Here is an 887,038-nt window from a genome sequence, read left to right as displayed (position 1 = left end):
GGGCTTCTTTTAAACTATGTAACAATGAGGTTGGTACTTTTAGTGTGTATTGTACAAAGATAAGCATAGACTGTTAAGGAACAATCAAGAGAGGACAGAGAAGCGACAGCCAGAGGTTGAGAGGGGCCAGAAAAAGTAAAAGCAAGCGTAGATCCACCACCACTTTGTAACAGGATGGTTCTTATCACAACCCTGTGTCAAAAAGAGTAATTTGGTTTAAAATGTTTATATAACATTTATAATGTTAAAAGAAAGCAGGAGGGGGGGTCAATAAAAATTTTGGTGCCTAAAAAAGAAAAAAAATAACTTTAAGAATGAAAGAAAGCGTGTACTGGTTATAATTTTTAGAGCACAATTATTTTACAAAGTGTTTACTGAAAACATTGCTTTTTGTCAATTGCTTATTGTGATTTCAGGGTTTTTTTCTTTTTTCTTTTTTTGTTGTTTGTTGTTGTTTTGAAACGGGGTCTTGTTCTGCTGCCCATGCTAGAGCGCAATGGCACAATCATGGGTTACTTGACCCATGGGCCTTGTCCTCCTGGGCTCAAGCAATCCTCCTGCCTCAGCCTCCTGAGTAGCTGGGACTACAAGCTCATGCCACCAGGCCTGGCTAATTTTTAAATTCTTCTGTAGAGATGAGGTCTCCCTATGTTGCCCAGGCTGGTCTGATTTCAGTTTTGTAAATTTATAGAAATATTAGTCAGGAAAACCTAATCACTTTAGTTATTATGCCAGAAAATCTGCATTTAAACTTATTTCTGCCCCAGAATGCATTCTGCTAAAAATGGACTTTCCTAATTATTGTTGGTTATCTCAGATCTCCCACTAATATATTTTGTGCAGCTGCTCATCAAGTTGCACAGATTTCCAAAAGGAATTAGCAGTCTTAACAACTTTGCCACTGCATTAGCTACATCAATAGCATCTTTTGTGGGTGTTTTTCTTATCTTTTGCTTTAGCAAATGTGTTATTGTTTTAGTATCATTTGGTATGGGTAACAATCTGGAATCTACATCTAAAACATGTACGTTTCTTGTTTTTTTTAAAGACCAAACATAAACCATTAATTATAATAAGAAATGCCTGAAGAAATTTATTTATATTTATTTATTTATTTATTTATTTATTTATTTATTTATTTATTTATTTTTGAGACAGAATCTCACTGTCAACCAGGCTGGAGTGCAGTGGCGCATTCTTGGCTCACTGCAACCTCTGTCTCCTGGGTTCAAGTGCTTCTCCTGCCTCAGCTTCCGGAGTAGCTGGGATTAGAGGCATGTGCCACTACGCCCAGCTAATTTTTGTATTTTTAGTAGAGACAGGGTTTCACCATATTGACCAGGTTGGTCACAAACTCCTGGCCTCAAGTGATCCGCCTGCCTTAGCCTTCCAAAGTGCTGGGATCACAGGCATGAGTCACTGCACCTGGCCCTAAAAACATATTTTTTCTGATTTTGGGAAGCAACAGATACTCTGATTATTGAAAGTAGCTTCTTTCTCACTTGAAGTCATGATCTTCTCATTCTACTCTATTTTTCTTTCCTTCCTTCATTTTTCCTCCCTCTTCCACACTTCCTTTCTTTCTTCTTTCCTTCATTTTATCCTCTTTTCCTATTTTCTTCCTTTCTTTTTCTCTTTTTTGAAAGAAAAAAGAAGAAAAAATAATTGCCTTACAAGGAGGCAATCACTGAATCCTAATCTGTTAAGGGTTGTTAACAGCTTCTAGTAAAACACAGGGGCTATTTAGTTGCAACATGTAGCTTCATGTATATTTGAGATAAAGAATACTGGACATTCCATTGACTTCAATACCAGATTTATGACTAGGTAACTGTAAATTACTGAACATTCCAACCCTTGTTGAGAGACCATAGATCAACCTGTTGGACCTCAGGAGAATTGAGTAATGGCAATACTTAGTTTGAATTCTACACACGTGGTAAGATGGTGTATACACGCTCTTCACTGTGCAAAAAGGAGAAGTCCATAATCTGTCTTGATAGCCTCATTATAGTTAGAGGACAAAACAGGAAGTGCCATTGTTAAAGGGCAGAAACATAAAAGTTATGTTCTTAAAAACACCTTGAACCTTCCTCCCCATGATATTTTGCATGCAGGAACTTTGGGTGGGACCATATGGCTTCCTGCATTTTCTTCAATCAAAGTGGTAAAGTTTGTTTTTGTTTTAAAATACAGTTTAAAGGAAAGATACTTAGCCATTTCAGAAGAGAACAACATTCAGTTCCTTTTAGATTTTTATGAGCATATGTGATCATTTGTCATATGTGGCTAAAAAATGACCAGTACTGATGAAGTGCTATTTTATTTTTAGAGATATGCCTCAGTACACTTTCCCAAAATAATAAAAAAAAAATCTCTGCTTCCTTCCAGGAAAGTTTTGTCCATGGCTAAATGTGGGTGCATATACTTTCATGACAAAGACTATCTTTTCATCCAAACATACTGATGATGAGAAGCTTGAGTGCTATGGTCTCTGAAACTGGCAAAGTAAAATTCCATTTCCTCGGTTCTTTGTGCACAAATACCAATATGTCATTTTTATAATACTTGTTGGCTTGAAGTGATATTTTAAATAAAGACAAAAATGTCATAAATCTGAAAAATGAAGGGAAAGTCAGGAAAGAAATCATATATTAAATAGGTATCTTGGTCTTTTTTTTTTTTATACTTTAAGTTTTAGGGTACATGTGCACAACATGCAGGTTAGTTACATATGTATACGGTATCTTGGTCTTTAAACATTTATTTCTAACCGTCCAGATTTCTCATAGCCCATGTCTGAAGGTAAACAAATATTCTAGGATGAAACTAATCATTCAGGCTGGGCCCAGGGGCTCAGGCCTGTGATCCCAGCACTTTTGGGAGGCCAAGGCAGGAGGATCCCTTGAGCCCAGGAGTTTGAGACCAACCTGGGCAACATAGTGAGACCCCCATTCTTAAAAAAAAAAATTAGACAGATGTGATAGCACATGCCTGTTGTCTAAGCTATTCAGGAGGCTGAGGTGGGAGAACTGCTTGAGTCCAGGAGCTTGAGCCCAGGAATAACCAGGTTTTTCTAATATATTGAGGAAACATTTTTAGCCAAAATGCTTAATTAGAAGTTAATTTTGAGGGATGGGCAGGGTGAAAAAAAATTTAATTGAATTTAAAAATTTTTAAAAACTTAAAAAAATAGAAATCTTTTTTTATTGGTAAGCTGTCATCATACTACAAACAGCTTAATGCAGTAACAAAGTAAAAGACATAAAGGACCAGGAAATTAAGATAAAACACTTCTCTACACATACTTAGATCCAGTCAAGTACTTGACCAAGGACACCTTTTTTTGTATCTTTCTTTTTTTTAAATATATAATTTATGGCCAGGCGCGGTGGCTCACGCTTGTAATTCCAGCACTTTGGGAGGCTGAGGCGGGCAGATCATGAAGTCAGGAGATCAAGACCATGGTGAAACCCCGTCTCTACTAAAAATACAAAAAAATTAGCCAGGCGTGGTGGCGGGCGCCTGTAGTCCCAGCTACCTGGAGAGGATGAGGCAGGAGAATGGCGTGAACCCGGGAGGCGGAGGTTGCAGTGAGCTGAGATTGTGCCACTGCACTCCAGCCTGGGCGACAAAGCGAGACTCCGTCTCAAAAAAATAAAAATAATAATAATAATAAATAAAAATAAAATAAAATAAAATAAATATATAATTTCTTTATTTTTATTTTATTTTATTTTTTTAAGTTCCAAGGTACCTGTGCAGGATGTGCAGGTTTGTTACACAGGTAAACATGTGCCATGGTGGTTTGCTGTACCTAGCAACCCATCACCTAGGTATTAGGCCCAGCATGCATTAGCTCTTTCCCTAATGCTCTCCCCCACCCCACCTATGTATCTTTCTTTGTGGCCTTAAATACATTTGAGTTTCTTATTTCTTACATAATGATGTCTGTATACCGAAAATAAAACTTTTTCTGACTTATCTATTGTAGATTACAGTATGACTGGCTTTAATGAAAAATAGGCATTTTGCAGAACTATTAAACCGGTCTAAGAATAGATGATATTGTACTGAATCTCCTAATCTAGCAATCCATTCAAACGCTTTTTGTTTTTTTTCTACCATCAAAGCGTGGAAGAGGTAATGGCCTAGGACCAGAATGGGGGTCTTTCATCTGTCATGTTTTATTGTAACAGATTTACTTGAAATTACGTTTCTCACCTGCAGAAACTAAGAGAAAGAGCAAGAATCAGCAGAGTAGAAGGGGGAAAGGGGACAATCAGAGCATCTCAGTGTTTTAGAGTTTGATGTGATCACTGGGCATTTAGGTTAGCCTTTTGCCTTTTCTCTCTCCAAGATTGTGGTGCTTCTGTCCAATTTTTGTTTTACAAGATGAGTTGGAAATTTAATGGATTTTATGTATGCAGCTGGAATTTTGAAACAGAAAATTAAAAGGGAGCTGCATTGGCCTGAAGGATCAAAGTTCTATTAAAAAAAAAGTGGGTTTCTTATATGAAAAAGCTTTAAAAACTAGTATTTTAAAAACATTTTACAGTTTACAAAGCACTTTTCTATAAAATTATTTCATTTGAACATACAATGAGGGAGGTCCAGGGTTATAGCATGAGTTACTGTTAGAGCTGTGACCATAAACCATGCATCTTTTTTGCTTTGTTCTTTTTTTGAGACAGGATCTCGCTATGTTGCCCACACTGGTTTCAAACTCCTGGACTCAAGCAATCCTCCTGTCTCGGCCTCCTAAAGTGCTGGGATTGCAGGTGTGAGCCACCACACCCGGCCTGCATCTTGTTTCCTTTTCTAAGACTCTTTGCATTACATATCTCCCTCTTTCATTCCCCCTTGCTCCTTCTTTCATGAATGATTCTGATAGTTACTTTATGGATGCTTAACATAAAAGACTAAAGGCTTTTTGAGGGCACATTTGGTATCCTACTTATCTTTGCATCTCTGGTATTGAACAGATCCAAAGCTGGTGTTTGGTTAATGTTTTTGAATGGACAAATGAATGAAATTAAAATAAAAAGGCAAATTAAAAAAGAGAAACAATTTTTCAGATTTTAAAATAAGTAAATGAAAACAGCAGATCAATATTATAGTTTTTATATAACTTCAGAATGTCAAATGCTGTATTAGCTGCTATGCATTTATCTACCATATCTATCTATCTATCTATCTATCTATCTATCTATCTATCTATCTGTCATTTATCTTGTTAGCTTCATTCCAAATAATTAATTTTATCATCCATTGTTATTTACAAATTCTCAGGTCACTAAGTCATAATTATAACTTGGGAAAATGTGTCCTATTTTATTGATAGCACAGAAATTAGAATTTATTCTTCAGCACCATAAGGTTTATGGGAACACAACAAATAAAAATGGTCACAATTATTTGTCATGTCTGGAAAAGTACAAGACTGTGACTACTAATTCATAACACATTTATATCAGTTTTACTTACTTATGGCTATTATATTTCCTTTGTGAATTTCACAGGTTTATGAAAGCATTAACTGATCTTTTTATATTACTCTATCTTCATGGCTTATCCACAGCTTGATTTCAACTGGCCATGCTTAGATAAAGCAAATTTCCATATATATTTTTTTCTACCTTCATGCCTAGGTAGAGATCCTAGATATGTTGAGCTTTATTTTATTTCTGCAAATGTAAGTAAACATTTGTACATGTGACTTGGAGGAAAATTAGAGGAAGAATTTATTTATTGTTCATTTAAGACTGATAATTATTGGGTTCATGTACTAGGAAGTTATACTAAGAAAAAGACTCTCAAAGAAGACACAAATTTTACAAAGCCATACTCATAAAACATATAAAGATGATGACATATCCAGGATCAGATTTAGATCCTCTAGATCCATCCCAAAGAAGAAAATACCAAAAAATAGCCCAAGCTGTAACTTTACCAATTTAGTTACTGCTGTCAAGAAACATTGCACAATGCCATCTAGTGACGAGTAACCAATGTATGATTAATCACATAGAAATGACTGGATGAGGAGGGGGAAATTCCCAGGATTTTATATGTAAGAGGGAAAGTCCTTCTGAGAGAATTAAAATGGATAGAGATTAGTTTTATTTCTCCAGGTACACTTAGTGCATGACAATTTATCACCGATCTGAAGCTTGGTAGTTTTTATTTTGAAATACTGTATTGCCACCTACCTCTGAATCTGCAGCTCTACCTCCTTCTGCAGCTGCCCTTCATTATTCCGTCCACAGCTGAACTCAGAACTGTGAGTGTTCTCCAAGCCGCAGCCCCCCATCTAATGACAGGTGGTGGAGGTGGAGCACTTTAGAAACCAGTCTCAACAAATTAAAAAAAAAAAAGGACTTCAAAAAAGGGAACCAAGTTGATTCTTAAAACAATCTGTGCCACATTAAAAATAATAACAATAAATAAACTTGGAAGTTCAAAGAGTAAAACTAAAACAGGGACTAAAGGAAATCATCTTTGTTTTTTGCAGCCAATGACTGTGCAGACCTGATGCTGTCTTGTTCTTGTACCAAATTCTCCTTGAAAATACCAGAGACCTCTCTCTGAATGGCCATAACATTATACCCTAAGGGAAATAATTTTCTCCAACATTTCTCATCTTTTGTAAACAGATGGCATATATATATTTAATATATATATTTATAGATATATTTATAGATATTTATATATATTTATAGATATATTTATATATATATTTAAAGAGAAAGAGAAATACCAACAGTCTGCCAACTGTGGAATTCTTATAGTCCGATAGTTTCTTTTTGGTTATTTTTTCACAACTAAATTAACTAGTGTTGCTGCCATAGATACATTTAAGAAAATCAGACACTTTGCTGCTTTTACATATATCTGTCTGAAACTCAGCAGGAATATTTCAGTTGCCTTAGAAAAATATCCAGTTAACAAACTTTGTGAAGTGAAAAGAAAACCTTATCAAAATCTCCAGCTTCAAGTACATTTAGTTGTTTTCTTTTTATTGTTGCTTACATGCTGTGATTGGAGCACAATATGTGGAAATTGCATAACCATTATTTCCACAAATCAAAGCTATTGAGACATGGGAAGGCCATGTGGAGCTGCTGCATGAAATGTTGGTTAAAAAAATTCCACTCTGCCTTTATATCTAAAGTCTTCCCTTCTTTCAGGTATCAATGGTTTCTTCAGTCGTAAGCATCACTAGGTTGTGTTTCGTTTGTTTAACTGCTTTTAAAATCAGAATTAGCCATAGGTCAAATAACATTTTTTGAAAAACATTTTCTCTATGTGTCTTATATTTTTCCTTAGTTCTACTTTGTTTTGTTATTTTTAATATTTTGGGGGTAATCTAGGCAAAGAGCTCTTAATTCTTAATGCATTAGAACCATCAAGAAACATTCAGTGCAATTTCCATGTCTCAGGGGAAAGTTTTGGTGTCCTCACCTCGATCCATTCCCAGGTTTATGGGGACTAGGGAGAATCCTTTCACTATTATTTTACATTTTAAAATATACCTAATCAAGTGCAGTGCAGTGCAGTGGTGTATGCCTGTGGTCCCAGCTGCTCGGGAAGCTCAGGAGAGAGCATCACTGGAACCCAGGAGTTTCAGTCCAGCCTGGGCAACACAGCAAGATCCCATCTCTAAAAAAAGAAAAGAAAGAAAAGAAAACAGTGGCCAGTCAGATGGCTATGTAGGTCAAAGACAGCCTGACTGAATCATATGAGAGGGAAGAAAAACACTTGTCATTCCTAGCTTTCTGTGTTCCTCTTTTGTTCCAGCAGAGCTTTGGTTGTACTACTCTAATACCCATACAACACTGCTTTCCTTAGAGCCACAGCTACTGCTGAGAACTCAAAAACTTCTTCCTTTCCGGTGAACACGTCTAGACTTGGGCTGGGGATGGGATGAAGATCTCTAACACCTTCCTGGAAATCAAGAAGTGCAAATAGGTAATTTTCCCTTTTTTTTTTTGAGATGGAGTCTCACTCTGTCGCCCAGGCTGGAGTGCAGTGGTGCAATCCGGCTCACTGCAATTCTCCCTGCTTCAGCCTCCTGAGTAGCTGGGATTACAGGTGCCCGCCACCACACCCAGCTATTTTTTTTAGTTTTAGTAGAGACGGGGTTTCACCGCATTGGGCAGGCTGGTCTCGAACCCCTCACCTCAGGTAGATCCGCCTGCCTCGTCCTCCCAAAGTGCTGAGATTACAGGTGTGAGCCACCGTGCCCAGCCTGGTAATTTTCTTAAGAGAGAAATAATGCTTTGTTTTGAGATGTTCTGCTGGGGTATTCTGGTAGCTCTTTCAGTGCTTAAACTCATTCCGAGTCTGCACAAATGGCATAATATTTAGCTGTGCTTTGACACTCTTCAGCACCTGGAATATAATGAGCATAAATATCTTTTTAGGTTTCTAGATCAAAGATTGTTTTCTTCTATAATGTTTCTCCTCAAAGAAGTGTTTCACTGTTCTGTAAAGTAAATTTCAGAGATTATAAGGCCAAAATAGCGATTATAGCAAAAGTCTATGATCAGTTACATTGTCTAATTTTGAATTACAGTGGCAGCTTTTCTTTTATCTTTAAATTTGGTGCCATTTCTTCCTATCATTTCCACCCCTGGGATTTTTCTGGTTAGAGATGTATATAATTGCCTTTCTGCCCACATTCCCTTCTAAAAGAATCTGTTCCCCTGCTGAACAGATGGGCCTAGTCATCTATGTTTATATCATATGACCCTACTCCCTGGTTATGATGATTGGACCAGGGTGGGGAGACCTACTCTGAGAGTCGATCCATAGGTTAGGCCAAGCCAACTAGATGATATTGTTTGAAAAAATTTCACTGAGACACAAAAGTCATAGTTAAGTGATGAGAATTGGAGTTGTCGGGTCACAGGTATTTAGTGTGAGACCTCTATGGCAAGCTTCAGCTACATGAACATTAAATTATGAGGGAACCCAAAGTAAAATCCTTACATGTGGAGCCAGCCTACAAGAGCAACCTAGAATAGACATGCAGAGAGAAGCAGTAGCAAGAGCTTACACTGACATTTGTAAAATCCCTTCTCACCATCCAGAGCCTTTTCTACTTTAAACAAACAGTATGTTTTTGAGCATGGCTTGGGCTGGATTGCCCACCTCCAGAGAACCTGTTTGTCTTACACTAATCAGCATTATTACATCATTCTGTCCATGTGACTGATTCAGAGTAGGCATGTGAACCATTAATGGACAATAAAGGAGACAGTTGCTGGAGTTTTGTTTGTTTTTTTTTTTTTGTTTTTGAGACTGGGTTTCGCTCTGTCATCCAGGCTGACGGGCAATGGCGGGATCATGGCTCAGTGCAGTTTCGATCTCCTGGGCTCAAGTGGTCCTCCCACCTCAGCCTCCCAAGAAGTTGGGACCACAGGAGGGGGCCACCATACCCGGCTAATTTTTTTGATGTTTTGTAGATATAGGGTCTCCCTATGTTGCCCAGGTTGGTCTCTAACTCCTGAGCTCAAGTGTTCTGCCCACTTCAGCCTCCCAAAGTGCTAGGGTGAAAGGCCTGAGTCACCACTGCCAGCCAATTGCTGAAGTTTTTGGAAAAGAAAATTCTTGTCTGATCCATGGGAGTTGCTTCAAAGGTACTCTCTGCTTTTGTAGATATGAACTAGGAAGCATGTAACTGTGGTTGCTTCTGACTACACTAGAAGACGCAGCCTAAGACGAAAACTGCTTCACAGGAGATAGAGTGCAGCAGTGGAAAGAAAGCAGGTCTTTATTGACATTATGGGACTACTGGTTTTGTTAAAATCTGCCCAGTTTTTGGTTCGTCAGTCACATCGGCCAATACATTCCCTTGGTTGTTTAAGTTGTTTGATTGGATTTCCTTTTACTTGTAACTGAACTCTTAAATTTGAGTGAGATTAATGATTTTCTAGGTCTTAGGAGACAAAGCAATCCCTTGAATTTCCTGGCTCCCTAAGTAGAACAGTCGTTAGTACCATCTTGTCCATTGTGTTTTGCTTGGTTCTGTACCACCTAGCAGAATGCCTAGGACACATTAGTTGCATCACCGAAATTTATTAAGTGATAAGTTCCCTCCTCTTGAACTCTCTCAGTAATATGATCAGCATACAATCTTCGAAAGTAGTGGATTTCAGGGAGACCTCTGACTTTCAGGTTGTGTGATGTGCTCTTGGAGAAGATGAAAGACAACTATTAATGAAATGAAAGTGATTAAGGAAGAAGCCAATCAACTTCATCAAGGCTGGGAAAAATAAACTGATAGTGCTATGCAAACAGACATCATACCATATTTTTCCTTATTATATATTTTGTATAGTTATCCTCATTCCTACCTTAATGAAACTGTGTCCTCTACATTTAGAATGCAGATAGATTTAAGAAAAAAAAAAAGATTATATTTTCCCATAGTCAAAATTAAGGTATGTATCTGGGACTTTGGTACATTACCTCACATAATCCTGACAATCCTGACTGGTGGGTATCATTAGTTCTATCATACAGATGAGGAAATTGAGGAAGAGACATTAATTAACTTGTTCAAGTTAGTAAGTAATGAGAGTTGAGATTGAAGTTAAAAGGTCTACTATTACTTTATGATAATTCCAAATACAATTAATTTATGACCTCTCTGGTCTTGCTAGGTCTGAAGCTCTTGCTGAAAGGATATCATAGCACGCATAGACTATCTCTGGTGACAGTGGTTTCCTCCAAAGATGCTAACTGGGTGACTAGGAGTGGGAGACATTTATTTTTCACTGTTCAGTGTTTTGTACCTTTTGACATTTGAACTATATGCTTATATTACTTTATCCAAAATATACATATTTAGAAAAAAATTATATCATGGAAATTTTATCTGATAAAACAATAGGCCTGTAATAGATGATTTTGAGATCCCTTCTAGTGCTAAATGTATTTCATTGTGTGAGTCTATAAAAAGGTCTCCCAGTTTTAGAGAATACAAAGATTTCTGCACTGAATGTTCTCCCAAACCACTGAAATTGCCTAAAAGGATCTTTAAAAAGGTTATCTATCTGTCTATCTATCTATCTATCTATCTATCTATCTATCTATCTATCTAGCTATCTATCTATTTTTTTTTTTTTGAGAGTCTCGCTTCGTCGCCCAGGCTGGGGTGCAGTGGTGAGATCTCGGCTCACTGCAAGCTCCGCCTCCCAGGTTCATGCCATTCTCCTGCCTCAGCCTCCCGAGTAGCTAGGACTACAGGCGCCCGCCACCACACCCAGCTAATTTTTTGTATGTTTAGTAGAGACGGGGTTTCACCATGTTAGCCAGGATGGTCTCAATCTCCTGACCTTGTGATCCGCCCGCCTCGGCCTCCCAAAGTACTGGGATTACAGGATTGAGCCACCGAGCCCGGCCAAAGGTCATCTATATTGTTGTCAGTATGAGTGGCTTAAAAAAAAAAGATCAGATCGATTAAATTTTGGAAATTAAGCTTTAGATTCAGATTAGGCCAAATGTCTCTGGGGCCCAATAAAACCTAAAGGGACCTGCCAGCATTTTCACTTGAAAGGACAACTTGGTTGTGATTAACACCAAACTACCAAAGGAATGGAGAGAGGAGCAGTTAAGAGTTCAGCAATTAATCACTCAAGATGTCTTCCATGGGTATGGACAAGCTGAAGGGAAGCAAGCTTTGCACATTTTATTTTCTCAGGAACACAGCAGGCATCTTGTAAAATCACTAGGATAGGCCCCATAACCAAAACAAAGGAGGATAAAGACAATTCATGTACATAAGCACTGGCAATTTGCCTTTGTTCTCTAATGACAAACCCTACAGGAGACAGGAACCCGCTGGAGTCTGACCTTGCCTCTTCCTAGTGAGGACAGCTTAGTATGTGCATGTGTGTGTTTAAAGCAACTGCTTCACATGTAGGATATCTTTCAAGTGTCGGAGATACCAATTGTATGTGATCTTAAGAAGCTTTTTCATCAAACATGGCATAATTTTTCAGTACAGCTACTTGAGTGTGCATATTTATGAGTAGCTTGAAACAATAAAAACAATGAAAAACCTTTTAATGCACTGAAATTAGCACAAATATGAGCTATGTAGCTAAGCTCCATTGTTCATAGCATTGAAGATAGTCACATCTAATTTTGCTGCTATAGAAAGCAAATCAGTTCTGCTAACTGAAGCCCACGATATTTTGCACATTATTTTTTTGAATTTCTTCGGTCTATTTTAGTGTTTGAAATGCTAAAAACTTCTGTCCCAGCATTCTTTCTGGAAAAAAGTCTGTATACTGTCTTTTGAGCTCTGCTACTAGTTCACAAGTCACTCTTGACTGAAGTTATAAAGCAAGAGAGGGGATTTTATTTATGGGATTTTGTATTATTTTTTTCTATTCACTATAGTGCATTTCCTCCTCCCAGGCCACAGGATTCTGCTGCAAATTCTAACAGGAGGAGGCAATGGCAGCCCTTACTAAAACCGCAGAACTACAGGAAGAGGATCCCTGAGTGGGATTCCTGTGTGAAAGGCATTTTCACCTTTTTGTGTATCTTCAGAATCTTAACTTTCATGAGAGAAGAATAGAAATGCAACAATGGAACAATCCACTGTATACACGTAGCTGACAATTTAATAAACTTGAAGGAAATGCTACAGAGTCCTGTCAATGTCTTTCTTGGTCCACATGCGGCTTCTGTAGGAGATCTTCTATGTGTCAGGCCAGAAATTCCATGCAACCAGTCCTAGATTTCCCAATGGTGGTGCTGAATGGAGCGTTTCACTTGGTGTCATTGTCAGACAGTTCTGCCAAGTTTGTTATTAGGCCTCACGTGGCCTATGTAACAGGTTTTCCCCTACATCTTGTCTAACCAACCTAGCAAAACTTTCAGTTCATCCCCTTCTATTCCAATCTGATCAAAGCTTGAGAGTGTCTCATGAAATTTTATAGGTTTAGTTGTCTCATTTAAATTACCACCATGAAAATCTCCTGGATCTTAAAATTAATGTAAACTTTAATCTACAATGTGATTTCTTCCCCACCTGTGGCCTGATTTTTATTTTTTTTTATTTTTTATTTTTATTTTTATTTTTATTTATTTATTTATTTTTTTATTGATAATTCTTGGGTGTTTCTCACAGAGGGGGATTTGGCAGGGTCATGGGACAATAGTGGAGGGAAGGTCAGCAGATAAACAAGTGAACAAAGGTCTCTGGTTTTCCTAGGCAGAGGACCCTGCGGCCTTCCGCAGTGTTTGTGTCCCTGGTTACTTGAGATTAGGGATTGGTGATGACTCTTAACGAGCATGCTGCCTTCAAGCATCTGTTTAACAAAGCACATCTTGCACTGCCCTTAATCCATTTAACCCTGAGTGGACACAGCACATGTTTCAGAGAGCACAGGGTTGGGGGTAAGGTCACAGATCAACAGGATCCCAAGGCAGAGGAATTTTTCTTAGTGCAGAACAAAATGAAAAGTCTCCCATGTCTACTTCCTTCCACACAGACACGGCAACCATCCGATCTCTCAATCTTTTCCCCACCTTTCCCGCCTTTCTATTCCACAAAGCCGCCATTGTCATCCTGGCCCGTTCTCAATGAGCTACTGGGCACACCTCCCAGAAGGGGCGGTGGCCGGGCAGAGGGGCTCCTCACTTCCCAGTAGGGGCGGCCGGGCAGAGGTGCCCCTCACCTCCCGGACGGGGCGGCTGGCCGGGCAGGGGGGCTGACCCCCCCCACCTCCCTCCCGGACGGGGCGGCTGGCCGGGCGGGGGGCTGAACCCCCCACCTCCCTCCCGGACGGGGCAGCTGGCCGGGCAGAGGGGCTCCTCACTTCCCAGTAGGGGCGGCCGGGCAGAGGCGCCCCTCACCTCCCGGACGGGGCGGCTGGCCGGGCGGGGGGGCTGACCCCCCCACCTCCCTCCCGGACGGGCGGCTGGCGGGCGGGGGGCTGACCCCCCCACCTCCTTCCCGGACGGGCGGCTGGCGGGCAGAGGGGCTCCTCACTTCCCAGTAGGGGCGGCTGGGCAGAGGCGCCCCTCACCTCCCGGACGGGGTGGCTGGCCGGGCAGGGGGGCTGACCCCCCCACCTCCCTCCCGGACGGGGCGGCTGGCGGGCGGGGGGCTGACCGCCCCACCTCCCTCCCGGACGGGGCGGCTGGCCGGGCGGGGGGGCTGACCCCCCACCTCCCTCCCGGATGGGGCGGCTGGCCGGGCGGGGGCTGACCCCCCCCCCACCTCCCTCCCGGACGGGGTGGCTGCCGGGCGGAGACGCTCCTCACTTCCCAGATGGGGTGGCTGCTGGGCGGAGAGGCTCCTCACTTCTCAGACGGGGCAGCTGCCGGGCGGAGGGGCTCCTCACTTCTCAGACGGGGCGGCCGGGCAGAGACTCTCTTCACCTCCCAGACGGGGTCTCGGCCGGGCAGAGGCGCTCCTCACATCCCAGATGGGGCGGCGGGGCAGAGGCGCTCCCCACATCTCAGACGATGGGCGGCCGGGCAGAGACGCTCCTCACTTCCTAGATGTGATGGCGGCTGGGAAGAGGCGCTCCTCACTTCCTAGATGGGATGGCGGCCGGGCGGAGACGCTCCTCACTTTCCAGACTGGGCAGCCAGGCAGAGGGGCTCCTCACATCCCAGACGATGGGCGGCCAGGCAGAGACACTCCTCACTTCCCAGACGGGGTGGCGGCCGGGCAGAGGCTGCAATCTCGGCACTTTGGGAGGCCAAGGCAGGCGGCTGGGAGGTGTAGGTTGTAGTGAGCCGAGATCACGCCACTGCACTCCAGCCTGGGCACCATTGAGCACTGAGTGAACGAGACTCCGTCTGCAATCCCGGCACCTCGGGAGGCCGAGGTTGGCGGATCACTCGCGGTTAGGGGCTGGAGACCGGCCCGGCCAACACAGCGAAACCCCGTCTCCACCAAAACCAATCAGGCGTGGCGGTGCGTGCCTGCAATCGCAGGCATTCGGCAGACTGAGGCAGGAGAATCAGGCAGGGAGGTTGCAGTGAGCCGAGATGGCAGCAGTACAGTCCAGCTTCGGCTCCGCATGAGAGGGAGACCATGGGGAGACGGAGACGGGAGACGGGAGACGGGAGACGGGAGACGGGAGACAGAGGGAGAGGGAGAGGGAGAGGGAGAGGCTGATTTTTAGTTCCTTTGTAATTGTTTAATTGAAGATGGTAAAATCCTTTGAGAAAAGTAGTTCACAACCTTCCCTTTTGCCTCTGGAGACCTCTGCTCCATTTTGCTTGTTATAGTTTTATAAAAGCATTGAGACTTTCCTTAATGAAGAGAACTCAGAGAGCCTCTGTCATGAACTTTGCTGAACTCAAATCAGAAGGCCAGAACATATAAAACTGATTAATTCATGAAGACCCTTAAGGGAAATTCTTAACAGTCTGTGGCTCAAGCTCTATGTTATTTTGAAATACAGATGAAAATGCCAACCTTAAAGGGGTGCTTTATGATTAATGAGATAATGTGTATAATACGTTCTGAGTTCCTAGAGCAATCGTCTAATATAAGGGAGCTATTATTATTTATTATTACCATCCAGATACTGGGACTATATATTTCCCAAGGACAAAATAAAATATAGGACAGATTGAAAAATTCGAGATTATCAGTAAGCTCTAGGGAAACTAGCATATGGTGGGTATCCTTTGATAAATATGCTAAATATGTATTTACATGATAAACTGACTAGTGAAATTAGATAGATGCCTTTGAGAGTTATCACCAGAATTCAGCAAGTCCTTTGGTACACTGACAAGTGGAGGAGAATTCTACAGGCAGTAGATGGGTTCTTGCCAGTATTTGGAATACGCCCCTTCTCTTACTGTAGCTGGAAGCAACGATTAAGAAAAGAACCAGTGAATAAAAGATAGGCTCTTTTATTCACTGTCAGTGGGAGTGAAACTTGGCAACTCTTTAAGAAGCCAATTTAACAATACCTATCAAAACTGCAAACCATATGCCCTTTGACCCAACAATTCTGTAACTAGTAATTTACCTTACGGATATACTTATATTGCAGCATTGTTTGTAATAGCAAAAATTAGAAACCACCCAAATGTTTGTTAATAAGAGAATGATTTCATAACTTGTAAACACATTCAATTCTATATTATGCAATAAAAAAGAATGAAGAAAATTTTTATTTGCAGATATAAAAAGAAACCCAAGATATGTTTTTCTTTTCTTTTTTTCTTTTTTTTGAAATGGAGTCTCGCTCTGTCGCCCAAGCTGGAGTGCAGTGGTGCAATCTTGGTTCACTGCAACCCCTGCCTCCTGGGTTCAAGTGATTCTCCTGCCTCAGCCTCCAGAGTAGCTGGGACTCAGGCTCATGCCACCACGCCTGGCTAATTTTTGTATTTTTAGTATAGACGGGGTTTTACCATGTTGGCCAGGCTGGTCTCAAACTCCTGACCTCAAGTGATCCGCCCACCTTGACCTCACCAAAGTACTGGGATTATAGGCATGAGCCACCGCGCCCGGCCCCCAAGATATGTTTTTCAACAAGATGTAAAGCTATGGTATGGTATGACTGCACTTGTGTGAATGAGACAAAGGAAAGGTGTATTACCTGGGATGTATGCAAAATATTTTTATGTGTATATATACCAAACAACTATTAACTATGGTTAATTCTGAGGAGCGAGTGTTATGAAAAATAAAAAGGAAAACCATTTTTCTTTTAATACTTTAAAAAACCATATATATTACTTTAATTTTAAAAACAACTTATACTTTTTTTGTTTTTCTTTATAATGGTAATCAAAAAAATTTTTTTTTTAAAGAAAGAAGGAATTCTCTTTTCCTTCTACTGCAGCTTAGAAGGCATCTTGAAAAGCTATTGCTATTTGGCAGCTCACACTGTGGCCATTATTCCCTTGACAGAAGCACCTTTGGACACCCATGGGGTTCCAGAAATCCCATCGTTATGCTGGAGTGATTAGATCAGAACCACTGGGTTTGCGTCTAAAACACCTGTGAGGTAAACCGCTCTTATTCTCTAAGCCAGTGTGAGAGTGGAGGGATAAAATGGTAATTACTTTCCACTCTCATCGCCAGTAATTTTGTTTAAAAAACCTGTTTGCCTTAAATTCACCTAAAAAAATACTCGTGACTATGTAATTGAGGTCACAAATCTTCATTTCTAATTGTTATAAATTTATTAAAGACTATAAATGTTGTCTCTCTCATAAAACACCTGTTCTTTCCATAATTAACAATTTCCACTTGAGCATATACATTTAAAGTAATACTGTTACAACAAGAATATGAAAACCTGGCCGGGTATGGTAGCTCATGCTTGTAATACCCCGCACTTTGGGAGGCTGAGACGGGCGGATCACCTAAGGTCATGATTTGAGAACATCCTGGCCAACATGGTGAAACCCTGTCTCTACAAAAAATACAAAAAATTAGCCAGGTGTGGTGGTGGGTGCCTGTAATCCCAGCTACTCGGGAGACTGAGGCAGGAGAATCGCTTGAACCTGGGAGGCCGAGGTTGCAGTGAGCTGAGATTGTGCCATTGCACTCCAGTCGGGGCAACAAGAGCAAAACTCTGTCTCAAAAAAAGAAAACCTAACAGGTATTATTTCCTGTGATAGCCTTTCTTATTTGAAAGTCAGCATGTAATATATATTTGTGAAAAAGCACTTACTATAAAAAAAGGATGAAATGTACAATTATGAAGGAATCCTACACTTAAATTTGTTACAATAAATGCATCATACAAAAACATTTTCAGGTTTTTCATTTTAAAGGAATATAAAACTAGTTGCTAGAAAGAATCACAGTACAGTCATGTTGAACACACGCTATGCAAGTATGTAATTATGAATCATAGTTAGAAAATAAGTCATTTACGAGAACAGTAAGCTGATTTTTATCATTAACTGAATCTTCATTTTGAGTTCTTACACAACATCCAAGTGTTAGGGAGGAGAAATAATTCTCAAACTATTTCTCTCCTGACGTATGCTCAAATTGAAACAACATCTTTTGCTAAGGCTGAACCCAGTACCTTACATGTGTCATTTAAACCCTCTCAGGGAAGTTTTAGGATGGCTGTGCAAAACCACTGCGATGTAACTGAAGGAGCAAAATCTTCACGTCTGCACTTTGACCTACCTGGGCTGGCCTTGAGACCACCTGATATAATCCATGTGTGAAATCATTCTCCTGCTTTAGTATATAAGGCTGTGTGACACTTACCACCATGGATCAGAATTACTTTATTTTTCGGCTGGGCGAGGTGGCTCACGCCAGCAATCCCAGCACTTTGGGAGGCTGAGGCTGGCGGATCACTTGAGGTCAGGAGTTGAAGACCAGCCTGGCCAACATGGTGAAACCCCATCTCTACTAAAATATAAAAATTAGCCAGGCGTGGTGGCGGGTGCCTGTAATCCCAGTCACTCGGGTGGCTGAGGCAGAAGAATCACTTGAACCCCGGGAGGCGGAGGTTGCAGTGAGTGGAGATCACGCCACTGCACTCCAGCCTGGGTGACAGAGTGAGACTCCGTCTCAAAAACAAACAAACAAACAAACAAAGAATTACTTTATCTTTTATGCTTTTTTTTTTTTTTTTTTTTTTTTTAATAGAGACAGTGTCTGTGTTGCCCACGCTGGTCTGGAACTCCTGGGCTCAAGCAATCCTCCCGCCTCGCCTCCCCAAGTGCTAGAATTACAGGTGTGAGCCCCATGCCCAGCCTATTTTTTAATGTTTTAAAAATATATATATATAATGACCAGCATGATTTTCTTCATATTGCTGACAGAGGAGAGCAAAGTAAGTTGACTCTAAACAACAGGGGTTTGAACTGCGCAGGCTTGCTTATACGCGGATTCTTTTCAACCAAATGCTGATGGAAAACAGCATTGGTGGGATAGGAACCCTGTGTGTATGGAGGGCCAGCATTTCACATTCACAGCTTGGGCAGGGTCAACTGCAAGACTTGTGTATGTGCGGATTTGACGTTGTGCGGGGGCGGGGGGGGCGGAGGGGCCGGGGAGGTGTGGGGGGCGGGGGAGGTGTGGGGGCGGGGGATGGGGGGATGGGGAGGGGCGGGGGGCCCTAGGGGGTGGGGAGAGGCGGGGTGGGGAGCGGGTGGGGGGTGGCGGTGGGTGGAGAGGGCGGGGGAAGTGGGGGGAGGGGGGCGGGGGGGTGCGCGGTGTCCTGGGACTCATCCCTGTTACCCGCCTACCCTAAGGCCACGCACACCCAGGGACTGCTAGAATTCAATGAAGCAGGAGTTCTCAACACACGGTCACCCGTGAGCGTGTTACAGCTAATTCTTGGACCACATTCTAGACCTACGGAGTCAGAAATAGTGTGGGGCTCAGCAATCTGTATTTTAACAATCCTTAAAGCTTGAGAAACACTTCTGTTTAGGAATACTTTAAGTGTGGGACTAAGTACCATGAAATATCTTGCCTTGCTTTTGTGTTATCTCTGATCTTATAATGAAAGTATATTTACTCAATATATTTACACACTTCTGAGTGATTATTTTGAAAAGTCAGCTTCCTAGGCTGCTTGCATCAGAATCACATGGAAGATGTGTTAGAATCCAGATTCCCTGATCTCTCTGAAAGCAGGGCCTGGAAATCGGCATGTGAAACACATATCCTAACACATTTTCACATACACAGATGTTCCCGCTCCAGCGCTGTGGAGTTATTGAGACAGGTTCTTATTCTATCTTCTTATATTTTTGTTTTGGCATTTTCTTATTGTCTCTGCTGTTTCTCTGCCATCATCACTGTTATCCTTGGGAAAGAGCAGGCGATGTTGACTGATAGTGGTGGAACTGGGGAAGGTGATAATACAAGTAATACAATTTTTGCGAATTTGTTTTATCTACTTAAAACGGCTCTCTCCAGACCAATTTGCATGAAAAACAGGAAGCTGACTAAATTGAAAGAAAATGCTAAATCTTCAGGTTGCACCTTCATATCAAGAAAAATTCTATTAGGTACACACACAAGTAGGTAAAAACAGCAGGAGGCTAGTGAGGAGGTTGTGCAGTGGCCTCCCACACCTCCCACACATCTGCTTCTGCTTTTGTGCTGTACTCTCGGAGAGCTCCTACTGACCCAAATACCAATCCGGTGGACTCTTAATGTCTTTTTTTTTTTTTTTTTTTTTTTTTTTTTGAGACAGGGTGTCACTCTGTTGCCCAGGCTGGAGTGCAGTGGCCAGATCTCCGCTCACTGCAACCTCCACCTCCTGGGTTTAAGCAGTTCTCGTGCCTCAGCTTCCCGAGTAGCTGGGATTACAGGCACACTCCACCATGCCTGGCTAATTTTTGTACTTTTAGTAGAGTCAGGGCTTCACCATGTTGGCCAGGCTGGTCTTGAACTCCTGACCTCAAGTGATTTGCCTGCCTTGCCTCTCAAAGTTCTGGGATTACAGGCGTGAGCCACCGCACCCAGCAAGATCCAACTTTTGAACCAACACTTCATCTTGAGATTCTTACATTCCTTGCTGGTTTTAATTTCTTTCGTCCTTTAGCACCTTTCCAGCCTTTCTTATAGCCCCCTTCTCTTTGTCCACTGCTTGTATACTGCTTTTCATTGCGCTTTTTTCCTTGGCTGTCTTTCTCACCAATCTTTTTCTGTCTCTGCCTCTCTCTTTTCCCATGTCCCCATTTTCTCTCTTCACAGATTATTGAATATTTACTATGGGTCAGGCACACTTCTAAGTACATTACATAAAATAACTCAGTTAATTTTCACAACCTCATAATTGCAGGAACTGAAACAGAGAAGTTAATTTGCCTAAGATCACATGGCTAGCTAGTAATGGAGCTATGATCCAGACGCTAGCATTTTGGCTCCAGAGCCTATGCTCTTAATCATTACATACCTTCTTTTCTTAGTCTACAAGCCCATTTGACTGAGCTTATCCATTTTTTTTTTTTAGCTTCAACTTCTAACTATAAGCTCATTTGATATCTCTAATTCCAATCATGCCTGTCATCTGAGTTCGTCATCCCTGATGCTCACTGGACAACTTTACTAGTATTTCCCCATAGGGTATTAAACAGTTGATATTCCCACAACTGAACTCACTGTCTTTCTTGCCTTTAGCTTACAGTGTCTCCATTCTCCTTGTCACCAATGCAAGAAAACTGGGAGCCATCCTACAGTTATTTTGTCCAGTGTACTCTACCTCCTGATCATTTTTGTTTCATTTCTGTTCCTTTCTCTTCTTCCCTTCTGCCACCACAACTACACTTTGGGATTATAGTAAATATTTTTCTCATTCTTTTGAGCAAAGGATTAGTTTTTACCTTATGATATTGTGAGTCTTAACTGATGAGGTTCTCTTCTTTGAATTACCTACTCTGATGCATGGAGTCACATGTGAAAGCTACCTATTAAAAAAAAACTATAGAAACCTGGCTGGATATGGTGGCTCACACCTGTAATCCTAGCACTTTGGGAGGCTGAGGTGGGCAGACCACTTGAGCTCAGGAGTTTAAAACCAGCCTGAGCAACATGGCAAAACCCAGTCTCTACAAAAAAAAAAAAAAAAAAAAAAAAAATTAGCTGGGCTTCGTGTCGCACACCTATAGTCTCAGAAACTTACTTGGGAGGCTGAGGTGGCAGGAACGCTTGAGCTCGGGAGGTCAAGGCTGCAGTGAGCTGAGATCTTGCCACTGCACTCCAGCCTGGGCGACTGAGTGAGACCCTGTCTCAAAAACAAGAAAAAAAAAATAGAAACGTATGCAATAATTTTCTGAACAAAGTTCTCTCTTGCTACTATCGTATTCCCTTAGGCTCATTTTAAAAAACTTGCTTTCAATTCTATTTTATATTACTCTACCCACAATAAACTACTTGCAGTTCCCTCAAATTTGCCAATGTGTGTGTGAGTGTGTATGTGTGTGTACATACCTGGACCATTGCCCATGCTGGAATGCCCTTTCTCGCCTCGCCTACTTGACAAATATCTATATTTTCCAAATCTCAATTCAAGATCATTTTATTCTTGAAATTATTAATGATACCTAACTTATGCCACCTCAATATGCCACGTACACTTTTTAATTTTTAACACCTATTGCCCTGATTTGCTTAAATATTTCTGTCCCTTCTGAAGTGTAATTTCTGTGAGATCAGAGACTGTATCTCATCTTTCCATTTTCAGTGGCCTAATAAAGCTGCATCTTTAGAAGTGGCTCATGGAATGATTCTACAAATAATAACTGTCATCCTTATGGAGCAGGTACCAGATGACAATAAACAGGCCAAACTGCAATGACATCTCAGCAAAGCCCACATATACCACTTATATATTTGGGAGATTTTCATAGTTTTGAAATGCTTTTGAATCTTTTTAAAGCCCTGTTTCTCTGCAATAGTAATAATAATAAAAAAAAAACTCTCAAAACAAGTATGCGTTACATGCTGGTTCCAAGAAGGAGGGAAGCTGGGGCAAACCACATCCTGCTTTCAAAGGAACCAACAAAGACCATGAGTAAAGCATGAGCTGAGGCTGATGAAGTGCACCTGTCCTGTGACAGTTCATGAGCAGTCAGCCTCTCATGAAAGTGGCAAGTTCTCTGTATTTTTACATAGCCAAGTCAGGCATTTCTAGGCTCATCTGTGGGACGAGGACACAATAGAGCAGGAAATGGCTTTGATGCTCCCAGTTTTAGTTTCCTAGGGCTGCTGTAACAAGACACCACAAACTGGGTTGCTTAAACATCTGTATTTGTTTCACGGTTGTGGAGGCTGGGAGTCTAAAATCAGCGTTGGTAGGGTTGGTTCCTTTTGGAGGCCCTAAGGGAGAAACTGACCTGGGCCGCTCCCCTAGCTTCTGGTGCTTGCTGACATTTTTGGCATTGCTTGGCTTGCAGCTGCAACCCTCCAATCTCTGTCTCCATCATCAAATGGCCCTGTCTCTGTGTATGTCTAAATTTTCCCCTTGTTTAAACTTTTAATTTTAGGTTTGTGGGGTACATGGGAAGGTTTGTTACATAGGTAAACCAATGTCATGGGAGTTTGTTGTATGCATTATTTTATCATCCAAGTGTTAGGCCAAGTACCCAATAGTTACCTTTTCTGCTTCTTTCCCTCCTGATGCCCTCCCCACTTAAGTAGGTCCCAGTGTCTTTTGTTTCCTTCTTTGTGTTCGTAGTTCTTATCATTTAGCTCCTACTTATAAGTGAGAACATATTGTATTTGGTTTTCTGTTCCTCCATTAGTTTGCTAAGGATAATAGTCTCCAGCTCCATCCATGTTCCCGCAAAAGACATGATCTTGTTCTTTTTTTATAGCTGCATAGTATTCCCTGGTATATAAGTATCACATTCTCTTTATCCAATCTGTCATTGATGGTCATTTGGGTTGATTCTATATCTTTGCTATTGTGAATAGTGCTGCAATAAACATTTGCATGTGTGTGTCTTTATGGTAGAATGATTTATATTCTTCTGGATATATATGGGATTGCTGGGTAGAATGGTAGTTCTGCTTTTAGCTCTTTGAGGAATTGCCATGCTGCTTTTCACAAGGGTTGAACGAATTTACACTCCTACCAGTAGTGTATACTGATTGTCAGAATGTTCATACCTCTTTCCGTAAATATACTCTAATGCAGTATAACCTCATCTTAACTTGATTATATCACCGAGGCTCTTATTTGTTTCCAAATAAGGTCCCATTTGTAGGTTTTAGGGGTTCAGACTTGAGCAAATCTTTTTGGGGATACTGTTCAACCCACAATGCCCCACCACACTTTAAATCTCCTTGGACCACAAGGTCAGCATATAGGCTTTTCCACTGCTTTGTTGGAGGTGGTGGTGAGAGTGGCAAAAGGTGACCATGACCTGAGAATCTTGGGGTTCTGGGTCATGAGTCATCTCCCCATCTACCTGCTTTTAGATGGATGAGGCTAAAAAGCATTATTTATTTACTTTTATTGTTTAAGGTTTCTGAAAATATATTTGAAGTAAACACATATTTTGAATGTAATAATTTAAATTATTCTAAATCATATGTTTGCTATATAAAGCATTAGAATCAAAAGTTTATATCCTTTTTAGTTTTTTTTGTTTCTTTTCTTTTCATTTTTTTTTTTTTTTTTAGAGATGGTTTCTTGCTATATTGCCAAGGCTGGTCTCAAACTCCTGAACTCAAGTGATCCTCCTGCCTTTGTCTCCTAAGTAGCTGAGATTACAGGTGTGAGCCTCCATGCTTGCCTCCTTTTTAGATTTTTAAATTATTTATTTATTTATTTAGTAGAGATGGGATTTCACTATGTTGGCCAGGCTGGTCTCAAACTCCTGACCTCAAGTGATCTGCCCGCCTTGGCCTCCCAAAGTGCTGGAATTACAGTCATGAGCCACTACACCTGGCCTGATTTTTAAAGAATTTAAATGATGTCTCAAATAATTTAACCACTAGAAAATTAAATCAATGTGCCAAAAATCATATTTCAAAAAATAATAAAAATAAAGGAGAAAATGCAATAGATAAACTGAAGAATTAGAAAATAATAGAGCAAGAGGGCTCTTAAAGATTTTTGTTTAGGTCAATAAATCCTGCCTTCCTCAGTGTGTAAAGTGAGACCCATTTAAACATTTTTTTCCAAAGTTACCCAGCTAATTAGTGGGCACAATTTAGACTATATTTCAAGTTTTTTTTTTTTTTTTAGATGGAGTTTTGTTCTTGTTGCCTAGGCTGGAGTGCAATGGTGAGATCTCAGCTCACTGCAACCTCTGCCTCCTGGGTTCAAGTGATTCCCTTGCCTCAGCCTGCCAAGTAGCTGGGATTACAGGCGCACATCACCATGCCCGGTTAATTTTTTGTATTTTTAGTAGAGACGGGGTTTCACCATGGCCCGGCTGGTCTTGAGCTCCTGACCTCAGGTGATCCGCCTACCTTGGACTCTCAGAGTGCTGGGATTACAGGTGTGAGCCACTGTGCCCGGCCTATGTTTCAAGTTTTTAAACTTCTATGTTGTTATTCTTTTCACTATATCACAGTACATTTTGGTCTTTACTATTAGACATTCTGATGGATCATGTCAAGGTTTTTTCTTTTTGCTTTTCTTAGAGAAAGTCAACTTGCAAAAGGAATAGGTTCTGAATTTCCTGGTGTGTATTTAGGTTAGTAGGTAGGATTAAGCATACATTTTATTGGAGGGGCATGATGGCTCACACCTGTGATCCCAGCACTTTGGGAAGCTGAGGTGGGCAGATCACGAGATCAAGAGATTGAGACCATCATGGCCAACATGGTGAAACCCCATCTCTACTAAAAATACAAAAATTAGTTAGGCATGGTGGTGCGCGCTGTAGTCCCAGCTACTCGGGAGGCTGAAGCAGGAGAATCACTTGAACCCGGGAGGTGGAGGTTGTAGTGAGTGGAGATCATGTCACTGCACTCCAGCCTGGTGACAGAAAAAGACTCCGCCTCAGAAAAAAAAACAACAAAAAAAGTAAGACTTCCTGATAATAAAAGAAGGTGTTATTAATAATTATGTTAGGTCAACAGGTATAAATTGGGAAGGCTTTGGGCAAACAGTCAAAAGTAGCACCCTATAAGTCAATGTCATAATGAATAAAAATGCTTCTGGGTTGTCCTTACGTTGTTTATTTGTAAATATTTTGAATATGTATGTCAATTTTACTGCATTATATAACCTAACAATCCAAAAATAGGCTTTTTAATGATCGTCTTCTGGAAAATCCTGTAATTCCTTTGAGAATGGAAGGAAAGAAAGCTCCAAATTCCTGATTGAGAGTAATTGATTTATTAAATAGGTGTTTATTGCTTACTAAATATCAGGCATTGTTCTAGGAGGTTGAGATGTGGTAATAAAGAAACAGACAAAAACCTCTATGTTTCTGAGGCTTAGATTTCAGTAATGAAACAAAGGTGATCTTACTGACCTATACAGTTAGTAAGATTTGGGTTTTGCATCGCTTTTTTCAATAATGCTGATAGAGGAATTACTGAAGCATCCTCATTCTTAGGCCAAACCAGATTCCTTGCTGACCTGTGCCATGTATTATAAAGCAGTAGATTGAGATGTGATTAGGGATACAACTGAGGTCATAGCAGAGATAGTTTTTGTGTGTGTATCTCAGCAATGTGGAAACTATGCCTATGGCCTTGAACTCTCTAGTCCTATAGTCTGATCCAGTGAGCTGATGAGTTTACAACAAAGTAAATTCATTTGTTTAGCCCAAGGGAAACATTTGCCAATTTTACAGTTGGATAATTCCTTTAAAAAATACATTAGTAGTTATTTCAGTATTAAGATTTCCCATAAATTAAATCTGTGTAGATTTCCAGCTGAGTTAGAATTTTACCAAAATGATAGAATTCTACTAATTACTATGTTAAGTAAATCCTCATCCTCTCTGTAAATAGCATAGGTGGTAATTTACCCTTCTGTAGATGTATAAATTAAGCCACCAGGAGGTTAAGTAATTTGCTCAAGGCCACAGTGTGTGGTAGGTTAGAAATTGAATTTAAAAGCCTTGATGCCTAATTTTTTTTACATCAGATAATTTCTTTCCCACATTTAGATGTATAAATTAACTGATGTCTATACATAAAAAACTTCATCTATAAATAGTAGGCAATATTTGTAATAATTCATCTACCTAATTATCATAACATTGATATTGATGTAATATTAACAGTGCTGTGGTTCATCCCAGGAAGAGCTATTGAATGACTATTTTATCTTAATGATTTTCAAGAACAGCAGACCTCAGGGAGATGGACGAGTTTTAGGTCAAGAAACATTTACATTCCGAAACTTATTCAGGCATTTCAGCTTGTAAGAAAAAATTTAATTGAATTTTTCTTGTTAAGTTTTATTCTCCTCTTAGGCCTACTCTAGGCAAGAGTGTCCTGTGAGTGGCTTTTCTGGGCTATGCAGAATGCCTGGTAGTCTACTTTCTGACACTTGATGAGGTCTCAAGATTTGGGAGTTAGGTATATGAAACAAGTTTTCGCTCTTCTGTATTTTTTATTTTTATTTTTTTGAGACGGAGTTTTGCTCTTGTTTCCCAGGCTGGGGTGCAATGGTGCAATCTCTGCTCACTGCAACCTCCGCCTCCCAGGTTCAAACGATTCTCCTGCCTCAGCCTCCCCAGTAGCTGGGATTACAGGCACATGCCACCATGCCCCGCTAATTTTGTATTTTTAGTGGAGACGGGGTTTCTTCATGTTGGTCAGGCTGGTCTCGAACTCCCGACCTCAGGTGATCCGCCTGCTGCAGCCTCAAAAAGTGCTGGTTTACGCCTCTAATCTCAGCACTTGGGGATGCCAAGGAGGGTGGATAGCTTGAGTCAGGAGTTCGAGACCAGCCTGGTCAACATGGCAAAACCCTGTCTCTACAAAAAATACAAAAATTAGCTAGGCATGGTGGCCTGCACCTGTAGTCCCAGCTACTCTGGAGGCTGATGGGGAGGATCACTTGCGCCCAGGATGTCGAGGCTGCAGTGAGCTGTGATCATGCCACCACGCTCCAGCTTGCATGACACAGCGAGACTGTCTCAAAAAAGAAAAAAAGAAGTTGTGATTTATATATTATTTGTACTCAGATATCCTTAAACTCATTTGTCTTTTATTACAAACATTCGGGTGAGTAGTCAGAAGAAAATTATTATTATTATTATTAATATTTTTTTGAGACAGAGTCTCGCTCTGTTGCCTAGGCTGGGGTGCAGTGGGCCCATCTCGGCTCACTGCAAGCTCCGCCTCCTGGATTCATGCCATTCTTCTGCCTCAGCCTCCTGAGTAGCTGGGACTACAAGCGCCCGCCACCATGCCGGGCTAATTTTTGTATTTCGTATTTTTTTAAATTTTGTATTTTTAGTAGAGATGGGGTTCCTTCATGTTCTCCAGCCTAAATCATGACTTGTAAATAATAAGTTTGCAATGATTTTTCTTGAGACCATAGGCCCAGAATAGCAGTGTGTAAATATAATATCTCAGACCAAACAAAAAAGTTCCAAACACCAAACAAAGCAAAACTCACACAGGCACGATTTATTCCACATACAGGCATACCTCATTTTATTTCATTTCACTTTATTGTGCCTTTTTTTTTTCCTGTTTGACACGGAATCTTGCTCTGTCACCCACGCTGTAGTGTAGTGGTTTGATCTTGGCTTACTGTAACCTCCACCTCCTGGGTTCAAGCGATTCTACTGCCTCAGCCTCCCAAGCAGCTGGGATTACAGGCCTGTGCCACCAGGCCCAGCTAATTTTTGTATTTTTAGTAGACACGGTGTTTCACCATGTTAGCCAGGCTAGTCTCGAACTCCTGACCTCAGATGATCCACCTGCCTCAGCCTCCCAAAGTGCTGGGATTACAGGCGTGAGCCACCGCGCCTGGCTTGTGCCTTGTATTTTTTACAAATTGGAGGTTTGTGGCAACCTTGAGCTGAGTATATTGGCAAAGTATATTGAAAGTATACAAGGCAAAGTATATTGAAAATCTTCTGGCAAAGTATATTGAAAATCTTCTGGGAAGCATTCACCATTCTAGATGCCATTTAGAGCGTTAGTGATTCACAGGAGAACATCAACATTAACAGGAGTTTGGTTGGATAGGAGGAGGTTGGATTCCAACTCTCATGAATGACTTTGAAGGTTTCAAGATTCAGTGGAGGAAGTAGGCACCATTTTCCCAACAGTATACGCTCACTTTGCATTTCTATGTCAAATTTTGGTAATTCTTGCAATACATCAAATTTTTTCATTATTACTATATCTGTTATAGTGATCTTTGATCAGTGCTCTTTTGTGTTACTATTGTAATTGTTTTGGTACATCAGGAACCACACCCATATATGAGGGTAAGCTTAATCAATAAGTCTTGTAGGTGTTCTGACTGCTCCACTGACTGGCCTTTTCCTTCCACTCTCTCTTTAGGCCTCCTCATTCTCTGTGACACAACAATGTTGAAATTAGACCAGTTATAGCCGGGTGCAGTGGCTCACACCTATAATCCCAGCACTTTGGGAGGCCGAAGCAGGTGGATCACTTGACATCAGGAGTTTGAGACCAGCCTGGCCAACATGGTGAAACCCTGTCTGTACTAAAAATAAAAAAACTAGTTGGGCATGGTGGCATGCACATAGTTCCAGCTATTCAGGAGGCTGAGGCAGGAGAATCGCTTGAACCCGGTAGGTGCAGGTTGCAGTGAGCTGAGATCCCGCCCCTCCACTCCAGCCTGGGTGATGGGAGTGAGACTCCATCTCAAAAAAAAAAAAAAAAAAAGAAAAAAGAAAAAAAAAAGAAAAGAAAAGAAAAAAGAAATTAGGCCAGTTAGTAATCCTATGATGGCCTCTAAGTGTTCAAGTACAAGGAAGAGTCATTCATCTTTGACTTTAAATCAAAAGCTAGAAATGTTTAAGGGTGGTGAGGAAGGCATGCCAAAAGTCAAGACAGGCCAAAAGCTAGACTTCTTGCTCCAAACAGTTAGCCAAGTTGTAAATTCAAAGGAGAAGTTCTTGAAGGAAATTAAAAGTGAAACTCCAGTGAACATATGAACGATAAGAAAGTCAAATAGCCTTATTGCTGACATGGAGAAAGTTTTAGTGGTCTTGACAGAAGATCAGCCACAACATTCTCTTAAGCCAAAGCCTAGTCCAGAGCAAGTGTCTCTCCTCAATTCTATGAAAGCTGAGAGAGGTAAAGAAGCTGAGAAAAAAAATGTTTGAAGTTAGTAGAGGTTGGTCCGTGAGGTTTAGGGAAAGAAACCATCTCCATAACATAAAAGTACAAGATGAGGCTGGGTGCGGTGGCTCACACCTGTAATCGCAGCACTTTGGGAGGCCGAGGTGGGCAGATCACCTGAGGTCAGGAGTTTGAGACTAGCCTGGCCAACATGGTGAAACCCCATCTCTACTAAAAATACAAAAATTAGCTGGATGTGGTGGCAGCCACCTGTAGTCCCAGCTACTCAGGAGGCTGAGTCTGGAGAATCGCTTGAACCTGGGAGATGGAGGTTGCAGTGAGCTGAGTGCACCATGCACTCCAGCCTGGGTTGCAGAGCAAGACTCCGTCTCAAAAAAAAAAAAAAAAAAAAGGTGAAGCAGCAGCAAGTGCCAAAGTAGAAGATGCACTAAGTTATCCAGAAGATCTAATTAAGATCAGTAATGGAAGTGGCTACACTAAACAACAGATTTTCAATGGCGACAGAACAGCCTTCTGTTGAAAGAAGATGGTGTCTGGGACTTTCATAACTAGACAGGAGTCAATGTCTGTCTTCAAAGTGTCAAAGGATAGGCTAACTTTCCTGTTAGGGTCTATTGCAGCTGGTGACTTTGAGTTGAAGACAATGCTCATTTGTCACTTTGAAAATTCTAAGCCCCTTAAGAATTATGCTAAATCAACTCTGCCTGTGCTCTATAAATGGATGACAGCACTTCTGTTTACAGCATGGTTTACTAAATATTTTAAGCCCAGTGATGAGATCTACTGCTCAGAAAAAAAGATTCCTTTCAAAATATTACTGCTTATTGATAATGCACCTGGTCACCCAAAAGGTCTGATGGAGATGTGCAGGACGACAAATGTTGTTTTCATGCATTCATTCTGCAGCCCATGGATCAAGAAGTAATTTCGACTTTCAAGTCTTACTCTTGAAGAAATACATTTTGTAAGACTATAGCTGCCATAGATGGTGACTCTTCTAATGGATCTGGGCAAAGTATATTGAAAACCTTCTGGGAAGGATTCACCATTCTAGATGCGATTAAGAGCATTGGTGATTAACGGGAGAATATCAACATTAACAGGAGTTTGGAAGAAGTTGATTCCCATCCCCATGAATGACTTCGAAGGTTTCAAGATTCAGTGAAGGAAGTAACTGTAGATGTGGTGGAAATAGCAAGAGAACTAGAATTATAAGTGGAGCCTGAAGACGGGACTGAATTGTTGCAATCTCATGATAAAACTTGAGCAAATCAAGAGCTGCTTCTTATGGATGAGCAAAGCAAGTGGTCTCTTGAGATAAAATCTATTCCTGGTGAAGATGTTGTGAACATTGTTGAGATGATGACAAAGGATTTAGAATAACCCATAAACTTAATTGATAAAGCAGCAGCAGGGTTTGAGAGGATTGAATCCAGTTTTGAAAGAAATTCTACTGAGACTAAAATGCTGTCAAACAGCATCGCATGCTACAGAGAAGTCTTTCATGAAAGGAAGAATCAATCTATGTGACAAACTTCATTATTGTCTTACTATGATTAGGTTGTCTTACAGCCACCCCAACCTTCAGCAACCACTGCTGACCATGTTGATCGGTCAGCAGCCATCAACATCAAGGCAAGACACTCCACCAGCAAAAGATGATGACTTGCTGAAGGCTCAGATGTTTCTTAGCATTTTTTAGCCATAATGTATTTTAAAATTAAGGTTTCTACTTTTTTTTTTAAAATACATAATGCTCTTGTACTCCGAATAGAACTGAAGTCCCACTGCTAAATTTGACTGGCTTAAAAAAATACACTACAGTATAGTGTAAACATAAATTTTATATACAGTGGGAAACCAAAATATTGTATGACTCCCTTTACTATAATATTCATTTTATTGGGGTAGTCTGGAACCAAACCGACAAGATCTCTGTATAATTTATTTGTATAGGAGAGAAAAACACACATTTGGAGTTCACATTGCTCAATATATTTCTCTAAACAAAATTCTGTCCAGTTGAAAACTTATTAGCCTTTTAAGAGAGTCTTGTTCTGCAGTTGATCCATACTCACAAATTTCATTGAATTCTTTGTAAAATCTGCACAAAAAATTACTAGAATCAGAATCTTAGAAATTATGCATATCTAAAGTAAATTTAATTTTTGGAGGGTGTTCATTTGGAAAGATCAGGGAGATTAAAGGAGAAAAATTATTACATACAAGAGGAAATAATCTTACTTTCTGGGTGAACTATTTTTCTGCATGATCAATTTCTCTTTTTAGGAGTTTGGCTAAAATGAATTATGAATTTTAGGCTTTAAGTAATATCCAGTTTGCTTTCAAATATCTCTCTCACACGCACACATATGCAGAGCACACTTTTAATTTTCAAGTCTTTATTAATGATTCCAACGCATGCAAGATATGAAAATATTTAGAAAAGGCTAGTAGAATATATGTTGTTTATTTTATGAACTACAGTAAGGCAGTTCATTAGCAAAATGTAAAAGCAAATAGAATACTATGAGACAAATGGGTCACCTTGGTACATCTAGAGAATTCTAAGAGGACAGAGTTAAATTTATCTGAATCTACTTTGTAATTGAAAAGTGTTATAATGCAATAAGAAAATATATCAACAAGTTGTAATTTCTCCTACCTTAAAAACAGCAAAAACAATAAAAAAAAAAAAAAAACCCAAAACCTCTCTTGACCCTATATTGATCCTGGTTTTTTTGTTCTCAATCTTCTTTGCTGGTTCTTTCCATTCTTTGTGACCTCTGAATATTGGTATGTTTTGTGGGCTCTTCTTTTCTCTAATTACACTTACTCCTTAGATGACCTCATCCAATACCATGATTTTAAATACACTCTATATGCTGACGGCTCCCAAATTTATATTTCCAGCCCAGCCCTCTCCCCTGAACTCTAGACTCATATATCCAACCTCTTACTGACAGTGCCACTTTTGTGTCTATCAACAGGTCCTGGTATTCCTCTCCATGCCCTCCCACCCCCAACTGCTTCCAGCCCCAAATCTGCTCCTCTTACAGTTTTTTCAATCTAAGTAAAAGGAAATTTTATTCTTCCAATTGCTTGAGTCATAAACCATGGTGTCATTTTGATTCTTGCCTCACAACCCACATTTAATCTATCAGTTAATTTTGTGGGCTCTACCATCAAAATATATCCATCCAGAGTGCAACCATTTTTCTCCTCCTTCACCTCTACTATGCAGATGCAGTCTGCTATTCTTTCTCTCCTGAATGAATGTAGTAGCTTTGCACTGGTCTCTACCTTAGTGCTAGTCTACTGAAGGTTCTTCGCAACCCAACAGGTAGAGAAATTCTTTTAAAATGAAACTCTGATGGATTGCAACATGCCTCTGTTTAAAACTTTTCAGTGACTTCTGTCTCAGAGTAAAAGCCAAGGTTCTTACAATGGCCCACAAGGCACTCTATGTGTGTCTCCCGGCCCCGCTCTGTCCTATGTCTTATAACTTCCTTCAAGTCTGCCATATTGGCTTCTTTTTGATAGAGACAGGAGGCAGGAGGGCAGGGTCCCTGGCGAGGGCTCCAACCTCAAGCCTGAACCCATGGCCCTAAATGAAAACAGGATACCTGTTTTTGTGCCCAACTGTTGCCTTTTGGCCTGCCATGCCCCTCTATCCCATACCCATATAAACTCCAAACCCTAGGCTCCACGAGCAGATGAGCAGAGGAGCAGAAGAGCAGCAGAGTGGCAGACTGGTGCAGCAGAGAAGGAGAGAATAGAAGGAGCATCTGAACACTGAGAGGAATTCAGCTGGGGATGCTCGAAGAGGAGATTGGCTGTAGGAAGGCTGAACTCCAGGGGAAGATCATTCTCCTATTCCATCCCCTTTCCAGCTCCCCATCCATCCCACTTAGAGCCACCTCCACCACTCAGTAAAATCCCCACATTCACCATTCCTCAAGTCCGTGTGACCTGATTCTGGACAAGGGCTCTGGTACCAAAAGTGTAAGGCATAAAAGGCTGCCACCCTAACTCTCCACTGAGCTGGTTTAAACACTCAGCTGTCTGTGGATGGCAGTGGCTAAAAGAGCATTAATTGTAACACACCCCTAAACGTTACTGTGAGGCCAGAGCCCAAAAGAGCTTGCCCTGGCTCCTGCACCTGGCCATCTGTGTGCTCCCTCTCCTATAAGAAAGCAAACAAGCCACACCCCTGTTGCAAGTCCCAAGCCATTTTCCTTTCTCCTTCCTGCCTGCCTTCCCTCCCTCCATCCCTCTTCCTTCTTCCTTTCCTTTCCTCTTTCTTCAGGATAGGAATGCTCTTGCCTCAGAGCTTTAGCAATAGCTGTTCCTTCTCCTGGAAGATCTACTTGGATTGTTTCTTTACTTCCTGCAGGTTTTACTCATGTGATAATGTATCTGTGAGCCCCCAACCTTCTCTGTCTTATCCTGCTTTATTTATTTATTTATTTATTTATTGACACAGTTTCACTCTGTCACTCAGGCTGGAGTGCAGTGATGTGATCTTGGCTCTCTGCAACCTCTGCCTCCCGGGTTCAAGCGATTCTTGTTCCTAACCTTCCCGAGTAGCTGGGATTACAGGCATGCACCACCACGCCTGGCTAATTTTTGTATTTTTAGTAGAGACGCGGTTTCACCACGTTAGCCAGGCTAGTCTTGAACTCCTGAGCTCAAGTGACATACTTGCCTCGGCCTCCCAAAGTGCTGGGATTGAGAGGTGACAGCCTGCTGGCAGCTCTCGCTCGCTCTCGGTGCCTCCTCGCCCTTGGCGCCCACTCTGGCCGCGCTTGAGGAGCCCTTCAGCCCGCTGCTGCACTGTGGGAGCTCCTTTCTGGGCTGGCCAAGGCCGGAGCCGGCTCCCTCAGCTTGCGGGGAGGTGTGGAGGGAGAGGCGCGGGAGGCAACCGGGGCTGCGCACTGTGCTTGCAGGCCAGCGCCAGCTCCGGGTGGGCGTGGGCTCGGCGGGCCCGCACTAGGCGCGGCCGGCGGGGCTCCCCGGTCAGTTCGGGCTTTAGCACCTGGGTCAGCAGCTGCTGCGCTCGATTTCTCGCCGGCCTTAGCTGCCTCCTCGCGGGGCAGGGCTGGGGACCTGCAGCCCGTCATGCCTGAGCCTCCCCCAACCCCCGCGTGCCGTGGGCTCCTGCCGGGCAGGAGCCTCCCCGACCAAGCGCCACCCCCTGCTCCAGGGCGCCCCGTCCCATCAACCGCCCAAGAGCTGAGGAGTGCGGGCCCATGGCAGCGCGGGACTGGCAGGCAGCTCCACCTGCGGCCCCAGTGTGAGATCCACTGGGTGAAGCCAGCTGGGCTCCTGAGTCTAGTGGGGACTTGGAGAACCTTTATCTCTAGCTGAGGGATTGTAAATACACCAATCGGCACTCTGTATCTAGCTCAAGGTTTGTAAACACACCAATCAGCACCCTGTGTCTAGCTCAGGGTTTGTAAATACACCAATCCACACTCTGTATCTAGCTAATCTAGTGGGGAGGTGGAGAACTTTTGTGTCTAGCTCAGGGATTGTAAACACACCAATTAGCACCCTGTCAAAATGGACCAATCAGCTCTCTGTAAAACAGACCAATCGGCTCTCTATATAATGGACCAATCAGCAGGATGTGGGTGGGGCCAGATAAGAGAATAAATGCCGGCTGCCCGAGCCAGCGGGGTTACTCCCTGTGGTCGTCTTCCACGTTGTGGAAGGTTTGTTGTTTCGCTTCTTGCAATAAATCTTGCTACTGCTTGCCGTTTGGGTTCAGGCTGCTTTTATGAGCTGTAACACTCACTGCAAAGGTGTGCAGCTTCACTGCTGAAGCCGTTGAGACCACGAATCCACCGGGTGGAACGAACAACTCCAGACGTGCCACCTTAAGAGTTGTAACACTCACCTCGAACGTCTGCAGCTTCACTCCTGAAGCCAGCAAGACCACGAACCCACCAGAAGGAAGAAACTCCGAACATATCCTAAAGTCAGAAGGAACAAATTCCGTATACGCTGCCTTTAAGAACTGTTAACACTCACCGTGAGGCTCCGCGGCTTCATTCTTGAAGTCAGTGGGACCAAGAACCCGCCAATTCCGGACCCAGGATTACAGGTGTGAGCCACTGCACTGTTTAATTTTTTATTATAGTGCTGTAGTGAGCCAAAATGCCGCAACAGTACTCCAGCCTGGGCAACAGAGTGAGACTTGGTCTCAAAAACAACAAAAAGTCAATTATGGTCAATTATAGTTTTACTTAACCAACTTTCTTTTATTTTTAAATTTTTATTTACTTATTTATTTGTGATAACGTCACGCTCTATTGCCCAGGCTGGAATGCCACAGTGTGATCATGGCTTACTGCAGCCTTGATCTCCCAGGCTCAAGTGATCCTCCCACCTCAGCTTCCTCAGTAGCTGGGACGGTAGGTGCTTGCCACTATGCCTGACTTACTTTTTTATTTTTGTTTTTGTAGAAGCAGGAGTCTTCCTATGTTGCCCAGGCTGGTCTCAAACTCTTGGGCTTGAGGAATTCTCTTGCCTCAGTTTCACAAAGTCCTGGGATTACAGGCTTGAGTCACCACACCCAGCCTTAACCAAATTTGATGATATTCTGGCCAGTTCAGAATTGCCTTCTGCAGCGTTCAAAAAACAAACAAAACTTGTAATTTGAATCACAACGATTTATTCAGTGAACTAAGAAGCATAGCTTTTTCTGTTATTGAATTTATGGACTGTTCACTCTTAAGAAGGAAGGCCAGCAGCACTGTATAAGAAAGATTTATCTAAGTTTTTTTTTTTTTCTTTTTTTTTTGAGATGGAGTCTTGCTCTGTTGCCTAGGCTGGAGTGTAATGGCGTGATCTCGGTTCACTGCAACCTCCGTCTCCCAGGTTCAAGCGATTCTCCTGCCTCCACCTGCCGAGTACCTGGGATTACAGGCCTGTGCCACCACGTTTGGCTAATTTTTGTATTTTTAGTAGAGATGGTGTTTCACCATGTTGCCCAGGCTGGTCTCGAACTCCTGACCTCAAGTTATCTTCCTGCCTTAGCATCCCAAAGTGCTGGGATTACAGGCGTGAGCCTCTGTGCCCAGCCCCTCTAAATTTTTCTTTTTTTCTTTCCTTTTTTTTTTTTTTTTTTTTTTTTGAGATGGAGTTTTGTTCTTGTTGTCTAGGCTGGAGTGCAATGGCGCGATCTCTGCTCATCGAAACCTCCGCCTCCTGGGTTCAAGTGATTCTCTTGCCTCAGCTTCTCGGGTAGCTGGGATTACAGGCATGCACCACCACACCCGGCTAATTTTGTATTTTTAGTAGAGATGGGGTTTCTCCATGTTGGTCAGGCTGGTCTTGAACTCCCGACCTCAGGTGATCCACCCGCCTCGGCCTCCCAAAGTGCTGGGATTATAGGTGTGAGCCACTGTGCCTGGCCTAAATTTTTCTACACTAAAATGTATAGCAATTTTAATGAACTAGTGTCATTATTGATAGAGACTAAAAATCCAATTAGTTAATCTGCTTGCCAATTTGGGTCATTGCCAAGAACTATTTCTAAATTTGATTGCATTGATTCAATAGACTTTCCTAGGTATTGAGATAAAAGGTTGGTAAAGAAAGCTAACAAACGTTTTTTTAAAAAGTATTGGGAAAAATGAAATAGTGTATCTCTCTACTTGCTTGTTATCACCATTTGTATGCTTCAAATCAAATCCAGAAACCTATATAAAAATATGAAAAGATATAAAAACACCAAGACACTGTTTTATGTACTTTCCCTCACACTCATTTTTTGCTTACACTCTTATTGCTGCTGCTGTTCTTCCAGTTAATGTGTAACTTAGTGTTGTTTTTTGAGATAAAAAAGTTTACATGATATGATTCACTTCCTTCTCTGTATATCCCATACTCCTGTAGTACACTTAACGAATCTTACTGCCTCTTGTTTTTTGCCTTTAAAATACTCATCACCAGATTATGAGCTCCTTGGCAGGGCCCATGACTAACCCTTTCTTTGTATCCCCAGTGCATAGTGTAGTACTGGTACGTGCTAGGAACTTTATAAACATTTGTTGAAATAAATTGATTTGGCCTATCTGCTGTAGTAACAGCAGGAGGGTAATCACCTGCTACTTTATTGTTTCTGGTATGGCATCTATTAATTAGCTGCTGAGTTGAGTTTTTCTAGTTAAATAGCTTTCCATGGAAAATAGGCATAATAATAGTTTCTTTTTCTTTCCAACTTTTATTTTAGGTTCAGGAGTACATGTGCAGGTTTGTTACATTTCATGGGCATTTGGTGTACTGATAATTTTGTCACCTAGGTAATCAGCATAGTACCCAATGGATAGTTTTTTTTTCTCCCCTCCCCTCCCCCTCCCCTCCCATCCCCCCCACCCCCCTTTTTTTATTCAGACATAGTTTCTCTTTTGTTGCCCAGGCTGGAGTGCAATGGCGCAATCTTGGCTCACTGCAACCTTCGCCTCCCAGGTTCAAGTGATTCTACTGCCTCAGCCTCCCGCGTAGCTGGGATTATAGGCACCCACTACCATGCCCTGCTAATTTTTGTATTTTTGGTAGAGCCAGGGTTTCACCATGTTGGCCAGGCTGGTGTCAAACTCCTGACCTCAGGTAATCCATCTGCCTCGGCCTCCGAAAGTGCTGGGATCATAGGTGTGAGCCGCTGCGCCGGCCCCAGTGGGTAGTTTTTCAAACCTTACCTTTCTCCCACCATCCACCCTCAAGTAGGCCCTGGTGTCTATTCTTCTCTTCTTTGTGTCTATGTATACTCAATGTTAATAATAGTTTCTTACTTGTAGAATTATGATGAGGAATAAATGGAATAATATATGTAAAGTGTTTTGTAAAGTACAAAGTAAACATTCAGTTTTTGGTTGGCTATTACTCTAGCTGCTACTTTTATTATTGTTCTTATTATTAATCATTTTGATTTGGTTTTGGTAACCAATGCACTATTTCAGATGAAAAGCCTAAGCATAATGGACTGTTTGAGTCCCCCCCAAATCCATACATCGGAATCCTAACCCCTAATGTGATGGTATTGGGAGGTGGAGCCTTTGGGAGGGAATTAGGTCCTAAGAGTAGAGCCCTCATGAATGGGATTAGTGCCCTTATAAGAAGAAACATGAGGGAGATGATTTCTTTCTTGGCCAGGTAAAGATACAACAAGAATACCGTCTTCGGCAAACCAGAAAGAGAGCTCTCAGCAAACACTGAATCTGCTGGTGCCTTGATCTTTAACTTCCAAGCTTGCAGAACTGCTAGAAGTAAATGTTTGTTGTTCAAACCACCCCATCAATGCTGTTTTAGCAGCCTGAACTAAGACAGAAATTGGTAGTGGGAGTAAGGTGCTGATGTAACAATTACCTAGAAATGGGGAAGTGGCTTTGAAGTTGGGTAATGGGTGGAGGCTGGAAAAGTTTTGAGGTGCATGCTGGATAAAGCCAATATTGCTATGAAGAGATTTTAAAGGTGATCTGGTGAGAGCTCAAAAAAAGAGGAGTGCTGTAGAGAAAGTTTTCATCTTATTAGACAACAATCAATCATGTACAGAGTGTTGGTGGAAATATGGACATTAAGGGCAATTCTTATACGGTCTCAGAATGGGAAAACATGTTATTGTACAATGGAGAAAAGACTATCCGTGTTATAAATTGGCAAATAACTTGGCTGAATTGTGTTCATGTTCTAGCGTTTTGTGGAAGGTAGAACTTGCAAGTGAATGTTGAAGGAGCAGCTAGCAAGAAGAGAGAAATAAAGAGAAGATAAAATTGTTAAGCAAAAAGGAGGCAGAGCTTAAGGATTTGGAAAATTCTCAGCCTGTCTACATTACAAAAAATGAGAAAGTGTGATGGGAAGGGAAGAGTGGGGTGTGGAGGAGCCACCATTTGATATGGAGATCAGCATGGGTATGAACCATGGATCTAATCAACCACCCCAACAGAAACACTAACAGTCTTTTTTTCTTTTATTTTTACAGATGTACTTTCTGCTTTTGAAACACTGACAGTTTTTATTTTTAAAATTAAAAGAAATTTTTTAGTCTTAAGGCATTATAGCCAGTTGTAGAAAAATAAGGGTTTGTATACCTCTTCTTTTCATGATCAAGGAAGACCGAAAATAATTTTCAAATATAGAAGGCTACCCTTCTCCAAAGTAGACCTAGAGCATGAGTGACTGTGAGTGTTTTCCTCTCTTTTCTCTAGCAAGAGAGTGGCAGAAAATTGCTTTGGTCTCTCTTAAGAAAGTAACTGACCTCTGAATCACTGAAGATAGCTCCCTGAGCAATGTGGGTAACAGGTTCACTGGAAACACTAAGGTTAGCCACACTTGGGTACAGATGTAGAGGGCAGGTGGCAATGTTGTGGATAAGGAGATGTAATCAGAAACACCTTATTTGGGCCAAGCATGGTGGCTCACGCCTGTAATTCTAGTACTTTGGGAGGCTGAGACGGGTGGATCACTTGAGGTCAGGAGTTCGAGACCAGCTTGGCCAACATGGAGAAACCACGTCTCTACTAAAAATACAAAAGTTAGCTGGGTGTGGTGGCACGTGCCTGTAATCCCAGCTATTCGGGAAGCTGAGGCAGGAGAATCACTTGAACTTGGGAGGCAGAGGTTGCAGTGAGCAGAGATCACAGCCCTGTACTCCAGCCTAGGAGACAGTGAGACTGTGTCTCCAAAAAAAAAAAAAAAGAAACACCTTATTTGGAAGATGGTAAAGTAATAGCTGCCTGGTTCCTGGTGGACTGTTATTCTGGGTCTTCAAGTAACAATTCAGTGCTCTTGAAAAATGGAGACCTTGTTGGGAGAGCATGGGCACCTGGTTTAAAAGGACTGAGCTCTAAGTTTTGTAATCTAGGAGTACCACTCCTGGCCTTGGCTGAGTTTGCATGGAAGTTGAATGATGGAAGGAGCACAGTGACCCTTGCTGTAATATAGATAAATAAGCATCATCACAGAATGTGATGTTAGAAGGAAAAAATCATTTCTATAAATTGAAAGATAAACAGTTTAAAAGCATAATGAAGGAGAGTTGAAACCGTAAGTAAGGCAAAATCCATAGGACGTAAATGAATGCCTTTTAATTGAATCTTTTGTGATAGCTTTAAAATTTTTTTATTGTAGTAAAATATACATAACATAAACTTTACCATCTTAGCCACTCTTAAATATGCAATTAGTGGCATTAAGTGTATTGACAATGTTTGTAACTATTATTACTATCAATTTCCAGAACTTTTTCATCATCCCTAATAAAAACTCTGTATCCATTAAATAATAAATCCCCATGCCCTTCTCCTCCCAAGCCCTGGTACACTTGTATTCTACTTTCCATCTCTATAATTTTGTCTATTTTATGTATCTCGTAAAAGTGGAATCATAAAATATTTGTCCTCTTCTGTCTGGCTTATTTTACTTAGGATAGTGTTGACAAAGTTCATTCATGTTATAGCATGTATCAGAATTCCAGTCCTTTTTAAGGCTGAATAATATTCCATTGTATATATATATACCATATTTGGTTTATCCATTCTTCTGTTGATGGACATTTGGGTTGTTTCCACCTTTTGGGTATTGTGAATAGAACTATTATAAACATTGGTGTGCAAGTATGATACCATTTTATCTTTTTTTTTTGGCTGATGAATTCCCTATAACTTGTTTTGTTATTTTATTGTTTTTTATAGCTTTGTAGGGCGTATACTTCTCTCTCTCTCTTTTTTTTTTAATTGAGGCAGGGTCTCACTCTGTTGCTCAGGATGGAGTGGAATGGTATGATTATGACTCACTACAGCTTCAAACTTCTGGGGTCAGGGAATTCTCCCACCTCAGCCTCCCCAGCAGCTGGGACTACAGACATGCACCACCACACCTGGTAAACTTTTTTTACTTATTGTAGAGATGGGATCTCACCATGTTGCCCAGACTGGTCTTGAACTTCTGGACTTAAGCGATCATCCCCTCCTTGGCCTCCCAAAATGCTGGGATTACAGGCGTGAGCCACTGTGTCTGGCCAGGCTTATACTTCTTTAGCTTATTACAGTTTAACTTCAAGTGATATTATAGGACTTCATGTATAGTACAATAAATTTATAACAGTAGACTTCCTTTTCTCCCTTGCCTGCATTTATGCTGTTAGTATTATGCATTTCACCTTTACATATATTATAAACCCCCAAACACATTGTTACTACTGTTGGGTAAACAGTCAACTATCTTTTAATAGATGTAAATAAGAAAAAATACTTTATGTATTTACTCATGTGTATTGGTCAGAGTTCTCCAAAGAAACAGAGCCAGTAGGGTATAGTAAATATGTTTATTATGAGAAATTGGCTCCGATGATTATGGAGGCTAAGAAGTCCCACAGTCTGCCATCCACGAGTTGGGAGACCGCGGAAAGCAGTGGTGTAATTCAGTCCAAGTCCAAAGGCCTGAGAACCAAGGGACCTGGTGTTGTAAATCCCAATCTGAGTGCTAGGGAAGATGGGATGAGATGTCTCAGTTCAACCAGACAGGCAGGAAGCAAAAGGGGTGAATTTTCCTTTCTGCCACACTTTATTCCATTTAGGCTCCTAACAGATTGGATGAGGCCCATCCACACTGGGAGGGCAATCTACTTTACTGAGTCCGCTGATTCAAATGTAATCTCATTCAGAAACACCCTCACAAACACATCCAGGAATAATGTTTAATCTGGGCACCTCATGGCCACTAAGTTGGCACATAAAATTAACAATCATGCCATGTATTACCATTTTTGGTTCTCTTCATTTATTTGTGCAGATTAAAATTTTCATATAGGGTATTTTTCTTCTGCCTGAAGAATTTCTTTAACATTTTTTGTAGTATGGATTTGCTGGTGATGAACTCTTTCAGCTTCGTATGTCCAAAAATGTCCTGGCCAGGCACGGTGGTTCACGCCTGTAATCCCACCCAGCACTTTAGGAGTCCAAGGCAGAGAGTTGTTTGAGCTCAGGAGTTCAAGAACAGCCTGGGCAACAGAGTGAGACTTCATCTCAAGGAAAAAAGAAAAAAAGGAAAAAAATTCTTATAAAGACATTTTTACTGAGAGTAGAATTCTAGCTTTTTTCTTTCAGCACTTTAAAAATGTTGTTCCACTGTTTTCTGGATTGCATTATTACTGAAGTTAAATCTAATGTCATCCTTATCGTTGTTTCTCTGTATATAATGTCTTTTTCCTTCTGGTTGCATTTAAGATTTTCACTTTATCACTGATTTTGAGCAGTTTGATTATTGTGTGCCTTAGTGTAGTTTTCTTCATGTCTCTTCCTTTTTTTTTTGATAGGGTCTTGCTCTGTCTCCCAGGCTGGAGTACAGTGGTGCGTTCACAGCTCACTGCAGATTCAATCTACTGGGCTCAAGAGATCCTCCTGCCTCAGCCTCCCAAGCAGCTGGGACTACAAGTATGAGCCACTGCACCTGGCTTCTTCATGTTTCTTGTACGCTTTGAGTTTTGTTGAGTTTCTTGTGTCTATCCTTTCATCAAATTTGAAACAATTTTAGTCATTATTTCCTGTAATATTTTTTCTCACATCCTCCTTTCAGGGACTCCAATTGCATGTCTTTTGTTCTAGGATGCAGTTAAATTACTTGAAAAGCATTTACTTCTTTTAAGTCTGTTTTTAAAGCTTTTTTGGTGGTACCAGTATAGTGTTTAGTCTACATCTACTTATTCCCTACTACTGAGGTAAGACTAACTAATGAGTAGACTTTTTTACCCAAAGCCCCACAAATTACGAAGTTAAGTCAATCTGGATGGGAAAATAGGCTATTTCTGGCCTTGTGTGAGTGCTAAAACACTGTTTCCTTTAATCCTCTTGGGTGGTTTTTTTCCTGGCCACAGGTAACTGCCTCAAATGCCTACAATGATTAATACTCTGCTAAATACTTAAGGGAGACCCTTTACAAATCTCTGGAATTCTATCTCTGCTCAGCCCTCTTTTCTCTGGTACTCGGTCTTGCAAATTCCAGCTGCCTTGGGTCTTCTTGGACTTTCAGCTCTGTCTCCTCAATCTGGGTCATTCACTGGGCTCTGCTTGGATATCTCCTCTTAGTGTCATGGCCTGGAAACTCTGCAAAGCAGTAAGTTGCACCTGTCATAGGGTTCACCTCATTTGTTTACTATCTCACAGGGATCACTTTGGTTTGTTGCCTGATGCTAGTATCTTGAGAGCTGTTGTTTAATATATTTTATCTGTTTTTCTTTTTGTTGTTTCACCCAGGGGGGTTTGCGCCCCCTTAGTCCATCTGTACTGGAAGAAGAAATTCCAGGTTAGTGCCTTAAAAAAATATGTCAATGGGAGAAGAGGCGATAATGCTAGTGGTGCTAGAATGATAGAAATGCCGTTTGCTAGAAAGTTGTTTAATTATGGCTGTAAAATAGTATTTTTGCCTACAGTAAACAGCCTGATGAAGTGAACAGAATATGAACCTTGTAGTTGGTGGCTTGAATTTCAGCTCTGTCACTTAGTAGCTGCCAGACTTTGAACAAGTTACTTCATCTTTGAGTCCTGGTTTCTTTATCTATAGATATAAAAATGAGAAATATGAATATCTGACTCATGGTGTTATGGTAAGATTAGATAAGATGGTATATACAAATTGCCTGCTACAGTGTTTGGCATAGTATTCCCTAAACAAAAGTTAATTCCTTTCTTCTTTTTATTTATTTCTGTATTTATCATCACAGCTCACTGCAGCCTCAACCTCCCGGGCCCACGCGATCCTTTCTCCTCAGTCTTCCAAGTAGCTGGGATTACAGGCATGCGCCACCACGCCTGGCTAATTTTTGTATTTTTTGTAGAGATGGGGTTTTGCCGTGTTGCTCAGGCTGGACTGAAACTCCTGAGCACAAACAGTTCACCAACCTTGGCTCCCCGAAATGTTGGAATTACAGGCATGAGCCTCCCTACCCTGCCATAAATTAATTCCTGTCTTTAATAGCCTCTCTTGTTCTCCATTTTCTCTATTTCTTCTACAAGATAATTCTGCATGTTTTCTATCATTGAATTTTATACAGTCTGGGAGAAAAGCAATAAGCCTTATTATAAATTTCTTCAGGATACAGGACATAGAGTTTTCCTTCCTTTCTTTTTTATTTCTTCATACATCAAACACCTGTTATATAAAAGAGAATGTGCTGCAAACTAAGGAATAAAAATATGCATGATAGGGTCCTTGCTCTCCAAGAGCTGACAAACAAGCAAGTAAGATGGGCATGTAACCCAACGTATAAGATGGCACTATAGAAACACCATGTCTCTTTGCAAAAGAGAAAGCTGATGGCTTGCTGGCTGACAGATAAAAGCACCATGTCTGTATCCAGTCTGTCTTCAGCTTCTTTTGTTGTTTACTTCTTCAATATCTGATTTATTTCAAGGCTGAGGCTCTGATCCAGCTGACCCTGTCGCTGCAGAAACCATTTGATTCTTGCTACTTAGTGTGTTCAAAAGTCACTTTGTGGTAGACAGTATTCTTAATGAGCTGACAAAGCTGAGGCCAGAGTTCCCCGAGTCATGGCACCTCATCTGGGGGACTCTTTGCCTCTGGACATGAAGTGATTACCTAAGGCACTGACTTTAGGAAAAGATGAAAGGCATCTCTTTATAAGCCTTCCTTGATCTTGACACTGAAGGCCTAAATGGCATTCTCATCAAGCATTTACTAACTCATCACCAGCCAATCAATAGGAATTTGGCAGAAGGGAAGAAAGGACACAATTCTTCAGGCAGGGAATTAAAACTAGCATAGTTAAAGAATGACAGTCTTTCAGTGGAAAGAGTGCAGGACTGGAAATGAGGAGACGAAAGTTTCAATCTAATCTTTTTATGTAAAATGGCATTAGACAACTATCTTGGAGTTTTAAAATTCTAGGCTCTGACTGTGGAAACAATTAAGTACTGTAGTGCTATGCATATTAGTAAGAAAACCCAGAAAAAATATATGATCATTTATGTGATTTTTAAAGGTTTTATTTCTGCAGTGTAGCTTTAAATTTATTTATTTCAGACTAAACAAAATGCAATTTTTCTTCTGACTAAAGAACACAATTGTTTCTTTAAATGCCTTGTTAGTAGAAATAGAAGAGAAAGTGCTTACAAACCAGAGAGGAAGTGGCACCACATGGCCAGACTGACTATCGCTAGCCCCATCGGAGTGTGGGTGACTCTGGTTGTGGGTGTGTCTCTTTCGGTCTTACATCCTAACAGAGGAAATTGCTCCACTTGCTGAAGACCTGGGGTTCTTTCAGATCTTCCGGGGTGGGTACAAAGATCAATTTGACCCTGCACATCTCTACACTATGACTTTGGATATGAGGTCCTCAAGGGCGAGAACTTTGCACTAAATACATACATGTTAAATGAGTGCTGGGCACTCAAAACCTACCTGTTTCTAAGAGACAGCTTAGCATAATGGCTAGGCACATGGGCTTTGAAGTCAGATTCCTGCTCTGCCACTAACCAAGTATGTAAGTTAATTAACCCCTCAGTGTTTCAGTTTTCTCATCTGTAAAATGGGAATCACAGTTACCTCATTAAGTTGATATGAGAACTACATGAGGTAATACAAGTCGAGACCTGACACAAGGCTGAGGAAACACTCATTAAGCCCGAGCAATATAGGTGGAGCTAGGGTAGAGCAAATGACAATAACCATCAGTAACTTAATCGTGCAGGAAGAACAGATATTGTTCTCATTGCATAAATGAGGAATCTGAGATTCAAGGAGCTTAAGTAACTTGCCCAGGCCATACAGCTAGGAAGGGAATGGAACCAATTCTAGATTTCATGGTTTTAGACCCCTGAGTCGGTCTAGTGCTGTCTCCACAATGAATTGCCTCAGATGAATAGAGGTGGTGACTTGTCCAGTGGGCCAAATCTGACCCTGGAACATGGGGGTAGTCTCACCTCCCAGATGTTCCAGGCCAAATGGTATATGCCATGTTTAAACTAGGGACTGCCTAGAGCTTTCTGTGATAGGAAAGTGGAAAATTGATATTTCTGGGAGTTCTTGATATTTCTGGGAGTTCTTCATAGCATCCAGTGCTTAGATGCCTTCAAAAACTTCCATTTTCAAATTATAACTGACATTCATTTTCTAAACAGGAGAGACCTCCTGACAGTATGTATCCCTTATCTGATCTGCCCAACATTTGCTTAGAGAAGTGACAGACACTGACCTTTTAGTCCTCGTTGCATATAGCCATAAGGATAATCTTTATGACTTTAAAAAAAGATGGTCAATTCCAATTGAAGCAGACATTATATCAGATGATTTACATACTTACCTAATTTATCATTATAACATTCTGCAGAGATATAATTTATCTCCATTTTATGTTTTTTCCCAAGGTTATACGTTTTGTAAGGGAAGTAGAATGTGAACCTATGACTTCTTCAAAGAAGCTTCTTCCAAGTTCCTTCTCTGAGTATATGACACTGCCTTGCTCTTAACAAACAAACAAACAGATACTTCATTCCATTTCATTCATCAAAATTCAACTAAAAAATTACCTACTGATGTGTTACTCTATGCCCAGCCCAGTGGTACAGTTCTAAGCATCTTAAAACCTTGTTATGGAGTCTTAATATCTTTATGTTTTAGCTTGTGCCATTTTAGGGAAAGTTATAATTTACATTGTTCAGAGCTACTCCCTGGCATATCTTCAAGACTTAATAAAGATTTTGTGGAGGTGGGAAGATGGAAAGATAAAAAAACAATCAAGGCCAAAGAAAGACCTCCATGCATAAGATCATTGGCTCTGTATAAATGGAATAAAAAGCATGAGATGGCCTGTATTTTATTAGGATAACACACTTGAGGTAATATCAAGTTCTAAGCCAAAACCTTACAGTGTAACTTTTAGAAATTCTTGTATCACTGCGAAGTAATTTAGGACCAGAGCAGGGGTGGCTAAATACAGCCTGCAGGCCAGATTAAGCCCACAGGGATATTTTGTCCACACTCAGCTCCCACTGAGAACAAGCAACAACCTTCAGCTGTGGGCGGACGCTGACTCACAGACTGTGTTGCTACTCAGAGCCTTGCCAGCACCAACTAGCTCCAGAGAGATGGGATAGGGCAGTGTCAATCTGGCCTCCAAGGCCCTTTCTGGCTATTATCCCCTGGGACTTGATGATTCAGTACTGCCACAGATCCTGGATTTGTTGGCTAAGCACACCCATGGAGAGAGGCATGGGAGAATGGAAAGGTAGCTGTAGCAGAGAGAGGAGAGTAGCAGTGGTGCCTTAGAGGATGCTTCCTCTTCCTTTGCAGGATTTCAGTCTCATGAGAGTGACCCTTCTGTGTGTCGATGAGTCGCCAGGGAGGGGTTTGCGAATGCTGGGTACAAGTTTACCTGCTGACTGCTGCCCCTTTCAGCAACCTGTTGCCAGTCATTTGTTAGGAACCACTGTGATCTCTTGTAGCTGAATCAGACACCCACAAGAGACCACAGATACGCCTTGCTCTGCCACGTAGTGGGAAAGAATGTCTCTCTTCTATTTTGAGTTACACTTAGATTTTTTGCTCGTGGACTCTTTCCCCCCTGTGACTTAGACATGAAAACTTGTGGAGCTGGCATGGGGACAAAGCAGACATGACATTGGACTCAGAGACACCACTCTCCTCTAGTGGCCAAATCTTTGTGTCTGACTTCTTGTTCTGATAGGATGAGCTATTTTCCTTTCTTCTTTTCTTTTCTTTTTTGTATTTTTTGCTTTCAGCCAACTCACAGCAGGATGAATTCTTTTCTAAGGGACTCATGGTTGTTCACACAAAATGACCTGTGGATAACCAAGCTACTAGCTTGCCAGGCATATCTATATTTGTTGGAACCTCGGGAGTGGGCACAATTTAACACAAATGGAAATTTGAATACACAAGTTATTAATGAAATGTCAAATCTACCCTTTACTGTCCTTGACTCTATAAGATGTAAATAATTAGAATTCTAAGATTTGCCTGTAATCTGGGAAATTTATTTTAGAAAAATCTCTCTGAATATGACATAACATGGAGTCAAATGTCAAGGGAGAGAAAAAAATGGCATAGATGATATGGGAAGAATGGTAGGATAAAACATTTCAAAGAAATATTTTTAACCCCTTCTGGCTTAAGAGGAAAATTACATTTTTGCAAAATAGTCACAACATGATGCACTGATATTTTGTAAATAAACTGTAACTTTAAATTTAGTTTTAGAAAAACCAGTGTGGACAACAGAAAACTTCGACTTATATAAAACTATAAAAGAATGTTATACTATGTTAAACTATAAAAGAAAACCAATTGTAATACAGTATGGAGAAGACTACATACCTAATTGTATCAGTCTCTTTTCACTTTCATTTTCAAGGTTATCACCCTTCAGTGAAGATAAACACTACTAAAAGCTTGTCAGCTCTTTTTGAGACAGGATAAAGGATTTGTTTCTTTGCCTGTCTCAAGGAGATAGATGTGGACTTCAGTGTCCTTCTATAAAGCAGTCGAAGAGCCTAAACAAGATGAAGTGGCAGCATGTTGATGGAGTATATTCGAAGGTGACAAGCAGCCTTGCAGACAGTTCTGCAAACAAGACTTCAGAGAGCTCTTACGATAGGAAAAAAAAAAAGTGCCCTTCCAAGGTTAGAAGTTAGGAATGCATTGTGCCTTTAAGAAGGCCAGCCCACAGATGAGGACGTGGAGTTTTCTTTTGCCTGAAGGGCATTTTCTTTTTAAAAATGATAGACATATCCTAAACATTAATTTAGAGTTTTCAGAGAATGAAATAGGCTTCAGAATTTTTTTTTTAAAGATTAGAATCGGAGAGTTCTTTTACAGGAAATACCACAATTTACAATTTCTTTGGCAAAGTGTGAACTGGGTAGCTCTTTGAACATTAGAGATGGTTAGAGCTGTGAAAGTTTTAAGATATTATCTGGTCCAATTGCTTCTTTTAAGAGAATAGAAAGGTGAGACCCAGAGAGTGTTAAATAACTTGGAGTAAAAGGTAAAAGGGATAGTGTGTAGGCAGGACCAGACTAATATTTTTATTTCTGGTCTTGTAAGTTTCATTGAATCATTCTGTGCAATACTGAATATACACTATGTCATGCAAAATTACAGAACTCTGTGTGTGTGTGTGTGTGTGTGTGTGTGTATGTGTGTGTGAGATAGAGAGACAGAGAGAAAGAGAGAGAGACTAATCAATAAGCCTGTTTGGCTACCATGTAGTGGCTGCCATTTTTTCCTTCTGTTTGGGCTCCCCGATGGGTAGTACTTTTGTGGGACATTCTCTCCTAAAAACACATGGCCACCATTTTCTCTATATACTTCATTGGAGCCCTCAAGGTGCTAATAGTGTCCTGTGAACTGGGGGAAATTACCTCTACACTTCTGCTCCTTTTTGTCTTAAACTCTGTTTGAATGCTCTATGGGTAGACTTTTAACATTTTTTTATAATGTAAAGTTTTTGGTATTAGCTGTCATGGAGCATAAGACTAATTTGATTTCCTCCCACTCTTCTATTACTGTAATTTCCATGGCTCAGTGGCTTCTGGCATCCATACAATGGACAGTTGGCAGGAATTAGAGTGACGTGGGGGACTGCTTGTTGCTTACTGCTTGAGTAACTTTTATTATTTCCAGTGGGTGCAAAAGAAATCAAAGGGCTATAGCTATATATGCATTTTTTTCCTTGGGTAAATTTGGGCCTCTAGGGGAGTCAAGAGTCTTGGCAAGAAATCTATCTTGACTGGCCAGCGATTGATACAAGAGTGGGTTAGGGAAAAAACCTGTGCTATTCTCTTCACTTCTCCTGCCATGTGATCCTGAGCAAGCAACTTAATTCCTTAAAAATGTACTTTTGTCATTTGTGATACAGGAATGATAAGAGTAGCTCCCTCAAAGGTCTGTTTTGGATAAAAAAAGACTGCATTAAGACATCTTGTATCACACTGCCTCAATAAACATTGTTATCAGTGTTCCCTACTATTCCTTTCAGCAGGCAAAAAGACTGGCAAGGATTAGGGGTTGCAGGGAAAATATTTGCAAATAACATACAATAAAAAACTTAAATCCAGAATGTATAGAGAACTCTTACAAAAATAAGAAAACAAATGGCCCAGTTCAAAAATGGGCAAAGATTTAAGTAGACACATCATCGAAGAAGGTATGAAAATGGCAAATAAAGATGCTCATTAATCACTGGGAAATGCAAATTTAAATGCAGTGAGATAGCACTACATACCAAGTAGAAAGGCAATAATCAAAAAGACGTAATATCAAGTGTTGTGAAGGATGTGGAGGAACTTGAACTTTCTTCAGTGCTGGAGGGAATGTAAAATGTGAACTGGAAGGCAATTTGGCAGTTTCTTAAAAGTCAAAAATATAGTTTCCTAGAATCCACCCAAAAGAAATGAAAATATAAGTCCACAAATTCTTGTATGTAAAGATTCATAGCTATATTATTCAAAATAGCCAAATAAGAAGTGTTAAAAAAATCTAAATGTCCCTTAATTCATGAATGGATAAACAAAATGTGATATATCCATTTTGCTGAATTCTACTGAGCAATAAAAAGGAATAAATTATTAATACATGCAGCAACATGGATGAATCTCAAAAACATTATGCAAAGTGAAAGGAGCCAAGCACAAGAACTACATGTGTTAAGATTCCATTTATATGAAATTTCTACAGAAAGCAAAACTATTGCCCAGAAAAGCAGATCAATAGTTATGTAGGTATGGGTATTGTAGTTGGGACTGATGGCAGATGGGCACAGAGAAACTTTCTGTGGTGACAGAAGTGTTGTAAAACTGAACTGTGGTGGTAGATGCACAAGTGTACACATTTATTAAAATTCATTGAACTGTATACAGAAAATGGATACATTTTATAATATGTAAATGGTACCCAAATAAAACTGTTAAAATATATTTGAACAGGGGATACAATGGTCACTGGTTGACTTTTAGCTTCCTAGTATGCCTTTCACTGTTATTTTGGTAATAGCAGTGTAATCTTTTCCTCATTGACGAAAGCCAAGGGAAGGGCGGTTAGTACTCTCTGTTTGGAAGAAGGGAAAATCTTACTTCAAACTTTCTTAAGAAATAAAGAAGAGGATTAAGTTGTTGGCAGTATTTCAAGCCTTCCGTGGGGGAATAAGGGAAGTCCCACTGGCTATGATTGGTCTACCTTGGGTCCTGCGCCTTTCCTTGAACCACCCATGGTTTCTAGGGAAATATGGTTTAAATGACTGGTCAAGAGTAAGTCACGTGCCACTTTTGGCAACTTCACCAGAAACTGACCAACTTTGGGTTTTCTTTCTTTGGAGAGAGGTTGAGTCCTTTGTCAATTTTATTGGCAATACTTACAAAATGTTGGATAGGGACATTTTGGATCTATAATGTAAAGAAGGATGATGTATGAGGATATCAGGAAGCCAAAGGGCTGGACCAGGGTGGACGTTCCTTGTTTTCAGCTGCCTAACATCCATTCCAACTTTTGGTATTGCCAAATTTCTTTTTTCAAGGAATAGCCTCTCTCCATTTTGAAAAATGGGGTGAGGTGGGGCATATGATTGCAGTTAAATTAATCAGATGCTTGTTCCATTAACATGAAACCTGAGTAGATTACAGACAAGACTAAAATTAATTTGAACAAATTCATTCAAGGGAGGGTGTATCCTGGTGACTCCTGGAGCTCCTTTGGATCTGTTGTTCAACATTCCCATCAGTTCACTATTGCAAATATTTCTAACAAATTTACCTAAACAAGACAGACTTAATGAACAAATAACAGGCATTATTAAACTAGCAATTCTTTTGTTAACAATATGAACAAAATAGATAATTGATGAATTTGTATGTTGGGAACTCCACTTTGGTATTTATTTATTTAGAGACGGAATCTCACTCTGTCACCCAGGCTGGAGTGCAGTGGCACGGTCTCGGCTCACTGCAACCTCTGCCTCCTGGGTTCAAGCAATTCTCTGCCTCAGCCTCCCAAGTAGCTGGAATTACAGGCACCCGCCACCACGCCTGGCTAATTTTTTGTATTTTAATAGAGATGGGGTTTCACTATCTTGGCCAGGCTGGTCTTGAACTCCTGACTTTGTGATCCACCCGCCTCGGCCTCTCAAAGTGCTGGGATTACAGGCGTGAGCCACCACACCTGGCCCTGGTTTTTAGTTCTCTACCACATTTGTGTTTGTCATTCATGAGCATATGTGAAAATGTATACCTGCATGAAGATGCATTTATCATAGGTAAGGAGTGTGAATTTCAAGACAGTAAAGGGTGATAGTGAGAGTATCAGCCTGCAGTGTGAACCCTTTATACAATCTATATATTGTGAGGCTAGAAACACGGCTTGGAAGTGTAGTTTTAAAGAATATGATTTCTAGAGATATGGAAGCAGAATAATAATAATAATAATTCGTTCTTTGAAAAATGAAAAGTTAGATATGTGAGTTTTACTTTATTTTTTTTTATTATTATTATACTTCAAGTTTTAGGGTACATGTGTACAATGTGCAGGTTAGTTACATATGTATACATGTGGCATGCTGGTGTGCTGCACCCATTAACTCGTCATTTAGCATTAGGTATATCTCCTAATGCTATCCCTCCCCCCTCCCCCCACCCCGCAACAGTCCTCAGAGTGTGATGTTCCCCTTCCTGTGTCCATGTGTTCTCATTGTTCAATTCCCATCTATGAGTGAGAACATGCGGTGTTTGGTTTTTTGTCATTGCGATAGTTTACTGAGAATGATGATTTCCAATTTCATCCATGTCCCTACAAAGGACATCAACTCATCATTTTTTATGGCTGCATAGTATTCCATGGAGTATATGTGCCACATTTTCTTAATCCGGTCTATCATTGTCGGACATTTGGGTTGCTTCCAAGTCTTTGCTATTGTGAATAGTGCTGCAATAAACATATGTGTGCATGTGTTTTTATAGCAGCATGATTTATAGTCCTTTGGGTGTATACCCAGTAATGGGATGGCTGGGTCAAGTGGTATTTCTAGTTCTAGATCCCTGAGGAATCGCCACACTGACTTCCACAATGGTTGAACTAGTTTACAGTCCCACCAACAGTGTAAAAGTGTTCCTATTTCTGCACATCCTCTCCAGCACCTGTTGTTTCCTGACTTTTTAATGATTGCCATTCTAACTGGTGTGAGATGGTATCTCATTGTGGTTTTGATTTGCATTTCTCTGATGGCCAGTGATGATGAGCATTTTTTCATGTGTCTTTTGGCTGCATAAATGTCTTCTTTTGAGAAGTGTCTGTTCATATCCTTTGCCCACTTTTTGATGGGGTTGTTTGTTTTTTTCTTGTAAATTTGTTTGAGTTCATTGTAGATTCTGGATATTAGCCCTTTGTCAGATGAGTAGGTTGCAAAAATTTTCTCCCATTTTGTAGGTTGCCTGTTCACTCTGATGGTAGTTTCTTTTGCTGTGCAGAAGCTCTTTAGTTTAATTAGATCCCATTTGTCAATTTTGGCTTTTGTTGCCATTGCTTTTGGTGTTTTAGACATGAAGTCCTTGCCCATGCCTATGTCCTGAATGGTATTGCCTAGGTTTTCTTCTAGGGTTTTTATGGTTTTAGGTCTAACATGTAAGTCTTTAATACGTCTTGAATTAATTTTTGTATAAGGTGTAAGGAAGGGATCCAGTTACAGCTTTCTACATATGGCTAGCCAGTTGTCCCAGCACCATTTATTAAATAGGGAATCCTTTGCCCATTGCTTGTTTTTCTCAGGTTTGTCAAAGATCAGATAGTTGTAGATATGCGGCGTTATGTACCAGTCCCATGCTGTTTTGGTTACTGTAGCCTTGTAGTATAGTTTGAAGTCAGGTAGTGTGATGCCTCCAGCTTTGTTCTTTTGGCTTAGGATTGACTTGGAGATGCGGGCTCTTTTTTGGTTCCATATGAACTTTAAAGTAGTTTTTTCCAATTCTGTGAAGAACGTCATTGGTAGCTTGATGGGGATGGCATTGAATCTATAAATTACCTTGGGCAGTATGGCCATTTTCACGATATTGATTCTTCCTACCCATGAGCAGGGAATGTTCTTCCATTTGTTTGTATCCTCTTTTATTTCATTGAGCAGTGGTTTGTAGTTCTCCTTGAAGAGGTCCTTCACATCCCTTGTAAGTTGGATTCCTAGGTATTTTATTCTCTTTGAAGCAATTGTGAATGGGAGTTCACTCATGATTTGGCTCTCTGTCTGTTATTGGTGTATAAGAATGCTTGTGATTTTTGTACATTGATTTTGTATCCTGAGACTTTGCTGAAGTTGCTTATCAGCTTAAGGAGATTTTGGGCTGAGACAATGGGGTTTTCTAGACATACAATCATGTCATCTGCAAACAGGGACAATTTGACTTCCTCTTTTCCTAGTTGAATACCCTTTATTTCCTTCTCCTGCCTAATTGCTGTGGCCAGAATTTCCAACACTATGTTGAATAGGAGTGGTGAGAAAGGGCATCCCTGTCTTGTGCCAGGTTTCAAAGGGAATGCTTCCAGTTTTTGCCCATTCAGTATGATATTGGCTGTGGGTTTGTCATAGATAGCTCTTATTATTTTTAGATACATCACATCAATACCTAATTTATTGAGAGTTTTTAGCATGAAGGTTGTTGAATTTTGTCAAAGGCCTTTTCTGCATCTATTGAGATAATCATGTGGTTTTTGTCTTTGGTTCTGTTTATATGCTGGATTACATTTATTGATTTGCGTATATTGAACCAGCCTTGCATCCCAGGGATGAAGCCCACTTGATCATGGTGGATAAGCTTTTTGATGTGCTGCTGGATTTGGTTTGCCAGTATTTTATTGAGGATTTTTGCATCAATGTTCATCAAGGATATTGGTCTAAAATTCTCTTTTTTGGTTGTGTCTCTGCCCGGCTTTGGTATCAGGATGATGCCGGCCTCATAAAATGAGTTAGGGAGCATTCCTTCTTCTTCTATTGATTGGAATAGTTTCAGAAGGAATGGTACCAGTTCCTCCTTGTACCTCTGGTGGAATTAGGCTGTGAATCCATCTGGTCCTGGACTCTTTTTGGTTGGTAAGCTATTGATTATTGCCACAATTTCAGAGCCTGTTATTGGTCTATTCAGAGATTCAACTTTTTCCTCGTTTAGTCTTGGGAGGATGTATGTGTTGAGGAATTTATCCATTTCTTCTAGATTTTCTAGTTTATTTGCATAGAGGTGTTTGTAGTATTCTCTGATGGTAGTTTGTATTTCTGTGGGATCGGTGGTGATATCCCCTTTATCATTTTTTATTGTGTCTATTTGATTCTTCTCTCTTCTTTATTAGTCTTGCTAGCGGTCTATCAGTTTTTTTGATCCTTTCAAAAAACCAGCTCCTGGATTCATTAATTTTTTGAAGTGTTTTTTTTGTCTCTATTTCCTTCAGTTCTGCTCTGATTTTAGTTATTTCTTGCCTTCTGCTAGCTTTTGAAGGTGTTTGCTCTTGCTTTTCTAGTTCTTTTGATTGTGATGTTAGGGTGTCAATGTTGGATCTTTCCTCCTTTCTCTTGTGGGCATTTAGTGCTATAAATTTCCCTCTACACACTGCTTTGAATGTGGCCCAGAGATTCTGGTATGTTGTGTCTTTGTTCTTGTTGGTTTCAAAGAACATCTTTATTTCTGGCTTCATTTTGTTATGTACCCTGTAGTCATTCAGGAGCAGGTTGTTGAGTTTCCATGTAGTTGAACAGTTTTGAGTGAGTTTCTTAATCCTAAGTTCTAGTTTGATTGCACTGTGGTCTGAGAGACAGTTTGTTATAATTTCTGTTCTTTAACATTTGCTGAGGAGAGCTTTGCTTCCAAGTATGTGGTCAATTTTGGAATAGGTGTGGTGTGGTGCTGAAAAGAATGTATATTCTGTTGATTTGGGGTGGAGAGTTCTGTAGATGTCTATTAGGTCCACTTGGTGCAGAGCTGAGTTCAATTCCTGGGTATCCTTGTGAACTTTCTGTCTCGTTGATCTGTCTAATGTTGACAGTGGGGTGTTAAAGTCTCCCATTATTATTGTGTGGGAATCTAAGTCTCTTTGTAGGTCACTCAGGACTTGCTTTATGAATCTGGGTCCTCCTGTATTGGGTGCATATATATTTAGGACAGTTAGCTCTTCTTGTTGAATTGATCCCTTTACCATTATGTAATGGCCTTCTTTGTCTCTTTTGATCTTTGTTGGTTTAAAGTCTGTTTTATCAGAGACTAGGATTGCAACCCCTGCCTTTTTTTGTTTTCCATTTGCTTGGTAGATCTTCCTCCTTTTATTTTGAGCCTATGTGTGTGTCTGCACGTGAGATGGGTTTCCTGAATACAGCACACTGATGGGTCTTGACTCTTTATCCAATTTGCCAGTCTGTGTCTTTTAATTGGAGCATTTAGTCCATTTACAGTTAAAATTAATATTGTTATGTGTGAATTTGATCCTGTTGTTATGATGTTAGCTGGTTATTTTCCTCGTTAGTTGATGCAGTTTCTTCCTAGTCTCGATGGTCTTTACATTTTGGCATGATTTTGCAGCGGCTGGTACTGGTTGTTCCTTTCCATGTTTAGTGCTTCCTTCAGGAGCTCTTTTAGGGCAGGCCTGGTGGTGACAACATCTCTCAGCATTTGCTTGTCTGTAAAGTATTTTATTTCTCCTTCACTTATGAAGCTTAGTTTGGCTGGATATGAAATTCTGGGTTGAAAATTCTTTTCTTTAAGAACGTTCAATATTGGCCTCCACTCTCTTCTGGCTTGTAGAGTTTCTGCCGAGAGATCTGCTGTTAGTCTGATGGGCTTCCCTTTGTGGGTAACCCGACCTTTCTCTCTGGCTGCCCTTAACATTTTTTCCTTCATTTCAACTTTGGTGAATCTGTTAATTATGTGTCTTGGAGTTGCTCTTCTCGAGGAGTATCTTTGTGGCGTTCTCTGTATTTCCTGAATCTGAATGTTGGCCTGCCTTGCTAGATTGGGGAAGTTCTCCTGGAAATATCCTGCAGAGTGTTTTCCAACTTGGTTCCATTCTCCCTGTCACTTTCAGGTACACCAATCAGACGTAGATTTGGTCTTTTCACATAGTCCCATATTTCTTGGAGGCTTTGTTTCTTTTTATTCTTTTTTCTCTAAACTTCCTTTCTCTCTTCATTTCATTCATTTCATCTTCCATCACTGATACCCTTTCTTCCAGTTGATCGCATCGGCTCCTGAGGCTTCTGCATTCTTCACGTAGTTCTCGAGCCTTGGCTTTCAGCTCCATCAGCTCCTTTAAGCACTTCTCTGTATTGGTTATTCTAGTTACACATTCGTCTAAATTTTTTTCAAAGTTTTCAACTTCTTTGCCTTTGGTTTGAATTTCCTCCTGCAGCTCGAAGTAGTTTGATCATCTGAAGCCTTCTCTCAACTCGTGAAAGTCATTCTCCGTCCAGCTTTGTTCCGTTGCTGGTGAGGAACTGCGTTCCTTTGGAGGAGGAAAGGCGCTCTGCTTTTTAGAGTTTCCAGTTTTTCTGCTCTGTTTTTTCCCCATCTTTGTGGTTTTATCTACTTTTGATCTTTGATGATGGTGATGTACAGATGGGTTTTTGGTGTGGATGTCCTTTGTGTTTGTTAGTTTTCCTTCTAACAGACAGGACCCTCAGCTGCAGGTCTGTTGGAGTTTGCTAGAGGTCCACTCCGGACCCTGTTTGCCTGGGTATCAGCAGTGGTGTCTGCAGAACCGTGGATTTACGTGATCCGCGAATGCTGCTGTCTGATTGTTCCTCTGGAAGTTTTGTCTCAGAGGAGTACCCGGCCGTGTGAGGTGTCAGTCTGCCCCTACTGGGCTGTGCCTCCCAATTAGGCTGCTCGGGGGTCACAGGTCAGGGACCCACTTGAGGAGGCAGTCTGCCGGTTCTCAGATCTCCAGCTGCATGCTGGGAGAACCACTGCTCTCTTTAAAGCTGTCTGACAGGGACATGTAAGTCTGCAGAGGTTACTGCTGTCTTTTTGTTTGTCTGTGCCCTGCCCCCAGAGGTGGAGCCTACAGAGGCAGGCAGGCCTCCTCAAGCTGTGGTGGGCTCCACTCAGTTCGAGCTTCCCTGCTGCTTTGTTTACCTAAGCGAGCCTGGGCAATGGCGGGCGCCCCTCCCCCAGCCTTGCTGCCGCCTTGCAGTTTGATCTCAGACTGCTGTGCTAGCAATCATCGAGACTCCATGGGCGTAGGACTCTGAGCCAGGTGTGGGATATAATCTCCTGGTAGGCAGTTTCCTGAGCCTGTTGGAAAAGCGCAGTATTCGGGTGGGAGTGGCCCGATTTTCCAGGTGCTGTCTGTCACCCCTTTCCTTGACCAGGAAAGGGAACTCCCTGACCCCTTGCGCTTCCCGAGGGAGGCAATGCCTCGCCCTGCTTTGGCTGGTGCACAGTGTGCTGCATCCACTGTCCTGCACCCACTGTCTGGCACTCCCTAGTGAGATGAACCCGGTACCTCAGATGGAAATGCAGAAATCACCTGTCTTCTGAGTCGCTTACGCTGGGAGCTGTAGACCGGAGCTGTTCCTATTCGACCATCTTGGCTCCTCCACCGTGAGTTTTACTTTAAATGGACCTAAAAGAACTCTGTTGATTCAAGCACTATGTTGTTGTTTTTCTTTGATGATAAAGAAAACTATGCAAACAGAATATGCCCGCCCTTGGACTTAAAGCAAAAAACTTGCCTTCTAACAGATCAGTTTGTGACAGCCTCTCAAGTAAGACTAAAACTTGGTTCTGCTTAACAGTAATTGGCAGATTCCTGGGATGTGTTTCCCAGCCATTCATTGTTAAAAGAAACAGACTGTCCTGCTCCATCCTGTTTCATTAGCCAATTAAGATGTCAACCTTTGGGTTGTCAAAATCATTAAACATATTTGGGTAATTATGAGAGGACAGAGAGCATGACTGGCATAGAAGAGAAACGATGGTTCAGAAATTGAACTTAGCTTTCTTCAGACATAACAAAACTTAAAATTAATTAAAATTTTTGTTATTGGTTTTACCATCTATAAAAATTTGGAATATATTTTTAAAAAGGTGATCCTTTTATTTCCCTGTTTCCTTTTTGTTCAAGATGAAAAACAAGCATAAAATGAAAGTGTCCCTGACAATTTCGAAATCTAAGAACAAACTGGAATTTTGTGTATACATGTGCAATATGCAATGCCTAGTTCTCTGTGGTGGGGGAATGGAGATATTTGCTGATTTTCTTCTTACCAGATGTGAGGATCTTGAAGGTGGGCCTGAAGGTGGGCTTGAAGATGGCAGAGCTCAGAGGCTTATGATGGACCACTGCTTTTTATGTTAATAAAATATCATTAATGTATTTTTCATATCGTACTTACTAATTTTAAAGTCATTTCTATTCTGTCATCACTGCTAGGATTATGAACAGTAGATTTGCATTTGGAACTGGAAAGGCCAATGGAATCCTGGAGTTGGAATAGTAATTTCATTTTAAACCACAGTCATTAGTTACCCACGTATTGTTTGAAGATGTCTGTCATATGATTATTTAAGGACATTTAAAAACATATCTGAATAACTTAAATGGAGTTATATGTGTCAGTATCAATAACTTTTAACTACTTTCTTTTCTAGACTAGCATATACCCATTATACATTAAAAATGTGAAATATTTAGGTTTCCTTATTAGAGTGGAGAGGTGAATACTAATTCTCAGATGTGTTTTGTGATAAGGTGGCACTCCTTCTTAAGCATTGCCATCAATCTTAAGCCGGGAAATTCACCTCTAGAAAGCGTCAAATCACTGGCTCCAAATCAAATTCTAGCAAGTATTCCCCATGTAATCAGCTGTCATCCTCAGTGACAAGGAGGAGACAGTGCTCTGCTTTCACTTTATTCCTACTTGAGAGCCCCAGCTTGAGAGTCTGGATAAGGCTCAAGGACGGAATGGGGAGTCTGTCTTCTATAAATAAAGAGAATAAAATTGCTGCTTTTTTCCTCTCCTTCCTCACCGCTACCTTGTCTGTCCCCCAGCGCATTCTTATTTCTCCCCAATGTCAATGAAGTTTGGTAGAAAGTTGTCTCTCATCTTAGTGTGCTATCTTACTTCGCTCAGCCTTATTTTCATCCTCTCTTCATTCATTGACTTATCCAGGAGCTTCATCTCTTTACAGAAAGGAGTGGGTACACGGGCAGTTCTCTTGGGAATTCTGATTCATTCACCATCTTGAACCACCTTTCTGTTGGGTTGTTGGATGTGACCATAGATGCTGGTCACATGCTTCTTAGCTCCCCATGTAATGAAACTTAACACAGGGCCAAGCAGATTTCCCAGACAAGGCTTTTATTTTGGGGCTTGTGCTCAAGGGCAAGGGAGACAGTGGAGGTGAGGTATGAGGATCCTCAAGCTGGCTCCCCAAAAAGCTAGTAGAGACTTTTTAATCAGACAAAGCATGGGGAATTGACACAGGGGTAAGGTATGCAGGCTGGGCTGGGAGAAGCATGTGGGGGTTAGGGTATGCAGGTCCATATGTCTGGTCCCGATGGTTATCTTGAGTAATGGGCCACCTGGTGGTCTGGCCAGCGGCAAAAAGGCTGCTTACAAATCATTCTTTCCCAAGGTTTGACATTCTGCACTTTGGTTTGATATTTAGGTTTCCTAAGGCCAGTTCCTGGAATTCTTTAAGTAAAAGGCATAGGTAAACATTATGAGAGCACAGGAGAGTGGCTATTTTCTTTATATGACTAAAGCCTTAGGGTTAGCATGTGTAACGTCAGCGAGGTGGTGATGTGGATTTTGTGATCAGCAGGAATGTATGAAAGAATGTTCCACCAGCGGGGGTGGTGGGGTGGGGAGCTGAAGCCAAGCCCTGACCTTACTCTGTCTCATGCCCTTTCTATACTTGGTATATTTGTATATTTGCTGTCTGTTTTTTTTTTTTTTTTTTGAAAGCGGCTACTCTCAATTCCCTAGATTGACTATGTTCTCTTTTTTTTTTGTTTTTTTTTTTTTGAGTCAGAGTCTTGCTGTGTCGCCCAGGCTGGAGTGCAGTGGCACGATTTCAGCTCACTGCAACCTCCACCTCCTGGGTTCAAGCAATTCTCCTGCCTCAGCCTCCTGAGTAGCTGGGATTACAGGCTTGCATCACCACACCCAGCTAATTTTTTTTTATTTTATATTTTTGGTAGAGACGGGGTTTCACGATGTTGGCCAGGCTGGTCTCGAACTCCTGATCTCAAGTGATCCTCCCGCCTTGGCCTCTGAAACAGAGAAATACATAACCATAATTTATGGGTAGTGTATTATAAACCAAAAAGTATCTGAGACAGATCTTAATCAATTTACTTACGTTTTTGAGACAGGTTCTTGCTCTGCCACTCAGTCTGGAGTGCAGCGGTACAATCTCAGTTTACTGCAACCTCTGCTTCCTGGGCTTAAGTGATTCTCCCACCTCAGCCTCCCGAGTAGCTGGGACTACAGGTGTGCGCCACCACATGTTCTCAGATAATTTTTCAATTTTTTGTAGAGAAGAGGTCTCCCTATATTGCCTAGGCTTGTCTCAAACTCCTGGGCTCATGCAGTTCTCCTGCATCAGCCTTCCAAAGGGCTGGAATTACAGGCATGGAATTACACCATGCCTGGCCTTCATTCACTTTAAAGGTTTATTTTGCCAGGGCTAAGGACTGGCTGTGACACAGCCTTTGGAGGTCCTGAGAACATGTGCCCAAGGTGGTCAGGATATACCTTGTTTTTTATACATTTTCAGGAGACGTAAGACATCAATCAATGTATGTAAAATGTACATTGGGTTTTGTGGAAAGGCAAGACAACTTGAGTTGGGGGCTTCCAGGTCACAGGTGGATCCAAAGATTTTCTGATTGGCAATTGGTTGAAAAAATTTATCTAAAGACCTGAAGTCAATAAAAGGGAGTGTCTGGGTTAGGATAAGGAGTTGCGGAGTCAAAGTTTCTTTTTTTTTTTGAGACGGAGTCTCACTCTGTCACCCAGGCTGGAGTGCAGTGGTGTGATCTTGACCCACTGCAACCTCTGCCTCTTGATTTCAAGTGATTCTCCTGCCTCAGCCTCCTGAGCAGCTGGGATTACAGGCGCCTGCCACCATGCCCAGCTAATTTTTTTTATTTTTAGTAGAGACAGGGTTTCACCGTGTTGGGCAGGCTGGTCTCGAACTCCTGACCTCAGGTGATCCATCCACCTTGGCCTCCCAAAGTACTGGGATTACAGGCGTGAGCCACCGCGCCTGGCCTAATTTCTCCATTTCTTTATGGAACATTATACATCTGATTTAACATAACGATGTGATAATTTTAATTATCTATTTCCTTTTTCTCTTTTGGCACCTGTCATTCTATCCTCATAACAACCTTGTTCCAATTCTTTTAAAATTCCCCACCTTCCCTTAGTATGTGTTGACTTCATTTTTGGAATAAAGTTTGTCTAAAGCTGCTTTAACTTGTTTAACTTTTGTGGGAGTCTGGCACTGAGTTTAACAAGTACATTTGGAGGAACCTTTTGGATGTCATTTTAGGAGTGTTGGGAAGAGCTTATTCTTCCTGTGCACCCTCTCATTCCAACCCATTTCTCTCTGATTTGATTGTTAATATTTGCAATTTTATCCTTTGAATTTGCTTCCTCTGATATTAAAATACAGACACTCCTGCGAACAATCAGTTACTCACGCTTGATTGTGAATGAGGCTCAGAGGGTGGGATTTGATAAGGGGGTAGGGATAAGAGCAAGAGAGTTCTGGAAGCTGGTACAGGTGTTGTTGTCAGGCTATTTATGGAAAGACTGCTAAATACATAGTCTGGTCTGCTACTCACTACCTGTAAACTTGTTGGAGTCACTTAACACTCTTGAACCTCAAGTATCACATATGAAATATGGGATAATCATGCTTGCCTGGTTTACCTAACAGGATTATTTGAAGGCCCAAATGAGAATATATGTGCAGCAAAAAGTTTGTAAACTCTGATGTGCTATGCAAAGTAAAGATACCAAAGGGCTTGAAGAAAGGGAAAAAGAAATGTGGCCAAGGCAATGTCTACTTACGTTATAACTAAGGTGGATTCTGGTGCCACTCTATGATCATACTCAGAATTATGACAGTTCAGATGACCAGGAGTCATATGTCACCTTCTATATATCGTTGCATTAAAGTAAGCCACTTCCAGCCCGGCCAACACAGTGAGATCGCATCTCTACAAAAAAATAAGAAAAACCTAACTGGGCATAGTGGCACTTGCCTGTGGTCCCAGCTACTTGGGAGGCTGAGATGGGAGGATTGCTTGAGCCGGGGAGGTTGAGGCTACAGTGAGCCTTGATCCTGATTGCGCCACTGCACTCCAGCCTGGGCAAAAGAGTGAGACCATGTCTCAAAAAAGGAAGCCACTTTTCTTTTCTCTTTACTTTTCTTCTCCAGGAGAATCCATGCCAGCCTAGCTGCTGTCCCTGAGTGGCAGCATAGGGAGCTGTAGGGGCAGGGCCTCTGCCCCTTCCTAGGGAAGATAGGAGAGGATGGCTACCTATGTACAGCTGATCCTTTGCCTTCAAGGTTTACCTTTGTCTGAAACCTTCTCTCTTTTTTGAACAGGGTCTCTGTTGCTCAGGCTGGAGTGCAGTGCCTTGATTACAGTTCACTGCAGCCACGATCTCCTGGGCTCAAGTGATTCTCCCACCTTAGCCTCCTGAGTAGCTGGTACTACAGGTGTGCACCACGATGGCTGGCTATTTTATTTTTTTACTTTTAGTAGAGATGAGATAGCAGTATGTTGGGCTCCAACTCTTGAGCTCAAGTGATCCTCCTGTCTTGGCCTCCCAGTGTTGGGATTATCAACCTGAGCCACTGTACCCAGCCTGAAACATACCCTTCAGCAGGAGAAAATTATGTAGCTCTGTGGGGAACAGCTATTCTCTAGGAATAGGCTTCTTCAAGATCAGAATTGTTAAAGTAGTGTAGCAAAAGGAAAGATATTTCAGAGAATGTCCTAATAGCTCAGATGAGGATGCCATCATTTAAATATGACCAGACTCTACATGTATTAGTTGTTCTTTCTTTTGTTCAAGAAGGACATTAAGCACCAATAAATAAATAAATTCCTGCTATCACATGTCCAGGATAACCAAATGGAGCTGTACATGTGTAATAGGCAGGAAAATGGACCCCAAAGATGTATATACCTTAATTTTTGGAACCTGTGAAAATTCTTTGCAAATGTAATTAGAATAGGGAAATTATACTGGATTATCCATGTGGGCCCAATCTAATCACATGAGTGGTTAAAAGCAGAGATTTTCTGTGGCCAGAGGCAGCAGAGAGATGCAGCAGAAAAAGAAGTCAGAGAGACTATAAGTAGGAGAAGAATTTGACATGTCATTGCTGGCTCTGAGATACAAGAGGCCATTAGCAAGGAAGAGATACAGACCTTTCAGAGCTGAAGGGTGGTCCCTAGCTGATACCCAACACAGAAATAAGGAGCTACAATCCCAAGGAAATGAATTCTGCCAGTAACCTGAGTGGGCCTAGAAAGAGTCTTTCCACAGCCTCTTGATAAGAGTCCAGAGGGCTGACACCTTGATTTTGGCTTTGTGATACTGTGTCCGGAATTGGTGGGTTCTTGGTCTCACTGACTTCAAGAACAAAGCCATGGACCCTTGCCGTGAGTTTTACAGTTCTTAAAGGTGGCGTGTCTGGAGTTTGTTCCTTCTGATGTTCGGATGTGTTTGGAGTTTCTTCCTTCTGGTGGGTTTGTGGTCTCGCTGGCTCAGGAGTGAAGCTGCAGACCTTCGCGGTGAGTGTTGCAGCTCTTAAAGCAGCGCGTCTGGAGTTGTTCGTTCCTCCTGGTGGGGGTCGTGGTCTCGCTGGCTTCAGGAGTGAAGCTGCAGACCTTCGCGGTAAGTGTTACAGCTCATAAAGGCAGTGTGGACCCAAAGAGTGAGCAGTAGCAAGATTTATTGCAATGAACAAAGCTTCCACAGTGTGGAAGTGGAAGGGGACCCCAGCCGGTTGTCACTGCTGGCTCTGGCAGCCTGTTTTTATTCTCTTATCTGGCCCCACCCACATCCTGCTGATTGGTCCATTTTACAGAGAGCCGATTGGTCTGTTTTAGAGCTGATTGGTCCGTTTTGACAGGGTGCTGATTGGTGCATTTACAAACCTTGAGTTAGACAGGAAAGTTCTCCACCTCCCCACTAGATTAGCTAGATACAGAGTGTCCATTGGTATATTTACAAACCCTGAGCTAGACACAGAGTGCTGATTGGTGCATTTACAAACCTTGAGCTAGATACAGAGTGCCGATTGGTGCATTCACAATCCCTTAGCTAGACATAAAGATTCTCCAGGTCCCCAGCAGATTAGCTAGTCACAGAGGGCTGATTGGTGCATCCACAAACCCTGAGCTAGACACAGAGTGCTGATTGGTGTATTTACAATCCCTCAGCTAGATATAAAGGTCTCCAAGTCCCCACTAGACTCAGGAGCTCAGCTGGCTTCACCCAGTGGATCTCGCACCAGGCCGCAGGTGGAGCTGCCTGCCAGTCCCCTGCCCTGCACCTGCACTCCTCAGCCCTTGGGCGGTTGATGGGACTGGGCGCCTTGGAGCAGGGAGTGGCGCTGGTTGGGGAGGCTCGGGCTGCACAGGAGCCCACAGGAGGAGGGGAGGCTCAGGCATGGCAGGCTGCAGGTCTGGAGCCCTGCAGGGCGGCAGCTAAGGCCCAGCAAGAAGTCGAGCACAGCAGCTGCTGGCCCAGGTGCTAAGCCCGTCGCTACCGGGGCTTGTAGGCAGGCCGGCGGCTCCGAGTGCTGGGCTGCCGAGTCCACGCCCACCCGGAACTCGCGCTGGCCTGCAAGCGCCCCGCGCAGCCCCAGTTGCCGCCCCCGCCTCTCCTTCCACACCTCCCCGCAAGCTGAGGGAGCTGGCTCCGGCCTTGGCCAGCCTGAAAGGGGCTCCCATAGTGCAGCGGTGGGCTGAAGGGCTCCTCAAGCGCAGCCAGAGTGGGCGCCAAGGCCCAGGAGGCACGGAGAGCGAGCGAGGGCTGCCAGGGCTGCCAGCATGCTGTCACCTCTCAATATTAGGAGCAGAGAAGCCAGCTCAGCCAACCTGGCATTCTGATCTATAGAAACTGAGAGGTAAGACATTTTTGTTGTTTCATGCCACTAAGTTTGTGGTAAGCTGTTATGATGGGCAGTAGAAAATATGGCTGGGCGTGGTGGCTCACGCCTGTAATCCCAGCACTTTGGGAGGCCAAGGTGGGCAGATCACCTGAGGTCGGGAGTTCGAAACCAGCCTGACCAACACGGAGAAACCCCGTCTCTACTAAAAATACAAAATTAGCTGGGTGTGGTGGCACATGCCTGTGATCCCAGCTACTGGGGAGGCTGAGGCAGGAGAGTCGCTTAAACCCAGGGGGCGGAGGTTTCGATGAGCTGAGATCATGCCATTGCACTCCCGCCTGGGCAACAAGAGCGAAACTCCATCTCAAAGAAAAAAAAAAAAAAGAAAATTAACACACTATGTGAGAGGCGGCTGGACAGCAAATAGCTGTTTCGAAGAACCACCTTTATAATTTTCCATTTAGCCTCTATATTTGAATATTTTTTTCTGATAACATTATGTGAACATGTAGTAACATGACTCTTTAAATCAGCAGGGACCTCAGTTTCATTTACTTTAGACCAGGGCATGACTGCCTTTATTTTTTATTCCCCTGATGCTCCTCAAGGTGAATTTTGTGCACAGCTCTTTGTCTCTATATATAACTTAAAAAAACCCCAAAATATTACATACGTTCAGTATATGTGCTATTATTAAGTATATAGCTTGATGAAGTTTTCATGTGTAAATACCTGAGAACCACCACCCAGATTGAGATATAGAATATTTTCATCACTTTAGTGGATGCTCCTGCAAGCTTAATGCCTGTTTCTAGTCAATACTTGCCGCATTCAGAGTCATCCACTCTTCTGACTTACACCATCATTGATTAGTCGTGTCTGTTGTTGAAATTCATGTAAATGGAATCATGCAGTGTGCACTTTTATGTCTGGCTTCCTTCACTCAACACACTGTTCTTGAAATTCACTCATGGTGTATAAACAGCTCATTCCTTTTAAAGCACTGTATAGCATTCTATTGTATGCCTAAACCTATATTTGTTTATTCAGTCTCTCACTGATGGTTATTTGGGTTGTTTCCAGTCTTGAACCTTAATGAGTACAGCTGCCGTGTGCTTTCTTGTACATGTCTTTTGGTGGACACGTATACACATTTCTCATGGGTACATCCTTATGAGTGGAATCTCTGGGTCTGCTCATAGGGTAGATTAATCTATATTTTAAGTCAGATTATTCCAAACACGTAATTCAAAATTGGTGAATTATGTTTAGCCATTTTTATGTTATATATTATTATTATTGTTAAAAAAAGTTTTTGGAACACTTCATCAGTTTGCGTGTCATCCTTGCTCAGGGGCCATGCTAATCTTCTCTGTATTGTTCCAATTTTAGTATATATGTTGCCAAAGGGAGCACTTCATATGATATATTATTGATAGAAATAATTAAAAAAAATTTTTTTTGAGACAGAGTCTCACTCTGTTGCCCAGGCTGGAGTTCAGTGGTGTGATCTCGGCTCACCACAACTTCCGCCCCGTGGGTTCAAGCGATTCTCTTGTCTCAGCCCCCGAGTAGCTGGGATTACACAGGTGTGCTAATTTTTTGTATTTTTAGTAGAGATGGGGTTTCGTCATGTTGGCCAGGCTGGTCTCAACCTCCTGACTCAGGTGATCCTCCCGCCTTGGCCTCCGAAAGTGCTGGGATTATGGGCGTGAGCCACCACACCCAGCTGAAATAATTTTATTTATACAAATAAGCTAAGAAACTATAAACCTATAGATATCATAATATAGGTATGTTGTCTGCATGTAAGTGGAGCTCTATTCTTTTGAAAAAGAGCACCCAGTCAGAAAAGCCATTTATGATTTAAAACAAGGCAGCTATAGGAAAGTTTGATTTCTCAGAACTTAAAAAGCCATACTAAAGGTGATCCTGCGTTTCCCTGTGTTATATTTAGCTACTCAACGTAGTAAAGACCATACTTCCCGTTTCATGACCTTTCTTTATCACTGGATGTCGTTCTCAGCATGAGGAGGCACAGCATGAGCATTCATGATTACACCAAAGCAGCGACTTTCCCTTCCTTATCTCTGAGTACCCAGGAACCCAAAACTCTGTTTGCGAAGAGGCTTATAAGTGCCCTGGCCATTGAAAAAGAGGGGTTGCTTCTACATTGAGCAGTTCGAATGGGCCTCTGAAAAGTCTTGCAGCACAATTGACAGGCAACACATGGGCGGCTGATGGCCACACTGTAGTTACAAGATGGCAGTCAGTGTGGTTCTCCATCATCCAGGTGATGCGAGGTGCTCCCTCACTTGTTCTTCTCCAGGCCTTGGCCTGGCTCCCAAGCACTGGCCATCCCCCCAGTATTCTTTGGGCTCTCAGTATTAGTTCTGCAACTTCTCATGGGACCCACCAGGACCAGACCATTTTCTCTTGCCCCACACCTCTCACCTTCTCTATTTTCTTTATAATTCTTCTGTTATCATAGATACTATGGGTGTTAATTCCCTTAAACCTTCCCTTTTGATTATTTGACAACATTCAGGAGTCAAAAGTAAACATTGCTTTTCCTTCTCAAGGCAGTGTGGGTGACTCTGTTGACTCGGGGAACAGTGTGTGAAGGGGAAGAAAACATACATATTGTTATTTCAATTATGGCATGTATTAGGATTCTCCAGAGACATTGAATCAATAGCATGTGTATACATTATATAAGAATTGGTGCATACAATTAATGGAGGCTGGCAAGTCCAAAATCTTCAGTGTGGGCCAGAAGACTTTAGACCCAGAAGAGCTGATGGTGCATTTCCATCCCAAGACAGTCTGCTAGAATTTCTTTCTTGAGGGGGTGGCCAATCATTTCGTTCTTCTTAGGCTTTCAACTGATTGAATGAGGCCCACTCACATTACAGAAGGCAATCTGCTTTACTCAAAGTTTACTGATTTAAATGTTAATCTCATCCAAAAATACCCTCCAAATTGACACATACAATTAACCATCACACGTCATTACACTCATGATCTCCAGGAGCACACCATGGCTAAATTGGCATCTATCTAGTGCAAGATTTCTCATTTTATGGGAAAGACAATGCATTGTGGATTAAGATGATGTAGATTTGAATCCCAGTGATCTTGGAATTTGAATCTCAGTTGTGTCATTTGGAAAAACCTTTAACTTCAGTCATCACAGAGCTGCAGTTCTCAACTGGGGCAATTTGTCCTTCCGCCTATGTCCCCAGAAGACATTTGATAACATCTGAAAACATTTTTGGTTGTTACAACCAGGGTGAGGGTGGGAGGAGTTGTTAATGTCATCTCTGGTGGGCACAACTCAGGGATACTAACCATCCTATGATGCACACAACAGCCCCCCACAACAAACAATCACCAGGCCCCAAATATCCGTAGTGTTGAGGTTGTGAAACCTTGCACTAGAGGTAAACAGACAATGCTAGGATATCAAAAACTAGACATGAGTGGAACATGGGAGGGTTGTCAGGCAAGAAAACCGATAAAATGGTGCTCAAATTTAAAAAGCAAATGTGTGAACACCTGATCTTATAGTTTTTGCCAGTTTCTAAATAGAATAGTGGGAAGGTGATATTTTAAGTTGGGAAATGCATTATTGGAGGCTACGCTATGATTTGGGGAAAAGAGAGCGGACCTCAGGTTAGCAGGAACATAAACGTGTTAGTATTTTACTGAATTTCCCCCTTGTGTCATTGGCTCACAGGATTTCACAAAGGTTTGAAGGTCTGGGATGGAATGGTGAAGGTGACATCACTGTGAGCAAGTGTGGGTCAAATGAGGGGGATGAACTGTGGCTAAGAAACTTAAGAGAATATTTTTGTAAGAAGATGTAAAAGGATAAATACAATATGACTTACCAAATGCCTTTAAGTAATAGATTACTATTTTGTTAGCTCATACTTTATTCTGGCAGTCTGTTTACCCATATGCACAGTCTCCTGAATGTGATTTAAATGTTAAGTCCTAATTACAAAACTCTAATTCAAAACAATTTTAAGTAAGGCTGTTGAAAATTAATGTGAATGCAAATCATGAAGTCACTCTCATTAGGGAAATACGCATTAATTTTAATTTTGGGCCTCTCTGAACTAATATCAAATAGAATTACATAAAAAATAAAAATGGCCAGAACTTTTGAGAGATTATATTCTGCAACTAAAGTTATCCAGGAATGTGTAACAGCTACGTAATCTCTTTATAAAAAATTTTGAAATAATTTAACGATATATAGATTATTAGGGACCTTCTAAACTTTTAGAACTGATTTTGTTGGCTTCATTAGCTCCTGCCTTGTTTTAACAGGCTTTCTTTGTATATATTGAATTATTGGAGTCAACTAAGTTGGTTAGTATGCTGTGAGGGTCACTACACATGCCCTTTTGTTTAAATTAATCAGCCTCTGCAAAGAAGAAAGACAATTTAATTTTACCAACTGAATCCAGGAGAAAAATGAATACATCAAAGCAAGTGTGAAATTCTTCCCAGTTAGCATGCACAGAGAATGTAGCTAATAATAACCTCGAGTTTTCTGTCAAGCCGGTCAATATATCTCTTTATCCATTATAATCAATATTGTAGCATTCATTCATTCATTATTCATTCACTTACCATTTATTGAAACCTTAAATTTGTGCTCAGTCAGTGCACTGTGAATGGGTATAAAGAGACAACTAAGAATCTGATCATTGTCTGGTGGGAGAGACTGACGTTACAAAGTGCAATGGTACATGCATTCTGTGAGACAGAAATTCATGGAGGAGAACTGGAAGAGATTCACCTGGATAGGTAGCCTGGGGCATAAAGAGTAGGCCTAGGAAGCCCTAAGGACATTAGGATTTATTTTGAGAGATGATGGTTGCTTTGTTAGGGTGACAGCAGGGTGGTGATGAAGAGAGGTCTTAATCTAAATATATTTTAAAGGTGGAGCTAACAAATTTTGTGGCATGAAATCAAAGAGAACATTTTAGATAGGCTTTAAAGATTTTGGAGCCAAGCACAATGACTCATGCCTGTAATCCCAGAACTCAGGGAGGCCAAGGTAGGTGGATGACTTGAATTCAGGAGTTCGAAACCAGCCTGGGCAACCTGACAAAACCCTGTCTTTACAAAAAATACTAAAATTAGCTGGGCATGGTGGCATGTGCCTGTAGTCCCAGGTACTTGGGAGTGTGAGGTGGGAGGATCACCTGAGCCCGAGGAGGTTGAGGCTGCAGTGAGACATGATCGCACCACTGCACTCCAGCCTGAGTGACAGAGTGAGACCCTGACTCCAAAAAGAAAAAAGAAAAAAAAAAGATATTGGCAAGAGCAACTAGGTTGGTGGTGTTATTTACCGAGACTGAGAAGAATTGGCATGATCTAAGTGTGACATGATAATTAGATATCCAAGTGGAGATTGAAAGAGATAGTTGGGGTAAATAAGCTTGGAATTCGGGGGACAGTCTGAATTGGGAATATACATTTGAGTATCCCAAGCATTGAGATGATATTTAAAGCCATAAAACTGGGATAATCCCCTCATTCAGCAAAGTGATGTGTAGAGACTGGGAAGATGAGGAGCCAGCAAGGAGGGCTGAGACCATTAGGGCAGGAGGAGAATCTCAAGAGGGTGTGCTATTCAGGACACCAGACACTTGAGACAGTGTCCAAGGAGGAAGTGATGGACTGTGTCAAAGGCTTGTGACAGATTTAGCAATATGTGGACTAAGTCTGGCAATGTCGATGTCACTGCACCCTTGATAAAAGCATCTTTGGTTGGAGGGTTGGGATAAAAGCCTGATTAAAGTAGGCTCAAGAGAGAATGGAAGGTGAGGAAATGGTGAAAGCATATACAATTAACTTTTTGAAGACATTTGCCTGAAAAAGGAGAGAGGCATGAGGCAGTAGCTGGAAGACTGGAAGTAGCTGGAGAAGAATTTGGGGTTGAGATTTTTCTTTTTGTAAAGAATGGAGACATCTCTGGCTGTTTGCATGCTAACGGAAACAATACAGTGGAGAAAGAAAAAGTAATGGTGCAGAACAGAAGGGGGCATTGTCTAGAGAGAGGTCCTTGAGAAGATGGGATCCATTGCACAGATGGAGAAGCTGGCCTTGAAGCACGAATAGTTCACCCACTGGAACATGAGCAAAAGCAGAGGTGATGGTGTGTGTGCAAACTGGCTAGCATATTAGGTGGTGGGAACATGTTTTAGCATACGTAAGCATAGGCAAATGCAGCAGAATCCTTTTCTCCCTCCTTGGTGAGTTGTATATTTTTTCCTGAAAGCATTGAGTGTTCTCAATCCTGGTTACACTTTAGAACCCCGTGGAAAGCTCTTAAAAAATACTGATTCCTGGGGCCTGTTCCCATAGTTAATTGGTCTGGATACTAATACTAAAAAAAAAAAAAAATCTCTCCAGTGGTTCATTTAGAACCACTAAGTTAGATGGTTTATGTAATATTTTATGTTTAGTGAATGACTAGAAAATCAGATAATTGTTTGTTATGACGGTATCAGTACTGTAAGAAACAGGACTAATATTTCAGGAAAGTGAGCTTATGTGGCAGCAGATTGAGTTCTCCAGAAATCAGTCACCAAGACTGAGATTAGCATGTAGGAAGTTTACTGTGGCAAGAAGGGAAAGGATGCAGGATTGAGCTGGAAGAGAAGTCAAGTGGCAAAGCAGGCCCTGTGATAGCCTCTGCAGACTCCATGGAGAAACTTGGAACTAAAGATGCTCTGTCAGTGTGGCTCTGCATGGGGTTGAAATGACCCAGCCTCCATGTATCAGTCATTGGATGTAGACCTTCTTGAGAAGGGCATTGACCTAGACAAGGAGGCTCTTCGCAGCTGTGCCTGACCCTGAAGGACCTGACAGCTGAAAAAGCTGGGGCAAAAAGGCCTTCCTTGGCTCCAGCCTGACAGTGTCTACTACATTGGTTAATGTTGCAGGTCCACATAGCAGATTCTAGTCTATGAGGCAGGTTAGCTGAAAAATGAACCTCCTCCATGAGTCCTGGAAGGCTCACCAAGAGTTATTTTATTTTATTTTTTTGAGAAACACATGTTTACCAGTTTATGAGTCAGTACTACTATTTTTTGAAAATGTTTGCTACACAAATACACAAACAGTCCACATATCTGATCAACTTTCTTCTAGAACTACAGCCAAAGGAAGATTAGTCTGTAAACATGTGATCACTGGTATGCTTGGCTCGACTTCCTGCAGTGTATTCTCTGATAATACAGAAGTAGTGATACTGTATGGAAGTTTTAGATAATTTTCCTGTCAGTTTACATTTTAATCATATAATAACAGAAAATTATAAAGACAATTGGGAATGAAACCACCTTTGCAAAAATTATAACTGAGGAAATTACAGCAGGAAACTGTCAAACAGAGAAATTTGACATGGCTGACTCCATCTTGTCTGTAGCTCACATGTTGGCTATCTTTGCTCATTCCTGGGCGTGGGCAGAGCTAACTTTGGAAGAAATTAAGTTTATAGTTTAAACAATAGCCCTTCCCCCAAATTAAACTGTTCTTGTAAAACTATTGAAAGGCTACCAAGTTAGGATGAGAGGAGCTTGAATTCTAAATAATTACCAGCCATTATTCTGGAAGTCATAAGATTTGCAACTTCCCCAATTACTCTTGAAGATAACGTGACTATTGTAGAACCTAAAATTGGCCTTTGAGATGTCTTTTCAGGTTTTTGCATTTCTGACAATGGGATGTCCCCACTGGGACCTGACAACCAGTCCTGTGGCCCCCACCCAGGAGCTGAGTCAGCATAAAAGGACAGCTTCAACTCCCTATCAGTTCATCTCTAAGCCAACCAATCTGTGCTCTTGAGTCACTGGCCTGCTACCCACCAAATTATCCTTAAAAACTCCAGTTCCCGAATTCTCTGGGAGACTGATTTGAGTAATAATAAAACTCCAGTCTCTCACACAGCCAGCTCTTCATGAATTAAACTCTTTCTCTATTGCAAGTCCCTTGTCTTGATAAATTGGCCCTGTCTAGGCAGTAGGCAAGGAGAACCCATTGGGCGGTTTCAGGAACATAGAGCAGTGGACAAAAATAGGATGCTTAAAGCCAATGTAAATATTCATGGTAATAAGGAAAGTTTAGAGCAATCTGACCCTGGCATTGGCACTGGCAACAAAGAAGGTGGGAGCACCACGACAAACACAGCTAGAAAATGCACAGAAAAACCAAATTAAAAGAGATTAGATTAAGAGAGATATATAGGAGATGTTTGTTTAAAATATGGAGCTTGCGATTGAGGAGATGTAAATGAATCTACAACATGATGCCTCTTGTAGCCATTATCTTTGCAATGATATTAAAAAAAACCAGACACATTTCAAAGGAGAAAAATCACAAGAAATCTTGCAGCAAAATAGAAGAACATTGTAGATAGAGACAATGCTATCAAAAGCACAGTTCCTACGCAAAGGAAAAATTGCTTGTTGGTCTTTTCAAGGTTAAATAAACTAGAGGTCTTGCTTCTTGCTATGAAGCTTTGAAAAGCTTACTTTGAATGCAGACTCTATCTTAGGAAAAAGGAGGAGGGAAAGAAAAATGCCCTCATAGGAAGGTATATTTTGAATTGACTGAATATTTCTGTGAGAGAGTGTTTTAAGCAAGAAAATGTGAATTAGGTTTAATCAGCAAATTTAAATGCACGTTGCTCTTCCTCCATCAGTGAAATTGGGTCTCATAAAGTGGTTTAATTTAATTATAGAAAATAAAGAACATGGCCTTATTGAACTCTTCTGTGAAGACCATATTAATTTTTTCATGTTACAAATGTATTATTTATCTTATTGAAAAAGAATGATTCTTTTTTTTTTTTTTTTTGAGATGGAGTTTCGTTCTTGTGGCCCAGGCCTGAGTGCAATGGTGCGATCTCAGTTCACCGCAACCTCCGCCTCCTGGGTTCAAGCAATTCTCCTGCCTCAGCCTCCCCAGTAGCTGGGATTACAGGCATGCACCACCACGCCCGGCTAATTTTTTATTTTTAGTAGAGACGGGGTTTCTCCATGTTGGTCAGGCTGGTCTTGAACTCCCGACCTCAGGTGATCTGCCTGCCTCGGCCTTCCAAAGTGCTGGGATTACAGGAGTGAGCCACTGCACCTGTCCGAAAAAGAATGATTCTTAAATGAGTTTAGCATATATTTTTTATGTGATGAAAATTGTATTTACAATAAAATAAAGAACATCAGCCATCTTTATACACTGGAAAAATGATTTAATAAATCTTTCCTTTGAAAGTAAAACACATTGTATCATTGATCATAAGAAACCAGAGATTTTACTCCTCTATAAACTGGTACAGGTTAAATTTATCCACCAGCAAATACCTAAAACTATTTTTCACTCATCAACACTTTTGGCAACATTCTGACAATTATTATTCTGACACAGTTGTTAAAGTTAAAAAAAAAAACAAACCCGAAACCATTGCCATTATAACCCCATACTTAGGTGAATCTCAGTTCTCAAAATATGACACTCATACCCAGAAGGGAAATTGATTAAGTATAAAACCTGATGTATGTTTCAGCAGCCGCAGCAATCATTCATTTTACTGAACTTTCTCAAATTGTTAGTGGTTAGTTTCATTAGTGGTATCATTAGTGCAATAGCTTCTCACCTGTTGATCAGTGAAGGACATAGGAAATTTTTGTTCTTTTATCTGATGGCAAGATATTTTAAACCTTTATATCTTAAGAGAAATTTGGTTATGTCAGGTAGAGGATGGCAAAATTTACACATATTTTAAAGATAAAAAGAACATTAAATTAATTTCCAACTTGTCCAGTTTTTAAGTTAAACTTCTGGACTTAGTAGTATGCTCTCCAGTCTCAACTGTTAGTTGTATTTTGACAGGGAAGTTTGAGAAACAGCGATGTGGTTGCATGGGAGACAAAATTTCATCTTTATCTCCTAAGAGTTTTTGTCTGGGCCTGAGAATTAAATTGACGTAAGACATAAGCAGGAGAAAAACATACATAATTATGTGTTTTACATGACATGGGAGCCCTCATAAGGAAATGAATACCCAAAGAAGTGGCAAAACCTAAATGCTTATATAGTAGGTTGAACAAAGACTAAACTGTGTGGGAAGGCTAAAGGAAGATGAAATCTTGAACGAGGTCTGGCTGTACAGAATTCTCTTGGCCTCAACTCATCCTTGATAAGAATGTTACTTTCCTTCTGGTATAGGGAGGCCATCTTTCACATAGCAATTTCATCTTCTGCTCTTTAGAGAAAGAAGAAGGTCAGAGTTCTTCTTGTATCTGCTTCTTTTCAAGTGCCTCGAGCTCAAAAGAATCCTTATGCCAAGGTGGTATATTTTGTGGTGGCATATTCTGCCACCTCTCATTCTCAAATGGGATCTAGGAGAAATTTTTAAGCAGGGCAGCAGAGTTGTTTTGGGGACTATTAATTTGATGGTCATGAGGTTGTGCTGTGAAATATGGTAACCACTAGCCATACATGGCTATTTAAATTAAAATTCATTAAAACGACATGAAATTAAAAATTGAGTTACTTGGTTACTATAGCCATATTTCGTGTAATATGGCTTCATATTACACAAATAGCTTCATAGCTAGATGTGGTGACTGCATTGGATAGCATTTCCATCATCACAGGAAGTTCTAATGGACAACACTAATATAGAGGGTCAATTGGAGGGAGGAGAAACTAGTAACTAGTAGAAGGAAAAACAATGAAGAATTTATTAATGTAGGCCAGGCCCAGTGGCTGATGCCAATAATCCCAGCACTTTGGGAGGCCGAAACGGGCAGATCACTTGAGGTCAAGAATTTGAGACCAGCCTGGCCAATATGACGAAACCCGTCTCTACTAAAAATACAAAAATTAGCCAGGTGTGGTAGCTCCCGCATGCCTGTAGTCCCAGCTACTCGGGAGGCTGATGTGGGAGAATCGCTTGAACCTGGGAGGCAGAGGTTGTGGTGAGCTGAGATCTGGCCACTGCACTCCAGCCTGGGTGACAGAGCAAGACTCCATCTCAAAAAAAAAAAAAAAAAAAAAAAGTGAATTTATTAATGGCAGAGAGTATTCTTGAGACAAACATTTACACGCCATTATGCTTTTTTTCTTTTTCTTTTGTTTTGTTTTTGTTTTTGTTTTTGTTGTGAGACAGAGTCTCGCTCTGTCGCCAGGCTGGAGTGCAGTGGCGATCTTGGCTCACTGCAGCCTCCAACTCCCGGGTTCAAGCGATTCTCCTGCCTCAGCCTCCCGAGTAGCTGGAATTACAGGTGTGTGCCACCACGCCCAGCTAATTTTTGTATTTTTAATAGAGACGGATTTTCACCATGTTGGCCAGGATGGTCTTGATCTCCTGACCTCGTGATCTGCCTGCCTCGGCCTCCCAAAGTGCTGGGATTACAGGCGTGAGCCACCGTGCCTGGCCTGCTTTTTATTTTTGAGACAGAGTCTTGCTCTGTCACCCAAGTTGGAGTGCAGTGGTGTGATCTTCGCTCACTGCAGCCTCTGCCTCCCGGGTTCAAGTGATTCTCTTGCTTCAGCCTCCTGAGTAGTGGGGATTACAGGCATGTGCCACCACGCCCAGCTTATTTTTTGTATTTTTTTGGTAGAGATGGAGTTTCTCCATGTTGTCCAGGCTGGTCTAAACTCCTGGCCTCAAGTGATCCAGCCGCCTTGGCCTCCCAAAGTGCTGGGATTACAGGTGTGAACCACTGCGCCCGGCCACTGTTAGCCTTTTTTTACTCAATTCCTTTTGCATGTTGTTTTTTTCCTTTTTAACAATCATAGTTTGTAAGGAAGAAAAAAAATGAGAAAGCAATTTACTAAAAAATATTGTAGTTTAGACTTTAAAACATATTTTGTTATAATTACAGAATGTCAGTGGTAGAAATGACCTTCCGTGTCTTCGTGTCTAACCACCCACTTGACTGAATCCACTTTAATTAGTCATTCAGTTTATGGTTGAACACCCTAGGAGGTGAGAGCCCATGGTTTCCTGAGATACAAGATTTTACCTTGGTAGACTGTCTAGGTCGAGTCTGTTCTAAAGTGACGGATCCAGTCTTCTTGAAAGCTCAGAGCAAGAAGTCATGAGTACTGGCTGCCAGTCAGGGAAGAAACGGAGCCAGAGTCCGAAGGAACCCTGCTTTTTGGTCCAAGGTTCCAACCCTAAGAACACAGGCAGTCTCTGTCCTCTCTGTTTTCAACCTCACCTTTAAACAGAAAAAAAAGAGCATGGGCAAGGACTCACAGGCTAAAACTGATATGGGTTAATACGCTTTGAAATATTTAAAGTGCTGTACACGTAGAAGTTTTTATTATTACACAGCCATGGGGAATTGTAGTGACAAAATGAAGTCCAGGAAAGCTGACATTATGGTAGTGGAAACCCTTAGGGAGCTTAAGGTTATTGTTTCAGCAGGGCTGGCTTATAAAAGAAACTTGTTAAAGAATAAGACATAAGGTTATATGGGGTTATCAGAACATGTGTACATAAAGATGAATATATTCCTGGCCTAGGGGCTCAGAAAAAGGCACCTCCTTAAATATACGTCTTATTACTGGCTCAGGTGAGAACTTGAAAAATCCAGGTATATAATGCATTATAAAAAGTCTTGAGACAAGTAGACTTGGAGAATGAAACACTGCTATAAAACAAAATCCTAACATTTCTATTCAGCTTTCCATAAAGGGAAAAAGAACAAAAAGTTCATTTTCCACAGGTAAAGGCAATGACTAAGCTGACAGAATTTGTATTTTAATGAATAAAAATTTACCGAGGTGCTTGATTATATTATCCCATAAAAAATTTAGAAACAAATGTCTACAAATCCTGAACTTTGCTCTCTTTTTGTTGAGATGAAGGGAAGAAAAACTGCTGGTTTTCAAATTGGGACTAACACTGTGACAAAAAAAGGTATATGAAATTAAAGTACATTGTTAGAATTTGCCTATGCAGTTTGCTTTGGTTTTTGAAACTGTCCTCATTTATGAAACAATAATAATATATGTATAATCTCCTGGGTGCAGTGAAGACATTAAAATAAAGTAGAATTGCAGGTGATTTCCTTCAAATGTTTAAAATCTTTCTCTTATGAAAAAGGGACTGGTCTTCCAAAGCCCTCGCTCTTTATCTAACAAGCTGCTCTATGTCTACTGTTAGACACTCACTTTTCTTGACCTCAGGTTTCTCATCCATAAAATTCAGGATTTGGCTAGGTAAGCTCTGAAATGCCAATTTCACAGCAATAACTGTTTAATCCTTTACGAAGTCCATTTACTTATCTTTATTTTTCAGATCATAGTTAATTTTTACAAAATTCTGTTAGATATTATTCTTACACCATTTTACAGGTCTGACTTTGAGAGTGGGCAAGTCACATATTCTATTTCACAGCTTGTGCAGGAGACAAAGCCAGGACTTGGTTCACGCCCACGACACCACTGACCGTGTGCTTTCTCAGCACCGAATCACCTGTGTATCACCTGTGTGGCAAGACCTATGATTAACGAAAACAAATTTCTCAACCTGTTAGCGGTCACAGAGCATAGCTGGAGAAAGTAGCTCTCAAATACTATTTTTCATGTCTTTTATTTCTTAAAGGGCCACAGTAAGGCAAAATAAAGGCAAATTTTCTGTTTCAAATGGTAGTAATGATGTGAGTAGCTCAGCCGAGCTTGTCTAAAAATCCTTTGATCATTCAACTTTGTGTGCCATCAGTTTGCTTTTATTAAACTCTTTTTTTTTAATTTTGAGATAATTGTAGATGTACAGGCAGTTGTAAGAAATAATACACAGAAATTCCATGTACCCTTCATCCAGTTTCCTCTATTGTAATTCCTACATTACTGTGATACAAAAGCACAAACAAGAAACTGATGTGGAGACGACCCATTCACATTCAGATTTTACCAGCTTTCCATGCACTTACTTGTGGGTGTGTGTGTATTTTGTCTATGTATTTTGCCCTATGCAATTTATGACCTGGGTACATTCATGTGACGACCACCACAGTCAAGATACAGAAGAATTCCATTGCAAGGAACCCTCATGCTATCCTTGCATAGCCACCTAACTTCAATTCTTGGCAGCCACTAATTTGCTTTCCATTATTTTGTCATGTCAAGAATGTAATACAAATGGGATTATATAGTATGTAACCTTTTAAGATGGACTTTTAGATGGGCTTTTTCTTCACTCAGCATAATTTTCTTGAGATCTATCTAAGTTGATTAGTGTATCAATTCCTTTCCATTACTGCGTAGTAGTCTATGGCTTGATGAACCACAATCTGTTTAACTGCTCATGCATGGAAAGACATTTGGATGGCTTCCAGTTTTTGTCTATTATGAACAAAGCTGCTATGAATATTCATGTACAGGGTTTGTGTGAACGTAAATGTTCATTTCTCTGGGATAAATGTCCAAGAGTGCAATTTGTGGTTCATATGGTAAGTGCATCTTTAGTTTTGTAAGAGACTGCCATACTCTTTTCCAGGATGATTGTATCATTTTACAGTCCCATCAGCAATGCACGAGTGGTCCAGTTTCTCAGTATTTTTGCCGGAATCTAGGGCCTTGTCTAGGGAAGACCCTCTAGTCTACAAACTGGGTAAGGAAGGGAGCCGCTGACTGCTCAGCTGCACTCATCTGGAATTTAGCCTCTGCAACATGGATCTGGAGAAAGGATGAGAAATGATGGTGGACTGCCCCTCCTGGGGAGATAAAGGGAGAAGGATTCCCGTGTTCTTGGCTGTACCCATCCAAAGTGAAATTTTTTTTCACTGAGGTAGGAGGGGGAGGGTGAGAGTGGGCTGTAGTTCACATGTCACAGACTCAAAGAGGTAGTTTTTTTTTTTTTTGGTAATTTTACTAGTTATGGTTTTTCTTTGTGGAGTAGGTCTGCAGAGGCCTTCAAGCCCTTCATTTCTGAAAGTGGAACCTAGTACTGTTGAGTTGGAGAATTTTAAATATATTTGATATTACAAGTCCTTTGTCAGAGATGTGAGATGTGATTTACAAATATTTTTTCCTAGTCTGCTGCTTGTCTTTTCATATTCTTAACAGAGACTTTCACCAAGCAAAAAATTTTAATTTTGAACCGGCTCAATTTATTTATTTATTTATTTAATAGATTGTGTTGTTAGTATCAAATCTAAGAACTCTTCATTTAGCTTATGGTCCTGAATATTTTCTCCTGTATTTTTCTTAAAATTTTGATAGTTTTACTTTTACATTTAAATGTATGATCATTTTGAGTTGATTTTTGTGTAAGTTATGAAGATTAGGTTGAGGATTTTTTTTTTTATTTTTTTTGCCTATAAATGTCTAATTGCTCCAGCACTATTTGTTGAAAGGGCTATTCTTTCTCCATTGATGGCTTTTGCATCTTAAAAAAAAAAACAGTCAGACATATTTGTGTGGGCCTATTTCTAGGTTTTCTGTTCTGTGGATCTACGCACTTATCCCTCCACTAACACCACATTATTTTGATTACTGTAGCTATACAGGAAGCTGTAATATTGGGTGGAGCGATTCCTGTCATTTTACTCTTCTTTTGCAAAATTATTTCGGCTTCTTGTGCCCATAAGCCTGTCTGTATCTATGAAACACCTTGTTGGGATTTTGTTAGGAATTACATTAAAGCTATAGATCAATTTGGGGAGAATGGACATCTTTACTATGTCAATCCACTTTTGAATTAATGGAACATTCCATTCATTTTTGCTGTTTTTACGAATATAAGTAAAGAATACAAATAAAGTAAAGAAGCTTTCCATCTAATTCATAGTAAAAATACATTGGTATCAATTTACTTACTTAAAAAAGTAAGAGTATTTTTTTTCTCCCGAAATCTTTGGGTTGATTTAATTTTCTACATTAATGTTTACAAGCAGAACTTTTGTTTCTATATAGACACAGCCATGGATAATCATAACAACTGTGACTCTACCTCCTTCAAATAAATGCTTGAATTCAATTTCCCCGCCAATGCCTGGTAGTAAAGGCTAAGTTAGCTAAATAGGAGTAGTTGGCCATACAATAACTAAACATTCTTCTGAGTAAAGAAAAGTCTGGAACGCAGATTACTTAGCCAAATGACTCATGGATTGTGGCCCTCCAGAGAAAACTGAGAGCACATTAAACCTTCTAAAGCTCTTTGGGATGGGAAAAAGTGTTGCTAAAAAAGGATTTTTACTATATCCTCCCTTTTAAACAGGGTTCAAATTGGAAAGCGCTTATCTCAGTGTACCATTTTGTTTTGCTAGTTATTATTATTTCCAGCTCTATTAGGTGAGTGATCTCACACAGAGAAGGGAAAATTGAGCTTTTCTGGCTGGGCACTATTACTCTGCCCAGCTGAAAGCTGCTATGCTGGACAGCATCTTTTCTGTAGCTACATTTGTAGGCCACAGGAACTGTGGATAGTTATGTATTCAGTTGTTACAGTCATCTATTTATTTGTCTTAAGAATAAAAACAAATCTTCCAATTGACCTTAATTTTTTTGCAGCTGCAGTTTTAAAGAATTATAGTATCTTTTTATATTAAGAACTTTTTTATAAGCCAGTAAAAATAGAAATTTGATTCACAAAGTTTTTTCTTTCTAGAACAATTTACTGGCATTTATTTCTCTTAGAGACTGGGATAGAAGAAGAAATGCAGATGATTAAAACTCAGGCAGTAGATCCCTTGCTTTAAACCAGAGCCAAGAAACTTTCTAACTATATATTTATACTGCTTCCAGTTTTAGAAGGCTGGTCGTCTTTATTGAAGGCAAGTCAATGTGGAAAGCTCTATTGTTGTGTGTTCAAATACTATATTATAACCCTGTATTTGTTTTTCTTCTGTAAATTCATACAACACTTTGCAGTTATTTCTTAGTTCATATACTTTTGGTGCCATGTGACAGAAAACTCAACTCAGTGTATTGACCCAAGTAACATAAAAATCAAGGTGTAGACATAGCTGGATAGTTCATTCCATCTCTTGTCTCTGCTTTTAATTGTGTTGGCTAACTTTTTAAGTAGGCTTCCCCCTGGTGGCCCACTGAATTTTCCTCTCCTGTTGACTCTTGTGAGTTGGACTTCTGAGTCCTGCAATTAGTGTTAATTGGGTCATGTATTTATCCACAAACCATTTACTGTGGAGAGGGCTAGTCTATTCCCCTGTTAACCAGGCTAGGGTCAGAGGTTATTTTCCTGTCTATTCCCCAGTTAACAAGTCTAGGGTCAGAGGCAATTTTCCAATCTGAACCTTGCCATTTGAGCCAAGAGCTTTGGAAGACTACATAGATATGCACAGTTTGGAAAATATGTAGGGGTAGAGAGAATGCAGTTGTAGACAGCATTTTTGCATTTCTGGTTATAATCAGGGCACTTTTCTTTGTTCAGAAATTTCTCTTCATTATAAATTACTCTGTTATTCTGTTATAGCAGCATGAAACTAACTAAGAGCTACGAAGTCATTCTGTATCTGAGGACAGTTTCAGCTCCATCCAAGGACTTAGCCTCAAGATGTGGAAAAAGTTAGTGATTTAGAGTTGTGTATGTCTGGAGAGGAACTGAGGGTTACTAAGCAGGCAAAAATCAACAGCCGTTCACTACGACAGGTTTTTTTTTTTTTTTTTTTTTTTGAGACAGTCTTGCTTTCGCCCAGGCTGGAGTTCAGTGGCGCGATCTCGGCTCACTGCATGCTCTGCCTCCCAGGTTCACGCCATTCTCTTGCCTCAGCCTCCCGAGTAGCTGGGACTACAGGTGCCCACCACCATGCCTGGCTAATTTTTTGTATTTTTAGTAGAGACGGGGTTTCACCGTGTTAGCCCGGATGGTCTTGATCTCCTGACCTCGTGATCCACCTGCCTTGGCCTCCCAAAGTGCTGGGATTACAGGCGTGGGCCACCGCGCCCAGCTACAACAGGTTCTAAAGAGCTGTTCATTAAAGAAACAACTGGAAAATAAACAAAACAAGTTTATGTTTGTTACTATGGTTTGAATGTGTCTGCAAGTTGATGAGTAAGAAACTTGATCACAAATTCAATGGTGTTAGGAGGTGGGACGTAATGGATGGTGTTAGGATCATGGGGTCTCTGCACTCATGAATGGATTAATGCCATTCTCACATGAGTGGATTCCTTATAAAAGGATGAGTTCAGCCCCTCTTGCTCTCTCTTGCCTTCTCTTTGCCCTTCAGCCCGGGTGACACAGTAAGAAATACCTCATCAGATGCTGGTGCCCTGATCTTAGACTTCCCTACCTCCAGAACTGTGAGAAATAAATTTCTCTTCCTTATAAATTACTCAGTCTGTGATACTCTGTTATAGCAGCATGAAACTAAGACCCTTGTAAATCAACAAAAACAGGGAAAATGGTAAATAATCCCTTATAAACAAAACCTTTTTATGAAAGTGTTTAATAAAATAGTAAATGTTCATCAGTGGCTTCTTGTTTTTGGGTCTTGATCTGTTTACATATAAATTTAGGCGGCTGATTAAATAGTTTCTTAGGTGTCTCAGGTTTAACATTCTGTCATTCCACCATTAGCAGTCCTCACTCCTGTTGAGTATAATGTGTCTCTCTAAGCCTTAAAGGCTGCAGTGTGATGAAGGTGAAGATGCTGCATCTGGGAATTCCAGTAGCTTTAAGTAATTGCCATTTGAGCCAAGAGCTTTGGAAGACTATATAGATATGCACAATTTGGAAAATATATAGGAGTAGGGAGAGTACGGTTTTAGACAGCATTTTGCATTTCTGGTTACAATCAGGGCACAAAGTGATAAGACGAAAGTTACCATACACTCATTTAAAAAATCACTGGTTATTTTTCCAGACTTTTCTTTGTTCAGAGAAATATTTAATTATTGTATTGCCAACCGCCATTCTCTGGGATTGGCTGGTAAATTTTGAGGTGATAGAAGCCAATTTTAACTTTAGCCTTGTGATTTGTGAACATTTTCTTTTTCTTATTTTTTTTAAAGCCAAACTGCTCATTCATCTATTTGACACATATAGTGAAACGTGTACTATGAGGAATGCACTGTTTAAGAAAATAAAGTGGTAAAAAAATTTTTTTGCCCTAATGGGGCTTACACTATCCTAAGGAAGATAAGCAAATATATAATATGAGTCTGAGACTATTAAGTGCTGTGATAAAAAATGAAGTGGGGCAATTGATTGTGTCTGGAGTGCTATTTTGTAGCCACCAGAGAAGACCTCTTCCTCTAAGAAGGTTGCATTAGAGCAGAGATGGAGATTAAGTGAGGAAGCCAGCCATGTCTCCTCTTAGAGGAGGGCTTTCCAGATAGAGAAATCAGCAGGGGCAGAGGATTTGAAGTAGGCACATGCTTGAAATGTTTGAAAAATTACAGGGAGGCCAAAGTGGCTGGAGCAGAGTGAGTGGGGTGGGGAGGTGGGGTAGACTGGCTGGGAATGGACCAGAGAAGCAGCCAGGGGCCAGATCATGCAGGTCTGGGTAAGGACTTAGAATTTTTTTTCAAAGTGTGATGGGAAACCTTGGAGAGTTTTGATATGAAAAGCCACAAGATCTAGTTTTCATTGTAAAGACTCTCCTGGGCTGCTGCTTGGAGAGCCTTCTTTAAGGGGAGCAGAGCAGAAGCAGCTGGGAAGCCTTTGGTTGAGGCTCCCTCTGCTCCCAGCAAGGAGCTCCTTCATGGGGACAGCTCCCAGGAGAGCAGCCTGCCCCTGGACATCCTTGGATCCCCACTCTGAGCTACTGTGACCAGAGCAGAAATTATCTGCTCTCACTGTGGAGCTGGGACAACTGCGTTTCTATCCCCTACCTGGAGGAATGGATGTGCTTAACTACTAAAAAGCACCACACACATGGTGGAAGGATGCTGTGGTGAATTTCGTTCTGTTGGTTGTATAATCTGGGCTGGGATCAAAACCACCACTTACAAGATTGTTCCTCTGGGGACATTATTTCCAAGTTCAAATCAACTGACTTAAGAATGTGTTGCATACTAAGAATTAATTTTGGTAATTGGAGAACTGACTCTTCTTCTTATGAAGAGTTGGGAACATTATCCTAAGGAAGATCATTAACACATTAAGGATTAATAACACCTACTGAACAACATTGACATAAAAAAATTAAGGGTTTTTTTTTTGAGAGAGAAAGTTATATGAATGACTAGAAATACAGGTGAAATCAAATTAATGTCTGAAAAATTTTCCTCTTCGAAACTAAATAGAATATTTCAAGAAAAGTAGTTCTATGGGGAAAATTCTTACAGTAACCTTACAATTAAGTATAAAGGCTTTGGCTAGTCTCTTTTGAATGATCTCTGCTTCTCTCAACTAGTATGGGTAAATGGTATTGTATAATATGACACTTGTTCAATATTGAACATCATTCTGTTGGGGGTGTGTGTGGGTGGACATACATTCGCCAGTGTTCAATGATTTTTAGCAATTTTATATAGTGTCTCAGATGTTAAGATGTTAAGTTCGTGTAAGTGTTGTTCCTGAAGCACTATGCATGTAATAATAAATATATTGAACAGTATTTATATGTACTTTATTTGAGACAACAATTTAGTGGTAATTATTTCTTGTACTTTGTTAAATTACAAATGGAAGGTCTTCTTTATTATCATTGTTGTCTGGACCAAATCTTGCAAAATGGTTCACAGACTGTGATGTTAACATTGAACCAAAATTTTACTAAATGCTCTGCATTCTACAAGGCTTACCTCTGTGATGTGGAAAAAAGTCCCAGTGGGACATAATATGTTTTTAATTAAATCTTGTAGATTACTCAGCTCGATGGTTCTTACTTGGATAATACCAAAGAGATTATACCAGTATCTTTGCAGCTATAAAAATGTAAAGCTGACGGCTAAATTTCCTAGAGAGATCCTGTTTGCTTTTTCAAGACCAGTGAGGAGACTTCAACATATAATTCCATCTTTTTTATTACATAAAAATTTGAGTTGAGCTGGAACTGAATGACTTGTTTGTTTTTGTAATTATTTGAAAGGAGAAAATGACTAGTGAAGGAAAAATAAGTGAAGAAAATAAGCTTCAGCCAGACTGTAGAATGTCTGTATCCACAAGCACAGAAATCACTCTTCCCTCTCTAACTTCTCTTTTTCTGTCAGTAAAAAGTGACTCTTGACTGTCAAATTTCATTAATTAAAAAAAAAAATCCCATGAAGTTGGATTGAAGTAGCCTAAAGGTAGTGGAGAAATACTGATATTCAGTCTAAATGTGTCCGGAATTTATTCCTTCCGACGGGTTCTTGGTCTCACTGACTTCAAGAATGAAGCTGCAGACCCTCACAGTGAGTGTTACAGTTCTTAAAGATGGTGTGTCCGGAGTTTGTTCCTTCAGATGTTCAGATGTGTCTGGAGTTTCTTCCTTCCGGTGGGTTCATGGTCTTGCTGACTTCAGGAGTGAAGCCACAGACCTTCGCAGTGAGTGTTACAGCTCTTAAAGGTGGCACACCCGGAGTTCTTTATTCTTCTCGGTGGGTTCATGGTCTTGCTGACTTCAGGAATGAAGACGCAGACCCTCGTGGTGAGTGTTACAGCTCATAAAGGTAGTGCGGGCCCAAAGAGTGAGCAGCAGCAAGATTTATTGTGAAGTGCGAAATAACAAAGCTTCCACAGCATGGAAGGGGACCCCAGCGGGTTGCCACTGCTGGCTGGAGTGACCAGCTTTTATTCCCTTATTTGCCCCTGCCCACATCCTGCTGATTGATCCATTTTACAGAGAGCTGATTCGTCAGTTTTACAGAGTGCTGATTGGTGTGTTTACAATCCTTTAGCTAGACACAGAGCGCTGATTGGAGCGTTTTTACAGAGTGTTGATAGGTGCATTTACAATCCTTTAGCTAGACACAGAGCGGTGATTAGTGCGTTTTTACAGAGTGCTGATGGGTGTATTTACAATCATCTAGCCAGACAGAAAAGTTCTCCAAGTTCCCACTCAACCCAGGAAGTCCAGCTGGCTTCACCTCTCATAAAGGCTTCTGATACTGAAAGAGAACACACATGTTGTTCCCACATGAAAGTAACTGCTTTACTTAATTTCCCAGAGGAGCATTTATAGGGGCAGAAGAAATTTTTGACCTGTTCAGGAAATCTATAATATCTGCCTACCTATTTTGTAATAACTGGGCTGGACCAGGTATCAGCTGACTGATCTGATACGGAAGTCAGCCTGTGTACCACACCAATCTAATTAAAACCATTGGCTTGCATGTCTATGCAGTCTGTAATAGAGGAGACAACAGTCTCCTTACAGGGGTAAACCCAATTTGAATAAAAATCAATTTTACTTGACTTTTTCAGCTGTTTTGTTGTTTGGAAGTACTTGCAGCATGTATTTTTATCTTCTTTTGCTTATTTTTTACCTGTATAGTGGTTGGCTAAAATTTTTGCTAGCTCTCCTGAAAAATAGAGCCAAATGTTACAGAGTCTGTAACAACATATTTCATCATGAGAAATGCATTCTTGTTGACTTGGTTTGACTACTTTTTCCTGGGCTGCGGAGACAGAGATAAAGTTAACCACCTGGGCTGAGTGTTTGTGTGGTCCCTTCTTTCTTTCCCTCCTCAATTATGGTTTTTAATGAGTGGATTCTAAAAACTTTTTTGATGTTCTTAATCCATCCATCCTCTTTTCCTAGTACTATTAAATACATTAAGTATTTTTTTTTTTAAACAGAACTTATCTTATATCTGGATGATATTTTAGTGCATCTTGGAATCTATCCCAGGTATGTGCCTGGGCAGAAAGACATCAAGGCTTGAGCATCAGTAAAAGTAATAATATATTTTCAGAATACAAAGATTTTAGATTACAGAAACTTAATAGTATCATGTAGTTTATTTTATTCTAACAAGGCCCTCTGGCACAGTATTTGGGGGGCGTTAATTTTGAGGACAGATCACCCCAGAAGCTGTTATTTACAAACAGTGAGGACTTGGACAAAGGACTTAATTTCTCTAAGCTTTAGCTAAAATAATATTAATTGTCTTGTATTCTTGAAAGAATTAAAGAGCTGATATATGCAAAGCATTTACCATCATCTCTAGCACTTAGTGACGTTCAATAAATTATATATTTTTAGCAACGATGCAAGTTGGAATAATCCAATAATGACCAACCTTCAGCAAATTCTGCCCATAATATAGTAATAACATGGGTCCTAGGAAGCAGATTCTAAAATGAGACTTAAGAATTGGTTTACCATCACTGTTGGTAGTTGGAGCACTAATAGAGCCTGGCATGAATTTTCATTGTAATTTTTAAAACTTTCATGAGTGATAAAAAGTAATCGAATACTGCTGAAAAGAAAAACACTGGCAGGTATGACAGGTCAGGTGTTTGAGAGGTTCAGGTGAAATCATAATTTATAGACTATTGAATGAGATGGCTCTCCCTGGGGTGGATCAATGCATTACAGGAAAAGAATAAAAAGGGAAGGATGATTTTTTACCATTATAAGGTGAAGGGTAAAACCAGAGGGCCTCTTTGGAAGCATAAACTCTAATTTACTGCCAGAGGTCAGAAGAGGCTGAAGATTAAACTCAGGGCTTAATTATAGTTGTGTCAGAGCTCCAAAGAAAGTTGAATTTTCAATCATGGTAGGTCCATTTACAGAATCCACAGCCCTGTTTGTAAAGGAGTGCGATTACTGACAGGAACATCTGGGTCAATACACTTGAAAATCTAAAATTCTTATGTTTTCCTAAACCTTTGACTTTCTCCTTCTTTTAGACATTGTAGAGAGGTGTGGTTGCTTATAGACAATGTAGAGAGAGGTTTCTTCCTTGCAAAAAAAGTGTCTACACCAACCCCCCCATCCCCTCCAGAATATACCCTTACCTTCCTTCCTATATTTCCTGACAAATAGCAAGGGGTCAAATTACAACATGAAATGTCTGGGGAAGTGCTGAGCCTGGTAAGCAAGCAAAGGGATGGAAGGAGTTGCAGGACCTAGCAAACATACACTAGCAGGGACTGAAGAGTCTATACGGGACTGGATTCTAAGGGTGCTGATTCAAAAGAGAAAGTTGAATAAGGGAGAGTTTACTGATAGGAGATCACTGTATCATGATACAGGGTTTAACACTGAAAAGACCTTAAGAGATGGTGAAATAGCATTCTGCGTTGGAGCTTAGAAACTTGGAAAATGTTATGGTCCACATTGCAAAAAAGTAAAAATGCCATAACTTCCACAGAAAAAACAATCAGAAAGCTCAGAGAATTTTAGAATGGATATACTATGTAAGGCTAGACCACCCACCAGCTGACTATGTTCTGTGGAGTGGACAGAATTTACTTGTCAAAGTACTAAGGGGATTTTGGATTCTGCTTAGCATATAAAAAGCTGAAAAGGGCCAGGTGTGGTGGCTCACACCTGTAATCCTAGCACTTTGGGATGTTGAGGTGGGCGGATTGCTTGAGCCCAGGACTTCAAGACCAGCCTGGGCAGCATAGTGAGACCTCGTCCCTACTAAAAACACAAAAATTAGCCTGGTGTGGTGGCACGTGACTGTAGTCCCAGATACCCAGAAGGCTGAGGTGGGAGGATCATCTGAGCCCCAGAGGTTGAGACTGCAGTGAGCTGTGATCATGCCACCGTACTCAGCCTGGGCGACAGGGTGAGACCCTGTCGAAAACAAAACATAACAAAACAAAAACTTGAAAAGAGCATGCTTCCACCCTTATAACAACAACCACCACCACAACAACCACACAACAGTTGATAATTTTCTAAAATTAATGACAGACACTAAAGCAAAGATTCAATTAAACACCAAAACCAAAGAATACCAAGCATGATTAAAATCACACATGCACGCACACACACACACACACACGCATCTCTAGGCATATCATATTCAATCTGCTGGAAGTAGTCTGACAAAGAGGAAGTCTTGAAAACAGTCAAAGAAAAAAAGACAAATTACATAGGGAAGAACAAATACAATAAATCACAATTCTTATCTAGAAAATATGCAAAACAAAAAAAACCCAATGGGGTGACATCTTTAACTTGCTGGAAGAAAAAAAAAAAGAAACTATTAGCCATAGTGATGTGAACTGCAGTAATCAGAATGGCTAGCTTTGTTTTGAGTTCAGTGGTGGCACTCCTCTGTAGGCCAGGGCTGACAGTAGAAGATATTATAGAAGTGGGATCATGAAGAGTAAAGAGCATGAAATAATCCTGAAATAACGGAAGTCAGGTCGTGCACTTAACTATCAGAAGCAAGGTGAATACAATTGTTGTAACAATCAAAGGTCAGAGTGGAAGCCAAGCATGTCTGACCCAGAGTGAGCTGTGGAGATAGAGTATGATGTTCCCAAGGGCAAAACAGATGGGTAGTCAACAATGGTATTTTACAATCTATACAACCAAAAGAAATCAAGTATTAATGATTAGGAAGCTAAGAGCAGCCACTGCAATTTAATGTCATAATCTTTTGTTCAGTTGACAGACCTGAGCCAGTTCTTAGATCCAGAACCCATTGACTGAAAGGAGGTCAAATTCTTAGGAAGAAGTATCCTGCAATATAGCACATATAAGGAGTAACACTTTCATCATTCCTTACTCAAAGGGACCTATGACCATTTACTTGGATAATCATATATTTTGGAAAGGGGAGTACTCAAATATTTTGTTAATTGTTGGAAATAGGGTCTAAGCTGACATTGTTCCCTGGGGACTCAAAACATCATCCTGTCTGCTTGTTACAGTAGGACTGTGTGTGTATGTGAGGGTTAGGCAGAATAATGGCCCCTTAAAGCTGTCCTAGTGTCTAGAACCTATGAATATGTTAGTTTACATCCTAACATATGTTAGGTCACATATCCTTTTTCTACAAGGATAACGTCCAACTGAAAGTAGAGGAGACGAGGATTTCCAAGATGTGACTGTGTCTTTGCAAACCAACCCTAACAATGACTCCTTGTTTATTGTCAAGCATTGATTCTGCTGGAGGTGGCTCCTGTCGGCATTGGGTTCTTTCAGGGATACCTCTTTGGAAAGCTTATGACAATGGCAGTTCTAAAGAGTCCTGCTATTTTTCATCTTATCAAGCAGCTGACAGTTGTCTCTGCCATATTTGGGCAGAGCTCTCCACCACACTTGGGCAGAGCTCTCCACCGCACTTTGGCAGAACTATCTGAGTAGCTCATCACTTCTCTCATATTACTTGGCAAAGCCCCTGCTGATTCCATTAGAAGTTTTGATGCATCACAGCTCAGTAAGTAACATGTTTCTAAAGATCCAGGGATTGCATTAAGGGAACAGGCCTTTTGATATCTTTACTGAATTTTTATTCACTCAGATCTACTTTTCTCTTATGTTCCCTAAGAAGTTCTAATGAAAGTGTCAATCAGAGATGTGCTACACAATATGACAGTGTTAGCCACATATGGCTATTTATGTTTGAATTATTTGAAATAAAATAAAAATTTGTTTACTCAGTTGGCACTAGTCACATTTCACATGCTCAGTAGTCACAAGTATGTAGTCATTATCATATTTGATGGTGCAGATATGGAACATTTCCATCATTGGAGAAAGCACTATTGGACAGCATTATTAGAGCTTGTGGGCCTCTCTAGTAAGTATCTAGTTGACTGGTTAGATGTCTTAAATTCTTCATTACATGTATTTTCCTTCCCCATCACAAGAGGGCAATGAGTGGTATACACAAAGAGAACTTCAATAGACACTCTAGTTTCCCCAAATTTCCCAGGAATAGGTTTAATAATTACTCTGGGTTATAAATTGAGACAGCAACAATACAGTTACAAAGTTTTTACACTATGGCATCCATTAATTTTTTTTTTTTTTTTTTTTTTTTGATATGGAGTCTCACTCTGTCACCCAGGCTGGACTGCAGTGGTGCGATCTTGGCTCATAGCAACCTCCGCCTTCCGGGTTCAAGTGATTCTTCTACCTCAGTCTACCGAGTAGCTGGGACTACAGGTGCTGCCACCACGCCAGGCTAATATTTGTATTTTTAGTAGAGACTGAGTTTCACCATGTTGGCCAGGCTGGTCTCGAATTCCTGACCTCTTGTAATCCACCTGCCTCTGCCTCCCAAAGTGCTGGGATTACAGGGCCATTAAAAATTAATAGTTAGCATTTTTTTGCTCATAAACTATATGCCAGATACTTGACATGCAGTATTTTTCATGGCATCATGAATTGGATAGTATCCCCATTTTGCAAACAAGGCAACTAAGGCTCAGAAAGTAAGAATAGACTCCCCAAGATCATATACATTCTAAGTGGCTCTTTCTAATTCTGAAGACCATGCTTTAGGTCACACTGTGCTGTAATGACTTAGTTGTAGAAAAGCAATGGGCAATAAATGTCATTTGGTTAACATAACCTGAAATTCTACTGCAGGCGATTTCTATTTCTCTGTCATTTCTCCTGTTTTGATACTTCATGTTTTCTTTCCTCAATGTCTTGGAAAGTACTTCCAGAAGGCAAAATTTATACAGATTTTAATCTTTGTGGGATGAAGCACTCATTTATTTATAGTCTTACAGAATGTTATCGATACTTTTTTTCTGTTCCATGTAGTATTGTTTTTTTTCCCCCTTTCAGTTTAAAATACAGGCATGCACTTAAATATTTCTAATAACATGTGGTAAGGGCTGGGTCTCTGCAGATCTAAGATCCTCCTGTACCAAAATACAGATCAATGTGATGGCTTGTGATAATAAGGCTGCTCCTCACTCCCAGAGGAATTGTCAAATCCTTGTGTTTGTTGAAGCTTTGTGTTCCAACTTAACTATCCCTGACAATCTGTTTCTTACCTGTTTTAAGATGCTGCAGAATTCTTTAAAAACAAGATGGATTTTGTTTCTAATAACCATAATTATTTTTAAAAAGTGCCTTTGTGATGAGTTGCCTATCATGTGCCTGGTGAACTGAACTTTAAATGACCTTTTTGCCCTTATTATTGCAGCCGTTGCCTTCCAATTTTATATATAAAATATGAAGGAAAGGGAATTTAAAATAGAATTTATTGAGGTACACACAGCTTCAGCAGCTGCTGTTACAAGGGTATCATCAAATACCAACACTGACAAAAACCCATGGGGTCTATTTTCCAATTCAATCTTGAAGGAAATTTACAATAGTGAGTGTCTATGGCAGTTGAGGTTGGGTAAGATTTAGATGACTCATTTCCCTTATCTAATGAATTCAGGCCCTGCAAACTTTGCAAAAGCTTTAAACTGACAAAGCACCAAGAGAGTTGATGTGAAATTGAAAGACAGCTGGCATGGACTCAGAGCCTCTTGAGTTTAGCTCAGAAAGCTGCAAACCTGTACAGCTGCACAACTGTCAGGATAAAGATTCCAGCATAAAGATAGTCAAAATATTGCTACAGATGAAGAACTTTATGTCTAAAGCCTCTATTCCACAAAGAAGAGTCATTTTAAATAAAGAATGCACATGGCATTTTTACATTTATCTTCATTTTGCTAAGATAAAATAGATGAGAATGTTTCAATCTCCAACAACTTAGGTTAAAAAATTCAATTAAATATGAAAAATAGTTTTAAAATTTTTAAATGATCAAATCATTTTCCTGGAAGTAAAACAACTTTGATGTGGTTTTCCTTTTCAGGCTGTCTCTTTCCGATTCCTCGGTTTTGACAAGTCATAAGGATAATATAACACTTTGTTTTATTATGTGGTGAGAAACTCTTCAGAATGTTTCTGGGTAAGAGCACACTTAAATCATTAGGTGGGGAAACAAAGCTTGCTAGGTTTGGTGTTTTCAGGCAATAAATGATATCATCAATTATAATTTGTATACCCTTTTTTTAAGCAGAAACAAAACCCAAGTCAAATGGCATTTATGGCACAATTGACATTTTACTTATGGGAAGATAACTCAACATTAAAGGTATAGTTCGCTGAACAGTGATTACAAGGCTTATTGTATTAATGAGAACTAAAAAGTTCGACTACATATTCAAAGGATCCCCATGGCCTTTTATATTGCCCATCACAAAATCCTTTTCAAGCAATTTAAATTGTATCATGATTGGCTATTGGTATTTGAGAAATGGCATTAAACTCAGGCAAATAGTGAAATTCCACTGTATAGAATGGTATCTGTAAAATAAAATATAAATGCAAAACTGAAAAAATAGGAGATAAAATCACATGATTTTTACAATGACAGTATGTTGTTTAAAATGCAGAAAAAAATATGCATGAGTAGTTCCAAATCTTTATTTTATTCTAGGTGTTTTATGTCTTCTTAGACTGTTAGATCTAAAAAACTCCCTTTTCAATCCTACTATGTATAATGAGACTAAATCATAAACTATGTTTAATGCATTTTAAATTCATATGCAACTTGTCAGCACCTCCATTTAAAAATGATTTTACTTTTCATAATTTTATGACCACTTGGCTATAATATAAAATGCTAAATATATCAGTGTATGAAAACAAATTGAACTTGTAGACTGTGGACTCCTGTACATTACTCAAGATTTAGGTGAAACGCATGTAAAGCTTTTTCTGGCCTTGACTAGAAAGAAGAGGAGAGCCAAAAAACAAAGAGGAGAGTCAGTCTCTTCTTCTTTGTTTTTTCATTTCTGTACTAAAATTTACTATAGTACTTTTCATTTATTTTATTTTTATTTTTTAATTTCTTTTTGAGACACAATTTTGGTCTGTCGCCCAGGTTAGAGTATAGTGTTGTGATCACGGCTCACTGCAGCCTTGACCTCCCAGCCACGTGATCCTCCCACCTTAGCCTCCCAAGTAGCTAGGACTACAGGCATGCCACCACACCCTGCTAATTAATTTTTATTTTTGTAGAGATGGGATCTTACTATGTTGCCCAGGCTGATCTTGAACTCCTGGGCTCAAGTGATCCTCTTACCTTGGCCCCTAAAGTGCTGGGATTACATGTGTGGGACACTTTGCCTGGCCTACTATAGTACTTTTTAAAGTGTTTTGAAATTACTGTATATGTGCCTTCTTCCCTGTAAGAATGAATGACCCTGTTGACATCATAAATGAGGTCTTATTCTTCTCTTTAGATCCAGCAATTCAATGATGGCATCAAAGACTGGTTCTTTCACCTTTTGCTCTGCCATCCACCCTTATATCATCCTGAGGTTGGTTCTTGTAGTCATAGGATCATTGCCCATTTCCTATAGCATTTAAGCTGTATTTATTCTCACTTAAGCCTTCTGGGAGAGAAAGAGAGTGTTTTTCTACAATCATGGAACAATAGTACTTCTGTTCAGTCTGATGTACAATTGACCCTTGAACAACACAGGTTCGAACTGCTTGAATTCATTTATACTTGAATTTCCTCCCCAGTCTGCCACCTCTGAGACAGCAAGACAGATCCCTTCCCTTTCTATTTTCCCATCAGCCTACTCAACATGAAGATGATGAGGACGAAGAGCTTTATGATGATCCACTTACACTTAATGTGTAGTAGATGTATTTTTTCTTCTCTATGATTTTTAAAAATAACAGTTTCTTAGTATTATTGGCAAGGCTTCTGGTCAGCAGTAGACTGTTAGCAGTTATGTTTTTGGGAAGACAAAAGTACTATGCAGATTTCTGTCTGTGTGTAGGGTTGATGCTTCTAACTTCCATGTTGTTTCAGGGTCAACTGTAATAGTTTAGGTCCAACTCTGGACCAGTAACTGTCACCAGGAGAATGTCCTGTGCTGATTGGCCTAGGTCACAGTTCCTTAATCAATCTTGGGCAAGGGAGACATATTGTATTTGCTTAGACTCATCAGGGCCCTTCTCTGCAGATGGAATCAGTTCCTCAAGCTGCAATGAAACTTTATTGAAAAGGTGGTGAAATAGATGTTGGCCCTCACCTGTAATGTCTACTACGTAGAATTTTAGTATGCAGTATTTCTCAGGCTTATTGGGTTGAGCATGAACATTTATAGAAATTCTTCAAAGGAGCTTTTTGTTCTTAGGGTAGATAGCTTAGGAAATGCTGACCTGTAAGATTAAGTTAAAATTCCTTATTATAGCATAAAAAGCATTTTTGATATGGCCCTGAGTCTAGCTACTAGTTCTGTAGTCACTTCAAAGTCATGCTCTAGCAATAGCACATTTATTGCCTTTCCTATATCTCTCCATGTTTCCTACTATTTCAAGGCCTTTATTATTTGTTTTCTTGGTTGGCAAGTCTTTTCCACTCTGATTACCTTTTCATCTTTCAAAGTCAATCAAACATCCATCTCCTAAGAAGCCGTTCCTTCTATATACTATTTCAGCATCATGTACGTAATTCTTTTATTGCTTCCCATATAAAATTACAATTATATATTACAAGGCTTCTAAATTTTGAGTGACTGGAAGGGGGGGAGCACCTATGTCTTATTCATCTTTCCAGCCCCAGAATTTGGCAGAAGATTATTGTTAAATGTCTGCTCCATTGAATGGTGCCTTTAGTATGTTTTTGAAAATATTAGATCAGTACTACATTTTTATACTTTTATTCATGCCCAGAAGTATTAAATGTTTTAGTAATTAACTGCAAAATCTTTATCTTGTGGCTTGAATAGTAGTTCCTAAATCAACCTCAGAATCTGAGCTGTACAATTTTTCAAATTTATTTTTTCTGCCTAATTCATGCTGCCTAATTTCCAAGCTCAAAATCATAAATTAGATGTAGACTTTCTGATCAGGTAGTATTTGCAAAAGTTTAGCTAAAATAGGCAAAATTGAGAATGAATTTTTATAAGAAATGTCTGCACAGTTGAAGTATCATTATTATTATTATTTTGGTAGGATAGGGGTCCCACTATTTTGCCCAGGCTGATTTTGGACTCCTGGGCTCAAGTGATCCTCCCGCCTTGGCCTCAAAAAGAGCTGGGATTACAGGCATAATTCACTGTGCTCAGCCCAGATTACAGCTTTAAATCCTTCTTGGGATCACACATCCAAGAGTCCTGAACATATTTTCATAGAAAACAGTCCACGGTCCTAGAGCCTGTATTGTAATACAGTGTAAGGTGAGACAATGTCAAGGCATGATTTCAAAATGTAAGTTTTGAACTTTTATTCTTAAAGTGCACAAATATCTGTTTCTTTAGATTATAAAAGTTCAAAAGTACATTCAGGAGCTACTTAAAATATTCATGCTAACTTGCAAATATAGGAGAATCTGCAGGTCACTGTTTTTTTTTCTTGTTTTTAGTTTTTTATTTAATTTTAAATAGAGATGAGGTCTCACCATGTTGCCCAGGTTGGTCTTGAACTCCTGAGCTCAAGTGTTCCTTTTGCCTCTGCCTCCCAAAGTGCTAGGATTACAGGCCAGGCATGAGCCACTGCGCCCGGTCAGTAACTGTTTTTTAGTGTGTCAAAAACTTTTACTTAGGTTAATTGTAGTTTTAATAAACATTTTAAAAAGTTCACCAGGCCTTTTATATAAAGTCATTGCTAAGTGAAATGCAAGTTTTAAAAACTTTCTCTCCAAAAATACGTAGAGTATGTATTATACTGTGATATGAGCTTACTTAAAGAGGATGTTTATTTATTTATTTATTTATTTATTTATTTACTTACTTATGCAACCCAACATCCATTTCTCCTTCTCCTCTTAAACACTTCTCAATTTCTCTTTCTCACATTACAAGCAACCTTGGTCAAAGGGTTCTCAACTCTTCTAGGTGAGTAACCAAGGTAGGCTAATCAGATTTTTCCTAGACTTAATTTAGATGGAAAAGCAGTTAAAGTGGATTTACCCAATGATAGTGTCCAGGCAGAATGCCCATTAGTTCTTGCTACCTAGATTGCTAGAGATATTCTGCTCCTGTCCTTTCTGGCTATTTTATTCTTTGAGCTCCACCATATTCTTCCTGTAAATTCTCTTTCTGCTTAAGTTAGGTAGAGTCAGTTTCTGTTAGGTACAAAGAACCCTGACTATTACGGTAGTCAAGGTCATTTTACCTTTGGTTTGTTTTCAGCCACATTTTCAAACTGTATCTTTGTCAACTTTATTCTTTTTGCTTCATTTGAATTTTACTGTTTCTCATATGGGAAAAATGCCATGAATTAAGTAAGCATGATTCTTTTTATTAGATGCCAAATGAAGTCAGGTTTTAAAAGCTGAGTCTTGTCATGTTCAATCACTTTTCTGTAGCTCTTTCCACCTACAACAAACACAATCTGCCCGTTAAGATGTGCTTTAGCCATCTCTTTGCAAATTGTGTAAATGTTTTTGGAAGAGAGTTTCATTCCTCATTGTTGAGCTAATTTTCTCACAGTTTAGAAATGTCTTTATAGGAGTGAGCTTTCCAAAATTAGGGTATCTATTTCTTGTGTTTCAGCAGAAAAACACAATAAAAGAGATATGTTTGCCTGATACATGCTCATTCTGAGAGAATTGCAATCTATTCTTACTGATATCTTTTTGGGAAACTTGGATCTGCAGGAAACAAAGTTTTATCTTATTTTGGGATGTAGACAACTGTTTAGAACCATGAATAAAGGAAAAAAGTATAATTGTATATCTCCTACAACTTTTAAAACATATTGCAAGGGCTTGAGCTCTATCATAGTGAAAGAAAAATGAACATTTTTATAAAAATGAACATTTATTTAGATGAAGGTTAAAAGACAGAAATGCTGTTCTGAGTGAAATGTCTATAATAATTGAACTTTTGAGCCACAGGGGCAAGTCGGTACTTCACCAGGTACTCTCCAAAAATCTTTTTGTAGGCTTTAAAATACAAATGCCTTTAGAATGTCAAACTTATATTTCTTCAAACGAAAGAAAATCCTTCTGGAATATTAAATGGGCTTATAAAGAAGAGTTTTGGCTAAAAGGAGATCAAATATTTTATCAAAAGTTCGGTTCATCATTGCGAGAGAAAAGATCATGGAATAGCTGCTTAAGATTACAAAGGAGCCGTGATAGCTTCTGTTAATGATAGTGCATAGCCAATTTTGTCTTTGTACTTGCTTTATAAGAGTTCTCACCATTGGTTTTCTTTTGTACTTTTCTTTTTTGGTGATTATAGAACTTGATTATTATGGGTTTGAAAATTGTAGAGGTTTTTCCATATTACATCTAACTTTGTGAGGTAAGATTACCCACTGATGTTAAAAGAAGGCAAATGAAATGGCAAGATTTATAATATACATATGTGAAGTAATATTTTTTTCTTTCTTTCTTGGGAAATGTTGGAAGAACAGGGTTGAGGGATGCCTGGAGGAAAATGCTGAGGTGGAGTGTAATAGTTTCCTGGGGCTGCTGTAACAAGCAGAAATTTACTCCGTAAACTTAGCGTCTTAAACAACAGAAATGTATTGTCTCACAGTTCTGGAGGCTACAACTCTGCAATGGAGGTGCAGTCAGGGTTGATTCCTTCTGAGGGGTGTGATGGAAGAATTTGTTCCAGGCTATTCTCGTTGGCTTGTAGATTGCCAACTTCTCCCTGTGTCTCCACATGGCATTCTCCTTTGGTGTGTCTGTCTTCAAATTTCTCCTTTTCATGAGGACATCAACCATACTGGATTAGGACTCACTATATTGACCTCATTTTAACTTGATTACCTCTGCAAAGGTAATCCTCTCTTCAAATAAAGCCACATTCTGAGATGTTGGGGGTTAGGACTTCAACCTATAACGAGAGGCAAAGAGATGCTTAAGGGGAAGAGCACAAGTCAGTTTTCACATAGGGCAGGAGAGGGAGAAAGGGTAATTTCTGTATGTACTTTTTTTTTTTTGGTGAATCTAGGCAATAAGGGGCTTGCTGCTGAGTTTTTTTCTTGTGGCCTTTTGACTTTGCTCCTATTAAGAATTAGAAATACTTTTTATCTTTCTTGATTTATGCACTATGGAAGTTTGTCACTATTTCTGTACTAATTCCATAATCATAGAATAGAAATAGATCCTGTTAATTTCTTTTGTGTTAAGTCTTCAGTGAGAAATATGAAAAGCACTATACATTTGAATAATCTATATCTACTGAGAATTCTCTTCCATTGACCTTTGTTCTTTTTTTCCATCTCATTCCACAATTAGCCTTTTGGACTAAGTTTAGTCCAGCATTCTTGCTTGAGTTTGTTCTTTGTAACCACCTGGAGAATTATCAAAATGTGGTTTCCTTAGTGAGAAAAGTAGAAAACCCTCTTGTCTTCTGCTTATATTAATAGCTGCTGCTTTTGTATGTGTGTTGTTAACATTGGATAGTGGCTCTGATTAAAAGTCAAGGAAACATGGACTCACTGTGACAGCTGCAGGGAAGGAGGGTACAGAGGATGTTCCACTTACCTGCTGCATGCCCAGTAGTTCCAAGATGATGTCTTTCTTCTCCGAGGTTGCTGCTTTGGATTTTATTTTAGCGATACGTATGACTTGCTGCAATTCTAGCCAACATCTTTCTTGGCTATATTATTGGTTTAGTTTGTAGCCAACAGGTTATTTGTACAACAAATAGTCCCTTTTTAAAGTTACTAAATGAGATTCACCCATTTTCATGGTCATTTAAATGTAAACGATTATTTACTGAGTATCTGCTGCATGCATGCTAGGTATTGTGCTAACGATGAGCAAAACACCGAACCTGTCCCTCAAGAAGCTCACTCAGGTTCACAAGGTGAGACAAATCCAAACACAATAGTAGCAAAATGTGATAAGGACTGTATTAGCCCGCTCTCACACTGCCATAAAGAAATACTCAAGACTCAGTAATTTATAAAAGAATTTAATTGACTCAGTTCCATGTGTCTGGGAAAGCCTCAGGAAACTTACACTCATGGCACAAGGGGAAGCAAAGACGTCCTTTTTCACAAGGTGGCAGGAGAGAGAAGAATGAGTGGTGAAGGGGGAAGAGCACCTTATAAAACCACCAGATCTCATGAGAATTCACTCACTATCATGAGAACAGCATGGGGGAAACTGCCCCCATGATCCAATCACCTCCCACTGGATCTCTCCCTAGACATGTGGGGATTACAATTCGAGATGAGATTTGGATGGGGACACAGAGCCAAACCATATCAAGGAGTATTAGAAGGACACACACTGGACTCTAAAGGAGCAGACTCCTCAGTAAGGTCTTGAATCATGAGTTGCAAGTTATCAGTTCTTGGTCAGAATTTGAGAAGGTTAAGTGAGGGAAAGGCTTTTAAGTGGGATAAGTGTAGGCAAAGGCCCCAAAATATGAAGACAAACGTGCCAGAGGAGAAAAAGGACAGCAAGGCTGGGAACTGGGTATCACCATAGAAAGTGGTAGGTAGACAGGGATCAGATAATGAAGAGCTCCCTGAACATTGTTGGATTTAGAAGTAGAAGACCTGGAACACTGCCTAAACTCTGCTCCTGAGTAAGGATGTGACCTTGGGTAAGTCACTGAAAAACACCTGGTCCTTAGCTTTTCTTTTTTGAGACAGAGTCTCGTTCTGTCGCCCAGGCTGGAGTGCAGTGGCATGATCTCGGCTCACTGCAAGCTCTGCCTCCCGGGTTCACGCCATTCTCCTGCCTCAGCCTCCCGAGTAGCTGGGACTACGGGCGCCCGCCACTATGCCCGGCTAATATTTTTTGTATTTTTAGTAGAGACGGGGTTTCACTGTGTTAGCCAGGATGGTCTCGATCTCCTGATCTCGTGATCCGCCCGCTTTGGCCTCCCAAAGTGCTAGGATTACAGGCATGAGCCACCACGCCCAGACAGCTTTTCTGTTTATAAGATGAGGATGCTGGCTCTTGCTTCTCTTCTGCCTTTCCAAGTCCAATCACTGTATAATGATGAACATGTTGGTACATGGCCTAACCCCATTTTCCCTCTTGCCTAATTTTTTGCACCACCCGTTTTTCTGTGGAGCTTCCTGTGAATCTCTGTTGCTTTTGGAAGCCTTTCCTCTCTACGTTTTCTGTCATACCTGGGTGCTTCTGCTCAGGTTGTTTCTCTTGCTTGGAGTGTCTTTGTCTTTTTTTCTTTTTTTGCTTGTCAGACTTCTACTTAGTCTTTACTTCAGACATTATGTTCCCACAAATGCGATCACTGAGATTTGAGGCCAGATGAAATTTTCCTCTTCCTCTGAAGAACTGACCATATTATAAGCTGTGAGTAGCAAGAGAGCACAGTTATGTTGTATTCATCTTTGTATTCTCAGTGACTACATAAATGCCTTATTCACAGAAGGCATTCAGGAAATAAATGTTGAAGTGAACTGACCTGAGAGGCCAGGGGGAAGCATGGGAGGCTGAAGGAACACCAAGAGATGCACTGCACTGTAATCTTGCAACATAAGAGACCTATGTTGCTGGGTCTGGCCTGAGGAGCTTCCAAGCCCAGCTCTTCTATAGCTGGAATAAGAACCTCATCAGGACAGCAAAAGAAACCATCAACAGAGTAAGCAAACAACCTACAGAATGGGATAAAATATTTGCAAGCTATGAATTTGAAGGTCTAATATCCAGAATCTATAAGGAACATAATTCAATGAACAAAAACCAAATGAGCCCATTAAAAAGTGAGCAAAAGACATAAACAGGCACTTCTTAAAAGAAGACATGCACATAGCCAACAAACACGAAAAAATGCTCAACATGACTAATCATCAGAAAAATGCAAATCAAAACCACAATGAGATACTATCTTACACCAGTCAGAATGGTTATTATTGAAAAGTCAAAAAAGAACAGATGCTGTCTAGGCTGTAGAGAAAAGAGAACACTTACACACTGTTGGTAGGAATGTAATAACTTAGTTCAGCCACTCTGGAAAGTAATTTGGAGATTTCTCAAAGAACTTAAAACAGAATTACCATTCAAGCCAGCAATCCCATTACTGGGTATTTACCCAAAGGAAAATAAATTGTATGTATGTTCATCACAGCATTATTCACAATAGCAAAGACATGAAGTCAACCTAGGTGCCCATCAACAGTGGATTGGATAAAGAAAATGTGGTACATATACACTATGGAATACTACACAGCCATAAAAAAGAAAAAAATCATGTCTTTTGCAGCAAGATCAAAGCAGTTAAAGATCATTATCCCAAGCAAATTAATGTAAAAACAGAAAACTAAATACCGCATGTTCTTACTTACAAGTGGGAGCTAAACATTGGGTATACATAGACATAAGGATGGGAACAACTGGAGACTACTAGAGTGATGAGAGGGAGAGGAGGGCAAGAGCTGAAAAACTACCTATTGTGTACTATGCTCACTGCCTGGGTGACAAGATCATTTGTACCCGAAACCTCAGCATCGTGCAATCTACTCATGTAACAAACCTGCACATGTACTCCTGAATCTAAAATAAAAGTTGAAATTTTAAAAAAGAGAAAGAAAGCAAGGTGCCACCGCCTGAGACTCATGCCTGTAATCTCAGTGCTTTGGGAGCCTGAGGCCAGTGGATCACTTGAGCCCAGGAAATAGAGATGAGCTTGGGCAAGATGGTGAAACCCTGTTTCTACCAAAAAAAATAAAAAAAAATTAAAAAAAGAATTAGCTTGGTGTGGTGGCTCATACCTGTAGTCCCAGCTGTTCTGCAGGCTGAGGTGGGAGGATTGCCTGAGCTTGGGATGGGGAGGTTGCAGTTAGCTGTGATTTTGCCACGGCACTCAGCCTGTGCAAAAGAGCGAGACCCTGTCCCCCACCCAAAATAAATAAATAAATAAGAAAAAAAGAGAAGCTTAGCAGGGGTTTTCAATGAGGCTGCATTGACCCTCCAGAAACTGCTGGAAAGGTTTTGAAGAGAAGAATCAGGGAAGAGAATGGAGGGGGAACCCACAGGGTGAAGAGCAGTGAAGAGGAGTGGGTTTTGTGGGACTAGTACACCAAAGAGAGCACTCCAGCTCTAAGAATGACAGCAGTCACTTTGTGTATGTGTTTCAGAGCCATATGTATGCATTGGTAAACTTCTACTATGAGAGAAAAGCAGTATGGCTTTTTGTTCTTTATACTTCTTTTAACTGCTCCCCTAAACTTCATATTTTTTTTTTAGCCAAACCTATTTCTCCTGCTTCCAGAAGAGAGAAGGAGGATTCTCTTTTCGTTGTTCTGGTGGAGGGGGAGTAGAGAGAGATGTTAGAATGTGCATGGGCGCCATTTTGACTATTATGCCTCTTCCAACAGGAGTATTTACTAAAGGCATGGCCAGGCAAAAGATGCCAAGGGGCAAGTTCATGTCTAGAGGACAGATTGAGTACACCATATCTGAAATGCTTGGGATGAGAAGCGCTTCAAATTTCAGATTTTTTCAAATTTTAGAACATTTGCATATATATAATGGGATATTATGAGGATGGGACCCAAGTTTAAACTTAAAATTTATGTATGTTTTATATATACCTTACACACATAGCCTGAAGGTAATATTATGCAGACTTTTTAATTATTTTATGCATGAAACAAAGTTTGTGTACACTAAACCATCAGAAAGCAAAAGTGTTACTATCTCATGTGAGTGTTCTATAAGTTTTGGATTTTGGAGGATTTCAGATTTCAGATATTCAGATTAGGGATGCTCAATCTGTAATACCTTTAAAAAATATTAACCTGTATTTTATTACTATATTTCCCCTCATTTTTCTTTTCCTCCAATTAAGCTGGTAGTTGCTGGGTACGTGTTATCTCAGGGGAGGGATATGACAGGGCAATTCACAGCAATAATGGGAGTCTTCTCTGATGTTGTTTCAAAAAAACCTCAGCTTCACAGTGGGGAAGGGAGTCTCAGAATAAGCAAATTTTCATGAAGTCTGAAATTTTCTTCAAGAAATATCCTTCCCAGAGTGGAGAACAATTCTCCTGGAAATGGAGAGACAGGAAAGAAAAACAGAGCTATTGTGGGTCCTGGAATGCAGGGCCCTTCACCCTGTTCTCTGGCAGTGCTGCTGGAAAACGTCACCTTAGAGGGGTTAGGGGCGTCTCCTTGGCAGATGGAGCCGCAGGCAGCTACGGCAAAGATTCTAGTGTCAAAACAGGGCTCAGAGGAACAGAAAGACACTGACCTGGACATTATATGAGCTAGGACAATGGATATCTCAGTGACACCAGTTTGCACTGACAGCTGAGAACTTGGCGGTTCTCTTCCAGTGCTTTGAAAGATCTCAGAACTGGGTGACACAACCTATGGAAGAGGTAGTACAAAGAAAAGACTGAAATTAAAATTCTCCTTCCCCATGGCAGTCTCAGGGAATAGAGATCTTCAGTGTCAAAAATTAATTATAAGGGCTGGGCGCAGTGGCTCACGCCTGTAATCCTAGCACTTTGGCAGGCCGAGGCGGGTAGATCACTTGAGGTCAGGAGTTTGAGACCAGCCTGGCTAACGTGGTGAAACCCTGTCTCTACTAAAAATACAAAAATTAGCCAGGCATGGTGGTGCGTGCCTGTAGTCCCAGCTACTCAGGAGGCTGAGGCAGGAGAATTGCTTGAACCCAGGAAGGAGAGGTTGAGTGAGCTGAGATTGCACCACTGCACTCCAGTCTGGGTGACAGAGTAAGACTCAGTCTCAAAAAAAAAAAAAAAAAAAATTAAACTTAATTATAAAAAACAGAAAAGAAGGTCTTTAGTCCACCTAAGTGTTTCATGTCCTCTCAAAGTTTGAAGTTATAAGCAGCAATGTGCTTGAGCTGGCTGACACTGGCTCATGAGAACCCATCGTTAAATTTTCAGGTATTTTGTTAGCTGACTATAAAACACAGCCATTATGAAAAATCAAATAATATCAAGTATGATTAAATACATTATGTTAAAAACAAAATAATAAACACTTCAAACTGATGTCTGTTTCTCTACATTTTACTATTATCTATACTATTAATACATCTTTTGTATATGTGAGGCATGATGGAAATCCTATAAAGTGATGTTTTACTGCACATCTCTTCCCAAGTCTTTTTTCGGTGACATCACAAAGGTAGCCTGAAATCAGCATGGCTGGAGTGTTTACACCTGGGAATTGGCAAATGCTACAAATGAGAAATTTTCTTTCTTTCTTTTCTTCTTTCTTTCCTTCTCTACTTTCCCCCTTCCTTCTCTCTTTCCTTATCCTCCCTTTCTCCCTTCTTCCTTCCCTCCCACTCTCCTCCCTCTTTCCCTTTGGAAGACTTCTGATAAAGGTTTTAGCAGCATACTAATGAGTACAAAGAATAACAATAATGAAACAAAAAGCTAAGTACAAACTGGAAGTAGGAGGGTTAGAAACAAAAAGGGAATAGGTTCAAGGGAATGACTGAGGAGTACGATTTAGCACTGCGACTGTATATGGTACTGACGGGATTTTACTGAGGCATATAGGGTAGCTAAACAGGACCAACTGACATTCACCCGCATTCTAAAGAATTTATTTCAGACAATCCACAACTGCTGTGGATGAAGTTAGAAACAGATAAGCAGATCAGTTGAACAAGAATGATTTAATGCAATGTGACGGAAGCTAGAGAATTACTTTATGTCCAGTGAGTGTGTGGGCTGAGGGTGCCTGTGGTTCTGTCCCCACTCTGCCGCTGCTGCCTTGGGTCTTGCTTCCTTAGCTTCCTTTCTAGTCTTGCCTTTTTTGCTTTGTGCTTTATATCTAGTCTTGCCTTTTTGCTCTTGTTGTTGAGTGTTCTTATGACTTTATTTTCCTGTCCTTCTGTTTTTTTCTTTGCTGTACTATTTAATTTTTCTGCGAGTTTTCTGTTTTCTAGATTTTCTTTGACCTTTTCGTGCATAGACTTCTCTAATCTCTATGTTATTGCTCTACCTGTTTTCATGATCTGTTACCTTTAAGTACTTTGAAGCCCTGTCCAAAGTGTCACTTCGTAGCAGTGTGCTCTTAATCAAGTTAACTTCTTGGGGCCTCAGTTTTCTCTTTTGTAAAATGGGAAGATTTTATCTCCTTCATAGTGCTTTTTGTAGATTTAAATGATATAATGTATATAAAGTACTTAGTAAAATTCCTGACATCTAAAATAAAAAACATTACCTACTGTTTTAAAAATGTTAATCCAATCCTGGCTAACACAGTGAAACCCCGTCTCTACTAAAAATACAAAAAAAATTAGCCAGGCATGGTGGCAGGCGCCTGTAGTCCCAGCTACTCGGGAGGCTGAGGCAGGAGAATGGCGTGAACCTGGAAGGCGGAGCTTGCAGTGAGGAGTTGAGATCACGCCACTACACTTCAGCCTGGGCGACAGAGTGAGACTGTCTCAAAAAAAAAAAAAAAAAAATTGTTAATCCAAACCGAATTGGTTACCTACAGGTTGAGTGTCTCTTATTCAAAAATACTTAGGATGGAAAGTGTTTCAGATTTCTGATTTTCTTGGATTTGAGGGCTCTCCTCCTGTATTAGCATCCATGCTAAACTCTTTATCAGTGGATGCAAACTCAAATGCATATAGGGCCTAGGCAGAACAGGAAGGAAGTGGTCTAGGCTGGGAAATACAAAGATGGTGGTAAATCAAAGAGTTTATTATTTGTTGGAAGGTGGCAGCCACTTCTTAACATGGGCCAATTAATAAATGTTAATTTTTCAGGAAATAAGTGAAAATTGGTAACTTTATGAGCAGTTTTATTGAGGTAAAAAAGGGTGGCTTATTATTGGAAGATAGCACTTCAAATAAATGGTCTATTGTCTGTATTTGGCCTGTTGTCCACTGGTTTGAAAACTCTTCAGGACATATTTATTGAGCTGTTGTTGAGCAGCTGGTTTCTTATTTATCAGCAGGAAATCCTGGCTTGCACATATGACATTGCTGATTTTCTAGTAAGAGTATATTTGGATGAAAATCCTTTTGTTCCTCATATAACTCCCCCTAACAAATAAATTAGAATCAACCTTCATGTGGGGAGACCTCCCAGTGGAATACGAGAAGTAACAAGTGACCTAATTGTGCTGCAATTGAGTGATATAACCCCAGTGAAGGCGGTGGGGAAGAGAAAAACTAACCCAAGTAATTATGGGAAACAGCATTTTGGCTGTATATCGGAGATTAAACAAATAGAACTGTGCATAAATACTGTATTATAGTTACTGAGTTTTTTTTCTCACAGGGTATGGGGCAGCAATTTTGAAACTGATGTGTGTATAAGGATTGAGCAAATAAGTAAATATGTCGTAGATAATGAGAGCCAGGTTTCTCATTGTCAGAGAAAGAAGTTTCAAATAAAGAAAGGGGAAGGCTAGAGTGAACCTTGAAGTGTTGGATTAGAATGGAAGCATAAGTATTGTGGGAGACAGATGAATGCTCACCCCACTCAAAATATACATGTCCTAATTTCCAGAACCCATGAGTGTGTTATGTTACATGGCAAGGGGGAATTAAAGTTGCAGGTGGAATTGAGATTGCTGATCAGCTCACTTTAAAATCGAGATTCTTTTCAATGAGCTGTGTGGGTCCAATATAATCATAAAACTCATTATAAGTGAAAGAGGGACGTAGGAGAGTCAGTGTCAGAGTGACGCAATGTGAGAAAGACTTAATCAGCCATTGCTGGCTTTAAAGATAGAGAGGGACAAGCAGCCAAATTTAAGAAGCTCCGAACCAAAGGCCAGAGCTGAAACAATTTGGGGAACAAAGTAAATAATTATAGTGATGGATTATAACACATAAAATAAATATTCATGAGTCCATACTGATTTAAATAATTGAATAAATTAATGAAGGAGAAAGGAAAAACACTTCCTTATAGAAGAAATCAAATTAATGAAGTAAAAGTGTGAGAAAAATAAAATAATAACCATTGGGTATACACTGCAGTAGTAATTGTTATAGGCAAGATTCATTGTTGGAAACTAAAATTCATGGGCAAAAGTTTGATGAGAAATGGAATATTTGCATAATTTAAAACTATCTCCCTCCAGCTATTTATTAGTTATAAAAGGAAAATAGTGACTGTTCAGTGAAGAATTCTGGTTACCATCAACCCAAATAAGACCTATTGGTACCATGTTCCTGGCCACCATCACCATGATGTCCTGAGAAGGGTACAACCTCACTTCTATGGTGTTCCTGTCAGGAGTGCCTAATGTCAATTGAATCACGAGAAAACATCACTCAAACTGAGAGCCAGCCTACAAAGTAGCTGTCCAGTACTTTTCAGAGATGTAAAGGTCATGAAAAACAAGAAAAGACTCAGGAAGTATCACAGAGTGAAGGAGTCTAAGGAGGCTGGGCAACCAAATGCAATGTGGGCTTCTGTATTGCTCTGGACCAGGAAAGGGACATCAGAGAAAAAGGTGGTGAAGTTAGTATGAGGTCTGTAGTTGATAGTATTGTACGAATGTTCCTTTCCTGGTTTTGTAAGATGTTAACAGAGGAAGCTGCATGAAGGATGTTCAAGAACTCTCTGTTCTATTTCTGTAACTTTTCTGTTATTTCTAAAATTACTGTAAGACAAAAAGTTAAAAAAAAAGGAGTACCATGAAAGCAGTGCAGAAGAAAGTGTTAAAGGGCTCCACAGAGTGGACAGTTCATTCAGAAGGATTTCATGGCAGAGGTGGTGTATGAGTCTGTTTGGTCTTCCAAAACAAAATACCACAGACTGGGTGGCTTAAAAAACAGAAACTTATTTCTTACAGTTCTGGAGCCTGGAAGCCCAAGATCAGGGTGCCAGCAGATTTGGTTTCTTTGTGAGCCTCTTTCTGTGGCTTGTGCTGTGGCTGCCTCCTCACTGTGTCCTCATATGGCCAGTCCTCTGTGCATGCACACTTCTAGTGTCTCTTCCTCTTACACAGACATTAGCTATATTGGATAAGGGACCAACACTTATGACATTATTTAACCTTAATTACTTCTTTAAAGGCTCTGTTTCCAAATATAGTCACACTGGAGATTAGGGCTTCAGCAGATGAATTTCAGGGGGACACGATTCAGTCCATAACAGGAGGCAATTATGGAAACTCTCGAAGAATAGACATCAGCAATGTCAGAGGGGACAATCAGTGATTTAGGGACTAACAAGTGGCTTGGTTTCATAGGAATGTTGAGAGTGTGTGGAGGAGCTGAGGTAGACAAGTCTAGTCAGGGAAAGTGTGTGTGCACACGGCAATCCTAGCCATATTCCTGGGATTTTGAATTCATCAGGCTGGCAAAGAGGAGCTATTGAGAACAGTTAGGAGGTGACTGTAGTAGTGTCAGTGAAAATAACAGAGACCTGAATGAAGGTAATGAACAACAGAAAGAAAAATAACAACAAGAACCAGAAGAGAAGATTTGATTATAAGAGGCACTACATGAAGACTTGACACTGTTACTAAATGGAGAGTTAATGGGTGGTTCCCATGTAGAGTGTTCAGAGACATGCTGAGTTGACACGTTGTTTCAGTGAAAGCTTTCGGAAATGTAAATTTAAAGATTGGGGTTTTTAGAAATGTGAATGTAAAGATTGCAGAGAGGTTGGGGCTAGACATTTAGTTTTGGGAGTCTTCAACATAGAGATGATAGTAGGAACATATGAGTAGATCTAATATTATCAGAGGTAAGTATCTGGCAAGTGTTGTGTCCTTACTGGCCAGATGTATTAGGTGTTTTGAAACAAGTGTCATTTATGCTTCAGAGACATTACAGTAGATTAGGTTTGAGGAAAGACCACTGAATTTGGCAAATTTGCAGTCACCCATCATTAATGACCCTTGAAGATGTTTTAAAAATAAGCATGGTAAAAAAAATGGAGACAGCAACCAGTCTAAACCCATCCTCCTCCACTCCCAACCCACGTGGGTGATAAATAGGTAGCCAGAGACATGGTGCCTTTTCAAATGCTAGCACTGTTGATAATGCAAGTCTTCATTTGACAATACTCAGTGATTTCATTTAAAACACCAGCACTGGCCTTTTACAGTGGCCCATAGCATCCCCTGAATTCATTTGATTCCTGTAGCTCATGATAATTGCTGAGAGAAAGAGCACTTTGAGTCACTCGGTTGTATAAGAGCAGTATGTTTGATGACTTTTTCATCTCATAAAACAAGGCTAAATTTTTCCTTACAGTTGGAAAAAGCTTTAGATTGGAATAAACCTGACCTCAGGCTCCAAGTTTATAGGTCCAATTTATTCCCTCTGTAAATTCATGGGGCAGCTCTATGTGAATTTCACAGGGTGTGAAATCTTATTTTGGTCAGGTGTTCATGTCTTTTCATGTAATTAAGCAATTATTTTCAAATGGAATAAAAATTGTAGAAAGCTTTGAAAAATGTTAGTAAAAATAGCACTACACTCTATTGATGTTGAGTCTTAATTTTAGTTGTTCAAAGAGTATTTATCAGTTGAAGATACGGCAAATATTAGCATTTCTACTTTGTAGACAGAGAAATTATGTGATGCACTGGAAGTGCTACTGAAAGTCAAAAGTGGGAGATTCTTGACTAGAGCTTTTATTATCTGTTTCTGTTCTCTATTTATATCTGTTTCTCTGTTCTCCATTAGTACCTTCTTCTCCTTTTCATCTTTGCTATACAAATAAATCCATGTAAGTATTCTGGAGAAATGGTATTGAAAAAGTGGTGGTTAAATTCTTAAATATTTTTGAAACTGCTGTTTGAGAGTGGTGATTGTTGCTATGGGTTACCAGCTTGCTGTGTTATCAGCCAATTACTGACTCTTTCTATAATACATTCTGTATCTCGCAGCCACATTCCATTAGCCTACTCAAAACTCTACCAGCGTAAACATATAACCTAAGTAAAAACAACATTTTTGTAACACAGATACAGCTTGAAGATAAGTGTCCATTCTGCCCTTTCAAGGAGCCTCATATATATATATATATTCTGCAGTTTCCACTAAGGGAATAGACTGCTTGTGTAATGGTCAGTTCACCAGGTGAAAACAAAGGAGAACCTAACCCTCCAGGTGCTCACTCTAATCCACTCAATCAAGGTTCAAGAAAATCAGTTTTCCAGACCTTGTGAAGTGTCAGGTTTTTTAAGGCAGAGAGGATGTACCCATCTATTATTAACTCAGTGGATTTAAATAGACAGGAAGTTCCAATTGATTGTATGAAATGATGCTAGTGCACCATTGTCAATAGAGAATAGGGTACACATACTTTTCAGGTATTTAACTGGGATTAAAAAGCGTATGAACATGGACCAGACCAATTCCTTCCATCTGAGGAACAATGATCATCATCTTGGGCTCATTTGAAGGAACTCAAATCTCATAAGGTGACATTCCCAAATTAGACTGGTAGAGAAAGAGGGAAAGTGTCCAGTGAGATGAGCACAATTCCTTCAAGGAGAGCTAGAATGTAAATGATAAGAGGGCAGGGTAGACATCAGGCACCATTCCCCTGACTCCAGCTACAAATACTTATATGTGACAGGAAACATAAAAAAAGAAACTAAAAGGACATAATCATGCTTAAGAGACATGTTTCATGAACTACAAAGAGAACATAATTGTGAAATATTGAGAGACGCTAAAGCTGTGGAACTCTTAGGAGTTTGTGTCAGGTACAGGAAGAACAAAACTTTACAGAAGATAGAGCACTAGAGCCAGGGATATCACTTGAAATTAAGGGCTACATGGCTCTTTCCTATGAAGGAGGCTATAAAGAGTTATTAATGACAGTTGCCTAGAGCTATATTAAATTGGGGCAGAGGCAGGAGGATCTGGATTAGCTTAAAGGCAAGATCTGAGAAAAACTATGCATTCATTATTACCACAAGGCAGGACCCCTATGCCCCTAACAAAAGTTTCTGAACTGGTTTCCCACCATTGAATAGTAGGTTATGCAGATGGGTTCACAAAACTGCTAAATTGGAAAGAATGGGTGGACTGGAGACAGGGAGAACACTTCCCACTAAAAACGAATCTGCAAACCAAATTATAAAACACATCAAGACTCTAAATTGGCTGGGCCCGGTGGCTCACTCCTGTAATCCCAGCACTTTGGGAGACCAAGGTGGGTAGATCACTTAAGGTCAGGAGTTCGAGACTAGCCTGGCCAACATATTGAAACCCCATCTCTACTAAAAACACAAAAATTAGCTGGGCGTGGTGGCGGACACCTGTAATCCCAGCTACTTGGGAGACTGAGGCAGAAGAATCGCTTGAACCCAGGAGGCGGAGGTTGCAGTGAGCCGAGATTGTGCCACTGCATTCCTTCCTGGGTGACAGAGGGAGATTCCATCTCGAAGAAAAAAAAAAAGATAGAATAAATTGGAAGATAGTATTGATGACTTTATCCAGAACACTATATAGAGAATAATGCATGGTAAATAGATAGGAATTTACCCAGCACACTATATGGAGAAAAGAGAGGTGAATATTAAAGATGTGAAAGAACAGGTAAGAGCAAGAGAAAGAACAGTTAAGAGCACCATATCATCAGACTGATCTGTTCTAATTTATGTTTAGTAGTCATCTAGGATAATTTTAAAAATTAGATTTGAAGAGATGACTCTGATAATTTTCTAGAAATAGAGAAAGCTATCCAGGTTGTTCTAACAGGTTCTAACACTGAAGCTAAGGGCTATTAATTTAGCTAGACAGAAAAGAGCTGAGTTCTTAGAATAAAAATACATGTGCAATGACTAGGTGATAAAAATACATTTAAACTTAGAGATATATAGTAAAAATGGAGAGTAACAATTATAAATAGAAAATGTTGACATAAGTGGAGAGAAAAGACAGATTACTGCCAAAGGAATGGTGATTAAACTGACAATAGACTTCTGTTACTAATAAAAGCCAGAAGACAAGGAGAATAATATTCTTAAAGTACTAGAGCAAAAGTATCATCCAAAATTGAGGGCAAAATAAATCATTTTTAAAAACACTATGTTAGTTTACCACCCACAAATTTTTCTGAAAGGACTACTAAAGGATGTGCTTCAATAAGGACAAAAATTAACCTAGGAAGAGTGAGAGAAAAATACAATGTGAACTGGTTGTTCTGGTTACTAAGAAAATATCTGTTAAAAATCAGAATTATATTACACAAGTTGAGTTTCTTTTGGGGCTAGTTATTATTCAGCTGGATTCATTTGTAAATTAGCTATCTAAGAAAGCTCCACTTTGTCTGCTAATTCAGAATGTCTTTCAGAAAACTCCGAGCCTCCAGTAATACTTCTTTCAACTCCAATAGCTTTTTAATCCTGCAATTAATTGGAAAAATCCATTTAAAAGCAGTTTATTGATTCTTGCTGATATTATCTGCTAAGATTGTACATAGTGAATTTTTAATTAGCATTGAAGTAACTGAAAAAATTAGGCATATTGCAATCCTGTTGATGACAAGTTTATAGTTCTCAATATTGGAAATAATTATAATTGGTTTGAAAGTAGAAACATAGTCACACACATGGAAGCAAGCACACACCCACACAGTAGAACAGTGGAAGTGAGAGTTATTTCAGGAAAGAGCTGATGGGTATATAAAGTAAGGAGAAGTCTACCAAGGTAGAGAATAGGACAAGCAATTGATGCAGGGTTTAGTTAGATCTAGTGTATGGATCACAAAGCTAGTTTTAGGGCAATGGAAAACAAAGTCATTGGCTCCATAACATGGTGTCAAGATATCAAAAAGCCTTCAGACAACAGAGTCTAAGGATTAAGTTGAGATAAACCAATATTTGTTGAGCACTTCCTGTGATGCTGAGGAGGAATTCAATCATAAGCAAGATAAAGGCCATGGTCTCTAAGGGCAGTCATTTTAGTGGGAAGACAGACATACATAAATCATTTTATAAGACATGCTAAAATCGTGGTCAAGTAAGATGCTAAGAGAATAAGAGAAAGGAGAATTACATTCTAATTAGGGGTGATTAGGAAAGTGTTTTAGCTGATTGGCTTAAATTGGATCTTAAAGATTGGGTAAGGATCTATCAGGCAATGGCAATGGGCATTCTAAGCAAGGATATATAGGTAAGGTACACGAGAAAAATAAAGTTGAAAATCCAGCTGACAGTTTTTCTAGATAAGCCTTCCTATTTACTTTCCTCCCAGGACAAGACTCATCTTTGTGAGGACTTCACCAAGTTCCCAGAAAAGAGCAAACAGGTAGAACTGAACAGAGGAGAAAGTGAAATGACAAAGAGGAGTGCAATTCTTGAAAGAAGGAACACAAACAGAGAAAAATATATATATGTGTATACATACACAAACATATATGTATATACATCTATATTGTGTATATGTATAGATGGTTAAATTTGAACCAAGGGCCAAAGAAAGATTCAAGGAAGTGAGCGAGCTGACTATGCAAACATCTGAGGTGAGGGGGGAACATTCCAGATAGAGAGCAGACTGAAGTACAATACATATATAACACATATATAATACATATGTATAGATGTATTATATGTATTATATATGTATATAATATTCTTCTGTGTTTTGCAAATGTTCATAAGTGACATCATATTGTATATACCATTCTGCAACTTGTTTTTTCACTCAGCTTTCCTTTTGTGACCTATATAGCTATGTATAGATCTGGTTCATTCATTTAACCTTTCGGCTTATCTATGTTTCTACTGATGGATCTTTAGATTCTATTCATTTTTCAGTATGAGAAATAATACTACTGTAAATATCCTCCTCCTTGCCTCCTTGTGCACATGTGCAAAAATTTTAAAGCCTCAATTTTTGGCTTAAAAAGGTGAGATGATAAAACACACACACACACACACACACACACACACACACACACAACAGAACAAAACAAAACAAAAACCCCAGAAAAACAAAGGCAACAACAAATAATTGCTCTGGAAAACGTGAAGATTATGCAAGAAAAACTGGCTGAAAGTGTTTCATATATATACTAATGACTATTTAAACATTTTCTTATTCATACTCCATGCTTTTCCTTTTCCACCTTCTTAGTTTTAGTCTTATAAACTCTTTCTCCAATGCCAGGCCACTAGTCTCCTAACATAGTGTTTGCATTGCTCTGAGTATACTTTTAAGTGTGGGACACAGACTGATCAATATACTCTCTGGATTTGACCAACTACATAGATGGGCCAAAATATCAACTTCCTGGTGTGGGATATTACATTTTAATATTATAGCCATTTTGGCAGCCACTCCCAGTGTTGACTCAAATTGTATTTAAAAAAATCAGCTAAAAACCCAAGAGTCTTTGATACATCCTGTTAAGCTATATCTTTGCTATATTATAGTTATAGTTTAAAAAAAAAAGCTCAATTGGGATACTTTACATTTATGCACATTAAATTTTATCTAAATCCGTTTGGTCTGTTTTGATTTTGATTTTGACTGTCTTATTCAACATATACATTATTCCTGTTTTCCAAAACAAACTCCTTTTGTTCAGTTTTTCTGTTTCCACTTAGGGACAAACATGAAAGGAGACGATACATCTTGTTTCCTTCATTCTTCCCACCTTGGAGCCTTTACTTCAGTTCTGCTCTCTATCTGGAATGTTCCCCCCTCACCTCAGATGTTTGCATAGTCAGCTCGCTCACTTCCTTGAAGCTTTCTTTGGCCCTTGGTTCAAATTTAATCATCTCAATGAGGTGGCCTTCCCTGACCACCTGTTTGCTTCTGCATCCCTCATCTTCTGCCAATATTTCCTTCTGCTCCCCATTTTATTTCACAGCACTTAACACAATTTAACACACCATATATTATATTTTATTTATTATGATTAATGTCTCTCTATCCCCGTGCTCTATCTGGATAGAGATATTTGTTTTGTTCACTGATAAATCCCAAGATCCTAGCACAGTGCTGAGTGCATGTAGGCAATCAATAAATTGAATCACATGAATACATTTTAGGCTAGTTATTGACTGTGATACATTAATGTAGAAGCTTCTTAAGTTGTATTGATAGTACAAACGCCTCTTGAATTTCCACAATTTATTGATCTTCAGTTTTTGGTATTTTGTTCATTTTTTCACAAATATTTTAGAGAGAAGCTGAGAATGGTTGAATTGGGTAATGTTAGATGCCATTTTATACCAGGTATGTTAGGTAGTCTTTAAATGTGATAAATCACTAACCAAAACACTGACAAAAATGTTGATCAGAAGAGGCTAAAAAGAGACCCCTGAGGTATAGCTCCTGAAAACTCCCTGAATCATTTCTCATCAGTCTTTGATACCATCACTTATCCAGTTGGTATTCACCTAATAGAACCATCATTCATCCCATATTTCTCTCTGTGAGCCATAAAGACATAATGATTAAAGCTGGTAAATACCCTGCTGGATGCCAGACCAATTACAATAACAATAAATGATAATGTTTATTAAGCACTTACTATGTGCTGGGCACTGTGCTAAGTTTATTATGTACCATGCTTTATTTAATGAATTCATAACACTTTTATTCCTTTTTAACAATGAGTTAGGTCATAAAGCTAGTAAGCAACAGAGTGAGTATTTGTCCTGGATGGTCTAACTCCAGGGTCTAATCCCTGACTCTATTATACTGGCTTACCAAATGATGCATTTCATTTGTGGATGTCTCTGGCTTACCACCCTGATTATTCTGATATCAAATATTTTTTGGAAAGCCTGTTATGTTTCAAGACATGTAGTGGGAAGAGGGAATCAAATAAGAATGTGATCTGAATCCTCCTTTTAAGGGCTAAAAAAGGAAATTTAGGATTCTAGAGAACACTACATGAATCATATACCTATCTTCTACAGTTATTTTTAATTTGGGGGATGGGGAATAGTGTTGTCCTTTCCTTTATATCAATGACACTTAGTTCCAAAAACCTGTTGGTGGCCAATAAGGACAAAAATCCAGAATAAATACAATTCTCCCCAGTAGTTTCTAAAAAGTAGAAACTGGGGACACTTTCTTGACTGAACCTGCTTATTTATAAATCCACATAAATGTCAATTGTTTGAACCATGAGAATAGCTGTGCTTAAACAGGTACCCCTGACCTGCTGCCAATGTGCCGTCTTTGATCTTGTGCGTCTTTTACTAAGTTCTCATGTGATCTCATCTCACTGCCCTTTAACTGAAAGCAATTTTCATGTTTTATATTTAATCCTTTTAAGGCACGAAGCCAGGTGGTGAATTAATTACTTTTGTAGGTTGAGAAAATATCCCAACTTAGTTGTTACATTCAGCTGAAGTTGGAAGGCTATATTGATATTGATACCATTTATGTTTTCATTTCATTAAAAATATGTTTAAAAAGTAGAGCAGTATGCTTTGGTGCCTGATTATAAATGTTTCTAGGTAAAAATTGCTTTAATCACTGATAAAACCATGAAGGGCTATTTTTGGTTATAAGTCAGTTTCTTTTGGAGTAGATGACTAATTTCCTTGGAGGTGATATGGTTATGAGGCTTTTGTTGATTGGAGGTAGAAAAGTCTAGTTTGAAATGTGTAGAATTTATAAAGAAGGTTACAAGACACAGTGAACAATCTGGAGAGAATACTATGACAATAGATAGCATTTCCTGGAGAGGGAGAGATGGAAGAGTTAAGAGAGCTCTGAATTTGAACTCAGGACACACAGTTCTAAATCTTTTTTCTAGCAGTTACTTGAAATGTTACCTTGGGTAAACTCTTAACATTGCTGAATTTTAGTCTCTTTGCAAGTAAAAAGGGAATTATTATACTTTTTAAAAGAGTTATTTCAGGATCTACTAAAATAAAGTTAATAAATTGTAATATTTAAAAATGCATAAAATTACTTGATTTTAAAGAAAACCTGCAATATATAAGACGGCAGACAGTTTGAAACATGCTACAGATATCTGAGTCTGCTACACTCAAAATACATGACAAATTATTGTGGTTCTTGATGTAACAAATACTATCACTGCAGTTAGAGAAGAGATGAGTGTTGCTACCCTATTTTACAAATGAAGAAATTGTATTTTAAATGATCTACACCTCATCCTTTGGAAAGAGGCAGAGAACGCTGTTTTCTGACAAACACCCTTCCTATGAGTTCCTGTTCAATAGCAAGCAATATAGTAATAGAACGAAAGTCCTCTTTTAAATCAAGTGGAATACATCTTCCTTGAATGATTGAATGCAAACCTTGACTATGTAAGCATTTTCAGAAGAAGGTCATTGTCTATGGAATTAATTTTCATTCTTGGCTCAACTATGCCTGCTGGCCATCAGAGCTTGCTGAAAATCCCATCTGTTTAGTTAGGGACTGGCCTGATTGACGGAGAAAGATTGATAGGATTAGAAGATAAATCTCTGTACCTAGGAATAAATTATTTAAGTGTTCTTTAGTTCTAGGTAGAAACTAAGTCTCTCTAGACATGTAATGTAAAGCAGGAAGTGAAAGCTTTTATCTGAATATAGCTAAATAATGAAAGCCCTTGTGTATGCCACACATAATAGATGCTCAATGGACTTTGTTAATTTTGTGAATTAAAAAACTTTTCCTTTCTTGAGTAATCCAGATTGTTCTTAATAGCTACAGGTCTCATATACACTAAGTGTTAACTCCGCCATGTTTTTTTTACTCTATCTCCACGTTTCTACCAGCCAAGAAGCTTTAGCTAAGCCTTGTTTTGTGTAATTTTATTCCAAAAAATTTATATATAATGTGTAGATCAAATAGATGCTGAAACAAATTATTCCCCATTATCCCCAAGCCCATTCTCTGAGAGTTTTCAGAGTATAAGAATGTATCATTGGTCCATATATAAATGCATTTCTTATCTCACATTGCTAATGTATTTAACACATCTTTTCTGAATTACGGTTAGAACGTGATTCCAGGACATAAAGCCAGTAGTGAGAGCAAATTCTAGTGTGTAAGTCCAAGAAAGCTGAGTTCAACTTAAAATCTGGCATGAAAGGAATCCATATTTTAAATTATAAACATTCTAAAATTTAAAAATATATACCAAAAAGCAAAACATTTAAAAAATGCATAAAAGTACTTGTTTTAAAGAAAACCTATAATATATAAGATTGACAATTTGAATTTCATTTCTATCAAAAATCTATGAAACAATTGCAGCAAACTATCCTGTGTTTGGTCTTCTCTTTCTAACATATCAACATCATGTACCAAAAAGTAATTAATACAGTAAAAATTTAACAAGCAATTATTGGTGACCTGTGGAAGTAAAGAATCTTGGCCGGGCATGGTGACTCACGCCTGTAATCCTAGCACTTTGGGAGGCTGGGGTGGGCGGATCACGAGGTCTGGAGTTCGAGACCATCCTGGCCAACATGGTGAAACCCTATCTCCACTAAAAATACAAAAAAAAAAAAAAAATGAGCTCGATGTGGTGGCATGCACCTGCAGTACCAGCTACTTGGGAGGCTGAGGCAGGAGAATTGCTTGAACTGTGGAGGGAGGTTGCAGTGAGCCGAGATTGTGCCACAGCCTGGCCACAGAGTGAGACTCCGTCTCAAAAAAAGAAAAAAAAAATAGAATCTTGGCTGAGTGCAGTGGCTTATGTTTGTAATCTCAGAACTTTGGGAGTCCAAGGTAGGAAGATCATCTGAGCCCAGGAGTTCAAGATCAGTCTGTATAACATAGGGAAACCCTGTTTTGCTACGTATTGAGGAAAAAGGGCAATGACCTAAGTCCTATGTTAACAGAGGCCATCAGTCTAATAATAGAGATTAGACATGAGGATAATCTAAATATGAGGTAAAAGGTAATAAGTGGCCGGGCACGGTGGCTCACGCCTGTAATCCCAGCACTTTGGGAGGCTGAGGCGGGTGGATCACGAGGTCAGGAGTTTGAGACCAGTCTGTTCAACATAGTGAAACCCTGTTTCTACTAAAAATACAAAAGTTAGCCAGGTATGGTGGTGTGCACCTGTAGTCCCAGCTACTCGGGAGGCTGAGGCAGGAGAATCGCTTGAACCCGCGAGGCGGAGTTTGTGGTGAGCTGAGAGCGCGCCACTGCACTCCAGCCTGGGCAACAGAGCAAGACTGTCTCAAAAAAAAAAAAAAAAAGGTGATAGGTATACAAATACAGTATTTTTGAAGATCAAGGGAAGGTGGGATATTATTTTTTTCTTACATGGAGGGAGAAGAGAAAGGGAAGATTAAAGATCTTGATGGAGGAGTTATCGTTTGTGTTCACCCACCAAGAATCAAACAGTAGAGTAGGAAAGGCAAATCATATCTCATTGCCTAATGTACTGCTCCCCTACCCATCAATCACAATGAAACTTGCTCCTTTCCCTTGCAAGCCAATCTTCTTTGTATTTCCCCCAATCTGCTGTGCTCTGCCACCTCTGTGCTATGCCACGGGCTTTTCTTTTCCTGAAATATCCGTTGTCCTTTATATTTCTTGTCAACTCCCACCCTTCCTTCATGACTATCTAGAGACTCAGTCTTCTTCTCCTTCTCCAGTGTCTCAAAAGTTTAGTCACTGCTTCCTCTGTACCTTTATACATTTTGTGCATTCTCTATTATAATAGTCATCACTCTGTTTTGCCATCTATTTTTCAAGTCTATTGGGAGTTTTAAGAAACATGACATATTTGTATAAAAATTGCTTATCACAAAGTCTGGTATGGGGAAAATAATACATGTAAGTTGAGTGAATGAATGGAAGAATAAATAAGGTGTGTATTTCATTGTGGTTTAACATTTAAAAAAATTTTCACTAAGCAATAATAATTATATATATTTATGGGATACAATGTGATATTTTGATATATGTAGTTTTAATTTGCATTTCCCTGATGACTCATAATATTGAATGTCTTTATATATACCTATTTATAGATCTGTTTCTTGGTTAAGTGTCTGTTAAAATTTTGCCAATTTAAACATTTTTGTTTGAGCCAGGCACTATGGCTCATGCCTGTAATCCCGGCACTTTGGGATGCCGAGGCGGGCAGATCAACTGAGGTCAGGAGTTCGAGACCAGCCTGGCCAACATGGTGAAACCCCATCTCTACTAAAAATACAAAAATTAGTCAGGCATGGTGGTGCACGCCTGTAATCCCAGCTACTCTGGAGGCTGAGGCAGGAGAATTGCTTGAACCCAGGAGGCGGAGGTTGCAGTGAGCTGAGATTGCGCCACTGCATTCCAGCCTGGGCAACAGCGAGACTCCGTTTCCAAAAAAAAAAAAAAAAAAATTGTTTAATTTGGTTGAATGGATTGTTTGTGTTTTTCTGGTTTCTTGGGATTTTGATTTATTTGTGGTAATTGATTATATGGCACCCATGTTTATTAACTTTCTTATTTCCCAGAGGTGGAAGATGGTTAAATATGGCCCAAAATTTCTTCCACCCTAGAAAGTGACAATGCTACTCACCCAATCAAGAGAGGTAGAGTCTATTTCTTCATCTCCTTGAATTTGTGGTGGCCTTGTGATTTGCTTTGGCCAATAGAATATGTGACTTCCAAGCCAAGGCATCAAGAGGTCTCACCTCTACTGATTTCATCCTTTTGAATCTAGCTGTCATATGAAGTCAGACTTATGAAGCAGCCCAGTTCTACTTCCTGGAAGATAGAGAGATAGGCTCAGCCATCCTAGCTGAGATGTCAGAAGACCCACCCAGTCAACTCACAGAATTGTGATAATAAATGGTGGTTGTTTGAAGGCACTTTTAGGTGATTTGTTTAGGTGAGTTTTTAGGTGATTTGTCACAAAGCAATAGATGACTTTTTGAGCACTTTTTATGCCTTGAAGACATTTGTGACTGTTTCAAAGAATACTATGTTCTTTGTACCACTATATATGGTGCAAACTGTTGCATTAGGTTGCAATAGATGCATTAGGATTGAAATACACTGAAGAGTGTATTTCATTGGATTGGGGTTAGGCAAAACTAACGTTTAAAGCATTTGATACTTTTGAAAAACAGAGACCAAGTGGAAGCACAACCGTATCTTATGACCAGTGTTGTCTGCACTACTTACAACACAAAATGTAACTAGGGAGAAAAATAATACAATTTTTATGATTTCAGGTAGCATAAAGTTAATTCTCAGGATCTATGCTCTAACCTCATCATAAAGTAGCATTTAGGGAATCTTCTAGTACATGGAAAAAGTGAAAAAATTAACAGTTTGCACCATATATATAGTGGTACAAAGAACATAGTATTCTTTGAAACAGTCACAAATGTTCTCAAAGCTCAAAAAGTGCTCATATGCCAAATAAATAAAAATTTTAAAGCCTGGAATGTTCTGATAAATGTTAATGTTTCTTTGTGCAATCTAGAAAATTTATTGAGTAAATTTGCAGACAATATAAATGAATATGCTATCCTTGGGAGAAAAAAGTTTTGAGAGTGTTAGGTACACAGTAGACCCTCAAGTGTTTGTTCATTGGATGAGCTGTTCCTTTACTCTGTTGCCTTTCTTCGTCTGCTAAGCTCCACCTCATTTTAAAATTCTACATTAAGAAAATGAGAAATGTTACTAAAAACATTTGTTTATTGGCAAATATGCAGAACTCCATAACCACTATGCATTTAAAACCTTTATCCAGGCAGACGGCCCCCTGTGAATTAGCTAGATAATAGAGGTACTCCAAATAACATCTGCAGAAACTCATTTAGCACAAAATTATATTTCCACTCACTAGACAATTAGAACATAGTGCATGCAGGGAGGAGGGGGGAGGAAATTATCTATCAAGAATATCTCAAGGCAGTTGGCAAATGTCCGGGTTTTAGATGAACCTAGTTACTGTTCTGTTCTAAGCATTACAAAAGTAATTTTCTTCCTGAAATTGAAAATTAATGTAATGTTCCTGAAGGGAAACATTGAATAATAATCAAGTCAAGGCAAAAGGCACTTGATTCCCTTCCATGACCTTAGTCCTAATACATTAGTAACCCTGCGGCTCTACTCTTAACTAGATTGTGGTTCAGAGACTAAATCAGGAAAGTATGAAGTTCTGCGGCTCTCTTTGCCCCATTTCTTTTGATAATGAGTGTTAAGCTGATAGATATTGCTAGAAAGTATAGTAAACCTTTTTGTCTCAAATTTTTTTTTTTAAAAATCAAGATTTTGGTCTAATAACATCACTCTATATTAAAAGAAAAAATCATTTTAATGAGTTATGTCAAGATCAAATTCTGGTTAATATATACCTATTTAATAGATCATAATTAGATATATAAAACTGAGAGAATACATGTTAACATTTAATAAGAACATTGTTTTGCAATAAAATACTATGCCAATAGCAAAGGAAACAATTATAAATAAATTTGCTGGGCACAGTGGCTCAGGCCTGTAACCCCAGCACTTTGAGAGGCCTAGGTGGGCCAATCGCTTGATCCCACAAGTTCAAGACCAGCCTAGGCAAGATGGCGAAACCCCATTTCTACAAAAAATACAAAAATTAGCTAGGAGTGGTGGTGCGTTACCTGTGGTCCCAGCTACTCGGGAAGCTGAGGTGGGAGGACCTCTTGAGTCCAGGAGGTAGAGGTTGCAGTGAGTGGCAATTGTGCTACTACACTCCAGCCTGGGCCAGAGGGAGACCCTGTCTCAGTCAATCAATCAAACAATCAATTTATTAGATGCCCAGAAAATTCAATTCCATTATTATAAAACCATTAAATAAAGGTAGAACTTAATTGCAATCTTATTACAAATTCTAATAATTTCTTGCTGTGAAAAAAACTCTACAACCATTCAAAATGACTAAATAATATTTTACACAGTTGTAACAAGAAAAGTGAATATGCTTAAACAGTAGATATCTTAATAATTATAGATTTTTTCTTTATTATATTTTAAGTTCTGTGGAACTCCATATATTTAACACAATTATGAAATCTTGAAATCATTTCTTCCAAAGCATTCCCGACAAATAGTCTTCCCACTTGAAATTATTTTCAAAGATGGACAAGGAGTTAATTCCACACAGGACATGACACTTGACTGTTTGACAATTTTAATTTGTACTAAATTTTCTTACCAGGAATCCTGGTTCTGCCTGACAGTGTAGATTCCTTACACAACTTAGTCCTTTAAATATTTGTCAGTAACTATTATAGCATGAGCAAATTTGTCTTTCAGAAAGTTCTCTTTGGCTTCAGGGTGAAATAAACTGAAAGAGACAAAGACCAAGGAAGTTAGGAAAGGAACTAGACTGACAAAATATAAGAAAGGGAAAAAAGTAACAACTTCTGGCTTCACATTTCCAAACTGTCAATTTTATTCCATTTATAAATTCTATGTGTAGTTGAGATAGTAATTAAATTGGCTAACCATTTGGGAAACAACTTTTTTTAATTTTAATTTTTTTTTTTTGAGATGGAGTCTTGCTCTGTTACCCAGGCTGGAGTGCAGTGGCGCCATCTCGGCTCACTGCAAGCTCCGCCTCCCAGGTTCACGCCATTCTCCTGCCTCAGCCTCCCGAGTAGCTGGGACCATAGGCGCCTGCCACCACGCCCGGCTAATTTTTTGTATTTTTAGTAGAGATGGGGTTTCACCGTGTTAGCCAGGAGGGAAACAACTTTTAAGTTAAATTCCTACTACACACAAAATACACGAAAATTAACTCGAGATGATTTAAAGATTTAAGAATAAAAATAAAACCATTAAAGTAATAGAAAAATTACAGAATTTTTTTTTAATTTTGGGTGGAAAAACCTATTTTTAGCATTACATAAAAATAAAAAATATAAGAAAAGATTTTTAAATGTAATCATTTAGCAAGTATAAGTCTGTGCCCAAACTTGAGTATACAGGTAATAGAACTTTATTTCCTTTAAATTAATCCAATTCTAACCTTATTATAGTTGATACTCTTCCCTAACATTGCACTGAAATTAGAGAGACGTGGTAGCTAGAAAATTAGATGGGTTGGGAGGTGGAGTGGGGAGGCATGATGGGAGGCAAATATCAGTGCTCTTAATTTCCAGGGAATTTCTCACATTGCCATCCTCAATATCGAAGTCCACGGATGGTCTTTAAGTCAGGTTGCTCTCTCTATGGCTTCTGTGTCACATGGGGACATAGGGAACCAGCCTCCTTTGCCCGAGTGCTTAACATATCCCTTCTGGGATCCTGCCACCTCACCAGAGAGCTGCCAGAGGCAGCTCTGAAACCAGCTCCTCTGAAAAGCTCCTTATAGGGATGGGAAAGCCCCCACACTACCTCCTGTTTCTCTACTCCACTTCTTCTCCCCCACCTGTCTTTCCCTTTTCCTGTTATTATGAACTTTGATGGTGCATTTTAAAATACCCAAATTATTTAAAATTGCAAAAACTGTTAACATTTCCCTCAAGGGCAAGGAGGGCTTGGTCTTCCAGCTCTCTTTGGAAAAAATATTTGAAGAAATAAAACTAAAACGTTAGCATTCCATACTAAATAATGTTAGTATTCACATCATAACTACAGAAAAATTTCAACCTTCTGTGTAAAAACAATCGTGTCAAAAAAATATTGAAAGTGAAAAAAATACCACGGGAAATTACCACAAGCTATATAAATCTGTATGATAAACAGAGGAAGAGTTTCTACAAATAAAAAAGCAAAAGACAGTGTCTCATGGAAAAGTTGACAAAGAGTATAGACAAGCAATTTAGGGGAAGAAATAGAAATTATCATTAAATGGGAAAAGTTTCTTATCCTCATTAGAAATTAAAAAATGTAGACCAAAATAACTTATCAAATCAGTCATATTGGCTTTTTATATTATTTTTTAAATAATTTTTTATTTTAATTGAGCCAGATAAATACAGTTTCAGGTGTTTACTAGGGTCACTATTTATTTATTTGTTTAGAGATGAGGTCTCACTCTGTCTCCTAGGCTGTAGAGCAATGGCATGATCATAGCTCACTGCAGCCTCAAGTTCCTGGGCTCCAGTGATCCTCCCATCTCAGCCTCCCAAAGTGCTGGGACTACAGGTGTGTGCCCCCATGCCTAAGTTTTGTTATTTTCTTGGAGAGACAATGTCTCACTATGTTGCCCAGACTGGTCTCGAACTCTTGAGCTCAAGCAATCCACCTGCCTCAGCCTCCCAAGTGCTAGGATTACAGGCATAAGCCACTGTGCCCTGCTGGCTTTTTTTATTTTTAAGTGTGAGACCCAATATTCAGGCCTGGAACTAGAGTAACACAAATTACTTGCCTCCAGCACAAAATTTAGTAAGGGGCCAAAAAACTCAGTAACCGGGATGAATAAGATTTTGATGCAAATTAATGCAAAAGATCCATAATGAACAAAGTATCAGTCCTGCACTTATATGAGCTTAATTCTGGCCCTGCAAATACTGGTTAGTATCAGGAGAAATAAACACTCATATACACTGTGAATGACCTATTAATTAGTTGGCAGTTTGGCAATATACATTTACTATGGAGATATATATAGCCCTTGATGTAAAAATTTCATTTTTGAGTATATATAAATGTTCATTTAAACACTGTTTAAAAGAGAAAAACATTGAAAAGAATGAAAAACAATCTTTGAAATAAATTGTCATAGCCATTCACCAGAATGATATTGAACAATTAAAAGTGATGTAGATATATATGTTTTTACATAGAAACTTGAGCCGATACTATGTAAATACTTGGAACAATCTACTTTCATTCTTTGTAAATGAAGTAGTAACGAAAAAGTTTTGTGTTATACACTCACACAGATATATCTGTATGTCTATCTTCTATCTATCTGAATGTAAATTTAGAAAGATGAACCCGAAAGTGTTAACTGTGGTTATCCTTGAGAAGGTAGAATTTTGGGTCATTTTTTCTGATAACTGCAGTTATTTCCATCAAATAGAGGAAGGAGAGAGAACTCATCTGAGAGACTTTCCATCAAAGGAATAGTTATAATATCAAAATGCCCAATCATGAAAAAAAAAATCTAAAAGCTGTTAAGCTCATTTTTTCCTCTTAGAAGATGGCATGCAAAAGAATCTAATAGGGACCTATAGCTCTTTTAGTCTCTGGGACTTTTCCCTAAGTCCCCTTTCCTTTTGTTTTGAACAAATATATATACATTCCTGGGAGAAGTAATAAAGGAAAAAAAATATATGTATACAAGTTCTGGATTTCACTTCACTTTACCCTGGGATGCCCCAATTCTGAATTAAGCAGTGGATCTATTATGATTATGGTAACTCACATTTATAGCTAAGCATTCCTTCCTGTTAATCCTTCAACCACATTTGGGAACAGGAAAGAAAGAAAAAACCAACACTGTGTACTAAAGCCTTGGGCAAAGTCTAGTGTAAAAGATGCCAAAAGAGAAAACTTTAAGAAAATGCTGAACAATTCCAAACTCTACAAAATGTAAAGGCATGAGGACTAAAACTAGATTGTTGAATTGGGAAGCTGGAGATCACTGGGCACTTTCCAGGGTACATGTGGATGTAAAATGCTGGGAGTTGTCATGAAAGGATGCTGTGAAAAACAAGAACATGGGCTAAGAACATGCTAAGAATCTTTTAAAGTGTAATGTGAGAACTGGTGAGAAAAAAAAGGACTTACAAGATAGAAAAAAGCTATGAGCATGTATTAATAAAAAGCTAACAGGAAGGAAGAAATTGGTATATTACAATGCAATTAAATATAAGAAAAATAGTCCTGGGAAATGTAGGACCGACTAGGCTCTACATTGAAATGTTAAATGTGTGTACAAATCACCTGGGAATCTTTCTAATATCCACATTTTAACTCCTAGGTCCAGCATGGGCTTTGAGAGTCTGCAATGGGAACTAGCTCCCAGATAAGCCTGATGTTTCTGCTCTTCAGGCCATGCTTGGAGAGGCAACGAGCCAGACAGCACTGAGCCTTAGAAGAAAAGGAGGCCAGGCACGGTGGCTCACGCTTGTAATCCCAGCACTTTGGGAGGCCAAGGTGGGCGGATCACGAGGTGAAGAGATTGAGACTATCCTGGCCAACATGGTGAAACCCCCGTCTCTACTAAAAATACAAAAACATTAGCCGGGAGTGGTGGCATGTGCCTGTAGTCCCAGCTACTTGGGAAGCTGAGGCTGGAGAATCTCTTGAACCCGGGAGATGGAGCTTGCAGTGAGCCGAGATGGAGCCACTGCACTCCAGCCTGGCGAAAGAGTGAGACTCCATCTCAAAAAAAAAAAAAAAAAAAAAAGAGAAAAGAAAAGACCTCTGTCCCTGAGACTAAATTAGGGAAAGGGACGTGATAGGTCTAGAAACCAAAACTGAGAAGAGATCAGAGAGGAAGTTTATGCCAAAGGACTCTTAGCTCCTTCATGAAATAGGAGTGAGCTCATTTGTTGAGAATGAGTGTGAAGCATTAAGGACTTGGAAACAGTGGGGAAGTTTTGGATGAACTGTTGTAAGATGCTTGTTAGGAGATCAAGAAGAGACGAACTGCTTTTTTTGGTGAGATGCGTTAATAACATAATTAAACCATGGAATGAAGTGTAGCCATTAGGAAAAGGAAGTAAAGATGATTTTCCCCAATTAAAATTAATGAGATAAATTTCACCTGCGGTAGCCACAATGCGCTTACTAATGACTACCTTAGAAGCCTCAGGAATGCAGTTCACTCCATCACCTACACATTTGAAGCAGCCTACCCCAAATCTAATTCAGTTGTCTAAATCTTTTCTACTTACCCAGTATTCTGCGTGAATAACATAAAAAATACAGCTTCTATCTGTAATCAGGCTGCCCAGAAACAAAAACCATATGGAAAAGTGAGAGCTTCCAGATTGTTTAATATATGGGCAAAGAGCAGTTTTCAATTTATCCAAGTTAATTTTTCCCCAAGCCATCATCCTAGTTGGCATCCACCCAGGACCCTAGGTCGACATTAATCCTTCAGCAGCAGCAAATGGCTTGAGAATCCCTAATGACCTGAAGTTCTCCTGGTGTCAGCTTGGCTCAGCTGCACCTCATCTGAAAAACAACTTCCCCTCTCATCATCTGCACAGCCTCCAATGCTCCAAATTGAGGACTCGCTCTCAGATGTTGCCTTGGAATTTGGTTGTAAGTGTGGAATGAACATTGTTAGAAAATGAACCTCTCTTATGTGTTATTCTGCTCATTAAAAATGGAATAGCAAAAAGAGAAAATAAATGCAGAAATTCGTCAAAAGGAGTCCCTTGACTGCCTCCAATATTCACGGGGTTCGCTATTGAAATATGAAAAGACAAATGTGGAAGAGCAGAATATGAACAGACCTGAGACACAGGCTGAGGGCAGAATCATAGCCTTGCCGGTCTCCCCTGACCGGTTATAACAGCGACTGCAGCTTCTCAAGTTTAATAATTTTACGTTATGATCACTCCTTCATTATTAATAATGTTATGTAATATGAATTTCCCTGCCTTTTTCAACTTCTGATAATTTCTACCCAACTAATTCCCAAAACTCTGCTGTATTCCTCAGCAAGTCTTATCTGAAGCTGTTTTCCTCTTCACTAAATTATCCCAGCTGTTCATTTCTCATCACCCATCATCCCTCTCTCATGGTTATTTACATATCTTATCTCCCATATTAAACTCTGAGCTTCTCAAAGACCAAATTCAGAGCATCCTTGTTTTATATCCTCCATAACATCTAATTTTATTTCTAAAGTTTTTACCTATATGAATGTTGTTTATAAAAAAATCCAATTAGAGACTGACACAGAGCTAAAATAAATGGTAATTATAAAAACATGTTTCCACTTCAATTCTGGAATTCAGTTAAGTACAATCAAGGATACCACCTCAAGTTTTCCCTATATGTATATGTGTGTGTGTGTGTGTGTGTGTGTGTGTGTGTATATATTTTTTTTTTTTTTTGAGGTGGAGTCTCGCTCTGTCACATAGGCTGGAGTGCTGTGGTGCAATCTTGGCTCACTGCAACCTCTGCTTCCTGGGTTCAAGCAATTCTCCTGAGTCAGCCTCTCAAGTAGCTGGGATTACATGTGTGCACCAACATGCCCAGCTAATTTTTGTATTTTTGGTAGAGACGGGGTTTCACCATGTTGGCCAGGCTGGTCTCGAACTCCTGACCTCAGGTGATCCATCCACCTTGGCCTCTCAAAGTGCTGGGATTACAGGCCTGAGCCGCCACTCTCGGCCAGGTTTCCCTATATTCATCCGTATCTTTACTTCTAATTGCAGAGTATATGATATGAATTCCAAAAGATCTTTGCAAGAAGGCTAATCAGACTTACATAATATGCTTTTGATGACTTAGACTTTGCACCCATAAACCACAATGAAGTGCATTAAACTTCATAGCAAAAATTTCCCCCACATCCTTAAATTACAGAGAACAGAGGGAAAAGGTAAAAGTTGTAAATTTAAGGATAAGAATGTGAAGAAAAAAATCCAGGTTTTAAAAGTTCTCTATTCAGCAAAAACATTTAGTAAATTTCAACAAATGTGAATACTATTTTGAATTTTACATATATCACATGGAAAATTACTTTTTAAATGTGGAATTGACATGACAGTTTGTGGTTAGACTATGGTAATCTCTTTTGCTAGGAAATTCTAGAATAATTCATATAATTTGCTATCAGCAGCTTTCTAGTTTAACAAACCCAGTAAAATTTTAAAAACAACTGCAAGCTTTTCTGCACAGAATCACCTTACCACTCTAATATATCAATAGTGGTATTTTTTTAAAAAGGAAAAAAAATGGCAGTTGTCATTCTTTTATCACACTGCTTAAAATATTGCTGTCTAATCTCAAAAATTTTGTCTTACTCTTTATGAATCAGGTCTAGTTTCTTTTCAACAACTATAATGGTTTTTTCAGTGTATTAAAATGTTGCTGCTTTATAATAAGTAACACTTAAACTGAAACACACTATAGCCCCTTTCCTTGAGACAAAATAATTTAAAAAAGTAATGTAATTGGCATGACACTTTCTAAATAAAACATATTAAATAAGGCTCACAATGTGCAGTTTTTAATATGTGACATGTATTAGTCTGTTTTCACACTGCTAATAAAGAAATACCCGAGACTGGGTAATTTATAAAGGAAAGAGGTTTAATTGACTCACAGTTGCACGTGGCTGAGGAGGCCTAAACTTGCAATCATGATAGATGATGAAGAGGAAGCAAGGACCTTCTTCACATGGTGGCAGAAGAGAGAAGGGCAAGTAGGGGAAATACTACATGCTTATAAAAGCATCAGTTCTCGTGAGAACTCACTCACTATCATGAGAAAAGCCTGGGGGAACCGCCCTCATGATCCAATCACCTCCCTTCCTTGACACGTGGGGATTACATCTCAGGGATAAAGGAAGCCCCCAATAATTATCTGCTAAATGCCAAAAACAAGGACGTTTATTTTACATGATATGGTGAATAGAACATAGCAGGACTTATGAGACAGTCAACTGGCAATTGTAGAATAATTTAGTATATCTGTCTTCAACCAGAATGACCAAAAGAACATTTGCTGACTTCTGATTCTTATGTGGAATTACTATGTAATGTACAAATTTTCTAACCCCAACATGTGATATATTCTTTGGTTCATAAACACTTGAGAGAAGAAAAAAAATCAAATTATTCTAAATGCTGTAGTTAGTACTTTCCTCCATTGTTTTCAATCATTTAGTCTAAATTAACTTGGCGTGACTAAGGGAATTAGTCTAAGATTGTGATAACCAGACAAGGTTGTTATGACCCAAATCTAACTGAAATATTCTAATTATTACTTGAATAAAGTCAAGTGAATTTTTTAAAGTAATCTGGAATGACAGTCTTTTTTTTTTTTTTTGAGACAGAGTCTTGCTCTGTTGCCCAGGCTGGACTGCAGTGGCATGATTATAGCTCACTGCAGCCTCGATCTTCTGGGCTTAAGCAATTCTGCCTTAGCCTCCCAAAGTGCTGGGATTACGGGCATGAGGCACCACGCCCAGCTGGAATGGCAGTCTTAACTATGTTAGCAGAAAGAGAGTAGAATTCGTCCTTTCCAAATTACTTTCTGGTCTGTGATCATGGAGACTTTGAACTAAGCAAGAGGTAATATAATCTATGCCTTTGCCAAAAGCATCACTGCTTTTATCTACTTAGGTGAATCATGCTTGGGGACATTAAAAAATCATCAATAGGATCATTGTCTTGAAACAATGGGCAAACAGAATTATCCTTTGTAGCAACTGTAAATACCAACTTAAAATGCCATAAAAAGGATCTGGTCTGCTTTTCTTTTCATCTCCAACAATATCCGGGAAGGAGATTTCAAAATGGAAATCCTTCTATTTTTGTTTGCACAGCCTGCACAGGCATTTGCTCCCACAGATGTTCCACATTTACACACAGGAAAGGAGCATGTCTGAAACCCACCTCCGCTGTTACAAAATGATGACGATACTCAGTAGCATTTCTTCTTCCATAGAAGTTTTATTAAATGGTTTAAGATATTCATCCTCTATGACCATTGGGACTGTCTGTCCTAGAATTACATTTTGGTGGGCCTCGTCACCTCTCTACCCCTCTAGGACAATAGTGGACTGCTTGGTGTCAGAAAAGTGCTAAATATATGAATATATTTTCTAGCTTATATGAATATGAATATATTTTCTAGCTTAACATCTCTAAAGGATGCTAATAATGGTCTTAAAGAGACTTAAGCATCAATTAAAATAAAATGCAATTATTTTACTGCCAGCTTATGTATCCAAAAATGGTTGTGCTTTATAAAATAGTAATGTTCAGGCATGACAAAACTATTTCTAACTGTACATTCATTTCATTGTTTAGTACTTAGTGGAGGAAAAAAGTTAATTGAAATATGAAAAATGTGTAGTAAGGAATTATAGTGATTTACCAAATAATGTTGACTCCAGTCACTTTTACAACTAGAATTTGCTGAAACACCTAGCAATTATTTATACATAGTAAAAAATTGTTGGGTTGGCTAATCAATAAAACATTCAGCTCTTCCAGAAGCATTTTTTTAAACACCAAGCAAAAAAAGAAAAGCCTGTGAACACGACTGCACTGAATTTTATTTCCACTGAATAAAAAAAAATCCCATTAGATGTTTAACTTTAAACTTTTATTGACTCTAACATTGTCACCAGAATCCATATAAAATCAGTATTTTTCTACCTATGGGCCCCTGCAGAGAGGAAGATCCTTTTTCCTTGCTTGGAAGTACTTGTAGGGCTTAAATAAATGGCCCAAATTATACCTTGTTCATTAACACCGTTACCAACTGAACTGTTACTAAATGAATAGTGGATTTAACCATACCCTATAAACAGCAATGTGTAAGAGCACCTAAATAGCAATTTAAATGCATCCGTTTCTGGAAAAGGAATTCTTAAATGATTTGGTTTATATCGAATATTGTGGTTTACCTGATTCAGCATCTCCCCATTATCATGTTTGTGTTCACTGCCATTTTCATGACTAGTTTTCCCTTGTATATCATTTTATTTGAAAAAGAAGAAAAGCACAAATCTTATTTTATATTATGATGATCACTATTAGAACTTTATAGGCATGAATAATATTTTTCAATTGACAAAGGAAAAAATTCTTTAGGTATCTAAATAGGATAGCTGTATTCTGCCTGAGTTAAACAACACATGTTAAATCTATAAAAAATTGAATAAAGCTTGGAAAAAATTCAGGAAAGAAAAGATATTATTTAAGGGACATTTTACTAGTAACTTTTCAATGATTTTTATTGTTATTTTTGATGTTCCCTCAGTAGGGGAACACCATTAGCCATATTTTAAAAAGGAATGAAGGCTGGATGTTTATGTTTGCATCAAGAGTGAGTTAGTGACTAATGATTTAACCATCAAATCCCTCTCATGAAAGTTCGACTGTTGCTGTTTCTCTGAACTGTCCAGTACCTTATCTAGTGTTACAAATGAGAACATCAGGATATCCACAGACTGCTTATTCTATTCTTCCTTTCCTCCATTGCATCTACCCCTTAGGACACTGCATTTTCTCAAATATTGCTGGAATATTTCTAAGATTTATCTCTTTCCATTTAAGTCCTACCAGGAACTTTCCAACTCTTCCTTTGTAGTTTCCATGACCTTTCTTCCACTATGTGACCGCAAGTTAAGAATATCTATACCTCACTCCAGCAACTAACGACTCTCAGCCTCCTTACAGAAAGATGTTACACTTGATTGATATTATTATTTCTCAGGACGGCTTTATCATAGGAAGAAAGAATTTGAGAGTATTTTTTTTCTTTTTTTAAAAAAATTTTTCTTTAAGTTCTGGGATACATGTGCAGAGCATGCAGGTTCGTTACATAGATATACATGTGCCCTGGTGGTTTGCTGCATCTGTCAACCTGTCATCTAGGTTTTAAGCCATGCATGCATTAGGTATTTGTCCTAATGCCCTCCCTCCCCCTGCCCCCAACCTGAGAGTAATTTTAAGAAAAAAGTTGATACTGATTTTGGAAACCCAGTTGGCAAGGAGAGTATGGAGCTGACTGTACATGAAGTACTTGAACTGGATTATCCATATACAAAGTAGGGTAGTAAGTATATTGGGGAGGGTGCGGGGGGAGGAGGATAAAAAAGGAAATAGAGAGGAGATAGGTGTGAGAAAACAGTAGCGGTAAAAGAATAAAAATAGTGTCTATTTCCAGAAAAGATCTTTCCTGAAAGTCATATGGAGCTGAGTGAGGCAGAAGCTATTATTGCCCAAGTCCATGAGGTCTGTCAGCCTTGGAGATGAAGACCCTTTTACTGCTAGAGCCCAATCAACAGATATTGGTAAAAGTACATATACTTTAAAAGAGTCATCTATTCTCTGCATATTTTAAGTCTATTTCTTACCCTTTTCCTTACTTCAATGATACCTATTTTTGGATCTGAGTTCTTCAAGGGTAAGAAATACATCTGTTATGCTTTATTGGCACAGCACCTCGCCCAGTAAATGAGGATGTTAAATAAATATTATTGAAAGGGAGAAAATGGAAGAGGAACAGTAAAGATTGATTAATCTAACCTTTTGACCTATTTCTTCTCTTGATAAACCTTTCATTTATGAGACTAAGTGTTAACATACTAGTTTATCTTATAAAAAATTTTGAAACTGATTGAATACACATAGGAATATTTTAGTCCTCCCCAACCCCAGATACTGCATGTTGCAATTGAAGGACAGATATTTTAAGTGAATCTCTCACCTAATGGAAAACTATAATTCTGAATGACTTTGACAAGCTGAAAAAAATAAGTACGCTGAGCTCTCTGGGGATAAATGAAGAAGAATTTGCTTTGTGAAGAAAAAAAAAGCTTTCAGAAGGGAATGCAAAAAAGTTAGTTCTACACAGATATCCGTTAAATGTTTGTGTTTCACTGAAGGAAATCAGAAAATTATACCATCTAGAGACAACAAATATATTCTAGTCCAATTCCTATGACCTACATGTAAGCAAACCAGGATAAAGATAAATTAGATGACTTACACAATACAAAACAGCTAATAAATTGGAACGAGGGGAGTAGATGCTACATTTCCTGACTCCAAAACCAATACTCACAAGAGGGAGTGATAAAATGATAAAGACATTTTAATAATAAACAGTGGAACGTGTCCAATTTGGATCTCAACAATTTTTAAAAGACATGAAAAAGTGAGGATAACTTGGCAAGAACCCATAACAAAGTAACTGACTAAAGATTTGGGAATTGGAGTTTATAAAGGAAGTTTCAAGAATCATGATTATTAAGGCTTCAGGAGAAACTTAATTACCAACTTCAGGTATATGAAGTTATCATATAGAGAATGGCAATCAGACAAGTCTCTTCATCAAAATCAGAAATAGAGAACAATTTATGACACCTACTAGTTAAGTATAAGGTGGTTTTCTGTCTAGTTATGTGAAAGTTGATTGTTTTGGCGTTACAAAATTCTATTAAAAATGTTGAACAGAAAAAAAGACCCTAAAATTGATGATATTAGATCATTAATGACATTACTTTTTTTTGGATTATTTATTTTTTATTGATACAAATATTTGTACATATTTATAGAATACATGTGATGATTTTTTTTCCCCTGAGACAGGATCTCACTCTGTCACCCAGGCTGGAGTGCAGTGGCATGATCTTGGCTCACTATAGCCTTGACCTTCTTGGGCTCAAGAGATCCTCCTGCCTCAACCTCCTGAGTAGCTTGGACTATAGGCACACACCATCATGCCTGCTAGTTCTTGTATCTTTTTGTAGAGACAAGGTCTTGCTCTGTTGCCCAGGTTGGTCTCAAACTCCTGGGCTTGGTGATCCTCCCACCTTGACCTCCCAAAGTGCTGGGATTACAGGTGTGAACCACCATGCTTGGCCATAATTTGTTACATGCATATTGTGTAATGATCAAATCAGGGTATTTGGGGTATCCATCACTTTGAGTATTAATAATTTCTATGTGTTGGGAACATTTCAAGTCCCCTCTTCTAGCTAATAGCTAATACAATACATTGTTGTTAACTATAGTCACCCTACTCTGCTATTGAACATTAGAACTTATTCCTTCTAATTGTATGCTCGTTATTTATTAACCAACCTTCTGTTATCTCTTCTTTGTCTCTTTCTACTGTTTTTGACATAAAGTCTGTTTTATCTGATTGTATGATTTGGCTCTGTGTCCCCACCCACTTCTCACCTTGAATTGTAATCTCCATAATCCCCATTTGTCAAGGGTGGGACCAGGTGGAGGTAATTGGATCATGGGGGCAGTTTCCCTAATGCTGTTCTTGTGATAGTGAGTTAGTTCTTACGAGATCTGATGGTTTTATAAGCATCTGGCATTTGCTTTGCTTGCACTCACTCCATTCTGCTGCCCTGTGAACAAGGTATCTGCTTCTCCTTTGCCTTCTACTATGACTGTAAGTTTCCTGAGGTCTCCCCAGCAATGTGGAACCATGAGTCAATTAAACCTCTTTCCTATATAAATTACTCAGTCTTGGGTATTTCTTCATAGCAGTGTGAGAACGGACTAATACATCTTATATAAACATAGCTACTCCTGCTTACTTTTGGTTTTCATTTGTATGAAATATCTTTTTCTGTCCCTGTATTTTCAGTCTATGTGTGTCTTTACAGGTGAGATGTTTCTTGTAGGCAGCATACAGTTGAGTCATATTTTTAAAAATTCATTTAGACAGTCTATATCTTTTAAGTAGAAAGTTTAATCTGTTTAGATTCAAGGTTGATATTGTTATATGAGAGCTTATTCCTGTCATTTTACTAAGTGATTTCTGGCTGTTTTGTATATCCTTTGTTCCTGTCTTTCTCTCTTATTATTTATCATAGTGGCTTGGTGATTTTCTGTATTGGGGATGTTTGTGTCCTTTCTTTTTCTTATTTCTGTATCTGCTGTACCAGTGGGTTTTATACTTTCAAGTGTTTGCATGATGGTAGATATCACCCTTTTTTTTTTTTTCAGACATAGGGCTCCACTAAGCATTTCTTGAAGGACTGATATGGGGTGATGAATTTCTTCAGCTTTTGCTTGTCTTGGAAAGACTTTATTTCTTCTTTATTTATGAAGGATAATGTTGCTGGGTATACTATCTGTGACAGTCTGGTTTGGTTTTTTTTTTCCAGCACTTTGAATATATTAATCCATTCTCTTGTGTCCTGTAAGATTTCTGCTGAGAAATGCCCTGTTAGTGTGATGGGAGGTCCCGCGTAAGTAACGACACACTTTTCTCTTGTTGTTTTTAGAATTCTCTATATGTCTTTTACTTTTGACAATTTAACTATAATGTACCATGGAGGAGATCTTTTTGAATTGTATTTAATTGGAGATCTCTGAGCTTCCCCTACCTGGATGTCTAAATCTCTTGCTAAACTTGGGTAGTTTTCAGCTATTATTTTGTTAAATAGATTTTCTGTCCCTTTTGTTTTCTCTTTGCCTTGTGAGACATTGAAAATTCAAATATTTGCCTGTTTTATGGTGTCTCCCGTTTTTCATGTAGGCTTTGTTCATTCTTTTTAATTCTTTATTTTTAAGTTCTTTATTTCTGTCTGGCTTATTTCAAAAGACCATCTTTAAATTCTGTTTTTTTTTTCTTCTGCTTGATCTAATCTATTATTGAAGCTTTCAAATGTATTTTGTATTTCATTTAATAAATTATGCAGTTCTAGAATTTCTTTTTTTTTTCTTCTGCTTGATCTAGTCTATTACTGAAGCTTTCAAATGTATTTTGTATTTCATTCTAGTTTGGTTTTTTTTTTAATGATATCTATTTCTTGGGTAAATTTCTCATTCATATCATGAATTGTTTTACTGATTTTTTTGTATGGTTTTTCTGTATTCTCTTATATTTCATTTAGCTTCTTTAGTATCATTATTGTGAATTCTTTTTCCAGGATTTTGTACATGTCTTTTATGATAATTACTGTGTTTTTTTGGAGGTGTCATATTTCCTTGCTTTTTCATGTATCCGCATATCTGGTATTACAGTTGTTTCTTCTAACCTGTTGAATTTGCTTTCTTAGGAGAAAACTTTTTTCTGAAGATGTATCTATGGTGTTGGTTGGGTACAGCACTTTGGCCTTGATTCTGGGTGTGTGCAGTAGTGTAGTCTCTGCATGATTTCTTCAACGTCAGTGGTGTCTGTGATTTCCCTAGTGGCTTATGGCGTGGTTATTAGTGGAGGCAGTGGTGAAGTTTTGCTGGGAATGGAAATGCTAGGTGGACCTATCTTTGAGCCCTAATGGTGGCAGCTGTAGGCCAAGTGTACTTGTCCTTGGGCCCCAAGGCAGTGTACATGGCACTGGTGTTAGCAGGTCCAGGCAGGCCAATTCTTAGGCCTCTAGGCAGCTTGCTCAGGTGCTGGAAGTGGCAGCAGTGGGCTGGCCAGGTGGGCATGTTTTCAGTCCTGTGGGCAGTTGGCATGGCGTGGGTGATGGTAGTAGCATTGGCAGGACAACACTCTGGCTTCTAAGTGGTTTGTGCTGGTGTTGGTGGTGGCTGCAATAGGTTTGACAGGCCAGTTTCCAGGCTCACAGGCGGTACATGTGGGTGGGTGCCAACTGTGGTTGTAGTGGCAAGTTGGGTAGGCCAGACCTCAGGCCCCTGGGATAAATGCTCAGGTGCCAATGGTGGTGGACTGGGCTGGGCAGCCTCCAGGCCTCCAGACAGCAATCCTATGCACTGGGGCACAGGGGATAGAGCCAGACTGGATGGACCTGTCCTCAAATCCCATAGTGGTGCATGCAGGCTCTGGCTGTGGTAGGCCGGGGTTGGGTGATCCCTAAGCCCTCAGTGGAGTGCTTTGGTTGGGTGTGGCAGTGGCTGTGCTTCAGCCTGCTACTTGGGAGGATGGGGTTGCTTTCAGTGGCAGCAGCCATACAGGTAGCTGGGGAGTGCCGTCTTTGCTAGCACTTTGGCCTTGGTAGCAGCAGCCCACAGTGGTGGCAGCTGAGGGTGTGAGAGTTTGTGTTCAGGTCTGTGAAAATGCACAGCAACTTTGCTGCTGGCGGGAGTGGGGTCTTTGTCAATGACTTGTGTTTCAGCCCTAATACAGCAGTGCTAGTGGGTGGGATATGTCAATGTGGCTCCAAGGATGTGAACAGGCAGGGGCTGTTGGGCCCCTGGGCAGGAAGCAGTCTGGTGGGGACTGGGCTGTCAATATGGCACCTTTCTGTAGTTGCTTAGGACTGGGCATGGGGTGGGACCCAGTGTGAGCCTCCTCTCTGGAGCAATGCAGTTGCTCGGTCTCCAGGCGGCTCTCTATACAGTCTCAGGGCCTGTGTGGGCTGAGGGGGTCTCCTATGGCTAGGATTACAGGAGTTCACGGTGGGGATGTGAACTTCAGGGTGTATTTCGCTTACCCTTTCTCTGCATTCGGGAGCCCCTCCAGGCTCCCAGCTGATCCTGGCGGAGAAGGCTGCCTCACTTTCCTCTCCTTCCTTGCTTAGATGTTTCCTGTCACTTTTCTGTTGAATTTCAGTGTTCTCTCTTAGATGATCTATTTGAAGTGTGATTATCTGCTTGCTATTTCGGTTCTTCTTTGTGGAGGAGGTGAGTACCAGATGCCTTCAGTTAGCCATCTGGAAGCCCCTCCAAATTTTTTGAATTATTGTTTGTCTGATGCCAATTCTGGATTTTCAAAAAATAATCTTTGATTAATTTACCTGTGGTTTAATGTGAAATGTGTATGGTTTTTGTCCTCGTTTCCTGATATAGACCTTCTAAACCCTTGTTGTTTTTTGAGTGATAAGAGTGACAGGAGCATCTTTTGTTATAATATTTGGTTCTTGTACAAAGTTCCTAAAACTCTTAGAATTTCCTGAGTAATAAAAGTGTCTTTTGTTTCAAGACCTTTTGGTCACACCTGAGTTTATCCTAATGAGGTGACTTAGGGTGGGGAAAGGAGGGAGAGAGCCAAAGATAAAGCTCTATAAAAATTCTTGGATGAGATTTGAGGAGCTTCTGGATAATTGAACATGTGGAGGTTCCTAGAAGGTAGCATGCCCAGAGAAGGCATGGAAGCTGCACACCCCTTCCCACATGCCTTGCCCAGTGCATCTCTTCCATCTGCTGTTCACCTGTTTCCTTTGTAATATTCTTTTTTTTTGAAAGAGCAAAGCAACAAAAGCAGAGATTTGTTGAAAATGAAAGCGCACGCCACAGGGTGGAAGTGGGTCCAAGCAAGTGGCTCAAGGGCCAAGTTACAGAGTTTCCTGGGGCTTAAATACCCTCTAGAGGTTTCCACTGGTTACTTGGTGTACGCCCTACATAAATGAAAAGGGTGAAGTTACAAAGTCATTTATTCGGTGTACGCCCTATGTAAAAGGAGAGGGTATTTCCTGTCATAGCTGAAGTGTTTCCATTTGATTTGGTTCTGGGAAGTCCTCAGGCTCCCTGCCTCCAAGTCCTGTTCTCCTGCCTCATTTCCTCCCTGAAAGACGGGATTCCAGTAAATCTTTATGGCAGGTGGAGAGACTGATGGTCTTTCTTCCGTAACTGCTTCATGCTGGCTTGGGGTGTAGTCCCTACATACTGGGGATCATGGAACATTTGTCCTGCTCTGTCTTGTGGAGGAAGGGTAGCTCCTTGATGGCCAGGGGTGGTGTCTCCACCTGGTACTGGCTGGAACCCTTGTAGCATGTCCTGAAGCTTGATGATCTCTAGGTGAGAGGAAATGAATTTGGTTAAAAGATTTTATGGGAACCTCACAGGGTGGATACCTATGCTGTGAGGAATGTTTGTTATAGAGATTTGAGGAAGAAAAACAAAACCTGGTCTGTGGTCTGTTCTAGGATCTATGTGTTTCCTTAAAGTCTTAGCACGAGGGACTCCATTTTGGTTTGGTTTGGTCTGTTGGGTCCCAGCTCATGAGCTCAGTCCAAAACAATGGCCTCCCATAATTTTGTTTAAAAAAACTTCCCTTTTGGTCAGGTTCTCATTTAGGTAAGAGTGTGACCAAAACTTAGAGCCTTTGTGCTACTCTCAGTTACCATGATTTTGGATTTCTGGTCTCAGCACGTCATTCATTGGTTATGGTGTCCTCATGGTCACACCTTTCTTTCATCTCTTGTCATTCAGTTGAAGAGAGACCATTTGACATTCTGGAGATGGCTGCATGGAAGCACTTAAAACCTTTGAGAGAATACATATACCAGGGAGACTATTATAATGCCTGTTAGGAAGATAACACCAAGTTTGGAGTATTCTTCTTACCCAGGATCCGCATAAACCAAACCACCTGAAATCAAATAGATCAAAGAGTGAGCAGATGCCAATCCCTGCTCCTCTGCTGTGTTTCTTAGGAACCTGGTTGGACTTGGACCTGATGGGTTGGGGCATCATCTGTCAAATGCTGCTGCAGAGGCTTTTCCCGCATCTGCACCTCCGCTGGGTGCAGGAGCTGGGTTGAAAGGCCGCCCATGGTCAGGTTGGCCACCTGCTTCATGAGGTTGAACTGCTTCTTCATGGCAGCGGCAGCGGCAACCCGCGGGGCTCCACCCGGCAGGCAGGGCTACACCCAGAGGGCTCCTACCGGGCTTCACAGCTGAAGTGACCTGCGGCGGCTACCTCTTTTTTTTTTTTTTCCTTGGACGGATCTTGCTCCGTCGCCCAGGCTGGATTGCAATGCACGATCTCGGTTCACTGCAACCTCAGCCTCCCGGGTTCAAGCGATTGAGTAGCCTCCTGAGTAGCTGGGACTACAGGCGTGCACCATCACGCCTGGCTAATTTTTGTATTTTTAGTAGAGACAGGGTTTCACCATGTTGGTCAGGCTGGTCTCGAATGCCCGACCTCAGGTGATCCGCCCGCCTCGGCCACCCAAAGTGCTGGGATTACAGGCGTGAGCTACCACACCTGGCCTGTAATATTCTTTATAATAGACTAGTAAATGTAAATAAAGTATTTCCCTGGGTTCTGAGCCACTCTTGCAAATTAATCAAGCCCTGAGGAGGGGGTTGTGAGAACCCAGTGGTCATTCAGAAGCATAGGTAACAACCTGGGGCTTTCAACTGACATCTGAAGTGGGCATAATCTTGTGGGACTGAGCTCGCAACCTTCAGGATTTGACATCATCTCCAGGTAGGTAGTGTCAGAATGGAATTAAAGGACAGCCAGATGGTGTCTGCTGGAGAGTCTACTGCAGGATTGATTGTTTTCTCACACAGTGTGTGTGAGAAAGAAATCCCATACATCTGGAGCCAGAAGTGTTGTATTGAGTGTGTGAGTAGTGAGTACAGAGTAGGAAAAATAGCTTTTTGATTTTTCTTCTATTTCTACAATATCTAGAAATTATAGTGTCTAAATGATAGTGTATTTTGCTTTGGGAAAAGTGAATATTTTCCTGTAAGGGTATAATAAAAAATATGTGAGGATCTTATTGGCCCCTCCCCAAGGCCTATCATACACCCAGCTAGGTGCAATGTCTTATATTAGCCATTTTTTAATTTCAGAAATTAAAACCCCATAGGAAGAGAAAACATATCACTCTCTAGAGAGGCAATATAGCGTAGTGGTCAAGAATGTAGATGGGAACAAAGACCCCTGTAGAACCTAGGACAAAGACCAAATATATTACAGATTAAGCCCCAGGTATATTAATCAAAGATGATTTTTGAAAATCCAGAATTGGATTAGAATTACAATAGAACCCAAGAAGAAACAATATTCTGTTTGGGTTCTATTCCCAGCTCTTTTACTTACAAGCTCTGCAAACATGAACAAGTTATTCATTTCTCTCTGTGCCACAGACAGTTGTAAAATACGGGTAGTATTGGTAACTACATCCTATAGTTATGATGATTAAATGATTAAATAATTTAAAAATCATCAGGCACTTTGAACAGTTCTTGGCATACAGGTGCCCATTTATGGAAAAATTCCAGTGTATGGAAAATCCTATTCACAAAATTAAATACTCAATATACCCCGAAAATATATCAATAAAAAATTGTGGGAAAAAATTTAAATGATCATATTTATCATCCTAAATGCCTAAAAGAATGAAACTACTCTGAAATGTTTCAGTGCATACACCTGAAAGTTGTAAAGCCTTCAAATATGAAGAAAATCATGCAGATATTTGAAACTTTCAAAGTTTTATTTAATACTGAACCCATATAATGCCCAGCCTGGAAAATCTGTCCATGATCTCAGGACTTCTCATCCTCCATAATTGCATGAGCCAATTCCTTTTATAACTTATAACTTACACATACAACGTACATACAATATATATAGTTTGAAAATCTATCTATCTATCTATCTATCTATCTATCTATCTATCTATCTATCTATCTATCATCTGATCTCCTATTGGTCTGTTTCTTTGGAGAACCCTGGCTAATACAATAGATAAAATACTAAGTGTTGGCAAAGATAGATAGCAAATAAATTTTTATACATTGGTTAGCATAAAATAGCACAACTGCTTTGGAAAATAATTTGGCAGTTATTTATGAAGTTAAACATACCCTTAACATATGACCTAGCAATTCTAATCCTCAGTATTTATCCAAGATAAATGAAAATATATATTCACCAAAAGATTTGTACACAAATATTCATAGTTGCATTATTCATAATAGCCCCAAATTAGAAACAACCACAATTTTTATCAATAGGTGAATAGATAAAAAAATTTGTGATATATCCCTATAATAGAATATTGCTCAGTAATGAAAAGAAGTAAACTGCACAAGAAGCCAGGCACAGAAGTGCTACTTATGCATATAGTATAGTTGAAGAAGGACTGACTGGGAAGTGTGCTGGTTACATAAGAGTATACATTGTCAAAATTCATCAGACTGTACACTTAAAATATTTGGAATTTTATTTTATGTGTATTATAAATGAATAAAGTTGATTTAAAAAGAAAAAAATCTAGGTAAAGTTCTGAATTTTATAACATTATCACATGCCAATTTATCGCTTTAATTTTTATTTTAGGGAAGATTCATATTATCAATGCTGGAAACTAATTCCTAGTTCTGATATTTCTGCCTCTAGTAATGAGAAATTGTGTCAAATTAATATGGAAAAATTCTTTCTTAAATGCCTTTTTGTATTACATGTCAAAGCAATGATATTTATTGTGCCATAATTGAGGTTTCAATTGTACCACATATAGAAAAAACAATTCCTGCTTATACCATCAATTCTAATAACAATTTAAAAGTTTGCTAATACACACAGACATCGTGAGCTATTCTTATTGATGTAAAGGCTAAATAGCAGTTATGCCAAAAATTATATGTCAAAGGTTTTAAATTAGTCTCATTTTCTAAGAGGTACATGTCTAGGTTTATATAATTTAGTAAAAAAAAAAAAGTCTCTAAGAAAATATTTTATGAATTTTTCCAAAGCAAAATTGAACAATCAAGAAGGAGTAAATTGTGTGAACAATAACAATTTTGTGAGTCCCTGTATTAGTCTCTTCTCACACTGCTATAAAGATACTACCCAGGACTAGGTAACTTATAAAAGAAAGAGATTTAATTGACTCACAGTTCCACATGGCTGGGGAGGCCTCAGAAAACTTAGGATCAGGGCGGAAGGGGAAGGGGAAGGGGAAGCAGGCACCTTCTTCACAGGGCAGCAGGAGAGAGAAAGAATGCAGGGGAAACTCCCAGACAATTATCAAACAAACAGGTCTTGTGGGAACTCACTCACTAACTTGAGAACAGCAAGGAGGAAATCCACCCACATTGTCCAGTCACCTCCCAAAAGGTACTTCCTGTGACATGGGGGAATTACAATTTAAGGTAAGATTTGGGTGGGGATACAGAGACAAACCATATCATTCCCCCAAAGGGGAAATATGTGATCAGAAAATACTCTCCAACTATAGAAGGAATAAAAAGTGACCAAAGAAAAATTCTTGATACTCTAACAGACATCTGTGTTTTTCAGATGTTTTTCTTTAAGCATTTATACTTAGTAAAAAATATATTTTATCCTGACACATACATACTTGTATATAAATAAATATCCAACTCATACATACATATATATGAATAACAGAAGCAAGTTTCATGAATCAAGCTTTTCCCCTTGCACAATACATGATATGGTTTGGCTGTGTCCCCACACAAATCTCATTTTGAATTCCCACATGTTTTGGGAGGGACCCAGTGGGAAATAATTGAATCATGGGGTCAGGTCTTTCCTGTGTTGTTCTAGTGATAGTGAATAAGTCTCATGATACCTGCTGGCTTTAAAAATGAGAGTTTCCCTGCATAAGCTCTCTCTTTGCCTGCTGCCATCCATGTAAGATGTGACTTTGTCCTCCTTGCCTTCTGCCATCCATGTAAGATGTGACTTTGTCCTCCTTGCCTTCTGCCATGATTGTGAGGCTTCCCCAGTCACGTGGAACCTCTTTCTTTTGTAAATTAAACCTCTTTCTTTTGTAAATTGCCCAGTCTGGGGTATGTGTTTATTAGCAGCGTGAAAATGGACTAATACAATGCACTCTGGTATTTTCTATTTCATTAAAGTAAAAATGCGGGTTGGACTGCAGTTTGATAAACACTGGTCTAGTTTATGAAAGATTATTTGTAATTTCTCCAGAAGGTGAACCAGAGGAAAAAGCAAAAAGGAAAAAAGACATTCTAGAAGGTAATTAATAAATCACTGGGCCCTAGAATTGATGTCAGGGAATGTTCCAAGCATCTTTAGAAGAGTGATTGACAACTATTTGTCTAGGATGACTTTTAATTATACACTTATCCACAAATGCTAGATGGACCAAATGACCTTTTGATTTACTTGCAGTTCCAAAAACATTATAAAACTTCTATTTATTTAGTAATTCATGATAAGTGGCTAATTCTGATTTTTAGTTATTTCCTAGTGATTACATTCATAGTTGATTTTGTTTTTGTTGTTTTGTTTTTGTTTCAGGATCTCATCTGCTCTTAAATTTATTTATTTTATCTTGATGATATACTTTATAAAACTATCATAAATATCTACTTTTCAAAAACATTTTAGAACACTCTTACGAATTCTGTTAAAGCAAAAGGTACATATATTGGTTATTAATGTTAAAAGGTAAAAAGAACATAGGTTTTTTATCTGAATGAGTATACATATTTTGCTCAACAAATAAAAATGCATTAGAAGGCAAAATCTAATTTTTATCTAAATTATTGATGTTTAAGAATATTTTGACCGTATCCTGCCTATGTATATCTTTACTTTTTTATGTTATGATACTTTTAGTGCACTTAGTATCCTTGCCTATAAATTGATTATTAACTTCTTGGGAACCATTAACAACCAATTTCATATTCTAAACCATCCTTTTGTGAAAACATTGTTTAATGAGCTACTCATGACTTTTCCCAGTAGTGTATTATTGTCTTTTGATAAAACAAATTTTCAGAAAATAATATCCCTGACTCACTTCCTATTTGGACATGAATTTGTTATTAGAAAGTAATAGTCTTTTTGGTTCAATGCTAATAGTTGTTTAAATAATTTCATGAATCAGAGCATGTGTAGTAAATTTGATCTGTTTTACTTGGCCATAAAATTGATGAGGATTAAATACAAGGGCATTCAAAACAAGTGAGGGTTCCTCTCATAAAACTAAAGTGACAACTCAAAGAATAGCTCAGTCCTCCACATTAATCATGCAGAGTGAGATGGTGATAATCATTGTGTCCTATGACCGTTTTAGAGGTGAAACTGGGACAGTCAAAGTCAGGTGGCAAATGTTCTGGATCAGCTGGAAAATGTGCATTATCATTTTCAAGTACATTGTTGTTCAGGTTCCTTCCTGGGAAAAATATTAGTTCTATTTTTTCCTCCATGTTTAAAGAAAAGACTATAAATGAGTGATTTGATTTTTTTCCCTAAGTAACCCTAACTCTTCAGTTTCATCTCAAGATAGAAATAGTTGAAATATAGCAAGAAAATCTATTTCAAGGCTACTGTAAAGGTAGGTGAATTTGTATCTCCATATACTAAGTTAAAAAAAAATGAATAGAAAAGCTGGGAGCAGTGGCTCACATCTGTAATCCCTGCACTTTGGGAGGCTGAGGTAGGCAGATCACCTGAGGTCAGGAGTTCGAGACCAACCTGACCAACATGGGGAAACCCCGTCTCTACTAAAAAAATACAAAAAAGTATCTGGACGTGGTGGTGCACGCCTATAGTCCCAGCTACTGGGGAGGCTGGGCCAGAAGAATCACTTGAACCCAGGAAGTGGAGGTTGCAGTGAGCTGAGATTGAGCCACTGCACTCCAGCCTGTGTGACAGAGCAAGACTCTGTCTCAAAAAAAAAAAAAAAAAATGAGTAGAAAGACTTGTTCTTAAAACATAAAGGCTAAACAGATAGCACATCAAAGAAGATAAACAGATGACAAATAAGCATATGAAAAGATACTCAGTATCAAATGTCATTAAAGAATTGCAAATTAAAATGAGATACCACTACACACCTATTAGAATGACTAAAATCCAAAACTCTGACAACAGCAAATGCTGGTGAGGATGTGAGCAGTAGAAACTCTCATTCGTTGGTGGGAATGCAAAATGGTGCAGCAGATTTTGAATACTATTTGGCAGTTACTAATCTAAACATACTCTTATCATATGATCCAGCAATTGCCCTTTTTGGCATTTACCCAAATTATTTAAAAACTTATCTCTACACCAAAACCTGTGTATTAGTTTGGTCTCACATTCTTATAAGGAACTACCTGAGACTGGGACATTTATAAAGAAAAGAGGTTTAATTGACTCACAGTTCTGCAGGCTGTACAGGAAACATGGCTGGGGAGGCATCAGGAAACTTACGGTCATGATGGAAGGCAAGGGGAAGCAGGCATGTTCTTCCAAGGCAGCAGAAGAGACAGAGAATGCAAAGGAAACTGCCAGACACTTATTAGACAACCAAGTCTCATGAGAACTCACTCACCATCACAAGAACACCAAGGGGGAGGTTTACCCCAGTTATCCAGTAACCTCCCACTAGGCCTTTCCCCGAACATTGGGGTTTACAATTCAACATGAGATTCCGGTGGGGACACAAATTCAAACAATATCAACCTGCATGTGATGTCTATAGCAGAATTATTCATAATTGCCAAAAATTGGAAGCAACCAAGATGTCTTTTAATAGGTGGATGGATAAATAAACTGTAGTACATCCAGTCAAGGGAACATTACTTAGTGTTAAAAAGAAATGAGCTATCAAATCATAAAAAGACGTGGAAGAAACTTAAATGCATATTACTAAGTGAAAGAAGTCAATCTGAAAGGCTACATGTTGTATGATTTTGACTATATGACATTTTAGAAAAGGCAGAACTATAGAGTCAGTAAAAAAAAATGTCAGTGGTTGCTGGGAGTTAGTGGTGAGAGAGGGATGAATAGGTGGCAGAGCACAGAAGATTTTTAAGATAGCAAAACTATCCTGTGTGAAAATACAGTGGTGGATACATGTCATTATACATTCATCAAAACTGATAGAATGTACAGCTCCAAGAGTGAGACTTAATGTAAACTACGGTCTCTGGGTAACAATGATGTGTCAGTGTAAGTTTATTGATTGTAACAAAATATGAGTTGTTGATAGTGGGTGAGGCTACGCATGTATTGGGGCAGGAAATATATGGGAAATCTCTGTAAATTCTGCTTTATTTTGCTGTGAACTTAACATTACTTCAAAAATAAAGTCTGCTAAAAAACACAAAGGAACCACACAGAATTATTTTAGCAATTTAAAAAAAAAGTGATTTGAAGATCTAGAGTTGAATGCTGGCCTGACTGGGAAGTATTGAGGTTTGGAACCCTCCAGAAGTCTTCATTCTTTGTATGTTGAAGGGGTTCTTGATGTATATCAATAAATGGAGGTGCATAGTCCTGTAACTAACAAAGAATGTGTGTGGGTTTGACTGATCGAATGTCCATAAACAGATTTGCTTCAAATATCTCATATATGGAATTATTTATTCCCTTTCTCTCCATGTGACCTCCCTTGCCTTATAACATACACAGAGCCCTGCACTGGGTTGCCCATAGACTGTCCCTATCTTGGGACAGTTTGAACACAATCTGATAGACTGTTATGAGTCAAGGAAGGTTACCCTACACTTACTCCAGGAGCAGCCAACTCCTCCTTTGTTAAATAGATATGTATTACATACATATTTAATAAATAGACACCAAATTCATACACATTTAACTGGCTCTAGCCTTTAAAGAGAGAATTAGAAAAATTTTTCAAGGAGCTTCCAGGGACCAGGGCCAATGTGAAACTGTGACTGTGCCTGGGACATCTTTCCTGGGTTGGCCTGATAGGTTTGGTCTGTCTGCTACCAATAGGAGTCTTAGAAATACTGGCTATGTATATGCATCCCTTTTTTCAGATAGTTAAAAATAAGAAAAGCAGATACAAGTAAAAAGCCAACAAATTAATATTAAGGGTGAATTAAAGGATGTTATGTAATTGACTTTGTTGTTAGAAAAAAAAGCTCCTTAGCATGTTAGTAATGGCAAATCAATAAAGTTACCTTGGAATAACAGTGACATGTTTGCATATACATACAAATATTAATACTCTTTCACAGAGGAACAGGGTATTAATTTATGGAAATATGATGTTAATTCTGGTTTAAAATGAGTAAAATGTTATTCTATAAGAAGCAAGTTTATGTAGCGGAGTTGAAATTTACATGCAATGTACATGGTCAATGAAAGTTTTCCTTCTTTTCTTTTCTTTTTTTTTTTTTTTGAGACAGAGTCTCACTCTGTCACCCAGGCTGGAGTGCAGTGGCGCAATCTCGGCTAACTGCAAACTCTGCTTCCCGGGTTCATGCCATTCTCCTGCCTGAGCCTCCCGAGTACCTGGGACTACAGGTGCCTGCCACCACGCCTGGCTAATTTTTTGTATTTTTAGTAGAGATGGGGTTTCACTGTGTTAGCCAGGATGGTCTCGATCTCCTGACCTCGTGATCCACCTGCCTCAGCCTCCCAAAGTGCTGGGATTACAGGCGTGAGCCACTGCACCCATCCGAAAGTTATCCTTATTTTCTAAAGACCCCAAACTTTATGATGGGGGAGAGGAATGAACTTAATCTTGACAAATAAAGGTAGATTTGAATTTGATATGGTCTATTGTACATTTAGGATTCACCCAGTGTATTTTATGTAATAGTCAATTCAAAGTACAAATTTTATATGAGGGCTATTATTCTTCTGTCTCCAGGTCCCCCTTCCCATGAAGGGTTGCTCAGTGAGAAACTGATGTGACCTCGCAGTGAAGGGCTAGGAGTGGGAGACTGGCATATGAGCTGTTGTTAGTGTCTTCCCTATTTTTGTGGTATGCTTAATCTGTGCTAGTCGTTGGGTGTTGTGAACAGGCGTCCTCTTTGGTGTGACTTGCTATTTTCAAAGTCATTTGGGTAGATGCTGCTGAAATCCATCAAGGCTGCCATTTACTTTGGTCATGAAGTTTCTGTATTCTGAATTGTGAAGCCTCCTCCTGACTTCTAGTCTCAGATGGTCCACTGTTCTCTCCATATCTCCTAGTCCTCTATCTAGGAATTCCTGGGCCTCCTGCATGGCATTTTCATGCCGTGTGGGCTCAAGGGGACATTTTAGACTTATTTACTGTATTAGTCAGGGTCTCTTTAGAAAAACAGAATCAATAGGATGTGAGTATATATTTAAAAATATTATTTTCAAGGAATTGGCTCACATGACACAGGGATTGGCAAGTGTAAAATCTCTAAGGGAAGCCAGCAATCTGGAGACCCAAGGAAGAGCTGATGTTGTAGGTCACAAGTCCAAAGGCAGTCTGAAAGCAGAATTCCTTCCTTTTTAGGGGCCCCCAGTCTCTTAAGGCCTTCAACTAATTTGGTGAGGCCCATCCATATTACTGAAGGTAATCTGCTTTACTCAGTTTACTGATTTAAATGTTAATCATGCCCGCAAAATAACTTCACAGCAATATCTACACTGGTGTTGTAGCAAACAACTGGCCACCATAGCTTAGCCAAGTTGACACCTAATAACCATCATATCTAGAGTAGTTTACATCCATCAGGTTTTGCTACCCTACTGCTGCCTTGCTGTGCTGGACAGGTTTGGGTGAGTATAACACATGTTGGATGCTGTCATACTCTCTCTGAAACCTCTCTATGGCTGTATTAAAATTATTATACTTGTATACTTGTTCCTTTTGGATGAGACTCTAGGAATCAGAGAAAATAGATTCTTCTTCTAGAACCTGAATAACCCTTGCATTATCTTGTCCTCTCTGAATCCTTCTTATTCTTACTATTTTAGATTTATTTTCTCTTCATGGTAGAAACTTCCTTTACCATACATACATATGTTAGACAGGGTTTCACCCTGTCAGCCAGGCTGCAGTGCAGTTGTGCAATCATAGCTCAATGCAATCCCCCCAGGCTCAGGTGATCCTTCCCCCTCAGCCTCCTGAGCCAGGGCTACAAGCACGGGCCACCAGGCCCAAATATTTTTTTATTTCTATTTTATTTTATTGTAAAGAGGAGGTTTCGTCATGTTTCCCAGGATGGTCTCAAACTCCTGAACTCAAATGATCCACCCACCTCAGCCTCCCAAAGTGCTAAAATTATAGGTGTGAGCCAATGTGCCCAGCCTACGCTATGTTTTTCGTTATTTCTACACCATAACTCTTTAATTTGATTCAGCCAGGCTTGGCTCTTAATATGTAAAGGAATAGTTTTGAAATGTAGAAAAGTCCTTTCTTAACAAAGCCTAAGAGGAAATTGGGCTTTACTTTTTTACTTTGTGATTCAAAAGCCGCATATGTTGACTCTGTATTTATGCTATAAAAATTCCAATTCTTCTTTGAACAATGGATTAAAAGAGAGAAAGATAACACACAATGAAGTTAGCAGAAAACAAAAACAACAACATCACTCTAATCTCTTTAAAAATACATTTTCCCTGTTATACAATAATTACACACTAGGTTCTGTAAGATTCAAGATAGTTTTATAGAATAATTGGGAAAATATTGCAAGAGGATAAATGCCAATATAAACTCAGGAACAAATAATATAAACAGTAGTTCAGAGGAGAAAGCCATTTAAAAAACACACACTAGGCCAGGCGTGGTGGCTCACATCTGTAATCACAGCACTTTGGGAGGCCGAGGGGGCAAATCATGAGGTCAGGAGATCGAGACCATCCTGGCCAACATGGTGAAACCCTGTCTCTACTAAAAATACAAAAATTAGCTGGGCGTGGTGGCACGCCTGTAGTCCCAGCTACTCGGGAGGCTGAGGCAGGAGAAGCACTTGAACTTGGGAGGCGGGGGTTGCAGTGAGCTGAGATCATGCCACTGCACTCTAGCCTGGTGACAGAGCGAGACTCTGTCTCAAAAACAAAACAAACAACAAAAAATCCCCACAAAAACACACACTCTATTTCCTACCTGCTTACAAAAAGATAAAACCATGAGTAATTTTTGGCTTTAGCCCTCTGAGGGAGCTGAGCCTTAAGAGAATCTCCTAGGTTCTCAGTTCTATTCAATTCCCCTATGGCTTCTTTTTCACTATGTATGGGTCTGTCCTGACTTCAGGCTTCCCAATGCTGATATTTTTATACACTGTGTCCTAAACAGATACTTGACAGCTTTTGGTAGTCTGAGAATGTGATAATGCACATCCATTTTGAATCAGAATGATAACTCTTTTAGGGTCCATTACTTAACCATAAAATAAAACTAGAGGGTCTTTCACATTTACTTTCTTTCTCTAATAATGCAAAGGAGAAAGCAACCTGAATAATAAAATAATTCTTGCAAAAATTTCATATTGCTTTTTAATTCTAATATGGTACATACAATAAGATACTAATCTAATATCTATTTAATCAATATTTTTGGAAACTTTATTTATAATCTTTAATGCAATTTTTACAATCGGTATAATTTCTCTTTCCTGTAAATAAATAAATATTTATTATTTACAAATAAATATATACTTATATATTTAAATATATTATTAATATATATTTATATATTTAAATATATTATTAATATATATTTATATATTTAAATATATTTATTATTTAAATGTTTACATATATTTATTATTTTTATATATGTAAATATATTTATTTACTTGTAGGAGCTAGAGATTATACCCTGATTATTTATATACATATACATATGTGTGTATATATATATATGTGTGTGTATATATATATATATATATATATATATACACACACACACACATATATATAAAATCTAGATTTCTTCTTCAACCAAGTAAACCTCAATATTATATTGTTATTCTTCTTTGTATCTCCCATAGTTTTGAGGACAGGTCGGCATGTAGGAAGATGCTCAATGAATCCTTTTTGGAATTAATCGTGTAGACAAAAGTGTGCTACTTGGTATCGTGAGCAAATATTCCACATCTTTCCTTTTTCTTCAACACTGAATTCTTTCAACATTGTTTATCTTATCCAGATTGACTAGCTAGTAAGGAATATGGAATGTGGGGAAAAGTGTGAAATCTGCAGTTTATAGCAATTTGTGTGATTTAGAAATTTTGAATAGGTGGCAAAGTCCCTTTTCATATTTAAAAATTATGGACTAAGAACTTGTCATGCAATCAACAAATTATAAAAATGGAGCATACAGAAGTAAAAGTGCTGACTCAATGTATGAAACTAACCTAACATTTATCAAATTTTAAGCAGCATTGCGATATTGAGATATACATTAAGTAACTTTAAATAGTCTTTTAAAAAACTGTTCTAGTGAGTTTTGAACAGCCAGGTTAAGCATTTGTGGGACAGTGGGTAGAAAAGATGACCTTGAGGAAAGTGAGTCAGAGATACACTTTTCTTTCATAAGTAGGTAGAAGTACTCTTTTGTTGTTCTGTCCAGTGACTTGATGGTCAGTTAGCTCTACAGCTTTTCCAGGTGATCTCATGGCTTGTAGGAGGTGAGAAGTAGCTCTCTTTCAGAAAGGCCAGTGATATCTCCTAAATGAGTCTATTAAAGTGCTATAATTCCATATATTCAGCAGCACCAGAGCCTGAGTATTTAGATTCTTTCTTCCTACAAAAGAGAGTAGTTATCACAACAGGAATGATAAAGCTGTAGTGTTAATACGGCCAACAACATAATAGCAGAGATTCGTCTGTTGGTTCTCTAATAATTTTTCAGCCTGAACACTGCCCAACTTCTCTTTATCTCCTGCTGATGTTGTTCTTGCCCTGAAGCCCACCATTCATTATACTGCTCTTTCTTTTTCTCACTGAGGCATCCCATTACTGCTTGTTTTCATCAGTAAGATTCTTCTGAAAAATTACAAGGAAAGGTAGCCAGTGACATTTATGGCTTGTTGGCATGCATTTTTATCTACTTTAAGAGTCATGTCAAGAAATACTGTGTACGAGGGTAATCCTAAATAACTGCTCAGACACAGTATGATTTCTGAAAACAACAACAACAACAATAACTACTATTACTACTCCTCTTACTGCTAATCGCCATAGAGACAGAAAATAATATTTTGGACAAACACACCTCCACTTGGCTGATTTCTTGACATCCTAACACCCTTTCAATTTCCAGAAAATCCTCTTTTGTGAGAAGGTAGGGTGATCAAAAATGTCACTCAGGAAATGCAATTAATGATTTTTCTGCCTCAGCAGCTTTAAGATTACCCACCAGCCCGAACTTGTTTCCTCAGCATATTTTACAAGCTTTTCGGCTTCTCTTGACCAATCCATAATTTTATAGTGTTGAAATCTATATGATAGGTTAGTCCTAAATGAGTTTACTTAAGACAATCTTATTTTGCTTCTGATGCTTTCCCGAAGTTATCTCCTTATGGATACACATCCATCACATTTTTTACTGCAATACTTCCTATGAAATTACAGCCCTCGGCACATAGCTTCAGGTTGGTTCTGATCAGTGCACTAAAACTGTAAAAAAGATACTGAAAAAAAAAATGCATAGAGTTCACAGTCTTCCTTTCATATAAACATAATAGGATGAAATTACCTGTAGGGTCATTTTTATTCTGTATTCTCCCACTGTGTCAAATTCAGCTGTATTGGACATGGAAGGCTAAAGGTATGAAATGGTGGCCATTTTTCTAAAAGCCATTTCTCTGAGCATCTCAGCCGTAGTCTCCAAGGTATATAGCGATCCTTTTCTGTTGAAAGGTCATTTCTTTTCCTTTTTTCATCCAATATCCTTACTGGTCATTTATTTGTTTGACAATTCCAGAAAGTAGGGATAAAAGGTCCATATGCTTTAACGTATTAAGTAAATAATACCTGCTATCTTATTATATATATGTGTGCATCTGTATATACTGATATACATATACATGGAATACACTTGTATACATTAAAAGCTTAAAAGTACTTATCTCCATTCATATAATTCTCACAACAAATGGGGTGGTTATTATTTAAATTTTACAGTGGCTAAAACTGAGGATCAAGAAGGTTAAGCAAGTTACCCATAGTTGTGAAGCCAGGTGTTTTGGTACCTTGCCTGGTACTTTTTTCCCCCCAACAAAATCACTTTAATTCTGAGCATTAGGATAACCTACTTATTTTAAAATAGAAGCTGTAGATGATAATTATGGAAATTCATAAATGTACTTGGAATGGAACTTAGTTTTAGCCATGAATATATGTAAAATAATTTGTTTGTCAAGTCTTCTTCAGAAAATTGAGATTAGAGGAGATGGAGAAAAACAATAGGTAAGTTTTTATGTAAGAGAGGAGGTCCAGGAGTGCTTGGGTCTAGGGAAACTTGGGACAGAAAGTCACATAGGAAGAATGTGGAATTCGAGAGTTGGTCTGGGAGGAATGACGAAGGATGCTACAAAGCAAAAGAAGATGTTCCAAGAGAAGAGTGAAAATGTTGAAGGCAGATTTTTCCCCATACCTTATTCTGGTAAGAGACATTTCTTTGCTATACTTATAGGGAATTCATTATTTTTTCAAAAGTAGCACTGATATCTATAACTTAAAATGCCACTTATTATATAACCATAATCTAAAACAATCAAATGATCATGTTTAAGCACCATATGTTTAAAAATACTCATTAAAATTAATTTCTGTTCAAAGTCTGAAAGTTTCTAAAACATAAATTTATTTAACTGGTCAGCCATAATTTATAAAATATATTTAAAATTTCATATTAATATTATAAATATAGATTGTTATAGTAAACTTTTCTCTCCACTAGCCCCTACAGATAATGTAGAATTCAGTGCTTTCAGCTTTTTAAGATGCTATTTAGAGTAGAAAATTCATTATGGCCATTTCTCTGCTGAGGGCATAGTCACGATTTCTAAAAAGACTTTCCAATACCAGTTAATGTGACTTTAGTTTAAGTTCTAAGGGTCAGGGAATTAGAAAAAAATCTAATAATTATAAATCAGTTTCCACGGTTTCTTGTTTCCTTTTTGGAGACATGATCACCCCTTTCAGTGAGAAATGTGACTTCATCAAAACAAGAAGAAAATAGAAGTGCTCATATTTAACTTTTCAATATTAGAAGAGTACAAAAATTAGTATACCAGAAAAGTACAGGTAATGCATCTGAAATAAAATAAAGTGAAATTGTCTCTTAAATAGGAAGACAAATATCATTGGGTAAGCAGAAATATCCAAGTTATTTTAAAGAGTTTTCAAAATGCATTTTCTAAGGCTGACATAGTGCCACTGTAATTAGAAACAGGTGCATATAAATTAGAAAGGAGAGAAGACTAATTGTTACTAATGAAGTTTTTAAAGTAAAAACTTTACTTAATGAAATGCATAATTAAGCATTAATGGCCAAAAGACGGAAATCTTCTTTCACTTGGGTTAGATTTTGGTTTAAGGTGAAGCCTAATTTGTTATTAATGCTAAAAGTGTTTCTGCTTCTATATGTTTACAAAAGCAAGCAAAACAACTGACATAATTTTATGATGTGGATTTTGATATGCCTTGAAAAAGGCAATGATTTCCTGATTTGACAGTAGTAGAGGGAAATAATGAGAACATTAAACCCAGGATATAGTGTTGGACCCCACTTACAGGATTCTTATAAGCAAAGAGGACATCTCTTCATCCTAGAGCAATAAAATCCTATTCTTATGGGTTCAAATCTTTTTGGGTAGTTCAGACATCAATCCTCACAGTGATTCTTAACTTTAATTTCATATTGAATTCCTGGAGAGTTTAAAAAGTTTCCATGCTCAGACTCCATCCCAGACAAATTAATCCAACTGTGCATTTGTAGGAATGGGTTGGCACCCAGGCTTGAGTAATTTTTCAAAGCCCCAAGAGGTACTGAGTCTTGGAAAGGCCATATGTAGAGTTTTCTAATGCATAATATAATACTGTTTGCCTTTCTCTTTGCTAGGTAATCCTTTGCCCACCTTCCCCCTCAGAGTTATTTATCCTTCACAGACTAACCCAGCTGCCACTTAGTTGGGAAGCTTTCTCAATAATTAATCACTTGAACTTCTGTGTGTTGACTCTACTGTAGTTTGAAAACATTTATTGTTGTCCTTAGCACACTCTTTCAGAATTTTCCAATTATGTCTCTTTTCAACTCTTTAAAACTAAATAAATAAATTTAGAAAAGTTAAATTCAGGGCAGCAAATTCAGCTTTGTATTCCCAATGGCTAGCAGAGTACTTGACCCACAAGAGGTGCCCAATGTATCCAATATACGTTTGTTGAATTGTTTGATTGCACATCCTTGATGTATTCTACCTCAGTGACAAGTTTATTTGATATATTCTTGTGATGTGTATATATATTTGTGTGTGTATGTAGGTATATAATGCACACACACACATTTTCATGGAATTTGCACACGTGAATTTAAACTTATGCCGTTTCTGTATTGGCAGAGGTAATGGAGATGTGCATTGAAAGAAGTAAATTGTTTGACTCAAAATGTTTTATTTTTCAAATTTGTGTTATATAGTTCTTAGCATCATCAAAGCTTATAAGGAAGGTTTAGTGCTACCTTAAACCAATAATTTACTGCCAATAATTTAATATCAAAGGAGAAATATTAACTACAGATTTCTGCTTCATTTTAAAAAAAGTACTTCATTTTTTCCACTGTGGACGTATACATTTTCATGTGAGAGTCAGCCATTTTTGTGCTTGAGAGATGTGTGTTTCCAGAAAAGTACAGAGTTAACTTTAAAACCTTCAAGGGAAATTGGAATCATAAGCTAAAACAACAAACAAACAAATGAAAGAACCCTTCAGAAATAATAAACTACTGGCCAGGCTTGGTGGCTCATGCCTGTAATCCCAGCACTTTGGGAGGCCGAGGCAGGTGGATCACGAGGTCAAGAGATGGAGACCATCCTGGCCAGCATGGTGAAACCCTGTCTCTACTAAAAAAACAAAAATTAGCTGGGTGTGGTGGTGTGTACCTGTAGTCCCAGCTAGCTGCTCGGGAGGCTAAGGCAAGTGAATCACTTGAACCGGGGAGGCAGAGGTTGCAGTGAGCCCAGATCAGCTGCCATTGCACTCCACTCCAGCCTGGGTGACAGAGCGAGACAGTCTCAAAAAAAAAAAAAAAAAAAAGAAAAGAAAAGCAAAAGAAAAAAAAATAAGCTATTTGTGAAATGATTAGAAAATTATTTTTAAATTTATTTTTAAAAAATAGCTTCCTGGAATAGGAGAAAGGCACATCCATAAAATAGGGTAGGTTTCTAAAAACCTTTGGAGTAATCTCCAAGATACAAGATGCAGAAAATGTGTATTGTAGGTTTATTCTTATGCAAGAAGTGTTAGCATGTGTGTGTTAACAATGTGTGTGTGTGTATATTGCTAATATTTTCTTTTTTCTTTTTTTTGAGATGCAGTTTCGCTCTTGTCACCCAGGCTGGAGTGCAATGGCACCATCTCGGCTCACTGCAACCTCTGCCTCCTGGATTCAAGCGATTCTCCTGCCTCAGCCTCCCGAGTAGCTGGGATTACAGGTGGCTGACACTACGCCTGGCTAATTTTTGTATTTTTAGTAGAGACTGGGTTTCGCCATGTTGGCCAGGCTGGTCTCCAACTCCTGACCTCAGGTGATCTGCCCATCTCAGACTCCGAAAGTACTAGGATTAGCAGGCGTGAGCCACTGTGCCTGGCTGCTAATAGGTTCAAAAAGAAATAAGGCAAGGATAAGCCAAAAAGTAATAAAAATGTTGATCTTTAGGGATAGGGAGAGAACAGAGGAGACAGGATAATGATGGAGGTTAGACCTTTATTAAAGTGCTTTGTTTTATGGTTTGGGTTTAGGAACTATATATTAAGTAATTAAAAAATAATGTTAATTAGAAAAACAACAAAGCAATCTGTAAAATACAAAACAAACTAATGAACCTAAGTCTAGATCACAGAGAACTATACAAAGAAGAATAATTTCAAGTGATTTTTAAAATGAAGTATTTTGACTTTACATCACTAGTGAGATCTATTGTCAAGACAAAGGGAAGCACAGAGAAATATTGAATGGTATTCAATGATATTGAGGTTAGTAATGATGACATTGCTTTATAAAAACTATTATTAGTAGATACATAAATAAGTAGGTGATAAAGATAAAACACCTTTGATTGTAACACTTTTTAGATAAAGATAAGACAAATAAGTGGGAACAAGCAAATGTCAGGAGCCGTAATATTCAGAGAAAAGAAAAAATATAAAATCAAGGAAGTTAAGAAAAAATCCTGTAATTATTAATTCAAATTAGAGATGCATAAATTTACATATTTTTCTCTATCTGAAAATATGTTTTCTAGATTTGTCTACTGAAAAGTGCTAGAAGCAATGACCACACACTCAAAATGGCTACTCTAGAACTCACGTAAAGGCTTTTAAATGCCATTTCCTACCAAAAGGAACAAGCCTCTTTAGAGAAATGGCTGATTGCAGGTTGGGGCAGGGATTGGACAAGATGAGCCTGGGACATCTTGACAGAACAGATAAAGAGAAAGCTATCCAAGCATATGACTATCATTTTAAACTTACACAAGAGCCAGCCTGAAGGGCTCACACTGGCCGAAGGGAGGGCAAGAGAATAATGACTGCAGTGAATGCAGTGAAACACTTCATGACATCCAAAACAAAAGCAAATAAATATAAAAGTTAAAACACAAAACCTATTGAACACCTTTGGAGGTAGCTAGGACATCAACTCATTTATTTGAAAGCTCATAAAAGAAAAGATTCAGACATTTATTCTGTCTTTTCTGTATGGATAGAATTTCAAGGTACCTAATAATTTGTGAGATAATTTTTTGTTTATAGAAAAATTGCTATCAAATGCAGAGAGAATGCTAAATATTACCATTTTGCAAGTGCTAATAAAATAATGAATTGAGGCAACAATCACAAATGGCTGCTAGAATCATTACATAAAAGGGTGATGGGGAAATTGATAATGGGTCACCCTTAATCTCATCATAAGTGTGGAAATTGAGGCATGTGACTTCCTGAAGTAAAAAAAAATGAGCACTTTCATCCATGAAGTATTCTTGCCAAAAGAGAAAAATTAATTAGTGTAATAAACCTCAATCAATATGGCTTTTATTTCTAACTCCAACTTGTAGGAAATAGAGAAGAAAGAGGAACATATTAAACACCATTATTAGGATTCAATTAGCTATATACAGAATAGAAAAACATCTATAGATGAATGACCCAGTTTCTTCAACAAAGAGCTTTAAAAAAATAAAGGGAGGAAGGAATTTTATAGATTAAAAAAATACCTTAAGAGATTCGTCAACCAATTGGATCCTGATTCCTGATTTGTACCAAAAAATTCAAAAAGGCATTTTTCTGGTAACTGAACATGGGCTGGTTATTTGTTGATAATAAGAAATTATTATAAATTTTGATGTATGTGGTAATGATCTTGTGATACATTTTAAATTGTGTGTGTGTGTGTGTGTGTGTGTGTGTGTGTGTGTGTGTGTGTGACCAGGCTGGAGTGCAGGGCGCCATCACGGCTCACTGTAGCCTCGACCACCCAGGCTTAAGCGATCCTCCCACCTCAACCCCCTGAGGAGTTGGGACTACAGGCATATGTCACCATGTCTGACTAATTTTTAAAGTTTTTGTAGAGACAGGGTCTCCCTATGTTGCCCAAGCTGGTCTCAAACTCCTGGGCTCAAGTGATCCTCCTGCTTTGGCCTCCCAAAGTGAAATTACAGGTATGAGCCACCACGCCCCTCCCTGAAAATTCTTTTTAGATAGAGATACCTACTGAGGTATTCATGTGTAAAATGATATGCTTTCTTGAATTTGCTTTAAAATATCTTAGCAATAAAAGGCAAAGGAATAAATTAGAACAGTAGAATGTTAATAATTGTTGGAAATGGTTGGCTGATATATACATGAGTTAATAAGACAATTTCCCTACTTTTTTTAATGTTTGAAATTTTCCATAATGAAAAGTTAAGATACGTAACACTCAGCATTATCAATGTGCATACTGTATAAAAAGATCAGAAATCTGTTTTAGACCAAAAGGAATAGGCCATTTAGCAATATAATATCTTCTATTGTCTATTTTGACCCTAATGTCATAGCAAAAACTTTTTTTAATTGAAAAACTAAAATATTTCAATTGAGGAATTATTATTACACAATTATTTTATTAACTATGAGAAAAGGAAATGAATTGAGTATTTAAAAAAATTGTTTAGTTACTTTTTTGAGATGAGGTCTCTCTGTCGCCCAGGCTAGAGTGCAGTGGCACCATCATTATAAACAATGTCTTGTTTATAATTTTGGGCAAATTATTTCTCTATTAGCCAGGACACACTTGAGAAATATTTTTTTCTGGTAGTAATTTGAAGTGCTCCATTATCCCATTCTTGTCTCTTTTGCATATGTAAACTGCTGCTGATGTCCATGCATACAGCTTGTTGCCCTGGAAGAATGAAACTAATTGGAAATAATAGGACTCAAAGAGGCCATTTTGGATTTACTATGGTTGATCCTTACTCAAATCTAAGCCAAATGTCCATATGTACTTGAAATCCCCAAATTATATAATTTTCCCATTACCCAATTATAGAGCTTGAAGAATTCTCAAAGGATGAATGAAAACATTTAAAAACCATTAGATATTATATTGAGGAAGGGACAATTTTGTTGTAAGACTTTACAAGTCTTCCAAAATCATTAAGTTTTAAGAAACAACTTCCAGGTTCTGGGGGAGGATGGTGTCTCCAACTTATTAAAAAATATTATCAGTTTGGTTGACATAAAATGTAACAATTTTGCAGAATAAAGCTTGATAATACATTAATAAGAATTTGAAGCACGACAATTTTATTTCTAATTGTGAATATCACAAATGTGCTTTGCAAACACCTGGTTGGGTTGCAACTAAGAATGTTTGTGATAGTTAACAAAATGTGATGACCAATTACATAGCCGATAGGTGTCTCCAGGGTGTTTCATAGTTAAAACATCCTTTCAATTACTTTCAGTTTTTGAGAGTATAGTAAAAAAATGATATATATTTGAAATTAACCACATCAAAAAAAAATATTAAGGGTGACCTGGAGGAGTTTATAGGTAAGTGCCCTTCTCATAGCCTAACTGTTAGATTGTGGTATCTCACTTTTAAATAATGTTTATTTTCAGTGTAAGGTATAAAAAGGCATATACAGAACTTTCTGACCATTTTTCTTTTTCTTTTTTTTTTTTTTTTGAGACAGAGTCTCCCTCTGTTGCCCAGGCTGGAGTGCACTGGTGTGATCTTGGCTCACTGCAACCTCCGCCTCCTGGGGTCAAGTGATTCTCCTACCTCAGCCTCCCGAGCAGCTGGGATTACAGGCACACGCCACCATGCCTGGCTAATTTTTGTATTTTTAGTAGAGACGGGGTTTCACCATGCTGGCCAGGCTGGTCTGGAACTCCTGACCTCGGGTAATCCACCCACCTCGGCCTCCCAGAGTGCTGGGATTACAGGTGTGAGCCACCGCGGCTGGCCCATTTCTCTTATTTTGGACAAATATAAGTGGGATTTCTCCAAGTAGTTGGAGTTTAATCTACACATTTTTATCTTCTATAGAATATAGTAAAGCAGGCAGGGCATGGTGGCTCATGCCTGCAATCCTAGCACTTTGGGAGGCCAAAGCGGGTGGATCACTTGAGCTGAAGAGTTTGAGACCAGCCTGGCCAACATGGTGAAACCCTGTTTCTATTAAAAACACAAAAATTAGCTGGGCGTGCTGGTACATGCCTGTAATCTCAGCTACTTGGGAGGCTAAGGCAGGAGAATCACTTGAACCCGGGAGGCGGAGGTTGCAGTGAGATGAGATCGCACCACTGTACTCCAGCCTGGGTGACAGAGAGAGACTCTATCCGCCCCCCACCAAAAAAAGAATATTGTAAAGCAATTTAATTTTAGTCATCTCTAAAATATAGCTACCTCTTGAATTTTTTTAAAATTATACTTAAAGTTCTAGGGTACGTGTGCACAACGTGCAGGTTTGTTACATATGTATACGTGTGCCATGTTGGTGTGCTGCACCCATTAACTTGTCACTTACATTAGGTATATCTCCTAATGCTATCCCTCCCCCCTCCCCCCATACCTCTTGGATTTTAAATAATTAGAAACAATGAAAAACAATTCCTTATCTAATTTTCCCTTACTTTTGAACTACTGCAAATGTCAACTCATTATTGATTATCTAAAGTAGCCCCAAAGTATCTACATATCACAGATCATTTAAAAAATTTATCTTTAATTTTTGTGTGTATATAGCAGATGTATATATTTATAGTGCATGTGGGATATTTTGATACAGGCATAGGATTTGTAATAATCACTTCAGGATAAATGAGGTAACCATTGCCTTAAGCATTTATACTTTGTGTTACAAACAATATAATTATACTCTTTTAGCTATTTAAAAATGTACAATTTAATTATTATTGACTATAGTCACCTTGTTGTGCTATCAAATACTAGATCTTATTCATTCAATTTTTTTATACCCATTAGCTGTCCCCCCACTGCCCCCCATGATGGTTACCATTCCCAGTCTGTGGTAACCATCATTCTACTTTCTATCTCCGTGAGTTCAATTGTTTTAATTTTTAACTTCCACAAATAAGTGAGACCATGTGAAGCTTGTCTTTCTGTGCCTGGCTTACTTCATTCAGCATAATACCCCTCAGTTCCATTCATGTTGTTGCAAATGACAGGATCTCATTAATTTTTATGGCTGAAATAACCATAAAAATGTGTATATGTACCACATTTTCTTTATCCATTTGTCTGCTGATGGACACTTGGGTTGCTTCCAAATTTTGGCTATTGTGAATAGTGCTGCAATAAACATGCGAATGCAGATATCTCTTCAGTATACTGATTTCCTTTCATATGGGTACATTTCTAGCAGTGAGATTGCTGGATCATATGGTAGCTCTATTTTTAGTTTAGCTCGAGGCTCTAGGGCTCTACAATCAGCAGGTGGTGAGGCCAGCCAGGCTTGTATCCTTCTGTTAAGGGTGGCATGTTCCCCTGGGCCCTAGGTGGGTTCAGAGATGCTGTCTGGTAGCCAGGTCTGGAGTCGGAAACCTTAGAAACATATATTGTGATCTATTCTACTGCAGCTGAGCTGGTGCCAAAACCAGAAGACAAAGTCCTTCCTACTCTTTCCTCCCCTTTCCCCAGGCAGAGGAGTCTCTCCCTGTGTCCACCACCACTGCAGGCCCATGGGGAGTACTGCCAGGGTACCACCAGTTTTCACTTAAGGCCCAAAGGCTCTTTCAGCAGCTTGCGGTGAGTGCTGCCAAACCTGGGATTCACTCTTTAGGGCAGTGGGCTCCCTTCTGGCCCAGGGTAGGTCCTGAGATGCCATCCAAGAGTCAAGACCTGGAGTTGGGGACCCCAAGAACCCACTTGGTGCTCTTTTCCACGGTGGCTAAGCTGGTATGTAAGCTCAAGACAAAGTCCCCTTTACTCTTCTCTCTGCTTTTCTTGGGCACAAGGGGTCTCTCCTTGTAGGCATCACAACAGTAAATGTGCTGAGTCACACCTGAAGCCAGTACATCTCAGAGTCTCATTAAAGGCCCGTTGCATGTGTTAATACCTGGTAATACTACCTGGTTACTGCTGCTGATTATTTAGGGCTAATAACTCTTTAGTTAGCAGGTGATGAATCCTGCCAGGCCTGGGTCCTTCCCTTCAATGCAGCAGGTTCCCTTCTGGCCCAGGGTGGGTCTAGAAATGTTCCCTGGGAGCAGGACCTGAAATGGGGTCCTCAGGACTCTGCCCAGTGCCCTATCTTACCATGGCTGAGCTGGCATCCAAGTTGCAAGACAAAGTCCTTTTTCCTTTTTCCTCTTCTCTCCTCGCGTGGAAGGAAGCTTCTTTTGAAGCTGTGAGCTGCACTGCGTGGAGTTGGGGGAGGGGTGGCATATGCACTCCCTTAGCCTCCCTGGCTGATGTCTCACTAGGTCATCTGCCCCCGCAAGTCCATCGGCTCCAAACCCAGTACAGCACTATGAATTGCATAGGAGTTGTAGTCCTTGTGGTCTAGACAGCCTTTGAAGTTTATTTAGATCTCCAGAGCCCTTTAGCCCATGGTGGTGAGGCTTGCTAAAACTCAAGTTCCAACTGCTGGGCTGGGTGATTTCCGTCTGGCTTGGGTCGGTCTCAATGCTTGCTCCATGGACACCAGCTGAGTTCTGTCCAGTGTTGGCAGCACTGCCTTCCAATGCAGTCCCACGATTGCTGTGCTCTTCCTCCCCCAAATGCAGATTCTCTCTCTGCACCACATGACTGCTGCTGGCAGACTGGCAATTCAAGACTGTCTTTCTTACGCTCTTAAAGTGCCTCTTACAGCGATATAAAGTTAAAACCAGGTACTATGATTGCTCACCTGATTTTTGGTTCTCATGAAGGTGCTTTTTTGGTGTAGATAGTTGTTAAATTTGGTGTTTGTGTGGGGAGGATGGTTGGTGGATGCTTCCATTCAGCATCCACCAATGCCGAATAGATCTTGCTCTGCCCACTTCATATCATAGATTTTAAGGAGGGCTTGTGGAAAATATACAAGTTTTGAGTTGATTCTCCGTAGTTAAAATTACCCAGCTCTATAGGGTGATTATTGTAGGCCTGACCCTAGAAGGCCAAGTGATGATGCTGTAGATGTAAGAAATTGGGAACCAGTATGTTTGAGTACTCACTCTATACAAGGAATTTCCAGCAGTATCTATTTCATATGATCTTTAAAATAACACTGTGAGATAGATATTAGTACTCCTAGTTTTGACTTTACATAAGTAGAAATGGAAACTTGAGAGATTAAGTACTTTCTTGAATTTTATGCAGCTAACAAGAAGGGGAGTTTATAGCTTAACTCTGATTTGAAAACTGGTATCTCCTCAACTGTATCAAGTTACTTGCATGCCCATTGACACTGTGCTTTCTACTTTGCCCATGGTCAATACTCACAGTCTCTTTTTCTCATCCCAGTTTTCTAAATGTAATACTGTTAGGCAGAATGTTCATATAACTCTCATATAAGATATATGGTACTTTGTGATATTTGTAGTCAGCTAAAGATATTTGATTTAGTAGGCAGGTATTTTTCATAGTATGGGACTTTTACCATTCCTTTATTTTGTTATGATTGGGGTTTCTTTCCCTATTTTGATTCATTATTTTTATTTTAAATACCCAGGCTATTCAATACTCTTGGTTCATCAAATTCTTAATAATCTACATTATATGTTAGTTCAAATGTTTTTCAATGAGTGAACATAGTTTTCCAAATAATGTAAAATATCAAGAACAACATGCTGACAGTCTTCCTCTCATCCTCCACCCCTGAAAGAAAACAATGCTTCAGTTCATACATAGGATTGTTTTGTAGGAGATTACTGTTTTATCTGAGAACAAAATAATGAATGAGGAGACAATAAAGGAATGTATCTTTTAATGGCTAACTCCCTTATCAATGCCCGACTCCTCATAGCCTAGAGCATATAAATATACTTAGTTGAATAATTTCTAAGTAAGTTAAGCACTACCATGTACCAAGTGATTGTTCAAGCCACTTGGAAAAGGCAGAAAGAGGTCAAGTGATTTCTAGTGATTGCTTCATAAATAATATGATATCTAGATTGATATTTTAAATTTTAGATTGCTAGAGTATTTGCAATTTTTAATACAATTTATCATGGTCTACTAAGGGGAAAAAGAATAACACTTTTCACTTTAAAGGCATTAGTGCCTTTTCAGAAATATAAATGTCTCATATTTATTATAGTATGGTTTTGATATCCTTCAAAGGAGTTAGGTTGTGCAGGGATTTTCCCAGGATCAAGAAATATAGCTAAAGTGAGTTCTATGTTTTTATTTATTTATTTATTTATTTATTTTTGGGACAGAGTCTCAGCCTGTTGCTAGGCTGGAGTGCAGTGGTGCGATTTGGCTCACTGCATGCTCCGCCTCCTGGGTTCACGACATTCTTCTGCCTCAGTCTCCCGAGTAGCTGGGACTACAGGCGCCTGCCACCACGTTTGGCTAATTTTTTGTATTTTTACTAGAGACCGGGTTTCACTGTGTTAGCTAGAATGGTCTCGATCTGCAGACCTCGTGATCTGCCTGCCTCGGCCTCCCAAAGTGCTGGGATTGCAGGCGTGAGCCACCGCACCCGGCCGGTGAGTTCTAAATAGCCAATGCAGTCATTTGCTTTTCATGGGTCTGATTACTCACTGACCAAACTGAGTCACCCTGATACACTGATAATTTTTGTGGGTTCCAAAATTGTTCCTCTGCTATAAACGTAAACCACTGCAATTACTTTACAACTGAATTCCTTTGGACCCTTAAGGCTAATTAATTTCACTCTGCTTCTCAACTCTGTTGTCCTTGGCTGCCATTCTCAGTTTCTATTTTCTCACAGACTTTAAATATTGCACTGCCTTGCCCTTCCTCTCCTCCTGGCACATCCTCTTCCTTTTCCAACCTTTTCTCCTGAGACTTGTGGAACCTTGTCCTAGTAAACAGATTTCCTTGAATTTTGCTTATACATATAATCCAGAAAATAACTTTTAGGTCTTCTAAATACTTCTAGAATCAGGCCTACTATAATCAGTTAGCCTAATAACTGGTGTCTTGACTTCCTCCACTCCTAGTGAATACTAAATACTAAATTTTAAGCTTTTTACAGCCTTATGTTAATAACATAATTTCGCTAAATAAAAGTCTCCATGGGCTACACAATAATTTCCAAATTCTATGGGATGTGCCATGTTTATCTCCTCTTAAATTCTCTCATTCTACATGCATTGCCTAGTAAAGTCATTTCAGATCATGTTTGCTAACACTGTTTCCTTGCATTAGAATATAATTCTCCACTTTCCTTAATTTGGAAACTCTAACATTATTTAAGAGCCATTGAAAATTTAACCTTCTTCAAGAAGCCTTCTCAATACAACTAATTTGAACCAGACATTCTTTCGTTTGTTCTTTTATTGTATTTGTACTCTTATATATGGTCTGTTTTGTGTTATATTTGAAATATACCTGTATTTATTATCCAACTGGTTGCAAGATTTTTAAAAAAAGGGACTTTCCAAGTCATCTTTGAACTCTTGGAATGACAGTTCAGAGGCTGAATCACAGCAGGTATCAAGGATATTTTGCCTAAGAAAGGGAACAGAGAAACACTGAAAAGCACCCAACAGAGGTTATGGTGAAGACAACCAGTGATATCTAAATACAGGCATAGAGTATGTATAAGACTCCTGGGAACTAGAACTGAGAAGACATTAGAAACACAGCGTTTTCATCTGCTTCTCCCTCAGGGGATGCATGGCCTATCCCATTTCTATCTCATATTCTCTCTGTCAGAGCAGTTCCTCTAAATCTGGTGACACAAATGCCCACACTGTTCTAGGATGGACTGTACATGATCTAGGTCTTTCAGCTTTCATCACTATTGAGCAACTTTCTGTAGTCTCTTAGTTCAAATAGGCCAGCAGGGGATTCATAAAGCTTCCATTTTTGAGCCAGGCCATAATTTGTTATAGGTTACAGGGCAAGCTAAGGATCGGCTTAAGCCAGGTATACCCTAGTCTAAACACTTTGCAAAGACAGGAAGGGGGTGGCAGCCGATAAGGTACAAAACATAAACATTAGTGTTGGAGGGACTGTTGGAGGGACTGACGGTTCCGAAGACTAAAAAATACTTAGCATAGTAGGTCTTCTGTAAATATTTATTGAATTGAATTGATCTAAAACGCTAATATGAACAAGATTTGGTTCAATTCTTACGACAATTAGTTTTTTCTCCTCAAAGAGTATGCTTAGAATAAGATCCTTCATTAAGTACTTATCCACTCCAAGCTAATTACACTATTTAATCAGCTTCTATTTATAAAATCAATTTGTTCACACAGTTTTGTGATTGCATACTAAATACATGTAGATTTGTGAACAACAGTTCTTTAAAATGGCACATAATTTGATGTTTTAAGCTCTATATTTTAAAAATGCAATTTTTGTCTAGAATTTTCTTCTGAAGATCATTGTTGGGTTGAAAAATATGAACACAAAAGGTCTTTTACTGCTTCCTGTTATCTGAGTGTTGGTTATATTATACTTTTGTGCTTAGATTTAGAGAAATATTATGGGATTTCCACACCCAGAGAAGCTTTGCTGTCAGGAAAAGAAAAGTAATAATAATAATATGATATAATATAATATAATAATAAGAGTACTTGTATTTCCAAATCAGTTGTGAAGGTTGGGTAAAATAATATTTGTCTGAAACATAGGAGGTATTCAACAAAGGGCATTATTTTCAAACACATAGCTATCAGATCAGTTTCCCTAAACTACTGCTTTCTTCGTTTTTCTCTCTCGAGGTCCTCTTCTGGTTCTCATGTTTTCTAATTGATTTCTTGCTAAATCCTCCATTTAAGTTGTTCCATCCCCCTTATTTTATCCTTCCAAGACATTCCAGTCTACTTCTGTGGCTTTGCTGTTTATTTTCTTTTCCCCGCTAATTTCTTAACTTTTATAAATTCTTTACTTGTTCAAAAGTTAGTTCAAATCCTACCATTTTCAGGAGAGATAGTCCTGAAATTTGAAATCAAGTCCTTGGATTTGAATCCTTACTTACAGGCTATGTGACCTTGAACAAGTTGTGTAATCTCATTTTACACATCTGTGAAATGGGGATAAGAAATTTGTTACTATAGAATCTCTTACAAGCACCCTTGTCCACAGGGATATTTCTCTTTCTGATTAATTTCACTTTGTCTGTACATGTAATGGAACAGACCTTATTTTCTTTTTCTTGAAAAACATGGTACTTTATGTTCTTCTTTTCTTGTCTTTATGCTGGTCCTGTCTCTTATGAAAACTTTGGCTCTATATTTTTAAAGAACATATTTAGATAGAAATGTTCTGCATTTTTAAAAGACTAGATTTTAAGAGTCGTAGTTACCAGTGGCCAGGTGACTGTTATATAGTGGTTAATGAGGCTTAATTAAATTGCAGGACTTAGAAAATTGTTCCCATTCTGTGATCAAGTATCCTTAAGGCAGTCATGACCCCAGAAAGGCATTATTCTGTTTCAGGGCAAGTCCACCTTGCATAACTGCTATGCTCTCCTCTTTCAGTTTGGTTTCAGGAAAACACTGGGAGGAAAGAGACCAAAAGGAGCCTTTGCTCCCACGGTTGTAGCATGCATTATTTGCCTGGACAATTAGGGTCTAAGTGCTGTCATTAGAGAAATTAAAGGCCGCTATAATCCTTCTAGTTTAGGCATCTGCTGCCTCTGGGAGTGGTGAGGCAGGCTGCTGAAGACAGTGGTGTTGCAGGCTTCTAAGTGTCTTTTGAGACAGGGAGACCATGACCGCTTTATTTAAGTAATAGCAACTGGAACAAAGACAATTTAGGCTGCAGAGAACACCATGAAAGTGTGTGCATTACTGTGGATATGAAATCTTGATGTTTATCACAGAGTTGTTGTTCTGTTACAGTTAATGATTCTTTCATAGGAATAAAGAGTTTTTTTTTCTTTTTCAGAGTAGAATATTGATTGTCCTATATCCCATTTTCTTGAAGAGATTCTGGCTTCTAATATATGTTCCTAAAAAAAAATTTATCGTCTAGTAGTGATGTCTTCATGTTTCACCCAGCTGTCTCATAGGCATGACTAAGCATCTATTTCATCACCTGGCTCTGGATGCCTCCTCTCTTTACCATTTGTGAAAGGCATTTGCTGATTCCTTTTGATATACCTGAAGTATTGATGCTAGAGAAATCACTTCCAATATAACAGCATCGTTTGCAGATTTTCACTTCTGTGCTGCCTCAAGATTATGGTCAGTGAGCGAAAGGAAAGAAACATTGGCTAAGCAGTCAGGCAGGGGCTTCCCTTGACCACCCTCTACTCCACTTATTGTGGATCCTTTTCCAGGTGTTATTAATATTTGGGGCTACTTGTTCCCATGATCTCTTCACTCATCCCTCTGCCCAGCTTTAAGAGCAGGTAGACAAGAGGTAGATCACAGTATAAAACTATTTGTGCTTAAGATTTAGTTGAGTAAATTATATAATCTACGTAAAGATAAGCATTTCCAAATTCTGACCTCCAGAACATATAAGAACTGGAGTTTAAACTGACACTGTACTTAGAGCTAAAGACCTAGTGTGCGAGTGGGTTTGAATACCCTTCCTGCTGAGGCTGAACTCTGGAGTAGCTGGGTGGCCTTGACTGCTGCTGCAGTTTTGAAATTGTAACCGTATTTAACCTAGTGTAGGTCCACAGTGCAGTGAAATCGTTTAGGATGAGAATGAGGCAGTTGCTTGAATGCCGTATTTTCTATTTTCTGATTGTGAAAGTTTATCTTTCTTTTGTTTGAGAAAGAGTCTTACTCTCTCGCCCAGGCTGGAGTGTAGTGAGATCTCTGCTCACTGCAATGTCTCCTGGGCTCAAGCGATCCTCCCACCTCAGCCTTCCAAATAGCTGGGACTACAGGTGTATGCCACTACACCCAGCTAATTTTTGTGTTTTTTGTAAAGACAGGGTTTCACCCTGTTGCCCAGGCTGGTCTCGAACTCCTGGGCTCGAGAGATTCGCCCACCTCGGCCTCCCAAAGTGCTAGGATTACAGGGATGAGTCATCGTGCGTGGCCTGAAAGTATATCTTTCTTTGTAACATATAGGTGGTTTCCTAGATATCTTTTGAATGATAGCCTGTTAGCTGACCACAAATGTTAAACTCTAATGAATTCATGTTATCCAAAGTTGTCTTAAAAACAGTGAAGTGAGAAAAAAATTAGAAAAATCATTTCATAAAAATTATGACAAATGTTCTGGGCCAGAGAAAATATTTGGACTTCAGATATATGGCAACTGGGTTATAAATTTTTTTTCTGGCTTTAATCCATGTACACATAGTTAAGAAAATAAAATTAATTTCAGAGCCAACCTTTGAATTTAAAATTTATCTTCTCCTTAGCCTTATCTTCGCCTCATCCAAATTATAACAAAACTTTATACTACTTTAAGTAGTAGAATGTTCAAATGGTTGGTAAACAAGACTCTGGATTATATGAAAACAGAAGGAAGAAAAGGTGAAATATATTTAAAGGTTAAATTCTTGGAATAACTCTCTTTTGATTTGGCAATTCTGATGTAATGAGTACCAAAAATGAGTCTGATTCAGGTACTCTGAAAATTAATTTTCAAGAAAACTGGATTGAGAGCATATTATACACTTTAATGCTACTTAATTAATATTTGCCTCATATTGTGCTGTTATTGCAGTTATATAGCCCATGACACTGATCATAATAATGATAATAATAAATAATAATAATGGGTCCTTCAATAAATATTTACTGAACACTTATTATTTTCTAGATAGTGTTCTAGGTGTTAGGAATACAGCAGTAAAGAAAAACACAAGCTCTGGCTCTCAAGGGGTTTACCTGTGACAGAAAATAAACAAAATAGAGAAACAAATCAGTAAGTAATATGTCAGAAGCTGACAAGTTTAGGTAGAAAAGCTAAGTGAGTGGAAATAGGGCATTGCTCTGTGACATTGAAAGAGAGTAGGAAGGGACATGGTATTTATTGAGTTTGCTGTATTTGTCAGGTGTTTTGTTTATTTTTTCTTGTTAACCCTCAGAACTCAGAGGTGCATTTGTTTATATATGCCAAAACTAAGACCCATACAGATGAAATGATTTGCCCAAGGTCTCAGAAATAGCAACTGTTCAAGTCAGAATCAAACTCAGGTCTTACTAACTCTGCTCTACCATACAGTTTTTCTTACCTTCCCCATGATCCAGGTATTTAATGAGTGAATTTTTTTTATTAGCACTTTTCAATACACAAAGTATATTTCTATTCACACTCGGATTTAATTTTTGTAATATCTTAATGAAATAGGTGGTAGCATCAGCCTGACCCCTCAGAGGGATAAAATGATTTCCCCAAGTTAGAAAGTGGCATATCCACAAGTCTTTGACTCCAAAGCCTTTGCCCTTTCTATAAGCTAGAGGCCAAGCTAGAGGAGATATACCTTGGTGTTCAGAAGAATGGCCTCTTGAGCTGAAAGACTGGCATTTGAATCCCAGTTCCAAAACTTCATAGCTTTTTGGCCTTGAGATTTTAAAAACTCTAAGCTTCAGTTTTCTCCTATGTAAAATGAGAGTAACAATAATGTTTAACCTATGAGAATGAGTCAACACATCTAAAGCACTTACAACAGTTCCTGGAGCATAGTCAGTGGTACACAAAAATTAGATGTTAATATAATGTTGGAGAGATGAAACTAACATAATTGTCATATGTGCTTCCATATAATTTTAAAATGATGTGGTTTGGCAATAATTACAGCAGAAGTTCAGGCAATTGGGATGACCTACACAGGCACATGAACTTCTAGTTCCCAGGAGTCTTTTCAAAGGCCCCTATGGATATCTCCTTCCCAGCTTTTCCTTGTAAGCTTTTTGATTAGTCTATTGTTTGTCTCAAATCTTTTAAATAAAATTAATCTTTAGTTAGACAAATACAGGTTGTATATTTTTACGGTATACAACACAGGGTCTTGAAATATGTATACATTGTGGAATGACTAATTCAAAATAATGAACATATGCATTACCTCACATTTTGTGTGTGTGTGGTGAGAATACTTAAAATCTACTCTCAGCAATTTTCGAGTATGCAATAGATTTTTAATAACTATAGTCATTGTAGTATTGTACAATAGATCTCTTTGAAATAATTCCTCCTAACTGAAGTTCTGAATCCTTTGGCCAACATCTCCCCAATCTCTATCCTCAGTCGCCCCCTGCAGCCCCTAATAACCACCACTCTAATCTCTGCTTCTATAAATTTGACTTTTAGATTTCATATAGAAGTGAGATCATTTGTCTTTCTGTGCTTGGCTTATTTCCCTTGGCATAATGTCCTCCAGGTTAACCCATGTTGTCACAAATGAGAGGACTTCCTTCACTGTGGATATACACACATTTAAAAAATCTATCCATTTGTTGATTGATACTTAGGTTGATATATTGGCTGTTGTGAATAATGTTGCATTGAACATGGGAGTGCAGATATCTCTTTGACATACTGATTTTTATTTCCTTTGGATATATGCCCAGTAATGGGATAGCTGGATCATAGGGTAGTTCTATTTTTAGTTTTTTGAGGAAACTCTATACTGTTTTCATAATGGGCATACATACTAATTTACATTCCCATCAACAGTGTACAAAGTTTCCTTTTCTCTACATCCTCTCCACCACTTGTTATTTCTGATTTTATTTTTTGATAATAGCCATTCTAACAGACGAGAAGTGATAGCTCATTGTGGTGTTAAACTCCATGTCCACCCCAGTAGACCAAGGCTCCAGGCTTAACCCCATGGACCCAGGCATGTGGCCTTCCAACTTGCTGACCCAAGTACCAGGCAAGCCTGCCTGAAGGATCTAGCAGCAAACCTGTTCACTGACCATACCAGATGGCCAGCCCAGAATTTCTGGATGGACTGACTGGGAAAGGACTTTCCCCGATGAAGCCAGTCTTTAAATATTAAAATAAATGCCTACTTCTTCAAATGGGCAGCACCAAAGCATGCCTGCAAGGATCAGAAATGTGGTGTCAAAGGAACAAAATAACCAACCTTAAAGAAATGAATATTTGTAAACTTCCTGACAAAGAATTCAAAACAATCATCTTTAGAAAGCTCAATGTGCTACAAGGGAATACAGATAGACAACTACATAAAATCAGGAAAACAATACATGAACCAAATGAGAATTTCAATAAAGAGATATAAACTATAAAAAGAACCAAACATAAGTTCTGGAGCTAAAGAACACAACTATTGGGCCAGGTATGGTGGCTGACACCTGTAATCCCAGCACTTTGGGAGGCTGAGGTGGTTGGATCACTCGAGTCTAGGAGTTTGAGACCAGCCTGGGCAACGTGGTGAAACCAAGTCTCCACAAAAAATTAAAATGAAAATTAGCCAGGCGTGGTAGCTCACACCTGTGTTTCCAGCTATTCAGGAGGCTGAGGTGGGAGGATTGCTTGAGCCCAGGAAATCAAGGCTGCAGTGAGCTGTGATTGCACCACTGCACTCTAGCCTGGTGACAGAGCTGGACCCTGTCTCAGAAAAAAAAAAAAAAAAAACACAGTTATTAAACTGAAAAATTTCACAGAGAATTTCAACAGCAAACTCCGTCAAACAGAAGAATCAGTGAACTTGAAGATAGGTCATTTGAGGCCAGGTGTAGTGGCTCATGCCTGTAATCCCAGCACTTTGGGAGGCTGAAGTGGGTGGATTGCTTGAGTCCAGGAGTTCAAGACCAGCTTGTGCAACATGCTGAAACTCCTTCTCTAAAAAACAAACAAACAAAAAAATTAGCTGGCCATGGTGGTGTGTACCTGTGGTGGCGTGTGTTTGCGGTCCCACTTACCCTGCCAGCTGAGGTGGGAGGATCACTTGAACGCAGGAGGCTGAGGCTACAGTCAGCTGAGATGGCACCATTGCACTCTAGCCAGGATGACCCAGTGAGACCCTGTCTCAAAACAAACAAACAAACACACAAACAAGATAGGTCATTTGAAACTGCCCAGTCAGAGGAACAAAAAGAAAAAAAGAATGGGGTAAAGAAAACTTACAGGAATTAAAGTACATCATTAAGTCCCAACTCTTATTCAATATCTCAGGCAGCTGCAATGTTGAACAATTGTCTGTGCTTATTTTTGACAAACGTTCCTGGGGAAAAGGCTGTTTGCACAAGATGAGCTCTGAGTCAGGTCAGGTCAAATAAAGCTTGTGAGTGAGATCTTCTAGAGATTCACTAGATACGTCAAATAATGCCCATTCTCTGAGAATGGAACTTTGAAAGAGCTGTGACCCGTTCTGCCCCTTCCATTGGCTTCCAGGCTATTGGTTTTTACCATGGTTGTTTGCTGTTGGTTTTTAAGGCTATTACAGAGTGAAAGAGAAAGAAGTGGAAATAGAACAAATTAAAATGTCACAAAGATCTCTCTTTTTACTGTGATTTAACATTTTTTTTTCCCAGTAAGTGCACCCTGAATTGCTGTAAAACTTTAATTTTCAGAGTTATAAAAAAGTTGATTCTGATCTTTTTTTAGCATTTTCATTACTTTTTTGGAAAAAAGAATTTTTGGCAGTTATTCACCATTTAGTGGACTCACTGATAATATTTAATTAAATAATGTAATTGCAATAATGCTATGGAAGTAAACTGCAGGCTTTGGATAAACATGTGATATAATGGATGGGAACATATATGCACATGCTTATGTGAGAGTCTTACAGACTTTGAGCACTCAACATTCCATGGGTAGATCAGTGTGCTTTAGAAAGGGATTAGGGAGGTCTTTTTGTGAGTGGCTAAGTGGCTATGCATCAAGAAATCATCTGTCGTACACACTTATAACTAAAATGTGATATAGTGAATTTACTTTCTAAGTGCAAATAATCTCTGAGTTTATTGAATAATTCTTAAGTAGGAGATCAGTAGAACATATTCTATTAGCTTTTCAAGGGGTCATAATATTTTGGGTTCTGTATTTTTAAAGTACGGAGGCATGGCAGGTTCTGCATTCAATTTGTAACACAAACTGAGCCTAGAAAAGTTATGAACACTTTAAAAACACTGGAAATAGCACCTTTGTCAAAACTAAATTGACTGTTTTATGAGTCTGTTCTCACGATGCTATAAGGACATATGCAAGACTGGGTAATTTATAAAGGAAGGAGGTTTAATTGGCTTACTGTTCAGCATAGCTGGGGAGGCCTTAGGAAACTTACAATCATTGTGGAAGGGGAAGCAAACACATCCTTCTTCACATGGTGGTAAGGGAGAGAAGAAGTGCTGAGCAAAAGGGGGAAAAGCCCCTTATAAAATCACCAGACATGAGAACTCACTCACTATCACAAGAACAGTATGAGGGTAACTGCCCCCATGATTAAATTACCTCCCACCTCGTCCCTCCCACAACCTGTGGGAATTATGGGAACTACAATTCAATATGAGATTTGGGTGGGGACATAGCAAAACCCTATCAACTATATACATAAAGGTTTATTTTTGGACTCTCAATTTTGCTCCATTTATCTATATATGTCTATCTTATGCCAATATCGCACTGTCTTAATGACTATAACTTTGTAGTAAGTTTTGAAATTGGAAAGTGAAATATCTCCAACTTTGTTCTTTTTCTAAATTATTTTGGCTATTCTAGCTTTGCATTGCCATGTAAATTTTAGGATCTGATTTTCAATTGCTACAAAAATGACCATTGGAATTTTGATAAGGTTGCATTGAATCTATAGATCAATCTGGGGGAAAATTACAATGTTAACAATAGTGAGTTTTCCAATCCATAAACATGAAGTGTCTCTCCATTTGTTTAGATATTTATTTTCTCCTCAGCAAAGTGTTATACTTTCCATGTATGAGTATTATACTTCTTTCATCAAATATATTCCCAAGTGTTTTATTCTTTTTGTATGCTATTGTGAATGGAATGGTATTCTTAATTTCAATTTCAGATTATTTACTGGTCATATATACAGCTTAGTAGATCTCCTTTATTTTTGATGCCTATCAAAGAAATTTATGTGAGAACAGGGCCCTGGGTGATTTAAAGTGCTGCTGTAAATTCTTAAGGTGATAATAAACCTCTCATGGATAAAACCATATCTTATTCATCAGAATATACCTGAAACCCTTAGCATAGGTCTTGCATATAATGGGAACTTATCATTTTATTATTGAATAAACATATGAATTTTGGAACATTATTTTTTCAGTCTAAAACTATTGACTCACATTCGTCAGTTACCTCGATGGAATCTTGATCTGTGTAAGTAATGTGAGTTAAAGATTCATTATAAGCTCTTATCAAGTTAGGAGTTAAAAGTTTTATCATGGATGATAATTAACATTTTATGAAATTACATATTAGCATTAGGGGTTTTGTGACAAATGTTTTTGTTTTATAACATAAACACTTAAAGAAATTTGATAGATGGTAATTGTTTAAGCAAGAGTATACTTGTTGATTTAAAATGTTTCCGGAAATCTAGGTTATAAACTTAGAGGTGTTGCGAAAAGAAAATCTGATGTACCAGTTATTCAGCACACCTAAGTAGCAGTTCCTGAGTTTCTGCTACTGTCTTCACTTATCTCCACCTCATAATACAGAATTTGGGGGCATTTTGAAATTTCAGGGCACAGTAAACCTTAAACTGTCATACTGGATGGCCTTGCCAAAATGTTTACCTCTGTGAACAAGAAAGCTTTTTCTCATACAATGGAACTTAACAACATTTGTAGGATGCATGAGGAAACTTTTTCCATGAGTTGAATAGTGTTTTTTTTGGTAGGACCATCACTTGAGACTACTAACCATGTATGACAGAGCTCATATAAGATCAGTGTCAGTCCCAGTTTACATCTGTAGTACCCATGTCTGTCTGATTGATCATTTGTCCTCGATTTTTGTTTTTTAAAGGCAGTAACTATGTTATTAATATTTACCTCAAAGAAAGCAGGAATGGGTTTGAACATCCTGTTTTGTACTTTCAGCTTTTGCCATGGTCCCTTGCAGATGCTTGTGCAGTGACCAGGGTTCTCATTAAGGTGTATGATAAATAAATTTGAAAAGCAGCAATAACCTGACCCTTTTGGAGGCAATGTATCTGATGCCTTCCATTCAAGAATGGTAGGGAGGGTCCTTGTTGATAAAACAGATCATACAAGCATATGAAATTAGGGACAGCTCACTCCTTCTGGTCTCAGGTGATGGTCGGAAGTGGCCTCTTGAAGTAACAGCCTATTGAGCTATGGCCCATGCTGTGAAATTCATGAAGGCATCACCAATTGCTGGAGTCAGAGGGAAATGGGAATTTTAGCTTAGATGCTCTGTACAGAGAACAGAGGCTGAGCTGCCCTGCACCAGAGAATATCTAGAGATCTGATTGCTCTCCCTACAGTGGTATTGTCACTTATCATAAGTTATAAATCTAAAACTATTTTTACATTTTTAGTATTTGGTAACACTTTTAAATTTTTAATAACTCTCAAAACATCAAAAGTGCATTAAGACGTCAGATTAAGTAGTGCAATTTTTGACTCTTACAGATAATTAATACAAAATATTTGTGGACATTTACCACCCAATGGTGGGCAGGGGGAGCGCATGCTGAAACAATATTAGCATCTGCCTCAAAAATGAATCGTTATTTTAAGAAGATTATGTCTGAAGACCACAATTTAATAGGTAAGTCTGCAGAATGTGTCTACGTACACCACTGTGGAAAGCACAACACTTTATTTATACCAAATAACTACTCTTCTATATTAGTTTTGCTCCTTTTTGATTCTGTTTTCTAGTATACCTATGAAACAATACTGATTGTATATGTGTCAGCTCCATTAGCAGCACTTTGCAATCAGTTAAATGATAACAATTTTTAAAATAGTCTGCCATCAGATACTTAAAATAGAAAATTGTTTGTTTATTCCTATAATGGTTTGATATTTTCATCCAATTCATAGAAGTTAAAGAAAAACGTGGAAGTTCATTTTGTCAAAGCTGAAGCAACTGGCATTAACTATGAATGTTATCAAAAATCCAGTTAAAACAGTTAACACTGTTGATAAAATCATTTGTTTTTCATGGTAATATGCATATATATTTTGGTGGAGCACAGGGTTGTGGTAAAAGCAATGTTCTCATTAAATTAAAACTTGTACTCTGGGATTGGTTGTGATGCAATATTCTATACAATAGGAGCTGAAATTCTACCATTCAAAGTAGAAGTTGTAGTTATAAGAATTTACAAATATTTTAATATATAATTAGGAAACCACATTTTTTGTGATATAGCTAAGTTTTAATTTTAAAAAGTACTGTGGCATGATGGCATGTATTTCTTACTGTCTATTATCAAATGAATTTTAGGAATGTTTAAATCTGAAGAATTTCTTTGTAAATCATCTTAAGTCTAACTGTAATGGTAAAGAAATTTAAACAAGTGCTAAGTTTTTATTGCATTTTCATCAAATTAAGTTGAAAAATTTAATCAATGTAGTAATAAACATAGCTTCCAAAATCTCAGCATTTGAAACTTGTAACAAAGTATAATTACTGCAAAACCTTATGACATTGAACTTTTTCCAGTGACACAACTGAACAAATTAATTTATGATCTCAAATGTAGTATAAGATTTAAATTTGAAATTCTATAGCTGCATATTGCAGTATCATGACTTGTGAGAAGAATCTTTTGATGGAGCTTCTATTTTTAATTAGATAAATTTATGTTTTATGCCAGAATGGAACGAAACTGAGAAGGACTATAATTTTGCAGCATTCAAGTTTGGCAAAGCATTAAAAAGATTCATAAAGAGAGATGACTTATTTGATAAGATTTGTCTTGTAAAAATATTTGTTGAAGAAAAGGCCTTTGAAAAGCACTTTGTGAGGCAAAAGACAGTGCCTGTGAAAATGTTTGGATTTAAATAATCACTAGTACAGAAATTATCATTGATAATATTCTCTGTTTAGCAGAAATTACACTGAGTTTATCAAGCATCTTGGCACCTATCCAGAGAATTCTGTATTTAAAACCTGTGGTCTACAGAGAAGTATCCATTGCAGATGTCAATAATTTTCCAAAATACTGAAGAAAATGCAGGCAGTTTTATGAAACAAAAAAAAAAATTATACAGAAAAATGAAGTCTTCAGAAAAACACCAGGATATAGTATTAGGGAAAAATATTATTTTAAAAATGATGAAAATGATGATAATTTTTCTGCTTTTGTTATTTGTTAGTGTTCACATATTTAATATGAGTTTTAAAAAATGGTTATTTAGTCATTTATTTGTTCTAGAGATGGGTCTAATTCTGTTGCCCAGGCTGGAGTGTAGTGGCTGGAGTGCGTAGCTCACTGCATGTAGCCTAAACTCCTGGGCTCAAGCAATCCTCCTAAGTAGCTGGGACCACAGGCCTGTGCCACCATGCCCTGCTAATATGAGTTTTTAAAATTGTGTTTAGTATACATGAACATGGTTATTTTCAGTTTTTTAGAGAATTTTTTTAAAAAAGTAGTAGTTGGATAGTACTATTTAAATAGTCTAACAATATAATGCAAATAATTTGTTGATCAATAATCTTTCAAAAAAATCAGGTAATTTTAATTACTTTTAATGCCTTCTTTCTCTTCATGAGTTCCAGCTTGGATGAGTAATTGGCCTACATATAAGGGATATGATAGCAAAAGATCTTTGTCTTGAGATTCATCCTGGACCAACTGTACTCAGCACCCAAGTAGCTTCTATCAGTTCTGTGCCTGACTTGGCACATTTTGTTTGCTTCCCATTCTCTGTTAGCCTGTGCTACACTGATTTCCTTGACAATTTCTCCCTCAGAAATCCCATGGGTATAGCCTGATGTTTGAGTCCTTTCCAAGTGTGCTTTGGTTCCAGAATTTTTGAGTTGTGTACTAGGTAGTGTTGTTGATTGCCAGTCTTTAGTTTTCATCATTATCATCTTTTAAATTTGTTCATGTTTTATCCCCACCCTCCCAAAAGAATGTATTAGATGTTTCAAAGATTCTTCCCTTAGTGTTTAATTCATTTCTACTTTACTCAGATTAACCTAAAGCAGATAACCTGATATTCAGGTCAATGTTCTACAAATAGAACTACTTGCTTGCATTTTAATTTGTTAATTATTTGTAATAATGAATTAAGTATTATATTTTTCTGCCCATCCTAATTCTAGGAAAATCTCTTTATATAAACAACTATTCGTTAGATTCAGCAAGGCCACTGTTGTATCAGGAAATTTAATTAACGTGAGTTTGTCATCCTTCTGGAATACCAAGGAAGTTTCTGTCTATTAAGGCATTCTGCTAAAAATATTGCCAGCTGCAATTATGATAAAATTCATCCCTGGAAATCAATTTTTGTTTGTGATTATTTCATGATTTATAACCCTTTCTGTAAAAATTATACCTTCCTTGTTGATGATATGCAGCCACTGCTTTTGTAAAAAACCAAAACTAATTATAAGGCAAAAACTTCAAAATATATTCCAAGTGTTACTTTAATCCTTATAAATATGCCATGAATAGCTCATATAAAAGATCATAGCTTTTTTGTAACCCATATGTTGTAAAATACTGCTGATGGGATATCACAGTAAATAACAACATTTTTCACTCAACAAATGATCAAGGAAAATTTTTTTCACACTGCTTGGATTAGCTATACTTTACTGTTGTAACTTAAGATACTCAAGTATACTGACAGAACTTACCAAAATTCCAGGCTGTGTGCATGTGACTTAGTATACTTATACCACAGTAATATCATGTCACTTTGTGGGCCTTGGAGAGAGTAAGGAGGGTACCACATGGGAAAGGTTTATATGACACTTTGGGTTTAATATTTCTATACTAGTAGTGTCCAAGATGATTTATTCTTCTCTCATCTAACTGTCTGTTGACATGACAGTCTCCTTGGAGAGGTTGGAGATACTGGTTTCCATTGCTTAGAGCACAGTTTTCCCCTTTGGCTTGAGATTCCTAAGTGCTGCATTTGAAACTATCCTTACAATGATACTAACAGCAAATGAAACTTTGTAGACTGTGTGTGCTATATAAACTCAACATAAAAGCTTCAACTTGCTTGTTACAAAGGTGCTAGATAATAGAATCACTTTAGATATTTCCTCACTAAATAAGGTAGCATTTGTGTTCTGGTTACTCCTATTGCATTTGTATCCTAATGTATAATCCAAGAACAAATCAATTTGATGTCCAAGGTAGGGAAAACCAACCCTTTGGATATTGTACTTTTGGGCTTGTCCAAATAAAAAACAACTGTCTAAGGGGTGCTTTATAAACATTTGTTATGTTGTACCTAGAGTTGTTGCCATTTTCCAGTGTATTGTTTGTTAATAGGGCCTTAAGTGCCTTTGGGCTTCCATCATCCTTTTGGTTCATATGTCAGATAATTCTACCTCAAAAGAAAATCCAGTTAACTTAAATAAACACAATGGAATTTTGGGAGTCTGACACTTAAAACCAACATGGTGATGCAACTCTAAAATCTGATGATTTGCTTATCTTTTGTGTGTTCATTTTGTTGCCTTAGGGTGTAGAAACATCAAGAAGAGGGACTGGAAAAATAACTTTTTTAAGTCACAGCTACCCTTTCCTAGGAGATATAAAAGCTGAATGTTGTGGGGCTTCATCACAGTTGATGCCAATCAACCGAAGCTAATAAATGTCCATGAACTTAGTGTAATTCCAGTATGCCAGAACCCTAGTAAGCCTAAATGAAGCCTCTTTCCTGACAAATGAGCAATGAAACATTTTTCCCCCACTGACTAAAGATTTCATTTTATTAAAAAAATACTAACATGTCATAAACTTATCTTTGTGTATATGTGTGTATGAGTTTTAACTCTTCTATAGATGTGTGTAATTACCATTATAATCAGTACACAGAACAAATCCATTGCTCCCCAAAATTTCTTCTTGCTGACCTTTTGCAGTCAAATACTGTCCTTATCCCTAATCCTTGTTGACCACTAGTCTTTTTTCTGTTTCCATATTTTTGTTTTTTCTTGGATGTTGTGTATATGAAATCATATTGTTTACAGCCTTTGAAACTGGCTTCTTTCACATAACACGCTTTATTACCCATTCACTTATTGAAGGATATATTTTTCCCTTTCCCCTTCCTTTCCTGTTTTTGGAGGTTATGAATAAGGCTGCCATAAATATTCCCCTTCCCTTTCCTTTCCTGTTTTTGGAGGTTATGAATAAAACTGCCATAACTATTCATGTATTGGTTTATGTATGAAATACATTTTTATTTCTTGTATGAAATGTGAGATTTCTGTGTCATGTGATAGGTGTATGTTTAATTTTTTAAGAAACTGTCAAATGATTTCCCAAAACATTTGTACCACTTTGTATCCTCTCCTGGCCCCAGCAATGTATAAGAGTTCTATTTACTCTGCATCCTTGACAGCACTTGGTATTTGTAGTTTTTTGAATTTGAGTTACTCAAATTGATTTGCAGTGATATCATATTATGGTTTTAATTTGAATTTTTCTGAAGACCGATGATGTTGAGCATATTATCATGTGTTTATTTTCCATTTGTATATTTGCTTTAGTAAAATGTTGCTTTAAATCTTTTGCCTAATTTCTAAAAACCGGGCTCTTATTACTGAATTTTAAGAGTTTTTTAAAAAACATGTAAATTCTGAATACAAGCCCTTTGTGGGAATTGGGGTTTGTTTTAACAGACTGTTTACAAATAATATGTATTTATTTGATTCTATACAGAGTAATTTTTAATACTTAACTAGCATAAACACCATGAACTCCTCTTTTCTAGTAATTACTCTGACTTTTTTCCTTCAGTCAAGTGCTCAGTAACTTTTTTTCATTGGCCTATGTTCTCTTCTCTGGCAAGTTAGTAGATTTGGAATTTAACAACAACAACAAATCTGGCAGCCTTTTTATTTTTTTCATTGTTTGACAGAATGAATCCTGACTGTCATCTCCCAAACAGGCTGCCTTGGACACGCTGCTTAATCTCCCAGAGTTTCAATTTACATCACTATAAAATAAAATGCCTCTTAAAATTTTTGTAAAGATTAAATAAGGTAAGGTCTATAAAGTGCTTAATTAGGGCCTGGTACATATTGGAAGTTCAATAAATATCTCTCCTGTATCAATAATATTAGTTGTGGCTGCTCTCATATACTTTAACCACATATTTAGTCTTGCAGGTTAATGAATGCATAGGAAACACAGTTTAGAAAAACAGTTAATCTGACAGAAAAATCAGATGTTCAATAATGGAGGTATTTCAGATTTCTAGTATTCTCTGCCAGATATTATAGTTCTGTGACTAGCTATTTAGGAAGTCAGGAAATTGGCCTCAGTCTCTGATGGACAACTGCATAATGTACTTCCTTAGTAAACTCAATTAGAGCTATAGCTATGGATGGGGAGAGGCCAAAAATAGTGATTATAGCTTGTGAAAGCATTAGCAGTCCAATAATTGTATAATGAAGAGCAAGCGAGTACTTCCACAATTACGGGAGAAACATAAAGTGCTTAGTTAAATAGTTATTTGGTGTTAATCAAAGATTGTTTTTCTGGCAGTAAATTACTAGTCGTGATTTTATTTACCCTGAATAACTAAATTATCTTAGATTTTCCTAATATAAATGTAAAAATTTTAAGAATTTTTTTTTGTCTTTTAAATGTATTCTTTTTTAAAGCATCCAAGTCTATCATTTAACTTTGGAAGACAGTGCAAAGGGGGATAAACTTTAGAAAAATAGTAAATTCATGCCAGGGAAAAAGCCTCCTGTGGCCAGTTCCAAGATTCATCCTTCATAGGTCATTTGTGAGAAAAAGAGAAAAGAGAGCAATTGAGAAAGAGAGAGCGAGAGAGAGAGATGGTTAATCATTGTTGGGCTATATCAGTGGTTTCCAAACTTTATTACACATTGGACCCATCTAGGAGAGAAGCTTTAAAAGATATTGGATATTGATACCTGGCTTCTATCCCTGTACATTCTGATTTAATTAGTATGGGGTTTTGATCTGGATGTTGAGAATTAGAAAACCTTCCTGGGTGATTCTTATGTGCAGTAAAATTAGAAGTCACTGGATTAGATATAAATGAAAGAAAAAGTTTGGTTAAGGGTCACTCTTGACTGACAGCTGTGTGGGAAGGAAATGGTGTCCCATAACAAGATTTTTATTAAACTTCACAAGAAATTTGCTTAAGCATTTTGCCAGAAATGTTAATTTCTTCCCCAAAGGAAGAAAGGTTGGCTTTCGTACCAGGTGTGAGACAGTTTTTCTCCTTCAGAGGAAATTGCACTGGAGTAGGAATTAAGCAGCTTGATTCTTGACCTGTCTCTGGTTCTTACCTGCCTCACTCACTAGCTGAGTTACACTGGGAACTTTCTAACCTCACTAGTCTTCAATTTACTCATCAGTAAGTGATAATATAAGACTAGGTAAATTTTATAATATTTTCTGGCTCTGAAATCCTAGCCTGCTTCCAGTGTGACAAGATTTACAAATGTTTTACCAGCTAGTCACTAATTTTATGGATCTTGAGGATGTCTTTCAACATGGGATAAAAGCCATATCAGCCCACCATTGCCCAGAACTTTGGAAGTATAGAAGCAGATGGATTTGTTTTGACCATGACACAGAGGACTATCTGATGGCCCACCATAGCCAAGAAAAGAAACATTTAATGAACACTCCATATTCCTTCTCTGCAATAAATATATCCTCCTGGATGAGGAGGGAATGGAATGCTGATGGGTTTCTGAGACTCCTTCCTTGTAAACCATTTCGAGTTCTCTGGAATCTGGGTTTAGTACAAGTAAAAAATGAAAAGTAAAAAGCCCCACAGTTAGGGTTTGTAGAGGGAGTATGGATTTTCTAAATATTGAAAGCTTCCATTAGTATACTGAAAGCTAGATCTGGTGGGCTTGAATGTTGTTTGTATAAGTCAGGAATAATGGAAATTTTCTGCCATGCAGGAAGGGAGGATAGTTTTCTCCTTGTAAGTCTGATGGAATGAGGAGAGGGAAAGTGAGTGAGACAAAAATGTCAGGTTCAGAGGATGGTGGGTGTGGATAATATGCATCTGGAAGAAACTTCACAATGGACTTTGGAGCTACGTCTAACATAATAAGGATGAACTAGTGCAGTGCTGGTGGAAAGGGGTGGGTAGTTAGTATGCACATATAAGCAGCAAAATATTGCTTTACAAACTAAAAATTTATATTGAAGTTATTATTATTAAAGTGATTTTATTGTAAGAATCTTTTGCAAGCTACTTATTTCACTTGTTATATTTTTTGAAATATATACAGATTGATAAATGTAGTACTTTTCATTTATTATAAGTGCTATTCATTATTCCAGTGAATGACCACACCACAATTTATTAATTTTTTGTCCAGTAAATGGGCATTTAAAAAGCATACTGTTTTGTTTTTTTTTTTCATTTACAAACAGTGATGCAGAACATGTCTTTGTTAATCTCACATGTTCTCAGGTGTTTATCAAGTGAAGGTCAACTGCTCTACTCACAATGACCTTATCTACCTAATTTTCACCTAGATTCCAGTATTCACCTTCTTCCGTTCCCCTTTCTTGCTAGAAGTGATAACAGCCTCTGCTACCCCTAGTCCTCGGTTAGTGTTTATCTCTTATAGTTCCCTTTATATCCATAAATTTATAAAGAGTTCTTTTGTAAAAGGGGTTGGGACAGATTCAGGGTGTTGCTTCCAGCAAAGTTTGCTTTTGTTTGTGCTATGCATCCAGCCTACACCACTTTAGAGTTAATTTCTTAAATCAGAGACTCCTAGGCCATGTGGTAATGTACATTCAAATTTCAAATTTATGTATGCACAGACCTGGTGTTAAAAATTCTCAGAGGAGATAATTTTCTACCCAGAGCCCATACAAAACAAATGACTTATGTATTTCCCATTGCTAATGGGTAGATCTATTTTTATTCCACCCTTTCACTGAAGGTGTAGGCTTCTAGCATCCAAGCACCACATTTGTCAATGTGTGCATGTGTGCGTGCATGTTTTTGTGAGTGTTTTTGGTGTCTTGTGGGAGGGAGGGATGGTAGTCCCAGTTCTAAATTTCAGCTTCTCTCAAAACAAAGACCTTTTGTTCTTTACCCTTGTGGTCATGACGATCCATGTGTCTACATTTACAAGGATTGGCAGAACTCCCCAGACAGCCACACTGACAACTCATATAACACAATTGTAGTTTTTCCTTTTCTTTTCTGGTCCCAAAGCATTTGTCTTATTTTCTTGTGAATGCATCATCTATGCTTTTCAGATAATGTTTCTTATATTTTACCAAGTGTTTTAAGTCATTTTGGGGGCCATTTTTCTGGTTGTTGTGTGAGCACATCTTCCATTTCACTAGGTATTACCAAAATTGCTTTCCAAGTAAGTAGTAGTACCAATTTGCCCTCCCACATGTTGTTCCATGCCCTCACTAACAATTGATAATGAAGAGGTGAATTAAAAAAGACTCAATCATAAAGTATTGTCAGATATAAAAAATTGTCAGATAAGTTAATATTATCATAAATGGTATCTCACTGTTTGTTAATGTGTGTTTCCCTAATTATAAGAGATATTGGCCATCTTTATATATATATATATATATACTAAGACTAAAAGGTATACTATAGTTTTCTACTGAGGGAATTGTTTTTTCACATTCTTTGTTCATTCCTGCCCTTTCCTAATTGGGCTTTTGGTCTTTTTTTGATTAGTTTGTGGATTTTAAAAATATATATCCTGGTGTGACTCCTTTGTGGTTTATTTGGGTTACAAATATTTTCTTCCCAACTTGTGGCTTATTTTTCTACTTTATGTATGGTAGGTAGATTTCATTTTACTACTTTACTTGTGGAGTTTATTTCATTGTTTTATTCCTAAGTATCTTAAATTGTTCATCTTTAGAGCCTTGCAAATCACCACTGATCTTTGCAAAAAATAATTTTGCTCTGGTACTAATTATTAAAATATATTATTAACCTCAGATTGTATAATCTATACTCTTTGTTTTTAGATAATGCTCTTTCTGTTCATCTTTTGAAATTATAAGTTGTTACACACAAATATTTCCGTATTTCAATGATTCTATTAAATACATGGTGCAAGGCTTATTCTCAGAGGCAGTTTGTATGACAAATTTAGCAGTAAAATTTGGTATACTTTCAATAATGACCCTATATATGTGCTTCCCTGAATAGAATGCTATAAGAAAAATAACAAAAGTTAAGCAAGAAGATCATGGTTGAATTATAATTTATTATGATTATTGCTAATAATTAACAATAGTAAAAATTATACATGACACATTCATTTTTATTAATATAAATAACAAAGTAGAAATGAAGAAAATTTAGAAAATAGAGAAAAGTAGAAAAACATTATTCATAATCTTATTGTATTAGTTCATTTTCACGCTGCTGATGAAGATATACCTGAAACTGGGAACAAAAAAAATGTTTAATTGGACTTACAGCTCCATTTGGCTGGGGAGGCCTCAGAATCATGGCAGGAGGTGAAAGGCTCTTCTTACATGGCTGTGGCAAGAGAAAATGAGGAAGAAGCAAAAGCAGAAATCCCTGATAATCCCATCAGATCTCATGAGACTTATTAACTATCATGAGAATAGCATGGAACGACCAGTCCCCATAATTCAATTACATCCCCTTGGGTCCCTCCCACAACACATGGGAATTCTGGGAGATACAATTCAAGTTGAGATTTGGTGGGGACATAGCCAAACCATATCATTCTGCTCCTGACCTCCAAATCTCATGTCCTCACATTTCAAAAACCAATCATGGCTTCCCAACAGTCCCCCAAAGTCTTAACTCATTTTAGCGTTAACCCAAAAACCCACAGTCCAAAGTCTCATCTGAGACAAGGCAAGTCCCTTCCGCCTATGAGCCTGTAAAATTAAAAGCAAACTAGTTACTTCCTAGATACAATGAGGGTACAGGTATTGGGTAAATACAGCCATTTCAAATGGGAGAAATTAGCCAAAACAAAAAGGGGTTACAGGGCCCATGCAAATTTGAAATCCAGGGGGGCAGTCAAATTTTAAAGCTCCAAAATGATCTCCTTTGACTCCAGGTCTCACAATCAGATCACACTGATGCAGGAGGTGGGTTCCCATGGTCTTGAGCAGCTCTGCCCCTGTGCCTTTGCAAGGTACAGACTTCCTTCAGGCTGCTTTCACCGGCTGGTATTGAGTGTCTGTGGCTTTTTTAGGTGCACGGTGCAAACCGTGGGTGTATCTACTGTTTTGGGTTCTGGAGGACAGTGGCCCTCTTCTCACAGCTCCATTAGATAATGCCCCAGTAGGGACTCTATGTGGGGGCTCCCACCCCACATTTCCCTTCCTCACTGCCCTAGCAGAGGTTCTTCATGAGGGCCTCACCCCTGTAGCAAACTTTTGCCTGCGCACCCAGGCATTTCTATAAATTGTCTGAAATCTAGGCGGAGGTTTCCAAACCTCAATTCTTGACTTCTGTGTACTCCCAGGCTCGATACCACATGGAAGCTGCCGAGTCTTGGGGCTTGTACTCTCTGAAGCCACAGGCTGAGCTCTATGTTGGCTCCTTTCAGCCATGGCTGGAATGACTGGGACACAGGGCACCAAGTCCCTAGGCTGCACACAGCATAGGACCCTGGGCCAGGCCCACAAAACCACTTTTTCTCCCTGGCCTCTTGGGCCTGTGATGGGAGGGACTGCCTTGAATGTCTGTGACATGGCCTAGAGACATTTTCCCCATGGTCTTGGGGATTAACATTAGGCTCCTTGCTATTATGCAAATTTCTGCAGCTGGCTTGAATTTCTGCCCAGCAAATGGGATTTTTTTTTTTTTTTTTGCATAACCAGGCTGCAAATTTTCTGAACTTTTCTGTTCTGCTTTCTTATAAAACTTGATGCCTTTAACAACCCAAGACACTTCTTGAATGCTTTGCTGCTTAGAAATTTCTTCCATGAGAAACCCTAAATCATCTTTCTCAAGTTCAAAGTTCCACAAATCTCTAGGGCATGGACAAAATGTCACCAGTCCCTTTGCTAAAACATAACAAGAGTCACCTTTACTCCAGTTCCCAACAAGTTCCTCATCTCCATCTGACACCACCTCAACCTGAATTTTATTGTTCATATCACTATCAGCATTTTGGGCAAAGCCATTCAACAAGTCTCCAGGAAGTTCCAAACTTTCCCACATTTTCCTGTCTTCTTCTGAACCTTCAAACTGTTCCAACCTCTGCCTGTTACCCAGTTCCTAAGTCACTTCCACATTTTCGGGTATCTTTTCAGCAATACCCCATTCCCGGTACCAATTTACTGTATTAGTTCGTTTTCATGCTGCTGATAAAGACATACCCAAAACTGGGAACAAAAAGGTTTAAATGGACTTACACTTCTACATGGCTGGGGAGGCCTCAGAATCATGGCAGGAGGCGAAAGGCTCTTCTTACATGGGCGCAGCAAGAGAAAATGAGCAAGAAGTGAAAGCAGAAACCCCTGATAAACCCATTAGATCTCATGAGACTTATTAACTATCATGAGAATAACATGGGAAAGACCTGCCCCCATGATTCAATTACCTCCCCCTAGGTCCCTCCCACAACACATAGGAATTCTGGGAGATAAATTCAAGTTGACATTTGGAAGGGGACATAGCAGCCAAACCATATTACTTATCTTCTGAACACAATCAGTATTAAAGTTTTGATGTTTTCCTCTTAGCTTTCCTTTATATGCATAAAGTTCCTCCAACGCAGATATAATGAATCTATACACAATCTTGCATTCTGATCTTTTACTTAATTGTATAAGTATTTATTCATATTATGACATAATATATTTCTTACTTTAGGAAAGACTTGAAGCAGTTTAAGCAATAATTCAAGATAAAACATTTAAAGATAAAGAGGAAGGGCTAATCTGATAGAAGTAGGTTCTCTCTGGCATCTGTCAGACAGGTTATAGCATTAGGACTATGAATTTTCATTTAACATTTCTCTCAGCTATGTTGAGATGGGTAGCTTGTGGGTATTATTATTTATTTGACAAATGAGAACATTCTTACTAATATAGAAAACAATGGGCATGTGTTGTTAAACACAGTATTTTTCATGAAATTAAACTTAATGTAGAAATTTATTATACATGGGAGTATAGCTAGGGTGACCATATACTTTATTTTCTGAACCAGGGCACTTTTGACAGTATATAGAAGCTCTCTGTTATTAATTACTGGAGCAGGCTGGGTAGGGGAGCTCACTCTTGTAATCCCAGCTCTTTGGGAGGCTCAGATGAGAGGATCTCCTGAGGCCCAGAGTTTGAGACCAAACTGAGCCGCATAATGAGATCTCATCTCTACAAAAAAGAGAAAAAAGAAAAATCAGATGTGGTGGCACAGACCTGTAGTCCTAGCTACTCAGGAGGTTAAGGCAGGAGGATCACTTGAGCCCAGGAAGTTGATGCTGTGATAACCATGATTGTGCCACTGCACTCTAGCCTGGGTGACAGAGTGAGACTTTGTCTCAAAAAACAAACAAACAAAAAACAAAAAAAACCCCACAAAAAAACCCCAAAAATTGGGACAGTAGGACAGCAGAAATAAGCTAGGATTGTGCTGGTGAGGCCGGAATATATGTTATATGGCTGACATGGCTTTGCTGTTCAGACCTCAATCCTTAAACTCTCTTACACAGCTGTGCATTTTTTTCACGTGGTTCCTTTTTACATAAATAACGTGCAAATATGACAACATAATCTGACATTGCTGAAAAATGGAAGATTTACCAAAAGATCTGTCTTTTGTGTTGGGTACTAATGGGTTCAAATACAATCACTCTTCCAGGTCATTAATCTATATACTTAAATACATTTATGATGACTCGAAGATAGAGTTGACTCTATAGTATTGGTTTCAATGTTTTCTAGTCTTTGAAAATATATTTCTTCTGTTACGTTATGGATTTTTTTTATTATAGATTTGATAGATACTGTTAGCTGCTCCTAACATTGTCTTCTTACCTATTATCGAACTCTTAATCTTTAACTAAGTATAGTGCTACCTGAAATACATACATATCTTATTATATTGCTCATTGCTTTGCAGTACTTTGCAAACACTGTGCTTTTTACAAATTGAAGGTTTGTGGCAGCTCTGCTTTGAACGAGTCTGTCGTTTATTTTTCCAACAGCATGTGCTCACATTGTGCCTCTGTGTCACGTTTTGGTAATTTCTTGCAATATTTCAAAATTGTTTATTATTATTATTGTTGTTGTTGTTACATCTGTTATGATGAACTGTTATCAGTGATCTTTGATGTTACCACTGTAATTGTTTTGGTGCACCTTAATTAAGACAGCAACTTAATTGATAAATGTTGTGTGTGTTCTGACTACTCTACTGATTGATTGTTCTCCCATCTCTCTCCCATCTCCCTGGACCTCCTATTCCCTGAAACAAAACAATATTGAAATTAAGCCAATTAATAACCTAAAATGGTCTCTAAGTGTTCGAGTGAAAGGAAGAGTTACATGTGTCTCACTTTAAATCAAAAGCTAGAAATGATTAAGCTTAGTGAGGAAGAAGAAGATAAACTCAGGCTAAAACTAGCTGGCCTACAAGTATAGATGAAAAGAAACACAATTCTGCCAAGGAAGGCTGTGTTTTCAAGCCCTTTAAAAAGACCTTTCATTAGGAGTTCTGTGCCAGAAGCTGTGTAGCAGCAAAAATTAGATTTAGATATTGCCTTCCATTGGCTTTAAGGCACATACCTTTAAGAGAAATGAGGGGAAGAGTTATTTTATGAGGCCAGTAACTGCAAGAGTAAATGTCTAGACTTAAAATATATTTCTAGATAAGATTTTTGGGGTGGGTCATATGCATAGGAAATTGATGTGAAAGAAGTAGATTAAAATTTTACTAAAATTTCAAAGAATTTCTTGCCAAAGTAGCAAGGACTCTGATGAAAATGGGAACACAACATACCAAAACCTATGGGTTGAAGCAAAAGCGGTTCTGAGAGGGAGATTTCTAGCAATAAATACCTATATCAGAAAAAGAGAAAGATCTTAAATAAACAACCCAATATTATACCTCAATGAACTAGAAAAAGAAGAACAATGTAAGCCCAAATTTAGCAGAAGGCAGGAAATAAAGATCAGAGCAGAAATAAATGCAATAGAGATTAGAAACACAATACAAAAATAAATGGAAGCAAGAGTGGGTTTTTTGAAAAAATAAAATTGACAAACTCTTAGTTAGATTAACTACAAAAAGAGAGAAGACTCAAATAAATAAGGTCAGAAATGAAAGATGAGACATTACAACTGATATTACAGAAGTACAAATGATCATAGAAGATTATTGATATGGTTTGGATCTGTGTTTCCACCCAACTCTTATGTTGAATTGTAATCCCCAATGTTAGAGGTGGGGCCTGGCGGGAGGTGATTAGATCATGGGGGTGCATTTCTGATGAATGGTTTAGTACCATCGCCTTGGTACTGGCCTCATGATAGGGAGTGAGTTCTTGCAAGATCTGGTTGTTTAACAGTGTGTGGCACCTCCCCACTCTTGCTTCCTTGCTCCTGCTTTCGCTGTGTGATGTGCCTGCTCCCGCTTCACCTTCCATCATAATTGAAACTTCCTGGGGCCTGTCCAGAAGCAGATACTGCAATGTTTCCTGTACAGCCTACAGAACCATGAACTAATTAAACATTTTTTTCTTAATAAATTACCCAATTTCAGGTATTTCTTCTTCTTCTTCTTTTTTCTCATAAAACTTATGACTCAAAGGTATTTCTTTATAGGAATGCAAGAATGGCCTAATTACTATGAACAATTATATGTCAACAAATTGGATACCCTAGAGAAATGGATAAATTCTTAGACACATAGAACCTACTAACACTGAATCAAGAAGAAATAGAAAATAAGAACAGACCAATGATGAGTGAGGAGATTGAATCAATAATTTAAAAAGTCTCCCATCAAAAAAGCAAACAAACCCAGGACCAGATGCCTTTATGGCAAAATTCTACCAAACATTTAAAGAAGAACTAATATCAGGCTTTCTCAAACTCTTTGAAAACATTGAAGAGAACCAGTATACTTTTGACTCTTCTTTGAGGCCAGCATTACCTTGTTACCAAAGTCAGGCAAGGACATTACAAGAAAAGAAAATTACAAGTCAATATCCCTGATGAACATAGATAGAAAAGTTCACAGCAAAATACAACCAAACTGAATTCAACAGCACATTAAAAGAATTATACACTTTGATGAAATGGGGTTTACCCCAGGGATGCAAGTATAATTCAATATACACAAATCTATAAATGTGATACACCACATTAAAAGAGTGAAAGGCAAATATCATAGGATCATCTCTCTAGATGCAGAAAAAAGCATTTGACACAATTCTACATCCTCAACACTCTCCACAAATTAAATATAGAAGAAATATACCCCAACACAATAAAGGCCATATATAACAAGTTCATAGCTTACATTATGAAAAGTTGAAAGCTTTTACTCTAAGATAAGGAACAAAACAAGGCTGTCCATTTCCACCAGTTCTATTAAATAAAACACTGAAGGTCCTTGCCAGAGCAATTAGTTAAGAAAAAGAAAAGGCATCTAGGCCAGGTGCGGTGGCTTACGCCTCTAATCCCAGCACTTTGGGAAGCTGAGGCAGGCAGATCACAAGGTCAGGAGATCGAGACCATCCTAGGTAACACGGTGAAACCCCGTCTCTACTAAAAATACAAAAAAATTAGCCAGGTGTGGTGGTGGGCACCTGTAGTCCCAGCTACTCAGGAGGCTGAGGCAGGAGATACCTGGGAGATGGAGCTTGCAGTGAGCTGAGATCGAGCCACTGCACTCCAGCCTGGGTAACAGAGTGAGACTCCGTCTCAAAAAAAAAAAAAATTTAATCAAGGAGGTAATGGTCTGTACACTAAAACAATGAACATTCGTTATTTTATTATTTTATTTTATTTTTTATTTTTTGAGATGGGGTCTTGCTCTGTCACCCAGGCTGGAGTGCAATGGCATGATCATGGCTCACTGCAGCCTTGACCTCCTGGGCTCAAGTGATCCTCCCATCTCAGCCTCCTGAGTAGCTAGGACTATAGGAATGCACCACTATTCCAGGCTAATTTTTTAAAAGATTATTTGTAGAGATGAAATCTTACTATGTTGTCCAGGCTGGTCTTGACTCCTGGGCTCAAGTTACCTTCCTACCTTGGCCTCCAAAAGTACTGGGATTATAGGCATGATCCACCGCAACTGGACTGTTATTTATTTATTTATTTTTTAGTAATGTATTTAGTATTGAATGTTTTCCCAACTGAAAGTACCCAAAAGTGAGGTTCCTGAGTTTACTTGACATCTAATGCCACCAACTCTTCACCAAAAGCAAGAATCAGAAAAGCATCTATCACTTACCTGGCAGTGTAGTAAGTAACTTCCTTGTTAAACTGTCTGGAAGCACCTGATTGTGTTCTCTGAGGGAATCTTTCTTCTTCCTTATCTACCTGTGTTCGTGACCTCTGACCTCGCCTGCTCAGAGGTACTTCCTTGCTCATTTTCCTCTGTGACCACATCTGAGATGCACATCACAAGCATCCCCTGCTTGGGGGAGCTGCACAGCCTTGGGAGTGTGCTTTGTTCTGTTTCAGATGGTTGTGGAGGGAACAGGAAGTTGCACAGGCTCATCACAAGTGGTTGAAAAGGCTTGTACAAGAAATAATTCTTGTTTCTTTTTCTTTTCTTTTTATTGACAATTTATAATCATATATAATTCTGTGGTACACAGTGATGTTATGATGTATGTATACAGTGTAAAGTGATTGAACCAACTAATTAACATTTCAGTTACCTTAAATACTTATTATTTATTCCTTCTGTCTAACTGTAACTTTCTACTCTTTGATCAACATCTCTCCATTCTGCCTAACCCCCAGCCTCTGGTGACCAACCATTCTACTCTCCACTTACATGAGTTTGATTATTTTAGATTCCACATAAAAGTGAAAACATGCAATTGTTGTCTTTCTGTGCTTGGCTTATTTGACTTGACATAATGTCCTCTGAGTTCATCCATGTTGTTGCCAATGACATAATTTCTTTTTTTTTTAAAGGCTGACTAGTATTCCATTGTGTATGTGTTTCTTTATGTTTGTGTATGTGTGTGTAATACATTTTCTTTATCCATTCATCCATTGATAAACACTTAGGTTAATTTTGTAACCTGACTATTGTAAATAATGCTGCAGGATATGGGAGTGCAGATATCTCTTTAAAATATTGATATCAAGTTTTTAGGGTATATACCCAGAAGTGGTACTGGATCACATGGTAATTCTGTTTTTAGTTTTTGCAGGACCTCCATACAGTTTTCCATGACTGTACTAGTTAACATTCTCTTAATATTGTACAGCGTTCCCTTTTCTCCACATCCTCACTGACACTTGTTATCTTTCATATTTTTGACAATTGTCATTCTACAGGTATTAGATGGTAGCTCATTATGGTTTTAATGTGCATTTCCCTAGTGATCAGTGATGTTCATCTTTGTTATTGTGATGTTCTTGGCACTTTCATTGAAAATCAATTGACCAAAACAAACAATCCCATCAAACAGTGGGCTAAGGACATGAATAGACAATTCTTGAAAGAAGATATACAAATGGCCAACAAACATAGGAAAAAATGCTCAACATCACTAATCATCAGGGAAATGCAAATCAAAACCTCAATGCCATACCACCTTACTCTTGCAAGAATGGCCACAATCACAAAATAAAAAAACAGTAGATATTGGCGTGGATGCGGTGAACAGGGAACACTTCTACACTGCTGGTGGGAATGTAAACTAGGACAGCCACTATGGAAAACAGTGTGGAGATTTCTTAAAGAACTAAAAGTAGAACTACCATTTGATCTAGCAATCCCACCTCTGAATATCTACCCGGAGGAAAAGAAGTCATTATACGAAAAAGATACTTGCACATGCATGTTTATAGCAGCACAGTTCGCAATTGCAAAATTGTGGAACCAACCTAAATGCCCATCAATTGACGAGTGGGTAAAGAAACTGTGATATATTTATACAATGGAATACTACTCAGCCATGGTTAGGAATGATTTAATGGCAGTTGCAGCAACCTGGATGAGATTGGAGACTGTTATACTAAGTAACACAGGAATGGTATGTTCTCATTGATATGAGGGAGCTAAGCTGTGAGGACACAAAGGCATAAGAATGATACATTGGACTTTGGGGACTTAGGGGGAAAGGGTGGGAAGGGAGTGAGGGATAGAAGACTAAAAATAGGGTGCAGTGTATACTACTCGGGTGATGGGTGCACCAAAATCTCACAAATCACTGCTAAAGAACTTACTCATGTAACAAAATACCACCTGTACCTAAATAACTTATGGAAAAGTTTTTAAAAATCAATTGACCATAAGTGTGTGGGCTTCTTTCTGAGTTCTCTACTCTGTTCCATTGGTCAGTGTTTCTATTTTTATGCCAATACTATGTATAAACAAAGGATTTTTTCAAAAAATGTCAATCACTGTAACTTTCAAATATAGGTTGAAGTCAGGTAGTGTAATGTCTTCAGCTTTTTTTTTTCCTCAAGATTGTCTTGGTTTGTTTTTTATGGTTCCATATGAATTTTTAAATTGTTTTTTCCTGTTTATGTGAAAAATGACATTGAAATTTTAGTAAGGATTACATGGTTCAGTCACCTAGAGATTATCTGCATCTCACAGATAAGATTATTTTCTGGGGCTGCTTTCTGGAAATGAAAGCAGTCTATGGTGGGCTCTTCCATCCCCTGTCAGGTGAATAAACTCAAAGGATATGTGAACCTCTTCTTCACAACAAAAGAAGACAAACATTGTAGTAGATGAGGCATAACACTGTTTGCCTTTGCAAAATTACAAGATGGGCTTTTCCTAATCATAAGAAACCAATTTTCCAATGTCAGTCTTACAAGGAGTGGAAGTTTCTCACTTTCAAAGGTCACCATGGCTAAGTGATCTTTTTAGAAACCATCTCTAAGACAGGCTTACATAAATCTTTTTCAGATATATAGTCATAAAAAGACCATATTTAACCCTAAGTTGAAAACATAGACCATTGTATTAGTCCATTCTCACACTGCTATAAAGATACTACCTGAGATTGGTTAATTTATAAACAAAGGAGGTTTAATTGACTCACAGTTCCGCATGGCTGGGGAGGCCTCAGAAAACTTACAGTTATGGCAGAAGGTGAAGGGGAAGCAAGGACCTTCTTCATAAGGCGGCAGGAGAGAGTGTGAGTGAGAATGAAGAACTGCCACACTCTAATATCAGCTCTCATGGGAACTCACTCAATATCACAAGAACAGCATGGGGAAACCACCCCTATGATCCGATCACCTCCCACCTGGTCCCTCTCCTGATACATAGGGATTACAGTTTGAGATGAGATTTGGGTAGGGACACAGAGCCAAACCATATCCATCTTGTATTCCAGAACATACAATTATGAAACAACATGAAAAAAATTTTAAAGATTTTTTTCAAAAAATTTCAAGTACATTTATTATTTTATTTTTGCCTTTGTGTATCAACTGAATCATAAAATAAAGCCTCATAATTTTCTAAAGGAGATGAGCACCTCCCTGAACAGGATCCAATTTGAAGAAACGGACATCTAGCATTCTTATTAAACATGTATTAACACGAGGAGCCAAGATGGCCGAATAGGAACAGCTCCAGTCTACAGCTCCCAGCCTGAGCGACACAGAAGACGGGTGATTTCTGCATTTCCATCTGAAGTACCAGGTTCATCTCACTAGGGAGTGCCAGATAGTGGGCGCAGGTCAGTGGGTGCGCGCACCGTGCGCGAGCCGAAGCAGGGCGAGGCATTGCCTCACTCGGGAAGCGCAAGGGGTCAGGGAGTTCCCTTTCCTAATCAAAGAAAGGGGTGATGGACGGCACCTGGAAAATCGGGTCACTCCCACCCGAATACTGCGCTTTTCCGACGGGCTTAAAAAACGGCGCACCACGAGATTATATCCTGCACCTGGCTCTGAGGGTCCTACCCCAGGGAGTCTCACTGATTGCTAGCACAGCAGTCTGAGATCAAACTGCAAGGCGGCAGCGAGGCTGGGGGAGGGGCGCCCGCCATTGCCCAAGCTTGCTTAGGTAAACAAAGCAGCCAGGAAGCTCGAACTGGGTGGAGCCCACCACAGCTCAAGGAGGCCTGCCTGCCTCTCTAGGCTCCACCTCTGGGGGCAGGGCACAGACAAACAAAAAGACAGCAATAACCTTTGCAGATTTAAATGTCCCTGTCTGACAGCTTTGAAGAGAGCAGTGGTTCTCCCAGTACGCAGCTGGAGATCTGAGAACGGGCAGACTGCCTCCTCAAATGGGTCCCTGACGCATGACCCCCGAGCAGCCTAACTGGGAGGCACCCTCCAGCAGGGGCAGACTGACACCTCACACTGCAGGGTACTCCAACAGACCTGCAGCTGAGGGTCCTGTCTGTTAGAAGGAAAACTAACAAATAGAAAGGACATCCACACCAAAAACCCATCTATACATCACCATCATCAAAGACCAAAAGTAGATAAAACCACAAAGATGGGGAAAAAACAGAACAGAAAAACTGGAAACTCTAAAAATCAGAGCGCCTCTCCTCCTCCAAAGGAATGTAGTTCCTCACCAGCAACGGAACAAAGCTGGATGGAGAAGGACTTTGACGAGCTGAGAGGAGAAGGCTTCAGACGACCAAATTACTCTGAGCTACGGGAGGACATTCAAACCAAAGGCAAAGAAGTTGAAAACTTTGAAAAAAATTTAGAAGAATGTATAACTAGAATAACCAATACAGAGAAGTGCTTAAAGGAGCTGATGGAACTGAAAACCAAGGCTCGAGAACTACGTGAAGAATGCAGAAGCCTCAGGAGCCGATGCGATCAACTGGAAGAAAGGGTATCAGCAATGGAAGATGAAATGAATGAAATGAAGTGAGAAGGAAAGTTTAGAGAAAAAAGAATAAAAAGAAACGAGCAAAGCCTCCAAGAAATATGGGACTATGTGAAAAGACCAAATCTACATCTGATTGATGTACCTGAAAGTGATGGGGAGAATGGAACCAAGTTGGAAAACACTCTGCAGGATATCATCCAGGAGAATTTCCCCAATCTAGCAAGGCAGGCCAACGTTCAGATTCAGGAAATACAGAGAACGCCACAAAGATACTCCTCGAGAAGAGCAACTCCAAGACACATAATTGTCAGATTCACCAAAGTTGAAATGAAGGAAAAAATGTTAAGGGCAGCCAGAGAGAAAGGTCAGGTTACCCTCAAAGGGAAGCCCATCAGACTAACAGCAGATCTCTCGGCAGAAACCCTACAAGCCAGAAGAGAGTGGGGGCCAATATTGAACATTCTTAAAGAAAAGAATTTTCAACCCAGAATTTCATATACAGCCAAACTAAGCTTCATAAGTGAAGGAGAGATAAAATACTTTACAGACAAGGAAATGCTGAGAGATTTGGTCACCACCAGGCCTGCCCTAAAAGAGCTCCTGAAGGAAGCGCTAAACATGGAAAGGAACAACCAGTACCAGCCGCTGCAAAATCATGCCAAAATGTAAAGACCATCGAGACTAGGAAGAAACTGCATCAACTAACGAGCAAAATAACCAGCTAACATCATAATGACAGGATCAAATTCACACATAACACTATTAACTTTAAATGTAAATGGACTAAATGCTCCAATTAAAAGACACAGACTGGCAAATTGGATAAAGAGTCAAGACCCATCAGTGTGCTGTATTCAGGAAACCCATCTCACGTGCAGACACACACATAGGCTCAAAATAAAAGGATGGAGGAAGATCTACCAAGCAAATGGAAAACAAAAAAAGGCAGGGGTTGCAATCCTAGTCTCTGATAAAACAGACTTCAAACCAACAAAGATCAAAAGAGACAAAGAAGGCCATTACATAATGGTAAAGGGATCAATTCAACAAGAAGAGCTAACTATCCTAAATATATATGCACCCAATACAGGAGCACCCAGATTCATAAAGCAAGTCCTGAGTGACCTACAAAGAGACTTAGACTCCCACACATTAATAATGGGAGACTTTAACACCCCACTGTCAACATTAGACAGATCAACGAGACAAAAAGTCAACAAGGATACCCAGGAATTGAACTCAGCTCTGCACCAAGTGGACCTAATAGACATCTACAGAACTCTCCACCCCAAATCAACAGAATATACATTCTTTTCAGCACCACACCACACCTATTCCAAAATTGACCACATACTTGGAAGCAAAGCTCTCCTCAGCAAATGTAAAAGAACAGAAATTATAACAAACTATCTCTCAGACCACAGTGCAATCAAACTAGAACTCAGGATTAAGAATCTCACTCAAAACTGCTCGACTACATGGGAACTGAACAACCTGCTCCTGAATGACTACTGGGTACATAACGAAATGAAGGCAGAAATAAAGATGTTCTTTGAAACCAATGAGAACAAAGACACAACATACCAGAATCTCTGGGACGCATTCAAAGCAGTGTGTAGAGGGAAATTTATAGCACTAAATGCCCACAAGAGAAAGCAGGAAGGATCCAAAATTGACACCCTAACATCACAATTAAAATAACTAGAAAAGCAAGAGCAAACACATTCAAAAGCTAGCAGAAGGCAAGAAATAACTAAAATCAGAGCAGAACTAAAGGAAATAGAGACACAAAAAACCCTTCAAAAAGTTAATGAATCCAGGAGCTGGTTTTTTGAAAGGATCAACAAAATTGATAGACCGCTAGCAAGACTAATAAAGAAAAAAAGAGAGAAGAATCAAATAGACGCAATAAAAAAATGATAAAGGGGACATCACCACCGATCCCACAGAAATACAAACTACCATCAAAGAATAATATAAACACCTCTACGCAAATAAACTAGAAAATCTAGAAGAAATGGATAAATTCCTTGACACATACACTCTCCCAAGACTAAACCAGGAAGAAGTTGAATCTCTGAATAGACCAATAACAGGATCTGAAATTGTGGCAATAATCAATAGCTTACCAACCAAAAAGAGTCCAGGACCAGATGGATTCACAGCCGAATTCTACCAGAGGTACAAGGAGGAACTGGTACCATTCCTTCTGAAACTATTCCAATCAATAGAAAAAGAAGGAATGCCCCCTAACTCATTTTATGAGGCCAGCATCATCCTGATAGCAAAGCCGGGCAGAGGCACAACCAAAAAAGAGAATTTTAGACCAATATCCTTGATGAACATTGATGCAAAAATCCTCAATAAAATACTGGCAAACCAAATCCAGCAGCACATCAAAAAGCTTACCCACCATGATCAAGTGGGCTTCATCCCTGGGATGCAAGGCTGGTTCAATATACGCAAATCAATAAATGTAATCCAGCATATAAACAGAGCCAAAGACAAAAACCACATGATTATCTCAATAGATGCAGAAAAGGCCTTTGACAAAATTCAACAACCTTTCATGCTAAAAACTCTCAATAAATTAGGTATTAATGGGACATATTTCAAAATAATAAGAGCTATCTATGACAAACCCACAGCCAATATCATACTGAATGGGCAAAAACTGGAAGCATTCCCTTTGAAAACTGGCACAAGACAGGGATGCCCTCTCTCACCACTCGTATTCAACATAGTGTTGGAAGTTCTGGCCAGGGCAATTAGGCAGGAGAAGGAAATAAAGGGTATTCAATTAGGAAAAGAGGAAGTCAAATTGTCCCTGTTTGCAGATGACATGATTGTATATCTAGAAAACCCCATTGTCTCAGCCCAAAATCTCCTTAAGCTGATAAGCAACTTCAGCAAAGTCTCAGGATACAAAATCAATGTGCAAAAATCACAAGCATTCCTATACACCAGCAAGAGACAAACAGAGAGCCAAATCATGAGTGAACTCCCATAAACAATTGCTTCAAAGAGAATGAAATACCTAGGAATCCAACTTACAAGGGATGTGAAGGTCCTCTTCAAGGAGAACTACAAACCACTGCTCAAGGAAATAAAAGAGGATACAAACAAATGGAAGAACATTCCATGCTCATGGGTAGGAAGAATCAATATCGTGAAAATGGCCATACTGCCCAAGGTAATTTATAGATTCAATGCCTTCCCCATGAAGCTACCAATGCCTTTCTTCACAGAATTGGAAAAAACTACTTGAAAGTTCATATGGAACCAAAAAAGAGCCCGCATCACCAAGTCAATCCTAAGCCATAAGAACAAAGCTGGAGGCATCACACTACCTGACTTCAAACTATACTACAAGGCTACAGTAACCAAAACAGCATGGTACTGGTACCAAAACAGAGATATAGATCAATGGAACAGAACAGAGCCCTCAGAAATAACGCCGCATATCTACAACTATCTGATCTTTGACAAACCTGACAAAAACAAGCAATGGGGAAAGGATTCCCTATTTAATAAATGGTGCTGGGAAAACTGGCTAGCCATATGTAGAAAGCTGAAACTGGATCCCTTCCTTACGTATACAAAAATCAATTCAAGATGGATTAAAGACTTAAATGTTAGACCTAAAACCATAAAAACCCTAGAAGAAAACCTAGGCATTACCATTCAGGACATAGGCATGGGCAAGGACTTCATGTCTAAAACACCAAACGCAATGGCAACAAAAGACAAAATTGACAAATGGGATCTAATTAAACTAAAGAGCTTCTGCACAGCAAAAGGAACTACCATCAGAGTGAACAGGCAACCTACAAAATGGGAGAAAATTTTCACCACCTACTCATCTGACAAAGGGCTAATATCCAGAATCTACAATGAACCCAAACAAATTTACAAGAAAAAAACAAACAACGCCATCAAAAAGTGGGCGAAGGATATGAACAGACACTTCTCAAAAGAAGACATTTATGCAGCCAGAAAACACATGAAAAAATGCTCACCATCACTGGCCATCAGAGAAATGCAAATCAAAACCACAATGAGATACCATCTCACACCAGTTAGAATGGCAATCATTCAAAAGCCAGGAAACAACAGGTGCTGGAGAGGATGTGGAGAAATAGGAACACTTTTACACTGTTGGTGGGACTGTAAACTAGTTCAACCATTGTGGAAGTGAGTGTGGCGATTCCTCAGGGATCTAGAACTAGAAATACCATTTGACCCAGCCATCCCATTACTGGGTATATACCCAAAGGATTATAAATCATGCTGCTATGAAGACACATGCACATGTATGTTTATTGCGGCATTATTCACAATAGCAAAGACTTGGAACCAACCCAAATGTCCCACAATGATAGATTGGATTAAGAAAATGTGGCACATATACACCATGGAATACTATGCAGCCATAAAAAATGATGAGTTGGTGTCCTTTGTAGGGACATGGATGAAATTGGAAACCATCATTCTCAGTAAACTATCGCAAGAATAAAAAACCAAACACTGCATATTCTCACTCATAGGTGGGAATTGAACAATGAGATCACATGGACACAGGAAGGGGAACATCACACTTTGGGGACTGTTGTGGGGTGGGGGGAGGGGGGAGGGATAGCATTGGGAGATATACCTAATGCTAGATGACGAGTTAGTGGGTGCAGTACACCAGCATGTCACATGTATATGTATGTAACTAACCTGCACAATGTGCACATGTACCCTAAAACTTAAAGTATAACAATAAAGATAAATAAATAAAAAAAACAAGAAAATAAACAGGTATTAATACGTTATTATTTCACCCAGATTAAATTGCTAGGAAAATGTTTTAGCATGCTCCCAGGAGAATATTTTGATTAGCTGCTAATACAGAAGGTATCAAAGAGTACTCAAAATATCTATAAGAAATGCAAAGAATCTTTTTCTACTCACATTCCCACCCCCATCAAATAACCATCAAGTTGTAACTTTCCACCTAATCCATGAGGCTTTGCACAGTGAATTAAATGAGAAAAGTCTACTAGATTTTAGTGGTGATGTTGTTAAAGCATGCATAACTGACACAGCAGAGTTTTTCCAATTTTTTATTCTCAAATTGCAACAGGGCACCATTGAAGACAATGGAAGATTTAATGAAACCAGTATTTATATTGTTATTTGAATGTTACTGAGTCATTGAAATTTCTGTTTCTGAAAGTATACACAAACACACACACGCTGTTTTAATTGTAGGAAGGAATTTCCATAATATTAAGAAAATGCAGCAGACTTTTAATAAGGGAAGGCTTATTTGTTTCTTTTCTTGAGGATATTGATCAGACCAGGAATGTATACATCTCTACCATCCAAGAACTTAAGAGTCCTGTGTGGCGATAAGATGCAGACACACAACAGAAATTACAGACAGCATGCATATATCTGTACTGCAGACAGGATTGCAGTAATCAAAGAAATTGATACATGTGTGTTTTTAAGTAAAGGAAGAAAACTGCATATTGATATTTAGCATATAAGTTTAATGTTTACAAATGAATTTGGATAGGGTAAAGTTGAAAGAGAGTAAACAATAGTTATGCCAAATATACTCAAGGAGTAGAATTAAAGGACAGAAAGCTAATGCAATTTTAAACATGTAATTATGTAATAGCCTCCATTAGGAAATATTGGATCCTCTTCAGGGAGGTGGTCATCTCCTTTACAAAACTCTGAGTTTCTAGGCTTTGTATTATAATTCAGTTCATCCTCAGAAAATAAAGTGAAATATAAATGTACTTGAAAATTTTTTGAAAAAATTATTTAAAAGTTTTGTACATGTTGTTTCATAATTATATGTTCTGGAATACATGGTGTCTTTTTTCAACGTAGGGTTTAATATGGTCTTTTTATGACTATAAACTATATCTGAAAAAGATTTATCTGAGCCTGTCTTAGAGGTGGTTTCTAAAATGACCACTTAGCCATGGTGACCTTTGAAAGTGAGAAACTTCCACTCCTTGTAAGACTGACATTGGAAAATTGGTTTCTTATGATTAGGAAAAGCCCATCTTGTAATTTTGCACAGGCAAACAGCATTATGCCTCATCTACTATAACATTTATCTTCTTTTATTATGGAGAAAGGGTACACATATCCTTTGAGCTTATTCACCTGACTGGGGATGGAAGAGCCCACTACAGACTGCTTTCATTTCCAGAAAGCAGCCCTAGAAAAGAATCTTATTTGCGACATGTCGATAATCTCTAGGTGGCTGAACTATGTTGTCCTGAAAGCGTCACAGTCAGAAGTAGTCCCTAGGGAGTTAATCTCCAGCTTGAAAGATTCAAGATGAGTTGAAAACAATAAAAGCATAACCCTTAAATCTTCTAATAAAAATAGTTTTAGTAAGGGTTGACTGGAACTGCTCAGATCAATAAGAAAGGCATTATATGATACTTAGTTTTGTTTTCTGTAATAATTTGACTTTTATAGTTGTCAGTATTGTTATTATATTTAGCCATATTAACAAAGTGTCTATTTTGATTTATTAACCATCACTGTGTAGGAAAAAGGCCCTGGTTTCTCTCTCTTAATAGCTTCCTTGAGAAGCTTATCATTTTATAAATAATTCAACCAGCATTGCTCCTTTGGAGGTAACATATACTATTTGCGGGTAAAATGTATGAGTAAATACATAATTCTTTGTGGACCAAATTTCAAAACCTGATTCCTTAAAATTGTTAAAATGGGCCAACGATAGTACCTGAGATTCAACAGCATTTCTTGACAGTTTCTTCATCAGTTTGATCTTCGCCTTTACAGATGTCCTCACAGGTATGCTGAGACAATCAAACAAGTAATTTGTTTTGATTACATTAAAAATCCCAAAGGCCTAAAGAAGGTCTTTACCCTGGAAAGAACTGAAATTCGCCACACCACACTCAGCCACTCATGCAGCCTTATGCATCCCCTAAGAGTTTGCAGTTCTCAGCCCCAGTTACGTAACAGATCAACTGGAGACCTTTAAAAAAATACCAATACTGGGACTGGCCTAGAAAAATTCTGAAAGAATTAGTCTGGGGTGAGATCTAAAAGTGAATATTCTTAAAAAGCTGCTCAGAGATTCTAGTCTGTAGCTAGAATGATAACCACTCCACTATAGCCATGGCATATTACTCAGTGTGTCCAGGGAAGCTGATATTAGTATATTCTGATTATAACAATATAAAACACAGAATCCACATTTATTAGATCAAGCAGAACTTCCTGGTTGTGTGTGTTGGCAGGAGGTTGTGTGTGTTCACAGAAGATTGTGTGTGTGTTCTTCTTTTATAATACTTAATGCTTAACCTTGGTACAACTCTGTTTCATTCTCTGGGTACAGCAAATGAACAACTTTATCACATTTATCAGGAATAAATTGATAATGTATTTTACAGATAATCACTAATTTTCATATCCCTATAAAGTACCAACAGGAGAAAAACAACGCCATGGAATGAATGAGCCATGCCTTCAAACAGTGCTTCTGGAGCTATTGATATGATGGTTGCACACGCTACCTTGCTTTGGCAAGGTTATCTTAATCAGGGCTCCCTCTGATTCTTTATGTAACTTATTCTGTAACAGCTGTGGAGAACACTTTTATAATGTCTAATGTTTATGACCTAGCAGAACTTCTTTCAAGAAAGCTGCTGAGGGCATATGCCCACAAATCTAATGCAAAGGCTGAATGCTGTTCGTAACATGAAAGGAGACCATGTTACTATTCTGCATAAAAATTCTCTGGTAGTTCCTGCCTTCAAGTTACTTACGCTATAAAACCATTTATTGCCTGGCTCTTCTTACCTGGCCAACTTTAATGTCCCGCCATTCTCCCCACTCCCATCCTCTCCCTCCACACATGTAAGGCTGAAGTAGAGAAAATGAATGCTCACTTCCTAGGATGCTGTAAATATTAAACCAGAATTCCCAAAAAATACTTAGTACAGTGCTTAGAATGTAATAACACAAGATTAAACACACACAGAAATAAATGACAATAACAACAACAAAAATATTTCTGTGTCCTCATAGAGCAGTTGCCTGCTTCTTACTTTACCTTTCAGTAGCATCATTTGCATATATCTATCATAAGCTTTATCTAATTACATTAAAATCAGTGGTTTGCCAATCAGCTTAACAGCATAGGTCTCAATGCACAATAGGCATGTAATTAATTTTTCATGAAATCAAATGCCTCTGATTTAAAAATTTCAAGAAGTGTTAGATTTTTGCTCAGCCATCTATTCTCTCACATGCTTAGATCCTCAAATATTAATTTAATGAATGAGTGAATCAATGAATGGTTCCCTTTATAATCAGGAACTGGTAGAAACTATGAATGCAGTTCATACAGTGATGCCAACTGGCCCATAGATGATTCAAAACTTTGAGCCTTGGCTTTCTATTACCCTCTCATAGGATTAATTTCTAACTACATCCAAAACTACCTCAGAAAAATTTGAAGACTGAAGCATCCCTATAATGGTTCTTAGTGGTGTTGTCAGAGTTCAAATGAACCAGAGTGACTCCATCTTGAATAGGGGCTGGGTAAAATAAGGATGAGACCTGATGGGCTGCGTTCCCAGGAGGTTAGGCATTCTCAATCACAGGATGAGCTAGGAGGTCAACAGGACTGGTATCACAAGATACAGGTCATAAAGACCCTGCTGATAAAACAGGATGCAGTAAAGAAGCCAGCCAAAACCCACCAAAACCAAGATGGTGTGGAAAGTGACCTCTGGTCATCCTCGCTGCTTGTTATATGGTAATTATAATACATTAGCATGCTAAAAGACACTCCCACCAGTGCCATGACAGTTTACAAATGCCATAGCCACCTCGGGAAGTTACCCTATACGGTCTAAAAAGGGGAAGGAACCCTCAGTTCCAGGAAATACCTACCCCTTTCCTAGAAAACTTATAATCCACCCCATATTTAGCATATGATAAGAAAACTTATAATCCACCCAATATTTAGCAGATGATAAGAAATAACCATAAAAATAGCTAACCAGCAGCCCTGGGGGCTGCTCTGTCTATGGAGTAGCCACCCTTCTATTTACTTTCTTAATAAACTTGCTTTCACTTTGCTCTGTGAACTCACCGTGAATTCTTTCTTGCATGAGATCCAAGAACTCTCTCTTGGGGTCTGGATTAGGCCTCCTTTCCAATAACACTGTAGTTGAAATTCAGTTCCTGAAATCTATTTCATTGAAAAGGAATAAATTATCAAGGCACATCTGTTTTGAATTTTCTCTTTTAAGAGTGTAAGTAGGGCCAATAGTGTACGTAGGTCAGCATTGAATGCAGATACCAGTGGTTGATATTATAGATTTCTCGGGCATAACTGTTAGTTTTCCTTTCATAATGATAGACATGTTAGAGGATGGTTACTCACTCACATTGCATTTTCAAAGTCCAGCTTAGCAAATTAGAATAAATTATTATCTTCAGCTGAGTTGGCTGTGGGCAACTTGTGTGCATCTAGCCAACCCTCTGAGAGCCTGGTCCTCCCTCCCTCCCTCCCTCCCTTCCTTCCTTCCTAGTTACTTGTTTGTCTGTCTTTAGTTTTAGATTCTTAGATTGTCAACTTCAGGAGGGTAAGAAACATACATATATATTGCTCTCCATTTTATCTTTGCTAGGCAGAAATTGAATACTAGTTTATTCTGAATGGGGATATGTTCTGGTTCTAGATGTGCAGCTTAGAAGGACATTCTTTTTCTTCCCACTGAATGCTTTACATTAAGACACAGAGCTGTAGAATAAAGGTAATAATCAACCCTGGCCCGAAAGGGAGTTAGTTGCTGGTTACAGTTGACACTTCAGTGTCAACTGCTGGATACAGTTGACATTGTTTGGCCTCTGCTGATGAAGGAGAGACGAAGATAAGAATGTTCTGAGAATATACAGGTCCACAAAAATACTGGTCTAATCTTGTTTGGTTAGGAAAAAAAATAACCAGTTGAGTCTGTGGTTGCTTCATGGGCCTAGCTGGGTGTAATCCTGACTTTTATTGTTGAGTGGTTGGGCACTTAGGTGCCAGGTCACCTGGGTAACCACAGCTAATACTCTGTACTCTATGATCACAGTGAAGGTCTTCCAGAAGCTAGGCTGCCCAGTAAAAGAAAACCAAACCATTAATTTTTAAAAATACCAGGTTTAAAACTAAACACACATTTGGATTTCAAATATAGCACTGGCATCTGAATGTACCCTGCTGTATATATTCAAGTTGCACCAGCCTACTTTATGTCAATATAGATATCTATATCAGTATCTAGTAAGCAACCACTTTGGGGGAGAGCCCGAGACTGAAGAATGTTTTATTTTAAAAGGGTATTTCCTTTGGTAGTTTTTACACCCCCTAAAAGGAGTGTATTCCAGGGACTTTTATCAAAACAAAATTTAAAAAGTCATTGTTGAATGCATGCATGCATACATGCATGAATAAATGCAGTTACACCTAGGAATTGCGAACAAGGAAATTAATACCACTGGATTCAAAAGTCAAAGAACCTCGGTTCTAGACCCACAGTTATCCTCAATTAGTTATGTAATATATGTAAATAATTTACCTCTCAGTCTTAGTTTCATCAACTGTAAGATATCTTAATAATTTCTTCCATATGTACCTCAGAGGCTTCTTTTTTCAGAATTAATAAACTGCTAATGATGAAATTTTAAACTCATGAAATGATATCGAGATAAAAGGTATTAATGAAGAAGACTTTCAGCTGGGCATGCTGGCTCACTCCTGTAATTCCAGCACTTTGGGAGGCTGAGGTGGGTGGATCACTTCAAGTCAGGAGTTCGAGACCAGCCTGGTCGACATGGTGAAACCCCATCGCTACCAAAATACAGAAATGAGTCAGGTGTGGTGGCAGGCACCTCTAATCCCAGCTACTTGGGAGGCTGAGGCATGAGAATCATTTAAACTGGGAGGTGGAGGTTGCAGTGAACCAGTGAGCTGAGATCATACCATTGCACTCCAGCCTGGGTGACACAGTGAGATTCCATCTCAAAAAAAAAAAAAAAAAAAAAAGAAGACTTTCAAGTATTCCCTTTCTTTACTTAGAGATCATTTTTACTTGTTTGTTTCTTGGCAAAGGATCCCTGGAAACTACTTTTAATTGGTTGTTCATGCTGTACCTCTCATAAAGTGAACCAAATATTTTATTTCTGTATTATTTCATTTACATTAAACAATGAAGCAAAAGTAGATAAAATGCATTTTATAATCATAAAATGGGCTCAGATATCAGAAATTTTAGAAAAGATTCAAGTACTTCAAAATTCATTAGATTTTTTCCGGATGTCATTAGATACCTACAGAAATGCACATTACATAGAAATAGGTACATACATAGAAATGTATTTGCATAATGTTATGATGACAGTGGAGGAACAGGGACCAACACCTTTTTCATAATTGTATTTCAATGGACACATTACTAGAAATCACATGCCCAATGTAGCAGAAACAAATTGTTCTGTAATATCTATCTGTATCTTTTTCTTTCTTAATTTTTAGCTAAACACATAGGCACTTAAAGACTGCATTTCCTGGCATCCCTTGAAGCTAGGTCCAGAATAGATGTGATAATCGCTGCAGGAGCATCTTATGCTGGGAATGGTAGAGCAAGAATACAGGCATCTGAGTCCCTGGCCATCCCTGGACCTGTCACTTATATACAAAAGAGAAATAAACTTTATCTTGGAGTGTCTGGCACTCATAGCTAAACTTAATTCTAATGAATACTTCCAATCCTGTGGATGTGAATTAGTAACGTAAAAAAAAGTTTTGAAACCAGTAGGGAAATATGGAGATACTATTATCACTTCCACCAATGTCCTTTCATTTTTCCTTTAATATGATGATATGTTTTGGGTTGATCTTCTGGCAATTTAAATGGGTTCCCTTGATGGGGTTAAGAGGTATATCGGTAGTGGAGAAGGATTAGTGTTTTGAATGAATGGGGCAATTTCAAATGAAACAAAAGATTTTGATTTGGGTAGTTACCAATCTCTTCTTCCAGCCATGTTTCCTCTTGGGTGCTGGGCTTTGGCCAGTTCCTACGGGTCTCGATGGAATGTCAGGCTTGTCCTCGACCTGTCCTCAGGCTGCAGTAGGTGGATGGAAGTGAGGGCAATTAGTGAGAAAGTCCAAATGTAGAATTAAAATTGAAAATCAGATAGACTGGCAGAAGAGACAATACAAAGGGACTAAGCAGAGAGACAAAATCCAGTTACAAAACAGTAGGCAGAAACAGGGAATAACAGCTAAAAGCAAAAGCATTTTGATGGAGGTGGGAGGTGGGGCCTGCAGTGTCTTTGAGCCCTGGAATGCAGTTGCCACACTTTTTTTTAGGACAGTCGTGCATAGATTCAGCCATGGGTGGGTGGTTGCCAAATTAGTTTGAACTGACAAATATGCTGGGACCCCCTTAGGAGAGAAAGTGAAGAAATAAGGACTGAGGAGAAGTGGGGGCTGGCCTCTGAGTGAGTCCTACTATGTGCCATTTTATGGTAATCAAAGGAGCATCATTGGTTCCTTGATGGAATCCAGAGCTGAATCCGCAGAGAAGTCATCTGGTGGTTGGCACAGTAGTGGGAGAACTCATTGGTCAGAGATGGAGTCAGGAGGCTGATGTGAGCCTGGAAGTTGGCACATGTACAGTACAACCTTAAGCTTTCGTTGGGCATAGGGGAAATAAGATCAAATTCCCAGGAGAGAGAAAAGAGGGTATAAGAGGGTGGGGCGTTAGAGCCCACCATGCTGGCTGAAGTCCCAGAAGGCAACTGCAATGCTAGGAAGTGATATTGAACAGAAGTTTAAAGTTTTGATACCAGTGTCTGAGAGATGAGTGGCCTCCATATCAGGATGGATCTACTGAGGCTCTATATTAGTCTATTTTCACACTGCTAATAAAGACATACCTGAGACTGGGTAATTTATGAATCACAGTTCCACATGGCTGGAGAAGCCTCACAATCATGGTAGAAGGTGAAGGAGGAGCAAAGGCACGTCTTACAAGGCAGCAGGCAAGAGAACGTGTGCAGGGGAACTGCCTTTTATAAAACCATCAAATGTCATGAGACTTACTCACTTTCACAAGAACAACACAGGAAAAACCTGCCCCCATGATTCAATTACCTCCCACTCGATCCCTCCCATGATACATGGGGATTATGGGAGCTACAATTAAAGATGTGATTTGGGTGGAGACACAGCCAAACCATATCAGGCTCCATGAATTCCTCTCACAGTAACATGAAACCAGGGCTCAGAAGCCCAGTCCAGCTCAGGCTGGAGCCCAATCTACCAATAGAAGGCATCTATTATGTCTGCAGAGACTTCTGTGGGAGAAGGATAGCAGGAAGAGGACATCTCTCCTTTCCATTCTCAGACCAGAGTCCACACTCATACTTTGTCAGAAGAGAATGACCATTACAGAGTCAGAAGGCAGAGTCAGTAACTGTTAACTGGCAGCAGTAAGATCAACAAAACACTGGCTTTATTATTCAGAATTCTTTCCTGTAATAATATTTGGTTTATTAAAAATTTACCTACGTTTCCAATATCCCAAATAATTTATATTGGGTTATATAAGACAAAAATGAAATTGTACTTTGATTAACAAACTAGTCCACAGGCTGTGTAGAAACTACCACCCACAATTATGAACAATGATTATTCATTCCCCAAACATTAGTCATCCACATTCAAAGGGTTAGCTTCAGCAAACAGAAGCTTACTTTATTATTATTTTTAAATCTTACGTTCTTGGAATGCTCAAGGCTTTCTCCAGTAATTAAAAATAAAGCATTAAAAAGATCTTAAATTAACAATTTTGTTAAAGGAAAAATGAGCTAAGAGATTCAACTGTATTATTCAAAGGATATAAGTAGCAAATATTCTTCTGAAGTGCATATAAAAAACACATTCAGCACCTTTGATTAAGTCACATGGTATCGACAATAACTTTTAACTTGTCTTTCTTCAAAGTTTAAAAAAGAATTAGAAAAATATTTAATCTATTCAGCTCTTTTTGTCTTGTGCCAAAACATATCTTGGAATTTCAGGGAGTCAAGCTAGCTGAATAAAAAGAAAAGATCAAAGGCAATGTTTAAAATTTTTGTAGGAAACACAAAGAGGAAATTTAAATAATATCCAAAATAAACAAAGTGGAAACTTTGTATGACACAACAGCACAGGCAGTAACCACTGAATCCTGCTGGAACTGTGTGTAACCAACTGTGTATAACCAAATATTCAAGTATAAATGATCTCATTCATACCTGAATACTTACATGATTAAATGAGATCATTTATACTTGAGTGTACATACTGCTGGAACTGTTTGTATATTGAAGTATAAATGAGATCTGAACTGTTCCCATAGGTATTCAGCACATCTCTGGGCACTCACAACGCTTTTTTTTTCTGTTCCTACAGAGCTTTCAGTGACAAACTTTAGTATGTTGAAATGTTTGGGGCCTGTCTTCTTGTCTAGAAATTAAGTGACACTGCACCATGCCACCTTGGACATTGTGAAATCTAGGTTGGGGATAGTAGGAGGTGTCATTTATTGTTAAGACATATCTCACCCTAGGACACCATTTTTCTACGGTACTCAGGAACAGGTAGTTCTGTCTTCCTTTGGAATAGCCAACTGAATTAGGTACATGTTGGCTGAGCTATGTTTATGATATATAATTTGTCAACATCAGATGACTTTTTTTTAGGGAAATTAAGCATGTTTGGTCGGGTGTTTATCTGAACTCATCTAATACTGCTAAGGAGTTTGTATTTCTGTTATAACACTCATTTATTCTGCTCTGCATTATATTTAGTTGTCTACATATATTATACCTTCAACTAGATGTTAAACTAATTAGAGGTGAGCATCTGCATAATTCAAATTTGCATTCTCCATGGTTGGAGGTGTGATTCTTTCAGCTTTGCTAGTCCCAGAAATGGAAACTTCATAGGCTGGCATTCAGGAAGGGTTGCAGAGGCTGGGCTGGCAGTACTAGCAGTGGCAGAGCCTGTTGACTGGAGTAGGGGAAGGGATGGATGCAGCCCGAAGAAAAGTGAGAATCATATTCAAGAAAATGATCCAAAAGCTTGTCCTTTCTATCATCAGGTTTGAAGGCAATGAGTGTGAAACTCTAGTCAAGAGCCGAAGCAAGAGGTCTGGAGTGTAGGCTAAGGTCATAATCCTTATGGGGCATATGTTCCATATGGGGCAATGTTCATAGTTAAAATGGGTAAAAAAGCAAAGATGTTCAAAATTGTTGAGTATTGTGTCAAAGGAGTCAATTGACCAATTTAAAGGTGCAGGGTTAGACCAGCCAAGGTTTGTTACTTATTGTAGACACATAAGAATTTCTTTTGAACAAATCAAAGTGTAATAGTTAATTGTATATTCCACAAAGAGTGATGATAAAGCAGCCTCACTGTCAACTCTAGGCTCTTGACAGAGTGAAACACTAATAATTTGATAAATGTGCTTTTCATCAGGAGAGAGGCTCTTTTGAGTAATATTCAGCCTACAAGTTGCTCTCATCATCATACCCAAAATCAAGTTCATAAAAATTTCCTGTATTGTGAAGAGAAAATATTTGTCAAGGGTAGCCTAAGTATAAATATTTTATGGAACATATATTGTAGGGGAGCTACTTCTTCTGAAATTACCCACATGTATGCAGTCATATGATGAATTGCTTTTTCTAAAGATGGCCTCCTGGCTGGGTGCAGTGGATCACACCTGTAATCCCAGCACTTTGGGAGGCCGAAGTGGACAGATCACCTGAGGCCAGGAATCCGAGGCCAACTTGGCCAACGTGGCAAAACCCCGACTTTACTGAAAATACAAGAATTAGCCAAGTGTGGTGGTGCATGCCTGTAATCTCAGCTACTTGGAAGGCTGAGGCATGAGAATCACTTAAACCTGGAAGGTGGAGGTTGCAGTGAGCTGAGATCATGCCACTGCACTACTGCAGACTGGGTGACAGGGTGAGATTCCATTTCAAAAAAAAAAAAAAAAAAAGAATAAAGATGGCTTCTACAACATATCCCATCTCAAATGCAATTTCTATACTGTGAGGTTGACAATTATGTCATCAGTTGGTAGAGTCTATGTCCCCTTGCTCTGAGCTGGGAAGACCTTTGAAACTGAGTTAACCAAAATAGTGTGGCTGAATGATGTCTATGTGGCTTCAGAGGCAAGGTCATAAAAATGCCATGCACATTGTCCTCTTGGAACATGCATTCTCAGAAGTCAGCTATCATGCTGTGAGGAAGCTAATTAGCCACAGCAAGGACCATATATAAGTGTTCTGTCCAATAGTTACAGCTAAGTCCCATCTAAACAACAGCCATCATCAACTGCTGGATGTGTGAGTGAATGAGCCACTGGATGATGCCAACCCTAGCCAAGTCATCCCCAGCCTTCTTGCCATCCCAGCTGGCAGCATGTGAGGTAGGGTTGATCCCTGCTCACATTTCATATTTGCAAGCAAAACTCATGATTTTTGTTTTAATCTTCTAAATTTGGAGTGGTTTGTCATTTGGCAGTAGGTTACTAGAGCAAGTCACAAATAAAAACAAGTGTAATTTGCATTATAGAAAGATCACCTTGATAAAGACATTTAGTCCAAGGACATTTTCAAGAACTTGGTCTCATTTTTTTTTCTATTCTCTTACCAAGGAAGCAAATTCATCATACAAGTATAACACTTTTTCATATTTGATGAATGTTGGCTTCAAAATTTAAAAAATTATTAGCAAAAATTTACAGTTACAATGCAAAATGTATTTTAAAATGACTGGTGAATTTTAAAAAGTATTTTTTTCTTCTGAGGGTCATTGAACATATTGCATTGATAATCAAACAAACAAAATCTTAGGCAGAACTTTTTCCTAATACTTTACATGGGCAGTAACAAGATGCTGTCCCTAGACACTATTTTTTCCCAGAAATATAATTTGCTAATGTAGAAATGTCAGAACAAAGTGACTATTAGAAATGGCAGCTCATAATCCAATGCAGCACTAATTTGAGTATTTTAAAAGCATAATTATGTATTCAAAGGAAATCTCCAGTTTTCTGTGAATGTCTTCCATATCAAGGAAAGTTAACATTTCCATTATAATATCTTGGGTTAAAATAAAGGAAGCATTTAACATTTATGTTTTAATTGAGTTAAATGCCTAAGCCTTCAGTGATATTGCATCTAATTTGCCAGGGAAAATAAAAATATCTTCAGATGAAAGAAGTGCTAATAAGGCTTGCTTAAAATTCCTGAAATAATCAAGCATTGTTGTGCATTTAAGAAATTACTCTTTAAAAATCTAAAAGATTATCCATTTCATTTTTACTAAGATGACAACTGAAAATGACTGCAAGCTTCTAAAAAGAGGCATGATAATCAAAATGACACTTGAGAAAGATGATTAATAGTGCTGCATGTGTGAAACATACGAGCTGTGATTCTCAAGAAATGGAGTTGGAGGGGGAGGGTGCAGGACATACACACACTTTCTGCTCCCCAGAGAATCAGAAGCATTTCTCCCACATCTTCCCTTGATAACTTTCTCAACCTCCAAGGGAGAACCAATGGAACAGTAGGAAATTCTGGGAATTCAAAAGAGTTGGGCCAGGTTGTGGGAAGAGAAACTGGAAGAGAGAACAAAGAAATACAGATTATGAAAAAAGATTTGGCAGAATGTACTTCTTATTTGGATGTGATGAATGTAATGTGGATTTTAGGTTAAAAGCTCAAGGAAAATAGTGATATGGAGAAAATGGGGTATAAAAATGAGAGAAGAAGAAAAATTATGGTGAGCCACTTATTTTAAAAAATAGCCTTTTATATCTTAGCAATGATTTGTATAGGCTTTAAGGATTGATTTGGTGAACAGCAGTTGACATTTTGCTATTTCAATGAAGCCTGGTTCATTTTCATATGCTGGGAAGATCAACATAATTTCTAAATAGATTTTTTATGTTGCATTTTGCTATTTAAATGTGACAGAATGAGTCATTTTCCATTGAAATATAAAATGTTAGTTTGGAGCACAATAAATAATATTTTAGGCATTGCTAATTTATTCTTGTTAATGTTCTTTTTACATTAGTAAGTTCATCAGTTTTTAAATGCTATTTAAATGCTTTAAAAAAATTCTATGAACACTTTGATAAGACATATTTTCTTTGGAATGTAGCTATTGACTGTACCACAATTTGCTCTTGGACCTCGTTTGCTATACATCCTGTCTTGACCTTCTCAGTTCTTCCAGGTTTCTAACCCTCCATTCACAGTCTCGCAAATCTCCTCATCTTTCTGTTTCCCTCTTCGATCAGTCTTTACACATCCATAATCCCCAACAACTGAGCAACAACCACACTATGATTGCTTGGGTAAACACTGTAGGTAGTGTTGCAAAGAATATATTTCCTCAATATTTTCTTTTGGTGTAAAGAACATAGTCTGTCTCTGTTGACCCTATTAACTTCAATTTTTGGTAATGTTTCTAATTCAAATCAAGTCTGAAGTTCATAAATACCTTTTGCAGCCTAGACAAACAGGCATAGTCAAGGCACTGCAACAAATAATATAGAAACCTTAAATAAGCTTTTTCACCTAGATCCCTGCTTTACTGCTTTGAGTGTTTTAAAACCCAACCTTCAGAGAGGGTGCGATGTGGTTAGACACTGTTTAACTTTGCTACCAATCAATGTTTTATTCTTAAGGAAGTCTATCGCCAAAGAAATGCTGAGTCTTTAAATGTCAAAACATTCTCCTTTTTGAAAGAACAGTTTCTTTTGTGTGCAAAAGGTCTTCCTCCGACTCACTCAGTGTGTTCTCCTTAGCATTAAAAAATAAACAGAAGCGACATATCCTTAAAATAACTATCTGAACTCAGTCACCTGTGCCTCCCAAAGCTCTCTAAATGAATGAACTGTCAAACATCACACAGAGGTGGGAATTAAAACTGCTGAACTTAAGGTGTTAGAGACCATACAGTGCTTCTTCAGGGCAGCATGTTGGCTAGAGTTCACACAGACGCTGCATCTATGTTTTTCGCAGTGTATTAAAACATTCCCTTTGAATAACACCAGCTCTATGCTACATTACTTAACCTCTGGGAGATTTGAAGGCTCCAGACTATCATCCAATTAGAGCTGACACTCTTCTAGTTAGCTACTGTATTTAGAAGAACCAATACAAAGGGGAATTTAAGAAAAAGACATGTTGCTTCGACTGGAAAAATGAACAAAGATCATGCCTTTGTGGAATTGTGAGCATTTACTAATGAAGCATTTTAGTTTCCTGCAGTGTTTACTTATTAATTGCTTAGAAGCTATAATGCTGGCTTCCATACTGCCTGTTTAACTTACTGTAACAGAGATGTCGACGTCCCTCTATTCCCTGCTTCCCTCAAAGGATAGCCTTTAAAATACATCTTGGTTGCAATTTAAAAATTACTCTTAATGTCTCCTCCTTGCAAAGTTTTCTTCCATGGTCTTTAGGGTTATAGCCAGTAATGACCAGAGGAACCAACGCCCTTTGTCTCTGAGGGATCCCCAAAATAAATGCAGTGGAATGCTCCTTTCTCTTTCTCCCTTTCTCTGACCATCTTTTACCTTGATTTGACTAATACTCTAGATGAAGATTCTATATGCGAAGTTAGGGCATTCTCAGAAGGAAATGACAATAGAGGTGAGAGTTCTACCTTCCTTGGACTCTCCTTTTACACTGGCTCTTCAAGTAACTGCATAAATCTGTCTCTTGGGAGCTCTCCAGTCTTCCCACAGCAGTGGGAAGCAGCAGGATCTTCAGTTTTAAGGAAGACCTTCCACTTCAGCTGGATTAAAGTTGATGGTCACCTCTGCTGCCTCACAGGCTCTGGACATATAATGGGCTCTATTTCATGAGGAAGGGTGGAGGTGGCTTCTCCAATTCCTGTGCATGCTTCCTGTGGCCCTGCTAGTGTCCTTGGCTGGTGGTTTAGCTAAATAAGCACACCTCTCCAAGAGAAAACTGTGTTGTTGGCCGATTTGGGGACAATGTAGCCTATCCGATGGCGAGGAGAGATTTCTGCTCTGTAGGATCTGCCTCGCCCTGGACCTCTGGGGACAATGGACCCACTTAATTGGTCTGAGATTCACTGGACTCTTTCCAGCCCTAAGACACAGTGATATCCCTTGAGCACAACACTTTTTAAATGGATATTTTCTTTGTTACCCAGGGAACATCTTCTGAGCTGACTAAATTCTTTTAATTGAGTCTGATGAGATAGAGAAGAAAATGCTTGCTTATTTCATCTGCTGCATTTCTTTCTTTCTGTTCTTGAACTCTCAACATCTACCCTGGACTGATGGGTACTTGTCGTCTCCCAAACATATTCAATTTCCACCTTTATAAATTGCATGTACCTTCCTACTAACCTGTGTTCCGTATCCAAATCAATGCACAGATAGGTTCCCTCTTCCTTAGACGATCTTCCCCTCCTCATGCCCATCATGGTCTCATTCTTCCCTCATGTTGTCACTCAGCACAAATTGTCTCTGCTATTCTTTGGCATTCATTTTCTCTTAGTCTGTTCAGGCTGCAATAACAAAGTATCACAGACTGCATGGCTTAAACAACAGAAATTTATTTTCTCACAGTTCTGGAGGCCCAAAGTCCCAGATCCGGTTTTTTCAGGGCTCGGTTTCTGATGAGGGCTGTTTTCCTAGCTTACAGATGGCCACCTTCTCACTGTGTCCTCACATGCCTTTCCTCTGAGTACATGTGGAGAGAGAAAGGGAGGGAGAGAGAAAGGGCGGGAGAAAGAGAGAGCAAGCAAGCACATGAGAGTGCCCTTTCTGGTATCTCTTCTTATAAGGGCACTAATCCTATAGGATAAGGGCCTGATCCTCATGGTCTCATTTAATCTTAAATACTTAATGACCCTTTCTCCATATGGAGCCATAATGGGAATAAAGCCTTCAACATATGAATTTTGGGGGGACAGAAATCTTCAGACCATAATACACTTCATTTTGCCTTGTGTTTATATATATTTATATAATCTCTCTCTCTATATAGATATACATATAAATATGTGTATGTGTGTATAAATCTTTGTTCAGCTTTTTGGTTTGCTTTTGCTTTTGTCTTTAGAGACAGGGTCTTGCTATGTTGCCTAGACTGGACTTGAACACCTGGGCCTAAGCTATCTTCCTGAGTAGCTGGGACAACAGGTGTGCGCCACCATGCCTGGCCTGTATAAATCTTTTATCAAAGAATTGTAAGCTCTTATAAACGTGTCCTACATATTCTTATACTTTGCATTTTGTTGGTACTGAATTAATATTTTTTGAGTGACAAAATATATTCAGGTACGAGCCATTCACAATTCTAGTTTCCACATTCACTTTCTAGTATACATTATTTAATTTTAAAAATTTCCACTTTCAAGGCTGCTTAAAAATTTTAGAGGACTCTTTAGGGAAAAAAAAGTACTGTTGCTGGAAAATCTTTCTGACAGCAAGGACCATGTAAACACAAACTAATGTGAATTTCCAATTTAATATGGCAGACCTCAAAGCTTTTGGGATTTCTAGTTAAACTCTCAAATATATGGCTGCTTACCTAAACTTGAAACCTTGAAAATGTCAACAGTGTTCTCTTTTGCAAAGCAGATACATTTTTGTTCACATTCGTATGAGCTATTTAAAGAATGTCTTAGATAAGATCATTTGCTAACTTTTAATTTTTTTCTTATAACCATGGGCTGCAGTATCTTTAGCAGAAAAATGCTTCTTTGTATATGCTTTGTATTGTTGATATTATATGCCAGATCACATGTTTAGCTTTTATTTTTTGCTACATCTTGTAATGTTTAAATATAGCAATACCATAGGTATTGGAAGACTAAAAAATATTGAATGGAAGACATAATACAGTGTTTGTATTGGCACTAAGTGAACACATAGCATATTAAATTTATGCTACAGTAAAATCTCAAAGAGCACTTTCCCAAACTATTTTCAAGTGTTTACCACTTATTTTTCAGTGATCACAAATTTTACTCCCTAATTTTCATGTAGCATCTAGCTCTTCAGAAACCAATTTCTCTTGCCTTTCACATGAGTTTTGCCCAATTTAAGTACACTTCATTTAAAGATGTTTGTTTTGTTTTGTTTTTGTCACCCAGGCTGGAGTGCAATGGCATCATCTCAGCTCCCAACCTCCCATACTCAAGTGATCTCCCTTCCTCAGCCTCCCGAGTAGCTGGAACGACAGGCTCATGCCACCACACCTGGCTAATTTTTCTATTTTTTTTATAGAGACTGGGTCTCACTATGTTGCCCTGGTTGGTCTCAAACTTCTGGCCTCAAGTGATCCTCCTGCCTTGGCCTCCCAAAGTACTGGGATTACAGGTGTGAGCTACCATGCCCAACCTTCATTTAAAGATTTTGTTTTGAAAGGAAAGATTGTCATTAAAAATATATTGGACTGTTTACTTATTTATTATACTTTAAGTTCTGGAATACATGTGCAGAACATGCAGGTTTGTTACATAGGTATACATGTGCCATGGTGGTATGCTGCACCCATCAATATGTCATCTAGGTTTTAAGCCCCACATGCATTAGGTATTTGTCCTAATGCTGTCCATCCCTTGGCCCCCCACCCCCTGACAGGCCCTGGTATGTGATGTTCCCCTCCCTGTGTCCATGTGTTCTCATTGTTCAACTCCCACTTGTGAGTGAGAACATGCGGTATTTGGTTTTCTGTTCCTGTGTTTGCTGAGAATGATGGTTTCTAGCTTCATCCATGTCCCTGGAAAGGACATGAACTCATTCTTTTTATGGCTGCATAGTATTCCATGGTTATACTGGCCTTTTCGTATAAAGACGCTGTCTGCAAATACTGATTATAATACTGCAAACAAAAGAAAGAATAAAAATGACATAGACGATTGCTCTTGAAACTCTTTTTTTTTTTTTTTTTTTTGAGATGGAGTCTCACTCTGTCACCCAGGCTGGAGTGCAGTGGTACGATCTTGGTTCACTGCAAGCTCCGCCTACTGGGTTCAAGCCATTCTTGTGCCTCAGCCTCCTGAGTAGCTGGGACTACAGGCAACAGCCACCATGCCCGGCTAATTTTTTGTATTTTTAGTGAGATGGGGTTTCACCGTGTTAGCCAGGATGGTCTCGATCTCCTGACCTCGTGATTCGCCTGCCTTGGCCTCCCAAAGTGCCGGGATTACAGGCATGAGCCACTGCGTGTGGCCTCTTTAAACTCTTATTTGTAGAATTTTTAAATCTCAGGAAGAAAAATATTTTGGGTAATATATTATGTCAAGCCTAAATTAATTGAATGAATTAGCTAACTGAATTCTTAGCTTAAGCAAAGCTCTGGTGACTCCATTTTCTTCTTTCTTTTTAAAATTTGTGTTGTGTATTTATAGGAAAACAATTTATGGACATTCTAGAACTTTTTAAAAGAGGCTATGCTGTTTGTTGTTATGTATTTTTGGCCTTTCACTTTTTAGAGGAACCATATCTCACAAGGGGTGTATGAATCTGCTGGCAGAATTAATATTAGCACTATTCCATGAATTCAGATTTGTTTCAATAGAGATGGCATTGTTTAATTCTTGTTTCTATTTGTCAACAATTACTAACATTAAATTTTTTTTATATTTTACTACATGAAGAAAGTTGATAGTCAATGGACATACGTGGTGTAAATGTCAGAAAATGAGGATCAAAATTTTCTGTTAATAGATATATCTGTAATGTATTTAATGCTGCAATTTTGTGCACATTATTGCTATTGATTTCTTTAAAATAGAGAGTTAAGATTACAAGCTACTCAGTATGTAAAGACTGAGAGTAAAAAAGACAGATATAAATGTCACTATGACCATGAGATATTGAGCATGGAATCCTAATTACTGGGCTTGATGAGGGAAATAAATCTGATGGAGTAAAAAAGTAATTATTATAAAACTGTTGATAATATAGGTAAATGACTTGTCCCTAAAATTAAAAAGTCAAACCTAGTTAATTATATGTTAGCTAATAAAAACGGCAGTGATAAGGTTTATAGATTGGTGAAAAATTAATGAACTCGTTAATGAATTTTCTGGTAAATTCTAGAAGTCAGAAGTAACTTAAGAAGTCTGAAAATGTTTAGGAGAGATTAGATTTACTAAGATATAAAATAATGCTAGAAATAGTGCAACTGTATTTTCAATACAGGAGAACTTTAAATCTGTCTTTTAGGTTGTATTGCATGGTTTAAAATAGTCTAGCACAACGTAGCATTTAATTAATACTACTGCATTAATTAATATTAAAATTAGGCACCATATAAGAACAAAGGTAGTGTGGATGTGTGTGTCGTGGCTCTGACTGATACTGTCAGCATTTCAAAGTGGTCAACTATTGTTTTCTGTACATTTACAACTTTCTCTAATCAGGTTATTTGTACTTTTATTTAGTTGTTCGAAGCATAAATCCACCAAATGTACACACTTCAGCACCTCTAAAAGTTCATTTTTTTCTCCTGAAATGTCTCATATTCCTAACTTATATTTCTATTCCCTTTTTCTAATGTAGTTAAAATATCCATCAGTGCAGTTGAATTCTCGCAAGAGGTGATTTTCTGGCTATAATTTACAATAAGATCTGGTTTAAGTTCCCCAGTCTATGTCGATATTTTGGGACTGAAAATGGAGAGGATGCTTACCTTGTTTTATTCATTTTTAGCTCTAAAAGTTTCCTAGGTAAGTCTCTTGTGGTCCAGAAATTTAATGCACAACCACACACACACACACACACACACACACACGGTTTTTCACTGTCCTAACAGTAACTATCCAATCTCCTTTTGGATATCATTGTCAGAAAAATAAAAGTGTTGTCAGGAAAATGCAAGTGTTCATAACCTGAACATGTGTCTTCTAATCCACCAAATGCTACTGTTTTTTAGTCATTGTCTTTATAGGTGATTACATAAAGGTGTAAACATCCAATTTCTGCAAATAAAATTCTAACAAATTTCAACACGTGATTGCAAATTTCACAACCACCTCTGAAGTCTGTGGAAAGTGATAGTATTTGAAAACTGCTGTAATCACGTGCAAAGCTGTTGATAAATGAGGATGTTGGATGCGTTAACAGTTGAAGGGAAAAGTGGCAATCATGATGACTAGACAGGTTTTTCAAAAGACAATGATTTGAATTTCAAAGGATTAAGAGACGCCCTTTGGGAAAATGGATGGATCCTTAAGTAATTTTGCAAGAAAACAACCGTTTTGTATAATTCTGCTGTGAAAGTCTAGCTTGAGGGGAAAACATACTATACAATTTTTGTGTGAAAAATTTCAAAAAATAAAAAGTAATGATGGGCTCATTTATTTTTGCAAATCTTAAGAATTGGTACATGGTTGCAAATACAACCTCCATTTCATTAAATAGAAGATAAAACTAAAAAATTTTTAAAATGTTTTTCAAAGTGAAGTCCCATTCATACATTTTCTTTTCATATAATATATAATTATACCCTGAGTTTTAAGTGAGTTTGGTTAAGTACCTTTCCCTTGGACACTGAGATAACTGAATAACGAGAACCTATATATGTGAGCTTGTAGGTGTGTGTGTGTGTGAAGGCAAGTCTCATTCATACATTTTTTTCATATATATATATATATAAATATATATATAAAATTTTGCACTTTTTTTTTTTTTGATGGAGTCTCTGTCCCCTGGGCTGGAGTGCAGTGGTGTGATCTCGGCTCACTGCAACCTCTGCCTCCCAGGTTCAAGTGATTCTCCTGCCTCAGCCTCCTAAGTAGCTGGGATTACAGGTGCCTACTGCCACACCCAGATAATTTTTTGTATTTTTAGTAGAGATGGGGTTTCACTATGTTGACCAGGCTGGTCTCAGACTCCTGACCTCGTGATCCACCCACATCAACCTCCCAAAGTGCTGGGATTACAGGCATGAGCCACTGCACCCGGCCTGCCATGGTTTTAAGTGAGCTTAATTAAGTGCCTTTCCCCGGACACTGTGATTAACTGAATAATGAGAACCCTATATATGCGAGCCTGTGTGTGTGTGTGTGTGTGTGTGTGTGTGTGTGTGTGTGTGTGTGATGTCCCATTCATACATTTTTTCATATATATATATATATATATATATATATATATATATATATATATATAATTTTGCCCTGGTGATTAATCAACTAACTAGAACCCTATATATGTGAGCCAGTGGGTGTATGTGTGTGTGCATGTGTATTCATGTGTGTGCATAGGTATGCACATTAATTTCAATGCTTAGAGGAATTTTTAAATTTAGAATTTTATGAAGGCAATACAGGAATATGTTAAAAATGAGTGGGGCAGCTTCAATAATATGAAAAATAATAATGTTTACAACCTAAATAGACTATATGATACATATCTAATAATAGGTTTCGATATTCATTTCCAGTTTGCCCGTTATTTGATCTACCTTGTCTTATCTGAATTGTGAGTCTTTCTTTGTTTTTAGAACTTTATTATTGATCTCAGAATTCCTAGTTATTTAACATAACTCAACATTTATGTGGAGTAAGTATGATTCTCTCGTCTGAGTATGTATGTGTGTTTGTGTGAGTGTGTAGCAATGTAGGTTAAACCCATTATTTAAAAAAACAATAATTTCTTGATTTGTCTGAGCAGTAAAGAATCTGCCAGTGCCTAGACACTTTATTACTAATCTTTTTATAACCATAGATGAGGATGACTATTCAATCACTTTCATATAAAAAGCATGCATTCATTACATTTGAATATCATTTTAAAATTCTTGATTTTTAATGCATTTCTCTTTAAAATAATAGAAAATTTCAGAAGCTACGGAGGTAATAACAAACTATAGTATTGCCACCTAGTAAGAAGCACTAATAACACTGTAGTTTATTAGGATGTTTTCTTCTAGTCTTTTTGCTGGGTCACAGAATGCTGAAAGAATGTTTTTATCATTGTTATCTTGCATTGTTATCTTGGAGTTGTTTCTAAAATCCCAAAACCGATCAACCAAGCATATAACCAAATATCCAAACTAACAACAAACAAACTGACAAAACACACAGGTAGCATGCCCATCCATACTCTAAAGACAGCCTCAGGAAGCATCGGTTGTATCTTCATGAGGTTATTAATAGGTGGAAGAACTGGCCTGTCTTCCTTCATGCTCACCCTTTCCCTACTCTGTATGAGTACTATACTCAAGGGACTCATATAAGCTTTTAGAAATGTGAGCTGTCATTTGGAGCAGGAGAACATCATGTGTAGCAGGCTTCCAATAGAATACCTTCTAAACATTGGGATGCCACTAGAAAATGGGAGGTAGGACTCTTATTCTTCAGTTGGATGTTTATGCTCCAGACTTAAATGACCTGCGCTCTATGCCTTTATGGAGTGGGGATAGGGAGAGAAGTCAATGGTGGGTGGGAGAGAGATAAAGCTGTTTTCCACAACAAAGGTGTGCCTTTTTCTTTTTCTTTTCTTTTCTTTTTTCTTTTTTTTTGAGATGGTATCTTGGACAAATCCTATAGCTTCCCAGTCACCTTTCAGTGTTAAATATTTCCTTCTAGTCTATGGGAGACTAGATATAGGGTTCTCATTATTAATGAGACATATAGGGTTCTCATTATTCAATTAATCACAGTGTCCTGGGTGCTCTGTCACCCAGGCTGGAGCACGGTGGTGCAATCTTCGCTCTCTGCAACCTTTGCCTTCGGGGTATAAGTGATTCTCCTGCATCAGCCTTCTGAGTAGCTGGGATTACAGGCACCTTCCACTACGCCAGGCTAGTTTTTGTATTTTTAGTAGAGACAGACTTTCATCATGTTGGCCAGGCTGGTCTCGAACTCCTAACCTCAGGTGATCTGCCCTCCTTGGCCTCCTAAATTGCTGGGATTACAGGTGTGAGCCACCTTGCCCAGCCAGATATGCCCTTTTCTAGAGAGCCAAGGGAACATCAAGGAAGGTATCTGGGCTTCAGTAGTCTGTTCCACATCTCAGTTGAGAGAACTGGCCTTTGGAAAGGGGACACCAGCAGAGTTTCGGGTTCATGCTAGAGTTGGAAGTGGAGTGGCATGGGGTTAAGAAGCAGCTAAGCTGACATGAATTCTCATGACAGTAAACTATTTAGTGAGGGGGTTCCCTCAGGGCCTGCTGAGAACCTGTTTTAGCTAGGAGAGGCTAGATTGGCTCCAGTTAGTAGTACACCTTTGGTCTATTTCTGGAGTTTTTCTTCCTACCCATTCCTGGAAGCGCTAGAAGGAAAAGAGCAAATGAGAGAGGAAGAATGATGGAGGGTCTGCTGGTCCCCATTCCAGATTCTCTCCAGCTGGGGGAAAGGCCAAGATCAGCACAGAAATGAATGTGAGATTTTTTTTTTTTTTTTTTTTTTTGAGACGGAGTCTCGCTCTGTCGCCCAGGCTGGAGTGCAGTGGCACAATCTCAGCTCACTGCAAGCTCCGCCTCCCGGGTTCACGCCATTCTCCTGCCTCAGCCTCCCGAGTAGTTGGGACTACAGGCGCCCGCCACCATGCCCGGCTAATTTTTTGTATTTTTAGTAGAGACGGGCTTTCACCATGTTAGCCAGGATGGTCTCGATCTCCTGACCTCGTGATCCGCCCGCCTTGGTCTCCCAAAGTGAATGTGGGATTTTAAACTCCAGTAGACTAGAAGGAAATTTTTAACACTGAAAGGTGACTGGGAAGCTATAGGATTTGTCCAAGATATCATTAAAGAATGGGAAAAGGAAATTCCATAGAGCAGTTTGAAGGCAGAGAATGGAGGAAAAGAAAACCACATCATCCTTCTGTCCCGCTGAATTCAAACACTGTTCAGTAGGCCACTTTCATGTGCACATAAAAAGCTGAGGTTCCACTGTGTATTTCACAGTTTTGCTTTGCTTTTCAAAATTTAGCTGTGGTATCAAAATTTTTCTCATATTATTAAAACTCTCACTCTCTATTATCTATGTGTGTTTATGTTTGAGGTGGTTAGAAGATGTAGCACAGACTCACACAGAGAGAAATAATCTTGTTCATTTTGCTGCTGGTTCTCAACAGAAAACTTGATCTCCTACTCCAATCCTGAATTTAGGTCTTAAGGGAGAAGATGGAGTGTGTGTGTGTGTGTGTGTGTGTGTGTGTGTGTGTGTTCCTTCCTAGCTGTCCTAGTATCTTTCATGCTATCACACTAAAATAAGATGATTAATTTGCATGAAGTAAAAGGAATTAAACAGAATTTTAAAAGACAATATGGTCTGTTTTATAGCTGTGCCACACTACCTTTAACTAGGTAGTTAAAGATATTCCCCCAATTTTACTATTTTAAATAAAGCTGTGTATAAATATCTTTGTGTAGAAACATTTTCTTCATTTGGTATCAATCCCAGAAATTGCAACTAGAATAGGTAGAACACATGTTTAAAATGCCTGTTATATACAAACAAGCATTCTCTTAGAACAGTTGGGTATAAAAGAAAATCAAGAAAACAACAAAAATCATGTTAAATACCATCAGCCAAAGAAAAGGCATTACTCCTATTTTCTTCCAATACTTTACCTATGCTTAAGTTCTTGTAAGAGCAAGGTCATGATGTATAGCATAATTTGCACCTACTTGTGCCAATTAATAATATATCAAGAGAATTTTCCTATATTCAATTATTTTTTGAAAATTCTATTATGAAGACTAGTATTTTACTGAATTGATAGACAAAAATTTAGTTCTCTTTTATCGTGGCTATTTAGATTATTTATTTATTGATTGATTGATTTTTGAGATGGATTCTTGCTCTGTTGCTCAGGCTGGAGTGCAGTGGTGCCATCTCGGCTCACTGCAACCTCTGCCTCCCGGGTTTAAGCGATTCTCCTGCCTCAGCCTCCTGAGTAGTTGGGATTACAGGCAAGTGCCACCACACCTGGCTAATTTTTGCATTTTTAGTAGAGGTGGAGGTTTCACCATGTTGGGCAGGCTGGTCTCGAACTCCTGATCTCATGATCCGCCTGCCTCCACCTCCCAAAGTGCTGGGATTAACAAGCGTGAGCTACCACACCCAGCCTAGATTATTTAAATTGTTTTGAGATTATCATGCTAAATTGAACATCCATGAAGGTTAAGTCTTTTACATAGGCTTATAATTTTTTTCTTAAACTGTATTCCTAAAAATGGGACTCTTGAGTCAAAGGTCAGGAATATTTTGCTAAAATTGCTTTCAGAAAGTTAGTCCAATTTTTCAGTTCTAGCAGTAATTTTTGAGAGAGGCATATATTTATATTCCTGTCAATACCCCATTTGGTGTTAAGAATTACCATGAAAATTTTTGCAAGTTTCATAAAGAAAACTGATATTTTGATTTTGACTTATTTGATTATTAATGAGGTTGAACTTTTCATTGAATGTTTATTAGCCATTTGTGTTTCCTTTTGTGTGTTCTCTGTTCTTACTTTATGCTCATTTAGCTATTTGATGCATTTGCATTTTAAAAGAGGAACTCATTAACACAAATCTCTAATTAGTAAGCTTATGTAGGATATACTTCCTAAGCAGAGGAGGATTGTTTTTGGCTTTTGTCTGTCCTTTAAAAAAATATATTCTATAAAAAAAATTAACCATCAGCTGGGTATAAGAAACTGTGCACTGTGGGAAATAAAATGAAAAAGAAAAACAAAAAACAGTAACTGTTTCTGGCCCTCAAGGAGGAAGCAATTGTATGGCTTGATTTAAGCATGTTGCTTCTAAAAGCTCACTGATTTCTGATTAAGAAATTACAAAAGTTAATTGTTGTTAAAGAAAATATGGACAATAGCAAGGGAATAATTACTCATAATTCTGTAACATTAAGTGCATCATTTTTATACTTCATGTACAGCCTTTAATTTTCTATGCATTTTCACATAGTTGTAATCACACTCGACATACTACTTTGTGTCTTGATCTTTGTACTTAATATTATAGCTTAACCCAGTCTTTTGGTAGTAGATGTCTTTATTCTAATGGCTGAATCTCTCTACAATTTACCTAATCATACTCATATTTTTGGGGCATTTACATTTTCCTTTGTTAGTACAATTCCTTTAGGTCTGTTCTGTATTTTTGACAACTTTTTTTTTCATTTAATGGTCCATCATGGGCATAATGCTCAACTATTTGGATTTTAAATATACAAATGAATTAGAAAAAGGTAACTAGAAAGCTTTAAAGACTAACAAAGAGTGATTTTTGGGAAACTATGCCTTTTTTTGTGGGCAGTAATTTTTGGGGTGGTTTTCTGTGTACCCCAGATCATAGACTACATTACTTCCTACTTGTATTGCATTGGAAAGAGCACCCCGCTTAGTTACAGAAGAACTGCTTTATACCTCACTGTGTGATCTGGGACAAATTATGCTTTCAGAGTCTACGTTTTGTCATTTATAATGTATGACTTCTAAAACTTGCATCACACAATGTCGTTATGAGGATTAAATAAAATATCATACAATACCCACTGAAGTGTATGCTCCAAATGGGTTCAAGTTAATGTTAGATTCTTCTCTTCCCCCTTTAATCCTTTCTTTTCATTCTGGCTATTTGGGAAGAAAACTACAGTTTGAGTTGGCCTGAGGAGTTGGATTTTTCATTTCTCTTTTTCATATTCTTGTCAGAATAAGCTCTTAATCATGTCTGTGCCTTAATTCTTCTTGAAACCTCTAAAAATATAGTAATTACTGATTTTCTATCAGTTTACTTGAAGATGGTGTGTGAATATAATTTGGGTTCAAAGGAATCTTTTCTGTATTTTTTCAGTTGACTGTGGCATTGCTGGACTATCTCAGGCAGAGCCACAAATCCAAGTCACAGCTTATGAATCTGTTGCTTTCCATGAAACCAGGCATCATCCCTCCTTTGTACATCTAATAGACTTTATTCTTTCTAATTGTGTTCTTGAAACTTGTCTTTCACGTATTTTGCTCACCAAGGGATTAAGATTTTTGACACAACCAGAAGATAATTACTCAATATATTTTCTCCTAGTTTCATAATCATGTAATGCAAGTCACATTGTAGGAGGGTGTTATGGACTGAATATTTGTGTACTCCCAAAATTCCTACGTTAAAGTTCTAACACCTGATATGGAGGTGAGGCCTTTGGAAGGTAACTAGGTTTAGCTGAGGTCATGATGATGGGATCCTTATGATGGGGTTAGTACCCTTACAAAAAGAGAAAGACACAGAGATCTCCTCATAAGCGTGCACTGATGAAAGGACATGTGAGCACATAGCAAGAAGGCAGCTATCCTGCAAGCCAGGAAGAGAGCCCTCACCAGGAACCAGATCTGCCAGCACGTTCATCTTGAACTTTCTAGCTTCCAGAACTGTGATAAGTAAATATCTGTTGTTTAAGCTACATGGTAATGGTATTTTGTACAGGACCCTGATCTAACTAAAACAGAGAGTAGAATGAGATTCTAAAAATGTACCTACACACAATGCTTTTCATTCTCATGTGAGAAATGGTACCTGTGCCTTCCTTATTGAATACATAAAGGCGTCAATGAAATAAGATGGGAAATCTCTGTTATAAAAAACTGCTTTCTGGCTGGGCACTGTGGCTCACACCTGTAATCCCAGCGCTTTGGGAGGCCGAGGCGGGTGGATCACCTGAGGTCAGGAGTTCGAGACCAGCCTGGCCTACATGGCGAAACCCCATCTCTACTAAAATACAAAAATTAGCCGGGAGTGGTGGCGGGCACCTGTAATCCCAACTACTTGGGAAGTTAAGGCAGGAGAATCGCTTGAACCTGGGAGGCGGAGGTTGCACTGAGCGAAGATCATGCCACTGCCCTCCAGCCTGAGCGACAGAGTGAGACTCTGTTTCAAAAAACAAACAAAAACAAACAAACAAAAACGCTTTCTGTTTTAGAACTCAAAGGGAGGCAGAATTTTCCTTTTATCTGCAGTAAATATGTCCTTTACTATACAGCATGTATTTTACTGTGCATACCGTAACGTCCACAGTTTGCCCATGAGCAGAATGAGGGAACATTATGTACATATATTTCAAAACAAAAGTCATGTCTCCCAGGCTATTTTGGAACAAATGACATAAAATTTGCTTTTTAAAACGGAAAAGTATGTTTCAGTATAGTTATCGTGCAGCATGTACAGTATATATTTTCTTGTTTTAGTGCATTAGTATTATGATAGGGGATGAAGAAGAAACTTAATGAGTTCTATTGAGTTACCCACGTTTAATGTGGGTAGGGTTGGGTGGGGAGAAGAAAGGCAGAGGTATAGGGAGAGAGCAGAGCCTTGATTGTGCTCCAGAGTTGGGCTCACTTAAAATCCCATCTCTATCCTCAACTACCTGCTTGATCTTGGGCAAACTATTTAAATTCTCTAAGCCTTAGTTTCCTTATCTATAAAATGGGGATAATGATAATATCCTCTCTATGCAGTTGCTGTGAAGGTAAAATTACTTTGGTGGAGTGCCACATAGTAAGGGTTCCTGTGGTGAAATTTCATCATCTAAATCATCTAAATCAGCTATGAGTAAGTCTCTGAGTATAATCTATCTGGGGCACCATGAAACTCAAGAAGAAGCAAGTTATTTGCTTTCAGAACACACTGAAGGGACAGGCATGAGATATGAGTTACAGACATTCAGTGGCTCTCAGCTCTACCCTCTGGGTTTCGTGCTCCATGCTTGGCGTTGTCTTTCTATTTTCATGAAGGTAGCACGTGTTTGCAGCTGAGTAGTTTTCAGTATGTTTTTTGCCTGCAGAGTTTGGCAGGGAGTGGTATCAGTCTGAGAGCCTTCTTTCATTTTGTACTCTCTCTTTTAGTGCAAACTTGCGTGTTTCTGCCGGTATAAAAATCTCAAGAACCTGATAACATTTTGATTTTAGCCCAGTGAGACCCATGTCAGACTTCTAACCTGCAGAACTGTAAGATAATAAATTTGTATTGTAAACCACTATGCTTGTGGTAATTTATTGCAGCAGCAATAGAAAACTATTAAAATTGGACTTAGCAATATGGAGGTCATTGTTGATATCGATAAAAGATGTCTCAGGGAAATAATGAGAAATGCAATGCTATAGAAGGGATATGAAAGAGGAAGTGAGAAGACCAGTTGGAAACAGTACACATAAACCACACTTGAGTTTTTTCCACATACTTCATACTTTCTTACCTCTTGGTCTTCAGTCATTGTCTTCTTTGGCTGGCTTGTCCTTTGTCTTATCCTAATTCCACACCGTTCTTGTGATTAATTCCTATCTTTAGGTCTTCCCTGACTCTGTTAATTTGGGTAAGTGCTTTCCCTTTTGGGTTCCTGTCACCTGAATGGTTACTACGTTGTATGAGATGTGCTATTTCTTCACTAAACTCCCTTGTATGCTTAGCACTTAGCAAAGTGCTTAACTGTAGTAGACCTCAATAAGTGTTCATTGAATTAATAATTATTTTGAAGGCCAGGCGCGGTGGCTCACACCTGTAGTCCCAGCACTTTGGGAGGCCAAGGTGGGTGGATCACAAGGTCAAGAGTTCAAGACCAGCCTGGCCAAGATGGTGAAACACCGTCTCTACTAAAAATACAAAAATTAGCCGGGCACTGTGGCAGGCACCTGTAATCCCGACTACTCGGGAGGCTGAGGTCGGAGAATCGCTTGAACCTGGGGGGCAGAGGTTGCAGTGAGCTGAGATTGTGCCACTGCACTCCAGCCTGGGCGACAAAGTGAGACTTGGTCTCAAAAAAAAAAAATTAATTTGAGGATTCTTGTATATCGATACATTAATTATAAAGTGTCCCTTACCCTATGAAACTTTATTATTTTTATTCTTTAGGTATTCTTTAGTTAGGCTTCTATTCAAATATTTGGTAAGATAAGCAAAAGATTAACCAATGGAATAAATAGCCATCAAGTGTCAATCAAATTAGAGATTTGGCACACTAAATCTATTTACTTAGGTGAAAGCTCTTTTCTAGAGAAATATTTGTAGATGATTATCCTAAGTTTTAAACGTAAATTTCCAAATAAGTCTTAGGTTGTAGCTTCCCATGGAAAGAAAAAACAACATACTTATGAAACTGAATATGAAGCTATTTAAATTTCAGGAAAGAGGATGCTAGGAAATTCTGTAAACATTTGAGAGCTTAAATGCACCTGCATTGAAAGCTTAAACACACGGAGACATAAGAACTAGAAACTTAAACCAATTACAACAACAAGGAAGCAAAACTTACTCAAATAAACAGAAAAAAATGATTTAGGGTTTAAGGTGCCATAGAATTTTACTTCCTTGAAGCTAATTTACTTTTAAACTTTCTTACTTGTTCCTACAAATTCTCTCTACTTCTCAACAATCCACCCCTTTCAATAGACAAAATTTCCTGTGACTTCATAAACCACATTGTTCAGTTAATTTTTTTCTGGCCTCTCACCGTGCACCAATTCCCGCATTTTGTCATTTTATAATCTGATAGGCACTGGAATTTGCTTTGAGTAAGCAGCACCATCTTACATAACTGGAAGTCTTTTATCTTGCAGCTACATCTATCTGAAATAATCTGGAACAAGGAAGAAAAGTTTGTGAGGAGTCAGGACCCTATCACAAAGATAAGACCCTATGACTCATAGAATTTACTCTTTGGAGAATCCGGCAGGCCCTCACTTAGAAACTGCTTACATTGACGCAAGTGCATTTATCAATACATCCTTAGGACATTAATGAATGATGCCTTAAGACAATAACTAGTATTTATGATGTGATGATCTTGAGGCAGATGTACAAGTTAATGTGTGTTCTATAAATTAGAATAAACTAGAACAAGAAGTGGGCTGTTCATCACTGGATGAGTTCTATCCAAAATGGATGAAATAGGAAAAGTTTCAGCACTTAGGAAATGAGTTTTATTAGTTTACAAAATAAATGTTTATGGAACATAACATTTCCTAATACAGTAGAATATGTTTTTCAATTCAGTCATCAGTGGTACCTCGTGATTTTAAATGTACTGTACTTTAAAAATTAAATCTGTTTGTAGAACAGGTTGGAGATAACTAAACAAACCCTAGGGCATCACAGGACCTCTTGGGGCCTACTTGCTGCAATGGTAGAAAGAGAAGGTCTGGCTGATGAGTCACAATTAACCCAATTGGTTCTGAATTCAAACTGTTACTCTGCCAGTAATGAGTTGCATGTACTTCATCAAACTACTTACCTAATCTTTGCCTCAGTTTCCTCATTTGTGAAAAGAGGATAATAAATATAGCCACCTCTTAGTGTGGGGCACAAAGTAAAGCACAAATAATCTTGGTTTGTTTGAGTGTTATTAACTTCAGAAATACATCTATTGGAGGCATGGTGAGAAATCAGAGAGAATTACAAAATCTTAACATTGGAAACGAACTTAAGCAGTGAGGAGAACTTAGAAACTGTCTAGTGCAACTTTCACCCAATGGACGGATCTCTTCCCAGATTTTCTGATAGTCATTTAACATCTTCATGGAAAATTCAAGGGAAGGAGCTATTTTAGGAGTCCTTCTTTCTTTTGTGGCATGGCTCTGCCTAATTCATCTATTAGCCCTAGTTTGCCTTTTAGAGAAATAGAGAGTAAAAATACCCACCCTTTGTTGAGTGTAAACTATGTTCCATATAATGTACTATACACCTTAGAGATATCATTGTTAATTTTTACAATAGTGCTATAGAATTGATAATCTTAGCTCTATTTTGTAGATTTAAAAAGTTGAGGCATTGAAGGCCAGTGATCTTTTCTGATATCATACAGTTAATATGTTTAAAAATGGTGAGATATTCTTACCAGTAATAGCCCTTTAAAATATCTGAAAATATGTGTTAGTTTTCTGTAAGCTCTCTTTTCTACAGCAAGCAATTTCTTTAGCTATTCCTTATATGGTATGAGGACTGTATGTATTTCCTCTCTGCCATCCTTCCATGAATATTTAAAAATTTCTTAATATTGCTCTTAAGTATAGCACCCAGGGATGAATACTCTTTTCCAGATAGATATTGCCTATCCTGATTTAGATATTACTCTATTATTCAGCCTAAGACAATTTTTCTGCAGCTGTGTAGCAAAATATTGACTGATGTTCAACTAGAGATCAACTAAAGCCTCTAGTTCTCCCCTTCCCCCCCTCAATAAAAATGCTGTCATGCCTGGCCTCTCCTGTCTTGTACACATGCAGGGCATTTGTTTGTCTTTTAATTATAGCATGTGTGTTAATTTTATTTCATGGGTTTCATCTTGGTGTTCTGCCTTGTCAAGATCATTGTGAATCTAAATTCTGTCATCTGACATATTAGCTCTGCCTTTCAACTTAGTGTTATTTGTGAATTTGATAACCATGCTTTCTATATCTCCATCCAGGATGTTGACAAAAGTATTAAACAGGAAAGGGTAAAGATACAATCCAGCAGCCTGATACAAGTGACATTATAGTTAATAATGCTCCACCTGAATGAGTAATGGCCTTGCATTAAAAAACTACAGCTTTGTTTGTATAGTATTTAATAGTTTCAAAGCCTTCTAGTTATCATATAATACATTATTATGATCTAATCCACTCTGATTGGGTGGATAGAGAAATTAGATTTTAAGGGTAGCAATAAGGGCCGGCTGTGTTCTGAGATTTTGGGAGCACTACAGAGTCTGTCTCTTCCCCAAGTTCCTCCTCATTCAGTTCATTGCCATGATGAATTTAAAGGAACTTTATTCTTGTGGTTTAAGTAAAATGTGAGTTTTGAATACTCTTAAAGTGCCATACTTTTGGGAAACCCCTTTGGGTCCCCTCCCATTGTATGCGAGCTCTGTTTTCACTTATTAAATCTTGCAGCTGCACACTTTTCTGGTCCGTGTTTGTTCCTGCTCGAGCTGAGCTTTCACTCACTGTCCACCACTGCTGTTTGCCGCCGTCGCATACCCGCCATTGACTTCCACCCCTCCGGATCTGGCAGGGTGTCTGCTGCATTTCTGATCCAGCGAGGCACCCATTGCCGCTTCCGTTTGGGCTAGAGGCTTGCCATTGTTCCTGCACGGCTAAGTGCAGGAATTTGTCCTAATCAAGCTGAACACTAGTCACTGGGTTCCACGGTTCTCTTCTGTGACCCACGGCTTCTAATAGAGCTATAACATTAACCGCATGGACCAAGGTTCCATTCCTTGGATTCCGTGAGGCCAAGAACCCCAGATCAGAGAACAAAAGGCTTGCTTCCATCTTGGGAGTGGCCGCCACCATCTTGTGAGCTCTAAGAACAAAGACCCACCTGTAACATTTGGTGGCAACCGTATGGTGATTCTCCAAAGCGGTGAGTAATATTGGACCACTTTGGCTTGCTATTCTGTCCTATCCTTCCTTAGAGTTGGAGGAAAATACTGGGCACCTGTTGGCCAGTTAAAAACGATTAGTGTGGCTGCCGGACTTAAGACTCAGGTGTGAGGCTTCCTGGGGAAAGGCTTTCTAACAACCCCCAACCCTTCTGGGTTGAGAGCATTGGTCTGCCTGGAAGCAGCTTCCACTTTCACAGTTTCCTGGGGGAAGCCAAGGGCTGACTAGAGGCAGAAAGCTGTTGTCCCGAACTCCTGGCATTGGCTGGTTGAGATCATGGCGCAGCCAGAAGTCTCTACTCATCAGTTGCCCATGTGTGCACCCCTACCTCTCCTTCTGACCCATACCTCCTGGGTCCTGACCACAACTTTCTTGAAAGTGTAGCCCCCAAGTTCTCCTTACCTCTGATTCTACTTTCTCTGATCCCTGACTCCTAGATACTAATGCTTCAGACTTTCACTTCCTCTCCTAAGTATTAGAGCAAGTGGTATCTTCAAAGGGATCCAAGGAAGCTCTATGTGGTGTCCTTAGGCAACTAGGCTATGAACCCAGGGAGTCTTGTCCCTGGTGCCCCTCCCAATTTAGGTATATAGCTCTTGACATGGACAGTTATGTGGGACCCATTCCTCACCACCCTTGCCAGGGCCCCAAGTTCTATTCTGAGCTGTGGCCCCAAGTTTGTAAATGGCTATGAGGATTGCTCTCCCATTGTGTAAGATGCTCTCCTCCCCCAATTGCTACCCTGCTTACCCCTCTGCAATACAATCTCCAAGCCTTGGCTTCTTGGCCAGGACCTTAGAACTGATAACCCAGTACTTTAACAAACGGAACTAGGTCTATGACAACATGATAGATCAGGATGAAAGTGAATTGAGTAAATTAAAGGGAGATGCATATTCCTATAGTGGCAAATGGGGGCAATGAGCGAACATCCTTCTGCTGTGTTCCCAAAATCCATCTACAAAAAGAGAGAGAGGAAAGAGAGAAAGAAAAGAGGGAAAAAGGGAAAAGAGAGAGGGGAAAGAGAGAGAGAAAAAGAGAGAGAGGAAAGAAAGAGGAAAAGAGGGAGTCAAAGAAAGAGGAGAGAGAGGGGAGAGAGAGGGGAAAGAGAGAGAGAGGAAAGAGAGAGAGGGGAAAGAGAAAGGCAGAGACAGAAAGAGAGAGATAAAAGTAGTAAAGAAAAAAACAGTGCACCCTATTCCTTTAAAAGCCAGGGTAAATTTAAAACCTACAATTGATAATTGAACATCTTCTCTGTGACCCTGTAACACTCCAATACCACCTTGTTGTCAGTATAAACAAGGGCATAGCCCAAAAGCACTGAGGACACTGACAATCAGTAGCCTTCCTATCAAAAATCCTTAACCCAGTAACCCACGGATGGCCCAAATGCATTTAATCTGTAGAGGCAACTGCTTTGCTAGCAGAAGAAAGTAGAAAAATAACTTTTAGAGGAAACCTCATTGTGAGCACACCTCAGAACTATCCTAAGTAAAAAAAGCAGAAAGGTAGCTTACTAACTCAAAAATCTTAAAGTATGGGGCTATTCCGTTAGAAAAAGATGACTTAACATTAACCACTGAAAATTTCCTTAACCTGGCAGATTTCCTAACAGGGGATTTAAATCTTAACTACCATACAAAAGTCCGACCAGACCTAGGAGAAACTCCCTTCAGGACAGGATGATAGATGGTTCCTCCTGGGTGATTGAAAAAAAAAACAAAAAACCACAATGGGTATTCAGTAACTGATAGGGAAACTCTTATAGAAGCAGTTAGGAAAATTGCCTAATAATTGGTCTGTTCAAAGGTACAAGCTGTTTGCACTCAGCCAAGCCTTAAAATACTTACAGAATCAAGAAACTCTATCTCAATCCTGACTCAAAAGGTTACCTACACCCCCTCTGAAACAAATTTGCATAAGAATTGTTGTTTATGGGAATGCATCTTGATGGGGCAGCTGGGTTGTTATGAAATACTCAGGAACCCAGCCCAGCTCTAGAACTCACCCCTGAGCACAAAGGCAATGTTAGGCATGGTGGTAAAGGACCACTAGAATCCAGCAGCCCAGACCCCTTTCTTTGTGGTCAAGAAAGGCGGGAAAACAGGTGTAGGACTGCTACATCGGTGAGCGTAACTAATCCGATAAGCAGAGGTCCATGGGTGGTTATGCACCCTGGAAAGGAATAAGCATTAGGACCATCAAGGATGCTCTATGACTAATGCTCATTGGAAAATGACTAGGGCTGCTGGCATCCATATGTTCTTTTTTCAGATGGGAAACGTTCCCCGCAAGGAAAAACTCCACTAAGATGTATTCTGGAGAATTTGGCCCAGTCAGAGTGTATGTACCTTTTACCCTGTCAGACTTGAAGCAAACTAAAATAGACCTAGGTAAATTCTCAGATAACTCTGATGACTATATTGGTGTTTTACAAGGGTTAGGACAATCCTTTGATCTGACATGGAGAGATACAATGTTACTGCTAGATCAGACACTAACCCCAAATGAGAGAAGTGCCACCATAACTGTAGCCCAAGAGTTTGGCGATCTCTGGTATCTCAGTCAGGTCAATAATAGGATGACAACAGAAGAAGGAGAGCAATTCCTCACAAGCCAGCAGGCAGTTCCTAGTGTAGACTCTCACTGCGACACAGAATCAGAACATGGATATTGGTGCCACAGACATTTGCTAACTTGCGTGCTAGAAGGACTAAGGAAAACTAGGAAGAAGCCTATAAATTATTCAATGATGTCCACTGTAACACAGGGAAAGGAAGAAAATCCTACTGCTTTTCTGGAGAGACTAAGGGAGGCATTGAGGAAGCGTATCTCTCTGTCACCTGACTCTACTGAAGGTCAACTAATCTTAAAGGATAAGTTTATCACTCAGTCAGTTGCAGACATTAGAAAAAACTTCAAAAGTCCACCTTAGGCCCGCAGCAAAACTTAGAAACCCTATTGAACTTGGCAACCTTGGTTTTATATAATAGAGATCAGGAGGAGCAGGCAGAACGGGACAAATGGGATAAAAGAAAAAAGGCCACCGCTTTAGTCATGGCCCTCAGGCAAGTGGACTTTGGAGGCTCTGGAAAAGGGAAAGGCTGGGCAAATCAAACGCTTAATAGGGCTTGCTTCCAGTGCGGTCTACAAGGACACTTTAAAAAAGATTGTCTGAATAGAAATAAGCCGCCCCCTCGTCCATGCCCCTTATGTTAAGGGAATCACTGGAAGGCCCACTGCCCCAGGGGACGAAGGTCCTCTGAGTCAGAAGCCACTAACTAGATGATCCAGCAGCAGGACTGAGGGTGCCCGGGGCAAGCGCCAGCCCATGCCATCACCCTCACAGAGCCCCGGGTATGCTTGACCATTGAGGGCCAAGACGCTAACTGTCTCCTGGACACTGGCGCAGCCTTCTCAGTCTTACTCTCTTGTTCCAGACAACTGTCCTCCAGATCTGTCACTATCCGAGGGGTCCTAGGACAGGCAGTCATTAGATACTTCTCCCAGCCACTACTTGTGACTGGGGAACTTTACTCTTTTCTTATGCCTTTCTAATTATGCCTGAAAGCCCCACTCCTTTGTTAGGGAGAGACATCCTAGCAAAACCAGGGGCCATTATACACTAGAATTAGGAGAAGGAAAAAGGGTAAATATATATACAGACTCTAAGTATGCTTACCTAGTCCTCCATGCCCACGCAGCAATATGGAGAGAAAGGGAATTCCTAACTTCTGAGGGAACTCCTATCAAACATCAGGAAGCCATTAAGAGATTGTTATTGGCTGTACAGAAACCTGAAGAGATGGGGTCATCAGAAAGGAAAACAAAGGGAAATAGAAGGGAACCGGCAAGTGGATATTGAAGCCAAAAGAGCCACAAGGCGGGACCCTCTGTTAGAAAAGCTTATAGAAAGACCCCTAGTATGGGGTAATCCCCTCCAGGAAACCAAGCCCCAGTACTCAGCCGAAGAAATAGAATGGGGACCCTCACAAGGACATAGTTTCCTCCCCTCAGGATGGCTAGCCACCAAAGAAGGAAAAATACTTTTGCCTGCAGCTAACCAGTGGAAATTACTTAAAATCCTTCACCAAACCTTTTACTCAGACATTGATAGCACCCATCAGATGGTCAAATCATTTACTGGGCCAAGCCTTTGCAAAACTATCAAGGGCCTGTGAAGTGTGCCAAAGAAATAATCCCCTACACTTCAGGCCATACATTTCAATCCCTGTATCTTTAACCTCCTTGTTAAGTTTGTCTCTTCCAGAATCAAACTGTAAAACTACAAATCGTTCTTCAAATGGAGCCCCAGATGCAGCCCATGACTAAGATCTACCGTGGACTGCTGGACTGGCCTGCTAGCCCATGCTCCAATGTTCATGACATCGAAGGCACCTCTCCAGAGGAAATCTCAACTGCATGACCCCTATTACACCCCAATTCAGCAGGAAGCAGTTAGAGCGGTCGTCAGGCAACCTCCCCAACAGTACTTGGGTTTTCCTGTTGAGAAGGGGAACTGAGAGACAGGACTAGCTGGATTTCCTAGGTCGACTAAGAATTCCTAAGCCTAGCTGGGGAAGGTGACAGCACCTACCTTTAAACATGGGGCTTGTAACTCAGCTCACACCTGACCAATCAGGTAGTAAAGAGGGCTCACTAAAATACCAGTTAGACTAAAAGCAGGAGGTAAAGAAATAGTCAAATCATGTATCGCCTGAGAGCACAGGGGGAGGGACAATGATCGGGATATAAACCCAAGCATTTGAACTGGCGGTGGAAACCCCCTTTGGGTCTCCTCCCATTGTATGGGAGCTCTGTTTTCACTCTATGAAATCTTGCAGCTGCCAAAAAAAAAAAAAAAAAAAGCCATACTTTTGTGTTTTTTCACTATAGCATTTATCACTATATAATGTATCTTATTATCTTGTTTATATTTTGTCACACTAGAATGTAAGCTCCATAAAGCAGGAATTTTTTCCCCTGTTTTTCTCACTGCTATTTCCATAGTAGATGTTTGTGGTAAATACTAAAAAAATATGAATACATAATTGAAAAGCTTAATTCTTAATTAAGATTGAAATCCTGCATGGTAAATTTTTATCAAGTTGGCTCCATCAAGGCATGAATGTCTGTGAACCAAATGTGAGCTCTCTGCTACTGATGTCTGCCTTCCTCCCTTGTGTTCTGTGTTAACCTCTGATGCAGGTTGTAGGAAGCTGGTAATACCTCCACGTTCTCCAAGTTTTCTTACACTTTCTCCATATGGCTGAGGTCTTCAGATTGCTCTCCATTCTAGACCCAATTTAAGTTTTTATTCCAATGGCCATTCTTGCCCTTCAGCTTTTCTGAAATGAAAAACACTTTGCCTTGAGATAGAAGTCCCAGATGCTGAATGCACACCTGCAGTTCCCATTATTGCTTATGTAGATTCTTCACTGCTCAGACTCCTTAATAGGAACTTGCACCTCTTTCACTTGGTATCTCAATGTGCTGTATGACTGTTGCTTCACTGCAGATCCATTAAGCTCTCAGGCCAAAATGAAGCACTAGGCTCATTTAACTGATGAAGCCCTTGTTCCTCTCATTTCTATCTCATATTCTTCTGCAATGATTCTAAGGTATTTCAGACAGGGACAAACAGGGAGGGAACATGAGGTTGCTGATACCTGGAAGATGAGACTCCTAAGAACAAGCATTGCCTACCAGCTGATTTTTTTGCACAGAAGGCCTCCACTTACATGATTAGGAAATAAAATACATACAAAAATACCCAAAGAACTTTTTTCTGCCTTATGTTGGAGAAAGAAGTGACCTAATTATTGTTTTCAACTACATGACGGACTGTGTCCATCTGTTTTTCTCCTCCACCAGGAATAGAACTAGAGGAAACAGGCTTAATCTGTAGCCTGAGCTTTGTAGTTTAAACATAAAGGAGAATTTCCTGACAGTGAGTAGTGGATTATAGAATTTGTTTCTTATAAGATTTAGATTTCCATCTGGCTGGGGTATGTTTGATGCAGTTGTCTCCAAAATTGGTGGAGGTGGGTGTATATGTAGGTTAAATGACTCCTCAAAGATTCTTATTCTTAAGCATTTATGATTAACTTTTTGAAAAAAGTCTTACAAATGACTTCATGCTGTCCTAATATTTTTAATGTAGGATAATGTGAATTTTAATTTATTGGAGGAGTGTATTTAAAAATAACTTCAAAAATGAATGTTCAGACACTTTTAGAGTGTAGAAGGGCATATCTTTGAATTTTGAAAAGATTGAACATGGTTTACTAAATGTATTTCTGGGCTTGCCCTAGTTGAAGCTGCTGTTTAGTTATGTTTTGTATTTCTAAAATTAAGCGAATTTGGAAAGAATTTTTTTCATGTGAAAGCTTTGATTTTGGGCAATATTGATAGTTGCAAACTTAATGCCCATCATCTTTGCCCAAAAGTTTAAAGAAAAGCTTTCTGATAATTATAGTTACTCAACAAGTCAAATGATAGATAATGGTAATAGAAATAAAAGCAATCCACTGACTGAATTATACAATATGATTCTTTGAAAAGTGATATAGTTAGAGAATAACTGAAGTAGAAATACAATAAAATAGATAAGAAGAAAGATAGATTCAAAGTGACCTCTGGGTTAGTTTAGAAATCTGTATAAATATCGAAGTATTGAAATTCTGCTAAACTCACACTTGGGACTTGCATGAAACTATTCATTCAAAAACAAGTGCAAAATGTTAAAAATGTGAACCTCTTAATCTTGATAAAAGATGTTAAATGCAAAAGACTGATAATTAAAGAAGAGGCTTTTTGATAATAGGTTGAATACTAATAACCACATTAAAATCTCCACCAAGTATTCTGTGTATCTTTCAAGACAGAAGATGTCTGCTATATTTACTTTCTTGATTGTATTTGAAATTAATTTGTACAAGTACAAATGAAAAAACAGTGATTTAATTCATGGCATCAACCATGTTTTAATGATTCAGTTAGCAAATCTTGAAAGAATACAAAAATTATGCTAAAGGGACTAGGTCAAATGCTGGTATTTGTATAATAATTTAGAAAATATAATTTAATCTTCAGGTCAGGCAGTTCTTTCTTAAATATACAAAGCAATGCATGGGGTCTTTAGACACATCTAAAACAGGTACATTGTAAGGATTTTACTGGGCTGACATTTCCCCTTCTGCCTAGCTTTGTTTTAAAAAGGAAAGGGATTCAGAAATCTCAGTTTGGGCACATAGAATAAATTATCTTCCTAAGGAATTGAAATTAAAGTGTGAGAAATCTAGTATGTAAATGTAAAAGAGTGCCTCCAAGAATTTCACAATTCCAGGAAGCACTGGTGCGATGCAGGTAGAATCCACAGTTCATATTTGACTAAAGTTCATGTTACTGTGGGAGCTGTATTACTTTTGCTCTTTTTCTGACAATCTTCTGCCTATTTACCGAGTCTGCCTCTGTATCATTCCTCAGATCCCAATATGATTATATTTAGCCCATGTTTTACTTTATTCAATATGATAGGGTTTTATTCAATATCTTGGTTAGATCTACACATTTTTACCATAACCCTTTTCATTTTCATTAAAAGTAACTAATTGCTAAGATCAGGCACATCCTTTTGGAATAGGAAACTTTGGATTTGTTGAGATTAGAAAAATGTAGGAATAGAACTGTAGATGGTCCTCCATCATGTGTTTGAAAATGAAATGAATGATTTGAGTGAGATACACTGAGAAATCATTCTCTATCATTAAACAATAATCTTATTAGGTTGTATTTAAATATGTTCACAAAGGTAGATTTTAGCTAAAAAAAAAAAAAGGGACCCCTATAAGAAGAAGAAGGAGCTTTAAAAGTAAACCTGTTAGTTACGAGATCCACACTTGTAATTCTTAAAATTAAAGAAAACTGAGGATTTTTACCTACAGGCATACTGCTAGTCATCCACCTTGCAAAATGTATTTTTCTCCTATTCCTGGGACATGTTCACACAACTAAAACATTACCAGGTTCTTTTGCTGTGAGTGCCATGTGACAAAGTTCCTTGGCAGGAAATGTATGGGCAGAAGATGTGTGCAACTCTGTTCTCACTCACTTACTTGCTCTGAGCTCACTCCTTTTCCATGTCCTGTAGCTGGAACATGGACATGCTCAAGATCCAACGTGACTGTGGGATGAGAACTATGCCCCAGGGTGTGGTAGAGCACCAGGGTAAAAGGAACATGGCCCCTTGGTAACTGAAAGGAGTGGAGCTACTCTCCCAAGCTGGCCACTCACCTTGGGAGGTGTCTGAGAGATCAATGCTTACTTCTTTAACTCATTGTTTTCAGGGGTTTCTTTAATACAGAAGCCTATCTATACTCTAACCTATTATATTTTTATAAACAAACATTTCCAACCAAGAAAAAAATATTAGGGTGAGATGTTGAATAGTTTTGATAAGATGAGAATTAATAAGAAAGGCTTTAAGGTATCTTCCTTTTTATGTTCTTATCTCTTTACCACTTCTTCACTCCTTTAGCTCCCCTCTCAGACTTTACCCACCCCATTTGTTTCCCCAGACTGGCTATACAAATTATGGAAACAGACTTTATTGCCCTTTCTGGTTGGGTTTGACCAATAAGAAGTCATGGCAAGCTGTCAGAAGTAGGTGAATGAGGTCAAGGAATTTACTTCCCTGGCTTCCTCTGTGTAAGGGTGCCCAGGGCTGTTTTTATTACTCTAACTGAATATAACTGCTTCTTTCAAAGTAGCCTCTCCTACATAATTCTCTCCTCTTTTGTAGTAACTGCTTCCTCTTTTTGTCCCTTTGATGTTAATAAACCTTGGTTACAGAATCATCTTTTATGGCTCTCCTCACTCTGTTGATACCTTTATAAATAGTCACTATGTAATTATCTTGAGTGTTAAGATAACTCTCTGTGAATTATCTTCAGTGTTCCATCTGTTTCCTGTTGGGAACCTGACTAAAACACTGTTTGTGCATCATTCTTTAAAGTAAAATGCTATTTGAATGGTAGAAAATAGTTTATGATCAGCTTGAAATTATTTTTATGAAGTCATTATGATCATTGAATGGAAATTAGAGGGAAAGTGTGTAATTTATGTTCTAGGTAACTATGCATATATAACCACAATTATTTTATAGTGAAATCTTGACCTAGAGTCAAGTTTTCTTATATCCATAGAAGAAGCTCACTTAAATTACAGAAAAATGGCTTGGGAAAAACCAACCAAACACAAAAACAAGACTTTTAGAGAAGAGTGTGAAATTAGTTGATTTTCAGAAGTGACAGCTCATGACCCTTCATGGCTCAGGGAGGCTGGCAATAGAAACAGTATCCTCAGGAAACTGGTTGTATATCCTGGTTCTCAAATGCTACCTGGTTCTCAAATGCTATGGAACAAGAAATAATTTGTGCAGGGGGCTTTATCAACCATTAACATAGTCAATATTCTTTCTGTTTTAGTTTGCTGAGAATGATGGTTTCCAACTTCATCCATGTCCTGCAAAGGACATGAATTCATCCTTTTTAATGGCTGCATAGTATTCCATGGTGTATATGTGCCATATTTTCTTTATCCAGTATATCATTGATGGGCATTTGTGTTGGTTCCAAGTCTTTGCTATTGTGAATAGTGCTGCAATATACATACATGTGCATGTGTCTTTATAGTAGAATGATTGATTTCCTTTGGGTATATACCCAGTAATGAGATTGCTGGGTCAAATGGTATTTCTGGTTCTAGATCCTTGAGTAATTGCCACACTGTCTTCCACAATGGCTGAACTATTTACACTCCCACCAACAGTGTAAAAGCGTTCCTATTTCTCCACATCCTCTCCAGCATCTGTTGTTTTTAAAGATTGCCATTCTAACTGGCATGAGATGGTATCTCATTGTGGTTTTGATTTGCATTTCTGTAATGACCAGTGATGAGCTTTTTTTCATGTGTTTGTTGGCTGCTTAAATGTCTTCTTTTGAGAAGTGTCTGTTCATATCCTTTGCCCACTTTTTGATGGGGTTGTTTGTTTTTTTCTTGTAAATTTGTTTAAGTTCCTTGTAGATTCTGGATATTAGCCCTTTGTCAGATGGATAGATTGCAAAATTTTTCTCCCATTCTGTAGGTTGCCTATTCACTCTGATGATTGTTTCTTTTGCTGTGCAGAAGCTCTTTAGTTTAATTGGACCCCGTTTGTCAATTTTGGCTTCCGTTGCCATTGCTTTTGGTGTTTTAGTCATGAAGTCTTTTCCCATGCCTATGTTCTGAATGGTATTGCCTACGTTTTCTTCTAGGGTTTTTATGGTTTTAGGTCTTATGTTTAAGTCTTTAATCCATCTTGAGTTAATTTTTGTATAAAGCACAAGGAAGGGGCCCAGTTTCAGTTTTCTGCCTATGGCTAGCCAGTTTTCCCAACACCATTTATTAAATAGGGAATCCTTTCCCCATTGGTTGTTTTTGTCAGATTTGTTAAGATTCTTTCATTTTGAAATTGCAAAAACCCAATTAAACAAGGTTTACCAAGACGGTAATTTTTTTCCTATATAATTAGAAAGTCAAAGACATCATGGGTCAAGATTTTTTTTTTTTCTGATTTCTTGGCTTTAGTTTGTTCTATGCATTAACTTTATTCTTTGGCAGGCCTTTTCTGTATGTTTGGAAAGGAGGCTGCTGACAGTCTTAACTAAATATATGTATTTATAACCTAAACTCCATGGGAGTAGAGCCTTTATCAAATATGTGGAATTCAGGTAAAGAAATGCTAGAGAGAAATTTATAGCCATGAATAAATGTAACAAAAAGAATAAAGTATGAACATCCATGAGCTAAGATGACATGTCAAAAAATTAGAAAAAGGACATCAAGAATAACCAAAGAAAGTGGAAAAAAGAAAATAATAAAATAAATTAATAAAATAGGAACCAAATGTAAGTTGATTTTTTTAGAAAGATTAATAAAATTGTTGTAATAATCTTTTGACTGCAAACGAAAAAGTAGATACATAGTCAGGTTTCTTTATTGTCAAAAAATTAGATTTTTAAATTAAGTATTAATATCTCATATCCACGAAAATTAACAATAAAAATTATAAAAAAGTATTTATATCGCTTTTAGTGTCTTCATAAGAATAACAACTCCTTTAGGTGTTTTGGAGATACTCAGACTTAACTGCAAAGGTGGTAATTCTGAACTCAAATTAATATCCCAACAAAATAAAAATCTTTTTTTTTTCTATAACACACACACGCTGCATGGATTAATTATGGATGGCTTTCTCAGAACAAAAATAGGTTACTAGTACCACAAGAAGTGGCAAATGGTGGATCACAAAATCAATCAAAGTTTACTGCATAGTCTTCTTTATAGAGATTTTCTATTTTGCACTGACTTAAGGACTTACCGTTTTTTAAAAACTTGAAGATAAAAGGAAAAACATAAAGTAAGAGATTTTTAAAAATTGCCATTGTACCAGGGGCTTCCTAGAAGTCTACTCCTCAGAACAGTGACGTGGAAAGGCCTTTCGGAAGAATCACCTTCTCATGTCCCTTTGTTACTTGACAATAAAAGGGATCCAAGATGTTCCTTACACCAAATTCCAATTAATAGAGAATGATGCCGCAGTAAAAGCATGACGTAGAGTATGAAGACTTAGAAGATTTTCACTGGATCAGTGTAACTCTGGAGGGTGTTAAAAATTGATCTCTTTCATGGTCCCAACAATGTATTTAACATAATTCCACTTTCATATGCTTAAGGTAAAGGGAGAGTAGAACAAATTAGAGTCTCAAAGCTTCAGTTCTCTTTCTCTATGATAACTATTGAAGAAAGGCATAGGAGGAATTTTAAAGGGACGCCTCTTTGCCAGCATTGAATTCTGTGAAATAAAGCAATTCAGTGACCTGGTTAATTCTGTTGCCCTAAAAAACTCTCGTATTAGTTTCCCCCATTTTCTAATATGCAAAATATTTCTGAAATAAGAAGCTGTAGGTCCTGTTCTTTACTTAGAGAAGAGATATTTGCCAAAGATAAAGTACTTGACTTTGCTTTTCTTTGGTGATTTTTTTTCATTCAATAACTTTTGGCATAGGGTACCCCATCACATCAAAAACTCTATAGTTTAAAACTCATTAAGAACAGGTTTAAGAATTTTGAATTTATTTATTACTAGTTATTTCAAGGTGAATACAAAAGAGGTAAACTTATTCTATTTTCTACTCAAACTGTCTGAAAAACACTATTTTAAACTTTTCTGCAGTTTAAAATAAGGGAGATGGCTTAGTTTTTTGGATATATGAGGGATTATCACACATATGGACATATTTCTAACATATTTCCAGGAGACAAGCTATAGAACATAAAAAGTCTGGTGGATAACCAAGAAATGAAGCAGAAGATGTGAAGATGAAACTGTGTACAGATTTCTATTTTTACCCTGCATGAAAACTGGACACATGTGGGAGCCAATTTTATAGAGATTAATAGAGTAGGGCAGCTAACTTTGAGCTGCCCAGGATGGGATTATTAGTGATTTAGTGAAAGAAAACATGTGCATAAACAACAGATAAATGCACTTGAAAACAAAGTGAAAGGTTCAAAATGGTTTCTGGAAAAGAATTTTTTCAGGAAACATCTGGAAAAATATGAAAAAGTTTACCCCCCAATTTACATAAGCTTCAAGAGAGAAATAAAGGCAATGTTGAGAGTAGTTGAGCTGGGGAGGAGAGAAGAAATGCCTAACAGTTCTGTGAACCCAAGATTTAGATAATTACAGTATGTTAAGAGTTTTTTAAGAGGTTTCCTTTTTTAAGAGTTTTTTAAGAGGTTTCCTTTGAGGGAGCAAGTACATAAAGTACCAATGAACATTCTTTCACAATTTGTTTTGAGTCTTTTAGAAAAAAAGATAGAAGGCAGAGTTTTGATATAGCTTTTTTTTAAACAATGAAAAATGGGAGAACTTCATAGCTTTTCATTACTTTACATGGTTCTTGGCTTAATTGATCTCTCATTTTATTTCTAGGATTTAAAGAAAGCAAACATGACCAGCACAAAAATAGATCGCCATTTTTCCATTTAGAAGTTACTCACAGAAAGGAAGAGAAAAGGAGCCTTACTTACTTATTTTGATCTCTAGTGAAGAAATTAGATGATATTTTTCCATAAGAGGTCATATCCTACTATGTTATGCATGTATTATAATGATTTCCTCCCAGGATGATCCCAGAATTAACAACAATTATGCTGCTTTTCCTCAACACGTAAATTTATTTCGTATACTGCTTAAGGTAGTAAGAACTGTGTGGAAGGTTATTTTAGATACCTTATCCAGGGCTGGTAGTTAAGTGATTTTTACCTCATTCCTTCAAATTTCAGAAAGTGGATGAAGAGTAATCAAGTCCTTTAAATTCACTGAAGAGTGCTTTCTCTCAAGTAGGTAGGAATTGGTAAATTATTTATATAAGTCAAATGAAGCCTTGCAGTCCTGTACTAAAACACTATTTAGTGGGAATAGAATGTAGGAAGCTCTAGAAAATCAATTTGCCACAGTACTCTTATTTGAAAACCAGCCCCATGCTAAGACTGTACAGTTATGTGAGACTTAACCCCCAGTCCCTTCATTCAATACAGTACCTCTCTTTTGGAAGCCAGGAGAGGGCTTCCTACAGAAAAAGAGCTCAATTTTGGTCTTAAGAATTTGTATTTGAATAAATGAATTAAAATTATCTACAACCAATCCCTGCTCAGTCTAGTATTTCACATAATAGCTTTAGTTTTCTTTTTTTTCATTTCTGATGTAGTATATTTTAGCACACATTACATAAAAAATAAAACCATATATCTTCTGCTTTCTCTGCCCCCCTTTTTGGTAGTTATGGCTTCCCATGGTTAAATGGCAATTAGGAATTAGGGAAGGTGATAGAATTAATGTAGGCAGGTTTTATTCTCCACCTGGCTTTAATATAGATCAAATAAGATGAATGTCCAGCCATTAGAAAGCAATTAAAAACCATTGCCTCACACACGAATTTTTGTCCTTGTTTTTCCATATATATCACCAAGAACCCTTCACTTTCCCCCTCTTTCTTGTCTATATCTTAACTAAATCTCTTCCCAAATGCTGAGTATAAAGAGTTTCTTATTTACTCCCATATGTTGACTTGAAAATCCCTTTAGGTAGATAGTTCTGGTGCTTTCTGAGGAAGAGTTGAGAGAAGATATTGAGGAAAAGATCACAAAATCACATGTTCTGGTCTTCACTAGATGATTGACAGCCATCAGTCATTTGTGTGGCTACCATGTCTACCCAAACCAATCAGAGTTCCACTGGTGGTTATTTTGTGTTTTTGGATCTTATCATTCCATCTTTCCCAAACCTTTAAATAGCTTTTAATATTAAAACAAACAATAAACAGATTTTTAAGTGTAAAAACTTAGGGTATCATTATAGTCTCTTACGTCATATTCTAATACATGTAATGCATCTATACCTTCAATATATTCTTGTTTTTGCTTTCAAGAGTGAGTTGAGAGTCATCAGAATTGATTGGCATCTATTCTATTAATGGTTAAGGCCAAACTTAGAGAAATTTGGGGAATTAGGCATACTTGATCTTTGGTGCCCCTCCATCCAGTTCTGATTTTAACTAGTCCTTTTTCTTATCTTAGTACTCTTTCTCGGTACTCAGTACAGTCTTCTCAGAGGCCAAGTCTTAGCTCCCATACTTCCACAAATACTGCTGTTTTTCTTCAACAGTATTTCTGGAAGTTCTTTAAATCATTCCAGACTTTATCTTCCTTTTGTCATCAAAGTTTTCCTCACCTCTATACTAATATTTTGCAGCTCTATCAAGTTGCTGGCAAATCTAATCAACAAATGGAAACCAAAATGATAATGGCTGAAATAAAAAATAGTGTATATTTTGACCTAAAGGAGTTAGCATTTTGTATATTTCAGGCTTGTGTCAGAGCCAATGAGAAATATATTTTTCAATGAGATTTCTGTTAGAGATAATCAGGTCATATCCATTTTCAAATGAACAACAGATAGGGCAAAAATGCCTTGACAACAGCCCAAGATGTACCTGATGATCTTTACTTCATTGGCCTTCATATATTTCTTGATAGCCCTCTCTCTCACTACTGATTTTATTCTCTCATTGCCTTGGAAGCTTCAAAACTGTCTTTGTTCATTTTGTGTTCCCATAAGAGAATGCCCGAGAGTGGGCAATTTAGAAAGAAAAGGAGTTCATTTGGCTCATGATTCTGGAGCCTGGGAAGTCCAAAGCTGGGCAGCCTGTCTGGTGAGGGTCTCATGTGAATTAAACTCATGGCAGAAAGTGGAAGGAGAAGCAAGTGCATGCAAAAAGAGGCTGGGCTTTTTTAAAATAGAAACCTACTCTTGTGGATTAGTCTCTGGGGACTAATCCAGTCTCCGGAGAGCAAAAACTCACTCACTACTGCAAGAATGGCATCAAGCCACCCAGAAGGGCAGCACTCATGACCCAAAAGCTTCCTATTAGAGCCTACTTCCCACATATTCCATCCCCCAACATTGCCATACTGGAAATTAAGTTTCCAAAATGAGTTTTGGGGACACTGAAAGCAAACTAAAAGCTCCTGCATATTATAATCAGGACATCATGAGTGGCATTCTGTGGGAAATATTTTCCCTCCATTTTGAGTGTGCTTATGCTACATCAGTGACATTCCTAATCTTCTTCAGAGCTGAAATGTAATATTGCATGGACAGAATTTACTGTTGTAATTAGACCAGATCAGGATGACATGGATTAATGGATAGCCTTAATAAAATAGTTTTTAATTCTTCACTGATAATTTTAAATGTAAGTTTTCTACCTAAGGCCATGAATAGATCAGAAACTTAAATCTGTTTAATATTTTCATGTAGCGTTTCTCATTATGTCTAAGTTAAAAAGGGCATTAAAAATATGCTACTTGAGGGAGAGACTAAAAAACAACTGTACAGAAAGAACTGTGCTTGATTTTGTATCTTGAATTTTAAACTAAGGTAGCTTCTTATGAGAACAATCCAGAGAGTTATTATGATTTTAGCATTGAGAAGACTATTAATGTGAAAATTGCTTTATTATCATTTTGACCTTATTACAACATTTAGGTTCACGGTAGACCACCTATTAAGTGATTTTTCACCTTTGAGAACAGAGGCATAGGTAAAATTGTTTTTATTAACATAAAGTTCATATTATATTAATTTGCTGTATAAGCATTCATAATACACAAAGGCTGACTAGTTCTTGATGTCAAAGGAATTGTAGTTACAATGCTCCACGGAAAAGGAAACCCTGAACATTGTTACTCACATCTTCTGTGATTTTTTTTTTTTTTTTTTTTTTTGCTATAATGCAGTGAATGAATTTCAGCCATCATTTACTGAAATCTGTTGCCTGGGGGCTTAGAACATTCTTTATATTTAGCAAGCAGGAAAACTAAAATCGTGGCATATGAATAATGAAACAGACATATGTACTCCCTCTGGTGAAGTGGAAATAAATACTGTACACCTTTACAAATATTAGTTTATTTGTCCATTTTACTTCTATCCATAGGATTATTTTGCATTCTTTTTCAATGAAAATGACTAGAAAGTGTTCACAGTTGATAAATACATTTTCAGAAATACTAAGGCTTATATTGCATTAGTAAAATATTTTTGTTCTTTATAATTTTATATAGTTTTTAAATTAAAAAAGCATATAATAGGTGGTAAGTGCTAATGATGGTAATCAGGCATCTGGAGCGGAGGAATAGTTAAAATTAAAGCTTCCTTTCCTACTCAGAAAGTGACCTAGAAACGGCTTTCAGTGCCTTAGGATATTTGGCCTTGCCAGCCTTAGGGAGGGTTGAGAGGTGCAGGTTGTCTCTGAAGTTTGTCTTTATGTTCTATTAACAAGTCTCAACCTCGAGGCTGTGTCTGATTTATGGGCTTGGCTTGGTTCCACCCCTCACAGAGGTGGACTAGGGAAGCAAAGGCAGCAGCCAGGCTATCCGTCACCCAGAAGCTAACTGTAACCAGCTGATTTAGATTCTCTGCCTTGCTTGCTTTTCCTGAACTGTTCTTCATTATCATGATTCTGGTGCTCACATTATCTGAGACGGCAGGCTTTCCAATATTTTTATTTAATTTTTTTCAGTTTGTACCTCTTCTGACTGGGGTAGTTTACTTGATAGTGTTTAAATTCAGTTTTTTTGGAATACTGTGATTATGACTTTATGAATATATTAGGGATAAACATGCTTCTGTATAGTCTTCTTAATATTTAAATGTTTGAAGATAAGGGATGAATTTGGAAACTGAATTTCTCTCTCAGGTTTATTTATTCTTATTGTCAATTGTTAGCTACTCAGGAATGGCTTTAAGCCAGAGCAGTTAATTCTTTTCTTACCTTGGTGAAAGTGGGATCCAAGACTTTCAAGAGTCAGCTGAAAGGGTGATGCTGCACATTCTATCACTGGAGAGGGGAGAAAGCAGCCTTTTAAACTATTCCTGCACTCAACAGTTTAGTTATCATTATTTTATTGAGAAGAATAACCAGAGCTTAGCCACACTCAAATATAAAAGTACTACTGGCTATGTGTTAAGTGTGTTAGTACATTATTTCATTTAATGCTTTAATTTCATTATTTCATTATTCCCATTTTTACATGTGGGGGTTCTGAAGCTCAGAAAGGGTCATTTATCTGCCAAAAAGTCACATAGCTTGTAAGCAGTAGAACCAATACTTGGGCCTCATGGACTCTGTAATGCATGCTCTCAACTACTGTGGTGATTAATAATAGCGCCCAAAGACAAAAATAAAGGAGTTAAAGCATTGTATCATTTTTTTCATGAGTTGTTCTAGCTCCATTACACAATGACTGTTTTAGAAACTGATCAGAAAATATGCCCTTAAATGATTCTAAAAATCCTTTTTTAAATTACATTTTAACTCTCAACTTGGAGAATATATAATAATCACTGGTGTTTTACAGTTACCAACGATGAGGCAGCAGTTGTGGTGATTATGAATTATTGCCTTAACCAATTTATTTTGCTGTATTTTTCTTTTTATATACGCAATAGACTAATATGTTAAAAAAGATCTCTGTCAAAGTAAGACTAAATGGCTCTTAGAATAAATGTAAACTATTTTTAAATTATGGGAAAGCAACTTGTCACAATTTAATTGTCAGTGATTTTCTCCTATTGGAACATAAAATAGTGTGTTTAATAACACTTTAGATTCAATAAAGTACAATATGCATTATGCCCATACAATGTCCATGCAAATCTATTAAGTAAAAAAGCACCAGTGCGACATTTCTCATTGTGCCTACTACATTGTAAATTTCTTGCCAACTGGATCATCTTTATATCCCAATATCACCCAGTGTAGTGCATGCAAGTGACAGATACTGAATAAATCTCTGTTGAATGAAACATGTAATGAGACTGATTTTCTTATATTCCCAGAAAGAGAAATTTAAAACAAGAGTTCCAAAAATATTTTACCAAGTGTCAGCATCATTATAATTATTGTAGAACTTCCTGTGATAATGACCTTGCTCAAAATATCATGCTAATTTTAATGTATTTATCATAAGGAGCAATGGCCTCCTAGAAAGAGCACAGTTTAGGAAGTTAGAAGATTTTAATTTTGATCTTGGCACCACCTTCCTATGACATCTTAGGTAAGTCATTTAACCACATCCTGAACTATAAGGATAATAATTAACAGCTCTCACAGCTATTGTACATGGTCAAAGTCATTGTGACTGTAAGTGAAATTATAAATGCAAAATCATTCTGAAAGCTTTAGAAAATGCTCACAAATATAATGCATTATTATAAATAAAATTGTCTTGATTTAGAGAGCTTGAAGTTTCCAACAGAGCTAATCAGAACCAAGGGACCCCAGCTTGTTACGATTATCATTAGGACAGGACTGGTCTAGTCATTTTCTTCTTGGCACTGTTCTTGGCAGGGTAGATGCTCAGTACATGTTTGTTTAATGAGGGGATACATGAATACAGAAGCAGAACTAATAACTGTAATAGATTTAGAGGACTATCTATGGACTTTATTTTCACAAAATTGCACAGTCCTTTGAAAAGGAAGTTGGGATAATGAGAATACCTTATTTCCCCTCAATGTGGAGCTGGGATTAAATGTCAGCATTGCTGGGATTATGCAATACATACTAAAAAAAATTACCCTTTTGCCCCTGATCTGATATTCTTGAAATATCTGGACAGAAACAACATTTTGTATAATAAAAAAAGTTTTGTCTGGAAACTGCAGGTTTCCATACCAGTAGTCACTATGTAGCTAATAAGATTTGGAAATTGGATTCTTATTAATACAGTTATGCTCCACATAATGACATTTCAGTCAACAATAGACCACATATCTGTTGGTGGTCCTACAGATTATAATGGAGCTGAAAAATTCCTATCACCTAGTCATGTCATAGGCATCATAATGTCATGGTGAAATGCATTACTCACATGTTTGCGGTAATGGTGGTATAAACAAATTTACTGTGCTGCCAGTCATATAAAATATAGCATATAGAATTGTGTATAGTACATAATACTTGACAATGTTAGTAAGCAACTATGTTACTGGTTTATGTATTTACTGTACTATACTTTTATTGTTAGAGTGTACTCCTTCTACTTATAAAAAATTTAACTGTAAAACAGCCTCAGACAGGTTCTTCAGGAAGTATTCCAGAGGAAGGCACTGTTATCATAGGAGATGATATAACAGCTCCATGCCTGCTATTGCTCCTGAAGACCTTCCACTGGGACAAGACATGGAGGGGAAAGACAGTGATGTTCATGATCCTTAGGTTAATATGTGTGTTTGTGTCTTAATTTTTAACAGAAATTTTTACAAAGTAAGTAAAAATAAAAACTTTTAAAAATAGAAAAAGCTTATAGAATAAGAATATAAAGAAAAAATACTTTTGTGTAGCTATACAATATGTGTGTAAGCTAAGTGTTATTACAAGAGTCAAAAAGTAAAAAAAAAATTGAAAAGTTTGTAAACAGTTCCAGTAAGCCAAGGTTAATTTATTATTGAAGAAAGAAAGAATTTAAAATAAATTTAGTGTAGCCTAAGCATACAGTGTTTCTAAAGCCTGTAGTTGTGTACACGAATGTCCTAGGGCTCACATTCCATTACTAACACATTCCGTTCCTCACTAACCATTCACTCATTGACTCACGCAGGGCACCTCCCAATCCTGCAAACTCCATTCATGGTAAGTGCCCTATAGAGGTGTGCTTTATAAAAAAACCTTTTATACTTTATTTTCTGTACCTTTACTGTTTAGATATTTTTAAATACAGAAGCACTTACCATTGTGTTACAATTGCCTTCTGTACAGTAACATACTGTTCAGGTTTGTAGCTTAGGAGCAATAGGCTATACCACATGGCCTAGGTGTGTAGCATACTATAGTATCCAGGTTTGTATAAATACACGCTATGATGTTCCCACAAAGATAAAATTGCTTAATGATGAATTTCTCAGAATGTATCCCCATTGTTAAGCAATGCATGACTGTCCTTTTTACAAATACTGCAGATAGAACTTTCATGTTTAAAAAATGTATCATAGCAAATTTGCTCATCAATCTAGCAAAATGTGCTTTTTTACTGAGATATAACTTGAACATTGAAATTAAATGTTTTAAATCATGTGAGTAATCCTGTCTCTCTTAAGAATGTCAGCACAATTAACAAAGGTAAAGTATATTTTTTCTGAAGGAAAATAGAATTGATTTATGAATATCATGCTGCCGCTTGGTGGCACTCTTTACTCATTTAAAGCAACTGTGACACCCAGAGAAAAAATGTGTTGGTAATAAAGCAAAGTGACAATCCAGGGAGAATTTCAATAGTCTAATTTTAGACATAGCATTCAGGTGTTTTGGTATTCTGATAGCTTGGATCAGGTGGTTTCTAGAGCTTGCCAGTGCACTGGAGGTCTAAGGGATGTCACTCAGGTTATGAAATGTATCAGGTTTGCATATAATGATATTTTTACTCTCCAAAATTTGGCATATTCGATTTACCTCTTTGATTTTCTTTTGTCTCCATTTTGGAGGACATGGTTTTTAAAGCCTGACGAGTGTATAGAGAGAAAATACATAATGAGTTATTTTCCATAACTTGGAAATAAGAAATAACTTGGATCAGTAAAAATTCTACAAAGTAATCTATAACAACCTTTTGATTGCTAGGTGGCTGAGCCTTATTTACAAATGAGATTTAGAAAAAGGTAAGGAACAGCTGTCATGAGCCAATTTATTCATTGAAGAGCATTTTTTAGGAAGTACAAATTGGGGTAAATGCACACATATAATGCCGAGTGGAGCAGGGTTGTTAAATCAGTCTGAATGCAAAATGTTAATAATGGCATCCTGGCCAACTGTCACTTTTTCACATGACCAGCCACCATTCCAAAGGTTTAATTTGACATCAATCATTTTAATAGAACATTAGAAAAGAAATTATATTAGAATATTGTCAGTGGGATATATGGGACTAGAATTTCCAACTCAGTCTATCTTGTTCTTGCTATGTATAAAAATACTCAATACTAACCATTTTTCAGCATTTGGAGTAGGAGGTAGAAAACATTAAAGACCCATGCCTATCTTCATTACAATCACAGAGTCTGGGCAACAGTCCCAGCCTCCAGCATAAAGAAGCTCCCAGAGTGTAGCGCATTAGTGAGTATAGTTCACCTTTATCAGCTGTGGCATCAATCACATTCTGATTAGTTATATTGGGTCCCCACCTAAGCCACTCAATTATGAAAATCTGTCCAAGGCAGAACTAGCACGCCATTGCATTTGAAATCCACTCAGACAATCACATCGATGCTAAGATTCTATGTCTCTCATTTTAGCAGACAAATTTCATTGAGAAGCAGCCACATATGTTTTGGACATGGTTTCTCCAAGTATACTCTGAGAACAAATGTGTTTCCAAAATACCCAGATGATGGTTAAAATGCAGATTTCTTGGCCCTTCTAAAGAATGGGAGTTAGCATAGAGCATCACCATTTTCAGGAAACTCTCTGAGTGATTCTCATGCTTACTACAGTTTGAGAACTACTGTTTGGTGAGGAACAACTCCTGTGACTATGTAAACATCAGACATAATTTCTTGACCATGCAGTATGTGTTTGCCACTGTTCATCTTAACAGTGAGTATGTTTCTAATTTTAGTAACTCTTTCAAGTTCTTTGGAACAAGGGTCTTGGATTTAAAACTATGGTGTATATCAAATATCACAGAACTAGAGTAGCTTAGAATTAAACTACGGAGGAATATTCTGATTGAATTTTTGATTTACCAGAAGTATACTGTTTTCACAAAATATCCAGGGATAATCGTTAGAGATGGTGCTTTCCCAGGAAAACTAACATTTGTTGATTATCTACTCTGCGGCAGATTCTTTATATTGCAATATTCCAATTACTCCAAAATGGTCTTATTTGATTTCCTGTTTATCTATTACATGAAATGATGTGAACATGTCATCATTTGAAGCTGGTAAAGGTTAATAGGGATTTCTTGCTCACTGTTAATCAGGTTCTCTCAGGGACATTTGAGTTATTATTGTTAAGATACACTTTGAAGGCTCTTAAGGATCTCTGCACCATTTTTAGCTGTCTTTTTTTATTTTGAAAATCTTGTATCATATGTATTTTTAGATACTTTTACAGTCCTTGCTTTTATCTTATCTTTCATTCTGAGCTCACAGTAACTTATGGCTTTGAGCCAAAATGTTCAATCATATACTTCCTTTTTAGAGTTTCTACCATGATATTTCTCAGCTAGTGTAGAAGTTTATGTCACTTAATGGGCATGCTTTGTATGCTGAATATGCTCAAATAGTCAAAAGGCACACATAATTGTGAATAGCAGAATCCAATTTTAAGTCTTATTTCATATTCCTATATTTCTAGGAGGATATCTTACTGCAATGTGACGTTTAACAAGAATAATTATCCCTTCAACTTCTGGATCACCGTGAGGGTTCATAATAAAACTCCTGGCTCCCCAGAAAGGCAACTGGGAAATCACGCAAATCAGACTTAAAGGCTCCTATTTGATTCTTACAAGAAATTAATTCCACAAGCACCATTGTATAGTGTGAGCAGAAAGAGCATTTCTAGGTTCCATCAACATTCTGTTCTGTACCCTCAACCTATTGACATGAAAGCCATGTTTCTAATAATTGAGACTGTTTGCTTCTATCATCTTTCTTTGAGACTTGCATACTGATGGTAGTTGGGAAATAATAGCTTCCATTATTTCAACTCTTGCCTGCTAATGAGAATCTGAAAATGATTTGAGACTAATTCCAACAAGGTCTCTCAAAATTATCTACTCTGGTGGCTGTAGTAAATAGTAAATATAATCTATTAATTGTTGAATTTCAGAATTGAAATGGGCTGTAGCAATCATGTTGCTTAAATCTTTTATTTTACAGAAAAGGAAACAGGTGTTAAAAAATTTATTTCACTGTAAAACCAAATTTGCAGCTTTACATAATAAAATGCTAATAATTTAAACTGCATAGGAATGAATAAAACTTGAACATTCAGGTTTATACTTGAAGGATGAAAAGTCTAAATCTGCCTTCCATTTTGTTTTATTGTCTTTTGATTTCTTTCTATAATTATTTATACTTAATCCACATTTCTTAAAATGAGATATTGATAAAAGCCCTAGTTTTCTCCAGTTGTTTTCATGTCAGAGAACAAATTCCAGGGGACAATATGCATTATTTTGATGATCGTAAATGGCATCACTTAATAGTATCCACCACAACTCACAATAATAATTCTCACAGATTTTCTTTTGTATATTCTGCTTTTCCTTGCCTTGGACTGAGAGCATTTGATTTTGAAGAGCTGACTGCTTATAAAGTTTACCTGTTTATGACACTCTGGCTGTGCTCTTGGTGCTTCTAACAGTCCCTGAAAGAGCAGGCAGATAAATTAACTTAACAGTGAGCCTGCATTGATTCCCTGGTGTGGCTTCATTGAGCTGTGCCCTGCAAAGGGCTGAGCTGGGTGTACAACAGGGATAAGGACATGTACAATGTGTGAGGGGGAGCTCACCAGTTGGTATCCCTTGTATTTTAGCCTATGATGTGTGGCATACACCATCATGCTGTGATTTTCATTTCTTTCCTTTGCCTTTCCATGTCTGGCCTCCCATACACCCTTGTCATTTTCTTCTTCACTGTGTCTTTTGTATGTGTCTCTCTTCAATAAAATATTCTACTCTGAAAGAATATGAGAGCTCATCCTGTCCCACTGCATGCCTATTACAAGAATCACTTCTATTGCATTATTGGTCAATACTCTGATTTGTACTTGCATATTTCTAGTACCAAATAATTCACTACTTTTCCAGGAATTTTATTACTGGGAAACTCTAATTATTAGAAAATATTTCATTCATAGTGTCGTGAAAATCCTTTCCTCTACAGTGGTTATCCTTTGGTTTTGTTTTCAGAAAGTATTCAAAATAAGAATGATTCCTGCTTTACATGGTAACTCATCATCAAACATTTAGGGTCAGCCGTTATGGCCCAACCGAAGCCCCACCCCCAGTCAATACACACACACACACACACACACACACACACACACCCCCGCGCTTCTTATGGCCCAACCGAAGCCCCACCCCCAGTCAATACACACACACACACACACACACACACACACACACACACACACCCCCGTGCTTCTTCAGGCCAGACATCCCAATTCTTCAGGTAGCAGTAGTTTATGGACTGCTTGTCAACTTGTTTACTTCTTGTGTCTTTGTCACAATATAGCAACTTCTGTCTAAAAATAATATGCAGAATTGAACACAATAATTTTCCTTGATCTAGAGATTATATTTCTATTAAAGTCCAAGTCGAAGTTTGCACTTGTTTGCTTGTTTTAGTGGCAGTCATATGCTCTGAGCCCGTCTTGGTCTTAGGGTGAACCACCCACCTACCCACCTCTCCTTCATAGAACTTCTTGAATATGCATTTCTCCATTGTGTACTCTTGCAATTCGTTTATTGAACATCACATTTGTAATTGTTTATGTCACTATTTTCAGTCTTTCACTCTGAAAACTTAATTCTGTTAATCAGCATAGTAGTTTGTCTCAGTTTTGTGTAATGTGAAATTTCGAAAAGAATATCTTCACTCAAGTAGAACAGGAGGTCTTGAAGGATGATGCCTGCAACTCAGTCACAGAGAATTCTCTTGGGGTTGAGCAACCACAACTCTACAGAACTGTATTGTCATCAGATCCACATCTGATGTTATAATGACTTGTCAAATCCCTTGTCAAGATTCTCTGTTTCTTTTACCAATCTTATAATTTACAGCTGCTCTCTGTTTCTGGCTCCTTATTTCATTCACAGTTTGCTGTACCATAGTTATATATGGTCTTGCTGGGCTTAGGCACTTTCTCATCTCTGTTCTCTAGAGATATTGGAACTGCTTCCTTAAATGCTATTTTTTAGCAAGTCATTGAATCAGGGCCACAAAATTATATTTTACAATTGTGTTGGCATAAAGTTAATTTTTTAACCTGGAAGTTAGTTTTTTCTTTGCATTATAAAAGAAATTTAATTTTTGTGGGCCTCAGCATTGTGTCTACTGTACTTTAACGGATAAGCCAAACCCACAATGTCATCTAACCAGCATGTGCACCAGTATCTAACACGATAGTTCATTACTTGTTCTTCCCTAGTCCATTTTTCTGTTTCCATGACTGTACTGAACTCTGGCTCCTATATTTTAGATGGCTTACATACTAATTCCTCTGATCATCAATCTCACTTCTTTCACATTTCATGGCACGTTATATACCAGCTGTTTACTTAGTAGTTGCTCAATATATACTTAGACAATTTATTTCTTTGTGTTAAATATTAAAAAAATTCATTTTGATATTTAATTTAGAATTAAGGATTTATTATGGTCATTAGCAGTTAATAAGGATTACACTGTGACACTATTATCAATTCATAAGTATCTGAGGAAACTTATCACTGATTAAAATAATTTTAATTTTTTTATGATTCACATGAACTGTATCAATAAAAAAATGTGAAAAACATTGAAAGTTAAAAAGTAGAAAACCTGGCCGGGTGCGGTGGCTCACGCCTGTAATCCCAGCACTTTGGGAGGCCGAGGCAGGCGGATCACGAGGTCAGGAGATGGAGACCATCCTGGCTAACATGGTGAAACCCCATCTCTACTAAAAATACAAAAAAAAAAAAAAAGTAGAAAACATAAATCACTTAGACTTTTATCACGGAAGGAAGAAAATTGGATTGATTTTGTTGTATTTTTTTCTAGATATTTCATACATAAACTTATTGATACGGTTTGGATCTGCGTCCTCACCCAAATCTCATGTCGAATTGGAATTCCCAGTGTTGGAGGAAAGGCCTGGTAGAACGCAATGGGATCATGGGAGTGAAGTTCTCATGAGTGGTTTAGAGCCATCCCTTTGGTGCTATTCTCATGATAGAGTTCTTACACCATCTGGTTGTTTAAAAGTGAGTAGCACCTCCCCTCCTCCCTTTCCTCTTGCTCTGGGGTAAGGAAGTGAAATGCTGGCTTCCTCTTTGCCTTCTGCCATGATTAAAAGTTTCCTGAGGCCTCTTTAGAAGCTGTCATGCTTCCTGTACAGCCTGCAGAACCATGGGCCAATTAAAATACTTTTCTTTATAAATTATCCAGTCTCAGGTATTTATTTATGGTAGTGTAAGAACAGACTAACACACTTATTTATACTTTAAATAAAATTAAAATCATTCTGCTATACTCCTTTGTAGCCTACATTTTTCACTTAGCATTATTCCGAAGACATTTGCCCACTTAGCGTTCTTTTTCACTTAGTGTTATTCTGAAGACATTTGTCATTCATTATTCTACAAGGCTATGATTTTAATGACTAAATTATGAAATTATGTCTGTTATGATATACCATAGTTTATTTAATCTCTCATCTATTTTGGGAATATTTAAGTTGTTTCCAATTTTTAGGGGGTTTAAGTCAGGTCTAACAAATTTATTTATTTTACATTTGTTATTCTTTAATTGCTGCAGAAAAATTCAGGAACTTCACAGGTGGTGGTAATAGGGAAGTCATCTTCAACAAAATTCCTCTTTTTAAAAAATGTTTAAATGTAGACTTTTAAAATTAAAATGTTTTTATTTGAATTAAAGAAACGATGCAAAGGCAAATGTAAACTAGAAGCAGTTTCAAAAATTTTCATAAATTTAAATCTTATAAAAATATTACAATAGTAATATTTTGTTGGTGAAAGTCTATTTGCTTATAGTGAATGAACTGGCTTATCAACATGGATCTAGTTTTTCTAGTTCCAATACTGCAGAAGCTGTTTATTGCTTTGTGTGCTTTATCTAACAAATGTTGCTTTAAAAAACAAACAAAAAAAGGTAAAATTACAAGATATATCGAGTCTGAAAGTGCAGTGTGGGAAATCTATTAGGCATTGTCTACTATTTGAAGAAGAAAGATGGATTGACAAAAGCTATTAAAAACTGGAATTAATGCATATTTTATGAACTCTGCAACATTAAGGGGAAGATCAAACTTAAAGGTGGCCATTTCAGGCTTTACATAGCCCTTTATAATTTTATTTTCATCTCTTCGAGTAACGTGGGTGTAATGCCAGCAGACCAGTTATGTTCCAGAGATGAAATAACTATCTTCAGCAGCTTGGCAATCAAGGATCTATTGTCTAAAAATCTTCCTGGTGTTTGTAATGTAAAATTGCCAAAGCATCTGCTTTTTTATCCTAGCAGAGCTCAGATGGTTCACAATGTCCACAGGCCCACATACCGTCTCTGACCTTCTGCCATAGTGCTCAAAAGATGTTTTACACTGATGTGCAAAGTGCTCTTTCCCATAAAAATGTTACAGCCATGAATAAAGGTAAAAGAGCTGCAAATATAATTATATGAATGAATTAATCTATATGCTGATTTATACTACAGGAAAATAAAAACAGCAATGTTTTACCACATAATGTGAACATAATTTTGTTTCTTTTTAATGCGTTCAGACACCAGTCATATCTATCTTATCTATGTATCAGCATTTACAGAATGCAACTGTTGTTAAATTACTTTTTCCACTCATAAATCAGCCTTGTGAACTTTTCCTCAAGGATACAACCTGTGAAGAAATTGTTAGATGGAATATAGAATTGGAGCTATAAGAACAAAGAGATAATAATGTGGCTACAAAGAATAATGAATGTGTAGATTTTGGATGTTGCTTCTAATTTCACTTCAAAAGGTTGTTACAGCAAAGTGGTATAGTCACACACCAAAAATGTGCACAGTAAATACAGGATGGGGATGAATTAGTGGTACTTTAGGAATGGGTTGAGGTGGGTTTTAGGAAACAGCAATTTGAATATAAATTAATGATGCTGTATTGATATAGAAACATTTCATTTGACACATGGCCAAGTGCTATTCAATTTTAAAAGGACAATAATAATAGCAGTTGTAACATCAATAGCCTGTATATCTCAGCTAGACAGTTTGCATGCATTATATCACATCCTTACAAAAAGGATGCAAAGTGCCTTTATTATTTAAAAATTAAAATGAGTGAGAAACTGAGGCTGGCAGCAGGGGAGGTAGGTGGTGGAGAGGTGGTAGGTGGTGGTGATGATCTCTTGCTAAGTGATCATTGGCAGAGCTGAGATCTGAACTGACATCTCTCTAATTCCAAAGACTGCATTCTTTCCAACACACTATGTAATAACTGGGCAACCATATTTCTGCTGTGGTTGGTATTGAATAGACTCTGGAGGCTGTTGTCTACATCTGATAACCTCTGTAATTTTTTGGATTTGTTTCCCAACTGTAAAATAAGTTCTTAATCACCCACAACATTTTCTATTCTCTCATGATTAACTTGGCATGCTTGATTATGACAGGTTCTTGCTAGCAAACAATTTTGGCATTGTTCAGGGTCTGTCAAACCTGTAGCAAACACAAACGGATGCCCAGAGGGTAATCTCTGAGTTTGTGGAACACCCTCTAGTCAAAATTCTGCAGCCCATATCATTGAAAGAATAATTGTTTGGGTATTTAGTATATATCCTAAGCTAGCTTCTGGAGAGTTATTATTACTAAATACACAATTTCCTATTCCTGGATCATACTTCATGGAGTCGTCCCATAAGGAGCAACTTCCTCACATATCTATGCTTGTAAATTCGTATATATGTACACACACAGATATATGTATTACCTTATGTGTATGTATATATATAGTGTGTGTGTGTGTGTGAGAGAGAGAGAGAGACAGAGAGAGAGAGAGACTTCAGATTCATGGGTCATATTTTCAATCATTATTTGCCCGTCCCTTATAAACAGCAATTATGGCCTTTTAAACCCCAGGTAGAGTTTCTCTGGAAGATTTCAGCCTCCATAGCCTCCATAGATCCCCCAAAGTGGATTTTTTTCTATGATCTGTGCCTATATTTCAGTCTGACTATCCCAATCATTTTCTCCAAATTTGGTGAAATTCCTCTTAGTTATTTTCACGTGGTAAGTAAAAATACTGAAATTTGATTTTTTATTTAAATGGATTGTAACCTTTGGCAAGTTGGTTACCTTTATCATTAGATTTGTAATATAAAAACTGGGGAAAGAGGTAGAATCCACCATTGTAGATTTTTTTGAGGATTAAAGTTAAAATATGCATGCAAGTTGCCTTGCTGAGTGCTCAGCTATATTAAACAGTCAATAAATGTTAATAATTATTGGCATATGGAAGCATGAAGTCCCTTTACCTTAACTTGTTTCATTGTTTAATTTGGTATAGATTATGCCAGAGTACAGTGTTTACAAGAAAAGAGAGTAAAGGCTATACTAGAAAGGAGAAGAGACAAGACAATGGGAGTAAAGGAGAGGGGGAGCAAAAGGCAGAGAGAAGAGAAGGGGAGCGAAAGGAGGAGAGGAAAGAGGGAAGCAAGAGGGAAGAGGAGGAAAAGGAGGAGGGGAATAAGGAAGAGGGGGAAGAGAAGGGGAGGAAGACGAGGAGGAGGAGGAGAGTGTGCACTTTGGATACAGAGGGAAATGGATGCAGGCTTCAGGCAAATATGAGATGGAGGAGAGAGGCTATGGGTTACATTGGTTTCCATTTCCTTCTTTTTCTCAAAATTTAACTGATTGTAAACTCTTTGAAAAAGGTTTATCCATATTTTTTCCCAAGGTAGAATTTCCTTGTGGTTAGCATAGGACTAAAATGGAAAAGGGGAGGAGAAAGAGTGAGGATATTGGCAGGGTAGCTCTCTTTCTCTGGTCCTACATGCTTATTTTCTGTTTTCTTTATTCTTGAACTACCTGCTTTGCAGTCGAGGAAACTGGGAAGGTAAGCACATTGGTTCTCTTTCATTCCCAGTCCCTGTTGGTCACAGAGGCCATTAAGACTTAAGAGAAGTTACATGCACACAACCTTTCTCCTATCCAATCTTAGTCCTATCCCATTACTTTCTCATTCCAAGTTTTTAATTTTGGTGGTGCAAGGGTTATGATATTTGGTTTTCGGAAAAACTGGGAGATTTACAGTGGGTCAGGAAAAAGGAGAAATCATTGACTTGTGATTTAGCAAGTGAGAAGAGTTCTTAAAAAGGAAAACCTTTGATTGCTTTCTTATTAAATATACTGACTGTTCCAATGGATAGAACCTAAAGAAAATATTTATTGTGCTGACTTCTTTATGGGAAAACTGGTTGCTACTAAACCGTAAAAGTCCCGTAATTATACGCTATCTTTCGATCCAGAGATCTTCAACATACATAACTTTATCTGTCTTGATCTATTGCTTGGAAGATTTTATTTTCACAACCTGTACTGATCCATCTTATTATAAGTGATTACATTGGACTACTTAAATCCCAGTGGATTACATCCTCATAAAATGGTATATAATCAGTTTGATGAAGCACAACCAGTATGTCACTGTATAATAGGTTACATCTTACATATTGGAAGCTGGACTACTAAAAATAAATTTCACTCTTTTTGTCATCTTTGTTTGTGAGTCAACAAGCTGTAAAAATTCCTGTGTACTTTGTTAAAGCCTTATGTAACTTCTGCAAATATATATCTTTATTATTTTAGTAAACATTTAACCTGTGTTTTTAAAATAAAATTATTTAAAAGATTAGGGTTATCAGTGTGGGAGTTCTGTCAGGCTGGTGAGAAAAAATTTACGATGAAGTTGTAGGATATAAACACAAATCTTCTTGGAAGGCCGGAAGGTTTTTGAAAAGTCTCAGGATAGGGTTATGTCTGAAAGCAGCCTAATCTTTACCTTGAGTAAATAACTTAGAGTAGATACATAGGAATGTAGAGGAGTTTATCTAAATAACTTGTTTACTCATGTGGTCCTAAAACTAACCTTTGATCATTCGCAGGCAGGATGGCTCTGCAGGGGGTGGGGTGGGGATGGCGGTGGCGTGTTGGAGGGGGGGAGATGACCAGGTTGATTACCTTCTAATGGTGTTGACTCAAAGCCTTTATCATTTAATGTGTGCTGAATAGATGCCGGCAGGGCCAGCTAGTCGGGCCATGGCTGCAACTCCTTGCAGCACTCTCCTTGGAACCTGTAAGTGGCCCAGACCGTCAGCTGGACTGAGAAGCATAATATCTGTGTCAGTGTATGTTATTCATCCATAGTTGGGTCAGGGTCTGCGGGACAGACCCCTGCATATCAGCTAAGAAAATTGTCTGCTTTGTTTTTTGTTTTAAGAATTTAGGATTATATTTGTAGGTTCTTTTTTGAAATTGTATTTTTAATTTTTGTGGGTACATAGTAGGTGTATATATTTCAAAGGGGTACATGAGGTGCTTTCATACAGACATGCAATGCACAATAAACACATCATGCAGAATGGGTATATCCATCACCTCAAACATTGTAATTTCTTCAAATTAAAGATATGACATCTCAGAGTTCATCCAGTCTCCTGGTCCAAGGCTCATTCCTAGTGACTTGTTATTATGAGATTTTTTTTGAATCCAGATTTTTTTCTTTGTTTCTGGGATCTTTAAAAAATGACATTTACATGCAATTAAGTCTCATCCTCTGCAAAATGTTGTCACTGTAGCTCCAGCTGAGGTTGACTGGAACAAACTATTTTACAATAGTACATGTGATGCTGTGCCAGAAAGTCAGCTTAGAACATGATGCATAACATTGCTTTCAGCAAAAGTTTTATTGCCAGTTCCAGTAATAATTGGTACACACGAAGATGCAAAATTAGATAGTTACTGTTCAATTTGAACTGCTTTGAGCTCCTAAAAAACTACCTCATAAATGTACAAAAATGGAGAATTTTACCCCTTAGCTTGTGAGACAAAAAACGAAAGACCAACTTATATCTGTAGCAGGCAAACCCACATTATGTTTAACCTCAAAGAGACATAAGAATCCTTATTGACAACAGCTCATATGGTGACTTTGTTGTCTCTGTCTTCATATATGTAATTTTCCCCAAGATTTTTAGAGTAAACCCAACCAAGTCAGAATGCATACACAATGTAATTAACAAACTCCACCTGTGTATTGAACATATGTTAATATTGTGAATTTACTGATTTCATCCTCATAAAGTAGTTTAATACACAGCAGGATTTTGAATTCTTATTGTCACCTTAGAGCTACTATTAAAGTAAATGGGAGTTGTGATCTCATGCCACACCATTGTGATGTTGACTGTGTAGACAGGGAAAAACAGTGCAATGACAAGAGCAAAACTTATGGTATCTTATATCTTACAAGTAATCTTATTCCAATAACACTACAGGCATGTGTTTTATGTTTGATTTTTCCTCCTTTTGGAAATATTTAAAATAGTTTTGAATCTTGAATGTTGCTTATTTAAATCTAGATTGATTTACTTTGCTTATGTGCCAGTGTATTAATTTTTCTTCATAGCATTATTGAATTTCCCCCAAATAGTGGCTGTGCAGATGGTATTTTCACATTTCTTTTCTGTATTATAATATGCCTTGAAAATTATAAAGCAAAATACATGTTTGGTAAGCTATAGAATATTTTTGTTTAAATTCCTTTTCATAGAGCTCATGCTTGTGATCTGTGATTTTAACCAGCTGGTTTATGTTTCAGATTTATGGTCACAAACAGATAACTCCTGTTTTCTGACCAATAATGTAACCATAAGTGCCATCACTTCTGATATTGATCTCTTGAGATCTTTTAAAGCAGCTTTCTGAAATGAAGAGTCATCAGAAGTTAAAAACATGCTGCTTCTATTCCTACTACAAATCAAGTCTTCAGAAGCTGAAGCCTGAACTAGAAACCAGATTTCTCTTTTTCTTGATGTCTTTGAGTTAGAGAGAACAAAGGATAAGTAAAGACAAGAGAGGAATCTGAGTCAGCAAGAGAGAGACAGGGATCACTACACAATACCAATGTGCTTCAGAAGTGTTAATAAGCACCTCTGTATTGACAATTAAAGTATAGAGGGGCAAAAGGAGTTGGTTTTAAATGCATGAGCAGTAGTAGATGTAGGACATTGACATTTTAATTTCCCAGTGGTTCTTTGATGGGTCTATACTATGTGAACCATCATGAAAATTTAATCTCTATGTAGAACTGATGGGAGTTAAAAAATCAATAGTAGTAACAATAATACTATTATTAATAAAATAATAAAATAATTATTTAGGGACTTATTTTTCAGAGATTAAGACAATTGCTTTACATATCTTTTCTAACAAATGATCTGCATAATAATCCCTGGTGGTAGCTACTATTGTGTAAGTTTTGCAGAGCAGAAAACTGAAATACAGGGAAGATAAATAACAACTAACAAAAAGCAAGTACCTCAGGTCAGAGCTTGGTTTTAATCCCAGAAAGTCTGACTACAAAAGCCTCAGTGGTCAACATTGCACTTGATTGCCTTTGTGTCTAAAGGACTGGGAGCAGAGCAGAATGTCTGGTCATTTCCAGCATCTTAAAAGTGAATTCTAGCCCAGGTGCCAAAGCCAGGACTTTGTCTACTGAGAAACAATCCACTTCGCTGTTGCTTGTGTAGACCTCATCTTACCCTTCTCTCTAACTTTTATATTTCCATCCTTTTCCATTTTAATTTCTGGTATTCTTTCATCTAAAATAATAGCATAGGATTATACCTTAGATGCTACCTAATGTCTTTCCATATGCATTGATATTGGGTAACAATTGTCAAAGAGAAGTAGAGAATTGTGGCAATGCTCTGAAGTTTCTCAAGGGGAAAATTTCAAGGATGATCATTCAACTAATTGTTAAAAATTGTTTTATTTAAGGTTGAACTGATCAGGTTTTTTATTTTTACTATGTATATGCAATAGTTAGGTCTCTGAAGCAAAAATAATATATAGGTGATTTGGATAACTATCGGCACAATTCAGCCAATTGCTTTCCTTTTCCCATTCTTCAGACATCCAGAAGGTACTGGCCTCACTCATCACTACTGTTTTCTCATCTCTTTCACACTTTTTTAACTTCATATTATTTCTTCACTGACTTTACTTGAGATTTATTTCTGAATACATGCACTTAAATGAAATATTTTTATATTCAATTTTATTGAAAATTGTATACACTTCTCATTTTATTTGTAAGAGGGCTCAGTGGCAATTATAGTCACACTGTGTTCGTTCTCACACTGCCGCAAAGAACTACCTGAGACTAGGTAATTTATAAAGAAAATTGGTTTAATTGACTCACCGTTCCACAGGCTGTACAGGAGGCATGGCTGGGGAGGCCTCAGGAAACTTACAATCATGGCAGAAGGGCAAGGGGAAAGCAAACATGTCTTCACATGGTGGCAGCAGAGAGACAGTGAGCAAAGGGGAAAATGCTCTTTCAAACAACCAGCTCTTGTGAGGACTCACTATCACGAGAACAGCAAGGGGGAACTCTGCTCCGGTGATCCAGTCACCTCCCGCCAGGTATTTCCCCCAACACTGGGGATTATAATTCAACATGAGATTTGGGTGTGGACACAGAGCCAAACCATATCACAATGGTAACAGTTTTTTCTATGTATTTAATAAAACCTACCTTTTGGAAACCATGAGGAGAAAAGTTATTCGTTTTCCAAATACTTAGGATAGAATGCATTTAAAGAGATGGAACCATTTAAGGTAGAATTTTAGGTTTTAATTAAGGCTCACAGAGTGGAGATACTTTCACATCTAAAACCTTTAAAGATATTTTTATTATGTGACACCTTCTTTTAGAGATACAGACCACTTGAAATGCTGACATAAAGAACATTTGAAAATTTCAGAAGAGCACAAAGGAGAAAGTAAACCTCACCCGTATCTCCTTGGTCCTCAATCTCACCCTTCAAAGAAAACTTGCTGATATATATTTTTGTTGTATAGTCTTCCAGCCTTTTTCTTATGTAAGAAAGAACTATAAGAAAAAATATATATGCATAAGAAAAATAATATTATAAACTATGGTTTTTATATATTTTTTCTCATTTGAATATATTAAAATATTTTCTTACATTGAATATTCTTCTATAATAGGATTCTTAACCTTTTTTGTAACAGGGGTTGCTCTCGCAGTCTGTTGAAGCCTATTATTACGGGTTGAATTATGATTCCCCCAAGAAGATATTTTAGAGTCCTAATCTCCATCATCTCAGAATGTGCCCTTATTTGGAGATATGATCTTTCTGGAGATAAAAGCTAAATTGAGGTCATTAGGATGGGCTCTAATCCATTATACTAGTGTCTTTACAAAAAGGGGAAGTTTGGAGACAGACACACATACAAATGATGATACCAGGTGAAGGTAAGGTACAGACAGAGATCAGAATGGTAATAGAGATTAGAATGATGCTTCTGTAAGCCAGGGAGTACTAAATATTGCTAGAAAACCACAAGAAGCCAGAGAAGAGGCACAGGGCAGATTTTTTCCTCCCAGCTCTCAGATGGAACCAATCTTGCTGACACTGTGATCTAAGGTTTCTAGTCTCCAGACCTGGGAGATAAATTTCTGTCATTTAAGCCACCCGGTTTGTGATACTTTGTTATGGCAGCCCTAAAAACTAATATGCTCATGGGCCCCCTTCTTAGAGTAATGTTTTTAAACTTACAAAAAATACCTAAGATTAAAACAATTATATTAAAATATAAACATTTTGTGACATCATAACAATTAACTTCTTTTTTTTTTTTGAGACGAAGTCTCCCTCTTGTCACCCAGGCTGGAGTGCAATGGTGCAATCTTGGCTCACTGCAACCTCTGCCTCCCGGGTTCAAGTGATTCTCCTGCCTCAGCCTCCCGAGTAGCTGGGATTACAGGCACCTGCCACCACACCCAGCTAATGTTTGTATTTTTAGTAGAAATGGGGTTTCACCATGTTGGTCAGGCTGATCTCGAACTCCTGACCTCAGGCGACCTGCCCACCTTGGCCTCCCACAGTGCTGGGATTATAGGCATGAGCCACTGCGCCTGGCCACAATTAACATTTTATTATCTATGATTATCTATAATCTCCTAATAGGTCTAATAACCACCAATTCAAAATAGTAATGGTTATATGTGTTATCTGTGAAAACGATAATGTGATACAAAAATACCTGTTATTTCTAATGCTGACTATGTCACAAGTGCTGCTACTACAAATGTGGCTTGTTTTCCATTCATATTTGAAATTTTAGCTAAGGGTTCGTGAAAATAAGGATGTCAGTATTTTTTTCTTTTCATTCAAGTTCAGGGACCCCAGGTGAAGAAGATCCATTCTATAATATGATACTTTAAAATGGTTTTATACTATAACATCATTGATTATAGGATTCACTGCTAGCGAATAGAAGACACTCAATGAAAAGATAACAAATTTATCAGTTTCAACTCTAAAATGATGGGTCAGAGGAATCAAATCATGCATACTACAAGACTTCCCACTGTAAAACGCATTATCTTCAGCCTAGATATCCCCGTCTTTCCTGACCTATGCCAGGTATTTTCAAATAGAGGGGCTGCTGTAATTTTCAACACTTTTACTAAGCCATGCTGTGGGGGCAAAGTTGACAGGGCAAGCCTAATGCAGCCATGACTATTAGTACCTTATCACACAAGAGTTTTAGTTGTTTGTCATCTGCTGGGCTATTTCCCAGCACTTGTGTTCTGAATTTCTCTTTTGATCCCATTGGCTAGTGCCAGATCTCCCAGGGACACGCTCTTCATGTAAAGCAGCAGGCTAGCTCTCCCCAAGGCACCCAATATTTTTTGTGTTGGTGATGGGATAATCTTCTTATGCAAAAGCATCCTAAGCAAGCACCCAGTTTTTTCCCTCATGGCCCCATTTTATGCTCCCCTAGTCTAAATTAATAAATAATTACTGGTTACAACCTTAGCTTAAGTAAGTTTGCCTGTATAACCCATGGGCTGTCACTCATCTTTGTCCTTCTTGTTAGTGGCTAGAAAGGAAACCAAGGAGTAGGGCCTGAGTTTAATGCTAAGTACCATCTTGGGTAGTCCTCAAGGAATTAGAGAGAGTGCTTACATAAAAAGAAAACCCTATAGATTATTGTAACATTCACAGATTGTCCTGCAAAGGCCTGTCACATAGGCCAGTGACATGCAGGTTGTTCATATTTCAGGACGAGCTGTAGTTACTTCAAGGCAAATCAGCAAGTTATTCCCCAGCAGGAACTCAATGCTAAGTGAATAAATCTTTAAACTTGGAATAGTTTTGCTTCAGTTTTTACTCTGCCTGTCCAATCCCATCTGAGCTGTCTTTCTGCTCTATTGTATCTGGCAAAAATCTAATAGTGAGATAGATTTTGTGAGCATGTCCCCACTGGGGTGTACACTGTAAAAATTATCTAGAAAACAACTAAATAATAAAAGGTGCCACACATTTTTCAAATGTTCTTTTGAATTTTTCTGAAATATCTCATTCCCCACAATATATCAATGATTATTTTATAAAAGTGATTAAACATAAATAATTTGAATCACATTTTTGAAATTAAAACCTTTCTTCTTAACATTTGCCAGATTCTTGGAACACTCCTAGGAAGGCCCCTGTGAAGCAGCTTTTGAAATCAATGGGGTGTCCTGAAAACCAGAGAAATCTGCCCAGGAATAAAACAAAATGAGAGTAAAACAAAAAATACATTTATCAAAATCTTCAAAAGTTCTTTTTAGAAATAGATTTTCCAAAGGTCTGTTAGATGCTACAGACCTCAAAACATTTAAGGATCCAATTGTGATATTCAATAGTTTTTATAACTTGATTTGATTTCTAGAACATTTATTTCTCAGTAGACAAATTGGAAACGTATGTAGGAGAGCCATAAATGGGGCAATTATTGTTGGTCCTGATCTTTCCCGGACAAATGTGGAGATTAGTTTAAAAAGGAAGGTGAAGATTTATATACCTTTTATTTTTAACAAGTTCTGTCATGTTGGAATTATTTAATCTTCCTTGCATACAATTTATGGATGGAGGAGTGAATTTGTTAATATAGAACATATTTCCTGACTTTATAACTGGGCTATATATTTTCTTGCCTGCATACTGTAGGCAACCTTAGTCATTTTTATGTGCTTTCTTGAGAAAAATCTTCAACAAGCATAAATGAGTCACCCAGTATTATATTTTTGTGCTCAAGATTGTACATATTCTCTTATCTGGTCTAATGTCTATATTGTTAATGTCTACAAGGTACTAATACATACGCTTTATAATCTCTTGGACAATTGAGTGCTTTATCTTCTGATACACCAGGATTAAACTCTAGGTATTATCCAGCTAAAAGCCCTCCTGCTATTCTGTGATGCAAACACAAACCAAGTATATTGATCTTCCTGACAAGTCTAGATGTTGGTTCAGATACTAATGGATGTGAATATAATCCTTCCTCCAAGAGTTTATTCATTCGCCATATGAAATAATGCATTTTCCAGAGTTTTAAGGCAGTGCAGTTTATTTTTTAAAACAATGCTCCGATTCATTGTATCGTAATTTTCTGTTGCAGATTATCTAGGGTTGCTAACCAGAAATAAAAATTTGTGCTTGCATTTCTTTAATTCATGGCGTTTTGACTCATTGATTCTCTATGTTTTAGTTGGAATAAAATATTTTTTGGAGAAGAAATCATAAAATGGCATGTACGGTCGATTAAAATAATTAAACATATCATACTGTTTAATTAATTGACAATACTTTTTTTAGGGTAAGAGCAGTAAAACGTAGCATAGGAACAATTTAATTAGCATTAGGGAACACGGACCATCGAATGCAAACAGTGTTTGCGGTGTTAGGCTGAGGGGAGCCATACAGTGTCTGTGGCTAAATGGAGTAATGTTTGCTTTTGGTTTAATGTTTTGGAACATCATACCTTCATAGAATTTTATGAGTTGGTGTACAGGCAGAACTCACAGTATGGCATCATGTGGACATAGAGAATATGTGCATGCATGAACAGTGAGATTTTCACATTAAGAAGACATTTCTTCCACAACCAAAATGCTCTTACCTCGGGAGTAGGATATGATGAGTGACTTCCCAGCTTCAGCAACTCAGCACACACAGCAGTCTGCAGCAGAAACCAAAGGGTGTAATAAGCAAATAATGCAAATTACCACAGGCTGAATAAATTCTACCATTGCCCATGATTAGTAAAGGATTCTGCTCATTTTGCAAAGGGCTCTGTAGATTAAATTCCAACTCAGAAATGTACAGCTTGATCAGTAAAGTTTGTAAATGACTTTGCAGATGAGGGATGCCATTCAATAGTGAAGATACACTTCAATTGCTAGAGCATTTACAAAACTCCACAGCTGAGATGTGCTGCAGCCTGGAAGCTGGTGACTGGATCTGTTTCAAGTTAAAGGGAATCAGAAGAGTACAGTCTAGAAGGACAGTATATTATATATACAGTGAATGTCTTAATTATTAAATTCTGAAAGTCAATTAGCAAAGTAGGCAACCAACTGACAGTTACAGTATGAGACTAAATGAAGAAATTTGAGCTTTATCGGTAGTGATGCTGACATTGGGTCATCCAGTATATCTAGAATTTACCCTAGATCACAGTCATCCTTTCCTAGGGGGTGCTATATTCACAAGTTAAAAGGACATATAGGAGGAAAGTTACATTTTGTCCTTAGCTGGTCTTGGGTCCTCAATGACAGTATAGAGAACTCTAGTTAGTTGTGGCCACGTTTTTCCTCAATCAGTTAGGTTTAATAGCTACATATGGAAACAGGCCATGGGTGGGTAAGGCCTGCTCACTTGCAAATTGCTCAAAACTAATATTCAGATTTTATTATTGAGCTATGCATAGACATAAATCAAATGAAGGTAGAGGGGAGGGAACTGGGGAATCAAGAAGAGGAGTGGGAAAGAGGAAGGGAACATGAGGGAGAGAATGAAAGAGGCAGAGAGAGAGAGGGAGGAGAGACACAGAGAGGCATAGCTGGTCTTTGCAAATGTACCTTCATTGTTTTAGTGCTATTGGATAGAGAGAAGAAGAAAGGAGTGTCTGAAAATGTCAGCATATGGCTTTGATTGCAGAAAAAGTCACCTACAAATATCACCCTTTTAATACAGAGCCTCCATGTCCTCTTGCACATGTGTGCAATGTGTGTCTGGACATAAGACCGAAGAGATTTTGACTTCCACCCCTAGCGTTTCCTTTGAATTACTGACTTGCATATGAAATTGTCTACCAGCAGCCACACTGGAGGTTGCACCAGTTCCCAAAATACAACACATTTGAAGATTCTTGATTTTCCCCTCTACATTTTCATTCCATTAACACTACCCACTTTAATAGTTTTTCCCCTTTTAGTAATCTACCTCCATCATCCACTCAGTTGCTCAAGCCAGAAATATAAGTGTCATCCTTGATCTCTCCCTTTCTCTTATACCCCTCATCCAATCTATCAGTTCAGCCTATTCAGTCTTTCTCCCAAACATGTCTCCAACATAACCAGCTTTATTTGCTAACTTTTTTTTCTGTCTTAGTCCATATAGACCGCTATAATAAAAATACCATAGACTGGTGGCCTAGAAACAATACAAAAATTTTCTTACAGTTCTGAAGAGTGGGAAGTCCAAGATCAAGGCATTGGCAAATTTGGTGTCTGATCAGGGCCCCCTCCTGGATTACTGACTGTTGTCTTCTTGCTGTGTCTTCACATGATGGAAAGGGCAGGGGAGCTCTCTGGGATCTCTTTTATAAGAATACTTATTTCATTCATGAGGACTCCTTGTGATCAAATCACCAAAGTCCCCATCTGCAATACCATCACACTGGGGAATAGGTTTTAACATGTGAATTTGAGGGGGCACAAATATTCGTTCCATAGCACCTTTTTTAGGTCAGCATCCTCTCCCATTATGAATAGTGCAACACCTTCCTATATTTATTCTTTGTCCTTTCCAATCCAGTCTTTAGGATTAAAGAACTTTTTAGGTTATGAAAAGACCATGCCAGCCTTGCTCCCTCTTCCTCTTGCTTACTGTGCTCCTGACATTTTGGGTTGCTTTTACTTCTTCAACTATACCAAGTTCTTCTCAGGCTCAGAGACTTTGCCCATGTATTTTCTCTCTCACTCCTGCATCTCTCATGACTGACACCACTGAATCCTCTGGTCTCAATCTACATGTTACCTTTTCAAAAATGTAGTCCTTACTATTCTACCTAAAATAGGTCCTCAACTTCCATTCCCATTGTGTTTATTTTCTCAGCAACTTCTTTTTTCTTTTTCGTATCACAACTGCTAATTGTTTGATTTACTACTCCAAAGTGATTTTCTGAAACTTGTAAACTATATTAGAATATTTGGTGACTTGGAGTCAGTCACAGGTAATGTTGCCCTCTTAAGACCCACTCTTCCCTCATCAGCTGTCTAGATCTCATATAGTTAGGTCTATCTTTTGAAAACCAATTTTATTATCCATCTCGCATCAAGCCCTCCCTATTCCATTTACCAATAGAGACTCTCAGATGTCCATTGGAACATCAACTTAAATGAAGGCGCTAAAGTTTTATTGATTAATAGATCATAAGTAAAGTATAGTTTGCAGGGGATGTGATTAGGGAATGGGTCTCAATTAGATTCTTTTTTATCACACATGTAAGTGACATTTGTTATCCTGGGAAGTATTGGAACAAATAAGTAAAGATCCAATGACTAATAAAACTATTATAAATTAAACTATATTTTATGCATGTCAAAAAGCAATGTTTTTGATGCAAGATTACATACATTCCTGGAAAGGAATCTATTACTGTGGTCAGCATCGCAGAGTGGCTGAATTTCTCATAACTAGTCATTATTGCACCCATTTGTAGTGATACACATACCAAAAGGCCACATATTTACTGAATTGCCTACTGAATGCTTTTACACAAATAATCTAAGACTGAAAAATGCAAACTGGAGATAATAGACAACACTGGGGATCAGAAAAATGTTAACCTTAAAACTACATGCCTAGTTGAAGAGTTCATATATCCCCTTCCCCTTCCCCTTCCCCTTCCCTTCCCTTGCAATCAAAAAAACGTTAACCTTAAAACTACATACCTAGTTGAAAAGTTCATGTAACCTTTCCTTTTCTTTTCTTTTCCTTTCCTTTCCTTCCCTTTCCTTTCCTTTCCTTTCCTTTCCTTTCCTTCCCTTTCCCTTCCTTCCCTTTCCCTTTCCCTTTCTCTTTTCCTTTTCCTTTCCTTTCCCTTTTCCTTTCTCCCTCTCTGTTTTGGCTTTGGAAAGGTGTGGTCACTGGAGAGAGCAACCATAGTCTAGGAAATGATTTCCAATATTCTTTTTCTTGTTGTTTTGATCTGTGTGCCAATATTTAATTAGTTTATTATGAATGGCCATGGTTATGGTGTTTTCCAGACTTCGATATTTCTTTCTTTTTTTAAATTTTTTTAATTTAAAAATAATAAATTGTAATTTATTTTAAGTTCCAGGGTACATGTGCAGGATGTGCAGGTTTGTTACATAGGTAAACGTGTGCCATGGTGATTTGTTGCACCTATCAACCCATCACCTAGGTATTAAGCCCAGCACGCATTAGCTATTTTTCCTGATGCTCTCCCTTCCCTTGCCCACCCCAACCCTGACAGGCCCCAGTGTGTGTTGTTCCTCTCCATGTGTCTTTGTGTTCACATTGTTCAGCTCCTACTTATAAATGAGAACATGTGGTGTTTGGTTTTCTGTTCCTGTGTTAGTTTGCTGAGGATAATGGTTTCCAGCTCCATCCATGTCCCTGCAAAGAACATGATCTCATTCCTTTTTATGGCTGCAGAGTATTTCATGGTGTATATGTACCACATTTTCTTTATTCAGTCTATCAATAATGGGCATTTGGGTTGATTCCATGTCTTTGCTATTGGGAATAGTACTGCAATCAACATACACATGCATGTATCTTTATAATAGAATGATTTTTACCCCTTTGGGTATATATCCAGTATGAGATTGCTGGGTCAAATGGTATTTCTGGTTCTAGATCTTTGAGGAATTGCCTCACTCTGTTCCACAATGATTGAACTAATTTACATTCCCACCAACAGTGTAAAAGTTTTCCTATTTCTCCATAGCCTTGCCAGCATCTGTTGTTTCTTGACTTTTTAATAATTGTCATTCTGATGCGTGAGATGGTATCTCAATGTGGTTTTGATTTGCATTTCTGTAATGATCAGTGATGTTGAACTTCTTTTTCATATAATTGTTGGTCACATAAATGTCTTCTTTTGAGGCATGTGTCTGTTCATGTTCTTTGCCCACTTTTTAATGGGGCTGTTTTTTTTTCTTGTAAATTTGTTCAAGTTCCTTGTAGATTCTAATTATTAGATCTTTGTCAGATGGATAGATTGCAAAAAATTTTCTTCCATTCTGTAGGTTGTTTGTTTGTTCTGATGATAGTTTCTTTTGCAGAGCTCCTTAGTTTAGTTACATCCCATTTGTCCATTTTTTAAAAAATTATTACACTTTAAATTCTGGGGTATATGTGCAGAATGTGCAGGTTTGTTACATAGGTATACATGTGCCATGGTGGTTTGTTGCACCCATCAATCTGTCATCTGCATTAGGTATTTCTCCTAAAGCTATCCCTCCCCCTACCCCATGCCCCCCAACAGGCCCTGGTGTGTATGGCCCCCTTTCTGTTTTACTTTTGACGTTTTCATCATGAAATCTTTGCCTGTGCCTATGAGCTGAATGGTATTGCCTAGATTTTTTTCTAGGGTTTTTATAGTTTTGGGTTTTACATTTAAGTCTTTAATCAATTTTGAGTCAATTTTTGTATAAACTGTAAGGAAAGTGTCTAGTTTCAATTTTCTGCATATGGCTAGCCAGTTCTCCTGGCACCATTTATTAAATAGGGAATCCTTTCCCCATTGCTTGTTTTTGTCAGGTTTGTCAAAGATCAGATGGTTGTAGATGTGTGGTCTTATTTCTGAGTTCTCTAATCTGTTCCATTGGTCTGAGTGTCTGTTTTTGTACCACTACCATGCTGTTTTGGTTACTGCAGTCTTGCAGTATAGTTTAAAGTTGGGCTGTGTGATGTCTCCAGTATTGTTCTTTTTGCTTAAGCTTGTCTTCATTATTCAGACTCTTTTTTGATTCCATATGAATTTTAAAATAGTTTTTTTTTTCTAATTCTATGAAGAATGTCAATGGTAGTTTAATGGAAATAGCATTGAATCTATAAATTACTTTGGGCAGTGCGTCCATTTTCACAATATTGATTCTTCCTATCCATAAGAATGAAATGTTTTTCTATTTGTTTGTGTCCTCTCTGATTTCCCTGAGCAGTAGTTTGTAGTTCTCCTTGAAGAGATTCTTCACTTCTCTTGTTAGCTGTATTCCCAGGTATTTTATTCTCCTTGTAGCAATTGTGAATGGGAGATCATTCATGATTTGGCTCTCTGCTTGTCTTTTGTTGGTGTATAGGAATGCTTGTAATTTTTGCACATTGATTTTATCCTGAGACTTTGCTGAAGTTGCTTATCAGCTTGAGAAGCTTTTGGGCTGAGACAATGGGGTTTTCTTTCTTCTTCTTCTTTTTTTTGAGACTGAGCGTTGCTCTGTTGTCCAGGCTGGAGTGCAGTGGCATGATCTCAGCTTACTGCAACCTCTGCCTCCCGGGTTCAAGCAATTCTCGTGCCTCAGCCTCCCGAGTAGCTGGGATTACAGGCATCTGCCACCACGCCCGGCTAATTTTTGTATTTTCAGTAAAGACAGGGTTTCACTATGTTGGCCAGACTGGTCTTGAACTCCTGTCCTCAGGTGATCCACCTGCCTTGGCCTCCCGAAGTGCTGGGATTACAGGTGTGAGCCACCACATCCAGCTGCAGGTTTTCTAGATATAGGATCATGTCATCTGCAAACAGAGACAATTTGACTTCCTTTCTTCCTCTCTGAATACCCTTTTGTTTCTTTCCCTTGCCTGATTGCCCTGGCCAGAACTTCTAATACTATCTTGAATAGGAGTGGTGAGAGAGGGCATCCTTGTCTTGTGCCGGTTTTCAAGGGGAATGCTCCCAGGTTTTGCCCATTCTCTATGATATTGGCTGTGGATTTGTCATAAATATCTCTTATTATTTTGAGATACATTCCATCAATACCTAGTTTATTGAGAGTTTTTAGCATGAAGGGCTGCTGAATTTTTTCAAAGGCCTTTTCTGCACCTATTGAGATAATCGTGTGGTTTTTGTCTTTAGTTCTGTTTATGCGATGAATTATGTTTAATGATTTGCTTATGTTGAAGTAGTCTTGCATCCTGGGGATGATGCCGACTTGATCATGGTGGATAAGCTTTTTGGTCTGCTGCTGGATTCGGTTTGCTAGTATTTTATTGAGATTTTTGCATCGACGTCCATCAGGAATATTGGCCTGAAGTTTTCTTTTTTTTGTTGTATCTCTGCCAGGTTCTGGTATGAGGATGATGATGGCCTCATAAAATGAGTTAAGGAGGAGACCCTTCTTTTCAATTGTTTGGAATAGTTTCAGGAGAAATGGTGCCAGCTATATGTCTGGTTCCAGCTGTACATCTGTATATCTGGTCCTGGGCTTTTTTTGGTTGGTAGGCTATTTATTACTGCCTCAATTTCAGAACTTGTTATTGGTCTATTCAGGGATTCAGCTTCTTCCTGGTTCAGTCTTGGGAAAGTGTATGTACCCAAGAATTTATCCATTTCTTCTAGATTTTCTAGTTTATATGCATTAAGTTGTTTATAGTATTCTCGGATGGTTGTTTGTATTTCTGTGGGTTCAGTGGTGATATCCCCTTTATCATTTTTGTATTCTGTCTATTTGATTCTTCTCTCTTTTCTTCTATATTAGTCTAGCTAGTGGTCTATCTATTTGATTTTTTTTTTTTTCAAAAAACCAACTCCTGGATTCATTGATTTTTTTTTTGAAGGGGTTTTCATGTCTCTATCTCCTTCAGTTCCACTACGATCTTGGTTATTTCTTGTCTTCTGCTAGCTTTAGGGTTTGTTTGCTCTTGGTTCTCTAGTTCTTTCAGTTGTGGTGTTAGGATGTCAATTTCAAATCTTTCTAGCTTTTTGATGTGGGAATTTAGTGCTATCAATTTCCCTCAACACAGCTTTAGGTGCATCCCAGAGATTCTGATACGTTGCTTCTTTGTTCCCATTCAAATAACTTCTTGACTTCTGCCTTAATTTCATTATTTACCTAGGAGTCATTCAGGAGATTGTTCAATTTCCATGTAGTTGTGTGGTTTTGAATGAGTTTCTTAATCTTGAGTTCTAATTTGATTGCACTGTAGTCTGAGAGACGGTTTGTTATCATTTCAGTTCTTTCGCATTTACTGAGGAGTGTTTTACTTCTAATTATGTGATCGATTTTAGAGTAAGTGCCATGTGGCACTCAGAAGAATGTATATTCTATTGTTTATGGGTGGAGAGTTTTGCAGATATCTATCAGGTCCACTTGATCCAGAGCTGTGTTCAAGTCCTGAATATCTTTCTTAATTTTTTTGTCTCCATGATCTGACTAATATTGACAGTAGGGTGTTAAAGTCTCCTACTATTATTGTGTGGGAGTCTAAGTCTCTTTGTAGGTCTCTAAGAAATTGTTTTATGAACCTAGGTTCTCTTGCATTGAGTATATATATATTCAGGATAGTTAGCACTTCTTGTTGAATTGACTCCTTTACCATTATGTAATGCCCTTTGTCTGTTTGATATTTGTTGGTTTATTGTTATGTGTGAATTTGATCCTGTCATCATGATGCTAGCTGGTTATTTTGCAGGCTTGTCAATGTAGTTGCTTCATAGTGTCATTGGTCTGTGTACTTCAGTGTGTTTTTGTAGTGGTTGATAATAGTTTTCCTTTCCAAATTTAGTGCTTCCTCAGGAGCTCTTGTAAGACAGGCCTGATGGTAATGAATTCCTTCAGCATTTGATTGTCTGAAAACCATTTTATTTCTCCTTCAGTTACGAAGCTTAGTTTGGCCCAATATGAAATTTTGGGATGGAAATTCTTCTCTTTAAGAATGTTGAATATTGGCCCCCAATCTCTTCTGGCTTTAGGGTTTCCACTGAGAAACCCTGAAGTCTTATGGGTGTTCCTTTGTAGCTTATTTGGCCTTTCTCTCTGGCTGCCCTTAACATTTTTCCTTAATTTTCACCTTGGAGAATCTGGCGATTATGTGTCTTGAGGGTGATCTTCTCATGAAGTATCTTACTGGGGTTCTCTGGATTTCCTGAATTTGGATGTTGGCCTGTCTTGCTAGGTTGGGGAAGTTCTACTGGATGATACCCTGAAGTATGTTTTCCAACTTGGTTCCGTTCTCCCTGTCTCTTTCAGGTACCCCAATCAGTTATAGGTTTGGTCTTTTTACATAATCCCATAGTACTTGAAGCTTTTGTTCTTTTCATTCCTTTTTCCTCTAATCTTGTCTGCCTGTCTTATTTCAGAAAGATAGTCTTCAAGCTCTGAGATTCTTTCCTTTCTTGATCTATTCGGCTATTGATACTTGTGGTTGCATTGTGAAGTTCTCGTGTTGGGTTTTTCAGCTCCATCAGGTCATTTATGTTCCTTTTTAAACTGGTTATTGTGGTTAACAACTCCTATAATATTTTATTATGGTTCTTATCTTCTTTGCATTGGGTTAGAACATACTCCTTTAGCTCAGTGAAGTTCATTATTACTCACTTTCTGAAGCCTACTTTTGTCAGTTCATCCATCTCTGCCTCCACCCTGTTCTGTGCCCTTGCTGGAGAGGTGTTGCTATAATTTGGAGAAGAGGAACTCTGGATTTTTGAGTTTTCAGCATTTTGTGTTGATTCTTTCTTATATTTGTAAGCTTATCTGCCTTCAGTCTTTGAAGCTGCTGACCTTTAGATGGGTTTTTTGTGTGGGGTCTTTTTTGTTGATGTTGTTGTTGTTGCTTTCTGTTTGTTTGCTTTTCTTTTAACAGGCAGGCCCCTCTTCTGTAGGGCTGCTGTGGTTTGCTGGGGGTCCACTCCAGACCCTATTTTCCTGGCTCCCTCCCGCACCTGGAGGTATCACTAGTGGAGGCTGCAGAACAGCAAATATGGCTGTCTTTTCCTTCCTCTAAGGGTTACTGACCTTGTGACCTTGTGGTAGTGGGAATGGTCCTGTATAAGGTGTCTGGTGACCCCTTTTCTGGGGGTCTTACCCATTCAGGAGGCATGGGATCAGGGATCCACTTAACGAAGCACTCTGGCTGCCCTTTGGCAGAGCAGTGTGCTGCACTGGGGAAAGCCCCCTCATCCGTACTGCCCAGACTCTTCAGAGCTAGTGGGCAGGAAGGACTAAATCTGCTGAGCTCTTGAAATGGAGGCGACCCCTCCCCCCAGGGGCTCCATCACAGGGAGATCAGAGTTCTGTCTGTAAATCCTTGTCTATAATTGCTGAAATTCCTGCAGGGAGGCCCTGCTTGGTGAGGAGGAATGGATCCAGGTCCCACTTGAAGAAGCAGTCTTGTCACAATCTTCCACAATCACTGTGTTGCACTGTGAGGAATTCCTCCTGCTCCAAACCACCCAGTCTCCTTAGCGCTGGTAGGGGAAAATGGCAGACTGGAGCCATAGTGGTGGTGGCCGCTCCTCTTCCCCAAGGACTCGGTCGTCTTAGGCAGCCTCCAGCCTGCTGCCATTTGCTGCAATCTGAGTGGCTTCCAAGCATCTGCACAGCTCTGTGCTTGGGACCCAAGGCCCTAGTGGCATGGGCTTATGAGAGGATATCCTGATGGGTTGTACAGATCTATGGGAAAAGTGTGGTTTCTTGGGTGAAGTAGCACAATCACTCACCACCTCCCTTGGCTGAGCTCCCCTTGCCCTGTGTGGCTCCTAGGTGGGCTGTTGCTTCACCCTGCTTTTCCTTGCTCTCCATGGGTCGTGCCAACCACCTAGTCAGTCCCAGAGATAACCTGGATACCTCAGCTGAAGGTGCAGTATTCACTCGCCATTTTCATTCTTCTTAGTTGGAGCTGCAGAGCGCAGCTACTTCTAGTTGGCCATCTTGGCCCTTCCCTCCTATTTATTTCTTTATTAGAGTTACAAGTAAAACAAAAATCTATAGTAAAAAGAATTTATTATGGGTGGGTTGAAGCCTATTAAGATAAAGTAAAGCAGAATTTTAGACAATTGTAATGCCATAACACCAGGCATGAAAACTATTTGTGTTTGATTTTAAAAGCTGCTTTTATTTATTTAAAGTAATTATTGAACAACTATTGAGTGCCTGGCATTGCATCAGGCATTGGGCATATAATAACTAAGAAGACTTTTTTTAAAACTATATAGTCTATGGGTAGAAGACATAAAATAGAAAAACAAACATGTCAGGAGATAATAAGTGTTTTAAAAACAAATGAGTAAGCAAATAAAATAGGCTAAGGATAGACCAGAGGGATGTGTATGTGTAATAATTTTTTTTAAAGAAAATGATGACATTGAAACAGAAATATAAAGGAAGTAGGAAAACATGCCAAAAAGAGAAAATAGCATAAGCAATAGCTCTGGAGCACACTAAGAAAGCCAGAAAAAGGATAGATGGTGCCATAGGAATGAGATGAGGCCAACATGATAGTGAAGGGCTAGACCATGATCAAAGACCTTTGATGTAACCTAGTAGTATATGAGAAGGCACTGAAAAGTTTTGAGAACAGTGGTTACATGTTATAACATGAAATGATTTATGTTTAAGGAGCACACATACACAAATATATTTTCCATCATAAGTAGGGGTATGACAATCACTTTGCTGGAATCAAAGATTTAAAACAGATGTTTAAAAACTCCAAATAGAGTTTATTACTTACTAGAGATCTGTCTTCCTAAAATCTTCAGATAAAATATATCATTAAAAAACCTTATCTGTCACACTGTAGTATACACTAGTGCTAGAGGCAGAGGATATTAAAATTACCATTCTCACAGAATGGTTTCAACTCTTATTGGAATGATCTTTCTAATGATTCTAGTAGAATAAGATTTTAGAAAAAATTCTGATTACTAGATTATTTTCTTGATGAAAATAATATGAAAGTTTTCACTTTCCATTTTAGAGACTACATATTAAAGTATTGGTGGTGAAAACATTACCTTTTTAGATTGAGGTTAGAATGACTTTTTTATGGAGGACACTTTTATGGGCCTTTTAGGTATTTAGGTATTTGGCCTGATGGCAATACTCAAAATTGCCTACTTTACACAGTAAAACTACTATTTTAAGGCTTACTCCATCTACATACTTTTATAAGTTGGTCATAGTTAAATGATTTCTTATTCTGTAAGGTTTTCTTTTTATTATTTTTAATTGACACATTATTTACTCTTCAAAAATCCGTTCTTAAAAAAGAAGTCCACTTTAGATGTGACATTATGTTAACACATAACTGATTCAATAATGGGAGGAAAAAAGGAAAGTCAAAGTAGTTTTGATGTCTTTGCCTTTGAAATACTATAATAAATTCAAGACTGAGGATTGAGGGTGGCAATCAGAAATTATGTGAACTCTTTTAAGCAGAGTTATGTTTCACTGACACAATCCAACAGGCTAGGTAATAGAGAAAATTCATAATAACTAATTGCTGCTATATCAGTTTTAATATCCATACTCATTTTGAGAACTTGATATAGCTCAACTCTCAAGGGTATACCTGTAATTATGCTTTTGAGGTGTTCAAGTCCTTTATCACAGAAAGACATTTGAACTCTAACGTGAGAAGGTTAATTATTTAGAATACCCTTGAAAACATTCTCTGGTATGAGTGGATTACATGAAGACAGCTTGAAGTGACTACGGAAGTCCCAAGAAAGATAAATGTGAAAATCAGTGATTTGTCTATGCTGAGTCTCAGAAGGCTGCTTTTAGAATATTAATGATATTAGCTGCTAATCCTGTTTTCAGAAACTGTTTAAAAATGTTACTTCTCTAACAATACGTAACTCTGGAGGATTGTGAATTTTGTATTTCCTGACTTTTCTAATGGGATTAATTCATAGAAATTCATTTGGTGATAAATAAATCCAACTTTCCTGCCATGGATGTCTCTTTGTAGTCTTCAATGTGTAAGTCCATGATTTTGAGACTTTTAGATAATAATAACAAGGGGCTGTTATTAGTCTAAATTACTAATTAGAACACTTTTAGATATGAACTGTCCTCCATATTTGAGAGTCTCATGAAAGAAAAAACTTATATAACTTTGTAAGCATAAATTAAAGAAATCTGAGGTTTCAATAGCCTACTTCCTTGCCCACACATCTGATGTCCCAAAAATATTTATGGACTGGATATCCTAGGGTTAAGGAAATGCACTGTTAAAACCTTATTCATATTTTTTTCTTCTTAAATGTAAGCTTTCTTTCTTCATTAAAAATGAGAAATTTCTCCTAAAAATACAAAATTTGCTTTTTTTTATTCTATGTAATGACACTGAAGCCTATTATTTTTCTCCTTATCCATCCTAGGTTTTAATTTTTCTTTGTCTTCAGTGTTATCAATGGTCTCAGCAAAAGCCATTCTTTCTCCTTTTCAGGCCCCCTTCTCCATGGAGCTGTAGTTCTCCCAGGATCACCATTTTGGCAGAGATTGTAACTCACAACTCAACTTGGCCCAGTCTCGGTAGCAGAATGCACAACACCGTTCAGTTGGATATCTTACACTATATATTACATTCTCACAGAATCTTAAGAAGATTTGAACAACCAGGGAGGTGCTAGGGATCTCTGAAACTGACTGAATATGTGGATCTTCCCTTTATCACATTGGAATTAACATAATCTTGTTCCATTGTCACCTGGTTTCTGTGACTGTCGGTAAAAGCTACAAATTCCTGGGAAAGAGAATTTGATTGGTTAGTTTGGGTCCGTTGGTCACTGCCGGCTAATTATCTGTGGCTTTACATGGGGTCTTTTAAAAGGGTTAGATATCCATTCCTGTGGATCAGGGGCATTTCACCAAGAAGGGAGAAATGATAACAAGTCAGGCAGTCAGTTTAGGAGTGTCTGTTACAGTCATAGCTTGCTTCTGCCTTTGATAAAGAACATAGAGGTGGGCGCCGTGGCTCACGCCTGTAATCCCAGCACTTTGGGAGGCCGAGGCAGGCAGATCATGAGGTCAGGAGATCGAGACCATCCTGGCTAACACAGTGAAACCCTGTCTCTAGTTAAAAAAAAAAAAAAAAAAAAAAAAAAAAAAATTAGCCGGGCATGGTGGCGGGTGCCTGTAGTCCCAGCAGCTATCTGGGAGGCTGAGGCAGGAGAATGGTATGAACCCAGGAGGTGGAACTTGCAGTGAGCCGAGAGCACGCCACTGCACTGCAGCCTGGGCAACCGAGCGAGACTCTGTCTCAAAAAAAAAAGAACATAGAATACCTCAGCCTAGAGCTCCTCACCCATAGTGATAGTATTTATTACATCTCACAATACATGTTTACCTCTATGCCATGCCTTGCTATTCTATATGACCATTGATGTATTTAGGATACAGAGGGGTTTCCTGGAATCTAAACATACTCCACATGGTACCTTCTTCTCTTTCAGTGTTCTTCATGTCTTAGGTTTTCTCTTGTTATTACTATATGATCACGTATGCTTCTTCTGCTTAATTAATTAATTGAACACATATTCATTTAATGTATGATGACCACTGGGCTAGGAGCTAGGGAGGTCTATTATGGGACTACTAATGCTGTTCAGTACAAAGTACCTTTTTCTTCTGTTGGTTTAATACTTCTTTTTCTGTTCTTTACATAAGATCTCAAATGCTAATTAAATGCAAGCAGTGTTATGCATTTTACCCAGACTTCATGCATAACATCTTACCTATTCCTCTGAGTCTTGTAGACCAGATATTTCTATTCTTATGTAGAAAGGTAAGCTGAAACTCTGGAAAGTTAAGTTCTTTATTTGGGTTTTTGTTGCTACTAAGTAGCAGATTTAGGACTGGAGTGAATGTCTGACAGTGTACCCAGTAGTAATTTAATATTGCAGATTGTGATTTTTATTCTTCTCCATCTTTACTGTTGAAAGGCCCACTAGCATCAAGTACATTCAAGATATGAGAGTATAAAATAAAGGATTACAGTAAATTTTTGCCAAGTGTATTCTACACCTATAAATCTAAAAACCTGTCGCCAAACAATTTAGAAATAGATAATATAGAGTCAATAATTTGGTTGTGTACTGAAATACTGTCTTAACCTAACAAAAATTTCTTAGGTTTACCTTTGCTGAATAATTGGAAAAAAATAGAATAATTTAAAATCTGACTCTAAATTTGCTGATGATTAATAGATATAAAACCACGATCCTTTGTCACTAGAGAAAATTTTTATAATGCGAATTTGCTGGTGATGAAAGACCATTACTTGTACCAATTACCAAGTTCTTAAATCATTGCATTCCATGAAATACTTAGAATCCAAGCATGATTGCTGAATCAAATCCTAGTTGAAAGAAAGCTATATGTATAAACATAAAAAGTTATTTTTTCATCAAAATATTGAAGTTGTTATGATGAAGGGTGACAAAATAATTTTTGAACAAAAATATCTGAGTCAGTGTGTAAATGTTATCAAATAACATTTGAATCAGCAATATTTATTAAATATCTCCTATGTGACTGACGTGATATTACGTAAGTGGAAAGATAAAAAGAAATGAATAAAACAAATAAAAATAAAATTTCATGAAGTACCCTTTAAGAACTTTGATAATTTGATTTAGTGAATTGTGCATTGAAAGGCTTATCTTTTTTACAATTTTCCTACAAAATTCCATATATAATTTGAGATATCTCAGTCATTTTTATAATTTGAAAATTGTGGATAACATATCACTGGGAGTAATTCTTAAAAACTTACTGCTGTTTCTACAGTAAGAACATTAGGAGACTTACTGAGCTAAATATAACATGAGAACTTTCCATCCCTTCTGCTTTATATACTCTCCCACCTTTTCTGCTCTTCCTCTAGGCCACCACCTAGTACTCTCGCTTTCTTTTTTTTTGAGACGGAGTCTCACTCTGTTGCCTAGGCTGGAGTGTAGTGGCGCTATTTCGGCTCACTATAACCTCTGCCTCCCGGGTTCAAGCGATTCTCCTGTCTCAGCCTCCTGAGTAGCTGGGATTACAAGTGCGTGCCGCCATGCCCAGCTAATTTTTGTATTTTTGGTAGAGACGGGGTTTTACCATGTTGTTCAGGCTGGTCTCGAACTCCTGACCTCATGATCCGCCTGCCTTGGCCTCCCAAAGTGCTGGGATTACAGGCGTGAGCCATTGCACCCGGCCTACTCTCACTTTCTAGTCTTCATTCTGTGCCTCAGCATTTCTGGATTTAACAACTTTGAGACATTCAAAATTCATTCATTTATTTATTTAAACTAATATTTTAAAGAATCAATTATATACTAGGCACCGTCTATAGTAAGTCTGAGGCAGCAGTTGAAGGTAAAGAAGATGGTGAGATTTTATTAAATTATAGGCAGTGAAAATGGGTAGAAGCGGATGGAATTAAACTGTTTGGAAGCCATCATTATCCTTTCTTGGTGATCAGTGGGTGTTGGGAGGCATCTCTCTCCCAAAGCTTGGTTTGAGAATTGAACATATTAGTTGTTCAATAAATTTTTATTCTATGAGTCTGAATTGATTTTTAATAAAAACATTAAAAATTGTATTAGTATTCATGTTCCAAGCTGCCTTATGAAGACGAGCATATTTTGAGATGCACTCAGTTTTCCTATTGTTTTTCCATCATTATGAGATTTATACAAAATATGTTCAACATAAACCTTTAAAATACACTTACAAGGAAGCAGAACAGACTTGTCAACAACTAAATAGGTTGTCAAATAAATCTGTACAATGTCAGATAAAAGTTACAAGTGTCGAATACAAAATTTCAATGAGTGTTAAGGCTCCATTTTTAAACAACCTGAAACAAATGTCTTTTCAAAGCATTCTTCTGCCAATAACTATTATTACTGAGGTGGGATAATTTTACCTTTAGTAGCATTACTGCCACATAATTTAGGACAGCCCACTTCACTACAGATGTTCTTCAGACAGGCAGATGGGGACTTCACGGACCATTTGCCCTTCTTCCCAGGGGCAAGTGTCAATCTGGAGGAGATATGAAATCCTGCCATTTAGTACCAGGTCAAAACACTCACATGATCTGAACCTATATTTCAGTTGTTACCATGAGGTAGAAACTTTTATCTTGACCTTACCATGTAAACAAAACACTCCTCATGAGACAAGATGGTGTCTCACAGTAAATTGTATATAAATGTGTATACTTCTCTTGTTTTCCTTCTTTTCATTCCGTGGCTGGTTTTTTAATGAAGTATTCCAGACACCCAAAATGCCTAGAGAATACTATAATCAATACTTTCAAAAGCACTGTGCAGCTTGAAAATAAAACTTGAAAGGGACAATTGAAGAACTCTGTGTGGCTCTTTTAGATCACATCTTCTCTATTGCCACCAAAGGTAGTCTCTGTTTGAATTTTGTATTTCTTGTCCTCATGCATTTCTTTTTACTTTTACTACATGTATATGAAATAAAAGCTTTGTTTGGCAGGTTTTAAATCTTAAATAAATAGTATACTGGTTATTCAATGATCGTCTCTCCACTTCACTCTCATTCTCCTACACTCTGTTGTACGATGCTGGGACTGAGACTCTACAAGCCACAGTTTTGCTTTGCCAGATGATTCCTAACTAGGCTTTACCAATAGAGACATTAGAGGGAGGCTGGAAGGTTAAAGAAAGAAGGGAATTGTTTTTTGTTTGCTTCCTGTTCCTCGTTTGTTTCTTTTTCTTGTTAGTGAACCTTAGCTTGGCAGCTCTCCTTTGCCCCAGTAGCAACAGTTTCTTCTATTAGCAGTGGCTGGATCCAGTTTGCAGTTTTTACACTTCTAGAACCAGCCTTATTGCTACCTCCTTAGATGCTAGGCACTAGCCTTCAGCACTCCTCATCTCAGGATCTGGATCTTAATTTCATAGGATCCTTTCTGATTTGCAGACAACTGGAGTAGTTAATTAGGCCTCCTCCTCTGAGGTCTGATTTTCAGTATCTTTTGATGAGTAGACGTTTTAATTTTGAATATACTCAAATGTATAAACTTTGTCAACCTAATTAACAACAGAGAGTCTCTCTAATGGAAAATGATACTTATTCAGGATTAGGGCATTGCAATGGGAATATGTGTGCCATAGTAAACTATGGGTGTATTTAGGAAAGTAAAGGAAGACAGATGTTAAAGAAAAAATGAAGAGAATTACACAATTGTGTTGAGATAATTATCCTTGGCCTCAAGGATTAATAACAAGGATGCCATCAGTCTGGGATTGGACAGCCATTTGCTGGGCAGATGTTTCCACAGAAGTAGTTTTCTATGTAAGGTTGTGATTGCCTTTGTGCAATCAGAGTCTTTTGTGGTAGTTTTTGTTATGAGGCATTCATGTATGAGAATCTTCTCTTCATGGCCTTCCTTGGCTCTATTTGTCAGAGCTTTTTAATTTTTTTTATCATAAGTATTCCATTTTGATTCCAAAAACCTTCACATTTTCTTCTTTTGATTGAGGTCTTTTTTTCTGAAAGCATTGATGATCAATCATCCTGTAGTTGGAGTTTTGAGTATTACACAGTGCCAAGATGGATGTGTCCCAGGTTGCCGGTCTGGTCCTATGTTGGAGGGAGTGATAGCCAAATAGAAGTTGGTATCAAAACCCTTTTAGCCACATTTGAGCAACAAGGGAAGGTTGAAGGGAGTGACTGTCAGGCTAAGTCAACCTGGAGTCAATTATTAAGCTTAGTTTCATCTGTTTTATAGTATTTTGCTATCATCTCAATGTACTGGGCCATCATTATTCTGTTAAGATTTATACTTCTGTAAAAATTTAAAAAGAAGCAAAATTTAAAAAATATAAAGTAAAATTAATGGTAATATGACAATCCCAGTTTGCATAATAGTTTGGAGCCATGAACCTAGGCTTAAAGGCAACCAAATGAATAAATCAAATGACCATTATCCTGTCAAGTAAAAAGAAGTAGGCATTAAAAGTGATAAGGGTCTCATTATATTGTGGAGTCTTGTTCTAATGCCTTGGGCAAAGCTGTCTACAGCATGAAAATGTTAACTTCTTATCCTGGTTTGTAGCTGGAATGTTTCTTGTTATGGTATTGGATGGCTTGGTGAACTTTTTGTATGGCCCCTACATCAGGCATGAGATTTGTTCCTTAATATTAATCTAGTTTCAGCTTATAGGGCTTTAGGAAGACAGCAGTACCTGTTTTTAGAATTCTGTGGAAGAATGTTGGATTTAAGGAATGTAGAATAATTTAGAATCTAGTCTAGTCTATAGGTAGATAATAAGAACTTAAAAAAATTCACAGAACTACAGTCTAATAACAGATGTGTTTTAGCTTTTCTTTAGAAATGTAACTTTTTATTTCTACATCGATCACATAGGAATCTCAGATTTAAAAACCTCTTGGGGTTATGAAGCCAAACCAAGGCAGAGTTTAGATTTTTCCTGTAGACTTAAGATTCCTGAACCTGACAGGAAGTAATAATTTTTACTCCCTCACTGTAAGGCTGGGAACCCTTGAAACCAGCCATTTTATGCACATTCTCAAATACAATATTCCAGTTGAAGCCATGGTAATAAAAACAATGTTTTCAATTTTATCCTGTGATAAATAGGGAACAAATTTTTATTGATCTTATATGCAAATAATTACATTGCTGTAAAAATAGAAGTACTCATGAATAGTTTTTGAATTTTGTAGGGGTCAGGTAGGGAGAAAAAATGTTTTAACCTTTGTTCAAAAAATATACTTTACTAAATTGTTTTAAACAATAAATAGCTTAAAAGAAAAAAATTATCATCAATCTGGAAAACAGTAAATAATGTTTTATTTTTACTTTTTAATTTAACTTTTAAGTTTGGGGTACATATGCAGGTTTATTGTATAGGTAAACTTATGTAATGAGGGTTTGTTGTACAGATTATTTTATTACTTAGGTATTGATCCTAGTACCCATTAATTATTTTTCCTGATCCTCTCCCTCCTCCGAATCTTCACCCTCAGATAGACCCCAGTGTGTGTTTTTCCCCTCTATGTGTTCGTGTGTTACCATCATTTAGCTCCCACTTATTAGTAAGAACATGTGGTGCTTGGTTTTCTGTTCTTGCTTTTGTTTGCTAAGGATAATGGCCTCGAACTCCATCCATGTTCCTGCAAAGAACACGATCTCATTTTTATGGCTGTGCAGTATTCCATGGTGTATATGTACTACACCTCCTTTATCCAGTCTACCATTTGTTAAATCAAGTTTAGCCTAAAACTGCCTCCTTACATATTTTAAGTTTGGCATAAAGGTTTTTCTTTACATTGTGATCTACAACTAGTGGAAGTGTAAACAGACCATAGCCTACACTTGTGCCAATTACCAAGTTTTGGCCAATCAAATGTAGTCAACTGTTAGAACTGTGTTCAAATAAGGTAAATGCTGAGTTGTAAGCAATCCAGCTGTCTCTGTACCTCATTTCCATTTTCCATAAGTCACTTTCCTTTTTCTGTCCATAAATCTTCCACCACGTGGCTGGACTGGAGTCTCTGAGCCTACTCTGGCTGGGAAGGCTGCCCAATTCAGGAATCATTCATTGCTCAATTAAACTGCTTTAAATTTAATTTGGCTAAAGATTTTCTTTTATCACATTGATGATGGGCATTTAGGTTGATTTATGTCTTTGCTATTGTGAATAGTACTGCAATGAACATATGTGTGCATGTGTCTGTATAATATACTGAATTATATTCCTTTGGGTATATACCCTGTAATGAGATTGCTGGGTTCAATGGTAGTTCTGTGTTTAGGTCTTTGATGAATCACCACACTGTCTTCCACAATGACTGAACTAATTTACACTCCCACCAACAGTGTATAAGTGTTTCTTTTTCTCCACAATCTTGCCAGCATCTGTTATTTTTTGACTTTTTAATAATAGCCATTCTGACTGGTGAGAGATGGCATCTCATTGTGGTTTTGATTTGCCTTTCTCTAATGATTATAATGTTGAGCTTGTTTTCACATGCTTGTTGGCTGCATGTATGTCTTTTTTTGAAAAGTGTCTGTGCATGTCGTTTGCCCACTTTTTAATGAGGTTGTTAGTTTTTTCTTGTAAATTTAAGTTCCTTATAGTTGCTGGATAGTATATCATTGTCAGATGCATAGTTGGCAAAAATTTTCTCCCATTCTGTAGGTTTTCTGTTGACTCTGCTGATAGTTTCTTTTGCTGTGCAGAAGCTCTTTAGTTTAATTAGATCCTTCACATAATGATGGTTAAAAATCTATTGGAATTTATAATCAGCAATCGAGAAGAAAATTTGTATCAGTGTATTTTTAATATCAAAGCTCAATCTTTAGAAAGACTCATAAATAACACCCTTTTAATTATAGCCAACTTGATCACACACAAAATTCCTTTTACAAATTCATCCTTCAAAATCTTATATGACCTGCATAACCTTTGATGACAAGCTTAGACTTTCTCATTTCTCCTATATTTTCTCCTTCCTAAATAACCAGTCCTTTTACGTTAGGACAAAAATTTACTGCATTTTTTATAGAAAATCTTTCTTACCAAAAATACACCTCTGTACCTGTAACTTTCTTCACATCTCTCTCCTACTTACTGGTTCCTTTTTTTTTTTTTAACTAGTTTCTTTTTATCTTGTTTCTATTTTTTTCTAAATACATATTTTAAAATAACTTGTAAATAACCTGCAAATTAGACAAAAGTATTTTTCTCAATAAAAAACAAATTGTTATAATTTTTATGATCAAAAACACTTTTTCGGTATACTTTGTACACAATTCTATATGTTACTTAGAATTTTAACTCCTGGTAACCTAATTTTCAGTTAACACCTAGAAAGCAAGACATTTTGAGCTGTCTGTCACATAACAGTACTTTCTAGATGAGAATAATATTATAATTTTTAGAAACATTTAACAGAACATATTTTTTATGTGTATTAATAGACCCAAATATATTTCGTGTTTCTATGAAATATAAGGAGCCAACATGAAATTACATTTATGCTCAGCAATTTGTTTCATTTAAAAAAATTTATTTGGAAATGACTCAAACATTTAATGAGTACCTACCATAGCTCACTGTAGCCTCAAACTCCTGGGTTTGATCAGTTCTTCTGCCTCAGCCTCCCAAGTAGTTGGGACTACAGGTATGTGCCACCATGCCCCAACTAATTAATTTTTTTTTAAGAGATGGTGTCTTGCTATGTTGCCCAGGCTGGTGTAAATGGTTTCTTTCTAAAGTTATATTTTCTGTTTGTTGTTTACAATAGGAATATAATTGACTTTAGTATACTTATATCTGACATACTTGTTGAACTCATTCATTTAAATGATTTATAGAGTTCTTTTCTACATTTCTTATAGAGGTCATCATTACCTTCAAATTTTGTTTTTTATTTCTAATCATTATACAGTCATGCATCTCATAATGTCCAGTGTGATGGTTAATATTGGGTGTCAACTTGATTGGATTGAAGGATGCAAAGTTCCTGGGTGTGTCTGTGAGGGTGTTGCCAAAGGAGATTAACATTTCAGTCAGTGGACTGGGAGAGAGGCAGGCCCACCCTCAATCTGTGTGGGCTCCATCTAATCAGCTGCCAGCATGGCTAGGATAACAGCAGGCAGAGGAAAGTGGAAGGGTTAGACTTGCTGAGTCTTCCAGGCTTCATCTTTCTCCTGGGCTGGATGCTTCCTGCCCCGAACATCGGACTCCAAGTTCTTCAGCTTTTGGACTCTTGGACTTACACCAGTGGTTTGCCAGGGGATCTCAGGCCTTTGGCCACAGACTGAAGGCTGTACTGTCAGCTTCCGTACTTTTGAGGTTTTGGGACTTGGACTGGCTTCCTCGTTCCTTAGCTTGCAGATGGCCTATCGTGGGACTTCACTTTGTGACATGTGAGTCAATAATCCTCCATAAATCTCCCTTCATAGATAAATCTATGCTATTAGTCCTGTCCCTCTAGAGGACCCTGACGAATACATCCAGGATATGCTCAAAGAAATTTGTTGTTAGGCAATTTTGTCCATGTGTGAACATCATAGCTTGTACTTATGTAAACCTAGTTTAGCCGATTACACACCTAGGCTATATGCTGTAGCATGTTGCTCCTAGACCACAACGTGTACAGCATGTTACCGTACTGTAGGCAATTGTAATATAATGGTAATATTTGTGTATTAAAACATTTAAACATAGAAAATGTATGGTAAAAATATGGTATAGAAGATAAAAAATGGTACACCTGTATAGGGAGGGCACTTACCATGAATGGGGCTTATAGGACCAAATGTTGTTCCAGGTGATCCATGAGTGAGCAGTGAGTGAATATAAAGTCCTAGGTCTTTACTGTACACTACTGTGGACTTTATAAACAGTGTACACTTAACGTTATACTAAATTTATAGAAAATATTTTTATTCAATAATAAATTAAACAGCTAACTATAACTTTTTACTTTATATAATTTTTAATATTTCTAACCTTTTGACTCTTTTGTAATAACAGTTTAAACACAAACATATTGTACAGCTATATAAAAATATTTTCTTTATATTCTTATTCTACAACCTTTTTATTTTTAAGATTTTCAATTTATTTTATTTTTGAAATATTTTTTGTTGAACACTAAGACACAAAAACACACATTAACTTAGGCCTACACAGGGTCAGGATCATTAATATCACTATCTTCCACCTCCACGTCTTGTCCCACTGGTAGATCTTCAGGGGAAACAGCAGGCATTGGAGCTGTCATTTTCTATGATAAAAACGCTTTCTTCTGGCATACTTCCCTAAAGATCTGCCTGAGGTTGTTTTTCAGTTAACTTTAAAAAATAATAAGTAGAAAGAGTACCCTGTAAAAGTTAGTTTAGTAAATATATAAACCAGTAATATAGTCACTTACTATTATCACTATCAAGTATTACCTACTGAACATAATTGTATGTGCTATAATTTTATTTGACTGGCAGGGCATTAGGTGTGTTTACACCGGCATCACCATAGACACATGAGTAGTGCATTACACTATGGCACTATAATGCCTTACAGCATTACTAAGTGATAGGAATTTTTCATTATAATGTTATGGGACCATTGTGGTGTATATGATTTGTTTCTGATTGAAACATTGTTATCTGGTGCATGACTATAAAGTATTTTACTTTTTTTTTTTTTAACTCATTGAACTAGGACCACCTTCTGTACCACATTGAATAATCAATGACGGGGGTTAACATTCAGTATGAGTTTTCCCTTGTGTAATTGGTAGATATTCTTTTTCAGGGAAGAAAATATCCTTCTATTCATAGTTTACTGAAAGATTTATTCACGTGGCATGAATGGGTATTCAGTTTTATAGAATGCTTTGTCTATATACGTGGAGATTATAACCATAGAAGAAGCAGGACTAGATAAAGTGTGATAAAAACAACTTTAATTTCATCTCTCTCCTTTGACTTCATACCTGCTTAATGCCCTAGTTCTTTTCCAGATTCTTGGATGAAGTGTAATGTAGACAGGCATTTCCTGTCACTACTAGTTTTAAAAAGTGGAAGTAAAAGGTGGGGGATTAGAGGAGGAGCCTTCAGTCTCTTCTAAGCCCAGATACAGTCTCATTTTAGTAGTGAAACCATCTATGTGCGGCTAATCTGAAATCCAAACTTTTCCAGCCCAGTTTTTTTTCCCAATTCCCAGAGTTTTCTCCCATTTGGTTTTGTTTTTGGAATAGAAGCTTAAAGTAGGGCAAGGAGCATGGTCAGCTTTGTTCCTTGGAACTCAGCCTCCTTCGCTGGTCACTAGCTGTTGTAAACCCTCCAAAGTCAGGTCTAGAAGAAAGAGATTTCGGTGAAAAAGAGAATAGGTTTAAATAGCTAGTATTCTCTTGCTCTCGTGTTAGAAATTTGTGGGCTTGACAGACATTCAAACCTGCTTTTTTCCCTAGTGATTATTTCTGGGATATCCAGAAATTTTCCCTGTTGGAACATAACTCCAGTTCCTATGTCATAGGCTATATCACCTTCAATTTGACATTTATGACTCTGACTCTCCGTTTTTGTTTTCAGGAGTCTATTTCTCTGTTTGGTTAGAGTCCCACTTATGACAATTTCATACCGGTTCCACCCACTTTTAAGTCAGCCCAGCCTATCTGTGCTCTGCTGCTTTGGATCTATAGCTAAAACTTCTCATGTTTATGTTTTCCAGGTATGTTTAAGAAACTCATTCTCTGTGTGTTCCAAACCCCAAGAGCACATGTATCAAGCAGTTCCCTTGAATTTCATCTCCCTTAACTTGAAGCACCCTCTCTCTGCTTTCCCTAGCAGTTGTCAGGAAGAAGTGCACAGCGCTCCAACAACTCTCTGTAAAGAAATCTCTACAAATCTTTCCAACCAGCTGTTCAACTCTTCAGCTACCTTTTGTATATCCCTATAGTAGCTTATAGCTAAGGTTCTCCTGGTAGGTTTTGTACCATTTCTTCTGCAAATTTTAGTTTTCTACCATTTTTCCCTGCAAATTCTGCGCAAGTGGATTAGATATAATGTGCAATTATATGGGACATACTCTTGTGTTCCTGTCTTTTGTGGCTTCTGCAAAACAGAAGTGTCCCATTTTAACATGCACCTGTAAAATGATCCAGTGTTTAAAAAAATTTGTGAATGTAGTGAATTGAATAAATAAATTTTCTAGCGTTAACAATTCTTGCATTTCATCCATGTTTATAGGAGATTATTCAGAAAATATTATTATCTATACTTAACTGAATGGAATCAGGCTAATTGTCATTCCTTTGCATGCCATCTGTCCCTTCTCTCTGGCTGCTTTATTATCTTCTTTTTGCCTTTGGTACTCTATATTTTCACTATGATTTTTTCAAATGTGGTTTTCTGTTTGGGAGCTATTTGAGGATTTATGCTCGTTGTCAATTCAGGAAAAATTTATTCATCATTTCTTTCAAACTTGCTTCTTTCTCATCTGTCCACTATCTTCTGAAATTCCAATGAAAAATATATACATTAATCTATCCTTTGTATCTCTTTATCTCGCCTTTATTTCTTTTTCTTTCTTTGTCTTCTTAGCTAATTTATTTAAATCTATTTTTCTGTTCATGAATAATCTTTTCAGATATCCTTTAACTTGCCATTTTATATATTATTGGTATTTTCTATTTAAAATTTTATATTATTTGTTTCAGTTAAAAATCTGTCCACTTGTTTCAGGCAGTTCATGTTTTATGAATTTTTGAATTCAACCTTTTATTCTTTCAAAAATTTAAAGCATACTTATGTTATATTCTGATACATTAGTCAGAATTCTCCAGAGAGAGCCAACAGGAGACAGAGAGATGGATGGATAGATAGATGGACAGATAGACAGACAAAAGGGTGTTTATTAGGGGAATTGGCTCACTTGATTATGGAGGTTGAGAAGTATTTCCATAGGCTATCTGCAAACTGGAGAACCAGAGAAGCTGGTAGCATGGCTCACGTCCAAGTTTGAAAGCCTCAGAACCAGGGAACCTGATAGTGTAACTCTCAGTTTGAGGCTGAAAAACTGAGAACCTGGGGGACTGCTGGCAGGTCCTAGAGTCCGAAGGCCCATGATTCTGGAGTACTGATATCCAAGGCTAAAGAAGGATTTTTCAGCTTCAGGAGGTAGAGAGAGAAAGTGAGTTTGCCTTTCTTCTGCCTTTTTGTTCTACGGAGGCCCTCAGTCAAATGCATGGTGCCCACCCACATTGATTTTCAGCAGATCTTTCTTACTCAGTACACTGATTCAAATGCTAATGTTTCTGGAAACGATCTCACAGATGTACCCATAAATAATGCTTTACCTACTACCTGGGTATCCCTTAATTTGGTTGAATTCATAACTGAAATTAACCATCGCATCTGCATTTTTTCATTCCAAGCATTAGAATCCCAGTGAATTGACTTCAGTCCCAACTGAAATCATTGGGAATATAATTTGCTTTTTATTATCCGCTTTTGTTCATAATTGCTTGTTTCTTCATATGTTGTAGTTGTAATAGTTTTGACTTGGGACCAATGTTTGCAATGTTTTTATTATTATTATTTTTTATCAGTACTAACTGTGTTTGTCCTATTTTGATGATATATCCGAGGAGTACTCTCAACTAGGGAAAACTTAGTTAATTTCTTAGCTAGGGATTTTCTGAACAATGTTAGCAACATAAGTTTGAATCCTAAGCCCTTATAGCACAGTTCTGTGGCTGAGAATTTTCAGGGTAGACTTTTCTTTTCAACTTATCTAGAGCACTGTCCATTTTTATTTAGTTGGATTGGGCTAGGCTTTACTATAGTACAAACCCCAAATGCTCATTAACTTAGTGCAACAAATGCTAATTTATTATTCGTGCTAAGCCCCATATGGGTCAGGGTGGAAGCTATCCTTCACATGGTGACTGAGGAACCCAGGTTCCTTCTATCTTGTAGCGCCACCATGTCAGTACATGGCTTCTGAATTTGTGTGTCAGGGAAGGTATTCAGACTATAATATCGTCAGTTATAGAAATCATGCAGACTTCTTTAACTAGTATAGTTCTTTATTTTTGATCAGTTAATGGTGTTTGAAGCTCAAGAAAAACATTAAGTTTTCTATGCTTGCCAAGCACAAGGACTGTTGTTACTGAAAGATTTATTATACACTGCTGTAAAATGTGTGTGTGTATATACATATACATATACACATATATATGGGTTCAAAATTTCTATGTTAAAAATATACATATATAGGTTCAAAAATTTCTGTGTTTAAATCTATATATATATATTTGTGTGTATATAAACTGTGAATATCTGTATACACACATACACACACACTCACAGAATAATATAAAAAATACTCAATGTTTTCTAACATAGAAAATGTGAGAACATAAAAACTCTCTAAAAGTAGGATTGGTGTAGAACTAGAAAGTTTCATTTTTTGACTAATCATTTATTTTGAATAAAATTTTAATTAAAGCATCAGATTGAAGTGCTATGATTAGTCATAAAGTTGGTCCTTTTCATAGGTCAAGATGCCTTAATATGTATCCTATAATCCTATGGCTGTTCTTTTGTCTTTTTATCTAATCTATTGCTGAACCCCCTGACACTTTTCCTTTATAATGGCTATCAGCATTACCTCTTTTTCTACTGTTACAGTGTTGATTGAGACTATACTCCTGTCTGGTTTGAATAACAGCAGTCTCCTCCAGTAATCCATAGCTTTTCAATTATCCTTTCCACTGGCTCTAAACTTATCTTCCCATTTCATTGCTTTTATCTTAGTTTCCATGTTTAAATCAAGGACATCATAAACTATATCACCTTCCTAGTCCAGATTTTGTTTCTCATACAGGATAAAATAATTATTTTCTGAATAAAATTCAAGTAAGAATTAGATGAAGTTAATTTGAGTTTTAAATTATCAGCTAAAATAACTACATTCTTCTCCTTTGTAATTAAAAAATAATGATAATTCTCAAGAGTAATAGGATACTGAATTCCTTTAGTCAAAGCTTGGGTATAGCATGGATAGGTGAAAGGGTCTGTGAAATCCCTGTGTACCTCCAACAAGTAAATTAGTTTCATTAAACTAGAAATAGACCAGTGTGGTTGAAAAAAGTGCAAGTCAAGGGACTAATTGTAGCTTGTTGAAAAGCTGCCGTTCTTTAATTCCATATATATTTTAGAAAAAAATTAGCTTTTTAATAAATAGTTACAAAGGAGAAAATAGAATTTGCAAGTTAGATATCATTTACAGTATATATCAAGGGCAATAAAATATCAGTAAGATAAATTAAAAATGATTTCTGCCCTTTCACAGAAATATTCTTCAAAAGATTCATCGATATGCTTTGGCATCAGTGCTGACCATCCACTCACTCCTGATCTTCTGGCAACTTTGATTTCTCTCTCCTGTTACTCTAATGAAGTCTCTCTGTTGTCACTAGTGAACAAATGGTCACATTTAATTTTTTTCTCTTTAGTCCATATCTGCCTGGACATTTCTGAAATATAACACTGTTGAACATGTTTACCTTCCTTTGCTCCACAACCTCAGCTCCTCTGTGGTGATCTTTTTGAAAACACACACACACACACACACACACACACACACTTTAAAAGTTGAATATATGTTAGACTTTTTTACTCTTTTCATCCCCTAAATGAAAGTATTAATCAAGATTTATTTTAGCCCATTGACTTTCTCTTTACATATTCTTCCTCAAATGGTTCCTTCACCCTCACAGTTTCAAGTAACCTCATTCTTATGCTTTTAATTTTAGGGTATCTTGGGCTGTGTTAGAACTAGTTGACTGAACACTGCCTACAGCTCTTTAAATTCTGGGTTCTGTAGGCTTTAAAATTTTCCATTATGGGAAAACCAAAGGAAATCACTAGGTGGAAAATTAATTTTCTGGAATATAGCAGCAGTGACTCTCAAGGCTGGATGAAATGAAGCTGTAGACTTCATGCAGTCTCAGTTGAGAGCATCTTAATTCTCTCTGGAGATTCTTAACCTCTCCATGATGGCCAATGAGGAAAAGTAATTTATGTAAGTCTGGAGACCCCATCTGAGTGAATCTAGTTGCACTGAAAGAAAGTGATTTACTTTTTTTATGTCTTTCTTTTTTCATTTGTATTATTTCTGCAGTCTTTTCTTCACCTCCCTTTCCAGGTCACTAAAAATACCAGTTGTGAATAGCTTTGCTTAGATTCGTTGCTACAGTGAAATTTTCGGAGACCTTAAATTTTATTTTGAAGCTTCTGGCTCTGCTCTGAGAAGACGATCATGAAATGGCTTTCTTTCTCTTTTTAGTATGTCCTTAAACTGAAAATTTTTTTAAAAAATTGGTGGGGGTGAATAATTAGTTTATAAAATAGCTGTGTCAGCTACTGTGTAAACTTACAATTTTCCACCAGTGTTTGGAAACATTTACGTTTGTGTAGCAGTTCATAGCTCTGTAGCCAAGTTTATGTAACCATAAATAGAATTGGAGAGAAAAAATTTAGAGGGAAGAAACTAGAACTACCCAAGGGAATTAAAGGATTAACATAGCAGATCTCGAACCCATTGTCTTGCTGAGTTGGATTGGGGAATGTGTCACCCTTAGAAAAATAGAAGGCAGGTTACCTGGTCTAATCTACTTAAAACATGCTAATGTAAGACATCCTGGCAAAGCTCATGATATTTATTACACTAGCAGAAGTTCTTATCTGTGGAATGCCTTACGAGGATGTACTTAATTATTTAAGATTGTTTATAGTAAACAAACCTATGGATTTATGTGGAGAGCTTGCTGCAAATTGTCGTATAAACTATGCAACTGTCTGATGTAATCTGCTGTGTATTAGCTTCCTTACTGCTTATCTTTTTGAAATGAACAAAATTTGATAGTGTGGAAGATATCTGATTTGTGTATGTTTTATTTGACAATTTGAATTTTTTTTGTGTATAAATGCAGCTCCAGTATATGTAGCACGTAACACTAGTTTTGAAAAAGATAGGTCTAGGTTATGGCATTTAGATTTGTGTTACTTAACTTTTACAACCTCAAGTTTTCCTAATCTTTATAAAGAGAGAACAGACTTGTTCTGAGAGTTTTGCTGGTATTAAATGGTGTACAGGAAGAAAAATTTCACCTCCATCCTCTTAAGGTCTGAGCTGGGTCTGAGGATGAAATTGACATAACATAGATTAACAGGAGAAAAGCATGATACAAACTTTTCTTTTTTTTTTGGGGAGGGGAACAGGACCCCTTATAAGGAATTTAAGACCCAGGGTAGTAGTTAAGTCAGTTACTTATTTACTGCATTGAACAAAGAGTAGCAAGTTGTGAAGAAGTGTCTACCTTATGTGGGGAGGCTTAAAAGATGAGTTACTTTTCACAAGGTCTGTATAAGAATTCTTTTTGGCTCCATTCCAAGATGGCCAAATAGGAACAGCTCCAGTCTGCAGCTCCCAACGTGATCGACACAGAAGATGGGCGATTTCTGCATTTCCAACTGAAGTATCTGGTTCATCTCACTGGGACTGGTTGGACAGTGGGTGCAGCCCATGGAGGGCGAGCTGAAGCAGGGTGTAGTGTCGCCTCACCTGGGAAGCACAAGGGGTCGGGGGATTTCCCTTTCCTAGCCAAGGGAAGCTGTGACAGACTCTACCTAGAAAAACACTCCTACCCAAATACCGCACTTTTCCCAAGGTCTTAGCAACTGGCAGACAGGGAGATTCTCTCCCATGCCTGGCTCGGTGGGTCCCACACCCACAGAGCCGTGCTCACTGCTAGTGGAGCAGTCTGAGATTGAACTTTGAGGCAGCAGCCTGGCTGGGGGAGGGGCGTCAGACATTGCTGAGGTTTGAGTAGGTAAACAAAGCTGCCGGGAAGCTTGAACTGGGCAGAACCCACCACAGCTCAGCAAGGCCTACTACCCCTATAGACTCCATCTCTGTGGGCAGGGCATAGCTGAACAAAATGCAGCAGACAACTTCTGCAGACTTAAACGTCCCTGTCTCACAGCTCTGAGGAGAGCAGTGGTTAGCACGGCATTTGAGGTCTGAGAATGGACAGACAGCCTCCTCAAGTGGGTCCCTTACCACCGTGTAGCCTAACTGGGAGACACCTCCCAGTAGGGGCCGACAGACACCTCACCTAGGTGGTTGCCCCTCTGGGACGAAGCTTCCAGAGGAAGGATCATTCAGCATTAGTTGCTGTTCTGCAATATTTGCTGTTCTGCAGCCTCCGCTGGTGATATCCAGGCAAACAGGGTCTGGGGTGGACCTCCAGCAAACTCCAACAGACCTGCAGCTGAGGGACATGACTGTTAGAAGGAAAACTAACAGACAGAAAGGAATAACATCAACATCAACAAATAGGACATCCACAACAAAACTCCATTTGTAGGTCACCATCATCAAAGACCAAAGGTAGATAAAACAACAAAGATGGGGAGAAACCAGAGCAGAAAAGCTGAAAATTCTAAGAACGATAGCACCTCTTCTCCCCTAAAGGATTGCAGCTCCTTGCTAGCAATGAAACAAAGCTGGACAGAGAATGACTTTGACAAGTTGACAGAAGTAGGCTTCAGAAGGCCAGTAATAACAAACTTCTCTGAGCTAAAGGACCATGTTTTAACCCATTGCAAGGAGGCTAAAAACCATGAAAAACGTTAGATGAATGGCTAACTAGAATAAACAGTGTAGAGAAGACCTTAAATGGCGTGATGGAGCTGAAAACCACAGCACGAGAACTTCGTGATATATGCACAAGATTCATTAGCCGGTTCGATCAAGTGGAAGAAAGGGTATCAGTGACTGAAGATCAAATTAATGAAATAAAGTGAGAAGACAAGGTTGGAGAATAAAGAATAAAAAGAAATGAACAAAGCCTCCAAGAAATATGGGACTATGTGAAAAGACAAAAATCTACATTTGATTGGTGAACAGGAAAGTGACAGGGAGAATGGAATCAAGTTGGAAAAAAACTCTTCAGGAAATTAACCAGGAGAACTTCTTCAACCTAGCAAAGCAGGCCAACATTCAAATTCAGGAAATACAGAGAACACCACAAAGATACCCCTCTAGAAGAGCAACCCCAAGACACATGATTGTCAGATTCACCAAGATTGAAAAGAAGGAAAAAATGTTTAAGGCAGCCAGAGAGAAAGGCTGGGTTACCCACAAAGGGAAGCCCCTCAGACTAACAGCTGATCTACAAGCCAGAAGAGAGTGGGGGCCAATATTCAACACTCTTAAAGAAAAGAGTTTTCAACCCAGAATTTCATATCCAGCCAAACTAAGCTTCATGAGTGAAGGAGAAATAAAATACGTTACAGACAAGCAAAGGCTGAGAGATGTTGTCACTACCAGGCCTGCCCTAAAAGAGCTCCTGAAGGAAGTACTAAACATGGAAAAGAACAACTGGTACCAGCCACTGCAAAAACATGACAAATTGTAAAGACCATCAAGGCTAGGAAGGAACCGCATCAACTAACAAGCAAAATAACCAGCTAACATCATAATGACAGGATCAAATTCACACATAACAATACTAACCTTACATGTAAATGGGCTAAATGCTCCAATTAAAAGGCACAGACTGGCAAATTGGATAAAGAGTCAAGACCCATCAGTGTGCTGTATTCAGCACGTGCAGAGACACACATAGGCTCAAAATAAAGGGATGGAGGAAGATCTACCAAGAAAATGGAAGACAAAAAAAGGCAGGGGTTGCAATCCTAGTCTCTGATAAAACAGACTTTAAACCAACAAAGATCAAAAGAGACAAAGAAGACCATTACATAATCGTAAAGGGATCAATTCAACAAGAAGAACTAACTATCCTAAATATATATGCACCCAATACAGCAGCATCCAGATTCATAAAGCAAGTCCTTAGTGACCTAAAAAGAGACTTAGACTCCTACACAATAATAATGGGAGACTTTAACACCCCACTGTCAACATTAGACAGATCAACGAGACAGAAAGTTAACAAGGATATCCAGGAATTGAACTCAGCTCTGCACCAAGCAGATCTAATAGACATCTACAGAACTCTCCACCCCAAATCAACAGAATATACATTTTTTTCAGCACCACACCACACCTATTCCAAAATTGACCACATACTTGGAAGTAAAGCACTCCTCAGCAAATGTAAAAGAACAGAAATTATAACAAACTGTCTCTCAGACCACAGTGCAATCAAACTAGAACTCAGGATTAAGAATCTCACTCAAAACCGCTAAACTACATGGAAACTGAACAACCTGCTCCTGAATGACTACTGGGTACATAACGAAATGAAGGCAGAAATAAAGATGTTCTTTGAAACCAATGAGAAAAAAGACACAACATACCAGAATCTCTGGGACACATTCAAAGCAGTGCATAGAGGGAAATTTATAGCACTAAATGCCCACAAGAGAAAGCAGGAATGATCTAAAATTGACACCCTAACATCACAATTAAAAGAACTAGAGAAGCAAGAGCAAACACATTCAAAAGCTAGCAGAAGGCAAGAAATAACTAAGATCAGAGCAGAACTGAAGGAAATAGAGACTCAAAAAACCCTTCAAAAAATCAATGAATCCAGGAACTGGTTTTTTGAAAAGATCAACAAAATTGATAGACAGCTAGCAAGACTAGTAAAGAAGAAAAGAGAGAAGAATCAAATAGACGCAATAAAAAATAACAGAGGGGATATCACCACCAATCCCACAGAAATACAATCTACCATCAGAGAATACTATAAACACCTCTATGCAAATAAACTAGAAAATCTAGAAGAAAAGGATAAATTCCTCGACACATACACCCTCCCAAGACTAAAACAGGAAGAAGTTGAATCTCTGAATAGACCAATACCAGGCTCTGAAATTGAGGCAATAATTAATAGCTTACCAACCAAAAAAAGTCCAGGACCAGATGGATTCACAGCCGGATTCTACCAGAGGTACAGGAGGAGCTGGTATCATTCCTTCTGAAACTATTCCAATCAATAGAAGAAGAGGGAATTCTCCCCAACTCATTTTATGAGACCAGCATCATAAAAAAGCCTGGCAGAGACACAACAAAAAAAGAGAATTTTAGACCAATATCCCTGATGAACATCGATGCAAAAATCCTCAATAAAATACTGGCAAACCAAATCCAGCGGCACATCAAAAAGCTTATCCACCAAGATGAAGTGGGCTTCATCCCTGGGATGCAAGACTGGTTCAACATACCCAAATCTATAAACGTAATCCATCGCATAAACAGAACCAATGACAGAAACCATGTGACTATCTCGATAGATACAGAAAAGGCCTTTGACAAAATTGAACAGCCCTTCATGCTAACAACTCTTAATAAACTAGGTATTGATGGAACATATCTCAAAATAATAAGAGCTATTCATGTCAAACCCACAGCCAATATAATACTGAATGGGCAAAAACTGGAAGCATTCCCTTTGAAAACTGGCCCAAGACGGGGATGCCCTCTCTCACCACTCCTATTCAACATAGTGTTGGAAGTTCTGGCCAGGGCAATCAGGCAAGAGAAAGAAATAAAGGGTATTCAATTAGGAAAAGAGGAAGTCAAATTGTCCCTGTTTGCAGATGATATGATTGTATATTTAGAAAACCCTGTCGTCTCAGCCCCAAATTTCCTTAAGCTGATAAGCAACTTTAGCAAAGTCTCAGGATACAACATCACTGTGCAAAAATCATAAGCATTTTATACACTAATAACGGACAAACAGCCAAATCATGAGTGAACTCCCGTTCGCAATTGCTACAAAGAGAATAAAATACCTAGGAATCCAACTTACAAGGGAAGTGAAGGACCTCTTCAAGGAGAACTACCAACCACTGCTCAATAAAATAAAAGAGGACACAAACAAATGGAAGAACCTTGCATGCTCATAGATAGGAAGAATCAATATCGTGAAAATGGCCATACTGCCCAAGGTAATTTATAGATTCAATGCCATCCCCATCAAGCTACCAATGACTTTCTTCATAGAATTGGAAAAAACTACTTTAAAGTTCATATGGAACCAAAAAAGAGCCCGCATTGCCAAGACAATCCTAACCAAAAAGAACAAAGCTGGAGGCATCACGCTACCTGACTTCAACTATACTACCTAAAGCCATAAAAACCCTAGAAGAAAACCTAGGCAGTACCATTCAGGGTATAGGGATGGGGAAAGGCTTCATGACTAAAACACCAAAAGCAATGGCAACATAAGCCAAAATAGACAAATAGGATCTAATTAAACTAAAGAGCTTCTTCATGGCAAAAGAAACTACCATCAGAGTGAACAGGCAACCTACAGAATGGGAGAAAATTTTTGCAATCTACCCATCTGACAATGGGCTAATATCTAGAATCTACAAAGAACTCAAACAAATTTACAAGAAAACAAACAACCCCATCAAAAAGTGGGCAAAGGACACTTCTCAAAGACACTTCTCAAAAGAAGACATCTATGCAGCCAACAGACAGATGAAAAAATGCTCACCATCACCGGTCATCAGAGAAATGGAAATCAAAACCACAACGAGATAGCATCTCATGCCAGTTAGAATGGCGATCATTGGAACATCACACTCTGGGGCCTGTTGTGGAGTTGGGGGAGGGGGGAGAGATAACATTGGGACATATACCTAATGCTAGATGACGAGTCAGTGGGTGCAGCGCACCAGCATGGCACGTGTATACATATGTAACTAACTTGCACATTGTGCACATGTACCCTAAAACTTAAAGTATAATAAAAAAAAAAAGAAAAAAAAAGTCAGGAAACAACAGATGCTAGAGAGGATGTGGAGAAATAGGAATGCTTTTACACTGTTGGTGGGAGTGTCAATTAGTTCAACCATTGTGGAAGACAGTGTGGAGATTCCTCAAGGATCTAGAACTAGAAAAACCATTTGACCCAGTGACCCCATTACTGGGTATATACCCAAAGGATTATAAATCATGCTACTATAAAGACACACGCACATGTATGTTTACTGTGGCTCTATACACAATAGCAAAGACTTGGAACCAACTCAAATGTCCATCAGTCATAGACTGGATTAAGAAAATGTGGCACATACACACAATGGAATACTACGCAGCCATAAAAAAAGGATGAGTTCATGTCCTTTTGTAGGGACATGGATGAGGCTGGAAATCATCACTCTGAGCAAACTATCACAAGGACAGAAAACCAAATACCACATGTTCTCCCTCCTAGGTGGGAATTGAACAATGAGAACATTTGGACACAGGGCAGCGAACATCACACACCTGAGCCTGTCAGGGGGTGGGGGGCTGGGGAAGGGATAGCATTAGGAGAAATACCTAATGTAAATGATGAGTTGATGGGTGCAGCAAACCAACATGGCACATGTATACCTATGTATCAAACCTGCACATTGTGCACATGTAACCTAGAGCTTAAAGTATAATAATATTAATAGAATTCTTTTGGTTTTGACTTCTTATCTTTGCATCTGTCTAGTGTAGGGAGGGCATCGTTCACATGGGTATTTTTTCTGCCTTTAAGAAACAGCATGAAGGTCAAAGAGATCTTTTTGCTCCTGCTGTTATTTCTAAGTGCCTTTAACTCAAATAGTTAATACGGAAGAGTGATATATTTTTAACTCCTTTATTCCCCTGTCTGAAACTTCCTAAATGTTTCACACATTAAAACCTGACTTGGTGGCTATGGAGAAAAGAATTGGGTTAGTGGCTCAGTAGCAAGAGATCTGCAAAGGGAGAAAAAAATATAAATGGAAGCAAGCAGAAAAGAACACACTTAAGTATATATTCCAGTATCTTACTTAATCAGTTTCTTAGTAATGAGAATACTTTAGTCCAGTTAAGAAGTTGTGTCTCATTTTAGGAGGTGATGTTGTAAGTGGACTTCCATCTAAGTTATGTCTTTATATGACGTGAGAACAAGAGGTATTTCTAAGGCAAAGAAAAGAAAACAAAAATTAATGGTTGGAAAAATTATAAATTCATCCAATTTTTAAATCTGGGGTAATCAGTTGAAAAAGTTTCTAAATATTGGGTTTGAAGTATCTTTAGTTTGGATGTCTTTAAGTCATGCCTGAGTGTTCCATAGGGAAATAGGCTTGAAGATTGTTCATATATAAGCTGTTGTGATTTTTCTGAAGTCTATATGGAATTGTCCAACTTTAGTTTGCAAGGCTACAAAAAAGTGAAATTTTAGCTTTTAGTAATTTCAGGTCAGAAATATGAGAGAAAAAGCTGGTGTGGTGGCATGTGCCAGTAGTCCCAGCTACCCAAGAGGCAGACGTCGGGGGATCACTTGAGCCCAGGAGTTTGAGATCAGCCTGGCCAACATAGCCAGACCCCATCTAAAAAAGAGAGAAAGAATGAAAAACAAGGTGAAAGAAAAATTAGAAATGCTAATTATTGATGAAATTATTTTAGCCTGCAGATAAATCAGGCAAGTATTTTAAAAATCACAGAAGCAAGGAACCTAAAAGTCAAAACATATGGGTTTTTAAAACTGTTTTTAGCTGGGCAGGTAGCTCACACCTGTAATCCCAGCACTCTGGGAGGCCAAGGTGGGTGGATCACCTGAGGTCAGGAATTTGAGACCGGCCTTGCCAACATGGTGAAACCCCGTCTCTACTAAAAATACAAAAATTAGCCGGGCATGGTGGCGGGTGCCTGTAATCACAGCTACTTGGGAGTCTGAGACAGGAGAATCACTTGAACCTGAGAGGCGGAAGTTGCAGTGAGCTGAAATCGTGCCATTGCACTCCAGTCTGGGCAACAGAGTAAGACTGTGTCTCCAGAAAGAAAACAAAACAAAACTTTGTTTTTTATTGATATGTTTGACATACATCAATAAATTTATTCATTTTACATGTTATTCTCAGGTTGAATTTATACTTTTACAATCTTAAATATACATAAGCTTTTTGATTAGTAAATTCAGGTAGAAGTTGTATGTCTGCATTATATTTAATGTTGTTAACTTTGAAGACGTGCCTGTTTCAATTAAACCAACGACTTAAACTAGATTTTTTATTTACCAAAGGTTATACCAGATTATGTGAACTTGAAAAACTTTTAGGTTAGTTCCTATTTTTCTGAAAAAATGGTTAATTTCTATAAGTGCTTACTTTCTTCTTTTAAGTCAAATCTTCCTATAGGTACCGATGAGAGTGCTCTAAAAAAACCAAAAAACAAACATCAAAACTTTTAGATGCAAAAGTCCAAATCTCCAGAAGTATACCTACTTTGTGACTCAAACCCGATAAGCCCTTTTTATGGCTGGAAACCAATAAGCCTTTTGTGGCTTAACCATGGATGCCAGAAGTGTGTCCCTAGGGGTGCAAAAGATGCTGTTCCCCTCAAGATTCAAACGCTGTCTTAATGATAGCCTCAGAAACTGAGTACCTTCACTGTTAACAAGGCAATGGGGTTGAGACAATTAAGACAAACACCAAGGATTGCTGGTATGGTCAGGCAAAAAGACATTGCGTTTTGGGCTGTAGTCTGCTGGCAAGCCACCTAATGCAAGCCCGTACCCGCCGAAGTGGTATAAACCAGAGAGAATATTTTCACTGGTCACAAAGCCAAGCTCTCAAGATGAAAGGAGAATTTCTTTTTTTAAAAAAAAATTTTATTATTATTATACTTTAAGTTTTAGGGTACATGTGCACAATGTGCAGGTTTGTTACATATGTATACATGTGCCATGTTGGTGTGCTGCACCCATTAACTCATCATTTAGCATTAGGTATATCTCCTAATGCTATCCCTTCCCCCTCCCTCCACCCCACAACAGTCCCGGGTGTGTGATGTTCCCCTTCCTGTGTCCACGTGTTTTCGTTGTTCAATTCCCACCAGTGAGTGAGAACATGTGGTGTTTGGTTTTTTGTCCTTGCGATAGTTTGCTGAGAATGATGGTTTCCAGCTTCATCCATGTCCCTACAAAGGACATGAACTCATCATTTTTTATGGCTGCATAGTATTCCATGGAGTATATGTGCCGCATTTTCTTAATCCAGTCTATCGTTGTTGGACATTTGGGTTGGTTCCAAGTCTTTGCTATTGTGAATAGTGCCGCAATAAACATACGTGTGCATGTGTCTTCATAGCAGCATGATTTATAATCCTTTGGGTATATACCCAGTAATGGGATGGCTGGGTCAAATGGTATTTCTAGTTCTAGATCCCTGAGGAATCGCCACACTGACTTCCACAATGGTTGAACTAGTTTACAGTCCCACCAACAGTGTAAAAGTGTTCCTATTTCTCCACATCCTCTCCAGCACCTGTTGTTTCCTGACTTTTTAATGATTGCCATTCTAACTGGTGTGAGATGGTATCTCATTGTGGTTTTGATTTGCATTTCTCTGATGGCCAGTGATGATGAGCATTTTTTCATGTGTTTTTTGGCTGCATAAATGTCTTCTTTTGAGAACTGTCTGTTCATATCCTTCGCCCACTTTTTGATGGGATTGTTTGTTTTTTTTTCTTGTAAATTTGTTGGAGTTCATTGTAGATTCTGGATATTAGCCCTTTGTCAGATGAGTAGGTTGTGAAAATTTTCTCCCATTTTGTAGGTTGCCTGTTCACTCTGATGGTAGTTTCTTTTGCTGTGCAGAAGCTCTTTAGTTTAATTAGGTCCCATTTGTCAATTTTGGCTTTTGTTGCCATTGCTTTTGGTGTTTTAGACATGAAGTCCTTGCCCATGCCTATGTCCTGAATGGTATTGCCTAGGTTTTCTTCTAGGGTTTTTATGGTTTTAGGTCTAACATGTAAGTCTTCTATTATGTGGTTCCTCCTTATAACAAATCACATAACAAGACAGAGACAAAAGAACAAGCACTATTCCTGGAAGGCTGTAGGTAAATAATTTGTGAGTACCCAGAACAAAATTCACTAGAGAGTCCACATTTCAAATAATCAATTCTTATAAATGTTTTTGTCCTTCCAATCCAAATTTGGAAAAGAATGAACAAAGAAACATTTTATACTTTCCTCTGAACTGGCCACTATATAAGAGATCCAGGAGAGCCGATGCTGGTAAGAATTCCTACCTATTGCAGACTTTTGTCAGCCTTCTCAGGATCCCATCTGCAGGCTTCAAAGCAGGGGGATATACCAGCCTTTTAGGGTCCTATCTGAGTTGCCACAAAACTCAGGAGCGGAAAAGTTCCACCTTCATTCTCTTAGGGTCTCAGCTAAGTTTGGGAATTAAAACATCGTAACATAGATTAACAGGAGAAAAGCATAGTACAAGTTTTACATGGCATGGGAGCCCTCATAAAAATATGAAAACCCAAAAAAGAAGACTCAATTACTTACATACTAATTGGACATGGAGTAGTAAGTTGTGAAAAAGCAACTAGATTGTGGAGATACTTATAAGGTAAGAGTTATTTTTCACAAAGTCTATTCAAAATTCTGTTTCAATTTATTGTCCTTGAGGATAAGTATGTTGTATCTTTCTAGTATAGGAGGGCATCTTTCATATGGGAATTTCATCTTCTGCTTTTAAGAAACAGCATAAAGGTCAGATTGATTCTTTTGCATTTGATTTTTTTAAGTGCCTTTAACCTAAATACTTAATATGGTAGAGTGATATATTTTAAACTCTTTCAATGGCAAACTTGTTAAATCACCTGTCACAGCAATTGGCACTGTCAATTTCAATTAGATGGCAAACTTCTCGAAGTCTAGGACTCTGATATATAATTCTTTATGTCCTACACACCTATTACTGTACCAATAAATAATGGCTCCTCAATAAATATTTATAGAATGAATGAACATGTTAGGTGACAAAAATAAGATGGTAAGTGACAAATCATGGTGTTGTTTTTCTTTTAAAAGGTAACCTATCTGATGATAGATACATATTTTAAGCATGATTACATTTAGTATAAGGGAGCTTCATGGGGGAAACTGCTAAATGTGCACCTATATATGTTTCCCTTTTTTTTTTTTTTAAGAAATAAAGTTATAGTTAGGCATTTGCCCACCAGCTGGAGACTGTTTCCAAGCTCTCTCTTTCCTGCAATATGGTTATGTGACTAAGTTATTTTCAGTGGAACTGGAGCAGAAATAACCTATGTTACTTTTGGGACTGTGTTTTAAAGCATTGGAGGTACACAACCACACTTGCCTTCTTGTTAGCTGGACATGGATATACCTGAAGCCCAGCTTTGACAATGCAGGTAAGAACCATAACCACGAGATGGAAGAGAAACGTGATAAAAGTCACTTGGATGATGAATGACTTAAGAGAATGGAGCAACTGCCTGCCAATCTTGGAACAGAATTTGAATGAGAAGTAGGAAACTACTTCTTCTACTCAATTTTGGGTTTCCTCCTTATAGCAACTTAACTTTTAAAATTGTAGTATAAGTAGGAAAAGGTAAACAAATGAAAAGCTCTAAATTATGATGTTTTGGTTGATAAGGAGATCTGATTCATTTGCAAGTTTAAGAGTAACACTGGAGAAAAAGGCTTAAAAGGATGCATTTATGATTTTATTTTTTAGTCTTCTTTTAAGTTATTTAAATATTTAAAGTACCATGTCTATTTTAGGAATTGTTTTACATTTAACTCTAATTAACAATAAAATCTCAAAGAGATACAAAGTTTTATTATCTGCTCATTACATTTAAGATACTTTCATCATCTTTAAAAATGATGTTGTATTTACAGTAGTGAATTTATACCCGATAGATTTTAAGTTCCCAAAAGAGTTTAAAGAGAGCAGTTTTTATTGCATAAGATTTTCCCTTACTTTGTCTGCTCTTTAACGTTTGAATAAGTCTTCTCTTTTAAGAGTATGGATGCTCTTGAACTTATGATGAGGTTAAAATGTCCTGATGAACCCATTGTAAGTTGAAAATATTATAAGTCAAAAATGCATTTAATACACCTAGCCTACCAAACATCATAGCTTAGCCTAGCTTACCTTAAACGTGCTGAGGAGCACTTACATAAGCCTACAGTTGGGCAAAATCATCTGGCAACACAGTCCACTGTAGACTATCAGTTGTTAACACTAGTGATTTTGTGGTTGACTGGGAGCTATGGCTGGCTGCTGCTGTCCAGCATTGTGATAGATTATTATACAGCATATTGCTAGCCCCAGAAAAGATCAAAATTCTAATTAGACGCACGATTTCCACTGAATGCATTATTGCCTTTGCACCATTGTATAATAAAAAAATCCTGTCCGACCATTATAAGTTGGGGATCATCTGTATATGAATTCTGTTGCTTTTGTGTTACAAAATTCATTGCATTACCATTTCAATGAAAATTTTTATCTTTTGGCTGTGCTCAATTTACATGTAAATATTTTTAGTCAGACTTTCAGGGGAGCATTTTGTTTTCTTTATCCAAATTCTTCTTCATGCTACACTTCCACTTAGGTCATATGTGAACTAAGAAGATTTTCTTTTTCCTTTTCTTTTTTTTTCTTTTTCTTTTCTTTTCTTTCTTTCTTTATTTTTTTCACTCCATCGGCCAGGTTGGAGTGCAATGGCATGGTCATGGCTCACTACAGCCTCCACGTGGCCTCACCTCCTCCCAACCCATAGGGCTCAAGAGATCCTCTCACCTCAGCCTCCAGGGAAGCTAGGACTGAAGGTGTGTGCCAGCATGCCCAGCTTTTTTTTTTTTTTTTTTTTTTTGTATTTTTTTGGAGGCAGGGTATAACCATGTTGCCTAGGCTAGATATCTAAAATGTAAGAAACATGGACCACATCATTTCATAGATGGTTGCTATAGGAAACAAATGTTTGAGGTGTGGCTAGGTTTTAGTTTTAGGCAAAAAATAAATTATAGTAGTTTCTTATAAATAAATAGGAAATAATTTCTAGGTTAAATACCCATTTTATAAATCCTCATAGAATTGTGTATAAACTTGTAGCATCTGTCAAGAATACCATTTTACCTTTCATTGGTCTGATTATTTGAGTAATGTCTTCCTTCCTCTTCCAACTTTGTTCAGGAAGACACTGTGCCTGTTTTTGGTATTGCTCTAAATCCAATTCCTAGCACAGTATCTGACTTTATAAGTTTGCAATTAATATTTGAAAGTTAAAGAAGCACATGAAATTGATTAAAGCTGTACTATCAATGCATACCTGGTATAACAAATTGATGCTATACTTTTCTCACACCAGAAAACTTTTTTCCTTTCTTTTAATTTATTTTGAAATATGTAAATTCCAGTTAGACACAATAGAAGCACAATAAAACATTTACCTATATACATAAAAATGATTATATTATTTAGATACCTAGATGTATAATTTAACATAAAATATCAAGATTAAAAATACAAAATTTGCACAGTAATTCTATATAAGGAAAAAATAAAGAATATAGTGGCAAAAGCAAGATTTATGGTATATCAGAATGCTCAAATCTTGACAAAATATTTTTATATTTTAAAAGTATTATTAAATATAATAAAATATTGAATATAGTATTAAAGATGAAGAATTATGTACTGTCCAATGTTATCTAGGATTCAAAGAAATCAGAGCTCTATATTGTTTTTCTGAGTAATATATATGTGTTATATTTGGTTATATATAAGTCTTAAAAATGTGAATATAATAATAAGCATTTTAAATCTTAGGAATTTATTTTAATAAAACAATAATTACTTGTAAAATGGAAACAATTTAAATATTCAAGAATATAAATAATTAATTCTTTGATGAAAAATAACTAACTCAAAGTACATTTTAAACTTTTTTATCCAAATAGGTAACAAGTAATATGAAATAATTAGATGTGGCAATTTGCGATTCCAGTTTATTTAGGTTAATCACTATAATTGCTTGTGGATACTAACTGGTGGATTTCATTGGTGCTGTTTGTTGGTATACCATCCTGGTAGCTTTGAATTAGAATAATATTGACTCACTTTAAAACAAGAAGAGCAATAATGATTTACTCTTTCCATTTTATATGGCCCTTTCAGGAAGAACAATTTCATAGGCTGATAGAAACAGAAAATAGAAGAAATGCTAAATGACAAGTTAATGGGTGCAGCACACCAACATGGCACATGTATACATATGTAACAAACCTGCATGTTGTGCACATGTATCCTAAAACTTAAAGTATAATAATAATAATAAAAGAATAAAATAAAATCTGTAACCATAAAAAAAAAGATGTGCCATACTAACTGAGAAAAAAAAAAAAAAGAAAATAGAAGAAATGGTCCTATTTGAAAAGAGAGAAGGTAGAGGCATATTTTGCTGCATAATTCATTTTAATAACAAGAGGATTACAAACTAAAGGAAATAATTATTAGATCATATTACTAAAAGTCTTCGTTTTCCACTGAAATAGCTGAAATAACTTTAGGTGGGTCTTGTGAAAAACAGTGCTATGTGTTACTACAGATTTGGAAATGCGACTGGATTTAAAATCATATTTGGAATAATAAGACTGAAGACAGCAGAGGTCAAGTGTTAACTAGATTTGCAGGGGTTCACAAAGACCTCAGATCTGGATGGGTGTCTGTATTAGTTCATTTTCGCACTGCTATAAAGACACTACACCTGAGACTGGGTAATTTATGAAGGAAAGAGGTTTGATTGACTCACGCTTCCACATGGCTGGGGAGGCCTCAGGAAACTTAACAGTCATGGTGGAAGGGGAAGCAGGCACATCTTACGTGGTGGCAGGCGAGAGGGAAGAGAAAGCTAAGAGAGAAGAGCCCCTTATGAAACCATCAGATCTCATGAGAACTTACTCACTATCATTAGAACAGCATGGGAGAAACCACCCCCATGATCCAATCACCTCCCTCCCGCAATACCTGGGGATTACAGATCTCTCCCTTGACACATGGGGATTACAATTCAAGATGGGTTTTGGGAGGGGACACAGAGCCAATCCACATCAGTGTCATTCTTTGGAAAGATTTTATTTTTTTAATTGAAGGTCACTCAATTTTCCAGGTAACTCATTTCAAGAATTTACCATTATTTAATTATATTTACAAATAAAACAATTTAAATATAAATTTAACTCAACTCCACAAATAAACAGATCATTCAAAAGAAAGCCTTATCTTTTGGGAAGAAATAATTGCCCTCCATAAAAGTGTTCTTTTTTTTCCTCAAACTTGAAACTACTACAACTTTTGTTTTGACAGGGTGTACATTATGAAGTTTCTTTTTTTAGCTTAAACTAGTTTTCTTTTATTTTTTTACTTATGAAAGGGACCATTTAATTTTTTAGGACAAATTTTATTTTTTTAAACTTTCAAATACAAGATTATGTATTGCATTTATATATTGCTTTAGGAGTAGAAGGCCCCCACTGAGCCTTATAGCCTTAGGTATACTAGAAAATTCTGTACCAATCAGAGAAATACAATAGTGTCCTTAACAGATCACATTACAATCATTGAGTCTGTATCATGCAGAATAATAATCATTTATATGATTTGTGAGAGAGCAGAGCCTTGAGTCTTTTAAAATCATTTCCTTTCTTTCTTCACCATCTTTTCTTCTAGAGTCAATTAGTACTTTTGCTCGACAGGGTATTAAGGAGGGAAATTTTTTTCTAAGATTCTTCAACTGGTTTGGCCGCTAACATGACATTCTGCCTTTTAAAATTAATTAATTATTATTTTAAAAATTCATGGTGTGTTTGTTGTGCAGTCAGATATAGGGTTTTTATCTGTTAAGTAATACTGAACATGAAAGATTTTGTTAGAGCAAAGGTCAAAGTGGCTAGGCAAATGTTATCTTCAAGTTGCATCTACAATTTTCTGTGTTTCAACTTTCATTTTTTAAAGAATATGTTACTGTCTTTGTAAAACACATTACAAAGGCATTAAAATGCATTACAAAGAGTTCACACTTCACAGAAAAAAAAATTTCTCCATCCAGAAATAACAATTGAGTTCACATTAAGTAATTATAATTTCAGATTTTTTTTCATGCATTGTAACAAAAAATGCTGGATAGAAATAATAGTTTTATAAAAAATGAGATTTTATTGTTAACCAAATACTGTTTAACAATAAGATATGTCAATTTTAATTTTACTTGAATTTAGCACAAGAAAAAGAAACATACAAACTAAAGGAGTAGGTGAGCTTGTTTTCCATCATATGGATTATTAGTTTCTAAAAGATCTATTTTTAAGTTAAGAAAAAAATTATAAAAAACATTAAGAATGCATTACTGTCTTGTCAAATTTTATACCATTGATATATTTTTGAAATGTAATTCTCTCATTTGTTTAGTTTTAGTTTTATATTCATATATAGTCAGTGTTATTTTCTTGAATTCTTTAATGTCTGGGAACATCTATGTTCTAGGGGGACAATTTAGCTGGGTCTAAAATTCTTGGCTCATATTTTAATCACCACAGAAATTTGTGAACATTTTTGTTGTATTATTTTTTGGACTTGAACGTTATTTGTAGTATTCTGAGCCCAGCTTAATTTTTTACTCTTAATTGACTCTTTATTTTCTTCCTACTTCAATGTCTCAGGAAATATTTCTTGTTATAGAAATTCAGTATGACTGAAAAGATCTTTTAAAAATCCCTGCTGATTATTTTACATTAGTTTTTCCTTCCATATACTGCCATATGCTTCTATTGGAAGATTTAAATTTTTCTTTATTTAAGGAAGAAGTTTTAAAATTATGTATTTAAATGCTTTTTCTGCTCTGAGTTCAATATTGCAGGAAGGCTAAATATTTTTTATTGAATCATCATTGTCTCTGTCACTCAGTTGATGATCATTTTTCTAGTTTTTTTGGTCTCTCTGTCATTTTCCTCTTCATTTACTATGAACAGATACTTTCAATTTTATTGTATGCCATTTACTTAACTGACTTGTACTCAAACAGCCTACCAGATTAACTGATAGTCTATATATACCGAGTTTGCTTCATAGTTGTTTTGAAATTTTTGTTCATCATTAGATATTTTATCAATGATTTAAAAAGTGAGGAACTAATCTGTAGACTCACACCAGAAAAAAAATCTATAACCCTACAATAACATATAGGTAAGTAAATGCACATTTGTATGTGTTAAAATAAAAAATTTTAATGTATGTATATCATAAACTATTCCCACACTCCTGAAAAACATCAAATTAAACTGTGTGTATCCTTAATGAATTTTCTTCTTTAGTTCAATATTATGTTTATGGGATTCCTTCATATTGATGAATGTAGGTAAAGTTTCTTTTCATTGTTTTATAGAGTTCCATTGAAACACTGTTTATCTATTAGCTTGTTGTTCCTTCAGCAAGCTTGTTTTATGTATTCTCTTCAGTTCTCCTGAGTCACAGTTTATTGGTGCTTATGTGATTTTTCTTCCTCATCTGTTTTTCTCCTTGCCTGGAGATACCAAAGTGAGGATCTCTGTTTATCTTGCTCTACTAAGAACATGTGGTGATAGAGAGGAATTTTAATGTTTGATAGCTTTTCTTTGCTTTTCTGCAGAGTAAAAACCCATATTTAATATATTTTTCTCCAATGAATGTAAGAAAGGAGTATGGGTATTGTATTAATCAGGATTCTTAAACTTTTCTTCATTTATTTTCTTTCCTTAGTACCAATTTAGGGTTGGTAAGGTGGGAACAGAGTTAGGAGTAGACTTGTATATTCAGTCTGTGTCATAAAGTTTGCCCATTTTTTTTTAACCACGGATACCTTATATTTGCTGTTTTGTCTTTGTAAAATGAACAATGAACTTCATTACGTTGTGAGAGGAGATTCTCAATCAAGTTTTATTTTGCCCCCTGTAGGAGGATATTTTCCCTTGAATATTTCTTATTATGTGACAAATTCCTGATTACCTTTGTTACTACTTGTGTTAGTCCATTTTGCATTGCTAAATACCCTGAGGCTAGGTAATTTATAAAGAAAAGTTTATTTGGCTTACAATTTTGTAGGCTGTACAAGAAGCATGACATCAGCATCTGCTTCTGGTGAGGCCTCAGACAGTGTTTGCTCATGGAAGAACACTAAGGGGAGCCAGTGGATCAGATGACAAGAGAGGGAGCATGTGAGACGGGAGGAGGTGCCGGGCTCTTTTTAACAATCCAATCTCATGGTATGTAACAGGGTGAAAACTCGCTCAGCACCACCAGATGACACCAAACCATTCATGAGGGATCTGCCCCCATGACCCAAACACCTCCCACCAGACCCCACCTCCAATGCTGGGGATCATATTTCAACATGAGATTTGGAGGGGACAAATATTCAAACCATATTACAACATATATTTGAAATCCATATTTTTATTATTTATTTAATCATGATCTAAACATCAAATTGACTATCGGAGTGTTCCTGTGAACCTTCTGTTATTAGCTGTAGTGGAAAAGAGCTATAATCATATAATCTTTTAGTTAAGAACATATCTTTAAAACTTCCAAATGACAGTTTTCACCATATTCATTAACCTTAATTTAAGATTCATGCTCTATCTAAATGTTTTGCAATAAGAACCCATAATAATAGTTATTCAGTGCTTGCTATGTGTCTGGAAATGTGCTTTGTTGGTTTTGTGCCTCATTTTAATTAATTCTCATATAAATTTTAAGGACAACCCCTAATGTACAGATTAGAAAACTGAAGTTTAGAGAGAGCAGAGAGGTGACTGTCATATGTGACTTGAAATCAAGTCTGGCTACTTAGATTGAGCTCATGACTATGCTGTGTCATCTCTTTCAGATTCAACTTCAAAGATTAGCCACTTAATAAGTTTGATTTTTATGCAAGTCAAGCAGTATGAAGTATTTTAGAGTGAAGAAATGTAATCATTACTTTGGATTTTCTTCATGGTGTGTTAAGTAGTAAATGGCCCAGATCTTGCCTTCACTGATGCATTTACAATAGTCATTTCCTATGATGCTGAGTCACTTTCCTTGGTTGGGAGGCCCCACTCTGAATTTCATCCTGGCTTCCCACTGCCTCCCTGTCTAGTAGAGACTAAGAATTTTTTGAATTTTTTCTTCTGCTAAGTGTCTTCTTTATTCTCTGTTCCCATTACCTGGCCCTGCCAGTCTCAATTTCAAGAAAGAAATTTTCTTTCTGTATTTCCTTTCTCTCTCTAATTCCACAGTGGTGACCTTCAGACTGTCTCTTTCTTGTGCCATATTGATTTTACAGAAAACTCTAAGAAATAACAAATGAAGCCTAGCGTTCTGTGTTTTTCCTACCAATTTCCCAGCTTTTATAGCCTCCACTGTGATTTCTTGAACCTTATGTCTGTATCTTTAGGTATGGGCAATCATTGAATCAAATATTTCATTGTCATGTAGTAAGATTCTCCATGTTCTTGCCTGGATGGTGTGGTGCCAATTTAATTCTGTCCTACTTTCTGTATTCATCCAATTCCACATTTTAGGGCCTATACTTAACAGCCTCCTCCCTTTAAATATATAATTTGGTAATACTCAAGGTTTTTAATTTCAAGTGATAAAAACAACTCTGCCTAATTTAAGCAAAAAGGGAGTTTGTTAAAGAAGACTATGTACCTCAAAGAATCTCCAGAAGGGCTTGATTGTCATTCCACTGAACTGATCTCATGAAGACACTATTGCTGACATATGTCTCAAGATATCAGTATTGTCTCTGAAAACTCAATTTAACTATCCAGTTTCTATTGCTTCCATCACCAGAATAAATTATGCATCTTACAAGCTTTTGTTTGAAAATCTGTGGTGATTATATTGGGGGGCAGGGGCAAATGTTCTTGTATGTTACCTCTCAAAAGTAGTCTGTTCTCTTTAGTAAGTATATCCTGTAAAATGGAAGCCAGAAGATAAAGCTACATGAGAATTATTTCAAGTGTTTGTCTACATGTCAATAATATCATGGGGATGCATCACATATGTAACTTGAGATTACTTGTTTCTTAAATCCACTTGCATCCTTCATGGACTTTCAGCTTCAAACAAAGGAGGAGGTTTCTGCCAGAAAATAGCTCCACTTTACGGGAATCTGTTAATATTGTAGAAAGATAATATTATTCTTTTATTCTCACCTACGTATAAGGTACCAAGGTAAATTTATCTTCCCTTTATTATCCATTTATAGGTTTATGTTCCATCAACAATCATTTCCTCATATTCCCATTTTATTTTCAACCAGACTTCCCTCTGTAGGTAATATTAGCAGATTCAGAAGGAGGACTGACCTATATAACCAGCCAGCAATGTGAGTCTGACCAGCACTTTCCCCTTCATTCGTTTCCAGTCATAGGGAGTAGTGTTTCATAAGTAAAAACTTAAAATGACTATCTTGTCCACTGAGTAGGACAGAGATAGTAATTGTTAATCCCAGATTAGGCATGGAAAGAGAAACTACTTAATAATTGATCCTTACTTTGGAACTCATAAATATAATTCAGGTCCTGGCACTACAGAATCAATTAAAGAAAAAGAAAAAAATTTAGAAATAGGTAAGATGTTTCAATAAATTTCTATGTTTTCCCCATATTTTCCCCTATATTCCAGTGTTATTTCAACTATCTATCCAATAATAATTCCACTTTCATGTATATTAAATATAACAAACATTCATTTGATCTTGCAATTCATTCCTTCAGTGCATTATCATCCCCCAATTTAGTAAACACATTTAAAAAATTGTGACAAAAAGCGCAAAACATGAGAACACCCTCAAAAATTTTAAGTGTACAATAGGGTATTATTAATGACAAGCACCATGTTGTACAGTAGATCTCTAAAAGTTTTTTGTCTTGCATAACTGAAACTGTGTAGCTGTTGAGAAGCAACTTTTCATTTTTCGCTCCTCCTATCCCATGGCAACCACCCTTCTACTTTCTGCTTCTGTGAGTTTGACCACTTTAGATACTTCATATAAGAGGAATCACACAGTCATTTGTCCTTTGGTGACTGAATATTTCACTTAGCATAATATTTTTAAGGCTCATTCATGCTATCATATGTGATAATAGTTTCTTTTTTGCTAAAGCTGAATAAAATTTTGTTGTGTGTATATACCACATTTTATTTATCCATTCATCTGTTGACTGATACTTATTGATTTCTTTCACATCTTGGCTATTATGAGTAATGCCACAATGAACATGAGAGTGGAAATATGTCTTTGAGATCCTGATTCCAATCTTTCTGAATAAATACCCAGAAATGAGATTGCTGGTTCATGTGGTATTTCTATTTATAAATTGTTGAGGAAGCTTCATACTGTTTTCCATAGCTGTTATGCCATTTCACATTCCAACAGTGCACAAGGATTCCAGTTTCTCCCTTTCCACGCCAACACTTATTATTATTTTTTTGAAAATGCCCATTGTAATGTGTGAAATGATATCTCACTGTGGTTTGTTTTTGCATTTCCTTGATGATTAGTGATGTTGAGCATCTTTTCATATGCCTCTTGTCCATTTGTATGTCTTCTTTGGAGAAATGTCTGTCTATTCAAGACCTTTGCTCATTTTTTTAATTGGGTTATTTGGCTTTTTGCTATTAAATTAGGAGTTTCTTATATATTGGGTTTTATTCTCTTATCAGATAAGGGGTTTACAACTATTTTTTCCTATCCCATAGGTTGCTTTTTCACTTTGTTGCTTGTTTCCTTTGCTGTGCAGAAGCTTTTCAGTTTGAGGTGGTCTCAAGTTTGGGACCATACTACAAACGCCTATGCTTTTGGTGTCATAGCCAAGAAATTATTGCCAAGACCAGTGTCATAAAGCTTGTATTCTATATTTTCTTTCAGGAGTGTCACAGTTTCAAGTCTTATGTTTAAGTCTTTAATTCATTTTGATTTGATTTTTCTCTATAGTGCAAGGTAAGGGTCCAGTTTCATTCTTTTGCATGTGTATATCCAGTTCCCCCAACACCATTATCCTTGAGTTATCCTTTCCTTGTGTGTATTCATGGCATTTTTGTGGAAGATCGGTTGACTGCATTAGTGTGGGTTCATTTCTGGGCTCTCTATTCTGTTCTGTTGTTCTAGATGACTCTTTTATGCCAGGAACACCCTGTGTAGTGACTGTGTTTTGTAATATGTTTTGAAGTCAGAAACCATGATGCCTCAAGGTTTGCTCTTCTTTCCTACAGTTATTTTGGCTATTCAGGGTTTTTTTCTGGTTCCACGTGGAATTTAGAATTCTTTCTTCTATTTTTCTAAAATGCCACTGGGATTTTGGTAGGGATTGCATTGAACCTGTGTATTTCTTTGGTTAGTACAGACACTAACAGTATTCAGTCTTCTGATCATTGAACATGGATGTCTTTTCATTCATTTGTGTCTACTTTTATCAATGTTTTATAGTTATTTTATTTTTTAATTGACACAATAGCTGTACATATTTTGGGGATACATGTGATAATTTTATACATTCATATAATTTGTTAAAATCAAATCAGTGTAATTGCAATATCTATCACATTAAATAATTGTCCTTGTAGTTTTCAGTATACAAGTATTTTACTTCCTTTGTTAAGTTTACTCCTACGTATTTTATTCTTTTTGATGATATTGTAAATTGGGTTTTTTTTTCCTCAATTTCCTTTTTGGATTTTTGTTGTTGGTTTATAGAAATACAACTGATTTTTGTATCCTGTCAATTTTCTAAATTCATTTATTAGTTCTAACAATCTTCTTTTGTGTGTGGAATCTTTAGGGTTTTCTGCATGTAAGATCATATTATCTGTGAACAGAGGTAATTTTCTTTCTTTCTTTCTTTCTTATGTGGATGCCTTTTATTTCCTTTTCTTGCCTAATTGCTCTGGCTAGGACTACCAGCACTATGTTGAATAGAAGTGGTGAGAGTGGGTATTTTTGCCTTGTTTCTGACTTTACAAAAAAACTTTCAGTTTCTCACTATTGATTATGATGTTAGCTATGGACTTTCATATATGGTTTTTATTATGTTGAGTTGGTATCCTTCTATTCCTAATTTGTTGAGTTATCTTTGTTGTAAAAGGTATTGACTTTTGTTAATTGCTTGTTCTGCGTGTATTGAGATGATCATGTGATTTTTGTCCTTTGTTCTGTTAATGTGATGTATCACATTGATTAATTTGCATATATTCAACCATCTTTGCATTCCAGGGATAAATTTTTTGTCTTAATTTATGATTTTTTAAATGTGCTATTGAATTCAATTTGATAGTATTTTGTTGAAGATTTTTGCATCTATATTCATCAGGGATATTGGCTTATAATTTTTATTTTCTTCTAATATTTTCATCTGGCTTTCGTCTCAGAGTAATCTCTACCTCATAAAATGAGTTAGAAAACTTTCCCTCCTCTTCAACTTTTTTGGAATAGTTTGAGGACAATAATGTTAGTTCCTTAAATATTGGGTAGAATTCACCACTAAGACATTTTGGACCTGGGCTTTTCTTTGTTGGGAGGTTTTTGATTACTGATTAAATACTCTTACTAGCTAGAGGTCTGTTCACATTTTCTCTTTTTTCATGCTACAGTCTTAGTAGGATGTATATGTAAATGGAAAAGGAATTTTTCCATTTCTTCTAGGTTATCTAATTCTTTGGCATCTAATTGTGCATAGTAGTCTCCTATGACCAATTTTATATTTCTGTGGCACAAGCTGTAACATCTCCTCTTTCATTTCTGATTTTATTTGTTTGAGTCTTCTCTATTTTTTTAGTCTAGCTAAAGGTTTGTCAATGTTGTTGATCTTTTAAAAATCAACTCCTCATTTCATTGATTTTTTTCTATTGTTTTCCATTCTATTTCTTTTGTAACTAATCAAATTGAATTATATATATTTTTTCAAGGCCTCTAATAATGTTACAGGCATTGATTCATTAATCATTTTTGCTCTAAACTGTATTATTTCCTTTCTTATGCTTACTCTGGACTTTGTTCTTTCTGAGATGTAATGTTAAGTTTTTTTTTGAGATCATTCTTATTTTATTTTTATTTTTGAGAGAGGGTCTCACTCTTTCTCTGAGGCTAGAGTGCAGTGGCATGATCATTGCTGATCATTGCTCACTACAGCCTTGACCTACTGGGCTCAATGATCTTCTCACCTCAGTCTCCTGAGTAGCTGGGGCTACAGGTGCATGCTACCACACCTGGCTAATTTTTGTATTTCTTGTAGAGATGAGGTCCTGCTATGTTGCCTATGCTGGTCTCGAACTCCTTGGGTTCAAGATGTCTGCTTGCCTCAGCCTCCCAAAGTGTTGAGATTACAGGTGTGAGCCACTGCATCCAGCCAAGATCTTTCTTATTTTTATTTTTTATTTCCATAGGTTTTGGGGGAAAAAGTGGTGTTCGGTTACATGAATATGTTCTTTAGTGGTGATTTCTGATATTTTGGTGGACCTAGCTCCCTAGTAGTATACAGGGTACCCAATTTGTAGTCTTTTATCCCTCACCCCCCTTCCATGCTTTCATCTGAGTCCCCAAAGTCTATTGCATTATTCTTATGCCTTTGCATTCTCATAGCTTAACTCCCACTTGTAAGTGAGAACATATGATGTTTGGTTTCCCATTCCTGAGTTACTTCATTTAGAGTAATGGTCTCCAATTCCATTCAGGTTGCTGTAAATGCCATTATTTTGTTCCTTTTTATGTCTGAGTAGTATTCCATGGTATACAGATACCACAATTTCTTTATCCACTCTTTGACTGATGGGCTTTTGGGTTGGTTCCATATTTTTTCAATTGTGAATTGTGCTGCTGTACACATTGTGTGCAATGTGTGTGCAAATATCTTTTTTTGTATAATGACTTCTTTTTATCTGGGTAGATATCCAGTAGTCAAATTGATGGATCAAAGGGTAGTTCTACTTTTAGATCTTTTCTTTTTTAAAAAATATTTTTTATTTCAATAGGTTTTTAGGGAGCAGATGGTGGTTGGCTCATGTAAGTTGGCTTCCTTTCTCAGGAGGGAGGCTCATGGTCTGGGGCAAGTTCTCCGCTCTGGTCACTGGTTGCCTGGAAATAGACCACTACTTTTAGTTATTTAAGGAATCTCCACAATTTTCCATAGTGGTTGTACTAGTTTACCTTCCCCGTCGGCAGTGTAAAAGTGTTCCCTTTTCACCACATACATGCCAGCATCTATTATTTTTTGATTTTTTGGATTGTGGCCATTCTTGCAGGAGTAAGGTGGTATTACATTGTGGTTTTGATTTGCATTTTCATTTCCCTGAGAGTTAGTGATGTTGAGCATTTTTCCATATGTTTGTTGGCCATTTGTATATCTTCTTTTAAGAATTATCTTTTCGTGTCCTTAGCCCACTTTTTTGATGGAATCATTTGTTTTTTTCTTGCTAATTTTTTGAGTTTCTTGTAGATTCTGGATATCTTTGTCAGATATATAGATTGTTAGTTCTTTGTCAGATGTATAGATTGTGAAGATTTTTTCCCACTCTGTGGGTTGTCTGTTTACTCTACTCATTGTTTCTTTTGCTGTGCAGAAGCTTTTTAGATTAATTAAGTCCCATTTGTTTATCTTTGTTTTTGTTGCATTTGCTTTTGGGTTCTTGGTCATGAAATCCTTGCCTAAGCCAATGTCTAGAAGGGTTTTTTTTCCGATGCAATCTTCTAGAATTTTTATGGTTTCAGGTCTTAGATGTAAGTACTTGATCCATCTTGAGTAGATTTCTGTATAAGGTCAGAGATGAGGATATAGTTTTATTTCTCTACGTGTGCCTTGTCAATTATCCTAGCACCATTTGTTGAATTGGGTCTCTTTATGTTTTTGTTTGCTTTGTCAAAGATCAGTTGGCTGTAAGCATTTGGCTTTATTTCTGGGTTCTCTATTCTGTTCCATTGGTCTATGTGGCTATTTTTTATACCAGTGCCATGCTGTTTTGATGATTATGCCTTATAGTATAGTTTGAAATCAGGTAATGTGATGTCTCCAGATTTGTTCTTTTTGCTTAGTCTTGTTTTGGCTATCTGGGCTCTTTTTTGGTTCCATATGAATTTTAGGATTGTTTTTTTCTCTGTGAAGAATAGTGGTGGTATTTTGATAGGAATTGCATTGAATTTGTAGATTGCTTTTGGCACTATGGTCATTTTCACAATATTGATTCTACCCTTCCATGAGCATGGGATGTGTTTCCATTTGTTTGCATTGTCTATGATTTATTTCAGCAGTGTTTTGTAGTTTTCCTTGCAGAGGTCTTTCACCTTCTTTGTTAGATATATTCCTAAGTATTTTAATTTTTTTGCAGCTATTGTAAAAATGGTTGAGTTCTTGATTTGATTCTCAGCTTGGTCACTGTTGGTGTATAGCAGAGCTACTGGTTTGTGCACATTAATTTTGTATCCTGAAACTTTGCTGAATTCATTTATTAGTTCTAGGAGGTTTCTGGAGGAGTCATTAGGGTTTTCTAGGTATATAATCATATCATTAGCAAACAGCGACAGTTTGACTTCCTCTTTACTGTTTTGGATGCCCTTTATTTCTTTCTCTTGTCTGATTGCTCTGGCTGGGACTTCCAGTACTAGGTTGAATAGAAGCGGTGAGAATGGGCATCCTTGTCTTGTTCCAGTTCTCAGAGGGAATGCTTTCAACCTTTCCCATTCAGTATTATGTTGGCTATGGGTTTGTCATAGATGACTTTTGTAGAGTTAAGATATGTCCCTTCTATGCTGATTTTGCTGAGGGTTTTAATCATGAAAGGATGCTGAATTTGGTCAAATACTTTTTCTGCGTCTATTGAAGATCTTTCTTATTTTTTAATGTCAGTGTTTATCACTATAAACTTCCCTCTTAATACTGCTTTGGCTGAAACACAATGGTATGGTGTGTTTCCATTTTCATTTGTCTTAAGATATTTTCTAGTTATCCTTTTGATTTCTTTTTTGTCTCATGGGTTGTCAAGAGGATGCTGTTTAATTTTTACATTGTAAATTCCCAGGGTTTTTTCTGTTAATTTCTAGCTTTATGCCATTGTGGTTGGAAAAGATATTTAATATAACTTCAGTCTTCTTAAATTTGTTAAGACTTGATCTAACATATGACATATCTTGGAGAATAGGTCCTTTTGTCACCTTTCATATTCGGGCAACACAGAAACAAGTCTCTTCTGTGGACCTTTGAAAAGTCAGAACATTGGATACACAGTCCAGGCCCCTCCTTTCTTCCCCAGGGAGAAGCTGGGAACGGCAATTTACTTCCAATCATGTGGTGCTTTGCCAGGGGAAAGAATTACAGTAAGAGAGTGTGGTAAATAGTCAATTTAAACCATCTTTAATGCAGCTGGTTTTGTGCTTGCCCAGGACACAGGAGCCTCTCAACTGATCTTTGAATAGCTCATACAGGAAATTGTTATTGAATCAGTATGTTCACTGGAAAAAGGAGGGTCCAGAGCTTCCTGTTCTGCCATGTTTTTGACCTGACTCCTTTAATAAGCATATATTTTATTTACACACTCCAATTATCACTATATTTATTAATTTGTAGATGGAAAATTATATGATAATTTTATTGTATATGTTATGTCTTAATCTGCTGTTGTACTTGCAGCAAAATGGGTTCCTTGATTAGTGATGTATAAGTTGGAGGCACAAACTGAAATCACATATTTTTTTCCAAGGCCTCTAATAGTGTTAGAGACATTGATTCAGTTACCTGGTATGCATTTTCAAATCTTGAATGAGTATCCCTTTGGTCAAGACCCATAAGTATATACCTAAAATCATAAGCAATAAATCAATGTAATCCATTTTCCAGCTATGAGCTTGCCTGGATTTTGCCAATAGACAACCCATACTTGCTTTTAGCCTCTGAAGTTAATGTTAAAAACAGAACAATTATTAGTCAATTTTTGAGCATCTGAGCATGGAGTGGGATGCACCTTTTTGTTGTTGTTAATTCATCGATTACCTCTGTGACTAATCATTTTGCATACTCAAGAGCACACACAGTAACTACTTGTTGCTTTCTGTACCATTCTGAATTCAAAATTTGTTGTTCTTGTTTTATTTTTTAATGGGCAGCAGCCTACCCTACCTTGTTTCCTTTACAATTCCATAAAGTTTTTCATAGCAGTTCACCACACTGGGGTTTCTCTTACCTTCTGGTCATCTAAGGCCCACTTTCTGGACCATATAGCTACTCCATTGGCCAATGCCTAAGAATTGGTATAAATCAATACTATGTTATTTTTATTATCTAGTTCCATGAGAACTACAACTCTTAATTCTGTCTATTAAGTGAAATTATATTTTACTTTTTCACTAAAAAGGCAACAATCAGCAAAGTGCAATGCAGTTGACTTCCAGATTAAGTGTTAACTCTACCCTGGACTCTACTGTCTGTGGGCTATGCTACTTCTGAGGCAGCCTCGGGTAATATTCTAGTTCAGATTCCATGACTGCTTAATGTTGTTCAAAGCATTATTTAAATTCAATTTTTTCCCTTGTTACTATGTGAATAAGGGCTAATAAAATGTACAGATTTGGTATGTGATTTCTTCAGAAACCAGTCTTTGTGACTCATTTTAATTTTGGGGCTAGACAGAGAAAAATTCATTATGATTGGTTGAAGAATGCTAATCTTCCTTCTTTCCTTCCTTCCTTCCTTCCTTCCTTCCTTCCTTCCTTCCTTCCTTCCTTCCTTGCTTCCTTCCTTCGTTCCTTCCTTCCTTTCTTTCTCTCTTTCTCTCTTTCTTTTTTGTTTAGCTCTTGTTGCCCAGGCTGGAGTGCAATGGTGCGATCTCTGCTCACCGCAACCTCCACCTCCTGGGTTCAAGCAATTTTCCTGCCTCAGCCTCCTGAGTAGCTGGGATTACAGGCATGCGCCACCACGCCTGGCTAATTTTGTATTTTTAGTAGAGACGGGGTTTCTCCATGTTAGTCAGGCTAGTCTCGAACTCCCAACCTCAGGTGATCTGCCCACCTCAGCCTCCCAAAGTGCTGGGATTACAGGCGTGAGCCACCGTGCCCAGCCTAAGAATGCTAATATTTCTACCCCATGTAATTACTAGAAATTTTAACAGTTATGCTGGACCCTATATTTCAGTAGGATTTGAGTATTCCCTGGTGGTCATACCATTAACATTTGGAAGTCATGCTTAGCTTGATTTCTAGATTTAGATACCAACATTATATTATTGATGCAATGAATATCAGTAGTTTAGATGGAATCAAATCAATGTTTCTTACTACCAGGTTGTAGCTATAAAGAAGATAATTTAAATACTCCCATATTGAGGACAAAAAGGTATTGGAGACTATTTCACATGAATGCACATTTGATTTTTACTTTCTTTCAATATAGAATTCTAAAAGGAAGCGCTGGTCAAATTGATCATAGAATATCAATCTCCCTCAGCTGGTTGCACAACTTGAATTTTTAACACCATATAGAGCATAAATGATGGTATTAAATGACTCTTTACTCAGTTCTCTAGAGTCTTGAGTCATCTTCCAGGCTCCATCAGCTTTACATGTTATACTGTACTATTAAGGAAATAATTTGAGGATACTGATTTATCTTTATCTAACATATCTTTAATCAAAACTAAAATTTCTTGATGTTCATTTTTTCCCCTACTTCCTTTCCCAGTATCCTATTAGGCTGGAACAAAGGTTACTGTGGTTTTTGCCATTACTGATTTTTTTTTTTTGGGGGGGTGGACAAAATCTTAATCTGGTCCCCAGAATGGAGTGCAGTGGCCTCATCTAGGCTCACTGCAACCTCTGCCTCCCAGGTTCAAGGGATTCTTGTGCCTCAGCCTCCCGATTAGCTGGGATTGCAGGCGTGTGCCACCATACCTGGCTAATTTTTTGTATTTATAATAGAGACAGGGTTTCACCATGTTGTCCAGGCTGGTCTTGAACTCCTGACCTCGGATGATCTGCCCACCTCAGCCTCCCAAAGTGCTTACAGGTGTGAGCCACTGCGCCCAGCTGCCATTACTCTTAACGGCAAAAACCACAGTAACTTTTGCATCAACCTAATATATTACTTTATATTAATGAATTGACTGGATTTAGGTAGTTCTAAAGGTTACCATCTAATGTGCCAAATTAAAAGAGAATGAATAGCAGATTTATATGTTATCTCTGTTTCCACTGGTTTGGATAAGACAAGAGTCCCATATTCATACATCATATTCATTTCAGTAATATGTTCTGGTAGGAGTTATGCAACAAACTTACATAACTTTCATTCATTAATTCCTACTTTGAACCATATTTTTACTTTAGAATATTTTACCATGTCCTGCTAAATGAATTACATTGCCTTTTACCTTTTTATTAGCAGATTTAGGTATATTCTGATTTTGTGTATCAGTGTCTAGGAATTCCAATCATGTTATTTTACTACCCTGGATGATTTCCTTGCATACCAATGCAAATGGCCTTAGATACTATTTTGGAAAAAAATATTTTCCCCTTCAAATTTGTATGTCGAAGCCCTAACCCACAGTGCAACAGTATTTGGAGGTGGGGCCTTTGGAAGATAATTAGGTTTATATGAGGACATGAGGGTGGGGCTCCCATGATGGGATTCATGTCCTTATAGGAAGAGGAAGATGGACCAGACCTTTTACTCTCTTTATTTATTTCTCCCTCTGTCTCTCTCAAGCCACCACTTGAGGATATAGCAAAAAGGCAGCCATCTGCAAGCCAGAAGAGAGCTCTCACCAGAGAAGCACATTGGCCAGTGCCTTGATCTTAACCTTCCAGTCTCCAGAATTGTGAGAAATAAATGTCTGTTGTTTGAGCCCCTACTCCATGGCATTTTGTTATGGTTGCCTGAACTGACAGACTGCCTGCTCTGAAACTGCACCAACAGTCCCTGGCTATTTTGTCATTCAGAATAAACCTCGTTTTAAACACCTGCTGTTTTAAACAACACTGCCTTGAAAGAGACTACGGATTCTGTTTTTATGTCATCATTAGGTTTTTAAAATTCATCAAGGCAAGGATAAATGGAGGAGTTGGTAAAGCAGCCTGATCATATAATCTCTTATAGTGATCCATTAAAATTTTAGTAGCTACTCCATCTATCCCCTCCTTTTCTGTATCTTTTAAAATTAATCATGTGACTATATTCTACCCAGTTTAAATATCTCTAGCTTCTTTTTTAAAACCCATTTTATCCTTTTTACCCTTTCTTGTGAATAATCCTAATTTTTTTCCCCATGATTTAGCCCTACTTATGGAATCTGAATCAGGAGGTCAATGAAAGCTTCCCTTACAGAATCCTGCTCATCTGTTTGTAGAGTAACATAAGGAGCCCAAGCATCTGGAAACTCTTTAATTACAACATCAATCATCACTTGAGTCAAAGGCATAAAATTAGGGGGTAATTCAGTATCATCATATAACCAATCCACAGTCGCTGGTATTTTCAACATTTCAGAGGTTTTAGAAGGATTATTTTATTTAGTATCTAATTTTTCGTTTATACACGTTTTATGTACTTTGCCTTTATCCACCTCTACAGATTGCGAGTTTGACTCTCTAACACATCTCTGTAAAAATTGCAACTAGTTGAGAATTCTGAATAAGACCAACATTCTCTTCCATTGATCAGTATATAATGCAAGGGAAGTGCCTCCTTGGATCTGAATGCATAAACATAATTTTAGCAGAGACTTCCCAGAATGCTGTTTATAACATTCCACAAATGACTTAGGTCTGTGACTGAATACCCGTTTCATTTGTCTTTGGTTTCCTCACCCTGCAGCCTGTATACTCTTTTTAGTGATCCTCATTCAGACTGTCACATTCTGAGCAAAATAAATACCTGCCCAATTCCCTTTTGGCACACTTTCTCTTCCCTTTAGTATCACCAGGCATTATTTGGTGTACTTGGCAGCCTCAGTTCTTTCTGTTACTTTCATTTTTTCAAAGTAGTGAAATTACAAAATTCTTGGCTGACTTCCCCTCTGTCTGAATTTCTTTCTCAACCCATGTAGCTATTTCCCTTGGTTCAGAATATACCACCTCCATGTTCCATTGATATGCTTCTTTTTTCATCAGTGGTTGCAGCATTTGCCTGACTCAAGCCAGAAGTGACCCAGGAGACAGACTATCATCAACAGTTCATCATCTCCCACTCCTCATCTTTCTTTTCCTTAAACAAAATCTTAGCCAACGTTTACAATTAGAGACAAAGGTCATTTCAATACTCAACTCACTGTGCCAAATGCATCAAGTACACAGGGTCAGAGAACTATTTTAAAAGGACTCCACAAGGTGTGCTTAAATTAGGTTTTGATAAAGGTAAAGGGTATGGTACAGCAGGAGAAAGAAAACACAGACAAACATTAGAGAGGTTTGAGATTCCCAGACAAAGCCCCCATGATCTTTCTCAATTTTACAGAATGTGCTTTGTCATTAGATCATGATTTGCCAAGATATGTATGAGACATGGTGGTCTTAGGGCAGTCAAGCACAAGTTTCCTGAGGAATCCTCCTACTCGACTGGTCAATAGCTTGAATCGGGCTGTGTAACTAGTTCAAGCAGGTACAGACCATCAACCTACATTCTCAAGGAACAATGCAGATAACTTGCTAGTGGGTGCTACTAGAAAAGTTTCAGAATGCAAACTGCACATTATAAATCCGTAGGTAGTACCTTTTATCCATCCCATTACTGGCCAAGGGTTGATATCATGGTTCCAGGCAAATTTGGAGATAAACACAGAGTTACAATTGCTTAGACCACCTTCAAGTTCATCTTATCTGTACACAATATTTCTTAACGAATTTTAGTTTTCCATGGAGTTGATATTTGATTGCTTTTTTATTGCTTGGCTTCCTATTATATTATTAACTTAGTTTGTTTCCTGTTACCTATCCTCCTCTCCTTCACTCTTGTTTGGAGGCAAATATTCTTTTTTCCAGGTTTAACTCATCCATCTTTATTCTTTATTCCTCTCTCTCATTCCCTCTCATTCATCCCACAATTAAATATTGGTTTTCTACGATGTACTAGACAGTGTCTTTGACCTAAGGAGGTCAGTATATGGAGATAGGTAAACATGGAAACATATAAATGCGATTGGATGTTGTCAGTAATATGAGAAAATTGTGTCTTGGGTTATAGAGAAGCACAAATAAGAGGGTTTTCAATCTACCTGCTGATTCAGGAAAAGTTTTATGTAAGAGTTGGTGCTTGAAGGGTCAGTTGGAGTGAAGGATAAATAGCTACACTAATAACAGATATATACTATGCTGTGTAATAAATAGGAAGCCACTGAAAGACTTTTAGTTGGAGAATAAAGTGGTCAGATATAATATTCTGGAAGTGGTTGGATAATAGATTGGAGTTAGGCAAGACTGGAAGCAGTAAGTTTGTTACAGTTGAGGTCTCTATTGCTGCATCGCCCACGTACTCTATGCTCACCCTAAATCATTAAATTACACCGGTAGACACCTATATTTACTTAGCTGCGAACTCAGTGCTTTATTTTCAGCACTCATCCTCTTGGATGCATTTGCCACTGCTTGTTCTTATGCCCCTTTTGAAACTTCCTTCCCTTGGCTGACAGGCCACTATTTGTTGAAGAAAAGTCATCATCTGGATTCCTGGAGAGTTAGAGGCAGAAATCATGATCTGGCACCCCTGAGCACTGACTGTACTTTCTCCACCCCATGATGATCTAGCCTTTCTGATGCTGAATTTGGTTCAAGATCCAAGTGTGCCTGGTGTGGAAAATAGTTCTTTAAACAGAAGTACAAAAATAAGAATAGTTTCTTCCTGGAAACAATTAGAAAACCAAGTAACATAGCCAAATGGTGTCTATTTTCTAAATTTTGATAGCAGTTGCAATTGAAGAGGGTAAACAGCATTGAGGTGTGTTCATTGCACATGCAACAGATTTCATTATTCTTGGTTAAATAAATCTGGAAAGCGCATGTTAAGATTATGGGGATTACATGTCTTGGTGATGGCAGGGGAATGGATGGTAGCAGCATTGTGGGATTGCTCCTAGACAATTTGTAACTCTCCTGATGTGCTTTACTCTCCCTCCTAGGTCTCCTCTTATTTCCCTATTTGATGTGTCCTCGGTGGCCATGCCTACTGTTGTAGACTCTACAGCCAAGTGACACAGATGGCCTGAACTCTCAACACAACTCCTTTGTCACCCTTCATCATGTCTTTCTCTTTATATAAAACACTCAAATGATCTACTCCATTTATTTTTAGTAGGAACAGATTTTCTACTTTCATTTTGGGGTAATGAAGCCACACTGAGAAGACCTCATAAAGTCAGAGCCAGAATACTACTTCCTCACTCTGAACTTCTGCTCAATTAATCCCTAAAACCTATCAACGATGGCAGTTGACAGCTTGTCTCTCATGGGGATTTTAAGCAGTTAACTCTTTTGGGATTCTTTCGTTAACGTTAGGGGCAATGGTTAAGTGGGTCTCAAAGGGCCTCTCTGCATTTTGTTTAGCAAAGATAAGCAGAAAGCCAATGAAATAAACAAAAGGAGTAATTGAGAAAAGCACTTACATTTGTTTTGACAAACTTGAAAGTACCATTACGCATCTTTTCATAAAGGAAAGTAGGAACAACTTGCTGGGTAAAACCAAGAGTTGACTTTTTCATCAGATGCTTGGTGTTAATAAGCTACATTCACTCTACAGGGAAGCATTCAATATCCATCATCCATTTAAGGCCTTGAAAATTGTGCACATCTAAAAAGAAGAGTCCTGGTTTTTTTGTTTTAGAATAATGATGATGATAATGATGATGATGGTAATAGTTGTTAAGATAAAACATGCCTTAACACAAAATGACAAGAGAAGATAGGGTGCTAGAAATAGTGATAATGTGCATTCAGAAACTAACCATATATTCAAACATATTTTAAAGACAGATGTAGAGAAACCAAGTAAAAAACTATGCGACATTAAATTCTAGTCATACTTAAAGTGCTTCACTGCTTGAAAATGAGACAGGATTCTGAACTAATATTTTGGAGGTTCCACTTCTTGAAAAGCTATTAGGATTCTGAACTAATATTTGGGAGGTTCCACTGTTTCAAAAGATAGTAGGATTCTGAACTAATATTTAGGAGGTTTCTAAAAGAATAATATAGCAATTTGATTTCTACAGAATAAATGTTTACAGATCATAGAAGGAGACTATGTGAACAGTATTTGTGGAAGCAATCACTACAGTTGGAAGGTACGAGGCCTTGCGTTGCTGAAGAATTCTTGCCAAAACAAGCTCACAATAGTTCATAGAAGACAGTTCATAATATTATTATGAGAAACAACAGACAATTCGGTAAAACAGGAAGTGAAAATATGTTTAATAAGTGTCTATGTTATTTGGGAAATGGCGTGCCTATTAAAGTCAGGAATTCAAGTTTATGCTCTATTCATTAAAAGTATGAGGCCTTGGAAAATTCTCAGATCTCAATTATTACGACTTTAAAATGGGTTATATATATTTTTTTATTATTATACTTTAAGTTTTAGGGTATATGTGCACAACGTGCAGGTTTGTTACATATGTATACATGTGCCACGTTGGTGTGCTGCACCCATTAACTCATCATTTAGCATTAGGTATATCTACTAATGCTATCCATCCCCTCTTCCCCCACCCCACAACAGTCCCCAGTGTGTGATGTTCCCCTTCCTGTGTCCATGTGTTCTCATTGTTCAGTTCCCACCTATGAGTGAGAACATGTGGTGTTTGGTTTTTTGTTCTTGCGATAGTTTGCTGAGAATGATGGTTTCCAGCTTCATCCATGTCCCTACAAAGGACATGAACTCATCATTTTTTTATGGCTGCATAGTATTCCATGGTGTATATGTGCCACCTTTTCTTTTTCTTTTTTTTTAATTTATTATTATTATACTTTAAGTTTTAGGGTACATGTGCACAATGTGCAGGTTAGTTACATATGTATACATGTGCCATGCTGGTGTGCTGCACCCACTAACTCATCATCTAGCATTAGGTATATCTCCCAATGCTATCCCTCCCCCCTCCCCCAACCCCACAACAGTCCCCAGAGTGTGATGTTCCCCTTCCTGTGTCCATGTGTTCTCATTGTTCAATTCCCACCTATGAGTGAGAATATGCGGTGTTTGGTTTTTTGTTTTTGCTATAGTTTACTGAGAATGATGATTTCCAATTTCATCCATGTCCCTACAAAGGACATGAACTCATCATTTTTTATGGATGCAGAGTATTCCATGGAGTATATGTGCCACATTTTCTTAATCCAGTCTATCATTGTTGGACATTTGGGTTGGTTCCAAGTCTTTGCTATTGTGAATAATGCCGCAATAAACATACGTGTGCATGTGTCTTTATAGCAGCATGATTTATAGTCCTTTGGGTATATACCCAGTAATGGGATGGCTGGGTCAAATGGTATTTCTAGTTCTAGATCCCTGAGGAATCGCCACACTGACTTCCACAATGGTTGAACTAGTTTACAGTCCCACCAACAGTGTAGAAGTGTTCCTATTTCTCCACATCCTCTCCAGCACCTGTTGTTTCCTGACTTTTTAATGATTGCCATTCTAATTGGTGTGAGATGGTATCTCATTGTGGTTTTGATTTGCATTTCTCTGATGGCCAGTGATGGTGAGCATTTTTTCATGTGTTTTTTGGCTGCATAAATGTCTTCTTTTGAGAAGTGTCTGTTCATGTCCTTCACCCACTTTTTGATGGGGTTGTTTGTTTTTTTCTTGTGAATTTGTTTGAGTTCATTGTAGATTCTTGATATTAGCCCTTTGTCAGATGAGTAGGTTGCGAAAATTTTCTCCCATTCTGTAGGTTGCCTGTTCACTCTGATGGTAGTTTCTTTTGCTGTGCAGAAGCTCTTTAGTTTAAATAGATCCCATTTGTCAATTTTGGCTTTTGATGCCATTGCTTTTGGTGTTTTAGACATGAAGTCCTTGCCCATGCCTATGTCCTGAATGGTATTGCCTAGGTTTTCTTCTAGGGTATTTATGGTTTTAGGTCTAACGTTTAAATCTTTAATCCATCTTGAATTGATTTTTGTATGAGGTGTAAGGAAGGGATCCAGTTTCAGCTTTCTACATATGGCTAGCCACTTTTCCCAGCACCATTTATTAAATAGGGAATCCTTTCCCCATTGCTTGTTTTTCTCAGGTTTGTCAAAGATCAGATAGTTGTAGATATGCGGCGTTATTTCTGAGGGCTCTGTTCTGTTTCATTGATCTATATCTCTTGTTTTGGTACCAGTACCATGCTGTTTTGGTTAGCCTTGTAGTATAGTTTGAAGTCAGGTAGTGTGATGCCTCCAGCTTTGTTCTTTTGGCTTAGGATTGACTTGGAGATGCGGGCTCTTTTTTGGTTCCATATGAACTTTAAAGTAGTTTTTTCCAATGCTGTGAAGAAAGTCATTGGTAGCTTGATGGGGATGGCATTGAATCTGTAAATTACCTTGGGCAGTATGGCCATTTTCACGATATTGATTCTTCCTACCCATGAGCATGGAATGTTCTTCCATTTGTTTGTATCCTCTTTTATTTCCCTGAGCAGTGGTTTGTAGTTCTCCTTGAAGAGGTCCTTCACATCCCTTGTAAGTTGGATTCCTAGGTATTTTATTCTCTTTGAAGCAGTTGTGAATGGGAGTTCACTCATGATTTGGCTCTCTGTTTGTCTGTTGTTGGTGTATAAGAATGCTTGTGATTTTTGTACATTGATTTTGTATCCTGAGACTTTGCTGAAGTTGCATATCAGCTTAAGGAGATTTTGGGCTGAGACAATGGGGTTTTCTAGATATACAATCATGTCGTCTGCAAACAGGGACAATTTGACTTCTTCTTTTCCTAACTGAATACCCTTTAGTTCCTTCTCCTGCCTAATTGCCCTGGCCAGAACTTCCAACACTATGTTGAATACGAGTGGCAGGAGAGGGCATCCCTGTCTTGTTCCAGTTTTCAAAGGGAATGCTTCCAGTTTTTGCCCCTTCAGTATGATATTGGCTGTGGGTTTGTCACAGATAGCTCTTATTATTTTGAAATACGTCCCGTCAATACCTAATTTATTGAGAGTTTTTAGCATGAAGTGTTGTTGAATTTTGTCAAAGGCCTTTTCTGCATCTGTTGAGATAATCATGTGGTTTTTGTCTTTGGTTCTGTTTATATGCTGGATTATATTTATTGATTTGCGTATATTGAACCAGCCTTGCATCCCAGGGATGAAGCCCACTTGCTCATGGTGGATAAGCTTTTTGATGTCCTGCTGGATTCGGTTTGCCAGTATTTTATTGAGGATTTTTGCATCAATGTTCATCAAGGATATTGGTCTAAAATTCTCTTTTTTTGTTGTGTCTCTGCCAGGCTTTGGTATCAGGATGATGCTGGCCTCATAAAATGAGTTAGGGAGGATTCCCTCTTTTTCTATTGATTGGAATAGTTTCAGAAGGAATGGTACCAGGTCCTCCTTGTACCTCTGGTAGAATTCGGCTGTGAATCCATCTGGTCCTGGACTCTTTTTGGTTGGTAAGCTATTGATTATTGCCACAATTTCAGAGCCTGTTATTGGTCTATTCAGAGATTCAACTTTTTCCTGGTTTAGTCTTGGGAGAGTGTATGTGTCGAGGAATTTATCCATTTCTTCTAGATTTTCTAGTTTATTTGCATAGAGGTGTTTGTAGTATTCTCTGATGGTAGTTTGTATTTCTGTGGGATCGGTGGAGATATCCCCTTTATTATTTTTGATTGTGTCTATTTGATTCTTCTCTCTTTTTTTCTTTATTAGTCTTGCTAGCGGTCTATCAATTTTGTTGATCCTTTCAAAAAATCAGCTCCTGGATTCATTAATTTTTTGAAGGGTTTTTTGTGTCTCTATTTCCTTCAGTTCTGCTCTGATTTTAGTTATTTCTTGCCTTCTGCTAGCTTTTGAATGTGTTTGCTCTTGCTTTTCTAGTTCTTTTAATTGTGATGTTAGGGTGTCAATTTTGGATCTTTCCTGCTTTCTCTTGTGGGCATTTAGTGCTATAAATTTCCCTCTGCACACTGCTTTGAATGTGTCCCAGAGATTCTGGTATGTTGTGTCTTTGTTCTCATTGGTTTCAAAGAACATCTTTATTTCTGCCTTCATTTTGTTATGTACCCAGTAGTCATTCAGGAGCAGGTTGTTGAGTTTCCATGTAGTTGAGCGGTTTTGAGTGAGATTCTTAATCCTGATTTCTAGTTTGATTGCACTGTGGTCTGAGAGATAGTTTGTTATAATTTCTGTTCTTTTACATTTGCTGAGGAGAGCTTTACTTCCAACTATGTGGTCAATTTTGGAATAGGTGTGGTGTGGTGCTGAAAAGAATGTATATTCTGTTGATTTGTGGTGGAGAGTTCTGTAGATGTCTATTAGGTCTGTTTGGTGCAGAGCTGAGTTCAATTCCTGGGTATCCTGTTTGACTTTCTGTCTCGTTAATCTGTCTAATGTTGACAGTGGGGTGTTAAAGTCTCCCATTATTAATGTGTGGGAGTTTAAGTCTTTTTGTAGGTCACTCATTACTTGCTTTATGAATCTGGATGCTCCTGTATTGGGTGCATATATATTTAGGATAGTTAGCTCTTCTTGTTCAATTGATCCCTTTACCATTAAGTAATGGCCTTCTTTGTCTCTTTTGATCTTTGTTGGTTTGAAGTCTGTTTTATCAGAGACTAGGATTGCAACCCCTGCCTTTTTTTGTTTTCCATTTGCTTGGTAGATCTTCCTCTATCCTTTTATTTTGAGCCTATGTTTGTCTCTATACATGAGATGGGCTTCCTGAATACAGCACACTGATGGGTCTTCACTCTTTATCCAATTTTCCAGTCTGTGTCTTTTAATTGGAGCATTTAGTCCATTTATATTTAAAGTTAATATTGTTATGTGTGAATTTGATCCTGTCATTATGATGTTAGCTGGTTATTTTGCTCTTTAGTTGATGCAGTTTCTTCCTAGTCTTCATGGTCTTTACATTTTGGCATGATTTTGCAGTGGCTGGTACCAGTTGTTCCTTTCGATGTTTAGTGCTTCCTTCAGGAGCTCTTTTAGGGCAGGCCTGGTGGTGACAAAATCTCTCAGCATTTGCTTGTCTGTAAAGTATTTTATTTCTCCTTCACTTATGAAGCTTAGTTTGGCTGGATATGAAATTCTGGGTTGAAAATTCTTTTCTTCAAGAATGTTGAATATTGGCCCCCACTCTCTTCTGGCTTGTAGATTTTCTGCCGAGAGATCCGCTGTTAGTCTGATGGGCTTCCCTTTGAGTGTATCCTGACCTTTCTCTCTGGCTGCCCTTAAGATTTTTTCCTTCATTTTAACTTTGGTGAATCTGACAATTATGTGTCTTGGAGTTGCTCTTCTCGAGGAGTATCTTTGTGGTGTTCTCTGTATTTCCTGAATCTGAACGTTGGCCTGCCTTGCTAGATTGGGGAAGTTCTCCTGGATAATATCCTGCAGAGTGTTTTCCAACTTGGTTCCATTCTCCCCGTCACTTTCAGGTACACCAATCAGACGTAGATTTGGTCTTTTCACATAGTCCCATATTTCTTGGAGGCTTTGCTCGTTTCTTTTTATTCTTTTTTCTCTAAACTTCCCTTCTCGCTTCATTTCATTCATTTCATCTTCCATTGCTGATACCCTTTCTTCCAGTTGATCGCATCGGCTCCTGAGGCTTCTGCATTCTTCACGTAGTTCTCGAGCCTTCGTTTTCAGCTCCATCAGCTCCTTTAAGCACTTCTCTCTATTGGTTATTCTAGTTATACATTCTTCTAAATTTTTTTCAAAGTTTTCAACTTCTTTGCCTTTGGTTTGAATGTCCTCCCGTAGCTCGGAGTAATTTGATCATCTGAAGCCTTCTTCTCTCAGCTCATCAAAGTCATTCTCCGTCCAGCTTTGTTCTGTTGCTGGTGAGGAACTACATTCCTTTGGAGGCGGAGAGGCGCTCTGCTTTTTAGAGTTTCCGGTTTTTCTTCTCTGTTTTTTCCCCATCTTTGTGGTTTTATCTACTATTGGTCTTTGATGATGGTGATGTACAGATGGGTTTTTGGTGTGGATGTCCTTTCTGTTTGTTAGTTTTCCTTCTAACAGATAGGACCCTCAGCTGCAGGTCTGTTGCATTACCTGGACGTGTGAGGTGTCAGTCTGCTCCTGCTGGGGGGTGCCTCCCAGTTATGCTGCTGGGGGTCAGGGGTCAGGGACCCACTTGAGGAGGCAGTCTGCCTGTTCTCAGATCTCCAGCTGTGTGCTGGGAGAACCACTGCTCTCTTCAAGGCTGTCAGACAGGGACATTTAAGTCTGCAGAGGTTACTGCTGTCTTTTTGTTTGTCTGTGCCCTGCCCAGAGAGGTGGAGCCTACAGAGGCAGGCAGGCCTCCTTGAGCTGTGGTGGGCTCCACCCAGTTCGAGCTTCCTGGCTGCTTTGTTTACCTAAGCAAGCCTGGGCAATGGCGGGCGCCCTTCTGCTAGCCTCGCTGCCGCCTTGCAGTTTGATCTCAGACTGCTGTGCTAGCAATCAGCGAGACTTCGTGGGCGTAGGACCCTCTGAGCCAGGTGCGGGATGTCATCTACATGTGCGCTGTTTTTTAAGCCCGTTGGCAAAGCGCAGTAATCTGGTGGGAGTGACCTGATTTTCCAGGTGCCGTCTGTCACCCCTTTGTTTGACTCGGAAAGGGAACTCCCTGACCCCTTGAGCTTCCTGAGTGAGGCAATGCGTCGCCCTGCTTCAGCTCGTGCACGGTGCGTGCACCCACTGACCTGCGCCCACTGTCTGGCACTCCCTAGTGAGATGAACCCGCTACCTCAGATGGAAATGCAGAAATCACCTGTCTTCTGCGTCGCTCATGCTGGGAGCTGTAGACCGGAGCTGTTCCTATTCAGCCATCTTGGCTCCTCCCCCATGTGCCACCTTTTCTTAATGCAGTCTATCATTGTTGGACATTTGGATTGGCTCCAAGTCTTTGCTATTGTGAATAGTGCCGCAATAAACATACATGTGCATGTGTCTTTATAGCAGCATGATTTATAATCCTTTGGGTATAGACCCAGTAATGGGATGGCTGGGTCAAATGGTATTTCTAGTTCTAGATCCCTGAGGAATCGCCACACTGACTTCCACAGTGGTTGAACTAGTTTACAGTCCCACCAACAGTGTAAAAGTGTTCCTATTTCTCCACATCCTCTCCAGCACCTGTTGTTTCCTGACTTTTTAATGATTGCCATTCTAATTGGTGTGAGATGGAGTATCATTGTGGTTTTGATTTGCATTTCTCTGATGGCCAGTGATGATGAGCATTTTTTCATGTGTTTTTTGGCTGCATAAATGTCTTCTTTTGAGAAGTGTCTGTTCATGTCCTTCGCCCACTTTTTGATGGGGTTGTTTGTTTTTTTCTTGTAAATTTGTTGGAGTTCATTATAGATTCTGGATATTAGCCCTTTGTCAGATGAGTAGGTTGCAAAAATTGTCTCCCATTCTGTAGGTTGCCTGTTTACTCTGATGGTGGTTTCTTTTGCTGTGCAGAAGCTCTTTAGTTTAATTAGATCCCATTTGTCAATTTTGGCTTTTGTTGCCATTGCTTTTGGTGTTTTAGACATGAAACCCTTGCCCATGCCTATGTCCTGAATGGTATTGCCTAGGTTTTCTTCTAGGGTTTTTATGGTTTTAGGTCTAACATTTAAGTCTTTAATCCATCTTGCATTAATTTTTGTATAAGGTGTAAGGAAGGGATCCAGTTTCAGCTTTCTACATATGGCTAGCCAGTTTTCCCAGCAGCATTTATTAAACAGGGAATCCTTTCCCCATTTTTTGTTTTTGTCAGGTTTGTCAAAGATCAGATAGTTGTAGATATGCGCCATTATTTCTGAGGGCTCTGTTCTGTTCCATTGGTCTATATCTCTGTTTTGGTACCAGTACCATGCTGTTTTGGTTACTGTAGCCTTGTAGTATAGTTTGAAGTCAGGTAGCCTGATGCCTCCAGCTTTGTTCTTTTGGCTTAGGATTGACTTGGCAATGCGGGCTCTTTTTTGGTTCCATATGAACTTTAAAGTAGTTTTTTCCAATGCTGTGAAGAAAGTCATTGGTAGCTTGATGGGGATGGCATTGAATCTGTAAATTACCTTGGACAGTATGGCCATTTTCATGATATTGATTCTTCCTACCCATGAGCATGGAATGTTCTTCCATTTGTTTGTGTCCTCTTTTATTTCATTGAGCAGTGGTTTGTAGTTCTCCTTGAAGAGGTCCTTTACATCCCTTGTAAGTTGGATTCCTAGGTATTTTATTCTCTCTGAAGCAATTTTAAATGGGAGTTCACTCATGATTTGGCTCTCTGTTTGTCTGTTATTGGTGTATAAGAATGCTTGTGATTTTTGTACGTTGATTTTGTATCCTGAGACTTTGCTGAAGTTGCTTATCAGCTTAAGGAGATTTTGGGCTGAGACAATGCGGTTTTCTAGATATGCAATCATGTCATCTGCAAACAGGGACAATTTGACTTCCTCTTTTCCTAATTGATTACCCTTTATTTCCTTCTCCTGCCTGATTGCCCTGACCAGAACTTTCGACACTCTGTGGAGTAGGCATGGTGAGAGAAGGCATCCCTGTGTTGTGCCAGTTTTTAAAGGGAGTGCTTCCAGTTTTTGTCCATTCAGTATGTTATTGGCTGTGGGTTTGCAATAGATAGCTCTTGTTATTTTGAGATACGTCCCATCAATACCTAATTTCTTGAGAGTTTTTAGCATGAAGTGTTGTTGAATTTTGTCAAAGGCCTTTTCTGCATCTATTGAGATAACCATAGTGGTTTTTGTCCTTGGTTCTGTTTATTTTCTGGATTATGTTTATTGATTTGCATATATTGAACCAGCCTTGCATCCCAGGGATGAAGCCCACTTGATAATGGTGGATCAGCTTTTTGATGTGCTGCTGGACTCAGTTTGCCAGTATTTTATTGAGGATTTTTGCATCAATGTTCATCAAGGATATTGGTCTAAAATTCTCTTTTTTTGTTGTGTCTCTGCCAGGCATTGGTATCAGGATGATGCTGGCCTGATAAAATGAGTTAGGGAGGATTCCCTCTTTTTCTATTGTTTGGAATAGTTTCAGAAGGAATGGTACCAGCTCCTCTTTATACCTCTGGTAGAATTCGGCTGTGAATCCATCTGGTCCTGGACTTTTTTTGGTTGGTAAGCTATGAATTATTGCCTCAATTTCAGAGCCTGTTATTGGTCTATTCAGAGATTCAACTTCTTCCTGGTTTAGTCTTGATAGGTTGTATGTGTCGAGGAATTTATCCATTTCTTCTAGATTTTCTAGTTTATTTGCATAGAGGTGTTTATAGTATTCTCTGATGGTAGATTGTATTTCTATGGGATTGGTGGTGATATCCCCTCTGTTATTTTTTATCGCGTCTATTTGAGTCTTCTCTCTTTTTTTCTTTATTAGTCTTGCTGGAGGTCTATCAATTTTGTTGATCTTTTCAAAAAACCAGCTCCTGGATTCATTAATTTTTTGAAGGGTTTTTTATGTCTCTATTTCCTTCAGTTCTGCTCTGATCTTAGTTATTTCTTGCCTTCTGCTAGCTTTTGAATGTGTTTTTTCTTGCTTTTCTAGTTCTTTTAATTGTGATGTTAGGGTGTCAATTTTGGATCTTTCCTGCTTTCTCTTGTGGGCATTTAGTGCTATAAATTTCCCTCTACGCACTGCTTTGAATGTGTCCCAGAGATTCTGGTATGTTGTGTCTTTTTTCTCATTGGTTTCAAAGAACATCTTTATTTCTGCCTTCATTTCGTTATGTACCCAGTAGTCATTCAGGAGCAGGTTGTTCAGTTTCCATGTAGTTTAGCAGTTTTGAGTGAGATTCTTAATCCTGAGTTCTAGTTTGATTGCACTGTGGTCTGAGAGACAGTTTGTTATAATTTCTGTTCTTTTACATTTGCTGAGGAGTGCTTTACTTCCAAGTGTGGGGTCAGTTTTGGAATAGGTGTGGTGTGGTGCTGAAAAAAATGTATATTCTGTTGATTTGTGGTGGAGAGTTCTGTAGATGTCTATTAGATCTGCTTGGTGCAGAGCTGAGTTCAATTCCTGGATATCCTTGTTAACTTTCTGTCTCGTTGATCTGTCTAATGTTGACAGTGGGGTGTTAAAGTCTCCCATTATTATTGTGTGGGAGTCTAAGTCTCTTTGTAGGTCACTCAGGACTTGCTCTATGAATCTGGGTGCTCTGTATTGGGTGCATATATATTTAGGATAGTTAGCTCTTCTTTTTGTATTGATCCCTTTACCGTTATATAATGGCCTTCTTTGTCTGTTTTGATCTTTGTTGGTTTAAAGTCTGTTTTATCAGAGACTAGGATTGCAACCCCTGCCTTTTTTTGTCTTCCATTTGCTTGGTAGATCTTCCTCCATCCCTTTATTTTGAGCCTATGTGTGTCTCTGTACGTGAGATGGGTTTCCTGAATACAGCACACTGATGGGTCTTGACTCTTTATCCAATTTGCCAGTCTGTGTCTTTTACCTGGAACATTTAGCCTATTTACATTTAAGGTTAATATTGTTATGTGTAAATTTGATCATGTCATTATGATGTTAGCTGGTTATTTTGTTTGTTAGTTGATGCGGTGTCTTCCTAGCCTTGATGGTCTTTACAGTTTGGCATGTTTTTTGCAGTGGCTGGTACCGGTTATTCCTTTCCATGATTAGTGCTTCCTTCAGGAGCTCTTTTAGGGCAGGCCTGGTGGTGACAAAGTTTCTCAGCATTTGCTTGTCTGTAAAGTATTTTATTTCTCCTTCACTTATGAAGCTTAGTTTGGCTGGATATGAAATTCTGGGTTGAAAATTCTTTTCTTTAAGAATGTTGAATATTGGCCCTCACTCTCTTCTGGCTTGTAGAGTTTCTGTCGAGAGATCAGCTGTTAGTCTGATGGGCTTCCCTTTCTGGGTAACCTGACCTTTCTCTCTGGCTGCCCTTAACATTTTTTCCTTCATTTCCACTTTGGTGAATCTGATAATTATGTGTCTTGGAGTTGCTCTTCTCGAGGAGTATCTTTGTGGTGTTCTGTATTTCCTGGATTTGAATTTTGGCCTGCCTTGCTAGATTGGGGAAGTTCTCCTGGATAATATCCTGCAGAGTGTTTTCCAACTTGGTTCCATTCTCCCTGTCACTTTGAGGTACACCAATCAGACATAGATTTGGTCTTTTCACATAGTCCCATATTTCTTGGAGGCTTTGTTCATTTCCTTTTATTCTTTTTTCTCTAAACTTGTCTTCTCGCTACATTTCATTCATTTCGTCTTCCATTGTTGATAACCTTACTTCCAGTTGATCACTTTAATAAGTGCCTGTAAGAATTGATTGAAATTAAATGTATATGAAAGCATTTTTGTAAACTGTAGAGCACAATATGATGGCTACTTTTTTTTTTTTTTTTTTTTTTGAGATGGAGTTTTGCTCTTGTTGTCCTGGCTGGAGTGCAATGGCGTGATCTTGGCTCACTGCAACCTCCGCCTCCCGGGGTCAAGCGATTCTCCTGCCTCAGCTTCCCGAGTAGCTGGGATTATAGGCAACCATGCCTGGTTAATTTTGTATTTTAGTATAGATGGGGTTTCTCCATGTTGGTCAGTTGGTCGCGAACTCCCGACCTCACGTGATCCACCTGCCTCACCCTCCCTAAGTGCTGGGATTACAGGCATGAGCCACAGTGATTTCTACTTTTTAATTCTGCTTTTAAATTTGTGAACGGCATCATATTTACTATCATATCAGGACATTGAGAGTTGGCTACCTTAAAGTGGTTGAAATTAAAATAAGTCTAGACACAACAGATTCAAGTTCCCAAATGATGCTTTCCAATTTCTTAATTATTCTTTCCTCTGTATTTATTTTATCCTCAGGAAAGTTTATCACAAATATTTTCAAAGATGAACTTAGCAACCTCTGGAAAGAGAAAAAGAAAAGTTTCTTTCCCCAAAGAATTCCAGCCAATCTGAGTATCTAGTTTTATCTTGAGCTATGTGAATACTCCTACAAATGTATTACTGTGACTAGTTTTCTGATTACTCTTACTGAGTGAGTCTTGATCAAGTGCTCATGCTAGAGCTTGGAGGGTACAGTCAGTCCTATTTAATTCCTAAAGAACAATTTAGTAACGTATAGTTTGTTTTCTGCTCCTATAACAAAATAACATAGACTGAGTAATTTATAAATAAAAGAAATTTATTTGGTTCATGATTCTGGAAGCTAGGATTCAAAGATTGAGAGGCGACAACTGGTGAGGTCCTTCTTGCTGCACCATAACATAGCAGAAGGCATCACAAGGTCAGAGAGCATATGAGAGAGATAGAGAGAAAAAGGGGGTGAATCTCTCATATCCCACACCCAAGATGATGGCATTAATTCATTTGTGAGTGCAGAGTCCTCATCACCTAATGCCTCTTAGAGGTTCCACCTCTTAATACTGTCACAATGACAATTACATTTCAACCTGCGGTTTAAGGGGACATTCAAACCATACCCCAAGGGGGGGCAAAAAAGCAGATTCTGCTATACCCATATCATTGTCATCTTTTCATAATGGTCAAACTCCAATAAAAAAATAGGTAAGGTTTTTCCTCCCAGTTTTTTAGTAATTTAACCGTTAATTAATATTTACAACAAACGATACATTAACATTGTTATTTAAGAGGTTAACCATATTTTGATGTATATTTTAAGATTTTCTAAGAGTGTAGATTTTACGTCAAGTGTTCTTATCACACACATACACAACACAAAGAGGGCAGGAAGAAACTTTTGGAGTTGATACATAGGTTTATGGCATAGACTATAGCGATGGTTTCATGGATATATTCTTATTTCCAAACTCGTCAAGTTGTATACATTAAATATGTACGGTTTTCTGTATGTCAATCATATGTCAATAATAAAATGGCTTAACAAAAGTATTGCTTGGGTCGACATGGGTTTTAAGTGCCAAATCCTGATTTTTTTTTTTTAACTTTTATTTTATGTTCAGGAGTACATGTGCAGGATGTGCAGGTTTGTTACATAGGTAAACGTGAGTCACAGGGGTTGGTTGTATAGATTATTTCAACACCCAGGTATTAAGCCTGGCATCCATTAGTTATTTTTCCTGATCCTCTCAGTCCTCTCAGCCTCTATCCTTTGAAAAGCCCCAGTGTGTGTTGTTCCCTTCTATGTGTTCATTTATTCTCATCATTCAGCTCCCGATTATAAGTGAGAACATGTGATGTTTGGTTTTCTGTTCATGCGTTAGCTTGCTGAGGATAATGGCCTCCAGCTCCATCCATCTCCCTAAAAAGAACATGATCTCATTCTTTTTTATGGCTGCATAGTATTCCATGGTGTATATATACCATGTTTTCTTTATCCAGTCTATCATTGATGGGCATTTGGGTTGACTCCATGTCTTTGCTATTGTGATAGTGCTGCAATGAACATATGCATGCATGTCTTTTTATAATAGAATGATTTATATTCTTTTGAATATATGCCCAGTAATTGGATTATTGGGTTGAATTGTGTTTCTGTTTTTAGGTCTTTGGGGAGTCACCACACTGTCTTCTGTAATGGTTGAACTAATTTACACTCCCACCAACAGTGTATAAGTGTTCTTTTTTCTCCACAACCTTGCCAGCATTTATTATTTTTTATTTTTAATAATAGCCATTATGACTGGTGTTAGATGATATCTTATTGTGGTTTTGGTTTGCATTTCTCTATCAGTGATGTTGAGGTTTCTTTCTTATGATTGTTGGGCACATGTATGTCTTCTTCTGAGAAGTGTCTCTTCATGTCCAAAGCCTGATTTAAAATACAACTCCCTTTGATTCCAGTGGTTGTATATTGTTATCCACTGGAGTAATTAGTAAGGTAATGTTCTGGGTCACATTTCTAAAACTTATTTTAGACAGTTACACAAATTGGGAAAGATACTTTTGAACTTTCATTTTTAAAATGGAGATAAAATTGACAGTGTGGAATGTACAAACCTTGAGTATAAAATTTGTTGAATGTTAGCCATTCTATATACCTTTATAATCAACATCCTTGTAACTAACATATCAGTCAAGTTTTAGCACATTTTTCTCTTTCCAGATTGTTCTATCATACTCTTTGCCAGTTAATTCCATAGCCCTTCCCCCGTGGGCACCATTATCTTTTACCTCTATCATTATAGATTAGCTTTGGCTGTTCTTGAATTTTATTAAATATATAAACATAATCATATAGTATGCAATTTGGCTTCTTTCTCTAAACAGAATGCTTTTGAGATTAACCCATATTGTTGCTTGCATCAGTAGTTTATTTTATGGTATTGCTAAAGAATATTTCATCATATGAATATAAAACATTTTATCTGTTTCCTGTGAACATTTGGGTTGTGTTGTTTTGGGCTATTATGAATAAAACTGTTACAATTATTCAACTCAAGTCTTTTCTTTGACATATATTTTCATTTCTGCTGGGTAAATGTCTATGAATGGTATTGCTGAGTTGTATGGTAGTAATGTGCTTTATTTTAAAATATATTGCCAAACAGACTTTCAAAGTGGTTGCAAAATTTTATAGCCCTATCAGCAATGTGTGTGAGAAGGTTCATTTGTTCCACTTTCTTGCCAAAAATTGATAATTGTCAGTCCTTTTAAGTTTTAACTATTTCCTTAGGTGGTAAGTAGAGTCTTATCTGGTTTTAATTTGTCTTTTCCTGATAATGTTGAACATCTTTTCATTTTTCTCTCTGGCTATTACTATACCTTTTCTTTTGTGAAGTATCTGCTTCTTTTGCTCATTATATTAAGTTGTGTTAATCTTTTGATTATTGATTTATAATACCTCTTAAATATTTTGGAGTGAAGTTCTTTGTAAGATATGAATATTTTTCTCCCAGTGTGGCTTGCCTTTCCATTTCCTTAATGGTGACTTGGATAAGTGGAAATTTTTAATGTTAGTGAAATCTTATTTATCACCTTTTTCTTTAATGATTATTGATTTTGGGAATTCTCTAAGGAACCTTTGTGAACCACAAAGTTGCAAATATATTCTCCTACATTTTATTATATAAGACTTAGTTTTCACTCTTACATTTAGATTTACGGATGATCAAAACTCACATTAATTGTTGTGTATAAAGTAAGGTAGAGGTCCAATAGACTTCAGTTTTGATTTTAACAGATATCCATTGTTATTATTACTAGAAATGTATTGCTTAACTAAAATAATACAATTTCTATGTCCATTTTGTTATCATTAAGTAAAAGGAATTATATTTTTATCAGATCTTTTTATTGTTAATCTGTGTCTTACTTCTCCTTCTGGATTTAATGTAAGACCAGTTATTTCTACATTTAATATAGCTGATAAAATAGGAGAAGGAATGAGGGTGAAGTAATGAGTTTAATTAATAAGTTAATTAGTATTACTATTGCAGCTAAATGGAAGCTAAACAATACCACTGGTCCGAGCTCCCAGTAGGTTGGAGAGGGAGATAGTTGACAAAGGAAGGGCTTGAATATGATTCATATGAGGGTACGTTAGGTGAGCCCTTCTATTTTCTTCTTTTCCCATGACAAAGGCAAATTCTTTTTTGAATATTCAAGATAAATTAGGAACTGCCAAAACCTTTAGTTTAAAGAAACAATTGCAATAAAAGATCGGAAATATTTTCATCCACACAATAATGAAAGTACTACATGCCAAAACTTGAAGTAAGCAATTTGTAGAGACATATTCAGAGCTTTAAATGTATGTATTCAAAATGGTCAAAAATTAAACTAAGCATCCATTTTAAGAATTTAAGGCCTGGTGTGGTGGCTCACACCTACAATCCCAGCAATTTGGGATGCCAAGGCAGGCGGATCACCTGAGGTCTGGAGTTTGAGACCAGCCTGGTCAACATGGTAAAACTCAGTCTCTATCAAAAAGACAAAATTAGCCAGGTGTGGTGGTACATGTCTGTAATCCCAGCTACTTGGGAGGCTGAGGCAGGAGAATAGCTTGGACCCGGGAGGTGGAGGTTGCAGTGAACTGATATCGTGCCATTGTACTCCAGCCTGGGTGACAAGAGCGAAACTCCATCTCAAAAAAAAAAAAAAAAATTTAAAAAGAATGATAAGTTAAGTTCATTAAAGTGGAAGGGAGAACATATTAAATATAAGGCAGAAGTTATAGAGAGAATGAGTAACACCAAAGTCTGTTTTTTAAAAAGACTAATAACACTGACAAACTTCTCATGAGAATGAGCAAAGAAAAGACACAAATTGTCAACATCTGCTGTGAGAAAAGTACAATATTAGGGATATTGGAGAAGCTAAGCAATGACTGGACATTACTGGTCACATATCAATAAATTTGAAAATGTATCAAAAATTGTTTGAAAATTATAACTAATCAAAAATTAGAAAGAAAGAGAAACGAACAATTATTAATCATTAAGGAAACTGAATCAGTAATCAGCATTTTCTGAAAAAAACCATCTAGGTCAAATTAGCTTTTCTAATAAGTTCTGCCATTCAAGAGGAAAGAAAAATTGGGAATATTTCCCGACTACATAATAAGACTAGTAAGCTCCATAACAAAACCAGGTAAGGACAGTACAAGAAAGACAATTTATAGGTCAATCTCATTATGAACAAAGATTAAAAAATCTGTAAACAAAATATTAGCAAATGTTGGCAAACAGAATCTCAATCTTTATAGAGGCATAATATATTATGATAAAGTTGGATTTCTTCCAGGATCTCATTCATAGATTAACTTTGGACAATCAGTTAATGAAATCCCCAACATGATTAGATTATTAAAGAAAAATGATACAGTGGTATCAACAGATGCAGAAAATGCATTTGATAAAAATTCTATTTTTATCAAAAATAGAATTTTAAAAAGAAACTAAGCAAACTAGGAGGAGATATTGGATACCTACAATAAACTTACAATAAATAATATAATGAATGTTGAAAATATTGAATAATTTACAAAATTATTTCATCTTTAACCACATCTGAACAACATTGTTTTGGAAGTGTTAGCCAGTTCAGTAGAGCAAGAGAGAAACAAAACAGAACAAAAAGTTTGGAAAGAAGAAACAAAACTGATGTTATTCTTAGTAGACAGGATCATTTACGTAGGAATTCAAAGAGGATCCACAAATTAATTATTAGAATTAATGAGCCTAGCAAAATTTCTAGATTTAAAGTGAATTATTAAAAAATCAATTTGATTTTCACAAACAAGAAATAGAAGATAAAATTTAGAAGGTATTCAAATAGTATAAAAACTATAACATGCCTAGGAACAAATTTATCTAAAAGTATGCAGGACTACCAATGTATAACACTATTAAACATTACTGAGATAAATTAGAAAGCTCTCTATAGGGAAATATGACATAAACATGGATTGAAAACTTAATAATAATCTAGAGCTTGAATGTAATTGCAATCAAAATCTCAATAAAATTTTTGTTTGGTAAAGTTGGAAGGCAGATTCTAAAATTTATACATAAGTGCAAAGGGTCAAGAGTGGAGAATACACATATCAAAGAAGTAAATGATGAAATTACTTGCTTTACCAGATGTCAACATATATAATAAATTGCAGTGATTAAGATAGAGGAAGGCAAGTAGACCCAATGCAGCACCAGAGAGAGCTCAGAAACAAACCTGTACATGGACACTTGATATATGACAGAAGCAGTTTGACACATAATTGAGGAAGGACATAATTTTCATTAAATGGTGCTGGGTCACTCATATAGTTATGTATTTATGTATCTATCTATAATCTACTTTCTTCATTCTATTGATGTATTATTTATCTCTGTATTCTATTATGAATCTGTTCTCAGCGTCATCCATTCATCTATGTATACTTTATTGTTTCTTAAAAGATTTGAGGTAGTTTACGAAAATTCAGGAAAGAGGAAAAAATAGTTGAAGGAATCAAGAGTACTGTTTTTATGTATAAAATGTGGTTTCTGTTGGGAGGAGTCCAGTGGTAACAAAAATGTAATCAGAGGAAGGATTTCTTGTGCATGTGCAACTGAATATTCAGGACAAATCATGTTTCATTTGCTTGGCCATCATCATAAGGGTTTGCAGCTTCTTGGAAATAAATTTCAGGCAATGCTTTTAATCTGGTTAAAATTTAAGACTGAGAGATGCATTCCATTTAACAGAAAAGGGGACTGGCCGGGTGCCATGGCTCATGCCTGTAATCCCAGCACTTTGGGAGTCCTAGGTGGCTGGATCCCCTGAGCCCAGGAGTTCAAGACCAGCCTGGGTAACATAGTGAAACCCCGTCTCTACTTAAAATACAAAAATAGACTTGGTTAGGTGTCATGGCCCTTGCCTGTAGTCCCAGCACTCAGAAGGCTGAGGTGGGAAGATCGCTTGACCCTAGGAGGTCAAGGCTGCAGTGAGCCATGATTCTGCCGCTGCAGCTTGGGTATCAGAGTGAGACCCTGTCTCAAAAAAAAAAAAAAGAAAATATGGAACTAATTGCTGTTAGTGTTATGTGCAATGAATTAAATATTTGTGTTCACACTACCCACCTCCAAATTTATATTTTGAAACCATAAATCAATGTTTTTACGATGTGGGGCCTTTGGGATATAAAAGAGGGTTGAGCCTTCATGAATGCGGTTAGTGTCCTTACAAAAGAGACCACAGAGAGCTCTCTAGCCTTCTTCCTTTATGTGAGTATACAGTGAGATAATGGCGGTCTGAAACCTGGAAGAGGACCTTCACCAGAATGCAACCATGCTGGTGCCCTGATCTTGGTCTTCCAGCTTCCAGAACTGTGAGAAATACATTTCTGCCATCTATAAGCCACCCAGTCTATAGTACTTTGTCTTGGCACCCTGAATGATTTAAAATAGAAATTGTTTCCTGATTATTTGGCTTTGTGCTTTTCTGGCAGAATTGAACTACCATGAGGTTATGATGATCTTTGCCAATTTCTGTAACTAGTAAACAAAATAGCTTTAATTGTGGTTCATGTGATGAGGATTTTATTTTTCTAATCATTGACCTGTGTAGATCAGATAACCTGTTATAATAAGGGTATATATTATCCACACTGTGTTAGATATATATTGACTATATTCGCACACATTTTGGAGTTTATTTTATGTTATTGGGTTTACAATCCTCCAACATTTTGTTTGACTTATGGCTCAGATTTTTCTAAACTGTGAATATTTCCAAGTAAATAACTTTTTTTCCTTTAAAGATGATTAGAAATTGGTAAGTATTACTTTGGCAGTGAAGCATAAAAACCCACATCAGAGGGAGCACACACACAGAAACTTACACTCTTAAATATATACATATACAATCTGAGAAGGCAAGCTGTTTTAAGAAACAAAAGGTTTTTAAATCAGATAGCTGTATAGTACTGTTTTGTAGACAAGAGGAGACTTATGAGGATGTGAATATATGTAAGTAGTTCCATTTGTGGAATTGTATAAGAATGAATGAAGCTTTAATGAAAATTTAATCTACCTTCAAAATATTAGAAGACCTTAATATTGGAAAACAATTTTTTGCATTGTACAGGTGCAAATGCTAGATTTTTGTAGGTGACAACACCTTATAATAACTGTGAACTGAGCATACTATGGCAAATGACATCATGATCTCTCTAATTTAGTATTTTACAAGAAAACTGTTATGAGAAATTTAACTAAGGGTTGCAACATCCAGTGCTATTAAAGTGTTCAGAACAAACAAAGTCTTTCAAACAGAAAATTATGAAAGAAATTGGGAATTTAAGGGAGGATCTGGTACTAACAAAGAATGATATTTCTCAGAGTGGACTTTTAAGGTCTAGTGCCAGACCCAGAGCACAGACACTGCTCAGGGCAGGAGCTTGATATCTCCTCAGCAGTAGATAATAGACGGTACTAGTCAGGTAATCAGGGTCAGTCAGTTATAGTATTTTGGGATTCCATTGCAAAATCACATCCTGGCTCAGATCTGCAAGCTTAGTTGTCCTTTAGGAACTACTTGTTGAATAAACAAATGAATGGGTAGTGTGGTGATAGTAGAAAGCTGGTATCTCAGATCAGTGATTAAAAAAACATTCAAAGGAATTTGGTTAATGCCCAAACAGAAGACATTAACCAAAAAGAGGGTGGGCAAAGGACCAAGGAGAGTGGCAGTAGGATAAACGTGTTGACAATGGAGGCAACTAGTCAGTTACAAAATTCTCACAGCTGGAGCATGACCCAGAGACTGGGATGGGTGTAGGTCCAGGACTTAGGTCTTGGAGTTTCTGGAGGAACAAAACAAAATCTCAGACTGAGAAAAACAGATCTACTGGTGCAGTTATCAAGGTCGACATCTTAGGGAACAAGAAGGTGTGTAGCAAGGTTGAATGAACACGGGATCACTTGAGGTCTGAAATGGGACTGTGTTTACCCTAGAACCTGAGTGAGGTTTGAACCTTCAGGAAAGAATCAAGTTTCTGTTTTTGAGAAGGAATAGTTTCAGCAAACAGATTAAATTCATATTTATCATGGCAGTTTGACTTTTCTTTCCAATGAAATTCCATGGAGAGAATAACATAAATTACATTACCAGTAAAATTACATGCAACGAAGGAACATATGAAGTAGTTAGATTCTTAACTAAACAGTTCAACTCATAAAACAAATTTTGGAACAATCTAGCAGGCAGCTTGAATCAGGTGTGGATCGATTGTTGGGAGACAATTTTCCGTGGGTTTCTAGTGGTTCTGCACATCGTATAAGCAAAACTTTGACTGTCCTTTGTTCTGGATGTTGGCATCGTACCTTGGAAGACAGAGAGGATCTCTCTTTAGATCAAAGTACAGCCATGCTTACTATCTAGTACAATAAAAATGTCTCTGGAGCAAATGGTAAACACAATTACTGCCATCATTAAAGCTCCTGATTCTCTAAGCTCGGGTTCCTTTCCTGTAACACAACCCGTTGCGTGGGCTTGTGTCAGTTGGCTCTCTTCACGTTACTCTGTGTTAATTGAGGCTTTGGTAACCAGCCCCAAAATGCTGATACTGTGGCTACTGCTATTGATGTGGGTGAAAAACTGTTCATCTCTGCTCTAGGAGTCTCAGGTGTTCTACCAACATTCATGAAACTGCGACAGAGTGACAGAGTGGCTAACAAGAGAATGCAATCTCAGACATTTTACAGTTTTTGGCATAACTAGAGCTGACTTTGGAAGTCTGTAAATATAAAACTTTATTCTAAATAAGCCAAAAGAATATTAAAGCTTTTAAAGACGCACCCGTGCATGGCCAAATCAATATGTTTCTTTAAATCCTTATTCTAACAGCATCTTTTAGGTAATTCATCTTTTAAAACATCATGGTTATCTAATTTAGGACTGAAAACTCAAAGTTACTGAATTTTACAGAATGATTCCTATAAGAAACTAAAGACATCTGTATTCGGGGAGAAAATGTGGAGGAGTGCCTTTGATTGACTGATTGATTAGATTGATTCAACTCATCAACATATATCCTAACGACTGTATTTTCCCCGTTGAAGTTGGCATTATTTTTTAAGGTATGCTGTGGGAATTGTAAATCTCTAAATGTAATTGGAAACAGTGTATTGGGATGATATTTTAAAAAAAAACATTGGCCTTTCTGCAGGAAGACTTGGCTTAAGGTTCCAGATTTTAGGTTTTATCTTATGACCTTGAATAAATTATTCATTTTCTTTGAGCACTGTTTCAGTCTGTTTGGTCGACTATAAAATAACATAAACTACGTCGTTTATAAACAAGAAAAATGTATTTCTTACAGTCCTAGAGGCTAGGAAGTCTAAGATCAAGGCACCAGAAGATTCATTGTCTGGAAAGGGCTCCCTGTCTGGTTCATAGATGGTGACTTCTTGCTGTGTCCTTACATAGTGGAAGGGGTTAACCAGTTCTCTCTGTTCTCTTTTATGAGGGCATTAATCCCCATCATGAGGTCTCTGCCTTTGTGATCTAATCAGTTCCCAAAGGTCCTACCTCCTAATGCTCAAGGGTTTGGATTCTCACATATGAATTTTGGGGAGACACAAAGGCTTTCTATTTTCTCTCATTTTCAAGATCAAACTAGCCCGAGCCCACAGGATCCAGATTGAAAGCAATTGCTCTCCCTTTTTCCTCATCTAAACACCAATGATACCATAAAAGAAGCACAAAATCCCACTTCATGCACAAGTATTTCCTGGAGCGGTCTTTCCCTCCCTGAATTCTAACATTAATTAGCATTTGTACTATACACGTATGACAATCATGTACTGCCTCACGACACTTCTCTTACTTGCTATCTTAACATGCCATTTAAAGTAAATTTATTTAACAAAACCCACAGAAACATTCATATCTTGTCTCTAAAATTAGAATGTAAACTCTTTCAGGGAAAAAGTTTTATAATTTTTGTTTTCTTCATAGCACATAATGCAGTGCTTTGAAAGCAGTGTGTTCCTTAAATACACGGGGATTCAAGTGAAGAGCTTAGAATGACAAGAACAAATAATTCTATTGTGTGAGTTTGCCGACCATACTGTGTTTAATCTGACTGCTTAGTCCCATGCTGAGCTCTCAAAGGCACAGATTTAATGTGGTAATTCCAATCGATTTAAAGTAAAATGAAAGTACTGGGAAAGGAAAACTGTTGGCACTTTCTAATAGCATGTAATAAGTTTATAGACTTGGAAGCAGTATTTTTAGCCTTGGCATTTGTTTCAGAATGTGTTGTGTTTCACCCTATTTTTGCTAACTACTTGTGGAGTGTGGTATTATTGAGCTGAAGAGTTTATAATACTCTCATCATTTGTCAGCGTAATGTTTGGAAACTATGGCATTAGATAGGAGAAGTTGTGATTTATATTGCCACTTTTTAATCTTCTCTGTGACAGTCTTCTGGGAACTGTGAGACGTAAGCAATAGCTGAAAATGAAGGTAATGCGTGAGACCTTATCCTGACGAATGAGTTAGATGATGTGACATTAGATACTGTGTCTTGCTGTTTTTGCCATCTATTTGCATAATGATGGTCCTCATTATTCTCAATAAAAATTAGGGTCATTGTATTTCATAACCTCAGTATTAGGCAAAACCTTATGAAACTGCTGATACTTGATCTTTTTGACTTACTAAAATGGTAATATCATATAATTTAACCTACCTAATATTTAGCTATCTAAATTACTGCCTCATGTATACCCTTTTTGAAAGAAAAGATCTTGAGACCAGTCTTTTCTATCAATGAATCCATGTTTAAATGTATTTAAAATAGATATCTTTAGACTCTTTGAATGTGATATTATTGAGTTTTGTTTACCTTTCTTTCGTCTTACAGTTAGAGTGGTACCTGTACATGGCAAGATAATCATATTCTGTTCTGATACAGACTCAGTGCACTTTCCTTGTAGCATCTAATGTCCAGCTTCTGAATATCAGCTTTTTTAGCATCTGTTGTCACCACCCTTGCCAAGAACAGACCAGAAAACTTCCCAATCTGGAACCAATGACAATTAAAAGTGCTTTGTCTGTTGTTTAGTTAGTACAATCCAAGCAGCAACATTTATGATGGGAAAATACAAGGGTGAAAAAGTTGTCCTGTATCTATAAATAAAGTGTGTGATTTTAGGATAGGATAGCAATTGTGGTTGAAGAAGAAATTAAACAATAATGTTGTGGGCTACTTCTAAGGCAGATCATGAGGATCACATGGCAGTGATTCAAATGACAGAAAACTGGTAGAAATTTTTCGCTATAAATAAATGTTATAAAAGAAAATGTGACAGATCTTAGTAATAGATTGGACAGTTTGATGGAACAATAAAAACTTCTGTTCCAGACAGAGTACAAATGAAGATTTACAACACTGTGCTCTATCTTGTTCTCTTTGCACAAACTATGTGAGCACAGGCCTACACCATCTGGTATGGTCTATGTAACCCATATGTTTGTTATTATACTATTTTACCTGGAAGAGTAAATTTACATGAGTAGATTTTTTTTGTTGTTGTTATGTAAAGACCTTTGAGTTAGACAAATCAAATGTAAAGTGGGTATGCTAAAGCAGCTAAGGTGAGTTTGTGCCTGCAATTTGTCTGTGAGAAGAGATTAACCTATTAAAGACTAAAAAGCAATTGTAGGTTATGCATATTATATTAGTAAATGGCACCAATGCCTGAGAGTTGTAAATAAAAATGATTTATTATAGATTTTACAAGTCTGTAATATTTTATTAATTGTACAATATAAGAAAACTTTTCAATTATTTTTGATGTGTTATAATTAACCATAGCACATAATTTAAAATATTAATCGAATATGCGGGAAAATACTTCCATCAGATATACATCCAGTTATTGCCTATCGTTTGATGTCTAAGGAGACATATTTCTTCAGATTTATTTTGAAGCATATTTAGTATACATTGATTCGGGGAAGTACAAATATAACTATTTCAGTAAGTGTAATACACATAGTTATGAAACATTCTCTTAAAAAATTGTATTTTTCTCTAGGCAAGAGAAACTTTTCCAATTATCCTTTAAATTTGTAGTCTTAAAACAAGACAAAGTATTTATTATCTAATGTTGTAATAGTATAGGTACATTATAGGTGTATGATTAGGAGTATGTGATCTGGAACCAGGCTGCATAGCTTCAAAACTTGGCCGCTTATGTGTTTCCAAACAAGCTGTTTAGACTCTCTTAGAAACAGTTTTCTTTTCTGTAAAATGAAAATAATATTGGCTACCTAATAGAGTTTTCATGAGAATTAAACATGTTTAATACCTGAAAGCTCTTAGAACATTGCCTCTGCCTATGCCATTGGCAAGTCTCAATAAATGTTAGCTATTATTATTACTACCCACTGTTTTCAGCAAAATTTATTTTAAAAACTTAAGTATGCTTAAAAGTAAAGTGATTTAAAGAAGTTATTTTGTTGTCTTCAAATACAGACAGAAAAATGAGAAGTAAAGAGTTTTGTATTAAAAAAGAAGTGAAGAAAGTTATACATATATATAACATACAAATATCTTTGGGGTGATATGGGTTGAATTATTTCTCCACCCAAAATTTATATACTGAAGTCTTCATTTCATTGTGACTGTCTCTGGAGTTGTAGCCTTTGCGAGCTACTTAGGGTTAGTTGAGTTCATGACAGTAGGGCCTGCATGATGCAATTAGTGTCCTTGTGTCCTTATTAGAAAGAGAGTAACATTTTTTCTCTCAATCTCTCTCTCTGTCTCTCTCATTCTCTCTCTCTCTCTCTCTGCCTTTAAGGATACAGTGAGAAGGTGGCCATCCGTAAGCCAGGAGGAGGGTCTTCACCAGTAGCCAAAATAGGCAGCATCTTGATCTTGGACTTCCCAGTATACAGAACTGTGAGAAATAAATGTATATTGTTTAAATCACCCAAGCTATGATATTGTGTAATAGCAGCTTGAGCAGACAAGTAAAAGGGACAACCAGAACATTAATTTATGGGCTTAACATTTTAAATACTCTCACTAGTTATGGAGAAAGTTCTTCAATATAATTTCTTAACTGTACACCAATAAAAGAACTTTTTATCATGTAAATCACATCATTGTGACATATGTTTTTTTTTTAACAGCACACTTGACAATTTAAAGAATGTGAAACCATCAACATGGCAGTTGTTTCTGCACATCAATATTCTGCTTAAGTTTCTCTAGGAACCTAACTAGTCTTTTACAAATGAGATTTTCCATATAGAAAATCTGAAAAAATTGACAAAGAACTCCTGCAACTAATAAGTGATTATAGCAAGGTTGATGAATACTAGGTTAATATGTACAAGTCAATCACCATCTTATATATTAGCAATGAACAAGTGAAACTTGAAATTAAAAACAATATCATTTCTATTATCACCCCCCAGAATGAACCACTGAAGTATAAATTTAATGAAATATGTACAAGGTCTATATGAAAAAAACTACAAAACTGATGGCAGAACAAAGAAACACTAAGTAAATGGAGAGATATTCTATGTTAATGGATAGGAAGACATAATATCATTAAGACGTCCATTTTCCCAACTTATTCTAAAGATTTAATGCAATCCCAATAAAACTCTCAGCAAATTATTTTTGTAGATATCGTAAACGATTATAAAGTTTATATGGAGAGGCAAAAGACCCATAATAGTCAACAAAATACTCAAGGAGAACAAAGTTGGAGGACTGACACTACCCAAATTTAATACTTACTATAAAACCATAGTAATTAAGAGAATGCGGTATTGGTGAAAGAATTGACAAATAGAGCCATGGAACAGAATTAAGAACCTAGAAAAAAGGCTCACATAAATATAGGCAACTGATCTTTGACAGAGGAGCAAAGACAATGGAGGCAGTCTTTGACAATGGAGTAAGGGTAGTGATTTTAACAAGTGATGCTGGAACAACTGGACATCCACATGTCAAAAAGTTAATTTAGACACAGCTCTTACACTTTCAGAAAAGATTAACTTCAAAATGGATGATAGACCTGAATGTAAAATGCAAAATTATGTAACTCCTATAACATAGGAGAAATCTTGTGTATGGTGAGCATGACTTTTTAGATACAACATCAAAGTATGATTCATGAAAGATAGATTAGCTAGACTTCATTAAAATTAAAAACCTCTGCCCTGCAAAAGACTCTGTCAGAATGAGAAGACAAGCCATAGAGCGGGAGAAAATATTTTTAAAAGACACGCCTGATAAAGGACTGTTATCCAAAATATACAAAGAACTCTTAAAACTCAACATTAAGAAAACAAACAATCGATTAAAAATGGGACAAATACCTTAACAGATACCTCACCAAGAAATATATATACAGATGGCTAATAAGCATATAAAAATGCTCCACATCATATGCCATCAGGGAAATGAATATTAAAACAGTAGTGAGATATGGCTATGCACCTATTAGAATGGTTGAAATCCAGAACAATAACACTAGAAATGCTGGTAAGGAGGTAGAGCAACAGGAACTCCCTTTTGTTACTGGTGGAAATGCAAAATGGTACATCTGCTTTGGGAGATAGTTTGACAGTTCCTTACAAGATGAAACATACCATTACCATTTGATCTAGCAATTGTGATCCGTGGTATTTATCTAAAGGAGTGGAAAGCTTGTGTCCACACAATAACTTGCACATCAACGTTTATAGCAGCTTTGTTTATAATTGCCAAAACTCTGAAGCAACCAAGATGTCCTTCAGTAGGTGGATGGGTAAATAAACTGTAGTATGTCTAGACAATGGAATATTATTCAGCACTAAAAAAGAATGCACTATCAAGGTATAAAAATACATCATGGAAACAAATTCATATTACTAAGTGAAAGAAGCCAATCTGAAAAAGCTGTATATTGTATGATTCCAATTGTATAACATTTGAGAAAAGGCAAAACTATGGGACAAAAGTAAGAAAGAGTTGCCAGGGGTTTGAAGGAGGGAAGGATAAACAGGCAAAACACAGAGGATTTTTAAGGCAGCAAAACTATAATATTCTATATGATACTATAATGGTGGATACACTCTAATGGTGGATACATGGCACTGTGCATTTATCCAGTCCCATAGAATGTACAATACTAGGAGTAGTCCCTAATGTGAACTGTAGACTTTGGGTGATTATGATGTGTCATTGTAGGTTGATAAATTGTAACAGTGTATCCCTGTGGTGGTTGCTGTTGACAATTGGGGAGGCTACGCATGTGTGGGAGCAGGGAGTCTATGGAAAATCTTTGTACCTTCTTCTCAATTTTGTTGTGAACTTGAAACTGCTCTAAAAACATTAAAAGTCTTAAAAAAATAGGACACCAATAAGTGAGAGTCTGAGTAGTAGGAAAACTAACAGCAAGCATTTACATTGAATTTACGTTGTATAAAGATCCATCTGTAACATGAAAATCAAAAGTAGTTTTTTTTTTTTTTGAAACATACTTCAATAGCCTTGTAAAATGACATTTTTCAACAATGTTTTTGTAATGTCATTTATGGAGAAGTGGTTAAAATATATACAGTCAGGGTGGCATTCAAATGCAATGATTTTCATTTATGCAAATAACACTTTAATGTTACTTTCAGAAAGGTGAAGGTTAAGTGCAGTAAATACCAGTAATAGCGATATAGTTTGCAAGTGAAATTAGCAAGATTTTAATCAGTCTCTGAAGTGTGAATTAGAGATAAGAAGAAAAATGTTCCAAATAAAATTTTCTTAAAAGGTCAATGTCTTAAAGTCATAGTGTTTATAATCTGACCATTTCTTAATGCAAGATTAGTATACTGGTAAAACTTATATGTGAGAGTAAAAGACATTAAAAGTGCAGAGCACAGGATTTAGTAAGATGTTTTTATTATGACAAACCTAGGTACCATTTCACACTCTTTCACTCCTCACAAATATGCCATTGAGATGATTTGGGAAGAATCAAGAAGATTTGACAGATATCTTAAAGGAAATGCTGTTTGAATTTAAGTTTTTAAAAGTTGCAAAATAGTATATTCAGTATGATGGCATTTATTTAAAGATACAAAAATTATCCCCAATTGTACAAGAACATGAATGGAAATGACATAGTTAACTCTGGAGAGGGGGAGAAGAGAAAGAGACAGGGGCATTAGTTGTAATTTTTTTCTTTATTTGATAATCTGAAGAAAAAATGGTAACAAATTTACATCAATTAATCCTGTGTTGTACTATGCTTTATATGAGTCTGTGTGTTTGAACATTTTATTTTAAATATAAAAATGTAAGCTGAGTGCTGTGGCACATTCCTGTAAACCCAGACACTCGAGAGGCTAAAGCAGAAGGATTGCTTGACCAGGAGCCACAGGCTATAGTATGCAATGATTGTGCTTGTGAATAGCCACTGCACTCCAGCCTGGGCAACATAGCCAGACCCCATCTCTAAACAAATAATAAAAATAAAAATTTAAAACATGTAGTAACACATTTGAAAATATAAATAGTGAGATGCAAAAACTATCCATGGCAGAAGCATTATATTTGAATAAATAACTGCTAATATCCATGAGCACTTACTATAGGACAAAAATTTTACCAAATATTTCACTTGTATTATCCATGAAATCCTCTCAGTAACCATATAGGTAGGCATTATTATAGGCCACTTTTTACTGATAAAGATTTAGAAGGTTAGAGTAGGGACCTTCTTCATCTTGTTAATTGCCATATCCTTGATATCTAGAAAAGCAACCAGCTTTTAGGAACTGATAAATATTTAAATATGACATTACAAAAATAAAACAAATATATATTTTATAAAACAAGTATATATATAGTAATTCTATCAATGTAACAGTGAAGAAAACACATTCTGCCTTCTTAGAGCTTCTATTCTGGTGGGAGAAACAAACAATATAAAAAAGTCGATGAGAGGAATAATGAAGAAAAATAAAATAGGTGAAAAGGGAGAGAAAGTGAATGAATAAATTAGTAAATGTGTAAGATAATGTTTGCAGAGACAATACTCTTTGGTTCTCTTGCATTCTTACATATCTTGCTGGGTGGGCCAGACTCTAAGTCCCTGACAACTGGAATATTTCTTCTGATTGAGAGATGAAACTATGTCTCTTTTCTCACTTGGACAAAGAACAGGCTTGCTTACTTATTGCTATAAAACCAGTGGATCCCCAAACTCAGTTTTCTCATTTGTGACATAAACCCGCTGCTTGTGTAGTTTCCATCATGGTCTATTACGTTGCACTGGTGGGACTTAGGGTCAAGGGGAGCCAATGCAAATATGCTGATGCTTATGCTGCTTTCTGTGTTGTAATAAAGACGTTTGTCTCTGATCCAGGAAACTTACATCTCTGTTACAGGCTAATTTATTAGCTTGCAAGTAGGGTAGAAGCAAATTCTAGACCTGCAGAGTTAGTAAAGTTGTCACCTGGAATTCAAACCCAGGTCTCCCTGATTACAGAGCCTACCTCTTAACACTCTGGCCATTGTACTGGCTTGATACATAATTAATTGTATCTTAATGCCTGCTACCTTGAATGACCATTAACACTCCTCTATTTATAATGTCAATGCTTTATTTAATTTTTTTAATTAAAGTTTTTTTCTATCCTTATTGCATTGGCTCTCAGTGGATCTCAGGCATATTATTTAATACCTCATAAATATAGTTAAAATTCAGATAAATATTTTCTATTATTGATATGTAATCAAAATTATATTTAAACTAAAAGTGAATGAAAACTATATTCTCATTTTATTCCTTTATACTTTCAGATTTACATTGATCATCCACTATGTTCCAGATACTACATGATACTAACAAGACAACAGGTATTATGATGCAATCTTCTCTTTTTCTTGATGTATTAGTCTATGATTATGAAAACTATACTCAGAATGGCTACTGACGGCCAAATTATGACTTTATTGACAGCCATTACCAAGCTTTATTAGGAGCTCTATTAACCAACTACAGACCACATAAGCAAGAACATAAGTATGTTAGTGACAAAGTTATCTATATTGGCCTTTTATGCTCTTTTAAATTATATTTTGAAACCTATGCATGGCGTAGTGTAAAGTCAAGTAAGCCTTAATTTCTTTTTTTAAAATAATATAAGCCAGATTAATTTCTTTTGCCTTAGGCTTTCCTCTCCTTGTTATGGTGGCTAGTTTTTGCTCTATTTGCAAAATAGAGCAAAATTCAATAGCCCTTCATGCTAAAAACTCTCAATAAATTAGGTATTGATGGGACGTGTCTCAAAATAATAAGAGCTATTTATGACAAACCCACAGCCAATATCATACTGAATGGGCAAAAACTGGAAGCATTCCTTTTGAAAACTGGCACAAGACAGGGATGCCCTCTCTTGCCACTCCTATTCAACATAGTGTTGGAAGTTCTGGCCAGGGCAATCAGGCAGGAGAAAGAAATAAAGGGCATTCAATTAGGAAAAGAGGAAGTCAAATTGTCTCTGTTTGCAGATGATAGGATTGTATATTTAGAAAACCCCATCGTCTCAGCCCAAAATCTCCTTAAGCTGATAAGCAACTTCAGCAAAGTTTTAGGACACAAAATCAATGTGCAAAAATCACAAGCATTTTTATACACCAATAACAGACAAACAGAGAGCCAAATCATGAGTGAACTCCCATTCACAATTGCTTCAAAGAGAATAAAATACCTAGGAATCCAACTTACAAGTGATGTGAAAGACCTCTTCAAGGTTTCAGTCCCTTTAAAAACACAGTTCTCCCTTGAACCTCAATCCTGAGTAGGGAAGGTAAACTAATTTCTGGATATCTTTGGTTTATAAATATATTAATTATAAAATTTTATTTTCTGCCATAAACATGGAAATTACTTGTATCAGCAGTCTTTTGAATTGTTTGAGATCTGAAGTAAAAATCTCGAAATAGTCTTTGTACTTGTTTTTATTTTAAAGGTCACATGATATAGTGCTATGGTTTAGCACTTATACTGTTAGCTCTGATCCAAGGTGCAAGTTTAAAGAATGCTGTTCACTGTTAATTTGAATGACAAGCAAGTTTTAACTTTATTTTTCCAAAGTGATATGACCATCTGTTTATCCATCTATTTCCCATCTGTCTATCTATCTTCATATTTTTATATTGTCTGTTGGAGTTGAGCAAATTCATTTTAATTATTATCTTCTCAGTCCATACATATGGAACCAGGAGAAAAGGGCAACAAATGCTTTAATTACTCTCCTTATGTATTTGATATTAAAAAGGAAAATTAGTTTATCTGAAATATGTACACAATGTCAATCTCACATAATTTTAATTTGGAGTTAAATTTGGCATTAATAAAATAAGCATTTGTGTCTGTTGAGATTTATTGATTTATTTTGCTGAACTATGCTTGACATTTAGTTTAGCATGGGAAAGGTAAATAAAATAGTGCCTTACTATCAGAGGAAATTATGTTTTATGTAGGTTATAATTGTGAATGTTCACTAAAAGAGTGATAGTAAAATATCCAAAACAGAAAAACTGAACTGAGTTTTTAAGTAGAACAGGCATAAGTAAATTAAATTGTAACTTTTTATATATGAAAAGGCCAATGTAAAAGCTATTTTCACCATAACAGAATTGAAGTAGTATTGGATTCGAGAGGATTGAACTTGCATTTTCAATCCCCTTTGTAAATATAAGCTGCACTCTTGCTTCACTCCAGGCTTCTAGCTCGGCTGCAGTCTGTCTTCAAAACAGTGTCATTATGACTTTTAGTGTTTTTATCCACACTATTTTTTTCTGTTTTCACTAAAATGAATCCAACAATCCACTTCCTCCACTACTGACATTGACTTCACACAGATTATACATCATTACGACTATAAATTTCGGATTTGTCAGTGTCTACTGAGCCATCAGAACTGTTTGGAAATCATTTTTCTGTCTCTTTTCAATTTCCTTTTGAGTTTCCATAATGTCTATACCAAAGCCTTTATTCTGAATCCTATTGTACTTTCAATGCCATCATGCTCTATAGATTGTTACCTCACAGAGAAAAGATTATCAGGTGGGATATCCATGACTTTGCATTCCCTCTTGTAGACATTCTTATAGGGACACCCATTCTTCCCTTATGACCCAGAGGTAGAGATGCCTTTGCTTATTTTCTGAAGTAGCTGCTACGTCCATACCACAGAGACCACATCCTGTGAGCTGTCTGAATCCTGGTTAGTCTTTTTCTTCAAGAATCCTTTCCCTTCTGATTATAAGTAAGCTCAGATATTCTCAACTTTCATCTATCTTTCCTTCAAGCCCAATCTCCCTCCTTCAATTCTTCAGTGAAATGTATAACAACGTAGCTTAAGCCCTGTTTTTTCAAAATAATTACTATCTATCCATTAACTACTTCTAACAAGAAGGGCATGTTTAGTGCTTGAGAAAGCTGCTCTTCCTGCAGTCACCTCTTAACTGCCAATAGGAGTGCCCTTTTGAACCTCATCTTGACTCATCTTTTGTTTAGCACTTGACACTCTTCACCACCCTCTCCTTGTGGAATTTGTGCCTTCAGTTTCCAGGTCATTATTATCTTAAAATTTTTATAAACATTGGAAAGTTGCCTTTAAGTGTCCTTTAGTAGCTTCTTCTCCTTTGCTTGTTCTTTTAGATTATTGTATTCACCAGAGTTCAATTCTTTGACTCTCTTTTTTTCTCACTCTAACATGACCTCTGGGTATTTCAGGCTTCCATGCCTTTAATTGCCATCAAAATGCAGAGATAGACAATTGTAATTTCATTAACTTCAGCTTTATCTTTTTTTTTAATCACCATGCCAACCTGTATGTCCTCAAGCTACTTTAAAATTAATATGTTGAAAATAATTTGTTTCTCCTCTTAAAGTAAGTTTCTATTCTGATATTTTCTATTTTAGTGGAAGTATCACAATCCCCCTCCATCTTTTAATCTGGAAATCTAGAGAAAATGCTAGCCTGTTTTGCTCTCTCTTTTCCTCCTTCCTTTCCTAACCCAAATTATCAATAATAAGTCTTTAAATTCTAGTAATTTTAACTCTGAAAAAATTATTGAAACTAGTTCTTCTCATCTTTCCTGACAGTGCCTTTGAAGCCATCATCATATCTCCTTTGCACACTTAAAATAGCCATCTTATCTGATTTCACTGCATCTAATCACCCTCATTTAAACCATTCTTCACTCTGTCTCCTAAATTATCATCACTCCTTTATCAGAATAATTCTCTTTAATGCCCACAAAATTAGGCCCAAATTTCTTAACTTGCCTGAGAAAGCCTTTTACAATATAGTCCCAACCCATTTTTCAGTCTCTTCTTCCATTAACCTCTATGTGCAACTTTATTCTAGCCGTGCCCACTTCTTCATCTTTGCTCAAGTGCTTCATTCTGTTGTTGAGACTATTGTGTTCCCTCTTTGTCTTACAAATGATCTTCCTCCTTCAAAACCCAACTTAAATATTGGTTTCTTCATGTTGCATTCTTCAGTTCCTCAGTGGTGCCTAAACACAAGATATTAATTTTGAAAATTAAATAAAAATTTAAATATCTTTTTTGGAGAAAATGAGAGTATATGGTTAGACATATCTTTAATTTTCCTGCAGATATCTAGAAGATATGCCTTCTCTTTGGCCTATTTGATGTGTCTTAGCCCAATGTAAGGCCATTTTTTTGCACTCTATCTAAACACAAATTTCAATAACTTATTATTTATTATGATTCTATAGGTTGGCTGCACTGGGCTCAGGTGACTTTGGCTAGGCTTACTCATCATCTGTGGTCACCTGGGGTTGGGTGATGATAGGTTGATTTACATGAATCTGCTGGAAAAAATGGTTCTGCTCCGAGTGGCATCTCATCCTCCAGAACGCGAACCTGAGTTTGATCTCATGGTAGACGTAGGAATCCCAAGACAGAGTGGAGGAGCACAAAGGCATTTGTAGCCTAAGTGTGAAACTGGCACTCTGTCACTTTCTTGCATTTTAGTGTGAGAAACAAGCCACAAAGCCAGCCCAGATTCAAAGGAGCACTGAAGCAGGCTCTAGGCCATGATGGGAGAAACGGCAAAGGAACATTGCAAGGAAAGAGTGAAAAATTTGCAGTCAATCCATCATAAATGAGAAGGAATATTTTAAACATAGTATACTAGTCACACAATGAGCTGTAATTATTGCATCCTTTTGAAGTGAATGAGTATATGGTGAACGATGCAAAAAGGGGAGTAGGAAAATATGGTGTTCTGTAATATTACACTATGCTATGCTATGCATATTGTAATTCTGGACTATCCCTCAGATTTTAGACATCATAAAATTATGAAGTAATAATCCTTTTGACATACGGTGTAAATTACAAGGAATAAAGTTTAATCTTAATAGTAAATTGTAAAAATTTGAAGAGATTAAAAACATATTAAATAAAGACTAGTTTTAGGAGAATAAAAATTATACTAAAATGCATCTTCAATATGATAAAAGATAATTGAAAACAAAAATATCATACTTTGAGAAAGTCAAGGAAAGGAACCTTGGAATACCTTCAAAAATATTATAGATAGAGCTACTAAATAATTTTGAGAACTCTTCTCCTGCAGATAGTGAAAATTGCTTGCAAGATGACTAGCTGCAGTTGATATTGTCAATTTGTTCATAGCATGGCTTCCAAGTACTGAGCACCTGAATCTTGTGCTCAGCTGACAGAGAGGCATGCTTCAGTGAAGTGGCATTGGAATACAAATAAATTGGATACCACTTAGAGACCTGAAATGCTACTGTGAGATGAAAGGCAAATCCCACTGAAAGTGACAGCAATATTTTCTTTTCTGGCTAGGGAAAATATATAGGAAGAAGATGAGAGACCTTTTTAATAGAATAAAGAAAAATGATAGTGCTCCTATACCTCAAGCTGCATGGTTCTGAATTTGATTCAGTAAATGCCTCAAAATAGAAGTACATTAAACTTCAAGGCAATCAGAGCACAACTACTGGATTGTCACAATGTGGTAAAAGAAGAGGTATCCAAAGCTGGCAAAGACACCTATAGGACCTATGATGCATCAGAACTTTTAGAGCCATTTGACAGCCTCTATGAAGATGCATATTGAATTAAACATGTTGCCATCCTCATTCAGTACTTTTTGTGTGTTTCAAAATATACCTAATGATAGATTTCTTCTTTTCTTAATAAACTTTAAACTAATTGATCCCAAGACACTGACTTCATATCAAACTTAGTAATCCTGACATTTTACACACGCAAGCCACAGCCTGCTAAATAGTCTCATAGAAATGCACACTTCATTTTGAAACTAATCAAGCATGTCTTGCTCATTTCTCAAGACATGGTGGCATATCAAATCTCTAAGGTTTAGCCATTAAGCTTTTGAGATAGAAGAGTCTCAAGTAGTTGGCGGGGATGGCATATTAGCTACAGTAGAATAAATTTCATTTGAATTTTGTGTGTGTGTGTAATTATAATTTTAATAATCAAATTCTTTTATAGTTATTTTTATACATCCATTATCTTATTTGACATGAAACACATATATATATATTTATTGTTACCTATAGACATAAAGGCTTATATTATATACATTTTATATAAATATTCTGACATTTTTACATGAAAATATACTATTTCTATATCTGTCTCTGTGTATTTGTATCAAAAAATGTTAAAAATTTGTCTGACTAGCTTCCTAATATTGAAAAAACCTTCCAAAACCTTCTTATGAATATTTTATAGATTATGTTTAAATAACACCAGCATGCAGTAACATACCATAGTGCAGCCATAACTAGTCAAATTCTACAATTGCCAATGATGGTATTTGTTTTTCTACTCCTAAGTTTTAAGCACTTCAGCTTTATGTGTACACATGAATGTGTTGGCTGAGTCCATGACTCAGTGTATGAAATGTGTTTTTTATGAATTTTAGGAACATTTGAAATTACAAACACGGTCAGGGGTAGTGGCTCATGCCTGTAATCCCAGCACATTGGGAAGCCGAGGCAGGCAGATCACTTGAGCTCAGGAGTTTGAGACCAGCTTGGGCGACATGGTGAAACCCCATCTCTACCAAAAAAAAAAACCCCCCAAAAACAAAAAAAAAACCCAAACAAATAAACCAAAAAACAAACAAACAGAAACAAAAAACAGGCATTGGGGCATACACCTGTGTTCCCAGCTGCTCTGGAGGCTGAGGGGAGAGGATCACTTGAGCCCAGGAGTCAGAGGTTGCAGTGAGCTGAGATTGTGCCACTGCACTCCAGCTTGGGTGACGGAGTGAGATCCCGTCTCAAAAAAAAAAAAAAAATTACAAACATATCTCTACCTATTAATGGCCAAATGAAGACAGAATATTTATTATAAACAATAATTAGATTGGTACAAAAATATAAAGGCAAATAGTTAATTGATTATATAATTGAATCATTGCTTCTGTAGGACATGGATTTCTGGAAGTGTCTCAAATCCTTGTTTTGTTTTAGGAGTTAACTGAAGGTGGGATTGGGGAGGTGATTCCTAGACTTCTCAGATCAAAACACCTAGGCCAACAACCAGACACTTTAATCCATCTACATATGAGATCAAATACCATATTACATTCCTTAGCTGTTTTTATGCTTGGGACCACAAAAATCAGTATTTCCTCTTTTAAATATTACAAAGCACTTTACTCACATTACTTTTTTTACTTCATTTCATTCTTTATTATAACATGTTATGAAGAAAAAGATTTGTAAAGCATCAAAATCTTTGTAATGAGATGGTCACTGAATAGTGATTTGACCTTGGTAATTTTGTGTTCCTGAGTTTCATTATTTGTAAAATGAGACCAGACTAGGCATCAGTGAAACTTGCATGGTGTGAAGATTCTTTGATTATATTAGGATTTCCAGTGGGGAATAACACATTTAAAAATCTAGTATAAAGTTTATGGAATAGAGACATGTAATGTGGAACACCTCACTCTCTTTACCTGTTTGTCTCTCTGTCTTTGTCTCCACACACACAAACACACACACATGCACACACACACACACACACCACACATTCATATACACACAAACACATTGCAGAGGGAAATACATATTGATATATGGAAGAAAATAACACTTTTTAAATACAAAGGTGGATTTTTAACGTAGCTCATCCTGACTACTAAGTGTTAACTTAAAAAAACAGATAAAAATGATAAATTAATTGTAGGTTCCATGTAGTTCTATCCTGTTTAATCCATCCTATCACATTTTATTCCTATTTGGAGAAATACACATGAGGAAGGTAATATTATTTTTGACATTTTGCACACTTGAGAAGCATAAAGTAAACACAGATTGTAGCATAACACTTCCATTGTCCCATTCTCTCCCTACTCTTTTCTATGTCTTTTTTTTTTTTTGGTACTCATCTCATTTGCCTTTTTTTTTTCATTTTAGACTTTTTTTCCCAGCGCCCTGCTTCCCCTCATCTTACTCATTAAGTTTCTTTTTGTTGATATTTTGGGGTAAGGTGAGAAGAAAGATTCAAGAGAAAAGGGGATAGATGGAATGTCAACTTCAGAATGGGAGTTGAGAAAGCCATTGACTACTGCCTCCTTTAAGACAGAGATAGTACAAATGAGACAGCAAATGCTTCTCTTAAGTCAATGGGCTGTAACATGAAGATTTGCATCTTCGAGATTGTGCTGCAATAATGCTATGCTAGAAAAATCACCTATGTTGGAAATGACAGCTGCTAAATTCCACCAGAGTAAAACACTAATGTTGCCTTGCAAAGATTTCCAGATTACCAAGACTTGATAGTCATGGCAAATCGAATCATTTCTTCCCTCTGTGCTTTTGACAACTAGCTGGTTGATAATGGTATTATCGTGGTCCAACCTTATAATACCCTATTGGTCCTTACAATAATTAGGGTCAACCTCAGACCAGTGAAATTAGAACCCCCAGGTGGCCTGGCTAGTTTTTAAGTTCCACAAATTATTCTATTTTGCAAGTAGATTAAAGAACCACTGAAATTCAAGTATAAGTAGAGGGAAAAGAGTCTTATCCTAAATCTTCCTCAAATGCTCAGAAGAACTAACAACATTTTGGTACTCTACAGCATACTCTTAGAAATTAAAGGATGGCTATTTTGACAGCATTGCATTCTGCTAGCTAGAATCCCCTTTCTTCCAGCAGTTAATTTGTCTAGATAAATTGCAGCTTTCTATACCTAGGAATGTTGGATTTTCCAACCACATAAGAAAGTACCTGACCTAGCGTGCTTACCAAAGGGCAGAAGGAGACTCAGAAGAGCAAAAGAGAGGCCACATGAGCCAACACAATTTTTATATGGAGTTTCTGTTTCTGGGTAATTTGGTGTAATGGGTGATGTTTCTTCTCAACTCTTTCAACAGATCAGTAACTTCTCCCAAGGAGTAAAGCTGATGAGTGGAGTGCAGAGAGAAGGATGAAGTGTTTCTTGAATACTGTACGCTCCTGGCATTTCACATAGAAGTCTTTCATATAATAATAAGATGAAAAAAATAAGGGGCTGCAATTTAGTTACTGGCGTTGGATCCCTACTGCAAATGACAATGTTATGTGTCAATAAAATTGAATCTTAATGTCACATTCAGGATCATAGGTTAAACCAGTGATTTTAACTAGATGACAACATTTTTCCGATTTTGTATAAGAAATCTAAATTTGTACACAATATTTTTTTCTAATTGCAGGATTTCTTTTTTAAAATTATAGATTCAGGGGGTGCCTGTGTAGGTTTGTTACGTGGATATGTTGCTAATGGTGAGGTTTGGGCTTCTAGTGTAACCATCACCAGATAGTGAACATTGTATCTAATAGGTCATTTGGAGTCTATACTATTATTTACATTTTAATGTTTATGGGTTCCCATTGTTTAGCTCCCACTCATGAGTAAAAACTTAATATTTGATGTTCTGTTTTTGAGTTATTTCACTGAGGATAATGGTCTCAGGCTCCATCCATGTTGCTGCAAAGGACATTATTTTATTCTTTCTATGGCTGAGTAGTATTCTGTGGTGCAAATATACCGCATTTTCTTTATCCATTCAACAGTTGATGGACACTTTGGTTGATTCCAGGAATCTGCTGTTGTGAATAATTCTGCAATAAACATACGAATGCATGTGTCATTTTAATATAATGATTTCTTTTCCTTTGGGTACATATAGTGGGATTGCTAGATCAAATGATAATTCTATTTTTAGCTCTTTGAGAAATCTCCATACCGCTTTTCACAGAGACCGTACTAATTTACATCCTCACCAACACTTTACAAACATTCCCTTTTATCCATATCCTCATCAAAACCTGTTTTTTTTTTCACTTTTTAGTAACAGCACTTCTGACTGGTGTAAGGTGGTATCTCATTGTAATTTTAATTTGCATTTCTCTGATGGTTAGTGATGTTGAGCTTCTTTTTTCATATATTTGTTGGCTGCTTGTATGTCTTCTTTTGAAAAATGTCTGTTAATGTTGTTTGCACATTTTTTAATGTGGACATTTACTTCTTCTTGTTGAGTTGTTTAAGTTCCTTGTAGATTCTGGATACTAGTCCTTTGCCAGATGCATAGCTTCCAAATATTTGCTACCATTCTGTGAGTTGTCTATTTATACTATTATTTCTTTTGCTATGCAGAAGCTTTTGAGTTTAATTAAGTCCCATTTGTCTATTTTTGTTTTTGTTTAGTTTGATTTTGGTGTCTTATGTTATTTGCCTAGGCCAATGTCCAAAAGAGTATTTCTTAGGTTTTGTTTTTCTTTTCATTTCTTTTCTTGTTTCCTTTTCCTTTCCTTTTCTTCTCGTTTCGTTTTGTTTCATTTCTCTCCTTCCTTCCTTCCTTTCTTTCTTTTCTTTTTTCTTTTCCTTTATCTTTCTCTATCTCCTTCCTTCCTTCTGTTCTTCCTTCCTTCCTTCCTTCTTTTCTTTCTTTCTTTCTTTCTTTTTTTCTTTCTTTCCTTTCTTTCTCTTTCTTTTTTTTTTGACACGTTCTTGCTTTGTCACACAGGCTGGAGTGCAGTGGTGCAATCTCGGCTCACTGCAACCTCTGCCTCCTGGGTTCAAGCGATTCTGGTGCCTCAGCCTCCCGAGTAGCTGAGATCACAGATGTGTGCAACAATACCCAGCTAATTTTTATATTTTTAGTACAGACAGGGTTTTGCAATGTTGGCAATATTATACCTAGAAAATCCTAAAGACTCCTCCAAAAGTTGGCTGGTTTCGAACTCCTGACCTCAAGTGATCCACCTGCCTGGGCCTCCCAAAGTGCTGGGATTACAGGCATAAGCCAACATGCCTGGCCCTCCTGAGTTTTCTTCTGGAATTTTTTTAGTTTCAGGTCTTACAAGTGTTTAATCCATCTTGAGTTAATTTTTGTGTATGGTGAGAGATAGGGGTCCAGTTTCATTCTTCTTCATGTGGCAATCCAATTTTCCCAGCACCATTTATTTAATAGAGAACCCTTTCCCCACTGTGTTTATTTTTGTTGACTTTGGCAAAGATAAGTTGGCTGTAGCTATGTGGCTTTATTTCTGGGTTCTCTATTCTGTTACATTGATCTGTGCTTCTATTTTTGTACCAGTATCATGTTGTTTTGGTTACTATAGCCTTGTAATATAATTTGAAGTCAGGTAGAGTGATGCCTCCAGATTTGTTCTTTTTGCTTAGGATTGCTTTGGCTCTGTGGGCTCTTTTTTGGTTACATATAAATATTAAGAATGTTTTTTTCTAATTCTGTGAAAAATGACATTGGTAATTTGACAGAGGTGAATTGAATCTGTAAATTTTTTAGGCAGTTCGGCCATTTTAATGATATCGATTCTTCTGATCCGTGAGCATGGTACGTTTCTTCCATTTTCTTGTGTCATCTATGAATTCTTTCACCAGTGTTTTGTAGTAGAGATCTTTTACCTCCTTGGTTAAATGCATTACTAGGAATTTGTGTGTGTGTGTGTGTGTGTGTGTGTGTGTGTGTGTGTGTGTGTATGGCTATTCGAAGAGGATTGAGTTCTTGATTTGGTTCTCAGCTTGAATGTTATTAGTGTATAGAAATGCTACTGATTTTGGTATGTTGATTTTGTATTCTGAAACATTACTGAAGTCATCTATCAAGTCTAGGAGTCTTTTGGGGGAGTCTTTAGGATTTTCTAGGTATAACATCATGTCATCAGTGAACAGAGATAATTTGGCTTCCTCTTTTCCAATTTGGATGCCTTTTATTTCTTTCTCTTGCCAAATTCCTCTGTCTAGGACTGCTAGTATTGTGTTGAATAGGAGTGGTGAGAGTGGGTGTCCTTGTTCCAGTTGTTAGAGGGAATGCTTTAAAGTTTTCCCTATTCAGTGTGATGTTGGCTGTGGGTTTGTTATATATGACTAGTTATTTTTAGCTATGTTTCTTCAATGCATATTTTGTTGAGGGTTTTTATCATGAAAGGATGTTGCATTTTATCAAATGCTTCTTCTGCATCTTTGAGATAATCATATGGTTTTGCTTTTAATTCTGTTTATGTGGTGAATCATATTTATTGATTTGGATGTGTTCCACCATCCATGCATCCCTGGAATAAACCAATAAAACCCACTCGATCATAATGTATATTATTATTATTTTTTTTTAGGGGAGTCTCACTCTGTTGCCCAGGCTGGAGTGCAGTGGTGTGACCTCGCCTCACTGCAACCTCTGCCTCCCAGGTTCAAGTAATTCTCCTGTCTCAGCCTCCTAAGTACCTGGGGTTTTAGGTGCTTGCCATCATGCCTGACTAATTTTTGTATTTTTAGCGGAGACAGGGTTTCACCATGTTGGCCAGGCTGGTCTCAAGCTCCTGACCTCAAGTGATCTGCCCACCTTGGCCTTCCAAAGTGCTGGGATTATAGGTGTGAGCCACCATGCCGGGCCATGTATTATCGTTTTGATGTACTGTTGGATTTGGTTTGCTAGTATTTTGCTGAGGATTTTTGCATCTATGTCATCAAGCATACTGGCCTGTAGTTTTCTTTTGTTGTTATGTTCTTGCCTGATTTTGGTATCAAGGTGATACTGGTTTTATAAAATGAGTTAGGGAGAAATCTCTCTTTCTCAATTTTTTAAAGATAGTTTCAGCAAGATTCATACAAATTCTTCTTTGTATATCTGGTAAAATTTGGCTGTGAATCCATTTGGTACTGGATTTTTTTTTGTTGTTGAGAGATTTTAAATTAGTGATTTAATTTTATTACTCATTATTGGTCTATTCAGAATTTCCATTTCTGACTGGCTCAATTTGGGAGCTTGTATTTTCCAGGAATTTATCCATTTCCTCTGTTTTTCTAGTTTGCATGCGTAAATACGCTCATAGTAGTCCCTCATAATCTTTCGTATTTCTGTGGTATCAGTTGCAATGTCTCCTTTATCCTTTTTTATTGTGCTTTGTGCTTGTTTGAATATCTTCTTTCTCTGTTTTTTTTTTTTTTTGTTTAATCTAGCTAGCATTTTATCAATTTTATTAATTTATAAATTTTATCAATTTACCCTTGAAAGAAGCAACTTTTGTTGATTTTTTTAAATCTTTTTGTTTGGTGTCAATGTCCTTTTGTTTAGCTCTGATCTTCGTCATTTCTTTTCTTCTAGCTTTGGGTTTAGTTTGTTCTTGTATTTCTAGTTCCTTGAGATGCAACGTTAGGTTGTTAATTTAAGATCTTTCTATCTTTTGGATATAGGCATTTGACATTATCAAGTTTCTTCTTAGCACTACTTTTGCTGTATCCTAGAGGTTTTGGCATGTTTTGTCTCTCTCTCTCTCTCTCTGTATATATATGTATATTTTATTATACTTTAAGTTCCAGGGTACATGTGCACAATGTGCAGGTTAGTTACATATGTATACATGTGCCATGTTGGTGTGCTGCACTCGTTAACTCGTCATTTAACATTAGGTATATCTCCTAATGCTATCCCTCCCCTCTACCCCCACCCCACAACAGGCCCCAGTGTGTGATGTTCCCCTTCCTGTGTCCAAGTGTTCTTGTTGTTCACTTCTCACCTATGAGTGAGAACATGCGGTGTTTGGTTTTTTGTCCTTGCGACAGTTTGCTGAGAATGATGGTTTCCAGCTTCAACCATGTCCCTACAAAGGACATGAACTCATCATTTTTATGGCTGCATAGTATTCCATGGTGTATATGTGCCACATTTTCTTAATCCAGTCTATCATTGTTGGACATTTGGGTTGGTTCCAAGTCTTTGCTATTGTGAATAGTGCTGCAGTAAACATATGTGTGCATGTGTCTTTATAGCAGCATGATTTATAATCCTTTGGGTATATACCCAGTAATGGGATGGCTGGGTCAAATGGTATTTCTAGTTCTAGATTCCTGAGGAATTGCCACACTGACTTCCACAATGGTTGAACTAGTTTACAGTCCCACCAACAGTGTAAAAAGTGTTCCTATTTCTCCACATCCTCTCCAGCACCTGTTGTTTCCTGACTTTTTAATGATCGCCATTTTAACTGGTGTGAGATGGTATCTCATTGTGGTTTTGATTTGCATTTCTCTGATGGCCAGTGATGATGAACATTTTTTCATGTGTCTGTTGGCTGCATAAATGTCTTCTTTTGAGAAGTGTCTGTTCATATCCTTCACCCACTTGTTGATGGGGTTGTTTGTTTTTTTCTTGTAAATTTGTTCAAGTTCTTTGTAGATTCTGGATATTAGCCCTTTGTCAGATGAGTAGGTTGCAAAAATTTTCTCCCATTCTGTAGGTTGCCTGTTCACTCTGATGGTAGTTTCTTTTGCTGTGCAGAAGCTCTTTAGTTTAATTAGATCCCATTTGTCAATTTCGGCTTGTGTTGCCATTGCTTTTGGTGTTTTAGACATGAAGTCCTTGCCCATGCCTATGTCCTGAATGGTATTGCCTAGGTTTTCTTCTAGGGTTTTTATGGTTTTAGGTCTAACATTTAAGTCTTTAATCCATCTTGAATTAATTTTTGTATAAGGTATAAAGAAGGGATCCAGTTTCAGCTTTCTACATATGGCTAGCCAGTTTTCCCAGCACCATTTGTTGAATAGAGAACCCTTTCCCCATTTCTTGTTTTTGTCAGGTTTGTCAAAGATCAGATGGTTGTAGATGTGTGGTATTATTTCTGAGGGCTCTGTTCTGTTCCATTGGTCTATGTCTCTGTTTTGGTACCAGTACCATGTTGTTTTGGTTACTGTAGCCTTGTAGTATAGTTTGAAGTCAGGTAGCATGATGCCTCCAGCTTTGTTCTTTTCGCTTATGATTGACTTGGGAATGCGGGCTCTTTTTTGGTTCCATATGAACTTTAAAGTAGTTTTTTCCAATTCTGTGAAGAAAGTCATTGGTAGCTTGATGGGGATGGCACTGAATCTATAAATTACCTTGGGCAGTATGACCGTTTTTACGACACTGATTCTTCCTATCCATGAGCATAGAATATTCTTCCATTTGTTTGTCTCCTCTTTTATTTCGTTGAGCAGTGGTTTGTAGTTCTCCTTGAAGAGGTCCTTCAAATCCCTTGCAAGTTGGATTCCTAGGCATTTTATTCTCTTTGAAGCAATTGTGAATGGGAGTTCACTCATGATTTTATTCATTTCAAAAAACGTTTTGATTTCTACCTTAATTTCATTGTTTAGCCAAAGATCATTCAGAAAACGTTAGTTAGTTTCCATGTCTTTGTGTAGTTTTGAGATTTTCCTTTGGTATCAATTTCTAATTTTATTCAACTCTGGTCTGAGAAGATACTTGATATGACTTTGATTTTTAAAAAATTTATTGAGACTTGCTTTATAACCAAGGATATGGTCTATTTTGGATAATATTACATGCACAGATAAGAAAAATGTATATTCTTCAGTTGTTTGGTAGTATGTTCTGTAATGTCTTCTAGGTCCATTTGGTTGAGGCCAGTTGTAGTCTTTTTTCAGCTTAGCAAGTGTATCTGCAATGCTTGGCTTTTGGCCCCCTTTCTCTATTTTTAAAGCCATCAACAGTGAGTTGAGTCCTCCTTACGTTATATCTGCCTTCATCTTTCACTTTTAAGAATTCTTACCATTATACAGGGCCCACCTAGTTAATCCAGGCTGATCTCTCTATGTTAAGGTCAGCTGATTAGCAATCTTAATTCCACCTGTAACGTTAATTCCCCTTTGTCATGTAACCTATTTTATTTACAGGTTCCAGGCATTAGGATGTGGAAATCTTTTGTGGGGTGGCATTATTCTATCTACCATCACCCCCACAACAGGGACATACACACACACACACACACACAGACAAAACATACATATATACACACATATGTGAAAAAAGATTCTAAAGCTGAGTATCCTAATATTAATAGTAGGGGACTGAATTATGCTGATTATATTTTCTTCATATTTCTACTATCCAGATTTTCCTATAATAAATACAACTAGAAATATTTAATAAATGCTATTTTTAATGTAAGTTTCTAAATTATATTTGTTACTCATCTACTGGATACTACTGAGACAAATATCATTCACTGAGGTTTATAACTTGGGCACTTAGAAAGCAATTTATTTTAAAAGTTGATGGTGCGCTGAGTGAATATCCCATGCTCAGAGGCTTAGGAATGAGGCCAACCAGGAGAGAAGATCTAGCCTTCTCAGCCATTGATTTCTGCACAATCAATTGACTCAGATCATGCAGCTAATCCAATTCAGTAGTTAAGAAAATTGAAAAGACCAGCTGTGTGGTTTCTAGGCCCAGTATTTTTTTTTTAAATAAGAGACTCTGAAAGCAATATTATCTTTGTTAGCCTGTTTGGAGATTCAGAAAGATGAAAAATAAAAAAGCAAAAAGTGTTTTCCCCCTCTGCTCAAAGTAATATTTTCTGGAGGCAGTAATAAAATATATATCGCTAATTGTCATGGGAACGCCATATAAACAGAAAAAAGCCAAATTAATATTGTAATTTGTGAGCCATACTAGATTAAACTTCTATGGATATTTAGCAGAAGGAAAGTAAATTTAAGTAAAAATAGGGCAATCTCAGTTTGTTCAAGTATTTAAAATAACTTTTCATATCTGAAATGAAATAATTCTGTTTGCCCTTAAATAAGAACAAATATTAACAAGTCACATGTTGAGTGCCAGTAAGTGCTATGGTAATGAATTAGGTCTGTATGTCACTCGTAATTATGATTTAATGAATAAGTACATTCAAATATATTGCAATACAGAAAAAAATTAAACGACCACTTGTTCTGTTATTCTTGTAAAACATAGAAAATGGCTCAATTAGGTTCTGTGCTACAGAATGCATACCAACCACTATTAGAATTTTAACTAGTTTCCTCTTTGTGAAATTAATCCTTTTTAAACCATAAAATGAGACCTTTACTTCTCCCTACATTCTTATTAATTGCACAGTACTTCACAGGCTCTTGTTGAATTGAAGAAAAAAAATTAGTCAAGAAAAGGTCACTTCTTTTTTTGCCGGTTGCATGTTAATGAGTCAGGAACACAAGGTGCAGCTTGTGAGGTGAATTGGACTGTGGTAGGTAAGAAATGATAAAAACATATATGGAATGAGGAACATAGCAAGAACATGAGGTCCCATTATCACAGCTAGGAAGGTTTAGCTCCCCCTTGAACTTTTGTCTCTCTCCTCTGATGTGTGGTAATTTGTGGTTCCGAAACACCTGCCCTTCACTTTCTGAAAATATCTTATTTTATTGAATGTATTAAGATTATTTGACATGAGCTTTCTAAATTATCCATTCTTTCACCTGAAAACTTTCCATGTATGGTCTCCCAGTCCCTCTTGCTGATGAGGTGGGAAGGCCAATTTGCTTTTCTAAGACTAATTCTTCCACCTGGATTATATTCCTCAAATGGCCTTAAGGACTTCAGTTCACCAAATACACTTTATCGTTAGTATGACCATAGAACATATCATTTAAACCACGACACTTTAGAGCTACACTGTTCAATATAACAGCCAGTAGCTACATGTGGCTAATTAAATTTAAATTGAAGTTGAATACAATTAATTGAGCCGCATTAGTCACATTTTGAAGGCTCAATAGCCACGTTGACTAGTAGCTACCATATTGGGTAGCCTGGATAGAGAACATTTTTATCACCACAGAAAATTCAGTTGGATAATGCCATGATGGAGAGTGAAACTGGCCACTATTAATAATAATGCTAGGATAACAGGTATTCACTGGTACTGTCACAAGTAATGAGGACATATGCTTACCCTACTTATATTCAACTTTTCTCTCTAATGCCTCCTTTTTTTTTCTGCAGATGTGAAAATTGTTCCTATATAAAAACATAATGAACATAAGGGTGACCACCAGCTGTCACACACTGATATTGATTCTGTTTGTGACACTAAATGCTTAGCTAATTAAATAAAAATAAAACAGCCAACCTATTTTTTTTTTAATGTTTTTTTTTTTATTATACTCTAAGTTTTAGGGTACATGTGCACATTGTGCAGGCTAGTTACATAAGTATACATGTGCCATGCTGGTGCGCTGCACCCACTAACGTGTCATCTAGCATTAGGTATATCTCCCAATGCTATCCCTCCCCCCTCCCCCGACCCCACCACAGTCCCCCGAGTGTGATATTCCCCTTGCTGTGTCCATGTGATCTCATTGTTCAATTCCCACCTATGAGTGAGAATATGCGCAGCCAACCTATTTTTTAAGCTGTTGGTCAACAAAGCAATTATTTGCATCAGTTTGCTTTTACTTTACAACTGGTTGCTGGTTGCTGTAGGACACTGTATCTAGTAGCAGTTGCCATTAATTGAGTGTCTTTGATGTTCCTTACATAGTGAAAAATGCTTCATATTTATTATAATTATATCAGCTAATTCCCATAATAACCACTCAGTGGAGGCCTTAGGGTCAGTAATTGAGTTCTGAGGAGTCAGTCAGGATGTAGAATCCTATCTGAGGTTGCGTGAAATGAGTGGGAAAATGGAAGGCATCTGCGCAAGACAAAGATGAAAGATGAAAGATGAGGAATGGCAGGACATTTTAGAAGCTGGAGGAACTCATTGCTGAAACTAATTCCAAATAGGAGGAGCTATATCTTTAAATGAATAACAGATGAAATCAACAGTCTGGTAGAGGATGGGCATGGACTGAAGCAGGAAAAGCAGGAGAAACCACGGACAATTGCTATGAACTCTATTTCATACCTCTGGTTTGCTTTAATGGGTCAGTAAGCATGAGGCTTGTGACTGTGTCCAACTGGCATAAAAACATAACATGGAGGTATGAAGATAACACCTTACTGCTTGTAAGCATCACCAGTGCATTTTAACTCCTTGAATATTACTAAGCCTGAATTGAACCCAAGTTTCCATCCCTTTCTTGATATTGTAGTTTTGACTTCTTAGTTCACTCTACTTCAGGCTGGCCAAACTCTTTTGCAGCTACAATTTTGCATATATACATGATGCTGCAATTTCCTCCAATGAATCAAAGCAAGATTTTTGAATCTAATTCTTATTTTTTACTTTCTAAGTAATATCTCTGTCATATGTAGGAAGTAATAAGACATTCAGAATAATAAGATATTCAAAGAGTGTGATTTATAAGCAAATGAAAACTAAAATGTGAAAAACTGCATCAAAACCATACAATTGCATTTTCAGAAAGTATCTTGCTTGGAAAACTCAAAAAGTATATATGGCATACCTGGTCATGAAGAAGTGTTTAAATGTTGAGTCCTGGGTCAGGCTTAAAATATAAGATAAAAGCAACAACTTTAGATTATTTTCTTCCTCTGAAGAAAAAAAATGTGATCTCAAAGTTTAAAATAATGGGCTAAACATGTGAAAATGCTCTACTATGAATCATTTGGTACTGTAAAATGTAAATGTTTATAATTAAAGAAACTGTTGCAATATCATTTCTATTACAAAACATGACAGATGTCTAAAGTTTGGTTTTCTTAAAAATGGCAAGAAATTGAACTTACCTTAAGGGCATAAAGAAAGGAGAAAATAATGATTGTTTCTTTTCCTCATTATGTGATTAGGCCATTTTTTAGATTCAGCATGCCATATTCTAAAAACTTACATTAATTCCAATCAAATATAGAGCTGACATCTTGGTAATTTACCACATATTAAACTGTATTTTTTTTTCCTCAAATGCGACAATATGATTCTCAGTTCATCTGGAATAAAGAATGTGAGAATAACCTAGGTAATTTTGAAAAATAAGAGTAATGAGGACGGACTTTCCTTATTAGATATTATAGTGTATAATAAAAATCTAATAATCGAGAAAATAATTAGGTACTAGTCCAAGTTTAGGCAGATAAATGGAGTCCAGAAATAGACCTAAATAAAATAAGGCTAAATGTAGTATTAAAGTGGCAACTTAATCAGAGGATAAAAGATGAATTATCTAACTAATGATGTTGGGATAATTAGGCAGCCACTCACGGAAGAGGAAAGGATATTCATTATTCACATCTCACAAATATGTTTTAGATATATTACAAACATGTAAAAATGAAACAAAATTCAGTAGAAAATAATAGGTGACTAATTTTGGAGGTAGAGAATTACTTTATAAGCTTATTATTAAAAGAAATAAAGATAAGGAATAGATTGATTCATTTAACTTCATAAAATTAAAATAGTAGCACTATGTATTGAAAACAGCATGAACAAAATTATAGGATAAACTACAAAGATGTAAAAATATTTTTCGTTATATATGACAAATAGCATGATTCCAAATTTATGAAAATGCTTCTTCAAATGAGTGGTCAAGCTAAAAATTAATGGGCCAAACTTTATATCTTGTTCTAACACTTCACATCCAATGCATCAACAAGTGTATCGCTTGCTCTAGCTGCAAAGCATTTTCCAACTATGATGAGCTTATTCCATCTTTGCTACTACACTTCTATACTAAGCCCTCATTTCCTCTTACTCACATTCTTATAACAGCTTCTGATGTCACTCTTCCCTTCCTAAAATTGATGACCCTTGATACCCAGAATGAACTTTTAAAGATTTAACTCAGCTGGGTGCAGTGGCTCATGCCTGTAATCCCAGCACTTTGTGAGGCCAAGATGGGTGGACCACTTGAGGCCAAGATTTGGAGACCAGCCTGGCCAACACGGCAAAACCCTGTCTCTACTAAAAATACAAAAATTATCTGGGCGTGGTGGTGCACACCTGTAGTCCCAGCTACTCTGGAGGCTGAGGTAGGAGAGTTGCTTGAACCTGGGAGGCGGAGCTGCAGTGAGCCGAGATCAAGACACTGCACTCCAGCCTGGCGACAGAGCGAGACTGTCTCAAGAAAAAAAAAAAATTAACTCATCTTTACCTTGTTCAGAAATCTCCAAAGGTTTTTCTCTGCATATAGAAAAGAAACCCTGCCCATGGCCACTATTCTTGGCTCAAAGTCTTTACGATGACTGTTGCTCTGCTTGAAATGCTCTCCCTCCAGATCTTCCCAAGATGACCTTATTCTCATCATCCAGGTTTCAAAACACGTGTTTTCTCTTCATGAGATATTCAGTTGCCATTCAAGTTAAAGCAGTTTCTCCTCCCTACTTTATCACATTGTCTGTTTTTTCATAGTACTTGCTACTTCTTGTAACTACCTCATTTCTTTTTGTCTTTCTCTCCCCAAGAGAATGTCATCTCCTTGAGAGTAGGATTACTGTCAGCCTATTTTACCTAGAATAGTGTGTAAAACTGATGCATGTGAAAATAATGATGCTTAGCTAAATATGCTGCAGTGCCTCTGTACAAAGGAATGTACAGTCATATAGAAAGATATTTAGTAGTAAGGAAGGCATATTGTTGGGTCAAGAAAGCACGATTCCTATTTGTAAAGAAGAAAATGAGCATATATATGCTTACAAAAACTCTGAAATATACACACCAATGAGTTAAAATGGTAATCTTAGCATGATGGAAAAGCTGGTGACTTTTTTCCTCTTTTTCAATTTAGTTAAATTCTTCTTATAACTGGAAACCAAATAGGATGTTCAAAACAGCTTTGCTGAAGAAAGAGAAGTTTGGTATAAGAAGTAGAGAATAGACCTTTGGTATCATCCTATTTTTTAGGACTAGCCCATTCATAAGTCAAGAGAAGAATTTTGAACTCCTAACAATAAAAGAAATAATACGTGTAATTGTTCAATGACACAATGTCTTTTAGTGTGAATAGAATCTAAAGAAAGTGAAACTTTTTGAGATTTCTTTTTTTTTTTTTTTAGAAATTAAAAAGACCAAACACTGCTCTGCTGGTGATTCCTCAATAAAGTGCCCACTGAGCTCTATTTTAATGCTTTTTTTCCCCCCTTGGAAGCTGTACAGAAAATCTTTAACATGGCAGGTTTGAGACTGCATGTTCTTAGAAAGAGAAGCTTAGCCCTTGGTTGCTGTCTGGGAACTTAGATTTCCCAGCATTAACTGATAAGAGTGATTTACTCTGCCTAAACTGTTCTGCCTAAACCTTACAATAGGTTCACCTGGTTTATGTTGAACAACTGCTTTCTTTTTAAGTGTTTGGAATTTTGGTATATGCCAGGCAGAAACTGCCTATATGACCAACCCGAAGTAAACACCCAGGGCACTGAGTCCCTAATGAACCTCCCTAGTTGAAAACATTTCACTCACATCATTACTTATTTTTGGGAAATTAAGAGCATCCTGTGTTATTCCACTAGGAGAGGACCTTTGAAAACTTGTGCCTGGTTTCCTCCAGATTTCACTCCATGTACCTCTTTCCTTTGCTGATATTGCTTTGTATCCTTTTGCTATAAAAAAATCATAATCCTGAGTTCAACTTATGCTGAGTCCTGAGGCAAATCTTTAAACCTGTAGGTGGTCTTGAGGACTCTCTGACACAGAAGCTAACATACAGAGTAGGATCTCTAGCCTGTCTTTCACATATTTATTGTAGCTATATTGTGATTAACATATATTGTATCTCCTCTATAATATTATATAATGAATCTATAGCATACCTCAAGAGTATAAGTGCTCTTGTACTTAACTAATTCTCAGAGAGAGACTCTCCAAGTATAATCAGACTCCAGGTAAAATACACACTCCCTGAATCTAACTGGACTGAGTCTTTGATTTGGTTGAGAAACCAGAAACCAGGTTCTTCTTATTGAAAAGCAATTTAGTTGTAGATCCCTGAGGAATCGCCACACTGACTTCCACAATGGTTGAACTAGTTTACAGTCCCACCAACAGTGTAAAAGTGTTCCTATTTCTCCACATCCTCTCCAGCACCTGTTGTTTCCTGACTTTTTAATGATTGCCATTCTAACTGGTGTGAGATGGTATCTCATTGTGGTTTTGATTTGCATTTCTCTGATGGCCAGTGATGGTGAGCATTTTTTCATGTGTTTTTTGGCTGCATAAATGTCTTCTTTTGAGAAGTGTCTGTTCATATCCTTCGCCCACCTTTTGATGGGGTTGTTTGTTTTTTTCTTGTAAATTTGTTTGAGTTCATTGTAGATACCATTTGACCCAGCCATCCCATTACTGGGTATATACCCAAAGGACTATAAATCATGCTGCTATAAAGACACATGCATGCATATGTTTATTGCGGCACTATTCACAATAGTAAAGACTTGGAACCAACCCAAATGTCCAACAATGATAGACTGGATTAAGAAAATGTGGCACATATACACCATGGAATACTATGCAGCCATAAAAAATGATGAGTTCATGTCCTTTGTAGGGACATGGATGAAATTGGAAATCATCATTCTCAGTAAACTATCGCAAGGACAAAAAACCAAACACCGCATGTTCTCACCCATAGGTGGGAATTGAACAATGAGAACACATGGACACAGGAAGGGGAACATCACACTCTGGGGACTGTTGTGGGGGTGGGGTGGGGGGAGGGATAGCATTAGGAGATATACCTAATGCTAAATGACGAGTTAATGGGTGCGGCACACCAACATGGCACATGTATACATATGTAACTAACCTGCACATTGTGCACATGTACCCTAAAACTTAAAGTATAATAATAATAAAATAAAAATAAAAAAAGAATAAATTTGCCTTGGGCAGATGGCACCTGTAAATGGCACTGATCTAAAAAATAAAAAAAGCAAACATTCTACTATAAAAAAAAAAAAAAGCAATTTAGGTATTGGTGACAGACCATGGAAAACTATGTTCTTTTATTGCCCTAACTAGAATTTATATTTAGTGCTACCTAGTAGAAACTGCAATAGGAGCTGAGAGTGAGGTCATATAGAATAGAATTGGGTGAATTATGGCATCTGACTCATAGATAAAATAATTTTTTTCATGTTTAAAAGATTACTCTGCTGGGTCATATTAATGAATAACATGTCTCTCAAAAGGATTTTTGCTCCTTCTTTGAGACGATCCACTGTTAAAAGACAAATTATGATCTTTGTTTATGGAATTGAATATGTAATAACATGGTATGAGTCTTTTAAGGAATTTGTTACTGTTCACCTTACATTATGGTTGGGGTGTGGCCAATTACACAGAATTAGCTCATGGCCCTGCTCTGTCACTAACTAGCTGTGTGAAATGTGGATAAGTTACTTAATCTTTTATGCCTCAATTTCATCATTGTGAAAACAGTAATAGCATTATAATCAATTCCTCTATGGCTGGTGAAAAGATGATAATAGGCACACATGTTTAGATGGCCATCAAATCATGGTTACCTTCCCATTCTGAGTGCAGATCCAATTGAGATAGGCATAATGAGGCATAAGGAAGTGAAGATGTTGGCTGCATTATGAGAAAGGTAATTGGAAAGCATGACTTTAGACCTACAGCCAAGTGTGTTTACCAGTACTTTACCCTCAATCAGACTTACTAACCCAGTCACTAGTGCAACCGAGTTACTACAGGCTTCCCCTGAAGCGGCACTGCATAGCACAGGGCAGTCCAGAGTGCACCCATCTGCCTGGCAGACTGGCTCCTAAACAAGCCTGGATGAACTTCAGCCTTACCTTTTCAAAACTCATGTATTAGAGATGTCTTTCCTCCTCTTTGGCATGAACAAGCAATACAAAGAGGAATTAGAAATAATGATCTACTCTGATTGAATTTTCTCCAGAAGAAAGAAAGTTTTTCATAAAATGGAGCCCAGTACCATGCATAATAGAAGTTTCTGCTGAATATTCCATCTTATTATCACTATGAATGTTTCATGAAAGGCTAAGAACCTGGAAGTCAAGATTATGTCTTATTTACCTCTTATCCTCATGATACCTTGCCATCCGGCACTAATAAATGTTCTGGAAGAGTGGGTGAATATGTGAAGGAATACTATACAGAACACTGCTATTCCATGCCTTGATTCTGGTGGTTTGAATAAATACAGTGGTAAGAACACTGAAACATGTTCTGAGAATTCTGAATTCTAATTTTGACTCTATCTTAAGCTGGTTGGTTGACCTTGGACAAGTCACTTAATATTTTCACTAAAATATAATGTTAATAATACCCCTGCTACATGTTTTACAGAAATAAGACAAAGGAGTGGATGTAAAATTACCTCGGGAAATGCAGAAAAGTTACTGGTGCAAATGATGAAAAATTCATAGGTCTGTTTTTTCATTCAAAGAAAAAAAGAGAAGAAATATGCATACTCCAAACTTATATTCTTCACATTGGCCACTTATAGCATATTTTCAAAACCCTAGTGTGATTCATTTATATCTCTGCTCATCTATCATTTCCATGCACAAAAAACCTTAAATGACTTTAGGTGGCATACTTTAATTCTTTCTATTTTTTGAATTTTCAAAAATGAGCATCTTTTTTTTTCCCCATCCATTGGACCCTGATATGGTTTGGCTCTGTGTTCCCACCCAAATCTCATCTTGAATTGTAATCCCCACGTGTGGAGGGAGGGAGGTAATTGGATCACGGGGGTGGTTTCCTCCACGCTGTTCTTGTGATAGTGAGGGGATTCTCACGAGATCTGATGGCTTTAAAAGCATGGAACTTCCTTGTTTGCTTGCCCTTCTCTCTCCTCTGTCTACTGAAGAAGGTGCTGGCTTTCCGTTTGCCTCCCGCCATGATTGTAAGTTTCCTGAGGCGTCCCCAGCCATGTGGAACTGGGAGTCACTTAAATCTCTTTCCTTTATAAATTACCCAGTCTCGGGTATTTCTTTATAGCAGTAGGAAAATGGACTAATACAGACCCCCACGGCTTAGAGATAAAAACTCAAACTCCTTAATATCTTCTTGCATCGGGGCCCAATTTTTCTTTAACAATTCTATCTCCTCTTATTGTTCTATAGGTACTTTGCTCTGTAAAAATTTCATTCTACTTTATGTTTTTTCAAACATAAATGAACAATTTTTACCCCTGTTTTTGCTTATCCTATGTCATCTTCCTTGAATGCCAATTTATGATGTCTACCTCTTAGAATCCTGTTCTTCAAGATTTAGATTGAATCCTAATGTTTTTCATATCCTTCTCTGATATCCCCATCAAAATTTTCTCTTTTCACCGAGAACTTAAACTTTGCTTTGTTGTATGTGTTTTTCTTATATTCAAGTTTCATTCTTGCATGTATTTGTATTCATCACAGAACCTAGTAGTGTGCCTTGCTGCTAGTATTCACTTACTAAATGCTTATTGTCTAGAAAAATAAAATAAAATAAAATAAAATAAATGACCCAATGACGCCTCTCCCTCAGTGGTTTTACCCGGCAGCACTAAACTATTCCCTTAGGATAGCACAATCTAAAAAGATGAAAGTACCAAACATTAGCCTGATAGTTTTTAAACCTTTAAAAGCCAAGAAAATCTAATAATGAATGCATCAAAAATTTGTTTTTCTGTTTCATTATTTCTCTGTTCTTTGTATTACTGATTAACTTGTAATCACCATGCTAATGAGGTCCCTTGTGTGCTACTTCACATCTTTAATCTATGCCCATAAGGTGAGCTGCAAATATACTCCTTAATCACAATTAGAATCTAATGAAATACTTTTAATGCAGCAACCTGTTATTGCCCTCATTTCTGAAAAACAAAAAAGTTTAAAAATGGGGAAATAGCACTACATTTGCAAGCAAAGACATGATTTCACTTAGTATATTTGTGTGTGTAATGTGTAAGAAGACCCATCTGAATAATACTATTATCTCATCTTATACATATGATTGGAGGTATAGCTAATAACAAAAGGTGTTATATATAAATAATAATAATAAATTAGAAATATCCCAGCAAGGAACATTAACCATGTAATATGCAAATCAGAGAATCAGATATGATGCTAGGTCTATAAAATATAATGGCAGAAGAACGTTATTACGTAAGCTTGAAGAACAGTGTCAGCAAATATTTTGCAAGTATATAAGCTGTCATAATAATATTTCTAGTCTGTGTTTTCCACAGGATATGCCAAAAATAAGCATCACATTCAATATTTGTGGCTTTAAAAAGCCAGTGTCTTTGTGAACTGACTTAACATTACATTTTTTGAATATATTTTACAAATAAAATAAAAAAGAATAAGATAATTGAAATCCATTTAGGATAGTTGGAAGCCAATATATTTTCTTATTAAAAAATTAAACTGCACAAGTAGATGAATTTCACCAAAATAATCTCAAATGCCAAATATGGTTATTCCAAACTGTCTAGTTTACAAAATCTTTGCTTTTCAGAAAATTTACTCCCTGCACCCCATCCTGTTAATAGGAATGTACAAATGATACAACAGTTTTCAACATAATAAAGTAGCTCTGCAGAATTCCTTTAAAATATCATGCAGCTTCTTTCCTGTGACATACCTTTGTAAATATTCAGTGTGTATCATCTACTTATTTATTATTCTTATGTAACCCATAAAACAAAAATCTTTTCCTAATCAAAATTTCTTTAAATTTTTTCTTCTTATTATTAAAATGGATGATGTAGAAAACAATTCTCACAGATACCCCTATCCGGGCCAACTTAAGTTATTTTTATTATAAAAATGTTAACTTAAAATATGTGTATGTAAAACTAATATCAATTTTTAAGCTTGTTATTCTTACAAGTTAACAAAATCAATTTGCAAATTAATTGCCAACAAAACTTCAATGCAATAAGATCCAAATAAGCTACCTTAATTTGAAGGGCTGATGATGTAATTTTTGTAGGAACTCTGTGCTATTATATTAGCCATGTGAATTAGGTGCTGATGCTTTAGTGTTGAATGGATTTGGTCTCTTCTCTCTTTGAACTGCTGTGAAAACTTTTATTTCAGGAATGTGCCTTAACGTCACTTGGCCGTAAGCTAATGTACAATGCATCTATAATAAATCTGCTTTGTTCAGTCTTTCATCATCCTTGACAATAAAATTTTTACTACCTGATACCAATGAAATCTTAGTAAAAAAATGCAAACCCAGGCACTGAAATTCCACGCTTAAAGCTGATAGTTCCTAAAACCATAAAAACCCTAGAAGAAAACCTAGACAATGCCATTCAGGACATAGGCATGGGCAAGGACTTCATGACTAAAACACCAAAAGCAATGGCAACAGAAGCTGAAATTGACAAATGGGATCTAATTAAACTAAAGAGCTTCTGCTCAGCAAAAGAAACTACCATCAGAGTCAACAGGCAACCTACAGAATGGGAGAAAATTTTTGCAACCTACTCATCTGACAAAGGGCGAATATCCAGAATCTACAAAGAACTCAAACAAATTTACAAGAAAAAATCAAACAACCCCATCAAAAAGTGGGCAAAGGATATGAACAGACACTTCTAAAAAGAAGACATTTATGCAGCCAACAGACACATGAAAAAATGCTCATCATCACTGGTCATCAGAGAAATGCAAATCAAAACCACAATGAGATACCATCTCACACCAGTTAGAATGGCGATCATTAAAAAGTCAGGAAACAACAGGTGCTGGAGAGGATGTGGAAAAACAGGAACACTTTTATGCTGTTGGTGGGAATGTAAACTAGTTCAACCATTGTGGAAGACAGTGTGGCAATTCCTCCGGGGTCTAGAACTAGAAATATCATTTCACCCAGTGATCCCATTACTGGGTATATGCCCGAAGAATTATAAATCATGCTGCTATAAAGACACATGCACACATATGTTTATTGCAGCACTATTCACAATAGAAAAGACTTGGAACCAATCCAAATATCCATCAATGATAGACTGGATTAAGAAAATGTGGCACATATACACCATGGAATACTATGCAGCCATAAAAAAGGATGAGTTCGTATCCTTTGTAGAGACATGGATGAAGCTGGAAACCATCATTCTGAGCAAACTATTGCAAAGACAGAAAACCAAACACCGCATATTCTCACTCATAGTGGGAACTGAACAATGAGAACACTTGGACACAGGGCGGGGAACATCACACACCATGGCCTGTTGTGGGATGGGAGGAGTGGGGAGGGATAGCATTAAGAGAAATACCTAATGTAAATGACGAGTTAATGGGTGCAGCACACCAACATGGAACATGTATACCTATGTAACAAACATGCACGTTGTGCCCATGTATCCTAGAACTTAAAGAAAAAAAAAGCTGATATTTGAGATATTCCAGAATGTTTATATTTTTATTACTTTTTAAGCTTAACAAAAAATGATAAAACAAAATTTTAAGGTCCTCGTAGAAAATGTGCAGACCTATGAAACCTGTGGGACCCAATCCCTGTTAACCACTAAACTGCTTTCTGTCTTTATTTATTTACCTATTCTGAATATTTCATATAAATGGAATCATATAAAATGACCTTTTGTATCTGGCTTATGTCACTTAGCATAATATTTTTGAGGTTCATCCTCACTGTAGTATGTGTCAGTGCTTAATTCCTTTTTATGTTTGAGTAATATTTTAATTTCTCCACATCACCAACAATTGCTATTTTCTGTATTTTGATTATGGTCATACTAGTGCGTGTGAGGTGATATCACATTAGTTTGACTTGGATTTACCTAAAGGATGTTGAGCATCTTTTCATGTATTTTTTGGGCATTTATATATTGTCTTTGGAATAATGTCAACTTAAGCATTTTGATCATTTTTAAATTCATTATTTTTCTGTGTGTTATTGCGTTGTAAGTGTCCTTTTTATATTTTTGATACTAGACTACCATTATCAGATATATTGTTTACAAACATTTTCTCCCATTCTGTTGGCTGTCTTTTTTATGTACTTGATAGCATCCTTTGCTGAACAGAAATTTTCAGTTTTCTCAAGGTCCCACTTATCTTTTTTTCTTCTTTTGTTTGTGTTTTTGGTGTCAAATCTAAGAACTAATATCATGAAGATTTACCCCTTTGTTTTCTTCTAAAAGTTTAATAGTTTTAGCTCTTCTATTTAGGTCATTTATCTATTTTGGATTAATTTTTTTTTGTATGTGGTGTGAGGTAGAAGTTGAACTTTAGTTTTTACATGTGGATATCCTGTTGTCCCAGAATCATTTGTTGAAGAGACTGTTCTTTCTCTATTAAATAATCTTGACAGCCTCATTGAAATCAGTTGGCTATAGATGTGTGGGTTTATTTCTGCACTCTCAATTCTATTGCAGTGATCTATATATCTATCCTTATGCTAGTACCACAGTTTTAATGATTGTAGCTTTGTAATACATTTTGAAATGGAAGCATGAGCCTCTAAATTTTGTTATTCTCAAGATTGTTTTGTTTATTTAGCAAACCTGAATAAAAATCAGATTTTATTATTTCACTTTTAATGAATAGATAACATGAAACAAGGGGGTGTGTGAGGAAAGTAAGATGAGAAGGAACTCAGAGAAAACAAAGGCAATGCAGAAAGCAGAAAAAAAATCCAAAATGCTGTATTAAATAGCCTTAGAGAGGAATAGATATTACACCCATAAAACAAGAGTAGTTCAGTATAAAAAAAGAGAATATTCTTAGAGCAAGAAAGAGCCCTTAGAAGTTAAAAATTAGGAACTGAATTTTAAAAACCAATAGATAGATTGTAAGATATAGTTGAGTATATCAGCTAGAGAAAAATAAAAGGATGCAGAGATAGAAAATAAAAAGGTAAAAACGTGAGACTAATTTAGAGATCCACATTTTTCAAATGAGAGTTTTGTAATGGAAGAACAATAAAAAAGTAGGGGGTAAATTTAATAACAAATGATGCAAGAGTATTTCACAGAACATAACATGATTTTACAGATGGAAAATGCCTACCACAATTAAAAGGCCCAAATCAAGGCACAACTTTTTGAAATATCAGGATAGGAGTGATTAAAAAAAAGAGGATCCTGAAAGTTTCCCAAGGATTGGGGATCAGAATAGACTGACAATCAGAATGTCACTGAACTTCATAAAGAACACACCTAAAAGTTAGAAGATGAAGAATCACATGCCTTTAAGTATCTCAACAAAATAAGTTTTAACCCAGAATTCTATGTCATTACAGCTCTCAAGTAAGTTTGAGGGTGAAATAAAGATAGATTGATGCATTTAACAATGCTGAGATGACACATATTTCTGTGGAAAGTTTGGGGGTAGATAATTACTAGGTATATAAAAAACAAAGTAGAAAAAAGACTCAATTAATGTTAAAATTTCAACAGAAAGAAATTGATTTACTAAAAATAGACTTAACAAAATTTAATTGTGATATAACCAATAATATTATTATTGCTGGGTTACTTATAATACTTAATACAATGTAAATGCTATGTAAATAGTTTTATATTGTAATTTTTAGAGAATAATGACAAGAAAAAGTCTGTACACATTCATTACATCCATTCATTTTTTTAAAAAATATATTTTCAACTTATATTTTTGATTTAAGGATACATGTGCAGGTTTTTTACATGAGTATGTTGCATGACGGTGAGGTTTGTGGTATCAATGATCTTGTCATCCAGATAGTGAGCATAGTATGGAATAGTTTTTAAACCCTTGCCCACCTCCCTGTCTCCTTCCTTTAGTAGTCCCTGGTATCTGTTCTTGCCATTTTTATGCTCATGAGTGCCCAGTGTTTAGCTCCCACTTATAACTGAGAACATGCAATATTTGATTTTCGGTTCCTGCATTAATTCGCCTAGGATGATAGCCTCCAGCTCCATCCACATCGCTGCAAAGGACATGGTTTCATTTTTTTATGGCTGCATAGTATTCCATGGAGTATATGTACTACATTTTCTTTGTTCAGTCCACCACTGATGGGCACCTAGGTTGATTCCATGTCTTTGCTAATGTAAACAGTGCTGAGATAAACATACAAGTGCCTGTGTCTTTTTGGAAGAATGATATATTTTGTTTTGGATGTTTACCTAGTAATGGGGTTGGGTTAAATGGTGGTTCTGTTTTAAGGTCTTTGAGAAACCTGAAAACTGCTTTCCACAATGGGTGAAGTAATTTATGTTCCCACCAACAGTGTGTAAGCGTTCCTTTCCCCCTGCAGCCATGTCAGCATCTGTTGTTTTCTGACTTTTTAGTAATAGCTATTCTGACTGATGTGATGTGGTATCTCATTGTGCAATCATCCATTTAAAAAATATGTTTGATCTGCTATGGATTGAATCCATGGATGTGGAACCCAGAGAAATGAAGGGCTGACTGGATAGAGTAAAATTAAGTGAGTAGTGAAGATAAGGTTAAAAAAAGGCAGGTTGGAAATATTTATGAAGGAAGTTGAATACAAGGAGGAGAACACTGTTCTTAAATAGTGAAGCTTTTTAATTAAATCAGTGATATGTTCAAAAAGTAATAATGTGATTAATGCTGGTAAGAAATGGAAGCCATGAATCAATTTGGAGAGTATTATGTGAAGTGTCTGAATTTAAGGTCTTGACAACTGAAAGGAAATAAAAAGGAAAATATATTCTTTTAAGATAGAGTTTATAGGATGGAATCCAATTTTGAAAGAAGAGGAGGAATTAAACCTGAATCCTGTTTTAATGTGTTTGAGTACTGAGTGTGTTTGAATACTGAGTGAATGATTTAATAGCTTTTAAAAATACCTTTTAATCTTATCGTTCTCAAGGCTTATGTTTGCCATATCTACCAGTGGACATCCTGGGTTAGCTCTGGCATTCTTACTGGGAAATATTCCATTCTCAGTTTTCTATTGTTTTTATTGTTGCTGAAATATTTATTGTATTTAAGCATTTAAGTACACTTGTAATTGTACAAGTGAAATATGAATGTTTTTCTTATTTGTTTGGTTGAGCTTCTTGATCAATTAATAAAAAATCTACATTTTATTGTGAGCTAAAATATCATAAGCAAAGATAATTCTTTGAAAACAGATTGAACAGATAATTCGAAATGTCTCTTAGACACACATGAAGGTCTACAACCAAGGCACAGGGATTAATGTTTGTCATCCCTTTTCAGGTACAGAAATGTCACAGTTGGTAGTATTTTTATATTCAACTGTTTCATCAAGTCCCCTAACCTTGCTGTTCTCATTTGGTTATCTGTAAAGTAATAAGGAAAATGTCTATAGTTCTCGAAGAAGTCAAAGCAAAGAAATAAAATTCTCAGAGTCATGAAATAATATTTACTCATAATCATAATTGACTTATAATTTTTGAGGTAAAATCCTCAGTTCCAACGGCATTCTGCTGGGAAACTAAAAAATATATATTTTAAGGTACTTAGAAAATTATTGCTATTAGCATATTTGTTTCAGGAAAAGGAAAAACAAATGAAAGAAAATCTCCTTAAGTTCAGCCAGCTACTTATGACATGAGTTTTTAGAGTAGTTAGTTCCCATTTCTTACTTGTAAATCAAGGGCAAACTTTGCAAGAAAGTGCAAAAAACCCAAGGCACTGATACATCAGAGTTTAAGCAAGCCTTTGATGCAGTTTTTCTTTGAAGCTTTGTGGAAGTTATTTCATCTCAGTATGATTTTCTTTTCTCGAACTTTAAATTGGTATAAATTTAGTTGATGTTGGTGGTTCTTCCTGCTCTTGTTCAGGTTGTACTAAGCAAGGTGCAGTGAATGTTGTAGTTTAGAAAAAATCCTCTAGCGCAGACTGAGTGCAAATCCCAGCTTGCCACTTACAAGCTGCTGCCTCAGGACAGAATATTTCACCTCTCTAGGGTTCAGTTTTTTCCCTTATATTGTGGAGATAATGTATCTCATGGCTTGGTTGTGAAAAGTAAATATAAAATAATTTATTACAGAGCTTGGAAAATACAAAGTAGTACCTAAGAGTTTTGTACGTGGAAGTATGGACAACCGGAAATGCCCATCAGAAATCTAAATGTTGATTTATGAATTCCCTAGTCCACTCTAACATTAATGACAATAACCAGACATTGACATGCTGTAAGTTCATTATCTAACTTCCTTCTCAAACTAATCCTATGACATTGATATTAGTATCTTTATTTCATAAGTAACAGCAGATTGGAAGGGTACTAAATACTTGTTCAAATTCTAAGTTAAATGGTGAGATTGTGCTTCAGATACATGCAAGCTACTCTGACATTTAGCAATTAACTATTTTGCTGAGCAACTTCCAAATCCAAGAGGAAGTACCAGGGAAAATGACTTATCAGTGAGGTTCTGCAGAAATGACAGCAACAGTATTTGGGTGCTGCTCTTTCTGAGTGTGAGGCTGCAGTCTTGTTCTCCGTGATCTTTTCCTTCAACAGCCTCCAGAGATAACAATACTTCTAATGAAAGGTGGTTATGAAAATACATTTTTACAAGCACATCATTATTATAAAAATGCTTAATTTTCATCTTTAGATATTAAAAATCTAGCTGCCAAGTAATCCTCCTACATCCATCAGCTGCTAATAATAAATAATGAACCAGTTCATTTTTACTTTGCTAAAAAATACAATTTTTCCCCCAAAATGGATTACATGATATTTGAAAAATAGTCTAATTTTGCCTGCCCCGATGTCATCACTGAATCCCATCATTTGGCTGCACCTTTAAGATCATGAGAAGACTTTGAAACAATAAAAGGACTTCTTTACTAGGAAGAATAAATGAGCTGCCTTTATCACCTTTAGCAGGGAACTAAATTAGACTCACACTAATGATCATTTCTGTTCTAGGAACCTAAGTACACTGTGTTTCTCAGAAATATGGCATATTAAAACAATGAAATCCATACATTTTTATGGCACAGGAAAAATATGGAGAATCATTTCAAACTCCTTTCATCCCTTTAAGTTTTAATTGCATTTTCTTCTATTTCTAATCACCAATTTAATTTTTATTTATATTTCAAGTGTATTATTTCATCTTTTTTATTATCAGGAATATACTTTGTTACATACAATCTGTTGAGAGTGGGAAGAAGTGGAAGAGATTAGATAAGGGAATAAATCGGGGGAAAGAACTGAAATTTGGGATTAGGAGGTCGTCTTAAGTTAATTTATTTTGTAAATAGTTTTTGTGCGCCAACCATGTACCTGGTACATGGTAAAGTGTTTTATGTACCTACCACAGTACCCGGTAGGTAAGATAAAAAATGTGGTGCCTGTCCTTGTGGCACCAATAAATACAGTTATAAATAACTGAGTATAATGCAAGATGGTGTGTGCTTTAATGAGTCAGAGTGGATTAAAAAGAAAGATGAGACTATTTAGTGCTGGTAACTGTGCTAGGTCCTAATATTATATTATTTGACTAATGAAATTAGATTTATCTCCATTTTACAGAGGAGAAAACTGAGAGGTTGAGGATGTTTGTTTGGTGCCATGTAGCTAGTGAGTGTAGCTGTGATTAGACCTACAATCTCTCATCTTTCAAAGCATTTGCTTTTTATACTTGAGCAATGTTTACAAAATTTGCCTGATTATAACATATCAGCTTGGAAATGTCTTAAAATACATATTGGTAGTCGTAACACCAGAGGCACTAATTCAGATACTCTAGGGCAGGAGATGGAGAATCTATAATTTTAAGAAACACCTCTAACATTTTGTGTATCAAGCAAGTTTTAGACGCTTTGAATATAAGCATATACTCTACTTATTATGAATGTGACAGAGATTACATCTGGGTAGAGGAGAGAGGAATGTACATGAATGCTTTGGAAAGAAAGTGGCTTTTATATTGGATCTTGATAGCTGAATAAAAATTTGCTAAGTAGTAAAGTGAGAGTTTTTGGTAATGGCTTTTTTCAGAGAGGTATTTTACTGCTTGATGTTAGCAAAAATAAAATGGATTTCCTGTGCTGAGGTATCTGATCTCTAATTTTCTGTGATATGCTACAGATTATATATATAATATAGACAGACAGGTGGAGGTATATATGACTCCAACAGAATGTCTTATGATTAGCAGTGTGTTAACAGAGATAGATAGACGGATATAGATAGATATTTTTCAGTCTCATATGAAAATCCAACTCGATACAACAAATGTAGATGAGTCTATTTTAATAAACAAATAAGTTCTTTTAAGTAGTAAAATTTCACAAGTTAATCGATTTATTCATAAAATTTATTCATTATCTTTTAAAATTAAAAATATAATAAATGACTTTATAGAATGTGTAAACATTGGGTATCTACGTATACCCTACCTTTATTCCTACATGCATTCCTAACAATATTCTCTCCACATTAACATAACAAAGAAATTTGAAGTCTTCATTTTTATTTATTCTTATATGTATAGATTTACATTTAAATAGTTTTTGTGTCTTGGTTTTAAAAATTATTTTTATCTTTGTCAACTAATAAATAAAAAGAAAAAGCCATCAGTAGGCTTCTTAAACCAATAGGTTTAAAATGACACATAGCAGTCCTCTTTGACCGTTCCTCACATCATAAGACCAGCTTATCAGAGACAACTAGGTCTCTGAGTCTAGGTCAGGTCTTTTAAGTGCTTCTTAACTTAATATTTCCAAATATAGGCATACTACAGATATATTGTGGATTTGGATCCAGACCACCGCAATAACGCAAGTATTGCCATAAAGTGAGCACACAAACTTTGTGGTTTCTCAATGCATATAAAAGTCATGTTTATGCTATACTTTAAACACTTAATGCTATTAAGTAGGCAATAGCACTATGACTAAAAAATAATGCACATTCCTTAATTAAAATACTTTATTGCTAAAAAAATGCTAACAATCACTGAGACTTCAGTGATTGGTAATCATTTTGCTGGTGGAGGGCCTTGCCTCAGTGTTGCTGGCTGCTGACTGATCAGGGTGGTGGTTGCTGAAGACTGAAGTGGCTGTGGCAATTTCTTAAAAGGAAACAACAATGAGGTTTGCCACATCAACTGACTCTTCCTTTCATAAAGCATTTCTCTGTAGAGTGCAATGCAGTTTGATAGCATTTTTCACACAGTAGTACTTTCAAAATTAGAGTCAGTCCTCTTAGACCCTGCCACTGCTTTATCAACTAAATTTATGTGATATCCTAAATATTCTGTTGTCATTTCAACAATGTTTACAGCATGTTCATTAGGAATATTTTTCATCTCAAGAAAGGATTTTCATAAGAAACAAGTCGTCATTCATTCAAGTTTTATCATGAGATTGCAGCAATTTAATCACATCTTCAGGGTCCACTTCTAATTATAGTTCTCTTGCTATTTCCACCACATCTACAGTGACTTCCTCTACTGAAGTCTTGAACTCTGCAAAGTAATACATGAGGGTTGGAATCAACTTCTTCTAAACTCCTGTTAATGTTATTTTGAACTCCTTCCATGAATGAATGTTCTTAATGGAATCCAGAATGGTGAATTCTTTCCAGAAGGTTTTCAATTTACTTTGCCCATATTCATCAGAGGAATAACTACCTGTGGCAGCTATTGTCTAAGGAAATGTATTTCTTAAACAAAAAGACTTGAAAGTTGAAATTATTGTTTTATCCATGGGCTGCAGAATGGATAATGTTTTAGCAGGCATGAAAACAATGTTAATCTCTTTGTACTTCTGCAGCAGAGCACTTGGGTGACCAGGTGCATTGTCAATGAGCAGTAATATTTTGGAAGGAATCTTTTTATTTCTGAGTAGTAGGTCTCAACAGTGGGCTTAAAATATTCAGTAAACTATGCTGTAAACCAAACTTGTCCAACCCACGACCCCATGGGCTGCATGTAGCCCAGGATGGCTTTGAATGTAGCACAACACAAATTCATAGATTTTTTAAAAACTTTATGAGATTTTTTTTAAGTCATCATCTGTTGTTAGTGTTAGTGTATTTTATGTGTGGCCCAAGACAATTCTTGCAATGTGGCCCAGGGCAGCCAAAAGATTGGACACTTCTGCTGTAAACAGATGTGCTATCATTCAGGCTTTTTTTCTACTTATAGAGCACAGGCAGAGTTGATTTAGCATAATTCTTACGGCCCCCAGGGTTTTTGGAATGGTAAATGAGCAATGTCTTCAACTTAAAGTCTCTAGCTGCATTAGCTCCTAGTAAGAAAGTCAGCCTGTCCTTTGAAGCTTTGAAATCAGACATTGACTTCTCTCCAACTGTGAAAGTCTACGAAATCTTCCTTCAATACAGAGCTGTTTCATCTACATTAAACATCTGTTGTTTAGTGCAGCCATCTTCATCAATGATCTTAGTGAGGTCTTCTAGACAATTTGCTGCAGCTTCTACATCAGCACTTGCTCCTTCACCTTGCATTTTTATGTTATGGAGGTGACCTCTTTCCTTAACTCTTATGAGCCAACCTCTATTAGCTTTCAACTTTTCTTCTGCAGCTTCCTCATCATTCTCAGCCTTCATAGAATTAAAAAGAGTTGGGGTCTTGCTCTGGAGTAGGCTTTGGCTTTGGGGAAGGTTGTGATTGGTTTGATCTATCCAGGCCATGAACATTTCATCATATCAGCAGTACGGCTGTTTTGCTTTCTTATCATCTGTGTGTTAACTGGACTGGCACTTTTAATATCCTTCAAAAACTTTTCGGCCGGGCGCGGTGGCTCACGCCTGTAATCCCAGCACTTTGGGAGGCCGAGGCGGGCGGATCACGAGGTCAGGAGATCGAGACCATCCTGGCTAACACGGTGAAACCCCGTCTCTACTAAAAATACAAAAAATTAGCCGGGCGAGGTGGCGGGCGCCTGTAGTCCCAGCTACTCGGGAGGCTGAGGCAGGAGAATGGCGTGAACCCCAGGGGGCGGAGCCTGCAGTGAGCCGAGATTGCGCCACTGCACTCCAGCCTGGGCGACAGCGAGACTCCGTCTCAAAAAAAAAAAAAAAAAAACTTTTCCTTTGCTTTTGCAACTTGGCTATTTGTCCTATTTGTCACAAAAGGCCTAGCTGTCAGCCTGTCTTGGCTTTTGACATGCCTTCCTCACTAGGTTTAATCATTCTGGCTTCTGATTTAAAGTGAGAAATGTGAGATTCTTCCATTCACTTGAACACATACAGGCCATTTTAGGGTTATTAATTAGCCTAATGTCAATACAGTTGTTTCTCAGGAAATAGGGTGGCCTGAGAAGAGAAAAAGAGATGGGGAAATGTCTGGTTGGTGGAGCAGTCAAAACACACACAACATTTACTGATTCCATTGGCTTTCTTATATGGGTGTGCTTTGTGTCACCCCAAAACAATTATAATAATAACATCAAAGATCACTGATCAAAGATTACCATAACAGATATAATAATATGAAAAAGTTTGAAATATTGTGAGAATTTCCTAAATGTGACACAGAGATAAGAAGTGAGTCCATGCTGTTGGAAAATGGCACCTATAGACTTGCTTGAAAAAGTTGCCTCCAACTAAATTTGTAAAGAAACTGCAATATCTGAAAAGCCCAACAAAGTGAAGTGCAATTAAGTGAGGTCTGCCTGTAATACACTTATACTGCTGGGGTGGATACTGCGATGCACTGTGCAGACTCCCCCTTCGTTATTGTAGGACTTATTACCCACACGCTGGGTGTGTCACTGGCAGACAGCCCTCAGGCACCACTGTTTTCCAGAAATTGCCTCATTTAAAAGTTATCTCCACTAATATCAGCAGTGGTGAGAGGTATAAAGCCCTTATTCTCTTCCTAATCTTCAGGACTGTTCCAAAGAACCTGCTACTCCAAACTACTCTGAATGCACATCTCATCTTCAGAGCAGAATTAGGTGAGGCATTAGATTGAAATTGTGTTGCTGATCAATTTTTCCTTTTGCTCAAATGTGTTTCCTCTCCTTCCTGTCCATAAATTTGAGCCCAAAAACATTCTTTAATAAGCTACAAGTTAATTTCTGTATTACAGTTGGCTTGCCAGGGAACCCTACCTGCACCATTGCTATTTATTTATTTCTATGTTTCAGACATTATTATAGACTGGTGGCTATGATTCAGGAACATTTAATTCTCACATCATAGTTCTTGCCTATCCCATGTGCCTAATTACTTTTCCCCTCCAAAAATTGCTGTATTAGAATCCTGAATTAGAGTATATAGTATGACAACTAGTAACATATTGTTCATAGTTTAGTCAAGTAGCACATTATAATTAAATTTACTTTCTTATACAACTTCTAGTTTTTTAAGAATTAACAGTTGCCTAACCTTGTCATTTATTTTTTAAATTCTTCTCAAATCAACACAGAGATCTGTAATCCTTCACTATTATTTCCTACAAGGCCAAATGTATCACATGATTTATTTCCTTTTCCCATCCACAAATAGCCTAATGTTGGACCAGCTGTTTGTTTTCAAGGCGTGGGTCATGTTTATCACTCTAGGGCTTCTCCTTCATCTACATTTACAGGATCCCATATCTTTCTTTTTAAATCATTTACATATTCATTTTTTTGAAGCACGTCCTCCAGTAGATTTTCTAAGAAAGAGTAAAAGAGAGCTAAGTTATTTTGTCTAATTCCTTAATATTTTTCCTTTATCCTTTGTGCTCTGCATTTCCATGATTACAAGTCTTGCTCTAGATTTAAAAAACTTTTCCTTTATTATACTGAGCAATTTATCTAGGAGATTTTTTTTCCTGTTGTTTCCCGACATAATTCCCTGCTTTCTACTCTTTGTCTTATTGAATAACAAAGAACTTATTAGTAATTTAACTTATTATAAGTATTGTTAATTAGATATTGAGCTTTCTGTGTTAATACTTTAAATTTCTAATTTTCTTTTTCTTTTATCTTTTTGTCTTATATTGTTATTTTCTGGACTTTTCCAAACTTCCTATTAATTTTTAAAATTTAATTGCCATATTTTTAGCATTCAAATTCTTTACTATTTCTCCTTTTTGTATAGCATATTATTGTTTCATACACAGCATTCTGTTTTTTCCTCAAGAATATTAATTGTAGCTCCTTAACAAGTTTTGTTCCGATCCCTGCATTTTCTGTTCTCCCTTATTTCTCTTTATTTGTTTTTTCTCTACTTCCTTAATGATTTTTTCCTCCTCTATGTAATGATTCTTTTCTTGTTCATTTAAATTTAAAGTTATATAGAAAAATTATATGGAAGTTTTGGCATAGCAGAGCTTATCTGCTGATGGATTTTACTGTATAATTATGTTATTAAGCCAGCCTTTTTGTGTGGAAATATTAAGATCTTGGAAAAATATTTTGTGCTTTTTTCAATGAAGAATCATGTGATCTCCAGCTTGGGTTAAGAGAGAAGTGTTGTATGTCTGGCTGACAATGTCCTGAGACCATGACCTTTTGGTTCATAGTTTCTTATTTGTTAATATGATATTTAATTTTTTTTCACTTATATTGATTAGAGAGATTGTCCTATAATTCTTCTTTCTTCTAACACATTTTTCAGGTTTGGATACCAGTTATACTGGCTTCATAGAATTACGTTCTAATATTTGTTTTGTTTTTCATTCTTGGGAAGACTTTATATTCAATTGCTATTTTTCTTTCAGTCGTTTAAAAAATTCTCCACTGAAATCATTGGGACTTGAAGTATTTTTTTTGGAAGGATTAATTAAGGACTTAATTCCCTTAATAAATAAAAGACTACTCAATTTTTAAATTTTTTCTTCTGTCAGTTTTGGCAGGTTTTGTTATTCCAAAATTTGTCCAATTCATCTAGGTTTTCTATTGTTTGGCACAAGTCCTTCAAATGCTTTATTAAGATCTCTTTGCTGGTTTTTTTTTTGGCTCTTAAATAATACCTTCTTGCTCATTCCTGATATTCCTGCTTTTTCTCTTTTTAAAATTTTACTAGATGTTAGTCCTTTCAAAGAACCAACTTTTGGCTTATCTTTTTCTTGACTGGGTTTTTTTTCTATTTTATTAAATTCTGTTTTTATCTTTGTTTCTCTTCAACTCTTGCAGAGTTGAAGTTACTTGCAGAGTTAATTCTTTAGAACAGTTGAGAGGGACAGTGGTACCAGAATCTGGGTGCTTTGGTGGAATCTTGAAAGTAGGGAAGCTTGCCTTTCCCTCAGGAGTGCTGCTGAGTATCTAGCTCTGATTGCTTTCTATGAATTGTAGACTTATCTTTCACTTGCTTTAAGTAACTCATTTCTTTTTACTTTATCTGATAGTATTTCCCTGTTACTCACAACACTGTCAAGTTGTAATAACAACCACATGTTTTATTATGTGGCTTCAATCGTAACACTTCACTTTTTAAAACATTTCCCCCTCATTCTCAGAGTCACTCTTTATACTTTTTACAGTTCAGTCATAGCTTATTTTCACCTGTAATTTCACTCTTCTCTCTATCCATGTAGCCATGGAAACCATCACAAAATGCCTGCATTTTACAAATCATGGTATAAATTACAGACCATTACAATTGTTATGTTACTGTTCTCTTAAGAGTGCTGCATTTTCACCTATGACAAGGGTTATGACTGTTATTAATTCCAAAAGGATTTGTGGTAGTTCGGTGTAGGATTAGGTCGGTTATGCCATGGTCTTCCCCTCAATTAGTGTCATGATGAGATAAGTCATTATTGGATAATTTTAATAGCTGCTTTTACATTTACTGTGAAAGACTATGTCTCTAATTAAGGTTCTTGATTATGTTCTAATTTTCCATTAAATATTAAACTTCACAAAATTCTCTTCAGAAATGCAATTCTACATATCTGTGAAATATTTTCTGCTAGGCACTGTGACAGGCATTACAGGGAATGATTTCAAAGATCAATGGAGAAAATGAATAAACTATGCAAATTAATATAACAGAGATGAATATAGACTATTTATTAGTCAAGGACCAATGAAGAAAATAGAAAACACTCTAGGTATTTAAGACAGAGGGAATTTAATACAAGAAACTGGTTATCCAGCTGATGGAAGAGACTGAGAAGCCAACTCAGGGACAGTGTAGCAATCCAGAGATCGGCAAGAACTAAAAGCCGCTACCAGCTCTGGGCTGGAGGGACAAAAATAAACAGTGGTACTGGATCCCAGAGACTTAACTCAGTTACTGGGCCATTGGGTGGAAGATACAATCATAGAGAGCTTGTCTGGCAAGTGCTAAAACCATGGAAGGAACACAGCATCTGCCAGAGACACTCATAATACAGATAGAGAGGGAAAACATCCTGGATTTTCTCTTCTTCCTTAGCTCCAATCTCCCATTAGTGATTTCCTAGAGTCTTCTGACAGGGAGCCTGGTAAATACAAACTGCAGGGATCAGCCCCCACTAGGACACCGAGAAAGCAGCAGAAGGACAAGGAATGAACGTGAAGGCCAGCAGATCCTGCACTGGTAGAGATGCCCACTGAAAATCCAAAACAGGGAGAATTGAGAAGAGTACTGCCCATTTTTCTCACACGCTAAATTGGCTTTATTCTGTATTTGAACTACATCCTCAAATACATTGACTAATTTTCACTTCATTGGAAAGGCAAATTTTGAAAATAGGTGATAACTCCCATAATGAATTGGCTTGTCAACTTGGTCTCTGTAACTTCCTACAGACATCTTCCCTACCTTTGACTCTAGTCCCTAGCTGCAAACAAAACAGAACAAGGTAAAACAATGCTTCAAACACCTCCCATACCATAACATTTTCTTTATATAGGTAAATGTTATTTGTAATCTTAAGGGCTATTTCTGTTCAAAACAAAAACAAATAAACCTGTACACCTATAACCATCTGATCTTTGATAAAAGTCCATAATAACAAGCAATAGAGAAAGGACTCCCTATTCAATAAATGGTGCTGGGATAGTTGACTATCCAAGTGCAGATTTGAAACCAAACCCCTTTTATTCACCATATACAAAAATCAACTCAAGATAGATTAAAGACTTAAATGTAAAACCCAAAATTTTAAGCACTCTAGAAGAAAACCTAGGAAATACCATTCTGAACATTGGAGACTTCATAACGAAGACTCCAAAAGCAACTACAACAAAAACAAAAATTGACAATTGGGACATAATTCACCTAAAGAGCTTCTGCAGAACAAAAGAAACTATCAACATAGTAAACAGTCTACAGAATGGGAGAAAATGTTTGCAAACTATGCATTCACCAAAAGTCCAATATTCAGAATCTATAAGAAACTTAAACAAATCAAAAAGCAAAAAACAAACAATCCCAATAAAAAGTAGACAAAGGACATGAACAGAAACTTATCAAAAGAAGACATACATGTGGCCAACAAGCATATGAAAAAATGCTCAGTATCACTAATCATTGGGAAAATGCAAATCAAAACCACAAGATACCATCTCACGCTAGTCAGAATGGCTATTATTAAAAAGTCAAAAAATATTATATGCTGTTGAGGTTGCAGAGTTGAGATTGCATAGAGTTGACCAATAATGAAAATGAGGCCGATGTAGAATTTGGCTTATACATAGTCTTTTTTGACAAACATCATATGAAATACTTTATAATTATCTGCTCCATTATGTAGATTTCAACTTGTGGTTTTCTCCATCAGCCTAGATTTTTTTCTTTCTCTGTGTGGCACCAAAGCTTCAGAGAGATCTAATGTGAAGCTAAAGTCCTGATTGTTTTTCAGGAACACTCTCTGATTTCCTTACATTTTTCTTTATATTTGATGACATAAGATTCCAGTAAATTGCTGGTTTTTGGGAAAGTGTGTAATTTTATAATAACCTAGAGAGTTGTGGATATTAGCTAAATCTTTTATAGATGTGGCTACAAAACAGAAAACAGAAAATAGCCTTCTTTTTGTGTTATGGTTAGGATGATGTTTCACAAACTATAGTTTGCTACAGAGAGATTCATTGATTGCCCCATCTGTGAAATTCTGTATGCTTTGAAGTCTTAATTGGTATCAAATCGCAAGGTACTAAAAATAATTGAAAAAATAAAATAATAAGCTTTGCTGTGTAATGATTTTATTGGTACTAGGACCATGGGATTTAAAAAACTGAAATAATATATTTATACCATTATCCTTCCAAAGTGTATGCCTAATACATAAAGTAAACTGAATGATTGTTTGTTGAGCATTAAAAACTTAAAAATTTTTTATTGAAAAATAAGTGCAGAATAGGATGCAAAACATGAGTATAGCTCAGTGAATATAAACATCACACACATATGTTACCATTTCCAGGTCTAGAACAGAACATTGACGGCAGCTCAACCCAAGCCCCACATCCTTAATTTCCCTTCTCGATTATTACCATCTCCATCCTCCCCAAAGGCAACCACTGTCCTCACATCCAACCTAATAGCTGAGTGTATTTTTAACTTTAGATAAGTAAAATTTCGCCACATATACTTCTATGTCTGGCTTCTTTTGCTCATCATTTTATTGTAAAATATACGACAACTGATGTATTCTAATGTTAATGGTCATTGGGTTGTTTTCAGTTTTTGGCAATCATGCTGTGGACATTCTCAAACAAGTCTTTTGGTTCATCATGTTTACAGATTTCTGTTGGATTTATAACCAGGAGTAGAATTACTGGGTAAGAGTTCATGCATATGTTCAACTTTAATAATAACATTGAAATGTTTTCCAGAGTGGTTGTACCAATTTACGTATCACCAGTAGTCTATCAGAGTTTCATTGTTCCCTAGCTTCGGCAATACTTGCTATTGCGTGTTTTTATAATATTATCTCTTTTGGTAGGTATATGTTATTCCATGGTTACTAAAGAGCCTTGTCACCTATTCTTGTATTCGTTGGCTATTTGGATATTCTATTTTGTGAAATGTCTATTAATCCCTTTAAACAGGTTTCCTAAATTTTTAAATCTATTGTTTTATAGTTTCCATGCAGAAATTATGCACCTTTTAAACAAAAATGTTCTATATGTATTTGGTATTTTTGATACGGTTATAAATAATGTTTTTAAAATTTTCGTTGTGGTTTATAGACATACAATTGATTATTGAATATCGATCTTACTAAAATCATTTATTAATTCTAATAATTTATTATATATTTCCTTTGGGAATTTTTCCTATATAATGAGATTGCCTGCAAATAATGAAAAATTTTTATTTTTATTTCCAATACATAAAATTTTAATTATTTTCTGTCTGATGGCACTGGTTAGGATCTCTAGTAAAATGTTAAAAATGGTGGTGACAGAAGACATTCTCATCTTGTTTTCATTAGGAACAAAGCTGTAAACATTTTATTACTAAGTGTGATGTTTGGTAAAGATTCTTTTGTAAGCATCCTCTAATAATTTAAAGATATTACCTTATATTTCTCTTTTGCTGAGGGGTTATATTATAATTGGATGTTGATTTTTATTAAATACTTTCACTGCAACTATTGAGATGATTATATGATTTTCTTTTTCATTCAGTTAATGGGGTAAATTATATTGAGTAGTTTTTTAATATTAAATCTGCTTTTTATTCCAGGACCAAATATGAACTGGTTATAGTATATTAACTTTTTCTATATTTTTCTAAATTTTGTTTGTTAATATTTATTTAGAAATTTTTACATATATGTTTATTATTGATATTAACATAATTTGGTTTTATTGATTTCCTCTATTGTAGATTTGCCTTAAATTTCTTTAATTTCTACATTATTCATATTATTTCCTTCTGTCTATGCTGTTTGTGTTTATAACTCTGTTCTATCATTAACTTTTTGATATTTAGGCCATTTGCTTTTAGCTCTTCCTGTTTTTAATATATGTGGCTATTCATTAGTCTCTTGGCACAATTTCTGTTGCACTCCATGCAATTATGCTAGAAAACAATAGCTATTAGAAAATCACTATTGTTTTCTAGTACAATTGCGTATTCTAATTCTTCATACATTTTAACCCACAAAATCATTGTTTTAAGTAGTCAATAGTAATTTAGCTTTCTCTAAATACTTACCATTTTTACTGTTTTGCATTTTTCCTTTAATTACTGATCTCAATGTTGAATTATTTTCATTCTGACTGAAGATCTTTTAACATTTCTTACATTGTGAGTCCACTGGGAAACACACATACAAAACATACATGCAAAAAGTCCCCACTGGGGACTTTTATTTTATCTTTATCCTGGAACAATATTTGTATTGGTGTTTGAATATTAGGCTGGCAGTTATTTTCCTGCAACATTTTGAAAATGCAATTGCATTTTCTTCTGACTTTGTTTTTGTTAGGAAGTCAGCTGTCAATCAAGTTGTTGCTCCATGTGGCCTTTTTTCCCCTTTCTGGCTGCTTTTTTAAAGTTTTATTTTTGTCCTTGGTTTTTCAGTTTTTTTTTTATTATACTTTAAGTTTTAGGATACATGGGCACAATGTGCAGGTTAGTTACATATGTATACATGTGCCATGTTGGTGTGCTGCACCCAGTAACTCGTCATTTAACATTAGGTATATCTCCTAATGATATCCCTTTCCCCTCCCCCCACCCCACAACAGGCCCCAGTGTGTGATGTTCCCCTTCCTGTGTCCATGTGTTCTCGTTGTTCAATTCCCACCTATGAGTGAGAACATGTGGTGTTTGGTTTTTTGTCCTTGAGACAGTTTGCTGAGAATGATGGTTTCCAGCTTCATCCATGTCCCTACAAAGGACATGAACTCATCATTTTTTATGGCTGCATAGTATTCCACGGTGTATATGTGCCACATTTTCTTAATCCAGTCTATCATTGTTGGACATTTGGATTGGTTCCAAGTCTTTGCTATTGTGAATAGTGCCGCAATAAACATACGTGTGCATGTGTCTTTATAGCAGCATGATTTATAATCCTTTGGGTATATACCCAGTAATAGGATGGCTGGTTCAAATGGTATTTCTAGTTCTAGATCTCTGAGGAATCGCCACACTGACTTCCACAATGGTTGAACTAGTTTACAGTCCCACCAACAGTGTAAAAGTGTTCCTATTTCTCCACATCCTCTCCAGCACCTGTTGTTTCCTGACTTTTTAATGATCGCCATTCTAACTGGTGTGAGATGGTATCTCATTGTGGTTTTGATTTGCATTTCTCTGATGGCCAGTGATGATGAGCATTTTTTCATGTGTTTTTTGGCTGCATAAATGTCTTCTTTTGAGAAGTGTCTGTTCATATCCTTTGCCCGCTTTTTGATGGAGTTGTTTGTTTTTTTCTTGTAAATTTGTTGGAGTTCATTGTAGATTCTGGATGCTGGTTTTCAGCAGTTTTACTAGGATATACTTAGCTGTAGATGTCTTTTGATTTACCCTGCTTGGGGTTTGTAGCGCCTGTAGAATATTGGGGCTTGAAGCATAATGCTTTTTGGTTGTTTTGAAAAATTTTTAGCTATTAAGCTTATTTTTTCTATACCCTTCTGCTTTTTCACTCTTTGGGGGTATCAATTACATATATAGTGACTTCTCATTCTAGCTCTTATATTTCTTATCATTTGATCTTTTTTCCACCATTTTGTTTTATGGGTTCTATAGTAAATATTGTCTTCAGAGCTATATTCCAGGTTACTGATTCACTCTTTAGATACCTTGTCTAACCTGATGTTAATCCATCCGTTGAGTTTTTAATTTTGATTACTATGTTTCACAGTTATCAAATTTTCATTCAATTATTTTAATTGTCTAAATTATTTGCTAAAACTATCAAGCTTTAAAAAATCTCTCTGAATATATTACATATAGTTATTTAAAAATCTTTGATACCACCATTATCTGTATACTGTATGGTTCTGTTTTTATGTCTTTTTATCCTGCTGTTTTAAAATTATATTATCCTGTTTACTCATGTGTCTTACTATTTATTTTGTGGCAGATATTATAAATAAAATATAATAGCAGTAATCTGAAACCGAGGTAAGAGTTTGTGTGTCAATAGAGAGTTCGAGTTTTCTTTTGGTAGACGAGTTAGAGATGCAGCAATTTCAAATGACTTTAATCCAATTGAGATGAGGAAATTTTTGAAACTTGACAGCAGGTCCTACAGGGCAGGTCTATTTTTTTTATCTTACTATTATTCCAGGGTGTAAAAAAGAGAAGTGTTTAGCAAGGCTACCTCTTTTATATTTTTCCCTCTAGTCAGCCTCTGAGAGGCTAATAAAAAAATATCTCTGCTAAGCTTTTAACCTTTCAGCTATCTCTTCAGTAATTAGAACATTCTGACATTGAAAAAGTGATCCCAGATACTTGGCTCACCACTCTAGGTTTCCTTCTCATAGATAAAGAGCTTTATGACTGTTTAACCTGTTAGCCCACTAATGCCTTTAATCAGATTTCTTTTTACATGTTGTCTAATTTTCAAGGCCTTGACTTGTCCATCATTACTCACTAATCATTTACTAATAACTTAAATAATTATATTTTAAATTAAACACGAAATTATTAAAGAAAAAGCAAAAAAAAACTTTCAATATAAGATGTACGCATAGATGAGAGGATATATAATACTGCTAAACTCTCTGTTCAATTGCAAAATAGTCAAGATTTACTGGGTTTAATAAAATGTGTTAATCTATGTAAAGACTTTGTGACTTGGTAAATAGGCCAAAGTCACTCTTTATAATAAAGATGAACCACTTATCTTGGTTTTTTAAAAACTTTACTTATAATTCTTTATTTATTCAAAGATATATGTTTATTATTCTACTGCTATTACACAAATTTATATCTTTATTTCCCCAAAATTGTTAATTGCTAATTGGCCTTCTTGCCTTTAGTCTCTGGCTGTGTCTTAGTCTCTCCTCACATATTCAATCATATAGTCTAACATAGGTATACTAGCTTTATCTATTTATAGGTACAACATAGAACAATAAAAAAGAATACATTAGGTTAATGGGAGTAAAAGTCACTATACCATAATAGCCATATGGTTGTGGGGTGGGGTGGGGTGTGGTGTGGAGAGGGGCAGTTACTTCTCTAATAATTAATTACAGGAAAAACAGCTGTCTTTCTCAATAAATATAAAGCCAAAAAAATTAAGGTAGAGTGTCACTTCAGACTGGGCAAAAAGGAACAAGGAACTTGCATCTATTAGTAATAATTATGTGCCAATAACTTTATGCATATTATTTCACTTAATCATCACTACCTTGTGAAAAGGATTGTAATCCATGGTTTACAGATTGTATTTGTCCGGTTTTCACAGGAGGAAATGCACCAAAATTAAGAAACTTGCTTTAGTGTGATACAGCAGGAACAGTCCTAGCTGAGTTTCAGTGCATGGCTAATTGACTTTAAGGAGTGTGTTCTTGTGCTATGCCATACATTTCTTCCTAATAACAATAAGTTACTGAACAAACAACTCCAGAGAAAGTTATTTCCTAATTCATGATTTGCTCTTTTGCATTTACCTCAAGTTCCCCCTTCACACGATGTACCACTAAAAGTTCTATTTCCATTTGAGAAACTCACATAGAAATTTCGTAGATTATGTCAGCTAATTTTTATTACATAAATTTTAAATCTTTGTATAATTAACAATTTACTCAGTTTGGAGTTATTAAAGTTGTTTACATTTTGTAAAGAGAAAGTGAATTAAATGGCTATTATTTATTTATTTAATAGGGTCTCACTCTGTTGGCGAGGCTAGGGTGCAGTGGCATGATCATAGCTCATGGCAACCTCGAACTCCTGAGGTCAAGTTATCCTCCTACCTCAGCCTCCCAAAGTGCTGAGATTACAGGCATTAGCCACTGTTCCTTGCCTATTTAATGGTTTTTGAGTTTCAGTTGTTTTCTTAGCATACCAGGTCTAAACCTTGATTACTATTTAAGTTAAAGGATGTGATGGTAAACACAGAAAAAGCTGACATATTTTAGTTTAAGTCTACCATTTTATTATTAGTTTTCTCCTCATATCATTTTTTGATTCCATTTTATTCATTCATTTATCTTTTTTCTTACTGTGCTCCCAAATCTTAAGCATCCTACTAATCAGTGCACATTAGTAACTCTTTCCTTTCTGGCTGGCGGGATTCACAAATAGACTTCTGCTGTTTTACTACTGAGGTGGTAAATCAGGCATTTTAGATAATCTTAGATGGTGACTTTCAATAATACCTGTTTCATATCTGTCGTCAGCATTAGGGAGACACTACAGATAGATGAATGAAATCTAGGAATAGAAAATATTAGGGCACCAAATGCTATAGAGACTCAAATCAAGCAAAGCCCAAAGAATGTTCTTTGCTCTTCTGTTTCCTTTTCAAGGGGATATAGAGAATCTGATGAGCTTATGTCATATAGGATTCAAGAGATAGAGCTGGTACAGGCTGTGGGTTAGAAGACTGAGTAGAAACCAGGCAACCAAAGGATACATTTGAATCACACCAGCAGTCAAGATTACAGAAGTGCTACAAAGCATTAGATAAGAGGGGATCTTGTGAATCTTTTCACAGGAAACATGGTGGGAACAAAGAATTGGGAAAGAAGCATAAGCAGGTTGAAGTAAAGTGACCTGAATATAGCTATTAGCACAGTACCTGATACATCATAGAAAGTTATTATAGAAAAACACACAACTGTGTGTATTCTTGATACCATGAATGAGTGCGTTTTAGTCTTATTTGTACCTTGAGTGGTGCTTGACAGTTTTTCTATGTCTCTCTTAGATTCTAGTTCACACAGACACACAGACACACAGACACACAGACACACACACACACACACGTACACACCCCAGACCCTCAGCTGGTAACTCCTTCAACTGTATCTCTTTTACCTAAAAGCTCATCTAAATCTTCTTTTACTGTAATCTCCTTTCCTCAGTTTTCTAGAATAAAAGGTATTCTTCCTTAACTGGACTCTTGATCTCATTTCTTACCAATTTACTTGATATTTTGGTATATCAATTGATGCTTTTTCTCTCCATTATTGTCAACATTTCTGTCTGTATTAGCTTCTTCTCACTATCCCATACAGTTAAATATCACCCATACCTACAGGAAGAATTTCTTTGACCTCACCTCTCTCTTTCACTACCAATTTATCTTTCATTTCGTCTACTGCCAATCCTCATGGGAATACATAGTATGATCATTGCTACCTATTTGCCACCCCAGATTCATCTCCTCATCTACTTTAACTTGGCAACAATTGCTTCTCTGAATATTTTCTGCCAAAAGTCACAGTCAAAGTCTATTCTGTGATGTTAACCAGCACATCAATTTTATGGCACTCCATCCAAGGCTTGGAATAAACAAGTGCCTTATGCTTCCCTTTTCACAGTCTATCTTCTTTCATTAAACAGTATTTTTAGTACTAATAATACACAAGAATTGGGGATTTTCTATAATAGCACTTAGGTATCTAAGTCCTGGACTAGTAAAAGAAGAGATGATGATTTTCAGGAGAGACATGAAGAAAGGACCGGGCTGTGGGGAGTTGAAGGCATCGGCCATGGGGAAGAAAACAAGATCAGGCAGACACTGAGAAAATTGAAGAAAATAATTAGTGTGAGAGGATGGGGAATAAGAAGCTGAAGTGGATGTGGTCAAGGAGTGTATATAAGTGGAGAGATATTGATATAGAAAACTGTGGTAAAGGATTAGGATATTATAGGATTACATATTTTCCATAAAGATGATAAATTCTAGACAGTGACCACCAGGGGTTTGGTGAAGGTGTTAGTGGGGATAGTTTCAGTTTGAAAGCTTTAAAATGTTGTGAGACTATGTGCTTGGGTGTTGAATAAATAGAACATAAAGGACAATTGCGGGAAATTATTAGTCTTTGGTCATGAGAGAAACAAAAATGAGAACTGAGCAACCACAATCCAGAAGCTTGTCAAAGACCACTAGTGGAGGGAGGAATCCAGCAACAGTTGGGGGATTCATTATGACCTTTCTCTATTGCCTTTGGCTCATGATAATCTCATTCTTAGATTCCTTCTTCACTTACTGTTTTTGCTATACTATTCTTTTATGTAGGCTATGTGTACAGTCTGGCTAGGACCTGTACATAGTTCTATTTTACTTGCTATTTCTCTTATTATTTCATCTCACAAATAGAGTGTATTCTTTTCTTTGGGTGGGAATTTTGTGTATTATGATTAAAAAAAAAAACAAAACTCTACGCTTGTGCCTAAGACAGTTTCTTGAATGCTATGCTTTTTTTTTTTTAAAAAATACTTACTGATTAGTTAACTAAAGACCATATTCTGAATATTTAATCCATCACAAAAGCTCAAAATGGTCTTATTGAATAGTACACTCATGATTATTTAGAAAATATACTTATGATCAATTATTTACTAAGAACATGATCTCTTCTTTCAACAAATTTGTCATTTTTATCAGTGATGTTAATTAAACAAAATCTTAGGTAATCTATTGATGGGTACATATTGGCGAATTAAAAAATTGACAAAAACAGTTTTACATTTCATATTGATACATTTTGTTTGAATTGTTATTAACAATTTTAAATATAAAATATAAAAATATAATATTTTAACATAAAAAATAAGAATTTGGGGAGACTATTACAGTCACAAATCTTTGAGAAGGGAACATCTGCAGACGTTTGGGGATAGAGAGTTTATGAGTATTTTTGGTTTCCTCTCTGTGACAGGAGAGAGAAATACATTAGCTCAGCAGGAAAAGGTTGTTTTGCAACTAGGAAAAGGCTTTTATTTTCTTTTTTATTCGTTTTTTATTTGGGAAACAGCTGAAAGGCTATACCAAAGAAAATTGTGGAACCAGAGAAAGTCAAGTTTTTGAAGACAGATGATAAACACAGTCAGGTTAGAGCCAGGCAGAAGGATGTTTCCAAGAGAGCAAAATGTACACACATATGAAAAATTCTGACCTCTTATTGCACTGTCCTAGAATTCTTCATCCCAGAAAGTGCTGCAAGGAAAAGATCATGTTCTTATAATATATTGCATTTGATCCTAAACCCAGAAATCAGTTAAGCTTAAAAGGAAAATTTTGAAATGTACATATGTAACAAACCTGCACATTGTGCACATGTACCCTAAAACTTAAAGTATAATAATAATAAAATTTAAAAAAGTCTATATGCAGTGTTCTTTTTCATTCAGTACTTAAAGATAAAATACATATGTAAGCCCACTTTCTAATCTAACTGTATTTCCATTTTATTTTTTTAAGTACTTTGTTTTGAGTATGTGAAAAATAAAGACTGCTTTTTAAATCCTTAGGGAGAAAATTGTTTCAGCAAGCCCATTCCAGTCTTCAAGGCTATTATTACAGGCCAAAACATTAAAATGCCAGCGAGCTGGTGGAACAATAAAGTAAAGGTCAGTCGGCATGATACTAACTTAGTCAAAGAAAGTAATTTCCAGCTAAAAGCATTTGTGCTTTTTTTAAAAAAAGATGAAAATGGTAAAGAAAACCATTTATTCACATGAGGTTCATTTGATTTTTCTCTGAGAAATATATTTTATTTTTGCTACCTGGACTAAGAAGGCTGAAAAAAATCACTGTGAACTGCTATTTGCATTTCATAGGTTGACTGATTGACTGACTAATAACCACATCTTACTCTGTAGGGGGGAGAATAAGGAAAAAAAGGAAAATGTAAGCATGCCTCTGTGTGTGTGTGTGTGTGTGTGTGCACGTGTGCACGTGCTGATACAGCAATCCTTGTTAAAAGATAAAGATAAGTTGGAAAAATAAGGGATATACTTTATTATTAAGAGATTCTGAGATTATCTATGTCTGGACTTTTTCTAATTCTTTTTAATTATTTAATGATTAATAAAAAACTGTTTTGTGTATGGAGCGCAAAACTACAGTTGTTATTCACAAAACATGATTTTGTTAGAAATTCACACCCAAGGTTTAAAAAAATCCCTCAAACTTATTTGACTATGTTAAGATGACTAAATATAATTTTTATTTTGAGACTGGGTCTTGCTCCGTTATTTAGGCTGGAGTGCAGTGTTGTGAACATGGCTCACTGCAGTCTTGACCTCTTGGGCTCAAGTGATCCTCCCAACTCAGCCTCCCCAATAGCTGGGATCACAGGTGAGTGCCACCAGAGCTGGCTAACTTTTTTTATTTTTTGTAGAAATAGGGTCTCATCATGTTGCCCAGTCAGGTCTCAAACTCCTGGGCTCAAGCAATACTACCGCCTCAACCTCCCAAATTGCTGGGATTAGGCGTAAGCCACTGCACCTGGCCTGTTTTAAGCAAAAACACTGAGTGTAACTTTTCACTTATTCATATTACAAATATTCATTAAGAAACCACTGTGGGCTTGGTAGCATGCTCTGTGCTGAAGGGGAGCATGAGGAAATGAATTTGCTGTCTTCAAGTTGTCTACAAGTTGTGATTTGTATAACCATTTAGAGATTTAGGCAAGATACTTCTATGAGCAGGGTCAAACAGCAAGGGAGATTTAACTGTTAGGATGGTGTGGGTAGTTAGACAGCAAGGTAGGGCTAGAAAGGTAAGCAGAGATAAGACATGGAGGAGTCTTGTCTACATGGTAAGGGGTTTGATTTGTAAATTAAAAGCATGAATTCCTGTGATCTTTTTTCTCTTTTCAAAACATCTTTTTCTTTGCCTCTCTCCAAACAGTGCATTTATTTGTAACAATAAAACCATAGGACATTTTACAAAAGAAAACTGAAATATAAAAAAATTCCAATTAGGATGTTTACAATTGAATGTGACACCATCAAAATAACACATTAAGTACATATGCTTCAGGAAAACATTTTAAATTGGCTATTTCTTTTGGTGTCTGAGAATTGTCCACAGTTCGGTTATTGGTTCAGTGAAATGAATTTGCCTTGAAATTCATAAATTTAAGAGGGAGACATGTTTGGTCTGTGCTTTCTCAAAACATGTAACTGCTGCCATGCTTCCATCACTCACCTCCTAAAGCATACACATATAGTATAGATAATATTCATTTAGATATTTTTACACATATTTCTATATTACTTTAATAAGAACTTTGTTTCTTGGTTTGGTTTGGTTTTTGAGCTTCTACTAGGAAATAATAGTTCTAGTAGACACAGGGCTTTTCTGGTACTTATCATTGTCCTATAATGACCTGAATATGAGTTTTAAGGACCACTTTTTTGATTGGTACGTGTTTCTTTCAGCAATAATTGTGTGCTGGTGTGTGGGTGCACGCACACATATTTTGATTTTTAGTTTCCTTTTTTCCTCCAATAGACATTTTAAAAAAGTACTCTGGCAGAAGGCTATATTAAGAAGGTAATTAACAAAATAATGTGCAAGTGATCTTACAAAGATATGCCTTATAACTGACCAATGAGCCGCTTAGCCTGTCAGAGATGTTTAGGTAACTGACTTTTTTTTCGTTCATCACTGAATACAGAAAGATTTTTGGATCAAGCTTTGTTAGAAACGAAAACCTAATAGAGGAAGGTGCACATTTCTGAGTGTCTTGCACCCTCTGGTCTCAAGTGTAATGCCGGGTATGTACAACCTCGAGATCGGTGAGGGGTACCCTGCCCAGATGAGGTGAGGCTGCTGCCCTCCGCTCCCATGTGCTCAGGTAGCATATGTACATTTGGTCTCATTGTATGCACATACAACTAAGAGACCAGTTAGATTTTCTGAAGAATGGTTTTGACAGTGATCACTTAATGTACTGTACAAACAGGAAATTTTTGAAGGACACTGGTAACAATTATGCAGGGATAGCAGTTTTAAACCAAAACTTTTCTGTGGGAACTGAGATATACAGTTCCTCTAGATTCATACAAGTCTCATTCATTCATGTGTTTCATTCTCAGCTAGGTGTTCCCTCGTGAGCATTTTGGGGTAGGAAAGCTTGTATTTCTGCCTTTCCTGAAAAAATGTAGCTGATTTCTTATTTTTATGTCCTTATTATGGAAATTCAGCTCTGTATCTTTTAGATAAGTAAACTTTGCTTTTTTTCTTATCATTATAAGTCTGCCATTGGTATTTCTGAAAACAGGAATTATGTAGATATAAATATTCATGTGTTGTATTTAAATATAAAGAATTCTGACATTGGGTAAATTGCTTAACCTCCCTTTGCCTTAGTTTGTCTATAAAATTGGATGGTAAATGCTATCAATTTTACAGAGCTCTTGTGCTAACTAATGACTTGCCTATATCTAAAGTACTTTGAACAGTTTCTTGGACGCAAAAGGCTGGTAATAATAATAGCAACAATTATTATTACAAATTTCACTTTGTCTCAGCCACGGTCCTTTACCTCTGTTCTTTTCCTGGATCTACTTAGGAGGCCTTGTCTGTAAATGATGCTTCTTTGTTCAGGTCCTCCGATCTTCTCACATAGGATAACACTCCACTGAATATGCCACCGCCCTCCACGTCATATTCATTTTCACTAGGGAGTGTTAATTATGTACTTCCCTATGGCTTGATTTCATAAACAGCACAACTTTAGAGAAGCAGACAAGAAAATGCCTAGATTCATGGCAGTGAACGATCTATGTCTCTGCAGCTGATGGTCATACCACCTTTCTTCTCACCTCTTTCTGAGGGAAACAAAAGGGAAAGAAAACTGCATCATCATGCTTTCCAGAGTGCCAGCAGTAGTATCTGGTACACAGGAAGCCCTCAATGTGTGTTTATTGAATTAAACTGCATTTTTAAACTTTGTTAAATCTTAGAGACAAATCTAACAAATTCCACAATATTTTTCTTTGTCTAGGGGTAATGACGTGGCTTGTGATAATATGATAATTTTGATACAGTTGACAGATATTTTCCCATGACTTGTAGCAATGTATTGTTAGCAAATTAATGCCAGATATCTCCGTATACTGACTTCACTTTTCTTTTGTCAGAGATAAAATGAGATTAGGTCAGAAATTTCAATGGAATTATTAACTGTAATATTTATGCCCCCAGAACATATTCTCAATAAGATTTGACACTAAATGTAATTGGGATAAAATTACTTTATTTTTCTGGAATGTTTGGTTGTGTGTGAAGTTAAAAATTACAAGTTCAATCAGTAAAAAATGTTAAATGACCATTTACTGAATGTTAGACACTAAGCTAAACACTGCTGGCGTAAAAAAGATATAATACATGTGCCCAGTTATTGGCATAATAAATGTAAGATGTCTATTAAATATCCAAGTGGAGATGTCAAGGAGGCAATGAGATGAACAAGCCCAGAGGTTACATGAGAGGTCCAGGCTGGAGACATAAATTTGGAAGTGTTGGGTTATAGATGACATTTAAAGCCTCGAGACCTGATGAGCTCACCAAGGGAGAGAGTCTAGATTGCAAAGAAAAAACATCTAGGCTTGGGCTGTTTGGAGGACTGTAATGTTGGTATACAAGATTCTTCCAGGGTCTGAAGGAGGAGACTTCCTGCTCTGTGTGAAGTTTCAAGGCAGCTCTAATTAAATTTGAATGCATAAATGTTATATTGCCTATAATTTACTTTAAAATGCTTTAGCAAAAACATGGTAAACGATGCATTTGTTGTTCAGTTTTGATCTACACCCTAGGGTGGTTAGTTCCTTTTGAACTACAGTGATCAGGAATACACACTTTAAGGGCAATCAGCATTTGAGAGGCCCATCAAAAGCTTGCACTACGGAAGTGGTCCAGCTATCTGAATTCCCATTAACCCAGCAGGTGTGCCCTGTAGCTGATGGACAACTAAAGTCTTCCATCAAACTGAAGTGTTGTTGTTGTTTTTTTAAGTGAAATGAGTAGTATTCAAGAGATGTGGATTCACTGGAAATATACTTCTACTTTTTAGGAATCACATAAAATAATAATTTTAATAGTTTATGCCTTTCAGAAATATAATCTAGATTTAAGGTTTCCATCTAAACTCTGTTCAGGGACATGGAGTATTTTGTCATCTGACACTTTACTAGTTATTTGAATCTAGGTTTATTGTAGAAACTGTCTTGAATGAAATTCCAGGTCAGGTACTTTTTGGAGTACTTAAAAGGGAAGAGCTTGGACTGTATCTTGTTACCATGTAGGTTGTAAAACATTTTGTTTGCTTCATAAACAATATTTGTAAAGTGACAGAATAAAGTCAGATACTGGCTTCCCTAAGATACTCGCTTTCATTATAACATATGGCCTGATAACAAGGGGTGTGTGTGGGCATGTCTGTGTACATGTACCCTTCATTGCCTTTAACTTTTAGAGACTATACTGACACCTATCCAAAGAATGTAATTATGATAACAGTATATAATTGTAGATTACTATATTAATCTGTTTTCATACTGCCATAAAGATACTACCTGAGACTGGGTAATTTATAAACAAAAGATGTTTGATTAACTCACAGGTCCACATGGCTGGGGAGGCCTCTGGAAACTTAAAACCATGGCTGAAGGTGAAGGGGAAGCAAGCACTTTCTTTGCAAGGAGGCAGGAGAGAGAGAGAGAGAGCACAGGAGAAATGCCAGACACTTATCAAGCAAACAGATCTAGTGAGAACTCCCTGCCTATCACAAGAATAGCATAGGGCAAACCACCCCCATGAGCCAATCACCTCCCACCAGATCCCTTCCTCAACAAGTGGAGATTACAATTTGAGATGAGATTTGGGTGGGGACACAGAGCTAAACCATATCAGTTAGTTGGTAATATTGCGTTACTTGAACATCCAGTATCTTAGGTGTTCAGACTTATTATAGTAGATTGTAAGGGATATAAAATACCCCAAATATCTATGGGATAGAGTGTTGGGGAAATATATTTGAAAATGAAATCTCTTCCCAACCAGAAATCCCCTCCATGAAGTTAGTAGAGAAAAAAAATATTAAAAAAAATACATGTAACTTCTCCCCCCAAACTCCCATTTTCAATGGTTTTTTAAGGTATAAGAAGACTCTTAATACTGAATAATCATTAATTCAAAATGTGATGCACAACCCTGGCAATTGACTAAGAGATTGCAAAGACAGACTTTCTTACAGTCAAGCAGATGCAACCCATTTCATACATCTTCCCAAGATAAACAATAACTAGTCTTCAAGTAAGAAAACTTCATAGCATCATTTGCTGCACATCATTCATCCTAACTTTACCTGGTAACTGAGGTTAATCATCTGTGTTAGCCAACTGGCTTTAATGAGAGGGAAATAAAACTTATAACTTAATGGCAGGAAGTAGTTTTGCAACTTGAGGAAAGGTGCCCCCTTAAATTAGGCTCGTACCCTTCTGCAGAAACTGGGAAATAGTGGTGCTGTCTCCCTTGATGTTTACATTTCTAAGAGATGTCTTCTGTGCCTTTGAAAAAGACACTCCTAGATCATAAAGCTGACAAATGGCCGACTTAGTCTTCAAGAGGATTTATATACATGTCAAAGAGAGAAGAAAGTACTTAAAATTACAAGTTTTCTAAAGTAAATGCTGAAAAAGGAATGGAGGAAAATCTCTTTCCTTTTTTTTACAGAGAGAATGAAGCCTCTTTAAAAAATTTGTATTTGTTCTTACAATAGTAAGAGACAAGAATTTTATTTAAAATAAATTTAAGTGTTACATATTTCAGAATAAAGCTGTTTGGTCATAGGAGGAGGGGGGTTATGAAAGGCTATAGGTGAGAGATGATCACAAGAAATTGAAGAATGATTAGGATTTAGAAACATGTAAAAGAGAGCAAAAGCCTTTTAGGTATGATGAGAATAGCTGATCTTGCCTTCCTACTGGGTGGCTCTGGTTCTTCATGTTCTTGCATGTGGCTACCTAGGCTGAGAGACAAGCATCAGTTCTAAGCCTATGGGGAAGTGTTGGGAAGGTAAGCTGGAGAAGACTCAGAGCAAAGAACTCGAGGAAAGCATCAGAGATTAGTCCGGCATGCAGCCATGTGACAGATACTAGCAGGGAATAGTAAGTAGGAGTGCAGCAATAAGAGATAAGAACTTGGAGATGTCCTAGAGGCATTGTTCCTTGGTGAGCAGGTGTGTTAGTCCATTTTTATGCTGCTCATACCTGAGACTGGACAATTTATGTGGGAAAAAGGGTTTAATGGACTTACAGTTCCATGTGGCTGGGAAGGCCTCATAATCATGGTGGAAGGTGAGGAGGAGCAAGTCACATTTTACATGGTTGGCAGCAGGCAAAGAGAGAGAGCTTGTGCAGGGAAACTCCTGATTTTAAAACCATCAGATCTCATGATACTTATTCAGTATCACGAGAACAACGCAGGAAATACCTACCCCCATGATTCAATTACCTCCCACCAGGTCCCTCCAACAACCTGTGGAAATTCAAGATAAGATTTGGCCAGGGACACAGCCAAACCATATCAGCAGGTCTATCAAAACCTATCCCCCCAAACCAAGAAAGGTGAGAGGCAGAAGAAAGAGGCTGACAAATTGAGTTTCTGAGAAAGAAACATTTAATAGAGATCTATGAACTGAAGCCATATCTCTGACTACCATGAGACAAGATGGTGGATTCCCAGGCAGTCACTCCTCAAACCCCAGGCTTATATACAATAGTAACTATCCTTATCTCTATAATAATTTTAGTTTGAATAGGGAATTGGCCTAAGGGCAGGATTTATGCTATGACTATGTTTATAATAACATCAAGATAGTTTTAACCTAAGGGCAGGATTTACAGTAAGTACTTGAAAGTGGAAATCTTGATGCATTCCTGGAACTGGAGTTAAGCGACTGGAGCTTAGCATCCAAGATGGAGTGACTTAGCCTTCAAAGGCATGTAAACAATGAATAGGTCGGGTCTGTTTGAAAGTGCTGAGAAAGGACAGGAACAAAGTAAGAGTGTAATCAAAACATAGCTGTGTGCATTATATGGGGCAAAATAATAATGATAATAATAATAATAATAATAATGATACAGAATGGCTGGACTCCAGGATAAACCCCACCCTTAAGCATGGAACTATGACCCTAAGTGAAAACAGAAGACCCCGTTTTTCCACCCAAGTCTTGCTTTTTTGGCCTGCCACACTCCTATCCTGTGCCAATAAAAAGACTTCAGCTGGCAGAGCAACACAAGTGGCTGATGCAAGGACTCAGGGGTGCAAGTTGCTGAGTGTCATCGAGGATACAATTTGCTGAATGTCATGGATACGAGTGTCTGAGTCTTGGAGACTATGGATAGATGTGGCTAACTTCAGATGGCATGGTTTAAGGGAAAGATCACCATCTTCCTGCACCATCCCCTTTCCAACTCCCCATTCCACTGAGAGCCACATCCATCACCCAGTGAAAATCTCTGCATATGCAACCCTTCAATCCATTCGAATGACCTGATTCTTCCTGAACAGCCTGGACAAGAACCTGGGTGCTGAGAGGCAGGGGCTTGAATACTGCTGCAGGGCCCACACAGAGCCTGCTCCCGTCAGAGCTTGCATCAGCATTTGTTCCCTCTGGTTCCCACACTCACCTGCTGACACACTCCCCTCTCAAAAGGAGTGGCCAGCAGTAAGCTGAGTGAAACGAGCCACTCCAATTCCTGCCCCCAAAAGGGGCTCAAGGTCAAGGGAACTATCCTATGTCAGTAATAATTTTAGTTTGAATGGAATATAATTTAGGTCCTATGAGAGAAGTTTGTTTTCTCTGCCTTACTCCAGAAATACCTTTTGGATGGCTTACACAGAGTAAATAAATGATAAGTTAGAGATAATAATGAGAACCATAGAAAGTATAAATAGAAATAAAACATGATCATCTATAGAACTTGACTATCCATTTAATATAGATAGAGAAGAATTTGTGAAATAAATACATCTTTTGAACAAAGAGAACAAGTAAATAGTTCAACTTAGCTAGAATAGGGAACATAGTATAAGGAACAGATTTTGGGGAGAAGGTAATGTTAGACTTGAATATAACTTTGAGGTTTCAGTTGGCGACACTGAGGTGAAAATGCCTGGTAAGAAGTTGGGAATGAAGAACAGGAGCTCATGAATATGAGGCTGGACACACCACTGCTCATGTGTCTATCTATGTAGCGGTGATAGTGGAAGTCATTATACTAGACTTTAGACATTATGTTAAAATCTCTGGAAAATGTTAGGAGTATTGAAATTGCCATTGCAACATTATAACAGAAAATTATTACAGTGAAGGAAATCTGACCTAACCAACTCCATCTTGCTTCTAACCTCCAACGTGTCCTTGTTCATTCCTGGGCATGGGCCAAACTAACTTTGGGAGGAACTTTGATTATAGTTGAACTTTGAAACAAAGTCGATAAACACCCTTTCCCCTCTCCTACCCCAAACAAAAAAATACCCTTCCTGCCAGGGGACTAGACTGCCTTTGTAGGACTAACAAAGTAGCCACAGGTTAGAAATTATAGTTTAGGAATCGTGTGGTTTGAGGCAACAAGATTCGGACCCTCCACAAACTGCTCCTGAGGATAACATCACTATTGTAAAACTTAAGATAGGTTTTACAGTGCTGGAGATATTTTGGAGACCCTGCACTCGATTGCTCAGCTGGCACCACCTAGATTGATAAACTGGCTCATCTGGTCTTGTGACCCCCACCCAGGAACTGACTCAGTGCAAGAGGACAGCTTCAACTCCCTATAATTTTATCTCTGACCCAACCAGTCAGCACTCCCAACTCACTGGCCCCCTATCCACCAAATTATCCTTAAAAATCCCAGTCCCTGAATTCTCAGTGAGATTGATTTGAGTGATAATAAAACTCTGGTCTCCTGTACAGCTGGCTCTGTGTGAGTTAAACTCTTTCTCTATTGCAGTTCTCCTGTCTTGATAAATCGGCTCTGTCTAGGCAGTGGGTAAGGTAAACTTGTTGGACAGTTACAGTATCAAGCCTAAAATTCATAATTTAAGTTTGGTGTCTGGAAAATACATTTTTTTCTACAGGTTTCTAAATAATTATAATTTATTATTATTACTAGGAATAACCAAATAACACGGATAAGAATTGGTATTATTGAAAATAGATGCATGAATTCTTTTGTGGGGGAAAAAGATATTAATCCTTTAGAAGTACAGAATATTAGTACTTTCCCATGAAAAGGCTCTGCCCCACCCCCCATGTGTTTTTGAAATCTTCTCTCAATTGGGTTGGAAATATTGAAACAGGAACATCTTTGTTGCTGTCACAGGAACTGATAGTTAATGGTGTTACAAAGAAACATTGTGTCAACAATATTTCTGTCCCATTGTGAGTCTATTTTTCTCTCATGTTTCAAACTGATAGGGATTCTTTCAGATAAAGGAAGTAGAATATTACCATTCCAATCACTCCATTGTGTCAGAGAAAACCAATTGCAGCAGAATACGTGCAAATAATTATCAGGTTGGGCAGAGCTCAGCAGAATACAAACACCTGAAAGTTTACAAGTAATGACAACGGCCGCCATTTCTAGGAGTATGTTGAATGGAAAGATTTTACTGCAAATGCCAAGATTTATTGACCAAATTCAGCCTTATTACTTACCCAAAGCAGAGTTCTCACAGAACTCGTAAAGATCATTTTTTAAATGGAGTCTCGGGTAATCACCCCTCTTCTATTTTGCCATTTCTGGTTTCAGCCCCTTTGCCTGGGATATAGTTTTCATTAACTGGTCTTGATTTTTTGGCCTGGATACTTCCTTTACATTGACTCTGTTATCCTGCTTTTTTCTCTGCATGTTGTCCTAGTTTATTTGCCTAATGCCCATCCACCTTGCACTACCAGAGGCTTGTATATGTGGACAGATTCCTCGTACTGATACTTGTTCAAGAGAACAGTTCGCTTCACTCTAATCACTTTCTGTAAATTGCAACCAGAGCACTGAAATCGTCTCAGCACATGAGACCAGGGAGGAAAGTTGACAGAGGAAACACTAGAGATGAAGAAGGGGTGGGCAGAAGAATGAGCCTGTGTCTGATTTTATATAACACACACTGACCCCATTCTTTAAAAATAAATCTGGATGGGCTGCAATGGGTTGCTGAGCCCCTTAAAATCTGAGTCTTCAAGTAAAAATGAAGTGACAGGAATAGCTGATAGGCTGACTCCAACTCATTACCAGGAAGATGGCTGGCTACATGTGGGATGACTGGGAAACAGACCTGTCTGGATATCATCTGAAGCTAGAGATTCCTAGACTACATTAAACTATTCCTTAACTCAAAATAGTTGGCCAACATATAAGTCAGAGTCTAAAAATGTTGTTATTAAAACTCTCTGTTTCTCTAATAGTTTTAAAGTCATACTACCATGAATATACAATAAAATATATACCTTTCTAACCATATTATTATTCTATTATTTTTAAAAAACAAATAAAAAACCTTTGTTTTCTTCTAAACACAGTTGGAAACCACTGTAGGTCTTACAGCATATCAATACCTGAACTTGTTGGATACAGTTTGAAAATTATTATACATTAAATACTGAACATGCCCAGAGTGGATACAATCAGAGTACCTGGTGCCCTTATAAAACTCTCTTAAATAGGCTATTTCTCTCAGGGTATGCTATATATTGTCATATATACATTCAAGTTCTATTAATTGGTCTACTATTTTTGACATTTCATCTTCACTTTTGTTATCTTTGAGAGGAATTCAATATTAGGATGAATTATGTTTGTCTCTGAAAAAAATAGGTATTGGGTATTTTCTACCAAAGAGAATTTCATTCTAACACCTATCAGGTAGATATTAACATTTGCCTTATTTAATTGATGAAGAAACTCAAGCTAAATGAACGCAACTTCCTGCAAGTCACCCAGCTAGGAAGTGGTTAGAGATAGGATTCAAGCCTTGAGCTCATTAACCCTTCACCTTGTTGCCTGCTAACAATTAGAATTACATTTTTTGGCCTAAGTCTTCTTGCATCTTTGTTCCAAATAAACAGCTATTTATTTTTCCTCTAACACACTCAGTAAACATAGCAGATCTTTGCTTTGTACTTAATCTGTGTTGTCATCTGATCTTGTTTCTGTCTAGCCACATTTCCACTAAGCTTTGAGTTTTGCAATTTGTCTGTTTGGCTGAAATTTCCAGTTGTTCAGCAAACGTTGGAGGAAATCATCCTATAAACAATTCTGACATCAAGTATACTTGTGTATTTATTATATTAATATGAAAAGATTTATTATTATTTCTTGGTTTGTTTTACGTTGTTTTCCACTTGGGTTAGATGGTGGTGAATTCCTCAAGAGTGCCAGAGAAAAAATAAAGCCATGAAACCACATTTGTTTGAATACATTGCCAAAGCAATTAGCTAAAAAGCTAAAATGTCAATCATGTCTTTGTTTCTTCTTCCAAACCAGTTCCCTAATGTGGTTGGAGCAACTTTTTCAATTAATCTGTTTGTCGATACTTTTTTTTTTTTTGCATAGGCAGTTCAATAGTCAAATATTTTCCTTTTCATACCATTTATTAATAAAGAAAATGCTTTCTTTTCTTGAATCCAACACTAGTTTATCAGAAACTACATTCTTTCATTTTTCTAGATACATAATTACTATCAGAAACAAAGCTATCAGATGCAAATTACATTTAATTCCTTCAAGTACTAAGAAGCACATCAGAATTTTACATCTAAGGAAAAGTTCTGACTCAGAAGACAGCCACAGAGATTTTGTCTTCTGTATTTAGGCAAATGCCCCACACATTAAAATAACTTTATAAGTAGGATATTGGAAAGTCCTGTAATTATTTTTTTCTTAATTATCATGAAGATAAATACTGTGAATGCTATTGCTATGGCATATGTAATTTTGCTTTGAGTGGGGTCCAAAAAAGATTGAGTGGCGAATAGGTGCTAAAGGTTGATACAAACCTCATGTATGATAGCGTTTAAAAAACCAACAGCCCAATAAAATATTCCATCAAAATACCGTGTGTGTGTTATGTGTATGTGTCTTTTGTTTCGATGTGAAAAATTTTAGACAAAATGTAAAGTGGTATTCCAGATTCTCCTGCTTTCACGGAGCCTCTCATTTGCCTGTCAACAGTTCTCAGGCAAATGGTGTGAAACATCCAGCTGCCGTGATCGGATGAGATATTATCCCCTGTTACAGATCCCGCATCTGAGATTATAGCTTTCCAAACCACCCTTTCATTTAACTAAACCAGAGTCATATTAAGAGAATATCAACATTTTGAAGATTTTAACTGATATGTTCATAAGAGTAATCTGACTGTATACAATTAAATTATAATTTGTATTATAAAATGGCAGCAGGAATTGGCTTATTATAAACTGACTTTAAAAATAATTTTGACGACTAGTTTTTCAACTAAGGTAGTTTAAGTCAGAAATAATACAGAAATAAATGGTATGGATGAGACACAGAATTGTATTGTGATTATGAGTAAAATATGTGAATATGTACCACAATTCTACGATTTTTTTTTCCGCAAGCAAGCATAAACCATTTGGATGGTTACTTCTAATAATGTCATATTTTATTTGATAATTGCCCTTGGTCCATGTTCTTGTGCAATACAAACTCTACAGTGAATTTAAAATGTAAAGATGAAACCATTAAAAATTGATTAAGAACAAGTTAAAAGGAAATGCAAAATGCTTTCAACACATAATAAATATACATAATTAATCTAATACTACTTTCTGTGGGCATATAGAGGAGGAAAAAAACCAGTAAACATTTGGTTAAGAAAGAGAGATTGGCTATTAATTTCCTATTCCCATTGCTGTGGTACTCTACAAACCCTGGAAAGACTACACAGTCACTCTTTCATATAAAGACAAAAATCGAACTAGTCCCATATTGGATGGACATTGATTGTTTGTGACCAGCCGTCATCTTGGAATGTTCTCCTTACATTTTGATACTTTCCCCAGTGAGTCCCACCTTCTGCAAATGCACATCCTCTAGTGCCTTTGTTGCTGGGATGCAAGCAGGTGACCAATTTTCTGTGAAATCAATATGATTCAGAGATTAGCAACATTTTGAGGTGGCCATGTGTGGGAATTTGTATTCTGATAAGCATGATGGTGAAGGTTCTCTGGGTGGTAGCAGGTGTTTTGGAGCCCAATCCCAGATGTGATGATTGCTGTGTGACTGAGACAGCAATCTTTTAGGTAGAGATGGCTGCATGTGTGTGGGCATTGTTTCTGTAAATATAACTTCAGAACGTTGTTCACCAATCCTCCCAGAGATTCTGCAAAATACTTAATGTTCTTTCATAATTACCGTTTTGAAAGGGAAACTAGCCAGATTGGATTTTCTTGTTTACAACTAAGAACTGAATTAGACACACTTCTCTTACCCCTTGGTAATGCCAGTAGAATTTCCTCTAGAAGTTAATGAAACTCCTTCTCACCTCCCTCAAATTTTGCTTATATTAAATAATGTGTTAGGAACAGAGTCCCAGGAATCTGACTCTGAGATGGAGATTAGCATGCAGGATGGGAATCAGGCTGTCCTATCAGAGATGGCGATTAAAATGCAGGCTGTTTATTAGGGATCGTTCTGGGGATTAACACCTATGGAAGACAAGGGAAGGAAGCAGGATTGAGCAGAGGGAAATACTGGGCTGTGATGCAGTTTCAAAGAAGACCTCAGTGAGCTCCATGGAATGTTGTGAACATGAAGGGCCCTCAGATTAGTCCTCCCTATCAATCATTCATGGTCTGTGGGCTATTCTAAAGAGGGGTCTGACTTTGGGCAAGGTGATTCTTTTCATTTGGAGCAATTTTGAAAAGAATTGACAGCTGAGGAATCCCAGCATTTTGAAGCATATATCCTTCAGGCTACAGCATCTACTATATAGCTCATGTGTGTTATTATTGTTAATTCTTTCACAACTGTGGTCCCATTAGACTGAGAGCTCTGACTCTCATGAAAAATTTCTTAAAGTGATAAAGCATAATGCTTAAGCATGTGGTCTCCAGAACCAAAATGCCTGGGTTTCAATCATGGCTCTAATATCTAGCTGCTGTGTGTCCTTGGCAAGTATGTTGTACCTCTTTGTTTTTCAGCATTCTTATATATAAAATGGGGGTAATAGTTCTTTATTCATAGGGCTATTGTGAGCTAATCTATGTGAAGGGCATAAAGACTTTTTGGTATTGCATGGATACTCGATACTGATAGATAAAATCAGCTTTTAAGTGCCTAAAATCTAAGAGAGTCCCTACTATGTATTAGATGTCAAATTTTCATTTTTTCATTTTATTGAATATACACATTATTCAAAGTTGGACACAGGAATGTAGAGCTAATGACTACATATACAAGACAATTTAAAGGCATTGTGAGGCTTGCATGTCCTAAAATATGTCTTTCTTTAGGCGAGGTACTTGTTAAAGTGAAAAAGATTTACTAGGATTGAGGTGACTATGTTAGGTCTCTACAGTATCTCATCATCTCAGCCAGGAGAAGTAAACAATAATATATTCTCAGACACCTGAGCCTAAAAGGGCAGTTTTGATGAAGTAATAAAAAAGAAAAAGAAAACAGAAAAATGTACAGACCAAGAAGTATGGCTCTGGGAGGACCATTCTGGCATGAAGATATGGATACTTGATGAGAAATGTGCAACCAAGGAGAAGAAAGTGTTACTCAAAGACCTTCTGTCATCAGACCAGAAACTCCTCAAGGGTGGTAGGCACAGTGTCTGGCACCTGCTGAGTTTTGAAGAAATGACCAGCCCATTGTTTTCTGGAGCTCAAGAGGAGACATCTTAGGATTATCCAGGTGTGTGCTCTCTCAACACTCATTGCTCCCAAATAAGATAGTGAATTATAAAATCCTTTTGGTGGGACACTGATTGAAACCAAGAGGGTGGTTTGTCTTTCCTTTTTAGGAGCACGAACCATCAGCAATTTTTCTCTTGGACCTTGTGGAAGACAAGGGCAGTCTTCTCTAATAAGGCTGTCTATGAGACAACATTCATAGCTTTTGTTTGTTTCCCTTTTCAAACTTTATGGAAAATGTGAAATATTTATAATGCTTACAGAACAAATAGATCTATTGCTATAAGTTGTGATGCTATTACCTTTCTACAGAGGAAGATGTTGTTTCTCTGGAACTTTGAGGCGTTATATTAGGACACAAGTAGAGGCAAAATAATACTGTGACATGAAGGAGGTGTCTTTTTTCCCAGCAGACACACCTATGCTTATGAGATTTTCCTCTTAGTTTTCTGGTAATTTTCATCATTTTGAACAAAGAAAAATTGAACACATAAGGATAACCAAAAAAATGTGTTTGGTTGAGTTTCTGGTCCAATAATCGTTTAAGCACCTTCAAGATCCTAGCAAAGTACAAGATGTTTCAATCAGTCCATGTTCTTTTGGAAATGTGAATAGTTACTAAGAATAAAAATATCTCAGAAAAGTGTGAAAAGTTTCCAGAAGAAAAATACAAGCAAATATTTACTTAGCCCTTATAACAGTTTTGACTTAGCGATAAATACTTTATATATTATCTCATTTAACATTCATAATTATTCTGTGGAGTAGAATATTATCCTCATATTACAGAAGAAGAAACTGAGGCTCAGTGATATGAAAGCAATTGTTTGATTTCATTGGGCCTCCACCTTCCCTTATCACTAAACTTAGTCTCACCTTCTTGTATGAGTAGACTGAAGTACTATCCATATTTTATCTCGGAGATTTAATAGAAGCAGTGCTAGAGTCTTTCAAGTATTGGCCAAAACACTGAGACATTTCCAATGGGATGTTTTAGAATCTGTTAGAAAGACACCTAGATGGGAATCATTTATCCTTCCTATTTGTACTTCTGGGTTTCTTAAGAATTATCTATACACCTGGGGTGTTTGTTTAAAATCCCAGGCCTTCTAGTCAGGATTTATGAAACAGAGGTGGAAATTTGGCAAGCACCTTTGGTGATTCTTAGGCCCACTAACTTTGAGAAACACTGCTTTTTGCCCTAGATCCTGAGGAGATGTAGGGCACTCCACAGTATTTGTGAGAAAAGAAAATTGGTGTGGCTTTTGATTAATGGCTCCGAGAAACAGAATAAGAAACATATCTAAAAATACTACCTTAGACTGGAGAGGTTGACAGGTGAGAACAGTAAGTTATTAAAAACTAAGAATAATTTAAGAACTAATTTTACAGATAATTGATAATGAAATGATCTGATAATAGTTCTAGTAGAGTACATAGGGGTGAGTTTTGAAGACACTGTAATTAAGAGGATTAAGGAGACCAGCTAAAAAAGAATTAAAGAAATCAAGATAAATGATAACAGAGCAAGAACAAGAAACTTACTTCCCAGAGATAAGTGAGTCTTAGGAAAGAGGCATTAGGTATTAGATTTATCTGAAAATTTCTAATGAAGTTTAGAAGAAGAATGCTTTGGCCTTATGGAGAAACTTCCATAGTTGAAATCTTTCTTGGGAAGTTTATGTGTTACTTGGGTTGAGAGGTTCTCTTTTGCTTTGTACAATATCAGTAACTATGTATATTTTTAATACTAGAGAATATTTTCCACTTCTACTGTATAATACCCGAGGGGAGCACTTTTACTGAATATACCCGAGGTGTAACTTCTCATGGAAAAGATACAATTAAAGTATAATATGCAACATTAAAAAATAGAATTTATATTATTCTGATAGAGCAATAGTGTTGCTTTTCATTAAATTATGGGTTACATTCAATATATCAAATAATTGATTAAAATATAATATGATACTCATTTACATGGCATCATATATTGCTTCCAAGAAGTTTGAAACACTTTTCACTAATCTAAACAACAATTTCTAAATAAAAAATAGATGAATAGATATAAATAATAATGAATGTATGAATATACTTCTAGATTTTATATTCTAGTCTGCTGATTTATCTAGTTTTATACCAATACCTATTGTTCGTGTTCACTGATTTTAGGTAAAATGTGCCTTCTGATAATGCAAGTTCCCACAAACCTTGCTATTCCTTTTTTTAATTGAAAAACTTGAAGTAGTTAAAGATTCACATGCAGTTATAAGATCTAGTACAGGGATATCCCTTGTGTCCTTTTCCAAGTTTTCCCCAATGGTAGCTTTTTGCAAAATTATAGCATAATATCAGAACCATGATATTGATACAATCAGCCAACATTATTCTGATTTTTCTAGTTTTACTGAACTCATTTGTGTGAGTGTGTTCTAAACAATCTTCTCACATGCAGTTTTATGTACTTACCACCACAGTTAAGATACTCAACAGTTCTATCAACACAGGGGCCCTCCTATTGCGACTTTATAAACATACCTTTATTTCTCCTATTGTTCTAACTTTAAAATTTTTTACACTATTCTTGAGCATTTCTACTTCTTTGTGAAGATGAGGATAATTTTGAGCAAATCCCTGTTCACAATGCACACAAAGTGAGGACTCTAGTTGTAATGTCTTAAAATATACAAAACAAATATTAGTTTTGAGACAATTGATACATTTGTGTTGTTAATCTTCCCATCTGGTGTCAATGCCTGCCAGGCAAAGAATACCAGGGACAACCCACATTTAAACAAGTTTAATTTATTGCTGTTTGTTGCAAAGGAGCAAAAACATCGTGGGAAACCATTAGGTGTCTCAGAATGTTAAAAGATAACATTTAAGGATTTAAGCTTGTATGAAGTGATTTTGGAGAGGGTTCACAGAAATAAGGCTTTGCCTTGAATTGGATGCTCTAAGGAAGTAGGAGTAATGATTGGCCAACATGTTTAAGAAAAAATGTTCTAATTTAGTAGTCAAGAAAATTTGTTTGCATACATAGACACATATGACCAAATACAGAAAACAAGGTATTAAATTATATTCATAGACCTGTCAAAAAATAAATAGAATTGCATTTCCCATCACTGGTGGAGATGTCAAGAAGAGCTACTGCACAGACCAGGGAAAGTGAGTATAACACAGCTGTTTGAGAAAGTAATCTGGCAACATCTATTAAAACAAAGATAAACTTTTGTTTAGCAATTTTATTCACAGGAATCTATCATATAGAACCAGAATATCATGACTTAATATAGTTTGTAAAAAAAAGGAAAAAAAAATGTTTGAGTTAAAGAGAAAGCCTGACCAATAGGAAAATGATATACACATTAGGGCATTTACACTATGAAATATTATGCTGCTGTTAACAAATAATAAATTAACTCTCCGTCAGTTAACCTGGAGAGATTTCCATGATACGTTTTGGAGTGTGAAAAACAAAGTACATAAAATCTATGGATATGATTTCAGTTATAGTAAAAGCAATAGCAAAATTTATGTATGCGTGTGTATACATGTGTCTTGTATTTTATACCTCTTTTATATAGTCTATGAAAAGTAATTTGAAATATTTCTCATATAAACATTTGTGTCTCTTCAATGGATCAAAATATAATGCTGTCTTTTCATGGGGAATCAAAATTCAGCTATTTTATCTAAAAATATATAGTAACTTTTAATGTGTCTGGAATCTATATATGTGTGTGCATATATGTATATGCTTAAGTGATCTTAAAAAAAAACAACAAAAATAAATACAGTAGAATAGTATCCAACCTGAAAATGAAGGAAATTGTGCCAATCTGCCAATAACATGGATGAAACTTGAGGACATTATGCCAACTGAAATGTCTGTCACAGAAAGACGAACACTGCATGATTCCACTTATATGAGATGGGTAAAATAGTCAAATTCGTAGAATCGAGGAGTGAAATGGTGGTTACCGGGTTCTGTGGGAAGTGGGAAATAGGAAATTGGTAATCAAAGGGCATATATTAATAGCTTTAGTCAAACAAGATGAATAAACTCTAGAGATCTGCTGTAAGGCATGGTACCTATAGTAAACAATAATGACTTGTAGCTTTAAAATTTTAAGAAGGTAGATCTCATGCTAAGTATTTTTAACACAATAATAATAAAAACCACACAAAACCCCAAACAAACTAATAATGGCAAAGATAAGAAAAAGTCAAACCTAGAGGGCCCTGATCTAATTAGAATAAAGGGATTAGATAGTAAAATGATTTTTAAAAAACATTTATGTTACTATTTGATGCCTCCATTTTCCTAGATTCAAAATATGCACAATTTTAATACTTTAAGATAGAATTTAAGTTATGTGATTCAACAATAAAAAACAAGTTTACCTTTAAATAAAGCTTTCCATAAAAGTGCAAGCTATTTTAATATATCAATATGTATCCAAAGCGAAGATCAAGTAAAACAAGCAGAAGTGATACTGTAAAATGTGCCTCTTAAAGTAATTTATTATAATAAATGGCATGCTAACAATGAAAAGGTGAGCTGGCAGAGGAACTCTTCTCCAATCCTATTTCTATCACAGCTGGAGGTGCATGGCTTCCTTGTTCTTACAAAGGGATTACTGCTACATGGTGAGCTCCTGCAACAAAAGTTAAATAGGAATCAGCTTCCCTTCTTAAATATTAATAATGCAATCACTACATAAAGGAATTTAGTAATGCATAGTATAATTAAAGAAGTCAGAGCTTCTAAGAACTCCCAGTTTTCTTGACGGTTTACTCAGATGTTATCTTCATGTGATCACAGTCCTTAGGAGATAAGTGTTTATATTGATAGTGAAATTCTGTTTGAAAGTAAAATATCTATACCTGTAAGATGATTAGTTTTTAAAAATCTATCTGATCTAAAACAGCTGACTTTTTTCAATAACTTTCATATTTTGATTCAATAGATATTGAGCTTTCTTCCTCCTTACCTTCCTTACTTTTATTGTATTATTAAATGCTGTGTAGATTTAGACTGAATAGAGGTGGCATTTACTTCTCTCCTAGGTTCCTATATGAAAATAGCTTTAAACAATTTATATTATGCTTATGAAAACCTATTCAACATTGAGAAAATCAAGCAACATTTTTTGGGGGAGGTATTATAACCTATAGATAATATTTAGGTTTACAGAAGATCTATAAATATTAAATTATGTCTATAAATATTTGCCCAGTTCATATCAACTAGAGTTCTACTATCATTTAGAACAGTTTAAAACTGTCTCTGTCAATTTGCTTCTGAAGATATCACTAGTATGTGCAGCCTAGGGGTTAGGGGGAGGTTAGGTACTTTTAAGAAAGGCATAAACAAAGAAAAGATAAATTATAGAGAGAAAATAAACTTTTTCTGATTCAGTCATTCATAAAGAAATGTTGATTGAATGTCAAGGACTCTTCTAGGTGCTGTAGATTCAGCAGTGGTCAAAAAAAAAAAAAGTCCCTGGAGCTTACTTTCTAGTTGAGATCTCCCAAGGTAAAGAAGGCAACCCTTAGAAATGATCTCTAAATGTGGTTCCAGAAAGAATATTACCCCGTGGGAAATAAAAACTTCCCAATAAAATGATGCAACACTGAAGGCTTATTGTCACATAATCTTTGAAAATCTACCATCAGAAAGAAAAAAGTGATAGAATGGAGGAAGGAAATTGTATCTAGAGATCCATAGTTTAATATAATCTCTCACAGATTATTGGAAGCCATCCCTGTTTTAGTAAACATAAAGGGCCTCTGGCAACTCGAATTACTTGCATATACAAAGATAATGATTGTGTTCTCATATTTCTGTCTCTGCAAACAAATGAACATAAAATATCCAATAGAAATAGGTTCATACTTGTGTTTTTACTTTAAATAATGTATTAGTGTTTAAAGCGCTTCTGAAGAAACAGCCAAAGCAAACAGAAATTTTTAGTTCTAAGAGACTGAAGAATAAACAACTCTTCTCAAGAGACTGCATTAAGCATTGCACCAACAAAGGCAGAGTTGGGTCAAGAATTATCAAGACATTAAAAATCAAGTGATAGTGTCAGAGTATTAGTTTTGTATTAACACAATGTGTTAATACACAGTGTGTTCTTGCAATATGAAATTCCCTAAATGGCTACATGGCCAGAAGTAAATTCAATATTTAATTACTGGAGTATTTTGTATTTACTTGGATCACAATAAAATAGAGAAATGTCTGAAACAGTGCTGCTGTCTTTTCCTCCTTCTCTTTTGAGGACTCTATGTACATATTAGAGTAATTTGCCAAGTATTTATTCATAGCATTTTGTCCAAGTGTATACTACCTGCCATGGACTCTGTGAGAGGCTTCCAATCCATAATACCCAAAGGAATATAAGTGTAGTATAAAAAAGAGTAGACAGTATACAGAAAGTGATTTATACATTGTTAACAGTTGCCTGACCAAACAGTGATCAAGATGGGCAAAGGACTGGGGAATGCTTAATGGAAGAGAGATGTCTGGAATTGAGTTTTGGTGAGCAATATTAACAAGATTGGAGCTTGGTGACATATGTTGGGAGTAATGATGAGGCCATTCTAATGAGATCAGTCTCACAAGAGTGATCTATTACAGGAAGTAGTAGGAGAAAAGTTATAATGAATTTATATTTCTCAAGATATTTAAATAAAATAAGGACGGTGTTTTTCTTTTTTAATTTTAATTTAATTTTATTTTAAGTTCTGGATACATGTGCAGGACATGCATGTTTGTTATGTGAGTTTAAGAGGCAATGAGAAGCTATTGAATATCCCTGAGTAGTAGGTCAAAGTAAAATAATCTGGCAGACTATTTCAGGAGCAATTGAAAATATAAGGTAGTTAAAATGGTATCACACACCACACACCAACACACACAAAATATAAGAAGAATGCACACTAATTATGAGCAAGTTTTCTAAAGACATGTAAAGGTTGCTTGGGCTATGTGGGAGGAAAAGTTTGTTAAAAAGTAAAAAGACCTTGATAGGATGATCCTATGGAAGGAGCTCTGGGCCCATTTTCTTGAACCAAGTTCTTTTCATGATGGTAACATAAGCCCTACATAGGCTCCTGGAATATGAGAGTAAAAGGTACTTGTTGCTTAATCTTTTGGAAGAGATTTTCAGATACTGGATATACAAAGAGTAAATTACTGTGTAGTGTGTCTGGGCAGATGAGGACCTTAGCTTCCTCTACTTACTTGCAGTTCAGCGTGGTTTGAAGTTAGAGAATTAATTCGTAACTAAAATATCTCAGTGGCAAGGAATTACTCCTAAGGATCCAGGGCCTGGAAGAGAGTTCTGAATTATAAAAGGAGTGACTTAGCAGCAACAGAAATGTGCGGACAACCAAATACCAAATGAGATAAGGTTTGAGGGCTGCAAAGATAAATGATGACAGAGGACCAAATGGAGCTGCTTATCTCTAACATCTTGATTGTACTTAAATTTTCAGCAACTTGCATGCAAATCTAGCAAATTGTGTATGTGTATGTATGTGTGTCTGTGTGTGTACATGTTTGTGTATGAGATACAAGTAGCGGAGAGATGTGAGACCAGGTTACATATCTATGACTATGGAATGAGAATCCATTCAAAATATAAATGAGAATGTAATAGAAAAACAAAGGTTAATTAATATTTATTCCCCATATATGTAGCTCATCTGATCACAAATTCCAGCACTTTTTTGGTTACTGGTAATAAGTATTCAATAAATGTTTCTCAATTAAATAGAATTATTGATTGAATTATATGAAGTCTTACATGTTCTAACATCCACTGTAGCCTATTGCATGTCCTAAAATATAGCAGAGTGTTATGGAATCCCCATGATTAATTGGACGTGCAAAGCCTTTTTACTCTAAATGGAGGCAACTGCTGTAGGTCTTTCCTAAACTTACACTCTCACTCTAGGCCGATATTTTTTAGTGCACAACATATTTTCTCTTGAAAACCCTGCTGAGTTAAAAATTTACATGTATTCAGAGTTTCTTCAATATACAAAAATAAATAGGTTTCTTCAATATATAAAATTAACAGAGATTTTTATTTAGCATTTGATGACCGTGAAAGCCATATGAACCTTTCTCCTTAGCTGTATGTTGAAAAAACACACACTTTCAGAATTCATAGAGTTAGAATGTATAACTTTGGAAATAATACATAATTATTTTAAGCATTCTGCAACATTGACCAGAGACGTGAAAATTAATGTCTTCATCATTCTTAACAGTTGCTGGTTTTCACAGCATGATCCCATGCTAATGGAACCTTGACTTGCACAGCGAAGTGAAAACCAATAACTCTGTGCTGAGGGCATAATATATGGGTGATATACGTATGTAAGTGTGCATTCAAGTGCATATGTATTTACATAAATATAAAATACCATTTAAATGTACTTTGGAACATGTGAAAGCAAATACAAATATATTTTTATTAGAGTTAATATTATAATTCATTACCTTTTCTGGTTTTAGAAGTAATTGGTGTTTATTGCAGAACAATTGGAACATGAAAAAATGTATAAGGTGCAAATAACCATAAGCTCATGATCCAAATATTTTATTGTATCCCTAATGGTCTATTTTTAATGCAGAAACATGTTTGATCTGGCCATAGTTGGGTATAGAAGAAAATCCTTCAGAATTTCATTTCCATATCTCTGCTTTACATTTTAGCCTGCATAATGCAAGGGAAGAGTTTTGCTTCAGCACAAACTAGCCCTTTGCCATCCTCCACTTTTCCCTCATCTCTCACTTCAGATTCAAACTGTTCATCCAAATAACTGCCCCAGAAATTAGTATAATTATTCTCTGTTTTGTTTTAATAACATATCTATTTTTCTTTTAAAACATTTTTTTTTTGAGATGGGGTCTTAGTCTGTTGCCCAAGGTGAAGTACAGTGGTGTGATCCTGGTTCACTGCAGCCTCAACATACCCAGGCTCAGGTGATCCTCCCACCTAAGTTTTGTATTTTTTATAGAGACAGAGTTTCACTATGTTGCCCAGGCTGGTCTTGAAGTCCTGGGCCCAAGGAATCTGTCCACCTTGACCTCCCAAATTACTGGGATTACAGGTGTGAGCCACTGCTCCTGGCTTTATTTTTCTTCATTAAAAATTTATTGCAGCAGCCTAAAACCTAATTCCTACATCTACAGAGTGAAAGATCCATAACCATGTTCCCCTCTCTCTGGTTTGATGGTCTCTTCTTATACGAAACATAATGTTTGTGAGCTTTCATGATTCATAAATACATAGAGGCTTCTCTTACTTTAATGTCCAGAAAAGTACTTCATATACAGCAAGCACTCAGTAAATATGGGTTGACTGAATCTCCTTGTTGGGTTATTGGTAAAGTGATTGCTGGTGTTGATGACAGTGGTGGCCCATCTGGAGCAACTGCTGCCATGATGCCTTCTGCAGTGGGGAAGGTACGGCTGGGGCTGAGCACTCCACAGACCCAGTGGGAGCTAGGAATAGGTGGGAGCCCCTTCTGCTTCTGAGTTGGAAGGGTGGGAGCCCCACCCTCCCAGGCACAGTTGCTTGAAGGTAGGGCTTCACCGGGGACCTGTCCATTTTTTCCCAGGATCCTGTCTGCTTCCTGCCACCATCAACCTGCTCTCCATGGTGCCCATGGCACCCAGGCTGTTTGTGCCAAGGGGTGCCTGCAGGCCCTTGCCAAGCTGCCCTCAGCACCCCTGGCCTCCCTCCTGTGCTTGTCAGTGCCCAAAGTCTGGAGGGGGCCAAGGCAACAAGGGGCTGGTGTGTCAGCACTGCCCCAAGCCCCAGCTGAGGCTGCGGACCTTGGCATTCCAGTGCTCTCGGGACTGGGAAGCCCTCATGCCCCTGTAGGCTCAGAAGTCTCTGCTCTTGCTGCCTGGCCTCTCCCTGCTCCCAGTGCCTGCAAAGTTGAGGCTGAGCCCAGGCACTGTTGCAACCCGGCTAAGTGTGTGTGCTTGGGGCAGTGCTGACACACCAGCCCCTTGTTGCCTTGGCCCCCTCCAGACTTTGGGCACTGACAAGCACAGGAGGGAGGCCAGGGGTGCTGAGGGCAGCTTGGCAAGGGCCTGCAGGCACCCCCTGGCACAAACAGCCTGGGTGCCATGGGCACCATGGAGAGCAGGTTGATGGTGGCAGGAAGCAGACAGAATCCTGGGAAAAAATGGACAGGTCCCCGGTGAAGCCCTACCTTCAAGCCAATGCTGGCCTGAGGCCTGAGGCCTGAGGACTGGGCTGCCAGTTCCGTGGACTGGAGTGAGAACTTATGGTGCTTTTTCTGGGGCGCCCATGGCTGCTTATGGACCAATCAGCATGCACTTCCTTTCCTTGGAAACCCATAAAAACCCCCAGATACAGCTAGACTTGGGCAGACAATGGGGTGACCTGACTGCAGGTAGGAGCTACTCACTCTGGGTCTCCTCTCCTCTCCACTGAGGGCTGCACAGACATCGGGATGATCTGCCAGTGGAAAGGAGCTATGGCCATTGGGTCTCCTGAGAACTGTTCTGCTGCTCAATGAAGCTCTTCTCCACCGTGCTTATCCTCCAGGTGTCTGTGTACCTCATTTTTCCAGGACATGGGACAAGAACTTTGGACCTGCTGAATGGCGGGACTAAAAGAGCTATAACACAAACAGAGCTGAAACATGACCCTGCAACCCACCCCCAATCCCTGCTTCTCTCCTGCTTGCAGGCAACAAGAAGGAGAGAAGAGATGTGGCCCTTTGGGGAGTCCAGACCTAGGGACTCCCTGAGCCAGGGCTGTGATACCCTCTTTGGGTCTCTGCAGTTCCTGGCATCTCCAAGCTTCCAGGTGCCACTGCATTCCCTTCATCTAGACATGGGTACCTGCAGCAGAAGCCACGTGCAGTGCATTTGATCCAGCTGTGACTCTGCACAGAGCTGGCACCTGTGCCAGGCACCTGGAGCTGACTTCTCCGCCTAAGCAGCCAGCATGCCCACCTGGCTGTGCACAGTGGCTGGAACCCACTCTCACTTGCTCACATAACCCTCACCGCTTCGTGCCTGTCTTGCGCTTGGCAGGTGTGGGACCTGGGCCTGTAGCGTAAGCTGAGCACAGCCTGCCAGGCCGAGTGGGCAGAACAAACCCAGTGGGCACGAGCAAATACTCAGTCAGAAGGTGCTGCCTGCCACAGAAATTTCTGGCTGGTGAAGCAACACCTTAAGGAGCCCGTGACAGTGTCATTTATAGGCCATAAGTTCATTACCAATTGATGTTACTACAGACTGTGTAGTACAGATTAGCCAAGTATGTAACACTGTTGTGGCAATGACGCTTTTGTGAAATTCTTTATGATTCCCCACCCATTTTTATTTATATTTGTGCCCCACATGATCTGTTACCCTCTTACTACTATCCAAAAATCAGAAAGAATATCTCTCTGGAGATTGTCCATTGGTGTGCATAAACAACTGTGTTGCTTAAAACTTTTTCTTTCAGTTACAGTACTGCAGTGCAACATTGAACTGTAAAAGTTCCTAGAGTGAAATGAAATGGTTCTCCTGACAGAAATACCCTGAGGCACTCTCGTTATTTAAATAGAGTGTTCTTCAGCAAAGGTTGTTCCATCAACAATTAGTGCCTTCTTCATAACTCCTAAATTATTCATTAAATGCAAATACAAAATCTAATCACTTTATTTTACAGTAAAGTTGAAAGAAGAAAGATTAATGCTATTTTTTTCTTTAAAATGCAGTTCTAATTCTTTTGGTCTTACTTTGTTTGAATGATAATAAATATAATTTTGATATGCAAGGTTTTTGTAGCAATTTCATTTTTCTGACAATGAAAAATGAAGGCTGAATTTTGCTGGTTTGTTTTTCTTCTCAGAGAGTCCTAACTGATAAACTACATCTCCTGTATACATGAATTTCTCTTTGCTGGCAGCAAAAATTCTGCTAATAGTTTCATATCTATTCCATACTCATACACTGAACAGTTTATGGCATATCCTCAACCTGCATCTCCCTTCCTTTTCTGCCACAGGGCTTCATAAACAGAATAAAAATAAGGTTGCAGATCTCCACTTGTTAGCGGTGGAATTATGACTACCATTTCAGGGCAACTTCTTTAAGGTTAGCTTTGAGCCAGCCTCACCTTTTTGTATACTTGAGTCCCTTTAGTGGGGAAGAAAAATCAGTTACATTAGTATGTAAAGTGACATGTAATGTATTTAATGTAATGATAAGGTAAATTAGTGTGTAAAGCAAAGTCTCTTTGAGGGGATCACTGTAAGGCATTTCTCTGAATTATTAGTACCTAGGCTGTTGGACAAATTGATGTGCCCTTTTGTTACTGTTGTGGAGTTTGGTGTGTCTCTGTGAGTGTGTTTTTGTTTTTTAAGTCTTATAGAAACTCTTACTAGTCAAGTGGCTGATCATCTTCTCTGCGGTCTTCCTGGTCGGAAGCTCAAAAGCAAATTTACAGTGTTTCTTAATTTGATTGCATACAAGTTTATGACAGTTATAATCATTATTCTTTCAAAAATCTTATTCCTGCTGTCTCAACATTCCTGTTTTTCTTTAGCTGTGATTCCAAAACCCATTTGGTTTCATCTTGTTGTACAGCATATTTTTCTGTAAGCCATGTTGAACGCTTTTATGGAATAATGTGGGGGATAAATGTGTACATACAGATAGAACTTCACACTGTTGCTTATAGTATGCACCTCTGCTATGCTGGCAGAAATACAGCTATCAAGGGCTGCCTGTAAATTCTAACCTTCAATAAGAAGAGATTGTGAGTTGAGAGTAAGACAAAGTACAAGCCTCTGTTTTTCACACCAAGGGAATATGTATTATTCAAGAGTGGAAGAGAACATTTCATTCACAGGTTAAGCAAAATAGATAATGAGTAACAAGAGAACTTCTTGATATTTTGTCATCTGCATATAACCAAGGCAAGAAAGTATTTACATTTTAAATATGCAAATATCAAGAACAAAGAATAGTGTCCTTGTAACTCTCCAATGTTATTCCTGGTTATGTGACTCAGTCCTAGCCAATCCCAGATTAACATGTCAATGCCCCAGTGCCTGGCTCAGAAATAGGCATATGACCCACTCAGAACCAATAAGAAGCAATCGGAATAAGAGGGCCAGTAGGAGACCAAACCATGGCAGAAGAAACATCTGCCTGGGCCTTTTCAGTAAGATGAGTAATAAATTCCTTGGAGTTTAGGCAGTAATCATTTATTGAGTCTCTCTCTCAAAAGAAAAAAAAATGGTACACTGGTCACGGAGACACCCATAGAGGATCAGACAATAATATTGAAGCAAAACATTCTATACGACCTACTTGATACAGTGCTCCAGGAAGGCAATCAGCGATACCAGGTATATCCAGGTAAATCATGAATTATACAGTCCTTAAAGGGGCAATTCACAAAATCTGCAACATGAGTGATGCCCCAAGATTTATGAGTTTTATGACTTGAGCAAAGTCAGGTCCAAATGCTTGACTTTGGTACTCATGTAGTTATCCAAATGTTTGATTCAATTTTTGGTGTGAAAAGACAGTTTTGTGCAACTTGGTGAGAAAAGTCAGTTAGGTCATATGAAATTGGCATTGTATCAGCATTTCAACCATCATTAAAAATCTTTTTAAAAATGTTCACATTTCCATATTTTTATAAAAGAAGTTAGTCTTTTGAAGTATACATACCCTATTCAAAAAATGTAGATGAACTTTCAACCTTTTTTTTTTTACAGAAATAGAGTGTTAAGTTTTTCAAGATTTGACAAGAAAGACATTTTTAATAGTAAATTATAGCCAAAAACAGATTTTTGTTAAAACAATGTTATTGACCAATTCAGGGTCTAAAAAGCACATTAAGCTTTTAATTGCATGACATTTGTTGGTAAAGGGTTGTAGCATAATTGTTAGTGAGCTTTCAGAAGTGTTTCTTGGAGATAATGTTTGAATAATCTATTGCATGAATTTGAATAATTTATGCATAAACCAGTGTAGAGTTATAATTGCAATTACAACGTTTAGTTCAGTAGCAATGAGTTGCATTTGAAGTTGGATGCCGATTACACCATATAGCTTAGGCTCTGCTTTTCATTTCATTTTAACAAAGGATTCTGAGTAAAGGGAGATGGCTCAGAGCTTGACAAAAGTTCCCAAGTGAAGTTTTAAAGAATTTCTTTCGAAATATTTTTATTTCATTTTATTATTTTTTAATATTCAAAGTCTGAAATCCAATCTTGCATGCTTCTGTGCCATAGAGATAAAGCAAGGGACTAAAAGTGCCCCTGGTTGGACAGAAAGGGCTTTTCTACTTTTCTTCTGAAGGAGCAGCTGCTCTCATCAATAATTTCCTGAAGCAATAGTCCCGGAGTGTAAACAATATTTTATACGGATGACAGTGGAACAGAATATGTTATTGCTGAAATTTGTGCACTTCACTGGGGAGAATGGATTAACCCTGTATGACACAAAATCAACTATATTATATTTTCAGAATTAAATGAAAGGGTTAAGAGTTTTCATATGAAAGAAGTTTCTGATTCTAAAAGAGACAATGCAATAATTTTCACAAACATGAAAAATTTTATGTCACAGAATATTTTAAGCAATTAATACTACTAATCTTTAAAGTGCTTTGCCAATCAATTAAAGTCAATTTTATAATGTGACACTGAATTTTTGCTTTCTGGAAAAATTTTAAAACTGTACTGAAGTGTTGACAGTTTTAGAGGGTTATTTTTTTTTTTGTTTACTTAAAAAAAAGTCAATGGGCCATGAATTTATTTCCACATCTTCTGAAATGAACAAACAAACATTTATAAAGACTTTAACTAATTTGATCAAAATTAAAACTATTTAAATTACGACATTGCTAGAGATCAAGCATTTCCATGGAGTTCATTTGTTGCTGAAACTTTGAGATTTAATTTCACTTATTATAGTCAAGTATCTCCATGTTCCTTTTTCTTAAATTTTGTCTACTATGCTACAATATAAGAATGTTCTTTAATTCTATCATTCACATTAAAGGTATTCTCAAATGGGGTGTTGACTGGGGAGCTAAAAAATATAAAATAGGCCACGGGTGGTGGCTCTCACCTGTAATCCCAGCACTTTGGGAGGCCGAGGTGGGCGGGTCATTAGGTCAGTAGTTCGAGACCAGTCTGGCCAACATAGTGAAACCCCGTCTCTACTAAAAATACAAAAAATTAGCCAGGTGTGGTGGTGTGCGCCTTTAATCCCAGCTACTCAGGAGGCTGAGGCAGGAGAATCACCTGAACCCAGGATGCGGAGAGGTTGCAGTGAGCCCTCATGCCATTGCACTCCATCCTGGGCCACAGTGTGAGACTCCGTCTCAATATATATATGTATATATATATTTATATGTATATATATGTATATATATATTTATATGTATATATATGTATATATATATTTATATGTATATATATTTATATGTATATATATATGTGTATATATATTTATATGTATATATATATTTTATATATATAAAATAAATTGCAAAGGCAGAATTCTGTAACTTTTATCATGGACATCTTAAAATATATTGAATTATGTATTAATGGGCTAGAATTCAGAAAGGAATCAAGCTCATTTAGTTCTATCCCCTGCTTTTAAGCAAAATAAAACAGTACAGAAATATTGTGGATATGTGTTGGCAAAATCTTAAAGTCAGGTAAAATTATGTAGCCTTTTAAAATAACTTTTTCATAAACCTTATACTCGGAAATATAATTTATTTCTGGTATAATTTAGATCCATCCCCATTTGCTAGTTTGTAACTTCTAAACTTAGTTCTGAGATCACCACAAGAATATTAAAGGTGAACAATTAAGTATGAACCCCCTCCATTTTGATTGTTGAGAGATTTAAAAATTAATGATGTAACTGAAGATTTATTTTATTTCTTAATCTTGTTCAGTTAAAGTGTTTTTACTTTTTAGACAGCTTCGAAGGAAGTTGAATATTGTATTCATACTAATTTGTACTTCTCTTTTCAGAAGTGAATTTAAAAAATTGAGAAGATTTGGTTATCATAGTTATGCCTTATTAAGCAAGTGTCTGAACTTATGTATAGTTTGAAGCATGGGTAGTAATTACTGTTTAGTAAAAATATGAATTGTAAAATTCAATTCAATTGATGTAATTTGTTTTCAATATTCTCTCCTTGTTTAAAATGATCAACAAATATTAATCTATTTGGACTATTTATAATTGACCGTTTACAAGTGGCACACAGGGGATGTCATAAAGAAATAGTTTTGCTTAAGAAAGATAATAATAATGAAATCCACATTGTAAAACAACATGTTTTACCCATTTAAGAGTAAAAATGCTTTTTACATTTATTATAGAAAGTGGAAAGCAGAGTGAACTCTGTGGTCAGACTGCCTGTGCTTTCATTCCTGTTCTGTCACTCAGTAAGTGTTGTGGCCTTGGGCAAGTCACTTGCAAAAGTCTTAGCTTCCTCATCAGTAAAAAGTAATTACCTGTGAGGATTACAATTATGTCATTATATTTAAACAGGCTTGGAACAGTACTGGCACATAGTTAGCACTCTATAATATTTACTATTATCTATGGTTTATATGTAAGTAGCATTTATTTTAAATGAATTTATCTATAAAGTAGTGCCTACTACTAGAAAACATTATGAGGAGTAATAGTATTGATAATATTCTATAAAAAATTATAGTCTGAGACCTATGGCTAACTTGGATGATTCTTTTTTCCCCTAAATTACAATGTATCAGTAAAGTTTTTCTTTGCAGAGAATCATTTTATGACCCAGGGGAACAGGAGGAAAGAAAGCACTTTCTATCAAGCACTTTGTATATTCAATATATTAACTTATCTTTATTTACTCAGTCATTTTTTAAGGATCTACAATTATATTATGTGAGTACATATGTAATATATCTGTATTATATAATTCCAATTATACATATAATTTAAATCTTCCCTAGAGGCTTGTGAATTTGTCATATTTTGCTTTGATTATAAAAGAAGAAAGAAGGAGCCTGGAGAGAGATTAAGTGAACTAATACATGACAATACTGGCATTTAAATCTAGATTTCTCTGCTTTAAAACATATGCTTTTCTTCAAAAATACCATATTGCCTTCATAGATAGCAAATTTAGGCCAGTGATACATACTATAACTAAAGATGACTTAGTGTGGCAAAACCAAAGTGCCAAAAATGTTAGAGTTGAAATTATGTTAAATGACTCAAATATCAACGTAAAAAATAACAATGAGCTCAATAAATAATAACTGACTTTTAAAAAAGTTATTAATGTCTTGGTGAGGTGAAAAGTTTCTTAGTCAGCCTACTAGCTATGCTGCATTTTAAGCCCGGATTACAAAGACCAAACACATTAGACCGCTTAGGAATGCTTTGAGCAATGCTTCAGTGCTTTATAGCATCTGATGAAAAGGAAAAAAGACCATTTTGCCTGAAATATTTGTTACCAAGAAACAGTTTGTTAATGTTAATATGCTTGTAATCCTGTAGGTTAAAATCAATTTAAAAAATTCACCTTAATTATTTGTAAAATAAGATGCCATGCCTTAAAGGATGTTTCTATCCCTACTTCAAAGATTTTCAGAGGATCTAACTGGTGAATTGGTAAGCTTATATTTCTATCAAATCGTTTATAAAATGATATTCTAAGCATAGTTTTTTCTTAAACATCTCTCTTTAGCAATTTTTTCTAAGATGATCAATTGACATTTCGGTAAAGACTTGAAAGAGACTAGAAAACACACAACCTCATGAAATTATGTCTCTTTGTATTTAGTTCAAGGTAGAGTACCATTAAGCTTTTCTGTTGTATGTACTTGAAGATTTCTTTTGAAGATGGTATACGTATTAATCAAGAAATTACTTGATTGAAAAATGCTGGGTAATTTGTAGAGATAATTCTAAAGAACAATTTATATGAATATATTTTATTTTCCTAAAAATAGAACAATATTCATTGTGATTTTTATTGGATCACTCTGGATTATGGGCCATTACTTTTGAAGGATGTAATAGGTTTTCATAAGTTGATGCTTTATATCTCAATGGAAACTTCACACATGTGTATCTTGTATAAAATAGGATGGTAATCAAATGCTATTATCACAGAGGGGAGGCAGCTTGCATAATGATTTAAAACATGGGATTTTGGGTCAGCCACTTTCTAGTTCCATAACCTTGATCAAGTGATTTGACTTCTCTAAAGGCTCAGTTTATGTATTCATGAAATGAGACTGCTAATAACTACATGCCAATCATTCAGTAAATGTTAGCTATTATTACTAAAATCATGGGTAACATTTTCTCATCCATCATGGCAGGAGAGATAGGCAAGCTAATTGCTAATTCTCAATTCCAAATGTTTCTGTTATTGACCACATAAACCATGAAAGAATAGTAAGATGATTTTAGTATGAGACTTACAATGTAAAGTTTTATGAAAAAAATTCAGAAAGCTGTTCCTTCAAAACTGTGTATAATATTTACATGGTTCTTCTCATGCAAAAGTACAGAACTGCATATTCACAGAATTATTAGAGTCTCAATGGAGAATGTCTAAAAAGATTTTTGCAACAGGTGCAAAACAGCTGCAGTCCTATTTTAATAATGACAATGGATATGTTTATTCCCTGTGGGCTCTTTTATGCATTTTGAGCTGACACTAACATTTAGGACAGAAGGGAAATAATAACAAAAAATCACATTTTTTCTGAGTGAGGAAAACTTTGGCATTGAGAAATGAGTATTTGACATATGCAATAATAATTAACTGTCAAACTCTAGTTTATTCTTTAAGATCACTCTGAATTGCAATATCAGCATTGGCATTGAACAATATAAATGTGTGCTAACATTTACAATTTATTTTCTTTAACAACAAACGCTACTGTGTAGCAAAATTTGATTTCAATGCTATTTCAGGTTATTAAATTTTAAACAGGTTTGAGGATAATTTCCATAATGATACTATTGATAACCCTTGCCATAGTATTAGTTTTTAAAAACATTATTTTCTGGTTCTAAAAGATTCTCCAAATCTGAGATTTTGTTCAGCAAGTCTCAATATGAGATAAAATTGGTGTCAACCGCAGAAGTATTTATAGAGTATGGACTATATACTGCTGGGGAGTTGAAGAGGTACAAAACAACTAAAACAAAAGAGTTCCCCAAAGAGCTTTCAAAGTAATTAAAAGCATGAACTTCTAAGTGGCAAACCTTGTGGACTTGAGAAGCCTATTAGGTTGAATAGTAACATGGAAACTGGAAAAGCATTTGCGTTTGGGAGAGAAAAGATAATATCAGTTCTAACATATTACATTTCAGATAATGGTGGGGTATCTATCCATGAGGGATTTCAATGTGATGTGACTGTTATAACTGTTTTTGTTATGTTGGCCAACCCATCCAATGATTCTGTATCACATCTAATAATTATTTATGTCTAATAGCTTCAAACAATTATTCTTTGAAACCTTGTGTCCTTGCTTTAAGGTATATAAGATTTTCTGCTTTCTCTAGTAGGATAGTAATTCTGATTAAAGTTCTGGTTCTTTCTGTTTCATTAGTCCTGTTTGCTTCGGTGTGGTTCTTCTGCTTATTGCCATGTTTCATAATGTGAAAATATTTTGCATGCCTCAGTTTTTGTGGATGTGAGCACTCCTTTACTCTGCCTGAGAATGTCATCCTCCTCTGCAGATGATGTGTATTTGAGAAAGAAACGAATTGTATGGCCTGGGCCTGGACTCTTAACCTTGGTTTAGGGGATGGGTGTGAGATGTCCACAGGCATCGGGATGTTACTTTTCCTTCCTTAGTTTGTCATCTTAAAATGAATGAAAGATTTGCTGTCCTGTTGTTGGCAGGGTTATTCAGCTGATTTAGCTGACTGGGCAGATGTTATCTTTTTCATTCAAAACTGACTGTAAAAATTTTCTATAATTTTGAGCTTAGTTAAATTACAAGCTTCTTCAAAAAAAGATGTATAGGTCTGTTTCCACATTGCTATAAAGAAATATCCAAGACTGGTTTGTGTATAAAGGAAAGAAGTTTAATTCAATCACAGTTCCCCATGGCTAGGGAGGCCTTAGGAAAGTTACAATCATGGTGGAAGGCAAGGGGAAAACAGGGACCTCCTTTGCATGGTGGCAGGAGAGAGAAGAACTAACAAGGGCAGGGAAAAATGCCTTATGAAACCATCAGGCAAAGGGGAAACAGACCTCCTTTGCATGGTGGCAGCAGAGAGAAGAGATAACAACAGCAGGGAAAATGCCTTATAAAACCATCAGATCTCATGAAAACTCACTATCATAGGAATGGCATGAGGGAACCCCCGTTTTCCAATTACCTCCAACCTGGTTTCTACCTTGACACATGGGGATTACAATTCGAGATGAGATTTGGGTGGTGACACAAAGCCTAACCATATTATTCCACCCCTGTACCCTCCCAAATCTCATGTCCTCACATTTCCAAACCAATTGTACCTTCCAACGGTCCCCCAAAGTATTAACTCATTCCAGTATTAACTCAAAAGTCCAAGTCCAAAGTCACATCTGAGACAAGGTAAGTCCCTTCCACCTATGAGCCTGTAAAATCAAAAGCAAGTTAGTTACATCCAAGATGAAATGGGGCTATAGGCATTAGATAAATGATCCCATTTCAAATGGAAGAAATTGGCCAAAACAAAGGGGCTAGAAGCCCCATGAAATTCTGAAACCCAGGGGGCAGTCATTAAAGTTTAAAGCTCCAAAACAATCTCCTTTGATTATCGTGATCACATCCGGATCACAATAATGCAAAGGGTGGGCTCCCACAGTTTTGAGCACAGCTCTGTACCTTTGGCTTTGCAGGGTACAGCTTCCCTCCACAGCTGTTTTTATGGCTGGCATTGAGTGTCTGCGGCTTTTCCATGTGCACAGCACAAGCTTTTGGTGGATCTACCATTGTGGGGTCTGAGGACAGTGACCCTCTTCTCACAGCTCCACTAGGCCGTGCTCCAGTGGGCACTCTGTGTCGGGGCTCCAACCCACATTTCCCCTTTGCACTGTCCTAGCTAAGGTTCTCCATGAGGGCTTTTCTCTTGTAGCAAACTTCTGTCTGGACATCTGAGCATTTCCATACATCCTCTGAAATCTAGACAGAGGTTCCCAAACCTTAATTCTTGACTTCTGTGCACCTACAGCCCCAATGCCATGTGTAAACCACCAAAGCTTGGGGTTTGCACCCTTTGAAGCAACAGCCTAAGCTGTATTTTGCCCTTTTTCAGCCACTGCTGGAATGAAGGGTGCCAAGTCCTGAGGCTGCACAGAGCAGCAGCAGGGCCCTGGGCCCTGAAATCATTTTTTCCTCACAGGCCACTTGTCCTGTGATGGGAGGGGTTGCTGTGAAGGTCTCTGACATGCCCTGGAAACATTTTCTCCATTGTCTTGGTGATTAACATTTGGCTCCTTGTTACTTATGCAAATTTCTTCAGCTGGCTAGAATTTCTCCTCCAAAAACGGGTTTTTCTTTTCTATTGTATCACCAGGCTGCAAGTTTTCCAAACTTTTACAATCTGTCCCACTTGATCATTTTACTTCCCAGAAATTTCTTCTGCCAGATACCCTAAATCATCTCCCTCAAGCTCAAGTTTCCACAGATCTCTAGGGCAGGGGCAAACTGCCACCAGTCTTTTTACTAAAGCATAACAAAAGTCATCTTTATTCCAGTTCCCAACAAGTTACTCCTCTCCACCTGAGACCACCTCAGCCTGAACTTCATTGTCCATATCACTATCAGCATTTTGGTCAAAGCCATTCAATATGCCTCTAGAAAGTTTCAAATTTTCCTGCATCTTCTTGTCTTCTGAGCTCTCCAATTCTCTAGGAGATTTCAAACTTTACCACACTTTTCTGTCTTCTTTTGAGCCCTCCAAACTGTTCCAACATCTGTCTATCACCTAGTTCCAAAGTTGCTTCCACATTTCGAGGTATCTCTATAGTAGTGCCCCACTACCTTGGTATCAATTTACTGTATTAGTCCATTCTCACATTGCTATAAAGAAATATCCAAGACTGGTGATTTATAGAGGAAAAAGGTTTAATTGACTCCCAGTTCCACGTGGCTGTGAAGGACTCAGGAAATTTATAATCTTGGCAGAAGACAAAGGGGAAACAAGGACCTTCTTCAAATGGTGGCAGGAGAGAGAAAACCTAGCAAGAGCAAGGAAAACTGCCTTATAAAACCATCAGATAATGTGAAACTCACTCACTATCATGAGAACAGCACAGGGAAACTGCCCCCATGATCCAATCACTTCCCATCTGGTTTCACCTTTGACACCTGGGGATTAGAATTCAAGATGAGATTGGGATGGGGACACAAAGCCTAACCATAGCAGAAGGAAAACTTTTATTCTTTTAAAGTCTTCCTATTTGTGTTTTTTAAATGATTTCAGGTGGGATTTATCCTATAGAAAATAGGACATAGCGGATTACGTAGGGGTTATAGGTCCAGATTTCATGGTTTTCTTGATAGGAGTAGTCTCAGAAATAATTGTGAAGGGGATATATTGATCTCAATTGTGTCACTATGTATTTCAGTGTCATTGTCCTCTCTGACATCTCAACCTACCTTAATTACACAAACACTCACTGAGTATTCAGAGTTCTTGGTTAGAGGACTTAGTTGTCTTAGCCTGTTTAGGCTGCTATAACAGTAATATCATAGATGGGACAGCTTATAAACAACAAACATTTTTCTCACAGTTCTGGAGGCTGGGAAGTCCAATAGCAAGACATCAGCACCTTCAGTGTCTGGTGAGGTCTCATTCCTTACACATAACAACTTCTCACTATATCCTTACATAGCGGAAGGGGCTGGCTAGCCCTCTGCTGCCTCTTTTTGTAAAGATGCTAATCATATTAATGAGGGCTCTGCCCTCATGACTTAACCATCTCCCAAAGACCTCACCTTCTAATACTGTCACATTGGGGATTAAGTTTCAACATATGAATTTTGAAGGGACACAACTAATTTTAGAAGATAATATTGCATTGAAATTTAGAAAATACCTTGGAGTATAGAAGGACTTCTTTCTAAATGTCCTATTGTATTCTGGAATTTGAAGTTCAATGTAAGAGATGTAGCTATGAGCATGCAAAGGCATAAGAATGATACAATGGACTTTGGGGACTTGGGGAGGAAGAGTGGGTGGGGGATGAGGGATAAAAGACTGCAAATATGTATACCGAGTATATACTGCTTGGGCAATGGGTGCATGAAAATCTCACAAATCACCACAAAAGAACTTACTTATGTAACCAACTACCAGCTGTACTTCAATAACTTATGGAAAAATATAAAAAATAAAAAATAATAAAATTACTGGAAATATTACAATTTAATTTATTTAGTATTAAGACATTTTTAAGACTTGAGACAAATGATACTTTAAAATTTATACATGTATGCCTGGGGCTTCAGGTCCTGAAATCTAATAAAAATTTTAATGTTAAATAATTTAAAAACAAAAATCATCCTCAGATTAATTAGAGACTCAAGCTAATTACTCTGCACACTTTATTACTGCTTGCAGACAAATTGCTAGCAAGTCAGCCTGTTATAGCTGAAGAACGATTGCAGACACTCACAGTTTGGCTCTTTGTAATGGAGACTGTCCCATTCACTAGTAATAATATTTCTGCTTTGTTGGTTAGTGAAGCCAGCAACTTGTCTTTGATAAAAATAACTATGCTTTTTCTTCAAAGCCCAGCAACTCATTTTTTGGTAAAAATAGCCATGCTTTTGACTTCCCTCTATATGGGAACATTAAATGTTTTCAAAGAATAAAAAGAAATAATATGCAGATTTAGGTGCTTAAAACATTTGATTTGGTGCACTCTGTGGTTGGTATATTTGAATATTTGGTGTAATTGTATTAATGAAAATAGTAGTACATTGACATAATTGTAATTTTTTTAAAAAGAGTAGTTTTAGGAAGCCATTTAGTAAAATAGTCTATGATAGGCAATATTTAATCAAGGAGAGCTCTTTAAAATTAAATTTGAGGCTGGGACTAGTTGCAAAGTCAGTTGTATTAATAGTTTGAACTTGGTTTCAAATAAAGGCAACATTTGTTTCATTGTTTTCTTTGTCTTAAATTCACTTATTTCTTCTTTGATCTTTAGTATTTCTTTTCGTCTGCTAATTGTGGGTTCAGTTTGCTCTTGCTTTTCTAGTTTTTAAAAATGCTTTATTGAGCAATCTATTTGAAGTTTTTTAAATTATTTTTTGTTGTAGGCAATTATGGCTATAAATTTCCCTCTTAGTACTGCTTTTGCTATAACTCATAGGTTTTGTTATGTTGTGTTTCCATAATCATTTGTTTCAAGACATTTTTCAACTTTCTTCTTAATTTCTTCATTGACCCACTGGTCATTCATGAGTATATTGTTTAATTGTCATATGTTTGTGTAGTTTCCAAAATTGCTTTTGTTATTGATTTGCAGTTTTATTCTATTGTCATAGAAGATGCTTAATAGTATTTCAATTTTATTTTGAATGTTTTAAGACTTGTTTGAAAGTCTTAGATCTTTTACACCTTTAGACCTTCCTTAGATCCTTGAGAAGCATCCAGCACAGGAGAAAGATGAAGGCCACAAGACTCAGCCAGTCTAGTCCTTCCACATTCCTCTGCCTGCTTTTATTCTAGCTTTGCTGGCAGCTGATTAGATGGTGCCCACCTAGATTGAGGGTGGGTTTGCCTCTCCCAGTCCACTGACTCAAATGCTAATCTCCTTTGGCAACACTCTCACGGAGACACCCAGGAATAATAGTTTGCATCCTTCATTCCAATCAAGTTGACATTTAATATTAACCATCACACTCTTTATGTCTTATTGTACTATGTCTTGAAAAGTTGTTGTAGTTATTATTTTTGATTGATTCACCATTTAGTCTTTCTATGTAAGTGAAGAGAAGTTTACACACCACAATTACAATGTTATACTATTCTGTGTTTTTCTGTGTGGTTACAAGACCTAGAAAACAGTTTCAAAAGGGCAAATCTGAGATTCATTGGCCTTAAAGAGGAGGTAGACAAAGAGATAGGGGTAGAATGTTTATCAAGGGGATAATATCAGAGAACTTCTAAACCTAGAGAAAGATATCAACATTCAAGTACAAGAAGGTTGTGGTACACCAACCAGATTTAATCCAAAGACTACCTCAAGGCATTTAATCATCAAACTCTCAATCAAAGTCATCATTTAATCTTCCTTTAACTCAAGAGAAGTTTACACACCACAATTACAATGTTACACTATTCTGTGTTTCTCTGTGTGCTTATAAGATCTAGAAAATGGATCTTATAAATAGATCTTCCAAACCTAGAGAAAAATCTCTAGGTTTATACTTTCAGATTATTTCTTCTTGCTTATTAACATCCTTTTCTGTCAGATTGAAGAACTCCCTTTAGCATTTCTTGTAGGACAGGTCTAGTGTTGATGAAATCTCTCAGCTTTTGTTCATCTGGGAAGGTCTTTATTTCTTCTTCATGCTTAAAAGATATTCTCTCTAATTATACTACTCTAGGGTAAAATATTTTTTCTTTCAGCCCTTTAAATATGTGATGACACTCTCTCCCGGCCTGTAAGTTCTCCACTGGAAGGTCTGCTGCCAGACGTATTGGAGCTCCATTGTATGTTATTTGTTTCTTTTCTCTTGTTGCTTTTAGGATCTTTTCTTTATCCTTGACCTTTGGGACTTTGAGTATTAAATGCCTGAGGTAGTCTTCTGTGGGTTAAATTTGCTTGGTGTTTCATAATCTTCATGTACTAGAATGTTGATATCTTTCTCTAGGTTTGGAAGTTCTCTGATATTATCCCTTTGAATAAACTTTCTACCCCTATCTTTTTGTCTACCTCCTTTTTAAGTCCAATAAATTTTACATTTGCCCTTTTGAGGCTATTTTCTAGATTTTGTAGGTGTGCTTTATTGCTTTTTAACCTTTCTTTGTCTATTCCACACTGATGAGTAGGGAATGCAAACATGCTGAAGGCAGGATGGTTCAAACAAGAGTCCAAGGCTGACCAGGTTTTTTTTCAGCTTTCTCTCATAATGTCACTAATTAGGTAAGTCATTATTCTCTTGAAACGTCTGATGGGAAGCTGTACTTTCCTAAGGAGTGAGAATTCCTACTGCTTTATGGAAATGCTCATAGAAAGTACTTAGACATAATGAGTTGGAATGCACAATCGGAATATGGAAAAGCAAAATTATATTTTATTTAATTCTGAAACAGGAGGCTGAATAGTATAGGTTTAGGTGCATGGATTTCATAGGTGGCAGACCTGTTTTGAATTCTAGATCCACTAGTTGTTATCTGATCTGTGTGTTCGTAGGAAATTTATATAGCTCTCTGAGACACAGTTACTTCATCCGAAAAATGAAGATAAGAATATCCCCCTTTTAGTGTTGTGAAATTTATATAAAAGGGGGCATATTATGAAGCAAATCCAGACTTAACCATTTCAGGTGAGAAATCTGACAACTAGCTTTCTAACTGGGGTACACACTGTTGTATTGCAGCATTTCCCTGGAGCATTTCCCTTGGATTCTAAAGCAAGGGCTGACTGCTTCTTGTCAATGTGGTATGTTGAACAAGTGGATTCTTCTAATTAACTCAAGAAGGCATTCGCCCAAAGCCGTCTGTTTTCAAGATCGTAGGTATTTCATTTCCGTTCTGTTGTGATAAAGAGGAATGCGATGAAGATGATCAGAATTACCTCCCATTATGAGCTTGTTAATTTGTCTGCTGTTATTTTCTAAGCATTTTCTTGGAACATATCCAGAATTTTATAAAAGAGATCATCTTCCATTTCATGCTGCTACAGACTGTGAAACAATACCTAATTTGAGATAATAAGTATTGCAGCTTATGTAAACATACATAGATACAAAACATGCTGAAAAATGCACAGTCTTTTAAATTCATTGGCAAGTATACCACCAACCAAGACTAGACGAGATACATTTAATGTAGGTATTCTTGCAGAAGGAGAGTTAAAAGTATGGAAGTACGCTAAGCATATGTTAGTATACTCATTCTATCAATCATTTCTTGAATAAAGATGTATTAAGCATCCAGTATGTATCCACTGTTCTAAGCAGTGAACTAGAGGAACAAAACCTCTCTTTTAGAGGAACTTACATTGTAAGATCAGCACACATTTGCTGAACATCTCTAAGTCTTTTCCCCGTACATTAATTATTTTTCTTCAAAGGTTATTTATTTACTTAAACATACTTATTTTTTACAAATTAGTCATAGTCTCTGTTTTCATAATTATAGTAAAAGCCAGGTTGCTTGCATTCTAACAGCTATTAATTTTTAGTAAATGACATGTATCAACTTTATTCATGAGCAGAAAAGTTCCTGAATACACCTTTCATGTGATGTCTGGTATGTGTGATTCACATGCAGGAACTGATGTGATGCTTTATCACTAAGGTAGCATAAAATTTACTTCAATGGAATTTGAGTATTAAATGTGTATCTTTGTCATTCCTTGGAAACTGGTAAGGATGTAATATATATGTGATAATGCTTTGTAACTCAAAATATATGATTTACTCAAATGTCTCATTTCTCAATCATTTTAAATGACAGTAGTGTATCTTTCAACAATTTTCCCACTTTAGTAAAATATTTAGTATGTATTGAGGAACAACTGTGAAAATGCTTTGTGTACAATAGCTCTAATATCAACAATAAAGATGAAAGATTTATTGTTGTCCTCATTTTCTAGATGGGGCATGGAGGCCACAGTTATTGTATAATTTGTCCAAAGTAACATAACTTGTATGTAGCAGGTCCAAAATTTAATCCAGATTTGTAGAGGTTAAATTTAGTGTTCTACTACATTATTTTACTACCTCTAAAAACTTGAATGTGCATTTGGAGACAGCTTTTATTTTAATGTTTATTTTAAGTTCAGGGGTACATGTGCAGGTTTGTTATATAAATAAGCTTATGCCACAGGGGTTTGGTGTACAGATTATTTTGTCATCCAGGTAATCAGCAAAGTACCCAATAGGTGTTTTTTTCTGATCCTGTGCCCCTCCTACCCTCCACTCTCAAGTAGGCCCTGGTGTCTGTTGTTCTCCTCTTAGTGTCCATGTGTTCTCATTGTTTAGCTCCCACTTATAAGGGAGAACATGCAGATTTGGTTTTCTGTTCCTGCATTAGTTTGCTTAGGACCATGGTCTCCCATCCATGTTGCTGCAAACAACATGATTTCATTCTCTTCTATGGCTGCATAATATTCCATGGTGTATATATGTCACATTTTCTTTATCCAGACTACTGTTGATGGACATTCCATGTCTTTGCTATTGTGAATAGTGCAGCAATAAACATACATGTGCATGTGTCTTTATGGCACAATGCTTTATATTCCTGTGGGTATATACCCAGTAATAGGATTGCTGGGTCAAATGGTAGTTCTAAATTCTCTGAGAAATTGTCACACTGCTTTCCACAATGGCTGAACTAATTTACACTCCCACCAGCAGTGCAGTGTACAAACATTCCCTTTTCTTTGCAACTTTGCCAGCATCTGCTATTTTTTTACTTCTTAATATTAGCCATTCTGACTGGTATGAATGGATCTCATTCTGACTGGTGTGAATGCTTCTCATTCAGTCATTCTGACTGGATCTCATTGTGATTTTGATTTGCATTTCCCTAATGCATAGTGATATTGAGCATTCTTTCATTTGTTTCTTGGCCACTCGTATGTTTTTTTTTTTTTTTTTGAGCCGGGGTCTTACTTACTCTGTTGCCCATGCTGGAGTGCAGTGGTGTCATCATAGGCTTACTGCATCGTCTGCCTCCAGGGCTTAAGTGATCCTCTGGCCTCTGCGCCCTGAGAAGCTGGAACCACAAGAACATGTCACCACACCTAGCTATTTTTTGTATTTTTTTGTAGAGAAGGGGTATTGTCATGTTGCCCAGGCTTGTCTTCAACTCCTGGACCCAAGTAATCCTCCCGCTGTGGCCTCCCAAAGTGTGGGGATTACAGGCATGAGCCACTGCACCTGGCCCATGTATGTCTTCTTTTGAAAAGCGTCTCTTCATGTCCTCTGCCCACTTTTTAATGGGATTGTTTTTTGCTTGTAAATTTCTTTAAGTTCCTTTTAGATTCTGGCTATTAGGCCTTTGTCAGATGCATAATTTACAAATATATTCTCCCATTCTATAGCTTGTCTGTTTACTCTTTTGATAGTTCCTTTTGCTGTGCAGAAGCTCTTTGGTTTAATTAGATCCCATTTGTCAATTTTTGCTTTGGTTGTAATTGTTTTTGGCATCTTCATCATAAAACCTTTGCCAAGTTCTAGGTCCAAAGTGTTATTTCCTAGGTTATTTTCCAGGATTTGTATAGTATTAGGTTTTATATTTAAGTCTTTAATTCATCTTGAGTTGATTTTTTTATGTGGCGTAAGGTAGGAGTCCAGTGTTATTTTTCTGCTTATGGCTAGCCAGTAATCCCAGCACCATTTATTGAATGGGGAGCCTTTTCCCCATTGCTTTGCTTGTTTTTGTCAGCTTTGCTGAAGATCAGATAGTTGTAGGGGTATGGCATTATTTTTGGGCTCTCTATTCTGTTCCATTGGTCTCTGTGTCTGTTTTTATACCTCCATGCTATTTTGGTTACTGTAGCCCTGTAGCATAGTTTGGAGTCAGGTAATGTGATGCTCTCAGCTCTGTTCTTTTTGCTAAGAATTTCTTTGGCCATTCGAGCTCTTTTATGGTTCCATAAGAATTGTAATTTTTTTCTAATTCTTTGGAGAATGTCATTGGTAGTTTGATAGTAATAATACTGAATCTGTTAATTGCTTTGGGCAATATGGCCATTTTAATGATATTTATTCTTCCTATTCATGAGCATGGAATGTTTTTCCAATTGTTTGTGTCACCTCTGATTCATTTGAGCAGTGTTTTGTAATTCCCATTATAGAGAGATCTCTCACCTCCTTGATTAGCTGTATTCCTAGGTATTTCATTCTTTTTGTGGCAAGCATGAATAGGATTGCATTCCTCAGTTGGCTCTTGGCTTGGATGTTATTGGTGTATAGGAATGCTAGTGATTTCTGTATGATGATTTTGTATCCTGAAACTTTGCTGAAGTTGTTTATCAGCTCAAGGATCTTTTGGGAAGAGACTGCGGGGTTTTCTAGATATAGAATCATGGCATCTACAAATAGGGGTAGTTTGACTTCCTCTCTTTCTATTTGAATACCTTTTATTTCTTTTTCTTGCCTAATTGCTCTGGCCCGGACTTCCAATACTATGCTGAATAGGAGTGTTGAGAGAGGGCAGCCTGGTCTTGAGCCAGTTTTCAAGGAAAATGCTTCCAGCTTTTGCCCATTAAGCATGATATTGGCTGTGAGTTTTTCATAGATAGCTCTTATTATTTTGAAGTATGTTCCTTCAATGCCTAGTGTGTTGAGTGTTTTTAACATGAAGGAATGTTGAATTTATTGAAAGCTTTTTCTGCATCTGTTGAGATAATCATGAAGTTTTTGTTTTTAGTTCTGTTTATGTGATGAATCACATTTATTGAATTGCATATATTGAACTAACCTTGCATCCCAGGAATAAAGACTACTTGATTGTGATGGGTTAGCTGTTTGGTGTGCTGCTTAATTCAGTTTGCTAGTGTTTTGTTGAAGATTTTTAAAATCTATGTTCCTCAAGGATATTGGCCTGAAGTTTTCCATTTTTGTTGTGTGGAGGTAGCTTCTCAACTAAGATCTATGGCATAAAAGACAGATTTTGTAACAGTATATTACATGAAAGCGAGATATCAAATATTGTACTTGAGAAGTGCAGATATCATACAAAACCACAGCTATGTCAGGTGAAACAGATTGTTTTATTTGCATTAAAATATTTGCAAAAGCAGTTTAATTGCATTATGAGGCACATTCATATGCACAGATGCTGCTTGAGTAAGGTTATGATTATTGCTGTATGTTATATTAGAATTAATTAATCTTGTTTAGCAGGTAACAGACTCATTAGTAAGCCCTTTTATTTTAATGCTATAACACATGTATATTTAACTAATTATTTGAATGTTCATAATTTCAAACTGTTAGAAAAGCTTCAAAAATAGTAGAATAGTAGCCATATAACCTTTAGGAATGTTAACAGATTCTTAAAATTTTGTTATCTTTGTTTTAATTTGAGAATAGTTTTCAGAAATTTTGCACTTTACCCCTAAATACCTGAGAGCATTGATAGAAAGTCTTGGATTGAAGAGCAATGTGTGATCCAGGTATTAAAACTCTTCAGCAAATGAGGGGGTATATGTCAGTGACCAGTCTCCTGGTCAATTGCTAAAGGGAGTGTACCATATAATGGCATGATTTGTAATCTGGAAATAATAGTCTCTATATCTGTGGGCATGTTCTGATATCCAGTCCTTATTGGCCTTGTCCTTCAGTGACATGGTGTAATGTCAGTCATCATTCCAATGGGCTATACCGTAGATCTTCATATTGGAAAACTCTTTTATTGCTTAACTGACAAATTCAGATATTCTCATTTAATTATAATCAGCAAACCTTCTAGCCTTCTCTTTACCCATATATCTCTCCCTATCTTCCTTGCACCCTATACCCTCATCACAGTCACTTATATTCTCTGCAATATTTCCTTATTGTATTTCTGATTTCAACAGTCTAGAAAAATCCCCAAACTGGGTAAATCCAATCATCCACTTTTTTGGCACTTAATTTCAAGTTCTGAGTACAGGTGTAATGATTTTGCTACTATAAATTCATGCTCTTCAACTTTTTTCCCCCCAACTTTTATTTTAAGTTCAGGAGTACATGTGCAAGATGTGCAGGTGTGTATGGTCTTCAATTTCATCTAGACTCTCCTCAATACCAAGCAAGCCTAGTCAGCAATCTTCCTTTCATTACTATGACCATTAAAATCTTATTGTTTTATAGTTTAATAGACATATCTAGTGGTCATCTTGTTTCTCTTCTGTAACTTCAACATCTTCCCTGCTACAGAATCATTCCCATTAAAATTTAAATAACTATACTCTAACTAGGAGTGTGAGCTATTGCTGTAGTCCCTATGGATCAAGGGTCCTCAAGTGCATCTACCCAAATATTTCCAGTTCAAGTCTCCGAGATCTACTTCTTCCTTATTAAAATTCTGTCTATAGCATAAAAGTTTTGCCAGTACTGAGAATTCAACTTTTTTTGAAGTTCCCCTACTCTTAATATTAAGTTCTGAGTCTGTTTCTCAGTACAATCACCTCTCCAGATACAGAAGGTAAGAGCTTCTTTAAAACCTGGCAAAGAAGATCTCTGGCTTTTATACTTTTCTTTAAGTTGGCGATTGATCGGCCGGACTCTTATTTTCTCTCTTCAAAGTATTACTGGTAATCAGGAACACCCATCCCATTGGACAATCCTTATAAGTGCTATTTCCCCTATACCTTTGAAATGCCAGATGCTGTATAAGCCAGTGCACCCTCTTCAACATATTCCTGGTTTCATTTACCCCAGGTAAATGTATGAACAATTACACCCCTATAGCATGCCAGGGATTACCAGTGACGTGTGGATAATCCATCTTGGAATCTCCATGCAGCCAGCTTCCTTGAACCATCCCCGTTACCAATTATGTGAGACTGACTCAACCTTAGAAGCAAAATGTGAGACAGAAAGTCAGTTATACACTATTTTCTGAGGGAAGGCTTTTCTCAAGGAAACTATAAAAAAGCGAGAGAAGCAAAAAAGCAAAGGGGAAAAAGCTGAGCAAGAATAAAGCATAGCCTTGACTTATTTTTGTAGAGGGGATTCACACCACAGAGTTATTCACAAATTGAGGCAAGAAGGCTGGCCTTTTGAACCCTGCATTAGTCAAACACCGACCCCAGGTTGCCCTACCTATGAGATGCCAAATCGAATCCTCTAGAGAAGGGAAAAGTTGTTAGCAGTTGTAATAGCCATAGTCATCTCTTAAAAGATGGAGCACCAGCAATGCTGCTGCTGGATGAACTTCAAAAACAACACGATGAGAAAGGGAAAAAAACCCACCAGATACTATGTAACATATACTTATTATTTTATTTATGTGAAATTCAGGAACAGGCTAAATTAATCAATGGTGATAAAAGTTAGAATGACCATTATCTCAGGATGAAGAAAACAGGACTTAAGGTACTTTCCAGTAATTATGATCTCTATGGTCTTCCAGAATCAGGTATAGGCTGTGGGTGAGTGATCTGGAAAATGGTAAAAATTTGGGTAATGGCTCAATATACAACTAAAGATTTGTGTACAGGGTAGAAAGGCAGAATCCTATGAGTCGAAGGAGGTCATTTTGGCCACTGACTCCAGCTAAATTGTGAGGCAGATCTGTTTCTTGCTCCCCCCGCTCCCTGATTTAGCATGTTAATTCACCAAACGTTTACTGAACCGCTTTTGGGTATCAGTTCTTTTCTCTTTTTCTTCTTCATCTTCTCTTTAATTTTTATTCCCATTCGCTTTTTTTTTATTCTTCTGATTTTCTAACTGATAATTCAGAAAAACTTTCTCTGGCTCAGCTTTTGATTCCAACTCCTTTCAAACATTTTATATTGTCTTATATGAAATATTATCACTTTGAGTAAGTCTCATTGGAGCCGCTTCTTATAACAGGAATTTATGTGGTTATAAATACTGTACATCACTTACGTTTAAACACCCAGCTTAAAAAACTCATGCTGTTCCCCTGGGACTCACAACTCACTCAGAGCCCTGCATGTCAGAATCATTCAATCAAACATGTACAGCTTATAAAAGTGACTATTCCCCAAACCTTTATTTATCCTTCAAACAGTTTTAATGTTGGTTGAGTACATGAATGCCACAAACTATATTTTTCACCAAAACATTTCTTTCAGTCATCCCATGCATTCACAGCATTAGTAGCAAAATATGAGTTATGCTGTTGTTTTCCAGAGAAACGATTACAAACTTGTGATGAAAAGAATAATGCAGAATTCACACATTATTACACTGTGTGAAAAATGACACTGTCATGTACAGAAGGATCATGGATTATCTTAAAGTTCACTGGTTGCCTTTCATAATCTTTTTTCCATCTTTGAAGAAATAGGATATGAAGATTTTACGCAAGAACCATAAAGTTAGTATGAAGAAATTATAACTTTAAGTCACCTTCGCTATTTTTGGTATAAATGCATAAATTTCAACTGAAGAAACACTTGTGAGATATTCTGAAAGCAAATAACAAAAAGATATTTACATAATACAAATAATTATGTTAATTTCTGACAGTTATCAATTATAACTGATGTCTACTATAATCTGATTGATATCTAATGCCAATCATTTTCATTTTATTTTGGTTTAACAAAGAAAAAGTTTTAAGGAAATGTATTTAACTGGTTGACGTATCCTTTTGCTTTTTCCCTAATTGAGAGTCTACTTTTGATATGTCTCTGTATCCTGTAATGCTTTCACAATAATATAATGCTCTCTATTCTCCTCCCTTTTTAAGTCCCCACCCCAACTACTTCATGTAGACTATATGCAAAGAAAACCTGACATTCCAGGTCCAAGAAAAATATCTAGTACGCTATTCACAATAGCCATACATATATACATATGTGTGTGTGTGTGTGTGTGTGTATCACAAAACATCAACGTGTATATACATGTGTGTGTATATATGTATGTATATATGTGTGTGTGTATATATATATATATATATGCAGTTGTAATAGCCATAGTCATCTGTTATACACACCCACACAACACACACACACACACACACACACACACACACACACACACACACACAGAGGGGGTGCTGGAGAGAGAGAGAGAGAGAGAGAGATTAGAGTACCAATCACCTAAGCTTAGTGACTGGTTGGAATTTTCACTGTAAACGAGGTAAAGGATTAAGTCTCTTCCTTCCATATGATATGGGTTATCTGACTTCAGGAAAAAAGGGTCTAGGCTTGTATACCTTTACTTTGACCAGTTGTTGGATGTTTGCTAACCTTGGGGAAGAGTAATACTTGGGAAAGCAGCTCTGTTCTGCTAAGAGAAATGCTGAGGGAGCAACTCAGCTGAAAGCTATCACCAACACTAACAAGGGAATCTTGGGGACATACTACAGCATCCACTGTGATTGGCCTTCTCCATTTTACAGATGAATTATTTAGAACTTGTGCCTTCCAAACCTGCCACGGCAGAGGAAAAGGGAACGCTTTTTCCAACACCCAGTCACGTGTCTTAAACCTAGCTGCAAGGGTGGCTGGGAAAGGGAAAAACACATACATATTTGTTGAATTCTTTATATTAATTTTGTATTGATACATAATAGATGTACATATTTTGGGGGTACATGTTTTGTTATATTCATGTAATGTGTGCAACTCAAATTTGGGTAATTGACATATCCGTCTCTTTAAACATTAACTTTTTCTTTATGCTAGAAACATTTGAATTATTCCCTTCTAAATATTTTGAAATGTGCAATAGATTATTGTTAACTACAGTCATCCTATTGATCTGTCAAAGACTAAGGTCTTATTTCTTCTATCTAACTGTATATTTGTACTTATTAGTAAACCTGTCTTCCTTCCTCTGTCCCGCCTATATTTCCCAACCTTTGGCAACCACCAATCTACTTTCTGTCTTTATGAAGCCTATTTTTTTTTTTTGGCTCCCATATATGAGTGAGAACATGTGACATTTGTCTTTCTGTGCTTAGCTTATTTCACTTAATTACCTCCACTTCCATTCATATTGCTGGACATGACAGTATTTTATTCTTTTTAATAGCTGAATAACATTTCATTGTGTATACATGTTATTATTTTTTTTAAGATTCAGAGGGCTCATGTGCAGGTTTGTTACATGGATATATTGCATGATGCTGTGGCACGCTTGCCCCACTCCCTCTTTCCTCTCTTTTGGGGTCCCTAGTATCCGTTATTCCAAATGAGAACATGTGGCATTTCATTTTCTGTTTGTGCATTAATTCACTTAGGATAATGGCTCCAGCCGCATCCATATTGCTGGAAAACATAATTTCATTCGTTTTAATGGCTGTGTAGTATTTCAGGATGTATATGTACCACATTTTCTTTATCCAATCCACCATCGTTGGGGACCTAAGTTGATTTTATTTCTTTGCCATTGTAAATAGTGTTAGAATAAACATACCCATGCAGGTGTCTTTTTGACAGAATAATTTATTTTCCTTTGAGTATATACCCAACAATGGGATTGCTGGGCCAAATGGTAGTTACATTTTAAGTTCTTTGAGAAATCTTCAAACTGCTTTCCACAGTGGCTGAACTGATTTACACTCCCACCAAAAGTGTATTAGCATTCCCTTTTCTCTGCAACCTTGCCAACATCTGTTTGTTTTTTTTTTTTTACTTTTTAGTAATAGCCAGTTTAGATGGCATAAGATGGTATTTCACTGTTGTTTTAATTTGCATTTCTAAGATGATTAATGATGTTGAGCATTTTTTGATAGGTTTGTTGGCCACTTGCATGTCTTCTCTTGAGAAGTGTCTGTTCTTGTCCTTTACGCACTTTAACAACTTGTTTTTTGCTTGTTGATTTAAGATCCTTCTAGATTCTGGATATTAGCCCTTTGCCATATGCAGTTTGCAAACATTTTTCTCCCATTATATAGGTTGTCTTTTTACTCTATTCATAGTTTATTTTGCTATGTAGAAGGCTTTTAGTTTAATTAGGTCACAATTTTCAGTTTTCATTTTTGTTGAATGTGCTTTTGAGGTCTTAGTCATACTTTTTTTCTGCCGGGGCTAATGACCAGAAGAGTATTTCCTAGGTTTTCTTCTACGATTGTATAGGTTGAGTTAATTTTTGTATATGGTGAGAGATAGGGGTCTAGTTTTATTCTTCTGCATATGGTTATTTAGTTTTCCCAGCACCATTTATTGAAGATTATTCTTTCCCCATTGTATGTTCTTGGCCCCTTTGTTGAAAATGAATTGGCTGTAAATGCATGGATTTATATCTGTGTTACCTATTTTTTTCTATTGATCCGTGTGTTTGTTTTTATGCCAGTACCATGCTAATTTGGTTGTTATAGCTTTCTAGTATATTTTGAAGTGAGACAGTGTAATGCCTCCAGCTCTGTTCTTTTTGCTCACAGTTTTTTTTTTTTTTTTTTTTTTGGCTATTCTGCATGTTTTGTGGTTCCATATAAATTTTAGGATTTTTTTTTTGTCTATGGAAAATTTCATTGGTATTATTATAAGGATTGCATTGAATCTTTTTAAAGGCTGAATAATATTTTATTCTGTATACATATTTTTTTTTTAAGATTCAGAGGGCTCATGTGCAGGTTTGTTACATGGATATATTGTGTGATGCTGCCGTTTGGGCTTCGATTGAACCTGTTACCCAAATAGTGAATGTAGCACCCAACAGGTAGTTTTTCAACACTTGCCCCACTCCATTTTTTCCTGGGAAGTATTTTGGGTAGTGTTGGCGTTTTAAGAATATTAGTTCTTGCAATCCATGAGCATGGAATATCTTTCAATGTGTCCTCTTCAATTTATTTCATCAATGTTTTATAGTTATTCTTGTACTGATCTTTCACTTCTTTGGTTAAATTAATTTCTAGGTATTTTATATTCTTTGTAGCTATTATAAATGGTTTTTTAATTTGTCTTTCATATTGTTCACTATTTGCATATATAAATGTTACTGACTTTTTGTATGTTGAGTTGTATTTTGGAATTTTACTGTGTTTATTTATCAGTTCTAACAGTTTTTTTCGTAGAATCTATGTTTTTCTAAATATTCGATCATGTCATGTACTAATAAAGTTAATTTTACTTATTGCTTTACAATTTAAATGGTCTTTATTTCTTTTCCTTGCCTAACTGTTCTGGCCAGGACTTCCAGTATTATGTTGAATAAAAGCGGTGAAAGTGGGCATCTTTGTCTTGCTCCAGATCTTAGAGGAAAGACTTTCAGTCTTTTCCTGTTCAATATGATGTTAGCTGTGTGTTTGTCAAACATGGCCCCTATTATTTTGAGGTATGTTCCTTCTATACTCAGTATGTTGAGGTTTTTATCATAAAGGAATGTTAAATTTTTGAATGCTTTTTCAGCTTCTATTGAAATAATCGTACAGTTTTTATTCTTGGTTCTGTTAATCTGATTTTCATATTTTGAGCCATCCTTGCATCCCTGGTATGAATTCCCCTTGATCATGGGAATAATCTTTTAAATGCGTTGTTGAAATCAGTTTGTTAGTATTTTGTTGAGGATTTTTCCATCTATGTTTGTCAGTGATATTAGTTCTTTTGTTACTGATAACTAATTTTACTCCATTATGGTTGGAAAAGAAACTTGATGTAATTTCTACTTTTTTGAATTTGTTGAGACTCTTCTGTGGCCTTAGAAATGGTCTATTCTGGAGAATATTCTATAGGCTTATGAAAAGAACATGTGATCTGCAGCAGTTGGGTGAAATGTTCTGAAAATGTCAGGTCTATTTCATCTGGTGTGTAATATAACTCCAGTGTTTATTTGCTGATTTTTTTTTGTCTGGATGATCCATCTGTTACCGAGAGTAGAGTATTGAAGTTCCCCATTATTATTGTACTGCAATCTATCTTTCCCATTAGATTAATGTTTGCCTTATATGCTTGGGTGTTCTGGTGTTAGGTGTGGAGATGTGTTTTGTTTTTGTTTGTGTTTTTTGAGACAGGATCTTGCATTGTCACCCACGTTGGAGTACAGTGGCATGATCTTGGCTCACTACAACCTCTCCCTCCTGGGTTCAGGTGATTCTGCCACCTCAGCCTCTTGAATAGCTGGGATACAGGCATACACCACCACACTCGGCTAACTTTTTGTATTTTTAGTAGAGACAGGGGTTCTCCATATTGGCCAGGCTGGTCTCAAACTCCTGGACTCAAGTGATCCAATCACTTCAGCCTCCCAAAGTGCTGGGATTACAGGCATCAGCCACCACCCCCAGCCAGTGGAGATGTTTTTAATTGTTATATCTTCTTGCTGAATTACTCCTTTATCATTATATAGTGACCCTTTTTGTCTCTTTTTATAGTCCTTGACTTGTAGTGTATTTTATCATCTGATGTGTAACGTCTCCTGCTCATTTTTGATTTTCACTTACATGGAATATCTTTTTCCATCTCTTCCCTTTCAGTCTGTGTGTGTCTTTATAGGTGAAATGAGTTTCTTGTAGGCAGCATGGAGTTGGTTCATGCTTCTTTATCCATTCAGGCACTTTATGTCCTTTAATTGGAGAATTTAGTCCATTTATACTCCGTGTTAATAATGATCAGTAAGGACTCACTACTACAGTTTTGTTGCTTGCTTTCAGGTTGTTTTGTAACTCATCTCTTCCTTTCTTCCTTTCTTATTGTCTTTGTTGTTAAGCAATTTTCTCTGGTAGTATTTTTAATTTGTTGCTTTTAATGTATCTGTTTTAGGTTTTTGCATAGCAGTTACCATGAGGCTTACAAAAACATTGTATAGATATAACAAGTTCTTTTAAATACATAAAAACTTATTTTAGATCACAAAGGAAAGATTTGACACAAACAAAGAAAAAACTAAAAATAGAACCAAAACCATCTTTACATGTTAACTCTATCCTCCCTACCATTTTAGGTTTTTGTTTTCTCAATGTGTGCATCTTTATATTGTTTACCTTTTAATAGGTTGCATTAGCTATGATTGTTTTAGATAGTTTTTTTTTAGGCTTTATAATAGTGGGTTGAACACCAAAATTACAGTATTCGAGTATCCTCGGTTTGTCTATGATTAGTTTTACCAGTGAGTTTTAGACTTCCAACTAGTTTTATTTTGTTTTTGCACATTGGTGGGCTTTTTTTTCTTTCATACTTAAGAACTTCCTTTTAAGATGGGTCTCATGGTGGTGAATTTTCTCAGCTTTTGTTGGAGGGATAGCTTTGCTGGGCACAGTATTTTTATATGGCACTTTTTTTCTTCTTTCAGCACTTTTTGAAAATGTCATTATTATTCCCTCTTGGCCTGTATGGTTTTCATTGAGATGTCTGTTGCCAGATGAATTGGAGCTCCTTTGTATGTTATTTGCTTCTTTTCTCTTGCTGCTTTCAGGATCCTTTCTTGTTTCTTGAACTTTGAGAGTTTATTATATACCTTGTGGTAGTCTTATTTGGCTAGAATCCATTTGGTATTCTCTGATCTTCCTGTACCTGGATATTTATCTGTTTCCTAAGTTTTAGAAAGCGTTCTATTATTATTTTTTGAATAAGCTTTCTACCCCTTGTTCTTGCTCAACTGCTTCTGGAAGACCAGTAATTCTTAGAATTGGCTTTCTGAGGTAGTAATTTTCTATGTCTTGTAGGTGATTTTTCTTTTCATTATTTTTTTCTCCTGTGTATTTTCCAATAGCCTGTCTTTGATCTCACTGATTCTTTCCTCTGCTTGATCCATTCTGCAGCTGAGACTCTCTAAAGAAGTGCAGCAAATGTATTTCTCAGTTCCAAGATTTCTCTTTGATTTTCAAAAATTATTTCAATCTCTTTGTTAAATTTCTCTAATAAATTTCTAAATTACTTTTTTGTGTTGTCTTGGAAATCACTGAGTTTCCTTGAAACTGCTATTTTGAATTCTTGATCAGATAGCTCACACATTACCATCTCATTGGGGTCAGTCACTGCTTCCTTGTTTTGTCCATTCTCTGCTGTTATTTTTCGTGAATGTACATCTGTGTCTTTGCATCAAAGAATTAGTTACCTATTTTAGTCTTCTCTGTCTGCTATGTTTTGTTTTTTATTGGATGTTTCGCATAGAGAAACTTTATTACCTATCTGTTGAATTTCTGTGTTCCTCCCCCTCACCCCAGCTAGATCTCTCCCTCCTTTTTGACACTAGATGATGCTTTAAGCTTAGGTTTGCTATGGCTCTAGTAAATTATCAGAGTGCTGCCCATCTCAAATGGGGGAGGTCCTAAAGGTCCTTCCAACAGTGTAGGAAGGATGCCAAGGTATTTCTGCCCAAGGGACCTATGGAATGTACCCCTTACAGCATGACCCTTCTGAACAGCCACTCTGATTTGGCACCCTCTTTGGCTGAGTTACAGAACAGAGTTTCCAGGGCTGGGGATAGTAGTCTCACTTCCCCCTTTTGTCTCTGGATGTCCTCAGGGATATTTCTCCCTTTAGGCACTCATGATGCTTCCTTTAGGTTGAAGCAGGGAACCCAAGGAGGCTGGTTGTTCACCGAAATCTCATTTTTTCCAGTGCAGAAACCATGAGTCATGGGGGAATTTTTTATGTACTTGGTGCCAAAAAGGTTCAGAGGAAGTACATTGTAAATATGAAAGTCCAATTATCTTATCGTATGCTCTAAGTATTTTCACTTCTTTGTGGCCTTGGGAACTCTCTCATCCTCATGTTTGAATTCTGGAATATTGCAGGTGATAATCTCAGTGCTCTATATTTGTTTTTAATTATATAGGGGTGGGGGAGGGAAGCCAGATTGCTTTTACACCACCATTTTGGAAGAATCCTCCTATTTATTGAATATTAACAATCTCTGACATACTACCTGATTTGATAGATGATAGTTTTTGATGCCTGAAAGAATTTGCTCATACCAAAAATGTGTTTATTGTGAAGATGAAAATTATATAACATTCTTCCAAATTTAGGGACTGGGTCATTTATTTGGATTTGCTTTATTCTAGAGTTGTTCTGTATAGAGGTAATGGGTATTTTATACACTACTTCTCCCTTAGTAAGTCAGAGGGATGTTTTATACCATCTAGAACTACAAAAAAAAAGAAATGGCTTTGCTTCTGAAGTTACCATTCATGCCAAGCACATAAGTCACCAATGTCATACAACAGTGAATTTAGAGAATATGGTAGCAATTTTGGTTAGGACATAGTTTCATCTGCAATAGGAAAATTTGTTTTATTCTCACATAACACTTTATAAGCAGAAGGTCCTGGTATTGCAGATCTGCTCCACGAGGTCCAGGGACTTAGGCTCCTTCTGGTTGTTGCTCTTCTATCCTTGGAATGTTATGCTTGTCTGCATGTTCCAACATGGCTCCCTATCATATCCAAGTTTAAAGCAGCAAGTTAGTGGAAGGAGGAGGAAAGAGTCACCTTTTCCTTCCTTTAAGAACATATCTGTAAGTTGCTTATATCATTTCTCTTCACATTCCATTGGGAGAACTTAATCATATAGAGGCACACCTGCTGAGAATTATAGTCTTAACTCTAGGTGGCCATATATGTAGGAAGAGGTGAAAGAATAGTGTAGGATAACCATTTTCACAGCCACAGTGGCCTGGATCCTGTCAGTTAACACTAGGTTTGGGACTTGTTTATGGTAGGTGTCTCTGTTCTCCTTTCAAAAAAATAAAAGGCATTTATCCCTCTGCAGAGAATCTACTTATTTGGGATGAAGTAAGATCAGTTTCAAAACGGCAGGGTGTAAAACTGTGCTCAATCAAGCATAAAATAAGATTTTTGCATTTTTGTTCCTTGTTAAAAATAGAGGGTTAATTCAAATGCATTTAGAATATAATTACTTTTCATCAGTATTTTTTACACTTTCTTAGTAGTACATAAATGCATATTATCCTTAATTTAAAATGACACCCACTGTGTGACTTCTAGAATAGTATGGAGATGATCCTTGTGTCCCTCCAGGGAGCTAGAGAGTTAATGAAAATGCATTTGGTGATGCATATTAATTTTACTTGATAGTATGAGTTAAATACTTTTCTGGTGATAGTAATTTAAGATTATATTATTTAATGTAATACTGAGAGCATTTTTGACTCTTCTACGACAGATAAATATAATTTACTGACCTTGAAATTATTCAAACTTGATTTAAAACTAGAAAAAAATGAGTAATTTTTAAGTTCATTAATGTGCAGCTTGTAGGTGTGCCCTAACAAAATTCTAATATTTAAATATAACCCATTTTTTCTTAAAGGTAACTGTTTTTGTAGATAAATTATAATTTTAAAAAACAATTTTAAAATTAGAGCTCTAAAAATTTTGAAGAAGCAACTTTTTAGGTCTTTGATATTAGTGAGAAAATCTTGAAAGTAGCTTTTTTTTTCTTTTTTTTTTTTTTTTTTGTAATTTTGAGTCAGTTCTGCTCCAACAGATTACTAGGGGTTCTAGGACTGTGGGACCCCTGGGGACACATCCTATTCTGTGCTTGCTGACATCTGCTGGATTGTCTTGGAAGTTAATCTATGATGACTGATTCCTCCCAAAAAGAACAAGTCCTGCCCATGCTCCAGGAAACTGTTGGGTCTTTTGTTTGGGGAAAGTTTGCTGGGGTCAACAACCTTTTATGCCTCAGATACCTGTTGTCTTTAGTTATTACACCAAACTCTAGCTTTTTCAGTAATCAATATTCTGTACTGCAACCACTTTCTTTTCTCCTGAACCAACTTCCATAGTTCTATTTTCCTAAAACTCTTTCTTTTGCCTTTTGAAATTCTTATTCTGTGGTACAAAATTCTTAAATCCTTCTCTAAATCTCACCGTTTTCTCTGAATCTTAGATAGTTTCAAAGAAACTGCCTCGTAGGTCTTTTAATTAATGTTATTCATTATCTTACAAGCCAGAATACTCAATATTGGGAGCAGGGTAGGCATCCTCACCACTCTCCAAATCCAGCTTCTGTCATTTAATTTTCTTGGAGCCATATATATATATATATGTGTGCGTGTGTGTGTATATATACATATGTGTGTGTGTGTGTGTATATATATATATGTTAACTACACATCTCATTGCTTTAATAACATCTTCTGACCTCTTGATCATTCTTGGTCACTCATTAAAGACTTTGGTATTTATCTACAGTTTTTCCCTCTGAACCGTCTTCTGCCATCCTCTAACATAAGATCAATATCCAATGCTTAAGGCACTATAGGCATGTCAGTTAACTGTCCCTTAACTCCACTTCAGCTATGCACTCCTAAGATCTACCTTGGAAATTTTCCTTATCCATAATTATGTCACTTCTAAGTTCCTGTCATAAAATACTCTATATCTACAAATATCTATACTTTCAACTCTCTCACACAGAAGGAGAGTGTGTCACGCTTAAGAATGCAAACTTTTAAATTAGTCAGACCTGGGTTTGGATTTAAATTTTGAATTTTTTAAACAGATCCTTAGTAGCTTACTTAATTAAATTAGGCTTTAGTTTTCTAAGTAGTAGTTAAGGTACGTAGTCCAGTTATAAGCCTACTACACATTTGCTTCAGGTTCTTTAAACTTTTGATTGCATCTAATATAAAGAAATACACATTCCTATCTTTTTTAGATTAAATATTAAAGCTCACTTTAGTGTCCTATACTATCTCTCTTCTGATCCAGGAGAGAAAAACATGAGTTACTTAGCTAGAACATATGACATACAACTGCATCTATGCATGATATTCAGCATGTATTATTTTATGTGTTCATTTTGGAAGGTTGCAGGTGACTTTTCCCCTTTGGTCAGTTTAGACTCACGACTAGCAGAACTAGCTATGAGTAAGTGCAGAGCCACTGGAATATACTAAGTGGTCAGCAAATGTATTATCATTTATTATTTCTACTACAAAAACCTACTCAAACCTTTTGAGATGTTGGTTCCCCTACTGTCTCCTGGCTATCAGAACCCTTCTCACTTTCTCCCTTCTTCAGCATAGACCTATGGTCCATATCCTTAATAATTCTCTTGCCAATACCAACAAAATACTTGCTCCCTTTTATTCTTCTTCTATCTCCTCGGAAAAAATTTTCTTTTCTAGTCCTACTTATGACCTTCTAATGACTGCTAAAAAATGACACAATAATGCAATTTTCATTACAAGAAATTCATGGTCTCTGGCATTGACTGTGCTATTAGAAGTTATTTTCTATTTCATTAGCCATTCTGTTTACCTATTTCATGCAGCAATTTTATAAAACAATTCCTATTATTTTATAATGGCTCTCATTTTCCTTTCGTCTGCCATTGTGTAAGACATGCCTTTCACCTTCCACTGTGATTGTGAGGCCTCCCCAGCCACTTGGGACTGTGAGTCCATTAAATCTCTTTTTCTTTATAAATTACCCAGTCTCGGGTATTAGGTCTTTATCAGCAGCATAAAAACAGATTAATACACTGAGTTTTCAGTCTGACCTTTCTAACATCTCCAACATGGGTTTGGTCCTTGTGTTGTGTTCTAACAACATGCTATGTTTATTTATTTTAGCACTCATCTCACTCCTCTGTAATCACACATTTACTTCCAGTCTCCTCAACTTCTTTTATGTGAGCAGGAATGATCTTATTACTCGTTGTGTCCCTAGTTCCTAGCAAAGGGCTTGAAAGATGCTTAATACGTACTTTTGAATGAGTTAGTTTATGATAAGCCTTAGTCATATCTGACTAGACCAAATAAATTGCGTTTGTTTCTTTATATGGAATGTAAGTTTTAATACTATTGTTAATGATGTTTTTACCTTATTTAGGTGGCAATATATATCTTCAATTAATTCATAGCATAGGTTACCTTTCTTTGTCAATGATAATAAATATATGTTCTCTATCATCCTTTTTATCTACACTTTAGTGTCATGGTCGGCACTACTACCGTTTTGCCAACCCATAAGGAAAACCTCTTTTTAACTCAATCCCATCTCTTCTAAAATTCTGTCACTATTTTCTTTTCTCAAAAGCTAAGTTTTTTTTTTCTTTTTTCTTTTGGATTTCTGCTCTTGCCATCTCTCATCTGTAACATAGCAAGCCTCTTCTCTGACTACATATCTCTGGCTCTGTACCACTCCTGTCAGTCCTCAAATTCAGGATGGAAGTTTTCTTATCAACCCATAACTTCTCTCTCCGCACTCAAATTTTGTTTTCTGAGCAGGCTCTGTCAATAAACTGAAATTCTGAGAACTTGCTCACTATCCTCTCATGGGTATAGTGATAACTGGATCACATATGAGTTGACTGTTTTTATGAGGCCATTTGTTGTAGATAAAGTGGATGGTTATATTACTCTATAACTAAATGTTAAAATAAAATTTTCAAAAATAATTTAAGACTCAATAACATTGTTTTCTGTGAGAACTGGAAATAAAAATATTCTAATGAGAGCAAAAGTTGTTTTGTATTGTTATGCAATTTTAAAAGAGAATGAGCCCTATTTTAAAATATTTTTATTTCATCTTTTATTTTTAAAAATGTGTAATTTTTTGTATTTTTACCTACTGAATATGTATTTTTTATTATTTATTATTATACTTTAAGTTCTAGGGTACATGTGCACAATGTGCAGGTTCGTTACATATGTATACATGTGCCATGTTGGTGTGCTGCACCCATTAACTTGTCATTTACATTAGGTATTTCTCTTAATGCTATCCCTCCCCCCTTCCCCCACCCCACGACAGGCCCTAGTGTGTGATGTTCCCCGCCCTGTGTCCAAGTGTTCTCATTGTTCATTTCCCACCTATGAGTGAGAACATGTGGTGTTTGGTTTTCTGTCCTTGCGATAGTTTGCTCGGAATGATGGTTTCCAGCTTCATCCATGTCCCTACAAAGGACGTCAACTCATCCTTTTTATGGCTGCATAGTATTCTATGGTGTGTATGTGCCACATTTTCTTAATCCAGTCTATCGTTGTTGGACATTTGGGTTGGTTCCAAGTCTTTGCTATTGTGAATAGTGCCTCAATAAATATACATGTGCATGTGTCTTTATAGTAGCATGATTTATAATCCTTTGGGTATATACCCAGTAATGGGATTGCTGGGTCAAATGGTATTTCTAGTTCTAGATCCTTGAGGAATCGCCACACTGACTTCCACAATGGTTGAACTAGTTTACAGTCCCACCAACATTGTAAAAGTGTTCCTATTTCTCCACATCCTCTCCAGCACCTGTTGTTTCCTGACTTTTTAATGATTGCCATTCTAACTGGTGTGAGATGATATCTCATTGTGGTTTTGATTTGCATTTCTCTGATGGCCAGTGATGATGAGCATTTTTTCACGTATCTGTTGGCTGCATAAATGTCTTCTTTTGAGAAGGGTCTGTTCATATCCTTTGATCACTTTTTGATGGGGTTGTTTGATTTTTCTTGTAAATTTGTTTAAGTTCTTTCTAGATTCTGGATATTAGCCCTTTGTCAGATGGGTAGATTACAAAAATTTTCTCCCATTCTGTAGGTTGCCTGTTCACTCTGATGGTAGTTTCTTTTGCTGTGCAGAAGCTCTTTAGTTTAATTAGATCCCATTTGTCAATTTTGGCTTTTGTTGCCATTGCTTTTGGTGTTTTAGTCATGAAGTCCTTTCCCATGCCTATGTCCTGAATGGTATTGCCTAGGTTTTCTTCTAGGGTTTTTATGGTTTTAGGTCTAACATTTAAATCTTTAATCCATCTTGAATTAATTTTTGTATAAGATGTAAGGAAGGCATGCAGTTTCAGCTTTCTACATTATGGCTAGCCAGTTTTCCCAGCACCATTTATTAAATAGGGAATCATTTCCCCATTTCTTGTTTGTGTCAGGTTTGCCAAAGATCAGATGGTTGTAGATGTGTGGTGGTATTTCTGAGGGCTCTGTTCTGTTCCATTGGTCTACATCTCTGTTTTGGTACCAGTACCATGCTGTTTTGGTTACTGTAGCCTTGTAGTATAGTTTAAAGTCAGGTAGCATGATGCCTCCAGCTTTATTCTTTTTGCTTTAGATTGTCTTGGCAATGCGGGCTCTTTTTTGGTTCCATATGAACTTTAAAGTAGTTTTTTCCAATTCTGTGAAGAAAGTCATTGGTAGCTTTATGGGGATGGCTTTGAATCTATAAATTAACTTGGGCAGTATGGCCATTTAGAATACAATATTTTAATGCTTGGATATAATTAACCAACAACTGTGTGTATATATATAATTCTTTCCCATATATATGTATGGGAAACAGTCTCAAACAAACTTGTTGATAGTTACAGTCAAAATGTTTTGAGGTCACTACACCATAGTATCCTTTGTAGTCATATTATGTATGATGGAACTTTTAATTTTGATTAAATATTTGGTGAAAATTTTAGTAGTGAACATTATCATGAAGTTAAGAACTTTTTTCTAAGGGCAAGATGGAAGTGAAAGCCATAGCGATTTTTGGGAATGAGCAGAATAGACAAGAATCATGGTTGAAAGGAGAAGGTATAGATCAAAATATCAAGAAGTTTTTAAACTTATAATCTTGCCTAGCAACGTACATAGAATTGAAAGAAAAGATTAGCCAGGCGTGGTGGCTCATGCCTGTACTCCCAATGCTTTGGGAGGCTAAGGCGTGTGGGTGGATCACCTGAGGTTGGGAGTTCGAGACCAGCCTGACCAACATGGAGAAACCCCGTCTCTACTTAAAAAAAAAAAAAAAAAATTAGCAGGTGGTGCATGCCTGTAATCCAGGTACTTGGGAGGCTGAGGCAGGAGAATCACTTGAACCCGGGAGGTGGAGGTTGCGGTGAGCCGAGACCACGCCATTGCACTCCAGACTGGGCAACAAGAGCAAAACTCCATTTCAAAAAAAAATAAAATAAAATAATAAAGATCAAGAGAATGACCCAAGACTAGTTACTTTCATGATTTGAAGAAAACAATTAAAGTTGCTGATTAATCTCTTGGGTGAGAAAAAAGGCTCTCTGTGAAGGTTAACTTTCTATTTCCTCAGGCACAGAGCCACAGGAGGTTGTTAGTGTGTACCACTGTCCACAGGTTACAATCAACTCAGAAAATTTAAAGAGACACATCCAAACACCAGACATCTGCTACAGACCTGCTGAGACTTTGAGACACTGAAGCAAAAATGTGAAGTAGGCAATAGAGTATATAGGCCAGGTGTTGAGAGGAGAGTCAGTGTAGGGGATATTTGTTTGTTCGTTATGGTATTTTAGAAGATAATTAAAGTTGAATGAAGGCAGTAGATGAGGCTGCTTAGAAGAATAAGAACTTCAGGTCTAATCTGGGATTTAGAGTTCAGGTAGCAGAGGGTGATGGGGACTGGGAAAAAAATAGAGATGAAAGAAAAAAAAGAGTGAAGTGACATGGACACAGACAAAAAATAATATTTAGGAATGTAGAATGGATGAACAATATTAAATCCTGCTGAAAAGTCAAATCATAAAATTCACTGATGGAGTGAAAGAGGTCAATGATAAAGTAATGGGGGTCTGAAAACAAATTGGTGTAGGCTGAGCAGTGAGTAGGTGTTTAGGGAAATGATACAGCAAGTACTCTTTTAGGGAAAATTGTTTGGTGTGAAACAGTAAGAAAAGAAGGGTAGCCTAAAGTAGAAAGGATTTATTAGAATTTATGTTGTCTAATGCACCATGTCAACTTTTAACAGGTTAGATACACAGTTGTGAAAGCTATTATAAAATGTGTGGGCAGTTTATGATTTGGGCATTACTGACATATGGTTGGTTATTTATTTGTATGTGTATGTGCAGTCTGTTCTTAAGGAAGAACGTTCCATATTCTTAGTAAATATCTGATAATATTAAGGTCAGTGAATGCTGCACGATAAATGGCTCATAATACAATGCAATTAATCTTCCTAAAATACTATAAATTTCTGTCTATGTATATCTCATTTGGGAGAAAGAATCAAGACTACACAAGGATTGAGTCTGTGCTTTCTTTCTTTATGCAAATTTGGAGGATACTATTGTGATTTTCTAGTATCTAGTAAGCTCCTTATTTTCCAATCTATTATTTTGGCATTTGGAGAAACAATAGGCAAAAAGAAACTATGTGCCTCCTATTCTGTACCTACAGTATTCTATATGTTCCTTTTATTTATGGCTCCTATGTGGCACCCAGCTTCCTACCCAGGGTAGAGGAGACCTTCAGGTTGAGTAACCATAAGTTGGTGCAGTTATATTTGGCTGGCAGTAGCAAAAATATTTAATCTGTTGTTCAAATGTTAGAAGGATTCTTTGGAAGAGAAAAGGGCAGTCAGCCAAGCAGAGACATTAATGTCATGCAGCAATAGGATGAAGTCAGCAGTGGGAGAAAATTTAGGTTCCATTTTGATCCTAGAGAATGCTAGGAGGCTTATTTCAGATAACTAATGTTCCCCCACTTCCGCCGCCTTGCCAACCAATCTGTCGGTATCTTCAGGTTCATAATCAGTAGAAATAACTGTTGAATAATTAAGTCCCTCAAAGAGAGATAGGCTGCATTTAACAACTGCTATGAGATCCTTGCATAACGAGATCCAACCCACACATGCCCTTGTTATATTTGGGCTGTAGCAGGAAAAAAAGGAGAGCAAGAATTGGAATCAAGTTATAACTATTGGCAAGTTGGGCTAGAAAATAGGAGGGAAAAAAGAGAATAAAGTTAGACTGAGAAGTTAAATATTGTAAAATATTTTAGATGATTAGAAAAAGTTTGTCAAATTAATTCATTCATCTTTATCTCTACTCCTTTAATAAAAGTAGGATTTTATTGATAATAATGTCATTAGTTTGAAAGTATTGTTCTTAAATACCTTGAAAACTGTATTAAAATCAACACAGTTACATTCTATTTCTTAAATAAGGCCTTTTTACTGACTGAGGGATCTCATTTATTGGTTTGCAGATTGAATCATTGTTCCCCCAGAAATGTAATTAATAAAATGCCAGTAATCATAGTAAGAGATTGTGAAGTGATTTTGAAATTTATTGAAAAAGATACAGAACTTAAGAAGTTGTTTAAAGCAAGAAATGAGAGATAATATTGGATAGAACTATGAGTTCTCAGGTACCCCCAAGTTCCCATGGCAATGATTGGTAAGATGATAATTGATAGAGTGTGGATTCCCCAGCTAAATTCTCCTTGCACCCCATTATGCAACCTCAGCCATTTGACTGTTGCAGAAATCTGGCTGTGTGTCTGCTATCTTACAAGATGCAAGCAATTATTGAAAAAATTATTATATCTAGTGGGGGATGGGGTGAAGATATTGTTGTTTCCTGGGAGAATCTGTAGGTGTAGGTGTCTTTCTGATCACTGCTCCACAAAACAAAATGATATCAAATAATTAATGATGTAAAATATTTACTGCATGTTTATTAATATATTACATAAAATGAATATTAATTACATTTTGTATATCATGTTCCCTAATTTTTATATATTTGACAATTAATATAGTTGGTAAAATATCTCATTTTGATTTAGATAATTGGAACCATATTTATGTGGTTAAAGGTGAAAAGTAAAAAAAAGCCCTGTTTTCTTTTAATGTTAATAGCAGCTCCCAAGCTTCGGGGGCAGTAGAGCTTGGGCTCTGGAGCCACATTGATTGGCTTCCACTTTTCTTTGAGATTAAGAGATTGGAAAACCTAAAATTATGTTACCAGTCTCCCTTGTATTTAGGCTTCTGGATTTAAATTATTTTTTTGGAAAATTGATATAACTGTAAGAGATTTAGATGGCAGAATAGAGGAGAGAGAAACCAACTTCCTGCTGCTCTTGTAGCTAGCAAGCAGTCTGAAACATTATTTAGAAGCAGGTGCCAATGTTTGTGTTTTATTTCTTTTCAAAAAGTAATCCATTTATACCACATTTTAAAATTTATTTGCATAGAATTAATTCCTTGAGTCTTCTATCTCTTCTCTCTGGGTTACAACTTTAAAAGTTTATGGTACAAAAGCTATGCTTTTTCTTCCTGATGAGAAGAAGTACTGATAAGCTTTTTTGTTTGCTTTAATGTCTGTTTTATTGCCATTGATTATTTTGTGGTACCTTTCACTAGGGTTTGAGGAATAAGTTCCTTTAGTCTCATTATTGTTTTTCTGCTATACCATCCTATCTCCTGGGTGCATTCAACTTTTACAGGTGGCAGCTAGTGCAAGGGAGAATAATCCACACAACAGGCAATTGCAGCCCTCAGCTTAATAGGTCTGTTTACAGGAACCACCAAACCTGAAGAAAGATCTCTGTCATCTGGCAGTCCTTTCCTCCCCAGTCAATAATGGACAACAGGTGAGGCAACATGTGTACACAAAGATTCATCTACATTGGCTACATTGAGAGATACCAGAGATCTGAGATATGCAAGTATTCCCTAGATTATCGGGCTTGAGAAAATCCTTTGTATTTACACAGATCTTCCTCATTTTGATTACATTTTTGTCCACTGAACAAATCCCTCTCAGCTACTCCCCAGCCATTCCTCCAAGCCCATTAGATCACGGATTTCATCAAACACTTGCTAGTTACTCTTTACTTCCATTTGCTCATTGATTTTCACATACAGTGGAATTATTATAAGGTTGTGGTGGGAATGGGGTTGAAAGGAGGATCAATTGTAACATTAATGGTGTCAAGTTGTGTGTCAACCAGGTTCTCTTCATTTGGTGGAAACTCCTCTGTGTTCCTTGCTCATCCTATCTGTATGGTAACATGATTTAGCAACTCTGTAGCCTCTTTCTCCTTATCCAGTTTGATTTTCTTAAGTTTCCCCAAATTTACTAGTCCAACATACAGAATATTTCTGAGTCCTTAGTCCAAATACTTCTATTAGTTTGTATAATAAATTTCTAATCACCCCTCTAGAGTTTTCTTGTGATAAAAACTGAACAATATAATTCTTTCTTACCAGTGTTCAAAATGTGAAAAATATGAATATATGAAAATAAAAACAACTTTGCAACCTCTTAGCATAAATTAATATTTTCCTTATTGAATTATTTTTATCACCTGCTTAAATCATCATATGTTGTAACATATTATGTAATCGGGATGTGTACTTAGAATAGGCTAATAATCATGATTTATGGGATTGAAAAACTTAAAAAAATCACATGACATTTTGTAATTCACAAATGCATCACCAAGCAATCTGATAAGGTTACTTTTTACCTATAAGATCTATTGCAGAGAGAATTCTTGAATTAATAGAAGAAGCTTCATGAATAACGGCAAATAGGTGCTTTGTGTTACAAAGTAAAACCATGAAGCATGGTGTCCTTGAATATGAAATTCCCTTTATGAAAGTCCTGTTTTTTCAGAGGTAGTCCTCAGAATTGAATAGCATTTAGGCTTTTGTATGTAGAGATCAGATATTTCATGAATTCAAGGACCTGACTAATCGCTTGTGAATACTAAGAATGCTGTAAAAATAATAGAAATAAATTATCATGGAGAAGGAAAGAACATAGATCTAGGTAGGGATTTTAAGAACAAAGACTGAAATATGTTATTACATTTAGAAAGAATTGTTGCTTGAAATTTTGTATTAAGATGTGTTCATTCAGGTGCCAAGAGCTATACCTTGATGGATTGCAGTACAAAGAAGAAAAAAGAGGAGGAAGGTACAGTACTACATATGTTACCAAACTCATTTCACCTGTAAAAGAAGAATATTGATTTCATTCATCTCACTTAGTTGGGAGTCTGACTTAAGAAAAATTCAAGTTCATTGATGTCAACTCTAGAGCTGACAGGATTATACTGAGAACAGAAAGAAGTGAACAGGAAAATGATAAATGTAACTTCATTAAGAAAACTTTAAAACACTATTTTTCTTTATGAGATGGCAGCAAAGGAGTTGCAGATTCTGGCTGCATCTTTAATCTGTGGTGACCTTTATGACATTTGTGATCTATAGGCTTTAAATTATGTATGTGTGTATGTGTATGTGCACTTTTCAAGAACATTCAGGACACACAAGTCAATAAAACAACTGCATAAATTTTTTTCCCTGAATGCTACTTGTTTGTTTGTGTGTATTTGTGCTTTGAAAATAACAAGGAACTTTATATAAAGAGTGCAGTAAATATAATATTTAGCTTTTGCACTTTTCAATTAAAATTGTAATTTTTTCACTTACTGAATTTTACTCTCCAACTGTTTTCATTATAATTTTTAATTTTTTCTATCAAAGAAGGTATCACCATTGTTGCCTATGAGTATTAAAAACATACTGCGATTCTTTAACTCTTTCATCCATTAATTTGACATGTATTTATTGTCTTCCGCATGTAAGTTATTTATCACATTAGATACTATGAGGGACATAAAGATGAATTAAACCTAAAGGCATCTTTAAGAAGATTATAGAATACTGCTTTCATCTAATATTTTAGAGATTATATTTTCTGGCCAGACTATTTAATTCCAATATATATTTATGGTTTTCTCCTTTGTCATTTTTCTTAAAACTATGATTTAACCCATTATAAATCATGGATGCTTTGATGATTTTTGATATTTTATCTTTTAGTGATAACCAATACCAACTGAGTCCCGTGCTAACCCATCTGAAGTATGGCACACCTAGGCAACTGGGCAGATGAAAATACCCTGCCCTAATTTTACAAAAATATTGGGAAGATTAAGTAACTTCCAGGAAAATGCTTAAGAGGAGAGACTAAATATGCATTAACCAGTTAACTGAAAAATTCAAAAAGCAGCTAAGTCTACCAAATTCATGGTTGTTTTCTTCTACGGGACACAATGTCCCAGAACATTTTGTGGAATGGGAACTCCCTTAACGCTGGTTTAACAAGATGCTAGCTGCTTTGCCTCAATAATAATCCATTTAATCGAAAGTGTTGAGCTACAAACTGGTGACTAAATGTTTAGTTATCTCTTTGGTGCTAGCTGTGTCACTTTATTTGTTCCCCTACTCAGATAAGAGAAATACATGAAACGTATTTGTTTAACATAGTTGGGTTCTCCTTACCTTCCTCAAGCACATCAATCCAGAAAACCCAGGGAGAAGATGTTGTTTTAAAATGTAATGTAGTGTGAAAATTTCAATTCCCAAAGAACAGCAGATTTTGTAACACGGTAAATGAAAAACAAAATTGTATACAGCTCCATTGACAATTGAACTTTGCCCCAACCTCAATTACCTCTCCTCTTGTCCCTTATTCTATACAGCAACTTGAATAAGGCTTTACTTGAATTTCCTTAACAAATAGGAAATGTTTTGTAATTTAGTGTTAGTGTCAAAATAGAAAATCTGTTTTTTTGAATACTCCAAGATTATTTATTTGTTACTATTCACATGTTTTTGCAATTGCTTTTTTTTCTTTTTCCTTTTCCTTGGGATCTTCTTGTTCCCCATGGTTTTATATAAAGAACCTCTACAGTTTCATTTTTTAAAATTTTCACTTCTTTTTCAAATTGTACCTGCTAAAAGCTTTGCTGTGAGCTATAAAACTAATTCCAAAGAGTTGACAAAGATTTCACACTTAAAGTGGATGAGATCTTAACAATTTTATTCTAGGAAAAATAGCTCCTTCAAGTAGTGGTTTGACTATTTACACCTTTAGAGAAAAATCTTTGTCTCATTGTCAAACTAACTTTGAGAAAGGATCTATGTTCCTTTGGAAGTCATTCTGGGGGCTGTGTGAAAATACTTTTGAGTTTATACAATATGCTTTTTCCTTCTTCTTGAAGATAAAAGGTGACTTTTTAAACATTTTTTTCTATGGACGCTCTTCCTATTTAAAAAACAGTATTTTCAGATCCAAGCAAAGAAGATTTTACTATATTATGTTCTTTTCAATAAAGGGTGGCAAGTGAGATTTATAGGAAAATAGAACTTTGCAAAAGGGTTCTAAGGTGTTTATTCTTATAATATGCTAGAATGACTAGATGGAGAATTTACTCAAACTCTCTCTTCCATTCCCTCATTTAGTAATACAGGGATATAGGATATATGTAGCCCCATATGGAAAAAGGTATTAGAAAATATGTCACATTACTTTAAAAGTACATTATCATTGTACCTAGACATTCTTTCATTGGTGATCAGCCTTATGTAATAATTTAGGAATTACATAAGGTGGTTGGAATAACATAGAATTTCCTACTATCAGTTTACAATTTTGTGCTTCCTTTAAGTAATATTTAATTTGATTAAAATTGATTATTCCATTGTGATTTTGCAGGTCATGGCTGATGTGATTAGGATGAGTAGGGAAAAAGATGGCATTTTTTTTTAAATTATACCTTAAATTCTAGGGTACATGTGCACAACATTCAGGTTTGTTACATAGGTATACATGTGTCATGTTGCTTTGCTGCACTCATCAACTCGTCATTTACATTAGGCATTTCTCCTAATGCTACCCCTCCCCCAGCCCCCCAGCCCCAGACAGGCCTCTGTGTGTGATGTTCCCCACCCTGTGTCCAAGTGTTCTCATTGTTCAACTTCCACTTATGAGTGAGAATATGTGGTGTTTGGTTTTCTGTCCTTATGATAGTTTACTTAAAATAATGGTTTCCAGCTTCATCCCTGTCCCTGCAAAGGACATGAACTCATTCATATTTATGGTTGCATAATATTCCATGGTGTATATGTGCCACATTTTCTTAATCCATTTGGGTTGGTTCCAAGGTTTTGCTATTGGGAATAGTGCCACAATAAACATACATGTGCATGTGTCTTTATAGCAGCATGATTTATAATCCTTTGGATATATACCCAGTAATGGGATTGCTGGGTCAAATGGTTTTTCTAGTTCTAGATCCTTGAGGAATCACCACACTGTCTTCCACAATGGTTGAACTAATTGACACACCCACCAACAGTGTAAAAGCATTCCTATTTCTCCACAGCCTCGCCAGCATCTGTTGTTTCCTGACATTTTAATGATTGCCATTCAAACTGTCATGAGATGGTATCTCATTGTGGTTTTGATTTGCATTTCTCTGATGACCAGTGATGATGAGCATTTTTTCATATGTCTGTTGGCTGTATAAATGTCTTCTTTTGAGAAGGGTCTGTTCATATCCTTTGCCCACTTTTTGATTTTTTTTTTTTTTTTTTGTAAATTTGTTTAAGTTCTTTGTAGATTCTGGATATTAGCCCTTTGTCAGATGGGTAGATTGCAAAATTTTCTCCCATTCTGTAGGTTGCCTGTTCACTCTGATGATAGTTTCTTTTGCTGTGCAGAAGCTCCTTAGTTTAATTAGATCCCATTTGTCTATTTTGTCTTTTGTTGCCATTGCTTTTGGTGTTTTTGTCATGAAGTCCTTGCCCATGCCTACGTCCTAGGTTTTCTTCTAGGGTTTTTATGGTGTTAGGTCTTACATTTAAATCTTTAATCTATCTTGAGTTAATTTTTGTATACAGTGTAAGGAAGGGATCCAGTTTCAACTTTCTACATATGGCTAGCCAGTTTTCCCAGCACCATTTATTAAATAGGGGATCCTTTCCCCATTGCTTGTTTTTGTGAGGTTTGTCGAAGATCAGATGGTTGTAGATGTGTGGTGTTATTTCTGAGGCCTCTATTCTGTTCCGTTGGTCTATATCTCTGTTTTGGTACAAGTACCATGCTGTTTTGGTTACTGTAGCCTTGTAGTATAGTTTGAAGTCCGGTAGTGTGATGCCTCCAGGTTTATTCTTTTTGCTAGGATTGTCTTGGCTTTGCAGGCTCTTTTTTGGTTCCATAGGAACGTTAAAGTAGTTTTTTCCAATTCTGTGAAGAAAGTCAGTGGTAGCTTGATGGGGATGGCATTGAATCTATAAATTACCTTGAGCAGTATGGCCATTTTCAAGATATTGATTCTTCCTATCCATGAGCATGGAATGTTCTTCCATTTGTTTGTGTACTCTTTTATTTCATTGAGCAGTGGTTTGTAGTTCTCCTTGAAGAGATCCTTCACATCCCTTGTAAGTTGGATTCCTAGGTATTTTATTCTCTTTGTAGTAATTGTGAATGGGAGTTCACTCATGATTTGACTCTCTGTTTGTCTATTATTGGTGTATAGGAATGCTTGCGATTTTTGCACATTGATTTTGTATCCTGAGACTTTGCTTATCAGCTTAAGGAGATTTTGGGCTGAGCTGATGGGGTTTTCTAAATATACAATCATGTCATCTGCAAACAGAGTCAATTTGACTTCCTCTTTTCCTAATTGAATACCCTTTATTTTTTTCTCTTGCCTGATTGCCCTGGCCAGAACTTCCAACACTATGTTGAATAGGAGTGCTGAGATAGGGCATCTTTGTCTTGTGCCAGTTTTCAAAGGGAATGCTTCCAGTTTTTGCCCATTCAGTATGATATTGGCTGTGGGTTTGTCATAAATAGCTCTTATTATTTTGAGATATATTCCATCAATACCTAGTTGATTGAGAGTTTTTAACATGAATGGGTGTTGAATTTTATCGAAGGCCTTTTCTGCATCTTTTGAGACAATCATGTGGTTTTTGTCGTTGGTTCTGTATGTGATGGATTACATTTATTGATTTGTGTATGTTGAACCAGCCTTGCATCCCAGGGATGAAGCTGACTTGGTCGTGGTGGATAGGCTTTTTGATGTGCTGCTGGATTCGGTTTGCCAGTATTTTATTGAGGATTTTCACATAGATGTCCATCAGGGATATTGGCCTAAAGTTCTCTTTTTTTGTTGTGTGTCTGCCAGACTTTGGTATCAGGATGATACTGGCCTCATAAAATGAGTTAGGGAGGATTCCCTCTTTTTCTATTGATAGGAAGAGTTTCAGAGAAAATGGTACCAGCTCCTCTTTGTACCTACAATACAATTTGGCTGTGAATCCGTGTGGTCCTGGACTTTTTTTGGTTGGTAGGCTATTAACCATTGCCTCAATTTCAGAGCCTGTTATTGGTCTGTTCAGAGATTCAACTTCTTCCTGGCTTAGTCTTCGGGGATTGTATGTGTCCAGGAATTTATCCATTCCCTCTAGATTTTCTAGTTTATTTGCATAGAGGTGTTTATGGTATTCTCTGATGGTAGTTTGCATTTCTGTGGGATCGGCGGTGATATCTCCTTTATCATTTTTTATTGCTTCTGTTTGATTCTTCTCTCTTTTCTTTATCAGTCTTGCTAGCGGTCTATTTTGTCAATCTTTTCAATAAACGAGCTCCTGGATTCATTGATTTTTTGAAGGATTTTTTGTGTCTCTATCTCCTTCAGTTCTGCTCTGATCTTAGTTATTTCTTGCCTTCTGCTAGCTTTTGAATGTGTTTGCTCTTGCTTCTCTAGTTCTTTTAATTGTGATGTTAGGGTGTCGATTTTAGGTCTTTCCTGCTTTCTCTTGTGGGCATTTAGTGCTATAAATTTCCCTCACACACTGCTTGAAATGTGTCCCAGAGATTCTGGTACGTCTGTCTTTGTTCTCATTGGTTTCAAAGAACATCTTTATTTCTGCCTTCATTTGTTATTTACCCAGTAGTCATTCAAGAGCAGGTTGTTCACTTTCCATGTAGTTGTGTGGCTTTGAGTGAGTTTCTTAATCTTGAGTTGTAATTTGATTGCACTGAAAGACAGCTTGTTGTGATTTCTGTTCTTTTACATTTGCTGAGGAGTGTTTTACTTCCAATTGTGTGGTCAGTTTTAGAATAAGTGCATGCGGTGCTGAGAAGAATGTATACAGAAGAAGAGTTCTGTAGATGTCTATTAGGTCTGCTTGGTGCAGAGGTGAGTTCAAGTTCTGGATATCCTTGTTAATCTTCTGTCTCATTGATCTGTCTAATATTGACAATGGGGTGTTAAAGTCTCCCATTATTATTGTGTGGGAGTCTAAGTCTCTTTGTAGGGCTGTAAGGACTTGCTTTATGAATCTGGGTGCTCCTGTATTGGGTGCATATATATTTACGATAGTTAGCTCTTCTTCTTGAATCGATCCCTTTACCATTATGTAATGGCCTTCTAGTGTCTGTTGATCTTTGCTGGTTTAAAGTCTGTTTTATCAGAGACTAGGATTGCAACTCCTGCTTATTTTTTGCTTTCCATTTGCTTGGTAGATCTTTCTCCATCTCTTTATTTTGAGCCTATGTGCATCTGTGCATGTGAGATTGGTCTCCTGAATACAGCACAGTGACGTGTCTTGACTCTATCAAATTTGCCAGTCTGTGTCTTTTAATTGGGGCATTTAGCCTGTTTACATTTAAGGTTAGTATTGTTATGTTTGAATTTGTTCCTGTCATTATGATGTTAGCTGGTTATTTTGCCCATTAATTGATGCAGTTTCTTCATAGCGTTGATGGTCTTTACAATTTGGCATATTTTTGCAGTGGCTGGTACTGATTGTTCCTTTTCATGTTTAGTGCTTCCTTCAGGAGCTCTTGTAAGGCAGGCCTGGTGGTGACAAAATCTCTCAGCATTTGCTTGTCTGTAAAGGATTTTATTTCTCTTTCACTTATGAAGCTTAGTTTGGCTGGATATGAGATTCTGGGTTGAAAATTCTTTTCTTTAAGAATGTTGAATATTGGCTCCCACTCTCTTCTGGCTTGTAGGGTTTCTGCCGAGAGATCCACTGTTAGTCTGACGGGCTTCCCTTTGTGGGTAACCAGACCTTTCTCTCTGGCTGCCCTTAACATTTTTTCCTTCATTTCAACCTTGGTGAATCTGACAGTCATGTGTCTTGGGGTTGCCCTTCTTGAGGAGTATGTTTGTGGTGTTTGCTGTATTTCCTGAATTTGAATGTTGGCCTGCCTTGCTAGGTTGGGGAAGTTCTCCTGGATAATATCCTGAAGAGTATTTTCCAACTTGGTTCCTTTTTCCCCGTCACTTTCTGGTACACCAATCAAATGTACATTTGGTCTTTTTACATAGTCCCATATTTCTTGGAGGCTTTGTTCATTTCTTTTCACTTTTTTCTCTTATCTTCTCACTTTATTTCATTAATTTGATCTTCAATCACTGATATCCTTTCTTCCACTTGATCGAATCTGCTATTGAAGCTTGTGCATGCAACACGAAGTTCTTGTGCTGTGGTTTTCAGCTCCATCAGGTCATTTAAGGTCTTCTCTACACTGTTTATTCTAGTTAGCCATTCATTTAACCTTTTTTTCAAGGCTTTTAGCTTCCTTGCGATGGGTTAGAACATGCCCCTTTAGCTCGGAGAAGTTTGTTATTTCCGACCTTCTGAAGCCTACTTCTGTCAACTCATCAAACTCATTCTCCATCGAGTTTTATTCCCTTGCTGGTGAGGAGCTGCGATCCTTTGGAGGAAAAGAGATTCTCTGGCTTTTGGAATTTTCAGCTTTTCTGCTGTGGTTTCTCCCCATCTTTGTGGTTTATCTCCCTTTGGTCTTTGATGTTGATGACCTATGGATGGGGTTTTGGTATGGATGCCCTTTTTTGTTGATGTTGATGCTATTCCTTTCTGTTTGTTAGTTTTTCTTCTAACAGTTAGGTCCCTCAGCTGCAGGTCTGTTGGAGTTTGCTGGAAGTCCACTCTAGACCCTGTTTGCCTGGGTATCACCAGGGGAGTCTGCAGAACAGCAAATATTGCTGCCTGATCTTTCCTCTGGAAGCTTTGTCTCAGAGGGGCACCCGCCTGTTTGAGGTGTCTGTTGGCCCTTTCTGGGAGTTGTCTCCCAGTCAGGCTACACGGGGGTCAGTGACCTGCTTGAGGAGTCAGTCTGGCCATTCTTGGAGATCGAACACAGTGCTGGGAGGACCACTGCCATCTTCAGAGCTGTCAGACAGGGACGTTTAAGTCTGTAGAAGCTGTCTGCTGCCTTTTGTTCTGCTATACCTTGCCCCCAGAGGTGGAATCTAGCAGCTTTTTGAATGGAATAAAAAGCACTAGTTCTATCCTTTATATTCTCTGCAGAAAGTCAATGAAGTAGGGAAGTGGGTGGGGATATAAAGGAGCAATAAACAGAAATATATCAAAATTAAGAGGAAATATTTAGACATCTCATTTATTTTATTAACTGCTTTATAAATGTTCATATACTATGGGCACAACCTGAGTTTGTATTACGTGCATTACAAGATACTCAGTACAATGCCTTGAACACATGAAGGTAAATCCAAGTTTTGATTAAGCATATTAGAAGGTAGTGTTAAAAGAAAACTTTAGACGAGTTAATTTTGATGGAGTTTAATTGAGCAAAAAAAGAAACAATTCGCGAATCAGGCAGCCTCCAGAATCACAGAAGATTCAGAGAGACTACAGGGGTGGATCATGGTCAGAAGAAATGTACAGACAAAAAGGTAAATTGACATACAGGAATTGGAAGTGAGGTACAGAAACGGCGATACTGGTTACAGCTCGGCGTTAGCCTTATTTGAATGCAGTTTGAACATTCAGCAGTCCATGAGTGGTTGAAGTATGGCTGCTGGAATTGGCCAAAACTCAGCTTTTCTTACAGGTGCACACTATTAAGTTAGGTTTTCAATTTTATCGGCCTATTAATTTAGGTTATGGTTCGTCCACAAGGACTCAAATATAGAAGTATAGAGTCCTGGAGGGAGGAGCCAAGATGGCCAAATAGGAACAGCTCCGGTCTACAGCTCCCAGCGTGAGCGACGCAGAAGACGGGTGATTTCTGCATTTCCATCTGAGGTACCGGGTTCATCTCACTAGGGAGTGCCAGACAGTGGGCGCAGGTCAGTGGGTGCGCCCACCGTGTGCGAGCCGAAGCAGGGCAAGGCATTGCCTCACCTGGGAAGCGCAAGGGGTCAGGGAGTTCCCTTTCCGAGTCAAAGAAAGGGGTGACGGACGCACCTGGAAAATCGGGTCACTCCCACCCGAATATTGCGCTTTTCAGACCGGCTTAAAAAACGGCGCACCACGAGATTATATCCCACACCTGGCTCGGAGGGTCCTACGCCCACGGAGTCTCGCTGATTGCTAGCACAGCAGTCTGAGATCAAACTGCAAGGCGGCAGCGAGGCTGGGGGAGGGGCGCCCACCATTGCCCAGGCTTGCTTAGGTAAACACAGCAGCTGGGAAGCTCGAACTGGGTGGAGCCCACCACAGCTCAAGGAGGCCTGCCTGCCTCTGTAAGCTCCACCTCTCCGGGCAGGGCACAGACAAACAAAAAGACAGCAGTAACCTCTGCAGACTTAAATGTCCCTGTCTGACAGCTTTAAAGAGAGCAGTGGTTCTCCCAGCACGCAGCTGGAGATCTGAGAACGGGCAGACTGCCTCCTCAAGTGAGTCCCTGACCCCCGCGCAGCCTAACTGGGAGGCACCCCCCAGCAGGGGCACACTGACACCTCACACGGCAGGGTATTCCAACAGACCTGCAGCTGAGGGTCCTGTCTGTTAGAAGGAAAACTAACAAACAGAAAGGACATCCACACCAAAAATCCATCTGTACATCACCATCATCAAAGACCAAAAGTAGATAAAACCACAAAGATGGGGAAAAAACAGAACAGAAAAACTGGAAACTCTAAAAATCAGAGTGCCTCTCCTCCTCCAAAGGAACGCACTTCCTCACCAGCAATGGAACAAAGCTGGATGGAGAATGACTTTGACGAGCTGAGAGAAGAAGGCTTCAGACGATCAAATTACTCTGAGCTACGGGAGGACATTCAAACCAAAGGCAAAGAAGTTGAAAACTTTGAAAAAAATTTAGAAGAATGTATAACTAGAATAACCAATAGAGAGAAGTGCTTAAAGGAGCTGATGGAGCTGAAAACCAAGGCTCGAGAACTACGTGAAGAATGCAGAAGTCTCAGGAGCCGATGCGATCAACTGGAAGAAAGGGTATCAGCAATGGAAGATGAAATGAATGAAATGAAGCGAGAAGGGAAGTTTAGAGAAAAAAGAATAAAAAGAAATGAGCAAAGCCTCCAAGAAATATGGGACTATGTGAAAAGACCAAATCTACGTCTGATTGGTGTACCTGAAAGTGATGGGGAGAATGGAACCAAATTGGAAAACACTGTGCAGGATATTATCCAGGAGAACTTCCCCAATCTAGCAAGGCAGGCCAACGTTCAGATTCAGGAAATACAGAGAACGCCACAAAGATACTCCTCGAGAAGAGCAACTCCAAGACACATAATTGTCAGATTCACCAAAGTTGAAATGAAGGAAAAAATGTTAAGGGAAGCCAGAGAGAAAGGTCGGGTTACCCTCAAAGGGAAGCCCATCAGACTAACAGCAGATCTCTCAGCAGAAATCCTACAAGCCAGAAGAGAGTGGGGGCCAATATTGAACATTCTTAAAGAAAAGAATTTTCAACCCAGAATTTCATATCCAGCCAAACTAAGCTTCATAAGTGAAGGAGAAATAAAATACTTTACAGACAAACAAATGCTGAGAGATTTTGTCACCACCAGACCTGCCCTAAAAGAGCTCCTGAAGGAAGCGCTAAACATGGAAAGGAACAACCGGTTCCAGCCACTGCAAAATCATGCCAAAATGTAAAGACCATGAAGACTAGGAAGAAACTGCATCAACTAACGAGCAAAATCACCAGCTAACATCATAATGACAGGATCAAATTCACACATAACAATATTAACTTTAAATGTCAATGGACTAAATGCTCCAATTAAAAGACACAGACTGGCAAATTGGATAAAGAGTCAAGACCCATCAGTGTGCTGTATTCAGGAAACCCATCTCACGTGCAGACACACACATAGACTCAAAATAAAAGGATGGAGGAAGATCTACCAAGCAAATAGAAAACAAAAAAAGGCAGGGGTTGCAATCCTAGTCTCTGATAAAACAGACTTTAAACCAACAAAGATCAAAAGAGACAAAGAAGGCCATTACATAATGGTAAAGGGATCAATTCAACAAGAAGAGCTAACTATCCTAAATATATATGCACCCAATACAGGAGCACCCAGATTCATAAAGCAAGTCCTGAGTGACCTACAAAGAGACTTAGACTCCCACACATTAATAATGGGAGACTTTAACACCCCACTGTCAACATTAGACAGATCAAGGAGACAGAAAGTCAACAAGGATACCCAGGAATTGAACTCAGCTCTGCACCAAGTGGACCTAATAGACATCTACAGAACTCTGCACCACAAATCAACAGAATATACATTTTTTTCAGCACCACACCACACCTATTCCAAAATTGACCACATAGTTGGAAGTAAAGCTCTCCTCAGCAAATGTAAAAGAACAGAGATTATAACAAACTATCTCTCAGACCACAGTGCAATCAAACTAGAACTCAGGATTAAGAATCTCACTCAAAACCGCTCAACTACATGGAAACTGAACAACCTGCTCCTGAATGACTACTGGATACATAACAAAATGAAGGCAGAAATAAAGATGTTCTTTGAAACCAACAAGAACAAAGACACAACATACCAGAATCTCTGGGATGCATTCAAAGCAGTGTGTAGAGGGAAATTTATAGCACTAAATGCCCACAAGAGAAAGCAGGAAAGATCCAAAATTGACACCCTAACATCACAATTAAAAGAACTGGAAAAGCAAGAGCAAACACATTCAAAAGCTAGCAGAAGGCAAGAAGTAACTAAAATCAGAGCAGAACTGAAGGAAATAGAGACACAAAAAACCCTTCAAAAAATTAATGAATCCAGGAGCTGGTTTTTTGAAAGGATCAACAAAATTGATAGAATGCTAGCAAGACTAATAAAGAAGAAAAGAGAGAAGAATCAAATAGACACAATAAAAAATGATAAAGGGGATATCACCACCGATCCCACAGAAATACAAACTACCATCAGAGAATACTACAAACACCTCTATGCAAATAAACTAGAAAATCTAGAAGAAATGGATAAATTCCTCGACACATACACTCTCCCAAGACTAAACCAGGAAGAAGTTGAATCTCTGAATAGACCAATAACAGGAGCTGAAATTGTGGCAATAATCAATAGCTTACCAACCAAAAAGAGTCCAGGACCAGATGGATTCACAGCCGAATTCTACCAGAGGTACAAGGAGGAACTGGTACCATTCCTTCTGAAACTATTCCAATCAATAGAAAAAGAGGGAATCCTCCCTAACTCATTTTATGAGGCCAGCATTATTCTGATACCAAAGCCGGGCAGAGACACAACCAAAAAAGAGAATTTTAGACCAATATCCTTGATGAACATTGATGCAAAAATCCTCAATAAAATATTGGCAAAACGAATCCAGCAGCATATCAAAAAGCTTATCCACCATGATCAAGTGGGCTTCATCCCTGGGATGCAAGGCTGGTTCAATATACGCAAATCAATAAATGTAATCCAGCATATAAACAGAAACAAAGACAAAAACCACATGATTATCTCAATAGATGCAGAAAAAGCCTTTGACAAAATTCAACAACCCTTCATGCTAAAAACTCTCAATAGATTAGGTATTGATGGGACGTATTTCAAAATAATAAGAGCTATCTATGACAAACCCACAGCTAATATCGTACTGAAGGGGCAAAAACTGGAAGCATTCCCTTTGAAAACTGGCACAAGACAGGGATGCCCTCTCTCACCACTCGTATTCAACATAGTGTTGGAAGTTCTGGCCAGGGCAATTAGGCAGGAGAAGGAAATAAAGGGTATTCAATTAGGAAAAGAGGAAGTCAAATTGTCCCTGTTTGCAGACGACATGATTGTATATCTAGAAAACCCCATTGTCTCAGCCCAAAATCTCCTTAAGCTGATAAGCACTTCAGCAAAGTCTCAGGATACAAAATCAATGTACAAAAATCACAAGCATTCTTATACACCAACAACAGACAAACAGAGCCAAATCATGAGTGAACTCCCATTCACAACTGCTTCAAAGATAATAAAATACCTAGGAATCCAGCTTACAAGGGATGTGAAGGACCTCTTCAAGGAGAACTACAAACCACTGCTCAAGGAAATAAAAGAGGATACAAACAAATGGAAGAACATTCCATGCTCATGGGTAGGAAGAATCAATATTGTGAAAATGGCCATACTGCCCAAGGTAATTTACAGATTCAATGCCATCCCCATCAAGCTACCAATGACTTTCTTCACACAATTGGAAAAAACTACTTTAAAGTTCATATGGAACCAAAAAAGAGCCCGCATCGCCAAGGCAATCCTAAGCCAAAAGAACAAAGCTGGAGGCATCACACTACCTGACTTCAAACTATACTACAAGGCTACAGTAACCAAAACAGCATGGTACTGGTACCAAAACAGAGATATAGATCAATGGAACAGAACAGAGCCCTCAGAAATAACGCCGCATATCTACAACTATCTGATCTTTGACAAACCTGAGAAAAACAAGCAATGGGGAAAGGATTCCCTATTTAATAAATGGTGCTGGGAAAACTGGCTAGCCATATGTAGAAAGCTGAAACTGGATCCCTTCCTTACACCTTATACAAAAATCAATTCAAGATGGATTAAAGACTTAAATGTTAGACCTAAAACCATAAAAACCCTAGAAGAAAACCTAGGCATTACCATTCAGGACATAGGCATGGGCAAGGACTTCATGTCCAAAACACCAAAAGCAATGGCAACAAAAGCCAAAATTGACAAATGGGATCTAATTAAACTAAAGAGCTTCTGCACAGCAAAAGAAACTACCATCAGAGTGAACAGGCAACCTACAAAATGGGAGAAAATTTTCGCAACCTCCTCATCTGACAAAGGGCTAATATCCAGAATCTACAATGAACTCCAACAAATTTACAAGAAAAAAACAAACAACCCCATCAAAAAGTGGGCAAAGGACATGAACAGACACTTCTCAAAAGAAGACATTTATGCAGCCAAAAAACACATGAAAAAATGCTCATCATCACTGGCCATCAGAGAAATGCAAATCAAAACCACAATGAGATACCATCTCACACCAGTTAGAATGGCAATCATTAAAAAGTCAGGAAACAACAGGTGCTGGAGAGGATGTGGAGAAATAGGAACACTTCTACACTGTTGGTGGGATTGTAAACTAGTTCAACCGTTGTGGAAGACAGTGTGGCGATTCCTCAGGGATCTAGAGCTAGAAACACCATTTGACTCAGCCATCCCATTACTGGGTATATACCCAAAGGACTATAAATCATGCTGCTATAAAGACACATGCACACGTATGTTTATTGTGGCATTATTCACAATAGCAAAGACTTGGAACCAACCCAAATGTCCAACAATGATAGACTGGATTAAGAAAATGTGGCACATATACACCATGGAATACTCTGCAGCCATAAAAAATGATGAGTTCATGTCCTTTGTAGGGACATGGATGAAATTGGAAATCATCATTCTCAGTAAACTATCACAAGAACAAAAAACCAAACACCGCATATTCTCACTCATAGGTGGGAATTGAACAATGAGATCACATGGACACAGGAAGGGGAATATCACACTCTGGGGACAGTGGTGGGGTGGGGGGAGGGGGGAGGGATAGCATTGGGAGATATACATAATGCTAGATGACGAGTTAGTGGGTGCAGCACACCAGCATGGCACATGTATACATATGTAACTAACCTGCACAATGTGCACATGTACCCTAAAACTTAAAGTATAATAATAAAAAAAAAAAAAAAGAAATATGGAGTCCTTCTCAGGACATATTTAGTTTGCTTTAAAAGTAGAAAAATTTTGGAAAATAGAAAAAGTTATAATAATATTCTTTTCTTTTTACTTTTATCTTTACTTCTTTACCACAGTATAAGCCTGAGTCTTTTCTCTATCTTGTGATTGAATCATATTAATCATACATTTTAAAATATATCAATCCAGTGTGAGATAACTACTGGTATCATAGGAAATTGAATAAAATTACAAGATCATATACATCTTGTTAAATAGGTAGGAATAGAAGAATTTTGTAGCCTCAAAACATCTATTTGATGTAACTTACATGTGAAACTGAATATAGCATTTTCCCCAATATCTCACATGACATTCATAAAAATAAAATTTTTATTTAATAAAATTTTAAACTTAAAGTTTAATTTTTATTTTAAAAATTAGGTTTAAAATAACAGCTTTATTAGAAAAGAGATAGACAATTTCTCCAGATAATAGTTTATCAGAAATTTTATCAAGTTATTATAAATAATCTATACTGAGACATGTCTTGGTAAAGTTACTAGACGTTCAAGATAGAGAAAAAAATACCGTGCACATTTGAGGAGACTAATTTGTCACCATTTTTAGGAAAACTAAACTAGGTTGGTTCTGTACTTTATATGCCCCAACAGCAAAACATTGTCTACAACATCTTTAGTAAAATAAAGGATGCTCTAAGAATTGTTTAACCAACCAAATTTTTGCTCAGAGTTAAAACAGGAAGGAAACATTTTCAAACATGTAAGAATTCAGAAACAATAGCAGCACACATTCTTCTTAGAAAAGCAAGACAAAGAAAAAAAAAAGGAAATTTAGCTTACCAGGAGATAAATTTAAAACCTGTGAAGGAAGGGACTGGTAGTAAGAATTAAATTATTTCAATTCATAACAATTGTTAAAATTATGGCTACAAAAGACAACGTAAATATTCTAAATCCTGACAATATAGAAATAATAATTTGATAAAATTGGAAAGTGGAAGTGATATACATTTAAGTTTTCAAGATTAAAATAATCATATTTACATGTATAATGCTACAGATTAGTTGAACAGATCATACTCTTTCCACATTACCAGAAAAAAAGTTTTTAAACAACAAAACAAGTATTATACAAACAAGTATTAAACAAAACAAGTATTATACAAACAAAATTACAAATCACATTATATAAAAGACAAAAACACTAAGAGAACATAAAAACAAAATAACATGATGGAATTCTGATTAAATTTCATATCAGTAAAATATTTTATTAAAAATAACTTTCAGATGGTATAATAATAATATATCTTTATGTGGTATATATAAGAGATACATTTGAAATAAAAATGGAAAGTAAAAGGATGGAGTCTGTGAATCTTTATGTACCAAGTAATATGCCATGAATATTAAGAAAACAAAAGCCATGAGAAACAATGTAAAATAATAAACAGTAACATAACTATAATTAAAACATTAATTTATCTTTCTTATATCTGAGGAACGAAATCACAAAAGAAGCCTATGAAGGGCAAATTAATGTAATTAATCAGGTAGATTTAAATAATATATAATGAATTGTACAGTTGGGGAGAAAGAGAGACAGAATCACACACACACAGAAGAACATCTAGAACTGATCCTAGATGAAGAGCAAAGAAAACTTTAATAATTTTCAAAATGAAGAAGTGGTACAAAACAACTTTTTGGAACTCAAAAATCAATACAATTTAAAGTGATAGCATAAAACAAGGATATAAACAAAAAATTCCATATGGAAATTTAAAAAGAAAAACAATTCTTCCTTTCAAAAATCTCTGAGGTAAAGAAAAATAAAGCATCACTGGCATATTATATAGATTAAAAAAATGAAAACTTAAAACTGCATGTATTAAAACCTAAGGAATACAGCTAATGTAAGGCTTAAAGAAAGAATCACAGCCAAGCACCTATATTATTAAACAAGAAAGACTACTTTATGAACTAAATATGTTCTTTCAAACAAAATAAACCAAAGTCTATTTAAAGAAAAATTAATATAAAGATAAAAAGCACAAGTTAATGAATTAAAACATGGAAAAGCATAAGAAATAATAACTACTCAACTAGATTTTTGGCTAAAAGAACTACCGACTGAGGTAATCAAAGTAGAAAAAATAAACAACAAAAAATTAAAATGGAAAAATCAGCCAATTTGTGGTCAGTTAATATTAGTTGACTGGATAAATGAGTAAAAGGCAATTTTATAGGTTCTTTTCTTGAATTTATTCAAATACACATAAGTTACATTAAATTTGGCCTTATGTGAACTATGCCTATAAGTGAATTTAGATTTTTCTTTTTATCTTTAGTCACATTTATTTTTTTTTATTTATTTTTTTTTTTAGCTATTCTTTTTTTTTTATTATACTTTAAGTTTTAGGGTACATGTGCACATTGTGCAGGTTAGTTACATATGTATACATGTGCCATGCTGGTGCGCTGCACCCACTAACTCGTCATCTAGCATTAGGTATATCTCCCAATGCTACCCCTCCCCCCACCCCACCACACTCCCCAGAGTGTGATATTCCCCTTCCTGTGACCATGTGATCTCATTGTTCAATTCCCACCTATGAGTGAGAATATGCGGTGTTTGGTTTTTTGTTCTTGCGATAGTTTACTGAGAATGATGGTTTCCAATTTCATCCATGTCCCTACAAAGGACATGAACTCATCATTTTTTATGGCTGCATAGTATTCCATGGTGTATATGTGCCACATTTTCTTAATCCAGTCTATCATTGTTGGACATTTGGGTTGGTTCCAAGTCTTTGCTATTGTGAATAATGCCGCAATAAACATACGTGTTCATGTGTCTTTATAGCAGCATGATTTATAGTCATTTGGGTATGTACCCAGTAATGGGATGGCTGGGTCAAATGGTATTTCTAGTTCTAGATCCCTGAGGAATCGCCACACTGACTTCCACAATGGTTGAACTAGTTTACAATCCCACCAACAGTGTAAAAGTGTTCCTATTTCTCCACATCCTTTCCAGCACCTGTTGTTTCCTGACTTTTTAATGATTACCATTCTAACTGGTGTGAGATGGTATCTCATAGTGGTTTTGATTTGCATTTCTCTGATGGCCAGTGATGATGAGCATTTTTTCATGTATTTTTTGGCTGCATAAATGTCTTCTTTTGAGAAGTGTCTGTTCATGTCCTTCGCCCACTGTTTGATGGGGTTGTTTGTTTTTTTCTTGTAAATTTGTTTGAGTTCATTGTAGATTCTGGATATTAGCCCTTTGTCAGATGAGTAGGTTGCGAAAATTTTCTAGGAATCCAACTTACAAGGGATGTGAAGGACCTCTTCAAGGAGAACTACAAACCACTGCTCAAGGAAATAAAAGAGGATACAAACAAATGGAAGAACATTCCATGCTCATGGGTAGGAAGAATCAATATCGTGAAAATGGCCATACTGCCCAAGGTAATTTACAGATTCAATGCCATCCCCATCAAGCTACCAATGACTTTCTTCACAGAATTGGAAAAAACTACTTTAAAGTTCATATGGAACCAAAAAAGAGCCCGCATCGCCAAGGCAATCCTAAGCCAAAAGAACAAAGCTGGAGGCATCACACTACCTGACTTCAAACTATACTACAAGGCTACAGTAACCAAAACAGTATGGTACTGGTACCAAAACAGAGATATAGATCAATGGAACAGAACAGAGCCCTCAGAAATAACGCCGCATACCTACAACTATCTGATCTTTGACAAACCTGAGAAAAACAAGCAATGGGGAAAGGATTCCCTATTTAATAAATGGTGCTGGGAAAACTGGCTAGCCATATGTAGAAAGCTGAAACTGGATCCCTTCCTTACACCTTATACAAAAATCAATTCAAGATGGATTAAAGATTTAAACGTTAGACCTAAAACCATAAAAACCCTAGTAGAAAACCTAGGCATTACCATTCAGGACATAGGCGTGGGCAAGGACTTCATGTCCAAAACACCAATAGCAATGGCAACAAAAGCCAAAATTGACAAATGGGACCTAATTAAACTAAAGAACTTCTGCACAGCAAAAGAAACTACCATCAGAGTGAACAGGCAAGTCACATTTATTTTTATGCACTTTATTCATGTAGCACTACATGAAATTAAATTGTTATAAGGCTGACAATCGTTTGGTTCATAACCTGTCTTGACTGGGTCAGCTGCTTCTTGTCCATGGTCATAGACCTAAGTTCAATTATGGCATAGACTTCCAGATTTGTTGTATTGTCTCCCAAACGTAGCCACTAGACAGATTTTCCTTCCATTAAATTGCTCTGATTTGCATGTCTAGGCTCTGTCCCTCTTTTTATCCCTAAACGTAGAAGCTTAGCCCAACAGCAGTTTGTTATTTCTCACATATTTGAGTTGGCTGGGCACATCTGCTGGTCTGGGCTAAACTCAGCTGATTTTAGCTGAATTTTCTCATATGTCTCATTAAATACAGGTGTGTTTTTTAGATACAGGGACATGTGAAGAGTTAGGGCTATTAGTATAATCAATTCACCACAGACATATTGCATGGTAGGCTATGAGGAGAGTTATTTCTTACATTTGGTGGATGTTCAAAGGTGGCAATCTGAACTATGAAAGTTTTGAGTATGTGTCTCTAAGTTATGAGGAGTAATATTTACTTCAGAGTGGCAGAAGTGAGATATATTTGGACACACTTTGAGTATAAAGTATTTAAAGTAGAGAATGAAAATCTTAAAATTGATATAAATGATGGAAAATCTATTGTAGGCCTTAAGGTGGCATAGCAAAAGTAATAGAATGCACATTATTTTACAGTAGCAAAGAGATAGATTGGAGGAAAGGTCATTGTAGAGGAGGAAAGGTAGCTGCTGTGGTTAATTTGAGAGAAAATGAATTCCAAGATAAGAGAAATAAGCAAACAATTAAAACTAATGCTCTGTTCATGCATTATTTTTATACAACCTTAGTAGTTTTCTTAAAGGCATGGTGAAATGGAATATTTATTATTATTGTTTTTTAACCTGACTATGTCTTTCATTCAGGTTTTACTGCCAAAGGTGAGATTTGTAAGCAAAATGAATAATTATTGTATTTATCTAGTTTCTAATAGCTTTTACCTGTTTTCTTTCCTACAAGCTTCTTAGATGTATAATCCTCTGGGGATTTGTCTAACTATCTCTGGGTTGTATGGCCTTTGTTACTGCCTGCTCAACAGAGGTCATCTCTTCCATAGCATAGATTCTTTTAGTTCAATAGTGGCTGTGGGGAGAAAAGAGGAAAGCATATTAAAACCACAATACCTTTTGTATCGACTAATTCTAATACCATAGTACTTAATGGGAAAGACATGAGATTTTTATGGATAGAATTTAGGATTTATGCCAAAAATATCAACTCCTTTCCCTACTAAATGACCTAAAGACAGATTATGCACGTGCTTTGCAAAATAAAATGAAAACAAATATCACTATTAACTTTTAAAATATTAACTCAAAATTGTCCCATTATTTTATTACATAAAACTAAAATCTGGAACTAAACTAATTGCTTCTAGAATATAGACCTCTCTCCCTATATATAATTATTAGAATCTTGGCTCTGGAATATTTATAGAATCAGAAAAATCCTTTAGTGAAATCATAAGTATAATACTATTATATATAGTATGAACTTTTTATCACTCCTTATTCATATTGCAGGCTACCCTGAGAGTGTGTTGATATATTTTAGTGAAAAAAAATTGAGGGTAATTGAGAAATTCACATGAGGATGACTACATGCTTACCTTATTTGATATGATTAAAGTACAAAACTTTATTCTAAAATGTTGACACATTTTAAAACATAAAAAAGTGATATTGCTTCTATTCCATTAACATAATTCAATTTTTCTTATATTCTTTCTGTTGTTAATATTTCATAATTAAAATCTATTTTATATTTCTGCTGTTTCAAAGGTTAGATAGACATCCTTGGACATTAACTATCTGTCAGCTTATAGGATGGGATTGAAAATTTAATTCTTCCTTTTTATTAAACTTTAATGGACAATTTCACAGTTTTGAGTTTTTTGTGACATGCTCAATACAGTGGCTCTTTGATCTGCAAGAAGTATTGAAAGAATAACTTTAAAGACATAAGCTCACAATGTATTCAGGCTTTTGTTGTAAAAATGTGCATCATTACTGGGTGACTAAAGAAGAAGCTAACTAATAAAGGTATAGATTTTTTTTTCTTTTCAAAATGGTAACAAATGTGATAGTTAAAATTTTATAATGGTTTCTTTATTTTTGAAACTATGCTAGGGAAGACTGTCATAGACACTGTGAATAGTTCAGGGAATAATGTCAGACTCATGTGCCAACTTGGAATGAGGACTACTAAAATAAAATTATAATTTCTGTTTCTTCATGTTTGATGTAGTGTTAGCCTATTTCAATTAAATCATTTCCTTACTCATTAATTAAAAAACACTGAAACTTGCATTTAACAAAAATTAATATTACATCACATGCATTTTTATAGTTCATTTAAACTCATCTATTATGTCATTAAATACTTTATTTATTTATAATGAAATGGCTTATTAAATAGTTAAGAGCATAAATATTTTATAATACCTAAAAAAGTATTTTATCCTTTTAAAGCTATATGGATATTAATATACCTTTAGGTAAAAGCAAGTTGAAATATGGGAGAGCACATCTTTTTCAATGCATAATATTTTCCTGAAAATTTTGAAAACTGAAAGATATTGAATTGTCTATTTTATAATAATTAAAACACTAAATGAACATTTATTTATTTCCATCTATACTTTCTCCCCCAAAATAATTTATATTGAATGTAGTTGGAAAACATTTGTTTTCTATGTTGTTAAACACTTAACATTTCTGTACTTTGAAGATGAATAATACAGTAAAATATAGAACATAAAAGCAGGGACCTATCACCTTATAGATAGACTAATTCTGATGAGCGAAGGAAAAACAATTTAGCCATGTATTAAACCTATTGTTGATTATTGATTACAAATTATGTATTACATTGCCACTCTGATTGTTCAAAATGATTTGTTGAAAATAGTCAACACAACTCTGTACAGTTTCAAGATTTTTGGAAAATGGAGGTCATCTTTGTAGAAGCAATGAATTATTTCCACAGTACAAAGCAGCGATTCTCAAACTCCAGTATACATCAGAATCACATGGAAGACTTACTGAAACAAGCTGGCCCAGAGTCACATTTTGAGAACCTGTGGTAAAGAGAAATTATAATGTTCATAATCATTACATGGGAAGTTTTGAAAATGTAGATTAACTCCCAAAGGTTTTGGTTCAGTGTGTCTGGGTACCAAATGTCCATCTGATTATGCCAGTGGTCCTGGAAAACATATTGAGAAACACAATCACAGAGATTAGGTAAAAGAAATTATTGTACCACTTGGTCAAAAGGTAGAGAATAAAGAGATATTGAACCAATTCAACAGATTTTGAATGTTTCTCATTTTATGATGTTAAATTTTGCAGGCTTTCAGGTATTTCATGAATTGGTGGGAAGATGCTGTACTTACTTATTGGAGATTTAATTAGCTTCAGGTTCAGACACTTAAAGGAAATGAGCTGACTACACAAAACAGGATCAAATGCTGCCTGGATCAGAATCACTTTCCCCTGGCTCCTTGGTTCTCTAGATAGAATCCCACAGGTTTGTGAAAACTGCAGATTTTTAAAAAATCAGAACTTAGTTGACCACAATTAATGGGAGAATTTAATGAATAATCTATTTGCTTCTACTTCAAGAAATGCTTACAAATATTATGGTTTTCTTATTCTTTTTTAAAATTAAAATTTATTTTCCAAATTTTAATCCATTCAGTTTCAGCTCTGACACATTTCAGCTTGAAAGTTATCAGTTCCATCTTTACAATGTGAAAAAAGCTGAACAAACTGAAAATCATCTTTTCTTGGACCCACAGGAGAAGTGATATCAAAAGACAACGACTACACCAAAATTTGGAGAAAAAGGTGAATCCAGACAGTCACAGGTGAGATCTGCCGACCTGGAGCAGAGCTGCTAGATCCATAAGCTGGTAGGAAATTTTAAGTGGTAATTTTGATAAATTCAGATTGAGTGTGGACTGTCTTGAGGGTGAGAGAACCCTGGGGGCTAGTGCATATTAGCTTGAAAATCTTATGGGGTACACCACAATTTTGTAGATTTTCCCTTTAGGAATCATGCCAGTTTCTCACTGTAAAGAGTCAAGATATCTTCTAGTATCTCTGGCAGGAGTAGAGGAGATGGTGAAACCCTATCTCTACTAAAAATACAAAAAAATAGCCAGGTATGGTGGTGCACACCTGTAATTCCAGCAACTTGGGAGGCTGAGGCACAAGAATCACTTGAACCTTGGAGGCAGAGGTTGCAGTGAGCAGAGATGGCGCCGCTGCATTCCAGCCTGGGCAACAGAGCAAGACTCTCTCTTTAAAATATACAGGTCATAATATAATGCAGAAAAGTGTATGTGTTCATACCTGTACCCTTTTTAATAAAACCAACTTCATTAGCAATTGGTATAATTCATTTCCTGATAATAGAAACTGGCTTGTGATGCTTGAACTAATTTCAGCATCAGCAAGGATATTTGGGAGTGAAAGCAGTGGTTCTGCTTAGTATTCCTGAATGACAGTAATGTCAAAGTGCTCTCATATCCCAAAAGGCTCATTTTCTTTTTGATCATGAGTGCTTTTGATCCTGAGTTCGGTCTAAGTGCAACCATCTCAAGTCTATTTTCCTGCAAGTTCTATTGAAGCAGAATGTAGTCCATGAGATGTTATACCTAATTCACCTTGTGAAAGTTTAGACTAGAGGTTTCAATCTCTTGTTCCATCCCTTCATATATATATATATATATATTTTTTTTTTTTTTTTTTTTTTTTTTTTTTCATGTTGCTCTGCAATGCCTTCAGTTATCAGCAGAGTATATTCCCTGCCCTATTGGTCATGTGATTTGCTTGGCCATGCATTTTGCTTGGCCAGTGGAATGTGGATAAAAGCATAGTATGTTGAATTTTAGTTGAGATATCAGTAGACATCAATTGTTTGTACTCACCTTCTTTGCTTCTCTGATTACCGCAAACATTGCGTGCTCTAGATGGCTGCTATGCCATCAGTCTGGGTTTGAGGATGTGAGACAAATAGAGTAAACCTGGACCCACCAAAGCCTGGAGTCCAGCCTGTCCCAACTGAGATCAGTCTAGATTATTGGAACTTCAGATAACCTGCAGAATTCATGGCCTGAAAAATAGATGTTAGTTTATGCCATTGAGATATTGATATTTTTACATAGAAATAACGAATATACACCTTTTGGTTCTTAAATCCAAACCTATAAAAGTAATAATGAAATGTTTTATATATGCATATTATTTTTAACCCAAAGAGGGACAAATAATTTATGCTTTGTAATGCTTTGATTATTCTCATTATGTACTCACTGTTCTCACTACACTCACTATAAAAGATGTCTCTGTTATACGAAAGTGACAGAGTATTTAATGTGGCTGGTTTAGCCTATGCCTAATCCACTGAATCTGTGAAAAGCAGTGAAACTAGTAAAACTGGCTATTTAACTAGTTAGGTGTTGGACTGAATACATTCAGTCAAAATGTGAGGTGATCTTACCTGAATAGAAAGAATCATATTCCCAACTAATAGTTTATTACTCTTTTTCATGTTAAGTCTTTGGTTAAAAATGGACACACTTAATTGGGTATTTTAGTATTTCCCTATAGACAGATGATTGTATTACTCAGATATTTTATTTATTCATCCACTATCTTTCACTTTTTTATAAGAACTATTTTTCTTAATGCTTTTCTATGCAGAAACTTTTTCTCTTTTATTTTCTTACTGTATTCCCCATACTGAGGTTCCTTATTCTCTATTCTTTAATATCTTGTTTCAACTTACATTTTTTTGCATGATTGCAGTGTGTCATATATTTTTGCTTCTAATCCTGATTATTTTATTTTATTTACAGCTGTCTGGGAATTGCAGGAATAGTCTTTTCAAACTTTTCTCAGTTCTTGGTTCCCAGCATGTGCTCAATAAATGTTGATTGAATGAGTGCTGATGATCTAACCAAGAAACCATCATCTTGTCTAAGCTCTTTTTTTTTTCTCAAAATTGCTTATGACTGAAAACAAAAGTCAACAGCAGAGAAGCTGTTTCCTAAAGTTTGTGTGTGATTCAGCAGGCTTGAGGTTCATCTGGGCTCATCCCAGGACATCCAAGTCTTAACAGCTGACACTCAGCTCAGGCAGGATTGGCTGGCTCTGTCAATGACCACTGGTACCTTTTCTCCGGAATTAAACTCCTCAGATTGTCAAAACCCTAACGTGAATGACATTTTACTTGGTGATTGTTAGTTCAGCAGAGAATTCCAACACTGTCATATCATCTAATTTTACTATTGACTTATATTTTTAACCAGTAATTATAATTTCTAACAAGCAGAGGACTTCTTCATTTCTAAGAATCCTTGTAAACTCAGTGACTGCGTATCCTTATTAGATCAGGTGTTTGGAATGAAACTAAATATCTCAGGTAATATTTACTAAGTGAAGCTGCTGATAAAAAGTTAAACTATTATAAAAATAAATCTATATAAACAAGTTATCTATACTAGTAAAACTGGCTATTTAACTAGTTAGGTGTTGGACTAAATACATTCAGTCAAAATGTGAGGTGATCTTACCTGAAGAGGAAGAATAATATTCTTAACTAATAGTTTATTACTCCTTTTCATAGTAAGCCTTTGGTTAAAAATGGACATGTATAAAAATAAAATAAAAAACATTCATTCTTAGCATCCTGACCAATGCTCATAATAGTGAAAATATGAATTTAGACAAAAATATTTAGTTTACATCAAAGCAATTGTTTTGTCATATTAATACAGGTACTTAAAATAAGAACCTCTTTTAATCACAAAACTCTAAAATAATATTGTCTACGCAGATTGTTGAGGCAGTGTTTTGTTTTATTCTTAATAATTTGCAATCAAAATTAGGAAAAAAAATGTTCTTAGGCCTAACCATCTATGGTAAATAGTCCTTTTAATCATCACATATCCATTAAATGTTTAGGACTTGACCTTTGTGGAATCATAGTGAACCAAAAGCTCTTTGGTATATTCATTGAATGACTCCCAGGGAGAGCCTGAGGAGCTTAAATGCCAGTTTATCTTGTGAAATATCAGACTTGAAAGCGAGGCTCGCACACCTGCCATGAGGCATTAGCAGGAGCAACAGAATCAGCAGCCCAGAGTAATGTAAAAACAGAGGCTCATTCAAACCTCTATTCCACCTAAAATAGTATTGAATTTCATCTCTCCCTGATGCTTTGGGGGCTTTATTCTTTATTCAGGGCTTACTTGTCCTGCACACTGAACCAGCAATTCTTTCTGTCTACATCAATATCTTAATTCTTCCTCCTCTTAATTAAATCAATGGCAAGTAGGTGATTCTTTTCATTTATCATAGTTATTCCTCAGACCTTTAAGATGGGATAGACTATGTGAGGACATAAAGAATAAAAATGTGGCAAGAATTAGGTAACAGAAAGATAAAAACACTAAAAATAGAATTAATTTACTTATTCATAGTTCATCTATTCAACAAATACTTTTTGAGTACTTAGTATATATAGACATTGTTCTAGGCTCCAAAGATATGGTAACAAACAGTATGTTTAAAAATGAACGGGGAAACAAGGGAGATAAAGTAAGATATAAGAACAGAGATAAGAGGTAATGGTAAAAAATATACTTTTATATCTTTATTTCTGTCTAATAACTCTGTTTTCCTTTCATTACTTATCTTTGCCACATATTTTTACCTCTCTTTTTTAAATCATGAGGTCCATATGTTCCCAGGAAATATCACTGTGCAGAGTGATTGCTTTATATTTCAGTAGTTGAGCTCAGAAGGCAAATGTTGTTTTGAAATTAATTCAAGTTTCAATGTGATTCACTTAAATATATTTAACATTTGAAATCAGACTGATTTCATCATTGGATTAACTCATCAGACACTGAAAAATAACTTATTGTTGGATTACTTTCCTAATGCTTAATGGAAACTGTTATGAGATTTTTTTAGTTAATGGTCTCATGGGGATAGTTTTCTGTGATGTCACGTATGGAAGAATTGGCTCATGCCCTACTGTACAGAATAAGCGCCTATTAAAGAAAAAGTTACAGAATCCCTGAAGTTGAGAATAAAGACGACTGGGGAATATACTTTCTTGTATAATTTATGCTAATTTAACAACCCAGAAGTCTCTGATTAACACAGCAGGAGCATGCTTATTTTAATACTTCTTATTCAAAAAACTAGTAATCATTTGATACATGCTCAGCTATAATGAAATGTTCTAAAGGACTTCCTAAAGCTTCTCAAGAGAGAAACTGATTTTTTAAACCTCCAAAGTAAAATTGTGCAGGTTTGGAGAAATGCTATATAAAGAATGCTAATGGTTGTTTTGTTGCCGTTGTTTTAGGAGTCATCAATACTTTGTGTGATAGACTCCAGGGTGGTTTCCAATATTCTCCTCCCCTTCCTTTCTATAATCCCCTCTCCTTGAGTACAGACAGAGCTTGTGATTTATTTCTAGCCGATAGAATATGGCAAAAGTGATGGAATGCCATTCCTTTGATTAGGTTATATTATATAAGTCTTAGAAGACTGGACACTCTCTCCTGCTAGCCTTGAAGAAGCAAGCTGTTGCAGTATGAACAGCCTAAGAACAGGGACATGTAGCAGGGACCTAAGGGTGGCTTTGAGGAGCTGAAGATATTTCAGCCATACTGCCACAAGGAAATAAATTATACCAACACCCACATTTAATCTGTTGCAATGCATTGTTTTGTTTAAAATATATTAAGCAAGATTTTCTTTCACATATAGTTGAAAAAGGTAGGATTATTTTCAAAACCTTTTCTTGATACCACCATTTGGAACTGCTAGGTTCTTAAAAGTTAGTTGCAACATGCAATCAGAAACCATATGAATGAATTTTGTACTCTGTGACATTAAAATCTTTTGGCCCTTATTGATTTTTTTTTTTAGATGGGGTATCTCACTCTATTGCTCAGGCTGGAGTGGAGTGGTGCAATGATGTGATCATACCTTACTGCATCCTTGAACTCCTGGCTTTAATCCTCCCACCTCAGCCTCCCAAGTAGCTAGGGCTATAGATGTGAACCACCATGCCTGACTCAATTTTTTTATTTTTTATATTTTTTTAACATCATGGATTGGTCATTTGGAAAACATTGGTTTACTGAGTGATGCAAGTATTCTGAATGTCAACATATTTGATTTTATAATGTGAAAAAAGTCACATTTGTTAATATCACCACTGATCTCATCAGAAGATACATTTTGTGGGAAGTTATCATATGGTAGATATAAATTTTTCAAAATTTTGCTTTTTGTTGGAAAGCTTACATTTTTGGCAACAAACACAAGGTGTCTTCCTTGAAGTCACAGGCTCACTTCAATTATTTCCAAGAAAATGTCTGTCAAATGCTTAAGATGCACAGAAAATACAGAAGTCAATATGCTTTTCTTATTTTTGGTTCTTAGTAATAATATTTCTCTTTAACATCAGCAAGAAGATCAATTAATAGTCAAATTGAAGTTTTGGATTAACTGTTTATTACATAGATTTCACTCTGCCTTCTCTACAAATGTCATTTATAAAATAGCATGCTGAGATATTAATTTATTGGTAGAATTTTTTCTTCATATGTGACATTTATTTTTTGATCTGTAGTACTTCTTTTGCAGTGGAAAATATTTTTTTCCTCCTTTAGAAAAACAAATAGTCATGGTTATTGACCAAAGCTAATATTTCATTTACTTTAAAAATATTTACTTAAAATCCATTTTTGTTTCATATTATATTAGAAAGATTTTTTTAAATGAGTTATTTGCATCTAAAATTTCAGTTCATGTCTTAAGCTCTGTAAGCTTAATGAGCTGTGTGTGGGCCACCATTCTCTCTGCGCTTATGTGGTAATTTCCTGATTAATACTAATTAATGACATGTCACTGTTCATTTAAAATGAATGATGAAAATGATTATTCAACCCTGATATTGAAATCACTCAGCAACTTGGCACCAGATCTCTGTGTCAGGAGGCAGTGCCAGGCTCACGAGGACTTCGTGTTATTTCCACTTGCTGCTACAGTAAACTGGAATTAAATGATGTTTGTTTTTAGGTAGACTAGGCCTCAAAAGGCATGATGGATGATTTAGCTTCCTTTCATAGCTTCTGTTTGATTTATTTATAAACGGCTTTAGGTGGTAAATTAGGTAAACTGCGTAGCCTCAGAACAGCTAAGGAGGACTTGCTTAACAAAGAGTTCAGAAATACAGACCTGTCTTGAACATTATTTTCTCCCATCTTTACCATTTCGTTCCATTTTCATACTTTCAGCCATTCTGTTTACTCAAGGTCAGGGTTTTTAGAGGAGAGTCTTCACTACTCAGAGTTCTTGATGTTGCTTCTCCTCATAGTTACTATTTTGGTAACAATTGGGGTAATTATGCAGATAAATGATCTGCCAATTTAGAAAATTTTGTTTGGTGTGTGTGTGTATCCATATATTTTGTGTATGTATGTATGTGTGTGTGTGTGTTTTTGTATGTATCCACATATTGTATGTGTGTATGTATGTATGTTGCAAATTTCTGGGAAACAGTAAATACATATCGTTTGGGTCAAAGAACAACAGCTTTACCAAATTTAACTGTTTACACATAAAAACTACTATTTTATATTAAAACTGCTAATAATAGATGCATATCAGCTAGGTAAATGAAAAAGTAATCAAAGGTATAATTTGTTGGAATCCCAATAAATATCACTAGCAAAGCCTATCTCAAAAAACAAGCTGGTTTTATTCATAATATTTCTGGCAAGGTAGAATGCTGTTAAGCACAAAGTTTTAATAATACCTATAAAAGGAAAGTTGCCGAATTATTTGTATAAATCTGGCACCAGGGTTAAGGTTAGAAATTTGGTGGTTTTTTGAGGTAGACTTCACAAGCAAGGAAACTGCTAGAGAGATAAGCTAAAATAGCCAGATGGGATTACTTTTGATTGTCTGGGGGCCTTCAAGTTAACACTTCACTGCATTTTGTATTTTCTTATTTTCAGAACTATGAAAATGGGGTGGTTTATTTAATTTTGAAGTCGGAGTAGATTTTCATTTGTTAGATTTTCAAGTTGAGATTTTATTTCTCATCTTCTCTTTAGTCATCCTTTAGCCAGAACTGCAAGTTTGACCATCTACCAAGGTGCTCAGTCCAGATCTAAACTGTGGTTGACGTTTGTCACATTCATTGACATTTGGACTTCAATATAAGCTAGCTCTTGCTTCTGTTGAGTTATTATTGTATTATCTGGAGACAGAGTGGAATTTAGGATAATGGAGACCACCATTTCAGAATTGGAACAGAGACTGTCTTCGTTCGTTTATGCTGCTATAAAGAAATACTTGAGGCTGGGTAATTTATAAAGGAAGGAAGTTGATTTGTCTCAGCCCCTGTAGGCTGTCCAAGAAGCATAATACCAATATCTGCTTCTGATGAGGGCCTCAAGGAACTTCTCCTCATGGTAGAAGGTGAAGGGGAACTAGCATGTACAGATCTCATGGTGAGAGAGGAGCTGAAAGAGTAGGGAAAAGGTGCCAGGCTCTTTTCAACAACTAGTGCTCTCAAGAACTAAGAGTGAGAACTCACTCACTCCCTTGGAAGCCATTCATGAGGGATCCACCCCCATGATCCAAACACCTCTCACCAGGCCCATCTCCAACACTAGGAATCAAATTTCAACAAGAGACTCAGCAGTGCCAAACAAAACATGTCTAAATCATAGCAGAGAACAATACTAAAAAAAGGATTGTGATGAGATTTTGTAGTTGATGCTAGGTCAGGAGCCAACTGTGCCAAGTTAAACCAAGAGCACAAATTTCAACTCTAATTTCAAAATTCAGCAGAACTAGATAGAGTGGTATTAGCCAAATTTCCTAATTTTCTAATTTTTTTTCCTCAAATAGTTTTGGTTACCTTTAAGACCCCAGAAAGACTTGTAGGGATAATGGCACAAGATTTTCCCCTGATATGTCATGTGCTCCAACTTGAGAGGACAATATTACATCTAGGGCTGCTGTGCTTTGGACCACAATCTTGTGAACTTCTTGAGTGAGAAGATAATATGTTTTAATGATATTGCCTATATCTCCTGCCAATCTCTGAACCATAGTAAGTAGGATATTAGGATGGTCCCTGTTTTTTCATGTGTGTCCTGTTGGAAAGCTTGAGAAAGAGAGGGTTAAGAACAAAAAAATAGATATCCAGAATTCCACAATTTCACATCAATGAATAAGACTTGGGTCTCAATCAAAGCCCAGACATTCTTCTTGATTTAACTTAGCTGAGGATCTCTCTCTCTCTCTCTCTCTTTTTCAAGAAAGTGAATTGATAGGCCAATATGGACCAAGAGTGATATCAGGGATTACCTCAAAAGCAGGTGCCTGTTTCCAACATTGAAGAGAGAGGCAGCAAGTCTCTCTTCAATTTGTACTTTGTAGCAAATAAGCTTTTCGGATGAAAATACACTACTAGGCATTGGTGACCACCTGATGATCAATTTTTAGCCAAAATATTCCCATAAGATTGTTTGTGTTATATGGTTACAATGTCACTCTGCAAGAGTGGTCTCGCACCAGACAGAGGAATTAAAGAGCAAAAAGTGGATCTATACTAAAAGAGCATGAATTAGGTAGGGCCTGAGTAGTATGTTTCTTTGGAAGGTTTATAAAAATGAGGCAGTTTGACTTGCGTAGAATCCATTTCTTAGTTCTTCACCAAGTTTTAGTTCTGTGAATGTTTAGTTATGAAGTCTAGCTCCTATGAAAAGCCCCAGGTTTGTTTTATGGAGACAGAATCTGCCAATATTACGTATCATGTGATAAAAATCTTTTGACTTTGTCTAGTCTAGGGTTATGTTTGCCATTTTGTGTTTGAATACAAATACTCATGAAATTAACTGATTTTCAACTGGTATGAAAGGAAGCTGGATGGCATCCAAAGAAAATTAGAAACAATTTGACTTTTGATTTGATTGCATGTTTTAGCCAAATAATGAATACATCATAGCCAGGAATTAGATGAGGAGTGAGAAGAACAATAAATAGGAATAGGGACATTAGTGGAGCAATAGTAAAGGGGCTACCAGTATCTCAGCTATCCAAAACCTTAAACCCACAGAGAGAAAAGAAGATAGCTAGGAAAATAAAGAATAACTCTATGCAGATTAAAGAAGCATTATTATTTGTGTTACACAGATTTTTAGTAGAGACTATGGGCATCAAGAATCATCTGCTCGAGCCAAAATTCCTGGTGGAAGGTGTCTGCTTTATGGCATCAACTACTTCTGAGAAATATCTAGGTATCCTCATCTGGAGGTAACCCAAGAGTTTAGATTGGCATATGGAATTGAACATGTTAAATTGTAGACCATGGACCCAAGTGTCAACACACTGAAGTCTGATTACTGTATGTATACTTAACAGTACCCAATAAAATTGTTTCCAACAAGGTTCAAGGGCAGCCTTTCTTTGTTAACTTTTTCAAAACACCAAAAATTCAGGTTGAAGATTTTGTAATGGCTGAACACAGGGATATTGTGGAGAGATAGTTTTAATTCTTGATGATGAGACAGTATCATGAATTAGCCTTTTATAATATTTAACTAAGCTTAAAGAAGATTCAGGGCTAAAATAGGTGTGTAGATATCCTCAGATGATTCAGTTTTTTCAGTATTATGTTGATTATGAGTCAGAAACAAACCACAACTTTACTCACCATGTTATTTTTTCATGGTAACCAACTTTTGTCTTTCACAATGGTAACTTTTCCTGAATAATTTTTGTGAATGTCCATTTGAGGCTATCAGTGCCAATAATCAAATATTTGGCCTCACCAAATTTATCTTGGGTTTTCCAACCAGATAATTCATATTATTTTTCTCAGAATTTTAGGCTGAATTATCAGCTTTTATGATAGACTCTTTGGAAAAATACATAGATTTATCCCTTAATCGTTGAATGGTCCTTATGGGGGGACCTATGTCAAGGGAGCTTTTTTTTTTTTGTAAATAATAATGATTAGCTAGGGCATTTTCAGTAGCTTCTAGAGCTTTGGTGTCTGATACGGTAGGCATTATCCATATGTGGCTATTGAACACTTGAATTTTGGCTAATCCAAATGGGGATGTACTGTAAGTGTGAAGCAGTAAACTTTGAATGCTTAATAGAAAAGAATGTGAAGTATCTCATTAACATTGTTATATTAGTTATAATACATTTTAAGATAATATTTTGAACATATGTGTTTAAATAAAATATATTATTCAAATTAATTGCATATTTAAATTTCTATGTGGCAACTAGGAAATTCAAAAATACATATATGGCCAATATTTGTGGCCTGTTATGTTTCTCCCAATTAACCATGTTACAGAATTTATGTTATATACTGTGAGCTTCAATTTAAATTATATCTAACTGCTTTGACAATTGAAGGATTTTAATAATTTGTGTGTTTTCTGCCTACTTTTACTGGGGGCATCAGACATGAGGAAATTTCCTTTTTCCACATCATGCCAAAATCATGTATGACCCTAAAAGGATATCTGCTGTTGGTACAGATATTGGTTCTTTGGCAATTTAGAAAATTGTGACTTTCTCTAGGAATTTTGGCTAAATAGCTGGGAAGGGATTGAATTCTAGAAGTTATACAGAGATGGGTCTTGCATATCCAGCCTGGTATTTTCTTTGATCATTCCTTAAGTAAATGCCATCTATAAAACTGTTAGGTGGGGAATTTGTGTTATTGTGTCTGTGAACATTGGTGCACAAATCTTTGAGGTAAATGTGTTTTTACGTCTTTTGGGGAAATACCTAGAATGAGGTTGCTGGGATATATGGTAAATGCAAGTTTATGGTTTTTTTTTTTTGGTATAGATTTAAGGGGTATAAATGCAGTTTTGTTTACATGGATATATTGTGTAGTGGTGAAGTCTGAGCTTTTAGTATAGCCATCAATCAAATAATGTACATTGTACCCATTAAGTAATTTCTCATCCTTCACCCCCTCCTATCCTCCCACCCTTCTGAGCCTCCAGTGTCTATTATTCCACACTCTATGTCCTGTGTGCATGTTATTTAGCTTCCACTTATGAGTGAGAATATGTGGTATTTGACTTTCTGTTTCTCTTCCCATAAGATAATGGTCTCCAGTTCCATCCATGCTGCGCTGCAAAATACATGATTTTATTTTCTTGTGGTTGAATAGTATTTCACTGAAATAGTATACCGTTGTATACACACAGACACACACACACACACACACACACACACTACATTTTCTTTATCCAATCATCTGTTGGTAGACAGTTGACTGATTCCTTATCTTTGCTATTGTGAATAGTGTTGTGATAAACATATCTGTGAAGGTGTCTTTTTTAACATAATAATTTCTTTTCTTTTGGGTAGATATCCAGTAGTGGGATTGCTGGATCAAAGAATACTTCTATTTGCAGTTCTTTGAGAAACCTCCATACTGTTTTCCGTAGAGGTTGTACTAATTTACATTCCCACCAACATTGTATAAGCGTTCCTTTTTCTCTGTATCCACACCAACATCTGTTATTTTTTGACATTTAATAATAGCTATTCTGACTGGTATAAGATGATATCTCATTGTGGTTTTAATTTGCATTTCTCTGATGATTAGTGATGTTAAGCATTTTTTCATATGCTTGTTGGCCATTTGTATAAAATTGCCAAACTATTTCCCAGAACAACTGTGTTACTATGTAGTATCACTGGCAGTACAGAAGAGTGCCAGTTGCTCCACTTCCCTGCCAAATTTGATGTTTTCTTTTACAATTTTGTTTTAATTCTAGTGGGTATATAGTAGTATCGCATTGTGGCTTTAGTTTGCATTTTCTAAAGGCCTATCATGGCAAATATCTTATATGTTCCTAATTGGCATTTATATTTCATTTTATAAAGTGGCTGTTTAGTTCTTTGTTCATTTTTGTTGGGTTGTAAGAGCTTTTTAAAATCTATATTCTATATGAGCTTTTAAAAATCTATATTCTAGATTAAGTTTTTAAAGCAGGTATATCTTTTACAAATATTTTATATTAGTCTATGACTAGTCTTTTCGTTTCCTTAACAGTGTCTTTCAAAGAACATAAATGTTTAGCTTTGATAAAGTACAAATTATTTTTTTCATTTACTTGTTTTATTTGTATCCCACTTAAGAAACGTTTTTCTACCCTATGACTGAGAATTTCTACTGCATTTACTTTGAGACATTTTATAGCTTTGACTTTTACATGTAGGTATAGATTAATTTTGAGTTAATTTTCATAGACGAGGAAAAGTTCAAGGTTCATTTCACCCCTGTATATACCCAGTTGTTTCATCACCATTTGTTAAAAAAATTTTTTTCTCCCCACTGAAATAGCTTGATAAATTTATTGGAAAAAATCTGTTGACCACATATAGGTTGGTTTATTTCATGTTCTGTTTGGTTCCTTTACTCTATATGTCTATCCTTGTGCCAATATTACAATGACTTGATTGCTGCACCTTTATAGTAAGTCTTGAAATTAAGTAGTGTTCTCAAACTTTAACAAATTTTATAATGTTATTTTGGCTTTTCTAGGTCCTTTGAATTTTTATGTAAAGAAATCAGTCAATCTAAAAACACTGTTAGTATTTTATATAGTGTTTGAGTTGCATACATAGACCAATTTGGGGAGAAATTCCATCATAATAATATTGAGCCTTCCAATCCTTGAATGTGGTAGAGTTGTCCATTTATTTAGCCTTCTTTAATTTCTCTCTGCATTATTTTATTGTTCTCATTGTGTAAGGTCTAGAACATATATTATTAAATTCATCTCACAGTATTGTTTGTTTTTAAAGATATTTTAAATGCAATAGTTTATATCTCATTTCCAAGTGATTCTTAACATATAGAAGCACAATGGTTGTTTGATATTTATTTTTCATACTGCAAAATAGATAAACTCATTTGTTAGTTCTAATAGAATATTTTTTTGTAAATTGCTTAAAGTTTTCTACATAAATGAATTTACCATTGGCAAATAAAAAGTTTTCTCTCCTCTTTCTAATCTCTATGGTTTTAAAAATTAATTTTATTGCCTTCTTTGGCATCTACCTTAAGGGAATCAGTCATTTAGGCAAAATTTACACATTATCAGTATGGAATTTTTCATGGATTATCTGGTAGTATTAGCCCATCAGTATTCTTGTAAAAGCCAACTCTTCAATTTTGTTTTGAAGCTTGTATAGCTTGGGTATAGAGATGACTAATTCAACAATAATTTGTTTATCGGTAGGAGAATTTTCTGGGTCTTCTGAAAAAAGTCTCTTGTTTACAGCTCCCTTTATAGAGTAAGTTTCTGTTGATGAAATTGGCACAAGTATTATTTGGTTTTCTCTTCTTTATGTTTAGAAAACTCTTTGAAAATGGCATGAAGTTCAGCCTGAAAGCAATATTTAGTTTCTTGAAGGAACTTCTTGAGGAAAAGGACATTCTTGTAGAGTATCCTTAAAGACAAAAATTCTTGTAGAGGCTTAAGGAGTGATAGAAGGAGGAGGTAGAAAAAGTGAAAGAGAAGATCAGAGATTGAAATGAGTTTCTCTTTAACCTTTGCAAAGTGACCTTTAAGGATGCTAATTTGAACTCTCTTTGAAGAGTATCTACATATCAATTTAAAAATGATTATTGGATGTTTTGATTCTTATTATCTTGTTAACCTGAAAGGTAATACACTGTTAGACATATCAAATGTTCCACAGAATGGCTTCTGTATTTTCAAATGGTCCTTGGTAAAAAAAATTATGCCATTTAGAGAGATAGGTGCATGATGAGAGCTTAAGTGGATATAAGAATTTGTAGGACTGCTAGGAGGTGGTTTATATTAACTATTATACAAACCCACGAACAACATAAATATGTTTGGTTGAAAGTGTCTAGTTATAATATTCCATGCCCTAAGTCCCCCATCTCTTCCTGATCGTCCCTGATCGTCAGATCATCTCTACAACAACTGAACAATTGATGGTCCCCCACAGGCAGAATATATACGGAAGCAATCTACGTAAGAGTAAACTTTTCAAATACAAGATAAAAGGTAGGTGGTGCTTACATAGTTTTGAAGGAGGACCCAAGGCAGTTTGTTGTAGAAAGGATGATTTTCTAATGAGAATTTTAACTTATTAGTCATTAGGGGAGATTTGGAGAATAGATTAAGTAGGGAGTATCTCTGTCTTCTATCCTATGAGTTTTCTTATGTAAATATACAACAGGAGATTACATTCTTTAGAAATAAAAAAAAAATTAAGAGGCAAAAGTGATAGTTGGCAGCTTTCACCAAAGAAAATAAGTAGTTAACTTTGGTTAGAAATAAAAATATTCCCAAAGGACAAATTCCTAAGATGCAAGATGAACCCAGCAGGGGGCTTACTGCATAAAGATCAGAGCTTATCTCTTGCTGGAAAGTTATTTACCACAGCAGCCTAGAACAGACTCCTGGCAGGAGTGGGTCAAGGGGTATTGGAAGTGCCAGACAGTCTCAAGTCAGAGGTCTTGGGCCACATAAGAAGGGAGTTTTGAATAGGACCCAGTGGAGCCTCATAAAATTGTACGGGTCCCCACAAAGATCAACAGAAAAACCATTATCAAAACCAAGTTGATTTTTATTAATCATCTTGTCCAGAAATAAATACAAGGTTTGGAAAGAGCAGTTACAAAGGAGGTTTTACGGAATTGAGACTGGCACATGGGAGACTTGCGTTTGAGTTTCTAAGGCAGGGAATGAAAAGGGACTGGATAAAATGGGCAAACTGAAGTCACTTTTCATCATCTGGAGTCTACAGAGCAGGTCTTTTAAGCAAAATGTCTACTGAAACTTTTATGTTCTTATCTTCCCAGAACAGTTGCAGCAATGGGATTGATTCATGCTTGCTTTGCAGTTTTGATAAATTCCCATTTCTTAGGTTCTTTAGTTCAATTTTTATTACACAAATTGAATTGTAAGTTTACCTCATATTGCCTAGACAGCTATAAGTATCTCTTCACACCATTTGCAGTCACTAAGTTCTTTTCAATTCACATTAATTAAGATATAAAATTTAACAGAGTCAAAATGCTTTCAATATAGATTATAACCAAACACCTTTGTATAACCCCTGGAAGGTAAATTCACATGAATCTGTTTAGCATGTCAGGGGAACTAAAGGATGAAAATAGTGACTAAAATCAACACATAAGAAACATGACACCTAATGTTGTGGCTATGTTGAAAGGCATTCTGATATGGTTTGGCTGTGTCCCCACCTAAATCTCATCTTGAATTATAATCCCCATATTCCCCACCAGTCTAAGGAAGTGGGAGGTGATTGGATCATGAGGGCCATTTCCTCATGCTGTTCTCATGATAATGAGTGAGTTCTCACAAGATCTGATGGTTTTATAAGGGGTTCTTCCCCCTTCACTCCTTGTATTTCTCTCTCTCCTGCTGCCATGTGAAAAGGTCCAAGCTTGCTTCCCTTTTGTCTTCCACCATGATTGTGAGTTTCCTGAGGCCTATCCAGCCGTGTGGAACTGTCAGTCAATTAAACCTCTTTCCTTTATAAATTACTCAGTCTCAGGTAGTATCTTTATAGCAGTGTGAAATACTGCTAATACACATCCTTAGGCCTTACCTCAAAATTCTGGGTAACATTTTGGTACCAGACACAAAGATTCTGGTTAGTATTTACACCATGAAACATTAGGAAAGGTATCCAAGAGAGATTTGGGGGCTTCCCTGTGTTGCTAATACGCTTCTTGAGAACTAGACTAGATTTGAATTAACAGGTCCAGGGGAGTCTGAATCCCAAAGCTGATTTTCTTGAAATTAGAAAATGAGTCCCATAAATTTGATGACACCAGTTTAGAAGCTTCCAACTCACACTAGACTCCTGAAGTGAAAGAAACAAATGAAAAAAAAACAACAACAAAAATGAAACAAAACAAAACAAAAAAACAACTAGTGCTGCTCAATTCATAGAACTGCTATTATAACTCTATATTTTTGGTAAATATCGTAATACGTTAAATTTGTATAGCTTGTTATAGTTTACCCAACTCATTTGGTCTTCAATTTTTGGTATGATGGAAAGTCTATTATTCTCTTTTTATATATGGCAAAATTGAGGCTCAGGAAGATGAAGTGAGTTGCTCAAAGTCACATGGCTAGCAGGTACTAGGTTTGGGATTCGAACTTATGCCTTTTGGTTGTAAATTCAACTCTTTTTATACTAAATTTTAGCAAAGGATATTGTGAAAATTTCTCCCTTGGTCATCACATATTTTAAGATCCATTTTCCATGGAAAGATGAACTTGAATTGGTATTAGCAACTTCCCCCCACCCCAGGTAATCTTCATATACTTCTTCCCCAAATCTTTTACCCTGAAGATAGAAACAATAACTTTGTCAATACCATTTTAGAGACAATGGTGCTGATATTAGCAATGTAATACATTTTTTAAAAAGTCATCAAATGGTGTCATACTTATATAATTTTGGTCTGTTCATAAAACAGACAGTTACCAGCAATTAAAAAAACACTGATGATTAGGCAACAATATTGATAAATCTCAGAGACATTAGGTCACCTAAGGCAGCCAGGCACAAAGTAGTACATTGGTAAGAACTGTATACATTCATTTTTATGAACTAAGACAAGTAAAACCATCTATGTTGGAAAAAAAGTCAGAAAACTGTCTCTTGTCGGGGGATTGAAAAGAAAATTTTCTTGGAGACAGAAATTATCTATATTTTGATAAAGGTGTAGATTATATGGGTGTTATATATGTATCAAAAATAAAATTTAGTTTTATACTGAAGATTTGTGTATTTGTGTATTTGTAAATATTTAACTTAGAAAAAGACTTGCTTAAATTAGTTTGCTTTACCCAGTGGTATGGATTAGTTAATAATTCTGAAAACAATTTTTCTACTTTTTGTATCACTAGGCTTAAGCAAATTTATAAATATATCAATGATAGTAGAAATTGTAAGTAGCAGTATGAACTCATCAATGTGTGTGTATGTGTGTGTGTTTATTTAATCAAACTTAATGCCCATACTTAAGTGTCTAGATATCATTTTTCACTTAAAGGAACCAGGGACCTTTGGAATAAATGCTGACTCCGGGACTGGTGCAGAGAAAGTGTAAAATGACCCTAGAATGCCTTGTTGTGCCAGAAATTCATGAAGTGTTTAAGAAATAATTGGAAAAATCTCAAAATTTAGCAGAAGTCAGCTTGATGGGGTGCTCACTGGTCAACAATGGGGCAAGTTTAGCATGAAAATAATGACAGAAACAAAATGTACATTAATAATAAAAAATTCTGGGAGTTCACACTGTTATAAATTAATCAATTTGTTAATTAATGGGGGAAAAAGAAAAGCTCTTTCTTGTAGAAGAATGCAGGCTAATAAATGTCCAAGGAATAATGGAGTTAGAATATTACAATGGCTTAAAATTCGTGAGTGGAAGTTTGATTAGGAATAGGTTATTAATAGAGTCTCAAAGTATCTCCCGAGACATTACTTATTAATTATAAAGTAAAAAATGGAAAATTTACAGTGGAGAAACCAGGCAAACATCAGGAACCCACTGACTGAAGTTGACATCAATGATTTGGAGACAGCCAACATCATGTATTGATGATACGGTATACTCAGAAGGACACAAAATCCTGACAAAATATATAACTTGAATTTCACTGGGAGGAAACACCAAGCAACCTAAACTGAGGGCTATTCTACCAAATCACTGCCACATCAACTTTTCAAAAAATTAAATTAAGAAGACAATGAAAAGTTAAGAAACTCTTCCAGACTAATGGAGACTTAAGAGTCATGACAATTAAATATAGTATGAGATCCTGAATGCATCCTGGACAGGTAAAATCCAATAGCTATAAAGGACATTATTTGGTCAGCTAGTAAAAACTGATAATGGACTGTGGGTTAAATAGTGGTGTTGAATCAATGTTATATTTTTCTCTTTTGCTAATTGGATTGTGGCTAAGAAAATGCTCTTATTATAAAATGCACACTGAATAATTTAGGAGTAAAGGGGCATTATGTCTCCAATTTACTCTCAAAAGCTCAGAAGAAATTATATGTCTATGTGTGTGTGCATACACATATGTGCCCTGGATGGGTGGGGAGAGGTGAGACAGAAAGAAAGGGGTAAGCAGAAGAAGGAGAAGGTGAGGAAGAGTGAAAAAGCAAATTGAGCAAAATGTAAAAAAAATTGTTGAATATTGGTACAAGGTATAAGGGGTTTCTTGTATTATCCTAAAACTTTCATGCAATTATATTAACATGCAATGATACACATATGCACACACGCACAAAATCTATCAAAGGTAATACAAGTGGATTCAGAAGTAAAGTTTAATATCTCTATTGCCAGGTATTTCTTCTCATCTTCTCTCTGTCCACAGATATCTTTCTTCTCTTTTTATTTTTGATTTTATCAGGTTAATCGATCATCCAATCTTTTCCTTAGTCAGTCTACCCCAAATACCTTGAATTCTTTGTCAAACTGAAATTATGCAATGTGGTTTTTCATATTTAAATGCTGCAGAAGATAACTCTGAAAGCAAGAAAGGATCAGGATAAAGAGCTGAGAATAAATGCACTTGCAGATAAACCATTCAATTCAGGTTAATATACATTGCACTATGCTTTTAAAGTTAGAAGGATAACTACAATGCACTTGTTTTCTTAAAGAAAGAATGTAGGAATACAACGATACTTTGTCTTCAAAAATATAGTTTAATAAATTAGGTAAAAATTTTCAACTGAAAGGAGATATTTCTAAATATACCTTATTTTCTTTTAATGAATAATTTTGTTATCCTTTTATAGTAAATTATGCTCTTTATTTTAAATGGTGAGCTTTCTTTACAAGTGCAAAGAAAGATTTTCAGGCTTCCATTTTCTCTGGAGAGTTAATCAGATAGAAAAATCTTGTTGCCTAAGGCTTTTCACATTCAGATGAACAAAAATGTAGTCTAAATGATAGATACAAATCTATCATTTTTGTGATCTGATAGCATATATTAAGTTTCTGGCTTTGGCAATAAAAATAATGCATAATAACTAACTAAGAATAGTAGGTCGGATACTCAAAATTTAAGAATTTTTTTTGAGTTTTTACTATCTATCTATCTACCATCTATCTATCTATCTATCTATCTATCTATCTATCTATCTATCTATCATCTATCTATCTATGTCAGTATGACCACCTATGGCCTTAATTTAGTAATAACAAATTGAAGCTAAGTGTTTTCTAACTAAAATAGGTGGGTCTGTTAGATGATGTGTCTATCTAAGGTTGACTCTTCCTGTAATTTCTAGGAACATAGAAATTATGAATAGGGATGACTGACTAGTTGTGTCTTTTTAATCAAGAGCTATTAGTTTTAAAAAATACTATATAAAAATTTTTCCAGATGAAAAAACATTAAATGACATAGACAAAATATTTTTAATATAGGTTAATAATAGTATTTTTACTAAAAATAGAGCTACTAACATAGTGCTTCAGCACAGTTTCAACCCCAGAAAGTCCAGTTTACATTTGAAAACATCATCATGTTATGAAAATATCAAGACTTGTAACTCTGACTTGAAATCAGTGCTAAGTTACAAGTTCTATGCTACTTATGCCATAGGATTTCATAGGATAATTGAATAGTTTTGGGATTTTTGTTTGTTTCTTTTTAGAAACTGTCTAGTCAAACACAATTATTTAAATCATAAAGTGACTGAATCAAAGTAAAGTAAAATATCTGTTCAAGGTCATATAGAAAATTCACTACCAGCAAGTTTATCCTAAAGTGTTTGAATCCAAGTCTTGATCTTTTAGAATTTTGGGGATAGCAGTTCACCTCACCAGGTTTGAGTAGAGTGTCATTAAGATAGTTCCAGGAAAACTGAGATTGAATTAAACTCCTGGGGTTTCCAAATGCTACCTCTTTGGAACATCTTATCAACTCTTTTGGCTGATATCAGCCTTGGCCCTGATATTTCTATATCAACCCCAACATTACACATAAACTCCAGATACATACTATCAGCTACTGATGGATATTCCTAACTGAATATTCCACAGATATCTAGCTCAAAAGCAGTGTGCCCCCATGTGCTTGGAAACTTAGTCTGTCTCATGTGCATTTCTTTTCTTTTTATTTTTTTTTGAGTTTTTACTAATTGTTGCTAGGGTTATTGTTGTCCAAGATTCATTGTTTTGCATGTGTGAAGAATACAGCTATTATTTATATTATATATAAACTCAATTTTTAAAAAGTTTATTTTTACTGAATGTTTCCCCAAACATTTAAATACTACTGATGTGACTAGTAAACTGCAAACCAATTTAAGTAGAGTTATCTTGAACATTTTAAGTATTAATTACAAAGCTAATTCTCCTAAACAGTTCAAAACAATAACATTTCCTAAATGTTCTAGACAAGTGAAGCCAGGTTAAATCACTATAATAATGATAATCTAATGTTGTAGTATATAATTGTTTGAAAATATAAATACAATGGCTTGAAATTTATTTTCCTTTTCTTCATAGATACTTCTCTGTCTTGCTATGGTCAAATTTTTACAAGACCCAGAAAAAAAGAATACATTTTTGCCACTTCAAAAGTTGCAATTCTGGGTTATTAAGCAATTGATACTTGCCCAAGAAATAGCAACTGCTTGTGATTGCCAAAATAAGCCTTTTTGAATTGAGTTTCTTTTCATAATCAAGTTCTTTTTGCTACATGTATAACATTTTCCATGTCCAGGACATTTATTGCAGCTTATTGTGTCCTTCTTTGCTGCTATGGTTATCAAGCCTCACCAAAGGACATCGTGTTCCTGTTTACTCTGTATTTCATGATGCCTCATAAGATCTGACTTTATTTGTAAGGTCACCCCGAGGTTTCAGCTGTCAAGAGATAAGAGATGGAATTTACAATGTCAGAGTTGACTACAAAGTCAACTTTAAAAATTATGTTAAAACAACAATAATTTTGGAAGACACAGCTGAACAGTCTTCTTACCTATTGTTGAAGATAACAAGAACTGATGAGTCTTTCTTCTTTTTGGTACATTTTCTATAGTTTTATTACCATTTGGTTAAATCACAATTTTCTATAGCTATCTTCATCATTTATGCAGATAGAGAATAATGTGTATCTATATGTTATCAACAGACACACTTAATAGAAGAAATAGAACAGGAGTATTATGTATATAAATAATTTCTATATATTAAAATATATTAACATTATAAAATTCAAATATAGTCTTAATTCAGCTAATGCACATACATTTTATAGAAAATTTTCCACTTTTGAATATTATCAATATTTGGCTTTTAAATGTTTTAAATTTAATTTTGTTTTTATTAGACTATACAACTTTCAAATACAAATAGCTAAATCTGTATTTATAAATTTGTATTTAATATATAACTTTCAAATACAAATAGCCAAATTACTAAAAATTCAAATAGACATTTTTTATTTCATAGATATTTTTCCATTTTGTCTTCCCAACATTTTAAGTGAATTTGGAATTTAAGATATATTAATTTATAATGATTATGTTGGAGAGGTCTCTCTCATTCTTTCAAAGTTCATTCCTTATCGCAATTTACATTTTAATGGATATAACTTGCTCTCTTTTCTCTCTGAGGATGTAAGTTATAGTTTCACCAAGAATTTTTTTTGTTTCTATTTTTGTTTTTGCCTCTTATCTGTACAGTTGTTATGCCATCAGGAATTAGCAATATGGTAGCCAACAATCCCCAAACCAAAGGGGTTTATACCAGCAGCTTTATTTCTTGCTCACTTTTACATGTTGCCTGCAAGTCAATGGTGGCTTCCCTCCCAGGTCTGTCATTCTGGGATCCAGGCTGCACGAGAGGCCCTTACGTGCTTTGTCATTCTCCTGGCAGAGGAAAAAGTGCCAAGGTGCAACTGCTTGATGGCTGTTACCTTGGGTGTGGCCTACCTCATTTATATACAGATTCCACTGGGGCAAAGCAAATCAGTTGTGTCAGGAAGTAAATACCTTCCATAGGGAGGTCACTAGAAATAATTTTATCAAGTGATTCATGTTTCTCTACTCTGCTCCTAATTAGAGTGAGGCCCTGTAAGAGCTTCCTGGAAGTTTTCTGTTTTGAGGAGAATATTGTCAACTGGTGTGCCTCACAGTGGATTGCTTCAAAGCAGATCTTGTCTTTTCAGTGGGGGAACCCCCAAATATTAGTCTGTATAAGTCTCTCTGCAGAAGATTTTCCTTCCATCTCGCCTGTGATGGTATGAATCCAGCTACCAGCATTGTGGGGTAAGTGCAGAGAACAGGAGTGGGTAGCAATGTTCAGTGTGCACATTGTTATTTACTCTGTCTGATTTCAGAATGTCATCCAATGCCACCCTCAGCTCTGCCTCAAAGCTTCAATTGAGATCATCTCTTCTTCAACTGCAGAGGGGGAACCTCCCATCTTCTGCTGGTGTCAGGTGGTAGTGGGTGGGAGGGCAATCTGGGAGTACAACTGCTCATTAAACAGGCCTTTAAATAATGGTTCTGTGTTTAGCCCTATTGTACATCCTGCACCTCAAACATTTTATGATGAAAATCAGTTTGCTTTCCATCCTTCGCCTCCCCCGTACCTTGTAGGCAGTTGCAGTTTGGCTTTCTCAAGTCAGTTCTGGTAAAGGTATTCTCTGGAACCAGCCACTTAGACTAGATTTTACAGTATATTGGTATAATGCTATACGTAACTCTTTATTTCAACTCTCCCCTTGTTTAAACTCATATGACACATATATTTCATTTATGATGAAGTACTAAGGAAGAGAAGCCCCTACTTTCTCATGAATTTGTAGGTGTTTATGTGAGGCCTTGTACTACAATACGTATGTTATTTTCTTCTTTCTTAATCTCTGTTTTCTTTCATTTTGATGACACTTTCGTGGATAAAATATGTAGTTATAACAATTATTGTCTCTTAAATATTTTATTCTTAAAATTGTAACTTTCTTAATATTTTGGAAATTAAAATTATTTTGTGCCCAGTGCAGCCCACATCTGGGCATGTTGGAAGTCATTAAAGTTGAATGCTACTGAGTTTCTCTAAGGGGGTTGGTGGTGCAGAGATGTTTACTAAGGTGATACAAGAAGGACCACTGTGATAATGGAGAAGGAGAGATTTGTCTTCAGTATGGACCACAATCAGGTTTACATCTGCCATAGTTGGGTAGGATATAATTATTCCAACAATGAAATATCAAAAGAGAATCATGATTGCAACAGAGAAGCTACACAGGATCATGTGCTTATATTAGAGGGCACAGAACGATCCAATGCTTCATTCAAAAAACAAACAAACAAACAGGCAGCTCTCATTTTGTAAAGCATATTGGATGTAAGGAAAGCCTTACTGCAATCCATTGATAAAGTCTGTATGTGAGATGGGCTTTAGCAAATACAATGACTAAAGACTTCTGCAGATAGAAATGAGTCATAAAATAAGAAAACAACTATTCTTAGAGTAAATGATGTGTTATACGAACAGCAGTTTGTCTAACAGGGGGATTGTGTAGAATCTGGAAGAATAATAATCTTGGGGTGAATTATAACACTTGCTAGAGGCCCCCATTAGTTCCTTATTGTGAAGGAAGTAGATACGTATGTGTGTGTGCATGTGTACACACACACACATATATAAATACATATATTACAGGTTAATGTATGTCCATGGTGGTTGTGAATACTTCTATGTATTATTTTATGGTCAGTTATACACAATTCTTATTTAGAGTATCACTTCATTCTCAACAAATTCTTTTGCTGTCTTTCTAAATTCTAATTTAAAGCTACCTCCTTTAGACATTGTCAGTCTTGAATAATCTATGTTACTATCCGTATACAGATATTTTTCTGAATGAGCTATCTATTATAGCAGCAGAAAAGATATATTTCTGATACAAGTCAGGAGTGCCAGTCTAACTGCTAGTCCTGAAGCCCTCATCCTTGCCAAGACTCTGAAATTGGGGTCATTTAGTCCATACATGTCAACTCACCTAGTACTAACTTCATCTTCGAGAAATTCATCTCTCCTGTGGGGTTTATTGAAGCTATAACCCAAGAAATCAAGGAACGTGGATTCTACATTGATCTGAGAGTGATTTTTGTTGTTCTCCGGTAAGTTCTGATACATTTTACCAAAGCAGTGCAAAAATATAATGAAACTGATGTTTTGTCTGTTAATTGGCTCTTGAAATGCAGCCAACAGGTACTAGCATAAATTCTGAAAGTCCTAGGGTGATTACAATTTCTAATCAATAAAGTTTTATTTTGGGGGTGTCTGATGCTTTAGCACATAAAAGAACACACAACCAGTAGTACCTTTTCTGCTGAAACCCTAGCTGATAGCATGGAATTTTGCAGGCATCGACAAAGCAATTTCATAGACATTGTAAAATCGTTCAGGTAATAAATAATATTCAGAAGTGGCTTCGTAAGGGGTGAGGAGTAAGGATATAATAATGGCTACATGATTTGCTGATTGCTTTTTATCTGGCTACCTTAAGCTGTCTAATGCCGTGTGTCATTTTGGAATACAAATGCCACCATTCCGAAAAAACCACATATGGTTCAGAAACTTGTATCAGCTCATGAAAGTTCTTCAGCATCTTCTATTAACACTGGCTAGAGATGACATTTTCTGATTATTCTCTGAAAACAACTTGTCAAAAAGACATTCCAGGGGCTTATCTTTATCTACCTTTATTTCATCAAGTTTAAGTCTGGTTACTCTATGGTGGTCTCTTCTGCTCTATCCATGCTTATCATTCTGGCTTGTATGTTTGTGGGGTTCTGCCTCCAGGCCTTTTCTTGCATGTGCCTTTCCAATTTCAAAACAGACATTTTCCAGGAAGCTTTTCTAATTGGTCTCATCTGATCATTTCTGTGGCCAAATTTAGTCAGATACATAATCCTCTGTTCACTTGTGTTCTTGGATATGTCACTATATAATGATTCTTTAATTCTTTATTATTGATGTGGGTAACACATTTTAACTTATTTTAATATCCTTGGTACTTATATTGGTACTTGAATAATACTAATATGTAGAGAAAACTCTAGTGGTTGGACTAAAATAAGATGCAGTAAAAGAAAAAAGTAAAATAACATAAATGCACACCTAGAATTCCATTGTGAAGTTTAACATACAGACTTACGTGTGATTCTGAGGACTCATGGCTGCAAAATTTGTGATTTCAAGTTTGAGACTCTTGTATTGATCTAAAGTAAGATCACATTGATGGTGGACAAAAAATACCTTTTTTTCCCCTCAAACAAGAACATCTCATCTGTCTACCTTCTGGAAGACAGATAAAAGATTATAAAACTGAATAGAATCCTGTACATTGAGAACAATGAAAAATATGAGATGTTAATTTCAAAGGCTTAAGCTTTCATTCCTTCAACAGGAATGAAAACAGACACTTCCCTATTTGGTAATCATGTGCTTATGAGTAGACATTATTTTATATCCTCCTTCTAGCATAAGGTTCTTTGAGATTGTAGCTGACCATCAGTAACAGCTTAAAGGAAACAGAAATTCCATAGAGGAACACTTAGGGGAAAAATGGTTTTCTTTTTTAATCAAAGAATGAAGAAAGGGTAAAGCAGAATATCCAGTATGAATAAGCCATTTTCTACCTGCTGTACTTGAAGTTGTCCAAGAAAATATAACATTTGCTGGCAACTTCAAACATTGCTCTATAATATTTTGACTATAAAAATTTATATTAACTGCAGCTTATGATTATTGAGCACTTATATTTGCCATGTATGGCACTTTTTCTTTTTATAGACATCCTTTCTTTTTATCCACACAATATTTCTTTCAAGTGAAATTTCTGTTACTCCCATTGTAAAGATTGTTCAATAAATTGCCAAAATCACAAAGTTAAGAAACAGTAGAACTTTAAATCATTGCATAATATTGTCTCATAAATTTAGTAACATTTCAAGATATCACATTCATCTGTGAATCACAAGGAGTTGTAGGAAATTTTGAAGGACTGGATTTACAGAATAAACTCAAGTTCCTTTTTAATTAATTTCTATGCCACCTTAATGAATAGGTAGATTTCGCCTTAGAAATGGTATAAAGAGAATTATTCTAAACAGAATATTTGATATATATTTTTCTGAACTTTACTGATTCTATGAATAGCTTAAGTGAGTTATATTCTTATAAATGTTTTATCCATAAATGAGTGTGTAAATAAATATGTGTGTGTGCAGGTGAGTTTGTGTGTTTGGTTCAGAATTGCATTCAGCTTTGTAGTGGCTAAACAAGTTATTGTCCCCTTCCTACAATTTTAAAGCTAGAACAAAATAAAAAAGTAAATGTAATGGCTTAACAAATGATTCTTGCTGCAATTAAAAATTAAACTATATTCATTAATGAACAACATAGCCTAAAACGAATTGGATCACTGCATATCATTATGCATTACTGCTTTTTTTCTGAGACTATGCCTAGATTAAAACAAGTTATTAGAACCTTTGGAAGTGAATTGCTTAAAAAGTACATAGTGATTCAGCAGGATTGCCATCATCAGTGGGGGTTGTGCAGTTAAATCCCCGGTGACTACTTCTTTTTTTTCTGAGACGGAGTCTTGCTCTGTCGCCCAGGCTGGAGTGCAGTGGCGCCATCTTGGCTCACTGCAAGCTCCGCCTCCCGGGTTCATGCCATTCTCCTGCCTCAGCCTCCCGAGTAGTTGGGACTACAGGCGCCCGCCACCACACCCGGCTAATTTTTTGTATTTTTAGTAGAGACGGGGTTTCACCGTGTTAACCAGGATGGTCTCGATCTCCTGACCTCGTGATCCACCCGCCTCGGCCTCCCAAAGTGCTGGGATTACAGGCGTGAGCCCCTGGTGACTACTTTGAAATAAATATTTTGTCTTGGAAGGAATTTTGGACACAAGATTGTATATATGGGTTCTGGAAAGTCTACCTCGGTTTTCAAACCATCCTGCTTCCAACTCATCAGCTTATGTGACCTTGGCTAAGTTAGTACTTGCCTCTGAGGCCCAGTTTCCTCAGTTAAATGGAGAAAATGACAGTACATGCCTCATAAATGTGGTGTGAAATTTCATATTTTAAACTATTAGAATATGTAGAAAAGTGTCTACCATACTGCCAGTATCAGTAAGTGCTAGCTATCATCCTTATATAATAATTATTGTTCTCAATAGTATTACTATATCCTGAGGAAGGTATAACAGAAAAATATAATAGATATATTTCTAAGAGAAAATTCATAGTGGCCTTTGATATAAGCCTTTGTATTAACAATAATTGATCAATTAATGATTGTGGTTTCAGTTATCCATTATTTATTTACCGCAAGAACAGGAATACATGCATATACTATGTGCTAAGTACTGTGCAAAGCATTTACATAAGAAATCTAATAATTATGTCCATAACAACTCTAAGAGGAAATTATTATGTTTTTAAGAAAATTTCTCATGAAGAAGCAGAAACTCCAACTTAGAAAACTTTGGAAAATTTCCTAAAATCATAACTGCCAGGGAATGTAGAAAGCTGTACTTGAATTGAGGATTTTTGATTCCAAAGCCAAGCTTATAACCAGATGACAACTAGGAAGTTGTCATCTCTCTCTTTCAGAGGACACAGTTTCATAACAAATTTAATTGTTTCCCTTTTCTCCCTTAAGAATACAGATAAACCCAGATTGATTTTTCCAATAAATGTAATTATTCAATATTTGCAGTAAGAGAGAATGTGGTAGCATTTCTATCAAATGCATGTATATATTTTCCCCAATACTCTCTAGATTTTGAGTTTTCCCAAAAATATAATGCACAAGCGTTTATTGCAGAGGCCAACATAGCAGAAATAGATGATATCCTATTTCCTTTGTTGTATCAAATTTTCTTTTTATACATTTACATCTGGCAACTTAATGGGAGCAGACACATGAAAGTGTTTAAATTTTGTGTCTCCAGAAGTTTCAGAAATTTTTGTTTTCTTTTTCTATCTTGAAATTGAGTTTACCAGCTTCCCTGATTAATACTCATTTCTTGAAGTGATTGTTTTGCTTAATTGTAAATAATCTCTTTGCTTTGTTGTTTTCCTCTGTTCATTTTTAATGGTTTTGCTCAATCTACTTATTAGAGGTAAATCAGAAGAAAATTCAGTTGCATCTGCTGTCACCAAAAAGACTAGAATAATTTTTTTCTTTTCCTTCCTTCCTTCTTTCCTTCCTTCCTTCCTTCCTTTCTTTTTTTTTTTTTTTTTTTTTTGATGGAGTCTCACTCTTTGGCCAGGCTGGAGTGCAGTGGCGGGATCTCGGCTTGCTGCAGTGTCTGCCTCCCAGGTTTGAGCAATTCTCCTGCCTCAGCCTCCCAAGTAGCTGGGATTACAGGTGTGTGCCACCACACCCAGCTAATTTTTGCATTTTTAGTAGAGATGGGGTTTCACCATGTTGGCCAGGATGGTCTCGATCTCCTGACCTCGTGATCTGCCTGCCTCAGCCTCCCAAAGTGCTGAGATTACAGTTGTGAGCTGCAGCGCCTGGCCAGAATAATTTTTTTCTAATATCATTTTAATATAAAGATAAATTAGGAAATAAGAAAAGAATATCACAGATTTCCTTGGTTCCAACATTTCCTTTGCCAAGACAACTAACTGGAGTTACCATGACTCAGGATTGGCAGATGTGATGTGGACAATCCTGAGAAGAAAAGCAAACAAGCAAACATGTCCTGATTCTGCTGTATGGGTTATTTTAATTTTGTGTGCCGGGGGAGGGGAGTTCTTTCAATTTTTGTGAGTGTGTGTGTGTGTTTTTTTTTTTTTTCTTTCTTTCACTACTCAGTTAACAAAGCAGAAAGCTAGTGGACTTTTGTTGGCACCAAACAGAAACAAAACTGATAAAAAGAAACCTAATCATTTTAGAGTTTTGGCCTCTTCTGTTTATCTGAAATTCTTTACTTCAAAAACAATAAATCCTTCAATAACCTGACTGCAGAAAATACTTAATAGAAATTTTGATTTTCATCTTCTGATCTAGTTCATTTCACAGTAAGGTATGGGCTTAATATAGGAACTTTTTCTTTTGTTTATGACATTTTCACACCTACAGATATTTGCAGGCACATGGAGGGATTGCAAGCAGCTGATTGTTTCCGAGATTAGCTCACTACAGACACAGAGCAATGCCTGAAAATAACTTGTGTTTCAGAAGTGATATTCCAAAGGACAAGACGACTTTATAAATAAAAGCTCTGTAATGTTTTAATGTATTTTCATATATTAATTTGTTTGTAAAGTTCAGCTGATTACTCAATTAGGGTTTAAATGTAAAAATCTTTAATTTTAAGGAATCCATATCTGTCTTGGTTTAAGATGAGCCACAACAAATTAAGAGGCTTGGAGAAGAGTTTCTAATTTGAAACATATATACACCTGCACATTTAATAAAAAGTAAGTATTTTTCTCTGAAGAACAATAAAATTAACATATATTTGTGTTGCATTTCATCAGTGTGAAATTTGATGCAAGGTTCTGAGTTCTCAACAAGAACAGGGCACAATTCCTGTGCATGAAAATTTTATAGTCCTGTGAGATTTTTTCTAATTTACTTTATAAAAATAATGTCTAGAGGTCTAGAGAGGCTTACATTCTTAGACATATTCACAAAGTATATTTCTCTTAAATAAAATTTATTCTACACAGATCTTATATTTCTGTACTGTTTTTAATCCCAAATTTCTATTACCATTTAATTTGGAATGTATAATTTTTTTAGCACAATCATATGTATTGCCTTAAGGGGAAAGATGTGAAATAGCTCAGTGCCTGTGTAGCAAAAATTACATGCAAATTATATAAAATAAGCCTCTATTCTTTCCTATCATGTTCTATTCACAGAATAAATGATTAAATATTGCAGTTATGTGCTTTAAATGAGTGTTCTTGTAATATGTATGTTGGTTGTAATGTAATCTGTTCTACATAAATCATTTGATTAAAATCACAAGAATTTTACAAATCGAAAGTGCAGTCACTTTACTTAATGTGCAATTGATCAATTTTTACTTCTACCACCAGTTGACATTCTTGAAAATAATTCTTTAAAATGTATTCCTGAGTTTTTCAGGTAGGTTATCTCTTGCTTCTTTAAAGTTCAGAGGATCTCTTTCCCTAAATCAGATAGACCATTGAAATTTGGCACCGTATTTAGTAATTATTTACCCTCTGAGAGCAGAGTTCTTTGAGAAACTTGACCTGGCCATCTGAGTCTTAACTAACAATGCCTCATTGCGAATAGCTACTTTCATGTAAAATGCTTGTTAACATGGTTTTAATCATGCAGCAATTGAAAGTATAATTTAGAATAAAATATGAAGGTAGTCCCTTATTTTTCTATCCTATCCATATGGCAATTGGAAGTTGAATTTATGCCTTCAACAGATTTTTTTTATCTCACCTTTATTTTTGGTTTGTTAGTTTCCTGAAAGTATGGAAAGAAATCTGTAAATGGTCACTGTGACAGAGTTTTCTTGAAGATTTCAATAAACCTTGCAGTGATACCAGAAATATTGGTACTTTGCTCATGTATTATCATATATGATGATCTCAACCGATTCTAGGTATACTCTGATGTGCAATCATGATGTGGTTTTCTTGTTTTCTACATTTGATGTGCTCTTGTGGTGCAGCCAGGGGAAATAAAAGCAAATATGTAAGTAAGTAACACATGAAACTAAATTCAATCCATCTGATAAGTTCAGTTTCTTTTAGATATTTATCCCTATTAAATTATGCAGTCTTCTAGATTTTCTCCTCCCCTGCTTCTCTCCAAGGTGATGCTTTTGTCAGGGGGAGCTATGTCATCTCCTGGCAGCACAGAAGACAGTGCACATCTTAATGCTTATATCCGCAAGACTTTACTGGGATTTGTCTCCTCTGATCTCTGGCTCCCTACTCTCCCTAGGGGCTGAGTGTCTTGCTAGCATCCTCTGACTGTAGCAGGGAGTGCCTGCCTGTTTAATTATTTCTCAGGTTGGTCACGAATCCCTCCTGCTGATGTGGCTCTACCTCCTTCTCGCCTGAGATCCAGCTGTAACTTCTACCTGATCTCTAAACTAGGTTTACACTGTAGGCTTCAGATAAACGGTCACTTTTCTCTCATTGCAGTGATCTTCCCTCCTACCTCTCTCTCCCTGACAAGGCCTGCTGGTACTTTTTATGCCAAATGGGAATCTGATCAGACTTACTACAGGGGAGGTCAGGACTTCATCTCCCTAACCCTGTGGCTACCCCAGATTGCTTCGGCAACACTGCAAAACTGCCTTTTCCTATAGTTCTAAGTAGAAAACAGGGCAAAATCTGTCTATCAATGGTTTTCTTCCTAACCTGTCTAACATGGTCCTTTTTCCATGACTTCATTGCCAAGAAGAGAGATAAGGAACTAGGTACTTTCTTATCTATTTTCCACCAACTTTCTCTTCATTCTGCATTCACTAATGAAAAAAGAATACAGCTGTCCCTTCCTTCTTTCTGTTTGTTCAGAAAAATTTATTCTATCATGCTTCCTAAGGTGGCATCTACCCTTTGCTTGATTCAATAATGGCAATGAGGCATAGGGATTTCAAAAATACCTTACCTATTATACCTGAGTTAAACTCTGGGTACAAATGTTTGTCTGCTCTGCTTGTTACTCATTTAAGAGAACATCTTCCTTTCCTGGATTCTAATAATAAAATAGAAATAATATTTTAGCTTTTCCTAAGCTTTCTCTAGAAAATGTGGAAACTACAGGAAAAACACTGCTTTTTTTTTGTTTGTTTTTGTTTTTTATCTGAGTGACCCACATCATGTGAGTATTACACTCTTAATTTAGCTTTTCTTTTAGGCTGTTCCATGATTATCTTCATGGGATTGACATTCAGCGTAGGCTCAAACCTGATTAAACCATTTTAGTTTCGTAGTCTGCATATGTCCTTCCCTTCCCTCTGTGTCTAACAGGAGCAATGGGCCACTAGCTGAACTGTAGCCACAGGCACTTATGAAGGACACTAGGACACTGGTATGCAACTCTCAGCCCTTAGAAGTTCATTTGGCCTTAGCTGAACAAAATTTGAATCCCTAGAAGTGAAGTTCCAGCAGCAAAGTAGGGTCTTGATCAGCTGGTACCTTCCTGCCTCAATCCATCCACTCTTCTCTCCTCTCAGAGGCTGCTCTTCTTACCTGTACTCTTTCCTGTCTTCCTAAGAGACTCTGGGAATGCTCGGGAATTTCCCTCACATTTTGTAGGGAATATTTTGGGAATTGTAGTCTCTGTGGAGAGGTTGACTGATAGATTATTCCCCAAGTTCTTCATACAGGTGGCAAAGCTGAGATTACTATCCCTGCCTCTCTCTGTCAAAATGAGACTTCATAAAACAAATTTTGGGTTCTCTTTGGGTGATTTGATAAAGCAGAGCTCCGAGCTGAGAGGAAACTGCTTCCCTGTGGTCTGGTAGTCCCCCACTTGGCAAAGGAAACATCAACAACTTGTTGAAATGAGAAGGTCTCCACTAATTCTCCCCATGTAACTCCTAGAAAATGATGAATCATAGCTAAGTTGCTGGAATGGAGGAAGAGTCAGTACAGAGGTTGTGCAAACAAAGGACATCCAATGACATGACTGTTCCAACATGTGGGGAGGGAAGGCTTACCTACTGACACATCAAGGCTGAGGAAGGCTGCATGTGTGGGTGCCTTCTGGGAACAGAGGAAACCTCTAATCTTTCATCAGCCACTGAAAGACCTAGGCAACTTTCACTGAGAATAGGTGGCTGTGGCCAGCTGCTTTAGGGAAAGGCACCAGGAGTTTGGCGTGTGTAGTCAATACTACAATGATTACTTGAAGTCAGTGGCAGCAGTGGATGAATTTATGAGAGGTAAGCCCCAGGCCAAGTTCTTCAGTAGGATAATGCCGCTGCTGCCCTGGTCGCTCTTGAACTGAGGCTAGTGCTACATTGTTAGCACTCTCTTCTCAGTTAACAGGCAGGACATTTTGAGGAATGGGTTCTGGTGGAGACTGATATTATGTGCTAACTGGCACATAATGGGAAACCTAGAAACTGTGCATCTTATATAAAACAAGATCTCTACATTAGTTTCCCAGGGATGCTTTAACAAAAAAATGCAAACTGGGTGCCTTAAAATAACGGAAATGCATTCTCTTCAGGGTTCTGGGAACTACATATAAGATGTCATCAGGGCCATGCTTCCTCGGAAGGCATTGGGGAAGCATTCTTCTTTGCCTCTTCTTAGCTTGGTGGATACTGATAATTGTCAGCATTTCTTGGCTTGTAAATGCATTACTCCTGTCTTTGTCTCTGTTGCCACATGGCCTTCTTCCCTGTGTGTCTATGTGTCTTCATCTGGCCTTTTTCTTTTTTTCTCTCAATTTAAAAAAATATATTTTTTAAATTGACAAATAAAAATTGTATATACTTACTATGTATAACATACTTTGAAATATGTTTACATTGTGGAATGGTTAAATTGAGCTAATTAACATATTTTTGTGGGGAGATTTAAAAATCTGCCTCTGTTAGCAATTTACAAGTATACAATACGTTGTTATTCACTAAAGTCACCATGTGGCATAGTAGATCTCTTGAAGTTATTCCTTCTATTTAACTGAAATTTTGTATCCTTTGACTAACATCTACCTAACCTCTCTTCCCTGCTCCCCAGCCCCAGTAGCCAACATTCTATTCTATAGTTCTATGAGTTTACCTTTTTCAGATTCCATATATAAATGAAATCATGCAGTATTTGTCTTTCTGTGCCTCGCTTATTAAACTAAACATAATGTCCTCCAGGTTCATCTGTATTGTCATAAATGACAGAATTTTTTTCTTATGGCCGAACAGTATTTCATTGTGTGTATAGACCACATTTTCTTTATTCATGTATCCATTAATTAACACTTTTCATTGATTCCATATCTTGACTATTGTGAATAATGCTGCAATGAACGTGGGCATGTAGATATCTTTCCAACATACTGATTTCATTTCCTCTGGATATATATCTAGCAGTGGGATTACTGGAGCATATGGTACTTTATCTTTAAATTTTTGAGGAATCTCCATACTGTTTTCCATAATGCATAGCCTTCTTATAGGGACACCAGTCATTAGATTTATGGCCCATACTAATCTAGTATGACTTCATCTTAACCAATTACATCTACAACTACCCTATTTCCAGATAAGAACACATTTTTAGGTTCTGATTGGACATGGATTTTGGAGGGACACTCTTCAACTCAGTACAATTTTTATTCTCTAATACAGACAATTATATAGTAACTTTAAAAAAAATATTTCAGCAAGATTTCCCATCCTTTCTCTTCCAAAACTAGGTTTAACCAAAGAAAATTAGACAACCTGTGTAGTGCCCAGTAGAGTATGGCTTTCTTGCCCTCCTCCAACTGTCAAGCATGCTTCCTTGTGAAACTCTTTGCACTTTTCATTCTTGATGGATTCTTTTGTACTCACACTACTCACTGTCTCAACTTTTTCAGGTCTCTGCTCAAATAGCTCCTTCTCCATGAGACTTTCCTTGATCTTTCAAGATAAAATAGCTACCTGCTCCTTACTACCTATTGGTCTCCTTCCTTTTTTCTCCATAGTTCCCATCACCATCTGACATATTGAATTTTCATTTAAAAAAATTTCTTCTGCCCTACATATCTACCAGAAGTGGAGCCTCACACTGAATCTGAGGCAAATTAGAGGTGTGCTATGCCCTGAAGGTCACAGTGCTGCCTGAGACCAAGTGCCTTTTTTGGTTTCTATGTTTTGAGATTTTCACAGAACATTTTTCTTCCAAAAATGTTCTCTGATGCAAATAAATGTGACTTTAACCAAGTGAGAGAAATTTTTATAAGCCATACAAAGAAAAAATAAATCAGTAGGAGCAGAAAATGATCCATTATTTCAGACACTGACTTTGTGATGCCACGAATGATATAAACATAACATCCTTGTTGTTATAGTATTTTCATGCTGTTTTAAACAAATATTTTTTGGCAATGCAAAGTTTAAAGGTCATTTTCCAAGTTATGTTTAATTGGAATCATTTTCTATTACAGTTTCTTTGCTGCCCCATGGAGCTGATTTTACCTATGTTGGAGTCGAGAAAGAAACACTCATAATAGTTATTAGGGAGACAGAAAAGCAAATACAGGCCACCGTGTAATGCCGTCTTTAATGTCTTGGAAGGAATGTAGAAAGCCCATTATTGTTTCTTCAAAAGTAATTTTAAAATGCAAATACAGGCGCTAACACATTCTTGTCTCCATAAGATTGTCAATTTTCTTGCCCCACACTCATTTATTTTTCATAAAAAAATGAAACATGGGGCAGAGACTATTTGTTGACAGTTACTACAATTAACTCAGTCTCAACTCTGACCTAAATTCTTCCCACTTAGAAGCTGTGAAGTAGAAAATAATGAGGACAGTTATTTTTGAAATGTAAAACCTGAAATTGCCAGAATTTATTCAAGTTCCTTGAAGGTAGAGAGTTTGGAGCTGTTTTTGTTGTTGTTGAGCTATTCAATTGCAATTATGATGCTTGGTCTTTTAGTGGATCCTGCTCACACATTAAACTCAAGCTTGTTCCTATTGGTCCTTAAATTAAATTGCATATGCCAAATTCTTGTTTTAGTTTTTACTTTTAGTTCATTTTCAAGAAATAAATTGCACAATATGCACTTTTTCTTCTTGTTGTTAATATGGAAATACTAAAACTTAGAGTGCTGTGAGTTTCATTTAGATAGTGTTCAAATGTTTAAGTTAATTTCTTGACTTTTTTGGAAATTTTAGGCATATTTATTCATGTAAATGATATTACATTAATAAACTAAATATTCAAAGTGAACAGGACAGAGAAATTTGATAGATAGTTCACATAATGCATTGCTTTTTATCTTTAACTGTTAATGCCTAGCTCTTATAAAAGCAGCTATGATCTTATAGATAGTAAGAATATTTTAGAACTATAATTTTTGTATCCATGCCTAATGTATCTATTTTTCTGATAGTGTTTAAAAAACTTCTATCTGACTTAGGAGGGATGGTCAATATTTAATATGTGTATATATATATATAACATATATATATAATATTACATATATATGTAATATTCCTCTTTTATTCTAAATAATGCTTCATTGACATTTAGCATTTTAGATTAACCTTCTAAGAAACAGGATCTACAAAAAGTAGATTAAATTTGAATTTAGGCCCCTAAGTCCTCTTTCCCATTTCCTGGACTTGGGAATCATGTGCTTCACCTCCTTGTCAAACTATCACACCCCTTCCCCTTCCAATGCATGTATTTCAGGGCCACAGGTTGCTGTGTTTTCTGCTTTGTCATTTTCATTTATCTTCCCCCATCCAACCCCATTTTCTGAGAAATAATTTGAATCTTAATGTGAATAGAGTGTATACAGTATTTGCCAAACTCTGTTACGGCAGGGGCGGGGCGTCTGATAGATGTTAAACAAGTCGTGTTCTATGAATATAGTATTCCATACCCCAAAATGCTTGGGGAGTATTCATTCTAAATTCTGTCCTTGGAATTTCAAAATGCAAGTTAATATGTAAAAGGTTCTGAAAGTGAAACAAGAAACCTGTTTCATTTTGTTGTATAATTAAACAAACTAGCTTGTTTTGCAAAAGGGAAGACCAATCTGGCTGCATCTATTCTTATCCCTGAAACAGCTATATCTCTTTACAACAGCTTAAGATGGGCTAACATTTACTAAGAAGGAAAGATAAATTGTATCTTTACAATCCTAGCGTACAGACAGTTCTTGTAAATTTGCTCTAAGTAAAACTCTTATTGACTCATGCTTAGGTTAGAATTTTTTTCCCTGGTGTTGGGTTTGTACATTTGGTACAGGCAAGTATGTCATCAGAGATATGACTGGGACCAGATTGTGGAAAACTTACAAGGGGTTTAAGATTTATCCTATCTATTGGGTAGCCATCAAAAGCTTTTAAAGGAGAAAGTATATAAAAAGATCTGTGAGACAAAGTTAATTGGGGTAGCAGGGTAGAGGTGGAGTGGGAAGTGAAACGTGACTCAGACAGCCAATTTTGAGATTGTTATAGTCATTCTTGTGAGAATGTTGAGGTCTTGAACTAAGATCACAGCTGTGAAAAAGGATTTAAAAAACACATTTGAGGAAAATTAAACAAGAGAAAATAGAGAAAAGCAGTGTGTTATGATGACTCAGTTTTCTAGCTTGGGTTGGCGATGGTGATGTAATTCACTGAAACAATATGAAGGAAAATAAATGGTTGAGATGATGGAGGGGTAGGGTAGTGAGTATGATTTTGGTCATATATAAGTAATGAATAAGAACAAGCCATTCTAAATAAAAATATACTTGTTAAGGTTGCCTAAGGGTGGAAGGGACAGTGAGATATTCTCTGTAGGCATCTTGCAGTGCCCACATATTGCCAACACGCTCCTTACCTCTGTCTGTTTTCTTGTTGACTGACTAGTGACCACTCTGACATTTTCTATGCTTTAGCCTCACAGGGTTCTGCTTACCTGTCAAAAATTGTCTTCCAGTCACTGTGAGTAAAAGGCCAGGGATAAATTATTTAAGGAAAAATACTTACAAAAATGCAACCATGACTGTAACCCAAAAATAAAAACAATTAGGCTATTGGAGCAGTCAAAAGTTACTCCATGTCTTTGCAAAAGGTCTTAATTTTTAAGGTTAAAATTATCAAAGAGCAAATGTGGAATTATTTTTAAACCATATGATTGTTAATAAAACATTCAAGTGCTGATTTATGAGAGTGCCACCCTGAGATAAATATAAGGATTTAACACAGATGAAATCAGTATAGCCAGAATAAGAGGCTGTTTGGTATAGCGGGAAGACATAACCAAAGGACTCCCAAAAATATATTATATTTATAATAATATACAAATATATATTTATAGGTATACATTTATATTTAACCATAAATATTTAAATATATGTATATGAAATACAAGCATATATTAATATTATTTGTATTTAAATATATTTATAAATATTATTTTAAATATATATAAACCACTGGTTGTGTCTTTAGGTGGTGAAAACATGATTTGGTAGGTGGCAGGGGTAAAATTTTGACTACTAAGACATAAACAAAATGGGTTTTATTATTGGTTGTATTGTGGACTGTGTGACTTCAAAAGGCTCAATTAATTTGAAGTCCATTATTTTCATCTTAAAAAATGGCATAACAAGAGCTACCTTGCTTTTATTATAAGGTTATTATAAATAGCAACTGAAGTATATGTAAAAGTATTTTATACACTATAAAGAGATAAACTTATGTGGAGCATTACCATTATTGAACTGAAGCACAGAAGTTGACCATTAGAAGAGAAATATGGCATTTTAAAGAGGTAACACCACTATTATCTATTATTTTAAATTAACAGACTGGCTAATAATGTCAGTGAATGATTTATGTGGGGAAGTGGGTTAAAATATATAGTAGGGGTCTAACATGAAAACATGTGGCTTCTTGGAGGAATTAAAGCATTTTTCAAGTGACAACAAGTTGCATGGTATGGAATGAGGGTCACCAAATCAGGCCTTTTCTACAATTTTGCATAGTCTTGTTGAAACTAATATGCCTTAATATGTGATATTTTGAATTCTGAACAATAACTAGTCTAGTGTATTTACTGGTAAGTAAGGATGCAGAGACTAGGACTGTACATTTAGATAGTGGCACAGGAAAACTGAGGGCTCATTTCCAAGTAATTCATAGAACATCCCTTCTTGATCATCCCCCCACCCTCACCATCCTCAAGACACACACATGTGTGCACACACACTGTTTCCATATATCATGCCATTTACTCTCTCCTGGAACATTCTTGCTTTTTCTAACCTTCACTTAGATAATATATAATGATGCTTCAGGATTCATTTCAGGTATTATCTCCCCCTTCCCAGATCCCAAATGGGCTAACTAACCCTCCTTTTTGTTTCTCATGCACCCTGTCTATAAATTTATCATGGTGTTGATTCCATTACATAGTTTCAGATAATATATATAACACATGAACAAACAGGGTATTTACATTTGCTTTCCCCTGAGAGCTGTAAGCTCTCTGAATTTAGAATTATGTTGAATTCATCTTTGTTTTCATTGGATCTAGCACAGTATTAGATATATAAAAAATAAATGCCTAATACAAATGTTCAGAGTCAACTGAATATGAAATATTAGAGATTGAATGATACAAAAAGAACTACTTGCTGAACTTTTGAAGGATGCTGTGGTGGGGTAGTAGTAGTGGTAGCAGGAGTAAAGAAGACACTATTGTGTAGGAGAAAGTTGGGGGGCACACATGTTATCCTCAAATTATAAGCTATTTGGTTCTTTTCATTTATTTTAAGATTTATAAATCCATTCATTTACTTACTCAACAAAACCATTCAACAATTGGTATATTCCAGATACTGTGTGTGTGTGTGTGTGTGTGTGTGTGTGTGTGTGTGTGTGTGTATGGAGGGGGGTGGTGCAGAGAGAGGTGAATCAGATGTAAGATTGGTTTTCAAGACCCTTGAAGGCTAATAGAGGGGAATAGACGTTGCACAACATGACACAAAAGGAAAAATGATCAGAAGGACATAGCAGAATTATATCCAGTGCAGACTCTCAGCTCAAACTGCCTATATTCTAATTGTTCCTCTGTCACTTACTAACATGCAGCCTTAAGAAAGTTAACTTAACCTTCATGTGCCCGAGTTTACTCATTTGAAAAATGAAGACAACTGTACTACATACATTATTACATTGTGAACATGATGTGAGTTAGTCTCCATTAACTTACTTCTAGTCATTGCTTTTTGGGGATTTCTAAATAATTTTCATGCAGCAGTGCAGTAGAAAGACTACTGTGCCAAAGAAGAACATATTTTCAGGCCTTTTATATGTATTACTAAATTGTCTTTAAAAATTATTGTACCAATTTATTTTAGCAAAACTGTTAGTGAATTTATTTGTTTCCTTGCATCCTTGCCAATATTCGTCTTTTGCTAATTTAGAGGCAACATAGCATTTTATAGTTTAAAAATTTGTATAGAGGTAGTTGGTGTGATTGAACACTCTTTCTTACAACCTGATTCTATGGGTACTCCTCTTTCGTGAATCATTTGTGGTTTTATTTTCTCCTTTGGCAAATTGTGGGCTGAACAAAAAGAGATGATTTTAATGGCCTATATTGCATTCTATAATGTGTGTTGAATATTTTCTTCTTTCAATATAATTTCTTCCCATGGTTTTCAATATCATACTGTTCTGTACTTTCTCTAGCTTCTCTTGGCTGCTCCTCCTGAACTTCCTTTGCTGGCTCATCTTGTGACTGGTTTTTAAATATTGATGTTCTATATTCTCTTCACAGATGAGCAAACATGTTTATATACTGTGTATATGCCAGTGACTCTCATGTTTACATTTGCAGTTAAGACTTCTCTAACTCCAGATTTGTTTATGCCTAATCTTGGGAGTTCCAAAGGCAACAATCTCAACATGTCCTAAAATAAATTCTTGATCCCTCCCACACCCCAACCCTTATTCTTCTATAATGTTTAAGATCTTGAATGAATAGTACTGCCACTATTCGTGTCATATAAAACTGAAAATTTAGGGTCATTTTGATATCCCCATTTTTTCTTCTTTGTATCAAATCTGTCTCATTTTCTTCTTCTCTTGTATCTACCAAGCTCCAGAAACTACTCTAGTATGAACTACTTTTGTATGCAGTTGATTTATGGGATATCTCCTTGCACCTCACATTGCAACCACAATGATGCTTTTAACATCCACACTGACATGCAAATGTTAGTGCTTAAAACTGTTCATGACATCCTACTGGTGTTACAATCAAGATCACAGTCCAGAACATCAGCTACAAAGCTCTACATTATCTGCCCTGCCTTCTCACCACTCACCTATAGCACCACTCTTCCAACTGCTCTCTCTTCTACCATGTGAGCATATCATGCCCCTTACTACCTCAGGGTGTCAGCAAAAGCTGTTTCCTCTGCAGTATTTTTCTTCAACTAAATAATCCCTATCCTTTACCAGTCAGCTTAGGAGTCATTTACATAAAGAAGCTTTCCTTGGAGTCAGGTCTAGATCTTCCTCGCTATACTTACTGCAGCCTAAATTTCTCTTTCAGAAATTATTATAATCATAATTAAATATTTAATTGAGTAAATTATTCAAATGGTTGGCTCCTCCCTTAGACTGTAAGCTCAACAGGGACAAGGCTAGCATACAGAATAAACTAATAAGTATTTAAAAATACATTTTGGGCTGGTTATTTAACTTTAAAAATGTCATCTATTAATATTTAGTTTTAAAATGGAAATTCCTGCTTTGAGTACCTGACTTGGTTACTATAAAGACTATATATGTGAATGTATATAAAATTACTTGCTCACTTGACAATAAGATGTAAATATTTCTCCAGGTTTATTCAAATAGCCTATTTCCCCTTGAAGTCTGTGGGATTTGAAACACGTACTTGAATAATGTTTGAAGGTTTAAGTTAGACTTGAAGTAAGATCTGTGGCTGCCCAACTTGTAAAATAGACTGCTTGTTAAATTTGCTCTCCCTTTTATTTTCTGGCAGGCATCTGGCAATGTGTCATTTTTAAAGGTCAACTAACCTTGTTTGGCTCTGGATTGTACAATAGCCTTCTTCTGCATTAAAAAAAAAATATGTGACAGCCAAAAAGAAAGTGTGGTGCCTTCTATCTTGAGACTAGTTATACCCACCATAATCTAGAGAATTGATATGATAAATAAAGAATGTGTTTTCCCATTTGATATAAAATATTGATATAATTTAGAACTCTGGATCTATGAAGTTATCAGAGACACTAGTCTGATCATAGAATGTCAAAGAAGCTCCTCGAAAGAAACAACAGCCTTTCCTCTTACCTCTTTTGTTCTGCTCCATATGGGGAACAGATGAGCATGGTATTTGGAAGAGGAGGAAGTGGGAGGCCACCGTAAGTTTGCTTTGTTGGGTCAGCTGCATCTTACAAAGTGGAGTTAGTCATGACTAAGTGAGCTCAATGATTGATGCATCCACCTACAAATCATGGGACCCTAAGAGATCATTTCCATGTGGGGATGGGATGGTGTTTTATACCAGCATCAGTAATACATGGAATGATAGAGTATAAATCAGGGAGTAAGGATACTCCAATATTATTCAAAGGTGAAAACTATGCTAATGAGATGGAATAACAAATAAATATAGAAGTGCTCAAAAAAAGATTTAATGCACATTTTTAATGTCAATCCAGTTTTTTAACCTAATATAATGTTCACTGAGTATCCAGTACTTCCTAATTGGGCCTGATTATAATTATATATAAACAAAACATAAAATTTTGAGGAAACAATTATTCTTTTAAATTACATATATTATTTAATATGTATATAGTAAAATATATACATTATGTATTAAAATAATTATTTTTTATATATGTAATGAGTACAGACCTGCCTTTAAATATGTTGGGAGCTCACATTTTATATATGCGTGTATCTGCATGTGTTTGTGTATCTGTGCATATTCTCTCATATGTATATTTATGGATTTTGCAGGAATATAGCAAATCATTTTCAATAATCATTCACTTTAGAATTTAGAAAGCATTTAGAAAGATCCCAAATCACTTGCATAGCAAATTCACTATATCTACCTAAAAGTAGTTGAATGCTTGAGAAAATGCTAATGACAACAACAAAATACCTTACTTAGTAGGGAGATAGTCTTAGGTTGATATTAATTTTTTTTGGCTCCTAATAAATTTAAATGAATGTTAAAGATTCCTTCTAACAAGTCTCAAAAACTGAACTAAAAAGCATACTACTTTATAATTGGGCTTTTTATGCTTTTGCATAATTTTATAACAGACATGAATATAGTGTTTTGTTTACTTAACAAAATATTAAAAATTACAATACCATATATGCTTAATTTAAAATCTGTAATATAATTCAGTATTAAAGAAAATATAGCTAAAATGAAAAATAAAATGCCCAACAATTGTATTTTTGAATTGGGTTCTTTATATATGATATATGGATTGTTTATTCACAACAGAAAGAGGATAAATGTGAGCAGTAAGACAGTAAGACATTGACATTTATTAATCTACATAAAATGCCAATCAAGATAAAATTTCACTGGGTATTTTTAAATATTTATTTTTTATTTGTCAAACTATATGGCCCAATTTCATTGGATAATTGAAAATTCTTAGGTTTGGGCTGAGTAGACCCAATGTAAGTACCTTAAAAAAATTTGCAAATGGGTATTGCTTTACTAATATCTCTTATTGATTTTTTCCATATAGTATTTAAACTCTTTGTGTTGAATTTTTTAGGTGATTTTATACTTCTCCTTTGCTCTAGTACCATGAGCAATGCTGAGTGGCTGGTTTTATTTTTATAGTTGCACATTGTCTGAGAGACATTATTATCTATGAAATCACATTTTACTTTTCCAAATTAGTTGAATATTCTAGAATATTAATTATGTGGTAATTTGAAATAGTTGACATGTATATCTCATGTATATTACATATTATACACCATATTGGGTATTTAATGCCCCTTTATTTGCTTTTTTACATTATAATTGTTCATTAACTTTTTTATTATATAGTTTATTGACAAAAGCCACAGGAAGACAAAGCTGGAATAATATAATATGCCTTATCTAATTGTAAAAGTCACATATAATTATTAATTTTAAAATTCTAATTAGTTGCCCTGAAGCATTCTTTGTCCCATTGTATTTTTGATTATTCATCCTCAGTTACTAAATGCAGAGCCTTTATTTCCTCTTTTTTCTATTTTCTTATTTCATTTCTCTGCCTTTTCTTTCATTTTTAGGAGCTGGAATTTTATTTTTTTTTCTTCTTTTCTTTTTTTTTAATCTTTTTGCAGCATAGTAGTGAATATATTTGACCTTTTTTATGCATAAGCCTCCTAACTTTTTACTGGGTTTTTGTGATGTTCTGTCAGTTTCTTTTTTTCCTTTCTTGCAGCAGTGGATACATTGCCCCCAGATACACAGTAATTGCTTACAAAAAACAGGACAATGCTACAAGCCAGAATACAGATCTGAAAAAAATAAAATAAAATGACGAGTTAAAAATACCTACGCATCATGTAGAACAGAGTTTATGATAATAGCAGCTTCCATGTTTTGGATTAAAGTTAAACCACAGTTAACAGGTCAAAATTAATGGATTATTTAATACTTCTTTATTGAGTATTCATGTCCTGACCCCAAGATAGTTCTGGGAATTTTAAAGAATTGCTAGATTTCTCATTTTGCAGTGTTGTGGTAGAGTGTGTCAGACACTCTGAAAGTTCAGTTAATTACCACATCAGAGTATCCATCTTTCTGATCCAGTGTCCTTAATTTTTATTGCAATTTGAAAATGATAAATTTCAAGGGGCTAGTTTATATGCTATAACAATCTAAGGAGACTTAATGAGAAATATGCTCATTGTAACTGGAGCTCACATAAAAATAAAGGTCGGATTATATAAGAAAATATTTTTATTTTAAATATTTTGTTTAATCAAATTCAAACAGAAATATATCTTTAGCATACACTGAGTCAGTGGATTTTGTGATCTGCCTTTGTTTCTTCTTACATTTAGAAAATTTCAATTTGACCTCAACCATCTCTCTATATGGCCATTTATTTACCCATGTAGTAGTTAAATTACACATAGTAAAACCCTGACTTTTGTAATTTTATTTTTTGGTTCACATATGTTGTTTTGGTATAGAATTACACAAAGGATAAAGAAGGCATTTCTTAACATTTTTCATGTTAAAAAAATTTCTAAGATACATTGTTTTACATTTAAATATTTTAGAAATAAGAATATATCATATTTTATGACCTTCATTAAAAGCAAATAGCTATAAGGATCTGAAAGAGATATTTGCACTCCCATGTTCATTGCAACATTATTCACAATTGCCAAGGTATTAAAGCAACCCAAAACTCCATCAACAGATGACTGGAGAAAGAAAATGTGGTATGTACATATAATTGAATATTATTTAGCTTTTAAGAAAAAGGAAATCCTGCCATTTGCAGCAAAATGGATGCACCTGGAGGACATCATACTAAGTGAAATAAGCCAGTCACATGGAGACAAATACTGCATGATTTCATTCATATTGGAATATCTAAAATGTTCAGTCTTAAAAAATCAGAAAATAAAACGGTGATTGATAGGGGCTGAGCTGTTCCATGGGTACAGAGTTTCCATTATGCAAGATGAATAAGTTCTAGAGATCTGCTGCACAACATAATGCTCATAGTTAACAATACAGTATTAGACATATAAAAATTTGTCAAGAGGGTAGATTTCATGTTGTGTTTGAAACATACTCAGACACAACAAAACTATCAAAAAATAAAAACAGAGGCACACGGAAACACTGAAATGTAGTTAATGTGTCTAGTACTTTGTGGGGGTGATTTTATAGGTGTATGCATATAAAAACTCATCAAATTGCATACATTAAATTTGTGCAATTATTTTTGTATACAAATCATACCTCAATAAAACTGTTAAAAAAAAGAAAAGAGAAAGTAAAAAACAAATGACTACCACCAACAACAAAAATGTCCAAGAACAGTAAATAGAGTTTGTATATATACATGATGTATTTTTTATCGCCATTGCTTCTCATGTATGAAAAGAATTTTTGTTAAATTGTCACCTTTGTTGAGTTATTTGTTTTTGTAATATGATTTGTAGCTTGAGTTTAACATAATTGTGAAATCCTAACTTTGCTGTTTTCAAAGGTAACATTTTGTGAAAGAATGAAAGCAAAAAGTTATTCTATCCTCAGAATATTGTCTGTCACATGCCAATCAACATAATTAAAGGCAATAGAAATTGCCAAATTTCTCATGTATATGTATGTATATATAATAAAAATAGGCAGGGGACAAAGTAATATACATGTTTCATGAAGGACTATTATTCAGGGAAAACATCTTCAAACCTTTCAACTGACTTTCAACATTAAGTAGTCCAATTTTCTTGGTGCATAATATTCTCAGGGTTGGTGTGTGGAGACTAGACAAACCACAGAATCATAGTAATTTAGGGTTTCAAGAAAATTGAAGACTATCTAACCCAATTTTCCAAATTGTAGAGTCAGGAAAAAGAATTTTTCTCTGATCTCCCAAGAGGAAGTTATCTTTTCTATGTGCTCTCATTTTTCCGCACTGTAGCATTTATGGCAAGATGATTATTATGGCCTATTTACTTCTTTATATCTCTCCTTAAGTAATAAGTGTTTTGAGCACAACACTGTACTATGGGCCCTGTGTTCTTAGAGCATAGCACTATACCCAAAACGTAGAGAATCTTATCAAATAAATTATGATCAATAATTCTCTTCCATAGTAAATGGCCACCAATGTATATTTGAAGACATTAGGGCTATGAAACTAAAAAAGAAAAAGAAACTTCCATCACTTCTATTTTTAGGGATTTTACTTCTCTTGACATAAGGTTTGTGTGTCTTTGTAAATACCACTAATTCTGTGTGAATAATTACTAATAATACTACTAATACTGTTACTTGAGTAATTCTATTAGCTTGGAATCACAAAGAACAGGTCTATGTTCACATCTAATTATAATCACTCAAATCTTTAAAAGTAGCTATCATACCCCTACTCATGTCCATTTTACAGTCTCTGATTCACTCATGCTATCTCCCTATTTGATTTAAAATGTTGTTGCTGTATATGAAGTTATATTTCCGTTCAGCTTAGCAGAAAGTTATCAATTCGCTAGGCATTCTCTTAGAGTACATATGGTATAAAGGTGAATAGACATACATTGTTTTGAGGAAATAGATAAATTTATAATTCTAAAATATTGTAGGGCTTTATCACATGATATTGTATTTAAAAATGGTGTCTGAGATTCAGATATGCACAAATTCCTACGGGAGCATAGAGAACAGGCTTTTAGTTCAACCAAAGAGGTCAGGTGAACAATAATTTTATTATTTTATTTCATCCTCTTAGATGAAATAAAATATTCATATTATTCACACCTGTCAACATCTTTTTGGATCTTTATTCCATCATATAAACTCTGTTCCTCCCAAGCTTTTCTCATTATTCACAGATTTTATAAGCTTTTAAAATGATAACTTCATCTTAAAAATGTTGATGAGTACAAGATTGGGACTGTAGTTTATGACATAGCTTGACAACATTCTCCCAGTTGGAATCACCCATCACATGACTCAAATAAAGATTCTCTATTGTTGATAATGAAATGTTTGCATTATAAAGGTTTTCTTACAATAGTAATGCATCATACTATGAAAACTACAGTACTAATAAGTAACTTCACATGCTTTAAAGTAGCTACTTAAAAATATTTCTTTTGGACTGGTAGATGCCGATGTTCTTGCCATAAGATAACTTTTAGATGACAGCACAATTATTTTGTTTCTGAAAGGTAGAATTTTAAAAATAGACTTTCTTCCTATTTTGTGCTTCCAGATACGGTACACAGATAAATCCTAGTAGAGACTTATATATATTTTATTTCTTTATAAAACTTTTTCTTTAAAGTTTGAATCTGTGAACTGGTACTCTGCTGCAGTGACAGGAGAAAGTTAATGAAAAATGTTTTCTTTTGTTCACCATGAACTTTTCTTTCAATTGAGCTTCCTAAATCTGGTGTTCTGGACCACAGCTGAGTGTCAGTTAGAAATGGAACAGGGGCAAAAAACAAGGTAGCTACATCTTCCCATGAAAACAATTAATTTGGGGCACACCCACGTGAATATGCCTCCCTAAGTATTATACAGCAGTTTTGCTGTTTTATGACTTCTTCGGAGCATTTAGTATCACTGACTACTTTTTCCTCTTCCCCTCTGCTTTTCTTTACACCACCCTGTCCTGATTTTCCTGATTTTCTTATTATTTCCTGTGAAATATGATGTTTAACTAAACAAGTATGATTCTTCTTTTGCTACCCATTGGAATCACTTGGTAACTTTTCTTCTTTCTTTTTATTAAAAATAATACCCAGAATCTCACTCACAAAGATTGTGACTTAATAGATCTTTGTCTGTGTGTGTTGCGTGGAGTCGGGTAAGGAATTTGGCACTGGTAGTTTTAAAAGTTTCCTCTGGTAATTCTGATGTGTAGCCAGAGATCAGAACCATTATCTTCAATTATAAGTTGAACCGTATACCATTACCTACAAAAATGTCAAGTTCATATGGCTCGACCAAATATTTTTTCTTTCTGTATATTTACACTTGGCACAAGCTGGAAAGAATAATAATCATAAAATTAAGTTTATATATGACTTACTCTGTTCAAGGCACTTCTTACATGCTAACTTATTTAATACTCACTGAAACCCTCAGGGATAGACATTAGTAATACCCATTTTGCAGATGAGAAAACTGAAGCACAGAGAAGTGAAATACTCAAGGTCACAGGGCAGATATTCGTGGGGTGTCTGTTTACTGACAGGATTGTCAGCTCCCCAAGGGCTGGAAGCCATTGTTTTGTTCGCTAATGTCTTTCAGGTACCTGGAACAGTGTCTGGCACATACAGAAGCTTAACAAATATTTTTTGAAAGAAAAGAAGAAAGAAAGAAAAAAAGGAAGGAAGGAAGGGTGTTTCATTTTTTATAGAAAGTATATGTGTGGGGTTCAAATTTGTAGGACTATTTGTGTTTTAAGATTTTTCTCTAATATCTTTGATGTACATGTATCAAAAGTTGGAAAACACTTTAGATGAGTAGGAAATATTTTGCCTTGATTTTAAGTAACTGAGTAGTGGAAAATAAATTCAGTTGTCCCAGAGAAGTCTACAATTCTGTTGACAAAACATTTAAATCCAATTTTTAAATTTTCAGATTGAGTTAGTAATTATATGGCAAGTAGTTCAAGATTACTCTAGTAAACATGTATATCTTTACTGAATGGCTGCAAGGTTTTGCACTGTGTGTGGTTTTACACTTATATAGGAGAATTACAGATAAAGAAACTTCAGAACTATATCAAATCTTTTAATGTAGAATTTCAAGGAAAGGGGCCTTTCTTTTAAATCTTCCCACCCTGTCAACAACCCATACTGGTTAAAGTAAATGCTGAAGAACTCCTGCCAAATGTCACATCCACAAACAGTACGAAATGAAAGCAATATCTGTTTCTCTTAAGTGTGTGTATGTTATCATAAAATACAAAAGATGAATATTTCATATTTCAAATTGTGGATTCAAGCTATTACCCTAGCTGTAAATAAAATTTTATACCTGGGACTACTGGCATAATACATTAGTTTTACTAAAAAAAGAGAAATACATATTAACCTACTGCCTTTACCTTCTAAAGACCGATAAGGGGCATTTTGTGGTAATGTCTGCATGCTTTCAGGGACAGAAACCTAATTTAAGCTGTTTCAGTTTAGGGAAAGATAAAGGCCTTTTTCTCTCCAGAGTAGTGATGCCACGGCGCAATAGGCCTAAACGCTGCTTTCCAGATTGCTTGTGAGTCATTTGGTTCTTTTATTAGCTTTTCTTACATTACCATCTCATCTTTCTCCTCGCTGTTCTTCCTGTGTTTTGGACAGCGAAATTGGGAAATATGTGGCACTTGGTGAGTGGTAGAAAACGGGAGTGAGTGACTGCCTGGTTCCCATGTGGTTATGTTAGCTCGCCTGCACGTCTGATATTTAAGTGTCTCTCAGCACTGCCAGATGGGTATGAATCTGGGCTGTAGGACCTGAAGTCCTAAACTGATCAAGACATGTTGTGAAAATAGTAGCTGCTTTTCATTGAGCTGTCTATTCACTAGGAACATTGCTGCGGTTCCCTGATATCTACTACTCAGAGACTTTTAGACTTAATTTAATTCTTGTTCAGGAGAGCTTTGGGGGTGGGTCTGAGATAACTGCTCTGGGGCATAGTGGTTGGCACATGGCAAAATATGTACAGTATTCTCTCATAAGAGAAAAACTAGTTTTAGTGAGAGCAAAATCTGTACTAGAATTAGATTTAAGATTTGTAATTTAATCAGTTTTTATTTTCAGGGGCACTGCAAGATATCTACTTTTCTAAAAATGCAATTTATATATAATGTTGATATTTATTAATTACTATTCCTGGAGTACTTTCTAAAGTTCATGAGATATAATTTAAATAGTTATTGAAAACCTGCTACAGATTCTAAAGGAAGCACACTTGTGAATAACTCATGTGTTTGTTGTATGCCTCCGTATACAGGGACCATCCATCAGTTTACTGCCTCTTGTTCCTTCCAAGTTTTTGAATGCTTCTGTAAACCCCAAAAGGACTCATTAGGCTTGTTTCCTTTCCATTTTGAAGTCCCAGTGCTTAGAGTACTTTCACAAATAATGATTTGAACTTGGGTGAAAATTTCTGGAACATACCGAAGATCAAACAAATCATCTAATATCAAACATTTCCAACGACAGGACTTGGAAGTGAAATCTATTTCTAAAATATCCTGTATGAATTTGTTAAGAAATTATGTGGTAATTATACCCCAGATAATACATTCATATAAAATAATTCAGAAATAATAGGAGAAGAGAAATACATAGGGATTGGTATGAATGTCCAGGTATGTCCTGCAAGAATAGGAAAGGGTGAAAAAAGTGGCAAAGATAATTATTAAAATAATTAATGTTCTTTTTGTTTATACTTCTTTTTGCAAACTAATTACAACTTCAAATACAACTCATTAACCTGACTTAGGAATATTACAAGTAAGAAGGATTTTATATCCTAAGTGTGTTGAAGTTATACAAATATTAAATTTTGTGTTGAGAAAACAGGGTCACCCAATACTTCAGAGATTGCGTACTTAAAGATAGATACACCTATCTAGGCAGCAGACTTGTTGTGAAGGCCAGTAGAGGGTTTTAAAAATGAATTTGAAGGTCTTGGGAGAGGCACGCTCTTCCAGATTCCAACTGAATAATACTCCTTATTGACTCATACTTTGTGTTGAATTATATGGCTTTACTCATGTATGTTACATTTTTGCCTAGTTCTGAAGACACTTGAGGTTTTAGACCTTTCAGATGCTAACACCTCTGATGAAGACAGTTCTTTTTAATGAAATAATTGCTTCTGAAAATTAAATACAAACTACCCTTTTCCGCTGTAAGTTATATAAGTCATTATTTTTGTGTTTAACTATTTAAGTAGATTGAATACTGAACAATTTGACTTGTATGAAATTTCTCTTGTGCTACAGAAACAAATTTTAATCAATATCAGTTCTTTCTTTTAGGCACTAGGGAGTATTTTATTCATCTTTCACCTACATTTAGATCACGTGTATATTGCACACATACACAACATGATATAAAATAGTAGAGAGGTGTATGCAATAAGCACATAATTCATTATTCAAGGGCAAGTCTTATAAGTGAGATTTTGAGAGCTCATAGAGAATAAAACTAACATTAACTCAAAGTTTTGTGCATGTCATATTTTATAGGAAAATACTTCTAGAGCATTTTTGATTTTTTTAAATTTATTGCTGCTACTTTTCATTGTCTTGATCTATGGATGCTGTTACCTTAGTTACACATTTTTTTTGCTCCTAATTTAGTTGACTTTACAAGTTCATAAAAATAAAACAGAACATGGCACTAATAAATTAAAGCAAAATATCAGAATTTTCACACATGAAAAAAGTCATAAATGGTTTCTTCTTTCCTGGCGTATTCTTTTCCTTTTGTGTTGAAGACTTGGAAGGCGCAGGAAGAGGAAGGAGCTTTTGTATGTGAGTTAATCATTTCCTTGTTAACCTTTTGCCATCAGCCACAATGAGATTCATTCTGCATATCACAGTAGACCTCATCAGCAGGAATATGCTTTCATCTTTGCCGCCTGGTTTTACAGGACTGGAGGGAATTGGCACCACGAGGGAATCATTAAAAAGATAATGGACAAATTATTTTCTCATATCTTCATTCAGACTTCTTTCTCACTGGTACCCTCGTAACTCAGTGAGCATCAATCAGAATTATTCATTAAGAACTCAGGGATAGAACAGTATCCTGAGGGAGAGTATGGGCGGGGAGGAGGGGTAGCACAAACTTGGAAGCAAGTAGGACTCAGACCCAATATATCAAAAAGGAAATTCTGGGATTACTTCCTGTGGATGCATTTGAGTTAAAGATGTTGGAACCGTAAAGAGGGGACATGCTCATCCTAAAGCCCTAAAAATATAGATGGTTTTCAATTTAAAAAAATTCAACTCTCAGAAAATGAGTTTCAGCAGTAGCTAGGACATTTTCATTTTGTAGAATAAAAGTTTCTTTCTTTTTTTTCTTTTTAAGCCTGTTCGTACACTGAGTGACTATTTGTTAGTAATTAGATTTGAGCATCTGTCTTGTTCTTGTTGAGAAAAAAATTGAGTAGGGTATAGGAAAAAATTGAGTAGGGTATAGGCAAGAAACATATCATTCAAGAATATTGCAGTAGGAGAGAGAGATTGAACTTAACTCCTCTAAAACAAAAGGCAAGAATATTTTTAAATGCTGGGCTGAGCTAATGGGAAAGGATTGGAGGACCTTAGGAGTAGGCTGGTTGATGTAATTAGGCTATCTGTGTTGGCTAATTTCTGTGTTGGCTAATTGTCCATTATTAAAATTAGGTTTTACTCTCTTAGAGAGGCTAAGAAATATAGCACTATCTCCTTTGATGACTACATTTCAAAGGGATGGCTCCCAGCTCCCCGAGAAAGACCTTCCTAGGTTGTAAAACTGGCAAGAGGCTGGGAGAGGATTTATATCTGAATGCGGCAGAGGAAGAATTTACAGTGGAAAGTTTCCTAAAATAAATGCTGTAAGAAAAGAGAGGTCAGGGACCTATAACCAGGAAGAAATCTGTCTTAAGTTGAGTCAAGGTGATAGAAATGTTAAGGCTATCTTGGTCAATAGTTATTAAGTCTCTGTGCAAACCCTGGGAATTTTCCTCTTAACAGATGGAAGTTGGACAGCAAAGCTAAAGCAGTGATCAAACATCTTGGTGGACCAGGCCTCAACTGTGATCGCCCAGACAAGGCTGGTTCAGGTTTGCTGAAATTAGGATAGGTTGTAAGGAGAAGTGTTTCATGAAAACCCCAATTTAGAGAAGCAAGAGCCCCAGTGCATTTTAAGGGCTAACCTGAATGTATAGGCTGCAAAGGACTATCCCTTTAGAAATGAGATGATTTAGCGTGTCTTCTTCAGGTGTAATAGCTTAGCATGAACCCAGCCATTCTCTGGTCTGAACTCACATCTTCAGGTTGGGAGAAAAGCGGGATTTGATTTGTCAGACTCCTTTATCATGAGTTAGTCATTATCAGATGCCAAGCAGATTTACTGACACACCGCCATCCAAAAAAAAAAAAAAATATTTCAGACAACAGTTGTATGTGACAATGTGTTATTATCTACTTCTGATGTCTTAATACACATAGAAGTGACACAGATTTGTTGTTATAGGAATAGTGATGGAGAATATTTTCCCCATTGGAAATATTCTAGGTTTTTAATTTTAATTTCTCATAATTAAGCAAGATTGTATAATATTGTGTATTCGCACACAGAAGAAGAGTAATATTGTAAATTCTTTCCAGGGATAATGAATGGAAAATTACAAAATCTGCCTGCAGTTTTAATGCAGCTTTTCTGAGAACCCTCCCATCTTTTTCTGTTCCAAATTTAGCAGGTGGATGCACTGTATTTAACTTAAAATCGTTGTAGGGTACTTTATAAAACATGAGCAAACTGGGCTGTGAATTGAATTATGAATCAGACATATTAAAAGTATGAAGGGAGAAAATGATAGTATCATTGATGGACCAAAGTAACAAGCAAAGTAACAAGTTATGAATAAACTGCTCACTGTTCTCATGTATTTTTAGTAGAGGTCTGAGAATAATCCAACTAATCCTCAATGTACAATTAAAGTCTCAACTATTAAAAAATGTATTGTAAATAACTAGTTGGAGATACTTTAAGTAAACATACATCACACAGAGGAAGTTTAATTGCTAAACAAATGAAAAAACAGTTCAGATGTTTTAGCTTTCTCAATTGTTTCTAGCCAAACAGTTATAACAAGAAGAAAAAAGGTAAGAACAATTAACAGGCAAAGCATCAAGAGGGAATTTTCTTTAGGTGATGATATTCTGCATAATTTGCCTTTTAAGAAAATTTTAATCTAAGTCAATAAGACATTTAAATATTACCAGTAGTTTTTTAGAATTATGGATTCTTTTCCTCCTAGCTTTCTTTTTGGTGTGATTTTATTATACATGGATATTGTTTATAGGTATGGATAAGCATAGATACACATAGACATAAAGATGGCTAAGATACTATTCTAATCTGCTTAAACAGGTATATGTTTCTTACAACTGATTGAAAGCTGACTCACATGAAGATACAAGATTCTCAGGCAGTATGTCCTTCCTCGTTGGCAGCACTTTCTGCTGAACCTGCCAGTGAAATGAAGCCTATGACTTTCTGGGGAGGCTAGTCCTCAATTTTTCCTGCAAAGGTTTGGTCCAGGTGGAGTTTTTCCAAAGTGTGCAAACTGCACTTCAATTAAAGAAGTCTGCAGGGCACATAGAGCAGATGAACAGCAAGTGTGCTGAGACTTCTCTTGACAAGACTTTGGCAGGTGGGAAGCCCAAGTGAAAAGCAAGCATTTGGAAACGCTATATGGAAGCAAATATTTAACACGCCAGAGGACTGGGAAATAATGTTGGTTTCTCATCATGTTTCCCATTTTCTTGGAATTTCTAGAAGGAATTCCTTATGATTACAGATAATCAAAAGAATCCAACATATTCAAATCTGAGGAATTGCGACAATCCAAACATTGTGCTTTTGAACAGCTGCTAAAAGGAAAGGCAGCAGTTATTAATTCACTAGCACCTTTTTTTTTTTCCTAAACTGAAATACTGACTGCATTCATTTTGGCTAAAGTCATTCTTGGAAGCTTAAAAAATTCCCAGTAAGAGTCTTTCATTTTTGTAAGTGCAGATGATTTTCTGTTGGCTTTTGCTTAACTTCAGCTGACTTTCATGTAAATGTACTGCAGACGGGGTTAAAATGGCCAGATGGTTGCTGCAAAATGCTTTTCTGACTTGAACTTCTCCTCTTCCTCACCTCTTTCATATGCTTCAATCCTGAGCACTATGGACTTGGGAGAGAAGTATAAATTAATTTGATGGATGTTCTGGCTGCTTTATCAGCTTAAAAACAAGGTAATTGAAAGGTTTCATCCAGTTAGTTGAGACCTTCATGTCTCTGAATTTCACATTCCCAAAGGAGCCTATCTGGTATCATTCTAATTAGAATTACAAGTATAAGTAGATATAATATGATTATTGACTAGGGACAGCTCAATATCTATTCTTTCTCTACTGTACTCAATGTCTAAAACTCTCAGCACTGCTTCCATTTACCAAAGACCATGTAGAAAGCCTGAGGAGGTACCTACAGAATCTCTGAAAAAGACTAATATTGGAGTACAAAGGGTCAGGATGATCCTACTGTACATCCTGATTTGTTCTGAAACTTTCTGGGGCCCTAGGATAGTTCAGAAGATTGAATAAGTTAATGGTTAATTGGGTAAGTTAATGAAGAATGATCTGGCCTCCAAGCCTTGATTCTCCCAATAATGGACATTGCAAAGTTCTTTAGTTTTCCTCAGTATCAATTTCTTCATATGTAAGATGGAGATGCTATGTGGTTGGTTGTGGTAAATTATGTGAAGAATACTATGGGCTACATAAATTCAAAAAGTTATTATTTTGAATCTAATAATGAGTATAACAGTTACCTAAGAATCAAGTTGGATACAATAAATATGGTAAATTAATGAATATGTAAAACTCACCGAGAATGTTGGCTCTGCTAATTTAACGTCAAAACTGATTAATGCTTATTAAGGCTCTTTAGCTAAGCAAATTAGATATGAATTTATTTTCCTGGCATCTGAGTCATATTTTGATTTGTCTAATGCCAATGACTTCAAAAGAGTTCTTTGCTTAAATCATCTTTAAGTAAGCTCAAAAACAAATGTTAAATGATCCTTGGAATATAAAACAATTCAGAGTGCCAAATTGTGTAGTGATGGTCTTTTAAAATACTCTGTTGTATAAGGAAGAGGTAAAGATAGAGGTGGTATTAGTATTATTAGAAACTATTAAAGGTAGGCAGATAGATTATGTTGAAAAATCATGCTTGCCACTTACAGGCATGCATACAACCTCCCAGGAGCAGTATTAATTTTCTTGGATGACCTCTGTGATGAAATGCCACACCTGCTATGGGTGTGCTCAAACAACAATAGAATCCTAGAACCCAAGAGATTGGAGAGATCTTAGAAGATACAACTGTCTCATATGCTTTTACCAGCTGTTCCTCATTGTAGGATATTTTCCCAACAGATCTTCATAAGGCTGGCTGGCTTTCTGGCCACTCAGGACTCAGTTTCAACATCATGTCATGATAGAGGTTGATGGACCACTTGGTTTAATATTAATTCCTGGGGAGCCTCTCTCCATTCCATCGCTTCATTTCATTCCTTCCTGTCATTTCTTGCAATTTGTCATATGCTTTTTTAGTTTATTTGTTGCTTCTCCCTATCACCTCCCTCATCTCTAGAATGTTAGCATTTTCGAAGAAAGGACTTTGCCCATCTGAGTTCTGCTGTGGCGCAAGCATTTGGGACACACGTAGTAGGAAATAAACACAAGTTTTTAAAGTTTAATCAGTAAAACCCTCATTTTGCCTATGAAGAATCAGAGGATAAAGCCAACTAGGGACTTTGCCCATTGTTAGACAGATAGTCACTGACAGAGCCAAGAATAGAGTCAATTCTCCTGTCACATAGCTTAATGTTCTGTTTAGTGCACTCATTCACTGCTCTCAGGGTGACTTATACATGCTTGACCCTGTACAAAGGGGAATAAAACATTAGGTCTGTTTATAAGCTCTCTCCATTTTCTTGTGAGCAGTGCACTTTCTCCAGCAGATGTTTTCTCCAGAACAGTAGCACCACTCACCATGGTAATCTGATCTAGGTCTTATTCAGATTCCATTAGGGCCCTTCTAGTCCTGTAGTTTTATCACTAGAAGCAACAGACTTGTCTTCTGTATTACTGTGTAAGAAGGTAAACAAACATAGGCTATTATGCGTTCATTTATGCATAGACTTATGAGCTAATTACACATTTATTGAAGACTTACAGGCATTGTTTTAGATACATTGTTCGGGTATATAAAGAGAAAACTGAGACTGGCTTCACTAGGGTTGCAGCAGCATTGTTACACTGCCATGTGTTAAATGCTACGTGGGAAGGGGTACAAGGGTGTTTATCAGGTGTCACAGGATCAGAGAAAGTTGCCGGAAGTGCTGGATGAGAAAACAAGTTATCATAACGAAGGGTAGAATATGAGCATATGTTTAAAGATGGGCCATTGTATCCCAAAACGTGAATGAGACAAGGACTCTTGTTCATTCTTGGTGGGAAAGCAAATGTTACAGCCACTTTGGGCAGTTTGATGGTTTCTTACACAATTAAACATATTCTTACTATATGATCCAGCTATACTGCTCCTTGGTATTTTCCCAAATGAGTTGAAAACTTGGGTCCACACAAAAACCTGCATATAAACATTTATAGCAACTCTTTCCATAAATTGCCAAAACTTGGAAACAACCAAGATGTTATTTAATAGGTGAAGGGATAAATAAACTGCAGTCCATGCAGGCAGTGGAATATTATTCAGCAATATGAAATAAGCTATCAAGTCATAAAAATAAATAAAGCTCAAATGCATATTTCTAAGTAGAAGAAGCTAGTCTGGAAGTGTTGCATACTATGTGTTTCCAGTCATATAATATCCTGGAATTTAAAACTATGGAGACAGTATAAAGATCAGTGATGGCTAGGGTTCAGGAGGAGGGAAGGGAAGCATGAATAGGTGGAACAGAGGGCATTTTTAGGGCAGTGAAATGATTTTGTGTGCTACTGTTATGGTTGATTCGTGCCATTATATACCTGTCAAAACACATAGAACTCTGCGACACCAAGAAGGAACCATAATGTAAAATATGGGAGTCAGTTAATAATACTATATCAATATTGGTCCATCAATTTTAACAAATGTACCACACTAGTGCAAGCTGTTAATAATAGGGGAACCTGGGGTTGGAGGGTAGTGACGAGTTATGTGGGAACTATTTGTATTTTGCCCTCAATTTTTCTGTTAACCTGAAACTGTTCAAAAATGGCCTATTAAAAATGAATGAGACCTAGTGAACATTTCTGACAGTTAAATCTATGCAGTTTCTCAGAAGAATTATTTGTTGATTCATTTAGAAGACATAGACTAAGCTTACTTGGTGTTGATCTCTGTGTGAGGCACTGAGATCCAGAAATAAAATAGGATATTTGCTATTAAAGAGTTTATAATCTCATAAAAAGAAGTAGCTATGCAAACAAGGTCAATAAAGTATGGTAGGCATTTGGGTAGAAATGCATATATGGTACAGTGAGCAGTTGTACCTGTTTGGAGTTGAGGTTCAGGAAAGTATTCCCAGAGTTGCTGAACCTGGAGCCAGGTCTTTATAGCTAAATAAGAAAATAAATGTGAGTTGACTAATAGATGATTCTAGGGGGTAGAGATAATTAAAGTTATGTACCTTGGATTCTGTACTCGATATGGAATAAAATCAATCTATAGAGCTTTAGACTATATCAAAAGAAATAGCTCTTGAAATCTGGTTGAAGTTTTGGGTTGAATTCTTTCCGTGTTTCACATTTGCAGCCTGAGATAGCTAAAAAAAAATTATGGCTGTAATCACCACTATATGCTTTCCTCTATACTTTCAATGTGATACTTCAGATATCTATCCTATGATAAGACCAAAAAGAGCCATGGGAGAGGTATACTTAGAGGAGTGCCAGTAAACTGTGTTGGAGCTTAAGAGGTCAAGCATTTACGAGGTTAGTTTACTTAATGGGCCATAAACATGAAGACAGGGAAGATAGGAAGCTAATGAGCCAGGGACCCAAATTCTAGGCAAATAAGGAAGCGTAGCCAGGAGGTCAGTAAACGGCAAAGGCAAATGTAAAGAGCAGAAAGAGGTGCATAACTACTGTCAGCACCTTAAGTTTATTACTAGCATTATTATGATCATAATTGTTATTGTCTGTTTTTTATACAAATGTCAAGAACTTATGGTTTTAAAGCATCAGTAAAAAGCATGGAAAATTTCATTGCAATCCAGTATATTCGAGAATGGGCAGCTTCAACTAAGAGGAATGAGCATGAGGGAAAAGAAGGTCTTTTTTGGGGAAGGGTCAGGTTTCAATTAAAGCCAGAAGATAGAAGGAGCTACCTGGATACATTTGTTTACAGTAGGTTTCATTCTGGCTTGAATGTTGTCAGTTAAAACGGTGAGTAAAAAAGCCCTGCAAACAGATGCTAGATAGTGAGAAGACCACAGCCTGCAGGGCCTAGTATTTTGTCCAATAACTGGGAAAGATAGAGATGAGAGGTACAGGAACCGGTAGTGTTTGATTTCTGGTATTTCTGTAAGAAATCAGTCCATCAAGCAAGTGGTTCTAATTCTCAAAAGAGTATTAGCAGCCTGAAATATAGAGACTCAAAGGTATATAAGGTGCACTAAAGCAATCACCCTTGATGATTGTTCTCTCCAGATAGAAAAGGTTTTCCTTTATTGTGGTTGGAGATCTGGGCTGATTTTTGTGTGTTCCAATTTAGAAATTTGAGGTAGTTAGGAATCCCGTAGCTCTGTTAAGGGAAATTGTTACCAATTTTTACTCACAAATGAACTACTCTACTATAGCCAGCCTTGAGGGGTACAAACTGATACTGGTGAAACCCCAGGCCCTGGGTATTGAGTAAGGCATTGACAGTTTGAGTACTGACATGTGATTGGGAGATAAGTAGGAACTGGTGGGAGGAAAACAGCCAGAAATTGGCATTCATAGGATATAAAGAAAGGGGAAACAGTGAGGATTAAAACAGACACAGGAGTTAAGGCTAACTTCAGAGGGGCAAGCAGTGGGAGAGTCTTCTTGGATGTTTTTACAGAACTAGTTTCTGAAAGAAACCTATTTAGGCTTAAAGAAACAGAAGCTTACTTAATGAAACAGTTATTATTTTTACATTTTCATGACAATTAAAATTTATTTATATAAATTTCACTGGGCTGAAAAAGTGTCATTATGTAAACACACACAACGATGTATTTCTTATACTTAATCACTCGGGGGATGTCAGCAATTTTCTTTTGGAAGCAGTATGTTTCCAGAAGTAGTTTTTCTTTATTGTAAAGGATATTCTGTTTGAGATAGTATGGATTTTAAAGAAACAACTTGTCCTAGAAAGAGAAAATTATGAAGAATTATAAAACATATGCTTAAGAAAAATTAGGTTAAAAATGGCAGCTGAACTATTGGAAGATGCTGGTCATGTAATGTGAGCAAAAGCATAGCAATAGAGGGGTGGGATTGCTTCAGATAAAGAGCCAGGGAGGCTCAAGGGACATGTCTCTATGGCTTCTGACCACTCTGAACCCAGTACTGTTTTCCATTAGGACTTACCAAAAAGCCCAAAGGAGCCAAGAATTCCAGGTTTCTAAAGATAACATATATTCGCCTCCATGGCTTACTTATTGGGCTTGGCTACTTAACTTCTTATTTCACCTATTGGGGATTTAGTTTCCTCAGTTATAGCCTGCTCTAAAAGGTGTTTGTGAGAAATACATCAAATAATGCTTGGTGAAGTATCTGGAATGTAGAGTAAAGCTTCAATAAATAAGTTATTTTTAAAAAGCTAGGCTTTGTAAATGAAAATGACCAATGGTAAATTTTACTGGAGTCCTTATCTGTAAAGGAGAGCTGTTAATAGTGTCACTTTATATGTTGTTATTATCTTAACAAAATATCTATTAAACATTCAACAGTCTTGGGCTACAGAAAGCAATCCGTGGATGTTATGTCTTATTCTTAATAGAACCTGTCTTCTCCAACTTGCTTCTTACTACTTTCTGGGGTTGTTGACGTCAAAGCAGAGGTTGAAAAGTGGTAACCCACATACTGGATCTAGCCCTTGTTGTGTTTTGTTTTGCCTAACACTATATAAGTAATGAATCTGAAAACATATGGGTGTAGCACATACTTCCTAGGTTGTCACAGTCCCCACACTGTCTTTTGTTTTGTACCTGGCACAGGGGACATAGGCTATCTGTTTGATAATTAAGACAACCTATTCTAAAATACTTGTCTATCATGTTTTCCTTTGCTCTTTCATTTCTCTCATTCCCATTTTTAAAATTCACTACTTATTTTCAAGCTCTGTTTAATATATGAAGAATAAAAATAGTTTATGCATCTGCAGAAACTCTAACAATACATTTCATTGGTTTACAATAGGAAAATGAATATTGGGTCAATATGCCATCACAAAAGTTTCTCTGAAGACAATTCAGTTAATTACCTTTAGTTGTTTTTTTTTCAATGTAACACAAATAAAAATGAATAGTATAGACTTTCATTTCCTCATTTTTCCTTGTGTCATAAGATATTTTATTCTTGAATTGTGTATTGTTGTTCACAAAAGGTATTTTAAATTTTATTTGTATAGAGTAGCAAAAATATGCTTAATAGAAGAACTCAGAATAATATTAACATATAAAATGAATGCAAAATAATAGAAGCATTCTCAAGTCAAAACAGAGACTTTATGAAGATGCATTAGTTTTTAATTCACAGGAGGTCACACTTAGTGGTCCAGTATTTACACTAATTGTATCAGTAGACTATGGTAATCAAGAACACCACTTGGTGGCAGAATTAATTTTTTTAGTGCAAAAAAATGCCCATCATCCAAACACAAAGAGAGGAAGTCAAATTATCTCTTCGCAGTTGATATGATTCTATACCTAAAAAGCATCATAGTTTCTGCCCGAAGACTCCTAGTACTGATAAGCAATCTCAGTAAAGTTTCAGGATACAAAATCAATGTACGAAAATCAGTAACATTTATATGCACCAATAATGTCCAAGTTCAGAGCCAAATCAAAAACGCAAGCCTATTCACAATACACACACACACACACACAAACACACACACACACTACCTAGGAAAACAGCTAACCAGGGAGGTGAAAGACTTCTACAATGAGAATTACAAAACACTGCTCAAAGAAGCTAGAGATGACACAAACAAATGAAAAACATTCCATGCTCATGAATTGAAAAAGTCAATGTTGTTAAATATTGCAATAGGAAAATGAATATTGGGTCATTTTTTAAAATGGCTATACTACTGAAAACAATTTACAGATTCAATACTATTTCTATCAAATGACCAATGTCTTTTTTCACAGAATTAGAAAAAACTATTCTAAAACTCATATAAAAGCAAAAAAGGGCCTCAATAGACAAAAGCTAAGTAAAAAGTACGAATTCTGAGTCATCACACCACTCGACTTCAAACTATACTACAGGGCTACAGTAACCAAAACATCATGGTACTGTTACAAAAACAGACACGTAGACCAATGGGACAAGTTAGAGAACCCAGAAATAAACATCTATTACACATCTATTACCATCTGATCTTTGACAAAGTTGACAATAACAAGCAGTGGAAATAGGACTTCCTATTCAGTAAATGGTGCTGGGATAACTAGCCATTTGCAGAAGATTAAAACTGTATCTCTTCCCTTAACCATATAAAAAATAAACTCAAGATGGATTAGAAGCTTAAATGTAAAATGATAAAAGCCCTAAAAGAGAATCTAGGAAACAGCATTCTGAATACAGACCGTGGCAAAGATTTCATGATGGAGACTCCGAAAGCAATTGCAACAAAAACAAAAATTGATAAGTGTGTCCTGATTATAGTAAAGAGCTTCTACATAGCAAAAGAAACTATCAACAGAGTAAACAGACAACCTACAAAATGGGAGAAAATATTTGCAAACTATGCATTGGACAAAAGTCTAATATCTAGAATCTATAAAGAACTTAAATCAAAAAGCAAAGAAAAAACAACCCTATTAAAGATGGGCAAAGGGCATTGTATTAGTCAGTTACCATGCTGCTAATAAAGACATACCTGAGACTGGGTAATTTGTAAAGGAAAGAGGTTTAATTGACTCACAGTTCAGCCTTGGTGGGGAGGCCTCAGGAAACGTACAATCATGGCAGAAGGGGAAGCAAACACCTCCTTCTTCACAGCAGGGGAGAGAAATGCAAAGCTAAGGGGCTGGTGGAGCCCCTTATAAAGCCATCAAATCTCATAAGAACTCACCCACTATCACAAGAACGGCATGAAGGTAACCACCCCCATGATTCAATTACCTCCCACCTCCCATGACATGTAGGGATTATGGGAACTACTGTTCAAGATGAGATTTGAATGGGGACACAAAGCCTAACCATATCAGAAATATACAGACACTTCTCAAAAGATGACATACACACAGTCATCAAGCATACAAAAAAATGCTCAACATCACTAATTATTAGGGAAATACAAATCAAGACTACAGTGAGATACCATCTTACACTAGTCAGAATGGCTATTATTAAAAAGTCAAAAAACAACACAACAAATGTTGGCAAAATTGTGGAGAAAAGGGAACATTTATACAATACTGGTGAGAACGTAGATTAGTTCAGCCACTCTGGAAAGCAGTTAGGAGATTTCTCAAAGATCTTAAAACTACTATTAGAGCCAGCAATCCTATTACTGGGTATATTCCCAAAGGAATATAAAGTATTGTACCATAAAGACACATCCATGTGTATATTCATTCAGCACTATTCACGGTAACAATGACATGCAGTCAACCTAAGTGCCCATCAACCGTGGACTGGATAAAGAAAATGTGGTATATATACACGATGCAGCCATAAAAAGAATGCAATCATGTCCATTGCGGCAACATGGATGCAGTTGGAGTCCATTATCCTAAGTGAATTAACACAGGAACAGAAAAGAAATACTGCATGTTCTCACTGGTAAGTGGGAGCTGTACACTGAGTACACATGGACACAAAGAAGGGAACAGTAGACACTGGGGCTTACTTGAGGGTGGCGGGTGGGAGAAAGCTGTGGATTGAAAAGCTACCTATTGGGTACTATACTCACTACCTGGGTGACAACATAATTTATAGGGCAAACCCCAGTGACATGCAATTTACTCAGCTAACAGATCTGCACAAGTGCCCCCTGAACCTAAAATAAAAGTTGGAAGAAAAAAAACAACAATCAATCAAACCAACCAACCATAGAAAACCATTCAGCCACTTCAGATATTTATGAGAACGAATACATATTTGTTGTTTTGGGTATTTTGTTGTGTGGCAAAGACTAACACATACAGATTAGTTTTGTTTCTCCCTAGCACAAAGACCTGCCCAAATACCCTCAGTAAGTAACTACAGAATAAACAAGTGAACAAAAACATTTCAAGTGTGGGAAAAAAAAAGAATGCCCATGAGATTTGTCGTCTGAAACAAAGTATTTCGCAGAATATATTTAATATGTAAATGTAGTGGGGTAAGTTTAATGGAAGGAAATTTTTACCAAATAAAAGATATTAGTTGAAATAATTTATTTTGTACTTCATATTATGTTCATTTTTTTGGTGGAGGTAGTTACTATGAATATTTTTGCTTGATAATAGAGATGTATGGTTGTTTGGGGGAATCCAGGAATATAAAAAGTAGTACAGGCTACATGCCTGCATCTAAAGTGTTTGTGGGACCTCAAAATACAAGTAGATATGTTTTCACTTTAGTACTACTCATTCAGCCACTCTCTGGCCAGCTGATCTGCCATATGTTAGTAGATGGATACTAATAGTTCCTCATTTTTTTCCTACTTATTCCATATGGTTTTAGTTTGTTTATATGTTACAACTTTTTAGTTTTTCAAGTGTTTTTGGACACCTATGCGTCTAAGTTTTTACAATTTTGTGATGAAAATATTACCTGGTCAAATACATTTGGGATAATGTACATTATCTAAGAGATCTAAGAGATTCACAAAGCCCATGAAATTATTTAAGAGGCTGATGATTTCTGTATTGAAAAACCTGTTTGATTTTCTTTAACTCAATTTATTACATTAAAAAAAGACAGACTTATTGTTGAATATTAACTTTTTAACTTTTTAAAGAGAACTAGGTCAATGGATGCTGCTATAAGCAGCATTATATCATTTTATTATTTTACTGTCTTCTTTTTCTTGTAACTTTGGCCTAGCATAATAATATTAGCTTTGTCTCCAACCTCTCCTTTCTATGGATTTTACAGTCTTAGTACCTACTGCTAACTGATTTCATTCTCTTCTTGCTTGCTTACTTACAGTTAGATTTTCTTAGTACAAATTCCCAGGAAAATTGTTTCAGGTTCCAGCAATGACAGAGGAGTGTGTGGTAGACCAGTGCTCTCACTGAGAAAGACTTGGAACAACTAAGTCTTGAGGGGATAAAATCTGGATAAAGTAGATTCTGAGCAGAGAGATGAGAGGATATTCTGCAACCCTCCTTTTCCACCCTCAGGGCATTTTTGATTCTCAGAATGGAGTAAGAGTTGACATCACTCAGATACAAAGAAACTGGTAGAAATTTTAATAATTTCATGGGACCGGAGAGAAAAAAAAAAGTGATTCAGGAGGCAGAATTTCCTGTAAAAAAAAAAAAAAAAAAAAAAAAGCCAAGGACTGGACTCAACATTCTTCTGAAAGAGTAAAAAGCTAGCAGTCTCATAGTGGCAAGAACCCAGGAATGCTAGTATTCATGAGAGAAGCTCTGCAGACCCCGCTTCTCACCCTTTCAATTAAAAACCCCTGAAAGGAGATACCCTGGGAACTGCAACAAAGCAGAGGTTGGTGGACCATACCCAAACTGCAGTGCCATCTCAGGTCAGTTCAGTCCCTAGCTGGAAGAAGGTGATCAGTGTTTCTTCTATCTGCCTGCAGAAGAAAAGGATGAACCTTCTCTGGAAGTAGATAACAGTCTCAGAACCTCTACATTTTTTATACACAACATCCAAAGAGAAACAAAGAAACAGAAAGTGGAAACAAACACAGATGATCTACATACTGAAATCACGCTAGGGCTTTAAAATGGAAGTAATTAATATATTCAAGACAATAAGAAAAATATTAGAAATGAAAGCCAGAATGGATGAAAAGATGCCAAATGTAATGAGTGAATTAAAATCCCTTAAAATATTTTTTGAAAAAGAAAATCTAATTGTCTTATGTTCTCATGCCGTGCCCATGGAACAAATGTTGGCAAGCCAATGGTGTCAGAAGCTCATACACTCCAATTTCCCTGGACTGGAAAAGGAAACTCATATCATGTAATAAATAAGTCTGTTGCTTTAACAAAAGCTTTGGGCTGTGGGTAGTAGTGCAACATGATATTTCTACTGCATATTTCATGAAGCATTAAAATATTACATGTCACACATAAGAATATGATGCACAGATAAGGATATTCATTCTAGTACTATTTAAACATTTATTCATAAGGATTATTTATAACATGTTTATGTATTAGCCATTAAAAGTAAAACCAGTACAAAAATAAAACATTATCAGCCCCAAATCTTTCATATTTTAAAAACAGCCACTTATAATAAAGCTTGAAACTGGTCACAGTGATGGTCATATTTATAACACGGAAATTGGCAAACGAAAATGGAGGCTTCCCTCCCCCACCTGCCCAGAGAGCTGGTTCTAAAACATTTACCATCCAAGACCAAAGACCTAGATCCTTCGGTGATAGCTTACAGGTTTTATATATGGTTTCCACTCATACCTAATCTAAATAGTAATCTGGCACTTTCAATAGATTTGAGGTGAAAATACTCACATTAAAAATGCAAATCTAAATAATTTGTTAGGCTAATTGAAGCATACCCACCATGGGTTGACATTGTGATACAGACTTTGAGTACATTTTTTATATTTGGTCTTTCAGATATTTCTGATCTTCTGGGAAGTTTACTGTAACTCTTCTTGTAAATGTTTACTCTTGATTTTGGCTATTCTTTATATACCCTAATTTTACTGATTTAAAGTGTCCTTTATTTCAATTTCTTTAATATTCTTTTAATGTCTAATGAGAACTACTGCTAAAAGTCAATATTGTTAATGGGAAAATCTAACAGAATGTAACTGGAGGGTTTCATTAAGTTAACATTTTGGACTTCTAATGGCATCCTTATTAACTAACACTTCCCTCAAATTAAAAACAAATCCCCAAACATACTCCTTTTACAATTTTATTAACTCCAAATTAAGTTTTCATACACGTGTTTATCCTACATATGTGGCATTCATGTTAGGCTCTCTGCTACCTTGTTCTATTTTCAGGTTATACTAAAACATTTTTCTTCCAGAAAAGATCAGAAAGATCAGAAATCTCAAGGAGGTGTATGAAATAAAGCCAGGTTGAGGTTACCAGCAATGTGTCTCATAGTGATAGAAATGTTTCCTGGTGATTCATAATACCCAGAGGAAGTTGATAGAATGTAACTCTGGAATTATTTTTGCACTCTTAGTTTCTACTAAATTTTCTTCCTGATTCAATAATATTCTCTCTGCACATTAATTTAAAAAGTATATTTACACATAACTATCTATATATGTATATATCTCTATAGATATAAGGATATACATATTATAAAAAAGAGGAATATTTCCTCTTGAATTTTAGTACATAATGCTGCTGTACATCACCTTCTATTTTTTATATTTTAGCCATATAGTTCTTGTTTCATTTGCTTGAGCCAACAGTAATATTTTTCAGGTTTTAAACCTTAAACTATATTTTTTTCTTTATTGTAATTGATGCATAATCTCAATTTTTAATATTGTTTCATAGGGCACATCATTAATAAAGTACATGATCATTTTTTGGACTTAAATACATTTCTCATCATATATATCATGGTTTCTCCATGTGGTGTGTGTTCTCATCAAATTGAAGTGGATTACATTAAACGTATTCTATAGGGGATGGGTAAATAGAAGGATATGAAAGGTCTCTGATAGACTAGATGCACATAGCATTCTGACGCAGAAGAATTTACTAGTGGTCTTCTGAAATATAGCTACAGCTTATCTCTTCAACTTAATTTTCTGATATTCTCCCATAAGACCTCTCTGTTCTATTTTGTCCAGGCCCAGGTTCATACTTTGTCTGAGAGCACTGGTAGTCTATAAGAATATCATGACAATTCATCGCTTTGGCATAAATATTCTCTTATAGTCTATTTCAAAAACTGACTTCGTTTGCTTCTATTTCTTGATTTATATCTGGAGTCTCTATGAATAACCTTAATGTCTGCATAAATTATCTATAGGCTGTTTGGAGATTATTTCTATGTCACTTTCTCCTTCTTTGTTTACTGATCAATACTATTTGCTGACATCCACAGAGAAAATGAAACTTTGGATTGAATACTTATTCTTTAATGCATCAGGTAAACCTTTTTTAATCCACAGATGTGAACTACAGAAGAAACTATCACTATGTTTCTCAGACATAGGAATGGGAGTTTCTTTGTGTTTTTTTGCATTGAGTTACTGCAACCAGATTAAAGCAGCAGAATAATCAGGATCATTGGCAGATTTGTGTTCCAAGTCTTGGTCTAGTAGTTTTAGTTGTCACTCATTCCAAGGTTGTTCTTATGGGGGTAAACGCAACTGACAGACAGACACCTGTTACTGAGAACCAGTGACCCATCAAATAATAACCCTTAACTATGTATAGTGGAGGATATCAAGAGAAGGAATATTGCCTGTATCTCACTTCCTTACATAAGCTTGGTTTTTGGGCCCTCCTGGTTGGATATCCTCAACCTGTTCAATTTCTGAAAAGTGTATGCCATTCATTTCACCTCACATTGGTTTTTTTTGCACCACTTTAATCCTTTATTCATTTTTTTCTTAAACTATGTTATATTCATATGAAGCCTACTTTGTTTTCCACTTATCATCAGAAAAATATTTCTTAAAAATAACAGTTCATTATGACATGTCCCTGAACTTCTACAATACCTTTCATCTCTAGTGCTTCTCTGACAATTTTATATCACATTTTATTTTGAGTTTTCTATTTAAGTGGATAGGCTTTATACCTGCGATTAAATTTGAAGCTTCAGTCCTATTCAAGCAGACATTATATGTCTTTGTATTCTCTAGTGGTGAATTGATATTTATTCAATGATTGAGCATAGTGTCTTTGGTCAAATTGCCATGTTCATGGTCTTTATATCTTGGATAGCCCAATAAGTTGGGTTGAATGAATTTAGTCACACTATAGATATTGACTTGTTTTATGCTTTGGCCATATGAAGTGTATCACTTAGATTTAATTACAACTTATATTGTTGATCATTTTGTTAGAAAATACATTTCAAAGGATCTAATATTACTATTCCCTCTGGTTCCATTCAAAAGCTTCAAAATGATTGGCAAATAACATATAAACATCTTCATGTGTTTATTTCCTTGTGGTTTACCCATATCTGCCTTCTTAAAAACAGACCCATTAAGTAGTATTGGTGATCTAAAACTACTTGAAGATACTAATAGTGCAGGGTTAATAGGAATGTCCAATAATTAATTCAGAAGAAGGTACAAGGTGCATCTTTTAAGAGTGCCCTGTTCAACGCCATAACAATCAAAGCTGCCTTTCTAATGAAGTGCTTGAATATAATAATAATTCAAGCTTCTTTCAGACCTAAAGCATTTTCTAGGATTGCCAAAATTGCGTAAAACATACAGAAAAATTAATTGTATCACTCCTTTAGGTGATGAAATGCCACACTTTAGATAAAACTGGATCAATGGCCTTTTTTTTTCTACTGGCCTTTGATCTTTCAGGCAAATGGAGTGTGATAGAATACTGTAAAGTCTTATAAAATAAGACTTGGAGAAAAAGCACAGCTTTCTGTTATCATTTAGATGCATCCTTCTTGTATATCACTTTGGACTGGATAAAGCTTAAAGGTCTTTTCCAAGATCCACTTTCCCTAAGTAGACATGATAAACTTTAATAGAGTGATAAAAATGAGACAGAAGGAATTATCTAGAGCAGTGCTTACTAACTGTCTCCTAAGAGACCTTGAATAATGACATTTAGATTAAATGACTTGCTGAAGTAATATAATCACAGTGAGTCAGGGCTGGTATTTAGTTATTGAACAATGTCTCCATACTTTATACCTCCATATCTACACTTCATATTCTATAAGCTGCACTCCTTTGCATACTTCACTCCTCTGTTTATTGTTTTTTGTTAAGAAACATATTTACCACTGGAAAAAAATAATATCATGCCATATATTTCAGAGGTGCTAATGATTTCTTCTCTTAAAACATTTCTATTGTCGTCACTTTTATAAGTCAAACATCAAGAATTTTCTCTAGTGATAAAAGAAATGCTCTTCTTTTTGTCTCCATAGGTGAAAAAATATGTACAAAGATTTAGACAATTTTGAATTTCTTAGAAATTCTATGGTCAAGTCCCTGCCCTCTATGACTTATTTTATCAATCTAGGAAACATGCATACTGGATTTTTTTCAATATATACAGTTACAATAAGTTTATAATACAGATAAAGCATTTGGAGGCATTGAGAATCATGTTTAATATAATTTGCTTAAAACATATTTGGGTTTATTATGAATAGAGAAAACATAATACCATAAACTGGTTACTATGAGTACAAAAACATAACATTTTTAAATGGTGTCATTTAATTATATTAAATAATGTGAAGATAGCAATATAGCATTTTATATTCTGCCACATTAATGACACTGTCAATGTCTCTGTTTAATTTGTCATTAGCCATTACTTAGATCGGAAAATGAAATATACTTAATGGAATGGATATAAGATAAAGAGGCATTCTCTTAAGCATTTAATTCTTAAATACATTAAAGCATAAAAGGTTTCTTTTTAAATTAATTTACTTTTTCTTTTTTTATTGGTACATAATAATTATACATATTTATGGGGTACATATTGTATTTGGATACATGCATAAAATGTGTAATGATAAAATCAGAGTGTTTAGGATATCTATAACCTCAAACATTATTTCTTTGTGTTTGGAACATTTCAAATATTTTCTTCCAGCTACTTGGAAATATACAATTAATTCTTATTAACTATTGTCACCTAATTGTGCTGTCAAGCACTAGGACTTACTCCTTTTATCTATTTGTATACTTGTACCCATAAACCAACCTCTCTTTATCCCTTCCTGCACCCTTCTCAGCCATTGGTAACTAGCATTCTATGCACTACCTTCATGAGATTAACTTTTTCAGCTCCCACATGAGGGAGAAGAGGTGACATTTGTCTTTCTGTGCCTGACATACTTCACTTACATTGACCTCCAGTTCCATCTATGTTGCTGCAAGTGACAGAATTTCTTTTTTTTTAAATGACTGAATAGTATCCCATTGTGTATATATACCACATTTTCATTATCTGTTCATCATTTGACAGACACTTAGGTTGATTTCATATCTTGGCTACTGTGATTAGTGCTGCAATAAGCGTGGGTGCATGTATCTCTTCGATACACTGATGTTCTTTCTTTTGGATCAATACCCAATAGAGGGATTACTAGATTATATGATAGTTCTATTTTTAGATTTTTAAGAAACCTCTATACTGTTTTCTCTAATGGCTGTACTAATTTATATTCCCACTGATATTAAATAAGAAGTCACTTTTCTCTGCATTCTTGCTGGAATTTGTTATTTATTTATTTATTTTCATAGTAGCCGTTCTAACTGGGGTAAGAGGATATCTCATCATGGTTTTGATTTGCATTTCCCTAAAGATTAGTAATGTTGAACATTTCTTTATATACCTATTGAACATTTGTATGTCTTCTTTTGAGAAATGTCTACTCAGATCCTTTGCCCACTTTTTGATGGAATTTTTTTTTGTTGTTGTTGTTGCTTGTTTTTTTCTTTTTTTTTTCTCTTCTCCTTTTTTTGTTTTTACTGTTCAGTGGTTTACGTCCATGTGTATTCTGTATATTAGTCCCTTGTCAGATGAATAGTTTGCAAATATTTTATCTCATTCTGTAGGCTATGAGTTTACTCTTAATTATTTCTTTTGCCTTGCAGATTTTTAGTTTAATTATGTCCCATTTGTCTATCTTTGTCATAAGCTCTTTGTCTAGGTCAATTCCCAGAAGAGTCATTCCTAGGTTTTCTTTTAGGATTTTTATACTTCAGGTCTCATGTTTAAGTCTTTAATCCATCTTGAGTTAATTTTTGTATATGGAGACAGATAGGAGTCCAGTTTCATTCTTCTACATATGGCTAGTCAATTTTCCCAGCACCATTTATCAAATATGGTGTTTTTTCACCATTGTTTATTTTTGTTGACTTTGTCAATGATCAATTGGTTGCAGGCATGTGGCTTTATATTTGGGTTCTCTATTATGTTTCATTGATGATATATCTTTTTTCACCCCTTTACTTTGAGTCTGTAGTGTCTTTAGCCAATAGGTAGATCTCTTGTAGGCAGTAGGTGGTTGGGTCTTGTTTTCTTAAAATCCAGTTTGCCACGTTATATCGTTTTAGTGGCACATTTAGGCCATTTATCTTCAAGGTTATTGATATGTGAGGTTTGGTTCCTGTCATAGTGTTGTGTGTTAACTTGGGGTTGTAATTGTGTAACTGCTTTATAGGATCTGTGGGCCTTGTATTCATGTGCCCTTTTATGATGTTGAGTATCATCATTTTGTTTGCATATTTAGAACTCCTTTGAGTATTCCTTGTGGGATCAGTCTAGTGGTGATGAATTCCTTTAGTGTTTGCTTGTATGAGAAAGACTTTATTTCTCCTTCATTTATGCAAGTTAGTTTGGCAGGATGTAACATTCTTGCCTGGCAGTTTTTTTTAAGACAATTTTTTAAAAAAATAGGCCCCTAACCTTTTCTGACTAATAGGGTTTCTGTTGAGAAGTCCACTGTTAGTCTGATGGGATTCCTTTTGGAGGTGATCTAATGCTTCTCTCTAGCTGCTTTTAAGATTCATTCTTTCGTGTTGACCTTGAGTTTGATGACTATGTGCCTTGGTTGTGTTCATCGTGTATAGTATCTTCCAGGTGTTCTTTGATTTTCTTGTATCTAGATGACTATATCTCTAACAAAATAAGGGAAAATGTCCTGCATTATTCTCTCAAACATGTTTTCCAAAATGTCTTTTCTTTTCTTCTTCTCTCTCAGGAATGCCTGAAAGTTGTAGGTTTGGTTGCTTTACATGATTCCATATTTCTCAAAAGCTTTGTTTATTATAAAAAAACCTTTTTTATTTATTTTTGTCTGAGTAGGTTAATCTGGAAGACTGGTCTTCAAACTCTAAAATTCTTTATTCTGCTTCGTGTAATCTATTGTTAAAGCTTTCAGCTGTATTTTGAAGTTCTTCAAGTGAATTTTTCATTTCCAGAAGTTCTGTTTTGTTTTTTAAGATACCCCTCTTTTCCTTCATCTCCTGGATTGTGTTTGTGCTTTGTTTGTGTTAGTTTCTAATCTTCTCTGGGATCTCATTGAGCTTCCTTGAAATCCATACTTTGAATTCTTTATCTGTCATTTCCAAATTTTCATTTTTGTTAGGGTCCATTGCTATAGAGCTAGTGTGATCCTTTGAAGGTATCGTAACCTTCAGATTTTTCATGGTGCCGTAATTCTTATGCTGGTTTCTATTCATCTGGAGAAGCTGACACTTCCTTTTTTTCAATTTACTTTTGTTTGATTTTTTTTTTCTATTTTTATTTTATCCCTGCACGCCTTGAGGATGTGACTGTAGCGTGTGCTGGGTAGAGTTATTTGGCTTTGTTTCTGTAGCCCTGTGCACTTCTGTTGGCAGGTTATATTGGGTTGTGTAGTTCAACCTCTAGACTAGTAGGCGGCACTTATGGGTAAGATCTGACCAGCAAAAGCAGATGGGTATGTACTTGACCTCTGTTCATTGTGAGGTGCTGCCTGTTGTTTCAGGTGATGGGCTGGACAGTGGAATGCCTGGTGTCCTGAGCTTCCTGTTCAGCAAGCGTTTGGTTAGGGTAGGGTAAGGACACAGCTGGGCAGACCTGGATCACATGGCTTGCCCATGAATACCCCAGTGATGAGTACTGGCACCAGCCCTGACTGGGCAGCTGGGGACATACCTGGTGAAATATGTCAAGGTCTCTCCAGCGGGTGAGAGGGCTACACTACATTCACAGCCCAGATAGGCAGGAACATCATTTATTTCCCTTTCTTGCCCTTGCTCTGGGACTCATGACTCTGGGTTCAGATGCACACTCTTGTCAATCTTCAGACCACAGTGTAGCTGAGAGCCTTGGAATATGCCTGTCCTGTGGCTGTGCAGGCGTGGTTTGGGGGCAGAACCTAATCACTCAGCCCAATACAGACAGTGCTGTAGCTCACCTGTTCTTTCATGTAGTAATGCTGCTGCTTCTGGTAGAGAGGGGGATGGGTTCTTCTTTTCAGCATGTGCTGGTAGGTGTTGGCTGGTTGGGTCAACCCAACCTTAATCCTTGGAAGGAGTAGTGAGGTGCCAGCATTGGTGGACCATGCTAGGTAATCTCTCAATCCCCAGGTCCCTAGATGGCCCACTGGATGGAGTGTATGAGTGTTAAAAGGGCTGGACCTGGACCAGGTCCAGACCAGCTGACTTGTTCTTGGGGCCCCAGAATTCTGATGTTGACTGTGATAGGAAGAAATGGGCTGGTCCCCAGATCACCGACAGAACTCTGAGGCAGGAGTAGGCAGAATGCTCAAGTGGTTGGCGGAACACTCAGGCAGTGGGAGCCTACGGGCAGATCACAGGCCTGTGGATGGGGCTTTCAGAAGAACTCCAGGCCACAGCTGGAATGATCAGGCAGGGGCAGGGTGGCTGTGCTGTGGGTCTTTCATTGGAGAGGGCAGTCCACATTAGCTAGGGCAATGGAGGCTGGCAACTCTGGAGCACATGGCCCACTTGCACTTCTCTCTCACAGAAGCAGTGGTGGGTTTTGTTATTGGGGGTAGCCTGGCCTTCCCGCTCCCCCCACCCAACCTGAGGACAGCAGGGGCAGAGGCAGTTGTGGCTGCAACTACTGTGGGAGATGAAGGGCTTCGTGGCCCTCAGGGGGCCAGCTCTCAGAAGAATGTCTGGCCAGCCATAGTGCTCACATGGGGGTAGGGCTGTAATTGGGGCCTGTCACTGAAGCAGGCAAGCCTCCTTTAATGGGGGGCAGTAGAGGCGAGGAGTCAAGCTGTGCACAGTCTGCCTACTCCTCCATACCATGGCTGTGGTATCTGTCTTTGGGGTGCATGAAAGTGCCTGGCCTCCTGGCTTCCTCCCTGGCCCAGGACAGCAGGGAAGGAAACAGTGGTAGTGGTGGCAGTGGCTGCTGCAGGGGTGGAAGGACTTATTGGTGGCCTCAGAGGTTTGGACTCTCAGGAGAACACTGGGGTGTGGCTGTAGTGCTCATGCAGGGGCTGGGCAGCTGTGCTGGGGACCTGATACCAAGGTGGGCAGGTCCTGTTTAGTGAGGGGCAGTAGAGGTTGACTAATCAGTCCACTCCTCCATACCACAGCTGGAATATCTGTGATTGGGTGTGTGAAAGTGCCTGGTCTCTTCACTCCCTACCTAGTGGGGATGTGGCATCTGTCACTGGGCTGCTCTGGAATCAAATGCCTGTGGAACTGCACGTGGGTTTGAGCAGTCTCTGCACAGTCTCTAAGCAGCTCCGTCTTAATCTGGAGGCCTGGGGGTGATGAGGGGGTTCTCCCGTTATTAAGATTGTAAAGGTCAGTGGCAGGGTGTGAAACCCCAGAATTCTGTCACTCACTGGCCCCTTCCCCAAGTAAGGGATTTTCTCCTGGCTCCCTGCTGGTCCTAGCTCTGCAGGTTACTTTGTGTCTTTGCTCGCCTCTGTTTTCTGTGATTCCTGTCCAGATTTCCCCCTCTATTTCTGTGAATGTAATTGGTATTTTGATAGAGATTGCACTGACTCTGTAGATTACTTTGGATAGCATGGTCATTTTAACATTTAAACTTTGGGTAAATCTTTAGGATGCTGGAATAATATTTTCTGTAAGAAACAGAATAATGTTTTCTATATTCTGGATAATACAAAAAGGAAACAATAGATTAATTCTTCTCATGAATACAGATCCAAAATTCTAATTAGTACGCAAATGAATTTAGCGATTAAACAAGTAAGCCTGTATATTTATATATGATAACTAACATTTATATCAGGAAAGCGAAGATTATTAAATATTAGTAAAGCTATATAATATTATTCAATACTGACAGATAACAGAATTAATCATATAATGCTTTTAATATAGAAAAAGCATTCATATGATATATTAGGAACGATACATCAGTGGGTAAACGATCAATTTTTAGATAAGTGGTAATGGGACGACTGGCTTTCCATATGGGATAGGTAAAATTAGATCCTAATTTTACTCCATGAAGAAAAAGAATAAACTGCAGATGGCTTAAGTATCTAAATGCAAAAACAACTTCACAGTTTTTTAGAAAACATGAACAAATATTTTAATCAATTCTAGATATAGATGAATTTCTACAACACACACAAAGAATAAATCATATGGAAAATGAATTATAAAATTGACACATCAAAATTAAAACTTTGTATAACAAAATATATCACACCCATAGCTTATAAATATAAAACCAGTTGGGGAAGATAATTGCACTATATATGAAATTGGCATGTAGAATACATAAAAATCCTTACAAATTAATAAAAGGAAGATGAACATCCCAATTCAAAATGGATATAGGTTATAAATAGGAAATTCACAGAAGAGAACGGCCAGTTAGCCAATAAACATAGCAAAAAATGCTCAACTTCATATGAAGATAAACACAATAATTTGGAAAGCCAATACCTTCTGTACACTTTTAGGGTCCTCTGTGAGCTCCCCTTTGGTAGTTCCTTCAGCTGTTATGGCTGTGCTTTCTCCCCATGCACACCATGTTGGTGTGGCTTTGGTCTTTCTGTGGAGCCAATGGCATCTTAGATAACGTAGTAATGCCAAAAGTCTCAACTCCTTTTGCACCAACCTAATATTAATATCATGAAGCCATATTCTCATATTTCCCAAAACTCTATGAACCTTCTACCAAATCATGCATTCCATTTCACATGTCTATCTGGTGGTTGGTAGTGGGAAGTAAGGAGTAAAGACATTTATGCATTGCCTCTTTATACTTTCTATAGTCCCTCCTTAAATAGCCCCTCCTCCCAGCAAAATAAAGGCTTTGTCTTACTTTATTCCTCCATACCACCCCCATCCCATGGAGGAGGAAAAGTTTGGATTAAACTAAATGATAAATGAAAAAAGGAGGACTAGTAACTAAAAGTAAAAGAATGAATAAGTGGGGCTGGGTGCAGTGGATCACGCTTGTAATTTCAGTACTTTGGGAGACTGAGGCGGGTGGATCACCTAAGGTTAGGAGTTCGAGACCAGCCTGGCCAACAAGGTGAAACCCCATCTCTATTAAAAATACAAAAACTAGCCAGGTGTGTTGGTGCGTGCCTGTAGTCTTAGCTACTCGGGAGGCTGAGGCACGAGAATTGCTTGAACCCAGGAGGCAGAAGTTGCAGTGAGCTGAGATCACACCACTGCATTCCAGCCTGGGCAACAGAATGAGACTCAGTCTCAAAAAAATAAAGAAAGAAAGAAATAATGAATAAGTGGATTATGCAATGAAGGAAATCCAATATTACATTTATGCCTTGAGAAAAGCTCAGAGCAAGAGATGATATTGCCTCTTAGGCTAATTATACTAGATGCTTACAAGAGTGAAGCTGTGTCTTGCTAAGATCAGTCTTGCTGTCGGAATCTGACAAGATTGAGTGGATACCTGCAAACCTGAGTTGTATTGCTCTGGGAGATATTTGCATCATATGATATGATGGTGGCCTAGACTAATTGTTAACAACTTAATTGGATTCTAGTAATGGGTTAGCATGTTTTGATTCTTATTTTTAGGTGACATCTGCTGCTATACTGTGACATACTATTGTAACACTGGCATTGTTGGTATGGTTCTAATACTGATATTGATGGTCAAATGTGTTGATAAGGCACAACTTCTGATATGATTTGGTTTTGGTTCCCCACTGAAATCTCAACTTGAATTATAATGGCCAAATGTCAAGGGTGGGACAAAGTGGAAATAATTAAATCATAGGGGTGATTTTCCCCATGCTGTTTTTGTGAAAGTTAGTGGGCTCTCACACGATCTGATGGTTTTATAAGGGGCTTCCCCCTTCACTTGGCACTCATTCTCTCTCCTGCTGCCCTGTGAAGAGGTACCTTCTGCCATGATTGTAAGTTTCCTGAAGCCTCCCCAGCCATGTGAAACTGTGAGTAAATCAAACCTCTTTTCTTTATAAATTACCCAGTCTCGGGTATTTCTTCATAGCAGTGTGAAAATGAATAATGCAGTAAATTTGTACCAGGTAGTGGGGCACTGCTGTAAACATATCCAAAAAGTGTGGAAGCAACTTTGGAACTGGGTAACAGGCAGAGGTTAGAACAGTTTGGAGGGGTCAGAAGAAGACAGGAAGATGTGGGAAAGTTGGAACTTCCTAGAAACTTATTGAATGACTTTCACCAAAATGTTAATAGTGTTATGGACAATAAAGTTCAGGCTGAGGTGGTCTCAAATGGAGATGAGGAACTTGTTGGGAACTGGAATAAAGGTGACTCTTGCTGTGCTTTAGCAAAGGGACTGGTGGCATTTTTCCCCTGCCCTGGAGATCTCTGGAACTTTGAACTTGAGAGGGATGATTTAGGGTATCTGTTGGAGCAAACTTCTAAGTGGCCAAGTGTTCAAGAGGAAGCAGAGCATAAAAGTATGATAAATTTGCAGCCGGACATGATGAGATAGAAAAGAAAAACCCAAATTCTGGGGAGAAATTCAAGCCAGCTGCAGAAATTTGTGTAAGTAACGAGGAGCCAAATGTTATTCACCAAGACAATGGGGAAAATGTCTCCAGTGTGTGACAGAGACCTTCACAGAAACCCCTCTCATCACAGGCCCAAAGGCCTAGGAGGGGAAAATGGTTTTGTGGGCCAGGCCCAGGGACCCCTGCTCTATGCAGCCTTGGGACATGGTGCCCTGAGTCTCAGCTGCTTCAGCTACAGCCATGGCTAAAAAGGGCCAAGGTACAGCTTGAGACATTGCTTCAGAGGGTGCGAGCACCAAGCCTTGGCAGCTTACACATGATGCTGGGCCTTCAGGTACACGGAAGTCAATAATTGAGGTTTGGGAACCTCCACCTATATTTCAGGGAATGTATGGAAATGCCTGGATGCCCAGGCAGAAGATTGCTGCAGGGGCAGAGCCCTCATGGAGAACCTCTAATAGGGCAGTGCAGAAAAGAAAGGTGGGGCTGGAGCCCCCACACAGAGTCCCTACTGGGGCACCACCTAGTGGAGCTGTGAGAAGAGGGCCACCACCCTCCACACCCCAGAATGGTAGATCCACTGACAGCTTGAACCATGTGCCTGGAAAAGCTACAGACACTCAATACCAGCCCATGAAAGCAGCCAGGAAGGGGATTGAACCCTGTACAGCCACAGGGGTGGAGCTGACCAAGGCTGTGGGAGCCCACCTCTTGCATTAGTATGACCTGGATGTGAGACATGGAGTCAAAGGAGATCATTTTGGAACTTTAAGGTTTAAGGACTGCCTTATTGGATTTTGGACTTGCTTGGGGCCTGTAGCCTCTTTGTTTTGGCCCATTTCGAATGGGTGTATTTACCCAATGCCTGTACCCCCATTGTATCTTCCAAGTAACTAACTTGCTCTTGATTTTACAGGCTCATAAGTGGATGGGACTTGCCTTATCTCAGATGAGATTTTGGACTAGGACTTTTAGGTTAATCCTGAAATGAGCTAAGACACTGGGGTACTGTGGGAAAGGCATGATTGTGTTATGAAATGTGAGAACATGAGATTTGGGAAGGACCAGGGGCAGAATGATATGATTTGGCTCTGTGTCCCCACTGAAATATCACCTTGAATTGTAATAATTCCCATGTCAAGGACAGGGCCAGGTGGAGATAATTGAATCATGGAGGTGGTCTCCCCTATGTTGTTCTCCTGATAGTGAGTGAGTTCTCTCACAAGATCTGATGGTTTTATAAAGGGCTTCCCCCTTCACTCGACACTCATTTTCTCTCCTGCCACCCTGTGAAGAGGTGCCTTCTGCCATGATTGTAAGTTTTCTGAGACCTCCCAAGCCATGTGGAACTAGGAGTCAACTGAAACTTTTTTCTTTATAAATTACGCAGTCTTGGGAATTTCTTCATAGCAGCTTGAGAATGGACTAATACAACCTATTTCAGATGTAATACTGATAGAAAATGACTGGCATAAAAAAGGCATGGATTTATCTAAGTATCAGCTAATTTCTATGCTAAATAGTTCTGCAGAAGTTTCTCATAAGGTACAAATAGTGATACATCAAGGGAATGACTTTATAAGATGAGTCAGTTGTTTGTTAACTCTTTTCCTACCCTACACTGGGTCCTCCAAATATTAAGCATATTTGCAATGATTTGCTGTTTCTGTCATATAAATGCCATACTAAATGTGGATGCCCAGAGAAACATAGTTACATAGTTGTCTCTTCCTTCCTTCCTTCTTTCCTTCCTTCCTTCCCTCTCTTTCTCTTTCTTTCTCTCTCTCTCTCTTTCTCTGTCTCTCTCTTTCTCTCTCTCTTTCTTTCTTTCTTCCTTTCTTCTTTCTTTCTTTCTTTCTTTCCTTCCTTCCTTCCTTCCTTCTTTCTTTTCTTTCTCTCTTTCTTTCTTTTCTTTTCCTTCCTTCCTTCCTTCCTTCCTTCCTTCCTTCCTTCCTTCCTTTCTTTCTTTCTTTCTTTCTTTCTTTCTTTCTTTCTTTCTTTCTTTCTTTCTTTCTTTCTTTCTTTCTCTTTCTTTCTTTCTTTTCTTTCTTTCAAGTTTCACTCTTGTTGCCCAGGCTGGAGTGCAATGGCATGATCTTGGCTCACCGCCACCTCTGCCTCTAGGGTTCAAGCAATTCTCCTCCCTCAGCCTCCCGAGTAGCTGGGATTATAGGCATGCACCACCATGCCTGGCTAATTTTTGTATTTTTAGTAGACATGGGGTTTCTCCATGTTGGTCAGGCTGGTCTTGAACTCCTGACCTCAGATGATCCACCCGCCTTGGCCTCCCAAAGTGCTGGGATTACAGGTGTGAGCCACTGCACCTGGCCACATAGTTGTCTTTCTATACGAGAGCCTTGGACAAAAATTGAAGTGTGGCCTGTATAATAAAAAATTTGACCTTGTCCAAAGAGAAGTCTGGTCTTTACCCTGGGCTTCTGGAAAGTAACTTATGCCTTTTTGATAGAAGTGTTTTTGTTTAGGGTGAAGGCTGCCACTCCAGATCCTAGGGGAAGGGGAAGGAGCTTACTCAATAGTCTTAGGATAGGGGCTGGCCATGACAAAAAGACCAATATTATGATTTAGGGTGGGAACTCTGAGTCACCCAGTATCAGCCAACTTGGAGAATGACTCCAATCACATGATCAATCAATCAATCAATCACATATACATAAGGAAGCCCCATTAGAAACTCTACACACTGAACTCAAGGGATCTTCTGGTTGGCACTACTTCATGTGTATTTTCATATACAGATGCCAAAAGAGTAATGCCTCCTAATACTATGAGAAAGGAACACCAGAAGCTCCACGCTTGGAGCCCACTTGTACTTTGCCTTCTGCATTTCTTCCCTTAGTTGTTTTTAAAATTTTAACTTTTATGAATTCATAATAGTTCCTTGGCTGATTTTAATCTATATCACTTTCTGTAATAAACTGTAACCATAAGTATCTTAGCTTTCAGTAAATTCTGTGAGTTCCCCTAGTGAATTATCAAACTGAGGGTAGTTTTCGGCACCTCCCAAAATTGCAGTTAGTGTCAAAAGCAAGGGAAGTCTTACAGGAGACTGTGCCCTTAAACTTTGCAGTTTTACTAACTCTAGGCACCTGCCTTCAGTGATAATAGTAGTTTGTTTATTTTTGTATTTGTATGGGGATAATTTGCACTATCTATTTGTGCATTTCCTTCTTTAATGGTTCTTTTTACTATATTTATGAGACAAGACATTTTTACTTTTTGTGTTTTGTAACTGAAAGAGGTGATGATGTATGGTGGCAGTAAATTATGGAGTGGTAAATCAAGTGTGAAAATGGATTCCAAACATAGGTCTCTTGACTATAATACATACTATTCCCCATATTATTCCTACCCTTGGATAGTAAAATATTGTTTTCACGTACTTGATGTATTTTCCCTTCAAAGTAAGAATAGTGAAATATTGCAAAACATTCTGTTCTCAAGTGTTTAACCTAAAAAAAAAATGCCCTTTACATGATCAGTACAAAATCTTCAATTGATGTCTCAGGCTTTCTTAGCATTTTGTATCTTACCAACTACATTTTTCAGAATTATAGTATGTAGTTGGAACCCAAAGATATTGAGATAAAGGAAAGTTGAATAGGAGAGCTTAACTCTCTGCCATTAGCGATTTTCGACCTCTTTTCCTTTCTAGCCAAAACTCATTATCATCCCTTAATTCAGAGATAGTCTAACATGACTTATTTTAAAGTTCTATTCAGCAAGAAGCATTCTTTGCAAAAGATGAAGTGAAATTTTTCTCAAATGCTATACTCATCTTAATCATGACTATAATAAGATTCTTAAAAATAGAATGAATTAATACAAATATTTACTAGCTTCCTTATTCAATGGATATTATTTAACTATTTCAGAGAGGGACAGTAGATCACATGCCTCTTTTTATTACTTGGATGTTTCTATCCATGTTCAGTGTTTATTTATTTAGCATAAGAGGTATTCATAGTTCCTAAAAGGATTTACACAAAATATGTTAATTTTACTAATTTTATAATGAAAGGTGGATATTCCATGTTCATTGTCATCTATGGTGACCTTTTTCTTCCTGTTTGTGCCATCCCATTATGACCTGGCTATATATGTTTTGCTGTCCAGACAACACACATATTTTATGGTCCAACTTAACATAGTTCAAGAAAGCTATGTAGATTGATGAGACTTTATGAAGAAATATGAGCCTTAAAGTATTCTTAGGTAAACTGATCTTATCATGGTGTGTTTATTCTCCAAAGAAGCTGATTGCAGAGAAAGTGTGAGACCATATCAGACTCATCTGGGGAGCTATTTTATTATTTACGAAACCCATGCATGAATATTCCATATCTTTCCACTTGAAAAACTTTGGCCTAAATAATACTTGTGCAAATGTGTTAGAGAAGCTCCTGAATATCTTCTATATAAGAAGCCTCCAAAATTACTTAATTTGAAACATTTGTTTTGGTACCAGTACCATGCTGTTTTGGTTACCATAGACTTGTAGTATAGTTTGAAGTCAGGTAGCGTGATGCCTCCAGCTTTGTTCTTTTGGCTTAGGATTAACTTGGTGATGCGGGCTCTTTTTTGGTTCCATATGAACTTTAAAGTAGTTTTTTCCAATTCGGTGAAGAAAGTCATTGGTAGCTTGATGGGGATGGCATTGAATCTATAAATTCCCTTGGGCAGTATGGCCATTTTCATGATATTGATTGTTCCTATCCATGAGCATGGAATGTTCTTCCATTTGTTTGTATCCTCTTTTATTGCATTGACCAGTGGTTTGTAGTTCTCCTTGAAGAGGTCCTTCACGTCCCTAGTAAGTTGGATTCCTAGGTATTTTATTCTCTTTGAAGCAATTGTGAATGGGAGTTCACTCATGATTTGACTCTCTGTTTGTCTGTTATTGGTGTATAAGAATGCTTGTGATTTTTGTACATTAATTTTTTATCCTGAGACTTTGCTGAAGTTGCTTATCAGCTTAAGGAGATTTGGGCTGAGACAGTGGGGTTTTCTAGATATACAATCATGTCATCTGCAAACAGGGACAATTTGACTTCCTCTTTTCCTAATTGAATACCCTTTATTTCTTTCTCCTGCCTAATTGCCCTGGCCAGAACTTTCAACACTTTGTTGAATAGGAGTGGTGAGAGAGGGCATCCCTGTCTTGTGCCAGTTTTCAAAGGGAATGCTTCAAACAGAGATATAGATCAATGGAACAGAACAGAGCCCTCAGAAATAATGCCACATATCTACAAATATCTGATCTTTGACAAACCTGAGAAAAACAAGCAATGGGGAAAGGATTCCCTATTTAATAAATGGTGCTGGGAAAACTGGCTAGCCTTATGTAGAAAGCTGAAACTGGATCCCTTCCTTACACCTTATACAAAAGTTAATTCAAGATGGATTAAAGACCTACATGTTAGACCTAAAACCATAAAAACCCTAGAAGAAAAGCTAGGCATTACCATTCAGGACATAGGCATGGGCAAGGACTTCATGTCTAAAACACCAAAAGCAATGGCAACAAAAGCCAAAATTGACAAATGGGATCAAATTAAACTAAAGAGCTTCTGCACAGCAAAAGAAACTACCATCAGAGTGAACAGGCAACCTACAAAATGGGAGAAAATTTTTGCAACCTACTCATCTGACAAAGGGCTAATATCCAGAATCTACAATGAACTCAAACAAATTTACCAGAAAAAAACAAACAACCCCATCAAAAAGTGGGCGAAGGACATGAGCAGACACTTCTCAAAAGAAGACATTTATGCAGCCAAAAAACACATGAAAAAATGCTCACCATCACTGGCCATCAGAGAAATGCAAATCAAAACCACAATGAGATACCATCTCACACCAGTTAGAATGGCAATCATTAAAAAGTCAGGAAACAACAGGTGCTGGAGAGGATTTGGAGAAATAGAAACACTTTTACACTGTTGGTGGGACTGTAAACTAGTTCAACCATTGTGGAAGTCAGTGTGGCGATTCCTCAGGGATCTAGAACTAGAAATACCATTTGACCCAGCCATCCCATTACTGGGTATATACCCAAAGGACTATAAATCATGCTGCTATAAAGACACACACACACGTATGTTTATTGCGGCACTATTCACAATAGCAAAGACTTGGAACCAACCCAAATGTCCAACAATGATAGAATGGATTAAGAAAATGTGGCACATATACTCCATGGAATACTCTGCAGCCATAAAAAATGATGAGATCATGTCCTTTGTAGGGACATGGATGAAATTGGAAATCGTCATTCTCAGTAAACTATCGCAAGAACAAAAAACCAAACACCGCATATTCTCACTCATAGGTGGAAATTGAACAATGAGAACACATGGACACAGGAAGGGGAACATCACACTCTGGGGACTGTTGTGGGGTGGGAGGAGTGAGGAGGGATAGCATTAGGAGGTATACCTAATGCTAAATGACGAGTTAATGGGTGCAGCACACCAGCATGGCACATGTATACATATGTAACTAACCTGCACATTGTGCACATGTACCCTAAAACTTAAAACATAATAATAATAAAATAAAAAATAAAAAAAAGAAGCATTTGCTTTTCTGTTTTAGTTACCATGATAATTCTTAACATCTGTTATTATTATGCTTCGTAACCTGCTTATGGCCTTCTGCAATAGTGTAGAATTGTAGCAATTTAAAGGCATTTCAAAGCTTTCTTATCTTTTATATACACTGTAAAACTGATTAAATGGCAACAAAAGAGTCTGAGAAACAATAGCATTCATTAATTATAGTACCACTCAAGAGGAAGAAAGGAGGGAAGAAACAGGAAACCAGCAACAAATAGACTCAATAGCAAGAAGCCAGAAGATATAGACTATAGCACTAAGAAGCTAGAATGAGGAATTAGATTCCATTGATCACTGGTGACATAAACCACTCTGTGTAATTGATAGATTGTGGGACTTAGTCAGACAGGTAAGCCTTCCAGGCTTCTAGGCTTCTTTTCAATTCTGCACCTGAGGAAGCTGAAAAGCCTTTATTTTAATAGCTCAGTAAATGATAGTTATCTGGTATTTTAGGCTCACAGCAGAGAGTTGCTATGGAGCTAAAAAGGATTATAATGGCACCCAGAGGAGGATGAGACTTACACTCTGGTACCCAAGTAACTGGATATGGGTCTTCCCTGTAGAGATGGGCTTGAGACAGAAGTCTTTAAATAAAGATGTAGATATAATTGGGTCTGACTAGATTAAAATAAAACTGAAGAGAAGTTTTGGGGCTTCTTGGTTAGTGACATATTCTTTTATCTCAAAATATTAGACAATACACTGTGTATTTTGACATGCTTTTATTATATGATTATATATATCTATATCTATATTTATATATATATTCTAAAACTGCAACTTAAACTAATGTTTCAAGGTGCAAAAAATACTGCATATGTCACATACATTTGTGCACACTTTTTAAAAAACAAGGCCACAAAGCAGTCTAATTTAAAAATAATTGCTACCAAATGTAGTCTTCAGACTATTTCCTGTTAGAAATCTTCGACTTTAAAAAATAGGACATTTGTGACAATCAACCATCTTTCATTTATTTAGGCCTATAATTAAGATGGAAACATAATTCATATATATGCAGACATCACAATAAAATGAATATTGCAATAAAGAGATAAATTATGAGAGAGTCAAACTTTTCAGCTTCCCAATCAATATAAGATTTATGTTTACACCATACTCCAGTCTAGTAAGTGTGCAATAGCATTATGTCAAAAAATGTACATGGCTTAATGAAAAATACTTTATTGATGAAAAAATTTCTAACAATTATCTGAGCCTCCAGTGAGTTGTAATCTTTTTGCTGGTGGAGGGTCTTGCCTCGGGTTGGTGGTTGCTGATGGATCGGGGTGATGGTTGCCAAAGATTGGGGTGGCTATGGCAATTTCTTAAAAGAAGAGTAAAGTTTGCCACATAGATTGACTGTTTTTCTCATGAAAGATTTCCCTGTCGCATGCAATGCAGTTTTATTGCACTTTGCCTACAGTGGAATTTCTTTTAAAACTGAAGTTAATCCTCTCAAACCCTGCCATTCCTCTATCAACTAAGTTTATGTAATATTCTAAATTGTTTGTTGTCATTTCAATAACATTGATAGCTTTTTCACCAGAAGTGCATTCCACTTCGAGAAACTGCTTTCTTTACTCATCTGTGAGAAGAAACTCCTTATTCGTCCAAGTTTTATCTTCAGATTGCAGCAATTTAGTCATAGTTTTCAGGATTTACTTCTAATTCTAGCTCTCTTGCTATTTCCAGCACATCTGCAGTGACTTCCTTCCCTGAAGTCTTGAACCTCTCTCAAAGTCATCCATGAGGGTTGGAATCAACTTTTTCCAAATTCCTGTTGATGTTGATATTTTGAACTGCTTTCATGAATCATGAATGTTCTTAATGGTGTCTAGAATGGTGAATATTTCCAGAGTTTTCAATTTTCTCTGCCCAGATCCCTCGAAGGAATCACTGTCTATGGCAAGTATAGCTTTAAGAAATTTATTTCCTAAATGATAAGACTTGAAAGTCAAAACTACTCCTGGATCCATGGGCTGCAGAATGGATGTTTTGTCAGCAGGCATGAAAACATTAATCTTCTTGTAAATCTCTATCAGAGCTGTTGGGTGGCTAGATGCATTGTCAATGAACAGTAACATTTTGAAAGCAGTCTTTCCTTTCTGAGAAGTTGGTCTCAACAATGGGATCAAAATATTCAGTAAGTCATGCTGTAAATATATATACTCTCATATAGGTCTTGTTCCATTTATGGAGCATAGGCAGAGTAGATTTAGCATAATTCATAAGAGCCTTAGGATTTTCAGAATGATGAATGAGCATTGGTTTCACCTTAAAGTTATCAGCTGTGTTAGTCCCTAACAAGAGAGTCAGCCTGTCTATTGAAGCTTTGAAGTCAGACATTAGCTTCTTTCTAGCTGTGAAAGTTTTAGATGGAATCTTCTAATAGAAGGCTGTTTCATCTGCATTGAAAATCTATTGTTTCATGTAGCCAGCTTCACTGGTTATCTTAGCGAGATCTTCTAGATAACTTGCTGCAACTTATATATCAGCATTTGCTGCTTCACCTTGTACTTTTATGTATGACGATTCCTTCCCTTAAACCTCATAAACCAACCTCTGCTAGCTTCAAATTTCTCTTCTGCCACTTTCTCCCCTTACTTTGCCTTCACAGAATTGAAGAACATTAGGGCCTTGCTGTGGATTAGGCTTTGGCTTAGAAAAATGTTGTAACTGGTTTGATTTTCTATTTAGACCACTAACACTTTCTCTGTACTAGGAATGAGACTGTTTTGCTTCTTATCATTCGTGTGTTCATTGGAATCGCTCTTTTAATTTTCTTCAAGAACTTTTTCTTTGCATTCATAATTTTGCCAACTGTTTGGCACAAGAGGCCTAGCTTTTGGGTAATCTCAGCTTTTGACATAACTTTCTGACAAAGTTTAATCATTTCTGGCTTTAAATTTAAAGTGAGAGACTTCAATGTACAAAACTTCCTTTAACTGGAACACTTAGAGGCTATTATAGAGCTATTAATTGACATAATTTTAATACTGTTGTGTCACAGTGAATAGGGAGGACAAGAAGAGGGAGAGAGATGGGAAATGGCTGATTGGTGGAGCAGTCAGAATGCACAACATATTTATTACGTTTGCCATCCTATATGGAAACATTTTGGGATGCCCCCCCCAAATTACAATGGTAACATTAAAAATCACTGATCGGCTGGGCGTGGTGGCTCATAACTGTAATCTCAGCACTTTGGGAGGCCAAGGTGGGTGGATCATCTGAAGTCAGGAGTTTGAGACCAGCCTGACCAACATGGAGAAACCCTGTCTCTACTAAAAAAAAAAAAAAAATTAGCTAGGCGTGGTGGCACATGCCTGTAATCCCAGTTACTCGGGAGGCTGAGGCAGGAGAATCTCTTGAACCTGGGAGGTGGAGGTTGCGGTGAGCCAAGATCAAGCCACTGCAGTTCAGCCTGCGCAACAAGAGTGAAACTTGGTGTCAAAAAAATAAAAAAAAAATGAAAATAAAAATAACTGATCACAGGTTATTATAACAGATGTAATAGTAATGGAAAAGTTGAAATATTGTGAGAATTACCAAATGTGACACAGAGCTTTTGGAAAATGGCAGCAATAGACTTGATCGATATTGGGTTGCCATAGACTTTCAGTGTGTAAAAATTGCAATCTGTGAAGTGCAATAAAGCAAAGTGCAATAAAATGAGATATACCTGTACATATATTTTATTTCTATTTACAGATGTACTAATGACTAAGATAATCACTGGTAGCCAAAATTGGCTGTTACTTGCAGATTTGAGCAAACAACGAATTAGTGTTTTTCCCATCTCACAATTAAAATAGCCCGGAAGGGCATTTGCAGTGGGATAAGGAAGCAAGGCCCTACATCTCAGGACAGCAATACCTGATAGGGTGAGGGGCACTTTCAAAAAACTAACTCAACTGCTAGAGTGGAGAGGTGAGGCATAGTCTGATGGAGAAAGCCTGTGTTCAAATATTTCAACATTCTCTGGGTTATTTCTAAGTTAAAAAAGGCAAGATAAAGGTGAGGACCAGGCTGAAGAAATGTAGTTTGATAGATGGGATTCAAAAGGAAAGAGGGGTGGGGAAAAGAGGTCATAAACTCTGAAATCTACGTGTTCAGTATTGGGGATACTTACCCAGGTGTATTGGGTCCTAACCATGTAGGTATCTCAGAAAGGTTGCTGTCATTCAAAGGAGGTGGAGAGAGGGAGCTGATATTGTTTTGGCATCAGGCGATACTTTTTAGAACAGGTCTGTTACATAAGAACACATTGTGTCAATGAATTTAATCAGCACAGCTGCTTTCTGAGGCAATAAGATTCAGAGATTTATTTAGAAGAAGAGGTATTCATAGTTCCTGAAAGGATTTACATGAAAATATGTTAATTTTACTAATTTTATAATGAAAGTGGATATTCCATATTCATTGTCATCTATGGTGACTTTTTTCTTCCTGTTTGTGCCATCTCATTATGACCTGGCTGTGTGTGCGTTGCTGTCCAGACAACATACATAATTTATGGTCACATTTAACATAGCCCAAGGAAGCTACGTAGATTGATTGGACTTTGTGAAGAAATATGAGCCCTAAAGTATCTTTAGGTAAACTGATCTTATCACGGTTTGTCTAGTCTCCAAAGAAGCTGGTTGCAGAGAAAGTGTAAGACCATATCAGAATCACTTGAGGAGCTATTTTATTATTTACAAAACCCATGCCTGAATTTATTTTCCATATCTTTCCACTTGAAAACCTTTGGCCTAAATAATACTTATGCAAATGTGTTAGAGAAGTTCCTCAATATTCTTCTATATATGAAACCTCCAAAATTACTTAATTTGAAACATTTGCTTTTCTCTTTTAGTTATGATGATAATTCTTATCACCTGTTATTATTATGCTTTGTAGCCTGCTTATGGCCTTCTGCAATAGTGTAGAATTATAGCAATTTAATGGCATTTCAAAACTTTCTTATATTTTCTATACACCATAAAATGATTAAATTTACTTAAATTCACATGACCAGTGCTATCTAGATTCTGACCGAGGTGTGTCCAATGCCAGAGACTACATACTCCTTTCTCCTCACTGTTTGTATAGATGGCAGCCACACAAGTTGCTAAAGTTGCACTAGGGATAATAAATAAAACTTAGGTCTATTGATGTAAACTGGAAGAGTCCAGAAAAAGAGGAAAGGATATTGGCACTTGAGGGCAAAGCAGGAGGAGCCTAATTAGCAGATCAAGGGGCAACTCCTTGGAGTGAAAAACTGATGTGGGAGACCTCATGAAAATGGGCTTTGGAATCCAGTGCCAGAATTGGATTATTCCTCCTTTCAGAACTCAGGGTTGGCTTTGAGAACAGGGAGGAGGGCTTAGATTTCAGGTGTCAGTTAGTGGTGCTAGGGTTACCTGTGTGACTGTGGAAAGGCAGGGAAACAGTGAGGATTTGGTGTCTGTAAACTGAAGGAGAACACTCAGTGCTGTAAAAGTCTCTCAGACAAAAAGTGAAATTATTACCTAAGGAACAGTGTAAAATTATGCATAAGTGAATTGCCTTGGACCAGACTTTCAAGTCATCAATTCCAAGAAGTGATTACAGTTCATAGATTAAAATATCATGTATTTGTGTATAGATAGATAGCTTCTGGCAGTATATCATCTCTTCTGAGTCTCTTGGACGCTAAGATTTATGACCATAGCGGCTAACAAGCCACCACATATGAGTGGTTATATTGCAGATAAAATGCTGTTGAGATAATGTTTTTAGGCTAAAATCTTCTCATTGATTTATTTTCCTCGTTTCCTTTGTATTAATAAATTGTTCAATAAACTTGCAATAGATTCTGAAGCATGTGCTTCTAAAATTGTTAAAGAGTTTTGAAGAAATTTGAAATTGCTCAGGTAGAAAGAATCCATTAAGTTGTCTTTTAACTTCATTAAGGCAAGGAAATTCCACTATCTTATAACAAATGAACACTTTTAAAAACTTTTGTTTTATGTAACATTTATAGACACTCTTGTGTCACCTCAAACCCATACCCTCAATAACACCATTTTTATTTGTTTCTAAAAATAACTTTTTTGATGCAACTTTACTGGACAGAATTTTGTGGGCAGAACTTACGGGGCTCTATGATGAGGATGAAACAATTCCACTTGAATTCAAATGGTTTGAATAGGCCCTGCACAAATTGTCACTGGGCATATTCTCATGACTTAATCTTTTTTTCTTTTTCTGGATAAATATCATCAGGTCCTGAAGGGAAGGGAAAGAACAGAAAATTGACTTATACTGGTAAGAATCATCATTTACTTAGTTCAGGACTCCACTCTTTAATCTTCGGTGGATTGTTCCTGTAGGTGGCTGAGCAGCAGTCCACATGCCACATTTGCAACATGGTAACCTGCAAGCCCACCTAGAGTGTGGGCATGTGTATATCAATGTGAGGGACAGTGGAGGGTTGACAAATAGTATTTTTTTGGAACCATCAAAATTAAGATAAAGCAAAAAGACCCTTTGGAATATCCATCTCTTTCTTTCTAGACTCCCATCTCTCTGGTAAGACCAACCGAGGTTGCTCATAAGTTAAATTGAAATGAAAAGCCCTCTGGAGGTAAGAACAGTGTGAGAAAAATGTAAAAATAGTTTGAAATGTTTTAGTAGCAAAATTTAAAAAAAACAAGAAAAAACAGGAGATCGCAATTCTAAATGTACAACGTGAATCTTAATTTTATTTTAGGCGTATATGTTGTGTATATTGGAAAAGAGGAATGAAAAATTTTATATAGGAATTTATCAGAGAAAGACAAGCATAGTGTTTGTCCAGAACTTTTGCTTAATCCTATGATAACAGACAGCCTCAATGTCAGTTTTTTCTCAACCAATATTATGCATAGCACACTTAGGTTAGGCGAAATATGTGTACCAGGAACTATTCTAAGGTTTGCATGCAACATTTTCTTTCACCCACTGATATGGTTTGGCTGTATCCCCGCCCAAATCTTATCTTGAATTCCCATGTGTTGTGGGAGGGACCTGGTGGGAGGTAACTGAGTCGTTGGGGAAGGTCTTTCCCATGCTGTTCTCGCAATAGTGAATACATCTCAGGAGATCTGATGTTTTTAGAAAGGACAGTTTCCCTGCACAAGCTCTCTTCTCTTGTCTGCCACCATGTGAGATGTGCCTTTTACCTTCTGCCATGATTGTGAGGCCTCCTCAGCCACAGGGAACTGCAAGTACAACAAACCTCTTTCTTTTGTAAATTGGCCAGTCTCAGTTATGTCTTTATTGGCAGCATGAAAATGGACTAACATGGTAAATTCTAACCAGTACAGTGGGGTGCTGCTGAAAAGATACCTGAAAATGTGGAAGCAACTTTGGAACTGGGCAACAGGCAGTGGCTGGAACAGTTTGAAGGGCTCAGAAGAAAACAGGGAAATGTGGGAAATTTTGGAACTCCCTAGAGACTTGTTGAATACCTTTGACCAAAATGCTGATAATGATATGGACAATGAAATCCAGGCTGAGGTGGTCTCAGATGGAGATGAGGAACTTGTTGGGAAAACTGGAGCAAAGGTGACTCTTGTTATGTTTTAGTAAAGAGACTGGTGGCATTTTTCCCCTGCCCTGGAGATCTGTGGAACTTTGAACTTGAGAGAGATGGTTAGGGTATCTAGTGGAAGAAATTTCTAAGCAGCAAAGCATTCAAGAGGTGACTTGGGTGCTGTTAAAGGCATTCAGTTTTATAAGGGAGGCAGTGCATAACAATTTGCAGCCTGACAATGCAATAGAAGAATCTTATTATCTGAGGAGAAATTAAAGCCAGCTGCAGAAATTTGCATAAGTAATGAGGAGCTGAATGTTAATCCTCAAGACAATGGGAAAAAATGTCTCCAGGGAATGTCAGAGGTCTTCATAGCAGCCCCTCCCATCACAGACCTGGAGGCCTAGGAGGAAAAAGTGGTTTCGTGGGCTGGGCCCAAGGTCCCCCTGCTATGTTCAGCCTAGGGACTTAGTGCCCTGTGTCCCAGCCGCTCCAGCCATGGCTTAAAGGGGCCAACACAGAGCTCAGACTGTGGCTTCAGAAGCTGAAAGCCCCAAGCCTTGGCAGCTTCCATGTGGTATTGAGCCTGTGGGTGCACACAAGTCAAGAATTGGGGTTTGGGAACCTCTGCCTAGATTTCAGAAGATGTATGGAAACACCTGGATGCCCAGGCAGAAGTTTGCTCCAGGAGCATGGCCCTCATGGAAAACTTCTAGGGCTGTGCAGAAGGGAAATGTGGGGTTGGAGCCGCCACACAGAGTCCCTACTGGGGCACTGCCTCATGGAGCTATGAAAAGAGGGCCAGCGTTGTCCAGAGCCTGGAATGGCAGATCCACCGGCAGCTTGTACCATGCATCTGGAAAAGCTGAAGACACTCAGTGCCAGCCCATGAAGGCAGCTGGGAGGGAGGCTCTACCCTGCAAAGCCACAGGAATGGAGCTGCCCAAGATCATGGGAACCCACCTCTTGAATCAGTGTGACCTGAATGTTAGACATGGAATCAAAGGAGATCATTTTGGAGCTTTAAGATTAGACAACCTTGCTGGATTTTGGACTTGCATGGGGCCTACGGCCCCTTTGTTTTGGCCAGTTATTCCATTTAGAATGGCTGTATTTATCCAATGCCTGTACCCCCATGTATCTAGGAAGTAACTAACTTGCTTTTGACTTTTCAGGATCATAGGCGGAAGAGACTTGCCTTTTCTCAGATGAGTCTTTTGACTATGGGATTTGAGTTAATGCTGAAATGAGTTAAGACTTTGGGGGACTGTTAGGAAGGCATGATCTGTTTTGATATGTGAGGACATGAGATTTGAGAGGGGCCAGAAGCAGAATGATGTGGTTTGGCTGTGTCCCCATCCAAATCTTAACTTGAATTCCCACGTGTTGTGGGAGGGACGCAGTGGGAGGTAATTGAATTTTTGGGGTAGGTCTTTCCTATGCTATTCTCATGATAATGAACAAGTCTTAGGAGATTTGATGTTTTTAAAAGGGGGTTTCCCTGCATAAGCTGTTTTCTCTTGTCTGCCACCATGTGAGATGTGCCTTTCACCTTCCACCATGATTGTGAAGCCTCCCCAGCCACGTGGAACTGTAAGTCCAATAAACCTCTTTATTTTGTAAATTGCCCAGTCTCAGTTATGTCTTTATCAGCAGCATGGAAAAGGACTAATACACCTACTAATCAACTTCAAGTGAATAGATAGATACTAATAGTATTCCCATTTTACAGATTAGAAAAATGGAGATCAGAGAGAAAGGTAAATTTCAATAAGACAAATAAAATAAGGAATAGAACATTTGAATCCAGCATAAAAGTTTTTCTTTTACTCACTAATGTGCTACAACCTCCCATTGGCTTGAAGTCACTCCTCCCTCCTCTGAACTCTGTCTGAATTTCTCTTAGGTCCTTAGCTTTTGTTAATGCATTACAATAATCTATGTGCACATTTTATCCCTCTGACAGCAGGAATAACAGCTCAATCATGTTTTTAAGCCCTCTACTGTCATTCACATGCCATTCATTCAACACTTTTTGGTGAATGAACAATGAAGAATTTCATTTTGTGAAAAAGTTTCTGAAGAAAAGAAAATGTAAGAAGAAAATTACAGCTGAAGTAAAAAATAATTTTACAAAATGTTGAATAATAAAGTAACTGGCTCAGGTTATTGTTCATATTAAAGTTTCCTTGCAATCTTTGTGAAAGATCATGTTTGACCAAAACAACAAAACAAGCATTGTGGATATTTCTGTTTTGGATGCATAAATAATAACATAAATTCTGTGTGCTTTGGTATTAAACAATAGAAATTGCTTCTATTTTATAATACAATATTTCAATGGAATTATTTGGATTGTGGAAATCTTGAAATCATTAAATTTTCTTGGAGGTATAGAAGAAAATATAAAAATGAGGAAATGAAGATAATTATTCCTAAAACCTTGGTTATTCTTGATAGGCAGCATTTCTTTGGACAACCTAGTCCAGACATTTTTGCAAAGAAAATAGGTAAATGTATTTATGTATGGTATTTAGGTATGTATGTATTTGTATTATATATATCTGTCTACTTACATATATATGCACATTTAGAAAAAAGCTGTAAAATTCAGAAAACTTAAGAAAATTAAGATTACCTGCAAATTGTATTCAAGTAAAAACTGTTGAAATCTGAATAAGGTCTGCAGTTTAATTAATAGTTTGTACAAATGTCAATGTTCTGGTTTAAAAAATGTACCATGATTACGTAGGATGTTTCATTGGGAAAAGTAAGATGAAGGGTACACAGGACTCTGTACTATTTTTGCAACTTCTTGTGAATCTTAAATTATTTCTAAGAATAAGCAAAAAAGATAACACTTGTTAACATTTTTTTCAATTTCCTTCCAGTATTTAAAAACAATTTCTCAGGACCTCTTTCTTAGAACAACAGTCATGCATCATTTAATGATGGGCATATGTTCAGAGAGATGCATGATTAGGTGATTTCATCTTTGTGCAAACATCAGAGGGTATATTTACATAAACCGAGATAGTATAGCCAACTGCACACCTAGGCTATATGGTATAAACTATTGTTCCAAGTCTACTAGGTTGTCCAGAATGTTACCATACTGAATACTGTAGGCAACTGTAACACTATGGCAAGTGTTTGTATATGTAAACATATATAAACATCGAAAAGGTACAGAAAAAATATGGAATAAAATATAAAAAATAGTACACCTATATAGGGCATTTACCGTGAATGAAGTTCGCAGGACTGAAAATTGCTTTGGATGAGTCAGTGAGTGAGTGGTGAGTGAATGTGAAGTTATGGAACGTTATTGTACTCTTCTGCAAACTCTATAAACACTGAGCAGTTAAGTTATGCTAAATTTACAAAAAAATTTCTTCAATAATAAATTAACCATAGTTTACTGTAACTTTTATACTTTATTAATTTTTTAAGTTTTTAACTTTTTTACTCTTTCATCATAACACCTAGCTTAAAACACAAACACATTGTACAGTTGTATAAAATATTTTAATAACCTTATTTTATAAGCTTTTCTCTATCTTAAAATTTTATTTACTTATTTTACTTTTTAAACGTTTTTCTTGAACACTTAGACACAAAAAATCATTAGCCTAGGCCTACACAAAGCCAAGGTCATCACTGTCTTCCACTTTCACATCTTCTCCCACTGGAAGGTCTTCAGGGGCAATAGCATGCATGGAGCTGTCATCTCCTATGATAACAAAGCCTTCTTCAGGAATATGTACTGAAAGAATCCTTGTCTGAGGCTGTTTTACAGTTAATTCTTTTATAAGTAAAAGGAGCAGACTCTAAAATAGTGATTTAAAAAGTATACTATAGTAAATAAATAAACCAGTAACATCATCGTTTATTTTCATTAACTAGTATTACATAGTGTACATAATTGTATGTGCTGTAATTTTATATGACTGGAAGCACAGTAGGTTTGTTTACACCAGCATCACCACAAACACATGAGTAAAGTGTTATGTTACGATGTTATGATGACTACGCTGTCCCTAGATGGTAGGAATTTTTCAGCTCTATTATAATCTTATAAAACCACTGTTATAAATGCCTTTTATCATTAACCAAAATGTTGTTATATGGCTCATGACTGTATAAAAGTTTGAATGGAGTTCCAGGATCTCATTTTAGATGTATATGTATGCATCTCTATCTACCTACCTACCTATAGTGGAATAAGTAATTAATATTATCTGATAAAGAATGATCTGTAATAAAAAATGTAAAGTTCAAATATTAAGAGTAATTTATTTATAGACAATTAAGACTCCATATCAAATAAACTAAACTGCACTTTCGTCAGATATTTTTCTCAAGTCTACATTTGACATTTAATTACATTACATTTAAGTCCACTTCAAAAGTCCTGAAGAGAAGCAACACCATTTCATGCTTAACGCCCTGGGAAAACAACAGAAGAGAGAAAAGGGAGTGATTTCCCAGTTGTTGTTTGTGATGTACTGTGTTGTTTTATGTTTTCCCAAGATGTTGTTATGTGTCCTTCTATTTTCTTAGAGCCTGTTGTTTATAGCTTTTTCAGTATGATTTTCCCCTTTCTTCCAGTTAATTGCTTGTGCTTGTATCTGTGAAGTAAAGTGTGTTCCTTAATGACATATCCATATCTTATTTCGGTGTATCTCCAGACCACTGGATGGTAAGTTAAGAAAGTGTTGGTTGTAATTTTCTTACAGAGAATTCCTTCCCTCCAAATATTTTGTGTAAGCAAATAATTCAGTGTAATAGAAATAGAGAGGAATCAGGGAGGAAATAAATTCAATCACACAATCTTTTAGGGAAAATAATATACTTTTCTGGAGATTCTCAGGAGAAATAGCCCCAAATGGGATTTGGGAGCCTCTGGTAAATATTTTTCTTATCTGAACATATATTAAGTGCATATTTCCTAAGTAAGGCGTTCTGGGGTTAGGTTACTGCTCAATTCCTATAAGATAACTGTCTTTCTGCAGAGAGGTATATTGAGTAACATTCACCTTTCTTGGCGGTAACATTCATTGATAGTGGGGGAGGCTGGACTCTGGTATTTGGTTTGCCAGGATCTGCAAAGAAACCAAGTGCTGCTGCATTTCAGATATGAGATGGGAGACAAGGCTGGAAAACCTGATAAAGTGACCAGAGACCCTTTTCCTATTTTTATACTTTGTTTAAGACTCCCTGATTAAGTTTTTCAGTGGCCTGGCTAGACCAGAACTTAAATTTATATATAATGAGTATTTCTTGCATAACTGAGTTTATAGAAGGAAGATTCCTACTCAGTGAACATTTATTAAAATAAAATGACTATATATATCCTATTGCAGTGAAACACTAAACAAATAGGCAGAAGTTATCCAGAGTTATCCACTGCCAAAAGAGGTAATATTTGAACTGAATGTGAGTTAACATTGTTGGTTGAAAATTTTCCTTTGTAAACTCCATTATTCTGAATTATCTGAAAACCTAAAACCTTTAGCATTTCTCTTGTTTGTGGTCGAGCTTGTTTATGTGCAATATGATGACATATATTGTTAAGATGTAATTTTCCTCTATGAGCTTGAACCTGAATTTTTGTCATCCAGCTATTTTTGCCACAAAGACAAAAGGTTTGAGGTCTCTATGTGCTAGGGATTTTACTACATTACATAAGGCACTGATGCTCACTATGATATGTTTAAGTAGATGTTTTTTGAAACTTCTTTTCTGTTATAGCACTCAAAAGACATTTCCTCCTGAAGAAAACTAAAATAGAACAGGAGGATGGAAAATAAGATTGCATTTTCTTAGTCAATTATATTTTTCTTTTTATTGAAATTTATTTTAGCTAAGTCTATATAACATATAGAACATATAGAAGAGTTCTAAATGTTAATAAATTAGTATCTACTTAAAATCTAGTTTATATGTAATTATTAAAAGTTCTTCTATTCACAAGAATGAAAAATATATATTTTCGTTCATTCTTAAGGAATACATTACTAAAATTATAAAAACACTAATTAATTAGTACTTAATATCTTTAGTTTAAAAAGCAAGAAATCCTTATGAAAAATAAGTAGGTGCTTTTAAAGTTACATAGTTAAGAGAGTTACGGGAAGTTCTTTGGGTTTAGATAGGCTTTTAGAGTTATAGACATGTTAGCTTACTTGATCTGCATGATGACTCATCACCAAATGTTTGGGAATATGTATAAGATTAAGTAAAATATTTTGTTTTCTTTCTATGTAACTTATATATTTTATATACAGTTACTTTTTTATAATCTCCAAAACATAACCACAATGAATACACACACACATACACAGGTATGTATATAAATATATAAATGTGTAAAATATTAATGTAAAGATTAATATCACATTGTTACTAAAACCCATTCTTAATAAGAAATAAACATGTTAGTAGATTGTGTTAAGCCCATTTATAAAACTAAAATAGGACCAGATAAGTAACTAAGTCAATGTGTTAGATAGTCTTCTGTCTTAGTTATCTCTTTGTGCTCCTATCATAAAATACTTGAGACTGGGTAATTTATAAAGAACGGAAATGTATGTTCTTACAGTTATGGAGGCTGGGAAGTCCAATATTAAGGCATCATCAGTTCCATGTCCGTGAGGGCCCAGTCTCTCTGCTTCCAAGACGGTGCCTTGTTGCTCTGTCTTCACATAGCAGAAGGCAGACGGGCAAAAAGGGCCTAAAAGCCTTTTATAAGGCACTAATTCATCTATGAGGCCCTTACCAAAAGGCTCCACCTCTTAATACCAGCACAAGGGGGATTAAGAACTTTGGAAGGGAGATATTTACATCACATCACCCTCTCAGTCTATTGTTTTCCCCGCATTTCATAGAGGAATATTTCTCCACCATTAGACAAACGATAATACAATTCAAATAATAAAAGACTACAAACACCCTGCCTATTCACCAAGGACCACTATGGAGAGGAGAGGTTTATGGTAAAAGGGAGAATTAATGCTGATATATCTAACAATTGCTGCTACATTTTTAAAAGTAACCAGAAATGTAGACATCTGTTTGCAATCCTTTGATTTTTAAACACTGACAATTAATGTGAATTTAAAAAATATATTGTGTAGATCAAATGAAGCACTTCCACAGGCTGAATTCAATCTGTGCTATAGTTTCTGAAATATGATTTAGAGACTATAGTGTCTTGATGTTACATGGTTGTAATTCTTGAGACTTAAAATTCTCTCTTCTCACTTGAACAGGAAAACAAACAATATTGTTATAGCTATTATAATTTTCTCTCACTCATGTTAAAAACTTATGGTGTTTTTTTCGTTTTTTTTTTATTTATTATACTTTAAATTTTAGGGTACATGTGCACAACGTGCAGGTTTGTTACATATGTACACATGTGCCATGTTGGTGTGCTGAACCAAGTAACTCATCATTTAACATTAGGTATATCTCCAAATGCTATCCCTCCCCACTCTCCACACCCCACAACAGGCCCTGGTGTGTGATGTTCCCCTTCCTGTGTCCATGTGTTCTCATTGTTCAGTTCCCACCTATGAGTGAGAACATGCAGTGTTTGTTTTTTTGTCCTTGCGATAGTTTGCTGAGAATGATGGTTTCCAGCTTCATCCATGTCCCCACAAAGGACATGAACTCATCATTTTTTATGGCTGCATAGTATTCCATGGTATATATGTACCACATTTTCTTAATCCAGTCTATCATTGTTGGACATATGGCTTGGTTCCAAGTCTTTGCTATTGTGAATAGTGCCTCAGTAAACATACGCGTGCATGTGTCTTTATAGCAGCATGATTTATAATCCTTTGGGTATATACCCAGTAATGGGATTGCTGGGTCAAATGGTATTTCTAATTCTAGATCTCTGAGGAATTGCCACACTGACTTCCACAATGGTTGAACTAGTTTACAGTCCCACCAACAGTGTAAAAGTGTTCCTATTTCTCCACATCCTCTCCAGCACCTGTTGTTTCCTGACTTTTTAATGATCGTCATTCTAACTGGTTTGAGATGGTATCTCACTGTGGTTTTGATTTGCATTTCTCTGATGGCCAGTGATGATGAGCATTTTTTCATGTGTCTTTTGGCTGCATAAATGTCTTCTTTTGAGAAGTGTCTGATCATATGCTTCGTCAACTTTTTGATGGGGTTGTTTGTTTTTTTCTTGTAAATTTGGTGGAGAATTCAACAGAATATACACTCTTCTCAGCACTACACTGCACTTATTCCAAAACTGACCACATAGTTTGAAGTAAAGCACTCCTCAGCAAATTTAAAAGAACAGAAATTATAACAAACTGTCTCTCAGACCACAGTGCAATCAAACTAGAACTCAGGATTAAGAAACTCACTCAAAACCACTCAACTACATGGAAACTGAACAACCTGCTCTTGTATGACTACTGGGTACATAAAACAAAATAAAGGCAGAAATAAAGAAGTTCTTTGAAACCAACGAGAACAAAGACACAACATACCAGAATCTCTGGGACACATTCAAAGCAGTGTGTAGAGTGAAATTTATAGCACTAAATGCCCAGAAGAGAAAGCAGGAAAGATCTCAAATTGACACCCTAACATCACAATTAAAAGAACTAGAGAAGCAAGAGCCAACACATTCAAAAGCTAGCAGAGACAAGAAATAACTAAGATCAGAGCAGAACTGAAGGAAATAGAGACACAAAAAACCCTTCAAAAAATTAATGAATCCAGGAGCTGGTTTTTTGAAAAGATCAACAAAATTGATAGACCGCTAGCAAGACTAATAAAGTAGAAAAGAAAGAAGAATCAAATAGACGCAATAAAAAATGATAAAGGGGATATCACCACCAATCCCACAGAAATACAAACCACCATCAGAGAATACTATAAACACCTCTACGCAAGTAAACTAGAAAATCTAGAAGAAACGGATAAATTCCTCGACACATACACCCTCCCAAGACTAAACCAGGAAGAAGTTGAATCTCTGAATAGACCAATAACAGGCTCTGAAATTGAGGCAATAATTCATAGCTTACCAACCAAAAAAAGTCCAGGACCAGATGGATTCACAGCCGAATTCTACCAGAGGTACAAAGAGGAGCTGTTACCATTCCTTCTGAAACTATTCCAATCAATAGAAAAAGAGGGAATCCTCCCTAACTCATTTTATGAGGCCAGCATCATCCTGATACCAAAGCCTGGCAGAGACACAACAAAAAAAAGAGAATTTTAGATTAATATCCCTGATGAACATCGATGCAAAAATCCTCAATAAAATACTGGCAAACCGAATCCAGCAGCACATCAAAAAGCTTATCCACCATGATCAAGTGGGCTTCATCCCTGGGATGCAAGGCTGGTTCAACATATCAATAACATATCAATAAACATAATCCAGCATATAAACAGAATCAATGACAAAAACCACATGTTTATCTCAATAGATGTAGAAAAGGCCTTTGACAAAATTCAACAACACTTCATGCTAAAAACTCTCAATAAATTAGGTATTGATGGGACATATCTCAAAATATTAAGAGCTATCTATGACAAACCCACAGCCAATATCATACTGAATGGGCAAAAACTGGAAGCATTCCCTTTGAAAACTGGCACAAGACAGGGATGCCCTCTCTCACCACTCCTATTCAACATAGTGTTGGAAGTTCTGGCCAGGGCAATCAGGCAGGAGAAGGAAATAAAGGGCATTCAATTAGGAAAAGAGGAAGTCTAATTGTCCCTGTTTGCAGACAACATGATTGTATATCTAGAAAACCCCATCATCTCAGCCCAAAATCTCCTTAAGCTGATAAGCAACTTCGGCAAAGTCTCAGGATACAAAATCAATGTGCAAAAATCACAAGCATTCTTACACACCAATAACAGACAAACAGAGAGCCAAATCATGAGTGAACTCCCATTCACAATTGCTTCAAAGATAATAAAATGCCTAGGAATCCAACTTACAAGGGATGTGAAGGACCTCTGCAAGGAGAACTACAAACCACTGCTCAATGCAATAAAACAGGATACAAACAAATGGAAGAACATTCCATGCTCATGGGTAGGAAGAATCAATATCGTGAAAATGGCCATACTGCCCAAGGGAATTTATAGATTCAATGTCATCCCCATCAAGCTACCAATGACTTTCTTCACAGAATTGGAAAAAACTACTTTAAAGTTCATATGGAACCAAAAAAGAGTCCGCATTGCCAACTCAATCCTAAGCGAAAAGAACAAAGCTGGAGGCATCAAGCTACCTGACTTCAAACTATACTACAAGGCTACAGTAACCAAAACAGCATGGTACTGGTACCAAAACAGAGATATAGATCAATGGAACAGAAGAGAGGCCTCAGAAATAATGCCATATATCTACAACCATCTGATCTTTGACAAACCTGACAAAAACAAGCAATGGGGAAAGGATTCCCTATTTAATAAATGGTGCTGGGAAAACTGGCTAGCCATATGTAGAAAGCTGAAACTGGATCCCTTCCTTACACCTTATACAAAAATTAATTCAAGATGGATTAAAGACTTAAATGTTAGACCTAAACCATAAAAACCCTAGAAGAAAACCTAGGCATTACCATTGAGGACATAGGCATGGGCAAGGACTTCATGTCTAAAACACCAAAAGCAATGGCAACAAAAGCCAAAATTGACAAATGGGATCTAATTAAAGAGCTTCTGCACAACAAAAGAAACTACAATCAAAGTGAACAGGCAACCTACAGAATGGGAGAAAATTTTTGCAATCTACTCATCTGACAGATGGCTAATATGCAGAATCTATAAAACTTACAGTGTTTTTAAAATACTCTTTTGAAAATAAAAAATATAGAATAGTGGGGTTTTTTTTTTTTTTTGCCTTTTAGCCTATGTTCTGAGTTCCTCTGCTTGTTTTAAGTACCTCCAGTAAAAAGTCTTCCAAAATTCTAATTTCCAAATGCTTTTCTCAGTTTACTGTCATTCCCTATGTTTGTAGATTATTTGGACGAGTGGTCCAATGTATCTTCACCAAAAGCACTTACAACAGTTAGGTCATTAGACTTGCAGTTTCTAAATGAATTTTGATTTGGGCATTTAACCTACCTGTGAATTTTATAACACTTTCTCCTTAAAAAGAGAAAAGGAAAACATAAACTGTTGAAAGATGATTGCTAGTTTCTCAGCCACACGTGGTAGTAGGCTTAAAGATTTTTATTTTCCTTGGAAACTACTACTACTTATAAAGCTCATCCATCATATGTAATGAGAGCTGTGAGGAATATTTAGTGAGAAATAGCTGCTTGATATGCTAATAGCAGCCCCTTAGTGAATTCATTTTGTTCTGCTTCTTGACATTAATGGTTTTCATAATCTAATGAATGATGTGTGCAATAGACGTAAGGCCACAGGGAAAGATCATATAAAGTTAAAGTAGGGAAAATCTTCATCAGTATTTGCATTCATTTACTAGAATGCATTTTATATATATCTGTATTTACCTTGACTTTTATTGATCTCCATTTGAAAGTATCGTTTGGCATTAGGGATTCTAGTTTACTTACACTTTGCCTTTCCTAATGTTGCAGTTGCTGTGGTGTCTCGCTTGTTCTAGTTAGTAAAAATGCTGGTGAGAAGTCGTTACTTATATCCTCAGAAGTAGACGAGAATTTCGAATCCTTAAGATGCTACTGATTTGTAAGGAAAAAAAAAGAGTTGGGGCCATGTAAGATCTGGTGGAATCAATAATAATTTGCTTGGTTAAATCAGTAGCAGTATTCTGAGCTCTTTATTTTATAGAGCTATATGTATAATTAATTTATATAAACTTCCTTTACAGCATGACTTTAAAAATAGAATAGACATACATTTGTCAGGGACAGTTAAGTAGGGTTCCACCTGAGAGTGGAGATGTAAACGACCTCTCAAGGTCTCTTCCAATCTTGTGGTTTTATGAATCTATGGTAATCAAAATGGAGTCACCCAAATCAGTAGTTATGAAAGGGCATTAAGAGTGCTTACAAGGTTATAGATACAAACAAACCTTAAATCAAGGGAGTCCCTAACATTCCTCAGCAGGTTTCAATTTCATTTTTAGAACAAGGTATTTAAAAGAAATATTATAATTCATTTGAATGCAAGTATTAAAACAAATACATATTTTAAACCATAATGACAACAAATCATATTTCTTTAAAGAATGAAGTATTGACATATTTAAAATGCATTTTTCTTGTTTTTGCTAAATGTATTTTCTTTTTTGAGACGGAGTCTCGCTCTGTCGCGAGTGCAGTGGCGCTGGAGTGCAGTGGCGCGAACTCGGCTCACTGCAAGCTCCGCCTCCTGGGTTCCTGCCATTCTCCTGCCTCAGCCTCCTGAGTAGCTGGGACTACCGGCTTCCGCCACCACGCCCAGCTAATTTTTTGTATTTTTGGCAGAGACGGGGTTTCACCGTGTTAGCCAGGATGGTCTCCATCTCCTGACCTCGTGATCTGCCTGCCTCGGCCTCCCAAAGTGCTGGGATTACAGGCGTGAGCCACCGCGCCCGGCCTGAGTTGTATTATTGTGGAAAAACAGAACATTTTCAAAAAGATAAAAGATAAATCTTAACTTTTAAGTTATAGAAAAATGAGACTTTTTTCAGGGAAAAAGAAAATTTTATTTTACCAAATATTTAACATTTAAATAAAGCATATGGATAAAATTCATAGGTATCAATGGATTTATAAATTTCTTGACTTAGGCTATTTTTCATGACTATTCTTTTTTTTTTGTTGTTGTTGTTGTTGTACAGAGGTTTTGTAATTTTTGTACAGGAGTTTTGCAATTGAAAAGTAAGTAGTGTCTAATTTTATATTTCTCTGCTTTTATGTCCTCTGGTTGCATAGTTTGTTGGTCTGTTTTATGTGACCAGCCACTTTGTGAACATTTAAGCAGACTACATCATCTCTGAATGCCTGCAAGTTAGACTCTCTTGCTTAGAACCAAGACCTGCCAGTTGTGTGATGTTGGTCGAGGTATCTATAATGTGTACTGTACTGCAGTTTCTTCAAGCACAAAGTGGAGATTATAATGGTACACTTGTTAAAAGGTTGCTGTGAGATTTAAAAAGAGAAAATTAATTAGAATAAGGCTTATGTATTAGTGCTCAATGTATATTGCCAACTTTACTCATTTAACAAATATTGAATGCCCACTAAAGTCCTGTTCTAGATGTGAGGGCACATGGTAAATAAAGATAAAATCCTGATCTCATGGCATTTCCATTTCATGGCCTTAGCGTATTTATTTTTCTGAGGCCATACTATAAAGGTATTGAGAAGGTATTCATTGCTTGTTGACTGCATGGATGAATGGATGGATGGATGGATGGATGGATGGATGAGTGAATAAATCATGAAAACCTAAATCTGTTACTGCTTTCTCTTCTTACATGCAGGACAGAGTGAACAAACACAAAATGTATGTTAACTCACAGTAGGGAAAATAAGGCAATAAACCTTAGTAGTGAACTACTGATCTGGCATCCATACATATCCAGCAGGGTCTTAGAAAACCAGAGTGGAGAGCACCCACATTAGGGAAGAAGGCCTGATTGTGAGCACATCAGAATGTCTTTCACTGTACAGAGGAGTGCAGAAATCCCGGCATGCCACTATTTTGGCGTGTCAAGGACTTCTAGTAAACTTTTGGTCCAAAAATAACGGTTGCGTCATTAATATCAGCACATTCAGCAATAGTGAATGATCTCTTGGTTTTGCATGTACATACTCGATTGTCCAGACATAATTTGTTGAAAAAACTATTCTTTTCCCATTTCATTATCTTGGCACTCTTTTTGAAAATAAATGTAAAGACTTAATTCTGGACTCTCAGTTCTCTTCCACTGGTCTATATTCATCCTTATTCCAGTACCACGGAATCTTGGGTACTGTAGCTTGGTAGTACATTTTGAAATTAGGAAGTATGTGTCAGTCAAATTTGTTCCTCTCTTTCAAGATTTAATTGGCTATTATGGGTCTCTTGAATTTCCACATAAATGTTCATATAAGCTTGTCAATTTCTGCAAAAATGCCAGCTTCTGTTTTCATGTGGAGTGCATTGAATCTGTGCTATTGATATCTTAGTAATATTCTTGGCCAGGCACGGTGGCTCACACCTGTAATCCCAGCACTTTGGGAGGCTGAGGCGGGCAGATCACAAGGTGAAAAGATTGAGACCATCTGGGCCAACATGGTGAAACCCCATCTCTACTAAAAATACCAAAAAAAAAAAAAAAAAAAAATTAGCTGGGCATGGTGGTGCTTGCTGTAATTCCAGCTACTTTGGAGGCTGAGGCAGGATAATCGCTTGAACTAAGGCGTTGGAGGTTGCAGTGAGCCGAGATCGTGCCACTGCACTCCATCCTGGCAACAGAGTGAGACTCCATCTCAAAAAAAAACAAAACAAAACAAAAAAAACTTTCAATCGATAAACATGGGATGACTTCATTTTTTAAGGTTTGCTTTAATTTTTTTCAACAATGTTTGTCTTTTATGGTATACATGTTTCATACCCTTTTTATTGTTTGTTTCTAACTACTTTATTAGTTATATACTATTGTAAATAACATTTTTCTTAATTGAAATTTTGGATTTTTTATTGTTGGTGTGTAAAAATACAGCTGATTTTTTTTATTGCTCTTTTATCCTGTAACCTTGTGGTATTCATTTAATTCTGATGTGTGTGTGTGTGTGTGTGTGTGTGTGTGTGTGTGTGTGCATGTTTGAGTTCGTTAGAATTTTCTATATAAGATAATTTGTAGGGATAGTTTTATTTTTTCTTTTCTAATTTATATGCTCTTATTTCTTTATTAATAATTTTTAAAAATATAAATATCACCAAAACTTCTGTGAGGCATAATGCATTTAACTACCAACATTTAATGACATTGATTTTTATCACTTCTTTCTTTATAAGTTACAGTAAAGGTAGAGGTATGCAAATTTCCAAATTACATGATGAAAAGGAGTCAGTGAAAGAAGAAATAAGAACACAGGTGACCTCACTAGCTTAGCTTTCTTCTTTCCCTGGAATGAATCGAGTTCCTTGATTATTTGGTCTCAGTTTCTGTGTTTAGAGAACTTGAGAGGTATGTTAGAGCTCAGTGTGCCATCATCATTTACTAAAGGTTCATAAGAGAGGGAATTTATGAGTAGGTTTGATTACTAATTTGTAGACCTTATCCGTTTCGTCAACAGATTTAATTGGTGTTTCCATTTTCAATAAGAAATGTCAACTCATGTATGACAATTCAATCCATTTTTCAAATCATAATTCTTAGTCATTGCATCAACTCTATAAAATATAAATCTATCACATCTACTACAGTCACTTCATCCGTTAATTATGTAATTCAATTGAGAAAGTAATTAAGTTTGCCTGACATAACTTACTTTTTCACAAATGCATCAGGCTCAATACTCATGTTTCCATTATATTTCACTCATTTGTAGTTATTTTGGTTAGTGCTTTATAAATGATGCCACATGAGAATGAAACTTGGCTTTTAGAGTAGGAATTCCCAGATAAAGTTAGCAACGCAATTCTTTTGCTCATTGTTATTTTCTTAATTAACTTTTTTCAAAGTAATAGTATATCAATTATAAAAATTACATTAACTGATTGTTCTTAAAAACGGACTGAAAATTATTTAAAACTTATTATTACATAAATATAACTTTCTGTCTATATGCGTATCCATATTTATCACTATACCTACATTAAAAAATTGTTAAATGGAAAACACATCTCAGATTTGTCAGATGTTTCTTGCATATGTTGTTTAATTCTCCTTATTCTGATATGACAAAACAAAATCAATAAATGAAAGTGAGTTTTTGAGTAACTGTTATATGCCAAGAATTGTGTGGCCTACAAAGTTATGTAGTATTTAATTTTTGCCTTTGGGAAGGTTAAATTATCAATTTAATCTTTTAAAATACTTAACATATTGTATTCCTTTATTTTAGCGAATGAGATATATTATGATGTCTTGATAGTCAATGTTTATTTTGTATTATAGTAAAGTGCTAATTGAAATCAATTTTACCATTCCAAATGTATAATTTTATTTCATTCTTAAACTTTTTATTATGAACTATTTCAAACATATACAAAAATAGAGCTTCCATGTTCCTATCATCCAGCTTCAAAAATTAGCATCTCATGGCCAGTGTTTTCTCATCTATACTTTCACTCATTTCCCTTCCTTTCATGTTACTAAAAAACTTTCTATATCTCATGTTAATTCCTTAGTAACTATTTTAATATTTACTTCTTAAAAATTATCAAAACACTATATTAAGACTTTAATTATAATTTCTAATATTATTAAATATCTAGTCAATTATCACATTTCAAATTGTCTCATAAATGTCATATTTTTTGGTTGTTTGCCTAAGTATTCAAGTAAAACTCGTATGTTTGGTTTGTTATGTTGTTTGTATCTCTTTGTCTATGGACTTCCACCCTATCTCTTTTTTTTCCTTGCAATGTATTTGTTGAAATAACTAAGACATGTGATTAACAATGTTTCCTACAGTTTAAATTGTACTGATTGTGTCTCTGAATTGATTGGTGATATGATTAATATGTTCTAACATATGATCAATATGTTCCATTATCTATATTCACTATTTATTAGTAGTTGAAACTAGTACACTGGAAAGATCAGGAAGAATTTCTTTTTCTTGGGAAAGTCTACTTGATAGGTGGTGGTGTGGTCTTCCCTTAGGAAGTACAAATATTAATATTTACATATTTACACAGGTTTCTTTTCATAATGGTAGTAACTTGATTTTCATTGTCTGGATATCTTGATCATTAATTTGTTAAACATTGTTATAGGTATATATTGTAATATATATATTACTATATATGAACTTACACAGGCATATATGTGTGTATGTATATATAAATGTTGCAACACATATTAGGCAGTGTGCCATATATGTATGTGTGTGTGTGTGCATATATATGTATTATAATGCATATTAGGTTGTGTGCCATGACTTTTGGCACATAAAGTAGTATTAACAATTTCTAAATTTCTAAAATAATAGGCTATGGAGGAATCATTAACATTGAAATCGAACATTTATTATAGTAGGTTGCTAATATTTAAAGTTCAATAGCTCTCTAGTGATACTCATGAGAGATGTAGCTAGCCCTAAATTATTGCTTCATAATACATATGGAAATAAATTTTTAAAATATCTTTTTCTCCTTACTTGATAAGAAGGAACATTATAGATGCTTTTATATCATCAATAGCTAAGATAAAATCAGCTAGATGTTCTGTTTTGTAGATCATTTTGTGGTACAATCAGATGCCTATTTAGTAGTCTTTTTAATGACTTGTCTGCTAAATAAGCAAAGAAGCTGAATTCTTTTTCCTTCACAGTTATGAAAAATACATAACATGTTGCCATATTAAAATAGATATCCATGTCACGTTATGCCCCTACCCGTTATATTGACAGCAAAATATACCAGAAAAGACAAACAGGTGGAATTAAACAGGGTCTTGGTTTTAGAGAGCCAAACTGTGACTTCCTGGGAAAGAAGTTATATATTTCACATATATCCCTCTGTATGGCCATTGCAGGTCTCTCTAGATCTGAACACTAAGAAAAACAACACTTTCCAAAGGAGAAACCATAAATAAAGCAGCAGCAGATAGGTAGCAATAACATATAGAACTAGTCTGGACTTGAACAACTTGTGATACATCTGAGTGAAGAAAATATCTACTTAGCACAAAAGAAGTGTCATGTATGGTTTCAGAAAACAAACAAAAAACAAAGCTAACAGCATGGGCCATGAGCTGGTTATTGCAATCACAGCATTCTAGTATGGTTTCCTAAACTAATTTGTTGTTACCTGATGAAAAAGCACAAGACAAAAAAAGAATCTCCAGCATGTCACCTTTCATTAAAGTTGTGTTTGTCTGCAATTTTGTTATTTGCAATTGCTCATCTGTTAAATTAGAAGTTTTAATTCTTCACAGTTTGTCACCTTTTAAATTCTGCTCTGTTGACATGCACTTTTTTATAAATCCAAAGAAAGTTGAAAATGCAATTTGAAAGTAAATTAAGTTATGCCAGTTGCTAAGAAAGAAGCCTTATGTGTCATATGTATTAAGTATGTTTTAAAACATGAACTGCCTTAAAAAAAAACCATACAATTAGCCAATGTAATGGGTTGCTAATATTTTAAAGATATTACTCCTGCTATTTCCTCTCTTCCATTCTATGCCAGAGGACACTGATCGTTTGAAATAAATAAAAATAAGCAACAAAGAAATCTTAATACATCAAAGAACTGCAAAATACAATAGAAAATAATGGAGATATATAATAAATAAAAAATATAAAGTGAAATAATATATAATGAGTAAAGTAACAAAAGAAGAAAGAGAGTTTACTTGAGGGAGTTTACAAAATTACAACATTACAAATGCCCAAGATACATGAAAAATATTCAGCATCTCTAAATATAAAAGAAATGCAAATTAAAGCCAAATGGCTAAACTTATTTTGTATGAAAATAATTTTAAAAGTTAAGGGTCAGTGTTGCCAAGAGCACAGAAAAATGAGCTCTCCTTCTGTACTGTTAATGAAAATCTGGATTGTTGCAACATTTCTTTTTCTTTTGCAGTTTGTCAGTACTTAAGATTATGTCCCTGGAGAGCTGCAATGATACGTATGCATATTACATTATTTGAAATCTCAAAATTGTGTCTCTGCAGAGGAATGGTCAAATAAATTGTGATACATCTCTACTATAAATATTATGTAAACTTTTTTCTTTGTAAAATAAGTTCAGTGTGTGCATATTGCCTTAGGGAAATTGCCATGATCAAATAAGTGTAAGAGCAAGTTGCAGACACATATGCAGAGCCATTTCCATTGCTGTGAAGGAAAAAAGTTACCTGCACTTACATATAATTATCTACATGTTTAATGTATATGTATATGTTAATAATGTATATGTAATGTATATGTATATGCTTTGTTTTTTTCCTATTTAATATATATGCTAAAACTATGTCTTGTGTTTTAACTCTTTAAGGAAATATTTTAGGTAGGCATAATTTATGGAAAAGAAGAAAGTTTAGTGGGCAATAGAGAAGTAAAGACATAGAAAGTTAGTGGCATATATATTGAATAGTTAGGCTGGACACAGTGGCTCACACTTGTAGTCCCAGCAATTTGGGAGGTGGAGGAAAGAGTGTCGCTTGAACCAAGAAGTTCAAGACTAGCCTGGGCAACATGGTGAGACCCCATCTCTACAAAAAATTTAAAAATTAGCCAGGCATGGTGTTGTGCATCTGTTAATAGCAGGTAATTGGGAGACTGAGGGGGGAAGATTACTTGAGACCAGAAGATTGAGGCTGTAGTGAGCCATGACTGCACCAATGCACTCCAGCCTGTGTGACAGAGTGAGAACTTATCTCAAAAGAAAAAGAAGAAGAAGAAGAAGAAGAAGAAGAAGAAAAATGTGAGGATATTTCTCTCTTTCAAGTATATAAGTCAAATATAAAACAACAAAAAGTGCAGCTTATTTGCCTTGTTTTTAAAAAATTATGTTTATTTTGCAAGATCTTTGTGACAACTACTATGAATACAAAGTCCCAAGCACATTTTATAGAAGAAAAAAGAGTATCAATACATACTCATTACTACCATGCATATTGCTTGGGCTATATCCCTGATGCAGCTGCTCCTGACACCCAGCACTAGTTGAGATTAACCTGGAATTTTCAGAAATGCATATCAGAGCAGGAGCTGATTTGAGATTTACTTGATAGAACAAAAAGTATAATTTGTGTTTAGGTTTTGCACAGAGCCACATGACCAGAAATATTGTATGTGAGAGAGTTAGGGGCAGAGAGTTCAGTGCGTTAAATTATCTCAGAGATATGTTACTTTAACTCCTTTGTGCATGTTCTTTTTCAATCTCATTGGCATTTTGGTGCAACCGACAGGCCACATGTGGCTCCTCGCCTGACATTGCCAAGTAATACACTAAACCTATGGGATATACAATAAAGATTTTGGCTTGTTTTGACCCAGAAGATTATTCGGAAAGCTCCTGAAGTACTCTAACAGACACTTTTGTGGAGGCTGAGAGAAATGAGGGCTTCCCTGTTGCAAATTAGCTAGCCATTGAGGTTCTATTATGAGGATACATGTTTCCTTTAAGGAAAGAGTTACTAATTCTGGGGTTTTGTTAGAGAGACCATATGTCTTGACATTTGGTATGAGTCTTACCTTTCTACTGCTCCTCCTCTCTCTTTCCATGTATGTGACATGCAGAGGTGTAGAAGAAGGTTCTTTTGGGCCTTCCTCCATGAGTTTTAGTTTTTTGCCCAAGATCGCAATCAATACCATAAAGGAAACTCTTTTAAGGACCCAAGCTTGGGGGACTTTTTCCTTCTCAGCCACAAATCTAACCCAGTGCCTAATCTGTGGGGTTCTTCCCTTGCCAGTGCTTTTAACTCTGAGAGGGGCATGTGTCTTCTTCCTTCAACATAGATCAAATACCCCATTTTCATTATCCTTTCATTGTTACACTATAATATGCATATTTGAAATACACTGAATGTGTTAATTAAGAATGTTTCTGGTTTTCTGATGACTCCTAATTTCACACAATAAAATAATAAGGTACAATGAGGAAGGGCAAAACTAAGACACAACTAAGGCACAAATTGCAGGATTGGATTTTGCAACTTGCAAATTTGGCAGATTTCCAGGTAATGGAGGCTAATTGTAAAGCCAGGCATTGAACTCCTTACTAAAAACATTTAAATGCATGCATTTTGTATTTAACATTTGATTTTTCATTCATGTTGGGTGCATGTTGAACCTAGGATAAATGGAAAATAAAACTAGGTTATTTCAGTTTGCTTTATTCTGCTTCAAACTATCATTATGTGTTAGTAATTCTTTTGAGCAGGTCAAGGACCCAACCAACACATTGTATTGAGTGATATTCCAGTACTATAATAATTTGGATGGAAAAGAATATAGAAGATGTGGTGAAAATAAAGATGTTTGTCTTTGAATCTGTCTTTTTTTTACCCGTGATTTTGGCTTCTTATTGTTACTTCTTTTGTATTTCTTACCAATAGGCTTACTATAACCCATTTATTGCTTTTATTAAAAAAGATGAGGCAAGACCAAAGTGAATTATAACCAATATTTCCTTTTATAGAAAGGGCCTCCTACCCTACATCACTCAAATTGGAAAAAGGTGACTTGAAGAACAATTGCTCTGAACCTGAAGGTTTTCAAAGCATTGACACAGAATGAAGGACTTGGAAGAAAGAAAAAATTGGACCCTGAAAACCTGTCCTGCTTTTGTTCAATCAGTGAGAAAGATACCAGCCTTTCATGTTCTCAGCAGTATCTTTTCAACAAATAGAGACTGCTAGACTTCAGATTTTTTTAAAGTTGTTGGTTTTTTTACCTCTATGAAAGATTGTAAGGAGAGTAAAGTATAAGTAAGAGAAAAATCTTGAAGATAATAAGGATATTGCAGTCAGTAATGCCATCAAGGCTCTGATGCCAAGGCTCTTTAAGAGCAGGTTCAGTTTCAGTAAAACAGTAAGCAAAAGTACTGTGATTTGAACTTCCTGAGTAAGCATACAATACAATTTGAAGATGTAGTTGAACAATTTTTAGCAAAATGAATTTTACATTGATATTAGTATATACATATAATATTGAATAGAAATACCACATTTTTGCTGTAAATTATTTTGCTTACAAAAAGCTGTAATGACACTCCCTAGTGAGATGAACCCGGTACCCATGCTAGATGACGAGTTAGTGGGTGCAGCGCACCAGCATGGCACATGTATACATATGTAACTAACCTGCACATTGTGCACATGTACCCTAAAACTTAAAGTATAATAAATAAATAAATAAATAAATAAATAAATAAATAAATAAATAAAAGCTGTAATGGACAGTTTGTTAAGTGTCTATAAATTGATACACCTGAAATTAGTTGCTTTTTCTTTTCCTTTTTTTTTTTTGTTGGTTCAAATACTAAGTAAGAAAAAACAAATCTGCTTTTTTTGCTTTACTATCGGAGGATGTGAGATGGTTGGTAAACTCAGTCCAAGCTAAAATAATTTCCAATACAATTGCACTTTTGATGTCTATAGTCATTCTAGTGGAAAAGTGTTTGCAGTAGGCTGAATATTTATAGGTTACAAGACTTTTAAGAACTATTAATTCTTACGTTTGTTTTTCTGACTAAACATATTCTATCCATGCTGTTTTACAATTATTTATCATTTGATTTCCCTATATATATAAAGAATACTGGGCTAAAGATTTGAATGGATGTCTATAAGCAAATAGCTTCCCTAAAGAAGCTGTTCTGTCATCTATAAAATGGAGGGGCATAAAATTTTTCTATAAAAATAAAATAAGGCAGGGAGTGGTGGCTCATGCCTGTAATCACAGCACTTTGGGAGGCTGAGGCGGGTGAATCACCTGAGGTCAGGAGTTCGTGACCAGCCTGGCCAACATGGTGAAACCCCATCTCTACTAAAAATACAAAAATTAGCTGGACCTGGTGGTGGGCACCTGTAATCCCAGCTACACAGGAGGCTGAGGCAGGAGAATCGCTTGAACCCAGGAGGCGGAGATTGCAGTGAGCAGAAATCGTGCCATTGCACTCCAGCCTGGGTGACAAGAGCAAGACTCCGTCTTAAAATAAATAAATAAATAAATAAATAATAAATAAAAATAAAATAATACATGAAACTCTTTTAATGTGAAGCATAAACATGAAACATTTTAAAGGCAGATAAAAGACCTAAAAATATATGTATTTCATTCAAAAGGACCATCTATGTCAAGATCAATATTATATATATATGTGTGTGTGTGTGTCTGTGTAAATGTGTGCATATGTACACACATGTATGTATCACTTATACTCATCTGTATATCTCCATGTGTTTTTAGGAAAAGTTATATGTGTTGGATATGTATATGTGATTGTAATTCACTTTGAGCTTAGTGTAAAAAATTTTTTTTTTAAATTTTCATTATACTTTAAGTTCTGTGGTACATGTGCAGAACGTGCAGTTTTGTTACATAGGTATACACGTGCCATGGTGGTTTGCTGCACCCATCAACCTGTCACCTACATTAGGTATTTCTCCTAATGTTATCCCTCCCCTAACCCCCGAGGCCCTGAGAGGCCCCGGTATGTGATGTTCCCCTCCCTATGTGCATGTGCTTTCATTGTTCAACTCCCACTTATGAGTGAGAACATGTGGTGTTTGGTTTTCTGTTCTTGTGATAGTTTGCTGAGAATGATGGTTTCCAGCTTCATCCATGTCCCTGCAAAGGACATGAACTTCTCCTTTTTTATGGCTGCATAGTATTCTATGATGTATATGTGCCACATTTTCTTTATCCAATCTATTATTGATGGACATTTGGGTTGGCTCCAAGTCTTTGGTATTGTGAATAGTGCTGCAATAAACATACGTGTGCATGTGTTTTTATAGGAGAATGATTTATAATCCTTTGGGTGTATACCCAGTAATGGGATTGCTGGGTCAAATGGTATTTCTAGTTGTAGATCCTTGAGGAATCGCTACACTGTCTTCTACAATGGTTGAAGTAATTTACACACCCACCAACAGTGTCAAACCATTTCTATTTCTCCAGATCCTCTCCAGCATCTATTGTTTCCTGACTTCTTAATGATCGTCATTCTAACTGGCGTGAGATGTTATCTCATTGTGGTTTTGGTTTACATTTATCTAATGAACAGTGATGATGAGCATTTTTTCATATGTCTGTTGGCTGCATAAATGTCTTCTTTTGAGAAGTGTCTGTTCATATCCTTTGCCCACTTTTTGATGGGGTTGTTTGTTTTTTTCTTGTAAATTTGTTTGAGTTCTTTGTAGATTCTGGATATTAGTTCTTTGTCAAATGGGTAGATTGCAAAAATTTTCTTCCATTCTGTAGGTTTCCTGTTAACTCTGATGATAGTTTTTTTTGCTGTGCAGAAGCTCTCTAGTTTAATTAGATCCCATTTGTCAACTTTGGCTTTTGTTGCCATTGCTTTTGGTGTTTTAGACATGAAGTCTTTGCCCATGGCTACGTCCTTAATGGTATTGCCCAGGTTTTCCTCTAGGATTTTTATGGTTATAGGTCTAACATTTAAGTCTTTGATCCATCTTGAGTTGATTTTTGTATAAGATGTGAGTTTCAGTTTTCTGCATATGGCTAGCCAGTTTTCCCAACAACATTTATTAAATAGGGAATCATTTCTTCATTGCTTGTTTGTGTCAGGTTTGTCAAAGATCAGATTGTTGTAGATGTGTGGTGTTATTTCTGAGGGCTCTGTTCTGTTCCATTGGTCTATATATCTGTTTTGGTACCAGTACCATGCTGTTTTGGTTACTGTAGCCTTGTAGTATAATTTGAAGTCAGGTAGCGTGATGCCTCCAACTTTGTTCTTCTTGCCCAGGATTGTCTTGGCTATACACGTTCTTTTTTGGTTCCATATGAGATTTAAAATAGTTTTTTGAAATTCTGTGAAGAAACTCAGTGGTAGCTTTATGGGGATAGAATTGAATCTATAAATTACTTTGGGCAGTATGGCCATTTTCACAATATTGATTCTTCCTATCCATGAATATGGAATGTTTTTCCATTTGCTTTTGTCCTTCCTTATTTCCTTGAACAGTAGTTTGTAGTTTTCCTTGAAGAGGTCCTTCACATCCTTTGTAAGTTGGATTCCTAGGTATTTTATTCTCTTAGTAGCAATTGTGAATGGGTGTTCACTCATGATTTGGCTCTCTGTTTGTCTGTTATTGGTGTATAGGAATGCTTGTGATTTTTGCACAGTGATTTGTATCCTGAGACTTTGCTGAAGTTGCTTATCAGCTTAAGGAGATTTTAGGCTGAGTTGATGGGGTTTTCTAGATATACAATCATGTCATCTGCAAACAGAGACAATTTGACTTCCTCTCTTCCTATCTGAATACCCTTTATTTCTTTCTCTTGCTTGATTGCCCTGGCTAGAACTTCCAATACTATGTTGAATAGGAGTGGTGAGAGAGGGCATCCTTGTCTTGTGCCAGTTTTCAAGAGAATGCTTCCAGATTTTGCCCATGCAGTATGATATTGGCTGTGGGTTTGTCATAGATAGCTCTTATTATTTTGAGATACGTCCCATCAATCCCTAGTTTATTGAGAGTTTTTAGCATGAAGCACTGTTGAATTTTGTTGAAGGCCTTTTCTGCTTCTATTGAGATAAACATGTGGTTTTTGTCATTGATTCTGTTTATGTGTTCGCTTACATTTATTGATTTGCATATGTTGAACCAGGCTTGCATCCCAGGGATGAAGCCAACTTGATCGTGGTGGATAAGCTTTTTGATATGCTGCTGTTTTAGGTTCGCCAGTGTTTTATTGAGGATTTTCGTGTCAATGTTCATCAGGGATATTGGCTTGAAATTTTCTTTTTTTGTTGTTGTTTCTTTGACAGGTTTTGGTATCAAGATGATGCTGGCCTCATAAAATTAGTTAGGGTGGAGTCTCTCTTTTTCTATTGTTTGGGATAGTTTCAGAAGGAATGGTACCAGCTCCTCTTTGTACCTCTGGTAGAATGTGGCTGTGAATCCGTATGGTCCTGGACTTTTTTTGGTTGGTATGCTATTAATTACTGCCTCAATTTCAGAACTTGTTATTGGTTTATTCAGGGATTCAGCTTCTTCCTGGTTTAGACTTGGGAGGGTGTACATGTCCGGGAATTTATCCATTTCTTCTAGATTTTCTATTTTATTTGCGTAGAGGTGTTTATAGTATTCTCTGATGGTAGTTTGTATTTCTGTGGGATCAGTGGTGATATCCCCTATATCATTTTTTATTGTGTCTATTTGATACTTCGCTCTTTTCTTCTTTATTAGTCTAGCTAGCGTTCTGTTTATTTTGTTGATCTTTCAAAAAACCAGCTCCTGGATTCATTAATTTTTTGAAGGGTTTTTTGTGTCTCTATCTCCTTTAGGTCTGCCCTGATCTTAGTTATTTCTTGTCTTCTGCTAGATTTTGCATTTTTTTTTTTTTTTGCCGTTGCTTCTCTAGTGCTTTTAATTGTGACGTTAGAGTGTCGATTTTAGATCTTTCCTGCTCTCTCCTGTGGGCATTTAGTGCTATAAATTTCCCTCTACACACTGCTTTGAATGTGTCCCAGAGATTCTGGTACATTGTGACACAGACTGGCAAATTGGGTAAAGAGTCGAGACCCATCAGTGTGTTATATTCAGGAGACCCATCTCATGTGGAAAGACACGCATAGGCTCAAAATAAAGGCATGGAGGAATATTTATCAAGCAAATGGAAAGCAAAAAAAAAAAAAGAAAAAAAGCAGTCTTAACTTCTGATAAAACAGACTTTAAACCAACAAGATCAAAAGAGACAAAGAAGAGCGTTACATAATGGTAAAGGGATCAATACAACAAGAAGAGCTAACTATCCTAAATATATATGCACCCAATACAGGAGCACCCAGATTCATAAAGCAATTTCTTAGAAACCTACAAAGAGAGTTAGACTCCTACACAATAATAGTGGGAGACGTTGACACCACACCCAATATTGGACAGATCAACAAGACAGAAAATCAACAAGGATATTCAGGACTTGAGCTCAGCTTTGGATCAAGCGGACCTAATAGATACCAACAGAACTCTCCACCCTAAATCAACAGAATATACATTCTTCTCAGCACCCTATTGCACTTATTCTAAAATTAACCACATAATTGGAAGTAAAACACTCCTCAGCAAATGCTAAAGAACAGAAATAATAACAAATAGTGTCTCAGACCACAGTGCAATCAAACTAGAACTCAAGATGAAGAAACTCATTCAAAACCACACAACTACATGGAAACTGAACAACCTGCTCCTGAATGACTACTGGGTAAATAATGAAGGCAGAAATAAAGATCTTCTTTGAAACCAATGAGAATGAACTTAGTTATATAGAGGAATGTGTATTTAAATGTTCATTTGCTTTTAGGAATGTGTGTCTCTGAAACTTTAAGTATATGTTGATGTTTATAGGTGCTGTGGCCTAAACATATTGAAGGTGGATTTTATCAAGGTGTGGATTTGAGAGACATTGTAGAAATGGTACTAAATATGGAGTCAGAATAGCTAGTTCTATGTCATGGCTAAATCAGATACACAGAGGACTTTTAAAACTTTAATCACTTTTCTGCAAAGTAGTAAAAACGTTTCCTACTATACAGATTTATTGCAAAGTTTGAATGTGATATTAATGAAAGTGTTTTATAAGACCAAAAAGGGCCATAAAACTACTAGCTTTATACTATTATTGCTATGTCAGGTTTTAGGAATGGTGAGTCAGGATTATATGTGTCATAGATTAGTACTTAAAGCAAACTAATATATGCGGAGCATAAGGTGGGGTGTGAATGGTGATACTTTAAGGAGTAAGGATTTTGGGGTCCCTCTTCTGGAATATGGAGTTTCCTCACAAATTATTTGTAATTCTTCTGCATGGATATTTGTTTCTTCTCTCTGATTTATGTATTCATTCAACCATCTATTTATACCAGTATGAACTCCAGGATATATTATTTTGGGTTATAATCTAATCTAACTTGTTTATTTTCTTGCTCCAGTTATTCCAGTTTTGGCAAATGAGAGCTCTTTCAGTTAATTCCTCCTTCCCTTTGGCATACAGACATTATATTGTGTGTTTTCTTTTTCTTTTTGAAGCACTTTCTTATTTTTTGGTAATACAAGATGTCCCAGGCTCATCTTGTATATTTCCTGCTGCAGTCCTAGAATCATCTATTTCTCCAAGGAGTCCTTGTGCCTTTTGTTGGAGAATGTATTAGAAGCTAAAATCTGGGTGCTAGGTTTGCTTTTTGCTACTAGGATATGTTTGTTCCCAGGCCCTCTTGACTGACAGCAAGAAAATATGTATGTACCTATCTATCTATCTATACACAGGCATGCATATGTAAGTATAAATATGCCATTTATAAATATTTCTATATATAATCATTCTATATATAACCATAAATCTATATTGAGCTAAACATGATACTCTTCAACTCTAATCTCTTACTGCATAAATTGTTTTAGCCTTCTCCCTACCTTATTTGCAAACTCCAACTCCAACAGTGAGAAACCTCACTCCCACCATCCATCTTTATTTTACTTAGTAGCTCAATTCCATTGTACATGTATAAAAGTATCAAAACTGTTAACTTTCTGTTATTTTCTCTGCCACTAAATAAAGATGTTTGGATTTCTCATAACTTTTAGTATTTAATGTTCTTATCCATTGATAATTTTCTCACATCTTTTTGCTTTACCACATTATTTTGTTTCCTCTGAAAAGCCCTCAAAATATTCTTTCTTCTCATTGATGTATAATTTCTCCAATTAATGTTTTAGTCTTATAGTATGTATATTAAACTGCTTCAATTCCTTTTTGAATATGTCCAGGTTACAAGGAATAATTTATTTAATTAACATTAGTCAAAGAGAAGTTATTAAGAGAACTTTAAAAAATCAGATCTGATATGGTTTGGCTCTGTGTCCCCAGCCAAATCTCATGTAGAATTGTAAACCCATGGGGAAGGGGAGTGGAAGGTAATTGAATCATAAGGGCGAACTTCACCCTTGCTATTCTCATGATAGTGTGTTCTCAGGAGATCTGCTTGTTTGAAACTGTGTGGCACTTCTCCCTTAGCTCTCTCCCTCCCTCTCTCTCTCTCTCCTGCTCTGCCATGGTAAGATGTGCTTACTTTCCCTTTGCCTTCTGCCATGATTGTAAGTTTCCTGAGGCCTCCCAGTCATGCTTCCTGTTAAGTTTGTGGAACTGTGAGTCAATTAAACTTCTTTTCTCCATAATTTACCCAATCTCACGTGTTTCTTTATAGCAGTATAAGAAAGGACTAATACAAGATCAATGATGAATTTTGAACTATTGGATGCTCTTAGGATTTAAATAGGTAAATTGTTATATTAAAGAAACAATATAATTCATATTCATCTTGAAATATACTTAAATTATTTTATGGCCTTCATTATATAAGATTTTACTTTATTATATTTTTTATTATGTATACTCTGGGTACAAACTTCTGTCTGCCAACAATAGAAAAATTAGCATCTTTGTCATTGAGAAGAGTAATAACCTCCATTACTGGATCCTAGACTGTATAAAGTTATGAACTACAATCTAATTTAATATATTTTTTCCTATGGAAATGGGGAACACAACATAGCTTTTGGAATACCTGAAAAAATATATCAGTACATAACTTTAGGGAAAACAGTAGAAATACAAAACATTTGTTGCATAATCTATGCAAAATACTAGAGAATCTATATTCTAGGTGTGATGAAGATGCTGTGCTATTGAAAAGAAAGCTGATAATGACAGTGAAATAACTGGACATTTCTCTAGAAATACATATTTATATGAGATGAGTATACGTATTACATATATTCATTTATTGATTTCCACCAATGTTACATACCAAATTATTTCCATATGTGAATTTCTATGTTCCTGTTTTTAAGGCATTTGTATGTAAATCATTGGTTCTCAAGACACTCAATATTTAGCAGCATCCTTATAATGTGATGGCCCTTCACACAAACAAAAAGGAATTGTCTAGCTCCAAATGTCAATAATGCTGAAATTGAAAACTCTGATCTACATAATGGTGTGCAATACTTATTTATCCTGTTGGAGATTGTAATTATATGCAGATATACATTTAATTAGAGCAGTAATTTCTGACACTAACAGAGTTAGAGTGAACTTCATAAGTTAAAGGCATTGTCCTCCACAAGACTGCCCTCACTTCAGACACCAGTCACAAGTTCCAGAGTCCTAGTGCCACCTGCACCTCGGGCCAATTGGCCACAAAACCTGATGTTTCCCTTACCCCACCTCAAAATTCACTAGAACAACTCACAGAACTCAGGCAGATTATCAAAATTTTTTTACAGCCCAAGCATATATATCAGAACCACTCAAAAGAAGAAACACATAGGGTGAGGTCTCGGAGGTTTTTCAAACATGAAGTTTCTATGTCCTCCCCTGTGAAGTCATTACACATTAATTTCCTGACATCTTGGTGTGATAACTGGTGGGATATTGGTGTGAAAACATACAGAATATTGCCAACCAGGGACGCTCACCTCACCTTTTATGTCCAGGGTTTTTATTGGGGTTTCATAACATAAGCATAATTTATTGAATCATTGATTACATGATCGAACTCAACCTTCAGCACCCTCTGTTCCCAGAGGTAAGGCTGGTATAAAGTGTAAAGTGTCTTAAAACCCCAACACTCTAATTACAGGTTGGTCTTTCTGTCATGGCCAGCCCCCGTACTGAATCATCTCTTTAGCATAAACTGTCAGGGCTCACCGTGAATAATAATGACACTCCTATCATATGAGAAATTCCAAGGATTTAAAGGCCACTTCCCAAGAACCAAGGACAAAGGCCAAATTTTTTATTGCACAGTAATTGGCTTTCTAGGTAGATGTAGCTACCATGGTAAAATAACATTGTTATAATCTGGATATTTATCAAATATGCTTTATAACACTGAACTTTACAAATACAGACAGGAAACAGTCAATTAAATGCATTAAAAATCGCATAAAAATCTAATAGGAAAAATAAACAATCTAATAACTTCAATTTAGAAGAAAGAATGAGTGGGGAATGGAACAAAAAATACATTAATTTTAATATTAACCTGGAACTTTTTATCTCAGGTTAAAATGAGGTAAAAAATGAAGTACCTTAAATGTAATTTAGATAACTTAGATTTGTTAGAATAATATTTTTCTGATGGTAGGTACAGATTATTGAAATTAAAATTTGAGGTAAATGATTTTGAAAGCCACATAAACATATTTTAGAGCACATATAAATGCAATAAAAGGGCATTTTAAAAATGTACAAAATGAAAGATATAGAACGAACCAAGGGGTTAGTAAATTCTCTTTACCAAACATCAGGGTGTATAAAACTCAGGTATTAACAGTGAATATACACAGATTATGGAGAAGTATATTTGCTCAAGTACACAAAGATAAAGGAAAAACAGCATACCTAACTCCAGAGAGCTTATTTGGATTAACGTAAAATGGATGAGACATTTATCAAAATAATGTAAATAGAAGGTAGAATGAAAGGCAGCTTCAGAGAGATGCATGCAAAAATTGTGTGAGAGCAGAAAGCAGCAAGAGAATAAATTATAAATAAACAGAACCTTAAATAACATACTTCTGATGAAGGCTTACTGAAAACTACTAGGATAACAAATCAAACAACTTCCTAAGAAAAAGGCCATTAAGGCAAGAAGATGGTTCTATCATATCTGGAAAACATTATATCTTAAAGTGCCATATTCAGTTGCCCAAGATTTTGAGAAACAATACTTTTCTTTCATAACTATGGTTACAAAATACGTGGGGGCTTTTGTTAAAGTTGAAAGAGGAAGATAAATATATCCTTGGGCATAGTGCTGAAAGATATGAAAAGAAAAGTAGATCTAGCTTTTAAAGGAAGAAGAAAATAGGTAACATGATTAATGAAAAAAATAACAAAAATGTTTATTATTTTTGATTTTTAAAATTCTTATTAGTTTGTTTAACAGAGGGAAATAGTAATGTATTTTAAAAATAAAATATTTATACTTATTTTAAGAGTACATTAAATGATGGTTCTAGTATGATCCAGTTTGAATACTTCAAAAGTAAATGTCTCAAGCATCTTTTGACCTTCTGATCCTAGGAATTTAACCACCATGAGTTTTCTTCATAGCCATCAAATATTTTATGGCCTATACACAGAGAAGTGTGAGAATTCTTTGAGAAAATATGATACACTACTCTTCACAAAAGAGTAATGTATTTTCCCAAAGAACTCTCAATCGTGGGTGACATGATTCATGAAATTTTTTGATATATTGTACATCACTGACTTCTAGTTTGATTCACAGGTATAATGCAAAAGAAAAACAGTCATAATTTGTTGCTTTATGGCTTATAGTTTAATTACAATTGGACTTACTTTTATACGGATTTCTTAAAGTATTATTACAACATGGTAGTTAATAGATTAAAAGATGTTATGCAAATAGATCTACAAATCCTAGTTTGCATTTGCTATTTTATTAAAATTTAATAAATATTGTCTTAGCTTTGGTTCCCATAAGCCAAGCGCAGCCTGTAATGAACTGAGCACTACACTGAACCCTGCACTACCTTTACCCAGACACTTACTATCTGTACCATATCCTGGGACTGAGAGCATACCTCTCTCCAAATGTATGAAAAAAAATTATCATTATTAAGGCTTTGCAGAATTACTCTCTGCTGCCATTTAAAAAAATGCCATATTCTGTACATTCGAATAAGTTCACCTACCATAAGGATATCTAAAGCAATTTGAAGCAATTGCTAATGATAAAAATGTTATGTGGAGAAATAATGTAGCAATCCTTAACACATATTAAGATAATTTCAGAGATGGCCTTTTGATAAAAGACAAGTAAATTTTATCACAAATATGGATAAGGTAACAAATGAAATGGATAGCCCAGAGCTTCCTATGAGTAGGATTAAGTAGAGTATCAGAGAGTTGGGAAAGACTAGGGAAAATCTAGTATTACTATTCCCTTATCTGATTATTGACTAGTCCTATTAAACTCTATTTAGCTCTATAGGAATGCTGGAGTTAAAGAGGACCTTAGAAGTCATCCTAATACAAACCTCACTTCCCAGATCAGTGCCTGTCAAAGATAATTATTTAAAAGGCATTTGTTCAATGAACAAATGAATGAGGTAACAGAGACATCAAGAATCTAAGTAAATGTAGCAGAATTTTATGGCTGGTTACTAAGCAAATCAGAATCCATATCTTCTGAACTTAATTTAGTATTTTTTCAATCACATAATTCTTTCTTGACTTCATAGTAAATCTCATAGTAATTGGTGGTGGACATACATCTGTTGAATTATTAACTGAAAATGTAGTTTTAGAACTACTATCTTTGAGATGAAGAAATTCAACTTTGTTGTTTCCAGTATTTTATTATTTTAACAAATAATCAAATATAATTGCATACACTCATTTTGGCATAGTATTAAAAATTATAGATAATTGTAATTTTTATTGCTGTTCATCTACCATTTTGTAATATTCCCCAACAAACTCATACCAAATTCAAAATTTAGGTAACATTAGGTAAGAATAAAAAACTTTGATATTTATTGTTATATAACATGACCATTGTAATGATTTAGTAAAAAAGAGAGTGCTAAAAGCATTACTTGTAGGAATATCAATAATATATAACAATAATAAGTAATTTACATTTATTTTGATCTTCATAATTTCTGAAGTCTTTCCTATACATCTTCACATTTAAATTAAAAACTAATCAAAGTATGATTTTTCTCATAGAAGCTTTTTTTGTTTTATTTATTTATTTATTTATTTTTGAAACAGAGTCTCACTCTGTTGCTCATACTGGAGTGCAGTGGCCTGATCTCATCTCATTGCAATCCCTGCCTCCCGGGTTCAAGTGATTCTCTGGCCTCAGCCTTCTGAGTAGCCGGGATAACAGGCATGTGCCACCACGCTTGGCTAATTTTCTTGTATTTTTAGTAGAGATGGAGTTTCACCATGTTGACCAGGCTGGTCTCAAACTCCTGACCTCAAATGATCCCCCCGCCTCGGCCTCCCAAAGTGCTGGGATTACAGGCGTAGCCATCCTGCCTGGTCTCATAGAAGCTTTTAAAGTGGTAGGCTTAGTGGTTGTAAAAAGACTAAGTCATAAAATGCTGTTGGCCTGGTGCCATTGATAGTATAAAATTTTGCAGATTAATAATACTAATATTAATTTGTTCGCCTTGGTGCTACCATATTTTGTGAATTTATGATTGAATGTCTTTATCAATTTATATTTAACTCAATTCAGGGTTAAATAGACGACTTTACCTATATGAATACATTATGGCTCAGCCATTGTAAAACAAAAAGATATCATATGTGTTACTTTTATTCAGTTCACAAAGTACAGCTTTTTCTTCTTACTTTTTAGAATTACTATTTGGTTTTTTAGAATGATTTGTTGAAGCCTTCTAGGGAATTAAATTATATTGCAACTATTGCAGAAGAAGATGTCTGAAATTGCTCAAAACTACGAATAATGGGAACCTCTTCTTAGTAACTTTTAAGTTTCGTTATTGTTCTATTCTATTGGTTTTATTAAAGTCTTTTGGGAAATCCAATTTGGAGTCCAGACTTGCTCTTCCTAACTCTACCTCTTTCAATCACTCCATATTCCTCCAGGCTATTGTGCCTCTGGACTCAAAAGTGGAATCATTAGAATTTGGCTGCTGACATTAAGAACCAAGGTTGTTGCAGACCATGAGTGCAATTGATGTTTAATTCCTGTTACTCACTATTACGTCTGTGCTCAGTAAAGAATTTTCCTTTCGGCTGGGCGCGGTGGCTCACGCCTGTAATCCCAACACTTTGCGAGGTCAAGGTGGGCGGATCACGAGGTCAAGAGTTTGAGACCAGCCTGGCCAACATGGTGAAACCCGTCTGCACTAAAAATACAAATAATTAGCTGGGCATGGTGGTGGGCGTCTGTAATCCCAGCTACTCGGGAGGCTGAGGCAGGAGAATCGCTTGAATCTCGAAGGTGGAGGTTGCAGTGAGCTGAGATCGCGCCGTTGCACTCCAGCCTGGGCGACAGGGCAAGACTCTGTCTCAAAAAAAGAGCAAAAAGAATTTTCCTTTAAAATCTTATTATTCACTATACTTAAAAATAACAATAAACATATAAATTATCAATTAGAAAAACCTAAACCACATAGCTAATTAATACCACCCTCAAGTTGTTGGGAGAGATTTTGTTTTGATCGTCTACTTCTGGAGCAATTCACAGATGTTAATAGAGATAGTCATACATTTTAATTTTTTTTCCGGAGAGAGATAACCATACTGAATTCGCTGTACCAATTCTGAAGGTAAACATAAGCCATTTCTCCACTGAAGAAATAAGAACAACCACTTCCAAGATTTTTCTCTCAGCAGTTCTTTACTCCAGGACTTAATTCATATAGAAAGCTGTATAATTATTAGTGAGTCTCCAATCTGCTTTAAGTATCCCTAATTTTACTTTTCTTTTCAATATATGTTTGTGAATTAAAAAGATATTACCCAGAACTATTTTATTCGTATTTGTGAATTTTGTTCACAAAGAGAATTCCTATTAGTGGAATTTTTTTTTTTTTTTTCGGAATCTTGCTCTATCACCCAGGCTGGAGTGCAGTGGGGCGATCTCAGCTCACTGCAACCTCCACCTCCCAGGTTCAAGTGATTCTCCTGTCTCAGCCTACCGAGTAGCTAGGATTACAGGCACGCGCCACTACACCCGACTAATTTTTTTTTTTTTGTATTTTTTTTTTTGCAATGGGGTTTCACCATATTGGCTAGGCTGGTCTCAAACTCCTGACCTCAAGTGATCCACCCACCTCGGCCTCCCAAAGTGCTGGAATTACAGGCGTTAGCCGCTGTGCCTGGCCCCTATTTGTAGATTTTGTTCACAAAGAGAATTCAACTTAATTTGGCCAAAATATACAAAAACCACTCAACTTTCTCTACTTCTACTGAAAGAAAAAAGATCCTGGAGATGAAGGTGAATTTAGCATGTACTGTGATGCAAAAGTAAAATGATCCAAAACAAAACAAAACACTAATGTTTCGTATGATTGATGCATTGTCATTCAAAATTTGGTACTAGCTAGATTTATAAGCACTGCAATTTTATTTGACAGATAATTTTTGAAACTAGAATGCATGTACAAAAATTTTGATTGGTATTCCTCTTTAGCAGAAATGATTTTGTTACCACCTTTAACAGAATCTCATTACTGAATGTCTTTAGGGAAGGAGTAGCACAGATATGAATAAAATGAAGAAAATAGGAACACTTTTAAAAAGTAATACAAGGAGTGGATGTTAAAGGTGTATCACTTTTATTCTATTAAAACGTTATTTTTGGGGTATCTAAAACATTTATAACATGCACATTTACATTCCTTTTTGATAAAATATTAAACAGGTTATTTCATTCAAGTGATTAAATTATATGCATCAAATTGTCATACTAATTTTAGAGAAAAAAAGCAGTGCTAGAGATACAAAAAACTTTACTAAGATTATGAGCATTTATTAAAGAATGTATAACAGTTATCTAAAAGTAAAAGACGCCAGGCGTGGTTGCTCATGCCTGTAATCCCAGCACTTTGGGAGGCTGAGGTGAGAGAATTGCTTACGCCCAGGAGTTTGAGACCAGCCTAGATAAAATAGTGAATCTCCATATCTACAAAAAATAAAAATAAAAAAGTTAGCCAGATGTGGCCTATAGTCTCAGCTACTCAGGAGGCTGAGTTGGGAGGATTGCTTGAGCCTAGGAGGTCAAGGCTGTAATGAGCCATGATCATGCCATTGTGCTCCAGCCTGGGTGATGGAACCAGAGCTTGTCTTAAAATAAATAAATAAAAAGTAAAAATAAATAAATTTAAAAAGACCGATTTGATGATGAATAATTTGCAATGCTTTACTGAATATTTAAAAGTTAGGTTTAAATGTTGGGTACTATATTAAACAATAAAAATTACTGTAATAAAGTAACCTTACTGAGAACCTAGTAGTAGTGTTTATTTATAACAAATTATATGTTGTGTAATTACAGAGCTGTGTGGAGTTACTGGTTTATGCACAATTAATTAAGTACTGGTTGCTTCATAAAATAAATATCCAATTCAAAAATGACCAAAACAGGTAATAATGATAAACATATAATATGTAAATCTCTCCAAATCAACAGAAAATTTTATGCAGCTTGTGCAAGACTTAATATTTTCCTGGAGTATTTAGAGAAAAATGTAATATAGATTAGTAATGCCTTTCAAACTCTGTGTCACATAAAATGAATATTTATAATTAGGACACAGAGAAATCCAAGGTTAAAATGTGCTTCAAAAAAGTTAAAAAATCAATTTTTAATGTTTTGTTGGTAGGCAACATACAAAGCATAGATATAGAAATACGAGACTTTTCGTTCAGCTTATGTTGTAAAATGTCTTAAATGCATTAAATGTAGCACACATGCACAAGCAAATAATAATGTTACAATTAAATAAAACAAATTATATCAAGAGAAGAATATGTGACATGTGTCCAACAAATTATTATAAAAACAGATTACTGAATTGAAATTTACATATTATTAAATGAAAAAGCATTGTGCTGCAATTCTGCAAATATAGAGAGTGAAATGTAATCATCAGAGAGTAACTGAGTAGTATAGTCTCATTTTTATTGTTGTCTTTTTGAAATAGGAATAGTATTGTCTAAGGAACACTGGCCCCCATAAGTAGTAAAGCCCAACATTTCAGTGATTCAGCACAATAGATTTAGCACATTTCTCGCACATGTAACTGCACAATGTGGGTGTTCCTAGTCAGTGTCAGTTTCCATCTTATGATCTGCCCACCCGCTAGGGCCTCCGGGTCCTCTGAAGGTGAAAAGTAAAGGGAAGAACATATAGTGGGAAGCCATGCCTGCTTCTTAATTCACTCAGCCTACAAACAATATATAACTCACTTTCTCTCGCATGACTTTGGTGAGGATTTGAAACTGTACCCCTAGGATTGGCAGCTGCTTCCCAACGAGTACTCAGTAATGCCGGATATTTGTTTCCCCACAAAATTCATGTATTGAGATCTAATACCCAGTTGATGCTATTAGTAGGTGTGGCCTTTGGGAGGTGGGTAGGTCATGAGGGTAGAGCCCTTATAAATACGATTTGTGCCTTTATAAAAGGGGCACCAGAGAGCTGCCTTACCGCTTCCATCCTGTGAGAACACAGTGAGAAGGCACCATCTGTAAAACAGGAAACTGGCCCTCACAACGCGACAGTGAATCCACAGGTGCCTTGATCTTGATCTTCCAGTCTTCGGAACTTGAGAAATAATTTTCTGTTGTTTATAAACTACTCAGTTAATGGTGCTTTGTACTAGCAGCCCAAAAAGATCAAGGCACTGATCTATGGCAGGGGAAGTACAAGTTTTGGTGGATAGTTGGTCATCTCTGCCACTAGAATGAAATACAGCTATGTTTATTTTCTATTTGGAGGTAATTAGGATTAAAATTTCAAACCAGGTTTTTAAGGAAAAGCTAGAGGTAGTTATTCATTCATTCAACACACACACACATGCACACATTTTACACACAAACACACACAGATATCCGATTATGTGCCTCTGGTGTTAGGGTTGGAATTCAGGCCTGGAATTAGCCAGAACTGATCCATTGAAATGAGAAATGCACCTGCATGACTCTAATCCCTAGGCTTGGAGTCAAATGTGCTGAAAGTAGTGTTGCTTTATGAGCATGGATCTCAGGAGTTTCAAGGCAGTTTGTACCAGCTTATCAGCATTGTTTATTGCTAACAATGAGGCTGATGATTTGCACTTGGTTTCTGTGTGACATCCAGAGGGCTGTGCCGTTGGGAATGGTTAACATAGTAAGAATATGCCTAAGTGCCCAGCATGATATAAGAAACCCCTACATAGACTCCCTTTTGAGCTTCCTGGTTCTGAGAAATTCTATACATACATCAGTGTAATGAAACATTGATCCATTGGGATTTTAATAGACAATTTGAAAAAAACAATTTCTCTGAACAGATAAATTTGTCAAATGCTGACGTTTTAAAATGTAATTTGTTGCTATAACTTTGTTTGAAGATTTTCTTTTAATACATAGGTGGGCAGACATTACTTCTTATTTAATGTTAAAACACTTAACTATAAAACACCTGTACCTTAGAATATGTATTTATAACTTGAGATATTGATATTCTACTAAATATTATTTATGGAGTGCTGGTCATTGTTTTTCCCCAACATTATATTAAATTCACTACATAATGAGAGATTATATATATTACCTTATTTGTAGTTAACATGTTCATGTTCTTATGGCACATTATTTGAAAACCCTAGGTATATTTTGAATAGCATCAGTGTTGTTAGAAGTTATCCAGATCCTCCTCTTCCAGGAGGTATTTAAGGATGTCTTTTCTTTTCAATTGTTGAACCATCTGTTTTGCTTAATAGTTCCTGTGGTAGGTGCTCAACATAGAATGTTAAAATCCAGAATGCATTTGAATGCGTTGTTCAATATGAATAAACCTTCACCTCTTTCTTATATAGAATGAGTATAATTTTAGTTAATAATATCAAAATGACTCCTTAAGAGGGGGGCTGTGAATATATCCAAACTTACTCACCTGTTTCTGGGTCTCTATATTTAATCTATCCATGTATTTTCAATCCTTCTACATAAAAAAATGGGAGAAAAGGGTATCTTTATTGCTTTGCTGAATTTATCAAATGTGGCCATGAGTTGAAGTTTTGTTCTGCTATAGCTTATTTCATGGGCTTTATATCTTATTCTAGGAAAATTTTAGTAAAATTCTGTAATATATTAGATTATCTGTATGCCCAATCTTCCTTGAGTACTCTCTGCTCATTTTTCAATAGGATCAGATTCCCTGAAGCTATGTTTCTGTAGGATGACCTCATCTCTTCTGCCTGTAACTAGTTGTCTAACACAAAAACTAGACAGTTATTGATTATCCTATTATGTTTTGTTATATAGAGAAGGTGAAAGGCCAAAGGTCAGACTGGTGGAGGAAGAGAGAGAAAATATAAGAAGAGCAAATCCAGGAGCCGTGCAGCGGCCTCTCGAACAAATAATTATTTTATACTGTGACCAGCCATACGACAATCACTGAGAGCTATAAATTTTAATCAGTAGTCACAACCTAGTTTGGGGTCTTTCTAGAACAGGGATTAAAATTCAGATGCATACTCACTGATTGAGTACCTTTGCGTTATTAAAATGTAACTTTCTAAAACATAAATTTTAGCTAAACATAGAACTTGTTTGGAAACAAAATAAAATCAAATTTACAAAGTAGTGTTGGCAATACTCTATAATTCTATTATAGAATATATTGTTAGCTTAGTTATGTTCTTTAAAACTCACATTATGAAATAAAATTAACCATTGCTGAAAATTTCATAAGAAATATGAAACTACTTTTTTATGCTTATTAAATATTAGGCGATGGCCATTTATAAAGTAGGAATACCTCATATTAAGCCAATAATTATGAATGACAGTGGAAGCGTAATTGACATTAATTTCTGACTTTGTTAATAATTCTCTTCCCATAATAATATAGGAGTTAAAAAGAAATTATTTTAGGCAGTTAGTGAGGGTAAAAGAATTCTCAGTGGAATTTTCCTTCAATAAAAAGCAGCCCCCAAACCATTTCTTTTCTAACAAAGAACAGCCTGAAAAATCGAGCTGCAAGCAAGCATAGATAAGCAAGCTGGAAGCTTGCATGTGTAAATGACAGCAGCTGTACCTGGAAGCCAGGTACATTTCAACATGGGATTCCTCCCTCCCTTTTCTTTGTAGCCAGTGTAGGGGTGTTATGGTGCCATCCAGGTAGAGACCACATATGCATAAAAAAGATTAGGGTGAAACCAATCCCCTGGGCCCCATTTAAATCAATCACTGCCTCCTCAAGCCTCTCTACAAAATCAATCGCATCCCTCCCCAAATCTGGAAACCCTCTTGGGCACCCCGCTTTCTCTGTATGAGAAAGCTGTCTCTCTCTCTCTTTTATTTATTTATTTTTGTCTGTTAAACCTTCTGCTCCTTAACCTGCTCTGTGTCTTTATGTCTATGTCATTAATCTTTTTGGCGTGAGATGACGAACCTTGGATATTACCCCAGACAATAAAGTCACATCAATAATGTTTCCATCTTATATACCTAGTTAGTTTTTAAGCTTTGGTGGGATAGCAGTTTGAGAGTGAAGTTCTAAATTTTCTGAGATGTATAAATGCTTAGGAAATTCAGTGTTTATGGAAGACAATTTTTTTTTCATCCATTTGACAAGAATCAAATGTTCATTTTGTGTTCGTAACAAACATCTTCTCATATCATGCAACTTGATGTTCAGTAAGTAAAATATGATTATGCTTCATTTCAGAAACAAGAAAGATTTTACATGATGTTGACTAATTAGATTGGAAAAATGCAATATGTATATATTGGAGGCAAATATATGTTCATTTTTTATTATTTTTCTCTCCCTTCCTATCTTGCTTTCAGTAAGATGTTTTAATTAGCCATTGCTGATGTGCAGTACCTATCTGATATAATCTCTTGATACGAAAAGGTCAGGCCTAAATGTAGAAGTGGGTGAACCTAACGTGAATCTCATTCTAAAAATGTCAAGAGATGTTTCTGAAGTGCTTATAATTGTCCTTCCACATATTTTCCCTGTTAAAGATTTATTGCTATTATATAGAACCACCACAGCAAAATGTGGCAGCATTATGGCAAAAAGCTCAAAAACTAATGATCAAAGAAAGCTCCTATCCTTTGGCAACTTTAAAATCACATATGCTAGGAAACAACACTTTCATACCTTAGATAATTATTACTTGTTTTTGTATTGTTCCCTGTTTAAACTACTGTTTATTTTGAATTGGAGGATGAATGAAAAGCCAGTTTATTCCCTTAATCTTTCTTAATGCTATTACCTACAAAATCATGCAGTTAGGAGGAATCTCCAATATCCACCTCTTCAATTCATTATAATTCACATTCTTTCAGTTCAGTATGGTTTGGTTTAAAGAAGTTCAGTTTCCCAGTAACATATTAGAAGCCATGTGGAAATGAACAATGAGTAAATTGAATACAATGTAGAAAAATATTCCTGATATTGTATTTCAACTACATGGAGTGGACATTGATTTTTGCAGTCCAGCTTCTATGACCCTTGTCCTAGTAACTGTACACATTTTTCCCTTCAGAAGATCATACATTCCTCCCACTTGTCTCAAGTGTTGCCAGTGGCAGTTACTGCACATAGACCAAATCCACACAGTATATTACATTGTTTAGGTGACTATGTTGGGATTAGGGATGGCCACCTAAGTCATAGGGAGCAATGAAACAAAATGAGTTTGGTTCCAAATGAGGGGAAATAATCTCACTATTTCTGGTTGACTCTGAACCTAGGCACTTTTGACAGCCCTCTTAAAATCTGTTTAAGAATGACATCACATAGGGAAATGAAGTAGATAGAGAGAGAAACCAGCTTCCCATGACAGTTTGAGTTCTGAGTTGAGGTCAAGGTTTTAGACCTGAGGTTTTTAGATAAATGTATTCCAAGGTCTGGAATGTTCACTTCACTGCTTAAACCAGTTTGAGTTGGGTTTCTGTTATTCACATTGCGAAGTATTTTAAAGAATGTGCCAGATACAAAGATATCGAAATAATGTATAGAAAAAAGTAAATATTAAGAAAGATGAATAAGTACTTTTTCCTTGAATAACAAAAATTTTCAGCTTAACCATTTATCTTTCTTATAATCAATGTAGAGTTGAGTCTCATTTTTTTTTTAAATCTACGTTGGCAGTCTGTATCTTTTAATTGGTATATTCATATTATTCGCATTTAAAGTGATTATGTAGTTGGATTTATTTCTACCATATTTATAACTGTAAATCAGGTAAAAGGAACTAAGGTGTGTGAGCCTTTAGTGTAATATTTATGTTTATCTGGTTAGGATTTAGGCTTTATTTGTTGTTAGTTGTGGCTGTGATGTAAGAGCCTAAAATTTCCTATTTTTTCTTTGTTTCTGGCTCTCCTGTTATCTTAGTCCTGTGTTGTTATACTGGAGCCCTCTTGATGTGTTGATATGATATGGAAATGAGAAGTTCTATATATATTGCTCTATTATTGACATTAGGTGTTAGTTTCCTTTTCCCCCATTGAATTTGTTATATATATAATAGTTCAGTCCACATTGTCACAAATGACAGGATTTCCTTCTTTTTCAAGGCTTAATGGTATTCCATTGTGCACATATACCACAGTTTCTTTATTAGGTTGATTCCATATTTGGCTATTGTGAATTTAATTCTGCAATAAACACAGGAGTGCAGATGTCTCTTCAATATATGGTAAGCCCTCACTGAATGTTGTTGAGATATTTTTGGAAATTGCAACTTTAAAGAAAACAACATATAACAAAACCAATTTTACCCTGAGCTAATTGATATAAATGAGTTAAGTTTCTATGGCATATTTCTGGCCATATAAAAAACCCCAAACTTCTAAATAAAAACCCCAAACACTTTTAATATTAAACATTGAAATAAATGTAAGCTATATATACATTTAAAAATATTAATGAAAACATGTTAGGTGATTATTTACCCAATTACTCCAGTTCAGGGTAGCTGGTGGCCAGAGCCTATCCCAACAGCTCGGGGCAGAAGGTGGGAGTCAACTCCAGAGAGGACATTGTCCCATCACAGGGCACACACACACAGCCACACTCACTCACACTAGGACCATTTAGACACACTAATGAACATAATATTCACATCTTGGGATGTGGGAGTGAATCAGAATCCCTGGAAAAAACTCAGGCAGACATGGGAAGAATGTGCAAACTCCACACAGACAGTGTCCCCTTTCTAATAAAATAAAGTTGAACAAAATCATGTTATTTGAGGATTTGCTGTACTAAATTTTTTTTTCTTTTGGATATATGCCTAGAAGTGGGATTGCTGGATCATATGGTAGTTCTATTTTTAATTTTTGAGGAACTTCCATACTGTTTTTCATATCATACTGATTTACATTCCCACCAACAGTGTGTAAGGGTTCCCTTTTCTCCACATCCCTGCCAACACTTATTTTTTTATCTTTTTGATAATGACCATTCTAACATGAGTGAGATGATAGCTCATTGTGGTTCTGATTTGCATTTCTCTGATGACTAGTTGGTGTCAGTTATTAAGTGAACTTGAGTTGGATATTTTTCTTTCCCCAGGTTAATCTTTGGTAAAACCCCATTGGGTTAGCCTCTAGTTAAAAACAAAACAAAACAAAACAAAACAAAACAAAACAAAACAATCCCTTAGGGCAAGCCCTTTTAAGAGCAAAGAACCCTGGGTAAATTTTGTTAACTTAAAAAATCACATATTTTATAAATTTGGAAAGGAGACTTTATTTCTAACAAAGGGTTATAGCCTGAGGGCTGGCAGTCCTAAAAGGCTGAAAAGCATAGCCTCTGGCAGACTGTTAGGCACGCACTTTGAGGGAGAAGGGGGGTAAAATAGAAATTTAAGCTGAACAGGTTGGTCAAGTATACCATATCCAACATGTTACAGAAAGAGCTATGAATATTCATGAAGGCGGTCCTGATGCATGAGTACTGAACTAACGCATGTAATATACGACCATGTTCACTTTAGGGGGATGACTTAATATTTAAATGTCACAATTAGGCCCTCTACATCAAAAGGTGAAGCAGGGACAGGAAGGCATTTTGGCCTCTTTACGTAAACTGGCCAAATCCATGGTTTTCCATATCTGCCTGTCTGTATCACTAGTTTTGGAGTCAGAAGTTTGCTCTGTAACCTCAGTTCTCTGATGGGTCTAAAAAGATTTGTTAATTCCATTCGTTCAGTGGTTTTCTTTTGAGTAGAGAGTTACTGCAATTAGTCCCTTGTCCTGTCAAAGCTGTATTAGTATTTGTAAAAATTGCAATTATTTTTGCAACAACCTAATAGTTATGGCTTGCAGAAGAGGGGGGTCAGTTAGCCAGCATCCGGTGGTGAGCCACAATTGTTTTAAGATTGCTTTTCTCAAGGCCAGTGCTTGTATGGCTGCAAGAGAAAAAGAAAAACCTTGTGGCAGTTAGAACTTAGTTTATCCCTTAAGTGTAGGGATGGGTGACATAACCCTTGCCTGTCATGGCCTTGGATCTTGTTTATACTTCACTATCTTTATTGTGACAAAGAGTTTGTGCTGTCAGTATTGCTATCTCTATTTTAATATTAATGCCGGTCAGTTGTGTCTAAACTACAAAAGGGAAGGGTTATAACGAGGCGTGTGAGACTTTCCATTTTATTATGTCTAGAAACTCAGTTTTCAAGATTTCTCTGGGGTTCTCTTGGCCAAGGGGGTTTTGATCAGTGGTTAGGTGACTGAGGATTTTATTTTTTAGTTTACAATTTCAAAATAATTACTTTCCCTCTATTCCTGCCAGAGTATGAGGGGATTTTTCTTCAGTCTTCACAGTGAGAGCCTGGCAAGATTCCTGGAGGTAAAACTCACATGAGTGTGCCCCCTCCACTCCAATACTGAGGCTTTTTCAGAGTATTTTAACTCTCAAGTTAGTCTAACCTGAATCTAGAGCAATTCGTCAATGATAACTTAAAGTGATCCCACTGATATTAGCTCCAGCTGCAGGCTACCGCTCCTGGGCTTTTCATCCTAGAAATCTGTGCTTTTCCGTATCTACCTGTCTATATCACCAATTTTGGAGTCAGAAGTTTGCTCTATAACCTCAGTTTTCTGATGGGTCTAAGAACAGTTATTGATTCAGTTTGTTCACCTTTTATCTTGTGAGACGGGAGGGACAACTTCGAAGTTCTTTACCTCTTAGACCAGAAACCAGAAGTTCTCAACCACTTATCTTTACAATATATAAATTTCTCCTAATTATTTTCAGAAACTAAGAAGGAGAAATTATCAAACTTGTCATAAAAAATCTCCATGAAAGATTATGTTATTCAAAGAAGCTTTGATTTGTATGAGTCTTGAAGGTAATTTAAATCCAGATTCATCAAACATTATCCAGGAAATGTGAGAGATATTTTCACATATATTTTGTTGTCTAAATTTTGTGCTACTAATATGAGGCTGCATAGAGCATAAAATAATAGATTCCAGGGTCAGATTTACTGAGTTGCAATCCCAGCTCCAGTAGTTAGTACAAGGGTGGCCTTTGGCAAGTTACTTAGCTTCTCTCTATCTCAGTGTTTTCATCTGTGGAAACAGGAAGAGTAGTAACTGTTATGAGAATTAAATGATAGTGTTGTCATTATTATTAAAATTTAATGTCTCTTAATTTTTGCTTTGTTTCTACCATCTTACAATTCATTTTTTGTTAGTTCAAATATTTTCTTTTTGAAGTTTTTGAAGGTTTTGCCACTCTGGAAGCAGCTCAATATATTTCTTCTGATTCCAAACAATACGAAAACATAATTTAAATAACAGCCAGCAATAAAGTAGATTCAAAATACACACTACAAGTGAAATTTTAGTCTAATATACAAAAATTTTACCAATTTTTTATAAAAGGGTATCCAAGAAAAAAATTTCCTGTATTGGTAGAGAAAGTTGTTTTGATATCATAGTAATGATATGGTCATTGCATATCATATTTAGTAGAGTTTTTGTGGCTTTACAGCAGATCAGACATTTTTAAAAGTCATAAATTAGCATGCCAGTGACTATTCATTGTTGTCAAACAGGATCAATGCTACATTGATAAGCAGACAATCCATTGGCCATCACACCAAAGGAGTTGAATTAATCAGCAGCTCTTGGTGTAAAATTCTGATGAACAGCAAAATCAGTGGATATTTCTAAAGAAAACTAGTTTATTAAGTGTACAGGTACATTTTAAAAATGTCTTTATTGATCCTTACATTATATAACATAAAATTTATCAGTTTATGTAATAAAAATTTCAGTGAGTCCAAAGTGGTATTTTCATGATAAATAAAGAAAACTTTATTAGTTTCAAAATCAAGCTATTGCCAAAAAAGGAAGGAGGTAGAGATACCCTGTTAAAATAATCCTTCAAGGTAAGTGTGTTGTGTTGTTGAGATAGAGAGAGAGAGAGAGAGAGAGAGATACTGGGAAACTGTGTGAATGTGTGTTTTCCATTAGCTGATTCATAAGTGAAGTGATTGTGTTTCAGTATCTTAAAATTATATTTCAATATCTTAAAACACCACAATTATCTAAAATTTTCTCCAGTCATCCTCTATTTTATAGAAGAGAGAAAATATAATTCTTTTGCTGCAACCTCTGCCTCCTGGGTTCAAGTTATTCTCATGGTCTGCCTCCCGAGTAGCTGGGACTACAGGCACATACCACCATGCCCAGCTAATTTTTGTATTTTTAGTAGAGATGGGGTTTTACCATGTTAGCCAGACTCGTCTTGAACTCCTAACCTCAAGTGATTTGCCTGCCTCAGCCTCCCAAAGTGTGGGATTACAGGCATTGAGCCACCGCACCTGGTCTGTAATTCATTTTTAGTGTGTGATTTATATTCGTTCTTTCAATGTATTTTCACAACAGACAGTAAGTATTGTTAGTCACATTTTAAAAACTAGGAGATTGAGCTTCATGGATTTCAAGTTTATACAACTAGTAAATGACAAACCAGATATAAAATTCATATCATATTACTTAAAATTTCTTGTTATTTCTACCACATTACAGTGCCTGATGCAAAGCATCATATAATGTCATGGTTCTAAGAACTTTTTAAGATCATCTGGTCCAAGATCTCAGCCGGGTAGTCTTTTATTCCAACTATTGTCAAAGTAACCCTGATGTCCAGATATGGCTATCTCTGGAGAAATATCACTCATAAAGCAAGACAAAGAAAACAGTGTGTGCCAGGTTTATTGTTTTTTTCCATATACAGTGAAGGGCATCAGCTGTGTTTTCCACTAGGTTATATAATTTTCCACCTGACAGAAAAGTCTCACAGTAGGTAATATTGTTCAGGTTTTTTTTTTTGGAGGCAAGGGAAAAGAGTAATTAAAATAAGGCAATTCTAAAACTCTAGTGTAAAAATACTTTTTTTTCCTTTTGTCAAAACATCTTATAGACTTTGTAACTTCAGAAATGCTTACCTAAGCAAAAAGAGAACATCATAAGGCAAACTGCTACAAAACTAACCAAGAAGTAAATACTAATATGTAGAGTAATGTAGTAAAATGAATTCTTTGTTAGCATACTCAGCTCTCTTTTTCCCCTCTTTTATGCAGTTCTTAAAATCCCACATTCTCCACTAATTCTTTTCTAAATTCAAAGATGATAAAACACATCCTACTTAGCTGTCAAATTATGATTTCTTCTTGCCTACTATATTCCACCAACCTCTCTCTTAACAGCTATAAAGTGTAAATGTAATCATATTTTTAATGTTTACCCATTCATTATTTATTTGTTTTTTATTCATTTGGGGTCTGTCAGTGGTGCTTGTTTTATATTCTAACATTTTAAAGATGGTGAACGTTTCTGTGTTAAGAGTTTTGAAACTTATCCTGTAATGGCTAGACACAATAAATTATTCATGCAGACTGTGGACAAGAAACAGAGTCCAGGGAAGGGCTCAAGCTTGGGCTTTTATGGCAACTCTTTAAGCAGACAAAGGCAGATGGATGTTTGATTCTCATAGTATAACAAGTACTTATACTGCTTATCAGAAAGTGGGCACTAGAACTAAGATCACTGCTAAAAAGCAAGAATGGTAGTGGTAGGGCTGGGGGCAATAAACAAACAAAGAAGCAAATCAAACTCTTATGGCATTGACTGAACAATGTCCCATATAAAGTTGTATACCTTAGAGGAGGCTAGTGACAAGGTCCTGTTATCTATCCTCAATGTCATTGTAGGTTTGGAATTTACATATAAGACCTAGTTTTAGACTAAGTGACAGGGAGCCAGGTGAAAGCAATTCCAAAATGGGTACAATGAAAGCAGATGAGAGAATAGGAAAAACAAAGAATTTCAAATCAAAGGTTAAGACATTTGCAAAATGCATGAAGAAATGTAATTCTAAGAAACGTAATTGATAAGGGTCAAAAAACAGAAAAATGACTCATTCCTCATAAACTTGCAATAATAGAACACCTGAAATAACTTTGGTTATATTAAGGATTACCAAAAAATTTAGATACAAATATATTAGCCACTAAAAATATTATGAAAGTCAGTTTACTAGTCAGTGTTCTCCAGAGAAACAAAACCAGTAAACTGCAGGGTGGGGTGTGTGTGTATACATATATACATATATATATAGAGAGAGAGAGTGAGAGATTATTTAAGGAATTGACTCGTGATGTGGAGGCTAGCAAGCTCAAAACCTGTAGAGTAGGCTGGCAGATTAAAGACCTAAGGAAGAGATGCAGTTTGAGTCCAAAGACACAGTTTTATTCTTCTGGAATTATTATCTCCTCTTCAGGGGAGGTTCAGTGTTTTCTTAAGGTCTTCAAATGATTGGATGATGTTCATTCACATTACAAAGGACAATTTGCTCTGCTAAAATTCTACCAGTTTAAATGTTAATCCCACCCCAAAAATACCTTCACAGAAATATATAGAATAATGTTTGACCAAATGTCTCATATTTTGGCCTAGCCAAGTTGACACATAAAATTAAACATCACAATCAGGCAGAAGCGAAAAAAAAATAGAAAATACAAAAAAAGCAACCAAAACACACACACACACACACACACACACACACACACACACACACACACACTATATATATTTAAGAATGGTGCCAAGTAGTAGTAGGAATTTTGGAAAACTCAGACAATCAGCCAGTGTTTGTGGGAGTTTACACTGGTGAGGCCATTTTGATGTGCAGCATCTCAGTACATTGTAAGTTATTTATATTTATATTCTATATACATTTATTTCACATCTGGCTCCATATTATCACAAATAGGGTAAAAGAAGCCAAATATGATGAAGTGAGAGTTGAAAGTGATCTTTTTGTCTCTAAGTGGAGATTGTGCAAATAAATTATGGTGGATAAATGCTATAGACTTCTAAAAAATTGAAACACAAGCTAGGTGTAAACTTAGTAGGACCAAAACTTTTAAAAACACAATACTTAATGAATAAAGTAAGAAACAGAATATTTTGCTAACAAGGCATAATTTATGTGTCTTTAACATATTCTCACAAGACACCCTGGCATATTTTTAATAGACATAAAAATTTAAGAATATTAATTCAATTCAATAAAGTATTTGCATTTGGGAGAATAAAATAAGAACAAAGAACAGGATTTCAAACATAATACATAAATAAAACAAGAGAGGCGCCATATAGAGAACAATAATTATAGTTTGTCCAATAGGATAATACATTTCACTCTGTGTTTGAGAGAATCATAATAATAAGATGACAGATAATTTCAATCATTAAATTTTATTAAGTAAAGTTAATATCAACTAGATAATGTAATAAGTTGGGAAATTGTTAATGAGTAATTAAAATGTGTATAGACAAAGCAAGAATGCCCATTATCTCCTTCACTACTTAGCACTGTATGGGATTTATTAGTGAATGTAATCAGACAAGAGAAATCAATTTGAAGAATAAGGATTGCAAAAATAGTAAAACTCTATTTTCAGATGAGATGATTGCAAAACTAGAAAACGAAAGGAGATCAGTGATAAACCTAACATAAATATTCAAACTATTCAGTCACCTACTGGAATATAAAATTAACATAAAAATAAATACTTGGACTTCATGTTGTACAGAGTTTGAATTTTATTAAAATTTAAAACCTTTACTCTGTGGAAAACACTGTTATAAGAATGAAAGGTCAAGCCGTAGACTGAGAGAAAATATCTGAAAACATAAATGTGATAAAGAACTTATATCCAAAATATACGAAGAAGTTTTTAAACTCAACAATAAATAAACCAAATAATCCAGTTAAAAATGGGTAAAACATCCGAATAAACACCTCAGCGAAGAAGATATATAGATGGTGAATAAGTATATGGAAATATGCTTCACATCTGTTATCGTTAGAGAACTTCAACTTAAAACAACAAGATGTCATTACACACCTATTAGAACATCTAAAATCCCCAAAACTGACAATGATAGTTGCTGGAGAGAAAGCAGAGCGACAGGGACTGTCATCATTGGTGGTGGACATTCAAGGCTACAGACAAGTTGGAAAGCAGTTTGATAATTTCTTAAAAACCTACCATAAGGGCCGGGCGCAGTGGCTCACGCCTGCAATCCCAGCACTTTGGGAGGCCAAGGCGGGCGGATCATGAGGTCAGGAGATCGAGACCATCCTGGCTAACACAGTGAAACCCCGTCTCTACTAAAAATGCAAAAAAAATTAGCCAGGCGTGGTGGCGGGCGCCTGTAGTCCCAGCTACTCGGGAGGCTGAAGCAGGAGGATGGCGTGAACCCAGGAGGCGGAGCTTTCAGTGAGCCAAGATCGCGCCACTGCACTCCAGCCTGGGCGACAGAGTGAGACTCCGTCTCAAAAAACAACAACAACAACAAAAGAAAAACCTACCATAAGATCCAGCAATCTCTCTTTTTAGGTATCTACTCAGCTGATTTGAAATGTTATGTCCACATAAAAGCTTGCATGTGAATGTTTATAGTAACCTTATTTATGTAGACCCCAAACTAGAAGCAGCCACCATTTTCTTTAATTTGCAAATGAATATACAAACTGTGGTGCCTTCATACAATGTAATATTATTTAATGATAAAAAAAAGAGCTATTAAGCTATGAAAAGACATGAATGAATTTTAAATGTATATTGTTATGTGAAAGGAGTCAGTTCTAAAAAGTTATAAGCTGTATGATTCTTATACAGCATTCTAGAAAAGGCAAAACTATAGACATAGCAAAAATCAGTACTGCCCCTTGTTTTGGGGAAGCTGGGAAGGTTGAATAGGTGAAGCACATAGGATTTTTTAAGGAGGTGAAACTGTACTATGTAACATTTTATTGTGGAGAAATAGCTATGCATTTACCAAGACCGATATAACTTTTCATCACAAAGAGTAAACTTTAATGTAAACAAATAATAAAATAATTTAGGAGGTCAGGGATACCAATATGGAATGCAGAATGTGGAAACAATTTAACTATATGACAAATACACGAAATAACCTCGCTGAAGGGAGCGGGGAGTAAAAGAGAATAGAGTCTATATGTCTAAGGCAAATTCAGCTATACATAAGCATGGTACTCTAACTGATCAAGTTGTCTCTCACTGGAGGACAGTGTAACATTCTGATACTGCTACTCATGTATACTGAGATGGAATAATTACATAAATGTATGGTGGAGGTGGGAGCCACATTTCTTATTGTTGGTCTGGGAATTTGGAAATAAGTAAGGGGTGAAAGCTAGCATAATCTATATGGTGATGGATTAGGATTGGAAACAGCATGAACTCATGTTTAGCATAATATAAGATGGCTTCATAGAAAAATATTTACAGGTATTTGCATACACATGGGTTAGTATACACAAATTTATTTTCTTGCTCTCAGCTGAGAGGGCCTAGAAACAACCATACCCTAGTAGCAGCTAGCACATAGAGTGCCCAAATCTTGGTTTCAAATACCATTCTTCAATAAAGGAACTAGGTAACCTGGGGAAATGGGTGATTCTAGGACTGTAGCAGGAAATATACAAGACAAGCATGAAGCATTTTGTAGAGCCTAAGAGTAAGAAGGGAATGGTCAAACACACACACACGCATGCATACACACACACACACACTACACAATGTGAGTGATGGCGATAAGCACATGGGACACAGGAGCGCACTGAAAGAGCTGGTCAGAGCTGGAACAATCAGAGCAACAATGTTAATAAGGCAGAATTAAACTATAACTCAAACCACGGAAACAAATATCCACGAGTCTATGCGGAAATAAATCAATTATTGAATAAATGGAAGAGAAGAAGTAAATCTGAGCAGAAGAATTTCAAATAAATTTCAATTTTAGATACTTCATCCTCAAGAAAGAGAGCATAACTCTCCACTTCTTGAGTCTGGTTTGCACATAAGGACTTCCTTCCAAAGTGTGCAGTGTGGATAAAGGGAAGAAGAGAGTGACTTAGTGAAGAAACTGGAAAAACACTACCTCAGCCTAGTGATCAAGAGAAGTCAACATGCACTGTGAGAAGTCATGTTGATAGGATGTCGACTTGATATGAAGCGATGAAATTGGCAGTTTACCTCTGTGGTCTTCCTTATCAAAACCCATAACCAAAATGTAATTATGAGAACAAATCAGACAAATTACAATTGAGAAACATTTCACAAAATACCTGACTAGTACCCTTTAAAAATGTCTAATGTCATCAAAACAAGGAAATTCCATATATATTTTTGCATTTGTTGATTAGTATTTGCTGATCTCCATCTTAGGGATAAATGTCTCCAAGTGAGATTGCTGGATCAAAGGACAAATGCAGATGTAATTTATTTAGACATTGCTAATTTTCCCTACATGAAAATGTATGAGAGTATCTTACCAATAGAATGTGTTGTCAAAAAAGATACAATTATTCCACTTTTACAGATAAGTAAATTAAGGTTTGGAGGATTTAGGCCCTTTCCATGGCTGTTATGAAGAAAAATAAAGATGAAAACTCAGGCCTCATTCTTACTCCAACACCTAGGAACTTTTAAACAATAGGCAGGGTCAAAATATGGCATACAGAAACTGATAATCTGAGTAGATGCATACATGTTGATCCCAGAAGAATCACTCCATTTTGGTGATGAATTATGTTATTCTAAATTTGCAGAGGCCTGAAATATTTTTACTCATATCTTTATAGCCAAAATTTGATTACTAATAACAATCAGCCTATGTTTTTAGCTTCTATGGGGACAATAAAAACTTAATTAAAATATAAGGGGACATTACTGAGGTTTTCCTATCCACTCACATTTAGGAAGATGTAACTGGAAGAGTATAGCCTCCTGGAATATTACCTAAATTTATTTCAAGTTGTTAAGTCTTAGCTGCTTATGCATTTTGCTTAATTTCATCAAACTAAAAGGTATCCTCAGTTACATATTAAATTAAATTGGAAAATTTTTTCTTATAATAAAGATGAGTGAAACATATTGTTAGATACGAATTGAAAAGCTCTTTTTTTCAGGGCCTTTCATGTTCAACACATACTTTTAGTAGAAGTATGTTATTTTGCGTGTAAAATAATTAAATTCCCCAAATTTGAAACAATAAAGATATCATAAACAACATTTTAAGAAAAATGATCTACTCATCATTAATTATTTATCCAGCCCAAAGGTGATACAAGTATGTTCAAATTGACAAGGTGAAAAGTATGTCTCTTTTGAAACTAATAAGGTAGAAGAGGAAAATAATACTAATTAACACCTATCTCCTAATTTTGCAGTGCAAGCCCACAGATTTTGTACCATAAATTATAACATTTGTTTACATTTATATACAACATACATAGGTATATAATATTAGATATTATCTCTTTATATGATATAAATACTGTTATATTTTCTTATTTTACTTGTTCTCAGATCTGCCATATATTTTCATATGTAAAACATATTACTTATAATTCAAAACTTTGTTAAATAATCTTTCTGAAAAGTAGAGTCCAGCTTATTAGAGGCAAATTACTAGCAATAATTTAAATTGTGTAAATATGAAACCTTAAGGACAAAAATACTCCTTCAGATATTTTGCTAATGTTTTTATATTTCTAACTCAATGAATAATTATGTTTTTAATTATTTCATGAAGTAAATACAGTTCAGTCTCCCAGGGCCAGAGAGAACAATCAGATAAAAATTCACTAAATATAACAAATGAGGATAAAAATTTATAAGTATAAAATCAAAGTTAAGAATTTACAGTTTTCAGAAATATTGTATTTAGTATTCATATTTAAAAGTGGTTTCCTAATTCCTGATGCTGCTTATGCCATAGACATGGTTGTTTATAAACTACATTTTAAATGAATTGGGTAATAATGATTTAAAAAGAGAAAGAAGTGCTTAGTTTCTTCACATAAACAATGCTATTTTAATTAGCATTAAACATTTATATTTTGTTTAGTAACATGTGAATTCAATATTTTAAACTCCTGACATCTGTGTTTTGGAGAAAAAAACAACTCTTATTTGTTGTTAATGTAACATATAATCTTTGAGTGTATGTTTGTCCCTGGCTATGTGTGTATACTTTTAAAACATCCATTTTTCCTAATCCATTTTACTGAAGTATAAAATAAAATTATGGCTTTGAAATTGTCAAGGTATTTGTGTTTAATTTATACTATTGCATATTGTGTCATTAATAATACACTTTACAATGCCACAACACTTGTATGTGTATTAGTAAAAATGCATAATTAAATAGATTGAATTTACAGTTTTGCATCATTTAGGGATGTTCCTTTTATGGGAATTTTTTTTCAGCCTGTCTCAGAATACTATTTTCACAGAAAAATCACTGAGATGAAAGGTACCTCTTTTATGACAGGATTTATCTTCCAACCATGAGTACTCCCAAGGCATCCAAGGTGCTTGCTACTTCCCACTCTCCAAGTTCCAGTGGTGATTGCATCAAAATATTCAATGTGTTGGTGAGGAGCCTAATCCTTACAAACTAAATAAGATACAAGGCAAAATCTGATGTGTCCTTGAGGCAGAATAATGTACTGTGTTTGCCAAATGTAAGCAAACTATTTGTGGTGTTCTATGATATTGGAATGAAGAAAAAAATTATTTACTGGGAGAAGATGTACATTCCAGTTACCACAAGATGCATTGATTTGCTCTGCTACACAACATAATAGATTATTTTTAACACAATCTAAGAAGATTCATGAGTTTGGACATTAGCCATAAAAATAATTTAGGACATGAGGGTACTTACCCATTCCACCCACCTTGGTTGAGTAATACCTGCTGAGGCATATTCTCCAGCCCATCCTACCTGACTGTGCATGCTCCTGCAGTTAGCGAAGAAGATAGAGTTGCAATAGGAAACTGCCAGTGTGTACAACAAAAATGAGTTTGCAGCTATGTGAATAGGACACTGGCAACATCTGCTATAATTTTAAAAATAAAATCTTCACTTGATACCTCTACTTCACCAACTACTACTCTATTTCTCTCTTTTAATAGCAAAATTTTCTTTTCCATAATTATTCCACATTTATGTTTCTAATTTATCTCATCATATTATCTCTTCAATCTACCCTAATAATTTTCTCAGATCCACAACATCACTGAAATCATTTTTATCTACATGGATGTAGCTCGTTCTGCATATTCTCACTACTCGAGTGTATGTAGCAAATGGAAGATGAAATCTAGCTTGTGCTTTACCATGCACCCTGATGTGGGTCTTTATCTACCCAGTGGAAATAGAATTTTTCCCCCTAATTTTCACAAAGCTACAGTATAGGCTAGCCAGCCATGACTTACCAGTGTCACCAGTGATTTTTCACCTTGCTGGCTTCAATGACTGATTCTGAGAAATCATCTTCATAGATGAGCAGCATTTGTCAGAGGTTGATCACTTTCTTCAACTTGGCTTTTACTGTAATGCATTCTCCTTTATTTTATTTTATTTTTAACATCACTGTGAGAATTCACTTTTGCTGATCCCTTCTCACCTCTCAGACCTCTAAAACTTTAAATGTCCTAGTGCTCAGATTTTGGGAACTTTTCTTCTTTTCTGTCAACACATCTTTTTTTGGTGATCTTATTAATTCTCATATTTGATGACTTCCAAATTTATATCTAGCACTGACTGCTATTTTCAACTCGATTCAGCTTGACTTTATAATACTTGATTGACTAAAAACCATGTCACACAATACATTCCAACCTGAAATCTTGCTTTCACCTCAAAACCTTATCAACAGCAGGCTTTTTTTTTTTTCATTTTAGTAAATAGGTATTCAATTATTTCTTTTGGTCAGACAAAAATCTTTGGAGTCATATTTAACTTCTCCCTTTTCACCACCCTCTATAACCAGTCCAGGCAATTCCTGTTAATTTTACCTTCAAAATATATCCTGAGTCACAGGGTTACAGGTTTAAAGTTATGAGAAGTAATAAAATCATCAAAGGAGTACAGGTAAATAGAAGAAAAGATATGGTGCTGTTATTTATTGAGCTTTTACTATGTGTCAGACACTGTTACTCTTAATTGATCAATGCACGTAATACTAGTTATCCGTATGGAGAATATGGTCTCCTACCATAAAGAGAAACTCATGTGACTTAAGTTTTTCAATAGAAGTTACTGCATCTCTCTGATACGTACCAAACTTGCATTCTCCACTCTGGTGCTCTTGAAACAGAAGAACTATACAGTCTTAGCACTAACATGAGAATAATTTCTCTCTCTCACTTCACTTGCTTTACATTAGACCCAAAGAAGTGTTTCCTATGTCCCAGATGTCACAGAGTTTTTAGTGAAATAGCCCTTTCTGTTTCTATGTACAGCTCCTCTTACTCAGGAATCAGATATACGTTCATAAATTTGGCCTCCAATAATTCAATAAATGCCATTATATGACACTCAAACTTTCTGCTTTTATCATTTAGCATGGCTTCTTTCCAAAGAGGTCACCAAATCCTTTCGCTAGATAGATCCATGATAGAAATCCAGATTTATCTGAACTATTACAGCAGTATTTATTGAGAACCAACTATGCAACAGATATAAATTTGCACAAATTGGATTCATACTGAGAACTCTTATTGCAATCTAAGCACCTGAATTGTCAGGTGTACTTGAAAAGTCCTCTCTGGCCTAAAATTTAGACCAAATTTGCCTTTTCGTACATCTTTAAGTGTTCTCTTTCACTTCTTAATTTTCCTGCGATCACTTGCTATTTCCCTCACGAGGCTTGATTTTTTTTCTCTCTCGGTTGTTAGGCAAGATGTATCTCAGCTTGAAATTTAGTATTAGTGGTTTTCTTTGCTAGTGTGCCCTTTGATATTGACATGCCACTGCAGGGATGGCATTGATGATAAACCCCAATTTATTACTATTTTAAGTCATTTTATTCATTTACTATAGTCTGAAGAGCTAAAAGGCATACTTTAGAAAAATGACAACTGGTAATTTATCTTCACTGCAGCCCCGGGAGAGATGCATCAATATCAAAGTTGCAGGGCTGGCTGAGAGAGTGACTGTCTTCCCACACCACAGAGAAGCCTCCAGAAACATTTGGCAGTTTGTTGGATTTTTTAGTAAACAATGAAGAAAATAGTATCTGAAGAGGGGTAAAGATTGGTAGGGAAAAATTTAGGATTGGGAATTTATTAGATCCATAATATGAATAACAAGTATTAATCAGCATTGCTATAATGTGTGTGTATATATATATGTATGAATATATATAAAGATAACTTTCAATAGTATTAAACAATTTTAACTGATATTTTTATTGGCAAAATAACTCTTAAAAATTATTTTCTCTGTCACAGTGCTTTAATATCTTATTTCCTTGCTAATTTGCTTATCTTTTCCTAGTTTAATCTAAAATACAAATGAAATAAAGAAGAATCTTGTTAGTATCCTGATTTTTGAATTTTAATGGTAAGCTTACTTTTCTATGAACAATTGCTAACTTAGTTATGTATTGATTAGATGCAAAATTAATTATAATCTGCATTGTCTATCATTTCCCTTCATATTTTAGTCTTATACATGGATTAGATAATTGAGACTAGATAAGGTTCATGAGCATAGAAGATGACATTTACATTAAAGATTTAGGTTTTAGACCCAGGAATCTTTAGTGAAGGAAGTTATGTTAATTTTTATTTTATTTTAAGATTTCTTGAATAATGAATACTACTATGTATTTACTTATTATCTAAGACTGTGAGAAACATAACACTAGGGCTGAGAAATTCAAGCCCTCAAAGAAATTACGGTCTTACAGAGAAAATAGACAAAGAAAGAAAATTAATTATGATCTATACTGTCATGGGCAAAGCACAGTACTACATAAAGACACAGGAAGGGCACCTAATACAATTTTAAGTCGTGGGGAACATTTTCTTAAGGAGTGATTCCTAATCAATGACAAGTGGCTTCACTAGAATCTATCCACAAAAAGGAAGAAAATATTTTTAGAAAGAAGAGATAATAAATGTAGAGACCCAGAAGCTAAATAAAAGATGTATCTGAGACCTAAACTAAAATTCCATATAGGTGATATTGATAAAGGGTAAAGAGAAAGTGCTAAAATAGGAAAACAGAGAGCTAAGCAAAGATGTCATTCAGAATTTATTTTCATGCCATATTAATGGTGTTAGAGTTAATTCTAGAGAAAACTTGGAAAATAGAAGCAGAAAGACAGTATACACAATTTGTGCTAGAAAAATGTCTCCAATTTCTGTCTAGAGTTTGTCTTTGGAAGGAGCAGACTAGAAGCAATACAACCAGGTGGTAGACTTTATCAATACTCCAGGGAAGATTTAATATTATCTGGAATTATTTGGCCACATGTTTTGATATTTAATTACATATTATTATATAGAGTGCTCAGTTTTACAAAGAAGAAACTTTGTCTTTCCAGGGGGTTTAAATAATTTAAATTTCTCCTCTTTTGAGTTTTTTAGTTCCTTGTTTATATTATGACGTTAATAACATTCTATCTCCCACTACAGTTTCTTGCATTCACTTAATGTCTTCTCCCCAACATTTGCTGAAACCTGGAGCACTATGCTATAAAAGTGATAGTAACATTGTAACAACTATGTTATTATTTTACTGGGCATTTTCTAAATTCATGTTGAATCAACAGTTGCAGAAATGAATATTTATGAATGAATCAATAGATAGCATTTATGTATATCTAGTCCAATCAAAGTTTGAGCATTTCTAGTGTCTTAGACTTTCCCTATTTATAAATAAACCTGGAATGAACTGGGATATTTTAGTGTGAATCTCTTCCCAAATATATAGTGGGCAGATAAGCCCAAAAACCTTGGGGGATATTGTCACTCCAGAACGATACTTACACATTATATTTGTATATACAAAATTTCAAGATTTTATTATGTTTTATGTATTTTAAATTTCTCAGTACAATCAGAATCTTCAAGTGATCTTGACTCCATGTGTTTTTTTATACTTCCAATACCTGCTACCTAATAGAAGAGCAATTCATTTTAATCAAATCAAATTCTTATATTCAAAATTTGTAAGATGAATGCTGGCTGTTTTATGCAAAATATTGGCACATATGCAGTGTTTATCACAAGATACTTTTAAGATTTAAACAACTTTGGATGAAGAAATATTCTTAAGGAAATTTTCAGCACCATAAAAAGATACTGTAAACAAAAAAACAAAAAACATATATGATAAATTGTTACACAGACTTGTTATGGACCATGGTAATATTTACTGTATGGGGATAGATTATAGTGAGAAAGCTTTATTTTTTATGTTTAGAAATACACAGAATCATAAAAATGTAATGGTTGGTTTAACCTATAAAGAGTTTTCTAATCAGTTAGTTAGTTCCTTACAGAAGGTGGAAATTGTATCTTATGAAAGATTTATTTTATTCCTCTTCCTTTAATTTTCAGCACTCAGGAATGCTTTGAAGATGTTAGAGAGAACCTGATAAATTTTCACGGTATCCTATAGAAGCTATGTGAATAGAAAACATATCAAGAAAATGCTAACTTGTTTGCACATGCTTCCCAGTTTTGTTAATTCATTCCACATTCTTATTGATACAGATGGAAATTATAAAAGAAATGAATTTATGGATTGAGTTAGCAATTTAATCTCCATAGCAACATGCAAAAATTGAGAAAGTAATTAAATATAACATTTATAGTTTGTGGAATAATTTAGTTATCTGGTAATTATTAGCATGATTATAAAGTGACATAAACAACTGTGTGGCTCAAATGTGTGATTATGTACAATATACACCAAGCTGGCACTTACTGAACATATTATGCTGATTTTACAGGCAATTAATAAATACACCGTGCAGCTGTGCTGAAAATGCTAAATAATTTGTCAAAAATTGAATGTGTATGCACAAGTCTGCATTTGTGTGTGTGTGTGTGTGAGAGAGAGAGAGAGAGATCTAGATGCACTTGAACTCGTATTGAGCTAAATGGTACAGACCATTAATATATGTAAGGGCAATTTAAGTACTGCAGTAGTAACAACATTTTAAGTGGAAACAAGCCATATTTTCTTGATCCTGTTTTTTAAGCCTCATTTTGATTTCTAGGTTGAATATAACAATTATCATAGTAATAATAGTTTACTATTATCATAGTAAAAACGTTCTATATTTTCATATTTTACCAAAAGGCAGTTCACACTATTTAATGTTGTAGGCTTTTGTCAAAATGGCAACAATTTGGATGCATTTAAAAATACAAAATTTAAATCTATATAAATTTTTTTCTCAATTCTACCTCCTGAACAAGTAGGACTCCAGGGTGCTGAGGTCAGTGTGGGAAAGAGTATCTCAATGTCTGGGTTTGGTATGGGAGATGCTGTAATACTTGCTTTATGGATGCAATTGATGAACCTAGGCAGAAATATTGGAAACAACATATTTTTGAAAATTAAAACCTGGAGTTGGGCCGGAAGCGGTGGCTCACGCCTGTAATCCCAGCACTTTGGGAGGCCGAGGCAGACAGATCACGAGGTCAGGAGATCGAGACCATCCTGGCTAATACGGTGAAACCCCGTCTCTACTAAAAAATACAAAAAATTAGCCGGGCATGCTGGTGGGCGCCCGTAGTCCCAACTACTCAGGAGGCCGAGGCAGGAGAATCGCTTGAACCCGGGAGACGGAGCTTGCAGTGAACCAAGATCGCGCCACTGCACTCCAGCCTGGGTGACAGAGTGAGACTCCATCTCAAACAACAACAACAAACAACAACAACAACAACAACTACAAAAAACTGGAGTTAAGATCAAACCAATTTACTAATCTGAAAGTATTAATTAGAGGATGATAATGAAAGTATGTCCCCAGTACAAAAACTAGGACAATTAACTCAAAAATACATATATGTGTTTATGTCCACATATACATATAAAATTTTATAACAGAAGGTGAGAATGGGATCTAAGTCAACTTCTACATGGTAAATAGGTGCAGTAATTTTTACTGGTGGGTGACCATAGCAATACAAAGATGGGAAGGAAGGGTGGATGAACAATACTATAGGTACTGTTGGTTGGAGGAAAGAAATGGTAGCCCTGGACATAGCTGAGTGATTTTAGGATCCTTAAATAGATTCATGCCCAAGTGTCTTAGTCTGTTTGGGCTGCTATAACACAAATATCACAGATCGGGTGGCTTAACAACAAACATTTATTTCTCACAGTTCTGGAGGGTAGAAAGTCTATGATGAAGGCATTGGCAGATTCAGTGTCTGATGAGGGCCCACTTCCTGGTTCACAGATGACCATCTTCTCACTGTGTCCTCACTTAGCAGAAGGGGTGAGGAAGCTCTGTGGGGTTTCTGTTATAGGGCACTAATCCCATTTATGAGGGCTCCACCTTCATGACCCAATCACCTCCTAGAGGCCACCTCCAAACACCATCACTTGGGATTAGGCTTCAATGTATAAATTTTAGGGGGACATAAAAATTCAGTTTTTGCGCCAAGCATGGGAAATATAGCACTGAAGGCCGTATCCTCTCATCAATTTTTCAAATTGGTAATAACAACAATAATAGTGATAAAAATCATTAAAATAATGACAGTTATTTATAACCTTGCACCCCCACCCATAAAACCAGCCTCATCTTTTCCACTATTCGCTCTGTGAAGGCCCAAACAAGGCAATCAAATTATTCAAGTTATATCCCAGGAATATTACTTGGCACCTTCTCAACAAACCTTCTCCCAGAGTCATCATAGCCATCCCTAATCCTATCTATATCACTCTCTAAATATCAGCAGCTTTACAGTTCTTTCCATGTTCATCACTATCACCTATTCCAAGCTACCGTCCTGGCTCAAATGGAATATATAATAGCACTTTCACTTGATTATATTATTGTTCAAAAATAGTTCATTTACTCCCCCCAAACTTTTCATGGGGCAGTAAAATTTTCCACAACTTGGCCTCAAGAAAGTGAATGGGAAAGTGAAAAATGCCTTTGGTCAATGCTTAATATGCTTTTGTATTTGAGTGTGCCCTCTTGTGCCTCTACCATTGCTGGGAGAATATATTTCCAGCTAGCTCACTGGTCCAAAGAAAATAGACAAGTAGCTTGCTGTGAAAAATCATAGTAGGGATTTGAAAATTAATATAATTTGTCCTGATATTTAAATTACAAATAAATTATTTTAAAACGGACTTGTATTTTATGAGCTTCTGAAAAAAAATCACAATTTGACCTTAATTCTAACATATATGTTAACATTGATAAGTATTGTCAACCGAGACCCGATCCTGAAGCCTCAACCATAGATGCCATTTAGTGTGATTCAGTACAAGGCTATATTAAAACAGAACCAAACAAAATGAAACAAACAAAAATCTACCTCTAATTCATAATGCATAATGTGAAACCTAAACTAAAGAAATACCTCTGCTGTTGAAAGCATCATTGTTAGGTGATGCCCAGTGGAGAAGACTGACATTGTAGGTGATCAAGCATAAACAAACATAGGAGCAAAAACATCATAATGGAAATATATATTTGGAAAGTATCTCCAAGTATAACATGATATATTGGAAATCATGGATAACTAATGCCTGGGGAGATATGTGTTGGAAAATGATAAAAAATGATTTTTAAAAATCTTGCAAAGGGAAACAAAACTTTTAGATCAATAATAAAAACCCCAAAAAGGCAGAAAGTATTTCAGTGTTTTCAGGTGAACACCATAACAGGAGATACCCATTATCTTATGGTTTTCTTTACCGAAGTATTATAGTAAGTCAATGATTTATTTTACTCTGCTCAAGGAAGACCTCATCCGCAAAGTAATGTGGGTACAATGAAACCAGTAATAACCATGCGAATCTTCAATATCTTCCCACATTGGATGTCTATTGGTTGAACAGTGTGCAAGAGAGAAAATCTGTCCCACTTATAATGGCTCCAGCTGACAGACAGGTTTTGTGCTTTGATGCAATGTATCTTTAAAGGTTCCAGAAATAAAGAGGAATACTTGAACTGGGCTAAAGTCTTTCTCAGACTTGGATTCATTCACATATGATTATAATTGTAAACCTGATTATATTTTTAGTCAGAATCAGAGGACAGTAGATAATTTTCACATTACATTTATAGACTGGTTATTACTAAGCCATTGAGTAGAATTAAACAGCCACGGCTGTTTTCAATACTGTATGGTCGACAATAGAAATAACTAAGAATTTATTTACAATAAACTAGGGTGTCAATCTATATAAAAACTAGCTTTTATGTTTTTACTATACTTCTCTCTCAATTTTATCCATCCTTCTATGCTATCTTACAATTTATTGGTTTTGTCTGAATAATGCTAGAAAATTGACTTGACATTATTTAAAACTATGATCTGTGGAAAATTGTTACCCTGAGTACCTAAGAAGTATATCACTAAAACTCTATGCTGAAGTGTAGACATGTTTGTGCTATTGTTAAAAGCACTTTCCTATCCGCTGCTGCTGTTTGGTTAGCCGCAGCTTAGCTGAGAACAGTCAGGATTGTAAATTGCTGACTCCTTGGAGACATACTACACAATGACACTGAAACCAGTAACATAAAATCAATTATTTATCTTGTATGCAATATATAAGAAAAATAATAACACTTTTAAAAACATTGGAAGTTAAAGAAGGCCAGTGTAGCTTGTTTTGCTTTTGAAAGCTAATCTATGTTATTTGATGACAGAAATGTTGAAAACTGTATTGTTTCTGTATTATGTCACAGAATAGCAGCCTCAGCCTTTATATATCTAAAATCTGCCCTTACCTTGTTTTAAAGTTATATTTAGTCTGTTTGTAAGTCTGATGAATAAAATTGACAAATTTGGAATTGGTCAATTAATTGTTATTATGGGAAATAGCTTTTAAAACTTATGTAATTAATAACAGTAATATCACTCAGGGTATATGTCCTAATTTTTACAATTTTGTTAGCACCTTTTTTGTTCTATAGTGAAGATGTAAAAGTGTTTTTTTCTATGTAAAAATTCTGAAATTAAAAACTTAATGGACAACTTTTCATTTATTTTAAATTAATCCTGAGGTTCCCGAGTAACAACTGTCAGGAACACTGAGAGATACATTAAATTGCTAGGGAAACTTAGCAATATCTGTTGGACATCAAGAGAACTACTAGTTTGAAAAGTGCTACAGACTGCATATTTGTATCATCCACAAATTCGTATGTTGAAATTCCAACCACTAAGGTGATGCTATTAAGAGGTAGAGCCTTTTGGCGTTTTGTTATTTAATAAACTGTTAGTTATTTCTTTTTGTTAAAGGAGGCCATGAAAAATTATTGGGATCCTAAACTACTGAGAACTGAGAAAATTTGTGAGCCTCTGAGATAATCAATCTATTGATTTAATAAATAGGTGTTGAATTCTATGTGACAGGTGCTGTTCCAAGTTCTGGTACATAGTGATGAATAAAACAATCATGGTTGCTGGCTCCATGGGTTTTACTGTCCACCGTAGGCTTTTGCCAAGTTGTTAATCTATGACAAGATAGTAAAAGTATATGAGTTACACTGCATACAGAGGAAATGCTATCTACTATTTATATGCCTTTATATTACCTGCAATCTATTTTCACTGCTAGTTTTTTTTTTATTACATTTATTCTATGTCAAGTTTGCCCCTGGGCTACACCGTAAGACAGATGGAGTCTCCTGCATCCCTTGGCATTGTTTTCCATGGCCTTCATTCATTCATGGCACAATTGTTTCCCAAGTCCCTGGACTGTTATTAGCTTCCATGGCTGCACAGAATCCTTCATTTTATCCTTTCTCCTGAGCTTACATTTCCAGAAATGACTCATGTTGCAGACTTATACTTCCCAATTTTATTCATCTACTAAAATATCCATTTTCTGACTAAACTGTATTCTAACAAAATAATTCAAAGGAATGAATGATGTTATTTTGGTAGAAATATGTGTATATACACACAACACAACATACATACACACACACACACACCCCATAGTGAGAGTAAAGTCAGGAGAACATTATGGAAAGTCTTTGAGAAAGGTTCATATTGTACCATAAAATCTACTTATCTTTTCCTTTTGTATTCTAGCTGTTTTTTAATCATACCTTTAGCACTTATCCTCAGTAAGTCCCTTTGCATTCCACCTATATACCTTACCTATTCTAAGTTGCTTTTTTATTATTACCCAAAAGAAATCCTTTCTCTCATTGTCTTCACTCTCCCTTTCATGCAGGTGAACTCCCGTAACATATCTCTGGTCCAAGATTTTCTTCAGGCTACAATTTCCTGAAATTTATGGTCTTCTAATCCATATCTTTAAATATTTTAAGATCAATATTCCCTGTTGACTTCAACCTGTAACAATTATACTGCTTTTTTAAAATCTTGCTCTTTTTATCTGTTTTTTCAAATATGGATTTTTTTCTCTAATTGTTGATTCTATATTATTTAACATTTTGTATCCTATGCTACTAACTAGACTGTAGACTCCTTTCCAATCTACCAACTAGATTGTATACTCCTTTCTAATAATAACCACTTCTTTTACTTGGAGAAATTCTGTCCTGGGATAGAAGAGTATTGTAGTCTATTTTCCCTATAGAAATCAAGTATGAGTAATTATATGCCAACTCTTTCCTGAAAGATGTAATTTGATACAATGGTAAAAGAAAGAAGGATGTAAGGCAGAGCAGGAGGGACTGCAAAACTAAGATGGGATCTTGCAGATATGCTGACAGCTTCACCAGAAATTGGAGCTTGGCCACATGGAAGATCTTTGGAGAAGGTGTAAGAAACATTGAGTTGAAGTGCAAAAAATGATGTGATGGATCTTTCCTGTTGTCTGTCTTTCATTGGCCAAAGTTTACCCCAAAGGGTAACTTCCAACCTGTGTTTCCCAACCCCTGTGTGTCACTTTCTCAGAAGCCTGATCTCATGTGTGAAATTGATAGAAAACAAACAAAACCTAATTTAATGCACATTTTTATATTTTTTGAGAAAAATCATGTTCGATGTTTGAAAAAGTTTTTAAAATTTTATATTATCTCATATAAATTAAATAATAAAACAAGGATAGATTTATTCATTTATTTTATTCAACAAATACTTACCATGTGCCCAAATCTACCAAAAATTTGTTTTAGGTGATGAGTTATGAGAATGAACTGATAGGCAAACTAACTGTCCTCATGTACTTTATATCTCAGTGGAGAAAGATGAACAAATCATAAGTAAATTATTATGTAATATTTTAGATGGTGATAACTGTATGGGAATGAAATAAAGTATTGAAGTAGCTAATGTGCTGTATGAGAATGTACAGAATTTCAAATAGGAAAGTTTGGAGCGGCCTCTTTATAAAAATGGCATATCAATGGAGATCCAAAAGAGGTGAATGAGTGAACAAAGATTTGAAGTGGGTAGTAAAGCATTTAAGGCAGAAGGAAGAGCAAGAGCCCAGTTCCTGAAATGGGGACATTTTAAATGTGTTCAACAGGTAGAATGGGGGTCAATGTGGCTAAAACGAAGTGGATGAGTGAAGGAGAGTATTAGAAAACAAAGTCAGAGAAATGACAGTAGCCAGAAATGTTAGGCTTTTAAAGCTATTTAAGAACTTTGGGTCTTGTTCTGATGGAGATGAGAAAGCATTTTAGGGTTTTGAGCAGAGAAGTGACACAATCTGACTTAAATTTTGACAGGAACTTTGTGACCACTTTATTAAGATTAGTTAATAAGACTATTGCAGCAACGGTGACTTGGATTAGACAAGTTGGTATGGAGTTATGTATTGTAAGGTCCGTGATTCCATGTGCTGCCTGCTCGGATATATATGAGTCTCACAGGGCCCCAAAGTCCTGAAGCTTGAGTTTTGCTGTTTTTACCAGATATTCCCCCAACCTAGTGAGAAAGATTCCTCACCCAGCTAGTTCTCCTGATAACCAGATCAGCTACACTCTCCCTGATCCTTAATGGGTTTCACGTTCTTGGCAGCCCACAGAATTATTCGATAAGCCAATCACCTATGGGAACTAGAGGCCACCCTACCTTCCTGGTATGAAAATTCTGCCTTCCATAGCCCCAGATCAATCAATCTGCAAAATAAGATGGTAAAGTAGTAAAAGTCCATTTTCTGGAAAATAGATCCAATAAAATTTGCATTCATATTGAATATGAAGTGCAAGAGAAAAAAAATACTTAAAAACAGCTCCATGAGAGAGAGGCAGAGTGAGATGGCTAAATAGAAGACTCCCCCGATCATCCTCTTTGCAGGAACATCAAATTTGACAACTATCTACACAAAAAAATACCTTCCTAAGAACCAAAAATCAAGTGAGTGATCATGGTAACTGGTTTTAAATTCATATCACCGAAAGAGGCACTGAGAAGGGGAGGAAAGAGAGTCTTGAATGACCAACAACATCCCTCCTCAATATTCCAGCAGCAGCTCCCATGGCATGGAGCAGGAATCTATGTGCTAAGCAAGAGAGAGAGAGAGAGTGCAACTATTGTGGGACTTTGCTCTGGAAGCCAGTGCTGCCAAAACTGGGCAGAACTCAGCTGATGCCCATGGAGGGAACATTTAGACCAGCCCTAGCCATAGGGGAATTGCACATCCAAGTGGCAGAAAACTGAGTTTCAGCAAGCCTCACCACCGTGCTCTAAAGTGCTTTGGGGTCCTAAATAAACTTGAAAACTTGTCTAGAATACAAGGACTGCAACTCCTAGGCAAGGCCTAGAGCTGTGCTGGGATTGAAGCCAGTGGATTTTGGGGGCATGTGACCTAGTGCTGTGCTGGCTTCAGGTCTGATCCATTGCAGTCCCAGTGGTGGTGGCCCCAGGGGTGTTTTGTCACCCCTCCTCAAGCTCCAGGCAGGTCAGCACAGAGAGAGAGAGAGTTCCTTTTGTATGGGGGAAAGTAAGAAAAAAAAAAAAACACTATCTGTCTGGTAATCCAGATAATTACTTCAGTCTCATCCAAGACCACTAAGGCAGTACCTCTACAAGACTGCAAGGACTACAATGTTACTGGACTTGAAGTTCACCCTAAAGAAGATATGGCTGCAATGACCAAAATCTTATATCGCAGCACCCAAGTCCATTTGAATACCTGGAAAGCCTTCCCAAGAAAATGGTACAGCCAAGCCTGATTGTGAAGACTACAGTAATACCTAATTCTTCAATGCCTAGACATTGAGAAACATCCACAAGCATGATGGCCCTCCAGGAAAACATTACTTCATCAAATGAATTAAATAAGGCACCGGGGCAGTCCCAGAGAGATGGAGATATGAGACTTTTTAGACAGATAATTCAAAATAGTTGCTTTGGATGGGCGCAGTGGCTCATGCCTGTAACCCCAGCACTTTGAGAAGCCAAGGCGGGCATATCACAAGGTCAGGAGGTCGAGACCATCCTGGCTAACATGGTGAAACCCAGTCTCTACTAAAATTACAGAAAAATAAAAATAAAAAAATATCCGGGTATGGTGGCATGCAGCTGTAATCCCAGCTACTCGGGAGGCTGAGGCAGGAGAATTGCTTGAACCTGAGAGGCAGAGGTTGCAGTGAGCTGAAATTGCACCACTGCACTCCACCCTGGGTGACAGAGCGAGACTCTGTTGCAAAAAAAAAAAAAAAAAAATTGCTTTGGGGAAACTGAAAGAAATTCAAGATAACCCACAGAAGGAATTTAGAATCCTATCAGATAAATTTAACAAATAAATTGAAATAATTAAAAAGAGTTAAGCAGCAATACGGAACTGAAAAATTCAATTCGTATCCTAAGGAATGCATCAGAGTCTCTTAATAGCAAATTGATCAAACAGAATAAAGAATTAGTGAGCTTGAAGACAGGCTATCTGAGAATACACAGAGGAGAAAAAGGAAAAAAGAAAAAAAAATAATGAAGCATTCCTATGAGATATAGAAAGTGGCTTTTTTAAAAGGCCAATCTAAGAGTAATTGGCCTTAAAGAGGAGGTAGAGAGAAATAGAGGTAGAAAGTTTATTCAAAGGGATAATAACAGAGAAATTCACAAACCTAGAGAGAGATATCAATATTTAAGTACAGGAAGGTTATAGAACACCAAGCAGATTTAACCCAAAGAAGAGTACCTCAAGGTATTTAATAATCAAACTTCAAAGCTTAAAAATAAACAAAGGATCCTAAAAGCAGCAAGGGAAAATAAACAAATAATATGTAATGGAGCTCCAATACATCTGGCAGCAGACTTCTCAGTGGAAACATTCAGGCCAGGAGAGAGTGCCATGACACATTCAATGGGCTAAAGGTAAAACACTTTTACCTTATAATAGTATATCCATTGAAAATATCCTTCAAACATGAAGGAGAAACAAAGACTTTACCAGCCAAACAAAAGCTGAGGAATTTCATCAACACCAGACCTGTCCTGCAAAAAATGCTAAAGGGAGTTCTTCAATCTGAAGGAAAAGAAGTTAATGAACAATAAGAAATCATCTGAAGGTACAAAACTCGCTGATAATAATAAACAGAAAGACACAGAATATAATAACATTGTAATTATGGTATTTAAACTACTCATATGTTAAGTAGAAAAATGAAACGATGAACCAATCAAAATAATAACCCCGACAACATTTCAAGACATAGTACAATAAGATAGAAATAACAAGAAGTTAAAAATTGGGGAGACAAAGTTAAATAATAGAGTTTGTAATAGTTTTCTTTTTGCCTGTTTGTTTATATAATCAGTTTTAAGTTTCATCTGTTTAAAATAATGAACTATAAGATATTATTTGCAAGCTTCATGGTAACCTCAAACCTGAAACTGTACAATAGATACCCAGAAAATAAAAAGGAAAAAAATTAAAACATACCACCAGAGAAAATCACCAGAGAAAAGGAAGAAAGGAAGGAAGCAAAAAAGGAAGAGAATATTACCAAACAGCCAGAAAATGAATAACAGTATGACAGGAGTAAGTCCTTATTTATCATTAATAACATTGAATGTAAATGATCTAAACTTTCTAATCAGAAGACATTGAATGGCTTAACAGAGTAAGAAAAAAAACAGGACCCTACAATCTATTGCCTACAAGAAACACACTTTACCTTAAATCTGCTTGGTGTTCTATAACCTTCTTGTACTTAAAGACACACATAGAATTATAATAAAGGGATGGAAAAAGATATTCCATGGAAATGGAAACCGAAGAGGAGGAGTAGCTATACTTATGTCACACATAACTATAAAAAGAGACAAAGAAGTTCATTATATGATATAGGTGTCAATTCAGCAGGAGGATAAAACAATTGGAAATATATATGCATCCAACATTGGAGCATCCAGATATATAAAGCAAGTATTCTTACAGTTAAAGATATAAACCCCAATAGAATAATAGCTGGAGACTTCAACACCCTACTTTCAGCATTGTACACGTCATCCACAGAGAAAATCAACAAAGAAACATTATACTTACTCTTCACTATGGACCAAATGTACCTAATAGATATTTACAGATCATTTCATCCAGGGGCTACAGAATATACATTCTTCTCCTCAGCATATGGATGATTCTCAAAGATAGACCATATGTGAGGCCACAAAACAAGTTTGAAAACATTAAAAAGTTGAAATAGTATCAAGTAACTTCTCTGACCACAATGGAATAAAACTAGAAGTAAATACAAGAGGAATTTTGGCAACTATCTAAACACAGGGAAATTAAACAATATGCTCTTGAATGACTAATGGGTCAATGAAGATATTAAAAAATAAATTGAAAATTTTTTTGAAACAAGTGATAATGGAAACACAATAGCCAAAATCTATGGGATACAACAAAAGTAGTAGTAAGAGGGAAATGAGCATAAGTGCCTATATTAATAAAGAAAAAAACTTTAAACAATCCAATGATGAATCTTAAAGAACTAGAAAAGTGAAAGCTAACCAAACCCAAAGCTAGTAGAAGAAAAGAAATAATAAAGATCAGAGCAGAGATGAATGAAATTGATAGAGGAAAACAATGCAAAAGATCAAAGATATGAAAAGCTGGTTCTTTGAAAAGAAAAACAAAATTCACAAACCTTTAGCAGACTAAGAAAACAAGAGAGAAGACCCAAATAAATAAAATCAGAGATGAAAAAGGAGACATTACAACTGATATTGCAGAAAGTCAAAGGATTATTAGAGGCCACTATGAACAATTATATGCCAATAAATTTGAAAACCCAGAAAAAAATAGGTAAGTTCCTAGACACATAAAACTTACCAAAACTGAACCGTGAAGATATACAAAACCCAAGTAGACCAATAACAAGTAACAAGATGGAAGCCATAATTAAAAGTCTCCCAGCAAAGAAAAGCCCCAGACATGATGGCTTCACTCCTGAATTTTATCAGACGTTTAAAGAACATTAGTTCTTTAAACTAAATAGTTTTAAACTAAAACTATTTTTAAAAAAAATGGAGGCCAAGGGAATACGTCCAAACTCATTTTATGAGGCAGGTTTTGCCCTGATACCAAAACTAGGCAAAGACACAACAGAAAAAGAAAACTACAGGCCAATATCTCTGATGAACGTTGATGAAAAAATCCTCAACGAAATACTAGCAAACCAAATTCAACAACACATGAAAAAGATAATCCATCACGACCAAGTGAGATGTATCCCAGGCATTCAAGGATGTTTCAACATATGCAAAGTAATCAATGTGACACATCATATTAACAGAATAAAGGACAAAATCCTTTATCCTTTTGGGCAAAAGATGTGAATAGACATTTCTCAAAATAAAACATACAAATGGAAATCATGTATATGAAAAGGTGCTCAGCATCATTGATCATCAGATAAATGCAAATCAAAGCTACAGTGAGATATCATCTCACCTCAGTTAAATTGGTTTATATATATAAAAAAGGCAATAACAAATGCTGGTGAGAATGTGGAGAAAAGGGAACCCTTGTACACTGTTGGTGGGAAGGTAAATTAGTACAGCCACTACAAAAAACAGTTGGGAGGTTCCTCATAAAACTAAAAATTGAGCTGCCATATGATCCAGCAATCCCACTGCTGGGTATATACCCCAAAGAAAGGAAATCAGTATATCAAATAGGTATCTGCACTCCCAGGTTTGGTGCAGCACTGTTCACAACAGATAAGTTTAGAAAGCAGCTGTGTCCATCAACAGATAAATGGATTTAAAAAATGTAATACATATATACAGTGGAGTACTATTTGGCTATAAAAAGAATGTTATCCTGTCATTTGCAACAACATGAAGGGAACTGGAGGATATTATGTTAAGTGAAATAAATCAGGCACAGAAAGACAAACTTCACATGTTATCACTTATTTGTGGGAGCTAAAAATTAAAACAATTGAATTCATGGAGTTAGAGAGTCGAATGATGGTTACCAGAGGCTGTGAAGTTTAGTAGAGTGCTAGGGAAGCGGGGATGGTTAACGGGTACAAAATACAGTTAGAAAGAATGAATAAGACCCACATTTGATAGCACAACAGAGTGATATAGTCAATATCTTATTGTATATTTTAAGTAATTAAAGTATAATTGGACTTTTCATAACAGAAAGGATACATGCTTGAGGTGATGGCTATCCCATTTACTCTGATGTGACTATTACACATGGTATGCTTGTATAAAAATATTACATATACCCCATAAATATATATACCTACTATGTACCCACAAAAATTAAAATAAAAAAATTAATAAAAGAATAGCTCCATGAAAAAAACAAAAAAGAGAGTAAAAGTTCCATGTTTGCTAACATTACTACTGAATTAATACAGTTGCTGTTAATTTATATGGAGACAATTGTGGTAGGAACATATTAGATGGGTGAATTACGAGTTTAGTTTGGGATATATTTCATTTAATGTGTCGAATCAGTTTGGGATTGGCCATGAACATAAAATACTTTATGTAGTTTTGAAATAAAGCCATATGGCTGCACAAAATAAAAAGAAATTTTATGTAGGTAGAGAAGATGTCTGTGGTGGACATGGGGATGAGCTGCCTAGATCCCCCTTCTGGGAGTTCTGTCAATACACAGCCTCCATCTGATTATCCTTAAGGGTTTATCTCAGTTACCCTTGGTGGTCCATCCATATGCAATGACTGATGGACATGAGAATAAGGACTGAGCCATTTTAGCCCACTTTAGGGCAACTCTGATTCTCCTTCTAATGGAGTCTTCTGAAACTGCCATGAATCTGCACTGCAGTTCAGTTTCTCCTACTGGTGCAGTTCCATTTCTGCCCAATATTGCTAACCTCCCCCTTTCTTCACTGGTTTTGATTTCTAATAAATATTCTGCATGCCAAATTGCATATCAATGTCTTTTTCCAAATAACTGAGCCTGTGATAAGGTCCAAGAACTGACCATTGAAGGCTGTCCAGTCTTTAGAGCTTGGGGACTGGAGGACAAACCAGAAAAGAAGACATCAGAGGAAGTGGAAGAAAACCTGAAATGTACAGTTCCTTAGAAGATAAAAGATGATGGTGATTCCATGGAGACAGATCACACCTGAGGCCAATGTTGCTGCTTAATCAAGTGTGATGGAGAACCAGGAAGGCTTAACGGATCACCTGTTATGGTTTAGCTGTGCTCCCTCCCAAAACCTCATCTCTAATTATAATCCCCACGTGTCAAAGGAGAGACCAGATGGAGGTAATTGAATCATGGGGATGTTTTCCCCCTTACTGTTCTCTTGTTAGTGAGTGAGTTCTCGCAAGATCTGATGGTTTTATAAGGGGCTCTGCCCACTTTGCTCAGCACTTCTTCCTGTCACCTTGTGAAAAAAAGTGCCTTCCTTCGCCTCAGCCTTCTGCCGTGGTGGTAAGTTCCCCGAGGCTTCCACAGCCATGCTGAACCATGAGACAATTAAACCTCTTTCTTATAAATTACCAGTCTCCGGCAGTTCTTTATAGCCATATGAAAACGGACTAATACAGCACCATAGGTAATGACTTTTACAAGAGTAGTTTCAGTGGGAGAGGAGGGCCAAAGACTGACCATTTTCCAAGTAGAATGAGAAGAGTTCAAGGAGGTGTTTTGTTTAAGAAGGAAAAAAAACCCAAAATAGTCCGTTTTCATGTTGGTTTTAAAGAACAAATAGGAGAAAAACTGATGCAAGAGAGAGGAGGAAATGCAATCTACTGCAGAAGTAGGAGGTTAGACTAATTTGAAAAAGAGATGGTTAATCTATAGTAAAGGAGGCAAGGCAGAATATGGGTAAATACATACTGTTCCACAGGAAAAGTGTTGAAAAAATACAAATATGATTAAAAATAATTCCTATGGCATAGGCAAGGGAGAAATATTCAAGGACTTCACAATTTTCTTTTATGTCCTGCAACCCCTTCCCTGATGATTTCAAAGCCCATTAAGGTATCCCCTATCTTATCTGAACACTCACAACTGTGGCCATAGTGTATTTTGTTTCTGATTACTTATTGTTAAAATACATGTTTTATTCTGCCATCTACCTTACCTACGTTTTCTTCCCTATCCTTGATTCCTTATTCTGTAACTATATCAACAATTTGCAAAGACACAGGCATAATTTAGGGTACAACTTGCCTCTCTTCATTCTCTATCTTCCCTGCTCCTAGTTAGCACTCAATAAATGTTCATTGATTTATTGCTTAAAATATTATTCCTCCAGAAAACTACTTGGATACCTTCTTCACTTCCTTCAAGTCTTTGCTCAAGTTTTACCTTTGATAATACCCAACCTATGTAATCTTGCAAATTTCCCCAATATTTTTTACTCTATCTTCCAAATGCTCCTTTTTCAGTTTTTACTACGTTTTACTATGTTTCTTATTTGTTATGTTTATTGTGCGCTATCTCCTCCAACATGATGTAGACCCCATGAGGGCAGGGTCTTGTCTTTTGTTTATTAATGATTCCCAAAAGCCTAAAACAGTGCTAGACTCAGAGGTGGCACTCAATAAAGTGAATTAGTAAATACATTTATAATTCCTACACATTTATAGTAGTAATCCCCTGTTCAAATTTTTCAGATTTGTTTAGGAAGATGAGAGAGCTCATCCTTTTCTCCAGTTTTTTTTAAGCATCTATTTCATGCTTGATATTATTTGAAAGTAAAAGACATTATTAACTATTTTTAAATTCAAGAGGTACTACACAAGTTAAAGAAATATTTATTTATCAAATGGTGCTGGGTTCTGTGGTATATAATGTTAAACAATATTTGCTCCCTGCTTTCACATAGTTCATAGCTATTAACAAATGACTTGAAAAAGAAATCATATCTGGTGACATTTTGATGCACTGGGAGTGACTACTTAGGAAACTGTACTGAGCTGAGACCTACTTCAATTAGCTTTGCCCTCTAAGCCTTTGTAAATAGAGTATGGCCTCATGAGTAATATATCTGAATTAGACTGTAAGTTACATAAAGTTAGAAAACTTAATTTTGTTTCTAATTCAATTCACAGATACCAATATTTACATAGTGCTTAATAATTTGACGTTCAACAAATAAATACATGCTACTGACAATGCAATGAATTAGTGTAACAGGATATTTGTATGAAACTAGTTTTACCTCCCTTTTTTGACTGAGGAGCTGCTATCACAGATATCTTAGATGAAAGTGTGTATGAGTCAAATCTCCATATGCAGAATTTGCGATAAAAGTGTTAAAAACAAAACAAAAAAAATGACCTTTTAATCCCCTAATCCGTTGCAGGAGGTAGAGTGGATGACAGTGGAAATGAATATTTCATGAGGAACATATTTCTGAAAAGAAAAGGAAGAAAAGTGCTTTGAAGCCCCATGCTTCATGTGTGTTGTGGAGTGGGAATCTATATTTTTTGGCAGAATTATGTGAAGCTCCCAAGAAAACAGTGGTAGAGAGTGAAAAGTTCAGAGAAATGGTGAAGGAGAGCCCCCTAAACTTATGATTTACTGACTGTGCACATCACAAAGACTTATGCTGTCAGAATCCCTGGTTATTTAATAGGACTTAGTTGAGCTTTCAGAAGGCTCTAGCTCTCTTTATTTCTTGGAATATGTCTGATCCTTGAAATACCTATGTATCTTTGGTTTCTATAAAATCAGGGCATGCACATGATCACATGCTTTTCTGACTTTTTGAACAAATAAATAAATCAGCTATTTCATGGCCTCTATATTCCCTAAGTGGAAATCAAGACTTCTACATAAATAGCTTTAACAAAGATGAAAGAATGACCTGTCTCTGCATGAAAAGATCGTCAAAACTTAAAATGTTATTTTAACATTTAAATGTGTAATTGATGAAAGTGTGTCTTGATAATTTTGCATTAATTTAGCATTCTCATAATTACAGGCATTATTGTGCCTGTTACCCTGAGAACACTTATGCCCAGATAGAGCTCTTCTCTTAGTTCAGTTAATCAGCATTAACAAAGGTGAATTAGGCATCACTGTCTGAAAGTGAATTAAGCATTATTCGTTGACTGGATTTTAGACATTCTAACAAGTTGAATATAGTTTAAATCCTTGGTGAGGACTGAAGAGCTTACAATGCTATATAGAATTATGATCTCTACATCACTTCTTTTTAAACAATATATAATGTAGAGGACTGAACAGCAATATAGTTACTTCAAATTTCAGTCTAAAATTACTTTTTACTAAACTTTTAATATATCATTTTCATATAATATGGTTTTCTTCTTAATGTTAAGAAAAATCTTGATTAATTGAAACCTTGGCTATGGGTTTCTGCTAACCAAAGTTTTACTGCATCTTCTTTCCAAATTCACCTTTGATGTTAATTAGAAATTTAATTTTTAATTCACATACCTTTGTGACTGTAGCTATCCTCTTTAGATATTGATGTACTTTCAATTTTTAAGACATATCATTAAAAGATCATAAGCTGAAAAATATTATTCCTGACATGGGAAATCTTAATAAAGGGAGGGATATTTCAAGCAATATACTGTAGTTATTAGTTAATAAACAGTTTGGTTATAAGCCAATCTTATTATCAATAAAAATTATTCTAATTTTAATTTTTGTTAGACTTTTAATATTTCATTCTCTTCTATGATTTATCACAACTTTGATTTTTGAAAATTTCCTCAAAATTGTTTTCAAATATCATTTTTGATGTTTCTTTGAAAAGACTTATTTAAATTCCAAACATAGAACTCTGTCCATCTATTGATTAAAGAGAATAGAGACCATGAAATAATTAATTATTCTTTTTACTTTCTATTCATTCATATACTCTTTAAGATTTAGTTCTTCACAAATACTCTTAGAAAAGATAAATTACTGACTCGTGGTTTTTGTGTAGCTGATGACATATTTTCTTCTACAGTAAACAACCTATCTGACCCGTTTATTTACTCCTACAGAAAGAATTGCCTTATCCAGTGACACTGGCATAACTTAGTAAATTTCATAGGTTGCAGCTAAGAGCTTTTCTATGTGGAAGGCAAGTGTACTGAAATGCTAGACTGGTCTCATCTAAGCCACAAAATGGTCCAGACTCTAAGTTTGGAAATCAAGCCATGACATTTTAGTTCTGAGTGGTCACTGACTTGTTCTTTCCTTTGAAATTGTATTCACCTTCTCCGAGAGTGTTATATATAAGCAATTGGTATAAAAAATATATCTACCTATTTGGTAGGGTTGCTATGAGTGTTTAAAAAATCTTATCAGTTTTTGAAGTTACATGTATGTTTTTCTTTGTTAATTATTTAACTGATCTCTATTAAAGAAAGACTTTGCCATAAACCATCCTAGTCAATTCATGGTAGAATTGTTACTCATCAAAGAACTAGGTTGATCATCATTCTAACTGGTGGGAGATGGTATCTCATTGTAGTTTTGATTTGCATTTCTCTAATCACCAGTGATGATGAGCTTTTTTTCATATGTTTGTTGGCCACATAAATGTCTTCTTTTGAGAAGTATCTATTCATATCTTTCAGCCACTTTTTGATGGTTTTTTTTCTTGTTAATTTATTTAAGTTCCTTGTAGATTCCAGATATTAGCCCTTTGTGAGATGGAGAGATTGCAACAATTTTCTCCCATTCTGTAGGTTGCCTATTCACACTGATGATAGTTTCTTTTGCTTTGTGGAAGCTCTTTAGTTTAGTTAGATCCCATTTGTCAATTTTGACTTTTGTTGCCATTGCTTTTGGTGTTTTAGTCATGAAGTCTTTGCCCATGTCTATGTCCTGAATGATATTGCCTAGGTTTCTTCTAGGGTTTTTATGGTTTTAGGTTTTACGTTTAAGTCTTTAATCCATCTTAAATTAATTTTTGTATAAGGTGTAAGGAAGGGGTCCAGTTTCAGCTTTCTGCATATAGATAGCCAGATTTCCCAGCACCATTTATTAAATAGGGAATCCTTTCTCCATTGCTGGTTATTGTCGGGTTTATCAAAGATCAGACGGTTGTAGATGTGTGGTGTTATTTCTGAGGCCTCTGTTCTGTTCCATTGGTCTATATATCTCTTTTAGTACCAGTACCATGCTGTTTTTGTTACTTTAGCCTTGTAGTATAGTTTGAAGTCAGGTAGCGTGATGCCTCCAGCTTTGTTCTTTTTGCTTAGGATTGTCTTGGCTATACGGGCTCTTTTTTGGTTCCATATGAAATTTAAAGTAGGTTTTTCCAATTCTGTGAAGAAAGTCAATGGTAGCTTGAAGAATTATAAATCATTCTACTTATAAAGACACATGCACATATATGTTTATTGCGGCACTATTCACAATAGCAAATACTTGGAATCAACACAAATACCCATTAATGATAGATTGCATAAAGAAAATGTGGGTCATATACACCATGGAATACTATGCAGCCATTAAAAAGGATGAGTTCATGTCCTTTGCAGGGACATGGATGAAGCTGGAAACCATCATTCTCAGCAAACTAACACAGGAACAGAAAACCAATCACTGCATGTTCTCACTCATAAGTGGAGTTGAATAATGAGAACACAGGGGAACATCACACACCAGGGCCTGTCAGGGGGTGGGGCAGAGTGGAGGGATAGCATTAGGAGAAATACCTAATGTAGATGACGGGTTGATGGGTGCAGCAAACCACCATGGGACGTGTATACCTATGTAACAAGTCTTCATGTTCTGCACATGTATTCCAGAACTTAAAGTATAATAATAAAAAAAAGAACTAGATTGTTCTTTTCTTTCCAGTAGAAATAGAAAACCAAAAAAAATTATCATTGGATAAAGTAAAATAAAATTACAGTGCTCTCCCCTGACAGTTTTAAATATGCCACCTCTATATCTATTAAATGTCTTAACTTCACCCCATATTCACAACAGTGGGTTTATCAGCTATTTTGAGTCACAATGATATTGCGACTTCACTTACTAGTTAAGAGGTTGATCAGACCTGAAAGAATTAAGAATTTGATGGTTAGTATAATGCATGAAAAATAAATACATAAAATAAAGGTAAATATAAGCTAGGCCAAAATATACAGAAAGATGGGAAAATTAGATCTCCATTGTTATTTAAAATTCATTTTTAGAGATTGGAGAGGCATAGGATGAGGGTAGATGAGATCCCCTAAAATGTATCTCAACAAAAACACTTAGGATTACTTAGACAATTTAATAATGAATAGAGTAAGCTTCATAAACTATTTTTTTGCAAACAGAACTTAGCTTAGAAGCTCAGATATTTTGAATCTATCAAATGTATGATTTATTATTTGGGTACTAAATTGTCTATGAATGGACAATATTTTTTGTTTAGCAGCAAAAATAAAATGTTGTTTTGGACAAAGCAAAATAATAATTTACCATACTGTTCTGTCTTTTTGTGAAGCAAATACAGTGGTCAAAAGCAAAGGTATTTAAAGAATGCTTTAAGTTACTAGAGTGTAATACATGTATCAAAAAAGATAAAAACTTAAAAATAGAGAATTCCAGTAGAAACTATCTTGTTAGTGTTATGAAGATCAGGTATGCTACTAATAATCAAGCTAATTATCAAGTTGACCAAGAGCAACAATATTAATAAAGTTTTTAAGAATGTTATGCTCTGAAGCCATTGTGGAAATAGTTTTAGGAAGCAATAGTTATTTCCAAATAAAAAATGCAATACTGAGATTTTAATTTCACTTCTTAAGTAACGGAGACTCTATTAAAAAGTACACATTGTGAAAGGATGAATAGGAAGGATGATTTAAATTAAATCGTTCATTTACTGAGAAGAATTCTGAAGCAGGTTTAAATATTAACTTTAAAGTCAAATACTCCAAACCAACATGTTTACTAAATAGTCACTCAACTGATATTTCAACATTTTTTTATGATTCTATATCCAAAGCTGCCCATTATATACTGGAATAAGCCTGAACGAGAGTAAACCAAAATGTTGGGATTTTTTAGTATGAAAAATATGAATGTTCTCTAAGAACCTAATATTTTGTTGGTAACTGGGTCATATTTTGTTGGTAACTGGGTAAATTCATATAAATAGTTCAACATGTGAGCAATGAGAAATAATCTGGGTCATAGGGAATCAAGAAGAATATGAATTTTCAATTTTGATTCATGGAATATTAATTGTCATGTTTAAAGTACTCAAGGTTTTGAGCAAAACAACATTTAACAGCACCCCAGTGCCAGTACTGCAGCTGTATCTGCATTCTAGACAGATGGGGGGTGTGTCTGCGGTACTTAATGTTCAGCTGTTCACCATAGCTCCACTGCCAAAATAAATGGTCATCAGATACACACAGCATCTCAGCACCATTTGCTAAAATACGTGGGTGATAAACAACACTTTGTTTTATCCAAGGTTAGAAAAAAATATGAAAATCCTTTTTCCTCACTTGACTCAAGGTTATATGACCTGCATTGGGTTTTAACAACAACAAAAAATTAATTGAAGGACTAAAAGAAATGTGTACCTCTACATAAACACAGTGAAACTGGTCACTATATTTACTTAATTTATTTTGTATAGGAATTAATATTTACTAATTGTCCTTCATGTTTTACATATTAGGTTGATTCACTAATTAATGAACTACTCTTATTCAGAAAGATATAGAACATAGAAACCTTCAGATTTAAGGTTTTTTCCCCCTATTACTTTGTTCTAAGATGCACAACTTGTATTTTTAAACATATCTTTAGAAAGAAACACTTGGAGTAACAATATATTCTAAGTGTCCCCTAGGGAATTTTTTGTAGCATTGGAACCTGAGCAATATTTAGCAGCATTTGGCCCCTTCCTGAAAATGACTCCTTGGACCAGCACCCATACCTCCCAACCCCCAGCAAATCGCTACTAATGGAATTTCAGTTTTGTGGAAAACACTGTCTCTAACTACAAACGGTTTCCTGCTTACAAGTTTAATTAACATGTTGTTCTGCCCGTATTTCATGTCTTGGTAGGAAGATGATCACTTTTGACTTTCAGGCAACACTTTCAAAGAGATGTAAATCAACCATTTTATGTAATTTTCTTTTTCTGTTTACTTCTCTTTTAAAATACACTTTCTAGAATTTTGCCATCTAGTATTAGAGTGTGCCTAGTTGAACTCAGATAATAAAGGAATAAAATTAACAATTTTTATTGTTCCTCATAAATATGTAAGAGAAAGAATGACCTTTAAAATTCAGTTCTTTATAAAAGAAAACAAATAATCATTTTCTAATATTGAATTGACATTAAAAAAGTTCCATGACACCAAAAATGATTATTTCATGGGATATTCATAACATTTAATCAGAGAAAGCCATTTAAATGTACAGCTCAATATGAAGTTCATGTTCTACATTTAGAAAATAAAAAGTACACAATTCTGTTAATAAATGAAAACAGAAGGTAGAAGACAGTGACTAGCTTGCTTTGATAAATTTTCTCAACTGGGGACTACATTTCAAGCTGTGATTATACTCACCATTTCAGTATGAAATGGCTCATACCGAAGTAATTGGAGTTGTGTTGATACCACTTTTACATTTTATTTTTTTGTAGAATAGATCAGTGTGATAATTTTGTGTATGTTAATATGAAAAATTTATAGGGAGAGAAAGACTGTTACGAGTTAAATCTAATCCAGTGAAGAGCACAAGGTGAAATTATACAATTAATCTAATAATAAATTATTTTACAAAAGAATCATATATGTGTCTTTCAGATAAATCAACAAACGTTATTTTTTTTAACATAACTGTAAGAAAAATGCTATTTTATTAGTGTTTTACAAGGGACAACTTGCATTTACCACCGTGGCAAAAAAAACCCTTCAAGGTTATTTTCTATTAGTCTATACACACTGGTTTCTGTTCCATCCAAGGTTTCATGGTTGAGACTCGCATGTGATTGAGTGTTTGACTATTAGTTCACATACTGGGCTAGGTGATGTGTACGTGATCCTTTCAGTATACTTGAGATAAAGAATAATTTTTCTCTGCTTAGATTTGTTGCTTTTAAGGTAGAACCCCTGGTGTGGGGGACAGTCAGGGCATCCACAGATTTTGAAAGAGTTGCTAGAGGCAAATTAAACAGAAATATTAGTGCCCATGGCCATTTTTGTCTAACCATTTGAGGGAAAGCTCATGTGTATCTTAGTTAAGGTCTGTCTAAATAACTACTATTTCTGATTCTTATTTTTTGTAGGCCATCTTTTTAAAAGAATCTATGCTATTGCTATGTGATATTTCAGAGAAATCTTTTTGTGTTTTAGAACCGGTGGCAATAAGGAATATTGTTATAGTTTGAATTTAAATGAAATATTAATCTAAATAATCCTTCTTGAAACATATTTTTTTTTCTGAGAGACAGTGTTTGATATTAAAACTCAGATGAATAGAACCAATATGTGTGCTACTTATTCTGCTGCGTGTGTCTGTGTGAGCTGTGTGCTTATATAGTCAGGGTTTCTTCTGCTCAGTCATTAAGGAGGATATATTATATTCCCATTTCATTCATATGTTGTCAGGATGAATTGACAAACCTCTTTTTCCTTCTTCCATAATACCTACCCAATGCAGTTCCAAGCATGGGAACTTACAATTTATTATAGACATTTCTGATTATAATAAAGTACTGAGTCTCCTGTTTTGGGTATACATTGTCTTTGATTCATCTTTTTGGAAGAGATGATATAAACTTTAAAAAAGCTAGTGATTGGATTGCCTTTCCTTTGAGATGTGCTGTGCTTTATTAATCTTGAGTTGTGGGTTGAAATCCCATTGCACTTTTATGTTTTCCTGGGTTAAGTCGTTGTTTCAGACAGCTGAGTAAATTTATACAGCTGGAGTTCATTCAGATCAGTGCTCTAATATTGCTCTCTTTTACTTTTTCTTGGCAATTTTCTGCTTTTTTTGATGTATGGTACACATTTTGCCTTGCTTTGAAACGAGTCATGGAGGTATACTTCTCCTTCTTTCATCAAATGGTTGAATAAAAGTGGCTATTATTCCATTCTCCTGTGAAGATTACCTGCCATTTAGTTCACATTCTCTATTTATCTCTGTTAACTTCTTAGCTTGCAGTTGATCACAAACAAAAGGCGAAAGATCCTTTTTACCATGCTGATTATTTCTCTATTCGCAAGTATACCACTACAGTATAACATCCTAGATTTCTATTTCCACCACTTATTGTTCATATCACCTAAGTAATATGTTCTCTTTATGTATTGTGCTTTTCTTGCTACCCAGTTAAGTTATATATTTATATATATTCCTCTTGTGTTGGAACTTACAGTCCTGTAACCTGAAGTCAATATAGCTGTGAAATTCACTGTATATCTCAATGACATGGACAATGACAATCCAGGATTTTTGCATTTTTGTTTTTTTTTTCTTAATTGGGCTCCTCTTTTTTGAATTACTATTGAACATAGTGTCTGTCTACTTGAGGACAAAGATAATATCTTATTTTTCTTTAAATATCCTGTACTGCATAAATACAATATACAGGTCTTACATTATTTATGTATAAACAATTGATTCGAATAAAACAGTGTAAATGATGAAGGGTTTTCTGTACTACTTTGAGTTTTTCTTCTCTGTGGAAACAGTGGGCATGTATATAATCAGGATATTTTTTATAATATTAATTGGGGAGATGAGTATTTTTCTATATCATGACACTAATCCTTCACCTATGTTACTATTCGGGGAGAAGTTATTTCATCTACAGGAGAACCAGGAAAGAAATATGACTATCCCAAGTCCAGCATCTTTATTACTACAAGTATAATACAAAGGTAGTATTGGGTTAGACAAAAACTGGATGTGGAAAAGTTAAAAAAAAAAAAAAAAGAGACTTAAGATACTAGCACCAAACAGTCTTTAATTCCAAGACAAACTCATACGTCTGTATGAAAACTTTTATATAATTATATTATGATTGAGTTTAATTAACAGGTTTAGCCAATCTTGACCTGCAAGCAAGGGCAAGAAATTGGTTTCAACATTTTTAAGTGATCTAGTCCACATTTTATATTGGTATTTTGGTTCTTACGCTCAGCAAGGCACAAACTAGGAAAAAGATAATAGTTACTAAACTCTGTTGGAGGGATGAAATAATCTCTCTACAGCTGATAAGATTTGTAATATTGGTTGAGTCTCTTAAATCGGCCACAGTATCTATAATTTAAAAAAAGACAATATAGGTTGCTTTGCACAATGAACCACAATAACTTGCATGAAATTAGCTAGAATAGAGCACTCTTTCTTCTTTTCTTCCTCATTTGCTTTGAATGTTTTTTTTATGTGTATGGATTTCCTCTGCTATTTTATATTATATATGCCCAGAGAGATGCATAAATTTTTAATATATTTTTTCAGTATGTAAAGAATGAAATTATTACCACATTTATCTCTAAATAGCCAACAAACTCTTAATTGTTTTAGTAGAGAAAATCATTTAAAAATGAAGATCAATTGGAAACTTTGCAGGTAAATAACATTTATATTTTGTCTTTGCTTTCTAAAGATGTTACATTGAAACAAGTGTGCTCAAATGTGTAGTGAAATTAGTCATAGCATTAATACCTATCTCAAATTGCAAGCCACAAATGTCAAAAACTTCTAATTATTATGATTATATTGGATTAAATCTAAAAGAACTGTAATTATATCATTCATAGGTGCAATGAAAGCTTTTATATTACCACAGCATTTCAACATTTTTATTAAGATTTATTCAGTAATCCCCCGGCTGTAATATGCAACCACCTATGAAATGCAGTGATTCTTCTCTAAAGCAGACTAATTAGAATGGGAGTTAAAATAATTTTAAAATTAGAATAATATATTATGTCTGAGTTATCCACAATAATTACAGGCTAAGAAACCTTGCCAAATTAAAATTATTGGTCTGTTTTTGAGGATTTGTAGGGCTGGGTGCTTGTTATTATTGTAAGAAGGCATGAAAAGGAAGACAGAGTGTGAAAAAGGGAACAGAAAAATAAAAATACAGACTTTATATGAAGAATACTGAAGTAGACAGAAAGGCAGGTTTCTCATTGACTGGTAAGTGAGTGAGTTATGAGGTCCAGTCTCCCTTCCAAAATGATAGATTCTAAATATTAGATGAATGGCAAGGAGTAATATGTAAATGAGAATGTATTAGTTCATTTTCATGCTGCTAATAAAGACATATCTGAGACTGGGTAATTTATAAAGGAAAGAGGTTTAATTGACTCACAGTTCTGCAGGGCTGGGAGGCCTCAGGAAACTTACCATCATGGCAGAAGAGGAAGCAAACACGTCCTTCTTCACATGGTGGAAAGATAGAAAACAATGAGAGCAGAGTAAAGGGGGAGCCCCTAATAAAGTCATCAAATCTCGTGAGAACTTATTATCATGAGAATAGCATGGAGGAAACCACCCTCATGATTTAATTACCTCCCACTGGGTCTCTCCCACGACATGTTGGGATTATGGGAACTACAATTCAAGATGAGATTTGGGTGGGTACACAGCCAAACCATATCAATAAATAAAAGGAAAAATTCAAAGTGATTTGAAATAAAGAATAGCTTTCCCATTTCCAGTGTCCTGGACACCTATGAGCTTCACTAGAAAAACAGAATTTTGGTACCAGAGTTAGAATATGTCTGATAGGTATTTGAAAATAGTCATAGAATGATTATGTAACTTGTCCACGTTGGCAGAAATTATCTCTCCCATTTCTGGTAGGAACTTGAGCACAATTTGACTTTGAATTATCTACTCTTTTGCTACTTTACATTAAAACTATTTGATAACTGATAATTAAACCTACTTTAACATGGTTGATGTTCTTCATTTGTGAGCCTTCATATGATCCTTGGTATCAATGTATTAATCACTCCTTTATTTTGCTAATACAATTCAAGGAAATCATCACATTAGCAAAAACAAAAGTATAATGAACAGCCTGCCTGCATTAAATTTATGTTTTTAATTTTGTCTGTTGTCTATGTCATGCTTTCAGCGATCAACAGTAAAAGATAATAGGCAGCCTGGCTTTTTTAGTCGAAATATTCTTAAGTTCCACTTGACTAAAATCTGCTTTTAATGATTTCTGGGATTTACTCTTTTTCTTCCAAATCTTTTTTCCCCACTTCTTATGTTTAACACAATTACACTTGATTGATGCTTAGCACATCCTAATCTGAACACCTCATCTAACTCTTCAGATTTCTATCTACTTCCGGTAAACAATGTTGCAATTCCATCTCTGGACCCTTGGGCTCCACTTGAGCACTAGTTAATTTAATAGGAATGCAGACATCTTTACTTCATCAATTTTTTTTTTTTTTTTTGAGACAGAGTCTTGCTCTGTCACCCAGGCTGGAATGCAGTGGCACGATCTCGGCTCACTGTACCCTCTGCATCCCTGGTTCAGGCGATTCTCCTGCCTCAGCTTCCTGAGTAGCTGGGACTACAGGCGCCCGCCACCATGGCCGGCTAATTTTTGTATTTTTAATAGAGATGGGGTTTCACCATGGTGGCCAGGGTGGTCTCGATCTCCTGACCTCATGATCCGCCCTTCTCAGCCTCCCAAAGTGTTGGGATTACAGGTGTAAACCACCGTGCCCAGTCTACTTCGTCACTTTTATGAGGATGATAAATATTAGTTACATTTCACAAAAGTGATTTCTCCACAGAGATGCTAGTACCTACCTAGTAAAAAAAAAAAGATGTTAATTTTAGCATTTGTATAGAAACATCCAAATTCAATAGATATCAGATACCAAAGGAAGTTCTGAAAAAGACAAAACTTAAAAAAAAAAACCTGCTAGAGAAAAAGTTCAATGATTCTTAAAAACAAGCAAAACAAAACAAACCCTAAGCCTCATATGAGTGGGAATGATAATTTGACAAAAATAATGGAGCATTCATGAGCGGATTTCCTGAGATGAGCTATTGCCTTGCATAAGCCCCTATTTACACCAAAGAGCCAGAAGCGGAGGATGCTGCTTCCTTTTTCTCAAACTTAGGCAAAATGGACTTCAACAAAATGCCTTAGAGAGTTTGAGGTGTTCTTTACGTTGAGAGACATAATAGACTTGTTCCTCACTCACATCTGAGGGCGATAAGGAGAGTAGGCAGAGGACTAAGTGTGGGACATAACTGCATTCCCACCAAAGGCCAGGCAAGGATGCAGTAGTCTTTCCCATGGTGGGCCTCTTCAGACATTTCAGAGAGAAATGTCTGGTGCTATATTAAATCTTGGGCAAGGAAAAGCTTCTGAAGAAGGAGGAGGCTTCAACAGGAAGAGTGTAGTGTAAAGTGGATCAGCACATCCAGGAGAGCAGGAGGATAATAGAAAGCCCCACTGGGAGAAGTGCCAGTGCTTGCTTAGGAGAACACCAGGTACCAGGCTTGGGCAAATTTTGGTATGCTGTCTCTAGAAGCTTCCTATTTTTCCCCGACTGTGGGTCAAAACATTAGGTTAAGTAAAATAAGCAAGGAACAGAAAGAAAAATACTGCACCATGTCATTCAAATGTATAATCTAGGAAAACTGATCTCATAGAAGAAGAGAGTAGAATGGTGGTTACCAGCAATTGGGGCAGTGGTGGGGGAGGAATTTGAAAGATGTCGATCAAAGGGTATAACATCTCAGTTAAACAGGAGGAATAAGTTCAAGAGACCTATTGTATAAAATGGTAACCATAGTTAATAATAATATATCATATTTTTGAAAAATGCCAAGATTTTGAGTGTTCTTACTACAAAACTAACAGTGATGTGAGGTAATGCATATGCTAATTAGCTTGATTTGTCCGTTCCACAATGTACAGGCAAACCTCTATAATATGTGGATTTGGTTGCAGATCACCATAATGAAGTGAATATTGGAATAAAGTATCACATGCTTTATTGAGTCTCTCATTAATATAAAAGTTATGTTTACATTATACTATAGTCTATTAAGTATGTAATAACATTATGTTTAAAGGATGTACATACCTTAATTTAAAATAATTTATCATTAACAAATGCTAACGATGACCTAAGCCTTCAATTAATTGTAATATTTTTGCTGATGGAGGGTCTTGTACCCATGTTGATGGCTTCTGATTGATCAGGGTGGTGGTTGCTAAAGGCTGGAGTGGCTGTGGCAATTTCTTAAAATAAGAAAACAATGAAGTTTGCTGCATCAATTAATTCTTCCTTTCGTAAAAAATTTCTCTTCAGTATGTGATGCTGTTTAACAGAAATTCTTTGAAAATTGGAGTAAATCCTTTCAAACCCTGCTGCTGCCTTATAAATTAAGTTTGTATGATACTCCAAATCCTTTGTTGTCATTTCAACAATGTGCATGGCTTCTTCGCCAGGAGAGTAGATTCCATCTCAAGAAGCCACTTTCTTTGCTGATCCATATGAAGCAACTCCTCATCATTCAGATATTATCTTAAGATTGCAGCAATTCAGTCACATCTTCAGGATCTACTTCTAATTGTAGTTCTCTAGCTATTTTCACCACATCTGCAGTTACTTTCTCCCCTGAAGTCTTGAAACCCTCAAAGTCATCCATGAGGGTTGGAATAAACTTTTTCCAAACTCCTGTTAATGTTGATATGTTGAGCTCCTCCCATGAATCATGAATGTCCTTAATGGCATGTAGGATAGTCAATCTTTTCCAGAAGGTTTTCAATTTGCTTTGCCCAGATCCCTCTGAGTAATCACTACATATGACAAGTATTGCTTTAAGAAATATATTTCCTAAATAATAAGACTTGAAAGTTAAAATCACTCCTTGATTTATGGGCTGCAGGATGGATGTTTTGTTAGCAGGCATGAAAATAACATTAATCTCCTCGCACATCTCTATCAGACCTCTTGGATAACCAGGTATATTGTCAATAAAGAGTAACATTTTGAAATAAATCTTTTTTTTCTGAGCAGTAGGTCTCAACAGTGGGCTTATAGTATTTAGTAAACCATGCTGTAAAAAGGTGCTCCATCATTCAGGCTTTGCTGTTCCATTTATAGAGCACAGGAAGAATTGATTTAGCATAATTCCTAAGGGTCCCAGGAGTTTTTGAATGACAAATGAGCATTGGCTTCTTAAAAATCACCAGATGCATTAGCTGTGAACAAGAGAATCAGCCTGTCCTTTGAAGTTTTGAAGCTAGGCATTGACTTCTTTCTAGTTATTACATTCCTAGATGGCATTTTCTGATATAAAGCTATTTTGTTAACATTGAAAATCTGTTGTTTAGTGTACCTACTTTCATCAATGATCTTAGCTAGATTCTCTGAATAACTTGCTGCAGCGTTTTTATCAGTACTTGCATCTCTACCTTGTACTTTTATGTTATGGAGATGTCTTCTTTTCTTAAACCTCATGGAACCAACTTCTGCTAACTTGAAACTTTTCTTCTACAGCTTCCCCACCTCTGTTAGCCTTCATAGAATTGAAGAGAGTTAGGGCCTTGCTCTGAATTAGTCCTTGACTTAAGGTAATTTTGTGGCTGTTTTGATCTATCTGGACCACTAAAACTTTCTCCATGTCTGCGAAAAGGCTATTTTGCTTCTTATCATTTGTGTGTTCATTGGAGTTGTACTTTTAATTGTCTTCAATAACCTTTTCTTTGCATTCACAACTTGGGCGTTTGGTGCAAGAGGACTGTCTTGGCTTTTGACATGACTTCCTTGCTAAGCTTAATCATTTCTAGCTTTTGATTTAAAGTGGGAAATGTGCAACTCTTTCTGTCACTTGATCTCTTGGAGGACAATGTAGGGTCATTAATTGGCCTAATTTCAATATTCTTGTGTCTGAGGAAATAAGGAAGCCAGGGAAGAAGAGAGATTTGTGGGAGTACGTGGTCAGTGGAGCAGTCAGAGCACACACAACATTTACTGATTAAGTTTGCGGTCTTACATGAGTGCGGTATGTGGAACCTCAAAACAACTACAACTGTAACATCAAGGATAACTGATCACAGAGTGCCATAACAGATAAAATAATAAAGCGTTTGGAATATTGTGAGAATTACCAAATTGTGACAGATACACAAAGTGAAAACATGCCATTGGGAAAATGGTGCCTATAGACTGCTTGACATGGGGAAGCCATAAACTTTCAATTTGTGAAAAAAAAATAACATCTGAGAAGTGTAATAAAGTGAAGTGCCATAAAATGAGGTATGCCTTATATATATTTAAAAACATGATATCATATAATTTTATCTGTCAAAACAAAACAAAAGCTGCATTAGATGAGTGGTGGATACATAATGTATACTGGAAAAGAATGATGCCAAACATAACCCTTTGCCCCAGCATAGGTTGCCAGCCATCAACTGACTTGCTAGGGCACAGAAAGAAAAATGTCTTTCCATCGAATGAAGATTGTTTTTTTTTTTGGACTGGACCCTTTTAAATGCTGATTTATTGTTTACTGTCTATCTTAACATGGCCATGCAACTATATACTGTTTAACATTTTGTAGAAAAAAATCATGGAGCTTGAAGAATTTTCATCTAGTGGTAAGAGAAAAGCTTTCCCCACTGATCAATTATAAATAGTAAAAATAAAATGAGGTTTTCATAAGATCCTGAATGCCATGCTTATTCTTTTTAATAGGTACATTAATATTCCTAAAGGTAAAGTTTTTATTAATGAAAAAATATGCCATGCAATGAATGATCCAAATAAGTGTGTATATCTATACTTTGCCTATATGATATAAACTACAGAGATTAATGAGAGTGATATTTCTGGCATGGTATGGACATGGTCTAAATTGGCACTATGTTCCTGGTTACTACTATATAACAATTGACTTTGTCCTTGCCTCCCTCCAGTGTTTTTTTTTTTTAATTTTTAAAATTTAACTTTTGTATCTGCTGTGGATACATAATCAAAATGGCTGATTTTGCATTCCTTGTAACAAAGGCTGGGATTTCTTTGTTTTGATGTTTTAACATTTCTCTCATTCTATTTGAATATATTCTTGCCTCATTAAGTTAAAATTCCTGACTTCTAATCTTCAACATTAAAAATTAGTTCGAGAAAATAGAGGTTAGTTAACTTTTAAGGAGATATTTGGAAGGCAGGTATGAGTTCCTACAACTAATTTCCGAAGGGAATGCAGCCAAGCTCCTCTAATAGTTAAGCCACATTATTTATGTCTACTTTACTTATGTAAAATGTTCAAGTATTTACCATACATATTACAATGTACACATGTGTGTACGTGTTTGTGTGTGTGTGTAAATCAAGGGAAGGTAGATGTTCTCTATCCTTATAGTAAAGACAAGAACCTCTAAACATATACTACTGAAATTTTAGTATTCTGTGCTATAGACACAATATTGATAACTTGGAAAAATATATAATAACATATTTCATATCCAACATCTATTGTAGTCTTTCGTAAGACCCAGGCCAAGAGAGTGCTTTGGACTGTTATAATAAGATACATGTTTATGTTAAACATTTAAAGTGACTCAAACATAGCATGAAAAATATCTAAATTCTATATGAGTGGAAGTGAAAAAATATTCTTGATTTTTGAGCTTACTATTCATATAATTTTAAAAACCTCTTTTTAAAAATATAAATAATAATCACTATTATGCTATGGAAATATATTCCTACAGAAGTGATTTGCTCAACATATTTCTTGAAACCCATATGTACAAATAGGTGACTTTTTCTGCCCATGGAAATGTTAAAATATGTTGTTTGGAGTTATTTTATTGTGTAAGAAGTAAATCATAAAGAAGAATAAAAACATTTCACTGAATTTGTGTCCTATGTGACTATCGTATTAATTATGGTAAAACAAAACAAAACATAAAAGTCAACAGAGTATTTAATGAACATTACTATCTAAGTCAATTTCAAATAAAAATGAGATTTTAAAAATTCCCTTTAGTAAGTTACTCTATTTATAGTGCTTTGCAATACCTCAATTGGTAAGTCTTTCAATTAATTCTTTCTAACAAGGTACTTAAAAACATACAAATGAATTTTATCTTTCTAAATTAATTTTTATAGAAACTTAAAATAGACATTTAAGTAGCAAGTTAGTATATAAAATAAAATTACAGAAAATGTAAAATTGAATTAGAGAACTATTTTTTTCAGACTTTTATTTTCCTCTTTTGTTCCCCATATCCTGACATATATATTGGGCCTTCAGTCAACGAGGCTTAGAAGAGATTTCTTAGATGAAAAAGAGATCTACGCGTTAGATTTAATTTTATCTCTAGTACTCACTGATGCCCAGAACAAATATTAACTCCTCTGCAGATGCCAACCATATGAAAAGAAAGCCCTTCTAAATTATATTATGTACTCATGCAACTTTTAATAAGGCTATGTGAAAAATTAGAAACACATCACATTAGAGAATGATAGACATAGACTAGTTTGCTAGAGAGAATTTCTCACTTCTTAGCTGCTATAGTTGTTCAGATTTTAGTCACTGCTCCCAAATCACTTGAAACATTAAAATTTGAACTAAATGTCATGTGTACAGTACAGAAACACACATGTATTTCTGCAATTGCTACTTTCTGACATTAAATAGCAAAATAACGTAAAAGCTATTTTGGCCTTATGGCTCGAAATATAAATAGTTCTCGTCTTAGGGATAAGAAGGTGAGAAGTTAACACAATACATTGTCAAAGCTTCCTGGACTTGGTGGTGGGTTTGCAGGCAATGGTTATACCCAGTTTGATACTTGTTTCCATGTAGAGAGCTAAGGATGCTGTATGGACATACAGGAGCTCACTGACAGGTGGGGAAAGCATCTGGAGGCCTCATTGAGATGTTCACTTTCACTTTGAGTGTTTTGACATTATGTAGACACTTCTCTTTTAACATTTATCACAGCTGTGCATTATTTCCTGTAACCTCTAGGAATTTTTAGAGACTACTTTGAATTTTGTGGAATGTTGGTTATAGTCCCTGTTGCTTATTCAGCATTATAATTTTTCCCTAAAAATGTGTTATCATCAATACTCAGATGGAGAGCTCTAATTAGATTCAATAACATTAATTGTAAGGATCACATAAAGTCAGAAAGAAAGGAATTAAGTTTGTTTTTTGCTCACACAAAAGAACAATCTGATGAGTTGGTCAGGAACTGAGACCCCCTCAAGAAAAAATAAAAATGTCAGCTTTCTAAACAGTTTGAGTAAACAGAAATTTTGGGTGCGCTAATTTGGAATTAAAATACACTATTTGGTCATTGGCTATGCTAGCCTGTACATTTTAGTAGCATCTAATTTAAGTCTTAGAAGAGTGCTATTTCAGTTGTTTCAATAATTTTTCTTTAAAATTTCTATGCTTATGATTTTACAATTGTAAAAATTAAGAAAAAGGAAATTGATTAATAACATAATTCTACAATAAGACCTACTATTTACTGAATATATATCTAGTGCTGGGCACTGCTTTAAATTCTGTGATTCTTTAACTCATTTAATTCTCATGACAAATCTGTGAAGGAGCAAATACAGAATTACATCCTCGTTTTACAAATGAGGAAACTGAGGCACAGCATGAGTAAATATCCTCTTCAATGTTACAAAGCTAGCAAGTGACTGAGGTAGATCAAAACCAGGTAGTTTGGTTTCAGAGGCTGTACTTCCTAACCACACTGCTTCTAATTCACCTCATAAAAAATTTACATTTTCCCAATATATTATTTTGTGTATAAATGCAATATCCTATTAAAAATCTAAAAAAAAATTAGAAAATTGAAAGCCTAGTAGGGATATCAACACATATAGGAGCAAAAACAGCCAAGTCAAAAATCCTTTACATAAAAGTATTAGAGGAGGAGAGAAATCTGCATGCCTAAATTCAATTTGCCAAATATTTATTCAGTGTTCTATTTTACTTTATTTTTTTTTAAATTTTAGCAAAGGGTTTAGTATTGAGGACATTAACAATGGTAAGCACCTAACTGCTTTTCTAAGCCAGTGTATGGAAAAATCTTACCTAACAGTCTATGTGGACTGTGCGTTCATTTATTAATAGGAATCTGATTCTAAGTGAATGATTATAATTCAATTATACTTGTAATTCAATTTAATGATTTTCATTGAATTTCTTATTTTTCCATTTCTGATTGATCTAGCACTATCATCCATGTTTATGCATATTATTTAAAATTGTGCTCTGTATTTTATATAATTTACACATTAATCTCATTTTATATTGTTCCATAACCCCAAATGTGACAGACTTTGGATAGTATGTTTTCCTTTTGATAAATGTGCCCATACTGCTTGACTTGTGCAAATGTAAGCCGAGTTTTTCATAACCAGTTTCTAGGATTTAATTACCATATTTCTACCTTTTAAATTGTCCACTGATTGCAAGATACATCAATGAGTTAAATGCCACTGCCCTGAAACCTGACATGGTAAAACTTTTAGTGTTCATGTCCGATGTGTCTCACCACTAAAGACTCAGTGTGCTACACAAAATCCTGATTATTGCATAAGTCCTTCTTTGTATTGAAGATGCCTACATTTCGTGAATTTGTTAACAAAGAGCAGTGCTGTTTTGGGTACCCAATTAAGTAGTTAACTATAAAATTCATCCTTTGGTTTCAGGTCAATAAAATACAGCTTTGAATAGACTTCATTTCTATTTATGTTATACAAACATAAAGGAAACATTTGGAGGAAGATAAAAAAAAATTCCTGGCACTTTCAGATTCAGTAATATGAAAATGTACATTTAACTGCTTTCTACTTTCTATGTTTTGTGCCTGTCAATAGAACATGCGATCCGTGTTTTTAAAGAATGTGTATTTGAGCCTCTGTTTTTTATTCTTTTGTGCTTGTAACTATAAGCAGGGTAGGACTCTTCTTTTGCTTTGAACCGTGTTCAGTCCAGAAAAACAATTAAAAACACACGCAATATCCATTAATGGGGCTTTCCTATAGATACCTATTCACTTTTTAAAATTTAAAAAATATTCCCTCATTTGTATTCCTTCTCCATAGAAAAACCTTCATATATACATATTATGCTTTTATTATCCAATCTGTGCTTAGTTTCTGTTTATGGCTCAGGTTGGTAGGGTAACTGCAAACTAGTGTCAAAACTAGCAGAAACATATAGTTTGCTGTAAATCTAAACTCTTACTCCCATTGCCTTATTTTTATAATTTGTATATGTTTAAGAACAACTACAACAGTATTAGTGCAAACACTTCAAGGTTATTACGGCTCAAGAACAAAGATGAAATAATGAAAGCATAATTATTACAATACACTGATATGAATCCAATGCTATTGCTCTTTAGAATTAAGTTTATTATAAAATAGTCAATGTCTGAAATATGTGTTGTAAAACAGAATACCTAAGACTTCTTGTAGCCATTTTGTAGACATAAAGACAGAGAAAAGACTGTTAAAAGAAAAAAAAAGCAGGAGAAAGAAAAGGAAAAGGAGTAGAAGAAAAAGTGATATATTGTAAAAATGCTAATGGAATATTGGTTTTATTAATTGGCAATTACAGGGCCTTACAATGTCTAATAGTTACTAGAACTGAGATGATATATTATTTTGTTGGTCTTGTTTCTTTGCTAGATAATGAGTTATGTGGATGAAAAAGAGCAGAAAGTATTAATAGTCTCTTTTAACATATTTTAACATTGTTAATTATTTGCAAAACAATTTTTAAGACTTTACTAATTATTTCATTAAAAAGTAGATTGCCCTGGCAATGTTTCTTATAGCCCTGATATTTATATAAAGTAATATTTTCTATGGAAATTGTAATTCCTTATGACCTTTTGGGAAAAAATTATATTTCTGTCATCTTAAAAAGTTATGTCACTTACTTGACTCAAGATGACTTAATTGTATAAAAGGAACGTTATTGATTACATGTTAATCAAGATGGATAGAGTCTCCAGTTGGGATATATTGTATTCTCTAGTAGCAGTGTGTTTTATGTGTCATGATTCTAAAAGAAAGTTATGGAGGATAAAGGGTTGCTATAAGGCTGGAGGTTAAGTAGCTGTTTTATGCCCTGCTAAATTCTCATGATATGGTTGCAATCAAATTCTATTTCTCATTCTAGAGAGGGTGAGACTTAATAACATTTATTACTGTGTTCTTTATATAAGTCTACACCTCATGGAAAGTAAAAGAGTTGAAATAAGTTTACCAAACTCAATTTGACCTTTTTTTTTTTTTTTTTTTTTTTTTTTTTTTTTTTTTTTTGAGATGAAGTCTTGCTCTTGTCCCCCAGGCTGGAGTGCAATGGTGCGATCTCAGCTCACTGCAACCTCTGCCTTCTGGGTTCAAGCGATTCTCCTGCCTCAGCTTCCCAAGTAACTGGGATTACAGGCACCTGCCACCACGGCCAGCTAATTTTTGTATTTTTATTTTTTTTATTTTTAGTAGAGACGGGGTTTCACCATGTTGGCCAGGCTGGTCTCAAACTCCTGACCTCAGGTGATCTGCCTGCCTTGGTGGGTGGAGAATGGATAAACTCCACAAAGTGCTGGGATTACAGGAGTGAGCCACTGCACCTGGCCTTGACCCTTATTTTTAAAGGTGGTTATCAGTGAGAGCTTTTTACTGCCACTAGGGGGCAATTTTATATTAGACATTTTATATTCTCTACTCCTAATAAAGAAACCTCATATATGTCACCCTGAATTTCGAAGGTGTAGAATCTGATGTCTGATATCAGTGTCAGCCTTAAATACATCTCAGTATTAGGCAAGCTTTTAGAGCCAACAAAATAAGAAAGTTGGAACATCAATTGGAACATTCTGGGAGGTTGTTTTTAGAGGCAATAAGAGGAAGATCATTTTGTCATGGAGAGGAGACTTAATACAGGCAAAGCCTTTTGAGGATGACTCTGTTTGAATTACTTTGAACCGTGTTTTAATTTTAGAAGCCCATAATATGGAGTCAGAAAAAGTTCTTAAGGGTATTTTTATGGTAATGTTTTTTCTTATATAAGTGATAGCACTAGCTGATCTACTTGTTTGATTCTAACACATTTCTTTATGAAACTGTTTTTTGAACAAGAACAATACCTCAGCCAACTCCATGCAATTTTTACAAAGAAAAGAAAAGGGAGTTTTACAATTTTAAGCACTGTTTTATTATGAATCAGGTACTTTCAAAATCCCATGGAGTGTATTCTACCTGCATCTGTATTTACTTGGCATTTACTAACAGGAGGCCTGTGGTGTCTTTCTTACATTGAAACCCCAGCTTCTCAAGGTCATTGTTTATCTTGGCTAAGCCTTCAAAAGAACTTTCCTCTTTAATATCATAGTTTCTTACCACTGTTATCAAGATCTCACTACCAATCGCCTAATCCTTCATTTCATGGCAACACAGATTTGCTTGTATGGAAATAAAAGGCTTTCCTTTTAGAAAAGTAAAAAGAAGAAGAAAGATTCACATGCAAATGTAAACACACGTGTATAAGTACATACACATTCACACATGTCAAAAGGAAGGTATGTTACATATAAATTCTCTATGTTCACTTATAGCACAATAAAATATTTCTAGCCAATTTTTTTTGATTCTTAGTGACAAGGCAACTTCAAATCTACTCTTTTTAATTACTTTTGTTATAATTATTTTTTATGCAGTCCATAAATTTGCTTTCTCTTAACACCAAAACAATTGTCTGTGAATCTAGTGTAGTCTGACAGTTTTTATCTTGATGTATATGACAAAGTAAAATTACCAATAAAATGATTTCAACTTTCTGGTAATTTATTTTTATTTACATGTTATCAATTACAAAAAATAGATTGATAGTTTAATTATAGGTACATTTTGATAGATTAATAGATTGCTCATTATGGGTAATATGTATGGAAAGCACAAGTTATGATTCATTTGAATTACTTAATAAAAACTTTGAAATTAAAATGTTCTTCCATTGGATATGTATTTAAGACACTCGGAATAATGTTGTTTGTGTGGAAAGCAATCTGGGAAATCTTTGATTGGGACTTGCTTATTAATTTATTGGGAAGTGATTGTCATAGACTGTAGGAGGTTGAGGGATATGTTAGTTACTCCTGTTGCAGCACAGTCACTTGTAGATAGATCTGTGTGACCTAATTTGTCTTTCCAAATAAAATGTTTACCAAAAAATAAAGAACAAGGCATATATATATATATAATACTGGTTATCAATTTAATATATTTCCTTTCTTTCTTTTTTTTTTTTTTTTAGATGGAGTCTCGCTCTGTCACCCAGGCTGGAGTGCAGCAGCGCAATCTCGGCTCACTGCAACCTCCGCCTCCTGCGTTCAAGCAGTTCTCCTGTCTCAGCCTCCTTAGTAGCTGGGACTACAGGCACCCACCACCACGCCCAGCCAATTTTTGTATTTTTAGTAGAGGCGGGGTTTCACCATGTTGGTCAGGCTGGTCTTGAACTTCTGACCTCGTGATCTGCCCGCCTCGGCCTCCCAAAGTCCTGGAATTATAGGCCTGAGCAACTGTGCCCGGCCTATTTCCATTATTTTAAAAATTATATTAAAAAGTGAAAACATCAAAGGCAAATAGATACCCATCACTTATTTTACATACTATATACCTTTATATACCAACTTCTTTTATGCATATGTTATTTGTGAATATACTGTAATTTTTAAGGAAATGTACTATATATAATTGTATATAATAAAAATGTTTCATGTGGTAAATTAAAGTAGTATTTAATGTAGAAAAAGGAGCATTTTAATTCACTATGGATTATAATTCACTAATATACTTATTTTTAAAATACCAAAAGGTCATTATAAAGATTAAACCATAATATGTGTGAAAGAGCTTTATAAACAAAAATATAGTGTGTCTTTAACTCCTTGAGATTCAAGCTGATGTAACTCACCTATGTGTGTGTAGAACCTAACACAGAGACTGGTATAAAGTTTTTCTTCAGAAAGAACTGTGAGAATTTTGGTGGAGCTTATCCATTCTCTGAGATATGAATGATAATGCTTAAAATCCTGAGGGAGCCCAGAATGTTGATGTTTCAACGGAAGAACCTTAGGCTGTAGCTTGTTAAGTAATGTGAGATTGAGTAGGAGCACAAAAAATTAAATAAACACCCTTCTTTCCACTGGCATAAGTCAGAAGTCTAAAATTCTACTTAAGACATTAAGAAAGACATTTTTACTGTTTAGATATGGTTAAGAAATAGAGGTATAGAGGTTAGTGATAATGATTTTCTAAGAAACACAAAGGGCTGTCAAATATTGATCTATTGGACAACTAAAATTTGTCCAATCAAATTATGAAGAATTGGACGGTGAAAGTATTTGTTGTTTCTAAATTATTGTCTGGGACTTCCTGAAATTCAGTAAAGGAAAATATATAAGGGATGCTTCCCTTGGGTGATCATTTGTGCCTACCAGATGCTTGTAGATCTGAAAACTTTTGAATAATTATTATAACAGAAACATGGCAGTTAAACATATATATAAATCAGAGAACAAAGCAAATTACTGCCTCAGAAAAGATTAGATTAGACATAAGTTCCAGATTTAAGTATTACAAATGCTAATTGCAGTTAGGATATTATGTAAAGAAACACTACTACACATATTGGAATGTACTATCTAGTATAAAATCACTTTAATTCCTTGGCTCTGTAGATGATCACAATTTCACTAACCATGGTGATAATCAAAACCTGATAGAGTGTTTTTTAAATAACTGTTTGCAATTTCACTTAAACCATATTGTGTGGCTTTTCTGCTATCCTCCCCCTAAATTTAATAATTTAAATATTACCAATTGGTAATAATACTTTAATAATTTACATATTAGTCTTGAAATAGATTTGAGCTAATCCACTTAGCAAAGATAACTCAGAGCTCTTTAAGTCCAAGTTCAATGTATTAATTTTAGTAGTTAATTTTAGAATCTCTGTGGCACATGACATTCTATAGTTCACAGTTTTTGTTGTCTATAAAAATACTGGCAATACAAGCTTATGGATAAAAATTCAATATTTTAGAGAATTATCTGCCAATAATATTATTCTGGGAAAGCTCTCACTGGATTTTTATAAACCTAGACATTGTTTCAAATTCAGCAAGTAAAATAAAGCAATGATCTTTTCTTGACTTTCATAATACATATGACAAAAAAAATCAGCAAGAAGATTTTTTGATTTAAAATAGATACCGGGCTGGCTTCAGGTACAGCTTTGAATATAAACATTGATTCAGACTAGGTACACGATATGATTTGAGAACTGAAAGCCTCATTCAGCATTTGGCAAATATTATTGGAGAGCATATTGGAGATGCTAGAGTATGAATATAGCAAAAATATCAGCATAATTGAGGAACAGAGAAAATTAAAAATAGAAGTAAAATTTGAAATGTCAAATGATGACATGATAAATCATGAAAAAAAATCCAGAGAAGGGGCAGAGAGTGCAGAGGTGGTAGTTGAATTTCTCAGTGTTTTGGTAAAGGGAGGCTTCAAAGAAAGCCCCTTGAAGATCTGAAGGAGGTGAGAACATGAGCCTTATGTACATCTGAAGAAAGAGCATTCACTCAAGGCAGAGGATTGGAGGCAGAACTGTTCCCCCTCATACGCTCATAGGACATCACTGAGGCCAGTATAGATGGCATGGAGTAATGGGAGGCAGGTGATAGAAACAAAGATTAAGTCAGAGTGTTATATATGAACCTTTGTTTGCCACTATAAGCAATTGGGTTTCTGCTGTAATGTGAAGAGAAGCCACTGGAGGATTTTGCAGAAAGAAGTGGCATGATATGACTTAAGTGTTTCTCCTGTTGACTCTATGAGAGTAAGAGTGGTATCATGGAGACCAACTGAAAAGTTATAATAATTCAGACTTAGAACAGAGTGCTACCAGGGAAGGTAAAGTGAAGTGGTTGACATATGCATGCATTTAGAAGATTAAGCTGTGCCAATGTTGAGGAGTGTTGAGGGTAAGAGAACTAAAGCACAACTCTAAACTTCTTGGCCTGGGCAACTGCAAGAGTAAAGTTCATATTCCTGAAATGGGGGTGGGGAGCTGTTAGTGTGGGGAATGTAAATGTAGTTTTGGGAGACGTTTAAAAAATTATTTTTGAGGTATTAAATGTGAAATACATATTAACCATTAAAGTGAAAGTGTTAGTCTTGAATTAAGAGGAAAGAACTGGGCCAGAGATACACATTTTGAAGTGGTCAGCATGTAGAGTATGTTCAAATTCACGAAACAACGAAATGACTAAAAGACTGAAATCCAGAAGAGATCCAAGGACTGAGATGGGAAAACTCCAAAATTTTGAGATTGGAGAGAGGCAATGGGGACTGAGAATAAATTGCCATGGAGGTGGGAGGCAAAGTGGAGGCACATTATGTTCTGGATAGGTGAAGGAAGTGTTTTATCTTTCCTTAAGTATCTCTTCCACTGGCTCTGAGATAAACTGCTGTGTCCACCAAGGTAACCTGAGATTCTTCTCTCAGAAACATTAGGAAAATGCACAATCCCGAGTAGAGAAGAATAGGTTTCACAAAGTTTCTATCAGATAAATTTTTTCTTTTTTTTTTATAATAACCATAAGCCCTTTACCTGAAATACTAGGAACAGTAATGTCACAAATGACAGATTAATTGACTTTGGGGGCTACAATGTGAGAAGTAAACTGATATGATCAGGACTATGTCACTTATGAATCTTTACTGTCATAAAATCTGTACTGCTGGAAGGATTAGATTAGCAGGGTTATATTCTTTACTCTCAAGTAACTTCCAAGAAAATACAATAAATAAACTGGAGAAACTTTTGAATTACACATATATAGCTTCTTGTCTTTTGGCTGAAACCAAGTGTACTGAACACCCTCGTTAACAGTTAAACGTGAACACATAAAGGTGCTTTTCTTGGTGTTGGAGAGATTCAGATAAAAGATACCTACGGGGTTCTAGTTCTGCAATATGGATCTGTTTTAAATTAGAACAAAATATGAAATCACAAGTTAAAAGAGTGTATTATATCAATAAAATTGATGTGGGTATGTACAGGTAGGCTAGATATTCACATAAGAGGAGTTTCACTCAGACCATAGGAGGGATAGAAGAGAGAGACAATCAAGGAAGTCTTTCTGTAAGAGGTGACATATTAGGTGTTAGTCTTAGAGACAGAATCAAAGTTATTGGAAAAGGGAGGAAGCATATTTCTGACAAAAATAAATTTAAAAATTAAAATGAACAGCTTATATAGCAAAGAGCAAAACATTCATGGTCTTCCCTGAGGACCACTTTTGTGCATCTCCTTTCTCCTTGGTACCATTATGGACCTCTAATGTGTTCAGGCCTCTCATAGCACAAAACACAAAACCCAGTTTTCAGGTGATTACTTTTTATGTCTTCCCTGATAGACTCGGTTTCTTGACACCAAGGAATCAAGAACTAAATCTTAAACATCTGTGTCCTCAACGCTTATATTTGCTGACACCATTAAACTTTTTGTAACATCTACAATTTGAATAACAGTAAGTTCCATTTGGTTAGGAAAGATGAAGTTTATGCTTGTTTTTCTGGTGTAATTCTTAATTGTGCTTATTTTCCATTTCAAAAGTGTTCTGGTTTAGATAATAAATTATATTGTCATGATATCTACGGAAAAATAGATTATGATTTATATAAACACATTTGAAACAGCAGCAAATTTGACTGATGGATGCCAAGTGGAATTCTCAGGAAAATAAAAATGTTAAAAAGTGATCACTGTTTATCTAAAATTATTATGAAAAGCCTAGACTTTACAAAGGGCATGGCAATGTAAGAGATGTCAGTTTATCTCTGATCATGAACAGCCAGAAATTGAGCAAAGGAGATTCTAAAGAAAAAAAAATCCCATCTTTTTCTCACTCATGAGTATTTGTTTGACTTGGAATTTTCTTGTACAGCCTTTGAACAGCATTACCTTCAAAATTTAAAAGAAGCTGTTACTAAAGTTTATTCAAATAAAATTCTTGCACAGAGAGACAAGTTTTTTAAGCATAAAGCATGTTTCATTATATTAATTTAACATGTGTATATATAATAAAGAATATTCAAAGATTATAAAATGGGAAAATATTTCTAACATATGTTACAAAGTCTTATTAGTCATGTTCCATAAAGGGCTGTTTTGAATTATTTATTTAAATTTAGCAAGCATGGTCAAAGAACATATAGTAAATTCAGGATAAAAGAAATATAAATATTTAATATATATGAGAAAACTCAGTGTTTTTAGCAACTCATAATTGAAAATTAAAGTATATAATACATCATTTTTTGGCATAGCAGTTTGGAAATTTTTATCAAAATGCCAATTTGTGTTCTTGTTAACTCAATTTCACTGCATAAATTTATAGAGAAAACATAGATTTAAATACAGAGTATATATACATTCATCATACTCCTATTGATAGTAGGAGAGACTTCAATCAAAATACCTAACTAAAGTTAATTGCCTAATCTATATAATTGAATATTTAGCAGTAAAAATGTATGTAAAAGTTACCTTGTGAAATATTATTTAACAAAATGTGGACATGCTCGTGATATATTATACCCGGATTATCTACCTTACTGTCTTCCCATCAATTTTTTTTTTTGCTTTATTTTTTTTAATTTTTATTTTTTTATTATACTTTAAGTTTTAGGGTACATGTGCACATCGTGCAGGTTAGTTACATATGTATACATGTGCCATGCTGGTGCGCTACACCCACTAACATCACACCACCTGACTTCAAACTATACTACAAGGCTACAGTAACCAAAACAGCATAGTACTGGTACCAAAACAGAGATATAGATCAATGGAACAGAACAGAGCCCTCAGAAATAACGCCGCATACCTACAACTATCTGATCTTTGACAAACCTGAGAAAAACAAGCAATGGGGAAAGGATTCCCTATTTAATAAATGGTGCTGGGAAAACTGGCTAGCCATATGTAGGAAGCTGAAACTGGATCCCTTCCTTACACCTTATACAAAAATCAATTCAAGATGGATTAAAGATTTAAACGTTAGACCTAAAACCATAAAAACCCTAGAAGAAAACCTAGGCATTACCATTCAGGACTTAGGCATGGGCAAGGACTTCATGTCCCATCAATTTTTATTTTCCTTTAGATATGCTGGGAAAGTGGAGTTTCTATCTGCCAGTTGCTCTTCCCCCTAACTGCTACTTAGTATTTTCCCCTTGACACCCAAACATCTGATGGAGTCATTCAGGTCGTCACTAAAAAGGAACCATGGAAATTCTCTGTAGAAACTTCTCTTACTGCTTTGTGTCCTGTGATAGGGAGGCTGGTTTTATTCTTCCCATCACATTCGATTCTTCCAATTACACGATCTTGTGAAAAATGTTGGCTATAAAATTTCTTAGAATTCTTATAAACAAATGAAACCTGAGAAATACATCTACATTTGCTAGGAATGCAGAATTTTTATGCATGCTTTTTAAATAAGCATGTATCTTTAAAAAATATTTTTGACAATAAAAGCAAACTCAATGAAACAATCTTGTATTCAATCTTGGACCAGAATATATATATTAAATGTGAATATATATATTAAATATATATTATATGTAGTTTGTTTGTTTTGGCTATAAAGGTCACTATTTGGACAATTAATGAAATGTGAATGTCTTTAAGGTCAATAATACCATTGTATTAATAAAAATTTCCTAATATTGATAGTAGTACTCAGGTTATATAAGAGAATATTCTTGCTTTTACAAAATCGACATTTCAGCATTTAGAGGTAAAGGGATATCATGTTTACAACTTAATCTCACATTATAAAGAAGAAAGTCGTAGATTGATGAACAGAACTGTCTGTCCGTCTATCCAGCTATCTATCAGTCACTGAGAGAGATGGTAAAATCTAAGTACTGTTTTAAAACCTGGATTTTTTTTTTTACTGTTTGATAACTTTTCTAAAATTACTTCAAAAATTAAAAAAGGTTTAAAAATACAGCAAACACATTTTACAAAGAACAAGAAATACACAGGCATACATGTGAACACTTACACAGGATTTGAATCCAGGATACATGTGCAGGATGTGCAGATTTGTTCATCCTGCACAAGTATCCTGGAACTTAAAATGAAATAAAATAAAATGAAAATAAAACAAATCAACCCAAGTGTCAACAACAGAGAATGGATAAAAAAACGTGGTGTCTGTATGCTATGTAATACTATTCAGCCCTAAAAAGGTTGAAATCTGTCATTTATAGCAACATGGATGGAACCGAAGGTTACCGTGTTAAGTAAAACCAGAAATAGAAAGTTAAACACCACTCATTCTCATACATATGCAGAAACCTTAAAAAGTTGTTCTCATGGAAATAAAAAGTAGAACAGAGGATACTAGAGGTTGGGAAAGTCAGTGGGGATGGAGGGATAGAAAGATTTGTTAAAGGATACAAAAGTATATTGTCTTGAAATCAAGTCATGAGTACTCCAAAATGTTATTTTGTAAAATTGCTTTGGGTATACCAAGTCGTTTGCATTTCCCTATAAATTTTACAATAATCTGTCCATTTCTATAGGGATTTTGATTTTGATTACATAAAATCCATAGATGGATTTAATTTGAGGGAGATTGGAATATTAACAATATTGAGTCTTCTAATACAACACCCCAAGCAAAAAACAAACAAAAAATGTGTTCTATATCATACTGTCATAAACCTTTACTATTATTTATATTGACTTTATTATATAGCTTCCCTTTTAGGTTAAATTGCATTGTAGAAAGTGGATTATAAAGCTAATATACTTGAATATCTTTTCTTATATATGCATGTATAATGTATATATATGTGTGTATACATATACACACTATACACACATATTCTATTGTGACATTCTTCAAAATGTCTAAGCAGGTCACTTGGGCTCAGTGGACATTTTGAGGACCAAGCAGATTTAAGTGTTTTAGAACAAATATCATATTAAGCCTAATGTGGTAAAAACATACATGCTTTATTAGTATAAGAACACTTTTTGAAAGGTTGATGGAAAAAATAGAATTAAAATATAAAAATAGAAAATATAAACTTTATTTTTTCAACATAAGCTCCATCAAATTCAAGACACTTTCGTAAATGATGGTACCAGCCATTTAGTCCATTCCTCAAGAATTGAGGGTCTTGGGAATTTAACAATGTCAGTGCAATCTTTTTTACACTATTAACTGAAGACAAATGGGTGCCCTTTTTAAGATTAGGAAACAAAAAGAAGTCAGAAGAAGCCAAATCAGGACTATAAGGTGGATGCTCTTGCCCCATGATTTCCCATCTAGAAACCCACAAAATTTCTTGTGTTTGATGAGAGGAAGGAGCAGGACCATTTTCATGGTGGAAGACTCTTCAGTAAAGCTTTCCAGGGCATTTTTCTGCTAAAACTTTGGCTAACTTCTTGAAAACACTCTCATAATAAAAAAGATGTTATCATTCTTTGGCCCTCCAGAAAGGCAACATGCAAAATGCCTTAAGTATCACAAAAAACTGTGGCCATGAACTTTGCTCTTGACTGGTGTGCTTTTCCTTTGATTGGACCACTTCTGCCTCTTGGTAGCCATTGCTTTGATTGTGCTTTCTCTTCACAATCATACTAGTAGAGCCATCTTTCATCTCCTGTTAACAAGTCTTTGAAGAAATGCTTCAGAATCTTGATTCCACTTGTTTAAAATTTCATGGAAAGCTCCGCTCTTGTTTGCAGCTGATCTGAGTGCAACAGTTTTGGCACCCATTGAGTGAGTGGAGAGGTTGCTTAGCTTTAGTTTTTAAGTAAGAATTCAGAATTGTGTAAGCTGGATGGATTGAGATGTCTATGGTGTTGGCTACTGTTTCTACTACTAATCATGGGTCCTACATTTAGGGCATGGGCAATAATTTTTCTCTTGTAAATTGTAAATGGTCTGCTGCTGTGAACTTCATCCTCAACATTTTCTCGTTCCTTATTAAAGTGACTTATTCATTTGTAAACTACTGATTTCTTTAGGGTGTTGGTCTCATAAACCTTTCATAAAGCAAAAATGATTTTGCTATTCTTCCCACCCTAGCTTCACCATAAATTTGATGTTTGTTCTTCAATGTTATCAGAATTTCTGTTGTCCTTTTCAAACAGATTGTTCATCATTTTTAGTGCCTTAAACTACATTGTGTTCAGACATGTTATAACAATTTAGGAGCAGTTTATTTTCGTGGCCAAAATTTTAAGATCCATGCACTTTTTATGATAAGCATTTTTCATAAACTTTGAAGACCCTTTGTATATTATGATGCTTTAGAATTATGCAATCTAATAAAACTAGTATAATCCTTCTACTAATGGCATCGCTTTCTCTTATAAAACAGATTAAATTCTATGTTATTAGGAAATGCTATAACTTTGGGAGAATTAGGTCATGTAAGAGAGTTGCATCTTAATATACTATAATTTGCAACCAATTTAGAATGTGTCAGGAGTCATACACTTCTCTGAAACCATTCTGTTACATAGTGTCCTTTTTTTCTTTTTAAATAGTCACACAGTATATGGTCCCATGAAGCTAATAAAAATGCATATCAAGAGTAGTCTTGAAGAAAGCTAATTCTTTCAACTTTACAAGATGAAATAATAAAGACAGTGATTTATAATGTAAAAATAATTTGCAGCTTCAATAGATTAATTTTCTTTTGATTTTATATTTAAAAATATGTGTGCTTATTAAAATCAGAGCATATTTTAATAGGATCTGTACTAAATAGTCTAGTTTAACATTAAATATAATGCATGAATCTTTACTCTTTAATCAGTCCTTTAAAATTTAACCTTTACAGATACTTTATAGCAAAAATAAAATATCTCCTGCTTATTTTATTATTTTGCATTTTAAGTTAAATGTCTTAAAATTAATTATAAGATAGAATCTTGTGTTGAGTATGAAATTTGCAAATTTATCCAAAGGAAATCTGTTTAGTAAAATTTCTGCTTCACCAGTTATGACCTACCTTGATAAAATAAACCTGTTTACTAGAAAATGTTGGTTTGAATCGAAAACATTTTTGGTTTTGCAAAATCCCTTCTGGCAGTGTGCAAGTAATGGTATATATGGGTAAAAAACTCCAAGTGGCTTGGCTTTTCTAATTCTTTGTTATTCGTTAACTGGCCAGCAGAATGGGCTCTAGAAATGTGAAAATGTTATTACCTGGTACACAGTACGTATTCAGTAAATATTTGTAGGATACATAAATGAATAAAGAACTGAGTATAAGGAAAATCATCTCTAGAAGACCCAGTGCAATCATTATTATAAAGTCTTTTTAAAAGGAAAACAGATTGGGCATAATAAAAGTATTCCAAACAGGGTAATGTTATCTTATTTTTACATATTAATAGATACTTTAAAAAAATCTGAAGCTGTACTACTGACTTCAAACACCTATTACCTATTCTTTCCACTTATTTTCCTAGAACATCTGCTCTCTCTTTACTCTGTCTACTTTCATCACCTCTATGCATCATTTTAAGGCTTTGATCTTAAATGGAATTAGAAATTCTTGTAACTTTACTCTTCCTTAAAATACCGTATTGTACCTTTAAAAGTTACTTAACACTCTGGCTAAATTCTTAGAATACAAATAGCACTTTCCTATATTTTGAAAAAGAATATTCAAGGCCGTTTTAGACCTCCAAAAGTGACAAGAGCTTGTAGAAAGAAGAAAGTACTACATTTCAGTAGTTGTGATTAAACCAAGCATGTTTGCCCTGATGCTTGTGTTATGGATTATAGCATGAATAAATCTTAGAGAAAGAAAAAAGAAAAAAATGGCCATTAAATAAAAATAAGTAATAAATTATAAATTTTATGGAGAAGACAGGCAGGCCTCCTTAAGCTGAAGTGGGCTGCACCCAGTTTGAGCTTCCAGGCTGCTTTGTTTACCTACTCAAGCCTAAGTAATGGCAGACGCCCCCCACCCCAGCCTTGCTGCCACCTTGCAGCTCAATCTCAGACTGCTGTGCTAGCAGTGAACGAGGCTCCGTGGGGGTGGGACCCTCCGAGCCAGGCCCAGGATATAATCTCCTGATGTGCCATTTGCTAAGACCATTGGAAAAGCGCAGTCACAGTATTAGGGTGGGAGTGTCCCAATTTTCCAGGTAGCATCTATCACAGTTTCCCTTGTCTAGGAAAGAGAATTCCCCGACCCCTTGCGCTTCCCTGGTGAGGCGATGCCTCACCCTGCTTCGGCTCATGCTCCATGGGCTCCATCCACTGTCTGACAAGCCCCAGTGAGATGAACTCGATACATCAGTTGGAAATGCAGATATCACCCGTCTTCTGCATCACTCCTGCTGGGAGCTGTAGACTGGAGCTGTTCCTATTTGGCCATCTTGGACAGGAACCATTTTTAAAAATCGTGTGACAGACAAGCAAATGCTGAGAGATTTTGTCACCACCACTGCAAAAACATGCCAAATTGTGAAGACCATCAATGCTAGGAAGAAACTGCATCAACTAATGAGCAAAATAACCAGCTAACATCATAATGACAGGATCAAATTCACACATAACAATATTAACCTTAAAGGTAAATGGGCTAAATGCTCCAATTAAAAGACACAGACTGGCAAATGGATAAAGAGTCAAGACTCATCAGTGTACTGTATTCAGGAAGCCCATCTCACGTGCAGAGACACACATAGGCTCAAAATAAAGGGATGGAGGAAGTTCTACCAAGCAAATGAAAAACAAAAAAAAAAGCAGGGGTTGCAATCCTAGTCTGATAAAACAGACTTTAAACCAACAAAGATCAAAAGAGACAAAGAAGGCTACTACATAATGGTAAAGGGATCAATTCAACAAGAAGAGCTAACTATCCTAAATATATATGCACCCAATACAGGAGCATCCAGATTCATAAAGCAAGTCCTTAGAGACCTACAAAGAGACTTAGATTCCCACACTATAATAATGGGAGACTTTAACACCCCACTGTCAACATCAGACAAATCAATGAAACAGAAAGTTAACAAGGATATCCAGGAATTGAACTCAGCTCTGCACCAAGCAGACCTAATAGACATCTACAGAATTCTCCACCCCAAATAAACAGAATATACATTCTTCTCAGCACCACATCACACTTATTCCAAAATTGACCACACAGTTGGAAGGAAAGCACTCCTCAGCAAATGTAAAACAGAAATTATAACAAACTGTCTCTCAGACCACAGTGCAATCAAACTAGAACTCAGGATTAAGAAACTCACTCAAAACTGCTCAACTACATGGCAACTGAACAACCTGCTCCTGAATGACTACTGGGTACATAACGAAATGAAGGCAGAAATAAAGATGTTCTTTGAAATCAGTGAGAACAAAGACACAATATAACAGAATCTCTAGGACACATTTAAAGCAGTATGTAGAGGGAAATGAAATTTATAGCACTAAATGCCCACAAGAGAAAGCAAGAAAGATCTCAAATTGACACCCTAACATCACAATTAAAAGAACTAGAGAAGCAAGAGCAAACACATTCAAAAGCAAGCAGAAGGCAAGAATTAACTAAGATCAGAGCAGAACTGAAGGAGATAGAGACAAAAAAAAAATGCCCTTCAAAAAATCAATGAATCCAAGAGCTGGTTTTTTGAAAAGATCAATAAAATTGATAGACTGCTAGAAAGACTAATAAGAAAAGAGAGAAGAATCAAATAGATGCAATAAAAAATGATAAAGGGGATATCATCACCGATGCCACAGAAATACAAACTACTGTCAGAGAATACTATAAACACCTCTATGCAAATAAACTAGAAAATCTAGAAGAAATGGGTAAATTCCTGGACACATGCAGTCTCCCAAGACTAAACCAGGAAGAAGTTGAATCCCTGAATAGACCAATAACAAGCTTTGAAATTGAGGCAATAATTAATAGCCTACCAACCAAAAAAAGTCCAGGACAAGATGGATTCACAGCCGAATTCTACTAGAGGTGCAAAGAGGAGCTGGTACCATTCCTTCTGAAACTATTGCAATCAATGGAAAAAGAAGGAATGCTCCCTAACTCATTTTATGAGGTCAGCATCATCCTGAAACCAAAGCCTGGCAGAGACACAACAAAAAAAAGAAAATTTCAGGCCAATATCCCTGATGAACACTGACATGAAAATCCTCAGTAAAATACTGGCAAACTGAATCCAGCAGCACATCAAAAAGCTTATCCACCATGATCAAGTTGGCTTCATCCCTGGGATGCAAGGCTAGTTCAAATATGCAAATCAATAAAAGTAATCCATTATATAAACAGAACCAAAGACATGATTATCTCAGTAGATGCAGAAAAGGCCTTTGATAAAATTCAACAGCCCTGTTGAATTGCTAAAACTCTCAATAAACTAGATATTGTTGGGACATATCTCAAAATAATAAGAGCTATTTATGACAAACCCACAGCCAATATCATACTGAATAGGCAAAAACTGGAAGCATTCCCTTTGAAAACTGGCACAAGACAGGGATGCCCTCTCTCACCACTCCTATTCAACATAGTGTTGGAAGTTCTGGCCAGGGCAATTAGGCAGGAGAAAGAAATAAAGGTTATTCAGTTAGGAAAAGAGGAAGTCAAATTGTCCCTGTTTGCAGATGACATGATTGTATATTTAGAAAACCCCATCGTCTCAGGCCCAAGTCTCCTTAAGCTGATAAGCAACTTCAGCAAATTCTCAGGATACAAAATCAATGTGCAAAAATCATAAGCATTCCTATATACCAACAACAGAGAGCCAAATCATGAGTGAACTCCCATCAAATTGCTTCAAAGAGAATAAAATACCTAGGAATCCAACTGTCAAGGGATGTGAAGGACCTCTTCAAGGAGACCTACAAACCACTGCTCAATGAATTAAAAGAGGACAAAAACAAATGGAAGAACATTCCAAGCTCATGGATAGGAAGAATCAATATCGTGAAAATGGCCATACTGCCCAAGGTAATTTATAGAATCAATGCCGTCCCCGTCAAGCTACCAATGACTTTCTTCACAGAATTGGAAAAAAATTAAAGTTCATATGGAACCAAAAAAGAGCCCGCATTGCCAAGACAATCCTAAGCCAAAAGAACAAAGCTGGAGGCATCACGCTACCTGACTTCAAACTATACTACAAGGCTACAGTAACCAAAACAGCATGGTACTGGCTCCAAAACAGAGATATAGACCAATGGAACAGAACAGAGCCCTCAGAAATAATACCACACATCTACAGCCATCTGATCTTTGACAAACCTGACAAACACAAGAAATGGGGAAAGGATTCCCTATTTAATAAATGGTGCTGGGAAAACTGGCTAGCCATATGTAGAAAGCTGAAACTGGATCCCTTCCTTACACCTTATACAAAAATTAATTCAAGATGGATTAAAGACTTAAAGGTTAGACCTAAAACCATAAAATCCCTAGAAGAAAACCTAGGCAATACCATTCAGGACGTAGGCATAGGCAAGGACTTCATGACTAAAACACCAAAAGCAATGGCAACAAAAGCCAAAATTGACAAATGGGATCCAATTAAACTAAAGAGCTTCTGCACAGCAAAAGAAACTACCATCAGAATGAACAGGCAACCTACAGAATGGGAGAAATTTTTTATAATCTACCCATCTGACAAAGGGCTAATATTCAGAATCTACAAAGGACTTAAACAGATTTACAAAAAAAAAAATCCAACAACCCCATCAAAAAGTGGGCAAAGGATATGAACAGACACTTCTCAAAAGAAGACATGTATGCAGCCAACAGACACATGAAAAAATGCTCATCATCACTGTTCATTAGATAAATGCAAATCAAAACCACAATGAGATACTATCTCACACCAGTTAGAATGGCAATCATTAAAAAGTCAGGAAACAACAGGTGCTGGAGGGGATGTGGAGAAATAGGAGCACTTTTACACTGTTGGTGGGACTGTGAACTAGTTCAACCATTGTGGAAGACAGTGTGGCAATTCCTCAAGGATCTAGAACTAGAAATACCATTTGACCAGCCATCCCATTACTGGGTATATGTCCAAAGGATTATAAGTCATGCTGCTGTAAAGACACATGCACATGTATGTTTATTGCGACACTATTCACAATAGCAAAGACTCGGAACCAACCCAAATGTCCATCAATGAGAGACTGGATTAAGAAAACGTGGCACATATACACCATAGAATACTATGCAGCCATAAAAAAGGATGAGTTTATGTCCTTTGTAGGGACATGGATGAAGCTGGAAACCATCATTCTGAGCAAACTGTCGCAAGGACAGAAAACCAAACACCACATGTTCTCACTCATAGGTGGGAATTGAACAATGAGAACACTTGGACACAGGAAAGGGAACATCACACACCGGGGTCTGTCATGGAGTGGGGGGAGGGGGGAGGCATGGCATTAGGAGATATACCTAATGTAAATGATGAGTGAATGGGTGCAGCTCACCAACATGGCACATGTATACATATGTAACAAACCTGCACATTGTGTACATGTACCCTAGAACTTAAAGTATAATAATAAAAAAATTAAAAAAAATTTATAGAGAAGACAAAATGTTTAAGAGAATAAAAAAGGTAGTCAAAGAGGCTTAATATTTTGTATAATGTCAAATGAGAAGTGTTTAAGGAGACGATATATGAGCAGATACCTAAATGATGAGGACTAAGCCATGAGAAAGCCCAAGGGAAAAAACTCCACATGAAAAGGCACAAGGATAATGACTCTCAAATATGGGGAAGGTTGATGTGTTTAACAACTCTCCTGAGGCTAGGAGTCTTGATGCAATTAGGGTTCCTTAGATTACACACACTTAATACTGGGAAGATAGAAATGGTCTGGAGACCATGCTTCTTGTCCTCGGCCGGACAAGATTATAGAACCTTAGGTGTTCAGCAGCAGTGGGATTGGCTGTACTTACCATCCTAGAGAACCAGCAGCTTTTTGAAGGGAAGAGGCCCTTTTAAGGGAGACATGATGACTGTAGTAATAGCTTTCTGACCTCCATATGTCAGGTACAGCAGAAATGTTCATAAATTTAAGAGATATAACATCTTTCTGGAGCTCTCCAATGATTTCATGAGCATCTAATTTCTTCTGTTAAAGCTCTTCCTGCTTGAATTGATCAAATCATTATTCGCACTAGTCTTTGAACTGAAGTTAATTATTTTAATCTATTTCAGCTCAAGTAGTGAGTAGAAAGAACTAAGAACTGACTCAGATATGGTAACTTATGATGAAGTGATCTTTTAATAGTATTGAACATGATAAGTCCTTACAGAAAACCAACTTTCACTATCTTACTATGTATTCTAAGGTTAAGACAAAGTTCTCTTGTGGTAATTCACTTTACACCCAGATTTCCTTAATGAAATCTTTGGATCACTTCAGTTTTGTTCAGAATTTTAGAAATGATGATTTAAAATTATCAGTAGAGAAAAACATAAACCAGAAAAAAGGCTTGTATTTCATACACACTATTTCTTCAAATAAAAGTAACATATTTTATTAGAAAATTCAAACTGCCAGGCCAGGCACGGTGGCTCACGCCTGTAATCCCAGCAGTTTGGGAGGCCGAGGTGGGCGGATCACCTGAGGTCAGGAGTTTGAGATCAGCCTGATCAAAATGGAGAAACCCTGTCTCTACTAAAAAAAAAAATACAAAAAAGATTAGACGGGCGTGGTGGTGCACGCCGGTAATCCCAGCTACAAGGGAGGCTGAGGCAGGAGAATTGCTTGAACCCGGGAGGTGGAGGTTGCGGTGAGTCAACATCATGCCATTGCACTCTAGCCTGGGCAGCAAGAGTGAAACCCCATCACTGAATTAAAAAAAAAAAATTCAAACTGCCAAATATAAAATGAAAAATGAGACTCTTCCTTATCTCTGACCATGTTCTTCTGTCCAAAAATAAGTTCTATTAGCTGTTTTGTTTACGCACTCTTACAAAAACTGAGATCATACTATATACAGTATTTTGCAACCTGCTTCAATCGCTTTGCATCTCTGAGAATAGTTCGTGTCAATACACACAGATCTAGCTCATTATTTTTAAATGAATACCTAGACATTCATAGTTTATTTACTTGATGAAGCCTCTATTGATTGGCATTTAATCAGTTTCCAATTGTTTGCTTAGGCAAACAAAGTTGCCATATATTTCTATATTTATTTTTGGAAACGTAAGATAATTGCTAGCCAAAAGCAACCAACCAGCCAAATAGCACCAAGTATAAAAGTACAAAGCTGAAAGATAAAGATCCATCTTCTCCAAAATGAAAGCACCAAATTTGACTATCATAAACATTAAATCAGATTGTCTATTTCTAGACATTCTTATAGGAGCTGACTATTATGCAATTTTTTAATCTTAATTTTTTGGTCGGGTGTGGTGGCTCATGCCTGTTATCGCAGCACTTTGGGAGGCCAAGGCCAGTGGATCTCTTGAGGCCAGAAGTTTGAGACCAGCCTGACCAACATGGTGAAACCGCGTGTCTACTAAAAATACAAAAATTAGCTGGATGGCCCACACCTGTGACCCCAGCTACTCGAGAGGCCGAGGCATGAGAATGCTTTGAACCCAGAAGGTGGGGATTGTAGTGAGCCGAGATCATGCCACTGCACTCCAACCTAAGTGGCACAGCAAGACCCTGCCTCAAAAATAACAATAATAATATAATAAAAAATAAATAACTCAATTTTTAAAAAAAGATGAGTCTATTAGGAATAAATCTGCATATTTTAGATTTTGTTTGCTCATTTGGGTTTCTTAACGTTAATTTATTCATATTCAGTGACAACGGTTTATTTTACATTACTTGCTTTTTCTTATAGTTTTACATGCTCTTTGTGAATTAAGATTCTGAACCATTTTCTTTTCATACATGTTGCAATCATTTTCCTCTTTTTTTATGGTATGTTCTGATGTTGAGTTACTTAGGCATTTATGCTTCCTCTCTTTTTATTGTTTTCTTGAGGGGGAAAGTGTGCAATAAAGTACACAGTAAAGTATACACACGCAAACACACACACACACACAAACTTAAGTGCAGGGTTTGGTAAATTTTAACACTTGTATACATCTATATAACCACTATCCAGGTTGCCATATATAATATTTCTAACACTCCAAAATGTTTCATCTTGTTTTCCCTCCCACTGCCATCACAAGTCAGTAATTACCCAAAGGTAACTACTCTATGACTTCCATAGCCATAGACTTTTGGCTTATTTTGAATTTCACATAAATGGAATAGTAAGTATATGCTCTTCTCTGTCTGAATTCTTTCACCCAAATGTGGTTGTGAGATTTTTTTTCATGTTCAGTGTTTCAATCTAATCTTTTTTTACATTTTATGTACTATTCCATCACGAATATAGTAAAATTTGCTTGCCTATTCTACTCTTGATGGTTATCGGTGTTGTGCCCAGTTTTGTATTATTGCAAGAACTGCTTTAAACATTCTTGCACATGCTTTTTGATGGACATAAGCACTCAATTCTCTTAAGTACAAATCCAAGAATGAAATTGTTGTTCCATAGGATATACATTTTTAAACTCTAGGTAATGCCTATCAGTTTTTCAAAGTTGTCCATCAACTTACAATTCTGTCAACAATCTAACAGCATTCTACTTGACCCACATCCTCACCAATATTTAATCTTGTCAGTCTCTGAGTGAGTGGATATTGTAACCATTTGGGTGGATGTGTACTGGTGTCTCGCTTTGGTCTTAATTTGTATTTCTCTGATAACTAATGCTATTGAAACCTTTGTATTGGCATTGTCTTTTGGCATGTATCAACTCAAACATTTTGAGTCATTTTTGTATCGAATTTTAATTTTTAGTTTTTTAAATAAAATATTGTTATAATTCATTTGTCACACTTATATGTTGCAAATATCTTATGACTTTTTTCTCTCAATATTTCCCTTTGATAAAATAATTTAATGCACAATTTATCAATCTTTTTTATTATGATACTGAGTTTTGTGTCCAAAGCATTTTTCCCTATATGAAGATTACAAAGATAGTTTTTACATTTTCTATTAGAAAATTACTTTAGGTTTAATATTTAGGTCTATAAAACATTTTGAATTAATATTTGTATATGGTAAAAATGGGGTTAAGGTGTTTTGTTTTGGTTTGTTAGTTTTTCCATATGGATATTTATTGACCAAGCACATTTATTGAAAAGACCATGTGAATTATAGTGAGCTTTTACCACACATCAAGTGCTTATGCATATGTGTATCTCTGGATTCTAGTGATTCTGAAAGTGGTGAAAAATACTATAAAGTTATTTGTCTTTTCACTGTGTGGGTATTTATACTGATTATACAATAGCAATTGTGGGTAAAATTGATGGGGACATAGTACGAATCAAGGCAGTGAAATTAGACAATATAGTAGTCATTAGTCATTATTTATTTGTTGCTATGCACATGAGGGAAAAAATGGCAATTTCACTTTAGAATACCTTGATGAAGCAGTGAAAATGATTTAAGTTTATTGAATTTTGATCTTGATTACACATCTTAGTCTGTGTGAAACAATGTGAAGTATGCATAAAACACTTCTGCTGCATACTAAAGTGTACTGATTATCTCAAGAAAAAGCATTTGTCCTATTATTTGAGTTGAAAACTAACATTTGCTTTTCTTCATAAAAATTCACTTACTTGAAAGAATGACTGAGAAACAAACCATAACTATTTGGCAGATATTTTCTCAAAACTGAAAGAAATTCCTTTTGCTTCAAAAAAAAAAAAAAGCGGTTGAAGAAAAACAGCTGCCCACGTTAAAAATAAAAACTTTAAGCAAAATATTAAAATTTTAAAAACTGTGTTTACCACTATGAGATTGACAGCTTCCTGATATTTAAAGAGTTTTCCAATGAGATTGGTGGTGATTTTTAATGAATGTGATCTTTTAGATAGCATATAATGAAATATGTCAATATTTGGAATATCTGCATAGCAATAAACTTTTTTTTCCCCGAATGAAGAAGGCATGATTACAAGACCATGCATGGGTAAACGTTTCAGTCAAAGTATAAGATAGTCCCATGGATTTCAGTGTAACAACAGATAATGGGAGGTTCAGATTTTACTTTGCAACAAGCCTTTATATAACTACTATTTGTTCAGTGTTTATGAGTAATTGAAGAATATGTACAAATATCTAAAAGTGCTATTTAACTACTACTCTCTTTTCCAACTAGATATCTGTTTAAGGCTGGTTTTCTCCAGCCTTTGGTTCTTCAACCTAAACAACATATCACATGGATCGAATGCTAAGCACAAATAAGAATCCTTATGCTTCAAAAATGCAATCTATGTTTTATTTGCCCAGTGGGGCTGCTGCTCTCCATTTAGGCTCTAATTGCCATCACCATTTTGGAAAGTGCTATCATGAAGATCTAAGGCAAATATGAAACTTGCCTATGTAATTACCTTCTCTCCAACATTATAGCCCTGCCTTGGTTGCTATTCAAGACCGGCAATGCAGTTTCTAATTTTCTCCAGCTCTTTTCATTGTCTATGCCAATAGGGTAAATTTGATACCAGTTACAACATCAAGATAGGAATGGAATGTTACCTGCCATTTGTTTTTAAAATTAGTTTTAAAATAAGGTTTGTCAAAAGAGACATTCATTAGATTATATAGTCTATTAATTTATTATTTTCTCTGTAAGATATGTATTTTATGCTTCTTCAGAAAAACCTCTGCTCTCTGATAATGAAATAAAACTCGTCATAAAACTCACGTTTTCCTCTTTCTCTCCTTCTCTCCTTGCCATCTCTGTCTTAATTTAACATTTTTTAAGTAATGGCCCAAACTGTGTAAAATTGGTGTTCTTTAAATATTTAGTAAAATTCTTTAGTAAAATCTTGGCCATAGTGCTTCATTTTTCTGGAGCTTTTAAATTACAAATTCAATTTTTAATGCTTACAGATCTATTCAGATTATCTAAACTTGGACGAATTTTGGTATTTTGTGGTTTGGGAGAATTAGGCCATTTTTTCAAAGTTTCTGAAATTATAGGTATCAAGTCATTCATATTATTTATTATCCTCCTGTTTTTTGAGGCATCTGTAGTGATATCCCCTATTTAATTTCTGATATTAGTGATGTGTGTCTCTTAGCCTTTTTGTTTGTCAGTCTTGCTAGTGGTTTGCCTATTTCCTGAATCTTTTCAAACTGCCAATCTTGCTTCATTGTTTTTATCTATTGTTTTCTATTTTTAGTTTAATTGGCTCATTGATTTTTGCTTTTGTTGTTATTATTTTTTTCTTATTGCTTAATTTTGCCTTTCTATTTTATCTTGCTCTCCTATTTTTAGTTTCTTGGAGTAGGAACTTGCTGTATTGAGAGGTTTCCTTGTTTTAACGTAAACAGATAGTGCTATAACTTGCTTTCTCAGCTCTGCTTTAAGTGCATCCCACAAATTTGGATAAGTCGTGTTTTTATTTTCATTCAGTTCTATGTTTATCTTCATTTTCTTTTGATAAAAATTTCTTTTACACATGGATTATTTATAAGCATGTAGTTTAAATTATTTAGCCTGGCGCGATGGCTCATGCCTGTAATCCCAGCACTTTGGGAAGCTGAGATGGGAGGATCACGTGAGGTCAGGAGTTCGAGATCAGCCTGGCCAACATAGTGCAACCCTGTCTCTACTAAAAATACAAAAATTAACTGAGCATGGTGGCCCGTGCCTGTAATCCTAGCTACTCAGGATGCTGAGGCGGGAAAATTGCTCAAACCCAGGAGGTGGAGGTTGCAGTGAGCCGAGATCATGCCACTGCACTCCAGCCTGGGCGACAGACAGAAACTCTGTCTCAAAAAAAGAAATAAATAAAATAAAATAAATAAATAAGTAAATAAATAAATAAATTCTATATATTTAGAGATTTTCTTATTGACTTTCAGTTCATGATTTCTCATTGGATTCTACTTTGGTCAGAGAACACACTCTTTGTGGTTTTATTCTTTAGATTGTTGAAGTTGGTTTTATGATCCAGGCTCCTGTCGTTTTTGGTGAATATTTCATGGGCACTTAAAAAAATATTCCACTTTGTTGGACCAATGTTCTATATATGTCAATTAGATCCTGTTGTTGGTGTGTTCAGATCTATATCTTTGCTTATTTTCTGTCTGTTAGTTCTGTTAGTTACTGAGGGAAGTAAGGGATTGAATTTCTCCACCATTTTGGGTTTTCCACTTCTCTTTCAGCTCTGTCAGTTTTTACTTCATATATTTTGAGGCTCCATTGTTAGGTATGGACACATTTGGGATTATTATAAATTCCTGTTGGATTGATTCTTATATCAATATATAATGTAATTCTTTGTCTCTAGCAATTTATTTTTGTTCTGAAATCTACTTTACCACCAGATGTTAATATAGTCACTCCTATGTTACTTTAATATTTGTGCACTATATATTTTCAAGTAGAAAGCTTTTAACTTTCTACTTGTCTAAGTCATTGAATTTGAAGTGAGTTTTTTTCCTTAAAAAAAATTCTTTGCTTTTGACAGATTTCTTTAGTCATTCTTAAGGGTAGGTTTGCCAGCAACAATTTTTTTTTAAGTTTTCCATCATCTGAGAATGTCTTCCTTTCTCCTTAACAGCTAAAGATTTATTTTGCTGAATATGGAATTTGCAGTTCACTGTACTTTTCTTTCAGCATTTCAAAAATGTTTTGTCATTTTCCTTTTGCCTCTGTGCCTTCAGATAAGAAATCAGCTGCCATTCAAATTGGCATTTCCCATAGGTAAGGTGTCATTTGAAGCAGTATATTTCCCTGATCCCTTTGCAGGACTCGCAATAGGGGTGCCTCATTTACCCAGCCCGCAGCTTTCAATTTTTTTGCAGGAGAGAGTGTGCTAGTGAACAAGGCACGAACTGAACTGGAGTGCATGAACTCTGGAACCAGCCAGTTGCTTTGGTGCTGGCAGGAGTGAACTCCATTCACTCTGACCCGCTGTGCTCCACCCCTTAGGAGAGGGTGCGCACAGTTGAGCAGGTGCAGGAGCCAGGGTGAGCGCTTTTGGGCCCTGGCAGGAGTGAAATTCTTGCAGGCCCCACAGCAGCATGCGGGGGTGTGCCCACAACCCCTGAAGCCCCGGAGGGAGTGTTATAGTGCTTTTTCAGCTCTGCCATCCACAGATGGCTTAAGTGTTAACAGCTCAGTGAGCCCTTTGCCTTTTCATGTGAGGCAGCTGCCTTACGCCTGTGAGTGAAAAGGGCAAGTGTGATAGCCTTTCGTATCTGCACTCAAGTGACACGCGAGCTCCTGTCCAGCATCCAAGAGACATGAAGTCCCATGAATAAATTGAAGGATGGTAAATGCGGGGGATTTTATTGCCAATAAAATTGGCTGTCAGCGGGAAGGGGAGCTGAAAAGGAGATGGGGCAGGAAGGTAATCTTCCCCTGAAATCCGGCCATCTCCAGCCAGATTCTTTGAAGTTATACCATCAAGCTGTACCTCTGAAGTCAAGTCGCTTCTCTCTGAAATCCAGCCATAGTCTCCGACGTCCAGCTGCTCCTCCTCTCTCTGCCAACTGAGCCTGGGGTCTTTATAAGCACAAGATGGGGGGCAAGGCAAGCCATGGGTGATTTTGGAAAAGGCAATATTCAAGCAGGAAAACAGGGGTATGTGTTCTCACTTTAGGCTGTGGTCTCAGGCTTTGAGCTTGAGGATGGGTCCCTGGCAAGGGACCCACCTTTTACTGCCTAGAATTCCTGTGCATCCTATCCCCATCAGTTTCTCTCTTGCTGCTCTCAGGACTTTGTCTTCAGCTTTCTGAATTTCAATTTTAGAAGTGTCTTTGCTTGGATGTCTTTGGTTTCTTCATGTTTAAAATTTATTGAGGTTCTTGAATCTGTAGGTTTATATCTTTCACTACATTTGGAAAGTCTTTTAGCCATTATCTTTACAATACCCCTTCATCACCACTTCTTAGTCTGCACCTTGAAACTCCACTGATATAAACGTTGGGCCTTTCATTGTTTCTTAGGGGTTTCTGAGGCTCTATTCATTTCTTTTACAGTCAGTTTTCTTTCATTATTTAGATTAATTCTACTGATCTGTCCTCAAGTTTATTGTTTCTAATATCTTTTATAGAACCGCTGTTACTAAAACCATCAGCTAGATTTATTTTTATTTTGTTATTGTCTTTATGGTCATATAACTAAAATCTGGTTCTTTTTTAATAATGTGTATTTCTTTGCTGAGATTTTTCATTGTCTCATTTGTTGAAAGAGAACTTGTAATTGATATTGAAGCATTTTTATGCAAGCTGTCTTAAAACCCTTATTGGATAATTAAAATAGCTGATTCATCTCAGTGTTGTCGTCAGTTGATTCTATTTTCCCATCTAAGTTGTTATTTTCCTGATTCTTTTATGATAAGTACATTTTATATATATATATATCATATGTATATATATGATAGAACACTATTCAACCTTAAAAAGGGGAGAAATCTTGTCATTTGCATCAATATGATGAACCTAGAGGATGTTATGCTAAGTGAGATAAGCTAGGCACAGAAAGACAAACACCACATGATATCATTTATATGTGGAAATTAAAAATATTGACCTCATAGAAGTAGAGAGTAGAATGATGGTTACCAGAGGCTAAAGTGAGGGAGGGATAGGGAAAAAGGAAGTGTTAATCAAAGTGTACAAAGTTTTAGTTGGAGTAATATAGTTTAGTAATTTATTGAAGAGAAAGGTGACTATAATAAGTAAAAATCCATTATATATTTTGAAAAATAATCTGTATCCTGGATATTTTATATTTTGTGTTAGAAGACCCTGGGTTCCCTTTTAATCTTTTGACAGGCAATCCCCTATTTAGGTTTTGCATGCAAGTCCTGGTTTACATTTGCGGGCTGTGGTTCCAATGAGAATTTAATTTTCAAGCCTTTGCTTTGTTATATTGGTCTACTTGGTTTATCTGGTGCAACCAGGGATTCACTCACTCCTGCTGGTGCTGCCTAAGGAGAAAAAAGATGTTTTCCCACGCCCAGCAGCCCTAGTGTGTCTCAATGAAGGACTGGAGCTGTAGGCCTACTTGGCTAAGGAGACTTCCTTGTGACATGGTCTTTCATTCATTGTCCTTGCTGTTCAGCCACTCTGATATCTCTTGGTGGGGGAGGAAAGTCTTAGGTAAGATAATTCTTGTTCTAGACTCTAATCATTAGCAGAGTTCTGGAGTGATGTCTCATTTCTAGTAGTAGTAAGCTCACATGGTGCTTTCAGGAGGGTTCTTGTTTGATGTGGGGAAGGAAAAAGCCTAGGGAGGCGCCTTCTGTGGCTAGATTGGAGTCAGGAAATGCTGAGTCTGCATCACTTTCTTTATGTTGGTAGCTGATTTGGTTGGAGAGAATGGGATACAGGTGTAAGTCAACGTGTGCTTGCTTGTTTCCACTGTACTGGGTTCCCAAACTAGTTCTCCTTTCTTATTTCACTTTTTTTTTTTTTTTTTTTTTGAGACAGAGTCTCACTCTGCTGCCCAGGCTAGAGTGCAGTGGTGCAATCTCGGCTCACTGCAACCTCCACCTCCTGGTTCAAGTGATTCTCCTGCCTCAGCCTCCCAAGTAGCTGGAACTACAGGCATGTGCTACCATGCCCAGCTAATTTTTGTATTTTTAATAGAGACGGGGTCTCACTATGTTGGTCAGGCTGGTCTCAAACTCCTGATCTTGTGATCCGATTTCTCCTTTAGTTGCCTCTTACATTATTTCCAGCTTATAATGTAAGTACAACTTAGCCTGAGGAATTGGGAGAAATAAATGTATTCCATCTCTTCTGGACCAGAGTCCTAAAAAAGTCATTTTTTGGCAACTCCAATTCTATGATTTCATTTTCTTATCCAAGTTTATACCACAGACTGCACAATATACATTTATTTCCTTCTCTGTCTTGTAATAAACTGCTAATTTATTTATTATTATGACTACTGATTTATTATAATTCAAGAGTGGCCTAATTTAATGAAACTCAATAATTATTTTAAAGTTTAAAATACTTTAATTAGGATGGGGTTACTGACACCACAAAGTAATTCCTTTATACTTAAAGTTTCATTGAAATTACAATGATGCTACTAGAAGAATTATAAATTCTATTTATGTATAACTTTTCAGGAGCACTACTATAATATATAGTTTTATATGTCTATATCACAGATACATCAACACAATCTGTACACAAATAGATGAAACATATTATTTTTGTTATGAAGAAATTGTTCTATGAAAAAATCTAAAACATATTTCTATGGTAAGGATGCTAATATTGGAAAGCCAAAGTGTAATTTCTCCCAAATGCTTTCATGTCCATCTGTGAAGCTACCAAGCCTTCTAATATTATTTCAGCCAATCTTTAATGTTAACATTCAATATTTGACTTAGAAATTCAATTTTCGTAAATTTTTCTCACCAATGCTGAGTGAGATATATATTTGAATAACAGAATAACACTGAGCTCATTAAACATTATGTGCTAGATGGTATTTACAGTTTTTTTGACTTTTAGACTAGAAGTAAAATAGTATTCCATCTTTTTTAATTTTACGAATTTTGAGCATTTCTTTTATAAGTTACAGATTTCCATTTCCAACCTGAAAACCATAGATATAAAACAAATAAAGAATATCTTCTATCTTGGAGCATAAGGTGCCTATTCCTCTCTAAAGTCTTCTATTACTCAGGGTGCTGTCTGCTAATACCCAGGGTCTCTATTAGAAAGATCTACAGTATTGTTTTCTCTCCTTCTCAGTCTCTTTTAATTTTTTTTTTCTCAATTGCTTCTCCCCTCCAACATCTGTGACAACTCTTCTAAAGATTGGCCAGTACCAAAGACAGGAAGAACTGATAACTTCAGTTGTTTCTATTCTCCCTGCTGGATTCTCTGAGAGAAGATAATACAAAGCCCTTGGCTACCTTCCTGGACAGGAACAAATACAAGATTTTTCAAATTGTTACACCAATACATTATTTTACCACAGTGAATAAAATACAAGATAAAATCAAATGCTTAAATCAGACACTACATCTTATAAAACAGGGGAGTATGGGTAAGGAGTGTGACTTGACATGCAGTAGGATCAGATTAGGTGCAGCAGAGAGATGCATTTTGAAATTACCCATATGATATAAGGCCAATGATAGCAAAATAGCATGGCCATGATGTTAAAAACCAATGATTTCATATGAAATGAATAAAATGAGTTAAAGTCTATCTGATTTTTTGTTTTCTAATTATGGGCTCGACATAAAATATAGGTTGGAATTCACAACTTGTGAAGTCATGTCAATGAGGACTGACAAAGTTAAGTAATGACAAATTATGATGGAATAATTGTATTGACAAATATAAAAGTGAAATGAAATGAGATGGCCTTTACGCCTGTTATATTAGTGAATATGTCACTGTAAACTGTATGATATTATAAGTACCCTGATTGGATGCTTGCCTGCTTCTTACAAATGCCATTAGTAACCTCTTTTAAAAAGAATATTTGATAGCAAACAAGTGACAAAGATCAAAGATAATGAAAAAAAAAAGACCCATCTGACTTAGGAAATAGCAATAACTACTGTTGTAAAAGCTGTAGTCATGGACAATCTTTAATGGTTTAGATGTCAACACAAGAATAAACTTGATTTGTGTTACATGATATTATTTTGAATAAGAAACTGTAAAAGTTATATTATCTAAGTGAGAAAGTGTATTCTTTTCTTCACAACATATCATGACAAAAATATTGTTGTTACATACAAGCTGAGCTGAGATCCCTGCCTGTAAGACTGTAACATTTAACACATTTTATGGTCTGTTTACACAAAGTAAGCTATAAAGTATTTTCTGAGGGAGAAAGATACCAAAACCCAACTCAACAAACAAAAAGCAAAACAAAACCCCCCGGAAAAAATCTTTTTCCATCATGCTAAGTGCTATATTAAATGTGATGCTAAGTCTTCCTTTTCATTTTGTCATTTTCTAGGGATGACTCACATCTTTATTTATGAGGTATTTATCAATTATCTGCTCTGTAATTATCATTGCTTCATACATATTTTGTCCACCAAAATTTGCTCAGTATGGATTCATTTTAATTATACATCTTATATAATCATATTGCATATTAGGAGTGTGTATTAAGACTGTCTATCTAGAGGGGTTACCAGTGCGGGCTTTGGAGTCTCACTGCCTGGCTATTTGCTACTGTGAAACCTTGAATAATAGATTTTATCTCTGCAACTCTGTTTCTTCAACTCTAAAATGGTGATAGTAATAATATATAATTCATATAATTAATTATATATATTAAAGGAAATATTTTTTACTATTATGACTTTTAACTGACATAATAAATTATACATACTTATGGGGTACAGTATAGTATTTTGATACATGTATGCAATGTATAAAGATCAAATCAGGATAATCTGCATATTCATTGCCTCTAACTTTGATAATAACTTTGTGTTGGAAAAATCTACTCTTCTTGAGATTTGAAAATATATAATAAGTTATTGTTAACTATAGTCATCTTGTAGTCTTATAGAACACTAGGACTTATCCCTTCTATCTTTCTGTACTTTTGTATCTGTTAATCAACCTCTGGCTATCCCTCCCACCCTTTCCCTTTCCTTGCCTCCAGTTACCACTACTCTACTCTCTCCTTCTATGAGACTGACCTTTTTAGCTTCCACATATGAATGAGATCATGTGGTGTTTGTCTTTCTCTGCCTGGTTTACTTCACTTAACATGATAAAAGAAAATGATTTATTTCTAATGCTTAACGCAGAATCTGGAAAATTAGTATATGTAGTGTGAATATGGTGAGAAGGGGACAATTGTATAATACAACTTGAAGCCATGGTAGAAAATTATTGTCATGTCCTGATCCTTCAAGTATCTTTAACTTTAGTAAAATGCATCATCACGGGTGACCAATTGAACTCTTATTAGTATGAGCTTCTTAGATACTTTTAAGCTTCAAAATTAGCTAAAACTAATCTATATCCTTGATGAACATTGACGGAAAAATCCTCAAAAAAAATACTGGCAAACCGAATCCAGCAGCACATCTAAAAGCTTATCCACCATTATCAAGTGGGCTTCATCCCTGGGATGCAAGGCTGGTTCAATATATGCAAACCAACAAATGTAATCCAGCATATAAACAGAACCAAAGACAAAAACCACATGATTATCTCAATAGATGGAGAAAAGGCCTTTGACAAAATTCAACAACTCTTCATGCTAAAAACTCTCAATAAATTAGGTATAGATGGGACATATCTCAAAATAATAAGAGCTATCTATGACAAACCCACAGCCACAGCCAATATCATACTGAACGGGCAAAAACTAGAAGCATTCCCTTTGAAAACTGGCACAAGACAAGGATGCCCTCTCTCACCACTCCTATTCAACATAGTGTTGGAAGTTCTGGCCAGGGCAATTAGGCAGGAGAAGTAAATAAAGGGTATTCAATTAGGAAAAGAGGAAGTCAAATTGTCCCTGTTTGCAGATGACATGATTGTATATCTAGAAAACCCCATTGTCTCAGCCCAAAATCTCCTTAAGCTGATAAGCAACTTTAGAAAAGTCTCAGGATACAAAATCAATGTACAAAAATCACAAGCATTCTTATACACCAATAACAGACAAACAGAGAGCCAAATCATGAGTGAACTCCCATTCACAATTGCTTCAAAGAGAATAAAATACCTAGGAATCCAACTTACAAGGGACGTGAAGGACCTCTTCAAGGAGCACTACAAACCACTGCTCAATGAAATAAAAGAGGATACAAACAAATGGAAGAACATTCCATGTTCATGGGTGGGAAGAATCAATATCATGAAAATGGCCATACTTCCCAAGGTAATTTATAGATTCAATGCCATCCCCATCAAGCTACCAATGACTTTCTTCACAGCATTGGAAAAAACTACTTTAAAGTTCATATGGAACCAAAAAATAGCCCGCATCACCAAGTCAATCCTAAGCCAAAAGAACAAAGCTGGAGGCATCACGCTACCTGACTTCAAACTATACTACAAGGCTACAGTAACCAAAACAGCATGGTACTTGTACCAAAACAGAGATATAGATCAATGGAACAGAACAGAGCCCTCAGAAATAATGGCGCATATCTACAACTATCTGATCTTTGACAAACCTGAGAAAAACAAGCAATGGGGAAAGGATTCCCTGTTTAATAAATGGTGCTGGGAAAACTGGCTAGCCATATGTAGAAAGCTGAAACTGGATCCCTTCCTTACACCTTATACAAAAATCAATTCAAGATGGATTAAAGATTTAAACGTTAGACCTAAAACCATAAATACCCTAGAAGAAAACCTAGGCAATACCATTCAGGACATAGGCATGGGCAAGGACTTCATGTCTAAAACACCAAAAGCAATGGCATCAAAAGCCAAAATTGACAAATGGGATCTATTTAAACTAAAGAGCTTCTGCACAGCAAAAGAAACTACCATCAGAGTGAACAGGCAACCTACAGAATGGGAGAAAATTTTCGCAACCTACTCATCTGACAAAGGGCTAATATCAAGAATCTACAATGAACTCAAACAAATTCACAAGAAAAAAACAAACAACGCCATCAAAAAGTGGGCGAAGGATATGAACAGACACTTCTCAAAAGAAGACATTTATGCAGCCAAAAAACACATGAAAAAATGCTCACCATCACTGACCATCAGAGAAATGCAAATCAAAACCACAATGAGATACCATCTCACACCAATTAGAATGGCAATCATTAAAAAGTCAGGAAACAACAGGTGCTGGAGAGGATGTGGAGAAATAGGAACACTTCTACACTGTTGGTGGGACTGTAAACTAGTTCAACCATTGTGGAAGTCAGTGTGGCGATTCCTCAGGGATCTAGAACTAGAAATACCATTTGACCCAGCCATCCCATTACTGGGTATATACCCAAAGGACTATAAATCAGGCTGCTGTAAGGACACATGCACACGTATGTTTATTGTGGCACTATTCACAATAGCAAAGACTTGGAACCAACCCAAATGTCCAACAATGATAGACTGGATTAAGAAAATGTGGCACATATACACCATGGAATACTATGCAGTCATAAAAAATGATGAGTTCATGTGCTTTGTAGGGACATGGATGAAATTGGAAATCATCATTCTCACTAAACTATCGCAAGGACAAAAAACCAAACACTGCATGTTCTCACTCATAGGTGGGAATTGAACAATGAGAACACATGGACACAGGGAGGGGAACATCACACTCTGGGGACTGTTGTGGAGTAGGGGGAGTGGGGAGGGATAGCATTAGGAGATATACCTAATGCTAAATGACGAGTTAATGGGTGCAGCACACCAGCATGGCACATATATACATATGTAACTAACCTGCACATTGTGCACATGTACCCTAAAACTTAAAGTATAATAATAATAAAATAAAAATTAAATAAATAAATAAACAAATAAACCAATAAATGCAAAAAAAAGAACACAGGCCATAATAACTTTTATTTTTATTTTTTTATTTTTATTTTTATTTAAAAAAAGAAAAACCAATGGAATATACTAGAGAGTCAAGAAATAAATCCTCACATATATGGTCAACTAACTTTCAACAGAGAAATAAACAACAATGACGTAAAGAAAGTCTTTTCTTCCTCTTTTTTTTGAAGTACTATAGATTCATAGGAAATTGCAAAGATACTACAGAGATGTTCTGTATAAATTTAGCACAGTTTCTCCATTGGCTACATCTTACATACTTATAGTACAATATAAAAACCACAAAAGTGACATTGTTATAAAGTGTGTATGTTATTTCTATGTCCCTTTGTCCCAAGTACTTTTATGTGATCAACATTACAGATACAGCATTATTCCATTACCATGAAGATCTTTGTAGTGTCACTCCTTCATAATTACTCTGCCCCCCTCCACCATCCCTGGCAAACACTAATCTGCTCTTTATTTCTATTAATTTTGCCATTTGGAGAATGTGATATAATAGAAATTATAAAGCATATGATCTTTTGACAGTGACTTTTTTTCACTCAACATTATCACCTTGAGATCCATTCAGGTTGTTATGTGTATTGAGGGTTCATTTCTTTTTATTGCTGAGTAGTATTTCATAGCCTGGATGAACCACAGCTGTTTTTCAATCACTCATCTTTTGTAGGACATTTTGGTTGCTTCAGGTTTTTGCTATTACATATAAAGTTGCTTTAAATAAATATGTGCAAGTTTTGTAGTTTTATTTCTCTGAAATAAATATCTACATATGTGATTACTGGGTCATATCCCAAGTATATGTCTAGTTTTTTAAGAACTGCCAAACCATTTTCCAGAGTGACTGCCATCCTATATTTCACCAGCAATGTATGAGAGATTGTCTCTTCACATTCTTACCAAAATTTGGCATTGTTGCTATTTTTTATTTTAGTCTTTCTAATAAATATGTAGTGATAACATATGGTGGTATTAATTTACATTTGTGTGGTGGCTAGCAATGTTGAACGTATTTTTATGAGTTTATTTTTTACGTCTATAACTTCTTTAGTGAAATATCTCTTCATGTTTTTTACCCATTTGCTAATTTGATTGTTTTTAAGTATTTTTTAAATGCTCCAGATATGAGTTCTTTGTCACATGTAATTTGCTAATATTTTCTCCCTTTTAACAAATGAGGCTAGAACAACTAGACTCCCATATAAAAGCAAAGTACAACTTGATCTTTTTGTCATTCAGGACACAAAAGAACACTTTGAGATCAAGTGTAGACCTAAATGTAAACATAAAACTATGAAGCTTCTATAAGAAAATACTTTTCTCCCTTAGGATAAGAGAGAAAATCTTGAATAAGTACAGTAGAATCAAAAACAATAAAAAATAAATTGGGCTCCATCCAAAGCAAAAATTTCTGTTCATCAAAAGACATAGTTAAAAAAATGAATATACAAACCACAAACAGGGAGAAATTATTTGTAACACATTTATGTGACAAAGGACTTCTATCTAGAATATATTAAGAATTCCTACAAAATAGCAATTAAAAGATGGAGATGCCACTTTTTAAAAATGGGCAAAAACTTAATCAGATGCCTTATAAAAAGAACATACATAAATGGTCAAGAATAACATATAAAAGTCTCTAGGGTAATTCAAATTAAAATTACTATGGGCTATCATTTCACACTGACTGGAATAGCTAATATAAACCAGATCAAAAGCAGTAATGTTGGTGAGGATGTATAGCAACTGGCACTTATGTATGTTTCTGGTAGAAGTTTAAAATGGTTCAATCACTTTGAAAAACTATTTCATATTTTTCAAATAAAATAAAACATATGCCTATGGTATGGCCAAGTAATTCCACTCCTAGGTATTTAGCCACTGGAATTAAAAATGTATGTAAACAAAGGAATTTTCACAAGAATGTATATAGCAATAATATTTATTATAACCCCTAAAATTGTGGGTAAAGATTATTAACAGGAGAATGCAAGAACAAGTTTCTGTATATTCATACAATGAAATATTAATTAGAAATACAAAAAGAATAAATTATTGAAACAAAACATGGTTCAATATCAAATATATTAAACAAAAGAGTTAAGATACAAATGTATATGTACTTTATGATTCCATTTATATATGAAGTCCAACAAGAGAAAACTGGATCAATAGTGATAGAAACCAGAAAACTGTCATGGGTAGAAGGGCTTGCAGGAGGGCAGTCCATTGGAAAGAGACATGAAGCTTTCTGGTGTGAAGAAAATGATTTATATTTTTGTTTGCTTAGTGGATACACATATGAATGTAATTGTTGAAATTCATCTGGCTGAATATCTGGAATCTGTTAATTTTGTTGTATGTCAATTATACCTTAATGAAAAACTGTTAAGTGAGAAATAGGCAAAGAAACTAAACACACAACTGAAATAGAAGAACAGACAACTCAAAATAGAAGAAATGAAAATAGCCACTAAGCAAATGAAAATGTGTTCAACCTCACTAGCAATCAAGGTTTCTAAATTAAAGCAAGAATAATTTAATTATAATATGTTAATTTATAATATAAATATAATTAAAATAAGAGATTTTTTCTATCAGATTATTAACAATAAAGGATGAATGATTAATTTCTATTTTTAGCAAGTTTGTGTGAAAAGAAGAAACCATTTATCTGTAGTGAGAATGTCAATTGGTACAAATTCTTCAGAGAATTGTGTTCCTAAAACCTTATAATATCTCTACCATCTGAACTAACATTTCTATTTTTAAAAATATACACATCAAAAGATAGATAATTCACAGCTTCTTCATCTGTAAAAATGAGAATAATAGAACTTGCTCTACTTTATTTTAAGGTGTTTTTATATATAATAAAATAATATACACTACTTTGGATAAAACGGTTGCCTGTTACAGAGTAGAGTAAACGGGAGGGCTGTGGATGTATGTAGAAAAAATGTTGCACAGATTTAAAGGGCCATACAAAGATGAATATGATTAACTCAACCTATGCACTCGAGTCTAAAAAACAAACAAACAGAAAAACCCAGTGAAACAAAGATGTGTAAAGCAATAGATATGAAAGATCTGTGAAATATCAAGAGCTTCATATGGTACAGCCACTTTAAATACGTATTTACTATCATTGCCAATCTTATCCTTCCTCCTTCCTCTGCACTTTTTGTCCATTACCTACTGCTTCCCACTAGATTCACAGTGATCTTTCAAGATTTAAGGTAATGCTGAGGAAAATAAAGGATATACTAAGTGAATATCATGAAGATTAATACAATGCATATATTTTTAAATGACTCCAGATTGCTCAGAATTAACAGACTAGAAATTCAAGTCTTTCAACCCTAGCTGCATAGTATGATCACCTGAAGAGGTATACTTATGAACGTATTGTAAACTGTTCTCTGTTCCGTGCTAGACTAACTAAACAGAATATTATATTTGAGTGCTAGAACCTAGGCATTGATAGGGTTTAAAAGTTCCCTAGGTGATTCAAAGGTGCTTCTGTGGGGAAGCTGGGTTAGAGAAAGTTCTAGGATTATGGATTTTACTCTGCTGTAGAGGATATGAAGACTGCTTATTTGAGTTCCTCTTAGAAATACAACATGATTTGCAAATATCGTCATGGTCAGAGGTCTATTGTTACACCTTCTCCATTCTTTTGCAGGCAGGATCATAGTTTTAGGCCAGAAGTTTCCTCCTTTGACTTATTTTTATCACGGTTGGTTTGTTAATTAGATACAGAGTCTGGCTTGTTTACTATGAAATATAATTCTGTTATCAGCAAAACCACATTCTGCCCAAGGTGATTTTTCCAATGGCTGTAATCCCCCTTTCAAACCCATGAAGTAAAGAGCCTTCCAAATGAAGGAATGAGTAGCCATTTGGGCTAAAAGAGACTTTCAGTTTAGATTTCAGATATTCTAACCCACTGTAAATGTTTGATAAAAAATGAACCAGGGCTTTTAATTAATTGTGTACAGAAAGCTGACAAAATTCTATTGGGAGACATTCCTAATAATCCATGCTCATCATGTGATGGGCATTGTTTATAAATATAAATGCATTGAAAAGTTTATAACCCTGGAACAAAAGGCGATGAAAAATCAGACCATGGTTGGCAACTTCACAATTAAATTCTCAGCTAGTAAATGACTTACTTGAGAATTCTCTTTTATCTTTGTTTTCCAATATATTCCTGAAAGCACAGAAAAAAGAAAAATCTCAGCCAGTGCTTGAGTAGAAAACTCTTGGAGAGACTATGTTACACACATATAACTTTAATAACTCTTGGTTGAAGATTGCTGAATCTGCATGAAAACATCATCTCCTTTTTTTCTCTCTCCATATATTATATATGTATTGACACACACACAACATATATTCATGTGTATATTTTGTGTGTCTATATATACAAAACAAAACCCAATATAGGTTATGATAGGGATGTAGTAATCCTTCCAAATATAAAATTTAAAAGAAAAACTAAAATTGTGGACTTTGAGGAAAAACTCTTATTTCTGAAAAAGAACTTAATATTGTTTTGTGGATATGTGTACATTTTTATACTTCACAATTCATATTGAACATTTTATGGAACTAGAGATCAAACTATAATGATAAGTTAAGACACTTGCTGTAATACCTGGCTGTATGGAATTAAACTACTCATAAAAATATTTCATACTCGTATTATAAGCAGATTCATATGCTTAGCCACATAACAGCAAATAAGTGCATTAAATTTATTTAAGTCTTTAAAATTACTTCTATCTTGTTTTATGTTCCCCAAAACGATGTTAAGAAAAAAGTGCAGGCATTATTCCCTGATTTTATATCAGTGAAAACATCAGTGTCTCTCTACTGCCAGTTGGTACCTGAATGCTTTTGTCTGTCGGTACCTCTGTCTGTCTTCCACACTTGATTATTGCTTTCATGAGGGCAGGAACTAATTATCCTAGTACTCCAGCACATCATCCATCATAGTGCCTGGCAAATATTATGCAGTTTATACATTTATTTTTAGATAAACTGAATTAAACCTCATTTTATCTATAAATATTCCCAAACTTGATAAAAATCATTTTATTTCTCTGCTAAAAATCCTATTTTGATGACTCTAATCCAAAGGATTTTTTTCCAAACCAACGTAGTCACTCTAGATATAGAATGTGATTACTTGTTATATATGTAAATTGATCTGAGATACTCATATATTTTTCACCACTAGTCTCTCATGCTGTCATGACAAGTGAGATTATTAAGGCAAAAACCTGTTCAGTAAGAAAAAAACTAAACTAACCTGCATCACAGACATCTAATCCCAGCTGATATTTCCATTATGATTACATTTAGGGATGAATGCAGTCCTAATTACATATGCGCTGAAAGCTATGCTCTACCCAGGATAAATGGGTTTGCCCAAACCTAGTTACATTAATGTCTTAACAGCTGAAGAAACCTAAATAATAGTTTCATAGAGGAAGTTCACATTTCCTTGATCCTAAGAGTTCTTAGGAACAACTTTGCACAACCACAAATGCATTTTAGATATAGAATAGGACAGAAATAGAAATTGGAAAAAAAAAATCCGAAAGCATTTCAATTACTTCTAACAAATACAATTTTATTCCAGCAGAATATCATAGGTAATATATGGTAATTAATAGTATCTTATGAATCATTAATAATACATTGACTATACATTGCACAAAATGTTTTTAAAGTTTGAAGGTCATTTTGATAAGATTAATAGATATAAATTTAATCTATTGTCTACAATACTGTGCATTTTCCACATTATGCTGCGTAATTAAAAATATTTTATAGTTTTTTACATGCTTTATAAAATAATCACCCTACATGTATATAAGTAAGTAATTTTTGTTTGGAAATGTTGTCCAGATCCAACATATGTCTAATATTCAAAGTGGTGCCATTTTAAGTTTTGTTTAATTTGATGCTATAATACTGCATTTTATGGCCAATGGGAACTAAACCCCAATTTCCCATAAACAATTTTGTTCAATACTGTCTAATTTGTTTCCTTCCATCACTAGCTACAGAGAATGTGGCTCTTTTCAGCCCCACATTTATACATAAAAGATAAAAGTGTAGTTGTTAAAAGACTGGTACAAGATGGGTCAATATTTCTCATTTAGCAATAACTTTGAAGTATTTCACAACAGAACTTTAAAATCTCTTTTAAAAAGATATATCTTTGACAGGATGCCATTAAATCTTTAAAATATGATATACTGTTAAGATTTTCTAAAGAGAGACAATATTTTTTATTTTAGTTTCAGAGCTAAGGTTATTCATTTTCTCCCACATAAGATGGTTGCTTCCAAGTAGGTAACATATCTTCAGTTACAATTTGGTGTAGTATTTAAGTCAGTCGACTCTATGGTGAGACTGTGTTTGTAGCTTCATCTGTACAATTACTAGCTATATGTCCTTGGGTAATTATTATATAGCACTAGTGCAATAGCAATAGTATCAGGTCCTATCTTTCTAGCTTTTGGAATGAATAAATGAAATCAATACATGTAAAGTACTATTTCTTGCATGTGGGGAGTGTTAAATATGTTACATATTATCATTCTTCTCATTTTATTTATTTATTTATTATTTTTTGAGACAGGGTCTCACTCTGTCACCCAGGCTGGAGTGCAGTGACACAATCTTGGCTCGCTGCAGCCTTGACCTCCTGGGCTCATCTGATCCTCCCACATCAGCCTCCTGAGTGGCTGGGACTACAGGCATTTACCATCACACCCAGCTAATTTTTGTATTTTGTTATAGAGACAAGGTTTTGCCATGTTGCCCAGGCTGGTCTTGAACTCCTGAGCTCAAACAATCCACCTTCCTCTACCTCCCAAAATGCTGGGGTTACAGGCATGAGCCACCATGGTCAGCTTTTATTTTATTGAATTGAAGATGTCATTGTTTATAAGATAGATCATAATTTTATCAACCACTTAAAAAAAGATGTTGCCAATTATACAATGACAACATATTTTACAACTTGGAATTTATACTTTATACTTACTGAAGGAACTCTTCTACACCTAATAAGATGCAGATTTTTAATCATGTATAAGTGTTTTGCATCTTTTGCATACATAAAAAGGAAGAAATAAGTTAAATAAATTGGACAAGACATTTCAAAACTTCTTACCATACGGGGTTTGACTCGTGAATGTTTTGGGTTAGTATCATCAATGTCTACTTGTTTTCAGCCATATTTCTCTTGCAGCCGTCAAAGACATTACCAATGCCACTTTTCTTCAGAGTGGTCCATATCCCTGGGATTTCTTCCGTACCACTTACATTGATTGTGCAAATGTTAGTGCTGGCATTTCCTTAATTTCTCCAGGTGGTGTCAACACAACATTTCAGACACAAACAGGATTTATATTCTCTTTTTAAATGGTACTTGAAGAGTTGTAATCATGCAGTTATTCTGTTCAAAATAACAACCAAGTTAACCATGACAAAGCATTGACAACTATCATTCCTGATGCTTGTCCAGCAGCAATCTTAAAACATCATTGATTATTAGAGGCACTATTAGATCTCAGAGACATTAAAATGTGAAAAAAAAGAGGCTGTTTAGAATGAAGGAATTCTCTATTACAACTCTCACCTCTTTTTACCCTTTCTTTTGTTTCATCCCTGGAGATTAGAGGAGGATTGATTTATCTGATGAGTCAATTTGGGAAAAATAAACTGGTTATGACCCGTTCAACTACTTTCTTTTCTCCTAAAAGCACAGATGCTCTGCTGTCCCTCTCAGGGCCAGGCTCACCATTTGGGTGAGACCATCCCAGGACCAGCTATGCCATTGCCTGGATTGGTAAATCTGCCAACTGCACATTTGCTACATTTCACAGTTTGTATTTCAACTTAGCCCTTATCAGTTATATTTTATTTATTTACTGATTGATTTGTCTTTCTTTCAGTTTTTATTTATCCTCCTTCTCTCACTCACTGGAAGACCACAAAGTAACATGGCTGACAAAGGGCCTTATATGGTGGTGTCTCTCTTATTTCCTCTACTCCTTGCTGTTTGCTTGAGTCATGTCTTATGAATGTTGGTCTTGTGATTTCTTTGAAGGGATTTTTTTAGGCTAGTTGTCTGTTTTGTGAGGGTAGGTTTAATTAAAATTAGAAAATGTCTCAGACACATAAATTACCAAACATTGAAAGAAAATCAAACAAAGAAATCTCCACTGTTCCTCTATGTTATGGAATTCTAATTGCTCTTCATGTAATGTTTCAAAATTTCTGACAAATATCAATCTTCAGAACTTGGAAATGAGAAGTCAGAATTCCCAGATTTTTAGGAAATATTCATGTTATAAGTTATTTTAGCGTGTTTAGATTATGATAAGTGAGCATAACACTAAACAAGTCATTTTTTCCTGATATTTTATGATATTATAAGTTGCAGAAATTTTCTGTAAAACAAATATAATGTAATCATAAATGAATATAGTATGAACTGATATATAGTGACATGATTACATATCTAATGTGTAAATATCTCTGCTGGATTTAGATATTTAATTTTTAAAAAATGGGATATTAAGACAAAATAAATACCCAATAAAATTATTTAAAAGTGAAAGACAACGCAGCATATACTTAGTATTTAAAAATTAATATTTAAAAAATAAATTTTAAAGTATACAAAGCATTAATTACCCTGTGTTTTGTGTCAAATATTATAGGTATTGAGAAATTTCTTTCTTTTTTTGTTGACATTGGTTGAACTGTCATTAGGGCTCACAAAAGTCTCCATAAGTTGGGTGTTAGATAGTGTCTTGCTTTATATCAGTTTCTTTCTATAAAGATGAAAATATTTTTCTGTTCTCCCCGATGTGTCTTTGCCATTGTTGGATTGCTTTCAGTAACTCAGATTCCAGATCAGGTTATGATTTTATATTAGAATATTCCACATCAACATTCACATCTTGTTCTCTTTGCATTTCTTCTGTTAAAGTATTTACAAAGAACTATAACCTATACTGAATATTTAAACACTGGAAATCGTCACCAATTTCTGAGAGCTACAGAATCTACTTCCTTGCTCCTCAGCTAGAATTCATCTTGATACTCTAAAATTCTTGTCCATATGTATTAATATTACCTTATAAATATCATTTTCTATGGTTCTGGTGGACCGAAATGAATTTTGCTCTTGATCCCAGAACCCACACAATGACTTTAAAGAAACTGTAGCTTAACAATTTGAGTCAACCTACTCATTTTAGTATTGATTTTATATTCCAGGATGACATAAACAATTGGAATCTTCCCTGTGACCCAGATGCATTCTGGAAAGTAGCAATTTGTGTAAAATGAGAGGTTTTCATAAAGGAAGGGATGTTGTTTGACTTATTCAGAGAAAAATAGAGAGTAAATAACAAGTCTTCAGCTTTGGACAGGCACCACATTTCCAGGAAAGAGTAGCCTCTCTCTACTTGTTTATTTGGCTCTTTATTTCTCAGCAAAAATACCTACTTCTACTTAAGGGCAATTCCAGCATTAAACTGTTAGTTTCCAATCTGTTTTCATTTTGGGTTTGTAGGATGAATGATGAGCAGATAGACATTATGAGAAATACCTGGATGCTTTCACACTAAAATTAAAATAGTCGATTCTACTAAAATTTTTGTTTTAAAATTAACATTTTTGCAGTTGACACAAAGGTAAGGCCGTTATAAATTAGTACAAGCAACCAATGAATTCATTACTTAAGCAGCTTAATTTAAAAGTTAAATGATCTGTAGAACCCTCTTGTTAAAAATAGACAAAAACCCTAAATCTTAAAAAAATTGCTTACTATTCATTTTTATTGAATTAAACATATTTTATTGAGGAATATATAATAACTGTTCTAATGGATTCAATTTCTAAGACCCTCAGCTTCTCTGTTGCTTTGGCCTGAGTCTTTTAGGCATGGAGACTGTAAGACAGACCACCAGTAGCCTGCTTAAATTCCTGAAGTAGCCAGATTGGACAAACAGAAACCCCATACACTTTTTGCAGACTTTTGATATGTAACAGCAATCAAAGAATTACCATACCAAAAATGAAGGTCATGTCTGAGTATCACAATTAAAAATACAATAGCAGATGGCTTTTTTAAAAAAAAAAACTTACTGGTTTATGGTTGATACAAATTCATCATATACTACTAAAGTAGATTGCAGCAACAGCTATCATTTCTGTAAATGTAATTCATACATTTTGTCAAGTCCAGTAGATTTTGTAACCCAGTGTCCGAGGATATTCTGTGGTATTTCACAAGTGCAAAAACTACAGAATTTATAAGATGATTTTAGGTTAGGAACAATGGTAGTGCTTTATAGATATGTATCCACAACAGGAATCTGTAGGAAGATCAAGCACTCTTTCTAAAGAAACACATAACTCCCACACCTCAGAGCAACTCTCAAATCATACACAAGTTCAATTAATATTGCTCTATCTTTGGTGGTGTTTTTCATCTTTACACATGTAATAATAACTTATTCTATGAAACAGAATCAAGGCAGTAAATATACTGTAGTTTATCTTGCTTGATGAAAGTGGCACTCAGGACACTTTTATTCATTTTGAAAACTAACTGAAGCCTATGATCATTTTGTGCTGCCTAACAAGCCATTATCCCAACTTCTACAGGAAGCATCATGACAATGCAGACTTAAAACATTCCATATCATTAGTTACTAAAATTACAGAAAGCAGTTGATGTTCAACTGGATATTGGTAAAACTGGAAATATTTGAAATCTGTAAACTTGAAATACATTTCCTGCTAAAGCTTGATGGGGAGGGAGAGGCAAATAGAGAACAGATTTATTCTGATATTTAGGATATGCTTTACATATTTAATGAATCAGGAGTTTCCCTTGATATTTCTCTTTGGAGGATTTTTCTTTGCCAAGTTACAACATTTTCAATAAGGAATGGACTCTATAATTTCATTCATGATGCTTTATTTATTGTGTCTTCAGCCAACAAGAAAGTGGTTTTATTTGGTGTGCTCTCCATCTTATTCAGGAGTAATTTCAACTACATTTAGAAATGTTTTAACATGCTGAAATATACATCTAGGACCACCTCCAATGGTCAGCCATCTCATCTTGTTACCTGAGTATGTGTCACTTGTCACCTTCAGGGAGTACTGACATATTGCCTTTAAACCAATTTACTTATATCTAATTTTGTAAAAAGAGTCTGTATATTTATGTTCATCATATCTATATAGATGTATATTTACATATATATATATATATATATATATATATATATATATATATATGGCCCGTAACTCCAAAAGGACAAGAATCATGAATATATTATTGTTACCATTATGTCAAACATGATTCTTAATAATACAGTTTACCTTCTTTTTAAAAAATAATAAAAAAGTCTATAAATTTACCATAATTTAGGAAGAAAATCAATTTAGTCAGAATATCCTATTCATCAGGATTTCTGGCCAAACAAGATTTTATTATTTCTAAAGCCAAGGAATTTGAGAGTGCTGTATCTGATAATTATTTTTTCATCTTAAACTTGGTCACACCTCTGTGACTCGCCTGTGATGAATTTTCAGTCTCTCCTCAGGGTTAAGCCCATGTCTGTTCAGGGAGGCGTGACTAGTTTCAGGTAGAAAAAGTGACAACCAAATGTGTTACATTCTAATTAGATTTTGCTGTCATCTCGGCTAGGACCTCTGGTAATAATATAGTCACGAGAAGGAGAAAATTGAGTATTAAAGGCTAATGAAGGAATCTTAATAGAAATTTATAAACGCTTTAAAACTAAGTCCAAATTCAAGCTGTTGGGCTTTATCTAATTTTATAGGTACAGCATTTTCTTAGACTCCTGCTGCCGTGCAATCTGAGAGAATCATGTTCTCAGATAAAAGGTCTCTGTTGATCAATTTAGGATTATAAAATTCCTAGAGTTTTCTTTAGGAAAAAGGGGTTCTCCCACATGCTTATTTGAGTACTTCCAAGCTGTGCCTCATTAGATTTTCATTTGTTGTTATTGCTGTTGTTCAAGTTTTAAAAAAGTGAACCAGTTACACCACAGTAGGTTAATTTAAAGAAGTTCTTGGTACCTTTTCAGAAACTTGTTGCCATTTGCCTGTCATTCTGTCCAAGTGTGAGTCACCTGGAGTGTAGGTAATGGCCATACCCACTCTTCAGAGAAGTTAGCTCAGAATGGATAATGGGCATCCTGCAGGCTCTTTAAAACAAGGCAGAGAAGAACACAGAACACAATTGAGAGCCATGTGCTTTGAAAATCCCCCCAAAATGTCATATTTGGCAGATAGGCCTTAAGTGTCAGCTCCAAATGTTGACGTAATCTTTCAATTATTATTTACTTTGCCCTTGATAATGCTCTTTTACTTTTATCTAACTCTATTCACATGCATTTGCTCACGATAATTGTCATAATGGACTGCCGTGTTACCAACATTTCAAGAACGTTGAAGTAAAATGCTAATAAAAATTCTTTAATAATATTTCAACTAGAGATTATGTGTTGTAACCTATAAGTACATATTTAATTACATAAAAGTTTTTAAACTATGGCTTACCTATATTAGCCACTAGACAATCTTTTAATTTTATAAATTCTTCTTGAATATTCTAATAAATTTAAATATGACATCCACGGCCAGGCGCAATGGCTCATGCATGTAATCCCAGCATTTTTGGAAGGCTGAGGTGGGCGGATCACCTGAGGTCAGGAGTTCGAGACCAGCCTGGCCAACATGGTGAAACTCTGTCTCTAACAAAAATATAAAAATTAGCTGAGCATGGTGATGGGCACCTGTAATCCCAGCTACTCGGGATGCTGAGGCAGGAGAATCGCTTGAGCCTGGGAGGTGGAGGTTGCAGTGAGCCGAGACCGGGCCACTGCACTCCAGCCTGGGCAGCAGAGCGAGATTCCATATCAAAACAAACAAACAAAAAAATCCGTTACATTTCATCTTTGTGCATTTGAAAGACATCATCTCAACTTCAGCATTAAAAATTGACATTTGCTCAAAGAATATTATATGGTTGCTCTGAAATGCTTTGATTTTTAAAGTTTGTAACAAATATGCAATGCTTCCCTTATTTAATTATGAACAAAGATCATAGTCCTCTCCCAGATTCAGCTTGTGTGACAAAAAATACATTCTCATATCTTACTGAAAATATTGACTGTCTTGTGTTTTATTTTATATTTTATGGTAGTTGATGGATTTTTTGATTTAGGAGAAACACCCTGTCTAAATAGCTACTTTTCTCACTTTTAAGCATTATCAACATCTAAGTAGGCTTTTAAATTGTAGTTAAGTAATTTATTTCACAGTCCCACAACATTGGGAAAAACAGTAATTTTTTTCACAATCTCACAAAACCAATTTCACAAAAAAGAGAAACCCACTATTTCTTCTCGTAATTGTTCCTCTTGATTATAGAAGTATAGGGCAGAGACCTTCCTTTAATATTGTTTTGTAGAAATATGTTCTCATACAGAAGGTAACTTGTAAATTGTATGTCTTGGTTATGAGAGATAAAAATGAAACTAGATACTTCTGAATATAATTCCATTTGGTTGTAGAATTTCTCAAGTATTATTCAGGTCACATGCACATCTGTCCATTATGACAAAGATATAATCAATTTGTAGGGTCTTCAATTTATTTACTTATAAAAAAGAATTTACCGTAAGCCTATTAGTTGAGTTTGTCATGTGTCTGATTTGGAAAGAATTAGAGAAATGGCTGGAATTCGAATCCCTGGACATCAGCTTTCCTTAGAAATTGCGTGCTCATAGCCAACTCCTTGACTTTCTGGAAGGAGATAATCATCCATTTACAGAGGAAAAGTACAATGAACACTGATTATTAAATAAAGATTGTATCCCTAAAACCTAACTTTATATACAACCTATGCTTCTTATAAGCTTGCATATATATATATATATGTACACACACACACACATACACACACAAACACACACATATACATACACAAGGTAAGCCTAGGCACCCATTTTTTTCTTGGATTTTTGAAGGATTAATTATAATTTTTAAAAAGAACGTCTATTAACCTGTGGACTTTAGCCTAATAGCATATCTGTTGCTTCTGCTTTTATAGGGTAAAATTATTGAAGACATGTAGGACCATAAATGAAAATGTATCATTAAAGGGACTGACAAAAGTAGAAACACTTACTTAAGGAGTTAAACAGAATTTCAAGAAGTGACTTTTGTAATTGTACTTCTCTAGTTGGTTTTCTATGTTTAGCCATAATACCTGTGTTTCATTTATTATCTTACATCATCTATGTTTATAGTAAGACTGATCTTTATATTATCTGTCTTTATCACTTCTTACCTATGAGGACATGAACTGTGTTGGTCCTTTGTAAATATTAGTGAAAGACCTGAAGCCATTTCTTAATACATTAAATCAGTCTGTTCTATTTCCTTTCTTTCCTGCATGTGTTTAAATATATTCTTCTATGTTTTTCTTAGTATAGAATATGTGCATTAAATTAGTAAGGATGTAATTGCTTAAGTTTTCTGAAAATGTTATTCTTATTACATTTAGAAAGCAATGTAATGTAAAGTCATTAAATAAATTCTATGTATGTTCTGTTTCCTGGTCACATTTGCTTTTAGGTCTTTAAAAAAAACCTCTTAACTATTTGATGAGAGATTTACATTATAAACTGAATTCAATTCTGGAACTACTACAGAACACTTTGTGATGGAATATTGCCAATATAGTATCCACATTTGTTGACACAATATAGACAGCAAAGAAGGAAAAAAAAAAGAATCAAAAACAATTATTGTTAATCCTATAGTTTTGGTATGAAGTCTTTAGGTGGCACTGTGGTTCCAGCAGTAAATCATTTAACATCAAAGAGCCTTCTATTAGGACTATGATTAAACAACTCTGCCACTGATTTTGTATTTAATTTTTATAATTATGCCTTATATTTATAGGGCTTATCCTAATTTATAGAATGTTTTTCTCATATGTTACTTCATATTATTTGTAAAACCAGGAGCAAAGCAAAATACCCCTTTTATTCCTCTTTGACAGATGACAAAAAGAAAAGATTCAGGGGAATGAAGCCATTTTTACAGGCCCTATCATGTTCTGTAGTATATTTTGAAAAAGAATTTTTAACATTTCTTCCCGGTCTATCTCCACCTCACTGTCATAAGTTTTCTCAGGTCTTCCCATCTCTAACATGATTGACACTAACTTCAGTGACAGTGAACACCTGAAGGTATTAGACATGGCGCAATCACTTGGATGATGTTTCTGTTGAACAAAGGGTAGTAAAGGTGTCAATATGCTGTGGTTCTTTTAATTTCTTTATGTCTTTATTCTCTTATGAATCTCTCTTCTTATCTACATAGGACATAAAACTTGAATAAGCATTACAGTAATTAATGAACATGGGGCATAAAATTTAGAACTATATGCTAGGTAAGATTTTTTACATAGACCAAAGGAAAAACACCTAAGGATATAAGCCCTTTCTATAGTAGTCTTCTAAAAATATATCCTCTTATATGTCCTCAGTTTCTAAATTTAATACCCTATTAAGAGTTTTTGCCTATCTGTAAAAATTGTCTTCTTCCTTAAACTTTGAATGTACAATCTCCAGCCAACTTTTCAGAAAACCTAACTACTTATGTAGTTTGTATGGGTCCCAAATTCATCCCCAGCAATCTATTTTTCCACATTTGACATATCCAAGCAACAAAATATATCCAGAGTTCCAGCAAGAAATTCTGGGTGGCCCACAGAGCAGTTCATTAGACATTCCCAGGGCTAGACATTCCCAGGTCTATGATCTTTCTTCTGCAAAACATTCCCAAGTCTATGCTCTTTGTTACTTCATTGGAATAGTTGCAGTCATATAAATATGACTCTCTGTTTCTCAGTTAATAACTTAAATAAGACACAAACTTACATTTTTCTGCCCCAACATACACATTTATTTCTTCCAGGACAATAACAGATATTAATTCTGAGACACAGTTCCATCCAAGCTTTCTAAGAATGAGGGGACTATTCTCCTAATTGCCCCATGGTTTGCCAGGCTACAGGTCTTCTATGGAATTAGTGTTTCACATTATTAAGTAGGGAATCATCTACTTTCAAACTTTGCTCCTTTGCAGAGAATAAGATTTGATTTCATGCTTATCCATATGTTCTTAATAACTGCTTCCTTGACTTGTAAGATAAGACTAAGTTTTCCTGTTTACTCAGATTCTTCTAAAAGTCTCTTCTCCAGTTTGGAGAAAGGAAGAAAGTACATTGTTCCATTTATAGTTAACTAGTAGATTGATTGCAAATATCCATTTTGGAAAAGAGAGACAATGCCATTTTTTTAATGTTGCTTTATAGCTCCTCACTTGATTCTTACCTTTTCTCTGCACCTATGCTATGTGATATAAAGATTTGCTCTAAAATGTAGATTGCTTATCAATAAATGTTAAAGGAAGAGCAGAGCCTTTAATCATGAAGAATTCAGGGTTGGGGCAAAAGTAGAGCTAGAGAGATGGAAATTTGTGCCTGGTTAACTGGTACCAAGTAACATATTAATTTTGCAAAACCCATCAGATGTCAAAAGATATGATTGAGTGACCTCTAATTTCTCTATGCCTTGTGTTTAATTTTCTTAATGTTCTTAATCTCATGTTTAAGTCTAAGTTATATTTATGCACTCTAATATCCAGAATTTTATCTTTCTTTTTCCTCCAAAATTACTCCAAGGTAATTTTTAGCATCTTACATTGAGAGAGTCTTACTTGTCTAGTGTTAAAGGAAAACATTTACTTGTATTCAAATTATTTTTTGGATGTATGTAACTCAAACAAAGCTTGTACTAACAAGGTAAAAATATCTTTAGGTTTCACCAGTCTTATTCTTGAAATTCTTATGAGCGTATATGTATATTTCTTGGAAAGTGAGCAATTAATAGATGTGGGCATAAAGAATCATTAAAACAATCTAACAAAAAGGAATGTAAGCAAAGAAATAAGAACCCACAAAATAACTGTTTTATGATAGAGGGATATCCATTTTATACATAAAAAGCCTTCTTTTCAATAAGGAAGTCAACTGCTTCCACGGTTTTCATCACATTTTCTACATGCTTACATCTCTAAAAAAAATTCACAATGTAAGAAATTGTAGTGGAAACATTTTCCGTTGTAAATACAGAAGAAACAGGACTCATATCTTATCTTTCAGATAATATAAATATTCGTGGATGTGAGAATTATAGATACATAGGAGATCTTTAATATATTGAAATATATTGACATGATTAAAATATGTTGCTTCTCTGTATTGTCAGGAAACATATGTTATTTTGACAAGACGAGACATATTTGCAATATTGCACATAAACCCAAATTTCAGTTTTCAAAGTTTCACTTTGATGAAAATTATTTTTCTTAAAAAGTATGAACATTATATTTTGAATTTGGGGGCAAATAAAAGAAAGTGAAAATTTCATCAAGACAACTAGATTAATGCCAAATAACTTACAGAAAAATTAAAGAATACATGTAAACATGTATATAATGTTAGAGAATCTATAAATATATAAAAATAAAATGTATATACATTATTGTGTAAAAATTATTTCTTCTTTGTTGGTGTTTATTTTAAATGAATGAAGTCAATGTCTGTCTGTACTCTCAGTGTCAAGGACAATGAGAATTGGAGTCATAGAGAAGTGAATTTCAGTCAAGGCTCTTATATTTTCCAGTTAAGTATTTTTAAGCAAGTGATATGGTTTGGTTCTGTTTCTCTACCCAAATCTCACCTTGAATTGTAATCCTCATAATCCCTATGTGTCAAGGGCAGGACCAGGTAGAGGTAATTGAATCATGGCAGTGGTTTCCTCCACGCTGGGCTCATGATATTGAGTAGTCTCAGGAGATCTGATGGTTTTATAAGCCTTTGGCATTTTCCCTGCTTGCACTCATTCTCTCTCCTGTTGCCCTGTGAAGAGGTTCTTTCTGCCATGATTGTAAGTTTCCTGAGGCCTCCCCAGCCATACATAACTGTGAGTCAATTAAACCTCTCTTCTTTATAAATTACCCAGTCTTGGGTATTTCTTCATAGAAGCATGAGAATGGACTAATAAAGCAAGCCTCTTAACCTCTGAAAATCCTAATTTAAATTACTTTTATAAAGTGTTTTTTACCTAGCTCTTAAGGTTGCTGTAAGGATAAAGTGATGTAACATGCCTAACCAGTTGACTGGTACAGTAAAAATGTAATAAATGTTAAATGTTACTCTGAGCTATTATGGTACCTTATATTGCAGATCTCAAGTCAATTCTTGACATATTGTAAATAAATTATAGTTAGGCAGATGCATTTGCTAAATTTGGTGTATATATATATATATGCACGCAAAAGTTACTTTGTGGTCATTTGTAGATTGGTTTTATACCATTCTATCTTAAGTACACATTTTATTATGGACAATTGTGCTTTTGTAAATACTCTAAATTTCCCTTGAGATCTATAACATTCTGATTTATGTATATTAAAATTATAAAAGGTAGTATTTTCATTGGCTATATTCCAGATATTAAATATGATTAATTAGTTTAAAAGTCCCATTTACCAAAAATTTTACTTATAATAAGCAATAATACCATTTTCTATGTCTTTGGCTTGAGTTTAGCTTTTGCTACTTTATTATAGCAATGGTTCTGAATAATTATTTGGTAAAAATTCCACTTCCATGACTCTAAGATGAACTCCATGAGTCATTCTTTCTCTGTATCCTGTTTTCAAAAGGTATTCTAAGATGCTTTTGCTAAGTTTAACAAATTTTGATTTCATGCAAGTTCAACATTATGTTTATGTTTACATATTAAACTTTATTGTTCTTCCAATTTTACCAATGTATACACCAAAAATCTCAATGAAATTCAAGAGTTTAGCTAAATTTATGACATGTTTTTACATGATAAAAATGAGGCATTATTTTGATATGTTTCTGGACCAATATCAGAATTCTGTGATGTAAGACATATAGTGAAGGTTCCCATCATGATTAATATTTGATACTGGTATCAGGCATAAACACAGCTCATGCTTATGTAGCAGTTACATATAGCACTGAAAAACTGAGATCACGTTATCAAAACACAATGAAAGAAGTAATATTCAGCCTCTAGTGTTGTCAGCCTACCTTCAATATTATTCCTAAAGTCCTATCTTCATGCCCTATCTCAGGCAACCTCATCCCTTTCTTTTAGGGAGTTGGGGATGGGGAAAGGGGAGATGTCGGTCAAAGAGTACAAAGTTTTGGTTAGACACAAGGAGAAAGTTTTAGTGATATATTGAACACCATGGTAACTATAGTAAATAATAATGTATTGTATATTTCAAGTGTTCTCATCGCAAAAAAATAACTAGGCGAGGTGATGTATATGTTAATTATTTGGTTTAATTATTATACAACGTGTATAGAGATACATGTATACATACATCAAAATTTCACAATGTACCCCACAAATATGTACAATAAAACTAAGTAAATAACCATGCTTTTTTCATTGTTGTATTTACAGACCTAGTGCAGTGCTTGGCAAAAATGAGGCCCTAAGTAATGATTTGGTGAATATATATTAATAAATTAATTAATTATGGCTGGGCATAGTGGCTCATGCCTGTAATCCCAGCACTTTGAGAGGCTGAGGCAGATGGGTCACCAGAGGTCAGGAGTTTGAGACCAGCCTGGCCAAGATGACAAAAATTTTTATATTTCTACTAAAAATATAAAATTAGCTAGGCATGGTGGTGCGTGCTTGTAATCCCGGCTACTCAGGAGGCTGAGGCAGGAGAATCACTTGAACCCAGGAGATGGAGGTTGCCGTGAGCTGAGATCATGCCACTGCACTACATCCTGGGTGATAGAGCAAGGCCCTGTCTAAAACAAAACAAAACAAAACAAAAAAAACAAAGAGTGAAAACATAAATTAGAAAAATATAATACGGAGATATTTCATCAGCAAGTGCTTGTGGTTGTTACACTAGAAAAAATACACAGCTTAAAAAGTTAGATGTTATAGTTGAGAGACATATATATTAGAAATTCTGAGAATCACTTCTACCACCATTTTCTGCAAGGTTAATGTACCTAAAAGACTCATAACAATAAAGAATCTCCTGAGAAGATTTGACAATGTAATTCTCTTAAGAAGCTCGGTAATTGCGGAGTGTTCTACTTAAAGTTGAAGGGGCACTTTTGCTAGAATATAAGTTGTCAATCTGTCCATTTAAATCCTGTACAGCAAGAACAATTTTAAGTACCTTCTACCATGTGAGCCTTAATGTGAATGCTCTCACCCATACAAAAGCCCCTTTTCAAACCTTTGCAACACTTACAGGTACATATGGTCTCCTCTCCCTGTAACTCAGGGGTGGCACTCCAGCCTGATTTCAGAAATCAGGGCTCCTAACTCCCCTAGGATCATTTGGGTAACTGGGAAGACCAACCAGAGGAATTTCCTTTTTCCTACTATGACTTTCAGGAAAAAAGCCTAATCAGTTTAACTTGGTCAAGAATATTCTGGCGTGTATTTCTGGACTCGTTTCTCTATTTTTGCTTCAGCAGCTTCAAGAACAGTCCTTACTGCCAACCTGTAGAGTGATTGGAATTTAGAGTTTTCTCCCAACCCCTATCTGTTTTCTTGTCCTGTCCATCTTCCAAGGGTCTCATGGGTTCTTCTTTTAGACTGTCAACAAAAACAAGTTGATTATCTACTCCCGATGACCTGCACCAAGCATTACCTGTCTTCCTTGGAAAATAGCCAGCCATGATGCCTTTCAGGATTCCCCCCATGAGTCCTCTTTCTTGAGGAAATTAAACTCCTTTAGCAATTGATCCTCTTGCAACAAGCCAAACAACCAACCAAACAAAACACCTTATTATGGTATTGCTGTACTTTACTTCCATTTAAAACATATTCATTCAAATAATACTTTGAAAAAGTTGATATCCTGTCTAGATTTTAACTTTATGGAAGACAGAAACCAAACTCTGCTTATTTACTTTCTATGTAGGCCTTACTTAAATATTTGTTGAAAGAATAAGACAAGTCACTTAGTTTTTATTTGTTTGTTTGTTTTTAATAAAAATACAAAGCCTTGGTAGACTGATGTGCAAAAGGTACATAGAACTGGAGAAATGAGATTAAGTAACACATGAATTCTGTTGCCTTAAAAGTTACATGGTTCTCCTTTAACTGTGATTCTGCAGGAATAAGTAAACACACTGTGCTCTGAGGGACGTAACTAAATTAAAGGCCGTTATGCTGTGTAATATATAATGAGAGAATTTCACAGAAGACATTCTCAATTTCTATTTCAAGCAAAATCTTTGCCAACTAGTTTTAATCTCCTGTACTGTACATAACTTCTCTTGAACTATAGAATTTTCAGTACTACTGAAAGAAGGCAAAATTATTTTAATCATGATCATATTTTCCTGATTATCTCAGAGAAGACAAGCTTTTTCTGCCTGAGGATATTTAAATCCTCAAAATGTTCTTTGTGATGCCAGTTTCTTAATTTCTAAAGTGCTCTTTACAAACTGAAAGATACTCCATTACTTAACAATAACATAGATGCTAACCATAACAAGAAGTAGTTGAGACTTGAGAAATAATTCTGGGTAATGGTATAAAAATTAGCAAATAAAACATTTATTTTTACTTGCATTCTGATCAAGCCTTGTCGCATAAATCAGTGCTACTCTTCATTACTACATTAAGGGTACTAAGATAAAGACAAATTGAAAAAAAAAATACTGATAGTATTTGATTTGCATGCTTTTTTATACATAACCAAGTTTATTGCCAACGAGAAGTAATAAAAATCCCACCATTTGTGCTAGTAGAGTGAAAAACTTGATTTGTAAACAATCAAGGTTCCATTTAAAATAAGTATATCAGCAAGTTGCATAATTACAAGCTTATTATTTTTTTATGGCCATAGATGACATGAGCAGAAAAAAAAGAAAAGATATATTCTGTATTTTATCTGATCCCTAGCAGCATCTGCTGTTACTGTTGCTGGCTAAAGAATGTCTTTCAGATATCTATTTACTCCTGGACATTTCTCTGATTATGATAAAAATAAGTATTTGGCTTTCCTCATCACCACCACACATGATGCTTGAATGAATCGCACTTAAAATTATTTGGTTTTATTTAAACATTTACTTTTAGTGAATTATATTCCTCTTAAAAATAATTTTGCCTTTTAAGAAAATAGATGTAACTACTATTGTTGGTCACAGGTATTTATAATTCTTCCTCAAAACTTTTACGTATTAAAATTTTACCCATAATCCATATATCTTTTATTATTATTATTATTATTATACTTTAAGTTCTAGGGTACACGTGCACAACCTGCAGGTTTGTTACATATGTCTACATGTGCCATGTTGGTGTGCTGCACCCATTAACTCATCATTTAGCATTAGGTATATCTCCTAATGCTATCCGTCCCCCCTCCCCACACCCCGCACCCCACAACAGTCCCCGGTGTGTGATGTTCCCCTTCCTGTGTCCATGTGTTCTCATTGTTCAATTCCCACCTATGAGTGAGAACATGTGGTGTTTGGTTTTTTGTCCTTGCCATAGTTTGCTCAGAATGATGGTTTCCAGCTTCACCCATGTCCCTACAAAGGACATGAACTCATCCTTTTTTATGGCTACATAGTATTCCATGGTGTATATGTGCCACATTTTCTTAATCCAGTCTATCATTGTGGGACATTTGGGTTGGTTCCAAGTCTTTGCTATTGTGAATAGTGCCACAATAAACATACGTGTGCATGTGTCTTTCTAGTAGCATGATTTATAATCCTTTGGGTTGTATACCGAGTAATGGGATGACTGGGTCAAATGGTATTTCTAGTTCCAGATCCCTGAGGAATCGCCATACCGACATCCACAATGGTTGAACTAGTTTGCAGTCCCACCAACAGTGTAAAAGTGTTCCTATTTCTCCACATCCTCTCCAGCACCTGTTGTTTCCTGACTTTTTAATGATCGCCATTCTAACTGGTGTGAGATGGTATCTCATTGTGGTTTTGATTTGCATTTCTCTGATGTCCAGTGATGATGAGCATTTTTTCATGTGTTTTTTGGCTGCATAAATGTCTTCTTTTGAGAAGTGTCTGTTCATATCCTTCACCCACTTGTTGATGGGGTTGTTTGTTTTTTTCTTGTAAATTTGTTAGAGTTCATTGTAGATTCTGGATATTAGCCCTTTGTCAGATGAATAGGTTGCAAAAATTTTCTCCCATTCTCTAGGTTGCCTGTTCACTCTGATGGTAGTTTCTTTTGCTGTGCAGAAGCTCTTTAGTTTAATTAGATCCCACTTGTCAATTTTGGCTTTTGTTGCCATTGCTTTTGGTGTTTGAGACATGAAGTCTTTGCCCGTGCCTATGTCCTGAATGGTATTGCCTAGGCTTTCTTCTAGAGTTTTTATGGTTTTAGGTCTAATGTTTAAGTCTTTAATCCATCTTGAATTAATTTTTGTATAAGGTGTAAGGAAGGGATCCAGTTTCAGCTTTCTACATATGGCTAGCCAGTTTTCCCAGCACCATTTATTAAATAGGGAATCCTTTCCCCATTTCTTGTTTTTGTCAGGTTTGTCAAAGATCAGATAGTTGTAGATATGCGGCACTATTTCTGAGGGCTCTGTTCTGTTCCATTGATCTATATCTCTGTTTTGGTACCAGTACCATGCTGTTTTGGTTACTGTAGCCTTGTAGTATAGTTTGAAGTCAGGTAGTGTGATGCCTCCAGCTTTGTTCTTTTGGCTTAGGATTGACTTGACAATGCGGGCTCTTTTTTGTTTTCATATAAACTTTAAAGTAGTTTTTTCCAATTCTGTGAAGAAAGTCATTGGTAGCTTGATGGGGATGGCATTGAATATATAAATTACCTTGGGCAGTATGGCCATTTTCATGATATTGATTCTTCCTACCCATGAGCATGGAATGTTCTTCCATTTGTTTGTATCCTCTTTTATTCCATTGAACAGTGGTTTGTAGTTCTCCTTGAAGAGGTCCTTCACATCCCTTGTAAGTTGGATTCCTAGGTATTTTATTCTCTTTGAAGTAATCGTGAATGGGAGTTCACTCACGATTTGGCTCTCTGTCTGTTATGGGTGTATAAGAATGCTTGTGATTTTCACACATTGATTTTGTATCCTGAGACTTTGCTGAAGTTGCTTATCAGCTTAAGGAGATTTTGGGCTGAGACGATGGGGTTTTCTAGATATACAATCATGTTATCTGCAAACAGGGACAACTTGACTTCCTCTTTTCCTAATTGAATACCCTTTATTTCTTTCTCCTGCTTGATTGCCCTGGCCAGAATTTCCAACACTATGTTGAATAGGAATGGTGAGAGAGGGCATCCTTGTCTTGTGCCAGTTTTCAAAGGGGATGCTTCCAGTTTTTGTCCATTCAGTATGATATTGGCTGTGGGTTTGTCATAAATAGCTCTTATTATTTTGAGATACGTCCCATCAATACCTAATTTATTAAGAATTTTTAGCATGAAGGGCTTTTGAATTTTGTCAAAGGCCTTTTCTGCATCTATTGAGATAATCATGTGGTTTTTGTCTTTGGTTCTGTTTATATGCTGGATTACGTTTACTGATTTTTATATGTTGAACCAGCCTTACATCCCAGGGATGAAGCCCACTTGATCATGGTGGATAAGCTTTTTAATGTGTTGCTGGTTTCGGTTTGCCAGTATTTTATTGAGGATTTTTGCATCGATGTTCATCAAGGATATTGGTCTAAAATTATCTTTTTTTGTTGTGTCTCTGCCAGGCTTTGGTATCACGATGATGCTGGCCTCATAAAATGCGTTAGGGAGGATTCTCTCTTTTTCTATTGATTGGAATAGTTTCAGAAGGAATGGTACCAGCTCTTCCTTGTACCTCTGGTAGAATTCGACTGTGAATCCATCTGGTCCTGGACTCTTTTTGGTTGGTAAGCTATTAATTATTGACTCAATTTCAGAGCCTGTTATTGATCTATTCAGGGATATAACTTCTTCCTGGTTTAGTCTTGGGAGAGTGCATGTGTCCAGGAATTTATCCATTTCTTCTAGATTTTCTAGTTTATTTGCGTAGAGGTGTTTATAGTATTCTGTGATGGTAGTTTGTATTTCTGTGGGATCGATGGTGATATCCCCTTTATCATTTTTTATTGCATCTATTTGATTCTTCTCTCTTTTCTTCTTTATTAGTCTTGCTAGCAGCCTATCAATTTTGTTGATCTTTTCAAGAAACCAGTTCCTGGATTCATTGATTTTTTGAAGGGTTTTTTGTGTCTCTATTTCCTTCAGTTCTGCTCTGATTTTAGTTATTTCTTGCCTTCTGCTAGCTTTTGAATGTGTTTGCTCTTGCTTCTCTAGTTCTTTTAATTGTGATGTTAGAGTGTCAATTTGAGATCTTTCCTGCTTTCTCTTGTGGGCATTTAGTGGTATAAATTTCCCTCTACACACTGCTTTAAATGTGTCCCAGAGATTCTGGTATGTTGTGTCTTTGTTCTGATTGGTTTCAAAGAACATCTTTATTTCTGCCTTCATTTCATTATGTACCCAGTAGTCATTCAGGAGCAGGTTGTTCAGTTTCCATGTAGTTGAGCGGTTTTGAGTGAGTTTCTTAATCCTGAGTTCTAGTTTGATTGCACTGTGGTCTGACAGACAGTTTGTTATAATTTCTGTTCTTTTACATTTGCTGAGGAATGCTTTACTTCCAACTATGTGGTCAGTTTTGGAATAGGTGTTGTGTGGTGCTGAAAAGAATGTATATTCTGTTGATTTGGGGTGGAGAGTTCTGTAGATGTCTATTAGGTCCACTTGGTGCAGAGCTGAGTTCAATTCCTGGATATCCTTGTTAACTTTCTGTCTCGTTGGTCTGTCTAATGTTGACAGTAGGTTGTTAATGTCTCCCATTATTATTGTGTGGGAGACTTTTAATATTATTTATTTTTTATTCTTGAAAGTTCTTGGAGGATAATGATGATTATGGAGCCTAACTTTCATCTACTTAGGGTGCATTTCAAGATCAAAAACTAAATACCACTCCCAACCCAATACAGACTTTAAATCACTAAAAAAAAAAAAAAAAAAAAAATCCCTATTGAGATACTCAATTTTAGCCAGAGTTTTAGTATTCCTCTCTTTCTCACTTCCATACATCCATATTTCTCGACGTTTACTATCTCTCTACACATTTATGGTCTTGCCTGCCTTGAAAGCACTACCGTAGATTTCATCTCCTTGGTGAAGCTTTCCCTGATCAATCCTATTCATCTTCAATCAATCCGCTCATGTTAGTATCTTACTAGCACTTAGGTATATAATTCAGTAAGACTACTGAAGGATTATCTCCATGTTTATTGAACATATTAATTGGACTTTCTCTTTAGAGTTTGTGGGATGTCACCTTCATTATTTTGTAAAATACTCTATGAATTTTCATACATTGTTCATAATTGATTAGAGAATATAGTGGTTAACTGATCGAAATCTCAGATCTCCCACCTACAGACCCATTACTCAGTTTTTCTCTTTCCGTAATAGAACAATGATTAGTCTTATTGATGGTATAATCATATTTCATTAAAAGCATCAAGCTTGTGTTGGAAGATTCCATATTGAATACATTATACATGTTTCAAATTCTGTGGCTTAATAGCTTATATATCCCCAAAGATATGTGTATTGACATGCATAAGAAATTCTAAGGCAAATATTTTACAACATGTGTAGATAAAACTTAGTCATTTATTTTAATCATTAATTAGTTCAATTTATTTTAAAAGGGTACATAACTTAAAATTCATTCCAACTCATTTACAGTTGGCAAAACTTAAGGTCTAGCCAATGTTAGCTGACAAAAAGCCACATACAGGAAGTAATATTCAGGTAACCCCCTCACCCAAAACCTCTCAACTACATGGAAACTGAACAACTGAAGGAGATAGAGACACAAAAAACCCTTCAAAAAAATCAATGAATCCAGGAGTTGGTTTTTTGAAAAGATCAACAAAATTGATAGACTTCTAGCAAGGCTAATAATAAAGAAGAAAAGAGAGAAGAATCAAATAGACGCAATAAAAAATGACAAAGGGGATATCACCACCGATCCCACAGAAATACAAACTACCATCAGGGAATACTACAAACACCTCTATGCAAATAAACTAGAAAATCTAGAAGAAATGGATAAATTCCTGTACACATACACCCTCCCAAGACTAAAGCAGGAAGAAGTTGTATCCCTGAATAGATCAATAACAGGCTCTGAAATTGAGGCAATAATGAATAGACTACCAATCAAAAAAAGTCCAGGACCAGATGGATTCACAGCCGAATTCTACCAGAGGTACAAGGAGGAGCTGGTACCATTCCTTCTGAGACTATTCCAATCAGTAGAAAAAGAGAGAATCCTCCCTAACTAATTTTATGAGGCCAGCATCATCGTGATACCAAAGCCTGGCAGAGACACACAAAAAAAGAGAATTTTAGACAGATATCCCTGATAAACATTGATGCAAAAATCCTTAGTAAAATATTGGCAAACCGAATACAGCAGCACATCCAAAAGCTTATCCCCCATGATCAAATGGACTTCATCCCTGGGATGCAAGGCTGGTTCAACATGTGCAAATCAATAAACATAATCCAGCATATAAACAGAACCAAAGACAAAAACCACATGGTTATCTCAATAGATGCAGAAAAGGCCTTTGACAAAATTCAACAGCCCTTCATGCTAAAAATTCTTAATAAATTAGGTATTGATGGGACGTATCTCAAAATAATAAGAGCTATTTATGACAAACCCACAGCCAATATCATACTGAATGGACAAAAACTGGAAGCATTCCCTTTGAAAACTGGCACAAGACAAGGATGCCCTCTCTCACCACTCCTATTCAACATAGTGTTGGAAGTTCTGGCCAGAGCAATCAGGCAGGAGAAAGAAATAAAGGGTATTCAGTTAGGAAAAGAGGAAGTCAAATTGTCCCTGTTTGCAGATAACGTGATTGTATATTTAGAAAACCCCATCGTCTGAGCCCAAAATCTCCTTAAGCTGATAAGCAACTTCAGCGAAGTCTAAGAATACAAAATCAGTGTGCAAAAATCAGAAGTATTCCTATACACCAATAATAGACAAACAGAGAGCCAAATCACGAGTGAACTCCCATTCACAATTACTTCAAAGAGAATAAAATACCTAGGAATCCAACTCACAAGGGATGTGAAGGACCTCTTCAAGGAGAACTACAAACCATTGCTCAACGAAATAAAAGACAACACAAGCAAATGGAAGAACATTCCACGCTCATGGATAGGAAGAATCAATATCGTGAAAATGACCATACTGCCCAAGGTAATTTATAGATTCAATGCCATCCCCATCAATCTACCAATGACTTTCTTCACAGAATTGGAAAAAACTACTTTAAAGTTTGTATGGAAACAAAAAAGAGCCCTCATTGTCAAGTCAATCCTAAGCCAAAAGAACAAAGCTGGAGGCATCACACTACCTGACTTCAAACTATACTACAAGGCTACAGTAACCAAAACAACATGGTACTGGTACCAAAACAGAGATGGAGACCAATGGAACAGAATAGAGTCCTCATAAATAATACCACACATCTACAACCATCTGATCTTTGACAAACCTGACAAAAAGAAGAAACGGGGAAAGAATTCCCTATTTAATAAATGGTGCTGGGAAAACTGGCTAGCCATATGTAGAAAGCTGAAACTGGATCCCTTCCTTACACCTTATACAAAAATTAATTCAAGATGGATTAAAGACTTAAACATTAGACCTAAAATCATAAAAACTCTAGCAGAAAACCTAGGCAATACCATTCAGGACATAGGCATGGGCAAGGACTTCATGTCTAAAACATCAAAAGCAATGGCAACAAAAGCCAAAATTGAGAAATGGGATCTAATTAAACTAAAGAGCTTCTGCACAGCAAAAGAAACTACCATCAGAGTGAACAGGCAACCTACAGAATGGGAGAAAATTTTTGCAACCTACTCATCTGACAAAGGGCTAATATCCAGAATCTACAAAGAACTCAAACAAATTTACAAGAAAAAAATAACCCCATCAACAAGTGGGCGAAGTATATGAACAGACACTTCTCAAAAGAAGACATTTATGCAACCAACAGACACAAGAAAAAATGCTCATCATCACTGGCCATCAGAGAAATGCAAATCAAAACCACAATGAGATACCATCTCACACCAGTTAGAATGGCAATCATTAAAAAGTCAGGAAACAACAGGTGCTGGAGAGGATGTGGAGAAATAGGATCACTTTTACACTGTTGGTTGGACTGTAAACTAGTTCAGCCATTGTGGAAGTCAGTGTGGTGATTCCTCAAGGATCTAGAACTAGAAATACCATTTGACCCAGCCATTCCAGTACTGGGTATATACCCAAAGGATTATAAATCATGCTGCTATAAAGACACATGCAGAGGTATGTTTATTGTGACACTATTCACAATAGCAAAGAGTTGGAACCAACCCAAATGTCCCACAATGATAGACTGGATTAAGAAAATGTGGCACATATACACCATGGAATACTATGCAGCCATAAAAAAGTATGAGTTCATGTCCTTTGTAGGGACATGGATGAAGCTGGAAACCATCATTCTGAGCAAACTATGGCAAGGACAAAAAACCAAACACCACATGTTCTCACTCATAGGTGGGAATTGAACAGTGAGAACACTTGGACACAGGAAGGGGAACATCACACACCAGGGCCTGTTGTGGGGTTGGGGGAGCGGGGAGGGATAGCATTAGGAGATATACCTAATGTAAGTGATGAGTTAATGGGTGCAGTACACCAACATGGCACATGTAGACATATGTAACAAACTTGCACGTTGTGCACATGTACCCTAGAACTTAAAGTATAATAATAAAAAAATGCAATTTCCATAAAATATCATGTTAAAAAAATAAAATGTGAAAGTTTTCTTCTCAATAAAGTTGTTGTATGAATGCAATATTCTTTTAAAATTTAAACTGCTAAAACTCTGTGTATACAATAATTTATTTTTTAAAAGCCAATAAACTTGGATATGATACTCTTTAAGAGGAAAGATAAAGACTAGTCAGATATGTTAGAAATTTCCTATGTGTAAAGTGCAGAAACAAAGTATTTTAAAAAGTGCAAAATCTGATTGTACCTGGTATTATTTTTAATGAAAAAAAGAGAAATACAGAAGAGCTATTCATCTGTAGATCCTAAATGATTTTATATTTTTAGATATGTCAACAGAGGTGTCAATATTTCTGAAAAATAATTATTAAAATATTTTCAAAATATTAACAATGCTATTTGTTAAAGGAAACTTATTACTTATCTAAATTATGTTGCATAACTGGAAAATATTGACCCTAATACCCAGATGGTTATTTACTGTTTTCAATAGGAAATTTACTGTTTTCTTTAGGAAATTCCTTCTTGACATTTGTTGAAAAATTTGTATGATTCTGTAAATCTGAAGTAAAAAATCAGTTGAGAAATCAGGAAAAAAAATTATTGTATTTCTGTGAAAAGTAAATCTGAACCACCAACATTAGAGATATTACTGGTTCAAAGGAACCTAATTCAAATTGAAAGTAAGAGGAGGGAATGCTGACATGCAAAGCCACAGGTTAAGGTCAGCATTTCCATTTCCAATAACACGAAGTAAAGATTCAGTCGGGATATATTCTAATTAGTATGTCTCGCTGGTAGCTGTTACTATGTTATCATTATGTGTTTTGCACAGTGTCGACTGCTAATAGTCAGTCTTAGAACACAAATACTAATTAGTTTATGTAAATAGTACATTTTACACACCTGATATAAAGGCTACCCCAGTAAATAGGATTTGAAAGCAAAATAAGTCTTTAAGTTAATAATCCAGCACATGATCCTGGATAGTGCTATTAACCCTTGTTAGGAAGTCTATTGCTATATTATCCACATATAAGCCAATAATGTTGTCTGGCATTTCTAAGTGTTTGAATATTTGCTATAAGCTCCAATTTTTAAAATTTTAATAAAATACAACATAACTTATGATTTCAGAAATTCTCAACAATTCCCACAATTTATATTTCTCATTTCCAAATCCGATAGATTCATACTGGTCAGAAATTTGTTAATACTACTGTTGAATATAAGTGGTTGTTAGTTTCCAGCACTCATTGTCCCATTATGTCACCTTGTGTTCAGAGCTTTAATCAAGAGCTTTAGTTTGGGGCAGGGTATATTTTTTCAGCATTTGCTCTTGAAACTCAAATGTCTTCACACCCCAGTCAGTGTGATGTTAAGACACAATTTTATAAACAGTGAAAATGAATAGTAGATAGTCAAAAGATCAACTTAATTTAATATGATAATTATTAGTTAAGCATTTTCCTTCTGTAAAACCCTGATGGAGATTCACAGTTAGCCAAAGAAAGTTTCCTTCCCTGAAAAGTTTGCAGTATAATGAGGGAGGCAAACACATGAATAACCATAATGCATCTGTAATACATATGTAAATAATCTGCTAAGGCTCATGCTCTCTGCTACACATTGTCGAATTGAGAAACAATTTTGAATCTCTAGAACTGGCTCAAGCTCCTTTTTAGTCTCCCATTTCTTTAAGGTTTTCTGTTATGCACATTTTATTCCTTATATTTTGTAAATACAGAAACTAGCAATGGCAATATGTCTATCCTGTACTGAATAACTACTTTAGGCCGGCCATTGTAAGAAGTGACTTATATTTATTATTACTACTCATAATAAAACCTGGAAAATAGATATCCTTATTCCTATTATTATTTATAGAGGAAGAAACAGAGATTCAGAGAAGTTCAATTGCTTAATGAGTTACTTAAAGTCTCAAAGCTCTTGGATGAGGACACGGAATTTTAAACTATGCCTGTATGCTTCTGAGGCTTATGCAGATCATGATGTGACACCCAGCGTGAGGCAGTGTGTTGTGGGGGGAAATAAGTTTATAGGCATGAAGTTCTGTGTTCACATCCAGAGTTTGCCTATTCCTAACTAAATGACTGACTGAATTATTCTGTCTTACTCTCCTAATCTGTTAAATGGGGATAGATGGAAGAAGAAAATTGATTTATGTTCTTGGAATCCAACAAAAGCAAAGATTTGCAAGAGAACTGACAGTGTCTAGGAAATTTTAAATTGCCTTGCATGAATAGAGGATAATACGTATGACAAATATTCCTTCCACTAAGTACAACTAAAATCCCTGGACATTATGTATAAAACAGACCTAAGAAAACGTAATTAAGGCAAACTGGCTGGGAACGTCAGGACCCAAGAAATGACATGATGGCAAGTACCTTGAGTATTTTCTTTTACAAACATTTATCTCTAGTTTGGAGCCGAAGAAACTGGCCATCCAGAAACATTAACAAGAACAGATAAAAAGAACCCAACATAACCCTGTTTTCTGAGAAATGAAGCCTGTCCAAAAGATCAGTTAGGTTGATTCTTTCTCAGGAAAGGCTTAGCCTAACAAGATAAATCTTTTAGACAATAACTGCTGGACTCCAACTGAACACTCCATGAGAACATGTGGCCACACCTCCATCCATATTGGCAAAGACAAACTGGAGAATCTAGATTTTTACCCTCTAATTGTTGTAATAAGGTTCTCCAACATCCCCTCTGGGTGACCAATGAGAGAACACGAACCAATAAGGCCAATGGGGGACACTAAAGCTTTTGCTCAGAAGCCATTGATGAGTCTCTGTCCCTTCTGTATCCTGTCAGCAGAGGCTATATGAAGAACCTGAAACTGCACCCCATCCTCTTCCCTCCACATTAAGCTGGTATCTGAGGTGGCCTAGTGAAGAGTGGGGACTTTCATCATCACCAGTGATAATGAGATGACTCCATAGAATGGTGAGTGGAGACCCCATAGGGAGTCTGGCAGTAATGAGGATCTCCACTCCCAAAGTGTCAAAGACTGTGTGAAGAACCTGAATTTCTACTTCATGTGGCTGTAAGAAAGCAGTGCCACCCCTCTTCCTACTGGAGCAGCAGATAAAGCCAGCTGAAACAGAAGGCGTAAATATTATCCAGAGTGTCATAATATAATATGGAAATATGCACATTTCAATTGAGCTTTATTTATCATATCCAGAACCAGGAAAAGTTCAAACTGAATGAAAAGAGACAATCAATAGATACTAACACAATATAACAGATGTTAGAATTATCTAATAAAAATTTTAAAGCAGACATAACATAGCTCAAGCACTAATGAACATGCTTGAAGCAAATGAAAGAATAAAAAATCTGAGCAAAGAAATAGAAGACATAAAAAAGGAAGAACTAACTGGAAATCTTAGAATTGAAAAATACAATAATGCAAATAAAAAGCTCAGTAGATGAGCTCCACAGCAGAATGGAGGGAACATTGAAAAGAGTCAAGAAACTAAAAGATAGATCATTACAAATTATAGGTTGAGCATTCCAAATCTGAAAATGCAAAACCAGAAATGCTTCAAAATTTGAAAGAAAAAAAAATAGGAATGTGAAATACTTCTGGTCCTAAGCCTTTCAAATTAAAGATACTCAACCTGTATCCACTTTGAGTAATAAAGAAGATAGACCATAAAAGCATAAAGACAGAAAAGAGCCTCAGGCACCCATGGAATAGTAACAAAGATTGAACATTCATTTCAGACAAGCTTAGAAGGTAAAGGAAGAGGGTAGTACTGAGAAAGTACTTCAAGAAATAATCAAAGGAATTGGAATAGGTAAAACAATGGGAAAAGGCAGAATGAAGTGGGAGGAATGCATCTTCTGATTCCAAAAGTCATTATGTAGCTACAGTGATCAAGACTATGTTATATTGGAAAAGTGATAGACACTTAATAAAACAAGCTAGAAAACACAGAATTATACAAATATGAGTATATTTGTATGCCCAACTTATTTTTGACAAAGGTCAAAAGTAATTCAATGGAGAGAAGATAGACTTTTTAACAAATAATGCTGTAGCAATTGGACATCAATAGAAAAACAAATAAGCTTCAATGTAAGTCTGATACCTTATGCAAAAATTAAATCACAATATGTCATGGACTTAAAATGAAGAAATATAAACATTTAGAAAAAAACAATATGGGAGAAAATCTTCAGGATCTAGGACTAGGCAAATAGTTCTTAGTTTTTTTTTTTTTTTTTTAAAAAGCACGATTTTCTTGGAAAAAATGATAACTTTGATCCAACTAAAATTTAAAACTATTGCTCTATGAAATACCCTGTTAAGAGATTGGAAAGACAAGCTACATACAGGGAGAAAATAATGTGGAACAAAGGACTAGTATCTAGAATATATAAAGAACTCTCAGAATTAAAAAGTTAAAATCCAGTCAAAACATGAACAAAAGACATGAAGAGAGATTTCACATATGAAGATATATAAATGGCAAATAAGCACATGAAATGATGTTCAACATCATTTAACTATCAGGGTAATAATAAAAGCACAATGAGATATTGCTATATACCTGTAAGATGTTTAAAGTAGAAAATATTGACAATGTCAAATAAGACTGAGGAGAAAAAAAAAACAGTCATACATTGTTGGTGGGAATATAAAATGATACAACAACCCTGGGAATTATTATGGCAATTTCTTAAACAACCTAAACATGCAACTATCATATTATTCCCCCATTGCACTCCTAGACATTTATCTCAGATAAATGAAGATTCGTGTTTACATAAAACATGTATATAAATGTTTATGGAAGGATTATTTTTGATAGTCCAATACTAGAAATAACCCAGACATCCTTCAATGGGTGAATAGTAAATCAACTGCAGTACATCCGTGCCATGTATTACTACTCAGCAATAATGGAACAATTTATACATGCTGCAGCATATATGAATTTCACAGGAATCCTGCCAAATGTTAAAAGCAAATCCCAAAAGGTTACATACTGTATGATTATATAACATTCTTGAAATGACAAAATTATAGAAATGAAGAAAGGAATAGTAGTTGCCATGGTTAAGAAAGTAGTGAGGATGGAAGGGGTTGTGTGAAAAGGCAAGATGAGTGATCCTGTATGGAACATTTTTTTCTTGATTGTATCAATATGAATATCCTGGCTGTGATATTTGTACTGTAGTTTTGCAAGTTGCTACCATTGTGAAAAAACGGACAAAAGGTACAAAGGATCTCTGTGTACTTTTTTTTATAACTACATGTGAATCTAAAATTAGGTAAAATAGTAAGTTTGATTAAAAAATGTATGGGAGAGAATTATGGTGGGTAAAACTGGAAATGCACCTGGAGCCAGACTGTAAACCATTTTGCATCCCATGCCCGAAGAATTCTAGACTTTGGCTTTTCTTCTAGGTCAGGAGGACTCATCTAAAGATTTTAAATATAGAGCATTTATAATTTGAAAATATAATACTTTTCTCTGTAGTAATGTAATATAGTAATCTTAAGAAATTATTATTTCAGTTTAGTTGGAGAGGATACAATTTAAAAAGAAAAAGACTTTTTTTTCTGGAGTTGAAAGTCAACAATTTTAGACTGACTAGAAGTGGAATTGATGGGGAAGAATGTTGAGACTGTAAAATCAAACCTGATTTTATAATTTCTAGCCTGAGTGATTGGGTGAATAGTTATGTCATTAACTGAAATAGGCAAAGCAGGCAGAGAAGCAGGCTTGTGAAGGCAGGATGACTGATGGAGGTAATAAAGATTTGTTGATATATTTTAATTTGAGGTTGTCTAAATTTAACATGTTTGTGGGATATCCAAGTGAGATATATAGAAGACCTTGGAAATGTGAGTCTGCAATTCTGTTCACCATTTAATCTGTAAATGTTCTGGGTAGGTGTTGACCTATAGGTATGAATTGAAACCATGGAGTAGTAGAGAGAATCCCATGATTAGCAAGTGGGAGAGAATTTCAAAAAGGAACATTCAGCAACATTAAATATCATGGAGTAGTAGAGAGAACATTAGAAACCATGGAGTAGTAGAGAGAATCCCATGATTAGCAAGTGGGAGAGAATTTCAAAAAGGAACATTTAGCAACATTAGATATCAGGAATATTCAAAGAATAGTAGAAGGAAAGAATATTAGTCTATTTTCATACTGCTATGAAGAAATACCTGAGAATGGGTAATTTATAAAGAAAAAGAGGTTTAATGGATTCACAGTTCCACATGGCTTGGGAGGCTTTACAATCATGGTAGAAGGCAAAGAAGAAGCAAAGGCATGTCTTACATGGCAGCAGGCAAGACAGCATGTGCAGGGGAACTGCCCTTTATAAAGTCATCAGATCTCGTGAGACTTATTCTCTATCACGAGAACACCATGGGAAAACCCTGCCCCCATGATTCAATTACTTCCCACCAGGTCCCTCCCATGACATGTAGGAATTATGGGAACTATAATTCAAGATGAGATTTGGGTGGGGACACAGCCACATCCTATCGTTCCACCCCTGGCCCCTCCAAAATCTCATGTCTTCACATTTCAAAACCAATCATGCCTTTCTAACAGTTCCCTCAAAATCTTAACTCATTTCAGCATTAACTCAAAAGTCCATAGTCCTGAGTCTTATCTGAAACAAGGCAAGTCCCTTCCACCTATAAGCCTGTAAGATCTAAAGCAAGTTACTTCCTAAATACAAAGGGGATACAGGCATTGGGTAAATACACCCATTTCCAATGGGAGAAATTGGCCAAAACAAAGGGGCTATAGACCCATTGTAAGTCTGATATCCAGCAGGGCAGTCAAACTAATGACCTCCTTTGCCTCCATGTCTCACATACAGGTCACGCTGATGCAAAAGGTGGGTTCCCATAGTCTTGGGCAGCTCCACCCCTGTGGCCTTGCTTGGTACAACCTCCCTCCTGGCTGTTTTCATGGGCAGGCTTTGAATGTCTGTGGCTTTTCTAGGCGCATGGTGCAAGCCATAGGTGGATCTTCCATTGTAAGGTCTGCAGGACAGTGACCCTTTTCTCACAGCTCCACTACACAGTGCCCCAGCAGGGACTCTGTGTGGGGGTTCCTACCCCACAATTCCCTTCTTCACTGCCCTGGCAGAGGCTATCCATGAGGGCTCTGCCCCTGTAGCACACCTCTGCCTGGACATCCAGGCGTTTTTGTACATCCTCTGAAATCTAGGGGGAGGTTCCCAAATCTCAATTCTTGACTTCTGTGCACTCACAGGTCAAACACCACATGTAAGCCGCCAAGACTTGGTGTTTGCACCATCTGAAGCAATGGCCTGAGCTGTACGCTGGCCCCTTTTAGCCACGGCTGGGATGCAGGGCACCAAGTCCTGAGACTGCAGAAAGCAGCAAGACTCTGGGCTCAGCCCATAAAACAATTTTTTTCTTTCTAGGCCTCCTGGCTTGTGATGGAAGGGGCTGCCGTGAGGACCTCTGACATGCCCTGGAGATACTTTCCCCATTGTCTTAGTGATTAACATTTGGCTCCTTGTTACTTACAGAAATTTCTACTGCCAGCTTGAATTTCTCCTCAGAAAGTAGGTTTTTCTTTTCTATTGCAGTTAGCTGCAAATTTTCTAAACTTTTATTCTCCACTTCCCTTTTAAATATAAGTTCCAATACCAAACTGTATCTTTGTGAATGAATAAAACTGAATGCTTTTAAGAGCACACACGTCATATCTTGAATGCTTTGCTGCTTAGAAATTTCTTTCACCAGATACTCCAAATCATCTCCCTCAAGTTCAAAGTTCCACAGATCTCTAGGGCAGGGGCTACCAGTCTCTTTGCTAATGCATAGCAAGAATAATCTTTTCTCCAGTTCCCAATAAGTTTCTTATCTCCATCTAAGACCACCTCAGCCTGGACTTTATTGTCCATATCACTATCAGCATTTTGGTCAAAACTAGTAAACAAGTCTCTAGGGAGCTCCACACTTTCCCACATCGTCCTGTCTTCTTCTGAGCCTGCCAAACTGTTCCAACCTCTGCCTGTCACACAGTTCCAAAGTCACTTCCACATTTTTGGGTATCTTAATATCAGTATCCAACTCTACCAGTACCAATTTACTGTATTAGTCCATTTTCATACTGCTATAAAGAAATACCCAAGATAGGGTAATTTACAAAGAAAAAGAGGTTTAATGGATTCCCACTTCCACATCACTGGGGAGGCCTCACAATCATGGCGGAAGGTGAAGGAGGAGCAAAGGCAAATCTTACCTGGTGGCAGGCAAGAGAGAGCATGTGCAGGGGAACTGCCCTTTATAAAACCATCAGATCTTGTAAGAATTATTAACTATCCCAAGAACAGCACAGTAGAACCTGCCCCCATGATTCAATCACCACCCACCAGGTCTATATTCTTCACCAATTTTTCAATAGATCCTCATTTGAAATGATTTTGTAGGGATTATGGGAGCTACAATTGAGGATGAGATTCAGGTGGGGGCAGAGCCAAACCATATCAGAAAGGAAAATAGCAAGAGAAATTGAGAAAAATTATCAGAGATATAGGAAGACAATCAAATTGTCATAGTTCCTCTGGAACTCAAAGAATAAATGGTTCAATAGAATAATTGATAAAACCATATACTGACTGCAGTTTTAATATCAACCATTACATTTGCAACTAGGAGATTATTTATGAAATTTTGAGTGTTATTTCAATTTAGTGGTATGAATAAAAATCATATTACAGGGTCAATGAAAGCAAGGAGGTTGGCAATAAAAAAGAGGGAAGGAGGAGGAAAGATAGTCATTAAGAGGTAAAAGCATGAAATAGGAGAGAATGGGGTTACAGTTGTAGAAGAGGAGATATAATTGATTTTTTCAAAAAAATATAAAAAAGGAAGTCCTTAGAGAAAGCAGAGACAGAATTAGGGGCTTGGATGGTTATAAATACCCCAGCATATTTACACACCCATTTACAGTCATAAGCTTTGATATGACTTTTTTTTTTCTTTTTCAAGAGATTTGAATGTAAAAGCAATAGGCTTACAAGGTATGGCAGGCTGTTGATGAGAGTTTTCATCGAAACTGGCAGGAACATTGGGAACCAGCTGTTGGTGTAGGTAGATCATTTAAAGTAGTTTAAACACCTAAAGGATAATTTTAAGACTCTGTGCTTCAGGTCATGAGAATTTCCTAAGTATTTGTTCCAAGAAAATTGTATATATTTTAGACATAGAAATATTTATCAGCTGTTGTGTAGCTTTTCTTTTCTTTATGATGTATTTTGTCAGTGGATTAAGGAAAGCAATGTGTATTCTGAAATTGGTTATTATAATGATTATTCAATATGTAAAAGATGATAAAGGGAGGTCCTGATATTTCACTTAGTTACTTGGTAAAAACATCTTTTACTAAAATTTCTATATAATATGTTATTATAAACTCTAATACTTACAGAAAATTATATCCCTAGATATATGAATGGAAGTCACTTGCAATAAGCTCTAGGCAATGAGACTTTCAGTTATGGTGTAGAAATTCCTTCTGTTTTAAGAATCTGCAGATTCTTACAAAACTCTTCAGTAAAGTTTCACATTTGCTAGGTTGCTTCTAGGTGTCCTCACTTCCACGGACAGTCTATCAGAATTTTTGTATTCCTTTACATCAGTGGCTCCACTTCAAGAATTCCAGTGGCAGCACTTTGTATGTTAGGTGTACATTAATGTTAAGAGTGTTGAGTTCTAAAATCAGATTGCTTACATTCAAATCCTGGTTCCACTTAGTCACTTTCAAAGCTGAGTTAGTTTGAGAAAGACATTGAATCTATCCGTACCTCAATCCAAAATAGTTCTGACTGTTCATGTAGAACTGTTTTGAGGCTTCCATTAGAAAAGCCTCAGATAACACTCTTAAAGCACTTGAAATATTATCTGACATACAGGAAGAACTTCATAATTATAGTCATTTTCTGTTATATGCTCCTTCTCCTTATATAATAGACAACGCTTTCTAATATTATAACTGGATACCAAATAAATGGTATAGAAAAGTAAATCTCTCACAAGGTAAAAATGTAGCATTCAAAATACTAAGTGTGTGAAAAGAAAAAAAAAAAGTAAATTCTGATGATGCTTTAACAAGGGACCTATTAGCCTTTCAGCAAGAGGAGATTGTTGTCAGCTGGCATTTGTACTGCCTTGAACTTTTATTTTCCCTTAAATTACATAGAATGACTACAAATAACTAGGTGACTGGGATGCCAGTACTTCTTCTTTTCTAATACTTAAAATTTGAATATGGCATTATTCTTAAGATGACCAAATCCTAAACTAAGGCGAAGATTTTTGCTTCTAATTTCAAACCATTTTGTATGCTACTAGGGAGCTCACATAGAATATCCCTATAGTACTTTGCAACAGGAAAACAGAATTTCTGGTGTCAGGAATGACAGAATGCCGTTCGGACTGGGAAACCCTGTGGGTAATTTCATTTTCATTTGCTAGTGAAGCAGAAAAATCAACATGTTGTGTGTCAGAGTACAATGAGAAATACTTCTTGGCAGTTTGAAATTCAGTCATTGGTGAGGGGGGAAATATCTGAAGTGGGCTGTCAAGGTGTAACTTCACATAGATAAGTCTGGTTTAAAGTAGGCAGGTAGTCTGCATTTAGATATTATCAGAGATAGAAAGGGCCCTTTAGTTTGACCCAAATGCCTTAGGGAATTATAACTCCTGTGAAATCTGATCCTCTGATGGCTGATTGTCAAGTCTGAAAATGAAGTAAGCCTTAAAGTCTTCCCTTTGAACATTTCTACCTTGCTTGGATTTTATAAAGGTGGAAAAAGGATACTGGTAAAGAGGAAAGAATAGTCATTCTGGAAATTTACGCCGAAGTAAAGAAGAATTTTTCAATTAACGGGGTATCTAGTAGTAACATGATAATTCCAAAGTTTAGTAGGTTGACTCCTAGTTTGATCTGTGAATAGTGTTTTGCTTGTATATTTTACTGAATGAGAAGATAATCATGACAACTTAAAATAGATATTTAAATATTAAAGACAAATCCCTTATCATCTGTCTGCACTATTTCATGATTTTTTAATTTATACTTTTGCAGATAGGATTGTTTTTTACAAAATGACAGATGCTAATTGTAAATAAAATAACTCATAGTAGGAAATGTTATAAAGTTAAATAAGAGTATTTCTTCATTATCACCAAAAATTTTACTTCCTAGAGCTAACCACAATAAAAATTTTGGTTTGTATACTTACAATTAACAAAAATTAAATGCCATATATAGATACACACAACATACACATGCATCAAAATAGATTCTGTGATGGCAAAATAGACTTATGTGAGATCGAGACCATCCTGGCTAACACGGTGAAACCCCGTCTCTACTAAAAATACAAAAAAATTAGCCGGGCGTGGTGACGGGTGCCTGTAGTCCCAGCTACTCCGGAGGCTGAGGCAGGAGAATGGCGTGAACTGGCAGGCGGAGCTTGCAGTGAGCCGGGAGGCGGAGCTTGCAGTGAGCCGAGATCACACCACTGCACTCCAGCCTGGGCGACAGAGCGAGACTCCGTCTCAAAAAAAAAAGTACATTCTATGTTAACATATGCAATTTCATAATTACAGTGAAGAAGATTAATAATTTTTAAGTATCTTTGCATACTATTTACAACTTTTGTAGAAGAGAGGAATTATTATACGTAATGCTGCAGTGAACATACAGTCGCTTATTTTTTTACATAAGACTTCAGCATTGGAATTGTTAGAAGAAGACAGCATGTTCAAATTATTGAGAGGTAATGCAAAATTGTCTCACAAAGAAATTGTGCTAGGTTACTTTCTCACCAATATTATTGTCAATGCTGTGTGGCATTAATCTCTTTAATTATCAGTCTTACAAATTAATGTTTTTATTGTTATATTAATTTGAATTAATTTGATTACTGATCATGAACACACTTTTACATATTGGTTTTTATATTTTCCATTGTCAAATGTTTTTAAACTTTTTCTAATTTTTCTTTTGAAAATTTTTTTCTTATTCACTTAAGATGTATGTACTTAAACTTCTTTATACAGTAATAATATTGATCTATTTTTATTAATATTTTTTTCTGGCTTATTTATTGTTTATGATTACAATATAGTTTTCTATACAGATGTCTTACTTTAATGTACACAAGTCAATTTCATTCTATTGTGACTTCTTGTTTTTTCTGTTATACTTAAGTCATTTCCATTCTTACTAAACTTAAATGACTTTTTAAAGTTATCTATTATCGTTCACCTATCAGATTCTCAAATATAAAAAAGTTCTTTTCTAAATTCTCAATTCTGTTTTATAGATGCATTTACCTATTTTTTTTTTTACCATAACTGTGGTATTCTTATTTAAGTAGCTGTGTGTGTGTTTGTGTGTGTGTGCATAAACGTGTGCATATAAACGCATGATAGATATGAAAAGCCCCTTCATATATTTTTTCTCTGTAAAAATAATCTTGGCTATTTTTGCACATTTAATTTTTCTGATTATATTTTAGTTTGTTATTCCAAATATATACTGCCTTGTTTTGTAATTAGTCACTATCTTTATAATATTAACTGTACCTATACAGAAAAATGACATACAAAATCAGTCTGTGGAAGTTTATACATTTCTGTTATATTTTATAGTTATTTTAAAGTTTTTGCATTATTGGTTGCAATAATAATTTTATTTCTGTGTGTCTATTCTACAAATTATAAATTGATTCATAAAGATTTTTAATTAGATAATAGTGTTGCCTTTAAATAATCTTTTTTCAATATATGTGTGTATTTTTTCCTTTTTAATCTATTGGATATAATCTAACACAATATTTAAAAATAATAGTATTTTGGGGGATACTATGCAGCCATAAAAACAATGAGATTATGTTCTTTGCAGGGACGTGGATGAAGCTGGAGGCATTATCCTTGGCAAACTTACACAGGAGCAGAAAACCAAATACCACATGTTCTCACCTGTAAGTGGGAGCTAAATTATGAGAACATGTAGACACATAGAGAGGAACAACACACACTGGGGCCTATTGGAACGTGGAGGGTGGGAGGAGGGAGAGGATCAAGAAAAACATTTAGTGGGTACTAGACTTAATACCTGGATGATGAAATAATCTGTACAACAAACCTCCATGACACCCATTTACCTGTGTAACAAACCTGCACATGTATTCCTGAACTTGAAATAAAAGTTTTTTTAAGTGTAACTTACCATTTTAAAAAATAGTATTTTTAATATAATTTAATAAAAAATATTATTGCATGTATCCTTTCTCATTTCTGAATTTAATGAAAACTCTTCTAGTATGTTAAAAGTAATCATGTTAATTTCTGGGAGATACCTTGTATCAAAGGAAGAAACTTATATTTTATTTTTTTTTAGTAATTATTGTTGAAGTTTGCCAAGAGAGGCAATATTGTATCAGTTAAGTATATGGTTTCTAGCCAAGTTTACATTGTGGCTCAGCCACTCACTGTCTATGAGACTTTATGCTTTATTTAAACCTCTTGTGCCTCAATGTCCTTATCTTTAAATAGCCTAGTGATTGTACTTATTACATAGGATCATGGTAGAATGACATGAATTGATAAATGTGAGCTAGAACATTACCTGTGTCATAGTAAATGCTCAGTAAGTGTTAGGTATTTGTTTATCTTCATCAATCAAAAAAATTGCAAATTGGTTTTGTATTTTTAATTCATTTATGTAATGTAATACATTGGAAGAGATCCTAAAGTTTAATAATCCACACATTCCTGGGATTATATGGTTTAGGAATTAAGGAATTATTATTTTAATTTGCATTTATTTGCTAGTATTTTCTGGAAATTTTTGCATCAATATCCAAAAATTAGAAAATACAGAGTTTTCTCTTTTTTTATATATCATTTTCAGGGTCACATATTAGGATATTGCTTTCCTAGTAGACTGAGTTAGAAATACTGTGGATTTTTCTTTTGAAATAAAAATTACTGAATTAAGGAAAACTTTTGCCATTAACTAATTAGTTGACTTTTATTTATTTGAATCAAAATTTATGGAACCTATACTATACATTTTTAGCAAGTTATGCTTATAAAAATAGTTTCTATTTTAGTTAAGTCTAGAATCAATTAAATATGTATTTATTAAATGTGCACTACTTAGTAAGACATTGTTTGGAATAAACAAATGTATATCACATTCTCTGTCCTGCTCTCAAGAGTAAAGCTCAAGACAGAAGTAGGTACTAAAATTAAAAAAAAAATTAATGTCTTTGAAACATTTGTATACACAGTGTCAAATTGTTACTTATAACAATTTGTTGCAGTGTTTATAGTTTCAATTTTATAATTGCATAAAATAAAATTTAGAATGATTAATTTACTCAAAGTCAAATAAATAGTAAATCAAGGACAAGAATTCAAGCTTGGTTGTCCTCATGAAAGCCCATATTCAGAATATGAATGATAATCAAATAATGAAAAACTGAATATGAACGACAAAAAATAATGAGAGTACGAAATAGAATAATGTAGATTAAGATGGTAAGGTAGCATCAACAGAGTAACTAGACTTTAAACTTCTGGGAATTAGTTGTATTTTTCACTTATGTTTGGTACTCCAAGAAACAGTAAATATCTGGCACATAGTATGCACGTAATCAATGTTGTAGGTTGAATTAATGATTAAATGGTTAGATTAACAATTTTTAACTGATACGTAAACCGAGTATCATGGAAGATTTTATGAAGCAGAAAGTGTTTGATGTAACCCTAGTCAAGAAAATAACATTTTTGATGCTTTAATGTAGTTGGACAGGGAATTACTCAGACCAGAGGTGTTCGAACCAGAGCAACATCATCTTGAGTGAGGGCTAGGAAAAGGAGGCTGGACTTGTGGGGCTGCATTCTGAGAAAGTCAGGCATTCCTAGCCTTTAGATGTTTATGATTAAGGGAACAAATTAATAATGTTTACTAAACAGACCCAGACTTGAGAATGTCCAGGTATCCTGAAATCTGGAGAACAAAGGCATTCCTAATTTTGCTTTAAAGATAATAATATTGATTCTTGCAAATTATAGTAATTAAGAAAATTAATACTTTATTACAAACCTTTGTAGCAGAGCCTATCTCGCCATATATATGAGTATCGTACCTAGAGTGGATGCGTTCTTCCTTTTACTTATAGGAACACCCTGCTCTTTCTATGGAGTAGCTGTGCTTTCACTACTTTACTTTATTAAACTTGCTTTTACTTTGCACTGTGGACTTGTCCTGAATTCTTTCTTGCGTGAGATCCAAGAACCCTCTCTTGGGGCCTGGATAGGGACCCCTTTCCTGTAACACTCATAGTAGAGAAAAAGAATGTGTAAATGAATGGAGCCCATGTGGCCTGAGAGTATCTGGGGAATAGGTAGTCATCTAGATTGCTCTGTGTTTGAACTCCAATGCAGTAGAAGTATCCTCCCCACGCCAAAAGAAAATGCTATTTTGGAATGATTGATATGGAAAAAGTCAAAATACCCTGGGAAAAACCAGAACTTTGTGGGCTGTCATGTCAGACTCTTTGCTGCCTCCCATCCTTCTTGCTGGTAGAGTTAAGGACCACACTTCTTTTGAGTCTCTTTGCTCCACTGTCATTTTCTCAAGGAAACAATCAGCCTATTCACATCTGTAACTCCTCTCCCCAATCACCCCGAGTCCATCTTATTCTGGTCTTTCTCGATGTATGTCTTTCTCCTATAACACTTAGTCACTTATGAATATATTACATTCTTTACTTATTTCATTAATAATTTACTTTGTCTATTATTCTACACCAGAATTTCAGCACGATGAGGGCTCTACTTTGATTACTTGAGTTCTAAGGGATTTACCATGTACCCAGAATGATACCTAGTACATGTAGGTATTCAGAGAATATTTTGTTGAATTGCTATTTAATAGACAAGTAATTTCTGACTCTTACAGTAATTTTCTTGCCTGATTTCTCAAACCTGCTATTGGGTCACCCTAAATCTTTATCTTACTCTACAAATTGAGCTTCTTAATGCCATTTGATACTTTCTCCTTTTAAGAAAAACTTCTCCAGGTTGTTGACACAAACAAGTCATGGGGAAAGGATTCCCTATTTAATAAATGGTGTTGGGAAAACTGGCTAGCCATATGCAGAAAACTGAAACTAGACCATTTCCTTACACCTTATACAAAAATTAACTCAAGATGGATTAAAGACTTAAACGTAAGATGTATAACCATAAAAATCCTAGAAGAAAACCTAGGCAATAACGTTCAGGACATAGGCATGTGCAAAGACTTCATGATTAAAACAACAAAAGCAATGGCAACAAAACCCAAAATAGACAAATGGGATCTAATTAACCTAAAGAGCTTCTGCACAGCAGAAGAAACTATCATCAGAGTGAACAGGCAACCTACAGAATGGTAGAAAATTTTTGCCATCTATCCATCTGACAAAGGGCTAATATCAAGAATCTACAAAGAACTCAAACAAATTTATTAAAAAAAAAACCGTCAAAAAGTGGGCAAAGGATATGAACAAACACTTCTCAAAAGAAGACATATATGCAGCCCACAAACATATGAAAAAAAGCTCATCATCACTGGTCATTAGAGAAATGCAAATCAAAACCACAATTGTATACCATCTCACGCCAGTTAGAATGGTGATCATTAAAAAGTCAGGAAACAACAGATGCTGGAGAGGATATGGAGAAACAGGAATACTTTTACACTGTTGGTGGGACTGTAAACTAGTTCAACCATTGTGGAAGACAGTCTGGTGATTCCTCAAGGATCTAGAACTAGAAATACCATTTGAGCTAGCAATCCCATTACTGGGTATATACCGAAAGGATTATAAATCATTCTACTGTAAAAACACTTGCACACATATGTTTATTGTGATGCTATTCACAATAGCAAAGACTTGGAACCAACCCAAATGTCAATCAATGATAGACTGGATAAAGAAAATGTGGCACATATGCACCATGGAATACTATGCAGCCACGAAAAAGGATGAGTTTATGTCCTTTGCAGGGACATGGATGGAGCTGGAAACCATCATTCTCAGCAAACTAACACAAGCACAGAAAACCAAAGACTGTATGTTCTCAGTCATAAGTGGGAGTTGAACAGTGAGAACACATGGATGCAGGGAGGGGAACATCACACACCAGGGCCTGTTAGGGGGTGTGGGGGGATAGAGGAGGAATAGCATTAGGAGAAATACCTAAGGTAGGTGACAGGTTGATGGGTGCAGCAAACCACCATGGTATATATATTCCTATGTAAAAAAACCTCATGTTCTGTACCTGTACCCCAGAACTTAAAAAAAAAAAAAAAGAAAAACTTCTCCAGGTTGTCCTTATTCATAAGCCATAGATTGTACCTACTATCCTGGCTATAGTTATTGAGCTCAGGATGATCAGTGACTGATGCAAAGGAGGTCATCTGTGGTTTGGCTAGTGGCCAATGATGTGTATAAATTAAAAAATAGATCACTGTGTACTGATTGATAATTTACCAATCAATCTGATATACACTCCTGTGAAAATTGCATAAAAATCTTACTTAGGATTAAATAGTGATAGCCACAGAATAAATCAGTAAAGAAAAAGATATCCTGTGTTGCCAACATGATGGATGGTTCATGCCTGTAATCCCAGCACTTTGGGAGGCCGAGTTGGGTGGATCGCAAAGTCAGGAGATTGAGACCATCCTGGGTAACACAGTGAAACCCCGTCTCGACTAAAATTACAAAAAATTAGTCGGGCGTGGTGGCGGGTGCCTGTAGTCCCAGCTACTTGGGAGGTTGAGGCAGGAGAATGGCGTGAACCCGGGAGGCGGAGCTTGCAGTGAGCTGAGATCGCACCACCGCACTCCAGCCTGGGCGACAGAGCGAGACTCTGGAGACTCCGTCTCAAAAGAAAAAAAAAAGAAAAAAAAAAAGACACCTGCTGCTGTTGGGACGATAGGACAATGAGATTACTTGTTTGTATCGTGAAAAACCATCCACTTCACTGAAAGCCAGGCTGGTCCTCTTCTGGATACTCTCTCATACTTCTTTACATTTTTTAATGGTCCTTAGAATAACTCACAATTGGTTTAGGAAACAGCCACTTGTATCTGTTCTTTGTAACTCAAATGAACTAAACAATCAGAGAAATCCTCTCGGTTGTCAAAGTTATTTGAGAGTACACAAGACTATCTTTTCCCATTGTCTTTTTTGTCTTGTTCAGCTACTTATTAAATGGTGTTATTCAAAATTATCATAGGACATATAATATAGTTATGAAACCTTTTTAATCTTCTAAATAAATTTAATAATTTATTATTAATTTTATTCAAAGTACATGATGATTTTGTTTTTAGTTTCCTGAGGTCAATTCTACCACATAAAACCTATTATTTTTATGACTATTATGCCACAAAATACAATTATTTATTCCTCTGCCTTAAGTTGCTGAGAAAGACACAAAAGCATAAGCATGTAAAAATAGACTGCTATTGCCATTAGTTTTTATTTTTGTTGAAAAATATATTTTGTAATTTTTCATTATTGAAGTTGTTGTGCTTGCTTGCATTTATTCTTTGATTAAATCTGTCGGGATTTGATTTTATATCTTTTAATCTTTATTCCAAGAATTTGTCTGTTTTCTGCATTGGTTTAAAGACATTCACACTGAAGATCCTTACACATCATTAAATTACTTATCATTCTCTATCATGAATCCTACCACAATGATATAAATATTTTTATTTGTTGGTATAACGTTTTACTAATTCCAAATAGATTCTTAGCATTTTCTTTTTAATGTCTATGTAAACTTTATCATTTTAATGTATATATTAGGATCCAAACTTTTACTGGATTTTCATAGGCCATTATACCACTTAAAAATTTTTTTTGGCTTGTTTTATTAAGAAATAAATACTAAAGACATGAAGAGTTGGAAAAGGAAAAAGTAATTGCAGTTTGTGCCTTTACTACTATTAATATGGTGACATTCATTAATATACAGCATGCAAAATTATTTTCTTGATTGCCTTCTCTTTAGGACATCATGCATGAAATCTCCTAATCATGTTAAAAACCTAGGCCAGGCACTCGTAATGTGATTGCAATTGCTTTTTCTTTTTCCTTTTGAGAATAAAGGTTAAACAGTTGGGAGATCTTCTACTTGTATGCTAGCCTAGTTTATGCGGTTTCACATTTTCATCATTTTATTGTTACTGTTCCTATCATCCTTTTTCATCATTTCTCTGAAAATATTATTTAGAATAATACAAATGCTAACATTTTCATTATTTCTAGAAAAAGTTCTTCACTATAAAAAAGGCATTGGAAGCTAAGGGTGAGAATACATACAGTAAAGAAACATCTTTGATTTTTTTGGTAGAAGAATACTTTATTGAGATATTTATTTGCCTTTGTTCTTCTTGTATTTTTTCTTCTCCCTATTTCAAGCAGGTAATTTATCTTAGTGCGCTTCGTTATGTGGAAGTTCTGCAGAGTGTAGCTTGAAAGCTGAAACTGCATATTCTTCTTCAGCCCTTCCTCCCTTTGTCTCTCCTTTTCTCTGTCACCTCTTTCAATCCTAAAATAATTGAAGACATCATGTTGAGTGTCCTAATGAGCAAGGATTGGAGGGGAGGGACTGAATGCAGAAAAAGGAAATGGGGAAGATTTTCCTTGGTGTAACAAGGATAAGATTTTGTTACCCTTTAATCCCTCAACTTGTCAGCTTCCATGCCGTTATTTTGGTTCATAAAGACATTTAGACTAGCATTTAATATCTCTAGCATTCATTCGAAATTTTAAGATCCTTGCATGAAAACACTCTATCATATAGTTTGGATCTTCGCCATATTGATCAGCACTGTTCAATAGAGTTTTCTGTAGTAATGGAAATATTCTACACCTGTGCTCTCCAATATGGTAGCTACTCACCACAAGTTGTTATTGAACACTCAGAATGTGGCTATTTTAAATGACAAACTAATTTTTAAATTTTATTTAATTTTATTAACTTAAATGTAAATAGCCCATAGACCAACGGCCACCATCTTGGACAGTACAGATATAGACTAATGTTTCATATGTGATACCCTCTTAATAAGTGATCAGCAATAGTGAGGGAAACTCACTCCCATTTTTATAATTAAATACATTATTTTATTCATATTTTTATCATATGGCATTAGTAGTGGTGCCTGCTAAAGCAGTTTTACATTTTATTTAAATTTGTAAGTGAACTGAAACTCATATATCTGGGTTTTCCCTTATCTCACCCCCCATTATCGAAAAGAATAAAACAAACAAAAAACCACACAAATGTATTATCCTGAAATTTTCTTTCAGAACAAAAAGTATACTTAGAATAAATTATTTACTATTCACAATATTTATTATACCTATTTGAAAAAAATTATAAAATGCTGGTCTACATTTTGCACATAAAGTAAAACCGTGTATAGTAAGCAAAAGTTTTGAGTTGCAGTATTATATTATGTCAATGCATTTCATTTGCATATAATTAATTACTGTTTTATACCTTTAACATTTGGGCCTAAAGGTCTTACTAATTAAAATAAATTCTTTTAAATTTGAAACTAAGTAATAAACAATTTAATAAAAGTCACAAATTTTTCTTCATGTTATTAAGGTTAATTGTAAAATTAATTATATTCATTTGTAACTGATATAAAAAATATACACACTTTTAGGGTTGACATAAATTTTGAATAGTCATATACATAGTAAATATATCATACAACTTTAAAAATATTTCAGTATATATAATTTTTAAAGTTTTAAAAATTCAATTTGGCAATAGTGTTCACATTATAGATCTAATTATACAATTTATCTTAGTTTTTAATTTTTCTTTTCTTAATATTATGTTTTTGGAAAATATGCTGCATAAATGACAGGTATGGAGAAATCCAAACCTGACTGCAAAATGATCTTTCTAATTATAGTCAATAACAAAGTCCTTTTCAGATAGATATATAGTCTATGTTCACTAATAAAATTGTTTATTAGCATATTTTAGACTCAAAAATTATATTTGAATGTCAATTAAATTATATCTCAATGAAGACATATACTTCTTTTCTGCCTCTGATTTTTTTTCCTAGAACGAGAACTTGGCCAACGTTATCCTAGTCTTTTGGAGTTACTTCTGTACCTAAAAGAATAATTATTCATTGATGATAGGTAAAGCGGGCAGAAAAACAAGACTTGTGCTCTCCTCACCTCTTCTTTTCTTTCACAGTTGCCCGATTGCAGGGTACTCTCTCCTCCACAAAACTGTCCACTCTTTAGGATCTTTCCCTTTCTCATCATTTGCTGGAATTGGGCAGATAAGTCTGCTTATTTAAGGCGTACAGTAATGTATTGGTTTTCTATTGCTTCTGTAACAAATTACTACAAACAATGGTAGCTTAAAACAAAAAATATATATATTTTCAGTTTCAGAAATCTGTGTTGGTTTGGCTGGTTTCTGTTCTGCAGATTGTTCAATGCCAAAATTACAGATTTAGGCTCTTATCTGTAATGAATCTACTTATAAACCGGTAATTTGTAGAATCCCAATTTCTTGTAGTTGTAGGTCTGAAACATCTGTTTCTTTGCTGGCTGTCAGTCAAGGACAGTCTTTGCTCCTAGAGGTGTCCACATTCCTTCTCATGTGTTCTGGAACCCATCAGTGGGCCAGTTCTCTCTTAAGCTTTCAGTAAATCCAACTATTTATTCTGCTGCATCTTTCATACCCCTACTGGAGAAAGCCCTCTGCTTCCATGAACTCATGTGATTAGATAGGTTTGATATGGACAATTCAGAATAATCTTTAGGATGTGCAATGTTAATCACACCTACAATGTCCCTTTTGTCGTATAATGCAACATATTCACAAGTTCTGGGAATTGGGGTGAGTATATTTTGGGGGGCATTTTCTGCTTACCACAAGTATTATTAGGCCCTCTCAGCCAACATGGTTAAAGCTACATTCCCTCAAACTGCACTCCATAGCAAGAAAGGTAATATTTTGGCTTCACGTTAATTCTTTCATCTTAACTTTTCGAGAACTTGAGAGGAAAAGAAGGATCCTGTTTTGTTGGGAACACTCAGAGATTCTAACATTTTCACTGGAATTTTATTGTAGAAATTCTTTAGAGGGGAAAAAAGGTTTTGGTTATCAGCAGATACAACAGAAAATGTCTCAGTAATAAACAAGAGAAGGAGAAAAGTCCTTGAAGGTCCATTGATACATGGGGGCAATCAACTTAGAAAAAGTGAAGTGCTGTGAACTAGATACCAGAGATTATTTGGGAGGAAAAACCTGAAATAGTCTTTGTCAAGTAAGGTTCTATTCCGTATGTCCATTTCATGAACATTTTATTGTGCTCATATTGTGCTCATTCTTTCTCTTTGTTGTCTTTAAATCCTCCTTCTTCCTTCCTGAGAAAGAAAGTTCTCAGAGAAATCTGAAGTCAGAGAGCATTTTATTATACTGGAACAGATAATGATAAAGTCTTGGAAGCTAAGAAGCCATAGAAATTTATTTGAGGCACTTTTCCTTCCTTTTCCTGATGATTATTTCATTATTTTTCTGACTTTCTTAATTTCTTAAAATGTATAGCTAAACCATGAGATATAACTGAAGATAATTCACATGTATAATGCATGGGAATAACCAACAAGAAGGAGAATCTGATTCTGGATATAGGAGTATATATGTACGGGTACAATACATATTTCCCTATGAAATATGTGTATCACCTGAAAGTAAGACAAGTTGGGAGATTTCTCCCATTAAAGGAGAAATTATTCTGTTCTTAGGATTTCTCAGAAAGAATTCACATTCACAATTGTACAAAGGTGGAAGCATATTCTGAAAAAAACACATATTATAGAATGCACTTACATTTGCAAAACGGAGGTCAATCATTTCATCATTTTGGGTATAGTCAGCAGGTACAGAAATAGTTAACAAAGAGATAAATTCTGTGAATAGAGCTAAGGTCAAATACACATTCTGTGCACAAATATTCTCTATAGAGCTCTTGTCATTCATGAATGAGTAAACATTAAGACAAATAGATCTTTCAAACAATACTGAAGAACAAGAAAAATAAACAGTGAGAAAGGAACACCAACCTAATTAATATTCACAAAAACAAAAAAAACCATTGACACTTATTAGTCAAAAGATGAAAAGAAACTTTTAGAAAATACATGTTTGACATTCATCAGATGATCATATAATTTATCATATCAAGTGGGATACCTTTGAGAATAAAAAGGGGTACTATTAATATTTACACTAGGACAATAGCAAGAAACCAGGATTTACTGCATAAATCAAGACGTATGGTCACCCTACCAATATTATTTAAGAATATTTATGTAACATGAACAGAAAAGAAATGACAGAATAAGAAATGGAAAATAATGAAGACAAAAAGTTATGACATTTTTAAATTGTGGAAAAAGATAATATAGAATTGCAAAACAACAACAACTAACCAAAAAATATTAGTGGTAACTGTAGAAGTGAAATCTCTGTACAACAGGTTGAAAGCAAAAGTGACATTGATAAAAACTGAATCAGTGTTACAGAGTAAAGATCTGAATAACATTCTCAGGATGCAAACCAAAGGGATCAGGCAAGGAATATGAATGTACGATATCGGAGAAATATGGAGAAGTGATAATGAAGATTATACCTTAGAATTACAGGCATTCATGAAGAAGAAAAAGGAATGATTTTGATAAAAATGTTAATCAAAAGAAAACTTTCTGCAGAAAAAAAACATATCTTAGTACGCAAAATAAAAGGGCTTCTTTGGGGTGCAAAGGAAATTATGAAAAAGAGATTCACAGCCATTTTAGTTCTTTCATTCTTTAATTATTAAATGGATGTGAAAAGTATTATATAAATTTTAAATGGAATTTTAAAACTAAAACACAAAACAAATTAAAAATATGAAACAAACTTACCTAATAAGTAAAAATACTAAGCTGGCCTCCAACATCTGACCAACACTGACAAACAGATAAGAATGAAGATGAATGAAGAATGATTTTGAAAGGAAAAGTTTTATCTAAACATTTATAAAAGGATACATTTTTATTCAAAGACTTAGAAAATATAGTTTCATATGACTCTTTTAAAATGTCACTTTAACGTATGGTCTTCTCTCTTCTAATGAATAAAAATTCATGGCTAAAGAGAGGAAATTATATATTCATTATGTGCAAAACACTGTGACATAAGCAAAAATGAAGATGATAAAATGGCTTCCCAGGGGTTTTATGCTCTATTGGGAGAAGCTATATGTAATCAATTAAGCTTCATAATAGAGATGCAGGTAACATAATTGTTTGACGTAGAACGCGGCAATGCTTAGTCTCTACTATAGGAGGTAGGAATTTCTCTACTGAGTGGCATTTATGCTGGACCTTAAAAACCATTTGCAAATTTTAAATGGAGGTTATTCTGAGAAAAGAATATCTGAGGATAATGTCTGAAAAGTTTTAAGAGGCTTAGGGAAAACAGTAGGATTTAAAATATAGCAAAGAGCAAATTGTTGTTTAAAAGAATGTAGAGTCAGATTACAGAGGCTTTGAATGCCACACTTTTTTTTGTAAGCGATAGGGAACCATTAAGAGATCACTGAAGAGGAGTCTCATGTTGTTATTCATGACTTTGGAAGAGGAATCTGATGAAACTGTTAATGATATATTTGAGAATGTAGCTGCTAGAAAACTGGAGATCAGTTAGCAATTTGTAGATTTCTATAGAAGAGATTATAAAAACCTGAACTCAGGTGTTTTTAATGAAAAAAAAAGATAAATTGAAGCACTGTTCCAGTGGCAGAATTAATGAGTTGGAGACTGATTGGTTGTGGAAATGTGGGAGATGAATGACTGTGACATTTTCCTTGGTAGCATGTTGTCAGTCAACAAAATAAATAGGTAACACTTATGCAGGCACAATTATAAGAACTTTATGAATATCATCTCACATAATCTTCACAGGAACTAATGATAAAGTTGTTAGTCTTTGAACCTGGGCAGTTTGACTCCAGAGTCTATATTCTTCACCAGTCATTCAACAGATCGTCATTTGAAAGAATTTTAAATGACCATGCTCATTTAAAATCAAAGCAATAGCCACAGGGATATGTGAATCATATGTACCTCAGAATTCGTTAGAGATGTCATAGCTTATGGTGTGATGTGGGTGAAATTAGTATAGGCAGGGTGTTTGGAATTATGTAACTAGATAATGCTATTTACCACACATCATTTAGGCAGATAGTGAATACAGAATAAAAATCATGTAAATATCTTCAGTTAATTTTTGAATCACCTTAAGATAAGGATGATAATTTTAAATTGCTTTTGAATTTTCCTTCTTTGAAAAATATTATTTGCAGAACAGATAATAAATTGTGGTTTAGAGGAAATTCTTCTTGTGAAAGAAGAATTTCGAGCCTTACTACCGAGGATTTCTTCAAAGATATGTAAAGAAATTACTTAGATTTTATATATAAACAATATCCTACTTATCTTTCTGTCAACCTCATCTAAAAGTTCTATGTCATAATAGTTTATAGAATATAACCTATCTGCTACATAAGAATGCTTACATATATATAAGCATATATATGTAAGCTTATATATGCTTACATATATAAGAATATTCTTATATATGTAAGAATATATACATATATAGAGACAGGTATTTTTACCTAGTCTTATTATCACACATGCTTTTATTATTGCTTATAATTTATGATTTAGAAAATCATACTCATTAAGTTAATATTAATATTAATATTCACTAAAAGATACTTACATTATTTGCACTCCTAGTGAACATGGAGTGAGGTGGAGGTAACTGAGTAAGGAGCCAAAAAAAAAAAAGCACTAGGTTCTTGGTTACTGGTTGCTTTTGAGAACCATGCCTACAAAGCTTTGGCCATAATGATGGGCGTGATTGTGGGTGGTGAACAGGGGAAAGGGAACCGCTATCATAAGCTTTTTATTTTTTCCTTTACGACACTCCCTGCTTTTAAATCCACCCTCCAGTGTTTTTATTTCATTTAATATGAATTAAAGTACAACTTTAACATGCTGTGATACCAATTTGCTTGATCCTTAAGTTAAAAAGGAAGATTGAAGAGATTTTGAATTTTAAATGATGACTGTCATATTTTGTATGCACTGATGATTTCTCCATGTCATCCATTTTTTTCTGAGATTCTGAGTAGAGAGAATATGTCATGCAAAAGATAAAAGAGAAATGTTTACATAAAAAATAATAAAGTGCATTTTAAGGCCCTTCAAATTTTTCTTTGTTGATAAAACACATGATATTTTAGCAGTACAAAGTATAAGAGCAATATTAAATGGAGAAAGTAAATAACTACCTGAATCCAACATGAAGAAAAATTCGTTCAAATTTGATGTTATCAGAAAATCTGATTTTAGTGGAGCTCTTACTTAATAATAAACTGTAAGGAAAGACTCTCATCATTTATATTCACTGATAAAATATATTTAGAAATATCATGTACTGCTGGAGAATTGGAATGCTAGTCTGGGTAGTATTTCTTTTTTAATTTTTAATTTCTGTGGTTACATAGTAGATGTATGTATTTATGGAGTATATGGAATATTTTCATAGAGGCATACAATATGTAATAATCACATCAGGATCAATGAAGTATCCGTCACCTTAAGCATTTGTCCTTTGTGTGACAAACAAGCCAATTATATTCTTTTGCTTATTTTAAAATGTAGTTATTGTTGACTATAGTCACCCTATCGTGCTTCAAATACTTGATCTTATTTATTCTTTCTATGTTTTTTTTTTTTTTTTACCCATTAATCATTCTTATCACCCCCTAAGTCCCTACTACCCTTTCTAGCTCCTGGTAACAATCCTTCTACTCTCTATTCCCATGAATTCAATTATTTTAATTTTTAGTGTCCACAGATGATGTTTAGCATCCACATGTGATGTTTGTCTTTCTGTATCTGGCTTATTTCACTTAACATGATGACTTCCAGTTTCATCCATGTTGTTGCTAATGACAAGATATAATGTTTTATTGCTGAATAGTACCCCATTGTGTATATGTGCCACCTTTTCTTTATCCATCCATCTATTGATGGACACTTAGGTTGCTTCCAAATCTTCGCTATTGTGAATAGTGCTGCAATAAACATGAGAGTGCAGACGTGTATTTGATATCCTGATTTCCTTTCTCTTGGGTATATACATAGTAGTAGGATTGCTGGATCAAATGGTAGCTCTATTTTTAGTTTTTTGAGGAACCTCCAAGCTGTTCTCTATAATGATTGTACTAATTTATATTCCCACTGACAGTGTACAAGGGTTCCCTTTTCTCCACATCCTCACCAACATTTGTTATTATCTGTCTTTTGGATAAAAGCCATTTTCACTGCAGTGAGGTGATATCTCATTGTAGTTTTGATTTACATTTCTCTACTGATTAATGATGTCGAGCACTTTTTCATATACCTGTTTGCTAGGCAGCACTTTCTCCTCTAAATTTGTGCTACCAATTATATTCATTTGTAATTATATTTTTCTCATTTTATTTAAGTTAACTTTAATTACTGGCTATGTTAGAAAGACACTATGTGTTGGGCTAGATAAGGATTTTACTGTTATTTTCTGCTGAAAAGACATTTGTGTGGAAGTAGCAGGTTTACCACAGTGAATGAGATACTGCATTTTAGATAGAACCTATCTAAAGCAAACATCTCTCTGATAGCTGAAGCCTCTTAGAGAAAGGTGTCAGAAAATGAGCAGATAATTTTCTTCTCAAAGTAAAATTTGATGATAAATACCCTTGTACTGCAGTTACTGAGGCTAAAATAGCCTCAAACCTTAAAAGTAGTCAGTCATCATATCCACAGATTCCTCATTTGCAGATTCAACCAACCACAAATAGAAAATATCTGAAAAAAAGACAAAAATAAAAATAAGAATATAAATCAATATAATATAACAACTATTTACATTACATTAGCTATTATATGTAATCCAGAGATAATTAAAGTATATGGGAGGTTTGCATAGGTTATATGCGAATACTATGCCATTTCACGTAAGAGACTTTAGCATCTGCTGATTTTGGTATCAATGAGGGTCCTGGAACCAATTCCCCAAAGATACTGAGGAATGACTATATCAAATTGAGTAACAGTTGCACAGCAAAAAATAAAATAGTTCTGCAGTACAGTTGTTAATTAAAAGATAAACTAAACTGACTTTATAAGTTGCTATGAAAATAATTTGATTTACTATTTTCCAACACTACCTAGTTTCTTTTGTTTATAACTGACTCCTTTGACCTTTGGCAACTGGTATCCTGTTGCCACAAGACCTTATCATCACTGTTAAGTGTGAACCAATAAAGACTCAAAATTTAAACCTTCAGTTGGAGTTTACATGTTTAATAGTAATTTTTTAAGAACAAGTATCTTTTTATGGTCCAAAAAAATCTATCATGTTGGAATTCAGATCTTATGAAAGAAGAGGGAGAGATGAAGTCCTGTATAGGTCTCTGACCCTGCATTTGTGTATTTTTAAAGAAAACAGTTTCATACAAACAACAACTTTAATGATCAGATAGCAGGTTAATATACTCTTATGAATTAACATTATTATGTTACAGAATAAAATTTTTTGAGTTGAGTTTTATCTTTTCTTTCTCCTGCTATTAACTCTGCACTTTTTCCTGTAAATTACAGTGGGTGACTATATGAACAGAGGTATTCACACATAAAGTATAATTGTAGTTATTAAATAATGAATTGCCCTTGTATACCTTCCTAAGTCATTTTAAATGGCAAAATATTTTCTTAGAACTTTAAAATCCCGAGGAAGAATTTAAAAATAAAGCAACATGTACTAGATTTATATTATAATAAAAAGTGCAAAGATTATTTTACATACGTACAGGAAATCAAATTTGGCACTTAATTAAAACATCTTAAGATTTATTAAAAGTGGAACTTCTCCTTTCAGCTAAGATGAAGTGATAGGGACTAAATTTAGCCTCCTATTAAAACAAATGAACATCAACAACGACAAAAAGCTAATGAAGTGATCCCTATGATACTATAGTTTGCAGCCTTGAGAGAATTTTGAGCGTTCAATAGAAGAAGGGAGAATCCAATCAGAGCCTAGTGGACACCATGAGTTGAGAAGACAGAGTTTAGTGTCCAAGGACACCAAAGCGGCTACGGTCCACAAAACAGAGTACTGCAAAGCAGAGTGTTGCACAAAGCTACAACTCTGGAGATGGACAAATGGACCCTTTGGATAGTTCAGTTAAGTACTGATCAGTATTGATATGTATGTGAGCAAACTACTCAAGGATAGAGAGAAAATCCAAAAGGTTTAGTGGTAACATGCTTCTAATAAGGCCGAAAATAAAATTTCAGACAGACTGAACGTAGGCATTGAGCAGAGTACACAGAACTGTCTTATAGTAGTCTTATAGAATAATGAGCTCTAGTCCAGTACTGTTCTAGTTCTATGTAACAAATATTAAGTTAGATCCCATCCCCACACACAAATCAAATTGTACCTAAGTAATTTAACCACAGCCCAAAACATCTCAAGAATATTTATAGGGAAACAGAAATACTCTGCAGCTAGGAAGTTAAAATTTACCATGTCTGACATTCAATCAAAAATTGCCAAGCATACAAAGTAGCAAAAGTTGCCAAGCATTCTCACCATAATGAGAAGAAAATTTAATCAATTGAAACTGACTTAGAACTGACACAAAATCAACCTTAGCAGCCAAGGCTATTAAAACAATTTTGACTGTGTTCCCCATGTTCATAAAGTTAGAAAGAGGTATGAAAATATATTTAAAAGATAGCAGTAATTAATGGAAGATTTGTAGCAATAAACATCTGTATTAGAAAAGATGAACAATTTCAAATGAAAGTCCTCACTGTCTACCTTGAGAAAATAGATATAGAACAAATTAAACCCAAAGGAAATGGAAAAAAGACAATAATAAAGATCAGGGTAAAAATAGATAAAACAAAAAACAATACAGATCAGTGAAATCAAAAGGTAGTTACATGAAAAGGTCAAATTTATTAACTTTTAGCCAGAATAATCAGGAAAAAATTCAAGAATACCTAAATTAATATTATAGACAAAACACACTATATATTTTAGTGCTTCAAATTTATGGATGTAAATAGAGAATAAAATATGTTTACCAACTAAATGAGCTACAATAATTGTTTAGAATGACACTAGAAATAAGCAGTAATATGGAAATGTGTACTATAGCTAAGAATAAAGAATTAAAGAAGCCAAAACAAAAAACAAACAAACGAAAAACCCCAAACTTGTGCCTGAGGCACTAGCTGTCAATAGAATTTTTAAAATCAGTGTTAAGTGATTCTACTCCAAGAGTACTGTTTTTTAAAAAAATTACATAAGAGAATGACTTTTACAGTTAATTAGCTTCCCTAGTAGCTAATTAACTATAAAAGGAAATAGTTGAATTAGTAGCTAATTAACTAAAAAAGGTAGAAAGAAACAATCTATAGGAGAACAAAAGTAAGAGCTACACTATGACTAATTATCTCCCAAAAGCCACATTATAGGCAAGAAGACAAGGAGTAATATATTGATAGCACTGGAGAAAACAGAATTCTATACCCAGATAAATCTCTCACTTGGGTTTAAGGCATAATAAATATGATTTTACACAAAAAAATGAATAGAATGGCACCACACAAAGACCTTCACTCAAAGTACTACATGAGGCTGTTCTTAGTGACAAATGAAACTGAATCCAAAATGTCACAGTGTGATGCAAAATACAATTGTGTAAGCATGAACAACACTAAACTTAAAATGACAAAAGTAAAAATGGTAAGTATTGGGTTTGGAATGGGAATTGATATAGACTCAGTGTCATTTATTATCTACCTATGGCTGCTGTAACAAGTTACTAAAATCTTAGTAGCTTAAACAACATAAATTTATTATAATTCAGGAGGTCAGATTTTTTAAATTACTATTAAGTATGATAATTGCTGTAGGTTTTACACATGAGGGGATTTCAAAAAGTTTGTGGAAAAATGGAATTAAAAGATAAAATTAAAAACTAAATTTTATTTCTCAGCATAATCTCCATCAGGCTCAAGATACTTTTGTAAGTAATTATAACAGCCATTTAGTCTATTCTTAAAGAACTAAGGGCCTGCGAATTTAACCAAGTAAATGCAGGGTTTTTTTTTGTTTTTTTTTTTTTTACATTATTAGCTGAAGAAAATTGGGTGCTCTTTAAAGATTCTTTTTAAGGTCAGCAAACAAAAACAAGTTAGAGAGAAACAAATCAGGGGTATAAGGTGAATGCCTAACAATTTCCTATCAAAATTCTCACAAAATCACCTTTGTTTGATGAGAGAAATGAGCAGGAGCATTGTTACGGTGGAGAAGGACCTGCTGGTGAAGCTTCCTGGCCATTCTTCTGCTAAAGCTTTAGCTAACTTTCTTACAACACTTCATAATAAGCAGATGTTCTTATTCTTTAAGAACATCAAACTCAACAAGCAAAATGTTCTGAGCTTCCCAATAAACTGTTGCCATGACCTTTGCCTGATCCACGTTTGCTTTGACTGGAACACTTCCCTTTCTTGGTAGCCATTGCTTTCATTGTGCTTTGTCTTCAGGATGGTACTGACAAAGCCATGTTTCATCTGTTACAATTATTTGAAGAAATGCTTCAGGATATTGATGCCACTTGTTTAAAATTTCCATTAAAAGTTCTGCTCTTGTCTGCAGCTGATCTGGGTACAATGGTTTGGGCATCCTTCCAGTGGAATTTTGCTCAACTTTAATTTTTCAGTCAGAATTATGTAAACTGAACCAATCAAGATGTCTACAGTGTTAGCTAATGGTTCTGCTGCAAATTTTCAGGCTTCTTCAATTAGGGCATGAACAAGATTATTTTTTTCCTCACAAATTGATCAGAATGATCTGCTGCTGTGAGCTTCATAAACCCAATTAGATATGAAATGGGAAATATGACAACTGACAACACAGAGATACATAAGATCATTCAAGGCTACTATGAACACCTTTGTGTGCATAAACTAGAAAACCTAGAAGAGATGGATAAATTTGTGGAAAGATACAACCTTTCTAGCTTAAATTAGGAATAATTAGATACCCTGAACAGAGCAATAACAAGCAGCAAGATTGAAATGGTAATTAAAATATTACCAATGAAAAAAATGTCCAGGACCAGACAGATTCCCAGCAGAGTTCTACCAGACTTTGAAAAAAGAATTGGTACCCATCCGATTGACACTATTGCACAAGATAGAGAAACTGGAAACCCTTCCTAAATCATTCTATGAAGCCAATATCACCCTAAGACCAAAACCAGGAGAGGACATAACCAAAAAAGAAAACTACAGACCAATATCCCTGATGAACAAGATGCTGAAATCCTTAACAAAATACTAGCTAACCGAATCCAACAACCTATCAAAAAGATAATCCACCATGATCCAGTGGGTTTCATACCAGGAATGCAGGGATGGTTTAACATAAACAAGTCAACAAATGTGATACACCACATAAACAGAATCAAAAACAAAAATCACGTGATCATCTCAATAGATGCAGAAAAAGCATTTGACAAAATCCAGCATCACTTTATAATTAAAACCCTCAGCAAAATTGGCATTCAAGGGACATGCCTCAATGTAATAAAAAGCCATCTATGACAAACCCACAGCCAAGATAATACTGAATGGGGAAAAGTTGAAAGCATTCCCTCTGAGAATTGGAACAAGACAAGGTTGTCCACTCTCACCACTGTTCTTCATCATAGTACTGGAAATCCTAGCTAGAGGAATCAGACAAGAGAAAGAAATAAAGGGCATCCAAGTTGGTAAAGAGTAAGTCAAACTGTCACCATTTGCTGATGATATGATTGTTTACTGAGAAAACCCTAAATACTCTCCAGAAAGCTCCCAGAACTGATAAAATAATTTAGCAAAGTTTCCAGATACAAGATTAATGTACACAAATCAGTAGCTCTTCTATACAAAAACAGTGACCAAGCTGAGAATCCAATAAAGAACTCAACCCCTTTTACAATAGCTGCAAAAAATAAAAAATAGAATACTTAGGAATATACCTAACCAAGGAGGTGAAAGACCTCTACAATGAAAACAACAAAACACTGGTGAAAGAAATCATAGATGACACAAAAAAATAGAAACACATCACATGCTCATGGATGGGTAGACTCAATATTGTGAAAATGACTATACTGCCAAAAGCAATCTACAAATTTGACGCAATTCCCATTAAAATATTGCCACCAACATTCTTCACAGAACTAGAAAAAACAATCCTAAAATTCATATGGAACCAAAAAAGAGCCCGCATAGCCAAAGCAAGACTCAGCAAGAAGAACAAATCTGGAGGCATCACATTACCTGATTCTGAACTCTAATATAAGGCCACAGTCATCAAAACAGCATGATACTGGTATAAAAACAGGCACATAGACCAATGGAACAGAATCCAGAATCAAGATGTAAAACCAAATACTTATAGCCAACTGATCTTCGACAAAGCAAACAAAAACATAAAATGGAAAAAAGACACTCTATTCAACAAATGGTGCTGGGTTAATTGGCAAGCCACATGTAGGAGAATGAAACTGGATCCTCATCTCTCACCTTATACAAAAATCAACTCAAGATGGATCAAGGACTTAAATCTAAGACCTGAAACTACAAAACTTCTAGAAGAAAACACTGGAAAACCCCTTCTAGACATTGGCTTAGGCAAGGACTTAATGACCAAGAACCCAAAAGCAAATGCAACAAAAACAAAGAAACATAGCTGGGACTTAATTAAACTAGAGTTTTGCATGGCAAAAGGAACAGTAAGCAGAGTAAACAGACAACCCACAGAGTGGGAGAAAATTTTCACAATCTATACATCTGACAAAGGACTAATATCCAGAATCTACAATGAACTCATACAAATTAGCAAGAGAAAACAAACAATCCCATCAAAAAGTGAGCTAAGGCCATGAATAGACAATTCTCAAAAGAAGATATATAAATGGCCTACAAACATATGAAAAAATGCTCAACATCACTTATGATCAGGGAAATGCAAATAAAAACCACAATGTGATACTACTTTACTCCTGCAAGAATGGCCATAATCAGAAAATACTAATAATAAAAAAAAAACAGATGTTGGTGTGGATGTGATGAACAGGGAACACTTCTACACTGCTCGTGGGAATGTAAACTAGTACAACCACTATGGAAAACAGTGTGGAGATTACTTAAAGAATTAAAAATAGAACTATCATTTGATCCAGCAGTCCCACTACTGGGTATCTACCCAGAGGAAAAGAAGTTATTATATGAAACAGATACTTTCACACACATGTTTATAGCAGCACATTTAGCAGTTTCAAAAATGTGGAACCAACCCAAATGCCCATCATTCCACTAGTGGATAAAGAAGTTGTGGTAAATACATATGATACAATAATACTCAGCCATAAAGAGGAATGATTTGCAGCAGTCTGGCTGAGATTGGAGACTATTATTCTAAGTGAAGTAACTCAGGAATGGAAAACCAAATATCGTGTTCTCACTCATAAGTGGAAGCTAAGCCATGAGGATGCAAAGGCATAAGGATGATACAATGGACTTTGGGACTTGGGGAAAGGGTGGGAAGCGGGTGAGAGATAAAAGACTACAAATTGGGTGCAGTGTGTACTGCTCTGGTGATGGGAGTACCAAAATCTCACAAATCACCACTAAACAACTTATTCATGTAATGAAACCCCACCTGTTCACTAATAACCTATGGAAAAACATATTATGGAAATGATATCTCAAAGACATCAGCAGTTTTCAAATGGATAACTTGTTTTAAGAAGGGACTGCAGGTCAGATATTTGAAATGGGTGTTACTGGGATGACATCATCAGTAGGGCTTGCATCTGCAGGCTCTAAGGAATAATTTACTTCCTTTCTTCTTCTAGAGGTGGCCTACATTTCTTGACTCCTGCTCTTCTTCCAGCAATCCCATCACTCCCATCTCTGTTTCATCATTACAACTCATCTCACTCTCCTGCCATCCTCTCTCACTTGTAAGAATCTTTGTGATTACATTGGGCTCACTCAGACAATCCAGGATTATCTCATCTTCTCAAGATCCCTAATAACATCTACAAAGGGCTGTTGGCCATGTAAGCTAACATATTCACAGGTTCTGGGAATTAGAATATATGAACATCTTTGGGAGAAGAGGGGCTTATTCTACTTATTGCAAGAAGCATTAAAATCCAAATTACACAAGTAAAATGCGTGGGTGGATCTGATCTCAAATATCTTGAAATGCTTGCTTGTATTCTTGGAGGAGAGATTAGAGATAATAATTAGCTTTAAGCATTGGTAAATCAAGTATCTAGGCATGGTAAAAATGCAATGTATGTCATGAAAATCAGTGACTTGAATAAAGAGATTTTTAAAAATTGATTAATCAGGTAAAAGAGGAAAGAAATAACAAAAAAAGAGTCAAGAATATCATAGAAAATAATATAAAAATGATACATTCAAAAATATCAGTAATACAAATTAAAAGAACAAAATTATCATTATGTTACATGAACAGATACAAACAAAATTAAAAACAAGTAAAATAAATTTTTGGTAAAAGATACAGTATATAAGTTCTAAATAAGAAAAAGGAAAGGTGTAGGTAAATCAGTGGTTTTAAACCAGTTTTAATTTTGTATCCTGTAAGTTTTGGCAATGTCTGGAGATATATTTGATTGTCACAAATCGAAAGGAAGGTGTTCTAGTTATTGTAGCTTTATAAAAACCTTGAAAGCTGGTAGTATTAAGTACTTCAATTTTCTTCTACTTGTCCAAAATTATTTTGGCTAAACAAACAACTAAAAATTCTTTTAACCAACAACTGTAAGACAGTTCACACAGAAAGTTCACATGAAGTATTCACAAATACTGACCATATTCTGGGTCTTAAAGCAGTTCCTTTTAATAAATTAAATGGAAATCATACAGAGTACCTTCTCTTACCAAAACAGAAGAAATACAGAAAACAATAACTGAAAGTTCATGAAAAGTGTTCAGATATTTGAAAATTAGACAACCATCTTCTAATTAACCCATTAATACAAGCAAGGAAATTAGAAAATATTTTAAAGTAAATAAAAATAAAAACACAACATATCAAAATTTGTGCATTGCACCTAAGCAGTGCTTAGAGGAAAATTATAAGCTTTAAATGCTTATCACTTTATCACAAAACTTCCAATAAACTTTCCTTCACATAACTGCCTTGGGAGATTGACCCTGTGGGAGAAATCTGGGAAAGGAATCTGAAAAAATTCAGAGAAAGAGAAGAAAAGTTGCAAGAAAGACCAGACATTAATCAGATGTAGGAAAGAGGAGAAAAAAGCTACTAGGAGTTATGCATGAAATTTTACCACCAACAATCCCATTTCTTATACCTTTTCCCTTATTAACCATGACTGTTTCAATTGCAAATATAAAACACAGATTAACTTAAAGCAAAACATGGATTTGGTAGTTTATGCAAGCCAAAAAGAAAAATACTACAGCTCTTTGTTCCTACAAAATTCTGTTCTTTTATTAGTTGTAGCACATTTACCTATTTTTCTGCCAGTCTTGCAGTGGCAAAAATGCTCTAAATAAACCTAATGCAATTATATCTCTTGTTCTATGAGTGAACAAACCAGTTTACTCATAGAACAACAACAGCAACAACAAAAAGAAACCAAAACCAAAACCAGTGTTAAATTCATCTACTGCATTCATTTCCAAGTCCAGGTTTTCTCATGGATTTCAAACTTAATTGTTTTGGGGTGTGACTCTTCTTAATGTCCCAACATAGGATCTAAATAGTCATTCTCTAGTTATGACCCTGTTTATAATGGTGAAAGGCAAACAAGATAGCCATTATAAAAATTCCCACTTTGAAAATAAGAAAAGGAAACAGAACACACTGTGATCTCTTATCTACATACTATATTTCCTGGATATTAAGAATACATTTCTTCAGAGCTTGAGTAAGTTTCTTTTCTGCTGATGTGACTAAACCATATTTTCATACTTTAAGCACTGGGTACATTGCCTGCCTATTTGCCTCCATCCCTGGTGCTGAGAGAAGGGAGGGATCCCTTATGGGGAGCTGGACCAGTTTAGCCATCCGTTTTCTGTTGTAATTACGGGGATCTTGGTATCGACTTCGAAATTGAGCAGTAGATAGGTTCCTATTTATAAGCTTTGGATTTATCTGGAAAGCAAACCAAACCTTTTAAAGTAATGCTTGTTAGTTGCTGTTTAACTCTTCCTAAGTGACAGTGAGGAAGTAAAAAGAAAAAAGTTTGAAATTAAGTCAAATTGTAGCAATATTCAAGTTAGACTTGAATATTGAAGATTTTGTCTCTTCCTCCCTCCTTAAATCACTTACTAATGGCATTTCTCTAGACTTTGTATTGAAACAAAAGGAAATAATAGGCTGTTCTGGTAAACACAGATGATCTGTCCACAAGCACCCAGACTTCATTCCTCACAATTCTAAGGAAAATCTATCCTTGAAAAAATGCCTGGGAGGGATCAGGGAATTCAGAATCTACTTTTCTTACTCTTAGCTCCTCATTCATTGCCCATTCCCATTATATAATGTGATTTTGTGATTCATTGCCCATTCTCATTATAAAGTGTTATTTAATGTGATTTTGAAATTTGGGCCATTTGCAATTTGGCAGGGTGCCTGTTTGATTCTGTATGGTCCTGGGTTATTTGCCATAGGCAGATTATTCATCTTATATTTCCTTTCTAAGAGACTAATGATAGAATCCTATCTCATTGAAGTCTGCAAAAAGTAACCCAAAATATTTCAAAAGTTGGACAGTTTTCCTCCAAAACTGCAAATTTAAGAAGACACAAGATGTAAGAAATAGCAGACAATAATTTAAGCATCTGCATGACTATGAGGCACAGAGTGGGACTTTCAGTCAATAAATATTTAGGTGACTCAATAGTTCCTTTACCTAGGTCCTTGTATTTTGAGTTACCTTTACATATAATCGCCTATGTTAACTTTAAATTTTGATTTAATTCATTACAATCTCCTCCTCCACAGTTTGAATGTAAGACATGCTATTTGGTGGATATTGGTGTGCTTACTGCCAAGGCAGCTCCAGCTAGGACTGGAGCCAGGGCATGCTGCTTGTGCCTGCAGCTTCTGCTATGAACTGAAGAGGCAGAAGGGATGGAGGATGGGGATGATGGCAGTCGAGAGGAGAGAAATAGAGGGCACCTGCTCTGGGAATACATTTAAAAGCATTCCTGCTGGGATTAAGGATATTCTAAAGACAAGCAGCCAAATGTGTTCATAAAGGCACTTACGAGGGGAGCTGGAAGCTCTATTTTGTCAAGAGGCTAGAAATCAGAATCCTAAAATAAAGGTTGTAGAAAATAGGGCGTGCAATTAGAGACTTCTGATCCTGGTAATATCACCCACTCCACTCACTGTGAAAGAAATGGGGAGATGCCCTCTCATTTTGACTGAGACAGAAAGTTCATGGGGCAACTCACCTTCATATGCTATATTGTTAAAAGGTGTTGAACATGAGGGTGTATTCTCTCATTGGAGATTTATGTTCGCAGATACTCCTCTTGGATTTTCCTGCCAGGAAAATTATCATAATTGCCAGAGAGCAATTAGGATTCTTTCGGACTCAGCTGTATATGAGTGACATACATTACTCTCTTAAGTAACTATTTTATAAAATGCTAACTTACAAATACTTTTTGTTATAAAGATGGGATGGTTCTCACTAATTATTCCATCACTTAACTGATACCTCAGCATAAACTGATGGCCTGCAGTTGATTCTTCTTAGGAGAAAGTACGAATGAAGAAACAAGTGCTATAATCAGAGATGTTTTACAAAAAATCGTAAAACATTTTGAACAAATTTTGAACTGTATAATTTTTCCTAGATTGTGAGATACAGTGAGCATCCATAATTGGCAGCCTACCTACACCATTGTACTGATAGCTTAGCATTAATATCGTATCAAAATAAAAAAGAAAGTAATTCTTCAGTTTCTGCTGCAAAACTTTTCTAGTGAGAGACACTGTGCAAATGGACAATGGCCAGACCATATATAAGAACAGAACTCGCAACCTGCAGCAACCTGACCAGGAAACCAATCCCTTATCTATAGCAACCAGCCCAGGAGGCCAGCCTGCTCCAACTAAGACCTGTAGGAAGTCAGACTGGTATCTCTACCAACTTTCCAGGTAGCCAAACAATAACTCCTGTAATAATTGCCCTAAAGTGGCCAGGACTTGATTAAAAACTGACAGCTTCCCTAATTTTTGTCTCTGCTTCTAACTTAGGACCAACTGGAGAAAGCAAGGATGCACTCCTAGTCAATCACAAGGTGTCCCACTTGTAGTTAATGTACTTACAGTTTCTCCATGCCAACAGCCTCCAATGAGAGTACACCTGAAGCCCTCTTGTTTTTTTTTCCCCCCCCAATATAAAGCTTTCATATTCTCTCTGCCAACCTTTGAGTCTCTGCCAAAACACAAGTGGTGGTGGCTGATTCCCTTGCTGCAGTAAGCTCTAATAAATATCCTTTGCTTGTTCTCATTTGGTTGGTCTTCATTTACTTCCACACTGGAATATCGTGGGACCACTTTATGGGAAGCAGTTTAACAAAATGAACATAAAAATCTCTTCAAGGCAGTGACACAGATTTGCATTCTCTCTCTGCTTCTTTCTCAATTGGACAGACTTACCCTTCAATTCAACACAAAGTAACATGCATTCTATTCTTGTAAAGCCCCATTTGTTAACCTTTCATTTCATATCAAAGCTGTATGTATGCTCTGATACTCAAATCTTTAATTCATTCTGCCTTTGTTCAATCTGTTTACCTCCATTTATTTAGTGTTTTTAAATTTTCATTTTAAGCACTATGGTTTCCTTTTTCTTGAATTCCAGTTGGTTTCTTGTCATACCTATACTTGATTCTCACCTGCTGATATTCCTTGTCTGTTGTATGGATTTCATTTTGTTGATGCTCATATCTACTCTACATCTTTGAGGACTTCAAATTGTATTTTAATGCAGTTTCAGATTGGTGTATTATTTCTAGTTCTTTGGGCATACATTCTTCCATCTTTCAGGTTTACTGAATGAGTGTATTAGTATCAGGTTTCTTTATTCATTGTGGGAATGGGATTTGAGAGAACATCTCTTGAGATAACTTTTATTTTCATATCTTTTCTCCCTCTTGTTCCGTGGGTCCATGATTATCTCATTCAGATACATCCAGATTTCAAAGATATGTCTTATATTAGTAGCTCAGACCTTCACTCCATCATAATATTCCGCTACAATACCATCAACTTCACATACACAACAATCCATTTCTCAGTTCCCAGTTACTGTTTCTGCCAAGAGTACACTGAGTAAGTAGTTAGTAGTTTTCCTATATTCATTGATGAGAGTGTAGGGGACTTTACGCTTTCCCTCTATTGTCTGAAGGTTTGATAATTTGAGTCTCTGGAATAACTATGACAGAAGACAGATTAACAAGAGAAAAGGATTACAAACGTATTACATGCATAGTAGTCCTACAAAATATGAGACTCAAAGAAAGACCAAATGGTTAAAAGCTTGAATAGCATTTTGAGCTGCAGAAAGAAATACGGTCTTCTCAGCAGGGGGAGGTGACAAAAGTTCTGGGAGGATGAGGGGAAGAACTATAGTGGGAACAAAAGTTACCTTGTTACGCAGATAAAGTCTTTTCTGAATAGCAACCCTCAGAAGAATTAGGTAAAAAAAAGTCTAGCTGGGCATGGTGGCTCACACCTGTAATTGCAGCACTTTGGGAGGCCAAAGTGGGTGGATCACCTGAGGTCAAGAGTTTGAGACCAGCCTGTCCAACATGTAGTGAAACTCTGTCTCTACTAACAAATATAAAAATTAGCTGGGTGTGGTGGCATGCACCTGTAATCCCAGCTACTTGGGAGGCTGAGACAGGAGAATCACTGAACCTGGGAGGCGGAGGTTACAGCGAGCCGAGATCATGCCATTGCAATCCAGCCTGGGGGAGAGAGTGAGGCTCTGTTCCTCAAAAAAAAAAAAAAAGTCTGCATGGGCATGGTGTCCTGGGCATGGATGGATGGAGATCTTGGTGTCTTATCTTGCTGAGTTAATCTTCTTCACTTAATGTAGATTCTAGAAAGGACTTGACAACAATTGCATTCCTTTTGTAGGAACTTCCCTTAATCAGATAAGGGAAACTTCAGAGAAAGCTCCTCCCCTGTCTGGGAGAGAAATAGGATTGACAGAAAGGGGAGTGGGGCAAGGTCAGAGAGACCTTGGTTCTGAAGCTACTTCTTTAGTTCAAAGTACTCAGCCTGTAAAAGTGCCCTACTTCAAAGTGTCCTGAGCCCCAGTATGAGGGTGAGAAGGGTGCTAATTCCTAGCTTTATATAGGGGACTTGGTTCTAGTCCCTCATCTTATGTGGACTGTAATCAGTTTCATTTTCATACAGGAGCAAATGCTGGACTTCACTACTAATTTTGATGCTTAGATTCTTCTGTTACAGCCTTACCACATAAGTCACTAGTCACCTCTTAGTTTCCTATTCTATTTCTCATCTAGAGAGTTTTTTCTTTGTGTTAGAATGTGTTTTTATTTTTAATATATTTTATTTATAATATTTTTGTTTGGTATAGATAAAAGTGGTCACTGCTGGGCGCGGTGGCTCACGCCTGTAATCCCAGCACTTTGGGAGGCTGAGGCGGGCAAAGCACAAGGTCAGGAGATCGAGACCATCCTGGCTAACACAGTGAAACCCCGTCTCTACTAAAAATACAAAAAATTAGCTGGGCGTGGTGTTGAGTGCCTGTAGTTCTAGCTACTTGGTAGGCTGAGTCAGGAGAATGGCATGAACTCAGGAGGCGGAGATTGCAGTGACCAGAGATCACACCATTGCACTCCAGCCTGGGCAACAGTGCAAGACTCTGTCTCAAATAAATAAATAAATAAATAAATAAATAAATAAATAAATAAGTGGTCACAACCTGCCTGCCATATTAATAAACGGTTCTTTGTCAGTCCTATTTTTTCCTGGATGCCAGTCAGCATGATTTTAGCAATACTTTTTATCTTAAGATAATTTCTTTTGAGTAGAAAATTATTTCAGAGTAATTTTATTTAGTTAAAAGTACATACTTTCTGTGTACTGCTTTCTGGCTGCCAAGTGTAGCTTGGTTAAGACAATAGGCTTTGAAGTCAGATTTAGGTTTGAGTCCCTGGTTTTACCTCTTAATAATGATCTGAGATTTGACAGATTAATTAGAGATTTTCAAGCCTCAATTTCCCCAGATATAATGCGGGAATGATGAAATACCTATATAATAGGATTAGAAGAACTATATAACAAATAAATAGGACTTAACCTGGTGCATAACACACAGCAACCCACACAATGCACGTGTTCTTGTGCCACTTCTACTCCTTTTGCTATTATTGTTATATTCATGCTAAGACCAGATGTTTCCATTCTACTGTTTTGTTTCTTTTTTAAACAATTGTGTCTTTCAATCTCCCACTCTGTTGTTTTCTTCTTGGGTTTTTTGGCTATTAGTTTGGTAATTTAAATCTGGCTATGAACATTGGGACATTCAAAGCTTCACTTCATATTTCAATAGCTTTTTTATTGTTTGAAAGGAAAAAGGACGAATAATTTAGTACACAATAATGGTTTTTGTAAACAAAGGACATTTAATCATAGACCAAGGTATATTTTTTTCATAGGGGACATACGTCATAGAAATAAATATTGATATGTAACTATGTCTCTTTATTAATAGTCCGTGGAAGGCCATAGTTCACAGAATAGTATACACCCAATGACAGATACACAATGGAGCTTGATAAATGTTATTGCTGTAGTCTTCTCTGAGATTTTGATTTAACTTTGTGATCAAATAGACTAAATAAGTAATTAATGAAAATAAGTAATATTCCTAGGGATGGAAAGACAGCAGTAGTAAAGATTAGATGTTATTTTTAATCTCAAACTTATAAAATTATGACCTTTGAGGAATATTTGGTTTGCTATTCAAGTGCAGAGTTATTGTAGGGCTGGTGTTTGCATTCTGATTTCATTATGAAAAAGAATACTTGTAATTAAATGCCATAATACCCCTTATGAAGGACAACTTTTAATGCCTATGACTCTAATAGTATCTGGTTATAACACAATCTCATGCAATCTGGTAAAATCACATTATTTTACAAAGATGCTATAAAGTAAAGCATACAGACACATATACTGTATCCTTTAGGTCATGTCTTATTATTTTGCTTCCAGATTAGCTTAGGGGAAGATATTATGTGTTATTTGTCATTTCAAGAGCAGTCACCATTTGCTGAGCTTTTCATCTTATAGTGAATTCTGTTATTACTCTGTACTAATAATGATATGTTCCTTTTCGTCATGAGATATTTACTCAGAGGAAAGAATGTGTCACTACACATTTTATTACAAAACATACAAACTATATGATTTTGCATTTAGATTTATAAAAGTGGAGAGAAAGTGCTTTTAGAAACATATATTTGGTAAGTTCTACAACATTTGATTGTATATACCTGTGGCTATTTAAAAACTTGATTTTAATAGCTCTACTTTATTATAGTGAGCAAGATATGTTTAAGCCAAATTAATCTCAATTTTAGTGAAACAATGACCTTTGAGTTTACAGAAAACATCTGGAGGAAACAGCTGGATAACTGATCAGGTGTTTTTTCAAGTAGAAGTGCAATGTGGTGCTCCTGTGGTACTGTTTAGAGATTTTTAATTCTCACATCATGTAGCACACAGTGGTGCTATTAATTAGAAACTGATGGAAAGTCAGAAATAAATCCTTATGTCAAGCAGGATGTCTTACATGGAGGAGATTCAAAAGTCATGCAACTTTCTGAAATTGAAATGTTCAGGGTAACAGCAAGGATAACAGACTCCCTGCTACCAAGTCAATATTTTCCAACTGCTAAATGTTAATTTCTTTAATACCTAGTTTCTCTCTTAAATGCGTAATATTAAAATGGACTTTCCTAGCCTCTAAAAAATTAGTGATGCAAAAAAAGCTATTAACTTCTAACTGGATCTGTGCTCTTTACACTTGCCCCAGTACAGTGGATAATTTCTAGTACCAACCTTTCCTTATCTACTTCACTTGTAATGTACATGCCTGTCAATGCCTAGCCTGATTAACTGATTTTTGTTTTTTAGAGTTGGGACACTCATTAGAAATGCAAGATCTCAGGCCTTATCTCAGACCTACTAAATCACAACTTGCATTTTTACTATATCGATGAATGATTTGTCTGCACGTTAAAGTTTGAGAAGTCTTGCCTTGACACCATGGCTGCACATTAACAAGCTATGGAGCTCTAAACACTGTTACCTGTACCCCATTCTAGTGGAACCAAATCTTTGGATGTGAGGTCTGTGGGGGCTAGGCATCTGTATTTTTTCAAAGCTCCCAGGTAAAACTTAAACTCAAATTGTCTGGTAGATGACCATCTACGTCAGAATGAGATAACAACGCTTGTGTAAATGCACATTCCTAATCTTTCTCCAGAGATTTGAATTCTTAGCCATAGTGTAAGTGGTTGAAAGTTCCCAATCTATCAGCTCACAGCACACAGTAAAGCTATTGCCTTGTTAAAGCTGTTGTAAAAAATCTGAGCTTTCAAAGGATTAACTTTGAAAATTACATTATTTTGTGTATAGAAAAATATATCATAATTCAGGTAGGGAAGAAAGCCTTCAGGCATGTTTGGTCAAGGTTAGATGTCCGTTTTTCTAAGATTTTTCCAATTTTGCTTCCTCCAGTACTAGAGTCATCATTAGGTAGAAAAATGCCTTCAGCACTCACAGGGCTCTCTCATACCTATTAAAGGAAAAGAGAGCATTTATTTAGAAGGCTTTTTTGGTTGTTTGTTTTGTTTTCAGAAGAATCAGGAAATTTATTTCCCAGAAAGTCTCAGCAAATATATTATTCGTGTTGTCTTTAAACCAGATATGGTGACCAAACATTTTGCAATTGGCTTAAACTGGCTGGGAACTTCAGGACTGTTACTATACAGGGAAAAGGCAAACTCTACTAAAGGAAAGCCAGGTTACCTTTGGCAGAAGAGAAAGGACATTGATGCTGTAGAGGAAATCAGCAGGTATTCATTCTATAGCTGTTTTGTTAAATGTACTTTGCAGAATTAGACTTTATAAATAGCCATACTTTTATAAAACATTATACTTGGAACTAAATACAAAGTAATAATAACACAGGAACATGCATACTTTAGAAACAACATACAAACTAAAACTATATATAATTTATAACAATAAATTAATGTTCAAAGAAAATGTCTTCACAAAAAAGCCTGAATATCATATTCATCTCTAATTAAAACATAACTAAGTAAAAGAAAATTGTTTCTCAAAATTTTACTCTTTTTTAATAATGAAAACTGATTTTGCTTCTTTCAGTGCATATTTAAATTCCAGTCACAGACTCAATTTCAGCATCTTAAATTTTATAATACGAATTCTATGTTACATTTGAGATAATCAATCATGTTTCAGTGTAATCCACATTGCATAGGAGACTTTTATTATGAGCATTATCGTTGTAGTATAGTAAAGTGTATTGTTAATGAAGCATGGAAAAGGAATAATTTCAACTAATAGTCATATATGTCAAATTTCAATTAGGACTATGTTGGAATCCAAAAAGAAAGATGAGCATATAAATTTAAACCTTTGACCTTCAGCATCAAGTACAAGGTCTGAGAGGAAAATTAAATTATTTTGATGTAGAATACAAATTTGAGTAAATTAATGTGTTCGAAACTCTCTTGACTCTTAAATTGGATATGATTTTAAAAATTTTTATATACTTGCAATTTACAACTTTGAAATGTTTACTTTTATTCCATATATTATAATATTAATAAATGAAAAAACAACAAATTCAACACAAGCTTATTGTGTGTCTACTGTTAGGCAATGCACCAATAGATAAATTACTGGTCCTGAAAGTGTCTGATGAAACAGATCAGGCCTACAGTTTTTAAAATTATTGTCATTTTTCAAGAATACTTAGTATCATTAAGTGTCCAGTGAATGGTCACTTTCCCTTGATTGATATATAAATTTTTTAAAAATTGAAGTTGGTTTATTTGAGTCAGAATCCAAATAAGATTCACACATTGCATTTGGTTGACCTCTCCATTCATTATATCTTAATTTATTGGGTAGCTTTCCCTCATTGCAATGTTCTTCTTCATAAAGTGGGTTCTTTTTCTTATGGAACTTCCCACATTATCAATTGTTTTTATTGCATACCTATAACATTAATATTTTATAGGTATTTTTATATGTTTGTGTTTGTGCTGTTGAATAAAAAACATCTGTAATGTAAGGCATTTTCCAACTCTAAGGATTTCAGATTCTCTGAGATAGAAAGTATGCTTCTAAGATAGCACAGCAGAGTATAGAAAGAGCATTGAAATATTAGTCTAAAAATTTTGATTTTCATCAATATTCTAATTCTGTTAATTATGGGGGTGATAGAGTTAGTTAACTACTGTGTGCCTCAATATACTCATCTGTAAAATGTAGGAATTAGGCTTGATGGTACTCAGTATCCCATTCAAGTCTAACATTTCTTGATAGCATACATTTTTTGACAAATGAATGAAAAGGGCCATCTTTCCTATTGGAACAAAATTCCTAAGTTATCATTTATATATTAAACTTTTAAAAATTCTTTATAGTCAATTTGGACCAACAGCTATTTAATATAATTCAAAGGAACAAGGACTAAATCATATATAAATGTTAATATTACCTTCTTCTATAGCTCTTTCATTTGTGTTCTATGAGTTTCACTTAGAGTTATTATAGGGAAATTATGAAATATAGATTAATGGTTGCATTTTTATGCTTTTGATGTGTTCTTTAATGAGGTATGTGCTGTTTTATATCTTACATCAAAGAGACATCTGCTAGAAACCTTCTTATCATACATATCAAGTGATTTTTGCTCTAATAAGCATAATCAACTGAAAAATGGAATATGGTATCTCTTTTTCATGCCAATGAACTTATCTTATAAATTTGGTTCCCATTTTGAAACATAGTTTTTAATTTTGCACTTTAAATTACTTTATTAGACATGCCTTTCCTGAAGTAAACTTAAATGGTATATAAGATTAGAGAAACAATCAGAAGATACAAACGTCTAACACCTTTATAGGTCATAGAATATAGTTCATGAAATTGCCATAATAGTATCACCTCCATCATTAATATAGTTTCTCTAGGAGCTATTGATCACTTTGGATTTAGTGTGTGTATTTGCAGTCACTGAAAATCATTAATTTGATGAAATAGACAAAGTATTCTAAACTTAAAATGAGGTATCAATATGAGTTAAATAATAGCCTAACCACAGCCACCATATAGATTACCAGATTTCCTGACTTTCACCTCCTCTGTCAACACTACAGCATTCCTCAACCTATGCAAGCATGGTTTAAAATCAAATTTTCCGTTCAGTAAATCACTATGAAATTTGTGAGCATTTTCTGCATCTGTAAAGTAAGTCAATGAGTCATAGACAAACTATTTAACACTGCATTTTGGGCACTATGAATAAAAAATAGAGAAGATAGGTATTTATAGATGTCAAATCACAGAATGAACTAAAATAGAAGAAATAGGGCCAACGTTTTGCAATTTAGCATTCTATTTTTTTGTATGTATACATGAGTGTTTTATACAAACTATTCAGAAATAGACCAGAACCACAGTGCCCAAATTCATAATTTCCCTTAGTAAGCATAGTGAAGTGTCATAATTAACAAACTTATTGGAAAATATTAAGATTGAAACAGCAAATATTAAATAATTTATCCAGGCAAATGAGCGAACTGTTCACTAGCATGGCAATTATTGCATTATTTCTGCCATTACTGAGTGTAAAAAATCCAAGTAAAAGAATTAACTGAGCTTTTCACTTAAAAATGACAATAAAACATCACTAGGGTTTAGTATGTGAAATTAATGGCTGTTTTAAGCATAAAAAATACAAAAAAAATGCTGTTTAAAATAGTTTTCTTTCATATCTTTTAGTAACTTCTTATGTTAATTGGTATTTTTAAAACTAGACTATCTACTAAATTAATAGAAATTTAGATTAAATAGGTTATCCAGAAAATAAAAATCAAATCCATAACTGATATGGTTTAACAAAACACACATGCACACAAAGGCTCATGAGGCCTAGGTTCCAGTTTCAGTCCTGACTTTTACTTGCCTTCTGAACTCTATCAAATCATAGCCTTTTTGATCTTTATTTCCCTTATCTTCAAAATGAAAGAAATTGAGTAAAAGAATACCAAAGTCACTTTAAAATAACAAAGATTTCATTTTTAATAATATATTTTACCGTTAATTCACAAATCATTTTCAAGATATACCTTCAAAACCATTACAATAATGTACTGTATCTCCTATTTTTCTGTTTTAAAATTTTACTAAGCCTGCTGTGTACCAGTCATACTTCTAAATAAAACTTCTTGCTTTAGATAATGTATTGTTTTTAATTCCAACTAAACAAATATATTCTTTACCATTAATACAAATATGACCTTTAGTTATGGGAATATTATTTCAATTGCCTGTAGCATGTTGCATTTAATTGTTGATCTTTTTCTGTGTCTGGGCATTTCAGATAAATTACTAAGTCAAATGTTGACATTTGAATTACAATTTCTCCATGTCTCATTCCTACATATTTTGGGGAAAGACTTTGAGAATCCAAAGGATAACAGTTTAATCTTACTTCTGCTTGACCTTGGTTACTTCAGCTCAGAAGAATATACAGCGTGTCATCAATCTCAATTCCTAAATTCTATGCCCTTTATCTCATTTCTTATATAATAAATTGGTTTTTATACTTATATGTCTGAAAAATGACTTGAGAAGAAGAGAAAGCTGGGGCAAAAATCTCCTTTTAAGCAAAGAGTAAAGATTCTCAAAAATGTAAGGAATAAACTTGAGAATGTCCTACATTGAAGATGCTTTTGTTAAAACAGGATGTAGAAAAACTACAGAGTACAAATTTTTAACACTTTTTTTTCTTTTTATGAATGAAGACATAATTAAAATGGGTCATTTAGTCATGTATGAAATAGCATCACTGTATGGCTAAAAGATGGTCTCCCAAATAGGTATGTGTATTCTATAAAGTGGCAGGTACTATATATATATATATCTAAAGTACAGAAAAAGTATCAATATGATAGACACCCTCTTTATTTACTTAATACCTACTGACCTTTATTACTCCTCAGTTATGTCAGGCATAACCTTCACAAACCTGTTCTAACAACAGTATTTTTTATCTATGTGATTGTAAACTTCATCTTTCCTGGAAGCCTGAGTATTTTCCTTCAATCTATGCTATTTTTCTTAAGTCATTATTTAAGAACACATATCTCTCCTATCTGTCTACCTGTCTCCTCCCTAACTCTATTACTTTTGCTGTTGCCACCACTATCCTTGTACTGATCTAGGGACCACTATATATATATATATTGTTCCTTATTTGCTGAACTCTTTTGCCTTTCTCCATCGTCTGCCTAACTCTAGGTCCCTTTTCCCGACATCCTGAAAGCAGATTGTTTCCCTTCGATGGCACTCCCAAATCATTTGATTAGTGTTTACCACATGGGCTTGAGCTCGACAGTGTACTTACCTACCTCATCCAGCATATGCTCCTGGAGATCAGGTATATTCAATCCACTTGGATCTCCAATATCTAGAATTCTGCTTTGCTTACTGTAGACACACACACACACACACACACACACACACACACACACACACTTCTCTAACAAAGTCAATAATTAAGCCATATTTTAGGAAGAAATCTCTGATTACTTAAGTTTCCAATTCTCTCTAAAGTTTGTCATTTTCTGGAGAAAAAATAACAGGTTTCAAGGTTTAAATAGGTTTTAGCCCATTTATTGAATTATATTTGAACGTATTGTTTTTATGTACTACTGAGATGAGCTCATTGTCTAGAAAACTCTACTTGATCATGAATAATTGTCTCATCTTTTCCTGCAAACTATAATGTAGTTTTTTTTAGTCCACTATATTCTGCTAGAGCAGTAATTGTTATTTAGAATATATTTGTGGAAATTTTAGTGAATAAATAACCAATGCAAAATCATTTTACTTGCTAGAAGAGTGACCATGCAAATATCTTTTTTTAAATTAAAAATATCCAGGCTTCAATTATCTGTAAATATAGTTGCCATCATGAAATTTAAATATTCATATATTACTGAGATATAAACAAAAAAATACAAGGAGAAACAATATGAACAAAATAAATTATCTTCCCATAACATTTACCTTTGGGGCCTTGAAATTATGCTAATGCACATAAACTGTAATGTATCTTTACAAGAAACAGTAAATCAAAAAAGTTTATCAAATGTCCTTATTCTAATCACATAAATAATGAACTATTTTAGTGCTAACACACTGATATTTCTTATATAGTGTCTTTGTTATACAGTGTATTCACAGCCTCCTCAATTTATTTCTGTATTAGGAAAAAATAATCGGCCAAATGCTATTTTATGTGCTTTCCTCTTCTTCAACTCAACCATAGTACCTGAGTTCCAGCCAAAGTCCTACCTTTCCATGTTGAGATGAGCAGGATGTTTTTCAACATTTAATTGTAGACATTTATATTTTAAAATATTCACTATAATTTTGGATACATTTGAATTCAGCTATTTATTATAGTCAATATATTATTTGGAAAAATAAACATAATTAGAACAAAGAAATCATTAACAATTTATTTTTTGAGTAGATTTTTTCTCTGTTGTATTTTGCAGATTGTCACATATTACACAGAAGTGAACTCATGAAATATTCAAACTGTACACAGATTTTATGGACATCATTTATGACTGCTGTACTATTTGGACTCAGTCTAAACTTACTAAGGTCTTTTGAAATAATAATGCCAGCTAACAATTATTTAATATTTATATGAGCCTACACTAATCTCAGTGTTTTGCGTGCATTAGCTTATGTAATTTTTATGTCCAAGGTCCTTGGCACTATTATTATTCTTAGTTTACAGATGAAGAAACTGAAGCAATAAAAAGCTTCATTTTGGTTTTTTTTACAAACCCATTGGTAAAAAACCAACCCATCAAACACCGCCTCCTCCCGTCTCCTCATATAACTGGCTGGTATCACCTCCTCTCAGGCAGGCAGAATTCTAGATGCCCTGAAATAATTTCATGGTTATTTTTTAAATAGGATTCGGCCTTTTTAAATGTGTTAGAAATAAAAATCAAATAAAATCTTTTATTTCATATAACAATAATAGAATCATAGTTATACTTGTAATGCTCAGCTCTTTAGTATAAGAACACCATATTTACTAAGTTAATCTTACTATTTCCAGAAAAAAAATTTAGACTTTTGAATCTATGTAGGCAAATTACCCATCTAAAAGTTCAATCCATAAGCAGTGCTATTTCTAAATTTCTTCTGGAACAATTTAACTGTGGGAGGAAATTTTGAAAATGTCAGTTTTCTAAAGTGACTCATTTTAATAGCCCAACTGGACAATCTTGCTTGCAATCATCTTTAATATGTTAAAGCATCATAGCTTTCACTACAAAGTTCCAAACTACAAGTTCACCTATTTTTATTATAACAAGTCAGACGGTAAGGAAACCCCTTCAGAAGCATGACACCAAAATAATTTTTCAGGGACAATTGTTGCTGACATCTTCAATCAGTCATTTTTGAAGATGTAAGGCCATCACCCAGTTTTCTTTTCTTACTTTTTTAAAAAAATACTTTGAGAAATTTATCTCCCAAATCTCTTCTACTACCTTTTGTTTTACTTCTTTAAAATTTTCTCTGAAGTCATTTATATATTTCAAGGTTGAAGATGATGGTTCTCTACCATCTATGAAAAAGATAACCTTTCTGCTTTTGTCAACTGTAACTTTCTCAGAGCTAACAGGTTTTGTGGGTCTTTTACCAACTTTTATTCTAAGTTCAGGGTTATGTGTACAGGATGTGGAGGTTTGTTGCATAAGTAAACGTGTGCCATGGTGGTTTGCTGCACAGATCATCCCATCACCCAGGTATTAAGCCCAGCATCCATTAGCTATTCTCCTGATCCTCTCCCTCTTCTCACCTCCTGCCCTCCGACAGGCCCCAGTGTGTGTTGTTCCCCCTCATGTGTCCATGTTTTCTCATCATTTAGAGCTACCAGTTTCAATTTAACATTTGAAGTTTTATAAAGTACATTGACCTTGAATTATAAAATTTAACCCTTCTATGTACTGTATTGTTCTTTGTGTATGCATTTGTGTCTCATGAAACCTGGAAACATTTAAGTGTTTGCAATTCAAAACACAAAATACTCATCTTAAAACTTCCTTTAATAAAATTAACAAAACAATATAAAAGTCTTAATTTTACTCAAAATGTTTTCTAGATGAGTGAGGAAACAAGGAGTAGAAATATAGTGGAGTGTGAGTACCATTTTTGTGTTTGGCAGAAGGCAATGCTTGGGGAGAAAAAGTTAAAAAATTAAAAGGTCTGGTCCAAGGATTATAAATAAAATATCTACAAGGGCCAGGCAGGAGCATACATAAAGCAAAAGGAATTGGTAAAGGTTGTGACAAACCAAAGAGTTACCTCACTTAAGTGTGGTAGCTCCATCTAATTGTGGACCTGTAGGAAAGTAGATTCATTGTAGCTTGATCTTCTCACAGTCGAAGAGTCGCATGATATCCAGTGTTGTGTGAAACAAATCTTTATGTTCAAATTCTTGTAACTAATCCAAGCATTTTTCAACTCTCAGTGGACCAATCAAAATGTATCTGCTGACCAAACCTACCCCCAAGAATGTGGCCAGTGCTTTATTTAGCAATTCAAGATGACAGATTGAAGGAGGCAGCTGAGGGCTAAGAAAAAGGAGCCACCAGTAGGTATGAATTCTAAAGGAATAACCAGTATGTTTGAGCAAGAAGAGGGATACATATTTTTTTTTTTTTTTTTTTGGGACGGAGTCTCGCTCTGTCGCCCAGGCTGGAGTGCAGTGGCGGGATCTCGGCTCACTGCAATCTCCGCCTCCCGGGTTCACGCCATTCTCCTGCCTCAGCCTCCCAAGTAGCTGGGACTACAGGCGCCCGCCACTACGCCCGGCTAATTTTTTGTATTTTTAGTAGAGACGGGGTTTCACCGTTTTAGCCGGGATGGTCTCGATCTCCTGACCTCGTGATCCGCCCGCCTCGGCCTCCCAAAGTGCTGGGATTACAGGCGTGAGCCACCGCGCCCGGCCGAGGGATACATATTTAAAGCTTAAAGGAAATGAGAGCTTACACCTCCAAATGAACATTCTATATTAAAGTAGATATTTTGACTGCTTGTTTTTAATAATACTGATATTTATTTCTTAAAATATTTTGGTGTATACTTTTCAAACACTTTAGGAAAATTGTATTAATTATATGCTACAATGAGTCTTATTATTTTTTAATCAACAACCTGATTTATCATTTTCAACATAGTGAAAATAACAGTTATTGGGTGCATACTATTTAGTAAACTCTGTATTTGGTACTGAGATAATAAAGTTGAAAAATACACTTATCTGTTGACTCTAACTATAGAGTAGGAAACTGACAAATAATAATTTTAAAAATGTGTATCCCACAGTAAATGTGGTAATAAAGTGGTGTGTAAGATATAGCCATCATTCATAGGAGAGAGTGATCATTCTTCTGAAAGGGTGACTAGGTCTCTTGGAAGCCATAAGCAGTAACTTTGTTTGAATGACATTTTATAGGATGACTAGAAGTTTCTCAAGCAGACAAGGAAAGAAGAACTTTTCATGAATTCAGAATAGTGCTATGTAATCATACTTCCCATTACCTAATATGAGTTCAGTAATTCTGTTAGTTGCTTCTTATCCCAATTAAGTAAAATAGAGAATTCCTTCAGGTAGAATACACTTTTAAATCTGTTCCTAAAACATAATATCTGATTATTGTTGAGAGAAGGAAAACTTACAAAATCTTGTTCAAAAAAGTAAAATATGTTTTTAGAACTAGCTTTCTTCAAACCATAATGTAGTGCACAGCCTCAACCAACTAATTGTTTTTCAGAAAGAGTTGTTCTAAGGTATTACTCTTGACCTGCTTGTCCTCACTATTTATAATATAATCCAAGTCTATTAGCCCAATATCCTTCTTTCCATCGTGTCTATGACTCCTGCAACACTGCTGTTTTCTCTGAGCATTATGGACTTGAGCAGTCCTACATGATCTGCACTGAGTCCTATGGCACATCCTGCTTCTTGATGTCCTCACTTATTTTGATGGAGAAATCCTCTCCCTAGGTAAACTAGTCCTGAAGACTCACTGCTTAGATAGTAGAGTCTATGTCTCATGAGTTAGATATTGGGAAGGGATTCAAACAAGACTGGTTCACAGAAAGAGCTACAAGTTGATATCATGAATATACTTGTGTTGAACTCATTAAGTCGTGTGTGGAAATCATCACAAGTTAAATCATGATATTATGGTATTGCTTAAGATTATACCTCTTAATAAGTTTATATGAATTTCAAGAGTAAAGATTTATTTCTATCCCTTATATCTTCACCTTTCTCTGCTTAAATTTTTGTTAGTCTATTAATATAATTATAGTCTAGGAGGAAAAAAGGTCAAAAGTTTCATTTTATTTAAACAGAATTATTTCTTTATTTTCCAAGGTTTTATACCAGCTCTACAACAAACATTGAAAGGTAAAAAAGGATGGCTTTGTTTAACTGGTAGCCTATGTCAGAATGAGAGGCAATATTATTTACTTCTAATGTGAAAATTGAGTTGGAAGGATTTAAGAAACAGATTGAGGTTTATAAGATTGCTACCTTTCAAATACTCCCTACTGTGTCTTCAGTATGGTTTTGGTATTTTGCTTGAAGAATAGTAAATTAAGAAGAAAAATTTTAGTTTGCTGTTATTCATATACAAAAACACAGTTCTAATTTTCATTAACCCAAAACTAACAAACAAAAACATGGTTTGATTTTGAGCGGTGGTATTAATAATCTTACTTGCCATTAACTTAAAAATCTAAAATTAATGATATTGTACTTCTTATGGTGGGTGAGAAAAATAATGAATGTAAAATATCAGTCTGGCATGAGAACAGTAGTTTTTCATTATTACCAAGAATTTCCAAGCATGGTTACAAGGAAGACATTTTGCTAGCTACTCTTTGGGCATATAAAATTATAGAGAAGGGAACCTATATATCATATTTTGGTAACTTTCTACAAGCAACAACTGGCTAAGCTATTTACATAAGTCATTTTATTCTCACCATAATGCTCTGAAGTGAGTTTTATTTTATATTTTTCATTTTCTCAGTGGAAAAATCAAAGCTAAGAATGATTTAATTAACTTGTATCTCAACTAATAAGCAGCAGAGCCAGGAATTTTGACTTTGTAATTCATTTGTTGAAGACATGTCTTCCATGCAAAGGGACATTGAAATGCATTTGATAGACATAAGACAAAAAGGAAGAAAAAAATGCAAAATACTATGAATGACATGTCAAAAAAGTGACCTATAAGAATTTAGTGATTAACTCTGAACTCGTCAATAGAATGGTTGAGAAAGTCAGACTTCTTTGAGATCTTAAAGGAAATAAAAGTTGAGATTAGTAGTGATTAAAGGAGGATGAGAACAATGGAGGCATAAGCCAACAGAATATAAAAAGGTGCCAAAGAAGAGGTGAGCATGGGTTTTCATGAAACTTCGAGAAGAGAACTTGCTTAGAAAAAGCAGGGGGATTACTTTGGGGAATGAGGAAAGAAATGGCGGAATAACACAGGCATGGTTTAGACATAGGATAGTAATTAGATTGTTATGGAACTCTAGTAATTCATTTGAATTTTTAAGACAACTGAGAAAATAACATGAATGGCATCATAATATTTATATGGAAGGCAAGTGCTTGATAATTTCTCTGAATTTGAAAGATAATCTAACAAAATACAAACACATGCACACACACACACAGTATGATTTTCCTAAAATGAAAAGACAGCTATTATAGTTACATATGTGCATTATTCATTATCCTTTATTCTTATAAAGGAGATTAGAAGGAATGATACAGCATAAATGAGCCAGACGGCTATGAAAAAAAAAAAAGTCTGAGAGGCTACGAATAGAAATGGAAGTCTTTGTGATCTCTTCCTACTTCCCATACATACAATTACCACTACACAGATTTAGAAAGAAGAAATGATAATATATTTTCAGCTTTTTAGTGCCCTATCCCGATGAAGTAATTTCATCCTGCTGCTCTCTAACTCAAGGAACCTTTTTTGTCAGTTTCTTAGGGTAAGAAGATTGAACACTTTGAATCCTGTACTCATTTTATATATATTTATATATATATGCTACATATATAGCTAATAAGCTATAAGCTTATAGCTATATAAGCTTATATTATAAACTATAAGCTTATTATATAACTAATAAGCTATATATATAATATATATAATATATATTTATATAGCTAATAAGTTTTAAAATGATTCATCTAAATCTGTAGCAGACATCTAAGGTTTTAGGAAGAAAATTGTCTGAAACTAGTATGTGATTTATATACACATTTATAATTTTAGCCAATTTAAAACAATATAATGATATCATTGCTCTGAAATTTTGAAAATTCTACTAGTAGGCATAAACAGACCATAAAAGTAAAAGCAGATTCATTTTTTAACAAAATCTTCAATTTCCACAAATTCTTAGTTTTGGTGTTTTGTTGATTACGGTATCTTCTCCACTCACTTTCCTACCCTCTCCTCACAAACATTTAATAATTTTCTTATCTGACTTATTTAAGTTTGTTATAGAGAAAATAATTTCAACAGAAACATTTAAGAATAGCAAAGCCATGATTTGCTATTTTTAGGGAATGTTTTAGGAAAACAAGTTTTTAATGTAATAATTTTTCTGTAATGATATCTAATATTCTAAATGTTTGTTCATATTATTTAAAATGTTTAAATAACATTTTAAGCCTCAGATGGGGTAGAATTTTAAAAGTCCATATATCTAGTAAGCTTTTTTCTTTTACTATACATGTATTTATTTTTCTTGGCATAAGGCTAAACCAGAAAAGGAAAACAAAATCATATACATATTAGGTTCATTTGTTTGGGTAAAAAACAAACAAACAAACAACAACAAAAAAGACCACACACGCACAAAAAAATAACAGGTTACCAGTGATCTATAGCTAACAATAACAGGTTATGTGGAAAAGGATTTTATGGTAAATATTTCTTTTTAAAAATAAAGCCATATATAAACTTCAAAACGAGGTGTGTAATGCCCACAGGGAACTGTTGACTATACACTAAGCCAGCCATTATTGCCTCATTAATCTTAATTTTCTTTTCATCTAAGAAATCTCTGTGTCCATTGTGGAAGATTGTTTTGTTTTCTACATCAATATGTTCTGTATAGTTTTGAGGTTGAAAGACAACAAGCTCATAGCTAACTTTGAAACAGTGGGACATGTCCTATCATAGCCTTCTATCTATAACGTAGCAGAACATCCTAATTATTCATTCCATCCATATGATTAGAAAGACTCCCACTAAAAAAGGTACTATTATAAAATTCATTGCTAAATGGACATGGTAATAATAAGTCCTATTGTGTTTCATTTTGTGGCAATAATTAAGGCATTCATGATAAGAAAAGTGGAAACATTATGCCTGCTAATACTGTATGCTTCTGCTAATCTACTTATTCTAAAATTTTATAAAATCACATTTTACATACTTTTAAAATCTATTCATTTCCATTTTCTTTCCTACTCTGAGAATGCATGTAGCATAATATTTTCTCCACGTTAATTATGGCTTTAATTCCTTCTCTCTGCTCTAAATGTCTTATGTTTGATCCTTGCCATGCTCAGATTAGAACATTCACTGCACTACATCTCGATCACATTGTCTGTGTATCCTCTCTATACTAATCAGAATTTCAGAACTGGTTAGCATTTTTTATCCCTACTCCTTTCCTAAGGCAGGGCCATTGGGTAGATTCCTGTGGCTCTCCCTTTGGATCAAATATACAAAAGCAGAAAAGCTATAATTTAAAATGAAAAGAAAATCCCAAGTGTAAAGGAATCTTTCAGTTGCTTGCAATTAGCCAGCCACCGTTCCAAAGTCTCTGAATGTGTTTCATTCACCAGCCTAAGCCTATGCTTCCTTTGTTCCTAGCAGGACAAACTTGCTCAAATGAAAATGAAAGTGTTAAGAGACTTAGATTTTATTAAACATATAATGGCCAGTAGCTCTCAATGAGTCCCTGTTTTACAACACATTTTGGCAAGGCTGTTTGAAAGACTGATGCAGATTTGAGACAAGCAATTGAGAAACTAGAGCCAAGGTAAAAAATTTATAAACTCTTATCCACCTGAAGAAATGCAAAGAGTGGAAGGAATAAGGTTATACACTGAGAATCATGTTTACCAAAGGTGTAAAAGTGACCCTAAGACTAATTGTAAATAGGGTTGACAAAATGGAGAGCAGAGCTATAGCAGTTAATATAACTAGCATGGGAATAAAAAGGGCAGTTTTTGTTGTTGCTGTTTTATTTTTTTCTTGTACAACAGGCTTTGCTTTTCCTGACTTTGAATCTACAGCCTATTTCACAAGCCAGGAGAGATCATAGAGAAGTGTGAATTGTGGATTAGCCCCATTAACCTATTGTAACCAAAGCACCTTCTGCGGCTCTTCACGGGAGGGAATGGGCTGCTTTACCTTTGGAAACAAAATCAGCATGGTAATCAGACTCAAAGGTAAAAATAGCAAAATTGGACTTGATCAAGTAAAAAAGAAAAGCAAGGCATATAATAAACGTTATGTTTTATATTTTCAACAATGTTTGGAGGTAGAAAGATGTATAGTTTTGTTATTTACTTTTTAACATCCATCTCCATTGATGCAAATGAGGATCAAATCTTGTGCTTAATACCATATATTTAGGAAGTGTGTAGCTGAAATTCAAACTCCTGTCTGTATGATTCTAAAATATTTTCATTCCAAATATGTCTCAGAATCAAAATCAAAGGTCTGCCTAGAAGAGTTTTATTTATATAGAAAGAAATAGAAAATGAATAGATATTTATCAAGTGTCTATTTGCACCAGATTCTGGGCTAGGTACTGGGAACAAAAAGGCAAATAGGACAGAGTACCTACCTTCAATGGGCTCAAGTAAGAAGTTAAAAGCATTTATCCACATCACAAGCCTTCAGAGTGGACTTCTTTTTTTAAACCTCATTTTATAGTTAAGGGAAATGTGGCTCAGAGAGGCTAAACGACTTAGCCAGTCAGCCAAGAGTCAATTTGTTCCATTATACATTGCCGACTCATTCTGCAAACAAAATCAAATAGAATAACACCAAAATTATTATTGAACTTTTTTTTTTTAATTTGAGCATTTGAAAAATCAAGCACGTACCCAAGCAGGCATTTGAGGGTAAAAACTGTTGATTAATTATCTTGATATGATTCATTGTATAATTTACCCTCCCATCACGTCTTTTGTGTTGATACTCTTTTACTATACCCTTTAAATAGTCTTAAGAAATTGTCCCCTTAAATTCTTTTTTTTCTCTCCTTCATTTTTCATTTTATTGTAAGAAAAATACTGTTTTGGTTTTCATTAATTTTGCTTACTTTTCTCCTAATTCCCCAATTCAGGCCACTTTATTAATAGACATTGATTCTGTTGGAATAAAACTAACATGAGAAGAATTTGAAAAGAAAAAAAAAAGTAACATCATTTATTTTCACATTATTAAATATTTTCTTATTCAAGGAATTTTAGAAATGGATTTAAAAAGCAGCAGAAGTTGGGAAAGCCCTCAATAAATGGATGTGATAGTCATGTGATGCATTGTTTTCATTTAGGAGATAGGTGCTATTACTTATTCCAATTTTCATTCATCTGTCTGCTGGTGAGAATTATGAAAACGATTGAAAAACAAAGCATCAGACTGAACTACTATGTTTGGATACTTTTGAGGATTTGAAAAGTTAACACTAATAAAACAGATATTTTGTAAATTATCCTCTATTATATTTTCTATTATTTTGAAAAATATTTTAAAATATATAATCATACAAGTTTTGCTTTTGAAAAATATAACTTAAATCTGCCTTCACAAATAAATATTTAAATATACTTAGAAATATGATTCCATATTTTTTATAATGTTGACTTTTAAAATGTTTCACTAAACATTATTTTTCATAGAAAAATTAGAAAATATAAATAAGTTTTTTTAAAAAAATGTTTCACTGAACATTATTTACCATAGGAAAATTAGAAAATATAAATAAGTTTTTTTAAAAAAAAAAGGAGAAAGGACCTTAATAACACATACTACCTTATGATCTATTTTCAACAATTTTTATTCATCTCTTTCTGTTTTCTATTGTTCATATATCTTTAATGTTTATTTGTAGACTAATTATACTTTTAAAATTGCAATGTAATTTACATACATTGTATATACTTATGCTGTGTTTGGGTGTGCAAATGCCCATGGGCTTTGTGTTTTGAATTTTTGTATAAAAATGTGTTTAATGAAATGCTTACTCTTTCCTGTTTAGGAAAACTAGGATATGCTGCACACTAGAGAGATAAACAGTTAAACATGTAAGAATTATCTTTCCCTTTTTGCAAACTGTATTAGAAACTAATAAACAATTTTAGTCATATTTTCCTAAATATGACTTTGGGGTTACCTAAAATTCTAGAGGAGAATGCATATTTGTAAACTAGAAATAATCATTAATCATATGTATAAAACATATATAAGTATATGTATGATTTGATGTAGTTAAAAGGTAACTCATCTAGATATCTTTTTCTGACTCTGTTACTAGTCAGCTTTATAGAATTGGACTAATAACTTATTTATTTTTTTTCTGCAAAAGGAGAAATGTATGTGAACACTGGAATGTTTCTTATGGCTCTGAAGCAACACCACTTTGTGATTTAACAAATTCTTTAATGTGTCATCAGATTAAAATAGAAGCTAGCTAGAATGAAAAAAATTCACTCTATATGTTGTATTAAAATAAATTGTAAGACATTTGCAGAAAACTACAGTTCTCTTACATTGTTCAATAACGAAGGACATTCACTTCAAAATCAAGTTTTTATGTTCTTTCCGTTAGTCAATTATTGCAATTTTTGCGTGTAACTATAATGAATAAATGTCTCATATGTAAAAGTGTCCAACACATTTCCTTCCAAACCCTAATTGTCTTAATTTCTCAAAGCTATTCTTGGTCATAAGCTCTACTCCAAATGCTGAAAACAGTCAATATTAATAAAAGAATACAGAAAAAAACATGGACAATTTAATTTGTCAAATGAAAACATTAATATGTTTTTTGAGTTATGCACAAATGAATAATTTATCCTTTTATGGAAAACAACTTTGAAAAATTTCAACTATTCACTATAAAACTGAACTTTTATATACCAAGTATTTCTAACATTTATATTAAATATTATTTTCATATTTGCATAAAATATTTAGTTCTCCCTCTTTCTCTCAAACAAGTGTTATATGATAAAGGAAAGGGTAAAAATTTCTAAGTTGAAGAATTATTAAAGTATTTAGATACATAACAGATACCTTGATTCCCATTTGCCTTTTTTTTAGAGCTTTGCCTCTGGGAGTATTTTGACTTGAAAGCATTTGTTGAGGAAAGAAGTTGTGTTGATGGTGAAACTCAGAGACAGATGTACTTGTTTTATAAAAACTTTTTAGCTTCTCTGCAAGTGTATTAAACATGTTGAAGACAGTACAGGATAAAAGTAAAGACAAAAAACAATCTGAAAAGTGAATCAGATTATTCAACATGAACATTTCTCTCTGAATGTTTTCAAGTATTAGAAGACCATGAGAAATGTGTATGCTGTAATATATATTCATTTGGAATAATATCATTCAACTGAAGATATGTATACCCTTAATAATTATAGTTAATTTTTATATTCAAGATAGACTGTAGCATCTAGCATGATTGAAATTTTTATGTAGTCACTTAATTTTTAATATGATCTCACTTTCAAGAAATGCCACATCTAAACTTTTAAGTATACATTCACACATCAAAGTTATTTTTCTTTTCTTTTTTTCAGTTTAATTTTCATTTTAACAGTTCAGAGAAATGCATAATTTTTTAGGTACTACCACCCATGGCTTCTTATCACCTTTCAACTTTATCTGAGGTCTAGAAGCAAATCACTTATTTGGAAAGCTTAGCTCATCTCCAGTGGTTTCAGAAGCAAGTATAAAGTAAAGGCAAACAAAAATATAAAAATAGTCCTCTGTTCTGAGGTTCAGCCCTGATGGATTTCATATTCCAGAACCAAAGTTTACAACAATCCTATTGTGTAAGATTGATGTCACTAGAAAATGTGGTTTGTTTCTACACAGATTCCCTCCCCACCCCCCCACATCCATACACCATCCCGCCTTTTCTTTTGTTTTCTGGATATGCCTATTTCAATGTATCTCTTGTTACCGTGAGATATCACCATTTTCAATTTCACTAAAGCTTATCCTTAACCTCACAAACTTTTAGATTCTCACAGCTTCACAAAACTATCTGGTCTCTTCAGAGTTATTATGCTCAAATTTTTATGTTGTGGCTTTTCATTTTCAAATTTTGTCCTTTGTTATAAAGTCAATTATTTATCTATTCATTCTTAGTATCTTATTTTATCTATTTTTAAATGTTAACTTATAATAGTTTTGAATTGTCTTATTTGTAATATATATCCTTTTTTTCCTTTTAATCTTGGAACTAATATGCTCATTTTTTAATATAAACTTTTATTCGAAAAGAGTTTTAGATTTAGAGAAAAATTGTGAAAACATTACAGAGTTTGCTTATTTTTCATAGCTGGTGTTCCCTATTATTGACAGCTTACATTAGTATGGTACATTTGTCCTAACAAATGAGCTAATATTGATACGCACTTTTTTTTTTAACTAAAGTTCATACTTTATTCAGATTTTCTTAGTTTTTTCCCTTACATTCTTTTTCTGTTCCACAGTCTGTTTCAACATACCACATTATATTTAGTGGTTGCTCCTTTTGACTGAGACAATTTCTTAGGTTTTGCTTGTTTTTGATAACCTTGACAGTTTTGAGTGTTACTGGTGAGGTATTTTGTAGACTCTCCCTCATTTGGGAGATTTTTTGTTGTTGTTGTTTTGTTTTGTTTTTTTTTTTTTTGCTTTTTTTTTTTTATGACAAGACCGATTATGTGTTTTGGGGAGGAAGACCACAAGGTAAAGTGACATCACATAATACCAAGGATATATACTATCAACATGACTTATCACTGTTGATGTTGACTTTGATTATTTGGCAGAGTAGTTGTTTTTTGTTTGTTTGTTTGCTTATTTGAAGTTTCTCCACTTTAAAGTTACTCTTTTTTCCCCTATCCATACTGTATACTTAGGAAGGAAGTCACTATGGCTTAAAAATATTTGAGAAGTTATGCTTTCTATTTTTGAGGGTAGAATATCTACATAAATTATTTGAATTCATCTGCATAAGAGATTTACTTTTTCTTCTCAATCTATTTTTTTAATTCAGTAATTGATTTCTATCAATATAGACTCATGGATATTTATTTTACACTTTGGGTTTTAATCTAATACCACTTTATTTATTCTGTTGCCCAAATTGTTCCAGGTATGGACATTAGTAGCTTTTTTAGTTAGCTCTTGTGTCCCTTTAATTTACTTCCAATGCTGCTTTTTGTTTTTTGGGTGTCTTTTGTTTGTTTTAGTATTCTACTTTCTGGCATTATACTATGCTTCAAACTCATCATAAATATTTCCTTCCAAGTCCTGGAATGAGACATTTTTCTAAGACTCACTGTTTCCTTCTACTGAAAATGATATTAGAAACCAAAATCTGGGTACTAGGTGTCATGGTTGCCACTGGTGTGTCATTGCCTCTAGATCTGCTTAGCTGAGAGAATAAGGAACTGTATATGTTTCTATATGTGTTGTTAACTACATATAGGTTAACTATATAGTAACTATATATATTCCTATATGTGTTATCATATGTGTATATATACATACACAGACACATGCATATATACATACACACATAATTCTCTAAATATCTTTTTTATATAACTATATGTACCTATTTTGAGCCAAGCATGAGTTCACAGTGATGACTTCTAATTTATTACCACATTGATCATTCTACGATTCTACTTTTGCTGGTCTGTAATGACCCACTTTAAATGTGAGAAACTGATTCCCACTGTTCATCATTCTTTAATTGTTCAATTCGAATATATGTCCTTCATATATATATTCGAATATATATGGCTTCAGAATTGTTAACCTGTACCTAGTTGGGAGAAATCTATCATCTCAAGTACAATATTTACATCTGGTTCTTACCACATTTGGTTTCAAAAACTCCTTTCCAAAATCGCTTAGGTCAGCACTTTCAGGTTTGTTGTTTTTTTTTTAATTTGTTATATGGTTAGTTTGTCTCATTCTTCATTCTATTCTGATAACTCTTGACCTTCTAAATGATCTTAATGTTTTCCATACATAAGGGTTGTATTAGTCAGGATTCTCCAGAGGGACAGAACTAATAGGATATATGTATATATGAAAGGGAGTTTATTAACTCACACAATCAAAAGGTGTGTCCCATGATAGGCTGTCTGCAAGCTGAGGAGGAAGGAAGCCAGTAGTGGCTCAGGCTGAGTCCAAAAGCCTCAAAAGTAAGGAATCCAACAGTACAACCTTTAGTCTGTGGCCGAAGGCCTGAGAGCCCCTGGCAAACCACTGTTGTAAGTCCAAGGGTCCAAAGACCAAAGAACCTGGAGTCTGATGTCCAAGTGCAGGAAGCATCCAGCATGGGAGAAGGATGAAAGCCAGAAGACTCAGTGAGCCAGCTTATCCTATCTTCTTTCACTTGCTTTGTTCTAGCCATGCTGGCAGCTGATTGAATGGTGCCCACCCGCATTGAGTATGAGTCCTCCTTTTCCAGTCCACTGACTCAAATATTAATCTCCTCTCGTAACACCCTTACAGACACACCCAGAAACAATACTTTACCAGCTATCCAAGCATCCTTCAATCAAGTTGACACGTAATATTAACCATCACAAGGGTTTTTTGCAATAGTGTTCAGTTTTAGTCTTTGTGCCCTATAGGCCTTGACAAATTCATGATGCCATGTTTCCATGATTACAGTTTCATGTAGAATGTTTTCCACCACCCTAAAAGATCCCATGTGATTTACCTATTTACCTCTGCCCCTACCCTGTATTCCTGGAATCCACTGATGTTTTTAAATACCTCTATTGTTTTACCTTTTCCAGAACCTTATATCATTGGAATCATATAGTATACAGTTTTTTAGACTGTCTTCTTTCAGATAGAAATATGAATTTAAGATTCATTCATGTATTTGCATAGCTTGATAATACGTTCATTATTGCTGAATAGTATTTCATTATATACATGTACCACTCTCTCTTTATCCATTTACCTCTTAAGGGACATATTAGTTACTTCAAGTTTTAGACAATTATGAATAGGTCTGCCATAGATATCCACATGCAGGTTTTTATGTGTTCTATTTTTTAAATCAGTTGGATAAATACCTAAAAGCATGGTTTGTAGTTCATAAGGTAAGGAAGTGTTTAACTTTGTAAGAAACTGTCAAACTATCCTATTGTAATAGTTTGTCCTTTAATACATGTTGTATAGGAGTGTGAAAGAAGAAATTTTTGCCTTGTTTCCAAGGACATCAGTAGGAAAGCATCCAATCTCTGACGATCAAATATATGTTTTTTTTAAATAAATGTTTTCATCAAGTTAAGGAAATTATTCTTTATTCCTAATTTTCCAAACTTTTTTTTTTATCATGAATAGGTATTGGATTTTATCAATGCTTTTTGTGCATCAATTGATATGATAATATAATTTTTTTTCTTTATCCTGTTGATATGGTGGATTATGTTGATTGATTTTTTAATGTTACACCAGACTTGCTTACCTAAAATAAATCTTACTTGGTCTTGGTATACAATTCTTTCTATATATTGTTGGATTCAATTAGCCATTATTTTACGAGGGATTTTTGCATCAGTGTTTAAGAGGATAATGGTCTGCATTAGGTTAATTCTGGCCTCAGGGAGGGAGTTAGGAAGTATTCCCTCTGCTTCTATTTTTCTAGAAATGATTGTGGATATCGGTATTATTTTCTTCTGAAGTGTTTGGTAGAATACAAAAGTAACTGGGCCTGGTACTACATTTTTTCAAAGGTTATTAATCATTGAGTCAAAATCTTTAATTGGTATAGGGCTATCATGTTATCTATTTCTCTTTGTGTGAGTTAGTTTGAGTCTTTCAAGAAATTGATACATTTTATGTAAGTTATCAAATTTATGGCAATAGTCATTCTTGGTGTTCCTTTACTATCCTATTATAGTCCTTGGGCTAATAAGTGATGACTTTTGTTTCATTCCTGATATTGGTAATTTTTGTCTTCTCTGTTCTTGTCTTGGTTAGTCTGGCTAGAGTTTAGTTTAATTTATTTTTTCAAAGAACCAGCTTTTGTTCATATGTTTCCTTTTTACTTTTATCAACCTTCTGCCATCTCCTTATTTTCTTAGTTGAATTTGCTACTTTTTCTTTTGTTATATTTTTTGATTATGTAATAGATGGTGTCTTATGCTGCTATAACAAAATACCTGAGACTGAGTAACATATAAACTGCATAAACTTATGGCTCACAGTTATTGAGGCTGGGAGTACAAAATTAAAGTGCCAGCAGGTTCAGTATCTATTGAGGGTCTGGTCTCTGCTCCTGAGAAGGGACATTGTTGCTGCATCTTCCTGAGGGGGTAAACATTATGTACTCACATGGTGGAAGGGATGGAAGGACTAAAAAGTACTAGCTAGTTCCCTTGAGCATTAATTCCTTCGTGGGGGTTGTGCCCTCATAACCTAACTACTTACTAAAAGTCCCACGTCTTAATACCATCACTGTGGGGTCTGAGTTCCAACATATGAATTTGGGAGGGACACATATACTTAAACTCTACCAGATGGTATGAAATATTTCACGAATGTATTGTCACTGAAGAGAAACATATTTTACAAAGGAAATCCATGATATGTGCTCTATTATCCCAGCAGCAATTTCTGTATCTTTTCAGTGCACCAAACTTCACAGTCTGATTTTGTGAACAACATTTTATTCCTGGCCTTTTCTTTTTACTATTTTTTTCTTTTACCCGAAGTCCTACATTTAATTCAAATTATATTTTATTTTATTTATAAAGAAGAAATGTTTACACAATAAATCAATACATGCATAGATACATACTAGAACAGCAGTTGTTGATGACTCACTCCATATGTTACTACAAGCTAAAAATGGACTACCACTGCTCCACATCCACATTTAGATATAGCTGTGAGGACAGTGATGAGAGGGAAATCTTCCCAACAAGCTGAACTGTGAGCAATACACATTGTTATCACCTTAGTTTCATGGAAGAAGTCATCAGAGGTAAAGGTATGCTTGCAAACTTGAGAAGTGGCAATGATTTGGTTTGTTGGTGAGAGGTCTGAAAGGAGGAAGAGAGAAAGGTCCAGAGGCTAAGTAAGAGTTCAGGAGAAGTGGCGTGCTGATGGAGGTATAGGAGTGGACACAAATGCAGATTTGTTTTTGTGTCATGTTAAAGCCTCATTCAAAAGAGGTACTTCAAAACTAAGTGAACAAGATGACTCATCTGGGTCGAACATCCTCTGTCATCAGCCATTTCAGTACTTGTACAGTGGGCCTATGAATGAAATAGACATGATGATACATGTAGTGCTTATTAATGAGCACAGTAACATAGGGCTTTTCTCAACAAGACTCATTTATCTGCTGTCATTGCTGAATGTATGACTGATGGTAAGCCCTTGATATGGTACTACTTAGATTGATTGTCCACATCTTTACTACATGGAGGGGAGGGTTGCTTATAGTCCCTGAGATTTAAATTGTATTCTGGATATGAATTTGTTATCTCTGCCCTCAGTGCCTTTTTTTCACCTCTATATAAATACTTTTTTAAAAAAATTATAACTTAAATTCTGGGATACATGTGCAGAATGTGCAGGTTACTTACATAGGTATACACATACCATGATGGTATGCTGCACCCATCAACCCGTCATCTACATTAGGTATTTCTCCCAATGTTTTCCCTCCCCTAGTCCCTCAACCCCCGACTGCCCTGGTGTGTGATTTTCCCCTCCCTGTGTCCATGTGTTCTCATTGTTCAACTCCCACTTATGAGTGAAAACATGCAGTGTTTGGTTTTATGTTCCTGTGTTACTTTGCTGAGAATGATGGCTTCCAGCTTCATCCATGTCCCTGCAAAGGACATGAACTCCTTCTTTTTTATGGCTGCATAGTATTCCATGGTGTATATGTGTGACATTTTCTTTATCCAGACTATCACTGATGGGCATTTGGGTTCGTTCCAAGTCTTTTCTATTGTGAACAGTGCAAAGTAATTTATATATTCAATGTTATCCACATCAAGCTACCATTGACTTTCTTCACAGAATAGAAAAAACTACTTTAAATTTCATATGGAACCAAAAAAGAGCCCATATAGCCATGAAAATCCTAAGTAAAAACAACAAAGCTGGAGGCATCATGCTACCTGATTTCAAACTATACTACAAGGCTACAGTAACCAAAACAGCATGGTACTGGTACCAAAACAGATATATAGAGCAATGGAACAGAACAGAGGCCTCAGAAATAATGCCACACATCTACAACCATCTGATCTTTGACAAACCTGACACAAACAAGCAATGGGGAAAGGATTCCCTGTTTAATAAACGGTGTTGGGAAAACTGGCTAGCCATATGCAGAAAAGTGAAACTGGACCCCTTCCTTACACCTTATACAAAAATTAACTCAGATGGATTAAAGACTAAAACATAAGACCTTGTACCATAAAAACCGTAGAAGAAAACCTAAGCAATACCATTCAGGACATAGGTATAGGAAAATACTTCATGACTAAAACACCAAAAGCAATTGCAACAAAAGCCAAAATTGACAAGTGAGATCTAATTAAGCTAAAGAGCTGCTCCACACAAAAGAAACTATATAAAGACTTCTAGAACTGTGACTTACTGTCACAGGTTTCAGCTGGCATTGTCTAGGGCCAAGGGATGCATTTAAATCAAAGAGAATTTGACAATGAGTACATGGACCATAAGATTCGTGAGCCCAGTCAGATACTGCATTACTGAGTAGCTGCTATCCTGAGCAAACATGAAAACATATTTTTAAAAGCTATATTCTTTGAACCAATGACTTATATAGTGCTGTGTTTCCAACAGATAGAGTGCATGGGCCCAGGAATCAAGGAATAGAAGTAAGAGTGGAAGTTCAGTGGCACGATCCCGGATCACTGCAACCCCCACTTCCTTGGTTCAAGCAATCCCCCTGCCTCAGCCTCCCGAGTAGCTGGGCTTACAGGCACCTGCCACCACACCCAGCTAATTTTTTTGTATTTTTAGTAGAGACAGGGCTTCACCATTTTGGCCAGACTGGTCTCAAACTCCTGACCTCAGGCAATCTGCCCTCCTTGGCCTCCCAAAATGCTGGGATTACAGGAATGAGCCACCGTGCCTGAGGTGACTATGTAATTCTTATCTCCATGTAATTCTTATGAGAACCTGAGGCTTACAGGATTAGAATTCTTTGTCTTCAGGCTTCCATCAGGTTCTCAGTAAAATTACAATGAATTTATAGCTACAACTCTTATCCTGTCATTTTTGAGTTCCTCATACCAATAGAAAAGCAGGCATAAAAGAAGTTACTGTAGTAGGGTGGGGATAACTGACCATTAACATGACGAGAAATGAAGGTTTTTGTAACATAAAAGACTCAGTGAAGATGTCTGAAACTCAGAAGATTCCTAGAGGAACCTCTTGGCGTTTCTATGTGAGATAATAAAAAAAAAAAAATAAGCTGATTATGACTTTAGCCATGTCCTGGTAAGGGCAAGGTAATCGGGACTCACATCTCATGAAGGTTTGATGACAACTTTCAGAAAGGTAGATCTATTGAAGTGTTAGCTGAAAGTAAGCAGAAGAAAGATGGTGAATATTAACTATAGTTTTGAGACTGTTGCTTTTAATATTAAAGCTCACATTTTAAAGCTTTTTTTTAGATTGTGCTTGGTTACCACCCTGAAGCTCCAGTAATAGAGCTGACTCTCTGTGGAGGACACAAAGTTCTGACCAGTAAAAAGAGCTGACAGCAACACATTTACCAGTCATCTGTTTGGGTGTACATAAATATATGTAGAGATGTAGTTCTCAGGACTCAAGACTTCTTAATATTTTCCAATAAATAGGATGCAAGCATATGGAACTATAGAACCCACTGGTAAAAAAGGAATCATCTACTGGCTGAGACAAGAAAGAGGCATAATACTGTGCATGCTGTTTGTCAAATACCCATAAATATATCCTCTGTAATTTTCATTTAGAAAATATTTTTGATGGCCGGGCGTGGTGGCTCACGCCTGTAATCCCAACACTTTGGGAGGCCGAGATGGGCGGATCACAAGGTCAGGAGATTGAGACTATCCTGGCTAACAAGGTGAAACCCCATCTCTACTAAAAATACAAAAAATTAGCCAGGCGTGGTGGCGGGTGCCTGTAGTCCCAGCTACTGGGGAGGCTGAGGCAGGAGATTGGCGTGAACCCGGGAGGCGGAGCTTGCTGTGAGCCCAGATCGCGCCACTGCACTCCAACCTGGGCGACTGAGCGAGACTCTGTCTCAAAAAAAAAAAAAAAAAAAAAAAAATTTTTTTTGATGTGTATGTGTCACATTTTCTTTATCCAGTCTATTATTGATGGGCATTTGGGTTGGTTCCAAGTCTTTGCTATTGTGAATAGTACTGCAATAAACATATGTGTGCATGTGTCTTTATAGTAGAATGATTTATAATCCTTTGGATATATACCTAGTAGTGGGATTGCTGGGTCAAATGGTATTTCTGGTTCTAGATCCTTGAGGAATTGCCAGTGTCTTCCACAATGGTTGACCTAATTTACATTCCAACCAATAGTGTAAAAGCATTCCTATTTCTCCACATCCTCATGGAATACTATACAGACATAAACAAGAATGAGCTCATGTCTTCTGCAAGGACATGGATGAAGCTAGAAACCATCATTCTCAGCAAACTTAGACGGGAACAGAAAATCAAACACTGCATATTTTCACTCGTAAGTGGGAGTTGAATAATGAGAACATATGGGCACAGGGACGAGAACATCACACACTGGGGCCTGTCTAGGGGTGGGAGGCAAGGGGAGGGATATTAGGAGAAATACCTAATGTAGATGACGGGTTGATGGGTGCAGCAAACCACCATGGCACATGTATACCTATGTAACAAACCTGCATGTTCTGCACAAGTATCCCAGAACTTAAATATACTAAAAAAAAAGAAGAAAAAAAGAAAACATTTCTGAATAAATATTCTAAAAATATCATGGCAGAACATTTTTGTACAAAATAATGGCCTCTATTATGGATCGTGAATGGTATTATATCATGAGCTAAATAAATAGTGAATATTTCAAATTGATCATGACTCAAGTGCAGTGATGTATGGCCAGAACCAGGAAATGCTTTTTAGCTTGAAATTGAGTGACTCCCTATTAAATAAGCCTAAATTTCCTGCCACACATTATATTTGGCTAGCCAAAATACAAGTGTGAATACTGCTTATGTTTTGCTTGGCTTACTTTTAATCTATTAATTAAACATTGTCTAATCTGTGAAACATAGGATGCTTTTGGCAGCTGTGCCCCACAGGATTTAATTCCTAAAATGACTAAATTCCAATCACTAGTCATCTGATTAATTGTGTTTTAAACTAATCAGATGTTCTGTAGATTTTTCTGGTTTCTACCCTATTTCCAGGAACAGAAATTTTAATGCAGATTTTTATGTATGGATACAGAAATGAGAAACCTAATCTCTGTAGCAGCTGATCCAGTAGGTTGGCGGGGGGGAGAAGAAAAACAAAACCTCAAATTTTTGAATGTTACAACTGGATTTATTTTAAATACCTGGTGTCTTTCAGCTTTGATTAATCCCACATGTGCTTACTGTCTGTGGCCACATGAATTCTGAACAATTATGGCCTTTTTAAATATTTTAACTCTACTCCATTTGATATGACATCTGACCTAAGGGTCCTGATGACGTCTATTAAATATTAGTAAATCTTAATTTCTTTATTCGTTTTTGAAATAATGAATACTAATTATAAATAGTATATATATACTATTTCAATATATATTAAAATAAATATAAATAGAATTATATATTTATATTTTATATAATATAAATGTTTTATTTATATTATTTATTTTATATAAATATAAATAGAAGTTTATTTTTTATTCTAATTATTCCTCTATTGATTTTGTTAACAAGGACTCAAGAACCACACAACAGACAGCAGTGACTTAAGAAAAGGAAACTATATTATTTGCATAAAATGAAACTATAATAATAAAAATAACTGTAAGTGATGTCATCCATTAAAAACTCATATTTACCATTAAATTTATTAGTACCAGAAACTGTGCTAAGCCCATAATGTATGTTGACATGCCTATAAGGAGCCTATACTTTTTAATAAATAGTTTTTGATTGTAGAAATGTAGTTTTGCTATTTTTCAGCTATTTTGACAACAATATCAGCACATTGACAAATTAGTAACTTGAAACAAATATTAAGTTGACCTAAATTCTGGAGTTGGACATGATAATACATAAAAGAAATGATCTACAAAATATGAAATAAAGTTTTAGCATATAAAAAGATTTATATTTAGATAACTTGTAAAAAAAGAAAGAGCTTTATACTACCTAAAAGTAAATTCTCATGGATTAAATAAAAATATATTAATAGAAACTAAAAACATTCAAATACAATTGTCTTCTTGCTTTCAGTTCATTGTAATCTGAATCAAGTGGAGAGGAATTTGGCAAAATAGCTCTTACTTACATGCCATAAATTAGAAAGATAAGCAAAAAAATTTAAGTTTTGATATTTACCTGATGTCATGACTACTTCTGGGGTTTCAGTTGGGCTTCCCAGATATATTTGGGTTAGAAGGTAGAAGCCAAGAGAATTGGTTCATGGATGGCCAAAAGTATCTAAGCTAAAGGTGAAGATCAAAAAGTCTTATAAATATTGAAGGCAGCTAATATTTATAAGCAAGGGAATGATTTTCTATAATCTGAGTCATAATTACTGAGACCAAGCCACAGGAGACTGACTAATGCTGAACTCAATACCTCTCTTCTAGCTATCACTCTCTGCTCCAACTTCTTAACCTCCCAACTGTTGTCACTTAAGAATCTTGCCTTTAGGGAGAAGTAGGGTTAGGCTGACCTCGAAGAGCTTCTTTCCTTTTTTTTTTTTTTTTAACTTTTATTTTAAGTTCAGGGGTACAAGTGCAGGTTTGTTACATAGGTACACTTGTCTCATGGGGGTTTGTTGTACAGATTATATCATCACCGAGGTATTAAACACAGTACCCATTAATTATCTTTCGTGGTCCTCCACATCCTTCCTCCCTCCACCTTCCAACAGGCCCCAGTATGTGTTTTTCCTCTCTATGTGTCCATGTGTTCTCATCATTTAGCTTCCATTTATAAGTGAGAACATGTGGTCATTGGTTTTCTGTTCCTGTGTTAGTTTGTTAAAGATAATAGTCTCCCTGCAAAGGACATGATCTCATTCTTTTTATGGCTGCATAGTATTCCATGGTGTATATGTACCACATTTTCTTCATTTTTTTTTTTTTTTTCAGGATTCTGCCCTTAAAAGTCCTGGTTTCTTCAGTATTCTTTGATGCATTCAAACAAAAATTCGCTTATTTGTTTGTCTGATTGTATTTTGTCCAGATTTCATTGTTGCTTGTCTGTTTATAAAAGAGATGGTTTGCACAAGGCGAATTTACTGTTATCAGAAACCAAAATTCCTCTACCAGATTTAAAAAATGATCTCTCCATGAATTCAGATGAGATTGGGCATATTCAGGGTGGTATGGCCATAGACAGCTCTCAATGAATTCAGAATTATTCAGAGAATAGCTGTGTCATTTTAAGGGCCCTCAAATATTTAAAAATGGGAATGAGAATCACATAGAATGAGCTAAAGAAAAAGGTGAAGAAAAAATATAAACAGAAATGGGCCAGATGGAACAGTTAGCCCACTGTGAAAAACAAGGTTCCTGCAATCTCAATGACAGATTAAGAGTAGTGCATGGTAGAATCAGTTGTACACACTTTTAACTAAACATCACAGTCTAAAATACCTGTCATATGACAGCTTTCCACGCTAATTTTTAAAAATATACTGTCTATATGAATAAGATTAATTCTATGTATAAAATTTGACTTAGAATATTTCGCTTTTAATTTTAATTGGATTTTCAAACCACACTTCTCATAGCTTTCATACTATTGACTCAAAAATGTAGTAGAAATCATGTTCTATAAGAGTCGCTGGACGTTTGTTGTTGTTGTTCCTGTTGAAAATGGAGAAAAAAGCAATCCTTGGTTGGCACATTACAGAGTCCTAATTTTTAATATGTCTTTAAGTCCAAGATTCTTCTCTTTTATGATTTGTTAATCTCATAAACAACTAAAAAAATTAGAGTCATAACGAACTTGTATTTCCCAAAATCTATCCTACACTTTGACTGATCTTTCTGGTATTCCCAAAGATATTTTATGAACCTCTGCTGCATCTTCTAGGAATTCTTGACCAAGGTGAATCTTAAGGAAGCTGTCACAAATTTGAGTGGCTGTTCCACATATAAGATATGCAAATCAAAGCATTACCAGAATGTATTAAATGCTCCACTGCAAAGCTTCATGAATCAAACATAGGCTAAGTCACATTGAATTCTAATTTATAATGTTGTGGTTTATTTACTGTCTAAGAAAACCCAAAGAATTTTTACAGGCATTTAATTTATGTAATCTCGAAAATGTAAGTCTAAGAAAAAGTGTGTTATTTTCCAAATAAATACCAATTTGGAGGAGAAAGAAAAAGCTCCCAGACAAATGATTTATTTACCAAAGGCCAACTAGTGTGTTAATGTTGAGAAGCAAACAACATCTTGATCTGTTTCCTGTGCTATGTTCACTTGAGCTGATTATATGGAAGCAGAGGACAGGAAGATGAAAAACAAACAAGCAAACATGAGTTTTCATGTCAAGTTCCAGTGACACTTCTGCAAGGCACCAGGCTGATCTCTTTTAGACATGCAGTTAAACCGTTGAAGTTTAACCTAAGATCCTGGGAGAAATGGTTGCATGCAGTATATAAGAGGTATCAGAGAGATATTAACCCAGGAAATAAATGGCAGACAATATATTCCTAAGCCATGGTGATTAAAATAAAAATGATAATAAGGAAGAGTTTAAACTAAGAAAGCAAAATTCCCTTTTACCTTTTGTAGCCCTGAATTTATATTTCATATTAATATAACATTCTACTGTTTTAGAACTAGATATATTATTAGACATTTCAAGCCCAGCTTTCTTAATTCATCAAACCTAGCATCTGGTATTTCAAGAAAAGATTGTGAAACTTCCTCAGTTACTCAGCATATGGTATAGAAAGTTCTATATAAGAAATCCTTCTGAAAAGTGTATGGTTTTGGTATTGATATATGAAAATAGCAATTTGACTTACTTTCCTTTATTTATCTGGTTTTATTATCTCTCTTGTCATTGGTTATTTCTCTGCAAATCTGAACATTCAAAAATATATGTATTTTCTTATTGATATTATGTTGAAAAATCAACGATGTGGTCCAGCAAACTTAATAGTGAGATTTTTCCATTTTCATGGGTTAGAGCTACCAATACTACTGAAATGCCCTCCCCAAATCACCAGATTTCTTCACCTCCAACTGTTTCATTTAAAGTTAATATTAGAACGCAAATCTCCAGATAATTGTGATTTTTACAGTGAACTAATTTTACCAGCAAGATTTAGAGGATGTTTTGTTTAAAAGAGGAAAATTCCAAATCTCTCTCCATATAAGCCTCCACTGTAGAATGCTAGTATCCTTTGTGTTAAACATCAAAATTGATAAATGAAAAACCTAAAGATTTACTCAACCATTTCTACTATTATTTATATAACTACGTGTTTAAAATGCAACAATTTATATTTATACAACTATATAGTAAAGTTTATGAGTAGCTATATTATTATATAAATTAAGGATGTTGCTATAGATGTTCTTAGTGGTCTTTAAAGAGCCAAAGGTTGAGCATATAATAATTCATGATGTCGAATTCTTTATACTAGTCTGTCTAAAAATAAGCTCTTCTGTGCCTGCTGAATTTAATCACTTAATAGTGAATAACAGAGGTCAATCCTCAGATAATAGTCATTTGGAACAAGCCAGCACAGACGGTGAGATAAGAAATTTTAAGATAAGAAAGATTAAAGCAGAAAGTTGAAGACAAGGATACATTTTTTTTTGAGTTACTGTTAAGAAACTGAAGTTATGAAACTGTTAAGTTACTGAAGAAGAAAAGTGTAGGAAGACTTAGATCAATGACAGTGATGAAAAAAATGAGTTAACTTCAATCAAAACCACCCAAAGCAGTTTAGAAGCCTGGTAAATAAATTATTGAAGCCTGGGCAATTCAGATCAGAAGCATGAAAACACCAATATGTACATATAAATGAAAAAGCATCATTGGTCAATCCAGCTATTTTCTGATAATGCAGACATTTCATTTTCACTCTACATTTCAAATGATGGTTAAAAAGCCATATATATATATATATATATATATATATATATATATATATATATATGAACCATTTATATATATATGAAAAAGCAGGATTGGCAAATCTAGTTATTTTCTGGTAAAACACTGTTTTCATTTTATTCATCATTTCCAATGGTGATCAATAATACAATGACAATTGGACTAGCTTTACAGAGAAGCAGTGTTGTATATATATGGCCATCATTTGAAGCTCTTCAAAATAATTGTGTAATTTTCAGAATATCTACGCTTTCTGAAAAGATAAAATAATTTTAGGTATTAAGATTCTTTATCTTTTAAAGCACTATTATTTGAGGTAAAAATGTATAAGTAGCTATATAGAGGGTTGATATTTTAGAATACATTATATGTAAGGTGTGGCTCTAAGGATTCTGTGAGTTTAATCTTTAGGACAACCCTAATGAAGTAGGTTTATTATATTATCCCAATTATATGTTTTTAAAAACATAGGTTTCTAAATTGTTAAGTCTTTGTCAAAGGCTGCACAACTAGTAAGTCATGAAACCGGAATGCACGCTTAGGGAGTCTGACTCTAGGGTCCAAGCTCTTTTTAACTATCCTTTCTCTCTCTCTCTCTCTCTCTCTCTCTCTCTCTCTCTCTCTCTCTCATTTGTCTGCCTATCATCTATCTTTATCTGTCTTCTATCCATCTATTATATATTTATGATCCTTCTACTTATTTTTCAGTTTCTTTGCAAACCAGCTTGAATAGAGAAGAATGGGAGAACAGTTCACTGAAATTCACAAGATCTGAATCTAAACTACACCTTTCTGGATCTCCTGTCTCAATCTGATAAGAGAAATGGTAGTTTTGATTTCTCTAATTTGTTATGCATTGAAAACTACTGAAGCAGAAGCTCAACCTAAAATGTATAACTGCGTATAATATGAAAATAAATAGAAAAAATAAAATTAAAAATGTATAATTTTTGAGCTTATTCCCTCAGCTTTTAAAATGAAAGCAAAGTGACCAGGATTATGATTAGCTAGATTTTGTTTTTAGCAGCCACTCTATGTATGATACTATCTAGGTCAGGGGTTCTCAGCTTTGCCATTATTAACATTTTGAGCCAAATAATTATTTGTGTGAGGGGCTATCTTGTGCATTTTAGGATGTTTAGCAGCATCCCTGGCCTGTATCCAGTAGATGCCAATAGTACCCCTCTCCAGTGTAACACCCAAAATATCCTCAAACATTGCCAATTATCACCTGGGAGCAAGGGTGGGGGAGGCAAAACCATCTTTAGTTGCAAATCAATGGTCTAAAACGCTCATGTTTGTCATCACTTTGAAGAAGTTATGCAGGAGATTTCTAATTACTCAGCCTTTTGAAATAAACCCTATCAGTGTGACATAATCATCCATTTACAAAAAGACTACTTGTAGTGACAATCGTAACTTTTTAAATGACATGATTTGTTTTGCCCATGTAATTGAGAGTTAACTGGCTGTGGTAATTAGTCCAACTGGACATGAATGTTTCCTCAGAAAAAGAAAAATTGAAATACTTTCATGTCTGTGAAAATTCCCTCTGAGTATGAGAGTGATGAATAATACATACAAGATAAAACATGCTCTGACTCTGGTTCACAGACCTGAGATTCAAAGAGAGGCACAGAACTATTACAGATTTGCTAATTATCACACTGAAACTATTTAAGCTTTAGGCCTTAAAGAGACCAAAATATTAACTATTAGACATTAATGGCATGAGATTTAACAGACTAGGAACCAAGATGAAGTAACACAAAAGAATTCATTAGAAAAGAAGGAAGTAGATATGAAAGGTATTTTGGCTATGAGTTATTTTCCAGAATTAATATATGTTGTGTGGCAACTTATATCTTTAGAAATAGTCTTTAAAATCAGACGTAAACTTTATAATATCATTTTGGTGTCATATTTTCTATAAAACTAATGAGACTAATCTAGATGTGGTTTCTGATCTATATTTTATAGATAGATGCATAAAAATATTTGTGGTTTTAACTTATATTATATTCAAATAATTTATCACCTGTGCATTCAAGAATATGTTGATAGGTAATCTTACATAATTAAGAGAGAAAAAGACATTTTATGTTTAAAAAGTCAACTCAAAAAATTTCTGTAAAAAATTTGAACTTATTTTTGAAATGGTAAAACATGCTTTCTGAGTTCTGTCTCTGCTACTTCTAAGGTATGTGACTTTAAGTAGCTCATCTAATACTTTTCTGTAAATTGGGGATAATAACATTGTCCTACATATTTTAAAAATTATTCTTGAAATCATATTAAATGTTAAAAATCACATCAACTCTAAAACCATTTTTATTTTAAAAAATAGAATCTCTCTAAAATAACTTAGTTACCCCATGAAAGTGAGTTGGATAATGCCAGGTTATTGGTGATCATTTACTATTCAAGAGCAGTAGAATTTCCAATTCAAAATGCAGGAAGATATTAAAATTCCATTCATGCTTTTACTCAAGCATTGCTGTGGATCATTTTAAATGAAAGACTATAAATATTTTCAGGGAGAAATGGTACACATTTGGGACTGGTGCATAGTTTTTCAACTAGTACTTGTTCTGAAAGGTATTTAGGTATTTTTTTTTTTCTGTTTAATACCAAAAAGGACAGAATACGGCAAAAAACAAACAAAAACTACTATTACTGTTATAATTAGAAAGCAATATTTCGTTTTGTTCTCCGTGTTTAATTATAATTACTTTAGAAATTTTTGACGGGAAATAAGTTGACTTGCGGATTGAAAGTGCAGAGTAGAGAAACAAAGAACAACACATACATACACATGTATATGTTTATTTATACACACGTGCATACATGTATATATATATATAGTACATATTTACAGATAAATATATACACGTATAAATATATATTGCCTTGTTTGGAAGAGTCAATGTTATGAATGTTTTCATTTTGGTAGAGATTTTATTTTGCAAACTGCATGATTTTACAGATTTGGTGCCATAATTTAAACATTTTCATGTATAATTTGTATAAATCTGATGGAAGAGTGAAAGGGTTTTGGTGTTTTTATTTTTTATGTTTTTTTAATACAAGAATTATTTAATTCACATAATGCTGGTTATATATGTCAGGCAATTATTTTCCTATTGTGCTTGGGATTTAAGATTTCTGAGAAAGTTTCACTTTATCATTTTGAACAATTTCTTTCCCATTATGCCGAATCTCCCAATGCCAACAGTTGTTGATGTCTCTAAGAACAGATGGTTTGTGGGAGGATTGTTGAGTGAGATATTCTGCATCTTGGTCCCAGGACTGCACAGTTGCTGTTGGAAAGGTTACAGAAATGACAACTGGTACACGAGAAGTTGCAAACCAGAGAGTGAAAATAGGCAGACAACTGTATGGAGACTATCCAAATAAAAAGACATTTTGATGAAATCTTGACATCCCTTACAGAAGAAAATGCAGTGACTGCAAGAAGTTTGGATGATACTAAGGTGGTTGACATATTGGCAATGCTTTTCATATCTATGCTTTAACAAGTTTCACAATTCAACTTTAGAATGATGAATCTGTGGGGGACATTTTCTATGGCAGGTTTTTTTTTATTATTGTCCTTGAGATAGAGATAGTGGATTTCTTCATTTTCAATTGTATGTCTTGTTGCTAGGTTAAAAAAAAAAAGAGCATTTTTCTTTCTTTTTCTTCCACTGAAACTCGCATAAAACAAGTAAAACTATACAACGAACCTGCACATGTATCTATGAACTTAAAAGTTTTAAAAATGGAACAGTTAAGGAAATACTAAATTATTATATATCAATTAACTAGACTTTATGAGATAAAATACTATGATTTTAAACGTGAGATATATTGTCATTTCTGGGTTAAAAATAGCTATTCCAAACATAGGGAACTTAGGCTTGAGTCAGGAACACTTTTAAGACACATTTCTGAGACTTCCAGTGTTCAGCAGCATCTCTTATGAATGTGTTACAAATAAGGCTCTTTCAAACCCCAACGTAGTACATGTTAGGCTAAAAACATCAGTGGATGTGGCTTGAGTTTTGTTTTATTTTCTTTCTCCTCTCGCCTCCATCAAAATCCACTGAATGAAATTGTTAGCATCTCCTTTCAAATTACTGAGTATTTAAAAGTAGAAAAAAGTACATAGTAAATATAGTATCTTTTTTTTTTCCTAGCCAACCTCCAAATATAGTATCTTAAATACATCATTAAATATGCATTGTTTCTACTATGTGATGTTAATGAAATCGCTCTGTTAGATTTCAATATATAGTAAATATATATTCCTATTGGCTATTTGGAACCGAACTTTTACGTAAGAACATTAAATGAGGGCTCATGTAGTTATGATGGTTATATAACTGTCAACAGTTGTATAACTTAGCTAGTATTAGGAAGAGTTAAGTTGAGCCCCAAATAACTTTTTCATCTCTTTTCTTATAGTATCTTCTCATATCACCTCCCTTTTCTTTTAACGATCTCAAAATATGGGCCAATACCATATCTATTGAGATTTGCAACATATAGAATTTCTTCTTTCTTAAATTCTTCTTTTATTTGCAACGTATAGAATTTCTTCTTCTTCTTATAGCTATCAACAGCTATATAACGTAACAAGCATTAGGAAGAGTTAAATTTGAGCCCCAAGTAATTTTTCCATATCTTATATTACACTGTCTTCTCATACCACCTCCCCTTGTTTTCAACAATCCCAAAGGATGGGCCAATACATGGTATCTATTGAGATTTGCAACATATAGAATTTATTCTTTGAATTATGATTAACTAAGTCCATAGTTTACATTAGGGTTCACTCTTTGTTTTGTACAGTTCCAAAGGTTTTGATAAATTTATAATGACATATCCACCATTAAAGTGTCATACAGAATAGTTTTATTGCCCTAAAAATGTACTGAGTTCCACCTATTCATTCCTTCTTCCCACCTTCAACTCCTAGTAACCATTGATCTCCTTATTGTCAGAAAGAGCATGTGAATAAAGCATATAAAGGCTTAAAAACAAAACAATGAAAACAAACATAATGGGTCCCTAGTCACACAGAGCCTGGGAACATGTAATCTGTATACATCAACTCTTTCAAGCAATGCCACAGAGCTACTAAACACCTATTTGATCATTGATTGATTGGTTTCCTGCATGGAAGTATAAATGGAAATTTCAGCTCCACCATCCCTGCTCCACCTGTTACAAGTGGTGTGTCCACAAAAAGGTGTTGAGACTGCAGTGATCCCAGCCCTTGTTTTCTCAGAGGAAATATTTGACCTGAGAGATTGAGGCAAGTTTTAAAGCAGAGACAAAGGTACATTGAAAGAAGCAAAGGACACTTGGAAGAAGACTAAGCAGGCAATTTGAGAGATTAAGTGCCCCACTCAGCCCTTGGCTCGGGATTTTTATATCCCCTCCCTTGATACCTCTCTTGCAGCTCATTGTTGCTCAATTGTTGCATGCACAGTGGCCTGTCAGTGCTGGGAGGGGTGGCATGTGCAGTGTGCTTACTGAGGTTGTGTGCATGCTCACTTTTGGCAATTTTGCCTTACTCATTGAGTGTCCCCAGAGGAAGGTCATATACTGGTTAAAGTCCATCATTTTGTCCCCTACTGTGCATGCTTAAGACCTTATCGGGGAATTGTGGTTTGCTGGCTTGTTTTCTATTCGGGGGAACTTCTTTCCCTCTTGGCGCTAGCTGTGACCACTTATCATTTAATTATTATTATTTTTTAACCATTTCAACCATTTTTATTTTATTTATTTTAACGTTTATTTTAATAGTTTTGGGGGTACATGTGGATAAGTTCTTTGGTGGTGATTTCTGAGATTTACCCCTCACCTGAGCATTGTACATTGTAGCAAATATGTAGTCTTATCTCTTACTCCCTTCCCAACCTTCCCCAAGTCCCCTAAGTTCATTATATCATTCTTATACCTTTGCATCCTCATAGCTTAGCTCCCACTTACAAGTGAGAACATATGATATTTGGTTTTCCACTGCTGAGTTACTTCACTTAGAATAAAGGCCTCCAGCTCCATTCAAGTGGCTGCAAAAAACATTATTTCATTCTTTTTATAGCTGAAGAGTATTCCGAGGTATATATATATATATACCCCATTTTCTTTGTCTACTGGTTGATTGATGGCCATTAATGTTGGTTCCATGCCTTTGCAATTGCAAATTGTGCTGCTATAAACATGCATGTGCATCTGTCTTTTTCACATGACTTCCTTTGGTTAAATACCCAATACCACTTATCATTTTAGACGGACAGTTTTATTATTGCCTGACCATCACCCAGTGAGTGCCTGACATTTCTGGGGGCACTGCTCATATCTGTCTAACTACCTACACCAACATAACCACAATTAAATTAAATGGAAAGGCCAAAAACATAATATATCTTATATACTTGTGTTGAGAGAAATTCTGCTTTAGTATGACATTTTAGTTTGAGCCATTTCACTCCATAGAAGACTGTCGAAATTTTCTTCCTCACACATCTTGACATTACTTTTAGGAAATGATACACAGAATCATAGTGAAGCATGAAGAGACAAGTGAGAGAGAGGATTTTTTGTTTGTTTGTTTTTAAATAAATTTTCTTGGATCACTTTTAGATTTAAACAAAAACAGAACTGATAGTATGGAGAGTTCCCATTTACTCCCTCTTCCTGTGTCCCCCCACCACTGTTTCCCCTATTATTAACATCTTGCATTGGTATGGTACATGCCCTAAAAATGCCCTGGGTTCCATCTATTCATTCCTTCTTCCCACCCTCAACTCCTAGTAACCACCGATCTCTTTATTGCCTGAGTAGTTTTGCTTTTCAAGAGAAATAATTTTAAATCAAATGCATTTTTATATTAACAAGTTCTTTTTCATAAAGGATATTTCAATTTTGAATAGAAATGGCACAGAGTTTAAAAATGTATATGAGCCAGGCGTGGTGGCTCACGCCTGTAATCCCAGCACTTTGGGAGGCCGAGGTGGGCGAATCACGAGGTCAGGAGATTGAGACCATCCTGGCTAACACGATGAAACCCCCATCTCTACTAAAAATACAAAAAATTAGCTGGGCGTGGTGGTAGGCGCCTGGAGTCCCAGCTACTGGGGAGGCTGAGGCAGGAGAATGGCGTGAACCCGGGAGGCGGAGCTTGTAGTGAGCCAAGATCAAGCCACTGCACTCCAGCCTGGGAGATAGGGCGAGACTCCGTCTCAAAAAAACAAACAAACAAAAAAACAAACAAACTATACGATAGGTGCATTTGGAAGGACCAACAGTGTTAAGAATTTGCTTAGGTCTTAATGTGGGAATTTGTGTAGCTAATTTACTTTACAAAATAGAAAATAAGGGCTAATCATGATTATATAGATTTAAACTTAAATGATTAGTGTCAAAACCTGTAACTCAAAGAAATGCTTTTACTTTTTGTTTATTTTTACTGATACTTTAATAACTTGGAAACAATTTACAGTAGCCAATGCTTTTTCCAACCTAAATGTAATAATTGGTACATTTATTTTATGGTGGCTCCATTTGGAAAATCAATAGTGATGAGAGCAAGAGAGATGGGAGCCAAAGAGATAAGTGGCAGATGGTAGCAAAATAGTTGCTTTAAAATATTGAATGGCCATGCAAAGTCTCAAACAACCATAGGGAGCAGAAAGAATTGTTAGATGGAAAACAAACAATGTAATTCAGCTTCAAACTTACAAATGATTGCTTCTTTTATAAGGTAACTTCCAATAATTCTCTGAAGAATTTTAAAGCCTCTTAAATATTGTACTAAGGGGAGGGAGCTATTTTTGCATTGGCAGTGCTTCCAAGAATGAAATTTTGGCAAGCTCAGCTCTGCGCTTTTGCTGTACAGTATATGGTAATGTTCATTATGATTGTATTGAAAATGATCCATTCTGGTATAATACTAAATCTGATCTAATTCAAAAATGAACTCAAATTCCATAAAACCCAAGTATGAAGCTGAACACATTTTTCTTCTTTTATTAATAATGGTTTTATTATGCTTAAATTACTTCTCTATTTTTATGGATAATGTTTAAAAGTTTGTCATTTTTTTTCTAAACATAAAAACATTTATTACTTTAACAAATCAATATGGCACTTTTTAGGAAACTAAGAAATAGTCATAGCTATCATTTCAGGACCCTAGAGTTTACTGAATCTCAATGTGCAAAAGAAGCAAAATCATTACATATTTGGTATATTAAGGACTGCCACTCTGAAAGGCTTTGCATGTTAACTGCTTTAAATTTTTCTGCTTTACAGAAGATGCATATTCATGAATTATAACATCATTAGGGTACACCCCAATTTTGATAAATAATAGTACTCAATTTTTCATTCATTTATTTCACATAAAAGAAACATTTAGAGTATCTAGTGGAAATTAATATTTTTTAAGTACTTTTTTTTCCTGAGATGTAAATTTTAAAGGCAAGGTACACGTGTATTTTTCTATTAAGTGTTGGCATTTAAAAAATTAAATATGCCATATTTTTCTAAGATAACCAAAATATAAGTCCCACAGAATAGTATGATAGAAAATCTACACAGAAAAATGAATTGCAATTGAGACTAAACAGAATGGAGTCACAAAGTCACAGTTTGAACATCATTAGCTTAAGCTAACATTACTTAAATTTCTTCTCTAAAACTCTAGTTCCTCGAGATACTCAATGAAAATTATATTTGTATGTATATGAATGTGTTATCTGTGTCTGTATCTGTGTATTTAAATATATATATATGAAAAGTATGCCATGATTCCCTCTTGTAGATTAAAATGAGATATTAGTACATTAGTAACTTTAAGGATAACATGCATGAACAAATACTCTTTTAAGAAATGACAGTAGTGTGAACAGATGGATAGAAAGAACAGATATAGACAATATTTAAATATATCAAAATCTACTTATTTAAAAGATGAGGTATAGCTGCTCCTTGACTTACTGTGGCATTCCATCTCAATAAACCCATAATACATTGAAATCATTAAGTCAAAAGTGCACTTAATACACCTAACCTATCAAGCATAAACTTGGCCTAGACTACCTTAATAGTGTTCAGAACACTTACATTAGCTTATGGTTGGGTGAAATCATCCAACACAATGCCTAATTTACAACAAAGTATTGAATATCTCATGTTAATTTATTGAATACTGTACTGAAAATTTAAAAACAAATGGTGGTATGTGTAGTTACCATTAATGTGCACAGCAGAAAGCACAATGGGCCTGAGGAATGTTTGAAGCATTGAACTAAAGTTAATTGCTCAGTGATAGGGATGCAACAATGACAAGATCATCCATCTCTGTCATTTCTGATGAGGCGGAGAATAGCTGATGGGGGCACTGGGACATCAACACTTGATGGTTTCGTGGGTGCAGTGTTTTTCAGGAAGTTATCAAGTATCAGTTGTTTATCCTTGTGATCATGTGGCTGACTAGAGGCTGCTACCCAGCATCATAAGAGAGTATCATAGTGCGTTATCTCTAGCTTGGAAAAAAATCAAAATTCAAAATTCAAAGGACAGTTTCAACTGAATGTGTATGGCTTTCTAACCACAGTAAAGTTGAAAAACTGCAAGTTGAACCATCATAAGTTCGGGACTGACTGTCTGTATGTTAGTATAGTAAGAATGCAGACATTCTTTAAAGGGTGTAATAGATTTCTAGCCCCTAAAAGCCACAATTACAAATAGTAGCCTCTGGGTCATAGGCATTCTGAAATAAGTATAACTGTTTTTATATAAGTTTTGCATAGACTAACATGGAGTTTTGCCTGGATATATGTCACAGGCCATGTTGCATGAGCCATATCAATCTCAGAATTTTATGAAGCACAATATTGCTGAGGTATGATACATGGTATACTAAGGTTTAAGTATTTTTGTGTGTCATTCTCAGTCACTCCATGATAACACAATGTGGTCCAAATATACTCCTAAACTACTTTTGCGTTTACTCTTTCAAGAGTGCCAATCATTTATTTAGTACTGGACCTAGTCTTTGGATTTATAGACATGCAGGTAGTATAAGTTCGGGCAGCCTTCCCACAAGTGACATGAACTTGAATTTCAATTTTTCCTTCTTGGTTGATGGGTAAGAGTATTACATAAGACCCATTGTGTGATTCTATATCTCAAGTCACATTAAAAAAATACATATGTGTATATGCGTATGTGTCTGTGTGTATATATATATTTTATGTATATATACAAGCTGTTTGGACTACATTTTTCTGCTTGCTTTGTACAACATCCAAACATCACTATCGTGGAACCAGTCTAAAGGTCTGGGAACCTACCCTTGATGTAGCAAGTTCTAGAGCTGCCTATGTACTAACTGAGTGCTGAGCACAACTAGCTCAGTTTTGCCAGCAGAGAAGTGATCTAACACGTTTTTCACAGTACCCTGGCAAAGGCTTCAAGTGCTTTGCTTGCATTACAATTTTGAGGAATACTGCTTTGAGAATGATGTGATCAAGAAATCTTGAGGGCATGCTGTTCACTGTGTGTAAACAACAGAAACAAACAAATACAACCTAGTTTTGTACTTTTGTTTTGTACTTTTGTTTTGTCCTAGCTTATTGGGAGCTTTTCCTCTATAGGAGTTTCTCCATTTGTAATATGAAATATTAATACACATCCCAGGAGCTGTGGGTGAAGGTTAAGAAGATGACCCATGAGATGTGCATGTCTGCTATGTCTGCTGTTGTTCCCAGTACATAGCAGAGGTTTGTTAAACATGAATCTGCTCTTGAGATCTTTGAAATCTACCTGAGGAGTGTAATAATTTCTCATACTGAAACCAGCATGCCTTGTTCAAAATAACTTGTTATTCATACCACATTGCTGTCAATCCTTGTGCCTAAACATTAAGTAGCCATCAGTGATTTAAAAAAAAAAGCAAAAAGAAGTTTGTTTATGAGCATTTGATTTTAAAGACATATACTTAGCAATTTCAGGACATTATCAGGTTTGATATTTATAGCAATATCTAATGCTTGTAACTCTTATTATCATTTCAATTTTACAAATGAGAAACTGAAACTTCGGTGGGTAAAAAGACCCTCCAAGTTTACATGCCAATAAGTCTTGGTGTTAGTATTTGAACGTATGTTGTAAGACTCCAAATTCTATGCTCACACTCAATAAGCACCACAGACAAGCAAGCAGCACTGTCACAGGAGCAGAGCCAAGAATTAATGACTTCAGAGGGAAAGAGGAGCAATATATTACAGCTGCCTAGGACAGATAAAACTTTTCAAAATTACAATGTAAAGACAATGTTTGTTTAGAGGAAAATTAGCTTACGATTTCAAAGCACTATTTTAAAGTGTCAAGTGAAAGACATTGTCACTATTTTCTACTTCATTTTTCAAATTTATTATATAATGTGCTCATAGGCATCATCCATTACTTGTAATTTTGTACTCTTTTATATTCTAGAGTTTAAAATTACCCGTTTAAAACTATGTCAGTGATTAAAACAGTATTTGTGGCCTTTATATCTCTGAGTTTACTGACTTTAGTGTTTTTCTATACTAGAGACTTGGAAGTCCTATATTTCTTTTCTTTTCTTTTCTTTTCTCTTTTCTTTTCTTTTTTTTTCCTTTCCTTTCTCTTTCTTTCTTTTTCTTTTTTTTTTTTCGATGGAGTTTCACTCTTGTTGCCCAGGCTTGAGTGCAATGGCTCGATCCTGGCTCACCGCTACCTCCACCTCCCGGGTTCAAGCAATTCTCCTGCCTCAGCCTCTCGAGTAGCTGGGATTACAGGCATGTGCCACCAAGCTCAGCTAATTTTGTATATTAGGTTAAGATGGGGTTTCTCCATGTTGGTCAGGCTGGTCTTGAACTCCCAACCTCAGGTGATCTGCCTCCCTCGGCCTCCCAAAGTGCTTAGATTATAGGCGTGAGCCACCGTGCCCAGCTGACACCCTGTATTTCTATCAGCTTGTCTATCACCTATCTAACATCCATCATATCTGTCCATCTATCTATGCGTCCACCTACCTATCTGTCATCTGTCTTGCTTTTCATCCTTCTACTGAATATGAATGATGCTAATTATTCATTTGAAAGACTACTTGGTCTGGCAACTATGGCTTCAGATTCTGACTCCAATGCTGACTCACTGAAATTTGACAGGTGTATTAGTCATCTATTGCTGCATAACAAATTCCTACAACACACATTTATTATCTCACAGTTTTTGTGTTCCAGGAGTCTGGCACATCCTCCCTGGATCCCCTATTCAGGGCCTCAAAATGCTGCATCAAGGTGTTGGCTGGTTAGAGGATTCATAACAGGCTCAAGATACAAGGCTGCATCAAGGTGTTGGCTGGGTAGCGGATTCATAACAGGCTCGGGATATTCCTCTAAGTTGATGTGCTTGTTGGCAAAATGCATTACCTTGCTTCTGTAGAGCTCATGGGTGCTTGCTTCTTCGATGCACACAGGAGAATTTTTCTGACCTCATAAAATGAGGGAAGGCCTCATTGTATCAAATGGGATACTAACATAGAAGTGTCTAGCACATTATAAATGTTCAAAATATTATTCAGTTTTTAATTAGAAACCAACTTTTTTCATCAACAAAGTAATCTATGTCATCTTCCATTGTAAATTATAGTTAATATACATTTTACTTATACTTCTCAATTATTAAAAAAGCATTTATGAGATATTTTAGAATTTTTTAGGTAAGGAGGTTAGAAAATATGTCTGCAGATGTAAATAGGTGTGCAGATCTTGCCTAGAAGTAGAAGCCTTTTTGGCTTCATTGTTTCTATGTTCCCAATTTAGCGGTGAAGATTATGGGGAGATTGGATGTGAAAATGCTTTCTTAACCATGAAACAATGCAAATACTAGCAACAAATATTAATACAGGAAAACTAGGATGTGGACTAGAGTGAAGATTAGGAAGATGTAGAAGAGGAGACCAGGTGGGGCTATTTCAAAGAAAAAGCAGATTTAGTTATGATAAACTCAGTGTCTGTATCATTATATGATTTATTAAGCAATATTTTAAAAGCAGCACATTGAGGTAGGTAGGACTTCACAAGGATGCCACTTAAAGGTGTTCTACAATTTTTCTGGCAGGTGGACATGCACATTATCCTGAGGGTGTATCTTTTCTTTCAAGAGAGTCATTTGGTATGCTCCTATTTGTTGCATAACTCTAAGAGTGGTGTATCTTACTATCCTAAAGATCTTCTATGATAGACCTTTTGTGATTTGTCATGGTTGTTTTATTATGTTTGTATTGAAAAAAAATAATTTCTTTAGTAGGAAAGAAAGTAGAATCTTTTGAATCTCTGTGTTATTATGATCTCTCTGATGGAGAGACATGATTATAACTTAAATCTGCTCGCTGTAAATATGCCAGGGTCACTGAAAGAGAATGCATCATGAAGGAAAGGAGAGTCTCTGAACTGTCATCCTCAACTTAATATCCAGAACTGATGGACAGTGTAGGAGGGGTGGGTTGGTCCCCACCTATAGCTGAAGCTGAAGGCTTCCTCTTGTCTTGGTCAGACACCCTTCCTGGAAGGCCATATTTGGGAGCAATGGTTGGGCATAACAATATGAACTGAATTGCTCTCACTGAATGCTGGACACATTCCTCATTAACTACTGTGATCTCTGAAGGGATATAGTTTTTGTTTGTTTCTTTGTTTGTTTGTTTTTCTTGAAACAGGGTCTTGCTCTGTCACCCAGGTTGAGCACAGTGACATGATCAGAGCTGACCGCAGCCTTGAACTCCTGGGCCGAGGTGATCCCCCTGCCTCAGGCTCCAAAGTTGCTAGAACTACAGGAATGTGCACCCATACCTGGCCAATTTTTTGACATTTTTTTTTTTTTGTAGAGATGGAGTCTCACTATGTTGCCTAGGCTGTCCTTAAACTCCCAGCCTCAATGATCCTCCTGCCTTGGCCTCCCAAAACAGTAGAATTACGGGCATGAACCACCATGCCTAGCCCCGAACTAGTTTTAAATGTGACCTCTGTGGCAATGAAAGATGCAAGGAGAGCTAAAAATTGGTATCTGGTTTTAGATTATTAAGGTTCTCCAATCAGATCTTTTGGAAACAAACCTGACTTTGGGCTGAATAAAACTCCAGCATTTTGTTGTTGTTGTTATTTTAGGTCTTAGGAATGAGAAATTGGAGGTTCTACTAATTTGGGTAAGTTGTGGCTCAAATGATTAATTTGAATTAAAAAGCTGATGAAAAAGAAAAAAAAGCAGATATGCCTATAAAAGTACTTCAAGATCTTATTTAAATCAATGCTACCATTTAGCCATGTAACAATAATTTAAAGAATATTTTATAATTTCTATGTGACTGCAACTTACTGTTATGCATCAGAAGGTCAAAAAACTTATTTGTAACAACACAGGACTGAATGAGAAAGTAAAAAACCTGTATTTATTTCAGAGTCACCTTGCAATTAATAATGTACTGAAAGTAGAACTCTATTCTCAGTATATTTTCAATATAAACCAAGCAGTCACTCATGATTATTTTTCACATTCAATCCTTTAGTGAGTATCAACTTGCTTTGTTCCAGTTTGTGCTTTATCAAAGCAAAATCTCTGCATTAAAAATATACAACTGAGAGAAATGTGCATTGCATTGAAAAGGAGAAAAAAAATCACAAAAGTTAGGTGGAAAATCTGGAAACAAGAAAGAATATCATGAGATTTATTTGAATCATAGTGTACTTTCAAAAGCTGACTGATAGGTTTAGAGTTGCTTCTGGCTTCTTAATCATTTGGGCACTGCTTCTCAACTAAATGTAATTCATGGTTTTCTAAAGATTTTTTTTAAACTCAGCGTAAGACAATATGTTTTATTCTCAAGGTGAGCACACATTTAATCTACCCATGTTTTTTTTTTTTTCCTTTGAGACAGAGTCTTCCTCTGTTGCCCAGGCTGGAGTGCAGTGGCATAATTTCAGCTCACTGTAGTCTCCATCTCCTGGGTTCAAAAGATTCTCATGTCTCAGCCTCCCTGGTAGTTGGGATTACAGGAGTGCACCACCATGCCCAGCTATTTTTTCTATTTTTAGTGGGAGCAGGGCTTCACCATGTTGGCCAGGCTGGTCTCAAACTCCTGGCCTCAAATGATCTGCCTGCTCCAGCCTTTCCAAAGTGCTGGGATTATAGGCGTGAACCACCGCTCCCGGCTCTACCCATTAATTTTAAATGTACTGTATGAACATGTTTATCACTTAACATTTGTTGACCTCAGTTTTCTCATGTGTGATAGAATTAGCTGATTTGTCAATACTCTCCTGGATTCAAAAATTGTGCTTGACATTTAAGTGTATTTAAGGGTTAATATAAAATATATAATACTTGCTTTTTAATAACATATCTGAAAAACACATATATCCTAAAAGAAACATTGTGATTCAATAGTAAGAGATGGGAAAATAATAACATCTACAAAGGTAGAAACCTACAGTTGTTTGGTTAGTATGAAACCTATTGGGAAGAATCAGCAATTTTCTTCCCTTCTGTTTGACTGTTTCAGAAAAACCTTAAAGTGGTAATTGAGTTTTACTTAATTTGATATAAAGCTACTGAGGGTCAACATAGAATTAGGTTTTATTCTATCCTCTTTAATAAACATTTTCTTTTCATTATTACCTGGGAAGTGCATGATTAGTTACTGTTTCCTTGTCTTTGAACAATATGGCCTCCAATAAATGTTTTCAGGGAGGTATACCTTTCACAATCCACTGAAATACGGTGATTCTTCATGATTTGGACATTTGGAATTTGCAAATTTGCCTGCTTGCTGAAATTTATTTGTAACCCCCAAATCACTACTCAGGGTGTTTTTGAGGTCATTGCAAACAAATCCAGCAAACACAGAGCAGAGAAAAACGTGATTTGCCTGATGCACAGTTCCCAACTGAAGCAGAACAAGATGACCTTCTGCTTGTGGTTTCTGCTCTCATACTGCACATGAATGTTCTTTCTTTTTTTTTTTCGTTTTTTTGTGTGTGTGACTTTTTTTTGTTTGTCCTTTCTGTTGGTGAGTTGCTGTTTAAAATGGCCTCTAAGCGTAGTGCTGAAGCTCTGTCTAATGTTCCTAAGTGCAAGAAGGCTGTGACTACAGAGAAAGTTGGTGTGCTAGGTAAAGTTCATTCACACATGCATTATAGGGCTGCTGGATATGAGTTCAATGTTATTGAATCAACAGTATATATTAGATAAGTTATCTTTAAATGCAAGGTTAGGTATTAATTAATTGGTGAAATTTGTGACCAGACAAACCTAACCGTATTTTCCCCAGGAGCAATGGTTCTTTATTAGCTAATTCAGTGCTTGTGGTAATTTTATAGAACATAATTAATGTGAATAATGAGAATCAACTACCAGAAGGAAAAGAAAATTTAACATCTAGACTACTGTGGGTGATGGTTAATGCACATGTGTTTCTGAAGAAGCAATGGGTAGAAAGAGATTTTCTTTGCCATACAATCCCTAACGGGATTTTTAGGATTCACAGTAACCAAAATTAGATTCACAAAGTTGTATATTTTTATTCTGCACACACATTAGGGGCGACATTGTCTGAAAAAGTCCCTGTGCTAATTGACATGTATACAGGAAAATATTACTTCCATGGAGTATTACAGTTTCTATGTTTTCTGCAGTTTTGCTTACAAATACAACTAGCTGTGATGCCACAGCAAACTCCAAAATGCTTGTGAAGTGTTTATTTGCTCACTCATTTATCTAACAGTTATTCAGCACTTACTATATGCCATATACTGTTCTACTTACATAGAAAAACACCTCACAGTCTGTTGAATAGCAAGTAGGAGATTAAATCTCATTTCCTGAACTCGAGGGTCATTTGGTAATAAGAGAAAGAAAACCACTAGAGAGATAACGTTCTGAATAATGAAGAAGTCTCTTCAATGATGTGTAATCTAGACAATAAACGTACTCACCTAAAATCATTGAGACTTCAGTAGTTACAGAGTGTAAGATACCTTGTAGAGAAATATTAGTATATACTTCTAAAGTGATATGAAAGTGAATAGTCACTTGGAGGTAAAAGACATAGATGAAGAGTCATACCTCCAGAATTTATGGTATTTCATAAATTTGTGAAATTGCACATTGGAATAGAAATAGCTAAAGCAATAAAAGTATCATTTTAAAAGTTTCCGTAGTAAAGGAAAAATCTTACTTTGAAGATTGAACTTAGATCATTTCAAGACATATAGAATTATATTTTTCTTTCACCAATATATCATCTCCAGTAAAAGGAAGGTGCTTATATAACACGGGCAGGCAGAGACATGCACAGGGCAAAGAGGCAGGTAGGTATGCTCAATTGGGACAAGAATTAGTGGACCTGACAAGAATAATGGAAACAGGCAACTTCTTACCCATAGTTACCAATAATGCAGTAAGAAAATATAGGTATTTAATACCACATTCACTTTTTAATTATGGCTACTTTGACACTGCTAGTAATTTTGCTTAGGGTAACCATACAGTTATCTGTCTTGAATTTGCATGTAGAATATTTGAGTATTCTTAAACAATAACTTATCATTGCCCTTATAAATGTTTAATAAGTTTAAATCTCGCACCACTTCTTGATCCTTGACTGCTTCTGTGCGCTCCATCGATCTCAAAAATCCTACATCCTCACTTAGGATTGATACACTATTGCTGGCCAGATTTTTGCCTTTAGTGCAGCCCTCTTCTCTGAATTCTATGTATATATCCCTAGAGGTTGCCCTGAAATTTCCACTTAAATACTTTAAATGTCCCTAATTATGGCTACTTTGACTCTGTTAGTAATTTTGCCTAGGGTAACCATACAGTTATCTGTCTTGAATTTGTATGTAGAATATTTGAGTCTCCTTAAACAATAACTTATCATTACCCTTATAAATGTTTAATAAGTTTAAATCTCACACAACTTCTTGATCCTTGACTGCTTCTGGGCACTCCATCGATCTCAAAAATCCCACATCCTCACTTAGGATTGACACGCTATTGCTGGCCAGATTTTTGCCTTTAGTGCAGCCCTCTTTTCTGAATTCTAAGTATATATCCCTAAAGGTTGCCCTGGAATTTCCACTTTAATACTTCAAACGTCCCTCAAAAATATATGTGTCCAAAAATGGCCTTCTTCCCAATATGGCCCTTCTTCTGTGATCAGTGAAAGGCACACCTATTTAATTACAGAAAAAAAAATACCTTCTTCTCCTTCACATCCAATCTAAATGAACACTTGCTGATTTTATGTTGTATGCACTTCTGTATTCAATATTAATATCATAGTTAATGCTACCTCAGTGGTTTACAATCTGGTCGCCCCAGATTAATTCTGCCTCCCATCTACATGCTTCTTTTAGCCAATATGATTTCCCAAAACTGTTGGATGAACAGCTTCAAAAGTTACTTTTTGAAATTCATCTCCAGTTACTCCATTCGCGGTTTTGTTTTTCCCTCAATTCTCCATGTTCTCATGTATACAATGCTCCTCTCTACCTCAGAGCCTTGGCACTTTGTTGCATTTGCTTGGCATGCTTTTCCCCACTCTCTGCCCTTCTCTTTACCCAGTTATCTCCTATTCATCCTTCACATATTGGGTTACTTATCAGCTCCTTACAGAAAGCTTTTCCATCTTCCTGCAACTAGATTTAACTTTCCACGATAACTTCTTATAGTAATAGCAATTATTAGTTTATACATTGATCTATTTAGTGTTTTCTTCTATTTTGAGGAAATATCTCTTGAATGTACTAATTTGTTTCTAAATATTAGTGTATTTTAAAGTCAATAGCTAAACAACGTACTCTTTTGGCAAGCATAGCCAGTAATCTAGAAACAAGGTGGGGCCCACTTTTCCACCCAGCAGCATAGACTATTCTGAAATCAGAGATTAGCTGGACCCTCTGTAAGGTCTAGTTCCTAGATACCCTTTTTATTTTCTAAAGCTATCACCCACATGCTTCAGCCTTTGTCACTTTATTTAAGCAAAACCAATAAATTAAATATTATGCCCTACTTATTTGTTTTCATCTTTACCCCTCACCAAAATAAAACTACAATCAGTAGAACTAGTGGTAAAAAAACAAAAGTTTTGTCTTGAGAAATTATGGGGTTTGGTAGTAGATATTTTCAATCATTTCCTCCCCAAGAAGCAAAGAAAAAAAAAAATCAGACCTGTGAAACCCACCAAAATGAACATATACATGTCATTGATAAAACAAACAAAAGCCAGAATAAAACAAATAAGAAAATAAAACTAGCTTTCCTGAGTTTAGTTTCAGGGACCTATTTAGAGAATATTGTCATTTTCCTTTCTGTTTACTCCAAATAGTTATTTTTGATACTCAACACTGCTGGCTCATAGAGTACCCTGCAATGTTAATGTGGGCTTATTAGGTGTTTCACAAATGAAATACACATCAGAATTACCTAAGAATCATTTTTAAAATTCAGATGCCAAAGCTCCATTTTCCAAATTGGAATTTCCAGTTATAAACCAACACAAATACAACGGCAAAACCTTTAATCACAATTTGTATATGTAGCCATGTCAGAGAATCACTGTGCCAAATGTTCCACATTTTGGGAAGCTTTAGCTATTAAATGTTTTACATGCCTGAGAGACTCATTGTACTTTCAAATATACTTAATAAATCATTTCCAGACTCGCTGAATTTCTTTTCTTCCCCAAAATATATAAACTAATGTAGTCACTAAAAAGTAGGATTAATTTTAGATCTTTCATTGCTATCTATTAGGACTATAATAACTAATTCATATTAGGTAAAGGGTAAAATTAAATGTATATAATGTTAGTGTGTAAAAGATGTAGTCATGGAGAAACTTGAAAGGTAGTTATGCATTGTTATGAAACACTCAAAAAAGTCTTAGTTTTAGAGTTACTAGCAACTTATGTCTTAATCTGCCTGGAAATACTTTAAATTCTTCTTAAATGTAGAGAATTCCTTGATCAATATTTTAATATCTTTCAGGCAAATTCTAATAGATGCTCCATTTCTGGAGTACAAAACAAATTCAGAAAAATTTGGTTCAAATTGTCAACCTTTTAGATTAGAGAATAGATGAGAATAAAATATCTAAGGTGCACATCCTCTGAAAATTGAGTAAAATGTGGAAGTATGTGCTTATATATAAATCAGATTGTTGTTGGTTGCATAAAACTATAAAGGAAAATGTATTATTTCATATAACTCAGCATTTTAACTAAATCATAAAGGACAGTTTTTTCTTTCCATCTTTTTGTATGTTAGCATTAGCTATTCAGTATCAAAAGATGCCTGTAGCAGCTTCAAGAATCACACATTCATACAACAATTAGCAAAGGTGTCAGAGGCATTTGAACCAGAGCAACTCCATCTTGAATAGGAGCTGGGTAAAATGATGCTTAGACCTACTGGGCTGCATTCCCAGATTGTGGACATTCTTAGTCAGAGGATGAGGTAGCAAGTCAGTGTAAGAGACAGGTCATAATGAGCTTGCTGATAAAATAGCTTGCAAAAGAAGCCAGCTAAGACCCACCAAAACCAAGATGGCGATGAGAGTGACCTCTGGTAATCCTCACTGCTACACTCCCACCAGTGCCATGATAGTTTACAAATGCCAGTCAGGAAGTTATTCCGTATGGTGTAAAAAGGGGAGGTATGAATAATTCACCCCTTGTTTAGCCTATAATCAATAAATAACCATAAAAAATGGGCAACCAGCAGCCCTTGGGGCTGCTCTATGGAGTAGCCATTCTGTTGTTTCTTTCCTTTTCTAATAAACTTGCTTTCCCTTTACTTTATGTACTCACCTCAAATACTTTCTTGCACAAAATCCAAGAACCCTCTCTTGGGGTCTGGATTGGGATGGCTTTCCTGTAGTAAAGGCAGTTAGGGAGGAAGCAGCCTGGACATTTCATCTGGTGTATCATTGACCAGGACTATCCCAAAGGCCTGAACTTAATAAGAGTTATAAAACCAACTATACTTAGTTTAGACTACTTTCATTTCATTCTATTGGGATATTTTTTCATCTCTGAAAAACATGGTTGCTCAGAAGAAAGTGAACAAACCTGAGTTCTGTTAGCAAAGGTGAGGAGGGGGATGATTGTTTTGTAAGTGACAGTGGATTAAATGGTGACATTCAGTGTAGCTTAGTAACAAAACATATGTGCAACATTTTGTGGTCAGTAAAGTTGGAACCAGACAGCATTCAGGGACTGGGGTAAAAGAGTGAAGTGAACAGACACGGATAGTTTTGATTTGAGTAAGGTGTTGACACCATGGGACGTTTTTACACAGTTCAGCTAAAAGGTAAATTTTGCTCATGGTGAGAGTAGCCTACAACTTGTGGGCCAGACCAAGAAATTGAATTTAATGATTATAAAGAAGATTGAGGAGGTTGATCACAATGACTTATTCTAGTCCTGCTTCAATTCCTCATTAAAGTTGATTATAGTATTGTAGTGGATAATTAATAAAGTCTCTGAACTACTTGAGTTGCACACGTATTGTTCTTATAACAAGTAAGAGCATATATTTGTTCTTACAGCACCAAGTAAGAATTTCATTATAGGTACCATGAGTTAAATGCATTGTGTTCCTTTCTTGTATAAAAGTGAAAAAAAAAAAAAAGACCTCATTATTCATTAAGTCCTGCAGTCATTTTATTTAAAAGTTAAAAACTCAGCCTTTATATCTATGGAAAAATAATTTAGCCAAAAATTATCCTTGTCAAAAAATAAGGGAATTCAGCAGGGAATGGGAACTTGACTTGAAGATCTCTGTTTATGGTATTAAAACTATTGCTTTTGGAAGAATATGCCATCATAATATTAAATGTTTACATATGTGTATTACATTGCTCAACTACAGTTGCGTATCAAAATTGTAAAATAATTTATAGCTAGCAAGTTCAGTAAGATTGTTTAGAGCTTACAAAATAACTTAATAATTTTCACACATGCACAAAACAGAACACAAGAGGAGTGTGGAATTAAAGTCCAATAGACTTAGGTTTGTTTAATGAAATGTTTATTGTCTCATTCTGAAAAAGGTACATTGAGAAAGAAGCTATCCTACTTTTTCGATGGAAGTAGGGATTATGGAAAAGCACAGGGGGATAAGAAAGGTGAGCCAGTTTAAATGACCTTTATTCAAGCCCTGTTGAAACAAATGAACATGAGGATTTATCTAGCAGACTATAAAATACAACTAGAAAAAAACCCAAGTACCAAATGAATATACTTTTATAAAAGAAAGCTTATAAGTACATAATTACATAGAAATGTCTTTGCTCTGAATTTTTAAAGTTAAAAATAGTATTTATTGAAAATAATATGCATAATTATATAATGTGTAAATTAAAACATTAATAAATTGCAATTGTTTAAACTATTAGTATATATTTAGAACATATACATTATCAAATATTTTTATATTTTTAACTCTTCAAGAGAAAATTTAAAAAATATATGCATTTAGAAAAACTGTCAAACTAACCATTAAATCATTCTATATGATTTTCTCTGGTATTTCAGAACAGATGATATAATCTAAAGTGTTCATGTGTGATAACATTAGCAAGGAAACAATCCTTTATACATTTCCTGTTCTGTTAGGGTACAATTCAGAACTTCTGGCATTGGAATAATTTTGCTGCTCTACTTGTGCACAATCTATATGAGTTTTACTTTTCAAATAATATTCTTTAAAGACCATATCATGCAAACAATCTCCTACTAGAAAAATTTAGGGCAGAAATTAACAGTCAAAGAGTTCTGGAAGCAAACTGGGGATAGAATATATATATATATTCTATATATATATTCTATATATATATATTCTATATATATATTCTATATATATATATATATTCTATATATATATTCTATATATATATATATTCTATATATATATTCTATATATATATATTCTATATATATATTCTATATATATATATTCTATATATATATTCTATATATATATATTCTATATATACTATATATATATATTCTATATATACTATATATATATATTCTATATATATATTCTATATATATATATTCTATATATATATTCTATATATATATATTCTATATATATATTCTATATATATATATTCTATATATATATTCTATATATATATATTCTATATATATATTCTATATATATATATTCTATATATATATTCTATATATATATATTCTATATATATATTCTATATATATATATTCTATATATATATTCTATATATATATATTCTATATATATATTCTATATATATATATTCTATATATATATTCTATATATATATATTCTATATATATATTCTATATATATATATTCTATATATATATTCTATATATATATATTCTATATATATATTCTATATATATATATTCTATATATATATTCTATATATATATTCTATATATATATATTCTATATATATATATTCTATATATATATATTCTATATATATATATTCTATATATATATTCTATATATATATATTCTATATATATATTCTATATATATATTCTATATATATATTCTATATATATATTCTATATATATATATTCTATATATATATTCTATATATAGAATATAATAATATATATATTCTATATATGTATATATTATATATATATATATATATATATATATATATATATATATATATATATCACCCCAAAGTCAGTATTTGTTTCTACAAACATTGCTCTCTTTTAGATTGCAGACTCTTCAGGTAAAAAGGCTTTTGTTATTTTTGTACATATTTTAATTCTCTATTTCGTATATTTGACTGAACATGGTGATTAACACACAATTGACACTCAATAGCTGCTAAATGGTTTGCACTCTGACTCCTTCTCTAAACATCACGGTTTATAGTTTTACTTGAATCCCTGTTCTTACACATCTACTGAAGATGCATTGTTTTACAAAAGTCTTATTTTTTAAAGAATATGCTATGTAGGATTAAATTATTATACTGTATGATTACCTACATTGGGTGGAAACTGCAGATTTTTGCCATCTATTGTGGTAGCAACTAGACATATGTGGTTATTTCCATTATTATTTAAATTAATTAAAACTTTAAAAAATAGAAAAGTCAGTTTTTCAGTTGTACTAGACGCATATCAAGTTTTCAGTAGCCACGTGTAGTTAGTGGCTACCATAGCACTGGTAGAATATCTCCATCCTTACAAAAATTTACACTGAAGAGCACTGTAATAGATTGTGCTATGCATTAGGGACATACGACACAGTAGCAATTTAGTTGCATTTGTATTATAAATAAAAATATATGGTAAACATTTCTACAACATTAATCACTTTCAATATTCTGCAGAAACTTAATTTGCAAAGAGCATATACCCCAAAATTTGTGTACAAGGTTAGAAATATTACTCTTTGAATCTGAATGGGAATTAATCTAAATCTAAATCTAATCTAAATGGGTGAAATTAGCATCTGTAGATACAAGATACTCTAAAATATAATTAGTAAGTATAGGTCTAAAAGAGCTGAGATTTTCAATTGATTGTAACATGACTGAGGTAAGGTTGTCTTTCTAGAGGAAAATCATTTTAAATGCACTAGAAAAAAATACTATCTTGCCAAAGTTTTTGTAGTGGTATTCTACATTTGCTATTATTTATGAAGACTTACATAAAAATTTACAAAACTTTTTTTATATGTTACCTTATCTTATTCTCACAATGATATGAAAGACAGGATGTATGATACAATATTGTAGATGAGACCTTACCTATGTATTGGCCTTACACTTAGCTAGTAAAAGTCCCAGTAGACCATGATGCCTAAGCATGCTGTGATACTTAATTTAATATATCAGCACCTTGACAATGACTAGAATAGTGTGCTAAGTAGAGAAGAATTCAGGTCATTGGAAAATTACTGCTCTCATTGTTAAAATGTGAAAATACTTAGACTCCCTATTTATAAATTAACACATCCAGGCTATGGGCCAGGATTAAGTCTCTATCATGATCCTACATGGTAAATAAGTAATGAACATCATTTGGTGGTGAATCAAGAACAGAGTGAATTATCACTTTCTGAAGAAGTAAAAACACTTCACAGAGTGGTTTGTATTTTGGACTGGATGACTTTAAAAAATTAGAGCTGATTGTGTTTTATTATCTGTGGTTCATTTTGTTTTGTAGCTTAATTATTTTTCTATGTAAATTGACAAATTTCTGTATATTTATGGTATACAATATTATTCCCCCACACACATTGTGGAATGGCAAATCCAAACTAATTAACATCTGCATTACCTCATCCACTTATCTTTTTTTTTTTTATTTTTTTTCGACGGAGTCTCACTCTGTCACCCAGGCTGGAGTGCAGTGGTGCGATCTTGGCTCACTGCAACCTCCGCCTCCCACGTTCAAGTGATTTGATTATCCTACTTCAGCCTCTGAAGTAGCTGGGACTACAGCATGTGCCACCATGCCTGGCTAGTTTTTTTTTTTTTTTTTTTTTTTTGTATTTTTAGTAGAGACTTTTGACAACAGCTAGTCTAACAAGTGTGAAATGACATCTTATTCTTGTTTTAATTTGCATTATAATGTTGGACATTTTTTTCATATACCTGTTGGCCGTTTGTATGCATTCGAGAAATGTCTATCTAGGTTCTTTTCTCATTTTTAAAATCAGGTTATTTGTTTTTATGAATAAGAGTTTATGCAGCAGAAGGAATAGAGAAGAATATTTTAGACAGCATGAACAGCATGGGAAAACTCACAGAATCACAAATGTTAATGAAACCAATTTCTTTTGAGTTCTTTTTTTTAAGTATGATTTTGTTTTGTAGTGTCTAGATACCCTTCTAAGAACAAGTGAATTTACTTTCCAGACTCACAGAGTTGAGGTTCTGTGACTCAGGCTTGCCTAAGTAAGCTAAGTAAACTGTACCAATGGGCCCACACACTGCAAGGCAGCTGAATGTGTCAGGTTCTTTCTTACCTGCTTAAATTACAACAGCTGCCATGAAATGATAATTATTAAGATTAAAATTATCTTTCTGTTTCTAAGGTATCCTAGAATTAGAATCAAATGGTGTGCTCTTTGTGGCAGAACACACCATTAGAAGTAAATGTATACTTGCAGATGTACATTTTTAGATACATGGTTCATCTTTCCTTGATGTTTTTCATATCATTGTTGTGAAATGTGAAACTTGTATGGTTTTATATATTTTAGGGCATTCTCACTAATGTTATCACTGGGACAAGTAGACAGGTTTAATAAACTGTTCATTATTTCATGACATTTGAGATGAAGTGAAAGCTTAGATAAAACAGGATCACATTTATAGTTACCTCTAGAAGCAATACTAACATTATATTTCTGTGAACAAATGTAAAGTGCGTGCAAATATGTTGTTTTTCCATAAATAGCACTGCAATTTCCTAAAAAATTTTCATCAGCCAGACGCAAAATAGATTAGTTCACTGCCAAGAAATTTAACTAAAATGACAGATCTGTGAATATGATTCAAGGCAAATAAAGTAAGATAGATAAAATAATACTACAAAGGATAGCTTCGGTAATAACAACATTGCAATATAAATGGAAGGAAATAGGCAGAGACAGGAAGAAAAGCTCTAGAAACTTAAGTGAGTCATTTCTAAAAAGAATGCTCCACATGAAAAAAATAAAAATAAAAAATGAAGAAAAATGAAACAAGTAAGTGAATCTGTAGATACAGGGAGACCTGAAAATAGCCCTAGGTTATTTAACGGGTATAACATTTCCAAAAGAGGCAGTCATTTTTTTTTTTAATTTTACTTTAAGCTTGGGATACATGTGCTTAAACATGCAGGTTTGTTATACAGGTATACATGTACCATGGTGGTTTGCTGCACCTATCAACCCGTCATCTAGGTTTTAAGCCCCACATGCATTAGGTTTTTGTCCTAATACTCTCTCTCCCTTTGCCCCCACTACCCCTCAACAGGCCCCACTGTGTGATGTTACCCTCCCTGTGTCCATGTGTTCTCATTGTTCAACTCCCACTTATGAGTGAGAACATGTGGTGTTTGGTTTTCTGTTCCTGTGTTAGTTTGCTGAGAATGATGGTTTCCAGCTTCATTCATGTCCATGAAAAGGACATGAACTCATGCTTTTTTATGGCTGCATAGTATTCTGTGGTGTGTATTTGCTACATTTTCTTTATCTAGTCTATCCTGGATGGACATTTGGGTTGGTTCCAAGTCTTTGCTATTGTAAATAGTGCTGCAGTAAACATACATGTGCATGTGTCTTTGTAGTAGAATGATTTATAATCCTATCCTACTGACATTGGATGCAACTGAATAATTTGACATATAGCTCACAGAAATACAAGTTGGGGAATATTTCTGAGTTCATTCAGTTTGATGAAGAGTTCCCAGAAAAGTCATGTATTTGGAACTTGTGTAAATTTTATAAATTTCATAGGAGATTTCTTTTGCCATAATTGTTCTCATTATTTTTCATTATTGTTACTGTACTATTGGCAATCTAGGGAATTGTTCTTTTGTCAGAAATGCAATACAACCTTTTTTTACTTTTCCACTAGGAATTTTGTTTAGCTTAATATATATTGAATGAATTGCAGTATTGCTGATTTATGATAAGTGAATGAGTCACAGATATTCATTCCTTTATATTTGTATAAATATGGGAGTGTTTTTAAAGAAAACATAAAAAAGGCAATTCACAACTACAAATTCTGTGTTTAATAGAGAGTAAATAATTAGCATCACCACTGATGGTCAATAACATGCTATCAAGTATATATGAAGTATTTAGTACTGTCTTAACAGTCATGAGAAATCAGACAATATTTAAATATGGTTCTTCATTGAAGGAAACTTATGATTTACTTAAAAGAAAACATTAGCATATTATTGCACAGTAAATGGCAGGTTAAATCTTATTTGCGTGCCATAGGATATGATGCCATTGAAGTTCAGAGAAGGGATAGCTATGTCGTCTTGAGTAGTTTTGAATATTCATTGGTGGAAATAAAATTTTACTTGGGTCTTAAAAGATGGTTAGGATTAGATAAAGAAGAAAAAGAATGCATTCGCAGAAAAGGCCCAACCTAAAGCAGCACATATGATTTATTCAGGCATCAATAAGAAAACAAAATAATATACCTGGCTGTAAAGCAGTAAACCCCAACCTTTTTGGCACCAGGGTTCAATTTTGTAAAAGAATTTTTCCATGGGTGATAGTGGGGAGGGGGTGGCTGTGATGCTTTTGGGGTAATTCAAGAGCATTATATTTATTGTGTACTTTATTTATATTATTATTTCATTATAATATATAATGAAATAATTATACAACTCACCATAATGTAAAATCAATGGGAACCCTGAGCTTGTTTGCTTGCAACTAGACAGTCCCATCTGTGGGTGATGGGAGACAATGACAGATCATCAGTCATTAGATTCTCATAAGGAACACACAACCTAGATTCCCTGCATGCCTGTGCAGTTCACAATAGGGTTCACACTCCTATGAAAATCTAATGCTGCCGCTGATCTGACAGGAGGTGGAGCTCAGGCAGTAGTGCTAAGGAGCAGCTGTAAATAGAGATGAAGCTGATGAAGCTTTGCTTGCTTGCCAGTCACTCACTTCCTGCTGTGCAGCTGAGTTCCTAACAGACCATGGAACTGTACCGTTCATGACCTGGACCCCTACTCTAAAGCATGGTGTGCTAAGGAGAAAAGCAGAGATAAATATATATTTACATTTAATCCGCTTTTACAAAAGATAGTTACAAAATTTTAAGCAAAATTGCATATCAATCCATTAGACTTAATTTTTAAAAGGCATAACATAATAGAAGCAATGAAAGTCTGTTTTCTTACATTGTATTTTTCTTCTAGTCATAGAGTGACCTGATTAAGTTTAGAGCAATTGCCTGAGCACAAGAAGGTGACCTGTCCAGTGAATAATTTTTTTTTCTTTTAAATACAGACCTGTGTTGATTAGAAGCTGGATTAAGAGTAAGAAGGAAAAATAGGTATTAACAGATGAGAGGCAGTATAAAGGAAAACAAATAGGGCATGTCTAAAAAAGCTTAATAAGCAAGATAACTGAAGTCATTTACTCTAGAGCCTAGGAATAACATGGTCACAAAGTGAATGTTTTTGTGAGTCATAAATTTAGTAAACATGGTACTGGACACAGAGAACCAGAGGATGTCAGAATAATCATTTTATCACAATTCTTCCTTTATTGACATGGTGACTAAGTTAAATAAGAGTTTAGTAGGTGGAGTCTCTCAGTTGAAGTATAAATTTTAAAAGTATAAATTTATATTTGTTTTACATTTTTAAAGCCACTTATAAAATTGTACATGCTGTACAAATGAAATTTTGTGAACAAAATTCACATTCAAAGCAACACCAAGTAAGGACTCTGTGTTCTCAGCAGAGGTAACAGCTGGTCATAGCAAATGGGCATTCTGATTGAAATATATATTTGCACATACGTATACATATATATTCTGTAGTTCTGGAAGGAGATATGGACATATTTTACAGAAAATGATATTATTTACATATCTCTGAACCTTGTTTTTTTTCACTTTATGTACTTTTGATATCTTTCTGAGGCAGCAAATATAGATGAACTTCACTCTTTTAAAAATTTCATTATGTGGCAGAATGAATTATCAGTCTCCATTCTTCACTTCCCTATGATAGTACTTTCAGTCCACATCCTTGCTATGGCCACAGGGTGAATGAAGTGTATTGTCCTCTCTCTTAATTATGAATTTGACCAGGTGATTTGCTTATTCAATGGGATGCTAGTGAATATGATTAAAGCAGGTGGTAAGACTCATTCTCATATGTTATTGCCTTTGTGATGACAAGAGCAAACTCCAGAGAGCCACTACCTCTTCTTCCTGATCTCAGTGTGACACACCTATGTGGTAAACCCACAGCTGAAGTGAATCCCATAAAAAACTCATAAATCCTCATCATGAAACAGATCTCCTATCACAGATAAACTAAGACCTGTGAGGGAGAAAGGAATGCTTGCTTTTGTGTTTCACATAGACATTGTGTTTGCTCTCATGCAACAATAGCTGAAAAATACATATTCCTTAATATATGTGTAGTATATTTATTCATTCATTCTATTGTTAGGCATATGTGTTGTTTACAATTACAAACAATACTGCAATTAATATTCTTGTACTTATGTAATTGTGTTCATGTGGACTGGTATCAGTTAAGGGATTTTATTTTCAATCAATAGAGACTACTGTGGCTATCATAAGTAAAAAATAAGTTATTAGAAGTATATTGAAGGCTCATAAAGTCAATGAGATGCTTGGAGGAAAAGCAGCAATCAAGGTGGTTCCAGATCAGGAATTAGAACAACAATATATTGTAAAGAAAACTTTTGACAAAACTAAATACATCTCCAATACTTTTTTTTTTGTCCTATGTTAAAGCTTCATTCCTTGTATGAGGCCATCGGATTGGCTTAGCTTGCATTGAGATTGTATCAAAGTTGAAGACATCATAGTACTGTTGGGGGAATTGAAAAATGGTCAGCCACTTTCTTCTCCTTCCACCCTCTCAAAAAGGCAAAGGGTCACTATGATAACTTTGTGCTGTGTCTGTTTAGCTAATCTACAATTAAGTTTCTTAGATTTCTCTTTCTTGTGTAAGTTTAGGAAGGCAAAAATTAAGCAAGAAGCCTGTATTAGTTCATTCTTATGCTGCTAATAAAGACTTACCTGAGACTGAGTAATTTATAAAGAAAAGAAGTTTAATGGACTCACAGTTCAGCATTGCTTGGGAGGCCTCAGGAAACTTACAATCATGGTGAAGGGGGAAGCAAACATGTCCTTCTTCACATGGCAGCAGGAAGGAGAAGTGCAGAGCAAAAGGGGGAAAAAGCCCCTTATAAAGCCATTAGATCTCATGAGAACTCACTTACTATCAAGAGAACAGCAGCATGGGGTAACAACTACCATGATTCAATTACCTCCCATTGGATCCCTCCCACGACATGTGAGGATTATGAGAACTACAATTCAAGATGTGATTTGGGTGGGGACACAGCCAAGCCATAGCAGAGCCATATGTCCTGTGTTAGCAGGTGCAGGATGCCAAGCACTATGGTATTTTGCTCGCATTATTGTTGATCTGCTAGCTTTCCAAATGGGTCTTGGAAAGAATCTAGACTAACAGATATCACCAGATCTCTTATTTTCATTTCATTTGCTAAGTGTGGCAAATGCTCTGTGTCAAAGAGTATCAATTTCTTCTGCAGGTCAACCGTGGCATGGAGTCTGGAGGTAAAAGAAGGTTATAGATTTCACAGAGTAATCCTAGGTTCCTGTTGTCTTCATGCATTCCAGTTTGTCCTAGAGTTCCAGTTGATCTCATAGGCTTTTGCTTTTCTCCAACCATCCTTCTAATTTGTGGTGTGAATGATTTGTAGTGACTTCAAACTCAATATTAAATGTGGAGCCAAGAGCCCATAGACTGCTCCATTAGCTCCCACAATTGCAAAAAATTCTGAGTCCCATACTA

General features: G+C 36.1%; 5 long non-coding RNA genes and 1 pseudogene across 10 annotated transcripts, besides 12 other annotated features; 2 read left to right on the top strand and 4 right to left on the bottom strand.

Annotated features, from left to right (window-relative positions):
• Positions 1-7,801: 7,801 nt before the first annotated feature.
• Positions 7,802-12,664, top strand: LINC01827 (long intergenic non-protein coding RNA 1827). Its single transcript, NR_187191.1, has 2 exons — positions 7,802-7,971; positions 12,433-12,664. It is a non-coding gene; the product is annotated as a long intergenic non-protein coding RNA 1827 (long non-coding RNA).
• Positions 11,484-12,074: an enhancer, noted in NCBI's record as "OCT4-NANOG hESC enhancer chr2:196434945-196435535 (GRCh37/hg19 assembly coordinates)". NCBI's record gives its function as "activates a minimal SCP1, AML or CMV promoter by ChIP-STARR-seq in naive H9 embryonic stem cells {active_cell/tissue: H9 hESC(naive)}" and the evidence as "EXISTENCE:reporter gene assay evidence [ECO:0000049][PMID:30033119]".
• Positions 22,635-22,684: an enhancer, noted in NCBI's record as "active region_16888". NCBI's record gives its function as "activates an Ori minimal core promoter by ATAC-STARR-seq in GM12878 lymphoblastoid cells {active_cell/tissue: GM12878}" and the evidence as "EXISTENCE:reporter gene assay evidence [ECO:0000049][PMID:35858748]".
• On the bottom strand, positions 42,013-49,331 carry LINC01825 (long intergenic non-protein coding RNA 1825). Of its 4 annotated transcripts, none has more exons than NR_186609.1 (3): positions 49,052-49,331; positions 44,163-44,254; positions 42,013-43,983 (listed from the first exon to the last, which is right to left on the bottom strand). It is a non-coding gene; the product is annotated as a long intergenic non-protein coding RNA 1825 (long non-coding RNA). The 4 variants fall into 4 exon arrangements; NR_186608.1 differs by having other exon boundaries at positions 42,013-43,978; NR_186607.1 differs by having other exon boundaries at positions 42,013-44,254.
• Positions 48,132-48,181: an enhancer, noted in NCBI's record as "active region_16887". NCBI's record gives its function as "activates an Ori minimal core promoter by ATAC-STARR-seq in GM12878 lymphoblastoid cells {active_cell/tissue: GM12878}" and the evidence as "EXISTENCE:reporter gene assay evidence [ECO:0000049][PMID:35858748]".
• Positions 58,345-58,844: an enhancer, noted in NCBI's record as "NANOG-H3K4me1 hESC enhancer chr2:196388175-196388674 (GRCh37/hg19 assembly coordinates)". NCBI's record gives its function as "activates a minimal SCP1, AML or CMV promoter by ChIP-STARR-seq in naive and primed H9 embryonic stem cells {active_cell/tissue: H9 hESC(naive and primed)}" and the evidence as "EXISTENCE:reporter gene assay evidence [ECO:0000049][PMID:30033119]".
• Positions 58,845-59,346: an enhancer, noted in NCBI's record as "NANOG-H3K4me1 hESC enhancer chr2:196387673-196388174 (GRCh37/hg19 assembly coordinates)". NCBI's record gives its function as "activates a minimal SCP1, AML or CMV promoter by ChIP-STARR-seq in primed H9 embryonic stem cells {active_cell/tissue: H9 hESC(primed)}" and the evidence as "EXISTENCE:reporter gene assay evidence [ECO:0000049][PMID:30033119]".
• Positions 66,403-66,903: an enhancer, noted in NCBI's record as "H3K27ac-H3K4me1 hESC enhancer chr2:196380116-196380616 (GRCh37/hg19 assembly coordinates)". NCBI's record gives its function as "activates a minimal SCP1, AML or CMV promoter by ChIP-STARR-seq in naive H9 embryonic stem cells {active_cell/tissue: H9 hESC(naive)}" and the evidence as "EXISTENCE:reporter gene assay evidence [ECO:0000049][PMID:30033119]".
• On the bottom strand, positions 68,153-68,259 carry RNU6-169P (RNA, U6 small nuclear 169, pseudogene; annotated as a pseudogene).
• Positions 141,729-142,229: an enhancer, noted in NCBI's record as "H3K4me1 hESC enhancer chr2:196304790-196305290 (GRCh37/hg19 assembly coordinates)". NCBI's record gives its function as "activates a minimal SCP1, AML or CMV promoter by ChIP-STARR-seq in naive H9 embryonic stem cells {active_cell/tissue: H9 hESC(naive)}" and the evidence as "EXISTENCE:reporter gene assay evidence [ECO:0000049][PMID:30033119]".
• Positions 168,145-168,644: an enhancer, noted in NCBI's record as "H3K27ac hESC enhancer chr2:196278375-196278874 (GRCh37/hg19 assembly coordinates)". NCBI's record gives its function as "activates a minimal SCP1, AML or CMV promoter by ChIP-STARR-seq in naive H9 embryonic stem cells {active_cell/tissue: H9 hESC(naive)}" and the evidence as "EXISTENCE:reporter gene assay evidence [ECO:0000049][PMID:30033119]".
• On the top strand, positions 182,791-856,123 carry LOC105376755 (uncharacterized). Of its 3 annotated transcripts, XR_007088699.1 has the most exons (4): positions 182,791-182,929; positions 377,261-377,317; positions 522,792-522,860; positions 856,056-856,123. It is a non-coding gene; the product is annotated as an uncharacterized LOC105376755 (long non-coding RNA). The 3 variants fall into 3 exon arrangements; XR_001739835.1 differs by lacking the exons at positions 182,791-182,929; positions 522,792-522,860; positions 856,056-856,123 and adding exons at positions 376,871-376,930; positions 382,320-382,594; XR_001739834.1 differs by lacking the exons at positions 182,791-182,929; positions 522,792-522,860; positions 856,056-856,123 and adding exons at positions 376,875-376,896; positions 382,320-382,594.
• Positions 210,720-216,468, bottom strand: LOC105373817 (uncharacterized). Its single transcript, XR_923733.3, has 3 exons — positions 216,371-216,468; positions 213,452-213,550; positions 210,720-211,142 (listed from the first exon to the last, which is right to left on the bottom strand). It is a non-coding gene; the product is annotated as an uncharacterized LOC105373817 (long non-coding RNA).
• Positions 369,195-369,804: an enhancer, noted in NCBI's record as "OCT4-NANOG hESC enhancer chr2:196077215-196077824 (GRCh37/hg19 assembly coordinates)". NCBI's record gives its function as "activates a minimal SCP1, AML or CMV promoter by ChIP-STARR-seq in naive H9 embryonic stem cells {active_cell/tissue: H9 hESC(naive)}" and the evidence as "EXISTENCE:reporter gene assay evidence [ECO:0000049][PMID:30033119]".
• Positions 508,504-509,056: an enhancer, noted in NCBI's record as "NANOG-H3K27ac-H3K4me1 hESC enhancer chr2:195937963-195938515 (GRCh37/hg19 assembly coordinates)". NCBI's record gives its function as "activates a minimal SCP1, AML or CMV promoter by ChIP-STARR-seq in naive H9 embryonic stem cells {active_cell/tissue: H9 hESC(naive)}" and the evidence as "EXISTENCE:reporter gene assay evidence [ECO:0000049][PMID:30033119]".
• Positions 678,181-678,384: a silencer, noted in NCBI's record as "fragment chr2:195768635-195768838 (GRCh37/hg19 assembly coordinates)". NCBI's record gives its function as "represses an EF-1alpha promoter that drives an FKBP-Casp9 reporter gene in an ReSE screen in K562 erythroleukemia cells {active_cell/tissue: K562}" and the evidence as "EXISTENCE:reporter gene assay evidence [ECO:0000049][PMID:32094911]".
• Positions 819,117-819,618: an enhancer, noted in NCBI's record as "NANOG hESC enhancer chr2:195627401-195627902 (GRCh37/hg19 assembly coordinates)". NCBI's record gives its function as "activates a minimal SCP1, AML or CMV promoter by ChIP-STARR-seq in primed H9 embryonic stem cells {active_cell/tissue: H9 hESC(primed)}" and the evidence as "EXISTENCE:reporter gene assay evidence [ECO:0000049][PMID:30033119]".
• On the bottom strand, positions 820,860-851,700 carry LINC01790 (long intergenic non-protein coding RNA 1790). Its single transcript, NR_110223.1, has 4 exons — positions 851,592-851,700; positions 845,969-846,270; positions 837,597-837,771; positions 820,860-823,125 (listed from the first exon to the last, which is right to left on the bottom strand). It is a non-coding gene; the product is annotated as a long intergenic non-protein coding RNA 1790 (long non-coding RNA).
• Positions 856,124-887,038: the final 30,915 nt, after the last annotated feature.

This window comes from Homo sapiens, chromosome 2, assembly GCF_000001405.40.
Source record: "Homo sapiens chromosome 2, GRCh38.p14 Primary Assembly".
NCBI classification, from domain to species: Eukaryota; Metazoa; Chordata; class Mammalia; order Primates; family Hominidae; genus Homo; species Homo sapiens.
Note: the sequence above shows the minus strand (reverse complement) of the source record. Positions and strands in the feature narration are given on the sequence as shown.